This window comes from Pseudopipra pipra, chromosome 6, assembly GCF_036250125.1.
Source record: "Pseudopipra pipra isolate bDixPip1 chromosome 6, bDixPip1.hap1, whole genome shotgun sequence".
NCBI lineage: Eukaryota > Metazoa > Chordata > Aves > Passeriformes > Pipridae > Pseudopipra > Pseudopipra pipra.
Window position 1 is genome coordinate 21,797,923 of NC_087554.1, and position 1,068,111 is coordinate 22,866,033.

General features: G+C 37.9%; 1 protein-coding gene and 5 long non-coding RNA genes across 20 annotated transcripts; all 6 read right to left on the reverse strand.

Moving 5' to 3' along the window:
- Positions 1–13,796: 13,796 nt before the first annotated feature.
- LOC135415698 (uncharacterized) lies at positions 13,797–15,413 on the reverse strand. Its single transcript, XR_010431242.1, has 2 exons — positions 14,238–15,413; positions 13,797–14,079 (listed from the first exon to the last, which is right to left on the reverse strand). It is a non-coding gene; the product is annotated as an uncharacterized LOC135415698 (long non-coding RNA).
- A 67,173-nt stretch (positions 15,414–82,586) lies between these two features.
- On the reverse strand, positions 82,587–570,251 carry LRRC4C (leucine rich repeat containing 4C). Of its 15 annotated transcripts, none has more exons than XM_064657787.1 (9): positions 569,841–570,112; positions 569,542–569,761; positions 364,403–364,492; positions 289,252–289,389; positions 271,223–271,311; positions 187,140–187,224; positions 185,890–186,008; positions 140,114–140,246; positions 82,587–85,244 (listed from the first exon to the last, which is right to left on the reverse strand). In XM_064657787.1, exon 9 carries the CDS (start codon positions 85,200–85,202, stop codon positions 83,286–83,288), a length of 1,917 nt encoding a protein of 638 aa, XP_064513857.1. In that variant the 5' UTR covers positions 85,203–85,244; positions 140,114–140,246; positions 185,890–186,008; positions 187,140–187,224; positions 271,223–271,311; positions 289,252–289,389; positions 364,403–364,492; positions 569,542–569,761; positions 569,841–570,112; the 3' UTR covers positions 82,587–83,285. The 15 variants fall into 15 exon arrangements, 14 of the variants coding, with proteins under 14 accessions (XP_064513857.1, XP_064513853.1, XP_064513852.1 ...); XM_064657783.1 differs by adding an exon at positions 188,898–189,005 and having other exon boundaries at positions 569,542–570,112; XM_064657782.1 differs by adding an exon at positions 293,529–293,613 and having other exon boundaries at positions 569,542–570,112.
- Positions 570,252–705,221: 134,970 nt separating this feature from the next.
- Positions 705,222–709,455, reverse strand: LOC135415700 (uncharacterized). The gene is made up of 2 exons (XR_010431244.1): positions 709,331–709,455; positions 705,222–708,719 (listed from the first exon to the last, which is right to left on the reverse strand). It is a non-coding gene; the product is annotated as an uncharacterized LOC135415700 (long non-coding RNA).
- A 6,610-nt stretch (positions 709,456–716,065) lies between these two features.
- LOC135416782 (uncharacterized) lies at positions 716,066–779,505 on the reverse strand. Its single transcript, XR_010431719.1, has 3 exons — positions 779,423–779,505; positions 720,431–720,492; positions 716,066–716,150 (listed from the first exon to the last, which is right to left on the reverse strand). It is a non-coding gene; the product is annotated as an uncharacterized LOC135416782 (long non-coding RNA).
- A 113,221-nt stretch (positions 779,506–892,726) lies between these two features.
- LOC135416783 (uncharacterized) lies at positions 892,727–895,029 on the reverse strand. The gene is made up of 3 exons (XR_010431720.1): positions 894,912–895,029; positions 894,517–894,661; positions 892,727–892,888 (listed from the first exon to the last, which is right to left on the reverse strand). It is a non-coding gene; the product is annotated as an uncharacterized LOC135416783 (long non-coding RNA).
- A 75,544-nt stretch (positions 895,030–970,573) lies between these two features.
- Positions 970,574–1,002,628, reverse strand: LOC135415703 (uncharacterized). Its single transcript, XR_010431245.1, has 3 exons — positions 1,001,327–1,002,628; positions 983,627–985,765; positions 970,574–978,308 (listed from the first exon to the last, which is right to left on the reverse strand). It is a non-coding gene; the product is annotated as an uncharacterized LOC135415703 (long non-coding RNA).
- Positions 1,002,629–1,068,111: the final 65,483 nt, after the last annotated feature.

Sequence of the window (1,068,111 nt, forward strand, 5' to 3'; positions counted from 1 at the left end):
GTCCCATCCGCTGCTGGGAGCCGGGCCCTCTGGGCAAAGGCAGCTGGGCATGCAAAGCAGTGGCCAAAGAGGCTGCACCCCTGCTTACAGGGGGCTCCGGCCGCTGCCTGGAGCGCAAAGTGCCCGGGACTCCAGGGCACTGGCCCCGACTTACGGGGCAGCCCTGGGCCCAAAGGCCCGCGGAGGCTCCTTCTCTCCGCTTCGGGGGCACCTGACCCGCTCCCCGCTAACGGGGCGGTCGCCCCGCACAGGCTGCCAGCTGAGGGAGCACAAAGGCTCCCAGACCCGGACCCTGCTTACAGGCGGGTTCACACCCAGGGAGCCACGGAGCTCTGCCTTCCCCCAGGGACAGGGAGGGCACACGCCCAGCCCCACGCCTGTGAAAGGGTGGGGACCCCACGGGACACCCGCCTGGTTACAGGGGGTCCCTCCAACCGCCCGCCGGGCACGGGGGACGCACAAAGCCCCACTTACAGGGCCGCCCCCGAGGCCCGGCACTCCCAACAGTGGCCTGACGGCCTAAGGCCGGGGGGGGGGATCACGCTGGCACATCACCAGCAGGACAGGCAGCCCCGCAGCGCAGGCACACGCCCAGGCCCTGGCTACAGGTGGGTCACGGTGCCTGCACCACCACTAACGGGCTTCGCTCTGTCCTGGGGAAGAAGGGGCAAGGCTGGGCCCTGTCTCCACCCGTGGGTTCAGAGGGCACCCCCCGGTTGCTGCACAGAGCCCCTCTTTCCCTCCTGGGAAGTCTAAGCTACACTAGTCTCACTTTTGCTACGGGGCATAAAACACAAGCTCACTTGCTCACTCACACCGACAAAGACAAAAACACAAAGGGGGAACGTCCCAGAAGAGGGAGCAGGCTCTGTGCAGCCAACGCGTGGGGAGCCATCCCTCCCTCTGGGCAGGAGAGCAGAGCCTCAGCCCTGCCCCGGGCTCTGCAGAGGCCAGAGGGGCCTCAGCACACGGAGGGGCTTCACAACTGGCCCAGGGACAAGGGCCGTGACACGCCCCAGCTACAGGGGGTCACTCTGGCCAGGGGCCATAAGCAGGCACAAAGGTGCCAGGGGGAAAAGCCCTGCCCTGCTTACAGGGCGGGCTGGGGGTCAGGAAAAGCCCTGCCCTGCTTACAGGGCGGGCTGGGGGTCAGGAAAAGCCCTGCCCTGCTTACAGGGCGGGCTGGGGGTCAGGAAAAGCCCTGCCCTGCTTACAGGGCGGGCTGGGGGTCAGGAAAAGCCCTGCCCTGCTTACAGGGCGGGCTGGGGGTCAGGAAAAGCCCTGCCCTGCTTACAGGGCGGGCTGGGGGTCAGGAAAAGCCCTGCCCTGCTTACAGGGCGGGCTGGGGGTCAGGAAAAGAAAGCCCTGCCCTGCTTACAGGGCGGGCTGGGGGTCAGGAAAAGAAAGCCCTGCCCTGCTTACAGGGCGGGCTGGGGGTCGGGAGAGCTCCGTTTCCCCCCTCGGGTGCGGAGATGGGGGCTCTCACCCTCCTTACAGGGTTGCCCCTCTCTCCGGGCAGCCAAAGGAGCGCCATGGCCAAAGGCCAGCAAAGCAAAGCAAAGACCCAGCCCTGCTTACAGGGAGGTCGCCCAGCGCAAAGCCAGCCGGGGCAGCCTGAAGCTGCCCGCCGGACTCTTACGGATCCCTGCCCGGGGGGGGCCAGGGAGGTGCATTTGCCCAGAGGGTCTCTGTCGTGCTCCCTCTTGAGCTCGACGCTGCTGCTCCTCTGCTTGGCTCTTGCCTCGCTGCTCCACTCTTGAGCTCGAAGCTGCTGCTCCTCTTCTTCGCTCTTGCCTCAAAGTTCCAGTCCTGTCTCTTCTTTCTTCTCCGACGGCTTCTGCCAAGGCAGGAGGACACAGTTGAGCCTGAGAAACACCAGCTCCTCCCCAAGAAGGAAACCCGGTCCCTACACCCCCACAGGGAGATCTCCAAGCCACTACCCACCCACAGGCCCCCCCAGCTCCACCAACCCCTCCAGACTTCACTTGGTCTCACCAGAGCGACGCAGTCCCATCCGCTGCTGGGAGCCGGGCCCTCTGGGCAAAGGCAGCTGGGCATGCAAAGCAGTGGCCAAAGAGGCTGCACCCCTGCTTACAGGGGGCTCCGGCCGCTGCCTGGAGCGCAAAGTGCCCGGGACTCCAGGGCACTGGCCCCGACTTACGGGGCAGCCCTGGGCCCAAAGGCCCGCGGAGGCTCCTTCTCTCCGCTTCGGGGGCACCTGACCCGCTCCCCGCTAACGGGGCGGTCGCCCCGCACAGGCTGCCAGCTGAGGGAGCACAAAGGCTCCCAGACCCGGACCCTGCTTACAGGCGGGTTCACACCCAGGGAGCCACGGAGCTCTGCCTTCCCCCAGGGACAGGGAGGGCACACGCCCAGCCCCACGCCTGTGAAAGGGTGGGGACCCCACGGGACACCCGCCTGGTTACAGGGGGTCCCTCCAACCGCCCGCCGGGCACGGGGGACGCACAAAGCCCCACTTACAGGGCCGCCCCCGAGGCCCGGCACTCCCAACAGTGGCCTGACGGCCTAAGGCCGGGGGGGGGGATCACGCTGGCACATCACCAGCAGGACAGGCAGCCCCGCAGCGCAGGCACACGCCCAGGCCCTGGCTACAGGTGGGTCACGGTGCCTGCACCACCACTAACGGGCTTCGCTCTGTCCTGGGGAAGAAGGGGCAAGGCTGGGCCCTGTCTCCACCCGTGGGTTCAGAGGGCACCCCCCGGTTGCTGCACAGAGCCCCTCTTTCCCTCCTGGGAAGTCTAAGCTACACTAGTCTCACTTTTGCTACGGGGCATAAAACACAAGCTCACTTGCTCACTCACACCGACAAAGACAAAAACACAAAGGGGGAACGTCCCAGAAGAGGGAGCAGGCTCTGTGCAGCCAACGCGTGGGGAGCCATCCCTCCCTCTGGGCAGGAGAGCAGAGCCTCAGCCCTGCCCCGGGCTCTGCAGAGGCCAGAGGGGCCTCAGCACACGGAGGGGCTTCACAACTGGCCCAGGGACAAGGGCCGTGACACGCCCCAGCTACAGGGGGTCACTCTGGCCAGGGGCCATAAGCAGGCACAAAGGTGCCAGGGGGAAAAGCCCTGCCCTGCTTACAGGGCGGGCTGGGGGTCAGGAAAAGCCCTGCCCTGCTTACAGGGCGGGCTGGGGGTCAGGAAAAGCCCTGCCCTGCTTACAGGGCGGGCTGGGGGTCAGGAAAAGCCCTGCCCTGCTTACAGGGCGGGCTGGGGGTCAGGAAAAGCCCTGCCCTGCTTACAGGGCGGGCTGGGGGTCAGGAAAAGCCCTGCCCTGCTTACAGGGCGGGCTGGGGGTCAGGAAAAGCCCTGCCCTGCTTACAGGGTGGGCTGGGGGTCAGGAAAAGAAAGCCCTGCCCTGCTTACAGGGCGGGCTGGGGGTCAGGAAAAGAAAGCCCTGCCCTGCTTACAGGGCGGGCTGGGGGTCGGGAGAGCTCCGTTTCCCCCCTCGGGTGCGGAGATGGGGGCTCTCACCCTCCTTACAGGGTTGCCCCTCTCTCCGGGCAGCCAAAGGAGCGCCATGGCCAAAGGCCAGCAAAGCAAAGCAAAGACCCAGCCCTGCTTACAGGGAGGTCGCCCAGCGCAAAGCCAGCCGGGGCAGCCTGAAGCTGCCCGCCGGACTCTTACGGATCCCTGCCCGGGGGGGGCCAGGGAGGTGCATTTGCCCAGAGGGTCTCTGTCGTGCTCCCTCTTGAGCTCGACGCTGCTGCTCCTCTGCTTGGCTCTTGCCTCGCTGCTCCACTCTTGAGCTCGAAGCTGCTGCTCCTCTTCTTCGCTCTTGCCTCAAAGTTCCAGTCCTGTCTCTTCTTTCTTCTCCGACGGCTTCTGCCAAGGCAGGAGGACACAGTTGAGCCTGAGAAACACCAGCTCCTCCCCAAGAAGGAAACCCGGTCCCTACACCCCCACAGGGAGATCTCCAAGCCACTACCCACCCACAGGCCCCCCCAGCTCCACCAACCCCTCCAGACTTCACTTGGTCTCACCAGAGCGACGCAGTCCCATCCGCTGCTGGGAGCCGGGCCCTCTGGGCAAAGGCAGCTGGGCATGCAAAGCAGTGGCCAAAGAGGCTGCACCCCTGCTTACAGGGGGCTCCGGCCGCTGCCTGGAGCGCAAAGTGCCGGGACTCCAGGGCACTGGCCCCGACTTACGGGGCAGCCCTGGGCCCAAAGGCCCGCGGAGGCTCCTTCTCTCCGCTTCGGGGGCACCTGACCCGCTCCCCGCTAACGGGGCGGTCGCCCCGCACAGGCTGCCAGCTGAGGGAGCACAAAGGCTCCCAGACCCGGACCCTGCTTACAGGCGGGTTCACACCCAGGGAGCCACGGAGCTCTGCCTTCCCCCAGGGACAGGGAGGGCACACGCCCAGCCCCACGCCTGTGAAAGGGTGGGGACCCCACGGGACACCCGCCTGGTTACAGGGGGTCCCTCCAACCGCCCGCCGGGCACGGGGGACGCACAAAGCCCCACTTACAGGGCCGCCCCCGAGGCCCGGCACTCCCAACAGTGGCCTGACGGCCTAAGGCCGGGGGGGGGGGATCACGCTGGCACATCACCAGCAGGACAGGCAGCCCCGCAGCGCAGGCACACGCCCAGGCCCTGGCTACAGGCGGGTCACGGTGCCTGCACCACCACTAACGGGCTTCGCTCTGTCCTGGGGAAGAAGGGGCAAGGCTGGGCCCTGTCTCCACCCGTGGGTTCAGAGGGCACCCCCCGGTTGCTGCACAGAGCCCCTCTTTCCCTCCTGGGAAGTCTAAGCTACACTAGTCTCACTTTTGCTACGGGGCATAAAACACAAGCTCACTTGCTCACTCACACCGACAAAGACAAAAACACAAAGGGGGAACGTCCCAGAAGAGGGAGCAGGCTCTGTGCAGCCAACGCGTGGGGAGCCATCCCTCCCTCTGGGCAGGAGAGCAGAGCCTCAGCCCTGCCCCGGGCTCTGCAGAGGCCAGAGGGGCCTCAGCACACGGAGGGGCTTCACAACTGGCCCAGGGACAAGGGCCGTGACACGCCCCAGCTACAGGGGGTCACTCTGGCCAGGGGCCATAAGCAGGCACAAAGGTGCCAGGGGGAAAAGCCCTGCCCTGCTTACAGGGCGGGCTGGGGGTCAGGAAAAGCCCTGCCCTGCTTACAGGGCGGGCTGGGGGTCAGGAAAAGCCCTGCCCTGCTTACAGGGCGGGCTGGGGGTCAGGAAAAGCCCTGCCCTGCTTACAGGGCGGGCTGGGGGTCAGGAAAAGCCCTGCCCTGCTTACAGGGCGGGCTGGGGGTCAGGAAAAGAAAGCCCTGCCCTGCTTACAGGGCGGGCTGGGGGTCAGGAAAAGAAAGCCCTGCCCTGCTTACAGGGCGGGCTGGGGGTCGGGAGAGCTCCGTTTCCCCCCTCGGGTGCGGAGATGGGGGCTCTCACCCTCCTTACAGGGTTGCCCCTCTCTCCGGGCAGCCAAAGGAGCGCCATGGCCAAAGGCCAGCAAAGCAAAGCAAAGACCCAGCCCTGCTTACAGGGAGGTCGCCCAGCGCAAAGCCAGCCGGGGCAGCCTGAAGCTGCCCGCCGGACTCTTACGGATCCCTGCCCGGGGGGGGCCAGGGAGGTGCATTTGCCCAGAGGGTCTCTGTCGTGCTCCCTCTTGAGCTCGACGCTGCTGCTCCTCTGCTTGGCTCTTGCCTCGCTGCTCCACTCTTGAGCTCGAAGCTGCTGCTCCTCTTCTTCGCTCTTGCCTCAAAGTTCCAGTCCTGTCTCTTCTTTCTTCTCCGACGGCTTCTGCCAAGGCAGGAGGACACAGTTGAGCCTGAGAAACACCAGCTCCTCCCCAAGAAGGAAACCCGGTCCCTACACCCCCACAGGGAGATCTCCAAGCCACTACCCACCCACAGGCCCCCCCAGCTCCACCAACCCCTCCAGACTTCACTTGGTCTCACCAGAGCGACGCAGTCCCATCCGCTGCTGGGAGCCGGGCCCTCTGGGCAAAGGCAGCTGGGCATGCAAAGCAGTGGCCAAAGAGGCTGCACCCCTGCTTACAGGGGGCTCCGGCCGCTGCCTGGAGCGCAAAGTGCCCGGGACTCCAGGGCACTGGCCCCGACTTACGGGGCAGCCCTGGGCCCAAAGGCCCGCGGAGGCTCCTTCTCTCCGCTTCGGGGGCACCTGACCCGCTCCCCGCTAACGGGGCGGTCGCCCCGCACAGGCTGCCAGCTGAGGGAGCACAAAGGCTCCCAGACCCGGACCCTGCTTACAGGCGGGTTCACACCCAGGGAGCCACGGAGCTCTGCCTTCCCCCAGGGACAGGGAGGGCACACGCCCAGCCCCACGCCTGTGAAAGGGTGGGGACCCCACGGGACACCCGCCTGGTTACAGGGGGTCCCTCCAACCGCCCGCCGGGCACGGGGGACGCACAAAGCCCCACTTACAGGGCCGCCCCCGAGGCCCGGCACTCCCAACAGTGGCCTGACGGCCTAAGGCCGGGGGGGGGATCACGCTGGCACATCACCAGCAGGACAGGCAGCCCCGCAGCGCAGGCACACGCCCAGGCCCTGGCTACAGGCGGGTCACGGTGCCTGCACCACCACTAACGGGCTTCGCTCTGTCCTGGGGAAGAAGGGGCAAGGCTGGGCCCTGTCTCCACCCGTGGGTTCAGAGGGCACCCCCCGGTTGCTGCACAGAGCCCCTCTTTCCCTCCTGGGAAGTCTAAGCTACACTAGTCTCACTTTTGCTACGGGGCATAAAACACAAGCTCACTTGCTCACTCACACCGACAAAGACAAAAACACAAAGGGGGAACGTCCCAGAAGAGGGAGCAGGCTCTGTGCAGCCAACGCGTGGGGAGCCATCCCTCCCTCTGGGCAGGAGAGCAGAGCCTCAGCCCTGCCCCGGGCTCTGCAGAGGCCAGAGGGGCCTCAGCACACGGAGGGGCTTCACAACTGGCCCAGGGACAAGGGCCGTGACACGCCCCAGCTACAGGGGGTCACTCTGGCCAGGGGCCATAAGCAGGCACAAAGGTGCCAGGGGGAAAAGCCCTGCCCTGCTTACAGGGCGGGCTGGGGGTCAGGAAAAGCCCTGCCCTGCTTACAGGGCGGGCTGGGGGTCAGGAAAAGCCCTGCCCTGCTTACAGGGCGGGCTGGGGGTCAGGAAAAGCCCTGCCCTGCTTACAGGGCGGGCTGGGGGTCAGGAAAAGCCCTGCCCTGCTTACAGGGCGGGCTGGGGGTCAGGAAAAGCCCTGCCCTGCTTACAGGGCGGGCTGGGGGTCAGGAAAAGCCCTGCCCTGCTTACAGGGCGGGCTGGGGGTCAGGAAAAGCCCTGCCCTGCTTACAGGGCGGGCTGGGGGTCAGGAAAAGAAAGCCCTGCCCTGCTTACAGGGCGGGCTGGGGGTCAGGAAAAGAAAGCCCTGCCCTGCTTACAGGGCGGGCTGGGGGTCGGGAGAGCTCCGTTTCCCCCCTCGGGTGCGGAGATGGGGGCTCTCACCCTCCTTACAGGGTTGCCCCTCTCTCCGGGCAGCCAAAGGAGCGCCATGGCCAAAGGCCAGCAAAGCAAAGCAAAGACCCAGCCCTGCTTACAGGGAGGTCGCCCAGCGCAAAGCCAGCCGGGGCAGCCTGAAGCTGCCCGCCGGACTCTTACGGATCCCTGCCCGGGGGGGGCCAGGGAGGTGCATTTGCCCAGAGGGTCTCTGTCGTGCTCCCTCTTGAGCTCGACGCTGCTGCTCCTCTGCTTGGCTCTTGCCTCGCTGCTCCACTCTTGAGCTCGAAGCTGCTGCTCCTCTTCTTCGCTCTTGCCTCAAAGTTCCAGTCCTGTCTCTTCTTTCTTCTCCGACGGCTTCTGCCAAGGCAGGAGGACACAGTTGAGCCTGAGAAACACCAGCTCCTCCCCAAGAAGGAAACCCGGTCCCTACACCCCCACAGGGAGATCTCCAAGCCACTACCCACCCACAGGCCCCCCCAGCTCCACCAACCCCTCCAGACTTCACTTGGTCTCACCAGAGCGACGCAGTCCCATCCGCTGCTGGGAGCCGGGCCCTCTGGGCAAAGGCAGCTGGGCATGCAAAGCAGTGGCCAAAGAGGCTGCACCCCTGCTTACAGGGGGCTCCGGCCGCTGCCTGGAGCGCAAAGTGCCCGGGACTCCAGGGCACTGGCCCCGACTTACGGGGCAGCCCTGGGCCCAAAGGCCCGCGGAGGCTCCTTCTCTCCGCTTCGGGGGCACCTGACCCGCTCCCCGCTAACGGGGCGGTCGCCCCGCACAGGCTGCCAGCTGAGGGAGCACAAAGGCTCCCAGACCCGGACCCTGCTTACAGGCGGGTTCACACCCAGGGAGCCACGGAGCTCTGCCTTCCCCCAGGGACAGGGAGGGCACACGCCCAGCCCCACGCCTGTGAAAGGGTGGGGACCCCACGGGACACCCGCCTGGTTACAGGGGGTCCCTCCAACCGCCCGCCGGGCACGGGGGACGCACAAAGCCCCACTTACAGGGCCGCCCCCGAGGCCCGGCACTCCCAACAGTGGCCTGACGGCCTAAGGCCGGGGGGGGGGATCACGCTGGCACATCACCAGCAGGACAGGCAGCCCCGCAGCGCAGGCACACGCCCAGGCCCTGGCTACAGGCGGGTCACGGTGCCTGCACCACCACTAACGGGCTTCGCTCTGTCCTGGGGAAGAAGGGGCAAGGCTGGGCCCTGTCTCCACCCGTGGGTTCAGAGGGCACCCCCCGGTTGCTGCACAGAGCCCCTCTTTCCCTCCTGGGAAGTCTAAGCTACACTAGTCTCACTTTTGCTACGGGGCATAAAACACAAGCTCACTTGCTCACTCATACCGACAAAGACAAAAACACAAAGGGGGAACGTCCCAGAAGAGGGAGCAGGCTCTGTGCAGCCAACGCGTGGGGAGCCATCCCTCCCTCTGGGCAGGAGAGCAGAGCCTCAGCCCTGCCCCGGGCTCTGCAGAGGCCAGAGGGGCCTCAGCACACGGAGGGGCTTCACAACTGGCCCAGGGACAAGGGCCGTGACACGCCCCAGCTACAGGGGGTCACTCTGGCCAGGGGCCATAAGCAGGCACAAAGGTGCCAGGGGGAAAAGCCCTGCCCTGCTTACAGGGCGGGCTGGGGGTCAGGAAAAGCCCTGCCCTGCTTACAGGGCGGGCTGGGGGTCAGGAAAAGCCCTGCCCTGCTTACAGGGCGGGCTGGGGGTCAGGAAAAGCCCTGCCCTGCTTACAGGGCGGGCTGGGGGTCAGGAAAAGCCCTGCCCTGCTTACAGGGCGGGCTGGGGGTCAGGAAAAGCCCTGCCCTGCTTACAGGGCGGGCTGGGGGTCAGGAAAAGCCCTGCCCTGCTTACAGGCGGGCTGGGGGTCAGGAAAAGCCCTGCCCTGCTTACAGGGCGGGCTGGGGGTCAGGAAAAGCCCTGCCCTGCTTACAGGGCGGGCTGGGGGGTCAGGAAAAGAAAGCCCTGCCCTGCTTACAGGGCGGGCTGGGGGTCAGGAAAAGAAAGCCCTGCCCTGCTTACAGGGCGGGCTGGGGGTCGGGAGAGCTCCGTTTCCCCCCTCGGGTGCGGAGATGGGGGCTCTCACCCTCCTTACAGGGTTGCCCCTCTCTCCGGGCAGCCAAAGGAGCGCCATGGCCAAAGGCCAGCAAAGCAAAGCAAAGACCCAGCCCTGCTTACAGGGAGGTCGCCCAGCGCAAAGCCAGCCGGGGCAGCCTGAAGCTGCCCGCCGGACTCTTACGGATCCCTGCCCGGGGGGGGCCAGGGAGGTGCATTTGCCCAGAGGGTCTCTGTCGTGCTCCCTCTTGAGCTCGACGCTGCTGCTCCTCTGCTTGGCTCTTGCCTCGCTGCTCCACTCTTGAGCTCGAAGCTGCTGCTCCTCTTCTTCGCTCTTGCCTCAAAGTTCCAGTCCTGTCTCTTCTTTCTTCTCCGACGGCTTCTGCCAAGGCAGGAGGACACAGTTGAGCCTGAGAAACACCAGCTCCTCCCCAAGAAGGAAACCCGGTCCCTACACCCCCACAGGGAGATCTCCAAGCCACTACCCACCCACAGGCCCCCCCAGCTCCACCAACCCCTCCAGACTTCACTTGGTCTCACCAGAGCGACGCAGTCCCATCCGCTGCTGGGAGCCGGGCCCTCTGGGCAAAGGCAGCTGGGCATGCAAAGCAGTGGCCAAAGAGGCTGCACCCCTGCTTACAGGGGGCTCCGGCCGCTGCTGGAGCGCAAAGTGCCCGGGACTCCAGGGCACTGGCCCCGACTTACGGGGCAGCCCTGCGGGCCCCCCTAGCGACGCGGAGGCTCCTTCTCTCCGCTTCGGGGGCTGACCCGCTCCCCGCTAACGGGGCGGTCGCCCCGCACAGGCTGCCAGCTGAGGGAGCACAAAGGCTCCCAGACCCGGACCCTGCTTACAGGCGGGTTCACACCCAGGGAGCCACGGAGCTCTGCCTTCCCCCAGGGACAGGGAGGGCACACGCCCAGCCCCACGCCTGTGAAAGGGTGGGGACCCCACGGGACACCCGCCTGGTTACAGGGGGTCCCTCCAACCGCCCGCCGGGCACGGGGGACGCACAAAGCCCCACTTACAGGGCCGCCCCCGAGGCCCGGCACTCCCAACAGTGGCCTGACGGCCTAAGGCCGGGGGGGGGGATCACGCTGGCACATCACCAGCAGGACAGGCAGCCCCGCAGCGCAGGCACACGCCCAGGCCCTGGCTACAGGTGGGTCACGGTGCCTGCACCACCACTAACGGGCTTCGCTCTGTCCTGGGGAAGAAGGGGCAAGGCTGGGCCCTGTCTCCACCCGTGGGTTCAGAGGGCACCCCCCCGGTTGCTGCACAGAGCCCCTCTTTCCCTCCTGGGAAGTCTAAGCTACACTAGTCTCACTTTTGCTACGGGGCATAAAACACAAGCTCACTTGCTCACTCACACCGACAAAGACAAAAACACAAAGGGGGAACGTCCCAGAAGAGGGAGCAGGCTCTGTGCAGCCAACGCGTGGGGAGCCATCCCTCCCTCTGGGCAGGAGAGCAGAGCCTCAGCCCTGCCCCGGGCTCTGCAGAGGCCAGAGGGGCCTCAGCACACGGAGGGGCTTCACAACTGGCCCAGGGACAAGGGCCGTGACACGCCCCAGCTACAGGGGGTCACTCTGGCCAGGGGCCATAAGCAGGCACAAAGGTGCCAGGGGGAAAAGCCCTGCCCTGCTTACAGGGCGGGCTGGGGGTCAGGAAAAGCCCTGCCCTGCTTACAGGGCGGGCTGGGGGTCAGGAAAAGCCCTGCCCTGCTTACAGGGCGGGCTGGGGGTCAGGAAAAGCCCTGCCCTGCTTACAGGGCGGGCTGGGGGTCAGGAAAAGCCCTGCCCTGCTTACAGGGCGGGCTGGGGGTCAGGAAAAGCCCTGCCCTGCTTACAGGGCGGGCTGGGGGTCAGGAAAAGCCCTGCCCTGCTTACAGGGCGGGCTGGGGGTCAGGAAAAGCCCTGCCCTGCTTACAGGGCGGGCTGGGGGTCAGGAAAAGCCCTGCCCTGCTTACAGGGCGGGCTGGGGGTCAGGAAAAGAAAGCCCTGCCCTGCTTACAGGGCGGGCTGGGGGTCAGGAAAAGAAAGCCCTGCCCTGCTTACAGGGCGGGCTGGGGGTCGGGAGAGCTCCGTTTCCCCCCTCGGGTGCGGAGATGGGGGCTCTCACCCTCCTTACAGGGTTGCCCCTCTCTCCGGGCAGCCAAAGGAGCGCCATGGCCAAAGGCCAGCAAAGCAAAGCAAAGACCCAGCCCTGCTTACAGGGAGGTCGCCCAGCGCAAAGCCAGCCGGGGCAGCCTGAAGCTGCCCGCCGGACTCTTACGGATCCCTGCCCGGGGGGGGCCAGGGAGGTGCATTTGCCCAGAGGGTCTCTGTCGTGCTCCCTCTTGAGCTCGACGCTGCTGCTCCTCTGCTTGGCTCTTGCCTCGCTGCTCCACTCTTGAGCTCGAAGCTGCTGCTCCTCTTCTTCGCTCTTGCCTCAAAGTTCCAGTCCTGTCTCTTCTTTCTTCTCCGACGGCTTCTGCCAAGGCAGGAGGACACAGTTGAGCCTGAGAAACACCAGCTCCTCCCCAAGAAGGAAACCCGGTCCCTACACCCCCACAGGGAGATCTCCAAGCCACTACCCACCCACAGGCCCCCCCAGCTCCACCAACCCCTCCAGACTTCACTTGGTCTCACCAGAGCGACGCAGTCCCATCCGCTGCTGGGAGCCGGGCCCTCTGGGCAAAGGCAGCTGGGCATGCAAAGCAGTGGCCAAAGAGGCTGCACCCCTGCTTACAGGGGGCTCCGGCCGCTGCCTGGAGCGCAAAGTGCCCGGGACTCCAGGGCACTGGCCCCGACTTACGGGGCAGCCCTGGGCCCAAAGGCCCGCGGAGGCTCCTTCTCTCCGCTTCGGGGGCACCTGACCCGCTCCCCGCTAACGGGGCGGTCGCCCCGCACAGGCTGCCAGCTGAGGGAGCACAAAGGCTCCCAGACCCGGACCCTGCTTACAGGCGGGTTCACACCCAGGGAGCCACGGAGCTCTGCCTTCCCCCAGGGACAGGGAGGGCACACGCCCAGCCCCACGCCTGTGAAAGGGTGGGGACCCCACGGGACACCCGCCTGGTTACAGGGGGTCCCTCCAACCGCCCGCCGGGCACGGGGGACGCACAAAGCCCCACTTACAGGGCCGCCCCCGAGGCCCGGCACTCCCAACAGTGGCCTGACGGCCTAAGGCCGGGGGGGGGGATCACGCTGGCACATCACCAGCAGGACAGGCAGCCCCGCAGCGCAGGCACACGCCCAGGCCCTGGCTACAGGCGGGTCACGGTGCCTGCACCACCACTAACGGGCTTCGCTCTGTCCTGGGGAAGAAGGGGCAAGGCTGGGCCCTGTCTCCACCCGTGGGTTCAGAGGGCACCCCCCGGTTGCTGCACAGAGCCCCTCTTTCCCTCCTGGGAAGTCTAAGCTACACTAGTCTCACTTTTGCTACGGGGCATAAAACACAAGCTCACTTGCTCACTCACACCGACAAAGACAAAAACACAAAGGGGGAACGTCCCAGAAGAGGGAGCAGGCTCTGTGCAGCCAACGCGTGGGGAGCCATCCCTCCCTCTGGGCAGGAGAGCAGAGCCTCAGCCCTGCCCCGGGCTCTGCAGAGGCCAGAGGGGCCTCAGCACACGGAGGGGCTTCACAACTGGCCCAGGGACAAGGGCCGTGACACGCCCCAGCTACAGGGGGTCACTCTGGCCAGGGGCCATAAGCAGGCACAAAGGTGCCAGGGGGAAAAGCCCTGCCCTGCTTACAGGGCGGGCTGGGGGTCAGGAAAAGCCCTGCCCTGCTTACAGGGCGGGCTGGGGGTCAGGAAAAGCCCTGCCCTGCTTACAGGGCGGGCTGGGGGTCAGGAAAAGCCCTGCCCTGCTTACAGGGCGGGCTGGGGGTCAGGAAAAGCCCTGCCCTGCTTACAGGGCGGGCTGGGGGTCAGGAAAAGCCCTGCCCTGCTTACAGGGCGGGCTGGGGGTCAGGAAAAGCCCTGCCCTGCTTACAGGGCGGGCTGGGGGTCAGGAAAAGCCCTGCCCTGCTTACAGGGCGGGCTGGGGGTCAGGAAAAGCCCTGCCCTGCTTACAGGGCGGGCTGGGGGTCAGGAAAAGAAAGCCCTGCCCTGCTTACAGGGCGGGCTGGGGGTCAGGAAAAGAAAGCCCTGCCCTGCTTACAGGGCGGGCTGGGGGTCGGGAGAGCTCCGTTTCCCCCCTCGGGTGCGGAGATGGGGGCTCTCACCCTCCTTACAGGGTTGCCCCTCTCTCCGGGCAGCCAAAGGAGCGCCATGGCCAAAGGCCAGCAAAGCAAAGCAAAGACCCAGCCCTGCTTACAGGGAGGTCGCCCAGCGCAAAGCCAGCCGGGGCAGCCTGAAGCTGCCCGCCGGACTCTTACGGATCCCTGCCCGGGGGGGGCCAGGGAGGTGCATTTGCCCAGAGGGTCTCTGTCGTGCTCCCTCTTGAGCTCGACGCTGCTGCTCCTCTGCTTGGCTCTTGCCTCGCTGCTCCACTCTTGAGCTCGAAGCTGCTGCTCCTCTTCTTCGCTCTTGCCTCAAAGTTCCAGTCCTGTCTCTTCTTTCTTCTCCGACGGCTTCTGCCAAGGCAGGAGGACACAGTTGAGCCTGAGAAACACCAGCTCCTCCCCAAGAAGGAAACCCGGTCCCTACACCCCCACAGGGAGATCTCCAAGCCACTACCCACCCACAGGCCCCCCCAGCTCCACCAACCCCTCCAGACTTCACTTGGTCTCACCAGAGCGACGCAGTCCATCCGCTGCTGGGAGCCGGGCCCTCTGGGCAAAGGCAGCTGGGCATGCAAAGCAGTGGCCAAAGAGGCTGCACCCCTGCTTACAGGGGGCTCCGGCCGCTGCCTGGAGCGCAAAGTGCCCGGGACTCCAGGGCACTGGCCCCGACTTACGGGGCAGCCCTGGGCCCAAAGGCCCGCGGAGGCTCCTTCTCTCCGCTTCGGGGGCACCTGACCCGCTCCCCGCTAACGGGGCGGTCGCCCCGCACAGGCTGCCAGCTGAGGGAGCACAAAGGCTCCCAGACCCGGACCCTGCTTACAGGCGGGTTCACACCCAGGGAGCCACGGAGCTCTGCCTTCCCCCAGGGACAGGGAGGGCACACGCCCAGCCCCACGCCTGTGAAAGGGTGGGGACCCCACGGGACACCCGCCTGGTTACAGGGGGTCCCTCCAACCGCCCGCCGGGCACGGGGGACGCACAAAGCCCCACTTACAGGGCCGCCCCCGAGGCCCGGCACTCCCAACAGTGGCCTGACGGCCTAAGGCCGGGGGGGGGGATCACGCTGGCACATCACCAGCAGGACAGGCAGCCCCGCAGCGCAGGCACACGCCCAGGCCCTGGCTACAGGTGGGTCACGGTGCCTGCACCACCACTAACGGGCTTCGCTCTGTCCTGGGGAAGAAGGGGCAAGGCTGGGCCCTGTCTCCACCCGTGGGTTCAGAGGGCACCCCCCGGTTGCTGCACAGAGCCCCTCTTTCCCTCCTGGGAAGTCTAAGCTACACTAGTCTCACTTTTGCTACGGGGCATAAAACACAAGCTCACTTGCTCACTCACACCGACAAAGACAAAAACACAAAGGGGGGAACGTCCCAGAAGAGGGAGCAGGCTCTGTGCAGCCAACGCGTGGGGAGCCATCCCTCCCTCTGGGCAGGAGAGCAGAGCCTCAGCCCTGCCCCGGGCTCTGCAGAGGCCAGAGGGGCCTCAGCACACGGAGGGCTTCACAACTGGCCCAGGGACAAGGGCCGTGACACGCCCCAGCTACAGGGGGTCACTCTGGCCAGGGGCCATAAGCAGGCACAAAGGTGCCAGGGGGAAAAGCCCTGCCCTGCTTACAGGGCGGGCTGGGGGTCAGGAAAAGCCCTGCCCTGCTTACAGGGCGGGCTGGGGGTCAGGAAAAGCCCTGCCCTGCTTACAGGGCGGGCTGGGGGTCAGGAAAAGCCCTGCCCTGCTTACAGGGCGGGCTGGGGGTCAGGAAAAGCCCTGCCCTGCTTACAGGGCGGGCTGGGGGTCAGGAAAAGCCCTGCCCTGCTTACAGGGCGGGCTGGGGGTCAGGAAAAGCCCTGCCCTGCTTACAGGGCGGGCTGGGGGTCAGGAAAAGCCCTGCCCTGCTTACAGGGCGGGCTGGGGGTCAGGAAAAGAAAGCCCTGCCCTGCTTACAGGGCGGGCTGGGGGTCAGGAAAAGAAAGCCCTGCCCTGCTTACAGGGCGGGCTGGGGGTCGGGAGAGCTCCGTTTCCCCCCTCGGGTGCGGAGATGGGGGCTCTCACCCTCCTTACAGGGTTGCCCCTCTCTCCGGGCAGCCAAAGGAGCGCCATGGCCAAAGGCCAGCAAAGCAAAGCAAAGACCCAGCCCTGCTTACAGGGAGGTCGCCCAGCGCAAAGCCAGCCGGGGCAGCCTGAAGCTGCCCGCCGGACTCTTACGGATCCCTGCCCGGGGGGGGCCAGGGAGGTGCATTTGCCCAGAGGGTCTCTGTCGTGCTCCCTCTTGAGCTCGACGCTGCTGCTCCTCTGCTTGGCTCTTGCCTCGCTGCTCCACTCTTGAGCTCGAAGCTGCTGCTCCTCTTCTTCGCTCTTGCCTCAAAGTTCCAGTCCTGTCTCTTCTTTCTTCTCCGACGGCTTCTGCCAAGGCAGGAGGACACAGTTGAGCCTGAGAAACACCAGCTCCTCCCCAAGAAGGAAACCCGGTCCCTACACCCCCACAGGGAGATCTCCAAGCCACTACCCACCCACAGGCCCCCCCAGCTCCACCAACCCCTCCAGACTTCACTTGGTCTCACCAGAGCGACGCAGTCCCATCCGCTGCTGGGAGCCGGGCCCTCTGGGCAAAGGCAGCTGGGCATGCAAAGCAGTGGCCAAAGAGGCTGCACCCCTGCTTACAGGGGGCTCCGGCCGCTGCCTGGAGCGCAAAGTGCCCGGGACTCCAGGGCACTGGCCCCGACTTACGGGGCAGCCCTGGGCCCAAAGGCCCGCGGAGGCTCCTTCTCTCCGCTTCGGGGGCACCTGACCCGCTCCCCGCTAACGGGGCGGTCGCCCCGCACAGGCTGCCAGCTGAGGGAGCACAAAGGCTCCCAGACCCGGACCCTGCTTACAGGCGGGTTCACACCCAGGGAGCCACGGAGCTCTGCCTTCCCCCAGGGACAGGGAGGGCACACGCCCAGCCCCACGCCTGTGAAAGGGTGGGGACCCCACGGGACACCCGCCTGGTTACAGGGGGTCCCTCCAACCGCCCGCCGGGCACGGGGGACGCACAAAGCCCCACTTACAGGGCCGCCCCCGAGGCCCGGCACTCCCAACAGTGGCCTGACGGCCTAAGGCGGGGGGGGGATCACGCTGGCACATCACCAGCAGGACAGGCAGCCCCGCAGCGCAGGCACACGCCCAGGCCCTGGCTACAGGCGGGTCACGGTGCCTGCACCACCACTAACGGGCTTCGCTCTGTCCTGGGGAAGAAGGGGCAAGGCTGGGCCCTGTCTCCACCCGTGGGTTCAGAGGGCACCCCCCGGTTGCTGCACAGAGCCCCTCTTTCCCTCCTGGGAAGTCTAAGCTACACTAGTCTCACTTTTGCTACGGGGCATAAAACACAAGCTCACTTGCTCACTCACACCGACAAAGACAAAAACACAAAGGGGGAACGTCCCAGAAGAGGGAGCAGGCTCTGTGCAGCCAACGCGTGGGGAGCCATCCCTCCCTCTGGGCAGGAGAGCAGAGCCTCAGCCCTGCCCCGGGCTCTGCAGAGGCCAGAGGGGCCTCAGCACACGGAGGGGCTTCACAACTGGCCCAGGGACAAGGGCCGTGACACGCCCCAGCTACAGGGGGTCACTCTGGCCAGGGGCCATAAGCAGGCACAAAGGTGCCAGGGGGAAAAGCCCTGCCCTGCTTACAGGGCGGGCTGGGGGTCAGGAAAAGCCCTGCCCTGCTTACAGGGCGGGCTGGGGGTCAGGAAAAGCCCTGCCCTGCTTACAGGGCGGGCTGGGGGTCAGGAAAAGCCCTGCCCTGCTTACAGGGCGGGCTGGGGGTCAGGAAAAGCCCTGCCCTGCTTACAGGGCGGGCTGGGGGTCAGGAAAAGCCCTGCCCTGCTTACAGGGCGGGCTGGGGGTCAGGAAAAGCCCTGCCCTGCTTACAGGGCGGGCTGGGGGTCAGGAAAAGCCCTGCCCTGCTTACAGGGCGGGCTGGGGGTCAGGAAAAGCCCTGCCCTGCTTACAGGGCGGGCTGGGGGTCAGGAAAAGAAAGCCCTGCCCTGCTTACAGGGCGGGCTGGGGGTCAGGAAAAGAAAGCCCTGCCCTGCTTACAGGGCGGGCTGGGGGTCGGGAGAGCTCCGTTTCCCCCCTCGGGTGCGGAGATGGGGGCTCTCACCCTCCTTACAGGGTTGCCCCTCTCTCCGGGCAGCCAAAGGAGCGCCATGGCCAAAGGCCAGCAAAGCAAAGCAAAGACCCAGCCCTGCTTACAGGGAGGTCGCCCAGCGCAAAGCCAGCCGGGGCAGCCTGAAGCTGCCCGCCGGACTCTTACGGATCCCTGCCCGGGGGGGGCCAGGGAGGTGCATTTGCCCAGAGGGTCTCTGTCGTGCTCCCTCTTGAGCTCGACGCTGCTGCTCCTCTGCTTGGCTCTTGCCTCGCTGCTCCACTCTTGAGCTCGAAGCTGCTGCTCCTCTTCTTCGCTCTTGCCTCAAAGTTCCAGTCCTGTCTCTTCTTTCTTCTCCGACGGCTTCTGCCAAGGCAGGAGGACACAGTTGAGCCTGAGAAACACCAGCTCCTCCCCAAGAAGGAAACCCGGTCCCTACACCCCCACAGGGAGATCTCCAAGCCACTACCCACCCACAGGCCCCCCCAGCTCCACCAACCCCTCCAGACTTCACTTGGTCTCACCAGAGCGACGCAGTCCCATCCGCTGCTGGGAGCCGGGCCCTCTGGGCAAAGGCAGCTGGGCATGCAAAGCAGTGGCCAAAGAGGCTGCACCCCTGCTTACAGGGGGCTCCGGCCGCTGCCTGGAGCGCAAAGTGCCCGGGACTCCAGGGCACTGGCCCCGACTTACGGGGCAGCCCTGGGCCCAAAGGCCCGCGGAGGCTCCTTCTCTCCGCTTCGGGGGCACCTGACCCGCTCCCCGCTAACGGGGCGGTCGCCCCGCACAGGCTGCCAGCTGAGGGAGCACAAAGGCTCCCAGACCCGGACCCTGCTTACAGGCGGGTTCACACCCAGGGAGCCACGGAGCTCTGCCTTCCCCCAGGGACAGGGAGGGCACACGCCCAGCCCCACGCCTGTGAAAGGGTGGGGACCCCACGGGACACCCGCCTGGTTACAGGGGGTCCCTCCAACCGCCCGCCGGGCACGGGGGACGCACAAAGCCCCACTTACAGGGCCGCCCCCGAGGCCCGGCACTCCCAACAGTGGCCTGACGGCCTAAGGCCGGGGGGGGGATCACGCTGGCACATCACCAGCAGGACAGGCAGCCCCGCAGCGCAGGCACACGCCCAGGCCCTGGCTACAGGCGGGTCACGGTGCCTGCACCACCACTAACGGGCTTCGCTCTGTCCTGGGGAAGAAGGGGCAAGGCTGGGCCCTGTCTCCACCCGTGGGTTCAGAGGGCACCCCCCGGTTGCTGCACAGAGCCCCTCTTTCCCTCCTGGGAAGTCTAAGCTACACTAGTCTCACTTTTGCTACGGGGCATAAAACACAAGCTCACTTGCTCACTCACACCGACAAAGACAAAAACACAAAGGGGGAACGTCCCAGAAGAGGGAGCAGGCTCTGTGCAGCCAACGCGTGGGGAGCCATCCCTCCCTCTGGGCAGGAGAGCAGAGCCTCAGCCCTGCCCCGGGCTCTGCAGAGGCCAGAGGGGCCTCAGCACACGGAGGGGCTTCACAACTGGCCCAGGGACAAGGGCCGTGACACGCCCCAGCTACAGGGGGTCACTCTGGCCAGGGGCCATAAGCAGGCACAAAGGTGCCAGGGGGAAAAGCCCTGCCCTGCTTACAGGGCGGGCTGGGGGTCAGGAAAAGCCCTGCCCTGCTTACAGGGCGGGCTGGGGGTCAGGAAAAGCCCTGCCCTGCTTACAGGGCGGGCTGGGGGTCAGGAAAAGCCCTGCCCTGCTTACAGGGCGGGCTGGGGGTCAGGAAAAGCCCTGCCCTGCTTACAGGGCGGGCTGGGGGTCAGGAAAAGCCCTGCCCTGCTTACAGGGCGGGCTGGGGGTCAGGAAAAGCCCTGCCCTGCTTACAGGGCGGGCTGGGGGTCAGGAAAAGCCCTGCCCTGCTTACAGGGCGGGCTGGGGGTCAGGAAAAGCCCTGCCCTGCTTACAGGGCGGGCTGGGGGTCAGGAAAAGAAAGCCCTGCCCTGCTTACAGGGCGGGCTGGGGGTCAGGAAAAGAAAGCCCTGCCCTGCTTACAGGGCGGGCTGGGGGTCGGGAGAGCTCCGTTTCCCCCTCGGGTGCGGAGATGGGGGCTCTCACCCTCCTTACAGGGTTGCCCCTCTCTCCGGGCAGCCAAAGGAGCGCCATGGCCAAAGGCCAGCAAAGCAAAGCAAAGACCCAGCCCTGCTTACAGGGAGGTCGCCCAGCGCAAAGCCAGCCGGGGCAGCCTGAAGCTGCCCGCCGGACTCTTACGGATCCCTGCCCGGGGGGGCCAGGGAGGTGCATTTGCCCAGAGGGTCTCTGTCGTGCTCCCTCTTGAGCTCGACGCTGCTGCTCCTCTGCTTGGCTCTTGCCTCGCTGCTCCACTCTTGAGCTCGAAGCTGCTGCTCCTCTTCTTCGCTCTTGCCTCAAAGTTCCAGTCCTGTCTCTTCTTTCTTCTCCGACGGCTTCTGCCAAGGCAGGAGGACACAGTTGAGCCTGAGAAACACCAGCTCCTCCCCAAGAAGGAAACCCGGTCCCTACACCCCCACAGGGAGATCTCCAAGCCACTACCCACCCACAGGCCCCCCCAGCTCCACCAACCCCTCCAGACTTCACTTGGTCTCACCAGAGCGACGCAGTCCCATCCGCTGCTGGGAGCCGGGCCCTCTGGGCAAAGGCAGCTGGGCATGCAAAGCAGTGGCCAAAGAGGCTGCACCCCTGCTTACAGGGGGCTCCGGCCGCTGCCTGGAGCGCAAAGTGCCCGGGACTCCAGGGCACTGGCCCCGACTTACGGGGCAGCCCTGGGCCCAAAGGCCCGCGGAGGCTCCTTCTCTCCGCTTCGGGGGCACCTGACCCGCTCCCCGCTAACGGGGCGGTCGCCCCGCACAGGCTGCCAGCTGAGGGAGCACAAAGGCTCCCAGACCCGGACCCTGCTTACAGGCGGGTTCACACCCAGGGAGCCACGGAGCTCTGCCTTCCCCCAGGGACAGGGAGGGCACACGCCCAGCCCCACGCCTGTGAAAGGGTGGGGACCCCACGGGACACCCGCCTGGTTACAGGGGGTCCCTCCAACCGCCCGCCGGGCACGGGGGACGCACAAAGCCCCACTTACAGGGCCGCCCCCGAGGCCCGGCACTCCCAACAGTGGCCTGACGGCCTAAGGCCGGGGGGGGGATCACGCTGGCACATCACCAGCAGGACAGGCAGCCCCGCAGCGCAGGCACACGCCCAGGCCCTGGCTACAGGCGGGTCACGGTGCCTGCACCACCACTAACGGGCTTCGCTCTGTCCTGGGAAGAAGGGCAAGGCTGGGCCCTGTCTCCACCCGTGGGTTCAGAGGGCACCCCCCGGTTGCTGCACAGAGCCCCTCTTTCCCTCCTGGGAAGTCTAAGCTACACTAGTCTCACTTTTGCTACGGGGCATAAAACACAAGCTCACTTGCTCACTCACACCGACAAAGACAAAAACACAAAGGGGGAACGTCCCAGAAGAGGGAGCAGGCTCTGTGCAGCCAACGCGTGGGGAGCCATCCCTCCCTCTGGGCAGGAGAGCAGAGCCTCAGCCCTGCCCCGGGCTCTGCAGAGGCCAGAGGGGCCTCAGCACACGGAGGGGCTTCACAACTGGCCCAGGGACAAGGGCCGTGACACGCCCCAGCTACAGGGGGTCACTCTGGCCAGGGGCCATAAGCAGGCACAAAGGTGCCAGGGGGAAAAGCCCTGCCCTGCTTACAGGGCGGGCTGGGGGTCAGGAAAAGCCCTGCCCTGCTTACAGGGCGGGCTGGGGGTCAGGAAAAGCCCTGCCCTGCTTACAGGGCGGGCTGGGGGTCAGGAAAAGCCCTGCCCTGCTTACAGGGCGGGCTGGGGGTCAGGAAAAGCCCTGCCCTGCTTACAGGGCGGGCTGGGGGTCAGGAAAAGCCCTGCCCTGCTTACAGGGCGGGCTGGGGGTCAGGAAAAGCCCTGCCCTGCTTACAGGGCGGGCTGGGGGTCAGGAAAAGCCCTGCCCTGCTTACAGGGCGGGCTGGGGGTCAGGAAAAGCCCTGCCCTGCTTACAGGGCGGGCTGGGGGTCAGGAAAAGAAAGCCCTGCCCTGCTTACAGGGCGGGCTGGGGGTCAGGAAAAGAAAGCCCTGCCCTGCTTACAGGGCGGGCTGGGGGTCGGGAGAGCTCCGTTTCCCCCCTCGGGTGCGGAGATGGGGGCTCTCACCCTCCTTACAGGGTTGCCCCTCTCTCCGGGCAGCCAAAGGAGCGCCATGGCCAAAGGCCAGCAAAGCAAAGCAAAGACCCAGCCCTGCTTACAGGGAGGTCGCCCAGCGCAAAGCCAGCCGGGGCAGCCTGAAGCTGCCCGCCGGACTCTTACGGATCCCTGCCCGGGGGGGGCCAGGGAGGTGCATTTGCCCAGAGGGTCTCTGTCGTGCTCCCTCTTGAGCTCGACGCTGCTGCTCCTCTGCTTGGCTCTTGCCTCGCTGCTCCACTCTTGAGCTCGAAGCTGCTGCTCCTCTTCTTCGCTCTTGCCTCAAAGTTCCAGTCCTGTCTCTTCTTTCTTCTCCGACGGCTTCTGCCAAGGCAGGAGGACACAGTTGAGCCTGAGAAACACCAGCTCCTCCCCAAGAAGGAAACCCGGTCCCTACACCCCCACAGGGAGATCTCCAAGCCACTACCCACCCACAGGCCCCCCCCAGCTCCACCAACCCCTCCAGACTTCACTTGGTCTCACCAGAGCGACGCAGTCCCATCCGCTGCTGGGAGCCGGGCCCTCTGGGCAAAGGCAGCTGGGCATGCAAAGCAGTGGCCAAAGAGGCTGCACCCCTGCTTACAGGGGGCTCCGGCCGCTGCCTGGAGCGCAAAGTGCCCGGGACTCCAGGGCACTGGCCCCGACTTACGGGGCAGCCCTGGGCCCAAAGGCCCGCGGAGGCTCCTTCTCTCCGCTTCGGGGGCACCTGACCCGCTCCCCGCTAACGGGGCGGTCGCCCCGCACAGGCTGCCAGCTGAGGGAGCACAAAGGCTCCCAGACCCGGACCCTGCTTACAGGCGGGTTCACACCCAGGGAGCCACGGAGCTCTGCCTTCCCCCAGGGACAGGGAGGGCACACGTCCAGCCCCACGCCTGTGAAAGGGTGGGGACCCCACGGGACACCCGCCTGGTTACAGGGGGTCCCTCCAACCGCCCGCCGGGCACGGGGGACGCACAAAGCCCCACTTACAGGGCCGCCCCCGAGGCCCGGCACTCCCAACAGTGGCCTGACGGCCTAAGGCCGGGGGGGGATCACGCTGGCACATCACCAGCAGGACAGGCAGCCCCGCAGCGCAGGCACACGCCCAGGCCCTGGCTACAGGCGGGTCACGGTGCCTGCACCACCACTAACGGGCTTCGCTCTGTCCTGGGGAAGAAGGGGCAAGGCTGGGCCCTGTCTCCACCCGTGGGTTCAGAGGCACCCCCCGGTTGCTGCACAGAGCCCCTCTTTCCCTCCTGGGAAGTCTAAGCTACACTAGTCTCACTTTTGCTACGGGACATAAAACACAAGCTCACTTGCTCACTCACACCGACAAAGACAAAAACACAAAGGGGGAACGTCCCAGAAGAGGGAGCAGGCTCTGTGCAGCCAACGCGTGGGGAGCCATCCCTCCCTCTGGGCAGGAGAGCAGAGCCTCAGCCCTGCCCCGGGCTCTGCAGAGGCCAGAGGGGCCTCAGCACACGGAGGGGCTTCACAACTGGCCCAGGGACAAGGGCCGTGACACGCCCCAGCTACAGGGGGTCACTCTGGCCAGGGGCCATAAGCAGGCACAAAGGTGCCAGGGGGAAAAGCCCTGCCCTGCTTACAGGGCGGGCTGGGGGTCAGGAAAAGCCCTGCCCTGCTTACAGGGCGGGCTGGGGGTCAGGAAAAGCCCTGCCCTGCTTACAGGGCGGGCTGGGGTCAGGAAAAGCCCTGCCCTGCTTACAGGGCGGGCTGGGGGTCAGGAAAAGCCCTGCCCTGCTTACAGGGCGGGCTGGGGGTCAGGAAAAGCCCTGCCCTGCTTACAGGGCGGGCTGGGGGTCAGGAAAAGCCCTGCCCTGCTTACAGGGCGGGCTGGGGGTCAGGAAAAGCCCTGCCCTGCTTACAGGGCGGGCTGGGGGTCAGGAAAAGCCCTGCCCTGCTTACAGGGCGGGCTGGGGGTCAGGAAAAGAAAGCCCTGCCCTGCTTACAGGGCGGGCTGGGGGTCAGGAAAAGAAAGCCCTGCCCTGCTTACAGGGCGGGCTGGGGGTCGGGAGAGCTCCGTTTCCCCCTCGGGTGCGGAGATGGGGGCTCTCACCCTCCTTACAGGGTTGCCCCTCTCTCCGGGCAGCCAAAGGAGCGCCATGGCCAAAGGCCAGCAAAGCAAAGCAAAGACCCAGCCCTGCTTACAGGGAGGTCGCCCAGCGCAAAGCCAGCCGGGGCAGCCTGAAGCTGCCCGCCGGACTCTTACGGATCCCTGCCCGGGGGGGGCCAGGGAGGTGCATTTGCCCAGAGGGTCTCTGTCGTGCTCCCTCTTGAGCTCGACGCTGCTGCTCCTCTGCTTGGCTCTTGCCTCGCTGCTCCACTCTTGAGCTCGAAGCTGCTGCTCCTCTTCTTCGCTCTTGCCTCAAAGTTCCAGTCCTGTCTCTTCTTTCTTCTCCGACGGCTTCTGCCAAGGCAGGAGGACACAGTTGAGCCTGAGAAACACCAGCTCCTCCCCAAGAAGGAAACCCGGTCCCTACACCCCCACAGGGAGATCTCCAAGCCACTACCCACCCACAGGCCCCCCCAGCTCCACCAACCCCTCCAGACTTCACTTGGTCTCACCAGAGCGACGCAGTCCCATCCGCTGCTGGGAGCCGGGCCCTCTGGGCAAAGGCAGCTGGGCATGCAAAGCAGTGGCCAAAGAGGCTGCACCCCTGCTTACAGGGGGCTCCGGCCGCTGCCTGGAGCGCAAAGTGCCCGGGACTCCAGGGCACTGGCCCCGACTTACGGGGCAGCCCTGGGCCCAAAGGCCCGCGGAGGCTCCTTCTCTCCGCTTCGGGGGCACCTGACCCGCTCCCCGCTAACGGGGCGGTCGCCCCGCACAGGCTGCCAGCTGAGGGAGCACAAAGGCTCCCAGACCCGGACCCTGCTTACAGGCGGGTTCACACCCAGGGAGCCACGGAGCTCTGCCTTCCCCCAGGGACAGGGAGGGCACACGCCCAGCCCCACGCCTGTGAAAGGGTGGGGACCCCACGGGACACCCGCCTGGTTACAGGGGGTCCCTCCAACCGCCCGCCGGGCACGGGGGACGCACAAAGCCCCACTTACAGGGCCGCCCCCGAGGCCCGGCACTCCCAACAGTGGCCTGACGGCCTAAGGCCGGGGGGGGGATCACGCTGGCACATCACCAGCAGGACAGGCAGCCCCGCAGCGCAGGCACACGCCCAGGCCCTGGCTACAGGCGGGTCACGGTGCCTGCACCACCACTAACGGGCTTCGCTCTGTCCTGGGGAAGAAGGGGCAAGGCTGGGCCCTGTCTCCACCCGTGGGTTCAGAGGGCACCCCCCGGTTGCTGCACAGAGCCCCTCTTTCCCTCCTGGGAAGTCTAAGCTACACTAGTCTCACTTTTGCTACGGGGCATAAAACACAAGCTCACTTGCTCACTCACACCGACAAAGACAAAAACACAAAGGGGGAACGTCCCAGAAGAGGGAGCAGGCTCTGTGCAGCCAACGCGTGGGGAGCCATCCCTCCCTCTGGGCAGGAGAGCAGAGCCTCAGCCCTGCCCCGGGCTCTGCAGAGGCCAGAGGGGCCTCAGCACACGGAGGGGCTTCACAACTGGCCCAGGGACAAGGGCCGTGACACGCCCCAGCTACAGGGGGTCACTCTGGCCAGGGGCCATAAGCAGGCACAAAGGTGCCAGGGGGAAAAGCCCTGCCCTGCTTACAGGGCGGGCTGGGGGTCAGGAAAAGCCCTGCCCTGCTTACAGGGCGGGCTGGGGGTCAGGAAAAGCCCTGCCCTGCTTACAGGGCGGGCTGGGGGTCAGGAAAAGCCCTGCCCTGCTTACAGGGCGGGCTGGGGGTCAGGAAAAGCCCTGCCCTGCTTACAGGGCGGGCTGGGGGTCAGGAAAAGCCCTGCCCTGCTTACAGGGCGGGCTGGGGGTCAGGAAAAGCCCTGCCCTGCTTACAGGGCGGGCTGGGGGTCAGGAAAAGCCCTGCCCTGCTTACAGGGCGGGCTGGGGGTCAGGAAAAGCCCTGCCCTGCTTACAGGGCGGGCTGGGGGTCAGGAAAAGAAAGCCCTGCCCTGCTTACAGGGCGGGCTGGGGGTCAGGAAAAGAAAGCCCTGCCCTGCTTACAGGGCGGGCTGGGGGTCAGGAAAAGAAAGCCCTGCCCTGCTTACAGGGCGGGCTGGGGGTCGGGAGAGCTCCGTTTCCCCCCTCGGGTGCGGAGATGGGGGCTCTCACCCTCCTTACAGGGTTGCCCCTCTCTCCGGGCAGCCAAAGGAGCGCCATGGCCAAAGGCCAGCAAAGCAAAGCAAAGACCCAGCCCTGCTTACAGGGAGGTCGCCCAGCGCAAAGCCAGCCGGGGCAGCCTGAAGCTGCCCGCCGGACTCTTACGGATCCCTGCCCGGGGGGGGCCAGGGAGGTGCATTTGCCCAGAGGGTCTCTGTCGTGCTCCCTCTTGAGCTCGACGCTGCTGCTCCTCTGCTTGGCTCTTGCCTCGCTGCTCCACTCTTGAGCTCGAAGCTGCTGCTCCTCTTCTTCGCTCTTGCCTCAAAGTTCCAGTCCTGTCTCTTCTTTCTTCTCCGACGGCTTCTGCCAAGGCAGGAGGACACAGTTGAGCCTGAGAAACACCAGCTCCTCCCCAAGAAGGAAACCCGGTCCCTACACCCCCACAGGGAGATCTCCAAGCCACTACCCACCCACAGGCCCCCCCAGCTCCACCAACCCCTCCAGACTTCACTTGGTCTCACCAGAGCGACGCAGTCCCATCCGCTGCTGGGAGCCGGGCCCTCTGGGCAAAGGCAGCTGGGCATGCAAAGCAGTGGCCAAAGAGGCTGCACCCCTGCTTACAGGGGGCTCCGGCCGCTGCCTGGAGCGCAAAGTGCCCGGGACTCCAGGGCACTGGCCCCGACTTACGGGGCAGCCCTGGGCCCAAAGGCCCGCGGAGGCTCCTTCTCTCCGCTTCGGGGGCACCTGACCCGCTCCCCGCTAACGGGGCGGTCGCCCCGCACAGGCTGCCAGCTGAGGGAGCACAAAGGCTCCCAGACCCGGACCCTGCTTACAGGCGGGTTCACACCCAGGGAGCCACGGAGCTCTGCCTTCCCCCAGGGACAGGGAGGGCACACGCCCAGCCCCACGCCTGTGAAAGGGTGGGGACCCCACGGGACACCCGCCTGGTTACAGGGGGTCCCTCCAACCGCCCGCCGGGCACGGGGGACGCACAAAGCCCCACTTACAGGGCCGCCCCCGAGGCCCGGCACTCCCAACAGTGGCCTGACGGCCTAAGGCCGGGGGGGGGATCACGCTGGCACATCACCAGCAGGACAGGCAGCCCCGCAGCGCAGGCACACGCCCAGGCCCTGGCTACAGGCGGGTCACGGTGCCTGCACCACCACTAACGGGCTTCGCTCTGTCCTGGGGAAGAAGGGGCAAGGCTGGGCCCTGTCTCCACCCGTGGGTTCAGAGGGCACCCCCCGGTTGCTGCACAGAGCCCCTCTTTCCCTCCTGGGAAGTCTAAGCTACACTAGTCTCACTTTTGCTACGGGGCATAAAACACAAGCTCACTTGCTCACTCACACCGACAAAGACAAAAACACAAAGGGGGAACGTCCCAGAAGAGGGAGCAGGCTCTGTGCAGCCAACGCGTGGGGAGCCATCCCTCCCTCTGGGCAGGAGAGCAGAGCCTCAGCCCTGCCCCGGGCTCTGCAGAGGCCAGAGGGGCCTCAGCACACGGAGGGGCTTCACAACTGGCCCAGGGACAAGGGCCGTGACACGCCCCAGCTACAGGGGGTCACTCTGGCCAGGGGCCATAAGCAGGCACAAAGGTGCCAGGGGGAAAAGACCTGCCCTGCTTACAGGGCGGGCTGGGGGTCAGGAAAAGCCCTGCCCTGCTTACAGGGCGGGCTGGGGGTCAGGAAAAGAAAGCCCTGCCCTGCTTACAGGGCGGGCTGGGGGTCAGGAAAAGAAAGCCCTGCCCTGCTTACAGGGCGGGCTGGGGGTCAGGAAAAGCCCTGCCCTGCTTACAGGGCGGGCTGGGGGTCAGGAAAAGCCCTGCCCTGCTTACAGGGCGGGCTGGGGGTCAGGAAAAGCCCTGCCCTGCTTACAGGGCGGGCTGGGGGTCAGGAAAAGCCCTGCCCTGCTTACAGGGCGGGCTGGGGGTCAGGAAAAGCCCTGCCCTGCTTACAGGGCGGGCTGGGGGTCAGGAAAAGCCCTGCCCTGCTTACAGGGCGGGCTGGGGGTCAGGAAAAGCCCTGCCCTGCTTACAGGACGGGCTGGGGGTCAGGAAAAGAAAGCCCTGCCCTGCTTACAGGGCGGACTGGGGGTCGGGAGAGCTCCGTTTCCCCCCTCGGGTGCGGAGATGGGGGCTCTCACCCTCCTTACAGGGTTGCCCCTCTCTCCGGGCAGCCAAAGGAGCGCCATGGCCAAAGGCCAGCAAAGCAAAGCAAAGACCCAGCCCTGCTTACAGGGAGGTCGCCCAGCGCAAAGCCAGCCGGGGCAGCCTGAAGCTGCCCGCCGGACTCTTACGGATCCCTGCCCGGGGGGGGCCAGGGAGGTGCATTTGCCCAGAGGGTCTCTGTCGTGCTCCCTCTTGAGCTCGACGCTGCTGCTCCTCTGCTTGGCTCTTGCCTCGCTGCTCCACTCTTGAGCTCGAAGCTGCTGCTCCTCTTCTTCGCTCTTGCCTCAAAGTTCCAGTCCTGTCTCTTCTTTCTTCTCCGACGGCTTCTGCCAAGGCAGGAGGACACAGTTGAGCCTGAGAAACACCAGCTCCTCCCCAAGAAGGAAACCCGGTCCCTACACCCCCACAGGGAGATCTCCAAGCCACTACCCACCCACAGGCCCCCCCAGCTCCACCAACCCCTCCAGACTTCACTTGGTCTCACCAGAGCGACGCAGTCCCATCCGCTGCTGGGAGCCGGGCCCTCTGGGCAAAGGCAGCTGGGCATGCAAAGCAGTGGCCAAAGAGGCTGCACCCCTGCTTACAGGGGGCTCCGGCCGCTGCCTGGAGCGCAAAGTGCCCGGGACTCCAGGGCACTGGCCCCGACTTACGGGGCAGCCCTGGGCCCAAAGGCCCGCGGAGGCTCCTTCTCTCCGCTTCGGGGGCACCTGACCCGCTCCCCGCTAACGGGGCGGTCGCCCCGCACAGGCTGCCAGCTGAGGGAGCACAAAGGCTCCCAGACCCGGACCCTGCTTACAGGCGGGTTCACACCCAGGGAGCCACGGAGCTCTGCCTTCCCCCAGGGACAGGGAGGGCACACGCCCAGCCCCACGCCTGTGAAAGGGTGGGGACCCCACGGGACACCCGCCTGGTTACAGGGGGTCCCTCCAACCGCCCGCCGGGCACGGGGGACGCACAAAGCCCCACTTACAGGGCCGCCCCCGAGGCCCGGCACTCCCAACAGTGGCCTGACGGCCTAAGGCCGGGGGGGGGATCACGCTGGCACATCACCAGCAGGACAGGCAGCCCCGCAGCGCAGGCACACGCCCAGGCCCTGGCTACAGGCGGGTCACGGTGCCTGCACCACCACTAACGGGCTTCGCTCTGTCCTGGGGAAGAAGGGGCAAGGCTGGGCCCTGTCTCCACCCGTGGGTTCAGAGGGCACCCCCCGGTTGCTGCACAGAGCCCCTCTTTCCCTCCTGGGAAGTCTAAGCTACACTAGTCTCACTTTTGCTACGGGGCATAAAACACAAGCTCACTTGCTCACTCACACCGACAAAGACAAAAACACAAAGGGGGAACGTCCCAGAAGAGGGAGCAGGCTCTGTGCAGCCAACGCGTGGGGAGCCATCCCTCCCTCTGGGCAGGAGAGCAGAGCCTCAGCCCTGCCCCGGGCTCTGCAGAGGCCAGAGGGGCCTCAGCACACGGAGGGGCTTCACAACTGGCCCAGGGACAAGGGCCGTGACACGCCCCAGCTACAGGGGGTCACTCTGGCCAGGGGCCATAAGCAGGCACAAAGGTGCCAGGGGGAAAAGCCCTGCCCTGCTTACAGGGCGGGCTGGGGGTCAGGAAAAGCCCTGCCCTGCTAACAGGGCGGGCTGGGGGTCAGGAAAAGCCCTGCCCTGCTTACAGGGCGGGCTGGGGGTCAGGAAAAGCCCTGCCCTGCTTACAGGGCGGGCTGGGGGTCAGGAAAAGCCCTGCCCTGCTTACAGGGCGGGCTGGGGGTCAGGAAAAGCCCTGCCCTGCTTACAGGGCGGGCTGGGGGTCAGGAAAAGAAAGCCCTGCCCTGCTTACAGGGCGGGCTGGGGGTCAGGAAAAGAAAGCCCTGCCCTGCTTACAGGGCGGGCTGGGGGTCAGGAAAAGAAAGCCCTGCCCTGCTTACAGGGCGGGCTGGGGGTCGGGAGAGCTCCGTTTCCCCCCTCGGGTGCGGAGATGGGGGCTCTCACCCTCCTTACAGGGTTGCCCCTCTCTCCGGGCAGCCAAAGGAGCGCCATGGCCAAAGGCCAGCAAAGCAAAGCAAAGACCCAGCCCTGCTTACAGGGAGGTCGCCCAGCGCAAAGCCAGCCGGGGCAGCCTGAAGCTGCCCGCCGGACTCTTACGGATCCCTGCCCGGGGGGGGCCAGGGAGGTGCATTTGCCCAGAGGGTCTCTGTCGTGCTCCCTCTTGAGCTCGACGCTGCTGCTCCTCTGCTTGGCTCTTGCCTCGCTGCTCCACTCTTGAGCTCGAAGCTGCTGCTCCTCTTCTTCGCTCTTGCCTCAAAGTTCCAGTCCTGTCTCTTCTTTCTTCTCCGACGGCTTCTGCCAAGGCAGGAGGACACAGTTGAGCCTGAGAAACACCAGCTCCTCCCCAAGAAGGAAACCCGGTCCCTACACCCCCACAGGGAGATCTCCAAGCCACTACCCACCCACAGGCCCCCCCAGCTCCACCAACCCCTCCAGACTTCACTTGGTCTCACCAGAGCGACGCAGTCCCATCCGCTGCTGGGAGCCGGGCCCTCTGGGCAAAGGCAGCTGGGCATGCAAAGCAGTGGCCAAAGAGGCTGCACCCCTGCTTACAGGGGGCTCCGGCCGCTGCCTGGAGCGCAAAGTGCCCGGGACTCCAGGGCACTGGCCCCGACTTACGGGGCAGCCCTGGGCCCAAAGGCCCGCGGAGGCTCCTTCTCTCCGCTTCGGGGGCACCTGACCCGCTCCCCGCTAACGGGGCGGTCGCCCCGCACAGGCTGCCAGCTGAGGGAGCACAAAGGCTCCCAGACCCGGACCCTGCTTACAGGCGGGTTCACACCCAGGGAGCCACGGAGCTCTGCCTTCCCCCAGGGACAGGGAGGGCACACGCCCAGCCCCACGCCTGTGAAAGGGTGGGGACCCCACGGGACACCCGCCTGGTTACAGGGGGTCCCTCCAACCGCCCGCCGGGCACGGGGGACGCACAAAGCCCCACTTACAGGGCCGCCCCCGAGGCCCGGCACTCCCAACAGTGGCCTGACGGCCTAAGGCCGGGGGGGGGATCACGCTGGCACATCACCAGCAGGACAGGCAGCCCCGCAGCGCAGGCACACGCCCAGGCCCTGGCTACAGGCGGGTCACGGTGCCTGCACCACCACTAACGGGCTTCGCTCTGTCCTGGGGAAGAAGGGGCAAGGCTGGGCCCTGTCTCCACCCGTGGGTTCAGAGGGCACCCCCCGGTTGCTGCACAGAGCCCCTCTTTCCCTCCTGGGAAGTCTAAGCTACACTAGTCTCACTTTTGCTACGGGGCATAAAACACAAGCTCACTTGCTCACTCACACCGACAAAGACAAAAACACAAAGGGGGAACGTCCCAGAAGAGGGAGCAGGCTCTGTGCAGCCAACGCGTGGGGAGCCATCCCTCCCTCTGGGCAGGAGAGCAGAGCCTCAGCCCTGCCCCGGGCTCTGCAGAGGCCAGAGGGGCCTCAGCACACGGAGGGGCTTCACAACTGGCCCAGGGACAAGGGCCGTGACACGCCCCAGCTACAGGGGGTCACTCTGGCCAGGGGCCATAAGCAGGCACAAAGGTGCCAGGGGGAAAAGCCCTGCCCTGCTTACAGGGCGGGCTGGGGGTCAGGAAAAGCCCTGCCCTGCTTACAGGGCGGGCTGGGGGTCAGGAAAAGAAAGCCCTGCCCTGCTTACAGGGCGGGCTGGGGGTCAGGAAAAGCCCTGCCCTGCTTACAGGGCGGGCTGGGGGTCAGGAAAAGCCCTGCCCTGCTTACAGGGCGGGCTGGGGGTCAGGAAAAGCCCTGCCCTGCTTACAGGGCGGGCTGGGGGTCAGGAAAAGCCCTGCCCTGCTTACAGGGCGGGCTGGGGGTCAGGAAAAGCCCTGCCCTGCTTACAGGGCGGGCTGGGGGTCAGGAAAAGCCCTGCCCTGCTTACAGGGCGGGCTGGGGGTCAGGAAAAGCCCTGCCCTGCTTACAGGGCGGGCTGGGGGTCAGGAAAAGCCCTGCCCTGCTTACAGGGCGGGCTGGGGGTCAGGAAAAGCCCTGCCCTGCTTACAGGGCGGGCTGGGGGTCAGGAAAAGCCCTGCCCTGCTTACAGGACGGGCTGGGGGTCAGGAAAAGAAAGCCCTGCCCTGCTTACAGGGCGGGCTGGGGGTCGGGAGAGCTCCGTTTCCCCCCTCGGGTGCGGAGATGGGGGCTCTCACCCTCCTTACAGGGTTGCCCCTCTCTCCGGGCAGCCAAAGGAGCGCCATGGCCAAAGGCCAGCAAAGCAAAGCAAAGACCCAGCCCTGCTTACAGGGAGGTCGCCCAGCGCAAAGCCAGCCGGGGCAGCCTGAAGCTGCCCGCCGGACTCTTACGGATCCCTGCCCGGGGGGGGCCAGGGAGGTGCATTTGCCCAGAGGGTCTCTGTCGTGCTCCCTCTTGAGCTCGACGCTGCTGCTCCTCTGCTTGGCTCTTGCCTCGCTGCTCCACTCTTGAGCTCGAAGCTGCTGCTCCTCTTCTTCGCTCTTGCCTCAAAGTTCCAGTCCTGTCTCTTCTTTCTTCTCCGACGGCTTCTGCCAAGGCAGGAGGACACAGTTGAGCCTGAGAAACACCAGCTCCTCCCCAAGAAGGAAACCCGGTCCCTACACCCCCACAGGGAGATCTCCAAGCCACTACCCACCCACAGGCCCCCCCAGCTCCACCAACCCCTCCAGACTTCACTTGGTCTCACCAGAGCGACGCAGTCCCATCCGCTGCTGGGAGCCGGGCCCTCTGGGCAAAGGCAGCTGGGCATGCAAAGCAGTGGCCAAAGAGGCTGCACCCCTGCTTACAGGGGGCTCCGGCCGCTGCCTGGAGCGCAAAGTGCCCGGGACTCCAGGGCACTGGCCCCGACTTACGGGGCAGCCCTGGGCCCAAAGGCCCGCGGAGGCTCCTTCTCTCCGCTTCGGGGGCACCTGACCCGCTCCCCGCTAACGGGGCGGTCGCCCCGCACAGGCTGCCAGCTGAGGGAGCACAAAGGCTCCCAGACCCGGACCCTGCTTACAGGCGGGTTCACACCCAGGGAGCCACGGAGCTCTGCCTTCCCCCAGGGACAGGGAGGGCACACGCCCAGCCCCACGCCTGTGAAAGGGTGGGGACCCCACGGGACACCCGCCTGGTTACAGGGGGTCCCTCCAACCGCCCGCCGGGCACGGGGGACGCACAAAGCCCCACTTACAGGGCCGCCCCCGAGGCCCGGCACTCCCAACAGTGGCCTGACGGCCTAAGGCCGGGGGGGGGATCACGCTGGCACATCACCAGCAGGACAGGCAGCCCCGCAGCGCAGGCACACGCCCAGGCCCTGGCTACAGGCGGGTCACGGTGCCTGCACCACCACTAACGGGCTTCGCTCTGTCCTGGGGAAGAAGGGGCAAGGCTGGGCCCTGTCTCCACCCGTGGGTTCAGAGGGCACCCCCCGGTTGCTGCACAGAGCCCCTCTTTCCCTCCTGGGAAGTCTAAGCTACACTAGTCTCACTTTTGCTACGGGGCATAAAACACAAGCTCACTTGCTCACTCACACCGACAAAGACAAAAACACAAAGGGGGAACGTCCCAGAAGAGGGAGCAGGCTCTGTGCAGCCAACGCGTGGGGAGCCATCCCTCCCTCTGGGCAGGAGAGCAGAGCCTCAGCCCTGCCCCGGGCTCTGCAGAGGCCAGAGGGGCCTCAGCACACGGAGGGGCTTCACAACTGGCCCAGGGACAAGGGCCGTGACACGCCCCAGCTACAGGGGGTCACTCTGGCCAGGGGCCATAAGCAGGCACAAAGGTGCCAGGGGGAAAAGCCCTGCCCTGCTTACAGGGCGGGCTGGGGGTCAGGAAAAGCCCTGCCCTGCTAACAGGGCGGGCTGGGGGTCAGGAAAAGCCCTGCCCTGCTTACAGGGCGGGCTGGGGGTCAGGAAAAGCCCTGCCCTGCTTACAGGGCGGGCTGGGGGTCAGGAAAAGCCCTGCCCTGCTTACAGGGCGGGCTGGGGGTCAGGGAAAGAAAGCCCTGCCCTGCTTACAGGGCGGGCTGGGGGTCAGGAAAAGCCCTGCCCTGCTTACAGGGCGGGCTGGGGGTCAGGAAAAGAAAGCCCTGCCCTGCTTACAGGGCGGGCTGGGGGTCGGGAGAGCTCCGTTTCCCCCCTCGGGTGCGGAGATGGGGGCTCTCACCCTCCTTACAGGGTTGCCCCTCTCTCCGGGCAGCCAAAGGAGCGCCATGGCCAAAGGCCAGCAAAGCAAAGCAAAGACCCAGCCCTGCTTACAGGGAGGTCGCCCAGCGCAAAGCCAGCCGGGGCAGCCTGAAGCTGCCCGCCGGACTCTTACGGATCCCTGCCCGGGGGGGGCCAGGGAGGTGCATTTGCCCAGAGGGTCTCTGTCGTGCTCCCTCTTGAGCTCGACGCTGCTGCTCCTCTGCTTGGCTCTTGCCTCGCTGCTCCACTCTTGAGCTCGAAGCTGCTGCTCCTCTTCTTCGCTCTTGCCTCAAAGTTCCAGTCCTGTCTCTTCTTTCTTCTCCGACGGCTTCTGCCAAGGCAGGAGGACACAGTTGAGCCTGAGAAACACCAGCTCCTCCCCAAGAAGGAAACCCGGTCCCTACACCCCCACAGGGAGATCTCCAAGCCACTACCCACCCACAGGCCCCCCCAGCTCCACCAACCCCTCCAGACTTCACTTGGTCTCACCAGAGCGACGCAGTCCCATCCGCTGCTGGGAGCCGGGCCCTCTGGGCAAAGGCAGCTGGGCATGCAAAGCAGTGGCCAAAGAGGCTGCACCCCTGCTTACAGGGGGCTCCGGCCGCTGCCTGGAGCGCAAAGTGCCCGGGACTCCAGGGCACTGGCCCCGACTTACGGGGCAGCCCTGGGCCCAAAGGCCCGCGGAGGCTCCTTCTCTCCGCTTCGGGGGCACCTGACCCGCTCCCCGCTAACGGGGCGGTCGCCCCGCACAGGCTGCCAGCTGAGGGAGCACAAAGGCTCCCAGACCCGGACCCTGCTTACAGGCGGGTTCACACCCAGGGAGCCACGGAGCTCTGCCTTCCCCCAGGGACAGGGAGGGCACACGCCCAGCCCCACGCCTGTGAAAGGGTGGGGACCCCACGGGACACCCGCCTGGTTACAGGGGGTCCCTCCAACCGCCCGCCGGGCACGGGGGACGCACAAAGCCCCACTTACAGGGCCGCCCCCGAGGCCCGGCACTCCCAACAGTGGCCTGACGGCCTAAGGCCGGGGGGGGGATCACGCTGGCACATCACCAGCAGGACAGGCAGCCCCGCAGCGCAGGCACACGCCCAGGCCCTGGCTACAGGCGGGTCACGGTGCCTGCACCACCACTAACGGGCTTCGCTCTGTCCTGGGGAAGAAGGGGCAAGGCTGGGCCCTGTCTCCACCCGTGGGTTCAGAGGGCACCCCCCGGTTGCTGCACAGAGCCCCTCTTTCCCTCCTGGGAAGTCTAAGCTACACTAGTCTCACTTTTGCTACGGGGCATAAAACACAAGCTCACTTGCTCACTCACACCGACAAAGACAAAAACACAAAGGGGGAACGTCCCAGAAGAGGGAGCAGGCTCTGTGCAGCCAACGCGTGGGGAGCCATCCCTCCCTCTGGGCAGGAGAGCAGAGCCTCAGCCCTGCCCCGGGCTCTGCAGAGGCCAGAGGGGCCTCAGCACACGGAGGGGCTTCACAACTGGCCCAGGGACAAGGGCCGTGACACGCCCCAGCTACAGGGGGTAACTCTGGCCAGGGGCCATAAGCAGGCACAAAGGTGCCAGGGGGAAAAGCCCTGCCCTGCTTACAGGGCGGGCTGGGGGTCAGGAAAAGCCCTGCCCTGCTAACAGGGCGGGCTGGGAGTCAGGAAAAGCCCTGCCCTGCTTACAGGGCGGGCTGGGAGTCAGGAAATGCCCTGCCCTGCTTACAGGGCGGGCTGGGGGTCAGGAAAAGAAAGCCCTGCCCTGCTTACAGGGCGGGCTGGGGGTCAGGAAAAGAAAGCCCTGCCCTGCTTACAGGGCGGGCTGGGGGTCAGGAAAAGCCCTGCCCTGCTTACAGGGCGGGCTGGGGGTCAGGAAAAGCCCTGCCCTGCCTACAGGGCGGGCTGGGGGTCAGGAAAAGCCCTGCCCTGCTTACAGGGCGGGCTGGGGGTCAGGAAAAGCCCTGCCCTGCTTACAGGGCGGGCTGGGGGTCAGGAAAAGCCCTGCCCTGCTTACAGGGCGGGCTGGGGGTCAGGAAAAGAAAGCCCTGCCCTGCTTACAGGGCGGGCTGGGGGTCAGGAAAAGCCCTGCCCTGCTTACAGGGCGGGCTGGGGGTCAGGAAAAGCCCTGCCCTGCTTACAGGGCGGGCTGGGGGTCAGGAAAAGCCCTGCCCTGCTTACAGGGCGGGCTGGGGGTCAGGAAAAGAAAGCCCTGCCCTGCTTACAGGGCGGGCTGGGGGTCGGGAGAGCTCCGTTTCCCCCCTCGGGTGCGGAGATGGGGGCTCTCACCCTCCTTACAGGGTTGCCCCTCTCTCCGGGCAGCCAAAGGAGCGCCATGGCCAAAGGCCAGCAAAGCAAAGCAAAGACCCAGCCCTGCTTACAGGGAGGTCGCCCAGCGCAAAGCCAGCCGGGGCAGCCTGAAGCTGCCCGCCGGACTCTTACGGATCCCTGCCCGGGGGGGGCCATGGAGGTGCATTTGCCCAGAGGGTCTCTGTCGTGCTCCCTCTTGAGCTCGACGCTGCTGCTCCTCTGCTTGGCTCTTGCCTCGCTGCTCCACTCTTGAGCTCGAAGCTGCTGCTCCTCTTCTTCGCTCTTGCCTCAAAGTTCCAGTCCTGTCTCTTCTTTCTTCTCCGACGGCTTCTGCCAAGGCAGGAGGACACAGTTGAGCCTGAGAAACACCAGCTCCTCCCCAAGAAGGAAACCCGGTCCCTACACCCCCACAGGGAGATCTCCAAGCCACTACCCACCCACAGGCCCCCCCAGCTCCACCAACCCCTCCAGACTTCACTTGGTCTCACCAGAGCGACGCAGTCCCATCCGCTGCTGGGAGCCGGGCCCTCTGGGCAAAGGCAGCTGGGCATGCAAAGCAGTGGCCAAAGAGGCTGCACCCCTGCTTACAGGGGGCTCCGGCCGCTGCCTGGAGCGCAAAGTGCCCGGGACTCCAGGGCACTGGCCCCGACTTACGGGGCAGCCCTGGGCCCAAAGGCCCGCGGAGGCTCCTTCTCTCCGCTTCGGGGGCACCTGACCCGCTCCCCGCTAACGGGGCGGTCGCCCCGCACAGGCTGCCAGCTGAGGGAGCACAAAGGCTCCCAGACCCGGACCCTGCTTACAGGCGGGTTCACACCCAGGGAGCCACGGAGCTCTGCCTTCCCCCAGGGACAGGGAGGGCACACGCCCAGCCCCACGCCTGTGAAAGGGTGGGGACCCCACGGGACACCCGCCTGGTTACAGGGGGTCCCTCCAACCGCCCGCCGGGCACGGGGGACGCACAAAGCCCCACTTACAGGGCCGCCCCCGAGGCCCGGCACTCCCAACAGTGGCCTGACGGCCTAAGGCCGGGGGGGGGATCACGCTGGCACATCACCAGCAGGACAGGCAGCCCCGCAGCGCAGGCACACGCCCAGGCCCTGGCTACAGGCGGGTCACGGTGCCTGCACCACCACTAACGGGCTTCGCTCTGTCCTGGGGAAGAAGGGGCAAGGCTGGGCCCTGTCTCCACCCGTGGGTTCAGAGGGCACCCCCCGGTTGCTGCACAGAGCCCCTCTTTCCCTCCTGGGAAGTCTAAGCTACACTAGTCTCACTTTTGCTACGGGGCATAAAACACAAGCTCACTTGCTCACTCACACCGACAAAGACAAAAACACAAAGGGGGAACGTCCCAGAAGAGGGAGCAGGCTCTGTGCAGCCAACGCGTGGGGAGCCATCCCTCCCTCTGGGCAGGAGAGCAGAGCCTCAGCCCTGCCCCGGGCTCTGCAGAGGCCAGAGGGGCCTCAGCACACGGAGGGGCTTCACAACTGGCCCAGGGACAAGGGCCGTGACACGCCCCAGCTACAGGGGGTCACTCTGGCCAGGGGCCATAAGCAGGCACAAAGGTGCCAGGGGGAAAAGCCCTGCCCTGCTTACAGGGTGGGCTGGGGGTCAGGAAAAGCCCTGCCCTGCTTACAGGGCGGGCTGGGGGTCAGGAAAAGCCCTGCCCTGCTTACAGGGCGGGCTGGGGGTCAGGAAAAGAAAGCCCTGCCCTGCTTACAGGGCGGGCTGGGGGTCAGGAAAAGCCCTGCCCTGCTTACAGGCGGGCTGGGGGTCAGGAAAAGAAAGCCCTGCCCTGCTTACAGGGCGGGCTGGGGGTCAGGAAAAGAAAGCCCTGCCCTGCTTACAGGGCGGGCTGGGGGTCAGGAAAAGAAAGCCCTGCCCTGCTTACAGGGCGGGCTGGGGGTCAGGAAAAGAAAGCCCTGCCCTGCTTACAGGGCGGGCTGGGGGTCAGGAAAAGAAAGCCCTGCCCTGCTTACAGGGCGGGCTGGGGGTCAGGAAAAGAAAGCCCTGCCCTGCTTACAGGGCGGGCTGGGGGTCGGGAGAGCTCTGTTTCCCCCCTCGGGTGCGGAGATGGGGGCTCTCACCCTCCTTACAGGGTTGCCCCTCTCTCCGGGCAGCCAAAGGAGCGCCATGGCCAAAGGCCAGCAAAGCAAAGCAAAGACCCAGCCCTGCTTACAGGGAGGTCGCCCAGCGCAAAGCCAGCCGGGGCAGCCTGAAGCTGCCCGCCGGACTCTTACGGATCCCTGCCCGGGGGGGGCCAGGGAGGTGCATTTGCCCAGAGGGTCTCTGTCGTCTCTCTCTTGAGCTCGACGCTGCTGCTCCTCTGCTTGGCTCTTGCCTCGCTGCTCCACTCTTGAGCTCGAAGCTGCTGCTCCTCTTCTTCGCTCTTGCCTCAAAGTTCCAGTCCTGTCTCTTCTTTCTTCTCCGACGGCTTCTGCCAAGGCAGGAGGACACAGTTGAGCCTGAGAAACACCAGCTCCTCCCCAAGAAGGAAACCCGGTCCCTACACCCCCACAGGGAGATCTCCGAGACACCACTCACCCACAGGCCCCCCCCCCTCCACAAGTCTCTCCACACTTCACTTGGGTTAGGGCACCAGCAGCAGTGTCAGCTGCAGGTGCTGCAATGAGGGGGCAACGGATGGACTGCTGTTGCGGAGTCAGGAGGGTCCTCTAACTCTCTTTGGCTGCGCAGCGGCTGTGAGAGTTCTGCAGAACAATGGACACAGCCAGCTTTCTCCTGTCATGAGGCGGAAGTTCAAGTGCCTCTTCCGTCACCACCAGTTCAACTAACACACAACAAATGCACAACAGTTAAAACACCACCGTGGCACTCCTACCAAGAAACCAACCCACAGCCCTCCCCAGCCTCAGAACAGCTTCTATGCTGAAGACTGCTTGATGGAGGAGGAAGATTAGAAATTGACACCCTAGAAATCTTAGCCGAGCTGTGGCAAACCAAACTCAGTGAGATGAGAGAACCAGAAGGAAGACAAGCAGTTTTGGATCGTGCAGAAGAGTAAGGACAGCAAACATGGCTACAGCTACTACTTCAGCTCGAAGAAGAGAATACAGACTGGGAAAGCACACAAAACAAATTCCTGCCCAAGCCGAGACCATCAGTCAAGTCAAAGCTACCAGTGCTAAAATGGACAATATATATATTGGCTACATTGCTAACAATAGCAGCTGTTGGTTTTATGCTGTCAGAATTTCAGCTGGAACAACACAATCCACCTACTGACACAACCAAGAATCTAAAGGTAACATTGCAAAACACAGTAGACATACAACTATCAGCTACCATATTTAACTTACTAAGTCACAAAAGGAGAACTTTACTAATCGACAAATTATCTACTATTATAAAAGGTTCTTTTGTGTTACAGGGGGGAAGAATAGAAATGCTAGGAGGGACCCTAAAATCAAGTATTTACTTCTCACTATTTTAAAATGCTGTTAGACAGTATGCCATACACAACACGGAAAGCCCAACCTAAACAAGTAGCAAAGAAACAACCAATTACAATTTCAACTGCAGAAACACATAACCCTTTACACACGGTCACTGAAAAAGCCTTGATAAAGCAAAACAAACAAGTCCCTCATACAACACAAGCCCAAAGATGCCTCACAAGGCTGTAACATACAGCAATACACACCTCCAAATCCATTCAAAACACCAACATGCATAAATTGGCCTATACTCAAATTAAACAATTAGAATGGCAGGCAAAGACAGCAGTATCAAACACTTTTAACAAGAGAACAGATGTAACGTTACAATGGCTCTTAAGAAACATCCAAACCTGTTTAACAAGTTTTCTTAAACTAGCACCCCCAAAACAAAACAGAGACATCATAACCAGCAATAGCCCAGACATCAACCCTGTTTTCACTGGACCCACTGAAATCACTCATTCTGTAGAACAGAGGCTGCCTCAGTCAAAGAGGAAGTCAATTAACAGTGGATTTTTCCCAAAGGCAGTTTCATTGCAGCTTAACCCACAAGTGGCCCAAGAAACAAATAGCCCTAAATCCGTGATACAGTGACCTTTCCTTAAAACAGAGGGGAGGCATTTACACACAACACTAGAAAACCATATAAACACAGCCTTGCTACGTACAAAAACCCTTTCACTAATCTATCAATCTCTCAAAGTAGAGAAAAATGGCTTTTCATACTTTTTACCCGTCTCAGAGTGCAAAAAGATTAGAATTTTTGAAAACCAAGATTTTAGAAATGACTTTTTAGTTTAAGAAAAGGATAAAAAACACTTCTTGCATAATTGCCTTTGCAAAACAAGAAATAATGTGCTGCCCCTCAAACATAACAATGCTTTACTGCTTAACAACTGGGTGGAATTAGATTTTGTCATCTTCTACCACTATTCCTGTTCCTATAAAAACTTTCCTGCTAACTCTGTGGCTAAACAAACAAGTGACCTGCCTTTTGGTGAGGAAAACGACAAGCAAACCCTTCTCATCTCTCACTCAAAATCTCCTTTCTTACATAATATGGGAAAAAGAAAGCAAAACATAGCGAACTAAAACTTAACTATTCACTCATACCACGGCATTTTACATTTTCAAGAAAATATAAATTTTACTTCTAACATTTGTGGATTTTTCTTTTTTGTTTTCAAATCAGTTTTCTTAAAAGTACTGTAAATTGTTTTCTTAACAATAGAAATAAAGGGTAGAAAATAGTTTAAAAACATTTACACATGGAATAACATTTAGCATCTCACCATTTTAAAGCCCATTATATTCATTAATTCATATTTTTTAAATATAAAACTGGCTGATACAAAACTTTCATTAGGTTTAGCAGTTTCATATTCTTCTAGCTATGCTAAAGAATGCAAGATAAACCTTTTATCAATCAGCAAACAAAATTGCTATGCATATTATAAAAACTGGAGCAATATAAGCAATTTACTAGGGAGATAAATTTGAATTAAATAAATTTACCCACAGATTGTTTCAGCATAGATTGCATGCTGATTACCAATCAATTGCTGGACTCAAGATAAAAAAGAAGATTTGAAACCTTCTTAGTGTAAAGAGAGTGAAAAATTCTCTTTGTTGCCTAAAAGTTCTTGCTATTGCCTTTCACTATGTAAATTGGTGTCATTTTAACCACAAACATTTGTTTCCACAAAACCAGAACACTACAGCTTTAAAATTTTTTTCCTATTTTTTCATTAGTTTCCCAGTAGCCTTATTTGAATTATTAAAAGTTATTAGAAGTTATTAAATTCTCAAATACATCCACATACATGCAATTATCATAACAATGTTATTCAAATAATAAGTATAGAATCTTAAACATCCCCATATTTGTTACATTCAAACATTCTCAAAACATTTTGCAATCACAGAACATACATAATGTCAACAAGAGTGCAAAATAGCTGCTTTTAAATTGCAACTACCTGAGAGACTGAATTAAACCTGGTTACAGTTGCTCTAACTGATATTATTAAGAAATGGGGACTGTAAAACATTCAAAAAAAGAATTTAACAGGACCAACAATGGAATCTCCAATACAAAGAAAACTACACAACGAAAGATGTAGTAAGTAAATGGGACACTAAGACCATCTACATCTGGACAAACTAAAGAAGACAAGGGAACAATAAAGTACAAACCGTGGACGGGGACTCTAAGTTTTACAACTTACTCATATATGCAAGACATTTAAATTGTTTTGTAATTAACCTATGAATGTTATAATTGATTCATGCTATGCTACTTTCACATCTCGAAGCCTCCTTCCTTCGAGATTTCACTGACCCTCATTTACCTAGAAAAATACACACCACATAATTCCTTGTTAATCACACAAAATCTAACTCTCACATAAGACACATCCATTCACACACATTCCAGATAGAATAATACAACACTCACTAGAAAAAGGCAAAAGATACTACCAAACACTAATTTGTTTTGCAATTTCAAACATTCCAAAAACCATAAACACAAACAGTGATCCTGTACCTTATTCAACAAAAGCTAAAACACATCTCACAAATCAGAAGATATTCCATTCCAAAACATGCCGCACTCACCCAACAGAACAATTGTAAAAAGAGCACACTGCACACTAAAAGAAATGCTTCAAAGGCAAAAAAGAGGGGAGTTGGTATACAGCCCCCAGGAACGCTTATGGAAAGCATCATATGTTCTATATTTCTTAAACTGTGATGATACAAACCATAGCAGGTATGAATACCAACATAAAACTCAAATACTTTCATCTTCCAAAGCACCAGTTATGATTAAAAATCTAATATCTAGGCAATGGTCAGGACCAGTAGATCTCAGAACTTGAGGGAGGATATATGCCTGTGTATCCCAGGGTACCAAATTACAAAGGATCTCTTCTCAATGTGCCAGGTCTTATATTAGCCCTCCCTCACAACAGAATCACCAGAAAAAATGAGTGAAGAAATTGGATTTGAAGAAACATAACCAACAATAGTAAAAGGAACACATCACACATTGAGAAAAATGCTATAAAAACGCAAAAAAGGGAGGGAAAGAGATATGGGTCTGGTCCCTATATGTGTAAATCTACATTAACACTTCTTCAAAACAGGAAAAATCACAAAGAAGCAATAAATAAACAGAACCAAAAGAAACACACAAACAGTAACCAATACAAAACCAAAACTCCATGATTCAAACACAATAAAGGGTTTAAGAATGCACGTGTTCGGAGAGAATGAAACAGTGGCCATCGGAATGTGAATGAGAAAGTTGAGTGGAGATATGTATGTGTGTGTGAATGCAAATACACTTTACAGCAAGATATCTTAAACACTCATTCAACAACACTACCTCAAACAACACTACTTCAAACACATCTACAATCCAACACATTTCCCTTTCAATAAAGATGATGCCTTTACCCAATCACACAAAATTACCCTCAGATAAAAGATTCTACACATCTACAAACCCTGGCTAATTCAAGGTTGCTTGAATATTGCACAAACCAATAAAGTTGTAAACAGCTCAATAAAGGCCTTGTGATGATAGGCCCTAGTTTTTATAAACAGTTAAGATAAGACTGGTTACATTAAGGATGTTTAAAAATGTATTGTTAATTGTTAATTATTTAGAGAAGGGGAGATGTGGCAAGGAATTATGGGAGTTGTAGTTTTCCACGCTCTCACACATGCTCAATCAATACTTGACTGTCATTGTTTGGAAGATCATGTGACATGTTTAAGCGCTGTATTTAAACCAAATTGTTTTGTAATAAATCTTAATTCTGCCCTGGCACTTGATTGTGTCACCGGCAGGGTTTGTGCCTTATTTACCACCTTGCTCACACTTCACCTCACTCACACTTTATCTCACTCACACTTTACCTGAGATCTTCCCTCAAGACATCCCCTGCATGTACTTTCCAAGTTCCCTCAGCTTTACCTCTCTGAAACTTAGTCCCCTTTGTGTTACCTCACCAAGGGTGACGGAGTTCAAGAAGCTTTTCCCTCAATAACTCCACTGAAACACCGTGCTGCCTTTCTGACGCTGCTGCTCAACACTGTACTACGTCTTTAACAGCCCAAAATCTTCTCTAGGGCGACTCCACAACTTTTTATCGAGCTTCTCCAAAGCGCCTTTTACCTGAGCCCGCCTCACGGACCGGGGAGCGGCGGGACGAGGCGGCTGAGGGGGCGGAGGGGACTGAGGGGACTGAGGGTACTGAGGGGACTGAGGGGAGGGCGGGAAACGCGGCGCAGCCTCGGCGACCGCCCCGCCCCGCCCCGCCCGGTCTCCCTCAGGGCGCCCTCAGTGACCCTTCAGATCCTCCTTTTCGCCCTGTGTCCCTCACAGCTTCCAAAGGGACACAGGAGACACTCGGATAGCCCCCGAGCACCCTCTTCCACCTCAGAGACACACAGAACACCCACCTCTCCCTCAGCGACACAGGGCATGCTCAGGTCCCTCTCAGTGAGTCACGCAGCCCCTCAGGGGTATATAAGGTACCCACCTCCCCCTCAGGGCCACAGCTGGCACCACTTTCCTGGAATAATTTTTTTTTCAAATGATCAAGTTGGGATCATTCACACCTGAAAGACCTTAAAAAACCCCACATTTGGCTGAGGCACTTCACACACACTAACCAGCTTTTGACATGAATTTTGGAATACTCAGGAAATTACAGAAGCATGAAACCTGTGGATAATTTAGGAGTATTTTTGAAGGACTTGTAGTTAAAGGGCCTGTTAACTTGATATGATCCAGGTGAAATAGAGGAAAAAGGCAAACTATTTCAGTGATAAAGAATTAAATTAATACAATTAATTTCTAGAAAATAGGCCTAATTTAACTCTCTGAGAGATTACAGATGTAATCCTACTGTGGAGATATCATATGCTTTAACTGTTAGCTTGTTAATCCAGCGAGCTCAATATGCTACTGCTCATTTAAAATAGCTGGCACTATAGCACATACAGTCTGGAACTGATGGGTTAGAAAAAGAGATCATTTTGAAGGAAAGGGACCACTGCAGAATCTAATTCATTTGCAAAATCCTCTCCTCCATTTAGGCTCCACAGTAATTGTTAAGTCTTCCCTTTTGATGAGTTTTATCAAGGTTTTTTTGTGTCTTTTGCCACTTGTTTGGGATGAAATCTAAGAATACATAACCAGCCCATAACCCAGGGAGGTGGTGGATTCTCCATCCCTGGAGGTTTTTAAGATGAGATTGGATGTGGCATCAGTGCCATGGCCTGGGAACCACGGCGGGGTTGGATCAAGTGTTGGACTTGATGATCTCAGAGGTCTTTTCCAACCCAGTTGATTCTGTGATTCTTTCAGGCACTTTTGGAACATACTAGATCTCTTACCTATCCCAAAGGCCCATATACATATTGAATCTGCAGATATGCTTGGGAACTACTCTAAATCAGCATGCTGCTTGGAGTTGTCACCACTTGGTACAGTGATGAATACTATGTTCATTGAGGCCTCCTGCTGCAGGAAAAAAACCTGCAGAGTGCAGTCTTGTGCTTGAGGTTCCCTCTAGCCCTAGTTTCTGTTGACAGTAAAACTCCACTGATGTCTAGAAATAGTTTGGGATTTTTTTGGTTAGGCTTTTTTTGTTGATTTGGGGGGGGGTTTGCACCCTTTTTTTTAAAGAAAATCTCCTGAAACTTGTAGCAAAGGCTGTTAAGAGGCTGATACTTATTTCTCAGATACTCCTGAAACTCAGATTTCTCCTGAAACTTATCACTGTGAGATGATCTATACCTTACAGAATTATTGAATGAGTTATGCTTATGGCTTTTTGCCTGATGTTTCTGAGGTGTTATATGTTATGGAGACTTTGACACTTTCAGGACAAGTGTCAAAATCTGATTATAATTCCTTTGGACAATATTTCTATTAAAATATATAGATCATCACAAACAGTATTTTTGACCTTGTAGTTTTTTTGACATCTGAGAATGCACAAGACTACACAGCAGTCTGTCAAAAGTAGCATTGTATCTCTAACATGAACTTAAAGGATAAAAATTACTCTGCACAAACAACTTTATTTTCAAAACAAGAGGAAAACATACAGTATTTGTCCAAAAGTTTAACTGAAAGCCATAATTATGGCTAATGAAGACAAAGAGACAGCATTTTATGAAAGTTTGTCATTTTGACCCTATTGAATCATCAGCTGTGTTCCATTTTCAGTGGGGATTTTTATGTTAAAATAGCCAGAGCTTTCAACTGTCACAAATAAAATGGTTAAAATTAGTGCAAGGTCTCTTTCATGTGGAGAAAAAGCATGTAAAACCTAAACAATTCCAAAACTTCCTTCTTTATTATTAAATTAGTTCTGGTAACATCCCTCTGCCTAATGCACCAGCTTATTGCCCAGGCTTCAAGATATCTTTTTAAAATTTACTTTGTATTGCAAAGTGTCAGTTGAAAGTACCTGGTGTTATTATGGTCAAATATTTTATTACAAGGAGTCCCACTAATCCAATAAAAACAAGAAGGTAGCTTACCAGGAATGTTTTCACAGAACAACTTAAAACAAGGCTGATCATATGTACAACTTCCAAGATAAATGACAAACTTTAAAAATTGTTTTTTAATCCAAGTTATTCTCACTAATTCACATAAATATTTTTGACATTTATTATGTTTAATAAGTCTGTCCAGCCTTCACCTGGAAATACTAAAAGATATGTGTTGCCTCACTTTCCATGAGGTTTTAAACAGAGCATGAGAACAAAAGGATGTTGTTAAAATAAATTGATTTTGGTGGGTTTTTTAAACATCTTGAAATCCTGAGAGAGAAGTTGATAAAGAAAACAGGGGTATCATTTGGCCTTGTCATACCATATGAGTTTTATTTATTTATTTTTAATGTTCTATAATTGCTGGTAATGCTGTGAGGAATGGGAATAAACTGCAAAAAGCAGGTAATGATGAAACTGAGACACTCCTGTGTGGTCAGCTGAGCTCCTAACTGTGAACAAGGAATGAAGTTTCCTCAGAAAATATAAGATCTACTATTTTAGGAAGAGTAACCTCAAAAATAATTTTCCTCCACATATGTAGTCTCTCGTCACAACTATTTTAATATTAAACCCAGGTGATATTAAGCCTCTTGAAACCATTAATTTTTCTCCTCCACTTTTTTTCCAAATGAAGTACAATTAACAGTTCTAAAGCAAGAGTTTAAAACTCTTAACTGATATTAAAGTATTAAAAATATCAAATAATTCACTAATAACTCAGTCTTTCTTGCTTTATTTTCGAAAAAAAAATAAAGGAACTTATTCTCTTTTTCTAGTGGAGGTATATTTTCCTCTTCTACTGTCACACAAAAAACAGTGATATAATTTGTTATATATCAGCTTACAAATCGATTTAACTCACATCCCAGCATTTGAGTGTTAATGGAATTTACATTCACATTGATATCTAACAATGGCAAGCAGCAGCCTTCACTTCAGATTTCCCTCTATGAACACTACTAGCCATCAATTAATGTCTCAGAACATTGAACACATTTGCAATGAGTCAGGAACATGCACATACGTGCACACATGCACCTATGATGCTGAAACAGGGAAAACATTCAGATAGTTTTAGGAAGCTAAAGGACCAAAATGCAGTTTTCTCCCTTTACAAGTTAAATTGTAAACATCAGAGAACTTCTACTGGGAAATAAGAGCCTTAAAAGTTGCCTTTAAAATGACATGCAGAATAACCTTTGTAGTGGACACCAAAGGAGACAGAAATAATGAATAAACACACATCCCCAAAAGTCATTCAAGATAAACAAATTTTAAGTTTAGGTAATATATGATATGTATTAGAATCACACTATCTACAATACCAAATGAATAGATAGAAATAAATAGAATGTCGTGCTTGAAGCCATCTACTCTGCACTCATCACAAAGTCGTTGTTCCAGAAAATGATGAGGATTTTTTTTTTCTCCACAATGACAAAATTAAAGGCATTTTGATTTTTTTTTTTTTGTTTCCAAAGCATTACTTATAAGCAAACAGACATTAGTAGAACACTACTTTGTAGTAGGTACTTCCTTACTCAGAAACAACAGCCTGAAGTGTAATGCTGCTGCATCATTGCTATCATTTCCTTCATGTGCTTCAATAATTTTATTTCCTCTTATTCAGCTATGGAAATTATTTGTCGTGCTTGTCAAGAGATTCAGTGAGTTCAGTGCTTGGCCTTAGAAAGTGCTTGGAACTACAAGGATTAATACAAATAGAAGTTATGTGTATACTCTAGTAGTCATACATGAAATACAGAAACATATTTCCTTGATTCTTCCTTGTCCTTGATACTTTCAAAACAGATACCTTTTCCTCAAGGCGAAAAATAATACTTGCAATGAACAGTGTCAATAATTCTGTGCAAATAATAATTCTTTTTTATTCCACCTCACTTTACGTGTGTGGAAAAAAAAATTTCCCGCAGAAGAGCATAACTAGTATAAAATCAATGAACTATAAAGCTGGATTTGTTTTTGTAGTTTATCACTGAATGCAAGAACAGAGGTTCACAGTCTATTTTTTATTTTGCAGGCATAAAGTCCTTGACAATCAACAAGAAATTACTGGAAATTGCTCAACTTTTAAGAACTATATCAGTTTGTAAGACTGAACTAAATTCAATATTCACTAAACATGAAAGGCAATTATTTGATTTTTTTTTTAAATTACTAAAACCACACAACTTTCTAATGGAAAATAAATCAATCCATACAAGACTCCATTACCGTTTCAGGGCAAATCATATCTAATCTTTTGGTTAACTGCTATGTTTCCAATTTTTAGCTAACTGGTCATTCCAATGTGTGTTCTACCCCACCAGAAGCAAAATAAAGAAATGTTCACAAGTGATCTTAATAGAGTGGTAAAAATGAAAGGAAGAAGACACATGGAATGTACTTTAACTATCTAGAGGTAAAGGTGAGAAAGGATCTCTCCAACCAGAGATATTACATAGTTTCTTTTTCAGAAGTTTGATCTTATGATGCAGACTTTCCAGAAAAAAAATTAAAAAAATGAAACTGCATATCCAAAAAAAAGCGTTTGACTACCAATGATAATGAAAATTTATGAACCCTAGATATTTTTAAAATCAATAGTGTGTTGGTTTTAACACCATCAGGAAACTTAACTCCAAATAAGCCACTCCCTTTACCCTACCTCTTCCAGTATGAGAAGGACAATAAAGGAGAGACTATGGATTGAAACAACAGTTTAGTAAAAGCACAAAGCAATGGAATGAGACATGTACAATAACAACAACAGTATTAATAGCAAAAGTATACCGAAGAGAATGTATTCACCACTGGGAACAGAAAAACACGAGATGGCAGACACTTTCCAAGGATCACGCCCACGTAGTCTCCAGACAAAGGCAATATGGCGAGCGTTCCCGTGCCCGTGCCACATGTTATTCAGGAGACTTCTACATAATTTTTCACTGACCTAAGGTGTATTGAACTTACATACGTGACTCTTAAACACATTTTGGTCTTCACTACACTGATCAACTTTGGAGAATTCAATACCAAGATCAACTTTAGAGAAGTCAGCATCAAATTTATGAAGTTGTTATTAAGAGAAACTTCCTCTACATTTGCTGCCAATCATTCCCCATTTAATGTTTGGATGTCATTTACATGCAGAACTGAGATGTTAGGAAGATGTTCATCACCTTCTTTTTATTATTACATATTTAATTATCTGTGCTGAGTGTTCCAGATGAATATCATGGTTGAATTAAATTTCTTTATAATGAGATGGAAATATTTAAGCCCCTAAAAAGTTCAATGTCATCTATAATTTATTGTCAAAATACATGACACATATAAGTTCAATCATATTATTTTCCAGGTTATACGTAGCTTTCAGAATCTTTGTGAATTCTGAATAAATCCTTTACTGCTCTTTGAGGTTGCAAGCAATCTGGTGCAGATGTTTACAGAAAAAAAAAACATGTTTACGAGGAAAATTCTGTGAAGATCAAGGCTGTCATCATCTAAACTATGAAGATGGAAACATGACGATCTCTGGGTGGTCATTTCTCTTGGACTCCTTTGAATGGTGATTTCCTATGGGTTCTCATTCATAAATAATTTAAGTTTCTTCTTTAAATCAGCTACTTAATTTTCTCTCCTCTTTTCCAAACATGAGAAAGCCTCATTCCAACTTCCTTATGGGCTAAATTGACTCCTAGTCTATCTCCATTTATTCCAATGCTTAAATTGTCCTGCAACTTAAGCAGCTTTCTTCATTTCTGATGTTTATCTTCTGAGACATTCATAGTGAACAATCATCTTCCCTCTCAGTCTTAGTTTTATCACATAAAACACCGTGTTCTTCTTGTCCATAAAACAGGTTTTCTGTTCTCTTAATTATTTTATTTGCTCTTTTCTTTACCTGCTCTTTGAATTTAACAGTCATGGACATTTGCTCTGGATGCATTCTTGTTAGTGATTTGTACAGTGGTATCAATACTTCTTTACTGATTCTGAAACTATTTTGCCTGCTACAGTCTGAAATCGTATGTGAGTTTTTGAAAGCCAGTTCACCTTGACAGGTTACAGTCTTTTCTAGCTGCATTCCCCCATGTTGGAATACACTTTGTGGAACAATCTAATCTGACTGTGATTAAAAAATAATAGGTCTGAAACTGTATTAGCATGTGTTTAAACTTACATAGTATATGAAACTGTTAAACAGATTCTTTTCAGTAGAACAATAATATACCTAAATTATGGTGTTTAACATCATTGAGGAAAATTTGTTCAACAAATTTGGCATAGCATGCAGTGTCCAACCTCAGACAAAACTTTGAATGGATTTGTTTTATATTTTTGAAAAAATATTTTATTATATTTCTCTTTTCCATATAGTTTCAGCACTTCTGTTAGCTACAGTGCTTTGGATCAAAATACTGCAACACTTTTTAATAATGAACTGTTATCTTTAAAAGAAGCTTGAGAAATCCTGGTGATTCACATTTTCTGAAGTATTGTTGATGTTACAACATTTTTATCACTCTTTTAAAGTCAATTTAAAATTCTGTGTTAATGCTGTGTGATCTCGCTAGGGCTCTTAGGCTAAGCTGGCAAGAGGAGCAGATTCTACAGAGCAAAACACTTGGTGCTGAGGACTCAGCATCCACAGTGACATCACAAATAGAGTTTACTTTGGACTGGCTCTGGTCTTGACCCAGAGACTGTGCATTCATCAGCAGCTGGAATTATTAGTTTCCTCCTGGAGAACGTCTTTTGATTTGAATGTACTCTGAAATTGAGACTAAGGAACTGTTTCAAAATCACATTCATGATCCAAATTGAAATGACAGGATTGACACACTCTAAGCTGTCTGTATCTGAGATCTCCATGTAACAAAGGCACTACCTACTTCTACTAAAAGGGTTGGATATAAAGTGATGTCCAGATTGCATTGTGCAACAAAATGATGAATATGCTGCTATAAAGGATGTGTAAAACAAGAGAGCTTGACACTTTGCAAGCATAACATTCTGTCCTCTAAGAGTACATTACTATCACTTATCTTCAGCACAGAAGAAAAAATATGTATCAAAAGCCAAAGAAAGAGCACATAGAGTTTATTAACAATACATTTAAAGTTGAAATTTCAGCTGGAATTTCACCTACCTTCTTAAGGTAAATGAAATTGCAAGAGTTAAGGAGTTACTTCCAGCATCCAAGTCAATCATACCCGCAGTGTCTCAGGACATAATAGCAAAATCTAAATCCTTCCTAAACAGGAATTGTATGCATATTCTTTACCACGTCAAGCATGCTACCAGTTTTAGCAGTATAAATCCTTTGGTTTCCAGTAAGAAATTTCCACTAAGGGTTGTTCCCACCTTATCTGTCGTTTCAAATCATATTATCTTAGGATACCTTTGAAACACAAGCACATACTCAAAAGAGCACGAAGTGCTGAAAAAGGCCTGCCACTCTTGGGACAGCTTTAATACCCCTGCTGTCACAGGGGTTAACAGGCAAACAAGAATGAAGCCATTTCAGTGAAGTCGCCAAGGCGAACTACTCCTGCGGACGTGCTCTGGAGCCAAGGGTCACGCCGGGGCAGACCATGGGGAGTTTTCATAAACCAGCCAGACACAGCAGTGAGAACGGAGAGCAACCTCCGCTCCCCGCGGGGAGCACGAACACAGCTGCAGGGCAGCGCTGGCGGGGCCAGGAGGGGCCGGGTGGGGCAGCTGCTGCCCTGCACGGGCAGGGCCAAGCCAGAGGGACAGGGCAGGGTGGGCACAGGGTGGGCACGGTCCCACTGCAGCTGCAGAGGTGAGCTCAGTCAGCACCCTCTCAGAGGGAGCGCAAGCAGAGTATCTACTCGGCTGAAAGCCACATCCTCTGCGCGCGCAAGAAAGGAGGTGGTGACCCAGGCAGAGCTCCCACGAAAACATGAAGCCAAGGAGTTCTAGAGAGAATTTCCATCCTTTATTGGATGTAGGGGAAACAGTGACAAAGGATGAGGAAAAGATTGAGGTACTTAATGTGTAGTGGGTTGGCTTTTGGATCTTTTAGGCCTTCCTTAGCAACGGGGGTCAGAAATCTAAGGAAGTATTCCATATCATCCTCTAGTGTAACACAACATATAAATAAGGTGCAGAAAAGAGAGCTTGCGCTCTTCTCTCTTCCAGTGGCTGAAGACGACAGGTCTCTCCACAGACGATCTTTGCTTGTATGGGCCGAGGCCTGTCTGCTCCAACCTGCTGTTTTCTCCGGTCCCTCCGGGAGGTGTGGGGGAGTTGGTTGGTGCTTCGCACAGTTCTGCTGTCTCGTTCAGGGAAGTATTTAGTTCATTTTTTTTTATTTATTCACTAACTCTCTATTAATGGTGTATGTTTAGAAGATATTTGTTTTAGCTTTTTTTATCCCTGTTTTCCCCCTCCCTTTTCCCTTTTTTCCCCCTGGGAGCTCCCTATATTGTATGTACAATATATTCAAATTGTACATATAATTGAATATATATCTTTGATATAATCCCATTTTGTTTGGGCTTCGTTCAGATTTTCTGTGGTTCTTTTTTTTTTCCCTCGCCTGAAAGAGTGGGAGGGGGGAGGGGATAGCTTGGACTTGGCAAGAAAGCCAGGCCAAACTGATACAAATGCCTTCTGTGACTCAGTTTTTAATAGCAAAACCATGTGTTCTCAGGGTAGCCCAAAACCCTGGGCTGAAAGACAGAAAGGGGGAACAGAATGAAGCCCCTATAATCCAGGAGAAAATCGTCATTGACTTGCTGATCCACTTAGACATGCAGAAGTCTATGGGGCCACACGGGTTGCACCCAGAGGTACTGAGAGGGCTTAGCAAAGAGCTTACTAAGCCACTTTAAATGTTTACCAGCAATCCTGGCTCACAGGAGAGGTCCAAGTTGACTGGAAGTCAACAAACATGATGCCAGTATACAGGAGGGATTGGAAAGAGGATCCAAGGAACTACAGGCCTGTCTGCCTGACACCGGTGCTGGGGTAGGTCATGAAGCAGTTCATCTTGAGTGCCATTACATGGCACATGCAGGACAACCAGAGGATCAGGCCTAGCCAGCATGGGTTTGTGAAAGGCAGGTCCTTCTTGACTGACCTGATCTCCTTCTATGACAAGGTGACCTGCTTAGTGGATGAGGGAAAGGCTGTGGATATTTTCTACCTGCACGTTAGTAAAGCCTTTGACACCGTTGCCCACAGCATTCTCCTGGAGAAACTGGCTTCTGTGCACTCGCCAGTAGATAAAGAACTGGCTGGAGGGCTGGGCCCAGAGAGGTGAGATGAATGGAGTTACATCCAGCTGGCAGCCAGTCACTAGTGGTGTTTGCCAGGGCTCAGTGTTGGGGCCAGTTGCTGCTTGATGGAAAAGAATCTTCAGGTGCTGGTTGACAGTGGCCAACAGTGTCCTTAGGTGGCCAAGAAGGCCAATGACACCCTGGCCTGTATCAGAGATAGCCTGGCCAGCAGGACCAGGGCAGCGGTTGTCCTCTCTTATTTGGCACTGGTGAGGCCACACCTTGAACCCTGTGTTCAGTTTTGGGCCCCTCACAGTAAGAAAGACATTGAGATGCTGAAGCATGTCCAGAGAAGGGCAACAGAACTGGTGAAGGGTGTGGAACAAAAGTCATATGAGGAGAGGCTGAGGAGATGAGGTTTTGTGTGGAGAAAAGGAAGCTCAGAGGAGACCTTATCACTCTCTATAACTTCCTGAAAGGAGGTTGTAGGCAGGTGGGAGTTTGTCTCTTCTGCCAAGTAAGAAGTAATAGGATAGGAGGAAATGGCCTCAAGTTGCACAAGGGGAGGTTTATATTAGATATTAGGAAAAAATTGCTTCACTGAAAGGATGGTGAGGCAGTGGAATGGGCTGCCCAGGGAAATGTTAGAATCTCTGTTCCTGGAGAGGTATTAAAAATACATATAGATGTGGAACTTAGGGACATGGTTTAGTGGTGAATACAGTGGAGATAGGTTAATGGTTGGACTTGATGATCTTGGAGGTCTTTTCCAATCTTGATGATTCCGTCATTCTATGACCTCAATAAGCTGTATAAGAAAACCTGCAGTTGTTTCTCCATGACATAAGCCCCAGTGAAACTTTGATGTTGAGTGGTGATAGACTGCCATAACTGTTAGTTAAGGCATCTACTATATATATGGCAGAAACATTTGTATAACTTTTGTTGAACTGATTAAACATGCCACTGACTCAAACAGATCAGGGTCTATATCATTTTGCCTTACAACTGCAGAAGAAAACAGACATTCCTCGGGAGCCTTAAAGCAGGCAAGCCAGGAGACAGGCTTGCCCTTACAAAGCATTTACTTAATGCAAATCTGGGGTGAAAGTCAGGTTAATTATCACTACATCAGCATTTTGTTTATTTGTACCTACACAAACAGATTGTGGTGTTTAATTGCACTGTACCTAATTTATTAAAAGATTATATAATAGAGGAACCTGGGAGTTTTCTTTTTCATAGAATGTAGAGGAACCTGGGACTTTTTCATAGAATGGTTCTTGTCTCAGGAGAGACTGTCTTATATATAGATTCATATGTGTGTGTGTACCTTTAGAATTTATGTGTGTACATACTTTTAGTGCATGTGTGATTATATATATGTGTGTTTATATATATATATGTGAGTGTGTTATATATATAAACACACACATCTGGAATGTCAAATTATGTCAAGGAACTCAACATAATTTTTTTTAACCTTATTTCAGCTTGAACTAAGAACATATGTTGTCTAGTTACTGACTTACATTTCATTTCACCTCCCAAGTCCCAGTTTGTCTGTCTGTAAAACTGCATTGAAGGTAGACATTGTCTTTCCATAACAACTTCTGGAGCACTTGAGATCTATTTTAGAATCTATGTATTACTACCTATAAAACATAGTACATACATTTGAGGACATGCTTTTGGGGGAGAAAAGATTTACCAAATTGGAGTGATACATTAACTGTAATAAAAACATAGCTGAGTAGTGAAATGGCATATTGTTACAGCCTCCTAGTTTTAACACCTATTAAGAAGAATCTTTGATGATTGCCAGAAAATACAGTGCAAAATAATGAAGTGTCACAGGAAACTTGAGTTACAGGGACGCTGATTATTAGTGGGCTCAGGCAGCTAAAGGCAAAGATTTTTTTAATAGTATTGGCAAAACCAAAGTAGTTTAAGACACTGTGTTAATACAGAATGAATTTACAGATTCCAACTATAGCGCAAATTATCACTGCTGGTATCCCCATGATAACTGAAAGATGCCAACTATAAAAGGAATTCCAGCATTTTTTCCAAGGCTTTATTCCCTCCCAGATGGGGAAATTTTAGTAAAACCTTAGTGCTCAATTAAGTTAACACTCTTACTTGGAGCATGGGAAGAAGAAAAAGCTGGCATGGTTTGTTCAGAATGTAGCTTTCCATAGCATATCTCCAGTGCTTGCCACTACCATGTGGGTCCTTCTGTGCTACACTGCACCACTGTCTCTAACTCTACACCCACAGTGAAGCCTCTACATGTAAAAATGGGCTGGTTAATTCATCATAAATCTTGATTAAAATGTTAAAAAGAAAGAAAAGTCCTGATGCCATTTCTTAAAAGTATTAGACTGTGCCTGTTTTCTTCTACTTTTTCCCATCAATTATGAAGCAGTCATTATATAAAGGTTTGGAATGAACTAAGTTGCCCTACTTCCCATTTATCAGTGTGATGCATTTACTTTGGAAATGGTTGGTTACAAATAGATAATCCTGAAACTATAACATAAACTACAGTGGTTTTATTTTAAACATACATTTTACCTTTTCCTCTTTCTAGGTACATGCTTCCTAATAATTTCCTTCCTCCTTGTGTATGAATTTCCTTATGCAATTTAAAAGTGCTTTTGGTACAATAAACCCCATTAATCTGAGTGTATATAATATGAAATCTATAGAAATAGAAAATTTGTGAGAGAAAAGAAGGGGAAAGAGAATTTTTTTCAATCAAAAATGATGAAGATTAGAAGACAAGTCCACTCCCTGTACAGTAGGATGTCTGAATTCATCCAAAGAAGCCTTTGAGCTTTACAGATACCATTCACAATAAAAAGACAACCAATTGCTTACAGAAGTACCTTCAAGATTGAACTACTTGCTTGATCTAATCTTTACTATAAATGATACCTGTAGTATCAGTTACCAATTCTGATCTCATTGTCAGTTCCAATTTACATTAACTCACATCTGCTTCAGTGAGAATGTTTACTATTGCTTAAAGCTACAGCTCTACTGACTGAAGGATGTCGGGCCAGTAAGACCAAGTTAATTAATTATCTTGTGCTTTCCTGGGATGTATGCTTGGTTCTTCCTTGCTTTGAGGCTGGACTGGAGGACAGTCATCCCACAGCGGTGATTTCAGAAGTTATGGGCAGTCACAGCAGCAGTCTGAGGCCACAGTTATGCTTCTTGATATTTTATACTTCTTCAGATTAACGTTTGTGAAGTGGGAGAAGATAATACTTCCCTGCCACAGACACTAGATGTTGTGTTATATTTGGTTGCTATAATGATTAATACCAGAAAGATAGTATTACATCAAGAAGCAGGCAGCAGAGTTATTTTTGTTAAAGGGTGAACTCAGTACTCTGGAGAATGGTGTCTAGTGCAGAAGGACTTCAGAATTCTGACATGTGCACTTTAAAAGCAGATAAAGAAGGAGGAAATGCATAATGCATTTTAAGCGGTACTTACATGTTAAACAGTGGCAGTATATTATTCTGAAACATAGCTTTGAATTTATAAATTCTTTCGATTTATATATTTTTAAAGCTTTTTGATCCTACTTTTTATAATTAAAGCAATGCACCCTAAATGCACATAATAGAAAGTGGCATAACATGCCAGCACACCTTTGGGAACATGATTGTGTGCTACTTGCAGCTTTGTTTAGTCTCAGAAAATTAATGCTAACATTCATAAGCAACACTCATAAATTCAGGTCAAATAATGCTGCTTTGCCTCATTCAGAGAGTAAAAATCATTTCAAAGACTTACTATGCTGTGCTCAGGGGCTTGAATAACACCCAGGGCACTGTTGCCAACAGGGTTTCATCAATAGATCATCAACTTAACCTTTATTTTAATGCTTATTTACATATGTACATGAAGTTGTGGTGAGAAATGAGTACAGTTTCACTTGACACTTTGGTATCTGTAAATAAAAAATGGGTTTGTTTCTTGACAGCAGGATTTCTGGCTTTTTTTAAAATTTATTTATCATCCTTTGGAACTCGTGTGGAAAAAATGTATAAATCTCTTATTTGTTTTCAGCTCTATAAGGAGCAGAGCACATCTTTCAAGATAAACAAATTTTGAATCACAAATGGATTTGACTGGGTAAACTCCAGAGACTTGTAATAAGAATACAGAGCATTTCACTCCTATGACATTGGTTTGAAATTAGCCCAGGTGAACAGAGAGCAGGAGTCATTTTCATCTAATGTCTCTTCAGCAGCCTACACAAAATGAATTGCTGAGGTTTAATGCATGCATCTCCTTGGGATCACACAGCTGCTTTTTAGAAACCAACATTAATCAGTAGTCAGCCTGAATTATGAATATGCACAGATGAACTAGCAGTAGTATGTAAAGTGATCCACATGGGAAAGGAACTATAACTAAACATACACAATAACAGACTCCAAAGGATCTGCTGCTATTCGGGAGAAAAATCTTGAAAACAGCACTGACAGTTCTTTGAAATCAACAGCTCAACAGCAATCAGAAAGACAAACAGATGTTCAAAGTTACTAGGATATATACAGAGAGAACAGGAAGCACCATTGTACCAATGATGTTAGATCCACACCTGGAATATTGATTTCGTTTTTCATTGCCTCATCTTAAAAATACTGATGATCTGGTACGGTTCCTAAAAACGTTTCTAGAAAATAAAAGAGAGCAATGATAATCTGAAGTATGGCTCTGATTGAAAATAGAGAAAGATTAATTAGACAATTCCTCAGTTTGGAGGACGGTCAGTGAACAAGACATATGAAAAAACAGTGAAATAATGAATGGCATTAAGAGGGAGAATTGGCATGTTTATTCAGTTTTTCCACATAAGAGAAAAACTAGGAGGCATTAAATGAAATAATTAGATGGAAGGTATAAAATAAACAGATGCACTTTTTCGTGCTATACGTAATTAAATTATGGAACCCATTGCCACGGGTGTTACAAAATCCAAACGTGTTTACAAAGTGGCTAGAGATGTTCATGGAAGTAAGGCCCATCAACAATAACTAACATAATGCACTTGTAACCTCTTGTACTGGGATACCTAAGCTGCTGATTACCAGAAGCTTAGAATATAAGCTTGGGGAAGTGTACTTCTATGCTACCATTTTATATTTATGATTTCCAACAATATATTTCTCCCAGTCCCCTACTATTAGCTCTGCCAAGAGAGGCTACTAGGTTGAACAGTGTGGCTGTTTCTACAACAGTCTAAAAAGTTCATTGTTTTTGTGACTATATTCAAAGCAAAGAATCAATCGTTTATCGTGGCAAGTACATTTAAAAAGTATCCAGCATCTGATAAAAATGACCATAGAAAGCAAATTATTTTTCAGGAGCAAAATATTTCTTAGAGAATTTTTTTTGTTGTTGGTTGGGGTGTGGGTGCTGAATGCAGCTGCTTTTTCATCATTAGTTCAAAAGTATTATGATCGCTGAATGTGGAAACAAAGAAATACTTAGTGAATTTACTACAGCAATAACATTGAGTTCAGAGGAAAATGCGTTTAATACTTCAGAAAAAAAAAGAAAATAGTCTTCAGCAACTTTGTCCTTCATAGAAAAAATATTTGCTTCTAATGTAACTTTATGAATGCTGATGTTTTATAGAATTCTAAAGAATGTAAGGACTCATTTCAAATTATCTCCTGTGGTATACAGTATATTGTAATCTAGAGATGGATATGAAGTTCTATTCACACTGAGATTATCCTAGTTTTGATATAAATTGGAACTGTGTATTATAATTTTTTTCCCTACACTACATTTTCAAACTGAGATTTGTTGCCCATATTTGTTATAGAGGAATTTGCCATATTCTGACTCAATGGAACCAGCTATGTACATACATGTTGTATATTCCTTCTGTACTTACTTCCCCTGGGCTTTTTAATTTTTCAGTATAAAAAAACCCAACAGTTAATTTTATTTTTTTGCATGCTCTTCCACATGTGTCTATCATACATAACCACCTAGCATTTTCTTCTTTTAAATCAATAGGTTTTGTTTTCAGAGAGTTTTCAAGCATCGGACATGAAAGCATTTTGCTTCCACAAAAAGGACAAATAGGAGTTGCATACAGGTCAAGAAAATAGCTGCAGGAGAAACAGGACCAGCTTTGTAATTCAATCAATTCTGCAGACCCTTCTGCATGAAGGCTATTAACATTCATATATATCACCTGCATTTTTTCTCAAAATCTTAAAAAATATAAAATAACAGTTCACATTGAACTGTCACAGTGGAATATTTAACTTTATATAGCCAAAATTTTCAATGGAAAAGAAGAAAAAAATATAGCAGTTTTACATGAAGGCACTAATTACATCAATAGAACTTGCCATTGTTGTGAAAATCAAAATTGAATATCTGGATCGTTATCACACACTACAGATGGAAATTTTTTTTAAGTGTTATTTCTTTCTATTTGATTTGAAGTACTGTTACACACCATAAGAAAAGATTTTTGGACCTGAAATCTGAATTCATCAAGACTATTGAAATAAGATGAAATAATTTTAAAATACATTCCTGGTAAAATTTTAAGCTAACACAGAGCTTTTAAATTGTGTAGCTGTCAAGAAACAAGGGAGCTTAACCATATTTATGAAGGTCCTGAAAAAGCAGAGGTTGAGTACCAAACTGAAGGCTCTTCCCATAATTCCCCAATGGGAAGCCACCAACAACTGACAAAGGAGTATGAAGCTTTCACAGTGGGTACTGAAGTCCTGCCTCAAGGGAAGAAGGTAAGAACCTCCTGCTGACCCCAAATCGCTCAATGAGCAAATACCAACATATTTAGAGAATAGCTAAACAGTACTTCTCCTTCTAAAATACGCATATAGCTTCAGTCAGGCTCTCAAATAGCTACTGAGATTAAATTGTTTTAGAAAATTATAAGATATACTTGAAAATTTTCTGAAATCAGCTTGAGTAGAGTGTGAAAGTTAACTTCTACAGAAATGCTCTTTGAAACTTCAGTCTCCAGAGGCTGCAGATCTTAGAAAAGAGAATGCGGATATTAATGATGTGAAGATTACAGATAATTTTAAACAACAGATAGTGAGTACTGAGACTATGAAGACTGTACATTAAAAGACTCAAAAAAGGCACAAGCCTGTGTGGAATGTTTTTTAACTAGGGAATATTCTGCAATCAATACTTCTTCTTTTGTGACCATGCTGTCTCTCCAGTGAATATATCTATATTTGAAAACAAATCTCATTCTTTAATTACTTGCATTCAATAATATTGTATTTTCACTTGTGATAGGAGAAAATTTTCTGAGTCTTCTATTATGATTATATTTACTTAACAGACTAGCTGAATAATTCACATAAATAAAGCATCTTATTTTCTCTTTTTTCTCTTCCTTACTTTTTTGTAAGACAGAAAAACTCAGTTCATAGATTTTAAGAAATTATAAAGATATCAAAATAAAATACATATAAACATCAGTGTTCCACTCAATTTATCCTCTTACTGGGGTGCGTGGACACTCAGTGAAGAGGGACCTATGGTGACAGGACAAGGGGGAATGGCTTTAAACTGAAAGATTAGATGGTAGATTTGGATTAGAAGTGTTCAAGACCAGGCTGGATGGGCTTAGAGCAACCTGTTTTAGTGGAAGGTGTCACTGCCCATGACAGAGGGTTTGGAACTAAATGATCTTTAAAGTCCTTTCCAACCCAAACCATTCTCCATTCTATGATAGCAGTGCATCTCCAGTTTTGAGACATGCTTCTGAAAATGAACAGTGCAGCCCCACATCTGCACGTGTGACTATGGAACAGGCCCCATCAGTATGCAAGTCTTTCTATATTTCCATATCTTTTTACCTTCGGTTAATTAAGTTCTCCCTTGAATGTCTGACTAAAGCAACATAATCTCCACTTCGCAAAGATTAACCCCATTAATACCAATTAACACATAACAAAGAAGGCTTTTAATGTTTTACAGCAGCAGGCTAAGGAGGATGGTACTGAGGAGGATTAAAGGGGATCAGTTGTATCTTTAGTTTATGACATCTCATTAAATAATTTATAATAACCCATCAAACATTTTATATTGGAGAAGTTGTAAATGTTTAAGCAGTAGGATCCATTAACTGTAGTCAAGAAGAGGAATTTCTCTCATATGGATTCATGTGTGGGAAAAGAGGAAGAAGAGAGATGGGGCTGAGGTCGTACAGAAAGCAAAGACTCAAAGATGGTATCTCCAGCATGTGGAAGACAGTAATAACAAGTCAGGACCATATTCAGGCACCAGCTGCATCACCTGGGACAGGCATCACATCTGGCCATTTTTTCAAGTGTTTTGCATGCACTCTTATCATTGACTGGTAACACTGTGACACTAGTCCCATATCAGCTCCCTGCTGGTCTCACTGTCCTATGCTAAAGATGTCCTATGCTTATAACAGAGTTGCTCTTAAGAAGTGGAGAATAAGTCATCCTGATACAATTTTGTAGACATCAGACTACAGAATTTCCATAGAAATCCACACATCATCATAGGTGCTGTTCATAATGAAATCTATGCTTGTTTCCTTGTTTATAGAAGAAAAACAAAAATGCAAAAAAAACAAAGAAAACCACCCCAAAACCCCCAAACAAGCAAGCAAACAAACAAACAAAACAAAAAAAACACCACCACAACAAAAAAACCCACCAAACACCCTATGCCCATTTTAAGGCGTTCCAAGTTCAATCAAGAAATTACCTTTTTTCTGGCTATGGGTAATGACTTTATTGGCTCAGTTTCTTCTTTGCACTTAATCCTAAGAAAATCTCTGATCAATGTCAGTGAACTAATAATTTTTTCAGAATCAGCATTTCAAGTGTGTTATATTGAAACTATCAAGTGTCTATTTTTAAATAAAATTAGTATTTTATTTTAAGCTAAAATAATTACATTCTTCCTAGTACTCAATTCTTACAAACTTTTATTTAATTGAGAATTGGATCCTTTTTTCCCCCAGATTGTTCCATAACTGTTTCCCTCTCCCCTTTCAAATGGATATACTCAAATTCACATTGGAAAATAATTTTATTGGACATACTAACATCAGAATTTATTTCATAAACAACAACTGAATTAGTATTTTGTGGTTTGATTGGGGTTTTTTTCGCTTTTGGACACAGAAGTCAGAAATATTTGAATGGATGAATGCATACTGAAATATTGGGAAATATACTTGATATTTCTAGTGCAGACAGAAACTGTAAAAGGAATTTTCTTTCTCTGTACAAGATGCTACCTTTAAAAAGCATGAAAAAAATAGAACTTTGTATATTTGATAAGAGTCAATTAATCTTCAATCAAATGCTCTGTTCTGTTCTGCTTTGCCTTGCCACCCTCCTCTTCTGCTGATATTTTATTCTTTTTCTAAAGATCTGAGAATATATTGGGCATAGAAGCTGCCACTCTGGTAGGTTTGTGTGAGGAGATGCTGGTGTCAAATCAGCAACACTAGTGTCAAACTGCAACACTTGCAGTTATTGCATTTCAGTAACCATATTAATTTAACAGAGATACCTATATAAATATAGCGACCTATATAAAGTCTGCTTTGCTGAACTGACACTATTGCTGCCATGTATTGCCTCAGAGCACTTCTGCTCCCCCACATTCTTCCTGCTTGTTGCTAGGTAACCAGCAAAATTTTGTAAGCCAGCCCAAAGTAATTTTGTAAGCCTGCCCAGGCTTTTGGATTTGGGCATGAACTTCAGAAATTTGTTAACTAGCAAATACAGAAATCAAAATTCATGGCAAAATTACATCTCTAGGATGTGTGTATGTGTGTACATGTTGCTGGCCACTGCAGCAGTCTTTTTGTCAGAACAAAGCCATGGTGCTTTTTCCACATATTCCACAGGGATATCAAATATAGCCATCTGCTAAAAAATTGCATTATCTCCTATCTGAACAAGATGTACTCACTCAGAATTTCAAGAGGCCATTACAAACAATGTGCTATTCAATAACTGATTTGTCAAACATGCTTTAAACTTCAGATGTAGTAATAAAACACTGATTAAGTACATAGGTTTGTGTATATATCTTCATCATACTTTCATTTAATAGTATCTCAAATTCTTGTGGAAATAGAGAAATCATGCAGGTGTATGTAGTTTTTCACTTCTAGCAGCATTCAGAAGCACCTTTGAGAAAAGAAAAAGATGTACACCTGTAAATCAACCTCCCACAACAAATCTTATCACAGAATATTTTTGCCAAGGGTTTATAATGGCAATGTCAGAGGTTATTAATCTTTCTACTACCCTTTCTATAGTTACAGTTTATTTTATATCAATTGGAGAAGGTATACATGTGTCGTGTTCACTAACTTCCTTTCCACAGAAATATTCCCTTCAAAACTAATTTCTGACTTTCCTACTACAGCACTTTCCATTGAACTTTCTAATCAACAGCATCTGAAAGCCTGGAGACCTTAGATTCTGCCTCAAGTCTTCCATGATCTACTGCAGACATTTCCTTTAAAAGATAAATTTTCTAAAAGACTAATAGCTCAAGGTTACCCCCTTGTTCTTTCATAGAGAAACATTAGAAAATCATATGACAGTGCAAATTAGACAGCTGCCTGCAAATCACAGATTTTGTTCACTTAGTCACCTGGCTTTTGTTACATCCCATCATTTTATCTCTAAAACATCTCATCTCTTTATACGAAATTCCCTTTGACTCCATTAGATTTTTTTTCTTTGTTCACTGAGAAGACCAGCAGTGACAGAATTCTTCCAAGCCACAAACCAGAACTCAACATGTGACACAGTAATCAGGAACTAGGGGAAAAAAAAAAGAAAAGAATATGATGCTCCTCCTGAGTCCTCTGCATTGTTTGTACCATGTAATTAGTAATTATGCCAAACAATAAGAGAGTGTTATGTAAGTCATGTGCTCAGGATGATGTGCTTGCTTCCTAGCTGTTGAAATTCCTATAAGGAGCTAAAATAACCTTCCTGCACAACTGGTAACAACAAACATTTTCAAATCCCAGAAATCTGATCACACATGATATAGCATAAGAACTTACTATTCGATATATTACATTTTAAATATCTCACGACATGTATGATTTTATTGACCCTACCATCTTGAAATCTTCAGTGTCTGAATCAAAATCAGGAACAAAATAATCCATTTACCTAAGAAAACCAACCAATCAACCAACAAAAGCCAAAAAAGCCACTCTATAATTTCTGGTATCTCCCATCCGTGAATATCATTTAAATAGTTTATCTGTGCTTCTGTGCTTCTCTGTGAGTAGCAAATGCTGATCTGGGAATAATGTAAACTATGCACTGTCTGGACGATCGCAGTTTCCAAGGGGATTGTGATGCAGAGTTCTCTTACCCTGGAGGTGTATAATTGCAGGTACTCAGAATAGATATAAATGCCTATCCAGCTTTTGATGATGCTCCATGATCTGCTTTATTATCTCACAGAAAAAGAGCAACAGAGCAAAATTTAAAACGAAAATGCACAGTGGGGACAGTGGATGATAATTTATCTAGAGTCACAGATGAGATATTTGGATTAGATCCTCAAGTAGTGTAGCTCCTGCAAGGTCAGTAGACATACTCAACTCGCATTTTCTGAGAATTTGCACACAGAAAACTGTATCACCATCAAAAAATCAAATAGAGAACAATAGCATGATGTTTAGAAAGTCCTTGTGCCAAAACATGGAAGAATTGCTTCCTGCTACTTCTTTGTGAGCGGACTTGGTCACCTTCTAGTATTTCCAATCTCACTTAGCACAGACAAGTGACCAAGTACCAAACACAGCCTCAATGATCCCCAGGGGAAGCTTTTGCTCAAATGACGATGTGGAGAGCTATGTAAATATGGAAGTAGTATTTGTTTTTAAAAAATAACAATAAATATAATATAATATAATATAATACGATCTAACACAATAAGTAACTAAGTGCTCTTGTGTTTGGGACTCACATTGGCACAAGTGTTTCTAACTCTAGTGCAGAAACCACAGAAATCTGTCAAGAGGATATGAGAAGCAGTCTGTCAACATGGTGATTTCACCGTAATTTGAGTTTCCATTTAAACTTTTCCTTTAAACTAAGAAAAACAGATCCAAACAATATGTCACTGATTCCTATTTCCAGAAAATCCATAAAGTAATGTGAATGAATGTACATCTCAGTCCAGGGTTCTTCCAAAACATATGATGAGAAAGACACTGAATATTGCATATTTGGATCAGCTAAAAAAAGCCTGCATCTCTTTGACCCTTTTTTATCCCATCACTTAATCTCTAAAACATCACATCTGTATGCTATTCCCCTTAACAGATTTTTGGAGCTAAAGTATTAATCATTATATTTAAACCATACATCATGTGTGATGCAGGAACATTGTTATGTTCATGTACTTACATGGATGCATTCAGGAGGTGGAATTCACCATTATATACTGGAAGATATTTAAGGGGCAAATTTCACATAAAATACAGAAGTCACTGCTTTTAAATGATAACAAAAGTCTTAGAGAACAGAAATAACCTCAAAGAGTAAGTTTATTAAATCAAAAGAGAGCTGCATTTTATTTACATGGTAAAAAATTGTAAAACCTATAAAATGGTTAAACCCCACTATAGTCAATAAAAAACTTACAGCAAGTTCCAGTAAAACACTGGCAGTATCTGTCATAGTTAGGAGTCAAGTTTGAAAAATACTGCATACTCAATTACGTGTTCTGAAAATGCATTTATGTGAGAGGCAATATTTCACATTTCACATTAAGGGTTAAGCCCAAACACTACGTTCTTCTAAACTGAAGTAATTATCTAGTAGAATTGTGCAGAAGAAAATATAGGATTTGATTTAATGACTCCTGATAGAAAAAGCTTGAAAACAGTTCAGTGGATTGTTCAAAGCTGGATAGTTATTTGGAGCCCAGTGGAAGTAACTTTAAGTAGTAGCAAAATTTACCATCAGAAGTAAATATCCTAGGAAGACAATTTCATATGCCTTTGTTTACTCTTTTCTGCTGCTGGCTCCGCTGAAAAACTATAAGAAAAATTGCATTCCATTTACAATGAAGAAATTAAAGCAAAACAAATTAAAAACAAACAAAACAAGCATACCACTAAAATTCCTGATAAGCTTTAAAGGAGTCAACATGGGATGAATTTTGCATGAGGCTTAATGTCTTGCTTTATGATATATGAAAGGGCTAGCATATCCTTCAGCATGATTCAGCTCTCTCATCAAGCCATTAGGATATATAAATATTACATCTATTTCATTGCTTCTCTAATGGTATTTGAAGGTACTTGCTTTCTCCCAAGGGTATTCTTTTAAAAAGAACAAATAAATAAGCCCAAGCTTTTTTTTTTTATTGTTTACACTTAAAAGTTTGAGCTCACTTAGTGATAAAGGCCTACAGATTTGCCCCAAGAGCTTTAGAAGCTTATTAAATGGAAAGTGTTTTCCAGTCCATGTGTTGCATATGAGAGAGAAGAAGTTGATAAGACCGTTTTCAGTTTCATTGAAGTAATTTATGAATGAAGTTTCTTACACACATGTGCATGCTCACACTCAGCCTCCTCCCAAAGAGGCTCAATTATCAATCTCAAACAAAATAAACACACATTATGATAAATGACATTTGTATGAGTGCTCTTCATGCTAATGTGCTTCGTTAAAAGTCTCTAATATTAATAATTTTACTCAAAAACTGACAACTGAGAGGAAACATTTTGAAAAAAGTTTTTTAAGGTCCCAGTATTGTGAGAAGCATATTTACACTGGCAATGAAAATCACCCCATCATTTAATTTCCTTATGAAGGCAAACTTCCTAATAAGTTATTAATATTATGTTAAACCAAAAAAATAATGGTTTTAAACCCACTCTTTCAGTCTTAATGAGTTGTGTAAAAGGTACGTAACTCCTCTGGAGATCATCGGCTTCCGTGTGTCTTTTATGCATCTCCATGTTTTAGTTGCTTGCTTCCTGGAAGAAGTGGGACAACTGACATGATATTATGCTGCTGGATCTCATCACTTTCTCTAGAATTCTATCTACCCTCTCCCATATCCTAACTTCATATTTAAGAAAACTGAATTAACAAATTGCATACCTTTTAGGAATTTCAAGGTTAATTTAAGAATCTGTCTGTACTAACCATCTCAGTGCAGTAGTACTAGGAGGGTTTTTTTCCATTTGGTTGCTGTTTCTTATTCCATTTGATAGTTACTTCCCAATTTTATGTTGTTTTTCTATTTAATATATCGTATCTTTATTAGTTCTCATATATATATTGGAAAATCTGCTCTGCAGTGAGTTTTCTGATCTGGGCAACTCTAATCATAAACAGTTCAAGCTGTAGTAGCTTCAGGAAACTAAAGATGCACAAAGGCATATATAAATATACAAAAATATATACATTATAGATACATATACACAGCTAAACAGGGATTTAAGAGTGGGATGCATGGGAGAAAAAAAGTCAGTAACTGTAAGGCTTTGTGCAGATCAAAGCTATATGCTGTGTGGAACTGCTCTATTTCTCTTCTGTAATTCCTTATTTGCAGGGAATATTTTAAAATTAACAAATCAAACTAATAGACACAAAACTGTAACGCATTTCCTGAAAAGAGCGGGAATTTTCATTTTTAGCTTTGAAAAGTCCACATCCCTCAATAAAGTTTATTATATGCCCTTAAAGGTGAATTTTTCTAAATTTTTTGGAGGTAGAATTGCCATGCCAAGTTGAACATTTGTAACTTTCTTATAGATTATGCAGCACCCATAAAATTACAGAGCAACCCTCATCACAGACCTAGTCTGGTGCTACTTTCCTTCAAAATTCAATTGTGAACTCCTTGCAGCACTGTGAGGAAAAGTAAGTTGAAGGCTCTTAGAAAGATGAAGGAGAACCATTTCCAATATACAAGGCATGCATAACTAATACAGTTCTTTTATCTTGCTATCTGGACTAAAGGGTCACCCTGGTTTCCACATTACTGGAAATCATTGTACAACCCTTACAAAAGAAAAGGTATAGCACGCTTACATATTCAAATAAATGTACAGATTTAATTTATGGGATTTCAATCTGAAAGTGGCTCTTTGCAGCACAACTCAGTCACAGCATAATTCAACTCTTTTTGGTTACAAACGTTCTTTGATGGGTGAGCTATGCTCTTCCACATTGCAACGAGATTGATTCATTGACAAACAAGTGCAATTTAATCACTTCTAGTCTACATGGCTTACAGAACAAAAGAGGGTTAATAATCTTAGAAGGTTGAATGCATTATAAGTGCTTACAGTTTATTCAGAAGTGAGATTTCCAGTCTCTTGGGTACTGCTTCACAATTCCTGTTTGTATCCTCAAATAATTACCATCCAAAATATACTTGAAACAAGCTCAGTTTGTTTCTTTATCTACTCTTTTTGACAGCCATTGCATTGAGGGATGCGACATAATTGTGTTATTTCAGGCAATAAAATGGTCATCCCCCACAGACAAATAATCAAGCAATTTAAAATGTCATGGTTGCCTGAGCAGCCAGATTCTGATTTCAAAAGACCTAGCTACATAACCCTGAGAATGTAATGCTTTTTAAGGGAAAATCCTTTCACAAAACAAATATTACTTGGGGGTGTGGGGGGGGAAGGTATAAAACATTATTGTTTTAGCAGACTATTGTTTTTACAAACATCTTGTTGCTCTCTGGTTATAACAGCATGAGAAGTTCCTTAATTAAATTTTAGGCATTTAGAAAACTTCTGTGTTTTGCTTCCCACACACACTTTTCTGTCTGCTTTTCACATACACACAAGTTTTTTTGATTTTTTTTTTTTTTTTTTTTTTTAAATCTAAGATCTCAAGCTGTGGACATTGTGTTAATTTACTATGATACTCTGAGAACTACGCAAAGCAGTTAAATTGTACAGACAAGAAAGCAGTTAGAAAAGGCTGGAAGACAGATGATAGTTATATAAAGAGAAGCATGATCTGGGTAGCATAAAACTTATTTATATGGCCTTCACTGCCAGTCCTAGGGCACTGAATTCAAATGAAATTCACTGATGTCACATATACCAACTTCATCTAGTAATTACCTGAGGTTGTTTGGTTAAGACTTGACTTAGTCTTCTCATAGTGTTTAAGCCGGAGCCAGCTGTAGCAGTTAACAGGTGATATTTTGATCTGGACTCTTTTAAATGAAGTAACAATATCATATCAGGTAGCACAATTCTAGTGAGTTTCTCAGAACACAAGACCCATAAGAAGAAAGCAGAAGGGGCAGATCTCTTCCTTCTTCCTCACTAATTTCTTTTTGACCACCAAATCTGATTTCCTGCAGGCCTTCATGCTGTGGAGAGCATATTTTTCAGCTTTCTAAGATGTGTAACCCACTCTGTTCCAGGACCTGCTCTTCTCTTCTTCCCTTAGCCACGGAATCTGCCCTTTCAGTACTCCCCACTGGCACCATTTATGTCTCAGGACAAGCAGAGCTTCATTTGAGGGCAAAAGCAATGTGACCCAGCATCACAGGACTGGGCAACAACCAATGAAAGGAAAAAAAGAGAATCTGAAATATACAGTGAACAGCTTTGATATTGTTACAAGTCGTGAATCTCAAACTGTGATTCTATTAAAGTACAAATGCATTGTCCAGCATCGAACAGTAAACCAGCATGAACAACATGATTACATCAGACTGGTGCTTAATGAGATCACGTATCCCAGTATGCCTACTGCCTACAGCACTGTGACAGCTCTCTCCTTTGCATCATACCAACTGCACAACTTGCTTTCAAATCCTTTTATAGCCTATTCTCTGTAGCTGGCTCCAAGCTAAGGCTTTCTCCTCATATTTTACTGCTGAAGGTCCCTTTTCTCACAGTTCAGTAATCATGGACCTCTGACAGCTGCTCTACAACCCACTTCTCCTAACTTAAGAGTCAGAACACGGATGCAAATACATTAGTAGTGATTTGATCTGTTCCAAAATTATTTTTCTTCTATGAAATTGTCCAGAAACTTTTATACTTTGCCTTGGGAAAATAATTTTAGATTCAGAAAACCTTGTGGCACCTTGAAGAACATCACTGTCCCCCAGATTTTTCCCTGGGTTAGTTTTTCTTTTTTTTTTTTTTTTTTTTAGTGAAATAAGGAGCTACAAAATAGAATTTCCCCTTCTGTATGCTCCAGGAAATTAACAACTGTGGTAAAATTAGAAGGCAGTAAGTCAAATTTCTCACTGGTATCTACATAAGTTGTTTATCATAGGCTGGTCATAAAGAATAAATTATTTTACTGTTTTCATGTGTAAGTTTGCCTCATTATACTTTCTTGATATTAGAACAATCTGCTAGTAGTAGCAATGTGACAAGTTTAATCATCAGGTAAAGAAATGTGTTTAAAATGCTTAAGCTATGCTGGCTGTGCAAGATTTACTCAGTCACGCTATTCCTGATAATAATTTATTAATAAATTAAACATTTTAAAATATTTTAAATACATATACTCTTCATAATCAGTCATACTCTTTGGTGTTTATACTGCTCTTTTATACTTAGCCTTTCTATTTTGGTAAACAAGAAAACAGTTTCTTGTTAGCTTTGCTCTTCAGTTCTCATAAATTGGAAGAATGGAGCAATGTTTGGCAAAAGAATACACCTTTGCATCTGAATGCTAGAGTTAGGAAATATTTATTTTGCTTCTGTGCTCTTTATTAATTGACAGAACAGCACTGAATTTTAAAAGTACTGATTCTACAGCATACTGCTGCTATGTGCTATGCTACAACATGTCGAGGAAGCAGGCTGCTTAAATAAATTTATTTTAGAAATGTTTTCAAACCCGATTAAAGGAGTTGAACACTAGGCATTCAAAGAATTATGTTCAGCCTTGGAAAGTAAAATAGAATAATAAATAAACAATAAACTCACCTTTTTGGTGACAAAATTTATCAATATTGAGAGCATGGAGATTTAGTGCGAAGAATAAAGGCACAAGCTTGGATATTGATCTTTCCGACTATTTCTTAGAAAAAACATTAATGTTAATGCAACAATAATCATACATTGTAGGACATTTATATCATGTATACTACAGTCCAGAAGGACATAAGTTCAACATTCACAAAACGAGAGGGAAAAGAAGAAAGATAGCTTCCTACTTGTGATATACTGAGAGTTAACTGATCTATAACAGATATCATGTTTCATTAATGGGAACCAAAGGCAATCTGAACTTCAACATGAATATAAGAAGACCACTTCACACTCTGAGCTCAAAAATAATAAAAAAAATTTAAACACAAAAGCCAGAGACTTTTAAATATATATGCATATATGCTAAAATAATTAGTCTTCTAAGCAGATGAAAGGAAATAGAATTGAAACTCCCCTCACCGTGCCCTTCACTCAACTCACTGCTAGCTGCAAACTCTGCAGCACCTCTGAGTTCCTAGCAAAACTGGTTTTCCATCACAAAAGGACAAAGCTCAGTGCTACATCCCTGGAACAGTCTCAGCAAGCTTCTCTTTTCATCCACAGGCTGCAAAACCCTCCCCTCCCCAAACATGCCCAGATGTGTTCTGGGTAAAAGCCCTGGCCCTGGCAGAGGAAGCCTGGCTGCCTCAGGACTCAGGGCTCTTATTTCACATTGGGAAGAAACAACTGATACAACTTTATCACAACTTCCCTCAAAAAGCTGAGGAGGAAGGAGATTGTGAATAAGTATTTGTAATCTGCTTGAAAGACTCCCCTGGAAAGATTTTGTGGAGCAATGAATGACAGCAATTCCTTCTTACTCCTATCAGCATGAATATTCACTTTGTTTACAACAGAGTTATGTCCAAGTTCTTTACTATGTCCTTTCGTTTCTTTAAGGGCTTTCTACCCTTTAGTTGAATCAATCTTCCTGAAGATGGAACACTTCACAGTCCTCTGTATTTAAGATAAGATTGAAACATATAAGACTGAATGTGCTCCTGAAGGGGAAAAAAATACCCACAAGAATCTGCAAAAGCTTTCTTACTCAAGACAAGCCTTTCTCTGGGATGAAGAGGGAAGACATTTTCTACAACTTTTCCCAAGTGAAGTATGTCCCCCATCTCTGTGTCTCTTCTGATTGTTTCATGCATCTGTCCCTGTACCTTTCTTGCATCTCTTCATTTTCTTCCTAGAGGATGGAATTGCTGTTTGCTTTACCCTTTGTCCCAAAGCTAATATTTGAGAAAGCTACAAGAGAAATTAGGGTGTTGTGCTATTTGGTCACACCTCACACCATCTGAATGTACTGTCACTGGCTTTGGCAGTGCTGTCACAGATGCCTAACAGGCATAAAAGATGGTATATCCATCAAATAATACTATAAAATCACATAATAATTTTACTTGGAGACCATGGCTCATTGACTCTTCCATTTGAAATTCTCAAACAGTGTTGAATGCTTGAGAAACACAAAAGAAAAAATAAAACAACAAAGTCCAGCCTCAGCAAAAAGAGCAACAGCAACATTCACACCACTTTTCAGGTTTGTTTTACCAAACACATTTTGCAAATGGGGAAACTGCTTCAAAAAGTGATATAAAGAGTTTTTACATGGTGACTACATAGACCAATGGCAAAATCAGAATTACTATGATCACTTTCTCCCACTTTCAGATACATAAACTAGAGTACTCTTTCCCCATATTTATACATAAGGAACCATAGTTTCCTATAATAGAGCAGATCCTTCAGACTCACTGCACTGTATGCATGGGGTCAACTCTTACCTCAGGCATAGAGGAACTCTGCCCACGCCAGAACTTTTACCTTTGGTGAAAACTGTCTTACTTCCCTCCTCTGCTATGCATGCCAGTGGGCAGCTAATCAACAAGAAGTACACTGCATCTTCACTGCATCTGCACTGCTCTCTAGATACCTGCTGAAACCAACAGTGTCACAAAAGAGTGGATGTATGTATCTCTCTCTCTCTCTCTCTCTCTACATATATGTGTGTCTGTGTGTGTGTGTCTGTGTGTGTCTACAAGAGAGAAAATAATGGAATTTATATTTGTTTCTAATCTTTTATGCCTTGACTAATCTATTTCTTCTAGTATTTTTTTCATAGGCACTTTACTCAAACATTGTCTCTGCCCATGGCAGGGGGTTGGAACTAGTGATCTGTAAGTTCCCTTCCAATCCAAGCCATTCTATGATTTTCTGGATGCATGTATGTTTTGTAAGTAAAATCACCAACTTCTTTCTTCTTGGCATTACTTGTGCCATTCCTTGGAAACACCCTGAGAAATGAAATGGAATAAAAAGAATTAATTGTATCAAGTAGGATTGCAAAAAAGCAAGGGGTGGATAGAGAGCAGTTTGTACCTGAACAGCAGACATAGAGTGATGACACATTTACTTTTGCATAACTTAAACTGCAAAGACAGGCTCTTAGCTATCAAACACTTTGCAGCTGCACTAACATAGAGCACTTGATGGAAACTTAAATGAAAAAACAGAAGTTTAGGCCAAGGCTGAAGTCAGGAGGAAGAGGTGTTATATTTATTACTCCATGATGAATATACTGTGGCCTATTGATAATGTATCTAGTAAGTGTCTGATAGAGTTTAAAACTTAGAGTAAATGTTCATACAGAGAACTGCATTTCTCATGGAAGGCTGATTGGAAGAGACGAACACTTCTCATACATTTCTGGTACACTCTAAGGACAAAGCTGCAACACTGTCACAGCAAAGCAGTGTGAAGGACTTGGTTCTCAGCCCATCCATTCTTTTAGGACTTAATTAACACTTTAAAAGAACAAAATTATTTCCCCTACTGAACCAGTATAGCAACGTGTCAGATCACAACTTTGAACTAAAGCAACAGACCACTACCAATCGATTAGATACATAACTGTAAAATTTTGACATCATTTCAAGAAATGTGCTTCCATAACCATGCTAGCAGTGCTTAGAAGTAATTTTAAAAAAGAGCCATAATTATCTGTGGTCTGCAGAACAAAAATACATTTAGAAACAGGCTGATCCAATCATTCAGTGAAGGTGACTGAATGACAGTCTTGTGGCACCTCTATCAACCATGTATGAAATACAATTGCAGAAATCTAAACCACCAATAGGTTACAGAAATTTTAAATAAGAAACCAGCTTACTAAAAAAAACAGCTTTTTTTTTTACTAAGGTTGTCAAACAGACTTTAGAGAAGACAGAGTATTCTTCTCCTCTTCAGAGGTATCATCTTCCTATGTTAAAATATGCACAAGAGATTAATAACCTCATACCAGCCAGGCTGTTCTACTGACTTTCTGCAGCCAAACCATAAGTGCCATAGAAGCCTGAAAAGACTTATTTGGGCTTCCTACCCTTGTGTGTTACCAAATGAGAATGAAATTAAGAAAATAGGAAGGACATAAAAATCTTGCATGAAAATAGTAAGGACATTTTTAACCTATACAAATTTCATCATAGAGTCAATTTTTATACCTTATAATTTCCTTCTATTATTTTGTAAAGGCAAGAAAAAACAAAACAAAAAGCAAAAGCATGTTACAAAATTACAAATTAAGGTGTTTCACAAGGTATCTTTCTTTTTTTTTTCCAAAATTCTAAAACCAGTTGTGTTAGACAGCCTAAAATGTTATGCCCACTTGAGGAGATAAAAGAGGAAAAAAATGTACAAAAAATGTACAAAGTTTTTCTTATTTCCTAATGAAAAATATTGTATTACTGATGATAGCTGCAGAGGATAAAAATGGAAAGTTCTACTAAATCAATCAATTCACTACTACCATCCTTGATCATTTTAGTGCTTCTTCCAGATTGTCATTAATCCAATTTTAAAATCACAGAAGTTAATGTAAAAGTGATATTTGCATGTAGAAATTTCACCTGGTTTCTCACAAAATGCAAATTTCTACTTCTGGGAAACTGTTTTCTACTTGTAAAGTGTGAATAGTTTATTTTCAGAGTTCCAACTTAAATCATTTGCTACAGTAATCTCTTAGTGTCCTAATAGAATTTCATAGCAACACAAATAGTCTTGAGATTTTTTTGACCCATACAAGTCTAAGGACTGTTGCTTTTGTAATTTTAAAATAATCCCTCAGAGAGTTTCCAGTGTGATTTATTTAGAATGCATTCATCAGTGAGTTCAACCATTATCCAGATATACCACGAAACAAAATGCATGAAATGAGAAGGAAAAATAGCTTTGCACTCCTTTTCAACTTCAGTCATCTTTGTAATATATTTTTTCTCTCCCTGCAATGTTTTTTTCGTTAGGACTCTTCCCTAACCATTACCACTGCATTTTATTTCATTCTTCCTTGCCTGCTTCAGCCTTTTATTATTTTATTGTTGTGCTAGGTGGACAAAAGCTTTCTTTTCAGTACAGAATTGATTGCTTCCCCACAGAAGTGTCAGAAATCAGCAGAGAGTTGAAAAGATAAACATCCACAGCCAGTGTTCCTCCAGACAGAAACAGGAAGTGACAATATTTCCAACAATAATTATTCATGTCCATCTTGATGGAAATGCTGCTGACATAGGCAATAGAATTTATTAAAAAAAATAAATTAGGAGAACAGAACAATCTCTGACATGGAAGTCTCAGTAAAAGCCATGGAAGTTGTCAGTTCCTCTGTTTTATTCAGTCTGTTAAGGCCTTGATGATTGTTTCTTTAGGCATTTGCTTTCTAGGAATCTTAGAGCATTGCTATTTATTGTCTTTTTTTTTTTATGTGTAGTTTTATACAATTTTCAATCATTTTATAGTCTGAATTTTCAAAGATGTTGATATTTATTCTTCAAGTCCTTTGAATTTGATGAAATTCTTGATTTTGATCTTTTTTCATCACGAAGAAATGTATGGCCCAACAAGGAAAAAAGAAAAAAGAGTGTTTCAATGTGGAAGATAATTAATTAACTCATGGCAGGTGATCAACAACCCTAATCTTATATACAATATTAAAAAACCATAAATTATTTATGAAACTACCTTGCTGTGTCAGATAGGAACCAGCTGATAAAAAGTTAGTGAACTTAAACACCTAGTACCCAAATCTGCAGAGGCTTTGCTTAGTGACACACCACTGACCTGTCTTCTGTCTCACTGACCACTGGAATTCACTCCCAAGACAGACTGGACAGGCGGGTGCCTCAGGAAGACAGTTTCAGAAGATGGTAATTGAACAGCCAGACAGAAATGGAAAGCCAAGGAGGACAAGGAAAAGGAAAACCTGCTTGATATCATGTGGGTACTGACAAAACCAGAAATCTGTTTTCCACCTCCTTTCTCAGACAACTAACTGTTCTTTTGAGGAGTTAAATGAGCAAATTAAATCAAACTGAATTACATCTTATGGAATTAAATTACTTATAGGGGTTGGATTAATTCTGTGGTCCACTAACTCCCGTCCTGTTTTACTAGATTCTCTCAACTCAGTTATTTCATCTTTCTCTTTTTTATACATTCCTTCCTTTATTCCTTTAACCTCACCTGTAGAATCCCTTCTTAAATAATACACATATACAGACAATACAGACATAGCATTCCAAGTGTGCATAGCATTCCAAGATGTAGTTTCTCTTTTTAATTTTTTTTTGTAATTTATTTGCATTTAACTGAGCTACTGTGAAAGGAACAGAAGTACTTTTTCAAGTCAAGAGAGTTCAAAATTTTTTACTAAAATAAATTAAAATTGCAGTTTATATTTTAAATTTCATGAAAATACAATCCATGCAAAACCATCTTTTCCAAACTAGGATATTAATCATATATTGATATGGTATGGTAGCAGAGGATCAAAGAAATCAAGGAATCTTTCACTGTGCAAGCCATTTCAAGTAGATTGAAAAAAGCCTCAGAGACTACTAGACATGAACCTCTAATGAGTGGCATTTAAATGACTTAACAGAGAATTCCCTTACATGTTCTGTGTGGGAAACTGTTCCAGAGCTGAAAGCCCAGATTATATAGTACATACACTGCAAAATGTAAGAAGAAAACAGAAAAATATGGATAAGACAGTCAGAATCCTTGCAGAAGCTGAATCACATGTAGAAAAGTAACCTTAATTTTTAAGTTTGCAAATTGTGTTTTAGAAAATATGTAAATATTATCTGGGATATATAACTCCCACTTCTTGCTTTAAACATTACATCTCACTGTTCCTTTCAAGTCCAATAGTATTCTGATTTATTCTGTTGTTTAGCTTAGTTTGGTTGTTTTGTTTAATTCTCCTAAGGTTTCCTACCTTAACATAGGATTTGCTTTTCAAAGTTCTCAAAAGTGACAGACAATTTTCCTCTTTCTTATTTTACAAAAGATGACCATAAAATCATCTGATGATGTCATCATTTCAGTGTCTCTTCCTCATTCCAAAATTCTATACGTCACTGCAGTTACAGTACAGGAAAGATTTCTCTCTTATGAAAGTCAGTCAGGGTTCACTGATTTAGTCCTTTAGACAGCATTCTGGTTAACAGATAGTCCAGATATACATTATAAACATACAAAAGCAAGGAGTAAAACCAAGACAAATTAAATAAATATTTCTTTAGAATCTCTTACCTAAGAAAATCATGGTTTATTCTTATTGAAATAAATAACACTTAACTATTAAAGTATGTGTCTTAATAATTCAAACCAGCATTAGCATTTTTTCAAAGCATGACTTTGCCATTTGTACAAAACACTGTAGGTTTGTGACTTTTTTTGTTCTTCAAGTTTTCCATTGTTTAGGTGTGCACTAAGTCTTACAAACAACTTGTGATTAAATGTGATAAAGAAACAAACAAAAAATAATTCCCTCATTTCTAGTCATACACTGCATTTCTGGACCCGAGCTATTACATCCTGATTACTTCTGTGTCTATGTTCTTAAGTGGGGAGCAGTCAATTATGTTATTTCCAACCCAAAGATCTTCTGCCCTGCTATGTTCTTCCAGCTGGAAGTCAGACAAAACCACCATGTTTTCATGGGACACCAATACAAAGTGAGGCTGCACAGCCAACAGGAATTGCAGATTTACCTGGTAGGTTTCCCAGAATCTCCCTAAAACCATCCCCTGCTCATGAACCTTTGCTATGTCAGTAGTAATGACTCTGTGTGTTAGTTAGTTATGATACTAATATATATTACCACTTCCACAATAAAATGTTCAACATCATCTTCAGACAAACTGTATATTGAATTTTAGAAATGAGATTTTTCTTGGCAACACCTGCACAAATGAGAAAAAGATAAACTAAATAGTTCTACTAAGAAAAACAGAAATCCAGGCACTGAAGTCTAACTGTTTTTATTATATCTTGAAGATAAGGATAAATTATTTCTTCATTTATTTCTTTTGGTATGAAATTGCAAGGTAGCTCCTAACATTTCCTAGACCTTCACCTCCTGGACTTAGAAAAAAAGTGAAAATTTCAAAAATTATGTAATTGGCTCGTGTAAAAGTTGGGATATAAACGTTAGAGAGAGTGAAAAATTTGAAAATATTTTTGATACTCCTTATTGAAAAGACTACACTAATGGTCATATCTTACATATAAAAGCTGTTATTAAATATTTTCATAAGACTGTGATGCTGGTATAATAAAGTAGAATATTAATTTTTGTGTCTTCTCTCTAATTCTGTGATCAATCTGTAAACAGTGGGGACAGGGAATCTTTGAATGATTACATATAATTTTTAATATGTTAGAGTATTTTAGCAAAAAAATACAATTACTGTAATAATTTTCACAGATTTAGCCCTCTGAAGGAATAAAATGCCCATTTTCTATGGTGAATTGAATGGAACTCACTTCGCTTTTCACGTGTAATCTCTGCATTTGGCAAGATTTGTAAGACTCAATGAAAATTCCAGAAAGAAAATGGTTTGCAGTTTCTATTTGTACAGGACAGCAGACAAAAATCTTCAAACTCCATCAGGTGAACTGAAGAATAATTCGTCCTTTCTCATGAGCCTACTAGAAGTGATAGATCCTAATCAAGATCACAACTTTTTTCTCCATGATTTTTTTGCATCACGCACAATGCAGTCACCTGCAAGAGAAATTTCATTAGAACTTTCTATCAGTTATGCTCTGTCATACAGGCGATACAGGCTTGATTCTTAACATTGTCATCTCTGAAGCACCAACCAGATGCATTGGCATGTGATTTGAGAATCAAAACAACAGAGAACAGCACTCCTCTCACTTTATTGCAGAGCTCAGTTCAGCATTTAAACTGTGATCTTCTTTAACTCTGGTATTTAATTAATCTGCAAAGGTAATGGGTGTTTTATAGAAGTAAGAAGAAGTCAGAAATAATATCTGTGGTTCCGAGAAGGATAGGGAAGAGGGTGGGAAAATGGTTGACATATAACACATATATACTTACCCAACCAAATACACACAAATGTTTTTCCTTTATGCTTATTATGAGCAACCAGGAACATCTGATTTTTTTGATTAGCTGATAAAACTGGATTAGTGTATATAAAATTTAAAACAGTCACCGATATTATTTTGTATTACACCAAAGAGAATTAAAGATTGTCAGTGATCCAGTTTCCCACTTGACAATGGCTGTACCTTTTTTTCTTATAGGCCTTTTTCTTATAGGTCTTTACTATTAACCTTTAGGAGTTAATCAAAAACTTCCTGTTTATAAAACCATGTTGACCATAACTGCTTTTGCAAGTATTGGTTAGAGAGTAGCTATAATCTTTTATCATAAACCCATCAATCACAGATGGTCCAGATTTAGGCTTCCTGGACAGAATTTTTTGAATTTTCATACAAGTATTGGTCATGGGCACAATGTTACTAGCCAGATGGGCAAAGAACACATAGGAATGTGTAAATGCAGTGGTTTTGTATGGACTCTATCCTAGTGCTTAAAAGAAATCACCAATGAAATGCTCTACTGCGCTTCATAGAAATAGTCAGAGCTAGGAATCACAACTGTAACATTTTACATTCAGGTCCATCTTTGTCCTCTATTAAAATTCCCTTAGAGTAGATATTATTTTTCATGTTGTACATCAAAGGATAATGTCTTGCCAAATGTTTCTTGAAGATTATTATAGATCTTTGGGTTTCATCCTGTATTATACTTATCAGACTCCTTGCAGAGTGTGATTCATTGTCACCTATCTGCACTATGTCCTCTTTAAATCAGGCCTTCATACTACAGTATTCAGTTGCAACCTTGACAACTGTGCATCCAATGAGAGATGTTTAGCCCCACAACCTATCAGAATTCCATCTTAAATTTACAGAATAGAAGTATATCATTCAGTAGAGTCTTCATCCTGCATGCTATTACATACCAGAAAGGCCTGAAGAGATTGTGATAAGAACATTATTTACCTGGCACAGGACTCTAAAAACTCTCAGTAAGGGTAGTTAGGAGAGAAAATAGGTGAAAAGACATTCAGAGACGATACATAAGATTCTTTTTTCCTAATTTAAATAATCTTAAAATGCTTCTATTCAGTTCCCAATGCATAAAGTACTTTAATTTGGCAGAACTTCTACTTGGAAGAACACAGTGTCCTGAAGTTGGGTTTTCTAATGCAAAGTCTTCCTTTTAGTTTTCAGCATGCACAGTATACACCATTCCTATACCAATAATCTAAATCCAGAGAATGTATATAAAAAGAAAGCCAAAGGGCGTACATTTCCTATTGGTAAACTGATTTTAAATTAATGTAAACTGGTTATTCTATGGGGAGTCTAATTGTCATGCAAATGATAGTAACTTATAGGGTCCTCTGATTTGTCTTTTTTCTTTCTATTTTTTAAACCAAAATCCTGAGTTCTTCCTGTGACTTACTCCATTTACAGCATTTTGATTTGATTTTGCTCCTAGAGATACACCTTTGATTACCTGACACTGGTATTATAGATAGCTAAACTTTTTTCATATTTGTGCCTGGGAGCCCCAGAACAACTGAACTGGAAACAACTAGCTTGGATATAAAGATGAATTTTCTTCTTGACAGTTAAAAAACAGAACAAAATTTTCAGCTTTGCCAAATAAATTCAGTGATTGCTGAAACTCCTTGCAAAACTTTTCTGGAATTGTGAAATGTATCTTGTGGTATAGTAGAGGTAATTGCAAACACCACTAGATGGAATTATCTCAATCCTGCATTAGAAATCAAACAACCTTGTTTTGCCAGTATGCTGCTTACATAAACTAAAATGAAAACTATGCTGTTCTTCAGTAATGATCCAAAACGGTTTAATTATTCTCTTTAAAGTGATTGTATTTTGGACCATAACAGCAGATTATCATAAGAATTTTAACAAACTTGATGTTTAAAGCCACACTAAAAATGAGCTATATCCAAGTACAGAAAAAAACCAATATTTTATTTATAACCTTAGTTTAGTGTTTGAACTACAAATTCTGGTTCTAGAATTGCTTAAAAGATCATGGGGTTTATAGGTTTTCACAAGTAAATTAATTTTTTGGTTGTTTTTTTTTTCTGTTTTTTCCATTTTTTTCACAGAATGGTGCTTTCACTAAATACAGAGCAAATCATTACATGGAAAAAAAAAGGTTGCTTGTTTGGTTTTTTTTTTCACTTGCAGAGTTACTCTTATTATTCCATTCTCTGATGAATAATTTCAAAGAGGGCATGAGAAAACAAAAGAAAAAAAGAGAAAGTGACAAAATAAGACTGAATCTCACCACTAGAATTCACCATAAAAATTCCCAAAGCGTAACAGAATTCTTACAAAATTTCCTAGATCAGTTCTTTTGGGGAATCAAGATCTCCTATGAAAAATATGGCAAATGGGAGTCAGGGTAGGTTGGGCAGGAAAACGGGAACGAGAAGGGTAAATAACTGCAGCAAAAACAGGTTCTGAGGAATACACATAATTTTGTCTGCTTTAGATCACAATAGAATTTTTAATAAATAAATTTCTTTTTCTTTGTAAAGACACTTTTGAAACAGTAGATTTAGCCCAGTCATTTGTGTAATTTGTTTTATAAACCATCTTTCGTTGTTCCCACCCCCCGCCCCCCATAATGTCATAAATGTTTCAGATTTGAGTCTCTTGTACATTGTCTTTTGAGTTCATTCGAATCAATAACGGTTCATGCACTGAACTGTGTATTGAATTTATTGTGTTAACTGTTGTTGTGTGGTTGAAAGGAGATTTATAAGAGTTATAGTGATTTAGGTGCTCATGCTCTATTGCTGGCATGGGCAAATGACTCTCTATGGGTGTGTCACCTGTAAGCTCATCATCCACATTAATGATTTCTACAGTCCGTGTTGGAGCATGATGGTTCTGCCGGTGATGCTGCTTCCTCATTTTGTAGAAAATTACCAGCATCACAGCAGCCATGAGAGTGATAGCCACAAAACAACCAATTATGATTTTGGTAGTCTTCATAACCTCATCTATTCCCGGGATCCCATTGTTTGCGTCCGTCACAGGAATGGTGAAAGTTTTTTCTGTAGATCTTGTGCTCTGTGGAGTGAGTGAGGTTGTCATGTTAGTGGTTTCCCAGTTGGTAACTGGCGTGGGCCCAACCTGCTCTGTGGTCTGTGCCTCATCCTGAGAAGGTTCCACAGTCTCTACCGTGACAGTTGAAAAGTATGTGTAACCAGGGTTATCCAGGGCGGTCACATTCAGTGTGGCAGAAGCTGTGGTATTCCCAACAGAGTTACTCACCATGCATGTATACAAACCCGTGTCTTGCAGAGTTACCTTTGTAAAATTTAATGTGCCATCACTGAGCACAGCAATCCGAACTCTGTATGCCCCATGTGTCATAACAGATCCATTTGGAGTAATCCAAGATACAGAGGTCAAGGAGGTTGATGCCCGGCATTTCATCTCTGCAGCCATGCCTTCTGTGACGTTGAGGTCTGCTGGTGGCTCCACTATTACTGGAGCATAACATGTGAAGTAATTCAGGTCCAGCTCACCAATGTACCTTCCTTTTAAACTGGGAGGTGTGTGGCAACGGGCACAGCATGCAGTATTGGAGGGTGCCTTGTCTTTAATCCACCAGCTGAGCCAAAGGATATCACAGTTGCAGTTCCAAGGATTGTGATGCAAGTGGATCCTTTCGAGGCGAAGCGGTGTGAACAGGTCATGAGGCAGTAGCGTTAGATTGTTGTGTGCCAGATTGATCTCTACAAGTGACTGAAGGTTATCAAAAGCATTCCTTTCTATCACTTGAATCTGAGACTGTATCATCCACAATTTCTGAAGATGCATCAACCCTTGGAAAGAACCTGGCCGGATGGCAGTCAGGTGATTCCCAGAAAGATCTAACTCATCCAATTTTACAAGCGGCGTAAGGTTAGGAATCTCTCGAAGATTGCACATGGCAAGGTTCAAATATCTCAAGTTGGACAGACCTTCAAAGGCACCTTCTGAGATGTATGAAAGCCTTTTCAATTCCCCCAAATCCAGCCTCCGAAGAGAAGGGATTCTGTTAAAAGCGTAAGAAGGGATGCTCTCAATGGGGTTGTTTCTCAACCACAATTCCTTCAGTTTTGACAGGTATACAAAAGCCCCATTTGGGATAGTGGTCAGACGATTGTCAAAGAGTTCCAAAGTGTTGAGATTGGCCAGACCATTGAAAGCCCCTATTTCAATTGTTCTGATGTGATTCCTGCTGAGCTGCAGGATTTCTAGGTGCCTCAGATGCTTGAAGCTATTAACCTTAATGATTTGGATCTGGTTCTCATGGAGATTGAGTAACCGGGTGTTTGTGGAGATGCCGTCTGGCACGTCTCTCAGATTTTTCCGGACACAGATCACTTTACTGAACTGGTTGCTGCAGGAGCAGACAGAAGGGCAAGTTTGAGCCCTCACTAGACCAGCCACCACAAGAAGCTGAAGAGCCAACAGCACCACAAGCAGGGGGTCAAATAGGGCCCTGTTAAACCTAGGACCTATCATTATCTGCTGTGGATGTAAGGTCATCTTGTTCAACATTCATAATTTATTTGGTGTTGGTCCTTCTGGAGTTCGAATAGTCTGAAAGAAAGAAAGGAGAATGAGAACATTAAATTAATCTCAAATACTTAAGTGTGTCCTCTAAACAAAGGCTTCTCTAGTCCTTAGAATGTCTAATATCATTTTTCTGTACATATATGTATATCAACTGCAATTGGCAATAAGATAAGAAAATGCCAGAGACTAGCTTTTCCTGCACATTCCAATGTATAATGTGCATAGCTGGATGGCACATAAGAAGTCCAACCACAGTGGATACCTAAAAGAAAGAGATGAAAGAAATTACAAGGGTCTCAAAAGGCAAAAATTAGTAAGATAGGAATTTAATAAGATAGGAATCTTCAAAATATTCAAGGTGTTAACATTTTTTACATATTATAAGACAAGACATCATATAATATAAAGAGCAAGTGGAGACTTGTTTGGCATGGGTAAAAAACTTTGTCTATGCAAATGTGATTCTGGAATCAGAGTTTAATTAGAAGTCTCTAATTCTGAATATAACAGGTCATGCAAATGACAGGGCAAGATCTTGCCTATTACAAATTAGGGCAAGATCTTGCCTATTACAAATTGAAAAAAAAGAAAAGAAAAGAAACATGCTGAGCATCAGTTTTTCCCTACTGTTAAACAGCATCATCCAATTTGATAATATTTCCTCCTCAATTCTTTTGTTTGGCACCAGTAGCAGAGAAACACTCATTAGTAAATGTGTACTGAACACAAAAATAAGAATAGCCATTTAAACGCTGAAAAATATCTCTGTAGCTTAAGGGTTGGCAGTTTCACTGGCACTTCAAAAAAACTCTAAAAAAATTCTACAGATCTTACTGTAAGGGGAAAACAGACCTTTACACTACAAATGATCATTACCATTTTAAGAATTTCAGTACTGATTCATTTGTGGCAGTTTTTAAAGTCCCCAGCCCTCAGTTCATTTTCAATCTGCTGCTCAGTTCAAGATCCCTCTGTTGTCAAGATTAATGAAATTTCCTATAAATCAACCAAAAGTGAAGTCTTATAAATTACAGCAAGCTTAAAGCATATTTATAACCTAGAATATCCAGATGGATAATACATATATTCAGTAAAACAAAACACCATAAGGCAATGGTTTTCCACTCCAAGACCCAAATAGTTTCATTTTGTGTAAAAAACAAAGCAACAAAAATTAAAAAAAAAAAACCAACAAAAAACCACCAGGAAAAATATCTTAGCTTTCATCTCACAGCGATTCATTTAATGAAAGATTTTTTTTTTTCTAATTATATATTAGGACAATGTGTTTTTGAGAATTAATTTCTGCATTTTTATAAAACTTGTCATAGTGGTTCAGAGTTAGAAAGTGTTTTCATCTCACTTTTAATAATTTACTTCAGAGAAAGCCAATATAATGGTTAAAAACCAGTGAAGGGAACCGAGAAGTCTGAGCCATTTCTGTTTGTTTGATATGCTCTGCACGTGCTATTTATAAAACGTAATTCTTGTCATGAAAGATTCATGAAACTAACGTGTTTTGCAACCTTGAGCAAGTCATTCAACTTCTCTCTCTGCAGCTTACACTACTGTCATGTGACACTGGAGAACCCTGTGGCTGCAGCGTTAGATGGTACCACTCCCATCTCTCTATCCCTTCCCTCTGCCAACAACTGTACGTCCGAGCATCAGCTTCATGGGTTTGGGACAATGTACTAGATTAGGTGAGGGGCAGCTGCTGTACACACCTTTTTTTTTACTGTAGGCTTACAAGGTCGCTTATCTCTTCACAGGTACTGAACAGAACATATGGAGAAACACTCTAATCATTAAAATTCAAGTTCAGTTACATCAAAAATCCAGCTGTAGTAAAACTATCCACAAATAGCGGGTGAAAAGCACATAGTTCCCATCCTTCTTACACTGTTATGAAGAAAAATCTACCCCTTCTGTCCAAAAGAATTATATTAGAATCTAATATCAATTTTAGGGTTGTTAGTTAAGATCTGTGACCCATGTATTTTGCTGTTGGATAGTAATTAACCATTTTCTGTGATAGTTAATGTGATTGAATTAGTGTTTTTGTCTTTTTTTGGGGGGGGAGGGGTGGCGTTGTTTGTTTCCGTTTGGGTTTTTTTCAGTAATTTTTTTTTCTATTCTCATTTTTAAAATTCTTCTAAAACTTATCCCCTAAGGACTTGGACTGAATAATGAATTCCATTAACAGGTAATAAAACAGTCACAGAAACACATCAAACCAATTATTTTACCATTGAACTGGTGCAATGTTATGTCAGCTTCAGAGATGCCAGTTGTATAAGACTGGTGTGGCATAGGCAGCACATGCGGCTTGTAGAGGCATGGGAATCTTCTGTGTTCTATCTCAGACCCATTCACTATTAAAGGCCAGCTCTACAAGATGTCATATGGTTTCTCTACCTTTCTTTTTGTTACTTTCTGCTCTCATTCCAGTATCCTGGATACCCTGAAGGACCAGGAAAACTATAGCACTTGTAGAACAAGAAAGTCTAGAGAAATAAGAAAGGTCATGAGAGAGAAAGCCCCCAACATCAGATAATGCATAAAGTTCCTTCAATTGCTCTTTGCTAACCTCCATGAAGCTGATGATCCCAAACTATGCTGCAAGCACTCTGAGGCACTTTCCTCCCATTCCAACTCCTTGAGCCTAATGGTATTACCCCATTGCCTTCACCTAGTCTTTTATCCAGCAAATCTTCCCTTTTCATCACTACACATACTCTCATTGGGTGTAAGAAGAAAAAAAAAATTAAAAAAGCTAAAACCATTTTACTTGAATACAGTACTTCATCATAACATATAAATTATTCAGTTATGAGACTGACTAGCAAATATTGCTCAACCTAAACCAAAATGTTTCCATGTCTCAATTGCAAAAAGATTTTTGAAAGAAATGCTTTTGTTTTATGTTCTTAAAATAAATTCCCTATATCCTTTCTATCTTCGGTTATTGACTCAAACAATGAATCATTCACATAAAACAGCTCTTTCCGTATGCTGAAGGCAAAAATTGCCCATGGCTTTTACATTTACTGATTTCCCTAGTCATGTGCTAGTGATGTCTCAATCAAACATGTGCCTCAGTACTACAATCTATCAAAGACCTCCAGGGAAGTCTGACACCATCAGGTTTCCGCAAGATTCAAATTCAAATACAAGCTTAGTTACTCACTAATTGTTAGCTTCTCTGAAGAAGACAGGATCACCATTTTGTGAGATGGGGGTACAAAGTTCGAGATATGTTGTCATGTGTTGGTATGTTTGATCTTTCTGTGTCTAAGCTGGATCTTTTTTAATATATAAGTACAGAAGATCTATATTGTCACCCCTCTGCAACATATTCAGGGAGGCAGTGGGAGCAAATCTTAGCTTTTGTAGCCACCATTTCATTTAACATTGGATTTATTTACACAACTCAACTTTTTTGCCTCTTTGTTGGCAATATAGGAAACAAAATGCAGTTTTTAGCATAAGACCACACTTGGTCTTGAACTTGGTTCTGCTGAAGTACAGGGCAGCTGATGATCCAAAAAAGCAATTATGACCAGCAGAAAATATGCTAGGCAAGCATATGCCTTGCAAGTCCTCCCTTCCAACTAGTGAGCTTTGCGTGAGGCTAATACTGCAGTAAGATTCCTAGTGGCAGTGGAATGTATTAAAAAGGTCCTTTCTTTTATACTAGTGGTCTTCCTCAGCTCAGAACTTAAATATTCAGGAAGTCTTGGTGCAGGTATTTCACATCAGGGTAATTTTAAATCATAAATACCTTGAAAATACCCTGGAAAAAATTATCCGACACAAAAACACACTCTAAAATTAATTTAAACCCTTGAAGAACATTATGGAAATATTTTAATGGGCTTTTCGTAAAGATCCATCTGGAACTCTGTACTAGAGTAATTTGCTATTCAATACCTATTATGCCAGAGACACATGAAGATTTAGCTTAACAAACCCACACATGGAACATAGACCATCAACCAGCTTTAGTCTTTGTTGACAACTCTGTCTTCTAAGTAATTTTTTTTTTTTCTTTTTTCTGGTACCAAAATAGTAACTTCATGGTCAATACAGTAACACTAGTGCCCTCTGCTGTATAGACTTAAAATGTAGTTTAAAATGCTAAGAATTTCCTTAATACACAGTGACTTGCCCAGACACAGTACAATTATCAAATGTGTTTCCAAACCAGACCTTAAGTCTATCTGTGGCACTAATCTAATTATCATCTGTTATTTTAATACAGGAATGTATATTCTCTTTATGGCCTTGGAGACATTCCTAGACATATATGGAGAGTTGTTTGGTTTGTTTTCTATTTCCACAGGAAAAAAAAAAAATCTTTCTGAAATTGGCATTTGATATGCATGTTCTCCTCTCTATTGCTTATCTGACACTTTGTTAGTCTTGATGTACTACACATTTTCCTCTGAGCGAAAAGCATTACCCTCTTAAGATCCAATGCAGAAGATGAAGCAAGGAATGACAGAGCTAATCTACCTCTACAGACATGCACAGTGCAGCTTTCCTTAGGGGCAGCTTCAAGGATGCTTCAGTTATGCTGCTGAAATCTAACTTTGCCACTTTGCCAGAAATGTCTTCTTATGTGCATTGTAATAGTATCCCAAATTAATTTTTCTTTTTCTTTTTGGTAATTAGGTCTTGAGACTGATGTGCTTTCTTCTCCCTTTGTTATATTACCAGGAGAAAGTGATTATGATTATTCTGATCACTGAAGGATTTTCCTGTAATGGTGGGCTTTGATTACAAAAAAAGAACTTCTACACCATTTCCAAAGATCTGCCTAATGAGGTGGCAAAGATATTTCCCCAAGCTCCAGTGACCCTTAGCTGGATCACTGGCAGTTTAGTTGCTCTTGGCAACTCATACTTAGCTTTCCATCTAGTCTGTAGGTCTATGAATAACTATCTCAGCAGCAGAGCTGTGCAGCACAAAGGCCATGGCTTTATCCCAATACATGGTTTAAGATACAGTGTGATCTAGCACGTTTTGGTTTGTGCTGTATATCTGCCATGAAATCCTGAGATGTGATGCTATGTGTCACTGACTATGTAGACAAATTTATCAGATATCAGGTGTTTATCTCAGTAAAATTAAATCATCACAAGTACATCACAGTTAAGTCTCAACTGAAGCACAGTTAAGTAATCAAAACTCTCCCTCAGCCATCTCCCAGAAAATTTCAGGATGAGGAGCATTCAAATCCCTTTCAAGCTGACAAATACATGAATGCATTCAGAAAATGCATCTTTCCTTCGCTTCATATAGCACTATTATGTATGCTGTACATCACACCCTTTTTGAGAGAAAAACCCTTTGCAATGATATCTGTATTTTATTCAGAAAACAAGCCACTCTACAGCTGCAAATTAAACTGCAGATTTCAAACATGTGAAGAGGAGCTAGGTGTGCCAAGCAGCTAATTATTCTGGGATGTCTTTTCTGGTAGCATCAGCACCAGAGAATTGAAAATAGTTTCTGTATGGACAGAACATGGAATACAGCAATAAAAATAAGTCCAAATCCCAGGAAGACCTTATGCAGAAGTGACTCTTTTGACTCTCTTTTCAGGAGCTCTGAATGCTCTCAGAGCCTGAGACTGATCCCCTTTTGGCAGCAACGTCAGCAGAGGAAGCCAAAGGAATTTCAGCGTAGATACAAACCGACAAGCACATGATATGCTTTAGCTTCACAAAATACTGAAACACATGAGGGTTAATCCTCGTCCCAGAACAGAGACTGAACTGTGGGCAGGCAGCTCCACTGGGGTCAGAAATCCTCTACCAACATCTGCTCTGCAAATGGTCCTGCAACCTCACATGTGTGTCCCCAGGTGGCTGTAAAGGGTTGGGCTGATGGAACCACACTGCTAGGGATTCACTCACCATACCCTTCCGTCTACCTCACCTCCCCCACTTTTCTGTCCTGAAGTACCTTTCCACCTGGCTGAACCCCTGAGGACTAGTGCTTTCAGTTCAAGAGCAGTACAAACACTTTGCATGCTGTTCCCTGCCCCTATACAGTACAATGACACCATTCTCTTTCTCCACTGAATGCCTTTGCCACTAACAAAGGACGACATACTATGTTCTTAACAGAGCATTGAAATAATCATCATGCAAAATCAGTGAACTGGCTTACAGTAGATCTCATATCTTCCTCTTCCTAATCTTAATTTTCATTTTCCTCATGGACTGACTCCTGTCTGAAGTGTTTGGGGGTTTTTAAACAGATTGTTTTACGATGAAAACCCATGACTGCAACTATATAGCTGTGTATCTTTTCCTTCATTCTTAAAAATCACTTTTCCCTTTTCAGTGCTATAGGATTTTAAATGTCTCTACAACAGTTAAGGGAGCCATTGCAATAATGTCTAAAACCTGGGATGTTTTAAAGCCTAGCAGTTTTTATCTATTTGCTTTTTATTTTATTTTTAGTTAAATATGGTCGAGGCCAAAGAGGGATAGATAGACAGCTCTGCAATGCAAACTGATTACTTGTGAGACCAGACAAATCAAAACACTCCCACTGCAAATTATTCTCCTCTTTGCACGTTTCACTGTTTTGCTCTGGGACGTAGTTGGGATTTTTTGTGGCCCGTTCAAGCATGTAAGTGTAGGAGGCAAAGTGGGTATTGCTGTACCCCAGATACCTCCCAGTTCTTTTCTGCAAGCCTTTCAAGACTCAGCTGAATCACTAAGACACATACCTGAAAGACTTAAATGTGATTGGACACATTCAATCCTCCTAAATCACCACTGATTTCAGGGGAGTTCAATCAAGGATGAGTTTGACCCAGTCTGCCTTTTTCTTCTTTTCTTTCGTTATACAGAAAACGGCTTTATTTCACATGCCTCATTTTCCAGCATGATTTCATGTTTCCTCTCTCATGTTCTTCTAAGGTTTAAAACTTTCGCTTTAACTTCAGGTAACAGAAATGAACATGAAATAAACATTTTAAAAAGGCGAATTTCAGTGTACATTGGTCCAAGAAAAAATATTTGCATTTTAGCTGGAAATTAAGATAATTTACAGTGTTTGAATCTGTATCAGTCTCGTATTTCCCCTCTATTTATAAATATTATTTTACTCTTAAGCATCATTTGCAGTTTCTATCCTCAGTATAACTCATAATATTTGCTAATTTCATAGGAAAACCATAGAAGACATCAGATGATATGTAATGAATATTTCTTTAGGAAGATTTAGTTTTATTAAGAGGAATTATTTGACTTCTTTATTGTCCTTTCCCTGGATGTCACTCAAAGGGCAAAGAGAACAAAACAGACCTAACTTATCTGTTCAGACTACTCATAGTGGTATGAATAGGAGCAATCTATGAATTATTCATGATGAACTAACTTAAATTCTTTCATAAAAGCCACAACAATACAGCTTGGTACTAGTGCACCTAGAAACGTTCTAGAATTTTAATTGGAATTAACTTTTAAGTGGGTTAATTATATTACATTAAATCTTTGTGTGGACATTCTTATTTCAAATTTAATTTAAGCTAAATTGAATCAAGGCCACTGTAATTTCAATTAAGAATGTTCAGAAAAGGATGTAATGTAGTTTAGCTAGTCCCTTTTCAAAGTTAATTTAGGTTCATTTTCTTGAGACCCCATGTAGACATTAGGAACTTTTGTTCTATATTGACTTGGGCTTGATTCAAACCAATTACGTAAAGGTAAAAAGGTTTTCTACCTCATCACCGATCCCCTGGGTTACTCAAGTTCCGTTTTGCTTCATTAATTCAGTTGATAAAACAGCTTCTCAGAAGTTTTGTTGGTTTTTTCATCTTATATATTTTTCTGGAGAGATATTTATGTAGGGAGATATCTCGACAGTAGGAATTTTACAATAGCTTTATAAGAAAATTCTCTGAATTACAGATGCATGCCACTACATCTCATGTGCCAACCATGATATAAGGGGAAGTCATACGAGAACCTTCAGAATTTCTCTGTCTTATGCCACAAACACCTCAGTGAGCAACAATTAAACTGCACTATTTCTTTAACTATGCTTTTTAAATTCTTTTTTCATTTATTATCAAAGTAAAATCACAGATCCACATTAGGAAGGCACCTATGAACCACAACAAAATTAGTATAAAACCAACCCTTAATTAAAACTTATATGCTGTTCTAAAGCACTGCTCCAAAACAATTTTCAGTGCAATTTTCAATCCTGTCACACCGGGTCATTTTTTGAAACATTAGTATTTCTTTGTTTTTAGTGGACTAGCAGTGATTTAACAACATCTTCTTAGACATAACACAGTGATACTTTAACTCAAACAAACTAGTTTTGGTCTGGTAGAATATTTCAATTTTTTATACATGGAAAAATTAAATTGTATAAATTAACATACTTTTCAACAACATAATACAGCATTTCAAAGTGGTAGGCAAAAATCTGCAATTTAGGTATATGAAACATTAAAATTTGTGTCTTTCAAAAGATGGAAAGGCAAAAATGTGCAAGGCTGATGGAATCCAAGATGCTAGCCCTCGTTCCTTCCAGAATTTTCTCCCTACTCACAGACTATAAAAACAGATGTGGGAAATGTTGGGTCAGAACACCACAGTCTAAGAATATACTAATGTAGTCAGTACAATGAAGAGAAACAATAACAACAAAAAAGGCAATTAGAGTAAGAAAGTTGCCATTAGGAAAGTTGGAATCTAGTTTTTAAAGTACAAAACATAATTTCCTAAATTACAATATTTGCTCATCTACTGAATGTGCTAATGCTAAATATTCTTGTTACCCATACACATCATGTTTTGAGCCTTCCTGAGCTCTTAACCTCAGCAGATAACATAAACTAGAAGACATAAATATTTTAGTTTGATGAGCACTTAATACAGTTGTGGATCAGTAGCAGTTTTCTATACTTTTCTACACTTTGGCAACACAGATGCTCTGGTAAAATCTGAAGTTATTTTAAAATATTTTAAGATTATTTTCGTATTAGCAAATTGGAGAATTGTCCATTTCAGAGGCATAAAAAATCAAGTTTGTCCCTTAACAAGTGCAGTTTTTCCAAATGCATTTTTTAGTATGGAAAACAGAGGAGATTTAAGGAAATTATAGTAAAGCAGCCATGTAAAATCTGCATCAATGCTTTTTGGGATATGAATTAAAATAGATATTGGTCTAAATACTTCTATGGCATGATGCTGTGCCAAGAAAGGTGTTTTCCTGTTCTCCTTTTTTAAGATCTGAATTATTTGATGCTGATTTGGAAAAGTGCTTGGTAGTTATTTCATAACCTTGGTAACTATAGTCTGCATTGTTAGTATGTATTATTTCAAAATACCTTCTGGGGGAAACATATCCAACTAATAACACACTAAAGCACCAGAGTCCATTTTACATCATTGCATTTGTAGTGGCTAACTGAGTCCAAATTACTCCCTCATTCTGCTAATAAATAAAGCAACAAAGAGAAAAAGAGACATGCGTTAAAAAGTTAAGGCTGCAAATAGCCTCGAGTCTGGTAAATGATGGTTAAACTTCTTGTCCTTGGTAGCTATGGAAACCCCTTAAGGTAAGAGTGGAACACAGGCACTTTGTGGTCTGCAATTTACAAGCTGTTTATTTAATTATGAAGGAATATGAAACTGTTAGGGGCAATGCAATTATCCTACTGTGATAGTGTTTTGAAAGAAAAATAGGTACAGAGAAATATAAGAACTTAATTTTTTTGAAAATTACTTGTTTTAGGACTTCTGTGAAACTGCAATACATTGTTTTTTACTGAAATCTGTGATTATTTTTTTTCCCCCAAAGGGTATGAGGAGCCAAAATTAGTAATATGACATTTTGCCATAATATCCCTCAGTAGATTCATAGTAATTATGTCCATTCTATGCTTCATGAACAAAACCAAGGTCAGGGTGTATTTCAATTAAACCCTAGGTGTTACCAAAGTGCAGTACAGCCAGAATAGCATGCACATTATTACCAGATCTATCACTGCTGGGCAATGAGTTGGTCACAGGTGCTCTTGCGTACAGTATTTGTACACCTTTAAATATTACTAGTGGGAGAATGTTTCAATTCAATTTAGGAGGCAGCTAGTGAAATAAAATTCAGAGTAAAACTATGTGATGACTCAGGGGGACTATAGCATCTACTTACAAGTATTTTCCTGGATCTGAACAACAAACTTTGACCTGATAGTTCTGTTGTTCGGATTTGCATGAACGTAGTGGCCTCAGGGCCCTTTGCATACAATGGGAGCTTTTGGCAGCACTCCATCCTTCATTTGATTGCCTTAATAAGATGTGAGGTATAAACACATCCTCACAGGTCCTCTGTAGAAGAGACAGGTAATATTATTCTTGTTTATGGCTGAAGAAACTGAGGCAATAATGGATTAAATCAATTGCCAAAACTCAGCACGTCTCTACATGATACTTGGGAAAAGTGAGCTTCACATTCCATGCTGACTAAATACAATGTGTGTTGCTCCAAACGATAGCCATATAGCAAACATCAACTTGTTGCTGACCTCAAGATAATGTGTCTTAGTGCACTGTTTCAGTCTGGCCCTAAGAGTACAAAGACTGAGTCTACTTCAGTGCAAAGTGTGGATGAATCTTGTTCCAGCAAACCACAAGAGTTGAAGTGGATGTGCTATAGGGAATGGTGTCAGCAGTAGAGGCAGAACAGGGGCCCAGACATACCAAAACACATTTCCAGCAGAATGCAGATTTAATCTGTGTGTTAAAGGGTGTGACTAACATGTCATGACATTTAAAAATAAATTTTATTAAATATTAAAAAATGCTCTGTCTTATTCTAAAGATTCCTGTACTATTCTTCTTATCAAAGTATTTGTACACATTCCAGAAATGCATTAAAAATCCTGAATTTGTCGTTTCATGTACATATTCTTTCTCTCATTCCCTTTCTACATTCTTTCAGATGCCGTTTTGGTTCTGAGGCATTAACAAGCATTTGCCACAAGCTGTTGACAAGATATAGATGGCAAGTCTGAAGAAGTACCTTGAGAGGTTGAAATTAGAATTTATAATGCTTTCTATGGTATTCCTCCTCAGAATCATTGGATGTCTCTTTTACCCATAGAGCAGATCACAGACATAGAAGTGGATCACCTCAGCCCAGTCTGATCCTTGCTACATTGATAATGGGTAGACTCCTAGGGACCTACTATAATCTTTTCCTTGTGAACTGTTCTCAAAACTTCCTCTTGGACAGGCTCTCCAATATATGTGCAATGCTCTTCTGATCCTTGGCCACAGAAAAGCTTTTGTATAACCCTCATGTCAGACAGGTCTCAGCAAGCCTTAAACTGCTTTTTAAATATAAATGTTTAAAAAGATCTGAAAGAAAATTCCTTCCATAGGAATGTACAAGTGGCAAAACGTGACATTTCACATTCATTATCTTTTGGGGCCATCCAACTAAGATTTAAATAGCTTGAAAAAGAACAGCAGTTCATCTTCAGAGAACTAGCTTCACTAGCTGGAGAAGGAAAGGGAAGAGTGTAATAGCTAAGAGATTTATAACTGGTTTTTATGCAAGTAGGCAAAGTATCTTCTGGTGTCACTGCACCACTGTAGGACAACATAGAACCACAGAATCATAGAAGTGTTTCAGTTGTAAAAGACCTCTAACAACATTAAGTCCAACTAGTAATCTGACACTGCCAACTATCCAGCTAAACCATGTCCCTAAGTGCCATATCTACACGTCTTTTAAATACCTCCAAGGATGATAACTCAATCATTTCCCTGGGCAGCCTGTTCCAAACCTTGAGCACCCTCTCAGTGAAGAAATTTTTCTTGATATCCAATCTAAACCTCCCCTGGTGCAACTTGAGTCCATTTCCTCTTGTCCTATTGCTAATTGCCTGGAAGAAGAGGCTGATCCCCACCTCACTACAACCTCCTTTCAGGTAGGTATAGAGATAAGGCCTTCCTTGAGCCTCCTTTTCTCCAGGCTAAATAACCACAACTCCCTCATATGTTCCTCATATGGCTTATGTTCCATCCCCTTCACCAGTCTCATTGCCCTTCTCTGGACAATGTCTTTCTTGGGTCCAAGACTGAACATAGGGTTCAAGGTGCAGCCTCACCAGAGCTGAGTACAGGCGGGACGATCACTTCCCTAGTCCTGTTAGCCTGGCTATTTCTGATACAGGCCAGGATGCCTTTGGCCTTCTTGGTCATCTGGGCACACTGCTGGCTCATGTTCATCTGACTGTCAACAAGCAATCCAGGTCATTTTCCACCAGGCAGTTTTCCAGCCATTCTTCCCTAAGCTTGTAGCGTTGCCTGGGGTTGTTATGACCCAAGAGCAGGACCTGGCACTTCACCTTGTTGAAGCTCATACTGTTGGCCTCAGCCCATGGACCCAGATTATCCAGATCCCTCTGCAGAGCCTTCCTACCTTCCAGCAGATCAACACTCCCACCTAACTTGGTGTCATCTGCCAACTGAGGGTGCACTTGATCACCTTATTCAGATTCAATGATCCAGCAAAGATATCAAACAGGACTGGCCCAGCACTGAGTCCTGGGGACACCACTTGTGACCAGTCGCTGGCTGAATGAAACTCCATTCACCACCACTCTCTGGGCCCAGCCATTCAGCCAGGTTTTTACCCAACGAAGAGTACATACATCCAAGCCATGGGAAAGTGCTGTGGGAGACAATGTCAAAGGCTTTACTAAAATCCAGGTAGACAGCATCCACAGCCTTTCTCTCATCCACTAAGCGGGTCACCTTGCCATAGAAGGAGACTAGGCTGGTCAAGCAGGACCAGCCATTCACGAACCCATGCTGGCTGGGCCTAATCCTCTGCTTGTCCTGCACGTGCTGTGCAATGGTACTCAAGATAATCTGCTCCATGACCTTCCCTGAAATGAGATCAGCCTGATATGAGCTCTTCAAATCTCATTTGCAGTTTCTCTCAATGTCAGTTCTTCTGCAACAAACATGTTTCTGACCTAGTAAAGGATGGATGTTGTTTTCATGGACCACAGTACTGTTGAAAGATAGCATGTTCCAAAACCAGTTTCACTCTAAAATGACTAATTACTAATGTTTTAACGACTAGATTCTAATAATAAGTTCATTAACTCCCAAATATCTTTGTATAAAGCATAGTCATAGGGTCACACATATATATAAGACGACATTTGGATTTTACCTTAATAAAGATCCTTTCCCTTTTCGTGCTTAGTCAAGCACTGGAAGCAAAATTAAAGAGATAGAACTAGGTACAATTTTATAACTGTACTGACTTCTTTAATGTGGCAAACAAAAACAATTACGCATTTTTATTTTTATTTTTATTTTTACCTGTTTTCATTTTATTAAAATGTTAAATTAATTCTGAAGCAACTAAAGTAACTGAATACTGAGCATTCTTTTTCTATATGTGCTGAAATGTGACACTAGTGCAATCCCATATCATCCATCCCAATGTGTTTTCCTGAGGTATCCAAAACATACTGGAAATCTTTGCAGAATATATCAACTGATTCAGGTACTGATAATGTAGATCAGCCTGGAAGAGTCATCGTTAATAAAGAAAGTTTGGAAAGCAGCTTTGTGAAAATCAAAGCTTTAAAGTAATTTGTGGAAACAATGGCCAGTTATGTGAGTTATTCTCTTTCTGTCCAGACCATCTATAAATCCAAGAATCATAAACTATAGGGATAGGATAGATGTTATCTCTCTGAAACTTTACCCTGCAATAACTCTTATAGAGAAAAATAATAGATTACTTTACATTTTCACATAGACATGGGTTTAGTCATGATAAATATACATTTATTTGATGGAATGTCTTCTCTACATAGGCTGCCTATAGCCTGCTTGTTGAAATCACTGGCCAAATTCAAAGCACTATTGCATCAAAGTGAAATTCATGAAAGCTAGCACTTACTTCTTTAGTAAATGATCATTTTCACTGAAGTATTATTTATCTACTTCAAGTTACCAACAGGATACAATGCCCAGTATCAGCCTGCTTGTTCAGCTCTTCAGACTCTTAAGTGCTGATACAGTATTCTGTGTTCATAAGCCCACCATTAGACTTGCATTTGTAACTAGAGAAAATCATAGGTAAAAATTTACTCCTACAGAAACCAATGGGAATTTTGCCTTTGATTTCAGTGGAGTCAGAACTCCATGTCATATATCAATAAGAATTTGCTGTATAGAGCCAGTTGCAGATTATTGCTGATGTAAGCACTAGGGCTTTGATGCCATTCTTTTAGGACAGTTTTCAGGGAGATGGAAATGTAATTTTCAGTTAATTAAAACTGTCAGAGAACATAAAAGGAAAAAATAGTAACTGAGACAGCTAAAAGAGAGTTCGTATATATGAAAGTGGGCTATATAAAAAAGGTAATATAATATTTTAAAATGTCAATATGTTATCATGGATTCTTAAAAGATTCCCAGAAAGTACACAACTATTTTAAAAATGTATAGCAAGAATGAATTCAGGGTTCAAAACAAATCTGAAAATTATCTGTCCAAAGTAGAATAAATTTGATATTTGATGTTATTCAAGGATATAAATATGGCTACTTGCAGTAAAGCTTTCCATTACTATGTTGGCCTGCATAGCAATACAAACATTTATTACAGATAACAGAGATACCACCAGGGTGTCCAACATCTGCCATTGGGAAATGTTGTTTTCAGTTTCTTACAGCTTTGTAAAATTTTAACCATTTGCAGATTAAATGTTCCATATTAGATATATACCTACAGTATAGTCTCTGAAAGTTGTGTAGACACTCAACACAGATTTAAAGCAGCTGTCATACCTTATGGTAACAAATAACTTCAAGAAAAGGAGAACTTTACTGGTAAAGGCTCAAATACTGAATTCAGGTTATTTTTTTCATTCTGTACATCGAAAGACACAGAGTTAACTATAAGAAAAGTATGATCTGTTAAGTAGTTAAAGATAGTAATAAAACACAACACAGCCAACAAAGCTTTCATTCAAACACATGCATTTCTGCATGTATAGGTACACCTAATACACTTAAATACAGATCAACTATTTAAAAAAAGCTATTTTTTTGTTTCCTATCAAGAAAATACTTTCTGAATTTTTGAATTCTAACTATTTCTCTAGTCTGAGAACATGAAAAATATGACAAAATTGTTGAATGACAAAAGTGCTAATGTGTCTAGTTATCTCTGGCTGAGAACTGTTTCCTGGATTCTTGTTTGTACTCTCTACTCCAGAAAGATGCACATGGATAAGTATATGAAATATTTTCAAGGAGTCATTAGCAGGCACCCATGTGCAGTTGAAGTGGGCATTGATAGGGCAGTCATTCCATGAAGTATGCATCTGAAGACTTTTGGCATCATCAGGCACCCTCTTACCAGAGTATTTCACATCAGTCGCATGTGATTGTGAGCTGCTAAGAACAATGATAAATGTAAGTGCTAATGTTGCAGTTAAATATCAATGCTATACAGCATGTACATCCCCAGCACTGTGCTGCCTTGCAGACCCGTATCACATAGTGGACTTTTTAGCCTGGAAGATTACACAATTAATTGTAGAGTGGATTTTGCTATTTGCCCATAGGCAAATACAGTTATTTGCCTATTTCTAGCTGTATCCACTTATGCAAGCATGCCTAATGGCAGCTATTGCCAAGTAACTCTCTGTCAATGACTGCCCTTGATCTGTAAGAATGCTTTTAAAACCTGGGTTCAAGCATCTTGGGAAAAACCACTTTAATTTCTTTATTCATATTGCTGTTCATAAGCTCAATACTTAAGAAAGCTCAGGAAGTGACAAGATGTAATTACAGCAATTAGAACCAGCAAAGACAATGGGGAGTTTTGTTTCACATTCTTCACATAGAAACGTAGAAACATAGAGATTTCCTTCACTAGACCTGATTTCTGAACTGGGATCTAAATCTCAGAAGGATTTCATGAAAGACAGGAGAGCTGCTGCGTATCAGAGATAAGGAACATGCACAGATTTAAGAACTTCCTCTAACACTGCAGCTATCACTATCTGGGAGGGGATGATGAAAAAAACATATTTTTTTTTTATAGGTGAAAAGAAAATACTATACATAACAGATTCTTGTGGCTTCTTTTCTTTAGTTTTTTTTTTTCCTTTCCAGCAGTGTGAAGGCAATGGTTTTCTCTGTAATTCTAAGAAATTGTCTGAATGTAGTCTAATTCTCAGATGGGACAAACTGGCATTGTTTCATTCAAGTAAATGAAATCAAATGATTGTTATTCCAGTTGAAGTCTGTGATCCTTGTTACCCTCTAAACTACACTGATCCATTCTTCAAGAATAAGGTCTCTGGGGAGACCTTTGAACGGCTTTCCAGCACCTAAAGGGTGCATACAAGAAAGCTGGAGAGGGACTTTTTATATGGGCATGTAGTGATAGGACAAGAGAAAATGGCTTTAAATTGAAAGAAAGCAGGTTTAGATCAGATATTAGAAAGAAGTTCTTTACTGTGAGGATGGTGAGATAGTGGACAAGTTTCCCAGAGAAGTTGTGGATGCCCCATCCCCAGAGGTGTTCAAGGCAGGATTGGATGGGGCTTTGAGTGACCTGGTCTAGTGGAAGGTATTTCTGCCCATGGCAGGGGGGTTGGGCTGGATGATCTTTATTGTCCCTTCCAACCCAAACCATTCTATGATTTTATGGTTTTATGAATATCAGGAGGTTCAGGCAGCTATGAAAATGCAGCTTTTATAAAGTAAGCTTAAAATGGTAAAGATAACACAAATAGTTTTAACTATGTAATAAAGAAGTCTCTTCTGATTGCTGAAATGCTGAAAGAACAGTAATCATACCTCAAGAGCGGACTTAGTTTTAGTTTTCAAAAAATAAACTTTCCTTTTTCTGAGTAATAAGTTATTTGCTTTCTTTTTCTCTTTTTTTCTTCCTTGGTACCATAGAGTTGCAATGGTAACAGCAGACATAATCCACAATGAATGATGTCTTATCTCCTCCTTTATAATGTGTTATGCCTGCTGTACACGGGCTTTAAGAGGTTTTACATTGACTAATAGATGGTAATAGCTTAGAGTTATGTATTGACTTTATCTAGAAGTTTCCCTGTGAGTTTTAAATCCTACACTGACAAACGATGTACATAACATTCATCATGATTATCTTATTCCCCACTGGTATTTATGGAGACATAGCAATTTTTTTATAGTTTTTACAGTTTACCATCAAGAAATACTGAAGACTGCTATCTTCAACTGAAATCAAAGGCAAAGTTTAGAAATGTGGGCTATAAATCTATGCTCAAATTCAACAATCACAATTAGTGTAAAATTCCCTATTGTTTTGGAAAGTCCATTTTCAAAAAAGGATCTGACTCCAAGTGGAGTAGATTTCTCATTTGCCTATATCATGTCAAGTACTTCTGTCAGAACAGCACTAGAGCACTGCTGTAGAATTAGGTTGGGAGAACAATCTGCTTTTAAGAATTTGGCAAAATAGCTTCTTGCAACTCTCCATTTTGTTCAGCAGATGCAATGGCTCTTTTTCAGGAGAGAGCTACGTATCCAATATGAGTAGACTAGTACCCTACATCATTTAGTCAACAGTAAGTTAAGCATACTGAAAATCTTTCTCTCAGTATTTGCAGAAGCATGTGCTAGGCAGCCTCTCTTATCCCTGACATTTGTCCTTAGTGAGACAGGGCATGAGAGGTTACTTGGGAAACAGTTAACCACGAATTATCTTACCTTCTCCCAAGACAGTAGCCATCATTTGGTGGGATCTATTAACATTTAGTATCTGCTGTTCAGACTGCCTTGAGCAACAGCTGTTTCTTTTCTTACTTGAAACAGATAGCAAATTAACGCTCACAGGCAAATACTGGGATTTAAAGTCTACTGTATAGGTAACCCCTAGAAGAGAGCAAAGATGTATTAAAATCTTTTCATAATAATTTACAGCTGTTTAAAGGGAGGAAGTTTTCTGCAGCTCCACAAAGCTGCCCAGCAATGTAACCTGCAAGATTGTGGTATACTGAAATCAGCAAAACAGCTTAAGAGTTTCTCCTTAATGTACAAAAGTAGCATAAGAGGTCACCTTTCATGTTAATTAAGGGTCATCAAAGAACTGACAAAATTAATGTTTCCTTCTTAAAGAACACTAAATCCTCCTTTTAAAATTTCATTTACCTGCAGTCTGGTGTCCAAATTGTCAGCAATTTCTTTTTTTTTCCTTAAGTGTCGTACAAATTGATAAGTAAATTCAGAATTATACAGGAGCAAAAAGAAATTATTTTTTTTATTTTAATGGTTTGGGGTGCTTTTCTTCTCATCAGGATCCTTTGCATTTATACTAAACACAGCTTAATTTTTCAAAATGAAATTTAACAAGCAGTACTTAAGAGTGAACAATGCATTTACTAGACCATATTCAATTGCTCTTTGCTTTTATTATCTCCCAATGTTTACTAAAAGGCAAAGTAAGAATATACTAGGAAATGAGAGGAATAATTTCATTAGTGATTGCTGAACAATATGAACAGACAATGCAGACACAGAAGATAGTATACCTGGAAGCTAGTATAGAGCTACTATCGTCTTCTTGAAATTCTGATTTTCAAACTGTTGATTCAAGGATTTTGAACGAGGGTTTGCTTCACCTTCCTTGTAGACTGCAAGGAATAATGGTCAATTCCATTTACAATCCAATGGCCATGCCACTCTGCCCATCACATGGTGGCTCAATCATCAATAACATGAATAACATTCAAAATCCAGGCTTCATACTTCAACTAAAGTGACCTGACTTTTCATTCCCGTGAGAAAAAGGTTCTCTGTTCTGAACACATGCTGAATTTTGGTATTTTTGGAATGTTCTTTCGATGGGAAGTTTCAATTTCAATTCAGTGCATAAAGATCACTTCATTCAACACAAAATTAGTTATGAATGCTGAGCCAGTGCTCTATGTCATGAAGAATTCCTGTAGAAAATCCTGACTATGCTGTAATAGTGGTTACTGTCAAAAAGGAAATTCACTGGCCAGATCCACAGCTTGTATAAATCAGTGTAGTTTCACTGGCATAGGGTCTGTCTCACTGCATCCACTTAAATAGTTTCTCAAACTCCTGATCCAACATTTTTATCTTAGTGCTGTTGTCAGGAAATTGAGGGCAAAAGTATGTACACTTAAGAAGAGCAAAACCAACATAGGATACAACACCTCTTTGTGCACTGTTAATGAGCAAGAACGAAGATTAGTTTTTTAATATTTGGTAATTAGTTCATTATGTTCTTATGAAAATTATATTTAATGTATTATTTCTCAAAAATGTTTCAACTTAATCTACAGCAGGGTCAAAAATATCCTCTACAACAGCTTGTGTCTCTGTCCTTTACAAAGACAATTGAATTTCTGTCACAAGGAATAAACAAGGGGAGGTTTTCAGTAGGTGTGGATGATGGTTATGAGGAATTCAGTATTTGATGTGCATGAGAGTCTTCCCTCTGGAATTAAACAGGTTTTTAACAGACATTACAAGTTTTTAAAAGACATTAAAAGATTTAGATTATAAGTATTTAAATTCCATTTTCACTCCTCTCCTGGTGAATTATGACTTGCCAAAGCCATGCCAAAATTAACAAACAAATTTAGGATCAAAGTTTCCAAATTCAAACTTTCTTTTTTTGTCAGTACTATTAAATCCACCTTAGGTATACTTTCATGACAAGGTACTAAGTGATCAGTAATTTTGAACTGAAGAAATTAAATGAATCACTTTATCTCCCCTCTTTGCCCTGTCCAGCTCACTCAAGGATAACTCATGTGCCATTGACCAGTGAAATGATTATGAGGATTTCAGAAGAGAAGTTGGGACGATTGCTTCTGCATATTTCTATGACATTGCTGTTTGCCACTTGTCCTTTCAGGTAAGTGTCATACCCCTTACCAGTATCAAATTCTCTTATGCAATATGCAGAAATAACACCTTTCTGTTTTGAATGTTTGATCTTAATGAGGCCTGACAGAACTTTAGATGAGTTAGAACAAAATGTATAAAACTCTCAGAACTGCATTAGAAAAAAAGTACCCATAATCTTTGATGTTGATTCCTTTCTTACTCGCAAGTATGAGCTGCTAAATTTTTTCTTGTTACTAAAAGCAGCTGGCTGCAAAATATGAAAAATGCAAAAAGGCTTTGCCAAGAGATTGCACTTCAAAAATTGTTCTATACTTGAATGAAGATCTGTAGTTTATTGTCCAAAATGCATTTAAAAGTGCAATTTTGATATACTGTACAGTATCACTCAAAATGTTGATATAGGAAGAAAATTATTCCTACTCATATAAGAGGGTAGTACTCTAGGTTTGCTGGACATTGAGGCAGCACTTGTCCAAACAAAGCCAGTCTTTCAGGGATTTTTTCCCTCCTATACTTACTTGCCCGCATATAGTATCAGATACCTGTTGTATCTGCACAATGGTAAAAGATCAATCTTCACAAGTTAAATTTAAACCTGTTATGGAGAAATAGAACTAAAAGTTGGCTTTTGAAAGCAGTTTAGGGGTTTTTACCCTGTCCCTTGTTCAATCACAATGAAGCTGAGTGGTGTATGTGACATTTGCCATTAGTTGCAACTCTTAGTTGAAGAAAACAGTCTTATGCCACAGCTAATGCAGTTATTTCTGTAATACGTGTAGCAGAACCTTAGTGCTGCAATACTGAAGATTATAAATTTACACCCTGCTGCTGAAAGATGCTGTTGGCGTCATTACTCAATCTGAGCTAAAGCTGATTTGATCTTGAAACTCAGCAGAGTAGCTTCCTGACTTAAGATCATAGAGCTATATAGTCTCAATAAAGGGTCAGACTGAAAAAAAAAAACAACGGGGGGGCGGGGAGGGGGGGGGAGGAATCAAGAAACTCAGCTAATTACTACATTCATATTTGGCTCATTATTGCCACTGACTCATGTGGTGTGAAAAACCAACTGAAAAGGTTGCACATCAGCAAACTAAGCATGAAAAATGCTCTTTTGTAATTATAAATTGAATAGATTTATGGTGAATTATTCCTCTGACCATCTGATATATCTGTAATTTAGGTGGTAAATAAGTAAATAATGGAAAAAACATAGGCCTTGATAGAAAAAAATAATTAGAAAACGTATTTTCTTAATAAGTTGCCCTCTTTTTAATTTTTTTTCATTTTTTCTTCCTCTCCTCCCCCCTTCCAAAACCACTGCCAACAGAACTTACTGAACAATAGCCTGTTATGCAATACACTGAAATATACACAGTGGTTTTGATCATAATAAACTATTCAGAAGCCTGAAAATACTTTTTGCAGAGCCTGGGGATAAAAATCTAAAGAATTTAATTTCTACAGAGTTTATAAGAGAGTTTTATCTATCCTACAAGATATCCCCAAACCACTATCTAAAAGAAATAATTTTAATTAGGTTCTGAGGAGGAAATGCTGGCCCCAGTAAAATAATTTAAAAACACTTTCTTTCCGCAAGAGGTTCATTTCACTCCATACGTTTTTAGAAGAAAAGAAATGCAGTCTTGTTTAATTTTTAGAAAATCTCTATTATTTTCATCCCTGTCAAAAGCTACATCCTAGTCCTTTCTCACTCATATGTATTGTTTTGTGGGTCAGTTACAGATAAGCATAAATACTTGGAGATTTAAAGGACTGAAGCCAGCATGTTTCACAGTAATAAAATCCTTAATTCCTGAAGTAGGAACAGCAACACAACACAACAACCTAGTGCTGAGGACCTGAGCCAGAGCTACTCTTTGTGGCTTGTTTTGGCATTGTTTGTTGTAATTTTCCTGGAGTTTAAAAAGTTTTCTTATATTCAGTTCAGTTGAGTAATATATAGATCACCTATTTTTAAGTTAGAAAGAGCACCATTTTGCGATGTCTTCTCTCCTTAATTTAGTGTTATCCCTTAGAAAGAGCACCATTTTGCGATGTCTTCTCTCCTTAATTTAGTGTTATCCCTTAATAAGTTCTTACTAGTGCTGCACTCCAGATAGAAATAAGAAAAATGATGGAGCTGAGAATATGCAGAATTACAGTGTGCCATGGATGTTTATGCAGAGGATCTGAAACCATTCCCAGTCCTTTGAGACAATCCTGAGAGACTAGGATTCAACAACTTGAATATTGTGCCATGCAAATGAAACTGAATTGCTTCTGGGGAGAGGTAGTGAAATGGGAAGATGAGTGTCTTCGTTACCATTTCCTATTTCAGAGAATAATCATGCCTTAAAGCTGCTAAGACCAGTTCCTCAGATACTTGTTTGCAGTGTGGGGTTCCAGACAAATAATGACATTTACAAATGCTATTTCATCCTGCCAAGGACGTTAGCTCAACTGCTGTCAGTTGAGAGGTAAACACATATATGTATAAACATATCAAAACATATATATTTCACAAAGACACACACTTGAATTGGAATTATGGTCTCAAAAGAGTAAATTAACTCACTTGCCTACTGACTCACCCTAGCCTAGCCTTGTTTGATGGTAGTCACATGATCCAGTAATTTGAAATCTAATTATGCTCTACTACTAAGCACAAATGCAGGGAACTGCATGTACCCAAGGAGACATTTCAAAGAGCTTTCCTCTGTGGAATGTCTGCAATACCTATTTTTAAATCAGGACCCAAGATTTTGCCTTCACTGAAATGAAGGTAATCTCTGCACAGTGAACCAAAAGAGCATTCTCCTAATTAGTGGTGTCTGTATTGGGCTAGACACAAACATGAGAGAATTACATTCTAGTCCCCAGAATCACTCAAATTGTGAACTGGCAAATATATTTTCCTATATGAATAAAAAATTCACTTTTTTAAAAAAAGAAGTTGAGAGCTTAATGTTTAAATTACATTAAATTTTCAGTTCTAGTTCATTCTTTGGACTTAACAGCATAGGGAAACAAGTCTACTATCACAGGAACAGACCTGTATAGTCTATCTAAAATTCACCCGGACTTTTCTAAGATTGCATCACTTGGAAAATCTTTCTGTTTTGAGGACCAGTTTCTTTTAAAAACAGTTCTTATGGTATAATTGATATCCCTATATCCATAAAATTCTTTGGGTTATGGATTAGGTGTTCCATTTAAAAACATATCCAGCAACATAACAGAGATGTACACTGTACTGCAGCTGGGATTCAGCATGCACTAAGATGACCTCCTGAAACTCTGCATTATCAGTGATTTCATCTAAAAATCTCTCCCATAGTTTTGGTCCTTCTGAAACCTTGAAAATCAAATTACATTAATCAGAACATTTTACTCCTATTATCAGCATATACAATTCAATAGAAATTATCATAGCCAATAAAAATCAGCAAAGATCACTGATTTTAAAATTACTTGATCACTAGAACAAGGAAATCATTATCAGTTTCTAAAAAGAGCTATGGATGGATAGTGTTTTTATAAGCCATTAAAGGTATCTTAATTTGTACATCACCATCAGGGTTCCCCTATTTCTACAAATTGGTGCTTCAGAGGAGCTTTAACAGAACACAGTGTTCCATACCAGTGGCACTGCAATCAGTAATAAAATATAATGTACCAGTGTTAACAGCACACTGTGTTAGGTTTAGCTGCATGTAATTCAATGGGTTTTGTTAGCTTGGCCAGGAAAATTCCAACTTGCCTCCAAATTCAGATAAAAAGATAGAAAAGACCTTTTTCACTAAGTCATGTCGTCTCTGGCTCTTATCATGTTTTTTTCCCAGAACAATTGAAAACAGACTGTTATTATTGCTAAAGTGTTCCCAAGTCCAGCTCCAGACACAGAAAGGACTCATGGCTTTATGGTCTATCATAGAAATAGCTAGGTTTTCATTCCATAGGCACCCAGAGCCAGTAAAATAAACTCTTTTTTCTGCCAGACACAATTCTCCAGTTACATTGCTAGGTGCTTTCAGCTTCATTTGAAACATCAGGTATTGCTCATTGCTTAAAGCAAGATGCTAGATGTCACGGTTTTGTGACCTGATCCAATATGGTAAAATCTCTCCCTGCAGGAAGCAGACTGCTAGATCTCTCTATCCAACCACAGCTGCTGCCTTAGTGATCACAGTGCCTGCAGTGGCGTGTCTGCCCGAGGGAATTTATGGGAATACACTGCAGGCAAAGAAGGCTGCGTGGCTGGGGGCAGAGCAGCCAGGGTGAGGAAATATTGTGGATGGCCGGCAGTCCCTGTTGGGCTGTACCGCAGAAAAAAATGAGTGCGAGTGAGCTGTTGACAGCCCACACACCGGAAGATCGGTTTCTTTCTGAAATGAGGAAAGTAAAACAACACTCAGCAGTGATGAAAAGAAGTAAAAGAGCAGCCTTGAACTATCACTTCTTTCAGTGTTTCAGGGACTGGCTCTGTGCCCAAGGCAAAATTACATTTCAACTCTTACACGCAGCTGAGCAGCTGAGAGGGAAATGGTGCTGTGTGCAGGGACTATCTGAGTTAAGATCCCATTTCTAATTGATCCTAAAAGAAGCTGAAGATTCCAACCTCAGGATTCAGCTAAATGTTATAAATGTCTATTTTTTGCAGTCTTGTGCAGCCAAATGTAGTGGTGTTAAGTGATACCAGAGCATCCCTATAGGACATGTAAAAGTCCTTATTCAGGAAAGCTGCAGCTCACAGAAACAGTTCCCCAGTGCTATACTCTCACATCTGTGCTCCACTAAAACCAAGGAATCTCTATAAACACTGATGTCCTCCCCAAAAAAGCAGCTAGTCTCCGCTATTCACCACTAAGAGGTACCTCCAGGGGTAGAGGCTTATCTAGATTTAAATGTGGGGATCAAGGGATGTTTGTTGGTATTGTGAAAATCTCAAGTGACTTTAAAACCACAACTTTATTGAACTGAATAAAAAAGTTATAAAGCCATTCAATTCCAAACAGGCATTGATATATACAATGAGATGAATTTAAATTAAAATTCCCTTACTTACAGGTTATTTTATAACTGCCATCTGTGAAGGAATTCTATATTTTCCACTATAGTACTTTTACTGCCCACTCTTGGAGATGGGAAAATGGATGAAAATAATCTCTAGGTTGAGCCAATAAGGCAGTTCCTCAACTGTCTCCCTGCATATGAGGGGACATATGAGTGAAGCTACAGATGGGCTAGCTCAAAGACAGACAGCTATTTCATTTTTTAAATGATGAACAATAGAAAACGTTGCCAGCCATCTAAAGCTATGTTGTTAGCTGTTCTTTGTGCTGATGTAGGGTGACTGTGAGATCAGTTTTTCTGAGAATAATCAACATACTGTACTCAACTATTTCCAAGGAAAAGAGAGCTGGTTTTGTTTCCTGTCATTTCAAGTTTAATTTTCTCTTCTTAATCTGTGTTTTAAGGTATCTCACAGAAGTGTCAACTCTGTACTGCTTGATGAAGGAATTTCATTAGTCTAAGGTGACATTTTAGGTTTTGTTTAAATCATTTCTAGTGTTATTGCTTCCTGCAGAGAAGGATTCTTTTAAATCACCGACATATTGCTGTGCACAGTAGAGATCTCCCTTGGCAAGATATGAAAGAGAAATCACATACTGATAGCTATTCATACCCTAAAAGTGGGCAGAGAGTAATGAGGAATAAGGCAGTCAGAGAAACTCTGAGCACGGACAACTTTCACAAAAAAGAGTAATTAGAGGAAAAGGCATGTTCCAGAGTTTTTGTCAGAAAGCTTTTCACGTACAAAAGCAATTCCAACTCTCATGACCATAGTTCAAAAATAAATCTACAGCATATCTTTCTTCACATTTAGAAAGAAGTATATATATTTATAATGATAAATTATATACGACACTGATAAATGTGTGAATACATTGCAACTTCATTTGCATTGGGTATATCTTCTAAAAACTATTAGAAATATTCAGCAAAATATGATATACAAGAATTGTAAAAAATATAACAAATTTCTCTAGACCACAGCTGGTAAAGTCTGTCCCTGTGTTTTCCAAGTTACCTAGCATTTCTAAAAATATACACTTATCCCAGCCAGCTTGACTTCATTAAAATCAATGCCTAGCTCCCAAATACTATTTGATTAATTGTTTGAAAGAAAGTTAACTCTTAGAAAGCAAACTCAAGTGCCTGAACAAAGCATGCTCAAAACATATTTTAAAGTTGTTTATTGATGGTGGTTATAAGTAAAATGTGGGCATTCAACAATAGAGTAAGGTACAGAAATTATTGACAACATTATTTTTGTATTTGCTAATTCCCTTTCTTTTGAGCTCAAAGACAAACCATTTTTTTAATCTCTTGTTTTCATAAATCTCTCTAAAGCTTATATTTTTTTTAAAATATAGCTTTTTCCCAAGAACAAAAATTACTTTTTTTGTTAGAAAGATCATGAAGAGCAATGTCAGTCTTAATAATTAGATTATCAAAGCCATTGGACACATATTTAAATTTGCATTCTTTAGTTATTTATATTTTCCATTAAAGAAAGGAATATTACAAGAATATTCCTTACTGTCAACAGAAAATTTAATTTAAACCCAAGGGACTATTTGCCACTTTTTCACCTTTTCTTCTTTATATTTTAACATTTTCCTGTGGTGTTGTGATCACAAATAACAGCACTGTCTTGGCATAAGAACTGCACAAACAAAACTTGATTGGTGTTTATTCATTGTCCAAGCTGAAGAAAATGTAGAGTGCAAAAAGCCCATGCATTAGCTATAAAAATTCTGTCAGCTTTAATAATTTATGCTATTATTAGTAACACTGTTTGAGCAGGCATGTTTCCCAGGATTCTTTATAAACAAGGCAGAGTCCAAAATTAATGTATTTTCTATGGTTAATCTTTGCATGAAAGTAACAAATTAGCTTAACATTTAAAAATATTAATGTTTCTATATAGACCTCCTCAAACTTAATTGCTAGTATTTTACCTTTCTCAGAATACTTTAATCTTTTCAACAGAGCCATTCCTGCTTACTTTATATTTAGGTCATAATAAGTTACCTGCTTTGGTGAGTCATTGTGCTGCTATTGACAATCCTCATGATTTATAATGAAGTATTATTTTTAAGTGTCAAATTATCTTACCATTCTGCAGTCAGACATGATACTTTCTGCACTTTGAAATGACCACTGGCCACATTTCTGTACTTGGATTTGCTGCAGAAGGAGCTACAGTCCATGTGTAAATATCCACTGCTTTTTTCTGTTTTTAATAAAATAAAGCCAGGCTTTCCTGAAGAGTTAATGGCCACCTCCTAGATTTGATTTTATGCTTAGTGAGCTGAATAATAAGACTAGTCAGGAATTTTACAAGATGTTATTTTTTTCACAAAATCCTTGGCAATAAGACAAATTTATCAGAGCTTTCATTGGAGTGAGAAGCTCAGAAAGTGTGTCAGCCCTATTTAGAAGCATTATCTGAGACGATCTTTCTGCCTGCTGCAGAGCAAAGGACCTGATGGTCCTGGATTATGTCCCTTTGAATCTCTCTTAGTCTGGCTTAAGCTAATTTTCCAAGAGATTCTTATTGCCCATCTTCATAACTAGGTTAATGTAAGGAGTGCAGTTTCCTCAGCAGCTCAGGAAACTTTTTTTCCCCCTCACTCCAGTTTGCTTGAAATCTCAGATTTCCTAGGTCACATAGAATTTGTGAAGCTCATTTTGCAATTCATATTTTTTTCTTTTATTATTTATTTGTGCAGTAATGAGTTTCATCATCCATAAAGTTTTACTGCATAAAGGAATAAGCACATGTAGGAAGAATGGGATGGTCAGCAGGATGGCAAGGATAATGGAGAAAAATGCATTCTGTAATGCTGGGAAAAAGCTGTGTAGAGGAGCATTGTGATGGAATAATGAATAACTCTACACAAACAGTTTTATAGCAGTCAAAAAAGCATATTAACATCAGGAATTATTAGGGAAATAATAGAAAATAAAAGCATTACCATTCCCTCTTGAAATGCTTGACTTCAGCAAGGCTTTCAACATTGTCTCTCACAACATCCTCAGAGGCAAACTGAGGAAGTGTAAACATGACAGAGGGTCTAGTTTGAGGCCTGTCACTAGGGGTGTCCCCAAGGTTCAATACTGGGACCAGTCTTGTTTAACTTATCCATTAATGACTTGGATGAGAGGGCAGATGCCTCCTCAGCAAGTGTACTGACAACACAAAGCTGGGAGGAGTGGCTGATAACCCAGAGAGCTGCGCTGCCATTTAGAAGGACCTTGACAGGTTGGAGAGATGGGCAGAGAGGGACCTTCTGAAATTCAACAAAGGCAAATGCAGGGTCCTGCACCTGGGGAAAAATAACCCCAGGCACCAGCACAGGCTGGGGGCCAACCTGCTGGAAAGCAGCTCAGTGGAGAAGGAGCTGGGGATCCAAGTGGACAACAAGCTGTCCATGAGCCAGCAGGGTGCCTTGTGACCCAGAAAACCAACAGGATCCTGGGGTGCCTTAGGAAAAGCATTGCCAGCAGGTTGAGGGAGGTGATCCTGCCCCTCTGCTCAGCCTGGTAAGGCCATATCTGAAATGTTGTGTCCAGTTCTGGGTTCTCCAGTACCAGAAAAATATAGAGCTCCTGGAGCAGGTCCAGCAGAGAGAGACAAAGATGATTAGGGCACTTAAACATCTCTTACAAGAACAGGCTGAGGAAGCTGGGCCTATTTAGCTTGGAGAAGAGACAGCTGAGATGGGACCTCATCAATGCCTATAAGTATCTGAGGGGGCAGTGTCAAGAGGATGGATCCAGGGTCTTCTCAGTGGTGCCAAGCAGTAAGACAAGAGGCAACAGGCAGAAACTGATGTACAGGAAGTTCCACATGAATATGAGGAAGAACTTCTTTACTGTGTGGTTGACCAAGCACTGGAATCTTATGGAATGTGCTCTAGGATGACCCTGATTGAACAGGAAGGTTAGACCAGATGACACACTGTGGTCATAGAATCATAGAATAATAGAATCAGCCAGGTTCGAAAGGACCTCCGAGATCATCAAGTCCAACCCTTGATCCAACACCGCCATGGTTACTAGACCATGGCACTAAGTGCCACATCCAGTCTCATCTGAAAAACCTCCAGGGATGGAGAATCCACCCTGGGCAGCCCATTCCAATGCCTGATTACCTTCTCTGTAAAGAATTTCTTCCTAATATCCAACCTAAACCTTCTCTGGCAGAGTTTAAGTCCCTTCCAACTTTACCCATTTTGTGATTTTGTGACAGTCCTGCTTCTAGAACTGTGCCACATTTTAAAAAGGATATAGTGGAACTGAAGAAAGTTTAAAGAACAGTTTTTGAGGTGATGAAAGACATGGAACAGATTCTATGTGAGACATGGCAAAATGGACTAGAATTCTGTAAAAGAGACAAAGGAGGGCAAAATAATGGAAGTCTATAAAAAACCACATGTTATGGAAATAATGAATAGGAATTGATCAGATTTTGATGTGTCTCTCTATACAAACATTAGAAAGTAAAAAGTGTGAGTATCAGGACACAAAAGTAAATACTTTTTCAGAAAGCACATGGTTATACAAATGGATGCTAGACAGGTATTTGGAAGAGTAAACCAATAAGATGTATTAAATATAAATCTACTTCAGGCTCAGAAATTCATCTGAACTGTAAACAGTCAGAGATTGAACCTAGCTACGGAAGAAGCATAAACAGTTGACAAGCTCTAGTTCTTTGTTGTGTTCATATAATTCCTTCTAGAAAAAAAGAATATCTGAGCCAGTATCACCATCCTTATGCTGAACTATTCATCATGATAAAAGCAGTTACCTGGGTAACCTTGTATCAAAAACTGAGGAGACAATCTAGCAGAATGAAAAATTATCAAGAGTATCACAAAAATAACATCCCAATGAAGTCTTAAGTTGAAAATACTAGAATGTAAATAAATGCATTATTATTATTATGCTTTCGTTCTTTTCCTATATTCTTTCCTATATATCTACTCTCTGCTACTGTAGTAAAAAGATACTGAAGTATATGGATCCATGGTTTACTTAAAAAGACCATTCTTATGTTACTGTTAGGTTGTAGGGATGAGAAACATTAGCAATATCATACATTATAGGGAATATGTTGACCAGACCTTCCAAAGGACTAATTGTCCTAAGTGAGACACTTCCAAGTGAAATGAAAAACATTATGATAGCACATTGACAGCACAAATGATAGCACATTGATATGAAAAGAAAATGGAAAGAACAAAAACAAAACTCACTTTGTTAGACATGAAGAGGTTTCTTTGCTTTTCTGCAAGAATTTGTGAGTTAAATATGAAAAAAAGTGATTGAATAAAGCACAAAAAAGAAAATGGAGAATCCATCCCACAAAGCATGAGTAATGTTCAAGACAAACTCTTAAATACTCAACATTGATGGTGGTGGAGTTTAGAGAACATAATTAACTCTGTCCTAATTGGATTGGTATCTGCATACCAAGTGGGATATTTTAATTTTGCTGGTTCCAGATAGTTACACAGATAGTTACATTAATAATTTCTGTTTATCAAATCTAATAGTTAACCCCCCCCCCCCAAAACAAACAACAAACCCAAACTTCAAGAAATCTCTCTTAATTCAAGTGGTGCATAAAGTTGTTGAGTCAGTGGAGATGTTTTCCAATAACATAACAAAATAATAAACAATTCTACAGATGGTCTAGAATCCTGAAATAAAAACTCTATCAAATATGCCCACTGGCACTTTAACAGACACCTTGCACTACCATAGTACAAACAAATACCTAAGTAATAGTAGGATTCCACATTATTCACCGCTAATGCAGACATAATGTAGAAATAATTTATTTTCCTGTTTTTGGAACAGTTTACATACTGCCAATGTTACACAGTAAAATAAGACAACTAGAAAACAGTTTATTCCTCTTCCTGCAAAGCACGTTTCAAAGTTAACTTTCATGACAGGAAAACACAATGAACAGAAATATTTGACATGCATGCTATAGACATATGTATTCAAACATGGGCACACATATGCAACTCTGCTTGGTATGCATGCATACAAATTCTTGTTTCTCATTGCCACACCTTCTAGACTAAGTTTCTATCTCTTAAATTACTTTGAACAGCTGAAAAATTGCTTCCTTTCTTCCTTATTTTTGTATATGGCCAAAGTTTTGATGTCAGAAGGGAATTCGATCAGTGTTTGAATCCTTGATATAGCTACTGTAGCTATTAAAAAATTGACATGTTAATGGTCACTGCAACTTATTTTGCATCAACTTCTAATTCTTTACTTATACCCCCAAGATTTAATATAGGAGAACATCTTCTAGATGCCTAAGCTGAAATTGCAGAATACAAATACAGAAGCAGAGCAAAACCTAAAAGCAGGGAGATAAGCCAGACCCTCAAAACAGCTCACTATTTTTTTATTTTCCTAGAATTCATTTTTCTGATTGGCTGAAGGGGACCTTCCACTTATTTTCACCTCAACGTGTCAGAATTTTGCTAGTAAGTGTTTTCTAGTAAGCAGTCATGAGGATTGTTTTTGGGTTGTTCGGGTTTTTTTGTGGGTTTTTTTCTTGTTTCTTATTTTTTTACGTGCTGTTTTTCATTACAGACTTGGGAGCATTTTCTGAGAGTGCTGCATAGGGACTAAATAACTTTAAATTTTGGCTTAATATTAGCCAAGATCTGGTGCTAGAGAAATCAGTGAAGTGGGAGCAAAGACAGTTTCAAATATCTTTCGCCTATTCATCATAGACGTAACCAAATGATAACTCAGTTGAAAATCTCAGTTTACATTCATAGAACTCTGTGTCTTCTATGTTCTAGAGTTCAGAGTATTTTTAGTTTCATGCTCCAGAGTCATATAGACATTTTCATGCACTCATATCTTAATTATATTGGTTTGTTCTCTTTCTTTCTAGAGGATCTGTGCCTAAGATTAAAATTGTTGTTCAAAGCACATTTAAGCAAGAGGGTGACTTTAGAGTTCATTATCTAATTGATCAAACAACCTGCTAATTAAATGTATGTGGGCCTAATCAAAGTAGAGACATAATGCAGCAACACAGTGAAACTGTCAGCTAGGTGCGTGAAACTCAAACCATCAAGGAGACTGGAACTCACTATGTCGCTTAATTACATTTAAACTAAGATTTTCAAAGAAGCCTAGCAGGGAGACTTGGCTGTGTATCCTAAGTTGCTCTGGATATGTAAGACTTGACCACAGTCTTGACTCAGCACATTTGAGACCAGTGTAAAATCTGGGCTGAATTTTCTAAGTGAATGGTCTTCTTCATGGTTTCACAGTCAAAGCCAGACATATAAATATAGTATATTTCTAGTGTTAAATAAAAAACCCTCTTGTTTCTATTGTTTAAAAGTAATGAGCTGCAACAAGCTGCAACACAAACTGCCTTATGCTCTCTCTTAACTCTAAAGCAGTAGCATTTTCTTTTCCATTAAGGCCTAGCCCCATTCTGAAAATACAAACAAATAGCTGACTAACCTCTATACATCTGATAATGTTAATGAGTCGTATAAAAAGAAAAGAAGATAGGGGTGAAACTACTGCATTCTCCACATGAATAGAACTTTTTCCAATGATAACACAAAGACTTATACAAAGCAACTCTATCCATTGAAAAAAGATTTAACAGTCTAGATTGATAACATGGGTTGGAACCAGATAAAACTTATTCTTAGGTCTATCTGAATAATAATAGATTGATCTTAGTTATTGAAGACTAATCTATTTGATCTTAGTTATTGAAGACTAATCTATTCAACCAAGGCTAATGTATACTTTACATTCAAATGTCTCTTATGCAAAGGTGAACTTCATTATTTTTCATTACAGTTACTGAGTGTATTGCAGTAACACGTGGAAGTCCAAATCATGATGATAATGCTGTAAGAATCTTACCCCAAAATTGACCTTAAAAGTGAAGACAGACGTAAAATGATTTGTTTAATCCCATGAAAAAATCAGAAGCACAGCTATGACCCAAAGTCTGCGGCATCAGTCTTCTGCTCTAACTTGTGGGCAAAACTCCAGTTGTTTAATGATGTGGATAAAAACTCTAAGGCATGACTCTGCCTGGTGTCACTCTTGGTTAGTGACGAATTGTACATTGCTTCAGTGTAGATTGCCCTGGAGCCAGCACGGCTTCCCCATTATTTTATAGAGCGGCATCTTCAAAATACAAGAAATTTGCCACTAATGATGGTCATGCACAGTTGCCGCATATCCCCTAATTGGCTGAGTATTTTCAAACTACTTACTACTATCAAAGATACATAGCAATAACCTCCAACAGGGAGAAGTATCTTCTGCAGAGAGGACATTTGCAGTCATTTGTCTAGCTACAGTAAAGATCTCCAGTTGTAATTCATATGGAAGTAGTTCCATAATTCAAAATATGATGGTTCTCACGCTGTGCCTCTCAAAACAGAAATGAAATAGATTAAATGGTTTTATAAACTTTAAATAAATAAAAGTAGGTTCCAGAGTAAAGATCTAATCAAATTCACTTCAATGTGAATAGAATAGGAGGTAAGAATAGGAAAATAAAAAAATTTAAAGCCTATGTTTTTATGGAGACTTTGAAGTGAAGCCAGACTTAAGAAGCTCTACCCTTCTAATTGTGTTCTCAAACATGGTAATTGTTCCTCACAGGAAACATCAGCTGGCTGTAAACCGACTTCCTTCGGAGATTAGTTCAATATGTCTACTACTAGCTCCCCAAACTTGACTGACATTTGAATCTCAACCGTTTTGGCTATATCCAGCCACTGGATCTGAGACTCCTGTCAAATACAGTGTCATTTCATAAACTCCAAAGGCTGTTACATTAACAGAAATTACAACATAACCCTTTTAATTCAACAAAAATTTCCAAGGAAAGTTCACTTGTACATCAGGAAGAAAGCATGCACATAGAGTAATATACGTTTCAATAGGTATAGGAACTAAAATATGAAATTCCAATTTTGTTATCAAAGAAATTTCATATCTGACTTGAAGTTTTCAGAAGCAGCAGGCCATTAATCATCCATGCTACTCAATTCCCAGCAGTCTTTTCAGTTCTTTACTTTTACTTTTGAGTTATTTTTACAAGGAAATGAACCAAATTACTTTGTCTAAAAGCAAAAAAGAAAAATAAAACATATCTTAATAAGTATGTGCAAAAAACCTAAAAAAATTAAAATCTTGCAGCTTTTCTCTAGGTATTAAAAGTCTAGCAAAAAGAAGCATTAGTTCAGAAACAGAAGTTGTCTGTTGTTCCAAAATTTAGAACTCAAGGACGCAGATTTCGGGAAGGAGCTTCATCTGGTAAATCTTCAAAGTTTTAAAGTATTAAAATTGGCAGAAGCTGAGAGGTCTTATGCAGATTTAGCCAAAGGACTCTGTAAGAAGTTTTCTTTACTTCACAACTAGGGAAGTTAAGGAAAATTCAAGGAATTGGAAGGGCATGTAAAATAGGCAACACCAGCAATTTTAAGAGTCAAGCAACAGTCTTCATATCATAGTACCTGAACTATTTCTTTAGCAAGAACAATGCCTTCACTTCATAATGTTTGGTTATGTACGAGACAGAGGAAGTATCACTGTTTTTCTGTATTCTCCAAGGTGTTTCTTTAGGGAGCTGCCAACTTTGCTTGTTCCAGGAACACCTTTTGCAATGTTGAAAATCTTAGGAGCTCTTTAGAAAGAAGCCAAAGAGAAAAATCTATTTTCCTCATTTTGATGACAAAGGATTGCCATTTTGGGGTTACCATCTCCCTAGATGTTTTTAGAATTTCATTTTATAACTTTCCCTCCAGAGGTTTTATAAGAGAAAAATGTTTAAATCCTCGAGTACTTCATAAATTCATTACAGTTACTGAATATATTGCAGTAACATATGGAAGTCCAAATCATGATGGCACCGCTGTAAGAATTTTACCCCAAAATTGACCTTAAAAGTGAGGACAGATGCAAGATGATTTGTTTAATTAAATTATCTTATATAGAGCGAGAAAGATTTTTAAAAAAAGAATTAGTATAGGTGCACAGGTAGCAACCCGCAATGATGAAGCCTGAGCAGTTTCACTGAAGTCAATAGTTTACAAAAGAAAAGCCATTGCCTAATTAAAAAAGGATTTTTGATTTGATTTTATCTAGACTTCCGCTAATATACATGACATCAAGAAGGCAAGAACAGAAGACTTGTCTCTTGCTCCCACTCTATGCCTTTGCCAAAATGTCACCTTCCTTTCTGTTATGAAAAGAGACATCCAGCCCTCAAATTCCTACTTTATTAGATTTTACAGCACTGAAGTGAGCACAGGTATTTATTGCACCAACATGGCAAATGTCTAGGCTGCTGTTCCCCTTTGCAAATACACAGTACAAACACAGAAGCAAAGCAATCTCCCTTATGCTATTGTACTGAAATGTGGGCACTGCAGCAAAACATTAACAGTCATATTTTAAAACATATTGAGGATGTTACAAAGGAAAATAACAACTGGAGTTCCTATAGTTTGGAACTATAACTTAAGGGTTGGAAATAACACATTGTGAATATTTCATTATATAATCATGATTTAATTACTTGGATGTTCTTTCGAAAGGGGACATTACCTCCCCTGTCTCTAGCCAAAGAGGACCTAAAGCAGGGAAAGGTGGGATGCCTTGGCGCAGGCACATCAGTGGCAGAACAGAGAGAATTCATATCTCTGACTTACAGCTCAGTTTATTTCCTTCATAGCAGATTCATTATCTACTAAAGGGGGGAGTGGATTCATCCAGATCAGTGAGTACTTGGACTAGTCTTAGTCCAGCAACCTGCATTTTACATTACTTCACAGTTTTAACACAGTGCAAAATGCCCCAACAAATGAGAACAGTTTTCTCTCCTTTTGAAAAGCAAGTGATCCTTGCATGATTTGCAGATGCTGTATTAATTATGAAAAAAATCTATTTACTTACGATTTTTCTAAGCTAGTCTAAAAGTAAAACCATTTAAACGTTAATTCAGTTTCAGTGCCCAAGAGAACTGCCCCCAAGGAATCCCAGCCACTGACTCACTTGAAATAGCCCTTGTAAATTAGCAAGCATTGCACAAACACTGCTGGCAAATTCAATCATTTCTGTGTCATGCTGCATTGTTATCTCCTGCTCACTTAAAGAGCTGAAGTTCATTCTCTCTTAATTCGATGTAGGCTAGTGAGATGATAGGAATGACTTTGGTTAAGTAGCACTGACTCTATTAATATTTAACTAAAGAGAATAATAAAAATAGAGCAAAAAGACTTAGAAATTAAACTATCACTTGCATGGTGTTTCCTCATGTTCTCTATTTTTTAATATCTATCATCTCTTCAACAGTATTTTTCCATTTTTAAAAAAAATCCTTTGTGTTAAATGTAGAGCTGTTAGAAGAAAGAAATGCAAAAGATCAAGGTTCAAGTTACAGTATCTCTAATGTCTCTGAATCTCTATGGGCTTTTACAGAATTAACCAGGGTCAGAATTTTGAAAACAGATGCTTTTGTCTAGGCCCAGACATCAGCACTCATTAAAATGTTGCTATAAAAAAGCTTTCAGAAATCAAAGCCTTCATAAAATAATATCAATCTCTTGTTTATTCTTTGGTTTCTTCCCAAATCACAGGAAACTGAGAAAAATATTCAAAACTTTAATATCACGTATATTCCTCTAACAATAAAGGCAATAATATGTGAAATGATCATGTGATCTGCTTGTCAAAATAATTATATTCCTTTAAAAACCTGAATTACACCTGCAAGCAGCCATTTCTGACTTCAAACTTTATATCTGAAGGATAAAAAGTTAGATTTAAAAATTTATTATCATCTTTTATAAAATAATTCCTAAATTTTAGATTTCATGAATTCATAAGTATTTTTATCATGATATAAATTTATCTCACTGACTTATATGGTTACATAAATAAATGTTTAAAATGCCTGAGGGACTACTGCAAATTAAATATAAATAGAGTAAAAAGACTGTGTTGCTTTTTTTTCCCCCCCAAGATTAGGAGACAGTTTGTAGTTCACAGCAGGGTTAAAAATGTTAACTCTCAGTGGAGCAGCAAGGGTATAATTAAAATTTGCAGCTGTTGTGTTTCCAATATTTGTAAAGGTTTATGAACAATAAGCAGAATAATTCTTATTACAGTATTACAAGTGTTATTCTTTGACAGTCTATTGATATTTACCCCATTTTATTCCCTAAATTCAACTCGAATATTGTTCTCAGGTATATTAAAAAGGTTCTGCCTCTTCTTCACAGCAATTGGTGATGTCTATATTTGTACAGATAAGTAAATTTTCATTAATCCTTTCTTGACTGATAAATAGAAATGATTAAGAAGTAGTTGGGCAGAGAACTCAGTTGTCTGCCTCTCCTACAGCTAATATTTCAGCTCTAATGAAGTTAACCATCTTACATTTGATATGGTAGTGCCAGGCAAATTGTCAGTGATGCCAAAAACTTGGTAATTTTGTGGAAAGCCACTTCATCTCTTAAATAGTCCTATTTCTTCATTCCCTTGAACTTCCTAATGGAATAATTTGAAATTAAGGCAAGCTAAAAGTATAAAGTAAAATGGAGTATTTTGCTATAACACAGAAGGAGGATGCCATTCTTGGGTCCTGATCTTAAAAGTACTTACAACAGCCATGCTTTCACTTGTGTATATGAGATGTACTTACATTGTGAGGCTAGATTCTTGTCACATACAGAACTGGAGTAAATTTTAATAAAGAAAGAAAATTGAAATGGATAATTTGCTGGAGAAGTGGGCCCATGTGAACTACATGAAGTTCAACAAGGCCAAGTGGAAGCTCCTGCACCTGTGTCAGGGCAACCCCTTGTGTCAATCCATGCTCAGGGATGAAAGGATTGAGAGCAGCCCTGTAGAGAAGGGCTGGGTGTACTGGTCTATGAAAACTGAACAAGAGCCAGCAGTGGATGCTTGCAGCCCAGAAAGACCACTGCATCCTGGGCTTCATCAAAAGCAGCATGGCCAGCAGGCCAGGAGAGGTGATTCTCCCCCTCTACTCCACCATCAAGAGATTCCACCTGGAGTAATGTGGGAATATTTCATGGCACCAAAAAGTATTAATAATTCTCCACATGTTCAGGAAGTATGCCTCACCTGTAAATAGCATATTTTCACTGCATGCTTCTAAACTGCACACAAGGTTGAAAGGAAAATAATCTACATTTTTCAAGAGGCCTATTTTATAATTAAGGACTCCAGTAGTTCATATGGAAAATGAATAAAAGATCTTTAAAATTCTCTTTGATACATCTATGCACAAGAAACAATCATTACTTAAAGGAGGAACTGAGATATGAAAGAATTTAGTTATGACCCATAGAATGAAGCACTATGTTTGGGGAGAATAAAACAAAGTAGCATTCCCAAATCCATATGATATTGGGCTGAAACCCGGGAAATAAAATAAATTTATTGCTATGACTATTGCATATTTATAAAACACCTTATAAATGGGAACTTCAAAGGATTTTCAAAGGATTCATTAATTAGATCACAATAATCCAGTGAATTAAGTATTGTAGTATTCATTTTAAGGACCATTAAACTTAGGCATGGACAGCTTACATGACATATCCAAGAGTGTATAATACAAAACAATGGTAAAAAAACAAAATTGGGCTGCTTGGTTCTCTTTAAAACTAAGAGCTGAGACCAACTTTCTTTTATGAGGAATACAGTAAGGAAAAATATAGGTTTTATGCATGAAAGAGGGTTTTGACCATCATAGATTTAAAAGTAAGTGCAGTAAAGAATCAAAACTCAGTGAGGAGCAATGAGCTTACTGAGCCTGGAAAATATGGAATGTAAAGAACAAGTTCTATATCTGAAGTGTGATTCAGTTATTAACTGAGACAGGAACATAATATGAAATGGAGGTGGCATAGAATCAGTACAGGAAATCACATACAATATTGGGATTATTTTCATGGTAGACATTTTCTAGATACCCACCTGATCGGAAGAGGCAAATGAGGTGGAATGATAATTGAAATGCAAAAGAGGCAGATGAAAAGATGACAGAGATTGCAATCAGTAGGAGGTTTCAATGGCTGCCCAGGTAAGTGCTAGAATCCATTAAACTAGATTAAAAAATATCACCATTGAAGCAGCCAATCAGGTTCAGTTTATAGTAGTTTGGTACAGTGGAGAGGTCATGTTTTATTAGATTAGTTCTGTTTCTTTTTAACATAGTTCCCAGAATATCATGCAAGAAGCGATACAGTTCCAATTTTCACAACTTGTCAGGTTTCTTCTATGCACCACTGTAACTTTAAATACTTGTCCACAGCATATATTTTTGCTGCAGCTATGCTTGCAGCAGTGTAATTGCATCTCCCACACTACATATATCACTTCAGAAAGCAGTTAAAATTTTAAAATTCCAAATCTCTAAGACTTGATTACCATAGAGCTCTTAAAGAAACTCATATAGAAGCTCATCTTGTTTTCTTCTACTCGCCATCTTTCCCATTCTATTGAATTCTAGATATTAACCACTGATAAGTTGCTGCTTTCTGTCCATATAACTCTCGTCACCACCTTCATAGTTCCTCTTTAGAACAACACACTTTTTGAAGACATGCATTAAGGCAAGCTATTGTTAAGCTACCAACATCAAATCAAACAGTTTCTATATTCATTTTTCTTGTTTCATCCAAAAGGAAAAAGGTAAAACACTATATTTTTAATATTCCCTCTTATTTTGTCATCATTTGTTTTAGAGGCTCTAGTTTCCCTGTGGCCAGCTTTTTGCATGTGAGAGTCATGAGTAAAGCAACACTAGTCATTCACTTGTCAGTTAAGTACATGTCCAGGTGCTTTATGAGCTCAGAGTGTAAAAGGCACTGTAACCAGAGAAAATGAAATGCATATGGGAAGATTATTTAAAAATAATTTTCTACAATCTTGGTTTCAAAATGCAGCCAATTTCTCCTCTTAGATATATATTATGCCGAATAGCTGGGCCTTCAGACATAAAAAGTTATGGATTCAGCACTAAGCTAGAGATCTGGATTTTGGAAAGCACTGGTCACCCAAAAGCCCCACAACTTGAAACTGAGCATGAGAGTACTTAGACCCTCACAGTATCAGATAGTCTTATTACTTGAAGTGCTACAACAAAATTTCTGTGAAAGCCCTGGGGCTCATAAAAAGCAAATATTTAATGGAAAAGCAAATGAATTGCTGTTCAAACAGCAGGGATGTGTTGGAGTGGTACAACGCCCTACAGGAGTTGGGTTTGGTCTAAGGTTTAACCTTTCTGACTGATTTTCTTGGGGTTTTCTCCTGTTTCTTCCAAGTTATATCTGAACACCTTCCACATCATATGGATTGTAGTAGCAGAAAATGTCAAATTCATTTGTTATTTGAACATAATATGTAACTCAACACACTGACAGAAAAGAAATCAGGGAGTAAAACATAAGAGAAGAAAAATCCCTTGTATTCTCCAGAAAGGTGAAGGCAAATACTGCATGACTGAACCAGCCATTTAATGGCTCATTTCAAATCATAGTCATATCATGTAAGTATCAAATTTTACCTTGCTATTAACTTGAAAAAAGAAATTAGTGAATATATCTCATTTTATTTCATTTTATTATCAGACCACACTCTGATATTGAGGGATGTCTTGCAGCACTGGAAAGAGCTTAGAATTTCTGATGGGAATCATTTACTGTGATAAGCAATAACAGCAAGAACATTTGAGATGGAGCCAGTTTGGAATCAGCTCCAGAGAAATGCTGAGAAAGAATTTAAGTATGCATTTTAGGTCTATATGCCTCAATGGGTAATAAAAGTAAAACCAAACAAAACTAAACCACTCAACCAATCAATCAAAACCAACCAACCAAAAAAACAACCAAACAATCAAAAAAACCCCAAACAAAACCAAGAAAACTAAACCAAACAAACAAAAGGAAAAAAAAGAGAGAATCTGTAGTCTTGTTTGTCCACTGATGGGGAAGAATACCCATTCTTTGTAAGTGATGCAATCACAAACTCTAGGCTGGAAACCCAAGCCAAAGTTTTCAGCACCTTACATCATCCCCACCAAATATGAAATCCCTAACAAGTCACAGTCCTTACAGTGGAACGGGAGCCAGCTCCTTCTATAGCAACAGTGGTTTGACGTAATTGTATAAAACATGTACTTCTGTCAGTAACATACACTACAAAGATAACTAAGAGCAAATACTACGTAAGAAGGTGCCATCTTTATGTCATTGCTTGTCATCCCTTGCATGAGGTTCTGTCTGATGGGATCTTGGCTTCCATCTACTTGTGCCTAGTTAACTTGAACTGCTTAAAAACCTTTACGCATGGCTTCACATTCCTGCCATAAATCTCCTGGTAATATCAATATTGCATGTTTCATTCCTCCTGAGAATGATAGTGTTCCAAAGGAGAGCAGAGTCATAAGAGAAGAGCAGATGACACATTTTATGCACAGAAGGGTGGCATCTGAAACTAAGAAGGGCACTTATTAGTACTGTTTTCTATAACTGTGGGTCATAAATCCCTTGGAGGTTGTACAAAGGTTAAAAAAGAGAGCTATCAGTGACCAACAGCTCAGTTCCTGCAGGGCTGGGAAATAAGAGACACTATTTTTACTAACTCCAATTTCTACACTTCCCAGAAAGCTTCAAATTATCTTTAATTGCTGGAAACAGTTTAGCTCCTCCAAAATGAGAAAGTCAATAAGCACAGTTGTTTTTCACTCTCCTGTCCTGGGGGGGACTTGTTAATACTGACTGGTGGAGATCACTCCAAAACAGATGAGTTGAGACAGCCTTTACCTTTCAGAAAGTTAGCTAAATGTAATCACTAAAGTAAACGATCTGGGGAGAGATGGTAAGGAAATAGACCATTTTTTCACAACTCTTTTGGCAACTGTCTTTCTCAGGAAGATCCTGCCTCCTGTATCCCCAGGCATTTTTCCATTCCCTGAACATGCATTTGGTTGTGCTGGTACAATTCCACTCACTGCAGAGATTTCTGGGGAACCAGGTTATAACTTCCAGGTTAATAGCAAGCCTCCCTGTAAAGGCAGAATACTTTTAAAATAGGTCTTTCATAATGCAACCCCATAAACAGTCATAGGGCAAGCAACAGGGACAGAATAAACTTAAGAAAAATGAGCTGCTGTATCAGGACAGAGTGGAAATAGAGACAGGGGACACAAGGACAAGGCTAATTACTAACTAGAACACCAATCTGGAAGACAGAATGACGGAGGGTGTGTGAAAACCACTGTACGTATCTGGAGTACAGAAGGACAGGGTGAGTCAGCAACATAAGAAACAAAAAAAAACATGATTTGATGCAAACAAAATCAATGAGATGATGGCAGAATTGTTTCCAAGAAGAATTTTTTCAGTGTTTTCATGAGGTCTTTAAAAGAATTGAATATGATGAGGCTATTGAAGATTGCAAGGATTGAACTACAACACTAAGCGAATACAGAGGCATTGATTAAATGCAGAATAAGAGTACATCAAAGGAGACCAAAAACATTTCTTCAGAGTTGTGGGAGGAAAAAATTGGAAAGTTAATCAATTTTCTTTTAAAGTTATATAAACAATACCAAGATAAACCTAACCAAACCAAAGTCATATTATAAATGCATCCCTCTTTCTTTCAGAGAGAAACTGATTTATTCTACCTACTGCCGGATGAAAAAAATCAGGTTTAGGGATGAACCCTCCTTTCTCAGATGCACTGCTGAGCTCAACTCAATAGTCTGCTTCCCCTCCATGTACAGATCTCTGGCTGTTTATACAGGAATTTCTGAGTATGCACTGAAAAATATTAAAATTCCTAGTAATAATAAGAAAAAAATTATATTGTATCTGAAACACAAGAAATTTGTTTTAAATAAAAAAAAAAGGCAGTTCTTTCAGTTGCAAAAACAAGCATTCAAAAATTATCACAAAATCTCTTTGTCTGCAGTTCCTTTTTTAAGTTTTCCTGTGCAATGAATGAAGCAAGGTCTCAGTGGATGGTGAAGATAGGGAAAGGAATGATTAAAACATGATAGTGCACTTGAGGATAATATAATAATATTTATGTAGATGTATACAGTATAACCATTCTATCCCTCCCACATTTTACTGGAAATATAAAAAATTTTCTACCATAGCAATCCTTCAGATGAACTACACTCCTTTGGAAGAGGGGAAAAGAAGGGGGTGAAGAAATATGGCAAATTTGTTTTTCAGTAAGATTTCAAAGAAAATGAAGGAATTAAAAAGTAGAGGTGTTAATAGATTGTGCATGCATATTTGTATTGCAATTTTCATAGGAGTAACGCAGTAAAAATCGTTAAAATCATAAAAATATGATTAAAATGGGAATAAAATAATAAATCTAAGAAATTCCAAATTAATTTACCATTAACAGGTTTTACAGACCTCATAAATTTACTTTCTTTTTAGTGCTCATTTTAATCAATAAAGGTGTATATATAGAGAAGTATAAGGGTCAACACAGTTGTCTACTTATCCAGTTCAATATAATTCCTTAACTGCATTAAATTCATAGGCGTGACTAGGGAATACAAAGCCTCTTCAAGTGAAGAACATAGTGTATTATAATGAGACTGAATTTGTCCTTTTGATCTGCAAGGTACTGGAGATAATAACTGTGGTGTCTTTTGTATGACAGTGTGGCAGGCATGGTTCAGAGCACCACACATCAACGCTCTGAAACCTCCCTCTGAACCAACATAATTTACCTCTTTTTTTCCAAATAAAACTTAACTATTATAGCCAAGAAATAGCTCTTCTGCATTCTAAATCAGTCCTTCTTCTCTTTCATTTCACTTGTTTACAACACTTATGCTTTATCTGTAGTAATGTGCAAATCATCAAAATGCATACATACAAGTTCATCAACACTCAAAAATTTTCTGTCAAAGCTAGTATGAAAACGAAAATGAAAGAAACAAAAATTCAAGTATATATACCTTCATACAGCTGAATGGACAGGCAACCTGTTATAAAGGTAAAGCTCTAAAATCCCTCATGAAAGTCAGAGAGTATCTTTGCATCAGAATTAAGAGGTTTCAAATCAGGTTATATTTACAGAGGTCCTTTGTTTTATGAAAATGCTATTTTTTTCCTATTTCTCTTGTTTGTTCTATGATCACTTCAGAGATTAAAAGTAGAAAATGACTGGAAAACACACTGAAATCTTCTAAGACCAAAAATGGAGGCTTTATCCTTCACTATAAAGATATTAATAAAATTTTCTCATCTGGGTGATCCCTAATTTAGTTTTTACAAGTTCTTTGATTATACTACTAAGTTGAAAATAGAGGCATGAATAATGTGATATTCTATGAGAACCTAGAATACTTTTTTTAGGAAGTAGTTCAAAGCTTGATGGAATAAAGACTCCTTGTTATTTTATTCTGTAAACAGCATAGCTTACAGTTTTAATTCTGAAATTCTCATCAAACTCCACATTAAAATCTACTACAGGAAATCCTCTGTTCACACTTGGCTCAGAAAAATATGAAACTTTGGCAAATAAGTAATGTCTAATATTCCACACCCATAAATGAAGGAAGCTGAAGAACACATTCAGCAAAATGGAACTGAAGATGCTGTGGATGTAATCTACCTGGACTTCAGCAAAGCCTTTGACACTATCTCCCATCGCATACTCCTGAAAAAGCTGGCAGCTCATGGCTTGGACAGGGGTTAGGAACTGGCTGATGGCCGGGCCCAGAGAGTGGTGGTGAATGGTGCTGCATCCAGTTGGCAGCCGGTCACCAGTGGTGTCCCCCAGGGATCAGTGTTGGGCTCAATTCTATTTAATATCTTTATTGATGATTTAGATAAGTGGATTGAGTTCACCATCAGCAAATTTGCAGATGACACTAAATTGGGGGGAGTGTCAATCAGCTGAAAGGCAGGAGGGCTCTGCAGAGGGACCTGGACAGGCTAATTCCAATAGGATGAGGTTTAACAAGGCCAAGTGCCGGGTCCTGCACTTTGGCCACAACAACCCCATGCAGCGCTACAGGCTGGGCACAGAGTGGCTGGAGAGCAGCCAGGCAGAAAGGGACCTGGGGGTTTGGATTGACAGGAAGCTGAACAGGAGCCAGCAGTGTGCCCAGGTGGCCAAGAAGGCCAATGGCATCCTGGCCTTCCCTGGCCAGCAGGATCAGGGAAGTGATTCTTCCCCTGTACTTAGTGCTGGTGAGGCCACACCTCAAGTGCTGTGTCCAGTTCTGGGCCCCTCAGTTCAGGAAGGATATTGAGGTGCTGGAGCAGGTCCAGAGAAGAGCAACAAGGCTGGTGAAGGGACTTGAGCACAAGTCTTATGAGGAGAGTCTGAGGGAGCTGGAGCTGTTTAGCCTGGAGAAGAGGAAGCTCAGGGGAGACCTCAACACTCTCTACAACTCCCTGAAACGAGGTTGTAGCCAGGTGGGGGTTCTTCTCCCAGGCAACTATCAGTAAGACAAGAGGGCACAGTCTTAAGCTGTGCCAGGGGAGGTTTAGGTTGGATATTGGGAAGAAATTCTTTACAGAAAGGGTAATCAGGCATTGGAATGGGCTGCCCGGGGAAGTGGTGGATTCTCTGTCCCTGGAGGTTTTTAAGATGAGACTGGATGTGGCACTTAGTGCCATGGTCTAGTAACCACAGTTGCAGTGGATCAAGGGCTGGACTTGATGATCTCAGAAGACCCTTCCAACCCAGCTGATTCTATGATTCTATGCATGCCAAAAAGTTCAAGTAAAGCATTCCTAAATAGATTAGTTTTATATTTCTCACACATCAGATTAAATCCCATGAAAATCCAATTTCATTTTTCACCTTCTAAAACATTATTCATATTGTGTTTTTAATCAAGTAAAAATAGGAGATAAAAAAATCAAAAATAAAACTATCATAAATGGCTGTACATTTGGTTTACTCAGATTTTTTTATTAGTCCTCAGTTGTTATTTGTATCTCATCAGCATGTTATACTGGGACAGCGGAAAGGTCATTAAAAAACCATTTCTGGTGGCATTCTGTCTGAAGAAAAAAAAGAAGAAAAAAAGCCCCTCAGAATATTGCAGAAGAAAAAAAGCCCCTCAGAATATTGCAGAAGAAAAAAAGCCCCTCAGAATATTGCAGAAGAAAATACCAAGGAAGCCAAATTTCCCAAACATGGAGTTAAGAAAAGATGCAAATCATCATCATTTGACCTTGAATTACTGTTCAAGAGATTCATTAGCTAGCACTGTCTGGTCCCCTGACTCTGACACAGCAGAGGCACAGCAATGGTGTTATTGCTTTGCACAAATTCCTAAACACAGGATATACTTTTTACCCTTTTGTTGCTAATCATGTTAATAAGACTTTTGATTTAAGCAAATGAATAATCATTGACTTCACTCTGCATCCATCCAGGATGCATAAAGTTTATATGCAACTTGAATTTGTTATTACTAACACAAATCAATCCAATTTGGTGTGCAAGCCTCATTTTTCACTTTTTTCTTTTTGAAACTCCATTTTTAAATGATCAGCAATTCAGTATCAAGTGACAATTTCTACATATAGAGTACTTTTTAATATTGGTGATTTTAAATACAACTTTTAGCTGCAGTAAAGGAATGGATTATGGTGGCTTGCAGATTTGCCACCAGTGGATATTTGCCAACATTAATAATTATTGTGGAACTCAGCAACTAGTTGCAATGCTTAATATATACTTAGAAGTGACCAGGACAGGAGAAATAGGAAGATCTCTTACTTACAAATCAAAGCCTAGAGGAAACTGTATGGTGCCAAAACATTAGTATTCCTAGAAAAACTAAATAGAGATATTTGTGCAACTGGACAATATTGTCTAGTTTAGCTATTAACCCCTTGCTATAAAAACTGCTGCTTTGTTTTTAAGACAGTGTAAGGACTGAAGAGATGACTGTTCCAGCCTCTGTCTATGTAACTCCTATGACTAAGACAGCTTTTCTCGGTTTAGACATTTTAAGATAATTTTCAATTCTACTATCTCAAATCCTCAAAGAACTATAAAGATATGCAATAATGAATATAAATAGACTAAGTGGAGCTTTCTTTGATGAAAATGGCTCAGATTTCCAGATCAAAGACAGTAAGAAAGAGGTTCTACCCCCTAACTTTCTTAATGCTTCATCTCTGTCTTTGTAAAATTGGAGTAATGATCAAACAACAGAAGTTGCAAAGATAAAGAAATTACCTACTAAATTTCACTTCTACAGCTTCTAAACATAAAATCTTGCTAAAGAAATACATTTTGTATACATGTAAAATTCAGAAAAGTTGAGGACTTCTGTGCTGCTTGGTTCTTTAATACATTAGCCAATGTGCTGCTATTTTCATTCTGATGTACTGTATTTTTCTTATTGATCAGAGGCTCACTGTGTTTAGTGTTACTTTATGCAATTAAAGGAGTGAATGACTGTGGGCTCTTGTAATAACCCCAGTAGAAAAAAGAAAAAAGTCATAGCTATAAATCAAGAGGATTAAATGAAGATATTGTAGCATCTGAATGATACAGAGCTCTCTTTTATTCTGTGCTCATATAGCTCTTTTCATAAACTATGAAAGGCATTGCCATAACATAAAAACGTTAGAAAACTATTGGAAATAATATTATGACAATATATAACAGCCTACTTGGCCAAGATAAACAAATGCTGTAATATATCAGAAATATATTCACAGTTTAGTTCACCTCTGTTAGCTACTATGGTCCATGTTGTATAAAATCAGCCTTGCATGTACTGCTCATTTGCTTTATATAAAAAGTGCAGGGATTACTCCCAAAATAATTTTTATTTCATTTTAAGTCAGTTCAAACATCTGTATGACCAAAATGAACAATGACTTACTGGATTAAAGTAATCTTCAGCCTGAAGAGGCACAGAAAATCCAGGTCTGCCTGGTGATGTGGGCTAACTTTGCCATCTGTTTCTAAGCAGGAAGAACAGAGGACTGTTCTGCCAGAGGGAATTCCTTCCCAAAAGCTGTTATTTGGCATTCACAGTTCCCATAATGATGCTTAACAGAGCAGGAGGAAGCACTCTCAGCACTTGTGTCTCAAGGTGCGCTCCATTTCCACTACCCGCATACATATTCTTCTGACTTTTTACCTCTAGCATTGTAGACAGCCCTACTGTTTCCCCATGATGCATCTTGCTCCCCAACGCAAGGCAGGTTTCAATACAAAAGAGAGTTATACCTATCAAAACTTGAAATTAAGGTTTTACAAAATGCAAGCAAACAGAGCATTGTAAGAAAAAAAATAAAACCCAAACAAACCCTATAAAATATTGTTCTAATTACACATACGTTTCATTCACTCCCTCATGCAAATTTCCTTCAACGTGCTCTTGCTCAAAGGCCACATAGACATGAATTCAGCCCTTTCCCCTCATTTCATGAGGATCCATAAGAATAACTTCCATTTCCAGCTATTTGATAGGGGTTTAAATATCCTGGGGAGTTCTAGCTGCAGTCAGACACCTTGTATATGTAAGCTGTATTAATTTTGCTTCTGCAGTAATCATATTGCCTAATCCAGACTGGTCAATCTTCAGTTCTTACAGATTTCAATAACTTCATGATAAATGTTATACCAGACATTGGCTATAAATAAAATTTGCTATGCATCTGATTTCTGGTATATTTACTTTTCACAGAGACCTCACCCTCTATGACAGATACAAATGTCACCTCAATAAAAACTGGTTTGCTTGCTTGATGTATCTAGGAGTAAATTCTTTCCCTTCCCTTTACCGTGTTTTAACATGTTCTCTTTTGCCAGAAGAAATTTAAAGTAGTTTGGAGCCGATTTTTTTTTATCTATCAATTTTATGTTGCCAAATCAATAACTCATCATTTGCAATTCCCTAAGATGTCAAGGGAATTAATGAAAAAAAATTACTATTTGGTCAGATCAACTCTTCTATTCCTAGTTTTATTCTACTGTAGTCAAAGCAAAATTTCCACTAAAGGAAGTGTTAAAAATTGCAGGACATGATCCTGGAACAGTACAGGGACCAGAACACTCAGAGGAAGGTGATTGAACATCCAGTCTTACAAAGGGTAAATACCAGAAACTGTTCTTGTTCAGTATCAGTTGACCAGTTTTCTGCCACCTGTCATAACAACTTGAGGAATTAAATGGGAAATCATAATTTACCATAATAAGAGGAGCATAATTGGAAAGAAATTAAATAATAATAGGGAAAAAAAAAAAAGAAAAAATGGCAGATGAACAAAGACCAACCTACTGAGAGGAATAAAAGAAAGAAGTAAATCGAAAACTGAATCACTGGCATTCTGACACGCTAAGAGGACCAGCTTTTTGATCAGTTTTTATGAAGGCAAAATTTCACATAGTAAGTTTAAACAAAAAGAATATAAAACATACCAAATGTATTATATACAGTGTTATCAGGTGCTGGAGAGAGAAACTTAAATTGCATTCAGCAATGCAGGTGAAGGCTGCCTGCATGATTTACCTAATACATGTGACTAAGAGTGTTGTCCAGATGCTCCTTGAACTCTGCCAGGCTTAGTGCCATGATCACTTCCCTGAGGAGCCTCTTCCAGTGACCAATCACCCACTCAGTGAGAACCCCCAATTTGAACTTCCCCTGGTGCAGCTTCATGCCATTTCCTTATGTCCTGTTGCTGATCACCAGAGAGAGGAGATCAGCACCTTCTCCTTTGCAGCCCTTATTGAAGATGCTGTAGACTGAGATGGGGTCACCCCTCAGACTACTGTTCTCCAAGATGAGCAAACCAAGTGACCCTAGATGCTCCTCATAAGTCTTGCCCTCAAGACCTTTAACCATGTTGGTCACTCTCCTCTGAACACAGTCTAATAGGTAGATGTACTTCTTTATGTTGAGGTCCCCAAAACTGCAACCAGTACTCAGGGTGGGGCTGCACCAGTGCATTGTAGAGTGGGACAATCATCTCCCTCAACCAACCATCAATGCTGTGCCCGATGCACTCTAGGACACAGTTGGCCTTTCTGGCTGCCTGACTCATGTTGATCTTGCCATCAACCCAGTTCCCCAGATCTCATTCTGCAGGGCTGCTTTCCAGACTCTCTTCCTCTGATTTGTACATATAAGCATATTATCGTGTCCCAGGTGGAGAATCCTGCACTTGCTCTTGTTAAATTTCATGACTGGTGATTGTTCAGGTCTCTAGTCTATCCAGATCTCACTGTAAAGCCTCTCTACTCTACATTTAATATAATCCTTTGAGCCCAACACAGCAGCCAATTGTTCACCCAGTATATTATAGACTTGTTCACCCAGTGTATATATAGCTGTGTCCTGGACATTTTGTCCAGAAGGATACTGTGAGAGAGAGTATCAAAAACTTTGCTAAAATCCCAAACTACCACATCTACTGGCTATCCTTGGTCAACTAGACAGGCAACCCTTTCATAAAAGGAAATTAAGTTAATTAGGAAGGACTTTTCCCTCATGAACCCATGCTGGCTGTGACCAATGAATGTGCGATCTCTCAGGGTTTTTTCAATAACTCCCAGAATAACCTTCTCCATAATTTTACCAGGCACTGAAGTAAGAACGACAGTCCTGTAATTACCAGTCTTTCTTCATACTATTTTGAAAATTGGGACATTTGCCAGATTCCATTCAACTGAGACCCCTCCAGACTCCCAAGACCATTGAAAAATAATGGATAGAGGCCCCACGGTAACATTGGCCAGCTCTTTCAGTATCCTGGGATGAATCTCATTGGGCTTCATAAATTTATGTGCATCTAACTGGAGCAGCAAGTTAAGGGTCAGCTGGGAGTTTATCACCCCTCCAGTCACAGTCTTCCAACATAGATCTCTGGGTGTTCCAGGGCCCATTATTAGTGTCAAATAATAAGACAAAGAAGGCCTTCTGCTTTTTCTTCATCCTTATTTGTGAGATGACTACTGACCTCATCAGGTAATGGATCAATGTTATCCCATATCCTCCTTATGCTGCTAACATATTTTTGTTGTTGTAGACAGTGCTGGCCAGCTTGAACTCTAATCGAGTTTTGGCTGCACTAATTTTCACCCTACTGTGCCAAACAGCATATTTGTAGTCCTTCCCTGTCACTTGTCCTTGCTGCCAATCTCCATACGCTTTCCTTTTCTACCCAACTTTTGGAAGATCCCTGCTCAGCCAAGCTAATCTTCTGCCCTGCTCACTATATTTCTGACACTTTGGAGTTGCCTGCTCCTATGCTCTTAAGAGATGGCTCTTAAAAAATGACCAGTATTAATGGACACCAGCACCTACAAAAGCAGACTTTCAGGGTGCCTTACCAACTAATCGCTTCAGCAGCCCACAGTCAGCTCTCCTCATATACAGGGCTGAAGATTTGCTGGCAGTTTTTCTCCTGATACCAATGATTTGAAACTCAACTACCTCATGGTCACTGTGACCAAGACAGTTACCAATCATCACTTCTCTCATGAGTTCATCTCTGTTTACAAACAACAAATCTAGCAGGGTAGCTTTCCTAGTTGTCTTCCTTTGTACTTGCACCAAGAAATTCTCTTCAATGTGCTCCACAAATTTTCTGGACCTGTTTGTATCCACTCTATAATATTTCCAGTTGATGACTGGAAGGTTAAAATTACCCATAAGGACAAGGGCAATTGATCAATTCCTTGTAAAATAGCTCATTTGTGATGTTGTCCTGGTTGATAGGAGACACCCAAAACAATATCTCTTTATTTGCTTTCCCCTTCATCTTTACTCAGAGGCTCTCAACCATGTTGCTGTGAACTGTATCACACAATCCAACCCCTCCCTTATATGCAGTGCCACATCTCCACCTCATCTGCTTTGCCTTTCCTCCTGAAGAGCCTATAACTGTCCATCATGACACACTAGTCACAGGACTCATCCCAACAGATTTTGCTTATGCCAATGATATTGCAGCTCTGGGACTGAGGTAAAGCTTCTAGCTCCTCTTGTTTATTTTTTGTACTGAAAGCCAATACAAAGTCTGTGGCCAGATTTTTTAGTGGGGGGTGCTACAGAGGTGGCTTCTGTGAGAAGCTGCAAGAAGCTTCTTGCATGTCTGCAGAGCCAATACCAACCAGCTCCAGGATGGACTTGCTGCTGTCCAAGGCTGGGTCAATCAGCAATGGTGGTAATGACTCTGTGATACCATATTTAAGAAGGAAAAAAGTTATCGTACAGATGTAATTGCAGCCAGAGAAGAGCCTGTGGAGGACCACAGGGATGCATATATCCACTTGCAGCTCATGGAAGAGACCCACACTGGAGCAAGTGGATGCCCAAAAGAGGGCTGTGAACCCATGGGAAACATGCTGGAGCAGGCTCCTGGCAGGAACTTGCAGACCCATGGAGAGAGGAGCCCATGCTGGAGCAGGCAGGACTTGTGAGCCTGTGGGGGACCCACGTTGGAGCAGGCTGTGCCAGATGGACTACACCCTGTGGAAGAATGACTCATGTTGCAGCAGTTCATGGAGAACTGTTGCCAGTAGTATGGACTCACACTGGAGAAATTAATGAAGGACTGTCTCCTGTGGGTGAGATACCATGCTGGAGCAGGGGAAGGACTCCTCTCCCTGAGTAGTGGCAGGAACAACGTGTGATGAACTGACCATCACCATCACTTCCCATCTCCCTGTGCTGCTGGCAGGGATGTAGTAGAGCTCAGGAAGGAGGGGGGTAGGGGGAATGTCCTTTTAAGATTTATGTTACTTCTCATTATCTCGCTCTGAATTTTTTAGTGATACAGTCAATTGATATCCCCAACTGGAGTCTGTTTTGCCTGTGATGGTATATGGTGAGTGATCTCTGGCACACTGTCCCACACATATTGGCATGCCACCCCCAGGCTTTTCTCTAGTGAGCTTCCTTTCATCCCTTTCCCCCTTCAAATCTAGTTTAAAGCTCTTTCTATGAGACCTGTTGACTCCCACACAAAGATCCTTTTCCCCCTTTGAGACAGAATTATCACTAAAGCATCAGCAAAGGAACATTACAGAAGTTCCATGAGAGTCTACCAATATTATAGGTAGAAAATGTACCTGAGAAGACACATGAAAGACAGGTAGGGACTGATGCCAGATCCTCAAAACAGTTCCAACCATAAGGAAGCTTTTCTTGTCTTTTGTTTCCAGTAAATTATCTAAAATCAATTGATGCAATTTTTTGTAAAGTCTAGTGGGCCCTCATTAAAAAAAACCATGCAAACTCATTTCTTCTAGATAATAAAAAATCAAATTAAGCTAGTTCAAATTGATTAGCAACAATTTTGAGTGGAAGATTCTTGAAAAGCATATAATAAGATAAAAAATATCACCATTTGTAAAAGTGCAGAAGGCAAGACCTATGTTTACTCTCACTTTCCTGTATCAAACCTTTCTTCTATCACAAATCCATTTATAACTTCACCCAACTAATAAAGTAGTTTCTGTTCTTTTCAGAGGGGAAGGCTTCAGACTTTCTACCACAGCTACAGGTTATACATAACTCTCAGTGTGTTACATGAGTACAGATTGGTCAGTATTCTGGTAGCTGCCAAGCCTAGCAAGGTATGGTGAAGTATGGAAATAATTTGTGAATTGCCTCAGTGGATTCTCTGAATGGTTTTAATTAATGAATGTCAGGGAGCTGGAGGGAGCTCACCAGCAAAAAAAAAAGGAAGGTATGTCCCAGACACATTTGAAAGCCTAACCTAGTACTCAGCCAGCCAAAACATCTATACTCCTGAGCAAAGAGAAAACCTTTCCTCGCTAAATGATTTTTTGTGCTTTTTCGGTGCCTCATGAGATATGGGAATAGATTCTTATGAAAACTTCTGCATCAAAAATCCCATTGTATTTTCTACCACTGTGATTTTCCATTGTTATATTTCTTACACACTGGATACATTAAGGCACATTAATAAAGGAAAGCAGCAAGTCAGCCTGTCAGATATTTCAAAATGGGCCATGGGAAATGATTGGTTTAGGATGAGTGGACAAAATCAGTTTGTCCAGCAAACTTAATTTTAGCTGAGAACCAAGAAATGTGTGTACAACATGAACATATCATAAATTAGCTGGGCTCAAAAATACACCATATAGCTGGGCTTTTGGGACAGCAGAGAAACTTAAGTGTTCTGGTGCTTCATGGCCAAACTCTACCTTTTAACATGAAGGAAGAAGCACTACAGTTACTCTGATGGTTGACAGATCTTTACTTTGCACATTTTCTCGGAATTCTGAAATGCTAGCAACAGAAACATCCATATTTAAGGCTTCAGGGGAGAAAAAGAGTTTCCACAAACACAACACTAAACCTGGAAGGTGAGATTGAAAGAACCCAATAAAACAAGATTACGTACATTTAAAAATAAAACTATTAACTCTCCCTGTGAAGCAACATTTTACTATGCTAAACTGTTAAATGGCTGATAAACTGTCATTTCCAGGAGTTTTAATTCCTATAAGGGATTTCTTGGAAAGTTACTGTAAACTTGTGATTTGTGTTCTCTAACAGTTCCACAGGCAGACAAGAAAAACTCTCTAAGATATAGTGTCCAAATTCTCCCTCACACATGAATGGGAACTGAAACTCAGCACAGTTTAAGAAGCTTTGGAAGATATTCAGAAGACTTCGTATGAGCACACAGACAACAGCAAAGGTTTGTGCTCGCCTTATCTACCAGTGCATTTCAGCACATCTGTGGAGCCTGAAAAGCCGACTGCATGACAACGTCCTAGCATGAATTACCTTTTCAGTAGGTTTACCGTCTTGAGAGGTGATGTTTCTCCTCGATTCCCAAACTACCCCTGGACCTTCTCATCCTACTAGCCCATTGGAGACTGTTCCACAGAGCTGCCTGGACCCCCCCACAGCATCCACCCTGCGGAAGAAACACATATTGAAAAACTGTGATGCAGCAGTTAAATCTTCTTAAGACATATATTGAAGACATTGGGAGAGAATAACTCAGGTAGACTAAAACATGATCTAAAGCTGTCATTACAGTATCTGAGAAGGGAGGAGAATTGTAGGATTACAGTGCCCCCTCAGTGTAATTGTATGTATGATAGAGCTACTGAAGGCACAGTTAATTGCAAGAAGACTTTAAGGCACAAACATAAACAGAGATTTCAAAGGCAATTAGTCAATAATGTGATCACCTAATCTTACAGATAACAACCTTGCCTATTAGAAATGCATTATTTTTGCATGCTTAGCAGTAATAGGAAGGGGGTAGTTACCACTATATCTCTGTAATGAGTAGCTTTATCATAGATCCATGCAGGGCATGGTGGTAGAAATTAGGTGTTTTCCTGTCATTAGTGACAGTGAAACATATCTGAGTATATCTCTTGATGGCAAGATACGCCTTCCAGCACTGGAAACTTCCTTCATCTAGAGTCTTACATGCACATCATGGTAAAAATTTAAATTGGACAGAAGTTTAAAAATTAATTGCTCTGCTAAATAATTTTGAAGTTATAGCCTGGATATAATGCACCAAATTTCTGATTCAATCAACAAATAAATAAAGATTAGAAATAATAATGGTATCTAATATTTCATAGCTTGAAAACACTGATAGGAATGAGATATGAAACTGGTCTTTTGTTTCAAATATTTTAAAAACACTGCTCATTTACTAAAGAAAAAAAAAATCTACTGTCTCTTGTTTATGACAAGAGAAAATTGAGCAAATCATGACTTCAGATAACCCATAAGTCACTGACTTTGTTTTTCAAAGACCTGCTTGCTTTTTATTCTTTTGGCCTTGGCTGCCTAGCAACCTTCACAGAGCTTTCTTAGTCTATACTAATTCTGGAGAGTTTTCATTTATATATTTATTTATGAGAATGTCTATAAGGAGGATACAGAAACAAAGAGCTGTTTGTTCCTTCCTTCTAACACTGAATTCCAAACATGTCACCTCAGTGTCTCAGTGAAGGACACAGTCCTTGGTTTTAAAAAGAGAGGTATCTACCTTGATATTGCTTGGAAACTAAGCAAATCCCAGTTTCCAGTAGACAAAAGCTTAGTCTGCGTCAGAAGCTACTGATGTAATAGGCACTAATAATTTCTCTCCCTCACTGTTGATTTGATTCATTGATAAGCTTTTTCACACTGAAATACTAGGTGCCTGTGTAAGATTACTGTTCTCATGCAGACTGGAGCTTTTATGTAATATGAAGACAGAGTTTGTGCTACTGTACTGGGTCACCAACAGTTCCTGTATCAACCAAGCACTGGCGGGAAATGGAAATTAAAGCTGATCTGCTGTGTCCATGACTCAAAGCAGGACAATCTGGAAGTTGTGCAGGGGACTGCTTATTATAATAAGTAGTTTGAAACTGGATATGGGCTATCTGTCCCTTAACCAGCCATTAGGTTTTCACAGAAAAGCCTATTTCCTCAGGTTTGTTTGGGGGATTTTTGGGTTTTGGTTGGTTTTTATTTGTTGTTGGGTTTTATTGGTGTGTGTGTGTTTTTTGTTTGTTTTGGTTGTTTTTGTTTTCCTTCATTAATAGTGCAAAATTGAGGATGCCACCGAAAATATCCCTATGCTACATTAAAAAAATACTTATTTTCTTGCCAATTCTATTCAAACAGCACTTTGCAAATATTTTATGCTCTGATCAACACAGTCATCTCCTACAATCAGAAAAAAAGGGGAAAAAAAAAAAAGAGAGAGAGAAAAAGATGGTCAAATATGTGCCCTGAAGAGCCTAACAGGTTCTTTCAAATGTAGTGGTAAAGGTAGGCCAAATATTCATAGCTTGTAGTCACATGATGGTGGTGTGGATTTTATGTCTCATTATTTCTAACCCTGAACTCAGATGGAAAAGTTTGCATTTACTTTCGGATCAAACAGAAGCCTGAAAAATAAAAGACCAATATGTCTTGAGATATCTCAATATGCCTTAATCACTTCATTACATTTTTTTCTGATTAAGCTAACCTGAAGCTGTGTTTTGCCATTAAGAGACATAAAGAGAATCTGTGACAGAACATGAACCTGGAACCTGGAACCAGATCTTCTAACTTCCACTCTCAATTTCTTACTAACAGAGACATATACATAAAAATTAAGTTGTTTTAAACATGACAACACTTGTAGGATTATGGAAGCATTTGTAAATCTTGGTGTTTACGTATATGCAGGTATCAATAATAATTTACTCCAAATTTAATAGTAGGAAATAAGTATATTTAAAAAATCTCCTCAATACTGTAACAGGTAACAAACATAGATGTTGAGTGGTATATCAGTGTCCAGTGAAATAAAACAGAAGAAAAACATGAATCATAGAAATTATTCAAAAATAAGCTGCTGGTTAAAACAGCATCATTTTTTTACAGCTACTTATGAACAGTGAAAATATCCATGGAAACTAAAATGTGCAAAATTATTCAATAAACAGGAGGGAGAAAGTTACTGGAAGTAAACAGAGATCTGGGATTTCTTTTTCTATTTGTGGGCTCATGATAAACAATTTTCTAAGTTCCTTTCCCTCTGTCGCTCTAAACAGTAATACAAGTTTGTAGTTCCCAGCAGACATCTCGATTTCTACTCCTCAGAGTTATTGTAATACAAATAAATTCCAAATGTAATCCAAAATTAAGTAGTTGCTTATTGAGAATGAGTTTCCACACATATGTTAATTTTTCACAGCCTATGATTATTGCAACAAAACTTGAGATTGTGGTGTTTCTTCCCCTTGCTAAGTATGAACATAATTTCATATGCTTTTAAATGTTAAGTAAAACTTTCTAAAATAAACCTAATGAAGAGTACTAGAACCATGGACTTACATATCTGTTTTCTCACTTACTTTTGTGAGAAGTCTGTTTTTAATAAGTTGAAGGACATGTAAATAGACAACACAGAGAATAATCTTCTTCCATGCACTTTTATAAAAAGTTGTTATATTAGGATTTTCTACAGAATGAATAAAATTTAACTGTGTCAAAGCAGCTAGCAAAGGAGATTCAACCAGAGAAAATGAAGTCTCTCAAGATACATGGAAAAATAAGTTGCAAGCGGTCCCATCCTAAATTCAAATACTAAAATTAGGTACTTAATCTACTACATTTAGACTAGAAAATCTCCTCTGCCATGCACTTATGTTCATAAAAGAAGAGCTATACAAAAAAGACTAATTTTGCCTATCTTTCTTCCTTCCTCCCTCTGTTTGTCAAAAGAGAGAGATGCAAAATGCCTTAGTTTTCTGGATAGGGACTATAGCAAAATGAAATATTAAAGAAGGATTGGGAAAAGGTCATGACATAGAAAATAAAGTTTTAGTTGGAAAAAGAGTAAAAGAAAATTATCATCAATATAAAAGTATAATCTTTGCTTGAATATCTAACTCACCAAGGAGAATTGCAAGAAATCTTTTGAAAGCAATCAATATTCCAGTGCTCAGCTCCTCATTTCAACTGCACTGATTTTACTTCAGACTTACGCCAGTAAATGTTCAAAATTTGGTCTAAAATCTTTAAATATTTTCTAAAAATTTATTAGGGCAATAAGTAAGAAAAACTCACTGAAGTTATGATCAGGCTTCAGTAACTGCTTTCAAAGTAGTTATATTTTTATAGATTGCAAAGAGATGAAAAGAGCTGCAGTAAAAGGAAGATTTATTAAAGAAAAACAAAACACAGTAGCATATGCTACGATAACATAGTGAAGAAAATAAATAGGCAGGTGAGAACAAACAACTACACAGTTCCTATTATTTTTAATAAATATCACTAACAGGGTAGTATTCAAATGACAAAAGAAAGGAGGTTGTTATACTTATTTACTGCTGGCTACTACTCAGTTGTCTTTCCAGAAGAACACAGTTTTCTTGTAGATTCAATATCTTATCTGCCTGATCCTGAAATCTTGGGTATTTTAGGATATGTGAAATAGCATTAGATTCTGTTATTTATGAATCTGAATCACTTGCAAGCTGCTAGTGAAAATGTGTGTGAGCTCTGGGTATTTACATGTTAGATAACAAGCAAGAGTAAAGTTAATAAAACAGGAAAATCATAGTGTGATATGCCCACATAAGAATTTCGACAGAGGGTACACAGAGAAAATACTACTCAAGACAGTTCCTTAAAGAAAGGTATTTGATACAAATTCATTACTACCAGTAAATATGAGGAAGTTAAGTTAAATCTCACCTCTGAATAACTGCTGACTCACTGTGCAGTAAAACTAGCTACTGGTGATTTCTTGGTGATTTGAAAAGGTATTCTTATTGGGGTTTATTCCCTTCAGTTTTTGACGTATTCTACTGTTTCAGAGATCTCTTTTATTTTATGTGCTTATCAGAATAGAACTTTTTTACACTTCAGAAATGCCCAAAACCCCATAAACCTTGATTATTTCTTGTGAAGGTTGTAACTACATTTTTTCCTGATCTTTTAGCTTCATTAAATCTTGAGTAAGGATTATTCTCCTGCATAAGACCTATAATTTCTGTGTATACTGCACTTTTCATTTTTCTTCTTTCAAGAATGCCAGGTAAAAGCAAAACGAAGAAGAGTTGCATGTCTGGTATGCTAATATTTTTATACTTCTGCATTTGAGTTAAACAGATGGGGATTAGGCAATTCTGCACGGCTATCTCTCCAAAACAAGTTGAGATAAGATATAAATTCTAAATTCTAAAACAATTTTCTCACCTTTTCCATGTGATCTTCTGCAGCAAAACTATTCACTCATATAATATTGATTGGAAATGTTTTTGTACATCTAATCAATAAGCGAGTTAATACGTGTTAAACCAATCTTCTAGACTATTTGTCTTGCTCAGTCTAACTCATACTAAGTGGTGAGTGATTCATTTCAGAGCAGCAGTATAGACTGAAAGGCAGACTGGGGTCTTTTTAATGTGAGTGTCTGTGTGTGTTTATAAATACAAAATGTCATTAAAAATGTTTTTCCCCAACAGTATTCTTCCCCATTTTAAGATCCGTTCTATTGACTAGTAATAATAGTCTCCAGATACTTGTCTGAAAAACGGTTGTTTAATTTATTTTTTACTATGAAAGATTTGACCTGTTTTGTTCATCTATAAATACACATTTTTGTGCTGTAGACACAAATATGCATTTGTGTTAGCTTTCATTCCTGCTGTGTTTGTACAACACAGTGTGATATTCATAAACAGAAAGGAGATTGAAGTGAAGAACATTTGATAGTGTCACCTAGCATTTTAAACACAGCAAAATAAATAAATTAGTGCCCACTTCATCAACTGCTAAATTCAGTGTGGCTGAAATGAAACAGAGTGGGCCAGAGAGAAAAAAATTAATCTTATGTGAAAAAACAACTCATTGTCAACAAAGCAATAGAATGCTATAGAATTCAGTGCTACTGAATTCTACTGAATTCTTAGTTTTAAACTTATTTCACCCTCCCTACTAGGATATCTGAAGTAACTCTAGTTTGGCAATAATTATAAGGCATTTTGCCATACCATAATGTAAGATCGTCAAAGAGTCTGCAAGGATCATTATCTCTACAAAAAAGGAAGATTACGGTCTTAAAAGATTGAAAGTCACAGAAAAATTCAGAAAGCAATTTTGAGTTAGAGGCCTTTTTTGATTACAGAAAGTAATTTTTTTTTTTTTTAAAGCAGCTAAAACCATTGGCTTTTCTTTTCAAAACTAAAACTAAAACTAAAATTCTCTTAATTATTATTAACTATTATCATTATCATTATTCCTTTTTCCTATGAAATACTGTTCCCCTGATGGTGTATATGTTGCTGAGCTCATAATTTTAGGAATCTTTTACCTACTCAATACCCAGTTGCTGGAGTTTTCAACCAGTAATTATAGGGGAATTTATGAAAATCAGCTTCAAAAACAAAGCACTGAAGACAAGGGGCTGGCACTAGGTGACCTTTAAGGTCCCTTCTGATCCAAACTATTCTATAATTCTGTCATATGAAAGGAGTTACATGATGCTTCTACTCACTAGTTTAATTGGACAAAAGTCAGAGAGCTTCTAAATACAGAAAGTTTCAAATATATTAATAACACGAAAGACCTACTCCATTATTTAATCTATTTTCTGCCCTTTGTACCATCAAGGTATTGCAAAAGAAGGTAACACCACTTGCTGGTGTTATACATGGGAAAAAAAAATCCCTGATGTATCAAAAAGAAAGATTTTCAAAGATGTCTGCTTTGTGACCGAAGAATTTCTTTCATAAGTTTCTGAAGTATATGATTTGTCTTATACTAATGAAGAATATGATTTGTTTTATAGTATATGTGCATAGTCACATAGCATTGTTGAGGTGAATATAAGGTGGAGACTGACAAGCAGGGACTAAAGCATAGCTAATATTATTCCCTGCAACATATTGAATAGAAATTGCTGAGGCTTGCATTACTGGAAGGTGATATGCAGTGCTACTTGCAAATGAACAGGAAAAAATACCAAAATTGTTATTGAAAACCGAAAAAAAATCCCACAAAACAATCAGTGTAAAGAGATTACATTACATTACATTAGAGATTAAAGACTGAAAGATTTTGAGTGCTATTACAACAGTGCAGTCAACTAGCATACTGCAAAGCAGTTAAAAATATCAGTTGCTTTCCCATCTGCAAATTGTTCATAAAATAATGATGCATTTCCCTGTTAATAATGATGTTTTTGACAAATTTCCAAAAATAAATATAGCTAAAACCAATGAAAACCTATAAATCAACAGATTGATTATGTGTGATTGGTCATATAGGTCATATAGTACAATGTTGATGGTTCGGACTGCATGATCCAACTTTAACAGATGGAAACAAGCAGGAGAGTCTCTGAACATCACTGAGAAAAGAAACTGTGGCTTTAGACATGAAAAGGACATAAAAATCCTTTTATCTCCTTTTAAAAGAAGATTATTTGGAAATTACCTCCAATTTAAAACTAATTCTTTTCCCTCCAAAAAGGAATAGTTACCACATCTCTACCAGGAACATTTTTCTTCCTGTTACACTGATTACCATGATGTGAAAAATGTTATCAGTTCCAGCTTAACATCCCAGTTTTCCAAAATTGCCACACCATATTCATGCAAAAAAAGTATGCACACAAGCATAATGAAACAAACTGATAAAAAATGGCACAAACATAACCATAGGAAGAGTTGACATTTTCGTATGAGTCCTTATTAAGATATGGACTCAACTTGTAAATTCTTCTCCCCAAAAATGCAGTTCTGATTTTTGGATTGTAGTAAAGTTATCATCTAGTAGGCCTTATAAAGTCTCATAGCAAACTTAGACTTTGTAAGAATGCTATCTGGTTCAGCATTTTAAAAATATTTGCAAGCAGAATTTTACCATCTCGAGTATTAATTTATATGGGCTGTGAATCACAGCTGTACCTGAAATTATCTATATTTTAATGCCCCCGTTTTTGATTGCAAATAAAGAACTGCGATATTTGCAGAAATGTCCTTCTCCCCACCCCCCTTTTTTTAATTCTACACTTATATTTAGTCTACTTTTTTTTGTTCCGGTGCAATGCATGTGTAATAACCCATGAAAATTCTGTTTAATATAATTAAGAGTCTGGAGTACCCACACATCCTAGGGGGAAAAAGTTGTTTATTTAAAGATGAGGAGTGCAAACTGTCTTCTTTTGCATATAATCTAGAAGCTAGAGTACTTGCAAGGAAAGAGGGATACTCAGTTCAATTCCTGCTTCAGCTCGGTGGGCTAAACTTCAGCTCTTCCAGAAAAGAAGTCTATTTCATAGAATAATTAAGGTTGGAAAAGACCTCTATGATCACCAAGTCTAACTGCCAACCATAACAACCACAGTGCTCACCATTAAACCATGTCCTCAAGTGCCACATCCACAAAGTGTTCAAAAAACACTTCCAGGGATGGTGACTCAACCACTTCCCTGGGCAGCCTGGTCTAATATTTGACAACCCCGTCTGTGAAGAAATTTTTCCTACTATCCAATCTAAACCTCCCCTGGTGCAATTTGAGGCCATTTCTAGTCATCCTGTCACTTGTTACCTGGGAGAAGAACGTGACCCCCACCTCACTACAACCTCCCTTCAGGTAATTGTGAAAAGCGATAAAACTAAACTTCATGGGCCCAAAGCAGAGCAAGCTTGCTAGCTATGTAAAATTTCTGGGGCTAGAAGGAAAAGAAGGAACAGACAAGGAGGCAACCTGGATATGAAAAGGTAGTACTGTGTTCTGATTCCTTTATTTGGGATTAATACTATTGCAACTAGACCATATTGGTAATCCAAAGCTGGTCCAGAAATCAGTTGTAGTCTTTACAGTCTATGTTAGATATTGTTCACACAAGTATTTCAAAGACCTGAAAGTAGGTATAGATATTATATATATTATATACAATATATCAATCAATATCCTAGAATACATCCCCAAAACCAACAACTATATTCTCCTTAACAGCATACTCAAAGCATGAATACCTTTTCAGCAGAGTTCAAGAAGAGATTTAAGCTCAAATAAACCTACAGTACACAAAACTCCTGCTTTTTATGCTTCTTACTTCAAGAAGGATGAAGAGAAGACCTCACTGAGCGCTACCATATGTTCAGAGTTTTAACCTCTTGAAAAGACTGTTAAAAATATTACCTAAAGGACTGTAGGTTAAAAGCTTCATCACTTTTTGAATTTCTGTCTGAATATTCATAACATTTCCTATGGAAGGCTAATTTTATCCAAGATTAAGGAAAGTAAAAAAGAAAGGAAAAATAACCACACTTTGTGTGACTGCAATTGTCCAGGGCTGGACTGTACAAGAACTCATGAGGCAATCTCTCTATAGATTGGGTAATTGTGCTGTAGAACTGCTTAACCTGTCTAGCAGCAATGCACACAGGACAGACTGAGTTCAGAAGATAAGGTATAAAAAAAACCCTAGAGCATATTTTACTCCTGTATTCAGTAACATAAGGAAATCCAGAATAGCTGTATTGAAGTCCTGAGTGCTAAAAAAATAAGAATAAAAGAACATATCTAGGATCAAATGCTTATGGAATTTCCAAACCTTTCAAAACACTAATTCAAATGACAATCTTTTGTCACTACAAGAAAATTTCAGCAGGTGTCAAAGTATTAAAGAAGGAACGTAATTTTTGCTATAAAAATATCTTTATAAATTTAAAACTTAAAACCAAAATTCCCATGATTTTTCCCCCTTTCTCCAAATGCTTTTCAGAAATAAAATCTAATCCTTGGCTGAGATATGGCATATTGAGTCCAAGTTTCAACTTGAGAAGCAGTTGTTGTACCTTAGCAATTAAAAATCTCTAAGAAAACCCACAAGCCCAGCAATTGTGTTGCTATTAGGCTTCAGAAATCGGATCATCATGTTTGTGACATATCCTTGCCTAAGACTGGTTTTAATGGTGAAGAGAAATATTAAATTCTCTCATTAATAATTTCAGACTTCCTCTTGGATCATTCTCTGCATTTTCCCTGATTTCCCCCAATCTGCGGCCCAGATCTCACAGCTGGTGAGTACAGCAACTGAGCTCCTGACATAAACACATGTGGAGTGTGATTCCAACATATCCAGCTCTCCCTCTATTCTCTTGTCTGGTGTTACATGTTATTATCTCCAAAGTCTGCACTTTCTTAAATTCAGATTATGCAATCCAGTCATGAGTTGAAAACATATTTTGCTGACTTGACACTTAAGAGAGTAGCTGGAATACTTGAAACACATATCCCTAAAATATGACAAAATCCCAATCTTAAAGTACATTCAGGATTTTTTTTTTTCACTTGCAAGAAGTTTAACACAATTTATGAAAGCTTGGAAATGCTAGCTGTTGCATTTCTAGTCATATTTATTCATTAGAAAAATCAACATTAAGCAAAGTAAAGAAAATTGCCATATAGTTCTAAAAGCTAGCTCTAGAATGAGATGGAACCTTGCAATCCCCTTAATTTCTATGCTAAAAGAACAGTCAGTGCAGAGTAAGAATACCTAATTTACAAACATTCATTCAATTCTTTGTTTATCAGCTAGGATAGTCAAGAGAAATGTCATTATACAAAAATGATGTTTGCTTCAGTAGCAAAGGGAATGAGAACAGAACACTTTATAAACACCTCCAAGGAATTGATAAGGGATGACTGCAGTTATCGGCATCAGAGGCATAGACAAGAAGCTTCTCACGTGTTGCTAATGCCATAAGCTACCCAATCACTCCATCTGTAATGACACTCACAGGAAAATATTTGGGACCATACTCCACATACTTCTGAAATATACCGCATTGAACATTTCTTCCTCCTTAATATAGATTTTAAAATAGTTTCTAAGGAACTATGAAATGAATTTATATATTCATAATTCAGTGAATTCCTGACTGCTGACTTCTTCCAATGGCTTAAAGTTAGTAGCTTAGAGCTAGTACCTAGAAAATTTATTTTACTTCAGGTGAAAGATTTCTCTGTCTTTGTAAAAGGAGGATGCAAATTCTACATTTATCTTATTAAGTTCCAGATGGTCACAGACAGCAGCACAGCAACAAATGAAACCTTCCTGAGTAATCACAAGTATGCTAAAAAATACAGCATACCTGGATTGTTACGTTGACTGACTTTCTATGTGTGAATGATTTTTTCAGAAATTAAATAATTGTTAAGCTAGTCCATGGGCTTATTGCTTTTTTGTATCACACATACAGCTAATGGTTCTTATTCCCATCCTAAGAAATATGCATAGCACAGAAAGATTGTGCTGTACTGCAGCCATGGCAGGGTTGTTTAAGCAAATGAAAATGTCTCCTTAAGAGCTGGTTTCTTTCTGTGCTCATTCGCATCACAGAGAAATAGAGCTAATGCTACGGTCTTATGAGTGCTTTATGCATTCTGACAAACCAAACGAGGTCTGTCAGGAGAGGCTCTAGGCAGCATGGAACTGCTGCAATTTTACATCTCATTGATTACCGCAATGGGAATTGAAAATGGTTCTCTGCTTTCGACATGATATTAAAAATACTGTTGCAGACCTCAGAAAAATATGCAGGTCCTTCAGCAGAGACAAAATGAGGAAAACCAACTTTGTACAGCATTGTTTCCTCCTGAATTTGAGTCAGGCCCATCTGACCTTTACGAAGGCTAATAATAAAGCAATAAGGTGACACGCAGGAAATCATGTCATTCTGTGAGTAGTTCTGCAAGAGGATACATGAAATAAAAGGGCAGTTCAATGCCCTGAGGCTTTGGGGATCTGTTTGTTCTATGGTATGTGCATCCTGTATACTGCTGGCATTACATAGATAGAGTATGTGGGAACACACATGTCACAAAAAACAATACTAAAAGAACCAGGACCTAAAAAAGATTGTAAGAAAATAAAGATTTATTATTACTGTCACACTGCCTCAGTCACTGGCTGGTTTGACGTTTTGGAGAGGTTTTTTGTTAAATGTTTGGGAGACTAATTATTTTTATTGCTGTCATACAAAAATCTCAAGTCTTTCCTGTTCTCACATCTTCAGCGATTTATTTTTGCTGGATCCAGCAGTCCCCATACACAGAATGTTACCATTTTATAAGGGATGGACTCACATTCTAAGCACAAAAAAACAACCCCAAAACCACAGAGAATAATCTATAGTGACAGCAGTAGAAGTATGCTCTACTCAGAGATTGCAAGTGGCATATGTAGCACCATGTGCTAAGCAAGCTGCGATAGTCACTAACCCTTTGAGGTGCCTAGCAACCTTCAGTAGCATTCAGTGGGAAGATTTTCAGCACCCAACAGAATTAACTTGCTAATAAAACTGTTTACTCAGGATCCATCCTAGCAACCCTCAACAGTCCTTAAAATCATGTAGAGGAAAGCACACTTAGTATGAGAACAAGTCATTAGTTACTGCCATCTCAGCATCAAATCCAATTTAATTTAAAAAAGAAATCTCTGCATTCAAAAATAATGACAGTTTTTTAGATGTTCCAGTGGACTGGTCAACAAACAGAATCATAAGATCAAAGTTCTGGATTTCATCATGCCTTTCTGATATTTGAATTATATTATATCTACATACAAATACCTATATCAATTCTTTATATTTATATCCAATTCAGATATATTTTCAACACATATACAATATAAATTATTAGTATAACAGGCAACCTAATCATTGGAGTTTGAAACAAAACAAAAATTGAAAACCAAGTTTCAGGAAGTTAATGACATCTGTGTTATTCCCACTAGGAATATAAAATCACAGAAAGTTGGATGCAAAATTAAACACAAGGACTTCCAGTGACTCTCATTAGAATATATTGGGAACTATATATCAGCTAAAACTAGGTCTGTATGACAAAGAAACATGCCAATTGATAAAAAAGAAGCAAAACAGCACTCAAGTACTACCAAGTAGCCACTAAGAACTAAGAAATATATGAGGACAACTGGTAGTTTGATTAATAGCAGAACAGGAAAAGATCCGTCTCCCACCACAAAGGTAGCTTTTGAGAACTTACAAGTATCTTTTCCCTGCCTCAGAAGGGTATGATAAAAGCAACAGGCCACTTAGTAATCCAGTAAGTAATCTCATCCATCATTTTAAGGACATGAAAACGCAACAATAAATTTGGGTAAAAAATATCCTCTTGGATTTCTTGATCCTTTGATATAAAGCAAGATAAAGACAAAGGACGAAAAGCCTAGAGAAATAATACAGTGATGGGCCAAGCGTCCTGATTGCACTTGAAAAAAATTATTTGTTCTCAACAGAAGTCATCTGCTATCCAAAACCAGCAAACATTTACTTTTTCTCTAATAAGAAGAAACTCTTTCACGAAAAATAGTATGATGTGTACAATTGCACCTGTGACAACTGTTTTTACCTTCTCATTATCGGTCTGCTGAAGAGGCATTAATTTGAACTGTAATACTAATGGAATAATTACCATCCTTGGGTTACATATATATAATATATGTATATAATGTTAGTTACATATTACATACTACTTTCTGTGGTAATGATGCTTCATAGAACATAAACCATTGCAAATGTATTGATATGCTGAACACACAGAATAGGCTTTTCTATTATTCTCTTTATTTTTGTATGTGCCTTATATGTATATAAACTAAACCTTACAATATCAACAGCAAGTTAAAGCTGTGAGATACAGAATATTTAAAAGAAAGAAAAAAAACCCCACCAGAAATAAATGAGTATTTTGTAAATTTCAATTAATTATGACAGTTTCTAACACCAATAAAGAGTTGTAGTTTGGCTACTCTACACTACAATTGGCTTCAGCTATTACAGATGGTCATCAGCTGCCATGAAATGCCTGACCTGAAGATAATAGTCACTGAGAGTTCCATAAAGAAAATAGTGAAATAGTAATTTCATTAATATAGCATTTACACAACGCAGTGTATTGGAATATCACAAAATCACAGAATGGCTGAGGTTGGAAGGGACCTCTGGAAGTCATCTGGTACAAAACCCATGCTTAGGACCCCAGATTTGAGTGGCTTTTGGCCCTGCAGTGGTGCAAGGAGTTGTTCCTCCCCAGACGCAGGACTTTGCACCTCTCTGTGTTGAACTTCATGAGGTTCTTGTCAGCCCATTTCTCCAGCCTTTCCAGGTCCCTTTAGATAGCAGCTCAACACTCTGAACATGCATACATAACTTGTTCTTGGGTTACTTGTTTAATACAATACTAATTTTGTTACTTCTCTTTTTTTTTCTTTTTTTCCTTCTGGTGAAATATAAAAAAATATTAACACTTTCCCGTTCTTCTTTTGTAATTTACTGAATAGATAATATATATATTATGTGATTTTTTTTTAGCAGAGACTGAATTTGTTCTTATGTTCTAGGAAGTATCACATTACAAATACTACTACAAGAAAAAACACTGCAGCTTGGACCCATTAGTCTCACAATGAATACTCTTATTCTGAATACATTAAAACATGTTTATATGAAAAACATGTGATATAATAAATGAAATACCTGTAATTTTAACTTGGTGCTCTACTGTAAGTCTAGGGTTCTAAAGGGCTGAATTATAGCCAAAGGGATTTTGTGTTTGTTTTGGTTGGTTAGTCGGAATTTTTTAAAAAATAAAAGATCAAGGCACTTTTTAAAATTCTGATTTTGGATACCCAGTGATGGAAATCTTATGGCCTGAACTTCAGGGTTACCAAAATCCCAGTGAATTCAAAGTTAGGTATCATCAGCATTTTGTAAATTCAGACTTTGCAGACATTTAAACTTGGTTACTTGTATACCAACACATACAACAAAATCAAAAAATGTTGGAAATTCACTCCTCTGAAAAAGGACTATGCAATTTTTACCAACTTCTAAGAAATGGAATGATTGTAATTAGTGAAAATCAATAAAATATTTCATAAATGGAATTCTACATAACTGCTAAGTTTTATTATGCTATTACATTATTTTGTATTTAAATGAATCAAAATTAAATAAAGCCTGTATGAAGCTTTGAATAAGTTTGAAATTTTTAACTTCAAAATCAATATGCATTCCTAATACAGATATACTGAACCTCATTTATGCTGTATTTACAGTAGCCTCAGTGGAAAGAAATTCTGTAGAAGAATGTCTGAAAGCTAATTGACAAAAATAAAAATTTTCTCTCAAATTCAGAAACTTTTTGCCTTCATGGCAGAGGGAGACCAAATAACTGTCCTTTGCTCCTAATCTTTTCCTCTGACAAGGAATGGTTGTCTCTGAGGAGGTGATACTGTCAGTCACCACAGCCTTGATCATGTATATTTCTTGCATCTGAAGGAATATTGGATTCAAAGTATTATTGGATGACCAAGAAATTTCACATTAACCCAGTCCATCATCTCCATCATATGCCTTACATGAATCTAATGCAATCACAGATGCAAAGTCACCCTCAATATAGCCATCTTGTAAGCAAAATGATGATGACAAACAAAATATTCAGAGATGGAAGAGTGATAAGAAAAGTTTATTTTTAGGAGGACGGATTAGTCCAACATGCCTAAATAAAAAAATATGATTTTATAAATATATGAAGGTTACAGATCTTCAAGATGAAAATATAGTGTGATACAGGGAGAATGAAATGCCAAGAAAACAACAATAGTCTGAAATGAAGGTAATAAGCTGAATAGTAGCAAAACACTTCATGAGACTGAAATCTATCCAATAGAGACACAATTCTGTAAGGCAAGAACATTTGGAAATAGAGTAGACAAAGCATGAGACAGCACGAAACAATTGTGTACTGATGACACAGAAGGGTAAATCATCTATATTTGCCTTATTGTCTTTGAGATTACTTCTTCCAGTCAATCATTCTGGAGCACCACTACACTTTAATATCTCTTTCTTTCATTTTCTTTCTCCCTTCCTCTTCCTTTTGAAAGCACTATCAAAACAGATGTGACCTCATTTCCCTTCTTTTTCCTTCTGCTTTAAAGGAACAATCTGTATAATCACTATGTTTACCCAAATGTTTTCGTATTTGGTTCTTTATATCTGAAAACCTATTTTAAGCAACACCTGGACACAGCGTTCAACATTCCTCCCTTATAATGTAGCTTTCTGTACCCACATGATTTTTATAAGGTCACCTATAACAAAAGTCAGTGACCTTATAAAAAAAACAGATGAATGGGTGAGGAAAGATTTGGGCTGGAGAAAATGTTAAGTATCATGACTCTACCACATGCCTACATCCACATACAGAGTTCACTCAAAAAGCAGATTAAGGTTCTTCCAAAGAGAACAAAAAGCTTAGAAGCCTGCAAGTATTTTAGAGAAAAGATTTAATGTTAATACAAGTCTAGAAAGTAGGATTCAAAAGTTTTTGATTATAGAAGAAAATAAATATTTATCTCTCCTTGTTAAAAAAAAAAAAATCAAACTGGTTTTGGCTTTACTGGGAAACTGTATTTTTAATGCAAGAAATATCTGTTATCTTTATATCTTTGTTGAAATTCTCTATATCTGCTAAAGGGGAAGTGTAATGAATTTCTAGGGTGTTTTTAGTCATATCCACATTTTTTCCAAGATTTTTTTCAAACACTTTCAAATGTCAAAGGCAAAGGGAAGAAAAGTACAAAGATAGTTACTAGTATCTTAATAGCACATTTTCTGCCAATAGCTGCTAACATTTAAATTCTTCCAGAATTATCTGCCCCTTGAAACTCTTATAAAATGCTTATATTATCATTTTTTCAATACAAAAATCATTATCTACTTTGAGTCTCTTGTAACAAGTATCTGAACTGTAAGATTCTTGTATCTCAATACCCTCAACATTCTTACTATTATACTCAATGTTAACAAATGAAATTTTCATGTCATTCGACAAAATGCCAAAGCTTTTGGTCCCAATGATAGAAATAAAAAACCAAACAATATTAAAAATTATTTTTACATTTTATTCAGGTTGACTAACTTTATTTTTACTTGTGGTCTGTAATTGGGAGATTATCTAAATGCTTCTACTGCCTTTTGGTGGGGTACATGCAACAGAAATATCTCTATATACCCAATTGTCTAATGGACTTGGGTTTTGGTGTGTAAGAGCAGGATCTTATAAAGGATGTAAATCTATCTGTACTTGTTTCTTCATACACAGTAAAAAGATATAATTTAAAATTGATGGGTTTTTTTTAAATTCTCAGCAGTTCTTATCAGCTTTCCATCCCAGCTCCAGGAAAAACAATATTTTTTGATTGATAGTCTGAAAGTATAATTTAAATGATCTATTTCACATACTTGCTCTCTCTCCCTATTAAATTCATCTTAAATGCTGGTGAAATTCAACAATTGGCAGACTTCACTGTAGACACACATGAGAATGGAATAGCAGGGATTCTGCATATCTGACACTGAGCTGCATGGTGTCTGTGTGGGAAAGAGTTTACTGTAATAGGAAAGTAAAACACAAATAACAAACAATCTCATGCTCCACTGATACTTTGTGGATCATAAGAACCTGCACAAGACAGGAACTCTAGACAGGAGAACATACAAAAAGAATCAAAGTTATTTGTGAACCCCTGAAAATCTATATGTAGTGAGCTAAGCTTGGGAGAAAAATCACACAGAATATTATCGAAGTATTGCTAGTCCCCACTAAACACTAATCTTGTTTGAATTCCAAGGAGATTTTAGACCTTTTGTTTATAATAGAATGTAATTTTGTTTGTAATACAATGAAACTTTGAAATTAAGTCATTTCATGAGGAAAAAACCAAACAAACAAAAAGCTAACCCAACCACAATATTTGTATGTATTTCTGATTAATACAAAAAAATGTTTCTTAAGAATTTAAACTACTCAGAGAATTTGGCATGTAATTGGTAAATGTTTTATTCAGTTTTTCTCTGTTACTTTTTTTCTGTTCATGGGGAAGGGAGACAAAGAAACAGTCAAACAATATTGTCTACCTGCAGCATATACCTGCTAATGATATCGTAAACAAAGCAGAACCATTCACTTATTATTTAAAAAATACATTCAGTCAGGCTAGATGAACTATTTGACAGTTTATTGTGTGATAAACTTTGTTGCTTGACAGTTTTGGATTTTGGGGGGGTTTTTTGATCAGTGGATTCTCAGCATGTTCTGGCATCCAAGAGCCAGTTCTCTGAGCAAAATATGGGAGGCAAAACTGGAGTTATGACTGAAATCTAGCCTTTCTCTAATAGACATGCAGAGCCAAATAACCACAGCAACACGTGGATCCTTCTGCTCCCTTGTCCTGTGCCAGGCACTCAGCTCTGGCTGAGAATGGAAGGGTATCAACAGTATTTGCCATTGATGGTATGCTTACTTGTAGAACGGTCAGTCATATCAAAATACTGGGTATATTTGTCTTTATCATACATCTGCAAAACAGAGAAACTATGTGATTCTATCAAGAAATATAGAGAAAAATAATGTATTTAAAAAACAGGGTTTATTTTTTTTATTTTAGCGAGAAAGGGAAGTAAACTCTATTGAATTTAGAAACAAGCAATCTAAACCCAGAACCATATTTTCAAGTTCCATTACATAGTTCATTTCTTGAAAGAAGGGGATTTTGAGAAACTTAAGGGCTGAGTCAACAGAAATATGTTGCAACAAGTGCAAATGTCTGTAACCAACACATGTTGACACAGGCATACGGACAGTTCAAGTAGAAGCTCTGAGGGAAAGAATTTGGAGGTCGTACTGGATGGCAGGTTGAACACGAGCATTTCCACTGAGCACTGTGCACTGTCACTGCAAGCTTGCCAAACCACATAGTGGATTCTTAGAAGCACAAGGGCCAGCACGTCAAGGGAAGTTATCAGTTGTCCTTCTCAACCTGCTACTAAAACACTGGATCCAGTTTTGGGCCCTAGATTTCAAGAAGGATGTAGAGAAACTGAAGAGGGATCAGAGGAAGAGTACCAAGAGCATCAGGATCTAGAGCATGTTCCTAGAAAGAGAGGTTAAAGGAGTACGGTTGGTTTTGTCTGGCAGAGAGGAGGTTAGGGGGTGCTGCTCTGTTGGCAGTCTGCAGTCATTTAAGGGGATTTACAAAGATGACTACAGCAAACTCTTTTCAGAAGTGACAGATCAAAAAAAGGGACAACAGCCAAAAATTGCAGGATAGTATTTAAGACCAGTCATAAGGAAAAAACTTCTCCATTAGGAGGGTGCTACAGCACAGGAGCAAGAGTGGCTGTTCTTCTGGTACCTCTGTTATTGGAAGATTTTAAAACTAAACTAGACAAATCAGGGCCTAATTTGAAGCAGTGCTAGTGATAGCCCTGCTCTGGGAGAACAAAAGATGATTTCCATTAGTATTTCCATACAATCATTTCCTGATTTTATTAAATTATAAAAGTAGCAACACTTGCACAGACATATTCACAAGTACTTTCTCTTAAATACACAATAAAATCAACTAACAACTTAAATATACAAAAATTAAGTATGTAGAGGTGTAAGAATTTTAGGTAGTTCAAACGGTTTTTCAGGCAGTGTAGTTTAAAAAAAAAAGTCCAAAATCTTATAAAAAAAAGTAGGAAAAAAAAGCTTTTTGTTTTCTAAATTTCCAACTTACAGAAACAGACATAGGAAAAAATCATGGTTTTACATAGGCACAGATCTACTTTTATAGGTGTCATAAACTAAATTTTATATGTGATATAATCCAATATCATGCACAATAATTAGAAGTTAAAATTAATAACCACTATTTTGAAAGAACAGAATGCTTCATTTTAAAACCACTGTCATTTGGTTAATAATCTTTCCCAAGGACCTAAAATGTGCTGAACAACTACAGCCCTTAATGACTTTGTAATCCAAATTTGCACTTGCATTTCTCTTCTATGGCTCAATACTGCATGGTAGAGAGATCTAATCCTGATCCAGTAAACCATCCTGATTCAGTAAACCATCCTGATTCTTGCAGGATCACCCAGTCTCAATACTTCTTTTTCAGGAAGGATGATAGAAGAAGTAGAAGAAAAAGTGTCTTAGCACTGCTTTTATAACATAAAAGTAAGTTGAAAAGGGCTTATGCAAAGAAGGTAGTAAAATGAACAGATTGCAAAAAATTGTTTTCTTTATGGATCAAGGCATTGTCTGATTTGGAACTGTAACTAAATCACAATTCCCTTCCTGAGATTCTTCGTGGATATTCTTTCCCTTACTGAAGGAGTTGAACAGCTGTTCAGTCTAACTTTTCATTTACTCCCATCTGTATTGTCATCTCATGCACAATAAAATAATATGAATTTTCAAGCTGGGTTTTTCTTATAGGTATGACTTTTGTGGTCATGGACTAATTATACTTTTCGAAATGCTTCTTTGCTTTTATAAATATATTTAAGTTACCATTACTTTAAGTGTTTTTTTTTGTTACTCCATTTGTTATGAATTCACAAGATGTTTCTAACCAAACAATGATATATAATATTTACACATAACAGTGCTGCTAAATTTTGCTGTATTTACTCTGCCCTACACAGAAGCAAGCATGAAATGTTTGCCTTTGAGGCAAAGGGCTCCTTTTAACATTAGTATCTCTGGGCTACTGCATCTTGATGACTCTGGAATTCCTTCAGTCCATTTTAACTGTACAACAACACAGAATAGTGGTAGAAGCTATGGAGAAAAAATTCACAGCAAATAACAATTTTTTTAAGAATTACCACTGTATTAAATGACTTTGGAGGACAAGGGATGAAAGGAGGAAATGGTTCCTTTAATGTATTGTGGCACCCTATTTGGTCTTAGATAGGATCTAATGCATCAGTTTCAACAATGAGAATAATTATTCAGTATCTTGATTTAATTTTCTTGGCCAGCCCTGGGACACTGCAAAAGAAACCCAGCTGTTCCTTGATTGCACATTTGATATTAAATAATGTTATATTTTCCTCAGTGCAAAGCAGGGAGTTACTAACAGAGCAAGTCAGTTACTGTGTATGTTCTCTGTAACACTCTGTTCTAAGCAGATTGAAAACAGATTTTATAAAAGAATCAGGTAAGGAATAAAGCACACTTTGGAAATGCTGTATATGCCACTCTGATGGAGTGGACTTAAGCTGCATGTGTTGTATATATATAGATTGGATCTAGCAATAAATGTGATTGCACAGTTAAGCTAAACTACAGTTATCAGTTCTATTTAGTAAGTACTGCATAGCCTGTACCATAGGACTTGAAGTGATTATTCATCTTCTAGTTTATTCAAGTACACTGCCATATAATCTCACAACATAATCTTTGAAAAGACAAACATAAAACCAAACTACACTAATTCTTTTTTATTTGAAAGACAGATCTGATTAAATACATGATTTACTTTATGTCAGAAATTAAGATTTTTTAGCGGTGCTCTAGGAGCTGAAATCCATGAGAACTACAGCTTTTGAGATTCTTTGACACAGGCAAGCTACGTATGTAAAGTGTTCAGATACAGGTTTAGTTGTCTTACCAAAAGAACTGAAGTTTGAGCGCTTCAATTTATACCCTCTGCTATCAAAGATAATGGTGGTAGCTAATTCCCATGCCGTCTGGAATACTGATGATAAAGAAACTAGAAACACAAATCCGTAAAATTTAAACTGGGGATTTTTTGTCCCAAAGCATTAATATTGTGTATGCTTGTTCTTTGAAGAGGATTCGCCCCAGACCATCACTTCTTGCTTTTAGTCATGGTGCATAACAACTGTCTCTCATTTACTTACATATCATTCACATTTATTCAAGAGGAATGACTAGGAATAACTAGAACTATCTAGGAATAGCTAATTACACTGTTTGGGTAAGTTTATTGGTAGCATGAGGCAAAATACAATGAGCTTTAAAAGAAAATTTCCATTTTAAAAAATAGTAATTTTGTTTAATTTCAGCTCTTTTAAAATATTGCACATTAGGATTTTAAAAATATGTATACATTTTTACTTTTGAACCTACTGTCTGAAGAATGAGAAATGTTCAATCTAATTTATTTTCAATCTGGTAACAGGCATTTACTTCCTTCTAAAGATAACTGATGTGCTGATCATATTTCAATGTATCACCAAATAAGGCCAGTATTTTCCATTCACTTCTGCTGTATTTAGGGAATACTTGTTCTAAAGAATGTTCTAGGTTTTCACCCATATTTAGAAAACGTATTGTGTACCATGGTGAGATAGTCTGATTCTTGCCAGATTTGAACAAAAAGGCAACACAATGTTAGATAATTTTAGTCATAATGATACCATTCAGTGGAACCACAGTTATGCAATGCTGTTTTCACAGCGTTATGGAGTTGTGTTAGGATACTAATTTCTTGGCATTGCAGCTCAGTTATTTTCATTTATGAACACAGAGGGTGGAGAGTAACTTGCCATGCTAAAATTTGAAGCAGTCTTTTAGCTTTTTACTTTCAGACCACTGTTGCACATACACAATTACCATAATAGTGGAACAACTCTGCTATTACAGAAGAGACAAATTGGGTGGATTTGAAAACTAGATGAACATTGTCAGGAATTTTTTGATGAAGAGTAAAGGAGTGGAGTACAACGTGTACAAAAGTCATGTATGAAGCAGATCTGCTTTGTGGAATGCAAACCAAAGCAAAATGCAAAAAAAAAAGAGAGTACCATCTTGTTCTCTTCATCAACTGAAACTTATACAGACAAGATTCCTCTTAACTGAACGCCCACCACAAAAGTAAAGAAAAATGCTGTATGTTTGGGAGACAGTGTCAATTATTTTCTTTAAATTCCTATACAGTCGTGGCTCTGACTCATCCAGTTTTCTCAGTTTAATAAAATATGACCCCGTGGGTGTAGCCTGTTGCAAAATTTACCACAACTATCTTCTGCCTCCAATGTGAGAAATGAATTCTGAATATGTGGACAATTTCTCCTTCATTTGGTTAATTAACTGTTGAGGTACCTCTGTGTGACTTCTATTCTAAATCATTCTAGTGACATGAAGTTTAAGCAACGCATAAAACTTTGATAAGGAATTCTGAATCAATGTAAAGTTTTTCCAGAACCTTTAAAAGAGGATGAAGTAAAGGTAAAGTGGGGGGGAGAGGGGGTTTGGAGGGAGGAGGGAGGAAAGGAATTAAGAATGGAATAATTATGAGATCAATAAACAATTATGCAATTCACCAAAGCACTAAAAGACAAAGACTCTAGGTTTAACTCAATTCATAAAAGATATTTAATGTGCCAAGCAAAGGCAAGCATGCAGGTGATATCGATTTCAGTGTTTTAGTTGTGTTGTTACCTCCACAGAGAGTCATAAAGAAAAATAAAAAGAAAAACAAAACTAAAATTAAAATAAAAGTGGGGGGGAAAAAAGGAAGGAACCCAACACTGTGTTGTTCCCCTACCCAATGTCTGATATAATTTTATTTTACTGAATTTCCAGTAAAAAAATTATAAGCAGTGATTCATGTATAGGCATAGTCCACTGAAAACCTTACATTCAGCTAAAGATCTGATCTTGAAAACCCTTTCTCAAATAAAACAGTTTTTACTCATGGGAGTACTTCTAACTCAGTGGCAGACATGCCTTCCTATGCAAACTTATGGCAACTGAGAAAGTGAGAAATCGAAGCATCACCAAGCCCTTTGGTTGTGCTGGGAGGTTCCCAGGGGCAGGTTGGTCACAATAAATTGTCCTTAGCTGTGAATTTCACTTTCCTCCTGAGACTCTAAATCTCTTGACCTCTGAGTCACATTTCAAAGTCCATATACTCTCCACCTGCTTATTTGCAGCAAAGGGAGGGGATGAGTGCCTGCATAACTAGAGAGTAGGCTGAAAGGAGGTGACTGAATATCATTACCATTTCAATAACAATGCATAACACCAGTCCAGTTGCTGACTTTATACCTTTACATACATATATGCTATGACTCAAGAAGCAAATTGATCATAAAAGATGAAAAGCAAGTATTGTCATGACTAAATACCTCCAACAAAACATAAGGTTAGCTGCATCAGGTCTTAGACCTTAACAGAACCAAAACTCTTATAGCCACTTGCAGATATATATTATACTTGCCAAGTAGCTGTCTAGATCTTTGACAGCTTGATTGAACTGGTCCTAATCTTCCACTAAGACAAAGTAAAGAAATCAGTTTCCTGAGTTCAAGGCAAAAAAAGAAATCTCTATATTCATGAGGAACTATAGAAACCTGTCAACCATGATAAACCAGGAAGTGGTTTATCTACTAAATGCATAAGTTGACACATCAATTCAAATGGAAGCAACAAAAGGTATGAATTATGACATAACTTTATAGTTTTAATGCTTGTGAACAATTACAATTTACAACATCGACAGAGTAGGTAAAATTCCACAGTGTCCAAGGAAGAGTTTGGTCACTATACTTTCCAATCATTCTAGTGTATGAATTGAAAACAAATGAATAATAATTTTGGTGTATAATACATAGAAAGCCTGACAAGGTTTTGTTTGAATAGTCCTGATTTACTTGGTTAGAGCCAGAATATCAAAGTAATATTTGAATAAGCCTATGTTTGTAATTATCTACTCTTAAGAGTAAGAATTGGTAGGCTTGTAATCTTGCTTAACTCTAAGGAAGAAATTTTTTGTTTGTTTGTTTGTTTGTTCAATTGAATTTATGCCTGAATTAAGATAATTCGGTAGGAAAAAGGTCACTAAGAGTCTGGATATAAAACAGTTAGTGGCATGAAATTGCTGGCAGATCAGGAAAGACCTTTCTTAACAATGGAAAGATAAGAAAGAAATTTTTGACTTATGACTCCAGAATTACATCACAAATGGAATATTTAAGATAAAAATGTACATGGATTTTTGTTTTAATCTCTTACTCTGCACGAAAATGTTTTATGTATGATGATACAGATTGCAATAAAAATTGTGCCTACAAAATGCCTTTTGTTCAAGGACCTTTCACACAACTTAAGTTCACAAAACCTCTTCTTAAATCCCATTCCCACTTCTAAAATTATATGAAGTTGGTTTTGATGTCTGAACTCTTATAAATAGAGAGTGCTGGCTGCATAATTTATGGAAAGATCTGTCCTGTAATATGCAGAAGTAATTTCTCTTAAGTTAAAGAGACAAAAAAAGGAACATACAGCATCTGTGAGGTTTGCTTCAGAAAATGAGTAAGAGGCCACAGGAATCTCTAGATATGACCACTACAGTACACAAGACTGTCCATTCTACTCTATTTAAACTGGATTTTCTCTTTAAAAGGTATTATTTGAAATGATAGAGGGCGGGAAAGATGTGAAGCAAGATCTGATATTTTTTCTTGCTTAGAGGTGGGTGATATTTTTACTTGTTTTGGAAAAAAATTATTTATTCTTAAACATTTCTGAAAGCAGTTAATTTTTACCAAGTAGTTATAATTCATCTGAGAGCTACATGACTAATGTGTGGAGATTTATACCCCACTCAGAAGCAGGCACTTTGCTAAATATATATATAAATATATAGAAAATACTATTTCCCTGTTACTTTTATACAATACAATCACCTGTGCAAAGAATCATCATTTTTATATGTCATAAGGCCAAAGACACGCCAAAACTTTCAAGAGCAATCTATCCACTTAAGCAAATATACATATACCTACATGAATATATGGCTTTAGCAGTGAAAGTAGTTCAGCTCATACCAGTAAAATTAAATTAACAGCTTCTCTAGTACATTTTTTCCTGAATATAGAATTTGCTTTAGTTTCAGTGAGGCTTCATTTTGGTCCATAGCTCCATCTGCATGGAAAAGCTGGCAAGAACGCACTTGTATCTTAGTTTTTAACATTTCATTAAAAAGAGCTAGAGAAGTGCTCAGAAACAGGCAACTGTTGGCTTTCTTCCAGTCTCCTCAGACACCTCTCCCAATTGCCATGACCATTCAGTGATAGTCCTAGTCTTCGAGAGACCTCTGACAGCAAAGTACTCTTCGGAAGTGCTGCATGAGAAAAAGACCTTGAGAACTCTGCTGCCAGTTGGAGGACATGAGCTACTGACAGACAATATCCAGAGTGAGGAGTAGCCCAGTCAAAGTTAGTTTTCCTAGTAAACAAAACAAGTCCATGTTGGTCTCTGTAGTCATTTGGCTGGTCCCAGGGTTGGTCAATGGTTTTAGAAGCAGTTATATGAACCTTTGACAAGAGAATTTGGAGAAGGGGCTGGGAGAGAGGCAAGAGAAAATTAGGGCTGTGTAAGAGAAGGGCATATTATGAAATTACAAAATGCTGAGGGAGCTCAGACTACAAATAGGATTATAAGAAAATTATCCTAGATGATCAGTTTGGTAGGATTTCAATAGTAGGGGAATTTACTGATTTCTGTGGAAGCAGTAAGGGATATGTAACCTCCTTTCTTGAAAATCCAGATCTACATTGTATGGAATATACATGCAGAATAATGTGTGAGAATTGAGATAGAGTATGAATTTTCAAAATCCTGATTACTACACTGATTCTCTAGACAGACATTCTTAGTATTAACACCTTTTTTATAATGTTACCTAATATGCAGTAGCTATGCCAGCAATCTTAGTGCATGTTGGCCTGTTATAATCACGTCATCCACATTGTTTTCTCCCATAAGCAAGCACGTGAGCTCACTTAATTCATTTTTATAAATCCTGCAAAAGTAAGGTAATCTATCCAAAGCCAGAGTGCAGTAAAGGATGCACAAAGTAAAACAATATAGAAAAGAATAGCAAGGCTAGAAGTATAACTTTGTCTCTAACCTCACCCTTAGCTTCCTAACATTAGGAATGCCCTTCTCTACCTCAGAGAATACTTTCCCAGACTCCATGATCTCTAGGGCTAACTACACTCAACTGTAACAATGAAGTTGCCCAATGCTCCAGGAATGCTCATGAATGCAGGAAACACAATTTATATGAAAAAATTGACTTGGACTATAAAACTCTAAACAGAGGAAGTGAACACATACCTTCCTCACCAGTAAGTATGAAATATGCATATTTGTTTTAGATTTCCATCAGAAATTTTTTTCAGAAGAGTTTAGAACAGTGTTCAAGAAAGGTGGAGAGTAACTAGAAATATGAGAAGACAGCCCACTGCGACTGCATATAATTTCAACCTACACTACCAAAAATTATTATGCAGAGATGTAGGGGGTAAGTTGACTTCATTCTTTCTCTGTCTTCCCAAACCAAGGACATGAATTAGCAAAAGAAGTAAACAAGTAAAATCAGGTCCACAAATGGAGTTGTTTTAGGAAGAGAGAAAAACACATTTCTAGTCTGAAATGCTTAGCAACCATTCGCAGCAAGAAAAAGATGTAGACAGAGCAATCGTCAGTGTCCAGTAAGCAGAGAGAAATGGATATACCAACTTTGACACCTCTATATTTAGTCCATCTCAGACTTGGATAGTAGTCTGACACCAAGACAACTATTGCAAAAGTTCATATCTGGGTTCATATTCAAAGCCTAAACGAGATAAAAGCTTGGAGACAATAATTTTGTTTAGGTTTGATTTGTTGAACTCCTGTGTCATCTTAAACAAATGGACTTCTTTAGGCTGTTGACCCAGATTACTGAAAAGAGAGTGTTTCAGAAGTACAACACCTAAATCTTGCTAATCTCTACACTGTGAAGACAACTATGAAGGAGGTAGAAGTTTGGTCACATAGATAAATTAGTGGATTGAGTACTGAGTGGAAAAGTAAATACACATGATATTTGTTCACCCTCAGCACAGCCTTCAAAATTAATCTCTATAAAACATTTCAGATTTGACAAATTCACAGATTTCAAAAGACATTTTACCAACTAAGCAGAAGTCTGAGGACTGAGACTGAGTCAGAGTACTGTCATAAAGCAGCAGATCACCTAAAAACTTCTTTGATGTTCTGATAGCAACCTCAGCAGAGAGGGAATGATGGACTGCATAACGAAATCCTTTGGGGTGTTGTGCACATTTCAAGCTAGTCATTGTTGATGATAGGAATGGAAGCTTGGTTATAGAAGCCCAGGCTACATTTCTTCTACCTGCAGAATTACAGGTTGAGGGCACAGGGATCTCAGAATCATCTACTCTGCCTTTCTGAACTCAAAATATATGAAACACAATAATGCATACTTCACTACAACAGTCTTCCACAAACACATTTGTATACAAGGACTCCAAAAGAGAGGGAAAATACAACTTCTCCATGAGTTTAAAAATGGAAAAATATTTTCAACATTAAAATTCTGCCCTTAATCTCAAATCTGAATTTACAAGACCTCAGCTTCTACCTATTGCTTTTTCTTAGAATTTTTTTTCTAAATTACAAAAAATTTAAACATCTGTTTTTTTCCTCAAAAACTAACCACATCAGTTCTGGGGTTTCTTAATTAACAGAATAATGTTAGGGTACTGATTTTTTCCTTTTTATTCAACACTGAATATTTTTGATTCTCCATTCTTTTCAACAAAATTTTTAAAATCTGGACAAATGCAAATGAAAACAGCGTTCCATTTTTCCCACTAACATTATTAAAATCACTCTTCTGTTTCTCTTGCATGACAGGGTTTTTTAACACTATCACTGTGGGAGCTCATGTGGAAATCCTTGCTTGTTGTAATCTCAAATACTTTTCAGCTTGTTTTTTACAGATGAGTGTCCATCATTCTGAATCTGTCCTTCTTAAACCTAAGTTTTTGCATCCAGTATCACTCAGTATGCCTGTCATATTTATCAAGCTGCCAACACTTGGTCTCAAGGAAAATCTTCTCAATTCATGTGATTTAAATCATGTCACTATAGCCAACAACATTTAATTAAACGGCACTCACTGTCAGCTCAGGATCAACAATACAACAAATAAACCACCATACTTACAAAATGGCAATAAACACCAAAAACTTTTGAACACCTTTATATAATTAACCTCCCAAAGTAATATCATTCGGATATCCTCACAGGCCACGTTGGTTACAAGCACATCCACACTTCTGGGAGCGCAGGTGCCTCTACTTGCTCCTACTCCACCTCTCCAGACATGGGTGGTCCAGCTCTGTGTGGTCCCATGCCTTCTCCTAATGGACAGGCTGGGAAGAAACCATACACAGTTCATACATGCTCTTACAAGGTCCGGGTCCTTAAGTGTTGCACCCTGTGCAGTGACTCCACAAGCCGGATGCTGGTTTCTGGCAGCATCCAGTACAGAGGCAGTTTGGTCAGACCAAGCCAAAGGTTGTTGCAATGAAATGGGTCAGTGTCTGGCAGGATCAAACAAATTTATTTGCTCTGTTTCTCTAACCTGCCATTCACACTTAAAAAGTTTCATGCTTCATTTATACACTTTTTCAAGCTTTGTTTCAGAAATTTTTTGGTTTTATTTTTGCCTACTGGGGCAGAGGGGGGGAGGTTGTTTTGTGGGTTTTTGGTGGTTTTTTTTTTGTTTGTTTGTTTTTGTTTGTTTGTTTTTTTTGTTTTTGTTTTTGTTTTTTTTTTAGTTTGGAGTTTTGGAGCATTTTGTTTTGTTCAATTCTCCTCTTTAGCATTATCAGTTTTATGAAATTTCCTCTCAGTTAGCTCAGTTATGTTATTCACGCATACTCATCTTAACCAGTTCTTACCTAAGTCATTCTGCTAACTGTGGGCTTTAGATTTACATTAAGTAATTTTCTGTCAGTGATCTGTTTAGAACATGGGCACAACTATTATATAAATAGCTATGATATCTGTATAATCCATTTGAACAAATTTCATCACAATACTTACTTTGGAATATCTGACCAGTGCTTCTAAGCTACTTAAGTATCCTACGTTCTTTAAAGTTTGAGGGCACTTTTTTTCCATGATGACTTCTATCTACCAGCCTTGCAGTATGAAAGGGTCAAATTGTTTGCTTGAAAGAAAATGCTTCCCATAATACCATACTATTGCCTTTTAACTCTTCCCTGCCTTAAGTCTCTATTAGTTGAATCCTGTGTTGTATTTTCTGTTACATTGCCTAAAGTTTGTGTCAGGCTAAATGGTCAGTGGTTCATCACACTTGTATAATTGCAATGTTTTCTAGATATATACTCTGGATGACTCTTTGAAAAAGTATAACAGGACTGTTCATTTAAAAATATTTGTCCCTAATAGATATTTCCCAATATCCTTTCACTTATTTTTTCTTTTCATGACAAAAATGTTAATCATAATTTTTCCAGATTAGATATAATAAATATAGAATGGATATTATACAGAATAGATAAATTAATTAATTATTTTGACAGTTATGCCTTACTACTTCCAGTAGCGCTTCATAAGATGTGGTCAGTAAAAGCAGCAAAAGGAACAGTAATAGTCCCTTATTTCTGGTGTAATCTAAGATTACCACAGAACCACAATGCTTCCCTCCTATCAGATCAATTTTACTCATTTTAAACCTTATTCTTTACAGGGGTTGTTATATGAGTTCCTCTTTTTTCCCTAGTATATACTAGTTTATTTTGATTGGTCTAATTGTTAAATTTTTACTTCATTTCCCCTTGTGTCAAAGACAAACTCATGGTCAAATGTGAATTCTTTTATGATTTCTTTTTTTCTATGGCAAAACAACATATTCCTAGAAACTGTCCAGTTTATATTAACACAGCCTTCTGTTTATATGTCCTTTCCAATCAATTTTCCTCATAATTTTCCTCAGGTTTAGAAGATAGGTTTCTGAAGCAGCATCATTAGCTGCTTTTTATCTTTCATTTGCCATAGGCAATTATCAACTTTATCTTTCTTTGCCACAAAAAAATCTTATCTGGTTGATACTTTAAATTAGATGCAATATCTTTTGTAATAGGAATTTATTATCTATATTGCTCTGCAACTTTTAATAACATTCTACTACTACTGCATGACATTTTCATACATATCCCCAAACCTGAAATTTCCCATTAAAAAATACAATTATTTTTTCCACATATTATGGAAAGTTACCTAAGGACTAAACCATCCTCTGCTATGGTTTGATTCAGTAGTCTTTAACAGATACCTCCAGGCCTTTACTTAATGTATGTAACTCAATCTTCAGGGCCAGACTACTCAGTAAAATGTACATTACAGAAAGAGGGATATCAATATGAACATTCACTGAAGGGGAGGTTTTTCGACCTCTTTCCAGTTCAAAGGAGAAATCCATTATGGTTTTAATTCCCTGCACCATATACAGTCAAAATTCACAAGGGCGTTAAATGCAATAAAACTCTTATTGAAGTAGTAGACTGTGCACTGCATATGAGCAACCTGAAAGGCTAATGGGGTCACCATCCCCTTTAGTAGCCGTGTCATCAACAAACTTAACAAAAATGAACCTCAGTTCTTTAAAGGATGTAACAAATACAAAAGCTTTCCCCTGGCAAATAATAAATAACCACTTGTAGAAGAACCTGCCCGTCCAATAAGGGCTCACAAATGGAGTGGTGGCAAAGAAAATTCTTGTTAAACCAAACAGCTAAGTAAAGAACCCTCAACACAACATATATGCCCTTCAGCAAAGAAGCTCATGGAATTGAATACATTTTTGCACACTTTATTTGAAACTTGCATGCATTGAGAAAGGGAAAACTTAACCCTTTTTTGTCCCTGTAGCTTTTTGTCCCTTCTAGCTTTTAAAAGGTAAACTATAGCATTTTTATTAAACTTAATTATAATATCACAATATTCAGTTATTGATGTGAATAGTCAATACACAGAGATTACACCATCCTAGCTATGACTGAGAATTCATCCCTAAACTATGTAATTTTATAAACTAGCTGGTTTTGTTAGTATAGTTTGAGGATTTGCTATGACAGTAAGGTTAATTAATCAATTATTAAATTACACACTTATGAAAAAGAAGTATTAACACCTGGAATGTCAGCTGGAGTGGCAAAGGAACATGGAACATTTGGAAATTTTGAAGTTCATAGCATATTAATCCAAAATGGTATTTGGATCTCCTTTTTATATCTGTAAATATAAATACTTACTCTATTGTTTATTTCTGGAAATAAAGAAAAAACAAAACACAAAAAAACCCACAGAGCAGCATCAGTCCTCCTGAAATAATTACTAAAGATCCAATTGCCTTTTTTGCCATCTCAAAGATTCTGAGGTAAGTTCAAAGCACATGAACAGAGTTAGTGCCTGCTTAAGGTCTTAAGACAGTGTTTTGCTTAAGATCATGAATAAAGTACACTGTTATGACTCATGCTGCACCCCTCACATTGGTTAAAAAGGCTCTTCATGTGCTTGGCTTTACTTCCCATGAAACATGGCATGTGAATGAAGAGATTATTGACATGAAAGTGAAGAAAGGTTTGTAAGCAAAATTAAAATATGCTGCAGATCTGAACAACACTAACACTTTTTACAAATTACTGCCACTAGTTTTCAGGATCAGGTCTGACCCTTAGAGCAATCATTCTTATATGAATAGTGAAGAAAAACTGCCAACTCCCAGGCCTTCTAGAAGTCAGTTCATACTATAGTGTCCATACAAACATGAAAGGAAATCACATCCATATTTCCGAGGATTATTTTAATGCACAGAAATGTATGAATCCCATAGCTGTCAAATAACTGATTCCTCAAATACAAAAAGCATTACTAGATGCTCTGATTTGCTTCTGGTTTGCAGACAAAATGTAATTTATTTAACTTCTCTTGCTGTAATATTTCTGAGTAAGCTTTAGCTACTGCGATAATTGTTGCTGGAGTTTTTTGCTTTTTTGGGGGGTTAGTTGGTTTCCTTTTTAATTCTCCTTGTTCCTGGTTATATTGCTCCCCCACAGTCCTGACATAACAAGTACAAGCTCTGCAGCAAACACTATGATAGATTTTATTCAGTGGTCTGATGCTGCCTCTCTCCCTTTCACAAGCAGCAAGGGTAAATCTTGTCTCAGCACTGTGAAAACAGAATTTCAAGACTTATTGCAGAGGTGTTAGTATTTAAATTTACATAAGCTCTGGTATATACCTGAAATGCATTTTAATCTGCCCGAGGAACAGATTTTGTCCTGGGAAGTTCATCGTTGTTTCTAATTGTCAGCAACTGCTACACTTTGCTTGCCTGCAGCTATCCAATTAACATATCACCACTGCACAAAATACTGTAATATGCTCGATCTCTTAATAAGTCTCACACTCCACTTCTATCCAACAATATCGCCCCAATTGGATTTTGAACATATTAGCAAATGTTAGTGAAGAACAGACAGACAGACGTATTCCATCAGATAATACAGCCTTCAACCACCATTCCCTATTGCTGTGCAAAGTTCTGTGGAGATACTCCTAGTTGTTTAGAATATCCAGAGAAACAGAGAGACACAGAGAGAGAGAGAGAGAGAGGCACAGAGAAAGAGAGAGAGAGAAAAGGAAAGCTCAACTGCAGAAGTGGAAAACATGTAACTTGTGCCCTGAGATATTGCTATGGTAACATTTAAACAATGAACAGAAAGCTCTGCAGGATTCTGCTCTCGCTTCCTTGGATACCAAATGTAAATCCTGTTTCTCTTTTATTGTGTGCATGCACAAGCGTCTGATTTTTGCCTTTTCCGCTAACAGATAGCAAAGTATCCAGGCCCCCTACCAGGAACTACGCATTAATTCACTTCCATGTATTGCAGCTTGTGAATATGCAATTAAAACACACCACTAGCATACTCATCTCCCCTCTTGTTTCCCCATTTCTACCTCTTAGGAGAAAAAAAATGACTGTGATAGTACAGGTACCTTTTTTTTTTCCTCTGAATTGCATCATTAAATAAACCACTCTAACATGTCACAAGCTAATCCCCAAGTCTTCTGCCATTACAGGAAATAGAGGCAGGACCCTTTCCAATGGCAACTCCTTGTCCAATCTACTAGACTCAAGCATGCTGCATGGCTGCCTTCCAGACAAGCATGGCTCCGGCTGGGTGGGCTGAAGGAGGCTTGTTTTCCATAGAGCAGCTGGCAATGGGATAAAAGGCCCCTGATAATAGTATCTTGAAGTCCAGTCAGCTTGACCACTCTAGAAGTTACTTAGTGGGTGCTAATTGCATGTCTCCGGGGTAATTCTCATCCCAGAATGAAAACAACACTAACTCCAGCACCCTTCCTTCTCTCCTCGTTCCCTCACTAGCCATCACAGACAAAGACATATCTCCAAACCAACACTCTGGCAAGACCAAGATGGAAGCTCTTGCACACTGCTGCTGTGCAAAGTGCAGTTCTTCAGTGAATATACTGCAACTTGGATAGCCTGGCTTGTGAGTTTCCACCAAGCTCTCTCAAAATGTGCTAAAATCCTGTCCCAAGCCCCATTCAAAACCTTCCTGCCACATACTGCAACAGCAAGAATCTTCATGCCAAATGGGAGACAGCTTTTTAGGTCACAGGCAAATAATTTTAAAGCCTATATATAGGAAGCCATAGCAACACCTCTGGAATCCCTTTGTTTTTCACCAGTCCCACACTTGCTTGTATTGGCTCACATCTACAGCCTTTTTTTCTTGGGTCTCACCTAATCTTAAAGTCCATTTTTCACTTGTCAATGGTATCAGGCTAGGAGATATTGTGACACAAAATTTGCCACTCCAGCAAACTGAACCTGCTTCAATTCCAGATCAGAGCAAATCATACCTGATATGAGAAAGGACACAGAGTAGCCACCCCCTTGCACTAACTTACAGTTTGCCAAGAATACCTGAAGTTTACATATGTGATCTTTGACCTGGAGAACAATTAGAACAAACAGAGCAGGACCCTCCAATATAGCTTTATCTTTCTTTCTGTACAAGAATTTAAAGCCTAAATACACACATAATCTTTCCCGGTACAGTGTCAAAATCCCAGCTGCCTGTGGTCACTACCAGAAAGGTCCATGGTTTGCAGAGGAGACAGCCCGCAGGACCAGCATGTACTACTGAGTGATACATCTGTGCTCAAACACGTGTGAGGGAAGTAGCAGAGACAGCCAGCTCTTGTCCCTGCTTGAGAACTACTGCTCCTCATTTAGGTGGATACTTGGATTTATGTTTTTGGCTGTATATTTTATGATCAGCCCTTTGGGCTCTGGATAAGCCCCAGCAAAAATCCTGAGAAATGTTATACTCATTCCCACTTGACATTGAATGAGTTAAAATCTGAATTGTTCCATGTATCTTTTGGCTAGTGTATTAAGTGAATGATTCACTGAAGTGTGAAGCTGTTGCCTCTTTGGAAGCAGACATGCATCCCTAGCTTTTTAATGCTGACAAGGTTTGCCTATTTCAGCCCAAACTGGTGACTAAATTTTCCCAGTGCTTTCTTATCATATCAAGAAAATAATTCTGCCTAGTTACTCAACAAAATGAATGGGGTACCTATGTCAGCTTTCTATTGTCAAAAACTGGAGTTGCGCTATCAAATTTTCTGTTTATGTGTTCACTTGACAGCAATCCAGGGAAAAGCTTGGAAATGCCTTTTCCTTAGCCAGCTTCTTTTTCCTTCAGTAATTACTGAGCAGCAGCTTAACATAAATTTAGCTGTTCTATTACTGCAACTGCTGATGTAAGTATAGCCCACAATAGGGCACAGACTTGTAATGATACATGAAGGAATGGACAAGAGAGTCTTGCATTCATTTTCAGATGCTAAAAAACTTATTACCCATTTAGTGTCCCACCAGGAAACATGCGCCCAGAGAAATAAATGAGGCTAAAACACTTCATACTAAAGGGATTTAGCTATACTGAAAAAGATGAGAGTAATTGGAGCTGGAAGGAACAATTTTTGCTGTGCCTGTTTCCTTCTTTTTCTGAACACTACAGTACAAAGGGTCTGATTTGTTCATATGTCCAAACAAAAACTCCAAGAGATTTCCTTATGAGCAGAATTGAACTGTAAATCTTAATCTTTTTCAAGTAGCCAACATTTGAGAGGCATGACCTCCAAACAGAAGCACATGGCACACCTTTGAGAGGCAGAAGTTCTCATTTCCACTATGCCAAAAGATTCAGGACATTTACATGAAGTAACAGTAGTGATGTAAGTGAATAGAGAAAGGCTGGGGAGGAAAGGAGGAGGCTAATATTAATTTGTGCATTTATCCAGGGAAGTTAGAGCTCTGGTTTGGTTGTTTAATGCAGGAAGCTTGTGAAGCGAGAAATGCTGCCAGAAAAAAAAAAAAAGCGCTAAAATCTGGCTCTACCATCACTTCTTCCACTCCTGCCTTCTCTCCCCTTCTCCAGAATATTGTAGCTAGAGAAAAGCAAAATGAGTGGCAAAGGTAGTTCTGCACCCTGCCTGCCAAAAAAAAAAAAAAAAAATCCATTTCTGTTCAATGGCTCATTTAATTAGCTCTTTCTCCCTTTCATTCTCCACCAGTTTTGGCCTAATACTTTCAGCTGGAGCCTTTACTTGTGAAGGCCAAGGTTGAAGAGGACAGAGGTGAGGGAGGATAGAAGGGGAAGAAAGGTAAAGAAAAGTCCCTACCCACAGATTACGCAGTCATGCCAGGAGAGGGGACGGAAGTATCACTTCCCCACAGGAAAACATGGATCTCTATTTTAAACACCATGTTATCCTCCCTTTATTCCACACCCCCACACTACATTTCTCCAGGAAGGGAGATATTTACTGGCCTGTTACACATCATTGCTAATCTGTGAACCCCACCATCTACCAGCCACTTTTTAACTATTTTCATTATCAGCCCAGTAACAAAAATCTTCTAACACCTCAATGTCCTCTCACTGCTTTACAATCAGTCTCCTTCAACTGCCATGAGAGTCCTAGGGGACCCGAAGGATTCACCAAAAAATCACAAAGAATTTCCTAAGAGATCTGGAGGGCACAAGTGTCTAAAACAGCAGTTTCCAAAACTCCCCTTTAATAGAAGAATGTCCTCTCTCTGCCTGTTACTGTCCTTTCTTAGCAATGGAGAGTAAAATGTGCCATTTCTCTCAGAGCTGTCTCCTCAAAATCCATTAAAAGCCCCTGTCCTACACCCCCCCCCACTCCTGACAAAAGCCATCCTTCACCACCCTGCTTGATTATAAAATTTTCCTGTTAATACACCATATTGATCTGCAATATTAGACAGGGTACCAGCATTTTAAATAAAACCTTCAACTATTTCAAACAATTACTAAATAAATAGCCCCCCTCTGTGCATCCAATTCTATGCAACTTGCATCCGCTTGTAGAGACTTGGCAATCAGGCAGCACCCCCCATTCACTGCAAGAGCTTTCTCAAAAGATTTCTTTGCTAGTGAACACTTACACATGCTATAAGGACACACTGGCAGGTGCCTGCAACATCCTACAAAGGCTTGAATTTTACTAACAGGAATCTGAGCTACTGTGAGAATTCAGTTCTATCCTCGTTCCTTCCTTTCTCTCTTCCAAACCACCCCCCTCCAGCCATTATCAAAATACAGTCAGGTTCTTTATTCAGGTGGGAGAAAAGACCGAGAAAAGAGGAATAAGGATGAAAGAGGAGAGGCAATGGAGCATATTTCCTTTTCCAAAAAATAATAAAAAGGAAAGTGTACTCACTGTATCCTCAAAGACTATCCAGCTGGAAATCCGAGTGATTATGAAAAACCCGGGTGGGGGGAGGGGTTAGAAAACTATTTCATTTCAGCAATGAAACCAAAACTAAAAACAAGAAAGAAAATAAAAATAAAGGATATCCAATTGCAATTTCCCAGAAATTTTAGTCCACACAGGTGCCAATCCAACCCAACACTGCTGAACTCTCCCCCTCTGGCAATTTTACTTTCTTCTTCTCTGTCCTTTTTTTCTGTGGCTTTCAACTTTTCTGCTTAAAATTGCCGTAGTGGTAATGTTGATGTTTGCCTTCACTGGAGAATAGTGGTTTCAAATAACAGAAAAAAAAAAAAATCCTTGCAGAGGAGGAATGGTCCTTCTCCTTTCTGAAACTTTTCATTCCACTGTGGATCCTTTGCTTAGTTTCCTTTTTCTAAGGTTTTCTGCCTGTCTGGCTCCACTGCTCCCCATTGCTCTTTATTTGTTTTTTTCTCTGGAGAGCAGAAGGGGCTGTATTTCTTTTTAAGCAATCCTCCATCTGTATTCTTTTAATGTAATTTTGTTGTGACACTTAAGATCCAGGTCTTGCCAGGCAATTTTCTTTTTCCCCCTTCTTTGCTGCACTATTAATTATCCAATCCATGTGTCTCCACATTAGAATGGGGATTCCCATTCTTCTTTTTCTCTATTCCCCCACACTCCTTTAAAAAAAAAAAAAAATCTCCTTTTGTATTTAAATTTTTATTTCTCTCTGCCAAAACAATAAACTTTTAGTCTCTCTCCCCCCTCTCCAAAGATCTGATTAGATTTCCAATCACAACCCAGTGCGCAATTGGATTTTTGATTTCGGCAAGAAGCCAGCAATCCACAGCATCAGCACCCTCTCCTTGTTTCAAACTCCACGATATATCCTTTTGCCTATCCTCCAACTCCTCTGCATTTTCATAATTTCACATTAAATTATATGAAGGAGAGAGGGAGTAGAGAAAAATTCAAGGTTCCCACCAGCTGTCAAGAAGAAATCCATCATCTCGTTATTTTTTAAACACTTGGGACGGGTGTTTTTAGCGCCCACTCTCGCCTTTGCCCCCCCCCCCCCCCCCTTCTCAAAATCCTTCTGATGTTAAAACTCCCCCGATGGGGCACAAAGACGCTCGGGAAGACGTGATTCGTCCTCTTAGCTGTAAATTTCAGAAGCACCCTTTGCTTTTCATTTCAGCTTCCTCTCCATCTTTTGTCCAGCAGCTATACAGATCCAGCAGCACTGAGACGGATAAACTTCTATTTCTTCTTTGAGGAGAGAGAGGGAAGGAGAGACAGGAAGGATAAAAGCTCTCCCATCTCAACCTCCCTTTTCCTCCTTTTCTCTGTTTCAATGCAGATCTGATCTCATTTCCAAGCTCAGCCTGGTGTATTTCAGATGTATAAGTTGGATTTCCCTTCTGCACAGCAGTGAGTTAGTCTCCCATCTTCTTCCACACGCCAGTTATCTTTCCCCTTTTCTTCCTTCCTTCCTGCCTCCCTCCCTTCCAAGATGACACAGTCCCAGGAGCGCAGCCGCTTCTTTCAGCTTTTCGTTTCATCCCTGATATGCATAGCCCTTCGCACAGTCGAAACGCTTCCCCCTCCTATTAGCTTCAGCTTGAATTCTCCCCGTGTGTGCACGTACGTACGCATGTATGTATATATCCAGTTCCTGACAGCTGCTGTTGTTGCTGCGAGTAGCTCCGCTTTTCAGTCGCTCTGGCTTTCAGTTACTCCCCTCCTTTCAGTGGCACCCTAGGATTTGCAAATGTCCCAGGGCCAGCCTCTCTGGCTACACTCCTCCTTCTCCCCCTCTGTTCTCTCCTCTTTCTCTCTCTCTCTCTTTTTTTTTTTTTTTTTTGGTTTTGGGTTTTTTTTTTGTTTGTTTTCCCCCACCTCTTCTTCGCCCCCTGCCCCCCTCCCTCCCCCCCTTCTTTTCTCTGCTTGGGATCAGTAAAATACAATTACCCAATTACCTCCCATCATCTTAGCACTGATTGGTCAATTGCATTAACACTTGATGTCAGGGAAAAGGGCTGGGAGCTGCTCTGGTGTGGCATTGCTGCCACCTGCTTGACAGTTTGGGAACAAACTTAGGGTTACCTTAAGAAATCTCCAAGTCAGAAAACAGTAATTGAAAAACAAGGGATCATCTTAAAGAAAGGAATGTCAAAACTCATTTTCTTAAAAGCCTGCCTGATTCTGACAGTTCAGCCAGCATTCACAGGTACCAGCCTAGCCTCTGAGGCAGAGGAAATGACAGCAAAATGAAATGAGGTATAAAGTCTTAGCAAAAGAAGTACAGAGCAAGCAGTATTCACAGGTATCAACTCCAGCCACAACTGCAGAGGCGTGACAATAATATGAAACAAGGTATAAAATTACCTCTGCAAAAAATATAGCAATGTAAATAATTTGCATGGAAAGACAATCTATTTTCTAATTACAGAAATAAGTATGTGTTCAAAACTTGTATACACATATTAATTACCTAAAACTCCATTTTAGCAGTTGTTCCAGGGCAAAAGGCCTTTGAAGTGCTTCAAGATTTCAGTGAGTTTAAGTCATGGCTCCAGTGACCTCTTAAGTGACAGCAACACAAGAGTACAATGTCTAGGCTCATCTATCAAATCTGACACAGTTAGATTAGAATGACGTCTGACCAGCATTTTAGAGTTTTCTAAACTGGTTCTGTAATTTGGGCTACTGAAGTGCTGCCATGTTCACTATGTACTTATCTACTTATGTTAGATGTACTTATTTATGTTACCTAAAATGCTCAGAATTGGGCTTGTGTCTTGGTTTTTTTCAGGGATCAAAATTCAATAAAAATTTTACAGAAAACTTTGCATGTATAAGGTCAGATATGTTATCCACTTCATGGAAACAGAATATAGATGATGTATGTGCTGGCATTTGTCTCTCTCAAAATCAGAAATAAATTATTTATAGATCTAACTCCTCCGCACAAGCCCCAAAAAGAGAATGACAGGTGCTTTCATGGTAATTATAGCAAACTTTAAATATTAAGCAATAACTCTGAGTTATTCCATGCATATAATAATATAACTAGCTCTTTGTTCGGTCCTCTCTCAAACAGTCAAGTTATGTTTGGTATGCTTACTTAGGCTTCAGCTTCAGTGTGAAACTGGCATCTTGAAAATAAAACAATTTTTTTAAATTATATGTCATATTAGAAGTTTTTTCCAGAATTACAAAATCCATAAGCTAGCTGAGTTCAGTCAAGTAACACTTACTGAATCATTAACACTGACTTTCAGATTTATCCTACTGACTCAAGAAGCTTGCTGGTGAGAAAGTTCTACCAGATACAAGTTAAGCAACTGGAACCAGGCACTAAATCACTATTATATTATTTAGCATCTAATCTTACTATCACTGAAATCAATGGCAAACACAAATTACCTAAAATGGGTGAAAGGCTGAGTGTGTAGTAATAATTAATAACCCAAAACTATCAGTCTTTCAGGAATGCTAAAAAAGTCTTTGGGAATTTTTGGAGACGGCTGCGAGTGTGATAGGAGAGGAAGTTGCTGACAAGTAACAATCTTTTTCTCAGTTGGTGAGCTTATTTTATTCCTGTCTTATTCATTGATGCTGCTGGTGTATTTTGGGCCTACAAACGTCTTATGAGAGTCTTTTTCTTCTTACTACTCAAAATCCAAAAAGCCACAAACTTGTTCCTTTTCCCAGAAGAATAAAAACATCACTGCCTAATATGTTTTCTCTACTGTTTGTTTAAAAATTTTCCTGCTAATATTAAAGAGCCTGTGAGTGAAAATGAAGGTTTCTGTAACCAAATTAAACAAATATATGGGCATCAGGTACAGAAGACACAACTTTTGGGCATCTAAGAAAAGCATCTGCAATAGCTACAGTATCCCTGTTGATACAAAATAATATTTTACTTTCAGTAGAAATGTGTACATTTTCTAATTTTGATATTATTCAAACGACATCAAAATACATGTTTTTAACAGATAACAGTACTTAAATAGACAATAATATATTTGCTAGCATAGATCTGACTAAATACAAATCCAGTATCAAGACTGAAAAATATGCTCTAAGCTATGATATGATCTTCTATCTTAAAGTTTGTTATTTTTAATACATCGATTAGGCTTTATCACCTAATAAACACAGGAGATAACATGATTAGCTCCTTAGAAAATAAATTTAAAGTCACCTAATTTGTGATATTTATAAGATGACATGTCATGCTACATGAAAAAATAAATGTCCTTATACTAAAGAAAAAAAAAAAAATTGCATTATCTGTTTTACAAGCATGCATGCTACCTATGTGTGAAACCTACTTAAAACAAATATTCTGGTATTATCATAATAACTCATTCATTAATCAAACATTAAAAGACTATCCTTAACTCTGGAGAGACTTGTGTTATGTTTTTCCTGCAGTACATTATATGTTGTTGCCTCCAAACAATATTGTTTGTATATTGTCCTAAATCTCTTATTTTGCAGATTTTCCAGCCAACAATATCAACTCCTTACATATCAGTTCACAAAAGTCATCCAACATGGTGAGCTGATACTCAAAAGCGCCATGGAAAACATTGGATCGTAGACACGATGCAATGTTTTACAAGCCCTGACAAGGTGAGACAGAAGAAATATCCTAGGGCATTCTGTTCAGTTCCTAAACTAGGGAATTACTATTCTTCATGCTCACTGCCCACCTCTGAGCACACTCAGGTGGACAGCAACTGTTAAGAGCAGCTGTTACCTGGTCTCCTCCCTGCCTGGGAGCTGCCCTGGCAGTGCTACCATACAGCATGCAGAATAGCCACTGCTGCTGTGGTACAAAATCCCAAGCACACAGCAGAGGCCACTGAGTTCTGGTTCCTCTTATGGACCAAGATCACCATGAGTCAAAACAGTGAACTGTGAAGAGAACTAAACACAGACTGGCAAAGGAACTTTGTTTTTGGTGTAGTGTAACAAGATTGCCCAATCCTGAGTATGAGAGGATAACAAAACTCAAACGTATGTACTGGCAAATCTTCACATAATAAACATGGACAATAGACCATTATAAAGGACCTTTTCCTTCCTGACAGATAGGGCAAATTCTGTAGTTCTGTGTGATTAGCACTGGAAGCCACTAGTGGAAAAGACTAGATATTCAAAATTTTCAGACATTTGGTGGAAGAGAAACATGGCTAAAACTTAATGAAAGGAGATTCTGACCTGTACATAAAGAAGTAGAAAAACATTGTAATTGAATAAGCATAGCCCAATTTTAAGGAAACAAGTGAAACCAGATGACTTTGCTTAGACAAAGTGAAAAGCAATCGCAATATTTTCCTACGTCAGTGACAGCCCTGCCTTCATTTTCAATAAAAATTAAGAAATCATAAAGGAAACTCTGGAACATAATATTCTTTCTATTCTATTTAACTTTTCTGTCAATAATCTGTTTGCATATGAAGAGAGTACTTGCATTCTCTTATAGCTTACTACTTTCAAAAGGGAACAAAAATTATTGCTGGCAAATATACTTTTGACTGCACAGATTTAGGATCAAGCTCACTAATCAGTTTAGGAATTCAAAAGAGGTCCTAAAAATCTCAGACTACATAAAATATGTCATACATAATCTCGCAGGAATACTTCAAATTTTGTAATGTAATCACAGCTCACATTACATAATTTCCTGTTTATATCATTTCACTGATTATTGTTCAATTCTTTTAATACAACACACACTAAAATCAGGTGCATATCCATCAAAATTAGCAGCTGACTGATGCTGCATCATTTATTAATTTTCACATATTTTTTCTGATGTTTACAGTTCTAGTGAGAAATTTTGTTTCCTAGGTAATTTCTATTGGGTCATAGTGCCTTGAAAGAAATAAAAGATATCCTCCTTTCACGAAAATCTGGGTAAAATCACAACACATATGATTTTGGGACATGGTTGTTTACATGACCATTCAATAAACTCAACTCTTCGTATTATTGTAATACTTATTGTTTCTGGTAAAGATGGAACTAAATGGTGGGTTTTGTTGTTCCCTTTGGAAGTGAACCACATTCTCAAAACTTCTGGATGTTCATTGCATGTTCATTGTGCAGCTGGGTTAATAGGACAAGTTTAGAATTGTTGTACACTTGTACAAATTTTCATCCTCTATGTTAACAATCCATCACTAGAAACAACTTGTTGTTTAGAAAAACTTTATAGAATTACTGCTTATGGAACTGAATCCCATATTGTCAAAGTTTCCATTATGCAGGGACAGCCAATTCACCAAGCTGAACATGAGATAACAACATGCCCCTGCTGTAAAGAAGTCTAATGGTTTCCTTGGCTGCACTAGGCAAAGCATTGCCAGCAGGTTGAAGGAGGTGATCCTTTCCCTCTACTCAGCCCAAGTGAGGTCACACCTGGAGTACTGTGTCCAGTTCTGGACTGCTTAGTACAAGACAGACATGGACAGACTGGAGAGAGTCCAGCAAAGCGGCATGAACATGATAGACTGGAGCATCTCTCCTACAGGGAAAGGCTGAGAGACCTGGGACAATTAGCCTGGAGAAGAGAAGGCTCAGGGGAATCTTATTACATCCACACATATATGGAGAGAGGGTGCAAAGAGGATGGAGCCAGTGGTACCCAGTGACAAGACCAGAGGCAACAGGCACACACTGAAACACTGGAGGTTCATTCTGAATATCATGAAACTTTTTTATACTGTAAGAGTAAAAGACCACTGGCACAGGTTGCCCAGGGAAGTTGTGGAGTCTTGATCCTTCGAGATATTCAGAAGCCATCTGGACATGGTCCTAGGTAATTTGCTCCAGGTGGCCCTGCTTGAGCAATGGGGTTGGACTACATGACCTTTGAAGGTCCCTTTCACCCTCATGTATTCTATGATTCTGTAATTTAATAGCTCTTAAAAGTATTTACATAGAAGGAAAGTAAGAAGCCTCATACTTAGTTGGTAAATATATTTTTTCTAAAGTGCTCTTAGCAAAATAGCTAAGCAAAAGGTTCCTTTGTACCCAACAAAAGAATTCTGGTTCCACTGAGGCCAATGACAAAATTTCTACTGAATTAAATAATACAGTTTTACAGAGTATCTTTTTTAAGAAGAATGGCTTTGTATTTTTCTGTTCCAATTTCCAGTTCTTGTCAATAGCCGTGTTTTTCAACTTATAAAATGTGAACTCCTTTGACTGAAATTAACTGTTGTATTCAGCATTAAAAAATCTGACTCGAATCCTGTCATTTTCCTGTAGCACTAATTTAGAATTCGACTCTAGGTGAATTCTCTCCTTTTCACAACTGAGCGCCATTGACATTAAACTGTTGTAAATTCACTCCACAGGGATGAGTAACTCCTTTGATTTCAATGGAGCACCTCCAGATTGATGCAGGTGTAGATGAGAATAGAGTATAGTCCTTCATTTTATATTCACTCCCCATTTAATATGTATTTGGTTTTCTGAATCACAGAATCATAGAATCGTTGAAGTTGGAAAATGTTTGTAGAGTGAAAAAGAAGGACTGTGTCTTTTAAACTGAATTTTTAAGAATGTAAAATTTAAGAATACAGATAACTAGACTTGGGCAGGAATGATGCATTACTTTGGAAATAATATCTTTACAGTATGACAGCATTTTTTCTCTCAGTGAATTTTAAACAGCAAAAGTATTATACTCTGACAAAGAGATGAATGTATCAGGCATCTTAATTTCTTACCTGCGAAGTTACTGTGACTGGAAAATACAATTTGCATTTATTGATAACAAAATCTTAACCACATATGCTTCAAAACTTTATTGAGAAACACCCTAAGAGCCACATTGTCCTACCTGGTCCTCATATATAGCATACATTCAAAGTGAAATTCTCGAATGGAGAAAAAATATTTAATTTTAACTTCTGAGCTAAAAGAAAAGTAACATTGAAGATTTCAAAAGTTTCATCACAAAAAAACCAAAATATTTTGCTTTAATCATACAAGATCCTAAAGAAATCTACAGCTTTCAAAAAATTGGGGCAGAAAAGAAATGTTGCATACAAAGAGCAAATTGTCAAAATGGAAAAAAAATTAAAAAAAAGAAAATTTCTTGGCAAAAATAATATTACTCAAGGAGAAAACCGTAATTTTCAAGATCTGTTTTCAGGTACATATAAAATAAATTACTTCAACTAAATATCTTCAGCATCTTCTATGGCCAACATTGAGGCACCAATTTTACACATCATACAAATTTCCACTTAGCACTTATTGGTCAATGTGAAAAAAAACCCATGAACTTTCACAGTGATTTTTTTTTTAACTCCTTTCCCTTTTCTATTTTTTTTTCTTAAATCACTAATGGCTTATCCTTGCCTAACAGAAAACAACATAAACTTTTTTTTCAGGTTTATCTAAATTCAAATGGATTGAAATACTGTAATGCATATAATACATGTAAGAACCTACTTTCTTACCTTCCGTGCTTGTAGGACTGCAACTAGTGATGTGGACATCGAAAGTGTTATAGCCAGGACACAGTGGAATTGTATCATCAAGATAGATTATATGATTCTCTGCATACCTGCCACCCTGCCTGTAAAATAGAAATAATACTTATTGAGTGTGTTAAACAGGATGGTCTTGCTGTTATTTGTACTGGGGCGAGTAAAGTTTTACAGTAGTATCAGTGCATGATATAGCACTATAACCACAGTATGATGTGCACTACACTAGGCAAGGCAAATAGGAAAAATACAAGGAAACAAATAGGGTAAAACCCCACCCTTCTAAATAATTATCATTCTTTTCTGTACCTTAGCAGCAAATATCCGATATTAAATAATTTAAGATCCCTGAATGTGTTGTAATACAAGTGTACTTTAACAGATGTTGACTTAAACTAGACAGATAAAAAGTCAGGAAACAACTTAGGACCTAGTAATGAATGAAGGCAGGAAGCACCATATTTATATTCATAAATGTCCTGAAATATGGTATAGGTTAGTTAAAAAATGATTCTTCAGCCTTGGGTTGTCTAGATTTTCTCACCAAGTGCTCAGCTCTCCCTTCTATCGCCACATGCCCATTAAAACTGTACATCATTTAAAGAGCATATGAAATATGAAATATCAAACCATCTTTCAGTATAATCTTAAAGAGATGGATGAAAAATTACAAGACAATAATGAGCCTCTTGAAATTCTTTTGGAATTTACTTGGCTACTGCCACTGCAGAACAGACCAACAGTCTGTCTAGTCCACTGTGGTGTCATTTCTAAAATGAATACAATATTATTCCATAACTTGAACTTCGTAAAGCGGTGTAAGTGGAAGACTAGCCAAGACCCATTTGCATTGGATTTTCACATAAGCCCTGGAAAGGTTGCAAGAAGAAATGGTAACTCTGTATTTTGGAGACAATAAGAGGAAACAGGTTTAATGCAAAGAAACCTCTTTGTCTCCATTAGGACAGGATCCTTTGAAAAGTTCTAGAAGGAATTTGTGATTGAGAACTTCTCTCATTCTTTATTGACCATATGTTAGAAATCCTGATAAGGAGTTAGGAAACCCTGTCAGTCACAAGTGGGGAAAATGACAGCATAAATAATGATTATTTGAAGTGTATTTCTTTTTTTTAATCAATGATACTTTAGGCTCAGTTTTTCTACCATCTCTCCAAACTTCATTCCCAGGTGGTATGGTACAGTTTTAAATCAAAACTCACCTTTCTGAATCAGATCTGATCTTCACAATCTACGAAAGAGTTTCTTGTTAAGGGATTATTTCTGGTGATGAACAGGATAGAAAACCTGTAAGGGATGAAACATGGTTTTAAGAAGCTGCACATCATGATTATAGGATTGTTTGGGATCAGGGAAAAAAACACAAGAGGTAATGCACAGAAGTCTGGATTTTATCCACACTTGTACCAAATGTTTTTTGGGTTTTTCAGACATTCTATTTCTCTTCCTTTGCACTTTTCCACTCACTTACATTGAGTCTGTATTTCCTTGAAAGAGTATTTGCTTTACATTCCTTTGTGTGTTAGATGAAAATGAAAATAAATATATAATTTAAGAGATAGAAGTAATATTAGCACCAAAGATTACAGTACTTACAGTCTTTGAACAATAAGAAGGGTTAATATTAAGAAAATTAGAATAGGAGGCTGAAGTTTACAAATTTTTCAAAAATTTTTCCATAGCTTATTCACAAATATATTTTATAAAAATCAGGAGGTCAGGGGATATGGACTTTCATTTAAAATATTACAAGTGGGCCTTATTTTCAGAAGCAGGCATAGCAATATTTGTTAAATCCAGCTCCATTTAAAATGCATTTTCCAAAGATGAACCAACTGAAAATGAATCATCACTTTTGGAAAACACATTTAATAACTCCATATATGAAGGCATATGTCTGGAAGCAGGAGTTAACCATCTGTGGTCCTTAAGTACATATAGTACACTTTACTAGAATTTTTATACAGATACATATATCTGTGTGCATGCAGGTTTCTCATGACAAATGGCAGTGTTTAAATGTAATTGGCATGGGTTTTCTATGGTCAAAAACATATTAAGAATGGATATTTAAAAAAAAAAGTTTTCAAAAATCTTTGACTAAAAGAATTGAGAAAATTTATATATTTATTCTGCAATAAACTAGCTTTTAGATATCAGGAAGCATATACTTTTAGAGAGACAGATGCAGTTTGGTCCTTGAACTTGATAGTCTAAGATTTTCTGCTTGTTTGTAGGCAGAGTGGCATTGGCATTTTTCCCATTAAAATACTATGTTTAAGACAAGAAACTCTCCTTGTTCACATAGGAATTTGAACTTGCTGAAATTTTTCAATTTAAACTTTTCTGAACAACACCAAAATGTCACAAAACCTGACTTTATTCTACAAGCATAGACTCTAGGATAGATTTCAAAAGGTATTCAGGTGCTTAAACATGTGGATTTGGAACTTTCTCTGATTTACAGATTTTGTCTAAGTGTATTAATCAGCTAACTACCATATGTTTTCATCTCTAAAAGCCTTTCAGATGAGAACACTATTTGTTTGCTTGCTAATACAACAGAAGTGTTTAAGGTCCATAGGTGACCTTGCAGGGTTAGGGAGTATATCTTACAGGGAGTCAGCACCATTCATGTCAGCTTAATCATACCAAGATATTGGTGGCTATTGCATTTTTTGAAAGACTTAATTTCTATTTCTTATTTCTTTTGAACAGAAGAAAACCAGCAGCTTGTCAGTATGGTATTAGGTGGGAGGCAGTACATGGCAGGATATGAGTCAGTCATTAAGCCTGCTGGTCAGTAAAAAAAAAACCTCAAAAACTCAAAACAAACTAAAACTTGTCATGATTCTATGCAGAGAGAAGACGCATTAGACAATTTATTCAGAGATACAAATTTATTTCCAGAACATGCTAATACTAAGACAGAGAAAACATTTGAGATACTTCTTCCCTACCTTGCTGCAGAAAACTTCAAACATCTGCATTTTATACATTCCTACTTCAGGAACGTTTTCTCTGGACTAGTTCTGTATTATACCCATGCCCACCTTTGGGATTTGATCCTGCAAGATAGTTAAGTGGGATATTTATAGGGCAACCATGCTGATGAAGACCTTGTATGCTAAGCTCTAGAATGATAAGAATTTCTGCTTTGGTTAAACGAGAGCAAGTATATAAATATATCTCAGCCCTTTGTCACAAAACTGTGTGGGAAAGGCACATTAGGCAAGGTGCTAGAAGTGAGGGAAGCTCTAACTACTTGCAGCTATGACACATTATTATTCATTGCATGGTGTGTCACTCAGACTGTCATAATGTACAGCGGAGAGCATGCACATTATCAGAGCTGAACAGCACTGAGAGGGACTGCAGAGGCACAGGTCGTTTGGGGGAAATACCTCAGTAACAATCCAAGCACAGGTTTGCTGCTCTTTGTGAAACAGATCTGGCAGCACATGCTAGAGGGATCATCACCTGGTTACTAACAACCAAAAAAATTCATCCATTACAAATGAAGACATTTGAAAAGGCTTGCTGAGATGGAGTCAGAATTCTGTATGCAAAGTACTCACTAAATATTATTCAACCCCATATATTGGTCTTACAGAAAGTGATCTGAACAAAGAACAGGTCAAACGCGTAAACAGTCATATAGGTATGGGTGTCAGCACAGTGCTTTGCTGAGGAAAAAGGATAATCAAGAGAAGGTAGAATCTGCAGGGTCAGAGAATGCACAAATACAAAAATCTAAAATCACCCAGGAAGAACTAAGAGAAATAAGGCAGCAAAGTAAGGAAATCAGATATAAGCATCAGATTTAAACACACACGCAAGATGAGTCAATTAGGCAAAGAAGGCAGTCTGAAGTTCTTGAATAAGAAAATCTCAAGTTATAGCTATAAAAAAAATAAAACTAGTTTTTATATATTTGAAAATTAGCTTATATGAACAAAAAGTTTTGTGCTACTTCCAATAAGAATATGCTTCCTTGAGCATTTGCAGAAAATGAAATCATAATGGAAAAATCCATTTTCTGTCCCCCATCTGTAAAATGATTGCAATATTGGGATAACTTCTCCAATGTTTCCGCTGCCCTCTGTTTTCTTTCCCCACATACAGCAGCACTCTCTTTTTAAGGCGTTTGGGGTTTCCTTTTTTTTTGGTTGTTTGTTTGTTTTGGTTTGGTTTTCTTTGTTTTTTTAATAAACTTCTGACCACGAGTCAAGAATAAAAAACTTGAGGTCAAACTTTAGCAGCAATTCAGAGAAAAAAATCTCAAACATGCTTAGCAGGTCAGAAAGCATTACTGTAGTACCATTACAACCAGCCCTGCATGAGACCTTCTAGCAGCTGGTATCAGCACTTTCAAACCTTATCTATACTTCACTCATGCTAATACATTTCTTTTAGAATACATTGGATAATAAGATACAAATCACACTGTAATATTCCTTGTTAGACCAAGAGTTTGAGCAATTATGATTGAGGTGCAGAGCATTTCCTAGGAAACTACTAAGAGGAGCTAATGATATGCTCCTCCATCAAGAATATGAATTTATTAGTAATATTACAATATATATAAAAGACCCTATAAGCTTATTACCTTTAAATTAGCAAAACACCCACATATTAGGTTGTATTGATGCAGGTCTTTTCATCAGTGGGTCTAAAATTATTGCATAGGAACCATCTTACAGACCAACAAAATGTACCAGCCTCATTCTGGTAAATGATTCACAGCAGTACCACACAGAATTTTCACATTAAGAACGAGAATTTGGTTTCTTGTTCCATTTCTTTTAAAATTTTAGTAGGCAAAATGCAACCATATAAGTATCATCATAATTTTTTATGATTATTCAAAAGATACTGATATCAAAGGACCTGAACAAAACTGTCTAACTTGATCGAGAATTTAATGGTCTAAGCAGTACAAAAAACGTTCCCATAATGTGACCATTTCTTAACTCACTGAAAAATTTGAGCACAACAGTAAGCTAGCAATTTAAGACAACATGGTTGATGGCAAATGTGATATGGGAAGGTCAGGATGAATATCAAACTGAAAACAAGAAAGAATTTATATATTCATATCTTCATTAAAAAGTCAATGTCTTTCAATAAGCACTGCACCATGTATGATTAATTTTTTATGACATTCAGAATTGTTATCCAATGACTTCTAGAAAACTTGGTATAAAAAGAATCTTTATGCTTTTTATGGAACAAACAAGCAAGTTGAAAACAAATAAAGGAGAGAGAAAACATACTATCGCAGTATGTGATGCTCTCTCTAAAGATTCTCATTTTGCATTTTGTTGGGGTTTGGTTTTTTGTGGTTTTTTGTTAATATTTACAAGGGACAAATTAAATTATGGAGTCATAATTTTGAAAGGGAAGGGGGCATCCAGTCTAATCTCCTGCTCAAAATAGATCTGATCAGAGCAGATATCTCAGGGCACATCCAGTGGAGACTTTCAACACCTACAACACCTGCAAGAGCCTACAGTCTCTCTCTCTTTTTTACCACCCCAGAGTTTTGGGGTTTTCTTCCCCTATTATTAATGTGAAAGCTGGGAGGTACCGGGAGAGAGAAATGGCTTAGGAATGCTGCCTTTGCTGCCCTGGGAGCTGAATTCGCCATTGCAATGATGGTAACCAATGTCAATCGAATGGCAGCCTACTACATGATGTCAGAGGGATAAAAAGCATCAGCTATGCCAGTCTATGCACTAGAAATGTTTCCTGAGGAACAAAATAGACTTTTAAATGTAGAATGTAAATACAGAGAAGGCACCTCTAAAACCAGAAAAGGTGGGATCAAGGAATTAAGAATGAACAGAGAACATCTGTCTCTACAGTATCTCAGCAAGATTAGCTACAGAAGTTATGACAATTGCACAAAATTATCAACTGGCCACTGTGAGACATCCAGTTTTGTTCTGTGAGTTTTAATGACATCCTGCTGTTCCCTGTGGTACTCTGGCACCCTGGATATATGCACTACTGAAAACCAAGCTAGAAGGAATGAAATTATCCAACAAAGAAATGTTTAGCTCAAATTCCAGTCTTTTAAATATACATAAATATAACTATTACAGTATAACTATTACCTGAATGTGTCAGAAGCAGCTGTGTTTTCCGTTTCAGATTACACTGAATCATTCCAGACAAAACCGTCCTAATTTAGTCTACATACATTTATGCTGTTATTAGCTATTATATATGTTTCTGCATTACTAGAAGTCAGGCTAAAAAGAAGTTTCATGAATGATAACATGCAGCAAGTTTTTTAAAATCTTGATTAAAATTATGTAAATATTTTTCTAATATATTGATATTTAAGATTACAGAAAGTAAAATATTAATCCAAATAAAATTATACAATATACAATATTTAATCATAGGTAATTTTAGATTATGAATAGATTATGACACAGAATTACTGAGGTTATAAAAAATTCTGCTTTTAAATGATACTTGAAAAAACTGAGAAAGTATAAGATAGTCTGTGATCAAACGTGGTGCAAGTGTATTGAAATGGGAGGCCAAATGGCTACTAAAGATTTATCCTCAGATATTTCTAAAGATTACCAGCCAGTTTCTACTGTACTTGCTCAAGCAAGTACACACAATGACTTTTTCAGAGTACTTTTATAAGAAAAGCTGAAGGGCCAGGAGTTGGACTTTGATGATCCTTGGGGGTCCCTTCCAACTCAGAATATTCTACAATTCTATGATTATTTGTTCACTTATAGAAAATGACTGTCAGCTGTACTTGTCTTATGCATACATACATGTGTATGCATACACTGACTTTGTCTGCTCTTTACAAGCAGAATAAAAATAATTTTCTGTGTAAATATAGCTCTAAAATATTAACCTAGAGAAAATAACTTGGAGATACTGATAGAATTCAACAGGTATCATATGAGGAAAGAGAAAACTAAATTATCAGAAGACATGAAAAATCTATTAGGGATCAGCATATAAATTGAAGTATTTCCTGACAACTGTCATTATTGTGCCAAAGTTCAGACAAGCAATAGAGATGTCTCACTCAGTCTCCTATGCTGCCTGCCAGCACTATCATAGCATCCAGGAATCTGAAACAAAACCAGCTGATTAAAAAACTAGAATAAAAGGAGACCAAATGGTTTTCTTTCCTATTACCTGTTTATAAAAACAATTGTGTATTGTAAAGATCTCCTAAAGGATCTTTCATTTAATACTGTTTCATCAAGAAACTTACTCTGTACAGGTTTCAGTAAAGGTGAGACTGACGGAAAATGCAGCAGAATACAGTTCTGGCTACATATGCTGTTTTTTCCCATGTATATAAGACATGACCACAGAGCTGTGAAAGGCTAGCTGTGAAATTGCAGACCACTGTTTTAACTTATATCTACTGGGTTGCACATGATTTATACTAAAGGGGTTATTTCAAGAGCTAGGATGTGTTGTCATCAACTCCTAAAATATGCATTAATGATAATAAAAATTTCACACGAAGCCTTAGCAAGACTGATTTCTAATTACTCCTAACAGAAAAAAAAGAATCATAACTCTAGAGTCCTGTACCTACTCCAGAACACAGCCAGTAGGATAAAATAAGCAAGACTAACTTGTATGCATATATTATAAACTGGCACCTGCATGAGTTAAAGCAAAAATTGACCTTAGTTCACAGCAACAGAAGAAAAGTGGAAGAGTGGAGGAAAAAACTTTCTAGCTTTAAGAATTGGTAACCACAAACTTTTGCAAACTGCAATCTTGATTGTAATTCCAATTCCAAATGTTCAAATCACCTAACAGAAATAAATGAACTTGTAAATCTCCCATTCCAGGTAAACTCAGCAAAAAATGAGTCAGCCCTTGATTTCCTCCTTGCCCTCAATAACCACTCTAATGACACTGAAATCTGATGCTATGTACTGTCATTTTACAGGAGAAAGTGATTGCACACAGACTTTTCCAAACATTTGTATTTGTATGACCTGAAATTACAAAGCACACATTTTATGCCTGCATTTCCTACATTTTCCAGCCTTATCTTACATCCTGATACATCCAAATCAATTCATCCTTGAATAATTCTCAAGTTACTAGAAAAGTACAAGAGAAAACAAAAACATTCAAATGTCACTTGAATTTGCCACAAATTCAGACACTGAAAACAAAACTATTTGATTAACAATGTTGAACCATACAGATACTGTGCAACAGAGTCTCAGTCACAGTGTATTAAAATAAACTTCAGTCATTCCGTTAGTATGAAACAAACCTTTTGAAAACCCCAGTTCCATGCCTAGTAATCTTCCACAAAGACTAGCCTTTCTACCAGATGTAAGAATCTGCAATTGACAAATGAAAGCTGTAAAACTTTATGAGCTGAATTATTGCCATCCCTGGAACGTATATACTTCCTCTGAAACATTTAAGTAAAGTCCCACCTATTTCTGGAAAAAATCGTGAAAGATAAGAAGGCGATCAGTAGTCAGCATGCATTCACCAAAGAGAAATCATGATTAACCAACCTGATAGCCTTCTGTGATGAGACAACTGGCTGGATAGATGAGGGGAGAGCAGTGAATATTTCCTATCTGTACTTCAGCAGCGCTTTCAACATTGTCTCCCATGGTATCTTCATAGGCAAGCTCAAGAAGCGTAGGCTGGATGAGTGGATGGCAAGGTGGATTGGGAATTGGTTAAATGGCAGAGCTCAGAGGGTTTTGATTAGTGACAGAGGGTCTAGTTTGAGGCCTGGCACTAGGGGTGTCCCCAAGGTTCAGTACTGGGACCAGTCTTGTTTAACTTATCCATTAATGACTTGGATGAGGGGGCAGATGCCTCCTCAGCAAGTGTACTGACAGCACAAAGCCGGGAGGAGTGGCTGATAACCTAGAGAGCTGTGCTGCCATTTAGAAGAACCTTGACAGGTTGGAGAGATGGGCAGAGAGGGACCTTCTGAAACTCAACAAAGACAAATGTAGGCTCTCTAAGCAGGGAATTTGGACTAGATGACCTCCAGTGATCCCTTCCAACTTTACCCATTCTGTGATTGTGTGATTCTTTGCAGCTGTAAAGGCAGCACAATTTTACTTGTGGGATCAAGCCCAGGAAATTTGCACTTTACTAAAAATCTTTAGTCTGTGTCAGATTCTGTCACAGTTTACTATATGAGAAAGTCTGAAATTTACATCAAAACAGGAAGCATGGCATGTAACAGCTGTCGTAGCTATCTCAGTAACAAGATGGGAAGGCAGGGAAGAATATTTCCTTTCTTCCTAGGTTCCCCAGAATTTCCTAATGGGAAATGAAGATATTTCAAAGACATGAAAGTTACATGAATTTGTATAACATGAGCTCAAGTTGCTGTAAAAAGGAGCAGAGATAAACCTTTCATGATCACACTTCCCTCTCCTGTTTTGAATCACAAACAAAAAAAGGTCAAGATCCAGCTGTCCTAAACCATACTTGGTGCCTTCATTGTCTTGGAAAGAACGGTTCATTGCTAAATGAAGCAAGACAATTAATTCAGTATATTACTATGAACTTCAGCTGCCACTCAAATGAAACTGTTTTCCTCTGTGTAAAAAAGTAACCTGCCTTTGAATTTAGAAACAGCCACCACGCCACTAGAATTGGAGAATTTGCACACATCTACATGTCAGATTTGCCATGTTCTAATGATCTGTATGAACTAAGTACCAAGGGGGAAAATCAATTAATTTCCCTTAGCAAAAATTTCAGAATATTTAGCTCAGAGAGTTTTTGTGATATTCTTGTACCGAAGTCTCATGAACTTGCTCCCAAATAAGTGTAAACAGTTTCTCTGTCTCTTGAAAATCACTATCATTACTTTAAGCCACCTGTTTAATTAATTTATTTTATTACAGTTGCCGTTTGAGGAAAACAAGTAATTCTTGCAATCCAGGGGAAAATCACTGCTGTTTTATATTCTGAGACTCTGAAGAGAGGCTGTAAATAGTAGAAATACATTATAAATATTTTCAAATGAGAAAACTAGCACAAACCAGTCTATTCACTATTTCAAAACTTAGAATAGGTTTGTATTTTGAACACCAATAAAAAAGACATTAAAAACCTCAGAAATCCAGAGCAAAATATAACATTGCATATGAGATAAAAAAACCCTGTGGCTTTTGGTCTGAAGTTACTTTTTCAAAAATGGTTTTGGTAGGAAGAAAAAAAGAGAAAATCTTATTTTAATTTGACCCTAGTATACTTTCGCTTTTTGATTTTGTATTTAAATGGATTAGCTGGAAGATCATAAAACATACATGTATCCATGCTTTGTGTCTTTCAAAAAGAAAGCTTTACACAAACTCAAAGGTTAAAATGTAAAGATTTTCAATAACATCAAAATCCTAATTATTAACAGATTTACAATCTGCCCTTAAAAGATAACTTATTCATAAAAAATTATTTTGCCAATATTGCCATGTACATGTTTAGAAACTCCTTTTGAAAATGTCAGTTTATAAATGTTTTGTCCATATCCTCAAGTACTTCTGGATTATTTTCTACCTCATATTCTGCAATGCTTTGTCAGATCCAGTGTTAAGTAACTCTCAAATCATTCTAATAACACAGCTATTATTGTGCTATTCAGATGGTTCTGTCTATGATTAACATTATGATTTTCCATCTAGCTTTTCTTTGTTTGGTTTCCATTAATTTTTCTCATTTGAAGCTTCTGTATTAAGCACAGTACTGTGTCTTACAAAAAACAAACAAACCACAACCAAAAAAACAAACTAAACCAACCCACAAACAAACCAACAAATGCACAACAAACAAACAAACAAACAAACACCCCTCCCCAAAAACCCAAACACCACAACAACAAAAAACCCAAACAAACAAACTATCTTCTTAGGAGGATAATTAATAATCTCAGTGAAAAGCACTGAGATTCTCAAGTTCTAAAAAAATTTGTATGAGAATTTATTAATTCTGTAGTTTTAGGATAATCTGCTTTTTCTTTAATTTGAACACCAAAGCAGTGAAGACAACTGTCTGCCATGTGCTGAAGCCAACTGTGTGCTGAATACAGTTTGTATTTCAGTAGCCACGAAATACTTCTACTATCAAAGATCCTCATTTATCCCTTCAGTACAATATGCAGCCACATAGAAACCCACCAGAAGGCCTGGCAACCATTTACAAATCGCTTAAATTCTACCTGAGGATTTAAATAGTCTATAGCTCTTGGGTAAACTTTTGTACAGTGGACTATTTCAGCTGCTAAGATAAAGAAGACTTCCTATTGATAAGTTATTAGCAAACCATATGTGGAATAATTCCTCTGTCGGAATTTTGTGTATACCAACTAATTATAGTCTAATACTTTTCACACCTACAACATCTTAATAGGCAAGAAGTATTTATGTCTTTCACAATCAGCTTTCTGAAAGTCGGCATCAGTCATATCTCAAGCACCTAACTTCCAGGACATTTTCCTGATCTTGCACGTACATTGCTGTTTATCAGAAGTATTGTATTTCAACTGCACTGTTAGTGTGGCAAGAATAATCATGAATAAATGCCACCTAAATCTTGCTATGGAACCATAATCTCCACTCAGCATGCAGCATTTCAACAACTAAGTCAGAAAGCCGAATTTACCATCCTAACAAGCGATAATTACACTCTTGCAAACCACCCCTAAGTAGACAAAGTAAGAACTGATAAGTCTGGGGTCAGAAAGATCAAATAAGCAGTTGCTCGTAAAACTATTATAGACTGGGTAACTTGAGGCGTTTTTATCTTCTTCTATAATTAAGAAATATTATATTCCATACCATGCTGACATTAATAATTAAAGCAGTGTTGCTTATGAAAATAATAGGAGAAATGAAGCTGCATTGTTTTAAGAAGAGTTTGAGGCAATTTCCCTATGAAACTGCTGAGATATTCCAGAAAATCTAAATACTGAGTTGACAAATCCAGTTGCTTTCAAGGACAGCTATGTGAAATATCTTATGTCCACTTCAGTTTTCTTTAGTAAAATATGTTTACATGCTTTCTATTCTACTAATCAGCTAATGGATGGTAGGAAAAACAGCAAATACCAGTGAAAGAGACTCAAGAAATTTCTACATTTACAGACGAGCAAAAAGTATCAAACTTTGGCAAAAGCTGTAATGAAATATAGCATCAAGACACAAATTGAAAGTGAAAGATATTTTTTTGTATTCAGTACTCAAGGAAAAAATGAGTCAGTATTAAAATTCAATTCTTGCTGCTGCATCTGCAGGCATAAGAATGAATATTAGCCACATCGTTAAAGTACAGATAAACCATCACAAAGTGATTTTGTTAAACTTTGTGAAATGTATCTCAGCAACCATTAATAATAACTAGTAGAAATATTTACTCGAGATCATTGGGTCACAAAGGGCATGATAAACATGGTGACAGCTTTCTTGGTATGACAGAAAAATGAGTTTTGACCTGGTTGAGGTCTCCCATATGTGTCCTGTAAGTCCAGCTAATGAGGCAGGACAATCATTAAACTTGGATGAATTAATATGACATGAATAGGAGAATCTGCAGATGCATTGACAGAGATGAAAGTAGGTCACATTCTCACAATTTAAATAGAAACAGTCTAGGCAGCATTAGCATAAGCCTTGTAAGACTTCTACTGAAACCCACAGCACAAATCTGTAACATCTATTATGACTGACAAGAAATATAAGAATAGATAAACCAACAAAAAGATCATAGAGATACATAAAATAAGAAAAAAAAGAAAAACTGCTTTAGCTTTAACTGGCATTCAGTGAATTAAAAATGTTTACAGCATACTCAATAAATATGATGCCTAATATGATAAAAAACAATGGATATAACAATTATTTTGAGATAATTTCACTTCATGTGACTGCAAAAAGTACATATCTCCTTGTTAATGTATATAAAATATTGAAAAATATTGAATAAGAATGAGAACTGAGTAACAATATTTTACAAGAGTATTGAAATGTCTTGTTTTCTCTAAAGCTCTCGGTAGAACACACAACTTTTTTTTAGAAAAAGCATCAAATAACCAAAAAAAAGCTGTCAGTGTGTAAGAGTTCTTTGTCCATTCTTCTCCTACACCTTTACTCTTTTCTTTGCTCATTTTAAGAGGATACTATGGTAATGTTGAGTGGACACATGAAGCAGCAATGACATGATGAAAACAAACAACTGAAATATGAAATGGCTAATAGGAAAAATGGAAATATGAAGAATATTTGTGTTTTTAAAAAATGTTCTTAATTTATATAAATGGAAGATAAATGTTCACAAAAAATTAACAGCTGTGATTATTATTCATCAGCAATATATTATGTGGTCTGAGCAGTTCCCAGGTGAAGATTCTGTTCAAAATTTTTTGGTACAACAGAAACGCTTTCTGTGTATCACTGTCCACCCCCAGCTGTCCTGAAATGGAATGATACAAAACCCAAATAATTTTCAAAGTCATGAATATTACATAGTGTGTTGTAATGAGAGGGTAACAAGCAGGTTGTCTTTTAAGTGCTTGCTTGATCTGTATTCCAGTATTCAAAGTGCTTACTAATAAAAAGGAACTGCAGTTCCTTTTACAAGAAAAAGAGTTAATGTTTGTTGTATGGTCACATTGCCATTTTGGGGAGTTATATGCCACCAAAAATTTGTACTAGGCTACGCCACCTTTTTTTTTTTTTTCCCATTACACCAATTTTTACAAAATGAAACAGATAGAATGCAATGATTGATATTTACAGCCATTAGAATCTGGCTTTGACTATTACATCTTCAAGAGATGTAAGTCTGTGCATCTTATGTATAATAGGTGAGTACAAAAATACTAAAGGATTCAGATCTTTAGCATATAAGCAATACAATGTATTGGAATCATACATCATTGTTTAATTTAATCTAAACCCACATATATTTCAAATGTCCCAGTGTTCTATATCGCTTTATTGTTGCACCCCTTGGTGCAATTCACTTGCTATTGATTTGTGTATACAGGAGCACTGTCAAAAATACATCAAAGAAAGACATGGTAGTCTACAGGTAGATCTGCAAAGCTGTTGCAAAGAACTAACTGTGAGGTTCCAGATATAATTAATTATGTTTCTGAACTTATCTTTCCTTGTTCGTATCACATAGCTACTGATGTCTAAATTACTTGTTTATTCAATGGATATTTGCTCACATTTGTAGGAAAGAAGTTTCCTCTATAAGGGAAAAATAGGGAGTTTCAATGTCTTAAAGGAAAAAAAAGTCTGTTTTGATTTTTTTTTTCAAAAACTGAAAATCAGTTTTGCAAAAGAAATGCTTTAGCAAAGTTTTTCCTTTGAGGGACAGGAAAAAAAAGGCAGAGAACTATTCAACGGAAAAAAACTAAAAGCTATATGGTTTTAGAATCATTGAATCATCAAGATTGGAAGGGGCCTTTAAGATCATCAAGTCAAACTGCTCACCCAGTACTATTCCTGTAACCCCTAAACCACTACATCATATCACCCAGTGCTAGATTCAGATGCCTCAAACACCTGCAGAGAGGGTGACTCCACTACCACCCTAGACAACCTATTCCATTGCTTGGCCACCCTAACAGTGAAAAATCTTTTTCTAATACCTACTCTGAATCTTCCCTGTCTCAGCTTAAGTCCATTTCCTCTAGTCCTCTCACTGCAGGCACAGTAGACTGATCCCCACCTCTCTACAACCTCCTTCCATGTAGTTCTAGAGAGCGATGAGGTCCCCCCAAGCCTCCTCTTCTTGAGACTAAACAAACCCAGCTTCCACAGTCATTCCTCGTAAGATATATTTTTTCTAGACCTGTCACATCTTTCCACTCTTTGCTGGACATGCTCCAGCAGCTCAGTGTCATTTTTAATATGAGGGGCACAGAACTGAACACAGTACTCAAGGTGCAGCCTCACTAATGCCAAGTACAGGGGGACAATCATTCCCCTGGTCCCATTGGCCACATTATTCTGGGTACAGGCCAAGATGCCATTGGCTTCTTGGCCACTTGGTCACACTGCTGGTCAGTCAGCACCCTAAAGTCCCTTTCCACTGAACAGCTCTCAAGTTGCTCTTCCGCCAGCCTGTAGCACTGCCTGGGATTGTTGTGACACAAGTGTAGGACCTGGCACTTTGCCTTATTGAACCTCACACAGTTGTCCTTAGCCCAGATGCCTCTGTAGAACCTTCCTACCCTCAAGCAGATCAACGCTCCCACCAAACTTTTTGTCATCTGCAAATTTACTGAGGGTGCACTCAATCTCCACATCCAGATCATCAAGAAGACATTAAGCAGGACTGGCCCCAAAACTGAGCCCTGGGGGACACATTTATAAATAGAGATCAACATATTAAAAAAAAAAAAAAATTACCGATGTAAAAAAATAAATATGAAATTTAAATTTTCAAATTAAATAATTGTTATAATTAAAATTCAAAAATTTTAAGCAAACTTCCATTTCTTATATATATAAAAAAGTATTCATTAGCACATCAATTAAGATCTATAATTGCTTTAAGTGTAAAATAGATGAATTTTCCTGTCATTCCCACTTAGGTTATTTTCAATGAGGTAGGAGTCCTTTTGGAACATAAGTAGGAAAACAATAATTATTCTAAAAAGAAAAAGGGAAATATTTGAATCTAGAGACAAGGTAAATGTTTCTGCTTCAATATTTTATTCTAAGAACTATCATTAGAAAGTTAACAATAATACTAGATAGTGCCTATTTTTTTTTTCTAATGTTCATATAGTTTCTTATTAGAAATCTATTCACTGGATTTAGCCAAGTACATGTATATATACTAGCTTTTTTTTACTGTTTTGAACTATCCTTTCAAGACACATGTATAATTTTGGTCTCCACAACTACAAGTGTTGAAGCAGCAAGACTCAAATGTGAAAAAAATGATGCCGTAAATCTTGTGTCTTGAAGATCTCAAGATGAAACACAGAAATAAGTAATGTCTTCAAACTCTCATAGCTCAGAAAGACAACTAAATATTTTACATATTTAAACCACAACCTTGTTTCCAGATGAGTTTCAGGGGAAAAAAAATTACTTGGAAAGGTCTGTGAAGTAGACTGCCTTTATTATACATACCAATATCAAATGTTACAAAAGTTGAAAGGCATCTGTCTTGGACATATCTTTATATGACTGTTAGTCATGGATTTAAATCAAGATTGTCCCAGGGAGATTAAACAGCTTAACAGCCAGATGCTGCAGAGCAGTATTTGGCACAGGTAGAGTTGATAAAGTTACCGACTTTGAAGAAAACAGAAGAGACTGCAAATGTTCCCAACCCTTATGATCAAAACAGCAGAATGTATAGGTAAAAAAATTTTAATTGAGTAGTGTGTGGCTTAAAGCAGAAGTAAATACCAACTGGTACATGCACATTTATACTATATGGGTTATTCTAATATCCAGCTATTCTACTTCCAATTATTCAAAGTTATACCAGTGTAGTCAGGAAAGTAGTCTTCTGCACTTAGGAAGATTCATTACTCCTTGTTCTGAAAATCTTGAGAGCTCTCTCGATGAGCCAAGAACAAAGCTTTACAATTTTACTGTAAAGCATTCTAAGTGTAGAAACTGATTCTTCTATTCTCATAGACTGGCTTGATTCAAGCAGCAACACAAAGATGGCCCAAACTATTACCAGTGTTAATAAACTTGTCAAAATTATAACATTTAATGCAAAACATTCTATTTTTATGAATTCTAATGAATAATAATACCTCGGAGAGAAGGGTCTCTCTAGACTTCCAGGGGCAGTGGCTTCAGGATATGAACAGAGAAATTATTTCTCAAATGTTGTTACATAAACTTTGCAGATAACATAAAAACATTTTATTTTTCATTGCAAAGTAACTTTCTGGATGCATCCCCTCTATGGATAAGTGACATGAATAATGTCCTGATTTCCTTCATTAAAATATTTCATTTTTTACTCAACAGTGCAGCCTGTAAAAATACATCCTTCTTCATTTTCAGGTGCAGAAAATTTCAGCCAGCTATATTTTTAAAATTTCAAAAGTCTGATTTGAAAAATCTCCCCTCTAGCATCTGGTAAATACTGCTGATTATTTTGTTTATCTGTGCAGAATTTAATCAACAGCAAATCCGCAAAAATTATTCCTGGAAGAACATGCCCAATACCTTTAACAAAATTTCAGGGAACTGAAAACTGCCTGCAGACAAAGACCTATACATTATTCTATTATTTTCTTAAGTCACCTGCATCAAATAGGACAGGACTCATTTTCCCCCTTAGAATCACAGCACCACTAGTGCTTTTCTCCCAGGCAAGTTACAATACAGACTGGCAGGGAAACAATTGTGTTTTGATAGACGGGGGTGCATTAATTGCATCCCTATAGTGGTAACAGTATAGAAAACCCTCTACTATTAAGCCAGTGGGTTATATCTATACCAGCAAGAAGATAGCATTCTTTATCATCTATATGAAATAGATTAGCATGTTTATCTTACCTCTCAAGGGTAAAGATGCCAGTGTCATAGGCAACATCAAGTTTAGAGCACTGGCTAGCATTTTTTTGCAGCGACACAAAGACTGAGACGCCCACAGAGAAAAAGGTTATGGTTCAACTCCTAGAAGCAGTCCCTCTGGAGACCTCTTATGGGGTTTACTGAATGTCAGAAGATTTTGCTGTTCCTGTCTGCTAGACTTGTGCTGCAGATGGACAGCAGGATTTCAGCATAGAGTTTGCCTCTTTCTATCAGCTTCTAAATTCTACTAAAAGTGCCTATGGCACTGCTCTGTTAGGAAACATTTAGCACTGCCACAGACACTCATTCCGAGAAGAAGTCATTTCAAGGCACCAGAGTGCTTTTATAAACCTCTTCTTCTTATGCTTGAACACCAGAGTCTACAAGTACCTGCACACAGAAAAGTTTACTAACGGCCTCCATACACTAACCTGGAGGTGACAACAGAAATGAAACAATGCCCACAGCTGTTTTTTGTTACAATTCTGTTGACAGAGCACCTCTGGATATGTTTATATTTTACACAAGACACACTTTTCCTTCTAAGTCTGGGGTTTTTTTCCATATATATATATACACACTATAGTAGCTTAAAAGAGAATGAAGAAGTCATATGCTCCACTTGGGCAGTGAGATTTCCCATGAACATACAACCAAAACCTATCCAATAATGCTACTTAATTACGAGTTTTCTGAGTCAGAGCAAGGCAATGAGAATAAAGGTTTGAAATTTACGTGAATGTCAAATCTTTACACTGAGCTAAATCGTTTTCATATTTTTGATACTGAAACTATTATTGACAACAGAAGTTATAATGCAGTCTTTAATTAAAGGCAAAGAAATAACAAACTACCATAAACATTTTATCCCTCAAAACCTAATCAAGGTTAATAATAATAAAATAAAGGTAGAGTGGGACTAACCATTAGATGTAAACAATCTAAACATTCATTTGCTTAATCGATTTGAAGGTGTTTTCCCAGTTACATTTATAACCATCAATCAAGATGGAAGTTAAATTACTATCTGATGTTGACTGTTTAGCAGTTTACATCAGAACAGGTTGTGATGTCAATGTCATGATTTCCAAGTGCTTTTGAAAAGTACTTGCTATTTAGATGATTCCCCAAAAAAGGCAGTGACAGGTTGAGTCACAACTCACCCCCTGAAAGGAATTCCTTCTGACTCAGTTATTTCAGTAGAAATGAAAGTTTTCTTTAGTTTGTAGTTTTTCAGTCCAACAGGTTCTAAAATATCTCCTATGATTCATATAAAGAGGACATTGACAAGAACAATAACAAAAGATGCAAACCTGAAAGCAGAGAATATTGAAAGGGAAAGTAGTAGTATAGAAATCCCTTTCTCTTTTAATCTTTCTTTCAGGAAAAATGCTTTTATGATTGCAATGGAATTTAATAAGGTTATAATAGAAAATTCTTACCAACTGTCATATTCAAATAGCATACTGAAAATTTTATAGAATTTCCCTGACAACAGACAAACATCCTCTAACTATTTTTCTGTAATGGCTAGCTGCACAATTCATATTTAAAAACATGATTAAGAGGATTAAGAATACGCAATTTCAGACTATGAGAGCATCCTAGTCATTAGATTCATTTTATATAGAGGACAAATTTATTCCCAGGTGAAAAATGTGCACATCTTGCATTAGTTTTAAGTCAATTCTGTTATATCTCTTGGAAAAAACCCCCACGCTAGTAACAAAGGAAGGTTATTAAGTAGAGAGAAGTTTTAAAAGATAACTGAATTTTTGCAGTCTTTCTAATTAGTCTATCCTTCTTACACAATCTTAGAGGCAGGATGTTCAAGTAAACAAAAGTTACTGTATTAACAACAAGTTCAAGAGGAATGCGGGCAGTCCTCCATCATTTTGTGTGTAATCACTACTTGTGGAAACAACTACTGCAGGCTGTGTCTGTGCTGAAGGCACCTGGCTGTGTTCCTAATTGCACTCAGATGAAACGAGGCAGAGATGAGAATTACTGAAAGTGAAACCACTACTATGTTCTTCCGGAGTGTTATTCTGGTTTCTGTCATAAATCAAAGATAAAAAGCTCCTCTTTTGTTTCAGTGGTTACCAATAGAAACAGTTAGCCACTTATATCAAGGTGGGAGGCTCATATGTAATAGGATGTAATCAAGAATAATATTTTCCCTAGAAATATGCTGGCATCCAGAAAAGAAGAAATAATTTCCTTCTGCTCTGAACACTCATTCTAACATAAATGCATGAAAGAAGGATGGGAGCAAAGTTTTAGACCCAAGGCCGGAGACCTCTCATATTCCCAGTGCAATTATGCAGGAGGTTCACATTTGTTTGTAGTGACAGTACAGACACCTGCTCACATGTCGAGGGAATATAGGCCTAAAGAAAAGAGGAATCAGTCAACTCATTTAAATCAATCCCTTTGTGCTACCCACTCAGCTCCTGAACACTGCCAGCCACAGAGCTGAGAGACAGTCTGCTGTTCAGGCTTCCACAACTGCCTGACCTTTCCTCTAAGCATATTAGCCTACAGCAGATCCAGCCTCAGCAGTCTTTTGGGGCCATGGACTTTGCTGAGTTTTATCCAGCCATCAGTGTTCTGAGCCCCAGGCAAATCCTTCAGTGCTGCTCTTCTTATCACAAAGTAATTACCTGGCCTTTCTTATGCCAGTTTGAATTCATGGGTGGAACTCACTGAAAAGGTTAAGGAGTCAAAAAATAAATTTAGAACTTGTTTTCAGTCAGTTTTCCTGACTTCATACCAGATGGAGTCAGCAACTTGAGAAGTCTGACAGGGAACTTGACTGAGCCGATCAGATGGTCAATTGATCACTTTCACATTTGCCAAAATGTTAAGGGATAAAAAACAGAAGCATATTCTATTGACATTAAAATACATAGACTAGAGACAGATTTCTGAAATGACACAGTAAACCACTTTGGAGTGGGAGGATTTTTTGCATAAGCGCTGGAGACTTTGTCTCTGAGCAGAGTGACTGTGTCTACGAACATTAAACAGTTTCATGTGTAGTTTTAGTCAGGGAAAGTACTTTGTGAAACAGAAAAGAAATTTCTCTGAGGACTTCATTTATATGCTCTGCAAAAGACAGTATTTGATTAATTAGCTAAAGAACCACAGACTAAGAAGTTCTGGAATATTTGTATGCTATGCTTTGTCTTGTTCCAAGCACAATTTTGTTCAGATCAAGTCAGACAAACAACGAAATCTGTGACATTTGCAGATCAAAACTGGATTAATTTCAAATAAATTCAAATTCTTGGACTACCTGAATTTATTCATTTGAGATACTGTCATCCTCAATGCAGATAGAATAGGATCCTTCAGCAGCCTTTCATTGAGGGCCACCCTGCCCTCCCTCACCTTTCTTCTTACTAGACAAGAAGCTTCATAGTAAGGGTGAAAAATACCACATTGAATGCACTGATATTTTTCCCATTTCAAAATAAATTGATTTAAATTTTAAAAATCAATGACAATCCTCCCTGCTCATCTGTTATATAGATACGAAATTCTGAAATGTTAAAAAAAGATCAAAATCTCATCTTTTGTTCTTAGGGGGAAATAAATCCAACTTTTCAGATTGCAATTTTCAGAAGGTGTAAAACCTTCTCTGAAAATATTATTTTGGTTAAAGTTATAGTAATTCCTATTTTTGGATTAAGACAGTGTGCAGATAATTAAAGAAATACATAGCTATTTATTTAATCTCCCCCCATATACTTCTTGTATCAAGAATTAGCCAAGAATATTACTTACAATGTATTTTCATTTTTATTTTTCATAATGGGTTCTATATTAGCTTAATACTCTGATTAAGATTTAAAATTGTGCAATAAAACTTCAGTTATATTTATGACTGAGGGAAACAGATTCACTTCTGAAAGCAAATCCCTCTAGAACAAAACATTGAAACATACACAGTTGGTTTTTTTAATTCCTCCATCATTACCGGTAGCCCATATGTTGTAATTCACACACAGACTCTGTGTATGTGTACAGATATATATTCACTATATATTGTGATGCCTATACAGAATTGACAGCATAATACAATAGTCTTCCATTTATGCAAAAAATAGCAGATATGACTACTTATTTTAGCACGCTAATATTAAAGTTTACCATACTCAGATATTCCCATCTAAATTTTTTTTTTAAGCTAACTCAAATCATATTTTTATACATCAAACCATAGTTCTCTTCTCCTTCCTCTGTAGTATGTACATTATTGGACTAATTTATGTAGATTTAATAGTGTACCTCTGCTATATTAATAAATAATTTTAATTTGGCCATCTGCCCTAGAAAACACTTCCATATACTACATCTCCAAGACCATACTCAGGCTTGCACTCAGAGACCTCAGGGAAGATATCTAATGAAAGTTTATGAGGGCAGCAGATGTTCAGTCCTGCTGTTTGATGTTGGTGACATCTGAAACTTTACCACCAAGAAATCCAAGAACAGAAGAAATCACAAGAGCAATGTGCAAGGTTCCAGAAAACACACTACTAATCAGATCATTATTAAAACTGGTAGGAATTCATGTTCAGGCATTTGCAGGAGCTTCTTTACTAGTTTACTCCTCTTTGGTGTATTCTCTTCCTTTACTTGTAAACAGAACTCAGAATTGACATATTGGTCATGCTCATTTTAGGAATGCTAAATATGCAACACTGTGTGAGGCTTTTGAGGCTTGGAGGTCACTGCCCTCTAATCAGAAGGTTCTTGTGATGAAGTATCTTCAATTTGAACAGAGGAATTTACTCAACTGTTTACTCCTGTTGGACCAAAATTTACTGAGTATAATGGTTGTTTTTTTCATGTGTATAAAGTTTTTTTAAAAAAATATTTACACATACATCTTTATCCCATATTCAATAGTTGATACCTGAAAATTTTGTGCCTGTTTTGTAGCAACAACATAACATAAAAATATTCAAGTTCTTCAATTATTCATAAACCTAAGTTCTGCTTTCCATAGTGTCAGTGGCACTTACAGACCTAAAACTAATTGGTGGTTTCCAATGGGTTTCTGGTTTCTACTCATGTAATTAATTTATGATTATAAGACAGGCTCCTAAGTCACATAACAACCATTAATAAGTTTCTATTAATGAATAATTAAATTCGCAAAGATTAAATGAACAATTATGTGGCAGATACACTGAGGGATGAAAAATTATTAGCAAGGATTGCTTGTAGTGGTCTGCTCATGCATTTCCTTAGTAGTCTCTGAACTATCACTTTCAAAAAAAATATTCCCAAGTATTAACCTTTCTAGGAATAAATATTAATTTATCCTATCAATGGAATTTAAGACTATCTGCTATCGTTAGGGCCTTTTCTTGGAGGGGAAAAAGAGGATACAGTAGTTTCAATGAAGGAAGCTAGAAATTTAACATCTGCTAAGATCCATAAGTATCAAAATATACAGCGAGAACCCCTATCAATAGGTGAAATATTTTAATCACTAGATTTGCGCTGCTTACATAAAAAGTCTCATTGTTTTCCATTGCATAAGTGATTGTAACGTGGCAGGGAAGACAAAAGGGAAAACATTAGGGAAGTCCTGCCCCCATTACTACATTTAACGCTGCAGTAGTAGATACTTTCAACTCACTTCACTGAGCTTTAGGTTAAGTTTTTAGTGACCAACTGATCAGAGAAAGAATAGAATGCATTATGTTAACAATTCAGGCTCCTGCAACAATTATTCAGTGTGAAAATATATTCTTTGGTATTTGCAAGACTTCCTTCTTTATAGTTCACTTCAAAGTACATGTACAAATGTACATTTTAAAGGGTTACATTAGATAGAAAACACAGACAAGACAGAAAAGAATTCTTAACTATATTTTTCTAAGGAAACACTGAATTCCCTCCACAATCCACAGCATTCAGTCGGACTATCGTTCTATGCAAAAGGCAAACGAAAGGCACAGCAGAAGCAAATTATTAACGACATTCCTAGAGGTCACAATAATAATTACATAGGCTAAAATTCCTTTCCTTTTACATATTCTCCCTTTTATGAATTTACCTTTCATTTTCAAGATAATTTGGTTTCTAGTAAAATAATTTCAGTATTTGCAAACTTTCATTTTTGTTGTTGTTATGACTTATTATGGGCAACGCAGCAGTAAAACAAAGTGAACAACCAACCTTCAGACAAATATGTGTGAAATCAACCTAATTTCCATGGAATAATTTCTTTTTGCCTTAGAAATTTTCTGCCTTATTTGAGCTCTTATGCTTAGTGTTTTGTACAGCATCATTGAATGGACAAAATCACTGCAGCCCAAAAATGTTCTTTCACATACCCAGATACTAATTAGCCATTTTAACATCTATTTATTAATTTTGTAAGAAATAAAGGAAAATATCATTATAATAATAAAAACAGAATGTCTCCAGAATGCTGTTTTATCTGTTATAGTTGTTGTCTATCTGCTCCCTTTACCTTTATTCAGCAATGAATTTTTTTAAAACTGTTTTGCTGTATCATATAAAATAACAGACACTGTTAACCAGTCAAACCTCTTCATTTTTCTTGATGAATTATATTCTGATTCCCTGCCCTGACTTTGCTACACTCCAAATGGACAAAAACAGCCTTAATGGCATAATGAAGTATTACTGATAGTGAACAACTAACTAGGCTCAAGAAACTCACTCTTTTAATTCACACATTTGAGCCTTAGTCTTTTAATCAACTTGATAAATTCTTATATCTTGTTGGTAGAATCTCCAAATCAACTCATTTGAAAATTTACCTGAGAAATGCTATAATGCAACAGAATTGCCCTTTAACTAAACCAGTACTAAACTCCTCCTATACTACAGCACCACAATACCATCTTCCAGGAGAAACTATGTGTTTGTGCTTTGGCATTTAGTGACTAAGAATATAAGTCAAATGAATAGGTGGACTAGATAAAACTATGTTAAGAATAAATTAAGTATTGATAAACTTGATAAAACATGATATTACTCTAGTGTGCCACAGCACAGAATGACATATGGCAGAACCAAATGTCAACTTAGAATGCTGTAATGTGCTACAGACTTGAATCAGCATAGTGATATGACAAGAATCCTAAATAACAAAATAAAAAACTGGAAGAGTTGTCTCAGGACAAATTTCAAAGGAAGTAACCAACATTCAAATTGTTAATTTTGCAGTTAAGATCGGTGTCATTGATTCACTCAGGAAGACCAGTCATCGTGTAATCTCATGTATGAATGTATATAGAAGCAGTAAGAGAAGTTTTCTGCTTTGGCTACTATTCAATAATAAGAACATATTACTGAGATTTTAAAATCCTGTACCCGTAGTGCTGCCTTGGTCCATTTACAAATCCTATGTCCTAAAACACTGGAAGCTTGTATATTGACAATTACAAGAATAATCCTTTAGTCCTTTAAAGAGATTTATTCTACAAACAAACCATAATCTTTTCTTAAATATTTTTCATCTCATAAGAAATATTTAATCAAAATTAACTTCATACTTTTTAGCAATGTGTACAATTTCTCTATTTCTAGCAGAAAAATAAGTCTCATCAGAAACATGGTAGAAGCAGATATGACGTAATGGTTAACAGAGTAACACAATCATTTCATAAATCGTATGCTGCAGTAGTCACACATTTTCACTTTCATGAAATCAGGGCTATACCTTCTGTCCCAAAATCTAAAATCTTCACAAGTTGTCAGGATTTGACAAGGGGATTATCTAGGAAAGCATCCGAAAAAAAATTAATTATTTGTTCCATGTGAGCACTTGACATCTGGAACTCAATTGAAACATGGCACTGAGAAATGAAGGAATCTGCACTACAGAGACAGTATCAGTTTCCATTTCACACAGAGCAAAAAGCAAATAGGTGAAAATGTATATTTAAAATGAAATAAAAATAAAAATATAATAATTAATAAGCTTGACTTCTGCAGAAGTGGTGGATAGCATATTTAATGCTATCTAAACTGGCTGCCCTGGAGACTGACATAATTTTCTTTAGCCAAAATGCAAACAGAATGTCTCACAAGCTTTCCAATGAACTAAAGCATGTAAGAACCATTTAAAGTGATGACAGGACATTAATTAATTAAAAAGCCCTTGAAAAGACTGTTAGGAAGAACACTATATTAACGAGATTTTTATTGTGTGAGCTACAACAGATCTTTTACATTAGTCCTCTTATTTGCACAGTTCTCCCAACAGTCACTTGCAACCACTTGTAAGCATTTTACTGCATGACCCCAGAGACTGGCCCAGGCTCTATAATATAGAATATGACACAAAGCAGAACAACCAACCAACTAAAAAGGTCCCTACTATTGCAATAGTGGGCAAAAATTCCTTACTAACCTCAAGCACTAACTAATGATTGATGATAGTTCTGACACAACTGATCTCAGATTTTTAAATATCATATGCTCTACTTTTTCCATACATTTTATTCCAGTCATTTTTTTAAATTTCAAAGAAAAGAAAAGACACTAGCCACTGTGTTCCTCCCACCTAAGATACCAGGTTAAAAAGCATGTCTGTAGGGATGTAATATGTATACTTTATGCTGTGGACCAAATAAATACACTCTGCTTAGACAATGATCATGTCTTCTCGAGGGTATAAGCGGATCAAACTTTAATCAGTTTACAAGGTCATTAGAAGATAGGAGCAAATGAAAAAGCTACAACTGAAAAAAAGGCCCAAACATGTTTAAAAAAAGGCTGTCAGAATCAAGTTCAGTGAAGTTTCATAAGACTTATTTGCCAGCCAAGGGATTCTGTGAAATCTAGGTGAGGTTTTTAAGAATGGAATAGATAAATACATGTCAGGAACTAGTTATATTTCATCTTAGTTTTGAAGATAGAGATACCCTAGTTGACCTCTTTAGGTCTCTTTCAGTAGAGCTCCACTCATCTGAATTGATTGCTTTACTATTCATAGCAGGCTTCCTTGCTGTATAATACAGCAAAAACCTGTTTAGAAAGTGTTATTGTCTTTTAGAATACTGATTTAAGGAAAATTATGAAGTAGCTAAGGGAAGGTGTTATTCTAAATCAATGGAAATAAAAGTCTTGGATAATCACTGTCAAGTTCCATAATTTAGGATTCATATTTTATTCAGTCAGTTTTTGGTTACTAGATATGAAATATAACATAGGATTGGGCATTTCCTAGTATACCACTTCTAGTCATGCATAGTGATGCCATGGCAGAAAATAAAAAGTTTCACAGCCTATTTAACTAACAAAGTAATATGCAACCTGCTTCCATAATCTTGATGTCAACTTACACTATTGGTATTAGAGCAAATTGGATAAGATTCAGGGCAAAAGAAGTAAAATTTCTTCTTCATCTTTTCCGTGGGAGTCACCTGAAGCTTGAGTTCCAATTGCCGTATGTTAATGTGAATATTAAATTAACATTGCTACAGTAATAAAATAGCAAATCCTCTCAAATATATGTCCAAAATCTTTGATATAGCAAAAATAAGTGACCTAGGCAAGAAGCATCATGAGAGACTTTATTATCTCTAGATGAACAACAGACAGAGCTAGAGACAAGCAAATGTAAACAACCTACCAGCTATTATCTCTTTCTTTTTAAAAGGCAGTATAAAAGAATGGATAGATTCAAAATCAATATTGGACAACCAGAATATAGAAAAACATGGAAATCTGCTAACAGCCATCTGGAATCAGTTTCTTCTTACTAGCCTGAGTACCATTTTTAAGAATTCAAGCATCAAACACATTGAAGTAACCCAAAAATCATTTAACAACTTGACATGTACAGAGAGAAAGAGCTGAGGCAAGAACAGTATATGTGGTTCCCAGGAGGATAATCCACCTGAGTTATAACATTTCCAAATGTGCTGCATAATGTAAGTATTAATAGGACACAGGTGCCTTTGCTGTTGCATAGAAACAGGTGCACTGAGGCGAAACAAGTTATTTTTAATAAAGTAATTTCCATTTTAGAAAACATAAGGTGGAGATTCTAGAAATCGCTTCCAAATTCTGAAGTGCCTGTTGCTGCCCACTAACATACATGAGTCTCCTCGCTTTGCAAAAATACATTACCATATCAGATTAAACATCAGAACTGGAGATAGGACAAAACCGTGATGCCAAAAATTAATCCAGGAAACACTACAATTAAAGCTTATCAACCAGGTTAAAGGTCTAGGAAACGAAGAAGTATGCCACTGAAAGTGCAATTGGCATGCAGATTAAACAAATTAAGTTAATGTAATAAACAGAAAGAGGGGGAAAAAAGAAAAGAATAATTAGATATGTTATAATAGTGTCTTTAGCTTGCACTATGATTTAAAGTTTAAGCAATTTTGTAAAAACAATATGCTACCTCTACTGCAGAATGCTGTCATCATATTACAATACAGTCTCAGGCTCTAATTGTAAAAAAAATGTTAGAGCAGGATTAGCTGTACTTGGATAGAAACTTCAGAGAAAACATGGTGTATTTCTGAATGCAGTGTCAGCAACATACTAGCTAGGTTGGAATCCTTTTTTTCAGAGAAACAATCTAAACCAGCATCTAAGATTGGCACTTAAAACCTCTGGTGAACACAACCCTTTCACCTCAGGTTCATCATCAAACACATGTAGTTATTGAAATGGGATGCCTTTGGAGAAAATATGGCTATTATTAGTTCTAGAGTCTTTAGAACATTATAGTCTGAGGAAACTGACTACATTTTCAGCAAGTTTTTCTCTGTTTCCTCACTTAAACTATTTCGAAGCATTGTTCAGTGTTAAGAAACAGCTGTAGCATTCCAACACAGAAATAGTTCATTTAACTGCTAAGCAAATGATAAATAGCTCCAATTAGTTGCAGCCTGAAGGGGCAATGTTTTATGCTGATTAAGGATTTGGTACCTTAAATTCAAAAGTATTTGCCCTAATAGCATTTTGGCTGCAGAATACAACTACCTTCTTTTACTAAATTTGATGCATAAAATCCAGTTCTTCAGATATACTTCACTATTTCTGTATGATCCAGAGGGGTCCCCATTTTGGCTCCAGTATGTCTCCAGTCCAAATGTATACAAAGCTTTTTTGAAAGTAAAAGGTTGCATTAAAAACAAACAAACAAACAAACAACAAAAAAACCCCACAAAATCATGGCTGCCATCTATAAAACAGTATAGCCTAAAGGTAAAGGAGAAATAGACATGAAAATAAGGATACATATGGGTTATTAAAATTTTAGTTTTTCATCTGTTATTACAAACCAAGGCCTGCATTAACCATAGGGGAAAAAATATAAGAATGCTGAAAAGCACCTTCCAGTATATAATGAAATACCAGATACAACCTACATCATGGACTTAAATACCTAACATGGCTAGCAAAAACAGTGTTAAGAAATAGAAGACTTAGGGGGTAGCAAATTTCAGTGTTGTTTCTCAACACGATTAAAAAAACTCTGTATTTTTTGAAAAAAAAAAGAAATAAGCTAAAAAAGTTCCTGGTTAATAATTATTGAAAGAATTTGAAAAGGAAGCTTTAGGAGAACTATAATGACCTAATCATCAAGCAGGGAACATGATAATTACATAAGACCTTTATTTTTCCATGTATCAACAGCTTGTTATGATTTCTGGAAAGTATGTAGAACTTTCTTACTTCAGATAATGCATCTTTCTTACAATGAATGGGCAATTTTATATTAAACAAACTAGGAGACTCATTTAAGTTTCTAACTCTGCTATTGACTTCCTGTGTAATTTTGAATTTAATTTCACCATACAACTCCCCATCTGTTTTAAGAATGCTATGATACTATAATAATAAAGACCACATAAGAAACCAGACATATGTATTGCAACCTTTCCTAGCAACAGAAAACTTGGGGGTTTTTTCTCCTTAGGAAGATAATAATGGATGTGCAATCTTTACATCCTGAGAAGAAATATTTTTATCAGGGACTGTGTATCTTGATTAACTGAATATCTACAGTATAAAAATAAATGTCAGGGCCATTAGGTGAGAGCTTGTAGATTTTTTTAGCTCAAAACTCATAATCCAAAATTGTTAGAATATTATATATTGAAAAAATTAATTATATGTGTGTGTGTATATAGAGAGTCCATACAAATAATTCTTATACATGGAAAATACTTTTGTAAGAAGTACATCCTCTAGTTACATTCATTACACTCTTGTGTACCATCTGCATGTAGAAATGTTTTTTGAAGATGTATGCCCTGATGCGATGAAGTTCTTGAGACCACAGAGATTATTGTGTTGATATTCTTAAAAAAAGACTGTTTAATGTTAAGACATTTTAACCAAGATCAATCTATGTAACTTCTTAATTCTTTCATTTTTTATATTCTATGTTCATCAGTAGCCCTTTGCTTAATTCTGTTCTACACTCACAACAAGACCTCTAAAACTACTCCAAAATTGCTTAAGACTTTTTTTTTATTTACTGTAAACACTGTCAATATGAAGAAAGGTATTTATACAGTTTCTCAGGAAGAAAGACAGAATGAAATTAACAATATCATAAGACATAATTGACAGGATGTTGAAAAGAGTGAACTGAGCCAAAAGGCAATTTAAATATTCTCAGAGTTAACCACTTTTCCTTCCACTTCAGGAATTTACAGTGGTCAGCTGCAGTCCTTCGTCTCATAAATTGAATAATAGGTTCTCTAAAAGCAGGACAGTTGATTGATCCAATAATTTATATAAAATATTATTCTTCCGACAAAAAGACCAAGACCAGTGTTTTGTATATTTTTCCATTTGCTTAACTCAGTCTGAACTGAATGAAATCTTCTAGCAGGTTGCTTCAACAGACATTACTTAAAGCACTAAGAGTGCCTACATCCTCAGAGATCTTGCTTTTAGAAAAAGCAGGTTTAAAGAAAGGCAAAGGCCATTCATCTTGGTCATTATAATTAACAGATGCAAGCCTATTGCTCAGTAGCATAACATTCATGGAAACTACACTCAGTAAGTCAGCTCTTTGACAGATGGTTCCCTCCCTCCAAGAAGGACAGACTTTTTGAGAAAGACTTTTCTCCTTATTTCTTCTACTTAAGACAGGAACTGCTGAAGGTACCTCTCCAAACACAAGGGAGGACTTGGATCTTGGTCTCTGAAGTAGTTTTATCCACTGTATAGGAGACTGTAAACTTTTTTTTTAATAAAGTGAGCAAAATAAACTGTGTAGAGTTATACTTTTCTTTAGTACAGACCAAGGTGGTTCAAGGGAAAAAAAAAATCAGCGTATTTGCTTGACTGTTAGTACAACATCATACCATTACTAATGTTAGGCAAATATTTGTGCCTTAGGAGTTATCAGTGCTCACCCACCAATTGTTTTGTTTGTTTGTTTTTAACTCATATCATTTCTGGTTTTGGTTTTTTTTTCCTCTGGATATAGTATAGTAAATTTGTTTACTAAGGGAGATCTTTCTCAAAAATTACTGGTAGATTGTAGGTATCTGCAGTAGAATATTTTCAATTCATTGTATATATTCAGAGCAGAAGCTGAAGTCAGAGACTATAAGATAGGAGAGGATTATCTCTGCACTGTATCAGAAAAAACTAATTTCTTTCATATTTTAAGATTCAAAAATTCACAGTAAGTTTCTGTCTGTTGGACTACAGAAGACTTATTAATGTAATTTAAACATCAAATATTTGCAAATAACCAATACATTGAAGAAGATATCAGTCTGATTTCAGATTAGTGAAAATATGTTGAAAATAAAGTATGACTTACCGACTCAGTGTAATCACATTTTATCTGTTTATTATAAGTGTGCAGAGAAAATTACAGAGGCAAAACATAAATAAGATCTCTATGAAGAGAATTATTGTTGTGGCTTGTGAAAAAAAAAATGTTTATGTCAGCAGGTGAGTCTGAGTATTCCAATCATGAATTAATTTGGTGGAAAATCTGAGTTATGCAGTGATATATACTTTGACTAATTCTTAATCTCCATAAATATAAAATTCAACCCTCTTCTTCCAAACTTCAGTAAAAATTTAAGATGAGAAACCATCCAGTTTTATACAGTATTAGAAGAAATAATATTTTTAACTAGGTGAATCCTGTTAACTTTTTTTGCCTTTTATTTTCTTATATGTGTCTAGTACACACTGTCAGTAACATTTCAAAGAGAACATATTCAAAGAAATACACAGACTGAAAGATATTTTCCAAGTCTTGTGAGTCAAGATGTGAGTATGATTTTTAAAGACTATGAGGAAAAACTAAGTGAATTCAATGGTTATTCTTTGATATTAGTGGTAGTGACATTCAAACCAATTTTCATTCTACTCTACTGTATTATTGGTCCCAATCAGACAAAGCATGTGAGCAGGTGTATAGTATCGTTACATGTAAAAAGATTGTTTGTGTTCTTAAAATTAAGCAAGGGTCCAAGTGATTTTCTGGATTGAATTCAGTATCACAAGTATCATGGTTAATAATGGAGACTAGAGCTGCAGAAAGGCAGAAACTCAAGACTTTTTACAAGTCATGAGCATAAGCAATGACCTGGAATTCACAAGCAGTTTGTTCAAGCCCAGTTACAATATGCAACAACTATAAAAATATTGGTTCAGTCTGTTCATCCCAAAAAATATCACAGACAAATTAAGTGGACTAATATTTCTTTTTAAATCCTGAATAGAGAAGAATATGGAAAAAAGAAGCTTGTTTTGCCATAGACGTTTTGCAGACTATAAACAACTACCTTGCTTTTTATTTTATGTTGCAATGGCAACATTGCAACATAAAATATTGCAAATGACAAATTTCAGACTGTTGTCTCTAAGTAAATGAAGGGATCAATATTATTTGTTTCTTCCTTACTCCTGGCAAAGTGTGTATGTGGAATTAGAGACACACTTAAGATGCTGGATTTTGGATAGATTTATACTTTTACTACTTGTTTGTAAAAGGTCATTTATCCCACCAGCCATATTAGTATATGACTTAAAGACTTGTGTACAACTTTGATACAGGTAATTTCAAAACAAACATCTGCTGTAAATAGACAGAGACTGTCACAGATTTTTATGATGTTATGAAGATGCTGGACCAACCATGTACTTTGATCAAGAGTAAAGAACAACAAAACCAAACCACAATCACCTCATAATACACACAATTAGATAACTAGAGTGTTTGCTGAAGACATTGCAATCCAAAATAAACTTAGGGATTTTACTGGAGTGTAGTGGGTTTCTGTGGCTGGGTTTTCGTAGTGGGGGGGCTACAGGGGGGGCTTCTCTTAGAAGCTGCTAGAAGCTTCCCTTGTTCCGTGAAGCCAGTGAAGGTCAGTGAAGAATGAGGGGCAGGAGGTGCTCCAGGCCCAGAGCTCTAGCCCCTGCAGCCCATGGTGTGGACCATGGTGGAGCAGCTGTGCCCCTGCAGCCCATGGAGGACCATTGGGGTGCAGAGACCCACTTGCAGCCCATGGAGGAGTCCATGGTGGAGCAGGTGGATGCATGAAAGAAGCTGTGACCCCATGGGAGGCCCAGGATGGAGTGGGGTCCTGCCGGAGACTTGTGGCCCATGGAGAGGGAAGCCCACGGTTGGAGCAGGTTTCTCCCGGGTAGGACTCGTGGCCCCTGTGGGGGACCCACATCAGTACAGCTCATTCGTGAAGGACTGCACCCCATGGAGGAGTGACCCACGGGACAGCAGTTTGAGAAGAACTGTTGCCCAAGGGATGGACTGACACTGGAGAGGTCCATCAAGGACTGTCTCCTATGGGAGGGACCCCACGGGAGCAGGGGAAGGACTCCTCTCTCTGAGCAGTGGCAGAAACAATAACTGACCATAACCCCCATTCCTCATCCCCCTGCACCGCTGGGGGGGGAGGAGGGAGAACATGGAAGGAAGGAGGGGTGGGGTGAAGGTGTCTTTAAGATGGTTTTATTTCTTACTCTTTGGCTCTTATCCTGTGAGTACTAAATATAAGTATTATCCCCACGTTGAGTCTTGTTTTGCCCATGAAGGCAATCAGTCACTGACCTCTCCCAGCTCTTATCTCTATTCATGAATTCTTAGGGGTTTTTTTCTCTCTCCTCTGTCCAGTTGTAGAGGGGAGAGTGAGAGAGTGGCTTTAGTGGGTACCTGATATCTGGCCAGGGTCAATCTTGGAGGCTTACCTTGGAGGCAAAGCCCAAGTCTGTCATATTGATTTTCCTGTTTGTCAGCATTTAGAAACAGCCTATCTATTTTCATTTCAGCTTTCCCGTTCAGGTATTTAAATTCTTTTGATTGATTGAGGTGTGCAGCATTAATTTCTGGATTTCTTATAGCTAAACTAATTCTTCAGGAATCAACCATTTCAATGTGCTAGATTGAAGGAAACCTCTATAAGTCATCAGTTTAGGGAAAACTGGTCATTCATTTTTATTAGATTTCTTTTCTTTCTACCAAAATAAATACCAGTACTAGAGATTCACTGCAAAAAGTATTTCTACATACTTTCACTAGTGTGGAGGGGAAAAGGAGAAAAAAACAGGTGGAGAGTCAGGAATGTCAGAAACTAGCTCAATCTTATTAGCAACTAAAAGTACGTAGATTATTTACTTAAAGAATACAATTAAAATAAAACTATTAGTAAGTAGTACTTTTATAATTTTACTTTGACACACAAGAACGTTTCCAATTTATAAACTCGCTTACTACAGAGAATCCAGTAACAAAACAGACCAATTTATTAGCCAGACAAAATAAGAATGATGATTGTGTTACAGTTCAACAGGGTTTAAAAAGATAGGACTGTTCAATTAATGTTTAAAGTAGATATGCTGAAGTTTACTCAGCCCTGAGAATTAATAATAAAATATTAAAAAAAATAATAATTTCAAGCAAAGGTTGTAATGGATTTATTGCAAAAAATGTTCTTTAGATAAAAAAATTATATTGTAAAACATGACATAAGTTTCTAATCATTACTCAGTTAGGGAAACCAAAGTACAATCACAAAATACTTGAAGACGAAAGGGACCTCTGGAGATCATCTCACCCAGGTTCTCTGCTCAAAGCAGGGTCAACCAGAGCAGATTGCCCAGGATAGACACACCACAACCTCTCTGGGCAACCTGTTCCACTGTTTCACGATTCTGACAGTAGGATTTTTATCTTTCCAGTGTTTAAACAACATTTTGCAGAGCAAAAAAAATGCTGTAGGGCAGAAAGAGGAAGAAAAGTGCCCTAAATGGCTTCCAAGTGCTTCAGAAAATGTGAAGAAAGAAGATTAAATGTCGAGCTCAAAGAGTAATCAAATCGGAGAAGAAAATTTGACATTTTTAGGGGATATTTAGAAGAATGGTGTTTGAATAGTCTTCTAGTAGGTATGGGAAAAGTTTTGAACCTGAAAGCTGACATAAAACTTCTGCACAAAAAAATCTGGAGTATTGAATTAAGATTTGGACCTTGACTCAGTTATGTCCAGTTCCAAAGGATCCAATAAACCAGTTAATCACAATTATGCTCCACTATCAGTCTATTTGGCAGTGGTACTTACATAAAATTTTCATGTTAAACTGTTTTGGTATTTGGGCACAACTGTGCCTGACTCATAGTACAGAAGGCAAAATAGCTGTCTGTATTCAAGTTAGCCAGTGTGAAAGGTCTGATATAAATCAAAAAATTACTTGTTTTTTGATGCCAAGGTAAACAGACCTGCCCTCTATTTACTAAAAGACACCATAACTTTTTTCTTTCTATTCCCTGAGTTCTGAAAATAATTCTCTGCACTGTCCACATTGAGTTCCAGCCACATTTCAGCCATTGCAGTTTATATCCTCTAGAGACATTATGATAGTTATATCACTGTCCCTTTGATCCATCCAAAACTCAATTAATTCCGCTAAACTATATACTACAAATTAGGCTCAATTAAACTTTACTTTTAAATTAATCCTCTGACTTCAATTCATTCTTGTCACTCTTATCCATGTCTTATTCTTTGCTCCTCTGAGATTTTACGGTCAAATACTGATCAAGTTCAACATATGGGGAAGTATGTCACCAGTGTGAAGAAGAACACTAAAAAATTGCATAAATGTAGGCAGAGATTCCCTCTCACCAACTACAGCCATCTGCTTTGAAAATGACACCTAATCATAAAGACACAGAAAATCAAACAGAACAATAAGAAGGTAGAATTAAAAAATGAACAAATTAGCCCTTTATGAATTCTTTAATTTGCTGTAGAAAGTATGGATTTTCATTTGACTTTTAAAGTTGCTATGAAAAAGCCATCTGACATATATCAATAAAATCTACGAGATCCCTTTCCTCTATGATCTAGTTTATAATCTCATTCCATCTGCAATCTATCTTGTATCTCCCACTGATTAGAAGTTGCAGACTATCATGAGGAGAGACTAATCTAATATCAATACATGTCCTTTCAAGATGTTTTATAAACCTTAGCACATTTGCATCTATTAGATCGTGAATTTCTCACAAGAGTTGATATATTTAAATACCTATCCAGTAGAATTATTGTTAGTAACACAGTAGAAGCATAAAATAATGATTAGCATATCTTGTCATCATCTACTTTTTAAAAATAGATAAGCTGATTCACAAAGTGCCAAGTGTATTTTTACATTACCAAAATGAAACAGATTTGTTCTAAGGTACCATGTGGGTACTTTACACTCAAATCCTGCACAAACGAGACTTACCACATAGATGAAGATGCATGAAGATATGATAGTCCCTACAAAAACTGTCCTCAGTGTCAGCTGGCTGTGTGCAGGCTGTGACGACTTACAAAGCAACATGGTAAAGATAAAATAGAATTTTTTTTAAATATGTGAGCTATTAAGAAGCAATCAAACTTGCCTAATGACATATTTCAGCAGGTCAAAATTCCAGTAAATAGGCCATACAGTGTAGTTATTAAAGACAAACATGATTAATTTAGCCTAGTACAGGTAGAAAGTGAATGTTTCAAGGAAATTTTGCAAGACATCATTTCCTGAAATAGCTCCTCCCTTATATGCTGAAAGTAATTTTAAAGGTTTTGTAAGCTCTTTTAGAAAGGTGAATCATTATAAAAGACCTGGCAGGAATTTGCAATACTATCTGCTCTAGAAACTCAGAGCCTCTAGCCACAAGCAAGAAAAAAGAAAGAATAGATAAATTTGTTCACTTTCACCTGACATTCCCTGGACAATTTCTGAATAAAGTAAACTCAACTTGAAGGAGAGCAATTGAAAAAACTGCTCAGCTGCCAGTCATAACAGTAGCTGAAAATCTTTTTCCTCACACATGAAAAACACTCAGTGTGTAAATGCTGAATTACGAGGAACAGTCACACAAAGGAACAGAACAAGTCTAAAACCAAAAAACTTTTAAGGACACATAGAAAACTCTTAAGAAAGCAAGGATGAGAATAATCTGAACTCAACTGTATATCACTCTGATTTGTACAAAACTTAACACAAACGAGTGTGCTTTGTTTTCATAGTAGTTAGTTTCCTGTAACTGATGTGATAAACAAGGCAATTTTGATGTGACTTCCAGAAAATTAGAACTGTTAATAAATATTGTATTTGAACAAACAAATTCCAAGGAAAATGCTGGCTTATGATACAGAATTTTGATAGGATATTTTAATTTTATTTTTGAATATTTCAGTAATTTTATTTTTGAATATTTTTCCAACTTTCTTGATGAAATCTTAAATCAATATTTAAGATACAGATTTTTACAACATAAATTTATATATTTCCATAGTAGCTTAAGAGGGAAGCTACAGAATATGTCAAGGTTAATACCAAAGAGAAGAAAAAAACTTCTGTTGAAATAGCTTTTAATTAATTTGCTGCTCTAATTTCAAGATAATTTCCTTTAAACACATAAAATACTAATCCATTTTCTGTATTTGCTCCCTCAAACATGTTTTTTCCTCACAAAAGAAGCCAAGATTAGAAATTGTCTGTATTCCAATTAGTTATTTCTCTTTGTTTCTTCAATCTTATTTATATCTACCCATAGTAATGAAAGGGCTGAAAACCAGCATAGGCACCAAATCCATTTTCATAGTGTACAGAGATAATAATAAATCATCCTAAAGTCCAGGTTTATTAGAAATGACTGAAATACATTACAGGGCAGCAATAACTTCAATGGTTGGTTTGCCAACCAGTGGTGTGGAATTAAAAATGCATTAAAATTTATAGAAAGGAAAGTAAATAGCAGAGAGTTTAGATTGGTTTTGACATAGTTAAATGAAGCATTATTTCTCTTTGTGTGGCTAATAAAATAAAACTCTACAGAATGCAAGAAACATTCTCCTTTGGAAGCTGAAAGGTGAAAAAATCCATTATTAATTAAATTTACTTCTTATTCCCTCCACTGCATGTCAGTGATGCATTTCAGAAGAGAAGTGCAATGTAACGTTCTTCTCCCTGCTTCCCCAGAGAATTAGCTACTTCTTTAGAACTTTACAAACAGGTTCTGTTCAAACTTTGTAGATACAAGCGTAAAACAAACACATATTTGCACAGGAAAATCAACTGCAATAATAACAACATCTCACATTATATAGTTACCCGACTTCCAAAAATTTCTCAAAGCTTGTCATACCGTTGGCCAAATTTGTCCTCGCAGTCAAAGATGCAGGAAACAATAAGAATGGAGATGTAGAAAGTAGCTGCTTAAGACATACTTCTCTTATAAGAAGAACTTTTAGGGAACTCTGGGGACGGTACTTAATTTTCTAAGGGCTCAGCTGTCCCAGTGAAACAGGGACTGGCGGTGAAGCTGACTGGAAGTTAAGCTGAGCACAGGATTATTAGAGCTCCTAGAACCACACATTTTTCAGTTTCTATAGGAACAGGCAAAAACCACAACTGGAAGGGTGTGTTTTCCTATGCCAACACTTTAGGAAGATACAAAACTCCCTATACAGTAAGGTGTGCCCTACATCATAGAGGTGGTGTAAGACAACACACCATGTGCCTAAATTGTGGTAATAAGCACTGATGAGTACAAGCTATCAAAATGTACTCTTTTTCCAACTAAGGCTCTGGACATGGCAGAAGCATGTAAATACCTTTAATGTTCAGCCATTCTTCACTAGCTTTTACCCTACATAGACATTTCTACCAGATAGAGCAACACAAGGGGAAAACTACTTCTCTGACTGGGAGTCTTTTAGACTCACTTTGCATTGACCAAGCAGACTCCTTGGAAGGGAAGAATGCAAAAGAAGAAAGAGGTCACTCATTGTAACCAATGGAAAGAGAAGAATAAAATTGCAGAGGTGAAATATGATTAACCAAATCCTATCTGACTATGACATGAAGGTTACCAACCTGATGTTCACAGTATCATAGTCTTATTTCAGAGCTTTAAAAGAGCATAGTAAAGATCTTCTCTATCTGTATCTCTAGAAGCACAAAATAAAACTTTCCGGAAATATTTCAGAACTATCTTCAGAAATATTCCAAGAAATATGCTTATAACTTCCAGAAGTCTGGGTTCCCTCCCGTCCCCTTTCCCTGTCACCCCATGTCTCTTTCACTTACTGTCCAAGTTTTGCCTGCTCAGCTTCATGTTCTCATTAGGCCATCCTTGCTGGTAGAGAAATCATTGTAGCTGACTCTGTAAAAGTCATATCAACTAAGAAAAAATAACATCAGTTTTTGCTGATCAGTTTTTATAGACCAGCTTTTGTAGACCTATGTTTGATTTTTGGTTTTTTTTGCACAACAGATAACTGAGATTCTAGGCAATATCTCTGATGTCAAGCAAGAGAACTCCTGAGCTCCCAATGAGAATATTTGTTGAGATCATACCAAATGGTAAATCATTAGCTTCCTTCACAGTTCCAGTGCTTTCTTTTGACAAATAAGTCTTTTTAAAAACTCCTTCATGGAAGAAGTTCCTAACTCTACTCTCACTGAAATAAAGGAGATAATATATGCAGGTACAATGAATATGTGAATACTGGACTGAAAGACAAGTGGTTTTACCCAAATAAAAGAAAGTGAAAGCTTTTTCTCTATTAAACATTCATGCATCTATGAACAGACATCAGAGACATTAGCATTAATATATAATGAAAACTTCCTCTATTAGAATAAATCCAGATTTAGTCTACAAAAATATAAACAAGGTATGAAACTATCATCATAGCAGCACCAGAATCTTAAAGATCTGTTTAAGATTTGAAAATGCAAGTTTGGTTTTATTAATTTTACTGCATACACTGTACTATAAGAGAGAAGAAAATACTTAAATATGCTGGGTGCAGTCAACCTATAGAACCTAATTACTGAAGTTGATTTTCAGAGCATTCTTGTAGCCATGTGAGTTGGAGTAATGATCCCTCATGCTTCGGGAATACAAATTGCTAATATCTACTGGTCACAAAGAAGATTCTTTTTTAGAGCATCAGTGGGGATTAGAAGTACACAACTCACAGGGATAGGTGCTGGATTGCTTGAATCTTACCTTCACCTGAAAAAAAAACCCAAAACCAAACCCCCACCAAAACCCACCCAAAAACCTAAAACCCAAACCCCTCAAAAATGCCAAAATGCTTTGAGTTTCTTTTTAGATATTATGTTTGTCATTACACTGATCAGAAATCTAATAATGAATTATTTATAGTTACATCACCAATTTCCATCCAGGAAAATTTCATGATCTATTTTTATTTTGTCCTCATTTTTGTTAAAGTATTTTATGGGGTTAAAATAATTATGGATAGGCATCCATAATTATGTATGTATTATCCAGTGTTATGTATAATCACCACAAACAAAGAAGGATCCTTATTTTTATAAAAGACAAGGTGAAATATGACGTGCATATTTCCTGTAACAATATTACTGTATCTCTAAGAAAAATCAGATTCTCACCTGCCTCTGTATTCCCTCAATTTCTTCAACGTTTCCAAGAAAAATGAACATATACCCTTTGATATTAAATACAAGGTTAGACAGAATAAGTGATTGCAAATGCCCATTACTTTCCTGTCATCTGCTCAATTAAGGTTTCCAGCTGTCAGCATCTAACATTGCTGCACCATTAAAAATAAAGGGACATTCAGATGCACTGATCTGTATCAAAAGTGCCTTATCAGGAAAAAAAAAAAAAAGGCAGAAATGATAATTTTCTTAAAATGTCAAAACTATTAGATGAAAATTTTAGAAGTAAAAAAGGAAGAGAGAACTCCCTCAGAGTCATCCAGATGTCAGTTGGTGCAAATAAGTTAGTTGTTCCTGCACCCATCATTACTCTTCACTTTTGACCAGGCATCCTCTGTTTGGTCAGAAAGGTAAGACATTCTAGAATATCCAAAGGGTATTCTAGATGCTTTTTCCAGACAACTACGTTTTCATTTTATTTGACACCTTTAAAATAAAACTGACAAGGTGTGCAGGGAGGAATAAAATATGTTAAATGTACTGGAACTGTGGAGTATATCAGAAAATCAAGCATATTGATGGTAAAATATCTGCCATATAATGGCAATTGATTAACTTTTTTTTTCTTCTATTTTTGAAATTTTTCAATCAATTGTAACAAAAATACCTTTTTTTTTAATCACATCTGGAAAAAATCTATTATTTAACCAGCACTAAACAATCAGTTTTAAAAATGTAGTTATCTTTTTACAACCAACTTACCCTTTTCCTTTCTGCTATATCAGTTTTGCTGATCTTTTCTGTTCTGCTTGCTATTTTTTTTGACTTTTAGAGTTTCTTTTTACAATTTAACAAAGGGGGTAAAATTAACTCTTTTCTATATTAAGAAAATATTTAACATAAAAATCATCTTTAGAAAAGAAATTAATTGGTTTTGAAAGGCATAAGCCATCATAAAAATATAAACAATACTTTCTTGCATCTGAAAAATAACTATAAAAGAGAGAATAATTAAAAATGTTTCAGATTCATATATTAGACATTACTGCAACTGCTAAAACAATATATATGTTCAATGTATTCTTCATAATCTGAATGTAGCAATATTTAAACATCTCATTTCCTTAAAGCTAATTGTTTCCTTAAGTTCATTCTAGTTCAACTTCATGGCAGGGGATCAGTAAAAATTTCTGATTTTCACTACATGAAGATCATATTATCAAATTTATTTAGTCAGCTAAAACCAGACAGGAACCCAGTGAGGTTTATAAAAGATCCAAAACAACTAACATCTCTAAGACCTTGATGAAATAAATAAGATTGATTCTTACCAACTGTTTTCCTGGATGCCAAAATACCTTTATGTATCTGGCCTGTTGCTTCTAAAAATTGGGAACCTTTAGAAATTGAAATATTATTTCGTCACCTCCAAAGAAGCAGCAGCTACACAAGAGGAGAGTCTGCTTGCATTATGTAGTGAAGGTGTGTACACCCTTCAAGTTCAGAGTAGAGTGATAATACTAAGTCATGGAAACCTAGAAAAAAACCATTCTTTTCACCTTTGAGTTTCTCAGCTACTAGATTAGATATTCACCCTAATGACAAACAGTAAATATTTGACTTTCTTCTTAAATGGCAGATACAATGGAAAGAGGTATCTGCTTTTATACAGTCACTGAAAGTTCATTTTGGGCTTCTTTCAAGGTCAGAGGAGGGCAGCTGGGATAAAGTGATAAAATCACTTTTAGATAACAGTCTAGAGATTTTTCAATCATGTTAACAGTGTGTATGTATATATAACAATATTATTTTATCAAAATACTTCAAGTAATATTGAATTCACTGTGATAAACACTACCTCCTGCATTAGCAGATTTTCTTTCAACATGTCAGGTTTTTAAACTGAATATAGCACTTTCAAAAATACAAGTCAGACAATTTTGAGTACAAAAATCTTGTGAGTAGGACATACTGTTTATATATTTCATTTAGGCAACTACTCTAATGCTGAACAATTCACGTCTTCTTGCCAGATCATTAAAGCCTTGGAAACTGTTTGGATGCAATTAAGGATAATTCAGTAAAATGTGTAAAGATAGTGAAATACTACTGATCAAACTAAGAGCTGTAAAATTATAAAGGAACCTGTAGAGTTAACATCAAACTAAGTTTCTATGAGTCTCAGCTTTAGATGCATGCCATGTAAGGAATGAAAGATTTCTTAGATTCCTGAACTCCACTTTCTGGCTTGGTAGTGTGGTGGGTTTGTTGTTGTGACCCAACGTGATAGTATCCTTTCTGGTATGGGAGGTAGCCCTATAGAAGGAACGCGAAAATAAGATGAATGCTTGCTGATATCCTGTAATGGATACTTGAATCCAGTCATTGTCTGTTATACAGAATGATAGTTTAAATCAGGGATTTTTTACAAAAGAAATATACAGAAAGAGTTGATACTTCATTTTGAAGACTGTTTCTAAAATACAACTATGAAATCAAATTATCAAACATCTGCAGTTAGATTACTTCTATAAATCATATGGTATTTTGCACCTTAACCTGCTACACTTTTACATGGCAGTTGATCTTATAGCATGAACTGTAAAATTAGGTTTCACAACCCTTCGTTTTTAAGAATTTCATGATGCCATTCATGAGCAGATAGACCTCACTCTTGATGTTCTGCCAAACTTTTGAATTCCCTAGTCAGGTTCCCTTAACTTACCTTTCTCAACTGAAGAATGTATTCATGTTATTTACATCCCAATCCATGTTGCACAGTAAAATATGGTGGCTGATTAACTGCGTAGGAATGATGAACACAGAACTTCATCTGAACATGGCTTGGGAAAACCAGATTACATTTAAAATAAATTATCTAGCAATCAAGTGACCACATCTCATCTAGCATAGCCAGGGTTCTTCTGTAGTTAGACAGTCCCAAACACCACAGGCAGCAGGCATTTTAGAGGCTGCAGCTAGATGGCTTCCATATGATACCTATAGCTCATAAAAATCATCTTGCATGGTGTCCATTTATTATGGTGGGTGTTAGTCTCTTTCACAAATAAAAAGTGATAGGATAAAAGGAAAAGGCTTCAAGTTGTGCCAGGGAAGGTTTAGATTGGATATTAGGAAACGTTTCTTCACCAAAAGGGTAGTAAAACATTGCAGCAGTCTGTCCAGGGAAGTGGTTGAGTCACCACCCCGGAGATATTTAAAAGATGTGGACATGACATTGAGGGACATGGTTTAGTTGTGGACTTGACAGTGTTAGGTTAAGGGTTGGACTTGATGATCTGAAAGGTCTTTTCCAATCTAAATGATTCTATGATTCTACAATTATGCTAGTACGACAATATATTCTAGCTCCTAAATGTATTTTGTCTATTTGGAGTAGACAAAATGTCACCCCCAGAAAAGGCAAACAAGTCTAAATTACCTGTCTCAAACTACACAGAGAACTTGTTCCAAAGGCAGGAGTTGAACTCAAGCTATTCAAACCTCACAACGCTGCTAGTTCTTGCACACAAGTTGCCCTATGGTTCCTGACCTCAGGCAGCACCCTTGGCCACAGGATGGACATTTGCATGGATCACCACAGATCAATGGTTCTGCATGAATGTAAATCACCATGCACATACAGCCTGGTAAGCACTCTGCTTTGTAATGGTATTGTTGCTATTTGTCTTCTGTACTATATCCAGTCAGAAACAACACTGACTCATAGTTCTCTGGCCTCACCTATCCTACCACATGCTCGACAGGCCATTTCAATTCTCATTTTCCAAGGTGTTATGCAAATAACAAACTATTACTGTATTACAATACATTTATTATATCTTTTTCCCTTCTGTAAAGACAAATTGATATTTAAAACACCTGAAATGACATTGGCTGTCTCAGTAGTTTCTCCCCACAATTTCCCTCAAATAAATTCAAAAAATCAATTGCATGATGCAGACATCTTCCTTTTACTCAACATATTGACAATAAAAAAAGCTTTCTCATTACCTAATGAAGGTGTACTATCTTTTAGGTAGTAGAAGGAGTAGTGCTACCAGACTTTTCTTCTTCCTTAGCCATCCCTTTCCGACCCCCCATTTCTAGCATGGGCACGAGTACTAAACTATAGGGCTCTGCAGTATTTTGGAACAAATTCAGGGTTTTGAAGGGGCTGCTCTGACACAGTCACCACAACTAGAAAAAGAAAATGCAGACAGATCACACAGGCAATTAAAAGAGCTAAAGTAATAGAATCTGGCTTCTAGCTATGCCTTATGGATACTGATTTGAAACTGTAGCACCCATAAAAATAATCCATACTCTATTAAGAGGGATAAGCATTGCTGGGCAGGCTAGTTTTGTCCCTATCAGAGACTGAATCATTGGTCTTCTAGATGATCAGTAATTTAAAAGAAATGACCACTAAGTTTCTAATCAGCATAAAATCCAGACAGTAGGATGAACTTTAGTTATAGTCAATAAATTAATTTCCACCTATTCAGATAATATGTTACAATTTAAGTAAATGGCCTTTGTCATGGCTGACTGCATACTTGTCTCTAATGCTCCTCCTGTCCTACATTTTTCATGATTGTTGTGCACTGATCCCCTATGGTTTGTACAGTTCTGTAAAGTGGTGAAGAAGAGTTAAAAACCCATTTGCACTGTCACAGTCAGAACTTGTCAGGGAGCATATATTGTTCTCTCTTGTCTGGAACCCCCACAATTTAAATCTGCCCTCACAGTCAGCTAGAAAAGTGAATACTTCAAAATGAGACAGTGCTATCATTCAAAAATTATTAATGACAAAGTGGAAGTTAAGTGAATCAAAGTAGATACAAAATACAATAAAAATTATATTATATTACTATGGTTCATTTTCAGACTCTTTTTTATTTTCATTTTAACCAGCTTCAAATGACTTCATAAAGTGCAGAGCAAGACATCAAAAATTGTTGTATTGGTCATGAAATAAAGGCAAAATTTGAGTAAAGTACTCGTGGAAACATTGCAAAACAATTACAAGTCAAAATTAAGAAGAAACCCTGTAATTGGAAAAAATACAAGTAAAAGTACTTAGAAAATAAGAATAGTTATTAGCCACACTAGAATTTGAACAGAATTCATACTATAATTTATAACAACAAAAACAATACAAAAATTATGTGAAAGTATCAATGAACACAAGCAACTCCTACTCCTTACAAAGGCTGGGCTTTCAATTTAATTTAGAATAAATATCATGTTTCCTATTATTTTTAAAAGCTATTTCAGAAAAACACCGGATAGGTATTTACTCAGTCATATGGTATCTCAAGTATCAAAATGGTTAACCCTGCAGAAGATTCTGAATCTTTCACAGCATCTTCTATGGTAACAGGATGAATTGAATCAGAAATAGATTAACTTTCTCAAGTGACAAAAAAAAAGGGCATCAGAATACCTGGAAATCCATAGCCATATGTTGTACGAAAATGTCCAGCCTTATCAATCATCATGAAGCTTTACTTACACATAGCTTTGATGGGCAAATTCAGTGTAACAATGCAGCAGACTAACAACATATGCCACCCAACTGCTACCACCTTCATGCCATTATAGGAAGCAGCATGCATACACACATGCAAGCTGTGTCTGATCTAAAGATCAATGTGGGCATCAAGTGATCTTCTGATTAAAACAACAGGATATCCTAAAAAACAAGCACATCAATTTTATGAAACTGAATCTAAATATATGTTGCTACTTTTTACTGTCTTTTATGAAAAAAAAAAAAAAGAGAAAAGAGGAGAAAGCGATGAAAAGCCTAACTCTTAATTTATTCTTTAACCCTCAATATAATAAGAAGTGTATAAGATGTCTTTTATGAAAAGAAAATTATATTCCTAATAGATTCAGTCTTGTGGTAAGACAAAATATAGTACTTTGGAACCTGGGTTTATAGTCAACTTACATCACTTTTAACTAACCTCAGATTTTTTGAACACTGTTATTTCTACAGAAATGTATTTTCCTAGCCAAATAATATATTTTCTGCTTCTTCAGCACTGTGAAAATATCTGATTCAAGGACAACACTGAATCAATAACAAGTTCAGCAACAACTCTGTGTTACATGTCACCACATTAAAATGAAAAGATATGGGAAGTCTGCTTTTTCAGGTTTTGAAGTATAGATTTTCAGTGGAAATGTTAGTGAACAAAAACCTCCTTGCTAATCATCTGTGCAAAAGGAACAGAACAACGAGAGTGTCATATTGTTGCTGAACAACTCCTTCATGGTATCTCTATACCCCATATCCATTACAGTGGATTAATCCAAATTTTAATTTACAGAAAGTCTCTAGGTATGGAATAAGAATATTCTATTTGATGTCAAGCAAGCAGTTAAATTTTGCACTCACGTGATAGCTGTATCAAATGCATTTTACTATACTCCTCTAGAAAGAAATACCTTCAGAGGTCATCACTATTTCCTTAAAAATGGTAGTACTGGTAGAACGAGATGATGCCATAGTGTGTCTCTCAAGCTGAGGGATAGACAAGGTAAAACTTGAGCATTGTCTACAAAAACAATATCCCACAAACTAAATTCCAATCCTGGAAACAATCAATTTAATTTAGTTCTTAATATAATCCATTTTCAGGTGTGGGAATGGAAAGGGAAGACTGGAGTACCTTCCTAAAGAGCAACAGAATCTGGAGGCCCTGGGTTTGGGCTAACTACATTTCAGAAGAATCTCACTTATATGGTGTTCACAGTCTGATGATGACTCCAAAGATTTACCAAGTAGTTGGGGAGCTTTGGGAGCAGCTGATAAGCAGCCTATAACAATGGTCTTCCTGTTCTGTTACAAGATGTTATTGGGTTGAACATATGTGGGGATAGCAACGGGATAATGTCAATCATTAGTATCTTCTAGTTGTTATGTAGAGGTTTTTCCCTGTAACTGAAATTGTTCAAAAATTTTGTGTCTCTCACGAACCCCATAAGTTGGTTATCTCCAATTTTTGCTTTTGCAAATTTACATTAAACTGGCTTTTGCTACATTAAACTTACCTTTGCTAGTGCATCTTTAAGTGACCTTAACTACTCATTCATGACATTACATAAGAAACTACTATGAAGTAATAATACATTACACTGTATTATTTAATGAATTTCCTAACAGGAAATACTAAATGCATTTTAGTAAGAAGTGCTTTAACTTTTACTTAAAAGAAGCCATGATCTATACTATCTCAAGGACCATGATTTTATATAATCATCAAAAGTCTTGTGAGAAAGTTTAAATAGAAATGCATGATCAACTGCTATCCCCCATCTGTTTGGGAAACTATACCATGTTTTGTTCTGCAGTACTCTGCATCACAAGTTTTTCCTTTAGAAGAAAAGAAAAAGATAAGCACATCAAGTTCTTATAGCTCCAGACATTCCAGGATCTTCTTAATCCATATAAACCTTGAGGATATGCTCTGGAATAATTTCAAGCAGATGAAGATGATAGCTTCATATTTCAATGTCTGCAAAGAATTACTAACTGAATCTGGTTTGTTATTATGCATAGGGTAAATGATGAAAATGAATGTGAGAATTTAATAGCAAGCACAGAGAGATATCACCCTAAACTGTAACAGTTATGACGTACCAATATGACTTTCAGCTACCATGTAACCTCTCTCTCCAGAAAAATGCAAATAGATCTAAAATCCAACAGGCACGGGCCCTAGTGTTCCTTATCTGAACTGTCTGAGCTATCCATTTGTACTTTGAAAGGCAACGGCTGCATTACCTTTTTCCACAGCCACATTTTGAAAAGAAGGCAGCTGTAGTTTATCCACGTTGCAACCTCAATAGATTCATATATGCAGGAAGTTTTATTAACCTGGCTTTAGCTTGAGCACTAGTTACAAAACTTCTTTTTACTGAGGCACAGGCAAAGTAAGAGTGATTTGTCTGAAATATACATATATATAATAAATATAGAAAGATACAAAGACAACAGTAAACTTATGATCTTCAATGTTGACACTTAGCAGTTGGTGATCAAATCCATATCAATCTTGGAAAATGCTCATAATTTCTAATGACAGTCTTCCAATCCACATATAATAAAAAATGCAAAATTTTAGCTATGATGTGTTCAGTAAGTTCAAAACGATATCCAGGATCTTAATATAGAAATGTCATATGAATTCAGAAATAGCCAGTCTATCTTTAAAAGAAAAAACAATAATAATTTCTCCATATTTTTTATGCTATAATTTAACATATATTTTTATGGCAAGCTAATCTTCTACCCAAAAATAAGATCTTTTTCAGATAAAATAACCAGTTATGTCCCTTGGAAATCTAAAATATATCTTGTTTTCATTGAAACAAGTTTGCACCATAATAGTCTTCATTTACACAAATCCCTATTGTCATTTCTCAGGGATCTGCCAGTCTTGTTCAATTTCCCATATTCTGTCACCATGTGTCAAAAAGAAAGCATTATGCCTTGTTAAATTACAATACAAATAGAACCTTCATCCCAAACTGAAAGGGAAATTAATTTTAAAATAACACTGGCTAATAACCTCTCATGGCTTTTCAAAATCCTTTCTGTTTTATAGAATCTAAAGTTCATTATTTTTACAGACACTCAGGGAGACAGTAACTAAATTTCTGAATTCTCATGCACAGGAGTATGGTCTAAAAGGCTGCTGGTGTAAAAGTGACTCTACATAGTATGACATCTCTGCTTATATGTATCCTAAAAATTAGTCAGATTCCTGTCAGATACATCTAACAGTGGACTTGAGTGCTTGTTTTGTGGTTAGGCCTTAAGTGAGCGAGGATTTTGAGGAGCTGATAGCACACTAAGAAAAAATTTATAAAAGAAGCAGAAATTCATAAAAATATCTCAGAAAGCATATCTAGATTCCCATTACAAAACACAGTATAATAATTGCCTCCCCAACAGCATTGACCCAGTAATTTTCTAGCACTGCTAGAAAATTCCGACACATTAATATGACAATTAAAGGAAAACATCCAAGTTTTGATATCCAATTTTCTTGCCAGCTCCATAGGACAACTGGCTGCAAGTCGAGTTAATCACTCCACTCATGCATCGACTTCTCATAAATCTACCCTTCCCCATACACACAATATTTATGAAAGTGATTATTTGGTTTGACTGCTTAAAATTGCAGGTGATGTTTTATGACTCATGCACTCCAATGGCAAGTTGTGCTTTTAAGCATATAATCTGTGTAAAAAACTTTTGAACAAGATTTAAACAGCTGATAAAATAGGATTTACTGGGAAATCCTACCTTAGGTCTCAAAAGTATATACACACTACTATCATGCCAATCAAGTGTGCAAAATCTCAGTTAGAAACGTAAATTTAGGTGTGGAACCTTGGCCATGCAGACACACAGACTTAGGTTCTTGAACTAAGACAGCATTAACCCAGTTATTTCTGGGGCACTTTCATTCTCATTGAGGCTTTAGCAAAAGGAACTTCCTTTCCATTTTGTTGTATATTTTTTATATATTGCCCTATACATTAAAAAGCAAACAAGCATATGGCATTACTCTGAAAAGTATAGGGACAACACAAGTTGAAAGCAATAAATACAGCATCTCTTTACCAGATGGCAACCTTTCATATCTCTGCAACCATAAATCCAGAAATGTACCTTTTAGAGTTGGTTATTGGTTTTTGTTTGTTTGCTTGTTTGTATGTTAATCAAATTAAAATTTTAAAGTAATTTCAGGTAGTAAATCTGAAGACTAGACAGGAAATATAATTGGAGGGGCTGGCAAAAGTCTTTAAAATGGTTATTTTAAAAGAAGGGAAGTTGATTTTCCCCAAGTTTTTTAATTTTTTTCTTATGCAAGGACTATATGGTTTGGGGTTTTTTTATTACCTCCCAGAGACAAATCCCTCCAGAGTTTGTGAAATTGCTATTGCATTTACATTTTTACTAAAAAGTGCTCTATCCAACACTTGTGTGATTGGGTTTTTTACATAACAGTTCAGAAAACAAACTGCAGATCTGAAAGAATAACCAAAGTTTTTCTAAACAAAAGTTTGGAGTAGTCTTCATGCTTATTCTCCAGTTAGGTGAAGCATCATTTTAAAATTATTTTTATTTCTGAAGAGGCAGACAGGATTCTAACAGAATTTGGGAAGTCATCTACCTTCTGCATCACATGACAGGGTTAACTTTCTTCTGGGTAGAGCATTTGTTGCTTTTCTCACACTAATTTTCTTTATCTCATTTGCATTATAGAACTTTCAAGTCACAGCCCTGAAGGTGTAATTTTTAATTTACTTAATGAATATATGATAATTTATGTCTGTCCTGTTGCTTGATGTTCAACTAGATTCTTCATTTTCAATTTGCTTTCAATGAAAAGGCATCCTAAACTTGCACATGTTGAGGTAAATTATAGCACTTCGAAGAGCAAAGCTTGTCCAAAGGGCGGAGACACACAATTTCTGCTTTATTATAGAATTCTCTAGTTTACTTGGATAAATAAGTTCATAAAAAATGAAATATTATCTCTTGTAGCTACTAAATAACCTGTAGCTTTTTAGTGTTTTGAAGGGTGGTTTTGTTTGTAGTCTTTCACAGGACAATGACGGAAAAAAACCCTTAAATTTAACTTGACTGATTTTCTTAATTTCTTTTTCCAAGAAATTCTTCAAATAGTAACCATTTTAAATTTCTGTTCTTGGCGATAGAGAAGGTATACCCAGTGGGATCTGTATAATGGGCATTTTATTTCTTTATGTATTTATATTAGTTACAGTCATTATTGTAATAATTTTGATTGTCCATAGACAGTTATTCCAGATGAGGTTGCAAAAGTGCAGATGTTTGGCTAGAGTTTTTAAATCAAGTAATATGAACCCAAAGTTGCACAAAAGGTCTTTCCTACAGAAACATTAAAGTTCTTCTTATGAACACTAAAAAAAAAACCCATGAAAACACCCTATGCTGATGATTTGTTGTTTTTCATGTCCTGCTTCAGTAATCAAAACCCACTGAACAATATAATAAAAAATATCAAAGGGAAATATGTGAGTGAGACTTTTCAGGGTATTTTTTCTTTTAAGGTTATTATTGTAGAAATATTCAGAAGTTTTATCAAAGACTTGAATCTTCACAATAAGTGCGTGTGCTTTCATTTATGACTACCTTTATTTTCTCCTGTTTCTCTGCCTACTCTTTAAGATGTTAACTTTTGCTGTTGTTTTCTCTGCATTCCCTTGCCTTACTTTCAACTATTATATGCACTATTAGAATTTCTGTCAGTATATGTTTCATATTCTCTCTGCACAATTCTCTGAGGAAGCAAATCATCTGGACCGTGCTCAAAGTGGATGGAGCTCAAAGTGTGAAAAAAAAAAAAAGAATATATTTTAAAATTCTTTTTTTTTTAGGTGAGTTCTACTGTCAGTTACACTGATAAGAACCTTAGCATTTGGAACAAGCCTTTTTGTCTCCTTGGGGCCAAACATCCTAAATGTTCTCTCTCTCTACCTTTAACTAAGAGTTAAAACAAGATCAGTATCTCATATTCCAGCAACAGTCCAAGCTGGTACACCTCCTAAAGCAAAAGGTCACTGAAATATGAGACATCACGTAGAGGACCACAGAACTCTTCTAACTAGCAAAAAGTTATTTTCGCTGAGGTGGTGTGAATTCATCTTGGTACATACAGATGGCACTAATGGACCAGTGGAAAAATGGATACATAACTAATACTAATAGTGTGGTTTGATCTGGGAAAAAGTTATGATCAAGAGCACAGAGCTGAAGGGTTTTCTGGCAACTCAAGAAATATTGCAGCTGTTACAGCCCTGACAGTCAACATGCTCTGCTGAAGATGTCTGCTGTCCAAATGGTCCTTTGTGGCATACACAAGAAGCTCCACTGGCCATTAAGTGGCAAATAAACCAGTGTGGGAATTCTAATGCAAAGAGTGGTCCTGCTACTACTGCCGAAAGCTGATTCTAATCCCAGTTTTACAAGCCACACTCCAAAATTAAACATCAACATAAAGTGCCGTGGGGAAGATTTTAATTCTTTATCTGGACTCATTTACTTGGCTCCAAATGTACAGTAAATGACAAAGTACTGCATGAGGTATAATTTTCTCTGCAAAGTTCTTTAATATCTCTACTCAGAGGAAAGTAGATCAGTACTACTGCTGTATTAACATATGGAAAAGCTGATACCTTTTCAAACACATATCTTCAAAAAGATAAGGAAGTCAGGAAGCAAAAATCAAAGTATGTTCCCAATCATCATGGCAGGTCCCACAATAAGTGGACATGCTACACATGCAAAGATCAGGAACATGATGCACGAGTGATTCTTGTAGTTCAAGACATCCAGAGAGGTCACAGTTGACTGGAAGCTGGTGAATGTTTTCCTAATTTTCAAAGATGACTCCAGAAACTACAGGCCTGTCAGTCTCACTTAAGTACCTGGTAAAGTTATGGGGAAGATTATTTAAAACACTGAAAGACAATGCAGTCATTGGTCACAGCCAGCAGGACTTCATGAGAGCAAAGTCCTGCTTATCAAACCTGATTTCCTTTTAGGACAAGGTAACACATCTAGTTGATCAAGGGAAGCCAGTTGATGTAATCTTTTTGGATTTCAGTAACGTTTTCAATACCATCTTTCCCAAGACCCTTCTGGACAGTAATGGTGCTCAGGTGTTCCTGAAGTGTTCCTCAGGGCTTGATATTGGGACTGGTACTGTTTAACATCTTTGTCAGTGACATGGACAGTGAGACTGAGAGCATCCTCAGCAAGTATGCCAATGACACCAAGCTGTGTGATGCAGTTGACATGCTGGAAGGAAAGGACACCAAACTTGTGAGATAGGCCCATGTGAATCTCATGAAGTTCAACAAGGCCAAGTGCAAGATCCTGCACCTAGGTCAAGACAATCCCAATCACAAGTATAGGCTAAGCCAAGAATGGATTGAGAGCAGCCTTGAGAACTTGGGGGTGCTGGTGGATAAGAGGTTAGACATGACCTGGCAATGTGTGCTTGCAGCCCAGAAAGCCAAACATATTCTGGGCTAGATTAAAAGAAGTGTGGCCAGCAGGTCGAGGGAGGTGATTCTCTCCTTCTACTCTGCTCTTGTGAGACCCCACCTGTCCAGCTCTGGGGCCCCCAAAATAAGAAGGGCATGGACTTATCGGAGTGTGTCCAGAGGACACACTGAAGATTATCAGAGGGTTGGAGCACCTCTCCTGTGAAGACAGCTTGAGAGAGTCGAAGTTGTTCAGCCTGGAGAAGAGAAGGCTCTTGGGAGACCTCTTTGTGGCCTTCCTGTGTCTAAAGAGGGCCTACAGCCTGCACCTAAAGAGGGCCAGCAAGAGAGCTGGAGAGTGACTTTTCACAAGGACGTGTAGTGATAGAACAAGGGGGGATAGTTTTAAATTGAAGGAGAGTAGATTTAGATGAGATATTAGAAAGAAATTTTTTACTGTGAGGGTGGTCAGGCACAAAACAGGTTGCCCAGTGAAGTTGTGGATGCCTCATCCTTGGAAGAGTTCAAGGCCAGGTTGGATGGGGCTTTCAGCAACCTGGCCTAGTGGAAGATGTCTCTGCCAATGGCAGAGGAGTTGGAACAAGATGATCTTTAAGATCCCTTCCAACCCAAACCATTTTATGATTCTTCCAACCCAAATCATTTTATGATTATATGGTTCTATGATTTCTAAGACGAAAAGTGAACCTTATGTTTCTTAAATGTTAGATTAAAAACAAAGTAATTTATTTTCAACTGCTTCATATTATTTCTCTTTATAACAGGTTCTAAGTTCAATATTAGGTACAAAGGGTGTTGTGAGAGCACAGTGGTCCTGTTCAGAACGGTTATTCAAATAATGAGCTTCTGTAGAATATCAGTAATTTAAGAGCATGCAAATAAATTCCTCAAGATTTTGTATCATTATATAGAATGTGGGAATAATTATCACACTTAATTAAATACCACAGATACAAATAGCTTTGTTTAGACCTCATGAGTTTTGGACCTCATCTTCAAACTATCAATGAATAAATAAAGTCTGATTATTCATCACAAAAATTTTATGCCCCTTTTTTAAAATCTGTAATAATTCCTAGAGTCAGTAAGAACAAAACTTATGTGCAAGTTCAATTACAAACACAAGGTAGTAAAGAATTTGATTTTTGCAGTATTATATACTCAATTTGCATTCATTTTTCTTCATAAGAATTATAGCAAAAGATTCAAGGGAAAGCAAAGCTGGATAAAGTGTGATCTAAAACTTACTGCTGAGTGAGAAATCCAGAGTCCAGCTCCCAAAGATACCAGAACTTCCAGGTCGCAAGATCAGAAGTTTTTCATATAGAAAAGAATGAAATGAGTAATACTATCTACTTGAATGTTACAAGGTTTCAGTAATAATTTTTAGACATTGAAATTATTGAGCATGTATAAATTATATCTGTTCTTTTCTCATTGTACTATTTAACTGGCACCCTAGACTTCTCTGTATGACTTATGGTTTGCTGCTTGCTAGTTTCACCATTGCATTAGAATTCAATACCATACTGAAACTATTCTTTTTTATCAAAACAATTGGCACTGACGCAAATACCTGAAGGGCACAACTACGGTGTTTTAGCCAACTATATGTAACTGAATGATTTACAAGTCATTCACAGAGATGTTGTCATTCACTGCCTGCCTTCCTTTATTCCTGTGACTGGTTTTTGATGAGGTGACCAATAGTCAAACTACCTGTAGATATCCCACTGCAGAGATACTTTTTCTCAACTATTAATTTTGGAGAGCTCTACCTACTCTGGAAATCATTCCTTCTAGACTCTCTCTGCTAGATTTCTCTTTATTTCTTGAGAACTTTCTACTAATAACCACAACAGGTATTCTGTAAACGTGTTTCTAGGACAGGTATGCACTGATATTTATATAACCTTACTAGATACACCAGATGGCTTAATTATAAAAACAAAATTTGCCAAATAAACATTACTGCTTGTTTTATATATACATTTTCCTGTCAATAATTTATCTTTCCAAGCAAAACGCTATTGTGTAGGAGCTAATTATATTCTTGAAAAACAAGTAATCCTTTAATCCTGCAGCATTTGGGCCAGGATTTTAAACTACAGGATAGTGCACATAGCTAGCACATTATTTGTTATTTATGAAGACCTTCCATTTTTTAGTCACACATTGAAGCAACTTAAAACAGTAAATGGTACGTGCTACATAACGGAGACAATCAACTAATTCTGCCGCAATGCAATTCAGGGAAAGGAAGCAGTTAATGTCTTCTTAATCTAATGACCACAGTGTGTGGCTGCAGAATTTGTCAATTTTCTTTTGAATACATCTGACCTCTAACATTCACACACTAAATACAAACTAGTTATCAGGTTTACAAGAATGAAAGGGAACATTAACCTTTTCTTTTCTTTTCTCTTCTTTTTATTACCCACAGTCTTTGGTATATGGAGCTTAAACAAAATACAAATGCATCACCACAGAAGAGAATCACAAAAATAGTCCAGAGCTGGAGAAGGAGGTTCCTGAAACTTGACTTATTATTTTCAGTCCCTACAGTCTTTAAATTCTACTCCCACGTCATCGTGGCTTTCATCTATGTTTTTACACACCTGCACAGCTATGCCTTAGTCCTATGCTTATAGGGCTTTATTAGGCAAGAATCAAATACATGGAGGAGCAGCTAGTCCAGAAAAGATGTGCATTCTCAAATTGCAATTGCATATTTAGGGGAACTCTACTTTCTCAGACGTCTCCCCATGCCATACTTCTCCTTGCATTCCCTGTAGCATGGAAACTACCCCAAAGGTGCTTTTATCTAGTAAAGTTTTTTTCTAAATCACCCTCACATTCCTTTCAGTTATCATCTGGCTATTACATGAACATAAGCCTTTCTGCATCACTTGCCTTTAACTTTTATTTCATCCTAGGCACAAGGAAATGTTTAGAACTCCCTCACTGAGGCTTAGCTTGTACCAAATAAACACAACAACTAAAGGTGCAGAGTCTTCATCAGAATCACGATGTGTCTTTGTGTCTGAAGACAGCAAGTGGTGTGAGTTAATTACAGCCAGTTGAATTATCTGGATGCTAAATAGAGAGAGATTACCTAGTTCAGTTCTGCTTGTGGAAAAAAAGAATTCAACTCAAAACAATAAACCCTGTTTACATGTTACTTCTCCCTACCTACCTCCCCCTCTTAAGTACTTTCAAAAATTTATTAATCTCCCTGCCTCATACACACAGTTTTGATGGAATCTGGAACATGAATGAGAAAGGGATGGAATACAACCATCAAAGACAAAAAACAAATACAATATGCAAATTTTTAATAGGTAATTAAAATGACTGAAGTCCCAAACAACATTTTCATAATGTTACAACACATCTGAATATGGTCTAATCATGATCTGGACCTTTGATAACATGTTCATGCCCACATTCCAGGAGGTACACACAGGTGTACTGCCATCAAGTCATTCAGCACAGGTGAGGTTTCACCCGGTAAACAGAACCAAAGAATAATATCCTTGTTACTGTGCTTACCACACCTCTCTTCCTCTCAGCATGCTCTGCAGCAGAGTATTTCACTGTGCTGTGCTGCGCTGCACAGAGTGCTGGCACTGCACTGTAGCTCTGATCCAGCATCATGCTTAAATATGTACTTAATTTTAAATATCAGAGACACCACAGAATACATGAATGCATTGTGCAGGGAGGTCCAGAGTGCAGCCTGAAGGGCAAAGAAGTCACTTGCCAGCATTGCTCACTCAAGTAAAATCTACAGGGCTGATCTGGCATACACATTTTTATATTTAAAAGAAGAAACAGTGGTTATTCCAAATGCTCACCCCAGAGTTCACAAACTAAATGCTGTACATCCTCTTGCAAAGCCTACTGCTTTTGCACTAAAAGCAAAAAAAAAAGATGAAAAAAAAAAAAAAGACTGGTTCTTCTCTTCAAAGGCCTTCCTTACACTGATTTCTGAAGGAAGACCTATGTCCCCAAATACAAGTAATGATCAGGTTTGTAGTAATCTAATTTCAGTCTCAAGCACAGGCATCCTGAAAGGACAGATTTTGGTGCTAGGAACTGTCTGGAGCTCAGATTATGCATCCATCTTGATTTTAGCAGTATTGTTTCTGTATACATAAGATATGTGTATAGATCCTATAAATGTTCACAAATTGTATTGTATAACGTGTGTTCCAGTCATGCTGCTGAGATAGGAAACACAGTCGCCCACCCCCTCCCTGACCTGAATCAAGCAAAATCAGCCTAGTGGTTCTTACTTGAAATCTTGTGAGCCCTTCACTGACAAGATCTACTGATAAAGATTAAACATGCAGATATGAAAGTGCTGACCACATGAGCAAAGACTTTATGAGCAGGTGATACTGTTTTTATGTACCAGGACATCTTAGACAAAATATCTTGATGTATCTCACCCAGTGTCTTTGTAGTTCTATTTCAGCTGTAGTTTATATTTTAATATTTTCATTTAAGAATTGATTGATAATCACCATATCTGTAGGTACCTCTCAGTGTTTTTTACCAACTTGCATTAAAAAAATTGTCCTGAATTCGGACTATCTAAATGTTCTGGTACCTACATGTATGTAGTATGATTTCCATAGCTGTCAAGCCTTGTTATTTAAGGAAACAACTACAGTTCAGTATCAAGAACTTAAAATCTAAATCAAGACATCTAGGGGATTCTTGGTCTCACTACAAACCGTGATTTAAGTGTAAGTGACTGGAAGCTTTCAAAGAAGTCATAAAATCTTAGATCATTCTGCTTAGTGACTCAGCTGGAGGCTGACATGGTGGTAGGTAAGCATCTCAGACTATATTGAAACACACTAGAAGTGTCAGGAGGATTCTCATTTTCCAGTGCCTTACAGTCAAAAAAAAATTTTAAGTCTTACAATCACCATTTTAGGAATAAGTGCAACTAGAGACAAAGGTTATACCATCAAATATGAATGATTCACAGACATAGCTGTGAGCTAAAGAGGTTTCTTCTCTGTATATCCAGAACATCAATTGGATTGATGAGCAGTAAACAATCATAACTCCTGCATCTTAAAACAAAACAAAACAAAGCAATACCACAGTAAGAGAAAAAAACCTAAAAATTGTTGTTTTGAGTGTGTTCATGTGAACTCACTAAAAGAAGGCAAGACATTCCTTCTTTGTTCCTGAGAGAACTCTGGGGTAGGTTAGATCAGGTGTGCTATCTGACCCAGCGTATCTTCCCTTCTTACAGAGGCTACATCATCTATAAGACAGCAGACCCAAGAGCATAACACTGTGTTCACATTTCTTTCACTTCAACCCCCTTCCTCCCACTTACAGCCCTGTTCTAGCATTGTTTTTCACACATGAATGTCATCAGTATTATAAAACTCTTTCTAGAAACACCGACGATTATAAAAAAGTGTCTCATTCTTCCCACACATGAAAATGGAATTAATGTGATACTCATTCTAAGACAGTAAGCCCTTCTAAGAGTCAACATACATTGCAGCAGTTTGGGCTCAACAGCACACTAAGTTCACGTGGTTTCCAATTAATACAAATGAAATGAGCTTACTTTTGTCTGCCCACAATGTCACACATATCTATCCGATTTTAAGTATTGCAATGGATTAAGAAATCAGAAGTTTGTTGCCACCACTTTCTGTCAACATTTCCAAAGTATTTTAGACCATTTTAGCTTAGGTTGAAAGCAACAGTAGCAGTAATATTTTCACTCTTGGTACTAATTCAGTGCTTCATGTCAGAGGGTGCCACTGTGATGACATTAACACTGATGTTTCCCTCAATCATCAATTGATGATCCATCAATCAAAATTTCCAAGAAATGGAGAAACACAACCAAAATAACAAATTATCTACAAAAACTTACTATGTCCAAAAACTATTTGGAAGGAAACCCAAGATTTCATTAATGTGTTTATTGTTCAAAGAACTGTGGATTTATTTCTGTTACATTAGCTCACTGAAAATTATTTTCACTATCCTTGTTAGCATACAATTAATTATGCAATTGTGAAATGCTTTCTTAGAGGGATGTGGTTTTCTTTATTAGTTTATTTCTATTGTTGAGATAATTTGTTTCCTTTAAGAGACCCCAAGAGGGTTTTGTTTTTTGCCACCTAATAGGAAATATGAAGTGTCAAAAAATGACTGTTGGATAAAATATGCATATTTTTTAATAACGCAGAATCTTAAATAATGAATTTTTTATAATTGTTATCTGCTTTTACTTGTCTACTTATTCTCTTTTGTCCACTTAAACACAGTCAGAAATGCAAAATATTTTCAACTGAAAAACACTTCTCTTTAGTCTCCTTCAGGCCTTTATATTTCAATAAAACATTGATGGTTATTAAGTGTTCTGTGAAAGATATTGGAGACTACCTAAATTCTTTTTTGTTTTTAATAACATAACTCTCAAATCAGGATAAAAAAAGGTCTTTGTTTTTTTACATAGTTGTACTTACTAGATAGTTTTCTAGAAGATTCTTAATAATGTACTTGGATTAATGCAGTATTTTTGCTTTTTAAAAAACTTGCTAATGCATCACATATTATTAAACTCTTCCCATAGATGAAAACTAGGAACATAAAATCAAGATCATTTACTGGTTTCAAAATACCAAAAAATACATTTAAATGCAAATAATTTACATTGCTGTAGAAACTGCTACTTTATTGGTTCCTCAGACTCAAAGAACAGAATCACTTCTTCATAGTACAATGTGTTTGGTTGCTTAAGATTGGCATTAAGAATTGGCTTAAGCAAATAAGTAAAAAACTGCCCAGTTTTTAAGTGTATTTTCACATAAAATTATTTAGTCTTATGCAAGTCAGATATGGTATTTTTTTTCTGACATAATTTAAATGCTCTAAATCAACTTTTGGATGCACTTTACTGATTTCAGGGACTACATTAGGGTTTAAATTTTAATGCTTTGAGTCATATTAGAGTCTATTAATTAGATGCCTGAGTAACCTAAAATTGATAGCAAGGATATACCCTTGAATATCAATTTCTCTCAACATAAAGAAATGAAAAATTATTTTTTTTTTAGTTTGCTGAATTAAAGAAAAGAAGTTAAAACCTGAAAGTCTGAAATATACTATCACACATATAAAGGCAATTAGTGTATTACACAGGAATTAAGCAAAAATGCACTTTTATGAAATGAGGACATTACACTAATAAAAGGAAGCAATAATATATTTAATGTAGCTTAAAAAACTAACTCTCTAGACTACAAATTCAAGTAATTCTGTAGGTAAGGATATTCAGCATTTAGTGACACAAAACATGCTTACTTAGCTCACATTTTTCCACACTGAAATAAGTACTAATAGTTGAAACAGTTGCAACTAATAGGTGCTTCTCTAACTCACTGAGGCCAAAAAAAAAATCACAAAAAGTACATTTTAGCAAAGCATTCTGATATTCAATATAAATACAAGACAAAATCTCCTATAAGTAAATATAAATCATCATGAATTTCACACTTAATTACTCTGCTATTGGAAGAATAACATTAGGATGTGATTAGTGCAACTAAGACAAGAATCATAACCACAAAATAATTTGGGTTAGAAGGAACCTTAAAGGCCACCTCATTCCAACCCCCCTGCCATGGACAGAGACACCTTTCACTAGACCAGGTTGCTCAGAGCCCCATCCAGCTTGGTCTTGAACACTTCCAGGGATGGGGCAAACATCATATTTTATCTAAAGCTCTGACTAGGAGTTCTTTTTTGGAGGGAACATCTTTGTTCTTTTCCAACCCGATACATAGTATAATGAAGCCCTTTTTGGAATTTGACTCTTCAGTCAATACTTCAGCAGAAATAGAAATTTCATTCTGGTGATGGATTATTGCCTAATTCCAAATCATATTCAGGGACTCATGAAGGTGCCTGGTCACACAAGCCAATAATATGGTCTAAGGTGGGATGACATAAAATGCCACAATTATGCCTGACCACCAGCACCGTAAACTTAAAAATGACTATTCAAGACAGATCTCTGAAGAAGTTTCAGAATGCATTCACACATTACACTGCCATTTATCCTCTATTTCAGTGGGAATTGGAGAAAAACAATGAGATATCTTGCTTTAGCTTGTCATGAAAGTAGATGAGCATCAAGCACGGAACCATATTTCGAACCTTCTTTTAGGGCTAGTCTATATGTCTTGCTTACAGAAATATTTTTCTATTTCTATTGCAATATTACTCCAAGTATAATTAAAAGAATATTTTGTGTTTATCCATGATTTCTACACGTCAAATTTTGTACCAGAAACCCCTAAGAGACTTCTGGACATTCTGGAGACATCTACTGTACATGTCTAGCCCACAATTCACTTCTAATGTTAACTGGAAAATCAGAGTATTACATTTATTTCTGTCTTGGACCTATTAAAGAAAATAATGCTTTTTTTAAACAATCTGGAGTGGTTAAAAACCATAAGCCAATGAAAAAGATAGGGAGTATCAAATTACATGTTAGCACTGATTTTGCAGTGTCCAGTGATACAGACCACACCTAAATTCTGCTGAAACAGGCACAGAAAGAATCTTTTGACTGGAAATAGCAGTTGTAAACATAGGTATTTCTGTTACAATAAGATAAGGGCAAAGAGAGCAAAACTAAATTAAAGATTCACATAGAAAAGTACTGCTTAATAACACAACATTGTAGATACATTTTTCTCTATTCCTTTCATCAGTGTTAGGCCAAAATCCCATCGATCTCCCAGTTATTATTAGATAAAACATTCATCTGCCTTTTCACCACTCTTACAGCCAGAGACATCACCTTAAATAAGCTGGAATTGAACATGACACTTAATGTCAAACTCAGCACTGCTAATGCAATTACGATTGTCTCCAGAACAACCTGTAGCATGACCCTCTTTTTGATGTATGTGAGCTGTATATCCTTTTTTCCATCCTGTTCAATATTCCTCACCTAGACATTCTATACAGCTAATACTGAATATCCTTGTTTCCTCCATTTCATCTCCAAAGTAAACTGTTAGTGCCATTTCTTCAACACTACTATCTCTTCCTCTAGCGCTTGACAGCAATAGACTCACATCTGCAATCTCACATGAGAACGTAACAGTCAGTCAATCTTTTTTCATGTAGTCAATGAGTGTAGCTGTTAGGTTTTTTTAATTTATGAGGGGAAATAAAGAAATTTTATTCCCTTCCTCATGAATTCTTAAAAAATTATGAACACACTTTTGTCTAGCAATGGCAGATAGGATCCATACAGTAGATGAGTCACATCAATGCAGGGAAAAGTAAGTAGAAGACACTGAATTGTAACAATTTCTCTTTCACCAGGACACATAAATAAGCCTTTTTGAAAGGCTTATTGACAGAGTAAGATAAATTTGTATCAAATTATGAACTTACAATCAACTGCACTGCAGATGATAATGAAAGGAAAGTTCAAAGCATGCTGTTGAAAGCCTGTCAGAAAAGCCGCTTTTGTGTCACCTGGATTACTTATAGCTCACCATTCTTAAATATTGGTGTCCTGGAATTTTATTTTTTTTTTTACTATTTATACATCTGCATAATGATGGAGTTCAAAGAAACCCATTAGAGGTCATTAAAAATAAGATTGACTCTGAAGAGAAGAAATAGTTCCCACTCCCATTTCCAAGAAACAACTGCAAGACAGAAAACAAGAAAAACAGCTTTAAAATTTTTACAGACTGTACACAGAAGGATGAGGTAGAGGCCATCACTGTCAGTGATGTTGTTGTTTTATAGTTAAAAAAAGGTGAAAAATCTCTCTTGATGTACCAGCTTGGCTTGTTGTGACAAGGACAGTATTCATCATGAGGATGTGATAATAGTTGGGGTGTCTGGATGTCATTTCTTCATGCAAGGAATACTTCAGATGGTTCTGTTGAAATGAGTATAAAAGCCTCAAGAAATATAGGTAGTCATTGTAAATAGTCCTTTTTATGATTTTCTGTTATTCTAGAAAAATAATCTTGGTAAATGTAGTTTACAGACAGAAAGCAAATTGCTAAAAATATACATGTGCTTTGGCCAATAGCAACATACACTCAGAAACCTGATGAAACAATTCTCACTTACAGATGGCAGGAAAGAAGTAGCCAGTACTTTCCATAATAACTTAAAACTTTACAGGGGGATTATTTTCACCCTATTTAAATATCACTTAGGGACTAATCTCTGATTTACCACTGTGTTTGCCTTTGAAATTAAACAGATTTCACTTTATTCCCTCAGGTTCAGATGTCCCATGAAACACCAAAAAGAAATTTCATTAATCAAGATAATGTATTAAATCCACCAAGGACAAAACGTTACTCTTATACAACTATTTTGGTGTTTTATATTGTCACAATTAACCACCAAGGGCTTTAAACAGAAAAATCAATAGCTACAGCAAAATCCCACCATGGCTATGATATTATCTTGCTGTAGGTTAAAAACTGAAAGGGATAATGCAATGAGGTTGAAGCAAAAATGGTGGGGTTTTTTTTTTCCTTTGCCATTGTCAGCAATGCTGGGTGGAAACTTAGAATAGAAAGGATGAGAATCAGTTTTTCCTAATTATAATTATAATACTAAATTTGTCTGGACTCCAGTGGAAGCCAAACCTCTGACAGAATACCTCTTCCATCGTGGTTCACAGGGGCACCACAGAGAAACCTACAGTACCAAATTTAATCTTCGACCAAATAAAAACTATGATGGATATTGCTTACTAGAGTCTTTATCTTGCCCCAGAGGAGAGGTCAAAACTTTTTAAAAGCATGAAATAAAGCATGAAAGCTACCATAATTGATGGTGCACTAAAGCTTACGTCTAAGCTTACCAAGGAATCAAGTAGGAAGCTTGAGTTCCAATAACTTCAATTAAGGGGGATTCTGACTTTTGTGAAAGCTAGGGACAACAACTTGTCCTCTTATTTGTGTTTTCTGTTTTTTACCAGCACCTTACTTGTTTCCTCAATTTAAGTCAACTCTTGTTACTCTTCAAGAAGCTCACTTCTTGTAAACATTCTGTTTTGCCCTTAGTCACAACAAATTATTGAATATATTTGTTGGATAATTTGGTCCAGTTCAGTGAACTACAGCATATTCTTGAAGACCATTGGTTTGAAGCAATTCTTTTCTCACTTTTCCGAATTCTTTATTTATTCTATGTGTCACAAAGTTTCCCTCAAGTCAATCTGTTCTACCCTTTTCTTAAATCCCTTATCTACAGTCCTTCTAACATTATTGCTAAACATGTCACCAGCTATGAATTCTAGAGCTGGGTTTTTTTAACAATATCCTAAAAGTACTTTATAATATTATTTTATTTCCAAGTTACGGTGGAGAAAGCCTACAAGAAAGCTGGAGAGGGACTTTTTACAAGGAAATGTAGTGATAGTGATAGGACAAGGAAGAATGACTGTAAATTGAAAGACAGCAGATTTAGATTAGATATGAGGAAAAAATTCTTTACTGGGAGGGTGGTGAGGCACTGGAACAGGTTGCCCAGAGAAGCTGTGGATGCCCCATCCCTGGAAGTCTTCAAGACCAAGCTTTGAACAACCTTTGATGTAGTGGAAGGTGTCCTTGCCCATGGCAGGGAGAATGGAACTAGATGATCTTTAAAAGGTCCCTTACAAACCAAACAATTCTATGATCCTATTATTCTAAGATTCTAAATAAAGCAGCAGTGCAAAACTGTGGTATATATGAATTCTGAATGCTTGCATATGAAGAACCAGTATTAGAATAAATTGTGGCACTGGAACCTAGCCACAGCAAACCATGACACCTGTCAGAAAAGTTACGCTGCAAAATGGTCATTTCAGAAGCTCTTTTTAAGCAGCCTCAATGCTCAAGACAACAACACTTCCTCTTCCCCCCACTAGAGATGGAGAAAATGAGATGTCAGCAATCAACACAGTCAATACAGATTCGGTGCAGCATCTGACAGCATTTATGTTAATAGCACTTTCTTGTCCTACGGTCCAAAGAAATATGCTGTCAAAGCTCCACATGCAACTGGGACATCTCACTATGGTTGTCTCATCTTCAGATAAGAATCTCCTGACAAAAATGTGCACTATGGAAAACATACAGTTAAGATTTCTTGTTTACCATTAAATTCAATTTTTACAGAATCTATGATCCAAACTTAAGTCAGAGTAAAGAATAGTTTACTGCAACTTTTTTGAGCCAATTGAACATATGATGTTCTATTAAAATTTCATAACAGCTGATCATAAGGCGTTTAAGGTTTCATCCCATTTTGTGTCTCTGAGCATTAAATGTATTTCTAGCCTCCTAAAAATGTTCTACCAAGATAAGTTTGTATTTCATGAAAGATATTTTAAGCCAACATCAAAGGATGAACAGACAAGGAAAATATTTCCCCTTACTTCAAAACCTTTGCCACACTTAATAAATTAATAAATGCCATATTTAGATGTCCAAATTATTGCAGAATTATTTCTGCTTAGCTTGTACACCTGTACCACGTTTTTTTTGCCAGGATGCAGATTGTTATAGGGTCAGTCAACACACTAATGTCTCCATTATGTTCAATACAGGAAGCATGGTGAGTTATGTTAAGCAATTCCTCTATGATGAGTAACTTTAAATCTACAGTACATTCTTAGAAGGAAAGAGGATGAACATGAGAAGATTTTATAATTTTTTTCTTAGTTGGACAGTATATTAATTTGGCAGGAGAGAAGGGGTGTATTCATGTGGAAGTCAGCTCTTAATTTTTAATTGGAAAAACCCCACAAATGTTTGAAAACCGTAAGTATTTTTCAGATTGAGATTATAAATGGTTCTTATTTTGAAATTATTTTCTGTAGAAGTTTGTCTAGATTTAAGTTCTGAAAATATAAGAAACATTTGGGAAACAAAGTGGAAAAGGTCAGTCAAGGCTATTTTTACTTTGATTTTCTGTTTGCTAAGATGGCCAAAGCAGGACTACTAAGTAATTCTGATCTGCAATTTCCTTTAGATGCTATATGCTGCAAAGTGCAGAATCTTTTATTGCCAAAATTTCCTACAAGAACATTGTGTCATGCACTTAAAATATCAAATCAGTGTTTTACATGAACACTTGAAAGTTGTTTTACATGTGTACTTCAGGATATCCCTTTGCCTAAATTATGTCATGTACTTTTTATATAATCTATAGCTAAATGAATGCACCAATGTTTGCTAGCCCTGTAACAGGTAGCTGCTTCACTTTCCAGACCCAAGAGGCCATTTCCTTCTCTTGGTTTTCAGTCCACCTCCTTAAAAAGTACTAGATCATCTTGTTACAGAGGAACTGCAAGAACTGAATGAGAATACTTTTTTTCCTACTAATATATTACTTTTCTTATTTCAAAAGAATTTTAAACACACAGTCAAGAATTTCTCAACAGGTTCAGCTAAGGCTAGGTAAAATATTTAATTTTTCAGTCTTGATCTTACTTTTTTATTTTCTTAAGCTAAATTGACCACTATTTCAAACTAAAAAACTGCTATTTAAAAAAAAATATTATTTTGAAAGATGACATTTCAACACTTGCAGAAATTTTATCCTTTCCACTATATATATTGTTTCAAGTTGATTGATTCATCAAAACTATTTCTACTGTGAATAATTTAGTTTCAGCAAATAAACAGCTTTGGTAGAGATTCAAAATTAGAGTAATTTTCTGCTTTTAAGAATAAACTTTTCTCCTCTGAGAAAATAATATATAGAACCTGCTTGCCCATACGAAGCCAACAAGATCAGGGATTGTTTCTTAGGATATAAATACTACTTTAGAAATCTCCATGCACTGTATGAAGAACGAAGATTAAACTCTCACACTAGCCCATACTGCAGATAGCCACACTCAAGAATTGTTCTAAAGTTTTAAGTGATTTTGAAACTTAGAATGCATAGACACAAGATTATGAGGGAGTTTTTAGCATCTGAGAGAGTACAGACACCATGCTTAGCAACAGAAGTGCTGCATCTGCAAAACTGCTCCGTACCACCTGCACTTTGAGAATATCAGAGCCTGTTTTTAGAAATTAAAGCATAGCTTGGTCTTTATTACACTCTTTTGTGACTTCCAGATGACTTAGCCACCTGTGTAACTGACAACTGACAGTATCCATGATGTCTGTGTCTACTGAGCAAATGGACTGAGACAACCTGCTAGAATATATTCTGTCAGCTATTCAACTAGAATAGATTTATGCTAGTGACTAAAAAAATAGTCACTTTTGCAATTCCCTGAGACACTAATCCCTATTATTATGCTATTCTGAATGTTATCTCACAGTAGGATTCTGAATAAATAGAGTAGGATTCCTTACTAGACTAATCTTTTCATGATAAATCAAGCTTCTAGAAGCATGAAGGTTTTGTGTATGTCTGCCTTTCATCTGAGTTTTACCTTAAAATATAAGAGAGCAGGACGTAGGATAAAAACTTTTTTTCAGGTTTATGTAACCAAATTAGCCAACTTCACTCCATTCAAATTCCCAGTGATTGCTGAACCACTCACTAATGAATATAAGTAACTACAGCGACAAGTTGTTTGAGTCTAGACTGTCTGCTTTGGCAGTCAGCAGCAACATGGCCAAAGGGAGTATTAACTACTGTTTTACTCTTTCATCTTAAGAGGAAAGGTCTTTCAAAAATGCCATGTTCTCTCATATTAATGACTTCCTTCTGCTGCACACAATTACAAACTATGATAGGTTGTCGTACAGCAATAAAGCAGTAGAGATGCTACGTGTCAGTAGTGTGGAATCCATTTCTCAAGTTGATAATTTATATATAATACTAAATACAATGACACAATAAATTTACAAACATCATACATGGTTGGAGCAGGAAGTAGAAGGTATTGCAAAGTTATGTTCATTTGTTTCTTTTATTTCTTTGTACCTTAGCTTTACTAGGATTTGGAGTTAAAAAAAGAGGAAGAGAAATACTTCTGGTACAAGAGCACGCAACCTTGGGAGTTGTTTAAAAATAAGAAAGTTATTAAGTTTTAAAATCATTAATACGCATTAATGGAAAAGCTGTCTTTTACTAGAGAAGAGCAAAGCATGAAAATAGTTAAAAAGATATTTCATTTCCAGCAAGATTTGTCAGGGTCTGTGAAATATGATATCATTGAGCTCTACCATGAAGACAAGCAGAGAGAGAGTAAAGCCTGGAAGCGTCTCTTTAGAAGGTTAGTCTAAGGTCCTCATATAAAGGGTAAGATACCTACAGGCAAACAGAGTATAAGGTAGTTGTTTAAGATATGCTTTTTCAAAATGTTTTCATATTAAACAAATATAGCTTTGTCTTGAAAAAAAATATTTTATTAGGCACTATCATGGTCATAATTCCAGGGAGTGGAGAGTTACACAGTGAGAACTCAAATTAGACCTGCTGAATGATCTAAGCTGAAAAACACAACTGCATTCTGTGAACTGTTTCCATCACACAGAGCAGACATCATCAGAGTGCTGAACTTGAGATCGATATAGATATAATGACAATATCTATTCAAGATTGTATCTGGCCTATGAATTTAGCAATCCCAGGAAGAACTAAGTGAAATAAGTCTGTATGATTCTATGCATTCACTACACGGCTGCTGAACCCATGAATGAAAGGAAGGCAAAAAAAAGAAAGGCCTTAGGACTCCTCCCTTTTACACACTTTTCTCAATTTTCTATCACATCAACTGTCCTTTGTTTTGGGTTTAGATTATTCCATTGGCTTTGAACAGCCAAGAAGATAGCTCATTTAAAAAATCAAAGAAGGAACCAAACACATCTGTATTTATTTGCCTGAACTAGATTGAAGTAGTTTAATTTCTGTTGTTTTCTTTTCACCTCAACTCAAATTATTTATAAACCAACAGTAATCTTGCACAGAAATGGTCTCTGACAGTTTTACACTGCTTTTTTGAGAGAAGGATAGGATACGAAAGGCCATTGTCTCAATAGAGCCCTCAGATTTCATTAATGAAAAAGAAAGGCATGTATAAAGAGCTGCCCTTAAATAAACTTAGTAAATCATTTGAAATTATGGTTTATGTTGGGAGCAGTAACTTTCCAAATCCAGAGGCTGGACTGCAAAAATACCAGAGATGATCTGGATCCGTGTAGAGAGTGTTTACTGTTTACATTTCAGTTTTTCTGCACCAGAGGAACAAGACAGATGCAGGGAAAAAACAGCAACTTTGTCATCCCACATGTCTTTGCAATCAGCCTTATCATTGATTTACTCGTAATTTCCTTGTAAACTTTTTCAGAAATCATTTACCCATTTTGGCAAGCATGCCTTCAAGTGTAACATATACAATCTGAATATATAAGAATATTTTAATTCTAAAACCAGGGCAAGAATTTTCTACTTGTGTTTCTATTCGTATAGATCAGAAACACACAGACCTTGAAGCCACTGCTGAACTGAATCAACTTGCACAAAGCTTTTATGCCAGCATGAACCATAAAATTATTGTTTAAATAAGTTCGATGTCATTGAAGTGCATGATGACAAGTGTTTTAACTTTCTTTAGGTACCACATGTTTGCTTTGTAAATTACTATCATCTCAGTGCCACACTGATCTTTGTGTTAGGCTTAAGTAAATATTTTGTAAATAAATCTGGTCAATAAAGATTTTGATAACAATAAAGATCTTTTTGATAACAATTCCGAAAAACTCCAAATGCATCAGACCACAATATTTTTATTCAATATTATTTATGGAGAGACTGCTGAATTCCCAGTAAAGAACTGAGCCAAAAATTCCAGAATTGTCTAAATATTGCACCATCTTTTGAAGTACTGCACTCCAATGTGTTATCTACCTTCAGCAAATGTTCTCTCATCTTCAGATTGTATCTGTCAAAGTATTATTGAGAGTGGAAGGGACGCTGGAGACCGCCAGTCAAACACCCCCATGTTTGACTCTCTCTTTATATACACACAGATATAAAACCACACATGCATATATATATACATATATATATATATTTATATAAAGGTTTCCACAGCTCCTAGTTGTGTACCTCAGAGAAAACGTCATTTGTTATTTAGTTGTAGAGAAAAAGATCCAACTCTCCTTTTCTCTTAAGAAAACATAGGGAAGGTTTCAGGAAAATCTCAGCAAAGATGTGCAATTGCCCGTTAACTGCAGAGCATACAGCTCTGAAATCTTTCCTCAGCTTCTCATCCTCTTTTAAAAGGCATTGCACTTGAAATCCATGTTGCTCTGCCTTAACTGGTTCAGAAGAGACAAATTCCTCTGCAGCCAATAAAGTTGTTTTAGTTTCTATACCTCTACAGTGGAAATGCAAATACCTACTCTGTAATAGAGTTATTCAGCTTAGTTACTCATGGAATATTTGAATGCCGAGGTGACAAACCAGTAACCTAAAAGAATAGTTCAACTATTTCTTTAATTGTAACTGCTTACTTAACATCTCAATTTCTTAATAGGAGATATTCTACTGTGTTTTGATTCTCAAAGAAGCTATGGAAACTGCTCTAGAATAAGCAGACATGGATAACTACATGTTTTATTGTACTACTGTACTACTACTTTACTCTTACTTTTTACCTTAGTTTAGGTTTCTCAGAACCTTGACAGATATTTTGTCTTATACATGTAGATTTTCCCCAGTATTTTTAGAAAACGCTATACAAGAGAAGTATTGTTGGCATTAAAACGACCTGAGACTCATATCTTACACATGTATATATAGATAATCTTATCACAAGTAAAGTTAGACCCCTACACTGTCACAGGTCCAACTTATACAACAATTAAAATACTCCTCAGGGAATATTAATTTTAATGCAAGTGTACTCACGAACATATACAGCTTTTGCAGTCTTGGAGATGTCTGAATATCTCACACCCAGAGTTTTGTCAGTATGCTGTATCACATAATTCATCACAGATACATAAAGCTACTAAGACAACTAAAGAAAAAGGCCCAGAAGCATTGCTTGAGGCTGTGCATTTACTAGCTAAAGCTTTTTGCTTGTTCACTGAACTCATACACCTTTCATGGTTGATTTGTTTGCACAACTACGTATGGAAATTAAAAGAAAATGTAGGAAAAAACAATCAGGCTTCGTAGGAGATAAATAGACAAGACACCTACTGTGTCTCCAGCCACTTATTCCACCAGAACAGCTTTAAGGTTCATTCTTTTCTTTCTTTCCTGAATTTCAATTTAGACAATTCCATTCTAAATAATACATCTTTATCTATTAAGCAATACTCATACACATTTACATTACTGTTCAGAAAGTCTGTGCATCATCTAAGATGGTATTTCTCATTATTTTCAGAGCTGAATCTAATATGTGGCTGTATTTTCATATTTTCTATTTCTGCAATACTTGTTTGACTGTGGTATGACAGTCTCTAAACGACAGATTATGGCTTCTGTTAAGGAAATGGTTTGCCTTACTTCTAATGGTTCTGATAGAGTGCTGAGTGGTTTTGGTTGAAGAGTAGTCAGACTGTTGAGGACTCATTAAATAAAAATGCTACCTGAAAGGCTTCAGTAGTGTCAGTCACTTCATTATTACCTTCACTTGCTCTAGCTGAGTTAGATTTAGATAGCCCCAAAATTACAAGGTGTTAAGGTATGTAAAAACTTAAAATGCAACACAAGTCCTGATATAGAATGACTTGACACCTTCATAGATGACAGATTAAAGTTAAAACATAACAATTGGGGTTTTTTTGCTAGCATGGAGAAAGGAAAGCACATAAAGTGAATGCCATGACTGGCATCTGTGGCAATGACAAACACCATTACTTGACAAGGGCACTAATCACTCTGTACACATCTGCTATCAGTAAAGGATGTAACCCATTCTTCCTCCTTACTACACTTCGTCTAGTAATCAAAAATTCACAGACTGTAACATTAATTCCTTTTGCTAATTAGATTCAGGCCCTGCTGATGGGAATTGGCATCACCCTTTCCACAATTAACTTCTATGCTAGTGAATGATGAAGCCAAAGAAAGACTTTTCTGAAATTTCTAACCCTCAGCCCCAGACTTCATCTGGAAAAAGTTCTATCTGAGCTACATGGATTACTGATCTAGTCAGTTCAAGTGTTGACAATCTTAACTTTTATATCTGCCCAGAAAAAAGTAATCTAGGCTATGCTAGAGAAACCACACACATGAAGTGATCAGAAACACTCTTTTAATGTTGGATATCATACACTGATTTCACATTTATAGCTGTCAGCATTAATCTCATTTTCTGAGGAGAAAATAGACACCACTTTCCCTGACACAAGGCCATGAGTTAGGGTTTTTTGTCCCTCCTTTTTTTTTTTTTTTTAGATGTACAACAGGTGTTTTTAGGAAAACTGCTATTCTAACCTAATCATGCTCACTGTGATAAAATACCAGGAGGCAACTCTGGGGAGAGAATGACAAAATACATTTGCATAGTTTGCACTGCAGATTTTATTTAATTTAGGAGGAAAGGCCTGTGAGGCTGCCTGCATTGTCAAAAACTATAAATATAAAAGTGCCTTTAGTATTTCTTAAAGTGCTAAGTAAAAGGTCCTTTTGATTCAGAGGTAAAGTCAGACTGATGAAATCAGTCTTCATAGCCTTTTGAGTTGATCTTTGAAGGGTGTGAGTAAACTATATTACCTTGAAAAGAGTTTCAGTTACTTCATTAGAAGAAACATCTCCTTCAGCTCCGGACTACCCAACTGAAGTTTGAAACTACTTGTGTTGTAAAGTCTAAAATAAATATACACACACAATAATAATAATTTTTGCCCTTCAGTGAAAAGTCTCAAGCACTTTCAGAAAGCACTAGATTACCACCAATGCCTTCTTCCAGATTTATAAACCCAATGTATTATATTCATATAACCTACATGTGAAATAGTTCATTCAGTGTTTTCTCCTACCTTGGTTGATCCAAGTATCTCATTTCAATATATATTCAAAGAGTCTTCTAGAATATGCATGTGATTTAATCATCAAAATATCTAAAGGCTTTCCAGAACAAACAGATCAAAATGTATACTATCCAGATCAGACGCATAATTCCTAGACTCACTAAAAATAACTATTTATCAAAGAAGAAACAGAGTAAAACAACTTCAGAAGGAAAAACCAAGAAAAACAAGCTGGCCAGAAAACATTAGGGTGTTTACCTCAGATGTGAAAGGTTGCCTTACAGTGTCACGAGATGCAGTCTGTCTGCACCCTGCAGAAATCATGGGTTGTCCTGGCCCCCCACTGCCCATCCCACAGAGCAAGCGGGAAAAAGCCAGGACAGGGGTTCCATAGGGTCAGATGACAGACCAGAAAATTTGCACAGCCAAAGCTCAACTGGAGTTGAAGCTGGCCAGAAATGTGGGGGTCAATACAAAGGATTTTTTCAAATACATTAATGGTAATAAGCAGTATAGAAATATCATCACCATTACAGGATGAGGATGGTCACCTGACAAACAGGGACAGAGACAAGGCAGAGGTGGTCAACGCTTTCTTTGCCTCTGTCTTTAACATGGATGATGGACCAAGGGAGTCTCAGTGCCCTGAGATGGACAAGCATGACTACAAGAATGATCAACTCCCAGTCAACCCTGAAATTGTGCAGGATTTGCTGCTCAAGCTGGATCCCTACAAATCTATAAGGCCTGATGGAATTCATCCCAGAAACCTCGAAGAGCTGGCTGATGTCTTTGAAAAACCTCTCTCGATGCTTTTTGAACAGTCTTGGGAACACAAGAGAGGTCCCAGCTGACTGGAAGCTGGCAAACATTGTCCCAGTTTTAAAAAAGTACAAGATGAAGAAGTCTGGAAACTACAGGCCTGTCAGTCTCACTTCAGTGCCTGGTAAAGTTATGGGGAAGATTATTCTGGGGAGCATTGAAAAACACCTGAAAGACAATGTTGTCATCGGTCACATGCAGCCTGGCTTCAGGAGAGCAAAGTCTTGCTTATCAAACCTGATTTCCTTTTAGGACAAGGTAACACACCTAGTTGATCAAGAGAAGCTAGTTGATGTAATCATTTTGGATTTCAGTAACGTTTTCAATACCGTCTTTCCCAGGACCCTTCTGGATAAAATGTCCAGCACACAGCTGGATAAACACATCATGTGGTGACTCACGAGTTAAGCACACAGGGGTAACAGTGAATGAGGTGACATCAGACTGGTGACCTGTCACTAGTGGGGTTCCACAGGGCTTCATCTTGGGCCCTGTGCTCTTCAACATCTTCATAAATGACTTGGATGCAGGACTGGAAGGGATACTGAGCGAGTTTACAGACAAAACAAAACTGGGAGGAGCTGTTGACTCCTTCAGAAGCAGGGAGACTGTACAGAGAGACCTCGACAAACTACAGGGCTGGGTAATCACCAACCAAATTAAGTTCAACAACGGGAAGTGCGGGGTTCTGTACCTGGCAACCCTGGATGTACAGACAGACTGGGAATGAGATGCTGGAAAGCAGTGCCACAGAAAGGGACCCTGGGGTCCTGATTTAGGGAAAGTTGAATATGAGTCAGCAGTGCCCTGGCAGCCAGGAAGGACAACCATGTCCTGGGGGCATCAGGCACAGCATCACCAGCCAGTTGAGGAAAATGATTGATCTGCTCTATTCCGCACTGGTGCGGCCTCATCTTGTATATTGTGTGCAGTTTTGGGCACTGTAATATAAGAAAGATATTAAGCTATTAGAGTCTAAAGGAGGGCAACGAAGATGGTGAAGAGTCTTGAGGGGAGACCATATGAGGAGCAGCTGTGGGCACTTGGTCTGTTTAGCCTGGAGAAGAGGGGACTGAGGGGAGACCTCACTGAAGTCCACAACTTCCTTGTGAGGGGAAGAGGAGGGGCAGGCACTGATCTCTTCTCTGTGGTGACCAGTGACAGGACTCGAGGGAATGGCCTGAAGTTGTGTCATGGGAGGTTCAGGTTGGATATTAGGAAAAGGTTCTTCACCCAGAGCGTGGTTGGGCACCAGAACAGGTTCCCCAGGGAATTGGTTACAGCACCAAGCCTGACAGAGTTCGGGACGTGTTTGAATGATACTCTCAGGCACATGGTGTGACTTTTGGGTTAGAAAGCTAGCGCTTTTCTTTCATTTTGCCATATAAGCAAGTGTATTTGTTTACACTTTTTATCCAATAACATGAAAGGTTAGCTTTCAAAAATTCTGTGCAGCTTAGGATTCATGTAAGCTATAGTGTTTGCTGCAGTGAATGAGCCCATTAACACTTGTGGACTTGATCTATAACTCCTTAAAAGCTTTCTCCAGAGCAGGAATTAGAACAACACTATGTTACTAGTTACACTAGTAACTATGATTCATAGCTACCTGTACACTCAAGACAATTTTCAGACCACCAGAGGATAGTTCCTAATAGATATATTACTTTAAACACTGGAATATCAAGTTATTACGGTCAAGTAAGTTTAAATACTGACTGGACTGTCTGCTGTCAGAAATATGGAAGAAATTCTTCCAAATCCTCAGGTAAAGGTAAGCCAAAATGCTAAGTTATATAAAATACAAAGAGAAGAATGATTATTTTCAGGTTAACAGGCTGTTCTGGAACTATAAGGGACAGCAGGTAACAAAACAGCAGGAAAAAACTCCAATCTATTTTTTTTTTCAGATTTGGCCTCAGTCCCTGAACTAGAGATTCAACTGAATGCTACTCTGTGTACCCAACGTATGCAGAGTACTTCGTACAATACACCATGCCAGTTTCCTGAATGGTGCTCAAACTTCTAACTTAAGCATCAGTGTTTTGCACTAAGGGCATTAATGCCTGGCACAGTTCAATGTTGTTTTTATTTGGAAAATATTATATTGCATTAATATTCCAACTGTCTCCTTTTCTTGTACATACTCCAAAAAATGACCAAAAATGAAGTGAAACAAGAACTGTCTGCTAGCTCTCTACTAGCAACACAAAACTTTTTTATCTATGGAGCAAAGAAAAGTGCCCTTTGGTGCAGCTGTCAAGTGGGTCTAAATCTTGTGTTAAAACATATAACCTGTCTTTGGAGATTACTTCAGGAGCAAAGATGCTTGTTTACAAGTGGAAACTTCTTTTAGAGGCATTTCTATGTAAAACAAGCTTTTCAGATAGGCAATGAATAAACTCCACTTCATAAAATTTTCTTCTATTTCAAATAAATTTCAAAAGCCTAGTCTAGATCTGTCCTCCATTTTGGTAACTTAATTTAAAAGAAATGTTACTGTTACCAAAACATTTTGTTAAGGACCCTTTTCTTTAAATACTCATTTGAAGTAGTTTTTCGCGCTAACTGAAAATCCATTAGTTTTTTTAACTTGAGACTTATAGAGGTTTCATTTTGAATGCTAGAAAAAATGAAAAGCTGACGCTGACTTTCTTTCTTGTTACATCTGGAAAAAAGAGACATATATGCACGGACTAAAAACCATGAAGGTGAGTGGCTCTATAGTTCAGAAAATTGAGATGCAAGTCCTAAAATGGGCTGCATAATTTTACAACTCAGGTTCCAATCTCAACATTCTCATTTGTCTTCTTATGGTATTTTCTAGGGGAACATTTCAGTTACTAAAAATAAATGTAGGAAATAGAAGTGTAAAAGTTAAACTGAGAAAATTGCACCCTTAAGCTTTGGAATTTTATATCCCAGAACCACGCAGTTCAAAAAATTCAGCTAATACATTGTGCAATATGCTTCTATCAGCTTACAGTACCAGCTCTCTCAAATATAGCACAGGCATGATACCATTCTGATGAGTAAGTCGATACCTGAGTAATGAAGAAACATGCATGTCTAAGCTGCTTTCAGATGTGTTTACTTAATTACTTAAATCTGTAGCTATCTAATGAAGATCAGTATCTGCACTACCTGGTCTTTAATTTCCAACAAAATGTTTTGTTTTGTTCATTGCATCACTGAACATTTTAAGACTGTCTCAGGTATTAGCTGTATCAGAGGAGCTTCAGAAGCACTTTAGGACAAACCATTTGAAAGAGAAAAAGGAAGGACAAGAATCTCTGTCCTTCTTCTGAAAGCATTTTAAAATCCAAACCATATTTAAATGACATACCATGCAATCTGAAGAATACCAATATTGCCTCCTCTACAGTACTTTCAACTTCTGGACACACCGTAACCTAACATTTGGTGATGCAAAACCTCAGAGCTATCCTTCCAAACTTAGTATTGAACATATCAGAAAGTAAAACTATTTTCATTGTATGAAATTAGAAAGGATCCTCAGTGATAATCTCACTTCTTTTGTAAAGATAAGACTTTTAAAAAAACTCAGGATATGAAGGCACTGTAAATAGCTTTGAGATGTATTTGTATGACCAAGTGAAGACAGCAGCTCTGTGCCTGCCAGAACACCTACTGGACAACTAAGAAATTTTAAGATCTTCTCCCATTTACAAGGGTATGAATCTTTAACTAATATTTTACCACAGATACTATACCACAAATATATTCCACATACATATTTTTAATCAAAGTCTGTTTTTCTAGTACCAGAAAATTTTTTGGTTGACAGTCATTGAGAAGGTCAACAACTACAACACCTATTAGCAAGAGTAGTACCCTTTATTTTTTAAGGCCATCTATTAGATACTATCTATAGATATTTAGGACTATGTATTAGACACTAATATTATACTACCTATTAGAAACCATGTACCAGGAACAAAGAGATCTCAACTAGGTTGATACTCATATGATGAACTTACAGTGGAAAGGAACAGCAAGGTCTGTCCGCAGAATACTCAAAGGCCTTACCATGAGATCTCTTCTGACAAGAGCAAGGAAATCCCAGCAAGTCCTTCCACCAGCTTTCAGAACTGCGCTTTTCTGCTTATGTATCATGCAAGAGAGGACACCACTTAAACATGAAGAATGGTATCAGAATATTCTAAAGAGGGTTCAGAAAGATGCCTGCTTCCTCAGTCTCTATTTGATCATCATGTCACAAAGTATGATGAGCTAGATTCTACAGATAGTAAATCTATCATTCCTCATCACATGTCTGAACCCATAATGATCATCAAGGCATAGCAAGGGTTAGCTGTTCCCTAAATGATGAGGAGACAGAAGTCAAATGAGGTAAAAAGGTTAGCAGGGCAGGACCCCTACAGAGGTGGAGCAGATCCAGAGATCAAGGCCAGGTTCAACCAAGACTCCAAACCAGCAGGAAGGTTCACAGCAATAAGGCAAGACCAAGATCAAATCAGAAAAACAATCTGCAGGTCAGAAGCAATTAAGGGTCATCAGGGTGCGATATTGTCCAGATATCACAAAGCAGGTTCAGAAGGACAAGACAGGTCAAGCTAGAAGGTCAGTCCATGGGTTAGGGCTCAGTTCAACAGGATCTGTGTCTAGGCACAGGAACGCCTGACCTAGCTAGCACTAGCACTAGCACTGACAGCATAGCTCAGACAAAAGCCTAAGACTCAGGACTGAGCCAACATGGAGCCCTTCAGATTATAGGCAGAGATGTGGATGGAGGCCCAAGGTGAGGCTGGTCTGGGCCATAAGAGCATGAAGGTGCAGCCAAGGCTCTGACATGGATCTTGGCCACTTGCTCGTGATTTGGAGATAATCTAAAAAATCCGTGCTGATCACGCAGTTATACTGCCAATGCAAAAGAGATTCTCCAAACCCTCACTGGGACAAATTCCCTGGAGTTTCTTATCTTTATCACTCAAAGAACACAGTCAGGGCAATTATAGCCAAAAGTAGGGTTTTTTTTAGAAAAGATTTTTTTTTTTTAGTTTAAAATGTAGAGCACCTTCAATGTGTAGTTTTAGCTGTGCTAAGATAGCACAGAAAAGAGAACTTAATAGGCTTAATAAGAATATGCGAAATAGAACAACTTTTGAGAGATATAAGACCTCAAGCTCCAAGCCATATATCAACCAGGAAATGAGAGAAGCTAAAAAGTTCATTCCATTATGATCTACTTTTCAGAGTAGGTATGGTCAGAAATGAAAACTTGAAAAATAAAGAGAGAAAACAAAGAGCCTTCTTCAGTTTGTAAAAGGAACAGTATTTGCAATACAAACTGTTCTCATACTGGAGGGTATTTATAGCCCCCCTTTCCTACTTACTCTCATCATAACTCTTGGGATAGTGCATAAACCCTACAGTTCAGAAGCCTAATTTAATTGCTAGACCAAGAGTCAGGAATTTCTCTTTGTGGATCTAGCATTCAGTCTGTGTCTTATTTGCTCATTTGTGTAATAGCATTAATAACATCTGTATAATATCTGTTCACTGTATAATGAATACATTAACAATTATGATGGATGGAGATATTAAAGATATTATGGCAGATGACAAATAAGGCTTGCATTAGGATTCAGCAAAGCACATGCAGAACTCCAGTGACCAATTTTCAACCATCATCCTCCCCTTCCTACCTACAAAACAAAAAACTCTTATAAAGGGGATTAAGATCAGGAAATCATGAAAAGTGCAACTTTAGGAAGATACAGTTGCCTGGATGACACTAGGTTGAGTGGGAGCGTTGATCTGCTGTAGCATAGGAAGGCTCTGCAGAGGGATCTGGACAAGCTGGATCATGTGCCAAGATCAATGATATGAGGTTCAACAAGGTAAAGTGCTGGGCGCTGCACTTCAGTCACAACAACCCCAAGCAGCGCTACAGACTGGGGGAAGAGTGGCTGGAAAGTGTCCAGTAGAAAAGGATCCAAGGGTTCTGGTCCATGACTGGCTGAACACGAGCCAGCAGTGTGCCCAGGTGGCCAAGAAGACCAATGGCATCCTGGCCTATATCAGTAATAGTGGTGGCAGCAGGACCACGGAAGTGATTGTCCTCCTGTACTCGGCACTGGTGTGGCTGCATCTTGAAACCCGTGTTCAGTTCTGGGCCCCTCACTACAAGAAGGACATTTGAGGTGCCGAAGTGTGTCCAGAGAAGGACTATGGAGCTGGTGGAGAGTCTGAAGCACAAGTCTTAACAAGGAGGGGCTGAGGGAGCTGGGGTTGTTTTGCCTGAAGAAAAGTAGGCTCAGGGGAGACCTTATCACTCTCTACAACTACCTGAAAGGATGTTATAGTAAGGTGGATGTCAGCCTCTTTTCCCAGGCAACTAGCAACAGGACAAGAGGTCATAGCCTCAAACTGCACCAGGGCTGGCCATCAGGAATAATTTTTTCACAGAAAGGGTCGTTAAGCATTGGAACAAACTGCCCAGGGTGGTGGTGGACTCAGCATTTCTGGAAGTGTTCAAGAAATGACTGGACATAGGGCTTAGTGCTGTGGTCTAGTTGACAGTTGGGACTCAATCTCAGAGGTTTTTTCCAACCTAAATGATGCTGTGTGATTCTATGTGTGATTGGGCTGCAAAGTGCCTTAAGAAACTGGTCTTGATCCTGTGTTGGCTTCATCAACAGCCTACATGATTTGACTTTTAGTCAGTTCCTTGACTCACTTCACGATGCAGACTTCTGCAGAAATATACCTCATTCTTCCCTGGCACACCTCCCATAAACTGTTGAAATAGAAACTTCTGATGAACTGGCATTAGATTTTATTTATGATCCATATTTGGAGTAATGGTTTCTCAAAGCCAGCCTCTTAACTATAAGAAACAAGAAGACTCTGCTTTTCCAATGCATTCGCACTCCCCTTAATGGCCTGCCAGCCTCCACACTAAACTGATAGTCTTATTTGCATAAGTAGAGAAGCAGGAAGTGGAAGGAGACAGATGGGTGAATATTAATTAAAGTTTATAAAGTAGGTGAAAAATGGCAATTTGAAATTTCTAAAACCCTTTTTCCAAACAACCTTTTCTTCTTTAGGTTATAATATAATGCTAGAAGATATAATGTACTAAATGCATAAGGAGCTAGAAGCTTTATGTTAAGTATTTCTTGAGCGATAAGGACAGCGAGATGCTAAGATAATTCCAGCTCAGCTCCTCCAGACACTGTCAGAGGGCAAAAGTAATTTCTTACATGGTAGAAAACTCTTATAACCAGAAAACTATGTTATTTAAGTTTGCTATCAGGTGGAGATCCCAACCAAAACTCACTAAATAGCAGAATTGTAATGCTATTGCTGAAAATCAGATCTAATTTCAGATGAGAATTGTAATGATAAATGTAATGATAAATGATAAATGTAGCTACGAATAGTAAAGGTTAGGATGTCAATGTGAAGTCTTATTACCCATGGTTTCCATGTACACTATCTTTATGGCAAACAGTTAGGATTACTGTGAAGCCCTTTCTCACTGTCAAATTAAGCACAGCACAGCAGCTGTGATGCTGAACATACTCCATACTTTATCTCAGAACACAGCTGCTTCAATATCAGGTACAACAAAACATCACATCTACTGCAGCATGTCCCCCTTGAACGTGACTAGCATGTTATTGAATATATAATTCTAGGAACGGGGCTGCATTTCCTCTACTAAGTCAGTCCATATGCTGAAAGACTATACTAATTATGTCCATATAGAGCATCTACTGTGCTAGTATATGCACTAGATATTGGCACACTAATATTTTGCTGATATTACTGCATTCTGGTACAATTGTTTTATAAGCCTTCATTAAATATCTACTCATCATACTTCAGTATGAAAAGGGCAGCTTTTGCATGATTTGAAGATGATGGCAGCATAATAAGTCAGATGAAAGAACAGCCTTGAAATGAGAATACATTTTTCACAAATTTCAGGCTTCATTTCTTTTTTTAGGTATGAAGAACAGGATCTAAAATTGCATAACTGAATAAAAAAGTTATATCACTGATATAAAATAGGATGTTATTTTATTCAGACCCAGTAGTAACTAAATGGACCTGTTCACATGCAGATGAGTAAAATCTAAAGTTCTATAAATTTTGTTGTGAATTAGTTCACAGTGTGCCTGTAATGACTTTGAAAAGTTAAAAAATTAGAATTGTCCCTTCCAACTCAGTATATTCTGTGACTCTATGATTAAGGGTCCACACCACTTCTACTAAGCAGACTAGCCATCACTATTAAAAAGGTAAAATAACGCCTTAAAAAAAGAAATGGAAAAAAAAAAAAGGAAAAATGTAATAAGAGGGAAAAAGAAGAAAAAAGAAGCAAAAAGCAAAAATGACCAAAAAAAGGAGACAAAGAAGGAGAATAAAAGTTTACATAATATTTTAGTTAAGTGGATCCTTAACCTAAGGGAAATTGATAGATTTGAATGAGTAGTAACCATTTAAAAAATTAGAATTCTATCCGTATGATATATTTACTGCTCTTGAAAAAAAAATTGCCAGGCAAAATTTTTTAGAAATACATTATTTCTTTCCTTTTGAAAATAACAATCAGTTTCACATTCCATCAAAAATGCAACTTTCCTTAAAAAGTATAAGGAATTGTTTTATCTGACAAGAATGTATAGAGATATAAAAATTATATTAGTGTGTGCGTGTACATGTATGTGCAAGTGACCTATAGGCTTATATTCAAGATTCAACTAGGAAAAAATTAAATCAAGAATAAATAATTTAGACATGAAGTCTACTGTTGAAGAACAATAGATTTCCTGAAAGCCTAGGAAATCTAGGCTCAAGAAAGCCTCTATCAAAGTGGAAAACTTTAGCAAGCTTCATTCCCTACTTTAGTCAAGGAGCAGATGAGGCAGGGCTCCTAGACAACTACATGGCTTCCCATTCTTGTGCAACAGAGTCTTTCTCCCACACTCCTGGGAGAACATGGAGAACTGGCTACCCAGAACTGTGAACCCAGGAAACACGGTCCCCGAGAAAAGTCACAGAAAGGTTTGGCTGTGATTTCTTGAAAGTTCATTGACCTCAAGGTAATTTCATGATACAGTTTCAATTTAAGTCTACAGTGGTTCCCAACAGAAAGTGATGGCAGAAGACTGGACAACAAAATAACAAATGCCACTAGTTTAAACATGAGTTTACATGAGTTCTAGGTCCATGGATGCTGGTTCACAGTATAAAATTTCAGATAGAAATGTTAGTTTAAGGAAAGCGGAATACACTTTGTAAACATTTTCTAATACTAAGCACCTTTAAAACACATAGAACTTTTACTCAAACAAATGAAATACAACTTCTCTTCTACTGTTTCTTCTGTTAGACTCCCCACTGCCCTTTAGCTATTTACAGTATTATGGTAGTTAGCCTTACTTCAATCACACATCTTCAGACTGAGACACCTCCTTCCCTCTGTTTTTTTTTTCATTTTTTTTTTTTTCACTGGGTTGTCTCAGCAAACTTTCTTTGTTGGACTTCTAACTTCTTACATCAACTATTCTGGTATCCATTTTTTGGAGGACTTTCCTACCTCTGTAAAACAGTAATTTTCTGCTTTTAGTCTGAATAAAAATTGTTGGCATATAGCCATGACATTGTTCCTTTTCGGCAACAGCTCTTTGGGTTTCAGCAGTCTTCCATGCTCCATACCATGTAACCTGTGCGTTCTGGATCATGTGAGTTCTGATGCTTCTGCTATTACATCTTTTTATGATTGAAGCACTAATGTTTGATGAAACATTTTCTTCTAAATTAGAGTATGGAAGACATCAATGAAGCAGCAGACCTAGTGAGTTAAATTAACATCTTTAACACTCAAAAATTAGCATCATTAATATTAATTAGGGCACAGAAAGTATAATATCTAGCACTAAAGAATCTAGAATAACACAAAATTTAGCACCTGCTTACTTGAATGACAATGAGGTAAAAAACAACAGGAAAATATCTCTTTGTTTATGCCCAGTAGTTTTCATTCTGGCAAATTTTAGATACTCTATTCCAAACATTGTCCACCTCGGCTTGCTGATCCTGATTGGGAAGGTTGGTCCTGAGCAAGTTCTTATTTATCTAAAATTGTTAAAAGGAAAGGTTTTTAAGGCCTGTGTTTGCACACACAAATATTTGTTATTAAGTTTAAAAATAAAAATAAACACAGGATTATATTAAAATCCAAAATTATTATGAACATCTGATTAAATTCCTACAGTTTCTTAATTATAATTAACTTTCATTCTCTTAATGACCACTTGTTTATTTAATGTATTAAATATAATTTTATCTTCTTTTTTACCAACACTTTTATATGTATCCTGTTGCACCTCACCCAAAATACCTCTAAAGAATGAAAACATATATGAATTTGTCAAAAAATTGACAGAAATTATTGTCCTTACATTCTAAATCTATCCCAAATAATTGTCACTTCAAAACCATGACTGAAAATATTCACCAATAATAGGTAACTGAAATCAGTATTTATTTGTCCAACTACTGTAACACCTTACCACATTTAATAGTTGATGCTACAAAAATATGAACACCTGGAAAATCATAATGCCTCTTGCATAGCGTTAGTAACTTAAGACCACAGTAGAACAGAATGAGAAGACACATTCATACACAGATATTTGCACATATAATTTTTTCACTTCTATGCATACACACACATGCTATGTTTTAAATACATTGGATGGATTTGTCATTGTCACTATAAAAGTTCTGTATCCCTGGAAAATTCAAATAATCTGATATTTGAAGTTCAAGATTATAGCGAGCCAACCAAACACTATTTTAATACATAGATATCCACCTTACCTTTGTTATATTTCAAAATGTTCTCCATTACTCATTGAAGATAGAAATTAAAGATGGAATTTTGAGGAGGATCCAATGTCGAGTTCAAACTAAAACAAAAAAAATTGTTTTACCTATAAAATATTCTACACCAGTTCTATATAATAAATTTTAGTCATATAAACTTGAAAATTTCTAGAAAACATTAATATATTTGATTTCTTGTGTGATGAGAGGATTTTTTATATTCAGCTGCTCTTCTCTGCATATCTGGTGTACTCTGCATATTTTACTCTACATTTCTAATTACTCATTGTTTTTAGCAGATGGAAGACTTGCATTCACTCCTATGATTGCAACACAAAGAAATATCAATAAATACCCCAAGATTTTCAAGAGGAGAGATTTCATAAGGTACAGTATGACTGCCACAAAGCAAATGACTATCCTGTCTAGAGTAGATTTTCTGTAGCCTTATATCCCCTAAGTAGGGAAAAGCAAGAAAAGCATATACACGGTTAGAAAAACCTGTAAAGCAGATGCTGCCACAATGTCCCCACTCCTGCCCTGCCCCATACACCAGTGTTGCCCTGCACTGCTACCCATTGGCTCACTGCAGTCTGCACACTTCAGTACCTACACACCAGGTGCTCCTGACACCTTTTATGAACATAAAGGGGATGTAGATAAATGCTCTCTTTTTTTGCATTAAATGGAATTAAATCTCCACCTTTTAGGTGAACAATGAAATTAACAAATTGATGGTAAAATCCAAAAGCTCTGTAGCTACAATGATCATCACCCATGCAGACTGAAGCCCTGCACTCCCACTACATCTGTTCAGCTTGACAAATTGTTTTCTCTGCTTAAGTAACCCACAGATTTAATTTTGGTTGGAACATTCAGTTGACACTCCGGTCCTTCACTCATCTCCCCATCCCTTCCTGATTACAAGATTACCATTTTTAGTTTCAAGACTACTCATTTTAAGCTTGTCTGAGCATACTACTTAAATGCTAGGTCCACTGTCCACTTCAGGTTACTGCAACTCTGTTAAAACTCTAGTACATCTTCCAGTCAGGGTACAGTGCAAGGATCTCATGCACAGCTTTTACTCCAGGCCATTCTCACTCCTTACATGACCCTATCAGAGTCTCGTGGAGACAATTCTAAGTTAAAACAACTGCTGCCTCCCAGATTACAAAACCTTGTGGATCCAGACAGTGTACGTTGTATTTCTTTTGTGAAATAACAGTAATTGCTGTTATGTTATTACCAGCACTTCTGAGCAGCCAGGCACAGACTTTAATGAGATTTTTAGTTTTCTACCTGCCTAATATAAGAGTCTTTTCCATTTGAGCAGGAAAAATTCTTAGGGAGAAGGAAAATTCAGTTGTGACATGCAGATAAGATTGAAAACTATGAATATCTATGTAATTATAGAGGTACAAGACTTTGCACATACAAGCAGCTGTTACTAATTCTATATGTAAATTCTCAATAATGTATATGTAAATTCTAAATAATTCTAAATAAGAATTATAAATAAGAATTATGTTTATGGTGCTTGAAAGTAATTTTTTTACATATCGAAGTTCTACCTTTCAAGCTGTCACTTTATGTGGGCTCATACAACAGCCATATTAGTTTGTACAAACAAAATGGAGAGAATCTAATGTGTCTTCATCCAATTATCTTTCTCCCATTGAAGAATTAATACTCTAGAAAATTCCTTCAGCGACTTTTAGTCCACATATACTCCACATATACTAAAAAATCAACTCTATACTGGAAAAAAAGGATGTTTTTGTCAAAATTATTTTTTAATGACTTCTGCGATTCTTTGCTAAGGTTGTTTGGCTATCCATGTGTATGTAACACAGTAAGAGATAAAAAGAGATAATGAACCATAGAAAGAGAACTGAAGAGATCAAAGATGATTGTACTATCATACATATCTTATATAAAAATTACAGAAAGGAATTTCTTACATACAATTTCCAGATCACCAGAAAGAAAGACAGCCTTACTAACATACTAACTTGATAGTCGTACTAACTTGAGCTGACATGATTAAATTTCATTCTGATCTTAAATATGGAGAAGAACTTAAACCTATTATTAGGATACACCAACGAAATATTTAGGAGAATTTAATTCCAATGCAACTTGCTACCATACCATCTCCCCTTACGTTTTAATTCTAGTCATTTAAACACTGAATTCTACAACTACAGAAGAGAAAGAAGAGAAGAAAAAGCTTTCCTGGCCAGATTAAATGACCAGGAAAGCTTTGAAGATTAAAATTAACACAAATAAAAGTGCAAATTAGAGGCTGAAAAGACTTCTTCCAACACTCTTTAGATATACTGAACATCAGATATCTTAAGCCAGGAATTTTTTGGACATATTTACATAACCTGTTTTATAGGTTTATTTCAAGCTTCACTTTAAAACCATTTAGTTGCTCTGACTCCAATCTACTTAGAAATCATTTTAGAATCTCACTTCACGTCTTATTGCAGACCTTCTTCAAATCTATTCTCAGTTTATTAATGACTGGTTAATAATAATTTATGTGGTACTAATCTTTACTTATAACATAATTATTCTCCCTCTCCAGTATGTTTATAGAAAATCACCTCTCAACTTCAGCTGGATTACACTACACAGGTCATGTCTTTTCATATTCTCTAAACAACACTACAGCTCTCCCGACTAAGTATATTTGAAATCACATTATTTCTTAGAATAGTATCTGATATGTCACACTACATATGGCTTATGTAGCAATGGCAGTAGTGTTCCTCTAAGGCTGCTAATAATTCTCACTTAATGCCTTCTAGAACCTGCTTTGTCATTTCCCTGCTACCTAACACTGTCAGCAGATAGTCATTCTCTGACCAATATGTTCAGATTCTCCCACCACCTCCAGATGGTAAATCCCCAGATTATACCTAAATTCCTAGTAGAGGTCTGTTCATGCCAGACTTTACTACTGGATTTTAATCTAGAGCAATTATTCAGAACAAGATCTCCCCCTGGTTTTCACCGTTGAATGATACAATCAATCTGTGCCTAATTGCAGCTCTCGCACTTCTGAATGCAGCCTTGTCTAAGAAATAATTTATCTTATTAAAAAAGATATTCAGTCATTTTTTTGCCTACACTTCTGAACCAGAAAGAAAAAGTGAAGGTTTTATGTTATTACCATTATTTATCTGTCCTCTAATAACAAATCATGACTCATTCTTAATAGAACTACTTGAGCACCCATATATACGTATTTGCCTATATGAATATATATTTCAAAAGGCCTGCCACATCAACAGATACAATCCTTACAACTTGGAGGTGGAACACAGTATCTGTTTAACACCTTCCTATGAAACTTAAAAGGAGTGTCTCCAAATGGTAACTTAAAATTGAAATTAATGGAGAGGAAAACATGTTTTCAAGCATTAAAATACATTAGAAATTTAAACAAGCAAAAATGCATAAAACATTTTTTAAGCAGTATAAAATATTGTTTTCATATTACTATGTTTTTAAGAAATGTCTTTTTTGTCCTTTTGAGTATTTGGGGAATTATTAGGAAGTCATCAGAATGATCTTTATCATTCACTGATTATCAGATCAGCCTCAAGTTAGAAATGTCAGTAAATATTTTCATAACATTTCCAATAAAAATGAATGCAAACACTATACCTATGGAAAATGCTGAAACAAAAATAAAATGTCAAAACCAGCAGCTCCTTTCAAATTGTTATTGGGACTAATGACCTTTTTCTATGAAAAGAAGTCCTTTCAAAAGCTATTAGCTCTACAAACTATTTAACAGAAATACATTTAGAATGACTGGGAACTAATCAATCAGTCTGAGTGCACAGGAAAATGACATGCTATAAGATTTTGACACAGATGACGTTGCTTCAGGAACAAAACAATTCAATGCACTTAGTCCAGCTGATGAGATTGGGGGAGTGGCTGCTGTTCTGTCTGGCATTTGTCCAAACAAGGATTATATTCCTATGACATTTACTGAAGAGTCACTGTGAGGAAGTCCTTAATTCAGAAGTGCACAAGCATAAGAACCAAATTTCCAGAACTGTTATATGCATGATCTGAAAAACCTGCAGCTATTTTGTACTAGATTTCCAGTGTGCTTCACATCCTCTCCTAACAAATCAGGTTCATAATACATAATTTATTATTACTCTCAAGAGTCTTACCAAATGGGGAATGATGTCTGAATCAAAGTGGGGTGTTGAACATGTGCCAAGGCAGCAAAAGAACTACTTTATCATTTCAGCACTTCAGCCTTCTATTATAATTGCATTGGCACCTTTCCTAATGCATAAGTGAATTTAATCTGCAGCAATGCTATATGGAAGGTATGCTGTATGAACTTTGAATTTTAATGTAAAAAATTCTGGATAATTTTCCACACACAATATGGGAATTAGCAAAGTTCATGCACTTGTCTGTCTCTAAATCTGAAAATGTCACAGATCTGCACGAAGAATTGAGCAATTCTGAAAATTAATGATCGTCACATATGGATATAAGATATTCCTAGTGAGTTAGTGACTTCAGGTTAGAGACTTTAGGTACAGGAGATGTTTAAATTTGCAGAATACTGGCATTTTTACTTTTCAAAGTTACCTAACAACCAATGCTCAAGAGAAGAAATATAGTATAAATACAAATGCAAGATTCTTCCACCTTCTCTTACTTAATCCACTGTTTTTCAACATACTGACCACTGGAATATTAAGCCTTGTGGACAATGGCTTAACTCTCACTTGCCTTTATAAGTCTTTGTATGATCTGTTTCATCTTTGTCCTCTCTTGTTATGGAGACTAGGAGACCCTGCAGGGGTAAGGGAAAATTAACACTTCAAAAGGTTTAATACAACATATGGTTGTAATCACTTTCGTTATATAATCACCATACTTTTCTTTCTATACTTCTGCTATAGAAGTATACTTTTATATACTCTTTCTATACTTCTGCTATAGAAAATACCATAACGCTTAAAATGCATAGAGAACCAAACTTTCACCCTAGCTCAGATCATTCTAAAGTTAATAAGAGTTATTAACAGGTCAGTTGATGTAATAACAGATGATAACTAGAAAGTCATGTAAAACTAAATCTTGTAGGCTTCTGTAAATAAATTATTGCACTACATCCCAGATTAACAAATTTCCTTTTGTTTCAGTTTCCAGTTTTCCTGTTAACACACCACCTCTGCCTACACCAGATAGTTGTGCTATGCATATTCCTTTCAAGCCACTACACCAATAGTTTTGCAAAACAGTTTATCTCCACACTTTTCAGTGGGTATCTCAGACTACACTAATATCACCAGAAATGGAAGATCAGAGAAGTAGCTTGTTTCATCAGTCTTAGTTTCCAAAGCAAGGCTTTTCACTAGCAACTCCCCAAAACAGAACTAGATGCGTAGCAGAGTTACGTCCCTCCTGTAATTCTTTTCATTCTAAAGAAAACAATCCTGAAAGATTAATCAACTTGCATAGCAGGTATGATGCTTGAGCCTTATTTATACCTTATAGCCTGTTAAAATCCAACCTGATGGGTTAGTTGTATCATTTCATAAGTACATTTTTAAATGTTTCATCAGCAAAGAAAAAAAAAAAAGGGAGATTTTTGTTGTTTGGGTTTTGGTTTTGGGGTTTATTTTCTATATGGAAGAACTAGCATTGTAACAAAAGAAGCCAGCAGGAAAAGGATGGTACTGAAATATGTGTATATGTCTGTATATAAAGAAAGCAAATCATAGGTTATCAGCTTGAATATGCCACGCTTCATCTGATCATTGCTAGATGTGAGCAATGAAAACAGAGTTAATGTTCCATAGAGAAAGCAGAAGTGACAGTAATGCCCAGGAATGGACTTTTACACAAAGAACTCACTGGAAAAGCTCAAATGTCAAGTGTAACAGAAGTTTACATTACTTCAGGTTTTTGACTTATGCCCCATGCTTCCTTTCTTTTTATCCATACAAACATTCACAGTCACACAATTTAAAATCTGGTTTTAGCATAGCACTTTGCTTGTAATGATCATCTGTACAGTGAATCATCAGGATTCCCAATGTGTGTGAAAACTCCTTGGAGAAAATAATTCTTATTCTGTCACCTTCATGGACATCATGCTGCCTTGAGGATGGACAGATCATAGCACAGGCAAAATTCAATTGAACCTGATATTTGTTAACACTACTTGCCTGAACTAGAAAGGAGGTAAATTCCAAAGTAGTTTTCTAGACTTTGCCTACTCCCTACTGAAAGAGAAGTTGTATTTAAAGCTTCAGTGGATCCCTGTAGCAAAGCCTGTACTCAGTTTCCTCAAATGTTTCATAGGTATTACCCAGTCTCTCCCATCTGCCCTAGTGTACTATGTTTCTTTATGAGACCTATTAACATAATTTAAAAAACTGGAATCTGTAAACAAAATGGTGGTTCATAACACAGAAAATATATCTGGAAGCAAAAGTATTTTCAGAATTAAACTAGAATGAAAAAAAACAAAACCAACCCACACACAAAAAAACAAAACTAGGATTCTTCATAAGCTGAATTATACTTGTTTACCACACAGAACTGTGTAACTATGGCTAGGGTGGTGGGCTTGCAGGCTGTAAAATATAGCAGAATAATTTAATATTTTGTTTTTAAATTCCTGTGACCTATTAGAAATCACAGGCCTGATTTTCAGAGATACTGAGCCTGTCTTTTCCATTTACTTCACCCTGAGATGTGTGTGCTCTGTCAACTCTTCTAGAAATCAAACCCCAGTAACTTTACATGATATTAATGGCTAGATTCTCAGTCTTCAGAGGAAGTACCCTGATTTATATTGGCTGAGGCTGTGTCTCTCACGCTGTGTTTCCAGATTCTACAGCCTCTCTGCTTACACTATAACAGTTAGAAGTAAGATAAATAAAAAATACAGAGATAAAATAGATGAATGAGATAAATTGGACAATAGATTAAAATAGACAAATTAGACTATCACAGACTTCTCCCTCCCATATACTCCTTTCCGTCCTCTCCTGTAGCTCATGCTTCATTCTTCATGCTGCCGCCTTCATTTGCCTTTGGCAGGATGCCACTGCCAACTCCCTCTTACTCCCTGGTTTCCAAATGCAGTCAGCCTGACTGGACACAAGCTGACTGCAGGACATTCAAAGCCTTTGCAGTGAAATTCTTAGTTTCTTGATCTAGACATACAGATATGCAGACTGGCAGTGAACAGAATCAGCTAAATCAGCTATACTGTATCACATTATTTATTACTTGACTACATGATACTGAAATACCAGATTTTTGAAGGTCACTGTTCATGTAAAACTTCATAACATTCAGCCAATTTACCTGAGAAGAATGTTTCCCTGTCTGACGAGGTCTGAATCTACACAGTAATCTTTTGCTTTTGGAGTTACACAGCTTATCAGTACTTAGGTTTACATTTTGGCCTATGAAAATTTGTCTTAGAACAATATAGCATGATGTGGAATTGGATTTCTACAGAGGTTTTCCAGCATTTGATAATAAGGTGACATGATTGAATGATTGCAAAAGACTATTAAGGACATGCAATTTTGATGCAATGTACTTCGATCTCAAACTGATAGTTTGGGACATTCCCCACAGTATCACAAAGGACACTATTCTCTACTCATGACTCTTTACAAAACTCATTCCTCCATTTGTAAGAATTTTATAAAATATATGGTATTGAATTCTGGAAATATGGAGTATCAGTTGCACAGGTAGGAATTCCTAATTCTAGTTCAGATTTATTGTTCTTGCGTCTGGAAATGAGACAGATGCAGACACAAACTCCTGCCAAAGCTCTGCAGGGAAAAGCTGTTTCTCCTGCAAGTCAGAATATTAGTGTGTGTGTGTGTACTAGTGCAAGATTTGTTTTCATTGGTCAGACATTCACTTATTCCACTAGATTGGTTCTGCACAGACATAGAGGAGTTGTGTGTGGCAGTGATACATGGAGTGCCTCTGTACAAAAAATGCTTTTAGACTGCATATCTCTGTTTCACCAAAGAAGAAAGAGAAAATGTAGTGTTTCATGTTTTCCTTCACTTTACATTCCTTGTCAGCAGAGTAAATCTCACTTTGTCAAGTCTGTAGATGTAAAGAAAGAGGATACAGAATGAGAAGAATTCCATGTCCAACAAACCAAGACTGAACTCTCTCTTTTCTCTGCTAGACCTATTTCTCTCTCTTGTCCATGAAGAGTGAGTGAGAGTCTCCAACTTTCAGAGAGGTACCTGCCTCAACTTGCTGACAGACACACTCTGTATTGCCCAGCCTCTCTAGGCAAATGGCTGCTGGTTGTTATAGATTTTAGTTTCCAGTCACCACATTTCCCAATTGAGCTTCTAAAACTATCCTCAAATAGTATATAAGTAATTAGTAGCTGGACATCAGATTCCTTTTAGTTTTTCACTATGAGGGTTCTATACCTGCTGTCATCCACCACCAACACACCTACCTCGCCTGTTTAACACCTAGCTTCTACCTAAGTCCAATTTCTCTTCATTTTCTCATTTAACATGATCTCACTTCCCTACAGTGAATGCTTATATTCAGAAGCATTTAAATTGGCTGAACTCACTCAGCTAATTTCTGTTTGGTACCACCTATGTAATTTACCTCACACAGTCATAAAATGAAATGACTCTGAATTTTAACTACATAAACAACAACAGAGAAAAAAAATCCACAAACATTAAAACATATTTTTGGTTCACTTCCTTCAATGTTCTATAAACAGAAATGGTTTTTATTCATATGCTATATGAAATTATAAAACTACTTTTTAATGAGCTTAATGATTTTGTTTCCATGTTAAAGACTTTAGACTCAAATCCATCTCAAAAATGACTTAACCCTTTTTTAGGTCTGCAAAACTGGCAGTTTTAACAACTTGAATCTACAGACTTGACAAGATAGCTATTCTCAGCACGGATATACATATAGCCATGTGAGTTTTAGCAGTTGGTCTTTAGTGCTGTTTCAGTTGATGATTCATTTATTCTGTAGGTAGAAATAAGTATAGCTAATGAGATCACAGAAACATTCTGACAGCTTTGATGTGAATACAATCCCTATATTAAGAGCAGTGTGTGGAGGAGTAAAAGGTGGGATGTTCTCACTTGTAATTTGAAATAAGTTTGGTGGATCTCAGTACAGCGCATAGCAGACTGATGTTCAGAAAAATCACCAGTCAAACTAAAATGGGCACCATTCTTTGCAATAGCAGCAAAAAATAATGATTAAATGGGCACAGTAAGATCAGAACACGCTTCCAATGCATTTGCTGAGGGGAAAGTGACCTGGGAAATTTGTTGTCATCCCATCTGTACAACAAAAACATGGTCAAGCCAACATCCTTAATGACACATCATTTTAGTATTTAAAAGGTATGGAACAAATTTTTAGATAGCTTAAATCTATTGACTTCAGGAAAGCTGTGCTGATTTCCAGAAGTTTTTCAAACTTTACATAATATCCCTCAAAAAACACTTGTAGTTACTAACCAACTTAGTGTTTTTTTTGTTCCTGTATGGTTATGCCAATTGTATGCTGTTTTTTCCTCAGAGTTGGCAATACAAAAGATTCGTCCAGCAAACTGAGCTGGAAGTGGGTACAAAATTTTGCTTGGGTCACCCACAATGGGATTTATTTTAACTAAAAATCAGACAGCTGGTCTAAACTACATACCTGAGCAGCCCTAACACTTGTTTGGCAAGCAAAAGTACCTCTCCAGAGGGCCACTGAATCCATCAAAGCCACTATTTCTCTCCTGTCCACAGAGAGCATCCAGACAGCAAAACAATCACGGTGTAGGTGCTGCTGAGCTATATGCATCTCTGTGGAAGGAACTGCAAGTTAACACCACAGGATAGCTTAAGAGTCCAGTTGCATCTGCAGGCTGAGCCCCATCACTTAACAGGGAACTGAGAACCCCTAAGAAGCTGCTATTGTCTCCATCTATGAACTACTTGCTAGTGTTACTTTTCTGAGGTATGCAGCATACATCTTGCACCTCTCAGACATATGAAGATTTTGGCACTGGAGGTCATAGAATCAGAAAATTTGTGATCCCTTTTATAGAATGAGTTTTTCAAAATATACATTTTATGTTACCACTATCTTCCACCACAAAATAACTGAGCAGCACAATTGGCTGTATGAAAGCTCCTCCTTATATCTGAAGACAAAGGTAGAAAAAAGTATTATACAGTTTTATTCTCCACACTCTTCAAAAAACTCAGTAAAAACATGAAAGTTTTAATGTGATGCAAACCTTTCATAAATCCAGTAGTGTTAAAGCAATTTTACTTCTCAAAGCTGATCACCCTTCCATCTTTCTACAGAGCAACGTTGGAGAGAGGGCAGAAACTACTTTTTCTCATGTGCAGAATTTAGGAGTTTCTAAAATCATCATTCATTTTTCTTTATCTATATACAGGAACAGTAAGTGTAAAATACTTTACATTTGCAGCATGAAGCTGGAAGAAAGAAATCTAAGCTCTTTGTGAAATGACAGAAGTGGGAACAGGACTGAAGACACCTTGGGCAAACAAAACAGACACAAACGAAACAGACAGACTGATCAGCCCCAGACAAGATGCTACTACTCTTGCCTCCTTCCTCCTTGCATTTGGATCCACTTTGACAGCATGACATATAAGAGCCATTCTCACAGTCCACGCCACAACAAAATTTGCAGTTTTGTTATCTTTCTCTCATTCTTTTCTTTTAGAACACCCTGATTCCCTATTATTCTAAGTATAGGAACCTTTCATTGCCAGTTAATTGCATAAAAATCCAATGACACTTGTCTAAACTTGGGCCTGGATAGGAGATCTGACATGCATCTATGATTAAAAAAAAAAAAAAAGAAAAAAGAAAAAGGCAAAGCCTGCTGTTTTAGGGAAGTGTAATGGTCCTAAATCTCACTTTGTAAAATCATTTAGGAAGTACAAGTTGTTTATTAAGCTATATCTACAGGTTTCATAAAGCTAATCCTTAATTTACATCTATAAAATGCTTACACATCTAACATAAAAGAGTATCCAAATGCAAAAGCTAAACAAAAGCATTTATTTCTTCCTCATCATCATACCTGCTTGTTACTCTAAAAAGAGTTCTAATGTTAAAAAACTGCATACAGTCCCCCAGTAATTACACTCAGTTTCACAGTTAGTCCTTATTTCCTTGCATCACTGGAGGCTAAAGGGCAGAAGGTAGTCTAATTCAATGAAAGGGCAATTCCTCAAAGCACTAAAATGCTAATAGTTAAAGAATACTGACTTCAACTAAGTCCACACACTCTCTTTATACATCTTATATATCTAGTGTCAAGGACAGATGACAAAGAGACCAAGGAGCTGGATGCAATATCAAATGAGTGAATACAGTGTTGCATTTGACAAAATCACAGTGAAATGACTTTTCCTTGCTCTTTGCTCTGCTATTTTGTTTTTTTATTGTTTCACAATACAAGGTATGCACTTTACTGGATCTATAGTCCTGTATAATTGCCAAAATAATCTCATGAATGATTTTCCCAGTCATAGTGGCAGTAATCCAAAAAACACACTACAGCATCATTATGGTTTTAGCTTCCCTATTTATTTTTACAAACATATTTACAAAGCCAAAGTTCCTATGGCTCAAATATGCAAAGCTACAAGCATCTGAGAATTTCCTACTAATGCAATTGCTAAAGAATCAAGCACTTATCTAATGCTATCAACCATTAACACAGAATCCTAACCATACTGAGAACTAACTCTCATTTGCCAATGACTAGAAGGAATCAGATTAATAATAATACTAAAATATAATGCAGCACTCTATTTTGATATTAGCATGAAATACAAAACTATAATCGTAGGGTTTCTCAATCTGGTGACAGCTTGCTTAGATGTAAAAAGTATACTGGATTAAAGTCTTACATCTGGAAACAACAAATAGATTAGCAGACAATAAAATATTTTGATAAAGTTCAGTATTTTTACAGACATATAAATTTCACTGAATTTAAATCAGTAATTTATTATTGTTATCTATATGTCTACTAGAAAACCTTGTAATTTTCCTGTATGATGACTCCTATAATGCAAAAATTCATTATAAAGCCTGACCTAAATGGATGGGTGAGTTATACTGGATAGCCGAACTGTAGTTTAGTGAATTAAAGTTAGTTAAAGTAAGTTAAACTATATATATAGAGTCCATTTTGAAATTAAAGTATGGACAAGCTTATCTATCATGGAGTCATCAAATTCCCCTTAATGCAGTTTTTCTACTTCATTTACAAGCCCTTATATTCCCTGATCCAAACTGAATCCTTTCTTTACAGTTAAAGAAATACATGAGCCTACTGAGGTTTTACTGACCCAACAGGCTATAAAATTATCCCTGATGATTTCTTGGCATTTACTATCACTTGCGACCTTTATTTTCTAAGAAGGATTATTATTACCTCCTTCCACTCTACATTTCCCTACAGGATATCACCAGCCATATGTCAGCCTTGCTCAGGGGGTTCTCATGCATGGCTCGAGCAATTCTACACGTATTTCTGGTGTTTACTGGAAATTATGAACATTTCTTTCTGTATTAATTCCTATTTTTTTAATTAAATGTGGACTTCTAACATGCAGTTAAACACACAATAATATATAAAATACAGAGACTTGATCGTATCAGTAATTTAAGAGTGCTTAATTTTCATTAAATCACACATTTAGCCAGATATGTGAATCAAGACAGTAAGAGATAATACTTTTTAGAGACCTTTCTAGCCTTGCAACTACTCATTTGATTATATACCATTTTGTGTGATGTTCCTATGATAATCCACTTAACCATGAAACTTTGATCTTCATTTATGCTCTCCACTTTGCTCATTAATTCCTCACAGTCTATACGAATGTCTCAGAAGCCCCTGCAGTGTCTCATATTCATTATTTTTGTTTCAGTAAGAAATGGAGACGGAGCCTCAGCCTCTGTCCCAAGATGTGGGAAATATTCAGTCCTGAATCTCCAAGTTTTGGTATCCCATAATCATAGAATCATAGAATCAACCAGGTTGGAAAAGGCTTCTGAGATCATCAAGTCCAAGCCTTGATCTACTACTGCCACGGTTACTAGACCATGGCACTAATATATGAAGCTTTGTAGGTAAAAAAAAAAAAAAAAGAAAGAAGAGATCATATGCGAAAGAGAAAGAAGTTATCCATTTCAACTGATTTATTAGGGATCTTGAATGGCAAAACATCTATATGCAGATGGATAAGAGAAACAGTAGTCATAAAATAATTTTGTTACTTGATGTGTTACATTCTAAGAGGGTGCCTGGTATCATATCTATGTTGAATCACATGATTAAGTTTTTTGATTTTTTTTTTGAAACTGTGGGGAGAGAGTTGTAAATTAAAGAAATTATTATTAAGAACTGTACAAGTTCTGACTCATATTCAATAGCTTTTTCAGTACTGATCATTTTCCTAAGCAATGTTATTTGTTTCCTAGTAAGAGCAGGCTTGAGAGGATTCTTCCATAATAACAGTGACATATCCTTCTATAGGGAATTTAAAACTGTCGGAGATTTTCGGTGCAATGTTTGATCAGCAACATAATGATGTAGCTCCACATGGAAACTACCAGCGGTGGTAGCAGGAAGGGTGAAGAGAAACAGTCATTTGAGTCACAAATTTGTTTGCTTAGGCAATATAGGCAATATAGTTCACAGTATAATCCAGGCCATACAGTGCACCCTTTAATTAGAAGTAGAGTTGTCCATAAACTTCCTATGCTTTAGGGAAGACACAATACTCACAGATTTATGCTAAATATTTCAGACACTGTGGGAAATGAGAAAAATTATTCTTATGTATTTCAATTGGAATTGTGCTCAAATTTTTACTTGTGGAAATGTACTCTGTGCCTACATTAAAAATAGGACATAAAGAAAAGAAGATGGTTGAAAAATACTGACGTTTACAATAGATGTGTCACCTTAACTATTTTCTTCCAAAATAATTCATTTTAGTATTTATAAGACATCCTTTAATCCAACATAATTTTACATACTGAGAGGAATTTCTGTCATCTTTTAACCACAATTATTGTAGCCTCATTTTTAATTTAAAATGAGATGAAGTGAAATGTGCCAGTAAAAGCAGTGAACTAGTCCCCAAGTACAAAGCAGATCCATCTTTCTGCAGATGAACAGTAAGAAGCAGTTGTTATTAGCTACTAGCTGCAAGAGTTTATATTATCTTCCAAAATACCTTTACCTGTTTACGGCAGGTCAGTTCCTTGAGGACTAACTCTGAGCACTTTCAGACAGTTCTTCGTCATTCTGGAGTAACAACTGCTCCTCCTGAATGTCACACAAGGTCACATAAAAACTTCTAAATCCAAAAGGGTTTCAAATATTTAAAAATATATTTTCTATTTTTTTGCTTTTGTCATTTGGACTTCTGTTCTTTGCTTTTTTTGCCCTCCCCTGTTAGTCTCACAGTAATTAATCTCTCTCTGCATCTAGTACGAGAAGTTAAAGAGTATCAGTAACCACTAATATTGAAGTTTTCAACATTTCTCACCTAAGAATGAAAGCTGTTACTAAAACACCTGTTGCTTTGAAATTTCATTGGTCAGTTAGAAAACCTTATGCAGGAATGACAGTTTTCCAAGAAGTTCGGGATAAATGGATTTCTGACTTCAAGGCTACCATTTTCATAGATTTTTCAAGCAACTTTCAGCATATTACATCGTCAATCTTTTCCTTCTGGAGCACATTAAAGCCTATATATTGACAATATTTTTCATTATTTTATAGTAGTGGATTTTGAGGACCATACAATCTGGATTACAAAGTCACAAAGTATTGTGCCATTACTTTCAATTGTGGTTTTGTACTTAAAGCCTGGAGAACCTGCAAGCATAGTATATGCTTTTCTCACAGTGCATTGGTTCTCATCCTGGTCCTTGGGAAAAGCTCCAAGGAATTTTTGCTGATGCAGATGACAAATTGTGAGAGGACAAAGGTTCAGTAGGTCCAATTCATTGCCCAAGGTGAATATAACATTTTGAAAATAAATGCTATTGATATATCACCTGTTGTTGGTTTATAACAGCTATTATTTGGAATGTTTGTCTTCTCTTTCCTCAAAAAAGGTTGGTTGCCTAAACTTTGAGATGCAATGCAGAATTTGACTTGCAATAGCAAAATGACTAAAGCACATCTATTTGTCTCAAGTGATGGAAGGAATAGCTCAGTCTAAGGATTTTCTGAGACGTATTTGAAAAGATTTGCTCTGTTGTAAATAAATTTTACATGGGTCAGCTCTTTCAGAAGGGAGTTGCATTTTATACAAGTCCCTTCCTGTTCAAAAGATGTGAAAATTTTCGAGTCTTCAACCTTGCATTTGCTTAAGCTACACCAGTTGAGGAAGATAAAGTTACTTTTTGCTGTTAAGGCTTTTATGAAGGGATTGTTGCTAAATTACTTGTAATGCACCTGAAATTTTTTTTGCATTAAAGTCTGTCACAAACTCCAATTTCTCTGTCCATTACAACAAAATGTGTTTAAATACTATGATATTGTTTAAAGCCAAGCTACCCATGAAAAAATGGCAACATCATAACAAGTGTATTTAGTACACAGTACTTTAAATGCTATAGGTTTGTCCAATTCACGTCCAATATTAGATAATGAGGTCTTGTTGATCCTGAAAAACCTGCAAACCTACCATTTGAGCTGAAGAGGAAAAGAAAAGGTTAACTGCTGTAATACATGCTTGCATTATCATGACAAGCTGTGGAGGGTTGATGCTGGCTTGATGCCAGATGCCCCTAAACCTTTCTGTCCTCAGCTGGGCAGGTGGATCTCTGCTTCACTGTGGGCTGCAGAGGTACAGCCAGCCTCAACATGGCTGCACCATGGGCTGCCCAGAGCACCTCATCCGTCTCCTTCTTTCCTGACCTTGTGGTGTGCAGAGCTGTTTCCTTCATACACTCCCACTTCCCTCTTCTCACTGCTGCTGCTGTTGTGCAGGCAGCAGCGCTGCCACTATCACTGAGGGGTCAGTGGTGGGTCCATCTTGGAGCCAGCTGGCATTGACTCCATCAGACATGGGGGAAGCTTCTGGCAGCTTCTCACAGAAGCCACCCTTGTAGCCCTCCCACTACCAAACCCTTGCCATGCAAACTGAATACACAAGCCCGTGAATTTCTAATTTTATTCAGAAGATAATAGTATGAGTAGTTAGATAATATAAACACCATATATGCCATTTGTGCTTCCTCAAGCATTATGAAAAACATCCATTTCAAGCAGACATTTATGGAATGAAATTTTTTCATACACAAAAATTCTCTTCTGCAATAAAAAAAGTAATTCCAAAATGTATTTAAAAAATATTTCTGTAACTATAAGACTGACAGTGGTACTATCTGTACCTAGACATATGGTTTGAGGAATATTACATATTAACCAAAAAACTTCCTGATATTACCATTCAGCCAATAGTATGCCAAAAACTCCAAAACCCTGAAGCTCTGAGACATATATAAATAAATGAGCAGAATTCCACCCTACAGGTGGTACACAGATTGGAGATAGGAATTCTCAAAGACAAGTGGCAGTAACAGAATAAATACCTATAGTACAAAGTTAGTTTTTACTCTTTTTTTTTTTCTATGAGGAAGAGAAATAAAGACTAACTATCAATTCAGGCAGGTCTACATCCATCACATTTTCACATTTATGATACTTAGAAAATTTAGAATTTCTATCTATCTTCAGTTTGCCTCTCAATTAATACCAACTAATGCAAATGTATTCAAAATTAGTTAATCACCATTACTGCAAGTTCTCCAATTATATTGCATCAACACACCAAAAACTTTCACAAAACACCCCTTAGCGGTTTTCAAAACATGACATTCATCATTGCCCATAAATTTCTAATAGTGCTATCAAAGAATATAGTAACCTTCTACTATAAGGCATACTAAAAACTGCTCTTCAGTAAAATGATTTTCTATACATTTGAAATACCAAAAAGAAAACAAATTATTCTTTAGAAGAAAATAATATTCTTCCTTGATTTATAAAGACTGTTTTTTTGGAGGGGGAGAAAAGATAACAGAAAAAATAGTCCTGATATTCTTATAATGTCATTATTTCTAATTTTGTCAGGGTTTTTTCATCTCAAAAGCTTTCTTTAAGACCTAGATGGTTATAAAACTCACAACTCAAAATAATTCTCACCTAATAGCATACTTACCTGTAGGAAAAAGTCTCAGAAAATGCTAATACAAGAAAAAAAAATCAAAACTGTTCCTTCACCACCAAAAAGTTTCAAAATCTATTTAATTATATGAAAATTGAAAATATAAAATTCCCATTCTAGTGCTCATAACCATTAGAATTCTTTTTTCGCAACTATAACTGTACAAAAAATGCAACACAGTGAAAAATCAGACTGAAAAGTCTTCTATACCCTAAATTTCTCTTGTGATTCAGTATTCCTCTGTACAAATAAAAATACAAGACTGTGCTCACATCAAGAATAAAAGGCTTTACGGTTGCTGCATCCCACATGCCTTGGACTGCATGCAGACTTTTTAAACTATTAATTAATAATACTTAGCTTTGCTTTATGCTTTAAGCACAAAGAAACATGACTACAAGACTGACATAGATGAGTCACAAGAAATTCATACCCTATTTGCTTCTGCTGTCTATAGAGAGCCTACAGTTACCATCTTAAAAGTCAGTTTGAGATCTGTCCTAAATATTGTTCACCAATCATACATTTAAACACTTTTTTCTCATACAACCATATGTGAATATAAAAAATGTTATACATGAATAGCCAAGAATAAAGTTTTGAAAGAAGGTAATAGCACACCTTAGTAGACACACAATAGTAATGAATGAAAGACTGGAAGGAAAGTAATTTTCAGTTTACCTGTTTTCACTAATTCATGGTAGAGTTAATTTTCCTTCATGCCAAAGTGTAGTGTATTTACTTTCTCAAATGGTATGCTGTATCTTAGGATATGTCCATATTAACAGTCTCCATTTCACATTCCTTTTTTCTGGCAACCTATTTGTGTTGAGGGGAAAAAAAATAACATTTCATGGTGTGGTGTGTCTAACACTGACAGACCATGAGATTATCATGTACTTTAGAATGAACATACTGAGAAATCTCACAATTAATAATGAAATAACCTCTAAAGTATAAGCAGTTAAAATTTCTTAGGCAGACCATTGAAAACATACAAACTATAAACATAGAAAAGGAAAGAATTCTCCTGGTTTTGACTAGAGATTGTATTCTGTTCTCTTTATCTTAATCAACAATAACTTTAATAATAATGTGAAACTTGTTCTTGAGACACCACACAGTGGGTAATCTGTGTTACGGCCATTATTCCATTTACTGGACAAAATATTCACCAATTCACACCATAACTCAATGGCAAAGAAAAGTCGGCATCCTTTTCTGAACTGCATACACTGAAATGCAGCTGGTTATTTTGTTGTTTGCGTTTTTTTCAATGTTTATAGCATTTTATAGCATTTGGCAGGAACTATACATTCAGCAATGCCAAATGTACAATGCTAGGGAGCACCTGGGAACTTGGGTATTCTTTGCTCACAAACTGTCTGTCACAGTAGAGCTACCTCCTGACATGAATTAAATGCCAAGTACTACCACGACAAACATAAATCTTCCCTACTAACTGTATATTGGAACAGTATGGGGCTTTTTTATCTCTTAGGATAAGCTTTTCACCTGTCTGCTTTCATTGCAGTTTTATATATGTGTGACAGACATTATTGGCTACTTATACATTTTTTTCATCTGGAACTACTTCATATTATTCCACTGAAGAACACCAAAATTCTAGGGCAGGTGTGTACCATGCTAGTTTTGCACATGATGTAGCTGTTCAAATACCTGGGCATGTAATTTCTCTTTTGAATTGAAAAACATCTGGTAGTAAATACGGTGATCCCTAATTAATCAACAGATCACGGATGTATGGTATCTGACAAGTTCATGCCAAACACCAAATAGGTGCACAGAAAATATGAAGTCACTTGAATTCCAAAAGGCTCATTTCTATGTTTGAAAGTAATGTGTGAAGGAAAACTCAGGGAAAAAAGTGTGGTAACGTTACATTATAAGTAATACTGAGCTGAATTTGAGATATTGTAATATTTGTAGTTTCTCTTGTGTATCATATCTCATCAGTTACATATATAATAATTCTGAATTACTGAAAAAGATTTATCTAGTTAATAGGCAGTATGGAAATGAAAGGAATATTTTGATCACTTCCATCTTGTTTTCCCCAAACAGCGATTTCCTATCCCAAGGATACATTATCTCTTGCTTTCATTAGCTTTTTGTGACCCAGTGGATTTATTAATTAACTGTAATTAAATTACTCTATTGTCATCTTCTTGTCTCTGCTGACTGCTTTCTACATATAGAAGAGAGATTATCTTCAGTATCTAGAAAAGCAATAAACAATTATTTAAAACTTAACTAGAGGGGTCTAATAGTTTCTTACCATCAGAATTTCCATTTGGGCACAGCTGTTAAAAATATATTCTTCCTCAAATTTATGGAATATAAAAATAGAAATAGAAACATACTGAATCTTACAGAAAAATATATTAATACAATTTATAGGAAATAGAATATAAAAGTAAAAAAGTGTTATTTTTTAAAACAGGAAAAAAAAGCTTTATACATACACCTACACCACTGATATATTATTCATCTTCCATAACAAATGAGAATAATCAGGGGACAAAAATAGACACACGAGAGAAAAATGCATCAGACACATTCACAGTCACAGATTATACCACAGCTTAATTTACTATTATATAAAGGAAAGCTAAAAAGGCTACAGCTCTTCTGAAACTTAATCACCAGGATCATTTGAAAACTTCCCTGTAGAAAGTGATTTTCCTCCTGTGTTGCATGAAGACCAGAATTTGGCCTAATTGTACCATTAAAACTATGAGAGCCACTCTGTCAAAGGAGAACAGAAGGTACATTTCATTTTATAAATTACTATTACAAATTATAAATTACTGAATTTTGAATGAACCTCAGATGTTTTGGCTGCCATCAATAGTTTATCCTTCACAAGGATGACATGAACTACCACTGGCAGCAGTAGACGAATGGATCAGACGGCATTCCAGTCTGCAAACTAGATCACATACTTTTCTCCTTTGTACAAGACAGTGAATATCATTCAGTAATTACAGAAATAACTGCCACTTTGTATTAAAGTGTTAAGGTATTTCTTCAATGAAAAACTTTCTTAATCTGTCCTGCCTTTTTGAATATATCACGGAATCAATTAGCACCTAATAATAATACAGCTTTACCAGTAGTTAGTTGAGGTATTTCAACAACCCAGAGTTCATACCCACATATGCACTGTGTACAGTGGTAACTATCACCATTGAGTTCCTCTTCTGCTTTCAAACACAATTCAGGGAAATGGATGACAGAAGAGATACTGATAACAAAGGAATTCTGACTACTGAGATTCAGTTTCTAATTCAGCCATATATTTGAAATGAGTCATCAAGGGTGGTAATAGGCATTATGCTTAAAAAAGCATTGAACATAAGCATTTTCTCTTTTGGCCTGTGTTTCTATCTCTAAAGTGGCAACAGTAATTCATCATAGACTTTATATTTTTATCTGTAAGCAATAGATAGAACATTTTATAAAATGTATATAATAGTAATAACAACCTGATACTGACATTTTCATAATAAAAGTAATAACAACAGTTATCAATAACCTTTTTACAGTTAAACAAGTATTACATAATAATTGCAATTGAAGAACTGCCTGGAGTATAAATACAATTACACATACAAGTAATTATTGAAATATTCTTGCTCTGTATTTGGGAATCACTAACAGAATCTCTGAGGTTGGAAGGGACCTGTGAGGCCATCTATTGCAATGTTTCAAAGACATCTATAATGTTTTACAGATGTGCTAAAGTGAGCATTAGTTTGTTTGTTTCTCATACTGACCCTAACATCTCAGAATCCTATTTCCTGAACACATTCCTACAATACAATGGCCACTGAAGAAAAGACTGATCTTTCTTCTACTAGCAGCACAATATTTTCTTGTTAAAACACCACATGCTATTGTATTTCAAAAACCTGTTGGTGTCTCAAAACTTTAAATGCATTTTTTGACCCTTTAATTTCAAATTCAGATTGGGTTCTGCTTTCTGTTAGTTTGACAGTGCACGTATCACTACATTGCATTTTCTCCTTAAAAAATACTATTTCTCAGTCTGATGTGATTTCTCTGTTTCCACAGCAAAGACTACATGGTTGGGAAAGGACAAATTCTCTCATCTGTTGCCATGTTGTATTTAAATAAGACCTTATTTTCACAATCCTTCTCATCCCTCACAGGAATATCAAGGTCAAATTATTTCGCATTACAAATGTGAAAAATTAGGAAAAAATCCATTGTATTATCCTATCCTGATGAGTGGTGACTGAGATTGAATTATAAGGATTTGCTTTGCTCTTGTATAATGTTATGAAAAAAAATGTATTCTGCAAGCTCATATAGTTATCCAGAATTTCCTAAATTATGTAAATTTTCAATACCTCATTCAGAAGAATTTTCTTGTTTTATGATGATAGATAGTTTTATGAGGATAGATTAGATCAAAGTACCACATTGTAGGAGTCTTTGGTTGGATTTACACTTGAGATTTTACGGAACTCGATTTTTCTTACTAAGCCAAAAAATCATGCAATTTTTTGGTGTAGTCATAGTTACAGGATGTGGCATAAAACAGGCACACCTATTTCTCTTACTTATCACCTGGGGAAAAAAAACAGATTAAAATGTTTCCTGTATTCCAATTCTGAAAGGGACTTCTAGTACCCGCAGTGAAGTAAATTGACTCAGCATTCAACTATAGAATTTTAAAAAATGCTTTAAATTAAGATTATTGTTTTCATTCTTAAACAACATTCACGTATCACACATAAAAAATGCTTTTAATGAATGAACTACTGTACAGTGTTTCCAGCCATGTAAAATGGATTGATTAATTAAAGAGAGATTGATAAACTATTTCTTTACCACTGCGTGGGCTATAGGCCACACTTAAAGCACTTTTTAAAAAGATGTTTTCTTATTCTGTTATTGCTTTCAACTACCTGATTTATTTTGAGGGTGTATTTCTCCATTCTTAATGATAATTTCATTTCCCTTCTCTATAAAATCTTCACTACTTCTCCAGTCCTAAAAAAAGAAAAAATACTGTCAACACAATGGTAAATAACTTTCCCTGCCATGAGCCACCCTTTTGCAACTCATTCTTTACTGTCTGGCTTTTGATGGAATCAGTAACACCTGTCCAGGATGAACACTACAAAAGTGCACGCTGCAAGCAAATCAGAATAGGAATGTTTCATACCTGTCTCACACAGGTGTAAAAGATTATGTGTATTGCAAAGCAAAATGAAAATAGTTTTATTTAATTATGGGATGCCCAGGATGTATTTGCTTCCAGATGCATTTGCTTCCAAAAGACATCAGCAGCAGGAACACCTCACCCTCATCCTTGTAAGGGAAGTGGCATGGTCCAAAAAAAGTGGGAAGGAGCACCGTCAGCTGATTCAATGTGCCTTCTCTCAGGCACAAAAGGTTTCCTGAGAGGAAACCCTTCTCGCTTCATGTTCAAATCTGTCCCTTCACCTCATAAATGTAACAGAAACAGCTTGAGATGTGATAGCTTTGAGATAGACTGGGAAACAGGACAGTGCAGCAGAAATTTTTACTGGTTGTAAAGCTTTTTTTGGCACAAAATTTCAATGTAAAGACTACTCATATATTTAAGCCTTTCCGTAAACATTCCTAACTTTAACATTGCATTATACTGATCTAAGTCATTTTTAGCTGGCTTAAACTAAATCAAGATATGACACATTCTGGAACATAAATGTCTACACTGGGGCTTACACTGAAAGAACTGAAGCTATGAGTCATTACAGGGTTTCAGTACAGATTTATGTCTGGACTTAAGTTATCTTAATATACCCTGTGACAGATGCTATTCACTTAAGAAGGTCGATATAGAATTCCCTTACCACAGAAAGAGAAAGTAACTTCTGCACACAGTGAATAGACTTACTATAATTACTATTTACATGTGCAGAAAATGAAACTATTTTCCACACTGTGATCTGCAAATTCCAATGATTTAATTTATCAAGACAGGACAATATTTAGCTTTAATCAGAAAAGTAAAGGTCATTAAACCAGAAAGATTTCATATTTATGCTGTTTTAAAAAATAAACTTAATATTTATTCATTAGCAATTGAACAATTTAAGTCATGGAATTTATTCTTATACACTTAGAATTCATAGACATCTTAAAACCTTAGTCCATACCTAATTCATATAAAAAAAGAATCATACTATTCTCATTAATATATGGATATGGATAAATACTATTGAAATAAATAACATCCTACAATCAGACTAACCTGAGTCTATGGAATTGCTATTATATTTTACAAATGTCTTAGAAACATAATTTGAGCCTCATAGTAGGATAATATTGTAAAAAGCGTCGTACTATCCTTCCCTTCGTGTTTGCTCAGAATTAAAGATAAGCTGATACACATTCTGCAATTTATGAATATAACAGGTTCCTACCCCTCAGAGAGTCAAAAGAAATCATGCCATCATTATAACTTAAATATGACTGAAATCAAGAATGAAATAAGCAAGCAAAGAGAAAAACACCTGAAAAAATAGTATACATCAAGTAAACATCAGTCTAAACCTCAGTGTCCTCAAAAACTTTTGATCCAAACAGAGATCTCTAACTGGATAGAGCCAACATATCTTCTATATGGGCCTTTCACAGCCAGCAATATACAGAAAGTTGCCATGTGGTTCTGTTTATATTCAGTATGGTTTGATTTATTTCATTATATGCGGTTCAGAGTGCCATATCAAGGTACTTCTTCCAAATACTGCCATAGGTCATTTCACCCTCCAGAGACTAATTTCAATTAAAAGACATTTTTCACATCATAAAATAACAGCAAACATTTTTGGTGAAAGACCCAAGATGTTTTTTAGTAGCAGTTATATATTTCAGCAATAAGGCATCCCTGTAGGCTACATATTAAGGTAACTGGGAGACAAAAGCTTGGCTTTTTTCCTGAGAACCTACTGATTTACTTTTTCTTCCATCTCTTCCTAGATCCATCTATGAACAGAACCTCCCCCCCAAGTGTGTGAAAACACACATATGACCTCTTTTAAAAAATTAAAAAGAAAAAATAAAGTTACCAGACCAATAGAAATAAAGCAAAAATTAGCACACAAACCATAACAACCACTACAATAGTTTCATACAGAAGAAATATAAATTTTCATCATTTCTTTGTCCTTGATTTCCCCCATGTGTGAATTATTATTTAAGTAATTTTTCACCTAATAATCATAAGTTATGACCTGTTATTGTGACACAGATGAACTGAGGTGTGATAGTTTCGGCTGGGATAGAGTTTTCACAGCAGCTATGAAGGGGCTGTATTTGCATTTTTTCTGGAAACGGTGTTGATAACACAAAGATGTTTTCATTACTGCTGAGCAGCACTTACACAAAATCAAGGGCTTTTCTGCTCCTCACCCCACCCCACTCCAGCAGCAAGGAGGCTGGGAGAGGACACAGCCAGGACAGCTGACCTCAACTGACCAAAGGGACATTCCATACCATATGGCATCATGCTCAGTATATAAATCTGGGGGTAGAAGAAGGAAGAGGCAAGGGAGAAACACAATCAGAGTGAGGGCATTTGTCTTCCCAAGTAACCTGTATGCACGATAAAATCCAGAGAAGTGAATTAATTCCTTATTTTGGTTTACTTGCATGCATGGCTTTTGCTCTATCTATTAAACTGTCTCTTTATCTCAACCCTCTCTGTTGTGATTCTCTTTCCCATGCCACCATGGAGTGGTGGGTGACTGAGTGACCAGCTTTATGGTACTTGGTTGCTGGCTGGAGTTAAACCACAATATGAGTATGACCCTGAGATTAGCTCAGTTGGTTAGAGCCTACTGCTAGCAATGCCAAGGTTGTGGATTTGATGCCTGTGAGGGCCATTTACTAATGGCTGGACTTGATGATTCTTGTGGGTCCCTTATGGGTCACTAACAGTTGGAATTGATGATCCTTGTGGGTCCCTTCCAACTCAGAATATTCTGTGAATCTTTGAGGATTACATATAACTACCCTTGGAAAAATGAAGCTGAGAAAAATATCGGCATACAGTGCATCAATCCCTGCAGCAGTCAGCAGCAAATGAACACACACTGACCAATGGGTGGAATAATGGCTTTGTTGACAATCTGAGATTCAACTTTTGCAACTAAGTGGATAGAGAGATAAGAGAGAGAGTTACGATAAAAAATCATCTCCCTATCACCTGTTTGCTGCTTTATATGATCACCCCCCATTAGTCACATACATGTCCAGATGGCCAGAGATAAGGATGGTATGTCACTTCTGATCACAGTAGTTTCTTTGACCTTCTGTCCACAGATAATATGAAAATACTCCATTCATCAGAAAAATACTTCTACTTCGTAAAATGCTATAATAGCTTATTGTAATAATAGTCACCCTTCCTGCTCTCTTAATTAAATTCAGAAGAAGTCAGCAAATCCACAGTGGTTTTATGGTCAAAATTTGTACTTGCAAATATTGTAAGGTCCCATGAGTATTATATAATCACTGATATGCCAGTAGCACATGACTTTTCTAACTGCATACACTGCATAAGAAGGAAAACAAAAGAAGAATAAATCACTATCTGAGATGGATGCAAAGAAACAAAAATGAGAAAGTATTACAAATACATCCAGAGTCTAGATGGAATAAAAATCAAAGATACACTTTTTCCTGTGTAAGCAAACTTGAATTAACCTTAAAGTTAACCTTGGCAGGACATTAGAAATTTTATGAACTGTGTTAAAACATAGCAATTCTGAAAGCAGCCAATTTTATTATTTTTTATAACAGTCAACCAATAATGCAGTGACATGATCTTATATCACTGGAGTATTGAAAAAAACTGTGTGGAGATGTGTTTACAACCATAGAAAGCAAGACAGCCCTGTAGGGGGATAAAAATTTTAACTATACGTTGCTTCTTCGCATAGAGTCCATTAATCAGGCATGTAGATGGGAGGGATATTCAATGGTGAAGCGGCTGGGCTGTGCAGTCTGGATATCCATACAGGCAGCATTATCTTTTGATGCCAAGAAAGATTATTATCTCCTCTTAATTCACACTTTTTAGGAATTTAAGTAGATTCAGCTGGAAAACAATAACTTTTTTTCATGATAATTACTATGATTTCTGATTTGAACATAGCAAAAGCCAAGGTCTCAGAGAAAAAAAAAAAGGAAAAAGGAAGATAAAAAATTTTTATAAAATCTATTACCACAGACATATATATATATACATATTTGATTATAGATGAATAAATATTAAAGTTACCCAAAAACAGTGGGACAAATGCTCCCAAGAGCTGCAGCTCTGCGAATTTTCAGAGAAAAATCATAAGATTAAAGTTATCCAAGATGCAGATACAATGTAATGTAGTACAATGCAATGTAGTTTGACTGAAGGTACATTGTCCATCCCTAACCTGGCAGATATTTGTAGTAAGAAAACAGCTGGGTTTTTTTCCATGCATATAAAGTCTGATTATTTTATCTGTCTTCACTGAACTATCTGAAAATGGAGAAAATAAGTAGGATGACATTTAATTGTACATCCAAGGTCTTTCACTCACTGAGTAAAAATGATTTACATTAAATATGGGAGGACTAAGGTGAAAAGTTTAATGCTACTAGACATAGTAGCATGTTCTCTTGGATAACCAAGAGAACATCCCCATAATGCATCAGGTAGTATTATTCCTCTTTTAATGCAACTGCACAAAACCTAATGTGGGCTTCAGCAGATGACAATCCATGTGCAAGGAATATTAATTCAAGCTGTAGAAGATAATAGGATCATCATCAAAAGAACAGAATCCAATCTTATAGATTATAGAGCAACTGGAAAATGCTTAGCTCATTTACTCTAGAAAAATGAAGGTTAAGAGAAGGTATGATTACAGTCTGTAAATATATTGGCTGGTTAAAAGTAGAAAGACACGGGAAACTTTTAATGTAAAGGACAGTGTCATAAAATCAAATGTGCATACCATGATGCATTTCTTAATAAAAACAGAAGACTTCTGAACATTAAAATTGTGGGGGTTCTGTAGTACACTGAGAGAAGTGGGACAACTGTCCTTTCTAATCTACAGTCAACTAAATTCAGGGAGTTTTGTTTCTTAAGACAAGTTGAAAGAAAGGAAACACATGATATGGTGGTCTTGTAGAAGAGGGAACCAGTGTCAGTAAAGTGTATTACAACTACAAAATCATAGTCTTAATTGGTTTTAAACAGAGAAGCCCTGAATATAGTTTATTCTCCCTTATTGCTCTTTAACACATTCCACTGGGGGAAAAAAACACCAACCAATTGGTAACAAACTTTTCCACACACTACTGAGCACACTGATCAGTGTTTAGCATTTTAAATTCCAGCATCGATGCTGACACTGAGTCAAATATTATGGCTAGATATCGAAATGCTGAATAACTGCATGACTAAATGCATCTGTGCTCATTAAGGCTAAAGCAATGATGATCAAAATTGTTGTTTGTGCAGCAAACAAACTGCTACTAGAATTATGGAGAATTTTAGATCTTCACAAGTTCTTCTGTTTTCATACAACATTATGTGTTATCAGCTCTGTTGCAGGACTTGTTTTGAGAGATCAGATACGATGACTGGAACTGAATCAGAGATTGAGACGTGAATCTATGTGTCTGAAATTACAGTCACACACTTTTGCTATATTTTCTTTGATTTTTTTTTTAATATGAAGATAATGAGCAGAATTTACCTCACCTTGAATCATTGCTTTTACGTACCTAGAAATATTGCTAAAATATGACACAAAGACAAAGAAGCATAACAAGTGCATCTCCAGTGTCACACTGAAACACTTTGGCTACATCTAACCCATTATCTATTTATTGCACATATCCTTATGTATCACAGAATGACTCACAGAGCTAAAATAATAATTTTAAAAATATCTGAATTTCATGCTGGATTGACAGCCCTGGAGACTTAAATTTTCTCCTCATCCACAGTGCAGAAACAGTGTAAGTAGCTGTATTACTAGCTCTTTCTCATATCCACCCACTCAGAGAGACTATTGTTAAAGGTAAAATATTTCTTAATTTTACACAATAATGCCTACAGCCTTGAGCCATCTGTTGCCTCTTTTAAAGGGTTGATAGGCACCTGCATTTCAAACTGAATTTTAAAAAAATTAAGAACAACTTGAATCCATGGAAAGAGGAAAGACAAGTCCTTGTTGTACTGGTGAGGCACCTCATATTCTAGGATCTTAAATTAGCAGTCATCTTGTAACTAAAAAGAAATTCTATGTTTCTTAAATATAACAACAAAACAAAGTCATTCAAATAATTGCTATTAAATACATAATACTTGAAACTTGGGGGAAAACATAAAATTTTTGAAAATATATTATAATAAAAGAAACTGATTATATAAATTTCGTAACTGTGTGGAAGAACACTTAAAAAACAGAATATAAACTTTATCAGTGTTGGTTCAACTAACAAATCACCTAGATTGATTTTTTAACACATTGGCAATTTCTTCCTCACTGTTAAGTGAATAAGACACAGTGGATAAAAACTTTATGGAGGATTTCAGTGAGATCAAAAGGAGCATAAGAAAATAACAGTGAAAGCAACTGCAATCCCAACTTCACTTCAATCACCTAATGCAATAAAAAATCACAAGTTTCCTGTAATTTTAACAATACATACTGAAGCTTCCACTCTCTTGCAAGAATGTTCAAGTCAAAGTACCATTCAGTTAGGCAAATGATCTGGTATTACTCTCTTAAAACTGTGGACATAAAAACATTTTGAAGAAAAATATCTGTATCTCAAAACCAGGAAGTGCATAACTAGTAACATTTACGTAGAGAAAATGCTGCCATATTTATCTATTTTAAGATTAAACTTAGATTAATAGAATATATATATAGATATAGATAGATAGATAGATAGATAGACAGATAGATGCAAAGATAAATGTTATTACCTTTCTGTAAAAAAGTCTAATTAAAATTCCGACATCTCCTGTGGTAAATGCGAAATGATTTAATTATAATCCAAATGATCTAAATTGAATAGTTTCAGTTTCAAAGACTCACCTGCATAGTGCTAAGAAGCTCAGTAAATTCAATTATCAGTAATGTACAGCTGTCATGCTTCCTTCCTGAGCCACACTATTATAATAAAGTTCTTAGATTATTTTCCTGTAGGGCATTATTAATATCATATATCATACAAAAGAAGAGCTTAGAATAATCTTAAAGATCTACTTACCTTTTACCATGTTTTTAGACATTTAGTCTCAATTAAAACAAACATTAATGGAAACATGATGTCTTAAGTAGATTCAAAACAAAAGAACTTATGATAAAAAGTAGAAACATGCAATAATTACTAAAAAGCAAATACCACCAACAGACATATGGATGCCAACAATCCAGCAGAATTTTCCTACCAAAAAAAAAAATTGAATCTATAATGATTTTCTGGGAAGAGTTCACATTTTTATAATGACCACTGTAAACAATCAGGATTCATTTAATATTAAAGTACTTTAGCAACCTAAATTTATATGAGACTTTAAGATAGGCTCATATTATTCATAGAAAAAAATTTCAGTCTTCCTATAGTAATTATGTCCATATAAGCTCATGTTCATAGGCCTACAGAAATATGGTTTCATGTGTATAAGTTTTATTACACTGACAGACAAGCCTGTAAGATCTTGATCACTTCTAATGGCTGAAAAACAGAAGCAGCTTCTCTTTTCACAATGGCAGAGACTCTGAAGTAGAAGTGAAAAAGACATGAGAATGGAATATTATTAACTCACCAAATACTGCCATATATTTTTATTTAAAGTTACACTTTGACACAGAAAAACTTGAGTCAATATTATATGTTGATACATAGCTTGGTAAGGTCAGACAAGGTCTGACAACTCAGTGGTACCTGTTTGGCACCTCCAAATTGTATGTTGGAAGTGCAATATCATTGCTTTTAGATTCCAGAAGCCAAGCACAGCTCACTGGCTGCTTTGTGATAGCACTCAAAAGAGTATCAACAGGAATGAAGAAATTTCTCATGTGCAGTTTTGCACTGTGATTTGTCTTCTGATGTATCTTCCCCAACTACTTGAAACAGCCCATAGTGTCCTATGCATTACAGCAAGAAGTTGAGGTGCCTGAGAAAGGACTGATGGAATTAATATTTAATAGATCAGTATCTGGAATTAAATCTGGAATTTCTTTTAATGTATTAATGGTACAGGAAGAGCTGAGATTCCAGCAGTGTCCTACCTTCCTGAGTTCTGAATGGTGTGCTGGAGGGATATTACTGGTAAAACATTGCAAAGAAGGTAAGGACAAGGAGTTACCACTTGAAAATACCCATGAGACTGTCTGTTATCCATACCTGGGACAGTTATGACAGTTTCTGGTTTTCCACACCTTTTTTGTTTGTTTGTTTGTTTGTTTTTCTGGTGGGGGTGATGGGACAGGGGCAGGGGTGTTTGTTAACTGTTAGCAATGGAAGGGCTGATCTTCCAATGAAGAACATATAAGAAATATGACTAATTATGATTAAGAAACTTACTGGGCAAATGAGACGGAAACATATCAACATAGTCACTTCAGTAAGAAATGCTGAATACTGCTTTTGGCCACAGAACTACAAGAATATTCAGGCCCAGTCCACACTTACAGTTCAGAGGAAGGAGAAAAAGGAGAGGGAAAACAGGGAAACTTCATCTCAAACATGATCTTAATGTTTACTGTCCTTATTATTGTGACATGTTCTCAACAATAACCAAATAACCATAGATCTCTAGGGTCAAAGTGTATGAGGCAGTCTTCTACCACAGCCTCAATGTTTGGTTCATAAATGATATGAACCATTCATAAATGATATGAATCCCAGTAGGGAAGAGCACCACCTACTGAATCACATATGCCACTAATAAGTAAATTTTAGTTCTCTTTAAAGTTTCACCATCCAATGGGGTTTGTGGGTTTTTTACAAGCTATTAATACACAATTTATTCTGTTCCAAAACACACATGAAAGTTGATTTGGTTCAGGTCAGACAATTAAGACCACATAATTTTCTTTATAACCTTTTTACTTCCTCCTTGTGTCCTAATTCTTCCTGCATTCAGTTAACCATTCTTTCATGGATGAAAATTCAGATACCATGGATACTGGTATAACTTCTATTGAGTTTTATTGAGTTTTAAAAGTCGATATGATAACTTTAAACTTTTTAGAAATATGCATCTGAAGTATAAGTCTAGCGACTGGGCTTGTCCAGCCATGAGTTTATAACAGAGGGGTAAAGCTCAGACTTGCAAACAAAGTTATCAACATATTAAAAGGAAAGACAAGGGAAACGAGCAGCATATTCCACTTTCACAACTGTTCAGTTGAATAAGCCGTGGAAATGAAGCATAACAAAGACATTTTTTATGTTTTTCCTCTCTTTTTTTTTCTTTTTTTTTCTTTTTTCTTTTTTTTTTTTTTGGCAGACAGTAGAGCAATGTCACTAAAGCCCTTGTTTCTTCTTTGTATATCTTTGCATCAGTCCTTGATGAAACTGGTGACCAAGTACATTATTAATGCAGTGTTCATGAGGAGTACTCACTACTGTATGTTTAGGGACTCACGAAGTCCTGGCAGCTGTTTGTTAGAAGCTTAGGGGAAAATATTTCTGGATAGATTCTAGAAGTAGAGCTAAAGTATTTTTTTAATTATTTTTTTTTCTCATGCATACACATTAGAGTCAGCACATTAGAAGGAATAACTTTACACTGTGACAAGCAGGTCATGGCTGGATGAGAGCCTGAAAAGTTTTCATCCTCCTAATAAACTCTGTTGTTAATTTCCCAATCATTTGTCTTCTTCAACCACTTATTTCTGTTCCTGGTACTGTTTCAAAGTTGAGAAGGAAGGGTATGATAAGAAATTTTGAAGAAACACTCAATTAATGAGATGTATAGTGTTGAAAATGAAAGACAAGGAAAAGTGATCCATTTGGCAACCTTATCATTCATCTGTTATAGTACTCCAGAAATCAGAAGGCAAATATGCAAAATAGAAGTCTTGTGTTTCATCCTTGTCAACCCTACTGCAAACCTTCATTTATAAATGTATCAATTAATTTTTACTATAACCTAAGTTTTTCTATGTTACTTTCCTCTGACTCCTGAAGAATTTAAAATATTTATGGAATCCTTCCTCTAAAAATCAGGTTAGCTCTTGGGACAAAAGGTCATCTTTTTTCTTGGTCGAATGAGTAGCAGAATGTACATCTAAAAAAAATATATGTACATCATCTTTGAACTAGCAGGATTATGTATGAAATAAATATCAAAATAAAATCACCATTATTGATTTAAAATGTAGTTAAGCAGAGTAATTGCTTAAAAGTCTCAGGACTGAGCATCTATAGACTGAAGAGGAAATTTTAGGCCTCCTTAATTCAAAAGTAACACCAGTATTGACTTAATGGAATGAAGATCGCTTCAGGTTTGAGCTGCACATCAGCACCTAAAATAAAAAGATCTCTATTTCTCTCTGGAGGGATTTAGTTTTCTGCCACTCCACCCTAGTATTGACACAAAGCAGGTGTATAACATTGGCTAGGACTTTTTAGAGACCCACTAGGTAACAAGAAAGAGCTGTGACAAACTACACAGCCTACAGCTATGCAAGACGTAAAAGGTAAAACTGCAGAGGTAAAATAGAGAAGAAAAGTACTGTCAAGCAGCTTGAGGATTCAAGAGAAAAAAACATGGATGTGATAAAAGGTATAAAAATTCAACGGGGAAAAACAGAGCTGGAACATGGCAATACAGGAACATCATAGATCACCGGGTTCCAAAGAGCAGTAGCAGCTGACCCTTTTTCATCCCCAAGTGTCTCATCAAGAGTGATGAAGCATATTAGTGGTTAGCCTAGTTTATCCCTAGTTCTAGTTAATTCCTTTGTGTCTCAGTCACTAAATTACTGCTTTTTACCTTTAAATGGAGCATATCCTGCTTGCTGCCTATTTGTGTGTAGTGTAAGTCATCCAGATTGGTCCAGAGAGTGTGACACTGTCTCCAGAGGACCTTTACCTGCTCTCTCGTCACAAATTATACTAGCCTCTTCATGGTATGCCTCATGTGGCAAACATTTTAATCATTCATAACACCATAATTGCATTCCAATTTTTTACAGTAACTGCACAGTATTTGATGAAAATTTTAGCATAATTTTTGCATATTAATTAAGTTGTATAAATATCTAAATAAACTATGAATCTCACTATTTGAGCCAACAGCAGCTCAATGGTGCCACACTAAATGTACAAGAATAACAATGTAAAAATCTAAGACTTTGCCTACTACTCCTTTGTTTATTTTTTTTGGCTTGAATTACTAGAGAAACACTGTAGGAAAGGAGGAACAAAGATGGATGTTTGCTTTTACTCTAAAGCATATAATTGAATAATAATTTTTAAAAATGTGATTCTCTGTATTTTGCATGTTCTTCTTCACTTTCACTGAAACTAACAAAAGACATGAAAACTCAAATATAAATCACTTATTTGGGCAAAGCACATATTTAAATGGTCACTAATTCTCTTCAACTGTCAGAAGACAAAAGCTTAAAATTTTCTTCTGTATAATACCTTTTAAACTGTGAGAATGTCATCATGCTCTTTAAAGGGCAGAAGAGAAAGGGCTGGAGAGAAGCACACAACTCCAGTGCTATATCCCAGCACTGAAATGGATTGCTGCCAACTGTAAACATACTTAATTCATGTATTGTTATAAGAGAAGATGAAGGCCAGTTGTTAGATACATTATAGGGTACCATGCAAATGTTGGCAGCATTTTATGGTGCTGTCATATTCAGAAAAGCAATAACAGAAAATATGACATTTAATACAATTGCTCCCTTCCTATCTTCAGAGGAATATCTCAACCACTTTTAACAGTAATTTTCTGATTCTCTGAACTTTGCACAGCAAATATCACTACTGGAGAGTAGTGTGTTGTACCAAGCTTCCTCTCCTGAAATCATCCACACTATTGTCAGCTAAGTTATGAAAGCAGTTCTGTGAGCAGAATAGTGGAATAGGGGCTTACAGGGAGCAGTGAATATGAGGAAAACATTATCTGATAACTCCAACTGCTGAAACATTAGTACTTCTACAATACCTCGATCAGAAATAAGAACTGGACAATGATTCCTGAATTTTGAACACTCATTTAAAACTTCAATCTAAATATATGAAACTGTTTAACAATATTTCACAGAGGTTCTGTCTAACCTTAAACTACCTCTTTTTTTTTTCCCCAGCTTCAAATTACAACCTAAATTAGCAATGCATGGGAGTGTTCACAAGAGTTTAACCAATTCTACAAATGACAGAAGTATAGACAATTCATCAGTGTAGCTCTTGGTCACCATTTAAAACCAATACAGAGAAAAAGCAAACTGTGCTGATTTTGGCTGGAGTAAGGTTAATTTTCTTCATAGTGGCTAGTATAAGGCTGTGTTTGGGATTTGTGCTGAACAGAGGGTTAATAATATAGTGATGCTTTTGTTATTGCTGAGTGGCATTTACACATTGCCAAGGCCTTTTCTGCTTCTCACCCCACTGCACCACAGCGAGGAGGCTGAGGGTGCATAAGAAGGTGGGAGGGGACACAGCTGGGACAGCTGACTCCAACGGACCACAAGGATATTCCAGATCACATGGTTTCATGCTCAGCATATAAATCTGAGGAAAGAAGGAAGTGGAGGTGTGTTCGGAGTGATGATATTTGTTATCCCCAGTAACTGTTCTGTGTGATGGGGTCCTACTTTCCTAGAAAACACCTGAACCTTGGCTGAACACCTGCCTGCCCATGGGAATCAGTGAATTAATTCCTTGTTTTTCTTTGCTTGTGCAGATGGCTTTTGCTTTACCTATCAAACTGCCTTTATCTCAACCCACAAGTTTTTTCACCTTTACTCTTCCAATTCTTTCCCCTATCCACCAGGGGCGAGTGAGCGAGCAGCTGTGTGGGGCTTAGTTGCCAGCTGAGGTTAAAGCACGACACAATCAATCTAAAAACCCAAAACAACAGCAGGAACAATAAAAACCCAACCAAGAAAACCCCAAAACAAAAACAAAGAAGCACTAATGAATTGCCGTTTCCTGCTGTTAATGACCAATGACCACAACTACAAGCATTCATACTTCTAAACAAATCTGCTGTTTAAGGAACGCATTGTTTTTATGCTGGAGATTTCAGATTTTATGAAATATAATGAGAGAAAAATCAGCAGTATCCCTGATTATATGATGTAATGTCACAGAAATCACAAGTAGAATAGGTATGATAAAGTACTTAGTACTTTCACAGAGCAGCACACCTCAGGATGATCTGAAAACTCCCTACAGCAATTTTTACTGAAATCAGTAATCCTTCCATTTATGTTCTCCCTTCTTTCTTCCCTTCATATTTCCCAAATTTGTTTTTCAGTTTGAATGTAGTATCTTTTCTAGCCTTCTTTAGCGGAGCTCAAACACAGTCCCACTTGAGCATGATTTCAGTATCTCTCACAACCTGGGGAAGCTGACAGTCTAACTCTGCACAGACAGACAATTGTCTCTTATCAAAACTGCATCTCTGGCTTAATAACATCTCAACAAAAAACATCCCTGGGAAGAATTATTAAAACAGTGTGCCTCAAAATAAGATTTAGCAGCAGCAAAGTATCTTTTCTTTAATGAACAATTCACAGCTAAAATAGATAATTTCATTATTATTGAATAATAATAGTTATTGTCTCAATAGTTTTGTTTTCACAAATACAACTCAACCACAAAGTACTTTCAGAAACCTGCTAAGCTTGGCAACTTGTCTTCCATATTGTTGGTTTAAAATGAATCAAATAACTTGCTAAAAAAAAATCTTTTTTTTTTTCAATTGAATATAGTTAGGAGGGAGAAAGAAAAGCTTCTTTGCTTGGGGTTAAAATGGTTGCAAAACATCTATTCTAAATAAAATTGGCAACACTAATACAATTAGATACTCCTTTTATTTAATGTTTCTTTTGTGTTAATATGTAAAATCAATAAATGCAAAAGAAGGAATTGAAATACTAGTGAAAAACATATGGTATAATATTTGTTTGTGACAGAAGTGATACTTAATTAATCTCCTCTTACTCATTATTACCAGTTTAACATATCTGTAAAATGACACAGGTTTTGATGAAAAATCATACTCTTAGAAGTGAAATAGCATAATAATTAATCTAGATCAGAAAAAGTCACTTCAGTCTGTAAATATTCAACTCAGGATCCAATCTTAATAGTGCAAATAGTTTTATAGATACCTAAACTTACACATACAATTACCTAAACACGTCGCTGTACTTAAGTATGAACCTAGACTTTATTTTAAAGCAAAAGGGGCTGAAGTGTGCCTTTGGTCAAACAATTGCAAAAGCCTCTATGGCTGTCTATTTTTCACTCTAACAATCTCCTTCCTACAGCCTTCTTCCGCACAAGAGAAGTAACACTCCTCTTCTGTCAGTGCAAACTACTCTGTGAAAGCATATAGTGTGTTTAAAGTCAAAACCACACCAACTACATTGAACTGCTTCTGACATTAACTGAATAATCTGTCCTATGGTCCAAGAGATGAGAGGACTGGGTCCTTAAAAATACAGTTTAAAGCAAGAACACTTTAAACATCACTGTCAGTTTCTGCAGCAACCCCTTGACCATCATCTACTTGTCCTTATGACCTAATAATAACTTTTGTTGACCATTATATACCATGCGATAACCATATACAACAAAACAACAAAAACTGTACTAGATTTTACAATCAAATATATAATTTACATATTCACTTGTTTATGTTATCTAAATAACAATATTTATTGATTAATAATATAATTTTACATGAAACTATTTAAAATAATTAATAATACCATTAATATCAGTTAATTAACATAATTAATATTAATTGATAAAACTTATTGATAATATTTATAGACATTATCTTTTTATATTCATATTCACTTATATCAGTATCTGAAACAATACTAATAGACAAAAATTACTCTTCAACTTTCTCAAAATGTCAAGTAACTGAAAACAATAGGAGGGCATTAGCAAAAAATTACCTATAAAGCACGTAAAACAAACAGAAATAAAGTGAAAAAACATTGAAGATACTGCTTATTTAAACCTAATTATTTACATATGATGGAGAGATCCATAGAATCACAGAAGATACTGAGTTGGAAGGGAACCACAAAGATCATTGAGTCCAAACCTTAGCTGTGCACAGGACAGCCCCAAGAATCACACCATGTGCCTGAGAGCAGTCTAAACATGGCTTGAACTCTGTCAGGCTTGGTGCTGAGACCATTTCCCGGGGGAGCCTGTTCCAGTGCTCAACCACCCTTTGGGTGAAGAACTTTTTTCTAATATCCAACCTAAACCTCCCCTGACACAGTTTCATGACATTCCCTCAGATCCTATCACTGGTCACCACAGAGAAGAGATCAGTGTCTGCCCCTCCTCTTCTCTTCTACAACAAGGAAGTTGTAGACTGTAATGAGTTCTCTCCCCTCAGTCTCCTCCAGGCTGAACAGATCAGATTACCTCCATCTCTTCATATGGTTTCCCCTCCAGGCCCTTCTACCATAATTCACTGTTACCATGTTTTCTCTGATGCATAAGGCAAGAACATCAGTTAGTTGACACCACATCACCTATTAATATTTCTTTACATAGCTCTTTCCCTTTAAAACTCTTTTGGCATTACGCAATATGTTTCATTACTAGTCGAGGCATACAGCTCTGCAAGCGAACGTCACGTAACAAACCCTGATAGTATAAGTTCTCTATTTCAGGTACAATAAAAATAATATATTAGACATTGTGTGCAGTAAAAAAGTTTCATTCTTCAGGGTAATGTGTTATCCTTGTCCTGAGGTTTGGTATGCAACAATGCAGTTACCAAAGCAAGTGCACAAATGCACGTAATGATTTTCATACTGGTGCACTTCAAAAAAGTGCAATAATGCCACATGACACAACACTGCATTTTAGTCCCACTTAAAAAATATGTATTAATTAATTACAATATATTATAAGAACAAGTAAAAATATAACATCAGTCAAGTGTAAAATCACTACAGTCAATATGCAAAAATTATTTCCAGCAGCCTTAAAAAAATCTATTATCTCATGAATATACAGTGCCTACAGATATAAAATTTAGCATCATTATATACCAATGTGACATAAATCTTCAGTATTTAGAGAAAATTATAATCCACAAGAGAGCTAGCCAGGAATTAGTTATAAGTCTCTTGATAAATGAAGATTAATGTCATAGAGTTAAGTTAACATGTATTATAATGATATAAAAATAACAATAGTTCTTACTGCTACGGGGTCTTTTATCTGTGGAGCTCAGAGCACTTTACAAGCACTAATTGAAAAAAAATCCCTGCGAGGTGGTTACATTTTATTTTCTGGGTTCTACAAATTGGAAAATGAAGGCACAGATAATTAAAAGAGCTTGCCCCAGGTCAGAGAGCAAGCCACCAACTAAACCAGAAATACAACTTTCAACTTGAAGTTACCAGTTTTAATTCTTCTTCTTTAATCCTATATGCATAACATTAATATTAATGAATACTTCTAACAAAAAACAGTACTTCTGTCATTGAAATCAATAGCAATACTGCTGATTTCATTGGTGGAAGTTCAAGTGTATCACTAAACTATTCCAAAACTATACTAACATCTTAACACATAAGTGGACAATCTCCAGGTGGCCCCAGAAAATCTCTAAAGAGGGAGACTTAAACTTCTTTTCCAGTTGTCCAATCTATTCAAGTGCTCAGTGACCCTCACAGTGAAAAAAGTGTTTCTGATATTCTAAGGCCACTTCCTGTGTTCCAGTTTGTGCCCATTGCCTCGGGTCTTGTCACTGTGCACCCTGAAAAAGAGCATGGCTCTGTCTTATTTACACCCCTCCCTTCAGGTATTTATAAACATTTATAAGTATGCCTCCTGCGCCTTGTGCTCCAGGCTAAACAGCCCCAACTATCTTGGCCTTGGATCATTTTAACCGTTTGTTTTTCTGGGAAAATGGATGTGTGAATAATCTAAAACTCAAAACCGAAGGTAAGAATTTTTTTCTGTTAATTACAAAGGCAGAGGAGGAAGAAATTAGGCATAAAATATATTCTAGCAATTATTAAATGTCCAAACAATTCCAATTATCTGAATGTAATTTGGACAATATCAAAATGACTCTGACAATTTTCACTAATCATTAAATTAACACTTCCTCCAATATTTTACATGATAGCAGAACAGCTGTCTACCACATATTAAAAAGATTTATCCTGTTTGAAATATGGAAAGGATTATTTTATTTTATAGCCACTCTGGAAAAATGATCACAGAAATATTTAGTTCAAAGGCTTTTAATATTTTACTAATACAAACTTGTTTCTGTCTTTTTGCAACTATATTTTCTCCAGATGTGTTCACTCCAAAAATGTTAGATGTTCTTGTTAAAAACATAAATAAAATAAGAATATTTTCAATAATATTAAAAAGGAAGCCTTATGTGATTTTTGTTGGAGTCATCCTTTATTTATCTTGAGAAACAAAACTAATTATTCATACAACCCAGCTGCTGTCTTGAAGCACACTCATTAATATACCAGTAAACATGGGGTATTTCTGATTTTTTTCCTGAATAAAATATTTTAAAAGTAATTAAGAGGAAAAACTATCAAAATGTCTTACAGGAAAGGATGATTGCAGCATTAAGGAAATTCAGGAGACAGGGGGAGGCAAAAGCACCTCTATCTACAGAATATTTTCCTATGGTATAATACTGCATTATTTCCTCTTGATTATTCCAATCAGTTCTGATTATTTCAACTCCTATGTGTCAAGCATCAGCAATCCAGAGTATAATTGGAACAGCACACAGCTAAAAGCAGGAGACAGGACCAAAGAAACCCACCAATCTATTTCTTTGCTACAAGGAAAAGCATTTACTCTACTGGAAAACAGAGAAGTGCCTGTAAACAGATATGCCCATTAAATCAGTTAGTCAGCAAGGTCTCTTTTGAAAGCACAACATGGAAAACATCTTCTCAGGTTTTACTTAACTTTCTGTTCAAAGGGTGGATGTTGAGCCTCAGGGATCAGCTGGTGACACGAAAATCTATCTTCCAAATCACTCGGGTGTTTTTCAGTAATGAGTTCCCACTTCCCTATCCCTGAAAGGCATGGCAAATAGAGTCATAGATCAAAGCAGCACGTAGCTGAGTGAGTACAGCTGTGGAAGCTAAAATGGCAAGGGCTGCTGTGTGGTAATGAAAAGGGCCATCACTAAGGATTTACTCTAGAATTCAAAACTGTCACTTTCAATTTGAAACAAGGGATCCATTAGCTTAGTGCACTTTTTATTGTTATTGATTTGCAATCCTTTACATTCTTTTAATTTCAAACTGTCATGAAATGCATAACTGTTTTTTACTTCACAGAATAAGCCTTGATGATTTTGCTTTCAAATAATTATTCTCAAACCACATTTTCTTCCTGCATCAGCTTCTTAATGAGTTTCATTAATATAGGTTTCCATCTACCTTAATTATAGTTTTGGCAGATTTGCTTTTAGCCACGTCTCACCTTACTACAGTAGCATTTTGTCACATCCTCTGGTTAAGTCAGAGTGGCCCTGAACAATTACTTCTCTTCCTAAAGTAGTGTGTGTGGGTAGGGAGCTAAAGTGCATGGACACATTTATTCATACTTAATAAAAAAACCCAAACAACCTGCCATTCTCTCATTTAATTTAAGTGGCAAAGAAATCATCTACCTTTCCCCTTGGTAATGGAGGAACTATTCAAAACAATACAACTAGAAGTGGCAGAGGAATTCCAAAATTGCAAGCCCCAAATATCCAAACTATGTCAATAATCTGAGCCAAATATCATGCTGAATTACATTTACAGAGGAACCTACCATACAGGTGTAACACTGATATTTGATTGACACCTTTACCTCAGTGCAGACAGTTCATAAAGCAATGAGTATTTTTATCCCAATCCGCAGAATCACAGAATATGTTAAGTTGGAAGGGACCCACAAGAATCACTGAGTCCAACCCTTAGCCCTGCACCCATTTGTGGAGGTGGCAGAGAGCTTTGCTGAGGATAGATTTGCACCCCTCAGGGGGCACGAGGTGAGCTTTTGGATGTGTGGTGGTGAAACCTCTGATCTGCATAAGGCAGTGGGGCTGAACACCTACCACCAGATACAAGCTGGGCTCTGAGCCAGATAAGAAGCAGATCATGTGGAGACAGGATAGTGTTTTTTATCATGCCAATTGTCCTTTCTTACATCACTCCTCATCTCACCCCCCAAAGAACGTCACATTCCCATGGGATATTCCCATTCACTTTCACATGCAGCCTGAGGATATTCATCCCTTCTGATGGGGCATAACTGGCCTAATTAAGCTGATGTGAGAGGAAGCTGTCACATATTGGAGTCATAAACCATAAAAGATCCACAGAGCGCCCTCAGACTCATTTCTGAGGCCTTCCACCAGACGATTGAAAGTTTCCCCCCGAGGGGAAGTACCTGGGGGTTCCCACTCGAACCTGAGTGTATATTAACCCATTGGACTTTGTGTTTAGTGGGCTTCACCCACCCACAACAGAACAAGACTGTGACCATCACTTCAACCAGTGGACTAAACCTAGAACTGCAATAATCAAGTCTCATCGCAGGATCCAGAAGTAGTGATATCTTTCTACTCTTTCCTTTCTCTTTCTTTCTTTGTTTTCCCTTATACATTTTCCTTAGTGATATCTTTATGCTTTCCTATTGCTATATTACAATAGATAACAACCAAAATGGCTACATACCTCCTTTCCATTGCAACCAAATTATTCTAAAATAAACCCTACATATATATATATATTTGCAAACACTGATCATTCAGTGTTGTTTCACTCTAATCCACCCCAAGGGATCTATTAGAAAGAATTACCCTGGATTACCCTCGCCTTCTGGGACGGGTTTTAACAGCCTCCTGTCCCCACAATCTTTCTTTGCCATTTTCAACTTCACTAACTTGAGTAAATCTTCTACTTCATCATGGGATGGAGCAGAGAAGTAGATAGTTATTTACTGGAACAAAAGATACCACTTTAATGTAAAAAGTACATCATTTTACGAGGCAGTATGTGTTGCTTTTCACAATTTGGTTAAATCGAGTTTAAGTAACTACAGTCTTCTTTTCTAAGATTGCCACACCTGTTGCAAATAGATATTATTCCTACTCAATCTAACACTTTCCACTGTATGTAAAAACTGTACTTGTGCACCAGTCTCACTGGTATTAAACATGGTAAAAGTTTATACTGAAGTTCATATACCCTCTCTGATATATAATCCATCATTTTAAACAGATACTACCCTGGTAGTTGTTTCTTCATAGAAGTCAATCAAGTTGGTCAACCATGATTTAGTTTTAGTGAATAAATTTAGCTTTGGAGAATCCATGCTGGCTACTCCTGATCACCTTCTTTGCATCCATATGGTTAGAGGTCGCCTCCAGAATAAGGCGCTTTATCATTTGGTCCAGGAATTGAGGTAAGGCTGACTGGCCGGTAGTTTCCTGGGTCCTCCTTCTTGCCCTTTTTGAAGACTGGGGTAACGTTTCCTTTCTTTCGGTCCTCGGACACCTCTCCTGATCACCATGACCTTTCAAAGATGATAGTGAATGGCCTCACTATGATGTCCACCAGCTCTGTCAGCACTTGTGCATATGTTGAATCAGGGCCCATAGACTTGCTGGTGTCAAGTTTGCCTAGGTGTTCTCTAACCAAATCCTCCTTGACCAAGGGAAAGTCTTTCTTCCAACATTCCTTCATGCTGGTCTTTCTGTCAGAGATTCCCATGGGCTGGTCTTGTCAGTGAAGACTAATGCAAAGAAGGCATTTATTAACTCTGCCTTCTCTGCATCTTCTGTCACCAGGGGCCCCCCTCCATTTAGCAATGGGTCCACATTATCCTTAGTTTTTCTTTTGTTACTGATGTATTTGAAGCAGCCCTTTTTGCTGCTGTTGACATCCTTATCTTGATTTAATTCCAGGTGCACCTTGGCCTTTCTTGTCTCCTTTCCACTTACTCTGACAATCTCTGTACTCATTCTGAGTGGCCTGACCCTGTTTCCATCTCCTATGTATTTCCTGCTCACATTTGAGTAATGACCAGAGTTCTTTATTAATCCATGCAGGTCTCTTGCCCCATTTGCCCAATTTCTTGCTCATTAGGATACATTGTTCTTGAGGCCGGAGGAAGTGATCTTTGAATATCAACCAACTCTCTTGGACACCTCTTCCCTGCACAACCTGTTCCTATGGGATTCTTCCCAGAAGATCCCTGAAGAAGGGAAAGTTAGCTCTCCTGAAGTCCATGGTTGTAATCTTACTTGGTGCCCTGCTTCCTCCTCGCCCTATACTGAAGTCCACAATTCTGTGGTCTCTACAGCCAAGGTTACTCCCAACTTTCGTAATATTTAATTATGTTTCCTTGACTTGTAAATATATTTTATAATACAGTGATACATGCATCTACTTCTTTTAAAGCTAAACTAACAGACCAAAACCTCAAAGCATTTTGAGATATTGTAGCTCTTTCTGTGAGAGATCATCAGAATAATGGTGCCTGCAGCACCAGCTTTTAATTTATCATTGCCTAACATTCACAGTCAAGCAGAACAGTTTGGTTTTTCTTCCTAAGTTCTCTTGTACTGTGTTTCCACAGCTGAAAGTACTTGGATAGAGAAATTCCTGTCAAAAAAAGTAAAATACTTCCTTTGCAGATATCTCAGTTGATTTGCAAATTCTGGAATCCATGTACTTCCAAGACACAACGTTTATGTTGATAACATAGATGCAACATGAAACTTAAAAATTACCTTAAAGCTGGTGCTGACCACAAGCAAAAGATCTAGTTTAGACAGAATTTCTGGATTCCTGCCATAAAACTTCCCAATCCTGGAAGTGTTCAAAGTCAGATTGAGCGGGGCTCTGAGCCATATGCTCTGGTTGAAGATGCCCCTGCTCACTGCAGGAGGGTTGGGCCAGATGAACTTTAAAGATCCTTTCAAACCCAAACCATTCTAATTCTAGGATTCCACAAAACTCATTTTAACACACTTTCAGATTTAAATATTTCACTGTAGTCCTATCTTTTGACTTACTTAGACACTTAACTGCAACATGTGTGTTCAGGTTTGCTTTATAATCCACAGGAGATACTTCAGCAGAACATCTCAAAAGGCAATTTTATAAAATTTATTCTCCCAAAGAAACATAACATTAAATGTTCCCCTAAAAAAGGTAATAGTCATTCTTCTAAAGACTATGTGATTTTGTAAAAAAGAAAAAAAAAAAAAGCCAAATGAGTAACATTTCCCTGCTGAAATATAACTCATTATTCTATAGTATACTTTTTATTTTCTAGTTGTAACCAATTTCCAATGATTTTTAGGGCTTGGGATGACTGCATTATTTCAATTTCTTTAGCAGAGATGAAAATTAACTCTGTATAAACTCTAGCCAATTTTAGATCTTCAGACCTTAACAAAGGATCCTCTCGTTATGTTTACTTTCTTCATGCTCTCTCCAGCTTCATTGTAATCTGTATTTTCACACGAGGAACTACATTTGGGTATAGATATTTTAATGACAGCAGATCAAACACGATCAGCCACGTAAGTTTTCTTTGTATTTGTTCTCTAGTAAACTAGAATAATTGAGGCAGACAATCTTTCATGAAAATATTCCAATTAGGAGTTAAATGAGGACTGCTGAATTTTTGCACAGAATTTTCTCATATGATTCATTTGATAAATTATTTTTTCTGTCTTTCATTTTCAGTACTTCCTTTAAACTGATCTAAACCCCAAACAAAAGGAATCCTAGATTAAAAACAATCATTAGGAATGCACATTTTATAAACAACTAAGCCAATGAGGTGAAATGCATGATACAAAGAATTATTTTAGAAAATTATGCATACTACCCTCTGATTTCCTAAAAAGCATACAAAGATTAAAAAAAAAAACCCAAAAACAAACCTGTCTCAAAGCATTTTCTGGCTTTCTTCAAATCTGGAAATTGAATTCACTTATGCCAAAAATTACAAAGGTACAATAAAGCAAGCAAGATGTCTCAATTTCTCCTGAATGTACTTTTTTCTCTCTTGAGTATTAGTTTAAAACCCCAGACATAGAAAATGTTTTGTATTTCACTTTATCAGAAAACTGAAGATGAATCAAATGACAAAACTGGTAAAAATCTCAGGCCTCAATGATTCAATTCAAATCTAATAGAGTTTAAAAAAAATAAGTAAGTGTTAACTGAGTAATTTATGCCTACGTATACTGAAGACTTTAAGATACCTTTTTCTTTCTATGACAACAGTGTTTTAAAGCACATTCCAGAGCATAAGATATAGTTTTAAGAAGTTACCTGGCTATGTACAGTGGTACAGTTCAGCAACTCATTTGCATTCACCACTTATCAAATATATCCCCCGACTCTCTGTAATGGTTTCCAGTGCACACATTTTCTTCTCAGTCTCCTCACGCTTTCTGCCCTTAATATCACAAACACATCTCCCAGACATACACTCTCTGCAAATCACTAAATGATACTCAGCATATCTATTAATTGCCTTCTAAAATACTGTAGTAAATGAAAAATATTCTTTCAAATCCCTCAGATACTTGGGTAGTCCTGGACTTACACAACATTAAGTTCAGCATGGACTGGAGACACAGAATTCTTCCCCCCAAAATATGAGAGACTCGTCTATCTGAACTTTTGATTCTATAGTCAGGGCAACACCATCAAACACCTTCGAAGATATAGGCCAGAAACCAAAACTCATACTGGCTCATTAGAGAGCTTAATTTTATGAAACATTATAGTTTCTGCACTTTAGGGAACCACTTTTTGTTCCCCAGACTTTTCTACCACATAGACAACAACCCCATTTTCTTAGCTGATGGCATAAAATTAAGTTAAACTTAAACCACTTGTTTTCAACTTTCATTTAAATACAAGTTGCTACTTGCTCTTAGTGCCCAGGATACTGTACATTTCACTTCATTTAGACTTGATACTATGAAGCAGTTGACACTAGATGCTTAGGTGTACAGAAAAGATTTTTAGAAAGCATGTCAATAGTTGACATGTCTGTTTTCCACTAAAGTTTTACAAATTTCTAAAAACCGTCAGTACCTAAATAGATTTTATTGTATAGCTATGGTCAACTGCACTATATTCCCTTTTGGTTCTGTGTGAATAAGTGTGCTTTCATGGAGCGTATTTGATGATAGTGAATCTGATTTCCTTAGCTGCATTATTTGTCCTTCCAACCTACGGTAGAATTCATCCATGCATTCTTACATGAATTCACTGGAATACACAGCTCATTCCAAATTTTTTTAAAAAGCTTGTTTTGGGGGTAGAAGCCCATAAAATGAGAAATATGTTTAATGGTTATACGTAGCAAGTGAGCTCTAGACACCACTGACAAATATTCTTTTCATCGTTCAGAAAATGTACACTACAAGGATATTGTTCGCTGCAGAAAAGAGTAACGCAGAACTAATAGAGACATACAAAACAACTATTCTGGCAGTTGCTTATGTTTTCTTGTTCCTTACTAAATGAAGAATTTCTACAATAGCAACAAACCAAGCAGCTTTCACTTCCTTTGACTTCCCTTTCTGGTAATAATTCTAGAACCAGAAGGGAAAGTTCTCTTTATGACACTGTAACTCTTGTACTGACAAACACAGAGAAGGCAGAAAGCACAGGCTGTAAGTCAAATTCACAGCTCACTTGCCTGCTTTAAAAAGATATATTAGTTTTGTCTGAACTTAGCATTCTAGGAAAGACTGCGTGTTAGGTGTAAGAAGGACTGGCTTAATCGGTTCAGCTTAATTTCTCACGTCTATTCAACTACTTCAGTACTGTACAAACTTCTTCCTTAGGTACTGATCTGATAGAGAAAAGAGTTCTTTTAAAAAGCAGAAATGCTAATGAGATGGACTCTTAGCAGCTATTACAGCCTGCTCTTTTGTGGTTTGCACATAAAAGAGGCTGGAATATATTTTAGGATCAGAAAGCTTTGCTGTTTATCTAATTACTGTTCCTTGCTTGGCCTAGATTGTCCTTAAAAGTGTATTTTCTATAACTACATTCAAAGCATTTTTAACTAAAACAAGTAATTAGGACTTGTCTACTTTCTTTAATGCATGTGTCCTGTAAATTATTTTGTTTCAGTTTCAGGAAGCTGTTTAGAAGTCTCCTTAATTTTTCTAATTTAAAATGTAAACAATACGTGTGTTTCTCTTATTAACAGTGTAAAATTAAGCTATAAGTAAAATCATGAGACCTTAATATTTAACCAAGAGTCATGCTTTTACCTCATCCTCTGCACCAGTTCGTTCAGTGTCCCAGATATATTTGTCACATTTATATGGCATGGATACTTTATTTCAAGCATTTAAAGAAATATACTGGAAACGTGAATATATATGAGTAGTAACTGGCTCTAGGTAAAGATATTCCCATAAATTTCTGGTTAGTGATAGCCAAAAGTTCTATTTAAATAATAATCTTGGTTTCAGGAAAATTTTTCATGTTTATTGTTAAAAATAATTAATGTTGTGTAAAACAGTTTTACAGTGATTAAATTTTAGAGTAACTTAAACTATCCCTCAGCTTGGGGAACTACAGCATGCCATACAAGGTAAAGAGTGCTGTTTACGGAAGTGGGATACCCATATAAACTCATATTAAGAGGTGGAAGGCTAAATCATACTATTTAACCTGTTTCAGCTGAGCTTTCTAAATACCATTTTCTGGGAAGATAGTAGATGTGTCATCAGCACAACCATTACTTCTTGCTCTATTTCCATTCTTCATGCAATTTAGGAATTAATTTCAACAACTCCACAGCTTTCGTGCAAAAAAACCTGTCTCTGAAATTCAAAATTTCTGATGCATCCATTCAACCTCACATCACAAGTGAAAAATCTTGATGCTGGAAAACTGAAATACATTTAATTTATGTTTAATTTCAATTTGGCTACTGAACAAAGAATTAAATTCTGTGAATGAATTATCTGCCTAACTCAACATGCTATTGAGACAATATATAGAGAATTTGAGGGGCAGGAGGGAATGTCATTTCAGTTGAGCTGAATGAACCAGGAGTTGGGGTTTTTTTCTCAAGAGCAAGTAATAGCTACCTGATAATAAATAAACAACTTTGATAATAAGTAATCAAAATGAACAAACAAGTAGTTTGCTGCTTGATAGCAAACAAAGCAGGTTTATATTCTAGCTAGGTTACCCCTTTAGAATCTTTCAAGCTTACAAATGATTGCAAGTATTTGGAAGAAAAGCTAGTCCACTTCAAATTTTGACTAATAAACTAACAGATTAACAAGTTAAATGATTGTTGTTACCTTTTGAAAATAATTCCATAAGGATAAGAACTGAAAAAAAGGACATTTTTTTGTTGATTCCAGCCAAATTTATCAGTCTTTGAAGTATTGAATCTGTAACTTCAGCAGAGGTAGAAGTCAAGAAAATATAGCTGGAACTTGTGACTGCAAAAACAACTTTTTGTATGCAAACTTGATATCAGGTTGTGCTGCAAATAGATGGTCTGAAAAGACAGCAAAAATACCTCAGAGAAAAGATGTTTTCCCCATTCATCTCAATGGGGCTGTTCACATTAACAATCATCACTAAAACATAAGAGTCAGTTTTAATAAGTTACTTGAGAAATATGATGTGAAAGTCACAAGCCTATCTTCACACTTCACTGCTACTAAGAATAAGAACCTTGCAGAATCCACTGAAGTTCGTTTGCACAGAAAGTATTGCATTACCTGCAACTTCAAATGATGAGGGTTGCAAAGGCAGCCTGCCTTGAGTTGAATAAATTTTGTATAGGAAAGTACTGAGGAAATATAACTGAGTTCAGCCCTATTTCAGTAGTGCTTCAGAGTGTTTCGGAGAGCAGATTAACTATTTTAAGAGACTTGCCTAGTCTGGCTTACAAAAAACCACTCTATGCACATAGACTCTGGCATACTGTCCAAGCAGGTATATTGTTCTGATGTGCTAAGGGTATTGATTGTTATTGAAATATCAGCCTTTCCAATGCAATTTTCTCTTAATGATTTTTGCCCCCCTGACCCCGTAAAAATTTTAATCAGCAAGATTTAACTTCAATCACCAAGAAATTAAATATAAGCATCATTATAGCATATAAGCTTGTTGTCCAATCAGACCAGTGCATACATTTTAGTTCTTTTCGTTTGATCACGTAGGTCATCTTTACCAGCAGATGTTCAATATGGCAAATAAAAGAGTTTTATTTTTCTGTTTGGAATAATCATTGATTTATACATTTGATAATCAAGTAAAAATAAGATCAAATCAATAGGAAACTGCAAAAGTACATAGAAGACTCTCAGTCAAGTTAACCAAGGTTTTTGCAGTGGGTATTTTTTTGTGAATACGGCTGTGAAGTAGTTGAGGAATACTCAGAATATGGTCCTCCACAGAACAGAGTACAAGAAGTAAGCCAAACAAAAACATCTGAAAATAATCTAAATGTTCCACAAAGACAGCCTTGTTTCTTTACAAGATGTAAATCTGTCTTTACCAAAGTGAAGAAATTGTGTTCCTTGTTTCATATTTGGTGAACTCAAAGCAAAACTTACTACTTTTTCGTCAGTTTTCACTTCAAGTCATCTTGAATTTCTGTGGTTTTTTAGACATTAGTTAACAGCTGATCAAGAGGTTTTTAAGTGCTTTATTAGGACAATCAAGCAGGACCTAAACTCCTACATAGTTTTTAAATTCCTGAGCATTTAAAAGATAAAGTTGGTATGTTTTAACGTAAGATATTCAGGCCTGTTTGAAAGTCTAGGAAGAGAAAACATCTGAAGAAACAGCTGAACCAGGAAAGCTGTCTGACAGCATAGTTGGGGAGCATACCTGAAGATTTCTAAGATTTCTAAAAGACTTTTTATTTTTGGAAGTGAAATAGTTTATTAGACACAAGAAAACTAGTCCAGGAGGGAGAAAAAAATCACCTAGTCCCTCTTCATGAGGTATGTTTATTCTTAAAATATTCCTGATAGGCATTGTTTAATATGACCTTAATGCCCTCCAGGAAATGAGGAACCTTAGTTCAACAACCTTTTCAGATCAATCTAAGTTTTAGATCTCTAGCTCTTTGTTTAAAACATTTAAAATGTATCCATATGTTTGAGATTGTGGTGTTAGGAAGACACGATGAGCACTAGAATGTTTCTTAAATAAATGCAGGCCTTCCTGTAGAAAAATTAATCTTTTTTTCACATCACCCCCTTAACAAAAAAAAAAAAAAAAAAAAAAAAGTCCTCACTATCAGCACCTAGGACAAAACTGACACTATTTAGTCCTATCAACAACCTAGAAGTTTGAGCACACAAAGCTTCATCCTCTTGGATTCCAAATTTACCTTTGGGTGTACTGAAGTCTTCCTCAATTTTTATCCCCCCAAAGATCTCTGAACAGGAGCCTTATTGAAATCTGCCAAACTGAGGAAGCAGTCAGTTGTCCTGGCTGACACAATCAGAACAGTGTGTACGGATGGCACAGAACATGCTGCAATGAACTGAAGCTCAGCTCTATGTCTAGGCAGAACAGGTATTTTACTCTTCCTGTTTCTATGCTCTTCCCCTGAAATTTGGATTCCAATGTTAAATTAGTACCTTTAAAAAATTGTATCAAATAATCAGACATTGAAAGAAAACATAAGGGAAAAGGTCTGAAAAGTTTGTGGAACTTTACTTTCTTCCAGTAAACATGTTGTTTTCCTCCTAAACAATTAAAGGTCATTTTCCAATTGTAAAGAAAACTTTTCAGAGTAGAAAGAAAATTACAATCCTCTAAGCTTTTTGCTAGTCAGAGGAAAGCCTAGAAATATACAGTTTCATAGCTCACTGATCCTAACAGTGAAGTTACCATCTCTGAAACACCATCAACATAAAGAGAAAGACATCAAAAACTGAATAAATAAATAAATACGACAGTATATCCTGGGTTTTCTTGGTGAGTGTGTATTTCTCGTAAAAAAGGAGGGGAGATTATCTCTATGGGCTTCTTTTTTGGTAGCCAGAAGAAAAGTCAAGACATTCTGATATATTGTTAAGTTTTTAAGTAAAGCAGAACAGCAGTATGAAAAGGAAATATTCAGGTGTCTTTTGGAGGTCTGCAGCCTCTGAGCCCTGATCCCTTAAGAAACCAGTTCATGCCATCCCTGATGTGCTGTCAGTTTATACAAGTTTTATTAGAAAAGTGCTTTGAGACTCCTTTCTTAAAATTCACACTGGCACAGAAAGACTATCTAATATATCATTTGTCTTTCATTCAAATGACAATTAATTACATATCATGACCAAATATACCAATCATTTTGTAGAAAGCAGGTTGCCTGAAAAAAGCCTTGCATCATTAGTAATGTTGACAAGTTCTAGTGTTTCAGCAGATATTTTGTTATGCTAGGTTTCTCTTTAAAGCACTACTCAAGAACTAATCTATTTTGCAAAATGTTAATTTGCATGCTTTTCTCAGTAACCAGATTCTAATATTACACATATAAAAAGGAGAAAGAAAAAAAGCCCACCAAAATCCCCAAAGATACCCCCCCCCCGAAAAACCAAACAGCCAAACAACCAAAGCAAACCACAAAACTTCAAATATTCTCCAAACACTTAGAGATTCAGAAAACAAGGGAAAAGAGGTTTTCAGGATCTGATTCAGGGTTTTAAGTGCTCCAAATAGTGAGAACGTTCAATTGTGCTGATTCAGTTGAGCACAGATTGCAAACAGCTTCTGCATGCTCAAATAAAACCTAAAGACTAAAATATTATCTTGTGCCAGGAAAGTGTTCTTCATTTAAGGAGTTTAATATGGCTTTTTCTGACATGTTTAATTACTGAAATATTTTGCCACTGTATCCTTAGAATCAACAGTGTTTTTTGCATAAATTATCGCAAAGAACATAGTTTGTAGTAGCTTATTTTTCAACAGTGACTTAATTCCTATTCCTCTAAGTAAGCTTCATTAAACTAATTGACTTAGCTGGAACCACTCACAGCAGTTAAGGTTTGCAGAATTGCAAGAATTAGCTGTACTGGAAGAGTTGAGTATTTCTGCCTATAGTGAATAAACCTAGAGGGTTGTTTGATTCATGATGTATCCAACCAATAAATTGGCTGAAAAGCCAATATTGGCATACCTTTTATAATGACAGTTTGTACATATAAAGAATATCAAGACTTACATTTTCTGAACTTTTCTGAAAAAAATAGTAAGTGTATTCATGACACTTCCATTTCCTTATCTAAACCCACCAACGAAACAGATATATTTCTGCCCAGAGACACTACTTACAAGGAAAAAGAATGGTCTTGTGCTTGTGGTGTAGTCATAAAACTCCTCCATATCTATACTCTACTTCAGACTACTCATGCAACCTTAGGCAAGTGGCTTCTTTATAGGGGCCTCAGTTTCCTCAAATCTTGTCCATGCAAAACCTGTAATTTGCTTCTGCAAGAATTTTGCTGGTTTTGCATGGTTGAACACTACAAAATAACAGCAATACAACACAGCTGCTCAATATACATACTCTAAATACACAACTGGGTTTTTAAAAGGTCTAAGAAGCTAGTGGTTAGAATGTAATAAATAATAAATAATTATAAATTATAAAATAAAAGGAATATATAATCATTAAGGCCTGTCTACTCAAGTTTTGTCTCAGCTATTTGTGGGTAAACAGACTTAACAATGTTTTATTAAATTATCATTTCATAAAGGATATATTTCTAACTTTTGGAAGACACACTGGAGTATGAAGTAGGAAAGAAAACTATAGGTCCTTCACAGATAAGAAGCCAGATTCTCTGAGTAGATTTTCTTTCAGGGTTTAATTTAATTTACCATAAATCCAGGCTTCAGGTTTTCCATCAAAATTCACAACTTTGACTTTACCATTTGCTCATGTAGTTGTAAACACAAAATGTCCATCACTGTTATGGGATGAGGCAAACCTTGACACAGTCCAAAGTGGTCTGTCTTGCATGGGGGCAAAGAGGAGATGGCAACCAAAATTCAGAAAATCCCATCTCTGATTCTTCATCAGAGAAATATCCTTTGCAGTATTTAGTTTCTAAAGAATTGTCATCCCAACTTAGTGACAATACCCCTGCCATCTGCTACTTTCATTTTGAAGGACTTGTGAGTGCCATCAGTAGGAAATCACGTTTCTTTGTCTGCCAAAACTACTTTATCTCGTCTGTATGTCCTTTTATGCCTTCTTTTTCTTGTATGACTAATTTATGATCTATCTCCTTCACAGGCAGCTCCAGCCTCATTAAAACTGACTCCTGTTGCCTTGACTGAGTGGCTCCAATGGGAAAGCAACATCTGAGTGTACAGGTTGACCTGAAACTTACTCTTTAACTCCAGCCCAATGAGCTGTTGGGTTTTTATCAAAAATGAGATACACTGTAAGAAGGGAAAGCTTTATCTACACTATCTAATTAGATATGTTTTAATAAAGACATGACCTACTGTCTCTCTTCCCCCCTGCAACCACTATGATTAAAGTTTCTCTAACAGAACAGTAAGCTATTTTTGTTCTCTTGCCATTTCTAAAAATTGAATGGAGTTCTGAAGGAACTTGAGAAGTCCAAAATGATGTTAGCCCTAAGAATAATGTCTATTTTTCTTGTGGATGTACAGTTAAACACTTAGATCAGTAAACAAACAAACAAATAAAGGTAGCAGGTATTCTAGAAGTTCTGGTTGCCTCTTACTTATGTAATGCATATGCAAAAAAAAAAGAAATTACACATGTGATTCAGTGATGGTTTTAGGTATTAATCTATGTTTATGCATCTGTTTGAACTGATAAAACATAAAAAAAATCAAACCTCTAAATGAATATGAATTTCACAGAAATGGAGGAAAATGTGAGAAAATAAAGTGTTTCTATTCCTTAAAATAACTATCAATGAACAAAATTAAGAAAAAGAAAATGTAAAATATTGCAAAACTCATGGTGTTCCAATTTCAAATATGAGAAAAGAAATATAAACTCTCAAAATTGACTTAGTTTACCAAATTCAACACAGTTTGATAAATCCCTAAAATGCCACGCTGGGACAATAGTCTTGGAGTACTGTGTCCAGTTCTGGGCCCCTCAGTTCAGGAAGGATATTGAGGTGCTGGAGCAGCTCCAGAGAAGAGCAATGAGGCTGGTGCAGGTACTCGAGCACAAGTCGTATGAGGAGAGACTGAGGGAGCTGGGGTTGTTCAGCCTGGAGGAGGCTCAGGGGAGACCTCATCACTCTCTACAACTCCCTGAAAGGAGGTTGTAGCCAGGTAGGGGTTGGTCTCTTCTCCCAGGCAACTATCAGCAAGACAAGAGGGCAGGGTCTTAAGCTGTGCTAGGGGAGCTTTAGGTTAGATATTAGGAAGAAATTATTTACAGAAAGGGTAATCAGGCATTGGAATGGGCTGCCCAAGGAAGTGGTGGATTCTCATCCCTGGAGGTTTTTAACATGAGACTGGATGCGGCACTTAGTGCCATGGTCTAGTAACCACGGCGGTAGTGGATCAAGGGATTGGACTTGATGATCTCAGAGGTCCCTTCCAACCCAGTTGATTCTATGATTCTATGATGTAAGACTATGTCCTAGCAGACTGCCTCGAAAGGGCTCAGCACAAAACCAACATTTATGCAGCAGCCAATGCGGTACTTTAAGTAAAGTAGTTCCTGGTAATGGAAATACTTCATGAATAGTAAGCTTAAACTCTCACATGTAGAAGAACTGTTAAGATTTTCATCACATTTCTGAGCATAAAAACTAATCTTATCAAGATGTACCAACAGATAAAAAAGACTATTTGTTATGATTAAATAATTCAGACTGAAGTCTTCTCAGAAAGCACTGACCTGTAAAAGTCAGCTGCAAATGGAATATTGCGGGTCAGAAACTGACCTCAAGTCAAAATAAGCAGGCTTAATGAAAAAAGTAATTATGAAACCTTGAAGCGTAGACTAGAAATTGTCTGTGAGACAAGCGAAATTGCATTTTTAGTCTACCTTGCTCTGGAAAATGGCTTCAGTTCAGAATTATCTCTGTAATGGGAAGTCTCAGTGCTAGACAGTGAACATTGGTCTAGAATCTGTACTCTGTGACAGCAGATGAAACAAATAGCTGTTACTCAGTTTAAAGAAGACTGAGGAATGTAAAAGACCATTGCAAAGAGATTAAACTATTTTCTACTAAGCATTTTGGGTAGCTCAGAAAGAAATATTACATAATTGACACATTTTAGGATAATTTCTGTAAGTAAGCACCAGAACACATACACAACTCTGGATCACTAATGTTCTGAAATTTGGTTAGATTATCATGTTTCAGGAAGTATTGCAGGTGTACTCTTCTGGAGGAGGAGGATAGGGAGATGTCCCGAGATGGGCAGGAGGACCTTCTGGTATCCTTTTGTACTTTTTTATGCAACAGAGAGCATTTTCTGATGTTTAAAATCTTATATAAATGATAATTTTTGTTTGACTATATATCATTTTAAGAGTCTCAGAAAGTGAAATTTGGAATGATCAACAGTGCAGATTTTTTCCTCTCGCTCCTTCCATGTTACTATACTCTGCTAAAAAAGGTCTTCATTTTTGATGCAATTATACTATTAATTCTGAAATGTATATATTTCATTTAACAACTTAGCCCCTTAAAAAAAATAGGGCTTTTAACTAATGTTTCACTTTTTCACTCTCTGAAAACAGTGTAAGAAATTCAGGGTTTCTTACTGCATTTCAGCTTTATCTCATATTTAGATTTACTTAGTACAGTGCAACAATTCTCATTTATAACAATGAATGGGCAGAAGCGTTAAATGCATTTCTTGAGTACAACATCCAGTGAGATGTGACTCCTGTATCCTTCCCTGATAACGTTGCCAGTCTCTACTTCTCAGAAAAAAAAGGAAGCACTTGCATTAATGCACTACTGCTATTGATTTATATTCAGTAATATCCCTGCTAAGTATTTGATAGCATTACAAGAGGAAAGAAACATAGCTTCTTCCATAAGTAATGAAAACAATAATACACCCATAGTAATGAAGAGCAGTAATACTACTTTCAAAAGCAGTCAGGGTGAAACCTATCCCTATCACTGAACTGTCCCAACAAAAGTTGTGCCCTGTGAAACAGCTGGATGCTCACATGCCTGTAGCTCAGAATAATGCTTTACACAGGATAAAATACAACATACAGCAAAACCAGCACCATTTCAAAGAGTGATCCCTCTCTGAGAGCAACATAACACTAGCTTGCATACAGCAGAACACACAATAGGAAAGTTCACAGACAATCCCTCAAGAAATGGCAGAATTTACTAAGCTAAAAAAAGATACTAGTTCAAACTGATTCAGACCAGTTTAGAATGATTCAATCAGTTCTAGAACAGAGAGGTGAAGAGTTATGTGAATTCATACTTGCATTTTGATTTATTTTAGGGAAGTCCAGATCTACAAACATATCGAGAAGACAATAGAGAATCGTATTCACTGTAAAAATAAAAATCAAATCCAAATTCAAAATCAACCTTCAGTAAAGCTAACAATTGTTGTGCTACACAGCTAGTATACTCATGTTTCTTGGTAAAATATATGGTGTTGTCAATATCACAGGTTAAACTAAGCATTTTTTTACTGAGCTACATCCTGCACTACAAGTGACGCCTTGCAAAGAAAAAAAACCTGTGGCCTTTACAAATAACTGCAGTTAGAATCCTAACTAAATGAAAATGTAAAATGTCTTCCTTGCAATTATCTATCTTTTCATTCATCATCTTTCTTGAACATTAGGTTGTCAGATACAGGTCCCTGAAGTATTTCAATTGCTGTTTAGAGTAGTGACTTGTGGGAACTCACATTTCAGTGTTTGGTCTGGCTTTTTAGCTATGATTTGTTGTGAGGGGTCATCTTTCATCACCAAGGTTTCCTTTCGTGTAATGAGTTAGGATGCATGAGTGGGATAACTACAAAACAGTAATTCTTTAAAGGAACCTTGGGAATTCACACTTATGTTTACCATGGCAGAACACATGGGCAGAAGAGTGAGCTCATCTACTTTACCTATTTGTAAACTCTACACGACTGCAGTGGGGTGACCCTGACTGGATGACAGGTGCCCAGCAGGCTGTTCTATCACCCCCCCTTCCTCATCAGGACAGGAGAGAGTAAGTATAGCAAAAGATTCATGATAAGGACAGGGAAAGATCACTCACCAATTACAGTCATGGACAAGACTCAGCTCAGGAAATTAATTTAACTTATTGCCAATTAAATCAGTGTAGGATTATGAGAAATAAAAACTAAATCTTAAAACACCTTCCTGTCACCCCTTCCTTGTTCCTAAGCTCAATCTTACTGTCAATTTTCTCTACACCATTCCCTGCCAGTGGCACAGGGGTACAGGCAATGACGATTATGATCAGTTCATCACATCTCCCTGGTTCCTTCTTCCCGAGAGGGAGGACTCCTCACACCACACTCTTCCTCTGCTCCAGCATGGGGTACCCCCCATAAGAGACAGTTCTCCATGAACTTCTCCAAAATGACTCCTTCCCACAGGCTTCAGTTGTTCCTAAACTGCTCCAACATGGGTTTCTTCCACTGGATGCAGTCCTTCAGAAGCAGGCTGCTCCAGCCTGGGCACCCTGTGGAGTCACACATCCTGCCATGATCCTGCTCCAGTGTGGGTCCCCCATGGACCACAGGTCCTGCCAGGAGACGGCACAACTACAGGCTTCTCACAGGGTCACAGCCTCCTTTGGACAACCATCTGTTCCAGTATGGGGTCCTCCCACACTGAAAGTGGATGTGGATCCTCCCACATCCTCAAAAAGGATATTTGCCCCATTAATGTCTGTGGGCTGCAGGGGCACACCTGCAGGGGCTGCAGGGGCATAGCTGCCTCACCATGGTCTTCCACATGGGTTGCAGGGGAATCTCTGCTCTGGCACCTGGAGCACCTCCTGCTCCTCCTTCTTCACTGATCTTAGTGTCTGCTGGGCTGTTTCACATATTCACACTCCTCTCTGGCTGCTCTTCTCAAGGAAGGATTTCCCCCCTATTCTTGAGTATGGTATCACAGGGGCTCAGCTATGGTCAGTGGCTCTTTCAGATATACGGGAAGGTTGTAATAGCTTCTTGCAGAAGCCTCCCCTGTATGCTCCAACTACCAAAACCTTTCCACTCAAACCCAATACAACGATTCTCATCTTTAATCTCTACCACATTAGCCAATGAGACCATGAAGGAGGTGACATTTATTTTCCCCATGTACATTCTATTCTTTAACACATTCACTGAAAGACAGAAGAGTAGCAAATAATTCAAATTGCAAGACCTTCAGGCAAACCACAAGCTCTTGTTGTACTACAGTTAGTTCTGAAAATAAGCCATAGGCCTAAGTACTGTATCATTACTATCAGTGTTCAGTGTTGAGCAACTTTTAAACCTTCCTACAGAGCAAACAGTTTCAGCTAGAGGGCACAAAAGGTATTATATTGGTACAATTCTTCCATGACTATTTACACTTTCTAAGCAGATTCACGTGCTATATAAAGTAATGAGTTACTTTCATTTATGAGATACATTCAATAGGAAACTATCAGTTTCTGTCACAGAATTCATGAATGTCCATAGAATATTTTCATTATACTTAGAAAACACCCTTTTCTTAAAACTTACCTTACAACAGAGAAACATTAGAACAAGCGTGACAAACGTAGCATGTCAGTATTTCACTATTCTCACCAAACATACTGTCGTTCATAACTGAAAGCCAGCTATGGCAAAGAGGGCCTCTGGCCACCATGAAAAATGCCTGTGCCTCTGCCAGGTACAGTCAGGTGTTTGTTGACAGGCTGTTTCCTATCAAGGTCTTCTCAGGGGAGTAAAAGTTGCTTTTCTTTCACTGTAGTTAAATGAAGATTCAATAATACATACTTTAGCACTCAACAAGAAGCAGCTGTTGATTCGGTATGCTACCACTGTTCACTGTTTTGTCATTGAAACTAAATACCCTTGAAAATAGACGAGTTTCATAAAACAAGTAAAGCACATTGTAGATAATTTCCATGTATTTGTTTTGTTTTGTTTTTTTTTCACTGTGTTTTTCCCATGGCTCTACATTTTTACCTTTGGATAGTATTATTTACTAATTTTTGGTGGATAATATATCATGGTGCCATTACTGATAACATCAGTAATGTTATGCAACATCAGTTGCATAACTTCCTGCTATCATACTTCTAAGAAGAAAACTTTCTAAGAATAGCAGCAAAACCTCGAACATTTTTTTCCATCTCTGAGCTGGTCTCCACAGAGCACATAACACCTTTAAAAGAGACAGTGAAAACTACTAACATTTTTTTGACAATTTTCACTTTTGATAAATGCAAGAAAGATGAGATATTGCAGTGGACAGAGGTGTCAAAATTCTACTGCTAAGAATGGCACAGATTCTGATGAAAGGGATATCAGAAACTGTTACGAAGACACAAAAAGATAAGAAATATCTAAAAGTATATTACCAGCAATATTAGAAAAGTTTGTTAGATTAGAGATTATTATAGAGACAAAGAACTGTAATGTAATCAAAATCAACAGCCTCAGTATTTTATCATCATATTTCACACCATTAAATATATATAGGGATTGAACATTTGTTTAACATATACATTTTTTTCAAAAGGAAAGTAACAATTAGAAAATATAGCAATCTATATTTTATTTCAATATATGATTTAGCAGATATAAAGGGGTTGAAGATAACAGCTAATAACTAGAGGACACACAGATCCATGGCATCTAAGATGAAGCATTTTATATATCTCACATAGAAGGGACTTTTTATTGCAAATTATCTTTTTCAAATGCTCATGGAGACCAAAAATAAAAATTTTCTGGTGATGAACTCATCAAAAGTACTCTTGCCTGAAATTCATGGCTTAAAACCCTTTACCTCTCTAAAATCTCCTCTCCCTCCTCCAAGAAATGGAATCATATCAATTTCTCCATAAACCTCTCCCACATCTAAATTCTGAGGCTAAATTCTCTCCTACTTGTTTTTCTCAGTATGGTTTGACTACTGAAAATATCAAGCTCATAAAGTTTTATTTTCATAAATATATTACATCTGTGCTGACTAGCCAGTTTTTAATTTCCTGATGAACTGTGTGTGACTGTACACAAACTGTAAACACATAATTTCTCACATGCTTGTGTAAGTGTAATAACAGGTAGCTTCAGATGTTATCACTGTCAGTGATTGTCTGTGTTAATGTATGAAAATTGAGATCCTTAAGCAGTGAGATATATGGCAAAAAGGAGGAAGTAGAAGGCTAAGTGATTTGGCCAAGGACAGATATGATGAAGCAGTGAAGTGAGTTTGATTTACAGCAGTCGAAAATGGGGCCCTAATTTTTCAACTCCCATTTCTACAACTTGTGAACTAGCCTTAACTTGCTATGCCTTAAAGCTGTGGTGGAAGTTCAATATCTTCAGTTATCTTTTTACTAATCCTTCATTTGTTGGCTAAACTGGAGATAAGATTTTACAAAATAATTACTATATTACTATATATTACATGCTATTATACTACTAAAAATCATCTAAAATAAAGCAATTAGACCAAGTCCTATTCTGAATTTTCTCATTAACATCTTTCTCCCACAGACCAATCTTCTACATTTGTTTCAAATGTAAAAGAAGTCCTAAATTCAAGATATACTTGAGTTGCTGTCTCCACATCGTTTTGCAGATTCAGTAAACCTAAAAGATCAGTATGCATTTTGTTTCTATAGGATTTATGTAACTAAACTACAACACTTTAGAGCTATTTCAAGCTCTAGCTGTTTCAGCTCTCTTCCAGAGCAGAATAATCTCAAACGGTTTTGCCAGGGAGAGTTAGGAGAACTAGATAATTGAAGCCACTTAAAGACATTATCACCTTCTTCACAAACGGGGTACTTCAACAGAATGACAGGCGTGTGCTCCATTGTATCTTTAGTGTGTCCTTCGAGAAAGAAGCAGAGATTTCATTTTCTGTCAAAAATGCCTTTATCGTAAAAGATAAGTGAGGGAGATGTTAGGCCATTTGGAGGGTCAGAAAGCAGTATAGCACATTCAGTCAAAGAAGGAAAACTTGACCCTCCAGTGACCCTAATGCTTACTCTAGTCGATGCAATAATATTTGCCACAATTCACCTGATAAATCATCAGGCAGAGCAACAAAAAACAGATTTTCTTAATGTCACTGAGGTGATTGGTCTATTTTGTAATTCCTTTTGACACTAAAACGTACAGATTAAACAGTAGGAAATGAAACAGCAGCCAAATTTCCAACACCTGCTGCCCATTTCATCTGGATTGCTGAACTCCTCCAAAATCACACATCTGCAATATATGCAATGTACAAAGAATCACTGATTACAGTTTCTGTTTTACCTGATACACTACTATGTGTTTGGGGTTTTTTTTCCCTTGAAAGAAAAACTAAGTCGTTGCCAAAATAAGGAAAAACAAATATACACTCATTCAGGAATTTTAGGGTGAATGTACAAACAGATCTCAAAATCCTTTTCCCTAAAAAATTATTTCCAATAAAAATTCCCCTTAGTTACTAGCAGTATAAGGCTTAAGAGGTGCATCTAAGCAGTGTCAACTTAGTTTGATAAATTTATGACATATTTAATTCAAAAGGAAACATTAAGAACACATTCATATTATTGCTGTATTTTTCACAGTAGTTAACGGATGGCTAAAATATTAGGTTAACTCCCTGTAAAGCTGTATTAATAAGTTTACTAGAAAAATAACTTTCAGACAACAAATTTGAAGAGCTCTATTGGGAACTTTAGTAAATGAGTATAATGAAGGAAGACCAATAACCAACACCAAATTATGATACATCTGCAAATCTAGTGGGAAAGAAAAAAAGAAATACTGTGTTTACAATGTTCTTTTATACATATTTCAACATCTATCATAGAAATAATTTTTTAAAAACAATTATAACAATCACAAAAGATAAAGATCTTCAACAAAAACAGATAGCTTATTTCTAGATATTCCTTGCACTATCTGCTAAGTTTAAAATGTAGCTTGCATCTCTAAGTCATATTCTATAATGCAATCACATTCAGCATGTCAGACTTCTTGTACAGCATTTCCTAAACTTCAGCTTGATATCTTGTGATCTATATTTTAAACCATTCCAATATACAGTGCATGCTTTTATATTATACACAAGCCAACAGTCTTCTTCAGTGGCTTAGACCTCCAGACTGAACATTAGAAGAACAGTACTAATTAGAGGAGACTGTAAAGAACAGTGGAGATGATGGTCAGAGAAAGAAATACCAGAATCACAATTTTTTACTGCTGGACACTTTTTACTTTCTAGTCCCTCCACACAACCCAAGGATTTCTCTTGACCTTTGCTCACTAGATGCTTGCTTTTGTCACTCCTAGCATCACACAGAAGATTGTTACTAAGATGTCAGAGAAGCTGGTGATAAAAATGTTAGTGACAGCATAGGAGGCAGTAAGATTTTCACTGCTTTGACCTCATATTCTATGTCCTATAATAAAAGCATGAGGAAAATATGAGGTAAAGAGATAATTTCTGTGCAATTACATAGAGTAAATGAAATTTTAGAGGTAACTAGTATGCATTTTGCATAGAAAACACAGGTTTTGAGTTTGAAATAAGGGATCTTTCTTATAAAGTTTGTTTAAAAGCCATAGAAAATAGGCTAAGGGAGAGGAAATGCCTTTTTTTAGTATTTTTTATCTGTCAAGCTGTCTGTTAGGAAAATTAATACTACCCTAAAGTATACCAAGGGAAGGCATAATAATATTTTAGCTTGGTGACTCTAAATTGATTCTACATATGTGCTTTTCTTTATCTTCTAGAGATCATCTTTACTATATGATCTATAAGGTCCAACCCAAACCATTCCATGTGTCTCATGATTTTTTTATTTTTTTTTGAGGCAGATACAATGATATTTAGATGCCATAATGCCATTCACAGGACATTTCTATAGAATATGCTCACCTGGAAAAAGAAAACGTCAACACCAAATTTTATCATTCCTGGTGGTTGAGCTCACAGATCTTAAATCACATTGAAGGAAGAATGTGTATCTCCAATCTTGTTTGCAGAAGTTGAGTATGGGGTGGGGTGGGAGTGGGGCATATATTTCCTTTGACATTTGAAGACATAGCAACAGATTACTCTCCTCAAATACCTACTAAAATGGATTTACTTCAGTGATCTATGTTCACTAAACTCCACAAAGAAAGAAAACCCTGGGGCTAAAAGCCTCAAAGTACATGTAAACATAACTATGCATTTGAGCGGCACTATTAAAACCAGTGTTCCTAACACTAAACATAAAAGTTAAGGATGAAGGGATGTTTGCAGAGCAGAGGGTGGAAATTCATAAGGGTGTTCCTGTAGTTTCTGTATGTGGGTGTGTGTGGGGGAAGGGTGTTTTATTTAAATGTACGCTGACAGAGAAAATGTAGCAAAAACATTTACACATGCTTTTGGAAATGTTTTTCATAGTTTCTAATTCTTTTAAATGAAGCAAATGCTTAGGACTATATTAAATCACAAGAGAGTAGTGTAAGCACTACCTCCTGGTTATCCTTTACATGAAAAGCCTATTATGTGAGAGTATTTAACCCTGTACTAGGCAGGTAGTAGAAACAATTACCATAAATGTGGTTATATGTAAATATTTGCTTTCCCAGACTGAAAAGCTAAAATACAGATGTTCTAATAAAAATATGGATGCCTAATATCATATCTGGTTTTAGAATTTAGGCCGTACAGGCTTTCAGTCACTGTTGGTTTATTTTAGTGCTACGTATGCAACCTCCTTTTTCAGCCTTATGTGTATATGCAACAAACAACAAGCTCAACTTGGGGAATTTTTACTTGATTTAATTTGCTGCTAATTAACACTTACTTTTGATCACCAAGTCAGGTACAGAGCAAAAAACAAAACACAGTCAAGCAAACACTTAATAAACAGCTTTCCTTCTCCTTCCCCAGGTTCAACTTAACTCAAACCCACCTCGTCTCCACTTCCTAGTTTAAACTTGCCTTGTTTTCACTGAAGGTTACCAAATTCACCCCAATTCCCCCAGCAGGCAATAAGCAGCAGAGGATGTCAGGGTCATGTACACAATGGTTTCTCTCAAATGCTTTTTGCTTCTTCCTGTTTTACCCTCCCACATTTTGCTTCTTTTCTCAGATGTTCTTTGCTTCTTCAGGCTTTTCTTCAGCTCTTTTTCTTAGCATCCTTGCTGCAGCATGGTTCACCTGTGGGCCACAGTCCTTCAAGGCTGTTCCTTGTGTCTCCCTCCAAGAGCATGTCTGTAGACAGGTGTTTCCACACCCTCAGCTGCCTGTTTCTTTCTTAAAGATGTTTTTGCAGTAATGACAGCATAACAGATAACATTGTGGTTACTTTTGTTCACCAAGACAAAATTTACATGCAGGAGCACGAGAAATCCTGTGTTCTGTTGTCTCAGTGATACGTTACATCTGTTGCTACTACCAGGAATGATGAGAGACTGGTAGAATGACCATATCCATGTTTACTGTGATGCTTTGCACTGAAGAACCACAAAAAAAGAACTCAACATAAATAAGTTCAAAATAGTTCTGCAAGTGGTGACAGAAAGACACTTTTCAGAGCTAAAGGGAATCCAAAGTCCATATGGCTCAGCAATAAGATTGAGGGAAAGGAATATGATCCCACATTAGTTTTCACTCAGTAGGGTTATTGCCAGCTTCAAACAGAATCTAAGTCCAAATTTACAGAAAAAAAAAAAGAATTTTAAGACATCCAAACCTATTCATTTTTTCCAAGTTGTCACTTTGAAAAGACACTGTGTATTTAGTCATTTCCAGATCGGGGGGAACAAAAACTATACAAATGCATACTGAGTGCTATATGTGCATTATGTAATCAAAAATGTGGATATGTAATCACCAACCAGTGGACTTTGTAGCTAGCTATGCCTTTGGGGTTTTTTTTGCATTAATCTTGGGATTTCAGCTAAACTGTGATCCATACTGTATGTGCTGTTAAAAACCATTCATAACCAGCAGTTCTCAGGATTTTAAAATGGAATCAGGGAAGAGGGGACCTATTCAGAATTCATGCACACATGTTTTTCTTTATGTTTGTCAAGAGATTTTGAAATGGCTTTTGCTAACTGAAATAACAGCTAGAAATGTACTTGACATTTCACTTATTCTTTAGTATTTGCAACCTTGGTGCAAATGTTTCATCTCTTAGATTATCTTGTATACTGGGATACAGTTCATGAAAAATTTATCTTCCATGTGGCATCCAATATTTGGAGACTATACCACTTGGAATCTATTTATTCAAACACACCTGGTACTGTCTTCTCTTTTTAGACTATAATAAAACTTAGCCTTGCCATTACCATGAATCATAATTTCTGGGCTGTAGAGAAGCCTATTTACTTCTTTGTCAATAAGTTACATACATTGTGGAAAAAGAACTGAAAATTCATGAATACCATGAACTCCCAGTGTCATTCTTCTGGAGTTTCTCTACCAATTTGAACAGTACTTTTGCTTTTATTTCGTATTTCTTTATGTTTGTTTCATAAATGACAGCAATGGTGAAAAGGATTAGGCACTGTCAGTATTGGAAGCCAAATTTTGTTATTGCTGAGCACATTTATTGTTTTGTTTTCCATTTAGTTTCAGTGTTCTCCAATCACTTCCTCATCAGTGCACTCCCAGGAAAAAAATCCAAAAGATCTGAAATAAAAGGGGCTTTTTTCTACAATTACTTGACAGTAGGTATTTAAAATCTGTGCACCTCAATGCAAGTCTTTGGCAGCTCATATAGATTCTCTCTTCTAGGATCTGAACATCAAAAGAAATATTTTAAATGAGTTCACAGTAGATTCTTCACATGAATAAAATCATTCTTTGAAAGCTAAATACTAAAAAAAATTGCATAGAGCTGAATATAATGTACATCATTAGAAGCAACAGTAATCCATTTATCATCTGGTGATTCATTTTACAACGGAAAATAACCTGTAATTCTTTTCCAACGCTGTGGCATTGTAAAGACCATACTACAATATTCTATCAGCCCACCTTTCTGTAGCCAATTGTTTTTTCAGATCATTAAGTAGTTTTATTTAAAAATGGTCAAATATTTAGAATAAAGTAAGTGTCCAAGCAATGAAAATACCTTCACTCCTACTGTTCAAAAATAAATCTTTTATATGCTTTTTATGCTAAGTTTTTTAATCATTCTGTCTGTAATTTGCTTGCATTTTTTATGCTGTCTCTGTGCTACTGATTTGCCTTGAAAAGAAAATTAAAATCCTGACAATTCTGTCCTCTGTTTCTTCATGAAGAATTAACAAAATGTAATAGGTGTTTCTTGGTCATCCATCTTGAAGCAAGTACAGGATTTTTTGGCCTGGTATATTCCCTTAATGGTTTGGGTAGGGGGTCTTGTGGGGTTTTTCCTTCTCCCCTTTGTTTACCTAATGGGGTTTCCAAAGCAGTTTGTGACAACATTTCAAGGTTATGTACTTGGGGCTAGCCCTCCTAAAATACCTCTCTTCTCATTTATCCTATATTTTTACATTTTTAATAAACAAACAAACAAACAAAAGAAAGTTTAGTTAAAAAAAATTTTAGTGGTAATCAAGATTCTGGCAGAACACACACTACACATAGATCTCCAAACAGATCTCCAGCACTGACCTACAGTATCATCGAGCTCCCAATGCAACGTCTTAGAGGCAACCTACAACATTTTAGCAATTAGGAGCCAAAACCTCCCCAAAAATCCAAGCAAATATATTTCCTTGCTATTCAAACACCTACTATATATTTCTGAAAAAAAAAAAAAGGTGACTGGATAATTCTCAGTGTAACTCTTCTTCCTCAGGATTTCTGTTTCCTGTAGAGCTAAAAAGAACTCATAATGTTAATGAAAATGAAAATATATAGTTTAACTTTTTTCTCTTTTTTAAGAGTATAAAATGATTGAGATATTTTCCTATTTGGCTAGCAGCCACAAAATATCATACATCCTGACAGACCTCAAAGCACTTTACAACTCTATAATAATAGACCAATTCCATTTACTACTGAAGTGCAGCCAACTATGAGACAGAACACAGCAGTGGTTTAACAGTACAGATGAACACTGTCAGCCCTTTAGATTAGTAGGTAGATGTAAATATCTTGTCCATTTAAAAACCATAGGGTGCTTTGAGACAGAGTAATATTAGCCAAAACTCTAAATAGAAAAGAAACCAGAAATAATGTTCCTGCTCTTTTGGAGGTGTATTCCTCTTTTTCTTTTTGTGTATTTTGTTTGTTTGTTTGTTTTGTTGCTGTTGGGGTTTTTGTTCGTTTTGTTTTGTTTTTAATGTGGAATCATTAGAAAGCATTATTTCAAATGAATACTGAATTTGATTTGCATTTAGACAAAATTAATTCCATCTACTGAACTCATACTACTGTCTCCTTTGATGGTCTGCAATTAAATCCTGATTCACAATGAAATAAACTACTGAATTTGTTCTGATCCTGGCTCAGAAACGCTTTACTTTTCTACAGTGCTTCTTGATGTCCCTCAGTGAAGCTTAAGTGACACATACTCTTGGTATTTAAACATAGAGGGTTCAATCTGTTGCTTAAATATAAACGTCTAATGCTATTTGCCATGCTCCAGGATTATGTGAGACATTGTCAGGAGTCTGGCAGATACAACAGGATCTATGGGAGACTCACGCCCATCTGGAAAAGCAGCTGGAGGCTAGATTTAGGCAACTAAATCAAGCTTCCACTGCAAATTTAAAAGCAGCAAGCTGGTGCTACATACACCACTTCTTTCCTACAATTTCTTCCTATCTTATCTAGTGATACAAATTCTTATCAAAGTGCCAACATAGAAATTTCTCTTGTTTTTAGAAACTGGAAGGATTTCCTACAAGTGTATCCATTAAAAGTTATAGATTTCACTGGCAAAGAAAGTGAGTCTGGTTCTGTTTAGAAAGTGTGCCCTTGACAAATTACATCATCAGAATCTGAGGTTGCATTATAATTAGCCAGACATTTATAATTAGTAGGAATAGTTTAATATTGTACCTATATTTGTCACGTAAGAGACATTACAAGCATTAGCTGATAAGATAATTTGGACAGTATTTGTTCAAAATTGAGTGCAACTACACTGAAGACATATTTGATTGTAGTCATAAGGATGAATATTTCAATTTCATAATTTTGTAAAGACAGTTGAAGACTACTGTAACAAATAGAAGAAATACAATTAATATTCTCCTATTTTGGACAGTTTAAGAGGTTTAAGAGTTAAATGTTTCTATTCTAAACACAATAAGTACTGCAGAAGTACTAGCAGTCCATTGTTCAGCCATGGAGACTAGGTCCTTAGGTTAAATATCGTGTGAAGAATTAAAGAAAAAGCAGCTTAGGTTTAATTTACCTTGCTACTTAGGATTTTTCTTTTTTTTTTTGCTTCCTTTTCAACACCTTAGAAGGGCTAATTTGTCTGAGTCATTCAACACCAAATTTTCTCCTATTATTTCCTTTTTATCTCCCTATCTTTTCCCTAATTTCAGCAAGTATTTCACGAATCTCATCATACTGATAAGAAGGTCAAGAGACCTGCCTCCAGCTCCTATGTAAATATGTATAAGAAAATAATGTTACAGAAAGGACAAATGACACAATAAAAACTTCTTCCCACAGCCTCAGCATACTGTGTGTCATATGAACTCTATCTATAAAACCCTCTTTTAGTGTGTCAAACTTTAGATTTTTTTTAACAAGAGTATCAAAAATTTTCATAATTCTTTACTGTGCTAAAATAATTCTTATAATTTAAAATTAGAGAGATGAATAAATAGATTTAGCAGTAATCTGTCTTACCTTTGAAATGAATTCAAGGGCTGGATAAAAGATGATAAAGCTGAAGTTGCCTTCATTCAAAAGTTGTTGTAAAATATGCACATATCCATCAATCTTTAGGGAACCACCTACTTTACCTAAACTCTAAGGTTCTCTTTTTATTTGTGGAGAAGTCCTGAAACAACTGGTTTTCATAGGCCATTTTAATTGATTGTAGTTGTAAAAGAAACTTCTAAAAAAGCTATTTCTTTAAAGATTATATCTGTGCTTAATAAAAATATTGCCCACTATTTTTCCAGTAATATGAGGGTATTAGCAACCAAAGATGATACTCATTCTCTATGTAAACTTTTATCAAGTACCTCAGCATCACAGCATCTCAACTGTGCTATTTGAAAATGAAAAGAACAATGATGCTTAGCTACCTTACTCTCCTTAGTTATTATTTTAGATGCAAAATGTTGCAAATTGATCACAAAGGTAATGCAGCAACTATGTACTGCTGAGTACGTTACCTGTTATGTTGCTCAATATCTCCTGTTCTTGATTCTAGCAACATGTTTGTACAAGTAACCTGAGTACCTTGGCTGCTTTTTGTAGAAGGTTGTCTTTAGGGAGCAACACACCACAAACTCAAAAATTACCCAGAGCAGTAATTTTCCCTTTCAAAAATGTGTTGCATCATGCTCTTTAATACTGAACACAGAAACTCAGGATAAATTTGAAGTAGTGTAGAGTATAAAGCAACATATAGGCAAGTAAAACAAAACAACAACCTACCACCAAGGACAAGTTTTTGCTTTGGGGAAATTTTTAATTAGGAGATATCTCAGTGCTGCAGCCAGACACCAGCAGAGTGCACAACACAGAGCACTATAAAAAGTCCCCAATGTACTGCAAATTTTTTCAGTAAAGACCTGCTGTGGGAGAGCAGAAAGAGAGCTGATTCTTTCATTCACTAGTGCCCCTCGGTGCAGTGTGTACTGTTCAGTGGGGCCATGAAGCCTCTCTGCATCCCTAGGAATTGAAAACCTGTGTTTGTAATTTTATCTTCTGCACAAGCACAGACACACACAGAGTAACCCTTCCATTATTCTACAACAATTCTAGAAGGATTAAATGGCTTCTAATAAAAACTTAGTGTTGCTTTTTAATTGCTTATTGCAGTTTGTCTTCAGGTAAATATCAAGTCCACTGAAAATATTTTCCCTTTAGAAACTTATTCTTTTTTTCTAGAACAGTGTATGAACTGTTAGATTATTTGCTCTATAAACTATTTAAGCTGTGCTGGTTTTACTTTTTTTTGTAAAGGAATTGAATGTTGTGGGTTTATTAGTATTAATTTGCATGGTCTTTCCTTCTCCCTACAGTATTAATGCAGGAAAGAAAGTGCTGCTTTGTGTATAAACTGTTTTCAAGGTCTAAAGTACATTCCAGAATTAGAACAACAAACTTCATTTTTTCATCTTTTTTTTTCTTCAATTTGAGCATTTTAAAGTCACAGTGACTTAATAAACTATGCCAGAATTTATATAAAGAATTTAAGTCAAAGCACACCTCTTTTAGCAAAGCTGGGTAAAATATCTTAAAGTATAATTCTTTCTACACTGGGCCTTGACTGGCTTTGTAATAATTATTTTTATTAACTTTGTGAGCATTCAAAGTAACTAAAAAATTACTTGAAATGCAGCAGCCAGCCACTATGACTGACTTTGGTATCTGTAAATAACTTGCAACACTTACAGTGCCAGAAACTGTGCTGTTCCTGTTTGAATTCAAATAACATAAGCAACAAATTCAAACACCAGATGCAAAACCAGTACAATGCATATATAAACATTGTAGACAAACAAGAGGTATGTTTTTTAATTTGAATCATAAAATTTTCAATGGTTGGGAATAGCAAAAATTTGCTAGGATCAAGGATGTGTGTACTTGTGTGTGTTGTTTAAACCAATAAATAAAGTCCACAACAAAGTTAGATATGGTGGAAGCCTAAAAGTTAAACTTAGTTCAAATTCAAGCCTGAAAAAGAACAGTGCAAATTATGAAACACAGTACAGTAGTATTAGAAGAATATAATCAATTCACTGAAGAGCTCTAGTCAGTCTATCAACTGTTTACCTCTTAGTTTCTTCATTTGTATGGTACAAGCTAATGTATCCATCTGGTGATTGCAGTGCTGCCTAAATAGAAAAACCAGAAGGATGAAGAATGCCTATAAACTCTTCAGTAAATCGGTTGTGGAGACAAAGCTTCCTCAGTTTATAAAAAAGGTTTCAATGGATGAGGTCTGAGGTGCACTAACAGTTTAAAAAACTTGCATTGCGTTTGTATACCTTATATCTAATCTGCCAATAAAGGATTACTGTCTTCAGGGTTGTCAATTGATAGCCTTCACCAGCACAAAAGTCATCATAAAAGAAAGGGAGGATAATTACAGAACTACTGAGCCTAATGAAAGAGATAAAACTATAAAGCATACCCACCTGTGACTGTGATTAATGTAAGCATCACTTGTTCATGTTGTGAGCATGAACATCCATGATCATCTCCTTTCTCTGCACCAAGCAGCCTCTTCTGTATGCTCCAGTATTTAAAGAACCTAAACAGAGGCTTTTTTTCTTTTTCAATGGCAGATAAACTATATGGAAAGACCTTTGTCTTTCTTCTGACCAAACATCTGTTTGGTCTATATTTGCTTCTGCCTTCCCAAATTAGTTAAAATCAATAAAAAAATTAATAAAAAAATTAATTCTTGGGTACTACTGAATCCAAGAACCTTTTCACCAGATTTCAAATTAGCAGAAGTATGCTAAACATGAGCAAGGCAGTATATGAAATCTTGACCATACAGGATCTGCTCATATACGAAGCCTCCAATATTCCAGTATTCCAAGGGAAACACCAGGGAGAATAACCATAATATATACTGTTGACACTTAAAAATTTCCTTTTCCTCTCTGAAAATTCCAACAATTCAATAGCTCTCAAAAGAGTTATAACTGAAGACTAAAATTAGATGTAAAAGTTCACCCCATTATGCCTTTTCAAATGCATTCTGAAGTGAATTATTAACAGAAGAAATTTGAATTTCAGCATTTGTAAAATAATTCAACCCTGTGAACAATGGGTTCTCTGAGGAGAACTACCTCCTTCAGTTTTTCTTATTAACCTCTGCAAGTAGAAGTAAAGAAAAAAAATTTCCAGCACTCATCTGAAACAGTTTTTCCCTTTTATGTACTTACTGCAGTGCTGACCATATGGTTACAATCCTGTCCTTTTAATCTCTTTTTAGTCTTCAGTGTTTGTATGTGTTATTGAAGAGTTGCCATACATCACCCCAGAGGAATGGTTGTGTTTCAGTTTTGGATAATGGATTTGCTGTAGCATATTAGGTTTTTTACAGTGATTTACATTATCAGCAAAGGCTTTAAAGACTGACTCCTGAAATTCAAGAAATTCTGATACCAAGTTACATAGTATCAGACTGCTACATCCATTTCTACTATAAAGCTCTTTAATTTAATAATTTTATTTAATGTGACTTGAACATCAAGACTAAAAGAAAGTTATTAAAATGACATACTCAGTGGGTGATCCCTACATGGAATAAAGATCCACTGCTCCACAGACTTTCCCATATTCCCTTTTCAAACCATTCTCTGTCAGGCAAACCCACAGAGGACTATATAGACCATTTACACTTGCCTACGGCCTGTCTACCAAGAAGTTCTGAATCTGACAGAAACACTTTGAAGTTGGTCCCAACTGCTCTGATATTCTCAATGAAAGCACTCGGCAGAACAACTGGGTTTACTCATGTTTGTAGCCTTCCTTCTGTAGTTCTCCTAAGACCTGCTGGCTGAAGAGAAAAAAAGATGACAAATCTTTTCTCTCAGAAAAGTAGACAGGCATCCAAAGACTGAGGACAAGGGATTCTGCATATTGAGATGCCAGGGGTTGGAGGAAGGGAGGCAAGTAGACAACAGAAATATACCTGAAAATGCAGAGGTCACTAGATCCAACTTCTTGCTGTCAAGCAACCACAGTCATAATTATCAGAAGCTGTCAAGAATTGTGATAAGAATTCTTCCTTTTCCCAGAAAATTAGCTCTTCTCAAACTAGACTATACAATTCCTTTTAAAAATATTTCACTAAAATATATTCATGCTTAATTTCTCCATTTATTTATCTGCCAGTGCTGGGTTTTAATAGATTCTTCCTGCTCTGGCTTTTGTCTTCATGCATTTAGAGAAAATAAGCATGGTACCCTCTCACTTCTCCTTTTTCTACATTAAAAATGTAATCCTCTTCCAGGTCTCTCTCATAACAGAAGCCTTTATTCCTCTGAGTATTGTAGATGCTATTGTTTACTGTAATTTGAAATCATCACCTGAATATGAAACACATAAAATAAACCTTTACAGTATAAATTTACTACTGAATTTGTATTTTATTATCCCCACTGGGAATTTCTCCTTCACTGCCCAGAATATTTTAAGATTCAATTTGCCTTGGGTGATCTTGTAATCACCTAAGTGCCACTCAACAAAGTGACAATTTTCCAAGTTGCTGCCCTATTATACATGCTGATATTAGCTGAGGAAAAAAAGGAGCAACAAAGAAAAGCAAAAAAAAACAAGGCAAACAAAGCAGACTATAATAAACCAGTAGAATTTCTAAACATTTATACTCCTATGAACCATACATAGCCATACTTAATTATATGTCTTTAATGCTGATTTCTTGAAAAGTATGGCTGGACTTTTCTGTATATCAAGCAATATATACATACTTCAGATGGTAATGTAATCTTTGCCTGCCTCGACAGTAAGTGAATAATGATCCCATAAATGAAAAAGAAATATTGGATAACAATTACCTGGTATAGTTAATATTCAAAAGATGACTCTTTCTAAGAATGTAAAAAGTATCTCTAAATCAGGATTCTTTTAAACTGCCCTATTAAAATTGTATTGTATTATGAAGGAAAAGTTCTATTCAACCAAGATACGAAAGTTGGTCAGCTACTATTAACTACAGCCAATACAGATTGCAAGACAAAAAATAACCTATTCAGGAATTAGGAAGAGAAATGGGAATCACTAGGCTGCTGCTCTTTAGGTCTATTTTGGCTAGGGGAAAGTATTTTTATGCATTTTCAGCTGTTTCTGTGAAATGCCTTTTAGGGTAGCAAGGACTTCCCTATTGGGCAGATATTTGAGTAAGAAGATCACCAATGAAGCATATCACAAACAGCACAAAGCTCCTTTGTTGCCTGTGCAGACAAAAAAAACAACAAAAAACAAAACCAAAAACCAGAAATACGTTTGTGTAAAATTTCCTCTAATTACAAAACCTCAACCACAGTTAAGTACCTCTGACACAAAGTGTTTGGGTAAGCATGAAGCCATGCTATGCATGACTCCAGGGCTTGTAATACAACAATTTAAAAAAAACCAACCAACCAAACAAAACTAGCCCCTCAAAGGAAAAAGCACATGTAATCTCAGGTAAATAATGTAATTGTGATGAAAGTAGGGAATACTTAACAAGCTATTTGAGAAATTCCTTTCTCAAATTTATTAATAGTGTGGGGTTTTTTGATCCCTCTACTTCATAAGTTCATTGTTTTGTTAACAACATTAAGTCAAGTTTTATACAGAACTGTGTGAGTAGCATTAACAGGTAAAACTGAAAGCAGATTTAAATCCAACCTGACAAGTATTTAGATAGAACTTAAATCTAATCATGTAGAGGTCTGTCACCATTCAAGTGCCTGACTGTGTATCTGGTCTTTGCACACCTCACACATATTACCACGACAGGGCAGTCACTCTCCTGTAGTCCACATGGGAGACAGCAAGCAGTAAGGTGTAGGAAGCCACAGGGAAGCTGCCAGATCTGTGCCATTATAGCAGTAATTTTCCTCAGAATGAACATAATGTTTTTAATATGTCACAGTTTTGCCTGAAAATGGAAAAATGTCATGAGTATTTCTCTGATCAGATATTTCAGATGACAAAGTGGGATGGCAGAAGAAGGTGCTGGTGATCTGAGAATGAAAGTAAGGGGAATGCTCTTCCTTGACCTATAAAATGAAACAAAAATAACTGTCATTTAGTGTTCTGTGGTTAAAAGCAAAGGACCTGACTGTCCGTGGTTCCATTTTTGCCATCTTATCTATCCACGAGGTCTTACAACTCTAGTATTTGTTTTCAGAGCTACAAAAGCTATGTGAAATATAGCAGTTTTAGACATTACAAATCTTAAATCAACTGCTGCAAAAGACTTTTTGGGGATTTAGTATACTGTTTTATTCCATGTCAGAAATATCATTAGTGACTAATAATAATTAGTAACTTTCAAAGAAAGAGAAATTTGTCACATTAACCTCTATCATTTAACAAGTCCTGTATCTCTACAAATAGTATAGTTTATTTATATTTTTACAAAATATTATTGAACAAGTATATATTTAAAAAGAAATGTAAACTAAGATTTGATAATATTTTTGTTAGGATTTCTCAATTGATTAAATCAAGTTTTCTTCAGGTTCAGCACAGTTAAGGTGGTTTTTTCTACATTTCTTGTCAATATCCCATGCAAAAACATTGAGCACTTGGTGAAATACCATATCTGTGTCTTCTGCACAATAAACACTAGATAAATGCTGGATGGGCAAGTAACTTATCTACTTATCTACTACTCCAAAACGCCTCAGAAATAAGTTTCCTGAGAAACTGGATGGTTTAAAGACCTCCATTATATGAAGCTCTCGATGTGTAATTTTTAGTATATTTTCTTATGAATGTTACAGTTTCTATAAAATAAAATTTCTTCCTTATTTTCTGCTTGAAGATAATTATTTAAGTGATGACAAATCATTGCCCTATTTGTAAAAAAAAATGCAGTGGGTACCCATAAGTCTCTTTATCTTCGTTGCATTGAATATTTCTCTATTAGTTTTAATAATTTAACTACAAGACCTATTCTTTTGCAGATGTGTTTTTTCCAGCTGTTAAAATGGGACAGAGTATTAAGAAATACGCACTTCTTCAGCCTAAACAGCTCTGGAAAAGGGGCATAATTTCCTAATAAATCAAGCTTCTGTTCTTTTCTACCAACCTCTCACTTTCTGGAAGTGTTAATTCTGCTAGACATCAATTACAGGAAAAGAACTAGTTCATTTAAAAAACCAGTATTCACTGTTATGTATTCTGAAAGGCTTTGTCCAGTTCCATTTTAAAAGAAGCCAGGACAGCAGTCCCACTGTATTTCATCTTTCCTGGGGATATTAGTATGTTGGCACTAAAACAGTTTTCACTAGACTGCTGCTCTTTAGATCTCAAGGTCTTAAGACTTAAGTCTTATTTTCTTCATTCTTAACTCTTAATATTACTATTATTAATATGAATGGAAACTAAAATGACACCCTCCCCCCCCAAATAATTATTAAGTAACTTGCATTATGTGATTTCATTTAGTATTCCGACTTTACTTTCTACTCTCTTTTCTTTTCTCACTCTTTCTGGCATTTAAATGGTTTGTCACAATCAGATGGCACAAATATTTGCTGATAGTTTCAGAAGCAAGTAGTGTTAACCTACCTCCACCTGCAAAAGAAGATGCATATAAATAAAAGTCACATGCTTCTTCAGTCAAAAACTCTGCAGAAGGCAGCTTCAAATTCTGGACCAACCCTTCAATCCAAAAATCAATGGCTATCACTTTAATTGTACTCAAAGAAGATTCAACTGAGTAGCAGTAATTTAATCTAAAGAGTCATCATGGGACTTTTTCCTTCAAAATTTCAGCACTCCTATGTTTTGAACTTGGCTATTACTTTTCATTGACACTACAAAAATCTACCCCATTACAACAGTTTTCTGACAATATAGTTAGGTTTTATTGCTCATAATATGCACAACTGTACAATATTCCATATATACAATCTCACCAATGTCCTATGAAAGTCTTCCTTATACTGGATTGATCATATGGACCCAGATCTTTCTCTGTCACAGCAGACTAAAAGTTTTAGCAAAAAATATTCGCTTTGATCCTAGTGTAGGACTTGCTTTTAAAGATAATGAATTGCATCCCATTTCTGTCTCTCCAGTTCATAAAATCACTGGATTATTTCTCTATATTAAATCAGTATTCTGCTGACTAGATGGACTTACTTTTTTTTTCTAATTTTATGTCATCATCACATCATTAGCACACTAACATTTTTATGACAGAGCTATTGATAATGTCAGATATAAATACACTCAAAGACCAATTTTGAGGAGCCCAAACTGTAACTTGCCTCAATTTATACTTTCATTTAACAAATTCCAGTCCTTGTCGTCCTTAAATTTCTTCTGTTCAATATAAGGTGAAGCAACAAATTGCTGTTCAGTCTGAGGTATTATATACTATGCCCACTGCTTTTAAAATATTTTTTTAAACATCAAAATGAATGACAGAACTGCATAATTTCTAACTTAGTGACTTTTGGAGAACACAGCTCTTGATTTTCACACCTTGGCCTTACCACTACTAGTACTTTTTCAGTGACCTCTGTATGTGAAATTAAAATCTTCTTACAAACATAGTTCCCACTCATACTCTAGTTTTCTAATAACTCTCTACATATACAAGGTAACCAATAACTAACTTTATGGAAAATTGTTGTTTAGACATTACCTTCTCTTCAGTGTTCATCCATCTACCCTGTACCATTCTGTTTGGCCTTTACACTTACACGTTATATTACAGCAAGCGATACAAACGTGCAAATCTTTCTAAACTTCTGTCCTCTTTTTCCTTTTAGTTTTACAGCTCTTAAAAGACATGCAGACTTCAATCCTAAAAAAATCATATCTCTTATATAATAAAGATATTTCAAAGAATATACAATCAATCACAATAATATATAATTTCCAACACTCCCCTTACTTTGTCTCCTCCTTCAGTAAAAAGAAATATCAGCAAAATGCGCATTTATTAAAACTGCAATTCATCATCTGATTATATATCACTGATATGTTTCTTTCCCTGATGTTTGATAAATTAAGGAGTGCTGACTCCGGAAAAAAGCTTAATCTGCCAAATAATATCCAAGAGTATGATCTGGAACTACATTACCAGTTTTGACAGAGAGAAATATAGTCCATGATATATTCCTGCTTGTTCAGAAGCAAACCTATATCTCGCTTAAATTTTCAAAAAGAGATGTACTGTTTTTCCTTTTGCAACTCATTTCCAGTTGTGTAATCAAGTACTTTCACAGCACTGAATAGTCTCAATATGGTCTAAGAGGGACAGAGAAGTTTCTTTCCTTCAGGGAGCAGCAAATTTACATTAAAGCAGTATGCAGACACATTTCCAGATTGCTTGCTATCCAAAGCCTGTTTTGGATCTCTCAAGGGTTAACAGTATTTCCTTCCTGACCTTGAAACCACTCAGTCACTCCTGACTGGGGGGCAATGATGGTAAATTTTGGATGACAGAGGAATACTCTTCCCCAGCACAGACCAGCGCCTCAGATCATTTGGAGAATGTGAAACACCAATACAGTTATAGCCTCAACTTTTTTCCTGCTGCCATTCTACAACTTTGCTTTGCCAGCTACTGACAAGGAATTCCAAAGCAAGATATTTCTCCCAGTTCTTCAAAGCTGTTTAATGAGTGATGAAAGTTGATAATAGAAATAATTGTTATGTATACTGTTCCAAAACTGACAGAAGAAACACCTATGAGTATTATAAACCTATATCTCTTCTAGAAAATAAAAAGATACAGCGGAAGGTTGTTTGACTGTGCACAACTATCATCTTCCTTTCAGCGTAATAATGGTTGTATACCTCTATAATTAATGATAATTATATACCATAAAATTTGTACAGCGATTTGTGCTGCCAAGACAAAGACATCTGTCACTGAAGTTTCTTCCTCCTCTATTTAGAATTTCACCGCATTCTATTTCTGCTGCCTTCAACATTACAGTACTTCTGTAATGTAACTCCAAAAGAATTTGGAGTTACAGATTTTGAATGCCATTTTAAATCTGAGTTGGTCCATTATTTTAACTTTACTAGAACTGTGAAATGAGATTCTTTTACAATTATATTCTAACCAAAGGAGCACATTTATCTCTAATACCTGGGATTTGTTTAATTTATGTCCTGAAATAATAAATACTATAATCTTTACAGATATGCCTTTCACTAATACCATTACAGACATTATCTCTACATGTCTAATCTCTTTCTGAATACCTGACTTCTGTAATTTCTGTAATTATATAGATTATTCAGGTTAGTTATGCACAAAATATAATGGTATTTCCTTCTTGATGCTATTTCTACATTCACTTTATTAACATGCCACATTTATTTGTTCTGATATGAAATTTTGGAGAGACATTTCAAATACCTTCCTTTGAGGAAAAACCAGACATACTATCAAGGTTTTCCATATAATGACAAAGATACTTACAAATTAGCTTGTTATACCTGTTCTATGTTAAATACCTGTACCTATGTATACTTTACATCTGAAAAGAGATAAAATATATAGTCCAACTCTCCAAAGGACAGTTTTCAGAAAGCAACAAAAGATGAAAGCATACTTAGATGTATCGCCACACTAATTCTTATGTATGTTTATTAAATGAAATGCGGTGCAATTTGTCAGGTTTTTGGAAAACTCTATTATGAAGTGAGGCTAGAAGATCAATATCATAATTTCTGTTTGTATTGAGGGTTAAAACCCATGACCTACAATTGGTATTTATGTATTCAAACAATAAACAACATTTCTACTGTATAACATAAGCCCAAGTATACAACTGTTTTCATGGGTTTTAATTTGAAAACATATTTGTTTTTCTTTGGCAGGAAGCATTAGGAATTTCTCATTTTCTCTAGAGCTGTTTGGCCTAAATTCAAAGGGTTTTTTGGATGCATTGTCATCATGAAAGTGCTTTATTTATGTTTTAATTTCCAGCCTCTCTGTGGAGAATGTTACTGAACATTTCATTGCCTTTCATTCATTACATTTTCACTGGAAAAGTACACATTGCCCTCTAGGACTGGAAAAGAAAAAGGACACTATTTAGTGATTTATCTATTTTGTTTACAGATTTGATGAATAATTTTCAACTAATGGGTCAGTCAGCATTTTCTATTCCTGGTATTTGTGAGTTTCTCCTCATGTACACGTGACTGACTCCATAGCTCTTATGGCACTGCATTCTCATTGAAATAATAAGAGCAGAAAAAAATCTGACCTTAGATCAGAAATTATTCATCAACATCCCATGACTACTTTGTTAACAAAAAATTGTTTTTCCTGTGTTTCTTTTTTTTCACAACAGTACTTATTTGAAGGGGTCTGATATACCAGTCAAACACATTAACAAACTGCATGTACAAGAATAAATACTTTTGGTGACATGTTTGCCCAGTTTGAATACTGCAAAAAATCAGTGGATTGAGTTGCTCAAAACATTTTAATTGGAATAACTCTTTCAATTTGTCTGAAGAAAGGAAGAGAAAAAGTTAAGTTTATGCTGAAATAGAAACAACTTTTCTTCTCTCTTTTTTTTTTTTTTCACGATGAAGGATGAAAAGGGTCACTCATTTCACATTGCTATCTCTTGAACTTCTCAAAAATAAAAACAAATGTGGCTGCAGCCCAAGAAGCACAACCAGTCATCCAAGAAACTGACAGTATCTTACGGTAATGAAAAATGACTGTCAGCATGAGAGACAGTTCTTAGTTTGCCTGTCATTATTTACTTCTAAGGTCTGACTAGTTTGGGGAGATGTCAAGGGAGCAGCTGTCAGACTGAAGGCAACAGGATTCAGAAAACAGCCTAAATTTATATTTGAATCATGATTGATCATAACCTGTACCATGCAATTGGATAAATATAACAAGGAGACAAAGTAAAAAAGAAATAGTTTTGCTCTCTCAGTTAAAATATGAACAATTTTATAAACTAACACTTTAAATTATAGTTGCCCAGAAATTTTCCAGTGAAATGAAGTCTCACTGGAAAATAATGATTTGCTGAATTTTAGGTCTCTTAAAATATATAATAAACAATAAGAAAAACTTATTTATATTCATAACTGGTTTGTAAAGGGACCAAAGAGGAGCAAAGGTAGAGAATTACTCGAACATACATACCAAGTTTTCATTCTTCCCTAAAATTCTTCATCTTAAAGTATCTAATAAATAAACAGTAATTATAGTATTCATTTTTAAAGCTGAAGAAAAGAAAGAACATGGAAAATAACAAATCACAAACCCACTAATGAAATCCACTGGTGAGTTGAGAATGTATTATGTTTTTCTAGCTCACAGTATGAGAGTGGACTATGCCTTTTATTCAGATTGTTTGTGCCTAGGCTATCAGTTAATGATTCATCACTTCCTTCAGACTGGAGCTGAATTCAGTTTATCAGCTGAGTTGATTTCTGCCACCTAAAGCTGATCAAGTGCTCTCATTTCTTGTTTTCTGGTTTATTTGGTTTTTTTCTTGACTTAGGCATCTGTTATCTGGAATTTTAAAATGATGGTTAATTCAAATAATGGACAGACCAAGAATTTTGTATTTCTAAAATAAATCTGGTGTGTAAGAAATTTGTTATTTGCATATACACAAATATATGCTGAATGCTGTTTGGTTTTCAGCACAATAATCTTGAAAGGTCTGTGTTTGACAACTTTTTGCACCACTGAAGAAATTTAAGTAGAGTTATTCATTTGCAAACTTCACAATTTCTTTTTTCATTACATTAGCAAAACATGAACATTTCAAAGATGAAATGAAAAAGACTTCTGAAATTAACTGTCAGTATCTCATAACTTTGCATAAAAAGTCAAATTAAGAAATAAAAGAAAAAAATATAAACTTACATTGTGACTTGTTCCTATGTCTTGCCACCTACCAGTATTGTAATAGTTACTTTTTGCTGCATCTAGATCTCTCTCTCTCTCTCTCTCTAAAGAAACACACATCCTTTTTTTTTTTTTTTTTTTTGGTTCATAAGAATATATGCAGGCTACCTTACCAGAATGTCAGACAATTTTTCCCCTTTATAAGTGCTTTATGTGAAGGTGGTGTAGCTTTCTTGATACACTGCAAAGTTTACTGAGTATGTGCAAATACAATAGGCTGATCAATTTTGTAATTAAACAACTGTGATTTGCAAATGATACCTAGCTTTTTACTTTTTTAGTATTCAGACTACATTCCCTCATTCTCTGTGATCTTTCAGTGAGACTTTTACTGTTAGTACCCCTTTTCATTTTATTCTCCTTGACCTAAAAAGTAACACCAATGAAGCTTGCTGGAATGTTTGTATTCACTAAAGTAGTTGTTCTGATTTTCTCAGAAGCTATATACAAGGCAGCACAGAAGAAAACCCCTCAAGAGGGAAAAATTGAGTTTTATGGATTTTTCCCTACAGTAGCAGACAAGCCTTACATCTGTCCTGTGAAAAATCAGGCTCTCATTCAATAGCCTCTGTATGTAAAACCAAAGTTCTCCTAAGGGTAGGGCTCTGGAGCCCAGCAAGCCTTATCAGGAAAGAATGCTGCTGTCAGCTCTTCCTTTAATTTTTCATTTCAAAAGTAATATTATCCCTCTTGGTAAAAACTGCAATTTATTTATCTTACACTATTTCTTCAGAGTCAGATACCATGTTCTACAAAAATTCTTTGTTGTTATTTCTTTTCTTGTTGTATACTTCAAGCTTTCATTTGGAGTTTTATTTCTGTAAGTTTCTGTAAGCTTATTTTTCAGTGAAGGTCCTTTGCATATATCCAGTTCTGAAAATTTAAGAGATGGGACAATCTAATCTATTAGTACATATGATCATCCCACCATTCCTCTATCATTTTATGGATAAATTAGTGTACCAATTTGTCAATATATTGACAGATACCAACTCTTTCCCTTAAACATATTTAATTACTTCTACCATCTCTTTATCAGGTTTCTTTGAATCTTTTTGTACCTGTGACAAAGTTCTCTGGATTCACAGAATCTTCCATTAACTTTTACTTTCTAACTATACTGCTGCTTTTTCTTTTCTTTTTTTTTTTCTTTCCTGGGAAATAACATCCATGTTTCGGTCCACCAAGTTACCTTGATGCAGTATATTTAAGCAGGTATGAAGACTTCTTTTAATAAAGAAAGTTTTTTCACATGTTAAGGAATATTACACAGATGACTGATGATGCATCTCTCTTCCTATGCTGTATACAAGCAAATTCTTGGGGCAGTTAGTACAGCTGTGCTGCCAGCAGAAGTCAGGACACTGGGGGGGGATAGTATCCCCAACACAAAATCACAGGTTTCATCTGCAGTCCTTCTTTGCCTTAAAACACCACCTGACTTTGACAGAATTGACAACTGTAAGCTGAACAATCATAGAATCATTTAGACTGGAAAAGTCCAACCACAAGCCCAAAAAGCCACGTTTAAACTCAAGAAATGCTGATTCTGATTATGGGGAAGCACACATGAACATTCACGTTCAAAAAGAACACGAATGCTTTTAAAGGTGTTTTTTGGGATTTTTTCTATGTGAAGGAAACACTTCCTGTGTTCTAGCAGCAAAAGAATGGACAGAACAAAATATATCAAAAGATAGATCTTAAAATGCCATCATGGCAAGAAACATGAAGTCTTCTTTGGATAATATCAAGCCAACTGATAGGGTTTGACAAGGAATTATCATCTGGGAAGTATTACACAAACCAGGAATATAGACAAATTGTCAGTAAAGATAAGGAGCTTACACTCTGTAAAGCATGTCTTAGTTCTGCAAATCTTAAATATTTTCAGGGAAGTGTGGGTTGTTTTTTTTTTTTCTAAAGAGGGTAAATATATCACAGATCTCAACATCAATTACCCTGTTCAAACAGAGCAAAAGATTACAAAGCCTTTCCATTAGTGAAAACACAACATTAACTATGAATAAGGAGTAAAGGAAGTGAAGATAAACAGATTTCATTCTGGATATATCGTGAAATACATCTCCATCATTACTGTATCAACAGAGTTTTATCTTTCTAAATGGACGACTGCCACTTAATGTCACTGGATAGACTTTTTCAGTCCATTTTATGTCGTATGTGTCTTCTGGCTCTACCTATTAGAAAGAGAGATTTTTGCACTTTGTTGGCCTTTAAGATAGCTGCTTACGAAAATGAAATAGAATTGAAGAAATTATGTTCAGAATACCATGTGAGAATTACTAGGAGATGGAAGAGGAGTTAATGACATTAAAATTAAGTCAGTATGCTACCAAAGCTATTTTGTCTTGTTCCTTAAAGTGCTTTAGGACCTATGAGGACAATAACATCAAGAAAGTAGAAGGCATATTGCAAGGACTACAAAATATCACTCTGGCTCACCCTGAATGACATCTTTCTGTATCTGTCCTCCTTTTTGCTGCTGATTCATAACGTGCATTGAGGAGTAACAAATAAACATTTGCTCTGGCTTGGCAGAAAGGGCACAGAAAGTGCAGGAAGTCGGGGCTTGCTGCTCGTAATTCTGATCCCTTTTCCATGTCTCTGGCTTAATGCTTCTGTGGAAGCTTGAAAAGTGGCTTCAAATGGTACTAATACAGTGACAGGAAAACAAGAGGTGTTTTCTTTTATATTTTCTATTTTTCATTTAGAAAATATAAATTAATTAGCACATTCACCAGTTTTACACCAGTATTTTTACTAATTTTTTTACTAAGATACTAACATTAAAAGACATACAGTAATTGGAGCATGAAACATGGGCATTTATCCAAGTTAGGAGCATTTGAAATAGAAAATAATCTAAGTACTTTCTAATAGAGATGCCATGACCATGAAGCTTGTATAAAATCCCATCTTTTGCTCAGTGATAGTTTTGTCTTATAGGACTATGAAACACAATTATTCCCTTAGGAAAAATCACAGCATTCTCAAAAGGATTACTTCAACATCCATTTTTCTGAGGTTTTTTTCCCCAATCAAATCACTCAAAACTCATAGAAAAATAGCTGTTTTTATGAAACATTTTTAATACAGAAAATGGAACTTAGGTTGAGAAAAAACAAGAGAAGGGTATAGGAATATCTAACAGATATCATCGAGGATTACACCTGTATTCACTTTTTAGTACTGGAGAGAAATGCAACTCTCTCACGCTCCTTTGGTGCAGAAAGTTCAAAGTACTGTAACACTTTCTACCAAAATTTTCCTTCAAAACAAGATCATTTCATCATGTGTGTTGTGTTGGCACACACCTCACCTCCAAAACAAACTGTAACCTTTCAGCTAACACACTGTGCATGGACAGCTGCTACCTGTGTTAGGACCAAGCTGCCAGCTGCACCTCTGCTCTAGCCAGGGCAAATAACAACTCTAAAAACAAGGGAAGTATGGCAAATTCTCTAGCAAAGCACATCTGAGTTTGCACCAAGGAAACCTCTCTGTTTAACAGAAAAAGAGCCCATAACAATTACATATAAAAACATAGTATTTTCCTATTTTTCAGCCACCCATGAAAGCTTTTAATTCTTTGGTCCAAAACAGGACCATATAATGAAAGGAGTTAACAGCTAAATATTCCTTCAAGCCTTTCTGCAAAACCAAGGACACTCCAATTTGAGTAAATTCAAACCTAGAATTATTGTTCTGGCATTTTAAAGTGCAGAAATGGAGAATAACATTGGATCACGTTTTTTATTTTTCATCTCCAGGAAGTGGCTATATGTAAGTTTATCAAAGCTCTATGGACACTGCAAAAAAACTTGATATTTGTCAACATTTAGGGTATAACTTAAGAAGCTTTAGTTTGATCAGTATCAACCATGCCATATCTACCAGAAACATTTTAAATTCCAAGGCCATAAACTGGTGATGCACAGGACATAATCTGACTTCTGTTGCAAAGGGACCTTCAAACTGACAACAAAGCAACTTTTGTTGCTGATAATTTTTGTTGTAGTCTGATAATTGAAAATATACAAATGAGTCGGTAGACCTTATATTATTGTGATTAGGGTTGTATTTAACATGTGATTCATGGTATACATAATACACAGTGTACAGGGTTGCTGAGGATGACAGTATCTAAGAAATTTAAATATTTTTAACTAATAGAATTAAAGTTAATGTAATTTAAAGACATAAATAGCTGTGTTTAATATACGTGTATGTTTATAACACCTAGATGGAATTGAATGTGGTCTTGACATGCTCTGATCAAATACTTCTTTTTTATTCTTTCAATTTCTGCTCTGGGTGTGTGGAAGGAGCTCAGATACCTAATAATATTAACTATATTTTTCTGGGGACATTAATGTTTGAAACATTTCAAATCCATTTTTTATAAGCCGTGTACATCAACAGACATATCCAGGCACTCTTGTAATCTGGAAAGCATGGGGGGGTTTTGTCAGAAAGCCACTGAGTAATTTAACAAAACCATACAGAGAACATGCTTAAAGTGTCACATTTTTCCATCACCTGAATGTTTTTCTTTTACCCATAGACATAACTAGATTAGATCATGGTGAGCATACAAGAGGAATAAAATATTCTGACCATTAATTTTGCTGTATTAAGTTTAAAAGGATTCAGTTTAAATGGTGGATGGGGAAAAACAACTGGAAAAATTTGAAAATTCCCTCAGCAAGCTGCTGAAAATTATATATTTTAAGTGACCTGCATAAAGGGCTCAGAAAATGAAGTATATTTTCTTTCTATAACAGCAATACCAGTAAAATGCCTCCAAAAGCTTTATACATTGCCACTGGTAATTGCATGCTCCCAGATCAGACTTTGCATACAAATTCAGAGCAAGAGAATTAGTAGACCAAGAGGCCGACTATCAAGAAGATCACTGGTATCACTCTACAAGAAAATGAAAGATTATGGGGAAAAACAAAACACAGAAAAACTACCTGATTGAAGTAACACAGAGATGATGTCACACAGCATTACAGGCACCTAACTGACAGCACACATTTGAAGAGATTCAATTTCAAACTAGCTCTGCATAACTAGTGCTGCCACTCTCTGGGAATAATTATCATGTCATGATAGAATGTGATGATTTTTTTTCACAGTTTATACCTTGAAGGACAAAGGAAAAACCATCTCTCAAAATTCTTTCCCATGCTGTATACAAGACAGCAAAATACTTAACACCATAGGCAAAATTTGGAAAACTAAGTGTTCTGGTAGAACATCACAAGGTAGGAAAGATTTCTTATACTGACTGACTTAAGTATTGTCAGTCCATCAAGGTAAATTTGCATTCCACAAATAATGGGATTTCCAGTTTAAATTTAAATATCTCAAGTATGTTGCATAAGTCTGAAAAAGTCATGTCTACTTTCCTTAAAATTAATGGGAAAAAAATATTGAGTTCTATGAGACAATTCATCTTATCTGTCTTAAAAGCTCATTTGGAAAGAGCTTCTAGAGAAGTCAACTTCTGTCCTCTCATAAAGAAGGATAGTACCTAATTGAGTCTCCTGCATGAATCTCATGTTCTCTTCACTGAGTCCTGACTAAGCTCAGTCACTGCTAAGACTGTAAAAGAAAGTGAAGCTGTTCCTTTGGCACCCTCCTTGGCAATGCATGATGGTAAGACAACTGAAGAGAAACGTGCTGTTTGGGGGAAGGAAAAAGAAATTAGAAGTGTTTTATGTAATATAAATGTAGTATAAATGTCTGAAAGAAGCCGGGATATCTTTGCATAAATATAAAAGTTTTTATGTAAAATCGCAAAATACATGAATAAAGTTTTATCAGAAAACAGAGTCAGTGGACAGCAAAGACCATGCAGCTCCAGCTGAGGTCTCCTATGACGAGGAGACCAAGATGAGCAGTTACAGTGGTAAGACAAAAGCAAGATATTAATAATGCTTGACAAGGTGGAAAAGCTCCCCTTCTTCAGATAGATTCCTTTAGTAACATTCTTGAAAAATTAATGTTTTCACTCTCAATACTCCACAGAGATCATCAACATGTAAATTATTGCAATCTGTGTAATTTCTTTTGTGGTGCTCATCAATAATGCTGTCCTGTTTATTTTGGATGAGAAAAACAAAACAGAAAACAAAAAAAAATCAATTTCAAAAATTAATTTCAATTTCAAAAAACAAAATTTTCAATCTCAAAATACAATGCTATTATTTTTGACATTTTTATAAACTTTCACAGAATCCACTGAAAGCAATACACTTTGCCCTTAATCAATGAACATTTTTAGTGCATTTTTGAGTAACATTTTAGTGGCTATAAATTTTACTGAATAATTGTTTTAGAATCTAGTATCATAGCATCCCAGACTGTTTAGGGTTGAAAGGGACCTCTGGAGGTCATCTAGTCCAACTCCCCTGCTAAAGTAGGTTTACCTGAAGCAGGTTGCACAGGAATGCGTCCAGGTGGGTTTTAAATATCTCCAAAGAAGGAGACTCAACAGCTTCTCTGGGCAGCCTGTTCCAGTGCTCAGTCACCCTCAACATGAAGAAATTTCCCTCATATTCAAATGGAACTTCTTGTATTTCAGTTTGTGCTGTTGCCATTTACCCTGTCACTGGGCACCACTGAGAAGGTTCTGGCTGCATCCTCTTGACACCTGCCCTGAAGATATTTGAATGAATTGATATGATTCCCTCTCAGTTTTCTCTTCTCCATGCTAAACAGGCCAAACTCCCCCACCCTTTCCTCAATAGAGAGATGCTCCAGTCCCCTCATCATCTTTGAGCCTTCCACTGAACCCTCTTAAGTAGTTTGTCATCTTTCTTGAACTGGGGAGCCCAGAACTAGACACAGTGCTCCAGTCTTAGACAAATGCAGCTGATAAAAGCGTTAATCCAAGTAGGCCACACAGAAGCTATGAGCATTAGATGTAGACAGACACTAACTATGGAGGAGTCATTGCCACCGAACCAAACTGATGCTCCTTTATGAAACAAGAATAGTGCTGAAGTTTCCAGACTATAAAGTAATGGATCTCTGACTATAATTCAACAAGATAAACTACTGCAAAAACAATAAGGTTGTTTTTTCTCCTTCCCTCTAAAAGGGTGTATTATAAAGGTATATAGATAAAAGTTACTAGACCAAAAGCAGAAGAAGAAACTAAGAAATGTTACTAAATTAGTAGTAATTTCTCAGCATCTTGACAATAAGTCTTTTGTTCTTTAAGCTGGCCCTAGAAACCAAAAAGTTAATCACAGTAGCTGATCAGAAGCCCTCATATATCAGTGTCTTTCTGTGTATCACAAAAAATGTCTGCTAGAATGAAGCTTCATAAAGATGTACAGTTGAGACTAATAGCAACCTAATCAATATGAGAGTTCTGCTATGCAGATGCATAGCACAGAAGTGTTGCTTAGGTGCACACACTACAAATTCCTCAACTTCAGACAGTAATTGAAACTTATGAAACATTAAAAGTTTACAACTACTAGAAAAACCACCACTTTTACCCCAAAGGAAAAGGTTACTCTTAGTACTTCAACTCTACAATATTAATAATCACCACTTATAATTTAAGGTCTTTATTAGGTCTTCAAATTTAGTGTTCTTAGTGTACCTGCCACAGTTTCCTCACAAATTTGCTTAAATTGGAAGAACAATTTCGTTCCTAATAATAAGCTTGGACCAAAAATAAAAGAACAACATTGTGCACACTTACAAGTACGCATCAATACATTAGCAGCAAGGAAACATATTATTATTACAAAATGCATGCCCGAAATTACAAGGCTTCAAAAGTGTTTTTATTTCAAATCAGTTTTTAAAGAGTATGATTTGTCTAACGTGTTATTAGGACCTCTTCACATGAAAGGAGAAAAATGGATTAATAACAAAGAGCATACTGATTGAAATCTAATTTCTATTATCACAGCTAAATGGTGTTTTTGCATGCAAGCTGAAGCTGTGCATTTTGTGATACACAGTCCCCTAACACAATGTCAGTCATTTCTATGCTCTTACTTAGAGCCATTTTCTGTTGAATTGAAAATAGCAGTGCCTCAAGTAACTACCCAGTATAAAATGCTTCCAGTTAGAAGCCAATTCTCTAATGAGAGAAATAATTAAATCAATCATTCCCAAAAAGTGTTTTCAGCTGAAGAATAATATCCACATAAAATCCCTTTAAAATAATATATACCTGGATTATTATCAGCGCAACTCAGATAATTAATTTCCCCACACACAAATCACACAGCAATAAATTCCAGCTCCAACCTCAATCCCATCTTTCAGGCCTTCAGGCCTCCCTGTCCCAGGGCTACTCCTAGCACCAAAACACCACAACTAGGAGCACAGCCCAATTTCTACTCTCTAGACTTTGCGGCAACAACTTCCGTAATAGAACTGTGTTTAATTAGCTTGTCCCTTAGCGGAAAGGCACTGGTATTCCTAAAAATTCTCAGGGGGGCCAGTTGAGATGAAAGACTGAGGACAGATATTTTATTTTCCACCAATCTGCATCTTCTGATGTGAAAAAAAATTCCAGAAAAATGTAGATCAGTTCTCATCAGTACCAACACCATCCTACTACTGCCAAAATATCTTTGATTGCTGAATGTGCTGAAAATCAAACACATGCTGTACATGTGTTTAGTTACCTTGTTAGGTACTAGTCTGGGGTATGTATAAATAAACTAGCACTGTGTGTAGCATATCTTTCCCTTTTACAGCAACAGGGACTAGGAGTCCCTTCCAAAAAGCATGGAGAAGAACTGGGTATCATAAAATTATAAGGGTTCTAATAGCAGAAAAGGTAAATGATACGATGCCACATACAGAAAGCTGAAGTTTCCTTATCAGCTACAGCCAATAGGCACACATTCATACTAAGTCAACTGCAATCTAACTTTTAATCTGGATAATAAAATGGTACTAAGACATTCAATTTTTATTTCAAATTGATCTCTTCTATCACAAAATCTAATGAGCACATCAAGTAAAAGAATTCATCTTCACAATGCAGTAATGAAAAATCTATTTTCTTTCCCTAACAATGAAGAATTTGATCTTAAATCCTATGATCATGACACTGAAAGTATTTATGAACAAAAAAACCCTATATAGGTGTTGGTAAGGGATGCCTGGTGATTTTATTCCCCCCCAGTCTAATCCTGAATAGAGTATTAGAAACATCTGTGTCAACTTCCCAGATAGAACAAGAATTTTAACACCATACCTCTGATGTTTTCGACTAGAGGTCCATTTTTGCAGGTTTTGTTGTCAGTCTTTCAGCAGAGAACACATACACTCTGCAGTTCCCATTGTATAGCATTTATATCCCAGTTTGAGAACCACTGCCTTACTCTTCAGTTCAACAGACAGATTCAAACCCCTCTTTCCTTCAATTGATAACTTATTTGCAAAAAATACCATCTTTTATTAAATAACTTATTTTTTAAACTTGTTGGAAAGTTCACCTGAACCAAGCCAAGTTGACTGGCTGTGTGTCAAACCTCCCATTTAGGCTCTGACTAGTCACTATATATGACACACCACCTCACACACTGATATAATTACTACCCATGGACTGGAGCTTTTCTAAAAACAGTGACAGGAATCCTACTGAAAACACTGAATAACAGGATGCTCAAAATCCTTTTTCTGTGTGAGTGCATGACTGTTTGAATGACAGGTGTTCAAACACTGGCACCCATAAATTGTCCTCACAAATGTCTGTGCACAGAAAAGACTGAAACAGCATCATGAACAAAGCTGAATCAATAAGCCTTTCAAAAGTAGAATGGATGCTCGGAGATCCAACATCAGTCTCAAGAACTGTGCTTTCATGGGGCAAGAAATGTTTATGGTGATGAAATCAAAGAGAAAGAGAAAAAAAGTTAAGAATGTCATGCCACTAGCAATATCCAAAACAATATTTTTACTGAACACCGACAGTGCTCTGCACACATTGCTGTGGGAAAGAACGAATGGCCTTTTTGCCTTCTCTTCTGTACTAGCACATTAAATCTGAGAAGGTCATTAATATCACTTAGTGTCTCCTCCAAACTGAAGATTTTAATCAGAGTTTACACTTCTGTCAGCCATTGTATAGTTTTGTTTTCGCAGTTTCTATTGGAAAAGGTCACGATACTGCTATTTTGGGAGAGGCTAACAAATAAAGACCTTTATCTAATATCTGGTCATTTTGCTGACCAGGTAGGCCCTGTATAATTTTTTTAGAGCTTTGCTTATCAATTACCATTATTTTGACTTTTGTTGCTATGAATTTTCCTCTGTGAAGCTTATGAATGATCAGTAGATTCTGATAAATATTAATGTTCCAAGTAAAACAAGGGGATTAGAATACCTTCTGAAAGGTATTATCTCAGACAATCTGTCACCATAGCTTATCTACTGTTGTGAAAAAATAAAGAAACATCTCTAACCAATGGTTTCTTTGTTAAAATCAAATCATAATTACTACCTAAATTGAACACATAATCAGTGTTACAGTAAACATATTACACTTACATGTTATTCAGAACACCCAGAAGAACATCAGCCCATTTTCTTTCGGCATCAATAGATAATCATGATTTCTTGCAAAAGAGAAATTCATTTCTGGAAAGACAAAAAAAAACCCAAACAAAACAAAACACAAGGTTAAATTACTTACAGGTTTTTTTTAGTAGTTGTGTTGTGGTAATACATGAAAATGCATTACCACATCAACCAAAAATACCTTTCAGAAATAGACTAACAGAAAATGGAATCTTGTCCAAAAAAAGCCTGATATTTTTCTTATGTAAAAAAAAAATAACATTTCCCTTGAATATTAATGTGAGAAGGACTTGAAGAAAATCCTGTATATTATATCCCAGAGTACCTCCCTTTATCCCTTTTCAATATGTATTAATGAGAACACATGAAGAAAAGAAACAGGTAGACTGAAAAATACTCTTACAGTGAAATCAATTTAACAGTGAAGTAGACTTGCAAGCAAATGAAGACTACTATATAGATTAATATAGGACAATTTATGAGAACCAGTTCATTTCTACTGCTCTGAGAGAAGTTTAAGAGAGGATAATATTCCCTCTAGTAAAAAATCAAACTGATTTTAAAAATTTTTGTCTCTTGCACCTGTAAACAAACACCTTCTAGTTAGTAAGTTTTGTTTCTTACTTAACCTAAAATAACAAAACCTGGTAAGATTTCCATCAGTGTTGTGGAATGTTCCTTGCTGTCAACAGAAAATTTCAAACATTTTTCATAAATGACTATTCATGCAGATTCCTGAATTATTAGGTTGCTTTTTTAACTAAACAACTAAGTTATTAGAGGTTTTCTCTTTACCTTTGTGTCCCTTTGTGAAGCAGCCCTCAGCCATCCTACAGATAAGGATGTTAAACACTGAGAACAAAATTACTTAGAAGCCTTTATAACTTCTAACCTTTCAAGATCGAAAATGTTGCTGAGGGTGAGCTGAAGTGCGAGAATACAATAGGTTGTCTGATAAGTCATCCACTCATTATCAAATTCCTACAAAGACAGAAGTGATGGCATGCAGGTGCTCATGGAAAGAGTGCTGGTAACATGATACAGCTTTCCAGTTTTGTCAGCTTTTCATGGAACAGTGATTCTGATATACTGCATTTATCAAGCCATAAAGGAATACAGACTGGCTATAAGCACACAAGGTGAATTTTAGCTTGGCTTATAATGTTGCTTATAATGTTGCAAATACAGAAACAGTACAATTGACAGTATTAGAAACATCTAGCAGTAGTTAAGTCTTAGTATATGAGAGGGGAAAAAATAGACATACAGTTTAAGTCTTCTGTTTAGGATATTGCTCTGGGACCCCCAACATAAGAAAGACTTGGACATGCTGAAGCAAGGCCAAAGGAGGGCCAGAAGATAATCAGAGTTGAAGCACATCTCTTATGAAGTTGTGAATGCCCCATCCCTGAAAGTGTTACAGGCCAGATTGGATGGGGCTTTGAGCATCTTGATCTAGTGGAAGGTGTCCCTCCCCATAGCAGGGGGATTGAACTAGACGACCTGTAAAAGGTCCCTTCTGACTCAACCTAGTTGAGTTAATTCTGATATTCTCAATAACCCCTTGCCTGGTTTGATGACTTCTAGTTGTTCAAAAGTCATGTGTGGGTTCACAGAGAGTAGATGAATGCATCATATGAAACACAGTAAAAGGATCTTTACACTTCTAAGGTAACTGTAGCCTTTCCCTCACCAAACTAGGTCTCCTATAAAAAAAATTTCCAAAGATTCATTCATATGCAGCTTACCTGCTCTGACTCTCATAGACATCTCCACAGGATCAGGTAAAAGACAACTTATTCCTGCCTAAGAATGCAGCAGTTCAGTGCAGTCTCTCTGCCTTGGATAGTATAGTGCAGCTTTCTTTCACACACATGTATGTGGCTACACGGTATTAGGACTGCCACCTAAGAGTATAGGCATGGTCAATGACTGCAGTGACCACATAGAAATACCTGGCTGCTGGTATCATCTGCCTATTATGAATATAAAATATATGGAAGCAAAGATGACTAGAATAAAAATATTACAAATTTGAAAGAGAAAAAAAATTAAATGAAACCAGAGATATGCAAAATTTTGGGAAAAAAATCCATTTACTGACATTTAAGAAGACATCTGTATGAGACATCATAGAAAGCAGTTCAGGGAAGAAGGAGAGTGTAATGGTTTTAAGAAACACACCTGCAGTAAAAATATGAAGTCTTCCAAAATATTTTATATCCTAGCCCAGTCTCCAGTAGTGACCAAAACTATCACTAATAAACATAAAGAGCCAAACTTAATTATCTTCTTATTTAAAAACATTTTATATTATGATAATATTTTTCTATTTTAAGAAGTTTTGTACTATGAGTTAAAGGTAGCAAAAGTAGTAAGGGAAGAAAGAAAATTAAAGTGAGATACTCTAAAGATGAAAACACATTTCTTCACCATGATGCGATATTGCTGTAATTATTAAATTTTTGTGCTGCTATTGTACCAATACATTTTACACAAACATTAGTCAATACTATATAATTAGTCTTGTCTACAGCACAGAGGGACTTGCTTGAAATATGGTAGCTAAGAAAATGATAATGATTATACATGGCAAGTTTAGAGACAGCAGAATGTAAGGTTTTTTCAACATCCACATCCCCAAAGTAATGTCATTTACATTTCTTTATTAATATCCTACAAATACAGGATTTCAGGAGAATTCAACTAATCATCTAGCACACACACTAATTTACTGAAATAGAATCAAGGATCTTCAGACATCCCTCTGCCTGCTTACCCTATAGTTACTTCTAGAAAATATTAGCAAAAAGCATCCATGGCGTTATTTTTCCATTGTTCTATTATTCTTAATATCATATTCACAGTGTTCTAAAGCAGGAAATAGAAACCACAACTTCTTGTCTCACCTACAGTGAGAATGAAAACCACTGATCTCAGCCTTTAGTGTTACAATCAACACTATAAACCTTCGGGAATTTCACCGGCATTTTTTTCGTATTATCAGAACTTTCATATTGATCAAAACTTCTCCAGCATCCAAATGCAAACAAAATGCCCTATCCACAATTAAGTGGAGTGGAAATATTATTATGCCATACATACGTTCCTATTGCATTTGTACATTTTTTTATTTTGACTTGCTGCTTCAACACCAGGATAATGTATCAAATGTACTTACTTTATAGTCTGCTCTAAGCCCCAGCTAGGTGCAATGTCGACCCTTTTCAAGCCATCTACCCTGCAAGTTCTCCAACATTAACAGATCCTAGTTACTTAACTACTTCCAGGATATCAGGATACAATAAATATAAAACTTACATTTGTGTTAATTCATTTTCAATTATTCTTACCTCTATTTTTCTTTGTTATTATTAAATATAGGCTTCTAATTAATTTTTTTGGTGAAGATTGATAGATCACTGAATACATCTTCTTTTCAGGCACTTGTTATATGCTCACCTCAATAATATCACACAAGACATTAAATATTTTCTTAAATCTAATATTTTCCCAAAACCTTTGCCTTACAAAGTCTTATAACCTTTTTTGTACTTATAAGTCACATTTTGACCCAGTCTTTCCAAATTTATCCTTATATAGGCATTTTTTTTATACATAGCTACATCTCTATGTGTTTCTACCACACCCTTTTAATTTTTTTAATTTTTTTTTTTTTTTTTGGCCACAAAGGCAACCCTTAGCACAGCCATGCAAAGTAAATGAAGTTTTCTGGATGACAGAAAGAATAGCAGAGTTGATGCAAGGCCAACCAATTATCCCACAACAAAATGTGTTCAGTGCTAGTCAGTCCCCTAAATTAACTTACAGGAGCATAAAGTAATAGTGTAGAGGAGACTAAAACAATGCTTATAATGAGAAAATAGGGAGAAAATGTAAGAAGAGAGCTTTCTTTGCTGAAAAAAAAATGAAAAGAAAAAAAAAGACTGAACTATGCCTAATTTCAGTAGTACTGGGTAAACAGAAGGGCCAATTAAGGGCTTTACTTCAGGTTCAATTTTCATCTTGAAAATGGGTTAGCATACCTGAATGTTATATAACATCACTCTTACATTTCAGATTATTTCTTTCCCTTAAAAACATTAGAATGAAAACTGTCATGGACAAGCACTCAATCAAAAATCCCTCTGAGAATTCAGAACGCAACTATCTAAGAGGCAAAACAAGCGCAGTACAAAACAATTTAAGTGAGTGCTGTTGGTATTAAACCAGAAATTTTACAAGTTATACAGCTATGCAGAATTAACTGTAAGAGCTCAGGTTTTGGTCAGTTTCTACTGCTCAAAAGCCAAGCAACAGATAATGAAATTAGTTTAGTTTTATGATATTTAGTTCAGTTTTATGGTAATTAGTTCAGTTTTATTTTGGTATAGTTTTATGGTTTATCCAGAAGAGAAGGTGATAGCTTCAAACTCTCTTTCTAAGGCACTGGTTCAACACAGAGCCATTAAGTTACAGTAGTGGCTACAATTCACAGGCTTATCTCCTTACACGTTTTGTTTGTTTGTTTTACAACTGCAGCATAAGGAATAGTCAGTGAAGGCTGCCCATGGGAAGTGAATTGAGTAGCACTTTGAGTTTCCAGGTGTGTATAGAGCTTGTGAGTAATTACTCAAATTATTGCAAGAAATGCTGTGGCTGCAGGGATCTTCACGACATCAGGTGATGTTGCTTTGGGGTTTAACAGTTGCACTGTATCTCACAACTAAATTTTAAAGGCTTTGGAATTTTTCTTTTGTAACACCACTAGACACTTACTCTTTCCTAATACAACCTCCCCCTCTCTTTCCTTCCTAAAATAAATGCTTTGAACAAAGCCAAGTACTGCCCAGACAAGACACTGTTGTAATCAATCTATTTTCAGAATTTATTAACATTATGAAAAAATGCAGAATGTTTTCAGAGCCCAGAATAGTTCTGCTGCCTCCCAGTAAGAGCTATCTCAAGCTGGCACCCTGGCTGTTGAGGAAATATGTTGTAGACATTAGTTTTCTCTATTTTAGCTAAATGCTTTACTATTCTATTTTGAACATTATTCCTCTATTTCTCATGTTTCAAAAGTGGAGGATCAAATCTCTGGAGATAAAAAGAAGACACAGAAAGCAAATTCTTCTTCGTTTCTGGTAGTATGTGCGTTACTGGGGAAAAAATAACAAGAGAATCAGGCTGGGTATTTGTGAATCCTGGTCACTCACAGAAATGAGACCTATTTTAAATCAATGACTTTTAAGGTGCCAAGGAACACTCAAAATTTACAGGTTAAAACATGCAAGATTTGCTTAATTTCCTCTATCTCCATCGTGAACTTTGTCACGTTACTTAATCTTCCAACTTACTGAGGAGAAAATAAAAGTTTTTTGGGATGAGTGATGGAAAATAGATACACAGCTCAGAAAGAATTAAGTCAGAGAATAAGTTTAAACAGCCTTTTCATGCTTTCAGGCCTGAAATTGCAGCTCTACACGTAAAGAAACTGAAGCCAGTTTCGTTGCAGTATTTCAACACTCTCAAAATCAAGTAGAAAGGGGAGTCCCACTGTATCAGTTAAAAGAGAATTGAGGAATCAATACATGTTACATTTCAATTCTGAGACTGTCTCATAATTAAAATGCAAGATGTTATTTAACTCTCTTTGTTGTCTTTATAAACATGTAATCTAGTCATTGACAATTTCTTAGAATTTTGTGAATGCGGCAAAGTGCTTCCTTTCCAACAGGCCTTCAGACACGGATTACTTCCTTAATATCAAAATACTTGCATGAAGCTATAAACAGCATTAAAACAGTAGAAAACTTAAAAGCAGTCCAGATAATGCCATGGGAACCCAATGTCATTCACATAAATTTGATGGAGTACTTAAAAAAAACAAGAAACGTGACTGCACTAAAGCAACAATGAACTGTCAGTTATAAGAAAAGCAGAAGACCTACGTGAGGCAGCAGGCCATACGGTGATTTGTTCTTCGGACCACACGGGGTGGTGGTTCCCATATGACTACTGTTAAACACACTGATAAAAAAAATACAGAATATTTTCAAAAGTTCCTGACAGTTGTTGAGATAGATGCTTTTTACAATAGTATCTAAAAGGTTATAACATTCATGAAAACAATTACCAAACAGTAATTATGTCCAATTAAACCATTTTTGCAACCATTATACTCATGCCCCTGCTTGCACATATGATGATTATATTCATAATAAAAATTAAAGATTTGCTAAAGTTAAAATTTATCTTTAAATATAATTAAAATTTTGCTTATAATGACTGTTTTTAAACAGAATCAAATCTTCACGTTTTGTTAAGAATAGAAATGATCTTATGAGTAGCCATAAGAGCTTTGTATACCAGTTATGTAAAAAGAACTAGAGAAAAGGCATAGTACTGTACTGAAATATGAATCCTATGTGGCCTTCTAAAGCAGAAAGGGGTTACATTTGAGAATAAAATTTTTGAGGGTGCTTCAGATCAGTATTATCAGGAAAGAAACTAGCCACCATGAATAAATCTAAAAGCAAATACTAGAATACATACTGAAGTAAATTGAAGATCACATGGAAAATATAAAGAATTTAAGTGAGGCCTACTCATCTCCTAAAATACACAGATCAAAATTTTTGATTGCATTGACTGTTGTATAACCTCTTCATGCAGATATAAAACTATGGCGATAATTGAAACTAATCAAATTTTAACTGTTAGCTATGAGTTTGAAAGTATCTGTGAATTATCTATAGATGAATTGTTATGAACATGAAATAAACAAATATGCATTAGAATATTATTATTAAGAAATTATCAACTTGTTAATAAAAAATGTGTTCCCATTTGTTGGCCTAGATTACACATTTAAAAAGAGCTAGTTATTCATCTATAGATTCAGAAAACTACACTGTATTATCAGCACATTCATTATAAAGCACTGCAGGAAACCTTGTAGCAGCATATGAGCAGAATCTTTAGTAATACAGACCAACAGTCAAACAAACAAATTCTACAAAATAAAATAATGGTTACCATTATATTTTTGTGTCATCTTCTTTTAATTTAGAGTTTAAATAGGAATAATTTTTTTGCTAACTGATTTTAAGTCACAAGAGCTGGAGAACAATCCACAATGGAAGCCTCTGCAAAAGGATACGCAAGGAAAGTTTGAAAGATGATCAGAAAAAAGGAAACTTAATGCAATCAAGTGCTAAAAGAAGAAGGAGAGAATGTATAGAGCTGAAAGTGAAAGAAACTTACATGTATAATGGAATTAATACTGTGTTTTAAACACAGTAAGCAGCTAAGCACACACAAATACTTGCTTACTTTTCACCTTGAAGTGAGATGGGAGAGAGAATTGCAATGACAGAACTGTAAAAACTCATATGTTGAGTTGGCTAATAAAAAAAAAAGGGGAGAACCCTCCCCCAGGTCCTAAAAAATATAATAAAATAAACCCAAGAAAAACAAGTGATAAAAAAATCTAACCAAACCCAGTTGCTCACCACCAGCTGACCAGTGTTCAGCCAGTCCCAAGCAACAGCAGTCCCTGCAAACCTTCTCCACCCTCAGAGTTTTCACTGCTGAGCATGACACCATATGGTATGGAATATCCCTTTGGATACTTGGGGTCAGCTGTTCCAGCTGTGTTCCCACTGAAATTCTTGTGCACCTTCAACCTACTCTCTGATGGGACAGTGTGAGATGAAGAGCAGGTCTTGAATCTGTGTAAGTACTGCTCAGGAATAGCAAAAATATTCCTGCGTTATCTACACTGTTTTCAGCACAAATCTGTACAAGCTGCTCTGAGGAAAATTAATGCTATTCCATCCAAAATGGGTACAAATACTTCAGAGGATAAGACCTAAGAGACCTAAGCACTGAAACACAAGGGAAGTTAAGAACTGCAAAGAACTCTGAAGGTGAACTTCAGGTTGTATAAGGCTAGAGATCAGATGGGATTTGAGACAGATGCTGTGAGGTGAATTTAGGCAAACAATAAGGGAATTGATTTCGGCATGTACCTGCTGAGAGATCTACTGGCCATGAAGGGAAGTAGATAGAATTACACTAGGAGAATATCAATTAACATTATTATTTTTATAGGATACAGCTGATCTATGGAGAAGACAACTTGCTGTTTGTGCTGAATTTCTGTCCATAATTCTTACACATCAGTCTTTTTGCAATTCAGATTCACTTAGATGTCCTCCCACCCTTCTGTCTGCCCCACTCCAAGGGCATAATGGCCATTCTGGTTTATGTTATCTTTTCTGAGTCATGATCTCATTGTGAATAGCATAGTCCATTCTCCTATCCACATAATATGGTGTTAAAGTGACTTTAGGAATATACCTATATAAAATTCTGCAGAATTCTACAGAATTTTATATAAACTACATTTTCACAGGTGCTCTAGTACAAGGAAATAACTTCTGCAGATGCAGAGAAGGCATTTTATAGAATTGCTTAGTTTGGAAAAGACTGTTGATATTGATTCCAAACTTTAGAAAATAAGAATAAATTAACAGTAATTAGAACATAACACAAAAGCAATTGTAAATGTGTAAGAACGCTCTCTATTCCTAGAAGACTATGGAGCAAACAGTAAGGCTGAAGAAAAAAAGCTCCACAATTTCAGTAAATTGCACAGCTACAAACAACTTGTATACATATTACAGGAAAGATTCTGAAAGATAGTCCTTTTTGACTGTATTTTAAAATCAGTGGAAGGAGAGAAAGAAAGGTTCTAATACAACAGGATTTTAGAAAATCATTATCCTAAAAATTTAATCTCAAAATGAACAAAAATTAGCTTGGCTAGCATGAAAGTATAATAATGAAAGTGTGGTTTTCAACCTCATCCATATAGATTTTACTGCTATGAAATAATACAACATCATCATCAAATAGGCAGAAAGAACATAACAAGGTTTTTTTTCACCTGTTTCTCATTTACAGGACAAGATAGCACTGACTTCTCTCTCAGTTTCTTTCCTAACAGCAGAAAAAATAAAATGGCCACAGATTAGGACCTTATGTTATCAAATTCAGAGACATTTCAGTGAAGAATCTAATGAAAGCTAATAATTATAATTATCATTATTTGTATGTCCCAGGTTGTATGTTCTCAGTTTCTTTCCTAACAATACAAAGAATAAAATGGCCACAGATTAGGATCTTACATTATCAAATTCAAAGATATTTTAGTAAAGAATCTAGTTTATAATTATCATTGTATCTTCCATTCCTTTGATTTTTAGAGAAAAGAAAACAGTTTTCAAAGAAAACCTTTAGAATGACAAATTATTAATATTAATGATATATTTTTTGTTCAACACCAGACAGACAAATATTCAACATCCTAATTAATTTAAACATTTTTGCCTGGAATCTAGGAACAAGTGAACAGCATCTCAAACCTGAAACTCCCACACTAGAAATCAGTATCCTGCTAATGACTTATTGCCTTTTACACAGATTTTTCCTTGTCTTTCTCTGATTAAGAATGAAGTAAAAATGTAAAATTAAAAAAAAAATATATAAAATAGCAAAAATTTGGTAACTCAGACTGATACCAAATGCAAAACTAAATGTGACACTTGTTATATACTTTCATCAACACAGAGTTGACCTTCATAGTTCATTTCTGTATTTATATTCAAATTCTATGAGGACAGAACACAAAGCAAAACCTTCTGTATTTTTCAAATCTGTTGATCTTCTATTTCAGAGTCATATTTTGACAAATTTAATGACAGAAAAAAGAATTAAAAAACCTGAACGACCTTTGAATTTAAACAAAGTGAACTTTGTGAATTTTCAATAGTGTTAGAATATTTGAAAAAACTTGGGAATGGTTTTTTAGTGTAGTTGATTTAATGTAAAAATTAGTACAAGATCTAGTTACAGTCATACTCAATTTTTTTCTGCTTTTATACTTTCTAAGAAGTTAACTGTCATGTCAAAGTAATTTAATGACTCTTACTTTATCTATTTGTTGTTCATTACTAATATCGCCAAATCCTGGCCACCTTTATCTTTTCTGCTTAAACATTCCTATGAAAATATTTATTAACTCTGATACCACAACTAGGATCATGAATTTTCAGACCAGCTTCTCTAGATGCAGAGAACACCTGAAGGCAAGGGTGGAAGATAAGAAGATTACGTCATTAGTAAGTGAGAATCTTTCTCCTGGTTCTCAGTTCCCAGGCAACATCCGTCTCAAGTTGAAGTGATACCAACCCAGAAAACTATTTCACATCAATATCTGAGACTTGTTTATGTTCTATTTTCCTCTGTCCTTTGAGGGAGTTGAGAAAAACTTTCAGACAAATACGATACTTTCAAAATACATATAACGGACATATTTTACAAAGGGAAAATAAGATATAGATTCAAGAATTATGATGATTAAATGGAAGAACAACTCAAATGAAGGACTCAAATAATGCTGATAACTTAAGGTAGGAAAACAGAAATTAATAGATATTATTTAGCAATTGGTTTAAAACTAAAGAATCACCTAAATCAGAATGGTTTACAATTATCAGTGTTGATTAATTTCTTATGGTGGGTGAAGAAGGGAATGAAAATTAAATAATTTTGACATACTGAAAATTACAGGAAAAAGTAAATTGGTGGAACAGAGCTCTGGTCTCCTCACACCTACTGCATTCAGTTGTGAACATCTGAAAGATGAGAGACCTCTCTAGAGAAAATTTTTAGGAAATAATTGTATCTCCTCAAGACATATCAGTTTCTCTACACCATTTCCTCCCTTCTTACTGCCTCAAGGGGACAGACTGGAGAAACATTAGGTAAAATAATGGGAATTGCCAGTATATTTTGAGACTGTAGAATTAGTGTCAGTTGTGTTTTCTCAGAAATCAGGCATTGAACCAATTCAGGTTTGAATATTGCTTTCTTATGACAATGGTTGTTATTACAACAGCAGCCACTGTCAGGCCAGGAATCTACTTACAGTGCAGTAATTGCAACACAAGGAGTTAGACAGACAAATGTTCTAAACTCTGCACAGTTTTAAAGTTACAGTACGCCAGTAATTCTCAATGTCAATATTGCAAGGGTATAAATTGCAAATTTTCAGCAATATTTTTGCAGTAACTAACCTGAATTCCTGACAGTAGCAACCCACAAAAGAAAACTGTGATTTCCTGAGTCATGCTCAGTCAAACTTCTTGAGTAGAAGTAATCAGTAAAAACACCTTGATCAGGAGCATCCTGATTCAAAGCTCAGGTACTGTGGCATGACACAAAGGCTTTAAACACATATGTGACTAACTTCCCATGCACACCAGAGCTCCAAATGTCCAATAACCAGTGGGTAAATACAACACAGTCAATCTCAACACTTTAATTTCCCCCTCATCCTTCGAGCTAGCCTTTTAAAAGCTTACCCAGAAGCCTAATACCCTACTCTTGTCTCTCTACTGCTCATCACAAAAGTACTACCTTCTCCAGCATGAAATCTGAAGGTTTTTAGATACTGAGAATAACAACAAAGATGTGCATGGATGACAGGTACTGTGTGGTCTCAAGAAGTATTGTTGCACTCTTGGACCATTAGGATATTTCTGACAGTTCTGTTCCTAGAACCTCTGCTGGGGCATAGCTGCAAACCCAATCAAGATCAAACCATCAGCTCCTGAGTAACTGTTTTGGAAGGCTGGTCTTTTGTTGGATTCTCTATATCTATGTTTGATTCCAGCATTGATGACATTTACTGCCATTCCATTCTGTTGGGCTCCTGTATCCACATTTATATCTATTTGTCAATTATAGACGGAATATATGATTCACACATAGCAAATACATTATATAACAACTACCTCAAGTTCCCAGCACTTTTCATTTCTAACTTCTCATGTTACCCTAAATTCCAGGCCAGAAGACAGTATTTTAGTCATCTGATCTGAATGATTACATCACAGGGTCCCTTCATTGTCAGACTTTTACTAAGAATACTTTGTAACAGAATGTATTTCTTTTGAAGAAAAATTCAAACGTTACGGATCTCATTTATTCCTGCAAAGACAGAAAACTTTTACACCTAAATAGTCAGACCTGAAAACAGTGAAGTATAAGGAAGTTCCTTCCTAAATACATATAATTTGAAACTTCAGGCAAGGACACACAGAATTGATGAATGCTTAATCAAATAGTAAAGACTACATTGAGAAGGCATTTAAACATTGAAGTGATCAGAGGAGCATAACTCCCTTTTCTTCTCCTGCCTGATACATGACTTATTTCAGCAATAGAAAGCATAAAACATTGAGAAGAAAACGGTCTCCAACACAGCCAGTGGAATATGGTCACTAGATGCTTTGGAAGCAAATAACAGCCAAATAATGTGCCCTCACTTTCAGTAGACATGTGCTTATGTTCTCACACTAAGAACCTTAATATAAACTGGAGATTTATAGAAATAACTCTTTATAAAGTTGTATTAAAATCTTGTGGCAAGTATCGGAGTGTTTAATGAGAGACCAAAAACTTCATGTTTCAAGACTGTATCTAGTATTTAATTTTTAAGAGCAAGGGAGACAGACAAGGTCTCTGGGAAAGTGCATGCCATTAATAGCATTTCTTGAATGTTATTTTCAAGAACCTTTACCTGGCCACTTTCAAAGCTCTGATGGATGCTGTACTGAATAAATGAAAAAGGCAGTATTCTGAATAATTATTTTTAGGCATCATAAATATGCATTAGTCAAAATAAAAAGTTTCTGAGATTTTTTAGATAAATATTAAAACTAACTGCATCTTTATATCAGAATATTTCATTTACCAGGGTTTCAATTTCAATGATGATAGTAAAGTCCTTAAGCAGAATCAAAACAAAACCACCAAAGACCACAAATACTCCATTCTATTTAATCAACACAACTGGTCGCAGAAGCAGTAAATGGAGATATTTCATTTTGGGAGAGATTATTTATTAAGAAATCAAAGCAGTACAGCATGCAGAAAAATGGATGGGCTGTATGGCACAGTGTGGAGGTTATTACTCTTGTAAATTGACTGAACTTCAGTATTCAGAGATCCCACACATAAGATGACTGTACACTGTTGGTCTGAGCAGTACAGCAACAAGTAATTCATTACAGAAGATTAGGGCATGTATACACAAGGTCAGACTAATTCAGCTTCTGTGATTCTATTTTTTTGGTCAATGCTGTCTCTAAGAATATATTTTCTTGTTTGTTAACCGGTGGAGTGATAGGATAAATATAAAAGTTATGAGAAATTTCAATGTCCTGGACCCTAATAACTCTCAGCATTGCTAATAATGTTTGACTAAATATATAATTTTTTAAATATATTTCTATAAAATACATCAACTGTGTTTTTACTGGAAGCTAGTAACACTAACCTCTTTGAAGGTCAGGAAAAAGATTCTTTCTGTTTAATTTTATATGCCCTGGTAACAGTTTGGTAGCCAGCTACGATCTTGATGGATATTGGCAATTTTCAGAAAGCTGAATTTTCACTTCTGCAGCTCTGTGAAACACCTCCTAAAGATTAGTTGGAGCAGAAACATCTCTGGGTATACCATTTTAGTTCTAGTCAAAACTATTTTGTCAGAGAATTTGAAAGAATCCCACCCAAATGCATATGATTTAGAATTAACATAATATTGTGGGAAGAGTATTATTATTAGGAAAGTTTCTGAACATGCCATATCTCTAAGGGAATCCATAAAAAGGATTTTAAGCAGAAAAAAAGATGAGGACTACACTGAAAGCGAAAAGGGGAAGAAAGCCACGATGTGAGACGTAGGAGAGGAAATGTTTCCAGAATGGTGGTAAATCTTGATGCTTTGAAGATGTCTTGAATAACAAAGACACGGTAGACCTGGCATACAGAGAGCCTCAGAGGTGAATGTCCAGCTGAGGGTCACTTTGTTGTTGGGTCAGCAAAGAAGAGCAGACAGTCACTGCTGACAGCAAAATCTTAATACAAGAACAGAAAAAAATCTCTAAGTAATATGCAAAAGAAGCTTATCAAGAAAGAGAGCAGCAGCTGCTGAAAGGTGTACTATTTCTTATATTCTGAAGAATGATTATGTCACCTCCAGGTTGTACACTAAATACTTAATGTCTACTGTCTAAACCCACATTTTTCATTCCACAGCATAGGTCCAAACTATACAATTCAAAGCAATAACTATGTAGAGGAAAATTTTTTGCTTATTTTCCCATAATTAACATAGATAAATAATATTTTTTCTTAAAACCTTAGAGGTTAGGTAAGAATGCTCAAAAAATTACAGAACAGAAGCAGAAGCTAATCAAAATGCATGACAGTTTCTGGATATGTAAGAAAAAGCAGTTAAAGCAAGAAGTAGTGGAAGAAAACAGCACTCTGTGTCTGTGGAACACAGTGGCAAAGTCATTTTTCATCAAACAGGTACATTTTTTTTGGTGTTACAGTTGTGGCACTGAACTGCTTTTTCACTCACTTTATATAAGCTGCTCAGCAGATCCACTCTGGATCCTACTCGCCTGCTAAATAATTACAACAGTGCAGTCATGGGAAATAAAAGAAAATACATTTCTATTTCCTTTATCAACCATTTTTCTGTGCAGCTTTGAGACAGGCTAAGTTGTTTCACTAACTTCAACATGACTATATAACCCCAAGTCAGTACTACCACATGTATGGAGAACGGAAATTAACTCTAGCAGAAGGTGTCACTCAAGCACAGGAGTGCCAGCCAATTTCCTTAAATGAGAGTGGACAATTATTTTAGAAAGCACAATGATGTCACTAAAATGTGTAGATTTGAGGCGGATGTCACAATGTCAGCCTACTAAAAATGGAACACAAACAGTATTCAAAAATACAGTATTAGGAATTAAATATCAATATAAGAGAATAATGAGAACATTCTGTTCAAAGACTGAATTTTAAACTACAGACACTCTTTAAAGGTGAAATATTGTGGCACATCACAGTGCACAATGATTAAAATGCAAGTCTGATATTTCAAAAAGTTTTATTCTTGACTCTAGTATGTATTTACCATGCACAGTAATTCTCTGTCCTCAAAAGACAAAGAGAACATTAGAAAGATTTTTTTTTTTTTAAAGCAGCCAAGGGAATTAGGAACTTCAGTGGTTTTTAATGCAAAATATTCTAAAGTCAAATAAGCACATTTTGAAATTTAAAAGAGGAAAAAAGGAAAAATAAACAGAAACTTCACTTTGATGCTTACAAACCCCTTTTTTTCTAGGGAAAAAAAACCCAAAACAAAACAAAATTGACTCAATTTTATTTGAATGTCACTTAGTATTTCAAGAGAAAATTGTTCTGCCACAGGAATCTACGAGTAAAAAGAAAAGTTTGATCTAGGGAAGAAAGAAACCCAAACCAAACCTAACAAACACCTTCCTTCACAAGTTGTTTAATTCATGTTACCTCAGTTTGACTGACTATAAAGCTCTTTGTGTTACATGTGAAACAGGAATAAAATTAAATACTTCTGCTGAAGACTGTATAAAGTAATGCAGGAGCCTCCTGAACTCCAAATACTTTTTGCTAAGACTGTCAGATGTGCTGGAAATATTAAGGCACGTGGCTGAAAGTGATCATCTTTAAGGAGTGGACCATCAACCTCGGTCCCTGAAATTAGGGCAGCTAAAAGAATTTTATCTAAAAGGATGCGCCACTTCATCATTACCCAAGCCACAATATATTTCATAATATATTGGAGCAAATTTGAAATGCACAGTATAAACTGGAAAAAAAATTAAGTAGTATAACAAAAGCATAAAAGATCAAATTCAAAAGCAGTACTGTCTGTAATATCAAAATGATTCACATAAGGGGAAAATTTCAAGATATCAAAAAGTATGGGATTTATTCTTCTTATTATTGATGATGATGATGATTATGATGATAATGTATTAGTCCCTTTGACAATGGACATTCTTCAGTAGGAAACTAAATACCACTGTACCAGGGATGACTTTTGATCAGTTTTGCAAAAACTTCGCTATCTCCATACTAGGCTTTCAGAAACAGAACAAGGACAAAAAATACAGTGGAATACAATGCACAGTGAGGATTTTTATCATATTTTTCTGTATAAAACATTGTTAATAAAATTCAATTTAGAGAAAGTTCCAGTGGAAACTAAATGGAATTTTGTCATATCCTTGCATGAATATGAGGATTTATTGTGGGTGGAGGTCTCAGTTTCATAAACTAACATGTTTTTCAGTTCAGTGTAGAATATCCCACAGCTAATGCTTCAGTTTTAATTTCTAAAGAGTTTAGGAGGAGAGGACAGAGAGATGTTGGTTTTGAATGCATTTAGAGGAAGAGTTTTATTGTTGCTATGGTAACAAATATAAATTTTTTAATTTCTTCTGTCATACCATACAAATGGCAGGCTTTAAGCTTTCAGACTGGACAACCAACCTTCCTCTCCTATGTATCAACAACTTGCCATGAAGAAGAGGAAAAAAAGGGCTGCAATCACATCAAAATAAATTTGCTTGGAACTAAGTAGATTTTAAGCATTCCCAGGGTAGCAGCACAGCAGCTGATTGGGTCACAGAACAATGTGTTTCTACAGTCTTGAGTTAATAAAAATTTTGATCCAAATAACCTCTAAAGAAATTGTTCTTTACCTTAAAGAAGTATTGTACCACATGGTGGGATTTCCAGTAGAGAGAAGGGTGAGGTCTTTTCTCTGTTGTCCCTCTTTATATTCCATTTTGGGATCTCCTGTGAAATCTAAAAGACAAACTGCCAAGTCTGGCAGGAAGCCTTACGACTTTATTGAGAAACAGTGTGCCCCCAAAGAACCAGGGGACAAATATCTCAAAATACAGTTGTAAATGTTACACAAAAGCAAATTTATTAGTTTTTAATCACTGAAAAAAACCACATTATTTTTTTCCCAATACAAAAAAAGGACAAGAATAAACAGAAGAACTCCAGCAAAGAGGCACTGAGATGGTCAGGGTTGGATTCACTTGCCCTGTGAGGAGAAAGGGAGGGAGCTGGGTTTGTTGGAAACAAATGACTGGGAGGGATTGAGAGGTGGCAGGGGTAGTTTCCACAGGAGGATATCTTCACCACAATGCAAGGAAGAAAGTCAAGAAAGAACAGACATAAGTTGAAGTAAGAGAGGTTCTGACTTCTCTATCGTGAGAAAACCAAGCATGAGATCAGGTTGCCCGCAGAAACTACAGTCTTGGTGTACTCAGAGATTTTTAAGACTCAGCTAGGTAAAGCCATGAGCAACTCTATAGGTGCCCTGGCTTTGAGCAGGAGCCTTGACCTCCAGTAGTCCCTTCCAACCTCAACTACCCTCTAATGCCTTATATATACGGAATTTTTTTATATTAAATACATTATATTAATATGTGCATATTATAAATTATAAAATTCCATCTCCTTAATGGTTTAGCTGAAAAAATATGAGAGCAATTGTCCCTTTTCTATGATCAGAAGTAAACAGATCTGAAGCTAGGATGAAGGATTCTTTTTGGAGAAAGATTATTTACTCTTTGGAGACAGATCCACTACTTATAGATTATTTATTCTTATCTCCTTAAAGAAAAAGGTCTGATCTAAAATTTTATCCTGTAAAAATGACATTACAAATGATTAGTTTATGTGAGATCATATTCTATTTCAAACCTAAAGAACTGCTAGTTTCCTCTAAATGCAAGCACCATACTTTCAACTTAAAGCTACAGGCCAATATGATTTCCTTTCTTAAAATTTCTTTCTTTTTCATAATACCATAATATGCAAAATTCTTTCTAGAAGATTCTACCAATCCTTTAAAGCCTATCTTAGTTCTGAGAAGCTAGAATCTTCCCACTTAGTATTATTAGTCCTACACCAGTTGATTTAAGACATTTCTGAAAATACTTTTTTTTTTTAACTTCTCTTTGTAGTTAGTAGCGGTAATTAGAAGATCTTGTGTATTACACTGCTGTCTTCTCTTAATGAGTTCTGCTATATTATCTTCTGTACCTCTTAAACATTGTCTTAAATGAAAATTTAAGCTGTTGGCAAAAGACTGAAATCTTGCTGCTGGAGCACTCTTTCATCTGCATTGCAAATTAGTAGCTATGAACACATCTACTTAGAAATAATGCAGCATAGGTATGGAAATCTCACAATATCTAGGATGAGGTTATTCTTCCATAAAATCCATGAACCTGAGACCTAAGAAGAGCTTTATTCCACACTAATATTCTCATTACTTTCACAGACTTACTAAATAGTATATGACATTAAAAGAACATATCCAAATCTCTTTTCATTTTTGAAACTGTGTCCATTGCAACAGTCCATTTACAACAACAAGTAAAGTAAGATTTTGGTGATAAAATGGGCTTATGTGTCAAGGAGCTATTAGAATTCACATGCAGAAACATGGGACCAAGTATTATATTCGCTCAGAAACCACATTGGTTACATAACAAATCATCTCAATTGTTTCTCTTTTCAGACAAAAAATCTGTGACACCTTGTTTGAATCAGATTCAAACCTCTGTTTTTGAATTAAGAATACATTGTTTTAAAATGTGTTTAAAATTGACTAAAACTTTTTGTTAAATAATATTCTGAAAAAAACCCAATAATGTATTTAGACAAAAATTTTCATCAGCACATATTATTACCAAAAAAAAGTCCTATGCAGAAAATCTTTATTGCCCCACACTTAATGCTAGCTTACTAAATCAGTCATAAACTTACTAAACAAAGTTACTCTTCTGTTCTAGCTACTGAAATTACTTTGACACTTCTGCTGCAGTTTCTGTTGCATTAGGGTAATGTCTCTGGATGACAGCTCTGCCATTGGTAGGGTGGACATGTAATGATGACAAACAACTATTTTCCCACTACCATGTAGGATTCACAAAACACAGTGTGATCAAATCTTCTGTTGGCTGTATGTACCATGCTTCTAAATGTGATTTAGGCAAACCAGCCACCTACCTGGATATTGACTTTTCTCATCTCTTCACAGCAGTAGTGGTTGAACAGATCAGTAAGATTACCGGTGCCTCCCCCTTCTATTTTGTGTTTTATTTGTTAAAAAAGACTGGAGCTTCAAAATCTGACAAAAAAAATCAGATTGGTGGCTGCAATTCCAACTTCATTCAGGTAGCAACTGTGTCAATAAAACCACCCAAATTCAGGAATGTGATGTTTTCCTTAGAAGACTGCATTAAGTAAACAGAAGAAGCAGGTCTCTGCTCTCCTGCTGTGATTTCTTCACTTCACATCATTGTAACACATCAATAAATCTGCCTGAGCACCTGCCTGTTGTTATTACCAACCACTCCAATTTCATTTTAGCAAATGTCTGTTACTGATTTAATGCTCTATGTTTCAAAGAGTTGCATCTTCAGTTGAAGATGTATAGAAACAGCAAGGCTAACAAATCAGGGGCTGAAAAAGATTAGAGACAGTTGTCTTCTTGAAAGTGCTACTTTACGCTTAGTAAGGTTATTAACATCCTCAAAATATAATAACTGCCATCACTGGGAGACTGGAATCAGTGGGTCTTCCTCCCATGCAAAGTCTTGAGACCTTAAAGTGAACACCACTAGTGAAGAAGAAATTCTACTGTGCCACTATATACTGTTTTTTTATAGCATCAGTTCGTTTCATATATGAAAGGTGAGGTCACATTTGCAACTTTTTGATAAAGAACAATCTACATGTGATCTCTTCCTTAAGAACACACTTAAAAGTTAATATGAGATCATCTGTCAATCAACACTTTGACAAATTTAACAGACTGAATTTCTAAAGTCTCTCACTGGTAATGGTTCCCAGGCCTTTCTTGAAATTCTTCTCTGAATTCATCTCAGCACTGTACATTTTCATAAAAGCATAGCTAATCTGGACATTAATATATAGAACAGTTACACTGATATACAGAAGAGCAGTACCACCCTTCAGGATCTTGCTTGATGTTTACCTTCTAACTCAACAATTGTGCCATGATACATTTGGGATAGAGGATATATACAATGCTCTTGAGAAATCAGCACAAAATCACAGAAAGTAAAATATATTTCTTGCAAAAATCAATAACTCAGACATTAGCATGTTTTATAGTTTCTGCTTTTTTCTTTTAGTGTTGGAACACACAAAACTAACCATTCACTTCAGCAATCTGTGATTGTCTCTACCAGGGATAATCTAACTCTATTTATACTGTCAATTAACAAAAGTACATGATGTACATTATCATCTCCTCCATTATCTTTTTGTTTAAATTTGACAGACTTTAAAATGTCATGTCAGGAGTTCACTATTAAAGTAAAATTGTGATCAAGTACAATGTTGTTGCCTGCCTGTTTTCCATATATTAAATATGAAGAGTAGAAGACATGTAGAGATAGTCTCACAAATACTGTTGTTAAGTGACTTGCATTAAATTCGAGCATTTCCTCAGCAATTACTGCATGTAATCATACACAGAGTTTTATCTTGATCCTATTTCATTGAAGGTATGAGTGTTTCTTTTCTTCAACTACATTTGCTCTTTGGGGTTTGTATTCATCTATGAGGTTCCACATAAATACTATCCACTTGACTGTTTCTCTCCACCTCCCCCCCCTCCTTCTCTGGTAAAATTTTTTAAATTTCCAGTGGAGTATCTGACACATGTACTATTAATTACCTCTACCTCCACAGAATGTGTACTGATGTATTGATTACAATTGGACACTTCTGTTTTGCTCTTTAAGGCCTTTATCTGATGAGGTCCCTTATGTAAAATTGTATGTAATTAACAAATGTCTCTGCAATACAAATATCTACTGAATTTCAATTCTGACCTAGCTTGACTTGCCACATTAATTGAATTAAAGTGGTTTCCTGGAAGGACATTGCTTATTGATGAGATGACCTAATCAAAGTTAGCTTGGCAGGTATCCACAGTCAATATGGAGCCATATAGAATGTGGGGTGGAGAAGAAATCAGATTGATATTTGCTTTCCAGTTCTTTTGGAAATTAGAATACTTTAATTCTTAAAGCTCATTTCAAAATATTCTTAATACAACCCATACACAGCTCTGGGAAATATTCCATCATTTAGAAACTGTATCCAAAAATTTTCCCTAAAGCTACTGACTTGTTTTGTTGAACATAAATCATGCAGACACTGATATTGACATGGACTTCTCTAAGAAAATTATAGGTGCCTATAAAGCAAATTAGTGGTGTAAGGGTTGACATAATTAACTTTTAGGTTTCCAGTACCTTCAGGCAAAAGTACAGGGCTCAGGGTGAAAGCTGGTGCATCCTGAAGATGACGTGTGCTTGGGAAGAGGAGGGTCCAGAAAGGCTCTGGCTCCTTTGACTGTAGGATGTGCTTCATGGCAACATAATACAGCCCAGAGAGATTAAAAAATATTTTGCTTACAAAATTACAAGTCTCCTCATAATTAGAGGAAATAGTAACAGAAATGCATAGAGAGGCAGAAAAATTATGACTAACCCTAAAAGTTTAGAAAGTGGAATAATTGCAGCAAGGAAGAAAAGAGGGACACTGAATAGGCATGCCAAGTCTCTAAACTGATCACATAATAATCCAAGTATCATAAAGGTGTACCAGGCTATAGTAGGACCTAGTCACCTAGTATACATCACAAAACTAAGAGAATTAGGTGAACAAAAGAATTTGGCCACACGATAATTAAGAAATTTAACTAAATAGCTGCCTATTGGGAAAGGAATTCTGTGTGAAGCAGACTGCTCAGCATCATATGTAGTGTCCTGTGACAATTTTCTGATACTTGGCATGTTATTTTATGACAGTTTTTCTACACAGAATGGTGGTGGAAACAGAGGAGGGCAAAAACTGTTTCTATACTTGGGAACAAAACACAGCTGGGGAGTTTCAGGTTTTTAACTAAATTTAAGTTCTCAGAAAAATACTAGGAGAAAAAAATAAGCATCAAAACAATTAAATGAGTATTTTTTTTCTACAACAATATAAAAGTTTTTATGAAGGTTTCATATACCAGTACTTGAATTCAGGATTTTGGCACTGCCTCATCTGACATGCTCATAAACAATGGAAAAAGCACAACCTAGGTAAAAACAGATTATCACAGAGGCACAGTTGCTTAGAGAGAATTCTCAAAAGGTATTATCAATACCATTTCATCAAATGAAACAAACACATCTATTGATGTTTACTATTTATTCAGGCCTACTCAATGTATTCTGTAATGATGAGGATACTGAAAGCTAAAACCTTCCAGTTGGAAGGACAAGCCTAGAACTGAAAGTTATCTTGACAATGTGGAACTATGCATTGAAAAAACAAACTGAACCAAGTCAAATTACTCTTAAAAACATGGAGAATATTTTGAATCTAGGGTCAGCAACCTGCTACCCAAGTAGCGTAGAAGTGTGGAAAAATGGTTTCACAGAAAAGAAATTTGGAGAGTTTTGTGGTTCAGGAGCTAAATGTAATTTTATGCTGTTGTAAAAGCAGTAAATTGTATTTGGGATGTACCTGCTAATACACAGCCTTGAAAAGGTAGGAAATTATCCTCTATCAAGGATAAAGACTCACACAGACTATCACCTCAAATTTCAGGCATTTCAGTGAAGATTAGGGTCAACTGCAGATAGTCCAGGGGAAACAAGAAAAATTACAAAGAGATTATGAGTTGCGAAAAAGGAAGGAGGAGAGAAAACTATAAAAGAGTAATAGAAGGTTATGATGAGTTTCCAAATATCTAAAGAGCTGCTGCAAAGCGGATAGCATGAATTAATTTTCAATGCCTAGGGATTACATGACCAAAGTAACAGATTTAAACTGCATCAAAAGGAAGAACCAATTTAGTCCTAGGGAAAAATATCTATCCATGTGAAAAATAATACAATAAAATATAATATGGACATTGTGATGCCTCTGTCCCCACAATCAGTCCCTTCAGAGAGACTTTGGCCTTCCACAGGCTTGGGCTGACAGAGACCTAATGAAGTTTGACAAGGGCAAATGCAAAGTCCTGCCGCTGGGATGGAGCAACCCATGCCAACTGCACACGGGGCTACATTAGCAAAGTGACAGCCAGCAGATTGAAGAAAGTGATTATTTCCCACTACAGCAGTTGTGAGACTCAACTGTTGTCCATGTGTACTCCTTGTACAAAACACAGATTACAAGACATGATGTACTGAAGCGCAGTATAATTTAGAGTCTGGAGGACATGATGTACAAGGAGGCAGTGAAAAACGGGGTTGTTCAGTCCAGAAGAGAAATTTCATGGGCCATCTTACTTAACTGCCTAACGGGAAGCTGTCAAGAACAGAGAGAGCATGAAACACTCTTTAACAGTGCCAGAGATACATGGAAGGAGATTAACACAAACTGCAACAAGGGTAATATGCTTAGATGCAAGTAAGAAAAAAAAAAATCACTATGAAGGTTGTCAAATAATCAGCTGATTTCCCAGAAAGATGTGATATGTCCATCTTTGGAGATACAAAAAACCTGGATGAGCAAAGTCCTCAACTATCTGATCTTAGCTGGCCATACACTAAGTATCAGCTGCACTACATGAGTTCCACAGCTACTGTCAGGTTATCCCATGAAATCATATCCTCCTGATAAAGCAGTATCGGGAATGACATAAGTATGCTTGATTGCATCCTATATCACAAGGATGACTGCATCACCTTGAGCAATTATGTCAGTTCTATAATTCTAGAATTTTCCATCTTGCGGGGGTATTTTGAGGATATGTCAGTTGACAACACAGGATCTATCAGCAGAAAATTTCACAGAATGATAGAATAGTTAAAGCTGGAAGGGTCTTCTGAAGATCATCCAAGCCCAATCTCGGTCTCAAAACTCAGTCAACTAGAGCAGTTGAATCAGGACCATATAGATCTGGATGGAGACAATATCAAGCACGGAAGACTGCTGGTGAGGAGTCTACCTTCCTGTTTTGCAAGTTCAGGTCTCACACAGCAAGTCAAGTTTTCATGGCACATATTCCTGCTCGACCCACAAAGATAAAAGTGTTGCTGGAACAATGAACCTACCTATAAATCAGAAAAAATGCTTGCAGCAGCCTTGACACATTTTTGTTTTCTTATTTTTACGATCATTATCATCATCACTTATAATAATAGTGCAGGGATTTTGCTATCTTTCCTCAGCACAGCTGGAAAATTTAACTCAATTTTGCCTTACACCACCCTTTCCCATGTACTCTGTATGCAGTTATTTGTCATAAACAAATAAATTAGCCTTAACTGTTATGATCATGCAGACTGCTTTCAATTAGAGGTGGCACCTTCAGATCGTGTTCACTCAGCAGCAGGAGGAAAGGCAAATGTTTCTGTTATTGAACTCCTTGGCACTGTCTTGCTCGAGGATATTTATTTTAATAAACACAAGGTCATTATGTTGGCATGAGGACACCACAGGTTCTCCCTAAGTGTTACTCTCTGATTACATGTTATCTGTCTTGCTACTGTATCTATGGCTAAATTCTGTCAGCCTCAGCTGAGCAGCTCCTGTTAAAATTAGAAAAAACCTCAAGGGAGGCCAGACTCATAAACAGAGAATTCTAATTCTGAACAGTTAGCAGACAGTTCCATATGCAGTAACAGCTCCAGCTACCTTTGTGCTGCTTGCTCTATCAAGCACCTGTCACCTCACAATAAGCTGCAAGGATTGCATCTGTGTCTGCATACTAAGGACAAGGTTGATGTCTTATTCACATGTTTTATTTTGTATACAGAATAGAATATAGAAATGGAGGTGCTGATCATTAAGGAGCTTTTTTAAAAGCTAGAAATGTTAGGATATTATCCTGACTGAATCTAGAATGAACAATTACATATTCTGACATTTCTCTTTTATAGACTAATCATACTGTCAGACCAGTCAATGCCACTCAGTTTTATGGATGTTTTAGTCCACTTCTGCTGCCACAAAGCACCAATTTGCCAAAGTGCAGGCCAGCAAAAGTAGCATCATGAAAATTCACTCATGGTCCTAAAAAAATCTTGTAAAAAAAACAGTGTACCTCAAGTGAGAACAGTCTCATTGTTACTTTTTCTCTATGCCAATGAATGAAGAACTAAATGTTCTTAAAAATATCTGAGAGACATGGTACTGTTCTCTGTCAGCAGTGAAATGACCAAATAATCTTATTCAACATTTGGAATGAAAAACAAAGAAAATAAAAAGATCATTGAGGGGGAAAGGAACAAAAGAATCCAAACTCTCAAGCCTTCACTTCCATTAACACATCATTTATCAGAGATTGAGATTTTCCTGTACCAAAATACAGAGACCATGCTCTACCTTCTATTATTCTATACAATACAAAATACAAGGAAAATCTTATTGGAATTCTACTGACCTAACAGATGCAGGTAGTGACTGCCTTCATCTGCCACAAAGCATAATATTGCTCTTTGGTAAGTAAAAATGTGCAGGAACAATAAGGGGAGCAGAAGCAGGGGCGAGGGGAATTATTTTTTTTACTTACTTTAACCCACAAAAGGTTTTGAAAAGAAATTATTTCAAGCTGAAATAAAAATATAATGCACCATGTGTCTCAATTCCTGAACTAATGGAAAAGGATGGATTTTTTTTTAAGACTTCAATTATTAATCAGAGTATTTTTTCTAAATTCAGAATGAAGCTTTTAAAGTTCATAGCAAATATATATACCTTCAAAAATTACATCTATGACTTACTGTCACCTTAGAAACTCATGTATATGCTGTGCCCATTTTCTCAGACTCAGAGAATGGTAAAAACCTTCTTAATAGTTATAGTAATGTATAAGAGTGGAAATACTTTCATGCTTCTTTCAAAAATGGATAGAAAACTGGCTGCTGCCAAAAGCGATTAATCTTCCTGCTAACTCTGCCGCTTATAATAAAACCTGTAATTCAAGAAGCATTTTTAATTATCTTTCACTTTCAGGCTGTCAGCCACTATGGTAATACATTATATGGTCCTTGTTAACAATGATCTCCAGAATATCTGTTTACTTGAACCTTTTCTAGCGTGTTGTTTCCCTCAAGGTAAATAATTCCCATCATTTTTCCTATATACACTACTCAAAGAACAAGGCCTTCTACACCTGAAAGGTTTGATGAAAATGGTCAATTCAGCCACAGAAAGAATTTCTCAGAGCTGTGTGTTCAAAAGATGCTTATATAAGCAGGTTTCAGTGCACTTGAGCTTGGTCATTTAACTATGCTTGCAAGAATACAGTGCAGTGTGCAAAGCATTACCCAGAGCAAATGCAATCCTGTGTCATGTTTGCCATCAATTATTACTTCCACCTGGTATATCTGGTAATTTGATTTAGCTCCTTTCTAAACTTTAAGCACCCTAGGTACAAATTGTCTTCTCAGTAACCCTAATCACACACATTGTTTCAAAGTTTGCCTTTATTGTGAATTTTCCTCTTTCGCTTTCTGATATTAGTCATTATTAAACACCTCTTCTGCACCACTCATGGTAAAGCACAATTGCCTTAGATTTCTGTCCGTTTGTGCCTGTTTTGCATGCACTCCATCTCTACTACATATTATTATGCACATCCAGATATATTCAATCCATTATTGTCCTTGTAGTTCCCACAGGTCATTCAACTGTTTTGTAAAACAGATGCTAGAAGACATCATCATCATCACTATTATTATTGTTATTATTGCTGTTGCTGTTATTATTATTACAGTAATAATAAAGAGAAGGAAGTATTGATGTAAAAGCTGAGGGTTTAGATGCAAACATATCTCTTTCTTCTATAGGCTTTACTACAAACCATTGCTACACAGATGTTGAATCTGTCTGGAAACAAACATCCTTCTTTCAGACTTGCTGCTTGGCATTTGAAATTTCCACCAATGTGTTTGTCCTTCAGCAACTAAGTGTCCTACTTTGGGTTTTGATTACTCTTTGTGGGGAGGGAAGCAGGGGAGAAAAGGAGTGTGTAGTGACTCTTAATGTGCTGGTCTACTACAAAGAAATGTAAATAAGAAACCTAATCAGGAATTATAAACTAGAATGAAGTGTTACACTTTTTAATGTCTGTTCAAGAAAACACTATTTTATCTCTAAAGAATTAATAACCTATAAAAATTACTTAACATTTGCAAAAGAGAGAAAACTGGCTTGCTTAATTTCAAACCACAAGGTTCAAATATGTGATTCAGATCTGACAATGTCATTGTTGAAGTGCTTCTCTCTTTGCACTGAAAATCTCCATTTCAAAAAAGAGTATTACACCTTCTTTCATCCATCCTCCTCCTATTGTACAGCATCACTCAGTCGTAAGTAATGTCCATGCTTAGTCACTGATATGCCTTTGCTTTGAGCAGATTCGCCCCATAAATTAATTTAAGCAAATTTAGAAAATACTTTAACATCATCAAGCATAAGGTGTTGCATAAAGGGAGCAAGGGGGACACCTATTGTTTAATACAAGTTAAAGATTTAATAAAGAAATCCTCTGAGTAATCACATATTCCTGAATACTGCTGTGCATTTTCATTTAATAGCTTCAAAACTAATTATTGTGTAGCTACCTCAGTGTTTTGCAAAACATAACATGCAGTTATTTTGTGATTGCATGTTATTTTTTCATATCAACCTTGTCACTTCAAGAGGTCTTAAAACATAATTAAAATATCAGAGATCCTGTGATTAAGCTGAAGAGAGTCTTGTGCTTTGAAAATTCATCATGCAGCTACACCATTAAATAGCTCTTCAGAAAATTTTAGCTTAAAAGTCATTTAATAATACATATTTAAATCAAGCAGCAAAATAAACTATTCCCATTTCTAAGGTATGTTGTTATATTCAGGCATCAAGAACAATATCTTTTTGGGCTGCTCTACAAGCATACTGTAAATGGCAATGCAATAAACTAAAAAACAACACAGACATATTCAGCAAGTGGGGCACCCAAGTACCAACCCATTCATAAAAAGAAGGAAGCAAGACTCGAGCAAACTGTCTATTCATTGGGCCACTCATAGCTCTTCCACTGAAAGGATAAGCAGACAATTACTTGCAGACACGAAGCATGTTGCAAAAGTAGCTCAAAATTAGGATTTCACTGAAAAGTCTAGTTGATAAATACATGCTCTTATAAACACGAGAGATTTATTTTGTGATTCTAACCCATACAATTTTTCTAAGTTACATATTCTAATGTACAATCACATTAAAGTCTACACTATAGCAGTAGAACTACTATGCTAATTTTGAATGACATTGTCTAGGACATGAAAATGATATATAAAAGAATGGTATGGAGCTGGAATTCACTTCCCTTGTTCCCAGCTACAAAACTTCCCCAGTAGAATCCACCATAGGCATCTCTACTGTAATTCAAATCCAAATCAGCAACAACAACAAAAAAGATGGTTTCAATCCAGAGTGGCACTTTTTCATTTATTGTCAGCACTGTTGAAAAGTAAGACTTGCAGCACTGAAGTACACTCTTTTGGAAAACACTAAATAAATTATTCATCTCATCACTTCTTCATCAAAATGTGGTTGCCTAATATTCAAGTTCAGATGTTTACGGGAGCATCTGTTCAAGTTATTGAACTTTTATAACCTTAAAGTTCACTTGAAAGTGACAAGGAGGTCTTTAAGATTCATGTCAATTAAGAGATCCCTATCATCTAATAAGAGAGAATCACAGAATATGCTGAGTTGGAAGGGATCCACAAGGATCATCTAGTCCAACTCCTGGCCCTGCACAGGACAGCCCCAAGAGTCACACCATGTGCCTGAGAGTATCATTCAAATGCTTCTCGAACTCTGTCAGGTTTGGTGCTGTGACCACTTCCCTGGAGACCCCTTTCCAGTGCCCAACCACCCTTTGGGTGAACACCCTTTTTCTGATATCCAACCTAAAGCTTTCCTCATAGTGCTTTGTGCCATTCCCTTGGGTCCTGTCACCGGTCATGAGAAAGAAGAGATAAGTGCCTGACCCTCCACTTCCCCTCTTGAGGAAGCTGTAGACTGCAATAAGGTCTCTCCTCAGAAATAGTTATGTGTAAATGATATTAGAGAATGCCACAAACCAACCCAATGTAAACATGGTCAGATTTTTTATATTTAAAGAGTCTTGATAGAATGTTTTTTGTTGAATTCTAAGATTATCAGCAAGAAAGAAGAAAAGCAACAATCCACTTTAAAGATAAGAGTAAGGAAAAATGCACATTTAATGACCTGAAATTTTACATTAATAACTTAAGTCTGTTTTAAACCTATGAATAATCAGCATTTTCGATTTAAGCTAGGACTTACTTCAAAATTATTTTCCCCTCCTAGAATTACATTATAGACATTCATTTATTTGATTTTAAATATTTGAAGTTTTCCACGTGATAAGATCATTCCTAAGCAGTTCATATCTCACAGCTGAATTGAGAAGATACTGTTAATTACTGCAGAGAAAAAAAGATAATCTTGATGATCAAGATTCAAGTTGCTTGTAGGTTTAAAAAATAGTAAATAATGTAACAAAAAGAATGAATTATACAACTTTAGATTTACTATGTTCTTTCCACAGCTGGTGCTGAAAACACTGACAAGGGTAAAAATTAGGAACTAAGAATTTACTGGGTACTAGGTAGCCTATATCTATGTGCCCATTAAATTTCCACTATTCAGCTTCTGAAGGTTAATTTTCTAGCCATCATTCTTTTAAAATTATCTGTAATAGAAAGTAAAAGCACAAAGCAATTAGATCCTTTAAAATATCTCAAATTACGGAAGATACTGCAGAAGGAGTAGAGGAATATAAGAAAAGACTATAAATCAAAAGTCTTCATTACTCCTGCTGGAAATGGTAGATTGCTAATTTCTCCTAAAAATCCAGCAGCTATATAAAATAACTAGTATTCTCAATTTGAAGACTGAGTGTGACTGGATACATGGAGAACTTCTGGCTATTTTGCTCAAGATATTTTTTCAAATCTAACGATTGCTGAAATGAATTCTAATGCCTAAACCAAGGCTGAAGTAGCAACATCTCCAGGTGGCCAAAACAGTAACTATCTGGGAATTTATTTATTTGTTTATTTTTTTCTTGCGTTTTTTTTTTTTAAAATTTCTGTTGAATGCATGGAAATGTGACTGGGGGTTTCCATTTGCATGCCACAGAATCCATGGGTTTCACAAGTTATTGTGGTTTCCCAATGTCCCGTTTGATGCACCAGCACACCTTTTAGCTTCCTACACTGATAAATAAAAGACTAAGAACTTTGACCTGCTTTCCCTACCCATTTCCTTGACATGACTGAGATTTAATTGTACTGACTGCTTTCACAGATAAAAAATTTATCTCAAATAGAGGAAAAAAAAAATTACAGATTTGCCTAATTCAGGCATTTAGAAGTTGAGTCAGATCTCAAAATGCCTCAAAAAATGCCTCAAGATCTCAAAATTTATTTGCTGAAGCAAAGGGAGAAGTAAGATACAGGAACTCTTCAGACGCCTTCACCTTCATTTTGTGAAATAAGAATTTCATGTGTATCTGAAAGCTGAATGAGGGATCAACATCCAATTGGTATGAAATGACAAACCTGCCACCCAAACTGAACTGGCATCAGTTAAACGTGGGATTACAGCACTCATAATCTTCTTATCAGCCTCTCCTCACAGGAGCCAGATAATGAGGTCCGAGTTAGAATGTCATATAGCAGTGGCAGAGGACACAACTGGGAATGCAAAATCCAGTGAATCAGTGTGGGCATCTGAAATGCACAATGTAAAATCATAAAGGTATTATTCATGGAGAAGCCAGCAAGCTTGACTCTTGCTGTCAGCAACTGACCCTCACTATGTGAAATGTTACTGATGTTAATTAGCAAGGCTACAAAACAGTCTTTATGGTGTAAGGAAGCACCATTTTACACTAGTAAAACTGAGGCACAGCAGGTTAGCATCTGGCTATAGTCATATCAGTATGTATACACTACAGAAATCAAATGAAAATACATGCTTCTAAAGTTAATAGAGCTACCAAAGAGTGTTCTAGCTGTCTGTGGAAGAGGAAAGATCATACATTTAAAAGATGCCATGTAAAGAAGTGGCCTATTTTATTTGACTTTTTTACAAGGACTGAGGTAAAGAAGAAAGTGGAAATCTTCTGTAGCCAAGGTATGAATCAATGCAAGGACAAGAGGACACCCACAGTGCCACAGACAACCTGAATGAAGAGAGTCCAGATGGCTTTGAAGTAAATACAAGTTCATTTCTGGCTACCCCAGTTTACTTATCAATAGCAAGGCATACAGGATTGAGTAAGCCTACTGCACATCCATCATTCACATTTCTCCATTTCATTATAGACAGAAAATGCACTTACAGCATGTCAAGCTGAAATAGCTCTTGGCATGAGTCAGAGAAAAAAAACTATAAAAGATCAGCCAGGAGGAAATGCAAAATTGTGTAAAACTGGTGAAGTGCTTGTTTCTTCCAGCCTCTGGAAAAGGAAACTGCTTCATTTTGCAGAAAACCAAGTCAACAAAAAAGAAAATGCAAAATTTTTTATTTCCTGATTATTGTTGAAAAGTAAAATGTTTTTTTAACTTCCTCCCTATTAGCTGTCCAAGAGAAGGACAGACATACAGACAAAATGGCTATTTTCTAGAATTTATCTTCTCTTTTTTCCTTCAATACCTTTCATTTTCTCTAAGGTTATTATGGTATACTTACAACAAAGACATTAAGGATGCGATGATATTTGAAAAAATACTGTTTTATATATTTAATGGTTTTAGTTATCCTTTACTATGTCTAGAGGCTGAAGCACATAAAGGCTTTGCCTACACTGCCTGCTAAATATGCTCTAATACCCTGAAATTCTGCTTCCCTAGCTGTATTGAACACCACTGGAGAATCCTGCTGCTCTTTTTGTGCCTGCACACTACTACCTCCTGATGGAAAATCAACACACTAGTCTCCTTTTACAATCCAGATGAGGACAGGATGGAGGCAAATTCAGTCACCTCCCCATTGCTGAAACCATGTTCTGGAGTCATCAGATGATAAAATGAACCTGAGAAATCTCAATGCATTTATTTTATCCCTACATTATATCACTTCATCTTCTCCATCAATAAAAAGACTGTCAAACAATATTATAAGGAAAAATCAAAACATCAAGTAGTTAGTAACTACAAAGCATTTAATAAATAGCATAAATCAAAAGCCAGAAAAACACAAAGAATCAAGAAATTAACTGTTTTGAGGGTGAGGGAATGCAAGAAAGTTGAAAACTAAAACTATACAATACAACTACATCATGGACAGCAGCAGCTCATACTTTCTCTAATATCGTTGTTGCCAGTAGGCGACCCTGTCTTGCAGGCACTGACTCTAATTACTCATATAACTACCAGAAATAGACCCATTGCTATAAGTACTAACAGGCCAGATCAAACGATCACATAACTGACCCCTTCTAAAGGTATATAAACAAATATATTCATACAAATATACACAGCACTATATATAATAATTATAATATATAAAGAAATAATAAACTGACAGCTGGCTGAACATGAGCATCACAGTGTGTCCAGGTGGCCAAGAAGGCCAATAGCATCCTGGCCTGTTGTAAGGACTTAAAGAATACAGTTGCCCATCTCAAAACTCTGTCAAGACCACAGAAGCAACTTGCCTTAAGATAAGCCAAAACCATAAGCAGGAACTTGAGATAAGCACAGAAAGAAGGAATGTGCAACAGGAAGGCACTAATTACAGGCCTGACTGAGGTAAGATCTGGTTAGCACATCCTTGTTACTACCTCCAGACAAAAATTCCTACTGTAGCAAACTGCGGGAAAGGAAGCAACTGCTCATGCACATATCACCCTAAGTTATGAGAATGTCATCTGCATCTGACACTCTGCTATGAGAGACCTCAGGTCAAGCCAGTAAGGAAACCTGGCCTGACTGTGTGAGTGTGAGGTGTGTAGCTGTGAAGGGGCCTTGGTCCCAGCTCAGGTGCGAGAGTGACTGCCAGAGTGGCTCCTGGATGATCAGACAGGGAAGTTTCCTTAACAGAGACCTTATTCTCTACAACTACTTGAAACAAGGTTGTTGCAAGACAGGGATCAGTCTCTTCTCAGGCAAAAAGTGACAGGACAAGAGGAAACAATCTCAAGTTTTGCTAGGGAAGGTATAGATTGGATATGAAGAAAAAAGTCTTCACTGAAAGGATTATCAAGTGTTGGAATAGGCTTCCCAGGGAAGTGGTGGAATCACTGTCCTTGGAAGTACGCAAAAAATGTGTCAATGTGGTACTTAGGGACATGGTTTAACGGTGGACCTGGCAGTGTTAGGTTAGTGGTAGGATGATGTGGTCAATGGTTAATGGATGATCTTAGAGGTATTTTTCAACCTTAACGAGTCTATGAAATTTAATATAAAAAATATCCCTCACTTGATGCTTTTGTTATTTATTTAATTCTATTGCCATATCTTACACATACCAGATATAGTGTCCCACATGTTTTCTCTCAGAAGTCATTCTTGGTTTTGAGGGACATCAAGTAATTCAAAGGTCTACCCATAATTTTTGCTCCAATGCATGAAGCAACCATTACTCTAACAGTCAAATGCTAATTTCTACTACCTGTCAGGAGGGGTACTTGCACCCAGCCCTTCCCTATCCTTCTCATCCTTAAAGGAAGAGAGTATATATGAAAGCAAAGCATGTATAGTTGGTTTAAAGTACAGTCAGATTGATTAAACCATCAAAGCAATGCTTTTACCAGCTAAATACTGGAGCACTTGAGGTCTGAGTAAGCAGATCTACCTGTTTTCCATCCTAAAAAACGGAAAATTAAACAAAAACAAACAGCAACAAAAAAAATCAGACTCTGCTGAAATAGTGCCATATTTTGGGTGTTCTTTTGAGGGGAAAAAAGATAATTTTTACTCCAGAATAGGCAATAATCCTGTGATTAGAGTAGTAATTAAAGTACGCAAAGTAATTAAAGTATGTAAAGTAATTAAAGTACTGCAACATTTGTATTCTTTTCTTGAACTTTCCTTTCCATGGAAATCCCATTACTTATTATGTATATTAAAAAAAAATCCCCCAAATAAACCTAGGGTCTCTAACACTCTACATCCACAAAATATTAGTAAAAAGCTCACATGCTATGAAACATCACAACTCATAGGTGTGTCCTGCATTCTGCTTATTAGCAAAATAAGAGAGGACAACAAGAGGGGAAATAACCCACAAAAAAGATTTTTCATCCTTCTCTATCTGAGGATGTGTGTGCCAGGCATGTGTAAAATGTTAATCCCTACTGCTTAAGGCATACATGTATTGCAGTGACATATATAGTCTATGCGGTTTAGGAGAGAATATTCTATCAGAGGGAAAAGGTCAAATTTCTGGATTGGTCAATAAAACCCTAAACACTCAAATTAAACTCAGAGACAATGAAAATAAAATCTTAGGAAATAAATGTTTCTATATGCTTTGGAATTGTATATTAAGACAGCTCAGCCCCCATTATCATACTCTCAAAAGCAGAAACTTGTACTCGCGGTCAGCCAAGACACAATATTTTTATGTATCGTAACACAGAACTATTAATCTTCCTCATGCTTTCCTTACAGAAAAAAATAATTTTAATATTTTATCTTAATGTTGATATTTTCATTTCTTAATACAATAGATGTTACTGCTAAGCTCTTGTAAGATTTTCCTTCCTATTCCAGATGAGTAGATCAGAGGAAAACAATAGTAATACAACTGGGAAAAAAACCCAGATTGCTGTATATTTTTTTTTTTTTTTTTGCACACACAGATCAATCTGGTGAGAAAACTACATCTCTGAAGAATGTAAACCAAAGGAAGAAACAGTATGATTTGCATGCAGAAAGACAGTTCTGCAAAAATATTCTTCTTTCAAAAGGACTTGATCCCATGCTTATTAAAACTGAAAAAGCAGAGTACATAATCATTCCAGAAGGGATTAAAGATTCTGACTCGTACTTGTAATCACAAGGAAAAAACCTAGAAGGAGAAGAATAAATTAGGAAGACCAAATGCTAAAGACCTATAAACTAATACTGACCATCTGGGACATAAGGACTCAGTCATCCGTTGTTTTTTTTGAAGGAGTTCAAAAGAACTTGAAAGAGCACACCAGTGAACCTGTAGCATACGTGCTACACAAGAGCCAGGTTCAGACACAAGACACAATTTTTAAAAGTTTCAGTTCAATAAATGACCCACTTGCAATCTATCTTATCACAGCAAAAAATGATTTTACTTAATGAGTGAAGCATTATTTTAGTATTTCAGATTAATGTGATGAAATGAGATGCCATCCAATTTTCCCTACTTTTTTTTCCTAGCTTCAGCCACATTTGATCCAACATGTTTTTTAATGCAAAGGGAGAAAAATTAAGATTGCAATCAAAGACATATTTTAATATGGAATGCCCCAGGGGTTCATGCCTGAGAATAATACTTTCCTGTAAGGATTGGCAAAAACTAAGAAAGTGACTTTCCATCAGAAAATTCAGCATTTTGCAGGAATGCATTGTTGTGGACAGAATTTCATAGAAAGCATTGTCAAAATCAATCACTACACATTTCCATTTAATTTAAATAATCTTATATTGCTTTGATGAGGCAAAGATACATTAATATATTAAGATATATTAATCCTTAATATATCTTTTGTTTTAAACTATGACATTATAGGTGTTATTTGAAAACTGTATGCACTAAGTAACATTTCTTGATATTATCAAAACCAATTCTTTAAGAAACAAGAAATTCAGTTTTCTATTTCAATTTGGAAATGAAACAAAACAATGCCGATTTGTGGGATTTCCCATTGGAAAGATAATTCAAGGTTGTTCAAGGGGTTGTTTGTGACTAAATATACTACACATTGAGAAACCTAAGAAAATTATGACTTTGAGCATATAAAAACATAAAACATGGGTGTCTCACTACTTTTGAAGCCACTAATAAAATGTTTGCAGCTTCAGTGGTGGTCAACATGCAAAGAATTAAAGATCAAGATGTGATCACTAAAAATGTTATCAACTGCAGCGTAAGATGACTTATTTTTTAGATATGTTATTTATATATTCTCCACATATATCACTCACTAATTTTATATTTAAAAGCCTTATCCTTTTACAGGTGTTCATTCCTTATAAGAAACTCATAACTGGATTTCAGGAAGACAGAAGAGCATATTAACTGCCTAATATTAGATAGTGAAGGTAAGAGACTTGTCTCTGTTGATGCTCTGTGTAGTGTATAGTGAGCAAGAGAATTCTTCAGAGAATAACTCACACCTCTTAGATCAGGTTTCTGTTCATAGTCACCTGATGAAAGATCCTCTTTGTCCTCGTTATATACAGGAGAATTCTCGGAGACAAAACTAACATACCTTTAAGAAATGAACTTTCTCACCTAAACCAAAGAAGTACAGATATCCTCTCCTTTCTCCCAGTTTAAAAGATGTTAAAATTCACACTCATAAAAGAAAAAGATGGGTACACGAACTGGAAGCCAAGGCTCAGACACCAGTACTAGAGTTAAGAAACACTTATCTAGTACAAAATGATCAGCCATATTTCCAAATGGATCATTAATTAGCTATCACATCGAAAACAACTTTAACTCTCTGAACCTGATTTCAGACATAACCAAAAAACTCATTTTGGTTTGTTTCTCCCTCTGTAAATGGACATATTTGGGGTTAGGTTATATCCATCACTACAACATACATATGGAGGGATAGAAGTACACCCAAGTGGCAATCACACTAATTGCTTCATAACTGTAAAGCACCTTTAGCATATGAAATGCATATTAAGTATTCCAAGCTCCTACCTCTTTTCAAAAGAAAGTTACTAGTGCTTGCAAAAGCAAAAATAACTCTGTGTAATTAAACAACTAAGACCCCTGCTAATTCTGCAGCGTACAAGCCTGTACACCAGTCAGAAGCCAGCACACTCAGGACCAATCCTGCTGAGCTGTCCTCATTACAACAGGGCAAACAAAGATGTTTTCTTTATGTTCTCTCAATAATTATATTTGATCTGCCTCACTGAGGATCTCCTGCTAGCAATGAAAAGTATGAAGTGTTTCAATGGGTCAATCTCTAGCTGTTTTATTTTCGTTTCAAACATAGTAGAGACTTCCTTTTTTATAACATCCAAAGCAATAAGCAGTGTACTTTCCTGTCTTAAGCCTTTCCAGTGACAATGAGCCAATTACATTTCAACTGCAAGCTCAGCTAGCAATTTATCCTAATTTACCAATGAGCACAAAGTAAAATAGGCTTTTTCTAAGACTTCAAATGTTCTGTGACCATTATGATACCCAATAGAGCTTTGAAGGTTCATCAGTTAGTTCAATGATTTATTTATTTTTTCTTCTTCCTCAATTTCCAATATACCTCTGCTTCAGAAACTGGTTCACTGAAAATATGAAGGCCTACATTTTAGCACAGATGTAAAAATAAATTCTTAACATGGGTTTATGCAGGCTTAAAACAGCAAAGGCTAACTTTACCAAGTATTGTGACCATTTCACTGCTCTGAAAAATTAGAATAAATTTTCACTAAAAGGACAATACTTTCAAGTGCAGAATTTATCTAAGCAATTTTTCATATGTTAAAAATTCTACAGATTAAATAACAAATAGTCCATTTTAAGTTCATGCAGAGGGTCTGGATTGGAGGAAAGCAACCTGAGTTTGTCTAGACCCAAAATTTGTTCCAGAGGTGATTTACAATATAATTATGCAACTCTGCTATGCAAGAAACCACAAATACTGTAAAAATATAACCACACATTTGAACAAAAATCTAATTCTGAAACAAAAAGCTTTTTCTCCATTTCATTGCATTTTTATTTCTCAGAGGAGTGTATTGAGACACATTTCAAAACAAAATACTTTTTGTAAAAAATTAGAAAATAATCCTACAAAACCAATGAGAAGACTTGTGAATTGCACTGCCTTGTATTGCATAAAGATATATAATATAGTTTATGAAGACTATGATGCCCAAATCCTTTTTAAAAGGAATGAACCAAAGGGAAGTTTGAGGGAATTGTGTGGAAAAAATACATGAACAGAAGAGATGGCTTCATATCACATTTCTTATTTTTCACACACCAGTTTTTAGACCATTCAACACTGTTGCCTTTGCACAAGTGGGATGGCAAAATAATTCCCAGTACATCACATTAATCATTTGAAACTACAGATTTAAAGCAAAAGTAGATAAACCTAATATTTCAATATTCTTTCTGAGCTCCCTGTTGAAAGTCTGCTGGAATCCTCTCAGCAGGTATCTTGTAGCTGAAGAAGGGTAAGTTCATTGCAAGGTAAAACATGAGACTGAGGAGAGAAGACAATGAGCAGGATTTTCCAAAGCACCTTCAAATTAAGGTAAGACAAACTGATTAGTGAGGTCATTTCATTGTTTCCTGTAAAAATTAGTGAGGACTTATACAGCTTGTTTAAACAATATCTAAATAATTATTTCATACCCTTTTAAGTACAGCTTCCAGCTTAATATGGATTTAATACTTAAATCTTTGCCTGTTCAATGTCTTCCCTAGACAGTTCCAGGAACTGAGCCTTAGCTTAGATTCCAGTGATCATATTTCAGCAGTGGGAGGAGCATCCTTGAGTGCACACACTGTCCAAGAGCAGTCATAAATGAAAGTTTGCCTACCAGCATTAATCACTTAAGACACATCTTGTATGTTTACAAGTGAAGGCTGGCTTTGATAAGCAATAAGGTAATACATCTTCTCAGAGCAAGTTTTCTTAAGTAACTATGCACAGAGTAATACCTCTTTGTTTCCCCGCCACAGACAGAGACAGATTGCAAGGCATGGTAAAAACATCTCTACCCACCAAGTGTTTGTCATTACATCAGCAAAAAAAAATCCCACCATCACAAACACACATTTGACCTTGAGAAAAGCTTAGTATTGACTGGTATCAAAGGGATAAGTAAATGAACAATTTTTCCAGTATAGCTTTTAATTTACTTTGATGAGCAATTAAAATGTTAATTAAAAAACAATCCAAAACTCAGTACTCAGTACGGTTATGAAATAATAAGTTCTTGCACACTCACTACATTGCAAGCCTTAGGAAGAAGGTCACAATGCAGCTGGGGCAGAAAGGTGCAAAAGAGGGGAACCTATTTTTCTTGAAGTTGTTTGTTTATTTAAAGAGAAAAAGATACTTTAAATAGATCTGGCAATATGTTTTCTAAGTGCTGAGTTAGACCAAAGGTCTATATAAACAGTACCTTGGCAGACAGTGGCTTCAGGCAGCACATAGGACAGGAAAAGAAGCACATGCACTCTGTTGAGAAATTCCGAGTTCATCACTCAAATTCTAAAATAATAATGAATTGTTTAAAATAATCAAGAGAGGTTTTTTTGAATGGCTAAAGTCTGGGCTTACTCCCTTTCAGCTATCAAGCTCATGTCTGCAATCAAGAGAATCAGAAACTTGCTTCTATTTGAACTTCTTGTTTTGATTCCCGTGCAATTGAAGAGATTTAGAACTTGGCATTTGAAGAAACACCCTAAATACTGTAAGTCACAAAAAAAAAAAGTTTTTGAGAGCTAATAGTACTGCCTCCTTTACTATGTACCAGTTAAGTCCTGCTCAAGAGGATGAAGTGGCACACTTCTTCCTCCAAAGATACTAATTGAGATCTTCTGCATTTACCAAGTCATGTTTTCCATCATACAAATATATAATATTTGTATCATACAAATATATATAAATATTTGCTACAAAAACTCAAAACCAAACAAAAAAAGAAAACCACTTCAGTTTTTCTAGTTTTATTTTTTTGGGGGTTTGTTTTTGTTTTTTTCTGTGGTTGTTTTGGTTTTTTTTGTTGTTTTGTCTTGTTTTTAAACGTTACCAAGTTGCATAAACGGAGGGCAGGAAACCACCATCCTTTTCACTATGCACTGACTCTATCATGGATGCTGCAACAAAGTGATTTTCCTGTAAATAGTCTCAATTACACTCAGAGTGCATCATGAAAAGAAAAACAAAGCAGTAGTGTAACCTCAGCCTTCTAGTGTCTCCAAAAAGCCACTGTGATTCACTAAAAGCAAACCATAATGATTCTTAAGAAACACAGGTTCTTGTCATATATTGAATAACTGTCCTGAACGAGGCCTTAATTTATGTGATTAGTATCTAATATTTCTGACAATAACGATGGAGATCTTTTGCATTTTTGGAAACAACTGTATGGGTTCTCCTAAGAAAAAATATTAATTTACTTTCCTATCCTATAAAACCATAATATGGAATCACTGAGAATAAATTACCCATGCCTTACACCTCAGTTTGTGCATCTGTATTTTAAAAAGAAATAACCAAAAGAAAGAGCAGAAAGAGTCAAATAGCAGAAGATAGAAAAAAAACATTTATGCCACAGATTGTAATTCAGATCTTATCTCAGAAGTGAAATCCTTATTCTAGTGATATAGCTTCTGAAACTGCATTGGGCTGCATGGTTACACAGACCCAGACACAAGCCCAGAAAGATAAATTTGTAAGCAGTCTTCCTGAAGTAAGCCACATACTACCTTGCAAAATTAATGTCTAATATAAACCCACTGTCTAGAGTATGTTAGTAAAAAAATGCAGAAATTCTTTGCCTTACCAACTGAAAACCAGAATAAGTTATTACCAAAAAGTCTATTTTTTTCCTATTCATAACATTAATCTAAAAAATAATCTGAAAATTAAAATTTGAATCCTTGAATTACACTTTCCACTTCAGTATATTACTAAGATTCTTTCTGATTACTAGTTCTCCAGGGCTTCACATGACAGCTCTTAAGAGAACCTGGTAATGCTGCAGGAAAGAAATAAAACAATTCTCTCTATTGGAAACTGCCAGGTGAAATCTGAACCACTAACTGTAATTACTATGATTGGATTTTGGCCAAGAAATTGTGAACATTAACACTTCAAATTATGATATAGATTAAATTAACGTTTCAAAGAAACATTACTATAACCATGCCATTAATTTTATTTGGATGCATCTTCTGAAAAAAAGGCTACTTTTCAATATTATTAAAAATATTTTACTAAACACTGAAATGTTCAAATGAGGAGTATCAGAAAAATTAAAACATGGCTGCAATGATTTTTAGGGGGAAAAAAAGCTAAGGTGTTAGCTTTCTTTTCCTTTATTTCATTATAAATCCCCTTAAGTCTGCTAATCCAGCTTCGTTTCTCCAGCATCATTTACATTTTGTATGTGAATTTCCCAGTAGGTTCTGGCAGTTCCAGGTATTTTCCTTAGCAGAGTGTTAGAGGATTCTTACATCTTTTCTACATCATGAACCCTTGTAATGCCACTTAAATAGTGTTGTGGTACATGCTAGTAAGATCACATTTCATACTTGACAAAGTGGAAGTAGTCTTACTGTAATTCAAGAAAATAAAATATAAAAGATTATACTATTAGCAGATTTAAGGAAAGTTGGTGGTTTAACCAACTTCAGTGGAGTGTAACTTCTTAATAGTAATGCCATTAGTCAATAAAGAGCATGGAAGAAAGTCACTGAAGGAACTGACCAGAATTCAATTTTTTAATTTATGTTTTCATTACACATAGTAAGGAATGAGAGCCAAAAAAAGGAACAGGGGAACAGAGAATCTTCCCTGTGAAAAAAGGCTGAGAGAAATGGTTTTTTTTAGCCTGGAGAAGAGAAAGCTCCTGGGAGACCTTATAGCAGCCTTCCAATAACTAAAAAGAGACAGTTGGAGAGGGAAATTTTGCAAGGGCATGTAGTGACAGGACAAGGGGGAATGGCTTTGAACTAAAAGAGGTTTAGATTAAATATTTGGAAAAAATTCTTTACTATGAAGATTGTGAGGCACTGGAACCGGTTGCTCAGAGAAGCTGTGGATGTCCCATCCCTGGAAGTGTTCAAGGACAGGTGGGACAAGGCTTGGAGCAACCTGGTCTAGTGGAAGGTTCCCAGCCCATGTCAGGGGGCTTGGAACTTAATGATGTTTAAGGGCCTTTCCAACCCAAACCATTCTTCTTCTATCACATTGTTCAAGACAGCAATCATTTGTGGCATCGGCAAAAATGCTGAGTATAAACTTCTTAACAGTACTAAGAGTTGAACTGATCCAATTACTACAGAGGCCAAATTCCATATAATTCAAGGAACTGTACCAATAGCTTTCAGTATCCAATACTTAAAAACCAGCAATAGTTTGTGTTTCTATAGAGCTAATAGCAGTTTCTGCCTGAATGCACAGTTATTTTTTTACCTACAGTTTATTTAGGTTTTCATTAAATATAAAAATATTAAGCTACTTCTCCTAAGATCCACAGTTGGTTTAAGAGCACTGTAAATGTTTTCATTCTTCCCTTAGTTTTCTCTATGTTTTTCTTTGCAGTAATATGGCATTAGTTGTCCCTCTCAATTATCATTACAATAGCATATAAAACTGTTAATATGTAGATTCTTATGAAGAGCACTTCTCAATGGAGGCCCACGGTTTCAGACACTTCATATGAAATAGGACAAGAATAATTTGTGGAGAGGGAGAGGAACAACCATAACACAAATAGAAAGAGCAGTCATGGAACCCATAAATCTGACAGAACTGAAAGGTTTTCAAAACAGACTATAAAACAGCAGATATCAGAGGAGAGGAACAGACAGGGGTTTCTTCCCCTTTCAAAATGTTAAACTGAGTAACTGCTTACTCTTGGAGATGGGCTCAAATCGACTTTTCTACAGTCTACTAATATTTTTTTACTTGCTTTGTGTTACAATAAAGAACACATTTCTGATATAGTTGTTATTTAATCTTGACTTTAGACATAGACCACTATTCATACTCCAAACCATATCTATATGGTCTATATGGCCAAAATCCAGAGGTCTGATGCTTAGTTTTGAAGTCTGCAGTTTTCATTTAGATTAATGTTACAATTAACTTTACACTATGCTCATTATGTATATATGAACATTAATGTTGCATATTTTCCTTTTTTTCCTATTATTAACATCCCAAAGTTCTGCTGAGATATTGTCAACACAAAATGACAGTTTGTTTGGGCTTCTTTGATAATAAAAAACAGAAGGAGAGGAGTCACAGCAGAGAAGTCATGACCCATTCACCTTCATAGAAGAGGTGAAAAGAGAAAAAACTAGTTGGAGGTGGAAAGAAAAAAAGAAGGAAACCTGACAATATGCTTTCAGTAATTCACCTCTCCTGCTATCATTTTACTATAGAAAAATAACTCTGGTAAATAAAACACAGGCATCTCTATCTGCTGGGGTTTTAATTACTTCAGCTCATTGCTGGTTTCATTCAAAATTGCTTCATTCCAGGAATGCATAATTTTTGACTCCTTTTCTTGATGGGCCATTTTAATTTGTGTTCCTTTGGTTTTCTCTTCTCCCCTCCCCCAGAATTTTCTTTTTCTTTCCCTCCTAACATTTTCCTCAATATTGTTCTGTTTCTTTTGCTGATATTTTTATATTGGATTCTATGAGCCAGACTGTAGCTTTACAACCAAAATATTTCAGTTAACAGTATAAAAGACAGAGGGCAGTTTGAAGTGGTTTAGTAGTGATGGTCTTTTACTAGCAGTCAGTACATGAAGAAAGCAAAAGGTTGCTGAAACTATCTCCCACAAACTTTTGGAAGTATGTAGAAACACTAGGAAATCCTAAAAAGTATTCTGAAACTCCTTTGTACAAACATTCAAAGATGCAGATAGAGTGCTCAAAGTTGCACATGAATGAAAGGAAGGCAATAGGTGTCCTTTAGGCAAGAGGTTAATACCTGTCTCCATTACAGTCATTGTTAGTAATTTCAGAGCCCACTGTTTCTTTTCCACAAGAGAATGCTCTGGTAAAAGTTGCTCTTTGTTTACAGCTTGTAGGCCATTCCAACATGTTTTTACTACTTCATTACCATTTCTGATGAATTGGATCAGGAAGGGATATAAAATGTAGCTGTGCTTTTATGGACATAAAAAAAAAGATGCAAAGCTCAAGGACAGAAAGATTTGAAAGCTAACCTTCCACCCAAAATATTTGCAGGAACTACAGCTTGTAGAGGAAAACCAGACAAATTCCTTTCTTTCACAGTTTCATTGTCCCAAATATTCCTTCTCTCAAAAGTTTGAAACTATGAAGGCAGACAAAATTGAGAAGAGCCACATGGTATCACCATAAGGAGAGTAGGTGGAAATATTAAAATGGAGACATTTATTTTATAATATGTATTTCCCCATTGCGCCTCCCAGATTCACCCATCTTTTCACTCTAATATTTCTCTAAAGTCACCCACCTAATTTATTGTTGTGTTTTTCAGTGCATAAATGAAGCCTCCAGTTTGCAAATGGAGAACACAATGGTACCAAAAATTGCATGCTGACCTATATTTTAATGAGAATCTGTACATAACAAATAGTAAATTTTGCTGCTGTCTCTTCTAGTGCTTCCAAAGGTATGAAAAGAAACACAATAAAAATTTAAAAAAAAAAAATCAATCTTTTGCTAATTTGGCATGAATTGGTAATTTTCTGTGAGCTTGACACAATTACTTATAAACTACTCGTAGAGGGGTTTGAACCCTTTCGCACTGCAATGAGCTTCTGCCACCTGTTTCAGACTCCTCCCTACAGAGATATTGGAAGTCACAGCACAGCAGTTCCAACAAAAACAGAAGAAAAAAAATATTGAGTTAATAAAGGAAAAGATTAGCCCTGAATTTTCTGTTTGATCCAGTTGTTTTATTCCCTTCTATTTCCAAGGACTGAGCATCATGTAAACATCCAGCTAAAGACATGACTGGGGGTTCACAGTTCCTTTTGCAAATTAGCACATGGCTATAGGGTCTAACAGGAGGGGAAAGAACTTCCTCACTCTGCTAGAAAGGTGGAAGCTCCTTCCTCAAATAATCCCAGATTCACAGTTACAACATAGCACATCTCAACAGAAGTAATAGAAGATCCTTACACATCTCTTCATATGGTTTCCTCTCCACAAGCCAGTGGTCTGTACAACACTCAATAGAATGTAGCTATGCACAAACTCATCTTGTTATCAGAAGTATTCTTTCTAAATTAGACCTTTTTTTAATTTTAACAATAGCTTTCTGGTATTCAACCACACTTACCAGTTTTAATTAACATTTAAAATCTTCTCTATTCACATTCCAGAGCTTTAAAATGGTCTAATATCCCATTAGCTTTTGCACACATAAATTAACATTTTAAAAAAAATTAGATTGCTGGGATGTGGGAAGGTCAAGAGCCAAAAATGCAAGACTGCTTCAAATGCAAATGAAATCTCACTATGACTATCACCCTTAACATTACTATCTATCAAAATAGTAAGAATATGAATGGAAGATGCAGATCAAAGCCACCTTTCAAAAGTGTCAATTAACATGGCTACTACAGGACATAATTTTTTATGCTTTCTAGGCTGTCTATAAATTATGTATAGTCATTACTTGCATAGTAGTGATTTTATTTAGATCTCATTTCCATAGTTTGCCTCTGAATGCCATGGGTTTTTGTTTCCTTTTTTTTTATACAGCCACTGATTTTTTTCTCAAAATGCATCTGATGATGCCATTCTCATTTCTATTTCCTATCTTTTCTCCAGAGTAAAGATGGAATCGTTTATTTTTTTGCCTTTAACATAATGTCTCTCAAATCACCAAAAAGCCATTATGCCTTAAGTTAGTTTTCCAAGTGGCCTATAGAAGCAGTGCTCTCTGTTATACACCTTAGTGCCAGCAGAAGAAAAAAAAAAAAGCCAGGTTAAGTAAATTAACAGATTTAGGGAACAGGGAACTAGTAAGTAAACCTAACCCTCGTTCTCTTAGCAAATGTATATTAAATAACAGCAGCATGGAAAAGAAAACGTAAGACAGGGAAGGTAAAAGTAAAAGAGATCAAACACAGTATTTTGTATAGGTATTCTTGATATGACTTAGCAGTACTGCAGGGACTACTGTAAATCCACTAAATACAAACTCAGCTGTAAAAGTGCATCTCTATAGTACAAAACATGAGTTCTTGCATCTTGTCACTGTATATGACTCCCCTGGTGAAGGGGCTGCCTTGCATACACTTCTCCCATTCATAAATCCTCCTTTTCTCCTCAGGAGTGATCTTCCCTACCACTTATCTACTTACCCATCACTGGTAGAAGAACTGTGCACCTCCAGGTTCTTTACATTTATAGTTAAACTGTATTAGTTAGTTAATTTCATATGTTAAGAACTTAAATAAGTGAAAAATGCTTAAAATCAGAACAAGACTTAACTCTCCATCACTGCATTCATCATTTGCCAGATTAAAAAGTTTTCAGTCATCTATTAAAAAAATAATAACAAACCATGTACAGACCAGCTATACCCCAAGCAGTGAATAACAAATAACTGAAGCAAATAAATTGCTCATTTTCAATGGTTCATTTCATGCCATTAGTTGAAAATTGTTTGCTAAAAATAGTAGATATTTATGAATGATTATGACAATCACAGAAATAGGGATGTATTCAAAGGTAAGGGAAAGAAGATACTGCATTTGTAATTAATAGCACTGGTAATTAATAGTTTAAATAGTCTGATCTGTAATGCATTTCATTCCAAGTGACCAGATTGCTGAGTCTGAAATTACCTGAAGTTACAATTTCACGTCTAACAGTACAAATGGAAAACAGATAAGGAAACAGCAACAGCTTTTACAAAGCATTCAGAAGGTTCTAGTGTTTTCAACCACCTAAATGAAAAGTGTGCAGAGGTGACATGAGTCTCAGTCCTTTTGTTGCCTGTGTTACACTTGACTTCTCCATTCCTTTTTTCACACACCAAGTATAGCTAAAAGAAGTGTTGTTGCTCTAAACCTGATGTTACCACTACGTGTTGTTTTGTTCACGCCTGTCAGCAAACTCAGTGCACACTGGATCTAAAAACACCTTCTGGAAAAGTCTCAGTTTTTGGTCAGTACTCCTCAGTTTCTGAACAGGCAAGTCTCAGGAGATACCTGAGGAAACTTCTGACCTTCTTCTCTCCTATCCTGCTTTTAAAGTGCTGAGCACTTCAGAGGAAGTTTTCTCATGGTGTGATTGAGATACCAAAAGCATGATGCTAAAGAAGAGATGAATAAAAACAGGAAAATAAGAAGACAAATAGCTTTTTAAAAAAATCTGCATGAATGGTGTAGTTATTCTCACAAACTAGAATCAAATAGTTCTAAATGTGAGGAAAAAATACATGAGTAAAATGTGGTAATTTGTTAGATATGGCAACTTTTTAGAAAAGTTTTTAAACTTTTACAATTTAGAAAAAATTCAAGATACTAAATGCTATTGTGTGAATGTGAAGTGCCAAAGAATGGACTCAGCACATATACTAACGAGAAAGCAATTTTCTCATTTTAAGAATAAAATGAAGGACTGTAGAAACAGAAGTCAGATGGTGTTTTATTTATTCTACTGTACCATAAGAAAAAAGCGTAAGATTTGTCATGCTGGTTCATTCCAAATACTCCATCCCTGTTCAGTGGCCAAAAGCTGGCCTCATCAGAATACAAGTCATAAGCAATCATGTCATGTTTTCCCTACTATCTCCCAACTTCCAGCTATTCATATCTGCATATGCAGATATTGATTCAATTAATTAGGGGAATATAAAATATCCAAGGGATGGGTGATCTCTGGATTTATACAGTGACACAAATTGTCTGTTTTCTAATAATTCCTTTCAGTTAATTTGTTTTTCTATTTCTTTTTTTTTGCTAGCAGATACTAAACTGATACTTCTATGGATTTTTTGCTGTATAACCTCACCAATCATAATTACAACTACTAAAAATCATCTCAGCATTCATAATTTCATATATAACATCAAAATTTACTTTTTCCATGTGGAAAATTTAACCTTTACCTTCACCAAATTTCATCTGCCATTTTATTATGCAGCTACTGAGTTGCATAGGATCCTCCTTCAGTTCTTCAACTTATTGAAGTATTTCCATTTAAAGCCATCAATAAGCTTTCTTACTCTACCAGTTGCACATTGTTACATATGCTAGACAGCCCAGGTCCCTGTACAAATACTTTTGAACTCCACTGGTGACTTAGGGAATCAATCATTTGTTCCGTCCCTGTGTTTCCCATGTTTAAATCACTGATTTACCCTTTCAAGGACTTCTCTGCTCATTGTTTTGTACATTTGTTCAGAGTGATTCACTTTACAGAAGTTATGCTGACCCTTTCTCAGTGTATTTATCCACAAGGCCATTTGCTTTTTGTACATACTCTAGCAATTCCCCATGTACAGTTCTTCAGATCTTCCTGGAACTCTGCTTAGGAACTTCAACCCACAGGCACTTCACAGCCTTCAAATACCTAGGCAGCAGGAAGCAAGAGCACACAAACCATGTTTGTTGGTTATGTGTAGTGTAGTTTGACTAATACATCCTTACTTTCCTTCTGAATTATATTCTGGTCCTGGCCTGTCCATTTCAACTCTCGGTTGCACAGCTGTTACTGCTGCTGCTGTTTAGTCTCTGCAATGACATTTCAGTGCATTCATCCAGTTTAAGATCTCAAAATCTGTCACTAACATGGGAAGACCAAGGAAGGAAATACAGCCTGTCCTTCAGTAACCCCATTTTTAGATTGCTTTATCATAAGCATTTTGTACCGATCACAATATGCCCTGAAACCGGAACAAAAGCTTATCCATAGAGATCGAGGATCACTAATTGGTGTTTCTCCTTTTAGCTTCATGTGCCAAAGATCTTCAATTATGTTTTGTGCAGACAATACTGTTGCTAATGAAGCCAGAAACAGATCCAGATACACAATCAGTCTCAGCAAACTTTTACGGACAGAACAAAAAAAAAAAAAAAAAAAAAAACAACCAAAAAGAACCACACCAAAACCCCCACCACCAACATAACCAATCTTTTTCTTCTGTACCACTTCCATAATACATTTAACTACTTATTTTAATATTCAATATAATAATTTAGTTTTTGTGTACTTTAGATTTAACATTAAATATATTTACAAATGTGTGACTCAGTCTTAGGTATGCATTGTTCAGAAGTGGGGGGAAAAAAACCCAAATTGATTAAAGAGATGCCTCAGATACCCAAGAAAGTATTTCATCGGTCTGGATATTTTTCTGGATAAATGGTGTAACTGTTTTAATCAATGGGAAATTCAGGCACAGAACATAAAACATCTTCTTGAATTTAAATTCTTTTGAGGCAGATGCAGAAAGGGTGTTCTGACATACACTGAACAGCCTGTTAGTCTTTGAAGGACTAATAAAAGTACAGATTCATAATTATACCCATCCCTTTATAGAGCACATACCAGAGCTACAATAGAATGGACCTAACCAAAAAGAAACGCAACAAAAACTACACTAAATCATAAGTAGAACTAGCAAAACAGTTTTGCAGATGTGAAAGGTCAAGAATTTACACAGACAAAAATCACTCACGGTAAGTCAGTTCCCTGTTACTACTCAGATGCTCTCAGGTCTGTTGGATGTCAACTGCATAATCCACATTCATCTTATCACCTTTTTCCCCTCCTGATTTTCTATTTTCTTTTGAAATTCAAAGTACAGCATAGTATAAATGCAATCTTATACATTATTACCCTGGCACTTTCTTGTAAAAAAATGCATTTTGCAAAAATAGTAGACCTTCCAGTATTCAGCTCCTTCTACTCAGTGGTAGAATAAATACTTCATATTAATCCTTAATGAAATAGAATCTCTTTGAATAGTTTATGGCCTTGAAGCCAGGATATATATTTCACATTGAAAATAAAATGCTGACCCAAGAGAGAAGACTATAGATTTCACATTGTGAGAACGAAGGAAATCAAGGAAAAGAAAGGAGCATAATTTAACAAGCTAGATGACTAAAATCCATCCCTAAAATAGCTCTACTGAAAGCAAAGGGGCTATTTCCAGCAAGGATTAATTCATGCCAGAAATATCAGTTATTGGATTGCATTAGCAAACAGTTTTACAGCAGTGAAAATTGCTTGGATCCATAGCAGAGAACAGAAATGAAGTAGATGTCTTTCAAGGCCACTGCCTCAGCCTTCTGCAATGAATTTGGGATATATTATGCCTTCAGTGTCCCTGCTGGAGTCACTCCCATCACCTGTCTGGGTAAACAAAGCAAGGGAAAGGACAAAGTGTCCTATAAAGAGATTAAGTGATAGAATTAAGAGAGATGGGGGAAAAAATTGAGAACTCCTAGTTAGACAATCTGAGAGCCAGCAGATCAGTTAAAAATTCATGCAAACACATTGCCCTTCTCTCTAGTTATACCAGGATGTGGTGAGAAGCAGGTGAATTGTCACATTTAAGGAAGAATAAGGAAATTCCAAAAAATCATGAAAACTCAGTATGTATTCTTTACTGCAATGTCCCAGTATGCCCAACAGTAACTACGTCACCTATATGAATATATAAAGTTCAGCTACATAGTAAGAATGCAACTACATTGAAAAGTATGATTTGTCATAATCGTTTTTAAGAATCCAATAGCATTTGTTACACAGAACAAAGACTAATACGTACTTTAAACTGATAACCTTGAAAGCATATAGACATTAGATAGTGATTTGAGTGGAATAAAATCTCAAAGAAATGTTTACATAGAGGAAGGGTAACTCAATAGCCATCAAATCTTACACGAAATCAAATCAGAACAAGTTCTAATTATCTTGGAAATCAGCTCTTCAGTAAAAAAACAGAGATCATCAAAATAGACAACCACTATTTTCAATAAATCTAAAACCTCACAGATTAAAGAGACTTTTTGTCACTGAAGGATAAACCCCTAAAAGACAAAATAACCACTTCTAATAACACTTACTATAGGTAGAAGCAGCAGGCAGGCAGAAGTCCTAAGTAGCCTTGAAAGCATTATACTTTTACTTAGCACTGAAAGTTCTATGCCCTTTTTGACTGCATTACATAAAACTACTTTAAAAATAAGATAATTAGCATTTGAAATATTTCCTTTTTCCAAGAACTGCACTGATATCCATGGCCTTACGCTGCATAATCTGTGCACAATTCGTAAACTCAATGTGAAATATACTATCAATATATGTATATAATATAAATTGTAACAGCTACTCATAAAGTATTGACAAAATGCAGGTATTAAGCATAAAGTGGGCTTTACAAACAATTCACTGTACAACTATTGTTCTCCAGTACATGCAACATTCTTTTGTTGCATAGTTCCTGTATTAAATAATTGTAAGGACATGCATCTTGCTCTTGTTCTGCTTTTACTGAAACTTTCTTTTCAAAGTGTCTCTAAGAACTCTGTAATATTAACTCAGGTCAACCCCACTACAGTCACATGAGGTAACGCTGTAATTGAGGAAACAAAGGCACACAATGGCTTTTAAATTTTGACAGCACATTAAACATTTAGTCACCTTACATGCTAAATAACAGAAATAAAGGTGTAGGTTTTTTATTTAAAATTCAGCTTTATGATGATATATTTGCATACATTACGTCATACTGCAGCTAGTAGTCTGCTCCTTTGAATCAGGCCAGGTTGCATGTTGTGACCTAATGAAATCCTGAAGTAGAGGACTGAGAAGAAACTCATGAAAGTAACTGGACTGTCCAACCTCCCTAATCAGTCTTCTCACTTAACCTCAGTCAGATTTCATGTGGGCAGCTCAGCTAATCATTCTCTTCTGCGTATTTATTCGAAGCAGACCACTTAGCACAGGTCCGCACCGCATATGTGAGCTAGGGTGGGCTTTCAACTCCTACTGCAGGATAGGGTGCCATGGTCACAAGGATCAGGACATGAAACTGGTCTGGCACCCAACTGAGAGTGATGCATTATTGAGTTCAGCCACTCGGACCACTGGATAACTTTAGGTGCTTTGATTTAGGAGGACGGAGAAAATGAACCATTGCAGCCGGTACCCTGATTACACTGTAGGACTTTACCCTACTAAAGCAGGCTGCTTATTTAGTCTCTAAAACAGAGCAATAAGCCAACACTAATGGTTGTTACTAATTAGAATTTTAAAGAGCTCACTGGGAATTTGTAGCTAAAAATTACTGTGTCAAACACCAAAGAACTGGCCATATTTTAACTGCTTGACTGTGTGGCTGAAGCGGACAGAAACAGTCTTAAAATGTGGCATAATTATTCAGCTGTGTTACTAGCTAGTACTCAATATTAATTATACATTAAAAGCTAAGAATGTTATTTATGACTGTTTAGGGTAGTACTTATTTATAATGTGTACTCAGCCTTTTCAACAGAAGGCTGTCTTATATGTGCTCCATGACTCAGAGGCAGGAAAGAAGTTCCCAGATTTCATTTTATATGTATGGCACTCATTTCTTCCTGTATGGTAAATGTAAGCAGCCACTCAAACTCATTTTTCAATTTAAAATATAATCAACCACAAATTAAACAAGCAAGCTGATATGTAAATCTACTATGCAACTGACACCAACTTTGAACACTCCTAAATAAGGAAAGAGTATGTATGAAATACCTCCAACACCTTCCCCCTCACTGAATTTCACAGAAAGTTACATGATGCTCCACAATGAATTCATGCAGGAATCAGTCAACACATCTTTTCACAAGGTGGTTTCACAAAAGACAAGGCTTTAACAAATGAAAAGAGCTGAGCTTGATTTTTTAACCAAGAGTTTATTCCAGATCACTGTGAGTCATAACTAACCAATTGCTAAATCTCTTTTTCCTGAATTTTGGAAACTCCCTTGAATGTAAACCTAGTAAGTTTTGCTACCACCTGCAAAAACCTGCTTTCCAGCCCACTCTAACACAGTAGCAGAGAGCAATACCAACTAACTAGCATAAATCCTATATGATGCTTGCTCTTGCAAACTAAGGTCAGAAAGAAGCATAATGGCTTAACATGTGGCAAAGTCTATTGGCTGTTTTTAAAATTAGATTTAATACAATGGCATTCAAGGGGCCTCCTTGTGGGAAACGAGAGGAGCACCTAAAGATTTCAAAGACTAACAGATGTGAGTGAATATTTGAGAGTATATATGTTCAAGGCCATATTCAAGGGCACTACATCAAAGCTGTTAATGCATAGTAATACAGAAGCAGACAAGTTTGGGCAGGAAGTATGTGGGCAGGAATTATATAAAATACAATTGCAAATTGGCCAAATTGTACAAATAACTAGATTTCTATACAGGCTTTCAAGACTAGGTAGCTCACAAGTAATTTAGAATAAATGCAAATTAACCAAAAATAGCCCTTTAAATTTGTCTGCAAAGAAAGGGAATAATTTAAATCAGAATTCAAATGTCTTCAGACTTATGTGGGCCACTACTTTTGAACTTAGTAAAACCAACAAATAGATTGACAGAAGATAACAACAGGCCTCTGTTTCTTTTTGTTTTGACATAAACCTACCCGATTTAGAGTTGTGAGAAAGACACCCGATTTTCACCTACTTCTCAGTTACAAGTATTCCTTGTAATTTCTCCATTATTCAACCATGCTTATCATTGTTTACTCCTACAGGACACATATATTTGAAGGAATAACTACTGCTATTTGTGAAATTCCTGTCACAAAATCTGTGGAGAAAAGGACAGCATACCCCTCCATTTTTCTTTAACACAGGACTCTGCACTTCAACTCTTAAAAATCTGTTCTCATCCTAATGCCTCTACCTCTGTCTGCCTTTCACTGTCAGGATGGGTTAATGACCTGTCAAAGGGCAATGAACTCCACTCTTCTAGTGCTCCAGGCTTTCTTGAAAGAGTCAACAAATTTGGGTTTGCTAAAGATATTCTTAAAGGATGGGGAAAAGTTTATTCTCTATAATATTTTTCCCTTTTTTTATTTTTTTTACCATGCTGCTCTTTCTATGAGTAATATAACCCTTGCCACTATCTTACTGTCAAACCTTCTCAGCAGACCTCTATAACCTCTATTTTTTGTCACAGAGAGGCAAAGTCACTGTGATGGGACAGCTGAGACAGCATTCTTCTATTTTCTCATGCCAAAATATAAATTTAAGGACTCAAATTGAGCATCTTGCAATGCAGAGGAAAAGTACATTATTGCATCAAACTCCATCATAAAGTAAGCAGATTAGGAATGCTGGAGAATAAACCAACTTGAAGTCCTTGCTGGCTATCTCTTTTCCCACGGGATTTTAGAGGCAGTTCAGATGAAACTGCCATCCTTGCAGTCTCCAAAATCTCTGCCTGTAATAATTTGAAGATTAGCACGTTTTTGCTAATAATAATTTAAACCTCCCCACAGTATCACAGCGTCTCATCTGTCACACTCCAGCCTGCATTTACTGCATATATGTTCTCTCTTTCATGTTTAGATGAAATACTCCCTTATTCCGCGCATAGATTCACAGGAAAGATTTCAGTGTTATTTGCATACTACAAAAAGAGAGTGACACCACCTCCAAATGAGATATTGTAGACTTAAAAAAATAAGAAAGTTAAAAATTTGACTCTGAATATAAGATGATATGATAAATGCAACCTGTATATGCAGCCTTCCAAATTTACTCTTTTTAAAGTGGGTTTCCAAACCCAAAGCATCTACCGTGGGAACTGAACTATTTTTCCATTTTGGAATATGTAAAACAGGCAAAGCATTAAGATTAAAATACTTCTGCACTTGGATTGTGTCTCCTTAGTCTTTTGGATGGCAAATGTTGACAAAAGGCACAAAATATTACTCTACCACTAGCCATATGAAACTTTTATGGTAGCCATAATATACAAATCAAAACATTGATATGACCACAGGCCTATGCAATTTACAACTGTGCTTCACTAGAAATTCAAATTCACAAACACAAATGGATTTAATCTCACCCCTTGGCTAATCATCCTGCTGAGACTTTCAAAGTAGAAATGACTGTTCTAACCAGTCTTTCCAGATGTCTCCTTGAATTTTTAAAAACCTGGACATCACTAAAGACTTTTTGGTCGAATAAATAGGACAGTGAACACAACAAGAGTAAAACAAATGCCATCTTTGCATCAAAGTAGTGATGAAACATACCAACTCTGTATCATTTAGAATAAATTCATTTTTGTTTGAGAGATGCTCAAAAATCATATACTTGACAAACATTTTCAGAGAAATGAAATATTCAGTATTTGTGAAAGTCAAGTTCATTTAACACACAGTGGTCCCATACCACGATCTCTGCTATCCCAGCACTTCAGCTCTCTGTCCTGGCCTTTTCCATGTCAGAAGCCCCAGAACCTCCCTTCCCAATTGGTACAGGATAAGCAATGTGGGCCCATAGGAAAGAAATGAAAAGGCCCTGACTCTATCCAGTCAATCATCAATTTCCTTTTTTTGTATTCCGTGCGTATGCTTATACCACCTGTATACTTACTAGCTATCAAAACTTCTTGGCCTTTTGGTCATGATGGATAGAGACCCCAACTTCTACAAGCCCTGTATTTCTCTGCAGACATCCTGTTCTTCACTCCCTCCATATCCTATTTATTTTTACTCCTAGCCATCACAGTACTGCTGGTCCCATTTATGTCCTTTTTTCCCCAAATAGGAATAACCTCTATCATCAAAATGCAAACAGACGTATCAGTTTCTCAGTTTGCCCTCTGCTGCACTTCTCACTTCCATTTTTCATTTCCCACCACACAATCTTCATACTGTTTGTTATTGTATCATTTCAGTCTTCATCTTTGTCTTCCCATTAACTCACTCCAAGTCCCTTATAGGGGTCCCTTTGGTTTCCTTTTCCTTCACTACTGTTAGAGTCTCTTAAGCATCTCAGAAGCAGAGTCTGTATTCTCCATGACAGATTCACCACTGTTCTGCAAGACTTTCTGAGCACAATGCCCATCCTCTTTTTTCTAGTTCTTATTATTAGCTGTCATGAAACTAAAACATCCAGCTGTCAAACAAAAGTTTAAGACAATAAACAGAAACAATTAATTAATGGGAATGTTGTAATGGTCACTGAGAACTAAGTCCAACTGCAAGCAATTACTAAGGTGATTTAGCAGATGTCTGCTATGATGACAGTAATTTCTCTCCTGTATTCTCTGACTTAATTTCCTAGGTTTGTAGTTATTTCAAATTTTGGATATGCGGAAACATGAAATGTTTCAATTTCTGACATGAGGAAATATATTCCATTGATAAAAGATCAATAAATTTGTTTACAATTTTTTTGTTTACAATTGTTTACAATTTTCTCCAAAAGACACAACAAAAATTAACAATCAAGATGCTGAAGGAGCCTGGAAAGTTTTTCATGGGTTAAAAGGGGTCATGGCAGGGGACCATAAATTTATTAAAACTCTCTTAACCTAGCACATAACAAACAACCTTTCTAATATAAACAAGACCCTCAAAAAAAAAAAAAAAAGGGAAAAGCTACAGTCTACTGGCAAAAGATCTATTTCCTTTTCCTCCACAGAAGGAAACTGTTAGGAGACACATTCTCTGTAAAGGAAAGTTAGTCGTGAGCAGCAACCAGATAACAAGAGGACAAGGGGATGTCTTAACAGCAGAACAACACAGTTTATGGCACAAGGCTTACATCAGCTCTTTTTCTGTTGTAATTCAGAACCATATTAACAAACTCCATATTTTAATGTTAACAGAGGTGGACAAGCTTTAAAGTGCTGGCTTCATGTTCTCTCTCAGTGTCTCACTGTCATCTGTCTTCACTTTGTATCCTATTAAATCTGTTCAGAGGTATTAAATTAATAGTAAAATAGCAATACAGAAATTTATTTCTTTTTCATCTAATGAATGACTCTCCTGAAATCCACTTCAAAAAAATACAATCCAAATCAGATATACTTCTTGAGACATTTAGCTTCCCATGAGAGCTAAAAAAGCAGTAGGTACCTTCTGGGTGCACAGCTAAGCAGTCAGATAGCTCATATATTTTGGCCAAATAGGTAGGTGCTGACAGGGAAGCCAGATGGCATCCACCTAGTCCAAGTGGCTGGCTGCCTCTTAGCTGGACACCCCATGGTACTTCTATCCCTGCAGTAGATATGCTGGCCTGCAGGTTAGTTGTGGGATTCTGTCTTGGAGCCTTGCCTCATTTGAGGGACAGTCAATGGCAGAGAGCATGCTGAGGGAAAAGAAAAAAAAAAAGACACAATTTGATACAGTTAAGAAGATAAGAAGAAAGGAGAGGGGGGGTTGTACTACAGGAGAAAGCTAAAGCCTAGATCTGCTGGAGTTTTTAACAACTCACCTTTGCATTTGAGTTGGAAATTTTGACAACAAAAGAAGCTATATGGACATTACAGCTTTTAATGGCTGCATCAAGTACATTTAGAGTAAGACACTTGACAAGGAAACAGGTAATTATCTCTCCTGTCCTTTCCCTGAAACTGTCAGAACTAAAGTTGTCATTCCTAAGCAGTCAGAAAAACAAGAGTTTTTTTTTAAAAGGTTTCCTAGTATCAGATCTGGACATGATTTTTCTTTCCAGTTCACAGTTGTAGTCTCAGTGGAGAATCAGATGACTAGATAATCTTGGAAACTAATTTAAGGGCCTGTGACTGATACAAAATGCACTCTGGTGGCTTTCAAAAAAATGTGTGATAAATAGATATCGTGTAGGGAAATCTTATCCTGTCTAGTGTTTCACGTCTCCAAGATCACAAGCAGCTGTAGCCATGAGATTCGTATTTTGCACATTTGATGACTAAATCCTTAAAATATTCTTTACTTTCATTTTTAAGGATTTGTGATATTAAGTATTACTTCTTACTTTCAAGAAAGCTACCCTGTTTCCCATGCATACAGTGAAAGCAAACCGGTAACACTGCTCGCTGGTGTCCCACGGGGGTAAGCCAACAGAGATCACCTCACCTCTACTACTTGAGCTAATAATACACACCTGTAGTGGTAGAACTATATTCTGTAAGGAGAATCAGCCCTACTGCCTCTGAAAGAAGTTTTTTGGTTTAACTTAGATCATGCAACACCATACAACAGAGCCCATGAAAAAACAGTTCTGACAACTCAGATGAGAAACTACTGAGCAACCACCAGAGAAACATCACACAACTACACTGAGAAATAACACTGGCTTTTGCTTTCTTGAGTGACTATCACAAGAGTAAAGAGCAAAGTAAGATCAAGAGCATAGTCCTTCCTCAAATGGTAACATCAAGCACTTCTGGAGCTCAGATCTAGCTAAACTACCATAGAGATATATACACAGTACTCTGTCAGTGAGTTTGAAAATGCCAGTTTCTGCCCTGACCTCAACAGACTCTTATTTGTCCTACAGCCTACATACTTTTTCTATTCCACTTGCTGAGGAGATAAAGCCTGTATTTCAACTGTTATCCACATGAAAAACTTGAAATTAGAGTACAATAAAATTTTTCTTCTAAACAATAGCTGCTTTTCCAGATCAGTTATTTCATACTGTCTGAGCTTTTCTTACTTAAAGAGATCAGAATTTTCACAGTACTTTTAGCATTTTACCAATCGCAGTTCATACAGTGGGTATTGACTCAGTGATGGCCTTATACTTCATTGTTCTACATTTCTGAAGCAATCATTTTGATGAGGATCTGCGTAGTTCTTCCACTAAGGGTTTGCCTCAGCTCTATAAACTCTGTGATTCAGTTTATTGGCTTCACATCTGAGTTGTTCTGGTGTAACCATATGGGCAGGTTCCCAAATGGTGTATCTTCCACTGAACTGGTGTAGTACCTGTAATATTGTTTTCTGTACATAACAACTCTACAAATGAACAGTTTAATACTCAGGTTTACTGTTTTCCTTAAAGCAAACCAATAAAAAAAATCTTTCCCTTCTTATGCTGTCCACAAACACAGCTTCTTTTACATATTTGACCAAGATTTAATCAACTGAACAGTAACGCAAAAAACAGAAAATACTTTCACAAAGAGCAATATTAAATTTTACCCACGAATACTCATCTGAAACACTGTGATTTTGTTTCTAACAGTTTTTCTTTGTACTCAAATTGATCTCAAACTCTTTATAACTGGCAATGCTGCTATGATTTCAGTTTTATTAAAGCTCCAGTCCAGCCAAACCTTTTTAGTTGTAGTAGGTGTCAGGATGGGGAAAAAAAGAGTGAAGTACTTCAGTGGCACATGTGACAACCACTTCAAAGCCATAAATCCTACCAAAGTACCTCAGAGAATAATGATCAGTCAAGACTTTAATCATCAGCAAAATCTAGTTGAGAGAACAAGGAAGGCCCTAAGGGTAATAGCTGTAAAATGAAAGTGTCCACTGAGCGTGTTTTTTTCATTACAGACAATTGAGCCATTTCTCTTGTTTATCTTTAGCTTTTCCTGTAAGACCAGAGGGAGAGTAAGGGATATTATACCCATCTTCCTCCAGTGAAGTAGAAAGAAAAATGCCAAAAATGCTTTAAGACAAACAATGCTGCTTTCAGAGATCTGGTTATGTGCCCTTTTTGGGGGCAGGCTTTCAGGATGAGTTCCGACCTTTGGTCCCCAATATGTGGCTGAAATCCAGATGCTGTTCATGGCCCAGGATACACAGCATACTTTGGGTATCCTAGCATGAATTTCTTAGTACTGAGACACATAATCCCATTATTCACATTATCCCCAACAATCCCATTACCCCTTGAGCCTTCATCTGATCCTTGATGCTGTCTTTTGGCTCAAATGCTCCCCATCCCAGAAGACTAGGGAGATGTGACAGACATGTAAAATTCTGTCATATGGATCAGTTTTGCATCAGCTCTGAAAACATTATCACTCAGTAGTATGTGGAGGTAAAAAGTTGAAACAAATAGTCTGGAGATTTACTTTTCACTGGAGCCTGAAATTTTATCTGAAATAACTAAGCAGAATTCAGATTCCTCTTTGTTTTTCCTGACAGTTTTTGCATAATAAGTACTTCAGTTTTTTTTCCTCTGGGTTTTTCAAAAGTCAACAGCTGAGATTGTAATATCTGCATCTTTAGTAAAATGGTCAGAACCACAAATACAAGCAGAGGTTTTACAAACCAAGAGGCTAACATTTTCATTTTACTTTGTTGACTATCAGTTGAAACTTATAAGTTGGCTTGATGTCTAGAAGACCAATTCAATTTAATTAATTTAAACTCTGTCCATTAATTGATTCCAAAGATAAAAGATGAAAACTGATGAAAATCCAAAAGTATATATTACTGACATTTGGTATGTTAGCGTTCAACAGCAACTGAAAAGATCAAGGCACAGAATATCATCTATGGTTACACTATAGATGTATTTACGGTATATTTTTTCATGTCACCTACTTAGATATAAGGAAATGAAAAGCATGAAACAAACCAATATTATTATATATGTCTGATATCCTTATTCAAGAAAAAAATAAATACATTATAAACTCTTGCTGGTTAAAGTTAAAACTTCTTTTTGTGTTTTAAGTAAATTGCAAAGGCAAAGGCCAGTGTAAGTTTAAACTACTCTTATGATGGAAGAACTCGAGTACAAGTGACTGAAACATTAATAATGAAGAAACATTCCTAAACACTTAACACTAAAATAGATACCTATGTAAGCATCCCTGGTTAATGTAAAATAGCCTAAAAATAGCTATAATTTTTCAACCATATTGTTGAACTACTGCTGGGTGAAGTTGTTGGAAAGTGCACACTTACGTCAGATTCCAGGTTAAGTCAATTTGCAACACTTCTGTGACTTGGGACACTTGGGACACTGGAGTTGGTATTCAGAATCTCTAAGGAACTAAATTGTAGAAAGCACTGTCTACCAAATTTCATCAAATCAACCCAGTTCTCACTTGAAAAAATGTGGAATCTCTTATTGTATCTTCCATTTCACCTCAAAATAATTAAAGAAAAAATTGGTTCTTTACTTCCCCTTAGGAACCATATTTGGTCTTGTAGGGACCCAATAAGTTGAACTAGGTCACTCCCATCCATAAGGAAAGGATAAAGTAAACTTCTTCTACATGCTGAAATCCTTAAAGACAAAAGAAGTCCAACTTATTTTGTGGGAAAAAAAAATAAAACACAATATTATCTATTACTAATGAAACAAAACACAATATTATCTATTACTAATGGTCCAAAAAGCCAGTTGGAAAATCGTACAACTTCAGCATTTTATTTTTATATCTTTTCTCCCATTTCTCAGTTTTTTTTCTAGTGTAAATTTATTTAAACTACAGAACATAAGATCATACCTTTTCAAAAGTATGAAATAATTAAAATAAGATGCTTGCATTAAAAAACATGTCCATATTAATATTTGCAGTAAAATAAATATTGATTGAAAAACTCCTCATGAGAGCTGATTATAGTCCTGTCTTCTGAAAGTAATGTTTGCAATACTAGAAAATCTTCATTTACGGCTTTACACAGAGTTAGCAGTTACTTGTGGAGCAATGAAGGGTGTATGTGCTTCATTCCCAGTGGAGTTATAACCTTCTCAGCATCATTGAAGACAAGAAGCAGAAAAAAACCCTCCACTAATACAGTTTCTTTTAACCAAAATTTTCTACTCCATCAACTCTACTGGTCACTGTGGTAAGTTCCTCCTTCCCCCACCATCCAGTTGCATATCCCTATTATCCCCCCGCAAAGCCTTCCATTTCTTCAGATGTGCAAAGTGATCAGTTTACAAGATTGCAGCATATTAGGACATAGAAAATCATGTAGTGGAAACCTCACCCGCAGCAGGATATGAGTGACTAGCTGAAAAAGGAGGAGAGGAGCTGTAGGGCTATTTTAAAATATAATTTTACATTATAATGTAGGGGTATTTTAAATTATAAACCAGCTATATTAGCTAAAACTGGCAGGTGATATACACCAGAAGCAAGTCCATTCAAAGTACTTTAGATGTAGGAAATAATTTGTGAATGGTTTGAGAAGAGGTTTTTCAGGTGTGATCATCTCAGCAAGAGAAAAATTTCACAACCACCCTGGTTTTGACATGTGATAGAAATCTTCAGGGATCATCTCTCTCAGATCGTATTCTGCCATCTAGCAAGATTTCAGATATATCTAGGTCACATACAACACTCCATCTACTCCCCCATATACCTCAGCTGGTCTGACAACTGTAAATATTTTATCACAGAGATTTAAGTCCTGGCCTATTTCTTCAGGATATTTAGAACATTAAATAATCATTTGGCAATAAACAACTTATAATAAACATTTTTCCTTCACTCTAACACTGTTGATATTTGGCTGTTTCAGAACAGAATATTGGAACTTCTTCCTGTTTCTGTGCCAGAGGATTTCCTAATTTTAAATTGTCTGATTCCTCCCTGCTACTGGGCAAGATATTGAAAGTTATTGACAAATCCCACAGGCTACCAAATATTCTCTTGGCAGCACTAATTTGCTTGTTTCATTCCCAGTATGTTCATCTTTGAATTCTAAGATTCAATTCCTGATAAAGCATTCTTTGTAAAGTACCAACAACTGCTGGTCCATCAGGTTGCTCAGTTGGCCACGTAATCCAATAAAGAGCTCAGCCTTGAGCAGTGCACTTGCAGCACATCACTTTTATGTAGGGAAGCTGCATGTAACCCTGCTCATGGCAGAAACATGCAGGCAAAAGGTACTGTAAACAAGACTGTGGCAGGGAAGAGTCCAAATCCAAACTTTCTCTTCTAGCAGTTAGTCACAGGAAGATCAAAATCAAAAATTGATTTGAAAATCAAATCCTTCAGGTGTACGCATTCTTAAGATATTTGGATATGATTTTCAGCCAATGATCCTTGTGGGTCTGAGAATTCAGTTTTATGAGACTAGGAAAAGCACTCAGCATGAGAACTCTGCTCATATAATTCAATGGAAACATCTAAGGTACACACCATTCACATGAAAGATGGAGGATTTCCTGTGAATGATTAATTAACCTTCAGATTATTCACATTATTATTCATATATATATTGCATCAGAAAATTTTCTTCAAAATGTTGAGGTACACATAATGGCTATTTAAGGAACAGTATAAAATCACTATTCAACTATTTACATATCCCACACATTTTCTTGTGTCTCAGCTGATGGGTACACATTAAACCAAGCTGCTGGATTTATTTATTTCTGTAGTGCAAGGTACCTACCAAACACTCAAGATGGCAAGATCCACAAGTCCTTCCCTGGCGGGGCGGGGAAGGAACCAAACTGGTGTATAAGAGAAAGCTCATCATTATGAGTGATGTTTTATTCATTATTTCATGTTAATTAATTTTTTATTTTATTTCTCTGTTTATGACTAAAGAAAGTACCAGATGCAAATTTTATAGCAAATTATTATCAAAAACAAGCTGCATAAAGAGAAATTTGAAGAAAGGGGGTTTTTCTCTTTACTCCTTAATGAGCTAGGTGATATTTCAGGCAAGATGAAAAAAAATCCATAAAGTTGTGTGTAAAATAAAGTAATAAAAGTGTGATGCTGCTGTAACCAAAGGGTCACATCACTGTCTTGTAGCAAGAAGAAACTGAAATGCTTGTTTCCATCTACTGTTTCATCATAAAGACTGCTAATGAGGATCTCAAGGGGTAATCATAGCAAGCAGCACCCTAGGTATAGACTATTTGTCACCTGAACACGCATGAAAGCAGGCATAATGCCCCTTTCTGATGCCCCAGATTTCTTTTGTCTGCAGGGCAAAGCTGAGAGAAAGCTCAGTGTAGTGATAATCACAGAATAGAGATGAGCTCAGAAATGTACCTTCAGTTTCTTTGTTTTCTTACCACAAAGCACAGTATTACACAGACCCACCAAGAAACAGACAGTTTTCTGTCAATGCAGCTTCATAATTGAGTTTTTAAATGAAGGGAATCTGAACCGCCAAGGAAAAAGAAATAGTAAGGTCTTGCAAGAAGCACCCCCTTAGGGCGCCCTCCTCTGTCACCACAAGGTTGTGTCAGTGAAAGCTGTAAAAACTTTGAGGTTCAGGTCAGTGCTGAAAAAATGCTGCATATACTTCCCCACTGCCTGGAATAGTTTTTTACAGGGAACTTAATTATCTGCATGGCTGCCATGAGAATGCTTCCCTAACTCACAAACATCCATAGAAGAAAAAACTGCTAGAGGCTGAGAAATATTTAGGCACAAAGTCTTTGAATGTAGTCCTAGTTTAAAACAGACCAAATGAAAGGCAGGTTCACTCCTTTTTATGAAATCAGACACAGATGCACAGAATGATTATGGCATATGTTTCATTCGTAATATCTCTGTTCCAGAGACTCTCCTATATTCCTTAAGATGGACTGTTTTGAAAGAAAACAAATTCCCCCCTCAAAGGAAAAATATAGTGATGTCACATCATTCACTAGATTACATATGGTCTGGACTGAATTGGCCTTCATTCGTGAGGCAAGCAAAACAAAACTAAATAGAAAGGAATCTGTTAAAGGAGGAAAACCTTGATCAATGCAAAATCACTTGGCAGACATTGCTATTGGAATGGATGGAGTGGGAGGGAGAGAAAGGTATTTGTTTTTTTTTTGTGTTGTTAGCTTTTAGGGTTTTTTGGAGAGGGCATGAGTGTTTTGTTTCTGTGATTCTTTTGTTTTATTTTTTTTAATTCCACTACTGATACTTGGAGAGATGACAGTGTAATAAGATTTGCCTAGAACTGGATTATAAGTTTACATTACACAGCATGTGTTCTGTCATTATTACACTGTACGGTAGGATAATAGTTTTAATATACATTGCCAGAGGCAGAAGAGGCTTCCAAAAATCACTTAAGAATCAACACTGCAAAAGATAATCTCTCTCTTTTTTTTTCTATTATTACTTACCAAGATAGAAATTCAAAATTATTATTATTATTCAGTGAGAGAAGCTACAGCTTGCATATTTCCCTGACGTGCCTCTCTAGCAGCATCTTGATCCAGGAACACCTGGTAATGGGTCAGTGCAATAAGCTGCTGCTTCAAAAATAGATCATATCAGTCTTTAAGAAGGCATTAAAGTAAGGGAAATAAAAAATTACAATCTTATATCCATTATCTAGAGGTGATGACATACTACTCCTCAGGTCTCAAAGTGAAGCCATTTTCAATTATGGTGAGAAAACTGTGTGAAATAAATTCCAACACAAAGACTAGAATAAAGTGAAATCTGAAACCAGGACATATGAAGGATAAAAAAAGTACCTGAATATAGGAGGGAAAAAAAAGACTCACTTGTTTTTAGGGAGGGAATTTGCCCTTACAGTGTCAAACATTTAGAATACATGAGACACAACAGAAAATTCTGATTATATTAAAGATCTTATTTCTCCCAATAAAAAACAATATTGGAGTAGATGGGAATGCTGAATGTATTTCTACAAAAACATTTTTATAACTGATTCTTTAACTGAAAGTCATATTTAGCACCACAGAACTGAATTATTAAATATACCACATCTATTTTAAGTATCGTTCACCTCTAAGAAAAGACTATATTTGCCAATTGATGCCATAGCTGTGATATGATCATAAATTTAGGAAAGACCAACAATTAGTAGGCACTGATATGCCTAGGAATGGGAGAAATGTACACTCTAACACCCCAAATTCTAAATGAGAGGGAAGTACAGGAGAAGGGATCAGGTTTGGGCATGCTCTTCCTGTAGCTCTCCCCATCCTCAGGGCTCCCATGAATCCTTTCAGAGACATAATATTGATCCAGATTGACCATTGCTTTTCTGGCCCAGAGGTGCACGTGCCATGATTCTCCCATGAGGACCTTTCACCTTCCTGTTAGGCAATTGCAGAAAACTCTTCCAGCCTCAGGATGGAGACAATATGTAATTTCAAGAAAAACTTGCCTGGTTTCTGTGATACAACACGTCTTGTCTGACCTGTTCATGGGTTTGAGCTAATAAGGTGCCTTCTGTAGGTACTGCACTCTCGTGCACTTCCCCATCAGAAACACTTGTGTTTATGGAAGAAAGAATGGAGAAATAATTCCTCTTTAGCCTTCCTCAGGTGTGCTATAAATTTAATTTCAACTGCCTACCCGCTCCATATGTTTGAAAACCTCATGCAGCTGGAAACTACCCCATCACTGAGGAAGGTGATGATATTCACCTCTCTACAGTGCACCATCATAAAATCTAGCCTAAGATTTGTATCAAATTCCAGTCAAGTCTTCAAAAATAAGGTTATATGTCTTCCTAATGTTCAACCATGGTGTGAGTTTCCAATTCTGTATTTGATAGTGCTTTTCATAAATTTCTTAGCTTGATGTCATTTAAAAAATCCACTTCGTTTGAATAGCTTACAGTTAGGAAAACATAAAACTAGCAAAGTTATACTATTTTTTTTTATATAGGGCTCTGCCAGTATAAACATTCTTTGCTATTCTCTTTTCTGAAATAATCATTACTAGCAAACCACAGAGAATAGCTCTCATTTAATTTATCATATCCGGCTTGATTCTAGACATTATATTGTTTAAAGGGCACATACTGGAAATTACATGTAATTGATTATGGCTGACTGCAATCAAGTTATTGTTTTGATAAAACCAAAGATGGGATCATTGTTCTGCACCAGAGTTAGCTTTGCATTTTCATCCCTCTAATATCAGAATAATAAAGAGCACTAATCCCCCAGGAGAAAATACGTCCCAAACTTCTGGAAAAAGAAGAAACAGAAATATTGTTCTGAAGATGGAAACATTTAGGGTCTGTTTGCTCTGGAATTTAGATCCTTTCAAAACAAGTAGGTGTGTTGAGAAGTGTAATGCCTTGAATATTACATAGTATGTGGTGTGTGAAAGGTGTGATGAATTACCGCTGCATGAATTAATGCTAAAATTTTCAAGGTAAGAGCTAACTATATTAGGAATATATCACAGAATGCAAAATGCAACACCGCTGCAACCCTCCCTACTTAATCTTTTGCCTGTGTTCCTGAGCTATCTGGTTTTCCTTTCCATAGGTAGTAAAGCCAAAGGAAGGTTTAAAGTTTTCATTAGGAAAAAAACATGCGAAAAAAAGTAGCTATCTGGGGCTTAGTTCATTTGTCTTATAAGAATGAAAGGTTAAGCTTACAAGAAGTTCAACCTTTATCAAATACAAAACCCCTACAACCCAACTATCTGATAAAAAACAATATGGATACTGATGTACGTCAGTAAATTACTAATAACTGAGAACTTGGTGTACGTGGTTCAAGACTTTCAGACTTAGAACACTAAAAAACATCTGGACAGTTTTCCATAGTTTATCAAAGTAACACACACATAAGCTCCTCTTGTCTAAGAAAAGCAGTGGGTAGTGCGGGTATAACATAGCAATTTGCTTCTGGAAAGAGATAATGCACATTATGTTACCATCTCCCTTTCTTTGATTGTGTTAGTTTCAGGGCTTCCTAAATCACTCATTTCTGTTAATAGTCAGTCTGTTGTCACTGCATTCAAACTACTACTCCCATCAAATCAACCAGTATTATTTTAATGTTGTGTTCTCACGCTCAGTGATATTGATCTGCTATTTATTTAGATTAGGCACAACCCAGAAATAAGTTGTGTCCTGCTCAATCAGAACTTCTGCAATCTCATAGTTGACAAATTCAGTTTAAGAGATTTCAACTCAGTTCCAGCCACTCTGATATTTTAATCCTGATGAATAAACTCTTAGGCAAATATTCATAGGAATACACTTTAAAAAGAATTTCAGAAATTGCTTGATTGCAAAAATGCGCAAAATGTTGTGGAAATGAGAGACTGCACGAGATCGGAATTCTACTGAACTTGACAATGGGGAAACAAGCAATTTCTGTGATTCTGGTGAACTACTACTATTCTAATAAAAATATACCAGGAAAATTCTAAGTACAGTAGAACACTCTGCCAGCAGAAATGAGCAAATAACACTAATTACAAACGAGGTTTAACTCTTATTCAAAAACACAAAACCCAATGTTTGCTTTCCCTACATTTCTTTCTGGTTAGGTATTCTGCTGAGTCAGTTTATTCCTGAAAACTTTTGCCAAAATTATGTTTGAATTCGTTTAGTTAAAGTTTGAAAACTGCTCTAAGATCTATAAGCAGAGACATGCTATGGCATTAAAGTATTGTGTCAAATCTGCAAAAATATGAACTTACCCATTTGTCAGCTGAAGGAGATTTCTCTCACTGATCTCGATGAGCTTCAAATAAGGTCTAATTTCCCACAAGTGCTATATTTTTGCTTAGAAACTACATAAATAAACACTACACTACTAGCACTACTACCACTAGCTTAATTACTATGTCAGCTGAGGAATATCTCCTTTTGTACATGGATTTAAAGATCTCTGTTTTTTTCATACGCAAGTCAAAGTTCATCTTCAAAGTATTAAGACTTCATCCAAACTTAAGACTCTGTTATCTTAACAGAGATAATTGATTTTCTTACTTCCTTTTACAGAAAGAATTCACTATGATAATGAATTCCCAAGGAATGCCCATGCTAAAGTTAAAATTATTGAAAAATAATTGTAGAAATGGCTTATTTTTCTGAAATACACTTATAATTTAAGAGTTCAGTGGGCCTTTCTAAATTAACACAGATAATGTGACATGGACTAAATTGACAGCATCAAAGGCTAATAGAGGGAGCTACAGTCTAGAAAAGAGCATGCAATTTACACTGGAGATAGTTGGACTCAATTCTCTGAAATTACAGATCTCACCTGTATTAAACTGTTAAGTGTTAAAGAAGCCAGGTGCTGGGACTGATCCTCCCACTGTTTATTTTGATTTGAACCTCATGGTATTTGAAGAGCACAGTCTGCCTAGGAATTAAAGAGGCATTCTTTTTTTTCTTTTCTTGTTTCTTAGCAGGCAAGGAGCCTTTCAGATAGCTGTGTTTATACTTCCTGGACAGAATCCTCACAAAGAAATCTGCACTTTTACCCTGAATTTCTGCCTCATATGGGGCTTTCCTAACCTCCTGTTTAAAACCTGGTCCCTTTGTTACTCAGTCCTCATTATCAAACTTTCATTATGCTCTGTTCCTTCCCCCACGCCCTCCATCTGTGACTGCACATAACATTTTCATTTCCTTCTCATATTCTTCCTACTCATTTGTCCTCCCATTTAACATTTTACGAACTCTACCCCTGTATTGCATCTAATACCATCCCATTTCTGCACTTGATTTCCTCACCTTTGAATTTCATATAGTACTAAATATATAATAAACCATCATCTTGGTGACTATAAAAACTGTCTTTTGAAATAGTTCCTCAACAATGAGGCAAAAAAATTTGGTAAATACTTTATCCGAGGAAAAGAAGACAAAGTTACAGTATAGCTAACTTTAAAAGCCTAAGAATGTTTAGAGGTTTTTAAACCACATGCATTAATTCAATACAAATTTTTTACAACCATGAAAGGTACACAGTCTTATAAACACACACTACCTGTGCCCTGTGTACATTAAACTCATGCTGTCTTTCAGACCTGAATATATGTAAAATGTACATTCAGCTACGGAATTTCCCTTTTTCAACTTCAACCATCCCGTGATTCTGTTAAATGCAGTTATTTAGATCCGAAATCAAAAGGTGTTTTAAAAGCCATATTTTACACAGTAAGCAATATTAAAAATGGATGCTTTATGCCTTCATACCAAATGATTTAATCCCCTACCACATACATAATGTTTCCTACATCTAAACTTAAATCAATTTGTTCATTTGTTTCATGCTTTTAAACATTCACTAGAGAGATGTGAAAACATTGGAGGTTTAGTTCTCGGCAGGCAAGGCCTTTTTTCAGAAGCATTTACCTTCTTATAATTGGACATTTTATTATAAGACTCAATACAGAATATTACCTTTAAATGCAAATCCTACTCTCTGGGAATTAATATTACATTTATACACCTAGATCAGACAGTAACTGTATTATGTGTGGAGGAAAGGCTGGGATTTTTAAAAGGTAATTCTTCACTGAAAGGAAAATTAAATGGAGTAAATTACTTTTTTAATTGGAAATTTCACTGATAGAAAATTGCAGACTGGTGTAATTTATTTTTTTTATTTGTTTGTTTATTTCCTGGGCTAAAGAGACACACTCATGTTCTCTTTACCAACGCAAAACCATTACTATGTAGACCATGTCATGAAACAGACAAAATTGTTTCACCAACACTACTAGATTAGTAGATAAGTTACTAGATTTTTTTTTTTTATAGTGGACAAGTTATTAAAGTGAGGAGAGCTTGTTCCAGAAAAGTGATGTAAACTCAAAACATTGCAGAAACAGGGAATTTTAACAAAATTTCATTTCTCCACCTAATATGTATGAACAATTTCTGATCTTCCACCGACATTCCAATCAAGATTTCAAATCTTTTTGTACAACCTTAATCAATTCCATGATTTATTGTAATTGCCAAAGAGTGTTTATCTGAACCACTCAAATGAAAAATACAAGAAACTTCAACTATTAAAATATCTTGCAAAGTATTTTGTCCCTGAAGCAAACCTTAATTACATATTCACTTATCCACTTAATGATCCACAATGATTTTTCACAGGGTATGTGTAGTACCCGTAAATCAAATGTCCACAGAAAATCCTCAAGTAAAAATATCACCTACTAGGCAGACCAAAAGATACACAGTTCTTCAGATAGTGCTGAATTGGGATGCGGGAGGTCACCTTTGCCCTTACGCAGCCATTTGTACATACTAATGTGAGAACTAACATGTTCTTTTTAATATGTAAATTACTTTGGGAATATAGCTTAGCAGACTCCTTTGAACACACATTCAAGGTCAATAAAATGATCAAGTGTTATACATTTTTGAAGCATCTCTGGCATTTGGCATAACAGGGACTCCACTCATAAGCTTTAATAAAGGTGTAATTTTACAGGACTTCAGAGAATAATAAAATCAAAAAATTAATTTCTCTCTCAGATCCAAAAATGGAAATGTCCTTTCATTTTTTCATAACTATACCTATTTATATGTTGTCAGGGGAATGGTATGACCTCACCCTAGAGAATAAGACCAGGAAAAGGGAGAAGGTGAAAGTTAATTCCTACTAGGGAAAAAAAAAAAAAAAAGAGGAAGGACCATCTCAGATTCATAACCAGTCTGTCCTGAAAATTGAATGTCTCTTGTCATCTATCTTCCAGGTCAGTCAAGAAAAGCAAACTACACAACATCACAGAAGGGTATTGCTAACTTCAAAGATCTTATCCACCTTCTGACAAGAGTTGTGCTTTCCACTTTAATTCAATGAAATATGCCACGATATTCATTCTGAACTACCTTACCATTTACCTGGTCTTCACATATTGGATTCTTCTGAAGGCTGAAGCTAAGTATCAAGTGATGATTGACAGATTTACCATTCAAACATTTGATCTGTACCTTGTTTTCCAGAGCAAAGATGATTAGGGATGCACTAGAGTATAGTGACTGGTTTGTTAAATCTTTCAGGTTCAGTCTTTTGTTAGCATTATTGATCCAAGGCTGAGAAGACTATGTAGAACATGGCAACACGGCCAAAAATAGGGACTAAAGGCTACTGAGTACAACATGAAGAGCTACTAGTGGTATAGTAGGACTGAACTGCTTCTAGTGGTGAATTGATACAACATTTAACCATGAGGATAACTGATCTCTCCAAGTGGTTCTGAAAATAGTACTATTTCTTATAGCCTAAAGTTCACAGCTATGTAGGCAGCACACCCACTGAAGCTCTGCCTTTCCAGAGGAACACAGATACTATTCAGTACGGAATAGATACCAGCTAGTGTAAGTACTACCAAATACAAGGAATATTGAAGCAAAAATATAAAGTGTAACTACTAAACTGCCACTCATTACATTTTTAATGACTGCAAGAATTTTGAAGACAGCAAAACAATGACTATTAACAATAATGTATTTGTAATGTGCTATCCATCTACAGATGCATAGAAACAAAAAGGGAAAAGCAGTCCTCTCCATTATCTCTTGAAGGCTATCAAGGGAACACAAACTGTAAATATCCAGTTGTAACAGATGCCAGACATCATGAATATATCAATTTTTATCCCTGAACAAGTATTTTACAGCTCAGTGGGAGTGTGCACATTTCAATAAATATCCATGTGTTCCACATTTCTTATTTGTAAGAGGATAACTACATTAGATAGATTATTACAAGAAAATACTCATGGGAGAAGTCAAGCTTTCCTTTGTAATTAAACTTTATTTGAAACTGAAACAAAAGACTTCCTAGAAGAGAGACTTCTAAAGCTCTCAGAAGAGTTTTCTATCCTAATAGTGATGTAAGATTTAGCAAACATTTATAACATTTTTCTTTGTTCAAAAGCAGAGAAATATCTTGGTTCCTCCTTTCCAGAAAAAAAAAAAAAGGTGTAATAGGACAAACAAAAGCGAAAGCACTGTCCGTGTTAGAAATGATGTGGGCTTTTGCTCTCACTCACATGAAAGATCTTCTTTCCTTCGTTCAGCTGTCCACAAGAAAGGTAAAGGTAAAGAAAAGGTGAAAAACCTTATTTGGGTAGTATCAATGAGTCTGATAGCAAAAACAGTGAAACAATACATCAAACTTCTCTTTCGTCTACATAGCAGTTTTTGTGAACCTCTTCTCAGAATATATTGTTAATATTAATAATTAATATTTATATTTATAAGAATAAATTAATATTAATATTTCTAAGAATAATGCTTCTATAAACTCATTGTGTGCAACATGCAAATTCAGAAAATTCTCAAACAATCCTGACATTCCAAATTCTTTTTCCTAAATTTATCAGAACTCCCTCTGAATCTGTTTCGGAGGGGTAAAAAGTATATCTAGAATTTCTGATTTTTTTTCCACTACTTTCAATGCACAAATATTTGAAAACTTGTTCTAAAGCAAGACTCAAAAATTCGTTTCATGGATGGAGGAACTTTCTGCACAAAGGAAAACAGACAGAAGAGGAACACTCAGATGAAATAGATGAAAAGAAAGCTTTGAATCAGTGAGAAAGAGTTAGAGAAGATCTTTTTCAAACTTAAGGGAAAGAATGGGAAAAAGCAGAAAGATTAATCTAAAGGAGAGGAAGCAAACATGATTTAATGCTCAGTACTTGAACTTGAGCCAGACGTGAGAGATAATAAACTGCCAAAAGACAGCAAAAAGAAAGCACTCGCTATAGTTACCATTTCGCTTCTGTAGGTCTCATCAGGGAATTAGTAGTGGTTAAAATGAGAAATGATTGGATGGAGAATGATTTGTGGATGCTTCTGCCTGTTGTATTATAATGATCTAGTTAAGAAGAATATGAAAAGAGGGATACCAGGGACTTTTGTTTCAATCTTCTGTTAAGGTATAGCCAAAGTGAAAGAATTTTTTTAATTCATATAAAGTCAGCAGAAAAAAAGCTACCTGAGAAATAAAGGAAAATAATTTCTCATAAACAAAATAATTTCTCATAACAAAATAATTTCTCATTAGCATATGAAAACTCAATTAAAAAAAATAACATTACAAAGAAAGACAATTATTCATGCATTAAAAGTCTCAAGGAGAAAAGAGAAAATGCTTAAACCCAAATATTTTGTGTTCAGACTCAACATCAGCACAAAACTTGGAACAAAAATGTCAATTGTGAAATTGTATTTCAAGATGGCATATGAATAGTGGTCTGAAGACCTAGCTGGATAGATAATAAGGATTAGATTCAGTTTGGTCATGTTATGAAAAAAACATTAATCTGACATTCAGTGAAGCCACTATTGCAAGGCCTTTCTGGATTCACCTGGCAACTTTGAAAATTTCAGCCTAAATCTCCCATTCCTGGTTAAGAGAGAATGAATCCAATCTGTGCAATACCTACATGAACATAAGCATCCCACACACACACACACAAGACATCATAGGCTAGATATATCCAGCTGCCATCCCAAACAATGCTCTCCAAAAATTACATAAATATCCAAATATACACTTTATATACTCCATTGAGACACTCTGAAATTCAGCAAGTCCAGTAAAATAAGGCATCCAGAAAAAAAATAGTAAACAAAAATAACTTCTGCTATCACTACCACAACAACAAGTGAAAGGAAACTTTTCAAAGTTAAAAATTAGAAAAAAAATTCACTGAAATCTAAGTCTGTATGTGGAATTCAAACACTTAGAATTTGCTTCTAAGTGGCAATTATTGACCATACAGAATCTAGAAGAGTTCCTAAAGGAGTCAAGACCTAAAATACAACTTTTAAAAACTGTAAGCTACTAAAGAGCAAAACTTTCCTTATAAGTCACCATATATTCTCACATGGGAAATATGATTACTGTAAGCAAGAACATTATATTATTGGTTTCCAGAGTAATTTAAAGTAAGTGAAAGATTTTCTTAAGAAGAAAAATTACCTCAAAAAGGAAAAATACTTCAGGAAATGAACTTCACTGCAAAAAGGGACAGTGTGCAAATGAAAGAGAGACTAGTGAGTACTTTGGGATTTGACTTGAAATTGCTTGCAGCTAAAATAAATGAACAATCCTGTTAGGAAACAAATTTTTTCTGATTCTGAAGAAACAGTAGAGCAGAGATGAGAAAACAAAGAAAGGAAGAATAAGGAGTTTAAACACATATGGGAAACTTTCTTTTCTCACTCTACTCTCTTGTTCCAGACACACACACAGAAAGAACTAACCATTTCAGCAGAAGAAATTAAAGCAAGACAAAATTCTTCCTTACAGATTGCAGAAGCACTCAAAAATTGATAGTTTCAGTGAATCTTCCTTACTGTTTCTCAAGCTGCAAGAAGTGGGGCAAAAGGGAAGAAACTGTTCTGACAACAATAGCAAACTTTTGTTGTGATGGAAGAATATGGATAAAAATACGTCCTCTCATCAAACCTCAAAACCTTATTTCAGTTATAAATGTTTCACCTAAAATTTGTACTATTTTCCCCCAACCAAAAAAGTTCTAGAATTAGCATTTGAAATAGCTCATTTTGATCTACTGCACAGTACAGCAGACTTTTGGCTTAATTAGTGCCCATAAACATGTACCACTTTTGAGTTCATGTGGTTTTTGTTAACACAGATTCTAAACCTTATGAACACAGAAAATGGTTTTAAATTTTACACCAGCCTTGACTGATCCAGAAATATGACAGAAGTTTGAAGCAAATGTCAGACTGTGTCAGGATTATTCCTTTCAGCAACTTTTTTAAAAGAAATCTTGAATTGCTTTTCTTTGAAAATTTCCAATTTTAATTTCAAAATTTAGCTTCATTTTTGTTAATGTGATTCAATACTGATGCAATTGCTATTCACTACAGAAAAACAAGAGAAAAGCTAACCATGCACTAGTCATAGACATGAGCAGTGGAACACAGATGTATATGCCAGTTTTCTTACCAAGATATGAATCTCTTTACAGTAGCATTTTCTTACAGTGACATATGAAGTCTGTTAATCAGAATGCATGAATAGCTTAGTGAAAATATTTTTTTAAATCATATACCAACATACATACACCCCAATGTACAGATACAGGAATGCACACGTGTGTATTCAAACACATATTGAGAATACTTCTCTTTTTCAGAACAGCATTTCTTACACGTATTAAACAAACAAACAAAAAAACACCTTTTCCACATAGGGTAGAAGAAATGGAAAAATAAGAATTAAACTCACTCAGTAGGCATCAAAGCAAAAGGCAGGATTAAAATGTAGAGATCTACAGTCTCACGAAAGTCCAACACATTAATTTGCTGCTCTAACTTGTGAGCTTTTTTTGGTTCTCCCTATAGCCTTAGCTTATATCATGCACCTGTACAACAGATGGCAATGCCATGGGCCACTGCCTTAAAGACCAAGCACAGGGACCTGTGGTGTTCTCCAGACATCTGTAAAATTAGCAAGGGAATTTCCACCAAAATCTAGGAACCGATTGTCTAATTGTCTGAAAAGAGGCATTTTTAGTATGCTTTCAGTGGAAGATAAAGGAAAAATTTTATGTTCATTGATCATTTAAAGAAAAAAAAATGGGATACTTTATCAGCAATGTATTTTCTCTGGCTACTTTGGTAAGAATAACTCCACAAGGGAAAACAATAGAAAGCAAATGCTACAAGATAAACACAGGCACGTCCAGATCACATAAGGGATAAGAAAAGCATCTAGTAAAGAAAAATTGTAAATCTAATACTGGTCTCAAGTCATCTTTTAATACATCTCTACTCATTTGGACTTTCAGATAATTCATTAAATTTTGAACTATTCCAATTCACTTAGAAAAGAAACCAGAAATTTATGTATCGCTTTCCATTATCTCAGTATTATTCACAGAACAGGCCTACCCCTTTATCAGGTCTCACTTGGCAAAGCAACTATATTTAAGCAACAGCTCGATCCAAGCCTTCTATGATGCCAGATAGTGATTCTGGAGCACGTTCTGTCCAAAACTCAAAAAATGCTTGCAGATTGACAGGTTTGTGCTTCTATACTTATAACAGGTGAAAAGGCAGAACAATACAAAGCTGTTCAAAGAGCAATGCACGTAGACAGGGATTTGTTTGCATATGGTATTTACCAGAAGATCTTTCAGTGAAATGTAATAAACCCAACATGTCCATTTTTATTTCTCTCTCTTATGAGGTTGAAAGATTGCTTACTCCATTAAATCTTCAAACACCTTTTCAAAGAATAAAGTATTTCTGGGAACACAGTCCTGTTCTGAAAACAATATAACTGTGTTATTAAATACCCAAATCTATTATACTGTTCATTTTAAATCAATGCTTTGTAGCATAAAAAAATAAACATTTATCCCAAAACTACACTGGCTGTTTTATTGGAAAAAAATAACATTTTTGTCTATTTTACTTTAATTTTCCTTCATATGGTTCTGATTTCTTTGTTTAGTGCTCTATATCACATGCAAAACAGGGAAATAGGGGCCAGATGAAAAGAAACTGCAGCATTAGAAAAAGAATTAAACGTGCCAGAAAAGCTCTCTATTTTTAAAAATTTCTTTCTCACTAAGACAAAATCCATGGAAGATTGGAGTAAAAAAAAATTCAGATCATATTTTGTAGCTTAAAATACTACTTCTATAAGCATTACTGTGGGCCATAGTAACAAGTTAAATCAGTTCAAACTGTGCTGAAGAAGCAGTTGGGAATTAAACAAGGGTCAGAAAAAATCTACAATCTTTTTCATTATTTTAATACTTAATATTAAAAAGAAGACCTACCTTTTTCCCCGTTGCTTACAACTGGAGGCAGAACATCATTAATTAACATTATTAATGAATGAAATAACTGAAAGGGGAACCTTTGAAATCAGTGACACAGACCCCCTAAATGGTCTATAAAAAAGAAACCTCAAATTAATTGATCAGCATATTAAATAATTTTTTTAGAGTATCTCAGGATTCGTGACTTTGCATAACATGATAGCACCCAGGCAAGGAGGAAAAAAAGCTGAAAGAAAGCACAGACAGAAGTTTCCTTGATATCAGACACAGACAAAAAATCACGTAGGGCAAAAATGAGTACAGAAAAGATATAGCTTCCTCCTATGAACAGTGTTTCCTCACATAACCAGGCACTCTGAAGTCCTCAAAACTGATCACCAGGAAGGTTTTTTTATTATTTACACAAATAATTATCTAATTATTAAGCAACTTTACATTTCCCAGAAATACAACATCCTGACATCATCCTGAAATAAAGGGTTCTACAGGAATGCATTACCTATGTAGGTCCCATGTACGACCTATACTGTATACAATCACGGCTATTCAAATAAATTTAATGTTAAAAAAAGCAATCTGCTGAGTGACTCAACAAGCTGGGGGAAGGTGAAGTTGTCTGAGTCACAGGGAGAATTTAACACTGTGAGGGCAGATTTTGTTTTATTAACTAGAACTGTGTAGGATTTAATGATCTGAATGAACCCTCTCTTTATGAAATGAACTCGAAAATCTTCCTAAAGCGAGAACATACACATATCTGTCGGAAGGCAATCATGAGAGTAAATGTACTGCATATGTGCATGTATGGTGCCTATATTCTGACAATTAACAAAAGGAAATATGTAAAATAATTCTGCTACTTTATGGGAGTCACAATAAGCACACTACGCACACACACACACTATAAGTTTATCATTTTCTTTTTTGGTGGAAAGATGATACAAGTCACAAAAACCATAGAAGTCATTAGCATTTTGTGGCGGTATGCTTTTTAAATGATGTGTATGGAACTAGTAATAGTAGTAAAATCATTTTTCTTATTAGGGTAAAAAAATGTACTGTGAATATGCACTAATCTTTCATTAGGGAAAAAGTTACATTCATGTCAGAGAAGTATGACAGTCTTACAGTTCTTCCACACCTCAACGAAGGAGACACATATCGTGAGAAAAGCTTTACTGAAGCTTCTTTGCAGAAAGAACAAATCAATCCTTTGTGCTCCACAGGTAGCATGTTAATCACTTGCTGCAAGCTAAGACAGAGTAGCTCTGATAGATGCCTCCAGAGAACACTCTACCAAGCAAGGACCACAGTATATGCAGCGCTATAACATCGCTCATGGGTTGCTCCAAGGCACATTTTCAACATTCAAATACCAACTATTTCTCTTGATGTGAAGGGTTTACAAGAAGGAAATAGAAAAACAATAAAGGAAGAACAAAGGATGAATGAGAACAATTATTACTGAGCAAAAAATGATGTCTCAGATTAGCCTGTTGATGAATGACAAAAGCTTGATAGCTGAACTCATTGTGTCTTCACTTTTTTCACTGAATTTGTAGCAGTTCAGGAGCTGTTCAGCCCAAATCAATTTGTTAGGAAATGAATTTCAATTATTTGTTGCAAATCAATGCAAATTCAAGGTTGATTCTAACAAATTTCCAGTATACTATGGAGAAAAGGGTGAAAATCTCTGTACTGCTAATAGGCCTACTAACTCTCAAATCACAATTACACAGAGATTTTTAAAAAAATGTATAATTTTTAGAAGCCACCATATGGTTTCACTCCATATGAGACATGGGGTATGTGAGAGAATTACACAAGCATCAACAAACACAAGACATCATTAATAAAAACAAATACATTGTGAAGTTCAGGATCAAGCATAAGTTGTCAAAGTCCATACTCTCAACAACAGGGATCATTTGGAAAGCTGTGGAGATGAAGACCTTAAAATGTTAACTCCAAGAGTTCCACTAAGAAACAAGGTAGTATCCATTCCAAAAGTATCAGTGACCCACCCAACACAAATTCCTTGATAACAGTAAGACTTGCAACAGATGCTGAGAGGTAGCTGTAAACCCCAAAAGCACACCATATCAGGTAATAATATGCCATAAAATATAGATTTTTTTTTTCTGGATCCTCTGAGTACAAGTATGAAAAACTCCTGACAGTTCATGCTTGCTAGCCAAGGAGGATCTCAAAATTCAGTTTGAAAACCCATCATATTTCTGCTTATTTCAGATACTCTGGACCCAGTTATATCCACCAAGAATGTGTCCTACACAACATTATTCTTTCACTTTGTCCTCTACTTCACCAAAAACTCCTACATGTAACAACTCTAAAACTTTACCTCTGAAGTACTACTTAACTTCCTAAAGGACAGCAGCTTTGGAACTGAATACTGCACTGAACTGAAGCACTGCAGTGGTTGCAAATAAGTTCAGTTGAAATATCTAAGGACTAAGGATCTTTCTCCTATGCCTCTTGGCACCACCGAAAAATTAATTCATAGTTCTCTTCCTGGGAATATGACTAATCAAAGTTAAAGGACAGAAAATCTTTACCAAAGTATCCCTTCAATTTAACTTTTTTTTCAAGTTTGTAATGAAAATAAGTTTGCATTAAAAAAGTACCATCCTCATAATTACTAGAGTTTTCATGAAGCCTTCACCCATCGCACTGAAAGGAAAGAAAAAGTCAGTGTGAAGGAAGAAGCACTTACTTTACCTTTCTTCTACATTCAACTTCCAATTATAATAACCTCCTCATTACAAAATCTTTTCTAGATATCAGCTGAAAAATATCCTTCCCTCCTCCTCTCCCATCCTGCCTATGTCATTTTCTCCATCTCATAATGCAGTTATCCTACATGATTCATAGCTGTCCTGTGATTATTTTAACATCTATGGAATCTGAGTTGTACTGAGAAACAGTCCACTTAATAGAGATCCTGTTTTCTGCTGCCTACTACTTCCTGTGTCATCTTGTCTTTCACAGAATCAGGACTACTCAAAGGAGCACAATTTGAAACTATTAGTGGGTCTGAAAAAAGTAGTTAATCTCTTGCCTCTGTCCATGCAGAGTCACTGCTCTGTTTATGTCACTCCTTTCCCTGCACACATAAAGGAAAATGGGTTTTGAAAAGTTTATTATTGTCAGATATCATTGCCTATCTTTTTCCACTGTTAAAAAGAAAGCATACTTGGTTTTGGCCATAAGTCTCCTTCTCTATTTTCCCAGATTAGTAGATAGAACACAACACATATCAATGGGCAAGCATTTTGTGCCTAAGAAACTAGCAGTGCTTTTAAAGTATTCATCAGATTTTATGCTACCCTAGAGAAGAATTTCACATTTCACAGATACAGAAATCAAGAATGAATGATTGAGTCACTTGGCCAAAGTAATTCAGTGGTAAATTCAAGAAGATAACCCATCTTTACTATATCCATTAGGCCATACACTTCAATATCAACAGTTAGTAACAACAGAAGCTCCTTTGCTACTTTACCTATTAAATGAATCTTTCTGATCAAGCCTGATACTAAGATGTCCCATTACAGAAAGAACATATTATTTCTTCTGTGCTAATGAACTTCAGTCTTGATCTGAAATGACAGTACTCCATGAACAGTCAGGGATTTGGATTGCTGGCCATCTGTTCATTCATGTACAGTTTCAAAGGGAAAAGCATCAACTAAGCTAAATGAACAGTTTTGAGATTTGAGCTCTGTAAGCCATTTATCATAATTAACACATTTTTATTATAAAATGCACAATATAAGGAAATTTTGTTTTCAATAAAAAGTTTCATATACTAAGAACCATAGAGACTTTTCTAGTTGATAAATATCTGCAGCTTCCACTAATTTCATAGGAGCAGTGAGTGGTCAACATCTTTTGACCTGTAGAAAGATAAAAATAACAGCAACAAATCAAGTAATAGTCTGGTAAGCCAATGATCTGCTCATCAATTTGTAGTGAAGTCACTGCTATAGATCTTTCAAAATTTTACTTGTCCACACATTTTCCTTTTATATTATCTGATTCTGGGGCACTGTAATTTTGCCATAGGCACTACGAAAAGAGGTTCAAAAAGAAAAAAAGAAATTATAGGTATATTTTATTTGCTATACTCTTTGGTATTCTGTTCTTCTACTCTTGCTCCATGAGTTACATAAGAAGAAGGGGAGAAATAAAAGGGTAACTAGTTGAAAAAGTTTCCTGAAAAAGGATACTGCTTGTGAGTATTCAAATAGTATAGACAGTCCAGCATACTTATTCTGACTTTCTGATTAATGGGAACTCTGAAACATAACTGCAATGGTTAGAGAACGGTAGGGTGTCATTATTCTCCTAGAACCTGCCACCACTGGTAGGCCATGATTCTAACAGGACTTATTCAGTTACCACTACAACCTGAAACAGAGTTAATGACCAAACGGAAATTTAGACACAACTTAGTCTTGGGAGAAAAATTCTGTAGGATTCAATACTAGCTCTCTAGAACCAAGTAGTTTTTAGATTAAAGGGCCAAAAGTAAGACTAATTCTAGCACTAATATTTTGATCTACCTATAAGAAATTAGAATACAGCAGTCATAAAATCGAGGATTCAATCTTGAACTGATCAGCACACCAGTAGCTAGGATGTTTCATTTTGTTCTGTTTCAAAATTTAGCTCCAAAAATTAAATGGCAGTCAAGAATTCAGTAGAGAGAGAAAAATCTAATTATTGTGTTGAAAAAGAAGAATAAGTTAAGTAAAAGTATTTGGAATTACAATCAGTCAAGGAATTCAGTATGACTTCCAGGATTGCCCAAGGGTGGGCATTTACATTTCTAACCAGTGTGACAATTAGTTTGCCTCTAAAGCTGTGCTTTTAGTATCTGAATGTCAGGAGTGACTTTGAATACTGAACTAAGCTTGCTATTTTGAGGAAGGTAGCCACCTAAAAAACACAATGGAAACTGCTTCCATAGTTGGCATTTTAGTATGCTAAGGTTGAAGCATGCCACAGAGTAAATAACCTGTCTTTCATACCAGTTTTGGAAACAGCCTAGGCACAGAGTTCAATCATGCTGCCTAGAAGACGAAATTCAGACATGCCTGGATTTGGTGGTTGAATTCAGAACTAACTCTGCTCAAAGAAGTAAATTTTGTAAATCAATTGGCAATCAAGGTAAAATGGGAAGGGCGTGCAGGAAGTTTCATTTGATGGAGAGAATGAAGGGAGATCTTGCTTAATAGTGTTTCTGTTTTGCCTTTATCTTAGGAGTCCTAGCCTAGAAGCTCATTGCCCAGTTCATTATATTTCCACTTTATTATTATGGCCTGACATCTTTGACCATTAAAAAACATTTATCATTATGAATTGTGAAGTGATGCAAAATGAAGCAATGAACCATTTCCAATTTGATAACCAGAATGGCTGGAAGAAATAGTGATGGTCAGACTGCTGTTCAAATGCCTGAGTCTTTAATGATCAAAGGAGTACGTTATTCCCTTTAACTGGACTATTCAGCTTTCTTTTTAGGTAGTTAGGGATGAGCACTCAAGAGTGTACAGGATTCACTTATAAATTGTAAAGCAGTCAAAACATGAAGTTGCTACTTAAACCCCACTGTTCATAACATGCTCTGTTACCTCCTTTCTTTTCTTCAAGAAACAGGACAAAAGCACAAATATTTTTTTTCAGAGCTTTGTTACGTAAATTTGTTTATAAAATGGAAATGTGGTTGTCAGAGTTCATATATCCAAATGGAGAAAAGCAGAGGAAGTACTCTTCTTCAGTGAAAGAAATGTGTTCATATATAAATTCAAATTCTGACACACCTTCCTGAACTGAAACTATTGTGGAGAAACTGTTAATTTCCTCACATACTATATTTCTTTTTAATATGAACTTTCCCTCATCTTCCCTATTTCTGCTTTCTTCTCTCAGCCTCCCAAACCAGCAACCAGATCCACTTATAAAACCAATAAAACTGTTATGTAACTATTTTAATTTAAATTACCTTTTTTTTTTAATTAAATACCCTGGATACATTAAAATGGACAATGAGAACAAACTGTGAAATAAGCATTCACTTTCCATACTTCTTATGTATGTACAAGTGTAGGTTCTTTTCCCTGCAGTTATTCTAACTCTAATTCAGTCTTCTCAGAATCCCTGGTTCTTAATCATTCTTCTCCTGTTCAAGTTTTCTAAGAAGAACATTTCATCCAAGTGATACCCATGTGTCTCAGTTCTTTTAATTTTTATTTTTATTGGTTTTTGACATGAGCAATACTGGATTCTAAATGTATAAAGAGACATGAAGGCAAGAACATTATATTTCTATAATTTGCATCTTTTATCTGCATTTCATTTAAAACTATGGAGCATTAGCATCTGCATTTAATTTCCAATGAATATAAAACTATTGCCAAGAGAGCAGGATTTCTGGCAACTCAACAAGACATTATTTTCTCAATAACCAGTTTCTACTTAGGGAAATATCTTTTAACATTTACCAGTATACTACAGGTTTTTTCTCTCTGTTTTTAAGACCACACTGCACCAATTACTACCTATGACATATTTACTTAGAGCACGAAGCTCTACTGAAAACCATGTGACATTTTAAAGAGTGAACAAAGAAGCTTCCAAAGTTCAGGATGCCTTACACTGGCATCTATATCTTTCACAGAGTACCATCCTGCAGGAAGGTTGTCACTGGCAATTGCGCTAGTAAAATGAGAAACGTAGAGTCTGCAGTTCATAGAGAGAGAGGTAGGTACATACTTTTGTGTTTGTTTTAATATTATGCAATATTCCAGGGAAGGATAATGTGTTTTTGTCAAGGACACACCACAACTCATCCTTTCTCTTCACAAAGCTCAGACATTATGTTCCATAGCATTTGATAGCATAGTCAGGTAGGCTAACGATAAGAACTTCTTTCCAGAATAAGACTTCTAGAACTACCAAGGGATTCAAATAAGGTCGCCTATATCTTGACTACAGACTACCACCTGGTTAGCTTAGACAGTATTCCTGGTAAAATAAATCACAGTATGATTCATCTCTGACAGGGGATCACAACTGGGATAATCTAAAGGGAACCTTTCTGAAATAAAACACATTGAAGAAACTGGTGAAAACAGTTTTCCCCCTGGATACAATACTCTCTTCTGACGTCAAGGGCATCATATACTAAGTTTAGACTAGTCTTAATTTGGGAAAACAATGTATAAGAGAGACAAACTTGAAGATTCAGAAAAATTACTTTAGAAATTGCTTATTCCACCTACTCAAATATTGAGATGCAGATACTGCAGTATTTGTTTACTTGATTATAAAGTTACTTCTGAGTTAGTGATTGTTTTCACATTGCACCCTCCTAACTCCTCAAAAAATATCCCTCATTTTAATAACCATGTTCATAGCCATGAAGCTTCAAGGATATTCCACCCAACATTAATTTTTTTTCAAGTCATGGGTGCTCTTCAGGGCACATTATCATAGAATCATTGAAACACTGAGGCTAATAAGTACCTTTAGGGGTGGTGACTCACCTACTTCCCTGGGCAGCCTGTTCCAATGGCTGACAACACTTTCCAATAAACAATTTTTTCTTAATACCCAAATCGGTCAAGCTAGCAGGACTTCAGCACCATGCCCTTCCTGTGGGAGTGGCTGCCGTCCCACCCCGCTCCACCTGTGCTTCCACAGCTGCCCCCTGGCAGCTGCTGGTCCCAGCAAGTCTCAGTGTTCCCTGAGGGCTTCCCAGCTCAGGAAGCCTTGCTGTTGGCTTCGATCCCCCTCTCTGTTGCAGGACAGGTTGGCAGGGAAGTAGTTTACTCAGCAAGTGAAGGTATTAGCAAAAGATCTTCCTGAATTAGCAATTATTTAGGCATCCTCTGGGTTTTAATGTAAAATCCCATGATAATATATTCCCATTGCATGTGCAATGGGAATATAGAATCATAGAATCATAGAATCGATTGGGTTGGAAAAGACCTCCGAGATCATCGAGTCCAACCCTTGGTCCAAATCCAGTCCATTTACTAGATCATGGCACTCAGTGCCACGTCCAATCTGCGTTTAAAAATCTCCAGGGATGGTGAAACTACCACCTCTCTGGACAGCCCATTCCAATGCCTGATCACTCTCTCTGTAAAGAATTTTCTCCTGATATCCAACTTAAATTTCCCCTGGCGGAGCTTAAGCCCGTGCCCCCTTGTCCTATTGCTGAGTGCCTGAGAGAAAAGACCAACCCCCACCTGGCTAGAACTTCCCTTCAGGTAGTTATAGACGGTGATGAGGTCACCTCTGAGCCTCCTCTTCTCCAGGCTAAACAACCCCAGCTCCCTCAGCCTCTCCCCATAGAACTTATGCTCCAGTCCCTTCACCAGCCTTGTTGCTCTTCTCTGGACCCGCTCCAGCACCTCAATATCCTTTCTGAACTGAGGGGCCCAGAACTGAACACAATACTCAAGGTGTGGCCTCACCAACGCAGAGTACAGGGGAAGGATCACTTCCCTGCTCCTGCTGGCCACACTATTTTTGATACAGGACAAGATCCCATTGGCCTTCTTGGCCACCTGGGCACACTGTTGGCTCATGTTGAGCTTCCTGTCAATTAGTACCCCCAGGTCCCTTTCTGCCTGGCTGCTCTTCAGCCACTCTGTGCCCAGCCTGTAGCGCTGCATGGGGTTGTTGTGGCCAAAGTGCAGGACCCGGCACTTGGCTTTATTGAACTTCATCCCATTATTATAATGTACTTGACTGAAAAAATTCCAAAATAATTTTCAATTTCAACTTATTGAGGTAACCAGACCTTTTCATAAAATAAATTCTCTCAAATTACATCACAGTCACCTCTGCTTCCTAGAAGACAGCAGACCCCATAACAAGAGTCTCTAATCTTCATATGCCTCCAGTGACTACCTTTACAGACAAGAGGGCTGTGTGCTATATTTAAGCAGGCAGACAGTAAGGCCACTACCTACCTGAACCAGTATCCAGATACTCAGGTTCTCTCAGTCATTAGAATCAAAGCAGAAACTTTACTTGCTGGCAAAGAAAGTCTTTCAACTTTCATGGAAGAGACACAAAATATTGGACTGTTGTCACTTTATGCTATTTTTTCCTAATGATTTAAGTTAGTTTGTAAGCTCCTTAGATCAGGATTTGTAGCTTTAATACCAAATGTCACACAGAATTATAATCTGACATACAAATGTTAATATAACAACAATTGACCCTGAAGGTATCTACAAATTCTGATCTATCAATGACTGTCAACATGAGTCAGTACTAACAGCATACTTGGCATAAGAAGTATTTTACATTTTCCACAAGTTGAAAAATATTGTTTTTCCCTTCCTCTTCTTTTTTATGGCTCTAGGTTCCCTCATCCTACTTACACTTAATTTTGGAAAGGGGCTACAGGGATTTCTCCTAGAATTTCTGAGCCTCTTTATTCTCATGGATAAGTTTCACCCAATTTCCCATTGAAGTAAATCTGTATGACTTGTTGTATGTTGAGGTCTTATGCAGCCACACATCTCTATGGCAATACTTACAAACAGAAAGCAGATTCTTCTCAGTGAATAGAGGTGATAGTTTTAGCAAATGACTAAAATATTTACCAAGCTAGAATACTGACCTTGCTGGATTAAAACCAGAATTATTAAGACTAATGAAGCTGTCAGACAGAGTTTATATGGTCTTGCTGTCTGTAAGCCTAATCCAATTCTTTAAATAGGCTGTTATTCCCTCCATCCCAAAAACACAACAGGAATTCCTCATAAGGTTGAAAAATCAGCCTCAGGCTTTCCTCTGTGAAGAACAAAATAGTTTTGAAAATCACCAAACAGTGCTCCAATCAAAAGAAATTCTTCAAAAGCCAGGCTAGTAGATATGGTTGATATACCCTCTATATTTCAATAGAAGAAAAATTTTGTTATGAATATTTCAGGCAAAAATGTGCAATTATTTTTGGAGATGGTTTCGTAAAAGTTTCATATTTAAGAAAAAATTAACTTTAGAGAAATACAACCATCAGAAAAACAAAGATGTTTAAAGTGCAAAAATTTTCTAGGATAATGTATTTCTACTGCATTTTATACTATATTTATTCTGCTCTCTAGATGTGTAGAAAACTTTATACTTTTTTCATTAAATATATTCTCTGTCAGTGACAAAGTGCTAGGAATGGAGAATGAATTTTTCATGAGAAAACTCTGCTGAGGCTATGACAGGGTCAAACTCTTCCCCTTGAGCTCTGAAAATGTACCTTAATGTTTTCCTCAAAGCTCTACTCTTGGAGTCAAATTGTGGTGAAATATTCAGACTGTTTCTCAAACATTCTTCCCTGATGAACGCTGAGAAAGTTCTAGTTATATCTGCAGGAACAGAACCAAACATCTTTAAAGGCTCTACAATAGCTATCAATAATTTTTGTTGTTTTTTTTTTTACTGGTAGATATGTTCTGAAAGCCTCAAAAAAAGTTCCAGTACCCAAAAAAGTATTTGATTTTCTTAAAAGTATCTGAAGGAAAAAAAAATCATAAACCTTTTATCTAAATTGGCAGGGATTTTTCAGTGCCAAAGATCAACAGAAGATATTTAGATATGTCAGAAACAAAGGCTTATAATTTTTTCCCTCTAATATATATTTTTGAAATAGATTTGAATTAAACCTGCCTTCTAGCAGGAACCATTCAAGATTTATATTATTTATTACAGACACTGCAACTACTAAATATTATCTGATGACTTCTAAGAGATGAATGAGGGGCTTTAGACCAGTTCATAACATTTAAATACATTCCCCACTGGTGATTTTAGCAGTGAGCCCAAGGACTCCATTCACCACTGGTGTGTGGTACCAGTTCCTTTCTAGGTCAACACAAAACCTCTGTGTGGCATAGGTACAGGCAATTTTCCAGCTATGTTTCTGAACAATCTTTTCCTGCTCAAAGTTTAGACTGAGGTTACCACTCTCATCCTGCTTAGTCTGCCAGCCTCTTAAACTCTTCTTGTCCAAAATTTTGCATCCTTCTTTCTTCTAGACCATGTGTTTCTGAATTCCTTTTCTCCTTTTACATTTTTACACTCATTTCTTCAGCAAGTTGTCACTCACCTACACAGTGTTCACTGGGGTTTTTGTAGACACTTTACACTTCCAACCCAGGCCATTCTATGATAGCAGGACACTGTATGTTTGTATCGCATAATAGAGAGACCAACAGCAATCTGTACTTTCTCTGCTTGTCATCACAAGCAAATAAATTTGTAGTATAAAATGTTTATGCTAAGAACAAACTGATTTTGTAATGGGCTATTTTGTAAAGACGATATGTAATTGGGCCCTTTAGACTTACATGGGAGATAGATTAGGTATTTCACGGAAGAATATATCAGAGATTAATATTTTAAAGGTATTATCATTATTAAAAGATTTCCTGTACCTGATAGAAATAATTGTATGTCATTATTTTGGTCTCTACATAATCAAATTGTTCAGTTTTAATTTGCTTTTTAAACCTTTGCAGTTTACATTGCCCCTGACTTTACTCAAATAAGCACTGAGCTGAAAGAGGTGACGCTATTAAATTATTTCTTTCTACCTGCTTCCTGGCCTTCATAAATACCTAGCCACATAAACCACACATCAAATGCAGCTTTAGCTCTTAACCCCAATGGTCAAGTAGCTTAAACCCTGCTACAGTCCTGTCATTATGGCATTTCCTTTATTCTTTATTAAACTATATGCTAGAGATTTGCTGATAAGCAGCATATCTATTAATGAGTTTAGAAACTGAAACTCTGATCCAGAGTTGGGTTTTATCAGTTTCTGAAATATTAATAATATCATCTGAAATATGCATTTTCTGTCTCCTTCTCACAGTAGAAGTTTTGCTCATCTTGCTCACAATTTACACTACAGAGAGCTCACACGTTGAATTGGTAGCTTATTGTCTTTCGTATCTCAAAATATTAAGCTGTCTTTGCTTTTTCACCAAAATGGGAAAAATTCAAGGGTCACATCTATACTGTTACCCGTGTTGAGTGGTAGTTTTTTCCTCAAGTAGTTTTATTTATTAAACAAGATAAACAGTGTTATTATTTGTGAGTAACACTTTCTTATTTGCAATTTTCTGTGTGTGTGAAATTCTTGAAGGATAGGGCAAGAGCAATACAGAAATCACAAGACTGTAAGTTAAGGTAAATAGCACAACATGGACAAAGACTCAGGAAAGACACCTAAATAAGTTACCATGTTTACAGGATGGCTTAGACCCATTATAATCCTGCTCTGGTCTTGTGACCCCTCACCTTTCACAGAGTGAAAACAGCCACTTGAGTTTCAGGCTTGACTGCAGCCTCTACTATGTGTTTCACGTTGCCTTCCCAGATCTGGTGGCAGATCCTAAAATTGTCCCATCAAAACCCATCCTGTGAGTACAGCAATGATGAAAGAGTCAAGAACATAATTTTCAAAACCATGTGTTAGTTTATCATTAACAGTTCATTACCAAGTGCACAGAAATAATGGAGTTTTCCCCTACTTGTGGAGTTGTTGGGAAGTACTTAACCATTCTGGCTCAGCACCATCATTTGAGTATCTATTTTCTCTCTTGTGCATTTTGCATTCTTTTGCTTCTAGCTTCAGCCCCAGAACAAGCAAACCCATTTCAGACTTCCCGGAGACAAGGGAAAGGCTTTCTTAGCTTAAAAGCCATCCAGCCAGTGAAGACAAGTGGTCTTGTCTTGTTTGTCATGTATGTATTCAAATTTTGGAGTTATCAAGTATTAATGTAAATCACAGAACATACAGAGGAGATGAAACAAAGTGAAGGAAAAACAAGAAATTGGAAATAATAGCTGTCTTCCACGTTCCAGAGCATTTTGTGGTTCAATTAATTTCAGCAGAACTTTTGAAAATTCGGCACTTTAAAAAGGCAAGGTATTTAGTGGTAATTGAAAATTAGTCTGCCTCTGTATGAACAACACAGATGGATATGGATTCCTAATCAGTTCCTAAACTCAATCTTTCTAAAGTAGAACATACATTTTTGTAAATTTATGCAAGGAAAAGAAGCTTTGTAGAAAGAAATGTAAGGACGTACCAAACAATTGTATTTCTGTCTGTGCTGTGCACTGAGTGCACGACTGTTTGCTAAGTCCATAAACATAAATTTTTAATGTTTTGGCACAAGGATACACAGCAGCTCCAGTTGAACACAACAAAAGTTATGATGCTCAAAAATTCTGGATTCTTGACTCTCTTTTGGTCTTAATAAGATCTGAAATAGTCCAGCAACAAGTGTCATAGGAAAAATTGTATCTAGAAGACAGAAAAAGGAAGGAAAAAAGTATTGTACCTTTAAGAGTCAATTCTCTGACATGGAGGCATATATTCAGCCAATAGGAACAAAGTCTTGAGCAAAGATGAAGCAAAAAAGAGAAATAGCAAAAAGAAAACAAGGAGAAAGAGGATGACTTTTGGAAGGAAGCTAATTGCAGAAGTTGAACAGATTAACTTCTATCATTAATACACAAATGGTGCATACAGAAAAGTGATGTCCTTCCACTAGGGTGGGGTAAGTGGGTGTAAACGAAATCACTCAGTGAGCCTGAACAGCACAAGCCACAGCAATTGTAAATACCAACTGTAAATAAAAAAGGGCTTTCTTATTCATTTCATGTTAATTCCAAGTATTCAACAAAATATATGGGTTGGCAGCATTAAAAAATTTGATAACCTATGGCAGGCACAGCCTGGATGATGGAAGGACAATCTGAAATGTCAGAAGCCACTGTGCTACATACTCCTGCAATTTAAACCACTGTGAGGCATCATGTTTACTGCTGTTACAAGTAATTTTCACAGATGTAATTCCTCTGTCTTCAGCTTGATTTGTAAAGAAATTCTGACATGAAAATTTTATTTTTTTTCAATACTCTCTGTGACAGAAACAGATTTCCTCCTAGCCCTCCTTTTCTCATTTTCATCATCACCCTGTACGCTAGAAATTTGCTGATAAGCAGCACATTTATTAAAATTAAGTCTTGGAGAAAAAAAAAAGTTAATTTTAATTCAATTTATAAATATTCAATTCAAAACAATTAAATTAATATTTTGAGATAAAAGGGAGCATTTCAAATACTGATTGTCTTATTTACAAAAGAGGCTTTCAGACACCACAATATTTTGCATTAAGAGAGTTTTTAAATCATGTATTTCATTCATAACTTTTTTTAAAATTACCTGAGTTATGAGGAAAAATGGTTAAATCGAGTAGTCAAAAATATTTAAAAGAATGACTTGACACTACATATCTCATTTCAGGTGTGATGGAGGAACTGTTTTGGCTGATCCTGAAACAATCTTTTTCTTTCCATTATTTTTCAGTTCTGCCTTCAAACTGAATGTATTTCTTTCTTCCTCTTCTACTATATCATGTTTATCAGATTTTCCAAACTGCAGCAGGGGGAGCTACACAGAAAATATTTATTTGAGCAAGCTATTAGGCAAAGAGAAGAAAACAGCAAAAAGCTGAAATAACATCAGACACAGCAGAATTATGTTCTGTTATCCCTGACCAGGGCTTTTAAAATTTCGTATCAATACTTTTTTAAATGTAATTATCTCTCAGATAACAATGGGAATGCTACACCTACTTTGAAATTTACCTCTATTGTATCTAAACACAGTAGCAGATGCCCTTTACTTCAGTCATCAGATTTCCTGGTCAGGAATGAGTGGTTCCACCACATTCCTCATGCAGATTTCCTGTACAGAAGAGTTTTAATAAGCTTGACATATTTTCAATGCACTGAAATCACTGTGCACACATGGTAGAGTTGATTTGCATACATACACAATCAGAAATTATTTTCAGAAACAGTAGCAGGCTATTATATATGAAACCCAGGCACCTGGTAGTGTTGCTTATGAATCGCACCTTTAGTAGGATTTGTTAGACATCATCCAGAATGATTGTGGTATATGTGTTCTACAGCACCAGTTAATTAGAACCAAAGTCGTACACTTTGGTCATTCTCATTACCTAACCACAATACCAAGAGCAAATCAAGTTAAAGGACTGCCTGAAAGAGAGTCTGGAGTGCTTAGTAGTCCCGACATACAATAAAGCTTCTGTATGGTCAGGAAAGCTGAAGAACATTGAAAGTGCTAAAGCCAGGCAAAGCAGACTATGAAAACAAATTCTGAGCTGTGCACTTAATGTAAAAAGCAAGAAAGGGAATGTGAGGTTTATATGAGAGAATAAAAAAGATAAATGTAAATTATATAAGGCTAAAGACCAATCCTACTATTTTCAGAAGCTGAGATTAGCATAACACACTAGGTTGTTACTGCAGTCTGAGAATAAAAACTCTGAAAGAAACTGTTGAAAAATACAGAATAAGCCATCAACGAACCAATAGGAGTCTGCTAAGCAGGGAAATGACACAGTTCCAACTGTAATTTACACAGAATAGATTAAAATCTGTCATGATAGAGATTTCAAAACGATGCAAGAAAAACACACAAACAGAAAATTTGTGAAGCCCAGAAGTCAAAGTCCACACAAACAGCACGTGTAACTACACATTATGTGACAATGCCAACAAAACAAATGCTTTTCTGTACAAAAGCAGACAACCCACTCACCTTGTGCTTGATAAACATTACTCCTACCCCGATCACTTAGACATAAGAGCCCTAAGCCAGCATGTGTCATCATACCTCTTTTCATCGATCTTCCAAGGAATATCTACCTCCTCCTCTAAATCTGTTTTCTCATCTTTATCTCAGTGTTGCTGACAGTCACACTCAAAAATATATCTTATCTACTTAATGAGTCTGAATCATTTTATGGTAAATATACTGTGTTTAATTTTCTCTTGGACTGCATCTTTTCAGTAATTTCCACTAACACAATTCCCCACAAATGGGAAATTGTTCGTATTATGTTGTAGTTGCTAACTGCACAAGGACCAATTGTCAGCCAAATACACAAAATATTTTTTATTGTGTTTAAGGTTAACACTATGCAACCAAGATCTACTTTGTAATAGGTCATTACCATGCTTGTCACCTTTATAAATAAAGTGAGACCTCAGCTCCAGTGTATGCTCAAAACATTGAGTGAAGTCATGGAAACCAATCAACTTGACAAAGCAGGAAGAAATTCACCATTTGAAAAATACTGTGCTACAGCTTGGTACTTACCATATTTTTAAGAAAAAAATCCAAACATGCTGTACAGATGTCCAGCAGAAAGGTGACATAAAGCTTTGGTCTGGAAAAAATAAGGAAAGAGCTCTTCATCCCCCTAGCCAGGGTACAACACATCACTGAATGATTTCTGGATATGGTGAAAAGTCCTTTTCTGGGGCTCTCCACAAATACCTTATTGACTTGACCCCAAAAGAGATGAAGGTTTTAAAGTGAAACATTCTTGCTTAAAATTTCTTTATATAAAAACATTGTTTTAAAAAATTCTGGAGTCAGTGGTTTTTCCAAGTGTTTTTCTTCATGATAAAACAACCTTGCAGTCTCAGGGGATAGAGCAAAATGCCCTAAAATACATAATATCCTTCTACTCAACGATTTACTGAACAGGACAAACATGTTTGTGACATTTTTTAACTTCTCTTAAGTATGCCTTGTCCCCAACCCAAAACCAGCTTTAATTCATAAGAATATTTAAACTAGTATGAAACAGTCCTTTTCCTCTTTATTTCAATTTCTTTACTTAAAAAGAAAAAAAAAAAGAATTATGACAATTCCTTCCCTCAGTCACCACTGCAATTTTTATTGCAATATCCTGGTTAAAGTATCATATTCTTCTGTGTTGCTTTAGTTTTGAACATATATACTAAGGAAAACTGAAATTATAGACATCCAAAATTAATATCAATCAGTCTAAGAATGTTAAAAAAATAGAACTCCAAACACACAAAAGCACATAGTAAGTTCATATAAATACTCTTCATATAAAGTCATTCTCAAAACCCACCTGTAATTAAAATTCTTCAAAATAGTCTAATGTCTCATATAGTACATTTCTAAGGAAAAAATAAGAGGTCCTGTATAAGAAACTTTGAAAATGTTTTCCATCTTTGAGAGAGAGAAACGTAAATAATCCATGCTTCCTACATGCCAGCATCAAAACCTGATGTACATTTTCTCTGCTTCTATTCAGTTTTCATGCCTTATCACTCCCAGATGTACTAAATTTTAAGTTACAGAAATCACTGTTTCCCCACTTTTCCCACTCTGTTGTTCTTGCCCTAGTCCAGCTACTCATATTTTAGTAAAAGTAAATGGGACTGCCAGTTTCCATGTTCAGATCATTCACTCCTACCCCTCTTGAAGTCCACTAGAAAATCACAGATACACTAACTCCGTTTGAAAGGTTGGCTTCTAAACCAAAACTGAAAAAAAAGCAGTAAATTTTCTAGCAGGTACTAAGACTTTAAGAAGGAACACATTATTGCTGTTTTTCTAGACTTGATGAAATAATTCAGTAACTGAATTCAATGCTCTCAATGAGGACCACATGTCTGTGGGTAAGTCCCTTGGCCACACAAAGCTCAATGGATTTGGCAGGGAAAACCAAGACCCCTGGTTCTAAACACACTTTATGATACGTAAGTGTATGTTATATATGCAGTGTGATATATATGTGACACCAGTGGTGTTTTGTACCTTACAGTGCAAACAATATTATGATCATTCAACCTATTCCAGATCAACCAAACACTAAGAGAGAAGCAAACCCCTAATAATTGGCTTTACAGGCAATCGTCCTTAGATGTTTGCAGTGCATAGCCTATGATAAAACTCATTAATTCCGTTCAATGAAAACATGCCCTGTGAAACAAGGACACACCAATGTCAGAAAATCCCCAAGAAAAAGATTGTTAAAATGCAGCTTCTTACACACTTTTCTGAGTAAATAGCTAGCAGAAGATAAGTCTCTGAAGAGATGAGCATTGTGACAAGACTCAGAGAAATGTGACATTTGAATGTCTTCTCAAAGTTCATTCAGACTATGCAAACCCCTTCTATTTAAACAGTTTGTTCCAAAGTGAACCACACCACAGACAAGGTGTCTAGTAAACAAGACTTTCCCTTTTCTTTGCCTACAATTAATTATATTTTAGTAGCAAATAAATTACAGTGAGTACTTTCAAAATTCAGAGGACTTGCATTAATCATGGAGTTCTGAAGGAAAGATATGAAAGAAAAAAGAAAATTCCTCTCATAAAAGATTTTTTTCCAAAGTTTTTTTTTTTCAAAGTTTAATTTTTTCCTACTTTAGAACACAGGTCTAAAAGCAGTTGCATTGTTCAGTACTGTACTTTACCAACCTGTACTGGTTGGTAAAGAGAATTAAGAGCTCGAGGCATGTCAGGATTACACGTTAGTATGAGTAAAGTAGTGTTAGCTAAAAATAACTTTTCTAACTAAACACAGACTCTCATAGCAAGAAATTCTGCCTAACTCATTTTTACCTTTTGCTGGAGAGCCACCCAAATCAGAACTGTGAAATAATTTATTTTTTTATTTATTTTAATGTTTTTACATAGAGGATCATACCTCTCCTGGTTTTGGCTGGAATAGAGGCAATTTTCTTCCCAGGGGCTGGTACAGTGGTGTGTTTTGCAGTTAGTATAGTGCCAATAACACACTGATGTCCTAGTTATTGCCAAAGAGTACCCACTGTAAGTCAAGGACTTTTTAGTTTCCCGTGCTCTGCCAGTGAGGACATGTGCAAGAAACTGAGAGGGAGCACAGTCAGGACAGGTCAGTTGAACTACCCAAAGGGATATTCCATAACATAGAACATCATGCTCAGTACATAAACTTAGGGGAGCTGGCCAGGAGATGCTGATTGCTGCTCAGGGATGAGCTGGGCACTGGTCAGTGGGTGGTGAGCAATTGTATTGTGCATCACTTGTCCTTCTTGGGTTTTATTTCGCTCTCTCTTTTTTGTTGTCTCTCTTTTCATCACTAGTATTAATATTATTGTATTTCAATTCTTAAAATGCTTCTTATCCCACAGGTTTTACCTTTCACAAATTCTCCTCCTTATCCCACTGAGTGGTTGGGGGTGAGCAAGCAGATTTGATTAGTTAACAAAGGCCCATGTGAACATCATCCAATATGGCCGAATAAAATGACACACACTCTGGGACTCAACTAAATATATTAGAATTTATTTACTAGAAATGCAATGCTTGGGTTTTGTCTGTTTTAGAAATATTATGACAGAATCATAGAAAGGTTTGGGTTGGAAGGAATCTTTAATGAATACCTAGTCAATTCCCCTGGAAACTCAGTAGCAAGAGATGTTTGGTACTGTCTTTGTCTAAAGAGAGAATGTTGTGGTCAATACAATGCCTTTAATCAGTATTATGGAAAACATAAATTATTTACTATGTTTTTTCAGTTCCTGAGTTGTCTCTTTTTCAAAAGGTTGAAGCTGGGTTAATATACAACATTTACCTTTTACAAAACTTGCTTCCAGTTTGTTAGGACAATCCACAAGCAGCCAGAATACATGATAATGAGGCCTTTCCAATGACCGAGAGCTAAAAAATTAGTTAATAGAAAATTAGTTAAGTGAACCATTACTCAGTCTGTCTCATCATTCATTAAGCTAAGACAGAACGTACTGATAAGCAGCCTTTTTTTATCTTCTATTAATATGGATAGTGGTACAATATTTAACTCTTCATTAGAAAAGATACATACTGTATTTGTGTAATAGGGTCTATGGCATAAATCAGATTTTCTTTACTAAATGTTTATGGTTTGGTTTTGGCTTTTGGGGTTTTTTTTTAAGCAAGTTAAATTCTATGGTGGAAAAATTCTAGACAGCAACTTTAATACCAAAAAAAGGTTAAGTTCTGAAATTCACAATTAAGATACCTAAAAATGTTTCATAATAATAAGGAATATTAAGTCTACTATAGTAGTAGCTATTAAGAAGTTTCAAATGCTAGGCCAAGTACATACCTGTCCAAAAAGGGATATTAGGCAACTGTTTTTAAAATCTTTGTCACATTGCAATACCATTAATTACTACCCACTTGCACAGATATTCTTCATTAAACTAGAAAATGAATTAACCACTCTTGCCCAACATTAGTCATCTGTCCAAAGGAAAACGAATACAAATCTGAACACACGGAAGAACACAAACTATGTGAATGTATGATCAACTGTCAATACCCATCTTCGCTAAAGTTATGAGAAGGAACAAAAAAATAGTAGTTTAAAGTGCTATCGACCACAATCCCATACACTACATACACAGCCTTGGGGGTAGGTGGAATACATTTTTTTACTCTACAGTGAAAGTTCAAAGAGGGAAAAGACCTTATCAATTATTAATTAGATTGTGTAAGTCTAAATAATAGTCTAAAATAGTCTAAAAACAGTCTAGATGAAACAAACATTATTTACATCACCACCCTAAATTTCAAGTTTCAGAAAAACAATATCTAAGAGGTATTTATTTTTACTAATGAGAACTCTCTGACAGACTAGATTGACAGAAACTGAAGCCCAGGCTGGCAAACACCCAGTGATCAAGATAGGTGTCCAGTCACCAAACTGCTCAAGGGGCTATTCTTTTATCTCCGTATTTTGAGATATTGTTGGAACTAAAAATAGTCTTAAATGGTGGTAAGGGCAAAATTTTTGAGATTTTTTTTCATTATTACATTTCAACATTTTTTACCTAACCAGAATTAAAATGCTGCATACTTGTCCTATATCAAAAAAATACTTTGTAAGTCTTGAAAACATTTTAAAGTCTTAGCCTCTCCCCTGTTTTCTTTTTCATCCAGGTCTAACAGTTCCTTCTTTATCTCCAAGACACCATCAACAAGCTTTGCTATGAATTCATCATATTCCAAATACAGCCCTCTCCAAGTTGCCTGCATCTCTCTACTGCACTGCCAAATCTGCACCGCATATAGTACTCCCTGAGTCCTCATTCTCATCACTGCCAGATGAAGCCAAACCACTCCATAATTGTTCCATAAACAGCAACAGATCTGACTATCCTGCAACAGCAAAATATTTCTTGTTTATCTATAGGATCTTGTCTCCTGTAACTCTGAATGTGCTTCTAAACGCTGCATTGCTTAATCAATTATATATTTGGTACCTACGCGCATTTTGTCCTTTACTTGTAGCACTTTCAATTTATCTTCACACAATTTTGGATGGATTTTTTTTAGGTCATTTCTCCCCATAAATGTCGTAAAAATGTTACATTCAAATACTGTCTTCCCAGGCCTTCCTCCCAAGATGATGTAATATACAAGTTTATTCATTATTACTTCACACACGTTCTTAATGACAATACCAAATCAAAGGAATAAGAAACCTTTCTGCTTCTTTAATTACAAGTAATATATTTTTCACCACTATGTTGACTAGGCATAAAGAATATAGATTAGGGTCTCACTGTGCTAAACACTATGCAACAAACCAGAAGCTCAGAAGCACCAAGACAACAAATGGATACATATCAACAGTCAAAAAAAATATTTTGAAGGTAAATTTCAATTTTTTTGTATTTCAGCACATCATAGTCTGAGATAATAGAATTGACACGTACAGAACAGAAATTCAAGAGAATCCATTATGTGAACTTGCAGCATATGTGTTGCCACACTGCACTGGCCTACATACACTCTCCTTTTTTGTGGAAAAACTTCTAAGGAAGTCTGTCTTATATTTGTAAGTGGAGAATTCAGATGGGAGACTAAGACCAGGCAGTTATGTAACAGGAATAAAAACACATTTTTTGTGATGGAGGGCACAACTATGCTAACACAGATACACCTGAGTCTGTGAGGCACAAACATCATACTGAGGGACAGATATTGCATAATGTGCTATCCTGTAAATGGGCTATTTACTCCTGCAAGTGCCTCTGATCAATTCAAACTTGCTGTATTAAGGACTGTTGTTCATGATACCTGAAAAATCTGAGAAAAGTTCGTGCACATGGTGATGATGATATTTATATAAACATTCAAAAAATAATTTGATTTCCAATACAGAAACTGTTGCTGTAGTGAGGAGTACCATAAATCAACTTCAGAACAGTGAGCAATGATTCACAGTACCTGAGTGTACATATTTCAGCTATGTACAGGATTGGGACAAAACAGTAGGTTTCACAGATTCAAAAGATAAAACCCGCTTCATCACCTGCTAGGTTTATAGCAATATTGTAATATATGATGTAAAGAAAGCTTTTTTTTCCCTTTTTTGGAAAAAGAAAACCACAAAAAACCCCTATTACATGTTCGTTGCTATGTGACAAAGCCTATGATCACAATGCTTGGTAATAAGGATTGGGGATTTATTTCTTGGAGTTTTGTTTGGTGGGAGGTTTTTTGTGGGTGTTTTTGTTGGGGTTAGTTGGTTGATTTTTTTTCTGTTGGTTTGTGAGGTTAGGGTTTTTTGCTTGTTTTTAAGTTTTCTCAGTGATGACTCAATAGGAAGAATGGAAACACTCAGGGGCACAGAATGGTAGAGTCTGGAAGCCACCTCTGGAGATCATCCAAATTCAACTGCCCTGCCACAAAGAGCAGGTTGTCCAGAAACACATCCAGGTGTTTTCTAGTATCTCCAAGGAGACTGCACAAATGGGCAACATGTTGGGGAATCAATCACCTCTCAGTTAAAAGCTTTTTCTTTTGCAAAACTAGAAATTCCAGTTTTTCAAATTTATGCTTATTTCCTCTTGTTCCTCTTATTTTTCTGTATAAAAAGCTGTATTATGTTTAGGTTGTTGGTTTTTTGGATGTTGTTTGTGGTTTTTTTGTGTTTTGTTTTGTTGTGGGTTTTTTTGGCTCATTTATTTAAGCTTTATATGATAGAAATACTGGACAAGGATTAAAAAAAAAAAAATCCTAAGTTTTTTCCCCATATTATGAAGTACGCCCATGTGAAGCAATTTTAACGGGTCTGTGTGACTTGAGATCTCTGTGATAGATCTCCATCATCTGAAAAGAAAGAGGAAACATCCGACACCTGTATTGCTTTAGGCTGTGTGGCACCGACCCCTTCTCACCCAGCGATGTGTGAACGTTCCACATACACTGTGTAAGGCACATGTATCAATTAAAGCCTGCAAAATTAACCATTTTAAATACTCAAATACATAAAGGAGATTCCATTCCTTCATCCATCACCTCTGGTAATCACTCATGCTTCGAGAGATGATCCCAGCATGACACCTAGTGGCAGCAGCATTTTTAACCCCGTCAGTGCCTTTTCAGAAGGTTATTTACTGCTTCCAAAAGATTCACACCTATTTTTAAGTTTGTTCTAACTTACACGCAACATCTTGAATTCACAAGAGAAATAAAAGCCTAGGTATTCTCAAAATCATGGATTTGCTTTGTTTTCTCCCCTCTTGGACAGAAATAGGTGAGACATATCAGGAGTCTTTCTGAAATATTAACGATGAGTGACAATCAAATATCTATTTTTTCTTCATAACTTTTTAAATTCTGCTTCTGATAACATTCTCAGTAGCAGGAATTGCTCAACTAAATGGCCTTAATGAGGCTGTAATACTCTCTTCATGCTGAGGTTTAATAGTACATGCAGATTTTCTAAATTCTGCTTTGCTTCCATAACTTGAGATCTGTGAAAATATTTAGGTAATTCCCACTGTCTCACTAAGTCAGAAGATCCTGATGTGCAGTCTGAAATATAGCACACTGATATATGTATGTAAACCATAATTTATACAGATGGGTGTTACAGGTGTTACCTCAAACATATATGTTAGAGAGATTAGTGATAATGGCCAAATCATACATACACTCTCAAGGCTGTAACCTTTTAAACAACAATAATAATATTGTCTCATATGGTCCAATATCTGCTCTGTTCCCCAACTGGTATTTTGATACTAATTTTTAATCCTGTTGTTGAAAAATAATTTATAGAACTCATATGATGGTGGTGCTCATCTCTAAGATTAATACAAATTCAGAATGACCACAAATGATAAGAAGAGACAGAAAGTTTGTATCCAAAAATGTCAGGCCATTATTATTTGACATGAAATAATAATTGTGTTGTCTGTTTTTTTGGATTTGCATGGCAAGGTTTTGTTAGTGAGGGGGCTACAGGAGTGGTTTCTGTGGGAAGTTGCCAGATGCTTCCCTTATGTCTGACAGAGCTGACTCCAGACCTGCTGCTGGCCAAGGCTGAGCCCATCAGCAATGCTGGTAGCACCACTGTGATAACACATTTAAAGAAGGAGGGACAAAAGCAGCAGCATAGAGATAAGTGAAAATATGTGAGACAAAGAGCTCTGCAGACACCCAGGGCAGTGAATAAGGAGGGGCAGGAGGTGTTCCAGGTGCTGGAGCAGAGATTCCCCTGCAGCCCCTGGTGCAGCAGGCTGTGCCCCTGCAGCCCATGGAGGTCCATGGGAGCGGGTGGATCCCCAGAAAAGGCTGTGGGAAGCCTGTGCTGTGACCTGCGGGGACCCACACTGGAGAAGCCTGTTCCTGAAAGACTGCTGGAGTTCATGAAGAACAGCAGGCCGTGGCTAGGACTCATGCTGGAGAAGTTCATGGAGGACTGCCTCCTGTGGGAGAGACCCCAGGCTGGAGCAGGGGAAGAGTGGGAAGAGTCTTCCCTTTGAGGAGGAAAGGGAAGCAGAGATAATGTGTGATGAACTGACCGCAGTCCCCACTCCAAGTCTCCCTGTAGTGCTGGCGGGAGGGGGCAGAGAGTCTGAGAATAAAGCTAAGGCCAGGAACAAAAGATAGGCTGGGGAAACGTGTTTTAAGATTTGAATTTACTTCTCATTACCCTACTCTGATTTTGATTGGCAATAAATTCAATTCATTTCCCTGAGTCGAGTCTGTTCTGCCCGTGATGGTAATTTGTGAGTGATCTCTCCCTGTTCTTATCTCAACCCAAGAGCCTTTCATTATATTTTCTCATTCCTGCACATCTGAAGAGGGGAATGATAGAATAGGTTTGAGGGCACCTGGTGTTCAGCTATGGTCAATACCCCACACTTCTATTAGACATCATATTGCTCCTATCAGCTATATGGACAAGCAAAAGGCTGTTGCAGAGATAAAATTAAAAAAAAAAAAAAAGCAACAACAAACAACAACAACAAAAAAAATCACATCAGCACTAATACAAGACTCATTAATTTCATTAAATTTCCAGGTAAGAAGAGGATCTCATAATATCACTCTCTCTACATCAGGCCAGGACTTAATATAGAAAAACAATTTCAAACAACACATTTTCAAATTTGAGGAAATGCATTTTTAGATTGCAGTTATGTCCTTGAGGCTCAACGTTCCCTATTAATATATGCAAATATGCTTACAGAGTAGAAAGAAAAAATAAACTAAAAATATGTCTTAAAAATCAGCACTTTGGTATTTTCTTCATTTTTCTTTACCACCCCCAAGCACTAAATGCACAAAATAAACCAAGTGGGAGGTTTTTTTGCTTGTTGGGGGGAGGGGGCAGGTATGTGAGGGGGTGAGTGGGGGTTTCTTCAGACATAAGAATCACAAATCTCTTAAAAATATTTACACAAAATTGTGTGCACCAGCCTTTTTTATCCTAATTCGTGACATGCAGTAGTAACAGGTTCAGAGGAACCCTGTGCCTCATCAGACTGCTTGCATTCTGGAGTTCATGTGGCTTCATTGCCTAGGTAGTGAGGGACACCTTTCTCCAGTCTTCGAGGAAGGCTTAAGAAAAGCAAGAACATAGTCAATTCGTTAATGGTCTTGTGATGTACAAAACCAGAAAATACTTGATATTATAAAGACTTTTCAGTCTGACAAAGAAAGGCATAAAAACTTCAACAGCTGGAAGTAGTAGTCAGTAACATTCTAACGTTAAAAAAAGCAACAATGCAAATAGATGGTAGCAGCAAGTGAAACTACCTTGATCTGGATTACTGTGGAAATAACAGATCCTTCACAATGAGTCTTTAAAGGAAGATTGGCTGCCTTTCTAAATAAGTTGCTACAAAGGTTAGGCATACAAATTACAGTCACTAAGAAATTCTATAAACCTCAAAGAGGATAAATATTAAAAAGGTTTTTTAATAATGAGAGAAATTATATTCTAAAATGGACTTCGAGAAGGACTGATGCCTCCCCTTCTTTATATTTGACACAGATATGAAAATTCAAGCAAGCTTGTTATCCAAGAATAAGACTTGATCTTCCTGACTCCAAAGAATCCCCTTCTTGTAATATACCAATGATTTTAAATTTATTAATTTATTTTCCTTGAGAAATTACAAAAAACAGTAATTATTAGGAAGGAATAATTCTACTATTGTTATGGATATTGAAAAAATTTCTTGAGGCTCAGAGAAGTCTCAAAATCCCACATGTCAAATACTCTTCACAAGCAGCATCTGCCTTGAAAGTATACATACTGTCTAAAAGAAAAAAAATTAATTAGCAGGAACTGAGAGAAGAGAAACATAAACCAGGATCACACAACAGCAATAAAAATGTTTTGCTTCAGGTCACATATGTATGCAAATGTGCTATATATTTGCCTCCAAAAGAACATGCAAATAGCTATATAACTTTTTGTCCTATCTCTGAACAGTGACCAAATACTGATGTCTGAAGAAAAAAAAGACAACTGGAATCATTCTTCCCCTGAATGTTCATTACTTCCAACAGAGAAAAGAGAAGTTAGAAGCAGAACCCAAACCTTTTCATTTCTGATCCAACCTTTAAAAAACAAAATCTGCATGGTGTACAATGTATTTTGGTTTTTTTTAGAAAAGAACAAGTATATATCTGTAGGAAAAGTCTCATACAGAATACTTTAATTCTGGTAAGACAAAAATGCTGATGTAGGATAATTAATGAAACAATAATCTTCAAGAAATTGACTATTAACACCATTTATGACTATTTTTAGTTCAATATATGAGCTGGTTAACTCTCTAATAAGCTCACCTAATTTCCCTAATTGTCTATTTTTAAATTATAATTTTAGCAAACTGCTGACCTGTCAAGAGATACCTATTCCAGACCAATTCCTTTTACTTCAAATTAATGCCAAGTGATTTTACCATCTGGACTTCACCTCTATCAAATGAGTCACCACGACCAAAATACTTAACTGGTGTCACATGAAGAATTTCTTGAGGAGGAAAATAAGTAAAAGTCAATTTTTCACAAGTCTCTAAGCAAGATATGAGCAGTAAATCCCACTTTCAGAAGGCACTGTTGATTGCATTTAAGTGCAGCTTAAAAGCGTAGGCATTTAGATTAAGTACAGTAAGCTTAATGAACTACCATCATTCACCTGTGACACAATAACTAAAAAAAACTCATGTTCTTAAAACAAACCAACAGACATCTCTCCAACCTCTCTGGACTCACACTTTCTGAGGATTCCATTAGTCTCCCTTACCATCAGCCAGCCATTAGTCAGAACTCAGCAGTTTCACAACTCAGCCAGTTAAATACAACAGGACAACATTTTAACTGCTTCAGATATGTAACACTCCAACCCATATTACTTGATTATTTAAGCTAAAATTACTGACTTTCAGTTCAGCGGATAAGGAGCCCTCATCTGAATGATGTTCTGCTGACTGTAGGTACAGCATCTATCAGAATTCCAGAAGGGATAGTGAGGGGCTCTAACAGCCCCTGCTCCAGCCGTGGCAGAGTGAACCTACACCAAAACAACTGGCTTCCCCCAGCACTGGCAAGACTTATTCCATTAAGTAACATACCAAAAATGTATTTTAGGTGCCAAAGAATACAATCTTTCATTTCCAGCCTGAGTCAAAAAATTCAATTTTATTTACTTTTATATACCATCTAGGGGCAGATGTAAAAAGGTTTAAGAGACAATCAAATTAATTATTTCAGTATACTTACTATAGGCATAATGCAGTTCAATATTTATGTTTCACAGTAGAAACTAAATGTGGGCTACAGAAAGAAATTTTTCCAAGATCAGTACCTCCCTAGCTTGGAGTGGTCTGTACACTTTGAAAAACAACAAACATTGTTTGACCTCAAGACAAAATAGGTACATGTGTCAGTAGTCTGATAAGATAGGGCAGCTCCTAGATATGCTCCTAACTTAAATCTGGCTGAGTGACCATAAAGGAGGGGACTTGCTGTTGTTTCTTCCTCTCACTCGCCTAGGGCAGGGTGGAACTGGAGGAGGAGTTATTGATTAGGGTTTTTTGAGGTAAGCTTGTTTCAATCAAATTTCACTGTAACCGCTGTTGTTACCTTAGTTAGAGCTTCAGTAGACAGAAATTGCTGATCTCATTTATGAGTGACCTTTCAGATCATGGAGAAGGACACTCTCAGCATAGTGACAAAGGAAGACTGAACTGTAATTGTTATAATCCTGGTAAAACTGGCTTCAAGATAAAAGATTCATCACCAAATCCCACTGAGGTGACTTTGTACAAGTACATGTTAACACACAGGAAATGCAGGTCTGGATCATTTGCATGCGACATCGTATAAGTCACCTGTTAAAGTTCTGCATGTTCTTCAATACATGGCTGTTACCAGTAACAGTCAAGCTTTGCAAATACTTTTAAAAGCCAAACTGGTATTTTCTGTATTTGTAGACAGCAACAATGAAATTACCATTTTTTTTAAAGCATTTTCATTGCTCAGATAAGGCACTGAGACAACATTAAAGGCAAAAATTTAATAAAAGTAATTATTAATAATGAGATATAAACATTTTGAAGTCAGCCTTCTGATCCATGTAATATAGTAGTCATTAATAGATAGGAATGCAGTAATTAGCTTAATTTATTAGCATCTTTAATGAGATTATTTTTCTGACTTGTGAAAACAGATATACATTAAAACACTCCAAAGGTGACTTCTGCTTCACTATGGTCAGTCGCTCAGAGCAGGAAGTTTATTAAGTTTGAATAGCATGTGCTGTGAAGATGCAGTAGTGTAAACCTGTGTTAAAAAGTTCAGATATGACAACTGCACAGTGGAGAATTAGAGTGAGTGTGAATATGAGAAAATTTGGCTAGTTGTAAAATTTAATCCGAAATTTCAAGATCAATATCCTCTTTGGTTTTACTATTTATTGAAAACAGAGAATATTATATATATTAAACCCAGAACTGGGATTATCCCAGAGCTAGAGTAGAGAGTAAAAACTTGGAGCTCATGAATAAGATAGTGAAATCATTGGTGTATCACACCCTTAGCACTCCTTAAAGAGAAGGTGACCTGAGAGCCCAGAACTGAGATCCTAGGCTATGGTGAGTCTCTCCTTGCTTGTAGTCCTGCCAGACGACTAGTCCATGAGGACCCAGAGTCAGGACTGTCAAGGATTTGCTTCAGAGTGAGGATCCAGGATTCTTGCTCACAGGCTACTTCTGAGATCTCTGGGTGCAATAGTTCCCGCCGGTGCAACAGTTTCCAGATCAGAAAAGCTTTGATAATAAGAAATGAGAAAACACACGCAACACTACATTAAGGGATCTCCTTTATAGTTTTCTCACTACAAGTCCTAGCGTCAATCTGGGGGCTTAAAAGCCTTAAAAGACCATACATGGATTTCCAGACTAAAGAGTCCTGACATCTCAACAAACTAAAGAATTTCTTTGTTTGGGGTTGAGTGCTCTCTCCAACTCAAAAATACTGGTCTGGCACGTTCCAGAGTTGAAATCAGTCCAGGTAGTAGGCCTGTCTGCAGCTTCTGTTTACCGGGAGGAAAAGAAACTGATAAGCTATTGTGGCATAATTTTAATCATAAATTCAACAAAATCCTTGTATTTCTATGAAACATGAATATAAGGATCTGTAAAAATGAAATTTGCAGTGGATTTCCCAACTCAACTGAATAAGAACAAAAAGAATGTGAACAGGATACCTTTGGAGGGGAAGCTAAAGGAACATCCAGTTCCCGTCACTGCCTCAGGGACAAAACGCTCTGGACATAAGTTGCAGGAATTCTCCCAGCTGGAAGACGGTGTGGAAGTACCCCAAGTCTACAGATGGGGACCTGGAAGCTACAGGGTGGTCAAGTCTGGAAGCAAAAGCCAATCTCAGAGCCTATGTAGAAACTACTTTAAGAGAAGGTGACCTAATTTTACTAGAAAGAAAAGGAAACCAAAAATCCAAGAAGATAAATGTCTTGGAATTTTGAAGACACAAAGAGAGTCTGTTGTGAAAATATTTAATTGTTATGGTCCCTACACTTAAATAAAGGACATATAAGAGAAAATATTAAATATTGAAGGTGTTATACTACCCTGGAATGTCAGCCAGGACTATACTTCGAGTTTAATTTTAGCCTACTTTCACCATGCCCCACTAAGTGCCAACACTTTCTGTGCTTAAAATCAGTCTGAAAGAATTATCTAACATCACTGCCTAAAACAATAAGAACCAGATTAAAAATAAGGTAATAATTTCATCCAAAAAAATTTAGTTCACACCAGAATTCAGTATTATACTACTGAATTTATTCTTCCTTTGTTTTCTTTTCTGACAAGTATCTGCATGTCTGGATTCCAGTCAGAACTGTGTGGGTTTTCATACAGAATTCATCACTATAGTAACCAAGCACAAGTCACCAAGTGCGAGGGGTTTTCTGTATCCCTCTTCTTTTTTATTTTTTTTTTTTACCTTTTAAACTGACAGTAAAGTGGGACATAATGAGTTAGCTGAGATTCTCAGAAGCTTCCACAGAATTCCAGCGACATTTGGGTTTATAAGCCCTCAAGAATCCATCAGAAATCCCTGCATAAATAGAATTACATAGGAAGTCTCTGCAGTGCTTTAAGCCCATGACTACAATAGGAGTAAACGTTGTTCCTAATAATTTTATTAATAGGAAGCACACAGTAGATGAAAGGTTGTATTCGTGGGTTTTCTAGCCTCATGTTCCAGATGAAAATGTGGATGATTTTGAGATAAGTCACAAAACATATCAAGGACCATTAATCACTAGTTAAACAGATAATAAAAAGCCCGAGCCAAAGAATTTGAATAAAATATAGAGATAAATATTGCCTGTCCTTTGTAATCAATTTGAGGAAGCATTTTAAGCAAAACAGTAGATGTTTTTTCTCGCAAAAATATTCCTAAATGTAATTTTCCTCAAAACATATACATAACTAAGCCACTAATGCAGTATTCAAAAAAGGTATTAACTTGAAAATCATATTTGTATGTGCATATGTGTATGCGTGTATGTCTATAAATAAATTTGTATTAAAAGACTCATTAAGATCTAAGGCTCCTCTGCAAATACCAACTGAAAGCAATTGCCTATATATATTTTAATGTTAAAAGAGAAAAGTTTTATTTAGTGTTTGCGTTTATCTGTCAAATCAGTAGTGTTCCTTATTTGGATTCTGTTGCTCTTAAAAAAAAACTGTAGACATGGAAATCCCATAAAATTATTGTACAAAATATAATATAATGAACAGAGCTCTCTTTTCACTTACTTGCTAATCTCCTAATAACATACATCGCACTGAAGTGTTGGAACAAGCATCAGAAATGTGCTGGAATCAGATACAGGTTTCTAGCTATGGTATGCAGCCCTAGGAACCTTCGACATAATGTAGTCCAAGAACTGAATGACCCAAACTATGCTTAACAAACAAATCCCCCAAGTCTGAATCATTCAAATCAATTTCCAAAATGAAAAACAGCATAGATGAAATGGGTGTCTGATGATCAAATTTCAGCCAACAACTATAATCAGCTAACATTATACATACACAGGTGTAGAGAAATGACATTTGAACAATCATAATGAGTAAGTTTCATCTTGAATGAAAGTTAAATTGAACCCACTCATAAAGTCATTAAACATAACGGTTTAAAATGCAAATGTCACAAACCACTTAATCCCATTATACAATTTTCACCCTTTACAAATTAGAATGTTTTTCTCTTGCAACCTTATCAACACAGAAAAAAATGTAACAGGGTAGGAAGGCTTGTACATTTATTTGTGCAGGCAAGTAAAACCAAAACAAAATGACTGCATTAGTAGAAAGTATTAGAAAGAGAGAGAGAGCAGTTCAGGTTGAGTTAACCTAGTCCACTACTTTACCAAATAATGAAGTATTTTAGGAATCTCATTACTATTAGCTTGTTCATAATGCAATTACTTTGCCAGATCTGGTTACTTCAAGTAAGCAGGTATTTGCATCCTGAAAAAAATCATCATATGCAACACCAGATCCTGCTTATGGGAATGAGATCTCAAGTGGGATGATAAGATTCAGTGAAAACAGGACATACATAGGCCTAACGAAGTGACAGCATGGCAGTAAAGCTACAATGCTCTTTGTTCGTAGCCTACAGATTTGCATTAAGGAGTTGCTATAGACATGCAGAGGTAGTGGCAGTCTCCTACATTCGACTCAAGCACTTTTCTCTCAGTTCTCATGAATTTTTACACAAGCTAGCAATAAAAAACTATTATACAAAAATACTATTTATGGTCAGTTTCATATTGTGAATTATGTAATAAATAAAACAGAAATAATGGAAAACTGTACAGTTATTGATTTATTTAAGTTGAGAATGTAGTGAGCATTCTGTCTAATTCAACTTCTATCTGTCACTAGTTTGCCTTTACACTGAGCTCATTAATTTGCATTTAATGAAAGTTTAATTTGTATTTCGCTGAGGCATATTTTCTAAAAGTGATAGAAATTAAATCAAAAGATAAGAAAATACAACTTCTATGACAGTTTGTTTTAGCAGTTCATCATGTTAAAAAGTACCCATTTCTAATTTAAATTTGGCTGGCCTCAACTTTCTAAGGTAATTATCTCCTTTTATCTCCACAGAAAAGGAGAAAGCAGTTGCTCTCTTTCCCAGCTTGATTAGAAAGCCCTACAGTATTTTGTAACAAGACCCTTCCAACTAAAGGGTAGTACAGCATTCCATCCCCTCACAGTGAAAATTTCTGACTATCAACATGTTGATTCTATTAACCAGAAGGTTCAAACATAATGAAATGATGAAAAGAATGAAGAATGAAGGACTCAAAATACACCCAGATATCGCACAGAAAGTACTTGTCCATCTGGCCAAGATCATAAACTACTAACCAAATAAACTCTTCTTGGTATGAACAGATATAGAGGAAACAGCATCTATAAGTTACATGATATGGGCTCAGTCCTAAAAAATGCCCCTTAAGAGAGTGTTTGGAAAATAAAAAATAAGCAGCATATGAATAAGAAGTTTCAGACCACAAGAGGACATAAAGACAAAATAACCACCACTTCCCTGGGAAGAAAACTGTATACTTGCTAAAATGTCTTGCAAGTAACTGGTGAAAAAAGTAGAGTTGAGTCTGCATTTAGTTCCCTAAAGGCAGCAATTGGTTAAGATGACACTGGTTGATTAAAATGGATTCTGTATTTTATGCATAGAGGAGCTACAGGAAGAGTAGATTGGAGTATAAGACCAGTGGGGCAGAACAGCTATAGCTATGAAGAAACTGTATAGCTGAGTTATCACCCCAAGGACCAACCCATAAGGAAGAAGCGTTTGGTCACACTAAAAAGGCTGTATTAAGTCATATGATTTTACAACCTTGTATTTGTATAATATATGCCACCAGTATTTGCGGAATTAAAAACAAACAAGTAGCTTCTTTTCCTTAGTAACATCTTGGGAAAAGAAGCATCTTGACTCAGCATTAGGATATATAACAAGACGAAATTAATGAAAACATCGACTCCATTAACAGCCATAGTGTTCTTGTAGATAAGGAGAATTGTATAAGAAAATATTTCTCTCAAATACAAAAAAATGTCAGATCAACAACCACCACCCCTGAAAGAGAGCACCTTACTAATGAGGATAGATCTAATTTACATCCACATTGACAGCTATCTTAGAAGCAGATTCATGGATTTTCGATAACATTTTTTCAAACTAGTTTCCGTAGCAACTGCCACCTCATAGTCCTGTCCCTAAGGCACAAAACATCTAATAAAAAAATAATAATAATAGCAACAATAACAACAACAATACTATCTACTTCCACAATGTCTATCGGGAGAATAGGTTAGATTTCTGTTGCGAAACAAGGTTGGCTCTTACAGTGGAGATTCAATCTATTGCAAACACATTATAATGTATTTTTTATTTATTTTGTTTTGTGAAACGGAAAACACAAATACACAACTCTCTAGAAATTAAATGAGAGTGAACTGTCCTTTCATTCAGACCCTTTGCTGCTACGGTTGTAATGAATTTCAGAAAGGAAAGCAGTGAAACATGTAAAAGATATAAAAGGAATACATCAAGAACAACCAAATAAGCTATAATTTTAACTTGTTGGTTACGTTCTGCCTATTATGAATTGATTTAGACAGTCCTCCTGACAGGTGTTGAAAGAACTGGGAAAATCTGTTAACTTTTCAAGTAAGTGATGCCCACTATCAAGATCAGTGACATCTATTCTTTCTTTGGCAGCAGTGATAAAGGAGTGCAGTATTTTCTGGCTCTCAGAAAATTCCAGGAGAGCTGTAAAAACAGATTATTTGCCACAACTACTTCAACAGAGCATGAGAGTTTAACCAAGTAGTACATCTGGTATAAAGCCCAGCAGAAATACCATTGTATTATACCATAATAGTACCTTGTAGTCATATATCCTCTCTCTGTTCCTTCATGGAATATGCATAACTTGTATATGCTTCATGATGACTGTAAAACTGCTGAAAACCTATGCAATTCTTCTCTCTGAGTAGACAGATTAAATGCATATTAACAGATGCCTTATAAGGTACCTATTAGTGGGCAGATATTCTTGTGTTATTCCAAACAGAGTATGGTATTTTGATTATTGAACCTATGACGAAAAATATTTTCAAGTACATTCTCAGAACAACATAGAGACCAACAGGATACTAATTATGAGAATAGTTACTTTTACACAGGGATTAGAATACAAAAATTCAGTAAATGGTCTCCACCACCCTACCCCCTCATATTTTAATACAACCTAGCATAAGACAATGGCTTTAAGTATCTGGTAATTGTAGTCTGCCTTGAAGTTGCAGACTTAGGCACTTAGAGTCACCATATCCTGTGTAAAAGGAGACTATTCAATGTGGAAGTGATCTTTGTACTACAGTGTACCGGTGTTTTGACCAGCACTGCTTGTATTCACTCCATTTGAACCAAAAGCAAGCTAAGAAGTAGTTTCATGGGTCTGTAGACAGACTTATAAATGGAAAACACACAGTCATATGGAGGTTTTCTGTTCTTAGTAGCAAAGCGTAACTGAAAAAATTAAGTCTTGAAGCAAATTTCTATTTCTTAGGAATAAGGGAAGTGATCTTCCTAATGCAGTCCAGAATACCTTTGGCCTTCTTGGTCAATCCTGCTGATCCCAAACACTTCCTACTTTAAACTGTATAACTTCTTTGAAATACCACATAGTCAAAACAGTACAGCATGTGATGCAAACCCCTAAGTAACTTCCCACACATTCTAAACAGTCAGCTCAGATAACACTAAGACTAAAATACAGCGTTGCAAATTCTCTACTTAATCAGGTGCAGAAAAGAAAACTAGAAAATTAAATAGAGCAGTGGTGAAGAGTGACAGTGAGGGAGATGTAGTCTGAGGGAGTAAACTGGCAAGCCCAAAACAGCACCCCGTGACTCCCTGCTCACTCTGTCCACTTAGAAATTCAGAGGATTAAATTTGCATGTACAGCCAAGGAAGCAATAATAAATGAGCGCTATAGTGATTCTGTTCCTTAGGAAAGCGTGAGCATGTCTAAAGCAGAATGCTTCAGCTGGTAGACTGACCGCATCAGCATGTTACTTGTTTTGAGGGCAAAGTTGTGTTGGGTTTCAACAGGATGCATCTGTGGGTTTCTGACACTCAGTGCCACCCCAGGAAGCTAAGTCTAGGCCAGACACCTCCAGTACAACCACTTTTGCAGAGCAGGAGATAGTGTGCTGAGGTTCTGCATATCCTATTCCTTCTCTATCGCTGACAACAATACATACACATGTTTACATACAGAGACACACAATATACATGAGCTGCATTTTAACATACACTTTAGTTGGTATTGGGGTTTCTTATGATGTTGCATATTTTTTCACTGAGACTGCCCTGGTTCCCCATGTTATGTCTGTGCAAGCGTAGCACCAGCACTAGTGCAGTCTGAGTAAATTTTGAAGTTGCTAAACCTTTCTTTTCCTCACAGAATTACTGTGTGGGAAAGAAAAGAAGATCCAGAGATTACCAAAAAACAAGTTGTTTAAGGATTGGCTTTCCAGACATTCTCCAGCATCTCTATACAAAGCATTGACAGTATCTGGATGCTCATCTGTTCTTTCTCTACCACCAACTTACTATAAAATCTTGGTAAGTAATTTACATCCCTATGACTTCTATCATCTCCAGAACTCCATGTTAAAGCTTATATTAATATCAAATGCTTATCCTCAATTCATACTAATATTAGTGCTTACATTAATGTTAGTATTTACAGTTTTCTAATAAACATTTACTGATCTACTGTGAAGATACTTTAGTTAAAAATGATTAAGGCACAACAAAATTTTGCTCTAAAACAGAGACAATTTGCAACAAGTGATAATATATCTGCCTTTCGTTATCTTTCTTGTGCTTGAACAGCCTATTTCCTTAATAAGATAAACTTCACAGTGCCTTTTTTTTTATAGTTCAGATACCATAAGAGAACAATAAAATTAACAACAGGCAGTAGTGCAGTTTTACTACATTTTAACACTGAAGCAGTAATCCATTCCAAGATCACTGTTGTTATTTCTTCTTGAACAGATTAATTATCTCAGTTGCCCCATCAACTATGGCAGAAGTTTATTCCTTTTAAAGCAAGAAAGGTAGAAAAAATGTCCCTGTGTAGTTCATGAAAAAGGCTGGTTTTTATTTTAAAGCTCCTGCATAAGGAAATCCAAGTGAGTGGGCAGACTAGTGGCTGTTCTGTATGCCATTTCAGCTAGAAAAGATGCATGGCAGCTATGTGCAGCTACAGACCCGTGTGGTGCATGTTATCCTAATTGAACCAAGCATCTATCCAAGCTCGCTGTGGCAGGCTGCCTAGCCATGTGTGAGGCTTGCTCCTGGCAGGAGACAAAGTGCTCTCACTCTCCAGCTCACCAGGCTGCGAGGGCACTGCTGCCACTGAGTGAGCCGGGGGAAAGCGGGGGGAGCACTGGGGAGAGGAGGAGGAAGAGCAAAATTCCAGCTGCACTTGCTCACATAAGAGCTCCCTGTTAAACAGCCTTGGAAACAGCCACAGCACCAAGTTCAGAGGAAGCCTGCATGGTGCCAAGTTGGCACCTGCTGAGGAGGAAAGGAAGCTGCTAGGGAAAAATAACTAGAAAGAAAAAAAAAGTGGTGAAGATGTTAAATATTTAAAATAAGTACAGAAAATGGACATTAAGTGCTGATTTTCCCCTAAAACTACAGTTTAGTAGGAAAACCTAGGTTAAATCAAAAAGCTGTGAAAAACACAGTCAATGCTGTCTCAGGTATTTGTCTTGCTGAAATAGGCAAGTTGGGCAAAGCACAATTTGGTGGACTGCTATGCAAGGCAGATGGAAGGTTAAATTCAATTTTGAGAAGCCATGCAAAAATGAACATGGTGTTCTCCACTTCGTAAGAGAAAGTAATTTCACTGGGAAATTTATCTTTCAGTATAGGTATAAAACAGAATTAAAGTTCTTCCTATTTATTAAAATGTTTAAAAGGTCTTCCCCAGTGACCTAAACCAATTTAAGCACTGCAACTCCAACTTGCCTACTGAAAATTCAACAGTGATTATATGAGGGTAGAGTACTTCTGGTGCTGCAGTCTCAGAGGTAACCCACATTATGAGGATTCTATCACAATCGTTTTTACCCCGGTAGCCAAAAGCTTTATATTTATAATCATTAAAATTAAATATCCACATACTTCTACATACTCACACACATTTAAAGAAAAAGGTGTTTTAACAAGTATCTTTTCAATAATTACTTGAGCTAATTAAATACTACACAATTCTTAAATAATGTAAACACTACACCACAATTATCAAAATTAACCACCTGTAACAAACCTACTCTAGGACAAAATAGGACAAGTGGCTATACTAATGGGGTCAGCAGAAAATTCTGGTGTCAATCTATGCCTCTAAACTTTGGCAACCCCTAACAAAACAAGTTTAAGAACTTTCGAAATGGTATTCTAAGCATTTGGCAATCACCATAATTTAGCCGGTGTGATCATTTGGACATTTTGTTAGTTTGATCTGTAGGGAGTTTTAGCCAATCTTGAAGTCAAAGAGAGGCTTCTGATCTGTAATGATACAGCCACAAAATACTAGTGTTAAGTAGAAAATAAAATATATTTTTTTGGTCATTTTATTTTGCCCCACAAGATATCTTTTCAATTATTTTGCTGAAGTTTCCTAAATATTCTCTCTCCTTGGAGGCTTAGATTTGCTTGTTACCATTATGAACAAAATTGCTAATATAATATAAATTAATTACTAACATAATATAATTTAATGCCACAATAGTCACTAAACGTCCCTGCAACAGAGATGCTTGTGGTGACTGTGTGCTTCTTACTGACCCTGTAGCATCCACCAGTTAAGATAAAGAACAACTGCATTTAGCTGCAGGTGGTGAAAGACAGGTAACATGGCTGGTGTCTGCCAGCAGTGAGCAAAGTGGCTCTAGAGCAAGCAGTGTCATGTGAATACATTGTGCATATTCAGTGCAACATTTTAAGTGAAATATAAATTACAGCTCCTCATAAAACTCTTTTTTTTTTTTCATGTGATGACCAAAACGGGGACAGGAAAATAAGGTACAGATGTATGAAGCTATTTTTATAAAATTAAACAAAAAAGAAATTAAATTTTTCATAATGGAAAAACATACTTTGTTCATCCCAAAGCCATATACAGAGTGGAAGCATGAGTAGCCTTGCATAAGTAGCCTTTCCCCCATCCTCAGTCAAGTAAATTGTCTCACAAAAAAACTTCAAAAGAAGAAAGCAAAAGGCCAGCATCTAAACTTTCTGCTGAATTTAATCCAAATTCACTGCTTTGCTCATAAAAATGTTTTTCCTCAAATTCAATATGTTTTTCCCAATATTAAAAGCATTTAATTCTAGATTTGAGCTCGTATGTATTGGTCTGTCCTTGGAGTCACAGTTCTGCATCATTAAATCAATTACACCCTATTAAGCCTATGTTCTGCAAACATTCTTGTACAGTACATGTGATAAGAAACAGCAAAAAGGAGATCAAGGTTTAGATAAGATTTGCCTTATATAAGTTCAAGCACTATCACTAATTGTAACTTTAGTAATACCAAAGCGTTGTTTATAGGTTTTATTGGCAGAAGATAGCAATATAACCTCAGACTAACTTAAAACCTAAAAATATACATTAAAAAGAAGAAGAAAAAAGTCCCTAATATGCAACTATTCCATCATTCAGTAGCTCTAGAACTATCCGAGTAAATTCATTCTGTCCCTAACTTCCTAATCATCATGTTAAAAACATGAAATTAGACTTATATTTGCAAAAAATGACATTTATATGTACAGATGTTAATTTTTAGGAGACTTGATCAAAATGTACTATAATTAATCCTGGCCTGACTGACTCTAAAATTTTAAAACTTCTTCTATACCTTTAAGAAACAGAAACTGCACCCTGTGCAGGTGCAACCCTACCTATACACTTTATCCACACCTATTCCAGATGTGCTTTCCTATTCACTGATTCATTTGGAAAGTAATTTTTTTTTCCAAGTATTTTTTTCTAACTCATTATTTCCCTGATCTAATTCACTGTGCAGCCAAAACAAGCAATTGCACTTGCACAAAAGGATAGTAAAGAATAGAAAAAAACAGGGGTTGGGGACTAGAACAGGATTATGGATGCAGATATAAGCATCAAGTAAGTTGCAGGTAACTGTTTTCTGATTATGCGGAAATCAGTCAACTGAAGTATTAGCTGCTTTGAGCATCTTCATTTTCTCTTCACCTGAGAGGTATTATGTCAGTGAAACAGAGACACCATGGAAACCCCACCTAATGAATCACGAGCATAATCTAGTTTAGAAAAAACTTTCACCTAAGTGAAAAAAAAAAGAATCCACATGACTTTTCATGCAAACGGGCTATATCACAGCAGACGTTTAGGGAGCATAAATAGGGCAGTGAAATGGCTGCTGCTGAGATGGAGGAACTAGTGGGAGAGGAGAAAGCACAAGAGGAATTTGGTATTGTTCTCATCGCCCAAGCTATTCAGTAATTTCATAGCAACAGTGTAAACCACTGGTTTGAAATGGTGGGAGGAAAGGTCTCCTTAGTTTTGTAGAAGGAAAGGAGGTAGGAAGAAAGGGACACTCCATTCAGGATCCCAGAATTGCTTTGTAGGAAATGTACAGTTTGATTTACTTGCATTTGAAGGTCAAACTTGGTGCCATGCGTAAGCACAGCAAAACTCAGATTGTTCATGAAAGCCTTTCATTGCTTTCAACTATTAAAAAAGGCAAAATTAATATATCTACTAAATTAAACCTGACATGGCTTAAAAAATGGGAGCCAACCAGTTTTTAATTGTGGAATCATTCATTGCTCCTATTTATTAAGCCAAAAGACAGAACAAGCTTCAAGTGCATTAACTTAGTTAAACAAAGCCTGATTTTATGATGCAAATGTCAGTCATCACAGTTCAGTAAGTTCTTTTAAATGTTATACGACTTGTCTCCATTACCTCAGCTGACAGGGCTTTTTATAGCTCTTTTTTCAGTATGTATCAGGGTTCCTGATTCTACCACCCACAGCCATGCTGATCCAAACATTATCTGAAGTTTTGCATGTTTGTTTCACAAGCAGCTCCTACTCGACAGGATAACACACGGTAACCTTCATATTCAGAGCAGCTCACAGGAGACATCCTGCACAACCCTCATGGAGAGCATCTTACTCTTATTTTAGGAGTTACATACATACATAGCAGGTACAACCAAGTACCTGCACTGTAAGTCATTATATGTCAATTGCTCCATGTATTTGTTTCCTACCTGGGAACTAAGGTACCATGAATTATATCACCTTCTTCCTTCTTCTTTTTATTACCTGAACTTAACAAAAAAAAAAAACAACAAACCCTCATACATAGATTAAATTCTCTGTTTTCTCACTGTCTCTAAATAAGGAAGGTAATGAATTAATCAACATTAGGAAGACAAAAATCTTTAAAGTACTATGAGAATATATGTAAACAATGAAGAAATGAATTATTCAAAGGTAGTGCGTCACATAAACCAAATACTGTGTTTCAGAGACACTGTCACAGGAACTAATAATCATAAAAACTTCAGGCAGATATACAAATCCAGGTATTGGTAAGGGAAATGAAAAAACTGCCCCATTAAAATGTTGATAATCCCTGTGAGAAAGTATTTAAAGCAGCTCCTAATTAAGAGAATTCTTCCACTTTCCACCATACCTGATTTAAATCTTTAACATAGAGACACCTTATTCAGTAGAGTTCAATTAATTCAATTAATTTTTCTTTTGCTGCAAGAAAAGCAGAGGGATTTAACTTTGCTATAACACACATAATAAAAGAGACTATACTAAATAATGTTAGCATGAAGCAAGACTCAAAATGCCTTAGCTATGCCATAGCCCAGCATAAGTAAGCAGGGAATAGATTATTTTAAATCACACCACACAAATAAACAATTTCTTTAAAGAAGTAATTTATAAAAACTAAGAATGTCTGATATCCATCTTAGATACCTATCAAGAACAATTAACTATTGATCACATGAAGCAAAAGTAACATCTTGTGTTCAAACTATGAATCGAAGTACAAGGTAATTAGCCAATACTGATATGTGCAGTTGTGAAATGGAAAAACAAGAAATGCATAAACAATAGGAGAGGACAAAATTTCGCTGTATTGTGCTTCTGAGGAAGGATTCCTTTTTTCCTCCCCTACACTAGTGATCAAAAGGCTTGCCCAAGTCCCCTGGTAAAGTACTACTAACATACAAAAATAATCAGCATACTCTACATATTAGGCTAAGCTGTACATGACTGCCATATGTGCATAGGTTTTCCACCAGAAATTGAAGCAAACATAAGGAATTGTTATGGTAGAATTCAGAGACTGGTTTGCAGAAAAACCTTTCAGATTGCAGTTCCCTCCTCATCTATTTATTCATTCTGAGTTTGTAGCTTTGGAAGATTATCTGTAATAATCACCTCCACCAATACTCTGCGGAGTGGAGCTATCTGTCACTACATGCAACTAAAGATGGAGTACAGATAGGCAATAACTTGATTAGGATGGGAATAAATATTAAATAAATTCTATAACAGCATCATTAAATAACCTTACAAGTAAGGAAAATAAAAATTATATGAGGGCTAAGAAAGCACAACCTTCCATTTCTTCTTCCCATTTGAATGGCCTTTTCTCATATGCAGGGAGCATGGTTACCATCAACACTTCTCATGAGACAATTCACTACAAAACCATTAATAACCAGGGATGTTGTTACCATGTTACTTCCACCATAAATTATATGTCTTCAACTCTTTCTTTTATTTCCCTCCTGCACCAAGCACGGATAATACAGACCTTATCACCAGGCACAGCCCTGCAGCAATGCCGGAGGAGGCAGCACAGACAGGAGCTGGACATGCACTTCATCTGTGCAGCAGCCCTCGCACAGGGGATCCCCACCAGCAAAACTGCATTGCAGCTGCCACTGCCAATTATGTCTGTTTCCCATAAGGGTGTAAACTCAAATCTGTTAACAAAATTCTTCTCCTGGGTGAAATTTAACCCAGGTTTACCAAGTCTTTATATTTCGAACACATGATGTGACCACATTTCCTAAACGATTGCTCCAATCCCATTCTTTCTTTTTTCTAATTTACAGCTATCCAATCATGAAAATAAATGAAACTAAAGTGTTACATTTAATCTGAAATTTTCTCACCTCAAAACATCAGCTAAGATTTCCAAATAGCTGTAATACATGCTCATTATTTTTGAAGGTACAAAATAATAAAAAAGTTAAGTAATTAGCATGGTGTGAGAGTTACTTTTCTCAGCTCTTACTTTCTTGGGATAATAATTCTCCAAATTATCCAGAAAGTCCAACAACTGACCAAAAAAAAAAAAAAAGGGTGAAAAATAATAATTCCTATTCTTTGAGAAAATACATATCAAATTACATTTTCATTTTCCATCAGAATTACCATTTACATACAGACTCAAAAGGATAAGAATACCAAAAATGCCAGGACAAAGATTTTGGTATAAAAATGAAGATTTTCCCATTCCCAAGAAACACCACCTGTGTGAGCCTGACTTTGGACTATATGGAGTCTGCTTAAGTCTCCATAGTGCCCTATGAATTGGGCCAGTCCTCTGCCACCCATCCTGCCTTTGAGCCATTTGTCCTAAAATATGACAGAGTGGTTCATCCAAAGGCTTAACTGTCGCATATGGTTCTGGCACGTATTTCTTTAAGTTTTGTGGAAACAAATCAGTGAACCAACCAAACTGATTCAAATTCAATTATATTTAAATGTTATGATTCAGGTCTACTATACTCATAATTGCTTTTAATTTTTCTCACTGGAGGAGGAAAGGAAGTTTACTAACTTATTTCTAACATTTAAAGAAACAGAACACATCAAATCACTGATAAAGCTTTCAGCCTGAAAAGCTAAGCAGCAATTCAACAGCTTAATATTTTCATTCAATATTTGTGGAGCCATAGATATTGTAATAGGAATCTTGAGCAGCATCTGATATTCAAGTATACTGGATCTGTCCTGAAACATATTTTCGGCAAAACACATATTTTTGTCAAAATATGTGTGGATCAGGCTTACAAGGGCAAATGTGTAAACTAAATAACCTGTAAACAGTCAAATTAGGTAAAGCCCTGCCTACGTTTTAAGACATTGTATTTTCTACTCTCGGAGAATACAAAAAATTTAGTATTTCTTAAGTAAATCTTTTACCTAATGCATAAAATTCAATTTTTTTTGTAAGTAGAGTGGAGGCTAGCTGCAGCTATTCACCTCAATAGTGCCACTGGAATGCACCTCCATCTTCAGCATGGAAAAGCTGATCAACTATATTTAAATGCCAAGCAATTATCTATAATGTTGTCATCAACCTTGAAATTTGAAGCTATGGGTTTTAATTTTTCCAAGCCACTCTAAGCAGATAAAACAGCCTGAATCTCTTATCATGAAAAAAACAGATTAAAAAGTACATACAAAATTTTATTCTAATATAGATCTAGTAGCTAAAAATCTCATCAAAGTGCATAAAGTTACATCAGTGATATCCTACTAAAAAAGCATTACGATAGATAATACAATGAATGTTGGAGTGAAGCAAAAAGCACAAACTGTTTTTAGAGCTAAATCTACTACAAAGCAGCCTGGTGTGTTTAAAGTAGTCTTTCTTCTGCTATGGCTAACTGAAATTACTGGTCTTCTTACACTGGTGATTAAATAACAAATACAGCACTATAGCAGGAGAAGATAATGTGGAAGCCCAAAGCGAACTGTATGTCTTTTTTCCTTAAAAGATTTTACTCTAGATATTCATCATTCAGACATAACAGACACGGCAAAGACATTCCAGACATTTGCCCAGGAAAAACACACTGAGATTTTTAAGAACTTCAAATATTCCCTCTGGGATGTGCCCACTACACATACTCCATCATCAGCTTTCTGCTTCGACTATTTTTTATCCCCTTATCTTAACATACAGTACTATTCTTTAGGGCCCCTTTTTAAACTGTTTGCTAATGACATGAACTGGCTGCCTATAGTACAGGTAGTGGGAAACATTGCTGTCAGCCAGTTCTTGTTATGCTAGTACCTAAGGTGTACTAAACAGAGTTTGACTGGAACTGAAAATTCCTTATCACTGCCATTGAGTTTGTAAAGATATTCATTGCAGTTAAAATGAGCTCTTGTGACTTAAGAGCCTGTAAAAAAATGAGCTCTTGTGAGCTCATTTGCTGTATATTCTCAGCTCTTCCTGACATACTGCATCTTTCCTTAAATGGCATCTTGCATAAACAAAATGTTATATTCATATTTATTCCACAGAACTAGAGGTCAGCTGAAACATAGTTCCATCATCAATATCTGAAGCATAGGCTAGAGAATTTTATGTGGTAATGTTTCACTGCATTATCTCATAGCAAACATAAAAGGGACAACAGAAATATTTCCTAAAGAAGATTTTTATCTCCCAAGAAAGCTCATGCCCAACCAATGAAAAGTAAGTGCTGGAAGAAAACAATCTGACAGCTACTGACTCTGCGTAACAAATATGCCAGTGCACTTGAGACACTGCTGTGAAAATCTTTATGACATTTATAAGGAAGGTTTTTAAATACACATCGAAAAATATCTAGCTGCTGTTTATCTGCCAATTTATTAGATGTGCTCATTAGTAGCAAGCTATGATAATTTAAAACATCCAAAATAGCTCACTTAAAAACATTTCCCACAATCCACTAAATATTCTGCATTAATACCTACCCATGAAGGTAACATTACAGACAAAATATCTATTCTGTCAAAAGGATGGTTTATAGTTGATCAAGACTACCATAAGAGTTACCTTCCTAAAGATTACAACCAATTTTCAAAGACATGCCAGACTGAATGATATAAGCACAGAATTATGGTTCAGCTTTGTCTGAAAAGGTTGGAAGAAAGAGACTCAAGAGCCTGTAAAAAAAACCAGAAAACAAAACAAGGCACAGATGAAGAAGAATATTCATTTGCAGGAAACATAAGCATCTTAAAATAGTTTAAATGCTTTGGGCATAAAACCTGAGCTGAACTGGTTTAGCCAGGCTAAAGGGAAGCTGAGCAGAAATTTAATACCAGTCTACAACTATTTCAATGGGAGTTAGAATTTATGTCAGTCAGAGATGCTTCTCTCCATACTTCATGATGCTACAACTATAACCTGTCGTCACTGCTCACAGGTGGGAAGGTTTTGATTAGACATTAGGGACAAGTTAATCAGGAGGGTGGGGCTGCCCAGGGACAGCTGCTGAAACATCCACCCTCATAGACTTAGAGAGATACCTTTTAACCAAAATTTCTAACAATCTAAACATATCGAAACAATATAAACAAAACACAAGAAGAAATGAAATAGCAGAAAGCGAATATAGCTGATGTGTATATGTGCAGTGTTATTAAAATATAAATTTAAAATTATAAAAACATTCTTTCCAGATGTAGGTAAGATATATAAGTGACTTGAAAAACTATGGAAAGGTTTATGATAAGTCTGTTTAATATAGACTTGCTGTCTTAAGCAAAGTTGTTAGAAATTCTTAAAATTAATAAATTCAGTGTTCTACTTGAACTAGTCTCTAGTTGTAGTACTTGATTTACTGACACCTAAGAAAAAAATTAGTTTATGGAAACCAAAACCCCTCTTGGATTCTTTGCTTCACCACATGTATGCAAGTAAATAAGTCTCCCAACCCATTTTCATAAATATCTTTTTTCGCTCTGACACTAAAATGTCAGTCTAAAGCAGAATTACTAAAGAAAATCTAAAGAACAAATTGAAGAAAGCTCTGGAACATTACGACAAACATGTTCCTGCTTATCAATAAAGAAATGAAAGGGGGAAAATTACAGTCAAAGTGTTCTAATTTTAAAGGACACCATGAAATATTTGCTGTTTCAATTACAAGAATGACCTAACACCAGTATTGACTTAAGACACTCCATTTCATTGGGTTTAATGATCCACTACACACAGTAGCCCAGACCTTCATTCTGTGCAATCAGATCAAATAGACAGAAGCATTCTACTCATTATTGTTCAGAACTTGTTTGCTGTTGACTTTCTTAAGTTTATTCTTAAAATTCAGCTTTTCTTGCTAAGTATCCTTCCTGAGACACCCCCGATCCCAGAATACATAACAATTGAACAGGACACTTTGAGACCACCAAGGCAAAATTTATTTTGCAGATATGCTTGAAAGCTATTTAAAGAGACTAGCTTTATCTTGGCCACCATTTTGAGGTATACAAAAAATAAGTGAAAATTAGTACTATGTACTAACTTAATTTTAATTAATGTTAACTCCTAGCTGCAAACTTTTCAGAATCAATAAAAGCAGACTTTAAGACTGTAAACCTAAATTCCACAAACTGCATCAATAAAAACTTGCATTTCCATATTTTGCAATTTGCTAATTATATTTTTGATACTAAAAACACATCTGTTTTTTTATGAAATATCATTAAAATTTCTTTATTTTAATCACACTGTTTATCCCTTGTTAAGGCATTAAATTTTTAAACTAATTCTTTTAGAGTGATGTTCATATTTACATAATGGCTTCTAATCTACCAAGTATGCATTTTAGCCCACACAGAAATACCAAAGATGTTTTAATGTACTTTTGGTATAACTGACAAAGTAGCCAGAGAGCAGCTGGTTCAACAGTATGTTCAACAGCTCTACAAGCACTCCAAAACTATACCTGGAGATCCCTTCTGTGCCTGACCATAAAACTCAGGCCTTGCCCTACTGTGTGCACTACTAAGATATGACCTTGGCTCATTCTTGCTGAAAATGTAATTTCAAGATATGAGGAAGTGCATGAGCTAAGACCACAAAAGACTTTAAAAAGTCAAAGCAAAAATGATAAAAGATTGGCCTATTTCAAAGAAAAATAAAGCTTGACTTCTTCACATCCCTGAGGACTGCTGACCAGCAGAGACTTATCAGCTGCCCCATCAGGGTTAGTAAATTTGATAATGCTACCTATTTATTGTTCTTATTAACCAATACATAATTGCTGACACTTTATCTATCCTTCTCCTTTCTCATTGGTAAAAAGGATACAAAGAAGCTTGATATGAACAGAAAGGGGGTTACATCAGAATACACTGACATTTTAAAGGTCATATGGATGTGCCTGTATGAGTTGCAATTTCTTGTTGCCCTCCACAGGACACATATGAGTATCAGTCTCAGTACAAAATAGCTTTACAAAATTATTCTATTAGGCATCCAAACAAAAGCCTCTAGTGAGAGAATATGAAAGAAATTATGGTAGGAAAATTTTTTAAACTGAATTATTTAAAATATTCAACAGTTAAATGATGACATTCTTGAGATCAAAACATGACATTTCTTACTGTGTATTTTCTCATTTAAACTGTGATTAACAAGATTTGAGTATTTGACCTCTGGAAGACAGTTGACATGTCCTCATTCTCAGTATTCATTCAAAGAATAAAGACTATAATATCTGAATGCATGTACATAAAATCAGAAAAGCTATCATGTTTAGAGTGAAATTCAAATACATGCATAAAAGCAAGTCAAGTCTTAGTATGAGAAGCTTTATACTTGGAATCATTAATATATAATTCCAGATATATCTGGTAATTCTCATTTCATGCAGCAGAATTTGGAAGGATTCAATACAAAAAGAAAAAAGTACGCCATAGGCAAGGAGGACAGAGGTCTGCTTGAGTGGTCCACGTCTTTGCACGTTTGCAAGCAACAGCCAAGAACAACTCTTTCAGAAGGGCTTCAGAAGCTTCAGGTGCTTAAACATTCTCTCAAGCAAACTGCCTCTCAGGGCATATCTTCCTCCCAGAAAAAGTCAGCATGCAATAGATCAGAGACAAATTATGTTTTAAGTGTCTGTCCTACAAAATAGTAAGAGTCTCCATTTTGTACTCCTTCCATCTATGCCTATATGCCTATTCACAGGTACCCCACACCAGTCTTTAATGATGGTTAGTAACTATTGTCACCTATTTGTCAAGACTGCATATACAATAATATTAGTTTAATGTTCTTGATAACTCCGGAACAGGCAGAGTTCAGGTTTTTTCTTCATGGAGTTGAGCTGAGATGCAGACAAAACAGAACTGCAATAACACTCAGCTCTTAGAATGACATCCCATCATTGCATTGGCAGTCTTATTTACTTCTGGTACTTCAGTAGTTCTTTCACATAATAAAAATTAATTACCATAGACTCTTTAATTTGGAAATCTAAGAATAATTTAGGAATATCAATTAGACATTAAAATGTGAATCAAGTGTAATTGCTCTAAGCCATTATTCCATTCCACAGGTCAACTAGTGATGTAACAAACATAGACCTATCAGAAGTAACTAGGCACTTTATAAGCATACAAAAAAGTCAACATTCACTGAGTCCTTATGGCTTTTTGAGAACATGCTGACAGCAGTTAAGTATAGTTCTTTAAATTCATAAAGTCAGTACAGCTGCTGCTTCTCAGCTGCAGTAATCATAGGCAACTGCTTTTGTAAGGTTTTCAAAACCAAAAACTTTCTTTGTACTCTGCTTGTTTAAATTTAATGCCAGCATTCTCAATTTACAGATGCTAATTTTGTCTTTGACTTCTCTCAGCAAAAGTATGCCTTAGACAGGAGGGAGAAAAATAAAAAGTGTCTGACTTCTGATAATTGAATAGTTTTGCATGTAAGCTAACTCACACCTTAGATATCCTTGAACTGATTAACCAACTGTTAATCAGAAGTTCAGGTACTGTGTCCTTGAAATTATACTTAGCAAACCATTCATTTACAAAAATTAAAGGTTAGGGATAATGCTTATATCTACGAGTAATAGTTATATCTGAAAAATAGGGGAAGCTAAATTCCCCAGAAGTACTTCTTATTGTACTAGAAGTATATCTACTGAATATAACGAGGACAGAAAAGAGAAAAATATTCTGCTGTTAGAAATAGGCACATTCTTGCTTACCAAATATCAAGCCTTCTGTACCTTAAGCTCAAAATGGACATTTTATTAAGTATCATTCATTGGATTATTCAATCACCTGTAAACTGAAGCATGTATTTATCCCAGATTATTTAGACTGTAAAAACAACCAGGGGAGACAAAAAAATAAAATGTTGAAAAGAAGGAATGGACATTTTGAAAGCACAGAGTGGATTAAATGGACATTTTGAAAAGGCAGGGCATCCTAGATAGTCACTCCAGCTTTGCAGTTCTGCTATCAGGGATCTCAACTTCAGATTCCCCTTTATTTTCATTCCTATTCTTTTTCTACATTTTCCTTATTTGCAAATTCATAGATTCAGCCCATACAATTCTTCTGTGCAAAGAAGATGCAAAATGCTATGTTAAGAGAAAAGTTGTTTGCTTTTATATCTAACTACCAGTATTAATCCCTGAAATTAGAGCCTATCTTTAAAAATCAAAATTAAAAAATAACATGAAGATTATATTTAATGATCTAAAATTAGAAACATACACACAAAGTACAAAAAACCTGATACCTGCCACAGCAGGAGTATACTAATGTTCTTTATCAATTTATGAAAATTCTACCTATTTGTGAAAACAGGGATATTTACCTTTCTTATGGAAATTTAGAATTTACATCTGGCTGACATCAGGGAGCCTTTTTTCCTTGCAATATAAGCAATACATTGTCTAAGAACAAATTTCATAGGCTGCTCATTCAAACCAATCATTTCTGTCAGTAATCATTGTGAGGTATACTCAATTACCTGGCAGATAGAGCAAAGAATCAGTGCTGAACATTAAATTGCAAACAATGGGAATTTGAAAGGATAAAATGAGCATTTATTTCTGTGAAATGGAAGAGATAGAAAACAGTGATTGCTGTCTGATGCAAGACCAGGGTGTGAGATGACACCAACTGTTGCATTCAAACTCCACAAAGAAAACCAGCAAAAGTAAGGCTGATGTCCCACTCCATCCCTGCAGGCCCTGCTCAGCCTATGTAAATGTAACATACAAAAAGTCTGGAGTCAATTGTAGTACCCATCAGATATCTTGGGAATGCTATGCTGCTTGCAACTGCTTTAAATTTAAAAGAGTTACTGAAAGTTGAGAGTGGTTGCAGAGAAATAAAAATGGCCTCTTTTGGCACAGTGCTTTGCATTTTATATCGATATGAAGAGTTATTGTGGTCTCTATTTGCTTTTCTCTAAGCAGCTGCATTCACTGTAGTAGCATTAACCAATCATGTTCTATCCACAAAGGCAAAAAAAAAAAACTCTGTCTACAGTAGGTACTGCTTACAATTGAGTCAATGCTCTGTGTGATACCTTTTATTCCTCCCATGAAAGCATTTCATACAAACTTCCCTATATGATTTATATTGTTAATGATTCTAATTATAGATACAAAACATGGTTCTCTATTATAGACTACAAGAGAAAGAGAGCTCTTTTTCTTTGAAATTTCATGCAGAACATATCTGGAGTTTTTTTAACCAGATGTAACATAGGCCCAAACTTGCTGTCAAAAGCCACTGCATGTGCCTTGTGCTGGCTCTACATAAAAGCCAACCTAAAGGTATATTCATGCTCCTCTCAGATTGTGCCATATGAATGTGGAATTTAAAATTCTTAGAAAAGACATTATTTTTGAAGGGAAAAGATAATTCTATAAAGTTCGAGCAATAGATGCATTCATGTGCACCTCTTACCCTACATTAAAAAAAAAAAAAAATCTAAGTAGAAAGTGGACCCACCGCTCCCAATCCTACTGAGAAATCCTTGGCTAGTCAAAGAATAGAAACTCTTTAAATGAGAGTGAAAAGCTCTACAGAACTTTAGCCAGAAAATGTTTTAATAGGAATGATCCATTGAATACTGCAAAGAACACAGAAGAACACATCTTCATAAGACATCCCTCTAGCGAGATACAGATCTTGATTTATATTTTATCATCTTTGGAATAAACAATAATGCCATAAATTCAGTTCTAGCTTCAATCGCAAACTTTTGTGTGTCTAAGCACACATTTCTTGATTGCTACATGAAAACCGAGTTTTGTCGTCCTGAATTCACAAAGCTAGGATTGCCTATCTTTATTTGATAAGAAATGATTTTGCCACTAAGTGTTCCTTTCTCCTTTTCCTACTGACATATGCATAAGAACATAAAAATAAATTATGAAAAGTCTTAAGCAAGACAAAAGGCCCTCCAACATCAGTCATTAGCAAATTTATTTCTCTAGTTATTCCCTGCCTGGGGTGGGGTGAGTAAAGCCTCTTCCAACTCAAACTATAGTAACTATTCTATGGTTATATGATGATGATAAATATTTTCTCTAACAGTTGATATTGCAGGGATTTCCAATAATGTCTCACGGTCTGGACAGTGCTGGAGCTAGCTCCAGAGAATATGGCATTTTTAAATAACTCACGTATTGGTCAGCCTAGGAGTTTAAAATTGCAAGACACCCAAAACCCCAAAACTGTCTGCTCTGAATGCTGCTTTAGGCATACCTTCAGTGCAACATGGACATTTCATGGACAGTGAAAGTTACTAAGACAGTAACACTGAAAACCTCATTAGATTTATTCACTCAGTCTTAGCAGCCATGATTTCACAAATCCAAGATTTCATAGTTTCAGAGATTTTTGTTTACTTGACTATCTTGAGAAACTATTCTTCCACATCCTGGATTATTGACCATTAATAATAATGGTCAATTAGTGATTCTAAGGGATACTAAGGCAACAGGATGCAGCAATCTCTAGCAGTGGCTGCACACTTGCCTGTGGAAAAAACAAGTTCAACGCATAGATCATATTTCCAGTCAATATGCTCCCAACTCTGAACTATTTTCACCTCAGACAGTTACTGAAATGAATATGCTTCCAATACATTAAGCAGCCTTCATTTAACTATCTTCCATGAACTCTACTACTGAATTTTGTTATATTATTATAAGATCACAAACCAGATGAAACTGACCACAGACAAAAGGAGAGCAATGAGCTAATTTTACTGCAACCTTGCAAAATGTTTGCCTTGGAATGGAAATGCAAATGTTGGAAACTGATCTATTGATTTCTAATGATTTTCAGATTTTAAAGGTACCTCTTTTCGTGAAAGTCAAGTGAGGTTTTTTGAACTGTCCTTGAGCCTCTGTCTTCCAGACAGAAACTAGCAGTATTATTGTTTCCCCATTAGCGACCATGAGTTATATGAAATACAAAACACATAAGTGTCCACAGATTAACAAAATTTGACTCAACTCTCTGCAGATCTGGGTAGTAAAAGTCACCATAGCTTATATGCCAGATAAACTATTAACATTTTGCAAAGGTTTTTTTTGCATAATAATAAACTAAACTGCTAAATCCACAATATTTGAAAGCCACAAATGAGGGCAGTACAAAACAAGGAGAGAAGTTACACCTTTAGATAATATTTGAATGTAGTTTGAAAACTTCTTTTTGAGACAGATATTTTTAAAGAAATACATCCTTCTCAAAAATAAGGGCTCCTCCAGGAGGCAGCACACAAGTCTTTCCTTCCACCTGAAGAACACATTCTGTAACTGTACACTATATTCCTGGTTTACCTGGATTCCATAGTCCTTCTCTCTGCTTTCCAATCCCACTTCATAAAGAAGACTGGCAGATTTATAATATAATCCTAAAATACTTACTCAACCTCAAAAGAGGGATCTAGTGGGAAAGGAAACACTAGTGACCAACTACAGAATCCACTAGTCTAGCTGATACTAAGAGGCTGATGGCAATAATGAACATTACACTGCTGAAGACCTGTGCCTTTTCAGCATAATCCAGTTTGCCTTCTGGTGAATTCAGAAAAAGTATAAGAAATTTTGGATAGATTTTATTGAAAAAAAAATCTTTAATGTGATACAGTGATTTGAAAATATAATATTTTTTTCAGTCTGTGCAAATAAAGGGTTACATTAAGATCAAAGACATGTAAAACCTCTTTAGTTCTTCAGTATACTACCTGGACATAGCATATACTGCTCAATAAAGTAATAACTAAGGTAAATGTAATGCTCCAGCTGAGTGAATTAAGCAGTTAAAAAAAAATTCAATCATGGGGATGGAGAGGAAGAAGTCTATTCAATACCCTTGTTTCTGATCTGTTAAATGTTAGGTCATGGTTGACTTTATTTCTAAGGTTCAGTGTTTTTCATTCATGAGATCAATATAAAAGACAATATTAAAGAGTTCTTTTTCTCATGCAGTACTTTACTTGTGTTCATCTTGTCATTTCACATCATGTAGAAATGCTGACTCTGTTTGCTTGTTATATGTAACATTACCTTCAAGACGTTTTCTTTATTATATCTTAAATACCAAAATTATCGGAGAAGGTTTCCTACAGCTATGGGATCTCCCTACATTTTTAATGTAAGCTATTCATCAGCACTTTTATAATTAGGCAAAATGTTCCAAGAAACTAATAAGAGTCAAAATGTTCCAAGAAACTAATAAAAGTCAAGATACGTTATCACATATCTTGAGCTGACATTTCTTAATGATGGTCTGTTGTGTAAAAAGACGGAGAGAGAGAGATCAAAGTGACAATACCAAGATGATTCTCAAAGACAGCAGTGGTCATGCAAAACTGTTCTCATTTGTCAACATTTTTCTTTAGCTTTTCTTCTATTGACTAACCATCAGAACCTAGTTTTTAGAAATGCATGATTGTGATAAATCAATTGGGCACCAAGTTTTAAGCTTCAGGGAGCATTAGGCAGGACACGAGGAGTCACTGCAATAAAGCAAAAGCAGAGAAAAAATTGTAAAATGGAATCAGAGCTAAGGCAGGGCAGAGAGAATAAGGATAAGAGTTTGAATTCATCATCATGATGTAATTTCTAAACCAGACACATAGCTTGGTCTTTATTGTACTGTAGCCTAGAAAGTTCTACAAAAAGCTGAACTTTTCCAGACATATCTAAAAGAAAAATACAATTTCTGGAAATAGTGCAATTTATTGCCAGAGAGGCATTATTGGAACAAAAAAAGTGAAAGATCAAAATAAGAGTTGTATTTATAAGTTTTCTCGTAGGTTTTATACACGAGTCTGGGAATAAACCAAAAGGCTTCCAACAAAATGGTAAAACTTAAACCTCCAATGTTGTAGAGCATTACAGATCTGACAGAAGTGAATGTGGACTGCCTCCTCTAAGTCATCAGGTCTTAAGAAAAAATTGAATAGCAATCTTCTGCTAGTATCACACACATTGTCTTCTCTGATTCACTACTTTCATTCATCTCGTCGCTTTCAAATTTATAAAGATGCGGACAAAGTATAAATATTCATGTCAGATATGAAAGTAAATCATGCAGCTTTCCTTCTTAGTTAGGAAAGTATCAAATGTGAAATAGTGCTACAGAGAAGTTTTGAAAATCACAGAATCTGTCAAGCTGGAAGGGACCCACAAGGATCATCAAATCCCACTCCTGGCCCTGCACAGGACCATCCCTAAAAGTCACACCATGTGCATGAGAGTATCCAAACACTTCTTGAACTCTGTCAGGCTTGTTGCTGTGACCGCTTCCCTGGGGCGCCTGTTCCAGCACCCAACCACCCTCTGGGTGAAGAAAATTATACACTTGACATACCAGTGAAGACTAAAATAAAGAATGGTGCAATTAAATCCTGGAAATAAAGTGCATGACTTGTACAGAAACAAAACAGGAAAAAATCGCTTCAATAAATACCCTTAAAAATTTTACACTTGGGAAAGATAAATAACATTACTAATCATAACAGCAGGTAAACTCTTCACAGGATTAGATCCTGGGAAGTTGCGAAATCATATGTGGTAAGGAGTTGGATATTACATATGTCTTCTGTAGAGTAACAATGATCAATGTCAAGATTGCTATGTTTCTTAACAACTACCATCAGCTTTGATGAATTGGATAGCTAATAAATATCTGACTTCAGAAAACTTTGCTAGAAGGCCTGCAATATTAGGGGGAAGGTATCTTAAAAACCTAAAGATGCATCTTGAGCTTTCAATGGAGGTCTCGCTTATGCAGATACTTGAAATGGAAGTATAGCAGTGATCAGTGTTTACATGCTTATCCGGATTTGATAGTATTTGAAACTGTTCAAAAATTTCTAACACAAAGTCTTTCCTCTAGCCTGGCCTGAGAATTGAAAAAGAATCTCATTCTATAACAACAGTTTTTGTCCACTCTAAACAAAATTAGATTGACTTGCCTAAACTTAACTTTTCTCAAAAATTCTCTTTTGTCTGTACTCCAGAACTTCAGACTTTCAAGGTTCTCTTTGGATCTCTAACTCGCACTAGTGACCAGCATTCACACACAGTACTCAAGTTCATGACTGCTGCATCCAGTTTCACTGACTAATTTAAAAAAAAAATATTTTGTTTGGGTGTTTGGGGTTTCTTTGGTTCATTGGTTTTGGGGGGGGGGTTGGGGTTTTTTCTATTTGATTCTTTTTAAGTATATCAAGAAAAAAAATAGAACTTGTTGAAATAAAACATTCCAGATCTTTTCCATAAAGATATTACATAGCTTTGGTGAATTTACCATCAAGCCTGTTGGAAAAGGAATCAAACCCAAGATTCACTCAAAAATGTACCAAATCAAAGAACCTGCTCTGGGTGGGAGGACTTGATTAAATGCATTCAGACTCAGTGTATAGTCTTCAGAGTCAGATAAAAATATTTCTTAACCAAACTACATGAGAAGCAGCCTTGTGCCTGGCTTATCCAAACATCCTAAAAACCGTTCTTGGCACCTTATCAAACACAATCACTTTCATTGAGGAATATGCATAAAAACTCAAATCTCTCTATTGCAGGGCAAACTATTTCTTAAAGTCTTACACAGTAAGAAGGATTGTGTCTAATGATGCATTACACATCTGACAAGCTCCCAGTAAAGAAGTATTTGGAAGAAGTCAGGAATTTGAAAAAGAAAACTCAGAAAAACTCTCTGGCTTCCTTATATTACCTCCTATCACTAAGATATGAGGTAAAGGCCACTCAAAAATCTTTCAGAAATAAACACTCATTGATTTTATTCTGTAGTTTAAGACACTGACAGAACAACTGCACACCACAAATGACAGTATTGTTTTTCTTGATTATTTACTTTTGCTTCTTCATTAGATAAAAATATTTCCTCTTTTCCCTTTCACATCTACTGAGACATTTACAAACCTGTTCCCCTCAGCTTCTTTGCTCAACAGCTTGTTCTTCATTCCCTGTCTCTTTCCATTTACATTATTTTCAGACTGTTTCCTTCCTGCAACTACTGTTCCAAGCCTTTAGCTGATGCCTTAAGAGCTCAACATATCTTGTAATTGAAATAACTCTGTAGCAAGAAATCTTTTCAGAATTAAAACCAAAGGTGCAACATGTTATAAATTTGTTAAAGGCAGGGTTAAATTAAATGGGTTATATTAAATGTTCTTATACTAGCATATTTTAGTCTGTGTTACAAAAATGCATTTGACATGTTGTGGGGTCTTTTCATTAGGCTTTTCAGAGCTATGTGTGCACAAGTGTGACTCCTTTTACTCAGTGATATATACAGGATCATCAGTATGACAGTCCCATCTGCAAAACTGATTTTTTCATGGTTTGTATACCAATGTCTGCATTTCTTTTCCTATTTTAATATAAAGATAGGCATGAGTGTCTATGTATATATAAATATATATACATAACATGTGCCTGTTAAGAAAGCAAGCAGACTATAACTTCCTTTGCTCTGTCATAGAGACTCACTTTTTTTATGCTATGAGCACGCACACTTTGAGCGGAGACAAATAAGTTAAATTGATTACATTACTGAGATTCAAGCATTTCTACCTGCATGCTCTGTTTCTCTTCAGTTATATTATTGCCTTTCTGCATGAATTTCATACTAGGTGTTTATAAGCCCTTTATTTTATTTTCCCCAGATAAAATATACGCAAACCTTTTTTCCACTGTACAATAGCAATTCAATTAGTTTTCCAAAGCCTGCAAAGTAATTTTGCTACAGATCCCTAGGAACGAACAACAAACCATCTCTGTGCCTTCTGGTGTTGGTATACCATCTTTACAAGTAACCCAGAGAATGAAACCTAGCTGTTCCCTAAGATAAGAATAACACCAATGAGGGACCAAGGGGGTCTCAGTGCCCTGAGCTGGAGGATCATGACTGTGAGACTGATCATCTCCCAGATGACCCTAAACTTGTGCGGGATCTGCTGCTCCAGAGGGACCTCTACAGATCTACAGGATCTGATGGGATTCATCCAAGAATCCTCAAGGAGCCAGCTGATGTAATCACAAAGCCTCTCTTGATGATTTTCAATTGGTCTTGGGAATCCAGAGAGGTCCCAGCTGACTGGAAGCCGGTTATGTTGTCCCAATTTTCAAGAAAGGCAAGAAGGAGGACCCTGGGAACTGTAGGCCTGTCAGTCTGACTTCAGTGCCCAGTAAAATCACGGCAAAGATTATTCTGTGAAGCATTGAAAAAGACCTGGAGGATAACATAGCCACTGGCTACAGCCAGCAGGGCTTAATGAGGGGGAAGTCCTGCTTATGAAACCTGATTTCCTTCTATGGTAGGTTAATCCACCTAATTGATCAGGGGAAAACAGTAAATGTAATCTTTATGGACTTCAGCAAAGTTTTTGATACTGTCTCTCACAGTATCCTTCTAGACAAAATGTCCAGCACACAGCTGGATAACCATGTTATGTGATGGGTGAGCAACTAACAGGTCGGGCATAAAGAGTTGTAGTGAATGGGGTAACATCAGACTGGCATCCAGTCACACAGGGCTCCATTCTCAGCCCAGTTCTCTTCAACATCTTCATTAACGACCTGGACACAGGACTTAAAGGAATACTAAGTAACTTTGCCAATGACAATAAGTTGGGAGGGGTTGTTGACTCTCTCGAGGGCAGGGAGGCCCTGCAGAGGCCTTGACAAATCAGAGAGATGATCAATCACCAACAGTATGAAGTTTAACAAGGGCAAGTGCCAGATTCTGCAGCTGGGATGGGGCAAACCTGATTGTATGTATAGACTAGGGAAAGGGGAAATGGAGAGCAGCACTGTGGAAAGGGACCTGGTCAATGGCAAATTGAATATGAGTCAGCAGTGCCCTGGCAGCCAGGAGGGCCAACTGTGTCCTGGGGTGCATCAGGCAAAGCATCACCAACCAGTCAAGGGAGGTGATTCTCCCACTCTACTCCGTGCTGGCACAACCTCACCTTGAGTCCTGTGCGCAGTTTTGCGGACCACAATATAAAAAAAGACATTAAGCTATTAGAGAGTGTTCAAAGGAGGGCCACAAGGATGGTGAAGGGTCTGGAGAGAAGCCTGATGCAAAACAAAAACAACTGAAATTGTAACATGCCTCAGAACTATTATTAGAATCTAATATACTTTTCAATTAAAATCAATTTATAATACCCAGATAATGACAAGTTCTTTAGATCTTTGAGTTATCCTCCCATTTCTGGGGAGTTAAAAGATTCACCTAATGAATCTTTTAGCTTTATCATAATTTTATTTAGATTAATATCTGAGTTTGTTTTGTTCTTAGTAGCAGATATTATTCAGAGAACAAAAAAAACAAAAAAAAACCAAAAAAACCACACCAAAACAAAACAAAAACAAACAAACAAACAAACAAACAAAACCAAACCAACAAGGACAGAGACACCTACCCCAGGAATTTCTCATTTGTGCCAAACAAGGAAAAATTCACAGTATTCCCACTGAACTTTCATTTAGGCACATACTCCTCTCTCACAAATGGAGAGATACATACAGCCACATACTTTTGGATAAATTGCCAGCTGCCCAATTCAAATCTGCCTTGTCTTAGAGTCAGTAAGCAGGAAGCAGCAAAAGGACAGAAGTTATACATGCTCTCGTAGCTGTCTGCTGCTCATTCAAATCACACAAGATGTGCTTTAGGGAAGGTCAGACAGACTTCAGGTATTCAGATCCATTACATTTCACATCAGCAATAGCTCCATCACAGGAGTCATTCTTCCCTTCCACAAGAGCAATCTCAGTAGTGTACACTGAAAAAGAGATCAAATTCCAACACCAAGTTAAAGTTATAAGCTCAAGAATCACTATTTATGGTCCTATCACTGTAGCCTGCTTTCTCACTATGGGCAAGTGAGCACAAATTTATCTGTACAGTATATGAAATATTTGTAGCAGTTATTTCTCCTCCCACACATAGCAATATAATTCCTGCTGCAAAAAAAAGCCCTGGATTTTTGTAAATAACTCAAGACATCTAATAACACAAATGAGACTAGACCAATATGCCATTCACCAATCTGATCACTTGTTAATGAAAGTCACATAAGACCTCCTTTGGTCCAGCGGAAAAGCAATGAAACACATTGTGCACGAAGTAAAATGAACCCACAAAAAACTAAAAACAAACACAAAAAACCACCCAAAACAAACTACCACCCACTAAAAAGGTACACTCATACTGAAATGATTAAGTTTACACTCAAGGAAAAACTGACAGTTTGTCACTTTCAATATCCGTACTTTTTTCTGTTATATGTAATATATTTTGTAAAATGCTTCTGCTCTTAATCATACGAATTTTATTTCCTAACATGCCTCTCCTCCACATCTTTTAATAGTAGAGGCTACAGTGTTTCATTCTTCATTTGCCTATGTGTGTGCGTGTGACAAGGGCAACCAAATACAACACAGAAAAGCGCAGCACGATCCATGGGTATTTATTATGGTACATGGTTATTTATCCTAATAAAATTACTACAGCACAGAATACAATCAACAAGGTTGAAGATAATTGAGTTGATATGTCATTATGTACTAATTTTAAAAGGGTATTTGAAATAATGAATAGCTCACTCAAGAGGTTCATATTTGAATCTTTATGAGAAACACATAACTGAAGATATTCAAGGGGTTTGAAGTTGCTGCACTTAGGAGAGATAGGGAGTGCCTCCCCCCAGTTTTTAATGGCAGGCAGACTCATCAGATAGGTTTAGTTCTCTGGCCACAGAAGCATAAACCACTAGTGGTTCCAAAACCAACTCACTCTGGAGAGTTGGCTAATGGCTTAACCTTTTTGATTCAGTCTTCTTGTCTGTAACAGAGGGACAAAACTGAATATAATCTTGTTATGAATCAGTAACCAGCATATATTTCCAAAGCACTGTGAACATACAAAGTTTAATTACCTAATTACCACATATTATGATGCTGAGAAATATTCCTAGTTGAATGACACCTATAATATTGTGGCTTCTGTGATTTTAAGAATTATCAGTGGAGAATGAGATGTCAAAGAGTTACATGGAACTTGCTAACATTAGAGTAGTTTTCTTTTCTTCACTCTTCTCCTTTCTAGAATATTTTGTCTTACATTCCACTTTTCCAACCTGATTTCTAAGTGGTTAGTCAGAGGAGCTACTGTCTAATATTGCTCAGCAGGGACAAGAAACTGCTAAGTCAGCACTTCTGTGGCATATTCTGTTGCAGATTTGAGAACATCCATGAAGTTGAAACCATTAGTTATGAATCTCTTTTCAAAAATAGTATTAAAAAAGAATACCATTCAAAATATTTTAATACTCTTTATGGAAGGCTAATGTGCAAGTGGAGGAGGCAATTGAAGTGAGTATTATACTGGAACCATTTGTGCAACACTGTTAATTGGTGATCGAACTTGAAATGAGAAATTTATGTTCTTGCTTCATAGAAGTTTGTCACATAAAAGACATACCACTACTATATTCAAAATCGTACAGCCAATCTACAGAAAAGACAGTCACTCTTAGATTCTCTGTCATGATTAATTTTGATAAAACTTTATCATAGTCTGTGTAAACCCTGTTAGTTCTATCCCTGGTCAGAACCTCACAGCTTTCCAACAAGTAATGTAGGTTTGTAAACTTAAACAGAAAATAAAGTCATTAATTTCTTTTACAATGTCAATGCTACAACCACTGTCTTCAAGTTCTGTACCAAATACACACAGGCTTCCTAGAGAGGTACACTGTTTTGTTATCATTACTTTAATTTCCTCTTTCTGTGAGAAAAACCAGTAAACAAATGATTTAGAAATGAACGAGAATTAATTTAAGAAGAATATGTAGCCCAAGACCAAAATGCAATGCAGGCTGATGAAACAGACTAAATGTGTTTGTTCTTTGGCTTTAACAAAAGTAACTACACTTGTAATTTCCCAATAATTTGATATTTGAACATGTTCAGAAAGAGCCAATTAAACAAGGTTTTATCCTTAAGGAGAACACTGCTCTGCCTAGGAAATCAAGCAAATCAAAGCTCTCAAAGGCAGATGCATTTTTGAGGGTGCAGAGCAAGGGCAGCTTGCACTCTCATGCCACCTCAATGCAAGCAGAGATGTGGGAGGTTGACATTGCAGAAAAATTCCGAGATTTTATTTAACTAAAAACTAAAGCCATCAGATTCTGGTTGCAAACTGAAAGCATCTTGTTAAAAAGCATGACACGTCCAAGGCTTTATGAAAACATTTTCTTGTATTTGCAGTGAGAAGAAGTCAAGTTATCTCAGATTCCCCTCTGCTGAATGAACCAAGTCATTAAACTGGCATTTGCATTGAAAGGCTTTTCACAGGGCTTTCTGTCAGGCCTTTCAAACAGGGATGAAATGAATGAGGGCCAGCTTACAAATGATGCATTATTGAATGTATGTGGGAACAAACAGCCACCATTGTCAGTGCAGGTGGGAAAGAAAAATGAATAGACAAGGAAGCTCATGGAGACGAAGAATCTCATTATTAATGAACTGTGTGCTCATCTTTAATGAAGTTTACCCAATAAAAGATGGATTTTCCTCTGATTCTTCTCTTTAAAAATTAATTACCTTAAAAATATACAATGGTGATACATCTCAGATTATACATGCTTGTCTTTCATCATTATATATCTAATTTAGATCTAGAAATACTCTGCCTACAAATATCTCACAGGATTTAAGTATTTTAAAACTCAACTCAATCTCTTACAGAAGTACCCTCATAGCCTTTCATTCAAATGAGGAAACTGAGGCACCTTACCAATAGGACGCAAGGATGTCAACTTAAAATGTAGCATTTTTTAGCTTCCGTCCTTCAGATAAGTAATTAAACATTACTCTTCTTTTTATCTTTTCTAAAGTAGGATGCAACAACATGCCCTAATGCCAAAAGTTTACACAAACAAGAACAAAACCAGAAGCCACAGATGCTTCAAAGACACCGCATGGAAAATATTATCTTCCTGTCACAACCTTTTTCTCTGTAAATACTCTCAGATAGTATTCTGCTACAGGTGCTTCATCAGTTTTTTCTCCTGTTGCCTGGTGGTAGCTTTTATCCATATTTTCCTGACTGAAAAGGCACTTCAAGTCTTATTTAAAAACATTTCTTTGCCATTCTGTTGTCTTCCTCCTGCTTTTGTTTTACAATGAAACATGCTTAGGCAGTATTTTTGTAATGTAGTTTCTGGATTATCTACCATTACAGTATCTCAACACTTAATTTTGCATTTTCTTTCTATTTACAATAGAAATGCTTAATTCTACTAATTTTCAGCTCACAAACTGTATCTCCTTTTCCTAAAAATATCATTACCTTCACTTGACTCTTGAAAAGTGCTTATTTTACTATGTCACCAGAGATCTTAACTGATGTTTAGTTTTCCTCCCGCTGAAACTGATTCCCAGTGGACTTTAGTAGAAATACATCTGTAATATCAAGACACCTGAGCAACTGCCATTATAGCACTGAATATACCATCATTACTACATCAGCACACCGATACAATAAGTCTGAACACTTTACAGAACTTTCACTTTCACTAGAAGAACCAACTAAGTCATTAAACTCAAAGTTCTAACCCAAACTTCAAGTCAGGAAGGGAGCACAGAATGTGAATCCCAAACTCATCCAATTTAGGGTCTCTAAAAAGCCAGGATACAGACATAGTTCTGCATATCTTGCAGATCTCTTAACTTTGTGTTAATTATGAATCTCATTTGCTGCTGATTGTCATGCATTCCAGAGAGATTATTTGAACTGAGAAGGTTCTAAGTTAAAGCACTATCAGATGCATTTGGAATTTAATTAAAAATACAAAGCTAGCTTGATTATTCTTTTTTAAAATTTATTTTACTGATTAGAAATAATTGCACTACTTTTTACATTTAAGACACAAGTATTAGATTGGACATGCGTCCATTCTTTGTTGGTTTTAATTATTGATACAATGCTATTAGCCTTCTTCTGGATTTCCCCTAATGCTCCAAGGTTTAGGATATCTCTGTGTTACAGACGACTTGTCCAGATAAGTTTTAAAATATCTGTCAGAGGTTCAATACAAATATCTTGATGGAAATCAAAGGTTAAAAATATTTTGCTTCAATTAATACTATTAGGAAACTGAAAAAGAACTGTCAGTTAGCTATATAAATTGGTACTTTCACAAAACAAAAATAGGGTATACTAATCTTTCTGAATTGTTGGTAGTACCACTGGCTCCATGTTGTTATACCTTCTTCATATCTTCTTATTTCCTTTTATCCCTAAGACATACATACTTGTTTATAAAAATATGTAATGTATTTTATTATTAATACACATATTTTAAACACAATTTTTATACATCACAGTTATGTCTATTACTCTGAGGCACCCCATTGTGTCATTTTGTATTATCATCTGTAGTTTCTAAAAAAAAAAAAAAAAGTACTTTAAGATCAATCTTTTGATTTTTTTTTTTAATTTCATTTTCTCTACAAACTTTGTTTTGACCCATGGAGCATGCTTTTTAAAATCATAATTATAAAACATTTTGAAAACAGCTCCTAAGCATCAGTTAGTCTTCTCTCCAAACCCACTCTCTTAGTTCAGGAATCTCATCTGTTTTTGACTCTACCTAGCTGCACTGAGAACCTGGCATGGATTCTACTGACTTGGAGCTTTCTTTTTGCACATTTGTCATAATTCTATTATATGATATACTTTTTAGTTCTGTCATGTTTTATTCTACCTGGTTTATGCCCACTGTAAAACTCTACATTGTATGTAAGGTTTTTTGAATTGTAGTCTATACAAGTGCTCAAGTTGTTTGGGTTGTGAGGGCAGGGGACACCATGCATTACAGCATGCAACATCTCCAGCAGATGCCATCCAAGTCAAAATCATCTGCTTTAAAGCATTTTTCTCCCATCATTTTATAAATGGCCATGAACTGAATATTCTATTTTCTTGTGTGATTTGGCAATTAATAGGAGAATGATAACTACTATGTTTACATTTTATATCACAGGCATGCAAGTGTTCGAGATCATTTACTCCGAGTTACCAGAAATTTGGAAAGAAGTGACACCATTTTATGTGAGTGCAACTTTTTTTCACCCACTTAGTCATTCTTAATAAGGTCTTAAATATTTATTTTAACATTTCAATTCCAGGGACTGAAATATCCATATTTTAGCTACCACATTGTCAAGTTTAAATCTGAAAATGAACAATTCCAAGTAATCTTAAAAATAATAATAATTGAGATCCTAACACCGAGTTTGACTGTTTCATGATTTCTTTTCATATTCTGGCAGCCTGATTATTGTCTTTCTCCATTTTGACTCTATGCTCTAGCCCATTCCATACTCCCTGAGCATTTCACTCATGAGTTTAAAGAGATTTTGATGTATTTAGAAGTCTCACTCTTTGAACACAATTTCCCTCTATGCTGGGCAAAAATCACAAGTTGTACAGCATCATCCTTCCACTAAAGATGAAGCAAAACACACTGGTATCCTGTGTGTACTTGCTTAGTGGTTTCCATTAAATATCATCCTCTATTCATTGAACAGAAAAGAGATCCAGAATATTTGGGAGAATTTTCTCCTGTTTCCTCTGGGATCTCTTAAGTGATCCATTTGTCCATAAATGTTTGTGGTTGGTTTTTTGCTGTTTACCACTGTTCATCAAATCTCACCTACAAGTCACAAGCAGCCTCTGTTCTTTGAGAAAGCTGTTTCACATCTACCAGACAACAATTTCCCCTGTTCTGTCTTAGAAAATATTTCTTTTATTTACTTAAATATAATAATTCAGGTGAGGATTATTTGTCTTCTGGGTACATATACTGGCACAATATGTCTTAAATTGGAAGACTGTGTGCAATACTACTATACAGTACATCAATTGTTACAGTAACCAGCATTCCAGAAAAAAAAACAAACAAAACCTGCCACCACTACCCCCCTTCCCCACAAAACAAGAAGAAATATGGCACAAATATCAAACAGAAATCATGATCTTTATTTATGCTACAACTGCACTGAGCACAAACCTGTACCCAAACAAGCCTCTCAAACTCCTCTTCCAAACATCCTTCAACCTGCTTCCCTGCAAATCCGGTTGGCTAGCTTCATTCATCTGGAAGCTGCATTCAAAAAACAACCACTTCAGTACACCTAGTTTCAGCCAACACTGCTGGCACCAAGATGCAAACAGTACTGTTTTCTCTGTACTCTTCAAGGTCAGTAAACCTTCAGCAAGGTCTAACTTCAAACAGTGAATATTTAACACTTTGTAAACCAGATGTAATATTTTAATATCCAAATCTGATAAAAATTTGCTGGACAAAATCATAAAGCTAAGAAACATGTCCGCACTTCTAAGCTCTGCAGTTCCAAGCTCATAAATAGCCCTGTTTTGCCTGCTGTTGAAATACGTATCTCAGACAGACATGACTCACATATTGTATTTTGCTCCTTCGACTCATGTAGACACATACACACCCTACATCTATAACCTCTGTGGTCAGGAATTCACTAAAAATTATTTGTTTGATGCTACAGCTTAAGTGAAAAGTTCTATTTCATTACTATGCACAGTCCGGAATGTAAAAGAACCTGAATTATCTTAAAACCTTGAATATGCATAAGATCCTTAAAGTATGCCTCCCACCTCAGAAACACAGGAAGCAGTTCAGAAAAAGAGAGATTGAATTATTAAATCAAATGTTGAGTGCTCTGTCAGATTAACAAGCAGCTAAACTAAACTGTAAAGATCCAACAGCACAAGAGTATGTGGAGCTCCTCTTCACATGAGTTAATAACAAGTATATGGAAGTGACACTCCGGAACCTTAAACTTGACAGTAGGTGACAGAAAATAGAAAGGACTTCGTTACCAAGTCTGCCATCTGTTTTTACAGCATCATATGTCATTTACATAAGAAGTAGATAAGAGATTTAAATCAGAACTTTATTAGAATGCATGTTATTGCACCAGGCACTAATCATATTGGTGATTGTCAGTCACTCTCTGAGACGAAGTACCTGATATTAGGTGAGTGTAGCAAGGCAGCAGTCAAACAACAGCTCTCCATCAGTTTACAGGCCAAAAGCTATCGCCTACACCTAGGTGTATCCACCTCTTACAAAGCTGGCATCTCAAAATAAATACAGGAGTTGCATGCACATTGTCTTTAAAAATGAGGTCATGATTGCCTTAGATCAACAACTCATAGGTTTAGTAGGTTAGTATTAGCTGCAAGCTATATACTAGCAATGTAAAGACATGCAAGTTCAGTTTGCTGCAAAGTATTAAATAAATGAATCCATTACTGGATTAGCAAATTAGTTTAAATATTTTTATGCAGCTACATAAACTAAAAAAACTAAACACCGCTCCGCACATACACAAAAAAGCAACAGTAGAAAGAGCTACAAGCAAAGGAAAAAGCAAGCCCACCTTTCAGCTGCATGTCAGTCTTAACTCAAGTGTGCAAACACTGTAGTTTGTTGCATTAAGCTGACATAAAACCTGTCAACTAGCAATCAACCTATTGCTTCTACCCTACCAATTCCTGTGCATCTTTCAGACTCTGGAACAAATCCACCTGAGAGTTAACAAAGCAAAACAAAATGTTTAACATGTCACATCAGTTCTCTAATCTTGTTCAACAAGTGGACACACAACTCCCCTTCCTTGCTAGCAGAGGGGCTCACAAGGATGCATTCGTTTTCCACTCACTGCTTCTTTTTCCCTTCCCTTGTACTACATGAACACAAAAGAAACTCAGACAGCACTGAAAAGCTCTAGCATCAAGCCATCCTGATGGTTCCTATGGGGAGCCACTACATTGAGTTTGCCATAAATACACTATCATAGTTTTAAAAATAACCATAAACACACCACAAAACCAACACAAAACAACTACACTTTTTATGACTTCCATCCTAAATATTTATAATATATTTGTCTTTTGAAAGGAATAGTTTTAGTGTTATAAGTACTGTAGTTTATCATAATTTCCATGACCTCCCTACAATTAACCTCGACTACATTTTCACTATAGAGGATCAATCATTGCTTGTGGCAAAGAAGCCTATTGCTATTCAGGACAATAAAAGTCTGTCTTAGTAACTGAAAAACCAGTCATCTCTCTGTATAAAATTTTTCCATCACATTTTTATAATTTGTTTCAGAGTGTTGTTTCAGAATTTGTCTTTGACGGTATATAAGAATCATTGTAGCTAATGTAACAAGCCACTTCAGAGGATAAAAATAGAGCCAGACCCGAGTATTGTACATGAAAGTACAAAGTAAGCTTAGTTCTCCTAAACATATATCATCATCATTATGATGGAGTTAGATTTAAGACAAGAAATTACGCAGCCTTTTATTTAATTTTTTTTTCTATTTTGAACCAAAAAACCACATTCATAGGAATATACAACATATTTCTGTATACCTGACTGACAAACCTGAAAACATTTTAATAGCCAAACTAACAATTGGGGAAAAAATCACCTTTTTAAATACGAGCTCTTTGCTCTGATGTTTGCTTTCAATTCTTATTTGCTAGTGATTCAATGCGCCTGATTCTCTAAGCTCTTCATCTTAACTTCACTACCACGAGTACACCACTTGATATCACTGGGACCAATCAATTGCAAATTCAGCCACAGCAATTTTGTCAAGAATGAAGTTATCTGCAACATTACACTGTTATGCTGCAAGTGGTAAGTTTCTTATTAATGGAAATCGCCACTTTACTAGCACTCATAAAGAATAGTAATGCTGAGACTTGCATGTAATAAAAGATGGCAACCAATGGTTTTTTACCTGTTTAGGTTTCTAAGTCTTTTTATACTTAAACTTACAGCTTAAGTTGAGAAATTTGTGGCACATTCTGCAATAACCAAAACATCATTATTAAATTCAAACTATTTCTTTCTGCTTAAATTACTATATTTAAAAGAGCAATTCTAAGGAAAGAGATGAAGATTAGAATATTTTAACACTGTTCTATGATTCTTTGTAGCATTTACTGTTGAATAAGCAGAAGTGGCAATGTATACAAGGACTTGGAAATTACTACATTACACCACATTCAGCAAGTGGAAGAAAAAGTAATTTCATCATACAGGGTCATCTGCCTCATTAGTGCTACTGGTTTTCTGATTTTATTCCACCTGGAGTACAGCAATTCCTATCCCTTTCCTATTCTGCAGCATATTACCAATGTCTACATTATGCTGTTAGACATACGCAGGTGGCTCTCTTTGGCAGAGATAGACACAAGCTTTCATCCAAAGGAAACACCAATTTTGATGAACTGGAAATAAACTTCATTCTTTGTACTAAATTTAGCAGACAGGTGTGGTTTCCATCAGCATCCAGGAAGACCAACATTGAAAAATATAAGCAGAATAAATGTCAGAAAAAGAATGCATACAAGCTTGTGCTTCATTTACGTACAGGAACAAGCAGGAAAGCAATCACTAGAACTGCTGCTTCCAGCTTCAGCAAGATTCTCAACTGATGCAAACTGCAGTAAGTCCAGCTAAGTCAAAGCAATTACTTGCTCAATGCAGCAATGGAAGCTTACTCCAGCTGTTAATACAACCATTTATAAAGTCCTTTACAGTTAGTTAATAGTACTTTAAAAAAAATCCAAAGCATAATTAAAGGAATGGTTTTGTAACTTATTTTAAGTTACGCTGCCATTGGTAAAAATTCAGAACCACCAGCATGACTGAAAAAGAAAGACTAATCAAAATGTAGTGTATCAGGACTTGCAGATCTGTTAAGTACATACATGAGATGTAGTCAGGTGAGTTACAGGGTAACTGACGTGGTAGAGGCTGAAATTACGGCTGCCTTTTAGAAATCAATCCTTTTACATTAAATTTACATTACTTTTACATTAAATTTTGAATCCCCCCCAAGTATCTACCAAAAAAAGCTTCCCATGTCTATCCAATTACTGTGTCACAGACATAGCCTAAACAAACACAGCCTGACACACAGAAAAATTCCTTAAAAGCTCTCAATACAAGTCTAATATGTCACTTGCCCATCTATTGAAGTTGGACAGGACAAACACTGGACTAGAGAAGAACATAGCACTTTGGGCAGGAGAGATTAAGCAGGTTATCAAGGTGGGAGATACATAATAGCAAAGACTTTGAAAGATAATATTATTCTAGGTTTGGAACATTTGCTGTCTAAGTGCTTGCTACCTGGAAGAGGAACATAATTTGTCAATTCAAATTTTACCCTGCAAAAGCTAGTCTGCAAAAAGCACACAGAAATTCTCTCTCTTCTTCACTGCCCATGGTGGAGGATTGCATTTAACAGCAGAAGACCAGCCTTCAGTATCAATTCTGTAGTATAACTGCAATTGCACAAGGGTTTTTAAACATGGGTTTAAATACAGCTTAAAAAAAACCCCAAACCCCAAAATTTGCCCTCTTTATGTGCTGTTCAAGCTATTTACTAAATCTTGCTTAAGCTCTAATAGAGATAACAGTCAAGACTTGCAAAGGGTGAACTAAAAATCTGACTACTCTGCTTATATTTGGCATAGCAAATAGTATTTGAAGATAGTAGCCTATCTTCAAATTTCCTACATATCTACCCACATACCAGCAGCATGACATCACAGGTTACATCCCCAAGCATAATAGCAAGAGCATGAAACCCACTGCATACAGCAGCCTTGTCATTGTGCAGATCCCAAGGATTATTTATGACTGCAGACGCCAAGAGCGGAAGGAGATAAAGTAGACTATTTAATTAGGTCAAAAGCAACAGACATTCAATTACACAGACACACACACAGGACCACCTTTTTGTCTCCCCACTCCTTGCTGATTCTTTTTCATGAAGGCATATTCTGGGAGGGCACAGTATGTTCACTTCACGGTATATGCACCAGTCATATTTTATTTTTTAAAAATTGAGCTAAACGTTACAATTTTTTCCAATAAATCAGTAGTTGCATTACAAAAGGCGCCTCTATCCGACATGCCTCAAAACAAAACAGAACCACACCAAATCAGTCCCAGCATGAAGTCTCAGTCCATATGAGCTTCCCCTTCCTCATACTTCCACTGTCCTAATTTTTGGTCCTCCTGAACAGTGGAGCCAGCAAGTCCTGCCCACCCCAACTCAAGCATACAGAATTTTTAAATGCAAAATGTAGAATATACCCGATCCCTGTTCTGGTCTCTGTGCTCCATTCTTAGTAGCAGTTGCAAAAAAAAAATGTCAATATGAATTCAGACGAAGAGTGATGCCTATCATTTCCAACTCCTACATTCACAAATTATTCCCCATTTTCCCAAGTAAGGCTATAATAACAGCCTATAGTTTATGTATTACTCTTGGTACCACCATCACAAACATCACATTCAGATTTCTCACTGATTCGTAGAAAGAGTGAGGGAGATGCTAACCTTACAGTGAGTTTGGCATCGCAGGAACAAGAAGCAAGGAACATAATTTTTATTTTTTTTTTAATCAAGGCAGAAGATTTTATTTCTGGACTGGAGACTTTCTGCCTCACTTTAAATTATCTTTTTAGTTTTCCTCCAACATTTTTGCCCATCCCACTAAAAAGGCAGAAGAAATCCATTCTGCAAAGCTTCCCCACCAAAAGTTCTCCAGAGGAAAGATCCCTCTCCTTCTCCCCCTCTCCTAAACACTCATGTCATTGGATTTGGCCTCTTCTATTTTAAAATCTTTAGTAGACAGTGACACAGTAGTGGGTTTCTACTTTGTATTAACCATCGCGGGGGGGGGGAGGAACAAAACAGAGAAAAAAATAATCTTCAATACAATTGAACACTCACAGTAAAATTAAGTGCCTTGTCGGGCAAAGGGCCAGAAGTAGGGCTAAAACACTAAGTTCTACCTTTAAAGACTGGCCTAAACATACAGATCTGAATGAAACATACCTATGCCAAAGTCCTTCCCTGGTTTGACTGCAGTATACAGGAGCTATCCTTCTCCTATCCAAACTTTTGCTGGGTATCTTTTTTGTACTTAATACAAAATAGGGAAACCGGACCTTCGATCCTATTCATCAAACTGCTGAGATAATTGAGAAAAGACAGTCAAGTGATGACCTGGAAACAGTGTTGTCCTGTACTATTCATGCAAGGAATAGATAGCAAAACAAGCATTTTTCTGTCCTCACTGGAGAAACACAAGTGATGAGAAGTCAATGAGCAACTCATTAGGGTTCATAATATCCTTTAAACAGTACTGCATCAAACACTATGATCTATTCTTCACATTAATTCAAAGTCCAAGAGAAGGTTTTAATAAAAAATATATTAAAAATGGACAGTTTTAGCCATCACAGTCTCCACTAATGAATTTGTTGACAAAAGCTTCCATTGGTTTCACTGCTGTTAGTTCTAAAGTCAAGTGTGCCAGCTGGACTCTGTTCTGACTCATGCAGCTTCATATCTAATTAAGTTTCATTTATAGAATCAAACTCCTCCAGTGGTTATAACCTTGCTGAAGACAGAGAGTCATTGACTTTCAAAAAAATGTTTTACCAGTATGTGTGATAAAGAAAAATACCTACTTTTTCTGTCACTTTTCAAAGCAAATATGCAATGCTAGGTCATTCAACACAATCATTCTGTGATCTGAATTATTCCTTAATAACAATATAGCTCCTATATAACTCTTTCCCAGATATTTATTTTGGCACTATAGTTGGTCCTTGCTTTACATATTCAACGGCTGTTATACTCATAATTGAAGAGTTAATGGAAGCCATTAATGGACAAGGTAAACATGCATCCATTTTCTGAAATGTTGTGAAAAGGTCCTAGTTCTCAATTCACCAGAAATAAAAAGGCAAAAATTTACATATATTTGCACCATAATCTGTTTGCACAAATCAGCTTTCACTTATATTTCTGGAGTGAGTATTGGAAAACTAGTTTTAAATTCTAACTGGAAACTTTAATTGTCTATTTGTAACCATAAGCAAACTATAAATATATTTCTAGTAAAAAAAGCCTATTTTTTCAAATAAGTGAGCGATAATCACAATAATAAAATGACACTTGCTAACTGTTTAATTCTCATTCCTGGATTTCTTAACCAGGAAACACTAGAAAAATAACTGGTGGCTAAATGTGCACATTATTTTATGTAAAAATAAATTAGTCCTAACATCTGTCTTAGACACAGAAAGAAAAGAGGTAAATGATAAGAAATGGTAAACAGCCAAATAGATCTTACATTTTTTTTTAGTAAATTTTATCAAGTTATTCACAATCCCTGTGTGTGCCGTTATTTTCAATACTTCATGGGAAAATGATGAAAAACTCCAGAGTTCTCAAGTTTCTAGAAATATCCCAAATTAAAAAAAAAAAAAACAAACAAACAAATAAAACAAAAAATCCACAACAAGAAAAAAAAAACAGGTTCACTACAGTATTTAACTCAAAGCCTGTTCTAAAATCTTTTGTCTTCAAAAAATTTAACTAAAGTCAACTGTAAAAGAATTTGATTTTTAATAATCTTCAATGGTATTTAAAACATTGTAAGAGTAATTGCTAAATTTTGATCCTTCCGATGTCCTTGCTGATGGAGTTTTGCACAGGTAAAACATTTCACTTCTTTTAGTTTTGCCATTTTCAAAATAAAAGTGCCTACACTCAAGCACAACTATTGTGAAGATATATTAATCTACAAAACTTCAGAGATCCAATGTTCACATACCCCTTACCACGTGTTGGTTAATCTTGCTGTCCTTTCCTAAAGATAAAGAAGTGGCTAATAATAAAAAAATATATCTATAGATATTTGAAAGAATTTTGATAAAGAATAGGCTTCTTTATTATTATTTTTAATTTCTTCCAGAATATTAGCTGAAGATCAAATATAATTTGTGGTAATAAGGAGGACTTAATATCTCAAAATCATATTCTTTACACATTAACAGCATAATCCTTTTACATCCCAGGCTATATATAGACATTAAAGTCATCTGCTAATCAATCACAGATTAATGACAACACACAAATCCGACTGAGCTGAAAGACCAGCCAATATAATCACACATTCTTTATCACCTTTTTGCAATCAGTTCCAAGTAACACAAACACTCACTAAAATATAGAAGAGATTAATATAATGACTTATATCTTATGACTCACATATGTACAAGTGCAAATACTACATCCAAATATATTAATGATTTCTTTTGATATGTTTTAGATGAGTCATGCTATGATATATCTTCATGTAAGGAGTATGAACTGAATCAGGAATCTGAGGTTCATCATCTGGGTTTTATAGATTTTTATTTTAATTAATACTATTATTACCATTGCACGTAATTTCTTCTGAAGGTAACATGTCCCTCTTTGGTCTTAATAAATTCCTACTGTTTGATGGAGACTAATTAGATGAAGTACCCACTTCATCACTTCAAATAAGCAGCTACATTTTATGTTTTAGTGATAAGAAATATCCAGAGGCACTAAAAACGTTTTACAATTTCAGAGCTGTTTGTATGAGCATCAATTTATTTTGCTTCTCTCATGTCTCTGCAGAAGTTTCTCCTTTCTGTTTCATGATTTTTCTGTTTTACTTTTATTACAGGATCTTCATCCTCTACAAGGTAGGATATTAGAAAAAAACCCTTTTTTTGAATGTATATTTAAGCCATGAATACTATTAGGAGCTTACTTTTTTTATTTAAATACAATGTTGAACAAATCTTAAATCATATACTATGACAACAAATATTAGAAAACATACCACAGTACAGGTATGAGGATGAGAAATATATATACTGGGAAATGCTAGCAATAGATTATTAGCTACAGTAATGAAAGAAGATTATCTAATTAGATGATAGTGACTACGAAGATTACTATTTAATGACACAGCTGCTTTGAAGATAATTTAGCCATGTACCGACAGTTCAAACTTTGAGAAATTATTTCTAAGATAGAATCACTGACATCAAGGATAGTCCAGGAATATTCTTGTTGCACGGAACTCTCAGGAAAGGACTGTGTACAGCCCAAACAGCTGCAAGAGCTCCATAGGCTCCTTCAACACATCCAGGAATGAAGCAGGTTGAAGAGTTCAACAGCTGCAGCTTGGGAATTTGTCTTAGCCACATCAAAGCTAGAAGTTAAGATGATTAAGTATTGGGAAAGGACCTGGGCATGGTCAACAGCAGAACACACAAGGCTCTGCTGTGCACATGTTTCAAGAGACATGTATGCTGAAAAAGGGGGAAGCATTACTCAAAGGCACTGCCAGAACAGGGCCCATTAGAAGCACCAGCCATGATATCCTCTGAGTAAGGCCAGATTCTTTACTAGCTCATTACATTACAATAGTCAGAAAACACTGGCACTTAGTTTCATTCTTTAGTCCAGTATTCCAAAGTTTATTCCTACTTAATCAAGTAAACAAAGTAGCTGATCAGCTGAGGCTGAAGCAATTCCTTCAAAGTCATTACAGGCCAATGAACAGAATTACCAACAGTGGGTATATTTCAAGGAGGGATGAGTTGTTGAAGTTGCAATCCCATAGTGTTGAAAGTCAGATTTTACCCAAATATTCTGCATTAGCCATTGTTGTTGGGGATTCTGCATTTCAGAAACCGTAGAATAATAATTCAGCTCATATTTCATATCATTTTGGATGGCAACAAGTCAGTTACCCATATGATAACAGCAGTGACCAGTTACATAAGCTACTGATGAGAGAACAGATGCTAAGATGAGTTATTCACTAAGTCATCAGACATTAAAAATCATTAGATGAGTTTCTTTTAGGAAGGCAATAGTATATCCCTAATGAAAGTATCTTAAATAATTTCTGATAATCAGAGTCAACATTCCAAATGAGGAGTCCCACAATACTCTCTTTTTTCTATTTATACCACCAAGTAGGACTAAAGAATAAATGAGCAACTTTGGCATCTGTGTCACAAACATAAACACTTCAAAAGACTGGTTTTGTCAGCACCAGCAGAGAATTGGTGCTTCTGAAGCAGAGACACCTGTTGCACTTGAAGTAAAATCATATTCAGCAAGACATAATTAACATTCAACTGCCTTGAGCACAAGCATAAGCAAACTAAAACAGCACAACCAGGAAGAACAGATAAGTACTGTGTGACATTGTTACATCACTAATCATATAACCAGCACCCAGCACTTCTAATCAAGTTAAACATAAATGAAATTAATTGCAATGGGACAAACAGAGAATTATTATGGAGTTGCATGAATGAGCTACAGTAAGATGTGCAAATAGTAAAATCTGCAAAAAAGATGTCAAACACACATGAGAGATGTTTTGCTGGACTGTTTTGCCTTTACCATACAGATGGGAAAGTTGCTTAGTGAAGCTAGCCAATGGGACCACACTCTTATTTAGGGAAGAGAAAGATAAGATACCAGTAATGAACAAGAAAGGATGTGAAGAAAGATAACATTACATTAGTTTCCATTCAACCTTTCCTTCTTCAAAAGAACATCTAAGAAGATCACTGCCACCTTCAAATAAGACGGTCGAGTACTTGCAGCTATCAGTGCCAACAAAGTGTCATCGCCTCTGCTTGACTGTATACTCATAGCTGGATTAGGGCAGTGATATAGACTAAATACTTGATTATGTAGTGGTAATGCTTAAGAGGTAGCCATTGGTAATGCATATTATTAACAGCAACCAATAAAGTGATGTTGAAACTAGTCCACTGGTTTTCCTAACCATTCCCACTGCACGTACACTCTTGACACCAGAACTGTTTTACGACAGAAATTCCTGATCAAGTTTGAATTTCTTCATGAAGAAACACAAACAGCAACAAAAAGCATCAAACTGAATGAAAAAAAAAAAAAAGGAGTGAGCAAAGAGAGTTAAGAAATCACTTATTCTGGATGGAAAAATATTCATCTTTATTCATACTCGAAAATGATCCAGCATAAAGAAAAAATATACACTCAACTGCCTAACAGGTGTTAAAGTCCATGGTCAGGCTGTAACAGATCCAGATTCAACATGCTGCTTTGTCTCAATCAGACCACAGATCACCTGGATTCTCTCAGAAATCCCAAGTCAATAAAGTACCCAATACACTATGAAACCATGACTTTGTATTCCTCTCAAAGCTGCTGACAAAGTTAAAAAAAAAGTCTCCGTTAAAACTTGTTACTTAACCAAAATGTTTTATAGGAAAATTTATGCAATTTCTAAATGAATGCTGAAGCATTAGGTACTCTCCGCTTAAGAAAAAGGTAACTCATTCGTAATGGTTGTTCAGCGCTGATGGATAGATAGAAAAGGTTTCAGACCACTTACAGTATGAATTTTCCTAAACTGCAGCTTTCCTCATCCAAAGGCTCTGTAGTATATTTAGCATGCTTGATACTGAGCGTATATTCTATAAATAGTTATATACTGAGAGATAATTAGGGGAACAGTTTACTCTGATTTTTTTTTTTAGAAGTTAGAATTTGACAGGCACTTGTGACAACTCCACAAATTAAGTAACTTTAATGTTACAAACTCTTCCTAATCCTTCCCACATACAGTAAATTTCCAAAGAGTTCAAAAGAGAATCAATATTGCAAAGGAATAAAATGAGAATTACTACTGAGAGTGGAACAAGTTTACTTGTAAAGGATTAAATGACATTGAAATGTGCAAAAAAATATTTTTTTTCTATGACTGAATTTTATGAACTGACCTGGCCTAATCCCGCTGAGCAGTAGAACTTGACAAAGCTGATCAAGCAGCTCCAGTCAGGAGCTGATCTGAATCCCAACACAATGATAACTAAGGCAGTGAAGCTGCATCCACATACAGTGAAAGGACAATTTATGACTCTAAACTTATTAACCCCTATTAAACAGACTGGAAGACCAAGGGTTTTTTTTTTCCTATGAATTTTACAAAGACAAACACTTTTGGCCTCTTTTTAGTAAATACTTTTCTAATGCTAAAACATTCCTAACACTGAGGCTGCCAACATCCATACAAACCTCTTATCAGGTTCAGTTCGGAGGAAAACCAAGAAGCAGACATTGGTGAAGAAAACCCCCGTGCGCTTCAATGAATATTCATTACATCCTCTAATTTATTATCATGTTTACAGCCAAAAGTGCAGAGCAAATTACATTCTGCGTAAGGTCCCGAGGGGGGTTTCATTTCCACAGCTTGGACTAGTACCAAAATAAAGTACATTAGAGAGAAATTGCAACGAGAGCCATTAATATTTAATGGACTACTAACAGCAGTTCTTCCTCACGACAAAGTTGCAGAGCAGAGGAGGCAAAGATCATTCAGAACTTTGTTCCAAAAAATTCTTTTCATTAAGCAAACTGAATTCAAACTGACAAACAGGTGGCTTTCTAAACAAAAACAAGCAAAAAACCAAACCATAAGAAACTGCCCCTGACAACAAAAAACCTAACAAGTCCCCCCAGCAAAAAAAAAAGTTAAAGAAAACCCACTCAACATTAAATAGAAATAAGCAGGTGAAATTGGACCTGGGAGATAACAGAAAGTGCAAAGGAGAAATCAACTTATTACAGGAGCAGAACAGAATATGAAACTGCCCATGCATGGAGGGAAAGTATCATATGGAGAAAACCCAACATAATCAGTGCTTGGCAAATGTAAACAAGTCAATGAACACGACAACTCTGAAATTTCCATTTCTTAGCACAGAAACAGCTTCAAACTGCCACTATAAGAGAATGGAATTAAAACACAGGGAAAAGCAAGTGTCCAACAGCCAGCAGAACTTTTACAGCATTAGCACAGATGATATAAACTTGTATCATTTCTCTAGTGATTCCAGAGGATGGCTGCAACAGCACAGTCACTACAAAGGGTATGACAGATAAGGATACTCACACTGATCTAGATACATTTTCAAAACTAAAATCAAATACAGTAAAGTCACTTAAACCAGCATTTTGTTCTCTTCCTGCTCACCAAAGCTAGTGAGGAAATCCCCAATTACAGTTCCTCTAACACTTGGTAAAGTGACAGTCATGAAAATACAGCTTCACTTTCAGATTGCAATTACAGCTCTGATGTAGCCTCTGAGCACTGACCAATGATTATTGATCATCACCTCCTGGACAACCTCCCTTTCCATAGAAAAATTCTTTGCCTTTGTCCCTATTCCATTACTCCTGCACTGGTATTTTAAATAACTTGATCATTCTGACTACTTGATCCTGCAAAAACAGACTCAGGCATCTGATTTCATACCTGCTTAACTCTTATCTCTTCCCATCTACTTTGTACTTTGTGGAAAGAATGAGACTGGAACTGTATGTTCTTCTTTCTCTCTCTGACATCTTTTACATGGCGAAGATTCTCCCCAGTGGAGCAGGCATACAAATGAAAAGATTGTGGTTTCATCCTGCAATTAATATCACCTATTTTAGTCTATCTGGAAATTTCTCTGTTCAAAAGTCTTCATAAACCCAGTCCTGTTTCTCAGGGCATTGCAGAGACTTCATAGAGTTACAGACCGGAAACAGCAGATGATGTTCTAAACTGAGTCAGTCTAAAGGGCAATTTATTTATTTAAGCGAAAATATCTTCTAGCATGGCACAGATCAGAATTCACTTCATGTTACCTTTTTAATATTTTCTCTAGGATTACATTTGAAACTACATTTGGTTTAGGTACCAACTGGTGCAGCTACCAGAGGAACTAACTAAGGTAGCTACAAAATAAATACACACAGTTCACTACAAATTAAGCAATGGATGTCCTTGTCTTTTTTGTCATACATTTTCCTGATCATACAATAAAACCATAAATTGTATGAAAGAGCATTAACGATTAGGACACTTGCTACATTAACCTTTGTATTGAGTGTCCCAGAGCATCATTATGTTATTTTGTAACTTGAAGTTTTCTTCCAGAGGGAATTTAATCTCACAAATGTAATTAAATTCTGACCTATGTTCAATAAAATAATAGAATAAATCCCAAAGCAATATTGGTGATTCTTATCCACATTACAAAAGTATGCTTTGCTTTTAAAAAAAATTACTTTCAAAAGAAAAAAAAAACATAAATAGCAAAGCAAAGGTTGTAAAATCACTTGAAATAATTCAGATCTAGATTTACAAAAAACATTGGGTGGAGTCAGGAGTGAAAGTCCTATCAACTTTTATCATTGAGATACTAACAGAGACAACTTTTTCAGATTTCCAAAAGGCTGGTTTTAAATTTTCATATTTTTCATTGCATTGAACCCTAGCCTTTCTCATCAACTTAGGGGCTATAAGGGCCTTTTACTGAGGCCACTTTTATAGCAAATAGTTTGTCAGTTGGACCCGTCCTTTTTCACCCAAGCCCCAGAAGTGAAAGAGTGATTTTCTGACCAGAGCTAAGTCTGAAGGGCTGCTACTCAGAAGCAGCAATAAGAGAAAACACAGTTTCAAATGCTAAGAAAGCCAGTTTTCTTCAGAAGATCTGGAGTGTGAGGGGAATGAGCAGTTTTGCCAAGCAGGAATGCTTTAGCATTAACAGACAAGAGGTAACAGACAAAAGTAGTTCATTTCTGGGCAGAGGAGATTAAACTCCTCAGGTTCCCTGGTGTTTCAAGACACCAGGCAATAGAGCTGCCTGTGTTCATTCACAGTCAGAAAACTTCTTTGCTCTACAGTTTTTGAAAAGCACATGGTATGTAGACAATTAAAAGATACTGGAGACTCAAAAATGCAAATCCCCAAATTAATGAGCTAGAGAACAGGTGCTCACCTGAGATATTCTCCTGTAAAGAAACAGGTGGCATTGGACAGCCAGCAGCCAGCATGGGCATCAGCATTCAGCTTGTGCCTCCTACATCCAGCAAAAAAATACGAATAATGCAGGAAAATGAGAAAGTTCTAGAGGGGAATTAGACCATTCATCTTCAACATTGTAATTATCTTTCCTTCTGTCTAATAATTTTTGGGAAAGGGAAAGAACTGGCAAATAAGTACACTCAGGTCTTCAGACAGCCTCACATAAACGAGACACAAATTAACTAACTTAAATCTTAGGGAATGATCTTTGTGTAAATGCAAAGTTGTGATGAAGATAAGCTGGTCTTGGTAGAAGAGGTATCAGATGTTGTTATTATATCTGATTAGAATGGATTATTAGAGCAAGTTACAAGAAACATGATCACTTTTAGAAATAAACTGGTTTCCAATTTAAAAAAAATACCCTCATGTCAAATTCGGAGATTATAATTGATCAGCAGTAAGGTAATATATACCAAAATAACCTTTCAGAGTGAGATTCTCATTTGCCAATAATTTTAGATAGGTATAGCACATATGAGGAATGTTTGTGTATAAGATACTGTTCTGGATGAACAATATATTCTTGGGAGAGCTAGACAAATCTAGGTCAAGGGTAAGAGTCGAAAAAGTACTTGAAAACAGATATGAATAGAGGTCCTTTCTAGCTCCACACTTCTCTGTGATTGAAGACAGTCTGATGGAGCCTGACTGCTGATACAGAGGGGGACACACTGTGACTAGAATTTGATATTGAATCACAGATAGCTGTACAGGGAAGGCTCACGGTGTTCAACCTCAGCTGAGTATGTGTGGAGGACAAACTGTGATTAATGTCCAAAGTCAAAGCTGACAGCAGCTATTACAGAGTGGATTACACAGAAACCTAACGTAATATTACCAGACATCACCCTCAATCAAGCCTCTGTCCTGAATAGAGTGATCAACACTAATCCCATTGCCATGCTATTATATTAGTAGACTCGTAAGCTTGCCATTCCCCCACAACATTTAAATGTACAAAGTTGGTGGTTCCTGGCCATTTGGAATACCTAATGGACAGGGATGGAGTTCAGACTTTCCCGAATATTGCTGAAGATTCTAAACATTAATTCTCTGGGAAAAATCTTAACTAACAATATATCCCCTCAACAAATACAGCTAAGAAACCATGCAGACATCTCCACAGATGGCAGCAATGGACTCCCTGAGCTAGCATATCCTTTTGCATCAACATGACAACTGCATTATAAACACTATTTTTATAGCACACATGCTTAAGCAAGCAAAATGATTATAGCCACATCACTCAATTGGCTAAATCCAATGGAGAATTTGTGCAAACAAGCGTTGCCAAAGAGATTTTATTCCAAATGGATTTTATTCCAAACTTCTAAATGGAAGTCTTATTTTGTCTGGTCACATGCCGAAACACACCACAAAAATATGTGTAAAAAACGCAAAAAATGTTCTATAGCTAATATTATCTAACGAGAACTTCAACCAATGTAGCCAGTCTACAAAGACAAAACATCCATAGCTCACAGGCTTGTTTTTCTGCTTCTTTTTCCTCTTTCAATTTGTTTTTAACTGTAAGATTACCATTTCAATAATATTTAAGCATACTACAGAAGCAACATTTACTAAGATAAAATTTTTTCCTTGTTTTTCTTCAGTTGTTTAGGCCACAATTAGAAAAGAATAGACTTAGAGACTGGAATTCTTGAATTCTTTTTTTCAGCTTTTCAGATTTGTTTTTTCTTTTGAAATCACCCAGTGAAAATTAGCAAATTAATTTTAGAATTATTTTTTATGTATTTTTGAAAGAAAAAGGGAGGAGATTAACATCAAACAGTTAATAGGTGCCATACTAGATATTTATGTTCACATCTTTAAGAAACCAATTGTAAGACATAAGTTGACCTGGATATAAACAACAATTTAGAATCCAACTCATTTAACTTTATTAGGTTTGACAAGTAAATTTGAAAGGTACTTTAAGTAATAAATATCTACTGCCACAAATATGATTCACACACCCTAAAATTATTTGCATAAAAGATCTAGATAGAATAATTATGTGAGAGAAAAAGTCTTTTCCCTACCTTGACTCTATAAGAATAAAAGGAGGGATGGCACTATAGTTTAGGCCAGATGCTCAACTTTGAGCTAGACACATTTACATGGCATAGATCATATCCCATAAACTAATGATTTCAGTATTGATTGGCAGTTTCCATATTCAGATCATCTGCATCACAGCCACCATGTTATATATGTGTAATATTCTCTGCAGGGTTAAAGTAGTACAGCCATATAAACAAGGCATAGCAAGTGTGAAGTGAACCTGACTAAAGCAAACAGCTTAAAACACTTATTTCAAAGTTTTATCCCTAAATGCATTAAGAAAAAAACAGTGAGGGACATTAACACATTCTCTCCCGTAAGTAATTTAGAAAAACCCTTGTTATGCACTACACTAGCTGTGCTGAATATGCACTGAAATCAATCACTTACACTGTAGTTACTACATAACATCATCACCAGGCACAAGAACCTCTTTGTCATAGCAATTTATCAGCTTGCAGCAGACCCCTCCTTCCCAAGACAGCAAAGCCCAGAGCCCAAACTGCTGCCAAGTGCACAAGCACCTGCCTCAGCTGGGCTCTCCAGGGCAGGCTCAGCCCTCGCTCAGCCTGAGCGTCAGTTTGCCAAATGGATCCTGACAGCTTGCCAGAGGGGAGGGCTCTTACATGCTCGCTGACATGCAGTCTCTTTTCCCGCATCTGCAAAACCTGCAGCTAGCCTAATGTCTCCAGCTGCTCCTACCTCTACTCCTCTCACCAGCACTCAAGCACCCAGAGGGCAGCTTCCACATCTAAACAACACATTTAATCAGAGAAAATTCAGTTCAAGTTGCTGCAAACAGAAAGACATTCAAAACTCATTGACTTCCAACAGATATTGGATCCTCATTATGAGATGCAAAAAGAGCTAAAAGTTATAGGAATCTGCTACCCATATTCTCACACAGTCTCATTTTCTTACAGAAAGAATCCTTGAGAGCTTATACTACCTTTACCATTATCTGTAGAGCCTGCAATAATTGGATATCCTTAAAACCCTAAAAAGGACTAGATATCGTTCAAACACAATCCTGCAAGTAAGCTATATGCTATCCAAAACTAAGTTCCTCTCCTTAGTTTCCCTTAATCTATTATAAGGCAACTTCTACTGTTTTCACACCATTAAAATTCAGGGTTTCCTAGTCATTCACTGCGTCTCCCCAGAATAGAAAGCAAGATTTTCTTTTTTTTTTTATATTACAGTTTCTGTAAGAACTCACATATTTTCTCACCAACAGTATAACATGGGAAAGAGCTAAAAGATACTGCTCCACAGATGAAGAGGAGTGAGCACAGTCAAGATCTGCTATTCCAATTCACAAATTTGGTACATCTTTACAGTTTTAAATCCTCAAAGTTTTAACAATGAATGACAGGAAACATATCAGAGAAGTTTTTTTGTACTATAAATATTTAGTTCATTCAGACTATTAGGAATGTTGACCCACTCTCACTTCCCATATCACGAGAGTCAGTTTGCTGATGACACACGTGGCTAAGACTCAGACCTCCACAGCCAGAGCTCCAGTTGTTTTCTCTGCCTTTAGCACTGCAAAAGAGAATTTCTATAAGGTTGCATTGATAAGGCCAAAAGGTTTGCTTGGAAAGACTTTTCTCGGTTGTTTAAGCATGGATGGGCGTAAATATTTATGAGGGCAGAAAAGCATATCAAAACCTAGTGGAGCTGTGAGACAAGTTTAAACCATACCATCTACAACCCACTAACATAGGTTGTGCTATGTTTCTCAACTCAGTAGGTACAGAAAGCTACAAGGACTGGTATAATTTCACTTTGGTGCAACAAAAGTGTCAGAAAAAGTTAATATTAGTTACATAAGCATGCATGTCCTTACCGGAAGATTTAAAATACATGTAACTAGAGACGTTGCCCCAAGGCATTTCATTTTGTTTCAGGACGGTTGAAAACGGTGCTGCAACTATCTTTGCATTCTTTATGTAAAGATCCACCAGTTTGTCCTTGAAAGCTATACAGAAGCTGTCCTAATATAAGAAGAACTGTGTTTTGAGGGGGATTTTGCTATTTCATGGTATCCTGAATACCTTACTAAGGAATACACTGCTAGCAACCTGGGTTTCCACCAGAAATTTCCCAAACATGGCAAAATACTTATACAGGGACACAAAGAGATTTCACCCGTGCACTAAATATGATCAATTTCAAGAAGAAAACTTGAAAATACTTAGAGTACACAAGTACTCAAGATTACAAGTAAATTAAAAAAAAAATAATAATATATGGGCACTATATGGGAAAATTTAAGGTGAAAGGATCAAGGCATTCAAGATCAAAATTCAATCACATGTTGACTATCTAAAATAAAAAGGTGTATCATATACAAGAAAGAGCCCTTTTAAGTAATTCCAAAAAACAAGCAAATAGTTTCATATCAAATTAATTTTTTCTCAACATGAGATGAAACATAATTTAACCTTTAAAAATGTAAGATCTTCTGTTTTTTCCAAGAAGGGTTAAAAGAAATCAGGATGTTTCATATAAAAAGAGAACACTGAAATCAGATGCCATGAATTTTTTTTTAATTGTTATTTTGAAGTAACTATTTAACAAAACCAGCTAAAACCATTATGTACAAAAAGGGATGTTCAATAGTAGTGCATTGGTTTGTCGTGTTTGCTCTACTTTCTAATATAGAAAGCACTTGTACTGAAGGCTACTTTGAAGATAGTGTTGTCACAGAAGGAGAAATGCATTTAGTACCATCCTACCAAAAATGAAAAGAAGGAGGACTCAGGAAAATACCACCCCTGGAAAGATGACACAACAGGTCATGCTGGAGGTCATTACCAAGCACGTAGAAGAAAGGAAGGTCATCAGGAATAGTCAGCATAGATTCACAAAGGGGAAATCATGCTTGACCATTCTGAAAATCTTCTATGATGACATGGCAGGATGGGTCAACAAGGGGAGAGCAGTGGATGTTATCTACCTTGACTTCAACAAGGCTTTTGACACTGTCTCTCATAGCATCCTTCTAGGTAAGCTGAGGAAATGTGGGTTAGATGAATGGACAGTAAGGTGGATCAAGAACTGGCTAAATGGCAGAGCTCAGAGGCTCATGATCAACAGAGCAGATTCCAATTGGAGGCTTGTAGTTAGTGGTGTTCCCCAGAGATCAATACTGGGTCCAGCCTTACTCAACTTGTTTATTAATGACCTGGACAAAGGAATAGAATGCATCCTAAGCAGGTCTGTTGATGATACAAAACTGGGAGGAGTGGCTGATGTATCAGGAAGCTGGGGAGTTCGGCAGAGAACAACCTAATGAGGTGCAATAGGGGTGAGTGTAGGGTACTGCACCCAAGTACCAATACAGGTTGGGGGCTGACCTACTAGAAAGCAGCTCTGCAGAGAAGTACCTGGGAGTGGATGACAGGTTGTCCATGAGCCAGCAGTGTGCCCTCATGGTCAGGAGAGTCAATGGTGTCCTGGGGTGCAATAGGAAGAGCATTGCCAGCAGGTTGAGGGAGGTGATCTTGCCCCTCTACTCGGCCCTAGTGAGGCTGCATCTGGAGTACTGTGTCCAGTTCTGGGCTCCTCAGTACAAGAAAGATAAGGAGCTATGGGAGAGGGCCCAGCAGAAAGCCACAAAGATGATCAGGGGTGTGGAGCATCTCTCTTATGAGGAGAGACTGCAGGAGCTGGGCCTGTTTAGTCTAGAGAAGACTGAGAAGCCATCTCATTAATGCATATAAATATGTAAAAGCAGATGCCAAGAGGATGGTGCCAGATTCTTTTCATTGATGCCCAGTGACAGGATGAAGAGTAATGGCCATAAACTAAAACACAAGAAGTTCCACCTCAACATGAGGAAGAACTACTTCACTTTCAGGGTGGCAGAGCACTGGAACAGGCTGCCCAGGGATATCATGGAGTCTTCCTCTCTGGAGGCATTCAAAACCCACCTGAAAAAGTTCCTGCGTCACCTGCTCTAGATGACCCTGCCTTGGCAGAGGAGTTAGACTAGATATTCTCCAGACATCCATTTAAACCCTAAAAATTCTATGATTCTGCTCATAACAGAGGTTCCCTGTAAATAAAATATTTCATTCAATGTTCTACTCAAAGTTAGAATGTGCTTTTGCAGTCTCTGCTAGCACTGCCTCCATCCTTGTCCAGAGGCACAATATCCTCTTCCTCTTTTTCCTTTTTTTATGTATTACCTGCCTCTCACATGTACAGAAGAGTCATCTTAGCACCTTGCTATCTCCTGTCCATATTAATTCCCCAAAAAGTATCAAAGTATCTCTTTGATTCATCAATTTTCCTTCTCATTAGAGAAAAAAAAAATAATTTCACCTGCAAGCCCCTCTTCCCTCCCCCGCTGCGCAATACCTTCTGCTTTCCTCACCTCCATCAGTGTAATAAATTTCGGTGCCAGAATAACACCATATTGTTCAACCCTGAAGAATTCTGGAAAACAGGTCTTGCATGAAAAAATATTTTACAATGTTTTACACTAACTTGACCAGTTCCTGCTTAGCTTGCAAGAATTTATGGAAATAGCACACAGTACTGTGGCTGCTGAAGTCAAAGTATTTTTTTAAAAAAGCTTATTCCATTTGATTCCCTCACCCTAAATGTTTTTGATTCTCCAGTAGTCTCACTTCCATGGGATTACTACATAGATAGAGAGTAGCTCCTTCCTTAACCTTCCTAGCTCAGCTGGTTTTATGACTTTTTCTGGTGCTGATACCCTAAGAGAATACAGCAACCATCAGGGATTATCCATCTGCAAATTCTATGTAAACCCAGATCTATTTCCACTCACATATTAGAAGCAGATGGGCTTGGGGGATTATTCTACCCATTGACCAAAGTATTAGAGAGTATACCAGAAAAAAAAAAATTGCTATCTTAAAGTCACCTAAGTAAGCTAGGTTGATATTAAAGTTCTCTGCTATGTTTTAATAGCACTGTATCAACTAAAAAAACAAAAACAAAACCTGAATTTAGAGAAGAAAACAATTGCCAGGACCTTTTCCTCAAAGTTGCAGCCACACATCTAATTAAGAGGGAATAGTCAATTAAAATTACACAAAAGAAACACTGAAAGATAACAGAAAACGTGTTGTGGTACAAAAGGAAACATATGCAGCAATTCAGCAATAAGGAATTTACAATAAAAAGAAAACAGAAGTGAAAAATCAGATCCTTGCCACCTGAAAAATAAGTAAATCCAAAGCATTACACGTCTGGGAGAAAAACACCTTCCATCCATACATTACAAAAACAGATGTGAAGTGATCATTAGGTCAAGCACTCAAGTCAGACAGAGACACTATTAAGATTGTCTGTTCAAATCTAACTCGCTCGTAGTGATCATCGTATTTGTTGCTACAGAAGTCAGTAACCTACAGCTTTTGTGCCAAAAGCTACGGCTGCACTGGTGAGTAGTTCTGCCAAGTAGGAGCTACAGCCCAGCAGGAGCAACTCGGCATTCAAATGGTACGTGTGCTGAACATGCACTTCTGACTATCCCCAGTCTAATCCCATGAACTGAGCACACATTCAGTGCTGAAACACAGGAGACATGCTTGCCTTGGACAGAGTCATCTAAAAGTCAGATTTTATGCTCCATGACCAATTTATGAGATAAGCCAAAGTAAGGCAGGTGACAAAGACTGGGGCACCAATATCAAAATCACAGTTCTGATGTAAATCAGCTAACTAGTATAATCACATCCCTTGCAGAAGACATGGACACAGGTTCTGACTGACATCTGACCAGCTTATGTGGGACTAGAAGTCAGAGCGTCACAAGATAGATGTTTTCCAAAGCCAATGGCTTGCATATGCAGGTTACTGGCAGTATCTCATATTCCTCATCCATTGTAGAATGTCAAATTACACAGGTATGGTCTGCTTTAGGGATAAATGAATAAGTAAATCTGACTCAGTTGTGCTAATACATGTAGTGACCACTTCCATAGTGAAATTGCCTTTATAAAGTTAGTTTTCCATGGGTTTTTTCCCCCCAGAAAAAAATCTCATCAAAGTCAACAATATAACCAGGAAATTTTTTTATTAGCTCAATATTTTTTTCTATAAAGCTATGTTCCAATTTTCTATTCTGGACTTCTTAATTACACACCTTAAATTCCGTTATTCTATTTTCCAGAAGACACCTCCACTACTCAGTGCACACAGCCCTATGGCTTCTCAGTGAATGTCACAGATTACAGTCTTTAAAATTTTTCATTTGTCACATCCCACAGAAGCCAGAATTTCACATTTAAAATTCCTGAGTTTACCTTCAGAGTTACTGCAGTCACGAACATCACCTCTGATTTTATAAGCGTACAGCCTCTTCTCCCTCTGCTCTTCCCCCCATACTTCCTCCTCTGATTCTTATTTTTCGCCCTTCAGAAGGTAGTATCTATCAAACATGCTACAAGGCTGTTGAAATGACAAGTATAAGGAAAGAGGATCCATAAAGGATTCTCAAAGTCATCTAAAATGAAAGGAGAAAATTCTCAACATTTCTGTTATTACATTCAAGGAAGCAAATGAGAAGTTATCTAGGTCAAAGAAAAACGTTATATTGAAGAGGCAGAAGAGAAGCTAGAGAAGTATATGAGCAATAACTTAGGTAACAGAATCTGAATTTGTTTTCTCTGATTGCCCTGAGTCTGGTGTTATTTATGGAAACTAGGACCTTGTGTTATATATGGAAACCAGGAAGAAAGTAGTTGCAATGCAGTGACTACAATAATGCCTGGCAATAATGATATTAAATTCATGTTGTTCTAATTATTCTCAGTGTGTAATCTGGTTCTCTCCTCAGTCTTGCTGTCTAAAAGCAGCAGGGCTTCCTTCATTCCAGCAGAGTAGAATATGAAAACGAAAGTCCCCTTTTGTTTCTCTTTCTCATTCACTGGGTCACTGAACAGGAGGATACCTTTGGTCACAAAGGGAGAAGTCACAAGGCATGTACTTTGCCTCCTGTGAGTCTAAAAAATGATTTTGAAGCATTACCTGCAGCACTGTGTGACAATGAGCACACCAAAACTATACATAGTAAAAGCTTAGCAAAGAAATAAGACAACTAGAGAATAGAGAAGACTGAAGTCACCAAGGCAAGCAAACTGACACATTAATGGATTTACCAAAATATTCTGTGACAGTGATCTCTTACACGTTCCAAACAGTTCAATACACAGAAAAAAAGTATAGGATATCATGATGCCTGTCTCTAATAACTCCCAAGCTTTGATCAGAGCTTCCCCTCCCAGAAATATAGAAATACCTTTTGTTGTTGGATTTCTTCTATGTAGTACTTCCATCAATACTCAAGTTTTTCTTTAGTCTGAATTTACGTATATATTCTAATTTAAAAAAAAAAAAAAAACTTCTGTTAACTAGTACCTTTGATTTCACTTATGTTCTCTATTCAGTTAAGACCAGTGGTAACCAACTGAATGACCAAGAGGTACAGACCAGCCGATAGAAGGAAGTTTGTGTGCTTACTGTAAGAAACCAGGCTTAAGAAAAAAAAAATCCAGTAGATTCTCTTTTAAAAAGTTCCATGAAACAAAGTTGAACCATGTTATCTTTTAGCAATCCAGTTCTGACTAGTGGCAGCAAAGGATCACTTAACCACAAGGAGAAAACAGAGCAATCAATTCCTTGCTCCACTTTTCTCACAAAGTAAAACAACATGGAGCAGGGTCAAAGGAAATACGGATCCAAAACACACAAACAAGAAACAAATGAGAAACAAATGTTTGAGGAATTGTAACAGGCTGTAACTGGAATGGAACTCAGAAAAAGATACGTAGAGGAGAAAAAAAACAGGGGAAGGTGATAAAAAAAAAAAGAGAGAACTTCTAATGGAAGTGGATATTCTTGGCTCATATATCAATGCTCTGCTCAGCATGTTTTTGATGGTGCAAGAAATATTAAGTTCACAAAAAAAATTATATAGAACTCCAATTAACTATATCCTTAGTAGAAGAGGATTTAATGAAAATAATAAGGAAGGATAATGGCCCAGAAAGAGAACTCCTTACCTTAATAAATGGTCACATATATTATTAGTGTAAACCACCATCCCCTATTCTGTATGTAGGCTGCATTTATTTTATCATTACAACTTTCCTCTAAAAATGTACACAAGACTTTCCAATTCATACATTAGTTTGCATTATTTGCCCTCTCCCCCAAAAAATCTACAGAAACTTCCAAAATAGGAGCTAGAGATCCTGAGCTGAGAAACTTTATCTGGACTTGCATGATTTACAACTTTCAGTAATTTAGTTCTCTGAAGTTAATTTCTCCAGTAATACAAATATTTGAAGTGTATTATTTTTACTAAATTCAGTATATATTCCCTACATCTGCTATTGATAAATCCATGGTTTATCACTCAGCTCTACAATTTCGTTTGGTTCTGCCAAAAGAGTATTGGGGCTAGATATTCTCCCTGAACTACAAAGTGTTAATGAAGAGACATTCAATAATTCAAACATTATCATGAGCAGGTAAATACGGGATATGAAGGACCTATACTGCCTCCAGTGCTGCCCAATATAACGGTTTGTTCAAGAATATAATGACTGTTACAACAATATGGATCTATTTCTATTTTAGTTTGATACAATTATTTAAGAGGCTTGAGCTCTTCTGAAAGTATTGCCTTCAGCTTTCAGGCAGAGGCCCACACATAACTTCTTAGGTACTTTTAAAAAAGTAGACAGTTTTTAATTCCTATAACGCAGTGATGGCATTTTAAGAGGCAAAATAGTAAATTTATCCTCTCCAAATAAGCACAATACATACGGGTTCAGATCACAGATCGTGCATTAGGAAAAGTATTTCAGACAAGAAGACTTAGCAGCACATAAAAACATCTATAAGAGCTCAAACCCTTAAGTATACAATTCCAACACCTGAGCTTTATAAGCCTAATGTTTTAATCAAACAAATTGAACAAGACTTGGAGGGATTACTGATGTCACTTCTCAGGCTGGACCCTGAACAACAGCTGAAGCAAAGTTGACTGTGAAAGAGGAGCCATTTAAGCATCCAGCACTAATATCTCTGAATATCATCGAAAAACACATTGTATTTGTGGGAGATTTCACCTGCCAGATAACTACTGCAAATACAACACAGCAGAGAGGAAGCAGTCTACAAGGTTTGCGGAGTACGTGGAAGACAACTTCCTAACACAACTGACAAATGAGCCTACCGGGGAGGTGCACTGCTAGACCTGTTGTTTGTGAACAGTGGTGATGTGGTGACTGGGGGCTGTCTTGGCATAGTGACTACAAAACGTTAGTGTTTTCTATACTGCGCAAAGTAAGGAGAGGCATCAGCAGAACTTCTACCTTGGACTTCCAGTGGACAGACTTTGGTCTGTTTTAGGACACTGACTGACAGAGTCCCTTGGGAGTCAGTCCTGAAGGGCAAAGGGGTCCAGGAAGGCTGGATGTGCTCTAAAAAAAAGACTTAATTATTCAGGAGAAGGCTGTCCCCATGTGTAGAGAGATAAGCTGTCGAGGAAAAAGACCAGACTGATTAAACAGAACTTAGACTAGAAAGTAAGCAAAAACATGAGAATCTAATCACCTCCAGAAGGAGGGTCAGGTATCCTGGGAGGACTATAAGGATGTCATGAAGTCATGTAGGGAGAAGATTATAAGGGTTAAAGTCCAATTAGAACTTGATTTGGCCATTACAGTTTAAAACAGGGGATGAGGAAAAGGCAGAGGTACTTAATGACTTCTTTGCCTCAGTCTTCAATATCAAGACCAGTTGTCCTCTGGATACCCAGCTCTCTGAGCTGAAATTTGGTGATAGGAAGGTGAGTGAAGTCCCCATAATCAGGACACTCAGACACTCACAAGTCTATGGGCCCTGATGGGATCCACCCCAGAGCAATGAGGGAACTGACAAAAGAACTTGTCAAACCACTTTCAATCATCTACCAATAGTCCTGGTTTACTGGAGAAGTTCTAGCTGACTGGAAATTAGCAAATGTTATGCCCATCTACAAGAAGTGTTGGAAGGCAGGATGATTTGGGGAATGGCAGGCATGTCAGCCTAACCTTGGTTCTGGGCAAGGTTATAGAAGAGATCACCCTGAATGTCCTGCATGTGCTGTGTAATGGCAACCAGGGGATCAAGCCCAATCACCATGGATTAATGAAAGCAGGTCCTGCTTGAACAAGCTGATCTTCTATGACAAAGTGACCCACTTAGTAAATGAGAGAAAGGCTGTGGATGGAGTTTAACTAGACTTCAGCAAAGCATATGACACCATTTCCCACAGCTTTCTCCTAGAAAAACTGGATGCTCGCTGCTTGAATGGGTGGATTCTTAGATGGGTAAAATAGTGGCTGGATGGCTGGACCCAGAGAGTTGTGATGAATGGACCTAAATCCAGTTGGCAGCCAGTCACTAGTGGTGTTCCCCAGGGCTCCATTTGGGTCCGTATTTGTTTAACATCTTTTTTGATGATCTGAACATGGGGATTGAGAGCATACTCGGTAGATATGCAGACGACACAAAGTTGGGTGAGAGTGTTGATTGGCTGGAGGGTAGGAAAACTCTACAGAGAGACCTGGACAGTCTCGATCAATAGGCAAATGACAACTGCATGAGGTTCAATAAGTGCTGGGTCCTGCATTTGGGTCACAGCAACCCCATGCATCGCTACAGGCTGGAGGAAGAGTGGCTTGAGAGCTGTTCAGCAGAAAGGGACCTGGGGTGCTGGTTGACAGCAGCTGAACACGAGCCAGCAGTGTGCCCAGGTAGCCAAGAAGGCCAATGGCATCTTGGTCTGTACCAAAAAGCATGGACAGCAGGACTAGGGAAGTGACTGTCCCCCTGTACTTGGCACTGGTGAGGCCACACCTCAAGTACTCTGTTCAGTTCTGGGCCCCTCACTTTATAAAGGACTTTGAGGTGCTGGTGTGAGTCCAGCAAAGGGCGACAAAGCTCTTGAAAGATCTAAAAACATATATCATGAGGAATGGCTGAAGGAGCTAGGTTTGTTTAGTGTCAAGAAGAGGAGGCTCAGGGGGTGCCTCATCACTCTCTAGAACTACCTGAAAGGAGGTTGTAGCGAGGTGGGGACTGGTGTCTTCTACCGTGCCTGCAGTGAGAGGACTAGAAGAAATGGCCTTAAGCTGAGACAGGGGAAATTCAGATTAGATATTAAAAATATTTTTCACTGTTAGGGTGGTTAGGCATCAGAACAGGTCACCCAAGATGGTGGAGTCACTATCCCTGAAGGTGTTTAAGAGCCATCTGGATCTGGCGCTGAATGATACGGTTGAGTGGTTTAAGGATTAGAGTGGTAGTGCTGATCTTAAAAGTCTCTTCCAACCTCGATATTCTACGATTGGTATTACTGACACTTAGTAACTACCATGACCTTCAAATTGCAGCTGCTGCAAAGGGTCACCCACATTAGGCAGCTGCAGACACCTCACATTGTGTACGAATTCGTGGTTTCCCTTGTTGAGAAGTGTAACTCTTAAGTCTGAATGGGCAGAAAAGCTACTTCTCAGCACCTGTTAGAAGTACAACATGATCATCCTGACACAAACATCATAAATAGATTTCACTAAAAATTGCTATGGTTATGGAGAAATTGCAATTTCATCCTACTCCTGTGTACATACTTACACTTTCTTTTTGGGTAGGTACCAGGCAGGGTAACAGAATAAGCCCAGGAGAATTCTGATTCAATAACAGCTGTTGCCTAACATCAATCTCTCAACTAAATGATCATAAACACAGCAAAAGAGACTCACACTGGTTTTTATCAAAGTTGATGTTTTCATACAAGTATGCCAGGTAAATGATTGTTCTCAGAGTTAAAAATTATGGGTTTCAAGATCATTTTACAGTTTGGTTCATACTTAAACCAATTATGATTTAGGAAAAGCACATACAAAGAGCATGCCACCACATATGTGCTAGTGAATCTTAAGTTTCAGGCCCCAGATCCAAGAAGGTTAAAGACACATTTCAAAAACTCCAATAACTACAGTGTTATGAGATCTTTGCTTCTTAAGCTCTGGCATTGCCTTCACATAATGTATTTATGGACTATAAGTGTAAATAATGTATTAAATGTAAATACCATTTGCCACCATCTGTGTTAATCTCTGTGCTGATTTCTTATCCATGAAATCACTTGCAGAATATATACAACTGCTAACTACAATGAGCAAAAAATATTCTAAAATCTCAAGTGACTGTATGTATCACTGTATATTTCACAGTGATCAACACAGCATTTGCTCATTGACAGACACAGCAAATAAGTTTCAGAATACAATCATGGAATTGTGATTCTACAGAAAAGATCTAGATACAGATAAAATTATGTCAAAATTTGATAGGATTCCCTTTATAAATCATTCAGTGGAAATATGGTTTTTTAGCATATTTAGGTGCAGTAAATAACAATATTGGGTGGATCAAGTGCCTGTGGAGACATGCTTTTATGAATGGTATGCTATGTGCCTAACTCCACCAAGACGTTGAAAAAATAAAAGTTCAAAGAATTACTAACTTAGTAGGAAAAATAAATATAAATAAAAATTTAGTGACAGACAATTGGAGCAGAGGAACAACAGTGAAACAACTAGAATCCAAACATACACTGGAAAGTTTAAATAATTACTTTTCTCTAACAATTATCCATGTTGAAGTAATACTGGTCAGGATGTTGAACCCTGAGCAGGCATATGCTGCAGTCACGCATGCAGAGGGGCAAATAATTGGAAACATTAATTTGCTACAGTACAACAGTTAACACTGCTTTCTATTTCGAACACCTCTAATTGTGCTAAGTACTAACATAAATACTTCAATCAGCTAAAATATATTTTTAAATTAGCATATATATGTCATATGTTATATTATATTCATAACCAGAAACTTCAATGTGTTCAACTTACAAACTACCGAGTTCAGCAAATGTGCAGAATTAATAAACAGTGAATAAACTTGCTTTTCTACATGCTTAAGAACTGATGCATTTTGAAATTGCATTTTTCTAAACATGGTATTAGGGAGTTATACAGAATTTCTGGGTTTAGATTCCTCGATGCTGTACACCTAAGTTGCCTAATAATAATTTTCTTCACAGAAAACAAAGTAACACATAGAAAAATACCATCTTATTCCATCAGATCTCCTTTAGTACTCTGATCTATTGTGTTCTCTCTGAATTTCCCTGTCCTGCCCAGGTGTGAATAACAGAAGTGAAAATACCTTCTAAATAGTCATTGGTATAGAAAGCACTCCACAGAGTGGAGTTATGGCAGAAAAATTCATATAGCAGGAAAGAATGAAAAAATGTTATACTAGCCCTACATGGAACCCCTTTCTCTCTATGGCAGCTTTGTTTTGCACTGTACATTCATGTTCTTTCCCAGTTTAGACTTTTTCTTTGGTTGGGGTTTATGTGTGTGTACTGTTTCCATAGTACTGAAGTACTGAAACTAGTAAAACTCCCATATAAAAACACAAAAAAAAGAGTGCCATTCTTTGGCATGGATGTATCATTGGAAGAAAAAAAAAAAATATACGGCACCCATGGCTTTCAAGAAGTGTAAAGTGACACCTGAAAACAAACTGGAATTTGCCATTATAATATTTGGCATAAAAATATCAACACATTCTAAATGAAAACAAATTCTCAATCAACAAAATATTTCAGGTTAATCTAACAACTACCTCATTTCTACTATGATTATTACATCATCTTTACAATATTTATTTGGGCAAGAAATATTTTCCAACAAGCTGAGCAAAAGAATTGATGGAGTGGGCAGAATCAAAGACATCAGTCATTCTAATGAAAGTGATAGTCTTCTTGCAAATATAATCTAACGACCTTTTCTTACAACTGTCTAGTGCTTATCCTCTATATAGTTTGTGCCAAGTACTAAAAAGCAAGTAAGACTAAACCTGTTCCCATCCAAAGGTCTACTATTATATTCAGTAGTCCTAACAGAGAAGTTTACAATACTTTTTTCATCTCAGCACTGAACTAGTGAAATTGTTCCCAGAGAGCCTTTCCAGGACAACCTGTAGATAAACTAGGTGAATTCAGAAGCTTAAGCTACCATTGCTTTGGCAGGTCAGGTTTTGCAAAAAAAAAAAAAAAAAAGGTTCAAGATTCAGGAGTTTTAACGTTTTCAGGACAACTTAACTTTTCTCCCAAGAAAAAGGAGAGAAAAAATCCTAAGAGACAAATGAGAATATTTTATCTAAAAAATCCCAAGGATAAAGATGCGTGCAAGTATGTGTAAGAGTTACCGTACCCATAAATGAAACCAACTCTGCCACTGCCAATAAAAAACCCCAAAGCACTGGCTGAAAGCATACTGCTAACACTGGAAAGCAAATAAGTATTCTCACACTTCATATTCAAGAAAATGTTAACAGAGATTTATACTGCTGACACAGTCTATTTTCAGTCATTTCAATGCCTAATAATGCTCACAGCTGAAATTCATAGAATTCCTCAGTGCATAGTTACCCAGTACCCTGAAGACCACAGTCCTAGCAAACAGCTAGTACACACTCCTGTTGTGTGCTAAATTCACTGTAGAGAATAATGGAACACATTATTTCTTAAATTCTGTTGCCTTAGGCCACTCATATCATAAACCACAGGAGTTGTGTCACTGATTCCTGAAACAGAATTGAAGACATAATTTATGCATATTTTAAGAATGTACAAGTAACACAACTCAGGAGCCTCTCTTCACTTCTCAATCTTTTAAAGAGCAGTGCAGTTCTAAGATATACCACTATATTCTGTAGGATGTTTTCCTCAGTATTTTTATGTACAAGGCAATTTTTTTTTAGGTCATGACATAACAGTTAAAGGGATACAGATCAGCCAAATAATATTAGACAAAAATCATATACATGATACAGGCAATCACCACCATAAGTATTGATGTGCAAGATGTGGCTTACTGACCTAGGCTTCACCTGATTTGAGCGCAACAAGCAATAGGGTTGTAGATTAAAGCAGAGGCAGGTTGCAGAGCTCAAAGTGCCTTCGTTTAGGAAAGGTGTCTTCCTAAATCCAATGGCTGGCAGTGGGTACATGTTTGAAAGAACAAAAATTAGCATGCTACAGCTTGCTTATAGTCCTATTTTCATTTTAAAATCAGTGCATTTTGGGATAAAGTTTTTCTTTAAGGAAATGTAGTTTCTTCAATCAAATCCTGTTGCAGTTTCTTGTGTTTTAATATCAAAGCTATTTCATCCTCTTGTAGTGCTGTTACAGACTGCCTCAAAAGCCCACCAAAAAAACCCAAAAACACCACAGCACAAATCTCTTGATTTTCTCTAGTTTTCCAATTTCAAAAAAATTGTCTTAATCACATTTATTCTTCTTAGGGAGAGGGGCGAGGGAGAGAGAAACAAGACATGTCTTTCTCACACATTTTCTTTATTTTCTTTTTGTCGTTCTTAGTAAAAGGTTCCAAAAAAACCCATTAGATTCTCACTAGTTATGCTTCAAGAGCAAATAAATTAATTTTTTCATGTGTTGCTTGAAAAGACTATTTTTTCACTCTGCTCATTAAATAAGCATGTTACCCCTACTTGTCCAAATGCAGAAATTAATAAATCCACATGACACAGTCTATATTATTTGTTTAACTTCTCTTCATTTTGTAATATCTTATGAACACTTAGGAGCTCAGTGTTCTTCTTGTCTTTATTCTTTCCTACTTAAGAGGTTCATCACAATTCCCACACAAAAGCCTTGCTAATATACCCCTGAAGTCAATGGAAGCTTTTTCACTAAGACTAGAGGAAAATCCAGGGGCTTTTACTGCTTTCTAACCTTTTTTTTCCTAGCCCTGCCTGTGTTCTTTCTCCTCTAAAAGGAAGAGTGAACAAACAAAAAAAAATAAGAAAATATTTTACATATCCTCTGCTGAAACAGCAACAGCATGTTTCTGGCATATTCTCATTCCTTTCTTATTAAAAGACTACTGCCAAGTGTAATTTTGACATTATTTTGACCACAGCTGACTACTAAGCAGATATTTTCAATAATCCAATAACAAAGCCCAGGATTTTGTGTGAGAGAAAAGCAGCATTTAACTTTGAACCTATCAATGGGTTTGATCATTTTAAACAGCTCTTTCTAAAGTTCATTACCTTGCCCTTACCGAATTAGCTTCGTAACAACTCCATAAGCTCTTTAAAAGCCATTTGGAAGTTTAAAAAGAGATTCAAATGTAACAATTTTTTTATCCTTCAAATTTTTGCCAATTCAGATGCCTTCTGTCACCTGTGTCCTTTCCTCCAGTTTCTTCTTTCAGAATATCTCAATGAAATAACAGGAGAAAAGTTTGGTTTTGCTTTCCAGGGGTTTGTAGGTTTTCTTACTGAAAATGAAAGTCTCGATTTTAATTTATTTTCTATTTTCAAATATTCAGGAATGAGAAAAATAATTAGAAATAAGTGTTAACATCCATGGTAGCTTGTTGATCTAGGGATATGATTCTCACTAAGGGAAGAGGTCTCAGATTCAAATCCTGGATGAGCCCAGGGGTTTTTTTTAAAGCCTTTCAGCCTGGCCTCAGGGCCAGGAAAAGTCTCAGAGCAGGTCATCTTAAGTGCTATCACACAGCACATGCAGGACAACCAGGGATCAGGCCCACCATGGGTTTGTGAAGGCAGGTCCTGTTTGACTGACTTGATCTCCTTCTATGAAAAGGTGACACACTTAGCAGGTGATGGAAATACTGTGAATGTTGTCTACCTGCACTTAAGTAAAGACTTTGAAACATTTTCCCACACCATTCTTCTGGAGAAGCTGGCTTCCAATGGTGTGGAGGTGTATACTCTTTGCTGGGTAGAAAAGCGGTTGAACAGCTGGGCCCAGAGAGAGGTTGTGCTTGGCCTTAAAACCAGCTGGCAGCCAGTCAGAAGAGGTGTTTCCGAGGGCTCAGTCCTGTATAACATCTTTATCAATGGTATGGACGAGGAGATTGAGTGCACCTTCTGTCGGTTTGCAGATGACGCCACATTGGATGGGAGTGTCAAACTGGAGGGCAGGAAGGCTCTACAGAGACATGTGGACAGGCTGGATCAGTGGGCTGAGATCAATGGTATGAGGTTCAACAAGGTGAAGGGCCAATTCCTGCCCTTAGGTCACAGCAACTCCATGCGTTGGTAGAGGCTGGGTGAAGAGTGGTTGGAAAGCTGCCTGGCTGGAAGGGAACTGAGGGTGCTAGTCAACAGCCAGCTGAACACGAGCCATCAGTGTGTCCAGGTGGCCAAGAAGGCCAACAGCATACTGGTCTATCAGAAATAATGTGGCCAGCAGGACTAGGGCAGTGATCATTCACCTGTTCTCAGCACTGGTGAAGACACCTTGAAACCTGTGTTCATTTCTGGACCCTTCAATTCAGAAAGGATTTTGAGGTGCTGGAGCATATCCAGAGAAGGGCAATGGAGGTGGTGAAGGGTCTGGAGCACAGGTCTTATCAGGAGTGTCTGAGGGAGCTGGGTTATTCAGCCTGGAGAAAAGGAAGCCTGGAGGAAACTTTATCACTCCCTACAAATACCTGAGAGGAGGTTGTAGCCAGTTGGGGGTCAGTCTCTTCTCCCAGGAAATAAGTGACAGGATGAGAGGAAATAGTCTTGAGTTGTGCCAAGGGAGGTTTAGATTGGATATTAGCATAAATTTATTCACAGAAAGGGTTATCAAGCAGGGAAAAGGCTGCCCAAGTGGTTAAGTCACTATCCCTGGAAGTGAACAACAACAACAAAAAAAAAAACGTGTGGCTGTGGCACTTGAGAACACGGTTTGACAGTGAACACAGTGGTGTTGGGTTAATGGTTGGACTGAATGTTTGTTATTTTCCAAACCTGATGATTCTATGACTTCAGTAGCATGCACCTCACCATATCATACAATTCTGAGACAAGATTCTGCTAGCAGCTTTTTTCTTGGTTTATGGAAAACTGATCAAGTGCAAACACTATTCTGTCTCTCAACCAGCTCTAATCAACAAATCTTCAATACAAGTAATTTATTTCCCCTAATAAGCCTTTATAAAAAGCATACTTTAAAGAAGTTTAGTCCAAAATATAATACCCAACTCTGCTTTCTTTAGTGTATTGATTCTGATAGAAACATTATAATGGGCTGGCTAAAATATTTTTCTTAATACAAACCATGTTAGTTCATCTGGATCATGTTAAATTAATACAACAGCTTCTTTCCCCAGAGGTTTACAAAAGGTATTGGTGGTTAACGAGTGTAACAGTGCCCTCTGAGCAATAAATAAATTGTGCTTTGTTTTTCTATTGTACTAGAGGAGACTTCTACAAACTTTGCTGACCTTAAGCACAGAAATCCAGTTGTACACAGAAGTCACATTTTCATATTTAGAGATAAGGCATCACAGCAACAAAAAAGAAAGATTAAGAGATAAAAAACAGAATTGTGAAATCTTTACCAAAGTAAGAAAATAGTCTGAAATTGTCCATAGAAATTTTAACCAATACTTTCAACACTAAAACCTCAGAGGCTTTATAAACTCATAGACTATAAAATAATATAGAAGTGTGAACACAGATCTGAAAAAACCCAACAAGCTAATGTATGATAGGCAAGACCAATGCCACAGCAGTCCTAGCTCCAAGATTGGGTTTGAGGAACAAGCTACAAATTCTTCAGCATACTGAAGAAATAGGCAGCTGTCTGATAAATCAACAACTTTTTAACATCTGGTTAGCATATATAACACCATGAACACATGCTATTTTGAGGCTCGTGTAGCTTTAACTTGTTTGAAACTTCTGCGCACTTTGACTTTTCTATGCAATAAAACAGAATCCTCTAGAGTGAGCTAGCATCAATCCTACCTTAGTGTCACTTAGGTCTTGATCAGAAGACAACCCTCCAAAGGCGTTCATACATACACACATTCATAGTACTCAAGTGGGATTGAATCTACCGTATAAAAAAGTAAATTTCATTGTCAGTGTTAGAAGGGAAACAGCAGAAGTGAAGCTTTTTAGCTTTTGCAATGCCTGGAAGTAGGAAAAGAAGATTTCAATATGCACTCTGGCCTACTGCAATTTCAGACAAAATTACATTTGAGAAGTGTTAAATCAACTTTGATTGGCAATTCTGATCGTTGGAAAAAGGAAAACACAAAAGTACAGCCCTCTCAGCAAGAGGCCACTAGTGAGATTCATGGCACAACATTCAGATTTGGGTCCTTGTTTTGCCTAATTGAGTCCAACAGCTTTCATCTGGCAAATCACTCTCCAGGAGTCAAAACAGGAACCTGAACTCCAAGGTCCCATACTCTACAGCAATACCCTCATCTCACATGGAGAGCAAGAAAAAGGCACAAACATTTCATGGTAGGGTTTTGGTTTTGTTGTAAAATGCTATGATTTATATTTTCTGTTTGTCAGCTCTACACAATACCAGCCTTCTGTCATCTACACAAAAGCATGGATTTGTTTCTTTAAGGTACCAACATTAATGCATGTAGGGAGGTAACATGCTGCATGTGGGGGCACATACTGGAAAGAACATGAAAGTTACAGTACACTGTAAGTTTTTTAAAATTGCCTTTAGGGTGACAGGCTATACTTCAAGAAGAAAAGCCAAATAATTTATGCCAGCAGAGTTACTCTGCTCGTATTTCAGCAGACAAAATTCCTCTAGATGATATAGCTTAGGCTGAACAGGAGGGATCTATTAATCCTTTGTATGTTTCACTATTATTTATTGTGCCAAAAGAAGGTGGCATAAAACACTAATGCCATTTTCTCACTCGAGGTTTTTTCACTAGAAAAATTAAGGAGCTCTACTGATCAGATAAACCACTGAAAGACTGAGAGAACAGATGGCTGACATGCAGTGAATAGTTTTTTGCATCAAGCAAAACTTCACTGTTCAATACAAACCATGCGGAAGAACAAGCTCCTTTGCAAGCATCCCACTGGGCAGATAAGAGTGAAGGATCAGAATCAATTAAACAAGTGTGCTACCTGTTGGCTTCCAAAAAGTTGTGTCTACTCCACCACTAGCCATAAAGGCTGAGCTAAGTGCATATTTCCAAATTCAAGAGGCATATTTCCATCTCTGAACTGGATCAGAGTAACACAGGCAAGCAGCAAATGAAGGAAACAGACCACAATATGTCTTTAAAAAAATCTGCTTGTTTCCATGTGTCGATATCCTTACAGGTGGAAATGTTAAAGGGGGCCCCACATCCTGCTCAAAAACAAGGCAAGTCTCCCTTGTCAAATTAAAGAATAATGGTTTTGATCCAGTTCTTTACACAATTAAAAGTTTGCAAAATGCTATGGGATTCACATTAACTGCAGAAGTGTTTCATTTACATCAGCTTTCATGAGTTGTGAGAAATCACTTAAGTACTGAAGCTTAAGACTAAAAATATTGTGCAAGATGACTATTGTTAATATTCCTCTTCCAGAAGTTATCACTATGTCTTTCTCCAAAATTTCATGAAGATTTCACAGTGGCATCAGTCCTTCCCCTTTGTATGGAAGAATAAACATTCAGAACAAAACAAGATTTTTCTCCTGCAAAAAAATGTCATCAGCTTTCATAGCTGTAGCTATTGAAAGAAAAAAAAGACTGATAAAAATCTTTTCTGTATATTCTTCTCTGTTTATTGCTTTTGGAAGTGTTTTGAAAAAGCCAGCCATTCATAAATGGCTTATTTTACTGAAATTAGAACAGCATTTTCATAAAACAAAACCCTTGGATCTCCCCTAGTAGACAAGGGGCCTGTCTACTAAGACAATGGTGTGACACAGCCTGTGGGAAACTGTTCAGCAGTTTGCATCCAGATTTGTCTCCATCATAAGATGTGAAGGTGGTTGTGACTTTTGAAAGCAACCAAATGAGCCATTTTTGAATACTTTTCAATTTTTCAGAGTCACGCTGCAGTAGGTACATAGGAAGCACTGCACTAACAACACAATCTGTAATAAAAGTAACTCAAGATTTAAAAGCAACTACTGCCAGAATGCCCTCTCTCTGCCACATGTTAAAGACAACCTGCTGATATTTGTCCCAAGTATTTAACTATGGAAACCATATTCTTGAAATGAGAAGAAATGGATGTGTTGACTACAGGCCTGGATAACTGGAAAGCAGTTTTTTTTCCTAAGAAATTCACTTCATAATCACTCTGCTCTACAGAGTGTCTGGCCCTTACAGGAGTGATCTCTGCAGTTCCCAGTGTACTAGATAGAGTTTTTAAAAATAAACTTTTATATAAGAGTCCTGGCAGTTTTGCAGTCTCAAAAGTAATAAAAAAAATCCTAACCCCCCAAAAACTCCATAGAGTTATTTCTAAAATTTAAAATCACTTTGGTCTTAAAAAGAAGAATTTATTCGCCATGCCACAAGAACAGAATATTTTTGAACAAAAGCTATTTTACATAAATTTTACATTAACTCTGGTTGTTTCTGGTTGTGGAAGGACTAAATATCATACTAACAGTTTTTTCTCAAAGGAATCAGTTTGAGGTTGTAACTAACCATTGAGAAGAAGCAGAAGAGGAAAATACAGCAAGTGACCGGTCTCTTTTACCTCCCAGGCATACAAACTTTTTATGACAAATGAAACAGGTTTGAGTGATTCTGAGAGATTCTTTTTCTGCAAGACAAATGTCTCCATGCTATTGTTGCTCCAGCAAAACACGGGAGGGAAAAAAAGCCAAAAATTGTATAATAACCATTCAGACAAAATATGCCAGACAGTGACAAATAATTGATTAAATTTAAATTGGACAGCCTTTGTTGTTGGCAGAAACCTGAAGACATTTTTCTTTTTAAACAGGGAACCAGTGGCAACATTGTCTGAATACAAGTTTCAACTAACATAGGGTGCTTTTAGGCTGTGTCACTCAGTGGTTTGGGTTTGTTACACTAAGCACTTCCCTTGACTTCCAGTGTACTTATTTGGTCTGTAAAAAAGGATCAAACAGAGTATTGCCAAAAGGGAAATTATGGTTGTCTGAGCTCTTAACCCATTGTAAAAGCCTTTCTTTCAAACCCAAGCTATACAACACTTCTGGAGCACTGATAAAAGATGCCTGCTGCATCATGAAGATAAAAAATGATTCTCAGTCAAGAGGGAAATTGCCAGAGGTGTCTGAAGACATGTTGGAGTGATGCAGTGACACCGGCATTAATTTCAGAAATCTGACAGTGAAACAGTGCATACCTGAGCTGCCTAATTCTTTACAATCTTCCTTCTTCCACAACAAGATTTTGTCATTTGGGCTCTTCAAAAGCTATATCTTCATCTTTCCCTAAGCTCCCTTCCCCTGCCCAAAAAAAAGCACCTACACATTTCATTTCATCAGGAAGCTTTTCATTAATTATACTAAATAGAGCAATGATCTGGAAAGGTCATACCAGCCTTTCAGCATACCCTCTCTTCTCCCAGCTAAGTACTTCTCAGCTACAATTGATTACTTTGTCTTTTATGTTTGCATCATTCCATCAAGCAGCAGTGCATGTGGCGTCAATAACATTATTGGTATGGTCATGATCCACATCTCAACCTGATATGGTCTCCATCACGCAGTCAAGGTCCTAAATCACAGTAGAGCTTGAAGCCTGAAGAGTGACATTCTGGAAAGGAAGAAATGGTACTGAGGACAACTAGCACAATGGTTGGTATTCCCATGACCTGATGATGTGGAATAACAAAGAGTACCCCAATGACATCTAACTGCTCTCTCACCAAGTTCCTTTTGTTATGTGCTTTAAAGCCTTGTTAATATATGCTCTGTTACATACATTAAAAAAAATAAATAAATCAAACAAGCCCACAACATAAACTAAGTTACTAAAATGTCATTAAGAGGGTATCTTGGAAGTGTCCTTTGCTCATCTGCTTCAAAAGGAAAGATTCCCACATGAAAGACACTCACATGGTGATCTGTGAAGAAAGTCACATGTATGCTTTAGCATACATGTTCAGCTCTTATTCAAGAATAGTGAGCTCTTTCAACTTGCTGTAGCTTTCCCAACCTATGTTCTATGCATTTATCAGATGCCCAGCTACTAGAGACTGGTTCTCAGTATAAGCTAGTCATATATTATTACACCTGTGACAACAGCTCCATACCTGGTACAGCACGAAAAACCTGCTGTTATATATCTGCCCCCAACAGTTGCCCATTTGCCCATGACTATTCCCCATACCAAAGATAGAGCAAACTACTGATTTTGTCTGTATCTAGAGATAGTCAAAGGTTTATCTTTCCCGCACTGTTAAGTCAGCAAGGGACACAGACAGATGGTCACCTTGTGCTGAGGCAGCTCAGAAAATGCTTTTTCAAGTAAAAATATAAATGGGTCTTGTCACTTTTTAAGTCTGAAACATTCCACTGGCACCAGTTCAACTGTTTCTTAGTTAAGAGGTTTTTATAAATTTGTAAAAGTGCTAGGTCAAAAAAAAAAAACAAAAACAAAAACAAAAAAAAAAAAAACAACAAAAAAAAAAACACAACAAAAAAAACCCCCACAAACCCAGTCAGCTCCTTCTGCCCCCATTTCTCTCATCATTACAATGCACTCTCGGAACTTTCAACTTCAGGGAAATGCAAATTCTTCAGCTATGAATTATGCAAGAGGAAGGCAATACATGTGGGTATAGATATGACAGAAAAATCTTTTGCAGCACATGCAGGATGACAAGGTACAGAGACAGTGCTCTTCACTCTTCCACAATTGAAGGGGGAATAGTTAAATTATACCTTAGTGAGGTTTTATATACAGCCTTAAGCAACTCTACTTACAGCACCAACACTGCAGAAAGGGACACGTGACTTCTGAGCCCTTGGTTACATGATGACAGAAAGCAACCTGGATACACAGATATAAGTCCCACTTAAGGTTACATTTGTCCTTTGCTGCAGATTCTGACAATCTGCTACGTCCTACTTCACACTTGGTGAAACACATACACTTTTACTCTGCCCATTCAATACTCAAGATAAATCAAGTCAGTAATTGTCACTGGAGCTGTCTGTTTCAACCAGGCTTTGTGCCACTGGCGTACACCAGATTGCAAAACTGTTCTTTGCTCTGTATAAAGTCACAAGCAAGAGGCAAGAGGTGGTGTATATTGAAATAGCAGAATGTATTTCAGACCAAACCAATGATCAAACACCTACAGAACTGCAAGAGATTCCATAAAAGCATCAGTATAAAGTGAAAAGTAGATAAGAGACAAGATACTTCAGCTGAAAGGTGGAAAACCACAGAGGAGATGCAGTACCTAGCATCCCACAGTACTGCTGGCATATTGTCATCTTTACAATAAATATTCCAGCATATCCACAACAACATTTCATAAGCATTTTTCCCAGAAGGTACACAGGTTGATAGTATCAAGTCAGAAGTCTTACCGGTAATAACACTAAAATCAGCACTAAATATGACTAAAATAGTGCTCACAGATTCTGCCAGACTACAGAGGAAAACTTTCCATTTTGCACTATTAAGAACTCAGCCCAAAGGCAAAAGGAAAACAAGCAAGCCACGGGATGCAACTTACTTACTCCCATTGTTCTTCACTTAGAGCAGTTCCCTCGGGACGAAGGCACTGCAATACAATTACACAAGAAAACTGGGGGTACAGAGGAGCCCTACTAAGAACTTACTGCAAGCGTAACACAAAACTGCAATCACACGACTAAAGAGGTAAAGACAGCATGCCAAAAAAAAAAAAAAAAAAAAAAGGAGGTCAGCAAAGGGCATCAAGGAAAGCTAGTGATGCCGTAGCAGCCGCCGGATAGTGTTCACCGCGGTGCAGCTGCGGCGCCTGTCTCTTTCTTTGTCGGGGATAAAAAGGGAAGAACGAGCTGTTTGTTTCCCTCCCGTTACCACTAGGGACCCTAGAGCTCCTCTCAAGCTACCGGCAGCATCCTGGAAGCTGACTGCCCGGGAGAGGGCCCGCTGCTGAGGAGCGAGTGCGGCAGCGCGCCGGGAGCGTCGCCGCGGGGCATCCGCCTCGGCGGGAGCGGTGAGCGGCATCCAAAGGGCAAACAGCACCGTTCTGCCTCTGCGAGCTGAACAGCAAGGCAGGAAAGGGTTTTGACTTTAATTAGCACAATAAGGTGCCACTAAGGAACCTACTCTTCGGTTTTCCATAGCCTCTCCATGCTTTTTCATTCAAAGAGCACTTTCTCAGGGATCTGATTGCTAGATCATGTCAGGTGATGTAGTTTAAATGTATCTCTTGGAAAGGTGTGCAAAGGACTATAAATAGAGAACCTAACTACTAAAAGAGATTTTTTTTCTTTGCCTACATCATGTTTAATATACTAAGAACCCTTCACACACTACATTTTTTTTCTCTCTGTGTCTAAACAATCTTTGGTCACCATCTCACACATGAAAGCACAGAATTTCACAGAGAGAAATCATTTTTCTCCTACATTTGCACAGAATATAGCACAATAGAATTACTTTCTGGAGAGCCTAAAAACTAATGTACAAAATAACTAGAAAAGCAGTAACACATGATATATGAAATAGGCAACTCAACACCCACAAAACAAAAATGAGGATTCATGAGAGGGGAAATTAATATTTTCAATTATCTTTTTAAAAATTCAAACAAAAAAGTCTGAGGGAAGCATTTCTATTATCTAGGATTCACACCAGAAAAAAAAAAAATCCACACCTGGATGATAATCAGAAATAAAATAAAAATTTTAAGAGTGACATGCAAAGTAGACACTATGACAAAATATTTTGCACTATACTTGTGTACCAAGGTCTCCAAACGGCAAACATCTCTCAAGACATGAGAATGCTTCATTCCCAGACCCAGCTTTACAGAAAGTTGTTTTGTGTTTGGATTTTTTTTTTCCTGTTGCTGGGGGCAGGGTTTGTGACAAAAACTTACAAATTGAGAATTAACACACAAATTTCAGTTTCTAGCCCCAAGACAAGACCACTGGACTGCATTTCTCCCCACAGCCAAAGTTTCAACGCTGACTTGGTTCATCTTATAGGCAGTTACACGAATTCGATGCTCTAAGAAGGGAAGATGATCAACATGCAGCCACAGTATGGAGACTTCATCAATCTCAACAAGCAAGCACTGCAAGCAACTGAACTCAACTGGCAGATCAAATCAGACAGAGCACTTGGAGAAATAAACAAGGAGATTGCTTAGCTTCAGGTGCTTGTGCAAGGCTTGTTTTCAAGAACTGGCATGATTCCCATCTTGTCCTATCTCTGTTCCTCCTCTTGGTCACTCTGAGACTGACTCTAGCCATGGAAGACCAGTTTTGTCTTATGTCCTTGCATCCAGTTGCTTCCCAGGTCAACAGCTCTGCCACAGTTCTTTGTCTACAGAGCGTAGGGAGGACCTGCCTGTAACTGAAAACAGAGCAAAGTGGCAAAAGCAAAATGAGCTCAATCTAAAATGGTAACTATGCAAAGACAGCTGAGAGCATGCTTATGCACAGTATTCTTTGATTCATTTCCCTGTCTCAAGAACTTCTTTAGCTGTTTTCCTCTGATAATGACATTGCCATCTGCTCTTATCATTTATCTGGTATCCCTACCTTTTGGGTACAGAAAGATCCCTGCTCACATAAAGCATTATCAAATCAATTATGTTCTGTTTATGAAAACATATTTGCTGGAGGGAAGATCACATGGTTACAAGGAAAGTGACTTTAGATAGCAAACCACAAGATATTAGGAAAAAACTAAACCCTACATACAACTTCTTCACATGATTGTCCTTAGCAACGGGCTGTTTACTGAATCAAGTTCCAGAAGAAATGCCTGAAATCTACACAGAACCAGTCCCAAGGAAAACCAAACCCCCAGGTCTCCCAGCAATAGGCTGGCAGAATACACAAAACCAAACTGAGTGTCAAAATGTCAATCTCTGGTAGAATTAGCCATGCTCTAATTAAAGGGCCATAATCTGTGAAGTCATCAGGCACATTCTAATGGGAATAAGGAAGAGTATATTGATACATGGATGAGGGCACTAACAGCATTAATACTATCAGTTGTATCTATAATAGCTCTACAGACAAATTCTCAATGACGGCTCACTAGCTTTGTGTAAAGGACAAATTCACCTAGGAAGTCTCTGTAATCTTCATCATTAGAGGCCTTTAAAAAAATAAATTAGACATCTGCCAAAAATTATACAGGTACAGCTGATCATCCTGTGGACAGACACCATTCTGACATCCTTCCAAATCCACACAAGTTGTCCTCTGAACTACATAATTTTTAGCCTCAAAGTGTGTTGGTCTCTCCCTCCATAAGCTCCATTGCACCAGAAATAATTCTCAATATGAGACATCACTAAATAGGTAAGTAGAAAGAAATTCTAAAAAGTGCACCCAGAAACTCTGTGTATTTGAGGTTTGTGAATCACTGTACTCTCCGAAACTGCATATCTTTAATTGAGAGACAAAGTCAACATTGCTATTCAGGGGCAGTTCAGACCATTTCTCCAAAAGAGAAACTGTAAAGTGGGAACTAAGGCTCACAGGAAGCTAGCAAGCCAACAGAAAGGTGAATGATCTTCTCCATAATTATATATCAGCGCCTCAGGACTTGAAAAACAACACCTGGCCAGCTAAAAAAATCAGCCCAGAGAGACAGGGCTTAAAGCTAAAATATGATAACTGAGTCTAAACAACAACAGAGGGAACCAAGGCCTGAATTTTTAAAAGCTCAATCCTGATTCACGCGTCCAAATGTCAGATTACGAAGAGTCAACTACTATACATGCAAGCGTTCTTAACAAATATAGCTATTAATGCCACAATAAGAATTAGTAACCATGGAGGACTTTTCAAAGTGAATTCTGCTTTCTTATGCAGAAAGGGCACACAAGGTCTAAGAAAATCCATCTTTGAGATCTCTTGATAACTGCTCTCAAGTCTAAAAAGCTCAAACGTGTCACAGTTTCAACCTTAGTACAGCTTTTTTGAGAACACTTCAGTTAACTAGGAATACTAATAAGTTAAACATCATTTCTTATTTCTTTGCAATGATGTATATAATGCCCTAATAGCAAATTACACAGTTTATGATGAATTCATGTGTTGAAAATCACTTGCAACCACCTTTCTCCAAACCATAAAAGAAATTTAAGGAAAGTAGATATTTTTCTCTACCACAAACTGACAGGATGACCAATGCAAAGATACTTCCACAAATGCAATGCTCTCTCAAAACCATAGGGAAAAGAGTTTTGCATTTGCAGTAGCTATTTAGCTACATTATGATTTCTAGTTTCATGTGTCATACACATGAAATACATAAGTAAGATGTTGTCTCATTCTGTCAGGCAGATTCAATACTGAGAGTCAGCGGGCCAAATGTGTGCTTCCTTTTCCTAACATATGGCCCAATTACCACTTAGGCTACTATGCAGCAACCTTTTTATCAATTAGCACAAATAGTCACCAGAGCCTGAGCTCAAGTACTTATCTGATTATGTATCTTCCCAGAGCTGTCTGCATAATAAAGTAAAATATACTCAATCAAGTACAGGAATCTCTTATTTATTACACATCTCATGCTTGGCTAGCTAGTAAACATTAGAAGACACGTGACAATTCTGTTATGCCTAGTAAGCTGCCTTAGTTTCATTTTTCACTGCAGAACAGCCCTCGCTAGCAACTTGCATGATGAAAGACATCCCAGGTAAAAACCAATGGACTAGTAAGATTCAGTAATGCAACCAGTGGGTCATATCGCTTGTATTGCAAATACTGCACATCTATAACTCCAAAGCTCAACTTATTTGCTTTTCCTAAGGTTCAAGGAAGTTCTTACTCTTTGCAGCTTCCAGCACCTTCAGTAAGGTGATCGCGCTGCCTCATCTTGATTGCATAGCCACACCTATACTGTCTTGCCTTATCAGAGATGAAAAGCTTTGTATGGTTGGACTCAATGATATTAGAAGTCTTTTCCAAACTCAATGATTCTACAACTCTTAATGATTCTATGATTGCAATCCCATAGCGTATATGGTAATGGAAATGATGTCTGAAAATTTCAAGCAAAACTTCAACAAGAGAGTCATAATTCAACCACAAGGGTCATGTCTCTATTTAGTACTTGTCATTATGAACCCAAACACTCACAAATTGTACAATATAAATGAAGAAGCAGTTATTTACTTCCTCACAACCAAGGGACATACAGATAGACTCTAATGCATTTAATTAGTCAATATCTGTAAGCACTTTGATGATAAAAAGCGATGTCATGTGCCAAGTATTACTATTGAGTAACCAGCAGCTCAAAAGCATGTTGCCAAAGTACAACAATAAGCTTGTCCTTTTAAACCTGTTCATAATAATTATGGCTGTTAACAACGGATATTGTTCAGCTGAATGAACATGGTGAGACTTCAGCAAACAGCTCTCATCAGTCTGACATTCTTACAAACATCCCTTGCTAAATGTCAAGTGAGATTTCCAGAGGGAAAGAAAAATGTCTTTCTTCCCAGAAAAGGACAAAGTTTACACAGATAAGAAAAGAAAGTGAGATAGAAGTGAAAGCAAATAACTGTTTTCAAAAAAGCTCTAAAACTACTGTCAACTGTACAAATTATTAATAAGGGTCCAGTTCTAAGCAGGAGAAGGAATCAGTTACAATGCTGTAAATTGCATCTTTTGGACACTGATATTACTCTGTAGCTAAAGAAGGAACCAAGAAAACAGTAATTATTTTTTTTCTACTTCACACCTCTATTCTAATCCTTTGAAGAGTTACACAGAAGTAGCTTGCCATGTGTTAAACTGTTCATTCATTCTTTAACATCCTAAACAAAAAAATACCTTTACTTGTGGCACAGAGTACAGCATAGCACATTTCATTACAAGTTTATTTTATTTGCACAATTTAAATATGCAGATCGATTTTCCTGAAGGAGCATTTGTAATATTTTGTTGATTGAAATACCCAGCGTTGCACAGGGTTTCAAGCCCCCAGAATACACTGTATGTCCAAAAGGCTCACCCATATGAAAACTTAGTGGATGAGTGAGAGTTCGCTTAGTAGCAAGATGCTCTATAAGTGTTACCCCAACAAAAACGCACCAAAATTACCAATATTTCAGAATTATTTTCTGTTTGGAAAGTGACTGTTTACTGCTTTTTTATAACAAAGGTGCTGAGAGAAATATTTTTATGGTTATAGAGTGTTTTAAAAATATAAATCTCTAGTATGCCTTACTATGAGCATCCATCTTCCCCACGTGTATATCAGAATTCAGATCACTTCCATCATCTCGATGTATCTTATTAGCAGTAACAGTTGCATTACAGTCCTCTATGCATATAGGTTTGATTTCCACCTTTCACTTACATATAGTCTTAGCATCAACTGCCATTTAATGAGCTGCCACAAGGACTAATGCTTGCAGAAAAAGCAAAGACTGGTGGTGGTTCTCAAAGAAATTTTGATGGTTGAAAGAAATCCACAAGAAAAATAGCTCTATTTCCATAATTTTTTTCAAGATAGTCCTGAAAGGACTATTCTTACTCTAAGCTTAGAAAACTTCATAGACACTTCCATTTAACAAATGCAGATTTCTTTTTTTTTTTTTTTTAATGTAGGGAAAAGAAAAAGAGACCACTTTGTATTTCCAGGTTGAATCTAAAATTAATCATGCACACACACTTGGAGTAAGTAGAATAGTGAGTTTTTTTCCCCACTGATGGATTCATAAGTATTAATGACTTATGAAATCACTTAGCCCACCTGTAAATCAAGGCGCTGAATTTCCTACTGCAAGGCTAGTTCTACATGGCAAGCAAGAATAAGATTTGTACTTCAAGAGTTGAGTGGATTAACACAAAAATGGAAACCCTTATTCCAATTCACCATATACTCTGTTATACTGCTAGTAAGGTACACTTCAGATTTGTGATCACTTTCCAAACCATTAGAATCTGGACATGACTGGTTTCCTGATAAAAACATGGGCTTAATTTTTACAGTCATGACTTCTATTTGGGCCAATTTCAAATTGAGATAATTAAAGAAAATTTCAATATTTTACAGCTGTGGAATTTTCACAAGATTTAGCTCCTGGCCAGAGCACTTTGCTAAAGAGCTTTCATTTAGGATAGAACTGAATATTTCAGCTCTTCCAAGTTTAAGACCTTATGACTTAAGTACCTTAAAACATGACCCAAGTAAAAGTAATGTGATTATACACACCTACATCTACATGAAACCTGAGACAAGAGTTCTGAACATTTTACATTTGTCTCAATGGGATTTTACTCTGATTCCTGAGGATAACTCTAACCCTACCAGCTATTCTAGTGTATAAGCAGCCAGATTGTCTCTCTTTCAAGGGGAAATATTGTTTGTTCATTTAGAAATTCAAGAAGCACTTGGTAGACCTGAAGTACTGCCATTTATTTTCTGACACTCCACACTAACTAAATCCAACCTAGCAAAAGAACCCCGTGGTGGAGAAAACCGTGCAGAAAAAAAAAATAATTTAAAAATATGAAGGGGACAGGTATGGAGCATCTGTGCTCTTCCACCTAGGAAAGAAATGGGTTTTATAAAACTTCAATTGTTCCATGGTGAAAATAACCATTATTCATGATAGTTACAGGCTTGTTTTAGTCTCCATCAAACCAAGTAACTTAAACATCAACCTCTGCACCTCTAACAGACAGGGGCAGAGGTAGTTACATTAGCCAGTCCAGTTCCATACAAATAAACAAAATGATCAACAGGAGTGATCGAAACTAATACACCACAAACAACAGCCTCATAACACTTTCTCTAAATAGTAAGGCCTTCTCTTTTTTGGCTGATCAGTGTCTGAAGTAAGCTTAGGTCATTGTTCCACTGCTCGGTTCCTTCCCTACTCAGTGAACTGATTCAGCAAAATTAGTCATCATCATCTCTTCTTAACACAGTACTTAATACCCTAAACTTCAATTGGCTTTTTAGATCAAAAGTGAGCAAAAAATAAATTATATTTCTGTATAGGAGAAGTTACAGTTATGGAAAAAGGGATGGGGGAGACTGGGAGAGGTAATAAGCGCATTTTACCTAATTTTTATTGAATTTATGTGCTTGCCTGTAAGCCCACTAAGCCATGACAACACACACAGCTAATGAAATAATGAGTTGTTAGCACTACCACCGTATATTTGCTTACCAGCTGCTTTAACAAGCTAAGCCAGGCAGGGATCACGGCTCTTTCCACAGGGGCCCTGCCCTGCCCAGCATGAGCGTGACCCTGCAGCAGTACCTTGAGGCTGCCTCCTCACTCTGTTGTCTCCTTTCGTGTTGCATTTAGGTGAGAGAAACCAGCTGAACTGGTGCTTCAGGAGCCCTGCTGACAACTCTGTGTTCCCAAGGCTCACACTGCACCATGATAAATTGAATTCAGAAGTGGCACTTCTTTAAGAACTTATGGTCTACTTGAAGGTGTCTCTGCAGGGGGGTCAGAATTAGATGATCCTCAAGGTCCACTTCCAACCCAAATGATTCTATGACTGATTGATTCTATGATTCATGCAGTTCCGGGTCACCAAGGAAACAAACCAATTTTTAAAATGTCTACTTTCAGTCACGATAAAACTCAGTAAGAAGTCCAGAACAACAAAAAAGGAACAAACAGAAAAGATTAAAGGATTTGAAATAGAGATAGGGTTCACTTAAATGGTCTTTTAATGCTGGGTTCGAGATGCAGTCTTCCTAAAAGACTTGCAGAGAAAACACACTTCTATGGGAGAGGAGGCAAATGGCTATGGTTCGGAAAACATGCGACTAATGTTTGGAGACAAGGCAGGGTAAGGAAGACTGGTTCCAACTAAAGATGAAACTTGACCTTCTTTCCACGGATTGAAGTAAAAGCAAAAAGGTCATCTAAAAAGCTGTTGTTCACCCCCCAGGTACAAGAGGTTTTAATGTTTTGGACAGAAAATCAGCTTCTGTTGTAGCAGAAGTGATTATGACAGAAGCACTTGAACCTTCTGAAGAAATAGCTCTGTGTGTGTGTGTATATATACACACACAACTTCTAGCTGTATATATAAAGAACAGGAATGCGTTTCTAAATAAATACTTTGCTACTCTGAATAAAGTCTGAAAAAGTTAGAATCATGCAGTGTTAAGAGAACAACGAAAGCAGCAGAGACAGAGGGGTATCCATATTTATGAAGGTTTGAGGTTAAAACACAAAGTTAATTCAAATTCTTTCATGAAAGAAAGTAGCCCAAAGTATTTTGATACAGACACAACCTCATTCTGGCAGGGACAGCATATGATAACAAGACTGAAGTGTTATTAATTGTACTATTTAAACCATATTTATGCAGAGGATGGTAGGGACTGCCTTGAACTCAGTGTTTCATCTTATTCAGATTTGGAATTTTTTTTATTTTATGTTTATACTTTCTAGAGGAAGAATATGTATATACTAATGAATGCATATGCTTTGTTTCAATTTTGCCTCTGCCATATTCGAGAACTGAAAACTTCAAGCCCCACAAAGTTTCATCACCTCTTACCAATTTTTAAGTTCTTAATGCATTAATTTCCAAAAACAGGAGTCAAAGCCACCATCTTTGTGCACCTTTCTTCCCTATTTCACACACACAAAAGTCCTCTGCTGATTACAATGCTGTGATATTAGTTTTACCTAATATAGATAAAGTATCAAATATAGAAATAATGTTAACAGCAAGTTTAAGTAACGTTTTAAACACATCTTCTATACCACAACAGGTGTGATAGGGTAAAATGTTTCATTGTTTTTCTGTGCTTCAAATCTAGATAAGATCCTAAATTTAAATATATTTGCCCTGTAAAGGAATACGTACTAAGTCAGGTAGGTGTGGAAATCTGCTTTTTAATCATAGTTTCCTAATTTTTGATCCTCCAATCAAGTTCAATAGAAAATTACACCCAAACATTAAATGCTATGGGATGGTTCAACAAGTACAACAGAAATAAGCTCTATTAATGTTTTATTATATTCTGTAAATTTAAGAGTGATCACCATGGAGTCTTATTACTTTTTTGATGGAAGCCTGTAATATTAATACTCAAATGCCATATGGATCATCTTCAGGGGGCAGAGGTTCCTCTCAATCTGTGACTACAGGTTCAAGCATCACAGCCTTACCTTCTTTAAAACTCTTGCTACAGGACTTTACCAAACACTGCAATCAGATGCTTTGCTGGGATCAGTTGACTGGACTGCTGCAGGATCTCTAAGCCCCAAAGCTGCTGCACAGTCTGACTATTCTGTTTTACCAGTCAGTGTTCTCAGAAAGAGGTGTCTGTCCTCAGGTTTCCCTATGCCTCTACAAGGCAATTAAAGCGGTTCAAAACCTGGGTGGGTTTTGTAATATTCATCTTTATTGTTCAAACTGATCCCAGAGTTCTACTTTCGTTGTTTCTACCCTTGAGGGAAACACAATCAACGTTGCAATTCCAGAGCAAGATCTGTAACATGACGTATTAGCATACACTGCTGTACAGACTACGGCTGGATCTTCACACCCACTACTGAACCAGGAGCTATGCAAAACAATGGAAAGGAAGACATAGCCTCCAGTACATCAAGTAGAACTTCATAGTTGATTCAGTGACTCAACTCTTGCCTAATGCTTCTCAAATTATTCTTGAACTAGCCTTTGTGGAAGAGAATGAGTCAGAAGTTGCTTCTGTATTTCATCTCCATACTTATCAGCACAGGCCATGCAAACAACCAAAGAAAAATAATTAACAACAGCAATGTTTAGAAACAAAATCAAAACTAGCCTTGCTAATAGTCTAGTTCCTCCTTACACCCTAAAATGGCACAAAAGCTGCCCATTATCCTGACATAGTGATCAATTTTTTTGCCCTCTCCAATATGAATACCAATTGCATCAGTTCTAGACAGGTTTCATTGCACATAGTTCAGAGTTAGGCATCTCCAACACGATCCATTTCCCCATCCATCCTGCACTACTGCAGTGTAGTTTTAAGCCTATTCATCCAAGGAACATAATGCAAAAGGCAGCAGCAAGGCAATTCTAGCGTTCTGATCTTCACTCCTGCCTGTGGAGGAGCAGCTTAATAAAAGAATTTTGGCTTTAAAGGTCACAGGCAGTAGAACACCAAATATCTGAACCACAGCTTTGACCCTTACAGCATTGTGTTGATTGTGCATCCTATTTTGTTCCAGTTCTGCCAATTTAAATAGCATGATCTCTAAAGGGAGGTATTGCTTTGTCTCACAAAATGACTGCATTTTAATGGTCATTCAACAACAAATTCCAAAAAATTACTGCTTGCTGAGTGCCTGCAAGTAGAAATTGAAAGCCCAAGCAAGTAAAAGTATTTCTTCATCTCATGAAACTCAGGGCATCATATATATAATGAAATGCCATTAAAGATATTTGTTACTATAATACAGAGAAAGCAAGTTAATCAGAAATAGCAGAAGTGTCAGAAGTACACAAGGTGGTAACAGGAAAGCTTCTCATTTTTGTTCTGAGGGGTAGTAGCCGTGCACTGGGGGAACAATTTACCAGCTTAATGCAATAGCTCAATAACAGTTTTAGTAGTCTATACAGTATATAAATCTATACACTTTTTACCCTACAGGAAAACTGGTCATAGAGAAAGCAAAAAGCAACTAAAACAGATCACAAAGTAGCTGCATAAGGTTATAGTATATCAAATATAAGACTGTTGTTCTGACCATATCTACTTGAACTTTGTTAATGTCAACAGCCACAGAAAAAGAGCCCGCTCCCTCTAAAAGGGCCAGATCATGACCCTAGATTTAAATGCAGTACATAATCCCAGTGCTATTCAGGATTAGTATGAATAGGGCAAAAAGAGCATTGATTAGGTATATTGTTTTATTTTGTCTACATAAACAATGGAATTCAACAAAGATTTCCCATTTGGGACAAAAGCAAGGACAAAAATCATAAGTTTCATCTCATATCACCCACACATCAACTTCTCAATAACCTCAAGTTTTAAAATAAAATTGAGGCTCTAGAGATCTGAGTAAAAAACCCAACAGCTCAAGCAGCAGACCTTGAGATGAGATCTTTAAAGAAAACCAAACCACCCTAGTATGACACTAGTAGTCTTGCTCAAAATATTTTTAGTGTATGAGCATGTTCATAATTTGTTTTAGAAAATGAAACAAAGCGTTTCTTTTCCTTTGTCATATTAAAAATTCAAACAGAGTATTACAGTTACAAAGGGCATTTACCAGTCATATTACTAACAATGGTAAAAAGCCCATGTAACCTTAAATTCTTAATGTTTTCTACTGTCTGCATTATCCTACTAAAATCCAATGGAACATCAGGGCCTTTTGTAGAAGACATGATCTTCTTGCTCCAGTGACCTTTTCTCCACTGCCTCTTGTAGTGCTTACCACTGGGCTTAAATAATTAAAAAAGCCTAAGCCTGAAGTGATCGCAGAAATGTACCTACTTTTGAAAAGTACTATTTAGACAATAATTTGTAGAACAACTGGAGGCCAAATGTTTATTCTCATAAACTGACTTATTGGAACTACCTACTCATTTCCATTGCCTGAGAGCCTGGACAAGATCATGAAAGCAGCCTTCTAGTACACCAATTACAGTTAAACAATATAGAAAGAAAGGAAAAAGAGACAATTATCAGCAAAATTCAGAAGTAAAAGAATTTAAGTATTAAAAGCTCAGGCATGGTTTCTGATAAAAAATAGGAGAGGACTCTCATTGTACAATAGATACTAAACTTGGACAAAATAACCTTAGAAAATAAATACTTTTGTTACATCTGGAAATGTGTGGTATTTTTCCAAATATTCATAGATTTAGAAAAATCATGACTTGCCAAAATGCACTTTCTCCTCCCTCGATAATAACAAAAAATTCACTTCCACTAGCAAATTAAACATTTATGAATATGAGAGCAGTAGTTTTATCCATCTCTACTTCCTCTGCATCCTCAAGGCCATCACTTTATAACATTCTCCTTCTGAAGTTTCCCTTCCAGTATCCAAAAGGGCGAAGAGAAGGGTGGTATTGGGGAAGAATATTTCCTGCTGATACCACCATAAACATTACAAACTGGCTCATTCCTAGACAGAGACAAAGATGTAAGTTTATGTCACTGACAAATAAGAGGTAATGAAAAAAGTTAGGCTTCTCCACTGCTAGACTTCAAAAATCTTCTATTACATTCCAGATAGAAAAATCATTGAAATGTTCATGGTTCACAGCAAAGCTCTGATTTCAAATGGGAAATAACACAAGTAAGTATTTTGGGCAGACATTTTACTCAGTTTCTCCTGTCTTTCTACATTCTGTAAACATGTCTAGTAGAAACATACATATGTGTGTTCCACAGGTGTGGAACTACTCTATTCACCTAAATGAAAAAGATCTTGCATCTCTGCCTACTTCAGAAAAAGAATATAATAAGAAGAATTAAGGCAGATTAAGAGACTCTTTCAGGCAGCTTAATACCCTTAAGTACACATTCCCAAGACAAGTATTTATAATACAAGAAGTCTCCTAGTTACCTCTCTCAACTGTCACTGTTTTCAGTATTGCATAAAGCTGCTTAAACTATAAAGCTGATTGTCAAGGGAATCCCAGTCTGAAGGGATCTTTTGCGGCCTGAAAGGGTTGTGACTTCTGTAAAAGGAGGGCATCAGGTTACTGTAGCAAGCCCTGACTATCATTGACAATGGAGAAAAAGAAAAGCTAACGAGTCAGGCTGTACTGTCTCTCCCCTACCGCTCATCTAAATTACAGGGTAGTTGCAAGGCAGGACAGAGCCAAGGAGGGCTAGGGCAGTCCTTGCTCCCTGAGGCCTCTTCACTCTCCAGTAAATAGCACAGATACTCTCCCATAGGTCACAGGAAAACAAGAGGTGCTTCTGAGCAGCGCTGCCATACACAGCCTACTCCACTACAAGCATCCACTGAAATTTCAGTGGCAAAACCCCCATGTGGATCCGGTGTGACATGCAACTTAAAGAGGAGAAAGAAAAGTATTTACCACCTGATAGCCAGGTTACGTTAATCCAACTATACATTAACTCAGCCAAATTCCTCTGCGTATTCTAGAGCTAATAATATAAAGTCATTCATGACTTTTTTAGTCACTAAAGATTGTCACAACTTACAGTTTTGGCTTACATTTTTCACTGGAAGACAGGGGTGATTACATAGACTGTGGCAATTTTTAAGGTTGAACTCATGAACCCCAGAAATCATACTTTCTTTTCCAGAAGTTAAAATTAACCCATTCAGTTATATTATTTCATAATTTATGATACAAATTTTCAAAGCATTAATCACTTTATTTGAATCTTGTCTCTGGATACTGAGGCTCTTCCATACCTACACTTAAATTATCTCTTCTGCATGTCTTAGTTTGCTTCAGGCTTCCTGAATTCAACTGATCCTAGCATTAACTATTGTTAACCTACCACTACTAGAATTCTCCACAAAATCCTATCTAATCTCAATTTTAGCTCAAACCCATAAAAATTTCTAACCACACAAAGCGTCTTGCTTTTCTGGGCCTGCACTCTTCTCTAGTTCACACTTTCCTTTCACCCAAACATGTTCCAAATTATGTCTCTCCGCTCATTTGTTTTCAGAACTAGATTGCAACTAGCCAAGTCCAAGGTTTAAGTTTTCAAAGCTTTTTCCAAGAGATCTCCAAATCCTTTATGGAGTTTTGATAATGCCACTCCTGTTATTAGCCTTGCTATATCTCTCTACTCCCATTTAAAATAAAAATGTGGACTTGAATCCTGACTAAGTGCTATTTCTGAAACATATGCTTGAGGTGCTTAAAAAGAATATTCTACAACCCATTTCCCCCCCACACTCAAACTGCTAAAATACACTTTGGCTGCATGCAAAATTAAAATTTTCTTCCACGTGCAGTCTGTGTGATGCAATCACTGCCTATACTTTTCAAGAATATGAAGCTACTTTTGTCTTTGGGGTAATCACTGGATTGTTTTTTCTTCTTTCTTTGAGTTCACCCATACCACCTTTTCTCTCCAGTTTCTACTACTGAATTTTCTGCTTTTCAGAAGCAAGCTACTCTTCCAGGTTAAGTAGGTGGATCATTTAGCTTCAAAGTACATAATTTTTTTCCTGAAATAACTCAGGGTATAGTGAAGATTTAAAGGTATATGTGAAATTCACAGTTATTATCATGAGTAGCTCCCCAGAACATGAAAAAATAGGTTGAAACAAATGCAGCCTTAGTGTGAGAGCCTCTGTAGAAAGGCCTAACCTCAGAACATTCACTTTCTTTGTTCCTTCAACTAGAAGCTCCTAGTGAAGCTTTCAACAATGCTTAACTGAAGAACAGTAAGGGGGGGATGGAAATCACCTAGAGAAGAGCCATCCCTAGGTTTACCTAATAATACCAAAATGTCTTATTAGTTTAATAAGCCGATGAACCATCACATTTCTAGTGCAGAAGTGTTGCTTTTCTTTCTCGTTTAACCAATTTCTTCCTGAGACAGCAGAAAAGACAGTAAAGATTATATACTGGTAAACAAATTCAAAAAAAGCAAGCCAAGATTCTATGAAAAATAAGTGCACCGCTTGATAGGTCCAGTATTTTCTCCTACAAATAAACAAGAGAAGGGGGAGGGGTTGCTCCCACAGGGAGTTAAATAAAATTAAGCAAACATTTCCATAAAAATTACTGTCTTCCCACCTCTGTCTGTACCCTTACTTCACACTAAATCAGCAATTTCAGAGAAGCTAAACAAAGAATTATATAATCCTGTTCTTACTCTCGTAAACAGGACAAACAACAGGACTGGAACTGATTCTCTAATTACTAGTACGTGCTGGACTTCATGAGCCCTTGACAAATTTAACCTACCAAAACAACATCTTAAATTATCAAAGAGGTTAGAATGGGCCTCATGGAAAATTTCCTGGCCAGAGTTCACAAGCTCAAAGACATGTCAAAAATGCAGCAAGAGAAGTCCTTCATGTCTGCAGTTATGAGCTTCATTTAAACACACTTTTGCTTTAAAAATTTGTTAACCTTTGCAATGCATAAAATACAAAACAATACTTACCATTGATGGCCAACTGAGTAAAGAAACTTTGGCAAATTACAGAATAGTGGCTGTCTGTACAAAAACTTTATTCACTATACACTGGGAAGAGACCTACATTTCTTGCTACAATTCTGCCTCTGCAGTATATGTTCTGAGAAATTCTCCAGGTTCTGAAGAAACCTCTGCCCACCACCCTCCTCCAGTATCAATAGGATTCTACCTTACATAACTACTCTAAGTTTGGCAGCAAGCATTCTTTCATGGCAGCATCTTGCAGATTCTGAGCACATAGAAGCAGTAAGTTTCCTCCTTAGCAATATGAAATGGCTGTACAGAACTGAGCATACTACTGGGTCATTTGAATCTTAACTTTGAGAACTTCGTCACCATCAGCAGCATGAAAAGTAACAGCCTCTAGATGCAGATACCTACGCATGTATACCATGCTCTCAACACAACTCTTTCAGACCACTCCTGGAAGCTACATTGTTTAAATAAGTTTTTTTGTTATACACCTCAAATGTACATGAGTTTTTGTGCTAATTTGATAAAGATATAAGGAACTCTTACTTTTCAAAAGATGCTTTCTTGGCTACCTCAATCTGTGAAAGGCCAAATAACAGGTAGCACCACAATGGGTGTCTCCCCTAAACAACCTATCTGTTTGAAAAACTAAGAGATTAAACAATCTCCCCAACAAAGTTAATTTTCACACTTCCAACTAGGAATACTGAAAGCTGAAAATTAATTGGCTTTAAACTCAAAACTCTGAAGCAGCAGATTATCTACCATGTTTGCTAGCCCAGGAACTGGAATTTTGGACTCCTTCGATCCTAAACTTTATCCTTTGACACAGAATCAGAAGAAATTAGAAGGAAAGCAATACAAGAAAAGTGTAATTTATTGCAGTGAACTAATTTGTCTATTGAAAAGATATATTTGTAACTTCATTTTTTTTTTCCTCAAATGGCAAAAACTAAATTTTACTTATTAATTCTTTTAAAGATTTAAGAACCCTAACTCCACGTACACGAATTTCCAACAATCATACTATTTGTCCAAGAAGTACACAATCATAAGCAACGTGTGTTTACTGATAAACTATTCTTTTCCTCCTCATTATTTCAAAACCAGGCCCAGTGTCATTACATTAGTGTAAGATAATGTTGCGGACCAATACAATGAGTCAGCAATCAAAACGACATGTTCTGCAATCCCACAGAGCTTGTTCTTTTGGTTTAAGTCATGGAATTACTGGTACATCTCCTCTCTCCCATCCTCCCCTTGCTTGCATGCCACTACACTGCTTCAAGATTTACTTACTAGTTGTCAGCCCAGCTTGTTTCAGAAAGAAGAAGGAATTCATGTGTAAAGTACCCTGGGTCTTAGAAACACAGAAACATGTGCTGGAGAAGGTTAGTGCCTGGTTGGCTGACTTCAGCAACAAGGAAAGGAAGATGTTCAATTAACTGGAACTAAGTGAAAAAGAAATTTCGGTTTTTTATATCTTCCACTTATTCTTAAAAGAACATTTAGACAATTCAGCTCATACGAATGTTATTGTACCCGTATTCCTACTGAGAGACTTTACCCACAATACACTACTAGACCTGTGCAGGCCATCTCTTCCCGTTTCAACAAGACATTCGAGTAGTGGATTGAGCTCATATAAGCAACCAAAGAGCACAGAGGAGAAAGCAGTTTCCACATTAGGTGAGATTGAAGGTATATGGGGCATTACACTATGAAATGCAATTGAAATTGAAGGACCACTAAGATGAAACACTTGACATTCTTTTAACAGTTTAACTACTGGTGTTTTTCCTTAAAAAAACGACAACAAAAAACCAAACCAAAACAAAAAACAAACAAACAAAACCAACAAACCACACAGTCCAACTGGTGCTAAAGCCTGTTCCCACATAAAACCTGCTAGCACTGAGTATTCATTTCCATTCTTACCATAAAAATAACAATGGTACTAGAAACCAAAATTGATCCTGTAATAACATATTATGTTATATATAATGTCATGTACACAATGTACAAACAAAGTCAAAAAATTTCAAATGTGACAGTTTAATTAGAAAATCAGAATTGAATTTCAGGAAAAGTTCTAAGTAAAATCCAATAAACCAACAAAACTGGGGGAGCAGAGAGAGAAAAGCACAAAGTTTCTTCTTCAGTGAATCTGTTAAAATGCCAAATAATCACTATTTGCTTTAGTCTGCAATATATAAGGAGATAATACTACATGCAAAACCAGAGGTAGATGATTAATAACATCTGGACATCATGAAGAGAGTGGTAACAGTTTTCTAGCATACAAGTGACTGCCCTCCTACTTGGTTTAGGGCATCACTTCTAAAATTGTATTTCACACATCAGAATACATAGAAATACTAGTGGAGCAAATGTGTTGTCTTTTTCACCAGAATATGAAAGTTTCATCTCCAGGCAGAACATTTCTCCCATGCTTTCATCCAGTCAACATCTCTGCTTTGATGGTCTCGTTCCATACTTCAATTCTAAAACCAGGGTAAGGCTTCAAAAATCACAAGTTGTCATTTCTTCGCACACACCCACTTTTTTTTTAGCTCTCATCACATGCAGATTGTTCTCCATAGTTAAAAGAGAGCATAGCTCATTGCCTGATGAAAGAGACTGCTGTGCTACATGCAATGGGGGCTTGAGGAAAGTACAGTGAGGGAAAACTATGGCAAACTGCATCCTGCTCAGAAAGATTTGCTTATCATAATCATAATCCAGTAAATGCACATGCAACACAGAAACATCACTTCCAGAAAATGAGGAGAAACACACCTATGACCAGTTCTCCTTTCTTCCTTAATCTATCTTTAAAGCTATTATGCAAAACCAGTGGGAAATAGAGGGACTGACTGACAGGATGCAATAACATAAAGTGATTTGATTACTCTGAAGCAGAGCCTTTTCATTAAGTTTTAAGCTTTACAGCACAGGATCTATTACAAGAAGGGTCATTATACTTCTTTGTACCAAATGGATCATCCTATTTGATGTGTCCTTGTATTTATAAATCTGACGTAATTCCCCATTTCTTTACATACATTACATATGTATACTTACACATAGAAGCCCCTCAGCATCTGCTTATTCAGTAGAACTGCATTTTGACCCACATCTTTTTACACTAAATATCCAGCTATGCCATATTTTAAAGATAGACCATATCCTTCAATATTAGTCATTCATATTCATGTAATTGAGAAGGCGTGAGTACCTAGTAACTCCATTTGGAGAATGAAGCACCTTCAAAATGTATTTACAGATGGTTTTCTTACCTCATTGGGAATGCTAAGTACTATCAGTGCAGCAATAAAAAAAAAAAAAAACAAACACAAGAGCTCTGATTCTATTGAAATACAATGGTATTTTATTTCTATTATTCAATGGAAAGATGGGAAAGGCTACAACAGTCATACTGGTCCTGCAGAAACTGCATTGGTGGAAAGGGGTGCGGGTGGGAGGATAAGTGCCAGGTTTAAACACTGAGTAGCACCAGAGCAATATGACTGATAGATCTCCAGAAAATCTGGAGTGCCATGAGCAATGCTAGATAAGTAATTTACTTTGGTCATCTGAGTGCTTAGAAGCACCTCCATCCCAAAAATTAATGGCCTACAAGAACTCATTTGAGATTGGCACTTTGTTCTGTATGAGCTACTGTTTGGTTCTACATATTTCATAAATTCTGTAGTCAAAAAAAAGGAAAAGGAAGAAGCATTCAAAAGGATAATGAGAAGCAAACAGATGAACTTCACATAAGTCATGCACAAATCCTAAAATTTCTGTTCTGCTACCATCTACTTCGGCTAACAGCAGCAGAAGCAGCTTTTTGCTTACATATTCATCATTCCAGAGCTGACTGAAATGCAAAGAAAAAAACTAGACAAGATTTATGAAAATATGGAGGCTTCTACTGAAGATATTGTATGAGCTATATTTCTTGCCCATTCTAAATACTTTCCAAATATTTTAGCTTGTTCAATACAAAAGATTTCTCTTCCTAGAAATTGCAATACCTTTGAAATGAAAGGAGCTTTCTAGTGCTACTTAATTAACATTTTCCAGCAGCCCTATAGATCATTATTTTGCGAGCATTTTTACTGTGGAAATGGCAAGGGGAGAAGGCAGGGCAGGGGGGAGGGGGGGGGAGGAACAGAAAAAGATATAAAAAGGAGATACAAATTACAAGAAGACTTTACAAACACCACACTCCTATCCACCTAGTACTAATGTTTTTGCCTTTTTCCCCCACTTCAAGCAAACAAGCAGGAAACAAACAAGAAAACAGAAGGGGTAGACAACCCCCTGGACTTACCTTTTATACAGTCTCTCTGTAAACTTCTCACAAAGAAATTTAAATTCCTCTAGCTGGATTTGATTCTTTCAGCTTTTTTCGAGTCACACAGAAGCAAAACAATTAGTTTTCAGAGGTTCCATTTACTGCTCTTCCATCCCCAGCAAAATGCGTCCAGGAGACGATGCCAAAAGTAAGCCCAGAACTCAAAGGCAATTGGAAAACGGAACGTAGGGGGTTGCTGAAAGACCAGATTGTGAAATTCAGTAGCTTCAGCACAGAAATATCCTACTGTACAATGTACCTGGCTTCTTGCTCACCAAAAAACTGTAGTGCAAACTGTCAGTAGTAGCCTCCAATAGCTGCTCTGTGTGCTGCAGATGGTATGTCTCACTGTTACCTTCCCAGATGGGTAGAGGATTCAGAGATCAGCAAATCCAGGGGGTCGCCTCCAAACCAGGTGGATTGCCAGCCACTCATTCACTCAGTCCAATTAATCAAGACAAGAACAGCTCAGTCACCGGAGGTATCTCCTTCCAGGGTGCACAGGATTATGGCAAGGTTATTAATCTTGCTTTGCTGCATCCCCCCCACCCCCCTACATTCAGCAGCCTGCACCGAGATGATTGCCAGCTCTGTCTCTGTCCCTGTTCTACTGCATTTTGCTCAGCCCTCTGTTGCTGCAAGTGAAACACAGAGGAGGGAGGAATACTAATAAGGTGGTTAGCTACAGTTTCTTTAAGGCATTCTACATACTGTGTGTGCGTGTATGTGTACGTGCATCTGTGCGTGCATTTTCCATGGGGTGATCTGGATTTCTTGGCAGCTGAAATAGGACTTGTTTCTACATCAAAGTCTGAATTAATCTGGATTATCACTTAATGAATATCAGAGCCAGCAATTGTATTTTACCTAGGATAAGAGGAGGGTACAAAATGGTCTAGAAGATTAGGACAGCAGCAGTGGTTAGGGGAAGGGGGGCAGGGGGGAAGGAGCAGGGGTTGGTGGTATAGAAACCACACTATACCCAGGAGTATATTCAGTTTGAAAATTTGTTTCAAAGCAACTCGTTTTAGCCATGTTTTAAAAGGTCATTCTTATGTCCTATACCAGTCTGGATTTTCAAATCAGCACTATATTATCCATCTCTAGATTAGACAGCAGTATGCAGAGTCAAGTAAATATTTTTAGAAAAGAAAGGATTTCTGCTAGGAAAAGAAAAATTTAGAGCATCAGTGGAGGCAGACATCCAGCACTGCATTTATGAAGGTGCTCAAAATTCCCTCCTTTACTGAGAGTCGCTCTGCTGAAACCTTTCACTTGTGAAATGAGTTTAGAATTCTCAGTCCGACAACCAAACCAGATTTTCCACGTAATGTCCAAATAGCAGACCTGCACTGGTGCATGAACCTAGGTATTCTGCTGTAGCAAGTATAAGTCCTAGCTGTAATTCACTCATGATATTTGAAAGCAGTCATATTGCCTTTGCTTTCCCACAGGTAATTCAGACCCTCTCCAGCAGGTTCAGGATGCAAACACTGCTGCCCCACTTGTCATTCATAATTTCAACTTTTTGCAGCATATGACACTTCAGACTCCTTCAGGAGACTGGAGATTGAGACTCCTTTAGGAACTGGAAAGCAAAAATAAACTATTCCTCAGAAGCAGTTCCAGGATTTATACATTAAACTATAACTAAATGTGACTGTTAAGGAACCAGTTCATAGGTCAGAGCAACCAAACACACTTGACAGAGCTGGCAATAGAAAGAGCTACATGCCATTAGTTTGATGCTTTATGTAACAGAAAGAGCTACCACCACAAGTTCCAGCAACCAAAGTGTGATTAACAAGGTGGAAATGCTTGTGGAGTTTTAGATACTCCAGCCATAGCATAGTGCATCTGGGCTTCCTGGCCAGCTGACCGTGACAGTGTTCATGTAGCACAGAGGACTGTCATGTAACACAGCACTGTCCATAAGCGCTGTGGCCACAACACTGACATTGAGTAAAACTCTTCCACTTTTAAGAAAATCCTGCAGTTTCAACAGCCAGTGAACCTGCAAAACCACACGGCATGAGAAGGCTGTGGTATCTGGAAAGAGAAATGTAGGGCACTGTAGGAAACTGTCTCAAAAGATGGAAGACCTGTACTGTTTCACAAATCACACATAGTCACTTGGGCTTTTGTTCACTTTTTCAGCTTAAATTGCATTATAATTTAAACCTAAAATTATTTATTTATATGAAAGTCTACTGAACTAACGGAAGACACTGTAAATGGTAACTGTTTTTCTCCGCTGAAATTATTTTGCTTCTCCCCAACCCTATTCCCAACACTGCATGAGACCTTGCATTTCTGTTTTCTTGACTTATGGACCTTAAGTAGAATTCTTATTCATCCGCAAACATAAACATGCCTATCCACATAGGAATGTGAGTAGATACAGTAGCTTGGAATAAAGATCCATCTAGCCAGAATTTTGCCTGTGTTGGTTACCATCAGATCAAGGGAAGCAAATGGTGGTATTTCCCAAGTACACTGTGCCAACCTTTAATTATCTACCACAAGGAGTTGCAAAGTCAGTGACAGGAACACTCTGTGCACTTTAGTATGCCACTCAGAGATTCAAAGTCTTCTATTATAAGCAGTCTGGACTCCTTTCTTCACACTGACAAGCCTTGATGTATTTAACTGCCCTTCATATTGACTTTGCTCTATTCGCTTGAACACTTGTCACTAACCTTTTTCACCTTGTACAGTGACCAAAATGCCACAGGCATGCCACAAGCTTATAGTACTTCATTGATACTTTCTACTTTGAGAACATGTCATGCCAGAGCATGTACTAATGAAGCTAGTGGCACGTTCTGCTTTCTAAGATTGTGGCATGAGTAATTTGGCTACTCTCAGAATATTAACTTCATCAATGGCATAACATAGTTCTAACTAGTCAGTTAAGGTTTTGTAAGGAAGACCTCATGTCTAGACTCATGTCCACTGTGGACAGCTTTTTCCACCACCTTTTTCTGGGTGCAGTCAGAATTTCTTGAGTACATAAAAAAGGTTACTCCAAAGGTAATTAAATCTATTCATACACTTAATATTTATAATCTACGGAACTGGAACAACAGGAAAATAAATAAACTGACTTGCATTTTAGTTTTCATTTCCATGACACAGAATACATGTTAAAGAAGAGGAAAAATATTAAGTGTTGTGCAAGAATCATTTATTGTTAATGGTATCTTCCAAATACGGCTTGTCATAATCCCAAAGGTACATGCAAGGACATTTTTCGTCTGTTATCTGTCCTTACATAATTTTCTAAAACCATACTACCTGCTAATTACTTTCTCATTAATCAAAAGGAAAACACATCCTTTGCACTTCCAGGAGTTTGTTGCTTTTTGATTTTGGTTTTTCCCCCAGGGGGCAGCACGTGCTGCACTTCAGACCAAACATCTCATCGCTTCCCTGACTACTACGGTCTTGCAAGCATCTTTGTTCATGTTCCCACATTATGCTTAAAACAAAGGCAGGTTACAACAACATAAACTAGGCAGATATACCATTCCCTTCCCACGACTCCCCCTGCTCCCCTCGCCCCCCCACAAAAAACTCAAACCAAAACCACAAAAACAAACCCAACAAACAAAAAAGTAAAAATGGAACTTTAAAGTCCCTCTCACTCTGGCCCTCACCTCATTCAGCTGAACTTGATGACCTGTCAGTTAATATCAATATCACACCTCTAAAAACTTAAGTTCAGCACAAGTGAAGCACACAAGCTTATTTCTCAGCAAAGCCCTCAGTAGAGAAAGTACTGACCCAACACAAAAAGCCTCCAAAGTCCATCAAATATTTCTGCAGCGTTTCACTTTTATGTCAACATCATTCGATTTAGTGAACCCCAAATCCATATGCTATTTGCAACAAGTTCCCTTTCTTCCTCTTAATTTTCAGTTTCTTTATGAATTAATAGTCATATTTAAGACTATAATTTCCATACTGAGAAAACTATTGGCAAGACTATAGCGGGGTGAAAGAAGACCTGAAAGGCTTATATAGACAGGTTAAGGCTGTGACCCAGTATGACCAGGTGCCTCTGGCTGATGAAGTTTGAGGAGTTACTACTGCCAGAATGTACTACTAGCAGGGCGTACACTGCCTTGACGAGCACCCCAGTAATCATCAGAAGCAAATACACACCAGTTTCTCAGCCATGACTTTCTTTGGTCCAGTCCTGACTTCAAGCCAGGATCAACAGGTGGTGTAAATTTATACACTGGCCTCAAAACTACAGGGACTGAAGCAGCACATGTGGCTTCTGCTGCCTCTGTTAGAGGCAGTTCCTGAGGAACTGCAGTGGCAGTTCCTGAGGAAACACAGCACCCACTGCCACTGTTTGACTTGAGACACCCTCAGAGCTGAACTGTACAATACGAAGGTTCTTTGCAAAGTGATCACAGTATTCTTCCTCCAAGGAGCTGTGAAGCCTATTGTTAACCACAAAGATTTTCAGGAGACAAAGAGTGAAAGAAAGTAGAAAAGCAAGTAAACAAGAGAACATATTATCTGAAAGACAAATTAATTGCTGGCTAATTCATGAAATATTTGCAAAGTTTATATTCAAGACTGGGGTAAACAGATCTCTACTGTTCTGAGCATGGTGTAAAAATTATAGGGTCAGGGTCTATCCAGTACTGTTGCAACAGACATATGAATAATAGTAAAAATTCTTTCATGCTAAACCTCTCCTCCAGCAAAAAGCACAACCACATAACTGCAGCAGTGATTTTTCATGTTCTTTATATCTTAAAACTCAGAGTTTGAGAAATACGCTATTATATTTAGGTATTATATTTATTGCCCTAAAATAATGATAGGCATGTCACATAGTGGTAGCCTGTTTTTTGAACCAACTACTTTGGAAAATTGAGTAGTTTACATTGTAGGTATTTTTAGTTCCAATAGAGACCTACCATCAGATTCCAACCTTCTGCCTAAAAAATTTATTCTAATTTTTTACCTCAAGGCTGTGATTTCAAATTAATCCTGCAATGCTGAAACACAAGTCAAAATCACCTTGATTTCTGCTATTTGGATGCTATTATGTGAAGGCAGATTTTCCAAACCTTATACCTGATTTAGGCAGAAAACACAATTTGATAAAAATCAGAAGTAAAAAATAAATACATGTTTTCTTACCAGAAAAGAAAAAGGTTTAAAGGCTTGTTTGAAAGCACTAAAAAGAAAGGTTATTTTAGAAGTTCAACTCATTATCACAAAAATTAAAAAAAAATAATAAAAAAACATGCCCACAGACTCCAACCCATAAAATCCTACATAGGTGTTATATTCTGATATATACTTGTTCCTGCACCACACCCCCCCCTCAAAAGGAAATGACAGTTCTTGCCTCTCTGGTCAAAAGAGCAGAGGAAGTACTTTCTTCTTTCAGCTTTCAGTAGCCACTGCTGCAAGCAGGATACTCCAATACACAGAACCTCAGCTTGAGCTAATATGAGCATGCTTTTTACATTTGCTTGCATTTATCTGTGACAGTCATTATCTTTCTTCCTCTCTCTAGAGAGATGGGTTGCAAGAATTAAAGGGTACAGTATGCCTTTTACCAAAAAGATTTAAAAAATTGTCTGGATTCTATTCTCACATCATTAAGCACTTACTAAAAACATCTGAATTGTTGGAGTATGCAGGTAGCCTTAAATACTGCATCACTGTTTAAGAAACAAGATGAAAGTTACTAAACTAAAACTAAACACCTTGGACTTATTTATCTGATATCAAAGAAACACTGATACCAAAATGATCAGGGCATTACACTGTTACATTTCCGTTCCCTAGAAGATTTTTCTTTTCTAAGTAGCAAGGTTTAAATTTATTTTTTTTTAGTTGGTCATTAATCTTTTCATGACCTTTAATTTAACATACATTCAGGTAAAAAAAATTAAAACAGAAAGAAAAATTAGAAGCTGTGATTACCACATATATCTTGAATCAGTATTTCAATTCTCAGATGCTTTAATTCTCCAGGAGCTTTGACTAACCTCTCTGTAGCCCTTATGCCCATCAGCAGTTTATTATTTACACTGACTCAAGTTTTACTGACTACAATTAAGAATGCTTAAGGTATGGTTTTGTCAATATTCTTTCTCTCAAGAGACTGCCATTTTCCCTCTAGCCCCAGCTCCAGGTTTCCTTTCAAGTCTCCCTTGTCAGCACAGGAATTCAGCAAACCAGCTTGAGCAATAGTGGGACAGGCATTGCTAAACAAGGCAAAATATCAGGATGAGTGTAAAATTAGTTTTCTTTCATCAAAAAGGTGTATATGTTTATCTGAACATCATAGACTGACTCTAGTTGACTACCAAGATTATCAGGAGAGTTCGTAAAGCCTTTTCTATGTTTATGACTGTGCAGTGGACTTCACAATGGAGACAAAAGCTTGTAAGTGCTTAAGAGGTCATGGTTACTGCAAAATTTGCAAAATAAAAACTACTTTAGCTTCAAAACAGAGCAGCTAAAACTATTGGTATAGAAATTAATAAAACCCTGTACACAACTGTACTTTTAAGACTTTAAGGGCTAGAGTAGTGCGCTCCATGACAAACAAAGCCGGTCCATTAATGTGGAAAATCTAAAGAAGAAAACGTTACGTGTTTAGCCTGACCAAAGAATTTGATTTATTATGTCCATCTCTTTCAACCAAGTTAATCTCTGAGTTACTGCTCTCTAACATACATTCACCACCTTGCAGTCTCATTTCAAAGTTTGAACAATAGGGTTTCTATCACTTTCCATGGGACACTGTTCCAGAGCCTAATAGGTCTCAAAGTTAATGCTGTAAAGAGCCACTGCATGAGCACTGAGTTCTATTACCTCAGAAATTCATATGCTGATAGAGGCTGTTACAGGCTTAGATGACTCATTTTCCTATTAAACAATTTCTGTCAGCCATTACAGCCATGCTCCACACGTGCAGTGAAACATTTTTTTCCGCAAGATTTTCCCTTATTCTTCTTACTAGCACCTACGTATCACCATGGGCAACAGACAGCAAAAGATAGCTTTTCTTGTGTTAAATTTTAAGCTTACAGATGACAGATAAGTGCAGATCATTTTGGACTTAAAGTTAAGGTTGTGTTTTTGTGGTTTTTTCCTCCTCACTCAAATCAGTGCAGCATTTCTAAGTATATGCTTTAGCAATAATAATTTTAATAATATTATGATACATACAGATGCATCTTTCTTATTGATCTCAGCAAAAATAGCATCTACCTATTCTTAAAACAGCAGTCCTTTTACTTATGATTTTACACCTCTATGCAAGTTTGTTCTTTCAGACTCCCTTTATAGTCACTGCTACCAACAGTTCATACCTCAGGGCACTATAATTTAGTTCATTTTAGGCATCTACATTTGGGAGTAGGAGACCAAACCCTCCAAGGCCCAGAAGTGCTTGAGTGAGCAGCTCAGACATAGATAACTTTCATGCAGGTGCTTTTATTTTCTATTAGCAGATTGTTACCAAGGATTAATCTGCAATCACATTACAGAAAATATCCTGCATGTACATTGATATGTAAATGGATAAGCTCCATCTCAACACTGAAAAGTCCAATGACCTGTTGGTGCCAACCATAAGAAATAAATATTTCTTTGAAGTTTAACTCTAGAGAGATGTGCTTTAAAAACTTCTTTTAATGTTACCTCCATATTCTCTGTAGTCCTAGAGCAAGAACATCTCACCTTCTGCTTGAAAATTTTCATTCTACACCTACTTGGCCTGGATGATCCAGAGATAAAAGTTTCTCTGTACTGCAGTCAATACGCAGACTCACATTCCATTTCTGCCTCGATCACCTACATGCCCTAGAGTCTGCTGCAATTACTAAAACACAGTTAAGAGAGCCTGAAAAGGTCCAACAAATACGTTTTGGAGATATAATGAAAACTGATGGAATTGGGTATGAGCTACCTCTATTAGCTGCCATTGTGGTGAACCTGTTCTTTTTGCCATGAGTGGGAGAAAGAATGAAAAGAGAGCAAGGGATGGGAAGAAAGTATCAATTAAGAAAAGCTTCTCCACAGATCATTTGAAATAAGAGTAATGATATCTTTAAATGAACACTGTGTCAGGGAGACATAGGGCAAGCTTGAAAAATTGCGACTAAGAAGAAAACTTCGAGAAAAAAACAACTCCAGGTTTTGGATGAATAGAAAGCTGAAGGATTAAGCAAGAGACAGTACAATTGAAGAGTTTTAAGCTACAGTACAGGAAAGGAAGGAAACATCTTCCAGAAAACTTCCAGAAGCACACCCTTGTTTAGAATAACTCAAAACAATCCAACAAAAACTCACCCCCTTCAGTAGCACACTACTCCATATAATAACATAAATCAAAAATAAGTCATGTACATTCTAAGACTGACTGGGATCCACTTGTTGCCAGTTGCTATCACTGACAGTTTGTTACAGGACTTTGGCTCAAGAACTAATAAATACAAGCTACTCACAAGTTAACTCCAACTGCAAATAATTTGTGGGAGAAGAAGAACATTTGCTAAGTTGCCTGGACTAATTCATGAGTAAGAAGAGAAAACCTTCTTAAATTTTAAATTGACTTAGGTCCATTAGATGGAAACAAAAGACTGGCAGAAAATGTAGCTCTTGGAGACATATGTAAACATATGGAAACAAAACAGACTGACTTTTATTCAGGAGCTGAATAAAATATTTTACATAATAAAGAAGTTCTCACTAAGATGAAAGTAAGGTAAATAAAAATTTAGTTTGTAAAGCAGAAAACCATGCCTGATAATCAGATCATTTTCAGCTTTGGAAATGTCATTCAGAGGAAAGAGCATAAGTCCTAGCATAGCTCTCACTTTAAATAAGACTAGACAAAATAAGCGTACAACAGAGAATAATCTTACACTGAGGGTGAGGGGCATTAGGTCACCTAATGAAGGAATTCTTTTCCATTGCTAACTTCCAACAAAGAAAACCCAAACAGCTGATTGAGTTCTTCATAAAGACATGAATAGAGAAGAAAAACAAGGGGGTTTGTTTCCATGTGGAGTATTAGAAAGACTCCAACAAGAAAATGTTCGTTTTTATTTGCCTTTTCCAAAGGACTGTGCACCAAACTATTAAAAAGGTGTTGATTTTATCATGCATAATCAAGGTTACTTGATTATGCCAGCCACTCTAAGCAAAAGCAAAAAAAACTTAAAAATACTTTCTCATTGACAGTTTAGAATTTTGCAGAACTGTAGCACTTGTAGATTATACATCTGTCGAGTAGCTCCTTCAGGCTAAATGTTTCAGAAAAATTAATTCCAAAACTTCAGAAAGCAAAAATTACAGTAAAAAATACTTTGATTTGCTAAGCACAGTGTAATAGCTAATCCACTGAATTTTTCTAGCATACTTGGACTTTGGAATCAGACTTTTAATTTCACAGGCAGCTCTCACCAGCATCATAAAATTTCTGTTATCCATATTTTGAAAGTATTGTGAACTTGTAAGACAAGCACGTAAGACCTAAATACACTCAGTTAACACCCATACAATAGAGAGTTACTATGAGCTGGCAGCTGGGCTAATAAAGGGCATAGGTCAGCCTGGCTGAAGATACAGGGAGGCAAGAAGAACCAAAAACCGCAAGAATACAGAGCTTAATTTGCACTAAGTGCCAAAAGGAAAGAAGCAGCAAACAAGGTCCAAGAGACCAGGCTACTCCACTAAGAACTAGAAGCAGACAAGAGCTCACAGCAAGAAAGAAGCCATGGTCCCCATTATCCAAATGTTTAACCCCAACAGTGTCCTTCCACAGAAAGAGCAAACTTTTTCTCACGTGGTATTTCCACACAGTTATTTTTGTACATTATAGCAAATATAATAAAGTTTTGCACATTCTCTGAACATTGGACACTTACCTTCAGAAGAGGGCTCCAAACCACTTAAAGGTTCCCTGAGTTTAGAAGCTTAGGAATCATAAAAAAATGGAAGATTTTCTACACTCATCTTTTTTCATTTCTGTACATTATCCCATAATCAGTATTCCCCATCAGCTAGCTAAAGGCAAGTTAAACATAACATCACATATGCATTCCCCACTAGTCCTGCATTCAGACTCCTCAGGCACTTCTCAGCAGTTTTCCCTTACTCAGAATCAGGAGTCTTTCCCCATAACCCTACTAGCAGTCCTGAACAAGACAGAGCTCCACAGAATAGAAAAAATAACAAACATTCTCTGTTACCTCAAACCCCTTTTACTACCACCTCCTAAAGCTCCTCCCAGGTTGCGCCTGAAAAGCTCCACCTGCCCCACCCAGCTGGGCACTGATTGCCACAAGTACCCCCAAACAGCTGTGCTCCACCAGCCTGGCACCGACCCCTCACAGCTGCTGGCAATCAGCATGTGCCAAATAGCATGAAATCCAAAATCCTGGTCTCCTTGTACTGTGGCTCTCACTTTTTAATCTGAAATGTTCTGAACTTCTCTTCCATATGTAAAATGGGGATTATATTACCTCCTTATTAAAGAAGAACAAAAGAAAAAAACAGTAGAATATTAGTATTCATTAAACTCTCAGATGGTTTAAGGATAAACCCCGTGGAAAAGCCTATTGCTTAATAATTCTGTTCCCATGAAAGCACTCGAAACGTAGCAAATAAGGTGCAAGGTCATGCACAGCAAAACCACAAGTTTAACAGCATACAGAGTAAGAACAAGCGATGCAGTCACTGGCTTAAAAACACACAAAGGTTATTCCTACAGCTTCAAGACACAAGGAAACCTTTAAAGGCCTGGGGCATTAGAGCTACTCATCGCTTGTGGCCTAATAGGCAAGTTTTCTGCACCTGCTGCTTCCACCCATTAGGAAAGTCATCAAAACTTTTATGTGCTTCAGTTATGCATGTGTTACCTGGTTCTAATGAGGCATTCTTAGGACTTACTCGCATTTCTGTTCTTTTAGGAAATCAGTGTTTGAATGATCTTCTCACTACTGACCTTAAGGGATTTCGCAGTGAAACTTGTGTGTTTGTGCTGTCTGTGCACACACAGACTCGCACTGGTTCCCTGTATGCAGCATGTACTGCTGCAAGAAAGCCATACTGATAAGGTGCTATAAGCTTTTCTTTTGGCCTCTAATACTCACTGATATAAAATTATGTTTATAAGCTATTTCTGTGAGCCTACATATAAGCACCTTCATTCCCACATAGCAGGAGCCACATAAGACTAAGCCTGTGACTTCATTGGCTTGATTGTTATCCTGTAAATACAAGCGCCTGGACTGAGGTGCTCAGAGCAAGATGTCACAGAGGGCTTAGACTTGTGAAGGTTTTACAACATTTTAATGAGTTACTGAGTGCAGCTGAGAAGAAATATTTTAACCCTTTGCAAATGAAAGATAAAATACCTCAGCCTAAATATCTTCTACTGAGTTATACCAAAAGAACTTGTTTAGTCATCTGCTAAGCCACAATACAGCTGTGTATAGATGAGTCCTGTATCTCAGCTGTCTGTACAGCACTGAGAGCAAATTATCTTTGAAAAGATGTAGTCTTAGTTCAAGAGTTCTCTTCAGAAAAGGTTTCATAATCAAAATGTCACTGTAGAAATCAGTGTAATCTATAAAAACTTAGGACTATTGGAGGGTTTTATACAGATAGTAAGGGAAAGAGCATATTTAGTTAAACAAATCAAAGGATTTTATGGAACAATATACCTGAATGCATAAGTATTAGTGTAACTTTTGATAATTAGCCAAAGAAGGGTATTTATTCATTGCCACATGTTGCAAAATGAAAGGAAAATCTTTGCATAACTGTCTAAAAGAAGGATAGCAACTGGAGGGTGGGGAGAAAACCCTACATATCCAGTTGATAAAATTCAAGTTCAGAAAGATTGTGCTTCTCATTAACTGGAGAAATATGCTTATCATTTCACAGAAGAAAAATACTGGTTATATGTATTTCACCTCAGGCTTTTAAAATAACCATTTCTGCAAGCTGTTGTCACACACATACTGACCTTGATCCTGATCCTAGCCTCTCCAAGCTCTTTATGCGTAATCAACAGGCTGAACTTTAGATGAGAGTTAGGGTGACAGATTATTTTTCTTAGTATAAAGAAAAAGCAGCCCTCAAAAGAGAGAAAAGCTGCTATTGTTTAAGCAGACACAATAATAACTATGTTTTAAGTGGAAAAAAATATCTGTCATATATTGACAGATGCAGTGAACTTTTTGGAATTGTACCTGGTGCAGACTTTACTTGAAAGTTGACTAATAAAAATCATGTTCATCCCCACATAGCCTCTCATCTACCTAAGCTGACTACAGTGATATATATACTCTGTTGATAGAAGAAATAGAAACTTTACTCACAGTATCCCAGAATCTCCAAATAAGGAGCAATATAATCTTAGAGAAGTTCTAGAGAATTAGATAAGGATGTACTCAAACAAAGAGGATGTAAACTAAGCTCTGTGTACCCAAATAAGATAAATAAAGAACAAACCTAACAGTTTTTGGTGGAACACAATGATGCTGTGCCTACTCAAGAACTGATGTCAAGATGACAAAGAATAGAAAGATGAAAAAAGGACTTACAGTAACAGTTTGACTATGTAAACAAACTAATGAATATGTATTAAATAAATTATAATATTTAATGAATATTTAAACATATGTGTAATAAAAAGCCCTGTCCATCTGTCATTTGGCATGTTTGATTAAAGGAGCTATCCTGCAAACGTCCAGCAGGCTGAATAAAGAAGAATGCCCTTTTTAACGTCTCCCAGTTGGTGTCAAGAAGTTTGTTTCTGCCACTTTTTGGTATCACTGTATCACTTTGTCTTCATTAGGTTTCAATTTTATGTCCAAATTTACTTTAGCAATGGACAGTGCAGCCCAAGTAGCAGTTTTGAAAAAGAACTGAGGAAGAACTAATCAGAACCAAATAGTCAGAGTAAACACTGCCACCTGATCTGCAGCTATCACTTCTACCATTCTCAGTCTCAAAAAAGAAAAAAAAAAATGAAATGAGGTCTCTAACAGCATATTTTCTGTCATGACCTATATCCACCCAAGAGGCTGGACTTCCCGTTGCACACCTAAAGGCCTTTCCATGCACTGATACAAAGAGAATCTCACTATTAGAAAGTGACTGAAACTTCTTGCTGCTGTATTCACATGTTGTGTGAAGAGCTCTCATACCAGCTCAGAGCCACTGACCCTCCTATCTCATGTACGGCAGAGTCATCTTTTAAGACACTACATTATCCCTTCTTAATGTAGCTGTTGTTTGGCTACCCTATGTAGCAAGGATTTAATTTCCTAATTTTCTGAATATCTGCCAGATGGCTGTAAAAAAACCCAAACAAGCAAACAAACAAACAAAAACAACAACAAAAAAAGAACCTCTGAAGAAGTTGTCAGTTCCTGTTAAAGTTTAGAAGAGTGTATTTGGCCTGAACAAGTTTTAGTAGGAGCTGCAGTGCCCAGAGGAGTACATGAATTGGAACAGTGGCACCTCCAAATGACTGCAGACATGGGTGACCTGAGAAGAAGCAGATATAAATGGTTCTGCACTAACTCTGGCCCCTGTGCTACCCATCACCTCTCCAAAGGAACTGGGAAGGACTGGGTGCTACAGGCAATGAAAAGTGAGGGAAGTTGAGCCTAGGAAATGGGGTGGAGAGGTATTGGACTTAAACTGTATCTGGGAGAAAGGGGACAAGTCTTTTCCTTAGGGTTTGTCTTGTTGTGCACATTTTCCTTCTCTCTGAATACTCAAATCAGCAACTAGAAGCTAGTTTTAGTTGGCAAAAGATACAGTAAAAATTCTTTAAGTTGACTGTGTTTTGCCCTTGAGAGAATCCATAACACTGTATGTACCTCACTATCAATTCATACTAACCCACCGGCACCTTGCTGTTAGTCGGCCACTGGGATCATAGCTCACATTGTGTAGTATCGACTGCATAAATAGTACAGACAATATATTCTTTGAAAAAGAAACATTGAGGCAGTTCTTCCTGAGAAAGCTCATGATTTGCATTTTTAAAGCTGCATTTACTGGATTTTTACTGAATTTACTAAAATTAAGCAATTACTGGCATTTCTGAAATTAGTGAACACCTACAATTCAATGGCTTCGTTGAGTTAGTCCAGGTTTAGAAGACAGAGCTCATTTTTCATCTGTCAGTCATCATCATCATTAAATTCTGTTTGAGCACTTCATTGATTCCACATCTGGAATTTTGCATACTAAGTAAATTTTATTATACAATCAGGTTCTGCTCCCCAGTGTAACTGTGAGAAAATAGCACATAAGAAGAAAGGAGACCATTTTAGCTGTAGACTCACTTCGATAATAAAATTCAAAGTCTCACAGACTTCCTGGGGGATTACTGTTTAGATCAAGTGTGTTTTGGCTGACCTGTGTATTTAAACACCCCAAAAGAACCAAAATCTCCCTTAAAATACACTTCTTGCTATCTGGAGCCAGAAATAAGACACAAAAACAAAATTACGAAGAGATTAATTTTCAGTCTGGACTTGTGGAATACCATAATACCATAATACAGTGTAGAGGAGATCTATATTACTGAGACAAAGACATTTAGATAGTCATGAAAACAGATCTTTACTGTACATTATCCCAAGAAAGTGTTTTGTTTCCCTACCTAGCCAAGAAGAATGTATAGGTAGACCGTACAGAAAACGATTTTTTGCCTTTCTAGTAATTTTTAATTATCTGGTCCTATATTCCCATAAATGTCTTGAAAACATTGTCCTAATTGTGTCTTGAAAAAAGAAAGATCTTGGTGACTGAAAGTGGCTACAGAAGAACTAGAAACTTCTGAGCTTGAACAACTTTCTCTAAGCTGCAGAGTACTTTGTAGATCATTCAGAAAAAAAGAGTCTTGGATTTTCTAAGGTCCAGTTCCTTGCTTATGTACAAAGCCATCCACATTGTAGCTTTACACTGTTGCAATACTATCAGCAGTATAGCATCTGTTTGCAGAGACAAAGACCTACCTTATCAAAGGTTTTCAGGCATGTACCTTCTAATTAGTTGCCTAACTCTCAATGAAATTAATAGGATATAAACAACTAAAGAGTATAAGGTACTTTATCTACAGCCCACTCTCTAAAGAATCCAAGTACAAAGAGCAGTCATTATAATTATCAGTCAAACAATGAATGCCCAGGTAAGAAATAGGGGGTAAATGAAGTCCCTTAAGTACACTTTATGTGAGTGAAGAAAATGCACATATGTTGCCATAAAGCCAGGCTAAATTTATAAAAACTTTTTAATCTCTGATTGAAAGTAACCTGATTTAACGCCATAATAGCAACGGATTATCTCTAGGCTCTCCTATGCCTGCCAGCAACCCTGTCCCTATCTCCACTCATCAGAGGCACAATACCGGATTAGATGGATCCTGTAGTCTGACCAAGCACAGCTATTCTCGGGTTCTGTGTTTTTTTCGGTATTTGACACTCCAATCTACATGAGCACTCTTATGCACTTTCACTAGAGTGAAAGAATATAGAGTCCAAAGGAGAGTTTGCTTAATGCAGGTTTCAGCAGTGACAGGTATCTAGGGCATGAGATTTCCAGAAGCTGACTGAAAGACTCTAAGGTACATTGCCTTGCTTGTTGTTATTACAGCTAACACTGAACTGTTGTAGTTAACTTCAATTAAGTTCCAAGTCATCTTAAAAAAGATCACAGCATTCAGCCTTACACTGCATTTTTTTGTCAATGTTTTCCATGAATCTCTGTAACATCCACCTTTGCAGATAGTATTTTTGTGTCTATATTTCTCTCACGTCAAAAGCTTCTCATTTACAAATGGCAAGCTCTCAATAAGGCAGCAGGCTCAAGCTTGGCAAATTATTATCCTTCAGGTTATCCTCCACTGTCTGACACTAAGTTCCTACCTTCATCAGAGAGCTTTCAATTCCCTCCTTACTTACTGGAGATAAAAGCCCTTATATTCCTCCCAACAACAGGTTTTCATCTTCTTTATGTTCACAGTAGATTTCAGCTTTCTTCCCTCTAGCCCTGCCAATTTCCCTAATTATCTGTCAGTGGTGCCAAGAGCTCCCACATCAATCACTCCAAAGTATAACTCCATAGTCACTGTCATAGTTCAGCATCACTGCATCAGCTATCTACGTCCCAGTTTACAGCACTGACATGGGGAACCACCATTTACAGTCAAGTGCTTTAGTAAATAACTCCCTTTTTTCTCTTTCTAAGCAACTCCTGCATGTCACTTCCAGCTGTCCTCCTTGCTCTTCATAGTCCTGGTACTACACAATTGATTTCCGCATCTCTCATACTGTTGGTGTGAAATATCATGCACACAGTTTAACAAATCATAACTTCCAGACATGTTTCTCCATGCTTTCTCTTCGGTACAGACTTCTATTTGCTACACATTCTATTGCATCCTGTGACCATTATCATGGGTGTGATTTTAAGAAGTCACAGTACCTTGATGAAAATTACAGGTGAATTGAAACACCCTGTCACTCCTAGCCTGTTGATTTGATGCAGTATTCAGACAAGCATTTACCTGTGTGCCTTTAATGTGCACACTTTGTGAATGATTAAGGAAGGAGGTGTAAACAGTCCCTGCAAATCCCTGGAATAACTCATGGACATAAAGTTACTCATGGATGTAATGATTTGTTTAGAGAAGACCATATTTTATAGATTTGGACTGTTTCATAGAATGCCTGGAACTTTTTTGAACCACAGAATGTTAAACTGTGTCAATATCCTATTGTTTTTTTTAAAGAGTGAAAAGAGAAGAAAATTACTGTAAATTAAATAAAATGTTTCTGAAGGCCATTATTTTAAGCTCATTTGACCACTGAATCAGATAATTCTGACAGGATGTTGAGTAGAAAGCTTTCTTTTTCAGGTTGTCCTTAATGTTTCACAGATATTTCCAAGTAAATTGTTTTAAATTACCAAATGTACTTTCCCCAAGAGGAACTGTGATTTTTCTTCTACAAGATGATAAATAAAAAGTTGTAAGTTTCATTTAGGGGAAGAGGTGGAGTCTTTGCTATTTCTCTTATACTGTTGTGCAAACAGAAGTCCAACATGTTAACTTTGCTCTATCCTGCTGCATTTAGTACTCTCATTACTCTTACAGTACTAGAAGTATGTATTTCTGCATAGAACCTATAAGTCTTAAAATGATTGCAATTGATGACTAGCAATGTGTCTGAGGTACATGACATAAGACTGAAAATAATTTTCAGTTCTATTCACGATATTATTAATTCAGCATGTATAACTTAAGTATCTCTTCTACCTTTGAGTTTCCCCAAGCATATTTTACTTCACAGGGTTGCTAATAGGGTTAATTCTTTAAGCCTTGATCCAAAGCACAGGGAAGTCTGTGAAAAGACTCCAGTGTGTATTCAGTAGACACAATACTTTTAAAAAGTGTGTTGTGATCCTCTAGTTGACAGGTGATAGTTAAACAAAAAGTGTTTTAATTTATTTGTTTTCTCTTTGTTATTGATGTTTCATGCTATATATCAGAGAATGAACTCGCACAACAAAGGAAAATAAATTTTAAAAAAACCATAAGCACCAGACTAGAATCTATTGCTTTCTCTATATATGTCACCATTAAATCACAGAAGAAATATAGCAATTATGTTAGCAAAGGACAGATCCTGGGTCTTTACACAACAAATATCTCTATAGTTTGACAGCTATCTTTGCATTGTCCATGACCTACACTAATATTTACTTGAATATTAATTAAATATTTAGCTAGGTCAGAATAACATTTGTTATATCATAATTAGACAACACTGGGAAAATATTTGGGGAAAAGCATTCTGTCTTGTATGGTAAGATGTAGTCTGAAATGAATAATTCCCAAAACAATCATTCTTCTTGGGACTTTCATAATGCAGCATTTGCAGTGGTGAAACCGACACATGGATAAATATAACTAGGAATAATTTATATATATGAGTTCTTTAAAACCAATATTTTCATAATATCATCAAACACAGCCTAGCGTCAGAGGCCTCCCTCAGACAAGAGGCCAGGTCATAGGATGCTCGTTTGAAGGACATTGAGTCAAATCCCCACCCGCAGCTTTACACACTCAGTATGGGGAGTAAATGGGAAGAATTAGACATCTGTGGTTACAGGGCCATGATCTCATTGCAATTACAGGGACATGGTGATATAGCTCACATGACTGGAATGCTGTTATGGATGGCTATGTACATTTTAGGAGAGACAAGACAGCAAGGCAAAGTGGTGGAGCTGCTCTTTATGTGAGAGAGCAATTGGAATGTATTGAGCCAGCATGGCTTCAGGAGAGGAAAGTCCTGCTTATCCAACCTGATTTCCTTTTAGGACAAGGTAACCCACCTCGTCAAGTAACCTTCCCTAGTCAAGGGAAGCCAGTTGATGTAATCTTTTTGGATTTCAATAAAGCTTTCTATACTGTCTCTCACAGGATCCTTCTGGACAAAATGCCCAACACACAGCTGGATAAACACTGCCTCCATTTTTAAGATCAGTTTTAAATAACTACAGGTACAGGTAATATTGCAGAGTGCTACAGAGATAGGCAAAGACAGCCAGAAATATTTTTGAGATTTAACAGTAGTCTGAAATTTTTTGTCAAAGGGATGTTGTAAGTTTACAACATTGAAAAGACACTTTAATAGCAGAAAAAGTATTAAGTTTGAATTTGAGGGGATGGGTTGTTTGTTTTTTCATAAGTCTGTCTCTGTCACTGAGTTTCAGAAGTCTACAATATAAGTGGGGCATCTCGTGGAACATTATTCACTGTCAAGACTCTGGATTAGAGCTCTGGTCTAATTTTCAGAAAAAAAAAGAGGAAATTAAATCATAACATTAACTTCACATTACATTAAAATGTTTATTTCTAGACACAGGGAAGCTAACATACTTTGATAATTCAAGAATAAGGTAGACATTAATTTCAGCATAACCTCTACATAATACAGTAATTGCAAATTCGCTTTCCATGTAAATGTTTCTCTTGTATTACATATAATTTTTAACTATTAAGGAATATGGGTCCTGTAAAAGAAAAAAAAAAAAAACCACAAAGGAAACCCAAGAGCTATTATTGTAGTATTAATTTATATAATATCCAGCTGAACAAGTGTTTCTGATGTCTACCTCCTAATTCTTTAAAATCTTGATTGTCGCAAAATAAAAGCAGAACTTTATCTGCTCTTTTCTGGAACATCTTTTATTATTTGCAAACTTTAATTGAGTCTTATTACATTACCTAATTGTACCTCCTTGTGAAAACTTACAAAAGGAAAAAGAATTTGCTGTATTTTTTAAACAGATCCATATGTACACTTACTACAGCCAAATACATAAATTTCTACGAGTCTTTTTATGGTAAAGGTCAGGGATATCATCTTATACATTGAGATGGTAAAGGGGACTGCTATTAAAACAGGATTAAACCTAGGAATGTTCATTCTTGCATGTTACTAGGACTCATGAAACCATAAGATATCTAGTTCATATCTGTTGGAAGTACTTAAAACCATCTGAAGCAGCTACCATAACTCGTGTTCCTTATTATTGCAAAGATACTACTTTGTTTGACCTCCTTTCTCATTTTCTCAAGATTGACAGGTGCCTGAGTGTTACAGAACAGCCACAAGATTGAGAAAGAGCTCCCTGTGTGGTTCAGTGCAAGATTTTGAGGCTCAACAAAAGGATCTGGGACATGTGAGAATTTTAAGAGCCTCATCTGAAGTTCCTCTTCCTCAGTTGTTGCTAGGGCAGTTGTTGGAAGCCAGTATATAACCTGCCCTAGAAGTCGAGGGTAATCCAGGTTCTGGTTAGTAGATCCCTTGGGGTGGATTAGAGTGAAACTACATGTAATGATTGGTGTTGGTAAATACATATATGTAGTGTTTATTTTGGAACAATTTGGCTGCAACGGAAAGCAGGCATGTAGCCATTTCAGTTATTATCTATAGTAATATGGCAATATGAAAACATAAAAGTCTTGATCCACAGGGGGTGGGAGAGAAACCCCACTCAACACAAAGTCCGGTGGGTTAATACGCTCAGGCCAGGTAGGAACACACAGACACCTTCCCTGGGGGGGTGAGCTTTCAGTCCTCCCATGGAAGGTCTGGGAGTCTGGGAGGGCTTTGGGGGTCTTTGATGGCTAATGATACCTTGTAAGACATGACAGTTCCCTCTCATGTCAATGTAGTTGAGTCAGTTATGCCCCATTAGACCTTCCCCGGAGGAAGGGGTGAAGTTTTACAACTGAACAAGCTGTTTTAGGGAGAGCGATTAGCATGATAAAAAACACCATCCTGCCTTGCAGGATCTGCTTATTCTCAGCCTCAAAGCCCAGCTGGTAGCCTTCCCCTCCTTGAGGGCTGCAAATCTGGCCTCAGCAAAGTACACTGGTGTCTCCACAATTGTTTTGAGCCATTAACCATTAACAGTCCAGTCTCTCACAGCCAGTTAATTTAGTAAATGATTGTTGCTTAACCTCAGGACAGTTATCTTCACTTTATCTTAAGATGGAGTGAATATACTATGCACTGTTCTCAGAAGGAAACTGATGATAGAAGAAGCAGATAGGAAGACAGCTTGCCCTTACTACCTGCCTGCTGCCATGTTCTGGGCTTGACCTTGCTGTTGACTTGGTTTCTTACAGTGAAAATTTCACTAACACTGTCCATTGAATTTCAGAATTAGAAAAGAAAGAGTTCTTTACTACTTTATATAGGTCATTGGAATAACAACATAAGAATACAAGTGTTCTATCCTTGTTACACACCATAGGCCTTTTTTTAATTTGTTGTCTCTAGCTTGCAAAGCAAATTTATAACACTGGGAATAAAGAAAAAGCATAGCTAACACAAAACAAAATGCATGAGACAAGAGCTCAGAAAAGAAACAAAAAGGTCTGTTTCCAGGGCAATTGAGCTGATCAGTATGTGCTACAAAACACTTTTGTAGCATCTGCAGTTCTACCCATTCCCACCAGAGGGGGGACTGAAGCTGCACCGTTTCAATACATTTGCATATAAAATCTAGTGTGATGTGCTGTGAAGGGGGAGAAAAGAGTTGGTTAGAATAAAAATTCAGGCCAGGGGCATAAAATTCTTACATTTGCATTTTTACATATATAATTGGTCTTAGCTGAAAGGAAAATATTATAACTTTGGTCAAGTATGCACAGAACTGAGAAATAGGCATATATGTCTATGAACATGAAAGAAGCATTTTAAAGCTACTAGCAGAAATGAATTGCTTGTGAATACTGAACAATCACCCAGTTCTACTGAGCTATGCACAAGTACTTTATCCATGTATGTATTTTTGCCTGACAGCATGCTTCCAAATTTTTTGTTTGTCTCATTTCAAATTAAAATTCTCTTGCATAATGTATATGAAGTCCTTAGTCTTATTCTACAGTCTTTCTGCACCCTAGTCAAATCATAATATCCATTGCTTTTGTATTTTCTTCCTTTCAAATCCATTAGTCCTTCAATAGCCCTCCCTTACTTCCCAGGCCCAGTAAACCTCAAGGTATTAATCACAGAATCACAGAATGGGTCAGGTTGGAAGCGATCACAGTAGGTCATCTGGTCCACCTTCCTTGCTCAAGCAGAGTTATCCTAGAGCACATGGCACAGGATCGCATCCAGATGGTTCTTGAATGTATCCAGTGAGGGAGACTCCACCATGTCTCTGGGCAATCTGTCCCAGTGTGCAGTCACTGTACAGTAAAGAAGTTCTTCATTATGTTCAGGTGGAACTTGCTGTGCATCAGTTTCTGCCTGTTGCCTCTTGTCCTGTTGCTTGCCACCACCGATAAGAGTCCGATTCATCTTCTTAGCACCCTCTCTTCAGATACTTATAGACATAGATGGGATCCCCTCTCAGTTGTCTCTTTTCCAGGCTGAATAGACTCAAATCCTTCAGCCTGCCCTTGTAAGAGAGATGGTCCAGTCTCTTAATCAGCTTTGTCATCCTCCATTGGACTCGCTCCAGGAGCCCCATGTCTTTCTTGTACTGAGGAGCCCACAAATGGAAAAAGCACTCAAGGTGAGGCCTCACCAGGGCTGAGTAGGGGGGTAGGTCCACCTCCCTCAACTTGCTGGCAATGCTTTTCCTAATGTAGCCCGGGATACCACTGGCCTTCTTGGCCACAAGGGTACACTGCTGGCTCATGGACAGCTTGTTGTCTACCAGGACCCCCAGGTCTTTCTACACAGAGCTGCTTTCCAACATATTGACCCCCAGTCTGTGCTGGTGTCTGGTGTTATTCTTCATCAGGTACAGGACCCTGCATTTGCCTTTGTTGAATTTCAGAAGGTCTCTCTCTGTCCGTCTCTCCAGCCTGTTGAGGTCCTTCTGAAGGGCTGCACCGCTCTCTGCGTGTTGGCCACTCGCCCCAGCTTGGTGTCACCAGTGACATTCATTCCAAGTGGTGCTGACCCTGCTTTCATCTCCTGTGTATTTCCTGATTATGCTTGAGTAATGACAAGAGTTCCTTTTCATCCACACAGGTCTCTTTCTCCCTTTGCCCGTATCTTGCTCATCAAGATGCATTGTTCTTCAGCTTGGAGGAAGTAATCCTCAAATGTCAGTCAGCTCTCTTGGACCCCTCTTTCCTGTACAAACAGTTCCCATAGGATTCTCCGAAGAAGATCCCTGAAGAGGCTAAAGTTAGCTCTTGTGAATTCTATGATTGCAGTCTTACTTGCTGCCCTGCTTCCTCTTTACCCGATACTGAATGCCACAATCTTATTGCCACTGCAGCCAAGGCTACCCCCAACTTTCACATCTCCAAAAAAGCCTTCCTTGTTCATTAATATAAGGTTGAGCAGCACACCATTCCTTATGGGATCCTCCATTACCTGTGTCAGGAAGTTTTTATCAATGCTTTCCAGGAACCTCTAGGTTGTTTGTGGTTTGCTGTGTTGCTTCTCCAGCAGATATCAGCATAGTTAAGGTCTCTCCCAAGAACCAGGGCCTGTGACCATGAGGTTGATTCTAGCTGCCTGTAGAAGGCCTCAACCACTTCTTCCTCCTGATAGGGCAATCTGTGGCAAAATCCACAACAGTGTCACCCTTACTATTCTCTCCTTTTATCCTAACCCATAAGCTTTCAACACACTCATCATCCACCCTGAGACAGAGCTTGATACATTCCAAGTGTTGCCTTACACAAAGTGCAACTCCACCACCGCACCTCCCTAAACACTGTGTAACCTTCATGACAACCTTCCAGTCATACGAACTATTCCATCACATTTCCGTAATCACAAGGAGATCAAAGCCTTGTGGCTGCACAGAGATCTCTAGTTCCTCCTGCTTCTTCCCCATACTGTATGCATGGATGTACAGGTCCTTTATAGAGGTATATGAGTGTGCCAACATCCCAGTAGGAGTGCAAAGTGATGTCCCATGGTCCTGTCTTGTGGTTACATCTTTGGCTGCTCATACTTGCTGAAGGTATCCCTTCTTAAGCTTCCTTTTGCTACTTGGGAGGTCACTGTGGCTCTCCTCTTACTCCACCTTTCCTAGTTGAAAGCTTGCTTTACCAGATTAGCTGTTGTATTGGCAAAAAGAAGTGTGCTCCATTTTGTGAGGTGGATCCTATCTCTTCCTACTCAACTTTCAGCAAACAGGGTCCCATGGTTATAGAGACCAAGCCTCTGATGTCAACACCAGAGACATAGCCATCATTAATATGGTAGATCAGTTCAGTTTTTCTCTCAACATTTGCCCTAACTGGCAGTTAGGAGTAGTTTTCAATGAGAAAACTACCTCAGCACCCTTGACCAGTGTCCCCAGAGTATGATGGTTTCAAATTTACCCTTGTCATTATTCATGCCCACATGAAAGACCAACAGGGAGTAATAGCCAGATGTATTGACAAGCCTTGGCAGTCTTTCCATGACCCCTCTGCTTTGAGCCCCTGGCAGGCAACAAAACTTCTCTGGACAACAGGTCAGGTGGGCAGATGATTGCCCCTGTCCCCTGCAGTAGGAAGTCATCCACTGCTGTTGCTTGCTACTTCTTCTGGATGATCCTGTGTGGCTCAGTTGCTTCACCTGAGGCCTTACTCACCTCCTCCTTGGCTTGGAGGGCACTGAACCTGTTTGTTAATTTCAAGTCTTCAAGAGAAACAGGAGGATACCTCCTTGTATGGGGAGTGACCAGTTTCCAGTCTGCCTTTTATTGACTTCTGACTTCTTGTGAGATGAGGTGCAGAGCCCACCTGCATCTCTTACATAGAGGGAGGTTGAGTCTCCTGTGTCTGTAAGATCTCCAAGAATATCCTATTTCTTTCTCGTCCTCATGAACGTTGCGCAACCTGCTTACTTCCTTGCATAACTCCTTCACCTGGTGAACATAAGTCCTCAACAAGGACACACCTTGTGGAGAAGATGACTCTCAGCTTCAGCTTTCTGGACAAGCAGCTGGCATTCTACAACCAACAGCCTGCAGAGCTACATCTACTGCCATGAGGTCTGTTCAGGTGGAAGCCTCTGACTTTGTTGGTGCAGTACCTTCAACAGCTGCTGGGGAACAAGCTCTGTGTCACATCACAGCCATTAATATTGGGAATTCAGGCTACTGAGACTGGGGATAAGGGGCTTCCAAATTTCTCTCAGCATTAACTGCTGCTCCTGTCAGCTCCTCTCTGCTTCTGCTACTTTGTTGGCTCTCCAACAAAGAGGAGCCCTTCCTGTGCCCTCCCTCTGCAGCCTTCCTTGGAAATTGCTGTGCAAACTGCCTCACCACCTGTTTACACACCCTGTTAGCCACACTCCCTGAAGCCATTTAAATCTGCTACAGTTGCCCCTGGCAATGATTATCACCACATCAGCCTCGCTCAGACGGTTGCCAGTTCCTGGCGGGTTCCTGGCGGGTTCCTGGCAGGTCTCTCAGCTGTTGCTTGGCCTCCTCTGCCTCTAGGACCCCCTGTCCAGCTCGTTCTAATCCTCAGCCCCCAGAACTCACATAGCCGCCGCTGCTGTTGCTGCTGTCACTGCTGGCACTTCTGTCACTGCTGTCACCACTCACCTCACCGACTGACTCTAATTCTTCTAATCCCTTTACCAAGCATTGTTATTTAGGTTTTAAATTCCCAAAGTCTATTCTCAGCACATAGTGAGGCCTGTGCAAATGCTTCCAGAAGAATTATTCAGGGAGTTTTCCTTAACTATTTATCAGTTCTGAATAGTAGAGGAAAAGTACGTCCCTGATTCCAGGTCTGTAATAACTGCATTAGTTTAATATTCAAGATAAATAAAGTGCCCTTAAATTTTTAATTATTATTTTCATTTTTTCTTTTTGCTCAATCACAATTATATTGTTTTCTCTGTGTCATGATTTAACTCTGAATATAAAATATTGTGACAAAATTTCCACTGTTCTATTTCCACTCCCTGAAAAAGCACAAAAGGTTATTCCAAATACAATACATGATGCAACATTTGTGCTTCAGGAACCAGAGCCTGATAAGACTGTATTTAGAGAACCATGGACCATATGCTTTCAATAAGCTCTCCTAAACACACCTGTGTTAATGCATTGAAATCCTGACCTGTGACAAGGTCAATACATTAAAATCCTAACCTGTGACAAGATTAAAAATATCATATTCACATTCAGTTTGAAGACTTAAAGTCAAATGACTGAAAATGTGCCATGATTTTTAATGTTTCTTAGGTATTGAGACATTCTGTATCATCCAAACTAAAGAAAATGTTTCACTGCTGATAACCAAGTAATATCTGTCTGAACACATAAAGAAATTCTAGCTGCTGTATCTGGTCTCCTGGTAAACTTTAAATGCATACATGCACATGACACCTCACAGACTGAAAAGTCAGCCACTCTTAATGTTTTCAGCAGAGTTCACTCCAGGAATCCTGAAAGGTAAATTGGCTCCCCAGAATTCCTACTATTCTTGAAGCAAGTTCAAGACCTCATACTGACAAAAGGCAATTGTCACATATGGTAACACCTATTATCTTCCTAACATTCATATGAGTATACATACTTTTTTCATGATGAAGTTAGTGTCTAAAACAGAAGGAGAGGGAGAGAGAAAAACATATACTCTCTTCTAAGTTAAAGAAAAATGAAAATGTACAGGACAGAAACAGTTTATTCTTAAAAATACTGATCAGGTAGGCTGGCAACAGTTTTGTCTTTCTCCTAGTCTAACGAAACCTCATCTAATTTTTTGATGGAGTCTGTTTCTTCAATTACTAATTAGCACTTGTATCTGGGGGTTTAATCACAAGATTCTTCCTTTCTTAATTGAGTCATTGGGGTAGAGTCCTGTGATACCAGTTCATATCAAGCTCAGTAGGTCTGATTCTATTTGTGCCCTGCAAACCTCTTCCCTTCAGGACCATGCAATCACAGTGGCTAAATTGTCTCTGCCCTAAATAAAATATTTTTTGCTTAGAACAAAAGTATTTCTGGGGATAAAAGACAAAACTCACTGCAGTAGACTGTCTAGACTGTGAAAAGTACCATCCTTGGGATACAAGTAGTCTGAAATTCTTCAGACTTTGTCTACAAAATTTGTTTTGCTCAGCATGTTTTTCAGACAATATATAATATCTCACCTCATTTCAAAAGGCTTGTGGCTCTTTAGCATTCCACAGAGAGCTATTCTCAGACTTGGAAAGGATTGGAAAGCAATGGCATTTTCACTGGAGGTTGGAGGGTACAATTGTGGCCATTCTGACTTCTCATAGCCTCTCAAAGGGAGAGGCAAATAAATAGTCATAGAATATACAATATACAGTAACTTCCTTCACTGATGCAGTTACACAAAGCCATCAGTGCTCATAAACATTACTGCCTCTCAGTATTCTCAATGTTATTACATATATCTCTGTTTCTGTCATACAGGGTCTACCTCTAAGTGGAATGGAGATAACCACAGCACATGGAATTCTGTTAATGAGATAGGAGATCTTATCCAGAGTGCTTGATAAAAACACAAATACACAAAAACAAAAGTATATGTGTATATTACATTGCCTCTAGGTAGAGCCTTTGGTGTGCATCAGGTGGCTTCTTTATCTTCAGATAGCTTGGATCACTCAGTAGAGCAGAGATGATAAGGAACAAATATGTATCTTCTAGTAATATGTAAAACAAACAAACAAACAAATAGAAAAGCTTCTGGTTTGTTCAGTCTGCTTGCATACAAATGGTAAGTTATCTTGTCACTGTCCTTTTTAAGTACCTCATTTTACCATTCATTTTCATGGTATGGATACAGCAGGATAAGCCTAGCATCCTACACTATCATGCTCGAAATCTCTCTAGGGTTGCATCCCTCTACACTTTGTCATCTCCTTAAGTGTTAGGATATCTTACGCCAATCTGCTCACTGAACATTTGGCATATGAAATCATCCCAACTTTTTCCTGAATAATTTCTCTGTCATCAGGCTGGGTTACTTGAAAAAAGAGTAATCTAAGTCCTCAGTTGCGAGAATATAGAGTAGATCTGAATGCACAATTTATCACAGATAAATGGAGAAAGGCAAACACAGCAATGTAGTGAAAGTTGTATTTTACCTTCCTAAAGCCTATTTCTGCTATGAGATATACCAGGTATACAGAGTTAATATGATCCCATCAGCAGCTTTTGTCTCTGTCTTAGAAAAACTACACACTAGCAGTTCTGTTCACCTTCAAGTGGGTCTTAGAATAATTTTTATAGTCAGGAGATATGACAACTCCCCTCCTTAAGGCTGCACCTTTCCACCTCCTAGTATCTGTGACTTCACCACAGAAAGCCATGAAGGGTCTCCCTGATTGCGTTGCAGATATTGTGCAGCCTAATAGCAGGAACATCACCAAGCAACATCGTATAAATACTACCATGGATGCTCAGTTAGATATTTCTTCATGTAATGTTGAAGGGTCTTGTGAGACTGGTGAAGTAGGGCACTGTGTTTGTGCTAAAAAACTCCTTGTAACGGGGTCCAAAAGGCAAGTCAAAATTTGTTTCTCTTCAGGTGCAGTGCAGACATGTTAAAGGCAAACTAAAAGCCATGGTGTGGACACACCTTACATGTGACACTTTGTAAATTGAATTTGGAAAGAATTAACTTCAACCTCCCATGTCTGAGTATAGTCAACATTATTATGCTTTTGTAATACTTCAATGCAACTAGAACTGGAGAAAGACAGTCAGAATCTAACCCAGTGGATGTACCAAACCGGTTTGATGGAGATAATACCCCAACTTGGCCTATGAGGGTTAAAAAATTGAAATGGCTTTCATTTTCATTGGCATCTGGCCTGTCTGGTTCCTGTTGGGAAGAGGTGATGAACTAATATGGATAAGACCTAGTTTCTTCCCTCTCAGTACTTCTAACTTAAACCATGCATATAGAATTGCATTAAAACTCATTATTTGTCACATAATCTTTAAAGAAATAGGATATTTCATAGTTTCTAAAGGCATGAAAGTTAAGATTTTGAAATGTTTCTGTTTATTACAGTTGCTATGTTATTTAAAACCTTAAAAACAAACAAATGCCCCCCCAAAACAAAAACAAACAAACCCCCCAGACCAAAAAACAAACAAACAAACCCCCACCCACCCCATACTGCACTACATTGCAGAAATAAAGGTATTTTTCCCAGAAGATCACTTCCTCTTGCTTTCAAGGTCAAGAATTCTTTCACCTTTTAAAACAGGGCAACACCATGCTGCATTGAGGTCAAGCATGATTTTATTAACCCAACATGGCTCTCTAGGAATCCAAAGTCCATCAGTACGGAGGACAACTGATATTCAACAAAAGCAAGTGATTTCTAATGTCTTTAGAGATTTTCAACTCAGCCCTCAGAAAAACATGAAAATCAGTTTAACTGAAACATAATGAGATGGACTGGCACAGTCTGGAATGTAAGCAATCTTTGCAACGGATCAATGCTCCCTGTCTTTCAGCACATAATCTCTACTGTAAATGGGACCAACTACCAACCATGAGCAATTAGTGGAATACAGTATGCAAATATTGGTAATACCTATTTCTTGATATAAAGCATCTAGCAAATGTAAAATTTTTCTTTAGCTAAACCCTACAAGTGAAACAAATGTTATTATGCCAGTGTTCATACAACAGTTCCAAATAGTATCAGCTTAGAATTGTAAGAAAACATATTATCCTTCACAATAATCTTTAAAGAAATAATATTTTTTAAATGAAAGAGTGTAATAAAAGAATATTAAATTTTGAAATGTGTTTTCATTGCTGGAACTAAAAAGAATGTTTTCATCCTTTAAAATTAAATGCACAAAAAAATCTTAATTTTAGGACCACCAACTGTGATCATGGTAACAGCTATGGAAATAATGAAATAAGATACATAATTTTAATTCATGAGCCTACCTTTTGTTCTTCAATTTCCCCGTTCACTGTTAAGTGGGTAAAACTTTTTACAGATACTGCCATGACATTTGTTTCATGGATAACCAGCCTTAAAGTGTCCTTTTATGACACTTTTAGGAAAACAATGCTAAAAAAAAACCCTGCAGAGATTTAATAAAATATGCAGCATAACTAGCTACTGGGGAGAATTTCAGATTGTATTTTTGTGCATTTTTAGTACTGTTTATTAGGTTTGTATACATATAGAAAGACCAATTAACTTAGACACTACGAGTACATGAGAATATTCTATGTAAATATAGTGAATGAATTCTGTAAGCAAATGCCTCTGTGAAATAAATTATTCAACTGTTTTGGCAGACAGCTTGTCCTTTATCCAATGCTTCACTGGAAAGCAGAAGAAAATGCAACTGGAGTAGCCTTGTAACATAACATATGTAAATCTTTTCTGAGCTATTTGGTGGCAATTTAAATGCCCTTAAGTATGCAGGCTGATGGTCTTGGTAATTGTTTTCCCAGTCATTTGGGAATCTTCTAATCATTCCTTAAATTTTGCATCAGTAACACCTGTACTATTCCATCAGCTCACACTTCTGTGCTGCTTTTGGGACTGTGGGCAGAACTAGCTGATGATGTAACTCCAAATTTCACTGCAAAGAACGTGCAGAGACAGCACTTGATTCAGTGGAGATATCTACGTGTGAATAATGAATATTAACAAGTCTCTTCCTGCCATGCAGATTTAGGTCGGATTGCTTTGTACTGCTAAAGAAATGCCAGTATTTTCTGTATGCCGTTTATATATCCATCGAGTAAATCTGAATGGTGCTTAGGGAATACACATTTGGATGAAAGGAGCTATAGAAATTGAGCTTATGCAGTGAATCTCAGTACAAATTAATTCATTTATCACAATACAGATATCTGAACAGGTGAGTATTTTCCTATATCCTACTCAGCCTCCTTTCACACATTGCTATTGTTATGAGACAAAAATAAATCTCAGAAACTTTATAACTTAGCAAACTTTCTTTTCTCTTCATGTGAGTGACAAAGAAAATAAAAATGTTTGATAATCAATTATTCTTTGTAAAGCTCTTTTGAACAGTCCATAGCCTTCTAGGTGTTTTAGTCAGGCATATGAGCATCAGCCAACTATGGCCCTTTTTTGTTAACCAAATTTAATTAATTTTCAATCAGTCTTCATTTATACAGGCAATATTGTAGAAATTAACACCACTACACACTCACCCCTTTTCTCATAGATTAGCCACATTCATACAAGTGTCTTCATCCCTGTCAGACCTGGAATCACCTTAGATGAAATGCCCTCATTGGTTCACTTCAGCAAAGCTGTCATCGCTAAAAAACCCCACAGATCTAACCTTCCATTGGGGAAGTTTTATTGGCTTTTCTCTGTAGCATCTGTTCAAAATGTTGTAGTCCTCACACTTTGGGTAAGTGACTGTAGCAGATCAGCATAAAAGTTCATCTAGCCTGGCATCCTGCTATGAGAGATGGCCATATGTGAGCGCCTATCTAAAGGTCACATAGTGATGACTCTGATACACTTTCCCAGCTCCAGGGTTTGAGGCTTAGAGATTTCCTGAACCAAAAACATTATCCCTGTAGTTAATAACACCCTCATGGATCTATTTTCCATTCTAATTTGTCTAATTGCTTTTTGACACTATGTAAATGTTTAAGCATCCACAGCGCCCTGTTGCAAGCAGTGCTTCAGCTTAATTATGCATTGTGGGACCACAGAAAGTCTGATCTGCAAAGGGCAGACTTAGCTCCTAAGAGATTTCACAGATAGTCTGGCCTTTGGAAAGGATTTAGGATGAATTTACTGTAATGGGCTGTTAATGATTATAAATGCCATCTTGTATGTTATCTGGTGCTAGATATCTGCAAAGTTCCTGAAATGAGAGCTTTGGAATGTAAATATGCTCCTGTATTGGATTTAGGTACTTCCTTAACAGACAGTCTTGGTGAAGGGAAGAACCACCAAAAGAAGGGAATGCCTGGAGCTGAACAGAGGGAAAAGCACAGGAAGCAGAACCTGAGCCGGCAGTGTTATGTGTGAAAATCAAAACTGAGTTTGGCCTCACACTGTGGACTAGTATTAATCATCTGTAAGCAGGGTAAAAGCTACCAGTATGAAAACTGTAATGGGAACAAACCTTGTATTTGCTGATATCCATGGAAGTTTGCCACCTTTTTCTCTCTTTTTTTTTTTTTTCACTGAAAAGACTATGTTAGGTAATGAATCTCTGTCTCACAAAAGAGCTAGAAATAATGATCTCATACAAATGGATTAATATAATGTATTTAAAAATGAAAAGGATTAAGCTCTTGCTAAATTATTTAGATCTGCTTATGACTATACAAGCAAGTATAGACGGAGCTTCTCCTTTTATTTTTTACTTGAAGATTGGTTGTCTTCTAAGAAAAAGAAGGAAAAAACCCCATATCAAATAAGCATGAAATTGAAATCCTTCTCCTTTATTTAACTGAGCCTTCATTCTGTAAATAAATGTGACCCCTATTTTGCGTTGGTGGCATTAAAGATATTGATTTCCGCATTCAGCCCCAGCCATTTGTTTACCTGAGTTGCAGGAAATGAGATGGGAACCTGTCCTCAGATAAAATTCTGAGGCGATTCAAACTGTGATTCAAACACGCTGTAAAGATGAGTGAACTTGTGCACAGACAAAGCTGTGAGCCACCATTAGATCGCTAATATATCTATAAAGCCTAGTCACGCTGAGACAGTGACAGGTACATATATTAACACATCCCAAGCTCACAGTTAAGATCTGAATCTGAAGATTTTCAGGCTGAGTGAAATACAGGAGGGCAGTGACAACCAAAATTATATATGGAAAGGGCTTCTTTCTAACTCCATGCTTCAACCACTCAAACTGCTCAAATACTAACTCTAGTGATTGAAATATTCCTGATTTTAGATATTCAATGTGACAGTAGAAATATATGAGCAGGAACATGTCAGCCATTTCATTTGAATAGGGAAGTCAAAAGAAAATGTGTGCAACTTAGCCATCATAAAAAGATTATTTCAATGATCTTCTGAGCAGTTTAAATGATGAAGCATCAGTTTTTGTGAAGGTGAAATACAGAGAAATAACCTTAACTGAATATGCATTCACATCTGTTCTAATTCAAATCAATATAATGTAAAACAAACGAAAAATTGGTTTACACAGTACTGAATATGCATTCATATGTGTTCTAACTCAAATCCATACAACAGAAAACAAGCCAAACATTGTCTTACACAGCACACACACAAAAAATCAATATGGTACAACCTGACATCTTCTAACAAGAATGTTCCACTTTAACCAACATCTTGTATGTTGAATTATGACACTTTCTGTATCATGAATCGTAACACATCTAGGAAATATTATTTTGGTACCAGATAAAGATGTCAAAGAACAGTGTCCTACACTGGCATTCTTATGTGTTATTTCAGAAATATAACTTACACCTCATACTACATCTGACACAGAGCAAGAGAAATTCTGAGATAATACTTACTTTATACTCCAAGAGATGAGAAGTATTGGGTTCTCTTGCTATAACCAATCAACCTCTGTGCAGTCTTATCTGAAGACAGTTAAGCTACTGAGTTAGACAGATAACAGTTTCAGCTTCATTCACTGACAGTGCATGGAAAGCAAGTGGTCCAGAAGCAAGCGGTTCTAATATTCAGTGTTCGTTTTGACATATAAATGGTGTCAATTTTTTTATCAGACAAGACATGAGAATTACAAATATTTTAATGTAGTGAATAAAAATGAAAAGCAACTATTCTTTTTTAACAAATATTATCTGTAAACTTCAGCAGGTAGAGTTTTAGAAACCCTAAGTCTTGCAAGAAATTTTATAAAGTCTCGAATCCTAAGGATTTTTCAGTTTTTCTAATCTCATTTCCCCTGTTAATTAGTGGAACTGTAAGACTTCAAGTCTCAATGAAAATGTCAAAGTCTGACCAGTTATTCTAGTTCAGCTTCAATGTGTGGTATTTCTCTTCTCACAAAACTTTATGCTGCGATATTTTGGCTTACCATAGCATCATACTGTGGATATGAGAGAAGGGAAAGATTTAACACATCAGCCAGTCAAGTAGAATAGATACATGCCTGTATAACTGCTTAAAAAAACCAACCAACCAAACAAACAAAAATCACTGTGAAATGAAACCCTAACGTACAAAATCTTAAACAACATTAAACATAAAGCCATATTAATTCTGCTCTGCACAGGAAGTTTTACTTGAGACCCCAGGAGGTTCCTTCCAACCCAAAGGAGTGCCTGATTCTTGTTTGATGCTCATAATTTTGAAAGTAAAAAAAAAAAAAAGAAAAGGGAAAAAAAAGAAAAAAAGGATTCACTTAACTTTCTGTTTTTAAATACTACAAAAATATATGCAACAGTAGCTGATTTGAACTCAGAACTGAAATTTTTCTTGTCAATGGATGAAGAAAAGTGTCAAGACTGGCTCTCTTGAGATCAATGGCATAAATTCCTATGATTAATGTCAGAGTCAGGATTTGATAAGCTCTCACTATCTAAGTCAAGCTGTTCATATCCAAATATTAAACATCACTATGCATCAAAAGAGTGCTGGAACTAAGATACTCAGCTTTAAAGGAAATACGTTCTGCTCCATAGCACTGACTGTGGAGATATGGGGAAAACAAAGAACTCTGCTTAGTCACCAAAACTTTAGATCCCTCAATTTGGAAATGTTTGTCCTATGTTGAGATTCAATTTATGAATCTGAAAAGTAACTGTATTATGAAGCTTATAGAAGCAATTATCAGTAAGGGATGTTATGTCACATTATAAAACTATCATCTTTACAGCATTTCTATTCTTCACATTGTATATGGGATTTTAGAGTGCAATTTCTTGATAAAGATGATGCTAGAAAGAGAGAGAAGTATTGACCTTTTCCTAATCTCTCCAATTAGAGTCCACCATGGGCATAAGTCTGTTGTTTGGGGTTTTTTCTGGAAAATTGAATATTGGAATTCTACTACAAAATAATTATCTGATTTTCGATGGCCACCTCTTTTAAAATAAAATACATTCAGATATTATTGAGACTGTATGTTAGCAAGTTGTCATCCAAATAGAAACTGACCTGCTAATTTTTCAAGCCGAAAACTAGGAATTTTTCTGCAATTGTATTTGTTATTGTCTTAGTATAAATTGTTTGATTGCATTTGAAATTCCTTCACCTATATATTCTGTGTTCTTCAAGTTCTCATGCTTTGCTATTACAAATGTTATGAAAAAGATATTTGAGGCCTGAATAATTATATTTTGTTAAAAAAAAAGTGAGATTTTCATAAGCTCATTTTAAAAGTAGCAGTTCACTTACATTATGCTGGATGTCAGTCTGACTCATTCCAGAAAGAGAAATAATATTTCTTGTATGAATTTTTGAAATAGGTACACTTAACAAGAGATAAGCTATAATTCATTACCAATTCAGTTTATAATTTTCACTGACATTTTCCTTTATTGTTTATTTATTCAAAATTATCTGGCAAATATTATTTGCAATTATGAGAACATCAATAAGCAAATTATTTTCCAGCATGAAAAACTTGTAAAAACTTATTCAGATAAACAAAGTTAGTCATTTCACTATCTCTTAAAACAACCCATGAAAAGAGAGATGGCAACCATTCTTTATTTAGCTATTATATTATTCTTATTGTACATCTGTCCAAGGAAAATTATAAAAAGAGGCTACAAAAAGTAGTATTCTGTTTGGACAATGCTGTTTCATGTAAAAAAAATATTTCAGAAGAGTAAGCACATTCTAGAAGTATTATAAAACATTTTCTTAAAAAAATCCAATGTTATAATGCAGAACTGAATGCAGTGTTGTTTCATTCTATGCTGACTTCTCATTTGTTTGTATTATTTGTGAAACAACTGAAAAAAAAAATATTTCAATGTTTGATTTTTTTGTTTTTATAAGGAAACCAAATGTATGTCTTTGAAATGTCAGTTTTTCCACTTGGTTGAAGATGAAAATTATTTTCAAAATGTGAGAACTTTCAGACAAGTAGAATTTCTACCAAAGCTAACATTGAAGTCTAATGTTCACAACAGTTTAGGATGCTAATTTTTTATTTTTTTCTGCTCATTCTTCTATGCTATCATGACCAGGAACTGGTCAGTAATCCCTTCAGCTGACAGTAAATGCCTCCAAATCAGAAGAAACCATCAGAAGCTGGACAAGTTTCCAGACATCATCTTCTCCACTGGTCAGAATGGTTAGAATTTCCTTGAAAAATCTTTTTTATCCCTAAGCTTTTTTTTTTTTTCTTTTGTCCTACAGCATTTCTAGTTTTACCTCACCAAAATCTCGTAAACACTTTTTTTTCCTCTTTTTTTTTTTTCTGGAACTCTTCAGACCTCTGATTCTAAAGACCTCTAAAGACCGTTCCTATTTCTGCTACCAGATTACTGCATATCAGCTGTCAAGTCTATTTTCTTGAAAATGTTTACACTGTGTCTTATTGGCTCTACCAGGAATATTATTTAAAAAGAGGAGAAAGTAATAAATTCAGTGAAATGATTCATTTGCAGCTTTTTCTATTTGAAAATATCCCCTAACAGAACTTGATTTCTGAAATAACATCCCTCATTTTAAGGTTTGCTCACATACCCTATGGATTTTGACATTCCATAGTCTTAAACTACAGATTGTCACTATTTGTTTGTAGGCAATTTTTGATCCCAAGTTATGCACCAAATATAAAAAAGGGACTATGAAGAACTTGTTTCTGAAGTCCTGGTAGCCTTGCACAAAGTACAGAAAGTTAGGGTCTAACAGCTGAAGGCAGTTTCTCAGAATCTATAGGTTTTTCTGAGAGTCCAGCACTTTTCCTGCCACTTTCACCTCCAGGCTATGCTAGAGATAAAGCAACGATTCCAGGCTCTATTCCTGGTCAAAATTCACACTTGGTAAGAAAATGGATTATTTGGTGGAGTTCAGGTCTTTTGCAATACTTAGAAGGCATGTTTGGTTCAGAACAGGAATTAATAATATGGTTGCAATGCTCAGTACCAGAATTTATTCCTTGTTTGCAAGAATAACATAGTCATAGACGTAATCAATGGCATAATTTGGTTTTCTGTTGTTGTTGTTGTGTTTTTTTTTTCATTTTCTTACTTCACTTTCCTAAATTTCTTCCATTTCTTCTAACTTTTAGGTACCATGACAGTCCATGCTCATTCTAAATCTAATGCAAATATCATGCCCTTTTTCTCCAGCCCAGGGATTCAATTATACGTCCTCTCCTGTTTCAGCAATGCTGCCTGTCTAATCATGAATGAGTTGTTTGACAGAGATAGACTGGCAGAACACGAATTCCGCAAAGAAAATTCAGGAGTGCTCCACCATGTGAGACACGGGAGGATGTCACTGCCAGGCCAGCTTTTCTAGGAGCATGCTGCTCTGGAAACACCAGGCAGGTGAAGTTTTGAGGTATTTTTGCAAACAGGACTTTTTGATCAGTGACAGAATAAAAGCACGTTTTCATCCATCTTTTTCATTCAGTCACTAATACATATGTATATCTTCCACATTTGCAGCCATTTTCACAGCCTTGACAATCACCTCTGCTAATAATCTACAAGGCAGATATAAGAAATTTTTGAGCAATCAAGGAGAGAAATGTTTTCCATTTAGATATCCTTTTACCACTAGACTGTTGATGCTGCTGTTCCTTGGCCTCAGAAAAAGAACTCAGACTGACAGTTTGAGGAAGACAGGGACAGCTTCAATAACAGCCTGGAAAGGGTGAGGAATTAATTATATGGGTAAATCTAATTTATATTTCTATTTTTAAAATCTTCCATTAGAATGTCTCAGGAAAATGTGTAATTAATAGCAGCACAGTGAACAGGATTTGAAATCACTTATAGCAAATGATGAAAAAGACCAATTCCTTATTGTAGCAAGCCGTCATTTCAAAACTATTCCATCTCAGATCAATTTAGATTTTAACTGCACAAGCTTAATAGGCTGCATTTATGCTGATGCTAATAACTGTATGGTTACTCAGCAGTTCTAATATGGAAGCTTTTTTTGAGGCCTTCTTTGAGGTTACTTCGAGTTGCTGATACATAAATGAAAAACTATGATAGAATGAATATTCAATCAAGATTTTTTAGGTAAACATATTTTGTTCTGTACTTCACTATATTCTCTGGAACCTGCCTGTAAATCTGATGTGTTTGTTTAGGAGATTTTGTCTAGATTTTGCAAACCCCTCTATCTTGTATTCAGTTCGAAACACAGTTTTGTGAAGCACGCAGGCTAAATTACCTGCTGCTTTGCCATTTGTAGTCTGCCTCTATGCAGACTGTATACAATTTTGCCAGAGGTAGAAGAGCTGCATTTTATATCTACTTTTCACTTGCTCTTTGCAAATAAGTTTAATTGTTCAAGTTGTAAAGTAGTAGAGAAACAAACTATATGTAGCCTAACTAAGAATTCTAGTGGAATTAATTTGTGTAACTCACTGTTTCCTCCAGTACTCCTCCAAGAGGTCCTTCTGTGGTGAAACCTTGCATAGATGAACTGTTTCAAAGAATGGAACTGTTGTGACATCTTAGTGTCTGACTTGTCTGCACTTTCATTGCAGCAATTCGGCAATTCTTTCATTGCAACAATATTTTTATTAATTTGCCTGAAACATAGAAAGCACATGAGTGGATTGAATAAGTTTCCCACGTAGCCAAAAGCTCTGACCCCATGGTGAAGTAGTGCCATGTTTCAGAGTAATCTTCAAGAGACCTTGGACACAGTTACAAAATTTCTGCTCATTTATGTTGACTTATGTCTCAAAGAATTACAAAAATGTAGATCTTGTCAACAACTCTTTATTCTAAACCTCTGTTTCTGTTATTTTGGAATTTTTCATTTTTTCAGTATAGGAAGAAAAATGAACATCACACACAAAATTGACTTGATGATCTCGGAGGTCTTTTCCAACCTGATTCTATGATTCTGTGAAAATCAGTGGAGTGCAGCCTTTGAAAAACAAATGCAGAACATGCCTGTTGCATTCTGATTTAATTCAGCAGTCTGCAATCCACCAAGTGTAAGCTTTCAATAAGATCTTTAGTACAAGAGTGGGTACAGATGGATTGTAATAAGAAAGTAGCTCCCAAGCTGGTAGTGAAATTACCTCAGTATAATCCAGCCCGTGATGTGATAAGCACCTTTGAGAGGTATTTTAAACAGGAGCTGAGTGAGACCCAACAATGCCAGGCAGAGATAGTTCATGACTTGAATGAAAGAACTTGCAAGACAAAAATTAGTCTTCTTCACACTGATAGATCAGAGCTTTACTTCTTAAAGAACCAAAATATTTTCAAATAAAAAGGAAAATCCCTCAAGCTACCTGTGATTTGCACCATCCTCCTTTACATCACTTCATCCACCTAACAAGTGCCAACATGCTTGAAGCAGAAGGGTTGTGTTGAGCACCAGTTAGGGATTTCACTGTTAAAGTCAGCACCTAGTGAAAGAAATATGGCTATTGGTACTTAGCCAATGCATTCACTGGTCTTTGGCAGCATTAGCAAAATTATAAAGGGGGTCCATCATCTGAAATGCTATCAGTGGCGATAAGCCAAAAAAAGTGAAGGAAGGCTTCCCTGATATCAAGAGAGACATTTCAACCACAATAATTCTTTTATTAGAAAAATATTAGAGCAGTAAAATAGCAGCTATTCAGATCACTCTTAACAAAAGCTGGAGTTGGAATAAACTCCATTTAAATGAGAAATGAATAGAGAGGCATAAGACAATCCACAACAGCTTGATTAAGATAAGTATTCCAAACTTTACCTGAATGTCTCAGCAGCTTCATTAAATCGGCATGAGATTCTCATAACTGCAGGATTTCTCCTAAGAGGTGTGTATTTGTCTTCTCTGATATTCACAGCAGCCCTTCAGATATAATTTTAGTAGGGCTCTTGTACATGTTTTGAACAGTAAAGATACAATTCTTACTTCATACAGTAGAAAATGACAAGTAACCTTCTTGAGTCTGCATGATTTCTGCTGATGTCAAAATTGCAGTAGAACAGATTGGACACCTGTAAAGAAGATTTAATGCACAATAAAAAGTATAAGTATCTGGTAACATCAGAATGTCCATTGCTGATCTAGAATCAAATCAGATCTAGTTCTTAAAGTGCTTATGTTGAATAAGGCTTTTTAGTCACGTTTAACATTTAGGAGGCAGATATTCTGTGAACTAATGACATTTTACAAAGATTTATTTTTAAGTGAATGCTTTAATTTGTTAAAAAAAAAGTCCCTCTAGGTGAATTTATTTTGCAATTAGGTTCCATTCAGCATCATACTGCCAGGAACTGCCTGCAAAGGAAGGGAATGTAAATTTATAACTGCAACTCCACACTATAAAAACATAAACACAAGGGTAGCATCCAACCTATTATATTAGGAAGACTATAAACAAAACCTCATCACAACTAATGTGCAACAGTCAAAAGACTGAATGAACAGATGGGCTTTCCATCACCCCACAGTGGTTAGCACAGTCTGAAGCTGTTGTGGGCGTTTGGGAAGGCTGGCTACTGGCAACACCTTACCATAAAATCTCATGTGGAAAGCATTCAGAGAAGAGAAATGTTGTTTTGCCCAAGATCACCTAAACACTGGTATATAATAACTGAGGTAGACATACCCAGAGCTGGCCTTGGTTTGCAACTGGGCATCAAGGTTTGTTGCCGAAATACAGTTCCTGCTAAGATAAACTTCTGTTGTAATACCGCCTGTTTGTTCATCCAACTGTTACACTTCTGACATCCTTGAAATGTAATTGTCACTCTCACCACAGTGTTCATAAACTTTGGAAAATGGAGAACTATCCATTTAAAAGGGAGACTTCATACCTTGGACCCAGTGTATGAAGATGGGTACAATTGTAATATTCAAAGTCCATTTCCTCTTTTCCAGCATTGTCTGGTACTGGATGAGTCATTATATTATATTATATATGATTTTATTTATATAGATAGGTATACAATATATGATCATCTCTTTCCTATTTAAGTCTTCCCATGATCTCAGAGGCAGAAAACTCTGTCAGCTGCTTACTCCCCAGTGAAAATAGTCTCCTGGTAATTTGGTTACAGTGTAACAGTGTATGATCAAATTTAGAAAAGGAGAACAAACAATTTATTATATTTTTTTAAATGAATTTGCAAAAGGTCTTAATTCTCCTGCCTTCATAAGATTACTGTCTGACCCTTTCATACAGTGGTCAAGAATTTCTGATGGATTATGACACTTTAATTAAGAAGCATCTTGCCTTAGGCAGAATTGTGAAACTCTGCATGCTCTGTTGTCTTTTGGCTTCTTACAGATTCCAAACAACTTAAGCTGGAAGCAGATCCAGGTCCATTTTGTCCATTATCCGTCATTAAGAAGACTCCCTACAAACTAGTTTTCACAGATCTGTTACACAGCCAATCTAAACGATAACTTATATGATGGCAACACTGAAAATATTTGGTGTAAACCATTCAGTATGTTTGAATAAACTGAGCATCTAAATAATTGTCTCCTTTAGGAGAGTAAAATCCCTGCCTCAGAACCAAAAAAGACATTCTAATGGCCTAAGCCAGCAATAATCTCCATTTCCTTTAGTCTTTGCTTCATTGTACAGTTCTGTTCATAGGAGTTTCCTTGCCAGGAAAGAGTCAAGTAAAAGAAATCTGCCAAATATCAAGACCTCAAACCTTGCGTTCCTTCTGATCATTTATCTTTATTCCATAGGAGGGAAGTGCTGGCAGCCTCCAGTGTTTTTGTCATGGAATTTATAATTCCTAAGACTTTGAACTGCACAGGTGTGAATAGAGTTCTAGGCATGAAAACTGGAAATCTCACACAGTTAATGGAAGATGCTTTTTACAACCAAAATGAAGACAGGATGGAAATAAATCTGTTTATATCACACACATTTCCTTATTCTTGAGTAAGATTTTATCTAGAAATGGGGAGGAGGGCAGGGGGAAAGTGCAGTATTTCCATGCTACCTTCTCATTTATGTGTATTATATTGAAATATTTATTTATATTTAAACAATTCTAATATTTTTTGACATTTTGTAACAGTATAAGGTTTGTAGATATAATGCTAATTATTAAAAAATATATTTAACAAAATTTAACATTGTAGACTCATAAGCAAAATAAAGATTCCAACTAGAAAAATATTCCCTAGAGGCAGCAGAACCAGTGGGAAGTGTAATTGCAATGCCCAGAACTAGTAGCTTACAGATCTGGATGAAGTCACAATAAGTGTCCGATGTCATATATTCATATATTCTGAGCATCTTTCAGATGTACATATAAATCATAACATATTGGGTTCTGCTGTACCCACACATTGAAACCAAAGCATTTGAAAAGTTCATCCTATTAAGAGAAGAATGTATTCATGGTTTTATTTTTTTATTTTGAGGAATTTAAAAAAATGCATTTTTAGCTTTGAGTTTTGGTTTTTCGGGATTTTGTTTCTGCTGTTGATGGAATTACACTCCTCCCAATAGATGTAAAGGCAAAATAAATACCCAAACAGTACAAAGCCCTAAAGTCTTCATGCTAATGATCTGATTAGTTATAAACTGATAGAAACACATCTCTTTTTGAAACAACATTGAAAAAATATTCCAACTATAACATGTAAAAGATTTCAAATGAATTTCAGGTCCTGGCTCCAAGTTCCACTAAAAATCTCATTAACTGTATTTTCAATGAATTTGATCCATGAAGTCTGTCATAAATAGGCCCAGCAAAGTCATTTTCAGATGAAAGTGTTTCTCTTGATGTGATTAGTTTTTAAGATGGGTCTCTGTAAGTGCAAAGCTTTCAAGTAACCAGAATTTTCTACAGCACGCAATCCTCTCCACATTTCCAAAGATTTATGTATTTTAAATTCTTCTTTTCCTTCTTCCTAGCTGGTTACATCTTGTTCAGTAAAAGCTACTTAAAAGTAATTCTTAAAAGCATCAAAGTCCTGTCTTTTTAGTGACTCTTTTTCTTTCTGATATAATGTATTAATAGCACTGTTCTAATTTTTACCAGAAATTAGAGCCAAAACTCTACCTAAAAGCAAAATTTGTCCTGAAGAATTCAAGAGTGTCTTTCTAGTGTATTTTCTAATGATTATTTATGTTAATTATATTGTAATCACTTTATTTTCTTCTGGTTTCTATAATTATAACATGAAGAAATTAATTATAACATTTGGTATATATATGTTATCTAGTCATAATTACAGTGTGTTTAGAAATATGTTGATTGATACCTTGCATTTATAAAAATTAGCAAATTTGTCTTTATTGAGGTCCTTCCCAGACCAGCACTTTCATCCTCGGCTCACCACGAAATCACATTTCTTCTTGAATTTCACCCTGCTCTATCCAGTCCCACACTGTCTCACAGCAATGCCAAGCACCATTTCTCAGCCCAGACACACTCCCTTTACAGCCATCTGAATTTAAAGAAAAGCAGGGTTGTGATTCAATAAAACCAACATCAGGTAGAACTACATAAAAGTGGTGGTATCTACACTGTCGCTACCCTTCACTGTTAATGAGGGAATGCTCTCAGGGTAAAGCCTGTGACAAGCCTTTGTGGACACATACCGAGTAGGAGTTATTTTAACTTGCCTCTCATATCACAGATGAGAAGATATTGCTCCTTTCCATGGCAGGGCACTAACTGTTAATTGTCTAGTTTGTTAGGATGTAGCCAAAGGCTACATTTTTTTCTGAACAAACAATTCCATCTTTCCATAACAAAGCAGCCTCCACACTCCTGCCAGCCCTGGTGCTCTGCTACAACTGCCTCTGCACAGAACTCAGGGGACCCTTTTCTTTGCTGCACTAACAACTTGGGTGCTTTTTCAACAATTATTTTTAAATGTTTCTGCCTTTTCTGTTTGACATTTGCACACACTCTTTATGAAATAAAGCATGGTTTATACGTGCAGAGAAATATCCTTCTTCTCCCAAAAATGCACGCATGGAAAATGCACGCATGGAAAATGCACGTCAGTAACCTCAGCAATGTATATACAAGGAAAAAAGGAAAATCAGCTTTTGAGAGGAGTAAATTTATGTAGGAGATGCAGAGGTGCTCTCTATTCTTTTTCAGTGTGGATGAGCCAGAATGGGAGAGAATATCTCTGAATTTCAATAAACACTGTCTCTTCTGCATTGTTACTCCTTGTCTGAGGGGGCTGAAGGGGACAGCTATGATCTATCAGGGTTCTTTCCTCTGGTGCCTGGTTCAACACTGATATCTGCATGTGCTTAACTGAGAAGCATGGAGGAGCAAAGGTACTTCAGGAAATACAGTTTGATGGAGGCAGAATGAAACCATATGGCACCTACATCAGTTACCCTTACAATCAGTAAGTCCACACAATACATATTTTTGGGTAGCTAAACTCTTTGAAGCTGTGCCCCATGTTTGAGAAAAGAATGACAAGAAAAATTTATTTTAGTGAGGTTGGGAAGGTCTGCATTATTTGAAGGAAGGAAAAAGAGCTCCAAATCTTGAATAATGAGCTTGAAAAGAAAATACTACAGGAAAACCTTCACTTTTTATGTTAATACCTCAAGGGTTTGTTTGGTTTTTTTAATGAAAAACTTGTGAACTGAAGTTTTTATTTTTTCCAAAATTTTTGCATAAAAGACTCTATCCAGAGATCTTTAATCTGAAGGTATAAATAATAAATACCACAGTTGTTGTCTGATCACTCAGGTAGGACTTATTCTCTTACTCTCCTCAAGTAAATTCAATTCCTTGACCTGGGTTGCAGCCTCCAATTTGCTCTAGCAGCTGGGGAGTTTTAAAAATCAAAGACTTTTCATTTTCAAGACTGGTTTCACTCAGTAGTTAGTCATCATAAGTCAAGTTAGAAAACCTTTTAGAAAGAGAGCCAGCAGACCTTTTGTTGCTAGTCTGACTGTCCACTTGCAGAGAAGAAAGAAGCATCTCATCTCCTTATACTCCTCAGGTGGTAAGTTACCACTGAGAGGATGTGAAGAGACGAAACTCTCCTTTCCTGATCTTTGGCTTTATTCAGAACACAGACTAAGAAGAAGGGGTACAACAAAACTGCCATAAATCATACATGAGTCTCTTCAAAAAAGCCAAGTAACACAATGTGAAGGGGATAGAAGGTGAGGGGATGGAGTGGAGTTCTGATGATTCCTCAGACGACTGGACTAGGTTGTGGCAAGCTTATGGCACAGCATGTAGTGTTGTACTTTCACATTAAAAATAGAAGGAAGTCCTTGTGGATATGTGAGGAAGGCCTGCTACTAGTGACATTTTTTTCTCCAAAACAATCTCGCTTTAATTGTTAAACTTAGGTCTGAGAATTTCTTTTTTCACTATCACTGCTTATGTTCACATAACCAATCTTTGAATAAAACTTATTATTAACTTTAAAAAACTGAAAGGTTATTTAAGTCATTAAATTCTGTACAAAAGTTTAATCGATTTCTAAATAATAAATCAACTCTGGGTGCTCTTAATAATCTTAGCACAGCACATTTCAATCCAGAAGCACTACACAGTATTTATCTTTAATGAATAATAAATGAGACATTGGTATTGACTGAACAAATGATTAAATATTCAATCAGTAAGAGAACATGGGAATAATTGTTAATTATTAATAAACTACAGATTTTGCTTGTCAAGTGCTATCATCTTTTTATATAAATGACTTTTTTCTTAGCTGTCATTATAGAGCAGATGAATACAAGTGTTCATATTGGACACCATTTGTCTCTGAGAAAGAAGAGCTGTTTCACAAGATACTAGGGGCCTTACAATCTCTTTTTTTTCAGTGGGGTCTTCAGTTCTGAAATTTTGCTCTAGTAAATATCATTTTTGATAGAAAAAGACAGACAGTAGGAGCCATGAAAACTGATGGTCAGCTGGCCAGCCTGACAGAAAGTTTGATCTGCTAGATTTGTTCTGCAGCTTTTGCATGGGCTGCTGTTCTTACGGTTCCCTAAAGAGTTTTTCACAGTAAGATTTCATGAGAAGTTCTGAAATTGCCTGAAGCAAGGCTGCCACCAAAAATGTCCCTGAACAAGGTTTTTTCCTGTACTGGCTGCCCTGAGGCCTATAAAGTCACCCACGAGCTACTTGAGTAGAGCAATGTGGTCTTTGTCCATATATAAACCAATGGACCTTTTGCAATAATCCATCCTCCTGGTCTGCCAAAGCCATGCTGTGGCACCACCAAATCCAAAATCCACACTGGTGCTAGTACAACCCTTTCTCTTCTCCCAAAGAATAGGTTTTCGTATTTAGGCAAGAAAAAAAAAAGCCTCTGCATGCTCTAGCCAGGACCATTCAGCTGTGGATGAGCAAAGGCCCAACACTATGATCTGTACCATAATAAACAGCTGTCCCTCAATGCACATGGGTCCATAACCGGCCATGGCAATCTCTACTTACAGTAAAGATTTTATATGTGCCCATTCATAACTTGCTGTCATTTTCACTCAGTTATAACAAGTAATGAATATTTTATATTTGTTCCTTTATGTCATGCTGCAGAGTGTCATGTAGTACAACCTGAGAATTGTATAAAAATCACCATCTGAAATGAGATTATTCTGACACCTCCAATCTATACCAACCTTACGTGCTCAGCTGGAACTGATAAGAGTGATGTAACTGATAACACTCAGGTGTCCTGAAGAATAGTTTTAAAGTATATTTATGGTCAGAAAACAAGCCCGTACAAAGCAGCTACTCCTTATCTGCGTAAATACAGTATCTTTGAATTGTCTTCTGACTTTGTGACTGAACAAGTTTCCTTCTATTAGATTTGAAGGGCAGAACAACTAATCTAGAATTATCTGGGTCTTATTTTACTTCATGAATTATTGAATTTTCTATCCTGTCTTAAACACAAAATCTTCATTAGAAACAGTGAAACCATTTTCTTTTCTTCTAGAAAATATTTTTTTTGTTAAAAAAAACAAGCTTTAACATGGAAATGTCAATTTGATTGGCTCTTTCTTAAGGAAAAGGGAAAAGGCTTCTTCATAAGGAAAATTGTTTAATTCTAATCTTTCTGGGGAAAGAGTTTTCTCTTTTTTCCTTAATATTGAAGTCACCCTTCATTTTAAAGTTTATGTCAAGAGAAGTAAAAATAAAACAAACTTTATAATGAAAAATGTCTTTCTAATTGATTTTTTTTCCTATATAGTCCTGTTTCTTACAATTATTAATGGAAGGCAGATTACCAAAAGAGAAAATAACTGTATCATGTATTACCAGCACTCTACTCTAGGTATAATTACAGTCTGAGACATCTCACCCACCATTCCTTGAACACTAAAACCTGAGAGCACTACATAGCATGCAGGGAAAGGCAATATTGTCACAGGGATAACACGTGGGAAAATTTGGTTCTGTTCCCAGGCCTGTCATTTTCTCTGAGCCTGACTATAGGGAGGACAGATGATTCTTACAGTTCCACAAATCTAACACAAAATTACTGATATTACTCTACTTTTAGGAAATGTTTTTACTTTATACATATGTCAGGTTTCTAATAAATCTACTGTAAATTTTATCAAATGAGATGCATTAGACTTCCTATGATTTTACCAAGTGTGATTTAGTTAAGTTTCCACAATTAAGCACTGTAGCAAGAGGCATGATACTTATTCTTTGAGAATTTGTGTTGAAATAACTATAAGCTACAGGGCTGATGACATTCTGTAATTCACTTGTAGTTATACAGAATAAATGCAAAAGAAAGAAGGTCATCACAACTCAGAAACCCTAAGAATTGTTTGGGATTTTTATGTAACAGAGTGTACAGAAACTGGGAAAGTCACAAAGAAAGATGTATTAAAAATGAACCTTCATCTCTCTTTTCATTCTTCCTGGAGTTTTCATAAAACTCAGTCCATTGAACTTGTGCCAGAAAAATGGATTCATGAAACTTGAGTCTCAGCTCATTTTTAAGGATTTATTTTTCTATATTTGTGTAAATGTAGAACTGACAAGGGTGAAGAACTCTTCTTTTAAGTGTCAATCACAGAAAATATGGGCCAGTGAGCTTCCAAGCTGATTCTTCCCACAGTTTCATATTAATGGAACCAGTTCAAAAGTCAAGAGTTATTCCCTTATATATATAGAAGATGGCCACAAGAGCAACCTCTCCTTGCTTGTCTCTCTTTACCTCTTCAAGTTTACAGAGTACTCTAAAGACATTGAGGTGAGCTTGCTGGAAGGAAGTGTCATCCTGATGACACACTCCAAATCATTCAGCAAATCTGTTGTTTTCCTTGGTGAAGTGAATTTCTACAAGCCCTTTTACAGACTTTTGTGCTAGGAAGGAACTCAGTCAAGAAAAAATGGAACTTCTTTTATCTGTTTAGGGCAAACAAAGCAAAGAAGAGCTTAACATCTTTTGCACATCTGTATTGGATCTGTATGTCTAATACATATTAAAAACTTTTCTGTTGTATCTACCAGAAGTACATATGTCCTGAAGAACCACAAGGTAAGACTCTGTTGTAGACAATGTTTTTGTAGCCAATCTCATAATGATTCATCACAAAATTTAAGAAACAATAACATATAAGAATTAATATGGGAAAACTGACGCAAAAAACCTGAATGCATCAATCTGATAAAATTGAGTTAAATCATTAAATATGTCATAAGGTTTCCTTTGATAAGCTCTTCTGAAAATGGGAATTAGGAAACAGAGGTCTAGAAATATAATCATATTTTAGCAACGTTGATTTCTCATATTTAGAAGATAGATTTCCAATAAACTGAGTATATCAGTCAATGACTCTGTAAGACAACAGGTTATGAATATGGCTATATCTAACACTTAAAAAGATAGAAAAGATACTACTTACATAAAGCTTATCTCCACAGATTTTATCTTTGCACATATTGTGTTTCTTTATTTGAAAAACACATTTCCGTGGCGCAATTAAATGTTTGTCGTAGTTCTCATCTAATAACATCTGTAGTCTTTGGTTTGGTTAGGCTTTTGAGAAAAAAGGTTATTTTATTGTTATTTTATTCCTGATTTGCAGCTTGAAAAAATTAATTAACACAGTATCAAGTTCGCTAACATGCACAATAGTTTGAGTGAAGAGTTATTTCTTCCACACAAAGTATCGGTTTCAGAAATTACGTGTTGAATCACAGAATCATAGAATATTCTAAGCTGGAAGGGACCCACAGGGATCATCGAGTCCAACTCTTAAGTGAATGGCCCATAAGGGGATCAAGTTCACAACCTTGGTGTTAATAGCACCATGCTCTAACCAACTGAGTTTGATAACTTTTGGGATTAGTTCTATTTATCAAATAAAATATTGGAAGGTGTTCTGCCAGGTCACCCCAAGGTCAAAGAAAAAATTCTGACATTGTTCTCACATATTTTAATTATTTTAGAGCTTCCTTGTTTAAAATAACAAAAAAGGTAAGCTGTCAAACTTTTCTACTCTTGAGGAAACAAAAAAAAAACAACCCAGAGCTGGAGTACAAGAAAGGCAATTTCTAAGAAATTACGTAAATTGTAATAGGGTCATAAAGAAAGGACTGTTAAAAGATAAATATAAGGCTGATGAAAGGTGAAATTTTTTAAACATGATGCATCATTAACCTGTGGAACTTGCTGCCACAGGAAATAATTGAGGTTAAGAGCTTAAATGGAATTAATAAAGAATTATACATTTACATGGATAATGAGAACTTAGGCATGATAAAAATGTAGAATGTAAACCTTCGTACCTAAGGGCAGAAGTTAACTGTTAAAAGGTAGCAGCCTGAATGTTTCTAACAATGTTCTATGACAAATATATTCTGATTAAAACCTAGGTTATGGTTTTTATCTTATTAATTCTACCAGTATCTACACTGATTTTCCTTTGTATTTGTCTACATTTTTACTCTGCTTGTGCCATTTATTTCCAGGGAGCGGTAAATATTCAGTTATCCCAGTTTCTTCTAATATCCCCCTTGGTATGCAGAGAAAGAGAGAGCTCATTTTAATATATGCTTTCAAATCTAATTTGTGGCACTTTTGGAGTCTCTGCTGTATCATTATACTGATATCTAAATCTAATGCACACTTGAGATAGAAGTTGTGAGGAGCTGATAACAGCAGTGGGCAAGATGGAACAGTAACATGGCCAGACAGAAGACAGAACTGGAAAGCGACAAAAATGGCACAGATATGACATTTTTGGACAAGAGGAGCTAAAGGAGTGCGGAAAAAATTGAATGGATACTGGAGGAAAAGGAAACCTATGTGAAGTTCTGAAGTCACGGATATGTCAAAGGCTACCTTAGACTAGATGAAAGAGGATGGGAACAACTGCAGAGAAAAATCTGAACAGGGTCAATATGAAAAACTTTAAAGCTGTTCATTACCCCCAAAAAATATTATTGTAAGAAAGCATTAGTACAGCTACACAGGCCATATACTACCCTTGTTTCACCAAGGGATATAGCTTGCAGGATGCGTTCATTAACAGGCTTTGGACTGTTGCTATTGCTAAAGTAAAGTAGCAAATCAATACACTTGTTTGCCTTGACAAAAATTGAGAACATACAAGACATAAAAATAAGAGGTGCTTTGTCAAGTCAAGTTAGACCTTGATGCATCTGGAGAAGCAGATCCTAGAATATGTCTGTGCTCTGCGAATGAGACAGAGTTGTATGTCATGTAGTGACGGTCCTTGGAAGCCTTGCAGATGAAAATTTAGGTTAGTCTTCTCTGGAACCACGGCAAATATTGGGTGCTACACTATTGGAGTTCACATTGCTAATGTAACAGCTGCATGTGGTCATCTAGCAAACTTACTTTGTAAAGAATTTTGTAAATAAACCCAAATCTGTTCTATCTCTATGTTACACATTAAATTTAAAGACAGTTCAACAAGATGAGGATGAAGACCTTGCTCAAAAGCTTGTGACCAGAAATACTACAGAACTATAAAGCAAAGGAGTTGAAATGAAAGGACTCTGAACACCTTACTGAAATCTTGGTGAATCCGATACAACTCAACCATGACTGCTGGGCAGAGGTGTCCTCAGAGGGAGTTACCTGGTGCCTGAAACATCTGTCTGCCTGAACCATCTGTCTGTGAGACAACTTCATTACAAAGGGGAAGATATCCTATGGAGGTTTAGAAACTGAGTATTGAAAAAATGTCTGCAATGCAGAATATTAGTATTTAAAGATGTTATCTACATTTATCATATTTGTCACTTGCCATTAATTTAAATTCCCTTTATTCATCTGTTAAGGAAATAATTAGGATTTTATGCTGCAGTAAATATGCTTGTTCATCCAGTAGTGCAAAGCAGAAGATTAATTGCATTACAATGGGAATCAGGACTACGGTACTTGGAGCTACAGCAACAATGGTGACAGCTGCGCTGCCCACATACTTTGCTTCGGTAAGCTTCAAAGCTTCAAAACCAAGTATGGATGAGAAAATAATTAAACTCCTGACAAGGCAGGGTTATCCCTGTTCTTTTATGTGTAACCAGACAGATAACAACTGGAACAATGACAGATCACACTGAAACTAACAAAATAATATTGTTCCAAAAGTTCTGTTAATCAATTATTCAGCTATTTTTATACACAAAACTTCATATACAGCAATTTGTAGTTTTTATGAATCATTACATTTTGTATAAAACTAACCTAAGCTCTTTTAAAATACCTGTGGTAAAATTCCAAAATATACTAAGATGTCATAAGGCTATATTAATTTGGCAATAAAACTCTAGAAGGGTGAAAAAAATCTTGAATGATACTAGCTGAAAATGACACTGTAATATTAGAGCCAAGACCAAAGATAATGAGTTGGAGGAAAGAGATGCAGGCAGCAGAAAAACACTGTAAAACTTTCCCTGCCTCACTGTGTATGACTCAAGACAAAGGAACACTGAGGTAATGGACCCCCACACCACTCTTCAGTCCTGAGGTGTTTATGAACACTGCTCTTGTTGTTATAGAAACAAAAGAAACATGAGATTTTCCCCAAAGTAAACATCAGTAACTTATGCAAAAGTGTCCCCTAAATGGGGATCTTTGTAAAGGCAATTGTTTGTGGGGATTGACTATGGATAAATGCGGGGAAAATGTTTAATCCAAACAAACCAATCATATGTGATTAGCCAAGGGGGCTTTGTGCTATTAAAAACTGGTCTGTAACTGGATGATTCATATTATTCTAGTGCATTATATCAAATAAGCTATTGATGAGGTGAGTTTTGGCTTATTAAAAGCTAGGATTTTCAGGGATGTTTTGTGATATTCACAATGAGTAAAAACCAAATAGAAATTGGCAAGATTATTACAGGCTTGGCAACTGGAAATCAATCATTAGACTCAAAGTACATTTAAGTGGCTGCTCAGTAATTATGTCCCCACTGCCCTGACTAAAGATAAAGCATTTTTACTGCCACAACATTTACTTGAATAATTTTTTTGCAGACAGAGCAAAACCCTCTTTATTTAAATTTGTGAGTTGACTCACTTTGTGCCATGCAGCTAGGACCAAAAGCAAAGAAGGCACTGCTTAAATTCAAAACAAGCTATGTGCCTTGCTTTTCAAGTGGATGAAGGCTTAAGAAATGGGTGTGATGAGCAATGGGAAGTCCAAGTTATTTCATGTCTAACGTTTCTGTGGTCTGGGTTTTTTTAAGGACATTTGACACATTTGTCTATGCCAACAATTTAGTGCAATTATCAGAGACTAAAAAAAAAATAAAAAATAATAAAGGATGTACACTAACATGACCTAATCCACTTGACTTTGGTGTGGTAAACTTGAGTATAAACAAGAAGAATTAACTTCATGTCAATAAAAGACCCTAGATTTGACCCTAGATTTATATGAAGCACCTGCACAACAAATGTGAATAATGTGACTTTAACAAACATGTTTCATGCCTAGAATAGATCAAAACAGTGTATAAAAGAAACCACAGATTAAGAATTGGCTATCAGGGCAAATACGCTAGAAACAAATCTTGGCTCTCGTGATGAAGATGGGTGTTACAGATAGCTATTGAACTGATGGGTTGAACAAGGTCTGCCCTAAAAGGATCATTCCAGATTGTATATTAGGGTATTTTTTTATTCCTCTGCTGTAGTTGCTCATTCATTTTGTAAACTATATTTTGCCACAGCTCAGCTTCAATAACTGTTATCAGAAAAATGGATTTTCTTTTCTAGGGTGTGTTAAAGTGTTTAAATCTCTTTGGTCAATATCTGTATTATAATTATTCAGGATGCTAATATTGGCTGATCTTTGTCTATTTGATTATCTTTATAAGTCATTTCTCTCCCCTTCTCCGGAGGAATGAAATTAGGAATGCCTTTTTTTCCTCCTATAATTGTTTATGAGCATCACAGATAGATTTCCGTGGGGCTTAAACAGAAGCAATCATTTGCACCCATACGCAGCACCTTCCACCCTAAATCTGTGTCATCATGTGTAACTTTTAACACTGTTGCTAAAGAAGCCATACAAAAAGGGTGAGGAGACAGATGACATCTACTTAAAACAGAGAGTTCTTTTGTATTGCAAATACAGTTATCTAACAGATCAGCTGGCATGAAAATACACCACAATTCCATGTGTTTTGTGGGCTGATGCAGACTGGAGCAATGTTATTAGAAGCAAATATTACAGTTTCACACATGAAGTGAAGTACTCAACACTTTCCTCCCCATCGCCCTCCCTTCAATGTTGCCAGGGTATAGCTGTGAACTAAGAACTATTGCCCACAAATTGTGAATCTAGTGACTGAAAACACTACACTTAATTCCAGTACATTAGGTTTGGTTGCAAACAACTATTTCCAGGAGCAATCCAGAACTGTTACATGTAATGAAGAAATGGATATGATGACAAGTCCCAAAGTTGTGTCCATATGGAGACAGGCAGAAGAAGCAGCAGAAGAGAATGTTCCTTTTGCACTACATTATTCTGACAGTTTTTCTCAGTATGAAGATTCATTACAACACAGACAAATCAGATTTGCCTGATTAGTTATCTTTATGATACTTAGGGTTTAAAATTACAAACCTTTTATTGATTTTTAAGGTCAGTAAAATACAATTTTATCATCTGAATTGAACCTCTTGTCTAACAGACCATAGAATTCCATCTAGTCATCTTGATTGCAGTGCAATAATTTGTCCTTTCATTGAAGAGGTGAAGAATGGACAATTTTCCTAAGTAATGTTTTGGAATGGTTAATTACCCTCACAGCTAAAGATACGGGCTGTATCTCCAACTTCAATTCTTAAAATTCCTTGCTACATATGCCTGCACTATATTGTGGACCTTGTTCAATATCTAATACTTTTCTGTCAGTGAAGGTGCTATACAATTTTTTATCAACTCTCATTTTTTCCCTAATAAATTAAACACGTGAATACTTTTATTCTCTATCTATTCTCTTTGTTCTTCAACTTCTGTATTCCCTTCATTCTTTTTAACTGTCTTTCTTTTAAGAAGGTGTGTTTAATATTACATTCATGAGTGATAAGCACAGTAGTAAAATAATTTATTTTCCTTTATTAATTACTCTTTCTTACATATCCAAAGTTTATGTGCCCTTTGGTGCAATAACCTTAAAGTAAGAAGTTTCCAAGAGTTCAAATAAATATAAATTGTTGATCTTGGATACTTAGGATGAACAATTTTAGATACTAAACATAGTGTCACACTCTCCATCACATATTAAACTCTTTTGATTATGCAGAAAAGGACCAAAAATAATTAAAGAGAGAGAATATTGGCTAAAATGCCATTATAATGTGTCTCCTAAACTGTGCTTTTTGTGAGTAACCAGCAGGATATCTGGCACTTCTCAAAGCATCTTTGATGGTTTCTACTGCAGAAACTGAAAAAAAAAGAAAAAAAAAAGAGATAAATATATTGAACAACAGTAGTTTTGCTGGAAAGTATTCTTGTTTCACAAACCTACATGTGATCCTGATAAAAATGTTCTCTCCAAAATTGCTTTCTGAAAAGCTGACTGATAAAGTTGATTTGTTTTCTTTGATTCCATTATCACCACAGGGAACACTGGCCACTAATGGAAGAAAATCTGGTATGTCCAGTCACAGCCTATGATTCCCATGAGCAAAGAGTTATATGTCAGAATCGTTAACATTCATAGGAAAAAAACCCAACACATACTGCTAGGAGAGAAAGTTGTGTTTTTTATTTTAATGTTTTGCTCATTTTTTTGAGCAAAATTATTAACAGATCTGTCTCAGAATAAACTTATGGGATTTCTCTGTATTATGGAAGAGGGCCTGAGTTTGTTGGAAGCTTTATGAACAACCTAATGAACTTGTTGACAGATATGCGCATAAATAGGGGAGAGGCCATCTGACTTCCATTTTATTTTTGTATACTTTCCACAGCATTTCCTTTTTCTTTATTTTCTGCTCCTACTTATTGTTCAGAGTTCTGCCCACCTTCACGATTTGTCACTTTGTATGGGAAATTCACCTGCCAAGACAATTCCCGTCTCTGAACTACATGGGAATATGCCTCCAGTCCCTCTTCTAGCCAGGTCTCTTGAATGAGTCAGTCCTAGTTCCAATGTAGTCTGAACAGACAAGAAGAAATTATAATTTACCACTTGACTGATAAAATAAAAATACAGCATCTAGTCTGTGAGTCTTTTCTTCTCTCCATCTTCTACCTCATGTCTTCCATATGTACAGTTCATCACCTGGTCCAATGGTTGTTGCGTTGTTGAATTCAAGATCAGATTTTGATGACCATTCTCTATGTAGAGAAACATCTATCACTGTTATATAAAGCCTTACTCATCATGAAACAATTTCAGGATCTACACAGCTCATACACTTTAAATTATGCTAAAATATTCTGTTTTGATTAACATAATTCCAAAGAGTTGCCATTTACCTCAGGTCTTGAAGTCCATAGTTACGAACCCTATGTTATAGCACTGCTTTTACCTACGGCCTTATATATACTGCAGCAGGAAGTTCTACTATTAAATACCACTGAAACACTTTTGAAAAAGAATTCCAAGGTAGATGCAAAGTCATGTTTTTTAATTGACTACTCACACAATATTACAGATAATGTGTTTGCAATCCTCCTTATTAAAGGCAGAAGTTTCCCCCCTCTATAGATTAGTATTATATCTTCTCTTCCAGATGCTCCCTCTGCCAAGAAGAGAGAAGAACGAGATTAGGGGATATCTATCTCCTGCCTCTGTTGTCTTGTATTCCGGCATGGCACTTCTGCACTAGTCAAGGCCAAGACAGTTTGCAATCTCACATGTAATTCTGATGGATTGCAATGCTGCAGGAAATGTTACATCAGTGATAATAGTTCCTGTAAAAGTTTAGTTGAGAATTTTCAGTTTCAAACATCAAAAATAATTATACTATAGATAGGTGTCATTTTCCACATTATATTCAAAGCCACTAGATGGTGGTATGCACTAGACCTGAGGAAAAGTACACAAAGGGACTGATTAACTTGTTCTTCCTCTATCTCAACAGGAAATTTTTCATTCCTTGCTTTCCTGTCTTCTTCTGCCCAACATTTTATTTAGAAAGGTGATTGTGACAGTTATAAATCTCAGTCGAAGGTTTTCACAGCTTATTGACTGAATTTGCATGACAATAAGATCTCATTTTGAGATAAATCTGGAAAGCCAAGATGATGAAAAGTCAGAGAAGACTCACATGCATGCAATTAAAAAAATAAGAAATAACTATGTGCATCTTGGCTTATGGTATCTATGAAAACTTTATAAAGTATAATTAGATGTAAATGTTTTCTACATTTTTAATATTAAAAACTATCTATTGAGTGTAGATGATCCAGTGACCCATCTTGTTTAATTACTAAGTTAGGATTAATATAATAATAAGATTTTAACAATTCATGTTTACAACCTTCTCGACTATCAAGTTTAGCTTGTATGTTTCTTCGTACTAAGACAGTCAAAGCTATCTGTAGCTGGCTAATGTAGGTGTCATTTGGCACATGGATTTTGGTCACCTCTCCTCCAGTATGAATTTTAAGGAAGAGGTGTAAAACGAAAATCTAGGATTCTTTTCCACTACCACCCAGTTGGAGCCTAAGACATGTATACAGCAAATCAATGGTAGAATAAGAAATTTCAGGTCTGAATTCCCAGCTATCAGTTACCCTGTGATGTTATGTTTCTTCAGCCTTTATTTGTCTTCTCCTGCTGCCTGTTTTTTCTTGTTACATCTTTGTCTCTGTCAACCTCCATCTAGCTGACTTGGATCTGCTATTTGACTCTGCCAGCACATATAACATTTCTATACAGCTTAGTAAAAGACAAGAAGTCTGAGCTACAGAGGAAAGCTGTATGCTACCACAGCAGTATAAGGAAGTACAGAGATCCATAGTACAATGCACTGTCAATTTCACAGAGCCATAACACAAGATGAGATGATGACAAAAATGAAATAAATAATCATTCTATTTTTAGAAAATGCAATTATAAAAAAATCAATAATACATTGAAGCCCATTTAGACAAATGTCTTGAAATAATAATCCTATTAAAGAATAAGTGTCATTTATGCAACTATTTTTAATTCTTGTTTTCAATCTCAAATGAATTATTTCAAATTAACAAGATACAAATCAATTGTTGTAAATGACATTTGAAAAATGAGGAGGAAGTCTTAATGGGAAGAAAAAGCTTTTATGTTAATATAATGATGATTAAAACTCTTAACTTATTCCACACTACTTGTAGGAGAAAAAGCACGTTTGGCATTTGGCCACAAAATGTAACTTGAGTGTGACACATCTTCTAGAAAATGGAACATAGAAGAAAGCTCATCATGGAGAGAAAGGAAACAGCTTTATTGATGCTCTTGCAGCATAAGTGGTGCACTTGCACCTTTGCTACCTGTATTTACTTTAATTCTATGGGATAGAGTTCTTTGCCCAGCCCTCTATTTCAATGATGAACCCTGACTGGCTGCATTATTGTATTTTGACAGCTATTGATTTGTGAGAAACTGATGCAGCACTGTAGCAATAAGGTAGCAAAGTTCAATAAGCAATATCATAGCAGGAGAGGATAATGTCATTTGGAATCAAAGCCGATTTCACTAATTAAAATTGATACCTTTATACTCCAGCACTACTCATGTGTATCCAAATAGCCTGGCCAGCAATCATGAAACCAATACTGTACCCAGGTGATCTTTACAGCATTTCTTGGTATAAAACAAGCAACAATGGATGACAACTAGTAAAGGAATCTCTCCTACTTTTTTTTTTTAAATTATTACTTCCTAATTAGCTTGTCATTAGTCTTTCTATCCTGTCCGCTGCTGTGAGTCGTCAGTATTCTTGTCCTGTCTTTTCCCGCCCCCTCCCCTCATCTGCTGGCCTTCTGATGACCTGTTAATATCTGTACCATCAACATTTGCTACTCTTGTTAGCTTCCCCTCACACCATTTCCTCCAGCACCTTGCAAACCCAGATTTTCCTATTCTCCATTCATTCTTACCCTAATGCTCTATGAGCTCAGAACACGCTGGGGAACAGCCTGCTGCCAGGAGGTTAACAGAAAGGAGTGACAAAGAGCAGCAGAAACACACACTGATATGTTAAGGCTGATGAAAAGTTCTTAACGGACATCAATCCATCCTAATCTTCATTTGGAATAACTGTTTTCCTTAGATGAATCAGAAAACTAGGACACAGTGAGGTGTATTTTGGCAGAGCCACTAAGCTTGGTGCAGTCTCTTGCAATTTCAAGAGTGCAAACTCTCGTAGTCTCAAGATACAAATTGACTGAGCTCTTACCACTCAGAGGTAAGAGTTGTGGGTATAGTTAACTGCAGTGGAATGGTGTAAAAAAACTATCTTTTTAAAAAAATAGATGTGCTTTTACACTTTCAGTGTATAATCCTATAACCGTCTGCAGTTTTATATAAGTGCATATTATAATGGCACCATGAGATAACTTCACATTTCTTTTTAGTGTTCCTTGATGGGAAAAGGTAGTTGGATTGTGAAGGAATAGTTGTATAACCCTTATATGAGTTTGGGTTATGTTTTCTCCTTGAAGTGTCGGAATATACCACGAGGAGTAAAATTTAATCTACTCTTCCTCTTCTCCAGCATCATCCTTAACATCACATGATTAACCCACTATATCATGAGGAACAAAGGGTCATTCAGGACACATCAACCAACTCTATTTCCAGTACCAGAATATTACACATAGTAGACTAGTGATCTCAGACCTTTATCCAGCTGGATTGCTTCTCTTGTTCAAAACAAATGAAAGACATATCTGTAATGCCTGTTGGGGACAGCATGACACTGTATACTTAGTACTAAAAGACAAGTAGTGTTGTTCACTAGTCAAAATGGGGAGATTGGGACTCTCCCCAAGAGATGTTACCTGATTATTACCTGAAAAATTTCTTCTGCAGCTATGAAATAAAGTAGATATTTTACTTTTTATTATGGGGAAAATGTGGATAAAGTAGTGTATATATTTTGTATATTGACGGTGATTAGACTCAGATGATGTTTTCATACTCTGTCTTTGTCTTGGTTTGTATGAGCATACAAATATAAGTAAAGGCTTAATGGGAAAAAAAGGTAATTTTCTTCAACAGAGTGTGAATTAAGGGGGAAAGAGTGAAACTTTGAAGTAGGTATTGGGGCAAATCATGGAGAAAATGCAGTTCTAGCGAATTACAGCACTTACAATTAGGAGTTAGCTTAAATGGTTAATAAATCAAAATATAATTTGTAGGATGGGTATGCACTTCTCAAAGAGCTGATTCTGTTGACCCACACAAAAAGCTAAATATTCAGAAAGCCCAAAGTGTACATTTAGAAGGCTTTTCCGAAACACTTTGTCACCATCCCTGCTTCCTCATCTCAACTAATGGCATGGAGGAATGGCATGAATTATTAAATTGGAACTTCGCTTGCTAAGTAATTGTGTTGTGCTTTTTACGTTTTTATCTTGTTTTGTAAATGTTTCTCCAGAGTCCTTGTTTGGGGGCTGTATTTTCGAAAGACTTTTATGCTCAGACAAACTGTAGAAGACATTTTAGTTAAGCATAAATCACTTTTACTTGTGTGTACCTATGTCAGCTGTGTGGACAAACATCTGTGTGTATAAAAACAAGTGTAGAAAAAGCATCATAAAATAGTAAGGCTTGTCCACTTAGCATTGCCTGATGTGTGCTACTCCAATACTGATTAACTCCTTAAAAGTGTTCACTGCCTGCCAAGGTCACAAGGGTAAGAGAGCAATTGCAATAGCGAAAGGGCAGCAGTTGAAAATAATAAGCCAACTCAGCAACAATAGGAAGCAAAGGAGCTGCTAAGGATTAGATTAATATGAAAGACTGAAGTAAAAAAGAATGCTACATGTGCAGTACAGAATGGATAGGACAAGATTTTCTGTAAGATCAAGATGCAAGAAATCTTGAAAGCACTTGTAGAAATCAGAAATCAACAAACTTCCTGTAGTTTTATAGCTGCTACTTTATCCTGGCTCCTTGTGATTGTCTGACCTGGGTCCACAACTGCCACCTGGGATTATTCCACAGTCTAAGAAAACTTCATTATTAGAATATAATTTTTTTATGAAATATACCCTATTTTTTCTTCCCTTTAAATTCAACCCAATAGTTCAAGCTAATATTCCTATGTTGATCTCTATTGATAGCCCGGGTTTAACTTTATCCAAATTATATATTCATTTTTGTTCTTTTGAAGAATGGTCAAGCAGCAGACTGTTTTTGGTTTTGTGAAGATGTGGACACCAAGAGCTGCAATCTCTCAGTGAGCATTTGTCAGAAATCAAACATCTTTGTAGCACATACCAATAGAAATGGTCCAGATCTCATGGTACACCCATTTTCTCTCCTTGAGTGTGCACATTCTTTTCAGTTATTAAATGCTACCTATTCTAGCTTAACAAAATGACACTAATTTTTAATTTTGGGTTCGGTTTTCAGATAAAACGCAGATTTTGTATCTATGGCATTTAATTCATATTCAGTGTGATATGGATGACTTGCAGAAAGTCATGAGACAAGCACATGGGAAAAAATGAAACTTTCTTGACATTAGAACTTTCAAACCTCTTTGTTATTCCTGGAATTTTTGCAAAGGTTACAGAACTCAGACATATAATCTAAACTGCAGTCATTGCTCCCAAACAACTAAAGTTCAAAAAGATTTAAAAGTGTTTTGGTTAAATGTGTTTTCAGATTTTATCACCACGTAAAAAAGAAAAATGTAATGAAAGTAACATACTACATCATACAATCACATCTACCACCTACACTACAGCCCATCAATAGCAATTACTTGGGTAATTTAGATAGCAGGTTGACTGTATCTCTATTATTGATACATATTCATATCTCACTTGTAAATGGCAAAAGACTGCTTGACTCATTCATATTATTTTGGTAATTTACACCAAAGAAAAAGATATTGTTTGTTCCTTCTTTGGGGATTCTCAACATTATACTTGGACAGTCTGGTTCTCTCTTTCTTTAAATCTAGCTGATCTGTCTATATGTTTTCTTTCCTTGGGTCTCTCCCATTTTTCACAAAGGATTTGTACTGCAGCCCAGAACATAGCAGGGTTCATCTTCCATGCTGCTGCTCAGGGAATGGAAATCTTTAGAAGCTGGGACATGTGTTTCTATGTCTAAAGCATTTCTCTTTATGCTTCACCTTCTCGTTATAGTTCTCAAATTCTGTTGATTTGAGATACAAAGGAGAAATTTCAGAAGCCTTAAAGAAGATCTATTTCTACCATTAAAAAAGAAAAAAGCATAATCTCTACTGTTTCTGTCTGTGATATAGAAAGGAAAGGTAAAAAAGTACAGTTTGCTTCAGAGACTGATGAGAAGGTTGAAAATTAAAAAGGGGAGGGGGGGGGAGAGAAGCTCCAGTGATCAAATTCAGTGAAGTCACACAAGACATAGTTGAATGCAAATTTTCACTAAATAGAGATGAAATTCATTATATTTGGCTTCTTAAACAACACTTCCCTGTAATTTGTTGTTACTTATTTTAATTAAAGCATAAACCTTTTATAAAGATACTTGAAAAAGTGAGATCTAGCTGAGAAGTACTCTGGTTTTCCAGCAAATTAGACTTTGTTTGGTCACAGTTTTTTGAGGCCTGTTAAGAAGACCAGAGTTGTCTCATTGAAAAGAAAATTAAGAAAATAAAATGAGAAGTGAGAGCCATTAGTTAGACAGTTTTTTTGATGACTGAAGCAGAGATAAAGGGGTAAGGAGATCTGGTTTTATGCTTGGCTAAGCTAACAGTTTCCCATGAGCCCTATAAAATATAATTTAAAGAAGCTTTCTATTTCTTGGGCATTATGAGATTAAGTTCATCAGGGATTGCAATGCCTTTTGAGATCATATGATTTATAACTTTATAAAAGTGAAAAGTATAATTAGAACTTCCAATGATTTTTGAAGTGAAAATAAAACACCTTTTCTCGTGCTAAGCCTTTTGGATTTTTTTTTTGGTTTCCTATGAATTTGAAATGCTCAGTGTTATGGATGTAGCCTCATGAGACACTTGAGGGATTAGATCCAACCTCATTGTACTTTAATGAGGATACCTCTTTTTATATGGTCCATGAGGTTGTATGCACTGACATTTCTCACCAGTTAGCAGAGATTGATTGAACTGAGCTTGTTCATTCATCTATTGTATCTATTAAAATATGAGAAAAATAATGTTTGTTAAATTATTGTAATGCTCACATAGCTTGCTCTCAGACAAAGAGTAGATGTGTTTCCCCCTACTCTAAATATCTGGCTCATGCTTCTACCTCCAAATAGAAGATAAGATTTTAAACACACATTTATATACCATCCTTGTGGCTTCTGTAAATATACTGGCTTCTATGAAAAGAAAAATCACCTTGAACTACAAGTACAGGTACAGCTCAGAGTCAGTCATTCCACCCTGTGAAATGTAGTTCATTGAGTAATTATCCTGAGAAAAATTTCTGGAAAGGCTTTACTTAACCTTTTACTCATACAGTCAACTGCAGCCAAGTTCTCCGGTTTTTCTAATCCCTCAAGTTCTGCTTACATAGTGCATTCATATGCTTGGGATATTGCCTCTGTGATCTGAAAGTATGCCATCCCTGTTATGTGCAAGCATGCAAGTGTATTCTGGCTTCTTGTTCTAAACATTTTGGCAAGATCATAAATGTTAATATTGCATGAACAATAGTAGGCTTGGAGGCTGATGACTATTACAGGACAAAAGCAGGTGGAGTAGGAAAAAGCCTTTATGCACATAGCAGGCAATAAATAATAAATTACAACAAAAATCATAGGAATACTTTGTACAACATTAATGATTCTTTCTCTTCCTTCTCCCAAATCAACAAACCTATATGCCCAAAACCAGTCAATTAAGCTTTGCAATGCTATCAAAATTCACTCTGCACCATCCCACAAGTAAAGAATTATCCTTATTACAATAACTTCTACAGCTGAAAAATCTCTGCTCTAACACATTGTTCCCTAACTGGGTTTCCTCTTATGCTTCTGTAAGAAGTTATAACATACTGCAAAAACATAATAGTGAGTAACAGTCGAGTTCTGAAAGTTTCTACTTGTTTGAGCATCAGAAGAAAATTTATTTACAAAAACAAAAAAATGTTCATTTTTACAAGTAAAAGTTATTTCTTAAGTTTTTTTAAGGCAATTAATAAACTTTAAAAGTTTTTCTTAAAATCGTTTGAACTATGCAAAGCCAGGACAACTGATGCTGTCCCAGACTCAAATGTGTAGTTCTTCTTAATCACTAAATGATATATGAATTTATATACATGTTCCCTAAAAAATAATCTCACTTCTCTGGAAATCACAATATCTGAAAACTTCTTCATTTGTACACCTTGAAAAAATAAACAAAAAGCATTGTTTATTACTTGTTGACATTGAGAATGTCAATGTTGACTTTAAGAATCCTTTGTAATGTTTGATTGTAGAGTAGAGCAGTTCCCACAGATATTTTCATCAGCTAATTGCTCTAGAGGACGATTTCTGAGAGGCAGAATGGGTTAAAATATAGCTTTGGGTTCTTCATTTAAAGGTTTCACCTAGAGTCAAATGGTCATTCAGAAACTGAGACAATAATAACCTGAAGAAAGCACCTTTCCAGAAATTACTGAATATCTACCTGCCTTGTGCTGCAGATCAGATTAATCACATGAAACATAGCTCTTGAGAAAAACTGCAGGGGAGTCAGAGAGGGAGAGGAAAGCAGACACCAGCACCTTGAGAAAGAGATTTAAGAAAGTACTGCAGTAAATGTGGTGTGACTGCCAGGAGTCTGCAAAATGGTATTTTTGCTCAGCCCTGTCCGGACGACCAATAAATGCTGCTTTGCATAAAAACGTATTAGGCCCAGATGATATCCAAATGTCTGTGAATACTTCTGTTTTCTTTGCAGAGCCTGGAGGGATCACCAAATTCAGGAGCTCAGGTCTACCCACTGTCAAACTAATTAGGGTGGCCTGTCCTTACAAAGGAGCGTTACAAAGTTATAGCTGAACTGGGGTAACTCAGGGAGATGTTGAATAATTTATTACGAGAACAAAACAGTCAGAGGTGCAAGTCTGTGACAGTCTGCAATGTGTAGGAGAAAATAGTCATCTCATGTTTGTTTTTGACTTCAGTATCATTCTTGGATTCTATGGGTGAGCTCCTCAGGAAGCCTGATAATAAATCTAGAACAGCTTCACTTTAGGGCATTCTTTCTCTGGACACACTGACCTTTTACAGAGTGAACGTGCACATTAATTTCATCATTACAACATAGTGAGGAGAGTCATAAGGGAAATCAGTGCCAGTCAGGAAAAAAATGCGTTATTACTTAGCCTCAGTTCTATTCCTCTGTTGCTTCTTGCCAATTTCTGAAATGTAAATCCAATTTGACTGTTTTTCCAGTTAGAGAAAGAAACCAGTACTTTAACCTTTAAGTTAAATATTGTTTTCTTCAGACAATTCCTGACTAATAATACCATTAAAGTGAACGTGTCTGAGCATCTAGAACTCAGTCTCAACCCTAGAGAGGGACAAATCATCAAGTAGAATAGTACAGTAAGACTTATTTTTCCTATGATCGAGTATTAACCTTCCTCAGTAATAATATTTTAGTCATATCCCAGGTGCAGTCTGCCAGAAAACACATGCATTTTATAAATTAACTGGTCAGTCTTGAAAAAATAAAAGCAAAACATGGTTTAAAAAAATTTAAATCGGGGGAAGATGTAAGTCATTTCTCATCTCACATTGGAAATTTGAAATTTATGGAACCGAATATGTATTGAGAAAAGCAGTGCTGGTCGTATGAAAAGCAACACAAACTGATAATTTCATTGTAGGTATCTATGATTTATAACTTGTGTATTTAATGGTGGACAGCTGCAAAACTTCACATCCCAATTTTTATTTCACTTCTGTCAGGAATACTAACAAATTATACCTTTCTGTCTACAAATTTTAACTAGGTCTGTAAGGAGCAGATGTATGAACAGCACAGAATGGGAAAAAATAAGACATGCTGAAGAATTTCCCATTTCTTTAGCCCCTGTATTTCTTCCATTTTGAATATACTGTTAATGTGAGAATTCAGATCCCGAGATCCTGTGAAAGATGGTCTTATGTTCCTGAGTGAGTTGTTAGTGGATTAATTGACCTCTAGAGACCCCTTGTGACAAGTATTTCCCTGATCTTGTGATGTAATTCTGGTTTTGTCATTGACTTTGCAGGATATATTTTCTTATCATAATTACAAGTAAGCAGGTGTGGCTTATATGCATTAATATTTAATGCTTATATGCATTAGCATTTAATGCTTACATGCTTATATATGGATTTAATGGGACTAAATTACTAAAATTGTTGCAAAAGGAAGAACACAAACAAAAATCTCAGGAATGTATTTTCTCTTCACACTTCTTGAAATAATTCACCTGTTTCTTTCTCTTCTGTTTAAAGTTGTTTAAGCTGGGAAGTCCTGAGGAAAAGGACTAATAGAAATAGATCATCAGTGTCAGTTAATCATCACCATATGACGGTCTGCCAGCAAAAAGAGTGCTGGCAAGTTACCACTTGCAAGATGAAAAGAAGAAATAAGAGAACTTCAGTTGAGATGCAGAATTTCATCAGTGGATATCTTGAAACACGATTAAGACTTAGCTGTAGCAAAACTTTTCTAAATATTTTTAAAAGAATACATATAGTCAAAATATTTTCTAAAAGCTTTTAGAAAACTGGGATTAAGTGCTTATTCTGAGTCCAGAAAGATCAGCGTGGGTACAGATGTGTTTATTTTGCTCTACCATTGAGCTCCCTGATGATGGACTCAGAGGCCATCCTTGATGGATCAGTTAGTTGAGGGTGTGTTAGAGGATAAATCACCTTCTAATCCTCTGCAGAACATGCAAACAGGGATTGAGAGGGCTCAAAGATAGGGAGCAGTAGTTTGCACAGCATTTTGCAGAGAAGGTCACATAAGAAGGGTCGTGTTCCCTGACTGTAGATCCACAGCTCAAGGAAGTGGTCTAGGTCTCTGCCAGGATGGTAGGTATTTTTGTCAAAGTTAAAAACAATGTTTCTATGGAGAAAGCCCATGAGATGTCTGAGGCTTCCACCTCCACTGAACTGGTAAGGAAGGATATTTCAGTATAGTTGGTAGGTTGCTGTCGAGGACCAAGAATCAGAATGGGAACAATTTCAGAAGTGGAAAAATATGTACAGCAATTGAAAGAACTTAATGATGCACTTTACAGTTATTATGTATATACACATTGTATGTTTCCCCAAAATTTGTATCTCCCGGGCATGTCCAGGCTTGTTCACTTTCCTGCTTCCCCTCTTCCCAGCTGATTGGCTGGATAAGCTGCAGAGAGGAGACAGCCTCCATTTGCCCTTTCCTTCCCTTCCCACTTCCTCCTACGCTCCTCCCCCTTTTGCCTGTGTCCCTATCTTGATTTGTTCCCCCGCTTGTCTGTGTCATGCTCCACCCCATGTTCTGGCCCTTTCCCCTCCGGAGCTGATAAAAAATTGCATGCACCCTTCAATAAAGCATTCTACCTGCACCCTACCTTGTCTCCTGAACCCATACTGTGCCACGGCCCCATCCCCCTTTTGGACCACGACAGGTTCTAATGAGTTTTCAGTCCTTTTTCCTGGAGAAAATGTCAGTACTTGCAAAAGATGTGCACAGGTTGATGATCTGTTGCAGGAAGCAGTTTAAATGCTTCAGAGCATTAGAGCAGCTGAGGAGATAGATCAGTGGTTACAGAACTTTGCTTCTGTGGCAGAAACCGCAGAGAATGGTGGTCCTGGTGACCCACAAAATCAGGTCTGTTCTTCAGTCCTCACCCTCCAGCATCACAACCAAAACCAGATCTGAAGCTTTAACAGCTACAGACACCCACAAGCACACTCTGCAAGGACAAACTGTACCAGCAGCACACTGTGGATACTGCAAAAAGAGATGAGTACTCACGGTGGGTCACTGCTAAAGAGCACTGAAGTGCCCATCTACCAGACTGACAGGGAGTCAGGTGAGGTGTGCTGCCTTTTGGGAGTTAAGGCCTGAGATGTTGCTGAGAGGGTGCCACAACTCATCAAGAGCACAGACTGCTGTCAAGAGAGGTTTAGGTTAGATATTAGAAAAAGGTTCTTCACCCAGAGGATGAAGTCTGGAACAGGCTCCCCAGAGAAGTGGTCAGAGCACCAAGACTGACAGAGTTCAAGAAGCGTTTGGACAATACTCTGAGGCACATGGTGTGACTCTTGGGGATGGTCCTGTGCAGGGCTAAGGGTTGGATCTGATGACCCTTATGTGTCCCTTCCAACTCAGCATATTCTGTGATTCTGTTACACTATCCACTGCTATACTCTTTCCCTGGGGCACAAATGACACTGAAAGTCAGAACCTGGGCAGGATCAAGGAAGACTACAAAGTCCTGGAGGTGCAAGTGAAAAATGCTGGTGCCCAAGTAATTTTTTCTTCTATTTTATCAGTCAGAGAAAAGGGTGCAGCCAGAAACAGACGCATAATGCAAATCAACTTCTGGCTTTGTGGTTTGTGCCATCGTGAGGGTTTTTCTATGTTTCTATGAAAATGACTGGGATCAGTCATTTTTCTTGCATAATTGAGTTCTTGAAGGTCAGAGATGAGTGTGTTAGAATAGGTCTGATTTTGTCATAAGCTGCCGTTTTAGCTCTTGTCATGTTTGCCCAAGATACATTTAGAACACCTTTAGTCCTCCCACAAAGCAATTTATTTGTTCACTCAAGTGTATCCTTAATTTTTTGGGTTTAATAGCTCTGAGTTTAAAATGTGATGCATGCATTTAGGAAGTTTAGCTGTCATGAGCATAGTTTGTCCTCAGAATCATTACAGGTGGTTCCCGTGAATATCATTGCATTTGTACTATTAAATGGTACTTGGGGAAAAGTAATCCCTGTAGTCCACTCTAGGTATGTAGATACATTTGAAGTTTCTGAAGTGTTGTGTGGGTGAAAGCAGAGTAAGATGAAACTTTCTACTTGTGTTTGGTTACTGAATGTATTCCCTATTCCATTTTTAACATACTAATTCAGAATATGCTAAGGAAGTTAAATGGAAAAAAAAAAACAACCACAAAACCCTAAAGCTGGAGAAGGAGTATACATAACTGAAATTAATGACAATTTTTCTATTTATTTTGATACTTAATCATCAGTTTCCATCTGAGATTATTCCTTTTGTTCACTGGATAACACCTGGAAATAAGCCTTACGATGCTGTCTTTTTGCTTAAATAAGAAAATTAACAGTTACAGTACCTGATTTATAAGGCTAAAATAATTATTAATGCATTAAAATGTTCTTGAAAACATCAGATAAAAGAAAAAAACATTTTTGAACAGCCAAAAAGAGAACTCAGCAAATTTGCATAGGTTTTTCTTCTTACACTGTAACTAATTCTGCATTTGAGTGTATGAGTGTACCACTGTGAGGCAAATGTTCTATTATTTCATTAAAGGATCAAGCAGACTGAGAGAACTCCAAACATAGCAACAATTTCAACATTTTAAATGTTAGATTTTTTTTTGAGGCATCTTCTGCCTAGTTTTACCACCATTCTGATATCCTGCAATCTCTAAATCTTCTCTTAGCTATTCTTGCCATTTTCCTGTAAGCAAGGTTATGTGAACTGAAGTGCTGGAAAAATCTCCCAAGTACATCTTCTGGGGGAAAACTTCTGCGATAGAATGATTTTATATATGAATCTCTGGGTCAGGTCTCTTTCCACCCTTGCAAAATGCCCTTTGGTATTTTCCAAGAAGATTTAGATTGTCCTTAGACCACAGCCTGTGGTCAGAATTTAGTGTGATAGAATCTCACAGTCACTTTTTCTCAAAGATACTAAAGTAAATGAAGATCAAGGTGAAGGTTAACTATGCAGTTTTTTTAGAAAAAAAAAACATTACAAAGGATGCAGGGCAGTGAAGTCACCTATACATCTTTCCCTTCATTAGAATCAGTCTGTAACATCCCTGAAGCAGCCAAATACAGAATTCTTAGCTATAATGTGGTGTCATGTGCCATGAAAAGAAAGTACAAATTAAATTATACTTGCTGCAGTTTCAAAGGGTTTCCTGTACATGCATTTATGCATTTATAAGGCTCTCTTCATACTACTACCCAGAACACAGAAGTGGAAAGCAATTGAATTATCTATTAAGTTATTTAAATTTCCAGAAGAAATTACAACCAATAACATTGTGGCCATACCTGCTTTATTCTCTGTTTTGTTCTGGTCTGGTTCTTGCAGCTTTAAGAATAAGTTTGACAATCAATTTGCAAATTTTGCTAACATAGGACCTCTAATTCAGGAATTTCTTCTAATTTAAGTTCTTTTGCTTTCAATTTTGGATTTGGGGTTTGTTTTGGTTTTTTTACTATTATCTCCTACTTTGCATGACATCTAGTGGTTTTGCCTGATTTCATTGATTTCCACACAAATGTTTAAATAAAAATAAATAATTTTTTAAAAAGAGCCTAGTTAACATGAGGAGTTTCCAAGTTAACCTTTCACATCTCTTCCCCTACTCTCTTAGATAACTTACTGCGTGTGGTGCCTTGTGACCAGTCTCTGGAGAGGTTTTGAGAGCCCTGGTGTGACAGTGTGACTCACCAGTGCCCAGGAAGTAGCACAGTGCACTGTGGTGAAGTGGCTGCCACAGCTGTGCAGAACAGTGGTGAGAGAAGCGGTGGGAATTCTGTACATTGACATCCCTTTGAGAGGAGGTTTCCGCAAGTGCAAAGTGCATTAGCTGGCTGGAAATGTTTCCTTGTCTGTTTCATGTTAAGGAAGTGGTGATGCTGTTGAATAAAGGGTAAGGTGAGAGACCTGAGCATGTTGTTCTTAGGAGAAATAGCTTAAATCTTTTGTCCCTCTATCCCATAGGGTTTAGCTAGAAGGTTTTTATATGGCTTGACAAACATGACTAAATTTTTTTCTGTATAAAAAATATCTAAACTGAGTAAAAATCAAGGGGATAAATATCTCTTTATTAAAACAATCTAGCAAAGCTTGATCCTGAAACTTTTGTTTAAAACATATTCATGCATACATATATATATATGCACACTTGTACACACATGAAAAAAGCTCCAAATAGCTCCAGGTTTATTAGTGAATTTTGGGAGGTTGAGTCCTCTAATCACTTGATAATTTGCTATGCATCTCTGCAGTAAGAAAGCTCTTTTAATATACTGGGGAGTCAAAGCGATAGGTACAGGAGTCTTACAGGGAAGCGCAGACTCCAACATGGCACAGAGCTTCATGTAAGTTGTAGAAATGCACATTCCAATTTGGAAAAATTGTTCTGTAACTTGGTTTGTAGCTATACAAACTTATACTTTTTTTTTTCTCTGTTTCTTTCTAACCAGAGGTTTCAGCTGAAATCAAAAAGCTGCCAGATTAACACCAAGTTTCAGAGCTCTGAAAGTTTATTGTCCAGGTTTTCAATTCCCTGCTGAAGCTTGCTACATATCGGAATTTGTAGATGCTTATCCAACTCCCTATCATCCATCAGCTCCATAACTGTTATGAATGTTTTGGATGTCTTAAAAGCAGCAGACCAATCTTTTGTGTAACCATATCTTGCAGAAAATTAATTATATAATTTGGTTTGTGACAATTTTTTAATTGCAAATTAATTACCTCCATCTGGTCTGTAATTTTCCACTTAGCAGGTAATAACTTTTAAGGCATCTGTTGCTTCTGAAACAGATAAGACAGTATTGAGGATAGGAATTCTTATCCTTCAAAGTTATCTGGTCAGACAGTGGTTATTTTGATTTTTTGAGACAGGGTTTTTTATATGAAATCTTCACTGAACTGGATTCTAAATGTCTTCATTTGCTCAAGTGCTTCTGGCTCATTAGTTGCTGCTCTACTTGCTGCTGATTAATACAAGATGTTTTTAAAACTGGAAATATGTGATTATTACATCTTTAATTTAAAATTGACTGACTGATAAACCTGCTTTATATATGAATTTCCTATTGATGAAGAATCTTTACTATTGTACCTGATATTGAGGCACAGTTGAAAGAGGAAAAACCCTGTATTTCCTAAACACAAATATACTCATCCACAAACAGTAAAGCTAAATTTTACAGCAAGGTCTCATCAAGGAATTGGTAGAGCTCCTGAACAAAAGGCAAATTTTTGTGGAAAGAAAGTGGTTTTCTCCTTTGGCTTTAGTAATGTACATATCCTCAAAACTCTGAGACAAATTCAGATCTTCAGCAACCAAGTTTGTCAGTTCTTTCCAAAACCACATCTTGATTTTTGGTGTTTATAGATATATCTTGCTTTTACATTTCTTTTTGCAACTGTATTGAAAACCGCGTTCTAGTAAAATGGTTGCAGTTGTTACAAATGACTGTCATGGTTTAGGAATGGTGCTTCCACTAGTGCTTCCAATGTAGTGCTTCCACTGAGACTCTGCAAACCACAAGACACTTGCTCCCCCTTCCCTTCTCCCTGCAGGTGGCTGGAGGGGAGAACTGGAGGCTCAACAGGTAAAGAGCATGGGTTGAGATAAGAACAATTTACTGCAAACAGCAATGAGATAAGAAAATGAACAGTAACAGCAACAATACTCATGATAATGTACAAGAAAAAAAGTGATTCACAAGGAACACACTCCCTCACACACCACCACCACTTCCCATCACACCACCTCCACCACACCCCTCCCCCTTCTCCCTATAAAAGAGTCCCTTCCCCCTGCCTCCGGCAATGTGGTGAGGTGGTATAGAATAACCTCTGGGTCCTGGCTGTGCCCCCTTCTGGTTACTGCAAAAACTAACTTGTCCTGGCCGGAACCAGGATAATGACAATGCATCCTTTTAACTGGAAATCCTGCAAACTGTTATGGCTCCATATTTGTTGGAGGCGAATCTGGCCACTGACGTAGATTCATTTTATAGGTTTAGATGCAGATTTTTGCCTGAATGTTTAGCAGTTCTTTCCAGAGCACACTAAAACTTGAATTTATGGAGGCATACTTTCTACAAGTCTGGCTAATATCCCTGTTTTATGATGCTGTTACATATATTTCTTAACACTTATTTCCACCTTTACCCCAGAGTTCTCTTCTGACACCTTATCAGAAGTGTAGTCAGAAGCAAAACTGTATTTAATCTCACATATTTGAACTGGATCCACAACATGGAGCATGTTTTTGCCACAAGGAAGTCCTTAGTAGCCACTGGCACTTGTGGTTGCTCTCACCACTCTGTTTACATCTCACAAATCTAGACAAAAGTGTGCTGGATCCAAATACTCACACTAGAGACGCCTTTGTCTTAATTGGCATTACTTGGCTTCTCTAGCATCATTCACCGGTATGATTTAGGATTGAAATCATGTTGAATTCCTCTCACATCTTGTGAAGTAATTTCTACCTCTACAAGGCAAGGCATTTTGGAGAAGCTCATGCATTAGTTTCTCACACTGTTTGCTTTGACCTTATTAATACTGCTGAAGTAGTTACAGTTCAGCACAGCCAGAATGTAGCCCATGTCAGATCTTCAGTTTAGCAGCATTTTAAAGCCAGTCTGGACGTTTTTCTCTAATATGCACCACTGCTCTTTCCATCAAAAATGTTTAGTTTCCATGAGATTCCCAGAGCTGGATGGTGTCTGTATTCAATACTGCCATCTTAAGCATGGCAGTAGCTCTGCTTAGGTATCTGTGATTTTTTCTTAGAGAAGCTTCATTCTTGCAGAGATGATGCAAACTTTTACTAGTACTGAGAGCTGATGAATATCTACTTTTCCCCATTTGGTGAAAGCCCTGGAGCACAAAACCCAGTACTGTTTCCTGTCTCGTACGTATTTAATCAACTGGTGATTAAAATATATCACACTTTTGAGTAATCATGCTTTATGAAAAAAAATAATAAAAATATCACAGAACAAATTTTTTTTGTCAACACTATCTATGCACAGCTGAGCAACTGATTTTCAGAAAAAGCATGTGTGAAATCAAAATCCAAACAGAATAATGAACATTAAAGTCCTAGCAACTTATGCAAAACTGTAAGAGTGGGTCTTTCCTCACTGGAAAAAAACAAACCCCAAAACTCCCAAGCTAACAAAAAAAAAACAAACAAACAACCAAGCAAACAAAAAAATCCCAAAACCCCAAACCTCCCAAAAATCCATACCTCACTTGAGTCTGGCCACGGAATATTAAATTAGGGATTTGAATGCAAACATTTCATCTACGAACTTTCCTGTCCAGGCAATTACTTTGAGTTGATAACATTCTTAGAGATTGCATATCTTGCCAAACAACTGTAGGATTCCCTTAGTTTTAAGGACAGTAATACATGGAGAAATTCTCACTCAGGTAATTCTAAAATTCTCTCCACTTCTACTTCCCTGCTGCCTGAGAGTGGTTTCAATAAAGAGCATTTCCTAACGATAAGAATTGACTACCTGAAGTGTAGCAGAAGTGCCCACAGAACATATTTAAGCAGTGCATTTCAACAAAATGTTTATGGACTTGCTAAAAGCTGAAAAAGAGCTTAAAATAGTTCAATAAGGACTTTTTTCAATTTAATTACTTGTAACCAGAACAGGCAGAAAACCTAGTATTTGTGAATTATTTGCAGACAACAATGTGAAACTGGAAAGAGCTGCATTTTTGCCAAGGCAAGAAAAATGTTTGAGTCCTTTAGAAATATTCATAAATCAGCCTTTGCCAGGGGAAAAACAATAATCATAATTTCTATGGTAATGTTAATGTGGGAAGTACCTGAAATGAAAAGAAATTTGTATTTTGCCTCTCAAGAGATAACTGACTAATGTGTGTGGGGAAAAAAACCAACCACACACTGGTTTTTTTGGGGGGGAATACTGTTTATAAAGACAATGTGTCAGACATTCAGTCATTCTGATTTTTTCTTTAATTTGCAAAGATGACTTTGTTTTTCACGTCTTCTTTGATAAATCACATTATCTTATGTTTGTAAGCCTTGCTCTTCCTTCCCCAACTGTCTGCTTTACTGACTTATTTTATTTTTTTGTATGTGTGAAAACAGGCTTCAACCTGTCCCTGGAAGCACAACCACCTCCTTGGGCTTCACTCAGATTTTATCACCTTTCAGGACAAAAATCATCCTTCCAGCTGCACTTTCAAACAGGGATTTTGGGTGCTGTTCTGTTGACTGAAAGTATATAATTTGCTCTAAAATCCAGAGCATAATAGAGTGAATAAAACAAGACTCCCTAAACAGCAATATTATTTTCTCTCTGTAGAAGCAAGAGGCCTGACTTTTCACTAGACTGAAATAGGGCAACAGGATTGCAGATCTTAGTTTCCATTGATGAACTCAACTACCAGAGAAGTTACCAACAAACTTGACTGCTGGATCTTCTTTTTGTTTAATTTAAATCTCTCTTTCTATTCCCAGTTAATATTTTTACTGCCTTTACCAATGTTCTTTTCCTTCACCTTCGGACCGTGCAAAGACCCCAGTTTCTCCTTTGAAGAGTTTTCTTTATTGATAGAGAGATAGCCTTAGACACTCTAGGATTTTAGCTTCTTTTGAAGTACACTATCTCCAGCTCCCTTAATACTGAAGGGAGCTGAATGACTGAGCAGACTGTCATGTCTCATCTAATGATTGCTCACACTGAACACATGGTAACACTGTACTGTGCTCTTAAGCAAGAATTCAACTAGCAGGCATATCCTGTATTTCAAGCTGTGCTATTCAGCGGAGCTTGAGGCTCATGTATTCACAACTAATTATTTTCTTGTGTACATTGGATGTCCAAAGTGTCCTGAGGAACCTTGAAGACTGCCAGGCTGAAAGGTGAGGTAACTGGGTGACAGGTTCAGGGGACAGTTCAGCATGCACCCTCTGAGATGTAGGCAAATTACTCCTGTTATTACTTGAAGAAGGCTGTTGCCATTGAGCACAAATATACATTCAAGCCACAGGTGATGGCTAGAAACGTGAAACTTTACAATCAACCCACTAGATCAGGATCTCTTTAAAGCACAATTGTATTTTAGGTAAAACTGAGCACCATGGCTGGTGGATTTTCTGCTATGAACCAGTCCACAAAATGGTACAAACCCTAAGCTGGGTCATAAGACTGCACTCCTTAAATTCAAACATTTTGAGATGCATGTACTTCCAAAGCATTTCCCTCAGCACAGAAATGCTTTGCTCCTGGAAAACTGGCAGAGGTGACAAAAATATCTCTTGTGCCAGTTACCCCTCAGATTAGATGAAATGGTCAGCAGAATGATTCAGTACTTCGATTTTCTGCATGAAAAGGTCTTTTTTTCTGAATTTAGCAGAATGCAAATGCTGACTGCCTGGCCTTCGAGGTATTTGGCACTAGAATTAGCTCACAACAGTCACCATTCTGCCTCCTGTCCAGTTAGAGCAAAGGCTCAAGGAACATTAGCCTCAGAGGTCAATTCAGATGGAATAGACAAGGGACATAAAGGGCAGGATTAAGCAGTAGACAAAGGGACCATCTTTTTGAATATCATGGACAAAGCCCAAAGAAATAGAGTGGAAGAACAGAAACTAAAAAAATTATCTTAGAAACTGTGTATTCGAAAGACTGGTGTCACTGGTATTTATGTCAAGGAAACAAGCAGGTAAAGAGTTGATAGTAAGATGGGACAAAAGATGAGGACGATCTGGCAAGACAGTGGAACTTCATAATCACAAAATATTAAGGTACACACATTCTTCTTTCTAAGATCTTCCACATAAGAAGCATATTAAATTTGCTTCACTTCTGATGAAAATGCTCTTTGCTGTGAATAAAGCCAGTTTTACACTTCCCCTTAACAAATGTGGAGAATATATATTGACTCCCCAGTACACAACAGAACATGCCATTAAAAAGAAGCGTTGTTGTTTCCAAAGGTGAAAATTTCTTTCATTTAGTTTATTGAGGGATGGGGAAGCAGAGCACATTCAAGAACTAAGGTGAACGGTAGGTTTCTGCTTCCATTCCTCCAACATTAAGACTGTGTGAAAGTGATTCGCAAATAAAAAGCTGCTCTGAAAATTTCCAGAACCCAAATGTGACTTAAAGAAACCGACATTCAGCAAAGACAAAACAACTCAGTCGTCCCCTTTGATCACTCTAGCCAGCTGCCCTAGGCAGTCTGGAGCTATACAAAGCTGCCTGGAGACCTCAGCCAATACACCAGATGTCACCCTGAGACAGAAGAGAGAAGATAGATGGGGGAGGAAAGAAACTTTCAAGCTGAATTTTTGAGGCTGACATTCCACAGAGGAACATCGGAGGGTATAAAACTCATCATCTTTGCCTATAGGAACAAAAAGTGAAGGAAGGAGAAAGGGACAAAACATTCACGAAGACAGCTGAGAGCCTCAAGAGAAAGACAATTTCTGCAAATAGCCTCTTAATGTTTGGTTTATGTCTAGGTCAGGAGAGCAACCATAAAATGTCACCTTGTCACCATCTGCAGTGGCCACAGAAATTGTAAGGGAGTATTCAGACCCATTCATAATAGACCTGCTCCCTTCCTATGCAAAATTTACTGTTCTTTTAACTCACATTATATTTTCCGTTTCCTGCATTCGTTTAAGTGTCACTGAATTTATTCTCCACTAGCCACTTTCCTCATTAATTAATACTCATATCCCATTGTCTTGTAGCTACAACCAGAGTGGTTTTAGTTGGGAAACAAAATCAGGTAATTATGAAAAACATGATAATGCCTCAGAAAAACAAAAGAAGAAATGCCTCTAATATGCATGCCTAGGAGAGAGATAGACTCAGAAGAACTGTCATTTTCCCACTGTCTTCCCATATCTCTTTCTTCAGGAAAAGTTTTCATAATATGTGTCATGATCTAAAAGCAAAAGCAAACTCAAATGTCATGGCTGAAAAGAACTAGAACATTTCAAAGAACTAGCACTTGTTCTGGAACAATTTCTACCATCTCTAACATGTTTGATTCAAAGTTTAGGATAATCTATACCCAGAAACTGATGTCTAAGATTGTTAAGTGTATTTACAGATGACAGCTGTATAGAGAATATGATAATTTCCTATCGTCTGTGGCTGAGATGATGTGAATCATACTGTGTCTCCCTTCCCTACCAAGACCAACCAGAAGGTCCAGAAACTGCTTTGGTAGGTGGAGTAGAAAGGGACTAAATGGGGCAAATCAGGACAAGGACCCTTTACAGTGAGAACAGTCTTTATGCAGGGAGTTCCTCAATTCAGCACTACAAAAATCTCCAACCAATTTAGATGCTATCATCACAGGTGTCATACTGGTCCTTGGCAGCCCTAGAATTGGAGGGAAACAAGTCTGTATCTGTTTCTTTCTCTGGTCTCCACAATAGAATATCCCCTTGATTCTTCCTGTATTCTTTCCTGAAAATGCAGCAAACCTGACTCTCACTATGTAGTAGTTTTGCACTCAAGAAACTGAGAGTTGTGAAATACCTCTACTGCTTTAAAAATTCTTCAGCCCAAAAAAGGGACTAAGTAGAATTTAGCTTTTGATAAGTCCCACTTAGATATGTAGAAAAATATTAGATCTTTGCCAATCCTAAATGGCATGTCTGTTATCTGATTTTTAAAAATTTCCTGTTTACACCAGCATGGATTGGCCGAGCCAAAGCTTTTGTTTTCTAACTTTAAGATAAAGCCTTCACCAATGAAGAAGTTCCAGAAAACTCTTGTTAAAGGTATAAACTTCTGTCCCACTTTACTCTTGTACATTGGATTGTTTGCTCTTTCTTGTCCTTGCATGTTATTTTAACTGGATAGCAGCAACAGCAGCAGCCACAGCAATGTGTCTTTCAGGAGCAGACTCTTGCTGGCATATTATGTCAGCCTCAGTGAGTGGGCTATTAGGCTGGCTCGTTGTGAAGTGCTGGTCCTGCCTATGAGTATGTGTTACTTGCTAATTTCCCCACATGGGACTCCAGCAATGAGCAAGAACTCAGATTTCTCTCTCTGATCCCCAAAGGCTCTGTGTGGACGATGCAGTGTTTAAAAGGACACTGATGTTGCTAATTGCTAATCTCACTAGATTTTCTTATTGAACTTGCTACAAAGGATTTTATACTTATGCTTCATAATTAAAGAAAACACAGGAGAAATAATCTTTTGTTTCCAGCCCCTGTCTGACTCTGTTCCATTCCCCAAATTGTCATTTTGGTTTAATGGCTTTAGATCTATGTTTTCATACTAGTATAAAACAGTGTTGCATGGGTTACATTTTTTAAAAAGTGATGTGACCTATAAAATGGTCCAATTTCTTCTTAAAAAGGATTACTAGAATAGCCTGATGTGACTGGCAATTCGTACTGCTAGCCTTATTGCTAAACGGCTTGAGCAAAAATGAGTCTGTTCCTGGGATTTCTGTTCCTGTTCACTGGAGTCTGCAAGAAGGGATTTATAGAGGGCAGATAATAGGAGGGGCAGCAAAGCAGAAGGTGGGAGTAAACTCCTCTCTTCTGCAATATTATGGGTTTTCTTAAATAAAAATTCAATTTTAATTGTGCTGATGGCCACTTTGTCTCTGCCTGTGACTCTGCCCCTAAGTTCATTCTACTGCTCTCAACTTTTTGCTCTTATATGGCTTTTCACTTAGTGGTACTTCATCAGCCAGCTCCAAGTGTTAAGTCTAAAAATACATACAAGCTTTAATTTCTGATGTGGAAAGCAGGGCTTGCTGTAGGCAACATGTGTCCAAACAAGCCACCTTATTTGAATACAGCTGATCACAGACATAGACTTTCAACAGCCCTGAATTGGGCTGAATTCCCAAGTTATCAGCTCCTACCCACAGCAAAGGCATATAAGTCCTGCAAGTATTGATAACTGGTTGGAAAGGGAGAAAAAGTTAGAAATGTAGTAATAACAATTGTGTCCTGGAGTCACTGAATCTTGTTAAAAGAGGCTTTCTGGGATTCGCTGTGTCAATTTGAATTGAGAAGCACCCTCTTTTGCTTTTTTATTATGCCATCCATCTTACAGGCACTGATGTGTAGTCTCATCTTGTAATAGATACTTCCAGCAAGATTTCCCTGTTGTGAGCATGGCTTTACATTTCCCCCAAAGAACCACAGTAGCTGTACCAAGCTATGCCATTTGTAGCATAATTTATCAGAATGATCGTCATGGAGGAAATTTCACTTTCATAAGATCAAAGCTGTCCTAGGCATGACCGTGGAACATACAACACTGATAATTGATGATTGTGGTGAGGTGACTGTGACCAGTCAAGTTCACCTATTTTGGCATGAGCCACATTTGTGTTTGTTCTTTACTTTTAATGACACTTATATCAAGAGGGTGTATGTGGACAGTCCAGTGCAGCTGAATTCACAGCAACATGGCCTCAATGCTAGTGATTGCTGCTTGTTCTAAAACAGATGTATTGGTCACATAATCTGACCAGTGGATGTTTAGGATTGTGCGGAGGCAGCGTTGATGGAAGCGTTCTAGGAGACGCAGGTGGTGGTGGTAGATGACCCATGATTCTGAACCGTATTAGAGAGTGGACAACACTATGGCTTTGTAAACACTGATCTTGGTGCTTTTCTTCAAGTGTTTATTACGCCATACTCTTTTATAGAGTTTTCCAAAAGCACTATATGCCTTTGCTAACCTGTTGTCTATCTCCCCATCAATCTTACCATCTGAGGAGATGAGGCTACCTAGGTGAGTAAACTGCTGGACTGATTTAAGCTCTGACTGACCAATGGTGATATGGGGATGATGGAAGGCACATCTCAAGGATGAAGGACCACCTCCTCCCTAAGATCTTGCTTTATGGTGAATTTGCCTCTGGCTGCCACAAGAGAGGAGCCCCGAAGAAAAGATACAAGGACTCCCTGAAACAACACCTCAACCTTGGCCACATTGATCATCTTAACTGGTCTACCCTGGCCTCAAATTGGGAGGCCTGGAGACACACTATCTACAACGCTGCCGTTACCTTTGAGAATGCACGCAGGATCACTCTCGAGGAGAAAAGACGACACAGAAAGAATCGTATCCTGCTGAATACACCACCTAAGGAGTCTTTTGCTGTGCCTTTTGTAATCGGATATGTCTGTCTAGTATTGGCCTCATAAGCCACCAGTGTGGCTGTAACAAACGTGGATAGAGCCTTCCTAAATCTTTGTTCGTGAAGCCTAGTCATGTTGTTGTTGATGTGGACAGTAGCAGCAATTTGACCATAGTTCCCTGTAAGGAAGTTTAACGTAATCTCTTGACTTTGGAGGAATTGTGATGAAATATGCTTTGAGCTATAATCTTCATTAGAGACAACCACATGTAGAACAAATGTGTCTCTACACCATGGCTTTTGTGAAGCTCTTTTGTGTGAAATGGATGGAATGACAATGCACAAATTAGCTTTCAGATATTCTTTAATCCAAATTGTTCTTCAGAGCCACTTCACCTTTCTTAATTTTTTATACTATTTAACTGCCTTCTATTGTCATTTCCTACCACTCTATCAAAAACCAGGTGTTCTTCACAAATTTAAATAAGCAGTATGTCTTTTTTTTCTCTCACTCTATTTTGGTAATCACTCCCTATGTGGTGGTTTTCCAGTGCCAGGTGGAAAATCAGCTGAGCATTTAGGAGGAGTGAGATATAAGTGAGGGACTCTTTTAATGATACACTCCACCAAGACAGCTCCATTTCATCACAATTGATGTATGAGCTCATACAAGAAAACTAACAGTCAGTTTAAACTTTTTTCTTGAATCTGCAGTTTTCTTTCTAAAAAGTAATTTTAAACTAAGAGAGATGGAGAACTCCCCAGTATCTTACACTGCCTCCTCTCAGCTGCCAGGACTATGTCCCAGATCATCTAAAAAATATTTGTTTTCTTGCTGAAAGAAATGTGATACTAAATTGATCTTTCACACTTCTACACAATCTTCCATCTTGATAGGAAGCCAAAGTACACCAAAAAAATTATAGGGACTTCATTCTGGAGTTGTGGGACCCTGACACTTCAGAAAATTAAACTTGCACCTTTCCCTGTTGTTCTCAGAGAAAATTTCCCGTAGCAGACAATGAAAAAGAAAGCTGGAGAGAGTGAGTGGGTGAAACATATGACTGCATTCACTAATGCAATGCAGCTATTTAATATGGCAGGCAGGAAACAGCAGCTGTTTAATTTCTTGCAGCTACTCTGAACAGATGATTAGAATGGGGAGTGACCAAGTCTTGTGTATCTGGCCAAATGAAGGTTTATGTAAAAAAATACAATTGCCAACAGTTGCCTAGATGAGGGTCTAACGTTGCTACTTGTGTACAAAATCCCCTATTGTCTTTAAAGTTTTTCTATAGCAAGAGTGTTGGTGTTGCTTTTCATTACCAATCCTGTAAAATGTAAGTAGTAGCTTATACACTGATTCTTGAGGCTATGATTTCAATGAAAAATTGATCATTGCTAAAAATAGGAAGTAGTGATGGCTGAGGCAATTGGAAGAATTTACTGAAAAGTCATCTGCGTCACATAGGTGTTACCACCTTGACACACTGATATTTCAGCCATGATATGCCTACAAAGATAACTAGGACACTGTTTAATTTACAAGTAAATGGCAGTATTTAATTAGTTATATATGCTGTAGGTAACTTTAGGGTTTGTAATGGTTAGCATAATATTAGGTGGCATAGTTTCTTTTGAACAGTTCTACTTTTCTGTAAAAGAAATGGCAGGAAAAAGAGTTGTGGGAATTTTGTACAATTGGGATTGTCTGTTTGATGATTCAATGCCATTGTTGGTATAGAGGCAAGAGCACCAGTAACTAGACAAATATGTGAGTCCAAAGTCTGAATTGAAATGAGAGTTACAAAAATTACACTGTCTCCATCATTTATGTAATTTCCCACTTACTTTCTCATCTTGTCTCTTTGTAATTTTTATGTCTGACAAAGGAAGGAGTTATCAAACTCTTAAATTTACCATGATTTCACATTCTGTCTGCCTGGCTCTGCTTCATTTATTGATCATGTGTTTGCATACATACACTGGTCTAGAGGCAGCTGCCAGATCAGGAAATGGGATCGGGAGCCATGTCCCAACAGACAGCTCATACTGTTGTACTGTGAGTTGCTTCATAAATATTCTGGAGCAAAAATTCTGCTGGTCTTTCTCTGGGAGAGTACCCTGGTCTGGCCCAGTATGGCAGTCTATGCTCTTCTGAAGGGTTTGACATTAGTCAGTGCAGAGAATGAAATAGCAGGAACCAATAGTTTGTTTGACAATACCTCCATTATTATCATGGAGAGTGTGAGAGAAAAAAAAAAGAAGTTGTTTTTCTAGGGAGGACACTATAACATGCAGTTAACAACACTGTCTGTTAATAAATTACATGTGGAAAACACTACTAAATAATTCTATTTGTTATACTACTGATACAGTGTTTTTCCACAAAGTTTTTCCTCATTGAAATAATCCTATAAGATTCACCTGCCTTTCACAAAAACTGTATTTCTGAACATTTTTTCTGCTTTGGTGTGCTTTTAAAGCCCCAAGGAATGAGGCTTCTGCTTCTTCTCTTCACAGTCAAGAATGCTTCCCTTTCAGGAAAACTCTTCAGCTATTCAGCTTAGATTTTTCTTTTCTCAGTCTAATATCTGCACTTATATACCCAGACATTTATAACTCATTTTCTTTGTTGTTCTTTATACTATCAAAATACTTCGGGACTGGTGCCTCACCACATATCACAATTTAATTGGAAGTTTATATATACCGAGTAGCCATCTTCCTTTCTTATTGGGGCTAAGACTTCAACATATTATAAAAATTTATCTCTTTCCATAAAACTGAGAGACAACTGCAATTCAAAGACTGAAAAAGGAAAAAAAATCTTCTGTATTAATTTTCAAGGTCTTAGAATCCTAATAAGCTAAGAGTTAAAGTGTTTCAATAGGCATACATGACTGAAGAACACTTCAAGACTCAGAAGGGAACATCAGAACAAAAAAGGAAAAATATCTGGGAGATTTTCACAGCCAAAAGAAGTTCACCAGCACCATAAGATATTTAGCTTGATATTACTGGTTTAAGCCTAGGTTTATAGAAAATATTTGTCATGCATGGCATATTAAGTAATTCACACTGGTAACTTTATATATACATATACATCACTTGCAAACACATGCACACCTGATGGCTTAGCTAATGTAGGAGACTTGAGAAGCACAGAGTTGTTTATATCACATCTAAACTGTCTTTGCTGATCTAGCCAGAAAGTGAGCTCTTGAAACAAGGCTGGTTGGTACAGACTAGCTTGTTCTCGCAGTGACAGTGGAGTGCCCATATCCATACAGACTTACACTCAGCCCTGGAGACTCTGGGCCTTATAAGGAATTCTGATGGCCCTGAAGCAAAATGGTTACCTTCTGTGTATTCCCATTGCCAAGTACCAGAATTACAGAGAAGATTTAATTGCAGCCATCGAAGTGGTGATTTTAAAGCATGTTGGGACTGTGTGTTATGTGCAAGTGTTCTGGGATGGCACTGGAAGGCTGTCCTTCATAGAGGTACATTAAGACAATACAGTCTGTGTTTGTATAATCTGGACTCAACGAAGGAGAAAACAGTCCTGTAAGTTGTGCATCCTCTTCTTGAGCAGGAGCCAAGATGGCTCTCTCCAGAAGGAACCTGGGAGCAGACTGGTGTATACAGAAGAGACAGTATGGGCAACAAGGCTCTGGACTGAGAAGGGAGGAGAAATACACTGACAGCACAAACACACTTTCCACTTTACACTGGGCTTATTACAGTATAATCTGAGCTAAACATTAATTCTGAAGCTAACTAAAGACCAACAGCCCATTGCCTATACACAGCTTGCAGCTTCATTCATTCATTCAGTGTATAGTCTGTAGCCTTATGGTTACAAGCAGACAGACCATTGAACAGGTATATTAAAATAAGCCTGACCTGTTTTCCATTTTTCTACCACTCAGTAAAAATTTTTATTAAAACAAACAAAGACACTACTCACTTCACTTTGGGTGATATTTTCAAATAAATGTAATAGTCATGCAGAAGTATCTTTAAAACAAATGCTTTAGCATCACTGTGGCCAGCTGGTATCTCAACAGTGATATGCTCATGTTTCTCAAGATACAGAACTTTCCTAGTAACCTGTTGTCTGAATGAATTTGTCGTGAGACACTGAATAAAATCAGTAATTTTCAGCACAGCAAACAGAAAACAGTTTGTGGTTACAAATCAAAACCATCTTTCTAATGAACTGGAATCCTGAACACTTCCAGAGTACCAAAAGCAGTCCCTGGGAGAAATAAGTATCATCTGAAAAGCCAGCTTATGTGGCTAGACTGAACCCTGAAACACTTCAACTGAGCAGCCTGAAGATACTTTTCCATCTTTTTCCACTACCTTAAGGCTTCTTTCAATAAACTATTGATTTCAGTTTTTAAGTTTTATCAGCACATAGTTATTTTAGTTAGCAATGAAATGCACATGGAGATTTTTAAATTATTCTCATAAGGAGTTTGGAAGCTCATGAGATTAAATGTTAAAGGAAAATAGAATCACGAAGTTATAAATTATATTTTTACAGTGTCAGATGGGGTCTTTACTATTACCAGAAAAAGTAATTATTACAAATCAGTTGGAAATCACTTATCTCTGCAGTTTAATCTGCTGAAAAAACAGCAAACAAGCTGTTCATGTATATGTCTTGTAACTGTAAAATATAAATAAATCATATGCTTATGTATTACACAAATATTTTTTCCTTAATGTATCTTTTTTCTTTTTTTAATCAATTGTCCTCATTATACAAAATAATTAATTAGAAAGAATGTTCCAAACTTTATGTGTATTTGGAGAGGCGATGATTACAGTTAAATAAGTTTGATAGCAATGGCAGCAGGTAATACTTCTGAAGTGAGAAAATCACAGAGGACAATCCTGGAGCCAAGTATAGCTCTGCTGAAACCCTTTATGCTAAATAAGGCCATGTAGTGTCTTACTTTAAATTTCAACTACAATTAAACCTTGTGCATTTCTGTAAAGAACCTTCTGACTAAAATAACCATACCAGGTATTGGGAGACTTTGATTTTCTTTCTTTTGCTAATGTTCCATTAACCTCCAACATCTGTTCTCTCTGTGCACTGTCAGCAGCTCCACTAATATCTCCCTTCTCTTCTAGCAGGAGCAGTCATTTTTAATAAAGTTGTTATTCTCTCTCTAGCTCTCTCTCTCTCCTCTACAACACCACGCTGGTGTTTGAGTGCATGCCATGCCACAGGGGATTGGTATTGCTGCCTAGGCACTGATTTTGCTCTGCTTCAGCACTTCAAACACTGAAGCAGTACACTGCAGATCCATTAGAAACTTTCTGTGTGAACTTTCTATGCGTCCAGCACTGCATGTGAAAAGCTTTGGTGCAGTCTAAGGCCATGGTCATGGAAATTTTGCCGTTTTCGTCACTAAGTGGTAGTAGAAGCCAGAGACTTAGAAGCTCTTAAAAGTACTTTGTCTCATAAGCTGCATATTTTTTCCTGATGGTTCCTAGACTGCTGACAAAGCTATGCAAAAGTATTACCTCATCTGCTACCTAAACAGTTTTTCCTTGAAGATGAAGGCAACAGTTAACAGTTCACAGAACCACACTGCACTGCAAAAGAAATGGAAAGACATAATGCAGTATGTATGGCAAATCACAGACGTATAGCACTCTGTGCCTTTTGCAATCGGATATATCTGTCATGTATTGGCCTCATAAGCCACCAGTGTGCCTGCAACAAATGTGGATAGAGCCTTCCCAAACCTTTGTTCACAAAGCCTAGCCATGATGAGCACTCTGTGTCAGAAAAAAGAGGCCTGACTATGCTATTTTGCATGCTATAGTGTTGCTATCTCTAGATCTGTATACTGTGTTGACGGTTTTAATTGCCTGTACAACTGTATTGATGACTGTAGTACTAATACAACAGTTTATTTCTGTTTAGGAAACTAAATAGCATCCACGGAAGACACACTCATGAAAGTTTCATCTTCCTCAGTTCAGAGGCAGCCCATTCCTCAGAGATAGAAATACAAACCAATCTGAAGAAGAACTTCATAATTTCTGGTAAAATTTAACTTCATGTTCTTGCTGTCCTGCCCTCATGAACTGCCACAAACAACATTAATATTCCTTAATGCTTATGAGAAGCTAGGAGTGTCTTTCAACATCACAAAGGCTAACACCTTGACCTAAAGATGTAAAAAGACTTTCCTACAACTCTATTCTTTCTGGTGTCTTTTTTCCTCAATGTCTTATACAAACATTTTCAGTTACTTTTGTGGATGATTGTCTGTTAGCTACAAACTAGATTTCTGCAACTGTTGACCATAGGTATATCCAATTCCCTGTACTCTCTTATTCAGAGAGAAGATGAGATATCAGTGTAGGATTTCTGAAGAGGCAATAAAAGAGAAATTAATCTGCCAGATGAAAATTCTTTGTTATCAGCATTTCTCAGAATTGAAGGATTAAGTGTATGCAAAATTCTGAATGGAAAACATGTTTACACAGTGCTGTGATTAATAGCCACTGCAGTGCTATGTGCTATGTGCAGCTATGCGCAGCTATGTACAGCTATACATAGCTGTACAGCACAGCTATGTGCAACAGTCCATTTCTAAATGATTTAAATAACCCTAGACAGCCCTGAGTCCAAATCTGAGATCCAAACTTTGTGGTTCTTAGCGATCCATATGCAAACCAGCCTATATTCTTAAAAAGTCTGCTCTTTTTATAAGAGATTGAAGAAACCATGTATGGTCTTGTAGGTAAAGCACAGTACTCTGAGTCCAGACACATGAAATTACTTGCTGTTTCCTCTACAAAATTCCTGAATTACCTAAGGCAAATAATTTCTCTGTTACGGTTTCCTAATGGTTAAAATAATAAGATAACAGCTCTATTTAATAGATGTCTTCTGAGGTACTGTATTAATACACATGCTGTATGCAGTTGTTATAGAGGGTAATAGTGACTGTCGTTGGATTCAGCCACACTGAGGTGCACGCTGAGGACAAGGCTTTGGCCACCCTGCCTGGCCAATTGCTGGGCAAGGCAGGTCAGAGATGCTTGCTGTGTTGCTGGAGACATCATTTCAGGGAGGGCTGTTGCCTGGAAACACTCATGTGCCTGGACTATTGTGCGAGATCAACACACTGATCCTGCTTGGGGCAAACCATGGAACAGCCTTAACTGCTACTTGGATAATCCACCTAAAGCTAGCTGCCTAACGCTAAGAAAAGGACCAGTTCCAAATATACCTTGTAGTTTTTACATGACCTTAGCGTTAAATCGGCAGATTCACAAACCGAAGATACATTGACCTGGGGTCCTTTTCAAGCACAAGACAGGAAGGTGAACAGCATCAGTATATGCGAAGATTGGCAATGAGTCAGTAAGGGTTTAGCAGCTCATGAACCAGTCCAAGTGTAGCTACTGGCATGGACAGAGGATGATTAGATGTGTCTTCAGTACTTGATACAGTACTCCCACTTTTACATTCCACTCTCTCTGAACTTGTTCCTTCTAAAGTCCTGGAAGTATTTCTCTGGGAAGAAGTTTCTGTTATTCAATATAGTCTTAATAGGGGGATGCTCTTTTGCCAGATGGGGGAGTGATACTTCTCTGACTGATACTGCTGAGATTCTTACCAGGTCTGCACTGCACATAGCCAGTGGACAGCATCAACTTAAATTTGTACCGTGCTTTCCACCACAAGTGCTGTAGTGGTTTTGTTGATCACTACCAACTATCTTCATACCTCCTTCACTGAAGGAGCAAGAGGAAAAAAGCTTCCAGCCATGCATTGCACACTGCAAAACAGTAAGACTGTGAGGAGTTTCCAAACTAATTTCATGACAGTTTCCAAATTGGTAAAAATTATTCTAAATTCTTTTCTACATATTTTTCATAGTTGTTCACTCTTTGCTTAACATTCAATCACCATCTTTTTAGGTGTAAGTGAAGTGCATACTGAAGCACATTTGATACAAAGAGCTGATTATTGATAACTGCTGGTCACTGACCAAATAAACCAAATAAAGCTCACTACACAAATTTAATCACTTCCTTTTTTTGTCTCCTTGCCAGTCTCCCCACTATTATAACTGGCTGTTCTGAAATCAGGTGTCCATGTCTTGTCCATTCCTGAAACATACATCTATAAGCAGCACTAGCTTACATATGGCTTGTAGCTCAAAACATAAATTAAATAGCCAATAGCCACAGCCAAACACAGGTTGGAAAAGACAATTTGTTCCTTAGTCCTAAACTGTGACTTAGATGATGGAAGTTCAAGAGACACCTCTGAGGGCTGCCTCTCCATCCTGAGAACAGTTCCTCGCCATTCCCTGCCCACGTCTGAAGTGACTACCACCACAGACCCCCTCTTGGGCATGTGACTATCTTAGCTGAGCTCTGCCAGGAAATCCTTTCAGTTGCAGCTGAAAAATTATAAAGTCCACAGTCCACCTTTGGGCACTGAGAGAGCAGGCAGGGAACTGAGTTTCACAGCCTTGTCAAAAAATCCTCCAGGGATGGTCTTGGTGTTATATTGGACCATACTTTGTTTAGGATTTATTAAGGATTTTCCATGGTGGGAAAAGTTCAGGAAGAAAAGTACTGCTTGGTATTGCTTTTCAGGAAGAACTGTGAAAATAATTGATTTTTTAGTTCAGCAGCTAAACTTAAAAAACCCCACAACTTTTGATCTGAACCAAATGTGGCATGTTTTCTTTTTCTTTTTTTTCCATTAGACAGCTTCTGCCCTCCCTGCTGTAAGGAATTCCAGTCAATTTAAAATAAAAATATTTTATATTTACTGTTGGCAAAACAACCAAAATCCAAACACTTCCAATTTCATTACTATATCTTCCATTAGCATTATTTAGTAATCAAATCAAATGACATGGGGAACTAATTTTGACATTGCAAATAGTCTGAGGATGCTGAGTCCTGAAAGTTTGTTATTTCCAAAAAAAAAAAGAGAAAAAAAGAAGATCAAACAAACCCCCAAATCACTTAGCTCTTTTTAGAGTAGAATCTGCGAAATGCCTCTGCTGTATAGAGGAGGAAAAGACAGAAGCTGCAAAAAAGTCTCAGGGATGAGCCTACATGCCTATCCTGTGTGCCCCTATCAAAATGCTGATTGTATGCTCCAGATATGCATCCTTTTCCTTCCTTCCTTCTGTGATCTGAAGACACAGAATACATCTGAATCATTAGGGGATACATATGATGGGAAAAGGGGGAGTAAACCATCTTTTTAAAGTTTTCTCTATCTCATCTCAGTACCATTTTTAAGTTAAAATAGTCAGAAGAAAATCTCACAGTGATTTTAATAAAGTTTCTGCCAGCAATCTCCTTGTTTTCAAGGAACTAAGCAGAGCAAAAACAGTGATGAAAATTAGCTCCATCAGTCTGACATATTGTGGTTCATTTTGCTTGTTCAGAACAAAGAAATGGAAAAGGCACTAACAGCAAAGTCCTGCTTCCACTTCCCAGTTCTTGGAAATGGTTCTGCTCTTCCGTCTGTAACAGTCAGTGGTTTTTGCTTGTTACTTATGGAGAATACTCTGACACGTAAGGTTCTTGTCAGTGATGTTTGTGGGATGGATTTGACCAAGTGTCATTGTAGTTGTTGAAGGACTGGAGTGTGCAACGCAGATCAGAGGCAATGGTGAGCTACAATTTAGAATCATGACTGAACACCAGGGGTCTAATTCTGCCTTTGCCTTAAATTATCCTATTAAAATAATTTGATCCAATGAGTGCATAATACCACTTACATTTTTATAAGTACTAGCGCCTTTCTCAGTTAACAGATATTGGTAGTCTGATGACAGATTTCTTATGAAAGAAAATCATTGAGCCCTTCTGAATTAATGTAAAGAAAAAAGTCAAGTTTTCTTAATTGATTCTTTTTCTGTGAAAAATTACATTTTCATTCTATGACAAATTCTAATACACCCTTGGAGAAAATACACATCTTCTATCCTTTTCTCCAGTATTGCCTTTGGTGTAAATTTTTATCTTGGAAAGATGGAACCACGAGCCTGGCAAATCCATGTGTTGCATTCTGCAGAATCTTTTCTCCTTGACAAAGAGCAGCTTTCCAGAATATGAAAATTACTCTGTTAATTAGCATCATTTACTTCATAATACGTTTTTATTGCTAAGTTACCACATAACTCATTAATTACTCTTTTATCATAAAAAAAAGGAAAAAATATTTCCAGTAATCAATCTCTTTCTGCATGCCCTGAAAACAGCAGTCATAACCAAGTAAAACATGAGTGACAGGTGAAGCAGCAGAATTCAGAAATAAAGGCTGGTTCATCATTTCCCATTAGAGATTTCTGATTTATTTTTTTTTTTTTTAAATTTCTTAGAAATTAAGTGAGTGGCTGGACTCTGGGAAATTATAAATATCTTCCAGGAAGAACTTCTTATTCAAGTAAATAATTAATACTCTTCAGAATGAACAGCTGAATTGGATATTGAATGTACATTTCTTAGGAGAGCAACATAGAAAACATTCATTGCCCAAACCAGAAATATTCTGTAGCACACAGTGTGGAAAAAACACTGTCCTATAAACATTGTGTTCCAATGTAATGCAACACAGAAATTAGAGAATGAGTCTGAAATTCAATCACTTGCCTGCTGCTTCATTCTTAGCATATGATTGATCATAACTACTTTTGTTTATAAGAGGATTACCATTTGTAGACATTACTACTAGCAATCATTAAAAAAAAAAAAAACACTAAAAGCTTCCAGCAACACTTCTATTATCATTCTTCAAATCGAGGGACACAGGGAAACAACATTTACAAGAGATTTTTAAAAAAATTTCAAAAATTGAGGGATTGAAAACACATGTAAAAATTAAAAGACATGACAGAAGAGAGAAATCTGTTCCCATTTTTGCTGTTCATTTCATCTCAGGGCTTCACTGCCTTTACAGAGGATCCAAATTTTCTCATGTGACTTTGTAGGAGCACTCTAATATTATGATTCCTCTGCTGCTTGCAAAATATGAATATTTTGACTTTTTATTTTCAAATATATATAAATAAATATAAATAAAATAGTAACAGAAATTCCTTCTGGAAAGGCCCAAGCTGAATTTGGTTCAGTATAGTTGATAAAATATTTCACTTTCATTTACTTTAAAACTACCAAACTTAAGAGCTGGACTCGATGATCCCTTTCCATTCAGGATATTCTGTGATTCTATGGGTTGGCCAAAACCTAAGTTTTTAAAAAGTTGTTTTTGAATATTTAAAAAAAAATTATAGAAATAACATAGATTATTCCTAGCAGTTTTCCACTTGAAAGATCTCTTTATGATGAATTAGTATTTGGATAAATAAATTATTCTTTTTCTTTTCCCTAAACTTCAGCTGGTAAAATTAGAGTACTTAGACAATTTAACCCATGAATCTTTCCACAGTCCTGTTAGATGTAGCTACAAGCATGACTGTGATGCAAACATTGGGAGGTAGATACAGGTGCTCCAGCTGCTTAAAGCATGAGAAGAACACTTTCTTCTCAAAGTTTACTCCTGCACTATTTCTTTTAAAGAGAGAGAAAAAATAGGGAACAGAAAAATTTGTTTCATTATTTCACATTTAATTAAAAATAATTTGATTTAACTTTTGATTGACTGTTCAAACAAGTTCCTGTTTCCCAGTCACTCTCAGCCATTCACAGCAGATCAACTATTGGCCTTGGTCCACGTGAGGCCCCTCTGAAGTCTGTTGAGTGCAGTGAGTTTTCTTATAAATCCCTCTAAAAAGCTGGTTTGTTAGAATCTTTGAAGGCTGACATTCTTTGCAAGACAAAATACAAAAGTCATCATGAGAACAACTTCCCTCATTTCTAAAGAAAGAGACTAATAATATATGCTTCCAAAGATGACTGCTGGTAAAGTATATAAGAACTGTAATAAAGTCAGGGAAGATTTTATTTTCATTCCTTTTATTTATTCTTGAGGGATAGAAAGAAATTTTGCAGCCTTTGAAAAGATCAGGGCAGAGTGGTGGATCAGGATTGAGGTAATACTTTCTGAATATGAAGAACAATGTTTGAACAATTCTCTGGAGGACGTATTGCAAATGCTCAAAATTAAGCACTTTTTTGAAGAATGATCTTAAAAGTTTATCTTCATCTTTCTTTCTTCTCATAATGCGCTGTCTATTTTTCATGCTTTGGCTGAATCCCAAGGACTTACTATACATATTCAGCTCATAGGAAATCTCATTATCTTTCAGTGCTAGGCATCCCGTCCCATTGTTCTGCCAGCAACACTGGCTACTTCTGTACAATTTTGTATAGTATGTTATTTCCTACTGCTGTATGTGCATGAATCATTCAAACAGGAGAATATAGCAGTTCCTCCTGTGGCTCGTTTGTTTACAGAAGTTGAAGTTCTGTATACCAGCAATACAGCATATTATGTGCCTGGGAAAAAATCTTGGCAGAAGTGAATTACAAAAACCATCCAAAGCAGGAAAGTTTCTGTTCAGCACTTTGAAATGTGAACTCTCTGTGATCTACTCAATTTGTTCCAAGACTGAAATGCTTTCAAATGAAAAAAACTGTAGATGGAACTCCAATCACAGTAAGTGGCAGCAGAGAATCATTAAGAATGACAAATGGTGTATTTTTATAGTATATTTAGAGAATTCTTGAACACACACAATGCTTTTCAGCCTCCTTTATCTCTCATATAACTGCCAAGTCTTGCTGATGAGATTGCACGCTTTGCTATTCCTTCCCTAGTGCAGTACTTTGAATAAAACAGCTTGAAGCTTTTTCTTCTACTCTAAATGTTGCCTGGGTCCTGAATGCAGCAGAGCTGTGACTACTGGCCAAACACTAAAAAGGCACTTAGCTGGATACTGGAGTTTCTCATCTGCTCGGTAAACTGGCTACGTATGTCAGTACGGAATTATCACAATTAAACCAAAACAAGGTTCCTTGGGATCTTTACAGAATAACTAACCAGATAGGCAGCAGTGAGTGAGCTCCAGTGAACCCTGGAGCTGTGCACTGAACTACAGTACTGTGGAACAGACCTCACAGAGTATGTGTTAAGGTAGCACACTATGACCTGATGTAACACAAGTAAACTGAGAAAATTGCAGTAAAATGCACACCAGCCACAAAATAGACTTTAATAAGATGAAACGAGCTGTAGAAGTGTTAGACAGGAACACCTGTAAAGGTGTTCACAGTACAGCATTGTAGTGCACCATTGTAAATCCAAGTAAAAAGCAAATACTTATGTGAGTGAGCTATATGCACTTAAAAAAAAAAAAAGAGAAAGAGAAAATAAAAAAGAAGCACCTGTTAGCATAACATCTGTCATCATTTGCTGATCTGTGTAACATTCTGTAGATGGCAGTGTGGGTAAACCATCTCTGAATTCATAATATTTCAGTGCTTGGCTTCTGTGCATATATAAGACAGCTAGCATAGACTTTGTCAGTAAGAAAACACAGGGCATTTTTGGAAACAGAAGTCAACGTAATACTCATATGGCAAAAATCTCCTGGAACATATCTGCTTTTTAAACTGCAGCTATGTTAGATCTCAGTTCTCCCTTCCCCTTTTATGTATCATGACAAATGTAATTTTGAGTTGCCCAAGCTACACCTGAAATTAATACTTGTACTTCTATAATGGCTTACAGTGCTGCACAATGCATGTTAGGAATAGCTGTAGAATGGTTCCTAATAGCTGCTGCTCCCTTCCCACTGCTTGATCAAATTCAAGGCACAGGTTTGGAGCTAAGTCTCTTTACATTTCTCATCTTTGGAATTTTCAGTCCCAGTTTGTGGCAGGAGATTAGGACCTCTCTTAGCTGCTGATCTGGGATTTCCAGACATGTTCGTGGGATTCATAGCCATACAGTTGGTGGGTCAACTAGCCCTGACCAGTTCCAATAGAAAAAAACAGCCAGGTGTTTTTAGGTTTCTTTTCAGAACTATTCGCATATCCTAAAGTATTTTCCCACACCACTTTCATTGCCGCACTGGGATTAAAACTGAGATGACAAAATGAAGAAGCCTGATGCACATTATATGTACAGACAGACATCAGGAGTATGAAGTGAATGCTTTAAAACCCTTTTTGCAATGTATCTGTATGTCTAAGTAAACCTAGGAGTTGTAAAAAGTCTAGAGACACTTAAACCTGTTATCAAAATACGTATTTGGGAGAGAGAACAAAGGCTCTTTCTTAATTTCTTTCATCTACCAAAGAAGAATCCTCATATATTTTGGGAGCAGTTCTGTTGCTCTTAATCTTAAAAGATAATGAAAATCTCAGATATATTAAGGGTCCAGACCAGGAGCCAGGACCCTGCAGTGGCCCAGCTGTGAGGCAGCAGGAACGGGAGTTCCAGAGGGATTTAATGCTACACCCTCACCCTAGGTCAGCTTCCAAGGGATGGGGGTCAGCCCTGTCCCAGGCCTCCTCACAGTGCTGTTGTGGAACCTCACCCCAAGACCACCAGCAGGAAGGGAGCAGCTCTGGGCCTCTGGACCTCCCTGCTGCCAGGACCTTGGGAGAAGGTGGATATGCTCAGGGCCCTGCCCTTCAGGTGCATTTCTGGAAAAAGTCAATCCTCTATAATATAACCCTTATTTTAAATTAATGCTGACCTGATGTTGATTTATGAATGAGAGCAATAATTCTGATCCACCAAGCCAGCATTGATGGAACACAAACAACATTAAACACTCTCCTTTTTAATATAAACACAGACTATCAAATCTCTTTAAATGAGAACTCATTCATAGCATGCAGCATGTGTGTCTGAAATTAATTGATGTATAATATTTAGTGATGATGATTGATTTCTACCCAGAAGTAGGAGACAATTCATCACTCTTTGTATCACCTTATGTAACATCTTCATCCTATTCATGTCAAATTGTCAGGTAGAATAAAATTGAGAACTTTTGGTTCTTGAAAGATAGAAATACTTTACATTGCCAGAATGCTGTTTTCTTTACAAAATCTTTGTTAAAATGGACAAGTTTATATATTTAAAATGAAAAGGTGAGCTAAGGATTTTGAGCTCTAGCAATTGACATAGCTATTAGAATCAGTATATCCTACCTATGAAAGTCAGAGACAGGTTCTCCAAAAAGAGTTTTAACCTGAGATATGAGGCTTATGCTCTTACCTCATCTTGCGAAAAACATTAAGGTGACAGCATAATCCAGGCTTCAGCCTTCCATTTTGATTTAAAGTTGGCATATTCATCATATTCAACCCAATGCACCTTGTACATTGATCTCTCACTGCCATTCATCCAAGGAAATTATACATTTGACAAAACTCAATCCAGATCAACCAACACTCCATGTAGCATTTTTTTTTACTACACAAAATCCTCATGAAAAGTGGATTTCAATTGCACAGGTTTTTTGAGAGGTCAGAATTGCTGCTTCTGTGGGGAATGGACACAGATTTCCCCTGTATTAGTATTGTCTTTGAATTTAGTTGCTATGTTTCTACTATTCACTGAGTTAAAACTCACAAATATCACAGGTCTTTCTTAATTATTGATGTTATTTTATTTTTGTGGTAGTAATCATCTAATAAAAAACCCCAAACAGAATAAATGAAGTGCAGAGGAGAAAAAGGTTATAACCTTGTCTCAAGTTATTTGTTAATCTTTAACATCCAGGAGCAAAGGTTTTCAAATATCTTTTAAGTATAACTCATAGAACACAAGCCTCCTCAATAGGATATTTTAAAATAAAGAAATGTAGATCTATATATGTGGCAACCTTTACCTGCTAGGCATTCCTTATGTGGAATATTTATCAGAAAGTCCATTCCTTCTCCCATCTGACTTACCCATAATTCCCTTACCTGCTCTTCTTCCTTCAACAAGCTGCCTAGCCCTATCCCGTCACATGTTTTTATCTTTAAAAAAAATTCTCTGATTTATCTAGATATTTATTTGATTACTGGATATCTAGTTGCTCACCCCTTAATGTCTCCCTGACCACAGGGAGTTTTGCATAGGGGAAGTACCAGAGTGGAGACTTGGGGAGGGAGGGCCTGCTGACCCCTTTGATTGGTTATGTGATGAAACGGTGTCCCCTCCTCTCACTTCAGGTCATGCGAGACTGGTCAGAGACATATTTGTACTCCTGCTGTTTTAATTTCACTTAAGATTGCCTCACATATTTAATGACAGAAAAAATTCGAAGTAGGTTTGCTCCTCAGCCCACGCCTGTTCATAGGTAAGCTGTGTGATGGTATGAATCCCTAACACTGGGAGAAAGATTAAGTCCAACATGTTTGTGATGCTTCTGTTAATTTTAAAATAGATAGAAGTTAGAAATACAACTATTTTTGTGGGATTGTGCTCAGGAAACATTATTGTTATTTTAGTAAATTATTTTTGTCATTCCTTCTGACTGTCAAGATTTGTATCTCTACTTAGCACACTATTTGTGTTTGCTTGGCTGTAACTGACACTCTGCTCACAGCCCCTGGAGTTGGCTCCTGGAAAGTATTTTTTCAAAAATTAGCCCAGGTTTTTTTCCTATATTCAGATAACATTTTAGTCTTGGTGTTTTTCATTTTCTAATTGTCACCTGCTCATATTAGTTCTTGTTGAAATTGCTGGGTCAATCATGAATACAACAAACAGATTTTTTTTTTATTTTTTTTTTAAAGACACAACATATATAATATATTTGTATATTGTCGGTGGAATATGATTTGCACAGACCTCCTCTTCATTTCCTGTGCAGAAAAGAATTTTAATGACACCTGCTAAGGCTCTATGCCAGAGTTAATCAATACTAAATATACAAATACAAAATAGAAGCAGGTCCTAAAATTTTCAGTTAACATTACATGACTGTGCAAAGTGAACAAAAGACTTACTTCTCTAATTTAAAGCTGAAAGTTAATGTCTGACTACTCTGATTTTTAACAACTGTGGATCATGTCCCACGAGTTCTCCAGATTCCCATTGAAAACATAAAATATTGTTGGTTTTGATCTGATGAATAACAACTTTGGAAAGTAATATTATGGTTTTTTTTCAAGATAAACAACAGAATTTGTCCGAACAAAACTTGCTGTCATCTAGTGGCATTCCTTTTATACTGAAGTACTTGTGCCAACTGCCTTGAAGTTTTTATTGACTTTCAGAACTACTGTCTTTTATTTGGTTTATCTGTATTTTATGGTGGCTTTTTTTAGCAGAATTACTGAAAGATCATTTGTAATTAATATAATTAAACACACGCTGAATGTACATATTTTAAAAACAGATTTTTTTTTCCCAGTAAAGATTTTATTGGTTTTTGAAACATATAAAACTAAACCTTCCATAGCAAGTCGCAGGTATGCCTAACTGAAGTTTATTTCTGGTTATTTACACTGACAGTTTCGTGTTAGTTTAGGTGCCTTTCATAGTTTACATTTAAAGAAAACAATTTAGATTGTTAGGGGTTTTTTTCTTTTTAAAATGATAGGAAATGTCTGGAAAATTATATACTACATTTTTATGACTGTAGTAAAACTTTGAATTCTACATATATTTCTCCTGATTGATTAGCAGGAAAAAAATAGCAGAGATGTATCTTTATGTCAGTCAGTCATCTGCATGCTCTGCCTTCATAAGTTTTTTCATTAACATGTGAATACTCTCCCCAGCTACGTTGAAATACATTCTAAACTGAGTTCTGTTAACAATAGGTTCTCTTCTTTCTTTTATTCTCTGTACACAGTTCTTTCATACTGGCAAAGACTATATGATTGATTTTGATAATCCATTAGATCTAGAGCATATATAGAGGAGAGCCTTGTGATAAAATCCATAGATTTACTCAGCAGGGCTTCAGATTTTTAATCAGGGTGCAGGTTCTCTATAAACTTGTAAACGAGCAAAGAATCATTATATCAGACTTGCATCCAACTGGAAATTGGTTCTAAAACAGTTGGTTCTCATCTGCATTGCAGAGTTATGCATTTTTTTCGAAGAAGTCTGAGAATCCATCTAAGTACTACTAGAGACCACAAAAGTCAAGACTTAGGACCAGCTTGACCTCTCTTTCGTACATCAGAGGCAATAGACAACTAATGTTCAAACACTCCAGCAAATGACTGAATGACTTGCCCTTCTGTGGTAAAGCTAGGATAAACCCAACAGTACTTTCACATAGGAAAAAATCTTTTTCTTCCAAGATTATATCAGTTAAGCTGTACGGAACAATTTAATTTCTCACTCATGGCAAGTGGTATTTTGTAAGAATTGTACAAGACATATTCCACATTTCTTTGGGTTCAATCTTCTGTTATCTTTTAGTCCAGAATGATAACAAGTTATTTACAAGAACTAGAACAAAAATAACTATTATACATATACAATATACATATTACTCATGTAAGGTTGACCCTTCCTGAATTAGTCTTACTTGCAATTTATATCATGTTCTGGTTTTGTTTCAGAAATAACATCTTCCATCAAACTGACAAGTCTTTTTTTTAACTTGCTTCCGTAATAAATATCCCACCTCTTAAATCTGTTTTCATTAGCAATGACATGGGTGACACAGAAAGGGCTTCTATGTGGGCAGAAGATACTTTCATTTTTTGTAGCTATTATTGAGGGGGTTTATTCATGTTTTTACATCGTTTCAGCATAATGCATCTTATTATGACTGACAGGTCTGTAATGGGATTTTTTACTATTATCATCAGGTTTCAGAAAAAAAGAGAGAGGTTTTAGTAGTTTTGACCTGTAAGCATTTGTCAATGCTGGACTTGCATATGTTTCAGCTACCAGTTTGTTCTTAGACATAAGAAACAATGGTAAACACGCTGTTGTAACTGATCTGGTAACTTTTCTGAAATTATTTTATCTGTTTAGATCTTTAGTGAAATTCCTGCTACCTGGCTGGAGACCAGACACCCAATTTCCCCTTCCATGAGGACTAGGGTGCAAGGCATGTTTTAATTTAATCCAAGTTTTGCTTTCTTTTTAATTCCATGAAGATGACCTTCCTTCTAACTTTTCAAGTGCTCAAGCAGAAAAAATGTGTTAAGTATTATACAGTGGTATTTTAAGATTTTATTTCAAATTAATAGAGCTGACAAAATAGTGAAAAAACAACAAGGTCTTTTGCTTTAAACAATGTAATTAGAAGTTAATTACCTGACAAATAGTAAGTGATACAGAATAATACACCAAATGGGAAAGTACAATATCCAATTTTTAGGAAGCTGTTAGCCCTGTTAGATCAGCAAATAAACAAACAAGTGATCAATCAAGTGCTTCACTTAAAAATGCAGAAGGTCTGCAATGAACGGAAGGGCCAAAACAAAAACAAAAATCTCCACCACACACAGAGGTTAATTTCAGACACTATTTCAAAAGACTACTGTTAGCAAAATGCAGAGAAAAAGCCAGATGACAGACACTGCACTTAACAGTGCCATGGTAAATACACAAGCAGCAGTCTGTATTACCATACAGAACATTTCAAGTGGGTAGATGTGAAATCACCTGGGAAAGAGCTGAGTAAAATGTACTTCCAAAAGGATGAAAATATCAGAATTCTTGCATTTTTGTCAAAATTGACAAGAAAAAAACCCAAACCAACTCCTGGAGAAAGATAAAGCAGACAGCAGGCACACTTAATACTCTCTTGTTTAGTATCTTCCAATAGAAGACAGACAGACAATCCTAGCTAATTAGCAGTTGCACAAATAAGGTGCCTAGTTGTTCATTAATGTCTGAAAATATCTGTGTGAACCATGTGATAGCAGTCACAAATTTGCATAATGCTTAACTACATCAGTGTCTGTACCATGATCAACATGATTCTATTGTATACGCTTTACAGAGCTAAAACCCTTCAACTTGGTTTTGGATTAGATTTTGCCTGCAAAAGAAGAATGTACAAGCATTTGAGAAACTTTGCATGCAAAAGAAACAGGATTTTTTATCAACTATTTGGTCAATGTTTTATAAGTCAGGCTAATGTAGTGCTCTGAAAAGAAGTGAGTCTCTACCCATCATCAAGACCTGATATTAGCCTGAGAAGCTGCCCAGACTCTTTTAGAGAGCCAGTGCTAAGAGCGTGGGTAGTAGAATTGAAAGCTGCCATCCCTTTCTCCCCCTATAAATATATATTCACTGTTGTGTATCAGTCTGTATGTTCATTTTCAGGCACTAATGACTTCTGAAAAAAGCTAAAATTTTGCATACACTTGATATTTGTACTTTTGTTTGAGGGGAAACAAAATCTTTATAAAGAAATGTTGACCCACCTCAAAATTCACAAAAAGATTGGTTGAATGGGTAAATTTGCCCAAGAGGGTCAGATTTTGGAAATAGGTTCAATTTTTTAGGTATATGTTGTAATACCAGTGCTTTGTAATGTAAATGGTTTGTATATGGTTGTTCTTATAAAAATATGCTCATATAAATGGTCTGTTCTTACTTTTGGCAATTATTCATTGCATAAAACCCAAAAAGGCTTTTTTTAGGCAACTGAGACAGACTTCAGTGGGGCTGACACAGACAGTGTAAGATTCCTGCAGTTTAAAGAACAAATCAGATAACAGTACAGGTATAACTGTAGAATTCAAAAGTTTTCTGTCATAGTCATTAGATTAGAAAATATTTTAAACTAAAATAGAATATTAAGGTTTCTGGTCTCCACAAAAACAAACAACCGAACAAGAAACCTCCCAACCAACTAAAAACAAACAAACAAACAAAAAAACCCCACACCCAAAACAAACAACTAAACAAAAGAACCACCAGTACATGTTTCTTTTCCATATTATCTCATTCCATGTTTATTCCAGTAAAAACTTGCTTCTGGATAAACTTACTGAACTGGTAACTTCATCTGACTGCATTTAAAACATCAAAGATAAATACAGATGCTATGAACTAATTTAATAAATGAACATAGAAGATAAAGCTTTACTTCACGGTACATTTTTAGTATTTGGAAAGTCACAGATAAACAAGCAGCATGTGGGCTTATCTGGGGGAAGCCATGATTGACATTCAATATTCATACAGTTAAATGAGAAGTGTTTGTCTCCTGCATTTTTTTATAACTCAAAAGTTTTTAAAGCTCATGTAACATTCACTGAAATATCAAAACCACAATATGATACATAAACCAGTGTAAGACGAAAGGGATGAGGTTTACAAGCTTAGGGTCTAATACTTATGTTTGCTACACTAGTTTTACAATACTGATGTTTTAAAAAAAAACTACGACATGAGAAATCATAACACATTTCTTTCATCTATTTCTTCCTTGATCATCCCAAAGCTAATATTTTCAGACATTATTTCAAATGTATTATTTTGACACTTCCAGAATTCATTGAATTTTTTGTTAATTTTAAGTTGGAAGAATGATTCGGACTTGCAGAAAATTAAAAAAAAATAGCATCCTGTGTGTTCATGTGTTCATATTCAGTGATCCCATATGGAAAAAAAGCTAGAAAAAACTCTGCCCTTGTTATGTGATCCGTGGTACTACACTGTGATTAAATTGCTTTAAGGAATGAGATGTCTGAGACTCTGCTATAGGAAACCCAGAGTCAAGCTGATGAGGATACCATGACTGTGTGAGAGTGGGGTGTGCAGGGAATCAAACAGGGCACCAGTTTTGTCACCGGACCCACCCACTGTGAAGGGGCTTCAGTCTCAGCATTGAAATTCCCTAATGGTGGGAATGTGACTGCCAGAGTGCTCCCAAATGGTCAGACAGGGAAGTTTCCTCAACAGATTCTATGATGTAGACACAATACCTCTACTTAATTTTATTCTTAGAATGACTCTCATTCACATGGCCAAGGTAAGCATATTGTTCTGGTTTTGACTGAGGTAGAGTTGACTTTTTTCACCATGGCTAATGTGGAGATATGTTTTGGATTTGTGCTGAACACAGGGATGATAATATAGAGAGGTTTTTGTTATTGCTCAGCAGTGCTTACACAGAGCCAAGGCTTTTCCTGCTTTTTGTACTGCCACACTGGCAAGGAGGCTGGAAGTGCATGGGAGACTAGGAGGAGACACAGCCAGGAATGCTGACCCCAACTGACCAAAGAAATATTCCAGACCATGTGACATAATGCTCAGTATAAAAAGCTGGGGACAAGGAAGGAAGGAGACATTTGGAGTGATGCTGTTTGTCTTCCCAAGTAAACTTTATGCATGACGGAACGCTGGTGATGGGGCCTGGCTCTCCTGAAGATGACCGAACACCTGCCTGCTCATGGGAAGCAGTGAATTAATTCCTTGTTTCGCTTTCTTTGTGTGCATGACTTTTGCTTTCCCTAATAAACTGTCTTTATCTCAACCCACAATTTCTCTAGTGTTTACCTTTCTGATTCTCTCCTAGATCCTACTGGTGGAGAGTGAGTGAGTGGCTGTGTGGGGCTTTGTTGCCAGCTGGGCTTGAACTGTGACACATATATAGCTTATGCAAACTAGTACGGTTTTGATCTTATGAAACTCCTTGCTCTACTTCGAAGCTGAATATTATTTTGAATTGAGGAAAGCTGCACACTCCTCCAGAAGCAACACAACAGTGTTGCATTTTCTCACAGGAATTTTACTTTCATCATTGCCTCACCTGTAGTTCTGAAACTGAAATAAATATGATCTGTTTGAAAGCACAGGTGGAAAACTTGGCAATCTAGCAATGTAGATTAGGATAAAATATAAGAAAAGCGAGCAAGGAGTGGTATGTCATTTATTGAAGCACTGAACATTGAAACACCCATTAAGTTCATGCTCTGCATCATGACGGCAGGTGGCCTTCACTGGTAAATCTTTACCTTCCTTCTTTTCTCAGTTAATATACACTTCTCCTTTCTTCTACTTTGTTAAGTCGTTCAGGAAGACAGGAGAAATAAAATTCTAACTGGTTTCATTCAAGGTATACAAAACTGAGTCAGAGGATGTAGAAACTATTCTCAGTTTAAATCTTCTTGCTTATTTTTTGTAGAAGCCACTTATACCATTTCTAATATATGGCAGTCTCTTCTGTATTTAACCTGAGACATCTTGAAGTAAATTTTTTAGTACTTGCTCAAGTTCTCTTACAGCTGCCAATATTTCCCCTCCAAATGAACAGCCACATAAACTCCATATAGGTTTGCTTTAACCATTTGTTTCTAGATTTGCTAAGTCATGAATAAATGAATAAATATTCATAAAACCTTTATGTGGGAGGTGTTCCATAAAAATGTAGTAGTGTAAAAATACATAACGATTTTCTTCAGTAGCTAGTGAAAGGTATGATCATAAAGCGTTAACATTCATCTAAGATGTAGATAAACTAAAAACAATCCTAATTTTCTACACAAATATGGAACAATTCTAAAAAATTTTCCTAGCATTGGGTTATTTACTTAATATAGAAATTATTCAGACTTTAATATGATGGTAATTATTTTTATGCAGAAGCAGGTTGCTGCAGAACAATTACTTCATACAAACAATCTTATTTTAAAAAAGTAAATAATTATTTCTGCCAACTCCTCTGCAGAACAAGGGTGGTAATTACTTTTTATCTTTATAGTGATCCACAGAAATATGAAAATTAATGACTTTTTATTCTGATATTTACTTTGCAAAACTCTATGAAACTGCAAAGATTACAGAATATTTTTGCTCTGCAACAGAATCTGAAATCTGCTTTTCCCAAGGACCACTTACTGTTTCTGTTTAATACAGGATGGAAAAAATCAAAGCATCACAAAGATTTTTTTGTTCTTTTTTTTTACAAAAGCATTTGACTCATGTTCTTGATGTAAATTGACACTTTTAACTTGCTTCATGTTGCAATTATGTCAGCACTTCTATCATAACAAATGCTTACCAATATATGGGAAACAGCTCTCCAAGTTTTAGCAAACCAGATGGCAGCTGCAGCATGTATGGTTTGGACTGATAACCAGGTACCTGCATCTCCCTGAGCCAGATGCAAGCAACAGTAAACACATGGGGTAGGTGGCCATCAGAGAGAGGGAAATAGGGGACTTGTTTTGGTATCTGTGCTGGAATTTTGCTGTGAAATTCTTCTGGGGCACCTAACAGAAAGGGTTTGTTTTTTCAGTTCCCAGAAGTGTGTGTGCACGTGTGCATGCACATACCTAATATGAAACAGTAAAGTGCAAGAAGGAAACTTGACTGACATTTCCCTTAGGAAAGCTAACATGTGGCACTTTTGCTATGATAGCTGTTGGGCTGTTGGCTATGACAGCAAGCTTTGAGAACTCCAGGATGTCACTTACACAGTGTCATTACTAGAATAATTATAATCACTGGCACACACAACAAAAAAAAAGAAGCAGAAAAATCTAAATGCTTTGCTGAAGGCAAATCTGAAAGATGATGATAGGTCTTGGGCTTCTGTGGAGAAATTTGCTACAATGTAATTTTTTAGGGGGTAGTTTCTAACATTGCTTTTTAGTTACATAAATTCTTCCTTAATAGATGATAGAATAGTTAACAAAAGGATAAGATGTACTATTGCATTTTTACCTTTTCTGTTTTACAGACAGGCAACCTGACCTGCAGCAGAAGGGTTAAAAGTAAAATTCTCAAAGACACTTAGCAGGAATACTTACAGCATGAGCTGAGCATCAACCAGAGGATCTATATTGGTGCCCAATGAACTGGCTTGGGAACTCTAACTAGTAACATAGGCCTCAAGAACACCCTGCTGGGATACAGAGCTAACTGACATGGAGTGATACTGCTTCAAGGCTGCAGGGCAGTTTGTCTGTATGATCTCATGTTCTGGCTAGTTTCATGCTGACTGTCCCACAGATAATTCAGGTGACCACTGTACTGCATTGTGTTATGTGGGCACATTTTAAGATACATCTTTTTAGATGAAGTTCATCAACAACAGGGGAAAAAAGCCAGGAGTGTCTGTGCAAGGGGAAGTGATGCTTTCAGTTCTTTAGGAGAATTTGTAACTTTGGTGTTTTTTACAGTATCCCTTTAAATGCTTAAATGTTAGTCAAAATGCACTGAATTTTAGGCCTAAGTCCCTAAGGAACAGATTATTCAACACTTATCGAAAACTCTTATCCAGACGAGAAAAGAAACCACATGTTTTTCCCTCACAAAATGGAATGGAAAATGGAAACAGGAAAAAAAATCTTTAATATTCAGAAATTATGATGGTTAGCACTTTGTTGACCATACCCTTACATGCAAGTCTTTATACTTACGTACAGCTTCCTCAGTATACACTCACAGATCAGGCACATGACTAAGTAGCATTAGAAAAACATCAGTACTAAGCATGTAATCATAATGTGCACATTCTCTCTGTGATGCATCTTATCAGAGGTTTTGCTTTATTGCACCTGACTGCCTATATACATCTAGATGTATGTACATTTGCAGCAATACTATTTTTCTTAGAGCTTCCAAATATATAAAAAAATATGTTTGACAAGTCATGTGCAAAAAAGAATAGAAGGAAGCATGTGTTCTCTTGTAAATAATTCATGGATTTTCTTCCTTCTGTTCTTCAGCTAATTTGGAGTTGTTTAGAGAATTTTCAATGTACAAATGCCTTGCAAATTATCTCAGATATTACAGTATCTGGAATCATGCCAGAAACTGAAGTTCATCTACTTGCTGATTCAATAATCTTGGGATATAGATGATAGGAAATCAAGGATTACACATGCCTTTTGGCATCTTGACTTGCTCAGGGGTGTCAGCTAATGGGCTGAAATATTTAATTCCATAGAACACAGAGTCTGTGATGTGGTGGATAAAATCAGAAACAGTTCATTACTAAAGAAGATGTTATAGGGAGCTCAAAATTACTGATTTTTCATGGCAAGAGCTCAAGAGATCCACCACATTGCTTCTTGAACTTACTTCTCGGCATGTAAATCCATCAGTCCCTATCGAGTACTAAAAGCCAAGGAAAGAGCAAAATATTTCATAAAAGATGCTATGCCACTGTGTGAATTTTCTTTTAAGCATTCCACATGAGTGGCTTTGACTACTGAAAAGATAAAGACATAAATTTGCGTAGAAAACTCTTTTAATACTTCAGAGCAGTAGTCACCAGAGAAGCAAAATAAATATGTGTGTTCTTATCACCAGTAATTTAAAAACTTACTGTGAATTGATCATAGATACGAAATTGATTTATCTTAATGGAAAGACTTTAGAACAAATAAAATCTCTGAAGATTACCACATGCTATGGAATGTGAATACTGAGGGATAACATGCAACAGTTCAGCTTTGGCACTTTTGATTGCTTTCAAGACTCTTTGGACAATGCCATGTAACAGGCAGGATGCGAGTAGCGTTCCTGTTTGTTGTGAGTGTAGTAACAGTAGAGGACGCCAACACTTTTTAGAGGGGGTTATCACCCTTTAATATAGCAAAGGACAATGTTAAGCTCAGCAAAACAGGAAAACACCCTAAGAGCTATCTGTTGAAATTCTAATTGCATATAAGAATGCATTCAAGGTATTTACATGAATGTTTACAGCAGACCAACAGTTAGAATATCAAACTGCTTTAGAAACACAGAGTAGAAATTTGCAGAGATAAATTATACTATTGCAGTCCCAAAGGAGTTTAATGGCTTATTTAAGTGTACACATAATTTAGGATTTCAGAAGGAACAAGTGATAAATAGTCTCATTTTATCTCCTGCCAAAATCTCTTCTGTTCCAGAAAAAACAATCAACCATTCCACAAATGGAATTCACAGAACCTTAAACATATACATCAGTATCAACAATAGTGTGGCCAGCAGGCCCAGGGCAGTGATCAGCACTGGTGAGGCCACACCTCAAATACTGTGTCCAGTTTTGGGCCCCCCATGACAAGAAGAACAGTGAGGTGCTGTAGCAATAAACTGGTGAAGGATCTAGAGCACAAGTCTTATGAGGAGTGGTCGAGGGAGCTGGGTTTGTTTTACCTGAGAAAAGGAGTCTCAGTGGAGACATATCACTCACTACGACCACCTCAAAGAAGATTGTAGTGAGGTGGAGGCTGGTCTTTTCTCCCATGTAACAAGTGATAGGAGGAGAGAAAATGGCCTCAAGTTGTGCCAGGGAGGTTTAGATTGGATATGAGGAAAAAAATGCTTCACTGAAAGGATTATCAGGCAGTGGTATAGCCTGCTCAGGGAAGTGATTGAGTCCCTATCCCAAGAAGTGTTTAAAATTTGTATAGATGTGGTACCTAGGGACATGGTTCAGTGGTGGACTTGGCAGTTCTGGGTTAATGGTTGGACTTGATGATCTTAGAGGTCTTTTCCAACCTAAAAATTTCTGTGATTTGCTGGATTCTTTTTTTAAGAAAAACATGCGAGCAATTCAAATTTAATAAGAAAAATGTGAATCAATAAAATTTGAAGAGATATCTATGGAGCAGTGAAAGAAATGAAAAAGCATTGTATATTTTAATTAGGAAGAGCAGAAGTGAAGCTGTCTGCTTTTACCTACCAGCAGTAAACAAACTGGTAGAATCCCCAAAGCTCACCAGGAAGTATAGGGAAGAGCCTTCTCTTCCCAAAAAAAGAAAATTTCAGACTATGGAATTGAATTTAAAAAATAATGAGAAAGCAAATAAGTTTTCAGAAATTCAACAGAGCTCCAACAAGAGGAAATACTTAACTGAACAAAGGATGCCCCTGAATCTCAGCTCCTTAAGTGGTTACTGTGTTCAGCTTACTGTCAGTTAGCACTATCTGTGCTGTCCCCAGGGTGTGTGAAGGCACTGCAAACTGAGAAGCAGAACTGCACTTGGCATAGTGAAAAGACAGGTCTTTAACAGAGGTGGAAAAATAGTAAGAGAGAGAAAACCCAAAGTATAAATATTAATAGCACAACATTGACTGAGTTTTCTGCATACCAGGCAAGAATTTCACTACTAAGCTTGGATCTGAAGTGTAGCTGCTGACCAAGTCTTCATGAGACAGTAGCTGGAAAAATTTTGCATCCACTGGGAAAACAAGCAAGATACTTGCGGTACTTGAATAGCATGGTCAGCATGGCATCAGTGTCACCCTGCTATCATTTTACTATGGCAGAAAAAACACAAGTTATATGGGTCATTATAAGTCACAATGGTAAGTCTAAACCCTGATCCCTTCAAAACACATAATATAACCCTACATAATCTGTATATTGTGGTTTTATTTGATCACTGAGGAAAATAATACTTATTTGCTTAAGAGCAGGACTGTCAGCAACATCCTAGTGGTGCAAGAGTGCAGCCATATTGCCTGGGACCACACAGCACTCATCATCCATGCACATCTTAGGGCACTTACCAAGCGTCACTGAGAAAAAAGGGTAAAATTGAGATACTTTATTTCAACATATTTTGCCTTTTAGAGTCACAATCAAGGGGATGCTATTCCAACTAATTAATCTTCCACTCCCTGAACACTGGTAAAAATGGACCTGCCTTGTCTCATTACCTCTGACTCAGCCCTCAGAGCCACGTAAATGTGGATTTCACAAGTCTACAGTACATCACAAACAATGGTTCCATGCATTCATGGGACTCTGAATTATGATGATAGAAGCAATGTTAGAACAGGCAGTCATACACTGAGATGCCTAAGGTAGCTGTGCCTGTAACAAAAGGAGAGTGAAAAAGCAATAAACTAACAACTACCAGAGAGTTTTCTCTGATGCTCAGCTGCTTCAGGACACATTAATTGTTGCCTTTGATTTCTCCATATAGTGACTTGCCATTTCAATTAACCTGCCTCAACTTTAATGATAGTGTCATATGACAGAATGTAAACTGTGGTTATGTAGCTTTCAGCTTGCTCAAAACCTTGAGGTTGGGTATAAAAAGACAAGATTTTTTTGTCCCTTGGTGACTCTCTTTCTCTCAGTAGCAAGTTGCAGTTCATTATACCATAAGCAGTACTGTTTCAGGGCTCAAATACCTTTCCTGGAGCACCATTGAGAAAGGCTTGTGGCACTCAAAGTCATTCCTCTTTCACATATTAGAAACTGCACTGTTCTCTGGCTCCTCTTGGACTGAATGTCATTGATTTTGTTCAGTTCCTGTCTCTATTCTTTGTATATCAACATGTTTTAATGATATGCCAAAAAAGTTCCCAGCAGGATATGGAACTGTGCCTTCTGAAGGAGCTTTCAATAAAATTTTGATCTGTAAAGAAACTCCAAGATAAATGCAGAAAGAGAAGACAGTAAGGACAAAATTTAGGCTCTACAAGATAAATACACAATAAAGCTGTTTATCTCTTAGGATATCCATTAGGTATCCATTAGGCATCTTATCAACTCGACTAGCTTATATCCTTTTTAATCTTTTACTCTGAAATGATAGAATTTCTCAAAGCTAAATATTTAAAAAAAAAATAAATCTGGCTTTTTCTGTCCTTGGCATTTCTGTAGCTAGATGCTCCAGCACCTCGGATCTATTCACTCAATCTCTGTGAAAGAGGGAAGAACAAAGAGGATAGTTGTGTATAACTCAATGTTATAACAGTTTTACTGTGCACATTAGGATTCTTTTAATATGCCAATATTCTGAATCTGAGTCTGTGGAGCAGGGAAGTCACAAGCTGTTGTATTGGCACCTGTGCTCGGATCCTCTTTAGTGAGAACACAGAAGACAATTTCTTCAAGGTATGCATAAATCTTACTAACATGATCAGTTGGCCATGCTGATGTTAAATCAGCAATTAAGCCTGACAAAACATTGACAGTAACTGTATTGTTAAGGAAGTCCTTTTAATGGAAAAAAGGTGCTATATACATGGCTTGAATTTTGTTAAAGTGGGATGGTGATGGTATTTGTTAAGGACAACCTGACATAAGACCAGATTATCCAAAATAACTCTGCTACACTTTTGCTGGCTTCTTGTAAAGCCAGTAGAAATGGTTGCATACCCACATAAGTATTTTATTGATGAAAAACATAGGTTATAATGGAAAGAAATGTTTAAGTACCTAGAATAACTGTACATATTAATCCATCCAGAGGAACAAACTTTGCATTTATGGAGCCAAGATAAGAATTTCCCAGCTATTTCATACCCAGCTGACGCATATTCATTCCTGTGACTATGGCAGCCCTCAGGCTTGGATAAGAGTTATACTCTCTGGCACAGAGCAACACTGGAATTTGAGCTGCAAAAAGGTGCTAAAAGCACCTATTTGCACATCTTAACTTACCATACTTCCAAGTTCTGGTCCATTCTGTAGTGAAATGGGATTAACTTCTAGTGTAAGAAAAATTCTCCTGTATTTTAACTTTCAAAAGCAATATACTGAAGATGACTGCAACTGAGAGATTGATCTATCAGTTTGTGAACCATGCTGTGTTTAAACGATCCGCACCTGGATACTTACTTTTTGTTATGTTTGCATAGATATGATAGAATTTACAAAATTAATTTATACAGCATTTTTCCTGCAATGTGGTCTTTACATTCTGTTTTGACTGACAATTCAAAAAAAATGTACATCATTGTGGAACAAAAGAGAAGGAAAATCTTTTTATGAAATGAATGAATAACATGACCCAGTTTCTAAGTGTATGAAAGCAGGGAGATTAACATTCTCCCACTTTCCTGAGGTGTTCTCAGGCTTTATAAACCAAGAATGTGCTAAGGAAATGTCAAATATTATGTGGGATGCTTCAATCTAGATAAAGCCACATGGTTAGTTACATATATACATATATATCTGCAGACTCTTATGTTTCTTTATCTAAAAGGTTCTGAGATTTCTGTATCTGAAGCCAAAATCTGTCCACATTTGACTTCTACAAAGCCAGTGAGACCCTTCAGAAGTGAAAGAACTACTTCTGAAGATTTTTCTTTAGCAAATGTAAAGCTTTGTTACTTTAAAAAATAGCTGTTTTTTTGAGCCTCTGGAACTGACATATGTGAGGTAAAAACATGGTAAAGACAATATACATCGGTTTTCCCAGAAAGTGAAATCACCAAGGTCAACATATGGATAGGGCCAAAAAAACCCAAAAACTATATTAATACAAAAGATAAGCTCTAAGCCTCTTATTTGAGAAAATTTTACACTGAAATGTAATGTCATTGAAAATATCTTCATCATGACCTTTAAGAGTCAATATTTGTACTATTTAGAGATGTTGACTAACTGTTCAGCTACGTACATCCAGAGGCTAATGCCCAGAAGGGATGCACACAAAATATCTGTCTAAAAACTAAGTTCATTTTAGCTACAGAAAATCTAGAAAGACCAAACATAATGATTAATTTTTAAAACAATCCTTTTAATGGCTTGAGATAAATTTAGTTGTAATAGAACAGCTTGGGGGAAAAAAAATACTTACTCTGAGCTAATCACTGTTGTTATCATTAAATTTTCTGAGGAAATATTGACAGGTTTGAGTAGTCTTAGCATACCTGTCAAATGAGGTTCCTATGTGCTTTTTCCTTGAAAAATTTTAGGGCTCACTTGGAAGCCCTGGCTTCCTATTGAAATATACTGATAGAATCTGTGTAGTCGATAGTTTCCTTTCCAGGTCATTGATTACCTGCATCAAGCCTCCTGAATCCTATAGAACAAAGGCCTTGGAAAATTCATTTCACTATTGTGCATATTTTAGTTTCCCAATCTATTGACCAGCATAGTACCATTAATTTTCCTCTGCAGTCTTCTGTTGACTTGATTCACATCTGCCTTATAACCTCTGAAAAAAAAGAGTCTTTTTTTATGAAGATAAAGCATCATCAATTTTCCAAAGAGCAGAGTTAAATTCTTCTGAGATCCACTTCTTTATTTTCTGTATCAGCATCCACTTAGAGAACTATTTTTAACTCTCCCAGGATTGATCTATAGTAATCTCTTTAGTACACGTTAATTCAGAGAACTTTTTGACTTTGCCCAAAGGGCTAAATCAAAATCAAAGGCTTTCAGCTGTGCCTCAGCATTATAGAAATACAAACAAACCCCAAATCCTACCTTTAGTCCTCAGCCTGTTTAGGCTATCTTCCTTTGCCTCTCATTTAAACCTTCCAGGCTTTGCAAAGTCAGCTAGAAATCCTGCTAGAAGAGAAGGAAGAAAGGAGAAAAGCTTTGTTACCTTCTTCTTGGCCCTAAGAATCATCATTAAATGATTTGTGTTGGAAGGGACCTTAAAGATCATCCAGTTGCACCTCCACTGCCATGGGTAGGGACAACTTCCATTAGAGTTTGATAATTTTAAAATTATAAATAATAAAAGCTGCTGAGTTCATTCCTGCTAGTGGCTCTAATGCTTCTTTCACCTATTACTGTTAGTGTTAGTTATCAGTCTTTAGTGTGGCATTTAAAGTGTGACTCTAATAGTTCCACTTTATAGCATCCTTTCAAAGACTAAAAGTGTAACAGCACAGGCATTTTATGAAGACTTATTAGGCAACCTACAACAGATAACAGCAGTAGAACAATTAGCTACATTCATCAAGATCACCTGAACAAGGAACAGCATGTCAGACACATTTGTATCGACTTCAGAAGAGAATATAAATCTCAATATGTAGGTTTAGAAGACTTATTAGACTTTCATGTCTTGACAAGTGTTTTACTTTCATTTCATTCTACACTGTGATGAGTAGCTGGCATGCAGTTATTTTTGCCAGCTGTGGAATCCAGCCAAGTTTTTTTGCAGTGTCTTCTGTGATAAAAAGGGGATTCATATGATACAATAAAGTAGTATTCTAGAAAGGGATAAAAAATGCAAGTACATGGAAGATAAAGAGTTGCAAATAGGACCTGACAGAGCTGGGATCAGTCAAGAAAGTCTGTTATTCATGAATCTTGTGAGTCTCCAGGTTTTCCTCCCTTTCTGAAAAGCATGGCTAGGAATAGAAATCAGCACCAGCATTTCCAAGCTCATCCTGTAGGATTAAACAACTCAATCACTTGCATCACATCTAATTAAAGGTAGACTAATAAATTGGAATACACTTAATGGTAATGGTAAGTTTTTTAAAGGCATGTGCACTTACTGATGCTCACTGAGGTAAGGCAGTATTACGCAATCTCTGTTGAAGTCCTTGTTCATCACAGATTTCCTGTAAGACTGAGGAAATCACTAAACTTCAGTTACCTGTCTACAAAACGAGGACATTGAAGGCTAGAGAGAAATCAGAAATCCCAGTATTCTAGTTGTGGTTATGTCGTTAAGAATCCCCTATGATCATGCAGAATAAGTTTTAGAATGATAGGCTTAAGTTACTTTTCCACAAATATGTCAGTTTCATCACAGTTCTTTAATGTCCTGCAACAAATACTAAATTTATATTTGAAGTAAGCTCACTTATTAATAGGTCTGTAGCACTGACAGACTAATAATGCACTTGCCTTTCCAACTCTGAGTAATAGTTTCAATGAAAAGCCTATTAAACTCATGACATCTTCCATCATATTTGCCTCTGAAATAGCTGTGTAGCAAGTATTAAAATTATGAAGATGAAACTGGCTATTCCAAAGTAGCTCATCACCTTAGTAACCTCACTGAGAAAACCATTTTTAAAAGGACTGTTTCTGAAATTCAGTAATTGGTAAGGAGCACCAAGGCATTGTTTCCAAGAGGGTTTATTCTATGAGGTATCTGAGCAACCTTAAAGTAGGATGTTCAACTATTCCAGTGATTTTAGTATGATGTGGAATAATATATGTAAACATCTTGAACTTCCATCTCAGCAGGTTTCTTTAGCAATGCTGAATATCCAAAACTACCAATTCAAGTAGCAATTACTTGTCACTGACTTGCACAGATCACTTACAAAACCAGTTTCAGAAATGAGAAAACAGCTCAAAGATCACTAATCTCATGACAGTCTAGTTATATTTCATTAAACAACGTAAATGCTGCAAAGCTACACAAGTAAATGAAGAGCACAGGTATCTTTCTTATCAAAGGGATTAATAACTGCACAAGAAATATCAATCTGAAATAAACAAAGCACCATGGAGACATTAATGTGTGCCATTTACTTCAATTAGTAGGTTAGAACAGCTATCTGCTGTTCTAACAGAAAAGACACTTCAACAAAGCAGAATGAACCCGCATGACTCCCTTGGCAAATGCAGAGCAGAATAACTTTCTTATTAAAAAGAATATAAAATTCACCACAAAAAAGACAAAGACAAAAAGCATAAGCCATTCAACCTCAACAAAATACTCAAGTAAACTATAAGATGAATACAGTACAAATGAGAAAATTTGAGGATACTAACACTTTCTCCAGATCATCAGCTGGGAAGTGCTTGCTAATGTTGCAGCAGATGACATCCTTTTCATTAAACATTCTTAAGATGGATTTTGATATTTTAAATGGCAAAGAACACTATTAAAAGAAAAAGTGTTGTGCCTGCTAAGAACTTCAGGTAATTGTATTGGGGATGTCATTTAACTCTCTAAAAATTTATCTTTATACTCAGTATCTTTCCTTACGATTTTTCATACTGGAAGCATCATACTGCTCGTGAAAGTACTGCTTTCCATATGTACTTAACACTTCCAATTCCAGTGTAGCCACAGATCATTGACTTCTTTTAAGCGTGGAACTTGCCTGCCAGTGTAAGGCACACAAATTTTAAGACTTTTTCTGCCTACAGCATCCCATCAAGAGAAGTGCTTGCTCACTTGCTCGAACTTCTCACTTACTTACACATTCTGGTTTTAGTCCTTGATTTTCTCAGTCTTGGAGTCAAGTAAGAACTTCAGTGTTTCAATTACACTTCTGTAGGGAATGTTAATATCCTTTAACTTTTTTTTCTTATTTGGATATCTTTTAAACCATAAACATTTACTACAATACAAGTTATTATTTTGTTACTCACAGTAGATTCTGTTTGTGCTTGAAATAAAATAACAAAATCAGGACTGTTATCTCCCTAGAGACTGTAGTCCAAATGTTCAATGACATGTCTATAGTCATCTCTTTGATGTAAGCTCTTGAACTCCATCCAGGAATTACAAAGGGGAGAGATGAACAGAAAGGTTGGGGGGAACAGTCCATAGAGTCACTAAGGAAACTCTCTACTGAGTTACATGATTTATTTATAGACACATAGGTATCCCTGTCAGTCGAATCAGAGACTCTGAGACAACACTTGGGAAGAATCTGTCAGGAAAAACTAAAAAAAAAAAGGACAACAAAAAAAACAAGTAAAAAGTTGTCTTCAGACTGACTCATAAAATTGTTCACATATTAAGCAAGACTGAAACACTGAGTAGATCTAATGGAACTGAAAACAAATGGGTACAATTGCATTCCTTCTTTTAGGATGAAGGAGAAGTTCCTGCCTAGTTCCAGTGGAAATAAGAGAATATAATGGCAAAAGTCCCCCAGAAGTGTTATAACAGCAGGGATGGTTGTGGGGAATCAATTGTCTTAATCTGACTTTAATTAATTCTATAATGAGAATATAATTTCACCCTCCTGCAGTACAAAACATATTAATTATGAGTACAAGAACAAAACCAATAAAATTAAAACAAAATTAGAACCATAATTTCCTTTCCTTCAAGTGCTAAGTGGAGAAGGAAAAATAAGGCAGTAGCTCACAGCTTTCTAGCTGGTGCCTGAATAAAAAGAAACCATACAAAAATCCTGACATTATTAACTAGGTATAAAGCATATTAATTTTTCTAATTCAGGCCTTTCCTAGTTGCTTTGGGTTTTGGGGTGTTTTTTTTTGAACACAGATTTCATTATCTCAAAAAAATCTCATATTTCAGCCCTTGCAAAAAATGTCAGTCTTTCTTCAAGGCAAACAAAGTAATGAGATGCAAAGGGCCTGTATACATATGGAGAAAGAGCAGATATCACATGATTAAAATATTCCACAAGTGTTTATTAATTGACTACAGTTTAAAAGGACAAAGAATAGACTTGACTAATTGGATAAAGAGAAAAGAGCCTTGAAGCATCTTATTCTTACTCTATTTCTTAAGCTCAGATTGTTAACAGAGATCAAATATAGGTACTTTTTTCAGATAACTGGTATGACCAGTTACATCAGTCTCTTGAATTAGGATAACATCTGTCCAAATACTTCCCTCATCCATTGACTATGCCCAACAAAATACTATTTTATTTTGCCTCTTCCCCTTTAGGTATAAACAAGGATGCCTAACTTGCAGAAAATGGATTCTGTTGGAATGGATCACTGATTCTCATGTGCAGCTCAGTGAATAATTTCCTACAGATGGTATATATAAATGCATTTTATTATTGCTAACTAATAAATGTCACCTGAAATATCACCAAGGAAGCAGAAAACCTTTCTTGCACAAAGTCATTTCTCAGCCTGTATGATATTGTGACAAAGATCTGGTCACCCAAGTAGCAGCTCAAATCTCTGCAGTAACAACTACAACAGAAATTTACCTTTCCTAAACCCATGGCAGTGCATGTGACACCTGTCACATCATGGCTATTTTTAGCTATTTTTTTGCCAGCATAATTCTCCTTCTTCACAACTCCCCACAAGTGAAGAGACTGTCCTAATTTTCAGTGAAACAAATTTATGATAGGCAGCACCACACTTCAGTTCAGCAAAAAAGTAGCAGAATGCTTACAGACTTGCCAGTTTGTCCCAGCTTGCTGTTTATTCTAGCAATAGTGCTGATAAATATCAAAAAAACACTGACATAAGTTAAATCAAGTTATATAAACACTCATCAGAAGTTTTTATTTCCTGAAAGTGACAAATCTCTTTGGAACTTTCACTTTGCCCTTACGGAAAGGAGGGGAATACCTCTTTCCTCACAGTTATGCTGCTTTGCATTTGACCTAGGAAAATTATGCTGTCAAGAATTACAGATGATGTGACAGCACTTTGCCTCTTTTGTATCTGTAGAGAGGAAAAGGGGGAAAATGAGAGAATAGAATGCACGCATGAAAGCAAAAGCAGATCTAGCTAGGAGAGCACTGAATTCAGGAGGTAAGACAGATTAATGCACCTGCAAGACTTGTCTCGCTATGGTCTAAAGATTTGATTTGGTTTGTTGGGTTGTGGTGAGAGAGGAGATGAGAGCTATGCTTGGTTTTTCAGAACATTCACCACACAATAGCAGACACTCCTGTCACCTAGTGTGGGATATATTGAATCCAAATGACACAGCTGACAAAAAGAGTTATGTAGCTCCATGAGCTTATGTACTTTATTACTTACATTAGCTCCTGGGAAGAGAAAAAGGGATCTCAACGGGCTGTAAATCTTCACTGAGGCTCCTCATGACATTGTCTCCTTGTATTAGGGAACGTGAAGGTGACATGTGGTACCTGCCTATCATGAGTACGGCCAGCATGAGATGTTTCTGATGCTCTGCTGTCTGACACGTCTCATAGCAGACAGCCAGAATCCAAGCACGGACTGAAGGGAATGAAATTGCCAGTACATCTTCTCAGAGACAAGTTTCACTTCTCATTATCCACATGGCTGTAGAAAGTTTTCAGGGAAAGATTTTGAACTCTTTGCACATTCATACTAAATAAAGGGTCTGTACTGAAAAACATCAAAACATAAACCTTGTTGTCCTTTTTCTGATAAAGGAATCTGTAGAGGTTGCTGACAAAACCTTACAAATTAGCTCTATTCACTTCGCTGTGCAGTTGCAGACCTAAGAGCTGCCGAGTCACAGCAGTGCCTCCTACCAATTGTCTTGCTGTCAATGAGTGGGAAGGTGTAAATCAGAGTAGTTTATCCACAATGGGGACATCAAGAAGGCATTTAATTGTCAGTATGTTGACTGTTGTGGTTAGATTGGGCAAGTTGGCAGGAACAAAAATTATGCTGCTTTTGAGCTTGCTGAGTCAGAATTAATAGTCTGCATTTAGATGGTATTGACATTTTCTGATTTCCTTTAGTATTCCTGCAGTTTGCTGCCATCAATCCCAGCTGTCTGCAAAACTTATAGAAATCCAAAAAACCTACAAGAATTAAATACAAAAAGCACATTTCACCATCAGATGGCACAGAAGATACTTTTGCCTCTGTATCCATGTCTGACAGACCATCATAGTTCTATTTGTGGTCTCTAGTGTCCTAGTTTATACTGTGTTAGTTCAGAATTACTCAAACAGAGAAACTGGGGTATTACTGAAACTGCTTTTCACAGCTACGATGGTCAGCATCTTCCTGTTATCTTGTAGGTCTGGGGGGAATAAGACTTCATTGCTTAAGAAAAGACCTCAAGGCATCTTGTTTCTTGTGATTTATGCTTTTACTGGTAAGACCTAGAAAAGCAGAAAATTAAGAGATCTAAAACGATGTAGTCCTGTTCTGCCATGTGAGGTGGGATTGATTTAAAACGATTGGCCTCTTACACATCCCTCTTACCAATTTTGTTATTTCCACTTCAGGGCTGTTTGACTACTGTGTTACTAATGGCATTAGCTCTGCTCCTGGAGCATACTGCCATGCATGTCATAAACTTTCATACACGTATGGCATTACAAGCATGACAGTGTGACATCTGCTCAGTTTAAAGCATATTTACAGGAGATTACACAAGCCAGGAGAGTTTATCCATCTTTCTTTCAGAGATTAGTTTTGGTAGGCAAAGCCAAGAATACATGTATCCTATGAATGGGGAGAGACTGTCACTTGTTTCAGCAAATCAACATAAGAGCTGTTTTGTGACAGCACTGTCTGCTTAAGCTATGGCTGTATATGGCTGCTGAAAACAAACCAGCTGGTTAATGCCTATGTAGAATGCAGAGTTCTCTTCTAGAACACACAGTATCAAACTAAGAGCAGCTTTATATTTCAATGCTTTACATAACTAAATTTTGGCATGATATTAAGACTAAGGTGAACAATGCACAATATTTATTTTCTCAGCTCATACTCGATCAGTTGAACTCTCCCCTAGAGACAGTCACATACACCATGTCATTATACCTCTCGCCACAGCTTGGAGCACTTAGTAATTTTCAGGAAAATCCTTACCATGGAGTACACAGAGCTAAGATTGCTTTCTGCTTGATCTAAGGTTTGAGATATTACAGAGCATATTCAAGGCATACTTTCAACAGACTCATCCAGGCTCTGCTTTGTACAGTTACTGCATGTATATTTTATGTATATATATAGATATATAGTGGTGAATAATTCAAAGAGCAGGATACACTTAGTACAAGGGAGATATGATGTGCTCATTTGATCTGCTTTGGTGAAGTTATTTTCCATCAAAAAATTTTCAGAAATGATGTTCACTTAAATATTTAACACTATGCATGTAACACATCAGCATGTATTTTTCTTTGAAAAAATACTTAATTATATCAGTTTTAAATGATGACACTAAAGGTAAAATTATTTAAACTAAGTTTAACATGGGTAAGGAAGTTTTTGAAAAAGTTAATGCTTTTTCAGCATCTTGTGAATCCTATGTACTCTTTGCACTTTTAAGTGCAAGCCCAGTTACAAAACCCAGTTCATAAAAATAACATGGAGCTCTATTTCCCCAATGAGTTTGTGTACAGTTTGATTGAATTTAGAAGTCAGAAGATGTGCCAGACAAGCACACATACACAGATCCTAAAACTAACTGGGCTGCAAATTCTATATAATTATTTGGCTTTCTTTTTCTATCATCCCTTCCCACTTTAGGAAAGTAATAGCAAACCAGAACTCTATTTTGTTGATGACTCATAAAAGAGGAGGTGAAACAGATAAGTCTCTAATACAGAATTAGGATTCAGTGGTTTTGATATCAATATTTGATACATGAATTGTTACCTCTATTCACTAATCTGATGGGACTTTCAAGCACAGCTAAAGACAGAGGGCTTGTAAGGTGTGTGCACATGTGTGAATTCTTTCTGTTTGCATTTCCAGTTGCTAATGTGAATCGACTCTGGTCCAGAAGCCATATACAGCTGTATTATCAGAACAATGAATATGCATTTCCTCTGCTGCATTCTAATAGGGTACTTAAAGGTAGTAAACAAAACATTTGCCCAGACACTCTACTACATACACTCCTGGATGAGAGTTAGGTTACACCTATGCACTTTGACATTTGAGCAGAACAAACCAGTGCAAGTGCATTTGTCAGTGTCAATCTGCATGGAGTTTCATAGGATCAAATTAAAAGAATCATTATGTTCCTTTAATATGACTGCATAGCACAGACAATAGAGTTTTAGTGTGTGTTTGCTACATTATTCACTGTTTGTCTTTCTGGGACACTATCCAGTTTTAGTCTAAATAAAGAGAAATAAAGGGGAATATTTCCTACATTACTTCCCTAAAAAACTTTGACGCTGTACCAAATGTGATTAAAAGCCTAAAGCCGTAGGTTCTTTACTATTGTGCTGGTTAGATTAAAAGCAATTCTATCAGAAATAAGTCTTCCATAGGTACTTACATCCTGTGTTTAACTCACCACTGTTAAACATCCTGTGTTTATCTCACCTTAGCCTGTGTTTATGAGCAGAAGGCCTTTACCAACAGGGGCTGAAGAGAAACAGTCTCTACCAGCAATTAAAAGAATAATCTCCTCCACATGTCTAAGTGTAACAAAAGTTACAAGTGCTTTTGAGAGAAGCTATCATATAAGCATTCTGCTTGATCAGATTCTCCACCGTCACAGTAAATACTAGATCCATATTGCACCTGATATTTCACAGAATTTGACAAGCAACCCTGACTGTTCAGATGATCCCTGGCATCTACACTCTACCTTTCATGTCTTAACCTGGGCTGCCTAAGCATGAACCCTTCCTTTTTTCCCAGTTATTGCAAGCTCAGTAAAAGTATGTAATAATACTTTCACAGTATGATTATGTTCTGAAGTTGTTAGAGGTATCAGAACACACAAAATCTTAGAATACAGTGCAGCTGAACAGAATGGCTACATACTCACTACAGCAGACTAGTACACTCATTAACAGCACTCTAATATCCCCAATCATGTACACTCACCAACAGCCCCCTGAACACTCATTAACAGCACTCTAATATCCCCAGTCTTGTACACTCACCAACAGCCCCCTGAAAATTACCATGTGCTTAGAAATAACCTAGAAACTAAATGCAGAAAGCGTTGTTAAAGGACATAGCACTTTTCCTAAACATAGGAAGAAATTGTTCCAAAAATTGGAGTGTCTATTGTTATCTGATTTTAAAATGTACAGAGACAAAAAACTTAAAGTTTTCCACAAACAAAAAAATTCCTATGATTAGGAAATTATTTGATACACAAGCTAGATCTTTATCTATGTATTACTGCTAGCAAAACCTCATTAAACCACCACAGATAATTCTTCATCTACTTTGGTGTACAAAGTGTTGGTATACATAGCTTATCTTTTAACTAATCCATTTGTTATAGTCTCCTTTTATCTTTCTTCCTCAATCTCATGCTACTTTTTCACATTCTCTATACAACACCAAGAGAATAGGCCACAATTTAAAAGTATTTCCATTGATGCAACTGGCACGTAGTTCAGGTGCATGGTCTTCCTCAGCAAATATAAAAATTTGCTGATGACACCAAATTGGGAGGCAGTGTCGACCTGCTGGAAGGCAGGAGGGCTCTGCAGAGGGATCTGGATAGACTGGAGAGATGGGCTGATTCCAATGGGATGAAGTTCAATAAAGCCAAGTGCCGGGTCCTGCACTTTGGCCACAACAACCCCATGCAGCGCTACAGGCTGGGCACAGAGTGGCTGGAGAGCAGCCAGGCAGAAAGGGACCTGGGGGTACTAATTGACAGGAAGCTCAACATGTGCCAACAGTGTGCCCAGGTGGCCAAGAAGGCCAATGGGATCTTGTCCTGTATCAAAAATAGCATGGCCAGCAGGAGCAGGGAAGTGATCCTTCCCCTGTACTCTGCATTGGTGAGGCCACACCTTGAGTACTGTGTTCAGTTCTGGGCCCCTCAGTTCAGAAAGGATATTGAGGTGCTGGAGTGGGTCCAGAGAAGAGCAACAAGGCTGGTGAAGGGACTGGAGCATAAGTCCTATGGGGAGAGACTGAGGGAGCTGGGCTTGTTTAGCCTGGAGAAGAGGAGGCTCAGAGGTGACCTCATCACCGTCTATAACTACCTGAAGGGAAGTTCTAGCCAGGTGGGGGTTGGTCTCTTCTCTCAGGCACTCAGCAATAGGACAAGGGGGCACAGGCTTAAGCTGCGCCAGGGGAAATTTAAGTTGGATATCAGGAGAAAAGTCTTTACAGAGAGAGTAATCAGGCATTGGAATGGGCTGCCCAGAGAGGTGGTAGTTTCACCATCCCTGGAGATTTTTAAACGCAGATTGGACGTGGCACTGAGTGCCATGATCTAGTAAATGGACTGGATTTGGACCAAGGGTTGGACTCGATGATCTCGGAGGTCTTTTCCAACCCAAACGATTCTATGATTCTATACTCTTTTCTGTCACCATAATCCATTTTGCAGCCAAGACTCCCAAAATCATCGTTCTTTACCAAAGAACACATGGGAAAGGACATCAAGAAAATAAGTTCTTTATGGGATGATTCTTCTTTTCCTCATAGTTAAATGCACTGGGCTCTGATAGCTCATTGAAATTAATGTTCAAAAAAATTTCAGATCTTTATGCTTGGCTTAAAAAAATAATAAAAAAATCACTATCTTGCTTTGCTCTTCAAGAAGTGCAGACAATACACTTTTGCAAATAGATACTCACTGTTAAATGCCATTTTCCTGAGGCAAGATCAAAACAATACAGCTAGATATATGCACCTGAGCTGCAAATCCAGGCACCATATAGATGGAGAAAGCAACCACTAAGTACCAAAATGTCATATTAAACCTTGGAAATAATTTCAGTTTATCCCTTTCCCTTCAGGAAAAAAAAAAAAAAAGTATTGTCTCTGAAACAATAAAATACCAAGTGTTGTTGGAACACATCTGTTGCTCTGAGAGGAGCACTTTAAAACCAACATCACTGAAATGTTTGGTTAAGTAGGCCAGAAGAGCCGTCAATGAACACGGCTGCCAAAAGCCATAGTTTCGCCCTGCTTCTCTTGGCCCCTTCACTGCCCTGGGCCCTGTGCAGGCCCCTTTAGACAGTGACCCAGGTCTGGTCCTGGCCCCACTGGGCCCTCACCCTCACCCACTCTGGTCCCCCACAGGGGGTAGCAGCACAGCCCCAGGTGAGGTGACAGTGCCCTGGGCCCAGCTCAGGTGGGGCCACAGGCTGATAGCAACAGCACCCATGGCCCTGATGCCTTCTGTTGTTTGTTCCTACCCCAGTCAATGCCCCTGTCCAGCAGGTAATGACGGTCAAACAGCCTCAGAATCGGGCAGAACCAGCTCAGTAACTTTAATTATCACATTCCAATCCAATAAGTACCTGTCATTATTTAGCAAACCAAAAACTATCTGTACTGTGTTGTACGATAATAAACACCTGGGTAATATTCCTTTCTTCATGATGCTGTCTTTTTATTATAGTGCTAGATATTTTCATTTCATTTCTCCCTCCAAGCATATGTAATTCAGCCATTTCTGGTGGGAGAGGCTGGAAATCTTCAAGCAAAGAACAGAATGATATCAAAACTAGGGAAAAACCTATTAGGCCAAAAGTAATTGGAGAGGACCCCACTAGCTCTTGACCAAAAAGAAGGAAAGAGAAAAAAAAGGGAGAGTGGGGGGTGTAAGAAAGGGTTGAAACGCCAGGTCTTAATTTTCCTGCTATAATCTACCTGAACTGACACTTGCTTCAGATTTTCATCATCTTTCTAGTGAGCTAAAAACCTTAAATATTTCTATATTTAATATTACAGGTGAAGAAAATCAAGTACATGAGCAAAACTGTTACTGAATAAAGTTAATTAACATCTATCATTAAAACTATCTGTGTAAATGAAAATCATGGCTGAAAGGTACTTATTACGAGTTCTGTTCCTTGTGGCTGTATGATACATTACTTAAGGTTGCTAGTTCTAGTGTATAATAACAGGAAGACCCTTCTAAAAACCACATAGTTAACTACTATCTCAGTAAACCCGTGGGAGAAAATATATCCATTATTTATGCCTCATAAAACTGTATAGAATCTCTTTTGCAAAAATGTGGTAATTATGTTTGGTAAATCCAGGTTGCCAGGTCAGTCCTTTCGCAATTTCACAATGCATGTGCTGTGCAACAGTCTACACCTCCACAGCACAAGCCATGTTAGCAGCTGGAAAACTGGTCAAAGATCTACACCTCCTTTCCAGGCCATTAATGAGGCCTCTGTCCTGGCCTTGCATAATGTTGCTGGAAATATAATTGTGTATATAGCAGTTTCAGGAGCCTCAAATTGTGCAGAATGATTGGAAAGATGGAATAACAAATGTAGTGGGACTGAAACATCCTGCATCAGACACTCACAACATGACAAGGTCGATTTTCATATTTCATTTTCATTTATGCAGGTAAACTAAACGTTTTCCTGTGGGACCTGTGTAGTTAAATAAGGTACATTTGGTAAAAATTTTAAAAGTACCAGATGGAGAAGGACCAGAAGGTACCAGTCACTTAACAGTATCACAGAATTAAGGCGTATCTTGTTCTAAACTGTCCCTCTAGCAGTTTTATTCCTAAAATGACTCAGACAACTCCACAGGAAATGAGAAGATGGAAAACCATTCCTTAATTGAGACTTCTATCCCTGTAAGAGAAAAATCAGGCATCAAATATGAATACATCAAATGACAAACAGAGACAGAAAGTATTAGATCAATTTTTTCCTAGGCTTCATCACCAAATTTGCACATCTGTGCAGAAGAGAGAAACTCTTGGGAATATAGGCAAAAAAAATGAAGGAGAAATAATTAATTTTTAAAAACCTATTTACCACTGGCAACGAAAAAATCAACAAGTACGGGTATCTTGGCCATGGAAGAACTCAGAGCTAGAGTACATTTCTTTCTAGTCAGAGGTAACCAAGAAGGATAATTAAACCTACGCGGCATTTTTTTTGTCTTGTGCAATTTTTCTTTGAGTAGAAAACAAGCTTTGAAGCTGCCCCAAGACACTCTTAGGTTTGCTATAGCCACAAATGCAGACAAAAAATGAAGGCACTGCATTGATTTGCTCCTCTGTTTCATGAGAGAAGATGCCTTAATATTAACTGGGGACAAAGCGCTGCCAAAAGAAAGAAACAAAAGAGAAAATAAACCCTTGCCATTTCTATATTTGACAGAATAAGAGAATATTTTCAGAAGATGCAGGGTTTTATTTTAAATCATCGGCTGAAGCAGCCTGTCTTGCCTGTGAACGAGTGTATGTGCATGAATAACAGCTGCTTGCTAGTTTTCAAGTGGGGAAAAAAAGAGAAGAAAAGTAAATTATGTGTAAATTATTTTTTAAATACTGTAAATGCTTGGTTCTGAAATCAGCAGCAGTACAGCAGAGGTATTTACTTGTATAGGGTTAATTTCCATGCATTTGGGATCATCACCACACCTTACAGTTTACAAGGCCTTCCAAGAAGCTACAGTAAAGCGACTTTCACACACTTAAGTTTCACACTGTAGCCTTTCTTGCTACAAAGACTTCCTCCTATATCCAAGAACTATATAACCAGTTAGGGGGGCATATGCACTTCTTTCTTGGAGGGTAGCATCTGTTAAATTGCATGTAACCACATAATGTTTTACCTTGGCGGTTGCCTTCTACAAAAGATATAAAACACTGGCTCCATTTAGACCAGTGCAGTGTTGTAGCATTGTGGCCTTTGGGGACTAGGTTTTCATACTCCGATTCACTCCAAGTATACAACAGTCTTTCCAACTACAGAGTTTCTGTGGGTGCTTCATGGTAAGGGAGCCTGAGATCATGTCTCAACCACTTCCCAAATCTTTACTAGAAGGAGAGCCAGAAATGTACCACCCACTCTCCTCTTTTATTGTGCCCTAGTTTCTACAAAAGGAATTCCAGCGCCAGAGATTGCACGGGCAAGCAGGGGGTAGAGATCACACACCAGAAAGCCTTGCACAGAATGCCCTTGCACACAAGATAATTGCAGACCTTAGTAATTTTAAAGAGCCTTGAATCTTGTTGGTTTTTTTGAGAACACCTTTGGATATGAATTGTCTTTTTTCCTCTAACAGATGTTTGAACATTTCTGGAAATGGTGATAAATAACATTAGTTTTGAAGTCAAGACAAGTGGCAGATTTTAAAAGCTCTCTCTCTTTGCAGTACAAAAAAGATTTTATAGAAAATATTTTTGATTTTCAAAGATGTCCAGTAAATCAAAACCTCTTCAGAAAGAGCCATTTGGATTCAGAATTTCATGAAAGCAGGTTTTATATTATTTGAATAATAAATCCTGAATTTTGAAATGCTGTTCCTGGCTATCTTCAGGGCTTTAGTATAATTACACACAATTGGAAGAGAATCTGTGGGACAGTATTCTCCCTTTGTGATTATCTTGAACCTTTAAGCAATCTTTTTTGCTTTTGTTACAGCCAAATGAGTGTGGTAATTAATGTTAATTTTTGTTTTGTTGCATGGTTTGTTTATTAATTCTTATATAGTTTGTTTTCTTCAGGAAGCATTATACCAACTTTTGGAAGTACAGAGGTAGCCCAGGGGTTCTTTTAGCTGTGCACAGCCCCAGCATCAAAAGGATATTATCACGGAAAAATTTTACCAGGAGGCAAACACTATTTATGCACCCTTTGGTCCTATCGTGCTGTAATGATAAGAAATGTCACTGTGGCATATTGTACTGAATAATAAACATTCCTTTCCTACCCACTTTAAAAGTGCAGGGAGCTGAGGTTGCTGGTTATCAGTAGAAAGGGAAAAGATATTTTGCCTTTTTTTCTTGAAAATGCACTGAAAACCTTCCTATTAATTGTGTCTATGGTGGAGCAAAGAGCGGAAAGTTCTGAGAATATCTACATTACACATTAAAAGTAGTTTGACTCTTTTATTTTAAAAGTTCTAAATATAACTCACTTTAATTTCAGAGACTAAATAAAAATGTAATTAGTTAACATTGCTGTATGACATCATTCATTAAATTGTTCATGTAAAAATGCAAAAATCCCTGTAGGATACTTGGTGTGTTTACTGGGAACTTTCTATGATGTTAATGATGATCTGCATGCAAATAAATATACCCACTGGAAAACTTTTGGGCTTTTTGTTGCAACCTTCTATATTAGCAATACAATCCTAAAAATGCCCAAAGTTTACCAGAGGGGTAATGAAGTCCTTGAGTTATCTTGATAGAACTCTCGCTTCTTCTTGTATGTGTTTTTTTTCTCTAGTTTAATTTGCATTACTTTGAGAGAATCCTTAGCTGAACTAAACTGAAGTGCCTATACAGAGAATAAAAATAGCTGTGAATGACCCACTGATACTACAGTGTAGTCATGATTCTGAATACATAAAATGTGAAATTACACCGTAGTTAATAGTTACTGATATCATCACATCAGTCACCCCATCACACATGCAAGACTTGTATCTGCAATAGAAGTCCTGTGCCATCACCTCATGAGTCTTTTGTGATTTTGCCACTTTCTGTTTTACTTCATTGGTCTGAATTGTGACTGAAAATCTTTCTCTTACCTATGTTTCTGTATTGAGCCACCATCTGAGCCTGGTAACTCCATTCCAGCAGTGGTCCTCCCCCTTTCCATAAAACAGATGGTGGATTTGAAGGCAATAATGATTTGATGAAGGACCTAATTTGGAGGTTGGAGAAGGAGGCATTTCAAAGCTGCCTCTCACTGGGGTTTAATGGAGCTCCTCACACTCATTTCTGAGTCCAGCAGAAAAAAGTCAGTCAAGGCATTTTTTAATTTCTTAGTTTTAATTATGCCAGTTTTATGTTTTATAAATACAAACCTTGGGTTCAGTTACAGAATATTCTGAGTTGGTAGGAAACCACAAGGGTCATCAAGTCCAATTCTTAAGTGAATGGCCCATACAGGGATCGAATCCAATACCTTGGCATTATTAGCACCATATTCTAACCCTCTGAGCTAAACTCTGAGTTGCTGTCAATATCTTTTTCTTTTCCATTGTTTTTTTCTCATTTGCCTTTTTGCATAAAGACAGCATCATTGAGCAAGAATTCCTTATTAAAATTACTCATAAAAATTCATTTTCCTACAAACAAGAGTTCAACAGGGTGTATGTATACACTGACTCACATGTAAAACAAAGATATGTTCATTGCTCTTTGCAATATGGTGCCTTTTTCCGCTCAGAGATTATAAAAGCATTTGTACAACCAGTACCTCCACAGTCAATGCAATCTTCTGCTTCTGTGCATTGTCATATGCACAACTTGGAAATTAACATTACTTCGGTCTAATTACACAAATATATGCAGAAGTGAGCTCAAAAGGAGAAGGCACATGAATATATGAATCCATTTGAAAATATGAATGAAAATTTCTGGGAAATTTTTATGCGTTATTGTCTCAGCTCTGTTCATCACGGAAGTCATTCTTGAATACTTCTAATCACTGTTTTGTGAAAAGAATTATTTTTCTTCCTGAAATAATACCCTGCTTGATATCAGTCCTATTTTATATCTTTTTTTTTTTTACATTTATTTAGGTAATAAATACGAGGCAAAGTAGAAAGAATTTTAAGAACAATTGCGATTTGGAGGGGATAGGAAAGCTGATTTTTCTGAAGAAAATTTACAACAAGAACGGGGCCAAATTTTGAGCCCTAATGCTGCTTGGTGTTAGGCATCCCTAGTTAAACAGAGAGAACATTATCTGAAGTTGTCAGCTGAACATACTTATAAATGAAATACTATGAAGACTTTCAGCTGGTTGTTATGCTCAATGTCTTCTTGGATATATTAGAATGCTGGGAATAAGATGTCAGAAGCATCTGAGAAGAGAGAATGTAACTTCAAAATGTTTCCCCTTAAAACTACTATAATTCATGAGATGAAATTGAGCTACAAAAACTTGAGAAAATCATCATAACCATGTAAAGAAATGTAAAGAAAACTATCCCAGTGGACAGATGGATGGTTCATCATTTGAGTGACTAGCATAGATGAAAACAACTTTGGAACAGTTGTAAGTGGATGGAGAACATAATAAAACTAAGAGTAGAAGTAAAAGTAGAGAAAACTAAGAACCTTGCAGAGACAAAAAGTAACCAAGCAAGAAGAATTCCTAAGGGAAAATGTAATTGATTAAAGAGTTATTCTATCCAAAAGCAAATGTAAGGTATTTGATTCCTGAATGGACATGAGTGGATGATCTCAAGAGATTCCTTCCAAACTAAACAGTTCTGTGATTCTGAAGCTTTAATCCTTCTCTGTGGACATGCATTTTGCTTTGCAGATTCAGTAGGACATACCACAGTATCATAGAGAATGAGTTATACTATAATGATTTAGTCACATGGAGAACTAAACACTGACATATATCTCTAACTGCTCATGCATGAAAGAAGACTATAAATAGCCACCAAAGAATTAAAATGGGAACTTGAATGAATCTTAAGCAATGCTTAAATTTATTACAGAAATAAAAGTCACAGCAGCTCCTTTTATTTTCCCTCATTTTTAGGGATAAATATACAGATGAAGTATCGGAAGTTGCTGATTTAAGTTTATTGCCCATCTTTGTAAGTACTCAGAGTACGCTTTGGCATACATTTGAGGTATCCAAGCACTGAGTGCACCAACAGGGTCTGACTGCCCTGACCAGTCTGTACGTGCCTGCTTTTTCAGTCTTCTTGTGCAACTTCTTCCCTCTCCCACCACAACAACTGGGATCTGCCCTGCTACAGCACACCTTGAACCAGGCTTCTGTGAAAAGATAAGCTGTGAGAAAAGACTGAGAGAAGCTCCACCTTAGGCCTCCATCACCCTACATCCTTTGGCTCCAGAGTGACACCTGAACTTATGCCCTGGCCCCTGGTCCTTGACTGAGATACACCATAGGTATGTCATGTCTGGCCATGTACCTTACCAGTTCTCACCTTGTTTTGACTTCGCTCCGTGTTTTGACTGTGGACCCCATGGGATGGAGCCCTTGCCAAGAGAGGTCCCTGTGCTGCCTTGCTGTCAGCTCACCTTTCCTTGTGGGGCAGCCCACTTGCTGCTCACTTGGTAGTTTTGTGCTGAGAGCAGAAAAGGCAAAAGAAATCTAGGATCTAGACAGCTTCTGTTAAAAAGGTTTATTTCCATAAGAGTTAAGGTTCATTGCAGTCAATAATGTTGTCCGAAGTCAGGTGCTTCCATTCCAAAATTTTTGGCCAGCAATTTCAAAACAAGGTAAATTTCTTTTTTACTGGGAATGAGTAAGGTCTTTCTGCTTTTAGCAAATAATAACTTTTCTTTTTTAATGGTTAGGTACTCATATATTCAGTTGACTGAACTTCCCAGAGGCAAAACACTAATATCATAGTAAACCACAAGTATCATAATAAAATGGTAAGAATTGAGGATATAGAAATTATTTTGACTCAGAAGTCTCTGTTCCTAACTGGATTTAAAATTAATTTTAAATATTTTTTTCTTTTCCCTAGTGATAGAAACTCATTGGGAAAAGCAACCTGTCGCTGATAGGTTTTCAGAGGGGAAATATAACAGTTCATACGCACTTTTCATACACAGTACATAGGAATGGTGGCTAAAGTTGATATGCAATAAATGACAAATTGAGAAAAAATATCTCTTCATCTACATCTTTTTTAACATTAACAGTAACTGTAGTATTGATTCTCCTTTTTTGTTGCTTTATTTGTTGGGGGTGGGGGGATGGTGTTTGATTTTTTTTGTTTGTTTTTATAAACAGAAGGCTTTCTATGGTTAGAGAACTGATTTGCATTACATATATCCAGATTCAAGTCCATTCTGCACTTGGTTCACAGTGGTCTTAGATAAAAATCTTTGTATCCACTGTAAAGGAATAGGAGTCTTGACTTTCTGCTGTATATACCAATGTCCTAGCTAGTAGATAACATACATATCTACCTATTTTTGACAATATAAAACTAAGACTTTGGTTCTGAAAAGATATGTTAGCATAATACAGCTTTTTGCAAACATTTTCAAAAGCTTTCTTTTCAGTTCTGCTGTGGAACAAAGAAAATAAAACTGAAGGCATTGTCACAAAATGGAATTGTCAGCTTTGATAAGCAGATGTATATTTCATCTCCTTGTGCCCATCATTAGTAGTCCTTTGCAGGAACAGATAATGAGCCACTATTCATATGGCAGTGTGGAAAGTGTCTAAATGTTATGGGAATAAAAAGAGTTTCTGAGTCCAGTTCAAAATGAACACACTATTGTAATGAAAAAAGACTTCAGAAGTGGTGACATAATGACTGTAAGTCTGGAGCAAATTTGTCATTATGAAAAAATTCACCCACTTTTCGCAATAATTCTCTTTCATTAAGGCAATTTTGGCTGTTTTACCTTCCTGAATCTACCTGTTTCCCACTTTCACAAATCTTGTTCCACCAAGACAGTCCTATAATGAGAGTGAAGTGTTTTTATTATTGCTTTTGTTAATCATGCTTCCTGCATCCTGCAAAGTGCTTCTTATTCTGAACCAGAATTATTGGGGAATTAATCAATACTTGTTACCAATCACGGTCACAGCTGTTAATCACAGTTGTAATTACCAATTGATTAATTAGCACAACCCTGTTCAAAAGCCAGGAGTCATTAAATTTCCACCACATGTAACTTTAAATTCAGCCCAATATCCACAAAACTCTACAATTACATTTCAACCCACCTTAATTTATTACACATTGCTTTTTATTAATAACATTTATTTATTATAGTATTTTCCAGTAACCCAAACTGAATTCTTGGTCTAAATATAGTTTCTCATTGTATATCTACTCTAAATATAATAATTCATTACAACTCCTAATAATAAATGATGATGAGGTCAATGAAAACCCAACCTGAACATATTTAGGGACCTTACTTTGAATTATCCTTTCATTGTGATTAATGCCTCAGCTAAAGAACATTTGGGTGTATTCCAGAGGCTGATACACTGAAATAATTTACTTTCTTCTGCTACTGAATGCAATTTATATTAGCAAAACAGCATTTCATTGTATTAACTTAGGTACTGGCGTATCTTTACTGGACAGTGTGCATCATCTAACTCTCAATTCATTGACCTTTTTTCTCCATAGTTCTAAGTAGAAGAATCTGAATCTGTTTCTTGATGTTTTAACAGAGTGAAAGGAGCTAGGTTACAGGTTAATAGCTAAACATATTTTCTTTATACTTTCTCACCACTTAGAAAATTTCTAATATTTCCTGGTAAAATCACTAGTCTGCTTCTGCTCTCAATACTCCATTACAATAACTTGATTAAAACTTAAAGGTCAATCCTTGGATTAAAACACAATGTTCTTCGTCTGAGACAGTACAAACCTCTGGCAGCTATAAGAATACTAAACATAATCTATTTAATTTGTATCATAACTTGAGTTTATATTTGGATTTAGGATTACAATCGTAGTTGGCAGGATGCACTCATCCCACTGCTTTTCTGCGAATTTCATCTCTACTCCTCAGCCAGTTTTTCTCCTGTTTCCTCTACCTGTCTTCCTTTCTCCTTTATAATCACCAGCTCCTTTCTGGTACCAGGTGCAATTAGTGATTTTTTACCATATTACCATATTCTGGTAAGGTTTAGATGCAAAAAACTGGTATACCATTGGTCATAATCATCTTTTTCTGGAAGAATGCAATATTTGAAGGTACCATCACCAGTTGCACATCTCATATTTTATTATCCTCAAGCAAAGCCCAAGGATCAGCTCCTATGACTTTTCAGTGTCAGAAAAGAATATTGGGGAAAACTAGTCCAATGTTTAAAATAGTGTGTGGTGCCACCAATCCTACCCAGCAATCAAGTGAAAATAATACCCTGCACATACACATCTGCCTTCCCTAATCACCCTGAGAAATCAAAAAGGGCTCAGCTAGCAGGTAAATACAAAATATTCTCATGGAATATATTGCTGTAACAAATTTCAAAATCTTTTTAATAGAGCCAGAAAAAAATAAAATTAACTTTTATTTCATATGTTATATATTTCCCATATGTTAAATACTATTTCACCATCTAATGAACACCAATATGAAATAAATTTCATTTATATATATTATTAATACCTAAGTATTTTAGCTAGAGCAAAACACATATATTTTAGGTTGATTTTAACTGTAGCTAGACTTTATCTTTCTATATGCATCTGCTCATGTGAAAATATACCTGCTGACATACCGTGCCACTATGCCAGAGCTAGCCATTTTTGCTGTTCCAGATGTAGGTACATTATCATACAGCATGTTTTTCTCTTACCTTTCAACTAGATGAAATATAGTAACGAAGATAAAAAGTATTGAAAATGCAATGGTTGGATCACTTGGATTTCTTGATTGTGTTATGCATTATATCCATATTAAAAACAAAGACCCTCAGCATGGTTAGTGGTGTCTTACAAAGAATTCCCGAGGAATTAGGGGCTATTAGCCAGGGGCTGAACAACTCTGCATTATCTCTACAAGTTCTGAAGCTGGGCTATGTCTACTCTTCTCACTGGATCTCTGTTGCTGCTACTGATGTCTGTACTAAGTGCTGTCATTACAGATTGTGACTTGCTAAGCTGTGCAAATTTCAATGCTCCTGGGAGCAGAATAATAAAGGTTATGCACCGTTAAACATGTCACTGATTCAACTTCCATTTCCCTCACTACAATTTTATAGTGGATGCCCATTCAGTCTCACAGGGACAAATAAAATGGGGTGTTTTCAAGCCATATCCATCTAAAGAATGAGGTGTCATGGTCTCTTGGCAAGTGACTACTTTGATGGCAGAGCAGTTTGATTTGCAACAGTTATAAAACAGCTATTTCTGACCCTAGAGCGTAGCAGAGTTAATTACGGCAGTAAGCAGTTTGCAGAAACTAATTTATATTGTGATGCCTTAGTTGGCACAAGAAAGAAGGGATTTGTCAAAATATACTAAGATGGCTCCCTCAAACCCTACTTTATTTTGTAACTCAACAGTAAAAATCTTGTTTTGTAATGACAGAGACAAAATATAATCAACGAAAGGTGTATCTTCCTTGTCCTTAAGGACATGTTTTCTGTTTCAAAACATTAGCTGACAGGCCAAATATGTCGTGCAGAGTCTTTCAGAAAAGGAAAAGTTTTGCAGTTTTTCTGTTTTCACGAGAAATACAAGTTACAGAATGACAGTCTTTTGGCTAGGCTAGAGAAAACTTTCAAGCCTAGCTTTGTAGTAAATAAAACACCCAGTCTTTCTCCTGCTGCTTACTTCATCTCTTCTCATCAGTAGGTAGAGGTGATAGTTTTTTTCATCATTCTCTGGCTGGCAACCCCTTTGAGTTGTTAAATAAGAAGGAAATGTCATTGACAAGAATGCACAATCCATGTGTCTATATTTTAAAATGGATTATTAGAGAAAATTGAATCTTGAAGGGCAGAGCAGAACTATAAATACTAAGTTCTAGCAAAATTTTCAGCAATTCACTTTTTTCAAAGTTGGTTCTACTTCACAGTTCCCATAGGAGCTGTTATCCATAAGCTGAGAAAAGTAACCTGAGCTGTACTAAGACATTATCAGACTGAATCTCTGTGGTATTTAATAGGACTTCGTCTGGAGGTTTCCACTCTGCATCTTCATCTAAGTTCCTTTGTGTCTTGATGGATTGTTACCTGTTGTCTATGTCTTCATTTGGTACCCATCTGACAGAAAAGCAAAGAAAAAAATATTCAGGACAGTGAACTAAACATTTGTTTCTGTCAGGTCACGTCTACAAGACTAGGTAACTGAAAATGTGAGATGGGAAAAAATTAGTCAGTTACTGTTTACTTTGCTACTATTTCAATTCTTTTTTTGTTCTCTATATACTAACTCTCCCTCTTCCCTCTCTTCTGTGCCACAAGTCTAGAGACACTGTTCTTGACCTCACCTACACCTCACAGTACTATGCTCTGTATGGTATTGTTTCTAAGAAGCAGAGTGACGCTTTCTGCATATACATTATCAAAAGATCTCATGAAACCATGCAATTTTTGCCAGTGAATAAAGCATCATAACCTCAGTTTATGAACTGTCCTTCTCTATTGGTCTTGTTTGATGTCTGCCCAGTGGAGTAAGTTATAGGAGAGAAAAACATTCTCATTTTCTTACTTAATAGATATTTTGTTTCAGAACAGTGGAATATCAATAAAAAGTAAAGCTATTTTATCACTATCATTTACCAGAGCATGGCACTTTATGCTTTGTTAATCTGTAAGACTCAGTTTTGACAGAGTTCATCAGCTATATTTTATTAACAAGATGGACAATATAACATATTTCATACAAGAGAACAGACGATCCAAATTCCAAATTCTTGACCACGGTTAGCAGAACGAAAACGTCATTACTAATAGACAAAAATTAGGGCACAGTTTGCCTCCATTTAAGAACACACAATCTAAGCAATCTATATACAGATTTAACATAGGTCCAATCATCTTCCTTTCATATCAACTCCAAATGACAAATTAGATCTGTGAAAATGAGGCAAAAGGTCATCCCTCTTGCAGCTGAGCTGTCAAAGTCACTAACTAATTTGATAAATATGGGCTCTGATGACTTCCCGAGGCTGTCTTCAGCCCATTAGATATTCTTATGCATATTTAAAAATTTAATTTAACTTCTCTTTATTTTTAGTCTTGTCTCTTCCTACAAACAGGAGGATGTAAATAGAATGAGAAAAAATATATTAGAACTAAAGTCTCATAAATTTATATCAGAAAAGATTTCTCATGCCAGATTTTTAAGTCAGAGTAGCTGAGGAAGATTTGCATGCAAGGATCTGCGATTTTAGAACACGTGATTTGACTGCTTGTCCTGGCTTTGGCTGGGATAGAGTTGATTTTCTTTTTAGTAGCTAGTACAGGGCTGTATTTTGGACTGAATATGAGAATAATGTTGACAACCCAATGACAGTTTAGTTGTTGTGAGTAGTGCTTATTTAAAATCAAGGACTTTTCAGTTTTCCAGACTCTGATAACAAGCAGGTGCACAGGAAGCTGGGAGGGAGCATGGCCAGGACAACTGACCCAAACTGGCCAAGCACTATTCCATACCATAAAATGTCATGCCCAGTATATAAAATGGGGGAGTTGCTCAGAAGGTGCTGATTACTGCTTAGGAATAATCAGCAGGTGGTGAGCAACTGTATTGTATACCACCTTTTTCTCTGAGGTGTTATTCCGTTCTCTCCTTTTAATTAAAATTATTATTATTACTATTATTGTAATTTTAATATTTCATTTGTTTCAGTTATTAAACTGTTCTTATCTCAATGCACAAGACTTCCTTTTTTCCAGTTTTTCTCTACACTGAGGAAGAGTGAGGAGGGAAGTGAGCAAGAGGCTGTGTGGTATTTGCTGGCCAGGATGAAACAATGACACTGTCCTAAAGCGAGAAGAGGAATTTTTTATTAAGACTGGAGCAGTTTCACAGACCTAAAGAAGTAAAAGACATATACTGGTTAGATTTGGAATAAATGTTGGAACACATAGTTAATATAATTTTGTTCTGACACGTGCTGCAATATCTGTGCCTCCAGAGCTCTGACATTCATAAGGATGTGCTTGGTATTCACACTATTGTAACTTATCTCACAGGAGTAAAAATTATACTGCTTGATTCCTGGAAAGGGATTTCCAGTAAAACAGTGATCTTTAAAAGCAAAATAATCCGACATATGCAATCAGTGTAGTGTAAGCACAACTTCTTAGAGACTGACTAAAGAAACAGACAAAACCACTCCCATAAAACATCCACAAGGATTAAATCATGTCCAGGTGAGCAAATCAAACCATAATTATGTTATTTTCCCTTAGTAGGTTCTCTAAGTCTCTCTGGGGCAGAGAGTCTTAGAGAACTCAGTGGATGTCCTTCTTCTCCCTCTGATGGTAAAAATTGTTTCCAAGCCACAGGCAGGGAAAACTGAGCGTTTTGTTTGCCTTGGTACGCTATCATGCGTGTTCAACTGCTTTCTGGCAGAAGACACTTGAGCAGAGAGGGCATATAGTCTATATGGGTTCTAACTCATGGAAGGCAAAAAAAGTTATGGTGGACTGACTATAACTATGTTACCAAGCTACTCTAAAGCTGTGTAATTTGTGCGTACAAAATGCAACTTTCTTCTTTCCTGGGAGGGAATAAAGTTGGAATTATTTGTACAAGGTGCGTTTGCTTCTTAGCAACTTCTTCTCCCTTCTCTGTGTATGTGCTGTGATGTCAAAGCTTGGCCAATTAATAATGTCTCTAGGAGAGGGAGAGTGGACTTTTCCAATACAGTGAAATTGAGTCTACTCTGTAAAAAATTGGCAAGTACAGCCTTCCTAAGAGAGAGTCATCTGACACCTAAAGGCTTATAGTAACAATCAAAGCAGGCTGTTGCAAATTTCTAAGGGATATGGCATTATTAACTGAGACTGAAGAAGCCAATGTCCTATGCACTTCTATTCATGACATAGCTGTCAAGACTATTCTTAGAAATGTTCTTATATTTTCAGTGAAACTCTCCATGGAAGAATTGTATCTACCACAGAGATTCTACTTGCTGTGAAAAAAAAAAAAAAAGGAGGCAAAGTAGAATTCAGGAAGTATGTTCTATTCCTAAAAAGTTTTCCTTTAAAATCCAAAAGCACTGAAAGCTAGTTTTGGCAAGAGATGTAATCAAAATATATTATTATCAAGCAAAGTCTGAACTCTATCAAGTGTTAACAAACTCCTCTGAGGAATCAATAACTCCCAGTGAAAACAAAGTATTGGCAGTATATGTCTGTATCGGTGTAGATTATTGGCCCAGTATTTCATACCCACTGGATGAGACAAAGGTTGCCTATGTCCCTATGCAGCTGTACTGACAAGAGGAACATGACCTCACTATATTAAATCACACAGTTTTGGTCCAGGTAACAACTTCCATTTCCTGTTGTCTTGGTTTTGTCGTCTGTAAATGATGGCCACTGGAACTGAGGAAGCCTGAATAGGTGAATATGTTATACCTCATAAAATAAACTGGAGTAAGGGTAGGAATGAGAGTCTCTCATACTTCAGTCGCTTTCTGCAGTACAGTTGACTTGCAGACAGTGTAGGAAACTGAGGGAACTGCAACTTCCCTCATGTCTATTTTCCAAGATAAAATGGTGTTGAAAAGTAATTTGTGACCTTTGTGGTTCATAGCCTCTCTTGTGGTCCATGAAATTTCTTGGGTAATGCTAAGTAATGCTGTCTCTACAGGTCAGTACTACATAATTCTTAGAACAGCCTATGCCATTCAGTTCAGCTGTATTTTACTATTCTCTAGGTACTCCAGGGAAATGTATTAGGATGACAGTCTACTAATGCTCCATTGACCAACGACACCTGGAAGAGAGGAGGGACTTGATTTCAGTCATGGCTCTTGAAATGATCCTTTTCTTATGCCAAATGAAAATAGAGACAGTAACAGAATTTATTGGGGAAAAAAAATAATAGACAGTATATTACAAAATTTTATCAGGGTATGAACATCAGAAAAGGATAAAAAGTCATAATTAACCTTCTTCAAAGTTGAAGTATACAATAGGCCTTCTTCCTTATCCAGTTGACAAGTTATAGCTGAAATATCTTGAAGAGCAGAGCCTCAGGAAGTGTTAGCTGTAGAGTCTCAGCAGCTCCTGAACTTCCACTCCTTTTTGATATCTGGTGCTTCAGTCTTTCAGAACTAGAAGTGAATATGACTATGGTATGACTGACTTGCAATCTGCTTATGATGCAACATAAGACATATGGCTTCATCAGAGAATCGTAAGGAACCTTCTTCCTTTGCATGCTTCCCAGCAAGTGCTATAATCTGACCTATTAGAAAAGTCCATCATATTTGCAGCTTGCTTATCATGTGAACATGTTTTCTAATGCTTCACTGTTAAGTGAAGTCCCTTTCTGACAAATGGCCATTCTGTACAAAGAAAGCAGAAATCTCTGATAACAGGAGGCAAACTATTAATGCCTATTTTGTTATTTTTGTCACATCATTAATCACAATAAAAATTTCTTAGACATCATTCATGTTCAGTACCTAATATTTACTCCTATGGGAGAAAGCTTGGTGATACTATTAATAATGCAATGTGTATTTTTTAAGGTCCTGCCTCCCCAAAATACATCTCAGACATGAGATGATAGTACAGAAGTTAAGGAAAGAGGAAGAGATGATAGTACAGAAAATCTTAGGGCAAGTGCTAATCTAATTTTCAAAAGTAACCACTCATTCTTGCTTGTCCATCATAAAAAACCTCAAGTGAACTGCTCAACATGCAGAAATGCTAAAAGTTTTTCTCTAGAAATATCATCCTCATATCTCAGTTTGTTCACCAGTGGAACAGACACGATATGTTGACGGGTGTACTGCAGTCAGTAGGATTGGTGAGCTCTCTATCTGAATGATAGTGGGTTTGTTGTTCCACAACACTGTTCCATCCTGTTTGAAAGAAATGACAAGCCCATCAGTCTAAACAAGTCATCTAGGGCATGTTCTATGTCTTTACATAATTTTTTGTATCTGCATGCGTATATACTTAGCAGTTAGGTGCTCTGCTGCTTAAAGAAGACGAAAGTACATGGCTCTTTTTATATACAGGGCTCCCTGCAGTTCCACATTAGTCAATGAAAAGTATATAACTGAATGATAAAGTAGCAGCAGTCATTGCTCAAATTATTTATAAGTCATTCATTCATCTTTATGTATAGGGCTGTCAGGTTTTTTCCTCTTACACAGAAGGAAAGAAAAACCAAGACTTGGTGCTTGCTCTTCCAAAGAACTGTGCAAACATTAACTAAAACCAGGTGGAAAATGCTGATAGAAGGAAAAGGCCACACAGAAATTAAGATTTAATGCAGCTTTAAATATAGCTTGTTCCTAAGAAAGTATAAGAAGATTAGAAAGAAATTTTCACCAAGACCCTCAATATGTTATCATTTACTTTCCTACAGAGTGTAAATATATATGAGAAATACTATTGTTCTTATCTGGTGGCATTATGGTTTCCCTTTCCATTGGTGTAAAGTAGCATGGAATTAGACAATACTGAATCCAGGTTATTAAACATTCTGAGATATATGGTGAGTGGAAATATTATTTTTAAGAGAGATAAAATTGAATATCTTCCTAGTACTTAATACCCCAAATTACGAATGAATCCATAACAGGAAAGGTATTTTGTACCTTGTTTCTCTGTTGCTTCCAAACTCAAGCTGTAGCAGAAGAGCTTGTAAGCAACTTTTTTTTAAAAAGAAGTCCAAAATTCATGAAAGAATCATGGGCAATTAAGTGCCACAAGTCAAGCCTCCTTCTCCAAAGGCAGGTCAGAGAAGCAGAGAAGTATGCAGGCTGCCACACTGGCAGAGAGTCCTCTGTCATGTTTTGGTTTTTTTCACTTTTTTTGTGAGAGCACTTCTGGAACCACCTTGGTCCTGATGGAGCCATTGTCATAATTCCATGTGTTTAATTTTTCTATGATTCTTTTTCTTTGGAAAAAAATAATGGAATCAGTCTCTGAAGCATCTGGAGCGTCACCCCATCAATAAAACTATTTCGATAACATGCCATAACTAATCTTCAGATTTTTGAATTTTGAAAATCTGGATTTAGCTTCAAGTCCAGCTGGCTGCTCTGGCCATCATCTGTTAAAAAAAATGTCTGGAGACAGAATCTTGGCTGTCAGAGTGACTTTCTCTGTTGCGTGCTTAGCAGTACTGTGAAAAATTTGCAGCTTCACACAACTCAGTCCTTCAGAGTCCCAGGGTACCCCAGGGAAGCTGTTGAGTTTGTTAATATTGTAGCATTGACAAAGACAGATAAACCTCTTTCATTCACTTCTATTTTTGGCAACTAGCTTAGAACACAATCTTCCAACCTTATGAATCATGCCTTCAAACATACTTCAAATATACATCCACCTGTCTAAAAGAGGAAAGGGAATCTGTGGCAACAGGCTGGCCAGCCTGGTGAGGCAGGCTTTAAACTAAGGACTCAGGGTGTGGGGTCCAAAGTAGCAATGCTCACAGCATCAAATCCGGCTGAGGAACAAGCCAGGCCAAACAGAGAAGTGACAAATGTTCCTTATCTGCCTCCCAAAATGAGATCCAGAAGGCAAACCACCTCAAGAGTGTGTATGGCTGTGGTGGAGCCTCTTGCACCCTTGCTGGGAAACCTGCACACTTGATTACCTCTCTGAAATGCACACAGCATGGGAAATAAATAGGAAGAATTAGAGATCGCTGTGCGGTCACAACGCCATGATCTCATTGCAGTTACAGAGACACGATGGGGTAGCTTCCATGACTGGAATGCTGTCATGGATGGCTATGAACTTTTTAGTAAAGACAAGCCAGCAATATGAGGTGGTGGAGTTGCTCCTTACATGAGAGAGTAACTGGGATGTATTATGCTCTGTTGAGGGGTGGATGAAGAACAAGTTGAAAATTTATGAGTAAGAATTTGGGGACAGACTAACACGGTGACATTGCTGTGGGTGTTTGCTATGTGTCACCCCATCAGGAAGACAAAGTTCTAGAGACAGCTGGAAGAAGCCTCACAGTCACAGGCTTTGGTGTTCATGGTGAACTTCAGGCATACTGATCTCTGCTGGAAAGACAACACAGCCAGACACACACAGTCCAGGAGGTTCCTGCAGAACATTGATGATAAATGATTCAGATACAGGACTTGAAGGTATTCTAAGTTTTCCAATAAAAATAAATTGGGATGAGATATTGACTCCCTCAAAGGCAGACAGACCCTGCAGAGAGACCTTGACAAATTAGAGAGCTGGGCAATCAAGAACTGTATGAACTTTATCAAACACAAGTGCCGGATTGTGCACCTGGGATGGTGCAAACCTGGATGTATGTACAGACTGGGGAACAAGAGGCTGGAGAGCAGTGCTGTGGAAAGGGACCTGGGGACAAATTGAATATGAGTCAGCATATTCAAAAGTAACCACTCATTCTTGCTTGTCCATCATGAAAAACCTCAAGTGAACTGCTCAACACGCAGAGATGCTAAAAGTTTTTCTCTAGCAATGTCATCCTCATATCTCAGTTTGCTCACCTATGGAACAGACACTTAGATTTTCTCACCTATGGAACAGGCGCTAGTGCGCCCTGCCAGCCAAAAGGGTCAACTGTGTCCTAGGGAACATCAGGTACAGCATCACTGGTTGGTTGAGGGAGGTGATTGTCCCACTCTGCTCTGCAGTGGTGAGGCCTCACCTTGAATACTGTGTGCAGTTTTGGGCACCACAATATAAGAAGGACATAAAGCTATTAGAGAGTGTCTAAAGGAAGGCAATCAAGATCGTGAAGGGCCTTGAGGGAAAACCATATGAGGAGAGGCTGAGGTCACTTGGCTCGTTCAGCCTGGAGGAGACTGAGGGGAGATCCCATAGCAGTCTACAGCCTCCTAACAGGAGGAAGCAGAGGGGCAGGCACTGATCTCTGGTGACAGGACCCAAAGGAATGGCATGAAGTTGTGTCAGGGGAAGTTTAGGCTGGATATATGGGAAAGGTTCTTAAACCAGAGGGTAGTTGGGAACAGAATCCCCAGGGAAGTGGTCACAGCACGGAGCCTGACAGAGTTCAAGAATTGTATGGAGAGTACTCTCTGGCACATGGTGTAACTCTTGGAGCTGTTGTGTGCAGGACCAGGATCTGGATTTTAATGATTCCTTGTGGGTCCCTTCTAACTCAGCATTTTCTATGATTCTACCGTGAGTATTTTTTAAAACTTAAAGATTTCAATTTTTTTTTTATTTTTAAGAGTCAAATAAAACAATGCAGAAGATGGCACAAAAGTGAGAGGCTACAGGTGCCTGTTCTCTGTTCAAAAGAAAACTGTCACTGTCTAATGCAACTGTTTAAATAGCCTGTCCTAAATCTAACAGTAGAGCAGAAGAGTCAGCAGACTTATAGTTACTCAAGGGCTCAGTGAGGCAAATGTCTGGAGCACATTTTTTATTAAACAAGGAAAGGTAGAACCATTCTACCATGTTCTGACTGTTCAGATGCTTGCTACGAGTGTTACAAGGCCCATTGCAAATTACTATTTCCACATTCATATCATCTCTTATTATCTCTGCTCAGTCACTGTGAGGCAGCCTAATCTATTCCTCACCATACAGACCATTTTATTCTAACCACTAAATAGCATTTCCCATTTGGATTCTGATATTCAGCAACAGGCTCATTTGTTCAAAGACAGTTTCTACATACCTTAGTAAAAAATGACATTTTACAGACAGAGATTTTAAACAGTTTCCCAACCCAGAAGTTTAACCCCTTGGTTGTATGTGTATGTGCTTTCGTATACATATAAGTGTTATTTAAGGCAATGGGATAAATGACAATAACAAAGTATTGCATAGAATATATGATAAGTTGTCATAATAATGACTTTAAGGTTCTTTTTACTGATGAATAAATAGTAAAAATCTATTTATGAGCCCTAAGTTGCAAAGCACTTATACAGCTGCTTAACATCAAGCAACATGTATTCAGTGGGACTGATTAGAATTAACCTACTTTCACATTGGTATTAGATAGTGGCTAGTTGGTGATGGTTACCAAGTTTTTCCCTCATATGAGGCTGTAAGAATAATGTGAGGACACCTGGAAAATTGTCTGTAGAAAAAAAAGTCCAACCACCTCAAAGGAGGTGAATGAGGAGAGAGACCGTCTCATTTCTTATTACCATACCTACCATACACCGGGGCTTATTGAGAACTTTTGTACTTACAGTTGTTAGTTAATTTGCCCTTGTGCATCATCTCTCATTGATATCCAACTCTGCACCTCATTTTCAAACATATCTGCAGCCCATTTGGATGCTCCTAAATCAACATGTAGTATGTTGCATGGATATACAATTGTAAACTTACGAAGAAACTTGTAAGGAGATCACATATAAATGATGGCTTCCTTAGGTCAGAACAGATATTTATTATATATATAAGGAATGGCCATTTTTCCATAATAACGATGATTTCATGTAAAATGTAGGCCTCCGCAAGATAACATTTTCAGCAAAATTTGCAAACTGATCACATCTCTATCAAGAAAAGTAAACCATAATGGTTTTTTGGGGGGTGATTTACCTTTAGACTGTTTATTGACCTATGTACTCACAGTGTTCCTGGGAAATCTCTCTGTTTCTGATCACATTTCCACACCTCCCTGAAGAAGGACTTCCAGTTAGATTAAAAACAACTCGGCTTAATGTTATGGAATATGGATACATTTAATATTGTTGATTCAAAATACAAAAATAACTATGTTTTACAAGAAATCCAGGTATTTCATCTTGATTTTGGGTGAAAAGAAATGTGAAAATATCAAAATTTGCCATGGCAGAGAGAGAGAATTTTAAATTTCATTTCTTAACTATCCCTAGTTGACTTAAACATGAACTGAAGGGAATACTTGGAAACATGATTTAGAATTCAGTTCTGTGCTGGTCGCAAAATAAGCACCTTCTCTAACACTGGGCAAGATCAGCCTGTAAGTCATAAGTTATATAAGTTATGTGATGTTACAGGAGGTCAACTAGGTCTACTTACCTGGCCCTCTACCTGCCCTTGAATGCCATTTTTCTTGAGATGGCCTTCTGGCAAAAGACTTTAGGCTAGATAAATTATTCTGATGGTGACAGTCTGTTCCTGGCTGCCTTTTCCATTATTCTGAGCTGCATTGTTCATGTGCTACACACTTCCAAGTGCTCTGATAAGTGTCTGGGAAAAAATGGTGGCTGAGAACAGGCCTCTTATCACTGTCAGAAACATGAATTCATGAACAACTCCTCTGCCTGACTTAATTGCCTGTGGGCCAGAGAATAGCTGGAAGTGCAAACTATCTGTGTTGGAGGAAGACACTGGTTATTCTTTTTCCTAGGACAGTTATATGGCTATTTGTGTTACAGCCTTAGGTACAGAATGTTTTTAAGCCTAACCTGAAAGGAGGTTGTAACGACGTGAGGGTCAGCACTTCTTCAAGCAAAGAGGAGTTCCTTTTTGCTTTTATGACTAAAATTTCTCTGAAGACTTTAGTAGTAGATCACCTGCCCAAGGGTGCATTGCCTTGTTTTGATTTCTTTTTGTTCAGTACAGAGTGAAAGAACTGATGTACTCTCTGAAGAAACAAGATTTTCTGAACAAATGTTCTACTTGTGTAGGGAAGCCAATTTGCAAAAAAACAATGATTCAACTAAAACTCCTCCAGTTTGAAATTACTCTTAAAATATTTATCATCAAAGAATGATAAGTATGCTTTGTTTTAAACTATATTTCAATCTTTCAACAGCTTTCCAGCTTTACATGATACTGTGTTAATAATATTTCCCAGGTGGGAAAATACTCCCCTTCCTCTGAAAGAACTTCTCTCCTGACCTTTTATGCCTCATTTGTAAAGTCAAGCACAAAAGACAAGGGGAGTTGATAAAATAATAAAAATAAACAATGACAACACTCAAATGGATATTTATAGGCCATCGGGGTATCAGCTGTTGGAGATGAAGGGAGCAAGTAGATGCCATTGCACCGATCAGACTCAGGCATGGTCAGTCTTATTTTCTGAGGTTTTAGCATGCAACCCAGAGACACTTGGCCTTGACCTTTATTCTGGTAAAACATGAGATGGAATTATATAACAAAATAGCAAGTTACTGTTTCTAAAACAGGGAAAGGGAAGCCTGATAGGATACAGAAGAAATTGTGCATCAGTTTAGAGGCTAACTGCTGAATTTTTTATGTGAAGGAAAAAAGATCTACCTTCTTTTTGTCACAAAATTATCTTCCTACAAGAAAAATGGAATTATTTCTGAAAGCCACAAGGAATGATAGCCACTTTTTGGAGTGCTGTGGTGATAAGTCATTGGAACACATGTTCTCATGAGCTGATTTGGGATTTTTCAGAACAGTGAAAAGTCACAAGATGCAGCATTGTGACAGGCATCTGATTTTTATTTGGCATGTGCTGAAACATGAATCACAGTGTTCATATTGTTTTTTTCAGAGTAGAACATGAGAGTTTCAGACACTGATTCATGCTCTTACCTGAAAGCATTGCAACGACAATTTCATGTCAGCTTAAGTCTCAAGAGGGCTGGAGGTCTGGCAAAAGCACAGAAGCCCCAGTCAAAATGCTGCAGAAAGAAACAGCAAAGAAATAACAAACAATTGGAAAAGGCAAGCAACACTTCCTTTTACCAGGGCTTAAAAAGATAGAGTCAAGGACTTTTATGCTACTCAAAACACATGCCTTTCATTCAAGTGATGAAATCCAAGTAATCAAAGGAAAAGTTATCAGTGTAAAAATCACTCCATGACACATTTTTTAGAAATATACTCTTGTATTTGCTCTGGTAAATGCAGTGTTCAGAAATAATTTGAAACAGCTGGTACAAGTGGAAATTAATAATTTTTGCCTAGGTCACAGTAAATGTTTCTTGCATGCATACATAAAGAAAAGAGCAGAGACAAATTTTATAACATAGCAGAACAATTTATCTGCCTCATAGACTCATGAATATTTGAACTGAGCATTTGAGACTGAGGAAGTAGTCTGAAATCTCGAAGTCTTGTTATTTCCTTCAGTAATTGTGGAGTTTTGATGTTTAGCTCCACAAGAAAGTAAATCTGTTGAGAATTTTATCCTTATACGAAAAGCATATATATTTAGTGGCCAAAAGACATGAAGCAGAGATTGTATTTTATTGTGACACAGAACTGTGAGACAAGATCTACAAATGTGGAGTGCTCTTGTATCTGAAATGCCATTGGGTTGCCCTTATATGCATGAATACTTTAAACAGCCAACCTGTTGCCATAACAAAAGTGAAAGGGAGACAGAGAGAAAGAAAGGTGGGAAGGCAACAGATGTCTTATATATACTAATGGCAACGGAAAGTGATCTAACCCATGGGACCCTTATCTGAATAAACTATGAGTGCTCTGAACTAAATAGTTTATTAATTTCCATGAAAAATTGAGAGTTGAAGTCTTAGACTCAATGATTTATAACATATTCTGGATAAAAAAATGAATTCTATTATATGAACAATACAACCTATGAAGTTACAAATACAGCTGCATAAATACTGGATACATGAGAGGTTTTTTTCTCAATAGAGAAAAATAGCTGGTAGCTTTTCTGCATAGAGCAATTTGATTCTGAGTTAGAAGTTAATTTTGAGGCTAAGTGAGGTGCTAGGCTTGTATTTTCTTAAATGAAAATGAGATGCTGTGGACTACGGAAATACATAAAGAAATGGTCTTATATGGTTCATTTTCCTACAACAGTTATTTAGGAAATGTAAAAGAAAATAGTCTGATATTTTCTGTTATCACTGAACTTATGAGGATTAAATTATTCCTTCAGTTGAACATAAGATCCTTTTACATCTTAGCCTCATCCTCTTATTTTTAATCTGCCTTTTTCGAAGTTTTAACATGGAGGTAATTACCTGTCACTGCTGAGTAGAGTTACATACAGAAACAAAAAATAAGTTCCCTTTTTGGCAGGAAAGTAACAGTATTATGACTGGACAATTTAACCATTATTTTTTGGCTCAGAAGTTAACACCCTGCTGAAGCATTTATATTTCTCTGGGCTCTTGAACAGGGAGAAAGACATTACTGCAGGTTACAACTGGCTTACAAAAATAAGGTTTTCTGTTGTAGTCTGCAGCCTTGAGATTTCATTGTTGTAATCAAACAACAAAAACAACCCTGAATATTAGATTCTGCACAATAAGGCGGCCTCCAAAACCAACCAGTTCCCCAGATTGTCTTTCACCAGCCTATACAAGGTTATAATTTTTCAGTATTTGTGGACATCACTGAAATTTTTAGGGCAATGCTAAACATATTCCTTTTCAACAAACTAAAATTTCGTATGGCAGACCTAAATGCATTTTAGCTCAGAAATCCTGACTAAATCCTAACTGTGACACTAACTTAAGGCTATCTGAATAAGCTGACAATAGTTACCTATGTCACACAGCTTTTGCTTTCACCAGTAGTACAGATTTTTCTAGAGATGGATTAGAAACGGAAAGAGATTAATCTGTCCTAAGTAGACCCTTTCTGTTCTCGTGTGTATTTAGCCCACAGAAAGGCACTCAGTCCTCGCTATCCTCCTTATTGCTATCAGGCTTCCTTTTCATGGTTTGGGAACAGCATCTTTGTGTTTATGGGTTTATGAAAGCCCAATAATTCAAGGAGGCAGAGTAACTTCCTCTTAGTGTAAAGGGGGATTCTGTGTAGCGGGTTTCTGTGTAATGGGTTTCTGTGGCTGGGTTTTGGTAGCAGGGGGGTTACAGGGGTGGTTTCTCTTAGAAGCTGCTAGAAGCTTCCCCTTATCCCGTAGAACCAATGCCAGCCAGCTTCGGAATGGGCTTCCTGCCACAAGGTCGAGCCAATCAAGAGTGATAGTAACACCTCTGTTTTAACATATTTAAGAACAGAAACATATTGCACTGAAAAAATTCCAGCCAGGGAAGAGTGTAGTGAGAACATGAGAACAACAATGCACACACCAAGGTCAGTGAAGAAGGAGGAGGAGGAGGAGGAGGTGCTCAGATGCTGGAGCTGTGGGCTCTGCAGCCCGTGGTGCAGACCATGGTGGAGCAGCTGTGCCCCTGCAGCCCATGGAGGACCAAGAGGATGCAGAGACTCACCTGCAGCCCATAGAGGAGCCACTACTGGAGCAGGTGGATATCTGAAGGAGGCTGTGACCCCATGGGAGGCCCAAGATGGAGCAGGATCCTGTCGGACACCTGCAGCCCGTGAAGAGAGGGGCCATGCTAGAGCACATTTTTCCTGAGTAGGACTTGTGGCCCCTGTGGAGGACCCACAGTCCATGAAAGACTGCACCTCATGGAGGAGTGACCCATGGGACAGCAGTTTGGGAAGAACTATTGCCCAAGGGATGGACTCACACTGGAGAGGTCCATCAAGGACTGTCTCCCATAGGAGCGCCCCCATGGGAGCAGGGAAAGGACTCCTCTCCCTGAGCAGCGGCAGAAAGAACAACTGACCATAACCCCCATTTCCCGTCCCCCTGCACTGCTGGGGGGGGGGGGAGGGAGAACATGGAAGGAAGAAGGGGTGGGCAGAAGATGTGTTTATTTTACTTATCACTCTTTTGCTCTGACTCTGTTAGTAATCAATTCAACTAGTATCCCCACTTTGAGTCTGTTTTGCCTGTGATGATGATTAGTAAGTGACCTCTCTCAGCAATCAACTCATGACTCCTTTGCTGTTTTCTTCTCTCCTCTGTCCAGTTGCAGAGGGGAGTGAGAGAACGCCTTTAGTGGGTACCTGTCATTCAATCAGAGAACTTCAGCACAATCTCATAATGTGCCTATCTGCACAGGCTATCAATGACAGACCACTACCAGCCTCTTTCATCATGACCCTTTCATTTCAAAGCAGAATCTTCTAAAAAAATTCATATTAGTAGGTGATATCAGTACTGAGGAAATGCATAGAAACTGCCAGAGCAAAATATAGTATTTGTTGTTTAATTATAATTGAATAATATTAACTGATTAGTAGAGCAGATTCATACTAGACTATTAAATTTGAATAGCGTTAGTAAGATTTAGTTCACTTGTATTGACAGCAGTCTGGTTTTGCTGATAGACTGCTTGTTTTCTCCCAATTTGGAATACATCTCAGAAGCCTTACTCTGGTTTTCTTTTTTTTTTTTTTTTTAACAAGTGTCCTAATACTGTAGATATTTAGTGGAAACTTGCAGCTTGCTCTCAAGACAGCTGATCATTCTTCCTCTATTTGTACATTTCATTTACATCCTTGTTGGCACATGTTAAAACTACAGACAGAAAAAACAAATCAGCATTTTGTTTCAAAGCAGAGCTGCAGGAAGAATTCGTTGCCCATTATTTTACCTATAATATTTCCAGTTGGGATTTTTTTTTTAGTGAGAAAGAATAAACAAAAGATATTGCCACATATTTCAAACTGTAAGCTTTTAAAAAGCATCATTATTTTTTTTCTATCCAGTTACAGGAGCAGAACAGCCCACAAGTGCTGTGTAGGGTATTTTGTAGCCTCATTTATTTAGAAATTAATCTCACCTGGCAAAGTAAGAACTATTTGCTATTCCCAGCAGTGATGACCTAAAAAGTCAGCATTAAACAGTGTTTGTTAGAGACTTTATAATGTAATCAGGCCTCTTTATTGATGCTTGCTGCTGAGAAGGGCATAAAGGTTCTCCCAGAGAAAGCAGTGGAAACTTGGTTTCAGCAAATCACTTAAGCAGATGCTTATTTAAATATGTGTTTCAGTTTAAGCAGGTGCTTATATTCCATCAAAGTAAACTAGTCTCAAAAATGTACTTCATTGCTCTTTTAAAGATGGGCTAGCACCCTGATTAAAGCCTAAATTTTCAAACACTTACATTTCTGGCTCTTCTCTAAAGATCTTTGAGAATTTCGGAGCCCCAACTTAGTTGTTATCCATCTGCAATGAATGAGAACATTTTCTTCCTCCGTATGAAATCTCATTGGTTGATGAAGAAAATATAGTTTAGCATTAAAAAAGAGAAATCAGAAGTCTTATGTCTCCCATATTAAAGAATGCTAGGTTAAAATGAGCTTTCATTCCTCTAACAGGGTGAATAACTATGCTTGTAAGGAAGACCAGTTGTGTAGAGATGCAGCACACACACAGGCACTTGCATTCTTACCACTGAGTCACAACTGAGCCTGCAAACAGATTGCTCACTTCTTGGGATCTTTAAGGGCCCCTCAACCTTTTCATATGAGCCTATGTCTGAGTCACATGCCCACCCAGATGTCACTGTCAGTAGCCACATTTGCCCAAATAGAATAGCTCATTTCTTCAATCATTTCATTCTGGAAAAATATCTTGTTTATACAGTTTCCTAACTTCTGCAGTGGCTCAGTGTTACCACATTTCCATGACAAATGAAGAATGTCTGTTTACCAAATTCCCAGTTCTAAATGTTTCAGATAAATTGATGAGAGTTATCCTTGAGTAGTAACAGTAGAATTAATACTGGTAAAAAATATAACAAATATATATAGTAAGCTATGCTGCTGCTACTAGGTGTTTTGTGTATTTACATGTGAGTAACTGAGTAAAGAAAAATGACATTTATGAAAGAAATGTAAAGAGGGAGGAAGGAAAAGAACTACTATTACAAAGTACAATTCTTTGAACATTTTTGTGCCAATAGAAAAATGTTTGGGGGTTTGGAAGTGTGGTTTGCACACTTGATTTTATTCCTGATGTTTCAATGATTTTTTTGTTTGAGTAATTTAACCTCCAAAAATCAATGTGTGCTTCTAGATAAAGACTACAGGGTCATCAGACACGTAGATGTTAAAAAAGCAATACTTTTTCTGTCTCAAACCTCCTTCATTAAGGATTTGCATACATCTCGAAAGATCAGATTTCTAATTTGAAGAGTATTTGGGGATTTTTGGAGATGAAAGGCACCATTCAAATGTTAGCTATTACCATTGCAAGAGGCAATCTTTACTATCACAGTAGGGGTAGGTGCTATAATTAGTGCCAGATAGCACTGCTACCGTTATTCATTTATATTACTGACAGTTCTGAAATGATCTTGTGGGGAAAAGCAGATATTATTTGAGAACCTATTCCTGATTCTGATCCCTAATTAATTGAACGTACAATCTCTTAGAAACATATACTCTTTTACATGAAATATTATAGTAGTTGCTGTTAGTGTGAATGACAGTATATTGGTCTTTATGTGCGGTGGGACACTGAATATGATATCATACAATCTTTTACTTTTACTTTCCTTTGAATTTCCAGGTTCAAGCTGTTACTAGCTGATTCACACCTGTATTTCTGATCTGCTGAGAAAGGTATTGTTGATTTATGGAGCAGTCATTATTACTGCAACATAATTGAGAGACAAGAAAATATTTAAGATCATTTAACAAACTCAATTTACTTTTTCATCTCTCTGTTTTGAAACACTGGCATATATGCCTTTTATACTTGTATATTAAACTTAGCATTACAGTGTTTATTTCCCTTCACTCTACAATATAGAGTTTATTTTAATACCAGAAACGCTCACCGTGCACAAGGAAAATTTCACTTTTTCACTAAAGAACTGAAAAAAACATCAGGATGACGTAGGCAACCAGTAAGAGAACTGCAGTAAAATTAGCATTACCGGCAACTTAAGGATTTATCGTGTTTGTACAGATCATTCAACCCATTCAGAAAATATATTATGTGAAAACCAGTAACAGGCTCTTACAGTTAATTATTTTTGATAGCACATAAGAATAAAATCCAGTGGGTGCTTTCCCATCTCTTGGCCCTAAAACACTAACAGCAGTTAAACTATTTTGGCAGCAGCTTAGCACGAGATGTTTATGATCTGTAAGAAACATCTGTTTATCATAGAATCATAGAATGGTTTGGGTTGGAAGGGACCTTAAAGATCACATGACTGAGATGGTTTACACATATTGAAGATAAGGGTCTTGCAGCATCATAAACTTGTAGATAGATATGTTATATGATACATACGTATGTGCAGACCGAAATACATCAGAAATCTACCCATGTTGCATTTTTATTGTATAATACTTTTCAAAAGGCTCTTCTATCACACCCTATAATTTCAGGTTCCTGCTTCTCAAGCTTTCCTCTCCAATTGAAGTCACCTTTTTGGATGCCTTTCATACACAAGTTATATTTATGTATGTCTCAGGAATTCCTAAATTTCAGTTAAGTATGCAGTGAAGATAGAAAAATTGTAGCACATACATTTCCCAAACTGATTCTAAATTAAATTTCTATTCCTTTTCCTAGGCTTTTCAGGTGTCTTAATATCCTTTGAGAGGGTTAGCAATTTCACAAAGTCATCAGTAGCAGCGAATTTCATTAATAATGCTACCCCTTTGGTTCAGATTATTAATGAGGACATTTAACAAGAACAGGCACAAGATCTTGCACCCGCCTTTTTTTAATAACATTAATATATTTAATACTTGGAAACTACTCTGTTTTTTTATGACATACTATATCTTCTCTATTCGACTGCTGTATTTCTGTTGTGCAGCAAGTGATCGAATTTGGTACTGCATATTTTGATTTGTGCTAACACTCCTATACCTAATTTTACTAGTATGCCTTACATTTATTTATGTCATAAATCAAGCTGCCATTGCATTCTTACTTTTTTGCAACATATATTCATATGCCATTGCTTCTGCATCATGAGTGGAAATTAATTTTGAGTTGATTTTTTGGCAAAATTATACTTATTGCAAGGTACTGTAAACATCTTCTTTCATGATGTATCCATTAAGATGAAGGTTAAAAACACTGCTATGAGGTGTACCTCATTTTTAATTCAGTTTTATTACATGCACTGTTATCTGTAACTCTGTAGCACTTTTAAGTATTCAGTAAGTTCTGTAACAGCCAGTCTAACATCCATATGGACAGCCAAAGATGCTTTCCTTTGCAGTTAATGTCGACTACTTCAGTTTACATCAGAGCTCTATGTGATTTTCAGAACATTTAAATATGCCTGATTTCCATCAGCAGCATGGGAGTAAACGGAAGCTCAAAATGATTGAGAGCAGCCCCGCAGAGAAAGTTTTGGGGGTGATGGTTGATGAAAAACTTAACATGAGGCAGCAGTGTGCGTTTGCAGCCCAGAAAGCCAACTACATCCTGAGCTGCATCAAAAAGAGCATGGCCAGAAGGTGGAGGGAGGTGATTCTTTTCTCTATTCCGCTCTTGTGAGACCTCACCTGCATTATCGTGTACAGTTCTGGTGCCCCCAACACAAGGACATGGAACTGTTGGAGTAAGTCCAAAGAAGAGACACAAAATTGATAAAGGGACCTCCCCTATAAAGACAGGCTGAGAAACTTGGGGCTCTTCAGCTTGAAGAAGAGAATGTTGGGTGGAGGCCTCACAGCAACCTTCCAGTGTCTGAAGGAGGCATACAGGGAAGCCAGAGAGGGACTCTTCATCAGGAACTGTAGTGATAAGACAAGGAGTAATGGATATAAATTGAAAGAGGGGAAATTTTAATTAGATATTAGGAAGAAATTCTTTACTGTGAGAGTGGTGAGACATTGGAACGGGTTGGCTAGGGATGCTGTGGATGCTCCAACCCTGGTGGTGTTCAAAGCCAGGTTGCATAAGGCCTTGAGCAACCTGGTCTAGTGGGAGGTGTCCCTGCCCCTGGATGATCTTTAATGTCCATTCAAACTCTCTAACAGCCTATGATACCGGATGATTTGCCAAGAATCCTGTTGTGAGCTAGTAGTAAATCTGTTAAAATAACTGGGAAATCCTCCCAGATATACACTGTATGTTCTGATCATGAAATCATTTAGATTCTTAATCTGTAGTGTTACTCCAGCTATTAACTTCATCCAATAAAACCTCTTGTCTGTATATGACACATTTAAGCAGGTTATACTAATATATTCTAATTATTCATTATGATTAGGTGTTTTTCATTTTACAAGTATTTATTTTTTCAATTATTATAACCACTTGCTCAGTCATAAAAAGTATTTACCTGTGGAGGCTATGATTTTCCAGACAGTACAGCAATAGTTGATGTGCTCTGTCTAGCTGTGTGATTTGTACTGTAACAAAAAGAAAGAAAGGCCAAAGGAATACGTATACTTTTGTCCTTCTGTGTAGCTGACTTAAGCCACTGCTTGAAATAAGTTTATTCTCTCTCTCTGTGTATTAATGATGCTGAGCATTAGCTAGACGTGTGATTCCATGATACAGTGAAGGTCATAGGATTTCTTCTACTCTTGAGTTGCTGGACTCATTAGCACATCCAAAAAGGCTCAGAAACAGGTAAAAATAATGCTTCTGAGCAGCAGAGATGTTAAGGAAATGTTTCCAAAAGTGGCTAGCAAGCCATGACTATGAATACTCTGCAACGACCTCTACCTCTGTGCCAAGACCTCTGTTTGTCAGAGGAAGCTCTGGCAGCTCAACCAATGTGTGGTTCAGGATCAGTGGTTGTCTACTGTTAGGGTCTGGTCTGCAATTCTCTGCCATCTGAGGTATCGGCAACTGATTTCTGTCTTGCCAGAACTAAAGAGTCCAATCAGCTATTCAGCTGAAGGATTTTGTTCTGCTAGCTATTTACTTGTGGAGTGCTGAGATATTTGGAGCTGATTGTGAGAATATCTCTCTCCTTTAATGCTCCAAAGAGTCTAACTGTCACACACTGCAAATTCAGAATACCCATGCAGGCTGAGAGACCACCTTGGCATGAGTATAGGACAAGTTTACTTGTCCATGCTACAGAACAGAGTCAAACATTTTGTTGCAACCAATACCAAACTCAGTTAATTCTCCATCACTTCCTCATCACAAAAATGGAAATTACTAAGTACCTTTTCTTCATAATCCTGAATCTTGACCTTTTTAAAATAAAAACAAGAAACATCTTTCCAAACCCAAATTCTGTCTGATTTCAAAATATCCTAAACCTGTTTCTAAAGCAACTCAAAACAGATAAAAAGATCAAAACATGCCATGTCACACTTTAAAGATTGTTTGAAAGGGCAACCATTCCTCCCTCTGCATGGGAAATGCTAACATTGACAAAGTTTTTGTTCTTTTCAAGATGAAGGCTTTGCTTTCTCTGAGATTTTCAAACATTTTTGTGACATGACTGAGTGAATCTCCCAATTTCTTCTTCTCTGAATGTTTTGTTGATGTGTGGTGCAGGTTCCATTTCATGGCTGATTGGGATTAGTGAACACCAGCCTTCTGAGAGAGGCTTTAAGAACATCCCACAAACTGAGTGGCAGATGGGAAAACAGTTTTTGGCAGCACTGGCTTTCTAATTACTGCAAAAAGAACCCAGCATCATGCCTCCACCCCAAGCAGCTGTACTTTAATTTGCAATGGAAATAATCCAATCAGATCTGTCTTTTCCCTCTCTTCACTTAATCCTGTCTTGTTTTATTTTTTAATGTGATCATTATTTATTTGGTTTAATATTTTAAACTAAGTCTCTCTGTTTTTTTCTCTTAAGGCCTGACTGCCAAGAATTTCTCCATGATGGGATTACTAAGAGATTAGCCACTGCCAGGAACTTTCCTTAAGTATGATAGGATTATTTAGGGAACAAACTGTTGTCATGTTCCATCATCATGAATTGGGATTCCAGGGGCGGACTGAACTGTCCAAGCTGAGAAGTCACAAGTGTTCCAGGGAAGACTCAAAGTGAGGGCAACAAGCAAAAATCTGATATTTCGAAGTAGTCAGAATTTAAAAATATCTACTGTCTAGGCAGAAAGCATCAGACTCCCCAATGATTTATTTCAGATGTAAATTAATGCACATATAAAAGGAATAAGAAGGCTTAGGTCTATGGCAAATAGATGATTCCTTTCCCCTGTTCTAGCAACCACCAGAGTTCCCACTATCTTAATTTGATTTCTTTTAGACATATCATGCATTCAGACAGCAGGTATACTCACAGTGTCCCCATGCATCCCAGAACATTACTTGCAAAAAAAGAAAAAAACCCGAGTCTTACCATTTTCATATTAACTACGTGCACTACCACCTTCTTGCCTTGGTTCCGGCCAGGACAGGGTTAATTTTTGCAGTAGCCAGGAGGGGGCATGGCCAGGACACTATACCATCTCACCTTATTGCTGGTGGTGGGGGGAAGGGAGTCTCTGCCAGGGAGAAAGGGTTCCTTCCAGTGGAGTAAGCAGAGGGAGCAGTGGAGTGGTCCCAGTTCTGAGCGGGAGGGAGCAGTTGGGGGGTAGCACGACAGAAGGAGTGGTCAGGTATCGTCTATTGTCGGGGGTTTCTGCAGTGAACAGTAATAATTTCTTTTCTTGTACCTTCTATCATTAATATTGTTGTTGTTACTGTTCATTTTTTTTATCTCATTGCTGTTTCCAGCACATTGTTTTTATCTCAACCCATGACCTTCACCTTTTGTGCCTGCAATTCTGGTCTCCAGCCAGCCACAGGGGGAAAGGAGGATGAGGAGGGAGGGAGCAAGTGAGTAGCAGAGTAATTTGGAGTTTCAGTGGGAACACAAAACTGGGGAGTACCATTCCTAAACCATGACACTTCTTCAGGATGAAAGATTGCTTAACCATGTTTATGGACTTCCCATGACTAACAGGCAATAATATATATATATCTGTGCTTTTGGAAAAGAACCATAAGAGTTTCATTTAGGCACAGAAGCAGTTGCAGTTGAGGTGTTACACGTAAAGTGACATCCAGAACAATGTTATCCACCAATTTTCTTAGTATATTACATTGCAGAAGTAGATTCTACTGTGCAGACTCAATGTCTTCATCAGTTGTTATACTCACATTGATTCACAAAAGGCCAGATTCTAAGCACCCATTGCCTGTGTAAACAAGCATTTACTTGTGATGTAAATGCTTACATAAATCTGAAGTCAAAAGTAATTTTCTTTAAAAAGTAAAGATGATTTACATTATTGTCAAAGAAGGTATGGGCTTTGTCCTCACAAAGCCCTCTATTTTCTACTAGAAAAGTGGGCTCAAAGTGAAAAAAAGAAAACCATGGTGGTAAATAAATTTTCTCTGGTTACCCTTCAAAATAGCATACAGTTTAACTTTTAATTAGCTAGATTAAATTTGTGTAGGTTTTCTGTTGCCTTTCTTTTTTGAAGAATCATGGAACTACAACACTTTTAAGACAGAGAAAGCAGACAGAAAATCCCTGCTACCCAGTATAAATCTACTGGCTTCCATTCTACTTTCCTAGCCCTTTCAACAAACTGATTTCTATTAAAATACAGTATTTCGTCAAAAGCAGTTTATCTACACCATTTTTTTTACTTAAAAGGACACCAAAAAAATCTCATTGTTTAAGATATTAATATAACTAGGACTTGAATAGCTTCTGTAACTGCAAATACTGAAATAAAGGTTCACCCATTCTGACCTACAAATTAAATAGACCTATACAAGCACTAATTTCAAGACAGTAAGTATTTCATCTTAATTCTCTAACAAGCAGTTTATATTAACAGAATAAAAAATATTTTAGGGCTTATATCTTAAAATAAGAGTGATTTTTTTTTCTTTTTTTTTTTTTTTATTTTAGACTAGAGGTAGAGATTTTATTTAAACTTGTCATTAGTTTTGGACCACTTCGTCCGCTGTTATTGTCCTGTTTTACCAAATGGAAACCGACTTAATGAAGTCAAAGCCAGAATGCAATTAATATTTACAACAAAGTTGAAATTTGAAGTCCTGAAATACAGACTCAAGCATAGGCTTAAAGCAGACTTAAAGTGTCCAAACAAACCTTGTGCCAAGTCACAGCTCATGGGCTAATTTCACCTCAGTACAAACAATAAGAGTGTTCAATTTTCACCACCATTCCTAATTCCATATACGTTCATCTCTACATGAGGTAAATAGCTAAAAGGATTAGCCAAGAGTTAGATTTATATTTTTTCACAAGATAAATATGTTTATTAATAGGGAACATCATAAAAATCACAAGGAAACATATTTCAAGTAACTGGAAGTTCAGATAACTTATATGCTGTCATAAAGAGAATTTTGCTGTTTCCAAACAAATTAGAAAATTATTTTGTCCAATATTAATTCCATTACATAAAGTATGTAGTTTATGTCAATAACATTGCCTCTGTTGTAAAACATAACTAAAAGTAGTGTATTTGTAAAGCACATTTTAACAAGACAGTACAGAAAACTACCGTTATTTGCTGTACCATTACACCCTTCCAGCTGTAAGAAATAAGGACCTATACTGCATTATATTTTGTTTTAAACTTTGCTTGATGAACTTTCAAACAGTGTCAAAATGCATCCCATGGAATGATCTGCCTGTGTGAGGTAGTGATTTTTCTCTGTTTCCTGTTCAAATGTGGCATTTTGCATTATTTGCAATATGGTATATAAAGAGTGAAAAAAGTTATATATTAAAGGAAATAAACAATCTGTTTTAGTTCTGGCTCTTAGATGTTCTAGACATAAAAATTTACAGAGCCTGAATCTAAGATTCATGAATGATGGAATAATATTTTCCTGAGAGCATATGAAACATACTGTTCCATTCTCATGACATTGACCACTCATCACTGGTGAGGAAAAGATAAAAGTGTATTGGCGTATATCTGTACACATCTTTTTTATCTGTTTTATATGGTAGTATAAAATATACAGCTTATATCAATTCTTCCCAATCTTTTATGAGATATCACTCCACCACTCATTCAGCACATGACATGTTAGATGCAGCAAAGTGTACCTAAGGTGTTATAACTGTATAAGAGGTGAAAAGGACATTTACAGAGACAATATCATCTCACGAATCCGACTCAGAGAAGAATCTTATACTGCCCTCCCAGAAAGCTGAAATTAACTGGCATTGTACAGGATCAGGTACAACAATGCCCCCAGGAACATACAGTGTAATAAATGGCAGCATCTGAGGTACCTGAAGTTTGTATTTGACAAACATTGATTTACACAGAACTGTGAATCACACAGGCTTCCAACTGGCAATTACTAACTGTTATCTCTCCCTCTGTGCCAGAGATATCTATCACAAAGCCTGATAAGACAGTAGGAAAACTAAGGAAAATAGTGGTGTTGAATCCACAAATGATACTATGGACCACAGACAGCTATACTAAAAAACTCAGAGCAGAGTAATAGTCTAAACCAAGTATTACCCACACCACAGTAATTCTAATTTTGCACAACAGTAGCCATGATTTAAATTCTATAACAGCACATTCGTGTGAGTGTGATTGGACTTCCTTCAAGACCAGCATGTCATCTCCCTACAAAGTCACCAAACCAAAGTGAAATTGAAACTTTTGCACAGTAAGACAGTCAAATGTATCACATATATGAAATGCTGCATGGAATTTCAAAATTACAAGTCAGTTGATACCTTAAGAAAAACAAAAACCAGCCAAAAAAAAAGGTAAACCTGAGTGCTGGTCCAACTCATACCCACATCACTGGAAAGACATTTTCAGATAAACGTAAGAATGCTCTTTCTTTCAGGCAGTGAGCAAATTATGACAGCTGCAATGCAACTAAAGATACTAAATTAGGAAAGAATTAGCTGCAACAAGTTTTGAAATATCATCTGTAGGAAGTATCAAGTAAAATATTCATCCTTCCCCCATTCACCCTTGACTAGCACACAGGTATATGCACACTCCAAGACATTTGTGACAATTCTGATGCATAAAGAAAGCCATTTTAAAAGGAGAACATCCATGTAGCGGAGCGTGGCATCTTTAACTGAGTGAAGTCTCAAAAACTTCTGAAGTTAGCCAGTTAGAAAGAGACTGGGGGAAAAGAAATAATTGTATTGTTTGGAACTTTCTCTTTTTTAACTTGTGTTTCAAGTGTTATCAACTAGAACCAAACTCATTACTTTAATATAGTTACATGTTTTCCAGTAGTTAAGTCCTTCATTATGAGAGGTGTCCGATAAATCAGACAGGTATAAGATGTAGGTTTTCGTAAGTATCAGTGAATCTATCCTTTGGCGAGCAAGTCAGTTTAGATTTAGAATACCTTGACAGAGATACGGTATGGATAGATTCTGGAGTGCCATGAATGTCATGGAATTGTATTGTCCGTAAAACATAAATGACCATCAGTTACCCCTGCCACAGCACAGAGATGTTGACAGACATTGCATATGTATAAGAAGGATGAGAATAAAAAATAGTATCTTTTTTATTCTGACAAGAGACCAAGAGCCTCCTGTCCTCATATAAGAATGATGAACGTTGATAGGAAGAGATGGGGAATAAGAAATTTTTCTTCTCTTAAGCATATGTGCAGGGTAAAGGAAAAGTTCCAAGGAATAAGGGAAATTTCATAATTCAACATAAAAATATAACATAAGATGCCTTTCATGGGGGATGCTTCCAAAAGCATGAAAATATTATATATTCAGCAATGGGTTCCTGGTGATTTTAAAGTTTCCATTGGCCTCTTAGCTGAGCATATTAAGTCTTAGATGGCAAAAGGTACTGGAATGAGGTCTTTCCTTAAACTCTCTTCCATAATTAATCTACCTCAGAAGTTATATGTATTAGTAGTAGTTCAGAGTCTGGGAAGAAAAATTAATTTTTTTTCTCTAGGCATGTTTCCATCTCTCATTGCCCTGTTCCTTTTCAATTTTATATGAGATATTCATTTGTGAATAAATGCTTTGGAATCTATTTCTTCATTCAAATCTCTACTTTGTGATGCTGCTCTAGGTAGGAAACATTTGTGGCAAGGGAAGAATAGCTGAGAATAACTTTAGATTGAACATAAACCAATGTCATAAAAATAAATTACACTTCAGTCAAACTGTGGTAAACCTCTAGGAAATCTAAGAACTACTTTGAAGTTATTACCTGTTAGAAGAGGGAGGTATTTAAGATATTAGATGTGCATGTACAAGTGTCTATTATTCTAAATAATTTTAATTTCATACTATACATAAATAGACAGAATAAGAAAAAAAACAGAACTCTAAAATCAGCCTTACAGAAATATTCTTTACTAAGCACAGCACCCAGAACTTCAGAAATAACTAAGCTAATGTTTCCTATATAAATTTAAATTCAATAGCTGTAAATTTATGCACCCAGGGATCAACTTTAATTATCAAATCTCAAACTCTTTCATAGGAATTTGATCCATACCCTGAGTCAACCTTGATGAATAAGGCCCCTTTCTATTATTTTTTTTTTGAGTATGAAACTGCTGGTTTTATTAGAAATTTGGCAGTAATTAAGGACTGTATAGAAAGCCAAACAAATATCACTGCCAGCTTCACAAAATCATTCCTGCAAAACGGTCATAATTTGTAGATCCTTTATATACATGCTCCTGCAAACTTTATCTCTAAAAAGATATCTATATGCATAAGCACAAAAAACATACATGAAAGTTATATTATTAGTCAACTTTTAAAAAAAAAGATTAACCTTTAATCTGGGTACCTCTGGCTTCAAGTTTATTGTGAAATCATCTTTATTTCATCTGATACCCGGAAAATATGGGAGCTTTGGTGTAAAATTTCTTCAGTAGTTGTCAAAAACATTTCTTGTAGTTGCTGATACATTTCTTGTTGTGATTAGGCATAAAAAACAACCAATACTAGCATATGTTTTCATGTTCAATCCCCATAAATACCATTACTTGGCATTTTCATGATGCTATAACTTCATGCATTTGCTAAAGGAAAGGATGAGTGGGTTTGGTAAGACTTATTTGACCAACATTTGCTGAAGGATCTCAGTTTTATTTTGCACAGTTATGTCAAGGTCCTCGGTGAATATTATTTATAGACAAACAGGAACAGAATAATCTCTTGAAAAAAGAATCATTTATTATTGCTCAAGATTTGTAAATGATGACTTATTATAGCAACACCATAGTGGTTGCTTTGATGAAGTTTCCCTAGAGGCTGATGCAACATGAGGTTGCTTAATGAATGTAAAATTTTTCCCATCAAGTGAGAAAATCAATTCCTCCATCTGTAAATTGTAGCACATCTGTGCTGCAGCTGTTTATTGCATCACAATATATATTGAAATTTAGTGTCATATATGATGACAGAAGTAGTTTCAACTGAAATTAAAGAGAAGAAGAAATATTTCTTAGAATTAGCTTTCTATTTTCCCAAGACATATTGGTTTGTACTATTCATGAAAATGCAGCAAAACCATTTTTGTGACCACAGGGGTCAAGCCTCAGGCTGTTCATTAGGTGATATTGTCACTGACCACATGTTATTTATTTAGTTAGTGTTCACTGAGAAAGCAGATCACTATATTTACCAGAATAACCTCTTTTGTTTTTTTTCTATCAGCTATTGACTACACTCTGTTCTTTAGGTCTATACTATTTTTTCTAGTTTGAATACAGTCAAATAGTCCCAGGTAAAATGCTAAGCAGACGTTTGATGGTTGATCAAAAGCTTACCCTCTTTGAAAATTAACTCACTTACAATGAAACAGACTGTGCAATTTGAAATACAAGAATTTCCAAATGTAGTTATGATTAATTTGTGGAGGTAATAGAAACTCTATCAAGATCTTTATTGTGCTATCCTCTTGCTCTTTCCTTTGTCTCTGCTGAATTCCTACAATAATACCCACTTCCTAAAATATTTATGTTTGAGTATAACTAAAAACCCTGTCCAAAGTCAAAATAGATCTGTTTGGAATTAAACAATTCTAGACTATAAGAAAGAAAGCTAGAAGGTGTACTAATTATAAGTCTATCATGCTTTAAGGCTTACCTATCTCAGCATGAATGCTTCAATAAGTGAAACCTTTCTTTTTTATTGTCTTTAAACACAAAATGTGATCAATATCATTACTGATATTGATGTCTGCCTGACATCTATTTCACAGGCATTTGCCTCTAGGGGTGACAGTAGTGGAAAGAAGTTTTCCATTTACATTTATCTTTGTAACAGTCATTAAGCTGACACTGTTTCTGGTTCCTATTTGTTGGCACTATATCACTGCAAATAATAAATATTAAATCTGGTCTCTTTTCTTAGAGGAATAAATTGCTAAGCAGTCAGAAACCTTTTGTTATTTTCTTTTAAAATTATTTTGTAAATACATCAAATGATTCTTTTCTCCTATAACATTTTCTGACTACAATATCTTTGCTGTCTTTTTTTCTTCTAGACTATCTTAGGACTTGTTCTTTACATGAGGTCTTATTTTCTTTCTCAGAGTCCCTAACTGATGTAAATCATTTGCACGTACTCCCTTTCCCAATTTACTTGCAGCTCTTCCCAGGAAGAGCTTAAAAGTTCATTAAGGAACCTATGATAGCACCATTTATGAAATAAGGAAAGACTAGTAAATCTAGAAAAGCCCTCCAAAGAATTCCAATCAATATGTTATTCTATTTTAAAAGAAAACACTGAAAACTACTATCTTAATATGGAATATAAGAAATGAAAATATGTTTCTTTCAGACAAAATCAATATTTAGAGGCTCTAATTGTACTAAAAATACTAATAAAAGGTAATTGTTCTGGAACATGAAGATTAGGAGATGAGAAAGGTGATCAAGATAGTAGAAATAAAGATTGACTGACACAAAATGTACAGAGGAAAGTAGAATAGTGTGATAATAAACCTGGAACTAGTTCCTTAACAGGGTTTGAAAAGTGCCTTCACCTTACGCTAAATCACAGGTTATCACCCCCCCCCCCCTTCAACTAAACTGAAGAGAAATTCCTGTCTATTTGTTTGCCACTCATGCTCCACCAATTTGCAGACTGGAATCCCTAATTTTCTGAACCTTTATATTCCATACTTACAACTACATTGGTAGCAAACACTAAAATTACACAGGACTATGTATAAATATTGGTACATATAGAAAATGGTTTCAGATGAGGTACTTAGATCTTCTTCTACCTCTGCATGCTTTTTTAATTACTTTTAAAGTTACAGTTCAATATGTAATTATGAATTTAAAAAGTTTATTTCTGATTTGGGGTGGATGTTGTTGCAAGAAAACCTCCCTGAAAGTTCTGGGTAAACGGTTATGCATTTCACAGCTTGGTTTGTGAATATGAAAATCTTGAAATAAAAGGTGTATTACCTACAGAAGTTGAGGAAAAGAAACTTTGTGAACTGCAATTTCATGGTTGTTTCAACATTCAACTGCATGACTGGAGTATTCTGACAAAAGTTTCTCCAAATAGTATAGAAAGAAATAAGATTTTGAGTCCGTTTCTATAAAATGATGAGTGTTCACAATAGATAATTGGTTTCTTTCTTCTATATCATAACTTTCTTGACTGTGAGATGTGCAACACACATTCTGTGTAGTTCTGCAAAGAATTTTCTACTACTATGTTCTCTCAAAGTTATCTTAGCAGATCTCTAGTGGGCGATTTAAGCATATGCTATTGCAATTCTTGTGGGCTTGAGAGATTTTTCAGAATTAGCCTGGTGCCTCACTTCAGTTGATCTGTTTTGGATTCTAATTACTCATTAGTAATGAAGGGCCTTAAATTTTATAGACACTGTTACATTTAGATACTTCTTTTGAAATAGACACACACTTCTGCCCATATCCTTATGTAAGGATACTCAAGGAAACAAAAATCTAGACAGGAGGACTTGGTTTGAACACTTGGAAAAGGTGAATGTTACTGAAACATTATCTCTGGATGAGAAGAGAAAGGACCACATAGAAACAAGGAGTATTTCAATCTGGCCTGAACTGTGCATATGACTTTGTAGGGAAGATAAAAAAAACCTTCCAACCAACCCATCAAAAAACCACTAAAAACCAAATGCACAAACCCCAAAAATAAAGAAAAGCCCCAAATAAAAAAGAAAAGAGCCCTGAAAATGGATTTTGGGACAAAATGCTGACTGAAATTTTGGTGCTGTAAGCCAAGGAAACAACTCATGACTTTTTGATTCCTCTTCTGCTAAATAACACTTGAATCCAAGTACCCAGCTGTGAATTTTTCTCTGAAATTGAAAGGTCAAGAACATCCCATGATAACTGTCTCAGTCTAAGATTAGTTAAAGACTACTTCATAACAGAAATTCACTGGACTTCATAATAAGCACTCATTAAAGAATGCACAGTAGTTCTGTCATGCAAAGTATGATGAGAAGAAATTTAAAAAAGAAAAACACGTGAGGTGAAGGATCACTCATGGAGTCTACAAGCATATGAGAAATAAAAGCAGAGGAAAGGCTCAGTATTAGGAATACTTTGCTAATCAGATAGCAGCCAATCTGCTGAGGTCAGACAAACATGGAAGAGAGATGGAAGGCCAGAGCTTGGACTGATGGATGAAAATAATCTAATGCAGTTTAAGAAATCTTTTCTGTCCAAACGAGAATCTTTCTCAGTGCCCATCTTCATTTAGTTAAGTGAGACATCAGTGGCAGAGGCATTACTGGGTGCAATTGAACACAGTAGTACAGCTCACCTTTGATCTTAACAAATGGAAGAAAACTTCAAGTTATTGGGTCTTTTTATATCAAAGCTAACATATGTAATCAAAGACTGTTTTTTTCTGTAAGTTAATTGATTGCCTTTCAGTACAGATATGAATACACAGCTGTCCTGCAAAATTGTGTCAGAAGTGGTTCAATTTACTAGCTCCAACACTCATGTAAAATATTTAATGTTCATGACCAACAATTATAAATAAATTTCAGCTAAGAAATTTTTTTGCGGTAGCCTAATGGCTTAAATTGATTTTCACTGAAAAGAGAAAATTTTATGTTTGAAATATCAGCTTGATTTTTTACTTTATTCTGCTGAAACAAACATATTGAACAATATGTGAATCATAGCTGACAGACCACACTGGTTCTGCAGATAACTCAATATGAAAGAAGTTGATGGGTTGCAGTGTACTTTGGCAGCAGTGATGGCATACAAAATCCATTGGCACTGTCTCTGTGAAATGGCCTTTCAGTGTTTTGATTAGAGAACACATTCTCAGTGCTCACAGTGTTGTGATGCCGATAGATGTTTTCCCTTCTATTCCTCTCTGACACAGGCAAACTGGTCACAGATGCCTGGAATTAGATGAAGGGATTATAAAATAAACAAGAAGAGCAAAATCAGAACAATATGCATATACTTTAATTTTATGCATTAGTAGCTGAGCTACTAGGTGACAGAACAAAATTGCTACCCAAGACCTTAATATAGAATAAATAAAATCTCAGTATACTTCTTATATGATATCACTGTTGTATCACTACAGTCCATGACGTGTATAAAGAAAGGCCACCAACGTTGTTTTTATACTTTGCTTTGTTTTATCAGAAGGACTTTACTAAGGAACATTTTCAATTACAATACTTATGAAAAGCAGAGATTTCTATGTGGATATTAAAACACACACTTAGAGAAAAAGGTAACAAAATGCTGGCAAGTGCCAAAAGATTAACTGAAGCAAGTACCCATGTAGGCTATCAAAAATAAATCACACAATTTCTTAAATAGACATTTTAAATGGAATACAAACCACTGGAGTAAATGCCATATAAAATCTTAAGCTTGAGATGGATCTTGGGGAATAGAAAGTATTGATTTGTGTACTATCTTCTTTCATATTACCAAAGCATCTCAGTATTTCTGCTACTATGACATATTGTGAATAGTATAACAGTTTTACTTTGCCATTAGGCTGAGACCTAATATCTCAATTATACCACAGCAGCCATTCACAAAGTCAAAAAGTCTGTAAGCTATTCGCACAAACTCAGGAGGGTAATCAAATAAAATAAAGAATAAACTTTTTTCAGTAGTAAGTCTTTGTTTTTTACGTCCCCATGTGCCTAGCAAAGTGACTAGTTGTAAAATAAGTGACCAAACATAACATCACTCTTCATGTTGCTTTTATTCTGAAAAAATGTAGCCTTTTGATTTTTCAAGCCATAATATTTTCAGGATGGAAGTTTTCACAGAGCAGAACATTTGACTAGATAATTCTGCATAAGATTTTTCCACACGCTTAATATTCATTCAGTTCTGGTATGTCATCTTAAAAACATCATTGTAAAATCAAAGATGACAGAGGTGAAGATAATAAGAATGACTCTGGTAGGAAAGAGCTACCATACAAGGAATGACTAAATAAAACCTTTCAATTTGGAAAAGAGATAGCTGGAATAGGCTATGTCCTAGGTGTCTACAAACCATAAAAGGAAAGCAGAAAAGGAAGGCAGCAGTACGGGAACTAGAGAGCTGTCAGGGAAGTTGTTCAGAAATAATACTACTGACAAGAAAGAAAAGTACTTTCTTGTGTGATATGTATTAATCTGTGGAACTCATCACCTAGATTCTTAGGTTCCAGAAACCTATGTGAGCTGAAGACAGGATTAGAGAAATTTACTGAGGATGGTTCCCTCAATAGCTCTTAGTACAGATTCAACTTCTGCTAAAACATTTCATAAGAATTCCATAAAAAGTAACCCCTGGAAATTGTCCAGATATACAAGGATCATGATCTTTCCACTCAGGTCCTAACATAACACATCTTTCAAAGTATTTCAATAGCTAAAGAGTCAGTCTAATCAGTGCAGTATTTCTTTGGTTCCATGGCACATGAAGTGAGAGGATTGCTCATTTTGTCATGTAGAGCTTATTGCTCATTATTAGTTCAGGTTTACTCCACAGAGTATCTGGAAATTTAACAACTTCATCATCTCTTCATGTTTTTCAAACAATAAGATTATATTTTTTTTCTAATAGTCATACAAATAGATCCTGAATGACTCCAGCTATATTTCAATCTAAGTTTTGTTGAGTATTTCTTAGATGAAAATCAAATAAAATCTATAAATAAATCTCTAAATGTTAACCAGTGTAAATATTATTAAAAATATACTTCAGATGCAAAAGGAAATAGATCAGATTAAATACAGTGTATAAACATGTTTTGTTGGAAAAAGGAATTTTCACATAATTAATCTTCTGATCAGAAGAGCATGCCTATACTATATACCTATATTTAAAATTAACCCAGTATCATCATCTTGAAAATTTAGTATGCGTACTGGTTTTCTTTAACACATTCTTTTTGACGTGACACCTAAAGTAGGATAGTATCATGTAGAGATTCTGGCTTCACCATTATAAAATTCTTAATGAATTCAGAGGATGTTTCAGTTGGTTTAACTGTCATTTTAGTGTCTTCTTTTTTTGGTCATATTTGCATCTTCTGTAACATATTTTTCCCAAATGTATCTATATTATTGCAGCTTCACTGCAGTACTTCCACTTGTATCATGTAGAAGCAGAAATGTTCCATGTCAGCTTGTTAACAGCCTTCGTATCTGGAGGCTATTGTCATATAGATGTTCCTAAAATACTCATGAGTTTGTTGCTTAGCTAAGGATAGAAAAAATAACTGGTATAATGTTTTTATTTTCTTCAAATAAAACTGACTTAATTAACTAAGTGAACAGCAGGGTTGAAGGCAAAATATGATTTAAATTTGCTGATCCTATCCCTTCCTTATTTCTTATTAAGACTGTAAGACATACAGGGTTCCTTGGGGCAAGAGCCACGTCTCTATTTATTCTGTAAAATACTTAGTACAGGAGAAATCTCAAAAAATTTACAAGTTACAATTCTTCTCAAGCATTTCCCTCATTGTATTTATACAGACATTTTGAGAATATTTAATTCTTTCCTGGAGATTTTCAGTAATTCACATTGGAAGAAACAAATGCACACAAATGCAGTGAGTGCCAGGGAGAGGTACTTGAACCTCTGTAAAAAAAAAAAAAAAGTGCCTTGAAGTTTCAGAAGCCTGACTTTTCCCAGTATGGTTAAACAATCATACAGCATTAATGCAGAAACAGCTTTAGATATTAAGCAAATGAAAAACATGGTTACGATGGCAAATAACAAGACTGTAAAGTTGGGTCCTACGGGATGCTGAGAGGGAGCTGCTGTGTTGCAGGAACCTGCCCTTATGCAGTTGTGACTGAAAGCCACACTCAGTGGACCCTGGGTAAGGTCTGCAAAAATCCATCTCTGGCTGAGTCCTTACTTTTACATGTGCTGCTAGGATGTGTTGTCCTCAGTTTGCATAAGAAACAAAAGATGTTATAGACCTGGATATTCACAATTTCTCTTGACAGCAATCTTGCAGAAACTCATGGAACTCATGTAATGTGATGAATTTCTTTGCAATCATTTATGTTAAGAGAACTGGAATGATTCATCCCCTGACTCTGACATAACCTTCTTCAACAACCTCAGCTGACTTTTTCTGTATCAGTATTATTCACACAAACAGTTGTTCTATTGGTCTTTTGCAAAACATGATGTCAGTTTTAGAAGTCCCGCGAAGAAAGAAATATTTTGTGTGCCCATGTCTGTCTGTGGTTTTTATCTTCTTTCAAAGGTAATGAGACTCACTTTACAGGAATTTTTAAAAAAAGCTGTCAAATATGTAACTTCTTTCTATGTTTGGTTACAATGCTCAAGGGTAAGTTTTACATGTTTCATAAACTTGACCTGTCCTGTCAACACTGTGTGTTGCCTCCTGGTTCAGAGCTATGCAAGCATAGTAAGGAAAATGCTTCATCTGCTTCCTTAAACCTTGGGGTGGTACACAGTGATTATATCATTCAGGCAGAAGAAATGACAAATCCTGTAGTATTTGGGTTGTATTTTTTTTATAATTTTAATGCAAGTAAAAGGAAAAAGGGGTCAAAAAATATTGAGTTATAGACTTCGTAAAAAACAAAAAACCCTAAGCTATAATATTAATTGAATAGGCTGCTTTTATTCCTTGTGTTATCCACATCTGAATTGGAAAAAATATTAAATGAGTAGGATTTTTGTCTTTAGTAACCAATTTTTTGCAATTTTATACTTGAAATGGTTCTAAAAAACAGAATATAAATAGCAAAATAATTTGAGAAGTGTTCTAAACAAAAATGTTTAAGTGCCATAACAATTTATCCACAGTCCCTAGAAAAATAAGTCATGTTCTTTTTTAGTCTCTGTGCCATTGTAAAAGAAGCTTGTTTCTTCTCAGTATATGGGCATCTTCTTTTTCCTGGTTCCATAAATATCTTAAAAATTAGAGAAGTACTTTTAATGTCAATTCAGTAAGAACTGAAGTATAAAAGCTTTTTCAAGACTCTGATTTATGTAACAAGGTTTTGATAGCAGGGATGCAGGGGGGCTGATGGAGGGGTTTCAGTGCTGTCCCTGGGTCAGTTAGAGCCAGTTTCTCCATTTAGATTCCCAAAGCTGAGCCTATCAGAGATGCTGGTGGCATCTCTGTGATAATGCATTTAAGAAAGGGTAAAAAATGCTGCAGAGCAGCTGTGAGAGAAAGAAGTGAGAAAAACATGCTAGGAACAGCCCTGCAGACACCAAGTCAGTGAAGAAGGAGAAGGAGGAGGTGCTTCAGGTGCTGGAGCAGCCTGTGGAGATCACGGTGTGCCCCTGCAGCCCATGGAGTTCCACAGTGGAGCAGATAAACACACTGCAGTCCATGGAGGATGCCACACTGCAGCAGGTGGACACGACCTGAATGAAGCTGCAGCTCACATCAAAACAGGCTCCTGCAATCAACTGCAGCCCATAGAGAGGAGACCACACAGGTGGAGATTTTCTGGCAGTAACTGTGGTGCTCCCATGCTGGAGCAGTCCATTGTTAATAGACAGTACTCCATGGAACGGTCTCATGCTAGAACAGTTCTTGGAGAAAGACCCACATTGGAGCAGTTTGTGAAGGACTGTATCCTGTAGGAGTGGCTTCATGATGAAGCAGGTGAAGCATGTGAAAAAAGTGAGACAGTGTTATGAACTGACTGTAGATCCCATTCCCTATCCCATGGATCATTTGGGTGAGGAAATGGAAGAGTCAGGAACGAAAGAGTGAAATGGAGCCTAGGGAGAAAAGTGGGTTTGGTTTGGTCTTTGTTTTTCACCATACCACTATATTTTTAAATGTCAATAAATTAAACTGATTTTCTCCAAGTCATGTCTGTTTAGACTCGGATAGTAAGTGGTAACTGATCTCACTGTCCTTATCACGACCGATGAGCTTTTTCTTCTTATTTTCTTCCCCTATCCTCTTGGGGGAATTGGTAGGTGTCTGGCATCCAACCAAGGTTAACCCACTCCAAAAATGAAAATTTAGCTTTGTTTTCCTAAAGTAGAGTTTGGTGCTGTAAAAACTGATCCTACTTTAATTTTTATTTAGGCTAATAAATAAATGCCTCCCATTTATTACCACTGCTTACATTGATTTAGTCAAAATAGATTATGCCCAGACTATGGACTCATTCCATCTGTCCCACACCTATTCTGCTGTAGCCGCAGAGAAGACAGAGAACAACTATTAAAGCAGCACTTTATATTGACAGCCAAATAAATACTTGTCATTGTAAAAGTGGATGGCCCTTGCACGGCTGTTCTGTTTAACTCAATCGCCATTTTAACCCTGCTGATCGTGAAGGAGATCTAAAATATTGTGTCTAGACTCAGACACGTGCAAGATTTAACAGAAGGAGCAGTTTCTGCTCAGCAAGAGTCTTCTCTGTCAATGACTTGTCATTCTCAGTAGGCTGCTGCAGAAAATCAAGTAAGGAATTACTAAACTTCTTTATTTAGGAAATCACCTTTACTTTTAAGCTCAGAAATGTTTGGAAGATGATAACATTAAAAATGCTAATATGAACAGTAGCAATAATAAGCTGCTACAAACACCAACGCAAGTGTTGACAAATCTCACATTTCTACTAGAAGTCTTTAAGACAGACTTTGCAACAAAGCGATCAAAGAAGTATCTTAGTTTTCTTTTTAAGATCCAGAGTAATGATCTAGTTCAAAAAAGAAATGTAAAAGTGTGATTTTTATTTTTCAAAATTATATATATTTTAAGCTGATATTGTTGTTTCTTCATATTTTCATAGTACTAGATCTTTGATGAGGAAATGGTGAAAAAATTAGTTATTTGATTTGACAAGACTGAAGGAAATTCAAATCAATATATAACTTGAAGTTCATTGTTTCTAAGAAAGAGTAGCTAGTAAGCTGGATGCAGTCAATGACACTTAGTCCAAATATCTTAAGGAAAAAAGCCAGCAACATTGTTATCTGTAAGGTAAAGCTGCTTTCTTGGCACAATTTAACTTGATAGTGTTTCCCCCTCCTCTTCATGTTTCATACCCCTTCTAGTCACTGGATAACCCTCCACTTTCTTATTTCTTTATTTCTGTGTTTTATACAAAACGTCAATTAAAATCAGCTACTATTGAACGAGCTCTTAGTTTTTTCTCAATATAGCATTTATGTTTCAGTTAATTTATGTTTCAGTTAATCTCTTCTGAGTACTTACTTTCCTGCTAGTCCCATGTATTTATCATTCTGCTCTTTTACAGCCTACTGTAACCACCATCATGTCTATTGACTACGTTACTACATGTTATTGAGTATAAGAAAAGGTGATTGATTGACAATCACAGAATCAAGCCAGCATGGGAGAAAGATTCCCAGACTCCTAACTGGGACACAGCATCTAAGAAAGCTGACCTCTCACACTGACAGTATGCAACATTGAAAAATATCTGTTCTTCAAATATATCTTTCTCTGCCAGGAGGAACACTAAACACAAGTAGGAAGTGATCAGGATAGCTCATCAAAGAGGGTCTGAGTCCCCCATGTCACTTGTGTGTATAGGAGATACCTACTATTTCATTCATACTCTAGCAACTTGAAAACTCAATGCCTCTATATCAAATCTTTTTTAAAGTACAGCCTTCCTAGTTCCATGTTTCTCCAAATTGTACAGTGCTTCTGTACAGATAGTGCAAAAGGATTTTTTATATCCTCATCATTTGTGTACAAAAATCATGATGGAAGTAAAATTTGAAGAAACTAGTTAATTCCTGAAGCTAAATATTTTTTTGAAAGCGGTAATAGGTTTGTGTAGTAAAATAACTCTTCCTCTTTCCAGGAGAAACAGAATATTCCAAAGCATGTTATGTCAGTCTGACTATAAGAGGGAAGGAAGAATTAGCCTGGCCCTTCTTCTTTCTTCCAGTATGGCCCTGTAGGGAGTTATATCTGTTTGAGATGCCGTTCCATGAGGGAGGTAGAATTTTTTCACTGTTAGTTTCCTTTGTCTGTGTGTCTGTAGTGTTTTTAGTCTCTTCTTTTTTTCTCTGTGTAAATATAAACTTTCTTGCTTGGTAAGCCTGGGTTTTTCACTTGAAACTACTTCTGTCATCATATATGACGCTAAATTTCAATATATATTGTGATGTATTACATCCTTTGGAAATTTATCAGCAACAAGTATTTAGGAGTTAAATCTTGACTAGTTATCATAAGGAGAACAATTTGGTGTTTCTTACTAGCATAAACATTACTGAGGTAGTCACCGAAGGGCAAGTAGTTAAGATTCTTTTGCAGCGTGACAATGCTATTCTGAAAACAGAAGTGTATGACACATAGTACAGCGTGCTTCAATGGCTATTGCAGAGTGACTAGGTGGGCAGCAATTCCATAGAAAACAATCTAAAGATTATACTGGTTCAGATGTGGACTATGAGCCAACAATACCATGCTACTGGAAAGGCCAATAGTCCTACTAGGAAGTTTATACAGAGACATTATGTTGCATCGATAAAGTAATTATTTGAACTGTCTCTACCCTTGTAAAGTTGCCCTTTCCAAGACTCCTGTCTAATTCCGCAGAATGGATTTTAAGAAGAAAAGAAATGTGGAGAAATAAAAGGTCATTGAAAATAATCAGAAGTACAGTAGCTGTATCTGTGATGAGAGAAATTAAATATGAGCCTACCACTGAGTGTGAGGTGACTGTACATAAAGAGAGAAACAACAATGGATGCTACGTCAGTGATATATGTTCCAGTGGTAAGGCTACAGAGCACTAGTTTAGTCTACTTGAAGGCCATGAGAGGCCTCAAAGAACAAGTCTGTCAGGAGTGATATAGGCCCTGCCTTCTGACAATAACAAGACATAATGTCTTCCAAGATGCTCTTCTATGATTTTCTATGATTTTTCTTTTCTATGATTTCGCTAATTTTAATAGAATGAATTATTAATTTATTAGTGTATTTAATTTTAACTTATTTACTACATTGGTTTCCTCTGTATTCTAAGGAATATATTGGGTCACTGCAGCACTGCCTATTTTGTTCCCAATGCACACTACTATTTCTCTCTCTTACACATGTAAACTGAGTCTTGAAGAAGAGTTGATCTAGTTCTGCTTCAAACTCTGCCTCTTATAAAATCTGTAACATGTTTACGAGGCACTTTTAATGGAGAATTAGACTTCTTTACTCTCTACACATCTGCACTAATACTCTACTTTTTATTTGCACATTTTGACTATTTAGTTCTTAAAATGTTACCATTTCTTTAGCCAAAGTGGCTTCTTATGCCAAACATGTGTTGGTATATTAATATTCTTCTCATAGATATTAAGCCACACTCTGTTGAACATCCTAATTGATTTGGTGAAACAACTGAAGTGCAGCTGTTGACTTTGAAAAAACGTGTAGTCAGCTTCTAAGAATGCCCAGGGGAGGGAAATTCTGTTACCAATAAACTGCCTTCAATTATAATTCTTTGGAGTATCTTTGAACTTTGACCAAATAGTTTAGGGTTTCAGGAGAATATCAGTAGTACTAAAAATGTTTGACCCTCAACCCAGTCTGCTTCCTCAGACCATTGATCCTTTCATTATTGGCAAATCTGTCTATAAGTGTGAGTTATTAATGTTGTGTCAGCTACCACATTAATAAACAAAACTGCAGGAATAATGAAGAAAGAAATCCAAGCTAGGAAAGAAATCCAAACCTGTTTTTTCTATGAAGCTGGATAGCTCAGGGTTTTACTACAGAGATTTTACAGATCAAGATTAGCAGGCAGAATAAAGTGGGTGCAGTCGTAATTGATATCTGCTATAGACCTCCTAAACAGGAAAAAATGAAGAAATAAAAAGAGAAACACATTTTTAAAAGTTCTCCAGCTGAGTATTTTTTTATGAGTCATCAAAATATTTAATGTTTATCCTGACAATTCACACTGGAAATATGGTCAGTAGGCCAGCTGGATCAAAAATTAAATTTAGTTGATTTAATTTTTATGCAGTCAGCATGCGTATATGAAGGGGAAATCACAGGGGAAATCATGCTTAACTGAATGGAATAAAGTATTCTACATCAGATTACTTCCTAAATATACAAAATCTCTTCAGTTTGATCAAACGATAATCTATGAGTCAAAGTCATAGTGTTTCTAAATCTATCAGCAACTCCTTGCCAGTGCCATTAACAGTGTAGAAAGTTAATGTTCCATAGACTGTTGAAGTATCTCAATATGTCCATTGAGCTTTTACTTTTAAAAATAGAATCTACATTATATCTTCTTGAAATTTTAGTTACAGGAAAAGCGTAAATTATCTCTTCTGTGTTACTCTCAATTGGTCTTTTGAGTCTCAGCTGGAGCACTCAAGTTTTGTAGCAATTTGATTGAAAAACCTATGGCAAATATGCAAAGCAATAATTTTAGGTAAAGCAGAAGCTTCTTTCTTGATTTAAATTATACTTATTTTTTGAATAGAAGGTCAGATGTGTTAAAAAAGTGTCAATAAAAATATTTCTTGAAACAAAAGTAGTTTCAAAATGCTTATTCATATTTTATTATTTATAACATGCCAGAATGAGTAAAGCAGACATTCAGTGAGATGAAGCTGGCCAAATACCCTATGTATATTATGTTTCACTTTCAGACAAGTTTGCAACATTACTAAAATTTGATTCAAAGTGAAGCAGGAAGTTAAAAATCTCCCTACTTTTATTCATGGTTCAAGCAAAGTGGGAAGCATTTCAATTTATAATGGATTTTCTGAGCAATGGCCCACATCTTCATTTATTTTTAACATGAGTCAGAATTTTAGTGGTTACATTTCTTGACAGAGTTCTTTTAAAGATTCATGTACTTTAGTGCACTGAGAATTCTCCAGCTGAATCAGTGTCCTGCCTTGAATACTCAAAAATTAGTCAATGGGTCATATATTACAAGAATGTATTGGAAATTTTTACAGAGGAGCTGCTTGAGTAATCTGTATTTCTGTGCTATGTGATGTCCTTCTAGGTAACATGACTCTGCCTCTGCTAATATATTCAAATCCCTGCAAGTAGTCAGAGATCTTTTGAAAAGATCTGTCAGAGATCTTTTCAGTAGTTTACATGAAATGAACTAGTTCCTCAGGCATTCTCATAAAAATTTCTACCAAAAGTGACATCCTTATGAATGTGCACCACTACTACTTAGAGCAGATCCCTGGAGGCTGAAAGTTCAGACAAATGGTGCTGCAGTTCAAATGAAGCCTTCAGAAATTCTGCCTGTTCTGTGGTGTTCAGCAAAGGAGTGCTTAGAGCTCAGAGTTTTCAAGGTCATCAGTTTGGCCCCATTAAGACAGAATCAAAAAGCGTCATCCTATATACATTAGAAGTCACAACTGTAACGTCCTGTTGGTATGAAAAATGTTCTCAGTAGGCTTCAGATTTTTTAAATCTTTATGAAATATATGTTAAAAATTTCAATCATTATTTCAAGTAAAGAGAGGATCAATATCACCTGACACATTCACAAGGTTATTTGATAGCATCTCAGTGTCTTTGAGGTTTATTGGGTGGCCAAGAACATATATATACATGATCTACTACCATCAATTGATGCATTTTAATATCCTTAGTGAAAGTGTCATCTTAGCTTAGAAGTGTCATAGCTGTAGACTTACACTTGTCTCCTATTCTGGCAGAGACTTTGTTTCCTTGGTAAGAGCTTTTTGCAATAACAAAAAATGCTAGGCATTACGGACAATACTTTGAAAATAGAAAATTAATTGATCTCCTTTGCAGTGTTTTTTGCAAAGACTGATAAAAATTCTGTTCTGATGTTTTTGACTTGCCTTCCAGGAGATTGTTTATTTTATTTAGAATTACTCATAATTTATTTAGAATTTTACTCAGAATTGTAGCTTCAGGCAGGCATCACGTAGGCAAAGATGTAGGCACATTTCTCTCTTCAAGCACTAGCATTAAATTGTCATGTGCTCTATTAGAACCCCCTGCCAGTAAACACAATACAAAAGACATTTACTGCATATCAACTTCATCCTGCAACCTTATCTATTTCTGGTTCTGCATTCCCTCCAGAGCTGACAAATGTTCTTCAGAATTAGTTGTCATTATGTCTTGATATAGCACAGCCATGTCTGTCATTCTCTTGACCAGTAGTGGTAACAGATAGCAGGCATGTAAAAGGATGGATCAAAGATAATTTTCAGTAAAAGCAAGGAAGGGACTGACAGTGTTTCACTGACTAGTTGTAGAGTTGGTGGTTATAAGACCTTCAGGCTTAGCCTTAGAAAATACCATACCACAGAAATATCTATGGCACAATGAACAGAAATTATTTCAGCATCTTCATTTTGGCATCTTCTTACAGCATAAAAAGGAAGACTGTGTGTGTATGTACGCAAGGGAGTAAAATGCTAGGATTACGCTTGTGAAGCAAAAACAAAACACAACTCTTATACAGCAAAAATGGAACAGAGTTGTTTGCTTTCATGCAAAGCTGATGGAGGAATGAGTGAAGAAAGATCTATCATTTAAAGTGATATTTTTCTACTACTTCTTTCAGTACTAAATTAATCCTCATCTCCTTCTCAGTACTAAATTAATCATTATGTTGTTGATGTTGTTCTACTTGGAATAAAACAGTGAAATAAAGAATTACTGACCTACCTAGCCACTCCTGCTTAATAAAGATCATCCGCCCTTTTCTTTACTACACGCATATTTACTAATGTAGGGCATTTCGAAAAACCAGGGGTAAAGCTAAAGCAATTTTCTCTGCAGTTTGAATTTTACACAAGTTTCTTTCTGACCTTGTCTGAAATTACAATACAGCATTGCTGTGCTATTTAAGCCACTAAATACAGTTATATTAAATATTAGAAATGGCTAAATTTTCATGAGAACTAATATAAGTTATTCACACCATAAGATTACTTTCTGGGGTTTTACAGACACTATGTAACAAAGATTAGTAGCAATCTAATCCAGTAAGAGTGTTATAACAAAAGCCTTATGATTGTTTATGAACAGTTTATTTCAAAACATTTTTTACTTCTTGATTAACAATTATTCACATAAACACTGCAACAGTATTATTCATGTAAATAAATTGTCATAAAACATGTCTAATATATGTCTAGAATTGCAATTCAGGCTATTGGATTTCCAACTTCATAAAGCTTTAAAAGCTTTATATAAAATGTTTTCAGTTTGTTGGGTTTTTTTCTTTCATTCTAATGGCAGTTTAAATCAGAGTGGAATTATAATATCTCTAAATTATTTCCCAAACTGGAAATCTTAATGTGTCACATTGTTTTAAAAATAATAGCAGTAACATTATTTTAAAAGTTGCCAAAAAAATACATCTCTAAATCTATTGCCAGGCATCATTCTGCTCTGTAATTGGCCTCTGCCATTTTTTGCTGTTGCTGCAGACCAAATTAAAAGTAGCTGGCCACAAAGGGCAAATCACAGAGAGATTTGGTGCCATTAGTAATCAAAGGTAATGATTAGTGAAAATGGCAGAGGAGACACTAAGTGCTGAGTGATTACGGAGAGATATACAGACATTGAAATGTGGGCAATGTAAGAAAGAAAAAAACAAGGAAAGCCCAAGTGATACTAAAAATATTTTCAACTATGACATCTGTATGTGAAGACCACCTTGTGGGTAAAACTCTGTCAGACAACTAAGTAATCAGAGCATTGGAATTACTTCCATTATTCCACTTATCCATAAGTGATTTCTTCTCACAGCTTCACTATTTTCCAGAATGTTTTCTTTGAATCTGTTTCATTTACTTGCTTCCTTTCTTTTGATTTGTGAACCAGTGGGAAGTGTGAGATCGACAGATACCGTGACTAAAGTCCACATTAGTCTTTCCAATAGGCACAACCTGAGCAGTAACTAAACAAAATTTCTCCTTGCTACTGCCTGTCAGCCTGGTCCACCTGTGTTGTGGACAAGTCAAATCTCTCAGAAAGTGAGAAAGTTCTACTTGATTGGCCTAGCTAATTCTTTCAACCACCACTACGGAACACAGAGTATTTACTGTAAATATGGTAATAATCAGCATTTTCTGAATTCAGTTAAAATAAAAGTTAAATATCAAGAGAGTTATCAGGGTGATAGATGTGGTCAATGCAGAATGAGACTAAAGGTATACAGGTAACTGCCATCCCTCCAAATTAAAATGCAATCCTCAGAATTTAGATGAATGTAATGCATAACCTGATGTGTGCCTATGTGCCTTTGGAACATGGCAAGATGGTCTATGATGAGCAATCTTTATTAATACTGGAATCATAGAATCCTTTAAGTTGGAAAATACCTCTAAGACTATCAAGTCCAACCTTTAACATAACACTATCACGTCCACCACTAAACCATGTCCCTAAGTGTCACATCTAAACATGTTTTCAATACCTCCCAGGATGGGGACTCAAACACTTTCCCAGGTAGTCTGTTCCAGTGCTTGACAACCCTTTGACGGAAGAAATTTATGCTAAAAAATTATGCTAAACCTCCCTTGGTGCAACATAGGGTCATTTCCTCTCTTTCTGTCACTTATTACTTGGAAGAAGAGACCAACTCCCACCTCACTAAAACCTCCATTCAGGTAGTTGTACAGAGCAATGAGGTTCCCTTGAGTCTCCTTTTCTCCAGGCTAAACAAACCCAGTTCCCTCAGAGACTCCTCTAAAGACTTGTGCAAGTCCTTCACCAACTCTATTGCCCTTCTCCGGACACATTCCAGCACCTCAATGTCTTTCTTGTAGTAAGGGGCCCAAAGGTGCTAGTGGGATTCAAGGTGTGGCCTCATCAGAGCTGAGTACAAAGGGACAATCACTTCCCTAGTCCTGCTTGCCACACTATTTCTGATACAAGCCAGAGTGCCATTGGCCTTCTTGGCCACCTGGGCACATGCTGTCTCATTTTAAGCCGCTGTCAACCGGCACCCCCGGGTCCTTTTCCACTGGGCATCTTTCCAGCCACTCTTCCACAAGCCCGTAGCCTTGCATGGGGCTGTTGTGACCCAAGGGCAGATCCCGGCACTTGTTGAACCTCACACAATTGGCCTTGGCCCATGATTCAGCTTGCCCAGATCTCTCTGCAGAGCCTTCCTACTCTCCAGCAGATCAACACTTCTGTTCAACTTGTTGTCATCTGAGAACCAACTGCATGTGAACTTGATCCCCACATCCAGATCATCAATGAAGATATGAAACGAGACTGACCCAAGTACTGAGCCCTGGGACACACCACCTGTGACTGGATTTACAGGTGATTTACATCCATTCACTACTACTCTCTGGGCCCAGCATCCAGCCAGTTTTCTACCCAGCAAACAGTGCAACTGTCCCAGCCATGAGCAGCCAGCTTCTCCAGGATAAGGCTGTGGGAAATGGTTTCAAAGGCCTTATTAAACTGTAAGTAGACAACATCCACAACTTTTCCCTCATCTGCTAGACGGGTCACCTTGTCATAGAAGGAGATCAGATTGTTTAAGCAGGATCAGCCTTTCATAAACCCATGCTGGCTGGACCTGATACCCTGGTTGCCTTGCACATGCTGTGTGATGGTACTCAACAATCTGTTCCTCAGCCTTCCCAGGCAGTGAGGTCAGGCTGACAGACCTGTAGTTCCCTGCATCCTCCTTCCAGCTCTGCTTGTAGATGGTGACTTCCAGACATCTGAGACTTCCCCAGTTAGCCAGGACTGCCAATAAATGATTGAATATTGGTAGACTGCTTATCCTGTTTTTGTGCAGATTGGTAAATGTGAAATTAAGAACCTTTTGTTTTGTGGGGGTTGGTTCGGTTTTGGTTGCTTTTTTTTTTTCTTGTAGAGGATCCCACATTAGTGGCTATTACCCGGGCACAGTAAAAGATTCTATAATAATAGCAGCTTATGTGATTATACGAAAATTTAGCTTTGATACAGGATATATACAAACTATAATAGCCTGAACACTTCTACAGAATCTTTTGGATCCCTTCTCAGAAAAGAGTTGCTTCTCTAAAGCAGAATACTGAATTTATAACTTTTACAATAAACATTAACATCATAAAATAATTTAGTGTAAGCGTGATGCTCATCTAAGTTACAGATAATTGAAAAGAATGAAAGTCACAAAATCAACACATTCACAATACATAGAATAGGCTTCTTACCTTCTTCATGGACCTTAAGGACTGTGAAATACACAATTTTTAGAGAAGATATGCACAACTGACAGTTTTAAAGCAACGAAGATAAACATCAAGAAGATAAAATATACTGTAAGATTTAGATAAACATATTTTCCAAAGGCTAGGACTTTAGAAGACACACAAAGAAGAAAGGAATCTGGAGATATGATACCTCAGGGAAATCGCATTGGGAGTTCTCTAGGAGAAACTGTCTCATCCACCAGAATCCTGATTTCAAAAACCTGTCCTACTCAGTGGGTGGTCATAGATACTCTGTTCTGGCTTGTTTTGCACACTACCTTCTTCTCTTCACTTCTCTTTGCTTGTCTTCTCTCCATTTGTTTTGGGTCTTTTAATTCCCCTAACAAAAAGTCAAAATTTTTCTTTGACCTGGTATTGAGCTTCCTCTACCATGCACCAACCCTTGAACCAAGCAATGTAGACACACGGAATGAAATATGTCCAAACAAACCTTCTTCCAAGTGACATAGAAAGCTCAAAACAGCACCTGACATTCTAGATAAGATTATTAGATGCAAGCTATAGGCATTATTTAAAATCATTAGCATAAAATCAATAGCTTTAGGAAATAATTACGGTTTTCACTGTGACCTTGTCCCTCATTGTACTTCATCATCAAGGTTCAAAGTGTAAGAAGCATAATTTTCCTTAGTGATTTTGCATGAAATTTAACTGAATACCTCTCCTCCATTTTCAAAAGCCCTTTACTTCTTTATTCTTGATTCTAGCTAAAGGCCCTTGAAGACCTGACAGTGTGATTGTGACTACAAATAGCTTCAATTTTTGGTAAGCAATATTTAGGAAAATCTTTCTAATTGTAACAACAGTGAAGAATTAGAATGAAAAGCAGGCCAGAAGGCTTAGAAAGGATGTGAAATTTCTGTTGCTAGCTGCCTTTAAGAACAAACTTGACTGTTGATTATATAGTGCAGGTTTATTTATTCTGCATTGTTCAAGATGGGTGAACTGAATGACATCCTGAAGTCCCTTCCATTCCTGTTTTTGAACCCTTTATCTTTAATAAATAAATAGCTTTCCATAATCACCTCATCCAACTACTTTAGTTCTCTCACTGTCATCAGAGTGTGCATCCAAAATGTATGAAAATCAAAAGTTGTTCTTTTCTAACTTCCAGATTTATAAACTTCCCTTATGATCAAAGATGTAGGTATTTTCCTTTATTGCCAGGATTGACAATATAACTTCTGATTTTGAATCTTAGCTGAGAATTGATGGTCATTTCTTTACTGTTTGAATTTAAACGTTCTCACTGGTGTGGCTTTCTAAGTCCCTCTACTCCACACAGATGGGCTATAGCTAAGGTTTAATACATAGAACCAAGATATGCATGTCTATTTCTAGTTCTAAAACTAGGACAAACTCATTTTTTATCCTTGAAAAAGTCCCTTAAGTTTTTTGAGTTCCTCAGTTTCCCCAGGAAATATAGTTGACATTTATTATTTCATGAGCATGATAGAGCACACTGTTGACAGAAAGAACATGACTTGTGGATTAATTTCTGAGCATGAAGGTATCATTTTCATTGGGACAGAAGAGGAAAATCAAATGAAAGTTTAGGATGACTTGGCAATGGCAAGGTGGTGCAAGGTAGAATTTTGTACTGCTTCTTCAGTTTTACAGTGGAGCTCTTCAAAAACTGCTATAGATATTATCTAGCATGCTGTAAGCATAGAAACAACACCATTTAGTGGAATTTAAACAATCCAGCCGACCACTTAATTTTTTTTTGTGACAAGAGATTGAGCATAATGCTAAAGTAGCAACAATCTGGTAAGAGAAGATATCTTCTGACTTCAAAACCACCTACTTCAGATTTTAACAAAGGCTTTGTGGTTGTATCTATCAGTGATTATATGTCATAGTTAGTACATTTTCCTAGTTGTCAAATTACTCTTGAAGTCGCTTGCACTCTTGTGTTTCCTTCCAGTGGAAACCCACATCTCCCATGACAGTGGGTAGATACAAGTGGCAGTCACTAGAGTGAACAACTTAACTGGTCTAGGGACTGAAACATTCTCAAATTCCCTAGTTTAGGTTTAGTTCAACCTTCCAACACCTCATTTTCCTGTCCTGGTCCCCGAGACTTAAATGTAAGAATAACAATTCTGTTCTCCTTTTTGCTGGAGTGGTAAGGATGTATTTGTTAAGATTGATGAAATAACAAGGAGTGGACCCTTCTTTACTCAAACCTTAATAAATGAATGATAATATATTAGTTAAGTATACCTCAAAGACAGTGTCTAAGACAAATCTTTTCTTGTATAACTATTCTTGTATTCTTAATATGATCAGCTGCTTTCTTAGGAATTACTTTTCTTTGATTGGCTACGAGTGTCTTTACAGTTCTGATAAAGTAAACAACATTAAAACATCCTTGTTGTAATTATGTACTCAAACATGTGCCTTTATTTTTATTTTTTTTTAAGAAAGCACTGAAACATCACCTGTTCTGCAAAGCTGATGAATAAAATGTCACTGGCTTTATTGCCAGGACATGGCAAGGGCCATCTGCCCTCTGAGGGACCAGGAGGCAGGGACTGCAACAAACTGATCCCAGGGGGGCAGGGGCCTCACCAGCCAGGACCTGACCCCACAGTGTCTGTGTTTGACTGTAGTCAGGCTCAGCCAGGCTCCCAGATCATCAGGCAAGGTCAGAGTAGCAAGCACAGGTCAAAGCCAGACCAGGACGTCAGTCCTGCACATCAGGTCAGGACCAGACCTGATGAGAGACACAGATGTCAGACACAGCCCCAGTGTGGGGATGGGCTGTGCTGTGAAAACTAAAGAAACACCTAAAAGCTAGACAGGATTTAAAAAAAAAATATTAAGTAGAAGGTTTGTTGGGTTCTTTTGTTTGTTTGTTTGGGGTTTTTAAATTAAAGCCTAGGAAATCTTTTGGTATCTCCTTCTGCTTCATCTGTTTGGAAAACAGTAATTACAGACATTTCTTCTAAATTTATGCAATATGACAGGGAAAATGGAAGAGGACCTTCTGACGATTATGGCTCTTAAGTGAGAGAAATCAGGAATAAATTCCAGCATTTTTTTATTAGCATGTAACTTTGCTATATGGACTAAACACATACTTACACAATACCTAGTGACTTACAGCCTTAACCATTATATTGATAGATAAGAGTTGCCAAAGGTAAACATTTTAATGTATTTATTTCCCCCCAGTGTAGAACTTGAGCACTTCTCACTCATAGGAGATCTAAGGTAATTTTTTACTTCAGTTTAACACTTGTGATTTTTAAAAAATAAATATTTATTTTGAAACAAAACTGAAACAGCTCTCAGTGGATCTTGAAAATGACAGTATTCTATTTTTTAAAATTCCATCTTTTATTTCTTGACATTGTAGATGAAAGAGTTGTTGTCTAGATCTAAGAAGAAAAGGACCATTCTCACTAGGTGCCCTATTTCTGACTATTTTGCATTCTAACAAGTCTGTGGCCACCTAGGATTTCACAGCTATCACTCTGCAGCACTTCATAGTCACCTAGAATTTCATTAATAGGAACAGGAACCAGATCCTTGTGCTCTAAAATCACAAATAATTGTGACTGCATATATTCATAACATTAGTGCTGTTATGAGTATAGGAGCAAAAAAACAGTGGCAGATTTTAGTAGTTCTGTGTGCATCTAATCGTGGTTAATGAGTACCTACACTAACTAGACTCATTACTGAATGAAATAGAATTATATATACTAAGGATAATATTGTAACAGAATCTGAGATCTTAAAATGCCATTTAAGAGGAGGATGTGTCTTGTATTTAGCAATCCTGAAGACTACAAAAAGGATTTGAATGGATTTTACATTTACATCTTTCAGCCCAAAGCTATATTATTGCATAGTTAGGACGTTATTTAAGTATTCTAACAGAAGGAATCAACCATGTCAAAAACTCTTCATTTACCATTTTTGTGTCTAGGTAGGAAACCCCCACAAAACAACTGACAGTCAGGAACCTTCAAATTGTCAAATATAATTTTGTTTTGCAAATAGCTTTTGTAATGTGTAGTCAGCCTTCTGGTAAGAAACTATTGATTTAAATTAAATCAGAAAAGTTTACATGCAAACCAAATTTGAATTAGTTGGTTGTTCACAGATAACTTTCTTCTATACTCATACAAATGGTGATCAAAAAGTAAGAAAGAAAAAAGAATGAGAAAAGATGCAAGATACATTATATTTGCTTGCAAAATTACAAACACCCTGTTGTGTTTGTTGATATAAATTCCTGCTTTCTTTTATAATTTAATATGTATTTTATGTACTAGCCACTTCTATATAACTCAACAAAACCCTCGGAATGGAGGAGTGGTGCCCATTCCAAATGACTGTGTGTGTGAAACAGGTGCAAAAAGACAAAATTCATTACAGAATAATGGAAGTGGGGGCAGATTCAGAATGGATGGATGCTCTAGGTTCATTTGAAAAAAAACACAACTAGCCTCTGAAATACATGAATTTGTATTTCATATATGTGGGTGAAAGACAATAAAACAGGAAGTCCTTTTACTTGTTAGAACTATTCTCCAATTTCTACTCCATTTATTTAGTGAACAATAAAACCCATTCTTTTATTTTTCCTGTACAGTCTTATCTGTTCTTCTCCTGAACAATCCTGTTTATATTCTGTGCAACGCACGTTATAAAACTTGACCCAGTCACAGCGTATCTAAACCCAGAGTCTAAATGAATGCTATGACATTCATTAACCCACCTTGTAGATGAGGAACAGATTCTAAAATTTTCTGTTTAAAATCTTTTGTAAGAGTGTCACTGATCCAAAAGGGAGCATTTCTGCTTCTGCCTACAGCTAAAATTGTAAATTCTTATCATGGTTTCTTGTGCTTCTGAACTGACAGTCCTAAACAATGAATCCTCTGTACAAAATCCAGAATAACTACAAGTTTTTTTTCCTAAGTTGCTACTTAGAAAGTACCATGGTCTAAAAATAGGACCTCTGCAGGTTATATATATAGGATTACTTGCTTTTATAAGCTATTTTCCTCCCCGGTCTTTTGCCCGACAATGCTAAAGTGGGTAACAATCAGTTTTAGTTACCCTGGTGTGGTCTGAAAGTCAAATATATTTTCCTTAGAAACTGGTTTCAAAACTATCAAATCCTGCCCTAAAGGAACCATCTGGGGGCATCTTTCTTATTCTTTCTGATCTGAGCTGATTTAAATTGATGATCAAGCTGAAATCTGCTTCGTACTCCTGACTGCAGATATAAAGGAACAGGATTAATCTTATTATATTGAATTTTTTATTTCTGATATATATCAGATTTTCACACACATGTGATAAATTAACATTATATTTAAACACAGCTATGGCAGCACCTAAACACCTTCCTTCTCAACCTAAAATTTTCCGTGATTCTATAGAATAAGTTAAAGGAAAGTCGGTCTTTCCTTTCTATTTCCCTGTTGCTTATATCACTAATTAATAACATATATAAGGTTCCCTACCCTTAGAGAAGATATTAAAGTGCAGATAACCAGTTTTATCAAACACAAATTTTAATGCATCACCTTGCATTAACATAATATGCTGCCGTATTAATTACATCAATAAGAAGCACACCTCAGAGTCAAGCTTTTTATACTTTGAAGAACACTACCTTTGGCACACGTTTTGTTCTGTTTGTTTGGGGTTTTTTTTCCACATAGACTGTATGCTGATATTCAAGAAATCAGCATTCAAGAAAAGTCCATAAAAACATGGGCCCTTGTTTGTACTTCATTTCTTGCAAGAAAAAACACCAAGCACCAGGGAATATGCTGATAAATTGACAAGATAACATTTGAATCTATCAGTTTATTAAAAACTCCCACATCTAAAGCTTCAAGTATTTGTCTAGATATTGACACTGTGGCTTGCACTTCGTCATTTAGTAAATTTTTTACAATATAAAAATTTGAAATTGTTCTATACTACATACTTTTTAACACACACGTCATCATAGACCCTTAATTAGATCCTGCTTCTTATTTTTGTTACACCAAAAGGTGTTACAAATACAAATTCAGGTCCCACTGAGCTTTATTTTGACTACAGATTTCAATTTAGCCAAATAGTACTGTCTATAAACATGTCAAATTGTTGTGCCACAACACAAAGTCATAGATAAAAGGATTCCTTAAGAGTTTTTCCAAATCAAAGCATTATCCAGACAAGACAAATGAGTGTATTTGCACTTATACACTAAGAGATGCATGAAAGAATAATAATACAACATAATTATACCTTTTTCCATAGTAGCTTTGCAAAGGCATTTCATTCCTCATTTTCATTGTCCTCTTCTTTTCTGCACTGTGGTTCCTGGACAGCTGGGTACCCTAATGCTAACTTATTGAACTTGCCTTCAAAGCAAAAACTACCTTTCATACTGACCATTGCACAACAAAGCATAGTAGTAAGAAAGGTTAAAAAATTAATTTTCTCTAATGACCTAAATATGTATTCAAATATGAAAGAATACTGTATTTTATTTTCTCCTCAGGTACTTTTAGTTGCTTTTTTCTTCCACCAAAAGGGCTACGTAATCACTGCTCTAAACCATTCATGCTGACAGGTCTTTAATAAATGCATACACATGGAACAAATGGCAGATAAGAGATTTAGGAAAATACTTTTTGAAGAAATACTATTTATTTGATAGTTCTTTGAAGAGCATCTGACAGCAATCCACAATGCATGACAAGCCTTACTAGTAGCAGTTTAACGAGACCAAAATGATCATTCAAATACAATTGGAACAACTGTAAATTTAAAGGTTAAAGGTTAACCTTTAGCCAGTAGATTCAGTCCTGATGCTAAAGCATAGTTAATCACAGACCTTCAGATGAAACTGGGTAAAAATGGTTCATTCATTTCTTCACAAAAGTATGCAAACATTTTTGTAATTACAATGACAGAAGAAGAGTGTGTCTAGAGAAGAAACCTTATTAACCTAATAAACCTTTGATTATCTAACAACGAAAAACAAAAAATGTCTCCTGAAAGTACTTAATTAATAAAGAAAAATCATATTTCAGTAGGGTTAAAATGCATGTATCTGTTTCTCCTTATATTAGGTTATAAATCAAATATGATTCCTATCCTCCAGAGTTTTAACATTCTTCTTGTTCTATCAAAGAACTTTTGGGGATATTTTGCCTTTTTTCTTTTTTTTTTAATATGGAAGCACAACATTCCATGATAGTTAGCCTACTGGACAGTAAATCCTCTAGAAATTTGTATAAGGATTTATTATCACCACACTGAAGATACTGGGTATTACCAGAGAAACTAAAGAAGGTAAAACAATTGAACTTCACTTGGAATACATAAAGAGAAAGAATTTAGGCTGGATTCAAAAGCAATTAGTCAGTCTTCCCATTGTCACCCTGACCCTTTAGTCAAAAGTTTTTACTTAGTTCTGCAAAATGGTTCAGTTCTGCATTGCTGTCAACTATCAGCAAGGAGGCAAGGACATTTAAAAAATCCTGTGTGTTAAAAGAAATCAGGAACCGTTTATTCCTGTAACCAATAATTCGTTGGCTTCCAATCTGTGTTTACACACACACATATACATCCTGCAGGCAAAGGGCAGGCCGTAGTTGTCTGTTGTTGATAGACTGTGATTTGGAAGCATATTGTTTGCCAACCTTTAAGTTTAAATCCCTAATAACAACCGCTTTTAATTCCTGGTTTATTACCAGCGGCAGTGTCTTGTATTGGTCATTGAGTTTAGACCCTTTAGCAATGCTGCAAGATTTGCTGAGTGAGTTGGGGTTTTATTCTGCTTACTAGGTGTCTCTCGAGTCATCAGCCAGATACTTCCTGGCACCGTTCCCTCAATAGGGATAATGAATCATGACAGTTCATCTCAAATTGCCCAGCTCAAACATTTAAATGTCTGCCACAATCTACCAATGAACCCATCTGAGTGCCATTGGGGATCAGTGGGAGAAACTTATTAATACACATGAGATTTGGCAACATGTCAGGCTTAATCTATCACAACAGCTAAGATAATACAGTTGTGTCTTCCCCTCCCCTGTCCTATGGTGAGAGAAGAGAACACCAGCAGTGTGATATCACCAGGGAGTGCAGTGGTACCATGCTGCTTTGCAGCAGCTTACTTTGTATTCATCCACTTACTTATGTGGTATTCTGAAGTATACTCATTTTTTTTCAGCAGAGAACTTTTAAGCTTTGCAAGTGAAATAAACTTTTTAAAAAGTATCTTTCAGAAGTATTTAGGAAATCTATAGCACTCTGATTAAAAATGTAACACTCATCTGATTCCCTCTTCTATGCTAGAACCATGATAGAAAAACATGACCTCACAAAAACCCTATAGCTCAATTTGCTAATGCATTTTTTTTCAGTCAGAGAATCTTAAGTATTACGAACATGAAGTAGTTGAAGGACAAATAGAAATGTCCTAATATGTAGCTCCAGCTGGCTTCTTTTGGTATTTTCTACCAAAAGCCTCTAGCAGCAATTGGGGATAAAGACTTTTTCATTTTGGAAGAGCATAACTGTGTCTTTGGTGCTGTCTATATATATATATATGCTATACTGTGAACTATTTCAAATAATTGAAGACACATGCTTTATTTCCAAACACACAAACCCCACAATCTTCTCAGAAGAAGTTACTATTACCAAATGAAATTCACTTAGTGGTAATACTCAGTAAAGAAAAACTTTCTGATAACAGAAATGTCTCTGGAGACACATAATGGGAAAGAAGGCATGTTACAGCTCATTTCCTTACGGCAGTTATGTGTTAAATTGTGGATGAACTAAAATAGAATATAATTCTTTGGAAAAGGAATTTGGAATTCTATCCCAACAGACTTGCTCTCTGAGTTAATATTTTACGACTAAGTATTAAAATAATTGTCCCCATTATTGATCCTGCCTATATTGTATGGGCATCCAAACAGCACGCAGTAATATTCCTAGTTTTCTTCAGAAGACTAAAGCTTGGAGTGGATTTGTTTAACATGTTATTTATAGAAGGTTATGAAGAAGATTTCTTCAATCAGCTTGCAATTAATTTTCTTCAATGTCAGCAACAGCACAAAGCTGGAAAAACATTGTCAGAATGGGAAAACAATCGTGTAAGATTTGTTTACCATTATCAGCCCTTCTTTCAATCACTCCTTCAACAAACTGTCATTACTTTCATATGCAGAGACAGAATGGAAAGTGCCTTAGTGCAGTGATAGTGTGCTTTTGAAGTAAAACCCTCACTTAACCCAGTTTGTCTTGTGTTTGTTCTCTTTGGAAAGAAATTCTGGTACATGTTGAATAGATTCTTTTGGAAGGAATTTAAACCAAAGTCTCTGATTTGAGTATGTACCACATTCTCCAGCCCTTCCCAGAGATAGCAGAGTAGCAATCAAAGGCTTGTCTTTTGTATAGTTTCAATCCTTTTAAATGGTGAAGATGACTGATCCAGCAGAAAAGAATAGATCTAGTCCCAGTTAAGATTCCCATACTGCCTGTAATGTTGGTGTAGGGGCTCAACACCTTTTTTTCCTACAGATTTAGTGCTACTGCACTAAATTACTAGCTACTATGGATCTCACTACCAAGAGTTACTTTTTTACAATGCATAACAGAGGAGCGAACAGCTGCCTCATCGCAGAAGATATCAAAAAAGCACTCATTTTCAGTCACAGTTCCAGCTGCTCTTAAGGAAAGTTATCTTTCTCCCAAGGAGGAAGGGTAGCTCTGTTAGGAGGGCAAAGGTGACAGTAGTGAAAGGATTCCCAGCCTAGACTTGTATTTGAAAACATTTGAAAGCTTACTTCAAAACATGGGAAACTTCACTGCCTTATTGAACTTTAGAATTCATTTCTATCCTTTTCCTTTACATTTTTCGCCTCTCGTTTCTCTTAGTTATCTCCAGATTGCCTTGTTTTCTGAAACATTGGGACCTTTCAGCCTTTTTTCCCTTACCCAAGGTGTGATACTACAGCATGCTCATTATAGTTGAATCATTGTATTAACTGAAATATTTACACATTGCCTTGAAGCATCAATGATCCAACATTTTTGTTCTTAACCTAGTCCAAGAGACTGTATTTCTGAATGTGCATTAATGTTACTCATCTTCTTTTCTTGTAAGCGCTGAAAGTCATTGTAACTGTACATGCCCTTTAGAAGACACTTGCTAAGTGCTGGAGTCCAGCTGTTCATAGACGTGTCCTGGGACAGGGTTAATTTTTTGCAGTAGCCATGAGAGGCGGAGCCTAGAGCTGTGTGGCCCTGGCCAAGATCCTAATCTTATTCTATATCATCTCAAGTCATTGCTAGATGTGAGGGAAAGGGATTCTTGCTTCCAAGAAGGACGTATTTTTTTCTGGGGGAACAAAAGCATGGCAGGCAGAGGGAAGTCATCCACCATTGTTTCATTGTCCTAGGTTTGGTGAGCATTTTGCATATAGATCATACTCTCTTCGTACACTTTTGTTATTAGTATTCTAGCTGTTAGTGTTCATTTTCTTATCTCATTACTGTTTCCAGTAAATTGGCTTTTTGTGCATTCAGTTGGAGGGGGGAGCAAGGGGCAGCACGGTTTTGGTGAAAGCACTAAATTGGGGAATATCATTCCTAAATCATGACAATCAGTGATTTTTAGTTCAAGTTAAACTAGTTTAGTGTGTTTCAGTCCTGGTGAAAGTGCTGGATCAGCATTCCTGTGTAATTAACTATTTCTTCATCAGCTATATTTAGAATACAATGATAGAATTACCTGAGCCACTCTTCCAGTGGGCTCGTTTACAATAATAAGACCCTAAAGTAAGCAAGCATGTCTTGAAATCCCTTTAAATTCAACAGAAATAATTTTTAACAAAGAATTGGTGCACATTCATCAGTATGACCCTAACTAAAGCCAACTAAATAATTATACATGTTTGAAGAAGACAGGTTTTGTTCTCAATCGCTGTTAAGAACAATGAAGGGGAATATGTGAAAAGTAATTGGTAGCTAAGTTTCCGTGAAAGTAGTAGTCAAGCAGAGAAGATATTTTTCTCAGCACAATCAAAACATAAAGAAACAAATCAATAGAGATTATTGTGTGAGACTAAAGTAATTAAATTCTATGTAAAGAAAGATGGAAGTATGTGTAACTTCAAGGATAAAGGGCAAAGACATGAGGGCATGCAAAGCCAGGGTTCTCCTCAGCAGATTAGCTGACAAAAGCACAAAATCCAAATATATCAACAGTTATGCAGGAAACTGACCAATTCAGCCACCAACTCAGGCACAATACACTTGGTATAGTGTATAAACTATTAATGAACAAAGTAGTTCACAAGCAGAAAAATCTGAATTAGGCAACTATTCAACCCTTACTAATAATATATATCATCTACATGTACACATCTGTGTATATGTACACATTTGTATGCAAATATATCCTTCCCAATGGGAATAATTGTTTGGCTTTCAGAACAGGATCCCATGGATTATTTGCTTCTTGCTATTATAAATAAATCTGCATATTCTCAACTCATGATTGTATTGTTTCAAAACCTCTCAAATAGGTGGTAGCTAAATTTGTTCCCACATCTTGTCAGAAACCCAGTCATTTCTATAGCTCCTTTAAAAATCTGGTGGTTTACTTCATGTAAAACAGTTAGCTTGCTTTTTTTTTACTAAAGCTATTATAACATATAGAGTTATCAGCAAAATCTTTAATGTCCAATTTCTTCTCTATCTGCAGTTCCTTGTTGTAAAAACTGTGGTACCTCTTGTCCTTTCTGGGTACTGGGCCCAGCATGGATTCTGATTCTTCTCACTGCTATAGGGCTGCTGTTTTCTCTCTGGGACTGCCCCTGTCTTTTCCAGATCCATAAGTAAGCCCTTGTGCAGCTCATTGCAGCTACAATTCCAGTATCACATCAGAATGGCTGCACTCACTGGTGAAAGTTACGAGCCACAACTACTCATATATTCACACCTACAGAACAAACAGAGCTATGATTTTCAGAAACCTGGTTGATAAAAGGTTACTTCAGGAAAAAAACACCTTATGTGGTCCCAACCTGTTTATGTATCAAGTTATAAGGAGAACAAGCTAATGCTGATATTCACTTAATTCTTATATACCTCACTCATACTGGCAGGTTGCCATTCTGACAAGACGCTTTTACCTCGTGGGAAGGAAGAACTAGGTTTCAGATCTAAACAATGAAAGCTCAAAAATAGTTAATTCCATTCTCCACTGCAACCAGAGAAAAGTATGAATAATATATGTGCCTTTAATCCATGGCCCCATTGCTCCTCCAATTCTGCTTCTATCTTGTTCTTGTTTTCCTGTAGCATTTTGAATCAGAATGGATTATGCACAAGGGACCTTCACACAGTGCAAGCTATTTGGGAATTTAAACAAAGTCCTCTAACTTAATTAGCCTTCTCCTAAGGTGATAAATGCCATTTTTGATGTTGCAAAGGAGGTTTATGACCACACTAATAACTGACATTTAACCATACACTTCCTGAGCTGCAGTTGTAAACATATAATTTCCCTGACTTCACTAATATAACTAGGTGTTAACTCATGCTACAGACTCTGCAGGAAAGGTTAAGAGATGAGTGGAAGCCTTGCTGAATTCACATACTCAGGACACAGAGCTAATGACTGTGAGCATTAAAGCTTGTTACAGCTTTTTTGAGAATTTGAACAGGAAAAATCCTTAACTGATAGAGCACCTAAGAAATTCTTAGCAGTGCTACTCTGCTTGGAGTGGAAATCTATCATGAGAAAGCAATTTTAAAAGTAGGGGGGAGATGAATAATTCAGTTAAAAATATGTCAGTAAAGTGAACAGACAGTGGAAGAACTACTGCTTTTTGGTTGTTATCATTAGAGGGGAATGAACAGAGGTCACACCAGCCTTACACAAAATAATAAACAGTTTTAGATAAATTAAAATGGAAGACGTTTTGACAGAGCATTAGAACACAAATACAACACATTTCACAATGACTAAAAATCTTTTTTGATGACAGTTATCCTGTGAAGTTTTGGGCTACAAAACTTGTTAAGACAAAAGGTTAACTAGCCTAAAATATATACAAATCAGATTTACACAGTAATTGTTAAATAAAGGATTTTGTTAGGATAGACTTACTATATATAAGTAAATTAAACTACTCAGACAAAGTCAGGTGTTTGTGTGTGTACGTTTGTACCTGCCCAGATTGAACACACATGGTTATAGTGGAATGAGGAAAAGGAAGGAGAATGGAATTAATGGAATACACATTATTTTTGCCACTGTGTTATGTTCCTCTATCTCATTTTTCAAATATTCTGCAATCTGAAGAGGGGAGTTGATTTTTTTAGGCACTGTAGTTCTTTGGAATACAGAACACATTTTTTTAAAGTGAAGTTTCACAAAAGACTGTTCTTACAGAAGAAATTGGACATTAATATATGGTTCCTCCCTTGTATCTTTGCTTCTGATTCTGCTTCCTCTGACCTTTTCCAAATAGTTTGTCCTCCATCTTTGGGAATGTATCTTTCTAATATTTAGGAGTGAGGTGAGCCTGCAGAAAGAGGATGTATTAGTAGTTCTAGAAGTGAAAAGCATTCTGATTATATTACTGCTGCCAAAATCCTTTAACAAATGTGAGTGTTATTTTTACTTTTCCAGGGAATATTTAATGAGCATCAAATATTCATAAAGGATAGATAATATTTAAATGACATCTTTAAATGATTAAAAATGTGCAACTCGCTCATACTGATTACTACATTAAGACCTAAAACATATTTTCATTAGGCCCCAACTGTCTCCAAGGTGATATCAAGAAAAAAATATTTCATAACTTTCTGTGCTTTTTGTAAGGAAGTTCATATACAAGCCTCTGTCTTCAGGATGAAAAATTTGTGTTCAGCTCAGTAGTAGGTAAGATGCTAGATAAAATCAATTAGTTGCTAAGGAAAAAGAAGTAAAAGTCCACTCAGCCTGTTTATTTACCCCAGCCTATGTTCCGTTGGGATAGCCTTGATGTTAGCCTTGATGTTAGCCTCTCCCTCTGTATTTGAACAGAATGCTCATTCTCACTCACGATTCTATTTCAACAGACTGAACACTGTTTGGAAATGAGACTGCAGGTAACAGTACAACAGATCTAATGCAAGCTGTGTGTTTATATAGTGTTTTAAGGTGATAAGATAATACAACTCTGTTTAAGGTATCTTTCAGAAACGAAATGTTGTGGGTTTTTTAAAGGAAGGTATGTTACAAACCACACCAACAGGAGGTATAATAATTTTCCTTTCCTTTTTTGCTTCTCTTGTTTCTGTCAAATTGATGCTTTGAATATTGCTGGAATGTTACTGTGTACACCAGGAAAGAACTGCCATGTTTCCAAACACACAGAGTGCTTAAACTACAAAATCAACTACAAAAATCAGAAGTTTAGGGGATGTAAGCTGCAGTACAGAGAAATACAAACATGCTTGTTTATAGAATATAAATCTCAATATTTGAAACTAACTACTGAAAGATGACATTGTCTCAGTTTATATTTCTTCCTTTATGACCAGGATTACTACTATTTTAGTAAAAAAAGAAGTAAATTCCAATTGAGGTAAAACTCTCTCAACTAAAGTTATGGCTGAGAAATTAGAAGAAAATTAGATACTTAAAATAATAGATTATCTAACCCAAACCAGGGTTACAAAATGCCGACTTCCCAAATGTTCAATAAATATCTCCTCTAAGATGAAGTTCTTAAAAAGGTTGCAAAGTTTATTTTTCTTTTTCCTATTTCTTTCTTATAAATCTAAAATAGAGGAAGCATGAGCTTCATGACAGCTAATCTTGATTTTGTCTTGTATAACCAGTGTTCATTCAAATTATTCTGTCTCTTCCTCTCTCTTGTTTATGTAAGGATATACTTGCTAAAGTAAGGATAGAAATCTTTGATGCTTGTAAATATTTATTTTGAATTGGAGAAGGGAATACGGGGTCTACTTAACTCATTTTATCTGCCACAGAAGAGCATTTAGTCAGCCTTATTGTTTTGATCTATTTTTATCTCCAGATGTCAGGGACACAGAGGGGGACAACACACAACAAGGCCAGAGCCCTTGCCCAAGAGTATCCTGTCTTTCTTCTAACAGAGTGGAAAAGAAAAGTCCTGAAAGCACCCTGACAAGTCCTTGTTTTCTAAAAATGTGAGAGGCTCTGAGAGTGAAAATAGAACAGGTGGGAAAAATACTCCAGAGTAGCCTCTAAGTATGTACCTCACTAACAAGTTTTATTTTATGAAAAACAGGAAAATAATTTTATAACATTTATCTTTCACCCGCTTCTAGTAATCCATCTGAGATGATACAGAGATTAAAATCACTTTGGAGAAACAACAGTGGTTTTTTCCTCTCTTGGGGAATAGAAATGTGAGAGAAGTGTGAGGGAACATGATTCAGGATGGGAACAGTTCCGGGCATGGAGAGAGGCATGCAGTGATTGGCGGGACTTTGTCATGTGGACTTTGCTGTTATTATGTGGTTTCGTTGTGTTCACACTGCACAGTGCACAGCCTGGACAAGCCCAGGCTTGCCGTGAGTGTGCCCCCACTCCTCCCCCTTTTGCCGGTGTCCCTATGCTGTTTTGTCCCTCTGCTTGTCGGTCTCATACTCCGCCCTATGTTCTGGCCCGTTCCGCTCCCGAGTGGATAAAAGGAGAGTGGGCACGCCTGAATAAAGAACTCTGCTTGCACCCTTCCTCGTATCCCGTCCCCCCTTCGGACCGCGTCAGAGAAGGAAAAGCTGAAGTAGCAAAAAGAAAGAGAAAAGCTGATGGTTTCAAGAGACCACAATGAGAATCTTTCTGTTTGGGTTCACTGTACAAAATGAAATTATTCTTTACTTTCTCTACTTGCTTATGGTTCTTGTTCTGTATTTACAATCTATTCCTAATAGAGTAAAAACTTCAGGAACTAAGAATTATGCAGAGTAATAATGACAGAGATATTTACCTTAATATCAGGAAGGTTAGCCATGGAATACCAAACATTACAATCTCCCTAGTCTATCTGAAATATCCTGCATTTGTAGAGCCACTTAGACATGTAGAAGTAGGAAATTGTATTTTTCAAGCCTATATATTAAGTATATATTCCTTTTGATTAGAGAGATTTTTCCATTCCACACCACAGAAAAATCTTGGCAATATGAAAACAGACCATGGTTGTCACATTAAGTCAAACATAGTCAAGGGGTCTGCTGCTGTGAGGACTTTGATCAGAAAAATCAATCAGACAGCTTTTATATAAATAAAATAGAGGTTTCTGCTCCTTCACGTACATGTATTTCCCTTCTATAATTCTTAATTCAGATGTAAACATACAGCATCAGCCTTCTAACAAGCACAAGATGCTAAGTGATGAAGCTTAGCGAATAGGTTGGGTGAATGCTGAGATATCCATGCTTCTGCACCTGTGCAAGAAGTTTCCAATCTTAGAGCCCAGCTATTGCCAACTTTAACAACTGTGTGTTTATTTTAAGATGTTCTAGGCAAATTATAGGCTATATTGACCATCTTAGCATGCACTATGAGTCTTGCCATGTGCTGAGACTGTTGTGAGACTTTGATTATGTAGACTTGGAATTTCAACCTCACAAAAATAATAAAATGGCAAATTTTGAGTGTTTGTTTAATGTGCTTTAAGTGTCTTTGAATCAATAATTTATTTGTTAAACTGCCAGGAGGTTGGTAAATGGCCACAATGGTTTACCCAGGATAATACAATGTTTTATACTGAGAGATTTGTAATGCAAAGAGAGGAAAAAGGTAAGGGCGAATGCATTCCTACATAGGGAAACTACTGAATTTTTACAGCCAAAACCAGAAGATGTATAATCAGGGGAGAAGCAATGTTGAATTTCCCTATCACCTTTCTACAAATAGAAGCTAATAAAAAACTACATTAATTAGACTGATCCATGCAGCGGGACAGAAACTCTTCATGCCTGGAATAATCATCAAAAGTACTGTCCCCTTTGTGCTAGGAGCAGGATTATTGTTCTGTCATTAACCTCCTATAGAGGTAGCTGGAGAACTGCCAGTTAGAGAGAACATTTTCTCATCACCAGGTGTTAAGTCAGCATTCTGTAGACAACATGAATTAGAGCAAGAACTATAGATTGCTTGAATAGGCATTGAAAGCCTGAGTCATGCAGCTCTCTCATTATATGGCTACTTTTCTCCTACATTCTTTTGCAGTATATGATGGACTTCTAGAAGAACAAAACCACCCTGGTGACTCCAGGGACAGAAGATCTCCTAGGAAAAAAGATATAGAAGTACTGGCTGTTCATACGGTTCAGTCTACCTGGGTACTAGAGCCAGCTGGCACAGACAAGAAAATAGAACAAGTCTGCCAAAAAAGCAATTCTTCTGCAGCAGAAGTGCTAAAAGGCATTTGATGGGAGCCATGGAGTGAGAGGAAGCTTGCTTTTTGCCCTGCTTATCAAGCAGGGCTAATCATGCTTTCACAGATACTTTGCCTCTTACCTAAACAACAAACCAGTTCTAACTACAGATAAGAGCTGAAAAGTAATATTTGGCTCTGTCAGTTTGCTCACTTTTTTGGAGAATATCTATGACGGGGTGTTATTTTAGCTTGGATGTTTCTGAAGAATGTATTTGATTTGGCATTTTCTAGTTCAAAAAATTCCAGATTCCACTGCAGCAATCTTACCTCTAAACTGTGCTATTTAGCTCAAGCACTGGAAATTGGGCAAATTTGATATTGCTACACAGTGTCCAAATGGGGATGAAAAAGGAGGTTTTTACTATTTTACTGGTGTTACAAATACTTTTGATCCATCTCATCCACTGATATCACCTCATAAATGATTGCAGAGAAAAATATTACCTCTAAATGACTGCATAACTTTTGAGTATAATGGAGACATGGGATGGATTTATCTAATTCTTCTGGACATATCCGAGGATCCAATCAAACCACTTGAACAGCTCCCTCAGGCATAATGTGAAAGCCAGTGGTGTTACTCTGCATGTACAGGTCTAGTCTGCTAACCTCCACTCATCTGTTTTGTATTTCTGCTCATATTGCTATTGCTGGCAAACTGCTAAAGCCAGAATCATCTCTCATGACAACAGAGAATGTGTACACCTCTAACATGGCCCTTATAGACTGTTATGATATAATACAGATCCCAGAAGATCTCAACACCTTCAGCAGCTTGGATGAGAGTGAAAGCATTAACGTTTGTCATCTAGCCTGTTACCGTCAAACTCTGCCTCCAGCTATGCAAGTATCAGGACAGTTCAGTAGCATTTACATCAGGCAGTTTCATGAGGTCTTTGTGTGTGTCCTCAAGCAGTGTAGAATATAAAGAAAGGCTGATAATGCTAGAGGTATCTGTGCTGAGACACAGGATCACACAATATGAAACAAATAAGGTCAAGTACACACATTGATATCTTCTCAAATGAAATCTCATTACAGAAACTTTCTAAAAATAAGGGATGTACATAGGTTTTAGTTCAGACTCTAGCTAGTCCTGGGTTGCAGGACTAGCCTCTGTACTAATTTTGAATGTCTTATCTCTTTAACTCTTGTGGTTTTCATTGATTAATTTTCATTAATGCTGCAGAAACATTGTAAAATGATGTCCTTTACACGGACAGTTTACAACTTAAAGATGATACTAGATATCATTGCAAAATTGTCATCACTCACTGAGTGGAAACCTGAAAAAGGAGACTCTTACTTTCACCCATTGATTTCTCTCCCTGATTCTCCTACTCTCGGTAAACTAAGATTCACTGATAGAAATATTTACACTCAGAGATGCAGTAAAATTATTTGACAAGACTCCTAATGTAGCTGTTAAATGTCTTTCTCTGCTGCTTACGAAGTACCTTTAGTGAAAACAGATAGCTCTTACATGTCATTGCCTTTGGATTTGGCAATGGGTGGAAAGGAAGAAAGCTAAGACATCACCACTGTCAGAGGCAAAAAAGCTGTTCTTTTGTATAGCAGATGTAGTCCTAAAAACATGCAGTTGCCTGGCAGGGAAGAAACATTCAAATAACCAGCAGGACTTAGTCTACACTTTAATTAATTGGAAAGGCTTGATTTCTTGTCCTGCAGAAAAGCCATCTTGTTCATACTCCCATCTGCAGTGTACGTTATGCAATAAGAAAATCAAATTGTTGATGATATAAATACTATCCATTTATGCTGATTTCTAGTTGTTTAACAAATATCTGACAGAAACATATCTAGCAGATGCTTTGCTGTTCCAACTTTGTTCATCTCTTGAGACAGACAGCTACTTAGCAGAGAAAACTACCCTAGTGATTTGTGGCTGCTGAGATACAGGATCATAACGCTATGTTAATCTTGACGTGAATTTAACCTTGATATTTCACTAGAAAATATTGAAAAAACCCTATGCCTTTGGGTTCATTATAAAAGATTTGGTTTTCACAGTTCAGACTTTTGATCTTGAGTATACACTCTATGTTCATATCTGAGACATGTAACAAACAGACTTTCATTCTCTGAGGTGCAAGGTCACAGGGATGTTTGGTTGATAAATGCTCTGTGTTGATGCTTTGAGTTCTTAACTATGTTGCTTTGTCTCTAATCCACCTTTGAATGTGGGCTACTGGAGAAAAATGCTGCTGTTTCTGTACTGGGAAGGTCAGACAAACAGATTAGCATGAGAGAAAATATTGGTAATCTCTTAATTTTTCTATTTCACGATTTATCATGTAATGGGAAATATTACAACTAATATTTTAACATTTTAATGGGACTAAAAAAGCAAGTAGCTCAGATGAAACACTTAGAGTGGCTATCACATATTCTCTTTTTTTTTTTTTTTAACCAGGGAAGTGTTTAGTGATTTCATTTGGTGCAACTTTGCATTCAGTGGATCAAGTCCTGCATATTTGAACAAGTGCATTAGTTAAGAAATCTTTACAGCCAAATTCCTGACTGACAGTTTTCCTGTCTCTCCATTTTAAAGCACTTTGGTGCCATAGTTCTTCTGACGGCTTCTATGTGCTGGCAATTACCCTGATTAAAAACCCATTTGAGAGTTTCTAAGGTGACAGCTTAAAGTTTTAATGCTCCCTATGATTTGCAAGAAGGAATGCACACTGTTCTCAAAACACATGAGCAGTTATTTAATAATGTGGCCAACCCAAGTATCAAAATGTAAGAATTCCAAAGAAGGAATTTGTGCTCTCCAAATATTTGTGGCAAAAAGAGAATGTTTAATGTCAGTAAAGAAAATTCACTCTTGTCACCTTAACAGTTGCAAAATGATGAGTAGAAACATACTCAGTACATATATATTAGAAACTATATTATTTTTATCCCTGCCACCTGAATGATTTTAGAACACAGAATGACAACAAACATCAGATTATATTTATGTAGTTCGAATTTTCATAGGCCTACACCTGCAGGAGCTACTTCTGTACATTAGAACAAACCAAAGGTTTGTTATAATTTTATCATAGATTTATAGTCATTTAGAGGCTGTCTAGAAGGAAGAATTTTGATAGAGTGCATATTATGAATATAAACCTTCCCACCTCTGTCATTTCTGAGCCCCTCTCAGTATACCTCACTCTGGGGTTCTTTAACTCTCCTGTAGTACAGAAATCTCTAATGCCATTGTTTGACTCTTCATTTTCTGGTGGCTTAAAGATAGCATATGCTGCTAAAATGATAGAAGGAAAACACTTTTGATTGCTTAACTACTGAGAACATGCTAAGGTTATCCATTTATATGGGGTGCTGAAATCAAGCTGGGAAACCTGAAAGGAAGATTGACAAGTAAGTAGTTTATCTGAAGTGGGATGAAATGCATCTTGGTAAACACTTTTTTATGATGTGTTTTCAAATGGACTACAATATTTAGAGAACAGTGTTATACTAATTAGGAAATTACCCGCGTAATAAAAACAGATGTTAAATTAAAGGGAAAAAAGGGGGAAAATTGCAATATTATGGGACCATAGTAGTACTGGGAAGCTAGGAGAGATGATAACCTATGAAACAGATTTTATTGCTTACCTTTCTTTCATTTTTTTTTTTAACAGAGCAAGAGATTGAAATGTATCAAGATATCTATCCAAATAGAGTGCACTGGTCACCTTTGAGAAGACTTTTTTGCATTAGCCAACCTTAATTTGCAGACAACCAAGACCAAACAAGGAATGAATAAAATTTTTTTTCTATAGGTAGGCTGGTACAGCTTCTTGATTTACTGTAATTCTTATCTCTGTCTCACTTGGAGAAAGCAAAACAAATGGCATCTTTAAATTTCTCTGCCTATTTTGTCTGCGGGGACTTAATATTTACTGGAGGTTTGATTTACCCTGTTGTTTCCTGCCTGAGTTGTGCAGCCAGTGTCAGATGCAGGGCTGCAGATAATTATGCTGAAAGTATACTATATTCAGGTTACAAGCCCTCAATAAACAAGCCTTTTTCTATCCTACAGACCACACCCATTTTTACAAACAACTGAGTAGACATTCAAAACCAGATCTTTTAATCTCTTTCTCCATTCTATCTATCTGATATTTAGTCTTTTTACCTTAATCAACATTGTTGTGGCAGCATGAGAAATTTGTGCCACATTGATTTCCCATAGCACAGAAGTGTCACACTAGCTAAAGGTGAAGAACCTAATAGGATGAAAATAATAATCAGAATAATAATGGGGGAATTATGAACCCAGTTGCATATAAGAGATTGAAATATTACGTTTGGGTTCTTGAGGTACTATAAACTTTGAGATCAAAACACAAATAGATGTTAAGTTTAAAGGCATTGTATCAAGTCATCCGCTTATTGACAAAAACAATATACTTAAAGATGTTAGTGTATGAAATAAGTGTAGGAATAAAGCAAACTACTGTTTACTATCAGCTGTATCTCCTAATGCTCTGCATGGTCTTTTTCTTCCATTGCTGCTATTATTTCCTTTTAGAGACAATTGTGTGTGGGTGGTTGGGATAGGGAAAGCATATGTCCTAATATTTCCCAGAGAAATCAGATCCTAAATCAGATCATATATCTGTCATGGCTACAACTTGTCTTTGACAGTGTCTAAAATGAAAGATAAAAGGTTCTATTATTAGCAATAGAGTGCTTCTTTGGGATATAACTCCAGGTTTGTATTTGAAGTGGTTTAAAGCATGAGTTCAACAATGTAAAAACAATCTTGTTACTTGTTATAAAGAATGTGGGTTTGCTGTCATGTTAGCTCACCATCAAGCTTGCACAGAAGTCTTTATTGTCCAACTATTTATACTGCAATATTAGGTTGAAACCTGGCTTAAAGTTAGAAAAGCCTGAACACTGGTAAAGAGCTGTCAAAATGCAACCTCATGGAACCTACTGGGCAAACTCTCGAGAGCAACCTCCATCTTGACGGGTGTAATGGTGGCCACATGCTGCTGTTCCTATCATGAGGGCAACATTTTGAAGACTTAAGTGTTTTGTGAAACGCTGGATTACTATCTTACTTGTTGGGTCGGACCAACTCAAGGGTGGGGGGGGGAAAGGAAGGGACAGATCAAATTTCATGGAGGTGAGGTGGTGCCCTGTTCCACATCCCAGCCCCTTCAAGCCTCCTGAGGCAGAACTGGATCAGCTGTGAGTCAAAAGCAGCTGAGGAGTATTTGCCCACATCCCCTGGAGCCCCTAACCCAGCCCCAGAATGGCTGGCACACCACGAGCACTGGCCCATGCCTTGCCCCAGAACGGCCAGTGGGCCAGGAGTCCTGCCTGGGGGGGTAGTCACAGGGGGGCCAGAGCAGATAAAAGTAAAGACATGTGGTCTTCATGTGTTTGGACCTTACCGTCTGGACATGGGGAAGCTGGAATTGCATGGTACTCCAGGTGGTAGCTATAATTCTCTCTTTTTCGCTCTTTTTCTTTCCTTCTTCTCTTAATCTCCTTTCTTGATATTTTGAGTAATTTAAAGCTGGATGAGTTGGATTTTGCTAAGTTGTATGGGTTAGTATGTGCTAAGTCAATACTTTGTGTAATGCTTAATTTTGTTTGAATGTTGCCCATTAAACTTTTGCCAAGTTACCTTATTTTCTAAAGTTTGTCAGTAAAAGCGTGTTGTTTTACCTCCTGAGAAAACATGTGTGGCACCTTCTCCCTTGTGCCCTCTCAAGGTATAAAAGAACTGAAGACCCTTTTAATAAATCTGATGAATTTTTGGACCCTTGCATATTTTGAAGTAATACCTCTTTGATGAGCTCATAGCTTGGAGCTTGGGGTCTTACATGTTCTAACATAAAAGTTTTTCAACAGTTGTGTCAACATGGACAGTCACAAGAATCAGTCAGAGTTAATACACCTGAACTCATCTGTTCAAAAGTGTCAAACAGAGACCCGTTGCATTATAACGTGCCTGTGCTTAGTTTGAAGATTAGAACTGATGAATTTACAGTCAAAGTAACATTAATAAGCCACCATGCACAGGGCCAAAATTTCTATTGACTGTTAAAAAAAGAGGTTCAGTATTTCTTGAATACATTAATAAGTACTATGATGACTTTTGCCTATGCTTTTCTTGATTGCTCATTGAACTTAATTTAAATAATTCTGTATATACGTTAATCTAAATAGCCAAAGATAATATCATAAATATGGGGAAGTACTGGGAAAAATCAATGCATCATCTAATTATGTGCGCTGTCCTCCATGACTGTATAAGAACAAGTCAATCTGAGCTTTATTTCCTATATTATACATGCAGTATCCAAGAAGTTGTTAAACCATATTTTGTAATATATTTCTTTCCTAATAATGTTTAACATTTTTTCACAATTGTCAAATACTAAACTGATGCTTTTATGGAACTGTGATTCATGAGACTGTGATCTCAGTCCTGACTGGTAATGGCCAGCTCTGAAACCATCATTTTACATATGAAAATAAGTCTTATTTTTCTTTGACGGCATTTTATGTCCATCTACACTAAACTTAATTTTTCATTTTATTACACACTGAGTTTTATAAAGTCTGTCATTCTGTGATAATGGTCCACATCTATACTATTCTGAAATTGTCATGAGCAAACTTAATCATTTTAAGATTTATTCTCCTTTCCAGGTAATTTGCAAGAAAATAGAGTCAGGCACAATTTAAATCAACATTTTTTGAACAAAACAATCCACAGTATTGTGAAAAGAGCATAAAATTAAAACAAGAGAAGGAATGCTCTGAATATTCTTCCAGAATCCAGCAGTTTACCATTTGAGGACTGTTGCAATTAGAGGTGAAGATTTTGTATTCAGGAGTTCAAGACGAATTTTTCTTCCATTAATTTGTTTGCTTTTCAAATCCATGTAAATTTTCACAATCCACAGACTTCCTTAAAAATCCCAGAGCACTTCTCCACATTTAAGGAAAGTTTTTTAAAAAAATATAATAAAATTGCTTAAATTTTGCCTTTCTACCTGTGAGCAAAGAATATTTTTCTTGTTTTTACTTTTGGTCTTGCCACTTCAAGTGATGCATTAATATAATAAATCCTTTGTAGTTTTCCCTTGTGCTAATTCGAACTGGTTTTTGGAGAGTTAAATTGAATCATGATCTGTGCCATGCTGTTCCTGTGGAAAGCTTTTATTTCAATACTTTGTGTTTTGATATATCTCCATGGTTCAGGGTAATGATAATAGTCCTTGTAATAGTATAATTTGACATCATTCTTACTGTAAGAAACTTAGACAGTCAGTATTAAACTCCAGTGCATGTCTTAGGCAATACGAAAGAGCATGGCACAGAGACATACATGTGGGAACCACTGTAGTAAGGAATTTCATTTCAATAAGCTAACCAAAGAAGTTCAGAAAAAGCATACTAAACCCCAGAATTTTTCTCTCAGCTCCAAGCATCTTCAAGGCTGATGAAAACAACATGCAAATGGATGTAAATATTAGGGTAAATTGAAGATATAATTAATCATACCTGACATCAGAAACTAAAGAAAAGTTAAACAACCCACATAGGATTTAACTCTGCAGCTGAATTCTACTTTCTGAATCTATGATCAAGTGATTCTGTCATGCTTTCTGTAATTATTATTTATTGCCACTGTGTCAGAAAAAAAGTATTGAACACTGATAAATTTGTAACCTTTGTTGGTTGATATCTTAGTATAAATAATAGCTTCCAGAGTAAAAGAACTGGGTGTGATTTTCCTGAAATTGTCTACTGTAGACAGTACAAACAAAATGGGGCCCTGATATATGCTCTGTTCTTAGGCATCCTGGAGTATTCATTTAGTGAGAGGGAAATAGATGAGAAATAGTACTGAAATGGACTCAGTTGACCTTGGCAACAGACACACTAATGGCTCTGAGAGCAGAGAGCAGGGTAGGCTACTTAATCCTTAGTGTCAGAAAGCAATTAAATCTGCTAATTACAAAATTATGAGTGCAAATGCTCAAAGGCAAGCAAAAACTGTAATGATTAACCATTTTACAAAGAAATTCTTCCTTCTCTCTCCAACCGTTCCTGGGTATTCCCAAAAGATAACATTTTCACACAGGAGTAACTTCAGATAACTTAATGTCATGCTAAATGACAATGATAGCCTTTGCTTTTTCCTTGGAGATGGTACATTTATGATCCCCAAGTGTCAGGCTGTGAGACTGGACACTGTGTTTAACACAGTCATAACCATTATAGTAACAAAATTTATCGTAAGAGCTACCACTCAGAGGTAGAGCAAATTCTACTCTTACTTTTCAAAGAAGCAGAGGGACATTGCAATAGCACAGGACCCTATAGTGTCAGACTAAGTGTTTGTGGTTTTCCACCTTCAAAGAGGAGATCATTTTTGCCAGAAAGTTTATGCTATATTCTGTACAACAACAACTAGAGAAGAACTAAACCCTAGGAATCTTTTTTGACATCTTTTCCTAAGCTTTAAGAACTCTGAATACTGAATCAAGCATATGAAGAGGATATTGTAAAAGTCCAGTACACAAGAAAAAAAAATAGATTATTTATATGGAAGTTAAACTGTAAGTGTCAAAGCAACATCACCATAACAAACTTAGATGCATTCTTTCCAAGTAATGCTGTTCCCTAGCATATCTATTATCCTCTAATACATCACATCAACATGTTGCTGGAGTGAGGAAAAAGAAGGTCTGCCCTAGACACATTTGATGAGCCTTTAATTAATTTCTACTTTGCTGCGGAGGACCCATGTAGTCAGATAGACTGCATAAAGGAAAAACACAAAGGAACACAACTGAGGAATAGCCCCTGCATGTATGTCAGCCTGTCACTTGGCTTGCAGATTCCTTTGAAGCCTATGCTTTTTGGGTTAAAATGAAGTAAAATTAAATTTTCTCATTTTTACCAATATTTTTTTTTCAACTAGAAGCATAATAAGTTTTTTGATAAGGGTCAAACCAGTTGAAATAATTTTGCAAGTAAAGAATGCTAAGCTACCGTGGTTTGACTATCTCACTGAAATTTGTCTGCTGTATTCCTTGTGTCTGGTAGTTCAGCATGTGTTGGCTGTTCAGAGTCCGCAGGACTTGGCGTGCCGAGGAGTGAAACTTCACTGTATGAAGCACAATTTTAAAAGAAATCCTTCATTATCTCTACTGTGAAATATCCTGTCAGTTTCAGCAGTACCATTTTTCATGACACTTAAGTCTCTATGACACTGGTGACACTGGTGTCCCCCACAGCTGGCACTCAGCACACATCTATTCTCTGTAGCATATCTTTGCAGTACTGTTTGAAACACAAAGTTCAAGTGCATATGTTATCTCTGGTTTTCAAAGATACTTAGATAAGTATTACACTTAAAAATATGTGTCATTAATCCTGCGAGACAAGATTGTAAAAACTAAAATATTTTTATGAGAATTTGTGCTTTCTTTTCTTCTGCCAATCCACTTTTACTTCAGGTTTTTTTTCAAATTTTGTGGCAGGAGGAATGGAAGAGTATGCTAACTCTAAAATGGCTTTTCAAAGGATTTAAAGAGTCCTAGGTGCTTGTGATCATAAATATTGAATGAAAAACATAACTTCATGACATTGGTTTTTGATTTTTAATGTAAGTGCTTGATTGCTTTTTGAAAAATATGGCTAGGAGCATATATAGCTATATATCATAGAATGGACTGGGTTGGAAGGGACCTTAAAGATCTAGTTCCAACTCCACTGCTATGGACAAGGACACCTTTCACTAGACCCGGTTGCTCAGAGCTCCATCCAGCCTGGCCTTAAACACTTCCAGGGATGAGGCATCCACAACATCTGTATCCAGTAAATCATGGATGTGAAGCTAATAGCATGCAGTGTGTTTTAGAGTCATATGAAAAGTCCTCGTGTTTCATTTTTACCTTGAAACCAGTTCTCTACCAACTATAAGTTTCTATAGGACTTACTCTTTGCTCAAGTCTTGAGTAACTTCTAACTGTTCAGTGGCACAACAAAGCATCTTATTCCTCTTCTTCATATGCATCATGGAGTTTCCCACAATAGTAACAGATGCAAAGACCCAAGATTCATTATTATTATCTATACTTAAAAATGATGCAGTTTTATTGACTATTTCATAGCTTTGATAGTGTTAGGGAATATTTGTTTTCCATGCCAAAAAGTGATGTGTCATTACACAATTAAGTGATACATTAAAGAAGGTTAGGAAACTCTGGAATATAATACTGCAATTAAAAATAATTGATTAAAAACAAAATTTTAATTTAACATTTTAAAATTAACATGCTTTGGGAATTTAATGGCTTTGTTTAACTGGATTAATTTCTTATGGGAGATACACAATTTTTAAGTGGGCTATCTCAGAAAAAAATCCCTACAGAATATATAACAACTCTTAACATTTTTTATGTACATGTATCTAGTATTTGAATAGTATCTAGAAACATAATTCTCAGTTACAATATTCGGCTGTCTTGTTTCTGCACTAAAACAGAGAGCTGCACTGACATGGTTTTCTGTAGCATTTTGAAGAATGCAAAATAGAGGGAGCAAAAGCATTTTTCAAGAAAATCCTCAACCTTCTAGCTTCCGCGACTCTAGCCTCATTTATGATGTTTCTGCAAAAAGTGTTAGCATACTCAGTGGATTGAAAACTTCTAAAATTGGCTGGAAATATGTTATAATCCTGTTCCAAGTTTAATGGAAAATGGGAGCACTGGAGAGATTGTCCAGACTGAATTCAGTGAAGGTCTTTCACAGTTAGAGGGGGGATCCTTGGCAACATACTGCATCTCTCAGAGAGAGAAAGAAAATGGATTTTCATTCTCTGAATGCTTAGATGATAAAGAAATTCAGTATATTTGAAATGAGCTCCTAAAAGTATTTTGTCCTATTAGCCAGTTGAACTCCATAGAAACTTCTGTTGCTGCGCAGTGAGGTGCCATAACAATGTATATTGTCTTTCAGTTTAGTGTGTGTTCTTTCTCTCAATGTGAAATATTATGAGAGAGTAGTTGGCTCATTTTATCTGAGCAATCCTGCAGTTATCTTCTGATTCTCATTTTACTGGCTATGCAGAGAAGATGCCATTTAAAACTTTAATTGCCAGAGAGGGTTGTGAAATATTCGATGAGATTTACTGCTTTCCCTTTGTGATGTACCTTCGCAGCAAAGTGACCCTGGTGATTAGGAAGCATATTGTATAAATGGCAATGTAATGAGGGCTTGGAGACTGTGAAGTCTCCAAAGAACACTTCATTTTGAAATTTTCTTGTTGTGGAGTATTTTATGAAGAAATCCTGCCAGGCATTCCAATGAAGATAACCCGGATCTTTAGCCAGAGACACTGTCAAAAATAGAACAAAATTCTTAATAATACTTTAAACTACAGACCCATGAAGTCCAACCTCACTGTTTAACTGAACTGATGAGGAGAGGCACTGAAAGAAAAAAAGATCTCTGTCTTTAAGATGTAAACAGTCTGCATATTTTTCAAGTTGTTGGCAAGACATCTAATCAGAGTATTCATGATTCACAGTAAGAATAATTGTTCAGAACATAACAAGTATGTTGATAGCTTTTCTGTTTTTAAGAACTGCATAATGCATAATAGATGTATTACATACTTTAATACATAGATTTTTTTTTTAATTCAAATTCTGCTGCTAATCCACTGCAGTCTCTACAACAGAGTTAAATTGCTTCATTCATTTTATTGCTTGTTAACTTTGAAACATAAAAATGACCATTTATAAGTTAATATTAATTATTTCACTACTGATCAGATTTAGGAAGAACTTGCTTTAGTATGCTCAGGTCCAATCCTGTATTGATTCTGCAGTTTACTGAGATGTTAAACTCTTGCACTCCTTTTAAAATAACTTCTGTTGTGGGTTAAGCTCAGGAGGCAGCTAAGATCCACACAGCCACTCCCTCACTCCTTACAGTGGTCTGTATCTTCTCAGGACATTCCTGCATGGGATAACACTTGTCGTGGGGAGTGTTGGGAAGAAGAAGCATGTGTTTGCAAAGAGACCACAAAAAGCCATTTTAAGACATGTTTAAACAACAGTTTTCCCATATAATGCAGGTTTACTGCTACAAGTGGGAAGGGAAAGAGAATCAGAAGGGTAAAGTTTAGAAAACTTGTGTGTTGAGATAAGGACAGTGTAATAGGCAAAGCAAAAGCTGCACAAAAAAAGCAAAGCAAAATAAGAGATTCATTCACTACTTCCTATCAGCAAGCAGATGTTTAACCATTTCCAAGAAAGTGGGGCTTCATTAATGTGTAATGGTTACATGGGAAGACAAAAGCAATAACTCCCAATGTCTCTTCCTTCCTCTTTCTTTTCCTCAGCTTTTATTGCTCAGAATGACATCATATGGTATGGAACAACCCTTGGGTCAGCTGGGGTCATCTGACCCGGCTATATCTCCTCCCAGATTCTGGTGCACCCCCAACCTACTCACTGGCAAGCTTTTATAAACCAAACCAATTGTATTTACTAGTATAGAAAAAATATACTTTGTGAGATTTTTCAAAGAAAGGGAATGATGTTATAGTAAGTGAATATATATGCAGATACATCCTGAATATAGCAAAGCTTGTAATAGCACTGTCACTCATGGCATTTGATCTTTAGTGTCACAGAAACTACCTTGAAAACTCTGTGAGAGAATGAAATGCAAAGCATAATTTGTACGGTTAAATGACAAAGTTGTATCCAAAACAGAATATACTGTATATAAAAACCAGATAGTTGTTTCAAACAGGTTTTTAGCCTTTGACACTGTTAGTGACTAAGACCTGAGAAAACAGGTATCCCTTTCAGCTGCTGACAAATACTCAGACTAAGTCAGGTCACTTCAATATTCCTTTCACTTTGTTCTTGAGAGAGTAGTGATTGGACAGTCAAGTAAGCATCACCAGAGGTGAAAACCAAACTGGGCCCAGAAGATTGAAATTCTGCCAGAAAAATGAAAGTGTGCAATGTCAAAAATATACTAAATCAAAATAGCTGCTGTCCCTGTCTCTGTAAGACACTGAACAACAAACACACAAGTAAGACCACTGAGTGCATAGATATTTCTGTTTAAAAATTAAATCTTTTCCTGAACTGGATGTATAAAATTTGAAACGGTCAGATCCAACAATAGAATAATCACCATTTCATAAGGGCAGCTACAAATGAAGTAAATAAGTGACTTGTCAAAATGTCATTGCAAGGAGGGACAAAAAAGACTTCATTCACCCCTACTCCCTCTCAGCATACACAAGCACATGCACCAGGAGAAAAAGTGCTGCTGCTCCTGCACATCCCTTAGTAAATCAGCAATTATACATCCCCTTCCAAGAAACCTTCTCACAGGTTTTCTTTCTTTCACCCTTGTAGTTCCCTTGTGATTTTACAGAGCATCACAAAAATCTTCCTTTCCCCAGAAAACCTGGGAAGATGCTGCCAGAGCTGCTCTTCCCAGCAGCTTACAGGCTGCCAAGTCATAACTGGAGTCATCCAGCTACCCGCAATGGCACACCACAGGGAGGGGAGTGGGATTCCATACCCCCATTGGGGACATAGGTCAGACAGGAGCCAGCTACACCCATACACTAAGCTGGGCCAAGGATCCAGGTGGGAAAAAGCCATGAGCCTTGTTCAACACCACTGTTCCACGGAAGCATTGTTTCCTCAGCATGTCAGGAGCTCCTGCCTGTCACAGAAGAAGTATGACAGGCTCACAAGGTAGTTGAAAGAAATGCCATCTGGACATCCCACAGCCTGCTCATATCCAACAGGCACACGAGGGACAGGAACCAGAACCAGCTGTCCCTCACAAACCCACCAGCAGCAGTCTGCCTTCTCCAACCCTCTCTCATCTCTGTCTCTACCTGCTGTGAGGCTGGCTCCCAGGGATTTGCATATCCAGTATTGGGGTCAATACCCATCAATGTTGCTGGAAGCTCCCTCATGAGGCTCCTCCATGCTGCCCCCAGGCTATGGTCATTTAGGAACTGGTTGGGCAGATAGCCACCACTGTCAGGGGAGGAAAGGCGTGGGTGGCTTTCAGCAGGGAGAGGGTAGACTCGGAAGAAGAGAGCTGCCTCCTGGACACTGATGGCAGGTTATGAGGCAGCTGCATCTGATGGGAAACATAGTGCATGGGGGAGGCAGGCGGTGTGGTGGTTGGTGATAAATAACCCACCACAACTGTGCATTCTGGAACTGTCTGTTCAAAACAGCTCCAAAGAAAAGGACCTAAGTGTCTAAGTAGGCAGCAATCTGTATGTGAGCCAGCAGTGCACAGTGGCAGCAAAGAAAACCAAGTCTAGGGAAGTGATCCTTCCACTCCACAATTGAGAAGACCATGCCTGAAGTCCTATGTCCAAGTTTGGGCTCCTTGAGCCACAGTGCAACATCATTTCTTCTTTAAAGATTTTTTTTTATCATTTTTATCATATCCTAAGGCTTAACTTGGTTATAGGAGGACAAGGCCAACTCAGTGGCAGACCTGACAAGATGGTAATATTTATCACACTGGGGATGCAGCAGTGGCAGCTGCAGGTGCAGCCTATTGTATCCAGGACCTCCGAGCAGAGGTTGGTTTCATATGGCTAATCTTGAAACTTGATGGTGCAAGCATGTGGCACGTGAGGACAGACAGATGGGTAGTGTGGCATACTGAAGGGTGCTTGCATTAATTTGGCACAGCAGATTATGGAATATGTTCTCAGCTGGCGATGCTCCAAGTGCTATGCAGTGTAGATATAGCCAATTGGTTTTAGAAGGGGCTAGTCATGAATGGGGATGATGCACACTGCTCCAGATTAATTGGAACAATAATTCAGCAATTATTCCCTGAAGCAGATCACAAGAAAGTATAGATGTAGCCTAAAGGATGCAAAACTGTTTCATTTAGTTATGTGCCAGGCTGAGATTGATTATTCCTTAACTTATGCCATATCCTCTAAAATATCTTTAGAAAGTCTTCTAAAAATGTCTTTGGATTTTTTTGAAGAGCATACTTCGATCCAAACTCCATATTGGATCTAAACATTTTTCCTCTCTTATTCCATTTCGGATAAAAATATATTAGAGTCAATGTTAAAAAAGTCAGCCTGACTTGGATGTCTTCTTTCCAAGTATATCAGCAGTTGCTTTCAAAATTATGATCAAGACTTTTAATGACCTCACATTGAATTTCAGTGAAATATTTAATCCAGACTGAAATTAAAATAAATTTCGGATTATATACTATCATTTTCAGAAATAAATCAATTTTATTTGAGGGCTATATTTCCTATCCCTGAATATCACATGGAGAAGCAAAAAACATGATCTCTATAAACCATGATTTTACTCATTGAGACCAATTAACATATTTAACACTCATCTCAATTTTCCCAGACAAACTGTAGCAACAAATGCACCCCAGCACTCCTGATCACCGCAGTGTTGCCATCCACATTATGGCACACACACTTATCTCAAAGTCTTTACCTTGTTAACTATTTCAGATTTTGAGTATTTGTACATGGTATTAATTTCTACTAATGATTTTTTATATATATATTCTGTATAAACTGTTTTATGATGCAGTCCTGAGCTTTCCTGCCCCAAAGACAACCATCCTTCCGAAAGCTAAGAGGCATGAAGCACCTCTCCTACAAGGAAAGGCTGAGAGAGTTGGATTTGTTCAGCCTGGAAAAAAGAAGGCTTATGGGTGACCTAATTGTGGCCTTCCAGTACCTAAAGGGGGCCTACAAGAAAGGTGGAGAGGGACCTTTTACAAGAACGTGTAGTGATAGGACAAGGGGGAATGGCTTCAAACCGAAAAAGAATACGTTTAGATCAGATATAAGGAAGAAATCCTTCACTGTGAGGGTGATGAGGCACTGGCACAGGTTGCCCAGAGAAGTCGTGGATGCCCCATCCCTGGAAGTGTTTAAGGACAGGATGGATGGAACTAAATGATCTTTCAGGTCCCTTCCAACCCAGTCTGTGAGTCTTTTTATACATTCATCATGCTGAATTCCCAAGTAAGAGCTAAATTCATTAGTTAAAATACATTTTTAACATAATTTCTTGAAGTGACTGAAGTTTATTTCCTACCCGAAAACACAAAACTGAAAATTGAGCCATACTTGGGGTTTGGATTGAGAAGTAAATGCTACTGAAGGACTTGATTTTATTTTCAAGAATTTTAAAAAATCATTTCACCATTAACCATACAAAGCAGCTTAGGTTTTAAGACTAGATTTCTGACCTCTGTTAGACTATTGTAGACCTTAAATTGTCATTTAGTCTTCATCAGACATACTATATCCAGTTGATTGAGAAGTAATATTGTGGCATGGCCTCTGAAACATGACTATATCAGCAGACAATAATAACTCTTGTAACGCACTGAGCTTTGTTATGGTTAGTTCACACACTTCACAAACAAAGATCTTACTTATTACAAGTCTTTATTGTTAAATAAGTTTCCTAGTATAGAGCTTTTGAATTATATAGATAGTACCTTTTATGGCTTGTTTGTTAAGATTCTTTCTAAGTTCTACTTTAGAAATTAAAATAGTCATTCTTTATGCTTCTTGAATGTAAAGACTATTTTTTTCTTCAATTTTAATCATCCATGCTGTGGATGAGAGTGCAAGGGATGAGAATGCAGTCATCACAGATTTTCTGACAGAGATAATATTCAGCTCACTAAGATTTTCTATTCAAAACTAGAAGAAATAAAGTTTCAGGACAGATTTTGTTCCCTGCTTCAGTCTGTCCTCTAACCTTGGAATGTCTTAAGCTCTCTGTGCCTGTCAAATGCTATAGGATATCACACAGAAAAGCTAATACAAACTGCTACTGTAGCTCCTCTGGAGTTCTTCTATGAGTGTACATCGTAATGTTTCACCTTTATGAGAACTTTAGATATCTGTGAAACCTCTTGTGATGTAGAAATACCATATGGATTTCTATTTCACTTCAAAAACTGCATCTGCATGGAAATGTATAGAGATCATATACATGTGTATATGTGCACACAGACACAGATACTTCCTGGCAAATGAATCCACTGAGGCTTTAATGACAGTTCAATCCTGGTTTCTTTCTATCTCTCTGGACAAGGAATTAAAACATGTGGTTATATATTCTCAGTTTTGTAAAAAGGGTGAAATTCTGTTTCCTTTTATTAATGTATAAGTGTTTCTTGTATGCCCAGTACTACTTACAAAAATACAGAGACCACTCTTCTGAAATTTTTGTGATCTGAAAATACATAATGGAGGTAACCTACATAAGAAGAAGAAAAGGGAACAAAACTGGAATGGCATTATTCATTTCATATGTAAATAATTGGATGGGAAAGCGAGTTAACCAGTAAAGAATCCGTGTAGCTGACAGATAAACTGAAATAATTCCCCAGTCTGACTCCGATATGATCAAAGAAGAGTAGTTTTTACAAAGTGTTTTCAAAGCGTAAAATTGAGAGAAAGTCCAGGAAAATGTGGGAACTCTGTAGGTGGCATTGTAGACTTTGTAGATGCCATGCCCAGAAAAGGCATGGTATTGCAAGTCATGGGGGGAAAATCAGTGAAAAGGGATTTTGAACTTTGTACTTTTTTGATACTTTTGCCACAGTCCTATGAAGTTTTCAGCAAAAATTGGTTCTCATAGCTTAACTACAGATATAAATAAAATACTTTAAAACATTTTCTAAATACACACGCACAATGTTTCCCTTCTATGTTATGGGTTTCTTAATGTATTTCTTAATATATTTTTTTAAATACATTTAGCAAAACCACATTTTCAAGATGCAAATGTACTTCACAATAAGCAATGAATTCCAACACAAACATTTCTGGTGACATTTGTTCCCCAAAGTTTTACTCTATTGCCACTCAGCATGAAACATGTATTGATTCTGGCCTCAGGAGCTGCATTCCATTCTTTCTCCATTTTAGCAGATGGTAAATCAAAGGTGACACAATAAAAGTGAATAAGAAGTGGAACTCTATGGAGAGGGGTAAGTTAGTCCCTTCCAGCTGGCTGGGAAAACAGCTTCCAAACAACTAAATCTTAGATCTAAGAAAGTTATTCAGTGTTCAGGAGAAGATTACAAGGTTGATGCTTTCCAATTGCCATATTTTCCCAAGAAAAGAGTTCCTCTATGAAAAATTTGATTTTCTTTTTAATTTACTTACTTTTGTTTGATAGACTTTCCATTGACTCTTCAAAGAGCTTCTTTTCAGTATCTGCATCTTTTTATCATAGCACACTAATAAAGACATGAAGATGACTTCTTAACTTAGTTTAACCTTTTCCTGTGCCTCCTATTGAACTTCTAAGGAGTTGTTCATCAGAGTCTGAAGTTGTCTTTTTTATTCCTGAGCAAACAGGAGAAGAGATAAATAAGTGTTATGTATTTTCTGACTTTGCATTCAACTGAAATTGTTTGTTCCTCAGAATCCCTCCCAGCAAGGTTTCTTCTTTACATGTATTCTCTTAAATCTTTGGCTTTCAATGTCTTAGTACTTAGTAGTTAGTAGTAATGTCTTACTACTTCTTACCAGTGTGTTTCTGGGACTGTGCTTCTTCTGATATAATTCTCACAATATTGTTTTAATCACCTATGTAGCTCAAGAGTTTGTGGCCTACATTTCCCTTTTAATTCCCAAGCCAAACTTCCTTCTTTTTTTTTTTCCTATAAACTTCTATTTCCTGGGAACTCTGTACACCTCATGAAACCTTTGGTTATATTTTTGAGTTTACCGCTCTTTGATTCTGTCTGTGCTTAATCCTGCATATCCACCTAACTGATTAAACCTCATGGGCTTTCTGCCATTTTCAGTTATTTAGTGTATAATGGACTATTTTCTTTTTTATTTACATATTTTAACAAGACCCGCTGGAAGTCCATAACATGAAGAGACTAAATACCTTGGTTGCAAGTTGTTTTCAGTGATCTGTTTTGTGATTTGTACAGATTAGCAAAAAAAGTTTGATTTTAAGATTGAGGAGTTTCTTTTGTCTGTGAAAACCAGGAGATTCTTCCTGCTCTGATCTTGACTGTGAATTAAAGAGACTACATTAAACATTCATTTCCTTCAGGTTCCTAGATTATTAAGGGATTATACTTCTTTCAAATAAAATTTGCTGACAAAAGCATGGAGTATGTAATGCAAAATTGGCAACTGACTTTGCCAAATCCTGAATCTTCCTTCTCTATGAGCCCAGAATCAATCATGGTAGAAACATGCAAAGTTACATTTCTCTTGAATATTTTATCTTAACAAGTATTTATACACATACTCCTGCTTTTGAACAGAATATTTTATAATATACCTTTGTAATGAACAGTACTAAACACAGTATTGTCCTTGAACTCAAGAGAGAGGATTTCTCTTCTTTGATATTTTTGCCATTCCTGAAAATCTTAGAAATTCATTTTACAAGCCTGCACCTCTGTTTCCTCAAAAGAGGAGAGTTCTTTTGGAAAATAGTTTGAGTTCTACTGATTAAGAGTACTTGGTGTTATTTGTGTTTTATTTAAAGGAACATATTAGTTATTACTTATATAATACAAAATAGAATTTTACTCATTACTAGAAAGGAGCTGCTAATAAAGTGAAGGATGAAGCTGTGCATCAGTACATAGAAACATCATGAATACTTCAAGCTAGGAATTTAAACTACAGAGGCAATTTAGGGAGACAGAATTACTTGTTGTAGTGTATCTTTCTAATCATGAAACATAATAGAAACACATCTTCCTAATCTATGGGAAGATCTTGATTTGGGAAAGGGGAGAAATGACAACAGCTGCAGTTGCGGTGTAGTAGTATTGGTAGTTCTATTCAAACTGTGGAGAGAGATTTTTTTAAGTAAAGAACCATATAGAGTTTATAGATAATAAGAGAATGTTACTCTGCAATGCGTGGGCCAGATTTCCTGCAGAACCTCTTGGCATTTCTTTACTGTTACTTCTTAGATCTTGCACATTATAAGAGGGCTCATATCTAACTATAAACTTCAAGATCTGACTTCTCTGCCACGGGAGAAATCCATTCAGCTTTTCTGTGTTGCTTTTTAACATGAAATGATAGAAGGAATTAATACAGAATTAATATTTTTTTAATCTCCTGAAACATATAGTTTAGCTAGGGGTTAGTAGCTAACTCTTTCAGTACTACTATCAATTTGGAATTTCTAGACATATACATTCTTTCTGCTTTGAATTTTTGTGAAAGGAAGAAGAGAAAATTTGTAATTTCCCTGTCTCCATGCCAGGCACCTAAACCAAGATAGAGCTTTGACTAAGCTACCTGTCCTTCAGAAATCGACGTACAGAGCTACTGTGCATGCCCCGAATCAACAGTCTCCACATTGTGATCTGGGCTGATGGTCTTCCCATACAAATAGTACACATTGTGTCCACCTATTTGTCTGCTCTGAAATTTTAGGACAGAACCAGAGAACTGTAATCTTCTTAACTCTGGAAGGGGTTTCTTCTTCTGTTGCCTATGGAAGGAGATTATTTGGCTTTGCTAGGTAAATCAGGTTGCAAGAGTGTGTCCCTGAATCTTAAATGTAAGAGATCTTTTTCTTTTTCTCAACTGCTATGCAATTACATAATGGATAATTTGTTTCATAGCAGTAGTTGCAGCTAATTCATGTAACAGGGAGGTTAACTATAGAAGTGAATTCTTCATCATCTCATGAGTTTCATATTCAGCACATGGCAGCGTCATTATTCTGAACTTACATGTTTTGCTACTTCTACTGACAACACACTTCTGTAGTCATAAGGTTAATTGCCTGGTTTACAGTTTTTAACATCACTGTAATTGCAGAGTAATTACACTGTGTTCAGTAGACTAACAATAAATTTTACAGGTTACAAAAATAAAAGTTTAGTATAATGGAAGTCTCATTAAATTGGCTGTTCTAAATAACTACAATCTTAAAATAGTAGTTTAGGACTTTGGATGGAGTATTTTTCAAATCCAGCCCACTCCTTCATTTTTGCTTAACAACCTGAATCCTGTCATACATATAACCTTCTCAAGCCATATTTAGAGTTCCTCTTTCAAGATCGGGTTGACTTTTTTGTGTCTGTTGTAAGTAACATGCCCAGTCTCTTTCTAATAACTATTGCCTGGGGAACCTTGTTCACTTCAAACCAAACAAGACTAGTGTACAGACCAAAATACAGATGGTACAATTTTTTCCTTGACAGAAGTAAAGCAAAGTTGACCTAGAAATGTCCCTGAATTAGGAGGTGTATCCAGTTCTTCTTACATAAAGGGAGGCGGATGTACCATAAAAAACTTTAAGGAAGAGAAAATATGTAAAAAAGGAGTGAACTGTAAGGAGAACATTAGCATCCCTCATAAAACCATCATCACTTATGAACTATTAATATCTTTTAAAAAGTAACAGAAATAGCATTTTTTAAAGAGAGATTCCCAACCCCCCAGATCCTCATATTATGCCATTGATCTGCAGCTTCTCAGATGAATTCCCAATACTCCTGTATCATAAATACACTGACCTCTGTATTTATTTCTTCTCTGTGTGTTTGTGCATATTTGGCAGCTGCTAAATGAGTTTGGTCCTTTTACCCACAAGCACCAGAGGAAAGTTGAACCCTTGGTTAATGGGCATAGGGACAATTATAAGAGTGCTGCTTTTTTGGAGGAAACAGATAGTTTGATTTAAAGACAATTAAAGCCCTGAGTGAGCTGGGACACATCCTCCTCTATGTTCATTATTTAGATGGTAAGTTGTCAGTTATTATTGTCTTTAGCAGAAGAAGGAAAAGGAGAAAAGAAGTCTCCTGTGCAGAAGAAAGGATGTTTTTTAATGGAGCTTGAGGAAGTAGTAGAGCAATCTGGACAGTAGAATCACTAGTGATTACAGAAACCAATGCTGTCAATTAATGCTTCCTTAATTCCAATGCACTATCAATATGCTAACTACCAAATACTTTATCCTATGGAACGACCTTGATGGATCATAAGGTTTTGTCTTCCTGACATTATGTTTTTAGACAAAGCTCTCCAGCTAAAGAGAGGCACATTCTCACCGATGGATAAAGCACACATTAACAGAAAGAGATTTCATCCATCACTGAGTGAATCGTCTTTCCAAAGGTGGTTGCAACTGTGTGGTGTAGTTGTTTATTTACTATCCATAGGACTAAACTTCTACAGGTTTTGTAACTTTTCTTTGGAACAACAATCTTTCAGGAGAATCAGGAAGAATTTCAATAGTCCTTTCACACTGAGAAAACAGATTGATTCATTTCATCTAATTCTGAAAGTACTTGAACGTGTTGAATGCGGTAGCTTGATTTCAAATTGTAAAGCTTGTGTTCCATCTAGTAGAATTAGATGATGGGATGGGAACTGAACACAGTGGACAAAATGGAAAGGTAAAAACAAAACATCTAAAGAAATAAAAGGTAGTAAATTAATTTGAAGTAGGAGATAGAAAAGAAATCTAAATAATAGAGTGGATGGTATGCATAAATCAATCTATACTTTTAAGTGTAATACAACAATATCAAAGTGAGGACAAACTGTTTATGTAAGTTTAATATATAGTCAACCCACCCAAGGTCTACCTTCTCTGTGTGGGTGAAACATGTCCTGATAGTCCTTGCACCAGAAGAATACATTGATAGAAGGAACCTCTAGCACTAAATTCATTCAGAAACCTGTTTAAATATGCTTGCCTGCAGTGCCCTGGCCTGCTACCCAGTCTTCCTGCTTCCTACAGAATCCTGCAGATATGTATAAAATACTCTAGGTTAACTTCTCACCTCTCTACCAGTGACTGCAACAAAATCAGGTAGATATCTGCCATGAAAGGAAGAGACCCTTGATAGAGGGACATTCTTTCATACCTTAAAGCCATAATAACCAAAATAATCCCAGAAGAAGGCTGAGTAACCTGTAATTTTTAACTTATGCCAGGTCATTTTGTTCTACAGAATCAATTCAGGCATAAAAATAGATGTCAGGGTACTGTTTCTTTTTCCACTTTCTTTCTTGGTATAAAATAACTGTAAAATTTCTGACCAATTACTACTTAAGAGCCTGATTCTGTGCAAATGACATTTTAAATGGATGACAAGACATCCAAGAGTGGATTTCAGAATGTGGAGCCAAACTGCCAAATTAGGTACTTAAAAAAATATATTGTGAATAAACAATAAAAAGATAATAAGTGTAAAAAGGGATCACATGTAAAATGAGAACAGTATGTGGTTGTGATGACAGTATTAGGAAGCCCCACAGATTAAACCCTTTTCCTTCCACTCTGTCTCATACCTAAAAGTACACTGAAGAAACATCTAAGAAGGAGGAAAACTGGGCAAGGATTGCATGAAGAGAGCACGGAGTCTGAGAGGCAGAACAAATCCATGGAGATTTGAAAAAAGGAAATGAACTAAAGCTTACAAAAAGGTAGTGAAAAGTAGATCAGTAGAGTAACCCTCGCAGATGACTTTTTGAAAATTAAAACAATCCAGTTGATAAAGAAAAAAGGAATTCCAATTCTTAGTATAAATTATTTTCTGTGCTTGCCACTACTTCAGTTGTACAGCTTCAAATATTATAAGAATCATCTGATAAGATCTGTTTTTTACATTTAGAAGTCATGTCAAAATAAACACCCTCCAGCTTGACAGGCACTCCCCCTCTTCCCCCGCCCTGTCTTATGCTGTTCTGCCATTCCTTTACTGCAACCCATCTGTCAGAAAAAAAAAGTCTTTTTTTATTGGTAATTTGTCTTTTACATATGTCAGAGAACACTTACCATGATGCTTTTTTTGGTATATTTATAAGAAATTACAGTGCTTCAGTAAGTAAACAAATGGAAATATGGCAAGTATACTTTACACCAGTGTCTCAAACACTATTTTAATTCCAGAATTTAAAACCAGGAAACTAACCACTGCAGTTTCCTTATTGTGATTATTTTGTAATTAGTACTGTAGAACTGAATCTCCATTTTTTAGTCATCTTTAACACTCCTGTGAGGACAGTCAAAACTAAATTTTCAGCTCCTTTGCCTTTCTACAGTCCTACAATTAGGTTTTATTTTGCTAATATAATTTAATATACATTGAGATCACAGTATGTTTTTAGCAAAACTGGTTGCCATTTTGACTCAGATGATATATTTCTTTCTTTTAATAGAAACAGAACTTACTGATTTAGAGTTTCTTATATAATATTTAGTGGGACAGAAAGAAGGCCAACCCTGTTAAAAAACAGGTTTATTGTTCAGGTATCCAGTCACAACAGTGAGACCTGTTAAAGTCTCAATGTTCAAATCCTGAACTCACCTTCCTTCTCATGTGTATGACTCAGAGCAGTGAGCTGGTTTCATGCCCCAGTAAGTGCTAAATTATTTAGTACCACTGAAATAGCACCAACAGGAGACACACAGAAAAATAAAACATTTATCTCCTTAAATCCGAGCTGGATGTGCATTGCTTCGGTTTCGAGGTCCTCTTTTAGATTCCTTAAACAGCATTCCAGTACTGCTGTAGCTACTGGGTTGTTGGTAACTAGTCTTTCTGTGTTTTCCTGCTTTCTTTTGTATATGGATGAGGCTGGTTTTGTGCATGACAATTACGCAGATAAACAGATTTCAAATTTCCAAATTTCTTTCACAAAACATAACTTTCCTGCTCTGGACAGCCCTGGCTTTAGAATCCTGTTGGGAACTTGCAGTGGAAATAAGCTTTGGTATAAAATAAATCAGTGTTTCCCAAAATGTGACAAACTTTTCACTTGAAGTGACTGAATATGTCCTGGTCATACAAATCCTTGAAGGAACTAACCAGCCATCAGATTGTGGTGCCAGCAAATTTCTTCTAGAAGTTTTGTACAGGAGGGGTTAGGGTGCTGTGAGAGACTGAAATGTTAATGGTTAACAACTCAAAACAATGGGCCATGGTGGCAGGGGGCTTTGCTGAGGCCAAGTTTGCACACACAGCCAAAGGGGAGGAGAAGAATTTTTGGATGTATGCTGGCAAAACCTCTGATCCAAGTAAGACAGAGGAGATGACCACCCACCACTGGAGGCTACAAGATGGGCCTCCCAAGGGGAGGTGCTTGGGTATTCCCATGTAAACCTAAGCATATATTAACCCATAGAACTCTATGTTTCATGAGCTTCCCCCGATAGATCAAGACTGCAACCATCACTTTGACTGAGGGACATCAGAAAAGTCAAGTCTCTTTGCTGGGTCCATGGCTGGTGAAATCTTTCTACCCTTAACCTTTCTTTCTCTTTCTTTCATTATTTTCTGTTATACATTTTCTTAAGTGTTGTCTTTATATTGCTATATTTCTATAGATAATAACCAAAATGGCTACATACATCCTTTCTATTGCAACCAAATTGTTCTAAAATAAACCCTATATATCTACACATATATACATTTTAAACACTGATCATTCAGTGTTGTTTCAGTCTAATCTGCCCCAAGGGATCTATTAACAAGAGCCTGGGTTACCCTCACCTTCAGGAGCAGGTTGTAACAGGGGCTATCATCCAGTAAGAGGCTGAAACAGCCAATGTCAGATGCTTCAGCTAAGTTTATTTTGGTAGCTTTCATTCCCGTGCAAAATACTGGGATCTCATTCGCCATTGAGGTGATATCAGAAGACCATAGATTTTTCCAAGACAGTCTCTGCAATGTTCTGTGTCAATGGCAAATGAGAGGTACTCTAAAAAAGGCAGGATAAATAAGTGAATAGTCCTAACTTTTGTCCTGAAACATTCTTTAAAATTTTCCCTCAGACGTCTTTCTGAATTGTAACTTAGTGGTTCAAATGCAAAGAAACTTTAATTATGGATGTGTATAATCAAAATGTCATACAGACATCAACAGAGATTTTGGTGGAATTTCAGAATTGTTCTAAATACCTATTTGAACAGATGGATAGCGTGGATATGTCAAAGGTAAACTAGATACTTTGTTTTGCTTTCACAGTCTGTTAATATACTGTTATTAAGCACAACCAACAGGAAGTTCTGTGAAGCTTGGTGGGATACCAACCCTAGGTAGGGTATGGGCTTCACATCTTCCTTGAACCAGTTGACTACTCACACTAGTGGGTGTTAAATACACACCATACTCTGCAAGTGTATCTTATTATCACTGAGAAGGGTAATTCTGCAGACACACTTTACCTTCAAACGTGAATGCTTGCTTGTTTAAAACATTTGGTGGATATATAGCTGAGGTGTCTCCTTTTGCTGGATCTTATATAAGGAGGGCAATTTCATGTCCCATATTCTGCTCAGATAACAGCTTGTTCTGCACTGGACATACTTGAAAGCATACCCTTGAAAGTAACAACTTTACTTATTCATTGTCCAGACTGATTTTGAATTGAGATCTAGATTTGTCCTTGTAACCCTATTAACATCTCTCTAAGCCAGTGAGTTCACATCACTGCACTTAGATTGATGCATATGTCCATTCTGAGACATATTTGATGAATACCTTCATATTACTTTCAATGATACCCTTTGCCTCTGTGGACCACAGAAAATGAACCACCACTAAAAGCTGATCTAAAAAACCCCACCATTCCCTCAATTCAAAACCTTAAAGGCTCCCAACAGCAGAGCTGTAGTTTCCCTAAAATCCTAATTACAGTGAATTAAATTACTAAAATGCTACTAATTACTTTTTAATTTCAAGAGAGATGTTTACAAAGCACAGTATAATGAGTAATACAGTACTTCAAATGATTACTAATGTTGCCATTTTGTCTGACTTAATCTCAATTAGTATAAATCACGCCATCATTGCTAATTGCTATTCCTTTTGAGCAAAATGCTAATTTCTCTTTACAATCTTACAATTGCTGTTTGTTTTTCCCTTAAATTATTCCATTTAAGAGGCCCTGATAAAAGGAGTGTTCAGAATATTTATTTTCTAGAGCTCAAGAAGAGGAAGGCATAAACTGAGGCTTTTAGGGTTTATTTTTCAGTAGTTTTGTCTTTTAAGTTCCTTTTTTTCTATAATAAAAAAAAAAGCTTTCATCTCTCAAATGAATCATCAAGCAAGATGTAAATTCATATCAAATTGTACTTTCAAGGGATTTTGCTTGTTTTAGTGTCATAAATTGACTTTATTATCCATCCCTGAAAGGAAAGATTTGATTTTTTTTTTCATTAATAAGCTCCATTCTTACAAGGTTCTCACTGTACCTGTGAAAACTAAATATCAACAGAGAAAGATAGAATGTTTTGTCCAGGGTCAGAGAATGTATAAAGGGAGTGGCAGAGCTGAAATCACCATGGAGCTCATTATCTTACTTTTGGGCTAAATAGTAATCTGTGCTCCTGCCCTCTAAAGTCTCACAGAATTGGATGTCAAAGGTGTGGGTCGTTTGAGCAGGCTGTGCATTACAATGTCAGTGGATTTCTATTCTGGTGTTGTATAAATGAATGGGGACAGCACACTGGGGATGTGAATGGGGACTTGGTCCTGCTATCTTCACCATTGTTAAGTGAGATACTTGCAACCTTGACTCATCAGAAATTATTAAAGCTCCATTTGTGTGTTGTGTCAGCTCACTTAAGGCATTAGTCTGTCTTCAATAACCCTGTAGAATCAGACTCAGCCATGTCATGGCATTTCCTCGTCTTTCTCTCCTTGTATCATTATGGGAATAATTTGATCAGCAAGAGCTATTAAACTGAATGGAGTTGAAAAGGAGCACTGGAAAGTGCCAGAGTATGCTATTGCTTACTGTAAGATATTTTCATGCTTTTAAAGGAAAATTAGTACTCAGAGATCTAGTCTACTTTGCTATGCTTTATACTAGAAATATGTACAAAAGATAATGAGAAAAATTTATCTCTCTATGCTGAGAGCTGATGGAGCAGAATATATCTCATAAGCTTGTACACATTTCCAATGCCTTTGACTGAGAGATCTATGGAAGGAGTCCTCTGTACTGTGCCCATTCATTCCTGGTATAACTTTTCAGTCCTCTGAAAAGCTGAGTGTTGAAGAGGGCCCAGTTAAGTCCATTTCATTAAGTCCCTTCTCTTTCCCTGTTTCTGTTGCTTGGAATGGATGCTTAGAGGTAAGTAATTGTTATAATTTTTAAGGCATGGTGCACATCACAACTGCTGTAACTCTGCCTTCCAGAAATGAGCAAAGGATTCATTTCTCATTTCCTCCATACTTGTGTTTCAGGTAGAAAACATATCAATGAAACTGCAGGTAGTACATTTTCCTGAGAGAAAGTAAGTTACATTCCGTTCATTCAGTAGTTGCATTTGAAGTATCACCTAATGGTTTGCTTCTAAACTTTGCTTGCATAGATATTGTTAGTACTGAAATTTCTGTCTTGAAAGGAGTGACAGGTCTGAAAAACAGATTGCCCTTAAGGCATTTTTAAGAATTCATTTCCCAGTTAGCCCAAGGAAGAAACGAAAGGGATGAAAAGCACTTCAATTATCTCTCTGTTTACCAACTGCTGAATAAAGTCCTAAATCACCAGTGCTTGTAGGATTTCCAAGGGAATTGATGAGAATTTTAATATGGTTTCCAGATAGGAGTGCATAAGTTTGACTTATTATTCTAGATATGGCTCTGCTAGCTGCTGTCAAAAAACCAGTCATACGGGAGTCCTACTTTGCAAAAAAAACCCCTGATCTTTACAGTAAAAACTCAGTATAGGTAGCTGATCCTTAGGTGTGAGGGGAAAACAGAACTCCAGATTAAGTCAACATAAGTCAACAGAAGTACCTGTGAAAATCAAAATGGGCAAAATTTAAGGCAGTCCCCAGTATTTTAAACAGTTACTTCAGAGAAATTTCAGTCTCAGATACGGAGTTTACACATTTCCTGTGCACTCCCAATAGCAGTCACTACACAGCATTCACACAGGTACAGTGTCAGCAGTTTTTTTGAGCTCATGCTTAAATACTATGCAGTTGAATAGAGTTTTGTCACTCTTGTTAGTTTAAGCAGCCTAGGGAACAGGCTAGTTGATGTAGCTAGCAGTACTCTGTGGATTAAGCAGCTTTTTTTCCCTCATGTAGAACTTTCTTTGTTAACTTTGTGAGTCAATGTGAAGGCAGAAAGCTTTATTTTTTTCCCAGTCCTCATTATAATGCAGTCAAATTGCCCTTCAAGTTTTTTTTCCATGCTGGTGTCTCAACTTTAACTTTTACACTAGCATAGGCAATACTAGAGGACTATGGCAGTGTTGATGTAAAGAATGGGATTTTAAAAAATTGCTGTGTCTAAAAATTTTGTATTTTTCAAGTTTGCACAATGCATAGACTAATCAATCTTCTAAGAAAACATGCCCTAGAAAGAACTGCATTACAGAATAAATAACACAGGTTTATTAGCCTTGTATTCTACTTACTAATCACCTATCTGTAGCAAGTATCTGAAGGACACAACAGAGGTGACTAGTCACTCTCTTGGGATTCTTTGCCTGCATTTTGATAGATTTTTTTTTCTTATGTATTTTTGCAGGTTTTGGGGCTAAGTGCACATCAAGAGATTAGAGAGAAAACCACATATTATTTTTATTTTATTTTGCAAAAATTCTTCCCTCTTTTCCTGTTTTGTTTTAAGCTTAAACCAAGTATGTAAACCTGATATTCCTATGACAAACCTGGCTGCGTAATTTTTTGTATCTGTCACTGGAAAACCTAAGTGTCATACAAAACTCAATTTTTATGTTGTATCTTTATTTTCACTTAAATAAGAAACTGGAATTGCTGGATTGCTTTGTGGTAAATATCATATACTCTTTGGTCCCTGTAGTAAAAACTCCAATTACATTTTTATACAGATGAACTTTTTATATTGACCTACTTTGTAGCACTAAGTCATTCAGTGTTGTGATATCTCATTTTACATGAAAATCTACCACCACACTAAGTTACTAGATTTTCATGTAAAATGAGATATCACAACACTGAATATCAGATGAAAAATACAGAACTTAAATTGTCTCTAAGTAAATGGTATACAGCATAGGGCCTCAGTTGCTGTTGAATACTAAAATGAAAAAGTCATTTGTGAAGGTCAAATCAGGACCAAGATCCATATTCTTCTAAACTGTGAGATTGTTTTGAATCTGGGAATAGTGTTCGTGTTGAGCTCTAGCATAAGACATTCACTTATGAGACTGTTTTTAGAAATGTCTAGAGATGCTGAAATGGCTTTACAAGATACTAAAAAATGTCTTCAGAAAGCAAAGAAGGAGCAAGTAACCACTGTATATCTGCAAAAGGAATCTGCTTCCCTGGAACAAACTGGGCAAAATCTTTGTGTAAACAGGGTCACAACAAATTAACCAATTAACAATTATCCCAAAAGTCTTTAATTAGAATACTTTCTATCCATGTAGGAACAAAAAGCAAATCCACTAGATTTAGGAAGCTGGCAAAATCTTAAGAACAGGGTATTGCTTGATGTGAACTGTGCTTCCATCTCAATGATTCTGAGGACTTCAATATTATACCTGTAAGAATTTCAGTGTAGACAGTATCTAGTAACCACTGTGGTAGTGGATCAAGAGTTGGACTTGATGATCTCAGATGATCTCCTTTCCAACCTGGCTGATTCTATGATTCTATGATTCAGTTAATAAAGGCAGCACATCTGTCAAATATAGTCGTTAAATGGTTGCCTATGATAAGAAAGATTAGATATAATAAGCAAAGAAGTCTGTCTTTTTCTCATGTTCCTAAGAAGCAGACACTGCCTCTACCATTTTGAGGATTCCCTGAAGGCTGATCTGGTCTAGTGTCCTGGTTGCAGCTGGGATAGATTTAATTTTCTTCCTAATAGCTGATACAATGCTGTGGTTTTTATTTAGTATAAGAATAATGTTGATAACACAATAATGTTTTTACTTGGCACTAAGTAGACTTATCCTAAGTCAAGCACTTTCCAGCTAGCTACTCACTCCCTGCCAGTGAGAAGGCTAGAGAGGCACAAGCAGTTGGGATATTACACAAATAGGACAGCTTACCCAAACTGGACAAAGGAATATTCCATAACGCAGAATGTCATGGTTAGTTTATAAACTGAGGGCAGTTGGCTGGGAGGTGCCAATTGCTACTCAGGGCCTGGCTGGGCATCAGTCAGCGGGTGGTGAGCAGTTGTATTGTGCATATATAAGTGTGTGTATATAGATAGATAGATAGATAATCTATCTATAGATAATATAGATATGTATAGATAGATACATATATATATATACACACATATGGATTTTTTTTCCTTTGGCTTTATTTCTCTCTTTTTGTTTATTCCCTTTTCATTACTACTAGTAGTATTATCATATTATTATTGTTTTTATTATTATGTTCTTTTTATTTCAGTTATTAAACCATTTTTAACTCAAACTGTAGAGTTTACCTTCTTTCTGATTTGCCTCCCCATTGGTGAAGGGTGTGGAAGTAGGAAGGATGATCAAATTGCTCAGTGGTATTTAGTGGATGGCTGGGGTTAAACCGTGACAGTGCTTTTAGGTACACAATGTGAGGCACAGTGGGTTGAGATAGTGACAAATTTTGCTGGAATACACTAGAACAGATTTGTTATAAGCATTCATTATATTAGTATGGTAGTCCCTGGTCACAATGTTGATTTGTTTGCTCTCAAAGTTTGTGTGTTGCATCATATAAAACCTTATTTACCATATATGCTCTCTATTGTGCTGTTTAGTACCTGTGGGAATGGGGGTAAGGTTATCATGTTGTTGTATTTTGTAACATGGGCTTATGATATGATACAACTGATGGTTTTGAAACTAGTCTGGTATTTGTACTCAGCATTGCTGTCATCTCCATACTTTGGGAGCAATTTATCAGAAACTATTAATAATTACACCTTTAACCTTTTCTCCTCAGAGGCTCAAACTATGGAGGAGATATCTTACCACATCTTCCCCTTTCCCACCAGTCTAATTACGGTAGCATTTGAGAACTTTGAAAATTTTGAATATGCTTGGGATGTTGAATCCAGCATGGTCCTATTGCTAGGAACTAGCATGTTGCTGAATGAGTCTCAGATCTTGTCTAAGGTTAAAGAACTATTTAAGAATATCACCCACAGATCTGCTGTAGGTTGGATAGCTGTGAGTGGTAGGGTGCAAGGGATACTACAGGCAAAAGCCTGGGACTGGATGCCTTCAATTTTTTGCAACTTCACTGCTTAACAAGTGCAAAATCTGAAAAACTGGTAAAATATTTGGAAAAAATATGCTGCCACCCTGGAAATTTCAGAGAGACACAAATCACTGCAATATATTGGGGCTTGACCCATGCCCACTGAGCTCTGTTCAACACTGTTCAATACCCTCAAGTGGTAAACAATGTCTCTGGATCTAACAACAAGAAGAGAGACACTGCAGGTACTCCAATTTCTGTGACCGACACTGAGGCTACTCCAATCATGGCAATAGGGACTATACTGAACCAGAGAACAAACCCAAGTCAGTATCAGTTGCCTTGATACAAGAAGAAATGGCCACGAAAGTAGGATGAAGCAGGACCATCAGTAGAAAATGAGGATAAGGCAGAACATGATGTAACACCTTGATTTCTATCCCCAAGTGAGTTGTAAAAAGATTTTAGCCATTATCCAGGTGAGCACATTATTATTATATTCTATTATATTTCCATTATTAAACAGTTCTTATGAAAATTCACAGATATTATCTTCTTTCTGATTATCCTCTCCTTCCCACCAGGGTGTGTATGTGTGTGTCTATCAGTGAGTGAGTGGCTATGTGGTACTTAGGTGCCATCTGAAGTTAAATCACAATGCCTTGCAAAGTTCCACGACTAGTATGAGATCAAGAAAGTTCCATTAGAAAACTATGTTTTGCTGATTTTATAGTAATGATCACTAAGAAAGAAAATACACTTTTATAATTATAGTGTTACGTAAATTAAAGACTTGCAGAAATTCTATTTAGAAGTGACATCTGAGTTTATAGAGTCAAACTACTCAGGTAAAACACTACATCAGTTTTAGCAGTGACTTTGTCCAGCAGGGTCTTGAAATCTCAAGGATGGAAATTCCACAACCTCTCTGAGTAATTTCACCCAGTGTAATCCAGCTTCCTGATGACTTTTTTCCCCTGATGTCCATTCTAATTATACATATAAAATTGGTGGCTCTTGCACCTTTTTATACTGGCTTTAGTGAGAAGGCTTGGGCTTCACTGTCTTTTGAATTAACCTCTCCTGTAACTCCACATCCCTTTGGAATTGAAGGGCCAAAAATAGCCACAGCATTTTAGACATGGCATCAACAATGTTGAGTGGAGAAGGCTAATACTTTCCTCTGCTCTGCCTGCCATGATTTCCTATGTATTATGGGCATATAGTCCCTCATAGTTCCAAACTGTCCCTCAAAGTCCCCTAATCACATATAGTCCCCTCAGTCTAGTATGTGGTTTCCTTTACTCACAGTGAGACTGCTGTGTTGACTGATATTTAAGGATATGTCCACCATCAGCTCCATGTTCTTTTATGGCAGGGCTGATGATCAACCAGTTGGTTCTCAGCCCACAGTGATGCACAGGGTTATCCTGAATACAGAATTTTGCACTTTTTCTTGTTGAACATCAAGAGATTTCTATTGGCACAATCCACATTTTACAAGGAATTATGGATTGATTCTCTGCTTGTTATGCCAGCTACTTCCCCTACCAGCTGGTAGCTCATTACTATTGGCATTCCTCAGGGGTCATTACTGGAACTGATAGTGTTTATCATCTTTTTTACTCATGCTCGTGATGAGATGGATGTACCTTCAGCATGTCCATAAACTGTGTGCAGCTGTTAATACACTGGAGTGTGCGGTAGCTATTCGGAGACCTCAATAGACTGGAGTCATGGACTGACAGGAGCCATATAAAGTCCACAAAAGGCAAATGCAGAATCCCGTACATGATTTTTAAGCAACAGGCTATGTGACAAGTTACTGTAAAGAAGTTGTGCAGAAATGGGCAGGGGGGGTGCTCATGAAGAACAAGCTGAATGTAAGTTACAAGTAACTTGGACAAAGAAGGCCAGCCACATACCAAGCAGCATTAGTACGACTGTAGTTTGAGGATTATTTGATTATTCCCTTCAATTCAGCACATGTGAGACCACACTCTCGTTACTATGGTCCAGTTTTTCTCTATAATTAATGGATGTCATATGCACAGGGATTTTCCACAACACGAGACTAACTGTTCCAGTCTGTTGAAGCAATGGGACATTTAACAAGGCAGAACATCCAGAGCAGCCTGCTAAACAATTTACACCCACTTTAACCCTGACTCTCTCTCTGGTGCTGTTTTCCCAAAACAGCAGAAAGATCCCTCCAGACAGAGCCAAGGGCATGTTTTTGACATTGAATAACATGTTGTCAAGATGAATCTATTACTGTTACTGGAAGTTGCTCTTCAGTCAATATTGGGAGACATTAGTGTCATATCTCATCAGACAGTACAGTTTCAGAAGTAGAGGGAGACTTAAATGTTAAATTTTAAATCTTTATTTTAGTTCTGGCCCTTAGTGAGTTCAAGTGTTGATACCTCGAAAGACAAAAATGTTTTGCATTCTGCTTTCTAGCCTAGATAATAGTTGAGCCTTGAAGAATATTTTGTGATCCATTCTGACAAAACAAGACAGATGACCATATAAGTTCCCATCTTATGTAGGGTTTGTTAACTGGGTCAGCATAATGACAGTATCATTATTTCAATTACCAGAACTGAAAATTCATCCATAGGAAACAGGAAAAATGATTACTGGCACTCTTTAGCACCAGAATTCTTTCTGCTCTGCAGTGCTTCAGCCTTTCCTAAGGGAGCTTTGATTTTTATTCCAAAAGAAATTGCTATTCCAGCAAATTACAGCTGGTTGAATTGGAAGGACTATCCCAATTACAAACATGACATACTTACAGAGTGACTCTCTTATTATTTCATGGTTCTTGCTGGCATTTCTGATTGTTTGGTTCTTTGCTTGCTGTGATAAAGGGATAGCATAAATGAAATTAAATATTATGTAGGTACAACATAAGGTATGACAAAGTCTCTTGATTTGCTTCTTCATTTTCCCAGTCACTAGAACATAACCATGGCTAAGCTTGACATATTAGGAAAAGATCTAAGGTCTTTAATAAATTCTTGGAATATATAATTTCTCATACCTTATCATGTCACTGAACTATCGAGTTTTATGTTTCTTTCATTGCCTCTAGCAATAGTTGCTATCTTATGTTCTAATGCAAGGTCATTTTTCTTTGACTAAACACTCTTCCCCTGTAAATATACAGTGATACAAGAGATTTTATCACGCTGTTTTAGGTGTTCTATTATAAATGACATGATAATTAATGTCTGTAAAATCAGTGAGTACCCTTTAAAATATAATCACAGTAGAAAAATTAAAAGGTTTTTTGGTTTGAAGCATGCTTCCTTTGCTCTCTTATTTCCAATACCTACCATCCCTAGATGATTCCAGTGCTGTTGCCATAAACTATGCAAGTCCAAATATCTGTGAGACAACTTGCTCATTGTGAAGATCCTATTCTAAATTCAGTAACGGGAGACTTCCTTAACTGCTATGGTTCCTTACAATAGAATCATAGAATTGTTTAGGTTAGAAAAGACCTTTAATATAATCAAGCCCAACCCTCAACCCAGCACATCCAAATTCATCCCTAAACCATGTCCCCAAGTGCCACATCCACATATCTTTTAAATACCTCCAGGGATAGTGACTCAATCATTTCCCTGGGCAGCCTGTTCCAGCACTAGACATCCCTTTCATGGAAGAAATTTTTCCTAATATCTAATTTCAACTTCCCCTGGTGAAATTTCAGGACATTTCCTCTTGTCTTATTGCTTGTTACTTGGGAAAAGCAACCAACTCCCACCTGGCTACGACCTCCTTTCAGATAGCTGTAGAGAGTAATAACATCTCCCCTGAGCCTCTTTTCCTCCAGACTCAGCTCCCTCAACTGGTCCCCATAAGACTTGTGCTCCAGACCCTTCACCAACTCCATTGCTCTTCTCTGGACATGCTTCAGCATCTCAATGTCTTTCTTGCACTGAGGTGTCCGAAACTGAACACAAGATTCAAGGTTTGGCTCACCAGTGCTGAGCACAGGGAGGCGATTACTGCCCTGATCCTTCTGGACACGCTATTTTTGATAGAGGTCAGGATGCCATTGGCCTTCTTGGCCATCTGAGCATACTGTGGCTCATGTTCAGGCAGCCATCAGCCAACACCCACAAACACCCTTAAAACCATGAAATTTTTTTCTTTGGTTCCAAAAATCTTTCTTAGTAACATAGTTAGGTAGACCACAGATGTTCTGAGCAGTGGTAAAACTGTGTGCCACTCTTGCACATAACATTAATACTTCTAAAGGTCTGTATAGTAATTGAATGGGAAAAAAAAATCTTTGTAATCTAAAGGTAAGTACTGTAGTGTATGAGATACACTTTGTCTGGAGCAGGGGGTTTTCAATGTATTTCTCTGTACTAGATTTTATGGCTGTCACTAAAATGTCAACCATTGATCCAGTGCCTATATTATCTGAGATTCAATTACAGTGGATCAATGTTGGCTTTTTAACAGTAACCTTTGTAGCACGCTGGACAGCACTGGAAATATATCTTACTCCACATACCTAGTAACAATTGATGGCAGATGGTACTGCTAACATATACAAATGGGAAAAGAAAAAAAAATTAATGAATCAACTTCCAGGTGGTTAAGAAATTTTGAGCACTAAAATGTGCCCCAAAGAAATAGAGACAAAAAAGAAGAGCTTGAAAAATTCTCAAATATTTGCCCCAATATTTTCCTTTCCATACATATATTCAAACACTCATGTAATGATCCTGATTTTTAAATGGAAAAAAATTCTGTTAATTCAGATAGACCTTGATGTTATACTGAAATTTATTCTTCTACCAGTTTCTTCAGAAGTCTGATTACTCCAAGTAACACAATTCAGTATTTTTATGCTTTTAGTTGCAGGTTTATTTCTTTCTTTATCTGACTGAAAAAATGAATCACAACACTAAGACTTAAGTTCTGTTTCTGTTGCAGGGTTCATGACTGATGACAGACAAATTAATTCTTTTCTTTCAAGGAGGAACAGTAATAGGTTTTTATACCAGTCACGTATGTCAGCCTGTGATTTTGGGCACAGACTCTGTGTTACTAATGGCCAACACTGGGGACAAAGTTCTTATTTCAAGTCTCAGGCATTTAAGTAGCACTGTGATACAGAAAGAGAAATTGAAAATTCTCCCAGTTTTAGAGGGAACTTCACACGGGTTTAAAACAGTAATACCAGAGCATAATATTTTTTCCTGATTTGTGGTTTTTCACAAAGCATTTATGAGTCTATTAATTATTACTCTTTGTGATTAATACTGACATAATGTTGATGTAGAAATAGCAATGCAACTCTGCAGTCCCTTTTTACAGTAATGTTTAGATCTCTCATAGTGAAATGTTTAAAGGCTTTCCAAATCTTCTATAATCAGGGATCACTCTTCCTTTCTCTCCCCTCCTGTGGTTGCTAAAATAAAAGCCACCGAAGCTATGCTGTTCTATTTGTCTTAAACAACTCAAAAATAAAAAAAAATAGCAGTTCAGTACGTCTCTCAAGCTATGTAGCTATATCTAAGCACCCCTATAATACCTGAAATATATTAAATATAATGGAAAATGAGGACTAGGTTAATATTGATGGTGGTGGGCAGGTATGGTCAGGAATAAAAGCAATAAGATTTACAGATAGTAAGTCAGCCTTAAAGTAAGTCAGGCAAAAATGTCTCCATATCTTTCCCACTGGTCCTTCTACCATTCATCATCAGAATAAGATACTGTCTTCTGACTAAACCTCTTCACAAACCAGGGCAGAGTGGTCAGTGTTTGTATACAATTGTCCATGCACAAAGTTTAACAGAGCTGCAGGATGACAGCTCCTCACAGACATTTACTGCAACTGTGGATGACAAGTTTGTGCAGGCTCAGGTTAAGGCTCTTTATTTATATAGAGTAGCTGTGTAAGTGTATCACCTGAAAATAAGTCTATCTCTCACTGAATAGTGAATAAGAAAAGTAAAAGTGAACGATCCAGTGAGTACAAGGATTTTCACGAAATGTGTTTTATGCAAATTTAGTGCTAGACTGAGGCAAATTGGGGCAAATTGTCCTTAGTCTGTCATTCAGTAGGCCTTCAGTGAGAAGGTGTGAGAGGTGTTCATTCTTATGCCAGTGCAGTATCTAGTCTTTCTGGGTGCAGTCATCAGTATAGCTTTAATATTGTCTTATTTGCCAAAGGAGGATCCAAGGACTGCAAATCAAGGGTAAATTCACATTTTCTCACTTCACCTGATTAAAGGGCATAAAAAAAGTTGGCACAGAAAGTCTTCAAAGGCCTCCTTTGGGGTCTGTTCATCTCCATGACCACAGTCTGGATTCCAGGATGATTTAAAGATGCTTTCAGGTCCCCAGCCACAGAAGGCACAACTAAAAGGTCACAGAAGTCTGGGCTGCAGAGCCCAGGTCTGTTATAGCTGGCATCCCTGAAGAGTGGGAAGCGTGAGTCTCACCTCCTCAGGCTTCAGCAAACTCTGCGTCTTCTTTCCTCATAGACTCTCAGAGTATTGTGAAAACAACTTTCAATAGGAAAATATTGCAGAGCTAAATGAGCATGTCTGAGCCCATCAAAAGGAACAAATATAAGCCTCTGAATCTAAGGGACAGGATCTCCTAGGGATCATGGTCTTAAATGATGCAGGGCTCTCTTTCTCAAGAAGGGATCAATTAACCTCTTCCCTCCTTCAAGCACTGTAGTGAAGAGAAAATATTTAATCTCGTGGCAAATCAACATGATAACAGTGATGTGTTTGAGAATACAGTCTTGATAGAAGTAAATACTAAATAGCTAAAGTATACACAGACATAGTTCTCTCACTAAATTTAGACAGCTAAAATTCCACAATCAGACTTTACTGATATAAAAGCTTGGAATTGAGCCTATCTCTCCTCTCATTCATCATATGAGTTAGGAATTTGACAATAAAGACCCGCATAATCAGCACTCATATTTTAACATTAATTTGCCATTTATGTCTGTCTAGATATCTTCTTTTTTTCCTACACAAGTGAATAAGATGGTTATATCTCCAAACGTCTAGCCTGAGACATATGGCCTCAGTCAAACTGACATTTATTTCAAGCATCATGCATCATTGACACTTCACAGAATGCAGTGATACTCAGTTGATGAAAAAGAGGAGCAGAACAAGTCCTCCCCTATTAGCTAATTCCCTGAACTGAACTCATCTTAAAAAAAAAACAGAAGAGCCATGCCCTGGAAATTCCTGTAACCTTTAACAAACACACTAAAGACAAGTAAATTACTTCAAAGTAGTTACACTTAAGGCTATTGTTTGATTCCAGGTTCTAGCTATCTATAAGTGTGTTAATCTAATTAATGATTTCATTTCCCCTCTTCACTCCTCCTGTCTCTTCCCCCATTCCCACCATCCCAGGGAAAGTGTTCATTAGGGAGAAGAATCGTCCGAAATTCTTCATTTCTGGGTAAAATTTGCAATTGTGCTACTTGTAGATGGAGTACTTTCTTGTGCTTTGAGAAGCCAAACTTGACATGCAAAAATCAGTTTGCTGCCAGAGAGCTCTTAGACTAACTTGGTGAAATTATTAAGTTTTTTTTGTAGAGGATATTGAGACAGAGACATCTTCATTTCTTGAAATTTAAGCTCATTTTAGTAGATGTTGGTTTCAAAATTTCATATGATCAAATGGATCTCAGTGACTGCTCTGCTACAAATGTGCACCAGCAGAAGATCTATTTACTTTTTACTTGTAAGTCTATCCAAACTACTTCTTAATTGTTGGCCTGTGGAATGTTTATTTGCTTAATTATTAATTAATTATGTGGAGAAAGATCCCAATTAAAAAATATTGCCATAAAAGTAAGGTGATGTAAATACTTAGTGGGAGTTACTACATCAATTTTGTAGAAAAATTCTAGACTACAAAGAATGTTAAGAGGACAAGAGAGACATGCACCCACATCTAGGACGAATATGCACTGTTCTCACAAGATGTATTTAGGACAGATTTCTCAGCATCTGAGGCACCACTTTCATTTTCACAATGGAAGGAGAATTATGCTTTCTCCAGGTTCAGTGGAAAAGAATGTCATTTGTAAGAAGCAATGTAAATACAACAGTAATTACTCATTTTTGTGCTCTGATTCAGCCTTCTTCCCAAATATACTTTGTTTTAAAACAAAGACACCAAAAATTCTATTTATATGTTTTAAATCAGAGCTTCTTTATGCAAAGATAAAGTGTAAACTTTATCCAAACATGAAATGTAAACTTCCTCCAGCCATTGGTAGGAAATCTTGGGGATTTTCAAAACAAATAAAAGAAAGAGAAATTATATGCATACTTAATTTTATTCACGGTACTTAATCAGGAACTTTATTAATGGGGGTACACATTTTTTGTAGTTCCCTTGGGCACAGTGGTATGTTTCTGGGGATACTAATAAGGGCCAGACTGTATCTTCTTCATAAATTATTTGCTCCTTCTTAGTTAAAACTGCATTCTTTATTATAGGAACACATGCTATGCCAAATTACAGGGTCCTATTTTTTTATTTGGAAAGAACCATTAGGAGATTTGAACTTCAGCCACTGCCCCACACATACTAGCTTGTGGTAGGCAATTTCACTCAAAATCTCATTGCTTGCAAATGAGCATCAAAATATTTGTATTTAAATTTCAAGACATTTTTAATATTTTTAATGCCTGATTTAATGGAAATGAACCAGTCAGATACATTCAGAATAATAGGAGCACTGCAATTACAAAGGCTGTGCAGAAATGTAGGAATTTTCAACTTAATCTAGACATTCCTTCCTCAGCATATAATTCCAATCACAAGACATTATTGTCAATATATGCGATGTTTTCAAGCTTTATTTCAGCTGATTTTTGCCAGTGAAACTCAGCAGTTAATAGAATTGCCAATTTTGCTATTAAATGAATAGTATTTTTAGCAACATTTTCTACAAGTTTTGGTGGAAGTTTGATCTTATACCTGCAAGTACAGACTACTAGTTTGAGATGTCCACTTTTATGAGGCTTAAGAAAGGCCCAAAGTTCAGGAGGAAGTATGACCTTGTGATTATAACAAGAAGGGTTGAGGTGTAGCAGGCAGGATTTCACACCATTTATTTACTAGAACAGGATGTACAAAAATGAGAACATATTTGCAAAAATTTACTTGATAGTTCTTTTCCCAGTAGATGTAATTGAAATACTGACACATTTTCAATTTGGAAAAAAAAAAAATCAGCCAATGATATTGCACTAATTGATTGTTGCCTACTGTCAGCCTCTACATACATTGTAATTAAATACATCAAACTGTGAAGAAAGTGCTAAGAAAACTAATAAAAGCAATTGCATTTACCTCAGAAACAGACAGTGGAGTAGTTTTAGACACAATTTAGTCCCTTTTAGTTGCATCTTGAAGAATTAAGAAAAACACTTTTCATTTATTTATTCCTGAATATGTTTTGTTCTTAGTTTCAGTAACTACTCTTTCTTTAATCTTAGAACATTGCAAGTAGCAAATTCAGTAATTTTTTGCTTTCCTTTGCTTTGATATGAGAGCTATATATCAGGCTTTTCTAGCAGAGGACAGGCTGCAACCACTTTTTAGAATGCAAGGCTAAAGACTAGGGTTTGTTGACATTTTTGCACAAGCAGTGAAAAAAAATGAAGTCTCAGTCTCCCAGAAACTGCAAAATTCAGGTAAATTTCCATAAATATTTCCTGCTCAAATAGATAGGGAAAATATGTTAAAAAGGTCAAAGTATTACTTTCTTTAAATGATTAATGAAATGCTTTGATGGTCATTTGAAAATAAAACATTTCAAGAACTCTTTCTTTGCAAAAAGAATTTTAGAAGTTATTTAGAATACAAACACACAAGCTATTTCTTGTTGGAGAAGGGAAATGTCAGAAAGTTGACCTGACAAGAATTTTCTGCTTTATTTTTTTTTCCACAAATATTTCCATTCTCTACATTTTTCTTTGGATTCAACAAGAAGTGAGTACTTTCCTGAGCTTTTCAATTTTTCTCTTGCACCAAGTGCCGTTATTGGCTGGCCACCACTGTATTCTCCTCCTGTGTTTAGAAGAGCCCTGTAAGAACACAGCCAAAGTTGATGCTTCAAGGACATACACAATACTGTTTCACCCAGAGGCACACTTTAACATATCTGAGACAAAGCTCAGAGCATTTGTGTTTCAATTTCAGCTGCCCTAGGATTCTGTTCTCAAAATTTTCTTCACATAATCGTAAAAACATATCAGAGAAGTTATACTGTGCTTTAGTACACAGGAGACAGTTAAGCGTTTCTGTGATGCAAACTATGTAAATTGTAACATGCTAAAAAGTCCTACATACCTGAATACAACATACACACACAAAAAAAAATTGTTCTTAATTCTTTTAATACTAAGAAACACACACTGAATATTTTCCAAATTGTTTGGCTTTTACTGCTCTCTCTTTACTGGTGTTTCCTCTTGCATTTCTATCACATCGATACACTTTAGGATACCTCCATATTTATCACAGTCATGTTTTTTATGCAGTCTAAAAGTTAGGTTGCTAGTTTTGCTGCTTTCAGCAATTCTCAAAAATTTAAGATTTTTCTCACTTTAGAATGAAAATAAGTCTGGCTTGTGATGACTAATATTAATAATACTGTTAAAATATTATCTTTTAAATGGATAAATAACCCTATGTAAGGAGAGTTGATATGGAGCAATTTCCTCTTCTTTAAGAAAGATGATCTGAAACAATTTCCTCCTATGCATCCTGAAAGCCTTTTTGCTAACTTTTTGGCTGCAAAATACAATAGTAAAACTCATTTTCAGTTAAAAATTACTGTAAAATAGAAATAGTTTAGACAATAAATCATTAGGTTTTGGAGTTGTTGCATATTTTGTTTTGGGTTTTTAAATTTTTTTAATGGAAATCTGAGGCATGTGTCAGTAAATAATCTTTAATGTAAAAGTTTTACCAGCAAATCTTTATCCAAGTGTAACTTTAACGGTTACTCTGTCGATAAATTGTATTTTTGAGAGCAAAACAGGAATATATTCTTTCAAAAAAGATCAAAAGACTTCAAGCAAGCCCTAGAGGTGGATTTCCTTGATTGCATCCCTTTGTTGTACTAGAGCACTAATAACCAGTAATAAATTTCCTGAAGAAGAATTCCCCATGCATTTTAGGGTAATCGTGTGAAAACAGAAAGAAACTAAATTCGCGCCTCACCTCCGAAACTCTTAAACTGCCTTTAATCAAGAATTTCATTACTTGTTCTTACCTCTTCTCATGACCATCCCTGAATCTGAAATGCAACACCAATAAACCCTAGGAGCTCCTGAGACAGAACCTCTTTTATCCTTACGTATGCCAAAAAGGAAAACATTGGATGTAATTAAGAAAAGAAATCGTGGTGAGGAAGAGAGAAAAAGAAGCGCATACAACCCCAATGCATAGTTTCTCAAGGGCACATGGGAACTATTCACTTCATCTGCAGAAATCTATAGATTTTGAATCTGAGCTGTCAAATACAATAAAATAAGCTCAAATTTTCACTTCATGTTCCTCTCCGTTCATGTTTGCATTGTATTGGTTTTATTTTCTTGGATTATAGTGCATTATAATACTATATATTTCATTAAGAGTCTTTCCTCTTTTGATGAAGACTCTCAACATGAAGGAATGTGATATAGATGGCCTAATACAACCATTTCTGTTCTTCTAAAAGTAAAGTCCTAAAAGCCAATGTAGAACTTTAGAGAAGAAAACTACTTGAGCGAACAACTTTGCTTTTGACTAAGTCTTTTCATTTCTGTGAGCTATCAGATGTTGTTCCAAGCCCCTTTCCCTGCAGGATACAAGGCTAAGAAGGATTACTCAATCACAAAAACCCCACTGGCTCAGCTTATGACACAAAATCCTCTGAACTTACTGAGAAAGCAGACACTTCTGGGGTGCTTCAGACCCATTTTTTGTCTCTCTTGGTATTTTAGTTGGCAAAAATGCTGTCAAAGGTGAGCCCTACAACCAAAGAGACAGTGGAAATATGACATATTGTCAGCAGCTGATTTACCCAGAAGTCAGAAGTTATCGTTAGGCTAATTTCACAATGAAATATGAATTACACAGATTTCTTTTCTCACATAGGAGACCCTGTGCCACTGAGTTTTTCACAGTCAAGCAGCAGAATGATGGGGTCTTCTTTGCATAAAAAGTAGTATTGTCAATGATATGAGTGAAAGTCAAGATTTTTGTTTCTCTGTTTGTTAAACCAGAAAAAATCATACTTATTAATCAAATAGGAATCTATTGACCACTAATGTTTTCAAATCAATACTTTTCAAAAGAGGAAAAGAAGTATCATTATTTTAAAAACTGCTGATTTCACAGATGTTAGTTTCTTCTTTACTACAATTTCTGATAATTTAACTTCTGGTCTCTGTTCTTGGAGAAAGTGCTGGATCTGCAAAAGGATTAGCATTGCTTTTAAAGAGGCAGTCTCCTCATTCTCTATGTTATTAGTGGGAAAATACATTAGCATTGGTAATATGCAACTTTCTGATACAGTTCTTATGATTATTTATGTCAGACCAAAAATTGCCCCTATTTTATATTAAACAACATTATGGGAAGTTTCTAGCTGCCTTATGATTTGAATCACTCAGTACTCACTTTGGACTTCAAGGTACTGGAATATTTATGGACCAGGGACAAACCAAGTCTGCTCTAGGACGTTTAAGTACCTATTAGAAGTAAATAAACTTTAGAAAAAGCACATCTCCTTCAGTGGGTGCAAGGTAGAAGCACAAATCGTATGTTTGGGATCAAACCAGAACCTGTAGAGGGTACCAAGTCTTTCAACTCATGCCATAGAGCCAAGTGAGATATATGCCTACAACATACAGTTGTAGGCCCGGTGCCCTAATCTAATGTCAGAATAAAGAGATTTGGATAGTTATTATTTCCTGGTTCATCAGAATAGATGGATTTAACTTTTGGCTGTCAATAGTTACTGCCATTTATCGCCTAATAACAACTAGTAGCATTCAGTTTTCCTTTGGAATTTTTGAATCAAATATTAAATTAAGAGACAGAAAGTGGAACATAAGACTAGATATCTAGACACGGAATAGAAAGAAGCATTTTTTTTTTTAGTGGAGATGCTGACTGTTGCATTGTAAGATGAATGTAAAGGTTTCTTTCCTGCTCAATAGTAGGTCCAGGTTTCTTTATCTTCCTGCAGTAACTGTTGTCTAATCACTGTAACTCCTAATATTACCATAATTGATGGAGATGAAGAAAGAAAACGTTCAGCAGTTATAAGGTAGGTGTTGGCTGTGTTTCCCTATAATATTTGTAAATTTTATAAAAGTACCACTCAAGTCCTATGCCTCACTTAGATTCCCTTTAGCATCTCCAAACAAGATTTGATTGCTTGAGTTTTGTTTTGATGCTCCATGTATGGCTGAATTTCATTCTAGTGCAGGACTGTTGCTGACAAAACAATCTCCTCTGCTTTGTCCAATTTGGCTGTAAATGACTAAATCAATGTGACCTTCAGAAAAACCTCCTAGATGATTATTCCATAGCCTTGACTGCCAATATGAAGCACTTCCCATTTACCAGAACTCTTTACAGAAAGCAATTCACTAATTGAACAGGTGGCTATTTATTTCAGTGTTGGGGAAGCTGAGATAGTTCCTGATGCAAAACACAAAAAGTAACTTCTGGAATATTACTAAGAAATTTAATATACTGTTACAGTCATGCTCAGGCTGCCAGGTCCTGCCAGAACCTACACAGTGCAAAATCCCATTTTTCTTCTTGGCTGCTATGTCACTCTGCAACTTTATATCCATTTTATTATTCTTGGCCTCTAATTCAGTTATGGCAGAAAGCTTCCCAAAGCTCTGAACTCTTGAAGACCTCAGGCCCAGCCTACAAACATACACCTTTGATTATTTTTTAATGAATATCCCCACTGCAAGTATAGAGAATCAGGACCTGTTTAACATTACATTTCAAAAAAATTACTGGGATAAAAATGGAGTAAAATCTTCATGCTACTAGTTATAAATTTCAAGCTGTACTCCTTGGGATATAAGTCTATCTTTAGCTAGTCCCAGATTAGGAAAGAATTTTACACTTCATACAGGTACTATAGTGCGCGGTGCTTGAACAAGTATTCTTCACTATGAGGGTGTTCAGGAACTGGAATAGGTTGTCCAGAGAAGCTGAGGATGCCCCATCCCTGGAAGTGTTCCAGGCCAGATTGGATGGGGCTCTGAGCAACCTGGTCTAGTGGAAAGTTGATTGATCTAGTCCTTGATCATGTCAGAGGGTTTGGAACTAGACGATCTTTAAGTTTCCTTCCAACCAAACCATTCTATGATCCTGTGTCTCTCTGATGCATCTGTTACTGATCACTGTGGAAAAGGAGACGGAAAAACTGGAATCTGACATTAAAACCAGTATTGCAGCTCCTATGCTGCTACTCACTTCATTGGCAAAGGATATTTTGAGTAGGTTTTACAATTCAAATCTAAATGACCACTCTGGCCATGAAGAAAGACAAAAGTAGTTTCAGAGAGACCCACTGCCTTGCAAAATTTAGGTGGACAGGCTTTTTAGGTCAAAGTTTTCCTAAAGAACTCTCAGACATTTAATTTCAGATTCTGATTCTTCTTTCATTTTCTTTGGTGCATCATTAAATATAATTTCTAAGTCAGCTCAGTAGATCTGACATGAGAAGAGCCTTACTAATTTAATCCTCTTTTTGAATATTGCTCATTTCTCTCCTCTTCTTTTCCTTTCCAACACACTCGCCAAAGCCACCAACTTCTATACAGAGACAAAATATTTTGGTAATTTTTTTTTGATGACATTTTCCCAACAAGCTGACTGACTCCATAGTCCTCTCCTTTCCCTCTTTTTTCCCCTTTCCCAAACATTTCTAATCATTCCTTTATCAAGCCATGCCGGTAGCTTTGCAACCTGGCATTTAGAGCTAAGCAAGTAAATTTCAATAACTAATACACTCAAACAAAGCTTTTTTCCCTTCTTGGGGATTACTTGAAAGAAGATCTTGAACTGAATCTATGTGATAGCAGAACGCTTTTGATATCTTTTAAATTCTGTTAATCTCTGCTTGATCACAAATATTTATGCTGCCTAATTTGTGAGAGATTTAAAAAAGTCATGTAACACTGATTGCTTCACATGATTTCATACAGCAAAAGTGGAGGTCTCAGGTGCAGAAAAAGTAAGCAAAAATATGAGTGAAAATACTGGTTTGTAAACCTCAATATATTCACAGGCATATGTTTCTCTCAGTCACTCTAATTCCTTCCACAGTCATCTTCGCTGGAATTTTAGCCTATGGTAGCTTTCAGCACAATGCTTTTTTACTGTACCATTAGTCTCTCTCCACAGTCAAGCATTTGAATCCTTCTACCAGTCATCCTTGTTCAATCTGTTTCTAGTTGATTTGGAGAGCAATAACATTGGAGAAGCCCAGACAACATTTTTCACAGGCTACATATCAAAGTAATTTCAAAATGGACAGTTACAGGGTGCTGTTATATTTCCTCTGTTCTCAAGGAGTGAGACCAGTGTACAAAGTCAAGAAAGAAATAACAATGTAGCAAAATTACCACTGCACAATTATTGCATTCTTGATAAACCCAAAAATATTTGGTCCCTCTTTTTTTGAATAAAAAATTCTGGCATTTTGTCAGCATCCCAAAATACTTAGACCCTACAGTCTTAGAAGTTTTAGTATGACTGTTCTGTTTCAAGAATCTGAGCTTTCTCCATATTCCACTAATGAAGCTTCTTCATCTACAGACTTATTAATTGTAAGGGAAATGCATATTTGAAAGTGAAATAAAGTATCTGGAAAGACAATAAGAATACAAAGAAACCATTGAGGTCTGCACATAAACTTCCTTATAAAGAAAGAAATTTTGATGAGGGAAATGCAGTCTCTCCATCTGGGAAATGATCAGCATTGCTCAATGACTGTCCTTATCACTGACACTTGAAACAGCATTCTGCCTGCAGCTTTTAAGATTTAATTGTACCTGAAAATCAGTTTTTCTTTGCAGTCTGGTGACTAAATCTGGATAAAGAAGACGATAAGAAACAAAACGGAGAGGTAAGGATTCTGTGTCCTAGTCCCTCTTCTGCTACTGAGCAACTGGGTGACCTTGGACAAGACACTTAACATCCATGACTTATTGCTTCAACTGCCAAATTAGACAAGGCTGACCTGCCTTTGAGGGGTTTGTGGGCTTCAATTTTTAACATCTTGGTACAGAACCACTCAGAACTGCAAAATAGAGGCTTTCATTGTTGTAATTAAATAACTGAGACTTCAACTCAGTAGAAATTAAAAATCAGCACTTTCTTTGTGTATCCCTGGGGATGATGATGGAGATCCACTTGAGTAAGTGCAGGAAGGCTCTTAGGGATGGGCAGACTAACAAATCACAGAATAAATGAATGAACAGAAACATCCGGCACAAGATTTCCTAGCTGTCCTCACCTCTGATGCATTGATTAATAGGGAACAATGAAGGAAACAGTGCTGGAGGACAAACTGAGTAGCAAAGAATTGTAACTGACAATTTGCTGCTAAAATACATAGTCCCTTGTAAAACCTATTGATTAATGAAGTCTCTCTACCAGCATAAAAAAAATACCCACACAAGAGAGGGAAGCAAATTTGAGTAAATACTCTCATTTAGAAAACTCAGCATCATGCAGCATTTAATCTGTCTGCTATTCAATAACAGCAGCACACACAAGTAACTTTTCTCTTTTGTTATTACTCACCTGGAGCTATTAATCATCAGACTACAAACAAAAGACCAAAAGGAGAGAGAAGTGATGAGCCTATTTCTCCCTTGAGGCAGATATTGAGGAGGGCAATGAACCCAGGGAGGGGCGCAGAGCAGCCTCCCAACCCTGACAGAGCAGGGATCGCAGCGAGGCTGTGCACTGAGCATGGAAGAGGCGCACTCTTCTAGCGGCAGGGATACAGGGTGCCATCAGCAGGACCCTGAAGTCACCTTCCCTTGCCAGCCAAAGTTTTTAGTACAACACTGCCATCTATTGTCTAACGTTCCAGATTTGAAGGAGGCTGGATATTTCAAAGTGGTCTGTCTTGTGAGATGTCCCAGATTTGAAACCATATTCGGCACCCCACTAGCCAAACACTGTAGAAGTTACAACCTCGACATATCTTTTGACCTTTCAGCCCAAGCAAATTATTATAACAGATTGACAGGTCAAGGCTGTATAATGAAAGAGAAGCTGAGCAGGCTGGACATTCGCAGATAAGGCAATACAAAAAAGGAGAGGTGCTCTAACTGCTCTGTTCTGACTAAACCCTTCTGAATTAACCTGCATTAACCTTTTGAATACCACACTGGCCTGGAGATTTATCCAGAAGATGTACAATGGAGGAACCAAAACAGCTGACTTCAAATGGTTATCATGTTAGAGCAATATTAAATAATCCAAAGGTCAAAGGAGGAAGAGGACTCCTTGTACAAGTTATAACTCTGATTAATAGAATATTAAATCACACTAAAGCAATACTTTATCTGAGTGTAAATTCAGGCAAGTGTTTTTCCCCTTTTTAAAACAGCCTGTTGACAAAGTTCATTCACTGCTTTCTGTTCAGGGTGGAATGCATATTTCTTAATTCATTATTGCACATAATTATACAGCTAAATAAACATTGATATGTAGAAATAAAACTCAGAGTTTAGACCACAATTTTTGGGTCTATAACTATCACTGCATTGCTCCCAGAGAGAGAAAAACATTCTGGGGCTTGACAAGAAACACAAACCCAGATGCAGTTTGATGAATCCTTCAAGTTTCAGTTTTGAAAAAAGAATAAGTTCTGTACTTCATTCTTCTGGGGAAATGAATTAGGCTCATACGAGAGAGAGAGAATAAAGAGAATTAGACTTTTATATTGACAAGGAGTAGAGCAGAACATAAAAATGTGTAGCATTAACAATATTAAATCCTTTATCCGCAGGAAGGCCACTTCCAGAAAGTGTAAAAAATTCAAATGAAATCTCTCCATTTTTCTCCTTTCTCAAACTTCAGGCAGTGCTGTCCTATCAATGTGATTAAAAGTACCACATTATATTTTACCACTTTTTATGGTTTTGCCTTTTGAAATGAGCTTGTTTAAATCTCTCTTCTGAGCTGCACTAGCTACCCACATGAGCTCAATCCTATGAGAAAACACATGAACTCTGGGGCAGAAGTACTAGAGTTAGACAACCAATAGGGAAGATATTCCAGGTCACATGGTCATATTTAATCCCTCTTGGAATTCTGGTGATACACTACAGGATCCTCAGTAGAACAATTTTCAAAAATATCACCCAAATATTTTTATGGTAAAATAGCTGTTCTCACAAAGGCAGCCAGCTCCGCATCTCATGTAGGCTCCCCCAGCTCACCTACCTCTTACTCATTCTGTCACATTTCACAGCTGCCATGTTGTCTGAATGCAAAGCTGATAACTTGGTGTGATTTCTAAAAAAAAAAAAAAAAGGAAAACATTTGTGTGTGAACTTTCTTTTACAATCCATCTTCCTCCCAAAAAATCATTTTGTTTTCTTGATTTTAATTCTGTTACAATTTTGTTCCCAATTTATGTTGCATGCCTGCGATTTTGATGTCTTTTCATTTTATTATTTCAAAAAAGGAAGAAGGAGTGTAGAGGACAAATGAAAGGAACTAAAAACATGAAAAAGTAAGAGAAATGGAAAGAGACATTTGGAAGGGGCATTAAACAATTTTTAAAAACTCAGGATATGTTGATGGAATATTAAAACAGCTACAATTCTTAAGGCCGATTCACTACGAGATTAGATGGGCCCAATTAATAATATCATCTTTGATTGGTAAAACTAGATGAGTACCTGGCTGAAAGACCTAGTCTTGGTTCTTTCATCTCTGAAAAAATCAAATACAGGGTTTTTTTATCAAGTAGGTACAAGAAAAAACAATCAGAGCATTGGTGTTCAGGTTTTTAGTATTAAATATTAAATTTTCAATTTTCAGTTGATGTTGAAAATTTTTTCAATATTTTTTATTCAAGTTTGATTCTAGTCCAAAAGAGCTTTTGTTTTGTTTTGTTTTACCGAATGCTTTGGAAACTCAAAACCACGTATACCTAAATATTTTGGTTTCCCATGTACTTCAGGAAAATTTGCTTAGCATTTTGATCAGAGGTATAATTTCCAAATTTTTAACAACTAAAGGGAATAATTTAGTTACAAAGATCCAGTTATTCACATGTCTTCACGTGTTTCTGTAGAAATGTTGGAATCTGGTTAACTACATCTGCAACTTTTGCAAGTTCAGTTGTCCAAAAGCTGCCTGCATCTTCAGGCAATCACTTATCATTAGGTGCAGTAAGCACTGAAATGAAGATGGATTCTCCTTCTCTCTAACACTGTGATGCTAGACAGTATTTGGTTCCCAGAGAGGGAAAACTGAGCTTTGCAACCCAAGTGACAATAATATTACCTGGCTTCAAGTGTTATCAGGACACAGGAGAGTATAGGAGGCTTTTTACCTCACCAATATGCAGGTTCTGCCAAACTCCACAATAGTGCCTTTAAGAACCTGTAGTCCTAGTGTGTCAGTTAGTTTGTAAACAAAACACTATGAGAAAAAAAGAACACTTAAGTGATTAGACATGAATCAACATGACTAACTCTATGACAGTTTCTGTCTCATGAGAAGAAAAATCAGATGGGGCATATTCATATCTTCTATTCCTAATGTCTCTATGGCAATTTTGGCAGCTGCTCTTGTAACTGTTCATTTCTTCCAAGTCAGCTCAATCTCACACTCTGGCAGTTTTGATCTGTAGCCTCCTAGATTAATATAGCACAAACAATTCCAATTATCACAGCTCACATCAAAAGGTTTTAGAATAAGCAGAACTGAATAAACTGTGCCCCTCAGAGAGACGTATACAGTGGCACCAGGGTGGTATTTGAAAGTCTCCTGAAAATCACAACAGATCACTAAAAAACACAATAAATTTAATTTTTGAAAAGGTTCAGCCTGGTTTTGATTCTTCTTAAATACTCTTCTGTCAGTCAGTGGAAAACTGTAAACTTTTTGTTGTAAATTCAAATGGAAAAGAAGGTTTTGCAGTTTGTTGTTTTAAACTACATGTGAAATAAAGTTCTATTCCAGTAAAAATACATGTTCTATGAATTAAAGAAACCCATTTTGCAAAGATAAGAACTTTAAAGTTCACCTGAAGCAAGTAGTGAGCAAAGATCTGCACCCAGAGGATAAATATGTACAAAATATAACTCCTTTAGTTATATAATTTTTAAAATCTGCTTGAAATAATAATATTTCTGGAAATCTCGACAATATTTCTCATTATCAAAATTTTTCGATGTGTAGAACAGCAAAACAACAAAACATAATCTAGTTAGTCTTAGAGAATTGAACACATTCTGTATTGTGTTTGGTTTTGTCACTGGGTAGCTCCACATAAATTCAGTGAAATATGTGGTATAACTAATGTGAAAAGGGCCAAAGCAGCAGCATAGCAAAAACAAATGGCAAAAAACGAGCATGAGATACCGTGAGTGGATTCTGTCCAAAAGTGTTTCATGTTAGTAACATCACATTGAAGCCAGCATCCAACGCCAACAAACAATACAGTTGAGCCACTCTTAGATGCAAACAGTAGCAGCACTTACGCTAAGAAAACCACTGCAGTATATATATAAGTAGCTTATTGGTGCCTTGAATGCCATCTGCGAAGATTAAAGCCTGTTCTGGTTTCTGCTACTAAACTCTGTCTGTGGTTCAATATGTAGAGGGTCAGACATCTGTGAAAGATTGAATATTGGTTCAGTCCGAAAGAACTGACCAAAACAGGAGCTGTCACGTACAGGCCGGAGGTATCTCTCAAGACAGATTTTTATGTCAAGCTGCGTTATTACAAACAATTAATTCTTACCCTCAAAGTGGATCCCTGGATCTGAAATGCCAAAGACGAAAGAAAGGTGTTTATTTGGGCTTCTGCAAGAGTACTGATCTGCATGGAAAATACTCTTTTTTTTTACCAGACAAATACTCCCTAATGGAAGTAGGCCTGTCATGTGGGCTGCACTATCTTAATTGTTGCTGCTCTTCCTTTGACTAATGAACTTTTCTACTCCTGAAGAAAAAGAAACCAAGCTGTGATTCCCTTAAGGATTCTGAAAGTTGAAATAGGAACAGAAGAACAGCACCTACTGTGTGACAGTGACGCAACATTATCATAATATGTATAAGGACATCCACCTAGTTTATCAGAATAACCTATATAGTTCCCAATAGGAGTAATAACAAATACAAAATGTTTGTACAATGAAATTTTATGAACTAAGACACTTAGTAATTTAGAAGTTATTATTTTCTACAGCATCCATGAGAACAGCGTCATGATAGGATAATCAAGAGGCATTTTCAATGCAGCTGTCAAAAAAAAATCTCTAATGTTATTTTTAAATAATGCTGAAAGAAAGGGAGATTGCACTTTCTCCTGCCTGTAGTGGAAATGCTACAGAGAGAGGTCAGCAGCAATGCAGCTAGTCTATAATATATAGTACATTTCAAAGATGTGTACCATTAGCTTGGAATGCAGTTTATTGTACGTTACAGCAGAAGGGTATTAGAATTCTGTACTAAATCCTCAAGGTCAAAATATGCCTAACTAAAGGACCCCAATACACCTGGTTCTATGACATTCCAATTCCCTATACATGTGCATGTCCACCACTAGTGGCATACATGGTAAGGTTTATAGATTTTTTCAAACGCTCTGATAATCCAAGTTCTTGGTAGCATTTGGTGTACTACTGTAATTGCTATGCTAAGAACATAAAAGGCATGGCTGAGTGCATGCCCAGAAATGCCAATGTTTCTCCAGGGGGTCATAGTAGATCTGAACAATTAAATGTATCCCTTCAGATGCACTAGACTTTAAAGAGAAACATCAGACCTCCTCTTCAACTTCTGTCTTTCTCAGATATGTGGCAAAAGGTCCACAACCATCAATAGATTAGGTCATCTTCTGTAACTCAGTGGCAAGAGCCATGTAAGACAGGAGAAGCCTTGAGAGTTTTCTTGTATATTTCCAGAATCTATCACTTGGTCATATTTCCTTTATGTAAAATCTGGGGTGTAATGGAGAATTATGTCTCTGCTCCTTTAACAAAACTTGAATCTCTTCAGTGTTTATGCTGTCTACAGTGTACCTCTGCTCAGCATAGTTTGCAGCAGAACTGGTAATCACAGGGTCTTGTTTAATGCAACTGTACAGCACAGCAGCCATTATTTCTTAAGGCTCTTCCTCTCTACTCCACTAAGTGAAGGCAATCTTAAATCACAAGGTATATGACTATGAAGCATTTTCAGATTCAAACTTCATATTATGTTCCTTTTCAGAAAGGAATCTTTAGGCAGGAAAGCATCTTCAAAATGGTGAGAGAACACCTCATATTGGTGACTGGAAAACTGTGTAAGAAAGCTAGAAATGTACCGTAATAGCCTTTCTTCCACCATATCATAAAAATTATGTCCTCCTTCCTTTCGCTATTCAGTTTAAGAAGTTTTTATCCTTAAAGAGAAGCCAGCTCACACTTCAGTTCCTAGCTGATGGTGGAGATCTGGATGGCTGTTGAAATCAAGAACTGGAAGGGTAGTTTCTACTTATGATCCTGAGATTATCTCAGCTGGTTAGAGCCTGGTGCAAATAACGCCCAGATTGTGGGTTTGATGCCTGTATGAGTCATTCACTTAAGAGCTGGACTTGATGATCCCTGTGGGACCCTTCCAACTCAGAATATTCTGTGATTATAGAAGTGCAACTGCCACATGTGCTTTAGGATAACCTTAGATTACTAGCCTGTCTTTCTGCTAGTACCTGGAAAAAGTGAGAAGTGGAAGCCCTTTCAGGAGGCCTTCACTTTGACCTCTTTGCCCAGCTGTGACTCTGAGCTCTGTCAAGCAAAGAGGTTTCTCTCCAGTTTAGCTATGCTACGTAGGAGCTTTTCAGCTTTTGCCACATATTTACCAAGAAATTCAATTCTTTTTCTTTTGTTCATCTCAGTAATGGGTTTGAACTGGGATATAGTCATGCTACAACGTCTTGGATTTCTCCTCAGTGAGTGCTAAAACTATTAGTTTTCTTTTGGGCTAAATTGCCTCAGTCTAGAAATTAATGGCACTGGGACCATTTATACATGTTGGATTTATTATCTATGGTTATACCTGGTTGGATCATTTTTCTGCATGCTGAAATGGAGCATAATTGGGCTATTTTTCATAACAAATGGAGTGTGCCTGTACAGAAGGAGGTTGGCCTACATCAAGTTTTGCCTCACTATTTTTAATAGCTCCAGCAGGGAACGCATTTCACCTCTCTGTTGGGGTCTTTCCAGACTAATGTTTTTCTTTTTGTTTAATGACACAGAGGTTGGTCTCTGTCATATTGTTATGAGTGATAAAGTATAAGTCCTGACCATTTTTGCATTGCTTTTGTGGAAAACAGGTGAACAAGCAAATTCCAGAAAGAAGTACTGCTATGCGTATTTGAATTCCCTGTACTAACTAGGCAATAGTGGCCCAGACAAGTGAGTTTCTTGCAAGAATATCTTGGTTTATTTTATTTTAACACAAAATCAGAACACAATTCCTGGGAGACATTCCAGCCTGGCAGTCCTTCATTACTATTATAGTAAATATTTAGTATAATAAAATAATATAATACAATATAACATAATATAATAATAATATTATACAGTTCTGCAATCTATTAATATCTGATTTAAAATGGACATCTCCAGCAAAGAGAAAATTAAAGCATCATGGTCAATGAATAAATTCAGCATAGCAAGACTACTGTTTTAGTGACCTGTGATGCCAGAGTTTTTTCTTTGCTTACTATGTGGTATGGCTCACAGGCATGCTCCGGCAGAAGAGAAAACTTTAAAATGATTCATTAAAATCAACCAGAATCTTACTCTTTGAGCATCTGCTTTTGTTTGGGTTATGTTTTCCTGGTGATTCCTTGAATCACAGCTAAAGAAAAGTCAGACACACAGGGAGAACATCAGGCACTGCCTTTATTCCTTAATGCCTTTACTCTCAAATAAGCTCCTGGGTAGAGGTGAGAGACACAGTAGTGCACTAGCAATCAAATCTGCTTTGCAGCATATTCCTATGCTGAGCATCTGGTAAGGAACACAGATGTTCATATTACAAACTGTCTGTGTTGAAGCTACGGCTGAGGTGTATGTCTTCATGAAAAATGACTGTTTATTACAACACAAAATGAGACTGTAGCACTTTGCAATCCCATCCCCAACTCCATGTGTTCACATGGTATATATGTATATGTGTTCATGCAAATGCCTCTGTGTGTGTGTGTGCGTGTGCACACGCGCACACACAGAGGCATTTGTTACAGTGTTGCAGTGTAACAATATTTGTTACAGTGTTGTGTGCCTGTGTTACAGTGTATTTAGAATCTTCATACAATGAGATTACCTGGTAGGCTTTATCTTCATCACTTATGCTCTTCGTTCAGATTGATTTCTTTAAACATGGTGAGCATGAAGCAAAAAGACAACTCCCACTTTTCTCTCTCAACTCTGAAGTTCTGAAAGTCTGTTGTATAAAATAGTATTGAGAAAGCTTCAAGAGGGTCAAAAATGTGCAAAAATTTACAGTCAACTCCTGTTTCATCTGAATGACTATTTGGCATGAATTTCAGGTCACTACTTTCCTTTCCAAAAGAACCTTGTGTGTGATGCTCACAGTATAGGTTCCATGGCATACCTCCAAGGGTTTGGATTAGATAGAATAAATATCCTTCCACAGAATAACCAAACCTTGATATCAGTGTATTTTAGTAATTTGCACAACAGAGCCATTTGCTGAGGACTAAGAAAGAAATTAATTTATTTCTTGATTCATTTATTTATTTGGATTTATATCAACACTAGTTTTAAAGCAAAGACCTAGAGTTCGAAGCAATGTTATGTATTAGAAATGTGTGCACTAATGTGATGAAAACTAAATACAAATGGTCTGAATGAAATCAAAGCCTAATTCATGTCACTCTTATCAATTGGCGCATATATATACACTAGCCACTATCATAATTGATTTTGTTACTGTAATGTGCATAGACCCAATTATCAGGCCTTCACTCCATCTGTGTAATGCTCTCACAGGGAAGAGACTATGTTATTGCATAAAACCATTGTACATAACTGAGTTCAGTTGAAGTCTGAGCGGGTACAAAGAAAAGTACAGCTTTCATGGAAGAAAAAGGTTAGACAAGAATATTCAGCTAAAGGAAGAGATGAATGAAGGAGAAATATCATAAATTATTAAATCATGAAAGTACAAGAGAAGTTAAAAGACAAAAATTTATCTTTCATGTAAAGAAAAAAACCTACAGGGAATCCAATGAAATAACCAGGCATGAAGTCAAAACCAAATAAAAAGCAGTACTGTTTCTAATATCTACTGTGTTTTTCTTTCTAAGACCCTAGCAGAAGCAAAAAGCAGGAATGTTTCCAAAGAGGGATCACAGAACTGCATTGAGGGCAAGTCAAACAGCAAAAAACACAGAACTATCTAGATACAAACTCTGGCACTCTCCCCCTCAACTCCATCTCACCTGGAGTACTGCATCCTGTTCTTGGGTCCTTGGGTCCCCAATATAAGAAGGACATGGACCTGTTGGAGTGAGTCCAGAGAAGGGCCACAAAAAGGATCAGAGCACTGTAACCATGAAGACAGGCTGAGAGAACTGGGGTTGTTCAGCCTGGAGAAGAGAAGGCTCCAGGGAGACCTTCGAGCAGCCTTCCAGTACATAAAGGGAGCTTAGAAGAAAGCCAAAGAGGGATGTTTTATACGGGCGTATAGTGATGGGCAAGGGGGAATGGCTTTAAATTGAAAGAGGAAAGGTTTGGATTAGATATTAGGAAAAAATTCATCAGTGTGAGGGTGGTGAGGCACTGGAATAGGTTGCCCAGAAGAGCTGTTGATGTTCCCTAGAAGTGGTCAAGCCAGGCTGAATGGGGCTTGATCAACCTGATCTCAGGGATTCCATCCCTGCTCCTGTCTGGGGGGGTTGGAACTACATGATCTTTAAGGTCCCTTCCAACCCAAAACATTGTGTGATTCCTTGGATTATTGACTGTCAGAAGCTGGGAGGATATATCAAGGAAAATGCATCAGACCAGTTGTTCATTGGAGTAGTCCAACATGGATATCGAGGCTTATAAAGTCAGTCTGTATCCCAGTCCTCCCTTGCTGTGTCAGCTTCATAAGTGGAGGAGGATATACTTCAAGGAAAAGATGATGGGGCAAAAGAGCATCAGGGTTCAGTCAATAAATGATAAACTTCTCTACAGAGTGTCTGTGTATGCCCCCTTCTCATTCTTTTTGTTGTAGGCAATCTAAAAGTAAAACTAACAGTTGTACATGTTCATAGATTTTGTTTTAGCTGCACAGACAAATGATAAGAAGGGAAATGGAGATACGAGGTAGGAAAATTACTTCTCCCTGAATGTCAGTGACAGAACTAGACAAACAGTTCCACTTCCTAGTCTATTACCTCCTTTTACGTTCTACATTTGCTATACCCTAGTGGCATCTAGTGTATGGCAGAAAAGATGGCTTGCAGTCTGTCCTGAAGATCAGTGGATTGGTAGCTGATAGTCAGGATGACTCCCTGAGGATGCGTTGATCAAAGATCCTTTAAAACCAGGGTACTTTAACATGGTCATTGATTGCAGCTGTGACATTATTGCAAAGTCCTGCTGGTCTTCAGATTTAGAAGAGTCTTTATAGGTCAAAAACAATAATTTGTAATGCACTTGAAAAACAGCACCCATTTTTCAGCTCAGTGCCTCCTGCATCAGCTCTGCTTCTTATCTGATTTATGCTTTATTTCCATGTACAATGTATCGCAGTAATCCAATTCCTAAGTAATTCAGGCATGGATGGTAGCAGCACTGTACTAGCATCTGAAAATACACAAGAAAGTAATTTTGGCATAGGAAGCTAAGAATTTTACAGCTCTTCATCTTCAGTCCTATGTCAGATAAAGAAAATATTGTGCATAACAGTGTTGAGCTGAAGGATTGCTAAAGGCAAAGAAATGCACTATTACATTGATAATTTTTTTCCCTAACAATACAACGAATGCAGGATTGAGAGACATAGCCCTTTAATCAGGTTAAAAATTGCATATTAAAAATGTTACTGAAACTTGATTTTTGAATTTTTTTTCTCCTTTACCTAAAACAGTTAAAATTGTAACTAATTGTACTGAGAAAAAACTTAAGAAAGGTCTAACTGCCCAGAGATATAGCAGAGTTATATTATCTCTTTGCAATAACAGTGTCTAATAAATAGGTTTCAGGAACACACATTAGTTAACATTAGAAATACTTTCAAAAATTAATCTAGCTCCAAATTTGCTTGTTCCAGTTGATATGGTTTATAATACTTAAATATGCATAGCATGTTTATTTTTGTCTGGCATGTTTTTAGTGGATGCAGTTAATAGAAAACATCTTAAAAATTATTTTTTTACAAAAAAGAAAAGCCCACAATTTTGCTCTTTTAAGGATGAGATCCATTCTTAGTCTACATCAGTTTACATTTCACTGACTTTAACAATGCTTCTCCTTATCTTCACCAGTCTAAGGGAGTTCTGAAACAGGTCTTAAATTTGTGTTAATTTATATAAATGCATACTTAATTATGATGTAGACTAACAGAACCTGGTACACCACCCATCATATATCTCTCACAGACACATTTTTGCTCTCGTATATTTGTTACGAGCCCTGCAATTTTCGGTAGGTTTTTTTCCCCCTTGAAATCCCAGTTTACAGAGTTATATTATATTACAAGAAATTCAGCTTTCAGTTTTCAGAAAATAAGCTTCAAGTTCTCATGGCTGCTAAGAGATATTTCGAAAGGTTAATCTGAAAGGATCAAACACTAGAAGGCAAATAATATAAAGATCCCAAGGGATATTACTTTTAAAATCTCATGATTTTTAAACCAGTTTTATGGGATTAAAATTGCAGCAGGGGAGATTGAGGTTAAACATTAAGAAACCCTTCTGCTCTAAGCATAGTTAAGTAGTAAGACAGTTTGTCTAGAGAGCTTGTGATTTTCCTCCACTGAAGGTTTTTAAGAGCAAACTGGACAGGTTGCTGCTCAGGAATGTTTAAGCTCTCAGAGGTGGAGTAGTAAAATTAGGTCATGTAAAGAGTTCATCTCTTGCCCCATTTTCAATAGAAATGATTGATGCAAGATTTACCATTTTTAACATGTCGGGTTAACAATGATAAATACAAAATCACTTCATCTAAACTCCCAGTAATCACTGCTGGTAATGCATTTCTTATCAATATTGTTAATAAAAATCTTTAAAAATCCAATATTAATAATAAAAATAGAATGGATCCATTTTAAAAAAGCTGGAGTTTTCCCCCAGAGTTCTTTCTGTAGGTTTTAAGGAACCTCTATTCAGGATAAGTCTTTAAAGACTCTTAAAACTATATTTTATCAGCCCCAAGTAATTCCAATGGACAGTTTTTGTTTAATTTTTTCTATTCTCATCTAATTTTCTTATTTTGTTCGTATACTAGTATGACTGTATTTCTAGTATGTTAATTTTTTAAAATTTTATTCTATTATGGTTTTGCAAGTTCTCTTGCACAGTTGCCCAGCTGTTATTTTAGGTGTCGTCTTTCTTATATGAAAATATAATAAGGTTACCTTGTTAGCAATTGCAAAAAGCAGGTCAATAAATACTTTGGCAATGACTTTTGAGGTAATTTGTGTGGACTCTCAGCTGTTAGCTAACACCTTCACTTAATGTATTCACTTTTTCTTGTTGCTCCAGAGAAGAAGTTGTTAAGGAGTATTTATTTACTTCTTAATTTAGAATAGAATAATTTTAGTTGGAAGTTACCTACAAACATTATCTACTCCAACTGGCTGACCAATTCAGGGCTGACCAAAAGTTGATGTTGTTAAGGACACTTTCCAAATGCCTCTTAAACTCTAAAAGGCTTGGGGCACTGATCACCTCTTTGGGAAGCCTGCTTGACCATCCTCCCAGTAAAAAAATGTTTCCTAATGTCTAAACCTTCCATGGTATAGCTTTGAACCACTCACACACGTCCTATCACTGAATACCAGGGTGATACGTCACAAAAATTAAGCCCGCAGGAGGTTTTGATCCTAAAAACACACACAGTATGTAGCCAGAAGCAAAATGGTTCTGAAAGAACCCAGCAGTAGGAAAATAAAAGTAAAAACTTAGGTCACAGAGGGACCAGCTTACCCCTGTTAAGCAATAAGCACACAGAGTAGAGTTTAGTTGTGTACAGTTGTGGATGAGCTGGAGGTCACCTTCCAGAGAACAAAGAAGCTCTAATGGAGTAAAAGAGTAAATCCAGAAGAGCACAATTAATCAGCAGTTTCTCTCCTGAGTTTTCTTTGCCTGAAAGTTGAGGGTTTCTTGACTTGGAAACATAGGAGCCAGCAGAGAATTGATTAACACAAAGGAAGAAACTAACAGAATGCTTTGTTTGTACAGAGACCCAAAAGCATTGAATAAAGATGTAAAAAAGAAAACATGTTTCAACAACCAACCAAGGGATAAAATTTGGGCCATATGGCTGATGCCAAACAGCTATTTAAAATAGACACATCAGCCTCTGCCCTTATACCATCACTGTATACGTTCAGAATATTTAGCACACCTTTAGAAGTTTACTGAAGACTATTTTGATTTGTTTTGGGATGTGAGCTGTTTCTGTAGAATATAAAACATTTGTTATGTTATTGAGATTAACAAGAGTTAGTGATATTTTTATTTGGGAGAAAGCCAACATCTAGAGGATACTGGCAGGACTTGGGGGAGGGGAAGAGCTGTAGGGTTAAAGATTAAAAAAACCCAAACAACCCCCAATGAGAGGAAAGTCTAAGAAAACGTATACCCTGGAGTTAATGCAGAGAGCTGTACAGACAAATCACGAGCATTTTGAGATCATCAATACCATCCTCACAAACAAGTAAAAGAAACAGAGTTGAGAAATTAATGCTCAACTGAAAACAGCCACGTGGAAAGATGCCAGTTTGCATTGTGACTTACAAAACAACAGCTCAGGTTGAAAACCCCCAGGAAATAATTTAATCTATTAGCACAAATTGGCTGGTCATTTCCCAAATCAAAGTTCCAGCCCTATATGATATGTTACTTTGATCATGATACATTACTTACTGGAGCAAGCTAATGAAAAAGGATCTTGTAGGTCATTGAGGGAATAAAAAATCTAAAAAAAAAAGGTCTGAAACTTTTTATGAATAATAATACTACATATGGTTTGGTGTATTACAGATGTCAAAAATACAGCAGAAAAGCTACACTGTTCTCACATGAAAAAAATGCCTCCTGAAGCAAAGCAGGCATAAATTTGTTTGTGTCAACTACAAAACTCGGTACTTATTCTAGATAATTTTTCTTACTTCTCCCTGAGAGCCTCAAATGAGATAATGTTATATATACACATTTTTTTCAAATCTGGGGGTTTTTGCTGGACATCATGTACCTTTAGAAGCACATATAATTCAGAAAGTTTCAATGAAGTTTTCACCAGTGTACTGGGAATAAAATAAATGGAAAAGAAAAAAAAAAAGAGAGAGAGAAGTCAGATTCTATTACATACCTACAGAATAGAAACAGTGAAACCTGGTTTATCCTTGTAGAACTGGAAATTTTGTAATCTTAGAAACTCGTGACTAAAATCTCCCGATTTTTGGAATTAGACAAGGGAGGGAAAAGACAAAAAAATCAGCTTGAATTTAGTATGGAAGCAATTAACCAGAAACATAGACATTAGATACAGAGATCTAGTTCAGTCAGCAACAGGCTACTGCAAGCTAGAAGGCAGAATTACTGTATTTTTTTCTTTGTTCTTTTGCAATTTCATAGCTATTTACTCCTGGATGTTTTCAGATAAAGGACAAATGGAGATGATGGGGACAGACTGGATATAAGATATACGAAGAAATATTTTACAATGAGGGTCATGAAACACTGAGACAGGTTGCCCAGAGAGGTGGTGGTAGATGACCCATCCGTGGGAACATTCAAGGTCAGGTTGGAGGGGACTGTGAGGAATCTGATCTAATTGAAGATATACCTAGTTGTTGTGGGAGGGTTGGACTAGATGGTCTTTTAAGGTCCATTCCAACCCAAACCATTCTATGATTCTGAGAGAGGCTACACAGTTTTTCATTATATATTCTTTGTTTTGTCCTGATATGGAATTTCCTATTAAGTGGATGCCAAAGATATCATAAAGCAGGGGTGTTGTGTGGTGTTCCCCTGTTGTCTTTGGAGATTCTCTCTCTGGATAGACCCATTATGAAAAGGAGAAAGAGACAGGTTTTCAAGTCTTTTGAAGGGAGGGAAGAAATGGATACAAAGCTGATTGTTTTGCTGGGAATTCCTTAACGAGGCAAGATCCACAAAAAAGCAATCTCAGCCCAAACTCAAAACATACAAACATACAAGCATATTCTTTATATATATAAAAAATTTGTTTTACTAATTCTTGAAAGAACAATACGAATATTTCAAAGGAGCTGCACAAATCTAAGGAGCAGTTAAAGGATAACTGGATGCCACTACCTAGTTTATTCAATAGGTTTACATAAATATGTGGTATATAAATAATTTATATTAAATATTAAGTTTTGACTGAGAAGAGAGAATGTGGTTAGACTTCACCACAAAAGTAAACCTATGACTATTCACATTAAAAGAAGAATTCATTAAGAGTCATCTCCTTCTCAGCTCTTGCAGCTACTGCATCCCCAGTGCCTTCCAGGCAGCCAGGTTAAATGGCAGGCTGGGTCTCCCCAACATGGCTCAAATTGTTGGTGTGTGCACTGTAGAAGGGCATTCTGAACTCACCCGGGTAACACATGATCTTTGCAGCCTGGATGATGTGACTGTCAGCCACATGCTGTTGTTACCAAGTCTGTTTGTGACACTGAAGCTACTCTGACTGCAACAGCCCATGCAGACTGATGCAGACTGCCTTGTAGTTCAAAGTATGTCTTACCAGCCCCTGTAATCAGTAGGATGTGGAACTTGTCCCCTGCCCATGCCGGGCGGAGGCAGAAGAGCACCCATCTCTGTAATTATGACAGCTCTGGACGGTTGCTTGGGGTTTCTGAAATATACCTTGGTTTGAACTCCAGCTGTGATTAAACTTGTTTCCAGCAGACAGCAACTTAATGTAAAACTAGCAAGAATAAAGTGAGGATTTTGACAAGGTGTCATCAGATTTTCCCAGTACCCAGGGAGGCTGTTAGCTTTTTCAGTATAATTCCTAATATGACAGGGACTAAAGCTGAACCCCTGGTCATTCATTTTAAATTTAAACCTTTCTGGGTCACTATGCTAAAACCACTCAAGATAATTTTTAATGCAGGAGTCAAAGACACAATCAATGCAACCTAATTTGAATACCCAAGTTGTACAACTGTGCATCAGTTCTGAGAGGTGGGAAGCATTGCACTGTCCCCTGATGAACACTGCGGATAAGGCCATAATAAAGAAGTCATAGCAGTGACTGGACAGGGAACTTTTCTTTTACAAAAAGTAGTACATATTATAAATGTTCCTGCTAATTTTTCAAGGAGATAGATTTGTCATGTTGAAAGCATAAAGTGATGTTGTAAACCTTTTAACAAAGTAGTGCGCACTTTACAAACTGCTTTAGGATGCCAGATTGAACAAACTTACAGCACTTTGGTGGTACTGAAGAACATAAATCCAATTTTCTAATCACCACATTATTATAGTTCTGTGAAGTTTAGCTGGAAGTAAGATACCTAGATAACATTACCATAGCAGTTATGTGAAATACACATGCATTCATCTTTTGCATCAGGGCGTAAACTTTAACTGAGGGAATTACTCAGAACAGGTTTAATTTTTGCACAGCACTTCCCATCTGATGCTAATATCAGTTTCAGGGCTACTTGTCCTCTGCTTGATGCAGTGAAATTCTTTCTTTCTTGCTGTCATCCTCAGGAGACAGCGATCTAACAGCCATAGGCTTTCTCAAGCTACAGGCTTGTAGAAGAGTTTCTGGAAAACTGCCCAGCAGAAAAGACCTGGGGGGTGCTAGCTGACAGCCGGCTGAACATGGTCTGGCAGTGAGCCCAGATGGCCTATACCAGAAATAGTGGGGCCAGCAGGACTAGGGAAGGAGATGACTGTCCTGTACGCGGCCCTAACAAGGCCGTTCCATGAGTGCTGTGTTCAGCTTTGAGCCCCTCACTTCAAGAGACATCGAGGTGCTGGAGTGAGTCCAGAGAAGGGCAACGGAGCTGGGGAAGGGTCTGGAGCACAAATCCTATGAAGAGTGGCTGAGGGAGCTGAGGCTGTTTAGGAGAAAAGGAGGCTCAGGGGAGACCTTATTGCTCTCTACAACTACCTGAAAGGAGGTTGTAGTGAGGTGGGCGTTGGCCTTTTTTCCCTTGCAACTAACTAGCAACAGGACAAGAGGAAATGGCCTCAAGCTGTGCCAGGGGATGTTCAGGCTGGACCTCAGGAAGAATTTTTTTTTCTGAAAGGGTGATTCAGCATTGGAATGGGCTGCCCAGGGAGGTGATGGAGTCACCATCCCTGGAAGTGTTCAAGAAATGACTGGTCATGGCACTTAGTGCTATGGTTTAGTTGGCATGGTTCAGGAGGTGTTCATGGTGTGCAGGAAATCTGCAGTTACAAACTCAGCAAACCCAATCTGAGCATCAAAATTACACAGAAATAATGTAGTATTTGAGAGTCACTGAAGTCTTACTCCTGTGTGACATTATGCATAATGAAGCATCTAAAGTGAAGAAAGGATTAATGTCTTATAATAAAGTAACTGAAAATGATATAAAATAAAAAAGGCAATTATGAAAGTCATCAACAATTTAAATTCTGTTATAAGTAATTTTTTGTGTGAAGGTCATTGTATCTTCAAGGTACTGATTTTCTCTTTTGTAATCTATCCCAGAAAAAGAAGGAAAGTAAGCAAAATGAGACCCAGTTCTTACTCAAAAGTAGACCTGGGAGCTTCCAAGAGCAAATCAATTGCCCAGAAAAGAGACTTTTATAGAATTATGAAACATGATATTCATGCCCAACTATACTTTCATCCAAGTCAAATACCTTGATTCAAGAATTATTGTATACAACCAGTCAGTGGTGACACTGTTATAATGGGTAAAAAAAATCCATTGCGTATTCTTCAAATGTCTGTTTACTCTAAAAAGTAGGAAATATAGTTTGGAATTTAAAATATTAAAAATTTAAAAAAGATTTTAGCAAGTACATTTTGTTTGAGACATATATGTAGAAAGATATCATTGTAGTCAAAGCAACCTAGAAGGCCCAGACACCTTGGAGAAGCTCCAAAGAAGGCATGTAACCTGAAGAAGAAAGGGGTCTTGTGATCTACAATTCAATTCTGGGAAAGTGTGGAAGGGGTGGACCTGAGGGAGGTTCTGGGAGTGGACAATTTTCAGGTTGGATGTATCCATTAGATTTGATAATGAATTAATTATAAAATTGTGGTATTCCTATGCTGTATTGTACACTTACGTATTTAATGTGCCTTAAAGCTCTTTAATTAGACAATGCTCTACACTTTATCTATATTAATATTGTCTAGAAAGTTCTTTTCTTCCATTTTAGGCAACAAAAAACCCAAAATACGTAAGAATGAAATCACATGTATTTACTGCAAAAATATCATCTGAACCAACTCAAAGCGTTACTACCTACTCTAATTATCTTTTTGTCATGGATCTAACTTTGGCAATGCCATTCAGCAGTGTTGTTTTGACTGCAGCTTGAAACATTAAGAGTCTGCATATAGTGATATCACTGATCTATTTCTGGACCTATCTCCAAACAGCATCACTGAATCTGGACTAAAGCATCTGAGAAGTACTTATTGTCTGTGACCACCTGCTCAAGTAAATAGATGAATTGAAGACAATGGTAAAGAATATTTCCTGTTCTTTTCAAGGCTGGATTATTACCTGGGAATTACAGATTGAGACTTTGTGATGCAGCCTGTTCGGATTCAGTTTGTTGAGGGAGGATATTGAGGCGCTGGAGCAGGTCCAGAGAAGAGCAACAAAGCTGGTGAAGGGAGTCGAGCACAAGTCCTGTGAGGAGAGGCTGAGGGAGCTGGGGCTGTTTAGCCTGGAGAAGAGGAGGCTCAGGGGAGATCTCATCATTCTCTACAACTCCCTGAAAGGAGGTTGCAGCCAGGTGGAGTCAGTCCCTTCTCCCAGGCATGGTCTTGAGCTCTGCCAGGGGAGGTTTAGGTTGGATATTAGGAAGAAATTTTTTACAGAGAGAGTAATCAGACATTGGAATGGGCTACTCAGGGAGGTGGTTTTTAAGATGAGACTAGATGTGGTGCTTAATGCCATGGTCTAGTAACCACAGCAGTGTTGGATCAAGGGTTGGACTTGCTGATCTCAGAGGTCTTTTCCAACCCAGTTGATTCTATGATTCTATGAAAACAAAACTTAGTCAACTATATGTAGAGCATAAATATTACTTACACTGAGGTTTTTTGTGCCAGATTTCCCTTAAATTTATTGTGGATTTCAACATTCTTTTTGATTTTTTAAGGTCTTTACTGAAGCAGATTCATATTAATTCAGTTCCTTCTTTCATTTTTTACCACTAGACCATTCATATGTAAATCTGTCACTTATTTATCAGCAGGTTGGAAGACATAATTTCCATTTCTTAGGAAATTCCTACGGTCCCAATTTTTTGTAATTCAGTGTCAGGAGTAAAAGCCAACATTTCAAAAAAATATTTGTAGTAAAATTGAAATTGTTCAGTCATATACTTTTATTACTTTGTTGAAACACTTTAAGAGAAATAAGGACTATTGTAATTTAACATAATGTATTATATATATTATAAAATTAAGATAAATATTTTAATATAATTAAAAATTCAAAAGGAATAACTTCTAAAGCATGAAGTTAAAACTAAGCTCTGCACAGTAGTCCAGAATTAATTTAAAATAATTTTTGTAGTATAAAACCAGAATAAAATCCGAAGAAATTATCTTCTACTTTCTTATTTACAAACATGTAAAAATCTGTTTGTTTATGAAAGTTTTTTGAATTTAGTAAGATGACATTTTCAAAGAATACTAGCTTTCTGATTTTTATTTAGTTCTTATGTAACTGGACTCAATTATACGCCTGAAAAAGCAAGAAATTCTTCAAAATCTGGAAATGTTCTCTGTTGCTTAAGATGTTCCTCCTGTTGACCTGTGACTGCCATGAGCCAACCTGTAGATGTACAACACAAGGATAAGTATAATCCCAGTACTAATTCATGAGTCTTTGGCCTCCTCACTAGATGATGCCTCTGGCTTGGTTCCATACTGTGGATATATTCCTTTACAGCAGGTCACGAGACTAGGCTATTCTTATATGAGGCTTTGAAAGCCAGGAAGAAGGTCCCTGACACTAATGTGCAATATGGTACACTTATTCAACCCTCTCACCTTTCACTGGTGTATCTAAGCATGTATATATACAAACAGTATAATCAGATAACAAACTAGAAGAAATGCACCATTTTTTCAGTCACAGATAAGTATTTGGTCCTTTCAGCAGAGACTGCAACTGAAGGTAAACAGCAGATCTACTGAGTATTCAATTTATCCTACATGTCAGTAAAAATAATAAAAATCTTTTTTGCTATAAATAATACAGATTACTCTTTCAGAATTTCATCACTGCAGCAATGCTGTCAGAAGTATTCAAAGCAAAATGCTCTTCAATGTCAGTATTTCATACATCACATTGACACCCTCCACACCACTTTCTTTGGGGTTCAGTGGTAGAAGTGAAGACAGATGAAGTGGCATTAACTAACTCAAGTGCTTTACTGCCAGTTCTCATTTTGGATGAACTTATTCAGGGACAGCCTGAACCTCTCTGACATAACACTGTACAGTAGCCAACCCCTATCTCTAGCTGTTATGAGTACCAGAGGGAACAAAATAATTTGTACTTGATCCTGAAAAACTTATTTTGGAGCTATATTTGGAGTTATATTTGGAACTTCTAATTAGCAACTAATCACATGTCTCTGGAACAAAAAGACTCATATCTGCCAAACAGATTTCAAATAGTCACATCAGAATGGTTGAGAAATGGGATTTTCGTGTTCATAACTTCCTCACATCTTCACCGCATGACAGAATGACCAAGGCACAATGCCTTTGTGCACTTGGATTCCTAATAGTGTATTGTGTTGCCACGTCTCCCTGGCAACACAGGCCACTGAAAGCACATCAAATTTGTCCTCTGCTCACTAAAATTCTTTACTATAAAATACTGAATTGAGTTCAAGGTCAGAACTTCCTCTAAAAGCATTCAGTTCTTCTGGACCTGGCATATCTGAAGTTTGAGCAGGAATGACGGCTAGGACCTTGTACCCTTTCCAAAGACAGGAAAGTTCATATGGGTAGATTAAACTGCCTTAGAAATTAGTGTAAAGCTTCCATTGAGCTGTCCCAGGAACAAATGGCCATCACAAATCTTACTTTTCCCAGCCCAAATTCAAGGTTTAATTCTTTGATTTGTCTTCTCTAATGTATCTATCTTCTCTAACAGATATTAAAGAAAAATATTGCACCATTCAAGATAAGACACTCTAGGTTCCCTTCTACAGAAGAGGGGCAAGGAGAAAAGATACATATTACAAAGGGCAATGTATTGCCTAATCCTCCTAATTTATTAGCACAAGTGGTACCAAAAGCCATTTCTGGGAGAGCTGATCCACATGAACTTTCTCACTTTTCTCAGAGCCCTTAGAGGTGCCATTGGGTTGGACAGAAAGAGGTAGAAGGCTCAAGACAAAGCAAAAGTGTGAAAAAATTCTTCAGAGAGAAAAATAATGAATCAACGAATAGTTAATCAGAAGGGTAGATTGGTGACATAGATCCTGCATGTTTTGTAACTGCATGAAGCAGCAGCAGCTGTTTGCTCTGTGCTTAAAAAGAACAGTTCTTCTGACAATGTAAATTCCATTAAAGAATTCTAGTTATTTAAAAGGTGATTATATTGTAGTAATTTATTCTAGTTTTATTACAATGCTTTTTCCTGAGGGATCCTAAAAGGTTGTTATCATTTCTCATACAGCACATTTACTCCTAATAATCAATATCAATTTTACTATATCATATTATTGCTTAGATTTATTTTCTTGTTTTGTTTGGGATTTAGGTATTAATATAATTTAAAAGAAATGAGATAGATTGCTCTGCTTTGAAATTTCACATTAAAAATAATTAGCTTTTCCTCTCATTTCCAGATAATACAGAAGCATTTACATCGAACTATTTATATTTAATACATTTCTTCAGTTCCTCTGAGTTAGAGAGTTTAAATAAATAAAGGAGAACAGAATCTTTATTTTAGGAACATCCATGAAACAAAAAAGGTTCCTCTCATCTAAGTAAGCAACTGGAAGAGGTGAGAATTAGGCCTCTCAGAAATTTGTGGAGATACACAGCGTATTTCCAGTGTGCTACCACAAGTTAATCAAAAAGAGTTAAATATTCAAGTAATGAATCTGTGATCAAAGCCATTTTCTTTGTGAGAACCCTTATGCTAACCCTTTGTGATAACCCCACCATCCTATATAATTAAGAAACTGTTTTTATTTTATTGATCCTAAATATTTGTTAACTCAGTTATGTCCTGTGACTTCGACTTATATTTATCTACCCCAGACAGTTTCTACCAGACTCTACACAGAAAAAAAACCCTTGGCACAGAGTCTCCTACAGAGTATTTTGCAGACTCTTCTATTCTGTGCCCTGCAGGGTTGTATTTTACATAACAGAAATGTGACAGCAAAGAAAGTAGCATTTTTCAAAAACAAATTTGGCTTTTTACTTTACACGCATTCGAGGGCAAGTAATTTTTTCACAGAAGTAGATTCAATTTAAAACAAGAATTAAAGGAAACTTAGTGCCTTATCCTCTGCAACTAGCTGATCTTATCCATATTTACTGAAGAGACAATAAGAAGTAATCAGACTGAAAGAAGCAGAGATTTATTTTTCTCTCTTGGATGAAGTGGTGTGTGCTTCAGTGTGATGTGCATTTTGATTTTTTTAAAAGCTGTATACTAGAACAAAATTAATTTACTTCCATACTAGGAATAGGTAGATACACCAACAAGAACCTAATGATGTGATTCAACACACTTTACACTGTAGTTTTATAAATAATCTGGAAAGCATCTCCAAAAATCAAAAAATTATAACAATGTCATTATAATCTGTCATTTATATGGTTCCATTTACACAATGCGTACATACAGATTTCCAAAGCACTTTCAAATGATACATCCAGAAATTACTTTTCAAAGTATTAGAAAAGAGCTATTTCAGGCATGATATATGAAGAAAGTAAAATGATGGGCACAGTACTAGATGTCAAGTTAAGACAAGGAGTGCAAAATAACACTCAGTACTTTCACAGCGCATAAAACAATGAGGTCTAGATCTGAGGTGAAGCATCTAAGGCACTCTGACAATCACAATAACTAGCAATAATGTTACAACATTCTGTCGTGGTTTAACCTCATCTGGCAATTAAGTACCACACAGCTGCTCACTCACTCCCACCTGCAGTGAGATGACAAGAGAATCAGAAAAAGGTGAAACTCATGGGCTAAGAACAGTCTAATAACTAAAATAAAATAAAACTCAATAATAATAAAAAGGAAAAAGAGGGAGAGGAATAAAACCCAAGAAAAACAAGTGGTTCACAATACAATTGCTCACCTACCACTGACTGACATCCAGCCTATCCCTGATCTGCAATTGGTACCTCCCGATCAACTGCCTCCAGTTTATATAGAAAGAATTGCAGTTCCAGACAAAACCAGGACACATTTTTTTTGAGAATTGTAAGAAAAGTGAAAAAAAATTTATAAATTTTTTCTCTTAATGAAATTATATGTTATATTTTACAAGAATTCCCTTTGTAATCATATATCCCTATATAGCAAAGGCACCACATAATAGAAGCAGGATGATGCTCTTGAAAAACTCCTGACTATAAGCCAAAATGTTAATGAAGCACCAAAGTACCTGGAAACATGGTCTTCCAGGTCATTTCCAAACTAAGCACTAATAGGCCTGATCCTTCTTTGCAGAGAACTCAAGTGCGTAATTCATGTCCTCCTGGTTGCTTTGTCATGGGAAAGAAGGATTTGTTATCACAAGGACTTTAGTAATTAAAGTGACATTAAACCAGAATCCTTTCAGTCTGTTCACATTCTGAATTTTGCAAGAACAGGAGGACCTAATCCATTTTTTTTAAATATAATGTAAATATATCCACTCACTTCACTGAGTCTTAAGTAGGTGGGAGTAGACTGTATTTAACTGAGTGTACAGTTGCCTTATGACAGCAAACTACCTTCAAAGAATAGACTTCCAAACCACAAATGAACAACAAATGCCAAATTGCCATGGATTTATCACATAAATTCCCACGTATTCTACACAAAAGAATGACAGAGGAAGTATCATAAGGGAATCATAACTTAACATACATTACTCTTGGTAGATTTGCAGCCAACCCTTGCTCTGGGATATTTGGGTGTTCTTTCCAGGGGAGACAATAGAATAGAGGCTACACTTGCAGTTCTTGGTAAATGAACCTTAATAAAGAAGGTCTCTGAACAGTCCAAATCACCACTTTACCCTATTCTCACTAGGGTTTATGGATCAAAATGTATTATCTTTCCCTTGTAAGTCATTACAAAGTCAATGGAAAGTATACAGAAAGTTACCAAAGCAAAACTCCAGTACTTTACCAAACAGGATGTTTATTCAGTTGATCCAAAGCCAAACAGGCAAACTCACTGCTTAGAAGTATGGCTTAAAATAATCTGTTTCATTTCTAGCTGGAAATCTATTGCACTGATATTCCCGTCTATGACTTGGTTTTTGTATCTATTAATAATTTATTGATTGTTAGAGAATCATTAAAAAAGGGCCTTTAATACAGAATTTGACCTCCTATTTAAAATACTACTCTGTACAGTCCCCTTATAATTAACAGCCAAACAATTAAGTTCTACCTATCTAGCTAATCACTACTGTGACAGTATCTCAGAAAAAAGGAATGGTATCAATCTACAGTAAGTTTCTCTTCTAGTTACCCCCTACACTGTGGTTCTGCAACATAATCAGTTGTCTTTTCAACTCTAAACTCATTGTAGCTAGTGTTATCACTTCATCTATGTTTTGTAATGTTCCAGCCATGCTCTTATTAGCAGCAAATAATAGGTGCAAGTGCTCACCTAATGGGACTGCTATAGGCCCCGATTCGTTGAACACTCTTTACCAGTCCACTATGGTGCCATTTTCTATGGCTTGTATGGCTCAATATATAATTCCCAGTGTCACCAGTCCATTTCATAGTTCATATTTTGAAATTACACACACATTGTGGCTAATAAAGATAACCTGGCACAACAACAACACCAAAAAAAAAAATCACAAAAAAAACCCCAAAACCAAACAAAACAAACAAAAACCAAAACAAAACCAAGAAAAACAACAAAAACCAAACCAACAAAAAAAAACCACAAAACCCCAAACAAAACAAACAAACAAACAAAACTAAAACAAAAAACCCACCCAAAAAAATGTCACTGAGCAATAGAAATAAACCTTTATTTATCCATCCATTACAAAGAATCCAGGACATTCAACAACAGCTCCAGCATAATAGTGCTCCAAATCTGTGATTTTCTCTTTCTTATACTCTTATTTTGCTTTTTAGTTGAATTGGTACTTTTTAAAATATTAGTCTTTCCTAGTTTAGACTGCAGTAGTGGCAAAACTAGCAGAGAATGTGATAATGTTACAGCCTACAGTTCTACAAGTTAGCAAAGGAACACAACTCAAATATGGAAGCTATTTCCTGTTCCAACAAGGGCAGGATTGTTTTGCTAGGGCTGTATATCCTCAGTGTTTCTAAATATAGAAGCCCTGTACTTGGGCTGTGGTTTAGGAATGGTACTCTCCAATTCAGTGCCCCCACCAAGACTCTCCCAAAACATGCACTTCTCCTCACTCCCCACTTCCTCTCTCCCTTTCCTGCTCTGGCAAAATGGAGTTGAGAATTGGAGGCACAAAAGTTGAAGATCACGGGTTGAGATAAGAACAATTTACTGGAAACAGCAATGAGATAAAAAACCCAAACAGTAACAGCAACAATATCAATAACAAAAATATACAAAGAGAGGGTGATTCATATGCAAAAATGCTCACCCCAACCCCGAGACAAAGAACAATGCCAGACAATGCCACCACAATTTTTTCGACTGGAAGTTTGGCCCTTCTTCTCAGTAGCCAGAGAGAATCCCTTTCCCCTGGCACTGGGAATGACCTGAGGTGGTATCGAATAACATCTGGGTCCTGGCTGAAACTAGGACAGGGTCCAGTACATAAATTAGCCAGGGTAGTTTTTTTCCTCCAAAGGCCACCATAGCACCCATTGACACAAAGGCATATTTACTATATAGAAAATGAGCATTTTTCCAATATGCTTGTTAGAAACCTCAGTGTAGATAATATTTCTGGTCTAATAATTGCATTGATTTAATTTTATTTTTTGTTAAATTACCTATTGAATCAAAACCGGGGTGTTTTTTGGTGGTGGGGGAGATTCTATTTCTAATTTAGTAAGGATTTCTGTTGCTGCTTTTGCTATATCTACACATTCACCAAAAAAACTAATCCTTGTGAATTCCACATCTGCTCAAAAACATTTACCTTCTGAATATTCACTTTCTGTAGGTTTTGACGAAATTTATGATGAATGACATGCAACAGCACAAGACCTGGAAGTAATTGCTTATAAATTCATAATGCTTGTGGGATGCATGAAAATTTTTGCTGGTGAAATGCAATATGAAAGGTGAAGGCTTTAAGATATAATCTGACCCAATGAAGAGCAGCTGAATAAACTTCTCTCAGTTATCTTTCACAATGTTAATGATTCATCCTACCTGTCTAGGCACTATGAAGACACTGCTAACTAGCTTCACATCTGTGTGATTTACATGACTAACGTGCTTCTATGTTTTGTGTGCTCGGTTTCTTGTATATTGTGACGAAAGTAGTGTGCTATTGTACCAAGGCCTACAAAATGGTCTCCATAGATGTAAGGGAGTGCTTGCTACTCACCAGAACTGATTGTTGGAGATTTCAGGGCCTTCAAATGCAATGTGAATGGCACAAAGAAGCTACAAGTGTTACTTCTATCAAGCACTCCTCTACGTAGTGATTTGTAAGATGATTCCTTATTTTCTTGTCTCCAAGTACAATTATAAATTTGAAAGTAATAATATAGTAAACTATACCTAGAAGCTGAAAAAGAAAAAAGAAAAGAACTTGGACTCTGTTTTCAGAGTTAATATGAGAGTCTATTATGCTCTACCAACTATTCTCTAATAGGCAGGAAAACTCACAGTTCGTATTGTGCAAATGTATCCATATGAATAAAACAAATGATATCTCAGATACATTAGCTGGTTAGTTATTCTTTAGCACTTCTTACATAGCCTAAGGATTAAAGTCTGACAGACTAAAATTATGAGATTTTCCCTTTATTCTTGAAAAAGGAGACCTAAAAGAAGCAAGAATGAACTTCAGATAATTAGATTGTAAAAAGCAACGATAAGGCCATAAATCTTTGTTTCGATCTAAACCATATAGATCTTTTTCATGTCATTTTTTTCTACACAGGTTGAATTAAGCCTCACTGAAGGAAGGGGAATGCAAAACAAAATGAAAAATACAGTAATGTAGGGTCTTTGTTAGCCTTGCAGCAGAGACATGCTGCTTTTTAAAGTGTGTTAGCAATTACTATTGTTCCCACAGACTGGAACACTTATGAGTTAACCAATATATTTGAGCAGTGGAATTGACTTTAAAAAAAGGAACAAGAGCCTCTTGCTTGGTAGATGGATTTTTTTTTTTAAATTAGGTCTGTGTTGTCTGTAGCCAGAGTGGTCACCATCTGAAAGCTTTATAGATGAACACCAGCAAACAGGATGGTGATTTGACCATGCCATAAATTTAGTATGATGCATCTGTCATTCACTGGCTTCCTATATGTGGATTACAGCTAAAACTCTGTGCCTAAATTATGATTGGAAATGAAATGTTCTCTCACATTAGTTGCAATTCTCCTTCAGATTGACAGAGGGAAACATGCGGAAAACAGTTTGGTCTTGATTTAATGGAACAAATACAGGTTGATGGAAGGAAGTCTTATAATAAGCCTCCATGTGGTATGAAGAAAAGTAACAGATGAAAAATTCCATGCAACAGTGGTCTGGTGCTGGCTTTGCTTTCAATTAAGGACATGACTGAGGACTATAGTGTTCGTCTCAGTAGTGGTGTACTTATATTGGAACAAAATAACTCCATCTACCTACATTTAACAAATCATTTCCCCCATCTATTAAAAAAGAATTTTATATTCTTATTTTCTAAATGTCCACATTTTTATTAGATCTCTTATTGACAACCTGGCATACTGAAGGTTGCATAAAACCCACATTAAAAAGCAAAATATTATATGTTTTTAATAATTTTTTTTTCTAGATTTATTTATTTACTGAGAAACAAACTACTACCAGGTTACCCTCACCTTTTAATTAATTCTCTGATAAAATTAATTTGGAGGAAAAGTACTGTTCACAGGTTAGATGAACTCAGATGAAGTTACCACTCTACTGCAATATTTACATCTTTTTTCCATTAAAACTCACTTCTGTTGCCTGGGAAGCAAAAGTGGATGAGAAGATGCAAATTACAGCAGAGATTACAAACTCTTTCCAGAATTTCTCTGCTTCTTTCCTTGATGAACAGTCCAGCCTTTGTGAGTGCAGTAGATGTGTGAAGAAGGCACATACTTAAAAATGGTGCACGTTTGGCAGTTTTATAATTATCTATATCAGAATTGGTACAATAACTGAGGAGTAGGCATAATTCATTTTGTTTAAGATAGAACCCAAACAATATAATGTGGGTAACTAGTGGGACTAGTCTTACCATAACATCATGGACATCTACAGAGCCAATACTGAAGGAAAACTAATTAAAACCATTCACCACATTGTGCATTCTCCACAGTTGACTCCCCACAAAAAAAACCACACCAGACTTCTGTGTTACAAGGAAGAGACATTCACATTCATTTTCCATCCAGCTAAACATGCTCTTGCATTTCATATAGTGTCATCATGTTTTCTCCACACTCTCCTTTTAAATCTGAATGTGCAGGACTTTGTATGGATTTAAAACACCATTTTCTCTGGTAACAGAGACACCAATGGTTGATAAATGTTGAAAAATAAACAGTTCTTCTCTAGCTTTTCAAACAATTAAAGAAAAGGCTGCTTATACAGTGAAGCTGTGAATACAATATATGTTAAATAGATCATTGGAATAGTGGAGACAATACATTGTCAAAAGAAACATCAGTCAAAAGAAATAATATTACAAGTAAATGTGCAAATTTCTTGCCTAAAATAATGAGGAACATGGAACAACTGAGTAGTTTATAAGAACCATGTGTATCTTTAGCTTAAAAAAAATATACAGTTGTGGTTATTTTCAAGTTCTGTATAAGCTCACTTAAAGCCTATGGTGGCTGACAACAAACCAAACTAGTTTAAACAAATCTTTTTGTATCAATAACTAATTACATCCTTGTTCTGCCTCAGTAACACAGATTGATAGTTCCATTATAGTGTTTAATTGGAATTGTTTTTAATTTATCCTTAAGAAGTGGTCTAATTGGAGAAGGAACAGATGTTACAGGTCACATGCCACCGGGATGACTATGCTGCTGCAGAATGGCCAACTGGGCTGTGAATGCCTCCCAGGATCTCCTTCCGAGAGAGGTGGAGGGGAGTTTTCTGTGTGCCTGGTTTCATTTGCAGATGCTGCCTGTAAAATCTGTGAAGCACAATCTCCTACTGGGATGAACTCTAAACTAGCTGACTGGTAGGAAGAGTCAATAACTGTTTGTCACTCTTTCTTTGACAGCTGGTAAATACAATACATTCACGACAGCAGACAAATAGGACTCTGTTTAGGCCTCTCTTGATGCAGTTTTGCTTTCTGTCCTAAGCATCTGACAGGCAAATTTCTTTTTTTTTTTTTTAAATCATGCTCTGTTAACACTGACTCACAAGAGAGACATAACATTATGCATTTGTTATAACTCATGGCTTGCAAGTATGATTTCAGAAAGATGAAGTGACATTTATGTTAGAAGTAGCCTTTACACCAAAGCCCCAACCTTCTGAATTCTAGGATTGAATACCAAATAGCTCAACAGAGCCTTGAGCCTGCCTCAAAACTGAACTGAACAGGAATGGGAGCTTTCCATTTTTTAATTTCAAATTAGGAATACCTAGAATTTCAAAGCAACATGAAAATCCTCCAAATTATGTTCCCACAGAGGAAACAATTATGAAGAGCTTTAGCACATAGGAAAAATCGTCATTCGGCATGGATAATTTCAAACTATTTTATACTAATTTTTATTAAAAGCAGAATGTAATTAGAAAAGTATTGGTTGATCATTATAAGTGAACCAGGACAAAATGAAATTTGAATTCTCATTCAAATATCCCTATAGTGAAAACTCAGAGTTATCTTTTTGCTGTCATCCCAAAAAATACCAATTGCTCACAACAAAGTAAGTGATGCCTGTAGAGGTCTGAAGTAATACCGAACAGACACTGCTGAAAAGCAGCTACTGCAGGGTGCAATACAGCAACTATTGAGAAGTGTCTGCCAATCAATTGTTATGAGAATGGGAAAAAGAATTCTGAATGCAGCAGAAATATTGGAAAGTTTATGCCAACTAGTGTTGCAGATTGAAGAAAATAGCATTACATTCTGACCTCAAAGGCAGAAGAGACATGGCTGCTATTAGTTAGAACGGGTATTTGATCTATTAAATTGTACTTTTCTCTGCATACATCACAGTATTATTTCACCAACCTGTTGAATTTGTTGGTGGCAGAGTGGGAAACTAAATGTTCCTGAAGCCTGTTCATTGCTGCCTAAGACCCCACTGACCAGAGATGCTCTCTCACATGACTGTAATCGTGACTGGAAAGCATGCATTCAAATGTCAGGTTTTTGCCAAAAGTGAGCTGAGTCACCATAATTCTCCCCCAGTACTAAAGATCACATGAGGGGTTTTAGGTCCCTGAATCTAATCTGCAAACGGTGTTGTATCACAAATGATTTTTCATTATTTGGAATGACTTATCAATAATCCTTTATGAACTGTTTTCATATATTAATAATCTTTCCATATTTAATTGAAGCATGACATTCAACAGCAAGAAATGAAGCAGAAATCAAATACATAAGCTGAATCTCTGGCACCTATCTTACAAATACTTTTGAGACTATCCATTTACTGTATACATGCAATTAGATTATATTTTCAGAACTGGGGTTTTAATCTCCCATAGAATTCAGTCAAAACTTAACATAATTAACACCCAAACAATATCTGAAGTAGTACTTCATTGTTTAGTCCAATTATCTGGATTAACAGAAAAGCACTGTTATATTTTTCCTCATTCTAAGTGTTCAAATGAAACCGGACTTAAAAGTATAATTTTGAACTAGGAAATACAAAATTTACCTATTGGAATGACTATTTTTTAGAAGTATTTGAATGTATTTTGAGATTACTGAAAGCAAATGTATTTGACATGTAATAAGCAGTATATTTCCTCTCAGAGAGATTTCCTAAAATAAAGTTTGCTGTAGAGGACAGAACAATGGAGATCCTCGTCCTAATGCACATAAACCTTCCACTTCATTACCTGCAGTTTACTCTCACCAGCACAATATGCCTGACACATATGCCTCCTTATTAAAAAGTGATACACTTCAGTTTTTTAAGATTTTCATTTCACCTCTATTTAGCATGACCATAATACCACAATTTTCTATTATCAGAGAAAGTGTAACTGTCATTTAATAACTCCAGATTTGCAGACGCTGCCCATGGTTCAAGAGGTGGAAGTAGTAGATAAATGGGGATTTTTCCAGGAAAGAAAGACTAGATGAGTGGGTTGTGGCCCCCACCATAGCAGCTACACAATAATCGAGGACTTCAGTGATAAACAGAGTGCTGCTAGAATTTTCTGCATTTTTTCTTGCCATTGTGAGCCAATAGTAGCAAAGAACCAGAGAAGATACAAGCATTGAGCATTTGAAAGTTGGACAGGCATAGGAAACAACACAAGATGGTAGCAACTTAGCCTGAAAAAGCTATTTGCTGACATCTTTTACTCAGAAAAATACATATTGTCTCAGTAAGTTGTAGTACCAAAGAGATATCAATACTGCCAAACAGATGTAAATGCAGAGGCTGATGTATTGTCCATTGTAGTATTTACCCATGAATAACTGAGTAACTTAGTTGAAGAAAACCATCTCTGGCTGGCACTCTGATGGACAGAGAAAAGTGAAATTAAAATCCTGTTTTGACACACAAAGAATTGTCACAATTAACTAAGAAATCATGTTACTGTGCTCTCAGTTTTGATCTCAAATGCTTATACATTACATTCATTGACTTCATAACTGGAAGTAGTCCTGACAGTTGATGATGTTCTTTGTCTAGATTATTCACATCAAATAATGCATAGAAGTCATTCCTGTCAAAGTTTATATATATGCAATATAGGGAGGGTCCTGAGTACTCACTGAAAGTTTGTGTTTTGCCTTTTAATTCTACAATAAACCTCCAATGCTCTGTCCTTTTTGTGCATTTGACTTCATTGCAGAGCAAAGTATTTCAAACCTTTATACCTCCACATTTAAAAAAATAAGATACTAATGAATATTCCTGTCATTTTAACTGTCACTTAGAAACCATCATGTAATTATTCCAGATGATCAATTCAGTAGCAAGCTCATTGGCAGGCAGCATCTGTGGGACTTGTGATCTTGTTCAACAAGGAGACCTAAAAAGAGTCTGTAGATAGTATTAAGGTTTTTGTAAAATATCCTTATTTGTAAAATCTTTCATTCTTACAGATTTTGTCACTCATTTTTACAGAACCACAAAGGAACGGGAGCTTTAAAAAGTCCCCTCAAGCTATGGGGGAAAATATTCCAACAGTTTTCTTCCTTCCCTTCCTTCTCCCTCTACTGTGCCCTCAAAATTAAAAAAAAAAAATTATTTGGCCCTTTTAGCACAAACTTAAATTCTGGAGAAATGTTTTCCTTTCAGTCGTGTTATAAACATAATTAGTAAAGTTGACTTTGTTTTGTTGTCTACCAGATAAGACATTCTTCATTTTGGAGACAATAAAATTAGTCAATAAAAATTCAGAAAGCATTTGAGCATCACCTTTATTGTGCTTTATGATACATCTGTCACAGTACAACCCTTCCATAAGGAACCAATTGGGTTATATTTTCTTTAGAATCTGGATTAATAGCTCACCTATGTTATAGAGAGGAGTAAGAATAAACAATAATTATAATTCTTTTGTTAATGTAAGAGCAGGGGCACAGAAATCTCTTTCTACAAATGTCAATAGTCAGAATTGACTGAGTCTTGTTACCTTCAATAAAATATTTCCTTCTAGGGGATTTCAGTCACTTCTTAAAGAGCTCCTAAACTGCTCTTGGTAGCTGTCTATTTTGCTGTGGCAATGGACTGTATCTCTAATTCTTTCTCTGATCATTAGACAACGGTTTGCCTAGGGGATTTTTTTTCCCCTTCTCATATACCTTTGCATGTAATAGGAGCAACACATTTCTCCTTATGGCTATGCTATGGAAGACTGCGACAGTGCAATGAAGAAAATTGTCTGTTAAGCTGGTTTGTGTGTGGATAACTACCCTCTCCCAATTCTCTAGCTGAAACAGCAGCTTGAGATGTACAGAATAGTGTTTGTGTGCGTGTCTGGGAGCGGGGGAGTGTATATCTTGGCAGTAATTAGTTTCCCAGAAACAATACTTGCTCCTTCATCTGCAGCGTACCAGGCAGGTAGATTACAGTTTAGTGAATTACACCCAAGGGCTGTCTCTAACCTTCAAATATGCTACCATAACATTTCATTTTCAGACAGTTTAATACAGTTCCTGATTGTTAATATGATTTTAATATCTGACAGTGCAAAAGGGTAATAATGTTATGGGGCTTAGAAAGCAGAAAGGATAAAATAGTCATCATCATCAGTGATTCACTCCTGGCATGTCCTGTCTAGAAAATATATTTTATTGCCATGGTATGTCTGCGCAGCTCAGGTAAAATATCAGTCAGTCAGCTCTCAGACCTGTAAAAATTATTTTAATTCTCTTTCTATTTGTCCCCACTCTTACCTCTTCTCCAAGCACTGTGCCAGGTACCATCTGTGACCAGCAGGTCCCACTCAGCCTCACATTTGCAGACAACTCCGACCAGCTGCAAGCTTTCCTCAGGAGTGTCACTGACAGCTATAACATGTGCCTGGGATGACTGGTGTTGAGGTGCAGTGACTCATAACAAACCAATGCCATGCTTTGTTCAGGAGTTTCAAAAGCATGACTCAATACCATCTTTCTGAGGATATTTTTTGGTTGCTTTGTAATTATTTTCCTAGTTTGCCCTGTGTTTACTTTTACATTTTAGATTTTTACTGATTTATATACATACTAGTATTTCTTAAGTGGTCAGACTGGTTCCCAGACATGGGCATTTCTGCCTTCTGTTCTCCTAAGTCATGTGTGATTGAAATGTAGTGGGAATTGGTACAGGGGTCCTGTGGCTGTCACGGATCATCATCTAATGCTACATAACCGTGTCACCATGGCATTACAACTCCACAAATAAATTTCAGCCAATGGGCAGAACAAGTTGGTCTACATGCAAGGCCACATTGATGCAGCAAAGTTGCTTCCAGGATTTAAGATAACATCTGTGTGGGACGGTAATAGTCTCCATATTCACTCAAGAGTTAGCTCAGGCAACTGTCCTGCTCAACAAAGGCTCAACATCAGTCTTGCAGGCTCTCTGAGGGAAAAAATCTACCTTCCCTCTTGCATTTGAATTGTCAAGGAGTACAAGATATGGCAAAGATTCATTTGGGTGACCTTCTTCCACACTGACCATCTCTTCCCATCATTTTCTATTTTTGAACCAGTTAACACTATGATGACCTTTGCTTCTGCCTATGGCTTGTTAATTTAAGAACCCATGGCAAAGGAACTTGTTCACTTATTTTTTTAGAAACAGGTATATCAGAAGAGTCAATTTACCAAACTATTCTTTCTCACCCACAGCAAGTGAGTCCAGGGAATACAAATCAATATGTAAGCTCTGAGTTTATTCAGTGTGGTTTTTGAAAAGCAGTGTACCATATTTAATTAGGGGCTAGTTATGTACTTAAAATAGTTTCTATCAGTTTGCTTGATAGAATAATCTGGTTTATTGGTCTTCTCTGAAAGCCTCAGAGGAGGCTTCTTCACTCAGAGGAGTGAAGAAACCTAAGATTTCAAATAGTGGTAGGAAGGTCTTCTAAGAAGAAGATCTCCATGAATGTCTGCTATGCAAGAGCAATTAACAGCTCTATCAAATATGCAGCCTCTACGTTTGTACAGATTCTGCCTCAGTCTCAATTGCCATGGCACTAGTCAATACATAAAATCACTTTCCCACAGATCTGGTTCCTGCACATAGCTTGCAGAATTAGGCCTACAAATTCTGACTCACTTGATTGCCTCAGTTGTTTCACCTCACATTGCTTTCCTGTTTGGTGGTAATAAATTAGATAATCATTACAAGCAAGAGGATTATGACCATAATTAGCAAATAAGGTTGTTGAAGGATTTATTGTTCTGGCTCAATTCTTCACTAGTTTCCCTGAGAAAAAGCATCATCTAGCTCATATATGTCATTAATTAGCTTTGTCTTTATTGCATTGTAAATACTGCTTTAATTACTGCACTATTTAGCTCAGATGAGATTCAATTGCAGTAACTTAAATGTGATTCTTGTGGTACCAATTTTTTTCTTCCCTTAATTCATTTTATCCTTTACTCGTTTTAAGATAAACATTCAGCACATATTGGCAAAGATATCTGGATATGTTTTCATGATTAAAACCTTGAATAGGGCTACTCCAAGAGGGGATGAACTCTGTTATTAGACAAAAAAGAATTTAGTCCTTCGAGAGACTACCTATGCTGGGCTATGGTTATTTTCTATTATTTTACAAGCATAAAAAGGCAGGCACTCAGCCACAGAACTGTAGCAGAAAATTTCTTTGGCTTTGGCTTACTCCTACTGCTGTACACGCTTTGTACCACCCCCTGTGTCTCTATCCATCCAAACTCAATGACAAGATGTAATTTCAGTCTAGTGGAAGTCACCATTTGAAATTTAAATGAGCTTTTGAAGTTTCATCCATAGACAAGGTTAAGCAAAGGAAGGCAGGATAGGAGAGAAATGCTGACGCACCTCACTCTTAACTCAGGCTTTTTTTAATTCTGAATTCACATGGGAACCCAACTCAGTGGAGCAATACAAAGTGTCAGGATACGTGCTCTCCTGATTTGGGGATTATAAATTCCCCGACAGTTCTTATTCCCTGTATCATGTAGGATCCAGTGACCAACATGTTCTGCCCTAATTAATTTTTTTCTGCATCTGAATAAGCTTACTAAAAGTTGTCTGTTCAACTAAAAAAGAATGACTGTATGCTCATCATAGGAACTGTTAGGGGCTGAGCTTATTCTATTGGTAGAGCATTGTAATAACTTTAAGAGTGCAAGAAAGCACATCTACTTATCTGATGCTCGAGGAGAGACAGATAAAAACACTCCTCTTTTTCTCTTTGTCTCAACAGATAGTACCTATACAGTTTGGGCTGGATTAGAAGATACTTCATATCAGAGATATTTATTAGGTTCTAATTATCTTCAAGAAGAAATGTGTGAAACTTCATTACTTCAGTTGTTTAGACTAGACAAAGCTCTGAATTTGCCATCATGGGAGACACCTGCAGGAAAAGTTCTTCAGCTCCTGCTGGAGTTCATATTGTTAAGTCATGAGGGACCAGATGTGTTTATGGTGGTTCAGAAGTATTAATCAGCAAATTTTCTCCAGAGCCAACAAAAACACGTGAATAAGTAATTGAAATTGGATTGGAATTGTAGCCAGGTTTTTGTATAACACAATGAATAATTACACTGATTATTTTCCTAAGTGAAGGCCTCCCTTTTTTCAGGTATTAGTCTCAGACACAGCACGGCGCAGCATGCCAACTCTGTTCTCTTAATTTAACTAGGATTGGTTAATAGGAAACTTGAAAACATTAGGAAAAATGAAACAGAATAATTTATAGTTGTATTTTTCTATTATGTCAACATTGCATGTGAAACTATGCTGATGACTTGATACTTTGCCTTAAAAAGGAAAGAGAAGATTGTTACAGAACTCTGCAAATTAAATTTCAATAATTAATTGCATTTTGCCCTTTCTCCTGAAGATAACAATATGCCTTCACTTCCAGTCCTAAACTACTGCAACTTTTGTTCTTTACACGACAATCTGAAGAAACCACTCTAGTCAGTACCAAGTCAATTTACTAAAAAGATGTATGAATGAGACCTGAAAAGTACTGTTTTCACTCTAATGGCTCTTGCAATGACCCTCTAAACACCATTAAAGGGTCCCCAGATTCCTCAGCGTTTAAAAAATATCCCTGTATCCCTACATACTCCACTACGAAGCATTTGTAGAGTTCTTTTCTGAGGGTAGCTATGCTTCAGCTATGACCGGAATAGCATTAATTTATAGAAAATCTATTTAATTATTTTGAGAGCTCCATATCAAAACCTCTATATAAAATTGTTGTCCTATCATGAAAGATAAATGAGCTTTCTTACAAAGCAGGCCTGACAGATTGAATATATTTGACTGAATGCTTCTTACAGGATATCATGCCATAGTTCAGGTAGGAAACATCTATGATTTAATCCTCCTTACATCCATTAGAGACTTTGTGCCACATATTCTATATTATCCCCACACCTCCATCCCTCTTCTATCAAACACATTTACCTTTGCAGCAACAGAAGGCTGAAGGTGGATAAAAAATGCGTCTGCACAGCTAGGAGTGCTCTGATGCCATTGTAATGTGGGCATAAAATCAAGGAACATATGTAGAGGCAGCTGCTCGCAGTTGTGAAGGCATGTTAAAAATATGGGACTGTTGAAAAACTTCAATAGATTTTATAACTGGGGAGCTATGTAGTTTTATTGTATACTACATGAACCCACAAAAAGTGATGCTTTTCTTTAGTACATTTATTCACAGCTCATTTACAACAGAGTAATTCTATCATGCAACAAAATGGAAGGTTTATTCCTAGTTTTTTCTCAGAGAATTTGAACTTTGTTGCACTAATGTCTCTGAAAGAGAAACTAGACAGGGAAAGGGACTGGATCATTACAGAGAGGGTTAAAAAGAGCTCTTTTTGTGAATCCCTGGCCATATTTCAGTTCCCTGTGCATAGCTTCTTAAATGAACTAGGGAAAACTTTTTTTGGCATCTGGATTTGGGAACCTAATTGTTTAATGGAAGGATAGAAACCAAGTTTGGAGTTCTCCTCTGAAACTATGAATACACATCTAGTCCTCATGGTTTATCTTCCAAATACCATCCTGATCTTTACCTTCACTCAGAGAAGATGCATATATTCTGTAGGCCTTCAGAGAAGTGTCCACCTAATTGAGAGGATGAGATTGCTGCCTGAATGAGAGTTAGTTTAAACAAAGTGAGTGTTACAACAGAGTAGACAAGATATGGAATATTGCTGAACTTACCATACTTTGAACCTCTCCATTTTAAAGCAATCCAGGAGTTTTAACTGACAAAATGTTGAGGTAACCAAAGTAAAAGATTAGCAAAGGAGAAACAATACACAGAGTAAGTAACTTTACGCAGAAACAGTGCAAATCTTTCTTGAAAGGGCAAGAATTACATGGTTTTGGGTCAATCTTACATTACAATGCCACTGGCTCTATCCTGGAAATTTAACTACTATGTTTAGCATGGTCCCCAAGGCATACCCTCATCCTGTGTGAGGCCATGGGAAAGACACTCAATTTTGGTAGTCTTTTGATGTGCAAAATGAAAATCATAGTGAAATTAGTGGTACCTTGTGGAGATACTGGAAGAATCACCTAGCTAACACGATCAAAGTGCTTTTAAAGTGTATGCACTTTCATTACAAACTAATTGAGCCCTTCCAGGGAGAGGAAAATAGGATGTAATTATTATCTCTATGTCTGTCACTCGTGTTCTAATCTGTTAATTGACATAAAACACCAGATGGAGAAACTAAACAATCTAACAGTGGGAAGAGTTAACTTTGCAGTAGCTGTATGCAATAATCTGTATGGTTTTAGTGATAAAGCAGATGAGAGTCAAGGCAGAGAAAGATATGAAAATAGGAATCCCAGGACTTTATGGCAATGGTTTTCTATCAGATTGTGACAGTAGTAGCATCATCAGGGTATCTTCCACTTAAAATCACTGGTGCAATTAGTATGGATCAAATTGACCTGTAAGACTGATAGTAGAACCTGTTAAGAAACAGTTCCTTCAAACACAGGTGAAAATCTCTGCTTTTGATGTAAAATTTATCACATTGAACAGTTTATGTGTGCATGCAAATACAGGTAATAATCTTAAAACCAAAGGAATAGTCACTTTGAGAAGGTGACTATATACATGGTATGGGAAAAAAACTAGCAAGCAAATCTTCTAACAGTTATCTTCTCCCACCTGCAACAGTACAAATTATGTAACAATACAGAATATCATAAATAGATGGGCACAAAATTTTACTTCCTGATTATGGATTTGGAATTCTGACCAGATGAAGCAGACATTTTCATAAATATTTCTGATGAACTATGCATAGTATTTAGACTATGCATAGTTTCAATCTAACTCAAGCCATATGACTTCTAAGAAAAACACATAAAGGAAATCTAATTTTTAGTAATGTACGGTGTGATTCTATGTTATATTTTTCTGTGGGCAATTTGAGGTCTTTAGTCATCATGAATAAAATTCCCAGCACCTTTATCAATGTTAGAAGTCCTTTGCCCTCTTTTTCAAAAAGTGCTCTATGAGAGTATGGTAGAAATTCTATTATATTTCCTTCTCACCCTTCTTCCTTCAGATCCTATCACCCAGAACTAACCTGAAAGACTGACAGACTTTCCTTATCAGTGTTGTGCTTTACCTGTTTTTTTGCCGTCTTTGAGACTAAATCAGAAAAACATGTGGCACATTCATCCACTGCTGCTGATATAATTCTAATCTTTCTAATCTTTCTCTCTTCCTCTTTCTTGCTATCAAAATGCTACCAATTAGTTTATGTCCAGAAAGCACCTTGAAGATGTAAAACTCAGTGCAAGTGCTAAGTATTTAGAACACAGCAGAATCAGCCCAGTTAAGCATTCAACAGTAGCATTGGAGGCCTGCAGCTGAAATGGAGGTTGCAAGTGTATCGTATACTCCAAGCAGGCTAATGCCAATTTTCTGTCGTCCGGTAGCCTCATAATTCAACATCTACTACTTTTGGTGAAATCTCTACCTGTCTCCAAAGTCAGGTGGCTGTTGCTGTCTTTCTCACCACGTCATCAGTTACTCAAGTGTCCCACATTTCCAACTAAATAAAGGAATAATTCTGGCTTTTCAGAAAGTTGAGACTATGAATAAGAGCATTAACTTCTAACTCAACTGTGAACAATCCAGCAGTAGCTGTGCTTGGCACCTGGTGAGGGTATGTCCTGTCCTGATCAGAAAAGAAACAGGAGGGTCGAGATTTCTTCAGTCTAGTACTTAGTCTAGGACTTGGCAGGCAGCAGCAAGGGCTAGCTGCCTATGACAAGGGGTTCAGGGAAGGAGACAAGGTGAACCCTGCACAGATTGTGCACTCACCAACTGATATTGTCCGACAGGGGCTGAATCAGACAGAGATAGGGCCCTTCAACAGCTCTGGGCACAGCAAGTGGCCAAGATTTCACTTCCTCTGGGCAGTGCTGGCAAAGGCTGCAGGACACAGAGCTGCAGTGTGAGGGTGAGGGACCCAGATGGAACTGGAAAAAAGCACCTCCACAGCACTTCCTAGGGAAGAGATGAAGATCCAAGCCTGACCTGAAATAGAGCCCCTTGTCCTGACAGCAACAGGCGAAGCGGGTGGATAGAGGTCCCAGGTAAAGCTTTCAGGGATGTTAAGGTTTGTGAGTGACCTCTGAGACATGACACCAGTGCCCTTATCTCACCTTAGATATTGGGAAAATGAGTATCCACTAACTCTGAGGAAACAAATGTAAGGATTGTGCAGTTTTGCATGAGTGCTCAAATATCTGCATTATTCATCTGGCCCTCATCACTACACTGAGCTCTAGGGAAACTTTACAATACTGTCAAAATATATTACTCACTGTATCTGTACCTTGTACAGGTCAAACCATTTTCCCTGTGTTACAGGTGGGATTTCAAGGTTCAGGCAGACTGCTGGCATGTCTGTGCAGTGCAATGGAGTGTGAAGCATACCTCCTTGAGATAACAATGCTCACAACCGCTTCAGAACCAGAAGCAGTACAATTTCAGCTCAGCCTCTGAACAAACACGCTGTAATGATGAAAGACTGAACTTACAAGGTCTGGCATAGCAATGTCAAATTTGGCCAGACTGCTTTCAGATCTCATGATTCTCTACTCTTTACTAAACAATGCCATGTGAATTCATCAGTTTAGAAATTCATTGCTGTACTTGATATGTTGCAAGCATACTCCAGGGGATTTGGCCATAAGCACTAAGGGAGTTGATGACAAACAGGAAATTGGGTTTGGAGGTTTCCTTCTACAGCCCTGGCTAATACCAAATAGAGGACCACCTCCTGAAGTCACTGAGAGACCATGAGAATAGCTGCAGAAAGTGGATGTTTTAGAGGTGGACAAGAGGTGAAGAAAATTTTATGAGCAATTGTATAAATCTTCCTGTTTAGTTTGAAACACAGAAACGTCTCTTAACTCTCATTCAGATAACAAAGAAAAAAAAATTCTATCTTTTTAACAGAGCTTAACAACAGTATTACAGCCTGTGCTGCAGTCTCAGCATTTTCTCTCAGTTTATTTTATTAAGTGAAAGAAATTATAAGAATAGAATTATCTCCATAGTGTAAAAAAGCAGTTGAGTATATTCTGCTTTGTACAGTGTCGCAGTTAAATTTTAGATTTAACTCAGCTTCAATAGGCTCTGTTCTCCATGACTGCCTTACAGCAATCTGAGTGAGATACAATGACAAACAATGCACCATCATCAACAGCAAATTAGTCATTTGCTCTCACATTGGTTGACTATTAGAGCTTTGTTTGAATTCACTTCTCTCTGGGACTTGGAAAATATTACTCCTGCTTTTTCATTCAACATACGGCAACACACAAAGCCTGCTCTCTGTCCTCCATCAAATGCTTGTACACCACACTGCTCTTTACGTTAAACCTGTTCTAAGCAAATTAGTGAAAGGAAAATCTAAGAATAAGCAATATTAACTTGAAGACTGGTGGCAAAAGTAAAGACATGTATCTGTATGGTTTTTTACCTTTTAATATATTTATCTTCATTCTAATAATAATCAAAAGACACTAGAAGAAATAATTGGATGAGGCATTCAAAATATGAGTTGGCAGATGATGAAGATGCATACAGTTAGCACATAACTTCCCATAGCATTTAACTATTCTTCTACACAAATATATTTTGTGTTAGGTTTCTTTTTTACCAAAAGGTAGCCAAAACAATTAGATATGGAATTTTAACAAATCTTAGATTTGAATTTGACTCATACAGCTTCTTCTGTGAGATGGCTTATAAAATCTCTCCAAGGAAGTTTATACCTACATACAATGGGCAGAATAGTCTACTTAAAGGAAATATGAATTTCCAGAAATGGGAAAAAAATGTTTTACTGGTGAGTATAAAATAGAAAAAGGGCCTGTCTTACTGAGCCAGATTTTAGCTTTGGGTGCAGAATTTTAGACCAAAGTTGCTGGTTTCCTGAATAGGTCCATTTCCCGCTGACTTCAGTGGGAACTCTGAATGCTCAGCAGCTTTCTGCATTTCAGTAAAATGAGTGCCTTGAAGCGATTTATGAAATGATGAAATCAAAAAGTAGGAGTAAACTCTAAAATGATGAATCTTGAGTTCCTGGAAAAAGTTTCCTCAGCTGCAAAACAGAGATGTCTTTACTTCGCTATCCTTTAGGACTTGGTGAGAAATCCTTCTATAATATTTGTAAATATGTAAAGTTGTCAGACAGCTGGAGATGTGCAAGTTTTGCTTGCGCTGGCTTTACAGTGGTGTTTTTAAGAATCACTGAATACACTCCTTTATTTAGCATAAAGTACTTTGTATACAGCACCGAAACATCTTGAGAAGGAATAAAACGAGGTAATGATCTCTTTTTTTCATGGGTTGTTGTTTTTTTTTTCAGTCCCTAGGGCAGTGAAATTGTGCACCACTCATAGCATGGCTTTTCAGTAGAGTTATTTTGTCCTGGAAGACATAAACAAAGAATAAGCCCCTGAGTAAGGTTTAGCCTTTCATATGAGGACTCTCTTCTTGTTGCGTAAATTACAAACCTAAGAACCCTAAGGCCTTGGGCATAAAACAACAGTCTTCATTTCCAGAAGAATTTTGCATTAGCATCTTTCCCCAATATTTTAATCTATTACTAGACTTCAGAGCAGTGTGAAGTAATGAATAAGTTTGTAGTGAAATGTATGACATCTGACTTTCTTTGATTTGTATTGGAAGCCTGTCAGTGTTAACATAAAATGCCCAAGTCAATAAATTCCTATAAATCAGCATTAAATCTATGGCAGTCAATGCATTTACACCAGCAGGAACAAAATAAGTAGTTGCCCTGTATATTAAAAAAAGGCTGTATTTTCCTTGTAATAGTATCAAATTGAATACTGCATATAATATATATTATCTAAAAAGAATATAGATATGGAAAGTGGAAATATCAATTTTCATTTATCTTGGATTTTTTTATTGCTTGAATTGTGTTGAATTTGGGGTATTGATAAAATAAAAGTAATAGAAGGGCAAAAAGATTCTCGAGCATTCATTGCTGAGATTTTGGTTTTGAACACAGGATACAAAAATCTGAATTTGTAGCCAAAGTCACTTGCAAGTGCCAGATGGTGTGACATTTAGCCTTGCCGTGTTCCCCAACTGTGCTCACTGACTCTGAAGGTATGGATCTAGAAAGAACGTTGCTTATTGTACAGTCCAATAACAAAAATAGAAATAAATTTAAATTCGTTTTAAGTGATGTGGCAATTTTTAACAGAACTTTACTTGGCTCGTAGTCTGTTTCATGCTTTTTCTGAAAAAGCAGTCTGGGAGTGTATTAAACAGCAATGCACAATATGTCATTTTTCATACTGCTAAAAGCTTGTTTTTACCATAAGAATCCCTGGAACTCATCTTCTGATCTTTTATTTGAATGTAATTTTATATGTCCTCAGAGCAAGACATTGCAAATGGACTGACACAGTTGTGATTATTGTGCTGTGTATGGGGGTGTCTGAAATTAAAAATTCAGAGTTTTCAGATTTGCCTCTGCAAAAGAATCCAAAATGCTGGCCACTGCTTAGTGACTGCAGAGGTATTTTAAGACCAGACAGAGTCTGCTTTCAGGGTTGCTTTGTTTTTTAAGAAAGATGGAGAGAAAGTTTCCTGTGTATTAAAAATAGTTATGCCGGCTTGGATAATAGAAATTAATATGAGAGTATACAAGGTACTAGCTTTTCGCTATAGGACATGAGAGTCCTTCCTCCACAACAGTTTATCCTAACTAGTCTTGGTAGCTCAGCTAGTGTGTTGTCCTTGTATCATCATGTCTTGGCATCTTCTAAGAACAGGAACAGTGTCAAAAATAAAAATGTGCATTTTCCATGTAACTAACCCTAGCAATTCATGTCTACAACTGCTAATATTCAGCATGCAATTCATGGCTGTCCCTGTCATTTCACACAGCCATAACACTGGCACAGAAAAACATCATCTATATATACCTGTGCCTGGGACATAATAGCACTATGGAAAATTCTGCACAATGAAAAATATAGTACAATGGGATAAAAGACTAATGAAGTGGAATTTAAATGTTTGCACTCCTTTTAAGCAGAGTACTGATGGGGAGGTAAACAGGGAGTAATGTTGGCCTCAGTGGTTTTGTTCAGAGAAATATTTCAGCCAAAAGAAAAGAAACTGAAATTATGGCAGACTAGAATTAAGCACTTTTTGTATTTCTGGTGTTTGCAAGTCATCAGCCATTAGACTACAAGTCCAGTCATTAGACTGCAAATCCAGACTTTTATATTTACTATCTGATTGCAAATTATCCAATTTTTTTTTAACACATTTCTTTGAAAGCCACAAGAGTTATCTGAGATTAGGGTTTTCTGGACACAGAATATTAAATAATATTAAATGGCCATTACATTAACAAATTTGAAGGAGTTAGCCTTCCTAGAAGATGCACCTCAGGGTGATATCTCCATTACACCGAGCAACTGCATGCCCTGTTTTCTATGCATTGTCCTATGGTGACCTTAACAAGAGTCTAGGATTGTGTGTTTAGGTTAGGTGTTCATTCATGACTAGGCTTCGTGAATGAAGATTTGGGAAGGGCTCTACCCACGTTTGTTGTAAGCGCATTGGTGGCTAAAAAGGCTAATACAAGATAGGCATGACCAGTTGCAAAAGGCACAGCAGAAAGACTCCTTAGGTGGTAAATTCTGCAAGGCATGATTCTTTCTGTGTTGTCTTTTCTCCTCAAGGGTGAAGATTAGGTGTATTAACATAGCAATTTACACTTGGCTTTGTTAAACTACATTCTGTTATTTCAAAACATTCCCACAGTATGTCAGGAAAGTTTTGAACTCTCATCTGATCCACCATCATGATGAAGTACTATGTGCAAATTTAAATAAGGATTTTCTCTAGTCAGTCATTCAGGTACAACATACCAGGCAAGACAGAATACAGTCACACGCTGCTTCCTAACATTTTGGCAGAAAACATCTCAACTGTGAGGGTACCAACAGGCCAAACAACACTAACTGGAGAGACCAGCCTCACCTGGGGCCTCCCTACACCGCACTCCAGCCCACAGACCCAAGGGCTTTCAGATCTTGTCTGAGCTATGGTAGAGGAGTCCTGGTCAGATCCTGGTCACCCTCATTGCCCCTGGCCCTCGACTGATGTCCTGGCTTGACCTTAGGCCCTGCCTGAGAGGCATTGCTGCTGATCCAGGCCCTTGGCTGAGTCTAGCTGCCCTTGCTGCCTCCCTCCTGCCTGGCTGCTCTGGGGCTGGTCCCAGGACTGGCTGATGAGGCCCCTGCCCTGCTGTCTGTGCTATCCTGTTTGACACCCTTTCCCCTGAGGAGCAGCTGCCTTCAGTGATCACTCACGAGCTCTGCTTTTCCTAGTCAGGTGATACACTCATACAACAGTTCACTACAGAATATGTTTTTGAGACTAAGATCCCATACGGGATAGAGCTACCACTGAAGTCTAGCTGTGCAAATTCTGATACTTTTCTCTTAATGCCTACTACCTTGTTAGACATTATGCATAAGTAGATGTGATTTAATGCATTAATTACATGCTTACTAGCTGTCATTCATCTCCTGACTAAAATTCTGATGTTATGAAGACTATTTTTTGATTATTCATTCAAGTACTTTAAGCACTTGAGAGTAAGCTGCTTGCTGTATTGCAGAGCTTTTTTTTTTCTTGCTTGAAGATGTGTCCTTTCTGTGCTTCTGATGCTTTATCTGTCTTGCATGAGTTAGCAAAGATAACAGTTAAAACTTTGAGGCTGTTTCAGCCTCCAGGTTATTTATTGTGAAACTCAAGAGTATGAGTCAACTCTCTAAGAGAAAGTAGAAAAACACCAAACATAAAATTCTATTGCCTGAATTTTACCTTTCATTTAGTTTTCACTCTGATGTGATGCAGACTCACGTTGAGTTCCTTAAAGTTTGCTGTATTTTTTTTCATCCTTTCCTTGTGGATGGAATACGCAATCATTTTATCTTTTTCAGTCGGGCTTATTCTCACCTTCATATATACCTTCCTTTATCAACAAACAGTTATTAGAACAGTTTAAGAACTTGATGAATCACTTGTATGTGAAAAGTCTGGACAAAGCAATAGAATATTCCAAACTGAGGTGCTCTGTATAGCCCTGGCAAAATTCTTTTATTCAATTTAGGTAAATAACCTCCCCCTATCTTGCCATTTTCCCTTCCCAGGCTTTATCTGTGTATTTGAAACTCCTTGTCATCATATAGTCTTGTACTGTAGATGACTTGTTAGTAGTCACAAAAGGCCACACCTATAATATTATCTAGGTTTACTGATCTATAGGCTCCCACTGTGGCAAGACTCTTTTGTTTTAACGTCATGAAGGATTTTATCATGTCTCAAGCAAACATCCTTCATGTACGAGGCAAAATTCCTTCCTTTTCTGTATCCATCCTTTAATCAGCCATTATCTTTGCATTAATATTGCAACTTGCCAATTATTCTGTCAAATATCTTCTTCCTAAAGGAAGTGGTAGCATTGATCGTACACATTCTTTGCCCTTTGTATCTTCTGAAGACATCTTTGAGTCATAATTTCTCCTATTGTTTTATGATTTGTTATCAGCAACTGCACTTTTTCTTAGTCTCCCCAAGCACAGATTTTAAATACTTGGCAATTTCATTTGTGGGCATCTGTAACAGGTTTTCCCCATATTACTGTATGGTCCTTTTCAAAGATCAATGATATTTTTCTTTTTAATTCAGATTTTAGTATGAATAGTTCATATTTTTCTATATATATAACGGAATTTAGATTTAAAACATGCCTATGGAGAAGACAACTATAACATCATTTATACTCTGACAAACAAAGGATGATTTATGCTGGGATCTGACTTTACTCTTGGTTACAGCTGTTGAGTGCTAATGAAATCCTATTAGGGCATATTTTGATTGTAAATTGTGGTGGCGGTGGTAAATTGCGAATAAGTGTTGAAAAGGAGTTGATTTGTATGCACAGACTGAAATGCATAAAATACTACATTGATTTCAATATCCTAATTTCATAACTATGCCAGTAAATGGGAGATCAAATATGGAGGGGAAAGTGGGCATGATGACAATATAGTATAGATCTTTTGAAACATAATCCTTTTCTAAATGCAGATCTTCCTTTACTGGAAAGAGATAAAGTGAGAAGACATTTTATAAATTGGGTTTGATTTTGTCTTGTTTTGTTTTTTAATATGTATACATATACATTCACTGTATGAAAAAAGTTTAACCCCTTAGTGTTTTAATCTTACTTACCTTTCCTTTATCTAAATGTGCAGTCCTTTATTTGTCAAAGGGTTGCTGTTCACTAGTTGTTCTTTTGAAGAAAAGTAAGATAATGGTATCCCAAAGGTGTTATATAAGGAAATTGGGAAGCAGCACTCATATTAGGTAATAACAGAGGCAATTATGCTGATTCATCAAAATCAACTAGAACCACACTGAGATATGCAATAGAAAAAAATTATATTCATGGTTGTGAAAGATGTATAAACCTTGCTAAATGCAAACTTCATTCCATTTCTTTTGGTTTTTCGTTTTTCAAAAAAGAAAAGCTGCTCCTATGTAATGTATTTTTCCTGCATGACGAAAACAAAAGGTTCTTTTCCTCCCTCCAAGCATGTTCTTCCCCAAGGATTTTTGTTTGGGGTTGTTCTTTCTCTGTAAGAATGGAACAATGACTGTAAACATAATTCACTCTAGGGATTCTTCAACCATAGAAGAAACAACTTGACAATTGTCAAAGACAGAATTTAAATGGCTTTATTTACATTGTCAAAGAACCTTATAGAAAAAGATCTATTTTATGGCATTAAGTAGATTCTTTTTCTTCTTGGTGTAAGTTCATAGTAAATAAGAATCCATTTCCAGCAGTGTTTGTAATAAAAAGCCAGAGAAATAGCAGGAAACAGAAGAATTTTGCCCATACACGCTTTTTGAAGGGAATTCTATAAAAGCAACCAATATAAAAGAATACAGACTTCTTGCAGTAGTTTGTGACATTCAGGGTACTTCATAAGCTTCTTAGTAGCAAAGTATATATAATAAAAAAAAGATGTAGGCTTTATCTTTGAAGAAACAGATTAGTATTAGCTGTCAAATTAAATGAGTTGGGTATTCCTACTGTAATTCAAAGCATGAATTTAGTGGTACTGTTAATGGACTTTGACCTGTCCCTCTATCTCTTCCTGTTTCTTGTCTGCAAAGTAAAATACAGAACTCGTCTGCTTATAAAACAGACTTACCATTTCTATAGGTCTTTGATAATAGCAGAAAGGGTATAACTCAGTTCATTAAACTTCTGGTCTACGTGTCATGAATGCTGTTGTCTAAAAGCTGCAGCTAATAGCAAGTGTGAGTAGAGTTACAAAAGCAATAGAACTGTAGAGAGGGGGAGAGGGAAAAAGGTCTTCATTGTGCCATTTTATTTAATTCATTTTAATAAAGCAAAAGAAAAAAAAGAAAACAAAACCAACCTAAACAAACAAACAAAAAAAACCCAGGAAGATACCAATTTTACTAAGTTATTCAGCAAAACCAAAGTTTAGAGGACAAATTAAAGTAGCAAATGATGCTTCCAACAGTATTTGCAAGAACTTGATTTGGAATTATAGAGAGTACCAAGTTTTTTTCTAGTGCTAAGGAAATAAAGTTAGTTTAGTTATTAGACCCTCTAGTCAGTGGTCATGTGGGACACAAAATGTATTTTGACTTGCTTTCTTTATGTACTATATGACTTTAAAAGCAGTACTGACTGTGTTTACTGGAGTGTCTTTCTTTACCATCACCTGTTAAAGGGCCTTCCAACCATTTTCTTGTGTTTCTCTACACAGCACCAAATGCATAATCCGATATCACATTTTTTTTCCAGCTGTGTCTGGAAAACTTAATTCGTCATATTATGGAACCTATTCATTGGACAAAGCTACTCGATGCAGGGTAGATCATGCACTTCTGTTAATTCTCAGGTGGGAATTTGTAATTTTTAATCTCAAATAGATATCAGATTAAAACTATGATCTGCTCTAAGAAGCCAATAAAATGCATTATTTCCAGCATGTTCAAGATGGTAGTCCTCACTGTGGTGGGAAACACACAGCAAAAGGATTATGCTGTGTTGCAGATGATAAACAATGCTGACATCAAAACATAATTATTTTTTAGTAATTCTTGTCTCCTGAATCAGAGCTTTTTTTCCTCTGTCAGGATTGCCCTGTAAGTTTCAGCAGATATACAAATTAAAATAAATAGAACACTGACAGTGCAAAATTTGCTCTAAATCTCTTAATTAGAAGCACAAATCTTGATCCCTCTCTTCCCAAAAAAGGGAAGGAAAAAAGCTTTAATTTCTCCAAAATGTATCCAGACCATCTTTAATCCAATTCAGAACAGTAGCCCCATCCCAAGGTAGAATTCAAACATTGTCCTTGAAGAACCTGTCTTCTTATGGATGTAATCTCTATATGACTTAATCAGTTTGGATCGTACTCATTATCCAATGTGATATACGAAAGAATTGCAGATTAGTGGCAATCCAGTAACAAGGTTTGCAAAGCAGTGTTATCTTTGCAAATGTTTAGCTATTGCTTAGTTACAGGTGATGTGAGGTGAAAGTGAATCAGAAAACCAATTTAGTGAATTCATGAGTAGCACATTAAGGATAGTAAAACTGTAGGAACTTACATAAGAGGTTGAGACCTAATAATCAATAGGAAAAGCAAAGGGTGAACACTACAGAAAATGTCATTACTTTGTTTTCCTGCTTCTGTGTCACACGAGATTTATTGCTCCTCTCTACCATCACTGCAGGTTTCCTCCTTTTTTTTCATGTGGCCCTTTCAGTTTAAGTCTGGGGACTGCGTTTCAGGTGAACATTTATTGCTAAAAGTCAGTAAATTATGGCAGCTGCTCTGACAGCCTTTCAGCTCATGTCTGTCATCTCAATTTACAGTGAGGATATAGTGCAAGAATTAGGTTTAGAATGGAATAAAAAGTGATTATATTTTCCCTGAAGGAAATGTACCCACAGTTTCTCTAACAGCTAGTTTCTGTGCACTGATAAAAGCCTTTGGAAGTAATTATATTTAGGACACAGTCCACAGCATTTTACTTTCAGATGCCATAAATAAGCCAGAATCAATTGTGAATCATAATAAAAAAGGCAGCATGTATTAATTTTATACAGTATAATACATTTTAGGAGATGTGCTGGCTGATAACAAACTCATTGGTCTTCAGGGGGGTAAAGCTTCTTGCAACAGTGACTCATGAGTCATACAGTGTTCTAGGAAGTGGTATTCTCTGTGCATATGTCAAAGGTGCTTCCCTTAACAGTTTCTCTCTTCATAGAAATTGTTGGGTTTAATTGTGCATCTTTGGAAAGAAATCTTGACCTTCATTTCCAACAGCCTCATGAACTAGTCTGCCCTCTTACTCAGTTGCCCATCACATCTCAGTAACAACTCCCAGCTGCTAGGTGATTGATTCGTACCCAAATGCTCAAGTGCCTGACTCAGAAAAGCAAGTACTGCTTCAGCATGTGAAAGTTGCACTGAGGGTCATGGAGATTTAACAGCTTCCTAGGTGTATGCATGAATGCGTGCACACTGACACACACACAGCACCCCTTATTTATACAACGACCTCTAAGTTGGATCATAGTCTCTATTTAAAGCAACGGTAAATAGTATGATAAATAACTAAAATGTTAAGGATGGGGAAGAGAATTCTGGCTCATTTAATCTAGGAGTTCACTGAAGGTCATTAAAAAAAATACCTAGGGAAGTGGAAACATAATCCACCAGAAGTCTGGGTCTAGGTGAAGTCAAGGCTATGCTTCATTAAGATAGGATAGTAATGTAAGGAAAAGGAAAGGTTTATAAAGGAAAAAGAGCCTGAGGTCCAAATCAGGAAAGAGGATTTATCAACAATATGTGTTTGAATTTACACACTATTTTTAATTGATCTTACATCTGAGAAATACACACCTTTGTCCTTGGATTCAGATATACCTTCAGCTGAGCTTTTTCCTTCCCCCAACCCTCAGTTAACTGCTGTAGATCCCTCTCTGTACATGGATTTGAAATGACAGGCCTTAAAAGTTCACCATTGACACATAGTTATCAAAACATGACATAAAAATTTCCACACTGGTTTCATTGGATGCAGGAAGCAGTTTTCCCCCACAAAACTCTGCCTTTTCAGATTGATCTCATAATGAAGTTGCTTCCCTGGACATAGCAAAATCATTTTCCAGTGTTTGGGCCAAGAAGTTCACTCTCAGACAAGATCAGAGTGATCATAAATATTGACTTGACTAAACTGCAACATGTTTCTTGGACTGTGACCTTTTAAAAATTATCCTCAGAGCTGCATAGTAATGGAAAAAGATCAAGAGAGGAAGCAACTGGCTTTATGCCAGTGCACTGTAACTGAAATTGTCACAGGACCAGTGTCCAGTTGCCACTTGAAAAATTGGTAAAACAGATGCACAGAAGCCTTGCTCATCTCTTTCTTACCTCTAATATTTAAACATTTTCTAATCTTAGTTAGAAGGGCATCCTTTCTATTTGGAATACAATCATTTAATTTTTTCTTCTACAAATATTCCAGATGGTGTGGGTTTAGATCGTTATTCGGGATTAAATTGCACAGGACCAAGTGAAGTTATTGACAAGGTGAATCCAATAAGAAACAAATTGTTATGAAACAGGGAAAGACAGGAGCAGCTTCCAGAAAACAGGAAATTTAAGAGTCAATAGTTACATATTAGTATGTATGTGAAGGTAGAGAAAGTCGGAGGAGACTTTTTCTCTATTGAGAAAAAATGAAATATATAATTCCCAGGGTAGCACTTGTGGATGTAGTAGGGACTAAAAATACTTGCATCATAAACACCTCTGCTTGTATATATCAACAAAAGCATTACTTTCGTAACACATAGCTTCACTCGGTACTTCCTTCTTATTGTTATTCATATTATGCCCAGGTACTCCAAATACATTTGTTGTTTTTTTCCTCTAGCTGCTAAAATCTATATCAGCTTGGGTAAGTGGCTCTCTTCAGTAATGGAGGCTGAAATTTTCAATGAAAAAACAGCACTGGGACCCTGTAGCAGCCCTGGGCGCTGTTGCGGAATGGGATAGGCCCCTGGCAGAGGCCATGTGAGCAGGGATCAGAGCCAGGACAGCAGCATGGGGGCAGGGGATGCAGTTGGAAATAAGGCTGGAGCCAGGGCCTGAGGCTGAGCCTGAGCCATAGGTAAAGTGTGAGGTGATTCCCTTCTACATGGACGGAATCATAGAATCACAGAGTGGTTTGGGTTGGAAGGGACCCTAAAGAACATCTAATTCCAACACTCCTGCCATGGACAAGGACACCTTCCACTAGATAGATTGCTCAAAGCCCTATCCAACATGGCCTTGAACACTTCCAGGAATGGGACATAAACAGCTCCCCTGGGCAACCTGTTCCAGGGCCTTAACAGCCTCACAGTGAAGAATTTCTTCCTAACATCTAATCTAAACCTGCCCACTTTCAGTTTGAAACCATTAACCCTTGTCCTACATGCCCTTGTAAAAGGTTCTTCTCCAGCCCCAGAGCTGGGCACAGTATTCCAGGTGGGGTCTGATGAAAGCAGAGGGAGGGAATCATCTTGCTCTATCTGCAGTCACTATTCTTCCAATGCAGCCCAGGATGCATTTGGTCTTCTGGGCTACAAATGTACATTGACTGTTCATGTTGAGTTTCTCATCTGCCAACATCACCAATTTCTTCTCCTTGGGGCTGTTCTCAATCCATTCTCTGCTCAGCCTCTATTTCGCCTTGGAATTGCCCTGACCCATGTGCAGGATCTTGCACTTGGCCTTGTGGAACTTCATGAAGTTTGCACAGGCCCACCTCTCAAGCCTGTTAAGGTCCCTCTAGATGGCATCCCTTCCCTACTGCTCATCAATCACACCACACAGCCTGGTGTCCTCAGCAAACTTGCTGAGGCTGTGCTCAGTCCCACTGTCCAAGCCACAAGATGATAAACAGTGTCACTCCCAATACCAAATCCTATAAAATGCCACTCATCAATGGTCTCCTGAAGTTCAGGATAGCGAGCTTGCTATGCACTCTACTTGGTGCCCTAAGGATCTCAAACTTTACCATCTGTTCAGTCAGGTAATCTGGGCAAATATGATTTCAGGTATTTCTCCAGTTCACACAAATGTTATCTCCTTTCAGTTCATGTATACTCTGTGTTACTCCAAGAGAAATGCAGCCCTTTTCAGAAGGCAAGAAGAAGGTCTGGGACCCCATTCTGGAAATGTCAGATGTGTGTAGGCTTTATGCCAGTTGCAAACATTAGGCTGAATTTCAACTTCTTATTCAAAGCTGTAAAATGATGGTTTTGTACACTCTTCTTCAATGATAGGTAAAATTCTTCCTTTAGATAGCATGGAAAGTTGCTTAGTACATTTAGTTACTTTTGGATGTAAGGCATTTTATCTATATAAGATATATCTACATAAGATATTTTATCTGTATAAGCTTTTTGTGGCTATTTCAGAGACTCAAGCTAAGCTTGAGGGGGTTCATGCCTCTACTACCTAGTTTACCAGAAATAAGAGCAAAAGAAATCATTGCTGCCACAGTTTTTTGAATTGGCAGATTATCAGACAACACTATGTTGCTTCATTGCTGCTATAGTATTATCAATTTCAATGCAGTTTTGCTGGCATGAAACTGGATTAATACGTTGGTGAATCAGGAGCAGAAACTATAGAGCCTTTAACTGCAGGGAAAAGTAATTAAACTTAATAAGAGTTATGGATTTTAAATGGAGATATATAGCATTTTCAATAAGAGCAGTTTGTGACTCAGTAGCAAGGCTTCAATTATACTCAAGTATTGCTTTAGCTATATTGATTTTTTTCAATTTAAAATTTTCCATTTTTCTTAATATTTCCTTATGTTTTCTAATTCCCTGGAAAACTCTTCTGTGTTGTTAATATTAAAATTGGGTCAACACAGGGAGTCTCAGCTACCTATAGAGAATCCCCAAACCAGTCTGTTGCAAGTGTGTTTTCATTCCATGTTTCCCATTTATTAGAGTTGAAAAAACCAAATTCCCAAAATTTTAAGAAAAATTTTCACATCAAATATGCTTGCTAATGGAAACGGCAGTATACATTTCAGTATGTCACTGCCACCACCTGTGACTCTTAGAACACTTCCATCAACGCTGTCTTCGTACAATCCTAAACACCCACTGGTCAGATTATGTGACTAATATGTCTGTTCTAGAACAGGCAGCAGTCACAAGTATTGAGGCCATGTTGCTGAGAACACAGCTGCGTTGGGCAGGACACGTCTCAAGGATGAAGGACCACCGCCTCCCTAAGATCCTGCTCTATGGTGAACTTGCCACTGGCTGCCACAAGAGATGAGTCCTGAAGAGAAGGGAGGAGGAGAAAAGACAACGCAGAAAGAACCATGTCTTGTCGATGCCACCTAAGGAGTCTTTCCACTGTGCCTTTTGCAACCGGACTCGTCTGTCTCGCATTGGCCTCTTTAGCCACCAGTGCGCTTGTAGCAAATATGGGTAGAGTCCTTCCCAAATCTTCATTCGCGAAGCTGAGCCATGATGATGATGTCAAAGAATTTATATGTGGAAAAGTACTGACTGGCTTTGAACTTCAAAGATCTAAACACTGGTTAAGCATGTGTTCCTTCCTCTCCCGGGTTGAGAAGAAGGCCTCAGCAAGAAGCCAATGGCAACAAGATTCAATGATCTTTGCTAAAAATGAAGAAAAGATTTTTTTGTGTCCAACATCTCTTCCGTAATCCTCCTCAATAAACTAAGGAAGTCTTTTGCTTTCTTTAAAAAAACAACATCAACAAAAAACCCCAAAACCAAAACAATCAAACAAAAACCACCACCCACAACCAACAAACAAAACCCAAAAACAAAACCAAAGAAAGCTTGAATATAGTTCATTGAATAAGCATGTCCCTGAGTAGCCAGGCATGTAGTGAAAGGCGGTGCAGTCTAGGAAGATTGGAGCGAGTGTGGGCAGAGCTGAAATAATGAAAAATGAGATGGAGTTCCTTTTGCTATTCAGAAGAAAACTTTGCTGTCTTGTGTCAATTGTTAGATTGTCAATGGGTGGCACACACTTGCAAATTCATTGATTTGCACAAATAAATGAACAGTAACAGTTAATTACACACTCCATGAGTATAACTCAGTTGGAAGGCAGAAGCTGTGCAGACTTGCACAGCACCCTTGCCCCCTATCATTCTTGCTGTGTGATCAGGATCCTTATTAACTCACCAGGCAATCTTTGTTGATTCCTCCCAGCTATTTTTTCTTACTCTTTTGATCATGAGCATAGAATCCAGCTGAGTTCAATGGAGCCATCCAGCAGCCTTTGGGGAAAAAAGTTAGTAGCATCAGCTATGCCCCATAGGAAATTCCTGCATTTTATATTTTCTTTATAAATTGTTTCTCATCTTCATCAAAAAACCTGATAAAAAAAAAATATACATAACATATATACTATATTAAATATATGTATAATATATATGCCATCAGGCATACAGCAAGCTCTATTCTGATCTCTAAGGTGTACCTCAACTGCTACATGAAAGAAATTGAAAAGGTTAGGTCAGGCTTTTAGACAAGAAATTTCAAAGCTGTTGACACACCTCATCAGCCCTCAGACTCTAAGGACAGAATCTGCTCTACATCTAGGTAATTTTTAAAGGGAGACTAGACCTCTGACCTATATGGTCAAATTAAAGGGCTTGCAGATATGATGAAAAATATAGGTGAATAGTTGGGAGTTCCTGCAAGATGCTGTGGGTTCTCTGAAGCAGTTTGAGAGCTGAAAACTAGGCAGAGAAAGGACATGTCCTACATAACGCTCTGGGAAAAGACTAGAGGGAGATTTGCTGCTTTCTTTGCTGCTAAGAGGCACACTACTTAGAGGCACAATTGGTCTGACTTGGTGTGCTGGTTTGGCTGGGGTAGAGTTAGTTTCTTTACAGTAGCTGCTATGAAACTGGTTTTGATTTGTGCTGAAAATAGAGCTGATAATACAGGGACGTTTTTGTTACTGCTGAGCAGTGCTTTCACAGAGTCAACGCCTTTTCTTCTCCTCATCCCACCATTGAAGAGGCTGGGGGTGCACAAGGAGTTGGGAGAGCACACAGACAGGACAGTTGATCCCAACAGACCATATAGTATCATGCTCAGCATGTAAAGCTGGGGGAAGAAGAAGAAGGAAGGAACTTTCGGAGTGATGGCGTTTGTTTTCTCAATAATCATTACGAGTGGTGGAGCTCTGCTGTCCTGAGCATGCCTGCCCATGGGAAGCAGTGAATGAATTACTTGTTTTGCTTTGCTTGTGTGCATGGTTTGGCCTTACCTTCTGAAATTCCTTTATCTCAGCCCATGAGTTTTTTCACTTTTACTCTTCCAATTCTCTCTTCCATCCCACCAGGAGGGAGTGAGCAAGCAGCTGCGTAGGGCTTAGTTGCTAGCTGGGTTTACACCACAATACTGGGTTATGGAAACTGTGGCTTTATTTAAAACAGTCATAAATATTCTGATGATCTTTCCAGTATTCCAAGCAGAACGCAGAACATGAGCTGCAATTCATCTCTTTAATTCTAATTATGTTCCTTACCTAAATTGGGAAACCTGTAGTATAACAATCTTTCACGCACTTTGCTTCATGATTTAAGTTCAGTGGCAGAAGTAGATTACTTATTTTTTGTTGGACATTGCATTCATCTTCTATCTGAGCCTGTCAAAAGTAATATTAAAAAAAGAAGTACAGTAACTAGATGAAGTCTAAAGAACTCTCCCTTCTTAATGGGAGTATTTTGCCATCTGATGAATGATTTTATTTATATTCTGTTCATTTTTTATTATCTCTGATATCTTTTACCTGCAGTGTTTGTTGTGCTTAAGGCACTAGCAGAATGTTCATGAAAATATTCAGCTATAACTCTATTCGGTCAATAGAGGTGTTTTTCCTTCCCATTACCTACCACAGTGCTGACATTTTATTGCTTGCTGAGATAGGAGACAACAAGAGGGAAAATTGAGTCATTTAATTCCCATATCTAAAAATAAAACTCTCAAGAATGCTTTGCAAAAGAACAAGTAATTTCTGCAGAATTCACAAGCTCTATTGTTCACTGAAGGGAGAATATTCTGGAGATGAAATATTTGGAAATGAATAACTGTTTGTGATGCTACAGTCTGCTGAGATGCTCAGACTTATCTATGTCCTTTCTATCAACGGATGTTTTTACCTGATCTCAGTTAGATAGGTATATAAACATATTGTGACATTTTAAGTGCTTTTACATTGTAGTTGTAGAAAGATTCACATTCATTAACAAGTCTAGCTTTTCACCAACCTGAAAGATAGAGAAGTGTCTCCCATTACCAACAGGGATGAAGGAGTGGTATATTAAACCACTTGGTCAAGGTCACGCAATAAGTCTGTGTCCATACAAGATGAACCCAGATTTCTTGATCACTCAAAGAAAAAAACCAATCTCTTCTCTATATAAAACGACAAATTACATACTTCGCCAAGTCTGAAGCCATAAGTATGCAACACAAACATTGTTGTACTCTGAAATCCGCAGAATCCTACTACACTTCTACTAAGCCTTACCATGTTTTGAAAAGAAAGCTTTAAAGGCACATGTTCTGTAGCCATCAGTTGCCATGGTGAGTAAGGAATAAAGATTGTCTTACTGTTTCTAAAAATACGTTTTCAATGGGCAGGAAGAAATCCCGAAAAGTAGAAAAACAGAGACAAAGTGGCTTTTAACTATTGTTGGTGTAAACCTTAGGCATTTCTATTAGAAGTTAAAAATACTAAGACCCTCTCCTATATTCAATCTTTCCTGGGAATACAGCATCCAAAAACATGGTTGTTTTTTTTTAATTTTAGTCAGATTTATGCTGACTCTGTCAAAGTTAGGAATGGGAGGGGAGTGGATAAGAGGTGGGTTAAAGAGCTGCACAGTGAAAACCATTTGAAGTGTACAAATTTATTGACCTTACAAAACCTAGGATTTTGCTGCAATCTTGAGCACCATCTACTGGACCTCTATTTGCTGACTCATTGCTTATATGTCAACAGAGGACAGTATCAGGGCTATTCCTGTTTGAGACTGTCCTGCCATCAAAGTGTCCCTTAAATCAGGCAGGTGAACAAGTGCTGAAAGCCGCTTTTGCTGCACTGGCAGGATGCAAGCAGTATCCTCTCTTGAGTCAGTCAGGTGAAACAAAGGTAGCATGGTGGAATCCAGGATCTGTCTGGCAATGTAGTAATGAGCTCTTCATGAGCTGTTAATCCTGAACTTCTGTTGTCTATTCTCTTCAGCATACGTAAAATGTCAGGCAGAAGAGACAGAACAAGCCGCATTCTCTGTCCTCTCAGAGTTTCTGCCAAGACAAAAGAAGTGTTGCAAGATAAAATTTTGCAAGATTGCAAACTCACATGGACTGGGAATCAGGTTTTGAGTGTGATTTTGTTCAAAGTTCTTCTGGGTTTCACAGTTGGGTTTTTATTTAGATTTTGACGGGTTTTTTCCTTACTTCCCAGGGGAGTTTATGGACATAAAATAATCTGCTCATCTAACTGCTATTATTTCTTTAAAAATTATTGAAAATTTGAACCTTGGTTTCTAGAAAACAAAGACAAACTTTCAGTAGACACTGATAAATCCTTTGTCTGCAGTTTCCTCATGAATCCAACCATGTGCTAATACAGAAATTAGTATTTTGCTTAGTATTTTTCTTATAAGCTCACCAGAATTTTCTCTATCCAAAATTGAATACTGTTTTGGAAAAAGCAGATATCAGTGCATACATTCAATCTGGGATCTAGTTTAACCTCACAAGTTATCTTATAAATAAGTGACAACAAACAGTGTCCTTCCTGCCTTCCAAATGGTTTAATCCTTAATCAGAATATTCAGATCTGAAGGAAGATCATTTCTTCTCCGTCCTTTTCAAGGGATAGTTCTATGAATTGAAAAGAAGTGTAGACAGAATTCCAGTCAGGAAGAACTGAAAAAAGTGGAGTCTTGGGCTTCTCTTTCAATATGCTGGTTTCATTATTGCTTCAGTCCACTGAAGTGCTCCTAAAATGTGGTTTCCTGGAGGCAATGGGAAGTGACTAGAGTAGAAGATTGGTAATAGGTCTGGCCCAAATGAATACAGTTCCTTTTTCCCAGGAACAGCCATCATCGTTCATGTGCATTTTAATTGCTGGTCCTGGATCATTGTGACATTTTCTCCTGTATTTAAAACGATTATTTGCTGCTCCCCCCCATCAAATGAGAAACTCAGACCTTGAAAAAGAAACTAATGGAAACAGTCTATCTAGAGAAAGGACAACCAGAGCTGTTCCTTTATTACATTTGAATTCTCTAGTTACAGGCTGCTGCTTATGCACATGAATCACACACAGGAACAGTAGGCCCTGACACTTCACCATCTATACAGTTCTGTGCTACTGTCTCCATTTAATTCTTGCTTTAGAGTAGGGATAAGAGGAGTTGTTATCTTGCCAAATGGGAGGTACAGGCTGCAATTTAGCAGAGATAACCAAAATTAAAACATCAAAGAGAAATAAGAAGATTTCTGTCTTTCCATTGATCCCTAATAATTTTGCCACTTATCGGTTATTTAACCAATGAATTTATGTTTCAGGTTTGAGCAGCTTCAGGGAGCAAGGGCTGGGAAGGAGAGTGTTTGAAAGTGGCATCTGTCTGTTAGTGGTAATTAAGCCAAAATATGCAAAGTTTTAGAGTTCTAACTGCTCCCATTAAGCTGTTGATGAGCAGTAAAATCTCTGATTAAATTTTAAGCAGAGGGAAATGGGCCAGCCGCCTAACATGGGGAGGCTGACGGAGTGGAGTGTGGGCAATTATGAGAGCTGGATGCCTGTGCTAGAGGGGAGACAATGCATTCAAGTGCTGACTGTCCAAGCCAGCATCAGCTCACATCCACTTGTGATATCCATTCTGTGCTGACTGCCAGCCCCCAACAACAGCTGTTTACAGTACAGTGAAGATGTATAGGATGGGGTTGAATGACTTTTGCACAGCCTTATTTTTCCAATATACATACACATCAGAATCAGAGATTTATTTTTTTTCCCCTGCTTACTGTCTTAAAGTATGTGGATATCTTAGGCAAATCATAATGTACTGGTGGACATTTAGCCATCAAATGAATGGTAATTGTGAAGGTTAATAATGTTTTTATAGCACTCTGAAAGCCCTAAAACACTGCTTCAAGTCAGTTAATTGTTATCACAGTTTAAATCAGTATTAATATCATTATCTAACTTAGCCCTCCTCCTCCAGTGCTCCTGTCTGTCTCCCATCCCTTCTTTCCTAACCATTCACCTCCTGGAATGAACCAGAGGCATCATTCCCTAACATGTGACATGTCATGAAACTCTGTGAGTAATGAATGAGCCCATTACAATTTTACAGTAGAGGAAACAGGTTAATCCTTTGTCAAATCAGTGCACACAGTGTCCTCCTTCCTTGTTACAATTACTCAAGGGGTGATGGCAGTTTCTCATCCACAGCCTTTCAGGCAACCACTGATGCATGTTTAGGACAGAGATAGGTATGTCACTGTACACAGGCCTTCAGATCCAGTCACAAGGGAACAATGACAGAAGCTGACAGCAGTGACTAATGCTCTAACTTTCTTTGAAACAAACCTTTAGAAAAGCACAAAGCAAAACAAACAACAATGAAAAAAAAAACCTATTTCCAGTTCTGAAGAATTCATTTGATTAAATATAAAAACCTCAAGCATCCAAAGAACATTGAGACAGTTCTCTGTACTGAGACTGATATACTTTTGTACAATCTCATCCCGTGGATTCGCAGAGTTCATTACATGATATTGCTATGAAGAGTAGCCACCACAAAGGTAAAAAATGATGGCTTTTTATACAGCAAAGAGTACATACCCACACCATAGTGGAGGATGAGAAAAAGAGTATTGAACTGACCAGACACTGCAAGGGGAAGACCTTTAGAAGAGAGCATTTCTAGAGGATCTCAGAGCACTATCAGCTGTGTGTTTGTTAACAGAGGAGCCACAGTTGATTAAGACCTTGGATTCCTTCTCCCAGAAAATTTTTATTATGGACTTTGAGACATGCAAATTCAGAGTAGAAAAGAAAATCCAAATTTTAATGCTGCTGCCTCAGTAATCCTCACTTCCAGTGAGGGTAGAGGAAAAATAGACAGCTGTGTTTTAAGAGGGAGACAAGAATAGGCCTATTTAGGAGGTGGGTTTCCCGCAGAAATCTCAGTGAGCAGGATTGATTTGAATCATGTGCTAGAGAGTTGGTGACCAGCTGGAGTAATTTCTAGGTAGCCATTTTTAAGAAGATCTATAGTTCAAGCAAATGCAGGCTGTGCCAGCTTCCCCAGCCCTAGATTTATCTAGTTTCATGATGCTCAAAGTTTTCACAAAACCAGATAGACCCTCAACAGCTCATGAAATCAGTATTGTCATCCCTTCATGTACAAGAGTGCTCGAAGAAGCTTTGCAGTGCCCAGAATTTAGGCAATGTTGCATTGTAAAAATTCCTCTAAGCATAAAAATGACACTGTGTAATTCTTTATGTTACTTCAAGTGGATGGATCAAATTGCAGGTTTTTAACTACAGGGAATTATGGGGCTATGAGCCTTATATAAGCTTTCTGGTTATATACCTGTGCAGCAGGAACAGGCACACAGGAGACAATATTCCTGTATGGGTGAGTATTAGCGGGGAGAATACAAGTTCTTTACATAAAGACTGATGAAAAGCAGGAACCCTACTAGGAGGAAGCAGAAACAGGTCAGTGCAAAGCTCCCTCCACTGACTTAATGACTGCTAAAGGCACAGAAAGCTTCTCTAGCAGATCTATGTTATCACTATATTCATCCTTCTGGAATTGTTGTGGCTATGAAATCATACAGATTGTGCAGATAGTATTTCATGTGCTCAACACACAGTGGGAGGTTGTTATAATAAACATCAGCAGTGTTTGAGGAAGAGAAGGATCTAAATTTTGGGGTTGTTCTCAGAAAAAAAAGCTTTTATCTGGATGTCAATTAAAGATTCAATACAGCTAATTATCTTAATAAGATGAAGGTAAGCTGTCACAGGCTTAGCAGCAGCTTAGTGTTTTGATGGTCCAGCAACATGTCTTCCAAGAGGAATGCTTGCATGTTCTCTCTCAGTTTGTTAGGTAGTAATTACTACACCTATGTAGTAACACTAGCCTGAAGAGCATGGGATTTCTAGATTGGTCTCAGATTCCAATCATCTAGTCCTATAAGGCAAGAGTTATTACATGTTCCTGGGGGAAAAGGATGAGCAAATCATATAATACATCAAGAGATCAGTTGCTGAAATGAATTAAATCACTTACCAATGTTTCTCTTCTGGGTTCTGTTGGATTTAGAAGATGATTGCTTCCCTCTGGCTTGACTACATTCAGACTCAAGAGCTCACCAGCTTTTAAAAGGGTAAACCCAAACAGTGACAAAGAGTCTTCTTGCTGCCCTCCTTTTTGTTTTTATCACTTCATTCTCCTTTTTGCACTGGAGCACCCTTTGAAGTCCAGTTTCATGTTAGAGTCCTGGTCACCTTCCCAAATACCATTCATTCCAAAGGATTTTACAGAAATGCTTTATTTCTCTTACATAGGAAAATATATGGCTTTCAATTCAATTGGCTTGGTCTTCAAATAGTGGTAAAAATGAATTCTTGTGATCTGGAAATGAAATGCATTATTTAGGCACAGACGGGGGAATGTTCTGCAGGATGATGCTGAAAAGCTTCTTTTCTAAATAAGAGAAAATGAAACAGGCTGATTTTGTATGGGACTAGCGCTGCCAGGAGAATTCTGCTCTCTTGGCTCTCAAGTGTATTCAGGGACTTAAAACTGACAAAACTGGGACACTGACTGGAAAGAATCATGTTTATTTTGGAAGTGGATCCTTTGGCTTTTTGTATTATAAAGTGTATTTTCCTAGATATGCAGTGTGATGCTGTAAGGTAGCATGAGGAAAACATCATCTGTTAGTTCTGTTAGACCAGACCTCAGACGCTTAGGAAAGAAGAAGATCAAGCAGAGGAAGAGGTCTCCTCAGCTTTGGGATTTGTTCTTTGACTGTCCCAGACTAATACCTTTTAACAGACTAAATATTCTGTGCATTAAGGTAGCATGACTGTCTCATCTGTTTTCTAGTCCTTGTATTTAACATGAACCTTCAGATGTATTGCTTTGGTGAATAAGGTTTATTATTTGATCAGATACTTTGCATTTTGGCCATTCAGTTGATCTGATGGACAAGTTACCAACATCCGAATTTCTGAGCCTTTGTTTTTGTGAACTAAAAAGCTTTCCAAAAGATCCTAAAGCTCTTGGGTACAGGGGACTTAGGATAATAATACATTTTTTAAAAAAGATGCATCTTAACTTTTCTCTGTATTGTTAAAAAATAAAAAAAAAAATAAAAGCAAAGCAGTAGCTGAAAGGATAAGATTTGTTCTTATAAAAATGAAATATCATTAAGAAAAGAACCAGCTAAACAGTGGAAAGAAAGACAAATTTTACACACCAATTCTGACACATGCATTCTGCTCCAAGATGCTATCCTGATCTCCTCTGGGCATCTTTTAACCTACTTGATGTCTGGATCAGAATGCACTTAATTTTATGGAAAATAACACTGAAGTTGAGGATGAAAAATAAAGAATTTAGTTGTAAAAATGGAACAAAACAAATTCTCATCAGCAGCTTCTACTGTAAATAATCGATACACTGCAATAACATATGAAAGAGACTCTATAAATGATTTAAGCTACTTTAAATAAATGAATAAGTGGCTGCCCCAGGAACCATTGTTTAAAGGTTTGATAAATCTTTGCATTGCAGCCCCACATCTGACACTTATTTGATAGATTGCCTTGGAGAAGTCATGTCCACACATTATGTTTCATCCCCTTAATCTGTAAAATCAGTATGAAAATATTTACTCCCTAGGCTGTTGTGGAAATTAATTAACATTTCCATAGTTCTTTAAAGATGTAAAGTGCCAAGTAACATTATTATTATGTTGCCTCAGTCTATGATTTTTTTCAGATGTCACAACATGGGTCAGTAGCTAGATGCAAACTTCCAGTGAAATTTAAGAGGTTTGCATGATGTAGTTCTGCAGCATTAAATAATAATAATTTTCACTCCAAGTTAATAATAAAAAGTCTCCAGTATTTGATATGAGACATTATGCTGCTAGGTATGTCATTTTTCAAATTAAAAATAAAATCAAGAAAACCCCTTAGCATTCTGTTGTTATTAAATACTAATGGAACTTTTCCCATAGATATACAGATGCTAGCAATGATGTTTTAAATGGTGTTTATGACAGGACGCTGTATTTTAGTTTCTATTAATTTGTCCTTTTTCTAGCACAAAGCATTATTCGTGGGGATTGCCATCATTCTTCTGTTTGCCACTTGACAGCTTGAATGTTTTTCCTCAGAAGTGGCTGCATTTTGGTGAAAGGTGATGTCATTTTCTCTCCCAGCTTTCTTAAATGGCTTTGGCATCCCTCATGATGAAAAACACTGTAGCAGTGTAAGCCACTACTGGAAATTACTCAAAGCTTTGCTGAGATGAGGATTGAAGCTGCTCATTCTGTTTCTTCTCGCACATTACATAACATATGTACTAAGGAGTGTTAATGACACTTGAAAAATGGAATGAACTTGTTGAAAAAGGGGTTAATTGAGAGTGATCCAGTTAAAACATAATTTAGTGGGATAATGGCTGTGCTTCTTATTCTTGCAAATAGAGAAAGTTTTAAATTATTATCTGCTAAGTAAGTTGAAGCTGATGAACTATCCACAGACATACTTTGTTGGCACAGTTGCAGCTTACAAGTGTCTATCAGTCCTTACCCTCGAGGATAGTTTGCAGGTAACACAGCTTTTCAGCCTTTTCCTCTCATCTAGAAGTCATGTATAGTTCTACTTTTTTATGTCTGACTGATTGCGGCTTCAATGCACTGTGCCAGGTGACTCAACTTGCTTTCATGGGTTGGAGTTCAAGCCTCCAGGTTAGAGTTCAAGCTGTGCCTCATCTCCAGCCTACCAGCTATCTGACCTCCTCCAGCCATGAGCTGGCATGGAAGCCCTAAGCAGTCCAGATTTGAGGCACAGCTCACATTACTAAAATCATGCAGCTCTGCTATGAGAAGCTTACACACCTTTCCAGCTGCAGAGCTGGTTTGCTCTTGAGAACTGGTTACCAAGGAACACTATGTTGGCCAACCCAGATCTGTAGTTTGCTTTGATTTATTAATTAGCTAGATTTGCATGCTGTCATTCCCTCTAGACAAGATAAAGGCTTGCTAAAAGTTCATTATTTCCCATCAATATGCCTGCTGCTTTTGATAGAGAAGTAAATAGTGAAACTAAGAATAAATTGAGGAAAATCAAGAGTCATTCAAAGGATAGCCATCAGCAGTGTTTTGGAGCTGTGGAATACTTTTCTTACAAAAAACAGACACCCAAAGAGATAGATTATTTAAAATTCACAATAGAAAACAATACTATTGAGCATGCAATGGAAAATTATCTTACAGTACCAAGGGAATTAATTAGACACAGCTTCCATCCCAATATGACAATGTTTTGAACTTACTCCACTCTTGCTTTGCACAGAAGTAGCTGGGTATGGAATAAAGTCTATCTTTGCCAGTAAACCCATAAAGAGATCTCAGCCAAACCCAAAAACAGGCCTGAAATTCTGTACAGATCTACAGCTCCTGAATCTCTGCTTTTTTTTTTTCAATTCCAGTATATAATCTCTGTTTTCTAGCTAAATCCAGATGTTTCTAACAGGATGCAGATCTGAGCTAACGTTGCCATGATTTTGTCCTTAGTCCCAACTCTGTCTTCCTGTCACCAGACAAACACTCTTGCTCCATCTCTTGGGGCAGCCTAAGCGATCAGTTCCTATCACAAAATGAGCCAACACAGGGTTCATTAAACTTATGCAAAGCTACTTTTGGGTTGCTATTTTTCTTTATTTTTTCCTGTAAGGATAGTTGTCTGACAGTTTCACTGATTGAACAGGTTCACCATAGGCTCAGATGAGCATCACAGCTGGAACAGAGGAGGAGGAGGAAACTATTAACCTGGGTTTTCAACTTATCTCAATTTAAATCATCATGAAATTAAAGCCTGGTAAAAACCTTGGTAGCCAGAGATTTCCTCTGCAGTCATTGAAAGGTAAAAGTAGTCTAAATCACTTTATCTATCACCCTATATAGGACTCGGGTTTTCTTTAGTATTTATACAGAGGTCTTAGGGATAAAACCCTCTTAACCTAGCCAGCACAGTTTTATTATGGCCTAAATTAAAGAAGTAAATGCTGGAATAAATCAGAGCTTTCAGTCCAGCTTTTATAAGTGCCAATGGTATGACAATGCTTCTTCCCAGACCCAATATTCCTGTAACAGAAACATAACTATGCTCATGTCTGTGTTTCTCATAAACAGAGGTGCCAAATATTTCAGCTTGCATTCCATTCCAACTATGATGACTAAATACATATCATGCTCTTCTAGGTATAATCAAACACATATAAACTCACCTGTGATTCATTCATTGTACAAAGAAAAGCCCAACAATCTTACTAATCTCAGGTTATCTTGGACATGTTTCTGACATTATGTGGGGGAAATGACAGTTATGTAGTCCTTTTTATTTAGAGACTCATAGTGCTTTACAAAGGAAAATATAGTGCAGTCACATGAGGGGAAACTGAGATTTATGAAATTAAATGACTACTCCATTTGCCACTCCACAATGTAGCACCAGAGAAAAACATAATTCAGGTACTCTTATTCCACTCACTCTGATTGCTGTCTTGCATGGGATTGAGTGACTTTGCACTTACCATAACATAGTCTCTATCCAGGATAGTGTTGTGGATACTATAAGAAGTATTAAAAAAGTCTGTTCTGTCTGTCATCTGCAGTCACCTGGCCAGACTGCGCCAGTTTAAACCCTACAGCAGGTAGGGTTCAAAAACAGCCTTTTTTCAAAAGTGCCAATGAGCTCTGCACCCACAGGGTTTCTTTCTCACAATTCTGTAGACAGCATAGGATTCACTGGCAAGGGCAAACTCATGTTGCCTAAATGCACACAGCATTTAAAGGCATAGATTTCAAACAATCATGAAGGCTTGAAGGTGTGCTGTCTTACCACATCCAGGGGGGGCAAAACCTGACACTTCAGCTATGGCATGCCCGTACTTGCCTGACCAGTTTTCTTCTGCCTTTTCTGCTCTGTCAATCTGATCTGTCAGGAAACCAAGACATAAATTTCTCTAGCACTCTGTAACACAGACACGGTACAGTATCAGATCTCAGATTTTCAGTGCTATGAAAACAGTAAAAAGAGTCTAAAAAGCCCATTTGTCGAGGCTAGAGTACACTTACCAGGTGATGTTTGAGGAATTTCCTTACCTAGGATTTTGCTTTACTCTCTTGAAAGCATCTTTTCAACTATAAGTTTTGCCTTAGCCTTTCAAGAAAGAAAGAATGAACAGAGACCTATACATAATCTTCACATAAATTAGTAATGGATAGTCTGCATACGAATTAGTACTTCCAACACTCCATCAGAAAAGTACTTTACAAATTTCCCTATATGCTTAATACCAGTTGCTGTTGTATTCAGAAACCTAAATTTATCCTGGTTTCTTACATGACATTACAATAGCTTTTACACCAGAGATAGTACTGGCTTTTGGCATTTTACAGGAGAACCATGGTGGTTTGTGCACAACTAGCTCAAAGCGATAAAACCTCCATATAAATCAATGTCTCCTCATTTAACTGTCATATCAAAATGGTGGTCTTGCATATCACTTAGGGAAAAGCATTCTAGTTGCAATATTTTATCAATTTTATTTCTCTTGGGAATTAGTAGAACCATTGAGATTCTAATGCTTAAGTCTGTGACATCAGTGCTTTCTAGTCCCCTGAAAATACATCATAGACTCAACCCAGCTCTACGTACATCTTTCCCAGTGGTTATTGTCTAGTGACCTCATATTACCAAGTCTTAATCATACTTGTAAAACATTCTTCTACAGTTTGTTGACTTACACTACAGGTGTCATCATAAGTAAATGCAACTCTGAAATGAAATAGAGACATTATATTCCATTCACTTCCTCTGCTTGTTTAGTAATGCATTTCATTCCCAGATTCATATCTCAGAGTTTCTGCTGTAACAGGGGAGGGGATGAAGTTATGGCATGACCAAAATGGTGCCTCGTCATTATCAAGAAGATGGTTCTTGACCATAGTCTGATAAAGCTAAAGTGATGGGGAATTGGGATCTTTGTGCTGCAGCACTGATGAGAATTAGGCCTAAACAACATGTGACCTTTTATGGGAGTGAATTTTGGAGTAGCCCTCAGTATCTTCTAAAAAGGCACAGTAAGGCTGGCTGTCTGCATACCAAATCTCACCCCTGGCATACTCCATCCAGCCTCCCATCTTTTCCTCAGAGGAAGAAGAGAAAAGCTGTGTGTCCAACATTAACATTTCCTCCTGTGGTAACCACCATTTCAGTATAAATCCTAATTGAGACAGAGCTTCCAATATCAAGCACCAGCCCCTGTAGTTTTCAGACATGGTCCACCTTTTCAATAGGTGATAGTTTAGAGCTCAGCAATAGTCCAGTATGGGGAGAACATAAGACAAATTTCCCTCCTTTCCCTGCCTGGCAGTAGCTGAGGAGGTGGGCACAGCCTTTAGCACTGGCACACAATTTCGCAGCCCAATTACATGATGGCTCAAGGGAATATGACTAGTGAGTGGGATGTTTGCTATTTGGCATATCTATCAAAGTCCTATAGATATTTTTTGGCATTTGTCCAGTTGCCTCCTTAATGTCTTTTGACATGTGTTCCTGAAGAGCCTGGATTTTATGTTTATATTTCTCTGGCCAGAAAATGAGCACCAAAGCAGATATTCCAAAACTGAGTTTATTAAATAGTGCAAGCCAAATAGTTTGGAAATAATTTCATTTCCCTTCCTTATTTTCTTTACAGTTTCTCTTTTATGACACACAGTGCTTGTTTTAAACAGGTGCAGAAGTGCCAAGGGACCAAGAGGACTTCAGTCCCTCATTAACATGCCCAATGCATCAGGCATTCTAGCTACATCTCATGGTAGTAAATATAATGTGTGCAGGAACGTTCCCAGGTACTGATGCCAACTGGCAAAGGATTTCCCATGCCTATGCTGGTTTATTCTGTTAGCTTCTGAAAGAGGGTGCTGCATGCAAACTGCTTATTCAGAATAAGCAAAGCCCAGGAATAATTTGGGAAACTGCTATTTGGCATGGGCCAAATGCCAGGTGCCACTCTAGCAATCATCTTTCAATGTCCTTGGAACTTACCAAGTATGTTAGGATTTATTAGTAGAGACAGTTTTCAGAGAAGAGCTTGTGATATTTCACAACTTGTCGTCCTCACCATCCCAATAGCTTTGCCTCCAGCTCTACCATTAAAAGCTGATCTCAGTTAAAGGCCAGTGATGTGGTCATGTAAATCCATAGACCTGTACAGCACTGTGCATTTCTGTATTATCTCTCTGCTTCAGTATCTGCAAACAATATCAGGGCAGAAACAGGAAATCTCTGTTTGTGGTTTGTCCTACATTGAGTGTTGGATAGGTGTTCCTAGTGCACGTGAGACAGCATTATCAGCATTCAGTTTGTGTTTGCTGTAACATACTCACAGTCATAGCCCTTTTCCACGAGAAAAAATTATATTAAGCAAATATAGCTTGGTCATGAGAGTAAGTCTGGTTTGTGTATTTTGACCATGCGAGTATGTAAAGAGCATCTGTTGTAAACATAAAAAGCAGTTGCTTAGGTGCAAAAAAATAAATTCAATGCCCTTGAAGGGGAAAGTCTTCATTTTAAGTGAGTTCGATGTGTAAGGAGCCCATTTGAATGAATAGTAGAGTCAGAAAATCAAAATGAGGTATGATGGCCTCATTAACAGGATGTTTTTGATCGTCTGCACTGACGGTCTTTTCAGGTGAGTTTTAGGGCCATGTATTAAGCATACCTACCTGCTTTCTATTTTGATTCTGACAGCATAGGTATGGCTTAAGAGGTCATTGTATAAACCAAAAGAATTAAAGGTGTTGCGGGACATATTAACCTAGAAATCATTTTATTATTCCTTCAAATACAGGAAGTGAGCACTTGAGTTAGTAGTGCCTGATTTATCTCTTTCATGTTTCTGCCAAACTGCATTGAAACTTTTCTATGACTTCTGCGCCCCAGATCCTGACAGGTCTAAGACCTGAAAGTCTGAGGTCTTATTCCTGATATAGCCTCTTAAGTCAGATTCATTTTAGCATTAAAGCATTCTTCAAGAGTTTTAAGTGACTAAAGCAATGTACTGTCTATGAAGCCAATCAGATGCTTTTCCTGACCACTGCTAATTCTCTGAGTTGATCTATCATATGGGGACTGATGAGCCCAAGGCCTTAGACAAAAGAAAAGTAGGCTGTGGGTGGGGACAGCAGAACACTGAGAGCAGCAAATGATCACACTCCAGCCATTTACTTTGCAATGCCTTTGCCAGCCCCAGAATTGGTTCCTGATGCCAGAAGTAGGATTGGATGATGTTTAGAGGTAGTGATGTTGCATAGAGTATTTCTTCCCAGCAGCACCAGTAATTTCTGTACGCTCTTTCTGGAACCCATCACTCCAGCAGCTCTAAGAGCAACTCATTCACTACAGCTCTCAGCCCTAACCTGCACAGCCCACTATCTATTCTTCCCCTGTCTGCAGCAGCCCAACTGCTCACTGTTAAAGCAGCAAATATAAATAGTGGCATTATGAAGTAATGGCAATGGACATAATGGCAGGACTGAGAAATTCTTCCTCCCTGCCAGCAGGCAGCAATATATGTAATGAAAAAGCAACCACATGGTGGTTGCTTTCATATCTATTTTGCTGTTTCAAACTGCTTTGAATTTGGCTGTTTACAAGACATATTCTTCATACAATACTCAGGAAGCACAAGCATTGTGTCTTTTGCACATTATATATCATGAGTACTAAGGCCAGTTTTACTATCTGCACAAGGCAAACCAAATGACTATGCTGATCTCCCCTGCTGCATGGAAGGTGACTAGTTGAAGCTATTGTCTCATTCTCAGCAACTCAGTCTATTCCTCTCTTCTTGCATACTTTGTCCTGTGATTGCTAGTGTATTGCCCTCCTAATATGAAGAGAATAAAAGAAAAATTAACAGTAATGCTTTCCCAGAATGCTTAATTAATAACTATGTTTGTATAAAAGAAAGTAATGTGATAAAAAATAACACAGAGACACTGTAGCTTTTTTTTATCCTATCACTTTGGAGGCAATTTTGGCTAAGTTTCAAATCTGTGCTCTGAGCACTGAAGTGGTTAAGTGACTATAAAGATACAAATAGGTTTCAGGCACTTTAGACTGAATTCAGTCTGCAGTGATTATTAAGTATGTTTGCCAAAAACCTTGCTTTGCCCTCCAAACTCATGCATCCTATTATACCTGCAGTCTGTAACTACTCTTTCTAAAGCTGTGAATGCAGAAATTGCCCTTGACAAATGGTGACAGATCGTCCCCACGAGGTGATCAAGAACTCCCACTGGTATCAGTCTTTCACAGCCCTGTTATTGAGAGACAAAAATTGTTCACAGCTCCCAAGTTCTGTCTCAGCTCTCCTGGACAAAAGGAACTGCAGGATGAAGTATGTTTTTTTGCATTTATGTATTGTTTCAATTTACAAGAAATGGCCCTTTTCTCTGCTCTGGCTATTTTCACAATAACTGAAAATGACATTGTATCAGGATAGATCTGTCAAGCAGAACAAATGCAGCATAATAATAGACAGCAGGCACTACATTTAATTACACAGTCACATCATAATCTGAAGCAGAAATCAAAGGTGCCCAGTGAAGAAGTCTAACTGCTTTGCTTACTAAAGATTGAATACTGTTGGTAAGATGTTAAAGAGGATACTGATGGATTTTCTGAAATAGACAACTGTCCACAGAGAGCAGAGTTATAACTACCAGGCTCATCGTACATCAAAATTTAGTGACAATTTGGCAGCAGTGGCCGCGATCCGTGGTGATGATGACTCAGGGCTTTGAGTCCTGTCTGCTATCAGATTGGGGCATAAACAATCACCTTTTCTTTTGGTTAACAGGAAAAATCTTTCCAGTCAGTAAGTAGATGAGGTTTTTGGAGCATGGATGATAAAACACTTACAGAGTAGAAAGCTTTCAAGAAAATGGGAAGTTACTATCCAAGGAATAGGTAGAAAATGAGAAGAAACTATTTTTAATACATATGAAACCAAGAGGCTTTTATATGCCTGAGTTATTATTGAAATCTGGCAGGATGTGATTACAGGGAGCTGTTGTTTCATGAAAGATTTTTAATCCTGTTGGCAGAGTCAGACAGGGTGTAAATTCGCAAGTTGATTTGTATGCAGATCACCCTGCTGCTTTGGTATTGATTTGAAAGATGTAGGATGAATGTTCCCTGCTTTATAAGGAGAAAAAGATACTCTGAGTCCCAAGAGCTTTTGTTAAAAACCGCTAGAGAAGACACTAGATGTCATTTCAGGAACTGGAAGAAACTGTTCACCTTAAATGTAGAGGTGCTGATGTCTGGTATGATGGTTATGGATGTACAGACAAGAGGCACTAGACTAATCCATTTGTTTTTCACTTTTGAGGGCATTGGCTTGACTCACAGTGCCTGTCACAGTGTAATGACCCAAATGAATCCTCTTTCTGAGATCCCTTTTAGCCCCTTCATCTAGCACCTTCTTTTTTAAAACCTCAGCATAATATCACAAATGTAGCCTCTCAGTGTCTCAGAGGGGAATGATGGAGGCTGAATTCTCTGGCAAAAACAAAATGCACTGGCTGATCTCATGGACCCAATAACACAGGAGGAGTAGAACTGCTAGTTCTCCTAGTCCAGAGCAGGAGTACAGTTTGTCGAAGTATCAGTGAGATAGCGATTTTCCTGAAGCTTTCCCTAAACCAGATTTTAACAACCCATAAAACAGTGTAGTTGTCACTTTTTCATTCTCCACCTCCAGGGCTGCATAGTATGCATGGCAGTGGGACCTTGGAGCACTTGGAGAGCTCAGGTAACCTCAGTGCCACCCCTCCAAGGCAAATGGAACTTTACAGGTGCAAACAAGCCAGTATCTGAACTAAGTGTCTGAATAACCAATATCACTGAATTCAGAATATCTTGATCCCTAGTCCAAACCTAGACAGGTTAATCATATCTGCAACTTTGATAAAATGATTAAAAATATACACTAGGTATTTTTCTATCTACAGACCAAAGACACAGTGAACACTAAAATAACACAAAGGACAAAATAAAATAGTAGAAACTTCAAGTATATATTTCATGCAAAGTGCACATTTCACGCATAAGATGCCAAACAAAACTGTAGTGGAGAGGCAAAGATTAAGAAAAAATTCTGATGCAATGAGCTGTGCAAAGGAGGCAATTCCAGTGCTCCTAGTTATTTTTTGTCACAGCTCTGTAAAAAAAAAAATAAAGTAACCAAGTAAAAATTCAGAAAACAATTTTAAAAGAAGTAAGAAGAAATTTGTTTTTAACCCAGAACACAAAGGGAAGTCAAAGACACTGAATATTCATCCAATTGTGTAGTATTCAAAAAGAATCAGGTATTTAGGCAAACAAAAAAGTTACCTCTTAAATTGGATTAGATATGATATTGTGAGGAATACTAAAGCTTTCACTACTGATTACTGCAGACCCAGTGAATTTAAGCTGCTACGCTCAACACAAGGATGGTAGTCTATAAAATCTCTGTCCTTTTGGAGCAGAATAGGTCATAATAGAGGCTGCAAGACAGCTGCCAGTAAACTACTTGAATAGTTAAAAGAAAATTAAGATAATGTGTGAGCATATTTTTTAACACCTTTATCACCAAACGATTTTTTCGCTTGAGTTAATCTTTCATGCCAAAATAAACTCTGATGAAGGTCACAAGTCTACCAGTGGGTCCTATCAAATACTTGTATATGTTGAATGGACTTGCTAAAGTCAAAGAGAATTCCTTCTTCCAGCTTTGCATTTCTGATTTGAAAGTGAGTGCACAGTTATCTGTGCTGTTGATGGACAAGATGACTACTTTTTCTCCTGATACCGCTTGAATACATCTTTTAACATACTGCAGCCCAGTCCAGATTACCTGCTGAACACTTACAAAACACTGGGGTCTCAGGTTATCCATGCACAATGTAAATGCAAGACTAGAAGTATTAATGAACTGTTCTACCCTGTAGCAGATATGGTCCTCAAACAGGTGGATAATGGGTCTTTCTGTATATGGCAGTAACACAAAAATTAGGCTTTTCTCAGAAGGCAGGAAGGAGGAGTTCTGGTTAGACCTTTATCACGATAGACAGGACAGTTATTAGATCCTTAACAATCCATCAGATGCGTGTCATAGGGGCAAGTATTGATGCTCTTTTCTGCATACTGAATTTTGGATTTTTTTTTTTTTAGGTTCATTGTTCAACTGAGATGAGATCATTAGATGTATCTAATGATCTATCTGTCTTCAGAAAATTGTCTGTTTAAAGGAGCGTGTTAACTCCACAATAATGTCTGGGAGGGCAAGAACTCATGCTCTATATATAATTTTCAGAATATTCAATAGCCAGAAATTCTTTGCAAGAAGCTGTGCCTGGCTGTAGAGATTTGTGTCAGTCATTAAGGTTGTAGCTGATCTGTCTCATCATTGATCTTCCACCTTTTATGCAATGTAAAATGAAGCAATAATGTAATTTTAACAGTTTTTAAGCCATTAAAACTTGTGATAGAGGTGTCTCCGCTCTCTCTCCTTTAACAATTTACATAAATTTTCTATTGTTTTAGGGTCCCTGAATGTTTTGGCTTCAAATTGTTCCCTCTCAACTGCATATCTGCTTGGAATATTGAACAAACACTGAAGTAGGAACTTCAGGGATATTGGTGGCACCTCTAGAAATTATCCTTGACTTTCCACATCCTCCCCTCAGAGATACATTGTTTGACATGGACACAGGCTGCCATAATTCAATATGACACACCAAATCATCCCATGTAGCTTTCATGATCACATTAACTCTCTAATTCTCAATAGTGCTAACAACTCACCTTTAGGGATGCAAATTAATTAAACTCTTTTACATTTTCCCCCCTCATTACTTCCATGGGTGAAGTTCACAGAGCTCTTTCAAGAAATGGTATCCTTCAGATGACCCAAACCATGGGTGACAGTCAGTCTCATTCTCTGTGCAAACTATGTTGAGTGTAATACAAAACCTCAGTTTTGATTCAGAGACTGGGAGAAAAGGGGTTTGGATTGTAACAGCAATGAAAGCAAGAGAGATAAAAACAATAAAGAGGAAGTAAAATTTCTCTAAAACAGACCTTGTTTGTTTTCAAACAATAAATAAACATAATTAAAGAGGATGTAGAAAATGTAGAATCTAGATTAATAGAATCATACTCTATGACCATATGCTGTCTATGGTTAAAGGTCCAATCACCCTTTGTAAATAACATGTCCCTCGCATGTGTGCCTTGGAAATCATGACCACTAAGGGTAGCTGTTCCTGGCCCTTAATTGTGTCTGTGTGCTGTGAGTGTGATTGAGGGAAAGAGTTTACAGTCTTGTTGTTCAGTGGTGCTATGCTACCTTTCCCAGGTGGACCAGGTGATCTTTCGAGGTCCATTTTGTCCCAAGCTGTTCTATGATTCCGTGGTTCTATGACTCTGTTCCTTCTTGCATTCTGTTTTGCAGAAGTAGTTCTTGTGCATGTGTACGAATCCATCATGTTTCCAATTTGTTTGAATGCGTTAGGTATACTGTTATGAGTCTTCTGGAAAAGGGAGAGATACAGTCAGTTTCTTATATACTGGGAGGATCAGGAAGCTCCATGTCTGTCTCTCTCCCTAAGCCTCACATCTCAGGAGTGAGAAATGTTCTTTAAACACTAATGTTTTACGTTTCCAGCATAGTTCTTGTGTCATGAGGCAACCAGTGGTAGGTAAATGTATATTTAAATAAGTGCTTTTATATTTAAATAACTGCAGCCGTGCAAGACCACTAGGAAGGAATCTAAATCTTTCAAGCATTGCAAATTCACATACACGTCAATATTTTTAATGAAGAAAATGGGAAGAATCTCATATATACTGGAACTACTACAGGCTCACTCTGTTCTTACAAATCAGCCCTGGTGTGAATCTGGGATTATTCTGTGCATGCTTAGGCAGCTCTGCCAGCTACCCTGGCAAGGTAGATTACATGAAAATCATTAAGTTACTAGTAGAGATGTAAGTCAAAGCCTTGCCTTCATTCCTATTAGGTGAAGAAATGGATCATGTATTTTTGGAAGGATCAAATGAGCATGGGTCATGAGCAAATACAGACTTTATCTTTCACAAGTGTTAAATTTTACTAGGGTTCATAGCTCTTAGTTTAGACATCACCCTCTTCTAGACAACCGTGGGTTGTCTCATGGGATTTTCATAGGTGTTGGCTTAATATACCCAGAACTTAAACCTGTCTATGTGTTCACAGTCAATTATTTCTTTATATGCAACTTTGTCATAGCTCCTTCACTCACCTGCTATGAATTTTGAAGTACTTAGCTCATGTACTGAGTCTGAGAACAATCGAGATGCAGAGTGGTTTGTAATATTGATGTTCACTGGGGCCAGTTCATCAGAATGCTAATGTAGCCAGCACAGATCACCAAGCCACAGAAATCTGTGCAGTTTCACCAAAGATCTTCTATTAATAAAGGGTAGGTCTTTGTGCCTCTCTTTGCACTTTAAATTTTCCTCTATGTAGAATAAGGAGAGTTTTCATGTTATTTTATCACTATATCTCTTTCCCTTTCACCTTTACTAATTCATATTTCAAACCTCAGAAAAATAAGAATTAAATAAGGTCATAGAGGAAAACATCCTCAGGAACCAGTTCAAAGAAATATTTGGTGAAAGCCATCTTATTTTGGCAATAGTCCTGTATTGATTTTCAGTGAAATAGGAAGAAAGGGAGTTAGGTGAGTGTGTGAAAATAAAGCATATCCTGATCTAATGGAAATCTTTACTCAGTTCCATTTTTCTGGATTCCTTGTTCTCCGTGCAACTGTATGTGTGAGTTTTATATGTAGTCCACCATTCACCTCAGTAATTGTGGTCTGCTATGCATCTTTTCCTTCTTTTCACTCACCAGCACTCATCTTCTTTCCAAACACAAGCAAATGATATATTGAGACCTAGCAACAAATTGAACTTAATCATTTTAGTTGCATCCTGTAAACTGTGATCCAGCAAAATTAAGTCAGTCATTTTCAGGTAGAAAATTACACTTCTGTGGAGTGATGCATCAGCAAAATCTCGGTCACTCAGCCTTGAAAACAGTTACCAAAGCAAAAGCTATTTTAGTTGCAAAAAGATGAAGCAATTATTAATTTTATCTGTCCCTAATTTGTTTTAATGACTGCATCAGAGCAACATTAAAACCTCAGACTTCAGACTATTGTAACCAGCCAATGCAGATAGAAGTTTGTGATAAATGTCATATGGGTAATTAAGTTTATGCATGAATAATTTGTTATGTCATCTGGGGGGAATGTGGCATTTTTTGGATGACACGTAAAATTAAATCCTGGACATCTCACACTTCTACTCACAAATAGCTAGCTGTGATCTTTAGGCAAGCTTCTGACAGTTCCTTCCCTCATGGTATCCTAAGCCTTTGTGGTAATTTCAGTTGTGTGCAGAATTGTTCTGCAGATTCCAGCCATCAGTTTTCATTACTGTGTGGTACTAAAAACAGAGCAGAAGGTCCTTTTGCAGACAAATGTATAATTTTTTTCAGGCTTTTTTGTGGATATTTTATGTAAGCTAAAGCAGCACAGAGAAGAGCAAGGATGCCTGGAGTTGTTTTTGATCTCACAAATTCAGTTTTAACTCTTCTGGCTAGAGAAGAATATCTTCTCAAACCCATTTTCCTGAGTGAGATCAGACACCAAATTTGTAAAGAGTTTTATCTTTGTAAATGAAATGTAAATATAAATTATGTGTTTGAGTTTGAATAGTCCTCAGACTAGTTTTGGCTTAATGAGTGGTGATATTCTTTGTTTTACTTAATGAGCTATACTGGTGAGGTTCACTCAGTATGACTAAAGGTACCTGAGTCATGTCCTCACTGTGCATGTTGAGCAAACAGACAGATAGATAGATATACACTAGCTATTTGCAATTCCATGGTTGGTGTCACTGTGTTAAAATTCCTATTTAACTGAAAGAAAATGGATATCGACCTGTATTAGCCTGATTGCATGTCAGGTTCTGCACTCAGTTTGAATTATTAGGAAATAGTCAAGGAAAATTGATTGTATTTTAAAGGTCCTGTGAAAAGTTTTAGAGCTGCACATTAGGAAGTGGTGTTAACCAAATGAGAACTAATAATTTTCAGTAGCATTAGTAATCACCCATTCTACCTTACCTCTTCAAAGTACACTAATTTTCCTTGAATAGGCACAATAAACAAAAGTTTCAAAGTGCTATTAGCTTCTGTGCAGGATTCACATCAAGACACTATATAGTTTTTCCAGCAGTCAAGAGATTCATCTTGCTACGCTGCAGATCTCAAGACCAAAGATATTGGAAGTAATGTACCACAAAACTGGTCATGAGCAAGACATGAACATACCTACCAAAGCTGGTTTCTAATACTGGAAAAACTGCAGTGGAAAGTCAATGTGGTGGTCTCTGGTTGTGAATTACAAAAGAGAAAAACCCCTCTGCCATCCTCCAGCACTGAGCCCTAGATGTCCTGGCAGAGCCAGGTAAATGACAAGTCTTGCCACAGTTTGTGGATGGTGGAGGACCTGAGGGCTGCAATGCACAACCATAGTGCCAGGAGTACATTTTCCAGGATGGTACCAGTGTATTGGGCTAGAACGAGCATTCTATCACTGAAGAAAAAACCCCACCAGGCAGAGTACCATAGCAGCACCAAGAATGGGAATTTTTAATTTACCTGAGCCTGAAATGGGTTCCTGTCTACATTTGCCACCAGGTCAAGGGAGCTGATTCTGCCTCTCTACTCCATTCTCACAAGACCCCATATGGAGTGCTGCATCCAACTCTTGGGTCCCCAGCCCAGGAAGGACATTGACCTGTTGGAGTAAGTCCAGAGTAGAGCCACCAAGATTTTAGAGGAATGAAGCACCTATCCTAAGAGGAAAGGTTGAGAGAATTGTGTTGGTTCCGCCTGGAAAAGAGATGGCTTAGGGGTGACCAAATTGTGGTCTTCCAGTACCTGAAGAGGGCCTACAAGAAAGATGGAGAAGGACTTTTTACAAGAACATGTAGTCATAGGACAAGGGGGAATTGCTTCAAATTGAGAGGATGTTTAGATTGGATATCAGGAAAAAATCCTTTACTGTAAGGGTGGTGAGGCACTAGAACAAGTTCCCCAGAGAAGCTGTGGATGCCCCATCCCTGGAAATGTTTAAGGCCAGGCTGGATGGATTTCTGTACAACCTGATCTAGTGTTCATGGCATGGGGGTTGGAACTAGAGTATCTTTAAGGCCCCTTCCAACCCAAACCATTCAATGATTCTATAATTTCCCAGAGGAAACTGTAATTCCATCAACTCTATCCAGTTGTAGTGACCAGCTTCTGACATGGCAGGTATATAGAAGTTGGCCTTCGATTAGGAAAATGCCTGCCTTGGATTTTGCTGCCAACATCAGTGAAATGGCATTAACAGTCATGTTCATATAAAGACTTGGCATAATTTCTAATAATATGCCCCAGACAAAAAAAAAAAATCTCAAAACACTATTACCAGAATAGCCAAGTGGTATTTTTGTGTTATGGCAGTTCAGTTCCAGAACTGCCACTTTTTGGAAGGGACGTGAGCTCGTTAATATGCAGCTCTGCACTGAAAGGGGTATGAAGAAACGTAATCTGTGTGAGTTGTCTACAGCCTGCCAGTGGGAGGCTGAAATACTTTTTGCAAATGCTCCATGCATGGAAGAGATTTTGTGCTTTGCAGTGCCTCTGTGAGAATACCACCCATGAGCACATAGTGGAATTGAAGATTGCATTCATTCTAGTAGGACAGTTAGACTGCAGAGCTTTGACATTTCTGAGATGTTAAGGCAAAGGCAAGGAGAGCTACAGAATAGCTATCAAAAATAGGCATGTTTCTCCAGCCTTGTCATGGTTAATCTTTGTCTTTATTAATGTATTTTCATTCTACCTTTACACAAGGTTGGAGTTACTTTCTTGTCCTGTACAGGATTCTGTACTGAGACCTGTGCTGCTGACATTATTCCTAAATGACCTATTAAAGAAGATAAATAGTGAGGAAACAAAGTCTGCAAACAATACAAAACCACTCAAGAGGTTGCCAGACAATGAAGTTTTGTAGAACGGTCTTGTGATACTAACAACTGGGTTATAAAACAAATTAAATTAAATGTATAAAAGAAAACAAAGTAATGTTTAAGGAGAAATCAATGCGCAATGACCATCTCTAAATTATATTATTTTTCTTAACATATAAGAAAGAGACACTGAAATTGTTATGGTTAGACATCTGAAAATATCAGCCTCATGCCCAATAACAGCTTAAAATAAACTATGAAATATAATTAAATATTAAAAAATATTATCACTTATGTATTGAGAAAGAATAGAGAGAAAAAATTAATACTGTAACACGTGTGTGAGTCCTTTTCCACACATACCTTGAGTGCAGTTTTGATTACCATATCTTGAATAGACTGTAACACAGCTAAAGCAGCACAAAGAAGAGCAAGAATGCCCGGAATTATAGAAGGATTGCATGTATTTAATAAAAGAACTCTTAAGCATGGAGAATGGATGATGCAAAAATGGCAAGATATAAAAGGGGACATACTGTTTTGTACTGGCTCTACCCTTATATTCATTCTTCACCTCAACTTCCCCCATTGGCCATTGTCAGGGGCAGTATAATGAGCTTAGTGAGCTTGGGAGACTTTTTATCTGTACTGCTGTAAAGTTTTTATGGTCTTTTATTTCTTTTCTTTTTTTCCCATCTCAAGACTAATGAAAATTGTCTCTAACAACTTAAAGGTCCTGACAAACTGAGGAAGATACTTGAGTATTCAGAGGCATCCAAATTCTAGATATTTCTGAAAACGCCATCGTGTCCTCCTCTGACATGTGTAACACAAAAAAAAAAAAAAAAAAAAAGGTAACTCCTTGGTTTTTGTTCTGATGTCTGCATTGCTATTCATGCCAGGAGACAAAAGCATGTCTGGTCAACAAAACTGTCCCCAAACTACAGCCATATGTCATTAAACAAAAGCTTAAGGAATAGCTTATATTCATTCAAAGGTATGCATCTGAGGAGTGCAAATTTCTTATCACTGTTTCCTAGCATTTGCCAAGAGGCAGAATGTCAAATAAATAATTTAGACTGGCTGAGGCACTGCAGGAAAACAAAGCCATCATTCATCTCAGCTACATTATTGATAACCAATAACAAGATACTTGCTAAGACAAATGGTTCTGTTATTATACCAGTGAATTTTAGTCTACCCTGACTAAATAAATCTTATTGAACAGTTTGTTGTTTTAAGATGTCCAAACATTTCCGTAATAATTTTTACCTTTCTTTCTTCCCAGCCACCTATAGAATCTCTCTCTATATATGTTGTTTGTTTGTCTACAGTCTGTCTCTAAATACAGCATTGTTACTTACCTTATATAGTTGGGTAAGGAATTTCATGCCTGTATGTGTAATTTTTATATCCACAAAATCTTCTTTATAGTTTGGATGCAGAGGAAAATAGGAACAATGTGATTATGTAAGTCAAGCATTCTCTCCTCTCTCAATACAAATGTTTTTCTGCTACCTTATATTAATGGGGTTTGTCAGGTTCTTGTATCTGGTGTTATGATATAATTATTTTTACTTTACATATGCATTTTCTCCATTATCAACATGTAATTATAATAGCAGCAGTGCCCAGGAGGTCTTAGTAGATCTGTTCCATAGAAGTGTTTCAGTATGTCAGAAATATCCTTCTTCCTCTCACTTTCCATACAGTATCCAATAGCTCCAGACCTATGCAGACTGCTGTGTACTCCTCTGTCAACTGCCTGGATCATGCTCTGGGGGAAGGTGAAGACACCTCTTGACAGTGAATCTAACCACTTCTAAAGATACAGGGAGGAACACTTGATCCTGAGCCTCTGAAGTGTCAAATGCTGTTTGCAAGATGCTGTTCTGTCACAGCAGTCAAGAGAGAAGTTCTCGGCACATTGTGGATGTGTGGAAGAAAAATTTGTTGCCAAAGCGTGGGCTGAGAATGGCTCTCGCAAATGCTAAGCCCCTGAGCTTGCTACATGACTTTTTTCCCCAAGATTTTATAAACTCTGGAACTGATCTGCACCAGAATGTTTTATTTCATATTAAATCTCATCAATTAACTTGAAGTAATTAAGAATTTGAGAAGTTTCTTTTAGGCATTCTCCATACATGTCATTAAAACAAAGTGCGTATGTGGATTAATTTTAAACTATGGGCAGCAAGTTGTAAATATCACATTCCTAGGAGGAAAGTGATCTAAGAATGGAAGTGAATATACTTCCAAGTAAGAAAATACAGTGGGTGGAAGACAAGAACAACAAAAATATTTCTATATCAGAAAGCATCATCTGGGACTTGCTGACTTTTTATTGAACAGAAAACTGAAAACAAGACTTCCCTCAGTGATAGAAATATATTCTAGAGTCTTTGGAGACTTATAGAAGTATACAGAAACACTGAAGACAAACAAAAAACCCTCAGTATTATTTGGGGTCTTGAAAACTACAATTACCTCAGGGACATTCTGCTGTGCACCTCTCTGGTGGGAAATAGTCACAAATAGTACAAGTGTCACAAGAATCCAGACTGTGATCCAGTAAGATTGCATGGTTATGTATAGGCATCAAAGCTAAAGGCACTAAGTCCAAAATTTGCAGCAGTGAAAAGCTGAAATGGATCAGTCAATAAAGACTGAGAACACCAAACCCTAGGGTTAGGACATAACCATTGTTTTGTTAGGTTTGGCTGAAGAAGGGAGGTCTGCATCTGAAGGCTCTTGCAGGAGCCAGTTGCTATTCATTTAAGAGCTCATGTTAGCAATGCTAATCAGTCACAATTTGGGCACTTGATAATGCAAGTTCACACCACCAATTTGCAGGAAGAGAAGCTTATGCTAGGATCTTTCTTCATTAAATCCCCTGAGCAGCAAAACTTAGATACATGCTGCTCTGAATTGGTAGAATATGGTATAATCAGGAGTTTTTTGACCTCTCAACTGATTATACAGATATCACCCTGGTTTCTTACTTTTGAGAGTTACCCTGGTTTCTTACTTTTGAGAGTTACATAGCTGTCAGTCATGGTGGCTCTGTGAAGGTACAGAGATTTAAAAACAGCTGAATACAAATTTGTTCTAAATTGAGGAGATGAGTCTCTGAAACTAGAAATACAAACTGAATAGTAATACAGAGTAGATTTTAGATTTTGAAATGCTTCTGAAAGATGATGAATGCTTTTGCAATGTTAAAAACCTATGTCTATAAATTTTAATAGTATTTTGAGTTTTCTTAGGACTCCAAATTCTCTTTTACATGTCAAAATGAAGGACAGTTATAGATAACACCTGATTTTTAATTTGTTCAAAGTGGATTATACACTCTTATCCTGTAGATGACCAAGCTAGAGCAGTTTCCTTTTTATTTCTCCACATTAGAAATCCTTGTGGAAATCAGTAAGATTGCTACAAACAAAAGAAAATCCTTGCCTGAAAATCTCTCCAGGTTTCTTTCAAGAGATAACATTTCTCCATCTAAAACATCCTTGATGTCCTTTTAGGACTCTTGAAGTCAATTACTAAATTCCCATTGATTTCAGTGAACCTTGTGCTGCTAATTAATATTACTAAAAGTTGTGTCCTGCTATTATTCCTTGTTAACACTAAGTTTCTAATAATTTGAAGGAAAAAAAATCCCTTTAATGAAACCAGAAACAAACATAAAACTAAAAAAAGCAATTATAAGATTTCCGATTAAAAGACTATGCTAAAATGTGATTAACAAAAGGTTTTAAACTCCTCCATAGGAGTTTCAAACATGGGTTTATATTGGATTTATACTTATTATCCCCATCATACAGATGACACTAAAAGACAAATAGATTGGAGAACTAACTGACATCTATCAGGTCTTTGATGAGAGCTTGGACTTTCTGATATTTGTATCATGGGTATTGGCCATCTTGTGCAAAAACTATGTGCCCAGTTGTTACTCCTAGCACTAAGCAAGCTAATGTATCATTAAACTTGTCTAAAGTTTTCTGCTCTTTGTCAGGGCCAAGCCCTTACACTCGTCCATCCCTCTTTCCAAGATTTGGGAAAACATTCTTGTTATATTTTCTTCTCTGTTTCTTCATCTCCATACATCTCTACACTTCCAAGAGAAAAATTCAAAGGCTCAAATTATCTTGACAGTTTCAAGCAACTATATTAACCCACCTTGGTGAAGTAGGTAAAAAGAAATAAAGGTGAAAGGTGAATAGGTAGATACTATGATCTGTAGCTACCTCAGGCAAACAAACTATGCCACCTGCTCTAATAAAAGCTCAAATGACTAGACATGTAAATGCAAGATAAAAATCCATCTACTCCTTCAAAAAAGCATACATTTTCATCTTAGAAAAAAAAATAAATTCACACTCTCTCTTTTTGGAACAGATTAGATTTCTACGTGTCATGGTTCAACCCCAGCTGGTAACCAGGCACCACACAAATGCTCAGTCGTTCCCCCATCCACACAAGCAAAGCAAATAAAGCAATTAATTCACTGCTTCCCATGGGCAGGCAGGTGTTCAGCCATCCCCAGGAAAGCAGGGCCCAATCACACGGAATGGTTACTTGGGAAGGCAAACACCATCACTCCAAATACCTCCCTATTCCTCCTTCATCTCCCAAGCCCCCTCACCAGCGTGGCAGTATGAAAAGGCCTTGGGTCTGTGTAACCACTGCTCAGCAATAACAAAAGCATCTCTGTATTATCAACACTGTTTTCAGCACAAATCCAAAACACAGCCTCAGACCAGCCACTGTGAGGAAAATTAACTCCCCCCCAGCCTAAACCAGCACACTATGCCATATAGCCTTACGAATTCTCAGGCTGGCTAACACCCAAACTCTGAAGCATGGACATTGAATATATTCTAGTGACTGAGTTTCGGAAATGGATGGGCTTGCTGAGAACCTGCTGGCAAATCATCAGCCCAAGTGATTCTGTCTAGTAGCTGGCTTCCACTTTCTTCCAGAAGCAGGTAAACTGCTTCAGTATTATATGAAAACAGAATCTTGAGAACTTGTGAGATTCAGTAAGATGACCAATATTTGAAATTGCATTAATATAGGGTGCCTAATTTACAGATGATAGACAATGCATAAATCAAACATTGGTTCGTAAAAGTGACCGATGTTGTCCTTTGATGGATAAACCTCTGGGGATGAAGGGACACTTTTCAAAATGTATTAACATAAACAGCAATACTATTTTGTGTTTCTCAGCATCCTGGAGCTACATTTTGCTCTTAGCATTGCTCTCCTAAATGGCATGAAATTATCAGCAGGGGTGGATTGTGTCTACAGAAATCAGCCATAATAATGCCCATAGATTTGCATTAATTTCTGTTTCTTTATTTATATTTGCTAGTGCTTTTCAAAATCTGATGGACAAATTGGCTTAGCAATCACTGCCCCTGCTTGGTGTGTCTTAATGGAGGCTGTCATCTGAAGTGATTTACCTTTTGTTACAGCATAAAAGCATTTCATTTTTTCCTTCCAGGGGATAATAGACCTTGTCATAAGCTATTGTACCTTTTGATTAAAAAAAATAAATATGTCAGTTCCCCTTTCCCTTCTCCTTTGACACAAACACGACCCAATATTTACAGGTCATACATACCTTGAAAACACTTCTTGGTTTCACAAGGTAATAGAGACAATAAGCTTTATAGCAACCAGGAAAAGAAAACAGGAGGTGATCAGGTGGGATCTTTTTCAGAGACGACCAAACTTTTCTGGTTTTGCTGTGGCTGCACTGTTTTCGCTTTGTTTATCCTCCAAAAATCAGGCAAGATAGATTGGTCCTGAGTAATTTTTTTATTATTATTTATTTATTACTTCAGGAAATGTGTGTCTTTAGACGAGCCATATTAAGGACTTCTTCCCTTGTCTGAATCACTCTGTTTCATCTGCATCTTTTCTACTTTTTGAGTCAGCCACCAATCAAAACTCTCACATACTTTTAACTTTTATTTTTGAAATTAAAATTCCCCCTGAGTGAAAAGGGAGACCCGATATTTTCTAAGGTTCAGAAACAGTAAACAGTTCTCAGGTCATATAGTCTGTTACCTTCCCTATACTATGTCACTGCAATATGTAAAATACCCCTCATGGGAAAAATTGGCATCTTATGCTTCAGTTCAGGAAATTGCAGCTCTTGTGTTGACAGATCTTCAGGATCCTGGAAAAACTGTTGCTATAGCTACAGCTGGATATCTAAGGACTGTATACAGAACTCAAGGGAATGACCTGAAGTTGTGTCAGAGGAGGTTTAGGTTAGATATTAGAAAGAGGTTCTTCACCCAGAGGATGGCTGGACACTGGAACAGGCTCCCCAGGGAAGTAAGTGGTCACAGCACCAAGCCTGACAGAGTTCAAGAAGAGTTTGGACAATATTCTGGGGCACATGATGTGACTCGGGGATGATCCTGTGCAGGGCTAAGGGTTGAACTCGATGATCCTTATGGGTCCTTTCTAACTCAGCATATTCTCTGATTATATTTGTTTTTAACCAATAGTGTTCAGAAATCTTCTTTCTACCTGGTTGTGGAAAGAAAGTGCCACATGGCTGGCATTTTTCTCTCTATTGCTCCTGCTTATGAGAACTAAAATAGAAAGTAACTCACTGTAATAGTTTTCAGTGTGCCAACAGTTTTAAAGATTTTTCCAAATCTTCATATTCCTCAATTAAGTACTTGAAAAGTCTATTCCTATGGATGAAACCATAGACTCTTTTTTAATGTGTCTTGTGTACATTTGATCGACCTGAAGAAAGCACTTGGCAAAGCTGCCAGTTAGACAATTAGATACAGCTGTGTTGGCAAATAGTATGGTTCAATAGGAGTGGATATTGAACAGTTGGTGCCAAAGACTTGGAATCCACACTACTCACTTACCAGTCTTTTCTAATCTTAGTTATCTAGTCTTTTCTGATAGCCTGAGTACCCATTAGTAGCTGGAGCACAGTAGGTTCTCTTCTAGAACACTTTGCTAGAGCACGTTGTCTGGTTTACCTCAGTCTGACAGGAAGCCTCTTAATGAGCTCTAAGATACAGACAAAAATGCAGTAAGTGGGGACACCCAGGAAATACACATCAAAGCCTTATCCTGACCAGAACTAAAGAAACAGCTTTGAAACCTCCCTGCTTCTTCAACTGATACTGTCACAATTTGTGATCTTAAAAATTATAATTTTCTTGGAGCAGTTAAACTTATGTTCTTCTAATAGCATGACAACTGTTTAAATGTTCTCCTCCTTTTTGGCTTTTGGATAAAGGATAGTCTCTTCCAAGTGTGCTTACTGGAAATTCAGTGTCGTCAATTCTTATAAAGTAAGCACAGATAGGCCAAAGCAGTCTTAGAAGACAACTTGTCTATTCAGTAAGCGGTGTCCTTCTTCAGATTAAATAAAAAGTAAATTTTTTTCCCAAGGGAAATACCATTTAAAAGCCATAAGTAGAATCTTAAAGTATTCCACCCAAGAGTATTTTTCATTTTTCCTTGAATGGCTGACCAATTCTAGACAGCCTATTAAAATTACCTTCATAATAAAGATGAGCATTTGGTGAAGAATACAGAGATCTACCTCAAAGAATGATTTCTATATTTTCATTTTGAGAGTTTGTCTCAATATGTACCAGATTTGACTTCAGCTCTTTTGCAGATGTTTATACAATCCCAAGTCTTGTTCAGACACACAAAACTGCTGATGTAAGTCGTGCTTCACATTTGGTGTTCTCTGATGAAGACGTGTCAGCATTTTCAAAACATTTAGTTACTTCCAAGTTTTTAATAAAGCTGGTGAACTTGCCTTATTTTCTAGAGAGCTGCCTAGTTGAAATAGAAATAATGGAGAAAACAGATCCCATCCTAACAGCGCTGATAGGTAAAGCTATACCTATCCTAAAGGATACTCTACGAAGTACTAGATTTGCAAATCTCCCAAGAAGTGAAGTCTCACTTTCCCTTGGTAAACAGCTGTGCACTTGACACAGAGGAACTGGACTACCTAGGATTTTCCCCTGTAACCCAGAATAACATAGTACTACATAATCCGTAACTAAAAATTCAGGTGCAAAATTGCTTTGCTGCTACACTAGTTAATGTTGAAGTGGTACCTTGTGGTATTCTTGTAGTTTAACAGTTCCAAATATTTTTGAGCTACCATTCTGTAATTTTCTTCAGTGATGGACACATTGGGAAATTCAATTTTGATAACAAGAACATTTCTGTATTGCCTTCACTTTGGCCTGTCATTTCCATTTCTCCTCTCTGATTCCTTGAGGTGATTCTTGCTCAAGAACTTTTGCAAACTGAATTGTCTGTGCTTATTTTTCAGAGCATACACATATGCTTTGTGCTTGTTTCACTTTGACCCCCACACAAAAATTAGATCACAAATGATCCCTGGCATTCTAAACAAATTACTTATTGATCTATGAATTGTTGTGTATGATTTCAGCCAATCCAACAAACTTCTGAACAAGAAAAAATTGGTGTCAGTGTTGTATAAATTCAGGAAGATGAGTTAAAGGCATTGTATTGATAATGGCTAAAACAGGAATTTAATTTTTTTGAAAGTCTAAGATACCACCACAAGTTGATAATGAAGGATGAAATTACATTGTTTAAAAAAAAAAAAAGAGAGAGGAAATATGCAGAACACATGATATTGCTCTCTTCTGAGTAGGAAGACAATTCTACACAAAAAAATGACACTGTATAAATTACTAGCAGTAAAATTTTCAGAATGTTTTTTATTTCATTGCAGAGCATAGGCTTTAACCCTGTTGGGGTTGTGCAGGTGAGCAGGAATATTATCTTGTTGGGATCTGCCTCCCTTGTTTGTCAGGACAGCTTTCTGCCTTTCACGTTGCCTGGTTTACTAGGTATCTCAGCTACGTCTATGTGTTAAAACTCATTCAAACTCTGATTTCCCTTCTACTGTCTCTGTGCCATTCTAACTTTAGCAAAATTCCTGAGTTGAAAATGTAAGACATGGATAAGCTAGTTATTTTCAGACTTTTTAGGCAGAAAATCTGAGTTCAAAATAAAGTCATTTACTTACGACTGCAGCAATTCAGCCTTGGAGATGATCAGCTTTATCTAGAAACAGACCAAATGGATGAGTGAGTTAGAATTTGGATTTATGGGACAGATGCTCATCTGCAGGCATTGGAGTTGCAACAATTCATAGAGGCTGAAAAGTGTCTGAATATCTGGTTCTACCACTAGACATTGACTTGTAAATAATGAACATTCCCATGGCACTAAGGCAAGTTTTAATAGAAGGTCTAATGAAAAAAGCTGCCAGCAGTATAAGTTTTTGACTTAACTGAAGACCATAAATAAGTCCTATACATACAAATACACAATGAAAGTCATAGTAGGGTTGTCTGCACACTTTCCCCAGTGGGAGAAACATTGTGCCTAAAAAGCAAAGAGAAGAAACAAAAGCAAGTACTCTTGCAAAGAAATTTGCATCTTATTATTAAACAGCCAGCCTTTACATAAGGAAGGGCATATTTACAGTGCTGCTCAAATTGAATGCTCTAAGGCTGTTTTATGATATAAAAACATTTATAAATAGGCTTTAATTTAGCTTTACCTCTGTCAGAAAACTCAATGGAAATTCTAATTACCATTTCTCCATGCAGATGAAAGACAATCATGTATTGACACTCAGCTAACACTGTTCACCGAAAGGTTCAATAATTTAGCATGACTGCACTTACCTTAGAAAATGAATAATCATATTGTGGGACCAATGGGCAATGGGACACACTGATAAATTTATTTTCCTCATGTGCCCAATCTCCTGTCTCTGCTGGGCATGTTTAATTTTGCCATGTTTGCTGCCAAAGAACCCTTTCACATTTGCTACTAGGCCTGCATTTTATGGAAAGAGAAAGAGGAGACGGCATAGTGAAGAATTATCGTAAACTAGCTTTTGAGATCCACACAGCCAGAGAAGAAAACAGGAGTGCTAGCACGCCTTGTGTTCTTATCATCGGTTCATCGCCTCAGGCCAATAATCTCTGGGGTACTCAGGGCTTCCCCAAAATTCTCTTGCTAAGCTTCTTATGAAGCTTATAGCTAACATACTATAAGCTGCTATGAGTCCTTGAGGTGATCTGTACAACAATGCTTTTCTTTGCTTTGTTGTGGCCTTTATGCAGACTGATTTCATTCAAAGAGATCAAAACTACAGGATTTTCATCATTATTCAAATCAGTCAGTAGATAATTTGCTTTAAACTTTTCAACTTTTATTGCAATTGGTGCATTCCAGTTTTTCCTATGATATATATAATTTCCTATTTTCTATAGGGCATTCCTTGTATATGGCATTTGTCTTTACTGACGCAGGAGGACATGGTAAGAATAAGGGCATCGATTTAAATAATTTAGAAAGCTTAATCTATAGTCATTAAAGTCTTTAATGATCACGTTTATTTTTTTTTTTAGAAAATTATTCTACATTTTTATTTATTATGTAATGATTGCCTTAGAAATTTTGGCAAGTTGCATTTGAAAGGAAATTGAAATGCCATTAAAATCTTGGGTTTATTTTTCATTTTGTTCTAAATCTAAGCAAAGTTACTTTAGGTCTGACCTCATGCAAGTCTTTCCAAACCACTGAGAAAGATCTCTTAGTAGGGGAAGAAAACAGCACCTATTATTAGTGAATTGGAGAGATTGTTCCTAATTACCAGATCCTTTATCTTTCCAAAACTAGTTAATCTTCTCATTTTTATGCACAGATTTTTTTCATGGGCTGGAAGAGGAAACATAATTTTTACCTTTTAATCAAGTCTATCCAAAATTCTCCCCTTAAATGGAATCAGTAATTGAAATATACTTTTTGTATAATGACTTATTTTCTATAATATAGGTAGAGGTTACAACCAGTTTGATTGACTTAGCAAGTCATTAAAGTGAATGTTTGGAATTTGACGATTTACTTCTACAGGCTTGGTGGTTTGATATGCATTAATGCTATGACAGCAAGCACACTACATTTTGTATTAGTATTTAATATATATGCTTTTAGTACAGCAATAAATTGAATCATTTTATAGGTTTTTGTAGCTTCATGATTAAATAAAAAACAGTTGTAGATTTCTTTTTTTAATCTAAGAGGTTTTTAATAGTTACATTCCATCTATCTTACCGTGCTACTGGATTTTTTTGGCAGAGCTCTGGGAATAGTTCACACAAAGAATGACACAAGTTGGATGTCAGAGTCATTTATAAGATTTAATAGAGACAAAAGCTTTCTTACACTTTCCTTGTAAAAACAATACAAACACAGGAGTGCAAATGTTTCTTCTTTCATATTTCTTCTGTTCTCACATATCATCAGTTACTAATACATGAAATGGAAGTAACACACATGGGATTTGGAATCTAGCCTGCTTATGAAGACCTGACAGAAAAAATATTCTGTCTCCTGAAGTGAGCCAATTTGTTATGACCTCCTTGGCAGAGAGCAGATTTGATACCCCACAATCTCACTGTGGGTGTTACCTTCCAACCATACCCACCCATAAGTTTACACTGCCATCAGTTTTGAAATATGGTGCTGCGAGAACAATTTACAGTATTTGACAGGGTGCCACAAGCCATCTTAGCCTCTTCTTTTTGATTTGAAGTTCAGAGGAAATGGGTTCTTACCACTGTTACCACACTGTAAAAGCCTTGCTTGGAAGGACAAAAGCATGTCACAACAGCGCATGAGTAATGTGGAATTAATCTGCAAGCTTTTATGTTGGAGAAAAGAACTGGGAGTCTCAGAGCTGTGAGGGCAGCCTTTGACACGGACAGCATCTGAGGGCACTTCAGAGAAGCACCTGAAAATTCAGAGGATTAAAGATGTTTTGGAATCTAGATTAAAACATTCTTTTTTTGCTAAATCCTTTTTTTCTCTTTTTAAAAGTATTAACCTTTCAAAGGCATAAGGAAGAAGAATATTAAAATTTTCTAAACAAGACATTCTTTTAACATTTTCAGAGGGGAGAGTTATTTACTGATCCAAACTACTTTGAAGTCTGAAATGATAATCTTGAAATCTTGGTGAAATGGCTCATGCCTGCACTAACTGGGTTTCTTCTTGTCCGTAACCCAGAATTACAGAATTCCCTTGAAAATAAGCAGTATTAGCACACATATTTCACAATATAAAAATCAGATTTGTGCCAAGGACAGGACAAGGGCTCAGGCAGACTGCTTTTCAAGGGATAGGAGAGTGTTTGCATAGCAGTGCAGCAGCAGTGACAAAAATCTCAATGGCAGCAGCCTCTGGCTCAGGGAAGGAGAAACTAGGGAGTCTAGCATAAAAGGATAGTATTTGTCTAAACAGAAGAGAATTACAACATAAATCAAAGGTAATCACATTTTGAAGTTACATCCCAACAATTACTTTTGTGTCAGATCATAGCTGAAGGGAACAGAAGGTAGCTTTACGTGGTGCACAGCAAACTGAGTCATTATGAAAATCTGAGAGGGTTTCTGGTTCTTCCACTGATTCAGTCTGAGATGCTGTAAAAATTATTTATTTAAGTACAGAGTGTTCATAGAAAGGGGCAATAGTATTAGTTGCTACACTGAGTTCTCTTGATTAATTCACAGCTGATAAAGCACTTTAAGACAGCACTCAGTTGAAATATGTTTCAGAAAGAAAAAAGTGTAAAATACATGACTTCAGTGTGTTTGTCCTAGATTTTCAGTAATTAAAATTGGCAGTATATTTACTATATAAGCATTGATAGAACTGCTCCAGCATATAATTGAAAAGAAAGAAGCAACTTTGCCTGACAAATGCCTTAATAAGTCATTCCACACTATGTCTGCTTTGTAATGTCTATCATTACAATGTAAGTAACTAATTGGTATCTGTGCAGAGATGTCTCTATTGGCACATTAGACATCTAGAGAAAATATCTTATTTACAAACAACAATAAAAATACCAATGGAAAGACTTGTTTTTAATACCATACTGAATGCAGCCTGAACAAATGAAGAGTTTTGATGTGATTTAGCATTATGCCAACAGTGAACACAACTGTAAATTATTTTTGCAACCTGCTCTCAGAGTCCCAAATTGCCTTTTTACTGTCTGCATTCCTAATGATGGTTGATACATCCCAGGGAAAAGAGAATAGTGATGTCTTTTATCTTGATTTAGTTACTGGGCTGGGATCTTTATATATTCAAGACCAAAAAGAATAAAAAAAATATATTCTGCTTTTGCAATGTCAAAATGCAAATACATTCTATGAAAAGTAGAAAGCACTGATCATGAGTAGAAAGTTTTTATAGTGGCAATTTAACCTGGCTGTTATTTACACTATAAAAGTCTCCCTGTGTCTGAAGATATGTTGACTAGAAAGATCAGACAAGATTTCTTGCCATTTTAGTTGGCTTTAAGGAAAGCAAACTGACAAAGTCATAAACTATGATGTGTACAAAGCAGAAATGGTGAAGTTTTTAAAATACCTGTGAATTTGTAATGTTCAGGATATTTCTTTTCATTACTAAATGCAGAAGTTTAAAGAAATAAATGGTATCATTCAGACAGAGACTAGAAGTGTTGAATTGCTGACCTAAAAATTTGTTTGTTTATATAATGATCAGCTCTGCAATGTGCTGTGCCAGTTGTACCTCGTAGATACATATCATAGTGTCCTAAACATCTGGCATGGGAAGAACATGATGAATACTTAAATTTTGCACATCATATTATATAGGTTTGTAGAACTGCAATTTAACAGTAACAGCTGAGAGCCACACTATGAACAAAATTTCTTAATTAGTCACAACTACTTAAAGGCATATTTTCAGCTGGCTCAGTGACTTTTTGTGATGGAAGGTATGCCTGCCTGAAAAAAAAAAGCACTTTTATGAAGTGCTTCCATGATGCAAGAAACCATTCTAGAGACAAAACACTGCTAAATATATTGGTGCGTCCACATAATGCAACACAATCCTAAGCTAAGACACTAACTCTGATGTACTATTAGCAATCAGTACAATACTGCACTGAAGCTAATTTGCCTATCTTTGGATAAATAATGGTTCCAGCACTGAAACAACACAGGCCTACTGCAATTCAGTGCTCTCTCTAGTATGTTTGGATGGTGATGTGTGATTCTGTGACTCCCCTTCACTGTAGGTGAATGTCCCAAGAGAAGTGGACATGATGTGGATTGCACTGCCCCCTTTGTAGGCAAGTCCTAAATGTATGGAATGGTATTGCTTCATCTGTATATAGTTTCTTCAATTTGACTCTGAGATTTTGAGATGAGTTCTTGCTAGCAAGGCCTGGCTTCAGAACATGGAAAAGCATAGCTGTGAAACCAATAGGACACAATCCTAAATGAGACTTTTGTGTCATGTTTCAGACATGAATATTCACATTAGGATTCCACTTCCAGATTTTGCACAACAGAAGCCTATTAAGCCAGCTCTGCAGCTGACCTGAACATTTGGGTAAAGCTGAACCAGCTACAGGTTACCCTCAGGCTGTGACACAAGAGCTGCTATACCGAATAACTATCACCTTCAAAGAACCTCTGAGAGGAGCCATGTCAGTGATCCTAAGCAAAGTCTTCCCTGGCTATGAATCAGAGCCCTTAGTTATAAGTCTTTCCACATTTACTTAAGGTAAAGTTCAACCCCATACTAGAGAGAGCAGCAACATATATAACAGTGAGCTACCCCAGGGCAGAAGCGGATTGAAACAGTGCTATGATCTAGAAACAGACCTTTCAGAGGCCTTATCTCCTTCTCTGCCAAAGCAAGGTCATTCTTGTTCATATATTTTCCAGTACCTGCTCCTAAAATTTGTTAAGTAATGGGGCTTTTCACCAGAAGGAAGCTTTTCTTTTAACAGCTACACTTACAGAACAGGCCATGGCCCTCTTATATCTTATCACTATTCTGACAATGTTCAGTATGTCTGCTTAGGGTATGTCACTCTCCTTTGTGATTTCAAAGATATTTTACCATTCACTGATGCCCTTGACAATAAAATTCCTCCCCTCAAAAGCTGTGAGTGCAACATAGTTTAGTATAAAAGTCTGCAAGTATAGTATATGTTACCTATCTCTTGAAAATTACATTGAAAAAAAAAAAATCGGGTTTGCAAAATTTAAAACTCTGAAGCTAGGAAATGCCAGGATTAAGACTTCCAGTGCAAGCTTTATCCAGATCCCCTCTGCATATGCCTTTATGATAGTCTTTAATTACAAAATCAAATGTTTCCCACGGGTTCCCTGCCTCATTTAGTGCACCAGTTGGATAGTACTTACTAAATGGTAACTGTTCAATAGTGCTTTTCGTCTTCACCATTTAATGCACAGACCCCCCTGCTTTATCTACTAAATGCCATCCAATACTTTCACTGAACATAGAATTAAAGGCCAATCTACTGTATGCATAATGCTGTGTCTTAGTTCTTAGCAAACACATTAATATTTATATTAGCTGTGTGAAGAGAGTCACAATTCCATTTTACGCATGAAAAGAAAAGGCACAGGTGTGCTATTCTGAATTAGCCTTAGGTGTTGAACCCAAGATACAAAGTGGTATTCCAGAACACTTAATGTTTGATATCAGTTTATTTGTCACTAACACTTGCTATATTTGTTGGTAATCCACACTTCAGCAAATCAGTTAGCTCACTTGGTTGGAGCATGGTGCTAATAACACCAAGGCTGTGGGTTAGATCCCTGCATAGACTATGTGCTTAAGAGTTGGACTCAATGATCCTTGTGTGTCCCTTCCAACTCAGAATATTCTGTGATCTCTTTGCAAAGAGTTAAAGTATTAAATTAAGTACCTTTCAAAAAAGGGTGAACCTGGAAGAGAGAGTAACTTTAAAGAACTAAGGGTCCAGCAGACCTGTTAACAATGAGGTCTCTTTCCCAGAGGTAATTATCACATGAGAAGAAAGGGCAACTAGAAGCTCTGTACGAAGATCTTCCAGCCTATAAAGGAACAAAAAGGAATCTTATCATAGGGATTTCAATTTAGGATAAAGAATCTGTAACTTTATAAAAGTACATAAACCTGTTTTCATGTAGTGTGCATACAATGAGAAAAATGAGAATATTTTCCTTCTATGAGGAGATGAGGATTTTGTACCAGTAAGATCATGAAACTGCAAGCATGTTGGCACGAGGAACTATTGATTTTCCTTTGAAGTAGTTCAGCAAAATGACATACTAGTGGCTTCAAAAAGGGAGGGAAAGTTTTGTGGTGCATCACCTCCACCCTTGGGACACAGAATGACCTCAGATGAGGAGCTAAAAAGCTGACACCTCATGAAGAAAATCAGAGTGAAAATTGTAATAGTGAATTGAGGATTATTTTTTAAACATCCTTGAAATGCGTAATTGAAGAGAGAGAGGAAAATGTCCTTGTTTTACATACAATTTCAGTCTAAAGCTGAAGCTTGCCTGAGTTCATTCTTGACTAGTCTGCCTATCTGCATATCTTTCCTTCTGGACATGAAATGTGCAGTGAATGGTGTGACCTCAGTTATTTATAATTGTTGACTAATCTTAATAGAAGGTTCAAAGCATAACATGGGATTCAGCACCACAAAGGGGTTTATTTATTCATCTGTCATGTGTTGTACCACCCAATGTCTAGTGATTATAAAATGAAAACTGACTCCCTAGAAATCTCAGTCTTCTCTCTGCATGTGTTCTTGATACAAATCTAAAATTTTACTGCTCAGCTTTTTCATTTGTGGAGTCTCTTTGGCTACAAGCCAAGTTGTAGGTCTCAGTGAGATCAAAGTAAAACTTCAAAGCAGCTGACTTCTGATTTTTTTTCAAGAATTTGTAAATGAGACTATATGATATTATTCACTGTGCAGCCTGTTTGCCACAGGTCTAGCTGGATTTATAATTCTCTGTGTTCATATATAAATCAGTGTGGGAGTACTCAAAATGTGACAATACATTACTACAGGCCTCTTGTATCCATTTCATTCATAGATACATTATACTTGAGTTCTTGGTCTTAAAAGCCATAGACAAAATTAACAGTTAATCTAAATATTTGTGCCATTTTTATATATGGAATGCTGTAAAAGATGAGGGCCAGAACATTTTAACTCTCCACTTGTAAACAGTTCAATTTAATACTGAGAGTCCATCACCCCTGGAGCGAATCTTCCCTGAACTGCACTGCACAGTTTCCTCTAAAACACTGGTGACACCTACAGAGACCAAAATGCAACTTGTTCTGGAATCAGCTCCTGAAGTCGGATGCCAAACTGAATTTGATCTCCTTGGGCCCCAGTGTAGAAATTACCACTTTCTATATCCTTGAACAACATTTAGTCTCTGTGTCTAAGCTATGAACAAACTATGACGTCCACTGTCAAGGGGACTGGAAAACAACAGAGAGGTGTTAACTAAAAGGTGTAGTGAAAGGTGATTAAATGCTAACCATAGGTTCTTTTAATCCCCGATAGCAGAGACCCAGTCATTTGTGTGAACTTATATAGGCATACAAGGCTAGGAACCCCACAGAGCCACATCCATTCACAAACATCTATTCACATCTTAAAAATTAATGTAGAAGTGAAGCTTCTTTTCTTGTTCCAACTTAAAGGAACATTTTCACTTTTCAGGGACAGCAAAAAGGTAGAATTTTCTACAGTTTTAAAAGATATAGGACTTAGTTTTACTTTATTTCTGGGAAGGTTCCCATATTTGCATTGCTGATGTACTTTTAAATCACTTCCCCTTGCTTGCCACGTTTCCTAAATCTGCTGCTTCTTTTAGACTGTTATAAAGTGTATCTACTTTTAGCTGGTTTTAATCTCAGTAACTGCACAGGTAAAAACTGGACTTGCTAAAACTGCTGTAAAAGAAAATCAGATTCAGATGAAAGAAAATGTAAAGGGCAAGAAGAAATGAAGTACACTCGAAGTGCGTTCTAGTAGTTAGTTATGATATGTGTTTGATGCTTAGGCTTCATAAGAGTTTTTCCAGGGCTTTTATTGCCAAGTCACTTCTGGGTAAATTACAGAAGCTGCGTCTTGCATTTGCATGAGCAAAATGGTAGCATTCAATAAGAAAATTCATACAAGCCTAATGATTTGATGTTCTTTGGATGTCAAAACTGAGCTTCTATAGAGGTACTACCAAAAAACCCTGTATTTTGCAGGAGAAAATACCTACCTACCTACCTACTTTGCAAATGCAGGACAACATGTTTTTCCAATGCAGAATGAAGCGATTAATATTTGTTAAATGCTCAGAGCGCATATTTTACTGTTCTCCTATCTACAAAGCTCATTTTTATCTGAGACTAGAAAAAAAATATATCATTGCATTTCAGTGTACATTAAGTGTACTCCCAAGGCACAAGTACATCATTTCAGCAGCATTCCATTTTCATTCAAAAAAATGGAATGAGATTGAATTATGCAGTCAGATCCCAGAGTTCTTGGTAACTTTTCCTCTTAGAAATGCTTTCCCTTATTCAAAGTCTTGTCTTTTCATTATTAAATAATACAGTCATTTGTAGCCATAGGATGCCTGTCTTCAGGGACATGGCAGAACAGCTACAATAGTTTCACCAGCTAGAAAACCTAAATACATCCGTGCCAGGGAAAAAATACTGCACACTTGAGCTGTGACAGACAGAACAAATGTTCCCTAATTTTCTGTTGGAGGATTTGCAGTTTTTCCACTTGAGATGATGATGCTGAAATGAGGATTTTCACTTTTTGAATATGACATAATTTGTGAGGAAGACATGCAGTAAATATTTCAGCTGGAGTAGGTTTAAAATTAGCCCAAGCTCAAAAGGTTTAAAAAGTAGCTTCTGTCTTTTTGGAATTTATTTAAGCTGCGTGGACTTGATGTGTCAATGACGAATGAACAACTATGTTGGAAAAGGGCTTTGAGAAAGGACTTTGCTTGGGAAAGTATGCTGTTTCCTCTGATCAGGAAGGATCTGATCTATGTTGTTTACAGTGTGACCACCAAAGTGCACATTTGTCAGGAATATACAGGATTAAGAGTCTAGGATCAGTTCTTAGCAACTAAATGTGTACATCCCCTGCAATGTTGTTACAGAGTTGGTGGGTTTTTCTCATATCAGAAAGTTTTACCAGAAAGAACAGTGACAAGGAGTTCCATCTCATTTATACTCCCTGATGCTATTTACCTAAATTCAGCCTCATGACCTCCAAGATTGTATCTGTTAACCTGAGGACATGGCTAAAATTACCCCAGTTTCCAGGGAAAAATCATGCCTTTTACAGACAGCAAGTAAAAAGGTGAGCTGTTGCAGGGTTCTTTGTTTTCCCCTTAGAGATGCCCGCTGACATTGTGTTGTCTCCACCAGATCATCTGCAGGAGCTGGACAGGTGTGACCTTAGCAGAGGAGTAGGCAACACACCAGAAGTAACTCGTTGATTTTATGAAGCATTTCCCTTCCCATCTGTGACCCATCAGCATAGGACCTTTCTAAAAAAAAAAAGGGATTAGAATTAATTTTCAAGACAGAGTCAGATGACAGAAAGCTCCCTACCTCTCTTGCTTAAAATTTCATGTATTCTACAAGCCATTTAGAATATCACATAACGTTCATGAAGAAGTCAGTGATTTTTTTCTTTTATATTAAACAAAAAGACTTATAACCTATGATAAGTGAAATGCAATGTAGTCAGATACCAAGACAATGACTGTAAAACAGAGAAAGGGAGTATAAACTTACCAGAAGATTGTCTCTAAGGACAATGTTTAATAAAACTACCGGATCAGATTCCTTCAGTGTATGGAGGTTTTGAAGAGCCTCTTAGCAGTTATGGCTTTCATAAGGGAACTACGTCTAGCAACCAACAAGTGTAATCATATATATTAATCTTTCATAAAAAAATTTCTAGACCTGTAAGCTCTCCAGATGAGTCACAAATCATATTTGTTTGGTTGGTTTTTTCTGGAGGATTTTAAATATTGAAAGATTAAAAGTCTGAAAACTGTAAGTTATCTTCATAAATGCTAGGGAAGGAGAATTTCCTTTGATCTTCCTTACCCAACTAGTATATTGTTAGCATATATACTGGAGTAAACTAGATATTACTATGTCTCTAAATGTATAATCTGTTAGCTAGCAGCAAATATTTTTGTGAAAGCCTGTAAATTAACAGATATTGTGGCAAACACTGTAAGTATAAACTGTAAGTAAGTTCTGTGCAGAAATATATACTCTTCACCTCAGAACAAAGGATCATCCCAGTAGAAAAGAAACCAGAACTGAGGGGATATAGTATATCCTGGGTGACTGTAATGTCTGTGAAAGATGCTCTGTGATCTTTTTCCCCTTTAGACAAGTCATTGTCCCACTCCCGGAGAAGGCACTGCCCACAGTTAGCCATATATCCAATATTTCAATACTTCCCCCTTAAATTTAAAGAATGCAATTCCCCTTTCATCTAGCACAGTGATGGCAGCAAGCGAACAACCCAACCAAAGTTAAGTATTATTCACTTATAAGACTTCTGTGAAAACATGCCTTAAAAATGCTAAACCACTCTGAAAGTTTGCATATCTGCCCTAAAATTTATCATCTCCTAAATCTGAGATAAGTCTCTCTGTAGGTAAGTCCTATTTCTCCCTGACAGCATGTGCCAAATAACTCTTCTGATTCTTCCAATAAAGAATTTCAATTGCATTCCTACAGAACAGCTTCATAAGCAAAGGTACAGTAACTTCTCCATACTGACTGCATGTTTGCTAGCATTCAGAATGTCATTATATCCTGGTGATCCTAAATCAATAGTTCATATCTGTCACTGCTTATTCTTGTGCTGTCATAGACAACTCTCACAGTGGCTTTAGAAAGCTCCGTCAGATTTGAAAGTACTGATGGGATTCTGCTGTAACATCATTTCTACAAGGACTCTGTTCCAAGTTAGTGCTTTCTTCCTTCAGTGTTGCCTAGCATCAGTGCAGGAATCCTTCTGCCTCTCTGCTAGGTAGCAGGTAGATTTTTATAATTCTTTTTCATTATTCTCTTGCATCTGAAACAAATAGATCTGGGTTTTTTATTCCATGAATAAGAGTGCAGTTAACTGAGGTTTATAAGCTTCCAGCATATGTTTAAAAGCTATTTGGATACAATATTCATCTTTGAAGGCAGCGGGCCAACCCTCTAAACTTCACTTGTGGTTGTGTGTTTTTTTTAGGGAGAGGAGTTCTTTTTTTCCTATGGTAAATATAAAGATACTAAAGTTACTACATAGTTAAATCCTCATTATTTATGGTATTAATAAATGTGCCACTAGTACAGTCTGTTCTGTTAAGTAACTTTGCTAATCTGAACACATTATACTAGATTTATACTGTAGAGGAAAATCTCTTGGAGAAAGCAATGAAACAATCTAATGCAGAGGATCCAGATTTATTGTTGTCTCTGCTTTTGTGGCACAGAAAGAGGGACAAAAATAATGTAAAGGAGGAGACTTTGCATCCAAATGACTGCACTGAGTTCTGTCATTGGTAGTGCAGATGTTCCTTTCTGGATTCTTCCCATATACCCAGGGCTCTAAAGCATCTTTTTTTCATTGTGGTTTCAAAATGATCCCTCCATGATAAAATGGTTCATTTTTAAATGTCAGTAAATATGCATTGACATTTCAGTAGAGTGAGTGTTTTAGTGCTGCAGGTCACGTGCTTTCCCTATTTTACCTTAAAGATCTCTATAATACCCCTCCACCCCTCCAGGTGTCTTCTAGGATGCAGAGAAAGGATTTGTGAAAGGTCTTTTCAAGGTGGTCCTGCAAAGTGCAACGTGGTTTCCACAAGTGGAGAAGTGACGTACGTGTTGAAACTCCTAGATATAGAGACTTGAATTAAGAACCTTAGTAGTAAAAGGTGCATTACTATCATTTGGAACTGCTGGAAAATGTGTTGTTAAAGTTTGTCTTTCCTGGGCATTCTTGTGCAACACAGAGACAAATTTCTTTGTATACTTTTGCTCTCTATGTAGACTTTGTACACTGCCAGCTCCGTACATTCATGTGCTCCCAGATCTGATCTGTTCAGATTATGTTACAGGTGAATCATTCAGAAGGCACCTGTACAAAACATTATTAGTTGGCCACTTAAGCACACTATCTATCACCAGATCACAAAGCAGGTCTCTATTGCTTCAGCCAGGACTAAATCTTTATAGATTTTCAGATATCAGTGAATTCCACCAGTGCCAGGACCTGTCAGACAGCTTAAATGCAGCAAAGAACTCATGCGTTTAAATTGTTATATTTCAGTAACCCTTAGAACTCAAAGGTAAATATACTGAACTAAGAGAAGAAAGTAGATTTGTCTTAGTACCACCTCTTCTCTGCTCCACTTTTCCTTTATCCCTCCATTTCATATTTCCAGCTTTGCACAAACACACTGAAACCTGTCATCCCAGAGATTAAGATGTCTCCATGATGCGTAACTCACAGTTCTGTAACAAAACAGTCTTTTCTCTACAATCAGTACAACAGTGCTGTTTGTATTCTCTATAAACATTCACATGACTGTGCACACCTAGGGACTTCAAGACTGAGCACATCACCCATGTGAAACACTCAACAAATGAATTTGAATGAAAAGCAAGGGGAAACAAAAAAGAAGAAGAATACTTAAATACATTAGAAGATCAAGAGATATAGATTTGACAGGATGATCCAATTTTGTACTACATTAGGATCAATTGGGTTAATTGAACACATATTTGTATTAGAATGATCTTTTATTTTCAGAATCAGATTTCAGTATCATGTGGAAATTTAAACAAAATATATTTACTTTGACCTTAACCAAAACCCCTTTTGAGCAATGAATCTTTCAAGAAAGGCTAGCATTATTAACTTCACATAAAAAGGAAATACCAGTATATTTGTGTGTCTGCTGCCTCCTTCAGCACAAAAAATAATACTAATTACAGATGTGTATCTGTCATCCTCCACTGACTGAAGAACTTCCAGAGTAGTTAGCTCAACAGGAAAAAGTGGAGATCTCCTGTTAGCTTTGACCTCCAGAAACTAGCTTTTACTCAAAAACATTACTGTCTCCTGTTAAACCTAACTGTATTGCCATAGGCAGTAGTTAATAGTGCACAATGACAAACTTTGTTGATCCCATTCCTGAGTCTCTTCTTTTGATATTATCTGCTTACTGATGTATAAGCTGAGAAACTTTGAAATGTCACATGGGGACAGATAGTGTAGAAGACGATTAGGTTACATGTATACATCTATGGAGACTGCATTAGCCACAAAATTAGAGTTGTGCATGAATCTTATAATCCATTTTGTTGAAGTGATTTTCCCATTGAGACTTTAATGTATTTCATAAATTTCAAAAGGAAATTACAATATTTGAACTGAATTTTGCAAATCAGAAACAAAGTACATATATAGCCATTTACAACTCTAGGTCTCAGCATCTTCCCAGTGCATATGAACTATCCCAGAGTCACATGTTAGGAAAGAAGGGAAGATTAAGCATCTCAAGCTTTAATATTTTGATATTTTCCTTCTCATATTAGTACCTACTTAATGGAAAACCTCTCTAAGATACTAGCACTGCCTTTCTATTTGTAAAACACAGCTAGGAGCATTCAGCTCACAGTTCACTCTATCCAGTAAGTGCTATGATGATACAGTGATAAGAAGAAAAAAAATGCATAAACATGATGTACTTGAAAAGAACTCTCCTTACCAATCCTATGGAGAGGCCATATAGTTTTAATTTGATATCAACTTTGATCCTATTCCTAGTCTTCTCATTTATGATGACCAGCGCTTTCAGACACTGTGAGGAAGCTCAGTAATGAACTTAATGATCCTAATGAGATCTTAGGAGAGATATTTGGCTAGTTTAATAGAAACAGATTTTGCGTTGGTTTGGAGGGAGGGGATTGTCCCACTCTGCTCTGCTCTGGTGAAGCCTCACCTTGAATACTGTGTGTGTTTTTGGTCACCACAATCTAAGAAAGGCATTAAGCTATTAGAGAACATCCAAAGGAGGGTAACAAATGGTGAAGGTCCTTGAGGGGAAGCCGTATGAGGAGTGGCTAAAGTCACTTGGTGTGTTCAGCCTGGAGAAGAGGAGACTGAGGGGAGACCTCGCTGCAGTTGCAACTTCCTCATGAGGGGAACAAAAGGGGCAGGCACTGGTTTCTTCTCTGGGGTGAGCAGTGACAGGACCTGTGGGAATGGTCTGAAGTTGTGTCAGGAGAGGTTTAGGTTGGATATTCAAAAAGGATTCTTCACCCAGAGGATGACTGGGCACTGGAACATGCTCCCAAGGGAAGTGGTCACAGCACCAAGCCTGACAGAGTTCAAGAAGCGTTTGGATTATAATGATACACCATGATACAAGAGTCTTGGTGTGACTCTTGGGGATGTTCCTGTGCAGTGCTAAAGGTTGGACTTGATGATCCTCATGGGTCCCTTCCAACTCAGCATATTCTGTGATTCTGTGAAATGTTCCTGCTTCGAAGCCTGACATATGCAGGACTATACAGACCGGTGGTTGAGCTGGCACAGAAGTATCTGAGACAGGACTGGGCCAGCTTCACAGGGGAAGTAAACTGCTGAGGATTTGGAGTTTGTTTTAGATTTGTACACTCCAAGCCACACTAAATCTCCGTGCACATTACTGAGCAAATTGCTTCTTGGGGTTTTTTTTATATTAAGAAGAAGACTAGCTCATGCTTGAATTAGGAGATTACTTCTCCTACAATCTTTTTCAGAGTTTGTGGATTTATCATCAAGATTTCATGGCTGCTGTGATGAATTGCCATTAAGAGGTTATCCTCAAAAGAACAAAGAAGAGCTTTCATACCTGAGTAATTTTTGAAATAAAAGGAGCATTTGACTAAAATGAAATGACTGCTAGAGGAATATTTCTTACTGTGTCCAGAGACATATCTTTGCTAAACATTTTAAAGCTTGACTTCCCCTTTGACACAGAAATTAAGATATTACTCTGCATGTAATGCACATGACATTACAGCCTTCAGTCACGGAGATCTGTGTATTCCTATACATGTCCCAGGCTTCAGGCAACTTTGTATTTAAAAATAAGCACAAGTCAGTAAGGATGGATCTCTTCCAATCTAGCTTCAGCTTGGGCGTTTTGTGGTTTTGGTCTGCTCATCACCATTTGTTATGGTGCACTTTCCTCAGCAATAAACTGAGAATTGTATGACTGATGGACAACTAGACCAGTACTAGTTAATTTTTGAAAAGACAATGTTGCTCACATCAGCATTACACATTGTTGTTCGTATCAACATTGCAGCTTCGCAGTAGAAAAAGCAGCTAGGTCATGAAGGAGCAGCACGTTTTTATGGAAATTAGTAAGTATTGTGTGAAAAATTATTTTAGTCCTATAAAGGATGAATGAGCTAGTGTTTAGCAGTGAAGACTGTCCAGTTCTGACCCAAATAAAGAAGTAATGGCAGCATCCTGTGGGAGATCAGTTGTTTTTATAGCTCCCGAGTTGTTGCATTCAAAATTATTTTCAGCATTTTTTTTCCTTTGTTGTTTCCTTCTTTCGTGTCTTTTATTGGAGGGGACAAAAAGTGTTCTAAGAGGTATAGAATTATAGAAGAGGAAAGAATGGGATTATACTGGCATGGAAATACAGGCTGTTTCATTTTCCATATTTACTGGATCGCTTGGGCTGTCATTAGCAGTAAATGAACAACATTACCACTCCAGCTCTAGAGGAAGTTATGTAGCAATTCTAGCTGAGCCATACTGAGAACAGTCTTTTGTTTTCTAAAAATAGTCAGTTTGTTAAACTGAATCGTATTTGTGATTGCTGCAAAATATTATGTGGAAAAAATTCTTATATTGACAAAAAATTTGGAAACTGGTTGTTCTGTATATTATCTATATTGACATCAAACATCAGTAATCACTGGCCATTGTTTTTAATCTGATGTATGTTATTCCTGCAACCATGGACCACAGACAAGAAAAAAAAATGTTTAGGTGGCAAACATTTGCCTTTATTACTTAGTAGAAGATAATGAAGTTTGTTAGCGGCTTATAAGATGAAAACAATTCATTACCTCATCATTTACAAATAGTAGACATATAGATAAAATCACAGTAGAGGCAATCAGGAATGTTGTGGAACACACAATAGTTTGTTATTGGGATGCTGCTTTTTGGCATTTGCATGCAAGTGTGTATCTGGGATACTCAGAACTGCTGAGAAAGGGAGTGCATTGATAATATTATTATTAGCATATAATTTCTGCTGTAATAACAAAAGCTATAAATCTGGGTCAGGTTCCACTGTGCTTGTTGCTATTCAGCCTTAGTCAGGTTTACAGTTCAGTAAGAGGTATATTTGCTTGTCAGATACATAATTAGATACATGTAGTGATTTAATATGTTCATATTGCCTATTAATTCAGAGCTTCACACTAATTATTTGCTAGTTGAAAAGCATGCTGTTGATGGCTCAAATATCATCACTGTTTTTTTTATTTAGAAGGAGGTAAGTAAAGCTTTAAAAATAGAACACAGAAAATGAAACTAATTTTACAGTTTTCCAGGGATCCAAACTGGAAAATAACAAGAAAAATGTTAGTCAAACTAGAAGACAAAATCAATTGCATTTATGATGTTTTGTTATAATGTCCTGTCACTTGACATATTAAGTTTAATATTCTTTAATTGGGGAAAAGGAAAGATGTGCATGACAATATTATGCATGGAAATTGGTTTTTCATTACTTTCAAATAATCGCTACTGAGAGGAGAGGGAAGAAAGGAGAGAAGATAGGACTTTTTACATTATTTTTTTTATTAATGTAGTGCTTCTAAAACAGAAAGACAAAAGAAGATAAAGAAAACAGACAATTTAGCTTTTAAGTGAAATATCCAGTAAGAAAAGCTCGAGACTGTGTGCTCTGTCACAATAGCTGTTATACAGACAGGCTTAGCAAATCAAAGTCTATGTCAAGGTGGAGAGATTACCTTGACTACCAATGTTGGGAGATAACCATCACCAGGGTGACAGAAGCAAAGAGAGAAAAGAGCAACAGCAAGGACAATAAGCAATGTGCACGTAGAGAAATTTCATCTTTTTACACATAGGAAATGAGTTTGCCCTTTATCTCCCAGGACGTTATTCTTGTCCAGAGAAGCAATTTTGCATTCTTAAGGGTCTACAGTATGTCTTACAGAAAGTGTTGTGATAATACAGTGTGGGAACAGCCCAATGTGCAAAAAGAGTCTCAGAGGCACACACATATGAGAGCACTCAGAATGCTCACTGGTACAGCAAATCTCTCCAACTTCTCAATGTTATCTTTGGAAGCAGTACAGATGCAAAGATCAGTATCATTACCTGCTCTGTTACAGCAGGTCGATAGTTTCCACTTGGTCGCTATTGCCTTTTTTTTGGTAGAAATTTAATAGCAATTACAGATTTTTCAAATTCATTTGTGTGGTAGAGGTACGGAGAATGAGACAAGAGCAGAAAGCAACAAGGAAAACAGGTGATAACAGCAGCCTATTATCTGAGTATCAGTAGAGCCAGGAACACTGCTCCTATCCACGCAGCTTTCCCCTATGAGGTTTCTCACCACTGTTAGTCCTTAAAAATGGCTGATGGAAAGCTAGACAGAGTGTTACCTCCCAGCGTTTTCTCACTAGGTCTTAAAACTAGATCTTCAGAACACCACCCCCTAGTCTACGCTAGCACTACTCTTTTGTCACCTGGCACTAGAGCAGAGAGAGTTCTAGAATGAATTTTAAACTAAACCCAAAATATTAAAATAGGACATCTGAGAGGAACAGCTTAATCTTGCCTGCTTTCTGGTAACAAAACTCCTACGGAAAACTGATCATTTCACCACCTTAAAAAGTCATGTATTTCAGGGAAGAGAAAAATAATGATGCAGAGACATACTGGCATAGACATATAGGTGGAAAGCTAGTATGCACATCTACTTTTCCAAGAAGAATGACAGACTGTACAGGAGAAAAAAAAAATTTGTGATGTAGATTTACATTTCTGTCCTGCTAATAAATGGGCCAATGAAACAGCTGAGTGCTCCCCTATTGCAGGTGTGGGAGTTATTTACTTTCTAATCCTTTCCCTTTTGGCTCTGGCTGGACACAAATGAAAATCCCTGGCATTAGGTATTAGAAGAGATGGAGAAAGCACAGGAACCAATTTGCAGGGTTTCACTTGACTAGTTTTCTTCATTTGACTCCTATTAGCTCTGATAATGTATCCTCACTATTAATCAGCTAGGGAGAGAAGAGGTGATGCCTGTTTCTTCACGTGTGTAGGAGGATGTAGGTACACCACAGCAATCCCACTGGAAAAAGTTCAGTGCCTTAAAGCATCTCCTTCAGGACTTACAAGGCACAAAGGCACTGACTCTGAGCACTGAGACAGCTGTCAGCAGGCACAGAAGATTCTGAAGGAGTGTCTGAAATAAATTTTTGAGTTCATGGTTCCTTCAGCATAAACTCTATGGAACAAATTGATCCCTCCTGTAATCCCATTAGAAACAGTGGAACCAAAGGACTATAGAGGCAGCTGATATTGTTAGATGTGAACTTCTTCCAAGCAGTGTAATTCCCAGAACAAAACCACAGTTGCAGCAGTAGATGAGCCGCAGTGGTTGTAGAAACAGCAGCTTCTGGAGAATTCATGTTCTGTCTGTTCCTGATGGCTCCTTGGGAGAGGAAACAGGCTCTGGGCCAAACAGTCCTCTGAGCTTTCCCCTCTTGTGTGTTACACTATAAAAACCAAATTGCTTCCTCTTATGGCCCTATGCAGATATCAGAGCTTTGTAAGTATGGAGTTTGTATAATGTTTCTGCATGTTATGTCAGTCACTAGTCAAGCCTGAGAGCTTCTCATTGCAAGATCATTACACAGAAGTGTAAAAAATTCAAAAAGTGTTGCTCAATTTCCATAAGATTTGATGAAAATTCATCATCATTAATGTATTTTAAAAGTGTAGTAAGTAAATTGTAGTAGAGTTGGTTTCCAAGGCAATGATGTCCACAGTAATGCCACTACAATTTGAGATTTTTTCACACAAAAATGACTATATCCATAGAAGTTCAAAACAACAGTCCAGTCAGACTAGTATCTCCAATGGGGCCACAGACAGGTGCCTAGGGCAGAATAGAAGAACAGGGCAAGTGCAAAGTAATGCATACCAGCAATAAGGGAGCAGTATCCGTGGGTTTGCAGCTTAGAAACTTTTAAAGTCAGGGGTGGCTTCCTTGTTTTGAGTGGTCCTTGATGGACTCTTCTTCCATGAGTTTATTCTATTGCTTTCTAAATCTATTTAATTTTCACCAGCTGTTTCTCTGTCTGCCACATCCCTACTCTTCAAAAATCTTCACCAATATACACATATCAGGAAATACATAGGTAAGCCAAAACTCTAAGTGAGGTCTGTTCCAAGACTTATAAGACCAAACTTAGCTTTTTCTTTTGCTGGCAGTTTGGTATAATAGACTCACCAGAAATTCATCTCTCTGGTTACTAACTGAACAAGGAGCAATCAGGCTTGAGCTAGAGCAGCGCAAATATGCACCTAAGGCAAGGCTAACTTATGGGAATATTCTGCATTTGGATTATTTCCAGAAGCTCTAAGCTCCTTGAGGAGAAACAAATAAGGCTTCATGTTGAAATGAACACTGATGATGTACAAATCTTCTGCCTTGGAACTGATATCTATCTGTTTCAAATAGGAGATTTCCTCTTTGTCTACTTCATTCCTGCTACCTCTTACTCATGAATCAAGTTGAAAGGAGGTTATAGAACAGAATCTGGGCTCTGCATCTAATACAGAGTTTGTTTTCTATCACTCACTAGACCTGTTTCATTAAGACCACACATTCGCTCCTGCCTATTTAGAGAAAGAAATTTTTTTCAATCAGCGCATTTTGACCAGGGGAAGTCCTGGAAAACCATATGAACCTATAAGTTGGGATAGAAAGGTCCAAAGAAACAACAATCAAACAGAAACTCCAATCTAATTTACTCTTCTTCCCAATGCAGAAGTATTTCTCTTTATCAGAAATTGTCCCAGCAGATTGTGAGTCTGACCCTTGCTCTGCTGGAGTGGGCAACTGAATCTGTGTAGGGGAATGTGGCTTCACTAGATTCTCACTAAAAAGCACTCTCTAAAACTGCAATGTGCCTCCCCAGCAAATTTGATTTGGGAATGTGCTCATAGCAAGTAATTCAATGTGTTCTTCCTGTGCTCTGTTCACTGATGTTTCAAAGCAAGCATATAATATCCCTGAATGTCTCTGCTAATAGTGACTATTCAGCAAAAGGTCCGTAAATCAAACTACAGCCCAAGAGCTATGCCCTGCAAGAGTTCACTGTCCAGTCATTGCAGTGGGGTTTACCATCTAAATCATCTGGAATGTTACCTGTTTCTGAGTGAGTGGCTGCAAGTATTTTAATGAGTGAATGAATAATAAATAACAAATATAAAGTAATAAAAACACATGTTGGGTATTCTTATTTGCTTATACTCATCCTCTCTCATCTACCAGTTTGATCTGCGTACAAGGAAGCATATCCTAAAATGTTCTTGTAAACAGTCCTAAACTGATTCATATATATGAAGAATTTCAGTCTCAGAGGTAATTTTTCAGTAAAATACTTTTGTGACTGCATTATGTTAAACCAGATGCTATTTTAATACTCCACTATTACAGTTTGAGAAGAGATCACAGGAATAGATGGCTATCCAGAACTTTTGGAGCATCTGGATAGCTGATGTTAGGAAGCCAAGCTCACATAATTTTGCTCAATTGTTGTCCTTTGTTTCAGTTAACTCTTGAGATGTGAGTGTCAAAAATCTGCTGAAGTCAAATAAATCATGCTTACCAGGCCTCAGCCTGGTTATTGGAAGGTTAGTGAGGAAATGGGGCAGACTGTAAGATTAGCCACAGTAGTACTGCTTTAATGTGCTCCTCTCCCTCATAAGAGGGACAGTGACATGGTCTGAGGTAATCGTGATCACTCACAAGAAAGAGAGGATTATTCAAAGTTACTGCATTGGTCTGGGTCTTCAAGTATCTGCATTTGCACTGTGTCTACTTGCAATTCACGGAGCTTCCTGATAGATCACACTTCCATTTTCAGTAGCACTGGGTGAATAAATGTATTTCAAATATTGTGTGCTCAGATGGTGTAGTAACAAGGCTAGATAAATACCTACTATAAAGAGAGGCAAAGCCACTTTTGCCTCACCAAAATCATTCCTTCTATGTTACTGCCAGAGACTGCTATGATGATTTAGGACACATTGTCTGTAACAGATGATGTTTGGGCGGCTCTTCTTTATTTACAGTCCTGATTTTTGTAACTTTGTCCTTTCAAAGATTCTCAGATTTATTTCAGATTTTGGAGAGATTGACTTTGGAGAAACAGACAAAATTCATTTCTCCCTGCAATGTCTGTAGACATCCCGAAAACATAAAGATTTTGTAAGGAAATCAGCTTTTGCTCTTGTTCCATTCAAAGGCAAATGCTTGCATCAAATTTAAAAAAAGAAAAAAAAAAAACAAGCCAAACAAAAACCAACCAACCAACCAAAAAAACCCAACAAACTCCCCCCCAAAAATCCCCACACAAACAAAAACAAAAACAAAAAAAAACCAATACAAAAACACACACACACACAAAAAACAAACACAGAAACATACATGCCACATTGTGAAGTCTAAATATGAAAGACTTGTGATTAAGATAAGTAGAGGTTGTTAAATGGTTTGGTCTCAGTCTCCTCATGAGTAATCAGCAATAAAATCATTCTGCTTTTATGATGCACAGAAGGACACACTAAGGCCTAGTGCAAAAGGCTTTGAATTTCTTTAATTTTTTTCCCCATTGGCTATGAAATTTCCACTTAGACTGATTTAGCCAATTGGAAATGGTGTATGGCTTAAAATACTTATTTTGTCATGTCTTTTTCAGTCCTCAAACTTTTGTAAAACGACTCTTGTAGTGCAGTGAGCTGCTAAAACTGAACTGTGCAAAAGGTACTGAGTGTCTTACATTTGTGTAGCTGGTTTTGCCTTGAGGCTGATGACCAAAATTAAGAATTAGGTAACATCAACATTATTCATTCACGCTCAGAATTAGTTGCACAATCCTAATATCACCCTTAGATCCCTTGGAGTCCTAGAAGATGAGAATTTTTAGGTAAGGCTAACAACACTTTGGAAGGTTTAAGCACATAGGGAGTATTTGGATATCAGTGAAAGTCACAGGTCTGGAGTGAGGTGTGTTATCAAAGTGAATACAACAGCTGTGAGCTGGGACACAGCCAGTTCCACAACACAGGAGAAATAATAGTTAGAGATCAAAACTTAGTTTCAGAAAAATGCCAATAATTGTTCACAATACAGCTATTGCAAGAGATTTTTTTTTAAAGAGTTTCCAGGAACTCAAAAAAGAATTATCAAATCCCACTTACATGTGGGCAAGCCACTTACAGTCTGGTATTCAAGATCTAATGATTGGATGCCTGCAGATGCAAATAGTCTCCCATCCTGTTTCCTGTCTATTTAAATTGTAAACTTCTGAGAGTTGGAATTATGCCTTGCCATATATTTTAATACTACCTGGAAAAAGCTTTCTAATTTTGATTGAAATCTCCAGGTATTATTGTAATGAAAATAACTGTAATTATCTCCAATGGGACAAAATCTGAGTGTTAAATTGAAATTGAAATGCTAGAATGGGTGTAGTAGCAGAGAGGTGCCCACACTGCAGTAGGCACTTCTGTCAGGTTTTGTGTAATTTCTAAATTGAACTAGTCAAAATCCATATAAATCCATAAGTACTTTCTTCTGGCAGGTTTCTATACCCCTAATTTACAAACCCTTCATCCACCCCCAAAAAAGCTGATTCTCTAAAGGTATGAGGAAAAGTTCAATGAAAAGCAGAGAGTTGTGACATGGAATCAAAACTAAGGCAGTAAATGCCTGGAATCAAAAATTTTCCCTTCCATTTAAGCTCTTTTCACCACCCAGGCCTAAGGATTACTAGCAATAATTCTATTTATTGATAAAATGTTACTCAAAATGTTAAAAAATTTTATTTTCCATATTTAGTCAAAGTTGTGCTGGAAACTAAGATACAGCAATGCAGCCGTACATTGATTCTACACCAGTGAGATCCTCAGTGCCTTCTGGAGATAAAAGAATATACCAGGAGTAAAGTAGAGGGAGGAAAAGGGAAAAGGAGTTCTCTCCTTGTGTTGTTTGGTGGACATATGAGAGAAGATTCATGTTTATGAACAGAAAGAACAAAAAAATGCAATTTAGATGATCAGCCAAAGTAAAATAAGAGAACAGTTTTACTAGATTTGATCTTTTGCACAGGGTTAGTTCTGCTTCTAGAAGAATTGATGCCAAGCAGGTCAACAGATTGATCTGATGCTATGAGAGACTGAGATGTTGATGGTTAACTCGCTACAATTTTTAGCATGCACTACTTCCTCAAGACGTGTAACTTACTTTATTAGTTAGTATAACACCCAGGTTCTGTTATCATTCATTAGAAATTACTTAAATTTTTGTAATTTAAAATAGAAATACTTTTTTAACCTGAGTATATAACAGTTGTCACTGGAGGATCTTTGGAGCTTTTCAGGATTGTTGGAGCACTTTAAAAGATACTTAAGCAATAAAATCTCTAGCTAAATGGCATGAGAAATGGTAAAAACTTAGGAGGAATACTTCGAGAGCTTTGAAAAGCTTGCTGGTTGGAATACACTAATAACTGGGATAAAAGCACTAAATTTACTTTGTGCAAGTCTGTTACCAGCTGGTAACAACAGGGTTTCACTAGAATTAGTAAAAACAAGACATAGTGGTGTGGAGAGCTGTGAGGATGCAATGTTCAAAATGAGGGTGTAATAATGTACATGTATTTTCTGAGCAACTTAGATACAAGACATTAATTGTATTGTAGTTCTCCCTGAGCAATGCAGACAATGGAATTCATTATTACGTTTAACCGAAAATGTATTTAATTTTCTAGTAAGTAATCTCATTGAAATTGAAATAGTCTACTAAAATGTTTTCAAAAAACAAATTACCTTTGGCTGTAATATTTTTGCAAAATAGAGATGTCAATTAAGTTAATTTCCTTTTAAGCTGAACTGCAGGAAAAAGTGATTTGCTTCTAATTTTATGTGGAATTGTTTTGCATTCAATGTAAACATTACCTGTGTTTTTGCTCTAGTTATGAGCTTTCTTTGTACTAAGAAAAAGCAGAAGCATCCTTGTACATGTGTAGATATATTTACAAAAATGCTTAATTATTCAGTTTGAGGAGAGAAACTAAGAGAGCTCTGTGGCTCTACTTCTTTCCCAGGGTAAGAAGTCAACAGTAAAGAATAAAGTGCATCCCAGGTGTCCTATGGAGTCTGAATGTGGCTAGAACACATTTCTAGATCCGGAAATATTGATGGTGCAGAAATCTGAAGGTCTCCCAGATCCTGTAGATTAGACAGTAGCTGCTGAGAGCCATATATATTTAAAATACAGCATGAAACAAATAAATGAATAGGCTGATTTAAAGAGAGGTTATTTACAGGACACAACTGTTCATGTGCACAGAGGCAGCTATGCTCACTGTCATCTAGGACTGGCCACAATGTCCACATGAATTAAAATGCTAATTTGTGACTAGAACAGAGCACGTCTCAGTTCCTGTTGTTGCAGCTGCCTCTGGGTTACACAGTCACCCTGCCTGTGCTAGGTGGACAGCCCAGTATTTAAGTTACTCAAGCAAAGAATAGCTGGAAGGTAACATGACCATGGCTGGTTTTCCACTTCTGATCTCAGCAGGAGGTCTGATTAGTCCTTTCTTTTTTTTTCGTTCTCTTTCTACCCATCTCACTTCTCCTCTCACTGTTTCAGATCTTTCTTAGAAAGAGAAAGAAAAGGTAGAGGGAATACATTTTCATTTAAACATAACAAAAAAAGGTGAAATCCAAAAATGAAATGTCCAATAATAAGTTCAGTAAATAACAATGCCTTTTCTTTCAGTAGCTCTCATGCAGTTACTTTATGAATGAATTCAGAACAGCATGTTCATTATGCTTATATCAAAGAAACTGGAGAAGGAAAGGCTTATAATTATTTTATTTATAGTTTGGTAGGATCAAGGACTTTCTGATGTGGCTCAGGATCTCATTGTGTTGGACTTTGTAAGCACAGAACAAAAAGATGGTCTGCACCTCATGGAATTTATTACCACTGTCAAATTTTGGCAATAGTAAAATGAATCTAGCTTGGAAAAGCAGCTTTTGCTAACTTATTGGCTACATCCTTATTTTCTTAGGAGTTTATGATAACTATCCATTGTGAAACACTACAGCTATTTTTCTTTATTCCTATTGTCCAAGTAAGCTACCTGACTTGGCATGGTTTTTATGGGCAGCGAAGGTTAGCAGTGAGATTTGTTGGAGGCCAGAAAAGTGAGACATTCCTATTTACAATTTACATCTTGTTTCTGTTTGCATTGCAATTCTCAGGACTTCAGATGCCATCAGATTTATTGTTGGGAATCTGACTCAAACTTCATCTTAGCAAAAAAAAATATTCTAATTACATATTAAAAAAAATCTAAACAGCTCAACTTGTTTCTTTCTGACAGGCAACCCATGAAGCAGCAAATTACTTTGGATGGTGTTGCATGTTCATAACCTGGCATTTATATTTGTCTTAAATCTTAAAAAAAATGGTCATGTGTAGCCATCCTTGACTTCAGGACCTAAGGAAATTTCTTTTTGTCATGAGATAAAATCAGGCTGAGATTTTTGGTTTCTCTGAAATCAGACAAAATTTTGCAAGTGACCCTGGAATGAATGGAGGAAGAAAGCAGAGTCAGTAGCAGTCTTCCCCCACCAGTCAGCCATATAAATCCAGTGTTGAAGGGAAAGAAAGAATTTTTCTAGTAGGTATGAAATGACATAAAGAAAAATTATGTGCAATTTGGTAGCCACTGCAGTCTTAGTAATGGGACCATCAAAGAACACACTACAGTTAGTAGCACTGGTGCACCCAGAGAGTCTTGGAATGCCAGACGACACTTGTCTCACCTTATGGTAAATGAGTGCCATCTACTCAACAGCAGCAAGGAAGCAAGGTCTGGGGTAAGAACTCAAATACTGAAATAGCCTTCACTCCTGCTCCTCTTATATACTCCCACGACCGTGGTGACACTTCCCAATGAAGAGCCACAGACATACAATTCAGCAATTACCATTCATGATGGACAGGTTCTTGTGGATCCACTCTCCATGTAACCCTGGCACCTGGGCTGCAGCAGAGAAGATGCCATTAGTGTGACCCTGAGGACCTGGATCTTCTCTGCTTGCCCAGACAGGTTTGAACTAGTAAGTTTCATTCTGTTGCTGATCTCTCTTCTTAGCAGAGACAAGATGCATATCCAGTCTATCCTCCTTCAGTCCTCACTTCACACTGTATGCTGGTCTGTACCTCCAGCTCCTTCATTTGTTCCAGCTGCCTGATTATGAGTGTCTCAAAAAGTAGATAAATACTGAAGTTCAGTCCAAGACCCTTTGAGGGAAAGATACAGAGCAAAATACAGCTCCCAGCAGTCCCAGGTAATGGGAGTTTGAAAATCAAACATCTGAAACTTGCCTAGAGTGCCTGAACAGGTTACAGAAGCATGGAAACAGTCCTGAAGTTAGTGGCACATAGGAGAAATCCCAGATCTCACTCTCACACACTTACACTTATGATGAGGCACTGAAACTAGTGGCTAGAGGCACCGCTCCTGCCTCTAGCATCACAGCTTCCTACTTGGCAGAAGAATCAGCCCTCTTTTGAATGAAAGCTAAACCATTCCCCAAAGTTTTGCAGCAAGGCAGAGATTCTGAAGCAAATCTAACCTGCACAAAACTGAGAAATGCATTTGGAGATGATGTGACTCCAGGGTAGTTTCATAGTTACATAGCCCTCATCACACTGAAAGTAGAGAAGAAAAGAGAGCAGAACATGTGATAGACACCATGGTAGTAGGAAGGAGTCCAAGAGACACACGTAATTCCCGAGTGCCCCATGATATTTCAGTTTCTCCCTTGCTTTGGCAGCACTATTATCAGTAACAGACTATTCTAGAATTTCTCTCTACAAGCTGCAGTCAGTGCCCAGTAAAGATTTTGAAACAGTTTCCTATAGCAGCAACAGTTTGTCCTGTTGTCCTTGGCTGTAATTTTCTTCTATTTCTCTCTACACTTTCTGCTAGTGCAGCGTTTTAGTGCTGCAGTTGCATTAACATAGTTTGTGAAGCACTTCAGGACCACTCAGCTTGAGAAGAGCTATATTAACGGAAAATATTCTTCAATGAGTAAGTTAAACAGAAAATGCAATATTGATTCAAGGCCTCAAAAGGTCTTACCAGAATTAATTCAGATAGGCTTGGATGTAAGCCTTTGTTGCATGCACTGAGAACTGGCTGAAGGCTTGTAAACAAATTGCAAAGATTAATGGCACTGCAACTTGCTAGGAACCTTCTCAAATGCCTTTTTTGGGTGCCTTGAAACATTAAGTACTTATCCTTGCAACACTCTGGAAATCAGGACTTACTGTGGGAGATCACCCAATTTTCAGATGGGAAGTAGAAGCCTGAAAAATCTTTGTAATGCATAAGCCAAGGTTTTGGTAAAAGTTCAAATCCAATCTAATATCCCTGTTACAAGGCCATCCTTTCTGACAAATCTTCCCAACCTACCTTCGGAGATTCTGATGTTAAATCTACTTCTCTCAGTTCCGTGTCTCATTTGAATTAACATATTTCTCAAGCTTAAACATAAGTTAAACTAAAAAATTAGTGGTAGTCTCTGTCCATAACATTTCTCTCAGTTTATCTGCTTTTTTCAGTCATGCAATATTTAATATTATGACATAAAGTGCACCTTACAAAGCTCGTTTTCCATATTGACATTTAAAAATATTTTGAGGAGCATCAGGATAGCAGCAGTTGACAGTGTCTTCTCTCTGACATTGACCAGAAAAGGATGCTTATGGAAAGAACATGAAAAGTAGACAACTGTATACCTTCCCAGCCCGTGGTATATAGACCAAAGATTAACTCATTGTTTAAATACACATTTTAGATTAATAGCTCATGGTATGCCTATCCTCTATCAGCTTTTCCAGTAACTTTTTAAACCTTGTAATGATTTTGGTCTCTTCATTCCATGGCTACAAATTCAACAGTTTAATTGCGCATTGAGTGAAAAATTGTTTTCTTTTATTTCAAGATTGTTATGCTATTTTGGTTAATAATCACAGTTCCTTGTGTTATAAAAGTCAGTCCATAATCGTGGTCTATTTATCTACTTCAAGTTATTTGTGATCTTACGTGTTTGACATAGTCTCTCAGTCTCTCTTTTTATGAGACTGTGTTCTTTTAAAACTGACAGACTTTTGGACAAAAGCATGATAAAAAGTGTTTTGGAAATCAAAATGCACTATATCAAAGGGATGAGATGCCCAGAGAGCTCAAGCAAAGATTACTGTTTCTTTAAAGAAAAAAAACGTAAAATATACTGACTCTTCCTGAGAATGTCATATATATCCACATCTATTATTTTTATTCTTTATCACAGCTTTGATCAATTTGATTGATAAGAAAATCAGACTTATTTGTTCATAGATTTCACAGCCTGCTTATTCCCCACCTGCACACACCCCGGGGGGTCCTTCGAAAATGAGCGTTGGGCTTTCCACCTGCTCTTTCTCTGGAATAAAGACTTATTTATTCAATAGTTCGCTCAGAGTAGTTAGTGGTTCAGCAGCAACTTTGAGAATTCTTGGGTTAATACCATCTGTTTCTTACAGTGGCTTTTATTATGCATTTTATTGATCTATTCTAAAACCTCTTCTGCTGACACTTCACTTTGAGACAGTTCTGCGGACTCGTCCCCTGTAAGTAAAGGCAACAATGTCTCTAAGCTCCCATGTGGATAACACTAACGTATGCAGTTCTTTCAGCCTTTCTGCTATGACCACAGCATCCCCCAGTGCTTCCATAGCTCAACCATCTGTCAGCCCTACAGACTTGGGAAGGATGCTTGGTTTTCATGTGTTTTAGAGAGGCTGTATTATCAATTTCCATCTCTTTAGCAGCTTGCTTCTCAGAATCAGTTTTGATATAGGTTATTATGTTTTTACATTTGCATATAAGAATTTTTATATATTTTCTGTTTTGCACCTTTGTATACAAATTCTGCTTTTTGAAGTATGTCATTTTATTTACAATTGTTTCATTTGCTCTGTTTAACCACATTTCTTTTTTTTGGTCATTTAGACTATTTTTTATAGGAATAAACATTTACTTTGAGGCTGCAATATGGTGCCTTTAAATATTCTTGAAGACATTTTACCCTTTTGATGACTCTCCTTCATCCTTTAAAATAGTTTCCTGGCTACCACAGTTCCCATTTTGAAGTAAAATTTTACTGTAGTGATTTTTTTTTCACTTCTGTGAGGTTGTTTAGTCTGAATCTGTGGTTACTGTTCTTCCTTTTGAAGATAGTTGCTTCAAGGGAGACTCATCAGTGATTTCTAAGAATGTAATTTTTACATAGTGCTTTACCTTGACACTTAGCTAACATTCATGGGGAAAGGGGAGGTCTCATTACAGCTATGTTTTCAGCCCTTACAGGCTCTCTTATCACTCAGAATACTGTGTAGTCAACATTCGCCTCCTGGTCATGTAGTCAAGACAACTCATAACGTTTTCTGCATTTAAATATGAAATTTTAATGTGAAGAATTTCTGTGATGCAAATTTAGAGATTTATATTAACCACGCACACCAGTCACACAGACCTTCTCTCCCTTATGCTTTCTTCAGCATAAAGCAGTGGGCTCTAATTTGTTCCTTGATTTTCTACTGTCCCAATATTTATTAACCTTCCATGAAGTACCTGAAATTAATGTTATACCAACTGTCTCATTCATAGCTGCAGTTTTTCCCCATAACCTCACTGTTACTTCTCCCAGTGCTGCTGTTACCCAGATGAACATTCACCAACAGCTCCAGAAAAACATTCTCTAGGTATTTGTCCAGATGGCTCATGAAATGTGCCACTTCTGCACCTGGTATACAAGTCATCATGCATAACGTGGAGGGGTTTTTTTTAATAAAACATATAGTTTTAAAAATAAATAAATTAAGAAATATTTGTTTGGGGTTTTTTTTGCTAGACTCTCTTCTTACAGAAAGTGTTTATAAGTTGTTTCCTACGAGACAAGGAACAAAGAGTACTGACTCAAGAACCCTAGCATGAACATTTGCAAAGCTACTTAATTATCTTCATACAAGTGTTTCTTTGAAGATATTATTTGCCATATATTTATAATTGTTAATAATTTTTAAGCTGCGAATATGTGATCACTTTATACCAGTCTAGTGTGCCAGTGGTTTCTTTGCATTTGACCCCATTTGTGCATCCAGTCTCTTGCCTTTGGCCTGATAGCCATACTGCAGGTCTTTGGGACAAAGTAGGAAGGCTTTCTTTTTATTCTGTATTTCCTGAGTTACCATTAAAGTATGGTAATAGTCCACAGTTACCAATTCTATGTAGGCTGCACATTCATCCTGCCTGCCTGTGCCAGATGGATGGCCCCCTTCACAACATAATGAGCATATTCCCAGTCAGCAGGGGGTTCCCATAGTAGACAGGGAGCTCCTGTAGCAGATAGGGAGTGTTGTGATTTTACAGACATACACACACACAGACGCCCCATGTAAGAATGAACTTGGAGTTTGTGTGCAACAAATGCACAGAGCATCATTCATACACAGAAGTACTGAACTTGCATGATGCAATGCCAAGCCTCCAGTAGGGACAGCTATAAAAGTTACCACAGTGTAGTTGGAGAGACTGTAATCAATAAAAAACTTATATTTTTATCTGGTATACAGCTTTAGTATAATAAATGCACACACCTGAATCTAAGATATGACAGTCACATAGACCTTTATATTCATTCAGTGTTCTAGTTATTATTGTGGAGTCTAATGGTTTTATGTACAGTATCTTGGTCTTTTTTTATGTGGTTAAATGTATAATTTATTAAGTAATTTAGAACTTATCCCAGGAAAAATCTCAGTTGTTCCATTGGCATTGACAGAAGTTCTGAGTGGGATGACAACAACCAGAGGCAAATGCTATCATAAAGAGTGATTTTACAGAGCTTACAGAAACACATAAACCATTCAATCAGACCTGCAGCATTAGTAAAATTTCTTTCAGCAGCAGGAAAAAAAATACACCTGCTCTCATGCATTGGAAGATTATAACACAATGTTCCAGTCCAAGATCCTTTAAACTTTCATTCCTCCCATTTCTTACATTTAGCTCTACGTAGACTCAGCTTGTGTATTCCTCACTTCATCATTCTCTGTTCCTGCAGTCTTTGTATGTAGATAGCACATGAGCAGCCCCCTTGCTTCCTTTTTGCTGTGTTTATTTTCACAGGAGATATGAATTCTCTTTTAATTTGAGTCACTTGCTGTGAGAAAAAGGAATTCCCAGACTGGACTACAGCCTTGCTGCATCTGATGGCATACAGCACCCACATAGAAGACTAAGGAGGATGACTCATGCCTGGATACATTTACTGCTTTACAGAAACCTATTAATATTGAAAAAGTGTTTGGAAACTCAGTTTTAGAGAAAGATAGTTCATACCATTCCAGTAAGAAAAGGACTCCACGGCAACCCAGCACGCTTTGGAAATCATTTCCTATATGTCAGAAAAGACTGCACCTTCTGGCTGTGTTAAAGCCCCTCTTTCAATTTCTCCTGCCTTACCTTTTGGAGCACATGCAGTAAGCGTGTAAATACATGCAGATGAAGACAGCAGAGGTGTTTCTGAATCTTTGTTGTATATTTTAAAGATACAACTGTAGACTTTACAGACAAAAACAGGCCAGGGAACAATAATGGAGAGGATAATATTGCAAACATATAGGGTCTCGGTCATTCCTTCATTTGTCTTCAGCTTGATGGAAGAAGGTCTACGATAAGTGAAGGATGGGCCTGCTGTAATGAAGCTGTCGACAGTAACGAAAGTCGTTTGTGCATGGCCTACCACACTAAATTACTGCTGACTGCCTTAGGCACAGCTCTCATCAATCCAAAAACACCTGCTGCGTAGAGCAATATGGACCATGGGGGAAGATATCATTATTCTCTCAGAGATGCCTCTGCTGGTTCTTCATCATCTCCCATCCCTCCTCTACATAACTTATCATTGATCAAGTCCTGTTATTTCTTCAGGTACAGAGCCATGGTACATACAGTAGCACTATTACTCTTCCTAGCAATTCTCAGCCACCTCTAAATTATTTCTTGCCCTTCCAAATGAGTTATTGTCCAGCATCTAAGCATCTAAGCATCTAAGCTCTCCTTTTTTTCCACTTGTGCCCTGAATATCAATGCTGGAAAATAAAAGGGAATACTCCATTTAAATCTGTACTTCCTAGAATTAAGTAATTCACTATATCTTCTCTAAGCAGAACACTGGACCACTTCTAATTAGCTTTCGTTAGTTGTGGTTCATGTACAAATTTTCTGTAGAGTGTGCTCTGAACAAAAAACAAATCCAAACAGCACCAGTCTGAATGTCAATGTCAAATTGGGCAATCCTCAATGTCAAAAAGTAAGGTTGGTCATGTGGGTATCAGAAAATTAAATTTCAACAACTTTTCCTTTGGCTATAAATGTGAGGAAAAATCCCTATGAGAGAGAAACACTTGTTCAAAATTAATTCTGTGGAATTAATTTTTCTATACAGGAGAGAAAGATGGTATGTTGTTTGCATAATCAGCACTTTCTAATTACATTCTTTCTGATGAACTCATCACAACTTGACATTTATTTTACATCTCTTGTACTGTATCAGTCTCAAAATTAAACCAACACTGAAATGTTTACCCTTGAGTCTGTCTTTCCAGGATTTGCCTGGTCCCAGGACTGTTTCTTCTGTATAGCTGTTGCACAGTATAGAGGGAGGATTCACATTTCTAGTGAAATGAGCTCTTTGCTAAGTCAACTGATGTTCAGTGCTGTTGAAACATCAGCTATCATTTTAGCTGTGCATATGAAGAATGGGCACTTCATACCATTTTCAAATTATCTATCCCACAACCTATGCTCCTATCCTCATGTTCTATACAGACGTTACATCCTGTTTATGAACCATGTGAGATTATGGGTTAAAAGAATAATGAATGCATGCTGTGTCTGTGTGATCCCTGTTTCTTACTTATATAGTTTTTCCACAGATTTTTATGCATTTGTTCAGAGCTGCATTCAGTGGATGACCCCCATTTGTCAAAGCTTAGGCACATCAGTCTAAGCTTCACAGCAAAGTTGCACTTTTTTGGTTCTCGTGAAAACCTGAACATGCCAAAAGACATCCTGAAAAGCTGCCCTTCAACAGGAATCAGAACAAATCAGTTCAGAACAGCAGTGAGGTAATTTAGATTGCTCATCTTAAAACTGGTCCTAAGTCATTGACTTTCTTAAGATATTGGGTAGAGCATGGAGTACTCAGATCTATTTTAAATAAAAATCATGTCTTATATCTCTGTCTTGTTTGTATATGCAAAATAAGCATTGTCTTAATATATAAATGTGATTCACTCTCAATTTTCCATTTTGTGTCATGACAACACAGTTTTGTAATATCCGTCATCTCTAACAGCTCTCTTAGCTCTGTATTTTTAAAATGTCTTTGTTACCTACACTGAATGTGCTTTTACAGTCCAGCAATAAAAATTATTAGTTTTTTTTTAAAAAACTAACACTTTTCATTTGCAAATGTAAACCTGGCTCTATCATAAAAAGCAATGAAAGGTATACATCAGGGAGAAATATGGGAAACTGCCAGGTTAATAATTTGGAATATTGGGATGAAAAGTTGTCTGGAGAAATGTATTTGGTTACTTAAAAAATTAATTCAGTCTTTTGTCTATTAATATTTTTAACTATTTAGCCTTCAGATTTACACTCAGATATAAGTCATTAGGTGCAACTTCCATATTTACAGTTATGAACCAAGTTGGATGAAGAAATAGCATAAGAAGAAAGTGGAAAAATGACAGAAAGATATAGAAAAGTAAAATGCATTGGCTTTTGCTTTAGTTATGCTGACTTAGTGGATAGATTCTGCTCCATGATTGTGTGTGTCTATGAAAGAATATGTATATATATTAATAATTGTTCATCAAAATTAAATTATTATGTATTCAATTTTACGAATTTTATCAAAGTTTCAAGAGCGACCATTGATAATTAGGAAATGACAGGACTAAGGGAATGCCTGCAAATTTAGTTTAGCCTTCAGTATGTATGCATTATGATACAGCTCTTAATCCAATGATCACCTGCATTTATTTACAGAGAACTGTTGTCTCATTCAGTGCTCAGAATTGACAGGGTGCACTTAATGAACAGCTCTTTAATATTTGATTTTCTTCTTGTTATTGTTCAGTGTGTGATCTTAGTTCTTATTTACCGCATTACCTTCAAACCCTGCTCTGAATACACAACTGTTCATTTCCTCATGGACTTTTCTATGGTGTTGCTGACTAGTATCTAAGTGCTCTGCAAATATTAATGGATTTATCTTCTCAAACTCAGGTGAGGTGAAGGCTGTCATTATCGTCTTACTGTAGACCTAAAACTTAGCCACAGAGGAGTTCAAGTCAAACAGCCACTGCCATCAAGCACACTATCTGGAATGCGTAGACCTAAGTTTTCAAAGTATTTAGCAGTCGATCTGATTTTGTATGCTGAGAGCACATCCCTGATTGACTGCATCTATAGTTGTGAGCATTTTACACTCCTGCCAATCAGAAAAAAGAGTCTCATGCTGGGCACCCTGGGAACAAGGAACAAACTGTTAATGACCCCATCTGAAAACCCCACTTGGATTTTAAGTCACTTGCTAAGCAACACATAAGAATTCATCAGAAAAAAATGAGGATAAAACCTACTTCCTGAGTTCAGCATATGTCTGTTTTAACTGTGAGACTTTGTCTTCTTAAAATTCCTGCCTCAGAAATCAAGCAGCTTCTAAAAATGCACAACAAAAGAAGGAACAAATCCATGCAAGTTTCTTGCACTACACAATAGGCATTTCTCATAACTTATTTTTCAAAAAAAGTAGATGTGTTTTATCTGAAGTCATGGTTTAAATGGCAGACACCTGGAAGTCAATTTAAGAGAAACCCAGTCAAGTTTTTTGACTTGATGTAGTTTAATTAGGAAATCACTGTTGTGGAGAGAAAGACAGGTATCATCGTGGACAATAGAAGCTGACTGGAGTCACTTATTTCATGAGCAGTTACAGATAGGTTTAGTTTTCTCTCCTTTCTGCGCCTGTGACCTCAGAAACACATCATTGTCTCATGTAACTGATGGAAATATTCTAAGAGTCTTTGCTACGGAATATTATCGCTTTTATCATATAATTAAAGAATAATTCAGGTTAGAAGGGTCACCAACCTTTGCCATTTTAGGAATGTCCTTAACCAGTAGCAATCTAGAACCTTACTACTAATAATTTCTGATTCCATTCCAGACGCATCCTCTGATCTGCTCGTTACTGAACGAATGAGCAATATTATCAGCCCATTATCTATCTAAATACCTTAATTATCTACATTACTTAGCTAAAGACAGGCTCAGATAAAGAACCTGCACCTAAAGCTTTATTGTTCAACACAGAGCACTGGTAAATCTTCAGAGTCAGCAGTAAATAATATGGACAGCTTTCCTAAGGCTCATGATAATGTTAAGTATAGTTAAATATAAAATATGGCATAAAACTAGAACAAGTCTTAATACAGCTTCCAGATGACAAAGGGGGGTTTCAGTGCTATTAACACGAGTCTAATCAAGAACAGTCATTTGAACAAAGAAGCCCCATAGAACATTTTCCAAATGACTGTTTCAATGTCATTTAGCAGATTAAAACCAAAGGACAGCATGCTCAGTTTTGAAAGGAAAGATGTGAGCAATTTCTAACACTACATTGATTGCAATTCTTTATTCCAGTGCAATGAGTAGTCAGAGTGAGCATCTGAATGATTATAAGCAATATACAAGATAAATTGATAAATTTCTTTATTTATCTTGATCCTAATAATACTGTTCAGTAATCATTGCTGAAGGATGGAAGAAGGTAAGTATTATGAACACATTCTGGAAAAGTCAAGAGGTAGGGCAGCTGAATGAAATAGAGCAGAGACTGAATGATCCTGCCCTTAAAATTACCCAAGATGTCAACAGTAGTTTTAAACCTGGGTTTTCTTTTAGTTTCTGCCTCTTGCACTTTTTTCTCCAAGTTTGCCATCCTCCATCTACTCTTCTTTCCTTTTAATGCTAAAATACTCTGCTTATTTAGCAAATGCCCAAGACAAAAATTCAATGAAAACTCCTGTTATTTCAGTGATGAAATAAGGTAGTTTCTAGCCTGAGATAGTCACACAAATGAGTACACAGGTATTTAATGATAATCCTACAGTATCAAAGAGTTCATCATGGACCACAATGACTTTCCATATCCCTTATGTCCACTGGATACATATCCCTGAGAACAAAGCTATGAGTGCTCTGAGTTTCCTTGGTTTTCCCCATGCTTCTTTTCCCTCCTTTTATCCTCTCCCTATCTCTGTACTGTATTTGTTTCCTCTAAATATTTTGTCCCAAAATTAATTGATTTTCCACTCTTCCATTTATTCTTCTTTCTTTTCCAGGTCCTTTCTCACCTTCCTATTCCTCTTTGCTTTCTTTCTGTTTTATCTCTTCTTTTTTCTCTCTGTACTCAGCTCTGCCGTCCTGTAACCTCAATCTCTGAAGTCCCCATCCCCATTTTTTCTGTATAACCTTCTTTCTTGATATATTCCATTCTTTGTCTTGTTGCTTTTCCTGTCTTTCTTTCCTATGGCCCTACTGAGCAGTGGCCAGAGAAACAAGTAAATGCCCAGAGTATTCATAATATCTTACTTTCATAGGTAATCCAGATTCTCTTTATCAGCATTATTTGTATTTCAGAAAGGAGACACCCTAAGTGATCCCAAAGGCCTTGAGGTCTAGAAATAGTACTATAGGATAGTACATCTAGGAATAGTACATTAAGAAACACTGCTCACGCAAAACAACTTTCAATCAAGTAAGCAAGACCCACCAAAAAGGAGAGGGATGTTAGAGAGATCAAATGTAAGTGATTTGAAAATTATTTTTGAAAGCCTAGGGTAAAACTCCATCAGATTTTGATTGGACTCAGATGTCTTACCCCTTGATCCCAATATCTTGAGTATAAGGTCATATCTCTCTGCCTACTACCATTTGTTCTGTCTATTTCTCCTACAATTCAGATTATAGTCTTCTTAATGGCCTCTAATTTTTACTTTTACAGGGAAGAATAGTATCTGCCTCTCTTTTTGTTTTCACATGTGAATCTCAATTCTTTAAAGAGACGAGGCTCAAGAAGTCTCCATGAAGAAACTCACATATGGCTAAACGAAATAGTTTGTATTCCTATGTTTGCATTTGAATTGAAACCTAAAAGTAGTGAGTATAAAAGAAGTGGCATGTGTAGTTTGTGGTTAAGAATTTGCAGCTAACTGAGATAAGTGCAGCAAAGCTCAGAGTTCTCTCTATGTGAATGCCTGACCTTTCTGGTCAAACCCTTTTTTCTAGTCCTTCCTTTCACGGCATATGAACACGAACTTCACTGCAGAGACATAAGTAACTGCTGACTAGAGAGAATGCCATTTTGTGATGAGGAATGAAAGACACTTCTCCTGTGCTTACAAAGAAGCAGTCAATATATTTTTCTTCTCTCTCTCATCAAATGGCAACAAAGCTGCTTCTCTAGCCACCCATTTTTCAACACAACTTCACTCGTACAAAGATAAAATGAAACAAATATAAAGTGAAACAAATATATGTACCTCCATCTCTTAAACCTAATAATTAATCACCTCTAACCTGCTTTAGAGCCCATCCCTCATCAACAGGTAATGGTCATTATTTAAGGATACAATCACAACATCAATACAAATAGAGCTTTCAATTGCTCAATCACATGTTAAAGAATGGAGTAGTAGTCAATCATTTCAAAAGTGAAAAAAAAACTAGTTTAACATAGTTTTATATTAGCAGAAAAATAACAACTCACAGACTGTAAGCATCCCTTCTCAAGCAGCTATAACCCTTCAAGCAAAAGATCCACACCTTTGCTTGGGGTGTAAATTGCCAGAACTTTCCTCATTGGATTTAGTTCTGCCCTGCAGGGCTCTAATGCTACCTCTATCATAGCTTTAAATTTTCACAAGTAATCCTAGCTACAGGAGCAGCTGCTGTTCTGTGAGACACTTAATGTAGCAATTTAGCCTGTGTTCAGATGTTCCCTGCAGTTTCAGCTGCAGAGGTATGAGACACTACTAAACCTTGTCTAATTTGGTACCACATCTCTGTTGTGGGTTGCCCACCCCACAGCAGACCCAGAAGAAGGGAAAGAGCCTGTTTTGTGAGTGATCCTCATGTACTACAGTGCAAGGAAAACATTTTAGCTGAAAACACCAGTGAAGGCTGTCTAAACTGTGCCAGCTGACTTTGCACTGAAACAGAAGAACAATAATGAGTTGCTGGGAGCCTTTAACAGCTCACATTATGCACTGAGCTGTGCAAAGCAGATGATTGCAAAGGGAAGAGATGTATGCTGACTTCTTGTTTTCTGGGTTTCATTGTTCCCATGACTAAACTGAGAGCTTATTCAGAATGAAAGTGCTCACGTGCTTTCCATGCAAGAAAAACATAATGCATAGATGACCTTGGACTTGTGTATATACATACTGTGCTTTGTACTTTATAAATTGCTTGATAAAGTTTGTTGAATGCATTGCAGTCATGGGAAAAATGTCAGTTAGACTTCTACACTTTTGAAACACTTTTGTGAGCACTTTGCTGTATCCCCAGCTAATAGACGTGCTTCTAAAAGGCAGTAGCAACCTTGACAAGTTTCCAGGATGTCAGCCTGCCCTGTATAAGAATGGAAACTAACATACAGCTTGTGTCAAACTGTTCAGTGCTGCTGGTACCCAGTCCCAAGATAATGTTTAAAAATTAGAAAATGCATAACGAGTGAACAGTTGTATCTTGTTTTCTCTTATCCCCTTTGCCTGCCCTACCTTAACACAATTTAGTCTGCAAAAACTCTTCTCTGAAATCACATTGTGAGAGGTTTTGATAAGCTATCACTGTATTAAGACATCTCTCCAGGGAGGATCTAAGGAAAGCGTAGAAGGGCCTTGCATACATGCATATGAATTCAGTAACATATTGAATTGCCTTTCTCCTAGGATGTGGAAATTCAAACAACACAGACATGGCTGATGTGACTGGAGCTCACAAATTGTAGATGAGCTCCTGAAGCCTTGGCAGCCTTTCTTTTCTAATTGGTGTATGTGATTACTTCTGGGGCAGAGTGTTGGGGGTTTTTCCCCTCTCAGTTTTCTTCATCAGGCTTGAAGCACTGACTGCTGGAGATTGCTGTTGAAAGGTGTCAGTACTGTGGTAAAGTCTTCCAGTTATTAATTTCACTAATTGCAAATTATGTTTCTACATTGAAAGATACATAACTCACACAAAGATGTATTTTTTCTGTGAATAGTAAAGGGCTATAAGTAAAGGGCTAGAAGGAATTATTTTAATAAGATTCTCCCTCTCTACTGTGCTCAGCTGATGGGAAGAATATGTGACTGAGAAGTCCATTGTCTGACCCCTTCTCAAGGCAATCCAACAAAATCACCTGGTTACATATTTTCCAAGCATTGTATGCAGGGTCAGATTTGGGACCAGATTTTCCTAAGCAGAGACATGTCTGGAACTGCCCATGAAATCAATGTCTGTAGTGTCTTAAAAAAGGTGCCCAAGATTAGAGGATCTTTTGAAAAGTCAGAAAATTGTATAATTTCCTTGTGAGACAGGAAAGGAAAGTAAGCATAATGATACAAATACCTTTCAGTTTATTATAAGATGAACAGCTTATATCTTAACAAAAGAACCTTGAGCATCTCAGATGAAGTATAATACTGAAATTAATTAATAGTTGCTGTTTAGGGCCTAGTTTCCTATGTTGTCCTTGTTCTCAAATGATAAGACAAATACAGTTGTCATACAGATAACACAGTCCAGTCTATCAAGGCCAGTTATTTCCTGTATCTAATATAAATCATTCCGTTTGGCATTTATCACACACACATTTTGTTTCTGGATCCAAATCCTCCTGAGATGCAGTTTCATAGTGTAGATGTTATTTTTTGTAGTTTGAAAATCTTGTTCAGAGGGCCTCCTCAATGGAAGTAGAGATATTTCTACTTGATAGATATTTCTACGCGATAATGCTGTCTGAAATGTTGAGTAAACAGTTTATTCTTCCTATGCGAATGCAGCAAAAAAAAAAAAAGTGCATATGACATTTTCTTAGGTTATGTCTATCCTATATATTATCATTGAGGAATACATGCAAAACTAAGAGCACAGGATGCAGTTCTATCTTGCAACTCATGGTTTATCTTGCATAAACTGTGGTTTATGAAGTCATGAATGAAACTCAGAAATTCTTTCCCAGGCAGAAAATTTACTTCAGGAAGAACAGGACTTAAGCTGCCTCCTTTGTAATTTTGCAGAAGAATCAGGATAAAAGGTGGAAGCAATTGGCTTTGCATGCAGAAGTGTAGTATACACTGCAGTTGTACTGCAGCACATCAGTAGTCTTACCTACATATTACAACTCCTGGTGTCAAGTCCAGCCTCCACCAGTGCAGCCTTCTTGTCACTCCTTGTTGGAATAGGGATTTAAACCAATCTGGCCAAACTCCAACATACACAATAATTTTTTATTGAGTAAACTGCACTGGACTTTCCACATTTTTCATCATTACTTCTCTTAAAGACTGAGCATCTTTGAATGGTGTTGAAGTTGCTACCACATTCAATGCTAGAAGTGGCAGCTTAGTCATTTAAAAAAGTGTTTTCACTTGAGCTGAGCAGTGAAGTGCCAAAACCATCAAAGGGCTTCAATGGAGTCAGCATAAAATCAGTGTAAAACTGAAAAGCAGACAGTAATTTATGAAGGCAGAGACATTATCAGAGATCACATTCTATCAAGGGTATACCAGCAAAACAAGTTGATTCATATGCAGGACTACTTTTAATGATCACAGAAGGTTGGGACTTTTGTTGCATACTTCTGGAAATATGGGAACTCTGGCAGAGCAGCAGCTGCTTTGTGCCACATCACCAGAGTGATTCCTCTGATACAAAGACATTGAAAAGATGGAGAGAAACCATGCACACAAAATAGCTTATGCAAATTGCCTCTGGTGATGCTTCAAAATTAAGCCTAGTTGGATTAATCAGTGTTAAAAGAAATAGCCAGCAGAATAAAAAATGCTGTAATGTGTCTAGACTTCTCTCCAGGGAAAGAATATTTTGGTCCTGGGCCATGTCTCTTGATTTGTTTATGGATCAGCAATCATTAAGCACTGTTAAAAGATGAAAAGCTCATTTTGGAAGCTGGGAGCTTGGATCTGGAAGGATGAGTAGTGGCAGGTTGCTGGATTTCTGGAGCCAGTTTTCAACAGCATCTGGAGTATGTCATCAAATTTAGCCCATATGGAAAGCTGTTTGCATCAAACTAATAGTGATGACTATAAGCCTGCGGTTTTATACACCTGATTGAAATATGTTTGCATTAAGTATTATCTGATAGCAATGAGGACTTAATATTCGTGTGATAAGATTACTGGAAGATGTTGTCCTTTACCCTACTCCTGCTGTAGCCATATGTTTCATGTATCATTTTGATTAATCAATACATATGAAACAGCAGCTCTGACATGACTGTAATTAAAACAGCAATATGGGACAGATTCTCATTTGGAACAAGTGGGTACAGCTCTGTTGACTTCGAAAAAGTCATCCCCTATTCATACCAGAGCAGCATTCAATCTCACAGTGAGACTCGTTTACAAAGCCAGAGCAGGCTGAATCAGCCCTACTATGTCTCAATCTAGAGCCCAGCTGGGAAATAGTAACAAAATAGCAAACCTGAGAGCACATAGGTATGGCATTCCTGGACGGTGTTAGATGCTCAGCCAGGTGGCATTAAAGTTGATCTGCCATCAGTTAAGAAAAGGATATTTCCTACCCAGTTGATATTTTTTGAATTGCTAGATTTGATAGAAACAAATATGTGCAAATCAAAGTCATATTATATTATAACTGTGTTACCACTATAGGTAATAATTCCAGTGCATAAACACTCATTTTTTTGTGCTTGAAGAGAAGGGAGCTCAGACCATGAGGAAAATACTGTAGAGCCTTTCATCTCATAGTTAGGTTATTAGACCAGCATTAAGGTATGTCAGTTCTTGCTATTTGATAAATGATTTATAGACTGCAGAAAATCAGCTGGGATCTTGTCACAGGAAAAGGGTCTCCTCTTGAACCATTGGTGTTTGACTAGTCTGCCAGCATTCCAAGGAAGACAAGACCCTTGTGGCTGATCAATCTGTCAGTGTCCCGATACTGGGACATCAATGAACAGTTTACTGTATCAGAGGGTGGTTCAATGAACTTGTTCAGAAACATGCACTGACAGCATATCAGAGGCAAATCCTTAACTGCAATTTAGAAAGAGACATCCACTTCTTGGATCTCCCCACTCTTAGCTGAGTATGTTATCTGCTGCCAGCAACTGCTAGCATCCTTGAAGGACAGAATAACACACCTTTCTAATAAATACACTGACAATACAAAATTTTGCTAGATTGAGATGATCATTTAGTGTACACAAAGTAAGGTTCCTACCCAATAAGCGTCTCTGTGGGGGACAATATACATTCAGCCTGTCGACTGATACCAGAAGTTATCAGGGAGTCTTCCCTAATTTCTCCCCATCCTTAACTCACTTTTATACTATTTCTTTACATTTGTATCTTGGAGGTGGGTAACTTTGGGATGAAGGTGTGCATTAGTATTACAATGAGATTATAATGAGCTATGTTTGTCCCAAGAGAGTGATTTTGCCACAGTTGCGGGTTCAGCAGCAAGACATCCCCTGTCTCCCTTGCTTGACAGGTGCTGTGTGGTTTATCAGCTACATGGTACCACTGAGTTCCCACTACTGGAAGGATTACAACAGAGCCTGTACCCAGTGTCACCAGTCCACTCCACACTCTTTTTCATCCCTCTTAGCACGTGCTTAAGGTTGCAGGCTGTCTGTGTGGGGAATCATTGGTGAAGAGATTTTGTGCGCGCCAACTGCGTTCCATCCAGGAAGTAGAAACTACTTTTCACTATAATTTCCGTAATTACTTCTGTTAGAATGATGCCTTAGAGTTTTTAAGATTTGTAGCAAATATGGATTTTTAGTGTGGCTGTAAAGTATCTCACACTTTAGGATAGCAGTTGGCAGTTACCAAATCCAGTTCTCACTCTTCATATAAAATTTTCTAAATTCTTTAGGTTTGTTTAATGTTCTTCTCAAGGGAAAGGACTCTAGCAAACACATCTTCTTCAGGACATATGCATCTGGACTGGAACAATAAGATATCATTGTAGCCAAAGCAACCTTGAAGGCCCAGAAACCTTAGAAAAGCTCCAAAGACAACATATGCTGTGAGGAGGAAGAAGATGAGGAAGAAAGAGGTCTTGAGACCTCCAACTCGATTCTGGGGAGGCATGCCAGGGGGCAGATCTGGGGACAATCTGTGGACAGATAGTTCTCAGGTTGGATGGATTAGTACAATAAAATTGTAAAACCCCTGGACACCTATGTATTGTGTGCACCTGAAGGCCTTCATTAAAGAGATGTTCTCTATCTTATCTATATTAATATTGTTTGGAGAATTTTTCTACAACTTTTGGCATCAGTTTGGCACCCGAAATGTGGGAACAAGAGATCTATTACTTCTCTGGATCAAGTTATTTTATCCTGTGAGACTCAAGGATGTGAATTTAACTTCCCAGTTTTCTCCAATTTTACCCACAGTCATCTTCTCACAGATCTCATAGTATTTCCACAAATCTAGAAAAACCTGTATTAAATGGGTGTTTAACAGGTAGCCTTGCAAGGAACGAGAGCTGATGCAAAAGTTAAATTCTCATGTCATTTTGAGGTTTTGGAGTAAATTGGTCATGGACTGATTTGAAGTCTGCAGTGTTGTATGTATTTGGATTCCACTAGGAAACCAGCTTGAGACAAGGCAGATGACAATGACTAAAGCAGTTTGTAGGGGTGGTAATTGGTCATATCTCTTACAAAATTGAAAAGATTGTTACAAAGTTGTAACTATTCCAGATACATATAAAATCTTTAAATTGTTAAGCTTAATAAAAAAGTTTGAAAATACTGAATTAAGATTGCAAGCTAAAATATAGTTTATCTATCAATGTTGATATAGATCTAGTTCTAGATAGATACAGATACTATAAACTGAACTGGAATATTTGTTCAATTTGAGCTCAGACACATCCACATCTTCATCCTCACTCAAAGTCAGTAAATTCCAGCCAAATCTGTCAAGTTGCAGTTTGTGGTTCTTTGACTTAGCTTTGTGGTATACTGTTCAACATCCTAAGAAACAGGCTACATTTGCAGAAAATCAGTTCAATTTCTCTTCAAGACTTTTCTCATTTGTTATTTTTGTTATACAACTTCTAGCTTCGTCCATTTTTATGATTTAGTTATGCGTCAAGGTCATAACAGTAAATTTACACCATGGTAAGCTTCATTTCCTGCTTCCAGGTTGTCAAGTAAAAAGAGGGTCATCACAGAAGGAAAGGAAAAGCAGGTGAAGGTAGAATCTCTTTCTTCATTGCAGTGTTATGTTGTTTTTCATTATTATTTTTTCTATGCAGCAGTTTTAAATGCAAGAAGTTCTGCTTGATGGCTACAGTGAAGAGATTCAAGATGGTAGCTTGAAAAACAAATCCCTATGTCATGCTCCCTCATAACAAATTTTTGTTTGCTTTTTATTTTTCCCTGATTTTCTTTGATGTAAATTGAAATTATTTATACAGAAAGTGCCAGTTGCTTTTTGCATGGAAAATGGGACTCAGGAAATGCAGGGTTTGTCAAGAAAGTCCAGGTTTTAAAATTATTCCAGACAAGTTTACAGAGGTATGAAAATCTCTCTTCTGTAAAATTGTTAGATTATGTGTTATATTGTGACTGCAAAATGTTGAAGCTGTTCATATGTTGCCCCTGCTTCTATCCAGGGACATTTAGAAGGACGTTACACAGTTTTTCTGAATTCATTGTTTATCCCTGGATGGATTTGATCTGAAAAAATCATCTGAGTGTGAAATCTATGCATCCCTAACCTTTCATGGAAGTATGTCTTTATTCTAAAATAAAATCTTAACTAAACAAGACTCATTACAAAATCACAGTTTGTAGAACCTACAAATGAGAGGGGAAAAAAAACAAGAAATTTTTCTAAGTAGCCTGTGAGGAGGCTGATTCAAATCAAATTATAATGAGTGTCATGAGGTCTTATTGTCTTATCCGCTTGTACAAGTTTTGCATTGTTGTTATTGCACCTTACTAACACTAGACTAAATCTAGTGTAAATAATTAAGAACCAAGCTTACATTGCTTCAAGATGCCACAGCAAAGTGATGTACCTAAGGTTATCTATTGCAAGATGGAGTAGTGATATTTAATTGTAAGAGTTTAGCTGTGAGACGATCTCTGTATGTGTGAACACACAAACATCTGCCTGCATACTTTAAATTGCAAACAGAAAAAGAAGCAGCCTCATAAGACAGTACCTGGGGTAGTACTTATGGAGGCTGCCTAGGGGAGTCCTCTAACCAGCTGCGACACTGCTTCGTAACAAGTTTGTTCTGCAGGCATTGGGTTGGCCCAGGCTGCAGCAAAGTGAAAGGTGCTGACGCCCAGGAGGCAAGAAGGGAGAGGGTCTGCTTTTTGCTCATGTCTTGAGTAAGGACTCTGCTGGCAGCAGGGAGGACAGAGGCACCCTGTGGGCTGTGCTCGGTGCCAGAAGAAATAGAAGGAGGACACAGCTGTATCTAGATTTCTTTAAAAATAGTTGGGGATAAATGTGATTAGGGGGAGAAAGATGAATGCAGCAGGCTGATTTGCAGTATTTATGAAGTCCTGCTAAGGACACCTAAGATTGAGGATAGCTGCACATTCTGTGTCCTCAGCCAGGTAGTGTGAAAAAGTTGCTCCTCTGAGTGCCATTGTCCATGGATTATTACGGCAAAATAGACTAAATAGAAATATCAAGAAGCCATGCCTAATGCCAGAGTCCAGTCATGATGAGAAAGAAAAGTAGACCAAGACCTTGATCGAAGGGAGAGAGACTGCTGAAGAAACAATTGTGGAAAAAGGCAAATCTTTGAGCAGCTCTTGAACATGATGTTAAGAGAAAAACCAGAGACATTAATTCTTGTGAAAGAAAACAACAGAGTCTTTTAGGAATGCCGGACTAACTGTGCATAATTCCTATCTTTTGTTTGCAGGTGAATTTCAATCAATGAAAAGAGCTGAAAAATCAAGTATTGCTGATGCAGGACTGATTAAACTTCATGACTGAGATCATTGCAATCAACACAAAGAAAAAATCTATTCTACAGATGCACTGCTGTTTTTTCCCAGAGAACACAAAGGTCATTCTTCTTATCTCTCCTGTGTTTTGAATGGTGGAGGCAATGTGTTTACAAGAGGGGCTGAACGAGGAGAGAGTCTTTTCATGTCCTTTTTTCCATTTTAATATTTCTCATTTTCTGTAAGGGGTGTAAATGTGCTGTGCAGGCAAACTGAAAATGCAAAAGTGTTTGTATTTGACTCTTGATAAAATTCCCTTCAAAAATGATAACATATACCATGAGACTGGGAAGAAGGAGAAGGGAGAGTGAGGAACTGGAGTAACATCTTATATTGAGACTTTTTATTAAGAAAGATGTAAAAACACTTTCCCTGTAGACCAGATGGACTTGCCTACTCCTCCAACATCTACTCACCCCCTTCTGCAGTCTGAGAAGAGGAAGGGACTGCAGCAGCCAGTGCAACTCAGGCTTATTAACCTTCAGCTGGTGTCCCACTCCAAGGACCAGGACAGGCAGTTTTTGCCCTTTCTTAGTCAAAGCTACTCCAGAAAGCTGCTCCTGCATGTCTCAATTTCTACCTGCTGTCATAAAAATATGTCATATAAAGGAAACAGCTGCTTTCTTACCTTCTGTCTCCTACTGAGGGGGAGATGGGATATTCCTTCTTCTTCTCTCTTACAAAAACCTTTCCCCTCTCTCTCTACATGTGACAATTGGACTTTTTACCAACTACCATATGTAGAAATATAATATTTCTGTTTGCAATTCCAATTTCACAGTTGAGTAGGATCTGCAGAGACAGAGAATTTAAATAAAATTGCAGAAACATTTAATGCAGTGACTGGCAGATGGGGAAAGGGTTTGTGGCAGCTCCATTTTTCTGATTATGTTAGCAAAACATGGCATGTGCTTTTATAATACATAGACAACAATTCCATTTGCAATTTAAATCTGATGACTGAAACTCAACAGATGACTTTTTTGGAGAATGTGTTCACTACCTGAATGATCTAATAATACAGAAGTACTTATTTTTCTTCTCTTGAATTAATGTTCCAGACTTGAAGTTTAATGAAGTTACATGAGGTAATTTCAAAAATTGTCTAAGTGCAACAATGCAATTTCAGAAAATTATTTATGCATACTTGATTCAGCAATTAGAAGAGAGTAGCCTATAGTGATTCACGCTAGGAAGTCCTCTACATACAGGTAGGTATTTCACTGTGCTAATGGTGTAGGGGGATAGTACTAATAGAAAAGATGGAGAATTTCTGCCAAGGCAGCTACGTGAGGTAATGTATAAAGTTTATAAAATTTGCTCCAAACAGTTTTCTATAGGCAACTAGTTTGAAAGTCTGGACATATGCATAAAATTTGCCTAGCTATCTAGCACCTCTTACCAACCTCGTGTCAAAGGTCCTGGATCAAATATTCCAAGTTCTTCCAATGTTTGAACTTAGATGACTCAAATGTGACCTGTCTGATGTGTCAGATACTCATTTACCGTGTTGTCATATTTCCTGGAATTGGAAGTATATATATCCTCCCCAGTTCTGTTAGCCAAGACAAATTCCATTTTTAAGACAGGATTATAATTATTAAGTAGCAAAATCATCAAATTTCAGTGAGAGAGAAACTGGAGGAGACACTGAAAATCAGGGTAAACTCTCTGGGTCAGGCAAACACAGACCTTGGAGAGAACATACATGTGTTGGGTTTTGTTTGTTTAGCTGTGGGTTTTTTCCTTTGTTTTCTCCAGCTCAATCAAAGCTAATTTTTAATGCATGTTTAGAAACCAAGTGAAAATTACTTAAGCTGACCTTAGTTGATCCCAGTGAGTCTCAATCACTTAAGGTTACAAGGGAGTTAGCATGTGATTTGCCATGAGATTTATTCCTATAAGTTATCATGAGGTCTCCAAATGACTGAAAATGTGAAGATAGTCCTTGAGGCACAGTTTAACTGGTGATGTTGGAGCTCTGTGTTATGATCCCTCTCATTTATAATCTCATCCTTTCTCCCTTTCATTCCCAAATAATATGACTGCAGCTATAGTGAGGCTGGCTAAAGTCTATGAGCATTATCCTGTATCTCTAATTAGTGGCCTTTTCATAATGGCACAGAAGAGTTAAGGGAAGTTTGCCTTACATTTATTCGGTCTGGCCTCATCCTAGGCTTACATATTGGACGTCTGTTTCTAGCACTGCCAAGTCTTACATGAAAAGCATTTGAAACTATATGTATTGCAGTTACCAAGGAAATGCCTTACTGAAAATAGGTCCCAAAACACCACAGATAACTAATGCAATCGAAAGAAAAGCATAAGTGATTCAGAGGCCCTCATCATTGCTTTCCAAGACAGGACTCTTTCACTGCATCCCGCTCCCTTGATTTGCCAGCAAGGCCATGCTGCAGTCACAGAGCAGTAAGACATATCTTCTGATCTGATACTTAATCCTCCCTGCCCTTTTCTTTCCCAGTGTGACACTTTTAGGCAACTTCTCATTTCTCTTCTGTAATCACAGTTCTGTTCCCTTCCCATGTCTGTCTCCCCTTATTAATTACAAAGCAGTCCTCCTGCTCTCCTCCCAGCCACCACAGTGCAGCAGCCAGGGCTGGCTCCTGTGACACTTCAGTCCCTCACTGAGCGCAGATCAAGCTGATGCACTCTCTGTCTTTCCTGGCCTCTGCATGTCATCCAGAAAAGTATCTATCTAAAGACTGCACCTTCTAATTCAACAAATCTGCTCCCTGTGGAGGAAATTTAGGGTTGTGTTGCAGCAATTTATGCCAGCAGTTGAGGAGGTCAGCTAGCAGCGCTGGTGTAAACTGGTAGCAAAATAGGCTTGAATGCTCTGAGGCAAAAAGCCAATACTGACTGATTTAGAATCTGTATAGTCAGTTTTAAGGCTACAACACCCCTCCTTGGGAGTCCTTTGTACAGTATGAAAATCGGGAATTAGTGTGATTTGGGTGTTCATACATGCCAATTATGCCCAAATGCCAGAAGCTGCACACCCAGCCTGCCTAGAATCAGAAGGGCATAGTGTCCCCTCCTTCAGGGTCTGCAGTCTGCACTGAGCACAAGCACAGGGGGAATCCCCTGCTGGGCTGTGCAGTCCTGTCACTGAATTCATTTGTGCACATTTTTCCAGTTCCATTGATCACATCATGACATAGGAGGAAAGTCAGCTGTGATCTAAGTGGCATCATATATCCACAGAAAAAGAAGGCTCAGAGAAATCTAGGCTCTTGGATTACTTGTACTGATTTCTAAGAGATTTATGCTAGTGATCTTTCTGTGAATGTGGGGGAATACATGCCTACTAGCAGTCAGAAGAAAGTCAGGAAAACTTTTGGCTTGGGAAAGCAACAATTCTGAGAAAAAGCACTGATGAAGGAGAGTTGTGGTACCAGGGATGCTGCCTCCAGAGTCACTTTCCAGATTAGGAAAAAACCGACACTTAAAACTGACAAAATCTAACTTTAAACAGACATTCAAAGTTTGTAGGTCTGAAAAATTCTTTCAATGGTATTTTAGAAAAGAGTGTGAATTGATACTGCAAGTTTTCACTGTGCACTGTAAAACAAGAAGTTAAATACCAGCAGCATAACAACTCTGTGAGTAAATGTTGCAGATCATATATAGAATCGGATATATGATCTTGGTTTATTTCTGAAATAGGGAGGTTTTATGATATTCTTCAGTAGAAAAAGAAATAGGATGCATCTATGTTAAAGAGATTTTTATTGAGGATAAGTTTGGAACTTTGTCTGTCTTTCAAATTGATGAAAATAGGTGTGATATAAAATTATGTAGCTTTACCATGCATAAGACAAATTGCATAATACATTATCTACTCTGTAAACATCGCAATTTGATTTTTTGTACTTCCAGACAGAAAAAGCCCAATAGAAATGAAAAACAACTAAAGTACTTTCCACCACAAACTTTTATTTTCACCTTTTTTGTGTGCCGTTTTTCTTTCTGTTTGCTTTTGGGTTAGTTTTCTTCATTGGGTGGATATTGTGAATTTGGGGGGGGCTTCACTTTCATAGCATTAACAAGACTAGAAATATCACTGGACTTTGTTTTTAAGAAATTATATTGTTCTCTCAGCTCTTCTTAAATTGAACTAAGCTAGACCTTATGAACTCCCCTTATCATAGTAGATGAAGTGGTACACCACCTCCTACTTCCAAAGACATTTTAAGCTGTGAATTTCCCTGTTAGTATTTTCCCCACTCTTTTCAAGATTAAGCTGATGTAAGAATCTTCTTTCTTGATTTACATTCTTCTTAGAAGTCTACCTTCTTCCTAGATAATCTGTGATTCTTATCATCCTTGCATAAAGGATGTGATTATCAAGGCTTCTGACCATACCTGTCTAATTCTACCTTCTGTAGAATTTACCCTAAATCAGTGTATAAAGGTAAGTTTTCTCCATCTCAGAAATATTTTATGGGTTTTCTAAAAGGGAGGGGGGATGTGATTTTGAAACGTATTGTTTTCGTCTTATGCAAAGTTCACCCTGACAGTTGGCTGGCAAGGATCAAAGCTTCATATGGCATGTTGAAAGGTCAAAGCGTGTATTAAATTGTGCACTGAAAAATCAAAGCTTTGTAATTTACAGGCAATAGCTCAGAAATTCATACTTGAGGAGCAGGGTCAAATGAAAGCTCCTATCCCTCTTAATTCACTTGGCAACACAGTTCCTTTCTGTGTCACAGCAGTGCCTCCTGCTGCTGCTGTTATGCAGGTCTGTTGAATTTCAAGGCGTATAAGAGTCTGTGCTCTCAGTTTGCCTCCTGCTATGACACAGCTCTTTCAGGACATAAGAAAAAAGCGCTTTTGGAAATATTTGGCAGCGGGTTTTCTGTATTTCAATATCCACTTTGTAATATGGATAAAATATTGTCCATAACATGATGTTTGTAAGGATTGTGTTTAAAAAAAATTGTTGCATTTTTTGAGATTTCATTGAGAAAGATCTCAATTGTATATTTTCTTTATTCATGTAAACAATAAATACATCTTAAACAATAGCATTCTAAGTTAAAAAAATCATTTCATTAATACTGATTTGCTTCAAAAATAGCTTCGAGCTTGATTGTAAAAATTTGAAAGGATAATGGCTTATTGCAACCTTGCTGACACAGAAGAGTTACATTGTTTTGGTTACAACCTAGGCATGGGTATGGATTTAGTTAAATTGCTCTGTATCCCATATGAATTGGTTTGGTTTATAACTTATTTATACGGATTTCTCTCAGTTCAGTTATTGAATTAACTGGATCTGTAAAGGATTTGTATTACTTTTAACTACATCAATTTAAAAAATAACTCGAATTAAACTCATGCAACATGATTTTGTAGACAAGGCCTAGCAATAAGAAAATTAACCTTTCTTTTATCCTTCTTGGGGCTTTGGTCTTACCTCACTTTCACATACTTTTCTGTCCATGAAGGATGATTTCAAAAAGTTTGTGGAACCACAGGGCAAGAGATCAGAATCAGTCTATTACCTAGATGATGTCTCTCTTATTATTGTTTTTAGTGCTAAATGTATTACTGATTATTGCAAAGCTTTAGTGGTGATCTGGTTAGGGACCCACTGAAGAAGTGGGCACACATTGTCTTCTTTAGTCACCCTCAGGAATGTAGAAGTGTTTCATCATGAGGCTGTTACCTTGAATCCCTGCTCACTAGCCATGTCCCTGGTTACTCAGTGCAGACTTTTATGTCATTGCGGTTCCATTTCTGTCCTGTCACAATGTGGAGATGTCTGTAAGCTCTTGATACTTCTGGCAGAGTGTAGACTATTGGAGATAAACCAGAGGAAAGCAGTAAAAAAAGGAATGGAAAACTGAAAAAGGACAGGTCTAGATTGAATATAAGGAAAAAATTCTTAACTATGAGGCTGGTGAGACATTGAAACAGGTTGTCCAGAGAAGCTGTGGATGCCACATCCCCTGGAAGTGTTCAAAGCCAGGTTGGACAGGGCTTTTGAGCAATCTGGTCTAGTAGAAGTTGTCTCTGACCATGGCAGGGGGGTTGAAAGAAGATGATCTTGAAGGTTCCTTCCAACCCAAACCATGAATATATGAAAAAAAATTATCTATGAGCAAAAACTGAGAGAGCTGGAGTTATTTAGCCTGAGGAGAAGAGTGAGCAAGACCTGTTAATAGTCTCCAGAGACAGAAATGTCTGTTCTCTAAAGGAAAAGAAGACCCCATTCCCATTTTTTCTTGATGGAAGAGGTGGTGTCCCAGACCTAAATTCCAGCCAAAAAATTCGCTTAGATGATGAGAAAACCCTCCTAATCCTAAGAAAAGTGGAGTATCTGAATAGATAGCTCAGGGACACTGCAACTGCTGCTTCATTAGAAGTCTAAGAGCATTGTTCCATGTCAGGAGCATAGAAAATGATGTAAGAGAGTATTCCCTAAACCAATATTTCTATAACTGCTGTATGATCAAGGCATTGATTTTCCCCTATTTATGCTTCCAATATGCTGGGAAAATGGCGTTCTTTATTCCAAAATCACCAACCACTACTTGATGCCTTCAGCATTAAGCAGAAGCAATATTTATTTATTGACTAGGAAAAGAAGAAAGAAAAGAGAAAGAAAGATGACCCCCTTCTTGTCTATACAAGTAGTCATTATTTGACAAGCATTGTTCTTGGGTTTGAAATGGATAGTAGTATTATCTAAAACTGAAGTTCTTTTAGCTAGGATGCAAAGTTGCAGAGTGCCTTCTGACTTCACAAATCAGGTTCTTCTCATGTCTCTTGAAAGTCTGTTCTTAACACAACATCAGTGACCCAAAGCCAGTCCAGTGCAATACTAAACTCAAACACAAGCCCAAACCAGCTTTGTAAGAACCACCCTGAAAGTCCAGTAGAGTATTTCTACCTGTTGACAGTGTGGAGGACAGTCTGCTACCACCCTCCTGCAGTGGGACAAACTCACCCATGTCCCACACCTGGGTCAGAGTGGAACTCAGGTCTGCCTCAGCTCCACTGGAGTGACTCTGGGTTTTAATACTACAGGAAATGAACAGAAAGAATCTTTCCTTCAAGCAGTTTTAAGTAGTCTTGGACCTTTAATCCAGGTCTGGTGTGCTAGTTATTGTGTACTTCCTGGGAGACATCTAGTATTAACCTGTTAGCTGACTTTATTAGCATCATTCCTCCAGAAGAAAAAGACTGGATGTCAGCCTCTCTAGAGAAGGGGGAAGGAGGAAGGAACTCCAGCTAGAGAATGAACAAAACACAAGACAACTACTGTCGAATTTCTGTAATATAGATTCCCCTACTGAAGCATCTCAACTCATCAGGGGGATAAACACAGAAAACAAAACTCTGTACATTTTAAAAACCCGTAAATCTAGAGTATAAAGGAGTTGTCAAGGTGAGGTACTCAGACTATCAGGTCTGACAGTAATTCCTACACATCTTTAAAGCAACCTCCTAATCTCTGTCAGTTGTTTGTGGAAGCTGTGCAGAGGCAGTCTGTCATCACAGCCAATTCTTACCCCACTTCTGAACTGAGGAGCTATTACACTCATACAAAAAGCTGAAATGAGCATGGTGTCCCAGATCTAGGCTGCTCTGTGAGAAAGAAGAGACCTGTCCACAAATCTTTTATTTGTGCCAGCCCTGTATTCCACAGGGTGTACTGAAATATTAACAGGCAGTTTGATCTATATAGTCCAAGAGCAGAGTATCTGATGATTCATCTCTTAGACAGGTAGTGCTCAATCACTGCTCAAAGTGGGTGCAAGGCAGGGCAGCAGTTAGATCAGAAATCAGGGTCTTCTCCTCATGTGATTGTTGACTCACCATGTGGCTTTTAACATTGCCCTTGGTTTCTTCTTTGATTCCTTTGCAAACAGGAACCAAGAGGTATTTGTGAACAGAAAGCACTGATGGCTTGACATGCTTTCAGGAAAGTTGCGATTGGGCAAAGGACTGCAAAGCCACTAACCTGTATCTCACTCACAGTTTGTTGTACAGTTGCAGTGAGGTTCATTGAAAACACAGAAGCCTGCAGCTTTGCAAGACAGAATATTGCCAGCACATTTACCTTCTCTGCCTGTGCAAACTGTGTGGTGAGTGTAGTACAGATAGGGAGTGTGGTAAAATGGAATGCTCACTCAGTCATTGTTAAATAGCTTTTATTAATTTCTCCTTTCTAACATGAAGAACCTAAGTTGTCAGGTAACCTTGACAAACTTAATCTTTTTTTGCTAGCAGCTGAGGAAACCCTTTTGCTCTTCTTGTTCGTCTTCTTCAGATACAAGACAGCAGGAAGAGGCAGAGCAAACAATTATGCCCTGCTGGTGTCCATATAGTCTCACTACCAGTGAGGCCTGCAGCACTTAGCACACATAAACCAGAACACAAGGACGAATCCTCCTGATCTGCATTCATATATTGTGACTAATTCATACTGCTTTTTCCCTCTTAAGAAATAAACCACAGATCTTTTGCATTGTGGGAATAGTGGCATTTTCCTTTGTATTTTGTGGACCAAGAAAAGCTTTCAGAGTTTAATGGCAGAACATGCCATACTCAGTGTTAAGGAGTACAATTACTATTCAAGTTCTCATATATTCATGCAACAAAATTTCAAGGTGTTTCATTGGATATAATAGGAAAAACTATTACTGGCTTTGGGAACAGCAGTATCATTTTAAATTTAATGGCCTGCATGCTCATCCTCACAATGTTCATTGAGATTAATATATCTTTTTTGAGCATTAATTAAATTCTGAAACAATTTATTGTTTACCAAGGTTTTCACAGTTGTCACTAACCAACTTAACCACGTTGATAAACTGAAGGCAGTAAGAGAGCACAATTAAGAAAATCACCTTATCTATGAGCTGTGGAGGGCCCGCAGGACAAGCAGATAGTTTTGACTGAGTTAGGCAGAAAGGAGCCATGAATGTAAAGATTATATGATTTGTTATACTGTTAAGCTTACGTGGTTCTCATATTTGTCCCACTCCTGTAGGGAAAATGTGCTTTGAGCGAAATACTGTGAGACTAGTAGTCACACGTGCTATTTTGATGTCACAGTAGAGAAGCCAAACACAACATGGATGCTCAGATTTGAGCAACTGCTTCATCCATCCTCAACAGAAACCTCCTGGAATGAGAGGAAAGCCTGCATGCTGCTACCTGTATGCTGCCTGCCTCTAATTAAGCAAAGCTTTATACCACTGAGTTTGTCCCAAGACCATATTGTTTCCAGATAAACCTCATTTGCAAACACATTGCGATTTTTTTTCAGAACAAATAGTAGGAAGCATGGCTCCAAAACCTATGTAGCAATACCAAGAATATTTTCCAGTAACAGACAGAAATAATGGAGCAGAGGATAAAAGGGATTTGTGCATGTAGCAGCCATTTTGAAAATAATTTCAGGGTGCATTCTTCTCAGTGATATCTGCTTAAATAAGCTCAGGAGCCAAAGGATTTAGCTCAGAGGTGCAGTTAACAACTATTCCTCAAGATATTGTGCCAGACTACAGTGCTTACCAATTAATTGTTATCAATTGAGAAAAGGAAATAAGCTTCTATTTTGTCTAGTAAATGAAATGAGGGGCCAAAGCAACCATTTTTATTCCTGTACTTATATGAATAATATCAATATAAGGCAGCCAAAGTGAAGACAATTATCTCTTCATTTTCAATCACCAACTGTACAATGTCCCTGGGTTTTAACATCCGACTCAATCTTGTTTCACTATTGCAAACATGAACTAGATACCAATTGATTTTTAAAATGAATGTGCTACAATTCAACAATAGCTGCAGGGCAGTGAATCAAAACTACTCACATGCTTGTGACTCTGTCTCCATAGTTGCTGAATCCCTACAAAGAGGATATCAACTCTAATAATGCAGTCGATCCATGTTTTGTCCAGATATCTCTGTCTGTGCCTCCCAAACTTACCATCATCCTATCTGAATTCACATGGTGGACAAAGACTGCAGTTTAGCAGCAGGATAGTTTGCCTGTTGATGAACTGATTTATGAGATCTACGCATGTAGCCAGAGAGTACAAAAGCTGCAGATCAGACCAGAAAGATCCTAAAGTCTCCATAAAGGAGCCCAACATCTTTTGGGACAGAAAAAAAAATCTCCAAACACATATTTTTCCACTAATAAGGCAGAAAACTTTGTGTCCCTCATACCAGAAAAGGCTTTCAGAACAATAAGAGTGGACCTTAAATTATAGGCTTTTTCCTGCTTCTCAGCACAGCATGTCCATGTGCAATTTCTTCTCAGAAGCCCTCTGTCACTTCCTTTAAAATAACAGTCTGGAGATGTTCTATGAAATTGTTCAAGCTTTCAGAAATGTGACAGAACAGACTACTGCTTCTCCCCTCTCCTGCATGAGCCTGCCCCACTCCGCCTCTCCCCATCCCAACAAGCGCTGCAGAGCCAAGTTTACTGCCATTTCATCAGGAACTGGCCTTAAGTCATTTGCATGTAGCATGAAATAAATTGGATGGGGAAGACTTTATAGCTGCAGTTTCTTTTTCTTTTCCAAAGGAATCAGAAAGAATAGCTACCGTGTTTCTTTCAATGGACAAAATTCACTTGTGAATTCACTGAAGTTATTCCCTTTGTGACAGGACTGAATTCAGTCCAAAACATACTTACATCTTACTTTGCATTCAATCAGATGTATTATGATTTAACACTTTTATATAAAAATGAATTATACCTGCTTGACTTTTTGTTAATTCACATGCTCCACATAAGTATAAAGAAAAGAAAACTTACGTCCATTTCTGTGGCATCTATGGCTCTTTAGCTCCACTGTCTGGTAGTGATTTAAAATTTTATAAAGACAGGTAAAATCATTTACTTTCTAATCTGAGTAAGATCTCACTGTTATTGCTTCACAAGATAGGGGTATTTAAGATGCCTGGATAGTATAGCTGGCTGTCAGTTACAGAAGAGGAAAAACATATATTTATGTTAAATGTTTGTTTGCTCTTGAATTAAGCATGTCTAGCAATTTACTTGTTATATTAATTGGAAATTTTCTCAGGTTATAGAACTCAGATTTATTACTTCCAGGGTTTTGTGTATTATGAATCAAAATCCTGGATTACTCCATTTAAGAATAGGAACATTCTGAAACAATAAATGCCCTTCGACTATTCCCTTTGTCTGCCTTTCCTTTTCTGTTCTTCTGAGAATTATCATGAGCTCCTAAATAATCAGTTTGCTAGAAATTAATTCTGTTTCCTTTTCCATCCTTGTGTTGTTAAACTGCTTTTGATGGGGCTGTGATACTTTCTGAGTACTTGCCCTAAGCATGTGCCAATTTGTGTGCTGAGGTGTGAAGGGGAGAGGCCACTTTCTTCTATAGAGCTGGCACTCAAGATCTCACGGTAAGGACCCTGGTACACACAGTTGGGTGGGCAGACAGAAATCGACTGAGTAAGAAGCCAGCCAAGTGTCCTGAGAAACACATTTTCCATCAAAATATCACTGCTGACTTTGAAAGAAGCACTAGGCAACTACACAGTCTTTACTGTAGAAAAAACAAAGCAAATTCAAAACCAAAGCCTGCCCTGCTGACTTTCTTCTATCAGAGGACCTTATGAAAAGGCATAGTCTGAGTTTGATTTACAGGCACTCAGTATAACAGCTTTAATCCACAGACATTGCAAAAACATCACCTGACTTCTTGCAGCACTTGGCAGTGCTGTCTTCAGGATCTGCACTTCTCAAACCAAGACCTGGGGAATGTAGAGTAACATTTTTTTAATGTTTTCTAAAAAGAAATTGAAAGGCAAATATGTGATTTCATGCCTTATAACTTTGTCCACCCCCTACTCCTATGCCACACTTCCTGTTGTATAAACTTTTGTTTCACCAAATGTAAATACATTTGAATGCTTCAGCTGGATGATAAACATGTCTTCCTATACTTATTTATTTCCATTTTTGCTATAGTTCAATAAAAAGGAGAAGTGTTATACTTCAAGGACTGGAGGAACTAAATTAAATGTGACAGAGAGTCCATCACTGAATTAATAAGTGAAAGCAATGCCTGTCTTATTTTCATAGGCAGTCTTCCCAGACTTTGGTGGAGTAAGATAAATACAAAGATTTATTTTTTTTAATTGTGGGCCAAAAGATTCAACAACAGCATTTTTCAAAGCCAATCTTCTCTGGTAAAAGGACTTACACAGGGATAATATTTTTTTTATTTCTTAACAGAATACTCTATTCTTAGGTAAGTACCCACATATTTATAAATAAGCATTTAATTCTGACATATTGTACCTATAGGGATGATTATTCATTATTTCATTATATTTTCACAAAATAATTCCATCGTTCAGTGTATAACTGCAGGTTTGTTCTTATCCATAGAAAAGCTCCTTACCCTTCACATTGGCCAAGTAGTTTAACTATGGGGTTTCGTGTGGAATGTGGGATCCTCTGTGCAATATTTCTCATCTCTTATTAGTACATTTATTGACAGTCTTGGTCTCCAGTTCTCAGACCCTCCTACCATCAAAGGTCTGCCTGCTGATAAGAAACAGGTTTGATTTTTCAGATACAGACATTGGATGCAGCCTACAGGTTCTGCTCCTTCATGCTGCCACCTTCCCACACATCTCCTCAGATCTGGGGCACCTCTGACTGTTCAGTCTCCTTCTGTCTGCTCATGTCCCATGCTCATCTGGAAGGTCCTGCCATACCCCCAGCATTGGGCTGTTTTTTCATCCATCATATTGCTCTTGTTGAGCAGTGTGTGCACAACGTGGCTGTTGTTCCTGTCTGTCCTGCTTCTTTTCCAGACTTTCCTCCTGATCTTTAAACTATAAAGCCCAAGGAGGAGAGATATGAAAACACCATGCCCAGTGTTCATGAATTTCTTTCTGTGACAACTCAGGAGATAATTGCCTTACCCTAAATTATTTCCAAACAAAAGCACAAACAAACTAGGGAACCGAAGACATTTATGTCCATAAAAATAATGCAGTTGAGCACAGGGTTTACAGGTAATTTTTTGGGCTGCATTCTCAGCTCTGCCCGAAGTTAAGACTTCAAGGGTTAAGCTGGGGATGAGTTTCAAACTTGTAACTCTATTTTATTTATAGGTCATTTAAAATGTCAGCACTCATACTGCTAACTTATTAAACTGATCTTAAACAGTCTCGTGCTTCTCAGTTTTAAAACAGGCTTTTCAGTTCATCTACAAAACATATATTTTTTCCTGACAGATGAATAATAAGCACATGGAAAAGCAGCTTTTAGAACTGACTGGTTGGACTTGAAAGTGTATGTTTTGTATGCATAAAAATGTACACAGGCCAGCAGTGTCAAAGCCTTAAAAGGAAGACTATTATGCCTTCTGCTAAATGCATCCATGCTGCTAAATTGCCTGTTATCCTAAAGAACAAATCTTGCAAGAACAATCTATGTTTTCCTGGTCAATGGTAAAAGTCAGGTTCCCTTGAACAGTCTTCCGTCACTATAGCATTACAGGTAATGGAGTTGGGAGTGCTATAGTGAAGGAAGACTGTGTTCAAGGCAACCTGACCTGTTGCCTTGAGGATTGTTAGACTGAACTACTGTGTGGAAGATACTATCTGCCACCTGACTACAATCTGATCTGTCCTTTCACACTTTTACATGGCAACTTCATTTGAAATGGGGCAAGGAGTCTTCTACTCCTCTGTGATCATACCTATGGAGGATCATAGAAATCAAATCATATGAAATTAGGGATTTTACCATCTAATTGTTACTTGGTGGTTGCCTAACTGTTGCTTTGTAGCAGGAACTGGTGGGGTTTGACCCTCCATTAGGAGGCAAATGTCTACCACTCCAAAGCTACTTTGCCAGCCTGTAACTCTTAGGAAAGAAACACTGAAATTGTTAGGTGTGCAAAAATTAATTCCTCTTTCATCCTGCAAGCTATCAAGGTTAATGTTAAGACAATACCATGCAACACCAAGTCTAACTTTTGGAACCCAGCCATAATTTTTATTCTATCATTTAATAATCAGTTTATGCCTTCTTCTAAGCATGAAGGCATCTATTCCCTTGATTTAAAAATCAGGATATGTAGGGAAAGAAAGTTGAAGCCAAAGATTTATTCGAGGAGGAAAAAGAATTTTGCTCAAGGAGGTTTTCACTGTTGGAAAACTGGGCCTAGAAAAAACCCACTGTGGGAGAAAATTCTTTCCTCTGAACAGTACTACTTATTTTTGCCTGTCTGTTTTGAGAAGTTAAGTCCCCTATTGCAAGAAGAGATAAATGTTCTCACATTTGTTGGAGGCCTCTCGGGGAGAGAAAGAAACCATAAAGCACAGAGGAGATTATTTCTTTGAAGTTGTGAGCATGCAAAAGGTGTTGTTATAAAGGCACCGGAACAGGACTCACAGGGCTGCTTTTTGGCCCTGCTTAGTTTTCACTTAGCAGTGTATTTGGGGTTTCTAACTTCAGAATAAGCTTTTCCTTAATACTTTAGCCATGGTTTGGTCATCTGGGTTTACCTGTGTATGAATCAATTCTTACAGGATATTAAGAATATAGCTCCATGAAATGCTAGCATTGGTTGCAAAATTACTCAAGTCTTTAAAACAATCTTTTGCTGTCTGACTTTTTATTAAATCAGAACATTTTAGTCATCAGGTTTATGGAGGACCCCTAAATAACAGTTTTACTATCAGAATGATGGGTGTAAAAGCAAGACATTGCTACCACAGGGCAAGAATGACTAGGTAAGGGCAGAAAAGAACTGAAAACAGCTTTGTCCTGATAGGAAACATCTGTTTTGGACCAGATTTACAAATAACGTTTACCAAATTTCCATCTTGTTTTGAGAGTTGTTATTCAAAATCAGTCAAAACCAAATGCTATTACAAGTTTATTTGATGGACTGGAAAGTAGATGGATTTCACTGGCAGGTGCATGATGAATGAACTTGGGAAAAGAAAATGAAAATAACCAAGTCCAATATATTGCTTACTTCTCAGAATACAGATGCTTGTAGTCATTTATATTCTACAAGATTCATGGGCAGTAAATATCCTTAAGTATTTACATGAATTTTTGTCTATTTTAAGCTTTCAGGAAAGTTGTGTTTTAAAATGTGACCTAAATATTAGATTTAGTTAAGAATTTTTACAATACCCCAGGACTGACCTGCATAAGAAAGAATCCTGCTCAGTTAAACAAAAGGCTTCTTCAAATTTTTTAATCCGTACTTGTGAGATTTTCTCACAAAGTTTTAAACAACCTAGAATCTATTATTCAAAATTCTAACTTGTAAATTACATCATAATCAGAGGAATGAATTAATCATAAACAGTGTCTTGATGGCAAATGTTGAGGAGAAACACTGAAGATAAAGGAAGAAAATCTCATTACACCACTTCGAGAGTGTGTGATTGTAATAGTTCTTGACATCAGCCAGCTATACACCTTATGGAAAACCCCATGGAGACTAAACACAGAATCTCTCATCAGAAATTAATTGATACTTACAACTCTTGCAAGAAGCACTTTGAACATGTGTCCTAAAGATGCTGTTTGAGAAGCTGTGAAAGGAGCCTACAGTATTCTAAAGGCAGGAACCAGACAGGGGACATGTCTTCATGTCAGCACCTGTTTTCCTGTCAGTGCCAGAGCCACTGGAGGTACACTCTCAACCTCCTACCTCCATTACAGTTGTGCTGCAAAGCATATTCCTCTTTTCCTCTCTTCTTCACAGAAAGAGGAAGAGCCAAAATAATTAAGAGGAGAGATTATACAGTCCCAAAACAATGGGAGAGGTTTTGTTCCCTGACCTTCATACACTGCTCATGGGGACCAACACCAAGACCTGAGAGGCCAAAAGAGACTTCTCTTGTCGCAGGCATGTTACAGATGAGCCCACTGTGCCTCAGTGGGTCATCTCATGGGGACAGCAGGTGACCAGAGCACAAGTTGCACAGCTATGCCCAACTTTCCCTTAAGATCAATTCTCCCATTCAAGAGAAAGAGAGAACATGTCAGGGACAAACCTCGGTGAGGTTAAAAAGCAAATCACAAAAGAGACCAGCAGCCCTTGCAGTCTAACAGGAGAATGCAAGATAGTAGAAATTCCAATTTTGAGGTATCATGTCAGAAGAATCATGCTGGGGAAGCCCAGTTTGATGTTTCATTTGATGTCAGAATCACTTTTAAATTTTATTTTTAATTTTCTTCTTTACAGACTTGCTCTGTTTCTAGCTCTTATAGAAAAACAAATTGAGTGCTGGAAAGATTTGTATGCAAAGAAACATGCTCAGAGATAAAACTCTAGACTAAGGAAAGATCTGTGCTCCTGACTGGGTTATCTATAACTCCTTCAGCTCTTAAAAAAGGTGAGACCTTACATACCTGACATTTTCCTCAACATGTCTGTTTGTGTCCCATAACCAAGAAGATAACACTCCGATCTACTCTTCCTGTTTTCTTCTCATCTTGTAGCAATCCACTCATGAATTCTCTGAGTGGTTCAGGCTATCTTATGTTACAGCATGCTGGAGAGATATGTCACCATCTGCAGTATTTTCCTTGAATATCTTGAGATTTCCAGACCACAATAATATTCATCAATCTAAAAACTGTAGTGGAATGTATAATAGTCATTACATGATGTATGATAGTGTTAAAAATCAAAATCCTTGGTAATTGTCCATCCAGCTCTACGGGAGATAACCCATCCAGTTTATAAGACAAAGAAATTCCAGCTCTGGTTTTTATTATCCAAGATTTTCTTCCATCGAGGACTCTCCTGCACAGTTTATTTGAAACAGTCCAAAAAGCCAAAAAGCTATAAAAAGCCACCTAAACAACGTATTAATTCATTTGTAAACATCAAGTAGAAATCAAAATTGGCTATTATTATATTGAACACATAGAGTTAAAACATTTCTCAGACTTCTGCTGTAAATTATTAGCTTCTAAATAATTATTGCTGGGATGTATTTAGAGCCACCATTTGCAATTCACATCTGATTTACTTTCTAATTAAACAGTGTTTACAAAAGAACTAATAATGCAACACATGGAAATTCAATTGCTGCTAATACCCAGAGTGATACCTGTCTTCACATTTCCTACTTATATCCTGAGCATTTATGAAATTCTGAACTTCCAGCAGCGTTTCTCACACTGTATTCAATCGGGATGGAAGGTAGAGGGGGTCATGGAGGGTGAGGAATAACAAAATTGATTTAAAGGGACCTTGTGAAATTATCTTAGTAAATTTGATTCATTGTTTAAAATAGACAAAGTTCATAGACAAAGTAAGCGCTCTTAAAAAAGTTTACTTGGAGAGACATGCAGTAAATTTCTAATATAGAAAATACCTCTTTAAATGTCATATACACCTGCCAGAAACCCATTCTTAAAGCATTTCTCCAGACCTTATCCTGATGAAACTGCATACAGCATGTAGGATAAAAGTATAGTGTTCATTTTAGGAACAGAACCTCAGAAAGTCAAAAGATCTGACTTTGCTGGGATTTGAATGTGCTTTGTAGCAGCTTTATCATCCCCAGGGATTTAGCACACCAGCTGGTAAAAGTTCAACAGAACTTGATTATTTTTTATACTAATCACATAGCATAGGTAGTAATAATTTAAAAGGTTTATATATTAAGTTCAAATCTCTATTCTGATTCATAGAGCATATATGAAACAAATACACTAAACAGACAGAACAAGACAGACACTTTAAAAGTTTTTAGACACATTGCTTGAATAAAATTTATGAATCCTCTTTTACAGGATCTATGGACTAATTGTATAGGATTTAGTAATTACTTGCATAGATTTTTTATACTTGCAAAAGCATTTATAGAAAGAAAGGGACATGAACACATTTATATCCCATTTATGCAACTGGCTTGAAAATCCTCTGTGAGTTTGTGAAAAAAAAAACAAGCAATATCTGTGAGTGACACTCTTGAGCAGCCAAGAGACTAAACTGTGTTCAAATAAACCACTGAATTTGTTTCAAGATATAGCAAAGCTGAAAGTCAGTTCATAGCTGAAACTATATTGAAAACAATTAGAATTCTGGTTATATTCAACTGTGTTTGTATCTTTTCATATTCATAAAACTTTGAAGGTAATCTAGGTAGAAAAGTCAAAATATTTCTTTCAGGTAAGTACCCAGCCTGCTGTGAGGCAGACACCTTGTTCATCCAGTCAGGTGAACAGCAACAAAAGTGATGATAAGTCAAGTTCAGAATTGAAAACTCATTCAAAAGCCATCTTATTTCATTATGCTCCTTTAAACTATATTCACTTCTGATATTAGCTGGATATATTCAAGCACAAATATATTTCCCAAACCAGGTCAAGGACACTGCTGAAAGAACCTAGGATTTGGCAAATTCTGTTTGACCAGCTCTGCAGATTTGAACAAATCAAAGTCTGTTCATGAATAATCTGCAAATACAGAAGGAGGCTAAATTTGTCAAACAAATTCTTAACTCTACAGTGTTTACCCAAAGTTACTCCCTGTTCCAAATGCCTGTTAGTCTCAGCTGGTGTTCTTTACATACTTAGTATATGAAAAATTCCATACTGGGAATAATTAAGGTGTTATGAATTTTAGAGAAAAGAAATTTACTCCAAGCTTCTGTGCATCTATACATGGATTTGACTCTGGCAAAATGCTGGTGGTTCTGCAGTCTATCACCTTTATATATACAACAGGAACAGTTTAACTGGAACAAAGGAAAGTCACTCTTAAACAAAGAGGATCTCAGCCCCTGTGGCTGAGCAAGCCTGGGACTATTTCATTATGTCTGACCCTTGGACCCAATGCTCAGTCAGTCGAGCCAAACACTCCCTCTCCATACTCTGCTATGTCCCACACGCATGAAAATGTGCAGTGAAAGTCATCCACATTTCAAACTGGCTTCTCCATGTACTGTCTTATGATGGAAAGCAAGTATTCATCAGCCTATTCCCGCCTGTCAATTGAGGCAGAGAAACAGGCCATGGCTATCCTTTAAGTTCATCCCCAAAGCCAGTGAAACAAAATATATGACGCTCAACATTCTTTTTTCTTTTTCTTTTTTTTTCATTTTGTTTATGCTCGGCAGGCAGTAGGAAAGGTAATATTTTTATTATTTACAGCTATGAAGCTCTCCAATACAATAGAGTTTCAATTTTAAGTTGGAAATGTATTGCTTCAACTTTAGCAGTGAAAATATAATTCATGTCTTCTTTTTCTTACTTTGTTTCTTTGCATTTAGATAGGATGTGACTCTCATTTGGGGTAGTTTCCTTGCCTTCTGTGATCCCTGGATAATGTCTTTAATTTCGGTATTAGACTGATCTAGTTAATTGATCATAGCATACTCTCAAAGCCTCACTAAACCCTTCATGGACCTCTCCCATACTACTTAGCATAACTGTTCAACTGGCAGAAAAAAAATCTTATCTTCTCTCTCCAGAGGCAGATAATCTAGCCTCTAAATCTAGCAAAACTTGTAGCAACTATTGAAAAACTACATAGGATGTAATAAGATCCACAGTTAACTTTTCCCTGCTCTTTTTCAGTTACTGATTGACCCTTATTTTCTATTTATTTTTCTTTTTCAGTAAGAAATGTTGACTGATAAAAGCTTTTCACTGCAAATCAAAGACATTCATCCTGTTTTCTGTAAAAATTGGGGTAGAGACAAATTCACAAATGCTTTGCCTGAATTCTGTTCTTTGGAAGAAATCTGGCTTGGTCTAGTGTATGTATTTGATCACTGTAATATCTTTTATCCAGCGAGTGAAACTAAAAGCAATTTACAGGAATAATTTAGCCTAGTGCTTAAGCAGAAGACTAGACCCCCGCTTTTTTCTGTTTTGGCTCTGCCACTGAGCTTTCAAAGGTAGTTTAAAATTTTGGAGGGGTTTATTGTTTAAAATATAGAGGGTCCTTGTATTTAGTGAGCAGAAAACAAAATGCACATGCAGGTAAAGAGCAAATTTTAAGGCTACTCTAAAGCTCCTTCAAAGTATTGCCACTGATTTCAGCAATCTTTGGGTCAATTGCTCAGACCATTACTCCTGTGCCTATCAGTTGGTAGCAGAAGGGAGATGAAACTAATGCTTTGGACAGGCAGCACAGTTATGTGGAGCTACAGGTCAAACAATTTATGTTCTGACCCTGCATTTTCACTGATGCAAGCTCATCCCACTGATGCAATCACTACATCCCACTCCACCACAGTGGTGGATGATAAAACAGGATGATACTTACCCACCTTTTAAGGCTCCACTTTATCCTCCACCAGCAGTAATCGTTCTATGACTAGGAGGCTTAATTATTTTAAACACTTTGAGATATAAGATGTTCTAAAAGTATGAAGTGTTAGCATTAATAATAATAATGAAAATGTAAAAAGACTAATTGCCAGTAAATTAACACAGAACTACAGATCAGTTCCAATCTTGTGAGTTTTAAGCATAGCATTTCTTCCCGAGGGCTACAGTACGATCTTTCCCCCTTCATTCATTTCAACCAACAGTTATGTTCAGATTGCTTTTTAAATATTTAATAACTGCTTGGGACATTTTATTTTATGGCAATTCCACACCATGCATCCCTGGGCTTCTAAATTCAGCACCAGGTTTTAGAACAAACAAAGCCATTTAATTCCTCTGTGTGTAGATCAGACAATCAACCCTCCCTTGGAGTTTTCTGAAGGTCAAGTGAAACATCCAAAGGAGTTTTTTATCATTTTTCACACCCTTCTTTCCACCCACCATCAAATCAAGCAAAGCTTCTCTTAATCATCATCAAGGAGACAAAAAGTTATAGTGCAGAGCAATGGACTGGAATTTCACACTCCATTTGCACAATAACTCTGAGGGCTGCTAATGTGCTGTTTGCTTTTTAGCAGGCATCTCTGCAGTCATCACTGAAATGCATTTTGGCGCTGCTCCCAGGGCAACTTAACTATTTATGACAGCTTGTCTTGAAGTGCCTACATGAACATTAGGATGTCCACAGCAATCTGCAAATTGACCCATCTACATGGCGTTTGAGATCAGATGGAAAGAGCTTTAATAATGTAATGAAAGTTAGGGTGGATGTCATTTTTAATTTATCTTTTTTACGCACTCTCCAATTTTCCATCCCATCTTCTGGCCAGGATATGTGAAATTGTGAAATCCTTCCATATTAACAGATGCTAATGACCTCACTCTCACTTGGACTGTCTTTTATTACACGTTCAGTCAGACAATAAATGGGAAATATAAACAATCACCCTATGTAAACCATTTTCCTCCAGACAGTGAACCTGCTCCACCAGACCCAGATGTTTGCTTATTGTCCAAGTTGAGTGATGCATAAGTAATTTAAAAGACAGACATTCTTCATGACAGCTTTCATTTTCATGCTGCTCCAAGTTTCAGAGGTGGATTTTATTCTTCGACCTTTATTTCAGCTTTTTTTTCTCTCTTAGAAGCAAAGCTGTCTAATAAAACAACATTTTCAGACATGCAATAACAGAGAAGAAAAAAACCCCTTCAGTTGAGATCCAACTTCAGCCCTCAGCATGGGTATGGAATTATGTCAAGGAAGTTCACCAGGATGAGAGAGTTTACAGCTCCTAACTGTTGCTGATTTATTCAGGGGGCAGCCAGAGTTAAGCTACCTCACCTCATTAGGCCACACTTTCTCTGTTGAAGATTGATGTACATCAGGATCTGTGAGAGAAGCAATTTGCACAGAAAGTTATAGCTGAAGATAGAGAAAAAGAGTGAGTTACTTCCCATCTTTGCATCTTTGTTTTCCTTAACCTAGTTTGACTATAAATATTTTGTGTAGCTATTCGTTTTAAATATATGGCTGTGTAGTACACATTGCAGTTTTTCCCATAACACATCTCCTGAGGGGATAATTATCTTCCTCTCTCCTTTTGCCCCACAGGGTTAACAACATTCTCACTTCTCTTTTTGCTAGCACCTTTCCTTCCATGGATACCAGACACCTTTTCCCTCCAATTCTCAATCTGATTAGCAAAATTTAATTATGCTAGTCGCTGATCCCAGCTTGCACTCTGAAGTTTGTTGTTTTTGTTCTAATGAGCAAAAGGTTTTGTGTATCGCAAGTTTATTCATTTTTCTAGCTATCAGTAGATCCTAACAAAATACAGTCTCTCTTTAATCATAGTCTTCTTTATAATCATAAACCACAACCCATATAGTATAGGGGTGTGTGTGTGTATATATATATATATATATATAAATGTGACCTCAACTTCTGTAAGACCTCCAGGCCCAAGAGTGGTGGAAACCTGTTCATAACTTGAAAAATATAGAGGCTTTCAGGCATAAAGGGGATTTTATTAGGTCCCTTTAAGATAATCCACTGTATATATCAAGGTGTGACCAGTTTCAGAGTTAGGATGTAGGGCTGTTAAAGCAAAGCAAAACAGCAGTGTACTCTGAGAAGGTGCCTGTCTAGACAAGTTGCCTTTGTTATACTATCGCCATCATTGGTGCTACTCTACCATTGCAACATGAATGGGCTTCATGTAACTGAGAAGTATCTGATTCAGGAAGTGTTATGGTTAAAATGCTGACAATAAACTGGACTAGTTTTTCTCTTGTGACAAGACTTGCACCAGTAATCATGGGCTGTGAAAATTCAAGGAAAGGGGTTACAGTTGTGGTCAAGGCCAAATGCTGCTGCAGACTAACATAGCAGTTTGCTGTGCACAATTGAAAGAAAACCAGGCAGAAAGCAGACTTTAAGGTAACAAAAATGATAACTCAAGAAAATAGATTGGTTTTGCTCTTCAGAGAGAAACAATTTAATTTTATTTGCTGTGAAAAGCCTAATTTATCCCTGATTGTAAGTGCACCACAGAAGGTAAGCAATATACAGCTCCTCATGCCTGAAGAAAGATGGCAGGAATTCAGGGAAAAAACCCTCAGCTGAAGCTAACTGAGGCTACAAGAGCAGAGAAAGGGCAGGGCTCCTTGCTGCCACCCTCCATTGGTTGGGATCAGCTCTTAGCACTCTACTGCTTTATGCAACTAATGATGCTTTTATACAACTGCTAAAAACAATGGTCCTGTTTATTGAACAGTAAAATTCCAGTCTCTTCAGCCGTGCCTTAAAAATGGGCTAATAGCAACAACCATTAGACACAGATTTCTTGCATAAAGTTTTTCTGTGTTAAGTTTCACTGCATTTAATATCCTAGATAAAGACACCTCAGAATTACAGTATTGGTTTGGAGAAGATTGTCCTAGAAAGAGTTTTTTATTATTTTGCTTCATTTTTATTTGGTTTTGTTTGTTTGTTTGTTTAAAGACAGATGCACAAAGAACAAGAAACAGGGTTAAGAAAGGGAAACAGTCGTTGCCTTAATCTCAGACTTTCAACAAGAGGCAAAGTTTCCTGTGATTTAGTATGGTGGATGGAATTGTATCTTCTGAGAGACACTATAGATTACAAAACCTTCCTACCTTGTGGCTGCGGACATTAGTCAGCCCCAGCTTACTCAAGACAGCAGAAGTTATTCATTCCACAGCTGTAATAATTCACAAAATAAAATGTTGTTGTTTTCTTATCAAGGACCTGATCTAGTGTCAGTAGTCTCAGCAGAAATGCTCTCATTGCCTAAGGAGTGGTGTCTGAAACAATAGCTACAAAGAATTCATCCTGTTCTTGTCTTCCTTGACTGACAAACATGAGATCAACTGTGCCTGAGTAGCATTCCTGAACTCAGCACCAATACCAGTTGCCCTGGCAAGTCAATTTGCTTTGGTTGCTTTCAGTCCATTTCAAAGGGAAGTGTGGTCTGACAGGCTTAGGAGCTTTTGTTTGTTTTGGTTTTTTAGTTTGATCTTTTTTTTCACTACTGAGTCCTTGCTGCTCCAGGCAAATCTCTCCAGCAAGCCAGCTGGGAGCTATCAGTTCAATGCCTAGTCTTTTACAATATGTCCAAAGTTTCAGAGTAGATAAAGGTAGAAGTAATAAGGAAGATTGTTTCTCACATCTGAATAAAGCTTTAGTATCTGCAGCACTCTGAGAGATGAGTTCCAAAGTTTACACCTACATCACATTAAGAATCACTTCATTGGAAAGTTTAAAGTCTGCCAGATTGTAGGTCCTTAGACAACTCTTAGATCATCTCTTGGAAGACACAGCAAACAACTGGCCTGTGTTCATTATCTCTGTGACACTCATGAACTCAAGTCATGCCTTTTCCCAGCTCAAGAGTCCTAGGATTCACAGTCACTCCTCATGTGAAAACAATTCCTGACCATTTTCTGAATCTTTTCCAATTCTATTATATCCTTTTTGAGATGATCAGAATAGGGTTGCACACCACACAACTGCAGCATGGGTTTCTAGAATGGTATAATGATGCCCCTTATTTCATTCACTTAATTGGCCCTAACAACTAGATGTTGTGTTAGGCTGTTGCTGAGCACTGCTAAAATTTTCCTGTAACTTTTTGTCATGAGTGAAACATCTCAGTCTTGCATGGTCACAATAAGCTTAAAGCCCGTTTTTTGTATAAATCAATATCAACTCTGCTAATAATTCATTTTATGTGATGAAAGGAACTATATAAATGAGAAACTTTGTCATCTGTTTGAAGCATACTCAGAACTTCAGCTCAAACATGCTCTAACATGCTCTCATGCTTTGATTTGGTATTTGAAAGTCATTCTCACAGGATGGAAAATACACATTTCTGTAAATAAATAAATAATAAAAAAAATTCTTCAAAAGTTCTTTTTTAAGCTCATATAACATTCATGGATAACAAGGGCTGACAGTTCTGGGTGAAGATAAAGACTACTACTTTGGAATGGAAGCAGAGCAAGCCTTCCTTACACAGCTTGCCTCAACCAGAACAGGGTGAATATTTCAAAAGAAATGGTTTAGGTTCCAGTCCTACCTTCTCATCTATGGAAAAAGGACCCGATACCCATAAAGAATCTTCATGACATCTCTGGGACACTCAGCTAACTTAAAGGTCTGTTGGTTGGTTGGGCAAACATTTACCAAGCTCAATATAATATTGTCTTTTCTGTATGCAGGTTTTTATTAGAAAGTTATGGTTATCAGCAAGCTCAAATTCCTGCTTTTGTCCATGTGAAATTAGAAAAATAAAATCCTTCTGAAGCCAACTCTGTTCCACCTGCACATGTAATCAAAGCTGGGAGTAGCCAGCTGTAATGCTGATTTTCCACCTGTCAACTCTTATGAGTCCACCTATACACACACAGAGTTTTGTCTATCTTTCCTCCATCCCTCTTTGCATTTCCCACAACACACACTATGCATCAGGCTTCCCTCACAGCTAGTTTGGAAGCAAAACACACTTGGATCCTATGAGTCTATCTGTGTGTGAAAAATTCCCATGACCAGCTGTGCGGCAGTCTCTATCCACTGCTCCTGAGTGCCCAATGGAAGCTGAGAGGTGTCCCAGATCCAGTAACTGCAGCTAAGCCCTTACTGTCTCCCTTTGAGCTCAGGGATTTTTGAGAAGATAGGATTGCTTGCTTCTGCATATTGTTTTTAAATTCCTTGTAATCCTGAAGTCAGCACTGGAGTTAATAAAATTCTCCCAGGTTCTTTAAAAGTCCACGTAAAACACTTCATTATGTAGGTGTGCACTTACTGTGCACAATTTGACAATTTCAAATTTTTATAAAACATAAATATATTTTCTGGGGTTTGAAATTGACAATGTTACAATTTGCATGATAACAGGCATGAAGGCTATATATATATATATTTTATATATATAAATATATATATATGAAACCAATATACAAAAAGCCATAAAAAATGTGAGTATAAATGTTAAACAAACCTTTACAATCCCCAATTTCACAGTACAGTTTTGTCAACATACATTTCATCCTTCCTCAATTCATGCAAAAAATCCCTTGCATTTTATAATCTAAAATCCAAGAGGTGATGACATCTCACTGAAAAAAGCCGTACCCAAAAAAAAAAAAAAATAAAAAACCCAAACAAAACTAAAGTTACCAAAATGTAAATGTGCTACTTAATTTAAACTATCAGATACCATATTCTTTCAGCTGCTGAAAAGCCTCTGCAGATAAACACTGGAAGGAGGCAAGGAGGGATTAAGCACTGAAAGAAACTAAGATGCCAAAAGAAATGTGCAGCTTGTGTGGGGATCAGGGACTCTTTTCTCAGCAATGCATTCATAAATTTTATCCTGAGTGTATATCATGAGCAGAAAGTCAAGGATTTAATATTACTGGCAGTAAGCCAGCAGCATGTTGGGAAGGTTTTTATATTAATTCCCCACATACCACTCTGATGGTGCAGCTCAAATCGACCTGCACAGCCCCTTGCTACATCCATTCTGGCTACACCTACAGGCACAGACCTATTGGCAGGTCTCAGAGGAGGCTTATACAACACCTTGCTACTCCAGCCGAAAGGGTCACCAGTGATTCTACCATATACACCATAATTCTCAGTTCATTCTGAAACTCCCTGTAGCCTCTTTTGCTATAGTTCATCTTCTTCATACCAGCTCCCAGTAACTTTTTGACTTTTCATCACTGTTGCTTTCACAGCAGAGAATTCTGTTCCTCTTTTGTCAAAGGAGAACTTTGGAAATCACTCACCCAGGATGAATTTGAATCAGCAGCCAGCTCTACCTCCTGTTTAGAGTCACTTGAGCCACTCAGCCTATAAGAACTATTAATCTCACCTATCAGGAATTTCCATGAATTCTCTAGCCAAGAAGTCAGTCATTAAAGTTATTCATATTATATCTTACAGTAATGAAATGCTAGAGCGATGAAGGCCATATAAGTAATTTGAAGATCTAAAGGGAATGCTATTTAACAGGTGTATGAAAACTGAATAGAATATGATATATTCTGTCAAAGCTGAGCTTGGAAATTGCCTTGTTGCTTTGGGAATGTATTCTGAATATTTCCTTAACCACAGAAATATCATTTATGTCAAAGTGCCAGATTCTTAAGACACTTAAAGAATGCCAAAATATTACCTTGCAGTTAGTTCCAATGACTTCAAAAGGGGTGTAGATCATGTTTTGGGTTTCTGAACCAGAATGAATTCTACTGTTTGCTCAGTGAAACAGAAGATACAGCCTAAAAAGGACAGGAATTTCTGGTTTAAATAGTTTGCAGCCAGTAGCACTATCCTCCCTGCACTGAGGACTTTATTACATTTGAACTCCAGTAGACATCACTCATATAGGCATGGAGACTTGGGAGTAGATGTACTTCCATCAGTCCTAATTTCCAGGTTAAGGTGGAGCCTGATTACATAGGGGACTGTCTAAACAACAATGACTGGGCCAGAGCAGCTTGGAGGTATCAAAGCCACCTCCCTGCCTTAGGACATGATTTCCAGCCACAGGGTCATTGTGGTGGTTATGTCTAGCAAAGCTGAACAGAGCGAGTCACAGTGGAAATTACGGTGAAAGTCCTACTAAGTGTACTGAGTGATGTTTTGTTAAAAGGAATGCTCAAACTTTTTATTTGAGAACTGAAGAAAGCACCTTCTGGTTTTGAGAAAAAATGTAAGAATATAGAAAAGGAGAAAAATGCTTACCATGAGAATGCAAAGATTTTCAAAAAGAAAATGCATCAGTATTTTTTTCCCAGTCCAAATCCAAGTAAAGGTTAGTTTCAATACTTTAGCTTGGAAATAAACATATAAATAAGTTATAAAACTATACATATTCTTTATAATGCTTTCATATGAAGTTCTAATAACAAGCCCATTCTTCCTGTCTTCTTTGCCAGTAAAGCCTGTCTTTGGCCAATGCATATTTTATTATTATGAAAAAAGCAATTAGTTAATTAGATGGGAGTGCTAAACTCAAGTGTCACTGAGAGGGAAATGGGAAAAACTTCCATCTTATGAGCAAGCAATCTAGTTTTTAACAAAGTCTGAACACCAAAACTTTAGCTGAAGGCAGAGGAAGCTAGCTTCCACACATGAATGGTTTTTGCCACCTGGATTTCCGTTTTCCAGTCATTGACTCTTCAATGAGTGTCTTTCAAAATCATTTCTTAGTTAATGAAACACTGGTTCCCAAAACATGAATTTTGTTATTCATCCTCATGAGACAGCTTAGCTAATTCTTTATGAATCAAACAGTGGAAAGAGATTCTACATGAATCAAACAGGTTTCCAAAGTTTCTTATAATCGTATGATAATCATCTGGTGTTAGCATTTGTATATGCATATATATACCAGTGTATACAATGCGTGTGTACCTGTAACCACAGGACAGCAATACCCTTTAAGGAACATTATCAGAAAAATGCAAGACTTTTGTCACCTTCTGGGAGATTTTCCTTTAACTCACCGTTTAAATTTAAGCAGTTGTTTCAAAGCTAGGTTTACACCACCAGTGTCTACACAGTGCCTAGGTTAGATTCAGAAACTCAATACCATATTATAATGATGTGCAACCTTAAGATTATTCTGTTTGCCACAGCAAAGCCACTGCTGGAGGATGCCCTTAGAAACACAACAGAAAGCTGGAAAGCTTCATAGAAAAGGGAGCAAAGACAAGCTTTGAAAATGCCAAATAAAGCTGGATAGATGCAACTGAATTTCCTGAAGTCAAATTTTGGCATGGTTCAACTAGCCCCCACAAATCAAGCACACTACCTGTAACCAGAACACTTGTATACTTTGCTAAGGTGCAATAACTTTTCCACCACACAGCTGGTTCTGTGTCAGAAGAAAAATGCCACCTAGAGATTTCTAACATCCATTCAGCTATAAATGTTCTTTCTGGGTCTCCTCAGTGAAATACTGAACCTGGCTATCTTACAGCCTGAACCTGTCTGTCTTACAAGATCTGATGAATCTATGCTGCAAGACAGTACTACTTAAGCAAAAGTGTTCTTGATACTGTTACAAATGCTTCCAGGGTTGTGAGTTTTCCCAAAAGAGAAACTGTCTTTACAGTAACTATTGTGAAAAAATCCCGACACACGTTAAGGTTTTCATATCACATCTTCCATATCACATCACATTCCACAGTATCATTCAATCTCTTTAAAATTCCCTACTTGCCTGCTAACAATCTATTTTGCAGTCAGCTCTGTGAAAGCATTGTCACTTCCTCTTCTGCCTTTCTCCTTAAGGCTGCTAGTAACCCTGCTGTGAAGGAGATGTGTGAATATTAACCTATGTATACACTTGTCCGTGATATGATTCTGCCCAAATACTACTTTAATACACAAGATTTCTCATTTATGTAGAGCAAACACACAAAGATCAAAAATCTGTGCTCATTTCTCCTCACACACCAAACTAATTCAATCAAGTATCTATTTTTAACAACCTCTTATTCTGGAAAAAGGAAAGTAATACTGAATTTAATGAAGTGGTGTGATGCATGTCAAGTGTAGGCTGGGAAGAAACCTTTTGTAAGCTCTGTCCTAGGACTTGCAGAGTGTTGTGCCATACAACTCAAAAAAAGCAGGACCAATGAATCATAGCAGTTCAGGAGGATCTTTTCAAAATAATGTAATTCTTCATTCCAGTGACATTATAGATTACCTTTAAGAAGACACTTAGCAGGATAAATTACTTGTTGTTATCTGCAAACCAGACTTCTCACGTTCTTGGGTCCCAAATAAATACTCTTAGATTTGTAGGTTATTTCAAGATCAATATACATAGCCTCAGAATAGCAGAAAATTCGTTCATCAATAGGAATTGACGAGGGCATAATCCCAAAATTGCAGTTATGCAAATTAAAAGAGGCTATTTTGTGTGTGTGTGAGTGTGTATGCATGTGCACGCATGGGTGGGTGGGTAAAAAGGTATTGGTTTAAGACTTTCTCCCTCATGTACCTCATCATGAAATTCAAAATTTTCCAGTGTAGATCAAATCTGAATCTGCTAGAATTGAGGAAAGCAAAGTCTAAGATGACAGGGGCAGAGGTTTTGAAATTACATCTTCTTTTCTGGATCTCTACTGCACTAAAAAATCAAATCTGTGAACATGGAATTTTCTTGGGACATTTTTCCACTCCTTTAATGTCTGGGTTCAAAAAAGACTCCCTGAGAAAGGATCAATCCTTTGCACAGGTGTGCACAGGTGTGCTATGTGGAATAGAGGGAAAGGAAAAGAAGAGGAGAACGAGCATAAAGATAAACTCAGTTTCCCTGAGAAGGTAAACATTACCTGTGAAACCCTCTGTGCACCACTGGTTTGGATAATTACTTATTTCCAGCATGACTACTTTAAGATTTACTTGAACATGGCATGGGAATAACAGACTGAGAGAGGAGCCATCTCTAGGCAAGAACATTATGCAGGCTTTTCCTTTTCATAAACAATTAATTATATACATCTTTCAATTAGCTACCAGTTTTATACTTTTGTACTCTGCTTTAAGCAGAATGAGCAACCCTTCAAAATGTGTTTGAAAAGCTAAAATACCTTTATTAAATGCAGGATTCTTTGAACATCTGTAAAAATTGAGTTGTAAATAAAAGTTCAAGATAGTTTAACTTTGAGTTTAGCAGCTGAAAAAGAAAGTTCAGGTTAATGCAGGAATTCATAGAAGTCTTATTTCAAAGGTTAAAGACAGGCATCTTACTATGGCCAAATCAGAGTATTTCCACGAGACCTCTGAATTAAAATGTTCAAAGCACCAAAGGACTTTCTGAAAAATAAACCTCTTGAGGGAATTTATCATTCCCTCTAAATGTATGACTACTGTCTAGGAAATCCCTAAATTCAGGAGTAAAATTATTTCTTCACAGTTTTCTCCCCTATTGTATTTACTACTATGTACAGGAAATATGCTGGAAACATTTTTTCAGCAAAAAACAATTTCACTACATAAACCCCCACACAGATATCATTCTCCAAACATAGAAACCATTTCAACGCCAGCTTTGCAAAATCCAGAAGTAGGTAGTGTATTCATTCTGACCAGTGGTTTGAAGCTCAGAAGAATTTGTTTTTCTGAAGTTGTTACACTGCGCTTTCAATAACTGAAGGTCCATTAGCAGAGAGACAGCTGCTCAAATGACTCACATCCAAGGTGAATGTCCTAACCACCCGTGCCATGCCCTCAACTCAGTGTCTAGTCAAATCTTTTCTATAGTCTGGAATACCTAAAAAGAAGGGGTTTTTAATTTTTTAACATCATTTGAGGACACTCACCTAAGAAATTATATTCCCCTGTTCTCTCACTATGTGTTGATCCAAGTAAATTGGGGGTTTTTTTCTCACTGCTGCTGGCCTACCTTTTCCCCTGTCCCCACCAATTCAGTGAGCAAACCAAGAAGTCAATTATTTGCACAGCGTCACGTGAAGTTTTTCACACCAGGAATAGTGCTCCTGTTTCACTGTCTTATTTGTCCTCAAAGTTCTTCCTTTCAGGAACCAGATTATAGCCTCATAGACCTGTAGGGTGCTACTGAAATGGCTTAAATACAGTAACTATTAAAACAAATTGGAGCACTAATTAAATTGTCTCTTTAAGGAAATCTTTTTCCATTCAGGAAGGTAAAAGGTACAGTATCTTTCTTATGATTGTGTCTGCCAGTGTATACACAATGTGCTTTTAGCCAAATTCACAAGTCTGTCTTCCCATTTGCACAATTGTTTTTCTTACATTCCACGTTTACAGGCACATGTAAAACATTTTTATGAACTACTGAACAGCATCAATACCCATATATCTCACTCCCTAAAAGTAGGAGTGGATAATAGGTCTCTATTCACCAAATATTATTCATCCTACTGCAATGGGAAGCCCCCAGCTGGAGCAACCCCTGTCAGATCAGGCCTTGTCCCTTCTGCTCTTTCAAGGGCTGGTTTGCATGACCCCCAAGTTCCAGGTAGTTGTCCAGACTCCTCTATGAAAAAAGCACACCCTGCCCAGGAGGCTCCAGATGTTCACTGTGGGAAGGACCATGTCTACACTGGCTACATGGGATTGTTTACCACATCTGTGGTAAACATGCATATGGGAGTTAAAGCCCTCATAACTTCACTAATCATTCCCAATCTGTGCCCATATTTGTGCCCATGCAACTTTTTTAATTGAAAGGCTTATCATAGAAAGACTGACCAAATCAAATGCATGGTTCTGCATTTTCTCTAAATGCAAGTTCTGCAGATATTGACATTAATTTCTAGCAGAATTATCTTCATTCTTGCTCAAAAAATCTTACATTGTGCACATCATGGACCTCTAACTGTCTGCTCAGGTTACTGCTGCCCTTTTTGTTGTTCACACTTCAGTCATTTATTATTTATTCATTGCACATTGCCAGATGCTAACAAGCAAACTTTTCAGAACAAAGACTGTCTTTGGTGCCTCAGTCTACTGAATTCAGGTACTGCTGCAGTGTGGCCAGTAATCTGAAGTGTTTTCAGTCAGAGAGATCAGACATCTGGCATTTCTAGCTCCTGGCTGTGCACCCTGGGAACTGCAGCATGCAGGTGCATCCAGTTGAATTCTGGGTTCAGCTGCAACTGAAGTGGGTTTGATCCACACCCAAAATGGTTCAAAGTTTAGTTTCATAACCATAAACAGTCAAGAAATGCTCACAAGAACATAACTGTTTAGAAAGGAAAAGGCCATATGATAAATTCATATCCAGCAAGTCCCTGGTAAAAAATGCCTCTCTTTAGTCATACTGCTCTTCTGAATTGATAATCAATGATGTTTGATTTTCTTGAGTCCTGTGTGGCTTCATCAAAGACTTTAGGCTAAAAGTTCAAGTTCATTCCATTTTCAGAAAAAATAACAGTGTCAACCATCTCAATCTTGGATTTAATTTACCAAACCTCATTTGACAATACAGAAGACTAGAACAAATGTAAGAGAAAGATTTTTTTGTGTAAAACTCTTTCTATTTCACAAAACTTTGTTCTGTTGGCTTGGGTTTACTCTCAAAACAGATGCACGTCAATATGGCAATGAGTATTCCGACCAGTTAACTCCCAAAGCATGCTTCTGACACTGCATGCTTTTACAACTCTACACTGTGGAAGTTACCTCTTCTCCTTAAGGAACTGGGAACACACATTGTTTAGAAAGCAAAAGATGGCAAACACAGTGCACTGAACCATAATGAACAAAATCTCATTAGTCACATCTGTCTTCAGGACAGCTCCCAATAGAAGGAGGAGGTTACACTCAATATCAGCCTTCTTCATCTGAGTACTGGAGTAAATCAGCAGGACCATCTCTCCCCTAAGCAAATTCAGATGTCTTAGAGAAAACATCTTGTACATGTTCCCCTTTATCCCTGCCTGGTACCCGTACCATGCAGACAAGGACAGAATTAATTTTTCATTCTACATTCACAGCAAATAAAGAATACAATGTTCACTCTGCATCATTCTCATATTTCATCTTAATTATCTCTGCAAAGACTACAGAAATCATTATCTTTATTATGATGAACATCCAATTAGCATTTCCCATATAAATTTCAGATCATGAAGGGGGTTGTAATGGATAATGCAACTTCTTAATGGTCTTTCTTTTCCTAGCTGAAAAATTGAGGTGCTTAACAAAATGAAATTTAATCTGAGCCATTTTGAAACAAGTCAAGAACTTTTATTACTTGACAGGGAGGAAGGAAAGAGGAGACCAAAACTAAATCTTAGGAATAGGCATATTTTAAAAGACCTTGCTTTTCCAGCCCATTGCTCAAGCTTTCTCCTCCAGAAATACTTGTCTGGTAGGGATCAATAAGTTTTAAACTATTGTGAAAGCTAATAGAAGACATTTCTTTTATTAGTTCTACTATTTACTAAATCAAAAAATTATTCCAAGTGAACGTTCTGTTGTCTCTAATATAGCACTTCAATTGATTCCCATCCATCACATGTAGAGTGAAATTGCCAATAATTACATCTTTGCCATTACAAGGCAGTAAGGAACACGATACACCCCTGATGCTGCTTGAGGTACAGAGGTGTGTTTAGACATATGCCAGATGGATTCCCTTAGGATGGTTTTGGCTTGGGGAAAATTAATTCAGCTGGCAATTTTAGAAGCATCTCAACTATTATTTGCACATAGGAGCTGCAATTATAAATGAATCATGAGGTCCATAGAGTCTAGTTTGTCATCTCTGATTATAAATGGTAACTATTTCCCTGAGCCAGGAAAAAAATCAGACCTTTGCTGATGTCCTTCTATCTAAGCCAGCAGACAATTGCAGTGACACAAAGCAAAACTATACCTGGTCCAAAAATGAAGTAGGGATGAGCCTGTCTAGTCCCTTTTGCCTTTTTATCCCCTCTTTCCTTCTTTTTTTTTCCCCAGAAAAAATGTACACCTTTTCTAGCCCATGTGACCTGCAAGTAGCTCTTCCCAGTTTCTGGGAGGCTTACCCTATGGCATACACGCACACAAACACACATTCTCTCTCTCTCCCCCTTCCTTTTCCCCCAGCATTTTCCCATCCTTCACAAATAGGTCCCAAGATACCTTTTTCAGGTTCAATACCTCCTTGATGAGATATGCAAATAGAGGTGCTACACTGGGTCCATGAATTGCAGTGAAAGAATTTGACAGCCTTGAGATGGTCTACTTCAGAAAACGTGACCATTTCAGTAGGGAATCAGGGTAAAATGTGCCCCAGGAAGTAATATCTTACAGCATAAGCTTTCTATTTTATAGTAAAATAATCTGTTAATTACCAAGCAAATTGTTTCTCTAGAAAGGTATTCTGTTCTGAGAAGAAGTTGTTCAGTTACATGTAGTGTGTTTTTCTTCAGTCTGTTCAATATTTGATTTAATCAGGACAAGAAAGAGAACTCTAATTGACACTGTATTCATGGGCATGAAGTAATTGCAGAAATTTTTACTTGGCTTTGGTACTGGTACAGGCTGTTTGTCCCAAATGGTCTTGTTGCATGTAATAATTTTTTATATAAGTCTATTATTTATAACTCTTTTTAGGCCTTCCCGGGTCCATTAAGTGAAAGAGTATAATTCATGTTTAATTGTTGTTTCATTACTGTATATAGTATGATATAGGTCTAAGTTTAATTTTAGCATGCATGGTAGATGCATGATATTGAATTAAAAGAACATAATAAAGTCTGGTTACTGTAATTTCAGATTATGTGTTTATTATTCATATAAATATGTAATTCATTTCTGAATCCTTCCTTAAGCTTCATCTCAGTCATGTCTAATGGCATGAACAATTATTATTCATATCAAAAAGCATTTCTTAGCATCTATTTGCATAATAATTTTCACTGGTTTTCATTTGTTTTTCTCCTTGAGAAAAAATGAGAGGATTATCTGGCTGACTATCATCTGATTTTGTCATTTTATATGACCCTGTTTGTTTTCTTTTCTACAACTGCTGAATAGACACCATGTCTTCTTACTGAGGAGATTTTTGTATTTCTAATATTTCTTTTATACCCTTTTCCTGACCTTTTTTATATGGATTTGGATGTTGAGAAGTAGAGTGCATCTTTTAGATCATTATGAATTACCTTACTCTAGGGTCATGTCTCCACTGCACCATAATTACACAGCACAGCTGCATCTTTCCTTCACTTATGTATTCCTCACAGTAAGGAGATCTGTGTTTTGGATGCACAGTGACAGATTTACTTAAACCAGAATCATACATATGCACTTAAACCAGAATCATACATATGATGCGCTTAAATAAGGTTTACGGAAACTGAATGATTCCACTTCTTCACAAATTCACCATCAGGAATGCAAGTTAAAATAATAAAGTCCTGTATATCATGTACATTTCTTTTTAGACTGCTTTCTAATGACACTGTGTAACTGTGCTCTCTGCTTTTTTTGCCCACTATTCTACTTCAATATAGTAGACAGAGAAGTAGAATTATCAAAGATTTAGATTTGGCTACATTTCATGAAAATAATTAGTTTGGCATCCTACTAGTGCCATCTGAAAGGGGAAAACTGTAGTCTTCAGAGAACAACAGAGAAAGATGTTATAAATGCCTTAAACAGAAAAAAGCTTGTCCGAGTAGTGAATTCCCTGGTGTCTACTTAAGAGCTCATTCCAGTTAAAACTTTGTTCCCATTTTTCACTTTTCATTTTTTTCAAACACATGTCACTTCACTCCATGTCTATACAGATTGGCCAGTGTTACATACAGGTTATAATCTTACTTTGTCTTTAGCCACTGAAATAAATTATTTTTCTGAATAAGGCCTCCATCTCTACGGTAAGGTTTTACTAACAAAGGCCAGAACAACATGCATAGATGGGGATAACAGAAAGGACATGAAATTTACAAACAAGGAAGAATATATAACATTAATTTAGGGTCTGCTTATTAAATAATGAAGAAAGAGGTGTTTATAGCTCTACAATTCTAAATGATTCTCTCTTAAATGCCCATCAGGATATATGAGAAGTTGGGACAGTTTTACTGCCCTAGCAGATAAATAACCATATAGTCAGAAGTTCCTGATGGAAATTGCAGGAGCAAATTTATGGATGGGCATCTGCAGCACAGTAGCTGATTTTTCAAGCTAAACTCATTAAGAAACCTTAATAGTGATTGGCAAGTTCCTTCAAACAGAAAGCCAAATAGGTGAACAGGAGTCTGCTTAAGAAGCTGCCATGTCATTGATTAGGAGTGAAAGGCATGTCTAATGTATTTTCTAGTAAATCTGCTTGTTGAGTAAACAAATTTAGCTATCTCACACAGAAAAAAAATGTGCTCCAATGAAGCCAGGTGTTACCTGGAACATACCACAGCCTCAGCCTAAGCAGCCTTGGGCACCACCTGTGTGTGATATTTCAAAATGTTTGGAGTTTGCAAATTTAAAAAACCCTTACAGACTGCAGCCTAATGCTTAGAGCTGACAGAAAGAGCTAAGAGTCCTTGAGTTTTTTTGCATCTCTCCCATCTCCTTCCTTGACATTTTGTTGTTCAAGTTTGTCCCAGTGTGAAGAACAGCCTTAGTGATAAAGATATGTTTTATTTTGATGAGAAATTACAAGATTTAACCAGTTAGAGCCTGTTTCTATGCAACTGAAGCTAATAGAAATTTGTTATTGACTTTCATAGAGATAGGAAAACAATATTAAGGATTTTAAAGTCCTTTCATCCAAAATATATAAGCATACATAAGTATGAAGCAGGCTGCAGTGGAAGCTATTTTGCCAAGCACGTGGGTTCAGCACCATACTCAGCCTTCAGATACTTGAAGAAATCTTCTCAAGGGCCTTATAAGTCATTTGGTCTCATAAGCCATATTTTAAAAATAGAAAAATGTTGGCCTACTAACAAATATTTTGCTGTTTTTTTCCCATCAGAATAATATTATTAAAAATAACAAAATGCCTTTGTATTAATAACTCTTAACACCTCCCCTGAGCAACTGTGTGCCCGTCACATAGTTATATTTGCATAAGAGGCAAAGGAAATTTTATAGTGGAGACAGGGAAGATAGTATAAACCTGGAAAATGTAAGGAGTTTAGTTCTTATCAACTGTGGGACAATTTTGAAATAAGACACCTCTGAAGCAATTTTCTTCCTGACTCCAACAGCTAATGGTTCACTTATGTGCTGGAGTGTAAGGATTGTAGACAGCTTTTAATTTTTTTTTTCAGTTGAATGCACCCATAGCTGTTCTCACAATGCTTATTTTATTTGTGGTCAATTTTTGGCCCACTGACAAATATTTTTGCCGCTCTCTTCCTGTCAGAATAATGGAGTCCAATAACTTTTTTCTCTCATGGAATGCCAATAGAATTTACACATTTGAGAAAATATATATTCATAGAAATGTGGTGACTGTTTAACAACAGTTAACAACAACCTATAACAAAAAGTGGTGTCTACTGTGTCAGTGTAGGAGGGCATGCACATTAGCAGATGGTAATTAGATCATCTTCCAGTAATTTGATAATTAAGATACAGTGTTTGATTAAAAAGATTTACACTACAGTTTGGAGAAAGAATTTCTGTCCTGTGAAAAGCACCATGAGCTCTTTGATGAATGCAAGCAGCCTGGCTTTTCATTTTATATTTCATCTGAAAGCTCACACTGCACACAGACCCCTCACTCTTTGCTTCCCCAAATAAATCACATATTTCTGAGGAGCAGGATTTGCCCAGTCTTCTGAAATTACTGCTAGATGTCATTTTACTTTGTCACTCAAGAACATAAACAGTCTGGTGTAAGCCAGACAGACTTCTCTTTTTTTCTTTTTATCTAGAAAAATAATATTGCAGAAATATCCCTGTTTTACAAAACTATATCAATGAAAACCTATTTCATTTAACATGAAAAAAGGCTCATTTTCTAAAGCACCTTCTAACAATGCTATCTATTTAAAAATAATCTGTTGTCTGTAACTTAGCCATCATGAGGCAGGTGGTGGAATTTCTGGCAGAGTATTTTTCTTTCTAGAACGTGCTATTTTCTAAACCTGCAATTTTCTACAATAAATATCAGACAAATTTTCAGGCATAAAATCTAAGTAAAATATTTTGTGCATGTCAGTCTGAATCTCCATATTGTATGCTCATGTTGACATTGTTTTAAAATAGGATGATTTGGGAAGGATTCTACTTTAACAGACTAAAGGTAGGAATACATATGACCATGTTTCGGGAGAAGTATGAATGTTTCAAGCAGAGTTCTCTAGTTTTCCCTAGTAAACTTGGGCAGGGTGCAGAGAAATGAATATAATTTCAGTCATATGAGAGAAGTGAAAAGATACAGTGGCATTCTAAATATTAGGTAAACATCAGAAAAAAAATAGATAAACACATCATGCAATGAGTGAGCAACTGGATCAGTTCAAGCACAAAGGATAATAGTAAATGAGTTTACATTAGGCTGGTGACCAGGCACTAATGGGGTTCTATAGGACTCCATTTTAGGGTCAGTTCTCTTCAACATCTCTATATGAAGCATAACAAAGACATGTGCCAGATTCTGCACCTGGGTTGGGGCAACCCTGTGTGTACGTACAGACTGGGGAATGAGAGAGTGGAGAGCAGCAACATAGAAAGGGACCTGGGCATCCTGCTTGATGGCAAGTTGAATACGAGTCAGGAAAAGGTTCTTCACCCAGAGGGTGGTTGGGGACTGGAACAGGCTCCTCAAGGAACTGGTCACAGCACAAAACCTGACAGAGTTCAAGAACTGTTGGACAATGCTCTCCAGCACACGGTGGGATTCTCAGGGTTGTGCCATGCAGGACTAGGAGCTGAACCTCGATGATCCTTGTGCATCCTTTCCAAGTCAATATATTCTATGATTCTATGATTAGTTGCAGCTCAAGTTAGCCATTCATTTATAACTGTAATTTGTTCTCACAATAACTCAGTACCAAATTGCTAGAGATTATGAATCATCCTCAGTATTATATTACCCTCTGAAATAGGAAGCTCAAAAAGTTGTGCAATAGTAAATAGATTATATTTCCTATCACAACCATTAAAATCAGTCAAGTGACTAGAACCTGGTATTACAATATTAAGCAAACACTAATAAGGCGACAGACAAGTCATCAACGTGATTAACAGGCTGACATCTTCTACTTCAGAATGAAATATCATACTGGCAACACAGCAATCCACTGCTGCTTCCTTTGGATCAGGAGCTCTTTCAGTAAATTCAGGATTGAGTTTGATCCTTTGCCCATTAGGCCTTTTTCCCATCAGACCTTTTGCCCATCAGACCAGTCTTAGCCCATATGAAAAAATTCTAATAACAGAGCTCAGCATCATTAGTGAATTAATGAACTGTTAAGTACTCTGATTTAAGACTGGTCCAGATCTGTAAAATCATTTCCCAGAAAAGAAATATTATAATTACAATAATAATGGCAACCACAATAATAATATTTACCTTTACATAGTTTTAAGTTGTAGGAATCTGGCTACTTTAGAGCAAAAAAAAATCCAGTCGGAAAGCTGTTATTTTGTATTCTCTAATAACCCTGCAATGCACCTGCTGAGACAGACTTCTTGCTTAAAGGCAACAAAACTAAATTCAAGTTGCAATATTTAATCCATAAATAATATAAATAAATAATGTCACTGCTGTGGGGTAGGGAGACATCAGAAAATATAAAACATGGGTAACTTAAAATCCGGTCAACCAAGCAGAATTTTCACTCAGACTATGATTGCTAAGAGAGTCTGGTTAAGCATCATGTAGTTTTATTCTTTTTTTTATATTCAGTCTGTTTTGCTCAGTTGATTTTTTTGCTGAAGAGAAGAACGAGCAATGTGAAATCACAGCAAGAAAGAATGGCTTTGTGGTTTTGCCAAAACCAGGATTTTCAAGATAGCTCATAAGGAAGTTTAATTTCACTTCAAGGTCAAAGTAGTAAAAATTATGAAGACAAATGGCGCACCTTCTTACACCTCCGAGCTCTGTGGGAAAACCCTTATTTTGCTGATCTATATCAGCTATGTTTCTTCTCTTTCAAATCTCTCCAAAAAGCACCAAAATTTCATTGAACTTCATCTAGACCTTAGATTGCTAAATTGAATCTTATTCCTCTCTTTCTTTTGCCTTCTTTTCTATCTTCATTAACCACCATGTAAAAGAATCAACTGTAATCCTAAACAATAAAGAAATAATGAATTTTTAGATATGTACAATCCTCACAAACCTCTGATCATAAATGGAAACTGAAATTCCTAACCTAGCAAACCTTATGTTACCACTAAGTAAATAGTGATCACACGCTTTAAAATCTGGTATGGGTCATAAAGTCTTGGCCATTCACATTAATATGAGCATGTCTGAAGGATTCTAAGAGAACTTGAAAATGTGCCATCCTGGATGGTATCCAGACATTTATAACCTTTGCAGAAAATGTATTGTGATCTGTAAGGGAAAACTTGCACTACATATGGTTAGCACAGAATTATTTTTTTTTCCTTAGATGAGCAATGAGAAAGGCAGGTTTCTCTTTGCCTCATAATTGTCAGCTTCAGTGTTGGTGAATCACAGAGTTTCAGTGAGTATTGCCATGGAAACCTACAACTAGGACTGTGCAACTTATCTTTGTTAACATATTATGCTGTTTGCAATGTCCTTGTTCAGTTCAAGAAGTTTAAAGGATAAGAGAAATACCTCTAGATCAGTCTCGATACAAAATCATGTTCAGACTCACTTTTAAATCAGTCAGATTCTGGTTTTCTGTACACCCACTCAATATGCATTATTTGTTTCTGAGCTATATCCATCACTATGGCTCTAGTTTAACTCTTGACATTTTATCTGCATATCTTTCCCCTTGCTTCAGAGGGGAATAAGTTATTGCATGTGGATTCTATCTAATTTGTTATCATTTGCTACATCCAAATCTATTCCTGGCTTCTTTACCATCACCTTTAGTCGTTGTCCACAGCCATAAGGTTATGCAGGCCTAGAGGGATCAGATGGAATATAAATATGATGCTCTACACCCTTATTTCATTAAATACTATGCACATGGTAGTGTTATATGAACAGGCAACCTGCTGGGTCCACAAATTTGCCATGCTTTAGTCTGCTAAAACTTTATTGGGCACAGTATGGAAACTCAATTAATACTGGAAATTACATTGCCTAATATCACCCAAGTTGCATACAATTACTTTTTCATGATATCTTTTGTTCAATCCCAGGCTAACTTAAGAGAGTAAGGTCAGTGTCCTTCCCCTTACAAAAGCCCATGGACAGGAAAGCAGGGATCTGCTGGAGAGTCTCAGTGTGGAGGCCACTGGCATGGCAACAGCTGTAACCTTTTAACCTTTTCCCAAAGCAGCTCTGTTGCTGTGTTGCAAACTAATGAATACTGAAATTTGACTGTTCGATAGATTTAGCTTCATAGCAGCCTTATTAAAATTACTCATCTTTATTCCTTTAATTGGTTTTTATGTTGGGTTTTTTTTCTTTAATTTTTCCTAGGCTCTAGGTTCCTGATCTCACAAACAGAAAACGTCATCATGCTAGGAAAAAACACCCTAGGCAGCATCTGCCTTTCACTTTTTCTGTTACTATGGAATATGGTGGAATAACATACTAAATAGGGCCCCAAAACCCAAACATAACCCTCCCTAAACCTTACCTTCCTTCAGAGCTTGACTCGACTAGATCATCTTAATACCATTCTATTCATAAATCTGTGCAGGTCATTATCTTACAGAAGATGCAATACTGCCAACACCTCTGCCTATGAGATGGTTAGCAGAGTACCTTTCACCATGGAGCTGTCAACCCAATATCCAAAATGGTTTCATGTAATCTTTTCCTTTATACAGAAGATTCTACATACTGGGGGGGGGGGCGGGGGGGGGGGGATGGAGTTTAAAAAAAAGGATTTAAAAGCAAGGAAAGAGCAGCACTTCAGTCTCCATAGACTATACCATGAATTTCACCTTAGAGACTATCCCTGTACTGTACACATAGATTCCTAGTATCATTTATCTTGGAAAAGTGCCTTCAGATCATCATATAACACATATTCCAGAAAATCATATTGTGAACAATTAGCAGAATTCTGAATTGGTTGAAACTACTTTTTTATCGTCTCTGGAACCTAGTGTTTGGGTGGGTGGTTAGAGAAATTAAAAATTATTTTTTTAGACACACTAACAAAAATTAAACAAATTAAGCACCAATTAAACCAAATCAAGCTAAAAGTTGGGTTCCACGGCATGTGCAGTGCTTCAAAGGAACAAGAGCATTGTTTGAGTAGATATATATATACTGCAGTATATATGTTTGATATATGTGTAAGGTCTGAGCTGTCTGCAACATGGAGAATTTGTCTTTTGCATTCATAAAAAGCTCTTCCTGATTGTTCCCCTACCACGTTGCTGTTGGTTCAGCTTTATGCTACTCATTCTTTATCAGTTTATTGATTTCAGCACCAGCTAAAAGTGCAAGGCTCTCCTCAGGCTCTTTGACTGAAAGTTAGTGCCTGTTAATAAAATCCCCTAGAAAATGAGAAAGCATCCCAACGTGGAAAATCTGTGCATCTATTTTGAGATTCTTTATACTTTAGGTAGGCTTCTCTGTCTATTTAGAGCTCTAAAATGTCACCAAATTACTCCTTTTTATGTAGTAATTGATTGCTGCATGTCATAAAATGTGCAATATATTTATTAGCAATTTTGGTCCTGAGATTGTTCCCAACAGGGTTGGGAAAGGCAGAATTCTGTTGGCTGTATCCTATTTCTGAACACTCCGGTTTTGAGAAGTTACTTATGTTTCTCTAAAAGTTTAAACATTATTTATTTCTAACATAACATGATTGTAATAACTGACTTTCTGCTAAATCCTTGTCTTATGAGTTAAGATAGTCCTCTGTGCCTTTTTTATGTGATTTATATTTGTGTACACAATTGCAATGGGTTGATCCTGGCTGGATGCCAGGTACTCACTAAAGCTCTCTTCTCTGCAATTGGACAGAGGAGAGGAAAAAAAAAAAAAAAAAACACCAACAAAGGATTCATGAGGTGAGATAAGAGCTGGGAGAAGACACTCGTCATCATCATGGGCAAAACAGACTCAAAGTGGGGATATTAATTAAATTTGTTACAAACAGGATCAGATCAAAAGAGTGAGAAGTAAAATAATCTTAAAAACACCTTCCTCCCACTCCTCCTTCCTTCCAAGTTCTACCTTCTCCCCCCCAGCAATGCAGGGGGATGGGGAATGGGGGTTATGGTCAGTTGTTCTTTCTACCGCTGCTCAGGGAGAGGAGTCCTTCCCCTGCTCCCATGGGGTCCCTCACACAGCAGACAGTCCTTGATGGACCTCTCCAGCATGAGTCCATCCCACAGGCAACAGTTCTTCCCAAACTGCTGTCCTGTGGATCACTTTTCCATGGGGTGCAGTCCCTCATGAATGAGCTATACCGGCACGGGTCCCCCACAGGGGCCACAAATCCTACCCAGGAAAAACCTGCTCTAGCATGGCCCCTCTCTTCACAGGCTGCAGGTCTCTGGCAGGACTCTGTTCCATCATGGGCCTCCCACGGGGTCACAGCATCCTTCGGATATCCACCTGCTCCAGCATGGGCTCCTCCATGGGCTGCAGGTGAGTCTCTGCACCCCGATGGTCCTCCATGGGCTGCAGGGACACAGCTCCTCCACCATGGTCTGCACCACGGGCTGCAGGGGCCACAGCTCCAGCACCTGAAGCACCTCCTCCTCCTCCTCCTCCTTCTGCACTGACCTTGGTGTGTGCATTGTTGTTCACATGTTCTCACTCTGCTCTTCCCTGGCTGGAATTTTCGCTGCGCAAAATCTTTCTGGTCTTAAATATGTTATCACAGAGGTGTTACTGTCATTCCTTATTGGCTCGGCCTTGGCCAGCGGCAGGAAGCCCATCCTGGAGCCGGCTGGCATTGGCTCCACCAGACAGGCAAAGCTTCTAGCAGCTTCTAACAGAAGCACCCCTGTAGCCCCCATCACCAACACCTAGCCACAGAAACCCACTACAACAGTTTATATAAAAAGGCATACCTGTTAAACACATCCAAGCACCTTCACAAGGTGTCATACAAACTTCAACAGAATTGAGATTGTTTACTCTTGATGATTCTAAAAATGAACATAAAATTTCACCCACACTCCTCAGTTTTTAGAAATTCCTCACTCTGATTGGCAAGAGAGATTGCAAAATCTAGTGTTACATGTGTAGGGCTACAAGATAAAGCATCACATACATAGTCAAATAAACCTGAAACTCAGATACTTGCCCTTAAAGCTCCTACTGCAGTCATCCAAATAGATGGATTCATCCATCTGTGACAGGCTGGTGTTGGGCTGTCTTCAGGCACTGTCCATCCACTTTTGCACCTGGGTCAGTCTGTTGCACCTCCATCCTTCACATCAGGGCTCTGGTCACCCCTTCCAACTCATGGAAGAGGAAGAAGACAGAGAATGTGTTGTAGCAGTGGCTCAGAGGAACTTGCAGGCAGGTTTAAATGCCCAGGAGATACACCTATAAGTGTTCAGGCTGAAAAACTATGTCCCAAAGTGACATAGACTCTAATTTCCCAAGGTGATAACTTTGGCTGCAATTGCACTTCTAAGAGCTGCTGCTCATTCTCCTGCTTAGACCGACATGCCATTGAGCCACTCAGTTACCCTGAGGCACCTGCTGAGGTACCTGCACTATACACCAGGTCAGTAAAACTCATCTGTAAAACAATATTCTGGGACAGCATCATAAGGCTCCGTATGATGGAGCTCCTGGAAGGCTCCTAAAAGTCTGAGTGTAATGACTCCAGTCAAGGCACTGCTGTTCAGAGCCCTGTATCTGGAAGGTAGGATCACGAAGAACTAATCAAGCAGCAAGAGCTCCTTCTAAAATTTCTAAGCCGGGTTAGAGAGGGTAATTTAACTGTGAAATTGGTCCAGGAAAATAGTCCCCTGTTTGCCCTCACTCGGGTGTCTGTAAAGAACAAGCTTAGTGCAATTGAAAGGATCTCTTTGCAGCACCACTGAGCTTCAGAATGGGGATTTTTTAACATTTTTTGCAGATTATATTCAAGTTAAATTTCAAATTGTATTTTTTAATCATCTCATAATAAAAAATAAATCCTACATAAACAATTTGAACAGCTGTGACATAAGAACAATGGCTGATGTGTTATGCTCATGCCACATAACATACATGCCAAACCTAGACAGTTCCTTAATGATACTTTCCTTTCTTACCTCTGCAGACTCCTTTTTGATTTTTATGGTAGCATTTGTCTTTTTTACCAATTTTCCAACCTTAAGATTTTCTGATGACATAAAGTGTAGTTAATAAAGTGATAGTCAGAAGCTCTTGAATAATCTGCCCAAGGCATTTAGCAATAATTTGCTTGTTCTGTAACCTAATAACCATTTTAGCTTCAGGGTGCAATAAAACAGAAGTGCTAATTCAGTAGTGTTAAAGGAAGACTAACCGTACTGAGGAAACATCCTCTTCTGAGCTTAGTCACTTGTGACCCATTGTGAAGCTACCAGAGAAGAGCCAGGCACTCTCCTGTGCTGAATTATTCATGGGCTTATCTGCTTTAAGGGGCTGATAGAAGCATTGTTCATATGGTTGTACTCATCAGAATCTGGCTACACTCTGCTCGACACAATTTAAGAAGCATTCAAGTCATGAACATTCAGATAGGGAAACATAGATTCATGTTCTATGCAATGTTCATCTGATATTAAAAAGACTGGAACATTTATCTAAAAATGAGACAGAATGTGTGAGAAAACAGTGGAAGGGAAAGTCTCATGAGCAAATCTGTCCATGGATTGTAATCATGGCCCGCACTAAGATGAAACAACTTTCAGCTACAAAGCTCCCTTGGCTCCATCACCTATAGGTGTGTAACGGTCCCTTTATTTCATGAGCCTTTTACTGTCATCTTTACAGGAATCCAAGAACTGTACAAGCCAAAAAAATATCTTCTGAAATTTGATTTCTGTATTAAAAAAAATTAAAAACTACATTACTAACATTCAAGCAGAAAGTCTCTAAATTGTTTCAGTGGCAAAACAGGATTCCTTCAAGTGTCATCACCTTTAGTGCACAGCAGGTCTTACTTAAGTCACAAGAAGGAAATTCAGTCTCTGTGTACATTCAGTTCTTGACTCAAAAGCTGAACCTGGTAAGTACAGTACAATTTTTCTTCATATTAAGAGATGTGAGTGCCCATAAAAATAATTTCAAATGGTACCAAACAGTCATAATACAATAACACAATCGATCACTATTAGTCTTGGATGAAGCTAAAACAACATTAATGAGGAGGAACACTCTGTTTTACTGCACTGTGTTTAAGCCACCCAGACACAATTATATAATTTTATTCCCTGTAAAATAGAAGCTTAAGAAAGAAATCTTTATTCCTCTATGTATCATAAATCATTGTGCAGGGTTTTCTGTTCAGAACAACTAGTATTTAAGGCCTTGAACATGTAGAGTGATTTAAAGCTAGTGCTATCCTTCACATTTTTATATATACTTGAATCTGAACAGGATGAAAAGCACTGGGCATATGCAGATCTTACATTCTCAACATGTTAACACATTGCATACAAGCAATTTGCTGGTGCTGCTATCTCAGGCATCACACTCTTTAGTTCAAACAATTCTTATCAGAGGCAGCCTGAAATGAGAACCAGGCAGGAGGAATGGTCTGTTCCTCTCAAATCTTACGTGCTGCCTAGAACTGTTACAAAGAAGCCATAATTTTAATATATGCACAATTCTGTTTTAAAATACACTATCTCAGGCCAAAGGGGTAAAGCTACAGAGTCTGTCTGAAGGGAGGTCCAAATTTAATGGAAAACCAGAAAATTTCACTCTACTAGAACTGTTTCCTAGCTCAGATAAACTGAATTCTCCTGGTGGAACTAGGAACGTGGAGACAGAGGAGGAGGACCTAGCCCCAGTGGCTGCATATAGCTGTACATATGGATATAATATTTATATCACAGTATTAGACTTAAAATACATTGTCTGGATTATGCTGATATGCTCTAAACCAATCATCCTGTTTAAAAATTAGCTAAATTCTTTAGCAGTTCCAATCACACAATTGCAGTTGTTTGAGTGTCACTCCGCGTTGAAAATATAAGCATTTGTATTCATTAGGTTCAGAAAAAATTGCAAAACTCAAAAAATAAGGGACTTCTGCTAGATGTTGATGTAGCCAAATATGCACCAATCCAGCAAGTCAATACATGCCAGTTTTACTTATCTCTCAGACAGAGCTGACCTCCACTTAACTGTGAAAACATTAAAACCCTTTCTCGTTGATTTGTTTGTTTAGTTTGAATTTGTCCTATTAACAGATTCTCTGTCAGTCTCATAATGGAACAAGGCACTCACTAAGAGAATCAGCAGAGAATTTCTCTATGAATTTTCAGGGTGATGCAAAGTGTAGTATTGCACGAAAGTGCTGTTTTCCAATGGTAAGAGAGGACAGCACATGCTTCCTTATGCACAACTCTCATGAGCAAAGGCAATGGTGTTTTGTAAGGAGATCAATAAAGAAGTTTGCAGCACAGAACAAAAAATGCAATGGAGACCTCATTGTGCATCAGGTTTTGCCCACCTTGAGTGACAGAATGCCACTCCATTCAGATACATTCATGTCAGGGTAACAAGCCAGTGTTACATCTTTGTATCTCGATAGCACATTATTACAAATAAACAGGTCAAAAATGTGAATACTACAAAGCTGAAGTTCTGCCACTACCATAGAGATGGGGCTAGGAAAATATGGGCATCAGAGTAGAAACCCAGAGATGCATTGTTCACGGTTCAGTGAGTGAATGAATATCCCCATTCTTTGAAGCATCCAGTGTTGGATTTTGCCTGGCACAAGCTTACCTGAAACTGTAGGCTTTACAAAGGTTACTCTCCTATCTGTAAAGAGCTATACAGCAGGTGCTCACATGCTGCATGATGCTCAGCTCTGCAGTCCTCTACTTTAATCAGAAGTCTCTGTGTGTGTTAGGAAGAAAACATGAGGGACAGATGCCTAAATGGACAAGGCATTGTCCAACTTCAACCTCTTTTAGTGAAGAATCTCTTGAATAACTAGTTAGCCCCAATATTTGCCCTTATTACAAAAATTCTAATGAAGATTCTTCAGGAAATATCTATATACAAGGATAATATTAAAGCTTCAAATCAGTTGTTCTTGTGTACGGGAACAGACTCATGAGCTCTATTTTGCAATCCAAAGGGTTCTACAATTACAAATCTTCTGTAGTCTAATTTGATCTGTATATGGATTTACATTCCTTCCATATTTTCCCCTAGATTAATTCTGTGCAGCTGGAAGCTTATCTATCCAACTGTTTCGGTAAACACAGAATTAACTTAATGGCCAGAAAGTGCCAAACACTGCATATTTAGTGCAAAGATAATGGAAGACACACTAATGCTTCCACTGTCCACTCTGGATATTCAACTGCCAAAATTCTTCTATCATTTGTCATGTTGTCTCCCACATACTTACAATTGTGATGTTCCTACTTTCAGCTCTGAATCTGTCTTTAGCCATTATGGGCATGTCCAGCATAATATTGGTACCTTGGCTGACTTTTTACGTTGCTGTGTTGCAGCACTTTACAGTTCACCACTTCTGCGTATTCAGACAAACAGTCTGTTATATCCCTAGATTCCAGATATTTCTGTACCAGCACTATTTCCTTGTCATCATGGCTGGGCTTCACGAACGAAGATCTGGGAAGGGCTCTACCCACATTTGTCACAAGTGCGTTGGTGGCTAAAAAGGCCAATACGAGACAGGCATGTCCGGTTGTGAAAGGCACAGCAGAAAGACTCCTTAGGTGGTATATTCTGCAAGACACAATTCTTTCTGCGTTGCCTTTTCTCCTCAAGAGTGATCCTGCATGCTTTCTCAAAGGCATTAGCAGCATTATAGATAGTGTGTCTCCAGGTCTCCCAGTTGGAGGCCAGAGTAGACCAGTTATGTTGATCAATATGGCCAAGGCTGAGATGTTGTTTCAGGGAGTCCTTGTGTCTCCTCTTCAGGGCTCCTCTCTTGCGGCAGCAGGAGGCAAGTTCACCATAAAGCAAGATCTTAGGGAGGTGATGGTCCTTCATCCTTGTATCTTCATCCTAATGGTTGCATTGGCATTTTAGAAGAGTGCTGTATGATATCTGTGTCCAGACAATGGACCGTGTTGGAATACACTGAAGAGGCTTCCCAGTTTTTCTGTGTGTTTTCCTGCAAGGAAACAAGAGCCCATGAGTGAGCTGGAGTACCCATGTCCTCTCCTGGCAGACAGGTGCAATGCACACTAGGACCAGATCAGGCCAAGCTGCAGAGAGCATCACAGTGTAGGTAATGTCTTCCTGTACCATTGAGGCACATATTCAACTCACTGCATGCCTTAGAGGCAGCTCAGTCTTTCCTCGTACCTATGCCTCCTGCTGGACCCTTACAGAGCATCTCTCCAAGATTTTGCTGTCCCTTTTATATCACAGTCCTCTTACCACGTGTTCGGTCCTGCAAATGCAAACCTAGTTGAGCAGTGAGGACACGCAAGTTGCTCTGATCATCTTTTCAGCCTCACTTCTGTGAAGAGTTGAAGAGCTGAATTTTGTTTGCTTTGTTAGCAGCTTACATTTTTGCAAATATAGGAATCCTTTCATGAATGAAAATTTGTGAAAATCTGCAGATGCATAAAAAATTATTGTTCTGGGTAACTCATAGAAGATAGAAACCATATCATATAAGTCAGCCAACCAGTCAGGCAAAGGAAATTGTGAGCTCTCTGTGATTACTCTAAGGAATAGTTGTTATGAACAAGCTAAGCAGTTCACTAGCAAAATTATGTCCATTAAGACAACTCCTCCTCAAAAAGAAACAGCTGGGAAAAAAAAAGAAAAAAAACCAAACCAAACAACAAAAACAAAAACAAAAACAAAAACAAAAACAAAAAAAAAAAAGCCAATTAGTGGAGGAAAAAAAAAAAAAAACTAGCAGGCTGATCTTCCCTGTCTAGAACATTTTGCCAGCCAAGCATGTTCAAAGCACAGATAACAGACTTCATTCCTTGAGCCTTGACTTGCTGATTTGAGCTGCAGTTTGCAGAAAGTATTCATACAATATATGCAAATAAAGAAGCATTACTATAATTATTATTATTATCATTACTATTGGCTTTGGTGGTGTTGTTATAATCATCATCGTTATCATTATTATCACTATTAGCAGCAATATCATTGCTATTCAACAAGCTGCTATTTACTTCTATCTCCATAGTTTTTAAGAACTACAGCCGTGGTTTAAGACTACACTATACTTACTACCTTTATCCAGTCAAGCAATGTCCATAGTGATAACCTCCTTAGTTTATGGTCTTTTTTACACCTGTGCTCAGCTCTGCAAGAGAAGGATGTTAGAGGATGTCTGACTTCCACACTTGGTTCCCTGCAGAAACAATGATTTTGTATTTGACCTAAAAGTCAAAGGGACTGCAAATACTGGTGAACAGATCAAAAATGATTTTCACATTAAAATCTCACTGTAAATACTTCACAGTGATGAACAGACCAGTATTTTAAAATGTCTGCTCTAAGAACAACCCTTAATAAATTACAAAATAGCTGAACTACCCAAAGCGGCCACTACTAATCTGCGCACTTGCAGCAGAAGTGTTTTATTGAAAGACAAATGCTTATGTGGCTATATTTATGCAAGAGACCATGGCAGTTTGTAAGAAGTAAATCACCATGTCTATACCAGTCCCTTCTCCATCCTCCCTGAAAAGAGGGCACCAAGCACAGAGTCAGCCCCTGTCAAACTAAGAAGTGTTTGAGGTTACCCAGCACTAAAGCAGAGTGAGTCACATTATATGAGGAAGCTCTGAAGATGAAGCCTCTTCCAGGAGGTCCTTCCCCTTGTGCCATCAGCTGTATTCTAGGCCCAAGCATGAGTCTTTCTCTGGGTTCTAAAGCTTCACTGTGAAACCAGGGCTCTAGTTCACATATCTCTTGGTGGACTATATTTTCACACCTGATGATTGCCCAGCAAACAGACACTGATGAACCTCGGAAGCTATCCTTCAATTTCCTTGTGATTACAGTGGCTTTTCCTGTTGCAAATGCCACGTCCTAGGGATCAACAAATTAAAATATGAGTTTGGTTGTTCATGTGTCCTGAATTTGCCTTAGCTATTCTGCTCAGTTTTACACCAAAGGACATGAGAAAATGAAGCAGTTGGCACACGACATGTTGTGATATAGACCTATAGTTAGTAATACACTAAATGGTAAGAAACTTCAAAGTACTTCACATCTACTTCAAGCTTAGGCATACATGTGAATAGTTTGGGAAGAAAGCTTACAAGCTCCTGTAATTGTGAACCTGTGTCATAGAAATATAGACTGATAGGGTAGATCAGGTTGGAAGGGACCTCTGGAGGTCTCCAGTCCAACCAACTGCTCAAAAGAGAGTTAGCTATAGACTTGGACCAGAGTGCTCAGTCAGGTCTCAAAAAGCTCAAAAATTTTTCCCATATTATATGTCGCTATGCAATTCTGCTGCTACCGTGAGGCTGCATATTAACAGCATGTGGAAAAGATCTACAGTCAAAGAAATTGAGAGTATCAATCAATAGAGGTAGAACATTATTCTTCTCATCCTGAATCCTGTCACAAGGTTGTACGGTAAATATAAATGGAGGCACACTCAGCATATTCTTATTCAGAGCAGGAAAATTAAAGTAATTGGGAAATTTATGACTGTCGTGAATAAGTGGTTTAGGTCATTTAAAGAATCGCCATCAAAGATATTAGCAAAAGCATGTTTAATACAAATTTGAGAAAGGGTGACTTAAAGTTCTGTGGTAAGGTTCACTGTGTTACTTACTATATGAATGAAACATACAAAGGAAAAACAAGAGTACAATCAACGTAGAATGATTTACAGAGACTACAGATGCAAAGAGGTAAGGATGCAAACAGGTAAGGGAGATCCTTCCTTTGAGACATAAGGTTCAGAATAGATCCCCTTGCTTTCTAAACTCCCACTGGAGATTAGGTGTGACTCGATTCAATTTTAGTCTCAGACTTGGACAGCTGTGTATATCTAAAGGATTTAGCAGCACTTAATCATTGACTAATTTAACATTTACAAAATTATTCAATAGAATTTACTACATTTACAACAGTGACTCGATTATAGCTCAAGATAGCAACATATATAGTATACTTTCCATGGTGTATTTAAATTTATTCACACACAAACACAAAAATACACAAAGATGCACATATGCGAATGTACTAATGTATACCTTGAGGGTTCCCCTCAAGTTCAGAGAAGTACTCATATTGAATGCCTTTGAATTTCTCAGTGTGCAAGATTTGAGCCTCCAGGAGGGGGGGTGTCAGCCCAGGCCCCAATGTCAGCTTCTGGTGTGTTCTGAGTATTGCCAAACTGAGAGTTTGCAAGCTTTAAGAGGTGTCCCACTGAGAGAGAGAGAGGTTGGTGCAGCCTATTGTGGTCCAGGAGAACACAAAGGGCCTCACTTAGAACCACTGTTTATAGAGTCACAAGATGATTGGCTTTAGTCACCTGTCAATCTCCACCCTGGTCCTAATGCAAAATGGTAATTACTGTAGACTTTTAAAAAGACCAATAACAATGATATCATTCCACTTGGGCTATGATTCAGGCAAGTAATGTTTCAGGGCTGTCAGGGGATGACTGGGTATCACTTGTCACCCTCCTTGGTCAGGGAGCTGAAGTTCCTGGTACAGATAATGTCGCCCCCTGCTTAGTCATGCAAGAGTTTCTGACAAGGTTAAGGAGCTCTTCAGGAACTATCAGTGCATGGCCCCATGACCACCCTGAGCCTCACTTGCCTCCAATATATCATCATCCTGGCACTTTACTACTTCATGTCTTAAGTCATAATAAATGTTTATTGTGTTCATAGCCTTAAATGCATTAATACTGATAAACTTTGGGGCAAAGATAGATTTCATTATAAAATAATAACACAGCTATAACATCAAGAAAAATCTGAAAGAAAGCAGAGACAGAAACAGACACATTCTTCTACCTTGGTACGCTGGTCTGTCTTCATTTGCAAGCCACATAAGTTAGCAGGTGTGTACTTGACTCCACTTTATAGAATACACACTAGCAACAAAATAATTTTCTTTATAAAATGGTAAGAATTTATGTTTCTATACAAAATGCAGCTCAGAGAATATGTGACCAGGATATATAACACCCTTCCCTTTTGTCTTTACAATAACTTTAAGTCTCTCTCCTGCAGCTCTTAATAAAGTAGAAAAAGCCCATATTGTTTTCAACTAATTTCTTTAGCATTTCTCAGTGGGTATTTATTTATGGGAGGCAACTGTCATATTCGAAACATACTAAAGGTTTCCAGCACAAGAGAGAAACAGCCAGTGTATACAGAACAAAAACTTTTCTTTCTCTTTTGTCTGTGTTCAGATTACCAGGCAAGGGGTCAGCCTGATATGCATCTTATATAACCAACTGGGCAGCAGTGAGTAATTCTCAGCTAGTGATAAGGTACAGATGTGAAATCACCTACTTTACTCAAGAAAATCTACCTTTGAGAAGACATTTCATTTCATTCTTTTCAGTGTCCTGCTGGACATTTTCAGTTATCAGTGTTTTAGTTTTTATGATGTCCTTCATTCCAAAAGATCTTCAAAGGCACATCCAGCTACATAAATACTTTCATCCTGATATGAGGTTCTGCAACTATTACATGTACTAATTACATGACTACTCGAGGCAGGAAGTGGTATTCTGTAACAATTACTATCAGAATTTGATCAGACAGTTAAATTTTTCTTCAAAAGTTTAGATATTCTCTTCCTGGTGTCTTCAAAACAAGCTTTTGACTGTTGCCTTATTAGCAGAGTAACCTATCAAACTCCTTCTTCTGACTTTAACAGGTTTGAAATAGCCTCTAGAAGGACAGTAAACATGGATGTGAGTCTTTTTACTAATGTATATTTCTTTAACCCAGTTGAACAGATGATCAGACAAAAATGAATCATGTTCAGTATTTATGAAATCATACAGGCTTCTCTTGTAGGAGAGTACAGTTTCTGTCTGGATCTCAATTCAGGGGCCTCAATGACTCTCCAACCAGGTGGATCAGACAGTTCAGAGTGTCCGAAGAATAGTCAATAAACACTTTCAGCACCTGTGAGATATGTCAACAGCATGTCTTATCATATTATTTATCTATGTGATTAAGTTTACACTGTCGCTTGTGATGTACCATCTTTTTCTAGTAACTAGATAATGAAGCATTTTGCCCAGATAATCTCTTCTGATTGTATGTACATATGTATTTTATGTGTTTGTTAAAACCATATTTGTTAAAATTGTGGTAATCCTAAAAATCACAGGTAGCCCTTCTGTACATCTTTAATTGACTAAAGGCACTTAAATGGCTGGATACCAGCACACTGAGATACCACAAACAGGTAGAAAGGATTTAACAGTGTTCCTAAAACTTATTCCACATTGCATTTTTAGACTTAAACTTTTATAATGACATTTTCATAATTATTTAAATGCTATGGTGAATATTCATTGTGTTCAAATTAAGATAGCCATCATTTGCATTTGAGTTCTACATTTCTGATGTGGATATGCATCATTTTACTGATTTTGCAAACTGAGGCTATTTGTTTCAGTTTATTCTTGATAATCATGCAGGACTTTCAGATGTGTGAGGAAACTAGCACATAGATCATCAATAATACTACTGTACTCAAAAAATCTAATTTTTCTGGTTAGTAGCATGCAGACAAGATGCAGCTTCACAGATTTAGGACTTAGTTTTAAAGCAAAATATTTTCTGTATTTGTCAGATGAGCAGGTTTAATTTGGAAATACAAAGAGGCAATAAATACAGAACTCCAGGATATTTTATGACATTTTTTTAGAAATGTACGTTGAAAGAGAATATTTTCCAAGCATCCAATACGTCATTATATTTCTTATTTTACTGACCTAAAGAAACAGCAAACATTTTACTCTTTAGAAAAGTATTAGACCTGAGCATCCCTAGCAACTCTTTCTTCATTCAATCTAAACGGACTTCCTACACTCAGAATGTCATGCATAGGTTTTGCAATTCCCAAAACAATAAGAAAAACAGAGCCAGAAATACCAAATGTTACACTGTGAACCCACAGGTCATTGGTTTTCAAAGGACTCAAAAGTCTAATTTTTCTATTCTGTTAGGGAATATGAGGAAAAGGAATAAGTCTGCAATGGGGGCCAGAAGTCTTTGCAATAGGGTCCCCGAAACACGGATGATTGTGTTAGGAACGTAATTATTCTCTTAAAGGTTATAGTAATTACATCTCTAATTCACTCTGCTAAGATCTATGAGAAGAGAGAGATCCCTGGAGTTCGTTAAGAACTGTTTGAAGAATTTTAATTGCAAAAAGGTTATGTGGAAATGTTTCTTCCTACAGAATAAATAAACTAATGAAAAGTTACTAGAAATTTCCATGTATTTAGAAGGATATAAATTGTTTGCCACAAGAGAGTCACTTTGGTGTGTATAAATGAAAAAAAGATACAAGTTTTTCTGAGTAGGTTGTACTGGATTCACGGAAAGCCAAAAATACTAGTCTCAAATAACCTAATAAACAAGATGGACATATTGGGAAAAAAAAAAGAAAGAATATTTCCATTAGCAGCACAACCAAAAAGCACATGCTTCAGAAATTAAAATGATAATTCATATTAGGCAGTCCCATCTTCAAATTGACTATAATCCATACTTACCAGTTGTCTCAGTATTCCAGTAAATCAGAATAAATATTTTATCATAGATACATCTCTCTCTATGAATGAAGTCTATAACACTTGACTATGAAAAGTAAAAAGAAAATTTTAAAAAATAATACTTTTTTTCCAGCGACACAGTTAACCTCCAGAGTACTTTTTAAGCATTTACACGGAGCCAGAAAATATTGTAAGAAGAAAAAGCTAGTTAGCAAGTCTTTAATTTCCTAAATTAAATAAAAGGTTTTCTTTCTTAAATTAATCTGGGAAATCCTCTGAAAGAGAAATCAGACACTTTGAAACAGCACATTTTTAAAGACCTGAGCTATTTCATTTCAAGACCAATGTGTTGCAAATAATCAGTACATACACTACAGGTTGAACAGCAAAATAATTTCCAAAACCTATACAGAATATTGACTTGTGATGGGTGAAGTGAGAAAAATTTTGTCCGTTGATTTATTTAGTTAGTTGCTTTTTCCTTGTCCTTTTTTCTAGTGTCCTGTTAGGACAATGATCACACAACGTTATTCTTGTTCTGGACAAGGTGAGAATGACTGGTCTTTTCTGTTATATACAAAGAAAATGGTTTCCCTCTGCAGTGGCAAGTACCTTCCTTCCCTCTTTTAAAAAAATAAAAAGAGTTGACCAGGATACAATTCCTGTATGCACGAGATTGTATAAAAAAGAACTCACTATTTCTAAAGTGTTTCAAGCAGTTCTGCAGATATCCAAGAAACAAAAAAGATGCTCAATCTGCTAATAACCCCATTCTAATTGGGTATCTAATTTGCAACACTAGAGTTGCACAAAACATGTATAAATAAAACAGCAATTAACCTTTAGTTCTCAGCATTTTTTTCTTCTACCCAACATGGATCAGTTACCATAGAGATTATACCTACATGATGTGCAGATGTGACTCAAAACCAGCTGGAGTCTTCATCTCAGCCACATCTCAGTATGACACTAGGATAATTAAAAATGTGCTGAAAAAGAAATGAAAGTTCATCTGAAACACCAAAGTAAAAAAAAAAAAAAAAAAAAGAAACCACAACAAAACATTTAAAAGGAAAATTGCTGGGGGAGGAAGGACTTTGAAACACTGGCAAAAAAAGTGTTTTTTCATCAAGACAAAATATCCTGGCCAGACCCCCAGAGTCTCTTCTGGAGGTCAATGAGCTGTAACTTTTGGTGCCTCGTGTGGTTCAGAGCTCAGCACAGAACAGGGCCTGGACCATTCACCAGCCAAACTCAAAAGATTTCAGTACTCTATAGCTGAATCCCACACCAAGGCCATAACCTTATTCCATGCAGTAATTGATTCCAACTGCCTCTGTGTAGAGCTCTCTGTCCAAGGAGTACACTGAAACCCTAAATTAACTGTTCTAGTCAATGCTTGGCAGGAATGATCATCCTGTCCTGATGAGATTTTCTCAAGGGCTTTCCTGCAGTTTCCATAAAAGGGTTTTTATAATCCTACTAATTTTAGGTATGATTGCATTTTGGTTACCCTTCCAAAATTATCTATATAAGCATTCATATGATACACTTGCCAGAGAATTTGTACAAAATCTTCAAATGGAATAGCTTTGTGCACAGTTTCTTTTAAGCATCATCTGAGAGGCTTTGATAAAAGTTCTTTCTGCAATGCATTCAAAAGGAAATTTGGCTGCACAGTGTTCACCTTTATGGCATGAGTATTTCACTGAGATAAGAAACGTGGGTCTCAGAAAGAGTGAAGAGTGCACAAAGTGCTTGGAAAACAAACGTGGTCTTTTCCACTGAAAAAGAAAGGAAATGAAAAGTAGTGTCTGTATCCCACAGACTGGATCATATAGTGATCTTTACTGGAATCATCATCATAAACTTCATGTAGCATCATTCATGTTAATGTATCACAAAAAGCTTTATAGACTGAAGAACATCTAGAGAATTAAACAAATTGTGCTTACAATAACAGAAGAAAGTCAATCAAATACGTATAGAGCCATATAGAAGAGCTGTATGAGTGCATAATGGTACTCTGTATGTACAGTGTCTTTTAGGTGAAAATTGCAACTTTGAATGGTCTGGGAAACTGAGGAAGGGACACCTTAGTCCTCGCATCTCAAAATAACTCAGTCAGAAATACAATCCCCATTACCTGTTACAGCCAGTGCTTCCAACCAATGTACTGCACAACCTTGAAGTTAAAGCAGAAGAAAGGAGAAAAAAAGACCTGGAGCCATAAAAGTGTAGAAAAAGCGGGGGATTTTTATCTGAAATGTGAACAAAGTTATTGATTGGGTAGAAGCACAAATCAGAATCTCGGAGAAAAACACTGATGAATTTTGCTTTCTTGAGGAGAAGATATGAAAAGAGTGCACCAGAATCCCAGAACTCCAGAAATGTTAATTGGTGTCTGGGGGAGCAGGAGTCAGTGGGGTACCCCTGCAACAACCTGGAATTTGGGTGATTTGCTTTGAACAAGTACTTGCAGCCACCTAGAAAGCAGTATGGAAAGGACTGGTTACATGGAGCCTAATGCATCCTTCCTGGGTTTTATTACAAATTATTATGAATTACTGTTTGTACAGTACTTGGGCAATGTAAATTACTGTTTCTTTATAAGTCCCATGCATTATTAATGGTATCATCCTCATGAAACCAAACATCTTTATTTTACTGAGTAAAGTGTGTAGAAACTAATAACCAAAACAGAGCAGCATTTCTGTAACAGAACAATTCCATTCCTCTCCTTGAAATGAGGCCAGGTAGTAATCCCAGATGGAGCTGAAGTACATGACACGGGAGGTTGAATATCGCTTATGCCACCATGCTATGTCTGTGCACAAGAGAGACAGAAAGTGCCATTACCTCCACTTGTGAATGAAATGATATTCAGAATGTTTCAGTGATATGGATAGGAAGGGCTAGCCTGCCACCTGGGATGGCTTAATGAACATTGTAATTAGCAGCACCAATTAACTAATTGTTAACCTGACAGGAGATAGTGCAGAAGCAGCCAGCCTCCCTACCTCTGTTGTCCTGAACACTATTTTAAAGCCAGGAATCTTGGTTAGAAACTGATGGCTAGGTATTTTTCCTAAATAGAGTGCCACCACTGCCTTGAAATATTTCCAACAGAGCAATCAGAAATTAGCAGTTTGCCAACATTGACGACACTTCTGATCCAGGCAGAATTTTTTCTTTCTATCTCTTCATGGAAAAATACAAAAATAAACATAAAATAAAATAAAATAACAAAAATACAACAACTTGAAGGAAATTGAGATCCTAAGAGTCAAAGTTTTAGATGAGGAGGCAATTTTAGAAATTGCCTGACCAGGCCAGGCAGAGGTCCAGCATCCTAAAAGTTATTCTGGCTTTTAAGAACAATAGAATGAAAGACAGTTCCAGACCATGAAACCAGCTTGTATGAAATTAGAATCCTGCTCTAAGTTCACAGAAGGCAGTGTTGATCCACAGGTCACCATGGAAAAGCCTGCGGTCTCTGACCCTGCCACTAACAAACTAACTGCAGGATAGCACCGAGCTCCCACTGCTGCCCCATCACTGAACCCAGCCTGCTTCTGAGAACCTGCTCCTAGGCCCTCTGATCTTTGATGCTTCTTAGACTAAAGTCCAAATTTTATAAATGCATTGTAAATGTAAATGCTTGACAGTATTCTTGCAACAGATGGGTTTACTTTAACTACGGCTAAGCACAAGCAAATTTCACAGTAGCAACTGCCATAATATGTAGTAATTTGGACCTTTGCCATAAAGGAATTAAAGGAAACAGCACTTTATGAGAAGATCATTGGGGCTTTCACCTTACTTCCTTCAGATTTTTAGCAAAATTCAGATCTATTTCTGAATTAATAAATCAAAAAATGCTGGTTGAAATAAGGAGGCACAGTAAAATTAGCTAGAATTAAATACTTTCTCATTTCTCTTAAGTCCCTAAACATTTCTTCCTTACATTTTAATCAGGCACACACTAGTCAATCAATGAGCAGAACTGTGCTCCTCCACAACTTATCTTCTTAGTTCATAGCCACCCTCTACTGTTCTACTAATCTCTTCACAGCAGCCTCCCATGTTCCAGGCACCACATCCCTCCCAGAGTGCTGCCAGCTTTAGCAGTTCGGATGTCTCAGGCTGAAAGTCATTCATTCATGGCTGGGCTTCGCAAATGAAGATTTGGGAAGGCTCTATCCACATTTGTTACAGGCACATTGGTGACTTATGAGGCCAATACGAGACAGACATATCCGATTGCAAAAGGCACAGCAGAAAGACTTCTTAGATGGTGTATTCTGCAAGACACGGTTCTTTCTGCATTGCCTTTTCTCCTCGAGAGTGATCCTGCGTGTGTTCTCAGAGGAGACAGCTGCGTTATAGATGGTGTGTCTCCAGGCCTCCCGATTGGAGGCCAGAGTAGACCAGTTATGTTGATCAATATGGCCAAGGCTGAGATGTTGTTTCAGGGAGTCCTTGTATCTTTTCTTCGGGGCTCCTCTCATGCGGCAGCCAGTGGCAAGTTCACCATAAAGCAAGATCTTAGGAAGGCGGTGGTCCTTCATCCTGGAGACGTGTCCTGCCCAGCACAGCTGTGTTCTCAGCAACATGGCTTCTATACTTGTGACAGGCTGAAAGTATTGTGTTTCTTAATAAGCCAATAGACCTTGTGCACTTCTGTGAGGTATTCCAGTGGTTTTGGAATCCGTGTATTCATGTCACACCAAAAATGCAACTTCTCTCCAAAACCACTTACCAGCAGGAAGATGCATAACATTGAGAAGCAAAGAAAATTCAAAATTCAGTCTGTATAATGTTAATTAACGTCTCTCACCCAGCTTAGATTATTTCTGATTTGCTAACACTATGCAATGGAATCGTCTAACACTAAGTTTAAATTTGGCAGACATTCAGTGGTACAAAGGACTGAGATCACCATCCCAGAATGTTCAATATATTTTAATATTCTGAATCTAGTTCTAATTACATGACAGGGATTACATGACATTTGTAATCTGCAGAATTCAGTGTAGCATACAAAAACCTGACCTGGATTAAAAAAACTACCTTAGGTACCAAAAATAACTTAGCTATGGCAACAGAGGTCTCCATTTAGGTTAATTTACACTTTACCCAGGCAATCTTTGCTGCATTAGGATCACTCTTTCTGATGCAGCACTTACAGAAAAACCTTGACATTTGCAGTCCCAGGACATAGGTCCAGGGAGAGCTAGAACAAAATGCACATTGAAGAGTCCTGACTAGGCAAGATTTTACATCTAAACTGATGGACCCATCAGTGGTAGGGAATCGCTCATTCATCCTCTGTAGCAGCCACCACCTACAGCCCAGCTCCCACAGTGGCAGCTGTCTGGGGCTTTTTGCCTTTGCAAAGTAAGGCAATAATGGGACATGGCCTATGCCACAGCCCCTCTTGATCATCTTACCTTCTGATTCCTGATCCACCTCCTGCATCCATTTAAAACCATTCCAAGCTTTTTGTACTACATCACAGTCTGATCATCATGTAGTCTTATCTGTTTGACTTGGTGTGCTTCTTGATTGGTTGATTGGTTGATTCAGCAGCAGATATTCCTGTTCTTACTGTCAACAAGCCTCATTCTGAACATATATGATATTTGCCTTGAATCATCAAAACAAGCTGACACTAGCCAATTCCCTTGGTGGCAGTTACATCGGAGATTTCTGCTTCTGAAGGGCCATATGGCATGAGTAGCCCATCTCTTTCAGCAGGGGCTCTTTAGGCACCCTGGCAGGCTACTTCCTCTGTTTGCTTCGAGCTCCACTGTACCTGAACTGATAAACCAAGAATCTGAGTCTTCAAGGATATCAAAAAAAGCTAGCACCTTCAACTGACATCAAATTTTCTCAAAGTTCTGTAAATAGATGCCTTTTGTTTGACTTGTTCTTAGGGGTAATATAACATCAATGAGTTCTAAAGAGTTTAGAATTCTCTTATCTACCCTTCAGTATCACTATATGTCCTATATTAGAAATTTCTATTAGGGAATGCACATTGTGATGTTATCTGATTTTTACCCAACAATAACAATAAAACAAAAATCCAGACCACCTAACTGTGCGCCAAGAGCTCATCACTACTTATCTTTTCTATTTTACCGTGTAAGACTGAGATTCTTTCATTGCCTAAAGTACTTTTTACAGCTTATCTAGCTTCAAATGTGCTTTGAAATACAAACCTACAGCTTTGCAATAATGACACTTTCACATCTTCTGATCACTTTGGGGATATCAAAACTGAAAAGCATATTTGAATGACAATTTTAGGTCATGTGCCCATGCAGTGGAATCCTTAGCTGGGTCTTCAGAATGTTAAAAGGCACAACAAAGACAGAGGAACTGCTCAATTTTGTAAGATGTACTTGGAGAAAAAAAAGTTGGAAATGGCATAACACAGTTATTCAAGGATAAATTGTTATATAAGAAAGAGGCTTTAGGAAGGAGAAGCAGCAAAGTTTAATAAAAAAGCTTAGGAAGGGATATAAATTTTTGGAAGTTTTTCTTTGCATTCTGAGCATCTCAGATCAACAGATCACAAGGTATCTCAGACAATGGAGACTTTTATTATGCATTCATAGTCAGAAAAGGCAAGCAGACACGTTTTGTTTGTCCAGGACTGCACAACTAATGACAAAGACAGAAGAAGAACCTATCAAAGAACCTGTAATGTGAGAGAGCTAGGGGCAGATTTTCCTGGCTCCAAATCTGGTCTTGTACTTCACTAAGTCTCTCTCCATTTGTTCCAAAAACTTCTGATTTTTTCCAAAACATCGCCAGCCGGCCAAGAGATGTGATTGTCCTGCTCTGCTCTGCACTGGTGCAGTCTCACCTTGAATATTGTGTGTAGTTTTGGGCACCAAAATATAGGAAAGATATTAAGCTCTTAGCGTCCAAAGGAGGGCAACAAAGATGGTGAAGGGCTTGAGGGGAAGCCGTATGAGGAGCGGCTGAGGTCACTGAACAGACCTTCAGCCTGTAGAAGAGGAGACTGAGGGGAGACCTCACTGCAGTTACAACTTCCTTGTGAGAGGAAGAGAAGGGGCAGGCACTGATCTCTTCTCTGTGGTAACCAGTGACAGGACTCGAGGGAATGGTCAGAAGTTGTGTCAGGGGAGGTTTAGGTTGGATATTAGGAAAAGGTTCTTCACCCAGAGGATGGTTGGGCACTGGAACAGGCTCCCCAGGGAAGTGGTCACAGCACCAAGCCTGATAGAGTTTAAGAAGCATTTGAATGATAATGATACACCATGATACAAGAGTCATAGTGTGACTCTTGGGGATGGTCCCGTGCAGGGCTAAGGGCTGGACTTGATGATCCTTATGGGTCCCTTCCAACTCAGCATATTCTGTGATTCTGTGATTTAAACTGAGATTCTTCTGAAAGTATTTCCACATGTTCTAAGTGCAAGTTGCCAAATCTAAGACAATAGATGATGAATGTTGGTTAAATTAAATAGATATGTAAATATTGAACAACTTCAGGTAACCAGCCTTTAAACTTCCATTCATGGCTTGAATGCAAGGAAAAAGAAATTGCATTTTTAAGTGAAAAAATGAATGGCACCCTTTGTAACTAACTTCCTCATTAAGTCTTCCTCATTCTTCCTTTGGGCTTCCCAGTTCACTAGTTTACACTAAGTTAAGCTTACAGTGCAGCATACTTCAACAGTCTGTATTTTCATCATCCTCCCTGAGAACTCTCAAGGTCAATCTACTAATCAGTTCATTTTTCTCAGAGATCCACAAGGGTTGATTACCCCAAGGGCATCACTAATTAATATTCAGGTTTGAAATAGAAGACAGTTAAGTTTGATGCTAATTAAAGCTGGAGACTTCCATACCCAGAAGCCCACAATGAAATCAGTTTTAGTGTTAGAATGTGTTTTGCACCATTTATATTTTTCCCTTTTACCATTTCAGAAATTCCTTCTGGAATCAAATGTGCCAGACTTCTCTGTCCAGTTTAATGGTCTGAGACATATTTGTTTAGCTTCAAAAATCTCTGCTATTATTTCAAAGGTCATCAGACACTATACATCTTCATGCAATCTTGAGGGACACTTGTGAACATCAAGTAATTTCCACACCTTAAATCATTCACGACACACACAGGCTGCTTCTTCTTGCAGCTCTGCCCTTCCCAGAAGATGGCATAGTGGGCATGAAGGAGTTTGAAGGATGAGAGGCCTTGGTTTTGGCCTCACCCAAGCAAAGCAGTTTATGATATCCCTGATACATATACAAAATTCACTGAAGACCTCTTCTAAATCCTGTAAAATAATTAGAAGACTGCCACCTATTTAAAGGGACTTCAGCTCACATCTTACAAAGACATGAAAAATTGAAGTCTTGTGTGTTGCTAATGCATATTTGTATTTTTAGATATCTTTACCTTATGCAGTTTCTGCCATTCTTCATTTACCCCCACATACATAGAGTAATTAGTCTTGATACACTTCAGGAACTATCAGTAGCCTATTAACTTGTCATTTCCAGATCTATACACAGGGCACTGCGTCACTTGCAGTGTCACTGACATTTGATATCGTGTTATTTTCTTTTCTTGACAGGGCCAGGGTCTCTGAGGGACAAAGGATTGGAAGTAATGTGCTGCACCCATTAAAATTAATTGCATGCAAACATTAGAAGCCAGACATCCATTTCAGTCATGAAATATGGATAAGGATTTGCAGAAAGCCATTTATATTAAATTACTTTTATGACAATATTTAACTTTTTGGTATTAAACATTTAGTGCCCTTTTGCTTTCCCAATGTGATGCACCTTTAAGCTTCCGTATTTTTGACAGAATTGCAGAAAGTGGCTCACTATTACCTTTAGTGCTCATCTTTGAACTAGAGACGGACAAAGAAGTCAGAGGTATGATCATCCGTATGATGCAGCATTGGTCTAGGTGCCAACCAGTTGTGGCCAAACCTGTGGCCAAATACAGAACATAAAACTTCAGAGACCATCTCCAGTCTCATTTTCATGTTACAGCCAAGAAGAAGCCAAGATAAAGCTTGGTGCCACAACAGCAGCACCATTTATCTCAACTGGGAGCTCTTACAATAATAGAGTCAGAATTGCTCCCTGCCCCACCCCTTACAAAAAAAAAGCCCTTTCCCTTATTGCTTTTTCCCTTTATGTTCCACAGTAATTCAAAGGGGAAAAAAAAATCCCACATCAAAAGCAACTGCGTATCTTGACTCCACTTCTCTTTCCGATTCAAGCAAACTTGGTATTAACTTGAACTTCCCAGGCAGTTAACAGGGGATCTCTCTCTGTGAACCAGCTGCCTCTGCTAATATGATGATAAACCAATAGCTCAGCTTACGTTTCACTAACAGCGCAAGATCTGCTTCAGCTGCTCATAAGGGGAAGACTAGCGTGGGATCAGCATTTATGGTATTGAAATATTGGCCCCTGAACAGCCTGGAGTGACAATGTGATACACAGTAAAGCACCCAGCTGCTGGTTGTGAACAAAATCTCAAGTGAAAGACCCTGCAAATAAACCACAGCTTATCACTGGCATTGTCAAAGATTATAGAAAGCACATTCACTGTGCTATACAAAGCTGCTCAGTCCTGGGGATGAAGAGAAATTAACCACAGAATATTAACTGACCAAGGAAGCTGACAGTGCTTGCTCTCTTGCTAAAGAAGTGTATTTGACCAGGTGGCTGAAAAGTTGGCCAGGGCGGTTTAATCATGCCTGTTTAATCATGCAAATATTTCATATAATTCATAGGCATCTATGCTTAGTTCATGTTTAATTTCACTTAAATGTGAAAATACTGTACAGTGTTGAAATACTGAATTTGTTCCTCCCCCATTCACTCACACTGAAATGAGCTGTCAAATTTCTTCCTCTTCTCCAAAGATAAGGAAAAAAAGCTGGGTACAGGTCTAATGAGCATTGCAGTACCTTTTTGGAAGTATCTATCACATTTCATTTGCTCAAGTGCTTCAAGGAGAGTTTAGACTACACATAAAGATCAGTCATCACCAGCAACAATCAGAGGAGCAGCTCTGTTTCTTTTTGCCATATTCAAATAAAGTTCATGGATGAAAAACAGGTGCTTGAAGTGGAATTCAAGCAAGTTAGGCCAACTGGCAGAGTGCACTGCCCATGGAGTTGGCAGTTATGGTGCAGGTACCTTAGGCTACTGATATAGGTAGCCTATATAGATATAGATAGGGTTCCTCAGTCTTCAATGGCAAACTCGTGCACTGCTTCATAGGAAAATCCAGCCAGTGAAGAAAGCTACAGTACATTAGTTCAGCTACAGGGGTTATGGCAAATGCACCTACCAGTCTTCAGCTTTACACATGAGCTTCCCTGAGGATGTGAAATTAAGTTCTTACTCTTGGTCTCTATCCTCGACATGTTCAATGGCTTGAGGCCAAAATAAGCTAAAAGCTAGGCACCCGGAAAATGAGAAACACACACATGCTGTGTTTGAAAAAAAAAATGCTTTAAATTACTTGCCAACTTCCTAGTAGAAATGTCCTACAAAGATTTTTTTCACAATAGATGAAGAAGAGGAGAAGCAAGCATAACATCTACATCTGTAATGTCAGGCAGCTGCCAACTCACAAGAACTTTCTTTTCTTCCTGAGGCTTCTTGTCTTATTGGTTGCACATTGTTTAACATCTCCAACACACAACAAAGGCATCTCACATGAAATGATTTCACGCCCTGTGTAAGCCTGACTTAGTCCAAAAGCAGGGCCCACACCGTGCTGTGAATGAGGCTCCATAAGAAAGGGCGCACCACTGCATCATCAAAGACTATACCGTGAGGCATAAAAGGACAGCTAAGATTTCAAGGACAAGTTTGGTCACACCTACATTTCCTCCTGGGGCTAAGATCCCATTATCCAAGCTGTCTTACTTATATTGCCAGATGGGGTAATGACCTAGAGTGAAAAGGTGAGCAAACACAACACAGCATGGAAATCCACTAGTTCGGGCCTGAGTGCCACCTAGGCCCCTGAGCTAGTATAAAAGCATAACCTTTCTTAATACATCATTTACTGTTCTTTGATTAGGTGAATTTGCAGTCTTAATGTTGTTCTTGTTTTGTGTAAAGCTTTTCTCAAAAGATGCTACCCAAGAGTGTGAGCTGAAAACCAAATTCTCACTGATTTCTACAGAGGCGAGGCCAGATCTCCTGTGAGACTGATGATCCATCAAGCCAACCTACTCCTTAGGACCTTGACCCAATCCATAAAATCATTACTCTCTTCTCTGGCTTGAAGAAGTAGCTCTTCAAGCATCACTTTGCAAAGCATAAAGTGCTGTAAAAACTCGTTTTGACTGAATTGTTTAAGAATTAGCTTTGAGGGTACAAACTCTGAATGCTGCTGCTGGACAGGATCAGAGGCCTCTGTTCCTCCTGTCCTCCATTCCCTGTGTTTTCCTTTGTACCTTCTCTGTGGTGTGTCAGTGTGTTCATAAAGCACAGAGCACAAAATGGCCTGGAGGCTTAGGAGTCTACAAATTCTTATCACAGAAACAGCAGGTAATAATTGTACCTCTGAACACACTGGGACAACTGAGTCCAGGGGTATTTATCCATAGAGGAAAAGGTTAGTACCTTGCCTGGCCATGTAATGAGTTTTGTGTTATACTGACAGCACATTAAAAATAATGAGGAGAGGCTGTTTGTACAAAATTGGAATATATCATGAGCATCTTCTTCCCATCCAGTAGTGTGGATCTAGGTGTTGAGCTACCTTTCAGCCTGCTGCAGGTAAGACACAACAATCCTCATGCCCTAGGCCTCATCCTCAGAACCTTCATGTTATGGCCAGCTGTTCTGACCAGTCTCTGCCAGATCCTAGAAGCTTTTTAACTTTGCTACTGCATATTATTTCCTCACTGGATGAGTGGAAGGGTGCTGCAATTCCCCAGTCCTAGGCTGCTAGTATCCAATGTCAGGCTGAGAGCGAATAATCCAGTGTATGCCCAGCACCTGTGAAAGCACAACCTGTGCTTGTAAGGTAGTAAGTAACTTTGGCTGTAAGCGGCACATCTTGGCAATGTAAACTCCAGTGATTGGAGGCTGGTGACATTTTGCCTGCTGCTATCTACAGATGCTCACTTATTACGAGTACGTGTTGCACTTGTCTCGCACTTTGTAGCAACCAGCCCTTTTCTTGGATTTAGGTGAAATGGTTTGAAAAGGGATAAAGGTTCATGACGTGGGAGCAGCAGTTTAAGAACTGGTTTTGATGCCTGCCCAAACAGCCATTAGAGGCAGAAGAAATGCCAGTCCAGAGCTGGCAGAGTGTTTCAAGGGTTTGGAGTGCACAAAACTGTGTGATAGATGTGATAATCAGATGATGCCCCAACCATCTTTTCTCACTGTAAAAAGCTTAAATGCACAGTCATTCTCTAGGACATAAAACTGGTCTAGGGAAAAAGGTTTTGTTTGAGGGCTGGACAAGTCAAAACATATTCTAAAGAAATTGATCATAGCCAGTGTTTGTATTAGAATTTTCCAGGGGAAAATGAAGCACATCAGGAAGGTGGAAGCCATTAAAAGCATAGGCACGACTTTAAATATTGGGAAAATAAAACAAACTTTTAAAGAGTTTCATACCTGACATAATTCCATCTTTTCATGAAAACCAACCCCTAAGTCATTGGTTATCTCAGTCTCCAGAAATGGATGAGAAGGAAATAATTTTAATTCCCAAAATAAAATTATGCTTTCTTATCAGCCCACAAAAATTTCAGACCCTAATATTTTGAATATTACCATTTTATTGTTTCTAAAACAACTCATAATTTGACTTTATTATCCTGAAGGACTATTTATTGAGACAGTCTCATCAAACAAGGTCCTTCCAAAACTATTTCTGTTATTCTGTTGACTCTGGCAAGGTGTTCCTGAAATTGCTGGCTTCTCCACTGAGCTCATCCAGTTTTCACTGTGGGGCCCTCTCCTGTGAATGGCAAAGGAATAGATGCCCATACACATCCTTTGTCTATGTTGCTATGGCACAGCTGTGGATGGAGCACACAGCAGGGATGGGCATGTTCTGACTTAATTTAATACTACATTTTTATGGGCAGAAAAATATCCCAGTGTAAAAATGTCTTTGTCAGAACCTTACTCTGTAATGCCAGTACTCTTTTTCATATCCCAGCATCTCAGACAGCTGTGGTGCTTGCTCCAGAGTTACTTTAATGCCAAAAACCTTTGTTCATATCAGAGAGATTTTAGGGATACAAGAGAGTGTGTGTGTGTGTGTGTGTATGCACATAATGATCTCCACTGTCAGTGGAAAGGCACCAACAAGGAAAGGATTCAGAATGTCTGCAACAACTGGTGAATTAAGCCACCTTTAAAGAAAGAAGTACCTGCTGGAAATTCTCATCTTTAACATTCCACAGACTTCTCATTGCCATCCCATGTCACCAAAATATGCTTAATGGATCACACTGAAACTTTGCAGAATAGCAGGTGTGCGTTTTACGGATTTAATTAATTAAAAGCCAGATCCAATGGGCTATGGATCTGCTAGTGCCAGATATGAATTGCTGCAAAAGCACGTTAGATATGGGCTGTTCTGTGATCACTGTTCCCAGAATACAGGCCAAGAACTCAAGTTAACTGGCCGACCATGGCAGTAGTGAAATAAGAGTGTGTCAAAATCAGCAGAGATTGAGCTGAGCTCAAGAAAATATATTTTATGGTTCCAAGCAATAGTCCAGTTTAGGGGAAAAAAAAAGTCTGCATTTATTCAGCAAAGGACTTGTATCATTACTAGTACATTTAAAAAAATAAACATCATAGAACTGCTTGAGCCTCTCTAGTTATCCACTGTTGAACTGGGTTCTTAATCATAAATCAAGGCAAAGTATTAATGATCTTGGTCCAAGGAAGCACTCAATCACTTTCCTAACTTTGGTTTTATAACTAGTCCCATTGGAATCTAATCCATAGATCAAATGTTTAAAGGTACACACAGGTCTAAGTACTTTCCTGCCTAAATCTTTCAAATGAGGGGCTAATATTTATAAACAGGAGACAACTCAATAAAAACATAAAGTGATCCAGGCCAGGCAAAAATGGAGACCAGTAAATGCAATTGCAAAATGTTTTTAATTAAGGGAGAAGGTAGAGCAACACTATAAGCGATGCAAGATGAAGCTCTAGATGCAAACATTAGAGATGTTGTACATGAACTGTAATACTGAGCAGCAATGCAGCAAAAAGCCAGCTTTCCCCAAAAGCTTGGACACAATATTGCCACTGAGGAAATTAATTTAATTAGATTAAAAAGAATATGAAAGTCCCTTTGCAAACGTAACTATTCACATACACAAAAATGCAATTATTTTGTGTTTAATTGACAGAGGAAATTTGCATATGAAATTAGCAAAAAGAACTATTGCAAAGCAAACAAATAGCATGGAAAGGAGCTAACTGCACAGTCAATGTGCCAAAGATCCTGTGTTCTGTCTATGACTCAAGGAATGAAATAAAAAAGTTAAGAGCTCACACCATGATCTCCCAGCAGCATGACTGTTTATATGCAACAAAAGGACTAAACAAATACAAGGAAATGGGGAGAAAAAAGTTCCATCAGCAATTTTTAACCATATGTTTTCTAAAGAAATAAACTCTCATGGAGCTTTAGCTCCACTTACTGGCTGTAAATTAAAGTCCTCGTATATACTCAAAGGACAGCTCTCCAATAATTTTTACTGCCTTCAATCTGATCTCCCTTAACGGCCAACTGAGCTACCCTGACTGACCTTGATGCAGCATAAATCTGAGGCACAACACTCAGTAGAAGTCCGCAAGGTCTGCATGACTGGCCTCACCAGCGTTCACCGCATTCACCATAGGCTATCTGACTGCTACCAAGTGGGTCCAGACTTGGCAAGGCTAAAGGGGATACCTGGATATGGAATATAGCAAAGGCAAGGCAGAGTGAATGCAACTGTGATTCACGAAGCAGACAGATCATGCACAAGTCTTCATACAGTTGCAAGACATGAGCATCTGCATGAAGCAGTGGCTCTGCCACCTCAGCACTATAAATGCTTTTTTAAATGTACTACAAAGGGTGCATGCCTCATATCACAGAGCAATAGAGAGTGCTGTGCTTATCTGGATTGGCTCCTCCTCGGCATCTGGATTTGCAGATTGAGTTACTTTAATCCCCCTCAGTCTTATCATGGAGCGCCTGTGAAGTATGTCAGCACACACACTTAGGAAGAACAAGAAATGCCAAGCATAAGATAAGCTACAGTGGCCAAATGCGGCTAAGGAAACAACTGGAATTCCTTGAGTTACCCATGCACTAAGGCCAATGTCAGACTTGATAGGAATAGGTACAGAAGTACCAATAGATAGCTGATCAGAGAAGACCAGAGCAGCCTGAACTTATACCAGCAATATTCGAGGGATCCCAGCAGTCACCCATTCAGGCATGGGGAATCACATATGATCCAAAGAGCTAAAAAGGACCTCACTAGCAGAAAGCAGAAAAATTCCTTCCAAACTAGGGAGAACAGGACATGCTGTCAGTAGTCCAGGTAAGGGCATTGCAGTACCTCTAATTAAGTCTGAACAGCAAATGGCAAAAATTTACAGAGCCAGAAAGCAATAAAAAGTGGACTCAGAAAGCCACGAGACTACTGTTTGCCCAAAAAACCACACATCCATAACACCTTTAATATCAGACAATACTCAATGTGGTCAGTCAACCCCCTATTCTTTAGTACTTTATATTCTGGACATGTGAATAGTTCACAGCTGCCGATTTTCACAGACTTTTTCTGACCTTCAGCAGAGTGAAACAGGTTGGGAATTTCCCTGTGTATTTCCTAGCCATGCCCCAATTCTCCTGGAAGGAATCCTACAAGTGTGAATTAACCACCTGCTGTTGTTCTTGCTCACAGTCACGTACTTCACCCAAGCACCTGACGCCCATCACAATCTGACAGACTGTGGCAGTACATGCAGTTAGAGGGTAAGGCAGAAGCACAGGTGGTTGAAAACAGTGTTGCTGTGATCACTCTGAGTCTGCAGGGAGTCAAGGCTACCCCCTTGACCTGCTCATTTGAGGCATAAAACGTTGCAGCACAACTATTCTAGCAAAGCACTCATCTTTAGGTCAGAGTTAACTGAACCCAACATGACCTTACTTCAGTTCATTTTTCTAGTGCAGAAAAGCCCAAAGGCATAATGCAAAATAACACATGTTAAGAGGAACTACCTTAGAAAGGTTACCTCTTCATTTAATCATACATTTCATTTATTGCTCGATTAACATTCCTCATGCATTTTCGTCCATCTATTACAGCTGCGGTATCTCTAGACCTGGAGCTGTACAGTTTCCTATGAGGCATTTACTGTTATCTGCTCAGATAGGTAAATCATTTTCTTTAGTACAGACTGTCAGCATCTATCCTTTCAAAGCAAAGGATGGTTTCTGTGGTCTTTTATAAGTATGCCAGGCATGTAATACAGTAAAAACACCCTTTTTTCTCTCCTCAGTTCCCTACCTGCACTAAGGTTGGAGATATACCAGGTTGTGTGCAGGTTCAGGACCCGAGATAACAGCACAGGATCCCCATCTCTGAAGTCTCCTGCTCATCAGGATCTTTGGTCTTTATATACCAGGTAGCACCCAACTTGTCTGTTATGTCCATGAGTCAGAAATCCAATACACCACTGTAGAAATTCAGAATGATCAGGAATTTCATAATCAGACTGTCTCTATAACAGATCAAATCCTCTCTGAGCACAGGGTGAAAAATTTTATTCATTCATACAACAGCTTCTTTTCGTGATCGTATTGCACCATACATCACGATACCTTTGCACATACAAAGAGCTCCCCAGGCAGCACAGTCCAGCTCAGGTCCAGAGACAATTGGCTACAACTTGTACAGAGCTTCTTGCTAAGATGATCGTGCTGCTTTCAGGACAAAAACTAGTATCTCCAGGGAGAGGTACTGCCCTACCCATATGTAACAGCCTACTTAGTGGGCATGAAGAGACCTCAGTCCCATGTTCCAGTGCAAGGTACTTGAGCCTTCTGCTGCTTATGATCTCAATGAAAAGCATTTGTAAGCATGGCAAGTGAGTCTTTTTGTCCAAAGTGTAACTCTGGAATGTAGACTGGTTTTAGTGCCTCCATCTTTTGCCTCTCCAGATGAAGGCCACCTGTCATTTCACAGTCTTTACTGGTCCATACACAGTACAACTGCTGCCTTCACTGTCACTGTGAGTGTCTGAATCTTAAAAGCAGTGTTGCAGAAAAGATGAACTGGTTTCAAAACAGGAATACTGTGTGTTCATCCATTCGGGACATGAGCTTCTATATATACATATCTGCCATATCTTTCTTCCATATCTAAGAAACTGCATATTAGGTAACGAATGAACACGCAAAAGCTACTTTGCACAAGCAGCTACCACGTTCAGGTTTACAAGGCTGTTTGACTCAGTTGATAAACTTGAGATGTTTCTGTTCTGGTTCAGGCTCCCCTGCCTCCAGAGCTCAAGGTCTATGTCTTACTTCATTTTCCAGTATGGGGCACAGAGGCTTCATGCTACTATCTCCACAGGGAAGAATCATTCCCAAAAAAAGCCAGGAGAAAAAAGAGTCACAAAAGCCCTTCAAATTGAAACACATTGCCATAAAGAACAAGGAGAAAAAACCTTTGAAACTGAAGAAAATTTTGTTTGCCCAGAAATGTTTATCCATCCAATATAAAGCCTCTGGAAGGCAATGCAATAATCTACAGTATTATCACCAAACTGATGTACTATCTAAAATATACATTAAAAAGTCACCTTGTTGTGGGACAAAATATCATTAACTTCCTGATCTTTAGAGCAGCCAAGTCCTTTAAGGGATATTTAATATCAAAGCATACCATACCTTCTTTCAGTTGAGATGGCTCTGTACAAAATAAAAAATTGAAAAAAAAAATATAGAAAATTAAAAAAACCTCACCCAGGTCTTCTATTAAGCATGAAAGCCAAAGACTACAAATGAAATTTTTGATCTTTCCATACCTCTGAAATGGAATAATTGCACAGAAAGATAAAAACTTCATCAAGAAATTGTCCATCAGTTTTCAGGTGGAGTGTGATTTTTGTTTTTGCTTTTTTCTCTTACTTCTCTATGCATTAATTCTGGTGTTTCAGATAAAGTTAACAGTCATGAAAATGTACCTGCTAGCCAGAGAAGCCTCAGGAATAAATGGATACCTATATCCATTTATTCTCAGATGAAAATGAGTGGAATAGACTGTAGGATACACCGTTCACAATTTGTGTGTAATTATTTAGAGTGGGATTTGTCTTGTTCGGAAATTGAACTCGATATATCTTTATTGCTTAAGTCTTAGAAAGGGTATTAAAATGGTGGTCTTGTATTAAAACAATATTAAAGGAAGCCTTGAGCTGACCAAGAGTACAGTTGTTCATTCTAAGTAGTGAGCCTTGTCTAAAACCAAATGACCCATTAGACTTATGGCAAATTCAGATGAGATTGGTAAATATTTAGGGATTAAAAATCAATATAACATTTAAATGTGGATTTGAAAATAATTCATCCTAGGGCCCAAATCTGATATGCTTGAAAGACAGTGGGGCAATAGCAGGTAGACTATCAAGAATCACAATCCATTTTACTGGTTGAGTGTGGAAAGAAAAACATCTACAGAAAAAAAGTGGCAGCAGTATTGGAATATCTCTTCTAGAACAGGTAAAGATCAAAAGATCACGGCAGAAGACCTACATTTCATCTTTGATCCAAAATATATATTCTCCTGCAGTAAAGGTAACAGATTTCTGAGACCACTTTCTTTTCATGGGATTTATCACCTGCTCCCCCAACACAGCATTATCAACAGCACCACTTCTTTACCCACCACACACACTTTTTCCATGAAACAAGGTGCCACACATAATTAGAAGGGAAGAAAAATAACTTAGTATGAATTTGGGGTCACTGTTGCATGAAGATTTCTCAAGAATATAATGATTTATGGAAGTTTTCTGTGTTTGTCTTCATTATTATTGCTAATGTAGAAAAGATAGTGAGATGTAAAGAAAATTACCCAGAACAGGAAAAGAAATCTGGGCATGTATCTGCACTATTCCTTTAAAAAAGGTCTTTAAAAACTCTAGCTATGTAGACAATTTAGACTTCTGAAAAATTAAATGCCAATATAAGGTGCAGTTGCACACTGGCCCATTTGAAGTTATAGGTACCTGTAAATGTCCCCTTGTGTATAAGGAAGCTTAACTAACACAATATATAGACACATAAGAGGTCTATAGATCAAAAGCATATAAAATAATCCCATAGCACGGATGTCAGATGGTCCTTGTTATGAACTGACTGAAACTTTAGATCAAATTTGCCAGCATACTGTTTTCAGAGACTTCTCTTCCCCATCATGATATGGTGATATGCATTAAAGCTAGTGATGCAGTTGAAGTAAAGGGAATAATGCACAGGTAGTTCAAAAGGAGGACTCAAATAGCTCAGAAACTGGCATAAAGCACAAAGGGACTGCCCTTGTATGCCACGTGACAATGCAGTTTGCAGCACTCCTGTCACAGCCATGCTGCAGCACCAGTGGTGTCAACCAAATGTGAAAGCTCTTTTCTTTATCAATTCTTAGTCATAGTTAAAGTTATTGTGTAGCTCTCACTCCTACAGCCAAAGTAGGGCTATTGAATGAGTCTCACTTTTCTCTCTGCTTAGGTCTCAGCTAATTCTTCTGTTACGTCAATGGGACTTGAGTGGCTCTCTGCAAAATAAATTACACTCTTTGGTACTGTATACTTTTGCAGTGACTGATTTTACCATTCATCCAAGAAATCTGTAACAGAAATACTAACACTGGAAATAATAATATTGATATTAATGAGATATGAATGGAAATGTGGGTATATGAAAGCACCAGAAAAAAAAATGTCAGAGCAAGAGTCAAAGGACCAGTGAGCAACAATTGCTATGGAACACCATGTCTCTGTTTTTATACAAATGACCAAAGAAAGGAAGAAAAAACTCACTTAAATATAAGCTGATGGTGGAGTACCTTGTTGGAGCCATAAAATACTCAGATAAAGAAAAAGTAAAATTCATGAGTTTCATGGGGACAAGAAAAATATGAGGCAATGGGTACAAATACCCAGAACCTTACCTAAAGGCATGTATATTTCTTAAATTCCTTATTTTTAACTACGATAATTTACCACTGCAGAAAGATTCCAGAATGAGTCTGTATATATTTCCTCCCTTCCTCATAAATAGGTCACTTTGTTCATCCCATTATTATCTGATCTCATCCTAGTTCACCAGCATCCTTTCTTTCTGGGATGTCAAACAGTGAAAGAAATATTTCCAGAGTTCTCTCTGTTCACACCCTCTGCAAAAATTGGACCTTTTGATCCACTTGCATGGTTGCTGCTCGTTGTGTGAGTTTTATAGCAAGCACATAAGCAGTTTGCAGCACATAGAGCAGTGGCCTTGCAGGTCTGATATTTCTTTTTAGAAACAGTGTCAAAAGAAGAGCCAATAGGTCCTTGCAGCTGCTTAAAGCACATTGTATAGCCTCAGAGGTGATGGGCATTTCTTCACTAGAAATATTTCAATACTAGAGACAGACCTAGGGCCTCTCTGCTCTTTGCAGCATTTGCTCAACAGCAGTAACAGGAGACTTTGTCTCCTGTTCCAGGAGGATTTATGGATGCTATTTCTATCCCTGCCACAACTCACTGTGAGGTTTTAGGTGAGCTGCTGACACAATCAAAGCATGGAGTAGACACCTGTCCTGAGAATTGACTCTGATAACCAGACTGCAGTGCCTGCAATAACCTTGTCAGAATAAAATGTGCAATGTACATCCTCTACCAGTAGGAAGTTTGGAATTACCACTGCTGGTGCAAGGAGAGTGAGTCTTCCTTTCATTCACACAGCAGAATATATGGTCTAAATCCAAGTTACAGCCAAGTGAAAGAGGAAGAACTACACGCAAAAGGTAGGTGATGCTGACTAGCTGCCAGGGACAGTTTGTTATACTCTTGTGACACTAGTAACAAGAAACAGGTCATTCTCGCTTCAGTCTCATCTCATCAACAGACTAGCAGCCAGCTGCCAAGAAGGTGAAGGCAGGAGAAGCACTCTGTTTCCCAGCCACATCTTCACTTGGAGAAGAAACAGCTGAAGTACATTTCCCTGGGCAAATAGAGAAGCACACATAACCCAACACCCGGGAACCGTTCTGTCACCAACTGCACAGGCTAAGGGTACTTGTCCTACCTGACCTTCAAGGCAGAATGGTGGACACTTGTCTGAGAATAAAGGCTGCAGCTCCCGCTAGGGGAATCTGAACCATGTACCCGTACAGTGACTGATGCCTCCATCCAGACAGAGCTGCTGAAGGCAGAGACTGCAGTGCAGACCTCAGGCTGCAGGAAGTGCTGAGACCTTTCTTCTGGGGCAGGGGCATGCAGCAGACCTACCTGCAAAATGTGTGCCCAGGTGGAGGACCTCAGGTGGCAAATGGCTGTGAGAAGGCTGCGCAGCATCAGGGAGGCTGAGAAGAAGCTGGATAGGTGGTTCCGAGCACAGTCTGCAGTGGACTCACAGCCTGCAGCCAAACAGCCAAAAACTCACCCACCACACACAGAAGGGAAGAGACCTAATAATGTCAAAGAATGGAATCTTGCAACACCAAGGACATGTAAGAGGAAAAGACTTCTCGCAGCCTGAGGTGCCCTTGCAGAAGCATTTGATGGCTCTGCAGACTGAAAGAGAAAGACCCATCACACTAGAGACACTCTGGAGCTAAATAAGTGCAATCTGCTCCACATGTAACAACCAGCACAACCAAGAAAAGGCAAGGGGTGGTAGAAGTGGGCAACTGTCCTCTGAGAGCTATGGAGGCACCCATTTGCTGACCTGACATGCTCCCTAAAGAGGTATGCTGCTTACCAGAGGCTAGCGCTGAGAAACTACTGAGCTTCATACGGTCCAGACTATTAACCACTGCTCTTGTTTCACATGGGTGCCAGTGCTACAGCCAGAAGCAGTCTGAGGTGTATCAAGATGGATTACAGAGCCCTGGGAATGGTAGTAAATGTCAGGTAGTTTTTTCATCAGTCCCTCCAGTCAAAGGAAAGGAGTTTGAAAGGGTCAGTCAAATCTAGAGATTCGACAGTTATGGGACTGGTGCAACAGCCAGGGATTTGGCTACTGACACCATGGGAATTTCTTTGAGAAACCTGGTCTACTGGAGGGGGCTGATGGGGTCCACCTGTCACAGAAAGGGAAAAACATCCTAATTTGTAGGCTTGCCAAGTTGGTTGAAGAGGGCTTTAAACAAATTTTGATGTAGAGGGGAATCTCAATCCATCACCCTCCTACCAGTTTGATGCCAGGGCCAGCTAGAGATGCCTAGATGCTGGGGAGTCTGTGTAGGTCAGCAGGAAAGCACCTGAAGAGCAGCACAAAGGAATTCCAGTGACTCCATCCAGTAAGTTGGCTTCATCAGAAGTCCAACTTAAATGCCTCTATGTAAATGTATGTAGCATGGGCAATAAACAAGAGGAGTGAGAGACATGCACACACCTGCAGGGCTATTATCATATTGGCATCACAGAGACAGGGTGGGATGAATCCTTTGTCTGGAGTGTTGGAATGGAAAGACACAGGTTCTTTAGGAAGGACAGGCAGGGCAGACAAGGAGATGGTGTCACCCTCTATGTCTATGTCCAGCTGCAGTGCATGGAGCTGTGCCTGGGCATGGATGAGGAGCTCACTGCGAGCTTATGGTTCAGGACTAAAGGAGGGCAGGGACAAGGTGATACTATAGCGGGGGTTTGCTATAGGCTGCCTGACCAGCACGACCAGCACAGGAGATGAGGCTCTCTACAGACAGACAGGAGCATCCTCTTGTTCACAAGTCCTGGTCCTCAGGGGGACTTTTCCATGGAGAAAAAAATGCAGACAACACAGCTGGGCATAAACCATAAAGGAAGTTCCTGGAGTGTGTTGATGATAACTTCCTTCTCCAAATGATAGAGAATCCAACAATGAGATGTGTTATGCTGGACCTTGTTCTTACCATCAAGGAGGAACTGGTGGGGAAAGTGAAGCTCAAGGGCAGCCTGGGCTGCAGTGACCATGAAATGGTGGAGTTTGAGATACTTCAGGCAGCAAGGAGGTCATACAGCAAGCTCACTGCCATGGACCTCAGGAAAGCAGATTCTGGCTTCTTCAGCAATCTGCCTGCTGAGTATTATGAGATAAAACCCTGCATGGAAGAGGGGCCCAAGAAACCTGATTGATATTCAAGGATCATCTCCCCCAAGCTCAGGAGTGATGCACCCCAACAAAGAGGAATCCAGGCAAAAATGCCAGGAGGGCTGCATGGATGAACAAGATGGTCCTGGACAAACTTAAACACAAAAAATGAAACCTACAGAAGGTAGAAGCAAGGACTTGGGAGGAATAGAGAGGCATTTTCTGAACTAGGGATTGGGTTATGAATGATAAAGCTCCGATAGAATTGAATTTGGCCAGGGACATAAAGGGCAAAAACAAAAGCTTCTATAGTTATGTCAGTGATAAAAGAAAGACTAGAAAAAATGTGAGCCCTCTCTGGAAGGAAATTGGAGACCTGGTTACCCAGGACATGGAGGAGGCTGAGGTATTCAGAAAAATTTTTTCCTCAGTCTTCTGAGGTGCTTCTTCTCAGTGCTCCAGCTACACTGCTGAAGTTGCAGAAGACAAGGGAAGGAACTGAAAGAATGAAGAAATAACCCACTGTAGTAGAATACAATGTTCAAGAGCATCCAAGAAAGGTGAAGGTGCACAAGTTCGTGGGACGTGACAATATCATCCAGGGGTCCTGTGGGAACGGGTGGAGGAAGTGGTTAAGCCACTATCCATCATATTTAAGAAGTCGTGGCAGTCCAGTGAAGTTTCTGTTTACTGAAACATAAGCCCATTTTCAGAAAGGGAAATAAGGAAGACCCAGGGAACTACCTGAGAGAATTACCTGATGACCTGATGATCAGTTTCATATCTGTGCCCAGCAAGATCATGGAGCATATTGTTCTGGAAACTATGCTAAGACAGATGGAAAATAAGGAAAATTGGTAACAGCCAACATGGTTTCACTAAGAGCAAGCAGGGGCCAGAGAAGCAGATGGGGACAGGCCTGTTCCTCACTAGTCCTGGTACACTCTTCACAACATCATTTCCTGTGCTTTGCCTTATGCTGTTAAAGTTCCTACGGATAAGGGAGAGAGGATGGCTTGTAACATAAGTACAGCATGTGAGCTGTGACTTTTGTCTTTATTTCTAGTCCAGGTCTTTGAATCATAGAATATGTGTTGATTCCCAAAGGAAGAAGATATTCTTCAACTGCTTCAATAGTCACATTTTTAAAAAATAAATCTTCTTTTTCTTCCATCAGCTCACAAAACCATTTTCTCTTTAGATTTTTGTGTATTATTGTCATTATTGTTTAAATCAAGGCAGCAGATTTACTGTCACCATAAACTGGAAGACTGACAGAGAGACTCGCACAGAGTGTGCATTTTGTATGTCCTGCCATGCCTGGGCTAGACTGACTGCATTCTCTCAGAAGTAAGAACTGTTTTGCTTTCCTTTGTCAGACCTTTTTCAGTGCAAGGTTATACAAAGTTATACACACCACCTCGTTGGAGCAGCTCTCATGAGGAAAGCCCCTACTGTACCATGGCACGCTTTCTGCAGCAATAACCCTCCCAGTGTTGTTTCCACATCTCTGCAGATTTTTGGTGAACATAAGAGAAGGGTAAATCAAATAGAACTACCTTCATTTCTGATGCATTAGGAATATGGTCATTATGCAGCCTAAGCTCCCTCTTTTTTATACACTTGAAGACAGCTTCTTCAATTTTATTCTGGGATATACAACAGAAGGGAGAACACCAGATGAATTGCCAAATGGAGAGGAATTAAACTATGCCAAGTGCTATCTGGAGTTTACTCACAGACACATACGCCCCTATCACAAACTGTCTTGCTGCAATATTTTTCCACTAAAACTAAAAGCACTGCAAGATACATTATTGTGCATCTCTTCATGAATGACAAGCTTCCTATGTACTCCAGCACCTCTGTATCTGTAATATATGCCCTGCTATTTCTGACATACGTGTTGGTATATCCGAACCTGTCTATCTGTCAGCAGTGAAAGTGGTAATGCATTAGATACAATAAAGCTTCATAAAAAATAGCACCCTCATCAACTAAGGCTTATTCCTTGGGAGGACTAAAGTCCTCTGAGTTCTCTCACAGTTCTGCTGATCTTTTACACCTCACCCCAGACCCAGCTGCTCACATGCAGTGGGCATCCCTGTGTCCTGCAAAAAAAGAGCATTTGCAGGTCTGTAAGTATATTAGAAGTAGCTGGGTTTTCAAAGTTGGGCTTGTTGAAATACATAGTCAATCTTGTAATTGACTGTCAGCTTGATTTACAATGGCAGTTTTGATGGGTTTGGAGATTTCAGTCCAGAATTCTCTCTGAAATAAATGAGGGGAAGAGTCAATCCAGTGAGGCAACTCAATTTGTTAATATCATAAAAGAACAGGGAATGGTTTAGGCAACACAGCAACACAAAACAAAATGCACTCAGGACAGAAGTAGCCCAGACAGAGGCAGTTTATAAAACAAATCACAACTGCTGTAGAAACTATAGGAGCAGGTAGAGGAATGAAGGTCATCAAGGGGAAATTTAAAAATCAGTCAATTCAAAAGAAAAGCAAGGAATGAAAAAGCATATTTAAGTTCAAAATATTTCGACCCATCAGATGCTTTATATAATTGACAGGATAAGCTTCATAAGAATGTAAATCACATGGTTTGGGCCTGAATTGGTAGCACTATGAATCTTCTGTCAACCATGGTTTGCTTCAGAAACATCGTGCCTGACCGTCTAATTTTTGTAAAATCCTGAAAGTCTGGTTAAACTAGAAAAGCATGTAAAGGGGAAGGAAAGAAGATGCTGACAGAGATATCCATGTTCCTTGGTTGCTCTCTGGAACAACAGACCTCATCTTCACTCCTGAGGCTCTGAACACCTTGCATTTTGCAGGTATTGCTTCTCCATTTTTAAAGTGAATAGAAACACTCCAGACAAAGTACGGTTAACCAGAACTGAGAGGACTGAGGGAAAACCTATTTTTCACCTATTGCAAGAATTTGTCAGCAGGGGGACAATATTAACACCTTGTTTTCTATCCAGAATTTTGTCACGTTTGACTCCTGTGTTTAAGCTAAATTTCTTTGTTTAGACTAATACACCTGAGTTCTTCACTGAACTAGAATCATTCATTGGCTTTGTCTGGATATAATAAACAGCAATAAAAAGCAAAGCAAGGTTGACTACAAAATATATCACATATTTTATACAGAAACTTATATATGAAAATAGAACAGTTTTTGAAAGAGACTCAACAGATTAAGATGTGAGTTATGACCTTGATTCTTCATGTAGACCCAACTGACTGATTTGGATAATTCATTATTTTGCCACCAGGATCCTTCCATCTCCTACTTTTGATTTCTGTGCTTTGCTGTAAGCAAACAATTTGTTAGTCAAACAGCCATGTCAGCAAGCACCTGTTTGGTAACAATACTTTATGCATGCCAGTATGGAACTTGACATTGCTGTGGTCTGTCTCTAGGTGTACCAATCCTGTTGATCACACAGATTAACCCCTTTGGTAACTAATGCATGCATAGATATTTGGTTCAAAACCTAAAGTTTCTCCAAAGTGAACTACGGAAAAAGTCTTGATTCATTAGCACTGCAACAAAGTCCCCTCCATCCTCATTCCATTGATTTTTGAATGCTTGTTTCCAGTCAGCAAGGGGGCCAAACATCTATGCCCAACATCCAGTCCAAAGTCCCATTCCTAGTGCTCCAATTCCTTTCTTCCCTAAGGCACTCTGTTTCACTGATTGTCGTGGTTTGAACCTTGTTTTACCCCAGAGGCTAAGAGAGTGGTAGACCCCAAGGGGTGGAAACCCTTGGAAGTTTTGAAATTCTGCCCAATGGGCGCTCCTGCGGAAATGTCAACATTCCACAACTAGACCGGAAGAGAAGAGTTGTAGTTTTGGTTGTTGTAGGAGAAGTGGCCATGTTGTGAGCCACGAGGTAGGGGCTCTGTGCCCCTTGGGGCCTCTGGCCCCCTCCCAGCCCCGGCTGGGGGGCTGCGGGGACCTGGAACAGCATAAAGCTGGGCTAGGTGCCTGTAGTTATGCCGGGAGATGTTTTTTCTCCATGGGCACAGAGCAGCAGCCGACACTGACCAGAGAAACGGTGGCAGAGAGCCACGACTGATAAGGACCTGAACTGAAGGAGCAGCAGAAGCAACATGCAGCACCGCAGAGAAGACTCTTGGAAGACAGAGCCGGGAGAAAGAGAGCCAGCAGCTGAGAGACAGAGTTTGGGGTAAGACTGTACCAGCCCCCCAAAAGTCCCTTGAGACCCCTCTTGGAGAAGAGGGACATGGACTCCTATTTTGGAGAGCAGTTTTGGACATGCAGCACCGGAGAGAGAGAGGAGCTGAGAAGCTCAAGAGACGTCCTGGAGCTGGACCGGGACAGCCAGATAGAATGCGGGGGGAGTTGACCTTGGCTCCCCCCCCTCGCACTGCTGCCACGGTGGCAGCCTGAGAGACAGGGCACAGAGGCCCTGCAAGCAAGGAGCTGAGTCTCCTGGGATACCAAACCGTCACGAAGACCCCCCTGTGTCTTCGTGATATGACGTGGTGAAACGACCTTGTCTGGGGTTACGAAGCCCACAGAAGACCCCTTTGCCTGCGTCAAGGGGGCCGAGGGAGGTCGGATATCTCCCTCGTTGAGTGCTGGCAGAAAGCCAGCAATCAGCTGCTGCATGTGGAGAAGACAGAAAGAAACCTGCTGCCTCAGAAAGATGCTGTTGCTTAAGGACTGGAAGGGATCTGTCCTTCTTTCCCTCCTGGACTTTTATTTGGAGGGGAGAAGAGATCTGGTCCATTGTAAATACTATATGTCATGGTAGAGATAGTTGTGATCGTGTGTATAATGTGATATGGTATTTATTTGTACAGTCATTCTAATATATTCCCTTTCCCCCACTTTGAGTCTGGTGTGTTTTGTCTGGAAAAATCCATCTCACATTAGGTTGAGATGTGGGAGGGGGGGATGGAGCTAGGGAATTGGATTTTGGGACTATCTCAAACCATGACACTGATTGAGAATGTTTAATAATTTCTGGATTTCAAACCATTTTCCTCTGTTGGGAAATTATATCCATATTGTTTTTTAGTGACAATGTGTACAAAAAGTTGGGTTTTTTCAGCTAAAAAGAAGTACATTTTTAAAGAATATCATTCTGTTCCAATTTCTGTTGAAAAATATTTTACCTTGGAAAATCTGACGAAAACATAAACTGAAATCTGAGGGAAAATATGTGTTTCAAATAAACCAACATACAAAAAACCCAGATGATTCTTTTCATCAACCTTAATTCTTCTTTACATCAACTTCATCCCTGTTTCCCTCATCTTCAGACCTTAATGAAAGTTTGTTCAAGACACATCTTCATTCTTCCATTACTTCCTATCTTCTTGACCTCATAATTGAAAAGCCTCTTACCTTTCCATTCACATACATCTCCTAATCTCATATTGACTTTCCTGTTTCCTGCTACTGCCAGAATGCCTTTTAATCCAGACGCAAAGCAATGTTCTATCTTTAAGCCTCTACCACAGTTTCTCCACATATATCAGCTATGCTCCATGTTACAAAAAGTCAGATCTATTAACCAGACATTTTCTTATGATTCCCTTGACTTAATTCATTGAATTTTATCTCTGAATATTATCACTTACCTGGATAAAAACCTATGGGAGCTCATTAAAATTACTTTCTTTTGCCCTTCTCCCAGAAGAGAATGTAGGACAACCATATTAATTAAAATAGAGATATATCCCAAAGTTTCAAGAACATTCCCCATGAGTAACATCCTCACAAAATTCCATCCATTCACATTCCCCAAAATGTGGGTTTATATTTTGGCTGTCTGTAGTCCTCTTGGGATCGTTGGCTTGGGACTCTGTCTGGGGAAAGGAAGAAAGTGCTGCAGCTGCATAATGCTACTGAGATAAATCATTTACCACATTTCCATATGTGAATTGCTTTATTAAAGTCACTTTAATAGGGCCAGACATGTTGAAGTTCAAAATCTCCAGAGAGTTTAAAAATAAAACCAAGATGAATATGGGATTTGACAACAATGGTCTTCAGGGTACTGTTAGAGAAAGGGGCAACGCAAAGGAGATTCAAATATGGCATTTGGGGATGATAGAGAACCAATAGAAATGAAGTACAAAAGAAAAGAGTAGGAAAGAAGATATGAAAGATATGGCTGAAACATAAGTTTCTCAACATATTGGAGGTCTTTGAAAACAAAATAAAATTACCATAACCAAACATGGTATCACTAGTGTGTTGTGATCAGGGAATTGACTTAAACTAGACTAAAACATAAAGAAGTAGATGTTTCCTCCAAAGTAGTTGTACTTTGAAGTAACAAAACAAAACAAAAGACTGAGAAAGGATAAAATATAAAATACCTAGAGTTCCCTGAAAGATGAGATGCAGCAAGAGGAAGCCTGTCTGGGAGAGCTTTCTTTCCAGATTTCTGAAGAGTCATTGCTTTTCAACACAGAACTCTACTCACCAGGAAACTCCACTCCTCAGGACTGCCAAACCCCCAGCCCAACAAGTAAAAAGGACAGTTGCTTGGAAAGTAAGTTTCACTTTGATACTAAAAGAAGAAGCAGCAATTGATTCTACTCTGTCTATGCTCTGTTCAAAAATGCAAAGACAATGTCTTAAACTGAGAAAAGCTCCTGTGAAACAGTGAAGGATTTCAGAGGATGGCAAAGGAATAAAATGTAAGAAGGAAGGAATGACCAAAGCCAGCTTTCTGCAGAATACTGGAAGTCTTTGAAATAAACTTGGAAAGGACATTCACCAAGTTCAGTAACATTCATATGCTGAGATCTCTATAGATAAAATCATCCTTTGCATTCTACATCTTCGTTGGGTCCATCTGTTTCTCGGCTACTACTTCTAAGTTCTGCTTTGAGTCTGGTATTTTACATGTTAAAAGAAAGATGAAAAGAGACATACAAACTAATGCATACTCTCAGAGAAGGTTCCTGTGAACATAAAGGAAGGAGGACAGAGAGATGGAGAACAGAACAAATCCAAAATTATGCCATTGGCATCAGAATTCCTATTCCAGTTTTTGCTGCTGTAACTGAGAGCAGAATCCAGCTTTATTTAGCACTGGTCAAAATTTCTTCATTATACATGTGTGTTCCTACTCTGTGTGATCCAACATCTACAGAGAGAGACTCTACCTGCACTGTGGGACTCCTGTTCTTGGGATGCAAAACTAAAAATAATCTGAGGTTTCTGAAGCATCAACATTCATATGCTATCCCTCTACAGTAGTCATTGCTCTCCAGCTGAGGTCAGACTTCCTCTTCTCACAAATAAATGTGAGCCAGCATCCTGTTTTCTCACCTTCTGCTCAACCTTCCCTCTCGTAGTCTGTGTAAAGTACAGTAGAAAATACAAAATGAGAGGGCAATGCTAGAAACAGACTAAGAAAGCAAAGTTCCCCTGTGGGGGCTTTGAAAATAAGTACAAGAAACTGGACAAGTAATAAATATTACAAGGTTCTGTCTTTAGCACGGGAAGGAACATGGCCAGAATGCACTGGATATGCACTGCAGAATGCACTCCAGAGCCTGATTGTCTCTAAAATGCCTGAGAGAATTTGCAGTTGCAGAGCAGCCACAGTGTTCCCCAGACAGATATCCCTTATTATAGCCCTAGCTCAGTCAGTCTGCGCTTGCTGTTCTGCTACCCCATTGTCTACCATGGGAGGATTTCTGTAACATATGGGAGCTGCACTACTGCAGCATCTCTCCTGTTGGAGAGAACAGGGGAAAGACACCTGCATCTGCCACTCAGAAAAAATGTACTGGGTGCATGCTTGATTTCAGAGCTACTAGATATTTTTTTTTCTTTCCTTTTCTTTTTTCCTACTGCTGAAAACATCCCTCTTACAAAGGAGAGGGGAGTTTATTCAGCTCTCGCGAAAGTCCATTGGCTCACATTAGAGATAAATTTGCCCCTGGGGACTCCAAAGTAAGCAGTCAGAGAATTTTGGCATGCAAAGAATCGTTCCTACTCCTAAAATCCTTCCTGGGGCAGGACATATTCTTCTCACCCACGCAATGAGCAAGCTCTGCAGAGTAGGAAGCGGAACATTATCTTTGCATCTTCTCCCTCTCACTTTGCTTTCTTCCAACCACTACCTCACATAACTGTGTGGGAGCTGCCTGTCGAGTGCTGCTTAGCCTTTACCAGACATGGAACACATGAACACAATCTCCTGTTCTTCCCACCCCATGCTTCACACAGCCCTGGTATCTTGCCTGAACACTGCCAGATTCAAGCTTAGCACCAGACTATAAAACCACAGAGGTCCTCCCATCTGACAAGAGCTGTGGAAACATAACATCAATCTTAATGGCCTCCTGTTGGCAGTATCTGGGATCATCCTTGCTTGCCCAAAAGCATTTATTGAGGTCAGTAAAACCACTCTGACATTTATGTGTTGTTTGCAGAAGGAAAGGAGTGGGTAAAGACTTACACTGGAGGCTGAGTCCCCATTTTATCAGAAGCTATTTGAAGAGTGCTATTTGAAGAGTCAAACTAGATTTAGCGAGGTGGTTCAGGAAGGATCAATGCAGCTTTATTTCATATAGTCTCAACCTGAGAGGCAGGATTCCTTTACCTGAAATTGCTGTCAAGCCATTTCTCAGCAGAATACATGTGGGTTTTATGCAACTTTCCATCATCTTCTCTCCTTAAAACCTTTTATCTGACACCTGAAAATTTCAGCCCTTGAGGATACATTATTTGACTTTTACAAAATGACCTCTGATTCATCAGGATACACAGAAAAACCTGATAGTTACAAAAAGGCCCAAAAGAACAACATTAACCAAGCTCAAAAGCCAGGATTCTCTTTGATGTATAAATAAAAACGACAAAATTTCCAGGAAGAAATTCCCCTTTAATTTGTCTGTCAAGCAGTACAGGCAATGGCAGCCTTTATCAAGTTGTCAATATTCAGAAAAACACTGTAATTTGGACCATCACTGCAGAGTAGTGCAATCAGGTCAGCAGACAAGAGCATCTGGTTCCACCATGGCAGGAGCAGCAGCTCAACCAGGCTGCTTTGCAGCTCACTGAGGCCAAAGCACCTCACAAAATAAGCCCTCTCCAGACTTTTCTGTTTGTCCTTTTGAACATCTCAGAGTAGCTATGTCAAGTCAGCCCAGCCTCCTCTCAGCATTGGTGAGGTTCAGTAGCTTTTCTTAGCCCGAAAGAAGGAAAAGGAGACAAACTGGGTCACCATAGATAAATAATGTTTTCTTTGTCACTGCTCCCAAAAGCCTCAGAGTGCAGAAACTGGGATCTAAGACCTAGGTCCTCTCCTCTGGTGATTACAAGTTCTCTGAAAATAACAGCTGGATTTTTACCAAGGACCTGTAAAAGTCCTTTTAACTAACATGAGGCTTAAAATATTAACTCATTGCTGAGACCAGACTGTGATTTTCCCGATTCAGCAGCACTCACTCAATGTGTCTGAAAATGCTTATAAATTTAATCACTCAGAGCCCGGGTGGATGACAGATGGAGATAGACAAAGTGGTGATGGCAGGGATGAAAGGTTCAGTATTTTATTTCCCCTTTTGTTCCTTAGTCAAACATGGCAGTCAAATAATACCCTCCAAATTTCCCTGTCTCTGCAAGTTAATGGCAGCTACAGGACTTAAAAATGGTATGCAATGTAACTCAAGGCTCAGCTGGGATTTTTCATGTGGAATGAGGCAAGAAAATATAATTGGAAGGCTTGGTGGCTGCATGATGCCTCTTTCTTATTTCTCCATTGTACCTGTCAGTTAAGTGTGAAATTTGGTATTCAAAAAAAATATTATGTTATACTTGAAACCCAATAAATCTGACTATGGGTCTTTTAAAGAACTAGAAAGCAATGAACTGTTCATTGCCTATGGGAGTATTTCAAGTAGTCCTTTTACTTAGCTGTTATTCTTGACCACTTTTTCAAATAAATTAATTTTGTACTGATAAAAAATATCAGAACAAGACTCTTGGAACCTAATGTCCTCTAAACAAGGAATAACTGTAGCATATGAAGCAGCAACACAGTCTCTCTATCTTTCATCAATATTACTATCCTCTTTCGCTTGGTACCAAAGAAGCAAAGCAACCTATGTCTTCCTTTGAGTCATATATATCTCCAACCAGGTCTTCTGGTGTGGAACAAGAAATGCCAGGCTTGCTCCTAGGTAACCTCTCTTTAATGCACTGGTTTTTATCCATGGTCAAGTTTTGCTGGCCTGTTGTCTATATTGTCTTTATTCTCCCTGTCAAAAACACTTGCTGTAGGTGTCTAAAATAGCTCCATATGCTTTTTCCTATTCTTCTTGATTCTTACATTCTTCTAGTTTCTTCCTCTGTATCTACACATTTATTATCATTGACCCTGTCATTTTCTACATTTCATTCACTGTGAATACATCCATCATACAGTTATGGCAATTGTGTCTCTTCATATCCAACAGCTGCATCTCACCCCAAGCAATGCCTGATTGCTTTGCAATCTGTGTCTATGAAAATTTAATAGTAATGGACTACAGTAAAAATTCTTTTGCTGCCCATAGTGGTTCTCATTTTTTGTCCTTTGACTGCTTTTCTGCTCCCGAAGAAATTATTTTCTTTGCTAACCTGGAAGTTAAATCTTGGCTATTTTTTACAGTGGGGTTTTTTTTTTGCTTAGCTCAGTAATGGTCTGTTGTTATTGTCCAGACGGGAGCCCCAGGTGGGATCTAGGCCTCAGACATCAGCTGTTTAAACAAGTGGAACAGCTGTCATTAATCTCTGCTTCTGGAGCTCATAACAGAAAAATGGAGCAAGCAGGGAATTGGTTCTCAATAAAAGAAGCGTCCTTCAGCCTTGCACTGTTTCATGTCCAGCCACTAATCAATATATATTGTTCCCATAGATCACAGTAGTGGCAGGTGAGAAATTGCTTGGACTAGAGGCTTGTGTAGAGTGGACATGTGAGGATTTCCCATGCACACTACAGACAAATCAATCTTTTAGAATAAGACTTGAAAGAAGTATCAGGAAAAGGCAAGAAATAATACCAAAGATATTTGGGAGCATATCCTTTGTGGGGAATATTTAAGACAGTAAGAAAGCCTGGTTCTTGTCAAAAGGGGGTTTTTTGTACTTCAAAGATCAATACAAATATGTTAGAAGATATATCTTTGCAAAAATATTGGTAGCTGAGAGCTAACTGTGAAGTGTCACCTGCCTGCACAGCAGGCTTTAAATTGTCTTCCAGTACCTAAAGGGGGCCACAAGAAAGCCAAAGAGGTACTTTTTACAAGGGCATGTGGTGACATGACAAGAGGAAATGGCTTCAAACTGGCAGAGGGTAAGTTTACATGACATATTAGGAAGAAATTCTTCACTGTGAGGGTGGTGAGAGAGACAGTGGAATAGGTTGCTCAGAACATCTGTGAATGTCCCATCCCTGGAAGTGTTCAAGGCAAGGTTGGATAGAGGCCTGAGCAACCTGGTCTAGTGGAAGGTGTCCCTGCCAATGTCTGGGAGGTTGAAACTAGGTCATCTTTAAGGTCCCTTCCAATCCGAACCATTCTGTGGTTCTATGTTTCTAATGCCTCATTCCCACTAGTGTCTTAAACATCTGCATCCTCTGGTTCACACAAGCCATATTTCTCTATATTGCTTCTGTGATCTGATTGCCTTATTCCTTCTCACACTTTCTCCTCTCTCCACCAAATCTCTCTTTGCCACACCAAAGCTATACTCATAAAGAAAAAGTTATTCTGCTTACTTATGCAGGAAAATTCCCGAGTGCTATAAGCCAATCCAGCCTCCCCTTTTCACTCTTGAAGGAGCAAAGCAGTTGTTATGAATATAACTTAGATCAGTCCACGCAAGCAGCCCCAAGATGCAAGATGCCAATATGACTTAGACATAGGAATGTAGCCTTCAGATTATTGCTGAGTCCACAGAGCTGAGTTCATATTGGCTGAGGCACCATACTGAAGTTTGACTGCAAATCAGTTGTTCTTGTCCTGTGTCTGGTTCTTTGCTAACAGTAACCAAAAATCTGAAGCTTCAGAATTACATTTCTTACCAGAGGCTGTACTTACAAGAAAATCGGAAACAGAGTAAAAAAATCAGCAAAATTTAAGTGGTGTGGTGTTCCAACTCTGTGCAAAGGCTGCTGTTTCATGGCTCATCACAATCTTCTCTTTTCACTGCTGGACAGTAGGGTAGGCTAGTTCTGGCATCCACTTGATTGAACATTTCTGAAGGAATGCTTTAATGGGCCCAACAGCTGTCTTTTCTGTTAAGATCAGAGGGTACCTTAAAGTGGGCCACGATGGAGAATAGAAAGGATCTAATGGCTGGGACTTTGCTCAGTGTGTAATAGAGCCCCTATGTTTTCAGCTGCTATGTAGGTTAGAGAGAGAGTCATTTCAATTCCCAGAAGGAAGAAAACACTTCTGGTTATATTACCAAGACAAATAGTGCAGTGAAATCAGTTCTGAGAGACAAGAATTGGTCCCAAAAGATTGACTGAGTAAATTTTCAATACAATTCAATTCATACACTCCAACGTTCTATTTTTTCCTCATAAGCAGGTGGTAGGCAGTACAGAATGTGGCAAGTTCTTTAATATGAACAATATTTTAGACTCTTCAATTAAAAGCATGTTTGCAGGCTTGAGGAAATCTTTGGGATGAGGCAGAAGGGAGAGTTCTGTGTGTGAGAAGAAGAAAGCCTTATTTTCTCTATTAGCACCTGTGTACCTGTTTAAATTCTGTCATTATTTGACCAAGAGGACAAGGCACCACAGCACATTGCTGTTGGGTGGAAGTGTGATATGAAGCTCCATTCCAGAACAGTGTCCCCAGCACCCTGCCAAGGACACAGAGAAATTGAGCGTGAGCTGGAAATTTTGCCACTGCTTAGTGAGATGGTGCCATTGTGAAACAAGGACTGAACACACTGTTGTTCTTGATGCCTTCTGTCATCCATCTTACCATTCTCCAAGGGCCTGGCTACGGATGGATAAACTCAGGGAAGCTGTATGTTCCTACAGATATGAGCATTTTAAAAATGTGAAAAAAAAAACCCTCTGCTCTGGAACATTATCATTCAGTTTCCTTTCCCTCCTTGAGAAGACTGGAAATGTCCACCGGTGTTGCACCTCTTCTTCCAAGCTGAGGAATGCCCTGCTGCAGTTTGGCAGATCTGAGGTCACAGTCCACCCACCGAGTCTCTGATGACTGCCAGGGCTGTGCATGGACTGAGCATATGCTGATGGGCTGCTTCTGTTCACTGGGGCTTCACCCACATGCTGGTTTGTTTTTACAGACTTTCTAATGAGCACTGAGACCAGACACCTTTGGTTGCTCTGGTGCCTGGCTCCTGACAGATGTTTTGAAAAGAACATTTCACCTTTTTTTGCTGCATGAAAGTGATTCATTGAGGGTGACATGCAGTGAATATTCAGACTCCCCGCAATTCTTGAGATAATATAAACTTTCTTATCCTATAAATGGTAGCCTATAAATGTCCTTAGCAAAAGTTGTTTCATGGGATTCAGTATCTTTGGTACTCAGATACTTCTTTTGCCATCTAAGAAACAAGATTTTGATTGATTTGTTTTATAAAAGGCCTTTTATTACAGTCATGACTGCTGAAAGTGATCACGAGCAAGTTTTTTCTTTTGTTTTCACTAATTTATTGCAAATTACATGAAGAAGCATCCCATCAAATGGCTCATACCTTCACTGTCTAACTGTCCTGCGATGAAAAATGCCTATTGTCTGCTGGCAGAGAGAAAAGCAGACTTTCGTAACCATGTTGCAATTAGCTGTATTTTGAGCTGGGAGTTCACTGACAGTTGTTTGCAAGGTACTGAACCAACATGGCAAATTGGCTTGGCTCCAGCTGTTCTTTGGAAGGAGTGTGTAAACAGTGTACATCATTCAAACCCACCACATTTCAGATGCGCTTTTGTTGCAAATTTGGGATACAGAACCACATTACTGCAACAATATCACTTCCAGACTACAAATTAGTTGTCATGTTCTGTTAATCTATGGGATGTTACTACAAAACCACCTCTCACTAGCTAAATCTGAGTTATCCTCTGGAATTGCATCTCTTTCTTTCTCTTGATTACAGATATCTTTGTACTTTGATCCCCAGTGGAATAATTTAACTTAATCCAGACTAGATGGAATGAAGCCAGTTGTGTGCATCCCCTCTGAGAGCCATGGAAACTGCTATAATCCTGACATGGTCAGAAATATAAAGACTGTATGATTTTTAGCAAGATTGCTAAAGCAGGTAGTACATATCAAGCTGGATCCACAATTTGTGATGCTGAAAATATTCTCATTGGAACAAACATTGTAGCCAGATCAGAGGTGGCCTGGCCTGCCTGTGTTAACTTTAAACATATTTAAAGAACAAATTAGGTGAGAAGTCCTTTGTATGGACTTCTGTGGTGTTTGGAGCAAGAGGGCATTTTAATCAATAGAAGTTCTCAGGGAGTATAAGACACATTGTTCTACAATCTCCCCCAACTCCCAGCCCCTTGCAGGCTGACAGAAAGAGGTTTTTGTGGCCAGATTGTGTTGTGGGGCAATAAACCTGGCCTTTCCCCTTTCCATTGTCTTCACTGACTTATGTTTGAAATGTACATGCCCAAACCTTACCTGAGTTACCCTTTTTGGCAGCAGAGGTAAAACCTAAGACATGCAGCAAGGATGTAGCATTAAATTATTTTGGCAGAGCTAAGATTACTTGCCCAGTGTGTCAGTCAGGAGAAAGCAAGAAGACAGCAAGAGAAGAACACCGATAAGGCAGCTGAAACCGGAGTCCAGAGAAGAGTCTTTTGAGGCAGAAACGCAGCAGCCTGGGCATAGAGCATTATAGAAGAGGCAGACCTGGTAGCATCTGCAATTCTATGCCTTGAATACTGCAAGACTGTGAAAACCCCTGCCATTTGAATGTCTATGGTTGTTGAAGATAAGCCGGACATGAGAGATGGTAATTAGCATCTCCCTATCTTTTGTGTACAGTCACTCAGTTCCTAGTGCCATGGTAAAAACACCCTAAAACATTACTGGTTAAGAATGACTAAATCAACTTTTATCTGAATTTCCACGTTTCTTATAAATATTCATGTATTTATTTTCACAACATCCTTATTGCTCCTTCAGAACAGAGGTTTAAGCACCTGAATGACGTAAACTGCCAGCACAAAGGAGACAGACTCTGATTCTCTGAAGATACAAGCTAATGCCCCAAAAACTCACCCTACATGACAGTCTACACCAATTCAGAAACATGTGCAGTATGGAGGAGGGGGTTTTCATGATCTTCACTTCTTGTGGCCTTTCTTAGGCAGAAGATCATCCTTTCTCTATATTGTTGTCCTAGCACAAACTACGAGACTGTATCTTACTTTGTTTAAATGGAAATAATTCTTAAAGGAGTGTAATGAAGTACCAAGTAAAAAAGTTCTACTTATGTATGGTTTGAGTTTTACCTGCATAACTTCATTAAATCTTTTCCAAAAAAATTGTGATGTGGGACAGATATTTAGGGTTTTATACAAATAACCTCACTAAGCAGAGGATCTTTACTGCAGCCTGCCAAATTTCTAACTGCTCACAACACTCCTCATAATTTCAGGCACAGCATCTTAGCCAGCCATGGCTTCTGACCGTTCACTTGTAAAATCTATGTTAAGCCTTCAGTGCCTTGAGGATCCATACTTTCTTTGTCCTTCTCTGGATGGATGAAGACGTGAAATTAGGGCTATGAATATTTTTCAGCTGTTCTTGAAGTTAGAATTCCAGTTCATAGCATTGCCACTAGAATAATTACTTTTTAGATTTGTCGTTAATTCTAGTTCTTTTTAATGCATTAGGATAGAGGCTGTAAGAACCAAGGGAATGGAAACATTGGAAGCTACTTCTCACACATCAGTGAAATAATAAAACACTATAAACTGAAAGTGGAACATGAGCTTAAAAGAACAAAATTGCATGTGGAAATTTTATTTATGTATCAAAACTAATTATTGCAAGTTCCACCTCGGTAATACTTGAGGATTTCATTACAAGATCTAATTGGACTTATATGTGCTGTAAAAAATTTTTCTCTTTTAATTGGTAGCAGAGATCAAAGTAAAGAGAATGAGAGACAAACTTGGTATTTGTTTCATAAATTCATCTTTTGACTTCATTTGCATTTACATGGTTCCTTGGAGCAGCTCATAGCACAGGCTTGTATTAACATGCCAAAAGAGAATCTGCTCCTGTTTTTTCAGTTCAGTGCTTCAGAAATTCGTCAGAGTCATTCAGCCAGTCAGATCTTAATTACTAAAGGATGCTAGTTCAAATCAGTCTTGTATATCCTGCCTCTCCTTATGCCTCTCTCAAACAAGTTTGGAAAAAAGACAAGTAGGAGCTGTTGTGCCATTTTACTGCACTGCCCATTGTGGAACCGCAAGCCTTCTTTCTCAAGGGTGATTCCTTGGAATACCTCATCTGAATTAAGTTATGGGGCTGGATCATAGCCCTTTTAAACTTTACCCAGCCTGGTAGCACAAATATTTTTGGCTGATTCTGTCTAATATAGCCAAGCTGAAACAGCTTCTTCAGAGCCCAGTGCTGTTTTGTACAGTGACCACCACCAATCCCAACCAAGCTGGCACCAAAACCTGAAGCGCTATAGCTGTTCTGTCTTATTGCCATAAGTTTAAAATGAAATATATAGAAAAATTAAAAGCCTGTAAGAACCTCATCCCTACCACCGCTTTTCACAGCACCATCCAAGAGTTACTGGAGCTGAACCACTATGAAAGACGGTAAGTGAAATATCTCTTGAACTGATGGGGAGACACTTCTAGAGTCAGTGATGAAGAAGGGACCTTGAGGTGCTTGAGAGGTGGACTGATGCAAACCCCTGAAGTTCAACAAAGCAAAGTGCAAGGTCTTATAGCTGTGTCGCAGCAATCGCAGGCACGCCTACAGGTTGGGCAGAGAAGTGATTGAGAGCAGCCCTGTGAAGGACTTGGGGGTGACGGTTGATGAAAAACTCAACATGAGGTGGCAGTGTGCGCTTGCAGCCCAGAAACCAATGGAATCCTGGGCTGCATCCAAAGGAATGGGGCCAGTTGGTCAAAGGAGGTGATTCTCCCCCTGTTCTCTCTGTTCTTGTGAGACTCCAGCTGGAGTACTGCAAACAGTTCTGGTGCCCCCATCATAAAAAGGACATGGAACTGTTGGAGCAAGTCCAGAGGAGGTCCACAAGGTTGATAAGAGGACTGGAGCATCTTCCTTATGAAGACGGGCTGAGAAAGTTGGGGCTGTTGAGCCTGGAGAAGAAAAGGTTATGTGGAGACCTCATAACAACCTTCAAGTACCTAAAATGGCCCTACAGGGAAGTCAAAGAGGGACTCTTCACTAGGAACTGTAGTGATAGAACAAAGTAATGGGTATAAACTGAAAGAGAGGAAATTTAGGTTAGGTATTAGGAAGAAATTCTTTACTGTAGGGATGGTGAGATACTGGAGTGGGTTGCTCAGAGAGATTGTGGATGCCCCAACCCTGGCAGTATTCAGTGACAGATTGGACAAGGCCATGAGTAACCTGGTCTAGTGGGAGGTGTCCTTGCCCATGGCAGGGCGGTTGGGAATAGATGATCTTTAAGGTCATTTTCAACCCTCAACATTCTATGATTCTATGATTCTACGTGGATTCTTTCAGTCCAGTGAATCAATAATAGCTGAATTCATTACTTCTGAGGCAGCAGTAGCAGCAACAGGGAGCTTTATCTGCCACCATCTTAGGACTGTGGTGTGCAAAAGCTGGCTAGATGCTAGTGCTGCAGGCAAAGAGTGGATGGACATGCCCTACATGGTAACAGCTCAAAGACTAGATGTCGTAATAAAATGATGAGTGGCTTTAGGGCCTCTCTGGTGAGACCACCAAAAGAATAACATCAAAATATCTCTTTATAAAAGCCAGGCAGCATTTGTCATCTGAGCTCAAGGTGAATTAACCCAGGTGCATCCCTGTACCTTACATTATAATATCTGACATCAAGCTGCAAGTGGACACAGCAGCAGACACGGGAAAAGGGGTATAAACAGGCCTCTTAAATGTTAAGTATTTATGCTGGCAGGTTAGGAGGCAGAGCGAGCAACAGCTGCCAAAGAAACTGAATAGTTTGCGTTATATTTATCATTCATATGTTCTTGACTTGATTTGTTGTGTTTTGCCAAAGACTAGCTGTGTCCTTTTGTCAGTTACACTTTTATTTTATAAGCAAACTCAATGTTTTTGAGGGCAGTATTGCCTCTCAAAGCTGGTATTTAATCTTCCCAATTTTCTCTGTGTTTCAGCTATGTGTGTTACATCTGCAAGAGGCATCTGTCCCAGTTCTGGCCCCCCATCCTGAGAGAAAGGTTTCACATGTCAGAAGTATACCACCTCCCAACCTCTTTGCTTGAAACTGTGAAAGTTGCCAGCCCAGATTTCTGGTTCTGCAGCAAAAACAAGGTAGATTTTTTCTAAATTTGAAAATACAAATAACTGGCAAACTGCATTCACATCACAGACAGAAGAAGAGAAGGTAGAGGAACATTGTTTTCAAAGGCTCTTGACCTCCTTGTTGTCACCTTGCTCTGTCACTTTCCAGTGCTCGACTTTGCCAGGTAGAAAAAGGAAACCACAACATTTACACATAGATTTCCAGAGGGCAGAAGGCCAAACTGTCATTTTTCAGTTGCTTTGGAGAAAGGATTCAGGAAAGGCAAAACATGATGCTGATTCAAATGACACCATCATTTTCTCTCTGTGTGGGTCCTGGGACTTCTTCTCCACTGAAAAAATATCCTGTTTCCTATAGTGTTTGGACATAAAATGCGTATTAAGGAGGAATATTTTTCAGGAAGCTACTTAATTTCTTTTTCTCCAGCTCATTCTAACTCTCACCCTCTCCTTGAGATGGCCCAAGGGATTCAATAGTTGATTCTTCCCTTTCTTTTCCAGATATTAATTAAAGAGCTCAATTCTCAATGCATTTATTATAATAAAATAGCCATACAGTGCAAAGCAATCTGATTTTCTCTACTCCACACAGGCCAACAAGATACCCACTTTGGAGACTTAATAAAATGAAAGAGCTGCAGAGTTATTTAGAGCCAAGCTGAAGATTCACGTTTGAGCGGATCATGGGTACTTTATTATACACTCATCATTACAAAAACAATTCTTATTCTATGATGAGACAGAAAGCAGTCAGAGGCACTTGTAGGAGCAGCCAACATCTCACAGAAAGTATGTGTAGTCATGTCTCTAAATTATTAGTTTCTCACAGCTAAACAGCTGTAAAGCTGGATGTGGCCCATGATACAGATGGGCTACAGAGCAACACATTTTTTCCTAAATCTAGTGGTACTGCACTGTACTAGGCCCTATAAAGGGACAGATGGGAGGAAAGGCTACAGCTTCTTTCTGATGGTTAGTATGCCCTAGTGGCAATGCTGGGAAGTAAATTTTGCTCTTAACTGGTGTTTTTTCTATTTGAGAAAATGAAGATTTTTGAGATAATCCTTACTCAGCAGCAGAGAGTTCACATGAAGAAAGCTGTTCGAAATGCCTCACCTGTAGTGTGTACATTACCAGATACTAGAGAATACAACCACAATATACAAAACCATAGGAAATCAGACTTCATTAGTTCTTTTGGTCTCAGAACTACATGTTTATATACGACGGTAGTTCTCTTGTAAAGAAGCTTTTTATTGCATGAAAGTTCTCCTGCATTCATAATCCTCTTCCTGGAACGTCCTAATCCTCTGTTTGCACAGGTGTGTCTATATTTTGAAGTGTTAAATCATTGAAAGAGGACACTTCACAGATCAACAGTCAAAAAATGGCTTTTGATCTTTGGTATATCAAAATATACATTGGGGACTGATCTCCCCCTGCCTAGGTAACCATTTTACATCTGTGTAAAATGAACTTCAAGCTTTTCCACTCTGATTCAATTGAGTTCTGACATGCTTTATGGGTTAGTTTAAATGACAGCATAAGCAGCAAGACAACAGAAAATCAAGCGCTGTGGTGTGGGTACGCCAGCTTAAAATGGATAAAGCAAAAATAAGAAAGATTAGCATTGTGGCTTTCATGCCAGCAGTCCTAATATCATTTACATATTCTACAGGAATCCCAGGAAAATAGGGATATAGGATTGGCAGGGACTGCCTGGGTCATTGAGTCTGGTTCTCTGCTACCATTGGCAACAATATCATCTAATCCCTTTCATAAATCCTGTGACTTGACAGTGAAATACAGGAAACACAGGAGAGAATATTGAAGCTGTTTAGAAGAGCACAGAAAAGCCCACAGTCTGTTTACAATTAAAAATGCAATTGAAGTTATACAGGCTTTTAATAGGGATGAACTAAAAAGTTTGGGTTACTTCAGCTCTGACTCCAGCATTTTCTGGCATGCAGGTGGGAGAGGGTTACATGCGAATATCTAATGCAAGAGATTCACATACCTCTTTCACATATAAAGAGATACTTTGAGATCTGAGATTTGATTTGAGCACAAGCATGGTTGAAAAGTTCCCAGGGATCTTGAATAATCAAAACTGGTTCAAAATCCCCCTTTATAAATCACTTGAAGTATATTCAAGATGATATTTAAATAGTAGGTTGCCTGTTGGCTCTAGAAAAGGCCAAAGAGAGAGAACAGCCTAGCTTAATTCCTGTTTTGCACAGGATATCAGAGTCATTCATCTATGACATGGAGAGTTCTGACAAAACAAGAGGTGTTTCCAAGATACTTTTAAGTCTCTGATCCATTTGTAATTCAGACATTTAATTTTGTCTTGCTGCTTTGCAAGTTTCACATAAATAACCCATTGCTAGTTGAGTTGGCTGCCAAAAGGGAAAAATTCAATGGCAAGAGAAAGGGATTAGCTGGAATGGCTTACTGGGACCAAGAAAACTAATGTGGAAACAATCCATATTGTAACCTTCTACAGAGCATGTGTCAAGAAGTTTAACCTTGTGCTGTTTCCTTGTCAGTGGCTGATATTTCTGTCTGTATCTTAGTAGGGGAATCATAAGTGTCTCTTTCAGAGCTCTTTATGCTCCAGACTGTATTATTAGCCAAATAAGCAGTAAATAATCAAGAGATTTGAATCCATGCCAGAAGCAGAAGTCCAGATTGTCTCTTAAGCTAAACGAGGCTGTTTCCTGCTTGTCCCCCATGGGAGACAGTTCTCAGTGCTGAATTAAACAAAAGAGGAAGAAATCCATAGCAGTAGAGGATCTTCTTATCAAGCTTGTTCAATTTGGACTGCAAAATGGCTCTTTTGGGCAGCACTAGGTCAAAGCTAAGGTGTTTCAGTGGTTTCTTGTGGTCAGAAACTCAGAGTGGAAAGAGGAGTGAGTTGATAAGGGAAAAAGTTTAGCCAGTACACAAACTTTGCCACAAATTCTGCTGACCCTTACATATCTTCACTGTTTCACACCTTTTGAAAAAATACAAACTGAGGTCAAGCTTGTGCCTCTTCCAAACTGTGGTGAGATTACATGATGTTTGTAACAATGTTCTAAAGTGAATTTTTTTTTTTCACTTTTTCTATATATTATACTCAGCTTTCCACAGTCTGTGTAAAATTTTAGTGTAACTGCAGATTTCCATCATGAAAGGATATTGCTTTGCTAGGGATTCACTAAAGGATGCAGAGATGAAAGAGGCATTATATCAAGGATCTGATGCTCATTTGGAATATATTGCAAATGAAATGTTGGGGGAGAGAGGAAAATGGCCAGTTCATAGAGCTGAGATACCATTCTGACAGAGATGTTAAAGATAACAAGGCAGTGTACATAATGAGCACCTCTGGCTTCAGAGCCTTGGGAAAGAGATGACAGAAACAAAGAAGAAATGTGAGAATGCCATAGTTTAATCCTAGCGGGCAACTAGGAACACACCCACACATTCACTGCCCACCATGGGATGGAGGAGAGAATCTGAAGGCTAAACTGAGAAAAGCCGTGGTTTGAGATAAAGACAGTTTAATAGGTAAAGCAAGAGCTGTACACTCAAGGAAAGCAAAACAAGGAATTCATTCAGTACTTCCTGTGGGCAGGCAGATGTTCAACCATCTGCAGTAAGGCAGGGCTCCATCCCATCTAATGGTTAGTTGGGTAAAAAAATACAATCACTCTGAACATCCCTCCCCTTCATGCCTCTTCTTCCCCCAGTTTTATGTGTTAAGTGTATTGTCATATGGTTTGGAATCTCCCTTTGGTTGGCTGGAGTCAGCTGTCCAAGCTGTGTCCCTGCCCAACTCCTTGTGCTCCCCCAGCCTCATCACTGCTAGGGTGGCACAAGAAGTAGAAAAGCCCTTGACTCTGTGTGAGTAGTGCTCAGAAGTAACAAAAACATCCGTGTTATCAACATTCTTTCCAATATAAACCCAAAACACAGCCACATGCTACCTATTATGAAGAAAATTAAATGTGCCAGACAAAATCAACATAGAGAAGTTAATTAAGAGTTAAAACACTGGCAGAAAATTATAAGTGAACAACTTCTAGCCTAGTTAGAGCAGTCCTTACAGGGCAGATATGCCAAGGAAAATGACGGAACTGAAAATCAAAGGGAATAAAAGAAAAAAGAAAAGTGAAGTTTAGTGCTAAATTTACTTGAAGTGTTCCAGTAATAGCCTAACTTACCATCAAATCCCTCTTATAATCACTTTGCTCAACATACAATGTTGATATTTCTGGGTATGTGTATGACAATAATTTCTTTATATTTATGCTCAGCAGACTATCCTTTCTGCAACATTCCTATCTACTTCTGAATGTTAAATTTTATTTTCACATAGGAATGAACTAGACAGATCTGTAACAGTTCCCTTGAAGGTTTCCACAACCCACACAAAACTGACCCAAATCATTGACACAAAACTAAGTCATGCACAGAGAGCATATGCTTTTAAGCAAGGTTAAGAAGTATAGAGGTGAAGAGCACACAGGTAAATATTTCTAAAGCAAAATAACCTGGGTTTTTTTTTCAAACTGACTGAAGAAAGAATACCTGAGTCCAAATGCACATGGAAAATTTAGGACAGGCTTTGCCAGCAGTCAAGCCTATCAGATATTCACATTTCCTAAAGAAACCCTCAAAATACACCTTTATGCCCTTTTTGAAAAGTTTTATAAAGTTTTAAAAACTTAAAAGTACTTTCTTAGACACCTTTTATTGTGAGGTTCACTTTTTCCCACTTCCACTGTTAAAATTTAAGGCATCCCCTTGTCTTCTCTGAAGTGTATTCATCACATACCCCAAAAAAGTCCTTTCACTCCCTGATAAACATTATATGTATATTCCCTGTCACTTGCTTAGGTCCATATTTTAATTAGTTCTTTCCCTTTGAAAAAGCAAGTAAACTCAGCTATGTAGAGAGTTCATAACAGTGTGACAAAATCTTCACACTTTCACCACAGCAGGTGCAACTAGTAAAGTGAGTGTCCTAGAACTTGTGTCCTGCAAGAAAACCCTACAAATACCAGATGCTACTGGCCTTTGCTTTGATAAAGAATTTTTAGATTCATTATTCCAGTAGGTGCTGTTCTCATTCTCCTGATTGTTACAGATAGCACCAATATCTCAATCCCTGCTGGCAGAATGGAAAATGAAGGTGAGGCAATAAGTGCTACGGACCTGAGGAAGCACTGCTCATCCCAGGGTCAGGCTGTGGTGAGGTGAGCAGGGACTGAGCAGCTGGTCAGGTGATAAGTTGAGAGACACTGGTCCGACCTGTGGTCCCAGAGATACAGAGACAAATATGAAAGAGCATGTCAAGCATAGTGCCTTGAAATGCAAGAGAGAAGGCAGAAAATCTACACAGCACATACAAATGAACACAGGGGTGGGCTGCTCCATACATGGGGCAAGATAACATGGAACAGCCATGCCAAGACATGGCAAGGATGATATTTCCTGAGATTGAAGGTAAGAAAAGGGTAATTTCTAACAAGAGCAACAGTAAGAAACAAAAGATGAGAAGGGAAAGAAAATGAGATAAGGCAAGGAGGTCTTCTACAGAAGGTTCAAGTCAAAGTAATGAAAGCAAACCAAAGCAGGACGAAAAGGACCAGGTACATTCACCCTTATGCAAAAAAATAGGAAAATGCTCAATGCTGCCACATGTTGGAGAATAAAGAGAATAAAATTAATAAGAGGCACAAGAAAGAATAGCTAATTGTGCTGTACTTCATATGTCTCTTCTAATAGTCAGCAACTGCAGCAGCAACTCACCTGCTCCTCTTCCTCTGGAAAGAGGAATACTGGTAAAATGCACTCAGATAGTGAAGGGTCCCCAGTGCCTTTCCTTCGGACTAGCACTCTCTATCCATGGAAAAAAACACCTCCCACATCAGTTTTACCAAAGACACATTGAGTTGAGTTGTTCTGGAGGGAATAAGATGTCACTTTGGTCTCTGGCCATTCAGTTATCCGTTTCCCTGTTCAGTGCTCTCACATATGCACTGGTGAATAGGAATAGATATGGACTGAGGAGAGAAATTACTTGTTTATTACCCAGCTTTAAGCCTGTGCAGCAATGCTCAGCTGTGTACATGTCTCCTAAACGCAGTCTGCTGATGGTCTCAAGTCTACCTCTTGCTGGGCAGAGTTCATTTCTATCTGAAGCACAAGAGCAGAGTGACTACGAAAAAGTCACAAAATTACAGCAAGGTATTTGCAAGGGAAATTAAACATACTAGCCAGCAAGTGTTTTCAAAGCATGTTAACAAATCCAGCTTATCTCACATGCCAGCTCTCCTCCACCCCGTTCTCATTCCCATTGAATAGACACTAATTGAAAATTATGTTTTCAATGTGAAGCCTTTTTCTAATTTGGTCTTGTTTAGAAGCATTTAGGAATCCTATGGTTTGTTGTATTTCAAAGCAATTTGCATGAACTCCCCTAGGAAGCCAACAAAGGGCACTACTAACATTTTGCTGGCAGACAGCAAGGGTTTCTACTCAGCACAGAATATTCATGTGCTCCAAGAAACACAGATTCTTGAGGTAAAGGAGATAGCTGAAGAGTCCCAGTGTAAAACATCTAGGAAATTGTTGTAATATCTATTCCTCTTAGCATTTTTTGCAATCCTTTAGCAATCCTAAATTCCTTGGGGCATGCACAGAACATTATTGAATATTTAAATAATTTAAAAATATTTTTCATGCAAAAGATAGAATTGCCTATGCAGTATAGTTAGACATGCTTACAAAGATGCTTTCCAGGCTTTAAGTCTCATGTACGCAACACACTGCATCTAAAATCTTTTCATTTAATTCTATACACTGCCACACATTTATGACAGATGAGTATACAAAGTATAAAACATTTTGTATTTACACAACAAAATATGTAATCATGCACTCAGGCATGCACTACACACGTGCCTATATATTTGACATGTGCATGATACCAGACATTTTGTATATGCACATATGTGTGCATTATGTTATATGAGTGTCTTTGCAGATCACACAAAGCACAGGAACAGCCTGCACCTTGCACTACGCAGTTGCAGGACCTGCACACAGCCAGCCATGCCAATAAAATTCAGATTACTTATGTATGTGTGCATTCAAAAAACCTGTGTTTACTACATCTTCCAATTTGTATGTATGCAATACATGCCTGTACATTCATTTAATTAATACAGCATGCTATGGAGGAGAAAAAAATACTAAGAAGTACAGTGAAGTCTTCAAAAGACAATTTATTAAACAGAAAGCCCAGTTCCTAATATTATGAGAGTTCAGATTCATGTAAGACCTCGTCTGCATGGAAAAGCTTAGTTGGCACTGCTATGTTCAGAACATAAAAAACAACCCCATTAATTGACATCCCCATGACAACAAAAGTCTTAGAACTATGTCAGAAAAAACCTCTTTGGCAGTCTAATTTCTCTAGTTCATGAGATGGGAGAAAGGAAAAGAATATTTTGCTTCCTTTTTAGCATAATCAGAGATTGAACTTGCCATCAAATTTTTCATTATTATATGCAATTTGCACACATATTCCCAGTATTCCAGGTATTTCACCCACACTGCTGGTATTTTTCTGAAGTATGTCTGGATAACATTGCCAGAACCAGCTAAAAACCAACCTCAGTCATCAAAATTCTTCTTTTCCTTTTGTCACCGTCTAGCTCCTTCTGCATAGCCAGTGTCATTTTCACACTCTTATCATTCAGAACAGACAAAAACAGTGCTCCATGCCATTGCAAATGCCACTGCAAATACACAGAAGCTGTGGAGAAGTTTTCACAGCTTGCTGCCATGTGGCTTTAGCATTTCCAATCTGTCACTGTGCTGCAGAGCAGCTCTCACGTGTTTTCAGAAGCAGTGGCAACAGCTGTGTCACCAGCAGCAGCTTCAGGAGCAGTGGAAGGCACAGGACATCAAAATGCTCAGTTTGGGAGCTGGGTCAGCATCCATTGCTGAAATGTTAGTTCTGAATTTATCAAGCAAGAGGCAAGTGATGGGGAAGGTCATAAAATCATAGAATCATAGAATGGGTCGGGTTTGAAGGAGAGGAAGATCATCTAGTTCCAAAGACCCATCCAAGCTGGCCTTGAACACCTCCAGGGATGGGGCATCCACAATTTCCCTGGGCAACTTGTTCCAATACCTCACCACCACCATAATAAGGATTTTTTTCCTAATATCTAATCTAAACCTATTGTCTTTCAATTTGAACCCATTTCCCTTTGTGCTGTCACTACATGCTCTTGTAAAGTCTTGTTTCACCTTTCCTGTAAGTTCCCTTCAGATACTGGAAGGTCACAATCAGGTCACCCTGAAGCCTTCTCTTTTCCAGGCTGAACAATGTGAATTCTGCCAGCCTTTCCTCATAGGAGAGATGCTCCATCCCTCTGATCAACTTGGTGACCCTCATCTGGACTCATTCCAACAGGTCAATGTCCTTCCTGTGTTGAGGACCCCATGGCTGGTTGCAGTATTCAAGGTGGGGTCTCACCAGAGAAAGAAGAGGGGAAGAATCACCTCCCTCAACCACTGACCATGCTGCTTTTGGTGCAACCCAGGATATGATTGGCTTTCTGGGCTGCAAGTGCACATTGCCAGCTCATGTCCAGCCTCTCATCCACCAGCACACCCAAGTTCTTCTTGGCATGGCTGCTTTCAATCTGTTTATCTCCCAGTCTGTACTGGTACAGGTTGCCCTAAGCCAGGTGCAGCACCTTGCACTTCGTCGTCTTAAACCACAAGAGATCCCCATGCACCTACTTATTGAGCCTGTCTAGGTCCCTCTGGATGGCATCCCGTCCTTCAGGTGTGTCAACACCACCACTCAGCTTAGTGTTATCTGCAAATTTGCTGAGAGTGCATTCAATCCCTCTCACTATGTCATTAACGAAGATATGAAATAACACTGGTCCCAATACGGACCCCTGAGGGACACCACTCATCACAGATGCCCATTGGGACTCTGAGCCATTGACCACTACCCTCTGGATATGACTATCCAACCAATTCCTAATCTACTTAATAGTCCACCCATTGAATCCATCACTCTCCAATTTGGAGAGAAGGGTGTTGTGGGGGACTATGTCAAAGGCTTTCCAAAATCCAGATATATTACATCTGTAGCTCTTCCCTTATCCACTGGTGTAGTTACCCCATCACAGAAAGCCAGTAGGTTGATCAGACAGGATTTTTCTTAGTGAAGCCTTACTGGCTGTCTCAAATCAGCTCCATGTGCCTTAGCAGAGCTTCTAGGAGGATCTGTTCCATGATCTTCCTAGGCACAGAGGTAAGGCTGACAGTTCGGTAGTTCCCAGGGTTTTTCTTTCTTCCCTCTTTAAAGATGAGTACTATTCCCCTTTCTTCAGTAACTTGAATCTTCCCCTTACTGCCACGACTTTTTGAATATCATGGAGAGTGGCTTGGCAGCTATATCAGCCAATTCCTTCAGGATTCTGTGTTGCATCTCACCAGGTCCCATAGACTTGATCTTTATCGTTACCAGTGGCTGTTCCTATCTTACTTCAGAAGCCAGAGCATGGTCCTACCAGTCTAACTCCCTCTCTGATTCTCTGATGTTTCTCAGCTTTTCTACTTCAACTCATAACTCTGGTACCAGACTGATTAGGTCATCCACCTGGTCACATATGATGCAGCTGCCATCACTACAATCCACTTAGAGATTTAGGCATTCCCTACAGCCTGAAGCCTGGATGGCAACACATTTTTTTTGCATGTTTTGCATGGGTTTTTTGTGACCACTGTCAGGATCACTGCATCTTTTTTAATGAGTTTAGAGGACTTGGCCCTGTGATGGGTGGACACCATAGCTGCACTCTTTTACCAAGTGTATGACCAGCAGCTCAGCTAACAGCCTGTCGAGCCACACCCCAGTGTCCTTCCCACTCATCTTCCTGCACAAACTGCCGCACACGTGGCTGCACCGTGTCCTTCTGACACATCACATTCTCTCTGATCACTCCGTTCAATGCACTCCTGCTTGCTTGTGCTCCCTAGAGCTGTTTAAATACCAGACTCCCTCTCGGATAGATGATAAGACTCCTTCATTCTCCTCTATGATTCTAAATATTCTACTACTTCTATGATGCCAGACTCCTGTCTTTCTCTATGACCTCACACAATTTCCTGGCTCTTTGATGCCAGACTCCCTCTTATCTCTATTATGAGACTCCTTCCTTCCTCTTTTTCCTCTTTATTTCTCTAATTCCACTTTATTTCTCTAATCTCTTTTTTCGCCTAAATTTGTGGATATGACTTGGAACGAACGAGGTGTAAGGGTTTTTTTCAGAGAGTCATGCGTCACGGCTCCGAATACTGCAGAGCGATCCCTTCCCAAAGGCCTGGCGCTGTCCTGTTTGCGGGAGCACGTCCCCCTGGACTCGCTGCGGCTCCTCTGCGGGCGGGGGCGGGCGGCCGCGTCCGCGGGGCCAGAGCGCCGCTTGCTGGCACGCTTGGGATGCGCGTCCACGGGATTGCCGTTCCCATGGGAAAAGAAGCGCATAGCCTTGCCGGGGAGAAATTCTGCGAGAAAATCCGATTACATCGGAAGGAATCTGTAGGAAATCTCTGCTCTCTGAAGACAGCAGTCAGATGCTTGCAACCATGCAGGATGTCTTTAATGTGTGCCAATAAAAGGCTTTACAGCTGGGAACGCTGTTATGCACTCACTATATTACCTTGTGATACCTGGACACCATTTTCTGAAAAATACTTAACAAATCTTGAAGATGGATGGGGGAATAATTGCTATATCCCTTCATTTGTAAAACTATGCTCTGTTTAAAACTCAAGCCCATTTCTAAAAAGTGAGATTAGAAGAATTCAGGATCAGTTGCTCATTTAGGATAAACCAAAAAATGGACCTTATTTCAGCCACTTTATTATCCACTGGGTATCTGGCCCACAGAAACCTTTCAGGTTGGGTACATGGGGATTCATGTGATTAAACCATTGTTCCAGTGTGAAGTCTTCTTTAAGCATGTCTTCTCCTTCTGTCACAATAGACATTATGCCCCATCTATGGCTTTGCCCCATCTATGGCTTTGCCCCATCTATGGTTTTGCCTGAAGTCTGTCCTCCACCAAAGACCAGGGCAGTTGCGGGACAGGAATAGTAATTTTTTTTCCTTTGAGGAAAAAAGAAAATCTTATTGATTTCATAAGTAAATTATTTTTCTTCTGGAGAACCTGCAGTGATTATAGGATACTTGGTTTATGGGCAGTGCACAGGAATGGGAGTCAAATGTATGATACCACTTCAACATCAAATGAGTCTGTAACTTACTGTAGGGTTACCTCCATGTGCATGGGCATGAGAAGATTGAGAATAAAGAAGAGATGAAAATCTTGAGTGATGGCCAAACTAATCATATTTTGTAAAACTAGGGGACTTGCACTGAAGAGTCTGACTGTTGACTCAGTCATTGAGAATGACTATGTGTCTTTCTCAAATGTGCATTTCAAGCTTTTGAGTTTCTAAAGATAGATTTTCAAAAATATCCCAAGATTAACAAACAGAGAGATCCCTGACAAACAATATCTCCCAATATGTAACACTGTCAGTTCTTCATTCATGTTCCTTCCATATAAATGCTAAAGAAAAATTGTGATTAATTTTAAACAGGTTCATTATAAAAAATATGTCATAAGTGAAAACTAGAGATGGAGAAATGGAAATTGTTGTAAGGAGAGAAAAAAATTAAAAGAATTATGTGAAGCAACAAGGAAGTAGTTGAGGGAAAAAAATACTAGCATCAAAGGGTGGAAATGGAATGAACCTCAGAGAAAACATTTTCTTAATGTGGGTCTGAATACCCCTTTCATTTTATGTGTTCTCTGTTAGAAAGATGATGAGCACAGATGAATGTCTCACTGCCAGAGAAGATAAAAAGTATAATTCCAAGATATATAATATATGTTATGATACAATATACAAAAATGTGATTAAAATAGTTAGATATAACAAAATATATGTTATTATTGTATATTTGAGACTGCTTACCATCCCACCCCACCCAACAATCTCTCTGTAGCGCAGCCAAAGTCCAGCATTTGAGTTCATCTTAATTTCCCATCACTCTCCGGTATCTCAAGCACCCCTTCTGCTCTGCCATGGAATACAGAGCCAGCCTTTCCAAGAAGGTACACAACTCCTCTCACAGCCATCTTCATTCGTGCCTACTTTTCTTCCCACAACTGTCATGCATACAACAATGTATAAATGCTATTTATTTATCAATATTTGCCATAGAATGTAATCACAGTTCAATAACATGTTGTTGAGGAAAAAAAAGCAAGAAAAGGAGATAACGAGGCAGCTCGATCTACATAAACACTTTGGGGGAGGAGTAAAACACAGTTAAATGAGATGTTCCTCTTTATTCCTTTCAGACCAAGTTGTAAAAGTTTGCCATGGTAGTGGCGATAAAGATGATTATAGTTTTAAAATCTGCATTCAGATGTAATACTGTCTGGAAGATGCTGGAGGACAAGAGATTGACATCTCTTAATAGCCACCAGGCTGTATTAAAAATATTTTTTCTCTCATGTTATATTTTGTTCCCACTACTAAGATTAGCATATTCTTTTGAGATTACTCTGGGTAAATGTGATGGTCACCAGCACAAGAAGGGTCAGGATGTGGTTAAAGCTGTCTTGGATCTGACAGAAGCCACAAGCTTCCACACCCTCAGACCCCATCACAGCCTGCAAGAATGACATGGATCCACCTGTGGACAGGTAAAGGCACCGGACCTCTGTTCAAAGAGGGGGAGAAAGGTGACTGATGCTGTCACTGCTGCCACTTGCTGAAACACTGTGAGAGTAGAAGAAAAACAAAAGGAAGGTAAATGATTGATGCTGCTGTACACCCCTGCTGTGTGTGGTCTGCCTGCATGTACTCTGGAAACAGATTAGGGCTTCGAATGCCTGCAACAGCACCCTTCATCCTGCTGGGTAGGATATTTAAGAGAGGTCCAGCACTTTGCTTAGCTCGGCCTCAGATTGACATAAGAGAAATCCTCTTCCATTTTAAGCGCCTGTGAAACTCCCAGGATGATAAAGCACCTAGAGATATGAGGAGAGGGCACTGCTACAGCCTTATAACTTTTGCCACACTTTATATTTGGTCCTTTGAGCCTAACGTACATGTGCTGCCTCCATTGACACCACTTACAGGTACTTCCACTTCTATAGGCCAGAATTAGATAGCATTTTTCTCTGCAGGAAAAGATGAAAGTCGGCAAATCACAGG

Excerpts from the sequence above, each read along its gene's own strand:
- LRRC4C (XM_064657787.1), bottom strand. The coding sequence starts at position 85,202 with ATGTTGAACAAGATGACCTTACATCCACAGCAGATAATGATAGGTCCT.